The sequence below is a fragment of the Chaetomium strumarium genome, assembly GCF_033439665.1.
Source record: "Chaetomium strumarium strain CBS 333.67 chromosome Unknown B0T15scaffold_1, whole genome shotgun sequence".
NCBI classification, from domain to species: Eukaryota; Fungi; Ascomycota; class Sordariomycetes; order Sordariales; family Chaetomiaceae; genus Chaetomium; species Chaetomium strumarium.
The window spans coordinates 3,175,924-4,056,137 of record NW_026944429.1 but is presented as its reverse complement, the minus strand read 5'-3'; the positions used below and the strand labels follow the sequence as shown (position 1 = coordinate 4,056,137).

The 880,214-nt window shown below is 56.0% G+C and overlaps 274 protein-coding genes and 1 pseudogene across 275 annotated transcripts; 126 read left to right on the top strand and 149 right to left on the bottom strand.

Moving 5' to 3' along the window:
• The first annotated feature begins 2,379 nt into the window (after window positions 1-2,379).
• On the top strand, window positions 2,380-6,065 carry B0T15DRAFT_518837 (P-loop containing nucleoside triphosphate hydrolase protein). The gene is made up of 9 exons (XM_062868392.1): window positions 2,380-3,457; window positions 3,514-3,696; window positions 3,756-4,223; window positions 4,334-4,436; window positions 4,490-4,556; window positions 4,604-4,765; window positions 4,823-5,269; window positions 5,326-5,553; window positions 5,619-6,065. The coding sequence occupies exons 1-9, from the start codon at window positions 2,648-2,650 to the stop codon at window positions 5,725-5,727; spliced, it is 2,577 nt and encodes an 858-aa protein (XP_062726347.1). The 5' UTR covers window positions 2,380-2,647; the 3' UTR covers window positions 5,728-6,065.
• A 340-nt stretch (window positions 6,066-6,405) lies between these two features.
• Window positions 6,406-7,752, top strand: B0T15DRAFT_42215 (uncharacterized protein). The gene has a single exon (XM_062865565.1). It carries the CDS (start codon window positions 6,638-6,640, stop codon window positions 7,433-7,435), a length of 798 nt encoding a protein of 265 aa, XP_062726346.1. The 5' UTR covers window positions 6,406-6,637; the 3' UTR covers window positions 7,436-7,752.
• Window positions 7,449-9,333, top strand: B0T15DRAFT_489240 (uncharacterized protein; the record flags this gene model as incomplete). The annotated part of the gene is made up of 4 exons (XM_062866582.1): window positions 7,449-7,729; window positions 7,890-7,953; window positions 8,030-8,210; window positions 8,285-9,333. 4 exons carry the CDS (start codon window positions 7,449-7,451, stop codon window positions 9,331-9,333), a joined length of 1,575 nt encoding a protein of 524 aa, XP_062726345.1.
• A 383-nt stretch (window positions 9,334-9,716) lies between these two features.
• On the bottom strand, window positions 9,717-11,674 carry B0T15DRAFT_518828 (Alpha/Beta hydrolase protein). The gene is made up of 2 exons (XM_062868391.1): window positions 11,229-11,674; window positions 9,717-11,161 (listed from the first exon to the last, which is right to left on the bottom strand). Exons 1-2 carry the CDS (start codon window positions 11,281-11,283, stop codon window positions 9,789-9,791), a joined length of 1,428 nt encoding a protein of 475 aa, XP_062726344.1. The 5' UTR covers window positions 11,284-11,674; the 3' UTR covers window positions 9,717-9,788.
• A 205-nt stretch (window positions 11,675-11,879) lies between these two features.
• B0T15DRAFT_518826 (uncharacterized protein) lies at window positions 11,880-13,984 on the top strand. Its single transcript, XM_062868390.1, has 2 exons — window positions 11,880-12,062; window positions 12,260-13,984. Exons 1-2 carry the CDS (start codon window positions 11,940-11,942, stop codon window positions 13,820-13,822), a joined length of 1,686 nt encoding a protein of 561 aa, XP_062726343.1. The 5' UTR covers window positions 11,880-11,939; the 3' UTR covers window positions 13,823-13,984.
• A 20-nt stretch (window positions 13,985-14,004) lies between these two features.
• On the bottom strand, window positions 14,005-15,679 carry B0T15DRAFT_42123 (uncharacterized protein). The gene is made up of 2 exons (XM_062865555.1): window positions 14,728-15,679; window positions 14,005-14,659 (listed from the first exon to the last, which is right to left on the bottom strand). The coding sequence occupies exons 1-2, from the start codon at window positions 15,567-15,569 to the stop codon at window positions 14,188-14,190; spliced, it is 1,314 nt and encodes a 437-aa protein (XP_062726342.1). The 5' UTR covers window positions 15,570-15,679; the 3' UTR covers window positions 14,005-14,187.
• A 363-nt stretch (window positions 15,680-16,042) lies between these two features.
• Window positions 16,043-18,864, bottom strand: B0T15DRAFT_42109 (uncharacterized protein). Its single transcript, XM_062865550.1, has 3 exons — window positions 17,692-18,864; window positions 16,949-17,638; window positions 16,043-16,884 (listed from the first exon to the last, which is right to left on the bottom strand). The coding sequence occupies exons 1-3, from the start codon at window positions 18,624-18,626 to the stop codon at window positions 16,296-16,298; spliced, it is 2,214 nt and encodes a 737-aa protein (XP_062726341.1). The 5' UTR covers window positions 18,627-18,864; the 3' UTR covers window positions 16,043-16,295.
• Window positions 18,865-21,057: 2,193 nt separating this feature from the next.
• On the bottom strand, window positions 21,058-22,808 carry B0T15DRAFT_489235 (uncharacterized protein; the record flags this gene model as incomplete). The annotated part of the gene is made up of 2 exons (XM_062866581.1): window positions 21,058-22,237; window positions 22,450-22,808. 2 exons carry the CDS (start codon window positions 22,806-22,808, stop codon window positions 21,058-21,060), a joined length of 1,539 nt encoding a protein of 512 aa, XP_062726340.1.
• A 981-nt stretch (window positions 22,809-23,789) lies between these two features.
• On the top strand, window positions 23,790-25,227 carry B0T15DRAFT_42065 (P-loop containing nucleoside triphosphate hydrolase protein). The gene is made up of 3 exons (XM_062865542.1): window positions 23,790-23,865; window positions 23,929-24,287; window positions 24,341-25,227. The coding sequence occupies exons 1-3, from the start codon at window positions 23,850-23,852 to the stop codon at window positions 24,992-24,994; spliced, it is 1,029 nt and encodes a 342-aa protein (XP_062726339.1). The 5' UTR covers window positions 23,790-23,849; the 3' UTR covers window positions 24,995-25,227.
• A 469-nt stretch (window positions 25,228-25,696) lies between these two features.
• B0T15DRAFT_41928 (uncharacterized protein) lies at window positions 25,697-27,594 on the top strand. The gene is made up of 7 exons (XM_062865527.1): window positions 25,697-25,826; window positions 25,908-25,997; window positions 26,353-26,387; window positions 26,448-26,479; window positions 26,545-26,593; window positions 26,656-26,713; window positions 26,793-27,594. The coding sequence occupies exons 1-7, from the start codon at window positions 25,773-25,775 to the stop codon at window positions 27,486-27,488; spliced, it is 1,014 nt and encodes a 337-aa protein (XP_062726338.1). The 5' UTR covers window positions 25,697-25,772; the 3' UTR covers window positions 27,489-27,594.
• Window positions 27,595-27,859: 265 nt separating this feature from the next.
• B0T15DRAFT_489232 (uncharacterized protein) lies at window positions 27,860-29,632 on the bottom strand (the record flags this gene model as incomplete). The annotated part of the gene is made up of 3 exons (XM_062866580.1): window positions 27,860-28,368; window positions 28,456-29,404; window positions 29,468-29,632. The coding sequence occupies 3 exons, from the start codon at window positions 29,630-29,632 to the stop codon at window positions 27,860-27,862; spliced, it is 1,623 nt and encodes a 540-aa protein (XP_062726337.1).
• Window positions 29,633-30,069: 437 nt separating this feature from the next.
• Window positions 30,070-30,369, top strand: B0T15DRAFT_489231 (uncharacterized protein; the record flags this gene model as incomplete). Its single annotated transcript, XM_062866579.1, has 1 exon — window positions 30,070-30,369. One exon carries the CDS (start codon window positions 30,070-30,072, stop codon window positions 30,367-30,369), a length of 300 nt encoding a protein of 99 aa, XP_062726336.1.
• A 249-nt stretch (window positions 30,370-30,618) lies between these two features.
• Window positions 30,619-35,088, bottom strand: B0T15DRAFT_41967 (uncharacterized protein). Its single transcript, XM_062865530.1, has 2 exons — window positions 34,720-35,088; window positions 30,619-34,621 (listed from the first exon to the last, which is right to left on the bottom strand). The coding sequence occupies exons 1-2, from the start codon at window positions 34,890-34,892 to the stop codon at window positions 30,868-30,870; spliced, it is 3,927 nt and encodes a 1,308-aa protein (XP_062726335.1). The 5' UTR covers window positions 34,893-35,088; the 3' UTR covers window positions 30,619-30,867.
• A 1,573-nt stretch (window positions 35,089-36,661) lies between these two features.
• On the top strand, window positions 36,662-38,451 carry B0T15DRAFT_41863 (xylose isomerase-like protein). The gene has a single exon (XM_062865511.1). The coding sequence runs from the start codon at window positions 36,805-36,807 to the stop codon at window positions 38,257-38,259; it is 1,455 nt and encodes a 484-aa protein (XP_062726334.1). The 5' UTR covers window positions 36,662-36,804; the 3' UTR covers window positions 38,260-38,451.
• Window positions 38,452-42,577, bottom strand: B0T15DRAFT_41875 (protein kinase BUB1-like protein). Its single transcript, XM_062865515.1, has 3 exons — window positions 41,384-42,577; window positions 40,897-41,290; window positions 38,452-40,838 (listed from the first exon to the last, which is right to left on the bottom strand). The coding sequence occupies exons 1-3, from the start codon at window positions 42,371-42,373 to the stop codon at window positions 38,644-38,646; spliced, it is 3,579 nt and encodes a 1,192-aa protein (XP_062726333.1). The 5' UTR covers window positions 42,374-42,577; the 3' UTR covers window positions 38,452-38,643.
• A 523-nt stretch (window positions 42,578-43,100) lies between these two features.
• On the bottom strand, window positions 43,101-44,527 carry B0T15DRAFT_387402 (Enolase, C-terminal TIM barrel domain-containing protein; the record flags this gene model as incomplete). The annotated part of the gene is made up of 3 exons (XM_062864382.1): window positions 43,101-43,947; window positions 43,999-44,344; window positions 44,404-44,527. 3 exons carry the CDS (start codon window positions 44,525-44,527, stop codon window positions 43,101-43,103), a joined length of 1,317 nt encoding a protein of 438 aa, XP_062726332.1.
• A 2,146-nt stretch (window positions 44,528-46,673) lies between these two features.
• On the top strand, window positions 46,674-49,880 carry B0T15DRAFT_518795 (peptidase family M1-domain-containing protein). The gene is made up of 3 exons (XM_062868389.1): window positions 46,674-47,122; window positions 47,195-49,124; window positions 49,188-49,880. Exons 1-3 carry the CDS (start codon window positions 46,875-46,877, stop codon window positions 49,659-49,661), a joined length of 2,652 nt encoding a protein of 883 aa, XP_062726331.1. The 5' UTR covers window positions 46,674-46,874; the 3' UTR covers window positions 49,662-49,880.
• A 31-nt stretch (window positions 49,881-49,911) lies between these two features.
• On the top strand, window positions 49,912-52,918 carry B0T15DRAFT_41666 (uncharacterized protein). Its single transcript, XM_062865475.1, has 2 exons — window positions 49,912-52,105; window positions 52,239-52,918. Exons 1-2 carry the CDS (start codon window positions 50,162-50,164, stop codon window positions 52,521-52,523), a joined length of 2,229 nt encoding a protein of 742 aa, XP_062726330.1. The 5' UTR covers window positions 49,912-50,161; the 3' UTR covers window positions 52,524-52,918.
• On the top strand, window positions 52,917-54,852 carry B0T15DRAFT_41642 (WLM domain-containing protein). The gene is made up of 3 exons (XM_062865470.1): window positions 52,917-53,218; window positions 53,284-53,455; window positions 53,521-54,852. Exons 1-3 carry the CDS (start codon window positions 53,086-53,088, stop codon window positions 54,557-54,559), a joined length of 1,344 nt encoding a protein of 447 aa, XP_062726329.1. The 5' UTR covers window positions 52,917-53,085; the 3' UTR covers window positions 54,560-54,852.
• A 784-nt stretch (window positions 54,853-55,636) lies between these two features.
• Window positions 55,637-56,550, top strand: B0T15DRAFT_41644 (uncharacterized protein). Its single transcript, XM_062865471.1, has 2 exons — window positions 55,637-56,034; window positions 56,170-56,550. Exons 1-2 carry the CDS (start codon window positions 55,826-55,828, stop codon window positions 56,459-56,461), a joined length of 501 nt encoding a protein of 166 aa, XP_062726328.1. The 5' UTR covers window positions 55,637-55,825; the 3' UTR covers window positions 56,462-56,550.
• Window positions 56,551-56,780: 230 nt separating this feature from the next.
• Window positions 56,781-58,311, bottom strand: B0T15DRAFT_498660 (uncharacterized protein). The gene is made up of 2 exons (XM_062867319.1): window positions 58,018-58,311; window positions 56,781-57,963 (listed from the first exon to the last, which is right to left on the bottom strand). Exons 1-2 carry the CDS (start codon window positions 58,286-58,288, stop codon window positions 57,185-57,187), a joined length of 1,050 nt encoding a protein of 349 aa, XP_062726327.1. The 5' UTR covers window positions 58,289-58,311; the 3' UTR covers window positions 56,781-57,184.
• Window positions 58,312-58,382: 71 nt separating this feature from the next.
• Window positions 58,383-59,700, bottom strand: B0T15DRAFT_498659 (uncharacterized protein). The gene is made up of 3 exons (XM_062867318.1): window positions 59,388-59,700; window positions 59,168-59,273; window positions 58,383-58,793 (listed from the first exon to the last, which is right to left on the bottom strand). The coding sequence occupies exons 1-3, from the start codon at window positions 59,534-59,536 to the stop codon at window positions 58,707-58,709; spliced, it is 342 nt and encodes a 113-aa protein (XP_062726326.1). The 5' UTR covers window positions 59,537-59,700; the 3' UTR covers window positions 58,383-58,706.
• A 369-nt stretch (window positions 59,701-60,069) lies between these two features.
• On the bottom strand, window positions 60,070-61,676 carry B0T15DRAFT_386382 (thioredoxin-like domain-containing protein; the record flags this gene model as incomplete). Its single annotated transcript, XM_062864321.1, has 3 exons — window positions 60,070-61,216; window positions 61,270-61,486; window positions 61,544-61,676. The coding sequence occupies 3 exons, from the start codon at window positions 61,674-61,676 to the stop codon at window positions 60,070-60,072; spliced, it is 1,497 nt and encodes a 498-aa protein (XP_062726325.1).
• Window positions 61,677-63,084: 1,408 nt separating this feature from the next.
• On the top strand, window positions 63,085-64,817 carry B0T15DRAFT_547244 (uncharacterized protein; the record flags this gene model as incomplete). Its single annotated transcript, XM_062870173.1, has 2 exons — window positions 63,085-63,364; window positions 63,656-64,817. The coding sequence occupies 2 exons, from the start codon at window positions 63,085-63,087 to the stop codon at window positions 64,645-64,647; spliced, it is 1,272 nt and encodes a 423-aa protein (XP_062726324.1). The 3' UTR covers window positions 64,648-64,817.
• On the bottom strand, window positions 64,818-67,052 carry B0T15DRAFT_41552 (trafficking protein Mon1-domain-containing protein). Its single transcript, XM_062865462.1, has one exon. The coding sequence runs from the start codon at window positions 66,869-66,871 to the stop codon at window positions 64,988-64,990; it is 1,884 nt and encodes a 627-aa protein (XP_062726323.1). The 5' UTR covers window positions 66,872-67,052; the 3' UTR covers window positions 64,818-64,987.
• A 199-nt stretch (window positions 67,053-67,251) lies between these two features.
• B0T15DRAFT_41535 (Dopey, N-terminal-domain-containing protein) lies at window positions 67,252-73,395 on the top strand. The gene is made up of 6 exons (XM_062865457.1): window positions 67,252-67,488; window positions 67,559-67,686; window positions 67,746-70,144; window positions 70,198-70,427; window positions 70,478-71,931; window positions 71,996-73,395. Exons 1-6 carry the CDS (start codon window positions 67,395-67,397, stop codon window positions 73,337-73,339), a joined length of 5,649 nt encoding a protein of 1,882 aa, XP_062726322.1. The 5' UTR covers window positions 67,252-67,394; the 3' UTR covers window positions 73,340-73,395.
• On the bottom strand, window positions 73,045-74,521 carry B0T15DRAFT_41523 (RNA cap guanine-N2 methyltransferase-domain-containing protein). Its single transcript, XM_062865455.1, has 3 exons — window positions 74,263-74,521; window positions 74,091-74,189; window positions 73,045-74,024 (listed from the first exon to the last, which is right to left on the bottom strand). Exons 1-3 carry the CDS (start codon window positions 74,352-74,354, stop codon window positions 73,451-73,453), a joined length of 765 nt encoding a protein of 254 aa, XP_062726321.1. The 5' UTR covers window positions 74,355-74,521; the 3' UTR covers window positions 73,045-73,450.
• A 264-nt stretch (window positions 74,522-74,785) lies between these two features.
• Window positions 74,786-75,977, top strand: B0T15DRAFT_507207 (GRASP55/65 PDZ-like domain-containing protein; the record flags this gene model as incomplete). Its single annotated transcript, XM_062867633.1, has 3 exons — window positions 74,786-74,953; window positions 75,010-75,093; window positions 75,162-75,977. The coding sequence occupies 3 exons, from the start codon at window positions 74,786-74,788 to the stop codon at window positions 75,975-75,977; spliced, it is 1,068 nt and encodes a 355-aa protein (XP_062726320.1).
• Window positions 75,978-76,165: 188 nt separating this feature from the next.
• Window positions 76,166-76,894, bottom strand: B0T15DRAFT_387706 (DAD family protein; the record flags this gene model as incomplete). The annotated part of the gene is made up of 4 exons (XM_062864402.1): window positions 76,166-76,232; window positions 76,293-76,356; window positions 76,451-76,508; window positions 76,592-76,894. The coding sequence occupies 4 exons, from the start codon at window positions 76,892-76,894 to the stop codon at window positions 76,166-76,168; spliced, it is 492 nt and encodes a 163-aa protein (XP_062726319.1).
• Window positions 76,895-77,212: 318 nt separating this feature from the next.
• On the top strand, window positions 77,213-79,071 carry B0T15DRAFT_518766. Its single transcript, XM_062868388.1, has one exon. It carries the CDS (start codon window positions 77,429-77,431, stop codon window positions 78,995-78,997), a length of 1,569 nt encoding a protein of 522 aa, XP_062726318.1. The 5' UTR covers window positions 77,213-77,428; the 3' UTR covers window positions 78,998-79,071.
• A 145-nt stretch (window positions 79,072-79,216) lies between these two features.
• On the bottom strand, window positions 79,217-81,197 carry B0T15DRAFT_41460 (uncharacterized protein). Its single transcript, XM_062865445.1, has 3 exons — window positions 80,336-81,197; window positions 79,906-80,239; window positions 79,217-79,836 (listed from the first exon to the last, which is right to left on the bottom strand). Exons 1-3 carry the CDS (start codon window positions 80,837-80,839, stop codon window positions 79,436-79,438), a joined length of 1,239 nt encoding a protein of 412 aa, XP_062726317.1. The 5' UTR covers window positions 80,840-81,197; the 3' UTR covers window positions 79,217-79,435.
• A 755-nt stretch (window positions 81,198-81,952) lies between these two features.
• Window positions 81,953-83,438, top strand: B0T15DRAFT_547240 (uncharacterized protein; the record flags this gene model as incomplete). The annotated part of the gene is made up of 5 exons (XM_062870172.1): window positions 81,953-81,970; window positions 82,050-82,126; window positions 82,171-82,186; window positions 82,479-82,896; window positions 82,954-83,438. The coding sequence occupies 5 exons, from the start codon at window positions 81,953-81,955 to the stop codon at window positions 82,983-82,985; spliced, it is 561 nt and encodes a 186-aa protein (XP_062726316.1). The 3' UTR covers window positions 82,986-83,438.
• Window positions 83,439-85,388: 1,950 nt separating this feature from the next.
• On the bottom strand, window positions 85,389-87,427 carry B0T15DRAFT_41406 (uncharacterized protein). The gene is made up of 3 exons (XM_062865435.1): window positions 86,661-87,427; window positions 86,274-86,600; window positions 85,389-86,195 (listed from the first exon to the last, which is right to left on the bottom strand). The coding sequence occupies exons 1-3, from the start codon at window positions 87,079-87,081 to the stop codon at window positions 85,579-85,581; spliced, it is 1,365 nt and encodes a 454-aa protein (XP_062726315.1). The 5' UTR covers window positions 87,082-87,427; the 3' UTR covers window positions 85,389-85,578.
• A 7,513-nt stretch (window positions 87,428-94,940) lies between these two features.
• B0T15DRAFT_41322 (pyridoxal phosphate-dependent transferase) lies at window positions 94,941-97,675 on the bottom strand. The gene is made up of 5 exons (XM_062865419.1): window positions 97,221-97,675; window positions 95,729-96,997; window positions 95,549-95,635; window positions 95,435-95,474; window positions 94,941-95,346 (listed from the first exon to the last, which is right to left on the bottom strand). The coding sequence occupies exons 1-5, from the start codon at window positions 97,537-97,539 to the stop codon at window positions 95,127-95,129; spliced, it is 1,935 nt and encodes a 644-aa protein (XP_062726314.1). The 5' UTR covers window positions 97,540-97,675; the 3' UTR covers window positions 94,941-95,126.
• A 2,964-nt stretch (window positions 97,676-100,639) lies between these two features.
• B0T15DRAFT_41298 (superoxide dismutase) lies at window positions 100,640-102,031 on the bottom strand. The gene is made up of 3 exons (XM_062865415.1): window positions 101,668-102,031; window positions 101,398-101,602; window positions 100,640-101,285 (listed from the first exon to the last, which is right to left on the bottom strand). Exons 1-3 carry the CDS (start codon window positions 101,791-101,793, stop codon window positions 100,705-100,707), a joined length of 912 nt encoding a protein of 303 aa, XP_062726313.1. The 5' UTR covers window positions 101,794-102,031; the 3' UTR covers window positions 100,640-100,704.
• Window positions 102,032-104,472: 2,441 nt separating this feature from the next.
• B0T15DRAFT_489209 (uncharacterized protein) lies at window positions 104,473-104,903 on the top strand (the record flags this gene model as incomplete). The annotated part of the gene is made up of 3 exons (XM_062866578.1): window positions 104,473-104,510; window positions 104,585-104,735; window positions 104,829-104,903. 3 exons carry the CDS (start codon window positions 104,473-104,475, stop codon window positions 104,901-104,903), a joined length of 264 nt encoding a protein of 87 aa, XP_062726312.1.
• Window positions 104,904-106,068: 1,165 nt separating this feature from the next.
• B0T15DRAFT_481869 (uncharacterized protein) lies at window positions 106,069-112,295 on the top strand (the record flags this gene model as incomplete). Its single annotated transcript, XM_062866058.1, has 13 exons — window positions 106,069-106,463; window positions 106,519-106,772; window positions 106,843-106,871; window positions 106,927-107,482; window positions 107,546-107,610; window positions 107,670-107,816; window positions 107,885-108,574; window positions 108,635-109,032; window positions 109,109-109,816; window positions 109,868-110,307; window positions 110,388-110,673; window positions 110,748-110,995; window positions 111,055-112,295. 13 exons carry the CDS (start codon window positions 106,069-106,071, stop codon window positions 112,293-112,295), a joined length of 5,457 nt encoding a protein of 1,818 aa, XP_062726311.1.
• A 1,092-nt stretch (window positions 112,296-113,387) lies between these two features.
• On the bottom strand, window positions 113,388-117,322 carry B0T15DRAFT_481877 (cortical protein KAR9-domain-containing protein; the record flags this gene model as incomplete). Its single annotated transcript, XM_062866059.1, has 2 exons — window positions 113,388-116,704; window positions 117,268-117,322. 2 exons carry the CDS (start codon window positions 117,320-117,322, stop codon window positions 113,388-113,390), a joined length of 3,372 nt encoding a protein of 1,123 aa, XP_062726310.1.
• Window positions 117,323-118,555: 1,233 nt separating this feature from the next.
• B0T15DRAFT_41153 (uncharacterized protein) lies at window positions 118,556-120,801 on the top strand. The gene has a single exon (XM_062865396.1). It carries the CDS (start codon window positions 118,849-118,851, stop codon window positions 120,607-120,609), a length of 1,761 nt encoding a protein of 586 aa, XP_062726309.1. The 5' UTR covers window positions 118,556-118,848; the 3' UTR covers window positions 120,610-120,801.
• A 1,410-nt stretch (window positions 120,802-122,211) lies between these two features.
• B0T15DRAFT_41136 (uncharacterized protein) lies at window positions 122,212-128,006 on the bottom strand. Its single transcript, XM_062865393.1, has 2 exons — window positions 123,724-128,006; window positions 122,212-123,623 (listed from the first exon to the last, which is right to left on the bottom strand). The coding sequence occupies exons 1-2, from the start codon at window positions 127,909-127,911 to the stop codon at window positions 122,232-122,234; spliced, it is 5,580 nt and encodes a 1,859-aa protein (XP_062726308.1). The 5' UTR covers window positions 127,912-128,006; the 3' UTR covers window positions 122,212-122,231.
• A 1,724-nt stretch (window positions 128,007-129,730) lies between these two features.
• Window positions 129,731-131,019, bottom strand: B0T15DRAFT_41132 (uncharacterized protein). Its single transcript, XM_062865392.1, has 2 exons — window positions 130,679-131,019; window positions 129,731-130,593 (listed from the first exon to the last, which is right to left on the bottom strand). Exons 1-2 carry the CDS (start codon window positions 130,878-130,880, stop codon window positions 129,926-129,928), a joined length of 870 nt encoding a protein of 289 aa, XP_062726307.1. The 5' UTR covers window positions 130,881-131,019; the 3' UTR covers window positions 129,731-129,925.
• Window positions 131,020-131,635: 616 nt separating this feature from the next.
• On the bottom strand, window positions 131,636-132,773 carry B0T15DRAFT_41042 (uncharacterized protein). Its single transcript, XM_062865375.1, has 2 exons — window positions 132,573-132,773; window positions 131,636-132,519 (listed from the first exon to the last, which is right to left on the bottom strand). The coding sequence occupies exons 1-2, from the start codon at window positions 132,577-132,579 to the stop codon at window positions 131,786-131,788; spliced, it is 741 nt and encodes a 246-aa protein (XP_062726306.1). The 5' UTR covers window positions 132,580-132,773; the 3' UTR covers window positions 131,636-131,785.
• Window positions 132,774-133,362: 589 nt separating this feature from the next.
• B0T15DRAFT_41127 (major facilitator superfamily domain-containing protein) lies at window positions 133,363-135,693 on the top strand. Its single transcript, XM_062865390.1, has 3 exons — window positions 133,363-133,848; window positions 133,914-133,993; window positions 134,047-135,693. Exons 1-3 carry the CDS (start codon window positions 133,678-133,680, stop codon window positions 135,512-135,514), a joined length of 1,719 nt encoding a protein of 572 aa, XP_062726305.1. The 5' UTR covers window positions 133,363-133,677; the 3' UTR covers window positions 135,515-135,693.
• A 33-nt stretch (window positions 135,694-135,726) lies between these two features.
• On the bottom strand, window positions 135,727-138,232 carry B0T15DRAFT_41039 (uncharacterized protein). Its single transcript, XM_062865373.1, has 4 exons — window positions 137,173-138,232; window positions 136,985-137,104; window positions 136,597-136,917; window positions 135,727-136,453 (listed from the first exon to the last, which is right to left on the bottom strand). The coding sequence occupies exons 1-4, from the start codon at window positions 138,132-138,134 to the stop codon at window positions 135,940-135,942; spliced, it is 1,917 nt and encodes a 638-aa protein (XP_062726304.1). The 5' UTR covers window positions 138,135-138,232; the 3' UTR covers window positions 135,727-135,939.
• Window positions 138,233-138,985: 753 nt separating this feature from the next.
• On the top strand, window positions 138,986-140,242 carry B0T15DRAFT_489201 (Brix domain-containing protein; the record flags this gene model as incomplete). The annotated part of the gene is made up of 5 exons (XM_062866577.1): window positions 138,986-138,999; window positions 139,060-139,168; window positions 139,240-139,312; window positions 139,390-139,639; window positions 139,699-140,242. The coding sequence occupies 5 exons, from the start codon at window positions 138,986-138,988 to the stop codon at window positions 140,240-140,242; spliced, it is 990 nt and encodes a 329-aa protein (XP_062726303.1).
• Window positions 140,243-140,499: 257 nt separating this feature from the next.
• Window positions 140,500-142,521, bottom strand: B0T15DRAFT_41010 (uncharacterized protein). The gene is made up of 2 exons (XM_062865368.1): window positions 142,352-142,521; window positions 140,500-142,269 (listed from the first exon to the last, which is right to left on the bottom strand). Exons 1-2 carry the CDS (start codon window positions 142,418-142,420, stop codon window positions 140,758-140,760), a joined length of 1,581 nt encoding a protein of 526 aa, XP_062726302.1. The 5' UTR covers window positions 142,421-142,521; the 3' UTR covers window positions 140,500-140,757.
• Window positions 142,522-144,368: 1,847 nt separating this feature from the next.
• Window positions 144,369-145,804, top strand: B0T15DRAFT_40993 (Cys/Met metabolism PLP-dependent enzyme-domain-containing protein). Its single transcript, XM_062865364.1, has one exon. It carries the CDS (start codon window positions 144,497-144,499, stop codon window positions 145,760-145,762), a length of 1,266 nt encoding a protein of 421 aa, XP_062726301.1. The 5' UTR covers window positions 144,369-144,496; the 3' UTR covers window positions 145,763-145,804.
• A 1,142-nt stretch (window positions 145,805-146,946) lies between these two features.
• B0T15DRAFT_385961 (uncharacterized protein) lies at window positions 146,947-151,205 on the bottom strand (the record flags this gene model as incomplete). Its single annotated transcript, XM_062864303.1, has 2 exons — window positions 146,947-148,261; window positions 148,324-151,205. The coding sequence occupies 2 exons, from the start codon at window positions 151,203-151,205 to the stop codon at window positions 146,947-146,949; spliced, it is 4,197 nt and encodes a 1,398-aa protein (XP_062726300.1).
• A 2,921-nt stretch (window positions 151,206-154,126) lies between these two features.
• On the top strand, window positions 154,127-155,530 carry B0T15DRAFT_388325 (sodium bile acid symporter family-domain-containing protein; the record flags this gene model as incomplete). Its single annotated transcript, XM_062864441.1, has 3 exons — window positions 154,127-154,427; window positions 154,516-154,658; window positions 154,766-155,530. The coding sequence occupies 3 exons, from the start codon at window positions 154,127-154,129 to the stop codon at window positions 155,528-155,530; spliced, it is 1,209 nt and encodes a 402-aa protein (XP_062726299.1).
• Window positions 155,531-155,759: 229 nt separating this feature from the next.
• On the bottom strand, window positions 155,760-157,176 carry B0T15DRAFT_40573 (uncharacterized protein). Its single transcript, XM_062865303.1, has 2 exons — window positions 156,719-157,176; window positions 155,760-156,658 (listed from the first exon to the last, which is right to left on the bottom strand). Exons 1-2 carry the CDS (start codon window positions 157,056-157,058, stop codon window positions 155,991-155,993), a joined length of 1,008 nt encoding a protein of 335 aa, XP_062726298.1. The 5' UTR covers window positions 157,059-157,176; the 3' UTR covers window positions 155,760-155,990.
• A 541-nt stretch (window positions 157,177-157,717) lies between these two features.
• B0T15DRAFT_40571 (uncharacterized protein) lies at window positions 157,718-158,918 on the bottom strand. Its single transcript, XM_062865302.1, has 3 exons — window positions 158,765-158,918; window positions 158,163-158,708; window positions 157,718-158,088 (listed from the first exon to the last, which is right to left on the bottom strand). Exons 2-3 carry the CDS (start codon window positions 158,689-158,691, stop codon window positions 157,910-157,912), a joined length of 708 nt encoding a protein of 235 aa, XP_062726297.1. The 5' UTR covers window positions 158,692-158,708; window positions 158,765-158,918; the 3' UTR covers window positions 157,718-157,909.
• A 1,511-nt stretch (window positions 158,919-160,429) lies between these two features.
• On the top strand, window positions 160,430-160,779 carry B0T15DRAFT_489194 (uncharacterized protein; the record flags this gene model as incomplete). The annotated part of the gene is made up of 2 exons (XM_062866576.1): window positions 160,430-160,537; window positions 160,648-160,779. The coding sequence occupies 2 exons, from the start codon at window positions 160,430-160,432 to the stop codon at window positions 160,777-160,779; spliced, it is 240 nt and encodes a 79-aa protein (XP_062726296.1).
• A 993-nt stretch (window positions 160,780-161,772) lies between these two features.
• Window positions 161,773-163,305, bottom strand: B0T15DRAFT_489193 (uncharacterized protein; the record flags this gene model as incomplete). Its single annotated transcript, XM_062866575.1, has 2 exons — window positions 161,773-162,705; window positions 162,766-163,305. The coding sequence occupies 2 exons, from the start codon at window positions 163,303-163,305 to the stop codon at window positions 161,773-161,775; spliced, it is 1,473 nt and encodes a 490-aa protein (XP_062726295.1).
• A 1,397-nt stretch (window positions 163,306-164,702) lies between these two features.
• B0T15DRAFT_489192 (uncharacterized protein) lies at window positions 164,703-165,745 on the top strand (the record flags this gene model as incomplete). Its single annotated transcript, XM_062866574.1, has 2 exons — window positions 164,703-164,810; window positions 164,867-165,745. The coding sequence occupies 2 exons, from the start codon at window positions 164,703-164,705 to the stop codon at window positions 165,743-165,745; spliced, it is 987 nt and encodes a 328-aa protein (XP_062726294.1).
• A 269-nt stretch (window positions 165,746-166,014) lies between these two features.
• Window positions 166,015-167,046, top strand: B0T15DRAFT_40489 (dUTPase-like protein). The gene is made up of 2 exons (XM_062865271.1): window positions 166,015-166,604; window positions 166,679-167,046. The coding sequence occupies exons 1-2, from the start codon at window positions 166,283-166,285 to the stop codon at window positions 166,954-166,956; spliced, it is 600 nt and encodes a 199-aa protein (XP_062726293.1). The 5' UTR covers window positions 166,015-166,282; the 3' UTR covers window positions 166,957-167,046.
• Window positions 166,924-168,696, bottom strand: B0T15DRAFT_40421 (Ribokinase-like protein). The gene is made up of 5 exons (XM_062865241.1): window positions 168,497-168,696; window positions 168,429-168,439; window positions 168,270-168,349; window positions 167,860-168,190; window positions 166,924-167,788 (listed from the first exon to the last, which is right to left on the bottom strand). Exons 1-5 carry the CDS (start codon window positions 168,548-168,550, stop codon window positions 167,185-167,187), a joined length of 1,080 nt encoding a protein of 359 aa, XP_062726292.1. The 5' UTR covers window positions 168,551-168,696; the 3' UTR covers window positions 166,924-167,184.
• Window positions 168,697-169,342: 646 nt separating this feature from the next.
• On the bottom strand, window positions 169,343-170,317 carry B0T15DRAFT_481855 (proliferating cell nuclear antigen, N-terminal domain-containing protein; the record flags this gene model as incomplete). The annotated part of the gene is made up of 4 exons (XM_062866057.1): window positions 169,343-169,360; window positions 169,420-169,709; window positions 169,769-170,198; window positions 170,276-170,317. 4 exons carry the CDS (start codon window positions 170,315-170,317, stop codon window positions 169,343-169,345), a joined length of 780 nt encoding a protein of 259 aa, XP_062726291.1.
• A 406-nt stretch (window positions 170,318-170,723) lies between these two features.
• B0T15DRAFT_518701 (Mysoin-binding motif of peroxisomes-domain-containing protein) lies at window positions 170,724-173,680 on the bottom strand. The gene is made up of 5 exons (XM_062868387.1): window positions 173,142-173,680; window positions 172,858-173,054; window positions 172,305-172,780; window positions 171,799-172,250; window positions 170,724-171,745 (listed from the first exon to the last, which is right to left on the bottom strand). Exons 1-5 carry the CDS (start codon window positions 173,188-173,190, stop codon window positions 171,081-171,083), a joined length of 1,839 nt encoding a protein of 612 aa, XP_062726290.1. The 5' UTR covers window positions 173,191-173,680; the 3' UTR covers window positions 170,724-171,080.
• A 711-nt stretch (window positions 173,681-174,391) lies between these two features.
• On the top strand, window positions 174,392-174,932 carry B0T15DRAFT_489187 (Rab5-interacting protein-domain-containing protein; the record flags this gene model as incomplete). Its single annotated transcript, XM_062866573.1, has 2 exons — window positions 174,392-174,457; window positions 174,642-174,932. The coding sequence occupies 2 exons, from the start codon at window positions 174,392-174,394 to the stop codon at window positions 174,930-174,932; spliced, it is 357 nt and encodes a 118-aa protein (XP_062726289.1).
• Window positions 174,933-175,086: 154 nt separating this feature from the next.
• On the bottom strand, window positions 175,087-178,256 carry B0T15DRAFT_40379 (uncharacterized protein). The gene has a single exon (XM_062865228.1). It carries the CDS (start codon window positions 178,104-178,106, stop codon window positions 175,440-175,442), a length of 2,667 nt encoding a protein of 888 aa, XP_062726288.1. The 5' UTR covers window positions 178,107-178,256; the 3' UTR covers window positions 175,087-175,439.
• An 858-nt stretch (window positions 178,257-179,114) lies between these two features.
• B0T15DRAFT_518697 (uncharacterized protein) lies at window positions 179,115-181,315 on the top strand. The gene is made up of 4 exons (XM_062868386.1): window positions 179,115-180,170; window positions 180,224-180,350; window positions 180,420-180,829; window positions 180,884-181,315. The coding sequence occupies exons 1-4, from the start codon at window positions 179,529-179,531 to the stop codon at window positions 180,941-180,943; spliced, it is 1,239 nt and encodes a 412-aa protein (XP_062726287.1). The 5' UTR covers window positions 179,115-179,528; the 3' UTR covers window positions 180,944-181,315.
• A 195-nt stretch (window positions 181,316-181,510) lies between these two features.
• On the top strand, window positions 181,511-181,972 carry B0T15DRAFT_518692 (uncharacterized protein). The gene has a single exon (XM_062868385.1). The coding sequence runs from the start codon at window positions 181,569-181,571 to the stop codon at window positions 181,851-181,853; it is 285 nt and encodes a 94-aa protein (XP_062726286.1). The 5' UTR covers window positions 181,511-181,568; the 3' UTR covers window positions 181,854-181,972.
• A 1,029-nt stretch (window positions 181,973-183,001) lies between these two features.
• Window positions 183,002-185,891, top strand: B0T15DRAFT_407637 (P-loop containing nucleoside triphosphate hydrolase protein). The gene has a single exon (XM_062865328.1). The coding sequence runs from the start codon at window positions 183,360-183,362 to the stop codon at window positions 185,709-185,711; it is 2,352 nt and encodes a 783-aa protein (XP_062726285.1). The 5' UTR covers window positions 183,002-183,359; the 3' UTR covers window positions 185,712-185,891.
• Window positions 185,892-186,734, top strand: B0T15DRAFT_518684 (uncharacterized protein). Its single transcript, XM_062868384.1, has 3 exons — window positions 185,892-186,295; window positions 186,357-186,456; window positions 186,518-186,734. Exons 1-3 carry the CDS (start codon window positions 186,080-186,082, stop codon window positions 186,595-186,597), a joined length of 396 nt encoding a protein of 131 aa, XP_062726284.1. The 5' UTR covers window positions 185,892-186,079; the 3' UTR covers window positions 186,598-186,734.
• Window positions 186,735-191,813, bottom strand: B0T15DRAFT_518680 (uncharacterized protein). The gene is made up of 5 exons (XM_062868383.1): window positions 191,331-191,813; window positions 191,135-191,273; window positions 190,221-191,074; window positions 189,923-190,148; window positions 186,735-189,862 (listed from the first exon to the last, which is right to left on the bottom strand). The coding sequence occupies exons 1-5, from the start codon at window positions 191,371-191,373 to the stop codon at window positions 186,862-186,864; spliced, it is 4,263 nt and encodes a 1,420-aa protein (XP_062726283.1). The 5' UTR covers window positions 191,374-191,813; the 3' UTR covers window positions 186,735-186,861.
• An 818-nt stretch (window positions 191,814-192,631) lies between these two features.
• Window positions 192,632-197,152, bottom strand: B0T15DRAFT_388954 (uncharacterized protein; the record flags this gene model as incomplete). Its single annotated transcript, XM_062864467.1, has 6 exons — window positions 192,632-193,269; window positions 193,507-195,622; window positions 195,696-195,925; window positions 195,993-196,849; window positions 196,905-197,043; window positions 197,095-197,152. 6 exons carry the CDS (start codon window positions 197,150-197,152, stop codon window positions 192,632-192,634), a joined length of 4,038 nt encoding a protein of 1,345 aa, XP_062726282.1.
• A 1,889-nt stretch (window positions 197,153-199,041) lies between these two features.
• On the bottom strand, window positions 199,042-201,058 carry B0T15DRAFT_507172 (uncharacterized protein; the record flags this gene model as incomplete). Its single annotated transcript, XM_062867631.1, has 5 exons — window positions 199,042-199,517; window positions 199,567-199,969; window positions 200,029-200,255; window positions 200,306-200,463; window positions 200,520-201,058. The coding sequence occupies 5 exons, from the start codon at window positions 201,056-201,058 to the stop codon at window positions 199,042-199,044; spliced, it is 1,803 nt and encodes a 600-aa protein (XP_062726281.1).
• A 934-nt stretch (window positions 201,059-201,992) lies between these two features.
• On the top strand, window positions 201,993-203,530 carry B0T15DRAFT_39928 (uncharacterized protein). The gene is made up of 2 exons (XM_062864994.1): window positions 201,993-202,675; window positions 202,742-203,530. The coding sequence occupies exons 1-2, from the start codon at window positions 202,226-202,228 to the stop codon at window positions 203,378-203,380; spliced, it is 1,089 nt and encodes a 362-aa protein (XP_062726280.1). The 5' UTR covers window positions 201,993-202,225; the 3' UTR covers window positions 203,381-203,530.
• Window positions 203,531-205,364: 1,834 nt separating this feature from the next.
• Window positions 205,365-206,680, top strand: B0T15DRAFT_40053 (uncharacterized protein). The gene is made up of 4 exons (XM_062865064.1): window positions 205,365-205,575; window positions 205,656-205,857; window positions 205,913-206,230; window positions 206,295-206,680. The coding sequence occupies exons 2-4, from the start codon at window positions 205,662-205,664 to the stop codon at window positions 206,447-206,449; spliced, it is 669 nt and encodes a 222-aa protein (XP_062726279.1). The 5' UTR covers window positions 205,365-205,575; window positions 205,656-205,661; the 3' UTR covers window positions 206,450-206,680.
• Window positions 206,681-207,700: 1,020 nt separating this feature from the next.
• Window positions 207,701-209,467, bottom strand: B0T15DRAFT_39935 (phosphatase 2C-like domain-containing protein). Its single transcript, XM_062865001.1, has one exon. It carries the CDS (start codon window positions 209,148-209,150, stop codon window positions 207,828-207,830), a length of 1,323 nt encoding a protein of 440 aa, XP_062726278.1. The 5' UTR covers window positions 209,151-209,467; the 3' UTR covers window positions 207,701-207,827.
• Window positions 209,468-209,722: 255 nt separating this feature from the next.
• B0T15DRAFT_518665 (uncharacterized protein) lies at window positions 209,723-210,057 on the bottom strand. Its single transcript, XM_062868382.1, has one exon. It carries the CDS (start codon window positions 210,041-210,043, stop codon window positions 209,756-209,758), a length of 288 nt encoding a protein of 95 aa, XP_062726277.1. The 5' UTR covers window positions 210,044-210,057; the 3' UTR covers window positions 209,723-209,755.
• A 253-nt stretch (window positions 210,058-210,310) lies between these two features.
• B0T15DRAFT_518664 (uncharacterized protein) lies at window positions 210,311-211,761 on the top strand. The gene is made up of 3 exons (XM_062868381.1): window positions 210,311-210,899; window positions 210,956-211,084; window positions 211,140-211,761. The coding sequence occupies exons 1-3, from the start codon at window positions 210,783-210,785 to the stop codon at window positions 211,479-211,481; spliced, it is 588 nt and encodes a 195-aa protein (XP_062726276.1). The 5' UTR covers window positions 210,311-210,782; the 3' UTR covers window positions 211,482-211,761.
• A 153-nt stretch (window positions 211,762-211,914) lies between these two features.
• Window positions 211,915-212,853, bottom strand: B0T15DRAFT_39883 (uncharacterized protein). Its single transcript, XM_062864973.1, has 2 exons — window positions 212,566-212,853; window positions 211,915-212,501 (listed from the first exon to the last, which is right to left on the bottom strand). The coding sequence occupies exons 1-2, from the start codon at window positions 212,741-212,743 to the stop codon at window positions 211,939-211,941; spliced, it is 741 nt and encodes a 246-aa protein (XP_062726275.1). The 5' UTR covers window positions 212,744-212,853; the 3' UTR covers window positions 211,915-211,938.
• Window positions 212,854-213,243: 390 nt separating this feature from the next.
• On the top strand, window positions 213,244-216,534 carry B0T15DRAFT_481847 (tRNA synthetases class II (A)-domain-containing protein; the record flags this gene model as incomplete). The annotated part of the gene is made up of 6 exons (XM_062866056.1): window positions 213,244-213,322; window positions 213,494-213,639; window positions 213,692-213,718; window positions 213,781-213,816; window positions 213,872-216,283; window positions 216,349-216,534. The coding sequence occupies 6 exons, from the start codon at window positions 213,244-213,246 to the stop codon at window positions 216,532-216,534; spliced, it is 2,886 nt and encodes a 961-aa protein (XP_062726274.1).
• Window positions 216,535-216,660: 126 nt separating this feature from the next.
• On the bottom strand, window positions 216,661-218,604 carry B0T15DRAFT_39879 (S-adenosyl-L-methionine-dependent methyltransferase). Its single transcript, XM_062864970.1, has 3 exons — window positions 218,155-218,604; window positions 217,096-218,069; window positions 216,661-217,013 (listed from the first exon to the last, which is right to left on the bottom strand). Exons 1-3 carry the CDS (start codon window positions 218,531-218,533, stop codon window positions 216,804-216,806), a joined length of 1,563 nt encoding a protein of 520 aa, XP_062726273.1. The 5' UTR covers window positions 218,534-218,604; the 3' UTR covers window positions 216,661-216,803.
• Window positions 218,605-219,111: 507 nt separating this feature from the next.
• On the bottom strand, window positions 219,112-221,190 carry B0T15DRAFT_564470 (cytochrome P450; the record flags this gene model as incomplete). The annotated part of the gene is made up of 4 exons (XM_062870642.1): window positions 219,112-219,699; window positions 219,776-220,771; window positions 220,837-220,922; window positions 220,965-221,190. The coding sequence occupies 4 exons, from the start codon at window positions 221,188-221,190 to the stop codon at window positions 219,511-219,513; spliced, it is 1,497 nt and encodes a 498-aa protein (XP_062726272.1). The 3' UTR covers window positions 219,112-219,510.
• Window positions 221,191-221,323: 133 nt separating this feature from the next.
• B0T15DRAFT_39751 (tryptophan synthase beta subunit-like PLP-dependent enzyme) lies at window positions 221,324-223,392 on the top strand. The gene has a single exon (XM_062864905.1). It carries the CDS (start codon window positions 221,738-221,740, stop codon window positions 223,055-223,057), a length of 1,320 nt encoding a protein of 439 aa, XP_062726271.1. The 5' UTR covers window positions 221,324-221,737; the 3' UTR covers window positions 223,058-223,392.
• B0T15DRAFT_547162 (transcription elongation factor S-II) lies at window positions 223,246-224,726 on the bottom strand (the record flags this gene model as incomplete). Its single annotated transcript, XM_062870171.1, has 3 exons — window positions 223,246-223,736; window positions 223,793-224,533; window positions 224,595-224,726. The coding sequence occupies 3 exons, from the start codon at window positions 224,724-224,726 to the stop codon at window positions 223,728-223,730; spliced, it is 882 nt and encodes a 293-aa protein (XP_062726270.1). The 3' UTR covers window positions 223,246-223,727.
• A 1,041-nt stretch (window positions 224,727-225,767) lies between these two features.
• B0T15DRAFT_39835 (cytochrome P450) lies at window positions 225,768-228,384 on the top strand. The gene is made up of 3 exons (XM_062864948.1): window positions 225,768-225,900; window positions 226,411-226,479; window positions 226,545-228,384. The coding sequence occupies exons 1-3, from the start codon at window positions 225,868-225,870 to the stop codon at window positions 228,351-228,353; spliced, it is 1,911 nt and encodes a 636-aa protein (XP_062726269.1). The 5' UTR covers window positions 225,768-225,867; the 3' UTR covers window positions 228,354-228,384.
• Window positions 228,385-228,612: 228 nt separating this feature from the next.
• On the bottom strand, window positions 228,613-229,670 carry B0T15DRAFT_518654 (uncharacterized protein). Its single transcript, XM_062868380.1, has one exon. It carries the CDS (start codon window positions 229,501-229,503, stop codon window positions 228,697-228,699), a length of 807 nt encoding a protein of 268 aa, XP_062726268.1. The 5' UTR covers window positions 229,504-229,670; the 3' UTR covers window positions 228,613-228,696.
• A 945-nt stretch (window positions 229,671-230,615) lies between these two features.
• Window positions 230,616-233,511, bottom strand: B0T15DRAFT_518652 (tRNA synthetases class II-domain-containing protein). Its single transcript, XM_062868379.1, has 5 exons — window positions 233,183-233,511; window positions 232,349-233,133; window positions 232,143-232,289; window positions 231,957-232,082; window positions 230,616-231,895 (listed from the first exon to the last, which is right to left on the bottom strand). Exons 1-5 carry the CDS (start codon window positions 233,421-233,423, stop codon window positions 230,909-230,911), a joined length of 2,286 nt encoding a protein of 761 aa, XP_062726267.1. The 5' UTR covers window positions 233,424-233,511; the 3' UTR covers window positions 230,616-230,908.
• A 1,414-nt stretch (window positions 233,512-234,925) lies between these two features.
• On the top strand, window positions 234,926-237,039 carry B0T15DRAFT_385791 (ANTH domain-containing protein; the record flags this gene model as incomplete). The annotated part of the gene is made up of 4 exons (XM_062864296.1): window positions 234,926-234,973; window positions 235,063-235,300; window positions 235,358-235,660; window positions 235,718-237,039. 4 exons carry the CDS (start codon window positions 234,926-234,928, stop codon window positions 237,037-237,039), a joined length of 1,911 nt encoding a protein of 636 aa, XP_062726266.1.
• A 310-nt stretch (window positions 237,040-237,349) lies between these two features.
• Window positions 237,350-238,912, bottom strand: B0T15DRAFT_39675 (CDK-activating kinase assembly factor MAT1-domain-containing protein). The gene has a single exon (XM_062864857.1). The coding sequence runs from the start codon at window positions 238,774-238,776 to the stop codon at window positions 237,661-237,663; it is 1,116 nt and encodes a 371-aa protein (XP_062726265.1). The 5' UTR covers window positions 238,777-238,912; the 3' UTR covers window positions 237,350-237,660.
• A 121-nt stretch (window positions 238,913-239,033) lies between these two features.
• B0T15DRAFT_39643 (HSP20-like chaperone) lies at window positions 239,034-240,100 on the top strand. Its single transcript, XM_062864838.1, has 3 exons — window positions 239,034-239,151; window positions 239,306-239,508; window positions 239,602-240,100. The coding sequence occupies exons 1-3, from the start codon at window positions 239,139-239,141 to the stop codon at window positions 239,950-239,952; spliced, it is 567 nt and encodes a 188-aa protein (XP_062726264.1). The 5' UTR covers window positions 239,034-239,138; the 3' UTR covers window positions 239,953-240,100.
• A 426-nt stretch (window positions 240,101-240,526) lies between these two features.
• B0T15DRAFT_386850 (Prefoldin subunit-domain-containing protein) lies at window positions 240,527-242,455 on the bottom strand (the record flags this gene model as incomplete). The annotated part of the gene is made up of 2 exons (XM_062864345.1): window positions 240,527-240,961; window positions 241,082-242,455. The coding sequence occupies 2 exons, from the start codon at window positions 242,453-242,455 to the stop codon at window positions 240,527-240,529; spliced, it is 1,809 nt and encodes a 602-aa protein (XP_062726263.1).
• An 801-nt stretch (window positions 242,456-243,256) lies between these two features.
• On the bottom strand, window positions 243,257-245,959 carry B0T15DRAFT_385661 (uncharacterized protein; the record flags this gene model as incomplete). The annotated part of the gene is made up of 3 exons (XM_062864290.1): window positions 243,257-244,123; window positions 244,448-244,972; window positions 245,033-245,959. 3 exons carry the CDS (start codon window positions 245,957-245,959, stop codon window positions 243,257-243,259), a joined length of 2,319 nt encoding a protein of 772 aa, XP_062726262.1.
• A 1,985-nt stretch (window positions 245,960-247,944) lies between these two features.
• B0T15DRAFT_39568 (uncharacterized protein) lies at window positions 247,945-249,372 on the top strand. The gene is made up of 2 exons (XM_062864793.1): window positions 247,945-248,256; window positions 248,325-249,372. Exons 1-2 carry the CDS (start codon window positions 248,146-248,148, stop codon window positions 249,045-249,047), a joined length of 834 nt encoding a protein of 277 aa, XP_062726261.1. The 5' UTR covers window positions 247,945-248,145; the 3' UTR covers window positions 249,048-249,372.
• Window positions 249,373-249,573: 201 nt separating this feature from the next.
• Window positions 249,574-253,965, bottom strand: B0T15DRAFT_481836 (putative glycerol transporter protein; the record flags this gene model as incomplete). Its single annotated transcript, XM_062866055.1, has 7 exons — window positions 249,574-249,680; window positions 249,757-250,615; window positions 250,679-251,260; window positions 251,322-251,389; window positions 251,448-251,755; window positions 252,452-253,476; window positions 253,540-253,965. 7 exons carry the CDS (start codon window positions 253,963-253,965, stop codon window positions 249,574-249,576), a joined length of 3,375 nt encoding a protein of 1,124 aa, XP_062726260.1.
• A 350-nt stretch (window positions 253,966-254,315) lies between these two features.
• B0T15DRAFT_518634 (glutathione S-transferase) lies at window positions 254,316-255,481 on the bottom strand. The gene has a single exon (XM_062868378.1). The coding sequence runs from the start codon at window positions 255,297-255,299 to the stop codon at window positions 254,595-254,597; it is 705 nt and encodes a 234-aa protein (XP_062726259.1). The 5' UTR covers window positions 255,300-255,481; the 3' UTR covers window positions 254,316-254,594.
• A 2,976-nt stretch (window positions 255,482-258,457) lies between these two features.
• On the top strand, window positions 258,458-260,476 carry B0T15DRAFT_39506 (cation efflux protein). The gene is made up of 3 exons (XM_062864763.1): window positions 258,458-258,754; window positions 258,808-258,891; window positions 258,956-260,476. Exons 1-3 carry the CDS (start codon window positions 258,629-258,631, stop codon window positions 260,450-260,452), a joined length of 1,707 nt encoding a protein of 568 aa, XP_062726258.1. The 5' UTR covers window positions 258,458-258,628; the 3' UTR covers window positions 260,453-260,476.
• Window positions 260,477-262,352: 1,876 nt separating this feature from the next.
• Window positions 262,353-266,140, top strand: B0T15DRAFT_507150 (uncharacterized protein; the record flags this gene model as incomplete). The annotated part of the gene is made up of 7 exons (XM_062867630.1): window positions 262,353-263,689; window positions 263,759-263,916; window positions 263,968-264,887; window positions 265,067-265,119; window positions 265,165-265,468; window positions 265,991-266,042; window positions 266,079-266,140. The coding sequence occupies 7 exons, from the start codon at window positions 262,353-262,355 to the stop codon at window positions 266,138-266,140; spliced, it is 2,886 nt and encodes a 961-aa protein (XP_062726257.1).
• Window positions 266,141-268,994: 2,854 nt separating this feature from the next.
• On the top strand, window positions 268,995-270,958 carry B0T15DRAFT_547150 (uncharacterized protein; the record flags this gene model as incomplete). Its single annotated transcript, XM_062870170.1, has 3 exons — window positions 268,995-269,586; window positions 269,659-270,296; window positions 270,370-270,958. The coding sequence occupies exons 1-3, from the start codon at window positions 269,152-269,154 to the stop codon at window positions 270,956-270,958; spliced, it is 1,662 nt and encodes a 553-aa protein (XP_062726256.1). The 5' UTR covers window positions 268,995-269,151.
• A 604-nt stretch (window positions 270,959-271,562) lies between these two features.
• On the bottom strand, window positions 271,563-274,009 carry B0T15DRAFT_39278 (lysophospholipase catalytic domain-containing protein). The gene is made up of 2 exons (XM_062864658.1): window positions 273,978-274,009; window positions 271,563-273,807 (listed from the first exon to the last, which is right to left on the bottom strand). Exon 2 carries the CDS (start codon window positions 273,685-273,687, stop codon window positions 271,714-271,716), a length of 1,974 nt encoding a protein of 657 aa, XP_062726255.1. The 5' UTR covers window positions 273,688-273,807; window positions 273,978-274,009; the 3' UTR covers window positions 271,563-271,713.
• A 1,169-nt stretch (window positions 274,010-275,178) lies between these two features.
• B0T15DRAFT_39226 (histidinol dehydrogenase-domain-containing protein) lies at window positions 275,179-278,108 on the bottom strand. Its single transcript, XM_062864624.1, has 2 exons — window positions 275,585-278,108; window positions 275,179-275,527 (listed from the first exon to the last, which is right to left on the bottom strand). The coding sequence occupies exons 1-2, from the start codon at window positions 277,986-277,988 to the stop codon at window positions 275,337-275,339; spliced, it is 2,595 nt and encodes an 864-aa protein (XP_062726254.1). The 5' UTR covers window positions 277,989-278,108; the 3' UTR covers window positions 275,179-275,336.
• A 182-nt stretch (window positions 278,109-278,290) lies between these two features.
• Window positions 278,291-279,747, top strand: B0T15DRAFT_518621 (transcription initiation factor IID, 31kD subunit-domain-containing protein). Its single transcript, XM_062868377.1, has one exon. The coding sequence runs from the start codon at window positions 278,635-278,637 to the stop codon at window positions 279,523-279,525; it is 891 nt and encodes a 296-aa protein (XP_062726253.1). The 5' UTR covers window positions 278,291-278,634; the 3' UTR covers window positions 279,526-279,747.
• A 1-nt stretch (window position 279,748) lies between these two features.
• Window positions 279,749-282,521, bottom strand: B0T15DRAFT_39223 (Lipin/Ned1/Smp2-domain-containing protein). The gene is made up of 2 exons (XM_062864619.1): window positions 281,898-282,521; window positions 279,749-281,842 (listed from the first exon to the last, which is right to left on the bottom strand). The coding sequence occupies exons 1-2, from the start codon at window positions 282,358-282,360 to the stop codon at window positions 279,972-279,974; spliced, it is 2,334 nt and encodes a 777-aa protein (XP_062726252.1). The 5' UTR covers window positions 282,361-282,521; the 3' UTR covers window positions 279,749-279,971.
• Window positions 282,522-284,646: 2,125 nt separating this feature from the next.
• On the top strand, window positions 284,647-288,892 carry B0T15DRAFT_498599 (uncharacterized protein). Its single transcript, XM_062867317.1, has 3 exons — window positions 284,647-285,214; window positions 285,321-285,514; window positions 285,572-288,892. Exons 1-3 carry the CDS (start codon window positions 284,943-284,945, stop codon window positions 288,673-288,675), a joined length of 3,570 nt encoding a protein of 1,189 aa, XP_062726251.1. The 5' UTR covers window positions 284,647-284,942; the 3' UTR covers window positions 288,676-288,892.
• A 22-nt stretch (window positions 288,893-288,914) lies between these two features.
• B0T15DRAFT_39208 (cytochrome c oxidase biogenesis protein Cmc1 like-domain-containing protein) lies at window positions 288,915-290,003 on the top strand. The gene is made up of 2 exons (XM_062864614.1): window positions 288,915-289,291; window positions 289,455-290,003. The coding sequence occupies exons 1-2, from the start codon at window positions 289,138-289,140 to the stop codon at window positions 289,817-289,819; spliced, it is 519 nt and encodes a 172-aa protein (XP_062726250.1). The 5' UTR covers window positions 288,915-289,137; the 3' UTR covers window positions 289,820-290,003.
• B0T15DRAFT_39176 (amino acid oxidase) lies at window positions 290,004-291,810 on the bottom strand. The gene is made up of 5 exons (XM_062864603.1): window positions 291,754-291,810; window positions 291,546-291,665; window positions 291,381-291,461; window positions 291,177-291,322; window positions 290,004-291,113 (listed from the first exon to the last, which is right to left on the bottom strand). Exons 3-5 carry the CDS (start codon window positions 291,404-291,406, stop codon window positions 290,188-290,190), a joined length of 1,098 nt encoding a protein of 365 aa, XP_062726249.1. The 5' UTR covers window positions 291,407-291,461; window positions 291,546-291,665; window positions 291,754-291,810; the 3' UTR covers window positions 290,004-290,187.
• B0T15DRAFT_39202 (uncharacterized protein) lies at window positions 291,573-292,847 on the bottom strand. Its single transcript, XM_062864612.1, has 4 exons — window positions 292,530-292,847; window positions 292,238-292,465; window positions 292,113-292,169; window positions 291,573-292,063 (listed from the first exon to the last, which is right to left on the bottom strand). Exons 2-4 carry the CDS (start codon window positions 292,457-292,459, stop codon window positions 291,740-291,742), a joined length of 603 nt encoding a protein of 200 aa, XP_062726248.1. The 5' UTR covers window positions 292,460-292,465; window positions 292,530-292,847; the 3' UTR covers window positions 291,573-291,739.
• A 681-nt stretch (window positions 292,848-293,528) lies between these two features.
• Window positions 293,529-295,880, top strand: B0T15DRAFT_39140 (uncharacterized protein). The gene has a single exon (XM_062864586.1). It carries the CDS (start codon window positions 293,700-293,702, stop codon window positions 295,752-295,754), a length of 2,055 nt encoding a protein of 684 aa, XP_062726247.1. The 5' UTR covers window positions 293,529-293,699; the 3' UTR covers window positions 295,755-295,880.
• A 127-nt stretch (window positions 295,881-296,007) lies between these two features.
• Window positions 296,008-296,872, bottom strand: B0T15DRAFT_489147 (small-subunit processome; the record flags this gene model as incomplete). Its single annotated transcript, XM_062866572.1, has 2 exons — window positions 296,008-296,785; window positions 296,853-296,872. The coding sequence occupies 2 exons, from the start codon at window positions 296,870-296,872 to the stop codon at window positions 296,008-296,010; spliced, it is 798 nt and encodes a 265-aa protein (XP_062726246.1).
• Window positions 296,873-297,308: 436 nt separating this feature from the next.
• On the bottom strand, window positions 297,309-300,587 carry B0T15DRAFT_564454 (uncharacterized protein). Its single transcript, XM_062870641.1, has 4 exons — window positions 300,481-300,587; window positions 298,986-300,296; window positions 298,381-298,603; window positions 297,309-298,311 (listed from the first exon to the last, which is right to left on the bottom strand). The coding sequence occupies exons 1-4, from the start codon at window positions 300,507-300,509 to the stop codon at window positions 297,658-297,660; spliced, it is 2,217 nt and encodes a 738-aa protein (XP_062726245.1). The 5' UTR covers window positions 300,510-300,587; the 3' UTR covers window positions 297,309-297,657.
• Window positions 300,588-301,197: 610 nt separating this feature from the next.
• B0T15DRAFT_481825 (uncharacterized protein) lies at window positions 301,198-302,976 on the top strand (the record flags this gene model as incomplete). Its single annotated transcript, XM_062866054.1, has 1 exon — window positions 301,198-302,976. The coding sequence occupies one exon, from the start codon at window positions 301,198-301,200 to the stop codon at window positions 302,974-302,976; it is 1,779 nt and encodes a 592-aa protein (XP_062726244.1).
• A 271-nt stretch (window positions 302,977-303,247) lies between these two features.
• B0T15DRAFT_38949 (putative urease) lies at window positions 303,248-306,833 on the top strand. The gene is made up of 4 exons (XM_062864494.1): window positions 303,248-303,645; window positions 303,779-303,865; window positions 303,981-305,191; window positions 305,308-306,833. Exons 1-4 carry the CDS (start codon window positions 303,625-303,627, stop codon window positions 306,518-306,520), a joined length of 2,532 nt encoding a protein of 843 aa, XP_062726243.1. The 5' UTR covers window positions 303,248-303,624; the 3' UTR covers window positions 306,521-306,833.
• A 719-nt stretch (window positions 306,834-307,552) lies between these two features.
• Window positions 307,553-309,308, bottom strand: B0T15DRAFT_38937 (uncharacterized protein). The gene is made up of 2 exons (XM_062864487.1): window positions 308,970-309,308; window positions 307,553-308,502 (listed from the first exon to the last, which is right to left on the bottom strand). Exons 1-2 carry the CDS (start codon window positions 309,144-309,146, stop codon window positions 307,633-307,635), a joined length of 1,047 nt encoding a protein of 348 aa, XP_062726242.1. The 5' UTR covers window positions 309,147-309,308; the 3' UTR covers window positions 307,553-307,632.
• A 2,535-nt stretch (window positions 309,309-311,843) lies between these two features.
• B0T15DRAFT_489141 (heterokaryon incompatibility protein Het-C-domain-containing protein) lies at window positions 311,844-314,692 on the top strand (the record flags this gene model as incomplete). Its single annotated transcript, XM_062866571.1, has 5 exons — window positions 311,844-311,967; window positions 312,039-312,596; window positions 312,663-312,842; window positions 312,897-313,441; window positions 313,505-314,692. 5 exons carry the CDS (start codon window positions 311,844-311,846, stop codon window positions 314,690-314,692), a joined length of 2,595 nt encoding a protein of 864 aa, XP_062726241.1.
• An 829-nt stretch (window positions 314,693-315,521) lies between these two features.
• B0T15DRAFT_387996 (glycoside hydrolase family 45 protein) lies at window positions 315,522-316,530 on the top strand (the record flags this gene model as incomplete). Its single annotated transcript, XM_062864418.1, has 4 exons — window positions 315,522-315,959; window positions 316,094-316,124; window positions 316,198-316,324; window positions 316,410-316,530. 4 exons carry the CDS (start codon window positions 315,522-315,524, stop codon window positions 316,528-316,530), a joined length of 717 nt encoding a protein of 238 aa, XP_062726240.1.
• A 148-nt stretch (window positions 316,531-316,678) lies between these two features.
• On the bottom strand, window positions 316,679-318,723 carry B0T15DRAFT_518576 (autophagy protein Apg6-domain-containing protein). Its single transcript, XM_062868376.1, has 2 exons — window positions 318,442-318,723; window positions 316,679-318,372 (listed from the first exon to the last, which is right to left on the bottom strand). Exons 1-2 carry the CDS (start codon window positions 318,539-318,541, stop codon window positions 316,964-316,966), a joined length of 1,509 nt encoding a protein of 502 aa, XP_062726239.1. The 5' UTR covers window positions 318,542-318,723; the 3' UTR covers window positions 316,679-316,963.
• Window positions 318,724-318,852: 129 nt separating this feature from the next.
• On the top strand, window positions 318,853-320,287 carry B0T15DRAFT_407557 (t-SNARE). Its single transcript, XM_062865327.1, has 3 exons — window positions 318,853-319,548; window positions 319,617-319,815; window positions 319,876-320,287. Exons 1-3 carry the CDS (start codon window positions 319,149-319,151, stop codon window positions 319,961-319,963), a joined length of 687 nt encoding a protein of 228 aa, XP_062726238.1. The 5' UTR covers window positions 318,853-319,148; the 3' UTR covers window positions 319,964-320,287.
• A 129-nt stretch (window positions 320,288-320,416) lies between these two features.
• B0T15DRAFT_518572 (uncharacterized protein) lies at window positions 320,417-323,516 on the top strand. Its single transcript, XM_062868375.1, has one exon. The coding sequence runs from the start codon at window positions 320,530-320,532 to the stop codon at window positions 323,452-323,454; it is 2,925 nt and encodes a 974-aa protein (XP_062726237.1). The 5' UTR covers window positions 320,417-320,529; the 3' UTR covers window positions 323,455-323,516.
• An 811-nt stretch (window positions 323,517-324,327) lies between these two features.
• B0T15DRAFT_481820 (kinase-like domain-containing protein) lies at window positions 324,328-325,753 on the bottom strand (the record flags this gene model as incomplete). The annotated part of the gene is made up of 5 exons (XM_062866053.1): window positions 324,328-324,429; window positions 324,511-324,930; window positions 324,987-325,360; window positions 325,436-325,477; window positions 325,549-325,753. The coding sequence occupies 5 exons, from the start codon at window positions 325,751-325,753 to the stop codon at window positions 324,328-324,330; spliced, it is 1,143 nt and encodes a 380-aa protein (XP_062726236.1).
• Window positions 325,754-326,498: 745 nt separating this feature from the next.
• On the bottom strand, window positions 326,499-329,569 carry B0T15DRAFT_518566 (uncharacterized protein). The gene has a single exon (XM_062868374.1). It carries the CDS (start codon window positions 329,210-329,212, stop codon window positions 326,717-326,719), a length of 2,496 nt encoding a protein of 831 aa, XP_062726235.1. The 5' UTR covers window positions 329,213-329,569; the 3' UTR covers window positions 326,499-326,716.
• Window positions 329,570-330,689: 1,120 nt separating this feature from the next.
• Window positions 330,690-333,167, bottom strand: B0T15DRAFT_389212 (uncharacterized protein; the record flags this gene model as incomplete). The annotated part of the gene is made up of 4 exons (XM_062864478.1): window positions 330,690-331,632; window positions 331,693-332,069; window positions 332,126-332,851; window positions 332,946-333,167. 4 exons carry the CDS (start codon window positions 333,165-333,167, stop codon window positions 330,690-330,692), a joined length of 2,268 nt encoding a protein of 755 aa, XP_062726234.1.
• Window positions 333,168-333,951: 784 nt separating this feature from the next.
• B0T15DRAFT_38732 (uncharacterized protein) lies at window positions 333,952-335,885 on the top strand. Its single transcript, XM_062864378.1, has 9 exons — window positions 333,952-334,457; window positions 334,512-334,550; window positions 334,616-334,722; window positions 334,786-335,092; window positions 335,149-335,214; window positions 335,278-335,339; window positions 335,397-335,562; window positions 335,629-335,782; window positions 335,847-335,885. The coding sequence occupies exons 1-8, from the start codon at window positions 334,208-334,210 to the stop codon at window positions 335,748-335,750; spliced, it is 1,119 nt and encodes a 372-aa protein (XP_062726233.1). The 5' UTR covers window positions 333,952-334,207; the 3' UTR covers window positions 335,751-335,782; window positions 335,847-335,885.
• Window positions 335,886-335,990: 105 nt separating this feature from the next.
• B0T15DRAFT_518559 (IMP dehydrogenase/GMP reductase) lies at window positions 335,991-338,259 on the bottom strand. The gene is made up of 3 exons (XM_062868373.1): window positions 337,625-338,259; window positions 336,487-337,432; window positions 335,991-336,430 (listed from the first exon to the last, which is right to left on the bottom strand). Exons 1-3 carry the CDS (start codon window positions 338,106-338,108, stop codon window positions 336,238-336,240), a joined length of 1,623 nt encoding a protein of 540 aa, XP_062726232.1. The 5' UTR covers window positions 338,109-338,259; the 3' UTR covers window positions 335,991-336,237.
• Window positions 338,260-338,729: 470 nt separating this feature from the next.
• B0T15DRAFT_38676 (uncharacterized protein) lies at window positions 338,730-344,423 on the top strand. Its single transcript, XM_062864340.1, has 3 exons — window positions 338,730-338,790; window positions 338,866-343,586; window positions 343,651-344,423. Exons 2-3 carry the CDS (start codon window positions 338,908-338,910, stop codon window positions 344,039-344,041), a joined length of 5,070 nt encoding a protein of 1,689 aa, XP_062726231.1. The 5' UTR covers window positions 338,730-338,790; window positions 338,866-338,907; the 3' UTR covers window positions 344,042-344,423.
• Window positions 344,424-344,615: 192 nt separating this feature from the next.
• Window positions 344,616-347,274, bottom strand: B0T15DRAFT_425918 (major facilitator superfamily domain-containing protein). The gene is made up of 5 exons (XM_062865641.1): window positions 347,109-347,274; window positions 346,722-347,030; window positions 346,326-346,588; window positions 345,770-346,271; window positions 344,616-345,690 (listed from the first exon to the last, which is right to left on the bottom strand). The coding sequence occupies exons 1-5, from the start codon at window positions 347,164-347,166 to the stop codon at window positions 345,116-345,118; spliced, it is 1,707 nt and encodes a 568-aa protein (XP_062726230.1). The 5' UTR covers window positions 347,167-347,274; the 3' UTR covers window positions 344,616-345,115.
• A 2,761-nt stretch (window positions 347,275-350,035) lies between these two features.
• Window positions 350,036-350,659, top strand: B0T15DRAFT_571021 (uncharacterized protein; the record flags this gene model as incomplete). Its single annotated transcript, XM_062870847.1, has 2 exons — window positions 350,036-350,425; window positions 350,488-350,659. 2 exons carry the CDS (start codon window positions 350,036-350,038, stop codon window positions 350,521-350,523), a joined length of 426 nt encoding a protein of 141 aa, XP_062726229.1. The 3' UTR covers window positions 350,524-350,659.
• Window positions 350,660-350,748: 89 nt separating this feature from the next.
• B0T15DRAFT_518552 (uncharacterized protein) lies at window positions 350,749-353,908 on the top strand. The gene is made up of 5 exons (XM_062868372.1): window positions 350,749-351,859; window positions 351,920-352,242; window positions 352,303-352,538; window positions 352,605-353,472; window positions 353,559-353,908. Exons 1-5 carry the CDS (start codon window positions 350,952-350,954, stop codon window positions 353,666-353,668), a joined length of 2,445 nt encoding a protein of 814 aa, XP_062726228.1. The 5' UTR covers window positions 350,749-350,951; the 3' UTR covers window positions 353,669-353,908.
• A 264-nt stretch (window positions 353,909-354,172) lies between these two features.
• B0T15DRAFT_507123 (uncharacterized protein) lies at window positions 354,173-355,352 on the bottom strand (the record flags this gene model as incomplete). Its single annotated transcript, XM_062867629.1, has 4 exons — window positions 354,173-354,734; window positions 354,797-355,044; window positions 355,105-355,175; window positions 355,220-355,352. The coding sequence occupies 4 exons, from the start codon at window positions 355,350-355,352 to the stop codon at window positions 354,173-354,175; spliced, it is 1,014 nt and encodes a 337-aa protein (XP_062726227.1).
• Window positions 355,353-356,463: 1,111 nt separating this feature from the next.
• On the bottom strand, window positions 356,464-360,077 carry B0T15DRAFT_38418 (uncharacterized protein). The gene is made up of 2 exons (XM_062864268.1): window positions 358,581-360,077; window positions 356,464-358,513 (listed from the first exon to the last, which is right to left on the bottom strand). Exons 1-2 carry the CDS (start codon window positions 359,658-359,660, stop codon window positions 356,717-356,719), a joined length of 2,877 nt encoding a protein of 958 aa, XP_062726226.1. The 5' UTR covers window positions 359,661-360,077; the 3' UTR covers window positions 356,464-356,716.
• Window positions 360,078-360,942: 865 nt separating this feature from the next.
• Window positions 360,943-362,365, bottom strand: B0T15DRAFT_518548 (RNA polymerase II subunit A C-terminal domain phosphatase SSU72). Its single transcript, XM_062868371.1, has 3 exons — window positions 362,230-362,365; window positions 361,840-362,033; window positions 360,943-361,786 (listed from the first exon to the last, which is right to left on the bottom strand). Exons 2-3 carry the CDS (start codon window positions 361,953-361,955, stop codon window positions 361,129-361,131), a joined length of 774 nt encoding a protein of 257 aa, XP_062726225.1. The 5' UTR covers window positions 361,956-362,033; window positions 362,230-362,365; the 3' UTR covers window positions 360,943-361,128.
• Window positions 362,366-364,071: 1,706 nt separating this feature from the next.
• On the top strand, window positions 364,072-366,197 carry B0T15DRAFT_38374 (uncharacterized protein). The gene has a single exon (XM_062864265.1). The coding sequence runs from the start codon at window positions 364,356-364,358 to the stop codon at window positions 366,003-366,005; it is 1,650 nt and encodes a 549-aa protein (XP_062726224.1). The 5' UTR covers window positions 364,072-364,355; the 3' UTR covers window positions 366,006-366,197.
• An 886-nt stretch (window positions 366,198-367,083) lies between these two features.
• Window positions 367,084-368,291, top strand: B0T15DRAFT_489124 (uncharacterized protein; the record flags this gene model as incomplete). The annotated part of the gene is made up of 2 exons (XM_062866570.1): window positions 367,084-367,140; window positions 367,278-368,291. 2 exons carry the CDS (start codon window positions 367,084-367,086, stop codon window positions 368,289-368,291), a joined length of 1,071 nt encoding a protein of 356 aa, XP_062726223.1.
• A 2,498-nt stretch (window positions 368,292-370,789) lies between these two features.
• Window positions 370,790-371,769, bottom strand: B0T15DRAFT_38332 (uncharacterized protein). The gene is made up of 2 exons (XM_062864259.1): window positions 371,428-371,769; window positions 370,790-371,371 (listed from the first exon to the last, which is right to left on the bottom strand). The coding sequence occupies exons 1-2, from the start codon at window positions 371,461-371,463 to the stop codon at window positions 370,820-370,822; spliced, it is 588 nt and encodes a 195-aa protein (XP_062726222.1). The 5' UTR covers window positions 371,464-371,769; the 3' UTR covers window positions 370,790-370,819.
• Window positions 371,770-373,157, bottom strand: B0T15DRAFT_38340 (uncharacterized protein). The gene is made up of 3 exons (XM_062864261.1): window positions 372,385-373,157; window positions 372,199-372,322; window positions 371,770-372,132 (listed from the first exon to the last, which is right to left on the bottom strand). The coding sequence occupies exons 1-3, from the start codon at window positions 372,772-372,774 to the stop codon at window positions 372,077-372,079; spliced, it is 570 nt and encodes a 189-aa protein (XP_062726221.1). The 5' UTR covers window positions 372,775-373,157; the 3' UTR covers window positions 371,770-372,076.
• Window positions 373,158-373,275: 118 nt separating this feature from the next.
• B0T15DRAFT_38345 (UV radiation resistance protein and autophagy-related subunit 14-domain-containing protein) lies at window positions 373,276-375,460 on the top strand. The gene is made up of 2 exons (XM_062864262.1): window positions 373,276-374,215; window positions 374,319-375,460. Exons 1-2 carry the CDS (start codon window positions 373,615-373,617, stop codon window positions 375,224-375,226), a joined length of 1,509 nt encoding a protein of 502 aa, XP_062726220.1. The 5' UTR covers window positions 373,276-373,614; the 3' UTR covers window positions 375,227-375,460.
• A 620-nt stretch (window positions 375,461-376,080) lies between these two features.
• Window positions 376,081-380,479, bottom strand: B0T15DRAFT_547121 (uncharacterized protein; the record flags this gene model as incomplete). The annotated part of the gene is made up of 3 exons (XM_062870169.1): window positions 376,081-378,957; window positions 378,988-380,210; window positions 380,314-380,479. 3 exons carry the CDS (start codon window positions 380,477-380,479, stop codon window positions 376,081-376,083), a joined length of 4,266 nt encoding a protein of 1,421 aa, XP_062726219.1.
• Window positions 380,480-382,428: 1,949 nt separating this feature from the next.
• B0T15DRAFT_564435 (uncharacterized protein) lies at window positions 382,429-387,340 on the bottom strand. Its single transcript, XM_062870640.1, has 4 exons — window positions 387,011-387,340; window positions 384,228-386,954; window positions 383,554-384,175; window positions 382,429-383,488 (listed from the first exon to the last, which is right to left on the bottom strand). The coding sequence occupies exons 1-4, from the start codon at window positions 387,221-387,223 to the stop codon at window positions 382,791-382,793; spliced, it is 4,260 nt and encodes a 1,419-aa protein (XP_062726218.1). The 5' UTR covers window positions 387,224-387,340; the 3' UTR covers window positions 382,429-382,790.
• Window positions 387,341-387,536: 196 nt separating this feature from the next.
• Window positions 387,537-389,008, top strand: B0T15DRAFT_518528 (ribosomal protein S17-domain-containing protein). The gene is made up of 4 exons (XM_062868370.1): window positions 387,537-387,737; window positions 387,833-387,955; window positions 388,111-388,349; window positions 388,442-389,008. Exons 1-4 carry the CDS (start codon window positions 387,683-387,685, stop codon window positions 388,508-388,510), a joined length of 486 nt encoding a protein of 161 aa, XP_062726217.1. The 5' UTR covers window positions 387,537-387,682; the 3' UTR covers window positions 388,511-389,008.
• A 152-nt stretch (window positions 389,009-389,160) lies between these two features.
• On the bottom strand, window positions 389,161-392,094 carry B0T15DRAFT_518526 (uncharacterized protein). Its single transcript, XM_062868369.1, has 3 exons — window positions 391,889-392,094; window positions 391,548-391,814; window positions 389,161-391,472 (listed from the first exon to the last, which is right to left on the bottom strand). Exons 1-3 carry the CDS (start codon window positions 391,925-391,927, stop codon window positions 389,652-389,654), a joined length of 2,127 nt encoding a protein of 708 aa, XP_062726216.1. The 5' UTR covers window positions 391,928-392,094; the 3' UTR covers window positions 389,161-389,651.
• Window positions 392,095-392,187: 93 nt separating this feature from the next.
• B0T15DRAFT_518524 (6-phosphogluconate dehydrogenase) lies at window positions 392,188-394,055 on the bottom strand. Its single transcript, XM_062868368.1, has 3 exons — window positions 393,407-394,055; window positions 392,904-393,338; window positions 392,188-392,843 (listed from the first exon to the last, which is right to left on the bottom strand). The coding sequence occupies exons 1-3, from the start codon at window positions 393,944-393,946 to the stop codon at window positions 392,403-392,405; spliced, it is 1,416 nt and encodes a 471-aa protein (XP_062726215.1). The 5' UTR covers window positions 393,947-394,055; the 3' UTR covers window positions 392,188-392,402.
• A 794-nt stretch (window positions 394,056-394,849) lies between these two features.
• On the top strand, window positions 394,850-396,059 carry B0T15DRAFT_38221 (uncharacterized protein). Its single transcript, XM_062864253.1, has one exon. It carries the CDS (start codon window positions 395,037-395,039, stop codon window positions 395,703-395,705), a length of 669 nt encoding a protein of 222 aa, XP_062726214.1. The 5' UTR covers window positions 394,850-395,036; the 3' UTR covers window positions 395,706-396,059.
• B0T15DRAFT_37805 (uncharacterized protein) lies at window positions 396,060-397,788 on the top strand. Its single transcript, XM_062864239.1, has one exon. It carries the CDS (start codon window positions 396,415-396,417, stop codon window positions 397,519-397,521), a length of 1,107 nt encoding a protein of 368 aa, XP_062726213.1. The 5' UTR covers window positions 396,060-396,414; the 3' UTR covers window positions 397,522-397,788.
• Window positions 397,789-398,074: 286 nt separating this feature from the next.
• Window positions 398,075-399,806, bottom strand: B0T15DRAFT_385477 (triose-phosphate transporter family-domain-containing protein; the record flags this gene model as incomplete). The annotated part of the gene is made up of 3 exons (XM_062864281.1): window positions 398,075-398,946; window positions 399,012-399,312; window positions 399,381-399,806. 3 exons carry the CDS (start codon window positions 399,804-399,806, stop codon window positions 398,075-398,077), a joined length of 1,599 nt encoding a protein of 532 aa, XP_062726212.1.
• Window positions 399,807-401,637: 1,831 nt separating this feature from the next.
• B0T15DRAFT_385680 (Six-hairpin glycosidase-like protein) lies at window positions 401,638-403,883 on the top strand (the record flags this gene model as incomplete). The annotated part of the gene is made up of 4 exons (XM_062864291.1): window positions 401,638-401,783; window positions 401,857-402,690; window positions 402,745-403,544; window positions 403,618-403,883. The coding sequence occupies 4 exons, from the start codon at window positions 401,638-401,640 to the stop codon at window positions 403,881-403,883; spliced, it is 2,046 nt and encodes a 681-aa protein (XP_062726211.1).
• A 211-nt stretch (window positions 403,884-404,094) lies between these two features.
• B0T15DRAFT_37743 (uncharacterized protein) lies at window positions 404,095-405,280 on the bottom strand. The gene is made up of 2 exons (XM_062864238.1): window positions 404,690-405,280; window positions 404,095-404,604 (listed from the first exon to the last, which is right to left on the bottom strand). The coding sequence occupies exons 1-2, from the start codon at window positions 405,138-405,140 to the stop codon at window positions 404,306-404,308; spliced, it is 750 nt and encodes a 249-aa protein (XP_062726210.1). The 5' UTR covers window positions 405,141-405,280; the 3' UTR covers window positions 404,095-404,305.
• Window positions 405,281-405,918: 638 nt separating this feature from the next.
• Window positions 405,919-408,279, top strand: B0T15DRAFT_518510 (TAFII55 protein conserved region-domain-containing protein). Its single transcript, XM_062868367.1, has one exon. The coding sequence runs from the start codon at window positions 406,244-406,246 to the stop codon at window positions 407,855-407,857; it is 1,614 nt and encodes a 537-aa protein (XP_062726209.1). The 5' UTR covers window positions 405,919-406,243; the 3' UTR covers window positions 407,858-408,279.
• On the bottom strand, window positions 408,280-409,471 carry B0T15DRAFT_518509 (mitochondrial ribosomal protein L37-domain-containing protein). The gene is made up of 2 exons (XM_062868366.1): window positions 408,839-409,471; window positions 408,280-408,676 (listed from the first exon to the last, which is right to left on the bottom strand). The coding sequence occupies exons 1-2, from the start codon at window positions 409,251-409,253 to the stop codon at window positions 408,420-408,422; spliced, it is 672 nt and encodes a 223-aa protein (XP_062726208.1). The 5' UTR covers window positions 409,254-409,471; the 3' UTR covers window positions 408,280-408,419.
• Window positions 409,466-410,268, bottom strand: B0T15DRAFT_518507 (uncharacterized protein). The gene is made up of 2 exons (XM_062868365.1): window positions 409,875-410,268; window positions 409,466-409,753 (listed from the first exon to the last, which is right to left on the bottom strand). Exons 1-2 carry the CDS (start codon window positions 410,098-410,100, stop codon window positions 409,662-409,664), a joined length of 318 nt encoding a protein of 105 aa, XP_062726207.1. The 5' UTR covers window positions 410,101-410,268; the 3' UTR covers window positions 409,466-409,661.
• Window positions 410,269-410,343: 75 nt separating this feature from the next.
• On the top strand, window positions 410,344-412,607 carry B0T15DRAFT_571000 (uncharacterized protein). Its single transcript, XM_062870846.1, has 3 exons — window positions 410,344-411,079; window positions 411,138-411,757; window positions 411,814-412,607. Exons 1-3 carry the CDS (start codon window positions 410,552-410,554, stop codon window positions 412,142-412,144), a joined length of 1,479 nt encoding a protein of 492 aa, XP_062726206.1. The 5' UTR covers window positions 410,344-410,551; the 3' UTR covers window positions 412,145-412,607.
• Window positions 412,608-413,356: 749 nt separating this feature from the next.
• On the bottom strand, window positions 413,357-414,772 carry B0T15DRAFT_507103 (uncharacterized protein; the record flags this gene model as incomplete). The annotated part of the gene is made up of 2 exons (XM_062867628.1): window positions 413,357-414,627; window positions 414,724-414,772. 2 exons carry the CDS (start codon window positions 414,770-414,772, stop codon window positions 413,357-413,359), a joined length of 1,320 nt encoding a protein of 439 aa, XP_062726205.1.
• A 5,809-nt stretch (window positions 414,773-420,581) lies between these two features.
• Window positions 420,582-422,379, bottom strand: B0T15DRAFT_37581 (uncharacterized protein). The gene is made up of 3 exons (XM_062864229.1): window positions 422,034-422,379; window positions 421,648-421,972; window positions 420,582-421,586 (listed from the first exon to the last, which is right to left on the bottom strand). The coding sequence occupies exons 1-3, from the start codon at window positions 422,136-422,138 to the stop codon at window positions 420,670-420,672; spliced, it is 1,347 nt and encodes a 448-aa protein (XP_062726204.1). The 5' UTR covers window positions 422,139-422,379; the 3' UTR covers window positions 420,582-420,669.
• A 440-nt stretch (window positions 422,380-422,819) lies between these two features.
• Window positions 422,820-424,240, top strand: B0T15DRAFT_37566 (uncharacterized protein). The gene has a single exon (XM_062864226.1). It carries the CDS (start codon window positions 422,902-422,904, stop codon window positions 424,207-424,209), a length of 1,308 nt encoding a protein of 435 aa, XP_062726203.1. The 5' UTR covers window positions 422,820-422,901; the 3' UTR covers window positions 424,210-424,240.
• Window positions 424,241-424,832: 592 nt separating this feature from the next.
• B0T15DRAFT_37568 (uncharacterized protein) lies at window positions 424,833-426,713 on the top strand. Its single transcript, XM_062864227.1, has 4 exons — window positions 424,833-425,240; window positions 425,316-425,594; window positions 425,655-425,831; window positions 425,920-426,713. Exons 1-4 carry the CDS (start codon window positions 425,086-425,088, stop codon window positions 426,413-426,415), a joined length of 1,107 nt encoding a protein of 368 aa, XP_062726202.1. The 5' UTR covers window positions 424,833-425,085; the 3' UTR covers window positions 426,416-426,713.
• Window positions 426,714-428,515: 1,802 nt separating this feature from the next.
• On the bottom strand, window positions 428,516-430,218 carry B0T15DRAFT_425869 (HSP20-like chaperone; the record flags this gene model as incomplete). The annotated part of the gene is made up of 3 exons (XM_062865640.1): window positions 429,697-430,218; window positions 429,039-429,567; window positions 428,516-428,837 (listed from the first exon to the last, which is right to left on the bottom strand). Exons 1-3 carry the CDS (start codon window positions 429,800-429,802, stop codon window positions 428,516-428,518), a joined length of 957 nt encoding a protein of 318 aa, XP_062726201.1. The 5' UTR covers window positions 429,803-430,218.
• Window positions 429,893-430,677, top strand: B0T15DRAFT_37379 (uncharacterized protein). Its single transcript, XM_062864217.1, has 2 exons — window positions 429,893-430,455; window positions 430,539-430,677. Exons 1-2 carry the CDS (start codon window positions 430,261-430,263, stop codon window positions 430,659-430,661), a joined length of 318 nt encoding a protein of 105 aa, XP_062726200.1. The 5' UTR covers window positions 429,893-430,260; the 3' UTR covers window positions 430,662-430,677.
• Window positions 430,433-431,947, bottom strand: B0T15DRAFT_518489 (Pyruvate/Phosphoenolpyruvate kinase-like domain-containing protein). Its single transcript, XM_062868364.1, has 4 exons — window positions 431,516-431,947; window positions 431,356-431,448; window positions 431,274-431,299; window positions 430,433-431,221 (listed from the first exon to the last, which is right to left on the bottom strand). The coding sequence occupies exons 1-4, from the start codon at window positions 431,844-431,846 to the stop codon at window positions 430,694-430,696; spliced, it is 978 nt and encodes a 325-aa protein (XP_062726199.1). The 5' UTR covers window positions 431,847-431,947; the 3' UTR covers window positions 430,433-430,693.
• A 669-nt stretch (window positions 431,948-432,616) lies between these two features.
• B0T15DRAFT_37223 (uncharacterized protein) lies at window positions 432,617-433,474 on the top strand. The gene is made up of 3 exons (XM_062864211.1): window positions 432,617-432,851; window positions 432,930-433,006; window positions 433,135-433,474. Exons 1-3 carry the CDS (start codon window positions 432,827-432,829, stop codon window positions 433,324-433,326), a joined length of 294 nt encoding a protein of 97 aa, XP_062726198.1. The 5' UTR covers window positions 432,617-432,826; the 3' UTR covers window positions 433,327-433,474.
• On the bottom strand, window positions 433,459-435,470 carry B0T15DRAFT_37183 (Inosine/uridine-preferring nucleoside hydrolase domain-containing protein). Its single transcript, XM_062864207.1, has 5 exons — window positions 435,300-435,470; window positions 435,136-435,238; window positions 434,885-435,051; window positions 434,793-434,827; window positions 433,459-434,723 (listed from the first exon to the last, which is right to left on the bottom strand). The coding sequence occupies exons 1-5, from the start codon at window positions 435,337-435,339 to the stop codon at window positions 433,755-433,757; spliced, it is 1,314 nt and encodes a 437-aa protein (XP_062726197.1). The 5' UTR covers window positions 435,340-435,470; the 3' UTR covers window positions 433,459-433,754.
• Window positions 435,471-435,673: 203 nt separating this feature from the next.
• On the top strand, window positions 435,674-436,078 carry B0T15DRAFT_518479 (uncharacterized protein). The gene has a single exon (XM_062868363.1). It carries the CDS (start codon window positions 435,716-435,718, stop codon window positions 435,932-435,934), a length of 219 nt encoding a protein of 72 aa, XP_062726196.1. The 5' UTR covers window positions 435,674-435,715; the 3' UTR covers window positions 435,935-436,078.
• Window positions 436,079-436,704: 626 nt separating this feature from the next.
• Window positions 436,705-438,036, top strand: B0T15DRAFT_507096 (uncharacterized protein; the record flags this gene model as incomplete). Its single annotated transcript, XM_062867627.1, has 1 exon — window positions 436,705-438,036. The coding sequence occupies one exon, from the start codon at window positions 436,705-436,707 to the stop codon at window positions 438,034-438,036; it is 1,332 nt and encodes a 443-aa protein (XP_062726195.1).
• Window positions 438,037-440,739: 2,703 nt separating this feature from the next.
• B0T15DRAFT_37111 (uncharacterized protein) lies at window positions 440,740-442,473 on the top strand. The gene has a single exon (XM_062864200.1). It carries the CDS (start codon window positions 440,830-440,832, stop codon window positions 442,204-442,206), a length of 1,377 nt encoding a protein of 458 aa, XP_062726194.1. The 5' UTR covers window positions 440,740-440,829; the 3' UTR covers window positions 442,207-442,473.
• Window positions 442,474-442,556: 83 nt separating this feature from the next.
• On the bottom strand, window positions 442,557-443,845 carry B0T15DRAFT_37118 (uncharacterized protein). The gene has a single exon (XM_062864201.1). The coding sequence runs from the start codon at window positions 443,586-443,588 to the stop codon at window positions 442,830-442,832; it is 759 nt and encodes a 252-aa protein (XP_062726193.1). The 5' UTR covers window positions 443,589-443,845; the 3' UTR covers window positions 442,557-442,829.
• A 43-nt stretch (window positions 443,846-443,888) lies between these two features.
• Window positions 443,889-445,994, top strand: B0T15DRAFT_518474 (uncharacterized protein). The gene has a single exon (XM_062868362.1). The coding sequence runs from the start codon at window positions 444,085-444,087 to the stop codon at window positions 445,780-445,782; it is 1,698 nt and encodes a 565-aa protein (XP_062726192.1). The 5' UTR covers window positions 443,889-444,084; the 3' UTR covers window positions 445,783-445,994.
• An 817-nt stretch (window positions 445,995-446,811) lies between these two features.
• B0T15DRAFT_37079 (uncharacterized protein) lies at window positions 446,812-450,411 on the top strand. The gene is made up of 7 exons (XM_062864199.1): window positions 446,812-447,884; window positions 447,949-448,110; window positions 448,173-448,242; window positions 448,311-448,565; window positions 448,622-448,705; window positions 448,768-448,908; window positions 449,012-450,411. Exons 1-7 carry the CDS (start codon window positions 447,004-447,006, stop codon window positions 450,011-450,013), a joined length of 2,595 nt encoding a protein of 864 aa, XP_062726191.1. The 5' UTR covers window positions 446,812-447,003; the 3' UTR covers window positions 450,014-450,411.
• Window positions 450,412-450,428: 17 nt separating this feature from the next.
• B0T15DRAFT_518472 (uncharacterized protein) lies at window positions 450,429-451,022 on the bottom strand. Its single transcript, XM_062868361.1, has one exon. The coding sequence runs from the start codon at window positions 450,906-450,908 to the stop codon at window positions 450,441-450,443; it is 468 nt and encodes a 155-aa protein (XP_062726190.1). The 5' UTR covers window positions 450,909-451,022; the 3' UTR covers window positions 450,429-450,440.
• Window positions 451,023-451,632: 610 nt separating this feature from the next.
• On the bottom strand, window positions 451,633-453,382 carry B0T15DRAFT_37051 (uncharacterized protein). The gene is made up of 2 exons (XM_062864196.1): window positions 452,576-453,382; window positions 451,633-452,523 (listed from the first exon to the last, which is right to left on the bottom strand). The coding sequence occupies exons 1-2, from the start codon at window positions 453,122-453,124 to the stop codon at window positions 451,942-451,944; spliced, it is 1,131 nt and encodes a 376-aa protein (XP_062726189.1). The 5' UTR covers window positions 453,125-453,382; the 3' UTR covers window positions 451,633-451,941.
• A 696-nt stretch (window positions 453,383-454,078) lies between these two features.
• On the bottom strand, window positions 454,079-456,135 carry B0T15DRAFT_37036 (Aldehyde/histidinol dehydrogenase). The gene is made up of 3 exons (XM_062864195.1): window positions 455,885-456,135; window positions 455,712-455,819; window positions 454,079-455,645 (listed from the first exon to the last, which is right to left on the bottom strand). The coding sequence occupies exons 1-3, from the start codon at window positions 456,047-456,049 to the stop codon at window positions 454,146-454,148; spliced, it is 1,773 nt and encodes a 590-aa protein (XP_062726188.1). The 5' UTR covers window positions 456,050-456,135; the 3' UTR covers window positions 454,079-454,145.
• Window positions 456,136-462,072: 5,937 nt separating this feature from the next.
• On the top strand, window positions 462,073-463,116 carry B0T15DRAFT_489090 (uncharacterized protein; the record flags this gene model as incomplete). Its single annotated transcript, XM_062866569.1, has 1 exon — window positions 462,073-463,116. One exon carries the CDS (start codon window positions 462,073-462,075, stop codon window positions 463,114-463,116), a length of 1,044 nt encoding a protein of 347 aa, XP_062726187.1.
• A 1,024-nt stretch (window positions 463,117-464,140) lies between these two features.
• On the top strand, window positions 464,141-466,300 carry B0T15DRAFT_518456 (uncharacterized protein; the record flags this gene model as incomplete). The annotated part of the gene is made up of 5 exons (XM_062868360.1): window positions 464,141-464,370; window positions 464,441-464,805; window positions 464,895-465,028; window positions 465,100-465,218; window positions 465,299-466,300. Coding segments are annotated over exons 2-5 (1,016 nt in total), but the record flags the coding sequence as incomplete, so codon positions are not given.
• A 1,428-nt stretch (window positions 466,301-467,728) lies between these two features.
• B0T15DRAFT_489088 (chromatin remodelling complex Rsc7/Swp82 subunit-domain-containing protein) lies at window positions 467,729-469,859 on the bottom strand (the record flags this gene model as incomplete). The annotated part of the gene is made up of 3 exons (XM_062866568.1): window positions 467,729-468,591; window positions 468,652-469,494; window positions 469,634-469,859. 3 exons carry the CDS (start codon window positions 469,857-469,859, stop codon window positions 467,729-467,731), a joined length of 1,932 nt encoding a protein of 643 aa, XP_062726185.1.
• Window positions 469,860-476,088: 6,229 nt separating this feature from the next.
• On the top strand, window positions 476,089-479,637 carry B0T15DRAFT_36852 (uncharacterized protein). Its single transcript, XM_062864184.1, has 2 exons — window positions 476,089-476,656; window positions 476,723-479,637. The coding sequence occupies exons 1-2, from the start codon at window positions 476,461-476,463 to the stop codon at window positions 479,488-479,490; spliced, it is 2,964 nt and encodes a 987-aa protein (XP_062726184.1). The 5' UTR covers window positions 476,089-476,460; the 3' UTR covers window positions 479,491-479,637.
• A 146-nt stretch (window positions 479,638-479,783) lies between these two features.
• B0T15DRAFT_425845 (P-loop containing nucleoside triphosphate hydrolase protein) lies at window positions 479,784-481,655 on the bottom strand (the record flags this gene model as incomplete). The annotated part of the gene is made up of 2 exons (XM_062865639.1): window positions 481,478-481,655; window positions 479,784-481,420 (listed from the first exon to the last, which is right to left on the bottom strand). Exons 1-2 carry the CDS (start codon window positions 481,503-481,505, stop codon window positions 479,784-479,786), a joined length of 1,665 nt encoding a protein of 554 aa, XP_062726183.1. The 5' UTR covers window positions 481,506-481,655.
• A 494-nt stretch (window positions 481,656-482,149) lies between these two features.
• Window positions 482,150-483,530, top strand: B0T15DRAFT_547091 (HAD-like protein; the record flags this gene model as incomplete). Its single annotated transcript, XM_062870168.1, has 5 exons — window positions 482,150-482,280; window positions 482,337-482,378; window positions 482,445-482,512; window positions 482,596-482,744; window positions 482,871-483,530. 5 exons carry the CDS (start codon window positions 482,150-482,152, stop codon window positions 483,219-483,221), a joined length of 741 nt encoding a protein of 246 aa, XP_062726182.1. The 3' UTR covers window positions 483,222-483,530.
• Window positions 483,531-485,472: 1,942 nt separating this feature from the next.
• On the top strand, window positions 485,473-486,369 carry B0T15DRAFT_36706 (uncharacterized protein). Its single transcript, XM_062864177.1, has one exon. The coding sequence runs from the start codon at window positions 485,543-485,545 to the stop codon at window positions 486,191-486,193; it is 651 nt and encodes a 216-aa protein (XP_062726181.1). The 5' UTR covers window positions 485,473-485,542; the 3' UTR covers window positions 486,194-486,369.
• A 3,639-nt stretch (window positions 486,370-490,008) lies between these two features.
• B0T15DRAFT_489084 (uncharacterized protein) lies at window positions 490,009-492,043 on the top strand (the record flags this gene model as incomplete). Its single annotated transcript, XM_062866567.1, has 2 exons — window positions 490,009-490,329; window positions 490,400-492,043. The coding sequence occupies 2 exons, from the start codon at window positions 490,009-490,011 to the stop codon at window positions 492,041-492,043; spliced, it is 1,965 nt and encodes a 654-aa protein (XP_062726180.1).
• A 2,230-nt stretch (window positions 492,044-494,273) lies between these two features.
• Window positions 494,274-498,430, bottom strand: B0T15DRAFT_481782 (uncharacterized protein; the record flags this gene model as incomplete). The annotated part of the gene is made up of 2 exons (XM_062866052.1): window positions 494,274-494,827; window positions 494,893-498,430. 2 exons carry the CDS (start codon window positions 498,428-498,430, stop codon window positions 494,274-494,276), a joined length of 4,092 nt encoding a protein of 1,363 aa, XP_062726179.1.
• Window positions 498,431-499,692: 1,262 nt separating this feature from the next.
• B0T15DRAFT_518411 (DNA replication regulator SLD3-domain-containing protein) lies at window positions 499,693-503,636 on the top strand. The gene is made up of 5 exons (XM_062868359.1): window positions 499,693-500,199; window positions 500,256-500,993; window positions 501,042-501,778; window positions 501,833-502,365; window positions 502,427-503,636. Exons 1-5 carry the CDS (start codon window positions 499,921-499,923, stop codon window positions 503,257-503,259), a joined length of 3,120 nt encoding a protein of 1,039 aa, XP_062726178.1. The 5' UTR covers window positions 499,693-499,920; the 3' UTR covers window positions 503,260-503,636.
• A 26-nt stretch (window positions 503,637-503,662) lies between these two features.
• Window positions 503,663-505,496, bottom strand: B0T15DRAFT_36632 (O-methyltransferase). Its single transcript, XM_062864176.1, has 2 exons — window positions 504,885-505,496; window positions 503,663-504,780 (listed from the first exon to the last, which is right to left on the bottom strand). Exons 1-2 carry the CDS (start codon window positions 505,119-505,121, stop codon window positions 503,713-503,715), a joined length of 1,305 nt encoding a protein of 434 aa, XP_062726177.1. The 5' UTR covers window positions 505,122-505,496; the 3' UTR covers window positions 503,663-503,712.
• On the bottom strand, window positions 505,454-508,057 carry B0T15DRAFT_36628 (TRAPP trafficking subunit Trs65-domain-containing protein). The gene is made up of 3 exons (XM_062864175.1): window positions 507,600-508,057; window positions 505,590-507,538; window positions 505,454-505,503 (listed from the first exon to the last, which is right to left on the bottom strand). Exons 1-2 carry the CDS (start codon window positions 507,787-507,789, stop codon window positions 505,872-505,874), a joined length of 1,857 nt encoding a protein of 618 aa, XP_062726176.1. The 5' UTR covers window positions 507,790-508,057; the 3' UTR covers window positions 505,454-505,503; window positions 505,590-505,871.
• Window positions 508,058-508,282: 225 nt separating this feature from the next.
• On the top strand, window positions 508,283-511,166 carry B0T15DRAFT_36441 (uncharacterized protein). The gene is made up of 5 exons (XM_062864164.1): window positions 508,283-508,552; window positions 508,615-508,766; window positions 508,819-509,869; window positions 509,926-510,042; window positions 510,112-511,166. Exons 1-5 carry the CDS (start codon window positions 508,418-508,420, stop codon window positions 511,111-511,113), a joined length of 2,457 nt encoding a protein of 818 aa, XP_062726175.1. The 5' UTR covers window positions 508,283-508,417; the 3' UTR covers window positions 511,114-511,166.
• An 804-nt stretch (window positions 511,167-511,970) lies between these two features.
• On the bottom strand, window positions 511,971-514,086 carry B0T15DRAFT_36326 (P-loop containing nucleoside triphosphate hydrolase protein). Its single transcript, XM_062864159.1, has 8 exons — window positions 513,929-514,086; window positions 513,714-513,875; window positions 513,563-513,657; window positions 513,060-513,504; window positions 512,757-513,008; window positions 512,640-512,703; window positions 512,271-512,581; window positions 511,971-512,211 (listed from the first exon to the last, which is right to left on the bottom strand). The coding sequence occupies exons 2-8, from the start codon at window positions 513,732-513,734 to the stop codon at window positions 512,179-512,181; spliced, it is 1,221 nt and encodes a 406-aa protein (XP_062726174.1). The 5' UTR covers window positions 513,735-513,875; window positions 513,929-514,086; the 3' UTR covers window positions 511,971-512,178.
• A 1,461-nt stretch (window positions 514,087-515,547) lies between these two features.
• Window positions 515,548-516,282, top strand: B0T15DRAFT_36608 (uncharacterized protein). The gene is made up of 4 exons (XM_062864173.1): window positions 515,548-515,576; window positions 515,630-515,708; window positions 515,880-516,131; window positions 516,197-516,282. The coding sequence occupies exons 2-3, from the start codon at window positions 515,636-515,638 to the stop codon at window positions 516,071-516,073; spliced, it is 267 nt and encodes an 88-aa protein (XP_062726173.1). The 5' UTR covers window positions 515,548-515,576; window positions 515,630-515,635; the 3' UTR covers window positions 516,074-516,131; window positions 516,197-516,282.
• Window positions 516,283-516,851: 569 nt separating this feature from the next.
• Window positions 516,852-522,100, top strand: B0T15DRAFT_388700 (CHD1-like protein; the record flags this gene model as incomplete). The annotated part of the gene is made up of 5 exons (XM_062864455.1): window positions 516,852-517,262; window positions 517,323-517,349; window positions 517,405-517,504; window positions 517,576-521,629; window positions 521,680-522,100. 5 exons carry the CDS (start codon window positions 516,852-516,854, stop codon window positions 522,098-522,100), a joined length of 5,013 nt encoding a protein of 1,670 aa, XP_062726172.1.
• Window positions 522,101-523,351: 1,251 nt separating this feature from the next.
• B0T15DRAFT_385792 (DHS-like NAD/FAD-binding domain-containing protein) lies at window positions 523,352-525,387 on the bottom strand (the record flags this gene model as incomplete). Its single annotated transcript, XM_062864297.1, has 2 exons — window positions 523,352-524,931; window positions 524,997-525,387. The coding sequence occupies 2 exons, from the start codon at window positions 525,385-525,387 to the stop codon at window positions 523,352-523,354; spliced, it is 1,971 nt and encodes a 656-aa protein (XP_062726171.1).
• Window positions 525,388-526,268: 881 nt separating this feature from the next.
• Window positions 526,269-530,401, top strand: B0T15DRAFT_407440 (mediator complex, subunit Med16). The gene is made up of 5 exons (XM_062865326.1): window positions 526,269-527,399; window positions 527,469-527,721; window positions 527,803-528,230; window positions 528,292-528,511; window positions 528,592-530,401. The coding sequence occupies exons 1-5, from the start codon at window positions 526,710-526,712 to the stop codon at window positions 530,253-530,255; spliced, it is 3,255 nt and encodes a 1,084-aa protein (XP_062726170.1). The 5' UTR covers window positions 526,269-526,709; the 3' UTR covers window positions 530,256-530,401.
• Window positions 530,365-532,119, bottom strand: B0T15DRAFT_407436 (uncharacterized protein). The gene is made up of 2 exons (XM_062865325.1): window positions 531,573-532,119; window positions 530,365-531,499 (listed from the first exon to the last, which is right to left on the bottom strand). Exons 1-2 carry the CDS (start codon window positions 531,781-531,783, stop codon window positions 530,430-530,432), a joined length of 1,281 nt encoding a protein of 426 aa, XP_062726169.1. The 5' UTR covers window positions 531,784-532,119; the 3' UTR covers window positions 530,365-530,429.
• Window positions 532,120-532,758: 639 nt separating this feature from the next.
• Window positions 532,759-534,257, top strand: B0T15DRAFT_518389 (Alpha/Beta hydrolase protein). Its single transcript, XM_062868358.1, has one exon. It carries the CDS (start codon window positions 532,947-532,949, stop codon window positions 533,838-533,840), a length of 894 nt encoding a protein of 297 aa, XP_062726168.1. The 5' UTR covers window positions 532,759-532,946; the 3' UTR covers window positions 533,841-534,257.
• A 1,723-nt stretch (window positions 534,258-535,980) lies between these two features.
• Window positions 535,981-537,475, bottom strand: B0T15DRAFT_518386 (glycoside hydrolase family 16 protein). Its single transcript, XM_062868357.1, has one exon. It carries the CDS (start codon window positions 537,046-537,048, stop codon window positions 535,996-535,998), a length of 1,053 nt encoding a protein of 350 aa, XP_062726167.1. The 5' UTR covers window positions 537,049-537,475; the 3' UTR covers window positions 535,981-535,995.
• A 1,571-nt stretch (window positions 537,476-539,046) lies between these two features.
• B0T15DRAFT_481771 (glycosyltransferase family 34 protein) lies at window positions 539,047-540,541 on the bottom strand (the record flags this gene model as incomplete). Its single annotated transcript, XM_062866051.1, has 3 exons — window positions 539,047-539,710; window positions 539,767-540,055; window positions 540,121-540,541. 3 exons carry the CDS (start codon window positions 540,539-540,541, stop codon window positions 539,047-539,049), a joined length of 1,374 nt encoding a protein of 457 aa, XP_062726166.1.
• A 2,091-nt stretch (window positions 540,542-542,632) lies between these two features.
• Window positions 542,633-543,557, top strand: B0T15DRAFT_36196 (hypersensitive response-inducing protein). Its single transcript, XM_062864157.1, has 2 exons — window positions 542,633-542,829; window positions 542,891-543,557. The coding sequence occupies exons 1-2, from the start codon at window positions 542,723-542,725 to the stop codon at window positions 543,195-543,197; spliced, it is 414 nt and encodes a 137-aa protein (XP_062726165.1). The 5' UTR covers window positions 542,633-542,722; the 3' UTR covers window positions 543,198-543,557.
• A 1,937-nt stretch (window positions 543,558-545,494) lies between these two features.
• Window positions 545,495-550,911, top strand: B0T15DRAFT_385708 (glycoprotease family-domain-containing protein; the record flags this gene model as incomplete). The annotated part of the gene is made up of 3 exons (XM_062864293.1): window positions 545,495-548,595; window positions 549,417-549,672; window positions 549,715-550,911. The coding sequence occupies 3 exons, from the start codon at window positions 545,495-545,497 to the stop codon at window positions 550,909-550,911; spliced, it is 4,554 nt and encodes a 1,517-aa protein (XP_062726164.1).
• A 197-nt stretch (window positions 550,912-551,108) lies between these two features.
• B0T15DRAFT_36166 (nucleophile aminohydrolase) lies at window positions 551,109-552,420 on the bottom strand. Its single transcript, XM_062864156.1, has 2 exons — window positions 552,132-552,420; window positions 551,109-552,026 (listed from the first exon to the last, which is right to left on the bottom strand). The coding sequence occupies exons 1-2, from the start codon at window positions 552,264-552,266 to the stop codon at window positions 551,307-551,309; spliced, it is 855 nt and encodes a 284-aa protein (XP_062726163.1). The 5' UTR covers window positions 552,267-552,420; the 3' UTR covers window positions 551,109-551,306.
• Window positions 552,421-553,405: 985 nt separating this feature from the next.
• B0T15DRAFT_36146 (uncharacterized protein) lies at window positions 553,406-555,449 on the bottom strand. Its single transcript, XM_062864155.1, has 2 exons — window positions 554,558-555,449; window positions 553,406-554,497 (listed from the first exon to the last, which is right to left on the bottom strand). Exons 1-2 carry the CDS (start codon window positions 555,250-555,252, stop codon window positions 553,438-553,440), a joined length of 1,755 nt encoding a protein of 584 aa, XP_062726162.1. The 5' UTR covers window positions 555,253-555,449; the 3' UTR covers window positions 553,406-553,437.
• A 4,854-nt stretch (window positions 555,450-560,303) lies between these two features.
• On the bottom strand, window positions 560,304-563,792 carry B0T15DRAFT_489065 (putative undecaprenyl pyrophosphate protein; the record flags this gene model as incomplete). The annotated part of the gene is made up of 8 exons (XM_062866566.1): window positions 560,304-560,870; window positions 560,922-561,340; window positions 561,396-561,473; window positions 561,537-561,638; window positions 561,710-562,017; window positions 562,660-563,140; window positions 563,211-563,628; window positions 563,697-563,792. 8 exons carry the CDS (start codon window positions 563,790-563,792, stop codon window positions 560,304-560,306), a joined length of 2,469 nt encoding a protein of 822 aa, XP_062726161.1.
• Window positions 563,793-564,373: 581 nt separating this feature from the next.
• B0T15DRAFT_518358 (exocyst complex component Sec10-like protein) lies at window positions 564,374-567,550 on the top strand. The gene is made up of 2 exons (XM_062868356.1): window positions 564,374-564,780; window positions 564,849-567,550. The coding sequence occupies exons 1-2, from the start codon at window positions 564,582-564,584 to the stop codon at window positions 567,245-567,247; spliced, it is 2,598 nt and encodes an 865-aa protein (XP_062726160.1). The 5' UTR covers window positions 564,374-564,581; the 3' UTR covers window positions 567,248-567,550.
• B0T15DRAFT_518357 (uncharacterized protein) lies at window positions 567,551-571,098 on the bottom strand. The gene has a single exon (XM_062868355.1). It carries the CDS (start codon window positions 571,020-571,022, stop codon window positions 567,822-567,824), a length of 3,201 nt encoding a protein of 1,066 aa, XP_062726159.1. The 5' UTR covers window positions 571,023-571,098; the 3' UTR covers window positions 567,551-567,821.
• A 1,582-nt stretch (window positions 571,099-572,680) lies between these two features.
• On the top strand, window positions 572,681-574,783 carry B0T15DRAFT_35715 (exo-beta-1,3-glucanase). Its single transcript, XM_062864152.1, has 2 exons — window positions 572,681-572,963; window positions 573,049-574,783. The coding sequence occupies exons 1-2, from the start codon at window positions 572,795-572,797 to the stop codon at window positions 574,512-574,514; spliced, it is 1,635 nt and encodes a 544-aa protein (XP_062726158.1). The 5' UTR covers window positions 572,681-572,794; the 3' UTR covers window positions 574,515-574,783.
• A 1,633-nt stretch (window positions 574,784-576,416) lies between these two features.
• Window positions 576,417-578,510, bottom strand: B0T15DRAFT_489061 (WD40-repeat-containing domain protein; the record flags this gene model as incomplete). Its single annotated transcript, XM_062866565.1, has 1 exon — window positions 576,417-578,510. One exon carries the CDS (start codon window positions 578,508-578,510, stop codon window positions 576,417-576,419), a length of 2,094 nt encoding a protein of 697 aa, XP_062726157.1.
• A 2,689-nt stretch (window positions 578,511-581,199) lies between these two features.
• B0T15DRAFT_35775 (glycosyltransferase family 2 protein) lies at window positions 581,200-585,666 on the bottom strand. Its single transcript, XM_062864153.1, has 3 exons — window positions 585,492-585,666; window positions 581,947-585,182; window positions 581,200-581,877 (listed from the first exon to the last, which is right to left on the bottom strand). Exons 2-3 carry the CDS (start codon window positions 585,176-585,178, stop codon window positions 581,456-581,458), a joined length of 3,654 nt encoding a protein of 1,217 aa, XP_062726156.1. The 5' UTR covers window positions 585,179-585,182; window positions 585,492-585,666; the 3' UTR covers window positions 581,200-581,455.
• B0T15DRAFT_35832 (uncharacterized protein) lies at window positions 585,295-586,130 on the top strand. The gene has a single exon (XM_062864154.1). It carries the CDS (start codon window positions 585,411-585,413, stop codon window positions 585,900-585,902), a length of 492 nt encoding a protein of 163 aa, XP_062726155.1. The 5' UTR covers window positions 585,295-585,410; the 3' UTR covers window positions 585,903-586,130.
• A 3,519-nt stretch (window positions 586,131-589,649) lies between these two features.
• On the top strand, window positions 589,650-592,230 carry B0T15DRAFT_35627 (uncharacterized protein). Its single transcript, XM_062864149.1, has 2 exons — window positions 589,650-591,822; window positions 591,897-592,230. The coding sequence occupies exons 1-2, from the start codon at window positions 589,809-589,811 to the stop codon at window positions 592,145-592,147; spliced, it is 2,265 nt and encodes a 754-aa protein (XP_062726154.1). The 5' UTR covers window positions 589,650-589,808; the 3' UTR covers window positions 592,148-592,230.
• Window positions 592,231-592,783: 553 nt separating this feature from the next.
• On the bottom strand, window positions 592,784-595,304 carry B0T15DRAFT_35646 (major facilitator superfamily domain-containing protein). Its single transcript, XM_062864150.1, has 5 exons — window positions 595,133-595,304; window positions 595,026-595,051; window positions 594,627-594,938; window positions 594,494-594,565; window positions 592,784-594,427 (listed from the first exon to the last, which is right to left on the bottom strand). Exons 2-5 carry the CDS (start codon window positions 595,030-595,032, stop codon window positions 593,253-593,255), a joined length of 1,566 nt encoding a protein of 521 aa, XP_062726153.1. The 5' UTR covers window positions 595,033-595,051; window positions 595,133-595,304; the 3' UTR covers window positions 592,784-593,252.
• A 1,222-nt stretch (window positions 595,305-596,526) lies between these two features.
• Window positions 596,527-598,288, top strand: B0T15DRAFT_35571 (uncharacterized protein). The gene is made up of 5 exons (XM_062864146.1): window positions 596,527-596,715; window positions 596,803-596,908; window positions 596,981-597,058; window positions 597,132-597,704; window positions 597,792-598,288. Exons 3-5 carry the CDS (start codon window positions 596,995-596,997, stop codon window positions 598,166-598,168), a joined length of 1,014 nt encoding a protein of 337 aa, XP_062726152.1. The 5' UTR covers window positions 596,527-596,715; window positions 596,803-596,908; window positions 596,981-596,994; the 3' UTR covers window positions 598,169-598,288.
• Window positions 598,201-601,322, bottom strand: B0T15DRAFT_35602 (Man1-Src1p-C-terminal domain-containing protein). The gene is made up of 2 exons (XM_062864148.1): window positions 599,398-601,322; window positions 598,201-599,271 (listed from the first exon to the last, which is right to left on the bottom strand). Exons 1-2 carry the CDS (start codon window positions 600,972-600,974, stop codon window positions 598,638-598,640), a joined length of 2,211 nt encoding a protein of 736 aa, XP_062726151.1. The 5' UTR covers window positions 600,975-601,322; the 3' UTR covers window positions 598,201-598,637.
• Window positions 601,323-601,923: 601 nt separating this feature from the next.
• B0T15DRAFT_518320 (uncharacterized protein) lies at window positions 601,924-602,677 on the bottom strand. The gene has a single exon (XM_062868354.1). The coding sequence runs from the start codon at window positions 602,501-602,503 to the stop codon at window positions 602,000-602,002; it is 504 nt and encodes a 167-aa protein (XP_062726150.1). The 5' UTR covers window positions 602,504-602,677; the 3' UTR covers window positions 601,924-601,999.
• A 202-nt stretch (window positions 602,678-602,879) lies between these two features.
• On the bottom strand, window positions 602,880-605,723 carry B0T15DRAFT_518319 (helix-loop-helix DNA-binding domain-containing protein). Its single transcript, XM_062868353.1, has 2 exons — window positions 604,924-605,723; window positions 602,880-604,864 (listed from the first exon to the last, which is right to left on the bottom strand). Exons 1-2 carry the CDS (start codon window positions 605,506-605,508, stop codon window positions 603,350-603,352), a joined length of 2,100 nt encoding a protein of 699 aa, XP_062726149.1. The 5' UTR covers window positions 605,509-605,723; the 3' UTR covers window positions 602,880-603,349.
• A 2,338-nt stretch (window positions 605,724-608,061) lies between these two features.
• B0T15DRAFT_35429 (uncharacterized protein) lies at window positions 608,062-610,669 on the bottom strand. Its single transcript, XM_062864145.1, has one exon. The coding sequence runs from the start codon at window positions 610,566-610,568 to the stop codon at window positions 608,214-608,216; it is 2,355 nt and encodes a 784-aa protein (XP_062726148.1). The 5' UTR covers window positions 610,569-610,669; the 3' UTR covers window positions 608,062-608,213.
• A 3,378-nt stretch (window positions 610,670-614,047) lies between these two features.
• On the bottom strand, window positions 614,048-616,037 carry B0T15DRAFT_386339 (uncharacterized protein; the record flags this gene model as incomplete). The annotated part of the gene is made up of 2 exons (XM_062864318.1): window positions 614,048-615,565; window positions 615,630-616,037. 2 exons carry the CDS (start codon window positions 616,035-616,037, stop codon window positions 614,048-614,050), a joined length of 1,926 nt encoding a protein of 641 aa, XP_062726147.1.
• Window positions 616,038-616,381: 344 nt separating this feature from the next.
• On the top strand, window positions 616,382-621,656 carry B0T15DRAFT_564384 (uncharacterized protein). The gene is made up of 3 exons (XM_062870639.1): window positions 616,382-617,050; window positions 617,120-620,099; window positions 620,804-621,656. The coding sequence occupies exons 1-3, from the start codon at window positions 616,869-616,871 to the stop codon at window positions 621,191-621,193; spliced, it is 3,552 nt and encodes a 1,183-aa protein (XP_062726146.1). The 5' UTR covers window positions 616,382-616,868; the 3' UTR covers window positions 621,194-621,656.
• A 720-nt stretch (window positions 621,657-622,376) lies between these two features.
• B0T15DRAFT_35216 (uncharacterized protein) lies at window positions 622,377-623,215 on the bottom strand. Its single transcript, XM_062864144.1, has one exon. It carries the CDS (start codon window positions 623,029-623,031, stop codon window positions 622,453-622,455), a length of 579 nt encoding a protein of 192 aa, XP_062726145.1. The 5' UTR covers window positions 623,032-623,215; the 3' UTR covers window positions 622,377-622,452.
• Window positions 623,216-623,851: 636 nt separating this feature from the next.
• Window positions 623,852-624,931, top strand: B0T15DRAFT_35181 (uncharacterized protein). Its single transcript, XM_062864141.1, has one exon. The coding sequence runs from the start codon at window positions 624,099-624,101 to the stop codon at window positions 624,714-624,716; it is 618 nt and encodes a 205-aa protein (XP_062726144.1). The 5' UTR covers window positions 623,852-624,098; the 3' UTR covers window positions 624,717-624,931.
• A 1,527-nt stretch (window positions 624,932-626,458) lies between these two features.
• On the top strand, window positions 626,459-628,815 carry B0T15DRAFT_387304 (uncharacterized protein; the record flags this gene model as incomplete). Its single annotated transcript, XM_062864376.1, has 3 exons — window positions 626,459-627,193; window positions 627,257-627,480; window positions 627,534-628,815. The coding sequence occupies 3 exons, from the start codon at window positions 626,459-626,461 to the stop codon at window positions 628,813-628,815; spliced, it is 2,241 nt and encodes a 746-aa protein (XP_062726143.1).
• A 1,915-nt stretch (window positions 628,816-630,730) lies between these two features.
• On the bottom strand, window positions 630,731-633,198 carry B0T15DRAFT_387295 (glycosyltransferase family 39 protein; the record flags this gene model as incomplete). Its single annotated transcript, XM_062864375.1, has 3 exons — window positions 630,731-631,161; window positions 631,223-632,864; window positions 632,932-633,198. The coding sequence occupies 3 exons, from the start codon at window positions 633,196-633,198 to the stop codon at window positions 630,731-630,733; spliced, it is 2,340 nt and encodes a 779-aa protein (XP_062726142.1).
• Window positions 633,199-634,093: 895 nt separating this feature from the next.
• B0T15DRAFT_507044 (YjgF/Yer057p/UK114 family) lies at window positions 634,094-634,651 on the top strand (the record flags this gene model as incomplete). The annotated part of the gene is made up of 4 exons (XM_062867626.1): window positions 634,094-634,133; window positions 634,190-634,203; window positions 634,271-634,474; window positions 634,535-634,651. The coding sequence occupies 4 exons, from the start codon at window positions 634,094-634,096 to the stop codon at window positions 634,649-634,651; spliced, it is 375 nt and encodes a 124-aa protein (XP_062726141.1).
• A 243-nt stretch (window positions 634,652-634,894) lies between these two features.
• On the top strand, window positions 634,895-636,130 carry B0T15DRAFT_35188 (uncharacterized protein). Its single transcript, XM_062864142.1, has 4 exons — window positions 634,895-635,045; window positions 635,105-635,140; window positions 635,247-635,346; window positions 635,527-636,130. Exons 3-4 carry the CDS (start codon window positions 635,269-635,271, stop codon window positions 635,980-635,982), a joined length of 534 nt encoding a protein of 177 aa, XP_062726140.1. The 5' UTR covers window positions 634,895-635,045; window positions 635,105-635,140; window positions 635,247-635,268; the 3' UTR covers window positions 635,983-636,130.
• B0T15DRAFT_35207 (uncharacterized protein) lies at window positions 636,112-637,217 on the bottom strand. The gene is made up of 2 exons (XM_062864143.1): window positions 637,085-637,217; window positions 636,112-637,008 (listed from the first exon to the last, which is right to left on the bottom strand). The coding sequence occupies exon 2, from the start codon at window positions 636,919-636,921 to the stop codon at window positions 636,241-636,243; it is 681 nt and encodes a 226-aa protein (XP_062726139.1). The 5' UTR covers window positions 636,922-637,008; window positions 637,085-637,217; the 3' UTR covers window positions 636,112-636,240.
• Window positions 637,218-638,022: 805 nt separating this feature from the next.
• Window positions 638,023-640,103, top strand: B0T15DRAFT_35156 (cytochrome P450). Its single transcript, XM_062864140.1, has 2 exons — window positions 638,023-638,507; window positions 638,608-640,103. The coding sequence occupies exons 1-2, from the start codon at window positions 638,233-638,235 to the stop codon at window positions 639,998-640,000; spliced, it is 1,668 nt and encodes a 555-aa protein (XP_062726138.1). The 5' UTR covers window positions 638,023-638,232; the 3' UTR covers window positions 640,001-640,103.
• Window positions 640,104-642,409: 2,306 nt separating this feature from the next.
• On the bottom strand, window positions 642,410-643,840 carry B0T15DRAFT_35132 (uncharacterized protein). Its single transcript, XM_062864139.1, has one exon. The coding sequence runs from the start codon at window positions 643,419-643,421 to the stop codon at window positions 642,531-642,533; it is 891 nt and encodes a 296-aa protein (XP_062726137.1). The 5' UTR covers window positions 643,422-643,840; the 3' UTR covers window positions 642,410-642,530.
• A 2,768-nt stretch (window positions 643,841-646,608) lies between these two features.
• Window positions 646,609-649,638, top strand: B0T15DRAFT_35126 (uncharacterized protein). Its single transcript, XM_062864138.1, has 2 exons — window positions 646,609-648,627; window positions 648,769-649,638. Exons 1-2 carry the CDS (start codon window positions 646,861-646,863, stop codon window positions 649,375-649,377), a joined length of 2,376 nt encoding a protein of 791 aa, XP_062726136.1. The 5' UTR covers window positions 646,609-646,860; the 3' UTR covers window positions 649,378-649,638.
• Window positions 649,639-650,164: 526 nt separating this feature from the next.
• Window positions 650,165-656,173, bottom strand: B0T15DRAFT_518279 (uncharacterized protein). The gene is made up of 4 exons (XM_062868352.1): window positions 655,374-656,173; window positions 652,572-655,278; window positions 651,426-652,509; window positions 650,165-651,344 (listed from the first exon to the last, which is right to left on the bottom strand). Exons 1-4 carry the CDS (start codon window positions 655,728-655,730, stop codon window positions 650,417-650,419), a joined length of 5,076 nt encoding a protein of 1,691 aa, XP_062726135.1. The 5' UTR covers window positions 655,731-656,173; the 3' UTR covers window positions 650,165-650,416.
• Window positions 656,174-658,378: 2,205 nt separating this feature from the next.
• Window positions 658,379-660,144, bottom strand: B0T15DRAFT_489039 (uncharacterized protein; the record flags this gene model as incomplete). The annotated part of the gene is made up of 2 exons (XM_062866564.1): window positions 658,379-658,529; window positions 658,610-660,144. 2 exons carry the CDS (start codon window positions 660,142-660,144, stop codon window positions 658,379-658,381), a joined length of 1,686 nt encoding a protein of 561 aa, XP_062726134.1.
• Window positions 660,145-660,334: 190 nt separating this feature from the next.
• On the bottom strand, window positions 660,335-662,131 carry B0T15DRAFT_518267 (cytochrome C1 family-domain-containing protein). Its single transcript, XM_062868351.1, has 4 exons — window positions 661,946-662,131; window positions 661,624-661,781; window positions 661,423-661,485; window positions 660,335-661,358 (listed from the first exon to the last, which is right to left on the bottom strand). The coding sequence occupies exons 1-4, from the start codon at window positions 662,018-662,020 to the stop codon at window positions 660,680-660,682; spliced, it is 975 nt and encodes a 324-aa protein (XP_062726133.1). The 5' UTR covers window positions 662,021-662,131; the 3' UTR covers window positions 660,335-660,679.
• A 485-nt stretch (window positions 662,132-662,616) lies between these two features.
• Window positions 662,617-663,922, bottom strand: B0T15DRAFT_507035 (uncharacterized protein; the record flags this gene model as incomplete). Its single annotated transcript, XM_062867625.1, has 4 exons — window positions 662,617-662,777; window positions 662,830-663,732; window positions 663,788-663,845; window positions 663,917-663,922. 4 exons carry the CDS (start codon window positions 663,920-663,922, stop codon window positions 662,617-662,619), a joined length of 1,128 nt encoding a protein of 375 aa, XP_062726132.1.
• Window positions 663,923-664,699: 777 nt separating this feature from the next.
• Window positions 664,700-667,211, top strand: B0T15DRAFT_518259 (uncharacterized protein). The gene is made up of 3 exons (XM_062868350.1): window positions 664,700-664,878; window positions 664,972-666,635; window positions 666,688-667,211. Exons 1-3 carry the CDS (start codon window positions 664,800-664,802, stop codon window positions 666,823-666,825), a joined length of 1,881 nt encoding a protein of 626 aa, XP_062726131.1. The 5' UTR covers window positions 664,700-664,799; the 3' UTR covers window positions 666,826-667,211.
• B0T15DRAFT_518257 (nuclear pore protein 84/107) lies at window positions 667,212-671,155 on the bottom strand. Its single transcript, XM_062868349.1, has 7 exons — window positions 670,874-671,155; window positions 670,757-670,811; window positions 668,638-670,692; window positions 668,297-668,582; window positions 668,121-668,230; window positions 667,765-668,059; window positions 667,212-667,703 (listed from the first exon to the last, which is right to left on the bottom strand). The coding sequence occupies exons 1-7, from the start codon at window positions 670,886-670,888 to the stop codon at window positions 667,673-667,675; spliced, it is 2,847 nt and encodes a 948-aa protein (XP_062726130.1). The 5' UTR covers window positions 670,889-671,155; the 3' UTR covers window positions 667,212-667,672.
• On the bottom strand, window positions 671,156-672,382 carry B0T15DRAFT_518255 (uncharacterized protein). Its single transcript, XM_062868348.1, has 4 exons — window positions 671,939-672,382; window positions 671,814-671,861; window positions 671,736-671,748; window positions 671,156-671,683 (listed from the first exon to the last, which is right to left on the bottom strand). The coding sequence occupies exons 1-4, from the start codon at window positions 671,939-671,941 to the stop codon at window positions 671,511-671,513; spliced, it is 237 nt and encodes a 78-aa protein (XP_062726129.1). The 5' UTR covers window positions 671,942-672,382; the 3' UTR covers window positions 671,156-671,510.
• A 646-nt stretch (window positions 672,383-673,028) lies between these two features.
• On the top strand, window positions 673,029-673,405 carry B0T15DRAFT_388913 (ubiquitin-related domain-containing protein; the record flags this gene model as incomplete). The annotated part of the gene is made up of 2 exons (XM_062864466.1): window positions 673,029-673,271; window positions 673,346-673,405. The coding sequence occupies 2 exons, from the start codon at window positions 673,029-673,031 to the stop codon at window positions 673,403-673,405; spliced, it is 303 nt and encodes a 100-aa protein (XP_062726128.1).
• A 574-nt stretch (window positions 673,406-673,979) lies between these two features.
• On the bottom strand, window positions 673,980-676,635 carry B0T15DRAFT_386875 (uncharacterized protein; the record flags this gene model as incomplete). The annotated part of the gene is made up of 2 exons (XM_062864347.1): window positions 673,980-676,468; window positions 676,548-676,635. 2 exons carry the CDS (start codon window positions 676,633-676,635, stop codon window positions 673,980-673,982), a joined length of 2,577 nt encoding a protein of 858 aa, XP_062726127.1.
• Window positions 676,636-677,530: 895 nt separating this feature from the next.
• B0T15DRAFT_34624 (major facilitator superfamily domain-containing protein) lies at window positions 677,531-680,065 on the top strand. Its single transcript, XM_062864137.1, has 8 exons — window positions 677,531-678,152; window positions 678,246-678,485; window positions 678,558-678,723; window positions 678,790-679,123; window positions 679,213-679,452; window positions 679,520-679,562; window positions 679,635-679,735; window positions 679,795-680,065. The coding sequence occupies exons 1-8, from the start codon at window positions 677,968-677,970 to the stop codon at window positions 679,965-679,967; spliced, it is 1,482 nt and encodes a 493-aa protein (XP_062726126.1). The 5' UTR covers window positions 677,531-677,967; the 3' UTR covers window positions 679,968-680,065.
• A 1,245-nt stretch (window positions 680,066-681,310) lies between these two features.
• B0T15DRAFT_518233 (Dynamin central region-domain-containing protein) lies at window positions 681,311-684,598 on the top strand. Its single transcript, XM_062868347.1, has 4 exons — window positions 681,311-681,734; window positions 681,806-682,189; window positions 682,252-683,862; window positions 683,939-684,598. The coding sequence occupies exons 1-4, from the start codon at window positions 681,636-681,638 to the stop codon at window positions 684,248-684,250; spliced, it is 2,406 nt and encodes an 801-aa protein (XP_062726125.1). The 5' UTR covers window positions 681,311-681,635; the 3' UTR covers window positions 684,251-684,598.
• Window positions 684,599-685,213: 615 nt separating this feature from the next.
• B0T15DRAFT_34582 (uncharacterized protein) lies at window positions 685,214-689,919 on the top strand. The gene is made up of 2 exons (XM_062864136.1): window positions 685,214-686,143; window positions 686,206-689,919. Exons 1-2 carry the CDS (start codon window positions 685,430-685,432, stop codon window positions 689,779-689,781), a joined length of 4,290 nt encoding a protein of 1,429 aa, XP_062726124.1. The 5' UTR covers window positions 685,214-685,429; the 3' UTR covers window positions 689,782-689,919.
• A 968-nt stretch (window positions 689,920-690,887) lies between these two features.
• Window positions 690,888-691,678, top strand: B0T15DRAFT_507028 (uncharacterized protein; the record flags this gene model as incomplete). The annotated part of the gene is made up of 2 exons (XM_062867624.1): window positions 690,888-691,292; window positions 691,406-691,678. 2 exons carry the CDS (start codon window positions 690,888-690,890, stop codon window positions 691,676-691,678), a joined length of 678 nt encoding a protein of 225 aa, XP_062726123.1.
• Window positions 691,679-691,893: 215 nt separating this feature from the next.
• Window positions 691,894-694,628, bottom strand: B0T15DRAFT_481740 (glycoside hydrolase family 13 protein; the record flags this gene model as incomplete). The annotated part of the gene is made up of 11 exons (XM_062866050.1): window positions 691,894-692,134; window positions 692,208-692,289; window positions 692,375-692,954; window positions 693,033-693,047; window positions 693,145-693,469; window positions 693,563-693,622; window positions 693,696-693,719; window positions 693,800-693,826; window positions 693,881-693,939; window positions 694,028-694,226; window positions 694,333-694,628. 11 exons carry the CDS (start codon window positions 694,626-694,628, stop codon window positions 691,894-691,896), a joined length of 1,908 nt encoding a protein of 635 aa, XP_062726122.1.
• An 859-nt stretch (window positions 694,629-695,487) lies between these two features.
• Window positions 695,488-698,385, bottom strand: B0T15DRAFT_481739 (fungal-specific transcription factor domain-containing protein; the record flags this gene model as incomplete). Its single annotated transcript, XM_062866049.1, has 4 exons — window positions 695,488-695,646; window positions 695,720-696,958; window positions 697,051-698,128; window positions 698,264-698,385. 4 exons carry the CDS (start codon window positions 698,383-698,385, stop codon window positions 695,488-695,490), a joined length of 2,598 nt encoding a protein of 865 aa, XP_062726121.1.
• A 1,676-nt stretch (window positions 698,386-700,061) lies between these two features.
• B0T15DRAFT_489025 (thioredoxin-like protein) lies at window positions 700,062-700,900 on the bottom strand (the record flags this gene model as incomplete). Its single annotated transcript, XM_062866563.1, has 2 exons — window positions 700,062-700,148; window positions 700,205-700,900. 2 exons carry the CDS (start codon window positions 700,898-700,900, stop codon window positions 700,062-700,064), a joined length of 783 nt encoding a protein of 260 aa, XP_062726120.1.
• A 2,286-nt stretch (window positions 700,901-703,186) lies between these two features.
• Window positions 703,187-705,748, top strand: B0T15DRAFT_387196 (uncharacterized protein; the record flags this gene model as incomplete). The annotated part of the gene is made up of 3 exons (XM_062864368.1): window positions 703,187-703,382; window positions 703,490-705,547; window positions 705,624-705,748. The coding sequence occupies 3 exons, from the start codon at window positions 703,187-703,189 to the stop codon at window positions 705,746-705,748; spliced, it is 2,379 nt and encodes a 792-aa protein (XP_062726119.1).
• A 348-nt stretch (window positions 705,749-706,096) lies between these two features.
• On the top strand, window positions 706,097-707,325 carry B0T15DRAFT_33968 (uncharacterized protein). The gene is made up of 2 exons (XM_062864134.1): window positions 706,097-706,559; window positions 706,641-707,325. Exons 1-2 carry the CDS (start codon window positions 706,321-706,323, stop codon window positions 707,140-707,142), a joined length of 741 nt encoding a protein of 246 aa, XP_062726118.1. The 5' UTR covers window positions 706,097-706,320; the 3' UTR covers window positions 707,143-707,325.
• Window positions 707,302-709,120, bottom strand: B0T15DRAFT_33974 (uncharacterized protein). Its single transcript, XM_062864135.1, has 2 exons — window positions 707,835-709,120; window positions 707,302-707,721 (listed from the first exon to the last, which is right to left on the bottom strand). Exons 1-2 carry the CDS (start codon window positions 708,631-708,633, stop codon window positions 707,462-707,464), a joined length of 1,059 nt encoding a protein of 352 aa, XP_062726117.1. The 5' UTR covers window positions 708,634-709,120; the 3' UTR covers window positions 707,302-707,461.
• A 5,158-nt stretch (window positions 709,121-714,278) lies between these two features.
• Window positions 714,279-715,897, top strand: B0T15DRAFT_386697 (uncharacterized protein; the record flags this gene model as incomplete). Its single annotated transcript, XM_062864338.1, has 2 exons — window positions 714,279-714,598; window positions 714,658-715,897. 2 exons carry the CDS (start codon window positions 714,279-714,281, stop codon window positions 715,895-715,897), a joined length of 1,560 nt encoding a protein of 519 aa, XP_062726116.1.
• Window positions 715,898-716,771: 874 nt separating this feature from the next.
• On the bottom strand, window positions 716,772-720,563 carry B0T15DRAFT_33912 (uncharacterized protein). The gene is made up of 2 exons (XM_062864133.1): window positions 720,278-720,563; window positions 716,772-720,208 (listed from the first exon to the last, which is right to left on the bottom strand). The coding sequence occupies exons 1-2, from the start codon at window positions 720,291-720,293 to the stop codon at window positions 717,051-717,053; spliced, it is 3,174 nt and encodes a 1,057-aa protein (XP_062726115.1). The 5' UTR covers window positions 720,294-720,563; the 3' UTR covers window positions 716,772-717,050.
• Window positions 720,564-721,625: 1,062 nt separating this feature from the next.
• Window positions 721,626-723,204, top strand: B0T15DRAFT_546967 (uncharacterized protein; the record flags this gene model as incomplete). The annotated part of the gene is made up of 4 exons (XM_062870167.1): window positions 721,626-721,911; window positions 721,973-722,159; window positions 722,217-722,709; window positions 722,768-723,204. 4 exons carry the CDS (start codon window positions 721,626-721,628, stop codon window positions 722,972-722,974), a joined length of 1,173 nt encoding a protein of 390 aa, XP_062726114.1. The 3' UTR covers window positions 722,975-723,204.
• B0T15DRAFT_481734 (Adenylylsulfate kinase-domain-containing protein) lies at window positions 723,205-725,363 on the bottom strand (the record flags this gene model as incomplete). Its single annotated transcript, XM_062866048.1, has 3 exons — window positions 723,205-723,579; window positions 723,650-723,902; window positions 724,741-725,363. The coding sequence occupies 3 exons, from the start codon at window positions 725,361-725,363 to the stop codon at window positions 723,205-723,207; spliced, it is 1,251 nt and encodes a 416-aa protein (XP_062726113.1).
• A 1,212-nt stretch (window positions 725,364-726,575) lies between these two features.
• B0T15DRAFT_33798 (CBF/Mak21 family-domain-containing protein) lies at window positions 726,576-730,034 on the bottom strand. The gene is made up of 3 exons (XM_062864132.1): window positions 729,274-730,034; window positions 727,542-729,206; window positions 726,576-727,476 (listed from the first exon to the last, which is right to left on the bottom strand). Exons 1-3 carry the CDS (start codon window positions 729,868-729,870, stop codon window positions 726,676-726,678), a joined length of 3,063 nt encoding a protein of 1,020 aa, XP_062726112.1. The 5' UTR covers window positions 729,871-730,034; the 3' UTR covers window positions 726,576-726,675.
• A 128-nt stretch (window positions 730,035-730,162) lies between these two features.
• On the top strand, window positions 730,163-732,641 carry B0T15DRAFT_518184 (uncharacterized protein). Its single transcript, XM_062868346.1, has 3 exons — window positions 730,163-730,591; window positions 730,675-730,757; window positions 730,823-732,641. Exons 1-3 carry the CDS (start codon window positions 730,381-730,383, stop codon window positions 732,254-732,256), a joined length of 1,728 nt encoding a protein of 575 aa, XP_062726111.1. The 5' UTR covers window positions 730,163-730,380; the 3' UTR covers window positions 732,257-732,641.
• Window positions 732,642-771,391: 38,750 nt separating this feature from the next.
• B0T15DRAFT_t7 lies at window positions 771,392-771,468 on the bottom strand (annotated as a pseudogene). The gene has a single exon. The product of its transcript is annotated as a tRNA-OTHER (tRNA).
• A 2,783-nt stretch (window positions 771,469-774,251) lies between these two features.
• B0T15DRAFT_387143 (uncharacterized protein) lies at window positions 774,252-776,117 on the top strand (the record flags this gene model as incomplete). Its single annotated transcript, XM_062864366.1, has 1 exon — window positions 774,252-776,117. One exon carries the CDS (start codon window positions 774,252-774,254, stop codon window positions 776,115-776,117), a length of 1,866 nt encoding a protein of 621 aa, XP_062726110.1.
• Window positions 776,118-776,666: 549 nt separating this feature from the next.
• On the bottom strand, window positions 776,667-778,090 carry B0T15DRAFT_481730 (uncharacterized protein; the record flags this gene model as incomplete). Its single annotated transcript, XM_062866047.1, has 3 exons — window positions 776,667-777,534; window positions 777,595-777,914; window positions 778,025-778,090. 3 exons carry the CDS (start codon window positions 778,088-778,090, stop codon window positions 776,667-776,669), a joined length of 1,254 nt encoding a protein of 417 aa, XP_062726109.1.
• Window positions 778,091-778,665: 575 nt separating this feature from the next.
• On the bottom strand, window positions 778,666-780,719 carry B0T15DRAFT_33638 (uncharacterized protein). Its single transcript, XM_062864131.1, has 2 exons — window positions 779,944-780,719; window positions 778,666-779,796 (listed from the first exon to the last, which is right to left on the bottom strand). Exons 1-2 carry the CDS (start codon window positions 780,615-780,617, stop codon window positions 778,848-778,850), a joined length of 1,623 nt encoding a protein of 540 aa, XP_062726108.1. The 5' UTR covers window positions 780,618-780,719; the 3' UTR covers window positions 778,666-778,847.
• Window positions 780,720-781,015: 296 nt separating this feature from the next.
• Window positions 781,016-782,279, top strand: B0T15DRAFT_33312 (ribonuclease H-like domain-containing protein). Its single transcript, XM_062864130.1, has 4 exons — window positions 781,016-781,220; window positions 781,285-781,441; window positions 781,561-781,804; window positions 781,877-782,279. The coding sequence occupies exons 1-4, from the start codon at window positions 781,149-781,151 to the stop codon at window positions 781,998-782,000; spliced, it is 597 nt and encodes a 198-aa protein (XP_062726107.1). The 5' UTR covers window positions 781,016-781,148; the 3' UTR covers window positions 782,001-782,279.
• B0T15DRAFT_33091 (uncharacterized protein) lies at window positions 782,053-784,383 on the bottom strand. Its single transcript, XM_062864126.1, has 5 exons — window positions 784,194-784,383; window positions 783,941-784,038; window positions 783,655-783,858; window positions 782,578-783,594; window positions 782,053-782,450 (listed from the first exon to the last, which is right to left on the bottom strand). The coding sequence occupies exons 1-5, from the start codon at window positions 784,244-784,246 to the stop codon at window positions 782,158-782,160; spliced, it is 1,665 nt and encodes a 554-aa protein (XP_062726106.1). The 5' UTR covers window positions 784,247-784,383; the 3' UTR covers window positions 782,053-782,157.
• An 816-nt stretch (window positions 784,384-785,199) lies between these two features.
• B0T15DRAFT_425689 (uncharacterized protein) lies at window positions 785,200-787,362 on the bottom strand (the record flags this gene model as incomplete). The annotated part of the gene is made up of 9 exons (XM_062865638.1): window positions 786,824-787,362; window positions 786,658-786,730; window positions 786,529-786,599; window positions 786,394-786,468; window positions 786,036-786,262; window positions 785,869-785,980; window positions 785,658-785,796; window positions 785,411-785,561; window positions 785,200-785,288 (listed from the first exon to the last, which is right to left on the bottom strand). Exons 1-9 carry the CDS (start codon window positions 787,345-787,347, stop codon window positions 785,200-785,202), a joined length of 1,461 nt encoding a protein of 486 aa, XP_062726105.1. The 5' UTR covers window positions 787,348-787,362.
• Window positions 787,363-789,286: 1,924 nt separating this feature from the next.
• B0T15DRAFT_489006 (high mobility group box domain-containing protein) lies at window positions 789,287-789,768 on the bottom strand (the record flags this gene model as incomplete). The annotated part of the gene is made up of 3 exons (XM_062866562.1): window positions 789,287-789,322; window positions 789,383-789,600; window positions 789,708-789,768. 3 exons carry the CDS (start codon window positions 789,766-789,768, stop codon window positions 789,287-789,289), a joined length of 315 nt encoding a protein of 104 aa, XP_062726104.1.
• Window positions 789,769-791,873: 2,105 nt separating this feature from the next.
• Window positions 791,874-792,948, bottom strand: B0T15DRAFT_33306 (centromere protein H (CENP-H)-domain-containing protein). The gene is made up of 3 exons (XM_062864129.1): window positions 792,691-792,948; window positions 792,449-792,617; window positions 791,874-792,373 (listed from the first exon to the last, which is right to left on the bottom strand). Exons 1-3 carry the CDS (start codon window positions 792,824-792,826, stop codon window positions 792,004-792,006), a joined length of 675 nt encoding a protein of 224 aa, XP_062726103.1. The 5' UTR covers window positions 792,827-792,948; the 3' UTR covers window positions 791,874-792,003.
• A 5,596-nt stretch (window positions 792,949-798,544) lies between these two features.
• On the bottom strand, window positions 798,545-799,540 carry B0T15DRAFT_489004 (uncharacterized protein; the record flags this gene model as incomplete). The annotated part of the gene is made up of 3 exons (XM_062866561.1): window positions 798,545-798,997; window positions 799,068-799,279; window positions 799,342-799,540. 3 exons carry the CDS (start codon window positions 799,538-799,540, stop codon window positions 798,545-798,547), a joined length of 864 nt encoding a protein of 287 aa, XP_062726102.1.
• A 317-nt stretch (window positions 799,541-799,857) lies between these two features.
• B0T15DRAFT_32912 (alcohol acetyltransferase) lies at window positions 799,858-801,701 on the bottom strand. Its single transcript, XM_062864125.1, has 2 exons — window positions 801,447-801,701; window positions 799,858-801,352 (listed from the first exon to the last, which is right to left on the bottom strand). Exons 1-2 carry the CDS (start codon window positions 801,485-801,487, stop codon window positions 799,912-799,914), a joined length of 1,482 nt encoding a protein of 493 aa, XP_062726101.1. The 5' UTR covers window positions 801,488-801,701; the 3' UTR covers window positions 799,858-799,911.
• A 520-nt stretch (window positions 801,702-802,221) lies between these two features.
• Window positions 802,222-805,541, top strand: B0T15DRAFT_32910 (uncharacterized protein). Its single transcript, XM_062864124.1, has one exon. The coding sequence runs from the start codon at window positions 802,333-802,335 to the stop codon at window positions 805,522-805,524; it is 3,192 nt and encodes a 1,063-aa protein (XP_062726100.1). The 5' UTR covers window positions 802,222-802,332; the 3' UTR covers window positions 805,525-805,541.
• Window positions 805,542-805,786: 245 nt separating this feature from the next.
• B0T15DRAFT_407300 (uncharacterized protein) lies at window positions 805,787-807,733 on the bottom strand. Its single transcript, XM_062865324.1, has 2 exons — window positions 806,876-807,733; window positions 805,787-806,812 (listed from the first exon to the last, which is right to left on the bottom strand). The coding sequence occupies exons 1-2, from the start codon at window positions 807,308-807,310 to the stop codon at window positions 805,949-805,951; spliced, it is 1,299 nt and encodes a 432-aa protein (XP_062726099.1). The 5' UTR covers window positions 807,311-807,733; the 3' UTR covers window positions 805,787-805,948.
• A 271-nt stretch (window positions 807,734-808,004) lies between these two features.
• Window positions 808,005-808,411, top strand: B0T15DRAFT_489000 (U6 snRNA-associated Sm-like protein LSm6; the record flags this gene model as incomplete). Its single annotated transcript, XM_062866560.1, has 3 exons — window positions 808,005-808,116; window positions 808,213-808,326; window positions 808,389-808,411. The coding sequence occupies 3 exons, from the start codon at window positions 808,005-808,007 to the stop codon at window positions 808,409-808,411; spliced, it is 249 nt and encodes an 82-aa protein (XP_062726098.1).
• Window positions 808,412-808,782: 371 nt separating this feature from the next.
• B0T15DRAFT_488999 (small heat shock protein) lies at window positions 808,783-809,406 on the bottom strand (the record flags this gene model as incomplete). The annotated part of the gene is made up of 1 exon (XM_062866559.1): window positions 808,783-809,406. One exon carries the CDS (start codon window positions 809,404-809,406, stop codon window positions 808,783-808,785), a length of 624 nt encoding a protein of 207 aa, XP_062726097.1.
• A 937-nt stretch (window positions 809,407-810,343) lies between these two features.
• On the bottom strand, window positions 810,344-812,788 carry B0T15DRAFT_518083 (YT521-B-like domain-containing protein). The gene is made up of 4 exons (XM_062868345.1): window positions 812,047-812,788; window positions 811,917-811,979; window positions 811,243-811,829; window positions 810,344-811,130 (listed from the first exon to the last, which is right to left on the bottom strand). The coding sequence occupies exons 1-4, from the start codon at window positions 812,768-812,770 to the stop codon at window positions 810,480-810,482; spliced, it is 2,025 nt and encodes a 674-aa protein (XP_062726096.1). The 5' UTR covers window positions 812,771-812,788; the 3' UTR covers window positions 810,344-810,479.
• A 2,428-nt stretch (window positions 812,789-815,216) lies between these two features.
• On the bottom strand, window positions 815,217-816,569 carry B0T15DRAFT_425673 (nucleophile aminohydrolase). The gene is made up of 2 exons (XM_062865637.1): window positions 816,315-816,569; window positions 815,217-816,234 (listed from the first exon to the last, which is right to left on the bottom strand). The coding sequence occupies exons 1-2, from the start codon at window positions 816,419-816,421 to the stop codon at window positions 815,547-815,549; spliced, it is 795 nt and encodes a 264-aa protein (XP_062726095.1). The 5' UTR covers window positions 816,422-816,569; the 3' UTR covers window positions 815,217-815,546.
• Window positions 816,570-816,765: 196 nt separating this feature from the next.
• Window positions 816,766-823,377, top strand: B0T15DRAFT_32724 (uncharacterized protein). Its single transcript, XM_062864122.1, has 6 exons — window positions 816,766-817,190; window positions 817,274-818,869; window positions 818,936-821,266; window positions 821,355-821,561; window positions 821,643-821,930; window positions 822,002-823,377. Exons 1-6 carry the CDS (start codon window positions 816,993-816,995, stop codon window positions 823,220-823,222), a joined length of 5,841 nt encoding a protein of 1,946 aa, XP_062726094.1. The 5' UTR covers window positions 816,766-816,992; the 3' UTR covers window positions 823,223-823,377.
• Window positions 823,378-823,872: 495 nt separating this feature from the next.
• Window positions 823,873-825,571, bottom strand: B0T15DRAFT_481718 (uncharacterized protein; the record flags this gene model as incomplete). The annotated part of the gene is made up of 2 exons (XM_062866046.1): window positions 823,873-824,126; window positions 824,233-825,571. 2 exons carry the CDS (start codon window positions 825,569-825,571, stop codon window positions 823,873-823,875), a joined length of 1,593 nt encoding a protein of 530 aa, XP_062726093.1.
• Window positions 825,572-828,947: 3,376 nt separating this feature from the next.
• Window positions 828,948-832,069, top strand: B0T15DRAFT_32753 (uncharacterized protein). Its single transcript, XM_062864123.1, has 2 exons — window positions 828,948-829,332; window positions 829,399-832,069. The coding sequence occupies exons 1-2, from the start codon at window positions 829,103-829,105 to the stop codon at window positions 831,866-831,868; spliced, it is 2,700 nt and encodes an 899-aa protein (XP_062726092.1). The 5' UTR covers window positions 828,948-829,102; the 3' UTR covers window positions 831,869-832,069.
• Window positions 832,070-832,270: 201 nt separating this feature from the next.
• Window positions 832,271-833,054, bottom strand: B0T15DRAFT_506998 (6,7-dimethyl-8-ribityllumazine synthase; the record flags this gene model as incomplete). The annotated part of the gene is made up of 2 exons (XM_062867623.1): window positions 832,271-832,667; window positions 832,852-833,054. 2 exons carry the CDS (start codon window positions 833,052-833,054, stop codon window positions 832,271-832,273), a joined length of 600 nt encoding a protein of 199 aa, XP_062726091.1.
• A 388-nt stretch (window positions 833,055-833,442) lies between these two features.
• B0T15DRAFT_425660 (uncharacterized protein) lies at window positions 833,443-836,039 on the top strand (the record flags this gene model as incomplete). The annotated part of the gene is made up of 3 exons (XM_062865636.1): window positions 833,443-833,452; window positions 833,604-834,803; window positions 834,852-836,039. Exons 2-3 carry the CDS (start codon window positions 833,610-833,612, stop codon window positions 836,037-836,039), a joined length of 2,382 nt encoding a protein of 793 aa, XP_062726090.1. The 5' UTR covers window positions 833,443-833,452; window positions 833,604-833,609.
• Window positions 836,040-837,343: 1,304 nt separating this feature from the next.
• On the top strand, window positions 837,344-841,265 carry B0T15DRAFT_32628 (uncharacterized protein). Its single transcript, XM_062864120.1, has 2 exons — window positions 837,344-838,129; window positions 838,240-841,265. The coding sequence occupies exons 1-2, from the start codon at window positions 837,453-837,455 to the stop codon at window positions 841,100-841,102; spliced, it is 3,540 nt and encodes a 1,179-aa protein (XP_062726089.1). The 5' UTR covers window positions 837,344-837,452; the 3' UTR covers window positions 841,103-841,265.
• Window positions 841,266-841,717: 452 nt separating this feature from the next.
• Window positions 841,718-843,091, bottom strand: B0T15DRAFT_32653 (uncharacterized protein). Its single transcript, XM_062864121.1, has 3 exons — window positions 842,533-843,091; window positions 842,142-842,449; window positions 841,718-842,058 (listed from the first exon to the last, which is right to left on the bottom strand). Exons 1-3 carry the CDS (start codon window positions 842,790-842,792, stop codon window positions 841,865-841,867), a joined length of 762 nt encoding a protein of 253 aa, XP_062726088.1. The 5' UTR covers window positions 842,793-843,091; the 3' UTR covers window positions 841,718-841,864.
• Window positions 843,092-843,125: 34 nt separating this feature from the next.
• Window positions 843,126-844,722, bottom strand: B0T15DRAFT_518058 (uncharacterized protein). Its single transcript, XM_062868344.1, has one exon. It carries the CDS (start codon window positions 844,351-844,353, stop codon window positions 843,385-843,387), a length of 969 nt encoding a protein of 322 aa, XP_062726087.1. The 5' UTR covers window positions 844,354-844,722; the 3' UTR covers window positions 843,126-843,384.
• Window positions 844,723-845,572: 850 nt separating this feature from the next.
• On the top strand, window positions 845,573-847,492 carry B0T15DRAFT_386409 (WD40-repeat-containing domain protein; the record flags this gene model as incomplete). Its single annotated transcript, XM_062864323.1, has 6 exons — window positions 845,573-845,616; window positions 845,790-845,830; window positions 845,942-846,039; window positions 846,111-846,762; window positions 846,823-847,406; window positions 847,469-847,492. The coding sequence occupies 6 exons, from the start codon at window positions 845,573-845,575 to the stop codon at window positions 847,490-847,492; spliced, it is 1,443 nt and encodes a 480-aa protein (XP_062726086.1).
• An 872-nt stretch (window positions 847,493-848,364) lies between these two features.
• On the top strand, window positions 848,365-849,246 carry B0T15DRAFT_32537 (HRDC-like protein). Its single transcript, XM_062864100.1, has 2 exons — window positions 848,365-848,812; window positions 848,945-849,246. The coding sequence occupies exons 1-2, from the start codon at window positions 848,494-848,496 to the stop codon at window positions 849,064-849,066; spliced, it is 441 nt and encodes a 146-aa protein (XP_062726085.1). The 5' UTR covers window positions 848,365-848,493; the 3' UTR covers window positions 849,067-849,246.
• On the bottom strand, window positions 849,247-850,923 carry B0T15DRAFT_32538 (uncharacterized protein). The gene has a single exon (XM_062864102.1). The coding sequence runs from the start codon at window positions 850,776-850,778 to the stop codon at window positions 849,426-849,428; it is 1,353 nt and encodes a 450-aa protein (XP_062726084.1). The 5' UTR covers window positions 850,779-850,923; the 3' UTR covers window positions 849,247-849,425.
• On the bottom strand, window positions 850,923-853,212 carry B0T15DRAFT_32546 (armadillo-type protein). Its single transcript, XM_062864107.1, has 2 exons — window positions 852,952-853,212; window positions 850,923-852,890 (listed from the first exon to the last, which is right to left on the bottom strand). The coding sequence occupies exons 1-2, from the start codon at window positions 853,145-853,147 to the stop codon at window positions 851,068-851,070; spliced, it is 2,019 nt and encodes a 672-aa protein (XP_062726083.1). The 5' UTR covers window positions 853,148-853,212; the 3' UTR covers window positions 850,923-851,067.
• Window positions 853,213-853,453: 241 nt separating this feature from the next.
• Window positions 853,454-854,234, top strand: B0T15DRAFT_387895 (RWD domain-containing protein; the record flags this gene model as incomplete). Its single annotated transcript, XM_062864412.1, has 2 exons — window positions 853,454-853,520; window positions 853,609-854,234. 2 exons carry the CDS (start codon window positions 853,454-853,456, stop codon window positions 854,232-854,234), a joined length of 693 nt encoding a protein of 230 aa, XP_062726082.1.
• A 128-nt stretch (window positions 854,235-854,362) lies between these two features.
• B0T15DRAFT_32516 (uncharacterized protein) lies at window positions 854,363-856,082 on the bottom strand. The gene has a single exon (XM_062864099.1). The coding sequence runs from the start codon at window positions 855,682-855,684 to the stop codon at window positions 854,491-854,493; it is 1,194 nt and encodes a 397-aa protein (XP_062726081.1). The 5' UTR covers window positions 855,685-856,082; the 3' UTR covers window positions 854,363-854,490.
• A 664-nt stretch (window positions 856,083-856,746) lies between these two features.
• B0T15DRAFT_488984 (uncharacterized protein) lies at window positions 856,747-857,493 on the top strand (the record flags this gene model as incomplete). The annotated part of the gene is made up of 1 exon (XM_062866558.1): window positions 856,747-857,493. The coding sequence occupies one exon, from the start codon at window positions 856,747-856,749 to the stop codon at window positions 857,491-857,493; it is 747 nt and encodes a 248-aa protein (XP_062726080.1).
• Window positions 857,494-857,804: 311 nt separating this feature from the next.
• Window positions 857,805-860,528, bottom strand: B0T15DRAFT_481710 (muts domain V-domain-containing protein; the record flags this gene model as incomplete). Its single annotated transcript, XM_062866045.1, has 3 exons — window positions 857,805-858,925; window positions 858,986-859,415; window positions 859,473-860,528. 3 exons carry the CDS (start codon window positions 860,526-860,528, stop codon window positions 857,805-857,807), a joined length of 2,607 nt encoding a protein of 868 aa, XP_062726079.1.
• Window positions 860,529-861,404: 876 nt separating this feature from the next.
• B0T15DRAFT_32479 (magnesium transporter) lies at window positions 861,405-862,248 on the bottom strand. The gene is made up of 2 exons (XM_062864094.1): window positions 862,136-862,248; window positions 861,405-862,080 (listed from the first exon to the last, which is right to left on the bottom strand). Exons 1-2 carry the CDS (start codon window positions 862,189-862,191, stop codon window positions 861,681-861,683), a joined length of 456 nt encoding a protein of 151 aa, XP_062726078.1. The 5' UTR covers window positions 862,192-862,248; the 3' UTR covers window positions 861,405-861,680.
• Window positions 862,249-863,008: 760 nt separating this feature from the next.
• Window positions 863,009-865,249, bottom strand: B0T15DRAFT_546847 (uncharacterized protein; the record flags this gene model as incomplete). Its single annotated transcript, XM_062870166.1, has 3 exons — window positions 864,633-865,249; window positions 864,440-864,484; window positions 863,009-864,367 (listed from the first exon to the last, which is right to left on the bottom strand). Coding segments are annotated over exons 1-3 (1,542 nt in total), but the record flags the coding sequence as incomplete, so codon positions are not given.
• B0T15DRAFT_32475 (uncharacterized protein) lies at window positions 865,065-866,191 on the bottom strand. Its single transcript, XM_062864093.1, has one exon. The coding sequence runs from the start codon at window positions 865,989-865,991 to the stop codon at window positions 865,359-865,361; it is 633 nt and encodes a 210-aa protein (XP_062726076.1). The 5' UTR covers window positions 865,992-866,191; the 3' UTR covers window positions 865,065-865,358.
• Window positions 866,192-867,773: 1,582 nt separating this feature from the next.
• B0T15DRAFT_498439 (uncharacterized protein) lies at window positions 867,774-871,101 on the bottom strand. Its single transcript, XM_062867315.1, has 5 exons — window positions 870,634-871,101; window positions 870,451-870,545; window positions 870,264-870,381; window positions 870,103-870,201; window positions 867,774-870,036 (listed from the first exon to the last, which is right to left on the bottom strand). The coding sequence occupies exons 1-5, from the start codon at window positions 870,805-870,807 to the stop codon at window positions 868,033-868,035; spliced, it is 2,490 nt and encodes an 829-aa protein (XP_062726075.1). The 5' UTR covers window positions 870,808-871,101; the 3' UTR covers window positions 867,774-868,032.
• Window positions 871,102-872,082: 981 nt separating this feature from the next.
• Window positions 872,083-879,636, top strand: B0T15DRAFT_546829 (Ion transport protein-domain-containing protein). The gene is made up of 4 exons (XM_062870165.1): window positions 872,083-874,176; window positions 874,253-876,625; window positions 876,712-878,489; window positions 878,561-879,636. The coding sequence occupies exons 1-4, from the start codon at window positions 872,527-872,529 to the stop codon at window positions 879,213-879,215; spliced, it is 6,456 nt and encodes a 2,151-aa protein (XP_062726074.1). The 5' UTR covers window positions 872,083-872,526; the 3' UTR covers window positions 879,216-879,636.
• The last annotated feature ends 578 nt before the right edge of the window (window positions 879,637-880,214 follow it).

Sequence of the window (880,214 nt, the reverse complement as noted above, 5' to 3'; positions counted from 1 at the left end):
GCACGCTGCGTTGCCAGTGGACATGTCCCGGGTGTCTTGGCAGAATCCACCGCACGCAAGCCCGCGACATCCATCGTGGGGAGGAGCTGCAGCGCTGCCAAAACTGGTTGGGGATCAAACCTTCTTGCACTCGACCAAAGAGGGAAGAAGAGATGATAAAGAGCGACTGAAATGTCGCCGCTGTCGCTGCAGCCGCGGAGCTTAGGGCCCATCAGGCGGATTGCCTGGATGGGTGCCTTTCCTGATGACTTGCTGCAAGGCCCCCAGGCAAGGTGGAAACACGGGCTTGCGAGAATCTGAAGGCGACATTTGCTCTCCGGGGCAAGCTCCTGTTCCTCCTGACCGGCCTAAGCCTGGAACTTCGCACTCACGGTCGTATTGAGAACCTCCCGTAGTGTCGGGCTGGCCTACCAAGCAGAAGATAAGGTGGCAGGGTCTGGTCCCCTTAGCTAAACGTAAGGTAGCTTCCTGTCGCAATCACCCCTGGCCACACACAGAACATCTTTGTTTCCAACTGTGCTTCATGGTTTGGTGCAGCGGTGGGTACCAAAATGGAGGGAGAGGCGTGCTGTTGACCCTATACTGTGTACGGAGTACTAGTAGTGCCCAGATGGTTACATGCGTTCCGTGCGTGCCGACACGGTACAATACACAGCAGCGTGCCGAGTTAATCCCGCCGAGATCAACCCAGCTCATGTCACAAGTCTGGGCCCGTGCTCCGGTATTGCCAGAAGAGCGACTACGAATGAATCGATCGGAATCTCCTAGTGAATGGAAATCGTCTTGCAGGCTTGTGATTCCTGAAGTCTGGAGACTCATTGTTATGGGTATTGTTGTGTAAGCAATCCGTCGCATATTCCACAGTACGGACGGGACAAGATTGATGTGGGCTGAATAGGAAAGCTAGACCTGTAATGTGCGAGATGTGCTCTTCCGCACTGGTTTTGAAATGACATTTCGGAGGGTGTCATTGGCGGCGTTTTTCGGGAATAATAGCCTCGGGCACAACCCAACACCAACCTATTTGTCTAGGATAGTACATCAAAGAAGAGCCAAAGAAGGAGCCAAAACAGCGAAATGGAAGACTGAATGCTTTGAGATGTACAGATGAGCGGATAAGCATTGGATCTACTAGTAAGCTCAAATTGTATCCGTACCGTCAGCTTCTTATGGTATATTACTGGAAAACGTAAGAATTACAGTACATCGAGGTTGATGAATCAGAGCCCACCCGGTCTGATACGGACTACTTGTACGTGCATACAACACTCAGGGTCTTGGTGCATTAGAGGTCGTGATGCGATAGCATTGTCCGCTACACGCGCTTGCCAATGACCTGGTTTGATGTTTGCACAAGGAGGAGCATTCGGAGGTCTGTACTGATCGCACGTTCATCAGGGTAGGTAGGCATCGATTGCCACCTCGCATTGTGGTTCGCATGGTTCCCGCGCGTAGGTCTGAATTACACTACTGCTTTCGTCATGAGACAATGCAAAAACAGGACAGCAGCGGAGCCACTGCAGTGGGGAAAACTAAGTCGACGTGACCTAGTGTAGTTACGGCCCAGCGAATTTTCCCTCGAGTCCCATCATCTTGACCTCGTGGTATCTGCTATAAGAGTACCTTAGGTACTAAAAAGGCTACCGTCGTGTACCAGTTCCTGAACTACCGGTTCCCGTCGACGGACGAGACCTACAGTTACTGCGTTTCCAACCCCGTTCACCTGGCTTAGCTACCTTATGCCTCCGATTGTCTCATTTCAGATACAATGTATGCCATAGCTGCAAGCGGCCTTGATGTGGCAAAGCAGTGCATGCACCTACCTACATAATCATGTAGAAGGCTTGGCGGTCAAGAGTCGGGAGCCTCGTCCCCCAATCCCGCGTGGTGTGTTTCAGATCGCCAGATTCTCCTGTCGCCCTGCTGTTGTACACCTTGGGTGTAACGGTATGGGATGTCCTAACGCTGACTGATTTCAAGGATCCATAGAAAATCCTACAATACACAAAGACTGGCTTAATTTGAACCGCTGAGACCTGATAATAGCAAACACGTTGGACTGGCGTCTTAGCAAGCTGCTGGCGCGGTAATGATTTATTTAACGAAAAGCACTCAGATGGAATGGAACTGATAAAGTGTTGGGCGGTGCGATGGAAAAACAGATGTGGGTCTGCGCAGCTAGGCTCTGCTCTGGCCACGCTTGTAATTACCGATAATTGTGCAATGTACTGTACGTAAAAAGTGGGACAACCTGCATCTTGCTCTTTTGGGACGAGAGCCTCCGTGAGCCTGTTTGACGGTCAGCCGAAACCAAGGGCTGGAACGATCCGCTCGGCCCCACGCAAAAATGGATCTCCCCTTGCTTCTCCCAAACCGCCGGGAAGCTAGGCCGCAAAGCCCAGACATGGCGACTTCGCAGAAGATGCACCGACGGGACTGCCTTAGTAGGGAACAACTTACCATTGCTCCCAACCTACCTAAGATATCTAACATTAAGGACGAAATAATTCATCTTTGGCCATCCAGATGACCTTTGGGCGATGTACGCTCAGCTAATTACCTAAGGTAGATACTGGGTGAACAACCCAGTCTTTAGCTAACATTTGGCTGCTCGACTCTCGAGACACACTGAGCAACAAAAGACGACATGGCAGACAAGTCAAACCCCGGCATCCGGCACACAACAACGCTGCAAACGATACAGTCCGTACCGGATCGCCACCAGACCTTCCGCACCACATTCGTTACTGGCCAAAAGCGGCCCTATGATGATGCCCTTTCGCAGTCCTCTGACCGGAATGAAGCGCAGAAACGGACCCCCCCACAACCGCAGCTTTTCCGCCGGGCTGTGAACGACAGCCTCTTTCCAACTGAGTCGCCAAGGCTCAAGGCTAGTCGAATATATCATGCGGACGGTGCTGCAGTCAGCGACTTGCCGTCCGAATACTCACAGAGACAAGCCTTTGCTGCAACCCCGACATCGACATTTGACCCTTTGCTGTCCCTCTCGCACCCAGCCTACGGTCTCCCCAGACAACTTGTAGCGAACTTTGCCGCCCTGGGCATAAGATCCATCTACCCTTGGCAAAAGCAGTGCCTCTTCGGCCCGGGCCTTTTAGACGGGGAGAGGAACCTGGTCTACAGCGCTCCCACGGGTGGCGGCAAGTCCCTCGTTGCTGATGTTCTCATGCTCAAGCGGGTCTTGGGCGATCGTGATGCCAAGGCCATCTTGGTGCTGCCATACGTAGCTCTGGTGCAGGAGAAGGTCCGTTGGTTGCGGAATGTCGTCAGCGGCATCTCGCGTGAGGAACTTGGTCAGAGCGACCAGGACGATAAGCCCAAGTTGTGGACTCGTCGCGCCGATAGAGATACCGTCCGGGTGGTTGGGTTCTTCGGGGGCAGCAAAATCAGGGCAACATGGGCCGACTTTGATATTGCGGTATGCACCATTGAGAAGGTAAGTTTCAAGAGAAAAGAATATGGAGAATCCGCGGTCCGATCTGACCGACGTAGGCCAACTCTCTGGTGAATGCCGCCATTGAGGACTGCTCCATTTCGCAGTTGCAGTCTGTTGTCCTGGATGAGTGCCATATGATCGATGATGGCTTCCGAGGATATTTGCTGGAGCTCCTGGCTACCAAGTTGCTGTGTCTTGGCCAACCGGTCCAGATTGTTGGCATGAGTGCCACTCTAACAGTAGGTGAATCCGAGCTGCCCATCCCGCGAGGTGTGACAGGTTGCTCATCGGGACGCAGAATATTGAGTTTCTGAGAAATTGGCTGCAGGGCCATTCCTATGAAACGCACTACCGCCCAATTCCCATCGAGGAACACCTAGTCTACGACGGGAAGATCTATGCCGCAGGCACAACCGCTAGCCTCCTCAAGACGCTTACTCAACTAGACGCAAGAAGCCAGTTCAGTCAATCCAGATTACAGCCATTGAGAATCATCGACCCATCTGAGCACAAAGAACTCAAGGACCCCGTACGAAATGCCGTCGTCGCGCTTGCAAACGAGACCGCTAGGGCCGGCTATGGAGTACTGGTCTTTTCCAGCAGCCGTGCTGGCTGTGAGTCAGATGCCGTCTTGATAAGCCGGGCAATGCCGGCTTTTGCAGAAGCCGACCCTGCCACCCAAGAACAGAGGCTGGATCTGCTTTCTGATCTACGGAGCCTGAGCACAGGGCTTGATCCAAAGCTTGAGCAAACCATTCCCTTCGGCGTCGCATTCCACCGTGAGTCTTCCATCCGGATGTTCGGTGCAGCACTGACAGCTCCTTAGATGTAGGTCTTGTTTTTCTAGTTCGTTTGCCGTCGATGCTGACATTCCAGGCGGGTCTCACGACCGAAGAGCGTGAGCTAGTCGCCGAAGCTTATGATCAGGGAGTGCTCAAAGTATGCGTAGCAACATGTTCTCTCGCTGCTGGCATCAACTGTGGGTCTTATATCTACCGCTATCCTGGATGGATTGCTCGCTGACATTCGCAGTGCCGGCTCGACGGGTTATCCTTCACGGTGCCCGCATGGGCCATGACCTAGTTGGTCCGGCTATGCTGTAAGCGATATGACACCCGGCGCATGGGATATGACTGACAGCCACAGACGGCAGATGCGCGGGAGGGCGGGCAGGAAAGGCAAAGATGAAGTGGGCGAGACGTACTTGTGCTGCCAGCAGAACGACCTTGAGGCCGTCGTCGATCTCATGCACGCCGATCCTCCTCAAATATCGAGCTGCCTCATATCCGACAAGCGTCGAATCCGGAGGTTAGCACACAAGAACCTCGTCCAATACAGACGGAAAGTCTTCTAAAACTATGGCAGGGCCTTGCTGGAGGTTATCGCGATCCGGCTAGCGACAAGCCGAGAATCTGTGGACGATTATGTCAGTAAAACTATGCTGGCATACTCGGCGGAGCCGGGCTCTGTTCAGGAAAACGTCGAGGCGAGCATCTCCGACCTCCAACAGATGGAGTTCATCACAGTGGATGACTACGGCAGCTTTGAGGCCACCCAACTCGGTAGGGCCATTGTCGCATCGTCCCTGGATCCGGAAGACGGCGTCTTCATCCACAACGAGTTTAAGAAAGCTCTACAAGCGTTTGTGATGGATGGTGAAATGCATGTTCTCTATAACTTCACGCCGGTGCATGATCTAGGGAGCGTCATGGTCAACTGGAAGGTCTTCTGGAATGAGATGCAGCAGCTTGACGAAAGCAGCATGAGGGTCATGCACTTCCTGGGGCTCAAGCCTGTCATGATCAACAATATGTGAGTGGTGCCCTAACCGTCACGGCCTCCTGCCGGTCTTTGACTGACCAAAATAGGCTCCACGGGGGTAAGCTGAGGGAGACGACCAGCGAGGAAAAGGTGGCCGCGCGACGCTACCACCGATTCTACCTTGCTCTGCAGCTACGGGATCTCTGTAACGAGATGCCGATACACCGAGTCGCGCAGAAGTATGACATGCCGCGAGGATCTGTCCAGAACTTAGCGCAGACTTGCCAGGGGTTTGCTGCGGGGATGATCAAGTTCTGTGAGACGATGGGCTGGGTGTAGGTTACCGCCTTGTTTAGAGCGCTCTCGAGTGAACAGCTAATCCAACCTACTCTGTATTAAGCGCGATGGCTGCCATTCTCGACCATTTCTCGGACCGATTGAAAGCCGGCGCCCGATCAGACCTCCTGGCCCTAGCCAAGATCACCTTTATCAAGAGCCGAACTGCGTAATAACACACCACATCACCAAGGAGCTTTGTGAATGCTTACTCACTGACTTCTGGCAGACGGATCTTCTGGGACAATGGCTTCAAGACAGTTGCTGCTGTCGCTAACGCAGACCCGAAGGAGCTACTACCGATCCTGATGCAAGCACAACCAAACAAGGTGAAGTTGGGGGCCAAGGACGAGCAGAAGTATATGGACAAACTGCTGGCAAAAGCGAAGATCATCACCGATTCTGCAAACAAGCTCTGGCGTAAGCTTTTTTTCTCTCCTCCAGTTCTTGAAAGCACGTCAGGTACTGAACCGGGGGGTGTTATACAGAGATCGAGATGCAGCAAGAGCTCGACGAAGAGTGACCAGGTCCCAGGTTATCTCGACTCCAGAATGATGGGCACTCACCCTTTCATACAACAGCCCCGCCTTTGTTACGTCCTGGGGCGCCATGTTACATAACGAGCCTTGGGGATGTGGGCAAATGGGCAGCCGAGCAGTACGTTAGGTACCTAGATGCCGTGCCTTGCCGAACTTACTAGTGTATAAGTACCTTAGTACTGTATCTGGACAGCTCCTGTATCCGGTCATACATGTCATCGAGCCAAGTTGAGAGGTATTGGGTGGATCCCATGAGTCACAGAGGCGAAGTTGCCGGCGTCATTAACTTATAAAGGCCAACATCGAGGACGACGAGGCTGAGGAGTCCTCTGAGTATCAGTAGAAGGATATCTGCAGGCCATTCCGTGATTCGTCGTGGGTTCCGCTAATTCCACTTCAACTTAACATTACACAGCAACAATACCGCCACACCAATTACCATCAACTGTAAGCCAAATTTTCATTACAACATGATTCCTAAAGAGGGCGGTTGATGTTGGCGGAAGGATCCGCATTACACTAGACCAGGGCCTGCATAACAGACATGCAAGGCGCATGCACGAGATGTCCGCAGCTTCCAAGCACAGCGCACTGCATATTGTCGCTCCCGTCTTCTGCAGGCAGGCAAGTGTCCGCAGCGATTGTCTCCCGCTCTGTCCTCTCTTCCCACCCGTTTCTGTCGCTTTCCCAGCTCCCAGACCTAGGATTTCGCCACCCCGAGTCTTACCACTCTTTTGTTACAGACCTACCAAAGCCACTTACTTTAGCTGGGCAAGGTCACGACTCTCGACCGCACCAACCTGGCCTTGTGGTACAAGGCCGGGTTCGTCTTGCGCCCCAACAACAAAGGGAACAAGGCAGCCCGCTGACCACACCATCCATCCATTGTTCTCACCAGGGTCTCACAATTTGCACCGCATATTATTCGGCAGATAATCGGTGTAGCCGCCCTAAGGCAGCCGCCCTAGGCTCCCCAGTGCGCTACCACGCTACCACCTACGCATCTGTGGCGCCAGACATTCTCTCTTCTTTCCCAGACCTGTTGTTACTTGTATCCCTGGGATATTTGTGTTGCCTCTCGGCTGCCTCTTGTACTGCGATTTCATCGAGATCCAACAATCAACTTGACTTGTTTGCCTCTTTGCGACGTTCAAACACCCGGCCTGCCTTTGTAGTTCTGTCCTTCATAAGTGATTCCCGGGCGCCGCCTAGATCCGGTTGCTTTCATTGTTCTTCCATTTTCTATCTGCAGTTCCGTCATCACAACGCAGTACTGCTCACACATTTACCCCAAAGTGATCATTGCATGCATCTGAGTTACACATCGGCTTGCAGCGCATAAACAGAGAAATTCGATGTCTGGGGAGCTTAGCACAGCTAGCTCCGGTGCAGCCGGGGCCGCTGGCCGCAATGCAAGCGGCAGCGCACGCATCTGGAGCGCGATCCCGGACGATCGACGTGGCAACAACGGCGCCGAGCGGCGGAGAGAAAGCACCAGCCGCACAATCGGCGACGTCATGAGGGAGCCGTCCACCAGGGTCCCCGATGTTGTTGTGCTGGACTCTTTGCCCGAGGACCTGGAGCGCAGGGAGACGCTCGATCCGAAAGAGGATCTGTGGTTATCGACCGTTGACGGGTAAGTTGCATCTCCTTCTGCATCGGCCCCACTCCCGGCGCATCTCCCGGTGGTCTGTCCAGAGTTCAGATAGGCATGGGATCGTCGCCTTCGTCATCTGTCGGCGTGCTCCCGTGGTTGCGCATCTGATGATCTCCACGATACTGACGACCAATTCCAGACGATACAGTTCGCCAATCATCCCACTTCACGTGGGCGAGTACCCTCGGCAGGAGACCTTCTATGTATGTACACGACTGATTCCAAACACTACCGACACTCCATAGGTATGCATGTTCCGGATGTGCTGATTGGACCTAGGTGCACAAGCACGTCCTCTTGAAGTCTGAATACTTCGAGAAGGCGCTCTGTGGCCAGTTCAGGGAGTCGGGCGCACAGTCGCTCGACCTCCCCGAGGAAGATCCGGCCCTCTTCCACTTCGTCGTTGCGTACCTCTATGAAGGGAGATATGAGCCCATCAAGCCAGCCGCCTCGGTGTTGGGTAAGTTGTGTCAATACATAGTGGTCTAAGTCGGTGAAAACGAACAAAGCACTTGCTCACCTTCTGCCGCGCAGTCCCCGACCAAGACAAGGGAAAGAACAAGGCGGTCGCCGAGACGGGCGCCGAATCCGACTCCGACTCGGCGTCCTCCTTTGGATCTGACATAAGTGCCATTTCCCGTCGGCGACGCGAACGCCGCCGGCGCCGCGACGACCGCCGCTGGGAGCGCATGCAGCAGAAGCATCCCGGCATGCATCGCCCCAACTGCACCTGCCCGCAATGCACGGGCGCCGCCGGTCCGCCGTGCTGGTCATGCCGCGCCCCGCGCAACCCGCCGCCGATGCACTACGTGGTAAACGTGGACGTCTTTGGCCGCCCGCCGGGACCAGACCGCCAACCCCGCCGGCCGGTTCGCCACCATCGCCATCAACGGCACGGCGGGCCCCCCAACCCTCCCCCGCCCGCGACGGCCGCCAACAACGATCCCTCCGCCTCCGCCACCGCCACCGCCACCGCCACCGCCGCCACCTCCTCCTCTCTACCATGGACCAGGACCGACCCCAACGGCGGCCGCATCGCGGGCGAGGACCTCCGCACCTGGCTGCTGGCCTACGAGCTCAACCTGGACGTATACATCATGGCGAACAAGTTCCTGCTGGAGGACTTCAAGAAGGAAGTGGCGCGCGCCGCCGTCGACATGCTCGAGTCGGCCGGGTCCGACGCCGCAGTGTTCGACGTCCTCCGCCTCTGCCGCAAGCTGTACGACGGCCTGCCCGACTCCGACCCGCTGCTCAAGATGGTCTTTGCGCGCGTCGGCTTCCTGCAGCCGTGGCGCCGCGCGCCCGGCGAGACGGACGCCTTCCTCATGGCCAACCCGGAGATTGCGCCGCTGCTGCTCAGGGAGATGGCGGCCCGCAGGGAGGATGATGTCAATGGCCGCACGCTGCCCAGTATGGTGAGGCCGTGGTATGCTGGTGGGCCCGGCGGTGGCGGTGGCGGCGGTCCGTTTGCTGGTGGCGGCGTGGGTGGTCCTCCCCCTCCCCATTGGGTGGCCCGTGGTGATGTGTACGGCCCGGTTCCCGTGCCCGGGCCGTGGTATGGGAGGGTGAATGGGAGGTATTGAATGTTTGTTTATTTGTTTGTTGAGGTGGGAAAGCAGCCAAAGTCATGAGAGGAGGGGTGTTGGGAAGACTCGGGAACTTGGGAAGGGGCGTCGGGCGTCTCGGGGCTGCACCTGGGGCTGCGGGTGGGATCGGACATTTAATGAATACTGTCTCTGATGTGTCTTGTTTCGGGTGACGTTTTCTACCTACCCTCGGCTGGGGTCTCCTGCTGTGGTCTACCTTACAGTGTGTGTGTCGGGCACGTATTAAACACGATGGAAGTAATACGCACATGTTCCCGGCTTGTCAGGGGAAGTCAGCTGGATCGCAACTCATAGGTAGTTTGACAACGCTTGCCGGCAACGTATTCTACTACTCTGACTCTATCTTTAACGCTAAAACATATCGGTTATTCGCTCGTAGACAAAAGTCTCGCTGTCCTATATGCTTCCCATAAAGTCAGAATCCAACATCCTCAGTCGATCTCATCGTCCCTCAGCTTAAACAACTCCGTAAGCACATCCTCCGCCTTCGACCTCACCGCGTCATGGTACCAGCCGTTCGTCTCGAGCACCTTGATCCCCCTGACCAGCGCGGCCGTCTCCCGCGCAAACTCGAAATCGACGTACATGTCGTCGATATAGCTGACCGCGTACACGGGCACCTCGTTCCGACGCAGCTGCTCCTCGTCGTACAGATCGTCGCCCCACTCCGTCGTCTGCGCCAGGATCTCGACCGCCTCGGCGATGCGCTTCAGCTCAGGGCTGTCGGTGACGTGGAACGGGAACACCATCTCCCCGGAGAAGTACAGCGGTTGGGATTCGGGGGTAGAGGCACAGGCGGTCCGGGGGTCCACCAGCCACGAGAACTGGGGCAAATCCCGGCCGACGCGGTACGCCGCCCAGTTGGACGGCGCCGCGCCCTTGGCATTGCGGCAGTAGATGGCCTCGTGGAGGATGGCGTATATGGGGTGCGTGTCGAAGGCGATCTGGGCCTCGAATGCGGCCAGCGACGCGCGCGTGAAGAACCCGAACTGGTCCAGATCTGTGGCCAGCCGGAGGACCAGGCTGTGCACGTCGTCCAGCCCGCCATGTCCGCCAAACGCGAGGCCGATGGTCAGGAGCAGCTGGACCGTGAGATAGCCGCCTGCAGGGAGCTGGATCCGACCCCCTGGCTGGGAGAGGATGTACGTCGCTAGGCGGCGAAGGTTGGCGATGTCCTCGGGGTATTTCTTGTAGTACGCTTGGTTGCGCTCGATAACCTTCTTATAGGTGGCCGTGTAAACCTCCTCGGCGGTGCGCCGGATGGGGGCAAGGCCGCCTGTGAGGAAGGCTTCGCGGAGACCTTGGGGGTACTTGGAAAGGTAGGTGAGGGCGACGAAACCGCCGAACGATTGGCCGAAGATAGACCAGGCTTTCGCTCCCTCGTCGAAGTCCTTGGTCAGGCAGAGCCGAACGGCTTCCAGATCGCGCACGATGCTGTCTGCACGGAAGAGCTTGAGATACCCGGCCTGCTCAGGGGGCTCGCCCTGCGCGAGGACGGAGTCGGCGTTGACCGGAGTGCTGAGGCCGGTGCCGCGGTAGTCAAGATACAAGACCTGGTAGCCACGTTCGAGGGCAGTACGTGTGAGCGAGACGTTCTGGGCCTCGCGGTTGCCAAACCCCGGGCCGCCCTCGAGGTAGACCAGGTAAGGCAGTTTCTCCTGCACTTCGAGCTCCGATTTGGAAGGGGGTACAATGGGCCGCGAATATTTCCTGACACAGCGTCCGAAGAGCTTGAGGGTGCCGTCCTCCGGTTTAGCGTGGTTCTTCGGCACCTCGAAGAACAGCTCGGTAACATGCAGTCTCCCTGGGCCATGCAGTCAGTCGGGGAACTGGGGGACGGAACCGTGCTGCGAACGCGGGACCCATCTTACCAGGGAGTACATGAGCCCTCCGGCTGAGTAACCGAGCAGCTTGCACAGCAGCCATGGATGAAGCCGTTTATGGCTTTATCTTGAAAAAGGACGGTTTGTGATGGGTGTCTTGGCTAGTGCTAGTGTTACCAATAACACTGAAATCTAGAAGCGATCGATCCTGGGAGCAACTCGGATGATTGAGAACGCCAACACACTCGGATCTCTACGGCATGCCACGATAGAAAGACCCCAGCGGTGCACAGCATAACGGCGGTTGGGCCACCTGCTAGACCAACGCTCGACCAAGCAAGGCAGCGAGCCAAACGTGGCAGGAAGCACTCATGCACAGAACTTCGTATACGTGTATTCAACATATGGATCTTTCTCAATCTGACCACCGTTTTGCAGGGGGAAGGTCCATCTGCTGCGGGGGACGCCGATAAGCCGGAGGGGCTACCGTTGCCCTGGGACCTGGGGATGGTGCCATGGTGGATTGAAGTCATTGGACCCGGGACCGTAGGTGGGGTCGGTGGTCCGCCTCGGCGCCGGCCAAACTTGGTGCCTAGTGCGGGGAGGAGCAGCGAGTTGTGGGTCAGGGCCCGTGCGCTTTCCGTGCTTTCCGACCAAGCAAAACCCTTTCCGCTTCAGCTTCCAGTTTCTGCTTCTCGGGCAACCGCAACCAAAAGCTTACATGCAGAAGCTTTCCAGACCGGGCCTCATCCATGTGATATGCGGAACGCCCAGCTGATTGAGACTCTGTCCGAGTCCTTTCTTGCGCTGTCGGATGAAGTCCAGTCATTGATTGACCGCAAGACCATTTTGGAGCACAAGCTGCGCTATGCCCACGAGCAGGTATGTCTGGTGATGTTCTTCGATCTTTTCCGCCCCGCTCTCGTGATGAATTTCTTTTAGCTCTAGATCTAGAGCTGCCGTCCTATCGACTGTGCAGCAATGGAGACAAATTGGATGTATTCTGATTACCGCACAAACCCCCACTGCATTTACGGCCCGTTCTCGAGCCAACAGTCAGCTAACTCAAGCTTTGTCAGTACCAATATCTTGCGGACAGGTATGCGCCTGCCGTGCCAGAGGTCTCCGAGACGCTAGCACAGCTCCAGCTTCCACCAGAAGTGCAGCATTCCCTCCCGACGGCGACCTCGGCGGTGCCTTTGCCGAGACGCAGCCAGGCTGGGAGCAGTCAGCACCAGGTCGCATTGCTTATCAGAGAGGGTCGCAAGGCCGCTCAGCAGCTTGTCACTAGTTTAGCTACTACGGATAAAGATAAAGACCGCTTGGAGGAGAAGGAAACGTCGGCCATGCCGGGAATGGAAACCATGACATCCGTTTCGACGGTTCTTGAGAAAGATTTCACCGTCGAAGGCAAGAAAGGCCCACTCGCCTGCCCATTCTCGGCCCAGCCGAGTCAAGACGGCGTCGAGCGGGTCGACAGCTCCCAGGACCCGGTTGGCACAGCCGATCCCACCCCGCACAAGTCTACTGACCCCATCTGCGCTGCCATGCTCGAAGAGACCGCCTCCCTCTCTGCTGCTGCTCCCTCCAAATGTCCGATCCGTTTCCTTGACAAGCACTCGCCCGAAGAAATTGCGCATTACGTTGAGACGCACAAGCACGCGATCCCCCGGAGCCATGAGGTCTGCGTCAGGAGGTTTGAGCGGAACGAGGAACAAAAAAGAAAGCTAGATGCCAAATACGGTGACCTTGTGGATATGGTCAAAGACCTGAGCCACCTCCACAAACCCATGCTCCCGCCATCGAAGGAAGAGCAGATTGAAGCGGATAGAGCCTCGAACAAGAGGGTGGAAGATTGGGCCAAGACAATCGTGGCCGGTGCTCCGGTTCCGATTACGCCGCCGCCCGTAGTCCACAACGACATCCTCTTCGTTGGCAATCTCGACTCTGGTGTTAACGTCAGCGTCTTGTACGAGCTATTCCAGAAGAGCGGGGGCGTTGTCGATGTTCGCCTCCCCACTGACAAGGAATCTGGTCGTCCGCAAGGCTTTGGTTACATCACCTTCGAGAGCCCTGACGCCGCTAAGAAGGCCTACAAAGAGAATTTCGGTGGTGACATTCTGGGCCGTCCTATGCTGCTCGATTTCGCTGTGGCCTGCAAAGATACCGCACGCGCTGTTCCTGTCGCTGATCGTGCCGAACGTGAGAGCCGGTTTGATCGCCCGCTACGCGATGTTCGCGTCGGAGAGTCGCCCAGCCGGCCCTGGGGTATATCGGTGCCCCTAGAGGCAGGCGTTGTGCAACAGCGAGAGATGTCCCCGCCCCGACCTGTTCAGCAACAGACAATCCCGGAACCAGCAGCAGCGAGGAAATGCCCGGTTGACCATACCAAAATGTCCCGAGGACCTGCCAAACGAGAGGATGTTGCTGATACTCAAGCCAAGCGCCCGGCCACCCCGGTGAAGGGTGTTCCTTCGCTGAACACGCCTCAGCCTACATTCGTCAATCTGCCAGATGTTTCTCGGCAAACGGCAGACAGAGACAGCATTCCACAGGTGGTGTTTAACATTAGCGGGCCAGTCTTTATTGGGTATCCTATGGACCAGGCCATTGAGTTTATGAAGCAGTTTCATGGGCGTTGATGGATCTTTGATGAAATTAGGGCGGGCATAGTGTGTTTTTCGGGGGCTTTATTGGCACAGCAAGCAAGGTGTTGGGGATTGCGTTTTCAGAGATACCGCTCTAACCAGGACACCGACGGGCATCTATCTGGTACAGAGCTAACAGGGACAAAATCGTGGCAATACTTCGAACTACTACGTGATGGTGATTGCAAGGACTTGTGCGATGTTGATCTATGACCACCGTCTATTCCAAGTTCAAGTTGCCAACTAACTCCGTACCACCTGTCCTAAAACCTAACGCCGCCATATGCAGTGGCCGAGCTACTGGCCGAGATCAAGACGACTGCCCATCATCTATCTCTTACAGCCCTCCCCCTTATTTCTTAGGACCGGTTTATGCTCCCGTGTTCATGGCCATGAGAAAGACCACCCTTGTTGGTCGCTCCCTCGACATCGTCATTGTCGTCCCAGTTGTCATGATATGCATCACCGCCTGTGGCCCACAGCGAGATATCGTCGTCGTCCATCAGCGCGGCGGCATCCAGCTCGTCAGGATCCACCATCCTCCCACTCTCCAAATCGTCACCGAGCACACCCTCCTCCATCCCTTCATCCCTCTCACCGGGGGTGCCGTCCAGCAGGGCATCGCCCGCCTCAAGCTCGGCCTCACGCGCCAGCTCGGCCGCCCGCGCCATTGTGCGCCGGTAGATGAGCACGCCCACGCCAAAGCCGATCAGCCCAAACACCGCCATGCTCACGTAGTTGAGGGCGCGGTCCCAGCCCGACATCTTGTCGCCCGACTCCGCGAGCAGGGCGAGCCGCGAGCCGACGAAGACGTGCACAAGGAGTTTTGGTCTGTTGATCCCACTCTGTTAGCCACTCTTCGCAACGACTCTTCAATGTCAGCGGTGAAAATTACGTACGTCGCCCCCGCGGTCGCCAACGCAAACACCCCGGGCTTGATACTCCCCACGGTGGCAAGGAATCCATTGCTGAGGCTATACGGCAGCGGACACAGCCGGATCATGACCAACACGCCGATGCCATCGCGCCTCAGCACCTGGCCCAGCGCGACAAACCTCGTATCCCTGCCGACCAAGCGCTGCACATAGGCGGCCAAGATGCCCCGACTGCTCAGGAAGGCCGCCGTCGACCCGGCCACCGTCGCGCTCGCCGCCAGCGGCCAGCCCCCGGGGAAGCCGTACACAAACCCGGCCACCGTCACGCACGTCGAGTAGCCGATCACGGGCGGGAAGGCCGTCACGCACGTCGCCAGCCACACGAGCACCCAGCTGATCGGGCGGGCGCGCCACGTCGCCGCCAGCGGGCCCAGCGCGGCGAAGATGCGGTGCGAGTACACCAGGAAGAGGACGCCCAAGGTGGAGGCGGCGGCGCCCGCGAAGAGGAGGGCGATGCGCTGCCATTGCGGCAGGGTCAGGTACAACCGGAGAGATTGCTGCGCCAGGGCTGCGAGGGTGGATTGTAGCCCTGTGAAAAAGGATGGTATACCGCCGGCGGTAGGTTTGGTGGCGGCGGTTGCTGTTGGGTCGTGGTGGTGGTGGTGGTGGTGGAGGATGGAAGAACGGGAGCGGCGGTGTTGGTGCGAGGAGAGGCGGCGGGCGCCGGACGGGGTTGGGCGCGGTGCCCAGGGCGGAGCGGGGAGGTCGGAGGAGAGGGATGGCCGCACTGCTGCTGTTGATGCTCGCGGGGAAGTTGCGGCCCGCCCTGGAGAGGAGGGGAAGTCGTCTTCGAGTTGGGGAGCCATGGCGCTGGAGTTGCGTGTGTGTGTGTGTGCCGTGTCTGCGAACGGATGCGCCGGGACGAGGGAGACTGGGAAACCCCGTGGTTGGGGAAGTGGGTAAAGATGCTGGAAGCAGAGGCTATTGCTATCTGCCCATAATGACCTACTAAAAAGGATGCTCTGGTTCTCAAGAAAGTCGAAAAGGGTTGTCGAGTCGATGAAAAACGGTATGGGCTGAGGTTCGATGTCAGATGCAGGCAGGGGTCTGTCTGGGCGCTGGATCTTGGGGGCCCAGACTCAGCCACGAATCTTACTGTGTAAAAGTAGGTATACTTCGGAGCGTACCCGAACCGACCTGGCGTTGGTGCAAAACGTGCCAACTTGTTTCATGAGAAGATGGTGGGGCCAAAGAGATGAACCCGAGCTGGAAAATGAGCGTTATAATACACATTGCAATGCATGTACCTCTTGGTAACTGTTGTCTTTAAGCACTGTAGTTACTAACTACAATATAGTAGTTGGCACTGTGGAAGATCGGCAGTCTGCAGTTCATTTAACGTTACGAACGTCATTTGCCCAGCAAGTCGGGACAGCCCGCACTCTTGGCATCGCATGGATCCCAGCTGGCAGAAAAACGATGAGTTTCAGAGCTCAGACCATCTCGCGATGGTCTGATACTTCTGCTCGATACGTAGCTAACTAGAATTTATCTGACTCGGCGATCGGTCAAACCTCCACGCGAATCTACCATCACCTGCCTCTCGAACCCGACGGACCCTTGGGCGGCTCCTTCGACACAGATGTGTCCCTAACCAGCAGCTTCACCTTGCCCTCACCGATCTCGACGCCCTGGGACAGGATATCCACCTCCTCCTTGCTCTCCTCTTTCCTGGCCAATGTCTTTCCGTCTTGCGACAGCGTCCGGTCCCAACTGCGCGCGTCGATGCCCAGGATCCCGCCCGTGCTGTTGCGGTCGCCAGGCACGGAGAACTCGCGGTAAGCGTACCGCCACTCATTGAGGAAGCTCCGGACCGCCTTGCCGACTTTGTCCTTACCATTCTTGCTATGGTGGCCCGTACCCGTTATGGCGTAGATGGGCCTAGTCTCCGTCGCGTTCTCCATGAGGACGCCCTCGAGATACTCGACCGCTTCCTCGGGGTGCAGCCCGTGCAGGTCGACGTAGATCTCAGAGCAGCTCGCCCGGTCCTTGTTACGGTCCTCATATAGCTTCTGGGCTGCCTCGCGATGAGCTTTCCGCATAAGATCGTTTTCGCTCTGGCCCCGTAAGCTGAGCGCCTTAGCGGCGCGTGCATCATTGCGGTTCCAAGCTTGAGCGGCACTGTCGACGAGGGTCAGCACTACGAAAAAGTGGATATCCACTGTACGTGCAGGAGGTAACGTACCTCTGTAAGAATTTATTCCTGAGCCCACCATGTTTGATGGCCTCTTGCCGCGCCTTGAGGTATGCCTTGTTGGCCTTCTCGCCAGTCTCAAGCCATGGGATGTGCTTGGGCGCCGGAATGGCCTGGGCCGCTGCGCTATTTTCTCCGTTCCGGACGCTTGTCGCGCTGCCGTTACGCGGAACCCGGCGGTTCTGTTGGATGGACGGAGTTGGGGATGGAGACATCTTGACGATCTCGGCCAGTGTGCTGGGTGCCACGTTCTCCTTGTGGCCGTGGCCATGCCCTCCTCTCTTGCCGTGATGCTTCTTCCCTTGTTTTACCACGGCAGAGCTGAGGGACGGAAACGCGTCCGCATCATCTGGCGACGGAGCAGTCTGCGCATTCTCTTTGTTTTGGTGGCGACTGCCTGGCCGGGACCGGGGGCGGTCGGGGAAAGCATGGTGTGCTTTGAATCCCGGCGGCGGGGTCACTCCCACGGCAGGATGGTTGGGGGTAGCCGGATAGAGATGCATCTGCTCGGGTGTGCCAGGCTGGAGCGCAGGGAAGCTGCCATAGTCCTGCAGGTTGACGCTTGCATGTTGCGTTGGCGGCGTCCCGGAGCCATCGATGTGCAGCCGGTTGACGAGATGCGCCGGGTCGTGAGAGAACACACAGGTGCTACCGGCAAGGCAGTTACCAGCAACCCAATACCTGAACCCGCGTCAGTTATGGAAGGCAGTTCGGAACTGTTCGGTTTTACTCACTTGCAGATGTGACTACTTAGGTCATGACTGAATCTGCAGTCCGCGCGTAGGCACTGCCCGGAAGATAAGAAGAACTTGCAGATTACACCCGTCTTCTGTTGATCCGCCGGAGTGGTCGGGCGGCCATCAGAACTCATGGCCTTGTTCCCGATGACCACCCGGCTCTCCTCCGCCTGGGCGGCCGCCGCAAGGTTGTCCTGCGCCTGTGTCTCCATGAAGGCCGCGACCGTAGCACCGAGGTCGTAGCCATGCATCGCCAGAGCCGCACTAATCTCCTCGTCCGATTTCGTCTGTCCGAGGATCGACCGCAGCATGTCGTAGGGTGTCATGTCGGTCTGCTGCTGCTGCTGCGTGGACACGAACTCAGGGGCACTGACATTCAGCCCACTGGAGACGCCAACAGAAGATGTGACGCTGACTGCGTCGTCGCTCACAAGCCAGTCTACATTGTCAGACTGGTAGTCCCCAAACACCTCCTGCGACGGCGTCTCGTCGTAGGCAAACTGGTAGGCGTTTAGGTTTGGGCTGTGAGGCACAGGAGTGGCGAATGCGAGCCTCGGGGACGGCCGCGGGGAGCTGAAGGGAGAAGCCGTTGAGGACTTCGTGCGACCAAAGGGCGCAGGCATAAAGCCCGGGGGCGCAAGTGGACTGACACCCAGCCGAGGCGAGCTTGAAAGGGGGGTTCCGGAACCACGCCACGACGCCGGAGACGGCCGCCGCAGGATAGGTTGTCTGATGGGCGGCGGCGATGTCGCGGTCTCCCCGCCTTCTCTATATCTCCAAAGCGCGTCTAGGACGGCGTTCTCCAAAGCTTGCCCGGTCAGGCTTGTCTTCTCTTTGAGCAGCTCCTCGAGCTTGTCCGTCTTATCCTCATCTTCGATGTTTGGGTCCCGGAGAACCGGAAGGCAGAGCTCGTATGTCTGGTCGGAGACCATGTTCTCGATCAACCGCGGTTATGGGGTTCGGCAGTATTCTGGAAGCGGCGGGTTTGGTGGTGACTAAGACCCGGAGGACCTAGGGAGGAGAGGGTGTGCGTTGGTGAATGATGATTATTTTTGGAATGGTTGGAATTCCGGCGGAAATAGGATAAGCACAGCGTGTATGTGTGTAACGAGAGTAATAGAAATCATGTCACGAATGCGTAGCGGTGCGCCGAGGTGGTAGCTATATCGGGCAGCGCGCGAACTCCCTATCGGAGCGCTCGAATCGAAACGGAAGGGTGGTCGATACGACACCGCGTGTTCACCAGCGAGCACGATGGATAGTTAGAAAGGGAAGGGCGTAAAGGTCGTGTTCGCCGTTGTCGTCTACACGCATGTTGTCATGGGTGCCGGACATACGACAGTTCGCCGCAGGAAGTGGCGGGCAGGATAGAGAAACGGGTGCGGAGCGGTGCCGATGGTGTGTTTGGTTAAATGGTTTGTTGGGGAAAGGAAGGTTCAAATATTAAGGAAGGGCGAGGGCAGGAAGTATGCCAACAAAGCGTAATCAGCCCCGGGGAGGGAAAGAGAAACATTAGACGAAGCCCGCGTACATGAGTGAACTCGGGCGTCAGGCTGCCTTGCGTGTTCAGCTGGGAGATCGGAGCGGCGGGGGGACGTTCAGAAAGCGGTCACAGCTCGGCAGGAGTGGAGAGCCACTGAGAAACCAAGCCGCCCAACCCAGGGTCTTCGGCTGCACTGTGTGAAGCACATTGTCCCACTATGGCAACGCAGCAACAGTACAAATCCTACACCGTATGTATTGTACATCTCACCCGCATTGAATGGTCGTCTACGTCAGTCAGAACTCGCACTTCAGGAGACAGCAAAACTCACTCGGTTGCTAACCCTACATGTAGTTCCTTTTGCTTGACTGGTTGCTTGAATTGCCGGCGTGCAGGGAACTTGCTTTACATCTTCTTTTTGTGTGTGGCGTGCTTGCGTATGTATACTCCTGATCAGGCGAGCTCTAGAGCTTCGTAGAGAAGTAGCAAAGAAAAGCCGCTACCAGATATATAAGGCTATGGTGATGCGGCTGAGGGCTTGACTGACTTAGTTGGTTTTGATGAAGGTCATCCGCCCGGCAGGTAAGGAGGATTCCATTGACTGAAGCAACGGTGGCCCAGCGAAAGGACTGTCATTGGTATTATGAGCAACCTCAATGAGCATCAGTTTAGTACTGAAAACTGAAACCTCCCGTCACCACCGAAGACATAAATCAGACTGCGTACCGCTTTTAGCCCGCTCCTTTCAGAGCCTTAGTACCCCAGGTACTTGACCTCTGGGCACCTACCAAGGAGCTAAGGTAGTCCAGGCTCTTTGAACCGCTTAAATTCACTTGGGACGGTAAAGATGTCAAGGCTCCTTGGACCTTCCTCCAAGGCCCAGGTGCTTTAGCCCTGGCGGTGTACATCTTCGAGCCCGACGTCTTGCAAGGGAAAGTGCTGCAGGCGATACCAGGAAAGAAGAAGGGGAAGAGGGGGCAAGCGTACTATCTTCAGAGTTAAGGAACTCATGATTGTTTGCGATTGTTTGTTCTAAACGTCAACAACAGAGGCCGAAAGGGCTAAACAACGCAAGAAACGGGAGGGAAACTACTAGCTTGGGTGGCTCCCCTTTTGGGGACGAGGAATTGCTCGATCAGATGCCTATGGTAAAACTAGAGAGCTTTGCCTGGGTGTTTGTCCAGGTCCGGCAGGCTTATGTGTGAGGAGAGAGGCTGAAGCAGGCCAACAAGCGATGCATTAGGAAGCCGATTGTCTTGAAATATAATCCCTTTATAGCAGCACTATGCATTTGAGGCTGGACAAGTTACAATGCTCCTGATATCTGTGTTTACGCGGTCGACTCCCATGAGCCGGTGTGCCTGTATCCTAACAAACATTGGTCTTGATTTTCCTCCGTCATGAAGCTGAGTCTTACAGAACGTTCATTTCTCTACCCGTTGAGCCAGCTATCTCTATGGCTGTTAAGCCTTTGTGGTTGTCTATACCTGACTAGAATTAAACTTTTCTTCAGCCTTGTGATGAGAAGGCTGTTGAGCCACAGTCACTCTGTTCTCTTGCCAGGCAATGTCTTTCTCCATGCTGTGACACACAATCAGGCAGACGGGTGCGATTGTCCATTTCTGGCGTCGTGCTTTCCACCTCTTCAACATGCGCATCCCTCAGTCAAGGTAAATCTATATAGGTACTTAGCTCTTCTGCAAGTCAGGCTACATTGTTGCACCTCTACTCGCTGGGTCTTCCTTGGCGGGGAGCTGGGTTTGGCCGCTTTGGAAGGCCCAGCGAGTATCTCTCGTCTCACACCGCGTTTTTCCATCATTTCCATCTCCCGGTGCTTCCCAACGGGTGCTCAACCCCTGGTACGGATGAAGCTGGAAATATCAGGGTCTCTCTTCTTCATCATCTTCCTCATCGCCAAAGCCGAAACCAAAGCTAAAGCCACTGCTCTTCTTCTGTGGGCGGTCACTGGAGCTTTCGTCATCGCCCACCACGGTGTCCCATCGCCTCTTCTTCTCGGCCAACTGCCGGAGACCTTCCTCCAGCAGGTTAGGACGCTCCTCTCTTAGGCGTTCAACGAAAAGGCTGTAAGGGTCGACAATGTCCCTTTTGAAGCCGGACACCTGGCTTGCCTTATCCCTCAAGAAAGACAAAACACCGCCGAGGTGAGACTCGGGCACAAAGTTTTGTGTCAGCGCAATCCCGTCCTCCAGGTTCACCACGAGATGCCACCAGCCGCTCGGGACATGCAGGATTTCGCCCGCTCTGCAAATGCCTTCCCTGCACTCCGGCAGCTTGCGCGCTTCTGCGTGGAACTCGAGGAGCCATTCAGCGATGCTGAGTGGGCTGGTGACCTCACTGCTGTCTCTGGAAACAAACACTCCAGGCACGGATGCTGAGGGAGGAAACATGATCCAGTACTTTGCGCCCTGGATCACGGCGTTCCAGGCGCTCGTCGCATTAGGGTCCTTGTGGAAGGTAGATCCGCTACGCTCGGGTCCGATGATGAGCCAGCGATGCGCCGGACGCTCGGCCCCGAGGAGCTCGAACAGGTCCGGCCCGAAGCAGTCGGGTTTCCAATAGGCCGACCCTTCCTCCTTGCCGACCCCCAGCGCCATCTTCTCGGCAAACTTCCGATCAAACAGATAAAGGGGGCTCTCATCCTGGTTGTTTCGCATGTACTGGTAGTACGTAGCGAATGACCAGTCCACCGCCTCCGCTCGGAAGACGACATCGGCATTTTGCGAGAGAAGGCTCTCCAAGCTCCATGACTTGGTGACTGGCCAAGGCTGGATGCATTTCGTCAGGACGAAGGGCTTCTTGCTCCACTTCTCTGCGAACTCCTCGTACGAGAGATCTTCGAAACGATCAATCTCGTTGGCTGCGGGGATGTGCTCGGTGTAGTTACGTAGAGCGATATGACTGCACACAAACGGTCTGTGTAGTACATCCGAAAAGACACTGCTGCAGTCTATCCTGATCTTCTGTTCGGGCGACAGACCCAGGACCGTCGCTCTCCAAGATCCTCGCCACTGGAAGGAGGTCTTGTGGCGGAACTCTGACCTGGGATGTCGTCAATACCAGCTTGAATCGCGTGGATGGGATAACGAGTTCAGATGATGAGGTGGTACCGTGTGAATATGACAGATTCTCTCACAGTCTGGTGCATGCGAAGTCATGCCCACGTCACCATAGCGTCGTTGGGGCGCCTTCCCGCTACTGTGTCATACGCCTGGCGTTCACATCTTCTCAACTGCGATGAGGGAGCCACTCACTCTAAGAATATCGTCTTCCAGATGTCGTCAGCTACGCAGCAGGCAAAGAGAAACCTGCATGTATATCCCAGCAGTCTCAAGCTCCGCTCATCCAAGTGTTCAAGCAGTTGCATTAGCATCTCGTCCGGCAGGACCTGCAAGACACCCATGAACCTCCGCGCATCCGGTTCGTTGGAGAAGTACTTGTTGCCTAGGGGTTTGATGCCCAGTGGGTGCGGAGGTACAGATGATTCGAGACTAGATCCCTCATGGCTTCCATTTTCAACCACTGATTGACTCACCAACGGCCAACTCCCACTGCCATCCTCCTCCGCGGCGCGGTTCCGGAGCTGCCGTTGGTGTGAAGGTAGTAGAAACATGCGCACGACTTTCTGAGCCGCCGGCGACCCACTGAAGAATTGCCTGCCGTAAGCGAATAGTGTAGAGTCTCCTGAAAGGGACTTTGAATGCCAGTTGCAAGGCGAAACCTATGGAAGTCGGCCGAGGTCTTGAGCTCATGAGCATCTGATTTGGAGAGGTGTCTGGTAGGTGGCACTGTGCGGCGAACGTCCACATTGCCCCCCATCCGAAGTTGCAGTGCCAAAAGCAGCCAGTTTGCGCCACTGAAAAAGCGCTGGAAAAGTTTCGATACGTCGATGCCCCACCTGAAGGCAAAGCATTCCTGTTGGGTTTTGCCCGCTCATCTTTGCGCGGGGTTGCAGCGATAAAATTTGCTCCACCCTCAGGAATTTTTATCTCTCCTCGCCCTGCTGCTCAGGTTCTTCCCCTCTCTCATTCACAACCAACCCAAAGGACCTTCATCAGATATAACGACTTTCATAGATTCACTCGTTCTCAGTTAGGATACTGGGAACTCTGAATCTATTCTTTTCTAGGAGCCTTCTTACACCGAGAATCACCGCAGCGCTCGCGCGAGTTCGCCTGCGGATTTTTTTCTCACCCCACCACACAATTTACCTTCGACTTCATTTCTAGATCTAAGCCGGGCTTAGATCTAGATAGCCTTGCGACCAAACCGCAATCATGGCTACGGATAAGGGACTCGAGGATGTCCCCGAAGGTACGTTATTCCTCGCTCTCTGAATTTGGATTCTTTTGCGGCCAGCGCCGGGTGTTGCGCAAAGAGCGCGCTGGCTCTGCGACCCCGCCTGACCTCATTCGACCCCCTCCGTGCACAGCATAACGAAGCAAAATCGCTAACACATTTTCCCGTGCAGGACAAATCGAATCCAACTACGATGAGACCGTGGACTCTTTCGATGATATGAAGCTGAAGCCGGAGCTCCTGCGCGGTAAATATAGTCTGGACTGTGATGGCGAGTTAAGCATGCACTAACAGTTCTCAAGGCATATACGCGTATGGCTTTGAGCGTCCATCTGCTATCCAGCAGCGCGCTATCATGCCTGTCATCAAGGGTAAGAGGAACACTATTCCGTGTCTCATTGCTCGGCGATCGGTGACTGACGGCACAAAAATAGGACATGATGTCATTGCCCAGGCCCAGTCCGGCACAGGCAAGACGGCGACGTTCTCGATCTCCGTTCTGCAGAAGATCGATCCCAGCCTCAAGCAGTGCCAGGCTCTGATCCTGGCTCCCACCCGCGAACTAGCGCAGCAAATTCAGAAGGTTGTTGTTGCCATTGGTGATTTCATGAACATTGAGTGCCATGCCTGCATTGGCGGCACTAGTGTTCGTGATGACATGAAGGCCCTGCAGGACGGGCCCCAGGTCGTTGTGGGCACTCCCGGTCGTGTCCAGGACATGATCCAGCGCCGTTTCCTCAAGACAGATGGGATGAAGATGTTCGTCCTGGATGAGGCTGATGAGATGCTCTCGGTGAGTGCGCTTTCCTCAGGTGTGCTTGGGATTAGTCAACTAACAATGAGCAGCGTGGTTTCACGGAGCAAATTTACGATATCTTTCAGTTGCTGCCGCAGTCGACCCAAGTCGTGCTGCTTTCCGCGACCATGCCCCAGGATGTCCTGGAAGTCACAACAAAATTCATGCGTGACCCCGTTCGCATTCTCGTCAAAAAGGACGAGCTGACGCTTGAGGGCATCAAGCAGTTTTACATTGCTGTGGAGAAGGAAGACTGGAAGCTGGATACGCTTTCGGATCTTTATGAAACCGTCACCATCACGCAAGCGGTTATCTTTTGCAACACCAGGCGCAAGGTCGACTGGCTCACGGAGAAGCTCACGGCGCGTGACTTCACCGTCTCTGCCATGCACGGTGACATGGATCAGGCTCAGCGTGACCTGATCATGAAGGAGTTCCGGTCCGGCTCGTCCCGGGTCCTTATTGCTACGGATCTTCTAGCCCGTGGCATCGATGTGCAACAGGTGTCGCTTGTCATCAACTACGACCTCCCCGCTAACCGGGAGAACTACATCCATCGGATTGGTCGTGGCGGTCGGTTCGGCCGCAAGGGCGTTGCGATTAACTTCGTTACGGCCGAGGATGTTCGTATGATGCGTGAGATCGAGCAGTTCTACAGCACGCAGATTGAGGAGATGCCTATGAACGTGGCCGACTTGATCTAAGGGTCTCCTATTTAGAGCGTCATAAACTCTTTCTCTCGATATACCTCGCACATTCCTCGCACATTCCCGCACATCGGCATCACCATCTCGCGGTAAACTGAGGAGGGGCATCGTGTCGCGGTTTTCTGGTAGAAAGAGACAGGGCTATTTGGGTGCGGTGATTTCGCCCGCGGGTTCTTAGCCGTTTTGGCGTCGGGGCGCGGCATTTGGTGACGTGGTCCACCAACAAAGGCTCTGATGGGGGTTTGGACGACTGCACCTTAATCAGTGGATGGTGCAAGCGCTTCCGGGCCTGAAAGGAAGGCTGGTTTTCTCGTTTTCTCAAGTGGCTTTACCGGCTTTTCTATGTCATGTGTATGCAGAGTTCTAGGGAGGTTACCAAAATGCGACGTAGACTGAATCTTTCCGACATACTACTGTGATGGGACGGTGGTGACTCATGACTAAGTACCCTGTAAGTGATAACTTACCCACTGACCTTTTTACTATTATCCGTTGTCTGTGCGCCATGAATGATGGATGTCATTGCCACTCGCTGGCGATGTGATCTCGCTGTGGTGGAGCCGGGTGGGTGGTGAGGGTAGCCTGACATTGCCTGAGTGGGAGCTAGGGAGCTGAGATAGCCGATAAGACGAAAGCTTTGATAGATGAATATATGTGGGGTGGCCTGCCAGTAGTAGTAATACCGTTGTCAACTTCCAACACCAACTCCCAGGCTCCGCATAATCACTTCACGAGCATTCGAGACAACAATCGCTTTGAGACACCATCACGCACAATGGACCGTGGACTCGACCGCAGCCTCGACGAGATCCTTGCAGATCGCCGGCAAGTAAGTGCTATAGGTTACTTTCCGCTGCCGAACAGCGCTCGGCGAAAGGATGCAGCAGTCGGCTGACACTTGTGGCAGCAGAACAACAACAACAACAACAACAACAGAGGCGCGCGTGGCGGCCGTCGTCGCGATGGTAGATCTGATTACCCCAGAGATGGCGTCAGAAAGGTGCGCATGCTTCTTCTAACCCCCCCACACAATTCGCGATGGCCCCTGGTTATCAAAGTCCGACGATGGCTTAGACTTCCCTCCCGTCAGGTTGCATGAACCCTATCTCTCTCCTGCTCTCCTTCCCCCCTTCTCGGCCACTTCCTCTTCAGATGTTCGTTCGACGCAAATCATATGCACGACTTTCCCCTTGTGCGTGTGTTTACGCGGCGGCTCGATGCGCCCTCCCTATCCAACCCGTTTGTTGGATTGGCTCTCGGATCGGATCGCGACTGGGGACCGGGGAAGGTAACATGTCCAACTTGAATCTTGCCGGCTAACGAGCTCCGATCTTGGTTTTCTTCTGGCATAACAGCCTTTCAGAGACGATGCACCGCGGGACCTTGACTCGTGCGTATACCACTCCCGGCCGGTGTCACTAGGGAGTACAGGATTGACTCGGCCGTCCAGCGAGTGGGTTCACGATAAATTCGAGGATCTTGGTATGTCCTGAGCACGCACTTCCCCCTGCTCTACGGTGAGGCGATTCGCTGACAGGATTGCGCAGGTAACCGCCGTTCTGCTCCAAGACGTCGACACTCGCCCGAGCCTTCGAGGTACGACAATACAACGGCCACCTCCAGACTTACCCGTTCCCTTTTTATCTGACAAGTAGCAGGGGTAGCAAGCTTAGGGTGGACAACATCCACTACGAACTGACACAAGAAGATCTCGAGGTGAGTATCCATCAGCATCGTCATCCCCGTCTACCCCTCTCCCCCCAACTGCTTTACTCTTATTAAACTGTCCCAACAGGGCCTCTTCACGCGCATCGGCCCCATCGTCAAACTCGACATGAAGTACGACCGCGCCGGCCGCTCCGAAGGCACCGCGTTCGTGACGTACGAGTCCCACCGCGACGCCGTCCAGGCCATCAAGGAGTTCGATGGCGCCAACGCCGCCGGCCAGCCCATCCGGCTGACCCTCCTCCCCGGCGGGCCGCGCCGCAACCCGTTCGAGACCGCCGTCGTGCCCGGTCGCCCGCTCGCCGAGCGCATCACGGTCCCCGGGGGTCGGTCGCGCTCGCTGTCGCCCGGCAGGCGTGGGGATCAGTTCTCGGATGAGGATGGTGGGAGGAGAGGTGCAAGGAGAGGCGGAGGCGGTGATACCTATCGTCCTCGTGGAGGGATCCGCGGAAGTCGGTCACGGAGTCCGATCGGTGGTGGCGGGAGGCGGAGAGATGGCGGAGGTGGTGGTAGGAGACCGGGGCCTAGGCGGGACGGTGGTGGTGGTGGTGGTCGACGGGGAGACAGGGGCGGTGGTGGTAATGGTGGGGAAAAGACGGCGCGGGATGGGCGTCCTAAGAAGACGCAGGAAGAGTTGGATGCGGAGATGGAGGATTATTTTGCTGGTGGCGGCGGGGACGTGCAGGCTGAGGCTGCTGCGTCTGCGGGTATTGTTAATGGTGTTGTTCAGCAGGACGCTAGCGAGGATGTGGACATGATTGAGTGAAATCGGGGAAAGGGTGCATTGGCTACGGGATAGCATGGTGGGATGAGATGGGTTTCTACAGGGACACATAAGGTTTTTCTTTTGATTTTACATAGGCATGGCCAATCGTACCTCTTGTACGAACGATAGATTGCGCATATTATGTATTCGGCTCTGCGGGCTGCGAGCTGCTGGAATGTCTTCATCTTTGACCTGCAACCTTGACACAGTGAATGCACCACATATTTCTGCTGGGGGCTTGTAAGAGACAGGTAGAACGGAAGCCGCTTTTACATCCTCCTGCTTCTTCCACTCCTGCTCCCGGGTATATTCCGTACATCTATCTATCCACCTCTGAGCTACACAAGTATGTACAAGTACATTTGTTTCTTTTACAATTTAGAACCTTCAGCTTTCGGTTTAGACGCGGTGGAAACCATGTACGAGCGTGGGACGTCGATCTTGGTGGCGATGACCACTTGACCATCCCTCGTCTCCCCCCTATGCGAGATATACATGGCCTCGGAAGAGAGGGCGCCAAACAAGCCTGGCCAAGCCCTCACCGGATCCGATGCTGTCGCCGCGAGGGGAGATCGGATCGGCGGCCGGGCATGCGTCCCAAAAACAGTGGTCAGTGTCCGGAAACGAACGGACGACGACGACGATGACGACGACGACCGAGTTACCGGTGCGTAGTCGTCGTCCTCCTGTGGAGAAGGGAGAGCCGGCTCGACGAAGAACTGCACGTACGAGCCCGGGGTGATGATGCCGCCGGCCGAAGTGTCGCCTCGGAAGGAGCTGATGAAGCTCTCGAGGTCTTGGTGCTCGTCGGTCGTGAGGCGGGTCTGGGGGTCGAGCGACAAGAGGCCTTTCTTCAGGCCCCAGCCACCGCCGCCGCTCACTGTCATTTGGATGGGTCAGAAATGTCTGGAGATAAGAGGACCAGGTTTTTTTATGATCGGTTCGGAATGGGGGAAGGTCAACTCACAGACTTTGCGTAACTGGCAGCCTCCAGCGATGAACATGTCCATTTGATTCGCCACGGCCCGGGCCAAGCCCACTTCATCTGAGAGTTGGTACTTCCCTAGCTCTAATGGGTTTGAGATAGGCAAGCCCTTCTCGATATAACGAGCAGGGGCGATCAGGGCCCAGACATCTACAGGGCCGCTCGCGCTGTCCTTGTCCTTCCGGCGTGCCTCGAGAAGCCGCGGAATGACATCCTCTAGCTCCTGGGACGCCGGCCGTGGCGACCCGTTGATCTCAATGTTGCGCAGAATGTTCCCGAGCCCGGCGGAAATTCGGCGCGGGGAGGTCACCGGAACTAGGTGGGACACCACCGAGCTAGTCGTCGACTGGTCTTTTTCTTCAGAGACGGCCATGTCTGCAGCGGGGAGGATGATCCTTTGGCTTGTCATCTGAGTCTTGTCAACCAGGCGCGCGGACCCCGCGGACGATTCACTTCCCCACCGGCTGACGAAGAGCGTATGTGGCCTGCCATTGCTAAAGACGGTATTGGCAAGAGGGACGGTCACTGCCAGCGGCCCGGCGTGCCAGCACGGGGGCGGATGAAACTCCAGCGAGGGCTCCTGGGCGCCGTCTCCGGGGATCTCGACATCCGATAAGCTGGTCAGATCCTGCAGGACGCGACTCGCATTTCCGCGCAAAACAGACACTCCTTCGGACGAGGAGAGAGAGTCGAGGCCGGGGTCGTAGCACGGAACCTCGTCGACGGCGGCAGTCAGCATGGTTACCTCTCGTGAGGTGCTACCCGTGGCAATCCCGGCGGAGGCAACCATCCGGGTGAGGAAGGCATCATCGTCTAGCCACGAGGCCAGCGACTTGGAGACAAAAAGCAGGGCGGCATCATCATGATTCTGTTGCTTTTTGGCTGGCCCGCCGGGTCCTAGCGACTCCCTGAGGCCATCTACGACTGCTTGCTAAAAACTTAGTTGTGAAGTTCATCAGGGGCCCGTCAACGTTAGGTGGCCAACTTCTCTCACCTTGAGCTTAACAGCCGATGTCCGCGTTATGTCCACCGAGAATGTCACGCAGCTGATGAGCCGCACGCCATGTTCATACTTCCGGCCGCGGTGGAAGGACGAGCCCCGTGAGTGAGGGGCTGCTATTCGTCCAACCGCCGGTCGGAAACACACCCGGGAGAGCATTGGTGCTGGGGCATGTGGGATGCGTGGCTCGCAATTTCCATCACGGGGAAGTCGAGACCGACCAGACGGAGCAATCGGAGCTTCACCTTGCCGGACCCTAGTAGGTGAGAGAGCCACACCGAGATTGGATGGCCCGTGCAACATCACATGTATGTATGCTACTATGGCGACCTCAGTCAATCTAGAGTGACATCATCGCCATTATTTATTACATACTGTGCTGGGCATCACAATTCACAGCCTCAACCAACTTTTCAGCCTCCCGGCACATTTACTGTGCATGTATTGTACACAAACTCTTCTTCAAGTACCGGTCCCCAAACCTCGAACATACCACCTCGGAGAAGGAGATAGCACAGTAACCTGAACCAACCTCAAACCAACCCAAAAGAAAGAAAGAAAGAACGAGCAGGAATAAAAAAGTCTAAAGAAGAAAAATGGCAACAAACTCCAGCCGCGGGAATGACATCGCGGCCGAAGACGGCCCACCAAAGCAGAACACGCCCTCCACGCCACACGTCTCGGCCGAGCTGAAATCCGACATCCGGCAGCGCACAGAGGGGGGAGGAGGAGGCGTAGCTGCATCGGGCGGGTCGGCAGGCCTGCACGCCACGGGCCAGGACGCCGGGTCCGTTGCGCCGGGGGCACATGTCGAGACTGTTGACGAGGTTATAGGGGGAGGAGGAGGAGGAGAAGAAGGAGGGGCGAGCAGAGAGGGGAAGAAGAAAGCGGGTTGATTATTGTTTTGGTGATTGGGGTGCTCTTTCACCTTCTCTGGTTGTGTCTAGAACATGATACCTACGGTATTTGGATTCTGAGGTTTGATTCTGCTCACAGTGCATACTTGGTAGTTCTGAAGCTTGAGGGCCATGAAATCATACTTATTCGAGCTATTCGCTCCTAGTGGTACCTAGTACCTAGTCTGTCAAGGAAAATATGCAAGATACCTCAGGTATTGTAAGGCGTGTGTGCCCCCAAGCTCGCTAAACATCAAAGTTTACCTCCCATATGAAACCGCTATCTCTTTCCCGCTATGTGCACCAGCAACTGCGATCAAAATCGTTCAAGGAAAATCCAACATACCTACCGTGACCAAGCCTTTGCTTTAAATATCCATCCACGCATCGCTTTCTCTTCGCTCCAATAGACAGACGAGATAGATGTATCAATCTCTCCTCCTTCCCACATCTCATCACCATGCCTCGCAGACATCCAAAATCCCACCTCTTCGGGCTTCACATAACAACACATCTTCTATCCTTCCCCTTCTCCGCCTTCAGCCCCCGTACCGCCTCCCCGTTATTATTTCCATAATTCCCACCACCACCACCATGGCCCATGAAGCCAGACCTGACGCTGTACGCCCCGACGGTGACATCGGTCCACGCGGCACTGCTCGCGGCGTCGAAATCCCTCTCCTTCTTCTTCTTCCGCCTGCTCTTGGACCGGCCCGTCCACCCCCTGCGCTTGGCATCCGCCAGGTTCTTTGCCGCGCTCCGCTCGGCACGGCTCTGTTTCCTGCTCAGGCTCGGGATGCGGCGCGAGAAGCCCGTCGACGTCGAACCCGGCGCCGACGGAATGGGCGGGACACTCAGACGGACGGCCCCCTGCTGCCCGGGCGGGGCGCTGCTGCTGCTGTAGATGGTATCCAAACGGTCTTGTGCCGGCGGACGGAGGATGGACGCCTGGGTCTGCGGGCGTGGGCGGTGCGGGACGGGCGCCAAGATGGGTGTTTCGGCGCGCCGTTCGGACGGGTGGCGGTCGGGCGGGTCGAAGGCGCCCGACACGCCTTTGGGAGTGCTGATAATGAGAGGCATATCCTCTGCCGGCGCGGCGGGGCCCATGTTGTGCGGCCGCTGGGGCTGAGGGGCGTGGATGGTGGCGCGCGCGTTGACCTGGAGAGCAGGTGACTGGTCTCGTTGCAGTGGGAAGGAGTAGTGCTGTTGCTGCGAGACGGGGCGCTGGTACGAGGTGCGACGCCAGTCACCACTCATATGGATGTCGGTTGGGATGCGCGGGGGCAGTGGGAAGCTCCCAGAGAGCGGCCGTGACGCTGAGGCCCGGTTGTCGAGATCCGGCATCTGTTCAGGTCTCGGAGGATGAACAAATGACTGAGACAATGCTGGATTGCGGTTGACGGGCGGGGCCGAGTACGGGTATCCCTCCGAAGCATTGCCGGTGTTGATTGGCATCGGCTGTATGGGCCAGGTCCTTGAGACGGAAATTCTCCTCACCAGGGGTTCACCACCGGGCACCGAAGTCTTATTCGCTGACGGCGAGAGGCTTGCGGTTGCCTGGGCCGTGACTTGAGACTCGACAGTCGCTGGAGGCCCACCTTCCGGAGATACAGAAGCCGGCTGGCTCCCGGCCGCGGTTGCACGCTCCCCTCCGGTTACGCCTGGAGGTGACGCCTGTGGCACTGTGCTCGCTCGAGCGGGTTGCTCAGGGAAGCTCAACGCGCGGCTGTCACCCGGTTCGCCGGAAACATGATGTGCCACCGGTGCCATGGCAGGTGAATCGGGCGGAGACACATCGTAGATGTTCTCCTCTCCGAGATACCGCGAGTCCCTTGTGGCTGGCCGCGAGGCGTCCCCATTCGAAGACTGCAGCCCTGAACTTCCGGCACGCCCGTGAGAGCCAGTGTGTGGTAGGACAGGGGCTGGCAGTGCAGGTGAACCGGTTGCACCTTGTAGGACAGCAGGGATGGGCGGGACGGGTGGGATGTCAGAGAGTGACGGAAGCGGGGGAACGGGAGGAATGGGGGAGGAGTGCCGATTGGAAGAAGCCGCCGGTTGAGCGCGACGATGCTGCTGGTGCATAGATGCGGAAGAGTTTCGGTTTGCCTGCCTGTCCCGAGATTGCTCCGCTTGGGCGCCTGGCGGTTGCGTGCCCGCACCGGCGAGGGGTAGGATGGCGGCATGGCGGAGGAAAGAGGGCAAGTCGCAAGGATCATCTTTCTGATATGGCGGCGGCGGAGGAACCCAGTTGTCCGCGTCGCTTTCATGAGGATGCTCCGTGCGGCCGTCGGCTCTGCGATACACAATATGCCCCCCCGCCGCTGCGGCCGGATGGAGCCGTCGAGTGTTGGCAGCAGCCGTGGCCGCCCGACGGAGCGTTGTGCCTGACCGAGGGCTTGTGTGGTCGTAGGGCGCATCCAGCGCTTCCTGCTCTTCAATGGACTGAGTATCCACTTCGTCAGTTGCTGCCACTTGCTGGACACTTCTGACGGGAGGCGCTCCTATTCTGCGAGGGACAAGAGGATCGTCTTCGTCGTCTTCAGGGCGGGCCGGAGGCTGCGTAGGCAGGGGCGGGACGCGAGCTGCGCTTGTCATACTGCGCATGACAGCAGCGCTGCGGCTCCCTCTCTTCTGGGCAACAGTCCGTCGACGAACAATGGCCACCTCCGTGTCCATGTCGCGGTGCTCTTCCTCGAGCACTTCCGGCTCCTTTGTCCCTACTTCGATCGTGTACTCCTTGACCGTCCCGTCCCGGACGCCGTAATCGAAGTCGAGAATGGTGACGCGTCCCCCGTCAACGAAGTCGATCCCTTCATCGTCAGTGACGGAGACGTTTGGCACAACACCTCGAGCCGCCACAATCAATCGCTCCTTCATGCATGAGTCTGCAAAGTCCGCGACGAATTTCACAGTATTAACACCCTCCAGCTCGCCGATTTTGTAGCCCGTAATGAAAGTGTTCCGAAGCTTATCACACAGGATCTGCCACTGCGGCAGCCTTGCCGATTCACTGCTTTCTTGCAGTCTGGCGCTCGAACGCACCGATGGCCCGCTGCTTCGACGGAAGAGTCCGTTTCCGTTGGAGCCATCGTCGGCACCTGCACTCGCCGTTTCAGGCACTGCGTCGAGGTCCTCGGGTATGCCGTAGAGCCAGATTTCCTTGCCCTGGAAGCCGGCGGAGACGAGCTCGCCGTAGTAGGAGGCGGCAGGCAGGGTGCAGGGGAGCAGTCTCGCCTGTGAGTTGGGGCTGGGTACCGGCCCGGTGAAGTACGTGGTGCCATTGCGCAGATCGTCGATCCGCACCGCCCTGAACGTCTCGAAGCTCCGGTCATAGGTGAACGTCCAGGCCGCTTCCTCATGCTTGCCGTTCTGGATCAGAACGGCATGGCTGCAGTCGCGGCTCGTGTTGGGAAACAGAATCGACGTCGTCCACAAACTGCTGATGTTGTCATCGGCCATGTGGCTGCCGGGGTCATAGTATGGGGCTGTTAGTATCACGGTGTTGGGTTGCGACGACTGCACCGTCGTCCCGAGTATCTGGGTCCCGTCAAACGAAAAGGCTAGCGCATCGACGCCGTCGCACTTGACTGCTCTTCTCTCGGTCGCCAGAGCTCCGGGATTCAGCGAAGAAACTTCGATGCCGCCTTCGTAGGCGGCGGCCAGAATGGAACCACAGGGCGAGAGCGCGATGGCCCGAGGGCTGTGGTCCAGGATCATGGACTGCGTCCGTTTCGGCGGGGTCTTGGTCAGATCGTAGATATCGACCTCCATCTCGGTCAACAAGACGGCGAGTGTTGTGCCCTCGTCATTGATGCACGTGGCAGCGGGACGTCGCAATATCTTGAACTCCCGTTTCACCTCGATCTCGGGTGCTCGAACATCAATGACGTGTATCCTCGATGAGTTGTAGGCGAGCAGGTGGTGGCCCTTGGGCGAGGGGCTGAACTGAATGCCTTCGCCGCCGGGGCATGACGAGGAACTAATCGAGTTCGAGACCACCTTGATGATGGTTTGGGAAGGGCGCAAATACGCGTCGAACAGATTGCGCTTGATCTCCTTGGCGAAGAGGCGACGCAGCCTGGGTAAGTCATCTTCGCTTGCGGCCTGCGGAGGCGCATTATGGCTCATGGCATATGACGGACAACTCGCGAGATGGTGGGCGTAGAGGTGGGCTTGTTGTGCGACGCTTCTCCATTTTGTGTTGAGCAGCGCAAGCGACGCAAAGCCGCTGGCGTCTGTTGCCCGTAGTATTCTGTCACATCTGGTAAGTACTTGGGCGGCCGAGACAACATCAACCGCAGAGGCAGAGAGGCATGATGGGAGTGGTATGATATGAAAGACGGCGCATACTGCTCGATGATTTCGTCGGGGAGTCGCTCGAACGCCGAAGGCTCCTTGTCGTCAAGACCGGCGTCAGCATCGGCGTTGGCGTCGGTATCGGCGTCAAGCACGAAGATCGGCCTCTTCTCGATTGAACACCGTCTGGCATTCCCGGCCTCGGGTTCGGTCTCGAGGGTTGCCATGCTAGACGGCAAGCCAAGGGCTGAACACGATCACAGCAGCCGGTTGTCGAGCAAAAGTATCATGGTCCGCCGTTGTGGCTCGCCATCGAGGGGTTTCGGTGTAACAGGGCCGTCGTGCAGGAGTGTTTGGCCTCGTGGAAACGATTGGGAGTTGTTTGGCGCTGGAGTTGGCGCTGCGGTTGGCGCTGGGCGAAGGGTCGGGTGCGACGAGACGGGCACAACGGCACAACGGCAGATGGCATGCAGCGCCGCAGCGCTGAGTGATTCGGCTGGCTGCTGGGTCACTCAGGTGTAGGCGTTTGGCAGGCTGGTATGTCGAGCAGTATTTGCAGTGGAATGTTCGCTCCTGTGTATGTATGTACGACGACTTTTTGGGGGGAGGCACAGGGTGGTTAGCAGCACCAAGCTGGCACAGCTCCTAGGCGGGAATCTCCTGTTTTGAGTAGGTGCGCCAAGGCTCCATCAGACTCCCGAGGTGCCAACGACAATCGTTCCTTTGCTTGTCGCTCTGATGAGTCCAGATGGCCGCAACGGAACCTCCCTAGCGTGCAGACGCATGTATGTACGTATGTATTGTACATGAAAGGTGCCGTAATTGAGGACGCGGCATGCGTGGTAATCTCAGAGGACGGACGGCTTAGGAGATCTACGGATTAAGGTCGGCAGCCTCCGTTGACACGAGGTCATCAATGCCAATAGTAGGTATCAAGCCCGCAGTCTGTGTTGAAGCCTTTAACACAGTAAAAACGAAGCTGCCCTTACCCTGGTTTCCGAATCGTCCCCGGCGAGTTCCTTCTCGAAGTATTAATGGACCCACCGAGGCTCGTCAGCCCCGAAGGTTACGCTGCTCTGAACAGACACTCAGCCAAACCCGCAGCAATGGATGCTCGCGGGTAGCGCTATTTATTGTTGAGATAGTGAAGTGGAAAGGAAGCACTCGGCACGCCTTGTGTTCTTTCCTGCGTACAAGTCTTACCGTACTACTCAGCGAGGATCTCTGTAATCCGTATGTACACTTGGACACTGCATTGAGCTCGTACAAAAATAGCACAGTCCCACTCTTTTAGCGAACAGGCCAATGTCATTGGACATTTACCCCTGAGTGTGTGACAGGGGCGGAAAAGCCGCACTGAGCCACTGAGCACAGCGAGCAGGACTGCACGGCGTTGAAAGCCGTGCCGTAGCATGTTCAGCACCCTCTGAGGGTCCGGCTACAGTGACAAACGTTTGAGAGTCTGTACGGATTACTCGTCTCTCATATTCGTTGTGCCCAGTGTGGCTCGGGGCTACGGATAGGTATTCAAGCTATATGTACCGTAATCAGCGGCGACGAAATGGAGCCGAGTGCGACGTGATAAAGGTCGAAACGCGCAGATGTTCCACTGTTCTCGGAGTGGCAACCGGGCGGTTGCTCGGCCCCAGCTCTTCGTTCGGATTAATCCCCGCGGCTGCCTGGTTGTTGAGACCGAGATGTGTCAGCAACAGTTTGGCGGTTATTGGACTGCAACCACACTGTCAAAACAGATCGTGCCAGCGTGCTTCTTTCCGAGGATAAATCGATTTTTGAACAGACCAATGGAGACGGTCAACCCCGGGCAGTGCCATGGCAGCCCTAGTGATAGGTAGATGTTGCAGCTGGGGACCGCAATTCAAATTTCAACATGGATGCAGAGCTGGCATTGCATTCTGGGATTTTGCCGGTGCAGTTCCAGGTTATTAGTGTACTGTATTATAAGATGTGCTTGCGCATGGGTTTAATGGGCACCCCACCTCCACGTGATGTCGCGGCGCGTCTTGATCGCGCTATGATTCTTGGAGACCACTGACTCCAGGAATTGGTCAGACAGACCCAACAGCTCCATCCACAACAATCACGACCAATTCAATTGATTAGGCCGTTGCCGTCATCACAATGGTGCGGCAGTCATCTCGGAAGGCAGCACAGGCTAAAACAACGGTGGCCGAGTCTCGAACGCGTGCGGAAAAGGAAGAAGTGAAGGAAGCGGCCGAGGTTTCGGCTACGTCGATCAAAGTGAACGGCATAGAGAAGGAGGTGGTCGCCGAATCGAAAGTCGCAGTGATTAAGAAGAGCAACATTTCAAAGCGCAAGGCCGCACCCGCCGAGCTGGACAATAACGACGAGGAACCCGCCGAAGACAACGACGAAGCGGGAGACCAGCTTCAAGGAACCAAGAAGCCGGCGCCCAAGAAACGCAAAACCGCGAAGAAAGAGACCGACGACAGTATGCCGCTGGCGGCTCGGACGGCGGTCGCCTCCCTCAAGCGGGCAATGTACTTAGGCGCCCACGTCTCGGGCGCGGGCGGTATCCAGAACGCAATCCAGAACGCCACCGACATTGGCGCCAACGCCTTCGCCCTCTTCCTCAAGTCGCAGCGCAAGTGGGCTAGCCCACCCCTGGCCGACGAGACCAAGGTCCAGTTCCACGCCATGCTCAAGCAGCACGCCTACGATTCGCGCAAGCACATCCTCCCGCACGGCTCCTATCTCGTCAACCTCGCCCAGATCGACGACGCCAAGGCGACCCAAGCCTTCGACAGCTTCCTCGACGACCTGCAGCGGTGCGAGGCCTTGGGCATCACGCTATACAACTTTCACCCAGGCTCGACCGGCGGCGCCACCATGGACTCGGCCTGTGCGCGGATCGCAGCGCACCTCAACAAGGCGCACAAGGCCACCTCCTCGGTCGTGACCGTGCTCGAGAACATGTGCGGCAGCGGAAACGTGGTCGGGTCCCGCTTCGAAGAGCTCCGCGACATCATTGCCCTGGTTGACGACAAGTCCCGCGTCGGGGTCTGCGTAGACACATGCCACGCCTTCGCGGCGGGCTACGACCTGCGGACGCCCGAAGCGTTCGCCAAGACCATGGCCGAGTTTGATTCGGTCGTGGGGATGAAGTACCTGCGGGCGTTCCACATAAACGACAGCAAGGCACCCTTCGGCTCACATCGGGACCTGCACGCCAACATCGGCACGGGGTTCCTCGGTCTGAGGGCGTTCCACAACATCATGAACCATGCACCGCTGCAGGGCTTGCCGATGGTGCTGGAGACGCCCATCGAGGAGAAGGGACCGGACGGAAAGACGGTGGAGAACAAGCAGATCTGGGCGGATGAGATCAAGCTGCTCGAGAGTCTGATTGGGATGGATGTGGAGAGCGCCGAGTTCAAGGAGAAAGAGCAGGAGCTGCAGGCCAAGGGGGCAGCTGAGAGGCAAAAGATCCAGGAGCAGGTCGACAAGAAGGCTGAGAAAGACGCCAAGAAGGCGGCGAAGGGGAAGGGGAAGGCCAAAGGCAAGAGGAAGAAGAAGGATGAAGAGTCGTGTGACTCGTGCGGTGAGAGCGATTAGACGGGGGAGCATTCCTGGCTCATTAGGCACAAACGAACTGCCATGCATGACCAGTGTGTGTATCAAACCAGGGTAAGGTCCTGGCGTATTGTAGGATACAAATGTACAGCACCAGTAAATCGGATAGGTAGCTCTACTGGATGGGGCAAAAACAAGCTGATAGCCAGCACGACTCCAAGGAAAGAAGGTAAATAATCTGATAACAAAAGAAGAAAACAAAAGAATAGCCGTAAGTTCTACCTTCCAACGCCTCATGTGCATCTGTTCTGGACCGCCACCTCCAAAGGATATCATGACATAACATAACATAACATAACATAACATGACATGACATAACATGACATAACAAAGAAAAGAACAAAATGAAAGCACAGCAAAAATGGATCAGTACTTCCTCCCCTTAGCCCAAGTCTCCACCTTCGCCATCAACCCTCTCAGTCCAACGCCCCTCTCACAGTTTCCCTCCAGCCACTTCTCCATCTTCTCCCTGACCGCCCTCATGCCCTTCAAGACAGGCATCCGCCCGCCCTCCTCGTCCAGCGCATGCGCGGCAGGGTTGAGAAGCAGGTCGAAGCACTCGGCCCAGATCTCGGTCTGCCAGTACCGCTTCAGGCTCTCCCGGATCTTGTATCGCCGCCCGCCCGCACCAGACGTGCCCAGCCCGCCCGCGTCGCACCGCGCCGTCTCGATGTACTTGCCGAACAGCAGCACGTGCAGCGTGCCGGCGAGGCCGTGGTAGTCGATCTGCCACGTCCAGGGGCGGCCCTCGCGCATCTCGGCGCAGTCCTGCGCCGACGTCTTCCAGTCGGCGACGAACTGCACGTCGGGCACGAAGGCGCGCATGTCGATGGCGCGGCCGAAGTCGATGAGCGTGATGCCGCGCGCAGACCAACCGCCGAAGCCGTCGGGACGCCACTGGCTTGTCAACTGATGTTCCGAGTTGTTGCTTAGGTTGGTGAGGTTGTCGAGACGGAGCAGGCAGTTGTCGGCTTTGATGTCGCCGTGCAGGATCTGCTTGGAATGCAGCCCCTCGACGGTGCGCAGGAGCTCGATCGAGAAGAACATGGCGAGCTGCTCGTCCATGACGCCCGAGGCTTCGGCGCGAAAGAGGTTCACAACATCGAGCAGTGTGCCGTGCGGGTAGAAGGGCAGGAAGAGGAAGCCTTCGTCCTGGTAGAGGTGCATCTCGAGAGCGGGCGAGAGCGAGGCGGTTGCGCGGTGCTGCGGGCCGAGGCGGGCATGTGCCAGCCGCATCATGTAGAACTCCCAGGGCGTCGGCGGGTCTTCCATCTTGAGCGCTTCGCGCTCGTGGCGGTGATTGTGCGTGCTGGCGAAAGCGCCGCGGCCCATCCTGGCCACAGTGCCGTTCTCGTCGCCGCCGTCTTCGTCGGCTGATGCGACTTCGGGGCACGAGTTCTCGACCAGGTACACCGGAGCAAAGGCGCCGGCTCCGAGCTCCTTTCTGATTGTGTACTGGGACTTGACGCTTGGAAATTCCAGTATCACCGGACTGCCCAGGTTGCCTGTCTTGTCGGTACTGTTCCTGCTCCCTTTGCCGGCGGCCTTGGCGAACTTGCGGATCTCAGCCGCCCTCCCACATTTCTCGCCCCGGCGATCAAAGAATCCGTCGTACGAGCTGAGTGGAGGATGAATGTTTGCTAAGATCTCGGCTCGCACGCTGTCATCGACAGGGTTGCACAGCACTTCCTTGATTATAGGACCCCTGGTCGTTGGCGCTTTCGGAGCGAATGGTTTGGCTGCTGGTGATGACTTCGCCTTCGGGAGAAGCGGTAGAGCCACCCTCCCCTTTGGGCTTTCCGATTCTACCACCTCTCGCAACGGGCTGCTCAGCGGTTCCAGGTCGACGTCGCCCTCCTTGCCCTCCTCTTCGTCCTCTTCTTCGTCTTCATGTAGCATCTCGGCGTTGGGTCTCCTAGACGGTGTCTTGCCGTATCTGCTCATATCCGCCGTCATATTCAGCGATGTCTCGGTCCTCTCCGTGATTGGGGTCATGAAAGGGAGGCGATTATTAGCTGCCTCGACGGGATCCCTGTACGGCCGCCTGGTTGGCACGTAGTCTTCCGGTGGTATCGGCACGAACATGGTCCTCGTCCTGGGAGCTTCCATCGCTGCGTCGTCTTCATCCGGCTCAGCAGATTCCTCCCGGATGTCAATCAGATCGGACACCTCTGCCTCGTCGCGCTCAATGTCATCGCCATCGGCACCGGGGATGTCCCGGTGCATTGAGAACTCCGACCATTCGCTGTTAACGCTCTTCACATCGAACGTCTCATCAACGCGTTCGTCGGCGTCCTCTTCATCCTCTGCTTCGCTCGTGGCTATGTAGGTGGTAGTGACCGTGCTATCAGCAACGCTCGTGTAGTCGTCTGACTCGTAACCGTGTTCGTCATCGCTAACACCCATCCGTTGATCTGCCGGCTTGAGTGGCGCATTGAAGATGTCGTAAATGTCATCGGTTGCTGCCCTGGTATGTATCGTCATGGTTGGTTCCGCAGTGGACCGCCTCTTCTTCTTTTTCTTCATCTTAGGCCCGGAAGGCGAGTCGAGCTTGGCGGCGACTGCGGACGTGTTAGATAAGAGCAAGCTGTAAAAGATAGGTAAGGAGCGTTGACTGACTGATTTGTGTCTCGTTGACTTCAATCACCTTCTTCTTCTTCGCCTTGGTCTCCTTTGGATAAATAGGCGCGCCATTTTCGTCCAGTCTAACAACATCGTGATGAATAGCAAGTTTCAGAGGGACGCCCCCTGACAAAGCGTTCGTGGCTGACATGGAGCTTTCATCAGCGAAAGGAGGCAGTTCTTCGTCTTCCCATTCGTGGTCTAGCCAGCCACGGTTTGCAGCCCAAATCTCCTCAAAGCTCAGCTCAGTGCCTGGTTCGTCAGGAGTCGGATAGACAGCCCGTAGGTCGACAAACACTCGCTCTCTCTTGCCATTGCTGGGGTTCACGGTTACTTGGACCTTGGCATGGTCTATGGGAATATGCGATTGAGAAAGCTGCTTGGCCAGTGACTGAATACATGATACACCGAACCGCCATACATTAGTCCTATATTCATCAATATCTCGTTGCGACGGGGGAGGAGGATAGAAAAGTAGACTTACCGGATCCCTGAAAACAGCCAGCTTCGGCCCGCTGCTCTTCTTGCCGCCAGCTTTCAGTGTCTCTCCGGCCCAAGGCTTAGGCTCCACAATATTCTCCTTCTTGCGATCCGTCAGTGACCCAATACTATCCCATCCCTTGGATCCCGCGATCCGAGACGACATAGCTGGCGCCGTAGCGGCGGCGTCTGCGTCGGAGAAAATGGCCAGTTTAGACCGCGCAGGCTTGGAAGCCTGCACTCCGAGCCCGGCCGTGGGCCTCGGAGCTTGAGGATCACGCGTCGCTGCCGCGGCAGCAAACGGATCGATCTTGGCCGCGAGGGCTGGCCGAGCCGCCGGCAGGGCCGGTGACGATGGTCCGTCCGCGTTTGCCTGCTGTGCCCGGCGCTGCTCAAACTCGCCGAATTTACGCAACAGCCGCGCTGCGGGCCGTGCCTCGCGCTCGATCCCCAGCTTGTACACTTCCTCGGCCTGCGCCCATCTGCCGGCGCCTTCGAGCCATGCGGCGTACTCTTCGTAGAACAGCGCCAGGGTTTCGCCGATCGAATGTCGTGACAGAAAAACGAAAGCCTCGCGGGGGTCGTCGGAGAAGAAGTTGATGTAGTGGAGCCAGAGCTTGAGGTAGCGCGGATCGTTCTTGTATTGCGCCGAGTGCACAAATGCCTTGGTTGCGCGCTCGAGAAGGGTGTGCAGCTGGGACTGAGGCGTGGCCTGGGCGGAGGGATATGCGTCCAGTGTCCAACGGACGTAGCGATCATAGACATCTAGCGGATCGTCTGACTCGGAAATCGCGGCGACCTCAGCCTCGAAGTCGGCGCGAATGCTGTCATTGACATCCTTGGTGTCCAGAGGCGACGGTGTTGACTTAGGCTGCAGAGGCGATGGGGAGAGAATCTCAGCGAGCTTCCTCGCCGACCGGCCGCTGGGAAGGGCCTGGATATTCTCCTTGTGATCCTCAATGATATCAAAGTTGACGGCGTCGTTGGGCGCCATGATGCAGGATGTGGCCGGCCTCAACGGCGGCGTGTAGGGCGAACAGTCGTGTGGCTCGAGAGAAAGGAAAATGTCGAGATGATGGAAATGCGCGCAATAGATCGTTGAAGTTCGCCCGAGATCGCTGACCTACCTGGTCTAGGATGGAATCAGTGGCATTTCACGTCCTCCGTGTTTGGTAAGGACAGACGCGATGGGAGGGGTTGGCGGGTCGCGACAAGATTGAGCATCTAATTTAGACCTGCCGAGTTTACCCAAACAGTGCATCACTGTAGCAACCAACACACAGCTGCCGGCAGCTGGTGGACTGATCAGGTCGCGACTCGCCAGGGTCGTGTGGAACTTGGAAGAGGAACAATGAACATCCGAGGCTTACATTGCGCACTACGCATAACGTATCTTAGTTACAGTAACGTTAAACTTCACCAACCTTGATTGTCATGTCCGGAGGTGTTCCCTTGCCGCTGGCCGCGCCGCCGTAGTTCTGGACTGCGTTTACCCCTCGGTTATCAGGAGCAAATCGAGGGAGAGGCTCTTGCTTGTCTTTGGCTGCGTTGGCCTGGTATTCCATTGTTTCTATTTGTCATTACGTCCGTTTCCATTTTCATGAGCCATTCCTCCCATTCTCATCCGAGGCCGATAACTTCATCACCAGCCAATCGCCGATACCTGCTTTCCGGCTCCCGGCTCCGCCGGATTTTAAGCTCATGTTCGCCTCACTCACGCCCTAGAGGTTGACCGCCTTGCGGAAGTTCTCGCCGGCGTAGACGGCGTTGTCGCCGAGCTCCTCCTCAATACGGAGGATCTGGTTGAGCTTGGCGAGACGCTCCGACCTGCACGGAGCACCGGTCTTGATCTGGCCGGCGCGGATACCCACGACAACATCCGAGATGGTGACATCCTCGGTCTCGCCGGAGCGGTGAGACACCATGACGCCCCAGCCGTCAGCGTACGAGTCCTTGGCAGCCTGGATCGACTCGGTGAGGGTGCCGATCTGGTTGACCTTAAGCAGCAGGGCGTTGGCAGCCTTGAGCTCGATGGCCCGCTTGATGCGGAGGGGGTTGGTCACTGTCAGGTCATCACCAACGATCTGGATGTCCTGGGTCTTGTAGAAGTAGCTCCAGGCCTCCCAGTCGTCCTCAGCGAAGGGGTCCTCGATGCTGACAATCGGGTACTTCTTGCAGAGATCGCTGTACAGCTTGGCCAGCTCCTCGTACGTGATCCATTTGCTCGGGTCGCTGTCGGGGTTCTTGAAGTCGAGGTCGTACTTCTTGGCGTCCTCCTTGTAGAACTCGCTGGAGGCGACGTCCATGGCGATCTTCATCTTACCGGTGTAGCCAGCCTGCTCAATGGCCTCCGTGATAAGCTCGAGAGCCTCCTCGGCGCTCTGGATATCGGGAGCGACACCACCCTCGTCACCGACATTGCCGGCCGACTGGCCGTACTTCTTCTTGGCGAGGCTCTTCAGCTTCTGGTACACCTCAGCGCCCTGGCGCATGGCCTCGGAGAACGACGGGGCGGCCGAGGGGACGATCATGAACTCCTGGAAGGCCAAGCGACCACCAGCGTGGGAGCTACCAAGTTCGGTTAGCTAGTCCCGCGAACTCGCAGACGTGAAAACCCACCCTCCGTTCAGGACGTTCATGAAGGGAACTGGAAGAACATAGGGCTTCTTGGTGCCAGCAAGGTCCGAGATGTGAGCATAGAGAGGCACGCCCTTCTCAGCAGCGCCGGCCTTGGCGATGGCCAAGCTCACACCGAGGATGGCGTTGGCGCCAAGCTTGGTCTTGTTGGGGGTGCCATCGAGGTCGATCAGGAACTTGTCGACCTTGGTCTGGTCCTTGACGTCGATGTTCTCCTTGATGATCGCCGGAGCAATGATCTCGTTGACGTTCTTGACGGCCTGGAGGACGCCCTTGCCGCCCCACTTGGTCTTGTCGCCGTCGCGGAGCTCGCAAGCCTCGTGCTGACCTATGTCGCCGATGTCAGACGAAGTCTTATGTTTAACATGTGGTAGTGGTACGACAAACCGGTGGAAGCACCCGAGGGAACAATGGCGCGGTGGAGGCCAAGTTCCGTCACGACATCGACCTCGACGGTAGGGTTACCGCGAGAGTCGTAAACGTAGCGGGCGTGGATCTTGGAGATCGTCATTGTGGATGGTTCTGGCGATTGACTGTCAGCAAATTACGGTATACTATAGCTCGATGTGAGCTCTGCCAACGGTAGAAGCAATCAAGAAAGAGTTTGAGTGCGTGAGTTTAAGGCCATAGAATGGGAGGAGCCCAGGACAGGTTCAAACTGAGAAGTGCTGTCCTCGACGGCATAATTCGCTCAACTCAATTTGGACCCCGAGGATACAGGCTGGCCAGATATCCGGCAACGCTATGCGTTGCCCGACGTCGCCAGTCCGAAACATGTTTGTCTTGTGTTGCGAACCATATGGAATTGAACAGAAGAAAGCTCGAAGGTGAGCGGAGCATGGGTGAATACATACCTGGTGTTGAGCTTAGCTGACGGTTCTGTCAAGATAGTGGTAGGAAAGGTTGCTGAGGAAGTTGAGCAAGAGAGAGAATCAGAAATCTGGGTCGGTGTTGGATGAGCTTATGATTAAGATGAGGTCGAGGGAGGGGCGGGATTTGTTTTGGTGGGGTGACAAGACACCGCAAGGGTAGGGGGAGATTTGCCCGTGTCAGATGCTGTTAGCAAGATTCGCTCGTCATCCAGGAGCATCTCAACAAATCGGAGGCAGTATTCCCTCAGATCATACAGCCTACACCCCTGCTCTAGCAATCTACGCAGTTACGGTGACCTGCAGACCGACCTACGCCTCACATTACTACGACCAGCGAAGTGTTGTTCTGGCTCGGCGAGATTTCTGCAAGCGCGGGGGTTCAGAGCTGAGTGAATCCGTTGTCGGAGCTCCGTTGTGTGACAGAGACGCCCAACCTCGCTGAGCAGAGTTCATCCCATCTGAGTCTCAGGCTCCGTTCTCAAAAACGGTTCCCTAGGAGCGTTGCTCTTACATCAGATGTCAAGCTCACGACCTCACGCTACGAGACTCGGACCTCGTATGTATTTTCCAGTGTTATCATCCCAATGGAATGTTGCCCCTCCACTCTCCGTCTGACCCCTCCATGCTTGAGCTGTCGACCTACCCCGCCAAGTGGGGACCGACAGCTGAGAGCGGCCCACTCAGCGAGAGAGCCGCGACAATTTCGGATACAGTCTTCAAACGAGTTCCATTGTTATCAGCGGATGTCACGCATACATTACTACTAGTACTTGAAGGTAAAACCCAAGGTGAAGGGATCTGAATATTGCTGTGGAGACGCATTGACCTTATAAGCAACCCTACTCAGCGGCTGTAATCTTCGAACGCATAGGCCCACATACCTAACACCCATCTGTACAGTAAACAGCTGGTGGGGCAGGCCTGAAAGCCCATGTCCGTATCATGCACTTCTGCGCTCAGCTGTCCCTCTTCTCTGCCTCTTCGGTGCTCCCAAGCCAAATATGCTCTCCTTGACAGTAGAGCCTAAGGCACCTAGAGTCAGCCAAGCAGATTCTAACAACGATTATCTAGGTAAGGTAGTTGCTTGAACCCAACAACTTTCGTTGGGCTGCTTCCAGTTCGCTTTAACCAGTAAGGTAACGTTGCGTAACGTTAGCATCGAAATGTAAGGTACAATCTTGTAATACGCAACAGCTCCCGTCCCTTATACGAATTGACTCTCCTGATGAGACAGGGTTAGAAGGCGACCATGACATCGGGCAAGCCCGGAGAAGGCCTGCTGTCGTGACACCTTTAGGTAGTCGGGCTCTAAACCTTGCCCTTCTCCGACTACCGATCGTTGAGAACAAAGGCCGGAAACATCGCATACACAGTAAGCCGTCAGTGCAGGAAGTGACCGCCTGCCCAAAGCAGTAAGCGGGATAGATGGGGACTTCAGTGTAACAAGACCTGGTCCGGCATTCGTCGGCTCTCTCGCTCTCTCTTGTTGAGGTAGGTCCGTGTCAAGTTTGCAAGAGCAGCCTGCATCATCTTGAAAGCTCTGCAATGGATTGATGTGCGGTAGAGTGAAGTGTACGATAGGCCCGGACCCACTGTACATTATATGAGAGCTGTCTCTCATTATTCCGTCTTTGACTTTCAATGATGTTTCGCTCTTGCGTAACTGCCCGCCACGTCTGTCGCGGAGTACAAAGACCGGTCGTTCAAGCAGGAGCAGTTCTACAAGTGCAATTGCGCTCGCATCTCGCGCCCAGGAATTTTACCTCACGGTATGACCGCCTATGACGGACCGGGACCCGCACCCGGACTGAGATCGAGGCCCAACAGAGCAAGGCCCGTGGCTAACCACCCCGCAGTTACTCGGCCTTGACCCGTCTGCCCTCTTCAACCGTTCCTGCCTTAAACCGCCAACGACCGCTCCCGCTACCACGCACGCTACGTCTCTGCAGCCCGCCAGTCCGCTACTGCTCATACCGCCGTCACAACATGTGCCGAACTCAAGCTGCGGCCGAAATGGCAGGTGGGGTCAATGTGCAGGGCCGAGAGCTCCTCCCCGCCAACGTCATCCCGCGACACTACCATGTGACGTTGGAACCCGACTTCAAGAAGCTGACCTTTGACGGCACTGTCGTGATCGACCTTGATGTGGCCGAGGACTCCAAGTCTATCTCGCTGCACACTCTCGAACTCGAAATCCACAACGCAAAGATCACCTCAGGCGGCCAGACGGTCAGGTCAGTTGGGCTGCTGCCCGTCGCTTTCTTTTTGTTGCTTGCGCAGTTCCGTTTGGCTGACGCAAGACATAGCTCGTCTCCTGCAGTGTCGTACAATGAGGCTGCCCAGATCACGAAGTTCGACTTCGACAATGCTGTTGCCAAGGGTAGCAAGGCGCAGCTCGAAATCAAGTTCACCGGCCAGCTCAACGACAAGATGGCTGGCTTCTACCGGTCGACATACAAGAACCCCGACGGTAGCCAAGGGATCTTGGCCGTCACCCAGATGGAGCCCACAGATGCCCGCCGCGCATTCCCTTGTTTCGACGAGCCCTCCCTGAAGGCCGAGTTCACCGTCACTCTGATTGCCGACAAGCACCTGACCTGCCTCAGCAACATGGATGTCGCTTCTGAGACCGAGGTTCAGTCTGAGCAGACGGGTAGCACCAGGAAGGCCGTCACCTTCAACAAGTCCCCGCTCATGTCGACATATCTGGTGGCCTTCGTGGTTGGCGAGCTCAACTACATTGAAACTAGCGAATTCCGCGTGCCCGTCCGCGTCTACGCACCGCCTGGCCAGGACATTGAGCACGGCCGGTTCTCGCTGAACCTGGCTGCCAAGACGCTCGCCTTCTACGAGAAAGTCTTCGGCATTGAGTTCCCTCTGCCGAAGATGGATCAGATTGCCATTCCCGATTTCGCCCAAGGAGCCATGGAGAACTGGGGCCTTGTCACATACCGGGTGGTTGACTTGCTACTAGATGAGAAGGCCAGCGGCGCAGCCACTAAAGAGCGGGTCGCCGAAGTCGTGCAGCACGAGCTGGCTCATCAGTGGTTCGGCAACCTCGTCACCATGGATTGGTGGGACGGCCTCTGGCTCAACGAAGGATTTGCCACTTGGGCTTCGTGGTACTCCTGCAACGTCTTCTACCCAGAGTGGAAGGTATGGGAGTCGTATGTCGTTGATAACCTCCAGCGTGCGCTTGCCCTGGATTCACTCCGGAGCAGTCACCCAATCGAGGTCCCTGTGAAGCGGGCCGACGAGATCAACCAGATCTTCGACGCCATCTCCTACTCCAAGGGCTCTTGCGTTTTGCGTATGATCTCGACCTACCTTGGTGAGGAGACCTTCCTCGAAGGCGTCAGGCGGTATCTCAAGAAGCACGCCTACGGCAACACCCAAACCGAAGATCTGTGGGCATCTCTTGCTGAGGCTAGCGGCAAGAATATGGAAGAAGTTATGAAAGTGTGGACCAAGCACGTTGGCTTCCCTGTGGTGACGGTGTCAGAGAAGGACGACAACACCATCCATCTGAAGCAAAACCGATTCCTTAGGACTGGCGACACCAAGCCCGAGGAGGATCAGGTTATCTACCCTGTCTTCCTTGGCCTCCGCACCAAAGATGGCGTCGATGAGTCGCAGACGCTGGACAAGCGGGAGGCAAGCTTCAAGGTGCCGAGCACCGATTTCTTCAAACTGAACGCGAACCACACGGGCCTGTATCGTACTGCCTACTCGCCAGAGCGGCTCAAGAAGCTGGGCGATGCTGCGAAGCAGGGGTTGCTCAGCGTCCAAGACAGAGCCGGCATGATTGCCGATGCCGGTGCGCTAGCCACATCTGGCTACCAGAGCACTTCGGGCGTCCTGAGCCTTCTCAAGGGCTTCAACACTGAGTCTGAGTTCGTCGTCTGGAATGAGATTATTGCGCGCGTGTCTTCAGTGCAGAGCGCTTGGATCTTTGAGGATCAGGCGACTCGCGACGCCCTGGATTCGTTCCTGCGTGATCTCGTGAGTGCCAAGGCACACGAACTGGGCTGGGAGTTCTCGGAGAACGACGGGCATATCTTGCAGCAGTTCAAGGCCATGATGTTCAGCAGTGCCGGGCTCTGCGGCGACAAAACCATCATCGACGCGGCCAAGGGTATGTTCAAGAAGTTTATGGCGGGAGACAAAAGCGCGATCCACCCCAACATCAGGGGTAGCGTTTTCAGCATGGCGCTGAAGTACGGGGGGAAGGAAGAGGTATGTTGTATTTCTTATGTTAGATGTTCAAACTCGCTTGGGTGCTAACTAGAGGCTTCTTAGTATGATGCGGTTCTCAACTTTTACCGCACCTCTACCAACAGCGATGAGCGGAACACGGCACTGCGCTGCCTGGGCCGCGCCAAGGACCCCGAGCTTATCAAGCGAACGCTGGATCTACTCTTCAGCGGCGAGGTTAAGGATCAGGATATTTACATGCCGACCAGCGGCCTGCGCAGCCACCCGGAGGGCATCGAGGCCCTCTTCGCCTGGATGACGGAGAACTGGGAGGAGCTCATCAAGAAGCTCCCTCCCGCGCTCTCGATGCTGGGCACTATGGTCACGATTTTCACGTCGAGCTTCACGAAGAAGGAGCAGCTCGCCAAGGTAGAGAGGTTCTTCGATGGCAAGAGCACCAACGGATTTGATCAGTCCTTGGCGCAAAGCCTGGACTCGATTCGGTCGAAGATCTCGTGGGTTGAGCGTGACCGGGCGGATGTGGCGGCTTGGCTGAAGGAGAACGGATATCGTTCGTAAACTGCATCTGGATAAGAGAAGTAAGAGATGTCTGACCAGGCGGCCAGGCATCTTTCCATCTACGGAGTTGAGTGGCCAAAAAGCATACCATCTTTAGATGAATTTTATATGCATGAGATACATGCGTACCGTATCACACGGCATGTCAAAGATTGGGCTGTAGAGTAGCAGTACTGCTAGGTAGTAGTAGGGATGAATGACGAAGGAGTTAAATGCTGACATTTCTCCCGGATTATGACGCCACTCGCCGACGTTGCAAAAATAATACATTTTGCCTGGGTGATGTCTTAGTATTTCATCTGAACTTCAGAGGCAAGCCTGATGTTTTGAGTGATGGAAAGGTGGAGGTGGAGTCACTTGTCAGTCACATCTCGACGTTTTGACCAAGCAGCTTTCTCCGCACGTCCTTCATAAACTTGCCTTCATCGGCAACCTTGCGGCAGCCCAGCTGAGTTCGGCACCAACTATCTGGAAAATCCGAACAGACCATCATATTCAAGATGGGCAAGGATAAAAAGGGTAAGAAGGACGAGTCGAAGAAGGCGAGGCTCGAGAAGAAGAAGGAAAAGCAGGCTACCAAAGGAGAGAAGAAGGCAAAAGTGAAGGCGTCCAAGGTGGACGGCAGCGATGCCGAGGACGTCGATCTGGATGCCGTGCTCGAGGAATACAAGAAACAGCAGGAGCAGTTTTTGAAGGTGACCGAGACGGTGGTTGAGCATCCCCCGCGGGCCCGGTCAGCGGCAACATTCCTGGCCAACCCGTCCAACAGCAACCAGCTGCTGCTCTTTGGCGGCGAGTATTTCAACGGTTCGCTGGCCACCTTCTTTAACGATCTCATGATCTACTACATCGACCGTGACGAATGGCGCTGCGTCACATCCCCCAACGCTCCGCTCCCGCGCAGCGGGCACGCCTGGACCCGCGGCGGCAACCAGAGCAACGCCGTGTATCTCTTCGGCGGCGAGTTCAGCTCGCCCAAGCAGGGCACCTTCTACCACTACAACGACTTCTGGAAGCTCGACCCAAGCACGCGCGAGTGGACCCGTCTGGAGCCCAAGGGCAAGACGCCGCCAGCGCGGTCGGGTCACCGCATGACCTACTTCAAGCAGTACATCATCCTCTTCGGCGGCTTCCAGGACACGGCCAACCAGACCAAATACCTGGCCGACCTCTGGCTGTACGACACGGCCAACTTCGTGTGGCACAACCCGGCCCTGCCGCCCGCTCAGCTCAAGCCCGATGCGCGCTCCTCCTTCACCCTCCTCCCGCACGAGCAAGGCGCGGTGCTCTACGGCGGCTACTCCCGCGTCAAAGCCACCGCGCCCGCAAACAACAACAGCAGCAAAAGCCAACGCGGCGGCGGCGGCGGGGGGCAGCGCAACGTGCTGCGGCCCATGATCCACACCGACTGCTTCTTCCTGCGCATCACGCCGCCCGCGGCGGACGCGCCCGCCGGCGCACCGCCCGTCGTCCGATGGGAGCGGCGCAAGAAGCCGGCCAACGCGCCCAACCCGGCGCGGGCGGGCGCCACGATGGCCTTCCACCGCGGCCGGGGCATCCTGTTCGGCGGGGTGCACGACGTGCAGGAGAGCGAGGAGGCGATCGAGAGCGAGTTCTTCAACCAGATGTTTGCGTGGAACGTGGAGCGGAACCGGTTCTTCCCGCTGGCGCTGAGGAAGAGTCGGGTGAACAACAAGCCCAAGAATTCTGGCGGGGGCGGGGGCGAGCGCGGTGCGGGCGGCAGGAGGGGGCGGGCGAGGGAGAATGAAGAGGAGCTGCTCCGGCAGCTTGCGGCGTTGAGGGCCGGGGTGGCGGTCGAGGATGCGGATGACATGGAGATTGACCGGGGGGATGTTGCGGGGAGGCGGGAACGGGAGGAAGAGGAGGAGAGGAATGAGAAGAGGCAGGTTCGGGAGATGCCGGTTAGCATGGAGTTCCCGCATCCTAGGTTCAATGCCCTGCTGGCGGTGCAGGATGACGTGCTGTACATCTATGGCGGCACCTACGAGAAGGGCGATCGCGAGTTTACGTTTGATGACCTGTACGCCATCGATCTGGTGAAGTTGGATGGGTGTAAGGAGGTCTTCAACCGGCCGGTGGAGGACTGGATTGTGAGTATTGGGATAGTGTACCGCCGGACTAGAAGAGTAGGGGGGGCTGACACGTTGCAGGTCTCCGACGACGAAGACGAGGATGAAGAGGATGACGAATACGAGGAAGATGACGAGGATGAGGATGAGGACGAGGAAGGCGACATCGAAATGGCAGACGAGGATTCGAAGGCGAAGCCGTTTACACCCAGCAAGAGGAAGAAGAAGCAGGCAGGCGACGAGGTCTCGAACGCTGATACCGCCTCCACCGCGCGATCTACGACCCCGTCAGAGGAGGAGGAAGTCGAGTCTTCAGCAGCCACGACGGTCGATGACGGGTTGCCGCACCCGAGGGTAAAATCCCCGCACATGCCCCCCCTTCCAGTCCTTTTCCTTTTCGTCCCCCCCAGCCCCACCCCTCCCCCCCTCCCCCCCCCCTTTTTTTTGCTCCTGTCATCCGCATGCTAACCGTGCGCACCAACAACAGCCCTTCGAATCCCGCCGCGATTTCTTCCAGCGCACGTCCGCCGAATGGCAGGAGATCCTCATGACGAGCCTGCGGTGGAAGGGGATCCAGCCCGAGTCGCTGACCATCAAGGAGATCAAGGCCAAGGCGTTTGAGCTGAGCGAGGAGAAGTGGTGGGATTGCCGCGAGGAGATCACGCTGCTCGAGGAGGAGCAGGAGGCCGCGGGCATTGGGGAGGTTGTCTCGCTTGCGGATCGGGGCGAGGCGGCGGCGCATGGGGCGGGTGCGGGTGCGAGGAGGAGGTAAAATGGTTTTTTGCTTGCTTAGAGGAGTTTATGTATGTACATACCAGCCAGCCGATCGGTGTTCACGGTGCTGTTGGAATGAAGATTTGGAAAGTCTCACTGTTGATGCCCTGCAATACCTATTCCATACGGATTACCCAGCTTACGGACTCAGGAGGTGAACTCCTCAGAGTGACCGTGATAATCAGGAACCTGTATCGTCCCGGTGAAGGAAATCCGTGTACCAACAAGCTGAAGGTGAGATCTCATATCTACACTCCCCCAAAAGACAGTGTCTTACCGCTGCTCACCTTTCCACCCGATATCCGCCTTCCCCATTTATACTTTCTGATTAGTATCACGTGATCTGGCGTCACTTGTCAACGCGGATTCTTGATCAGTTCGCGTGGCGTTGCTTCTGTTCCGTAATAGTGCTTGCTTTGACTTTCGATTTTTGCGGGCCGTCCATTCTCCCTGCTTTTAATACTATACCGATGCTTGGAATTAATTAATTATCCAAAGATTTTACGTCCCCCTTCTCTTTCTTCACACAGTCGACTGACTATCCGCGAGCAAAAGTGGAAATGCCCCTCGGAATCCAGCGGCTCAACGCGAAGCGGTCGCAGCCGAACGACCGCATCGTCTTCATCAAGCCGCTCAAGGGGCCGGACGAGAAGATCGCACAGGACTTTCTGGAGAGGATCGCAGCGCAATGTCGTGAGTTCAGTATGCGAGGAGAAGATTTACCTGGGACATGGGGCTGATCTGGGTGCAACAACAAGTACCTATCATGCGGGAGCATCACCTCTCGGTCATGTCGCTGGAGGAGTACGAGCCGAATCGAGAGTTTGTCGGCCGAAACTTCAACGCGGGCGAGGTCATCCAGCTTGTCCTCAAGACCCACAGTGGCCACTGGCTCCCTTTCAACTATGTGCAGATGGTCATGATGCATGAGTCTGTCCTCCCCCCCCCGGATCCGCCCAGCCCGCTATCTCTTGTCTTATTAACATCCTGTGTAGGTTGGCCCATTGCAAGCAGATGAACCATTCCCGAGCTTTCTGGGCAGTCAGGAACCAGTATGCCGAGCAGATGAGGTCCCTATGGGCCCGTGGCTTCACCGGAGAGGGGCTCTGGGGCCGCGGAGCCCTTCTGTCTACTGGCGAATTTGAAAGGAACACGGTTGCGCCGGGCGAACCACTCCCGGAACACCTCTGCGGCGGGACATACCGGTCTCGAAGCCGGAAACGGAAGGCCAAGAAAGTGCTGTCTTACAAAGAGCAGAAAGAGCGACGGATTCTCAAGAAGTTTGGCGCCGGTGGCGTGAAGCTAGGGGAAGATGAAGAAGTGAAGAAGAAGCTAGAGAAGGGCAAGGCCAAAGCAGCCAAACCCCGGGTAGCTGGGAGCGCGAGGGGGAGAGAACTGCGGGCGGCTGCAGCATTGGCCCGGTTTGAGCAGCAGAAGACGGAAGAGGTAATGGATGAAGCGGATGAAGGATCCGAGACTGAGAGCGGCGATGATTACGAAGACGACGACACCACTCCCGGAACCGATGCGCTTGATATCGACGGAAAGAAGCTCCTGGACTCGAAGGGCCGGAGAATGGTCAAGGTCTGTGAAGACGAGAATCCCGAGGATCAGGATGCTCAGCAGGAGCTGCGAGAGTTGCAAAGTTTCGGGTCCATGAAGCTTGTCCAGAAGCCATCGAACTCGGCTCGTGGAGGAGAGAGTCCGAGCAAATCTGTACCGAAGACCGCAGCAAACAAGGCGCAAGCGCCCGCGGGCCGAGAGTCGGCGAAGTCGGAGCCGCCAATATCCATCGATGGGTCGCCTGCCGAACCAAACCCCTTGGGTCCGAAAAACTGCCCGGTCTGTACGTTCGCCAATGAGCCGCAATCCGCGACTTGCGCCATGTGCGCAAGCGTGCTTGATCCAGACAGGATAACGGACTCCTGGGCATGTAAAAGCAGAACATGTCAAGGCTCCAACTACCGAAATGCTGGCGACTGCGGCGTCTGCGGAGTTTGCGGCGAGCGGAGGCCACCGCCCGAGTTCCCGTGAGTGAGCTGCAACGGGCCGTTCACCAACCTGAGGCCGGTTCAGGGGCCTGTCTCGAACCACACACTGCGATTTTCTGTGCAGGATTTGTGATGGGAACTCTGCACCTGCCACGGAAAGGGACATCAAAGCTCCCGAGGTTGAGCTCGGTACGTCAAAGGCGCTCGGTTTCCAAACAGTCCAAGTCATCGATTGCGGTGTATGGGATACATTGACGATCGACGCCTTGCCTTGGTTTGAACTCTGCAGTCTCCAACGATCAGTCGAAGAACGGTTGGCTCTGCGCTGTCGAACGCCAAATAAACCCCGCAGCGTTCATAGAGGGTGTGAAGTGTGTTCAGTTCGGAGCCTGCTGTCCGCGATCTGCATACTTATCCACGGCGCTCATTTATCTGCAGAACATCGTCACATTATTCGACTTAACTAGGCGTGTCCGATCAAGTTCTCGATTATCTACGTGTAGGCCCCCATGTCGAGCGTTCCTGGAAGGTCATTCTCGGAGCGCCCGTAGTGGACCAATCGTTACCGCCAAGCTTGCCCCCGGTTGTTTCACCAGTTGCCCAGGGGCACAATGGCACTTTCCACACAGGCTTCAAAACCTGGCGTGACAAGGTGCTTACGCAGCTTGTGAACTTTGGCAGGAACGTCATCCCAGCTCATCCAACGGCTAACGCAAGATCAGGCCGGTGGAGAGGCGGAGAAAGGCTTCGATCCGGCAGCTCGGCTTCCTCAAGCAAACGGATACTTGTTTGCTCATTGGCGGGATGTTGCAGGTTCCTGCCGATCCGATCTGTGCCCACAAACCGACGCCGGTCTTGTCCCCTGTAGCAGATCCCGCGCTTTCTTGGCAGGGGCCGGGGAGCGTGACGAGAACCTTCATCTCGTCTCATCCGCGGAGGCTAATGGTTTAGACGGCACAGAAATCGGACGGTTTCTGCTGCCTCTGTTGGCTTTGTTTCTCTTCTCTCTTGGGAGGTTTTAGCTTCGCGCAGACGTGATCTTGTCTTCCTACCTACCTACGTGCCAGGCAGTCGTTTTCTGCCCAGATGCTGGCATCGCTCCTTCCACTTCTTTGACTTACAACGCGGTCTGCGACCGGGCAGCTGTTCTTGAGAAGAGGGAACATATTGTCAACGCTGATTTGTTTTCAAACCAACCAACCGGGCTTGAAGTCCACTTTCATTCATTCACTCACTCCTATCTCCTCCCTCAATCAGCACCCCGCCATATCCGCAGTTCGAGCCGCCAGATTTCAAAGCGCCACTCAACATGCTCACCTGGGCCCTCACCTTCCTCTCACTCACCCTATTCCTCTCCACGCTTTCCGTCGCCGCGCCCACACCGCAGCCATGGTACGAGAAATACCACCAGCCTCGCGTAGCCGTTCCACAAACATACTACGAAGCCGTGTCGCTCCGGAGACAAACCCCGATCACCCGCAACGTCGTCCAAGATGTAGTCTGTCTCGATTCTAGCGTGTAAGTTCTCAACCCCTCAACCCCCCCCTCCCCCCCCCCCCCCTTCCTTTGCCTCCTTTGCCTCCCTTCCCCCCACCCTTCTTCCAGAAACCACAATCCCTATCCGAACCCGGATTGACCTTCATTATGTTTCAGAAACTTCATCGAATACGACGAGCACGCCGCCATGCTAGGCATCTGCGGGGGCATCGCCGGGTCATCGGTCGGTTCCTGCCGCGGGTCGCCCGCCACGACGACGGGCCGGTCCGGCAAGGCGCAGTTCACGGCGCGGGCGACGCAGAAGGGCGCCACCATCAGCATCTCCAAGGACAGCTGGGCCGCGTGCGTCGGCGCCGCCAGGCAGGCGTGTCCGAAGGGCAGCTTTCGCGGGGTCTGTCTCGGCGGTGCGACGAGGGGGGATGTTGCGTTTGAGCTTACTTCTGTCTGATTCAACCTTGTCTCTTCGTTTTGGAGGTTAAAAAACTAGGAGACGGGTAGGTAGATGAGTGTCCTGGTGGTGGTTTTGTGCTTTTTTGGGTTGGCATGATGTATGGGTGGTGTTCGCGGGGTATGATGGAATTGCCCTGGGTTGATCCCTATGTTTTTGGGCCGGCATCTTGTAGGTTCATTTGTTCATGAGTTTGACGACGGGACACGCATTGTCCGGCTGGACGAGTACACATTGTGAGGAGATATGAAAATCATACATAGCAGGGACCGGTGGTACATAAGATGAACATGGCATTTGCAAACCCACAACACATTGGTCCGAGTGCAACGACGTAGATGGAATTGCAGAATAACAAGCCATATCAGTAAAACGCCAGTGTCAAACTTCTGTCTTCTAATCAGCAAACAACAAATTGGGTATCAAACATCCTTCCTTTAGTGAATGGTCATATCTCCCTCCGCCTCACACACCATGCTACTCTCCCTTCCATGGGTAACGTAGCCACAGAATGCCATCATGGCTTCGGCCCTGCTGTCACCGGTGCCCTCGACGCGCCTGCCCCCGTCCGTTCCCACTTGGCATTCACCCGCAGGTGGTGCCGGGGAACATCTTTAAGGTCTTCCGGGGTCTTACGGTCTTACCACGGCAGGCACCGGTAACGTATGCTCTCGAAACACCATCCCTCCCTCGCCCCACCTCTCTCTTACCCCTTGAAAAGCCCTACAGTCCGTACCTGGTCATACACTCCTCGCGATGCGTCTCGAGACAATCCAGCGCGCACACCCTCGTCCCACACTTCATGCACTTCACCCGGCCCCAGTACCCGCACACGGCACAGAAGACGCGCACGGGATACCGGCTCTCTTCCTCGCCCCAGGTCGCGCGCGCCTCGAGGTAGTTTAATGGTGGGGATGTCATCAGAGCCCTGAGCTCGTCGTCTGAAGGGAAAGGTGGGATGACCGAGACCAAGAGCGGGTCGTTGTCACCTGGATGGGGACGTGGAGGGGGCTTTGCGTAGGGTGGGAGGATCTGGCTTTCGCGAGGGTAGGTTTGTGGCTTCGGTTCTTGTTCTTTGTTGCTGGAGGTTGCAGCGGGTTGAACTGCGGCTGCGGCTGCGTCGGTCATTTCGACGTCGTCGTCTTGCTGCGCTGCTGGCGCTGGTTGTTGTGGCGGCTCGGCTTCCGGCTCCGGGTCGGGTTTAGGTGTTTGTTTTGCCTTTTTCCTTTCCTGTTCTTGCTTCTCCTTGGCCGCTGCTCGTTTGGCGGCTGCGGCTGACCGTTTGCTTGTTCCCGCAGCTGACGCCGATGGCGCTGGGGAGGCACTCTTTGGGGTAGCGGTTGTCGGGGTAGATGGTTTCGCCAGCGCGGCGTTCATGGCTGCGGCGGCGACCGGGTTGCTCTCAGCCAGTGCGAGCATCGCTATGTAGTCGTCGAGGTGGTTCGCAAACGTCTTTTGGGATTGGAGGATCTTGCGCACGTTCGGTGTGTGCTTGTTCTGGGCTGGCAGTGTGGTCAGAGCCTGGACTACCCCCCCTTTAAATTTTCTGCGCATACCTCTGGTACCCCCGCCCGGCCTGGGGGGAATTGGGATGTTGACATCTCTATGATTGTCGCGGTCAAGCGCGTCGAGCTCCTTGCGTAACCTCGTCTCCTCACGGGCTGAGAGATCGGACAAGCTGACGACCGTTTGATTTCGGGCGGCGCGTTTCCGATTTGAGGGCTGGGCCACGGCAGGCAGCGTTGGCCCGGTGTCTGGCACGTACGCCCATCCTGGAGTGGTTTTAGTGGTAGTGCTGGCGATTTCTATGACACCGAAATTGTTCATGGTCGATGTTGTTAACGATTTGGTGGGGTGGAAGTGGGAAGTCAGTTCGGGAGTTTTTGTGCCATGGCCGAGCCGGGACCCACACGGGCGGACACACAGGCCCGACTCACCGACCCGCGCTAATGACACCGGGTCTGCGAGCTAGGAAAGAAGTTGAATATACGAGATCGCATACAATTTTGGGGCGCGCGAAGGAAGATGATGTACAACCGAAGAAGTCGGGCACGGCCGGTATACTTGGTATTTATTCAAGGAAACGCCGCAATGCAACCCACGGCACGACTGTTCAATCCTGCCCTCAAGTGTTCATCTCTGTCGCCGGCGAAGAAGTGATGTACAGTTCCCGATTATTCCCACCTCATACAACCCAGTACCCAGATTCATGCCCTCCCAGCCAGCCCACAACCGTAATCGTAACTCATTTCTTCTTCCTCTCCAGTGCCTCCATCTTCTCCTCCAACTTGGTCACATAGTTGCTCAACCGTTCGACAGCGTCTTGCAGAGCCTGTCCGTCCACGTTGCAGTTAGCACACGTTCCCTGGACATCCATTGTGCTGTTGAAGCAAGAGCAGGGGACTCCGCCGCTCAGCCAACGCCGCAATGGCCCCTTTATGAACCATTCCTGGCGTCTGCCGGCAGGACAGACTCCCCAGCGTAAAAGAAACAACCAAGATAATTACGCTTCACCAGCTTGCTTCCAACCCGCGACCCTCTAATCTCTATTTTGTATACCCCCAAACTCCTCTTTGCCTCTTTCTGAGAAAGACTCAAAGACATCTAATCAAATGGTACCGCGCGGGTCGCTCGGGGAAGGGCACGTAGAATAATAATGAATTGAAGAACAAGGGCAGGTGCAGCATATCAGATGCAGACACGCACGTAAATGTCCTCAGTCAGCAGCTCGTTCGAGGCCTTGTACTCCTGGATCGCGTAGTAGTAGACCCCGCCGCCGGCGAGGGTGCTGCCGAGGAAGAAGCCGAAGAGCCTGTAAGTAAAAGTACATTATCTGTCAGCGTCTATATCCCATAAATATGTCTTCTGTAGTGCTCAAGCTTTGGCAGGGGGTACGATGCCAGGGAAGAGATTGGTAAAAACGTACCCTCCCCTCAGCGCACCGACTGGCCTCCGTGCAGGGAGCGGCGCCGCAGCGACAGCGTCCAGACGAGGCGCTGAGTTGGTGAACGTGCGGATCGGAGGGGTATTCCTTGCGAGGGCGCGGGCTCCGTGGGATAGTATTCTCGAGGCCATGGCTACCTATGCTGCAGTCGAGAAGGACTTGGACTTGCGGAGGAAAAAAAAAAAAAAAACTGGAATAGGGAGAGTGACAGAAATAGCCGCAGTAGTAATAAGCAGAGGGTGTGAGCAGTCCGACCGGCTACTTTTGGTGTGAGGCGGCATGCGCTCCCGTCGGGTTCTGGGCTGAACAGGGGTAGGCATGCGACAGCTGGCCGTTGAGAAGTGGAACCTTGAGCCAATGGGAGACCCACTTTGGTTGATTTGGGCGGACAACTACGGCAGAATTTACGCTTAAGGAAGACCATCACGCCGTCTGCCCAAGCAAAGCCAAGTGAAAAAAGAGTCAAAAGGGGGTGGCACAAGGAAAAAAGCGAGAGCTGTGGCAATTTTGAACCCGAGAGACTTCATCCATTCATTACACAGATGCACATTGGTATTTTGGTAACCCAATCCCACAATACCGGGGGCCTTTAGTTCGGTGTGTCCATGGCCCCTAAAGAAATAACCCAGAAAAGCCTTCGTAGAATACATAAACCGCATCTCCTCTAGAGCTCGTCGTGCGTCTCCTTAGCAGCCTCCGAGGAAGTCTCAGTAGCAGCCTCGGTGGACGAAGACTCTTCAGCACCCTCTGAGGGTGCGGCCTTGTACTTGCCGTTCTCGGAGATGAACTTGACGAGGTCCTCAACAGTGCGCGAGCCAGAGTAGGTAACGGCCTTGTCCTTCGCACCAGCCGGGTACAGCTTGATGGTGGGGAAGCCCTGGATCTCATCGGGCACGTCGTTCGCAGTAGCATCAACCTTGGCAATGACAACCTTGTCCTTGAACTCGCTCTTGGCATACAGGGCGCCGAGCTCCTCGTACTTGGGAGCCAGAGCCTTGCAGTGGCCGCACCACGGCGCGTAGAACTCAATCAGGACATCCTTGCTGTCGTCAAGGACGATATCGTTGTAGTTCTTGGCAACGACAACGGTGACAGGGCCCTCCTGGGTCTCAGGGATGGGCTCGGACTTGATGCTGGGCTCAATCTTGCCGGCAACGAAGTCATCAACGAAAGCCTTGATGGCTTCGAGGGTGATCTCCTTGTCCTGGTCAAAGGGGAACTTCTGGTTCTTGGCGACCTCCTGGATGGCGAAGGCGGGGAACTTGTCGGTCTTGAGGTTGAGGTTGCCGGCATGGGCGCCAAAGGCCTTGGCATCAATGGTACCGAAGTTGATGACGCCGCGCTGCGCCTCCGCGACGGGCTTGAGCTTGTCGCTGAGCTCCTTGCGCTCCTCGGCAGTCTCTGCGAAGATGTAGGCAAGAGGGATGCCAGCCGACATGTAGTCGGAGTATGTCTCGGGGCCAACCTCGCCAATAAGGGGGGTGGCAGCCGTCTTGGCGAATTTCTCAATCGCCTCGCCGTCGAACTTCTCTGAGAAGACAGACTTGCCCTCATCGAAGTCCTTGTAGAGGACGACGGCGGGAGCCTTGACGCCCTCGGCCTCCGCTAGGGCGGCGTCGGTGCTAGCACCGAAGGGGTAGTTGTCGCGGAGCTTCTCAGCGACCTGGGTGAAAACCTCGTTGGAGGCCTTGTCGGAGGCATCAAGGTAGGCGACAAGTACGACCTTGTCGGCCTTCTTGAACTCCTCCAGAGTATCCTTGGTTACCTCGGACACAGCGGGGAGGGACTGCTTGACCATGTAGGAAGTAATTCTGTGAAATGTATTAGAGGCGGCTCGTATCGGGGGGCTGACCGGGAAACATACGCAGCAGCCTTGCGCTGGCCCTTGTAGGGAGAGACGTTGTCAAGGCCGCGGAAGACCTTGAGGGTCGGGTAGCCCTCAACGCCATGTTGTTGGCAGAGGTCCGTCTCCTCTGTGCAGTCCACCTTGGCCAACTTGATGTTCTTTTCTTTGAGCGAGGTCGCAGCCTCCTCGTACTCCGGGGCGAGGGCCTTGCAGTGGCCGCACCAAGGGGCGAAGACTATCGGAAGCAAATGTCAGGATGGTGGCACTGGCGGCTATACGGTCCATGACTTACACTCAGCGAGGACAAGGTCATTAGACTTGACAAAGTCGTCAAAGGTGTCCTTCTTCAGCTGGACGACATCGGACGCAGTGGCAACTGCCGCCGCAGCGAGCAGGCCGAGAGCGATCCTCTGAGCCGTATGCATGTTATCCTATCTGTTGGAAAGCGCGTGAGCCGGCTGCCGAGTGGGAATATTGCGATTGCGGTACACAGAACAAGTCCTGTCCCGTGTGCAGCTGAAGGTTAAGGGAGCGGGGAGCGGGACTGGCGGTGACACGGGGGCGGCAGCTTACTCTGGACTACTCAAAGGCAGAAAAGGACAGGTGGAAGAAGGAATTGCGGAGGCCAAACAACTGAATTCCAAACGATACCCAGGAGGTATGTGGATAGGCCCCTTTTGTAGAGAGAAAAGAGGGATAGGTGTATAGGGATGTCCCAAGAAACCGTGGGCACAATGTGTTTGCGGCTACTTGTATCTTGGGGTCGTCAATTACCAAGCTGCATCCAGGGTCGAGAGAACAGGTGTCTTTTCCACAGGCGCAGCGTTTAGCCAGGCTTGGCGGCCAATTACCGTTGCTGAAACGGGCAGAAAAGGTGGGGTGTCTCAGCTGAGGCGAGGGTGGATTACTGTTGAGCATAGTATGGAGGTTGGGGGGCGAATATGTCAGGGACCTGAGTGCAAAACTCCCGCCATGAAGGGAAGATGTATTACCTTTGGGTACTAGTACTTGACAGAACCCCCAAAGAATCCGAGGCTTGCTGTAGTTACAGACACATCGGAAAGACAATGTCCAGAAATGGGTTTTAATAATCCTTCAGCCCCAAGCGGAGTACAAGACAAAGAAAGCACACTGTGTAAAGTCACTGTGTAATCGCCCCTCAGCGGTGCGGCTGTCACTTTGAACCCCACATTGGGGAAGCACCGCCTGGTCGGATCCAGGTACGGATCTCTTGCAAGCCTACAAGTACGGCGAGTCCGAGCCACCATCGTATCCTGTCGAGCCTGTTCACTACGTGACAGATCTGATGGTCAATGCGAGCAAAGCAGAAGGCCACATATACCAGTCGGCGATGGCACACTTCCAAAGGACACCTCCGCTCGGGCAATGTGTCCGTGCCCGAATGAGCTTCAAGGGACATGACGGTCCGTAATCCGTACACAGTAGCGGTTTCCATTTAAGGGTACCGGTACTGTACTGTACCTTCCTATGCGGGACTCACTGCGACCCTGCTTTTCCGATACTGTACTATCAGAAGTTATGTCCCCGGGTTCCTTCTGCGAGAGTTCAACAGCCGAACACCTCAGTCAAGGGAGTCGGGACCATACCATGTGCCATGGGCCCAATGCAGCTTCCCTGCTAGGCGTTCTCAGGTCCTAGCTATCGACATTCTTAGGGATAGAAACGAGAACTTAACTAGGCCACCACATTTACACAATATGCAGTTTGCCTTAACTTAAGCCCGGCCTCTGTTTGTTGATCGGTGGAGGCTAACGCATGTCACGCTGTCGACACTGAGTCTCAGCGGTCTCCCCGTAGTCGTGTTCATGGACAATGAAGGCCTCAGCGGTGGGACGAGCAGTCAGTCACGGGGCTCTCTGTCGGAGCCCCGTAACCGAAGACCACACTCAGAGGACCAGCGGAAACTCATTCGTTGCCACAACGGTACAGTTGAAGAGCATGTTCGGGAAGACCACCGAGACGGAAGATCGTTCTCCAAGTGCCGGACCCTCACCGACGGGGATAGGATATCTCGATTTCACGGATGGCTGGGAAAGACTCTCACCGTCCTATAACAGGACGTCAGGAACCATATCGCCGTCTGATTCCAACAGTACGTCATTGGGCTACAGTCTCTTCGGCCCCCCTACCCAGAGACGGTCTTATTCGATGACCACCTGCAGCTCCAGACCTCCGCCTTCTCACCGACCAGTTGGAACTTCTCGTTCCGACCGAGAGCGGTCTGGATCCGATACTTCGAGAATTCAGCTGACCAGAGAGTCTGATAACGCCGACCGGGCGGACATCCCTGACTAGGAATGGGGGATAGGCCCTCAAGATCCGAACCAGAACAACTTTGTGCCTACGTCAGGCCTCAACAGTGAGAGGCTTTGTTGTCTCACAGACTTGTCTACGGCGACCGTTTTGCCGGCAATCGAAGCAGTATCATGGACGTATCGTCGAGAGGCGACTCCCGTACCTCAGGACAAAGGCGCCAGAGTCCGAGCACACAGGAGGAAGGCCGCAGTCTCCGAGATTCCGCTTTCTGCCTTGTTCGACCCCAACCTAACCCTATCGCAATGCTCGGGTGCCGACCCGGCCAGCACTCAGATAAACGGCCAATATCACATCGACAAGGGCAAGAGTGACAGCCATTTAAGACACCATATCCTCCTGGAGGGCACTGATGAAGAGGAGCTGCGCAGGACCTCTCCGCGAAGCTCGACATTGCTATCCGAGCGCCTCTCCTCTAAGTCGGAAGGACATAGTCTCCCAAACAGTGAGCCGGTCGTCGGGCCTGGAGCCATCGAATCGCCCAACAGGAAACTCCGGCTGAGAGTTTCTAGGAGCGCACTAGCCAAGGCGCGGCAACAGGCGGGCGCAAAGTCACGGACCTCTTTTGGTCATCGCAGCTCAGGCTCGGCGGACGACCCCGATCGCTCGGTCATTGCGACTCCCTCACCGGTCCCTTCAACAACCGAAACCGCACCAAGCAAGCAACGACGGGGGCGTGGAGGAGGGTATCTCGCCAGACCCTCTGCTACACCAGAGTCGCGTCCATCTTCAGACCTCGCCGCCATACCTAGCGAGATCGAAGCTTTATTCTACGCCACCGGTAGCCGCGTCAACGGCAAAGCGCTCCTGCGGCTGAAGAAGCGCTTTCCGGACCTGGGCGCTCGCCTCGCTGAGATGCAGCTACAGTCGGTAGAGCCGCTAGCCGGAGTTGCGGGCGATGATGAACGTGCCAGACAGGCGGCCTTTCCTGGGGAAGCAGCGCGCCACGAGCAAAGCCATCCGCTGCGCAAGAAACGACTCAGGGGCCAGATATCCAGGTGGATGAAAAATGCCAGGCAAGCGGTCACTGGTGGTAGGGCGTCAAAGGGTTGGCGAACATGAGGTTTCAGTCTTCGAGAGAATCAACTTGAAAACAGGGAAGGGACAGGCTTGGATTCGGCTGATAGTGAACAAAGATGATACGAAGTGGAAGCCTAGGGAGAAGGGTGCTTCTCGCGGTCTGGCGCTATCACAGTTCGCTCACTTTGCTTAGGATACAGTTAACTACAGATGGGTATGGCTTAAATCAGCAACCAGTAAAAGTCTTGTAACGCTTTCATCCTTGCGTCTTACGTCCCTCTGTTGTGTCCAACCTCTTTACACCACAGCTCCTCACATGCAAGAACCATCATCACTCCCACACGTCGTCATCCGAACCGTCGCCCTCACGGAACGCGCCTCCCTAAAACACCCCTCCACCAATGATGAACAGCCTCTCCTCCTCCCTCTTGGCCCACTGTATGATCCTATTCGCTCCCTGCGCCATAGCAGCGCGCGAGACATTCGGCCCAGCCACGCAATAAAACTCGAAGATGGGCGTGATCCACGCCAGACTGGCTGCGTCCTGGCTCACGGCATGCAGGACCTTCAGATGGGCGTGCTTCGCATGCATGGAGGCGTGGAGCTCGTGATACAGGGTCATCAATCGGCGGCGGGTAAGCAGCTTCTCTGGGCCGGATGGTTCTGCCGCGGTTGGTTCAGCGGAGGACATGCAGAACTGCACGTTTGCGCGGGATTTGTAGAGGAAATGCGAGACTTGCGCGCCAGGAGCGATGGACTGTATCCTGGGACGGCCCTCGCGGGCAGCAGAGCGGATGAGGGAGAGATGGCCGGATTTGGTGAGCTGCGCGGCGAGCTTGTCGCGCATTTCTTGGAGGTCGTAGAAGGACTCTTTGTCCGGGGAGATCAGGATTATGGCAATTTCCTCTTCGTCCTCTACGTTATTGCTCGCGCGGTCGCTGTTGTTCTCGTTGGTGCTGTTGTTGGATGATCCTTCATGGGTTTGCTGGGCCGTCTCGCCAACGAAAGCTGCGTCGGGCCTGCCATCAAAGAAGCTCACATACATGTAAAGATAGCCGCTGTTGTTGAAGGCCGGGAGACAGAGGGGGATCCAGCTCTCTCCACCGCCCGACTTGATGCTGCCTGATTCGAAGAGCATGTTGAAGATCAGTTGGAGATCGCTCGGATGTAAAGAGTGCTTCCGCGGCCGAATGACGCTGACCAGCTTCCCGCCAGCGACAATGAGCCCGTACAGCAGCTTTTCGCTGCGACTTTTGAGGAAGACGTTGTTTATTGCGAGGCGCTGCGACTTTCTTAACCTGAGGCACTCAAGCGCACCAAGAAGTGTAGATGGGGAGCCCTTGGTAAAGCTGTCGGCTAGTGAGGAGAGCAGCAACTCGGTTCCCTCGAGGGGCTTCCGAAGGTTAGTGGACGGGCGATGCGCGAAGATGTTCTTGAGCGTTGGGAGGGTCAAGGTGGACAATATCTGCATGTACAAAGCCTCCAGCTGACTCCTGAGCTGGGAATCGCTCTCACCCAGCCTGCTGATGGCTACAAAATACAGCGGCCCTTCAATGGCGATCACAAACCGCGCGTTGCCGGCTGTGAACCCTAGGAGCGGGTTGTTGGCGCCTTCGTAGAACGAGATAATGGTTTGTATGACGCCCATGTAGGAATTAACGAGGCTCAAATCACCATGCCGGCTGTAGATGGGCTTCCCGGCAGATGACAGAATCATGTAGTGCTTCATCTTGGACTTCCAGATGGCCAGCCTGACATCGTCGGTGGTGTCATTGGGGATCTCGTCGAACTCCCTTTCAAATCCAGCGAGATCACCCGGAGCGCCAAGCTCGATGCTCTCAAACGGCTGGACCGTCTCGCTCTGTGACCTCAGCATATTCCAGGCGCGGCTCTTCCGATTAAGCCCGCCCGCAACCAGGCTGGCGAGGTCTCCATGGGCCCGCAGAGTGGGAGCAAAACTCATGATGCTCATGGAATCGGCAATGTCGCCCACAGGCGTCACATATCCGCTGACAGTTGGGCCGGAGGTGGCTTGCGCCGCACTGGTAGAAAAGGTGCCGCGAGAGCCGTCGGGGAACGACAGGGTGGAGATGTCGATGGAAGAGACGGCCGTTGTGGGCTTCGCTTGAGCGGGCGCAACCTGCGCAGGGCCCTCGCCCGACGGATTTCGACGGGGCGGAAGCGGCGGGGGCGGCGGGGATGACGATGGAGAGGTCACCTTGGACGCGCCGTCATCGTTGGTCTCAGCTTCCGCTTGCCGGGCCATTGTAGATACACCGCCTCGTGGTTCGACTCGCGCATTGTCTGGGATTGCCGGAGATAAGACGTATCAAGCTTCCTCCTCTGTGCGTCTGAGATGGCGATGTTCCATGTCGATTGGGGGCCGGGTGCGGGCTTCTTGACGACTGCAAGTGGTTTGCTTGCGAAACGCCGCGTGACGGAAAGTGAATGAACGGGCGCGGCCGATGACGACAGCCTGGGGAGCGATAAGATAGCGAGTTCAGCCTTGCCCATCCCCTGGAGACAGGGGTGAGCTAGCGGTGCGGGAACCAATCACCGAGCATCGTTGGCATTGAATAGCGGGACCTTGCAGGCAGTAGTACTGTGCCAATAGCGATGGCCCAGGTGCCTCTTGAACACCCTTCCCGTCATTCAACGTCGCTTGAGCTTCAACTCGGAAAACGGGCCGTCCCCCGGATACACACCGACGTACGGCATCCGAAGCCCGGAATCCGCACCGGCAATGCCCTGGGACGACAAAAGCATACCGGGAAACCTCCTGATTAGCCATGGCGCTTGACCCTGGTCGCCGTTCAGCCTCGCCTGACAGCTCTGGCCGCGACTCGCCCGTGCCCCGACAGTGGAGGAACCAGCTGGGGAGCGGTACGTCCTATCTTATTTTTGGTTACTTTATTTCGCAGATGGTTTGCTGACCACTTGAATGGCACTCCAGAGGATGTGCCACCAAAGGACAAGCATTACCGCAAATACGCTAGCGGCGTTGAGAGAGCCCTGGCGCTGTTCGACACCGCGCTACAAGAATGGGCGGACTACATATCCTTCTTGAACCGCCTCCTCAAGGTGCGCTTTTCGGACCTATGACACTCCACTGCGCAGCGTGGCTCTAATTCAGGAACTAGGCCCTCCAAGCTCGACCGTCGTCCATCTCTGTTATTCCCGCCAAGGCAACCGTCGCAAAGCGATTGTCACAATGTCTGAACCCCTCGCTCCCTTCCGGCGTCCACCAGAAGACCCTCGAGGTCTATAGCTACATCTTCTCCGTCATCGGGAAAGATGGCCTGTCGCGGGACCTGCCTCTCTACTTCCCGGGCCTTGCCTCCGTCTTGTCGTTCGCTTCGCTCACTGTGCGCGCCCCCTTCCTCGATCTCATCGAGCGCTACTTCCTCGACCTCGATCCGCGGTCATTGCGACCGGCCATGAAATCTGTCGTGCTTGCACTGTTGCCGGGGCTTGAGGAGGAAACCAGCGAGGATTTCGATCGCACGCTCAAGCTGATCGAGCGCTTCAAGGCCACCATTCGTCCTCCCGGAAGCGATGAGATCACCGAGGCGCACTCCACCGGCGACGACTTCTTCTGGCAGTGCTTCTTCCTAGCTTCCATTACTGGGCACAGCCGGAGAACAGGCGCACTGGCCTACCTCTTGCGTTCGCTCCCACGCCTGGGTCATGCCCTGCAGCCAGAGTCGGCTAGCGCATCCGATACAGAGACCTCTTCGAAGCTGTCCCAGCTGGTCACAACGCCAGAGCCTGGCTTGCTCATCCGTTGCTTTGCTGCCGGGCTTGCTGATGATCAGCTTCTCATCCAGCGTGGCTATCTGGATCTCCTCGTCACCCACCTTCCGTTGCACTCTGAGGTACTGCAGAGTAAAGCAAAGGCCGGCGACTTGGAGCTTCTTCTGAGGGCAGCCGTTGGGGTGACTGTGCGACGAGACATGAGCCTCAACAGGCGACTGTGGTCCTGGCTGCTCGGGCCTGAGCCGCCAGCGTCCGCTGAACACGATGGCGCGCCGGACTCCCCAACTCCAGCCTCCTCGACTCACGCCCATGGTTACTTCTCCTCAAGGACGATTTATTTTGAGGAGTTCGGCTTGCAACCTCTGACGCGTGCACTCCTCGCCATGATCAAGTCCGATGGAGATGCCAACCCTGCGGAGCGAGCGCGACCCTACCGCATGTGCCTGTCCTTGATGGACAGATGGGAGATTGGTGGCCTTGTCGTGCCCGAGCTCTTCCTCCCCATCGTGGACAGCGTGAGGGAATTCAAGACGAAGGCGGCCAGCAAAGCCGAGTTCACGGAGGTTCTTCGGAGCGCCAGCGTCTTCTTCGATGGCGTCGAGAGTGGCTTGATCTACGGCGAAATACTCGCCCTCATGGCGCAGGCTATCGGTCCTGGCGGCCTTTCCGCTGCCGAGCGCAGAGCAAAGCTCGATTTGGTTAGGTTCATTCTAACAAACTTCAACGTCAGGGAAGAGGAGATGATCACTATCCACGCCCCCCTTACCGTTCTCTCCATCCTGTGCATGATGGAGCAGGCAAGGGGCCAGATCAAGCTCGGAGATGCACCGCCCTGGCTGGATTCCCATTTATCAGAGACGGTCCTGAGCATCGGCGCAAGCTTGCTCGAGCTGGTCCCTGAGCGGGCCTTTCTATCAGACACGGCGAGCAAATCTGCTCCTCCGGTCGAATCAAGAGACCTCGCGGACTCACCAAGCACCGAGCTGCTGGAGAGGATCAAGGCCTTCTACGTTAGCGACCAAGGCAGCTTGGACGCAGCGTCACCTCCTTTATCCCCACAGAACCTGGCTGGGCTTCTGCTACGGAAGGCATGCAGTCTCAACTGCTCGTCTCTGATGCGAAGAGAGCCAGGACCCGAGGCGGCCGTGAAAAGCAAGATCCTCATTCTGCTATTATCCAAGGTTCCCGAGAGGTTACCATTTGACCCGAAGCCACTCCTTGCCGCGCTTCATGACTCCCTCTCTTCCGACACACCGATACCGTTTAGCACCTACTCTTCAATCCTCTCTCTCTCATCACACCTGTACTCGGCGAACAGGATCACATCCCTTGAGCTCTCAGACCTTGTCGACCCGCTTGTGCGGCGTGCCTGGGCATTCCTCTCGGCATCCGAGCCGAAGTACCACGTAGAGACGGTCCGCAGCCTCTGGCTCCTCCAGAGCGCGCTTACCCCGTCAAACAGGGATGTGGAGGCTGCCATTTGCGCCCTGATGCTCCATGACGACACTACCGGCACCTTTGCCCAGCGCCCTGCCGATGCTGGGCGCAGTTTCTGTGTTCTCTGGACGCATACCCTGCAGGACAACCCTTCGGGGGCAGAGCGGAGGGGACCGAAGACCACTAACGGCGAGGTCAAGGCTCCGCTGCGTCTCGCGGGAATGGACCATTACGAAGTCATGCTAACCCGGCCTGTGTTCCTGATGCTGGATGCACTCGCCGACGAAAGGACGCAGCTGTTCATGACGGTCAAGACTTGGCTCAACAGTCTCGTCGGAATCGACAAGTGAGCAGGCCAGGATCCTCTGTCCCTCTACTCAACTAACCGGGGATGCGCAGGCTGTTCGGCATCTTCATCACAAAATTCACCGAGCTACCATTCCTTATGCGGGGACAAGAGGTCACGTCAAGCTCCGGAGACCATGGCGAGAATGATGACCTCGATCTGGCCCTGTACTATGTCCGCTCCCTTTCCAGCGTCCTGCGTTGGGTGCCCGAACCAGCCTGGGGGGTTCTCGCGAAGAGGTCTGTCCGATCGGATGCTTGCTATCCGCCGCTGTCAGAAATCAGTAAGCCCTGCTCGTCCACGTTTCTCTGTCTTTATAGCTAACATGCGAAGCTGGGACGGATGCCGACATCACGCTCCAGGAATTCTTCGTCCATGTCTGCTTGCAATGCATAGCGTATGGGAAGTTCTCGGGGGAAAGATGTTCCAGATTTCACCGCGCAGCCTTGACTCTCCTCCACCAAATCCTCCTGAACCCATTCGCCGAGCAGCTGGCAAAACTGCATCTTGAGAATAACTTGATCGACAAACTCCAGCAGTCCCTCCACGGTCCCGATCCCTACGTCCAGGTCCTCCTCCTGGATGTCGTCTATGCCTCCCTCAAACTCCGCGAGCTGGTCCCCGTGGAACGGCCTACTTCGCCCAGTCGCGAGAAGCGTATAGGGAATCTTGAAGCGGCAAGGAGCTCCCGTGTGTCGCTAACAGGCGAGAGGCACATGGTTATGCAGCCGCCTCCTCCGACATTGCTCAAGTGCATCCTCGCTGGGCTCAGCTCGCCTAGCAGCCGGCCTGTGCTGGACAGCTGGATCAGCTTCCTCTCCGAATGCTTGCCGCTATACGCAGAATCCGTCTTCCAGGTCTTGATCCCGCTCGTCGAGACGTTCTGCGGCCAAATCGACGCAACCTTCACCGCCCTCCGCCGCTTGTTCCGTACTACCGACCAGAATCTGTCTTCGCACGGTGCAGGCGGGCCCGAAACCACGCTGATCTCTCTCCTGAACGGTCTGGAGCAGGTACTGGCCAACGGGCACGACAGGCTACTGGCTGAAGAGGCCAGAGCCCAGGTTGTCAAGAGCCCCGACCAACCGCAAGGCTTCTTCGGCAACATGGTGTCGGGCGTGTTCTCGTCTGACGCCCCCCAGACCCGCAGCGCCACGGCCAACGACAGGCTCACCGTCCTGCTGGCTTTCCAGGATGCCGTGCGCATCTGCTTCACCATCTGGTCGTGGGGTCAAGGAAGCGACGCGGCAGGGCAGGACGCCACGTCGGGCGCATCGCTCAACTACACGTCCCTGCGCATGAGGAACCGGGCGAGGAGATTGCTGGAGCATCTTTTCGCCGCCGAGACGCTCGAGTGCCTGGAGACGGCGATTGGGATATGGCGCGCTGCACTCGATAGTGCGGACCAGTCCAAGGCCGCCGAGGTGTTCCATCTGCTCCCTGCGCTGGACGGGTCGCGGCCGAAGCATACTATTCCGGCGCTGTTCAACGCCATCTATAGCCGGACGAATCCCGGAGCGCTTGACCCGTCGCGGAGGTCGACGCTTACCATCGAGCTGCAGGATACGGACCTGGTGATCTTCCTGGTAGACTACACACGGTCGCTGGAGGATGATACCATGGACGAGATCTGGCAGGACTGCACGGCTTTCCTGAAGGACCTGCTTGGTAACCCATTCCCACATCGCCAGACGCTGCCGAGCTTGCTCGAGTTCGCAGCGATTCTGGGCGAGAAAGTGGACAATACCAACTTCGGGGAGCAGCGGAAGATGCGCCGAGAACTGGCGGTAAGTGGTTTCCCAGAGCCGGCCGGCTGAGTAAGTGAAAGGAAGGCTAACCACTGTTCTGTAGGACTTGTTCTTGCGCCTGCTCACGGCGATCTTCACCACTCGTCCAACCAGCTTCGATATCTCAGCATCGTCCAACATTTCCGAGAAGCGGCCCAGTGAGCAGCCTCGGCAATCCTCCGTCAGACTACCCAGTGAGCGAGCCGACGACATTGTTGGCATCTTATCCACCATCGTGCCCAATCTACCAAAGATCCTGGTTGAAAACGACCGCATTCTCACGGCCGCCACGGCCATCTCGACAAACGTCATTGGTCCAGCCCTCCGGTCCAAGTCATTCCCTGACACCGTCTCCAAGACCATGCTCGTCCTCCTCCAAGATCTGGCCCGACTGCCCAACAACCAAAAGTCCTGGAAGAAGGACATCTCCGACGCCTTCAACGACTCCCGCTTCTTCGGCGCCAGCCTCGCGCTGGTCCACTCCGGCTGGCTGCCCCTCCTCAAGCAATGGACAGTGGCCGACAAGGAGCGCATGCCCGAGCTCGTCTCCCGGCTCACGCCGCCCGCAACGGCAGGCATCGTCTTCGGCGTCGGCGCCACCTCGGCGCGCCTCGAAGCAGACCGCAAAACCCAGCTCAACCTCCGCCGCATGGCCACGCTGATCCTGGCCTGCGGGGCGGACGCCTTTGTGGCCGACCTCCCCGCCATAGTCGAAAAGACCACGGAGCTGCTCACAGCGACAGCCACCTCCTCGCCCTCGTCCACCACCCGCGCCGAGGTCTACATGCTCCTGCGGGCGCTGGTCCTGCGCACCAGTCCCGTGCACCTGGCGCCGCTCTGGCCCGTGGTCAATGCCGAACTACACACGGCCATCGCGTCGATCGTCGCGCCCGACCACTCGCCGCCCGCCGACACGTACGGCAACGCATCCGTCCTGCAGGCGTGCAAGCTGCTCGACCTGCTGGTATGTGTCGCGCCCGACGAGTTCCAGCTGCACGAGTGGCTGTTTGTCACGGATACTATTGATGCCGTGTACCGGGGCCAGTCCCTTGTGGGTGATGGCGGGTACCAGCCCGTCGCATTGGTCGACGAGGTCTGTGAGGAGTTGAATGCCGCGTTGAACCAGCAAGGTTCGACGAATGAAGTCGCTGTGGCGGTAGGAGCAGGAGGGCCGTCTACGTCGACGCATAGACGGCCGCTTCTTGGCATGCCCGGGGGGATAAGTGATGATGTTTCGATGGAAAGGAAGGATGAGTTGGTCGCTAAGGTGCTCAGGCCGTTCTTTGCACAGCTGAGCATCTATGCTTTTGAGTCGACGTATGCGATGGCGCCCGTGGACTGGGAGGCATGTGTGGCGGCGCTGGTGAGGGATGTGTTTGATGAGAGGAGTATCGTCAGGGCGCTGTAGCGTTTTGCGGCGGTGCCTGCACAATACCGTAGATAATAGATGGAAAGGAAATACCGGCTGCCTTTCTGTTTTAAGGGGGTTTGGTTTTGATTGCTGGTGAGATGGGATTGCTCATTCTTCTTCCGCTGGTATGTACGCCACCATGGCCTTGCTGGCGCCTTCGACGCAGTACTGCACCACCTCGATCCGCTCGCCATCCGGCGCCAGCTTCGCAATCTGTCTCAGATCGCTCGTCCGCGGCAGATACAGCGCGTGCTCCATCGGCCGGCAGGCATTGTGCAGCGTCTCGAGGTTGTACGGCTCCATGGTGCCGAGGTCGAACACCTCGTCCCAGCGGTAATCCACGCCGCCCCACGGCGGCGAGGCGAAGAGCACCGTCTTGGACGTGTCGATCTGCAGCGACGGGTCCACGTCCTCCTTCCCCGCCCCGTCGCCTTTCAGACGCGCGAGGTACTCGAGGCTGTCGCCGTGCACCCAGGTGATGGCGTCGGCCACGCCGTAGACGGCCGCGTTGTTCTGCGCGCACGCGAGCGTGGCCGCGTCCTTCTCGATCGCGATCACCCGGTCCCACTTCTCCGAGAGGGCGAAGGCGATCGTGTTGCCGCCCGCCCCGGCGAACAGGTCGATGATGGTGTCCTTGCGCGGGTGGGAGTGCTTGTGTGAGGTGATGTCTTTGGCTACCTTGCTTGAGACGGTGTCAGTGGGTTAAGTGAAGTGGTGAGGAGGAGGAGGGGAGCGAAATTTTACATACGTGGCTACCGGCTCGGGGGTCACGCCGAACCAGGCATCGTTTGTGAGGTAGATGCCGTAGTCGTAGAAGTTGAAGATGGTGTAGCGCTGGTGCCAGTACCTGGGTAGGGGGAAGTCAGCATGTGTTGAAGAGGTGAAATGAAATGCAGTGGAAGAATTAGGTTGTAGTTTACTTTTGAAGCTCCCGTGGGACTTCCTGGATGTCATCATAGTGATGGCACTCCTCAGTGAGAGGCAGTGTGCCCTCAACCGGCTGGAGCATCATGAGGAGGTAGGAACTGAACACTAGAAAGAATTGAAAGAGATACTAGATGGATACAATTTGCTGGAAGCTGGGAAGCCTCCTTTTGTGCCGGTATTTGAGACTACTACCTAATGGTTGAAGAATGAATGGATGTATAGAATAATTCACATGTCTATCGAAGTTGGCGGTGTCGAGGTACAATACGGTACTGTACGGTACGGATTACCGGTCGGCACAGTCCGAGTAATTGTCTCGACCGCCAAGACCAAGGGTTATTAGCGATCCAACGGCCCACCATTCTCGCGGGGTGCTTGGACCTTGAGAGCTTGGCTCGAGCTTGGGTTACGGGAAGCTTTGACACATGCAACAATCTCGACACTTCAATACACGTCCTCCTCGACTTGCAAGTCAACACACAGTACCCGTAGAACCAGACACTAAGAAAGGATAGAATGTTTAACGCACTCAACCGGTTCATATCGCGCCTTGATGGCGACCCAGCGCCGGCCGCCAGGGCGAACCGCGGGGCATTTGGGTTCCAGGTGCTGCGCAACGCCAACCTGCAGCTCGCGATTGAGCCCTGGTTCGACTTCGTGGTTGGCATCAACGGGCGTATGATTGTATGGACGCGAGGTGGTCCCCATACGCGATCGCAAAAGCTGACACGTCGGATCAGGACGACTCGGACCCTGTACTGTTCGCCCAGGAGGTGCGCAATTGCGCTGGCGGATCTGTCATGCTCGGCCTCTGGAGCGCAAAGGTGAGTTGCCGCTGGCCCAACCCCTGAGCACCTAGTCGGCGATCTCACATACCTCGCTACTATAACAGGGTCAGCGAACGCGAGCGCTGCACATCCCCGTACCCGCCGACACCGCGTCACTCGGTCTCACGCTGCAATGGACGCCGCTCTCGGTCGTCTCGAACATCTGGCATGTCCTCGACGTGCCCGCCAACTCCCCCGCCGACGTCGCCGGCCTGCTCCCCTACAGCGACTACATCTTGGGCACCCCGGAGGGCGTGCTGCATGGAGAAGGTGGTCTGAGCGAGCTAGTTGAGGACCACATCGGCCGCCCGCTGCGCCTGTACGTCTACAACAACGAGTACAACGTCACGCGCGAGGTCACCATTCAGCCCAGCCGCGACTGGGGCGGTGAGGGCGCTCTGGGATGCGTACTGGGCTACGGGGCGCTGCACAGACTACCAGCACCGCTGAGCGAGCCGGTGCATGGGCCTGGAGAGACCATGTTTGACGGGGACACTGCTGCTACCGGTGCTCACGCCGGATTTGTTCCAGCGGATAGAGTTGCGTCGCCTAGTGGTTTTGTTCCGACATCTGCAGCGACGCCGCCTCCTCCTCCTCCTCCGTCATCGTCAGCAGACTTCCTGGTGCCAGCACAGATGGCGGACACGCAAGCAGCGCCGGTTAGCGCACCGCCAAGGAGCAAAAAGAAGGAAAGGCCTCACCATGGAGCGCCGAATCTTATGGATGACTACTTCAAAGAGCAGGAGAAGAAGAGCAGGGAACTGGACAATGCGCCGAGTCGGACAAGCTCGCCATTGCCGCCGCCGCCCAAGGGAGGCCCCCCGAGGGCAGCGCCACCCAGAGTTGGAAGCGTACCACCGAAAGAAGAAGGGGGAGACTGAGCAGCTAGACAGTCGAAGTCTGAATTCCATAAACCGTTTTCTCTGGCGAAGTCGCTTTTAGAGGTCACACCACGAACTCCAGTCAAATCTGATACAGTCCCAAAAAGAATATAGCGTAAACCAGCCCCAATTACACAAATCAGATACGTCTCCGCCGATGACGGCCTTTCTCCCGAGGCACCGCCGGCCTAATTGATGAAGTTAACGCAGAAAAAGTGCAAGATCAGACTGCACACGACGTAGTCGGCGAAGGCACTGTCCAAGGTTTCAGTTCTGTCCATCTTCCACGCAAGGAACAGTCGAAAGCCAACTCACCGTTCGGGCGATACGGAAGGGAAATCGCCCTTGTTCGCCTCGGTCGTCTGGATACGCAACGAAGCTACCGAAGGTAAAGCCACCGTCATCAGCAACTGCCTATGTCCCTCCCTTTCTTTGGATATCCCGCCCCAGGGTGAGGTGTAGGCAAAACTCACCAGTCAAAACGAACTGCCCCACCGTCGCCGCGAACCCGGACAAGAAGGCATTAAACGGCTGTCCCAATCCCATCAGCAACTCCATTCATTCTCTTCTCCTTATTTCCCCGGTACTAGTTAAGTCTAAAGAAGAAGACGTACGTAGTTCCCCGCGAGAATGCAGTACAAGAACTGCAGCGCCCCCACCGCCACCAGGAAGGCCATGAAGGCGTCCAGCAGCTTGGTCCGCTGCGGCGTCGTGTCCAGGTAGTGTGTGAGCACGTTGCTCACGATCTTGTCCCATGACTGGGTGCTGCCGGCGTGGGTGGTCTTGGCGATCGCGGATTTCGGCACGGCAACGGGCGCGGAGGATGGTGGTGCTGTTGCTGCCGCGGAGGGGGCTGCTGCTATTGATGAGGTGGTGGTGGAGGAGTGAGCTGCGGCGTTCCTTTGCTTGGGCGCCATTTTTCCTGGCCTTGGCTCTTCGTTCGTACTGATTGATCGCTCCGGGCTATCCGTGGACGGGGAATTGGGTCGTCGTTCGTGAAATTGGTTGCTGTTGCGCTCAGTTGATAGTGGTGGGCGTTTCGATGCTCCGGAGCTGATGCGGCCACGAAGCTGCAATTGACAGTGCTGTTGCATTGATCCCTGTCCTGTGGGGCTCGGAGCACGACCCACCGCAAGGGGTTGCTGTGCGGGCTGTGGAGCTCTTCACGATCTCAAGGAGATAGACCCTAACCCTTGCTTGGCTCTTTCCACTAAACATGCCACTGCAATGGCCAAGCAACACCACAGTTGTACTTCAAACTTGGCAGTTAGCCTCATCAAAGCTGCGAATCATCACGCATGATCGCCAACAATGCCTCCTGTGACATCATATGTAAATAGCTCGATATAACGGTCGGTTGTCGCTATGTTTTGTGGAATCTTGCCGTGTCGTCTACACATCCCGATCATCTGATCACGAAGCCGCCTTACCCATTCGACGACGTGGGAAACATGGCTCAGCCTTCATCCTGGGATCACAACATCCGTCCCTTCCTGAGATGGCGATACATTCCCATCTTGGCGGGTCTGACATATGTACTCTACCGTTCTCTTAATTCGTTGCCCCTTTTTTCGCATCCTCTGCCCCAACACACAGGACCGTATGCAGTCGGCGCCGTCGACATCGAAGCTCCCGTCTCCCAAGCACGCATAACCTACCCGGCGCGCTTCAAGGACACCAAGGAGGATGTCTTTGAGCTGCAGACCGTGCTCTTTACCCTGTACTATCCAGCCGACCACCGAACTACGGACCACGCTCACGCACGAAGACACACCTGGATCCCCGAGCCGCTGTCGCTGAGGGCCCAGGGCTATGCCAAAGCCGCGCATATCAATAACTGGCTCACGGACACGCTCTTCGCGGGCGCCCTCCGCGCCCTGGCAGGGAGCGTTACCATCCCGGCTGCCGTCGATGTCCCCTTGAGCAGCCAGGCTTCTCCCGGGCCGGGGCCCTCGTCCGCAACCGATTCCCCGCGACACGGAGATGACCAAGACAGCGGCCAAAAGGTCCTGGCAAGTCGCGAGGAAGAACAGCGCGGATTCCCCGTCATCGTCTTCTCGCACGGCACTACTTCCAGTCGCAGGGATTATTCGCACTACGCCGGGGAGCTAGCCGCCAGGGGTTACGTCGTCGCTATGCTAGAGCACCGTGACGGCTCCTGTCCCGGCTCGGTCATCAAGGCCAGGGGCCAGCGCGACCGGAAGCGGCTGATCTTTGATGTATCCGAGGTCGAATCGCTCGACGGTGCGGAGCTGTCCGTCGAAGACTTCCACTCGGCGCAGCTCAACTTCCGCGAAGCCGAGATCGAGGAGGCCGTCCGGGTCATCAGAATGATCAATTCCGGCCACGGCACCGACGTGTTCAACCAGAACCCGCGCGGCGAAGGCTCGCACCTTGCCAAGTGGGCCGGCCGTCTGAACACGGACGGCATGATCATCGCAGGTCACAGCTACGGCGCGACGGGCGCGCTGCAGGCCCTCAGGAACTGGCCCAACGACAAGCTGCCCTTCAAGGGGGCCATCATCCTCGATCCAGGGAAGCAGAGCGGACCGCTGAACAGGGACATCAACGTCCCCGTGTTGGTCGTCCACAGCAACTCGTGGAGCAGCAAGACGAGCATCTTCTACGGCCGCGCGCACTTCGACACGGTCGAGGGGATCGTCACGGACAACAACGGTCGCGGCAACCCGTCGTGGTTCATGACTTCCCTGGGGACCTCGCACCCTTCGGTGACGGACGCGCCGCTGATCGAGCCGTTCCTCCTGAGCTTCACCACCGGCGCGACCATCAATGTGTACCAGGGGCTCAGGCAGTACGTGCACGTCGCCGAGGACTTTTTGCTGTTCCTTGCCGACGGCACCAAGCGCGGCTTGCTCGCGGAGAAGGCCGAGTTCCCCAAGTATGATCCGGGCACTGTCTTGGGCATGTGGAAGCCGGGCCAGGGTGGCAACGATACGCAGCAGGATGAGTGGTTCGACTGGCGGAGCTACTGGCAGATTCACGTTTCTCCTGTTTCCTGAGTCGGTGTTCGTGTTACTTCGATTTGCATGCGTACCTTGACAAAATACATCACTTATTATGTTGGCCCCTTTATCGTCAACTGATCCGGGATTATTGAGATTGAATTTTGAGAGCGAGACCAACTCCGTTGTGTATGCGAACTACTACATTACGTGACAACCAACATCACCCCTGCCATTGTTCTTCTAGAGAAGCTTCTGTGCTTTGCCTTCCCTTCTCTTCAGCTCGCATACCAAACACCGAATGGCCTGACTTCATCTTCATCCTGGGCCTCTGCCGTAGCAAGCTCGGTCGTTCATTTGGGCAGATACCAACTATGAAGGCTTGCGTTCGGCTTCCAGAGACCTCCTGTGCCCTGCTCCAAGAGACTACCAAGCGTTAGGCTGATCTGAAGGTTCCCTCCCTCAACTGCAGGTGTTCTCTTAGTTAGAAAAGGATCACAACCCCGCGGGATTACCGGCCAGCTTCGGCCTCCCATTCGGCTGGCCTGTGTTGTTGTCTGACGGTGACTTGTATCTGGCTGTGGCAAGCTGCCGCAGGGTTCTGCCGGTAGCTGCGGGGGCCGCCGCGGTGTTCGGTCCCGCTTGCGGTTTAGTAGAGTTACCCGTCGAGGAAGAAGTGCTGCCGCCACCCGAGACGTTGCTGCTATGATGATGGCCTGCTGAATGGCTCTGGGCCGGAGCGGCTTTCTTGTGCTCGCCGAGCTTGAGGACTACCTTTGGTGACCGAGCTCGCGGATTGGCCTTCTCCCGCACGTGCTCCATTTCGAGGTGCTGCTGGTAGCTCAAATCACCGGCGGCAACGGCCTCCCCGACGAAATCGAGGGGCAATTGGAATACTGTGCAGGCACACATTAGCATATTTTCACAAGCTGCAACGTGCAAAGCAGAAGGCTCCTTGGACTCACCATTCGGGATGATCCCACCGAAGCTTGGAGCCTTGACTTGTCGCGCGCGCCCCGAAGTCTCGAGCCACAGCATTCCAGCCTGGCGGTCGCGAAGGGCATGGCACGGCGCTTCGAGGTTCTTGATGAATCCTCCAAGCACACGATACTCCCAGATGCAGCCTGGGTCAAGGCCTTTGGGGCCTTCAATCGGCACTTCCGGTCTCACCAGGGTGCGCAGGAAGCAGGTTACCATTCCGCGCGCTATGGCAATGCCGAAGAGTAACAGGAAGCGATCGTATGCTTCCCGGTGCGCCGCAGTGTTTCCCGCCTTGGCCATAACCATAGACTCAATCGCCTTTGCGGTAACGCAAGGGTAAGTTATCTGCGCAGAACAGGATTCTCACTCCTATGTATAGGGATGGTCTGGGACTGGAATAATAAGGGCACTTACAAACTTGTTGAGAAACATAACGCCCGCGTCGCTGGGTTGCCAGCGATCCCTCCCCCTAGCCGCCCACTTGCTGGACGGTTCAAACCAGCCTAGACACGGCTTGCTGTTGTTCAACTGCACCTTCACAAACTCCATGTTGAGCCGGCACCACCAAGCCATGGTCCAATCCGACATTTTGCTGGCAGATTGATGAAAAAGGGCAAACCGCGAGTCCAGGTCCTTCACGGCCTCCTTGCCCATCTCGGTCAGGCACTGAGCGTCGTCGACGCGAAGCAGGGCGAAGGCAAGCTTGATGCAGGCGGCAACCGCCCTGTAGCGAGGGTCCCTGGAGGGGACATTTTCCACCAGGTGTGGGTTGGCGAGGGGATCGTCACCCTCATTTAGCAGGCGAAAGGAGATGGTGTCGTCTGCCTCCGAGTTGCTACTTCCCGCAGTGGTACTACTCTTGGACCGTTGCCCAGCGCTGCCTTGTGCAGGCTTCGCTGACTTCGGTGTGCTTGCCATGGCTTGGGCAGGGATAAGACGGGCTGAGTGAGCACGACAAGGAGAAGATTGTGCCAGCACAATCTGGGTCGGGGGTTAGACGGATGTCGGCGCTTGTCCATCCCCAGTGAGAAGCCTGCGTTACACGAAGTGCGAGATTACTTATATCCATTCGACCTCGCGACAAGGCAGCTATGATTCCCCATCAGTCCGGGATGTGGTTGACCAGATGGACGAAGGGTGAGGCCTCGGGTTGACACGGGCTGAGGCCACATCTCAGACGGGAGACATGAGAGAGTCCAGACCGCACCCGAAATCGGCCGTATATAACAATCCATCCATGCCAGCGCAATAGACACTCGCTCCCGGCGTAGTTGGAAGCTCTGGCTGGCACTTATTCTTTGGGGGCGGGGGTGGCCGACCGCGCTGGTTGATACTCAGCCCAGAGCGGCCAAGAAGTCAAGTTGAAAGAATGCAAGGATAGGGACGGCGTCATCAATCCGAACATTCTTCGAGACCCAGGATGATCGACGAGGGGATTTCTTTGGGAGGTAGGACCTACATCCAGATCAGCAACTTGAAGAGACACAGTGGTTTTGCTGGAAATGGTCCAGGCGCGGCTGGCTCGATCCTTGGTGGCCGAGGGCGTGAAACCACTCTCAAGCGAGCTCACCCATTGGCATCGTCGGCGCGGCCTAGGGCGTGAAACCGAGCGGGCCGGTCCGGGTCCTGGCTGAATTAGGGATCGACTGTTATCGCTCTCGCAACATTATCAACGACGCGCCAATCTGTATGCTGCGTATGGCAGGAAGTGCATGTTGGCTGCATGTTTGGCTGCATGTCAGCTGCATGTCAGCTGCACCTCGAGCGGGGTTGTTGGCAGATTGGCATCACTGCCAGCCAGCGGCGTTCGGAAGGTGACTCCGTTCTGGGCGCGTGCGGGTTAGGGTTAACTACGTACGAGTGCTGCACCATCATGAATTCATGATCGACTCTCATCGCTCCTGCTGTGATGAACACAACTCAATCACTTTTGTGGTTATCATCTTCGACTCCCCAGACACCGGAATCTACCGCTTTATTCCGCCCGCCAGTCACATTCAAATTCTACTAGTAGAACCATCTGGGGTCATCATGGCATCCATACTGGAAGTACGCACCGTCCAATCTCAAAGTACACAGCGCTTGCATGCCAGGCCGGTCAGTTCTGAAATTGACATGCTATGTTTAGGCTCTCCAACCACATCCCGAAGACCGCCTCCATCTGCGCTTGCATCGTGCGCGGTCTGTGATTCTGACAAGTCAGGAGTGAGTGCATCTCGATATATGCGGTACTACTACCTATCCTGGAGTGTGTCGTTGTCGTTGGTGTGTGCTCAACCAACCGGTCAAACTGCTGCACCACACCCTATCCTCTCTATTTCTGTCATGATCCTCCATCCATGCATGCATTTGCTTAATCTCATCGTGTGAGCGCACCTATGCGACGTCAAGATGAGGCATCACCATAAGCCAATAATCATTTCATCTCATCTCCTTCATGATATCCCGAGACTTACCACATAATACATTCGATCTCTCATTTCTCCGCTCAACATGCCACTTAACTACATCCCCGGAAACATAAAAAATAAAATAAAACTGAAAATAATAACAAAAGAGAAACAGACTCGTAGAAATCCGCGCCGCCCAACGAACCTTCGAAGGCGCGTACATGCGCACGGCCCTCTCCCAGTTCTCCTTCGCCCTGGTCGTGCTCAAGATCTTCACCTCCGAGTTCTACCCCATCGGCGCCCTGCTGGCCTGCTACGGCGCCGCCGTCCTGCTGGTGGCCATCTACCGGCGCTACGAGGGCAACAGGCAGTTCTTCGACGCCGAGGAGGAGAGCGAGACGGCCTTTTCCTCCTCCTCTTCTGCGTCAGAAAGGGAAAGGGAGAGAGAAGGCAGAAGAAGGAGTCTCTACGAGAGGACGCGTGGCAGGGGTAGTAGCAGGGGTAGGCAGATGGTGGTGAAGAAGAAGTTCAGGACGAGCGGGAATAGTGTGGGACTGCTGGTTGGGCTGAGTCTGGTCAGCTACGGTGCGTTGGTGGTGTTGGTGTGGCAGTTGGACGGGTGATGCTGTGTTGCTGGATTAGCTTCCGGCTTTCTCATTTTATCAGGTTTCTAATTTCTTTACAAGTCCAAGTCTGCTTCTCGTTTCCTGGTTGCTCATCAAGTACGGTAGGCATGGCAACACACAAAGTTCTTTACAGTTCTAGGTAGTTCTGATCCAACCAGGAGCGTGAGGGTCTGCTGTCATCAGACCTGAGGCCCAATCGTTACCCACGTGCTACCCCAATTCCATTCCCTCCATCGTGGAATTATTAAGCAAGTACGCTGCCTCATTGCATGGTGTAAACATCCCTTATTAGCGCCGTGACGACTTCGAGTGACGCCGGAAGCGTTTCCTCGTCGGCATGAAACCCCCCAGCCAGCGACGCTCCCTGCCCGAGATGGTAGGTAGCATACATGCATCACACGTCACCTTGTCGGCGTAAGTGATTCCAACAAACATTGATGACTACCTCCATCCCGCGGAGTTAATCGGGCGTCAACCAAGCCTATAAGTTGAACGCCCACCGCCCTGCATGCATACTACATACAATATGTATGTCAGGTCAAGCTAAGAACTTATTAGGTAGGTACCTTATGTAGTTACTCACCAGCCAACATGCGCGCGTGCAGAATAGGCAGCCAACTAGCGGCACGGATGCACCCCTTTTGAGTGCGGATTGCGCCCCTAGTGGCGGACGCGGAATAGTCAGGAGGCGATGCATGTCTCGGCGCGGCTATATGTGGATGGCTGGGGGGGAGGGGACGGGAAGGGTAGGATGGCTGTGGGGATTGCGGGGAATATCCGAGTCGATCCTACACGGTATAGATAAGGTACGGGCGCCTTATTTTACCTAGTATGTATTGTACAGTAGGTGGCCGGGCTCTTGGTTTCTTGGTTGCGTGGCGGGTTTACTCTGGTCTATTGTTGGTCGTCTGGTATGTACATTGGCGAACCATCCTCATGCCGCCAGTAGACCTGATATAGATGATCCAGTCTGCAGATCTGACACGGGGCCTCATCTTTGGAGCTGATTGCCTTGCCAACAATCCCACTGCCAAGTGTTCGTTGAGTAAGCTGCGGAGTGTAACACACATGAAACATAACTTTCTCTTCAGATCCAAATACTGCTGACGGCGGTGTCAGCTCAACCAACAGAACAGTGCACTCACTGCTGCCCTCCATATCTCGCCAACTAAAACCTCGACGCGAGGCCACTCATCTAGTACGTAGCATTCCCTGGAATGGAAACAGACGGAGTTCAAATAAGCTCGAACAGAATACACGTCGTGGTACCAGTGTATACGCAAATATATGCCTCCTATCCCTCGCTGTCTATCTCTTGGCTTGTCGCCTGTTCCTCGCAAAAGCAGTCAACCGGATCCCATAAGCCGCGCGCTCAAGCCAATTGAAGCCGAAGAAATGCGAGTAAAGTACATATAAATACAGAATAATGGGAACGATCGGTGGCACAAGCGAGTAATCATAGAAGATTGGAGTGCCGCTCTGTGCCTCCCTGAACGCCCGGCTTCCCAGCTGATGATGCCAGGGGAAAGCGGAAGGAGACAGTGTAAGCCGACATAACGAGAAGAAGAAGAACGGAAGAGAACGACATATCGTATAACCGTTATACGTCCATCCCAAACCAGATGAGCACTTGTCTCACTTCATCCTACCCGCATCTCATCACCCATCATGAAGCGCCATCAGTCCCACCAAGCATAGCCGCCTTGGATGCTCTCTGTCCGGCGTAGTGACCGGCCAGGCCCCTCTCCGCTGGCAAAGATTCCACCGATGTGGCTTGCCGATAACGTTGCATGCCGCGCCGGCTTACTCCGCTAGTCCGGGGTCTTGTCCCGAGCCCCACTTGGCGGAGAAGTGGATACGATGCTCCCGTTCGCTTCTCCCGTGCCGTCCCGTGCCGTCCCGTGTTCCGTCCGTCAAGTTTGGCAAGTCTCGTTGAACCTCCCCTCCCTTTACGATAGTATGAAAGATCGCGCTTGCCAACAAGCTCAGCCGCAATACCTGTCCGCTAAAAGAGAAAGATGAGAGCATATGATAAAAGCGGTGGGGAAAGGCGGAAATGAACAACAGAAAATCTTGCACGCCCCTGCGCTCACACAGCATTGGCGTCAGCTGCGTAACAAAATTGTCTTTCTGGTGGTCGTCTGTTCGCGTCCACCCGTTCCTTCGCTGAACCCGAGCGGCGCGTACAACCGAATGTCGGCTAGTTCCCGATTGAGCCCCAGGCCCTCGTTCCGTCGTCATACTTGAAAGTCCAGGCCCCATGCTTGGAGCCTTCCAACCGGTCTGTGCGACATGCAGTTGAGAACCGACGTCTCAAGTGACACACCTCGTGTCGCAAATGCCCCGATATAGTACCCCCAACTTGAACTTAGATTCGCCTTTCGATTTGCAACTCTTGCGTCGGGTATCTCTCGAGGATCGTGAAAGTCCTATGCCACCAAACGATACATGCCATGCCCGCCTGCCAGGAGCAGTTGGTTCCCGGTCTCACCGCACTGCATCCAATAAAGAGGTAGCCCAATTCCCAGGGGAAAGTGCAAAGCTGTGTTTGCGACTCAATAACGAAGCGCAAGTCCAGCTAGCAGATGCCCATTTTGACGGATTCACCGCATCCGCGAAGACCGACCGGAATTGCTCGAACTCATCGCCCATAATAAGCGTTTGGGCCAGAATGTCCATGTCCGGATGACTGCTGGTCCCCTGTTTCTCCGTACCATCCACTATAGCTTTCGCCAGGCTTCGCGTACGAATACGGTTGCTGCCATGAAGCGTAGCTGGACGGCGGAACGGCTCCTGCCGACAAGGAAGCGTTTGGGTCCATGGTAGTACCAGGGATTGTCTCGATCCCAGGAATCGTGGTCGCAATGGTCGGGGGATACACACTGTTGGCTGAGACGGCACTTGACTTGCGCTCGTACGAACGACTCGAATGGCTGCTGACCTGTGACATCGACGGATACTGCTGGTGGCCCGACATGCTTTCTGCGCTGAAGGACAGGGATCGGGAAGGAGGCGCAGGATACGACGACCAAGCAATCTCATCTCTTGTTGGTTCGCTGGATACAGATGCCGACCAGGTGGCCGACGGCGGTGGCGCATGCGTGTAGGGAGAGAATGCGGGCGTGACGGGGGAGTCACTCGGATACGACCTCCAGTCACTCGGCTTCGATGAGTTGGGACTGGTGTCCGCCGACATCCAGTTGGTCATTCCGTGCTGGCCATATTCATACGCCCTACCGCTTGACGCGCTCGACGGCACTTGGCGTTGGTTAGCTAAGTACTCGGACACCGGCGCAAAAGGGGTTTAGCGGCTCGGCAATGGCTGTCAGAACTTACTCTTGGGGTCCGGCGGATAAATTTCGCTCCCAGAAGACTTCACGGGTGGCGCCATGTTCTGAATGGAGGGCATTGCCAGTTGAGAATAGGGCTGGTGCCCGTGAATGTCAGATGGAATCCCTGGTTGCATAGCCGGGGATGACGATGCCGAGGGGATCTTTGGCCCCATAGATGATCGCGACCCCGACTTCTGTCTTGTGTCTAGAGGCGGTTGTTGGTCCACGGGGTAGAAACTGCATTCCTTTTTGAGGCGTATGCAGTTTATGCAACGGCCCTGAACGTCGCTTGGCGACGGGACACACCTGATCTTTCGGCGACGACAATGACCTTTGAGAAGTCTCAGCATCAGGGCTCTCGGCCAAGGACGGATTTCAAGTGACTACTCACCGCATGCAACAGAGGTCCGATGGTAGCCCAACTTATTTCTCCTTCTCTCCCCCGATGGATCCTGACCGGGTGCGATTGATTGTTGCGGCCCAGTGGTCTGAGCCGACTGGCCTTGGCCCTGCGATAGCCCGACGACCGGCGTCGATATCGACCGCTTCAACTTCAATGAGTCCGATCGATCCCTGGGTGAAACAGTTGGGTCTGGATCCATTGCCGAGGACGCGTGCGGAGGCGCGGGATAGCTGGGTAGGTATCCAGTTGGTGGCATGTCCATATCGGCGCCTGGAGGCGGCGGCGGGTATTGGTAGGCCATGATATCTGTCATGAGCTCTGTCGGTGGTACGGCAGGGTAGGCGCCTGGGTCGCTGGATGCCCAGCACTCCGAAATCGATCTCAAGGACGGCGGAGCAACGACTTCCATGTATCAAGTTCGCTATGGCTCGCCCGGCAACATCAGCAAGGTACCAACGGCGGCAGGTGGCGACTGAGTAACAGATATCACCGTCCGTAGGTCTAGGTGCCGCGAGAGTAAGCTAACCCCACAATCGGTGATACTAACGACCGGTCCCGGAGCTCTCTGGTGGCATAAGCAAGCCGGAGTCAGAAGGTCGTCGTCTGACAAGTGATCAAGCTCAAAGGCGTCCGTGAATCAGATATGATGCCGACGGGTTTGTCGGAGAGAGAGCCAGACACGCCCGCGGACAGGTCGTCGCGAGCGGCGGGGGGGTCGGCCAATCGAGGTGATCTTGCGGTTCGCAGCACTTGGGGGGCGATACAGATCCAACGAACCTGACTGGCGACTGAAATCACCACGTCTGGCTCAGCCTAGCCCAATTCAACTGGCAGATAGAACTCGGTGGCAGCTGGAGCTCACTGCAGGGGCACACTGAAGCTGGGGCTATATGCGGAGCCGAGCCAAGTCTACCCGCGTGTGCGCTTTCAAGAGAGGTGCCAAGAGAGAACGCTTGCGTGCCTTCTCTAGAAGAAGCGCCTGGGGTCCGAGGACCACGAGCAAAAGCTTAACGGGTGGATTCTGGGGTATGTCCAGTGCAGAGGACGCCGTGTGGAGGGATTCACGCAACGCACGAACCAGTCGAACCAAGGGTTGGCTGAAATGGACTCGGAGGGCGTGAGGGAGTTTGGCAGCCGTGTTGAAGGCACAGCTCACACCCCGAATCCTGGATACCTGATCTTGGGTGGCAGGCAGAACAGGGGGCTTGCCGCAGCTACTGTTTTTGGAAGCCCCTGTGCAACCTTTGGGAGCTTTGGCGTCGGGGCCTTGTTCGAGATACCGGGGGTGGCTTGGGGAATGGGACCGTCGGCCACAAGAGGGCTTCCGCCGAACACTGTCGGTGGTGTGGTGCGAATGTGTATGCGCGTGGTTGGGATATCTTCAATCGAGCTGCGTGGAGACCCTTCCTCTCGGCGGACAAGCGGGAGAGTCTTGGTGATGGGCTGTCTAAATACCGGGTATGTCTAGGAGCCGCAGGTGAGCCTCACTTTTTAACCGGTTAAGCATCCGCTAAGACGTGGTTGGTTGCTCCAGGTAGCTTCGCCAATGCAGGCAGGTAGAGTGGGATGAGTCGATGATGGCGAGTCCCAGAGGGTTGCAATTCTATTGCCGAGCTGCGAATAAGCAGCAAAGTGTCTTGGCCATTCAGCTGCCAGAGTGGTGGGCTTCCAACCGGGGATGGCAGAGCAAATCCCGTTGACACAATATAAGGGGTGGTAGCGAGCGGCGCGGCGACTCCAACGTCGACTGCAATGAACTTCGGGCCCTCGAATGCGTGGGAAGCGACAGACTTGTCCACACGCTTGGCGGACCAGGAAGCTTGAAGAACGCAGGAATCGGGACTTTGTTGACTTTGTTGACGTGCCGGGCGGGAGGCACCGGGGCTAAGCGGTCTGCTGTTCTTGCTTTTTTCAAGGCTGGTCTTTGTTTTTCCAGACTGTTTCTCCCTCGACCTTCTATACCCCCCTGGCTGCTCTTTCCCAAAGAGCCCGGTAACTGGGCTGCCCAAAGGACCCAAGGTGCGGATTTGGGCGACAATGTGATGAAAGGAGAACGGCGTGGTGTAAGACACGCGTGCCTGATACCGGTTGCAGGCAACCCAGCGTTGTTTTGACAAGTGTTGTGATGTCGGCGACGCGGTGCTGTTGGAGAGAAATCGAGCCTATTAAGAGCGGCAAGCCGTTTATACCGGCGGCGTAACCGGTCTTGGGAAGGAGTGGTGGCGAGATCAGGACTTAGGTGACAATGGTCGTTACGTCAATTAAAGGAAGAGCACACATGAAAGGGTGCGCTTTCCTCGTCGTCTCTTTATTCTGCGGCCAGGAGCAACAGCGGAGACGCGATGAGCGCAACCGGACAAGGTACGAAGCAGCCAAACGCCAGGACGGCGATCTCTGGGCTTGAAGCAAAAAAGTAAAAAAAAAGAGTCTGGAGAATAAGAAGGCCATTCAACGCAGTTTCACTCGGCTTCGCATCGAGGGCTTCCCTGCGATGCCAGGCCCCGGAGGCTAACATGGAAAAATAGCTGTTAGCTACCAGGGGGCATGGGTTAATTCATCCTTTGATCATTGCCAAAGGCTGAAACACCGTTTCCAGCATTTGGCTCTTCGGAAAGAAGTACAGATTTTTTTCCCCATAACTCTCTCACGGCGCTCCCTTGTCGCTTCTCGACCATTAACCGATGTGGTAATCAGGGTCAACACAACTCATCTCGGGGATGTCTCTTCCCCCGTTCACCCTTCCATGCCTGTGAAGATTGGGATTGGCCCGTACCCCCATTCTTCCGTTGACGGCCACCCCAACCAGATACCCCGGCTGCGGCTTGATTTCGGCGGCAATCCGCTAGGTACGCAAATAGCAGAACTTACAAGTGTATATATGTATGTAAGTAATGTACGTGCGGCGCTGGTGTCAGTTGTGTGCGCCTTGGGCAGTTCCTGGATGGCCGAGCCTGTTTGGGGTTCGAACGGTGACTTCATCTTGTTCCTTTCGACGGACCTTCTCTTTGTCGCTTGCACCCAAGAATCGCCGGGGAGGGAGCGTAGTATCCTTGTCCAAGGCCGGGGGTGGTTCATGCGCAAAAGGGTCGTACTCGGGCCGGGAACGATCCCCATGAAGGAGATCTGATCTCGGAATCTGAGGAACGGGTGCGGAAGGCGATCAAGAAGCCTGGAATGTCGTCCAGGGTCCAAGCGCAGAGCGGACCGGTCGCTGATGAGCTTACAGGGCAGCGTTGGATAAGTGCAACATCAATAACGGCTAGGCGACCGTGAGTTCGCAACAATAGCCACAAATTCGGAGAGCACGGATAGGCCCATCAAATTCCGTTGAGTCGCGTTGTGTTGGTAGATGGCTCGAGACATTCTCATCGGGCGCGCGGCGTGTCGTCTTCCAGGTTGTCAAAGAATCCCTGCCCTTGTCTGGGGGAGTTTGTGAATCCCCTGGGCCAGGTGTAACAATCGCCAGGGGTTTTGGTGCCGCCTGGATTTACGCAACCGCAGCGCGCGTCCTCCGAAGCAACCCCTGTCTCTTCAGCAACTGTTCCCCATTTAGGACAAGCGCATCTCCATCTCAGCTAGGTACCTAGCTGAGCATTGCTAAGGTGCTCTCTTTCAATCACATTGCTCATACGACAGCTGGGTGGTGCTGGGGCATCGGATGGCGTTGGTTCGCAGTCCTGGTTGGATCACGGTTGCATTTTGCGGAATAAACTGCGCTTTGCTTGAAAAGGACCTAGCGAAATCATACACGGGTACCCGTACGTATCGTACTGTACTAAGGACACCGAGAGTTTCGAGAACCAGATTGATGAGGTTCATCAAAGGTCGAGCCATGGAATGAAGCAATGGAAGAAGGGAATCCAAGGCCCCCGGCCGGGTGGGCCGTCAGCCATATCATGCAGTGAAGTTGCTCGCAGCAACTTCAGCAAGCCAGAGCAAGGAGCGTCAGCCCGCCAAACCAGGTTTTGTCTGAGACTGCTAGTGCCGGGTACCTTGCATAGCGTCCAACTGTGAGTTGGGTGGTGAGTGGTCGCGCGCCGCCTTCGAAGTTCGGACGACGAGCTGATCGCAGTCGCATTAGGCGGGAATGGGTTCCTGGTATTGGCTCGACTTCCCTCACACACCTGCTGTCAATCCTTTCATTTCCTCCCTCCGTTCCTCCAGCATGTTGCACGACGCACCGCCATACCACTTCGATTTTGGCTATTTTGGATGCAGAGCGACGCCGACAATTTAGCTATCTGGGCAGCATAGCCAGCAAACTGGTAAAATGCCGCTAGATTTGATATCGTGCTCCAAGTCATCCTAACCATCCTAACCCCCCACTCCCGAGTTCCTGTGGGTTCACTCACATCGGTTTGAGACTGATGTTGCAGTAAGCTGTACATACATACTAGTACATACCGTACATACTACTTGCAGATGGGGTAGCATCGGGTTCCCCGTCCGGACAGATACTATACGTATTCACATATCTTGCAGACGATCAGCTCACCGGTCCTGAGTGTAGATGAAGTGCGAATTGGATCGTACTGTAATGTTTGTACGTAGTGCGTACATAAGAAGCCGGAAGCCAACGGGGTGAGGTCATGACGCGGTTTTTTCCGATTTGAGTATCTGTACGAAGTACGGAATATATCCGTACTATGCTCCGATGAGGTACCCTTGGCCGCTATTCCGAAGTCTCAATGTTTCCGCTGACTATAGTAGCTTGTGTCCATTCAAGCCACGGGGCTCTCGGCCGGAAGGTAATGATTTTAGCGTCGTCGGCATATCCCGGCCGAAATTCGAATCTTCCGAGAACCGCTTCTAGAAGGAAAGAAGAAGTAATAAAGCCAATATGCCATGAGCCCGGGATAGGACGAGTGCGCTAATAAGCGCACCAAGCCATTCGCACGGCCTGAGAGATCAGACATTGGTCCGGCCTGAAACTCTGGGGCACCGGACTGGCCGAACTCGTCAAAATCGTCAAAACATGGTCCCTGCCGGCCGCAAATGATCTCGATTGTAGTGACCCAACACCACCATACATCCTTTCTAGCAATAAAGATTGCCAACATTTCTTGTCACAGCTTGTGCCTGAGCTGACACAACCACCAAAGTGCTGCAGTAGGCCCCACGGATTCTTCGGAACTCAGGCCCGGATTTGCGCTGGGGAATCGGAAACGTTCTAGAGCAGCCCTAATACTGAGCTTACTTGCCGTGCCTGCTTGCTCTGTTAGTACTACTAGTAATAGTCTGTACATTACAGAAGTAAGATATTGTATTGTACTTGTATGTACAACGGTCTTCCAGACCCTAGGTAAGGTACCGTTCTAAGTGGTATTGTTCGCCAAATACGACACGGCTAACCGGTAACCGTCACCGTGATCCCGATATAACCAAACTCCCACCAATTGGAATCCATCCTACTATGCGGCAACGTTTACCAAGCCCGGGTCTACACCTACTCCGACATTTTAGTGTAGGCCAAACCACTGTTTTCAGAAAGTTCTGCACAGTATTGTCGCAGTAGCCTTCGGTTGGCGTTAACGAGATATGAATACTCTGTGTAATGTTAGTAAGGTAGGATGTAAGATACCTTACGGTCCGTGGAAGTGACAGGTCGTTCCGATAGGCCGAAATAAAAATGCGGTCTCGAATACACTCCCTCTTGGGAACTGAGATTGTGATACTTGCATTCTACACCGTAGACTCTGCATTGCAAGCCAGAGCAAACATCCCACAAATAGTGTAGCTAGTAGCTAAGGTATGCTGCGCGCAGTATGTGTTGCATCGGACAGTTCAGCACCCGCAGGTTCTAGGTCATGACGGAGGAAGAGAAGTCCAACTCCAGAATTTGAACTTCCACCTTCAAATTTCTCGAGTGTGTCCATTGTCTGACGTCTCGGATGCAGATGACACCACCACCCTGCAAGCATGAGCTGAGCCACAAAACCATCATTCTTGGAACCGGTTTTGCTTTGTTCAGCACATACGGTCATTTCCCTAGCGTGGCAATCACTTCACAAGCATCTTGCAGCTGCATCCGCCTGCACGAATGTTACAGCATCTATGGCGTCTGGCTCGGGTCTCCGGATGAAGCCCCTCGAATATGTGGCTGTTAGGCAACAAAAGACAGGCAAATTAGGTTCGCAGCGATGCCTGTTGCCTCGATACCCAACTTGTCTCGCCATAGACCGTTTGCAAAACAGTGCGATAATACAGTACAAGGCATCTAGGCCTCCTCGAACACGCCGTCGACTTGCGCTGCCTATCAGTTGGCCGACATGAATACCTAATAACCCAAGCTGTCTCTGCGAGTTTGATCTTCCTTTAGCCAGAATGGTCTAAAGGAGTTATCGATTACCCCTATCCAGCTCTCTTTTCGAAGCTTTACACAATTCTGGCAAAATCGGTGGTCGGCCCGTCGTCGCTTGGTCCTGAGAGGGCTCACCCCCTGTTCAAGTTGGCGACGGGCCGATGTTGAAGGTGCGATATCTGCTTGCTTTAGCAAGTGACTACCCAAAGTACTAATGTCCGAATGGGAATGGAGACAGCGAGCGGCGTGTGAAGTTGCAACGGAACCCCTGCCGTGGCCGCCGTTAGCTAGAGTTGGTACTGCAGACCACACCTCAGCCGTGGATCCGCTGGATCTTGATGATACGGTGTCTTCCCGATCCAACGGCACGGACATTCCACACTACCGTTGTGTCCTCCAATTCCGTAGGTAACTAAGGTAGGCCGTCGATGAACTTCACATGGCCGTTGGGTATTACCATACCGCTGTACCGAAGAAGCCCTCGGCTACCTTATGGCGCAAGGTTCGCCCAAGCTCAGAGACAAACCGCTCTTGCGGTATTTGCAGCAACCCAAGAGCCTCTGACGGAAATCCCGCACACGCTGACTGCTAGCGTCGGCGGTTACATCGCATCTCGCCATCGCAGCACTCGGGTTATTGAATGAGACACTACCTACCTTCGCTAACAAGCACTCACTCGGCTTGCAGGTGAGACAGTGTCCCAAACCCGCATCGACTGTATCACTACATTTGGCACCCGGTATGTACATACTACTCCCGGGACTGTGTGTCTCATTCGGCGGCATTGCGGTGCCATGTATGTAGACCGAACCGGCCTCGTTTGTGTTGCCTGGATGCGCGGTAACTCCAGGACTACGGCTAACTGATGGGTCGGTCGATTCGACCGCCTAAGAAGGATGGTGGGAGAATCAGAGTGAACTACCTTATGAACAAAGCTCGTCAAGATTTAGGCTGGCGGCTTTTCCAGCCATTGTGAGCCACCCAACCATCACGGCGGTATACCGCTAGTAACAAGAAGCGGAATGGAGCAGCCACTTCCGTCGGCATAGGCCAACGAGATCTCATCCGGGCCGTTTCCTACGCGGGCTTTCCCGAACCTTAACTAACGTTACTGGCAAGACGTCGCATTCAAGCCGAAAGGCTCGAGAGGTCGGGCAATGAACCGGCATGTGATTCCAGCGTCTCTCATAGCTTTGGATGCCTTTGACGTCGGGAATGCGCTTGAAGACCTGAGCCCCCCTTTCCGCGTCGAGATATAGATGCATTACATGTACAAACTCATGTGCTACAAACATGTCTACATGGAAAAGATTTTCCCTCATCTCCTCCCTGTCAACTGCCATGCAGCTTTCTCTCGGATCATTCCGGAGCCTATTTTCCAGGTATCAATCACTGTGCTGGGTGTGTCCCATCTTCGTCACAGCACTCAGGCACCATGGCGGGCTGTGGCCAACCATTCACAGAGCTCGTCTTAAGCCTCCTTCGGCCCCGTTGGGGACTACTGCAGGGAAGGGCCGGCACTTGTCGGCTCCCTTCCGTCAGTTGTCTCGGACCTATTGTAAGACACCCCCGGCTACGGTGAAAACCACTGGCCCGGAGCAGGCTGACGATGCCATTCTTGTTCTAGCCTATTTGACCTCTGCAGTCCAAGGGCCCCTGTTGATTTGTACCCCGGTGATAGTGGGTGCTTGGGCTATGGGGAACCGAGAGCACACAGCGGTGTATGCAATCCGCAATACTCTCAGTGTCATGTTCTCTCAGCTTTGCCTGCATGGGGCATGAATACGGGTTGAATCAGTCCCGCAGCCTCCAATGCCTCCTCTGATATGTTGCAAATCCTAGACATTTTTCCGCCAGAGGTGATCGCAAGATTAATTCCTCGATCAGCCCGAGAAACAATATTAGTACCGAATCCTGCACAAGCTGGAATATTGTACAATACATGACGATGAAATGTCCTCTGACCCTTGACTCACTCTCTCCTCACATATATCAGGTAAACTGAAGGTATTTTCCAAGCATTTTAACAAAACCGCCCAAAAAAAGCAGACAAAGCCCACCGACACCGACCAAGGGACAAGTTATAAGACAGGGAAAATATACACGACGCCCAACAACAGCCATCTGCGACCCTATCCTCGGCTTAGTGTCACCTACACCGAACAGCAAGCAGCCGCCGCCTGCGGGAGGCAGACATGCTGCTCCGACCCAACGCTCTCTAGATGCTCGGACTTGACCGACGCCACAGAGCCGTTGCCATTGCTGTTGGCATAGCCGCTGTCTTCGCGCGCAATGAAGGTCTCGTGCAGGAAGGCCAGGAACCGGTCGACATCCTGGCGAGTGCTCATGGCGCCGAGGCTGGCTCGTACAACTCTGCGGGACGAAGCTGTTAGCACAGGAAAAGGGAGAAAAGGGGGGAGAAAAGAGATGATGATGCAGTGACAGTAGGTGGACAGCTTACCCCGTAGGCAACTCGTTGATTAGGCTCAATCCGTAGGGCCCTGCGATTGTCAGCCACCAAACGAGCAAGGTGAGAGAGAGAGAGAGATCCCATCGAGGATCTGGAGCAGCGTACCACAATGGTGACCCGCCGACTTTGCCCGGTTCAAGTGCCACGGCTCGTACTGCAGCGCGGTGTACAGTCCTCCGGGACAACAGATGCCTGTAGGTATTGTACATTGCATTGGTTAGCCTTTGTTCATTCCCCCCTCCCCTGCCCGGGTTGTTGCCCGAACAAAATGGGATTCTTACTTACCCCCTGATCGCACGTAAACCCCCCTCTCGTTAGCCATCCTCTCCACCGTGGCGTATGATTCGTATCCCCCATCCGCCCTGAACACGTTGAAGGCCACAGTCGCGCCCTGACGCCTGGCATCCCCGTATCCTGTAACCCTGCTTCCGCCCTGGGCCTCGTACACCATGCACAACGGCTGCCCGTTGCGATACCTCAGCGCCCTCATCCCCTCATATAACCTCCTTGCCAAGGCGGTAGTATGCGCCGAGACGTTCTCCATCGACCCGTACAGCTCGGCATGCACGTCGATGGCCTCCCCCAGCGCCAAGATGCTGTGGAACGGCAAGGTTCCGTCCTCGAGACCCTCGTGCAGCGCACCACCACCATCACCGCCCACCTGATGATGATCCCCACCCTCCCCCCTAGTGTTCTCCAGCCCCTTCGACAGATGCCACGCGCCGCCAATGGCACTCACCATCGACACGGTCCCGCCGCCAAAGTACTTCCTCAGCGCGAGGATGTGGCCGGACTCCTTGCGGACCACCAGCCCGCCCAGGTCGGGGAAGCCAAAGATCTTGTAGAACGACACGCAGGTGAAATCCGGGGCCGCATCCGGGTCCGCAAAAACCTTCGCCATGGGGCAGGTCATGGCCAGCGCCGCCGCATCCAGCAGGGTATACGTATCCCGTCCCCCAGCACCAGCCCGTCGTAGTCGGCGCAGCCTGCCGGCCCACTCGAGCGGCAGCCTCCGGCCCGTGAGGTTCGACTGGCCCGGGTAGGCGAACAGGCCCAGGCTGGAGACCCTTTTCCCGTCCACACGACCACCACCACCATCATAATAAGCATAAGCATAAGAAGAAGAAGAAGCATCATGGCCATGACCATGACCATCCGAAGACAACCAAGCCTCCACGTCGGCGTCGCCCTCAAAGACGGTGTGGTCCCCGCCGGTCAGCTCGCGCACGCCCACGAGGCTGGTGTGGGCGTCGGCGTGGTAGCCGTACCAGAACCGGCCCGCGCGGGTCTGCTCGCCCAGGTCGCGGAAGGCGTCGGCCACCAGCTTGATGGCGGCCGTGGCGTTGGCCGTGAAGACCAGGTCGAAGTGGCGCGGGTCGGCGCCCAGGAAGCGCAGCGCCCGCAGCCGCACGCTATCCACCACGTCGCCCGACAGCTGGGCGGGGCGGTTGGCCGAGTGCGGGTTGCCGTACAGGTTGGCCAGCAGTTTGTCGGTCGTGCGGGCGATGGTGGAGGCGGCGTAGATGGTGGTGCCGCTGTGGTCGAGGTAGGTTCCTGTGAATGAACACAAAGAGAGAAAATAAGAGTTAGTTTAGTTTTCTCGTAAGGGTGGAGAGAAGAAGGGGAGGGGAGTGAGAAAGAAAAGGAGAGGAGAGGAGAGGAGAGGAGAGGAGAGGAGAGGAGAGGAGAGGAGAGGAGAGGAGAGGAGAAGGGGATGAGAGAGTGAGAGAGAAAGAGAGAGAAAGAAAGATTGGAGATGTAAATGTAAAATCCTCACCGTGGCTCATATGGGGGTATTCTTCCTGGCGGATGAGCTCGACCGGCTTGGGGTAGAGCTCCTGCGCCTGCGGCTCAACACGGGCGTCATTGTCCAGGACAATATCATCATGGTGGGAGGCATCTTGTGAGTCAGTGGCGGGCGCCGGGAGTGCATGTCTGACACCCGGGCTAAGCCTGCGGCTCAGGGAAGCCAGAGACTTGCGTCGCCACGAGTTCTCCTTCTCCGATGGGGCCTGTTTCACTTGGTCGTGGGAGACCGAGGAAGGGCCCTCGTGCTTTCGCCTCGACAGCCGGAGAAGGACAGTGGATCGAGCCATTGGGAAGAAGAGGAGGGCGGTGTTTTTGGCGGGACTGGGCTGAGACAGGCGTTTGTCTGTCTGGTGTTCGGATTGAGAACCAACAACCTGATACTTATATATATCATGAGCCGCTCCCTCCCCCCTCCCCCCTCTGCCCTCCTCGCAGGTACAAGTCTACATCTCGGGTGTGTGTTAGGTCTATCACACCAGCAAACCTGAGCTGAGAGGGTTACCTTCGGCTTCAATAGTCCAGCAGCGCATGGGAGGCTCAGCGTGCGTCAATGTGCCACCAACAATCGTCCAGGGGAGCCCGCAGATGGGTTGTGTGCCTTGGAATGTGAAGTGAACATCACATCATCGGCCGCTCTCCGGGACGAGCACGCCCCCTTCCCCGGACGAACAGGCAGGTTGGTGAGGCCGCTGGTTGGCTACTACGTGATCACCCGCTTGTTGGAGCACACTTGACCTGGCATCCCAGCCAGTCCCGCACACTAGTCGAGTTTTGTACGGTGATGAGATGAAGCGGCAAGTGATGATCGCTAGGGAGATAGCAGGGACACCACCCAGCCGGTGGGGTACCGAGTTTAGCTGGCTGACTACGGACACCAACGGCCGGTTCGCCACCACCGCAAGTTTCCTGTATCTCACGCACCTAGGTATGTAGATGTGTGTGTAAGCTCTCCGCCGCCCTGGCAAACGCAAGGCTGTATGAGGCGTGAGGGGGGGACCGCTTGGATTCGGGACTCCATCGTCGCTTTCCCTCGGACTCTTGGTTGGGCCCGGGGGTGGGGGATGCACGTTTTCCCTGCCAGTCAAGCCATCGGTCTGTCCGAGCACCGGTGGACGGGCTGCCAGCGCCTTACTGAGCTCCAGGCAAGGCAGCAATTGCCAATAGCAGGCGCCTGTTCAGCCTGGCGCGCGTGTGTCGAACGCCTTGCGTGAGGTAGGTAGTGAGGAGTCAGGGCTAAGATAGCTGAGCCCGCAGTGGCGAGGTCGATTTCCGGATCTGAAGCCGCGAGGTAACGACTTCGTTCTCGCCTAGGACCGCCAACGATGGCGAGCATGCCGAAGTGAGATTCTACCCTACTGTGTATGGTAGTGTAAGGTATCTGGCATACCAAGGCAGGGGATTGGCCAGCCAGTCCGAGCCAGATCAGCGGGACAGGGCAGCCCTGGCTGTTCAGATCGGCAGGGCCGACAGAGGATGGGTGAATGAACGGGTAGGTTGGCAGGCGGGTGACAGCCCTATCGGAAACTCGCCTGCAGCTATATCGTTAACCGGGTGGCGCACGCGTGCAGCTTGGACTGTTCACGCCGATGGGAGAGAGATTTCGGATTTTGGGATTACCAAGACCGGGTTGCCTCTACACTAGCCTCGAGTGCTGTCCCTTTTGGGGCAGATCACAGACCTGGACATCCCCGAGGACGGCGATGTCGCCGATTTGCATAGCCAAAGGGCGACGATGATTTGTTGCCGCACCCGCCCGTCTCCCCTTTCGGAAGGGGGGTGGGTGACATTCGAGGCTGACGCTACGCAGTTGGGCGCCCAAGACATTTCCTTCATCTCTCTGCAAGATGCGCGGAAGGCCGCAGCAGTTCATCTGACATGGAGGGCATGTCTCAGCCGTAGCAAATCCGGGAAACTGCTCGTGGCTTTTCTTTTGCTAGTTAACGTCACAGTGAGATGATGAACTACAGAACATACCTTGTCTTACATGCATAGCTGGGTCACCTACATCGAATCCAGCTTGGTAAGGGCCGGGACTCCTCGCCTGACCCATGCATGCCCTGGGAACGCTGCGGATCGACGCAGGGGTGCATTGACCTGGATCTGTCAACCCACGCGGCTCTGATGCTCCTGCAGAATTGGGGAGCAATGACAGTGATCGGAAGCCATGTTGGAGCTATCCGGGCTGCAGTCCTCCCGGAATACCCAAGAATGACCGAACTCCGACCCGGGGCCCGGAGTTGCTTGTCCAAAACAAAGACGGAAAGCAAACAACAGTCGCAAACAAGGGTGAACCACAGCGTCGGGTTGATAAGATGCAAAGAGTCTCTCACCTTACCCCGACCTATACCGCTTGCTCGGCTTTAGGCGGCCATCCTTCATGATGAGTTCAGCAAACAACCTGCGCATTGGAAGGTTAGAGGATACCACTGGACCGCTCATCACAGCAACCCCGGCGCGCCAAGTGAACCGTCACATCTCCCGGACCAGCCCATGGCATCATCCATCTGCCATTTCCGCCTCTTCAGAAAAGCCCAAGTCCGAAACATTGATCGCCCGCCGGCGCCTCCCGACTGCTTGATGGTGAGTCTGTACGCAATATTGTCCGCGTCAAACCGATGGATCCATGTCCAAGACGGAAGCGCGTAATGATCACGCCTGACCGTGTGGCAGGGGGGCGGTCCGAATCTCCACTGACGCCGTCGTGGCTCTGATCACAATCTCAAACCACCCTGGTTCTCTTGACTTTTTAGCGGTGCCTTGTGATCGACGGCGGCAAGCGGAAATTGGGCTTGAAGATAACTTTTATTCAGGTAGAATCAGGTAGAAAGAGGTTCGAGGGCAAGCTTTTTGTTGGAGACAAGCAACAGACTCGGATATGTTGTGGATCCCGCCCCACCCTTGATCGGCGCTAGGATCCCTCCCGCGGGCCCCAGGTGTGGGGATGAACCGCGCCAAGCAGTCGCTTTTCAGGCGAGATGGCGTCCATTCATCAGCGCGGATCGTGGGCATTCAGCTTCGAAAGTGGAAAAAGTCCACCTACTGCACTACACCTAACGTTATGTACCTTGACCCGATGGACGGGATGTGATGAACCCAACGAGAGAAACTGATTGCTCAGGTACCTATGATTTGCAGGCCGATGCTGAACGAATCAACTAATATGGATGCGGATCGATCCCGGTCGGATCAAGCAACTGGCACTTCATGTTCAATCATCATACTTTCTCAGAGAGGTACCAGCATCGCTTCCGCCATCAGGCAACTCATTTTATTCCGCTAGTTATCAACGCATCACGCTTCGCCCAAACCCGGTCAGATATTAGCTAATTAGTACCCACTAACCCGCCATCGATCCGTTCCTTCTTCTTAGCCGCCTCGGTGGGTGAACCCCCGCCAAACGCCGAACCTGCAAAACCAAGCATGTCTTCCTTTGTCACTTCTCCTTGCCAAAATCAGAGCATGAAAACAGCCGCCGCACCACCAAACACCAACGCGCCGGCCATCCCCGCCCGCAAGCCCGCCGCAGCACCGATAGCCACGTCCGAGGTGGTAGACGGCCCCGCCCCGGAGGAGGTAGTCGTCGGGGGCAAGAGACCGCCGGTCGGGGACACGGTGACGGTTGCGTTGCTGCCGTACGTGGGGCCGGCGACGGCAGTGGAGCTCGGCGCCCCCACGGGCAGCGAGACGCTGCTGCTGCCACCGTAGCCGCCGCCGCCCTCCTCCACCCTCTCGAAGCTGGCGCAGGTGATGCGCGTCTTGTTGGGGTAGTGGAACACGATGCTGCGGTTGCCGAAGAAGGCGCCGATGCCCTCGACGGTCGAGGCGTACAGGTCGACGTACGACGCCTCGAAAACCCCCCCCTCCGCGGTCGTCGGGATGGCCCCGTACTTGCCGCTCAGGTCGCCGACCTGGCACGTCGCCGGCGCCGACGCGTCACAGACCGGCGTCTCGCCGCGGATGAAGGGGTCCAGGTGCGCGAGCGTCTTCGTGCAGTTGCCGTCCGACGGCACCGGGTCGACGTGGATGTGGTAAGCTAAGAGGCGCACGAGGGTCAGCATTTTTATGTAAGGTAACGTATTGTCGGGCGTGAAGAGTGAGAGTGAGTGCGTCCCGGAGTGGGGGGAGGTTGAATTTGTGCGACTTACGGAGAGGCTCGTCAAACTTGGGCAGGTTGCTGAGCTTCAAGGTGAATTGCACGCCCCTGCCGTCTGCGCTGGCGACGGCCGTGACCTCGCCCTGGATGTTGCCTCCCTCTGGGAACGCAGGCTTGAAGAAGGCTGACTCGGGTAGAGTCGCCTTGTAAACGACGCCCTGGGGGTTATCGATCACTACTGGGGCATCGCCGAGCTCCTATTGCCAAGAGTCAGTACACTTGGCTTCAAAAAACAATTGCGAGGCCGACGGATACCACATACGCCCGTGACAGGCCCTCCGGGTGTGACGGTGCTGCTGGGAGCCGCGCTGGAGGACGAGTCGGTTTGAGCAGCAACCCGGGTGCCGGCCGCGGCCAGCAGCAGTGACAGACTGTTCGAGGCGCGCATGTTGGCCGAGATATGTCTAGAATTGGGAGGAGGCTTTTCTGTGAAGGCGAACTATCTGGTCGCCCAGTTGTGGCTGCCGGGCAAGATGAATTTCCTCTTATAAGCCCAGACTGATGGACCAAGTGGCAGGCAAAAGTTGAGCTTTTGGGGGATAAGGTCGCTCGGACAAAGGAGATGGGCATCCACAGAGTTCTTTACGTATTTTGAGGAGAAGAGATGAGACGGATCATCAGGTGCGAGTTGACAGGTGACAGAAGCCGGGTGGGTAAGGTATATATCGGATTCCGTTGGATGTAGGCCTTCCTCATGCGGAATGGATTTCGGGAGATGGCAGGGGCCAAGGAAGGTGCTGCTCAACGGCGCGGCAAACCGCAGTAAACAAAAGTGAGCTGCAGGGAAGCGCAACCGCCCCGGTTGGTGATGGGTACCTTGCAGTTGGCCGCCACCCCCGTCTACTGCAGGTAAATTGCCGTAGATTACACTGGATGGCCCTCGGCCACCGAAGGAGTCAAGCTGTGTGACTTCCAGGTTTGGCGCCGCACGGCGCAGTCCTTGTGCCACCCGCCGTCACCATCCATCCCATGGCTCGGAACCGTCAAAGAAACCGCCCCGGCTGCGGGTAAGCTACCGCAGAGCTTGGCCTGCATAGGCCAAAGGTACTTGTACCACGTGAAAGGCTTCTCACTCAGCACATCGTCCGGAGCACACGTAGCCGAACTCAAACATCCTCGGACAGTTATAACGTTGACTAAGAGTTGACTGGTTCCTTCTCATAGTTGCTAGCGGTTTCCATCATGATCGACAAATCCGGCGGTGACGGAGGGGCACAGCCGACATGGATTTAGCACGCTGCTTGGTTGGGGGGTTGGTTGGCCGAGCAAACCGCCCGCAGCGGCTATCCGGTTCGAGCCAACAACAGGTTTCACTCACACGCCTTTGTTCATCGTCCCAAACGAGTAACCCAAGCACGTTGCTGTGGGGGGCCGTGTGACATGCTGATCTCTATCAAGCACAGAGCATTTCGGTAACAAACTAATCGAGGAGGTCCTGCAACGCTGCTGCCCTTTGTGACGACACAATGCTACTACTGTGTACATCCGTAGTGAGGTTACGTTGCCCAGAAGGCGGTTAAATGCTAGGCTCCCCAATTTAGTCAGATTTGCTGTCCGCATTTGGGATACTTCCCATACAAATCATGACATCTCTCGGATGTAGATCTCCGCAGGATCTGCTGCGGCACACGTCAAACTGTCAAAGGCCAAAAGCAACAAACTGGGGCAAGTTCAGCTAGTTAGACATCCTGCACGTCGAAACGCAGTTGGCAGGCCACAGAGGTGAGAAGCAGTGATCCGGGACACACACACGCATGCATGCACACAAGGTTACTAGTTAGTGTGACACCGACAGCATGCAGTATAACTAGTACCAATGCTCAGCAGACTGCTTGGGTAGTTCTCGCTCTCCGCTCTAGAGGGCGCTGGGGGGATAGGGTTGGGCATGTCTCGCTCTGGGGTGTCCTCCATCGCTGACTCTCCCTGAGCCTTCCGCCTTGAACCTGAAGCAGCTCGCTCAGAAACTACTTGAAGCCCAGAACCTATGCTGTGGTGGGACGCGGCCGGTGCTCTTAGATGCTGGAGTCAACGTGGCGATTGATGGCCCGGCAGGGCTGGCTTCGATGCGGCTACCTGCCGTTCGTTTCAGATCGATCCCTAGGCCGACCTGAGCTTGGCGTTTCGTTTCCCTCCCGACAGCTCGGGCCCAATGAGCCCATCGAGGGTGATCGAGCAGTGAAACCCTTGCGATTCGTACGGAATGGAAGTCAGGGCATGCAGGTTGAGCTAGCTCAGGCTCCGAGTGAGGCTGGGGCGCGATCTGGGAAGGCGCAGCTCGGTCCGGTCGGCTATTCACGTTGCCGAAGCCTCAAGGAAGCTCCCCGGCTTTCCCGTGGTGAAAATAGACGCTGGCTGGCGCTTCCAAATGCAGCCCATATGCGAGGCCATGTGGATTTGCAGTACATGTATGTACAGCCACAGCCAGCAGTCAAGAGTGCGGAAAGGAGGTAAACTTCTGCTTTCGGATCAGTGCTGTTCAAACACAGCGTCCATGGATATCTCTTTGCATGCGTCGTCCGGTAGGGATCGAACAAAGAGAGGAGCTGCAATATTGTTTGCAAAGACAGGAGGAGCCTTGATAGCCACTTGACTGAATGCTCGGTTCCCTTGCATCTTCCACATTGCTTCTCTAGGCGCGAAAAGAATTTCTCCAGTGAAGCACAGCAATGCATGACTGGTGCATAAGACGATGCCATATCAGAAGGCAGCCGACAATGGCCGCGCAGTTCAAGTCATTGTGTAGACGTTGGGATACCTGCCCTGGACGGCGGGCTACAATACTGTGATGTTTGCGTGTGAGCACACCGGGGTTCGGGAAGTTCAACTGTTCAACGTGAGGCGCCCCACACTTGGAGCGTTATGTCTGCCTCGGTTATCAGGCAACAAAAATAGTGGGTCCATTGCCGGTGCTTGGTGACTGTAGCCGAAAGGAAGGGTTTCCTATAACCAACCACCGGTCCACCATACGATAAGCTCTCCAGCGATTACTCGCAGCCCCCGACGAAGTCGAGGCTCTTATACTGATACTACCGCGCTATTTGGTTAAAGACTGGCCCCCGCCTCCAAGATGAAGCCGATCGTGAGCGCGATGCAAGCATGGTCTTGGTGAGTGACGTCGCCAGCCTCGGCTGTGGATTGTTCGATAGAATGGGGCGCGTGTCGTGCTAATCCTGCGCCAGCGTCGTCATTTCAACATTCGCAATCATCATCCTGTCGGTCCTCGGACTCCTGTTCAAGGGTAACCATCCCGAGCTTGTCGGCGGCGACGAGGACCCGGAGAATGGGCCGGAAGTTGCGGCCACAGTTTTCACCGCCGTCATCATCTACGCTGTACGTTACAATGCCTTACCGGGTTCACAGCGGTTCCGTGTCGGGGACAGGCCAGAAGCGGATGAGGACGTGGCTAATGTTGGTTGTTCCCAGGGATTCCTCGTTTTCTGTGGCTTCCAAGGCCTGCTGCATCTACGCGAGAACCGGAGAGGCGCCATCGCACTATAGAAGGGATAAATTGGTTGGCTTTAGAGATACGGAGCATGGTGTTCGGTGTTTTTTCTTGGAGTATGCGTCTGACCCATTCGCTCGTGGGATAGGAAGGACATTGTACGATGCTGGATCCGGCCAGGGGCGTTTTGGGTGGCTGCTGGTTTACATGATGCAACATGGTTATTGCGCTTCAGGTCTCCTCCTCAAAGTGCCTTGCGATTGTACTTGCGGTGTCTCGGGACTTGACTACCTTGTTACGATTCGGCGCGGGGGATAGAGTTTCTGGCTCGTGACAGACATACATACGGGCTGATGACTTTGGATTATCTCGGGACTCGATACAAAGAAAGACTTCGCCCTTATCATGTACAGTGAGCGGTCCAAATCACTACCTAGTCGTTTCTCAAGCTCGGGCCAAATAGCCTTGGTTTCCAGGTCTCGGTCAGACTACCCCAACACCTACTCACAACATGGATCCTAGTACTTCCAGGTTCTGAGCCTAAAAGGTTGCTTGGGACGAGAAAACCATTGTTGCTTACGTCACTTATTTCGAGGTAGATTCCTAGTAATTCTGTGTCACGGTACTAACAGTTGAAGCTCTCTCAGATTGACTTCGGGTTCTTGGCGGGTAGTTGAGCTGGGCGGTCGCTTGTTTGACTCGCTTCGTTGATTGTTCCTTCCCCTGACCCTGCGTTTTCTGTTAAGACGGACTGGGCTGACTTGGCAGCTCATTTCAATTTCCATCAATGAATCATGGATCTCAGCCGTCAGGTTAGGCAGTTCCAGGCATCAGCGTGAGACAAAGGCATATATCGTTGTTTTCCTTTCGAGTGGACCGGGTTAGATGTGCGATCACTGGACTTCGCGTTCCCTTGTCACGGAGAATCGCGGGTCATTCTAGGCAGAAGAGCGCTACTCCGACGCGATTGTCTTAACTCGCGCCACAAACTGTGACCGCCATCAGCCAAGTCGTCATGATTGACACTAATTCGGCATGCAGCTCGGAATGACTTAGCCCCGGGAGTAGGTAGTCTCCTTTCCTCATAAATGGGCACCTTTCGACTCCTCGACTGCTGTCGTCTCTCAGCAGCTTCGAAGACAGTCCTCGCAAATAGACTTGGGATTTCGTCTGCCTCTCAACTTCCATTTGACTTCCTTTCTGACCTTCTTGTCCCCGAACATGGCATCCAAGGCTATCCCGGCGCCACCTGTGCCCCTGAATGGGCTGGTGAAATACATCACCCAGCACCCCGAGACGCCAATGGTGGAATTGATGGAACCGTACCGCAAGTATGAGGCCCATCTGCGCCAGACCTTTGCCCAAGACTCGGACAATGACTTGCTCAAAGATCCCTATGTCAACGTGCTGCCCCTCTTCACCGAGGACACCCCAAACATCAAGATCAGGGCCCGCAAGCTGGAGACGGAATCGAAGGAGGAAAGGGCCAGGTACATCATGCCCCTTCCGGCCGAAACCCGCCGCGCCGACGGGTCCCCTGCCGTGGTCCAGTCCTTCAAGGAGTTTCAGCACAATTTCAACGTCTTCTCTGAGTCGTCGCTCGTCGAGCTTGACTGGTATGTTACTTTATGCTCATCTAGGCACATAGCGTACGGTTAACAATGCCTTTAGGAACAATGTGGTGGCGGCCGGATCCTCTGTTGTCAACACCCTGCTTCCTGTCCCGGAGGAGTACAGCCGGTCCAAGAGAGGCCTCCGCGAATTCTACCATGAGAAATTCTGCGCTGCTTCCGATGTCGATCTGTTCTTGTATGGACTTTCTGAAGACCAAGCCATAGAGAAGATCAAGGAGATTGAGAACCGGGTTCGCGACGCTCTCCTCACCGAGACCACCGTCGTCAGGACCAAGCACGCCATCACCATCTGTAAGTAGCTTCTCAACTAAACTTCCCGTCTAGAGATCTCTATACAGCCCGGCTAACATCCCTCTCCCAGGCAGCCAATATCCGACTCGCCACATTCAGGTAAACTTGAGAGACCCGCAATCTCCGTTCCAGACGATGGCTCACTGCTGTACAGATTGTGCTCCGGATCTACAAGTCCGTCTCGGAAATATTGACTGGCTTCGACATAGACTGTTCGGGCGCTGCCTACGATGGCAAGCAGGTCTACTGCACGCCCCGTGCGCTGCAGTCGTACATGACCCAGATCAACCACATTGACCTGACTCGCCGAAGCCCATCGTACGAGAGCCGCCTCTCAAAGTACAGCCACAGGGGCTTCGAAGTGTACTGGCCGGACCTTGACCGTACGCGCGTCGATCCGACCATCTTCGAGCGAAGCTTTCAGCGCACGCTCGGTCTGGCAAGGCTCCTGGTTTTGGAGAGGCTGCCTACGTCGTCCGCAAGGGATCAATATCTTGACAGGCGCCGTGAAGAGAGGGGCCGGCCTCGTATCAACCGCCATCACCGACACCTTCGGTCGCTCAGAGGCAACATCAAAGAAGCACATGAGGATGAGGTTGCCGACTGGCTCACCGAGGAGGAGGTCTCGAACTACCACACGTTTACCATCCCGTATGGACCCAGGTTCCATGCCAAGCGGATTGAGAAGCTCTGTTACACGAGGGACCTTTGTGGGTTACTTCTCACCAGACCACAGGACGCGGCGCACAACTAGTACTAACCTCAACTCGCAGTGCTCAATGCTGAATGGAACCAGCCGGAGGACAGAAAAGTCTACCTCCATCGCCATCCGGCCTTTGTGAGACTGGCCTAGCCATGATGCCAGTGTCTTTTTGTTTGCTAATGCCTATCTATCAGTTCGGCCGGTTCGAGGATGTGGTCAATGACTGCTGCGGATGCTGCCCCATTCCACAGACAGGGGAGGAGAAGGAGATCGCGGAGGAGGAAGGGAAAGTCTTCGTCTCGGGCCGCATCTCGTTCATCAAGGACGACCCTGGCAGACAGGTAAGTTGGTCCCTCCTGGTGAAAGGCAGCCAGCCAGCCCATGACAGCGGCAACTGATGCCCCTGCAGTCAATCGGCTCCTTCAACCCCGTGACCGATGACGACTGGACCGAGATGGCCTATGTTGGCAACACTGCCCGACTTTGCCAGGCTATTGTAGACGGAGACCTCGAGCACGTCGTGGACTGGTTGGCTCAGGAGGGCAGTAATCCCAACACTCGGGACTACACCGGCCGAACACCTTTGCATCTGGCCGCCATGAGCTCCACGCCCGATATTGTCCGAGCCCTGGTCGATGCTGGAGCCCGCCTCGTTTCTCGTCTTGCGGACGGCAGAACGGCGCTCCATCTTGCCGCTGCCCGGGGAGACGTAGAGATTGTCAGGATCCTCCTGGACAGGAGCACCGCCAACGAGGCCGAATACGAAGAGAAGCAAGATCGACGTCGGCGAGAAAAGACCGCAGCAAAGACCGCAGATGGCGGACCAGCCGTTGGAGAAACCGCTAGCGACGATGACGAGTCGGACGGCGAGATGGTTGACGATGCCGAGTCCGATGACGGGGCACAGAGCATCGCGACCGGATCGTTTGTCAAGGTTGGGAAGAAGGAGGCCGAACCGCTGGACGACCCTCTGGCTGAAGACGACGATGACGAACCTGATTTCTACGATATAAACGTGCTTGCCTGGGACACGCCTTGCTCGGCTCTACACTATGCTATCATCGAGGGGCATACGGAAGTGGTCATAACCCTGGTCCAGGTAAGCAACCTCTTCGCGTCTCATGAGAATCAAGCCCAAGCACTGACGATTGGACCTCAGGACTATGGTGCGGATGTCCTCCTGCCCGTCAAGTTCCTCGACTACCAGAAGAAACCGAATGCTGCACTCACGCCTCTCATGCTCGCCCTTGCTCTCCCCGTCGAGAAGGCGAAGGAGATGGTCAATACTCTCCTCAAGCTCGGCGCGACTTCTGCCCAAGCGGACATGAATGGTGTCACTGCTTTCCACGTCTTTGTAGAGCGAAATGCGGAATCTCTCCTCAAGTCTCTCTGCGAAAATGACCCGACGGGGACCAAAACGGCCATCAACCACATTGCTTTCGGCAACTACTTCAGTTTCCGGAGCGCTCTACAGATCGCTGTTCAAAAGGGAAATCTGGCCGCGGTCAAGAAGCTGCTCGACAGTGGCGCTCTTCCGCATATTGATTTCGAGACCTGGTGCGCACCATTCATTAGCCGCCCTGAGCCACGTTACTACGTAGGACCAAGACTAACTTGTGCAATACCCAACCAGGCTTAAATGCGCGAAGCAAGCCGCGAACATGGAGAACCAACTCCGTAGTTTCGAGTTCAACCAAGGCCATTTCTCCTCGGGGGTGGAACAGCCCTTGATCCTGGCCTTGAAGTCCCCGCGACCCGAAACAGCCCTCGAGCTCCTGGAGCGTGCCGCAAACCCCAACGTCGTTACCAGCACGTCGTGGTATCACTTCAGTTCGTACTCGCGGTTTACGGGGTCAACCTTGGATCTTGCACAGAGACAGCTCGAGATACTCCGTGACTACCAACGGAACAGCGCACCGACGCCTTCTCCTCCGGAGCTGCCGGAAGGGATCGACTCCTTCCTAGGAAACTTCGAAGAAGGAACATACCAGCACTGGGTCGTGTCAGAGAATATCGAAAGAGTCCGGAGATCATATCAGCTGAATCTCAGGAGTTATGAGAAGGAGAGAGCAGCCTCTAACAGTGCTCCAGGTGAGAGGGAGAAGGCAACGGCCATTGAAGAAGCGATCAAGACAGTGGAAACGGTCTATAAGGCTTTGCTTGCCAACGGAGCCAAGACCATGTCCGAGTTCGATCCCCGGCCCAAAGACCAGTGGCAAGGCTCCGGGATTCCGAACCCGCACCGTGCTCTCGTTCAAAAGACGGAGCCTTACAATTACACCTTCACCTTCCAGAACGTCAATGACGTGACGGAGGCCAGGAGGAATGCTTATATCAAGCTGTGAGACACTGCTCGTTTCTGGGATGTCTTGCTTATGCTGACGCCGCAAAGGTTCAACGCTTCCTGGAAAGGCGACCTGAAGACCATCAAGACTCTCACACTGACAGCTTGGGATGACGCCAAGGAGCAAGCGCCGCTTAAGATTGCTGTTTTCGACTCGATGAACAACAACCCCTTCTCGGTCGCCGTTGCTCATGGCCACTACAATGTGGCGAGGGCGATCCTTGAGATCGCGCATGCGCAGTATGCCCCGGAAGAGAAACCCAAGACCCGCTACAGGATGCAGGCCGAACCGCACTCATCGTGCTCGGACGATGGCTGTTCCGAATGCTCAGATGACGAGTCGGCCCACGGAGACGATTCGACGCCAAGGATATATGGCGAGATCATAGACGATCAGTTCACCATCGACAACGTCGGACAGGTGTCGATGAAGGTGAACAGCCGCACTACGCCCCTACAGATGGCGAGCTGGGGATTCCTCCTGCAATGTATGTATCCCCCTTTTCTTTCCTCACCCTCCACCTTTCCTACTCTTCTCCCCATTTTCAACGCTAACTCGTCTTCGTAGCTGTCATATCCGAAAATAACATGCAGAGACTCAAGTTTCTCCTGGAGGTCTACGAGCGCTGGAGCGCTCAAAAGCTTGACTCCAACGAAGACCGTCCTCGCTTCTACACCTTCCCAGATGCTGAATTCAGGCTAGCTGTCGAACTTGGCCGTGTGGAACTGCTCGGCGAGATCATCAAGCGCACCGGGGCCGGGCTGCCCCTGGAGCACATGGTGAAGCACACGGGGGTGGAAATCAAAGTGAAGCCCCGGTATTATCAGGGGTTGACAGTCTACGGAAAGAAGAGGTATGTCCAAATCCTCTACACATCAGTGTCTAGACAGTCCATCTAATCATGGGTTGACCGACCATGTTGCATAGGAGTGACTGGGCAGCCGCTGGGCGCGAGGTAGCCGACAAACCAAGCGGTACCGAAACCTCACCTCTTCTACTCGCTGCCTCTGCGGGCCGGATCGAGACCGTGGAGTGGTTCCTCAGCGACACTCCGCTAAGACACTATCTTACCTTCGCCAAGTCCGAGGCGGCCCGTGAAGACGCGAGGCTGAAGCACCTCGCCCAAGCTCCGGGCGGGTTTGACGCCGCTATTTCTAAGTGGTTGCATGATCAGAGTAGGTGCACCCTGAACCTAGACGTTGATTTTGAGAGCACAGGCCCTGACGCGAAGCAGGTGATTTGGTCCTACATGCCGCAGTCTATGCTCCGCCAAGTAGGGAGGCTACTGAGCTGGTTTCTTATCTCGTCAGGACCCAACCGACGTTGCTTGAGGTAAAGGCAGCGAATGGTGTGACGCCGCTCATGCTAGCCTGCCGACTAGGACGGCTTGATGCAGTCAAGGTATTGATCGATGCTGGAGCCGACCAGACCACCAAGGATCGAGGACGGAATAACCTATTGCACGCGGCGCTCCATTACATGCCACATCCGAAGAAGTTGAAACCGCTTCTGGATCTTCTCGATCGCGCGACTCTTATACCGATGCTGAAGGAGCGAAACAAACTTGATCACTCCGGCCGCACACCACTGCACCAGTATTGCTACGCCGTGGCCATTTCCGGGTACCATGAAGAGGCTGCGAACTCCGCAATCCGCGTGATCAAGCTGCTCTTCGATATCTCTCCCGAAACGGCCAAGCAGGCACTGAGGATGCTCGACGGCACCGGCGACACGCCTTTGCACTCGCTTCTGGCCAGGGACGCGGACCCCACCATCGTGCACGCCGTCATTGACCTCGACGAGAGCCTTCTGTGCTGCGAAAACGCCGTCGGCCGCACGCCTGCCGATGTTGCGCACGACCGTTACCTCACCGACGTCGTCAAGCCACCTCAAGTTTTTACCCAGCATGACGCCTCCGTCTTATCGCTGATTCCCAGGCAGCCTCGCGACTTCGTCAAGCGAAAACCGTGCGACGAGCCCGAGGAGCACGAGGCCAAGACCACTGTTGCCAAGAACTGGCGCCTCTGTGTCAGGGTCATGGAGCGTGTCGGAGGACGACGGCCCAAGCGGACGCTGGTCAGTCTCAACTCGGCCAACTTTGTTGCCGAGCGGCTGGGCCAGCAGCACATGCGCGACCGCTATCTCTTCCAGCTGCAGAAGAAGAACAAGGACGAGGACGACAACGACGACGACGCCGTCACGTCAACCGACTCCCAGGACGGTGAGAATGGCGGCAGGCTCAAGGTTGATGAGCACATCACCGCGGAGAAGAGAAAGCGGCGGAGGGAGGATGTCGTTACCAGGAGATATGACGGCGGCAATTCCGCGTGGGCGAGCCCGAAGAGAAAGGAAAAGGAGGACAACAATGACAACCAGCACGACAGTACGGGAAGCGAGTCGAGTGATGACGACGAGGATGACCTGCTCCCGCAATGTGCTAAGTGCGGGCGCCGCCATTACCAGGGCCGAGCCTAGCGAGGAGTGTCGGTGTGAGAGGAAAAGAGAGAGGGATTACCCAAAGGCATGTCCAGCATGGGAGATTAGAACATGGGGAGGCTGATATGTAGTACGGATAGTAGTCGAATGACGAGCTTCCGTGGTGGAATCTTGGATACGATTCTTCCCATCAAGATCCTAGACTTAGGCTATAGTTAGACAACTGATGACCCGTTTCATTCCCGCCTGAGAATCTAACATCTCCCTGAGAGGACAAGCCGGCCGCTTTTCACTACGAAGCAAGCATGGGATGACAGGGACTTTGTTAGCAGTGGTATTTACGAGAACTACTAGTAAACCAAAGATGAAAGCCAAGGCTCCCAGGGGTATGACGCACAGGGTATAAGAAGCCGAGCAGCAACAACGAAGAGGATAGCAGAACAAGACAAAGACCGAGAAAGAGATGAAATGAAGAAATCAACCACTAAAATACCCCTAGATAGATAGATACCTTGGAAGTGTCGCCTTGTTGGTCCCCCTTTTCCACCGGTAAAGCTACCTACCTACCTGATGTAGAGGTGGCCAATCTGGTATCTCCACCTATCGAATAAAGAACAACCCCCCGTCCCCCTAAACCGCCTGTCCAGATCAGATCCGTCCGACTCTGAACTTGAACTCTGAGAAGGAAGAGAAGTTGCCTGGGCGCAAGTCCTGCTCCGGCCACATTTTAGAAAAGAGACCTACGTAACTACCTAAACCTCCTCAAACGTTCGGGTAGGCGCCCTTGAAAACAACTGAAGTGCTAGATGCAAGCAAGTCCCCCCCTTTATGTATGATTGATGCCGAGATATGCAGTTGATGTTGCGCAACCCCAAAAACGCCCCGCTTCCCTTTGGAACAAGAGACAAAAAAAACGCACTGGAATATACGCTGCCGTCGTCAAGGATCAGGTTTGGTATTTATTACCACGATGGCCGCGAGAGAGGAAATAGTGAGTAGCACCCGCTAGTAGGACAAAAATTTAGGTGCGATCGAGAAGGTGAAATGAGTTGGCCTTGACGAGGGGAGGAGAGAACTCCAGTCGCTTGACCAATCGCTTGAACGACCCCTGTAAAGCAGAGAGAGGCTTAATTAAGCCCGCCACCTCGGCCTCATATCCTTGGGCTTCTCGGCGGCCGCCGAGCTGCTGCTCCCCTTGCGCATGGCAAAGCGGGCGCCCGCGACCGCCTGCGGACTCTCCCTGCCCGTGACGCTCGTCCCCTTTGCTGCTGTCGTCGCCATCCTTGGCTGAGGCAGCAGGCTGGTCCGCCTTGTTGCCGAAGACGCGAGGGAGCTGGCCGGTCGTCTTGGGGTGGTCGCCGCCTCAGGGGGCGAGATCTCGACAGGTCTTGGCGGCTGTAGGGACGCACGTCTGTTACTGATGCTGCTGCCGTTGTTGTTTTGAACAACGGGCGGCGCGGAGATTTGGGAGGCGAGGCGCGGCCTGGAAGAGGACCGCTGTTGTCGCGCGAGCGGCGGCCCCGGAGAGGCGAGGCGCTCGCGGAAGGAAAGGAGGGGCCCGCTTTTGGAATGTGGGTTTTCGGGGATTGGTGACGCCGAACCTGCGCGGGAGAGGGGGCTTCTGAGTGTGGGCAGCTTGGATGCCGATGAGGGCGCCATGGCGGAGGCGGAGCGGATTGGGGTGGGCGTCGTCTTGGCATAGGGGCTCGGTGTGGTGAGCGTGAGCGGCTTGAAGTTGTGGCCGGTGTCGATATCGGATGTGTTCGTCGAGGAGTTCCACTTGGGCCGTTTTGCCAAGGACGACGTCGGTCTGGGTATCCTGTTGGCGGTTGGCGTGGCTGAGCCTTCTCTCGAGTCTCTGGACGGGACCGAGAGCGTCGACATGCTCGGCGCTACGGGCTTCCGGGTAATCTGGCTTGTCGGGGTCGGCAGGGAGGATTGCCTGCGGTAGCCTATGCTGCTTGCCGACCGCTGCTTGGGGCCGTGGAGGTTGGTGGAACTGCTCAGGCCCATAGACGACATGATCACGGAAGACGGGGGCGAGCTCTGAGGCGTCTCGTGTCCGCTCGCGATCGTCGACATGTCGTTTGACAGCATGCTGGAGACGGAATCTCGCAGCTGCTGCTCCCGTCGCTCAGCCTGAAGCTCCTCGATGGAAGCATCCAGCTCTACCATGGCGTCCTTCAATTCCCTCCACTTCGCCTGCATCTCATTGTGCAAACGAAGAATCTCCCCGTTGACCGTCAGCCGGTCCTTGACGCCCTTGTCGATGATGGACAGCACCCGCTCGATCGCCGGGCCGTAGTGAGTCTTCTTAGCCTCATAACTCTCCAGCTTCTTGCTCATTATGGGTTGATTTGTCAGATGCATCCCGCTGTCGATGGCCTCGCGGAGTCTCGCAGCGCTCCTCTCCACTGACTCGTACATCTTTTGGGCCTGCCGCCCGGCGCCGCGGAAGACAAGCACCCAGCGGTCCTCGCCGAGCTCCTTCCGGAGGGACTCGGCATCCTTCTCCAGCTTCTTATAGCTGGTATCCAGCTCCGACCTTCTTATATGCAGTTCTTCGCATGCCGACGGAAATATGCTCTCGGCCCTGGCTTCGAAGACGGAGAGCCTCATGGGCAAGAAATCCAAGGAGGCTCTGAGGGGCTGCATCCTCGCGAACAGTGCCAGCAGGCTCGAATCGTCTTGGGAGATGCCTGTCGCCGTGGGAGAGGGCGAGGTAGGGCTGACGGGGAAGGGGGGGAGGCTGAAGCGAGGGTTGGGTGTTAGTTGCAACCGCGCGGGAGCCCGGGGGGTGTCCTCCACGATGGTCTCCAGGTCGCCAATGTCCATGCCGTCGCCGGTCGAGACGGCCAGGATCGACTTGTGCCGCCGCTCCTCCATCTCGAAGACCAATCTGGCGAGCTCGTCCATCTCGTTCTGGATGTCCCCGAGAACATTGTTCCACAGCTCCTCCCATTCCATGGCAATCTCGACCTGTGCCTTGACACTGTGCAGCGTGTTGCGCATCTTGGCCCACTCCTCGAGGATGGCCTCCATTTGGGCGACGGCTCGGCGGAGATCGTCGGCTGAAACGCTGGCGATGTCCTCCCGAGCCTGCAGTTCCTCAATAGCGCCAACGTAGACCTTGATGAGCTCTTCAAAGCGGACAATCGCGTTTTCGACTTCCTCGACGCCCTCGCGTCCTCCGGCGGCGGCCCATTCGACATCGTCGTCGCTCTCCAAGCCGCCAATCACTTCCGAGGCCTTGTATATCCAGCCGCGGATCTGTTCCGCCGCGCCTATTACTGCCTTTGTCGCAGCCTGGGCCGTCGGGATGGCAGAGACCCTGCTGGACAACGACTCGGCATCTGGGAGCTGTATTGAGGTGAGCTGTGCGAGCTGGTTCGCAAAGGAAGCTCTTGATAGTGTGTAGATGGACCCCGGCCGCTGGAGGCCGAGGGGATTGAAGGTAATCGAATCTGAGTCGAAGACATCTCGGGCGGTTGGCGGTGTCGGGTTCGTGGGACGCCGGGCCAGCGGCGGCCTGTCCTTGGGAGGAGGGGGCGGCGGACGTATCTCGGGCGTCGTGGGCGGCTGCGGCGGGCGCGTGTCCCTTGCGATGTGCTCCTCCCTCGTGCCGAGCTGCGCCTTCACGCCGTTTCCGTTGGTGTGATCGGGGAGGCGGTACTTGTTCGTGTCCATTTCCAGCGGTTCGGAGGCGACAATTTCCGGGAGGAAGCCGGGGTTCGCCGCAATGGCAATGGCGGCCTCGGGAGGCGGCTCGTCGGGTTCTGTCTCGGTCTTGCCGTGCGACCGGTCCGACTTGAGGCTGGATATGGACGGTATGCGGGCGATGGCACCCTTCCAGGGGCGGCCCCGCCGCTCGACGACCGTATGGGAGGTGCTCGCGAGGTGTCCTTGGTCAAGCCTTCGGAGCTGTTCTTCGGGGAGGCGGCCGGGTTCGAGATGGTGCGACGGAGGTGGAGACGACGGCTTGCGGCTGCCACCGAAGCCGAGAGCTTTTAATCGCGCTGCGAGTCCGGGCGAGGGTTTTCGCACGCGATGGGTCGGTACCGAAGGAGGAGTATTGGTAGGAGGTGGCTCATTGGCCGAGGGTTGCTGCTGCTGCTGCTGCTGCTGCTGTTGCTGTTGTTGTTCAAGTTGTTGTTGAAGCTGTATTTGTTGCGGCGGAAATGTTTTTGGCGGGTCACCAGGGTGGCTGTGAGTGGTGCTGTGGACGCCGATGCCGCCCGCGGCGTCGTGATGTGGTGATTGTTCACCCTCGTCGAGGTGGTGAAAATGAGCTGCTCCGCCGGGGACTGAGGAGAAGGTCAGCACGACAGCTTCGTTCAGGTCGCTCGTATCTCGGTCGGCATTGTAAGCTGCTACGTCGGTTTCGACAACGACGGGAGCTATGAGGCAGTCCTGGTCGTTGCCACTGCCTGGAGCAGCAGCAGCGAGGGCTGTCATTTAGTGGCGCGTTGGCTGCAGCGAGCTCTCCAGAATGCTGCGCTGCGGTGGGTTGGGTGGGATCCTTAACTCTCAAACAGCAGCTTGGCTTGCGTTGGTCACGGCGCTCGCGGCGGTCGATTGGGGCTTGCTCCATATAATCCGGGCAGGGTGTCTCCCGGCTGCGCGTTCAACTGGCTGGGAGCCTGGCTGAATTCTCTGGGGCCTTTCCGCTGCGGTCAACGACTGGCCCAAGGACATGCTGCAGCGCCCAAGTTCGCAGCAGTGGACTGGCGTGCGGGAAAATCGACAGGCCAACAGGGCTCGGAGGATTTGAGAAGTCACTCTGGAGCGGGCGAATCCGGTGTTGTTTGGAGGGTCTTTTTGCGCCGATCGGCCGCTGAGAGACGACCAGGAAATTTCGCTCATGAAGAATTCAAGATTGCGCTGCGCCAACCAAGCCAGATTGGACCTCTGGCCCTGTTGTGCAGGCTTGGGTTAGTTATGTGACGCAGGTCAGCCCGAAATTTTCCTCATGTGACCGACGCCAGTTTCTTTAGAGAAGAAAGGTTGTGACAGTCGGCACTATGTTGTTGGCCTGTCTCAAGTGCCGGCAGCTTGCAGATGGCCATCATAGGAAGCCGAGGTCTTTTCTGCAACATACTACTAGTAGTATCTACTAGTAGTTATAACTTATTGGGCACTATGTTTACGCCACACCAAACAGACGCGCCCAGCTGGCCTTTCTGATCTGTAACCCAATTGACTACTGTACTACGTAGCATCCTTCTGGAACACGACGGGGAGAGCAGAGCTGCGGCGGGTTGGATCGCACCAGACAACGGGCCAACGGCAGTTGGCCGCTTCGGACAGGGATCATGTGTGAAGCCAAATTGGTTATGGAAAGTCAACATGTGAATGCCAGGGTCATCGAGATTTGAACACAGTTCATCAGATTACCTACTGTGTAGGGATTGTACAATACAGTACTCCGTATTGTACACTACACTATCGTCATTTATACCTGTGTAAAAGGCAGAAGATCACCGTAACAGTCAAATGCAAAAGCGGGATGCATGCACCTGTCCACGCGACTGCAGCGGCCGGCGGACGCAGCCCCTGTCTGTTCCATTGCACTGGACAGATAAAGAGATTTTCATCCCTTAATTGAGGGTTTACCGTTACCGTACTTTACGCTGTGCGTGTATCAGAGACAGGGGTAGCTGTCCCTCTGACCAATCACTTGAGTTCGGGCTGGCAATTCTCTTCGGCCCAAACAGGAAGGCACGCTTTGAGTTCATCCCGTTTCCCACTCCTCCGTACCTGAGTTACCTGGGGGTTAGTACGTCCGTATGAAGCGTGGAGGACGGACGAGTGTCAGAGAAGACAGTCCATGTACCTATGCCCCAAGTCGTTACCGAAAAGATGCATCTGCCCTTCCGATTTAGCTGTTGTGAGACTGAGCCGAGTCACACGGGGCTTCTGCGTCGCCGCTCGGCGGGGCTATTCGGTTTCCTTCCAATGTTAATTACGGAGCATCCGTACGGAATACTCAGTATGTACAGACACTAGGGGAACAGACGTTGCCCATCCGGAGATTGGCGCGACGCAAGCTCTCCACGCGACGTGAGTTTCCCCACATCACCAAGGGAGCCATCGTGTCGGCCTCCCGGGGTTCTTCTGGAACCTTTGGCGTAATGACTGAACCCACACGGCCCCTGGCCCAGCCGATTCCTCAGCACAATCACCTGGCCGCGCGGGAGACTTTCCCGACAACCCCCCCATCCGTCTCAGCAATTCTTCCGCCTGAAGTAGCCCAATCCGGTCCTCTCATTTCTCGCAGTTGACACCTTTTCAAAACTACACTTTTGGGCTCGAACCTCCGACTGCTGGCTTTCCATGATCCTCTTTCTTCGACGGATGCCGTGGTAGATCTCCCAGTCCGAAGCAAGCAGGGAGCCGCGACATCTCTCCTTGCTGCCGTGTCCCCAACCAGCAGTCATCTTGCAGCCCAGCCCTCCCGCCTTGTTTACTTCGGGTGCCCGCATCAGAGCTTCGTAACAAAGAAGGAAAAGGAAGTGTTCTTCGAGAACGACAGTTAGCCAATACGACAGGCTTGTTCTGAAGAAGGAGCCGAAACCTCCTCGCCAGAGCCAGAATGGCAGCATCTTCGCCTAAGTCCGCTGTCCCCCGCAGCTCCTCGCCCGCCCCGGACGCCCTACCTAAGCCAGCTCTCGGGCCGTCTCCGGGCATATCTCGTTGCTTCTCGACTGGGTCTACTATATCACACGGGTCTGCGACCACCGAAGGCTCGCAGTTCCGGGAATCTCTCGGCAGCGATGCCTCGAGTTTCTCGCGGCACTCGTCGGCGAGCTACCGCTACTCGGATATCAGCAATCTGAGCACCGGCAGCGGTCCTGGCAGCGCGGAGCTAGTGGGCAGGAGAAACTCAAGCCGGCGGCGGGGCTACATGCGCCCGCAAGGCACTGATTTCGCCGCCAGCGCCCAGCGCCGGGAGAGTGTGCTCAGTCTGGGCAGCATTGCGCATTTGCAGTACTACTTTGCCCGCACTGGCTTGCTGGATGGCAAAGGCGGGCGGCTGGCACGGAGACGGGACCCCAACAAGGCGCACACCCTGGACTTGTCGTCGCTCGACCCAAGTGTGTTCCTGACACCCAAGCCCGAGAGCGATCATGACTCGAGCTATGCATCCATGGTGAGCAGCCCAGACTGGACGGCCCCTACCGGATTCGGCAGTGTGAAGTGGGGTGCTGGCTCTATGGCCGAGTCGCCCGTCGAAGAGCACCCTCCGGACCAGCAGGACGAAGATTACTTCTCGGACGAGTTCGACGAGGAGATGCTGCCGCCGACGACGAGCACCTATCAGCATCGCGAGAAGCCGGTGCCCAAGCCACCGTCTATGGCCGAGTTGAGGTCCGAATTGACCAGCTCCCTCGACGTGGCCGAAAAGACGCTGCACGAGGTAAAGAACGCCAAACCGCCTCCAGGGCTCACGGTCAAGATCGAGACGGTGGATGGCCAGGACAACTCTAGTCAACATCAGGCCTCAGATTCACGAAGGCCCTCTCTTCAGTCGGGCGGATGGCACGAGATCCAGGGGATGAGCATACTCGACGTCATGACATTGGCTATCCGGGCCGCTAAGATCTACTACACGTCCCATGATCGTCCCGACCGTCTCGACGCCATCAAGTCTGAGAAAGAGCTGCGCGGCGAGCTGCTCTCTGTCATGGACATCCTCAAGCGCATGGCAACTAGGGGCTTTGCCGGCGGGATGCGTGACGACGAGTTTCGGACTATGGATGCTTGGATTGTGGGACTGCGCGCCATGCTTAAAGCCGAGGATGCCATAGAAGCGGAAGAAGTCGCGGAGCAGGCAACTTGGACCTGGGTGCGCCCCGAAGGTTGGGAAGGGCGCGAGTTTGAGCGCGAGGAGGCATTTATGCGCTCCATTCTTAAGGGTCCTGACCCCATCGAGAACATGCCTGTCTTGCCCAAATGGACACCCATCGACCGGACCAAGCCGCTGGAATCGCAGTCCCTCCCGACGCCGTTCCTAGCAGCGCTCTCAAACGGCCAGCGTCTGGTGCACCTTCACAATTGTGCGGTGCGCAAGTCGCAGCGGCGCTTCGGCTACATCCCGACATTCTACGCTAACACCCAGAAGCCATATCGCGGAGCTGACAATCTACGCTATTGGCTCAAAGCGGCCGAGCTGCGCTGGGAGGTGCTGCTCAAGATTGACCCTCTGGGACTGCAGTACAACAGCAGCCCCGAGCTTTGGCTTGACTTTGAGGATGCCGTCTTACAGTGGTGTCGCAAGGTGCGTGAGGAGATTATCTCCGAGTTGCAGCAGCAGCAATCACCCACGACTGCTGCATCACCATCAACAGCTTGAGCTCCCCAGATGGGGTAAGCTGTGCCATTCATGACTGGAAAGATGTTATGACTCCCGATCGATAGACTGTTACACCACTCTTCGGCCTTTAGCTCGATCTATTCACTTTTTCTCTTTCCTTGCCGGGATCGAGCCCCGCACAAACCCCCTTTCCACCACCGCTTGTTTACAAATACCCCTTTGTTTACTTCAGGCCCTGGATTCTTCCAATGTATCATAGCGTGGAAACCAACCGCGACCGAGGGGCTGTTCTGTTCTGTTCTTTTCTTCTTCACTTCACAAAGCACGGGTTGCCATCTCCAGAGCCCCCGCCACCTTTTTTTTCTACACTATTACCATACTTCTTCGCATCAGTTGCTTGAATAGTTATTGTTTACTGCATATTCATTTCAACCTACCCCGTATATAGCTCAGCATATACCCCAGCATAACCCAGATGGAAGAAATGGCGTAATGGTTCAATATAGTCAGTCCCCTCAACTTTTGGAAGTGAGGGAGGACGGGTAATCGGAAAATTTCATATCCTCGAAAGGGAGGGACGAGGGTAGAAATATATATATGGTACCTACGTGCATCAACATCGCTCGCTGTCTTGAACACATCTGTCGCATCTGTCCCTCTGATGGGACTTTTATTATGTCTTCAAATCTGCCTCCAAGGTCTACCTGTGCACGCTAGCTCTGAGAATGCTTATGCCGATGCATGTGGAAAAAGGCTCTGTAAAATGCCACGCCGATGCTTGCATGTTTGATACTCATTTCGCCTGCCCGTCTAGTTAAATGAGGTAAGCCGCCGCCCATATATAACCACCATTCATGCATGCGGTAGCCATGATTTGCCATCCTCTCTCCATGACGTTCATGCCCGAGTTAGCTAGAGCCTGTAGCTGAGCATTCCTCCGTCCTCTGAAGCTTATTAGAAAAAGAAAAAAGCAGAACTGTCGAAATGGCGCGGAAGAACAAAAAAACAAGGCCCCAAACACAGCCTTAAAACAGGCTGCATGCCTGACTTTTCATGCACCTCCCCCCTTTCTCCGTGTCCCATGCACCGCAACCAATGCCTCTTGTAACACGCCGCCGGCTAATGCAGATCGTTAAAGCAAATTCGTGGGAAGTTGATGATAGTGGGGGAAATCAACAAGACCGACCGCGCGCAAGGTCCATATTGAGCTCGGAAGGGGGCGCCCCATGGCGAGAAGTCGCCGAATGATGATGGGGCCGCGTGAGTGGCCGGTCGCACCGCAACAAGATCAGACCGCAAGGACTCCGCGTAACGTGAACTCTTAGGTCAGAAAGCGGCCAGGCAATCAGACCGCGCGATGATGGGATGGCGAAATTTCGCGTAACGTGAAATTTGGGATGACATCATACGAGAATGATCAGACCGTAGTAAACAGCCTGACCACCCTCGCGAGAAAGATGGGGATTGCGATGCCAAGTTGGGACCGTGATGCCGAAGGGGGAAACGAAAGAAAAAAGGAGCAGACTGCGCACGCATGGATGCACGCACCCCCAAAGGAACCCTTTCTCCCATCAGCAGGCCCAATCCAGCGAACCAACGGCCAACCTTTGGGCCATTTGTAAAGCCATGAGGTAAGGATTCCTTGTCGCAACCGAGATATTTCAGTAAGGCATGGTGGAGATGCCGCTGCTTGCGCCAGCCTTCATACTTCCAAACGCAGACTTGGTCCGCGAGCTGCCTGCCGATGCATTGCCCCTTCCGGGCTGTCGGCTGGTAGATCCAACGGATCCCCTGCGCTTGGACACGCCGCCTGTCGAGTTGGACCGCGAGAACGACGCACCGCCACCACGGGAGGAGCTTCCCTTCCTATTATTCCGGTTCCTGGCGTAGAACGGCTTCTTTCCGCCCCTCCACTCGGGTCGCGAGATCCGGCCGGCGACCTCGTTGCTGTTGGACGACGCCTTGGCCCTCCTTCTGTCTGCCTTGCTGAGCTCTTCGAACCGCTGGTGCCATTGTTGGACTGTGGGGTCGGCGGTGTGAGTTGACGACGATCGGGAGGCGCCGTCGGCGAAGTAGCGGGAGGCTTCAAGCGCTTCGTCATCCTCGTCCTCGTCATCTTCGCCCTCATCCACGATCTCCTCCTCGAGTTCGTCCTCGCCTTCGTCGTCGTCTTGGTCCTCGTCCTCGCTATACACCTCTTGTCCACGCCGGAAACGGAAGCGGGGAGGCTCGCTGATGACATAGTCTTCGTCGTCGCTGATGAGGTCGACGAATTCCTTCTTGCTGTTCTTTGGGGCGATTTCGGCCGCCGCCGAGGGCGACTGCGTCGCTTTGCCCATCATTTCCTGGTACTGCTTGTAGAACTGCTGCACGAGCCCGGCGAACTTAGCGCCGTATAGGTCCACCTTCGACTTGTCGACTCCGCGTATGGTGTACATTTGGGCGACAGTGGTCGTCCAGCGGATTGCCATCTCACGGTACTGCTGTTCCGTGAAAATGGGGCGGCGGAGACCATTCTTGTTGCGGACGTTCTCTTCCATCTCGTGGGCTCTGTCAACGAATGCGTCGACGATGTCCCTATGAACGTCGTCGATTCCAGCTTCCTCAAGGCATGTGTCGCGCGAGATGGGCGGGCCGAGTTCGTCCAGCGTTTGTTGGCGCCGCTTCGGCGAAGGGCGGCGGCGGGGAGGTACAGGGTCGAAGGCGTCCTCCTCCATTTCCTGGTCCGAAACCACGAACCCGTCTTTGTCGTAGCCGTGGGCGGTCAGGTCCCGCCCGGCGTCGCTTTCCCCGTCGCTGTCCTCTTCGTCCAGCAGCGTCGTGGCGATTGATTTTGATTTCTGTCTCTTCGACATAGCAGGGACAGGCGAAGAAACGTTTGTCGACGGTGGGGGTCGTCGGGTCCGGGTCGCCTTAGAGGAACCCGCCGATGCATTATCGAGGGTAGCAGCCCGACCTTGTTTCCTGCCCCGAGCGGCCGGCGGATTGGATCTCGGCACTTCCAACCGTAGCCGGCGGTCGCCATCGAGATATTCTGGGCCCGCAGGACCGAGCTGAGAAAGTGGTTAGCTGGAGAGTGGAGAAAGGAGAAGGGAGAAGGGAGAAGGGAGAAGGGAGAAGGGAGAAGGGAGAAGGGAGAAGGGGGATCTTTACTTCGTAGTTAGTGACGGGAATGCCGTTGCTCTCACACATCACTTGTACGTCGGTCAGCGCGCCCTCGTGTTGGAGAACCATGACGACCCGCTGGACTTCGTGGTTTTTCATCCCCCTGCAGCGACCGAAGCCAGCAATGCCTTGGTGTCTCCCCACGTTCTTGCTTGCTGTCACGATCTCGACCAGTTTCCCCAACGTGAGCTGGTGCTGTTCGCGGACGGCCATGAGGAGAGCCACGGCGCAATCTGTGAAGTCTTCCAGCGTAGCACCTGCAATCGTCTGCCCACTGAGGCAGTTGTCGCACATGTTGTTGCATTCAGCGGCGTCGAACTTCTCACCGAAGTACTGCAGAATCTGGACCCGACGGCAGGTATGCAAGCTCTCGCAGTACGTGATCATGCGGTTGATCATGATATGCTGCCTGTCCTTCTCCTCCTTGACCTTGTCCTTGTCCTCGTTGATCATTCGTCTCAGCACGGGAATATCGGCGTAGGAGAAATAGAGATAGCAGTCAGAAGGCTGTCCATCGCGGCCCGCACGCCCGGTTTCCTGGTAGTAGCCTTCCAGGCTCTTGGGCATGTTCTGATGGATGACAAAACGCACATCCGGCTTGTCGATCCCCATGCCAAAGGCAATCGTAGCCACCACGACCTGGATCTCCCCTCTCTGCCATTTCTCCTGGACCTCGAGCTTGGCTTCGGGGTCCATCTGAGCATGGTAGTGACGAGCCTCGATCCCATGCTTAGTGTAGAGCGTGTGTGCAGTACCTTCGGCCGACTTGCGCGAGAGCGTGTAGATAATGCCGCTCTGTCCCGCATACTTGGTCTTGATCATTTCGCCCATGCCCGCGATAAAGCGTGTCTGCTTGGGTTGGACTTCGTAGAATAGGTTGGGCCGGTTGAAGCTCTGTGAGAAGACTTCACAGTCTTCCATGCCCAGGTTGTGTTTGATATCGGCGATCACGTTCCTGGTCGCTGTGGCTGTCAGTGCCATAACGGGGACGCCGGGATACGATCGTCGGAACTGTCCCAGGGCTTTGTAATCCGGCCGAAAGTCGTGGCCCCAGTGGCTCACACAGTGGGCCTCGTCGATCACGATGCGCGCGAGCTTCTTTTTCCGATACAACGTGTCGACGCCTCTTCTGAAAGCCGGGCTGCTGGTGAGCATCTCAGGAGTCACATAGAGCAGCTGGACGAAATGCTCCGGATTGGTCTGGTTGAAAACGCCCAAAATGTGGTTGCGAAGCTCATTACTGATGCCTCCATTAAAGGACTTGGCGAGGATATTGAGCCGTTCAAGATGGGCTACCTGATCGTTCATCAGGCTCAGCAGAGGCGAGACCACCAGGGTGACGCCGCGGGTGGTGCCCGAGTTGACCATCGCTGGCAGCTGATAGCAAAGGGACTTGCCACCGCCCGTGGGCATCAACACAAATGCGTCTTTGCCGGCGAGGGTAGCATTGATGGCCTCAAGCTGGTTGCGGCGGAATCCCGTCATCCTGAAACGATCCTTCAGTGCGCGGCGAACATCTTCGGACCAAGGATATTTCATCAATTCTGAGTTGATCGAGGCTTTGGGCTGGCGCGGAGCCTCGATCCTGGCTGCCGCTCTTTTTCTCGGAGGAGGACCAGCAGTCGCTGACGACTCCGATAACACTGACCGTGCTCGGTGTGCGTCCAGGGGCGTGGCGAGCATCGCCTGCTGCTGCTCGAAGCTGTTCGCAACGGCCAGCATTTCCTCTTCATCACTAGCATCGTCAAAGTAATCAGTCACGGGCGTAACTTTGCTCTTGGCTGGTGTCTTCGTGTGCGTCTTCGGAGGGTTCACCTGTGACGGAACAGGGGGGTTGTCCAATGCCATCCAACTGTCGTCACCCATGGCGTCAAACATGTCGTCATCGGCAATCTCTATAGCTGTATCCTCGGTATTATCCGCACCAGCAAGGTTGGATGTCCTTAGGCTACCGCCTCCAGCCTCTGAAAATGAAGGAACCGACGGTGGTCTGGACGTGTTCTGTGATGTGCTCACGGCGGTAGCTTCACGGGTCCGGGTCTGAAGTGGCTGTGTCTGCAAGACAACCTGTGAGTTGTATTCCGGAATGACTGCCTGTTGACTGGACGGGGGTCTTAGACCGAGCTTGTACGATGGCTGTGTAGCGGAGACGACGGGAGTGGCTGGTGAGTCAGGCACCGCGATAGAGTCGTTCGGGTCTTTGAGAAAGTCAGGATCGTCGATGCCAGCAAAGACGAGGTTCTTGATGAGTGCCGCCTCCTTGGCTTTGATTTCCTCCGACATCTCGTCCAGTCGGGCTTCATCTTCCGTTGTGTCAAGACCGTCCGCGAACGCGTTCCCCAGGTCGGTCAGCATCTCCTCGCGTTTAGTACACAAGTCCTTTAAAGACCTATGATCACTTTTAATGGTGTCCAACGCCTTCTGCTTCTGCAGTAGGGCGTTCCGAGCATTGCGCACGCGGTCGCGTTCTTCCTTTGGTGCGTTATCGCGGAGGCACTTGGTAAATTCCTCCTTGTTTCTGTTCAGTTGATCAATGAAGAACTGCATCTTACTCTCCAGCACGGAAGGGCGTGAGAAGAACAGATCCAGGATATGCTTGTTTCGTTTGACTTCGGAATCTGCAGAACCCTGCGGAGCTTGCTTGTTCGGGGTCTCCTGAAACGGCAGCACTTCGTCGGAACGAGCTTCTTCAATTGTATCACTGGTGAAACTCCCAGCAGCAGTGTTCCCTTGCGGAGTCGCTGGACGATCCAGCGAGTTCAGCACCGCCTTTGATGGAATCTGTATGGTAGGGGACGATGTGAGGTCGGCATCTCTGCATTGATCGTTGCCAGCCATCTGGGAGTTCTTGGCCGGATCGATGTCTGGCTTAGTATCCACGGTGGATTGGTGTGTATGCGGTGTCATGAATTCGTCCTCCGAGTCTAGGACGATGTCGGGTTTTGTCCTCTTGGATCTTTTACCGGCTTCAGTCGTGGAGGTGGGTCCTAGCTCACGGTTCTCATCGTCCCGGCCACTGGGCGAGGAGGGCGTCTTCCGCTTACGGCTGGATATGGTGGAATCTGGCGCATGAGGAGGAGGAGACGGTGTCCTCTCCAAACGTCCCGGGGGCAGCTTTTGGTCGCTTTTGTGAGACTCCTTGTGAACATTGGCACGTGCCCCACTGGTCGAGTTCGTCGCAGACGCGCTGCCGCCAAGTACCATCTGAGGGAGAGGAGAGCAGGGACTCTCGCCTCTAGCGGTTGAGGACTTCGCACGCTGCTTCACGACCGACCTTGAAACGGACGAGGAAGGGATCAGGTCGTCAATGTCCAAGAAATCATCCTCGGCACCCTCTTCTCTCTCCTTGGATACTACCGGCCTCTGGGACATATCGTCAATCCGCCGCTTCTTGACGCGGCTGGGAACTGGTTCCGGCCGCTCAGCAAAGTCCTCGCGCCACAACCTCTTTTCTTCCCCAAAGCCCACGACTGAACTAGAGCCATCGTGCTTGTCCACGTCGGTCAAGTCGAGTGGGTCGGAAAACATGTCGTCGTCGCTGTCGGGGATAGGAGCGATGGGCGCGGTCGGACGGGAATTGTGGGCGCCGCCAGTATTGCCAGAAACTGGGGACGGCGGTCTATTCCGGGGCTGATTTGTGCGTGCGAGCGAGGCCGAGTAGGCGCGTTGAAGTGGACCAATTGGGGTGGTAGCGGTCGTTGATGCGGGCGTGGGCAAGGGTTGCTGCAGAGTAGCCAATGTCGGGCGACTGGAATTGAGGTTGCCATTGGGGTTGGCAGTGGAATTGGAATGGGAGTTGGAATTGGAGCTGGTGTTGGAGGAAGAAGCCTGTCCCATTCTCGCTTCCATCCTGACTACCTTGTCAGCATCCCGCGTTTGAACGGCGGATCGGGCTTCATCTGGCAGGCGCGAGAGCTGTGGTGTGAGAGGAGTGAGGGGATGAAGAGAGCTGGAGGAGGTGGAAGTCGAAGAATTGGTATTGTAAGAACGGCCGGTCCGGCGCGTCTGCGATCCCAGTTCGGACCTGGCAGACTCGAGCGAGAAGGACGTCGGAGCAGGAGAGCGGCCGCGCAAATCTGGGGCAGCGGGCGCGGGCAGTTGCGGCGCGGCGGGCGACGAACGCCGGATGGTGTTGACCAGCCAGCCCAGATGCTCGCCGAGATTGTTGCGAGTCATGAAGCCTAGTCGGAACAGCCGTCCGAGACTCGGACCTCGCGCATCCGGGTCGGGAAGTCCTGCGGAAGAAGCTGGGGAGGAGTGCGCGGATCAATGAACGAGTTTGGTTGAGTGGAGAATGACGGAGCTCGGGGGAGCAACCGGACGCGTCTTGCGGGGACGCGTTGTCAGGTGCTTTAGTGGGGTTGCAGCCAGTGTCAGGGCAGGAAGACCCGCAGCAAATTCCCCAACAGTGCCATACAATGTGTAGAGTACCAGTGAATGACTGAGGTGCGGTACAGAGATAAGAAACGGGAAATTTACCTTGATAAATCCAGTTACCCGGTCCTCGGGGTGACAAATCCTGCAATCCGCTCAATTAACCCATTAGAGGCTGGAGGTGTGCTGGTTATCTGGGGAATCGAAGGGTTGAGTGTTGCGTGGGAGAAGGTTTGTTGTAGAGGCAAGAGTTGCAAGAACTTGAAGTTGCAAGATGGAAGTCTTCCGTTGCAAGTTACCTCGATTTATTTGGCATCTTCAACAGCTCGTGAGCCTCGTGCAATAATGAGTTGAACTGTGCATCACAATACGAAGCATAAGGAAAATGGAAGAGAAATCGGGCTGGAAATCATCGGATATATGTTCCAGGAAGCCTCGCAAGTTAAGTACCTGGATTTATTTGGCAGCTTCAACAGCGTGTGACCCTCATGATTCAAAGGGCTGAACTGTGCATGACAATGCAAAGCATGTGGAAAATGGAGAAGAAATCGGGCGGGAAATCAGCGGATAAATATTCCGTCTCTTCTCAACAACTAGCGGCACTGCATGTAAGTGACCCTATGGATGGGGAGACGACTCATACGAGAGGCTTCAGTGACGACCGATCGTGCAGCGAGTATGGCAAGAGATGAGCAAATAGGCCAACAAGCTGACTTGGACCTGTATATACGGCCGAGATGTGTGGGTACAACAGTAAATAGTATATTGTATTCACGGGAAGGCACTCCGAAAGAAGAGGGCCTACAAGCGAGGCACCTCAATCAGTGACTTCTGGTATAGTTCGACGAGGAGAATTCAAATTCAGCACTGAGAAGTTGAACTTAATACGCACTTGGAATCGCACAGTGGAAATCCGTACCGATCTTGGAGCAAGCGATCGATAGTAAAGGATCCGGGGCAGGAGTCCAGAAGAGAGGTAGCAACAAGAGAGAGAACTGAGGACAACATGAATAATTTCAGAAGACAGATTGTCAAGCCGTCAAATCTCCTCCTATTTCCCCTTCTCTTCGTCTGGTCTCCTCGCGATCCTCCATGAATGCTACCAAAACAACAAGCCAGAAAAAAATAAAAAATAAAAATCAAAGGAAAAAAAAAGAAAGGGGGGGGGGGGGGGGGGGGGGCGGAGGGGGACGGGGGTTACGGGAAGGAAAGTAAATGGGAAGAAAACGAAAAGAAAAAAGAAGAACTGAAAGGAAGATTCCATCTGTATAGCAGGAGATGGATAGCTCTTGGGTAGGTACAATCGAGTCCCGGAAACAGTCAGGTCACTTCGTTTAACGGAGTATAAGACGCAGGGTACGATACCCGACCTGTTCGAACCACTGCTGCCTGCGGCTCCACGATTGCCGCCATCCGATCGCTCATTTGAATGTCAGATCCACGTACCTCGCTGCCTCCGAGTCTGCTAGCACTTGAGAAGCTGAATTGCAAATTCACTGTCATGACTACCGCGGTGGGCATTACAACGAGCCCCTGAGCTAAGGTATAGAGCAGATACCTAAATTAACCACCGCGCTTCAATTACCTTAGTATCGCCTTTTTCTCCGTGCAGCCTTTTGATGGTCCAAATCTATAAGTCGCCATCCGCCAATTCTACTGCTGAGGTATCAAATGCTCCAATCCTAAACGCCACGCTGACACTTTGAATGCAACGCAAGCCAAAAAAAAAAAAAAAAAAAAAAAAGGAAAAAAAGGAGGGGCCCATTCCAACCAACCAATCCCCCCCTTCTTCCCTGTCCTCCGCACCGTCTCCCCATCAAGCCGAAGCCTCGATGTTCTCCAGCTTCGGCCTGTCTGCCCCAGCGAACAGATACATAACCGTCACCAGCAATTTCCCCGCACCGGAGACGACCAACGCCGCGGGCGAGCCCACCCTCCTGAAGATGAAGGCGCCCGCCAGGGTGCCCAGCACGAGTGAGAGCAGGAAGCCGACCCTCCGGTTGCGCGGCCTGTTGTTCCTCAGCGCGAACAGGTCCCGGTCGATCATCAGGTCCACCCACGCGGCCGTGGCCATGGCCGTCGAGATCTCGGTCATGCGCAGCGACCGCGACTGCACCACCTGGCTCCCCGCCGCCGTGGCCAGCAGGCCGATGGCCCACAGCGTGCTGGGCGCCTGCGCGCCGTCCAGCGCGAGCTGGCCGCTCGACGAGCGGTGCGCGTACTGCAGCCCCGCGGCGGCGAAGACGAGGCAGGTCTGGACAAGGTTGCAGAAGACGAGCCAGAGCCGCCGGCGCGGGCCGATGATGTGGCCCAGCTGCCCGGTCAGCCAGGCCGACGCGAGGAAGAAGCCCAGCGCGACGCCGATATTGGCCGTCATGAACATGTCGCCGTTGGCCTCGGGCAGCACGATGGCGAGCACCAGGAAGACGGTGTTGCCGGTTTGGTTGGAGGCGAAGCAGTGGAAGTCGGGGAAGGAGACGGCGTCTGTTTTTTGTTTTTGAGTTTGAGGTCTAGGGGTTAGCGGAACGCTGGTAGGAGCGCGAGTCCCCGGGGGGTGGGCTTCACTTGCCTTGGACACCGATGCAGAATGTGAGGATCAGGAGTTGGACCTCAGCGAGGATCGAGCCGCGGACGTTCTCGTTGAGATGGCTCCATGTTTTGGCGAGCGCTGATGGCTGTCCGCATGCCTCTGGCGGTCTGTAACTCTGGTCCTCGAGAGCTCCCTCAGCTGATGGGGATTTGAGGGTTGCCCCTTTTTCTTGAGGCTGCATTGCGGCCACTGCGAAAAGACAGCACTCTGATTCTAAGCTCTGAACAGGTCACGCAGGTTGTTGTCCTGAGAAGGTTAGGATGTCCCGCTCTGTCAGACACACGTCTGTCTGGTTGGAGCCGGTGGGCAAAACGAATAACATATAACAGTATCTATACCGAGAAGCGGTGTGTGGTGAGGGCGGAAGGTAGCGAGGGTTCGTTATGGACAGATCAGCCAGGGGGATAAGTTTATTGGCTACCTGTCTTTAATCAACAGAAAAGAAAGTCGGCATGTGGCTCATCTGGGCATGTTACCTGACCGAATTTTCATCCTCCCAGTTTCGGGGCCCTGGGCATACCGCCAATCATGGTGGGTCCAGGCCGACACCCGAGCCCCGGCCTCCTGATTCTGAAGAACAAGGACGGCGCAGTTGACGCATCCATGATCCCTCGAGCGAGTTCCGACGGCTTAGCGCAGCTTATTAGATACCAACAAGGTTGCTCGTGCGCTTCGAGGCGAATTGTATATTGCGGGCCTTTGACAGAGCAGTCTAGAACTGTGCGAGCGGAGGCGTCTCTTCGGTTTTGCGCCAAGGCAAACGGCAACGGGTCGTCGCCAAGATAGAAACGCTACACAATCAGGAAGAGGATTCCGAATCTTTTTCTTGCGTGTCGGCGTGATTGAGGCATGTGCATCAGCGTTCGGCTATGGGCCGGGTCGAGATCGGAGGAATGCCGATACGGTTCGGCAAGAGTGGATCATGTAAGGCCCACTATTCCGGCACTCGGACTTCCGGGGCCGGACATGTGGGTCGCGAGAGGACCCGCATCCGGCGGTGCGTCCGGGTCTTTGAAACACGAGTTCAGCTCTGAGACAAGTCCGGAGTTCAGTTTAGGCGCGTTTCCTACAGCCACATCCGTCAGTTCACATCAGCCGTTGCAAGGCTGATTTCAGCGGGACCGCGATCGCGAGCCGTTGAGCTGCGGGGAGTCCGAGAGCCGCCGAGGGCCGATACGCACGGGCCAAGACTCTTGGCAACGTTGAAAATCTTCGATTTTGTTGGCATCCATGATCCGATCTTTGCCGCCCAAACAATGCGCGGTATTGACGGTGAATACCAATCTCTTGCCTCGCCGAGCGAATCGGATGGGTGAGCCAAGTTGTAGTTGACGCGCCGCTCCAAACGAGCAATGTCTTTCTCGTCTCGGCGGCATCCCTCCTTCTCAATGCAGCGGTAGTAAGAGTTTGGCGCCGTTCCTCGGAAGATGGAATGCTCGAATACACCGGCGATTTCTGTGAATTGGTTGGAAATGCTATCAAGCCAAAGAGCAATAAAAATATCTCGAGGTGTGACCGAGCGAGATGGCAAGGTCGACTTGCACCTCGAGCAGTCTCCGGTCGGTACTCCGGTCTTGGCCGTTTGTGCCGCGAGGTCTTGGCAATTCCGCGGTATGCACAGTCCGCGGTGCCCAGCTTCGCCAATCTGAGATCGATGGAACAAGTCCATCCGCTGAGAACAACTCCAGCATTTCCGGGCCGAGATGATCGAAGCTTGAAAGACGGGACGGCAGATGGAAAGCTGCTTACGGGAATTGTCCGGGGTAAGTGCGGAAGGGAGAATGACTGGGGACGTGGGGGGCCGGTTTTCTGCCATGCAGCTGCTGACTTATCAGCCTCAACCGTCCGTTACAGACTCGGCAGTATTCCGTACAATACATCGGCTTGCCTCTGCAACAACAAACCACCTATCAATTAATCCTCGATATGATGTTGCACGGAGACCCAGACTCTTTGCCGGACGTACCTCCATCACACTGAAAACAGACAGGCCGGGACCTTGGCGCCGCGGAGATCAAATCATCAAAATGAGTCTCAACCAACTTGGAATGCTTATCGGGGCTATCTCTATCGATCGATTTGAAATTGTGGAGGAGGGAGATAACCACGGCGTGGGCTGAACTGCCCGGACAGGGCAATCAAGATAAGGGAGTTTCATTTCATCGTCTTTCCCTGCATTCGACTCGCTCCTCCACACGCCCAAGTTGGGGACTGTTCTGGTTCTGTGGTTGACTCCCCCATTGGGGTCATCTCGGCTAGGCCGCTTGGTTAAAAGGAACACATGGCTGATGGAATTCGACTCCAAGATGGATCTCGCATCATCGTCAACCTTTCCGCACTCAAGCATTCGATCAGCTTCACTGGCGCAGATGGTCCGTCCCCGCGGCCGTCATGAGCCATGCTAGACGTGCAACTGTGCGAGGGTGAAGCAGGAGGGATATGGGTATGAATATAGGCGGCAGGTCGGCCACTACTGTGTAGGACCTCTTCCTGATGAATACCCTCTTTGTGAACGGCGTCCATCATCCAGGGCAATCGATGCATCTCCGAGGCGACGGAACGCTATCTTCATCGTGCATTTCCGCTCGGCCCTTGTGTCCCTGGCGGGTCCTTATCAGCGATCAGCAAGGGCGGGAACTGGCCTGTCAAACTGCCAAATGCAGGGCCGGACGCTGCTACAGTTATGTGTTTCCGCGGTCGGGAAACCGCAAACGTCCATCCCATCCCCATCCTCATCCCCATTTCCACCCTGTGTGCGGGTGATGTGGATACTGGAGATACGGGACGCGGAACATGGGTGGCCATGACCAAACGGCATTGTGGTTATGCGGCAAGCAATGACAAGGTGCTTTCCTTCGGATAGTGTGCTCGTGTGTGCTCGACTAGGTATAACAATGGAAGAAGCTCCCTGAGAGTCGATGGCCGGCCTGCAGTCCCAGACAAGCACGACTTAGGTGTTGATAACTTGATTCAGCATCATGGGCTTCAGGCTCTCGCATCTTTACGCCCGTCCAGACGTCAACCCGGTCACACTCAAGGCCCGGTCCGTTCCGTTGCTCAATCCTATAGACATCTATGGACGGGTCTTCTTCTTCTCCTGGTTCGGCTTCATGGTCGCTTTCTGGGCGTGGTACACCTTTCCGCCTCTGGTATGGTGCCTTTTAGTGTGACTTGACTTGAGGTTGTGATCATACTGACAAGCCGGCGGGCATAGTTGACGCACACGATCAAGAATGATCTTCAACTGTCACCGGCCGAAGTCGCCAACTCCAACATCGTATCCCTCTGCGCTACGTAAGTGACACACCATCATCAGTACTCGGAAACTGCCACTAACACGCCCCAAGACTGCTGGTCCGACTTGTTGCCGGCCCCCTCTGTGACCAGTTTGGTCCTCGACAAGTCTTTGGCGGCCTGCTCCTCGTGGGCGCCATTCCGCTCGGCCTTGCCCCCCTTGTACACAATGCCACGGGACTCTACGTCAGCCGCTTCTTCATCGGAATCCTCGGTGGCTCGTTCGTCCCCTGTCAGGTCTGGTCGACGGGCTTCTTCGACAAGAATATCGTGGGCACCGCCAACGCCCTCACCGGCGGCTTCGGCAATGCGGGCGGCGGCATCACCTACTTCATCATGCCGGCCGTGTACGACGCCCTGATCGGGGCCCGTCACACCCCTGGCCAGGCCTGGCGGCTCACCTTCCTCGTGCCGCTTGCCATGGTCATTACCACCGGCATTGCCCTCATCGCCCTCTGCCCGGACACGCCGACGGGCAAGTGGAGGGACCGCCATCTGCACATCCGCAGTCATGCCGAGTCAGCGACCAGCGAAACCGACGCCGACACCGAGATCGTCGACGTGCCCGGCCGGATAACGGACCGCCACACCCCCGAAACGCCCTTGACGCTCTCCCCCAGCCCTAGCAGGGAGAAAATCCCCGCAATCCCGATCAAGTTCGACCTCGAAGCCGCCGCGGTTACGACGAAGATTCCCCAGCTCCCGGTCAAACCCAAAACCAACGCCAACAACAACAAAGAGCACGAAAAAGCAGCAAAAGCAGAGCCAGAACCAGGCACAAAGGAAACAAGCCTCCAACAAACCGAAAACGAGATCATCCGCCCGCCGACATGGAACGACTCTCTCCGCGTGGCCCTCTCCCCGCAAACCATCTTCCACATGCTGACCTACATGTGCTCCTTCGGCACCGAGCTGGCCCTCAACTCGGTGCTGGCCTCGTACTACGCCAAGAACTTCCCCGCCACCCTGGGCCAGACCGCCGCCGCCAACTGGGCCGCCATGTTCGGCTTTCTCAACTTTGTCACGCGGCCCCTGGGCGGCGCCGTCAGCGATCTGCTGTACCGGTATGCCTCCTCCTCCTCCCATCATCACTGCCAAGGCCAAGGCCAAGGCAGAGGCCACTCGGACTCGATGGTATTATGGTTCAAGAAGGCGTGGATCGTCGTGTGCGGGCTCGCGTCGGGCGCGTTGTTGGTGGTTATTGGAAGGGTGGACCCGCGCGAGCAAGGGGTCATGTTTGGGCTGGTGGCGGTGCTGGCCTTCTTCGTCGAGGCCGGCAACGGCGCCAATTTCAGTCTCGTGCCGCACGTGCATCCCCATGCCAACGGGATTGTGTCCGGGTTGACTGGCGCCGGCGGGAACTTGGGCGGGGTGCTGTTCGCGGTTGTCTTTCGCTTTATGGATGGCGGCACGGACTATGCGAAGGGGTTCTGGGTGATTGGCGTCGTCAATCTGGTCGTGTGTGCTGCCGTCAGTTGGATCCCGCCTCTGCCTAATAAGGCGCGGGTGGGGAGTCATTGAGTGTGGCGTGACCACCTGGGTAAGGTACATTTACGACGGATGGTTTCTGCATAGCGATGGTGGTTTATTACCTAGTACCTTAATGGATGGGTCTGAGGCGTTATGGGAGACTGGACTGGAAAACGACACGACACGACACGACCTTCGGTAGCATAGAGACAGTTACGAGTTTTCTCCTGGAATAGAAAGGGGGCATTCAGCTTTTCATTTATGGACTGGACTTGCGCTATGGAAGGTACGTTAGGTATGGATGTCTGCAATTCAATGTCCTATAAACGCTGACTTAGTGCATCGCCCTCCGAGCCCCGACATATAGCGAATCCTTTCCTGGTGTAGGTGTTGTCCCCGGAATCTGCGATGCCAGCTCAGAATATCCGTAACCTTCCTCCTACCAACCCCAACCCCCCCCCGGCCCAACACCTTACTTACTCACTAGCCCAGGTCTGCGTGCTAAAGTGGTTCAGCTGCTGCATGATGGCCAGCCAGATAACGGCGGCCTCAACCGAAAGCAACTTCATGATGGCGTCCGGATCGATTCGACCCAGCTTGTCCTTGATGCCCGGCTTTTCCCACTTGTACGGCGACGGCACACCCAACACGGGGCCGCCCAGTGCCTTCTTGTACCTGGCCCAGAACTTCTGGAATCCCTCCTTGGAAGGCGCCTGCTTCTTGACGTACATCTCGTCGTGGTACGCGTTGAAGGCGAGCACGTGGTGCGTGTCGACGGGATTGCCTGAACCGTGTAGAATGAGCACGCTGCCGGCAAAGGGGCCGTACCTGGCCGTGACCTGGTATTGGTAAGACGGCTCTTCGCCGTTGTCCGCTCCGGGAATAACCGCCTCATTAATATCGAGCGCGTAGGCCAGGTAACGGAGGTTGCCGTCCCCCCAAAGCGTGTAGTCGGCTTCCAGGCCGATGAGCAAGCCAGGGCGGATGTACCTGCAAGGAGTTAGTTTTCTTTGAGATGTGCGGGGTCTTGAGGGATAGAACTAGGCCGATGGAATAATAGGGGAGAGGGGGGTTTGTTGCGCAGAATGGACGACAAGAGGCATGAAGAGGAAAGAACAGAAAGGTTCACGTACCACCGGAGGCCCAGACGGAATGCCAGGACCGTGGGATAATCTATGGCGCGGGGAAACGGGCACAAGGGGACGCTGACAGGGTCCATTCTGACTTTAACCCCCATGGCGACATTAAGCTCGTTTTTTAGGTCGTTGATTCTGAGGCCCGAGGCGACCTCGCCGGAGAAGCGACCAACATCGGCGACACAGATGCATTGATAGCCGACGTAGAACCGGAAAAATGTGTTGAGATCCCGCGGACCGAAGTCCAGCATCTTCCAATGACCAGGTGAGTCGGGTCGTCGAGCTTCAGCAAAGACGACCACGGGGCCATACAAGGGACTAGCGTGAGATATATGTGTTAGAGAGACAGCCTTGGGGAATCGTCAGAAGGGCGTAATCGACGTACCGCCAATAACCGGGTGTACCGAGTCCGAGGATGGACTGGTTCACAAACCTGGGGTCCGCAACGGCTTGGTGGTAGGGGGCGGGACTGTATGCGAGCATGACCAAGCCGTGACCAACGAGTCTGTATCCTGGATATTAGTATGCAGCTCATGACGCCTTGCTCGGATGGCAGGGGAGAACACGGCTTACCGTTCGGCCAGAAGGGGCTTGAGCGCCAGGGGAATATATGCCATGTGCATCGGAAAACCCATGTGCGCCACCTCCGTCACGAAGAGGTGCACATCGGGGTGGTCCAGGTGGGGAATGAGAACAAAGTGGTCGTCAGCCATCTCGGTGGGAAGGGCCCATCTGATCTCGGGCTTGCTGCTATGCTGAGGAAAGAATAGAATACGCCGATGCTCGGGGCTCGGCCGCTTGTCGTCCGCCCCATCGCCCGCGAAGTCCTTACAGACCTTCTTGTGCATGGGCCAGTCTGCAACTTGACATTCCCGCGAACAGTACAACGCATGCTTGCATCCGTTACAGACGCTTTTGACTGTTTTTTCGCACGCGACGCACAGCAACTTTCCCGGGTCGCCGACACGCTCACCTCGTTCCAGGTCGTCAATGATCATGGCAGTCACCTCATCGTTGTCCACGGGCGGGAGCGCCGCAGCAAAGTTTGGGTTGTGTCGGAAATCAAGAGCTCCTCTCGCCATCCACAATTCCAAAGTCCGAGTCATATACACCGTGGCGGCAGGATGTAACTGACAAACAGACCATGGAATACCGTAACACGTCTGATTGTCTGCCATCTCCGGTTCCGGAGTACTCGCCTCGGGATCAGCAGCAACCGGAGAGTAGGTCAGGTTCATGTTGCCCATCTGGGCCGTGATGGTATTGTCGGAGTCAGTGGAAACCGGAGTCTCCGATGCGTCCTCGCCGCCGTCCTTGGATTTCCCCGGCTCCTCGGCCTTTGGCGTGACCTGGGACCCGGTAATGATCTCAGTATTGTCCTTGATGGCCTGTTCAAGCTCAGCGGCGACTGCGGCCCGGTTCTCGTCGTCCGCCATGCTCAAGAGTGCGAGTGCTGCTTCCAGCTTCTCCGCTCCCTTCGGCGATGCCGGTGTCCCTGCGGAACCAGCCTCAGTCTTGCTTGTCGATGGGTCCATGCTTGTTAAGCCGAGTGTACGGTTGAATAAGGTTCGCACATGTCGGGTTGTGTGAGAGATTAGTGACTCGGTTCAGAGCGAGAGGTAGGTTCTTTGGAAAAGCGTGCCGTCGCCAACTAAGCATAAGCATGCCCTACGCACAGAGAACCGCTTTCCTGGTATAGCCCTGACCGTGACCACGACGGAAAGTGACGCCATGAAACCCGGGTCGGGACCATGGACGGTGCCTTCCTCGAACATCTCAGAGAAAGCCCACAGCTGCCATGCACATGCGGTTGACTGGATCGTGTTGCTGGCCGTGGAAGTCTTAGGAAGCAGGGAACCCCCATCCCCATGCGAGCATCTTCAGCAACACCCCCTTTCCCTATCCTGTCTCGCACACCAGACGTGCCTCCGCAACAGTTGCCTCCTTTGTCGGACTACAACACACTGCAAAGGGCAATTGGTCATAGAGATTAACCATTCTCGTATCTCTAGGACTCTGAGATAGTTCTGGTAGTAAAAGTAGTAGGGGTGTTGTGCGGGAAGAACAGCAGTAGACAACGACGGATCATTCAGTGACGTTGTTGCTATAATAGACGCCGGTGATTTTTCAGCAGAAAGGGGGTGGCGCATGCAGAGTACCTCCTAAATAAAGCCGTCCTCGACACAGTGCGTGACCCAGGCGGCACTGCCATTGAGGCTGGTAAGTACTTGTCCCACATCCAGAGCATGCCAAGCAAGAGCGTCGGTTATCGATAAGCCCCAGCTCTGATTTTCTTGAGCGGCATGCAGACTGCGAGTGCATCGCATCTGAAAGTTGCTAATACTAGTAGTTGCCATTCCCCTGTTTCCGACTCTCTGACGCAAAGATGCTGCGCCAAATGTGAGTCGGCATCTCTTCGCTTTTGGTCCCTATGTCCCAATTCTGACTGTGATCACACAGAAAACCACGGAATGCCCGGTCCAAGCGGGCCCTCGAGAAGCGCGCACCCAAGCCCGTCGAGAACCCCAAGACGGCGCTCTTCCTACGAGGCACCAGCTGCAGCCAGATCGTATACCTCCCATGTCTCCACGCGCTATCACCTGACAATGGGCGATTGGTTGCTAATTGTCGATCTCATAGACGCAAGATGCCCTCACGGACCTGTACGCTCTGAGGCGGACTCACGCCAAGCGCTTTCAAAAGAAGAATCCCAGTATGCACTGAGATCTCCTGCTACTGAGCGTTCCCGAAAGTGAGAGTGAGCTGCTGACCATTGCGATCGCATCACAGTCCATCCCTTTGAAGATGCCAGCTCGCTCGCTTTCTTCTCGGAAAAGAACGACTGCAGCCTGCTCCTCTTCGGCAGCAGCAACAAGAAGCGGCCACACACCATCACCTTCGTCCGCACCTTTGACTACAAGATCCTCGACATGCTCGAGTTCTACCTCGACGGCGAGACCTTCCGGAGTTTATCCCAGTTCAAGACGGAGAAGGTGCCCGTGGGGACACGGCCGTTGATGGTATTTGCCGGGACAGCATTGTACGGGACAACACTCTCATTTCCCGAGTTTTTATCTCCCTAAACTGACAGCGGAGCAGTGAATCGCCCGTGCCCAACGCCTTCACCATGGCCAAGTCCATGCTGCTCGACTTCTTCCGCGGCGAGATCTCGGACAAGATCGACGTCGAGGGCCTGCGCTACTGCGTCGTCGTGACGGCCGACGAGCCCACTTCTTCCGAGGTAGCTACCGACGACCCGGCCTCGAAGCCCGTGCTCCGCCTGCGCGTCTACAACATCCGCACCAAGCGCTCCGGCCAAAGATTGCCCCGCGTCGAGCTGGAAGAGCACGGCCCGCGCATGGACTTCCGCCTGGGCCGCATGCAGGAGCCGGACGAGGCCATGCTCAAGGAGGCGATGCGCAAGGCCAAGACGACCGAGGAGCGCACCAAGAAGAACATTTCAACGGACATCATGGGCGACAAGATTGGCCGCATCCATATGGGCAAGCTGGACCTGAGCGAGCTGCAGACGCGCAAGATGAAGGGGTTGAAGCGCGAGAGGGATCAGCGGGATGGCGACGACGAGGAGGAGACGGTTGTGGGGGAGGAGCAGCCGAAGCAGAAGAAGAAAGTCAAGGCTTGAATTGGACGTTGCGTTGGGCTGGTTTTCTCAAGTGGCAGGCGTTCAGGGGAACTGACAGCAGGCGGAGCGGAAAACGGCGTAATTCTTTGCACGGCTCTTTCCATGTTCATGTTCGGGTATGCTATACCATATGTACACATCTGGTTCCATTACGCGCTTATTGCTGTCAAGCAGCCAGCTCCTTGAAACCCTGATCCTCCCACGGGGGACTCCATGGCCCTCTCCATATTGGTGTCCACAATGGCCCTCAGGCTCTCGCTCAACCCATGCCCACGGCAGAGCACGGGTGAGGACTGGCCCGGCTCGGCATTTGCGTCTCAGGTACAGCTGTCCTTCTAGATGGCTGTCCTTTCCCTTCAAGTACCACCATGCCAGATGTATGGGGTGCAACCGGCAGCTTGCCGAATTCCTCCACGAGAGAGCCGTAGTCCATCGGCAGGTACATGAGGCGGGGCGAAAGCGATCGATATGGTTACCATAATCCAAACGGCTTCGTCCTCCATCACGTAAAACTATCACCGCTGTGATCCCATAACCGGCACGAACTCCGGCACGGCCGGTATACTTTGCATGGCGCTGCCCATCTGGGCCAGCAGCTCAATATGCCCGACATACCCGCCGTGCGCTACCTCGCCCTCGGCCAGCACCCGCTCTTCAGCGTACCAGTCCGCGCCCCAAATCTCGGGCGGGATGGGCTCCCCGCTGTCCGCGCCACGGTAGTCGTACAGGGCGATGCGCATCGCCCACTCGAGATGGGGCCACCACACGCGGTAGGCGTCGGGCCCGAAGAAATCGCTGTTGAACAGAGACACTACCCCCAGAACCTCGCGCCGCGCCATCCCCTGCAGCCACCAGACCGAGTCCATCGATTTGAGGAGGGCGAAGAAGCAAGCGAGGATGGCCAGCGCACGTGGACGGCGCTCCTCGAGAAGCTCGATGAATCGCCGCGAGACGGTCGCGGGGAAGGCCAGGGGCGCGCCCTTATGAGGGATCTTGTGCGCCCAGTTGAGGACGGCGACGGCGTGTTGGTAGGCTTGCCGGGTGGAAGCTATGAGCTCGAGGGACGCGGGTTGCGGATGGGAGTGGTACCCGGCAGATGGGGACGGTGGGGCCGTCGAGGAGGAGCCATCTCCACCCATGGCGGCCAGTTCTTCGTCCAGGCCCTCGAGCAAGTGGCCGAAGAATGTTTCTGGTCCGGTGGTGAAGTCGAGTTGCAGGGCGGCTTGCGAGTTGATGACTTGTGTTACGACGGGGCTGACGCGCAGGTACTGCCACGAGGCGGCGGTGATGGCCTTGACGCCCTGGAAGGAGTGAAACCACGAGAAGGGGATGGCATAGCACCCTGACGGCTGGCTGCGTTGCCTCGTCGTTCCATCCATACCGCTGTCCTCGTCGACGGCCACCTCGTCCTTCATGAATACCCTCGTGGCCGTGGACTGAAATGCGATCAGGGCTGCCGTCAGAAACAGGGACTCGGCGTTGGTGTGGTCAATTCCCTTGGCGAGGGCTGCGCTGTATTCCGCGAGCGAGGCGGCCATGTAGGCGTGTGAGGCGCGCACCAGCTCCTTGTCACCCGGCATCAAGCTCCGGAGGTGGAGCGCGGCGACGGCGAGGATGGCATCGGCTAGGTGCTGCGATCCGGAGAAGGCGAGGTTGGGCACTGTGATCTTCCAGATGTCTTCGGTCACCGGGGCGGTAAATGTGAATGTCTTGCATGTTAGGGACGTGTAATGGTGCATCAGCCTCAGTTCGAGCAATCGATGGCCCGGAGGGGTGATGTGAGAGACGCTCGCCGTTGCCGGGGAGCGGCACAGCAGCAGCGGCGTATCAACGGGGCCACCGGAGAGAGCAGACGCGGGACCTGCAGCATGAGTGATGGGCGACCCAAAGTTGACCGTCGTGGCGGGTGTAGACGGCGTGTCAGCTGTGGCTGCGGCGCGAAGCTCGGCCAGAACTTCCGGACACTCAAAGTCGCACGGAACGCCGTGCTTTACACAGTTACCGCATCGCGGATGAACCTCGTCGCACTAGATCCATTGTGCCATCTAGTATTAGCGGCAAAAAGCATTGTCCTGCCTATCTGATATGAACCCCTCTAATCCAACGCACCTTGATCTTGCGCGACTTGCATCGCCGGCAACCGGTTCTGGACTTCTTGTGGGAGCGACGCGGAGGCATGCTCTCTTGGGTGTCTGCTTAGGTACGGTAGTTACAGTGGCCAGGTACTTTAGTGGCCGGTGAATCGATGTCGGCGTCGGGTTTTGGGCTAGTGTGCGGCCTCCTCTGCCGGCGGCACTCGCGGCTCGCCTTTTTCCATGCTAGTTGCAGAACGCAACAGGGCCTAGTTGCTATTTTCCCAGCTACCGCTTGGTTGCGACGTGATGATGCTAAGGAGATGGTTTCACAAAAACGGAGTGGTTACCGCGATTAGATTACTGGAAGAGCTGGGTCGGAGCGGTGTCAACGCAGTTCCCGGTCTCCGCCCGGAGAGGCAGCCAATCATAGCTTCTCCGCTCCACCCAACAGGACTGGGCACCGAAGCGCTGCGGGGATGGCGGGCCGCGGTCGAAGCTCCGGGCAGACATTTGTCATCGTCGAATGGGCAACTGAGTTGCCGTGGTTGCCAGTTTATTAGGGTCTTAGGGCAGTGGTCCACTTCTACAACTAATAAGTCAACCGTAGGAGCTTCTAGAACAGTCAAGGACACGAATACGGGAGCTAGGCACGCTAGTGTAGGAGAGGTCTACACTCGAGTTCGGAGAGAGCAAATGGTGGGTTGAGGAGGCAAAGGGATTTGATGTGGGAACAGAGGTTTATTTAACTGCCTAAAGTCCGGCAGGCTAACTCAAGGTATATTAGAGCACCCGATTCAACCCGCAGAGCAACCCGATGCCGGTTGGAAGGCTTAAATCGGTCAGAGGCCATCTGGCATGCTCTTGACCAAGCATACAGGATACCTACTAGTACCTACCTGAGGCACCTAGGTATTGTACTGTACCTACCTACCTTAGGTAGGTACCTTACTTGCAAGCAGCGCAATGAAGAGCGGTCCCGGCGGGCGACCACGCAAGCTACCTCGAAGCCACGGAGGGTCGCGGCACCAACACACGACGTTGAAAGTAAGTCTGCATACAGGTGATATACGCAGATCCATACCGTTCGCTGCAAATAACTGTTTCCCAATATGTCTTATCGAAGCCCGGTCCCGTCCGCCCAAACGCCGAAGAACAAGTGCCCCGCTAATGTTCCTTCGGAGGACGGTCCGGTGGTTATGCTTATTTTAGCTCCGGGTTCGGCTTGTTCAAGCCGCAGTACACTATGTACCAGCCAGCAGGATCCGGCCTCGCGAAATGGATGCCGCTCGGTTGCTATGTAGATCAGATCGTGGAAGCCGCTGAGTGGGCTCATTGGCACTTTTGTACATAGAATCCGAAACACTCCAGGTGGTTGGATGACTCAACCACCTTTGGTACGAGGTCATGTACGGTAGGTCAACCAGAACCAGGGAAAGCATATTCGCGGCTTGCGACGGCTTGCCAGCATGAAGCTACTGCAGCATCATAACCACATGGCCACCGGACTCGAGCATGTTGCAAGGAGCTTAGTGGTATCACCTCAACTGCCCGGACAGGCGTCTTTATGAAAACGACGGTGAGTTGCAATTGTCAGGCGGCGCATCCGCCCAGTCAAAGAGTTTCAGCGTACAATACATACCTAGGCAACGGATATCTTCGGGCATGCGTCTGACACATATGTACATACTCTGCAGCGGCCGGGCTGCCCGGGTGAGAGTCTACTGCGTACCTTACGCCCTTGCGACGCCGATTTCAAATCCTGATGAGCAATCACGAGCGTCCGAATGCCGTCGAACCAGGGGCCAACCGGGCCGGAGCGGGCTCGGCAACTGGAGACCGAACCCACTGTTATTAGCATTACAAAAATCTTATTTAAAGCGAAGGCACGCTGTTGTGGTTTTTGAGTGGCTTTACCTTAGGTGACCGGAGACAAAGAAACAAGAGTTGTGAGTCTTGTGACACGAGTTTTTGAAAGATTGCGCCATCGCACCATCGCGCCATCGAGACACACCCCGCCCAACACCGTTGCAGAAAATCCTACAAACCCCCACGCGCACGGCATCGAAGAACGCCCACCGACACAACAACCGACCAAACAGAGTTGTGGCCGGAGTCGCCCGCGCCTGCATAGCACCATTCGGCATCCGTCGCACAAGTAGTAAACAGCCACTGCTGAGCCATGACGGCTCACACCGACCACCCCATCACAACGCCGCCGCGCGCTCCGTCGCCGGTGCATGGCTTCGGCACTCTGGCGGTGCATGCGGGGTCCCCGCACGACCCCTCCACGGGCGCCGTGATTGAGGCCATCTCGCTATCAACCACGTTCGCCCAGACGGCCGTCGGAAAGCCCGTGGGCGAGTACGAGTACAGCCGGAGCAGCAACCCCAACCGGAACAACTTCGAGACCATGGTGGCTGCTCTCGAGCATGCCAAGTACGCGCTCGCCTTCTCCTCCGGCAGCGCCGCCACTACCGTGATCCTGCAGTCCTTGGCCGCTGGCTCGCACGTCATTTCCGTCTCGGACGTCTATGGCGGCACCCACCGCTACTTCACCCAGGTGGCCAAGGCCCACGGCGTCAAGGTGACCTTCACGCCCGAAATTGAGGTTGACATCCGGGAGCACATCACCGAATCGACCAAGCTCGTGTGGATCGAGACCCCCAGCAACCCGACGCTCCGTCTCGTCGACATCCGCGCCGTCGCGACACAGGCGCACGAGCACGGCATCATGGTGGTGGTGGACAACACCTTCATGAGCCCCTACATTCAAAACCCGCTGGACCACGGCGCCGACATCGTCGTGCACAGCGTCACCAAGTACATCAACGGCCACAGCGACGTGGTCATGGGCGTGGCGGCTTTCAACAGCGACGAGCTGCACAAGCGGCTCTCCTTCCTGCAGAACGCCCTCGGCGCCGTCCCCTCGGCCTTCGACTCGTGGCTCGCCCACCGCGGCGCCAAGACGCTGCACCTGCGCGCGCGCGAGGCCACCACCAACGCCACGGCCGTCGCCCACGCGCTCGAGGCCAGTCCCCACGTCATCGCGGTCAACTACCCCGGGCTGGACTCGCACCCGCACCGGGCCATCGCCAAGAAGCAGCACCGCAACGGCATGGGCGGCGGCATGCTCTCCTTCCGCATCCGCGGGGGCCACGCCGCAGCCGAGCGCTTCTGCCAGCTGACCAAGATCTTCACGCTGGCCGAGTCGCTGGGCGGCGTCGAGAGCCTCTGCGAGGTGCCGAGCAGCATGACGCACGCGGGCATCCCGCGGGACCAGCGCGAGGCGGTCGGCGTGTTTGACGACCTGGTGCGCATGAGCTGCGGCGTTGAGGACGCCGAGGACCTGAAGAAGGACGTGCTCCAAGCGCTGGAGCAGGCGGTTGCGGAGACGGCGACGGCGGGCAACGGCGTTGGCGGGTCTAATGGGACGAACGGGGTATAAAAAAAAGGAAGGGAGGTAAAAAGGGTTGATCCAAGGCATCTCTCTCTTTTTTGTTTCGGGGCGTCTTGGGACAGACAAACCTGTCAACGATAGATGGCATGGCGCTGCTTTTTCCTTTTCCGGTCTTGTCTTACATCAAGGGTTCTGGCTTCAGCGGCTCGAGCGTCTGGCATTCTGCATGCATTAGGTATATAGGGAGACCCTCGGATGGAAGGTCTCCTCGGAACATAGATGGCCCACGACATTGACGTGGGGTGGTCGAGAAGAATAGAACTTGCATCTTGCACTTGGCTCTTTAAAACACAGCCATTGCCTCGTCCTCAAACCTGTGTGATGAAAGGGCATGTCTGAATACCTATTTATCATCGTGGAATGAAACGGAGCACCTTCTTGCGTGACGCTAGAAGGGGGCTAGGCTCGATGCTTACTTATACTATCGTCCGGTTAAACAATGACGACTGGCATGAAGACGGCCAGTTCCTTTAGATCAAGTCACCTCGTTGCCATTGCAACAGAAGCCGGTGAGTGGTAAGGAGACAGAGTACCCCCAGATAGCTGGGTAGGGCAGTCGTATTAAGCCCTTATTCCTTTCTTTTTGTCATCTGTAGCTTGAATCTGATCTCTGTCTAATTCGAGAGACATGCAATGCCCAAAGGTCGGGTATACCCTTCCCCCCCCCCGCCCCCCGCCCCCAAAAAAGAAGCCTAACATGAAGCAAACAGACTAGGATCAGGTTACATACGGTACCCCCGCTCATCCTTATTAGCACCAAGATTAAGACAGCCAGGTTGGACATGTCGCATGCCAATACCAGCAAACCGTACGAGTCAAAAGACCATGACTGATGAATTTTGACGTCGTACCCAGACGTTTTCGAAGGAATTGCAACCCAACGAGTCTCTCCCTGTCTAAATGATAAAAGCCCCCGAAACCAAAACGCCCCAGAGCCCGAGCCATGAACTCCACGAAATATATGTGCAAATAAAAACGCTGAAGTGGCTGACATGGTGTGTATATACGAGCCAATAGAAAATCCGTCAAAGCACAAAGACCGGAAATATACGCTTGTAGCGCATGTTGACACGCTTGGATACCTTAGACAGATCGCGTCGCGGTAATCCTGAGAAGACTCCGCCGTTTCGGCTGTGGATCGTTGTCAGGTTGGTTGTGTGCATGTTCCGCGCCTAGCCTCGTGCCCGGAGGCCAAGGCCCTCGACACTCAGAATCGGCACCTCGACATCGTTCAGTCCCAGGACGCCCTCATCGCGCCGGCGGTCAACAAAACTGTTGCACTCGCTGACCACGATGCTCCACTCCGCCAGAGCTCGCCCCGCGTAGACAGCACCAGCAGCGTAAACGCCAGACGGCCGTTCTGGGCGAATGGTTAGGCCCTGGACAGGGCCCGAGGGAGGTGCCGGGGATTTGCCTTGCTCAAGCGTCCGGCCCCGGTCGGCGTCGTCTCTCGAGGATTCGGACATTGTGACCGGCGACTGCACCATCCCTGGCCCATCATCGCTCTTGCTCTCCGCATCATCAAACAGACTACTCGCCGGGATATCGATGCTCAAGGATGGCCGATATTCGTCCTCCTTGTCAGTCGCCGATCTGCGCGGCTCGTTGTCGTCAACCGTCAAGGGTCTGGCGTTCCGTGCTTCACTGATCAACCCTGTCTGCAAGAGCCCACTGACTCTTCTTGTCTCTGGGGGAAGACCGGGCCTGATAGGGGGCGGGCTGTCGCTGCGGAAAGCCTGGGCTCCATTTGCATTACCGGTGTGGGGGCTTGCGAAGCGGGCGCTCACTCTTGCCTGTGCGGGCGCCGGGAGTCGAGGTCGAGCTAGAATGCGGTCACGGGTAGGCCCACACGGCATCGGTACGCCACCGGGGCCTGTCTGCCATGTAAGAGTGAAGCGGAAGACATAGGTTCCGGCGTCGAAGAGCGGGGCGGAGCCGGTGGAGGAGGCAGAGTCCGAAGATGGCTTCACCCCAGTCGAAGGCCCCTGTTTCGGCGGGGTTGGCGGTCCTAGTGGTAGAACATGGTTGGATCTACCCCGGCGATCTGCTAGTCGCGACAGAGCTGTATCACGGCGAGCCTGCTCAAGCTCTTCTTCCCAAGTACGCTTCGTGTCCGAGGTCGGGCTATCCTGTGATGTAGTGAACGGAAGCACCTTGCCCAATAGGGACCATCTCTTCTTGAACGACAAGTTGCCCTCCGTCTTGCTACTGTTGGGTGCGCTGTCGCCATTTTCCGCAAAGGGAGCACCAAACTCCGACGGCGAGTCCGGGCTGGGGAACGCGCTGGAGAACGAGTCGAACCCCACCTTGAGGGAGTGCTGCGGCTGCTGGACCTCGGTCCGGATGATCAAGAAGCGCTTGCCTGGCGCCGGATGCGAGGGTGCTGTCGACGGAAGAAGACGTCCCTTGCTCTCAGCGTCTTGCTTGAGCCAGAGATAGTGCGACCAGACCGTCTTCAGCCGCTGAGACGCAACAAGGAAGATTTTGCTATTGACCGTTTGTCAGCTTAGGGGTTCAGATGGGTAATTGGGAAGGGGGGTCAGCCTTACATATCCACCTCGTTGGCGCTGCCCGAGTCCCTGCAAATCCGCCAGCAGAGCAAGCGCATGTAGTAGGCGCGGACCATTGGACACCAGTGGTTGAAGAATCTCGCAAATACTTCCTCCGACAACAGCCATCCCAGGCAAAGCGCCTCCTTGCGGGAAGGATCCGCCGTGATGACGTCCCAGATGGAGAAAATGAAGGACAGAATACGGATCTCGGACATGGTATTATTAGACTCCATGATCATCTTGCCGACGTCGAGCCAGAACGACCAGTCGACGTAGTTCGCGGCTCGGGAGGGGCTGTATTCGAAATAGTGAGACGCTGCATTCCCCTCCATCGGCGACGTTGCGATGCTCGTGTTGACGGTGTTCTGAAACGTATTGAGCGCGACGAGTGCTTCCTCCAGGAAGTCGCACAGCATAAAGCATGAAGCGTGTTCGAAACGCGGTGTCCGCTTCGTGGCGGCCTTGGAAACGGCCACAAACGCCTCGGCGAAAGTATGCTGAATCTCAGGCGCGACGCCAAAGGAGCTCTCTCCTAGCATGTCTTTGAGCAAGACGACCAGCCGATTCTCGTCCATCCCTTTCAGGAGGTTACTCGGGAGCTGCGGCGCCGGCAGCGCGGCATCCGCGCCACGGAGGGCGTCAGAAAGCGGCGGTCCAAGCATAGCCTCAAGCGAGGCCTGCCGGTGGATGGTGCTGTCCAAGATGGACAAGAGCTGCGCGTGAACCAGGACAAACGCCGGGGCCCGTGCCTTTTCGACCAGCGGGAGGCCTGGTGGCATGAAATCCTCGGCAAGAATGTAAAAGTACTTGCAGAAGATGAAGACCAGGTCCGTGTTTCCGCCTCGCCACCGCGACACCCAGGGCCCATGCCAGTGGATCTTGGCGAGCAGCAGAGGGAGCTTCGCGGCGACCCGCAGCTTGTCCGCGAGGGATTTGACCGACGACCAGCCCAGCTTGTGCAGATGCGGCGGGAAGAGCGCGACAATGTCGTCGCTCTCACCCTTGCTTCTTCTCGGGAGCCCGAACTCGTCTGCGATCCTGCGCAGAAGGTCTGCGTTGAGGCCCCAGAGGCGAACAAGGACATCCGAAATGCCCGGCACGAAGAAGAAGGCATAGGCGCACGCCTTGCCACACCAATTGACCAGACTCAGCGGGGCGTGCCGCAGCGACAGCTTGTCGACAGCCAGCGCCATCTGGGTGGTGAGATTGTTGACAAACATGGTGCGGACATTGTGCTCGGCCGACTCCGCGAGCAGGAAATCCGGGTCTGCATCGCTGGTCACGGTCGAGTGTGTTCCCGACCGCGGCCGGACCTTTTCCTCGGGACACCGATCGGCCAAGGGCCGGAACGAACTGGTACACACCCTCCACTCCGGCCGCATCATGATCATGGTGGTTGCCTCGAGCAATGTCGGCCTGTCCACGCCGGCGACGGGCTGCAGAACCGGGAAGGGAATGCCTAGCGAGTCGATGCCCTGGCCAAGCCCGGGCGGCAGCCTCGAGTTTGCGCCGGCCAGCATTCCCAGGAGACCGTTCCACCACTTATTCAGGATGGTCGCCCTGCGATCGATGTCCTCTGCGCTCAAGATGGACCGCTTCGAATTGGAGGGGTGGTACGCCGTGCTCTGCAGAAAAGGCACCAGGATGGACCTGATCGCGCTCATCCTCCCCGCTGTCGAGCCTTTTGCGGCGAACTTGGCGAATTCGGCGTCGAGCGTTCGGAACGTGGCCCAGAGCGGGTCACGCGAAGTCGGATGCGGCATCGTCACACTCGTTTCGGCCGTGGACTGGGAAACGTTCTCAGACGTGCTGCTGGCCGTTGTGGCATCGGTGTCCAACTCCGTGTCGACAGACGAGGCTCGTGACGTGGCTGAGCTCACACTATTGTATGAAGCATTCTTCGTCACCGCTGGCGAGACACGGGCGCTGATAGGCGGCGTCGTCGAGGACGAGGAGAGGCCGCAGTCGGGGTCGCTTGTTGCCGCAGAGTTACCACCCATGTACGCCTTAACGGGGACCGAAGAGGAGTTTCTTGAGAACACGTTCTGGGGCTTCTGCTTTATCCTCGTCAGGTATACACTTGCACGATTCAAGGCGCGGCTCGTGCTGCTCGGCGGCTCGGCAGCACCCGTGGCACTGCCTCGGGCCTGGAATCCCGGCGTTGCCTTGGTCTTGTTCGTCACAGGTATCTCGTCGGGAAACGGGCAACTAGCGCTTCGCGGTTTCTCGGAAATTTTGGTCGGTGAGGGAGTCCTGGACTTGGAGATCCAGGATCGCTTCGCGAAATCAGCAAAGGACTCGACCGCCCTCGGCCCGTCCACGGATTTCCCGGGGTCGATGCTTCCTAACACCCCGGCTACATTCTGCTTGACCAACCTCCTGGATTGGTGCTCCTGCTTGGTCCGGACGTTGTTGGGTCTTAATTTTGAACTCGGCAGCCAGGAGAGCGGACGGTCAACCATTGATCTGCTCCTCGTGCGGTTGTGGCCGGCAACGGCTTTGGAACCGGCTGCTTTCCCGCCCTTGTCCCTGTCGCCGTTCTCGAACCCGATCTGTAGCACCGGCCTCTCCGTCGCAGTGGCTGGTCTCTGGGAAAGCGTCTCAATTGCGGTCGTGACGCTGAATGATTTCTCGAACTCGCCGCCGCCGAAATCGAAAGAGGGGATGTCAAAATCCTCCAGGCTCGGCGGAAGCGGTAGGCTCTTCACGCTCGGGTGTTGACCGACCGGGGCCGCATTATTGGAGATGGGAGGCGGGGGGTTGGGCTGAGCACGACTGGCTGCAGCTAACAAATCCGGCGTCGAGTGCGAGCCGGGGAGAGGCAATAGCGTACCGGAATCAGCGACCGGAGAGGCCACCGCAGCAGTGAAGACGGTCATCTCATGGCCGAGGCAGCAATAGTCGCCCAACAAGCCTCTTCACAACGCAGCGGCCGGTCGTCGTGGTTGGCGCTGGTTCGTCACGGTGCCGGCACCGCCTGTTGGGTGGAAGGCGAAGCAGGTTAAAACGTCAGCAGAGGGAGACAGGGGTCCACGGTGTTTAGTAGTTAATGTGCTGCTGTAGGGAGTAACTAGTGGGTGCTGTGCCCTGCCGCCTCTGCCGGAGTGTTGGCAGCAATCAAGGAATTCCCCCCCTCTGTGCTGCGACGCTGGGCCTTGATCCACGCTTCAAAGCATTTTTTTTGGCAGCGGAAACCCTGGCGGAACTAATAACAATCTGATGATATGATGATGTGCTGAGCGGGCGTGTAAGAGCCAAAAAAAAAAAAGGCAAAAAAGGCAGCACTTTCAGATCACGCAAATCTATGTTGTGAACGTGGAGATTCGAATCACTCAAAAGAGTTGGCACGATGCAAGTTTAACTAATAACTATCTGGGGCAGTCAAAGTGAACTCCATATGAGGCCCCATTCATCAAGTGGCCCCAGGCCTCGCCTTCTGGACTCGCCGCGCGCGGCAGGTGGAGATCGTCAACAAGACGCGCTGACACTTCTGTCTTGGCTGTTGATAGTTTTGACAGCACTAGTGTAGGACGGGGCGGGCAAGGCCGAGCGGTGGCAGCGCGGCCCTTGCAGTCAAGGGGCGTCGTCGATCATAGGGCAGCTTACTTTTGTTGGCTGTGTTAGTATATATGTAATATATGTATTGTACAGACAGACCGCGGAGTCAATGCGATCACTCGCATCTGTGAGTTCATTTATTGGACAGTTGGGGTCTGCAATGCCTGAAAGGGGGAAAAAAAGCACAAGGACCTGGGATGGTGCTTGGAACAAAGTCGCGGCCTGCTCGCCTTGCATGCATTGAAGAAAATGCGGGATGAACGGGTGATTCCGATCGGGAAATCAACCATTACACGTATTGGGACGCCGGGAATACGGCCTCTCGGCGGTAAAAGGGGGGTTGTGCCTTGGAAGTCTAAATAGGCGCCAAGGAGACCGTTCCATCATGATCTTAGCAGAAACATTATGAGCCATTGTCGTTCACAGATGGAAGCTTATTAAGGTGAATACCTGATCTACTGTGTACAGTTCATTCGCACCGGCTGACACCTAGGTAGGTAGGCAGTCCCGAAATTTGTCCACACCGGTGCAAAATTACAGAAGTTCCGGTCGAAGCCAAGGAAGGGCTACCAACTGTGTATGTAGAAAATGATAGAACAACACCTGGCTATGCCCTTTTCGGTTAGTGAAAATTCGATGCCATTATCGACCCAGTCGAGCTGAACATCCAGTGCGCAAGCACAACTCCGAGAGCATAGGCGCTAAACGGATACGCCTTTCTCATTCATAGCGACGAAAAGCATTGAGATACGGATACCTATGACGCAAAGCGTCAATTAACAGACGGATTATAATGCCGAGGATGGACCAAGTGATCCAGATCCAACAGCCATTACAATGTAACCTACGGGCAGCACCCTACTATACCACAGTCCGGAGGACCTACGGTTCTAGTATGTTGGAGAACATCATACGATCCTCCCATTGTCCAACCAACTCCAACATCAGCCGCCAGGGCGTGTCAAAATATTCCGAACAACGCGATCAACTACCGATAGCTAGTGGGCGACGGCTCTGAAGCGCCCCAGTACCAGTTTCACCCCCACCCCGCTCCCCCCAAATCACCAACACTTCCGCCCGCTAGGGGATCTCCGACGTTGGTGTCACAATGGCGCAAGATCTTCTGGTTCATTACGCGTTTCTGCAGCTGAAACTGCTGCGCGATGTGCTGGCAGACGCCACAGTCGAGAGCTGACGATAATGTTGCACACCTAGAGGGTCTCTACACTCTCCACGCGTGGCGGGCAGCTCCAGTCCTGGCCGGTATGGGGAAGTCCGCCTCTCGCCACTCAAACGAGTCTAGGCCTACACGGCATTCTTTGTGTCACAATCAATCACTGCATCAAGCCGTCTGTGATGCAGCCTCGTCACGTCCTCGCGATCCTGCCGATCCTCGTGAGCTGAGATGGCTCAAGGTGGGCAGATTCAACCGTTTTGTCACTTCCCACGGATGCGCCTTCAGGTCACGGAATCAGTTATCTCTTGTTTGTCCGCATTCAATCGTACCTAATGGGTTTGCATTGGGATGCCGCGTCATCCGGTCACATAAAGCTTAGCTGCAGATCGGCCCTGTCGATGATCGATATTCAATAGGCACATTCACTGTCGAGGAGCTGACCGCTCATCATGCCCTTCACCCGGCTGTATGGTAAGGCGGGGGAGCCTGGTTGACTAACCTCCAGGTTGACTTGGATGGTGGTTCTCCCTCACAAATACACCGCTCCGTCCACTGCCAGCGATCATTCTTCTATGCTCGATGCTAATGCACAGAACAAAGGGACAAGTCTTGAAATCCGACGCATCTCGTACCTGCCTTATTTCCTAGGCGTTTCTGGCTTCGGACTCCTTTGCGAGCTTCTCGGTCTGTCATCCGACAACGCTGCTTGGGTACAGAAAATTGGAAGTCAACACGGGACATTTCTAGGCGGAATGTCACTGCCTTGCGCTGATTGGCCGGCCTACCTCGGCAGTCCACCCTTAAGGCTGATAGTCTGGCGAATTCTACGCTCAAAACTCAGAACGTGGGAGAGAATACCAGATAGTCGCTTCCTAGGGGCAAGTTAGTTTTAAAACAAATTTTGAAAATATATGAGTATCTCTCAAAACCTGTCCGTTCTTCGTGTTATTGTTTTCGTTCTCTGTCTAGTTTGGCTCACACGGCCAGAAACTCACTTACATAGTACTAGTAGTACTTACACACTTACGCTCCTGAATCCTTCAGGGGTCGTAAACAATGGCAGCCATGGACCGCGGTCACCCCTCAGCAGTTGCCGACACGAAGACTGCGGACAAGACCTCCTCTACAGATGCGCAAGCTACGGCCAGTGACGTGGAGAAGCAGGAACCTCCACCTCAACATGCGCCGTGTTGCGAGCCATCGCAATCCAGGCTCTCGGCCTTCAGCTCCCTCGGCTTCCTCGACCGCTTCCTGGCCGCGTGGATATTCCTGGCTATGCTCATCGGCATCCTCCTGGGCAACTTCGTCGACGATGTTCAGCCGGCACTACAACGGGGGAATTTCGTGGGGGTGTCTTTGCCCATTGGTATATACTCTATATAGCCTCGCCCGTCCCAAGCGTGTTTACACGCCTCCTAATAGTACTAAAACAAATGCTAACGTGGGCTTTCTAGCAATTGGTCTGCTGGTCATGATGTATCCCATTCTCTGCAAGGTGCAGTACGAGAAGCTGCATGAAGTGTTCAGGACGAGAGAAGTCTGGGTTCAGCTGGGGTTCAGCATCATCGTAAACTGGATCATTGCGCCGCTTGTCATGGTAAGCAACGGTCACCCACCCCCCTTTTGCCAGCCCTTTGTCTTTTTCTTTTCTCTCTCTATGCCATCGACCTTTTTCCCAAGGTGCTGACGACCATCACACCATAGCTCGGCCTGGCCTGGGCTTTTCTCCCCGACCAACAGGGCCTCCGCGAGGGCCTCATCCTGGTCGGCATCGCGCGGTGCATCGCCATGGTTCTGATCTGGAACAGTCTGGCCCGAGGCCACGGTGACTACTGCGCCATCCTGGTTGCCGTCAACTCGCTCCTGCAGATCGTCCTGTTCGCCCCCCTCTCGCTGCTCTTCCTCCGCGTCTTCAACCCGCACGCGCGGCAGGCCATGCAAGACATCTCCTACGCGACCGTGGCCACGTCGGTCGGCGTGTTCTTGGGCATCCCGCTGGGCGCGGCCATGCTCACCCGCCTCGTGCTGCTGCCGCTGCTCGGGCCGGACCGGTACCGGACGCACTTCGTCCGCTTCGCGGCGCCGTGGTCGCTGATCGGCCTGCTGTTCACCATCCTGGTGCTGTTCGCCTCGCAGGGGAAGCAGGTGGTGCACCAGATCGTGTCGGTCGTGCGCGTCGCCGCGCCGCTGGTGGTGTACTTTGCGCTGATCTTTTTCGCCACGCTGGTGCTGGCTCGGAAGATGGGCTTCCGCTACGGCTATGCCGTCACGCAGAGCTTTACCGCCGCGAGCAACAACTTTGAGCTGGCCATCGCCGTGGCCGTCGCCGCGTTTGGCCCGCACTCGGACCAGGCGCTGGCCGCGACAGTGGGGCCGCTTATCGAGGTGCCCGTGCTGTTGGGGCTGGTGTATGCGGTGAGATGGTTTGCGAAGAGGACCGGGTGGAAGGACCCAGAAGTAGAAAGCTGAGGACAAGTGGTAATACTTTAATTGTGGTTGGAAAGATGTCGGCAGCTACTACATCTTTGCTGAATGGATATAATTAGAGTACCAATATAGAAGCAAATCCGTATGACTAGAATGCAACTTCAGTATTCGTCGAGTACGTAACTGTGTTCCGTTCTGGAGATACAGCGCATTTGAGAGTCGTTGATATGCGATGATTCAAGCGGTACTCACATCATAGTTTCTAGAATACGATGGATGGCGGTCTGAGTTGGGGCCCTTAACACCTGGGTAATCATTTGCAACTAAATAAAAGCGTCTGGATATTCCCAACAGCATTTTTCAAGTTTTCTACTTCCAATCTCAACTTCCAGCAACAGAATCCCCACCACACCGCCCTCCAGATTACATTTCTAGCTTCATATGCCTCCTTCCCCCCAGACCATTGCCAGTGTCTACCAAACCAATTTCAACCCTGAATCGCCTAGGCAAAGATGTCGGTAGGCACGGGAGGAACTGACGGAACGGGGACTCCGGGAGCTGAGATGTCGGGGACGGGGGCGGGGATTTCGGGAACGGGAACGGGAACGGGAACTGTGGGTTCCGGAACCGGGGGAACTGAGTGCTCGGGGACCGGAACCGAGGGGACTGAAACTTCGGGGAAGGGGACTTCGGGAACCGGAATTGAAGGGACCGGAACTGAAGGGACTGGAACTGAAGGAAGCGGAACTGGGATCAAGGGGACGGGAGTAGGCACGGCACCGCCAGCACCCGGCAGGAGGGACGCAATGGAGCCGAGGATGGAGTCGATGAGGGCCTCGATCTGGGCCGCATAGTCGTCGCCGAGAACGTCACCGACGGCGCCGCCAATGCCGCCAAGCACGTCGCCGAGGAGGTCGGCGATTGGGTTACCGCTGAGCAGGTTCTCGAGCAGGTTGGAGACGGCCCGGAGCAGCTCGACCAGCACAAGCAGAGGAGGCGCCGGCTGGGAGGCGGAGCCGCCAACGCCACCGACGATGCCGCCGAGGTCGGGGATGGGCAGCGCGAGGCGGCTGACACCGACGGCAAGCGTCTGGTTGAGGCGGGACATGGGGTCGACAAGCGCCTGCATGAGGGCATCGCTGTCGGAGCCCTTCTCGTGGATGAGTTGTTCTGGGAAGCATGTGAGACTGGCTGCGGTTTGTCAACGGAGATCGGCCAGAAAAGGCTTACCAATCTGCTGGACCTGCTCCTGAACCTGGTTCACCACGTCCTGGAAAGCATTCGTGTCGACATGAGCAGACAGGATGTTCAAAGCGCGGCGCATCTGGCCATGGCCCGCCACCATCATCACCCTCTCAGGGTCCATTTCCTTCTCAGGGTCCATTTCCTCATCGCCGTCCTCCTCCTCGAAAGGGCAAGTAACGGGCACGTCCGAAACGATGGGGGCCGGAGGTTCCTGCTCAGCCTGCTGAGCGTGGACCTGTTGGGAGTGCTGCGTCTGTCCATTGAGAACGGGGACGGCAAGGGCGCTGCCGATGATGCAGACGAGACCGAGAGTGTGGACCTTCATGTTTGCGTATTGTGGTCGTTGTTGGCGCGGGGGGTTGGTACTGAGAAAGTCGTGCCCTGAGCGTGGGTGAGGATGATGATAGGACCCGAGCTTCAACAGAGGCGATACGCTCCCGATTTATATACCCGAGCCTTCTTGAACTCGGAACATCAGCGGCTGCAGCAGTCGGCCCGGCGACTGTGTAGAACGCGTCGAAACAATCATCATCCACCCGCCTGTCGCTGCTATGCATCGGAGCTACTCTCGGCGCTCTTGACCAAACTTGAAACTGGAGAAAGGGCGGTTCCACTGCGAATACATGCCTATGAACCCGGGAAGCGCGGTGCAATAACCGTTATACAAACTGCGAGGAGGGAGCAGTCGAGCCGAGTACTGTTTCAGGGTTCGCCTCATCCCTCCGGGGACAGCTGGAATGCGCGAGCAGATCACGACCCTGTCAACCAGCAAAAGGCGCGCATCACATGCCATTGACCGGCCGATCGAGCGATCCGATCCAAGTCCCAGGTATTTCCATGGTCAGTGTATCTGAATGACGTGAGTGGTTGGGTGGGTTCGCGAGTATAGAACTCTGTGTTGAATGGATTCCCCCCAGTGAGGACCTTACCCAAGCAACGCACATCTTTGCATCGGTCCGGCGGTCATTTGAAAAAGCACAAGAATACATTCCCAACAACTAAGCGCGGTTTCCGAAGTAGCTGGATCTGGCGTGTCTCGGGCCCTCGATCTCGCTCTTCCGCCGAAGTTGATCAAGATGCTCGCTCCCTATGAGTTGTCCACTCCGCAGCTCGACAGGCCATTGATTTGTTATTCAGTTGGAGCACATCGGCGAGTTCCTACCGGAGCTTCGAGTCTCATTCAACCTTCGGCGCAAGGGCTATGCAACTGAAGCGGACGGCCTGCTTGTCAGGATCCTCCTCCAGCTTGATGATGCGCTTCAGGCCAAGCTCCAGCGCCTTTGGACTCAACACATCCTCATCCTCTGCAAGCTCGCCTCGGTCCAGCGGCCCATGACGGCTCCCCTCCAGCTCCCCTGCCCACAGTGTCAGCCGAATCGCTGCATTTGGATAGAATCAAGGAAAACAAGAAACCTAGACTGGTGCTTACATAGATGCCCGTTGGCTTTGACATAGGCGATGAAGTGGCCGCGGTGCTCGCGGCTGCCGATTGCCGGCTCGGCCGTGTCTCCCAGGCCAGCGACGGACTTATGGGCCTCCTCGAAGGGCTTGCTGTCGTAGAGCATCTGGGCCCTCTCGTCGTTGGCCAGCGGAATCGCATCGTTGCGCAACTGCTCGAGCGTGCTTCCGGGCAGGATGAACTTTGAGGTCGGCCCGTTGATGGCGCAGTGCAGGAACCCGTAGGAGCCGCAAGCGTCCCGAATGATCTGCTTGAACCAGATGATGGGCTCGTCTGCTCCGGCACCGGCCGCTCCGCCATGGTAATAGCTGTTGGGGTCGCCGAGTTTCTCATCCTCCAGGTCGCGGTCCCGCTGCCATGCCGGCGTCATCGGGACGATGGTGAGCAAGGCATAGACTGGGCGCGGGATGTAGTCCAGCAGGTCCGGGTCATCGAGCGAGATGACATCGTAAAATGTCAGCTCATCCGAGAGGCCCAGTTTCTTCGCCAGGGCGTTCATCACCTCCGGGTTGTTCTCTGCCGGAATGTTAGAGCGACGAATAATGGAAACAACTGGATCTGCAGTTCATGACCTCACCAAGCATAGTAAACCATTTGTTGGCTGCCATCTTGAACGTATTCTCAGCGTCTCCTGCCTTCCTACTCATTGCTGGATATGTCGAGACGAAATTTTGGGAGTTGCCATGCGAGGTGCCGCAACTTTCTGTTCCCCGCGATGTCACGAGCATAACGCACTCGCGGTGGCTGCCTGCTGAAATCCACGGCAGACCGGGAGAGGGGCTCGCCCTGCGCACCCTGCATAGCAGAAAGCATCCATTGTGGTCTCACTCTCCTAGATTGGGTAATATTTGACCACCAGCGGATACTAGAGAAAGCCAATGCGCTCGAGGATGACCGGATGCTGCTATATGCGTACCACAAGTGTCTATTATACTTCGGTCGGTTGGATCTATCTGGGGCAGTCTGGTCACGCTCTGCCGGGATGCGAATCTCCACTTCCACTTGCCTAACACGTAAGGTATGCAACAGACCTGAACATGACTGCGCGCAACTGTTGCTGCAATGCATCCATACCTGCATTTGCTTCGGTTATTGCCCCTGTGTATAAAGAAGCAGCGGGGTTGACAGTGATTTGCTCTACTGAACAACTCAGACACCAAAAGGCCAGTGACGCTTATTATTACGACGTATCAATCAACCTCTGGTGTAATTCCCACTCGAATCGGGAGACCTCAGTGATGACGTCACAAATGCTCACCTTGAGTGAGAATCCACACAGCACTTCGTACCTGTAGTGAGGTTTGTATTCAGCCCTGCCAACTGACTCAACACCCCAGGTAAAACTGTCCCGTGAAGTATAGGAGCAACAACACAATCGAAATGCGGGTAGAGAATCACGAGGAGCCAGCCGATGCCCATCCAGGAGCAACTGCTCCCTGCTTCCGATGAGACATCCTTCCAAGACTTGGTTAGAGGCCGTCCATTCCGAGACACGTTGCGTCCATCGAGCTTACCGTAGGGTAGCAGGATGTTGCTTGCATGCTGAGCACGCTTTGTCCTTCTCGATCTGGCTCCCCAACTTCCAGTGGCGTGCGGGGTTGAAATCGGGCTCCGACCTCTGATATGTAACCTGAGGTATGTGATGTAGATCTTGCTGAGCACTACCTGGAGTGTACTTGTACCGTGTCCAATACATCCGCAGCAGCTACATGGAAGCTCTCGCCGGGCAGTGAGGTACCTGTCCAGAGAAGACATGTATCTGCTAGACAGAGCAACTTACAGGATCCCCTCTCCCCGCACAGTCGATGTGCTCTCAGGAAATGCACTATGCAGGTATAGATCATCGTGATACTAGTCCGAGCGGTTCTATTGGCGTGGTGAACCGTCATAGTCTCCTGCTTCCATGCAGTGAACCACCATCCCGGCTTAGCTCTCGTGCGCCCAATCCTCTCGGTGAAGCCGGGACGTATACGGCGTTGTCGCTATACCGTGTAAGTGCAGCAAGTCGGGATCTGGGCTCTCAAGCAGCCGCCCCCCTTTGTCCCAACACATAAACCCCGCTCCTCTCGACATGTCATCAGACCACCCTCGAGTCCGTTCTTGCTGGTCAACCGGAGAGAAACCTATTCGTACCTAAAGTACCAATAACTTTCCCAAGAGACTTACATACGTCGCCTACTATCAGACAGCGACATCAATCTCAAGCCATCGAACTTCACCCGGACAACATACACACCATGGCTGACAACGTGCCTTCGGGAACTGAGTATCGCGCCGGCAGGAAGGAGTCGGTCTCGTCGACCACGTCGACGACAAGCACCACCACAGCGCCGCCGTATCGCCGGGTAACAACGCTCTGTTCCCTCATCCATGCCAATGCGCCTCTCCCGGGCATCAAAATGTCCTTTTATCATCTCAAGCTACAACAAGTGACTAACAGCCCGCTGCCAAACAGTCCTCCCATGCGCTCTTCGAGACTCTGCAGGCCCAAAAGCGCAAAGACGACCCCGTTTCCATCGCCCGCCGTCAGAGCTTGAACGAGCAGCGGCCTGTGGGCGGCGTGGTCGCACAGTTCTGGAACAGGTAATGTCTTCACAACACACATGTTCTTCTCCTCTTCTGGTTTCTCCGTCCCCTTCCCCTTACGAACCTACGTATCACTCCTAGTAGGCAAGGATAGCTGACACATGATCTTGGGAGCTCAGTTGGGTGCGCGGCGGCAAATAGGACATAGCATGACAAAGAAGCAATCCCAAAACCAAAGTCACGACAGCATACCAAGCGAACACGAATCACCGTTGTGATTGGATCTGTGGAATGGAGATTTGAGATTGGCGTTCTGTTAGCATTGGAGTTAGCGGGAGACATGTTGAGACTCGGTTCAGACCATACCATGTCGGAGACTGTGTAACTGGTACAGATTGGGCTTCATCAAGGTTTACGGCGGTTTGTCCTCTTTCCGTTGCTGTTACCCTTCACACACGACAATCTGTTAGCAGACTGAATCATCATCTACGTACCTGATTCGCTGTTAGCTTATACCATCGTCGCACCGGGCAATCATGATTCCCGAGGGTTTCTCGTCCTTGATGACAGTCTGACTGCAACCTGGTTAGCCCCCGTGTAACATCCGATGAGACGTAATGTCTGGAAGCATTGCAACAATTGAGACGGCTTAGTCGAAACAGCAGTGAGTGCCGTGAACAGTCCAGCGAAGGAGCCAGAGGGGGATTGAACAGCATTATGAGGACATGGTAGCGACAAGGCTGGGGTCCAATCAACTCCAGGCAGGGCAAGACATCACGGGAAAGGACAAAGGAAGTTGGCAAAGGTGCAGAAGTAGAACCAGTCATTAAAGGGCCTTTCGGACTGAGCGCCATGGCCCGGAATACCGCTCGTCAACCTGATCTGGGCAGAGAACATAAAGAGATACAATGGGATTTTCTGCCTCCACCTCCAAGACCCACCCCAACGCCATCGAACCGTCGAGGGATACGAAAATAAAGTGATACGAGAATCGAGTCCGCCGCGCATATGTCTAGATCCGGTGTTTCTCGCTTTCTGTTTGTGAATTCTCATATTAGTGCTGTTGGGATTGAGACTGGTGGCTGTGCTGCTCCCGGAGCTTACCGAGCCGAGAGTAGAGCATGTAGAGCGCCATCCTGTTGCATTCCTCCGTGCCAGTGATCGTAACGAGACGCTCGTTGCTGTTGTCCTGTGGTTCATTAATCTTAATCACGCTGCCACTGATCTGCCGGATCTCGTTGATCTTCTGGCCGCCCTTCCCGATGATGGCGCCGACCATGTCGTTGGGAATGTAGATCTGCTGGGTAAGCGGAGCTCCGGGAATGGCTGCGCCGCCCGGAAGGGGCGCTCCGTGGGGGGCAGGATGAGCATGTGGTCCGGCTGGGCCGGCAGGGTGCGGCCCTACGTGCGGGCCCGCTGGGTAGCCGGCAGCAGCATGTGCGCCGTACGGCATCGGAACGGCAGCAGTCGGGTGAGTGGCATGGGGGTGGCCGTACTGCGGCACATACGACTGCGGCGGCATTGGGTGTGCTCGGGGATCTGGACGACCGCGGTGGTAGTGGTCGCGATTGCCGTAGTTACCGGAGGCAGGCTGAGGGTTGTAGGGGATCACCTGCATTCCGCCCGGGACGGCACCAGCTGGGCCGCCGCTCCGGGTCGCATAGGCAGAGGCTGCGGCCCCTCCGAAACGCTCGTTGAGCTGCTGGAGCAGTGTGCTGCCGACGTAGTAAGTTGCAATGTGAACAGCATCAGCCACGCCCATCACTACCAACGAACGCTCGGTAGACAACGGGAGGCAGGAGTCGGACGCATTCAGGCGTGCGCCAGACGCTTCCTGGATCTCCTTGATCCGAGCGCCGCCCTTGCCGATGATGGAGCCAATCAATATGTGAGGGATCAGCAACCGAAGGGGATATGTCTTGGAATGCTGGCTCGACGGCTCGGTCAGGGGCTCGTTGTTGAGCGTCCGGATGATCAGACCAAAAGCCTGATGTAGGTTAGCTTGACAATGGCCTCTAGGGATGAGGAGAGTCAGGGCCGTTCGTACCTTTGCAACAGCATCGACGATGCCGCTCACAGTGAGGATGCGTTCCACGGCGCCCTTTTGGTAGTCACTAACGGTGCACTTGGCACCGGACATCTGCCTGATCTTGGATACGTTTTCGCCCCCTTTGCCGATTATGGTCGCGGCCTCGGGACTCGAGATCACGGCGCGTACGTGGATCCACGCGGTCTCGTCGTGGGCCGCTTGGGGAGGGTTCGATTGCTCTTGGGAGGTACTTCCACTGGCTGTGCTGGTGATAGGTTTGGTTTCAGGCGCATCAGGGACGACCGTATCGCCTTGCGCGTCCTTAACGTCCGACTTCTCCCCGTTGGGCTTTGCAGCGCCGTTCGCTTCCGGGGCTGCGGCCGGAACAGTAGAGTCATTGCCATTGCTCGCAGCGATTGGCTCGGCAATCTCCTGCTGATCCTTGATAACCTTGTCGAGGGCCGGTCGCTTGGCCTCGGGTTGGTCTGCCACAGACGGAGATGAGGTCTCTTCGAGCGGACGCTTAGCGGACTGTGTTGGTTGCGGCGAGGTCGACATCTTGAGTTAGATTGCTGGAAAGTTTCACTTCGGGAGCGGGAGGGGTGTTGGCCCAGTCGTTGGGACACTCGATGCTCTCAATTGAAGTATCGCAGTTATTTACACCTTGGGGGTTTTCGAAGGAAAACGTGCTGGTGTAGGGCTGGGTCGGGCAGGGTGGGTGAACTTGTCTGAGTCGGGCGTGGCTATTGAGCTTCAGGTAGGTCGAAGTGAGGGTTTCGGACCAAGAAAACGGGGCAGTGATGGTCGAAGACACGGAAACGCTGTGCTCTAGGGCGTGTAGTGACTGTAGACCTCTTCAAATCCCGCCCGATGTCGCAGGAGAGGCGCGGTAGGCGAGGGCTGTAGGCTGAGAGAGGTAGAGAAGGAGAGGAGACGTGGTGGTGTGTCGGGCGATGTATTGTGTTAAGCTGCAAAAATTGCAACTGAGAGATGAGTGCGAAGCAGGAGGGCGCTGAAGTGAAGGCTAGATGCACGCAGGTAACTCAAACCTTTGCCTGTCAACCAGCACGAGCTGCTTCTTTTCCTTCCACGCGGCCGGATGCGCGCACCAGCTTCGTAGCTTTCTCGAGAATAGATGACCCGTTAGTTGATGAGTAGCGGGGCGCTGCGTGCTGCGATGCTCGTCGCGCTGCGAGAAACCTCAGGGGCGCCGATGTTGTATGGAGAAGCTGAATGTTGGGCCAGGTGGCGAATCTGAGGAATCAAAAGAGGGCGACAAATCTTCGTGAGGAAGACCTGCCGGCGCAGGATATCGGTCCTTCTTCTTTTCAGTAAGATCTGAGGGGAAGAATCGAAGTCAGGGACTCGATGGGAAAGGGCGTCTCAGGGTGTGTTGGAAGGTGAGAAGAGGAAGTCGACGGATGAAACCGCAGGAAAGAGGAGCGAAGGTGCAGCCTTCTCGGGGTGGACCCTCCTCTATGCAGATGTGCACAGACCAGGCAGCAACGAGGCAAGCCAATAGGCGATCCAATCTCTCTTGCAAGTTGCACCGATCTGGTTCCACCGTTCCACAACCCTCCTGGTGACTTCCAAGTTGTACGTATTCCGTACTGCCCTGATTCAACGCGTTGATGCGGCGCGTTATTACCATTCAACTAGGTACTATTGTGTAACTGATGTGTCACAATAGTAATAACGCGAGTATGCGCCCTATTCTCCCCCATTGAGCCTCTTGATCCACGGCCGTGGTACAATACAAACTCAGATTGGCGTCGTTTTACCGCGTAGGTAGGCGTGCAGTACATTGGGCCAGCGGTAGGTGGTTCTCAAGGCTGTGAGGTTGAGTATCGTCCTTTTGGTGGATTACCGATCACCATCCTTCCGTCAGCTCCAGCTGGGCTTTAGGACATGCGCCATCGACCGAGAAATCCCGGGTAGCCCTCTGCACGCTGGCAATGGAAGCCGTTCGTCATAGTGTCTCTGGCCCTTATGAGGCGGAGCTTGAACGCACCGTCCAGGAGCTTAAGAGAATGAAAAGGCAGCTCGAAGATGCTGTGCACCAGGTGCGTCCCATAAGCTGCCATCAAGAACTGCATGAAACACTAAGATCTCTGAATAGGCGAGGTTGTCTGCCGCCGCCTCTAGGGCGGGACTCTCGGCCAAAGACTCCTTGGCGACCATGGCGAAGGCATATCAGGGCATGACAGACGCACCGCCGCTCCTGCCGCCACCAGGGTCAGTCCTGCCAGCGCTGCTGGCTATGCGACGTACGCAGCAGACCATCGCAGAGACCAATGAATCAACTGAATCATATGCGACCTTGATGGAGCAGCTGGAGCGAAAGATAGAGGCAGAACGGAGCGCTTTGCGTGAGCAGCAGACCTTGGAGGTTGCTCTGCAAAATCGAATCAAGTCGTTGAGTGAAGGCCTCGAGAACAGGCAAGAAAAGACAGAGGAACAGATGGCCAAGGAACGCATAGCCGAGTTAAGGCAGCAAAAAGACCACTGGGACAAGCAGACCGCGAGCCTGATGAAGCACCTAGACTGGTTCATCAGCGAGCATCTCGGCCCTATGTTGGCGGCGGAGGAGTTGGGCGGCCCGGTGGTTGGGGAACTGATGGACATCGACACAGACGACCTGGGCGCCGGGTTCAGTGCACATGGGAAATTGAAGAAGACAAAAGATCAGCCAGACCTGGACAAACGTCAGAGACGGATCGATGATATCTGGGGCCCTCAGGACCAGCAGGCCCAAATAAATAAGAGGAAGCGTGACAGGGACGAAGCATCAGCCGCAAGCGCTGAGATGCGCGACCTCACGGAGCAGCTCATGAACAAGCTGACAGAAGCCGCGGGGGACAACACGGCGGCATACGTGGAGATTGCCAGAGAATCCGCGGCAGCAAGGTTCCTTGTCCGGTCCAAGGTCGCCGTGTTCCATCCCAAAGATGCGCGCAGGTTGCGGCTCGTTGACTTTGGGCGGGAATTGGACGACTAGAGCATCTCAGGAGAAGGGATGGTATCATGGGTGCATGCCTAACATACAGTCATGCAACATCCCACCGCCACTGGCCCGCAGTGCTGGATCAGATGGCATTTTGGCGGCTCGCCTCAAGAAGGAAATGAGGCAGAAACCCGGCATCTTGGCAGTAGGTGCACAGAAAAAGGAGCCTACACTTGGACATGTTGCCCTGCAGGGTTTCAGCCGTCATGGCGGTTCTCTTTTCGCTGGCACTGCCTGAATCCACGGCCAAAGCAAGTACGATATGGGCAAGCCAAATGGCTCGGGATCATTCATCTCAAGGAGTGTTCGATTTAGAGTGACCTAGCTATTGTCCAATCGGAGGCGTGGTGGGCGGATCCACAATCACCAGCAGCATTCACTTTACGCGACGCGTCCTGTCGCGTCACCCCGTGCACGAACCACCAAGCCCCCAAGTTCCTTTCTCTGCGCCAATCGCCAGCTCAACGTGAACCTAGGCTACAGACGCACAAACAGCTCGGATCGGGACAGACCCCTTTTTCAACCAAGGCCATGACTACCGATACCACCAGCACCCCGAACCAGCCCATTGTCCCAACCTCGCCCCCAGCAAAGCGCATCAAGACGGACATCGGCGACAGAGCCAACGAGAGTGAAACCATGAATTCGTCGGACGGCGCGGCCAAACAACAGCAGGAGCCGCAGTCTCCTCCGTTGCTCATCAAGAAGCTTTCAGACAAGGCTCGTCTGCCCACCCGCGGCAGCGCGTTTGCAGCAGGGTATGACCTGTACGCCTCGCAAGACGCGACCATCCCTGCGCGGGGCAAGGCTATGGTTGAGACGGATATTAGCATCGCTGTCCCTGCGGGAACTTGTAAGTCTTGCAATTGGCTTCGACTTCTTTCTGTCCCAACATCCTTCCAACAGGGCTAACGCTGCATCCTGTAGACGGGCGCGTCGCCCCTCGTTCCGGCCTCGCAGCCAAGCACTTCATCGACACAGGCGCGGGCGTCATTGACGCCGACTACAGGGGGCCGGTCAAGATACTGCTGTTCAACCACGGCGAGACAGACTTTGAAGTGAAGGAGGGGGATCGGATCGCACAGCTTGTTATTGAGAGGATCTACACGCCCGAGGTAGTCGAGGTGGAGGAGTTGGAGGCAAGCGTGAGAGGGGCTGGGGGGTTTGGGAGCACGGGCGGCTTTGGGAGCGCTGGCACCAACTGAACCTGATTAGCATTTCTTCCGGGTGGTTTGGACTCGGACAGGACGTTGGGATAAGAGAAAATCCAGTTGACAAATGGAACATCAAGAGCGCCAGGTCAGCCTGGAGCTTAGAAACAATGCAATCGGCAGTATTATTGCCAGAACCCACGGTCTATCGCTCTCTATCATGCGGGCCGCCACATGCACATGCATCCAACTCGAACCCACCGTCCAGCTATGCTGTTCCCTTCAAAGCTTCGTCGCACGAAACTCCACCTTGGGAAACCTCAGACTGTCCAGATGCCTGACCAGTCTCAACTCGGCTGCCTTGCTCTTCAACAGGTGCAGCTTCTTCTCTTCCGCCTCGGGCCCCGCCCCGTCCGCTCCCGCCGCCAGCTCCGCCGCCGCCTTCTTCACTGTCCGCTCCATAGTCTCGGCGGTCTTGGTCAGCACCTCGTGCATGCTAGCAAGCACCTTCTCCGCGGCCCTCGCCAGCGGCAGGTCCAGCGCGTCGACACTGTCATCACTCAACCACGATTCCCTGTTCGTCAGCAGCCCCTCCCCCGAGTCGTTGTGGACAGCCTCGCGCATGCGCACAACCATCAGCGCGGCAAACATGTCGCCGGTCCCGCAGAAGTAGCAGTCAATGGCGGGGAAGACGATCTTGAAGGCGCGCGCGCGGCGGTCCGACGTCATGGACGAGCCCACGACCGAGAGCGACGAAACCGGGTGGTCCGGATGCGGCAGCGAGACCGACGTGATGATGATGTGCGGGATGCCGTAACGCTCATGCATGACCTGTATGGCCCGGGCGATCGAGGGCATGTCGGTTATTTCTACATCGGAGAGGAGTCTAGATGCGGTATTAGGCGCGGGTTTTCCGGGTGATTGCAACAGAGAAGCGATGACGGGAAAGAGACGCACTCGGCTTCGAACTGGTTTGGCAGGACTAGATCTGCGTGGTGAACGAGGCTCTTGTACACTGGCACTACATCGGGCGCCACATAGAGCTTGCCATTGTCACCCATGACCGGATCCAAGACCCAGAAGAAGCTTCCCGGCTTTGGCTTTGCCTTGCGCTTGAGCTCCTGCGCTATCTGCCCGACCGCTTCGAGTGCCGGAGCGCCGGGGACATACCCTGACAGCATCATGTCGAAGTCGTCGAGATATGACTGCTTCAGACCCTGGTACAGCTCTGTGATCTCTTGCGCCGAGACTCTCGAACCTGTCCACTGTCTGTATCCTGTATGATTACCTATGCCGCGCCAGGTTAGCATGCCGGCGCAAAGTGCGCGGAGGGGGCGCAGAAAGCGCTTTCTGGGGACGAAACATACTGAATTGTACGGTGTTCAGCGCTGCTACGTCGCAACCTAGCGACTGCATGCTGAAGACCGCTATTTTGTTCCCGACATATCTGAAAGGTAAGAGGGGACTTCTGTCAGCACCGTGGTGCCATGCGAAACGAGGCAGGCGGACCAAGTGGCCAGACTCACCCAGAGACCACCTTGAACACGCAATTAGCAGAGAGCGACAGCAGGCAATATCAAACAATGTGCCCTACATGACTGGCGACCGCTAATACGCGGGTTTCAGGGACCGGAGAGCTATCACTCATAGTTGACTGACGAAGGCGGCGGGCCGCGGCGGAAAACGTAGGGGTGAAAGTCAAATGTAGTCAGGAGCGATGTCGAGAGCTTAGTCTACCAATTTTAAGGATATTCAAAACTTGGAGAATGAACAAAAATGCTCAGGGATAGAGTAGATAATCATAAAGATGAGTCACTGGGTATCTGCTTGGACAAAACCACCGCAAGCGAGCTCTTACAGGTACGGCTGATATAATCGACGAGGATACCGTCCGATAATTGCAAGGCCAACACTAATAAGAACACGAGCCAGAAGTTTGAATGCCTGCAGACTGGATGGAATGGTCCAGAAACACAAGGGGTTCAACTGCGCTGTGCGAAGGGTCCAAGCAGGTTGGTATCATGAATTTACCCCGCCATCCCGCGGGGCAAGGAACTCCACGCTACCTAACACAAAAAGTAATGGGGCCAACTGAGGATCGGACAACCTGGGCTTCAAATGTCAAGGTAGCGTCTTAGTACACCATATGCCACTCAGACGACGGCCGGAATCGTAGGTAGGTCGGGCTGGACGGAACATAATTTGGAGATGTACCTGATGCGACAGATGGGGTTCATCGCCGTAAGGAATTCACATAGCCGTCATCGAGAGGCTGAGCCCCAGTTGTTCCACTGAGACGCTCCGCCAATGCGTCGTCTTCGCAACACACCCTTCTGCGCCAGCTCACGGGATGGACCCATGTATTGAGCCAACTCGAACCCTGACATGGTCGTTGGCTCGACCCAAAAAAATCTCCTCAGCCGGGCCTTCTGGACCGGGTTCACTCCTCGTCGCCGATCTTTGGGTCTTCGTTAGCTCCTTTACTTCAAGATCAGACGTGGACATGACATTACGTACCTTTGGCGCGAGGTAGAAGCGCAGATAGCTGCTGCCAGCGAGGCTGTACTCAACCAGCAGGGGCACCTCGTTCGAGAGGCAGATCTTAACCGTGTTTGACAAGGCTGAAGCTTTGCAGAAGTTGACGAGGTACTTAAGGGAGAAGGTGAGGGAGACGGGCTCGGTAAGCTCAATTTCGATCGACTCGTTAGGCTTGTCGACATTCGAATGTTGCCGGAGGGTGACAGAGCCGTTACCGATGTCGCCCTGGCACGAGAATTTGACGCCGTCTTTGCTTGCCTCAATGGTCACTGTAAAAGGCTCCGGGGTCAGCAGTTGGGCTGCCGGGTGGGATGTTGAACTCGCATACCAGACTCTGACATGGCCATGAGATCCGTTGTGATGCGTTTGAACTCGGCGGCAGGCATTGCGATGGTTGCCGCGTACTCTGTGTCAGGGATGCCAAGGTGCTCCTGGTCAATGTCCATGAGCTTGAGGTCATACTCGGAGATTCTGTCCGTCTCGGAACTTTCGAAAACGAGGTTGAGGACGTCGGGCGCGTCCTCCGCTTTGAGGGTGAGGATGTCTTCGTTCTGAGCTGCCCGCAGCACCTTGGTGAGTGAAGTGAGGTTGACGCCAAGGGCGATGTTGCGGTCGCAGCGGAACGGCGAGAAACTCTCGGCCTTGAGCATCATGGACACAAGAGCGACATGGCTGTTGTCCATGGCCTGAAGGGCGACGCCGCTGTCATTACAGTCAAAGTTGCAATCTTGCACTAAATCCTTGATTGCGTCGACGACCTGGGTAAACAAAATACGTTAGACGCACTGTTGGACTTCCTCAACAACGGCAAATTCGTCAATCACTGGCGCATTACCTTCTTCAGAATGCTCGCCTGCTCCAACCGTGCTTCCAACATGGCTGCGACTGTCAGCTATGCATTGATGCAGGGCAGCCGAAGGACGTGTCGGTGTAGGGGTTCTCACTGTCTGATTGTTAAGAGTTTTTGTGTCTATTTTGTGTGTCTGCCTGGTACTTTGTGCCAAGTCTGATCGAACGTTTTAGAGCGGGCGCGGTCTAGAGTACGGCGTCTTGTGGTGGAAGTGTCCGGTACGCAGGTTTGGTTGGGTTGGGATTATTAAGGGTGCAGTGAGTGGGAGGGAAAGATGGAGCTGCCACGCGACGCGCTGCCAGCCGTTGACAAGACGCGACTGGCATTAGATTGATTTCTACTTTTGGTTAGCGCTCCGTCCGGACTCCATTTAGCTACACGCGCCCCTGGGCGACGGGCTGGTGCTGCCTGCCAGCGTCACCTGGGCAATCCAGGAGAAACATCGGAACCGGTGTATCATTTGCTTTCCAGCGATTTTCGATATCATCCTGTTATTGGGGACAAATACCTTCCGAGGTCTAATTACAATTCAATGCGGATTAGCATATTTGCAAGTTCTATGCCCACAACCGTTCCCAGCCATTCAAACGCCTCTCATGGTTCATTCCAAGTGAAATAAAACCGCCTAGATGATGATACGAATCGCTCCCGTTGAAAACGAAGATGCTTTCTATGCAAGTGAAACGAGAGTTAAAGGGAATGGACGAAAAAAAGGTAACAGTCGATGCAAGATGCACAACAAAGGGAAGGGTGAAGGACCGTCTTGGGTTTTGCTTGATTGTCGTCACAGTCATAATGAAATGCGTGATGGTGCCGGCATGGTCGCCCGCTTCGGCCGTAAGTTGATGACCATTTCGAGCTCTCGGAGCATTCCGCGGCTCGCCTCCACCTTGTCCCTAGCCAGTTCTCTCCTGTCTCTGTCTTCCTTCATCTTCGCGATCCGCTCCTCTCTCGTCAGGAGGCTGCGGGGACGAGAGGGCAGAGAGACGGCTTCAAAGACCTCTGTCTCATCGGGGTCTCCCCTCGCGCTGCCGAAACTTGAGCTTCGGGGTGATTCGCCTGTCAAGGCTCTGAGTGCCTCGGGTGGCCCTCCTTCGTCGACTGTGGTAAGCCCACTCAAAGACGACGCCGGAGAGAGTAGGGTGCTGAGCGATGACAGCCGCTTTTCGTTCCGGTCGATGCCCGACGCCAGGGCAGCTTTGCCTTCCTCCCATGCTTGCGTCAAACTCTTCAGGTCCTGTCCAATAGACTCATACTGGGCCATCAGGTCGGATCCCAGCTCTGACACATCTTCCGCCTCATTAAGTGTCCTTTCTGACTCCTCTCGTAACAGCGCAAGCTTTGCTTGAAGACCTCGGATGCCCATCGACAGTGAGTTGAGCTTCATGAACTGGGACCGCCGCTTCTCTCGATTGGGAGACAGCGGGTATTTTGACTCCGGAATTGTAGGGAAGGCTTGCTCATGTCAGCAACAGTAGGGACACAAACGGGTGGAAAGGCTCGCCTACTCTCTTCTTCGCTCAGGATGTGGCGGATTCTTTCGAAGCTCTGGGCTGTGACTTCGTTGAGCTTCTTCAGTCCCTCCACAGCTGTCGACCAGCGCAGAAAGTCGCTGTTATCGCCGGTAGCCTCAAAAGCAAGGAGCGAGCACAGCAGGATTTTGCGAATGATGTGGAAGCGAGCGGCCGCGATTTTAAGGGATCGCAGGGATTCGGCGTCGTCGAACTCCTTCTCTGAGAACCCTTGCATCGCATCCGAAATGTCAAAGTCGCTGATGTCGTAGATGTCGTGGTACTTCTCTAGGTCTACTTGCTCAGCGAAACCCTTGATCGCCGTAGAAATCTGCATGTAATTCTCGATCATGTCGGAGAGCCGTCCTTTCAGCGCCTTACGCAGCCTGCTGCAACGGCGTGTCTGGGATCTGTCCTCTATGCGGCTGATAGGGGGTAGGGGTGCGCTTCTAGTGTACGTGTCAGTCTCAGGTGACGGAAGTCGAAGGAAGATCTCAACCCACATCCTGTATCCCCGGGAGACGAGCTCAACCTCCTGGACAAGCGACAACGCGGCACTAGCAGCACTGTCAAAATCCTGTGACCTTGAAACGAACGACGCCATCTCCATCAACGCCTGGTATCTTAGATGCCGAAGCCAATGCTGCCGGATATAAGCCTGTGACACCCCGGCAACTGCAATCAGGACCACTGCCAGGAATACCACGCGCTTCTTGGTCAGGTGCGCATAACCCCCCGAGCATACCCATCTGAGCATCCATGCGACAACAAGCGCGGCGGCTGCTGTCGCTATCAGCCCCGTCGACGTCGGAAGCACCACATTCGGAGGCGTCTCCGGAGTCTCTTTGGGTCGGTTGAGGGAAATCGGCTGTCCCGCTATAGAATGCCCGCTCAGCAGCTGCGATGCGACGATCGTGTAGCGGAACTGCTCGATGAACTTGAGGTTGTCGGCGCGATCTATCCTCGAGACAACGGCTTTCTGTTTGCGCAAGAGCCACCAAACGGTCAGTCTGAGGTTGGTGCATCGGGGGTAGCGCGCCTTGGGGGATATTGTACCGAGTAAGAGATACGCAGCGACGTTAGTCGGTCAATCCGCGGGACGTCTAGCGACAGCGGGTCTGGTAACTTGGTTCGAAACCGCTTCCTGACCAGTGGACGTCCCACCGGGGCGAATGACGGGCTCGACGGCGGTGATTCATCGTGATCATCCGAGACTGGTGGTGTAGCCCAGGCCTGCTGTTCTTCGCCTTCGTCTACGGGAAGGACAGCTGTTAGCGCCCCGGACACGATTTCCGAAGTCTGCTGCGGCCTGCACGTGAGGGAGAAAACGGGAAGCTAACCCTTCAGATAATCTGCAAGTGGCGTATGGTCCTGGACGACGGTCTCCATGAACGATGCTTCTACTGCAAGATAATCAATCACGCGCTGTGGCACCAGTCCCCCATCTGCCCGCCGCCGGTTCGTCACTGAAGACCGGCCGTTTTGCGACCGATTTTGCTTTTGGCGTCTTACGGAGGACAGGCAACACAGGACGCGGACACTAGCTGGCGTGGGCTCCCTTCTTGCCAGCGACGACGAGGAGGCGAGACTGTCGGGACCCTGTGATCTGCGAGCGTTCCGTGTAGTTATTGTGGCGGCCGATGCGCATGTTTCGTTTCGAGGTCGAGATGCGCGAGGCCGAAGAAACGGAACGGAGACTTCGAGTCGGAGACCTCCTTTGCCAAATTAGTGCGGAACGCAAGAAGGCCGCTTATTACTGTCGTAACCGGTCATTAAATGTTTCCAGGTCCAGAAGCCCTTCATAAAAGCACCCGAACCTGGGGTGCGTCGCCCCTGTCTCACGACCTTCTTAATCAAACAACATCTGAACTGGTTACGGTACCAGACTGTATGCACGTACAATACAGACACAACCCTGACTTATAGCCAGTATTTGAGTGTATCCCGCACGATGGCGTCATCATGATTACCACAGCAAACCAATGGACCGTAGACTGGATGCGGCTGCATTGATACGTCACAGGACTCCTCTGATGGCAGCAGCTCTCGCTACAGCAAAATGGCATTTTGTTTGGAGAACGGGTTTTCAGTCCTATGTACAGGGTAGGTTGTATAGTCGGTACTACTCCGTACCACACTACTAATACATGGTATGTCAGATGGATCATTCCCCTGAGGTTAACGTTAATGCGCCGGCTGCCGTATGGTAATGTAATCCGTACTACTAGAGTAGCTTTCAATCTCGGAAGGTCGGCGGTAAGAAATTCCAGGTACTGAGCGCGTAACTTTCAAGTGCAATACCGTATCAGCTGTCTTCTCCACATGAGCTTCAAGCCCCACTGTGGCTCGTCGATCCGCGCATCGCATCGCATGGCGGCTCCGGAGCTCGCCCGAGCTTGCGGGAACGACACAAGCAACAACGGGCATTCGCTTCGACAGATAACTTGCTCACTACACGAGCTCGGCCAATACGGACACCGTGACACGTTGACGCAATCAACAGACTGTTTGCAGTCGTAAGCAACCGAGACGGAGAGAAGACTACCGTGGTCAGCGACACGACCGACGCCTTCCCCCGATACCAATGGCCATGTCTTCCGAACAAGAACTCCAAATATCTCCCATCGTGCAGGAGTCATTGATGCACAACTCACGGGTTAGTCTCACCCACCCGCCCACGCCGCCGTCCGGCCCCTCCACATGCAACCTGCAGAAGCAGGGCATATCTGCAACTTTCGACCGCTGTCATAAACCAACCCAACCTAGTGTCCCCGTTCTGGGCACAAGATGTGTGAACCTTTAAGCAGACCGCACTAACCGCGTCTTCTGCTTCACCACAGACTCTCTACAATCTCCAATCTTTGACTGCCTCCCTCTTTGGAATATCCGCGGGCATCCTCGGCCTCGAGTCCTACAGCGGCTTCCTCTTCTACCTCGTCTTCTCGCTGCTGACGGCCGTGCTCTTCTACCTTGTCCGTGTGGCGCCCTCCTCGCTGGCGGCGGGCAAGTCGCCGCTCGACACGAGCAGGTATTTCAGGGGCCCGTTCGAGTTCTGGGCAGGCGGGTTGATGAATGGCTTGGCGGGGTTTATTTTGACGTGGACTCTGCTCTACGGGCTGGTGAGGGCATGATATCTGGCAACGAACAGCAAAAGGATGAGATGCGGCGTCATGGCGTTGGGCCTTCGGCATGCTATGTGAATTCGTTACCTCCGCCACTAGTCCTTTGGAACTTTGAAGGAGACAGAATCAAGTTAGGGAAATCATGATATTCGGACGGACTCGGACTCATGGAAGAGAAAGAACGACCGATGCTGCGAACTTGGATCGCCTAGTGCCAAACACCAAAGTACAGTCTATTAGTGGCACGAAAACTTCGTTCCCGAAGAATGTCCGCTCGGCTACCACGTAGGTACCCTTTCTAACAGCGGGTGCAAGGAGGCCACTATCTAGTCTGGCTGAGTCGGGCAAGCGAGGAGCTTTGTGCGCATCACCGAACCGGGGTATTAGTAGCAGCAGGACTGTGAACCGTCAAGTCACGCCGCTGAGAACCTGGAAGGAAACAATCTAAAGCTTACGGTAACCAAAACTGCAAAACGCTGAGACAGAGCAATCGATAAGAAAAGACACCGGGAGCCATCACTCGACAATCTCAACAACCTTTCCCACAAAGCCCTCCAACCCAGATTTATCTTTGCTACCGCCCTCAAGGACCAGGATGCGAGACCCCAGCTCAATCCACTCTCGAGTCGACAGCAGTTCCAGCTGTATCTCAATGTTGTCATCCGTCGACGCCGCGCTGCACACTCGGCTCTCCCCACTGATGTCCTCGGCAAGACCGAACATATCATCGATCTCGTCCGCCACAACATCGCAAGCATCTCCATTCTCCCCATTCTGCACTCTCGACACGCGTAACACCCGCGCGGCAGACCGCACACTCGCCACATAGATGTTCACTAGGCTTCCCACCGTCAACGAGCCAACTTCTTGGTTCTCCTTGTCAAATACCGCCGTCAACCCGCTGACTGCCTGCAACGATAGGCCGGACGAGACCATGTGCTGGCTAGGAACAGCGAGGACCATGCCTTTGCGCAGTCTAGGGGTCGTTGTTGACGGACGGGCCCCCGCTTCGTTGGCGACAACATCCTGTTGCTTGCTCGGTGCCGGCGGATCAAACACCATCCCGATGGAACCAACCTGGCCAGCTGTGAGGGTCTGCACCGGCAAGCGCAAGTTGCGGATGCTGACAATGGAGGCGGTGTACCACTCGCCACTGGTGGCCGACGCAGAAACTGCATTTCGGGAAGCTACGCGGCTGAGCTCTGCGGATGAAGGATGAGAGATTGAAAGGCCGTAGCTATTGACAGCCCCATTCCCGATACGTTCGTCTGGTGTGGTCCCGTGGGAGTCGTCATCCCCAGATGGGAAGGGACCTACTACGACCTTGTCGCCAATCGAGAGACTACCGAAGCGGAGGTAGCCCGCTACGACAGTGCCAAGATCAGTTTGTTGGTCTGCATCGCTTGTGGCCAAGGAGTAGGATGCGGGGAGACTGAATTTGTCTTCAATGTGGAAGAGGCACGCCGGCTGCTCGGGATTTAGGGCCGCGCCAATGTAGTCATGAGAGGTGGGTGTTGAAGGCAGCGGAAGGCCCTGGAGAAGGGCATGTAGTGCCCCAATCCCGCGTCCATCAACAGAGCTGGTAAGCAAAATAGGGACGACGGAGAACGGGTCATCCACCGTCTTCATGCAGTTCAATGGCTCCCTGACGGCTTCTTTGTCCGACTCGGATACTCGAAGACGAGCGACGTGCCCTGTTGGGCCCCCTTTCACTATCTTCGGCACCCGACCCGCCCTTTTGACGCCGGACAGGACTTTGGTGAGGGTGCTGGACAGGGTCGACTTGTTTGCCAGGTCTAATTTCGTGATGACAACAGCGAGGGGAAGACGAAGCCGCAGGCATAGTTCTAGATGGGCGGATGCTAGGTCAACGCTCGCGCCAGTAGGTCCCAGCCCATCCAAGGAGGTCGACGTAGCCCCCGGAGCTGAGCTGTCGGCCGCTATGCAGAGCAAAGTCCACTGCGGTGCCCATCCGACAATGCCTCGGAGGATGGTCCGCCGGTAGCGCGGATGGCCCGCAGAATCAAGCAAGTAAACTAGCCGTCCATCCTTTGTGAAGTCGTGAATATCAATCCAAGACTCGACTCCGCTATGGGCATAGTTGACTATCTCGTCGTCGTTGTAGCCGACCAGTTCTTGAGTGACCGACGAGGTAATGCCAGACGCAACCTCATGAAGATGCTTCAGCAGGCCAAGTCGGCCTTTACCACGGCCATTGTCAAGGGTTCCAGTGGAGAGAGTGCCCAAGAGAGTCGACTTGCCCGACGTCGTAGGGCCTGTAAGTGTAACACGCAATTGGTCGGAGGTGAGCGGCCCTTGCTTCGGGTCTGGTAAGGTCTCCGTCAGCCGCGCCGCTTCTGTCATTCGCACGGCCGATGATTGGGCCTCATCCCTCGGCCGCAAATCGGGCGTGACAAGAGCCTCAGCAACCCATAATTTCGCTCGATGCGAAACTCGTCGCGATTTCAGTTCCCCAAATCCTTCGGTGGCATCTGACTCGACCCACTCGCAGTCTCCAACAACCAACATGCGCAGTACTTCCACGTTGCAACCCAAACTGGCAGCCATGATGCGAAGGGTACCGAGACTCTCATCCATCTCATCCTTGGTCAACCCCGCTAGCGTGCCGTCGTCAGCCACGCCTATCTCGTATAGCGCTCCCCTCGATGCCTCCAACCCGGGCAGCAGCTTGCCCAACTTGACCGGCGCATCTAAGGCAACGTTTTCGTCGGGCAGCTGTGGGATGACAAGCCCGGGAGAGGCGGTGCCGGCGTGATAGGGACACGACTGCTGCAACCTCCACAAGAGCTGTGTGGTAAGGTGCTCAAGACGATCCTGGCGCGTCTGGATCGAAGTCGTCGACGACCCAGGGCCGACAGTGGCCGCTCTCGACGTCTTCGGGTCGGGAGGAGGCCGTGCCTGGGTGGACCCACATATTCGAGTCGCCGTGCTGATCCGCTCATACTTCCTCCGCGGTCTGAGAAGCAAGTGAAGCTTGTATTCCGTTGGACCGTCCTGCGGTTCAGGTTCCAACCTGGTGACACCGTAGTCGGAGAGTAGCCCACGCCCGGCGGGTCCCACCCGCGCTCCCGGCGAAGAGGTGGCGGACTTGTCCGAATCCACAGACCGGAGCCACGGAGACGCGACCCGGGGCGGGTCCGGGTCAAATGTAAAGACCGACATCGGGTGTTCCGTAAATAATGGATACAAGCGTGGCCGGTTCTCTGCCCAGTGGCGTGCTGGCGAGTGCACAGCAAAGGAAGCAGGTGCACCGATAGAAGAACTCGAAGTCAATGCGATAGCAGGAGTAGAGATATTGCACAGTCGGCGATCATTTCAAAGGAGCAGACTCGGTGTATTCGTGGTATCATCTTGGAGTTTCTGGAGCGGTCAAGCTCGCACCGGGGGAAAGACAAATAGAGGGCAGAGATTCAAAGTATGAAGATGCCCCAATTGCTGTGGTTACAGTCTCGGTGCGCTGCCTCAGCTAAGAAGAGTCATTCTGGGCAATGTTCTCGTTGAGTTGTGTGGTTTGATGTTTGAGCTGGCTGTTTGTTGCCAGTCCCAGTGGTTTTTAAGATAGGTAATGGCACTTTGGAAACCGTGACCGACTGACCCCGATGACTCGGACACTGCAGTGCTGAGTAGTGATGACACATGTACGTAGTGGGGTCTGCTCATTGGTCAATTTCTGTTAATTACCTGATGAGAAGGTACTGTACAGTACCCCTCAATATGAACCTGCTATGTACGGCGATGCAGATAGACCCAAACCATAACGCAAAACCAGCGACAAGGGAACCTGCGCCAAATCCTGCCGATCTTCGGCAGGAACTGAAGCTGCCAGAATCCAGACCAGCACCTGAGCCCGAGGCACTTCCGCTGAGCAAAGAGGCAACATTGAAACAAATCGGCAAAGACACATGTTGCACACCGCATATCGGCGCGGCAGTGGTTACGGAAACACTACATACAGCCAGCCGGCAAGGATACCTCATGCAGGTGTCCACAGCCTAGGCGAGGCCGACAAATCAAGATGGCGATATCCGCAGCTCCTGAACGATCTCCACCCACGCCGATGGATCAATGCCAGGTCGACTTGGATGCCGAGATGCAGCAGGAAGACCAAGCACAGCCCGCACCACAGCCAGATAAAGGGGGAAGAGCGAAATGGGTTCTGAGAATACGAGACAGAATGAAGGTAAGACGCGCGTTTTCGCCAGTGTTCTGGTGGGAGGCACAGCGTCATCAAGTGGGCGGATTGGCGGGGAGGCAAGTGGCCAAGCAATTGGGGGTTCGTGCACCTTGCCCCTTTCGCTCAAGCGGGTTAATAATGGCAAGGGGCTGAGACCGAAGGGTCGTCGCATTCTGGGACGGATCCAAGACACGCGCATCAAGGATCCAGCTGCCCGCTGGCGGGTGCCCAAGTTCCACCCGGGCCCCGCCGCTCCGTCTCACGCTCAAGTCTGCCTTCTTGTATCACTTCTGGCCACTTCCCTCTCCTGTTGTTTTCTCCTGTGTTCGAGTTCTGTGTCCTCCGCTCAATCTCGTCTTATCATCCCCCGCTTGGCTAACGTTACTGAGAAGCTATCGCAGCGTCGAATCATGGGGCGGTTCGGTGCCTGGTTCAAGAAGTCAGACGACAAGGAGAAGCCGCCGAGTCCCTCATCCAACCCGTACGCCCAGCAGCAGACATCGCCGCCGGCCCAACACGATCAATATAATGGCAACCAATACTCCCCTCAGCCTTCCCGCGGGCCCCCATTCGGCTTGCCGGCCGGTCCTCGCCCCGGCGGTCTTCCAGGCAGAGTAGGAACCGGTTCTTCAGGGTACTCCGCCGCACAGTCCTCCGCAACAGAGTACGCCGCAACAGAGTCCTCCGCAACGCAGTACTCCCCAGATTTGTCCCAGCCTCCCCCATACAGCGCAGGAACGCCGTCGGCTAGTGCCCAGTCAAGTCCCTCGCTGGGCTCGGGGTACCCGAGGGAGAAGTTTGGTGCTGTGGACGGTGTCGGGAGAAACCGGTTCGACGCGCCGTCCGCGCCATCCTATAATCAGTCGACGTCTCTATCTTCTCAGCGCCCAGGAGGCTATGGAAATCTGGATACGGATGGAGGATTGTTCGCCAACTACACCCCTCCCTCGAAGCAAACCGCTAGCTCTGGCGTTCCTGGACCCGATGGAGTGGCCGACGCTGGGCAGGCCTATGATGACAGACCTCCCATGACAGAGGAGGAGGAAGACGAGGTCAATGCCCAAGCTATCAATTCCCAGACGAAAGAGACAAGAGGAGCGACGAGAAATCAGCTGTCGACCGGCTAAATCAGATGATGGACGCGGGTATCATGTCAATCGAGGACTCGCAAAGACGACTTCTGGAACAGGGAGAGACACTTGCACATGCGCATAATCAAGCTGTAAAGCATAGTAATTCCCCCCTCCTTCTTATCGTTGTTTGATGGAATTTTAATACAGGGTGCTAACTGAAAGCCACAGGTGAGCAGACCACATTGAGTAAACATAATATTGCCGAGTTGAAGAGTGAGCAGCATATGATCAAATTTGGGCGCTCGAAAGAGAAGGAAAAGCTGCGGGCGGAGAGAGAGTTTCAGGAGAGACTCGCTGTGCAGGAGAAAGAACACGCACAGAGAACAGAGCGAGAGGCCAAGAGACGAGCAGAAGGGCCAATGCTTCTCAGAAACCCCCGCCAACAGACTCTCGGCGCTTCCCAGAATAAGGTAAAGTCTCAGTATGTGTTCGAGGAAGAAGACGAGGAGGTAGAGAAGGAAATCGAGGATGGTCTCGACAGCCTGCTACAAAAGACCCAACGCGTCAACTACACAGCGAAGGCCATGAACGAAGAACTCGATTACCAGAACAGGCTCATCAACACCATGAGCGAGAGGGTACGTTTTCTGGAAATGAGGTTAGCAGAAAACGGAGACTAACGAAGCTCGCAGACCGACCAAAACCAGGACGATCTCATCAAACTAAGGAACCGTTTGCGTCAGTTTGAGTGATGGACACCAGAGCTCACAGCGTCACTCTGGTCACTGTTTCGGCCTGCCTCCGTGGATGAGTCGGCTCTTCGGCTGTTGGACTCGGTTATATTTTCTTTAGAGTGTGGATGTTGTTCGCGTGAAGTTGTCGGTCTAGCGAAGTTAGAACTCTTCCGAGCGGTCGCATACGAGATACTAGTGGTCGTCTACCTACCAAGTTATCAAGTTCTTGTGGGAGTTATGCCGAGGGACTCGTCTTGAAACCAAATACTGCGTGTTTACGGAGTACTATCAGTCTATAACCGTCCTGAATTGCAAGGCACCGTGCTAGCTACAGTTCGTCCAGTATCTTTGGTAATTCCAGGTATGAAAATACCTTACTATAACAATGCCCTGTTACCTTAACTAGGTAATGCCTCTGTGTCTCAGTTCAGATTTAGAAGTCACACCTCACCTTATGTTACCGCACACTGTTCGGTTACTTATACATAGGCAAAGTATGGATTTCACTACGGAAGTACGCAGCAGCGTCCTTACATGTACAGTCAGGGTTTAAAAGTCTGTCACACCCCACATCAATTAAACGCGCGTCGCGACATGACACGCACCATCTTCCATCTTCTAACCAACCCAACTTTAGCCCACCATGGTCAATTTGGCCGAAATCGGGGCCAAATTGACGGCCGGCCGTCAACCTGGCCAGGAACTATCACCGACTGCACGTGCAGCTATTATAGGTGCTGTTGCAGCCGGGGCTAGCCAGTCAGCCGTTGCCTGCGCGTTTCGCATCGATAGGACGGCTGTCTACCGCATCCTTCAACGGTTCGAATCATCCACCACTGTTAAGTCCAAGCCTCGAACAGGCCGGCCAGAGATTCTTACATGTCGGGAAAAGCGGTATATCCTACAATTGGCTAAACGGCGTCTCTAGCTTACAACCTAGATGCTGATCAATACTATAGACGGCCGCATCTCCCAATCAACAATATACTGGGTTCTTCGCCATTATCGGATACGCAAGTGGCATATATAAAAGAGAATCCCATTGACGAAGGCAGTAACAAAGGATAGATATTAATTTGCTTATCTTTGGTTGAAGGATATTGAGATCTTGATCCAAGTAAGCAACTTAGAAGTTAACTTTAGATTTTACTAACTAACCTCTAGTCTATCTTTATCAATAGATCATCTTACTAAAATAATTCGAGTAACCTAACAACTTAGGTCTTCCAGTTCCCTTCTCAAAAATAGGATAAGAGCTTCGTCAACCTCTAAAGCTATAGCAAAGATACGATTTCGATTATGATTTGGAGTGGTGTTTGGAAAGGGGGGAGGACTGACCTTATTATTATAGAATGTGACTACCAACCACCGTAAAAAGAAGGATATAGCTTTTAGAGTTATCAGCAGGCATTGGAAAAGGGTCTTCTTCTAATTTACAATAGTACTCAGCACTTTTAGCAGGATAATACCCGAGTATATATATCTGCATCCTCGACTGAGTAGCTAATGAAGCATATGATCGAGGTCCTACCTGACTGGGCAGCTTATAGCCTAGATCTTAATCTAATCAAGCATATATAGGCTCTATAAAATGGAGGATGAAGCAGCTATATCCAGATATCTAGTTACTCAAGAAAAACCAGCTAGATATGGCTAAGTTTACTCGATGTCTTCGGGTATGTTGGTGGGCAATTGACTAGGCTTAAATTGACAGTCTCATTAACTCAATGCCTCAGCGATTGGCTGCAGTCTAGAAAGCTAGTAGCTGGTATACAAAATACTAATAGTTAGAACCAGGGCTTCTATCTGTATATATCTATTTTGCTAGAAATGTTGGTGGTGTTGCGTTATGTAGAGATATGTTAATGGTTGTAGTGACCTAGAAAACGGGTGGCGGGGGATTTTGATGTGGGGTGTGACAGACTTTTGAACCCTCACTGTACGTTACCAGGCACTACTTGGGGGTCCGAGCACTTCCATCCCGATGGCCACGTTTGTGCGTCTTCGATTTTCTGGCTTCCCCGAAAATATTTGCCACCCCCTCTTTGGAGGGGCCATCAGATGAAAAAGCGCTCGGACCCCCCAAGTATGTCACACATACGAGGTATGTGCCATCATGATTCATCAGACCTTGGCTGTGGTGTGTCACTGGTGTGGCAAGTGCAACTGGGGTGTGAAACTGATATTTAACTGGGTCTCAAATTCTCTGGGCACTGGGAAACGCATTTCGTTATTACACAAAAGTTAGCCTACCATCACAGTCATCAAGTTAATCAATTCTTGGGCTCCATCTTCTATTAACACCCCGTTCAGTTATCCTGCGTTTCTGACGTTCCTTTTTCACGTGCGCCAGTGGAGGCTCACTTGGTCCTCATAACTCAAGATACTCTACGGCAGATATCATCAACACCAATATTGGCCCCTGCTTGCCGAGATGTCTAAAAAGAGGAAAACGCCGTCGGATGGCAACGTGATAAAGATCGGGGATAAGACCATCTCTTTGGAAGGGTACTTGACGAAAAAACCCCGCGAGCAGGCAGCTGAACCAGCACCGGAGCAAGATCCTGTCGCCAAGGATGCGCAGACCAAGGGGCAGCCATCGACATCACTGCCCTCTGACGCTGGGAAAGTAGAGCATCGCACAAACTCTTCGTTATCCAAACACTTAGCGGGTGATCCGCAGTATTTTGCGACCAGGCAAGCTCTCCCTCTATGGACTCGCCAAGACGACATCCGCAGGATTTTGCGGACCAAGGATGTGCTGGTCCTGGTTGGTGAGACAGGCTCGGGCAAGAGTACGCAGGTGCCCCAGTTCTTATATCAAGAAAAGTGGTGCCAGAGGAGGCGGGTGAAGATCAAAGCGGGCGAAAGCAGCCAGGAAGTTGGCGTGGGAGGCATGATCGCTATTACACAGCCGCGGAGAGTTGCTGCAACGACGCTTGCACATCGCGTCTCTCGAGAAGTAGGTACGCCGCTCACTGGGCAGAAAGATGGCCGGGGCGGCAGCCGTCCGGCCTGGAAGGGCCTTGTGGGCTACTCGGTCCGCTTCGATCACCGAGTTCCGCCTGGCACCCGGATCAAGTTTCTGACCGAAGGCATGCTCCTTCAAGAAATGCTTCGCGACCCTTACCTCAGGCAGTACAGCGCCGTGATCATCGACGAGATCCACGAGCGGAGCGTCGATGTTGACCTTCTCTCCGGCTTTCTCAAGCAGATCATCTCGGGTGACAAGGCTGGCCGTGGCGGGATCCCACTCAAGGTTGTCATCATGAGCGCTACGGCCAACGTGGAAAGCATTACAAAGTTCTTCTCTGATACGAAGTCTGGAGACTCTACCAGCGGTCCTAGCTCAGAAGCCGCGTCGAAGACCGGCGTCGAGTGTCTGAAGATCGAGGGGCGACAGTTTCCCGTCGACATCGTCCACACGCCGGAGCCCGTGCCGGAAATCGATCAAGCACTCGTCAAGCTCGTCTTCAAGATACACAGCAAAGAAGCACTCTCGGACAAGCACGGCAGAAAGGACATCCTAGCTTTCCTAACTGGTCAAGAGGAGATCGAGGCCGTGCAGAGACTTATCGAAGAGCACGCCTCAACGCTTGCCCCCAACCTTCCCAAAATCAAAGTCTTCCCTCTGTTCGGACAGCTCTCGATAGAGGCGCAGCAGGAAGCCTTCCAGCCAGTCAAGGGCGGCTTCACAAGGAAGGTTGTTCTAGCCACTAACATTGCCGAAACATCGGTTACGGTGCCTGGTGTGCGCTATGTTATCGACTGTGGCAAGGCAAAAGTGAAGGAGTTTCGACCGCGGCTCGGCATGGAGTCGCTGCTCGCCAAGCCGATCGCAAAATCGTCTGCTATCCAGAGGGCTGGTCGAGCCGGGCGTGAAGGGCCTGGGAAGTGCTTCAGGCTTTACACCAAGGAGACGTATGAGACGCTGCAGACGACAAGCCTTCCGGAAATCCTACGTACCGACATCCTCAGTGCGATCTTGACAATGAAAGCAAGAGGGATTGATGACGTCTTGTCGTTCCCGTTGATGGATCCGCCGGGGCTCGAGTCTGTCGAGAAAGCTCTTGTACACCTCCACATTCTCGGTGCTCTCGACGATGACGCTTCGATCACGGAGACGGGACGTAAGATGATGTTGTTCCCGGTCACGCCACCCTACGCCCGGGTCCTCTTGGCAGCCGCTGAGCAGCAGTACGATTGCCTGCTAGAGACCATTGACATCATATCATGCATCACCTCCGGCGAGGATATCTTCCTTCACCTACGGTCCGAGGAGGAGAAGGAGGCGGTGGAGGAGCACAGGAAAGAACTCTTCCGCCGTGAGGGCGATATCCTCACCTACCTCACAACGATGCAGCTCTACACGGCCGAGAACGCCGACAGGACACGGTGGTGCCGGGACCGCAAGATCAATTTCAGGAATATGAAGCAGGCTATGAACATCCGGAAGCAGCTCCGGCAGCTCTGTGCGCGGGAGGGCTTGATGGAGCTGCCGCCGCCAGATCCGCAGCCGTTCACGCCAACGTCCCCGGAGAAGGCGGAGCTTATTCTGAAGTGCTTCCTGAGGGGCTTTGCTTTGAAAACAGCGCTCCTGGCGCCGGATAGCAGTTACGTCACCTCTGCCGGCAAGCACACTGTGCAGATCCATCCCTCGAGCGTCTTGCACGGTCGGAAAGTGGAGGCCATCATGTATCTGGAGTACGTGTACACCCAAAAGAACTATGCGAAGAAGGTCAGCGCAATCCAGGCGGTGTGGATAGCAGAGGTTTTGAATGAATAAGGTCCCTTTAATCTTAGATTCCGGGGGGGCGGGGCGGGAGTTCTACGCTCCCTCACTTGGTTGGGTTTCTTGATACTCAATAGTGTATGACTGAAGTACTCACACCGTGTGGGACCATCAGCGCTGCGCATCGAGCAAATCGGCAACACGCCGTAATGGAACTGGGACTCTGAACACTGCTATGTTTTAGATACCACTACATCCATGGATACAATTCGCTTGAATAACACTACGTATCTGTAGCAGTCACACAATCTTATCGCATGTGAAAGCAAGCAAACGTTGGTCACTTACACTTAACGACTTCTTAAGGGACTGGAGAGATCCCCACGGTAGAGTCCAAAACCAGAGAGGCTGCTCTCGTGACAATGAGACCCTCCCCTCGTTTGCTCCTGGCGTCGGCCATGGCCTCCGTGAAGGTCATGTCGCCGGGCCCGATGGCTCTCCTTCCGCCGATTTACCTGTACCGCCGCATCCTCCGGGCCCATAGGAAACACCTCCCGTCGGAAATGCGACTTCTTGGCGACGAATACGTTAAGGCAGAGTTCAGGGCCCATCGAACAGTCGAAAACCCAGTTCACTTGGTGGGTAGAACCCTGTGGCTTCGGTGGCCCCTTCGCGGTTCTAGCTCTGACCTATGTGTAGATCGGGTTCCTCACGGAATGGCAGCTCTATGCCCAAAAGATCGAAGGAGATTCGTGGGCAGGTGAGAAGCTTGACCCGGGAAAGGTTGAGAAGATGAGTGGTACGGCCCCCTTCTTTAGCTGAGTTTGGGCGGTGACTGTTTCTGACCTGCGTGGGAACAGATGAGCAACTTGCACAGCTGTACGAGCTGATGAAGGCAATACAAAAAAGCGGAACGGAAGGCCAGAACTCAGGGTCATGACCAGACGGCTGGATGAGAAGATGCATCATGCTCAGTGAATTGAGACATGGAGGCCACATGTAATGGTGCTTAAGGCACGATCCAGCTGTATTTCGCCACTAGTTGGTTCGGAGACGAACTTAACCAGGTCGTTGGCATTGACCCCGTGACGTGATGACACCATCGTGCTTTCCTTCCCCAACTTCATTTCGATTCAAGCAGCCGCCAGGACTGTTGAGCTACCTGTAGAATCTCCTAGACCGGGTCCTTCCTGTGACACATTTACTACCTAGGTAGTACTGACCCAGGCTCCGTGCGACCTGCCTCGATTTTTGGAACGGCCTCGTCGTTCTCGAAAGCAGGCAACGGTAGTGCCTTCCCTTTACCTTTGACATCTTGCCGCTGCTCGCCCTTCCACGACCCCTCGATCTTGTTGTCGCATTCTGGCGCAGCTTCGAGGATCGGGGACAGCTTGATTATCCTCTCCTTCCATTTCCGTCTTCTGCTACTAGGCTGAGGCAGTTCTGCCGCTCTGGTTCCGGCAGCTTCATGCTCTGCTTCGTAGGCCCTGCGCGCACGAACCCTCATTTCCGCTTCCGCGAAGAGTTGCCGCCGGTGTTTGAACCTCTCCTCGGGGCTCAACTTGGCCTCAGCCTGGCATCTCTGCCTCTCGATCTCACGGTATGCAGCGGTAGCCCTTTCCTTGAACTCCTCTATCGACTTTGGGACGCCGTTTGCGAAGGCCTGGTCGACAATTTGCTCGCCTAGCTTGTTGTATGCAAGTTCGGCCAAGGTTGGATCAAGTTCGGCGAAGGCTGAATCACGAGCAGCAGCCGCTCTACGGCGGCGCCATCGTTCCACCCATCTCTCCAACTCTTTGGCCCTGGGATGTCCTTCGCCAAAGGTAAAACGAAGGGACTTACAAGCCTCTTGCGAGATGTTCCAAATTTCCGACCCGGGCCATCGAAAGGGCGTCAGGCAAAACAGGACAGACAGGAGGGCGTCCAGGGATGCGGCAGTCTCGAAGTGCCATCGTCCATAAACAGTCTTGGCCACATTCACCGCCCTCCTTGCGATGTCCTCGGCCTCCTCGAACCGACCGAGCCTGACAGCACACCGTGCCAGGTGTCGCATCTGACGAAGTGTCTTGCGGTCACTTGGTCCGTAGAGGGCTCGGGTCATATCCAGATTCATTTCGTACCAAAGGTAAGCTTCTTCCACGTCGCCGTATGCAATACACGCTTCAGCTATGCCTTCGTGCAGGACGGCACGGTAATCGTGGCGTTCTTCTGCGTCCGGAGGATCTTGATCTGGAGGTAGGGCTGCTGGCGCTTGTAGCGCTTGTAACCGCTGAAGCCAGTACTGCCTATCTGCATTCCGGGAATGCAAAGCGAGTTCGGCTTCCCAAGCCAGCATGTCGATGTCATCCGCTTCGACGACATCTTTCGCCGCTCTTATGGCATCTTCAAGGTACACCCTGCCCATGTCGTACCTCCCCGAATCGAAGTACAGGCGTGCTAGGTCCCTCAAGACGTCACCATTCTCGAGAATCCAGTATGTCGTGTCCGGCAGGCTGGGCCCTTGTTTGGTGGCAGCATCGACATGTTCGCGCACCTGTTCAACGGTCTCTCCCTCAATCTGGGGCCCGTCCTCCCGCCTCGTCACAGAATTATGCATTCCCACGATGGCTGGAGGCTGGTTTGTGTCCCCTTTAGGGTCAGTCTCCTCAACCGTTGCCATGACCTGCCTGGCCACCTGATCCGTCGAAACCCCCTGAAGCAATACGTGGACGATCTTCTGGCGCCTGGCTTGCCTATTCCTCTGCCCATCTTCACTCACCAAAGTACGCTTTCGAAATTGCTCTTCCATCTCCTTCTGAGATTCCTCTACCATCTCCTTCAAGCGAAAACGCAACCTGTCCAGAATTTCCATATACATAGACTCGGCGTCGCCTACACAGCCCATGTCGTGATAGACATTGCCCAGGATCCTGAGGGCCAAAGTCGCCGGTTTGCTATGGCTGCCATGTTCTATCTTGAACATGGCTGCGGCCCTGCGCAGGTGGTCCACGGCCTGCGGGAAGTATCGTTGCCGGTGATAGAACCACCCCAGCTTAAAGCTTAGTAGACCGTCATATTCATAGTCATGAGATCGCTCAGCGACCTCATGAGCCATGCAGGCATGGAGATGCGGACCCAGGTGCCGCAGCCAGACGTCATCCAGCCATTTAGAACTGAACTTTATTGATTCAATGAGCACGATCCTCGCAGCCAGGGCCTGCCGGCATCGAGTCCGCTCGTCCATCCTATCTTGGGCCCAGGCTTGAATCAGCACGTGCATTGAGACGAGACCCCGCGGCGACCGCCTGACAAGGGAGAATTGCTGGAGAAGCTGCAGGCCGCACTCGACAAACATACGATCCCAAGTCTTCTCAGGATAAATGCAAGTCAGCAGGCGCGAGGCATCCATGGAGGGGTCATCTGCAAGGTCGGAGAGAGGGCATTCTCTTGCGCTGCCGAACCTGAGCCGCTCTTCCGCCGCATGCTCGAACATCTTGATTGGGATATCCTCATTGTGGTAGAAGCAGAGCAAGTTCAACACCCTGAGGGCACATAACGCGGATAGCCCCAACAGACATCTTCCCTCCCGCCGCACCAAGCTCAAGATTGCATCGTACGAAAGGTCGAAAACAGCGTAGAGGGTCGGACGAGCCGGCGAAGAGCCATCCGGGTTTGGTCTACCGAGTAACGCGGACCGGTTGCGCCGGTCGCGGAATCTATGGAGGAACGTGTGCGCGGTGCAATCTCCTTTCCTCAAAATAGCTCCCATGGTTTCGATGGCAAGAGGTAGACAGCCAGCCTCGGTCACGGTTTCTCGAACCGCCTCCATTTCCTTCTCGTCCCCTCTGAGGTGCTCGCGGTTGGCAATCTTCAGCAGCAGGTCCACAGCCGCCGCCTCTGACAGCGGTTGGACTTCGTACACACACTCGGCTGGAAGGTCGGCCAGAAAGCCCTGGGACCGGGAGGTGTAGATGACATTGCCCGCGTTTCGGCGGGGGAGGACCGGCCGCAGACGCTCCTGGTCGGGGAGGTTGTCGTATATCACAAGCCACTCGTCGGACAGCTCTCCCATCCAGCTCAGCGCGGCATCCCTCATTTCCTCGACGGGGGCCCGTCCCGTGGATTCTTTATGCCGATATTCGTCGCAATACTGCTGGCAGATGTTGGCGTAGCTTCGGTTCACGGTCGAGACGGTGCTTCCATCGACGTGGAAGATGTACTTGAACCTGTTCAGTTGTTAGGGTTTAGGTATCCCGCGCCGCTTCAGGCATGGGGTTGCCACTTGCCTGTCCTCCAGATTGTCGGCAGCCTTGAGAGCAATCTGGGTCTTGCCTACTCCGCCAAGACCATACAAGAGGAACTCTCGTCGAGGTTTCCCCTTCGTGTCGCGCGGCGAGAAATGGGCGTCCAGCTTATCGAGGATGTCGTCCCTGGCCATGAAGAAACAGCTAACGTCCCCCAACGGCTGGACGTCCTGCGTTGACGAGATCAACAGGTCCCTGTCAATGCCATCTGAACTCAGCATGCGTTAGCATGGGATCATCTCATCATATGTTCAGTTAAGGGGGGTCGGTGCGTCCTCACGGGAGTGACCCAGCGTCAATCCATGGTCGGCTGCATTGCGGGCCAGCACATCTGCCGCATCCGAGACCCGGTCCATGACGAAGGGCTGGGCCAGATATTCGGCGGTCAAAGCCTTCAAGCGGCCCAGCTTGAGGTACTCGTCCAGTCCAACCTGGTCGGCAGCATCGGGGACGTTGAAGCGGAAATAGGCATTGCGATGTGCACCAAACTTGGCTTGGACGCGGCGGTGCGCCTCCTCGCCGTCGGTGGCGGTGTTCTTGAGAGTCCCAACCAGCTCTTTGACGAATCTCCACGAGCGCATAATGCTCGATGCCCTCGCGATGCTGACGAGGCGCGTGCCCGTGCCGATGCTGATCAGACAGCCCAGCCGCCGGCCGGTTCCGAACTGCTCCGCTGCTTCTTGGAGCAGGTACTCGACAGGATTGTTGCAGCCGATGGCGGCATCGATGTAATCCTCGGTAGAGAAGCTGCCGATCCTTATGGGCATGGGCTTGAAATAGAAGGAAGCAGCGGTGGTGGCGCGGGCGGCCTCCCAGATCTTGACCTCCATGCCGTCGTCGCCGGCAAAGGAGCGGAACCGGCGAGGCTGCCCAACTTTGTTCGCGGGCATGGCACAGACGAAACACTGGCCCTTGGCATCGGCGGCTGGCGGGTAGTGCCTCAGGTATTCCCCCATGTTGCGCCGTCGCACGAGGTCCTCCACGGCTTCCTTGAGCGCAGTGGCCCGGTATTTCTCGGTGGCCGTGGTCCACTTCCTGTTGCCGAAGGCGAAGATTTTGCTCGCACACTGATCGTATTCCAGCAGGGCTTCCTCTGCCGACATGCGGAGCCTTCCGAGCATGATGGCGATAAGGCTGCACAGAAGTCAGGGAACCAGCTGCAGCACAGGGGGCCCGGTTGCTCCCTCGACTCACCCTCCCGTGCTCGTGCCTCCGATCATGTGGAAGTAATCGCAAGGCTTGGGCACCTGGTCAAGACCGCGACTTTCCTTGATCTTGACCATGATCTCGTGCAAGATGAGGAGCGAGGCCACTCCTCGCACGCCCCCGCCATCTGCATCTCGTGAGACCCGTGTTCATCACAACACGACCAGGGCGCTCAGCAACTTACCGAGCGATAGCAGGTTAATTGCCTCATCGTGACTCGCTGACATCGATGTGGCTCGGCAATACCAAGATATGCCAAAAAAATTGTGCTTGATTGGTGAACGCCTAAACAAACAGCCAGCATCTATGTGGTTCGACGCTGAGAGAGAAGGCCGTCTCCAGACTAGCGTCGCTGATCAGGGGTAAGGTCTCTCTTAAGTACAGCACCTAAGCCGATATGTAGTGTACATACGTGCTGCGGTTTACCGACCCAGCTCTGCGACGATGGAACGACAAGGCTTCCCGTTAGCCGCCGGCTGCTGGTGGCCTGCATTGCTCTCGTGGCAGTGCCTGGACGGCGCCAACCGCTTCTTCCGCATCCTGGCGGCTTCGACCGCACCCGCCAACCAGGGTCAAGCGTCTGAGACTGCAGGAGAGGGTCCAAGGACACCTGACAGGTCACAATATCACCGCAATACCGCATCTGGATACTGGAGCGACTGTGGCCCGACAGGCTGAGACCGAGTGAGCCAGTGCTGCAAGTTGCAACCCTACCGCTCCTCAATTCACCCCGGGTGTAAGGCGAGGAAATGGAGACGGTGGGTGGTTCTGTGCATGTATTGTACATTAGTACATGATGTATTGTATGCGGGAGGGCGGCAGCTGCGCTATACACGGAGTGCTGTGAGGCTCCAAGGATCACAGACAGGGGTTTGGGCTGCGATCGAGCGGGAGGCAGTACCTTACGTACCGTGTAGTATTGTACCGTACATAACGTGACACATATTGTATATTGACCTCCTCACACGGAGGGTCTCAGTTCGTGATGACTAATAGGAACCTACGATGAACTTGACGTTGAAATAGACGTGTGTGTGTGTGTTTGGATATAGGTATGTATTTATGCAGGTATACGGTACAGCACATGTATTGTACAAGTCCGAGACGTAACATTCTGAAAAGTGCTGTGGTGTAATGATAGCCTGGTACGTTACGTATGGAAATTCCTACAGTACATACATACCTGGTATGTACGGCACAACACTTACCACCTCTCATATATCACCTCCAGTCGGCCGAAAACCTACCAACAACCAAATCCGGACTCATCGGACAGATCAGTTGGCAGCGCTGGCCCTTCAGCTGCGGTTTAAATCCGGTCACTTGGTTTGGAGGCTTAACAGAGATCGTTGGGTTTCACCCGTACTATGGTGCGGTGCCAACGTGGCTCCCCTTTGCCCCAACAACCGCGGTTGTGACTTCCGTAGCCGTTCTTTCCACCCGTCCTCCACCCCGCTGCCAGGTTCTTCTACATACAGAACCGTATCACGGCTTTGCCTCCCAGATTATGATTTCTGGAACGGGGAGGCACGCGACAGCCTCCACCTCTGGTTCTGGTATAAATGGGTAGTACATGCCACACCGATACACTGGCTTATTCTTGAGCTCGTACCACTTCCTGATGGGCTCGGGCACATCCGCCAACCCAAGCCACGCGGCAGCAGCCGTCATGTCTGGCTCTTCGGGCCCCAGCGGTTCCACCACACTAGCCCCCACTTTCCCAGCATCGAGGTCTTGACTGCTGCCACACGAAAGGCTCTCGCTCACCACCTTCTCAGCCTGCTGCGATCCTTCAGCATGGGCTGCTTCACCGCAGCTACAAAGAACGTGGACAAGAGACCGGCCGTCACGGGCACCTGAAGTGCCGACTTCCCCGCCGCATTTCATGTCCAGATCATGGGGGGCCCGCTCCTCGCATACAAGTGAACTGTGGGGTCCAAAACATGCACGTACTCTCTTGCGGTACTCCTCCGGAGTCTTGGGAGGGGAGTCCCTAATGAAGCGCGCCCAGCGTCTGACACACAAGTGATTAGGTCCGAACTTCGCCTTCGTACGCTCTATCCGGGCCCTGAGCTTGACCCAGGCCATTTCCACTTCGCGATTCCATTCCCCGGCCGCGCTGACTGTCCCTACCAGCGAGGTCCCCATTGGCTTCTTCAAGTCCAGCCTTGCTCGTTTCAGTTCTCGTCGAATTTGTGCGGTTATCGAATGAGTGAACCCGAGGGCCGCCTCTGCGGTGGCGAGAGCCTCCATCAAGATGTCCTCGCTCTCTTCGCTGTGCTCCATCGTCTTCCAAAAGACCGCTTCGTGTAGCTTATGCAACGCTAGGGCTGTCTCCTTGTGCCGCTCTCCATAAAGACGCCGTGCCCGGCGCACGCAATCCCTGGCGGCCGAGATAGCGGAGTCGCAATCGTCTCCCTCGACCATGCAATCGACCATGCGGCGTCGTATCTCCAGGCAATGTCGGTCGCAGTCACCGTAATAGTCTTCGAACCATTCGAGGCACTCGCGATAGAGTAGAAGCGCATTGCGCCACATGCCGTTCTTCAGAAGACAGTTAGCTTGAGCAATACAACAGCGCATTACGATCTCGTTCTGCCAAAACGCCTCCGGAATAGGCTCCCCTGGGGATGCTTGGAGGCCAGGAAGGGGCCCGCTGGGTTTGTGCCAGTATTCGAAGTTTCCAGGTTCGGTCAAGGATTTCACCTCGTGCTCGAGCCGCACGAGTTCCACGTCGTTTGGTGATAGATAGCCGTCTCGTTGGAGGAACTTGAGAGCGTCCTGAAGCATTCGTAGGCCCGCCCCATACCTGTCTTGGTCCATGTATACCCTACCAAGATCGGCGTGGGCGAGGTTGTACTCAGTGTTCCATTTGAGGTATTCATCCCGGTCATATGGAGGCTCTGTTCCCTCGGCCGGCTCGCGACTTTCACAAGGCTTGGCCGCGCCTCCGTTCCCGACCGGATCCTTCCGGTTTCTTCCACGGAAGCGAGCGAAGGAACTCACTGATGGACGCTTGGATGCAATGTCTGTAACGAGTTTAAGCCCGCCCTTCCGGCGCTTCGACTCTTCTTCAGCCTGCTTCTCGGACTTGGCAGCATCCATGTCATCCATCTTCCCGCGGAGCCTCTCAATGACCTCCAACAAGGCAAGCTCCGCCTCGTCAAGGTGTCCCATCTCGTGGTAGAGCAAACCTAGGCGTCGCAGTGTCTCGATGGTGTTACAGGCATAATGGCCGAATTCTGTCCTGTAGAGCTGCAGACTCTTCAGGAACGCCTCCTCGGCCTCGGTGAATTTCTTCTCCTCGTGATAGTGCCAACCAAGCTGAAACATCAGCCGGCCTTCGTAGCGGTCAATCAGGGGGATGGACTGGTGTGCGCAACACGCTTCGATATGCGGTGCCAGAACGCGACTGCGGTAGATATCGACATATGCGTCAGACGGCAATCCGAGGGCTTCGGTGGCCATGACTCTGGCTACGAGGCTATATCGCAAGTATTCCTCTCTCTTCATCCTGTGCCGCGCCCAGCGATGAACCAAGACATGCATCGATACGTGTCTTCCGCTCCGCTTCTGCTTAATGAGGGAGAAGGTCGACAGAAGCTTCAATCCGAAGTCGAAGGGAGCGGAATTCCATTCCCCGTTATCCTCAGTAGCCAGCAGAATATCAAAATCCGGATCTGGGGTACCCATGCGGATAAGCTTCCACAGAGGATACAGAACGTCGGCGCCCGCGCCCTTCCGATTCTCAGCCGCGCGTTTCCAGATCTCCCTAGCCGGGATCGCTTCATGGTGATAGAAAGATAACACGCCCAGCATTTTCAGAGCCAGAGTAGCGGCACGCCCGGCGCCGGTTGTGCCGAATCTCCCCTCGCGGCGCCTGCGAGCCTTGATGGTGTCGGCGGCGAGCTCTAGGGTGGCGTACACTGTCGGGTTTTCAACACGTCTGTCTCCGAAGTGGGGGTCCGAGAGAATGCCAACCTTCCGAGCGCGGAATTCCTCAAGATATGTACGCAGTGTCCATTCCGAATCCCGAATCGAGGCTGCTGCTTTGTCGATGGCCAGGGGCAGAAAACCCAGCTCCCGGACGATGGCTTGGGCTGCGTCCACGTCGCCGGGATCAGGGGATGTGCCTCCGCAGCCGGAAGCTTTCAAAAGGAGGGCCACCGCATCAGCTTCGCCGAGCGGGGTGACTTCAAAAACACAGTCCTGGGGAAGGTCGCGCCTGAGTGCTGTCGATTGAGACGTATAAATGACGTTTCCCTTTCCTCGGGCCGGAAGTTGGCTTCGCCGGTCGTGTACGTTGCAGTCGTCGAAGATCATAAGCCACTCGTCCGTCAAATCCTCCATCCACTGCATCGCAACGCTCTTCATCGCTTCGACAGTCTTGGCTGCTGCCAAGCCATGCCGTTTCGCAATCTCGGCGTAGCTTTGGGAGATTGTGACCGGCTTTGATCCGTCAATGTAGAAGAAGTACTTGAATCTGGGACACCGTTAGCTACCGCTGCCCAGTGCCATGATGATGTTATGGTGTTATGGAGGAGTGCACGAGCCTGTCTTCGAACATCTCTAAGAACTTGAACGCAATCTCGCTCTTGCCAACGCCAGCCATACCGTGCAGTAGAAACTCCCGTCGGGGCCTGCCTCCCGTGCTGCGCGCACAGAAGTAGGCATCGAGTCTCTCAAGCACGTCTTGCCTCCCGGTGAAGAAGCGGCTCGCGGCACCCATAGATCGGGTCCTCCCTTTCGAGAGAACCACCTGTTCCCTGTCGAGGCCAACTAAGGTAGTTAGGGTCAGCACACGTAGCCGGGATAAAGCAGCACGGCGGCCGGGGCAGCTCCATACAAACGTGGCCAAGGGTAAGACCGTGGCCGAAGGCATCGGTTTGCAATGCTTCGGCAATCTGAGATACTTGCGCCGCGATCTCTCGCCCGGCGAGGTACCTTGCCGTCAAAGATTTGAGCACCGGTATCTTTTGGTAGTGGCGCAATTTGACCTGCTCCGCCGCCTCGGGAACGTTGAAGCGATAGTACGAGCCGGGAAAGGGGTGTAGTCTGGACTGTAGCCGTCGGTGTGTTTCCTCGCCGTCCGTAGCCGTGTTCTTTAGGGTTTTGACAAGGCCAATGTAATAGCGCAGGCCGCTCAGTGCTGCCTCCAGCCTTACTCCTCGGGTGCCGGTACCGATGCTCACCACACAGCCGAGCCGTCTGCCGGACCCGAACTCGTCGACAGCTTCCTGTAGGAGATATTCCACCGGGTTGTTCACGCCAATGGCCGCGTCGATGCACATCAGCTCTTCCGTGGGGCTCGCCAGTCTCTGGGGCTTGAAGTAGGAGGACGCCGCAGTAGTGGCCCTCGCAGCTTCCCAGATCTTGAAATTCGTCACGTCCCACATGCCAGCACCACCGGTATCCTTAGGAAAGGAGCGTACCAGCCGAGGTTCTCCAATGCTGTCAGAAGGCATGACACATACGAGCACCTTCCCCTTTTCCTCTGGAACGCTCGGGTACATGTCCTCGCCCAGGCCCCGGTCTTTGACGAGCCGCTCGACGACTTGCCGAAGCGCAGTGGCGCGAAACCTCTCCGTGAGGCTCCACGACTTCCGGTTGTCAAATGAGAAGATCTTGCCCGCACACTCATCGTACGCTTGCAACGCCTCTTTGGTCGACATCCGCAGCCTCCCCAGCATAATCGCGATGAGCCTAGCCCCGTTATTAGCCATTCAGCAGTCTCTCAACGTTGCCTCTGTCCGCTTACCCTCCGGTGCTGGTCCCAGCCATCATGTGGAAGAACTCGCAGGGCTTAGGAACCTCGGCAAGGCCGTACATGTCCCTTATCTTGGTCATGATCTCGTCGAGGATGACGAGGGACGATACCCCCCTGACGCCCCCGCCATCTGCACCGGGTCAGTTTGTTCTCACGTCACACGGGCTGAATAGAGACTCACCAAGGGAGAGAAGATTTATGGCCTCATCAGAGATGGAGGTGTCGTCTTGGTGCACCATCGTTCTCGATCCTCGTTGAGCAGCATATGATATACATCCAACGGTGGTTAGCAGCACTGGCGATCACTATGCCACGGCACCTTCTGCTACCGAAGCTGCGGAACCTGGCTGGAGACAGAAAATGTCGGACGGTCGAGTCGGAATATACTAATGGCCTCGGGCGTGCAGCCTCTCGATGGGCTGGTCTGGCAAGGGTACCCGCCAATGAGAAGTGAACCACAAGCGCCAGCAAAGGCAGCTACCCGATATGCAGCCTCCGTGGCAGGGATCCATACATACATGCACTCCCCGCCTGTATGCATAAGCTGTACTGTACGACGTACATCGCGGAAGGACGCGCAAGGCGAACTTGAAGTCGGCCTAGCGAAGGAAGCATCATGCCCCGGGGCCTCAGACGGGGGAGAGCGCGAGATCCCCTGCCGGCGTTCCCGAACGACATAACACCAGGGCCCTCTGGAGCTGGGGTTGGAGACGCAGCCACTGAAGCCGCATCTAACCCTCGCCCTGACCGTCTGTCTCACGCTGAGACTCCGACTCCATCTCATTGGCGTAAGGTTGCAATACATTTCACTGCGTCGGGGAATACATAACTAACTAAGGTACTGTGAGTGGCTGTGTGTGCGGAAGGGCGGGCGGTTAGAGGCGATCGGCCGTGTCCAAGCGGGCATGTGCATGCCCAGCCCTGGGACTAGCTCATCGTCGAAAGAGCTGTATCTTTTGCCAACGAACTGCGGATCGTGGTATAAGGCGGTGGCGTTCCTTATGGTATTCCACTGCTCGGATGGCCTTTTTGCCCTGTCTGTCTCATACGCCATTGACTTGTTGTGACTGGAAGGACTGAACAAGGAGGGAGTGAGTGTAAGAACGGATGTTACCAGACGGTTCGTATTTTATCAGAAATGTAGACAGTGCCTTCCCGAAAATGGCACCGTACTCAAAAATGTGTACGAGTGGTACTGTACGGTAATGGCAGAGTATATTTCGTACCGCCCTGAAAATATCAGCTGTATCGGAAAGGTGAATTGGACACCACTCACTTCAAAGATGATAAGTTGTTTTACATAGACCAAGACGTCTTCTAGGCCACGGAAGGTTCACAATCTATCAAGCTTCTACAATTACAATAAAGTGAAAGGGGGCACATTCCAACTTGCCTAGCCACCATGGTAACTTACCTCTCTTACCTAGCGGTATAAGGTATTTACCGTATATACCGGACATACATATATAAACTCTAATGGTTAAAGTGTATTGTACCGTATATGTACAATACACCCCCACATCCCATGGTGCCTTACCGTGTATGCTCAGGCGATCTGCAACCCCTGAAACAAGTGGGTAAGAAGTGGTTGAATTTGTGGTGGTTGGGTTGGTTGTTGTAAGTGAACAGGAGTTGGTTTTCCACTGCCCAGAATTTCCTTTTAAACCCCAGGTGTGCGTTGCACCTTCCAACACCCCCCACCCTAGAGTGTCTAACGCTATGTATGAATCCAAGTTGTGGGCGGGGGCAATGTAAGGCAGTAGTAGGTGACCGATCAGAAGCTGTCAAACGGGAGGTTGGACCATGCAACAATCGGATACGAATATATGAGCTGGCAAGATCTAGCTGACGGGGACGTATTATTCCGAGATGGACCGTATGTCCGCTACGGATACGGTAATAACGCCCCGCATCCTGCCATGTCTTTGCCACCAGGCAGGTAAATACAAGAACCCCATTTCCCCCCTGTTCTATCTACGATGCGATATATGAGGAATAGAAAACCGGAAATGAACGACGCGGACCCAAGAGCAGACGGATCACAGGCGGTCTCACAACAGACACCTCCAGAGCCACAGCCACAATCTTCCTTCCCTCTCCGTCTCAACCCAGCTCCTCCAGGTCACGCTCACTGTACAACGGCCGACCCGTCAAGATACCAAGTCGAATCCACCCGGGGATCCAGCTCCTTCGTCGAGAAGCCGTTGCCGAGGTACCAAAATCTGTTTTGGTTCGGGTTCTCGTACACATACTCCCAGTCCTCGCCTCGGAACCGTTCCAGCATGTGGAAGAAATGGATGCGGCTGCCCGGGTGCAGCGCCGTCACCGGCCCGTCCTCCCGCCCGTTCTTGAACCAGGAGCGGCCACCGGGAGCAGCCCACGCGGTCCGCGGCATGAAGGTGGTGATGTGCTCGAAGTAGTCGTCGACTGCGGCGCGGGAGGGGGCGATGGCTTTGATGCACTCGGTCTGGCACTTTTTGATCACCGACGTGATATACTTGGCGATGTGCTCGCTGAGCGTGAAGACGCTGCCGTGGCCGATGGGCGCGTTGGGGCCGAGGAACACTGCGGGGTTCTGCGTGTTAGTCATGTTGCGCTTGAATACTAAGGTATCCAATACTTCTTAAATGTACAGGGGCAGCTGGGGGCGTACTGAAGTAGTTTGGCAGTCCGGCCACAGCCAAGGACATGTATGCCTTGGGCGTCTCCTCCTTCCACCTCTCTTGGAGGTTGCCCTCGCGTCCGACGATGGGGAACCGCGGGCAAAAGGACGTGTCGAAGCCGGTGGCACAGACGATGGCGTCGACTTCGAGTATCTCGCCCGAATCTAGCTCGATACCCTCTGGCACAAACCGCTTGATCTCAGACTTCCTCACTTCGACATTGGGCTTCGTAAGCGCCTGCAGGTACCCGTGGCCGGGCGTCATTCTTTTGTACCCAAGAGGAAAGTCGGGTATTAGGGCCTTGCAGAGTTTTTCGTTCCCTCCAAGCATCAATGTCATGTACTCTGTGACCTTGGCCCGCGCAAAGGCCTGAACCGGACTCTGTGTGAGGACCTGGCGAACCGCGTTAGATATCTCCGTGCCAGAGACACATTCAGAAGTGTCAAACTCACGATTGGAAAAGCATTGTTCACCTCCGCCTCGATCTTTTTGACGAACTCGTGGTAGAACTCCGGCTCTGATTTGAACCTCTCAACAGTTTCTTGGGAAAAGTTCTCATGTTGATCCATCTGAATTTTGCTCAGGATCTCGCCGGCCTGGCCCATGATTTTCCACGCCTGTATCCTTGGCGGGACCACCCAGGTGGGTGTCCGGAAGATATGGTACAGTTTATGCGCACCTGGATGTTGTCAGGGTCACATGGGAAGTTCAGTGAGAAAAAGTCCATACCTTTTTGTAGCTCTGGTAACACCTGAACTCCGCTCGATCCATTTCCAATGACGGCGATTGTCTTCCCCGTGTGGTCGAAATCCTTTGGCCAGCAGGCAGTGTGTATCAAGCGCCCCTTATAGACGTCGATTCCTTCGACGTCGGGCCACTTCCAGTTGCTATGTGGCTCGGGAGTCAGCGAACTAGATCCTGCAACAACCCACCCTCGGCTTACTTCAATATGCCCGTGCCATCGACAAGGAAGGTAGCGTGGTCGCCAAACTCCTCCCCTGTTTCCAGGTTCCGAATGACTAGTTCCCACCGGCCGTCTTCCTCGTTCCACCGAGCCGAGACCACTTGGTGTGAAGTCTTTATCGAGTCCCTCATGCCCTCCTCGTCGCAGACATGGCAGAGATAGTCTCCGATTTCCTCAGCTGCCGCGAAGAAGTTCGCCCAGTCCTTCTTTTGCTGCCACGAGAATTGGTAGTTATGGCTGGGCACGTCGCAGCGGCACCCGGGATAGCGGTTCTCCAGCCAGGTGCCTCCCACATCCGAGTTCTTCTCATAGATGACAGCTTCGTAGTCGCTGAGGTTGAGCCGTAGGGTCCGAATCAGATTCAGGCCGCTCGCTCCGGCCCCGATGCCTACGATACGGATGTGCCTCGAGGATCCCAGTGGTTGTTCGCGAACCGTGTAAGTAGCACCTGGTAGTGGGGGTTCGGCCGAAGTGGCATGGCTCTTGGTTTCGGCCGCGGTCTCAGTGGCAGCCGTCATGGCAGGCTTTGAAGGAAGGGACACTCGGGGAAGCCGGTGACAGTCGACAATGCTCAAGACAGCGCTGGATATCATTGGATCTGGCCGGAGGGTTCAGTGTTGGGGTCTACGACTGTTGACTCTTTATATCCTGGGTTTAAGGGGGTCGTAGGAGCTGAGATGATGCACTGATAAGTGACAATGGGAGCAGCGCGCCGTCATCCCAACAATGGAGCAAGCAACCTGGAATCTCTCCGTGGCCGGACCTTGTCTGGAATCTCAGGAGTGGCAAGAGCGGGGGAGGATTCCAGGTTGCTGCTCGCAGGTCGGTGAACTTACCCAGCCGTGAACTCCCAGGTGCTCTCAGACAAGCAGGAACAGACATGCAGACTGGTCAAAGGAATACGACACAGTTCAAGCCTCCGCCCCATTCCAGCTTGACAGAGTGGATGCATCCAAACTTCAACTCCGAGAGAGCAACTGCACAGTTGGTCCGTTTACGGTGGCCGAGACGTTGCGCTGAGCCAGCCTCCCTAACTGATGGTGCTCGACCAAAGCCTCTCGAAGTCAGGGCACGTCCTGCAACGGCACGACCGAACAACGCAGACCCATCTCTCGGGCAATTCTAGTCCATGTTGATGGCGGCCATCTCGGGTATTGCATCTGCAGTCCAATCGGCGTTGCTCTCCTCTGGGCCCGCATGCTTCCCCGGCCCCTGCGGGAAGGCAGCTCAGACGTGATGCGAGGAAGATAGAGCCGTGTGAAGGACGAGAGTGTTCCTGGATTCGCGTCGTATTTCGTCCAACCACAGCGGTTGCTGGTTGTGTCCGGGAGGCCACTGATGCTTATTAGCAGATGGCGAATGAGAGATGCCTGCCGAAACTCCCCTGGAGCTTGTCAGATGTTCAACCTTAGGTAATGCGGGCGTGATTACCCCACCTTACCGAAACGGATGCTTGACAGTCCCCACAGTCGAAGAAAAGCTTCGGCTGACGGATAAAACTAGGACCGTCGCAGAACACAATTAAGAGAGCGATCGAGAGAACATATAATCGATCGTGAAGCACGCACGTCTGGTGCACCAAGTGCGACTGTCTCTTAAGTTGTGGGACATCGTCTGAAGATCCGACGAAAGTTTTTCTGAACCAGAGGAGCGTCGAGGGTTTCCAGCCTGGCTGGCGTTGAGAGATGGGTTTCTCATTTTCTTTCGCCGGGGACGACATAGAGGACGACCATCAAGCCCTATCTTCTCCACCACAGGCGGTAGGTAAGTCGACAGCAGGTGCTTTCCCCGTCCAAGGGAAGCCATTGCTGCCGGCTACGCATCACGAGTTGGAAGACATCCTGTCGAAGCTGCCATCTAAGATCGCCTTCAACCTGCTCGATGTCGAACTTGGCGACGGCCGCGCCATCTCGCTACCACGCCGCGAGTTATGGGATGTGCGCGTGCAGCTGATGGCTGAGGAGAACATCGACAACTCTGCAGACTCCGAAGCCGGCCTTGGTGAGCACGACGTTAAGACGGGCATCTATGAAGGCGGCTTCAAGAGTTGGGAGAGTAGTGTCGACCTGGTCAAAGTCCTCGCAGCCGAGAAAGTGTCTGATCTGTTGGTTGATGATCCGTGCATTGTGATCGAGGTGCGGGCCCTTACTCCGGCTCTTTCCACATCAAAGCGGCTGTGAATGTGCTGACTCGTCTTGCAGCTTGGCTGCGGCACAGCATTGCCTTCTCTCGTTGTCTTTCATTGGGCCCTGGCCGAGAGAAAGTCCGAGCACAAGAAGGCCTTGGTGCTCACACTCGCAGACTACAACCCTACCGTACTCTATCTTGTGACGCTGCCTAACTTGATCCTCGCCTGGGCACTCCAGCAGCGAGGGCAAGACGCCGTCCTTGATGAGGCATTCGCAGTCGACGGAGAGCTCGAGTTGGCCCCCGAAGTGCTCGAAGCCTTCAGGCGGTCCCTCGACTCGAACTGTATCACCCTCTCTTTTCTGTCTGGAGCTTGGTCGACCGACTTCGTCGATTTACTTTACCGCTCAGGAATTCCGACCAGCCTTCCGAAGACAACAAAGACATTGGTGCTCGGGTCAGAGACCATTTACTCTCCATTCGCTCTCGAAAGCTTCAGCAGCATACTGCTCTCAATTTTGCAACGAGAGCGCCAGGAGCGTCCAAGTGGCAACGCCCGTGCTCTCGTTGCCGCGAAGCGGTTGTACTTTGGCGTTGGGGGTTCACTGGATGATTTTGTGAACAGGATGAGAGGGCTTGGAGCTGCTATCCGGGTTCTGTTTGAAGAGACCCAAGGCGTCCATCGCGGCGTTGTCGAGTGCCTTCTCGCTTGATCGCCGAGGAGAACAAGGAGGCGCGACTGAGTTCCCCGGCGTCCCACTACTGAAACATCCAGCAGAATTGTTAAGACAACGAAGACAGCACAGCAATACCGGTCAGCCTGACGCTTTGGTGTGGCAGATGCACTGCACTTGCAGATGACTCTGCACAGTAAAGGCTAGAAGGGGCGTTACACAACGTACACCACTCGTCTTGGCCCCCTTCATTGAGGACTACGGCTGCAGATCCGGCATCGCCCAAAAGTTTATCCATGATGGAGGTGTTTTCAGATTGCAGCATCTGGGCAAGGTGTTCACCGTGACATCACGATGCCGACATCGACGAAGGCCAGCATTGGGTGCGGATTGCCTTCTGCTCTGGGTAAAAGGGTCACATACGACAGAGGAAACTCCGCCCTTTGTCCCGTTATGCATACCGGGCATCGAGAAATGGCCATTGTGCGACCTAGCTCCGTCTGCGGCTTGATTAGCTTTGTGGCTGACCTACATGTGCTTCCCGAGACATCCCAAGAGAACCGAGGGGCGACGCATGGGGCAGAGTGAGATGACATGCAAGCAAGCAGGCACAGCGTTTGTCGACCGCGTGCCTCAACCGCGTACCACGGAGTGGTACGACCGGTCCCAGCAAGGCGGCTGGTTCGTCCAGCCATAGACTCGGAGCTCTGCCACAGTACAGTACCTAGGTAGATAGTGGTGGGACAAGGAGAACCCGGAGCACGCCGAGCACAAGTGCGGAATCTTGTGTTGCACTGTCTGAACACCGCATGCATCAATGTCCAACTGGCAGCTGCTGTGCCTCAGCCCCCAATGCGACTATAATAATATACCTTAGGTAACTACATAAGTAGTCGTTTGAGGCAGCCTTGTCGGAAATCAGCATCTACATTTGTATCAGGCGCTCCGAGGTAGTGTACAATCAGGTACGCTTCACAAACGGCGATAAGCCTTAGCTGGCAGTTACCCTTATTCTGAATTCTCGTACTCCGTACGAACTAAGCGGTGCCTCCCTACCTGAGTTTGTGTATTGTACATACAGTACCGGCACACACAATAACGTTAACTACCTACGGTACCTAGATATGTACAATATCATCAACTTGAATGCTTCTTGACTTTCGGCTGGTCTTGCTGGACGCAAGTCTAAGTGAGTTCAGCCAATCACGACAGGGTAAAGCTACAGCCATACTCCACCTAGCTTGTCCACTCATCCCCTTGCAGCACTGGATCTCTCGGGCCCACCACATCTTCATTCCCACGTGAATGCGTGTCGGATGCAGAAAATGATCTGAGAATTTTATGTCACCAGGAGAACTCGACTGAGGGTATAAAAGGAACCATATTCGCCAACATTCCGGGTGTCGTCCCAAAAGGCACGATGAGAGATCCAGGCGCGCGCAGCGGAACTTGTTTCTGCGAAGCACTTGTGCTTGGCTAGATCGAGACCATTGGATTGTAATGAGCAATTTCCGCAAACAACGCCGCGCACTAGACTGGGATGGAATGCCGATGGGGGCTGTGGATTGCGACAATGCGGCTGATGAGACTGGAAGGAGCCCGTCGCCGCCACATCATGGTTTTCTGTGCCAGTCGTCGAGCGTTCAAAACGCGCCTTCAGCATCCTGCCTGCCGTCGATGGATGAGGTTGCCTGGCAGTGAGCGACCGAATTCGGTTCTCTTGATGACCTAGACCCTGCGACTTGACCCCCGATCCGTCCCTGACAGCCCCCCTTGTAGGTATCCCGCCGTGCCGCCGCAAGCATTATCTGGGGTGCGCTAGCAGCGAATAGCTCATTCTTTCCTCCGCTTCCTATTGGCGTTTGGAAGGAGTGTTGGAGCCTCCGGAGATCGCGACCGGCGCTGGGGTTGTCGGTTATTTTGCCCCCTGTGTGCCGCCGTTGTCTTCTCGCTCTTTCCCTCTTGCCTTTCTGTTTTCCCAATCGCACACTTTTAGTCTCGCGACTGGTATTCACTGCTGCTATTATAATTCTAATTTCTCCACGATCGTTTTACTCAGCAATCTACGCCTACCGCATCTGGCTTATAACCCAGACGCAACTGCGACTGTTTCCTCCACACCACAACATTCCACCCAGCCAGGTAAGACAGCACCGGGGCAACCAAATTGCACGTTCCAAGCATAGCCCAAACCACCTACTTCAGCCGTCGCCAACTTGTCTCTTCATCTTCAGGTGCATTGACTAATCTTCTGCCTCGTCAGTTACGCTATCTTCTGAGCCATTGCTTACTCTGAATATTCATCTCGAACCAGTCCACAATGAAGCTCTCCGTCGGCGCCGTTCTCGCCTTCGCGGCCTGTGTGTTGGCTAAGCCCGTCTTGCTCAACTCCCAGTACGAGCTCCAGGAGAATGTGCCCTTCACACTGAAGTGGAACAATGCTCAAGGGCCAGTCACCATCACTCTCATGGCGGGCGAAGACCCTGATAACTTAAAGAAGGTCACCGACCTCGTCTGTAAGCAAACGCTGGTTCTTTGGTGTGCAAAGCGAATGTCTCTGACGAAGGACAGCTGGCGCGACCGGTGACTCGTACACCTTCACCCCTGAGGACCTGCCCTCGGGCACGTATGCCTTCCGGATTACCGATGAGACCGGGGAATCCAACTACAGCAAACAGTGGGAATACACCGGCACCGGAACTCTCCCCAGCAGCACCAGCTCGGCCTCGTCTGTGAGCGCCTCTAGCACCAGCGCCTCGGTCTCGAGCACCTCTTCTACTAGTAGCACCACCAGCGAGAGCTCGAGCACTAGCACTACCTCGAGCTCGTCGAGCTCCTCTAGCACCGAGTCCTCGAGCACCTCGAGCGAGTCGACCAGCTCCAGCTCTAGTACGTCGCGACTGTCGCCCTCTATTTTCCCTCGTAACTTGGAACACTGACGTTTTGTCTCCAGCCTTCACCACCACCACAACTGTGGTTCCCACGACGACGCGCGCCCAGACTACTGCTGCCACGACCGCCCCAGTCAACACTAACAACGGCCAACGCTTCGCTTCGCCGCTTGCGCTCATCCTGGTCACCGTGGCTGCCCTCATCTTCTTTAACTAGGAAGCGATGGGTGGTGTTTTTTTCCTTGGGCGTTGGACGGTTTCAAGTTGATACCTTTTATGTTGCATTTGTCTTCTCGTACATATATTGTTCTTGAAGATACTGTAATTGAGCGTTGCGTCTGAACTCGCATAATGCGGCGAGTCAGTTCACGGCAAACTCGGCCAGGATCTTGGTACGGGCGAATGGGATTAGCGGGGATGGGGCCAATTTCATGCAGGCACGTCGGATGACTTACGGGAAACAGGATGACGAGTACTGGACTTTGCATTGTTGCGATTCTCTGCGCATCGTCAATGCCATGTCCGGCTGAGATGTCTGTGTCCGTGCTCATGCATGACGGAGCGAGCACCTGTCGGTTCGTCAAGAATAGCTTCTCATAGCACCGGCCTTTCGTTTAGTGGTTGATCGGGCTAGTGTAGAGGGCATATCCAATGCCTGGTGCCTACCTAGCCTGGGAATTAATAACTAGTTTTTGGTTGCTGTGGTAGCCGTGACGATTGACGGAGACGTGATCGGTTCCTCTTACCTTGCAGCTTGATGTAGGTATCCGACGGATGCAGACACACTGCAGGTCCTGTCAATGGAAGCGGGTTCGGGATCATCAATTGCTTATGTGGCAAGCTGCCGGATCCCGTAGACGTTGCATGACCCGAAGACACATCCATCGCAGTGTGTGGGCCTCGGTGGAAACTTACATGTGCGGAACGCGGGTGTTGCTTTCTCAGTACCGTATTAACGTGTACATGTATGTCTAGATATCTCGTGTAAGGTACGCCGATCTACGCGATGCAGTATGGTAGCAAGGTATTGAAGCGCTTTGTTGATTACGAAGGCGGCGATGGCCTGTGCGATATGGTTGTCTGAGGTCAAGGCACGGATTAGTCAAGATCAGGATGAAACCTTCGCGAAGGCGGCTGAATTATCTCTAAGCCTCCGGATCTAACGAAACAGCTGATTTGCTAGGCCGAAGTGAGTGGAAGAAACTGCTCAGATAATGATGGTGATCTCTATCTCTACGCATGCGACTGTTGACATCTCTCGGGTCTAGTAAACAGATTGGCCGCAAATAGGCAAAACCTGTACGCAACCTGCTTTCTATAACCATATCTACCGTCTCCATGCAAATCCGTTTAAACACAAACAGAAAAACTCAATCGATTGGTTGACACTGAGGACCGTTAACATCAATCGATGAGTCGACCTTATGGACCAACAAAGACGTCTGAAAACACTCGGCAATGATCTGGGATGAAGGGTCGACTTTACTTTCGACTCATGGAACTCTTTCGGTGCCGAATCAACGGACCTAGGGTCTCGTCTGGTGATAAATGCTGGGTATTCTAGATTCAGAATGTGCCGTGTGCCTGAGATGTTCTCAAAGGTTCGCCTTCGGGAGAACCTCCTCTTCCGCCACAAGCACCACCACAACGCAGATGTCGTCCTCCTTTCCACCACGCCACACCTCATGCGGGTAGTACTTCTTCACCTCCTTGGCAAACGGACCATCGAGTTTCGTGTTGACGCTGGCGGCCTTGGCGGCGCCCACTATCTCCGTTGCCAGCGTGCTTTGTAGCGTGGCGTGCTTGTTCTCTCCAGATTTGATATACGGTCGCAAGTCCGGCGCCACCTGCACTCCCCTATCGGTGGTCGCCCACGCGCCCACCTTGACCATGGTCCGGCTGACGATTCGTAGCACGTCCTGATTGAAGAGGTTGTCCCACAGTCCGTCGCTCGCGAAAACCAGGACGTCGCCATGGCGTAAGCGGTGACGGCTCACCTCGGCGTCACGCGGCTGGTCCATAAGCTGCGCGCCGCCAAAAGCTGCAGCACGTAGCAGCATACTCGGCGGCACCACGCTGAGCTGATACGGCGTATTGAACGCATGTGTTTGCGGCTCGCTGAAAGCGTGTACCCCATTCAGTCGCAACAGGATAAAGCCACTATCGCCGAGGTTCGCCACCTCTAGCATTCCCTTTGACGTGAGGAGTCCCACGATTGCCGTGCTTCCGCCGGCCTTGATGGCCGGATCGCGATATACGGCTTCGTAGCCCTTCTGCATCAGCTGACGCGCCGTGAGGGGAACCGCAGCGTCTCCTTTTGTGGCCGTGGCCGTGGCTGAGCCGGCAGCCGCCGCCATATAGTCGCAAAAAGCGTGTGAGAAGTCGGCTGGGTCGACACCGCTATCCATCCACCCGCCCACCCCGTCTGCTACGCCGAGCGCAACTTCGCCCGGGACGGCGCCAAGGCGGCTCACGAAGAAGGCATCTTGTCCCGACTCGGCCCGTGAGGCTTTCTCTCGGCCGGCTTTCGGTGGTTGTACGCGGTTGTATGGATTGAATTGATAGACGTGCGTCGAGGGATCATAGCGCCGGCCCTTGGCGATGTACGAAGCTGCGACATTGTATACGAACTGCGTGCTCGGCGAAGGTGCATCTGTGGAATAGGCGCGCTTCGAAGGCGACAAGGCGGGCAGGCCAAAGGCACGATGGCGTTGTTTTCGAGGGGCTGATACCGCTGCGGTGACTCTGGTCGCTGGAATATTATTCCCTTCTGTTCTCGCGGCTTGTCTTGTGGATCTGAAGGAAGCTACCGGGCCGGTGGTATAGAGAGCTTTCGTCCTCGTGAGGGTCTGGACGTACATAGGCGTCGCACGGCATGGCAGCGAGAACACTCGGGCAGCGCGAACAGTACCCGCCATTTCGTGTTGGCCAGGAGGATAAGAGATCTTGATCTGCGAGACCGGCAAGGCCCGCAAAGGATTGGAGTTTTAGGTGAATAAATCCTTCTTCCAAAGCATCACGCGCGTGCTCGGCGGTCGTCGTTGCGTAACGGGTCCGAGCGGAGACAGGGCGGTCCAAGGCATTGGGTCCGCCGTCGAGTCTTGATTCTTGAAGTCCGGGCTACAGATATACGCTCAATTCGACCCCAGTTGTATATACGCAACTGTGGTTCGATTGGGCACCCTATATGCACATACAGAGCATGCAGGGTGCTGCGCTATTATGTCACTGATGGCACAACGCAATTTTCAATGCAGATGTGGGGACTTCGCTTCTGGATCCCAAGTTCCCAACATCGTGGTCCGGTTTGGATCGGTTGGGGGCTGCGGCTTGGCCTGTGCGAGCCCTGTGAGCCGATCGCCGATGCGCCGGATGCGGGTCTCATCCCTCGCGGGGCTCGCCGGAGCTGCGGGTTTCATGTCTTGGCAGGTTGAGGTAGGTTGTCTCGAGGTTGTTAAATTGCGAGATTAGGTGTTCAGATAATGTCCAGAGTGCGTCATGCTGCAAACTGCCTACCACCGGCTCACAGCTCGGACTTTTCAATACCGTACCGGAAGGACCTTAGGTAGGTAGGTAGTCTAGGGTGGCCGACTGATCTACGTGTGCTGGCAAAGGGCTGCCCTGTCACCGATATCGAACTCGAGGTTGGGGTTACAATGAGAAACCAATCTGGAAGCCCGATCTGGAGACGGAAAAGCGAGAAAGACCTAGGGAGTGGCATATCTGCGCCTGGTTCCTGATAATGTGGACAATGCAGCCCAGCGGAGATGAGAAATACTAGTACACTGCTCATAGAACAGCGACCCTTCATATCCTGGGATCCCGGATCCGAAGCGATATCTATTGAACATAGGTATCTCACATAGAGCCCAGCACGGAGTTAGATGCTTATACAATCATCAACCAAGACGACAGCTATCCCTCAGTGTAGAGCGCCCGATGCCCCCCAGACCTGGTGGGAGGTAGTACACGTAAACCCTCAAGTAATCGCTGGGGCAGTTGCTGCTGATCTCCCGAGGTGAAGTTGGGCTTCACAGTCATGCTCTTGCTCGGCCCGCTTGTAACTGAAACGTTGAAGTGTTGATGAAACTCCGCATTCGGCTGCATCTCTCTGTGTACCACTGCCGTCTCACATTCAAGTGGCTGGGTTGAATGGAGGACTGGGCCCGCTAGGGGCTTCCCGCAACAGTGGAGCCGGCCCGCTGCGTTCAGGCGTTGAAGGCACCGGCCACCTCGCGATCGGCGGCAGTTGCCCTTGAACATTTCATGGAGAGCGTGTCCCTAGACTGTCTTGGCGCCTCTTCTCTTTCATTTCCCGCCGGTTCATTTCCTCTCTTTCATATTCCAGGTGCAGATACTGGACTTTCCACCGGCGCAAGGCCCATTCGTTTCTGGCGCCCGTACATCGAGAACAGTGCCTTGTTATATTTCGCTTCCCTTCTCTCAATCTGTACGGCACCAACGTTCAACAACGACTTACCTCATTCATCGACTCATTCATCGACTCGTCCGAACTAGGCCGGAAGCTCCCGCGCCAACTTGATCTCATCATGGCCCCTATGGCCCAGAAGCTCTTCTCCCGCCAATACGACTACGACGGTTGCACTCTCACTGAAAATGGCGACATTGATGAGAGCAGTTGCTATGTGCCGTTCTGGAATACTAAGGTAGGTGCATTAAATCGCCAGCTTCACAAGAACACAGAAATCTGACTCGCCCGCAGACTGGATACATTGTCAAGTGGTCGGTGTTTCTTGGCATAGTCGCCATAATCAGCCTTTACCTCCTGCTGGGATACATGCACGCGCAAAGGCGGATACGCAAGGGTCTAGCGCCCCTGGGTTATCACCGGGTATGCCCTCTCTCACTCCATTTGGGGCCTTAGCACTAATATAGGTGGGGTCTAGTTCATGGTCTCGCGCGCAACACTCGCCCAAGTCGACCCTCGCTACCGCTATCCGCAACCTACGAATGTCTATCCATATGCCCCGGAAGGCCACTATTACGACATGCACGCCATGCCCCCGCCGATCTATGATCCGAATGCGCCGCGGCCGCCGATGTATGAGCCCCCGGCTGGCTCAACGAAATTCACTACCGCCCAGCAGCAGAGTGGCCCAGAGAGTCCACAGCCGCTCGAGCAGCACGTCGAGTACACACCGCCAGCTGGGCCACCGCCCACGTCGACTCAGTTACAAGACATATACGCGCCACCGCCAGGACCTCCGCCGAGCTCCACCCGATCTTGAGGCACGGGGAGCACCGACCGTCTCCGAAATCACAGGATCGGACGTGGCCTCTCAGGCCGAGCTTTGGTGGCGAAGGAGTCGGAGTTGCGATGTGGATTCCATGGGGAGTCAGAAAACCATACGATTATACAATGGTGCAAAACGATCGCGGCCCTCGGGCTGTTGCGTTGGCGTTTGGGGGTTCCAGAGAAACTGGCGGCGGAGTTGGGATGGGGACATGCCTGTTGGTTGTTGGCCTTCATTAATAACACGAACACGAACAGCCCTAGAAGGAATAACAATGCTCATTGAATCAGATGGCCTATGCGAGTCCCCAATAGCAGCAAGCCTGCTGAGATGCGCCATTGTACTCCGCAACACCTCGCTGAAAGGTAGCCCATCCCAGAGTACGCCGTATCCTATAGCGTGAGCACCCAATATGTGTAGCGCCGAAAATAACAGCCGCCGTCGAACCCGTTTAATCAAGTTCCATCGCATCCGGATCCTCCACGTGCCCTAATCCTGAAACAGCACCTACAAGCATCCTCGCTGATGGTGCCGACAGTGTCGTCATCGGCCCAGGGACCGGCGCCTGGCAAGCAGCCGGCTCCCGCTCACGCTCGGCCCGTTGCTTCTCCCGCGCCCGTGCCCTTGCTTCCAGTATGGCCCTGCGTACACTGTCCTGCTCTATGGGAACCGAGATGGAACTTGGTTCGCTGTACAGCACCAGCTCCTTGCCCGCCAGTTCGGCAGCGGGGTCGGGCCGGGGGTCGAGCACACGGGTCGGGATACGGGTGGCGCGTAGATACTTCTCAATGTCTGGAAGGAATACCATTCCGCTTTCGCCGTCGCTTTCGTTGTCAGAGGCCAGTTCGTCGTCCAGGTTGTTGATGTAGACTTTGTACTTGGTGTCGTCGAGTTGCATTCGGGAATCATCAACATCGCCTGGCCTTTGCTTATTCTCATGAGATTTGTTGATGTGATCCGGAAAATGAGACCTTATATTCTCGACCGGGACGAGCAACTTTTGGCCGGATTGTTCTGCTGAGTGTTAGTGGGGGAAATGCGACGCAACACACGGGGCCGATTGGACGGAGTTGCATACCGAGGTTCAACAAACTCATCCGCTTGGAAAGCCGTTCATTGTTCTCTGGTGGCGCATCAGCCTTGCGCTTGCGCGCAGTGATCGATGGTAATTGCTGCGTTGCGAAGTGTCCATGGGTGTGGTTGTGGTGCTGGTGTTGGTACGCAGCGTAGGAAGGGTCAATGCCGAGTGTGTCCATCTCCAGGGGCGGCGCGGCGGAAAGTTCGCCAGCACTTTCGGGTTTTTCCTCCTTCTCTCTAGCTTCTCCTTGATACCCGCCGCTTCTCGCCGATTGTCCCTCTGCCGCGCTGCCAGCTGCAGAGGGCTGGAATGCTATGGAGGGTGCCCAACCAATGCGAGATCCGAAGGTAGGGTTAAGATAAAGAGACGGCCGATATCGCGACGGGGGAGCAGAACCAAATGATGTTGGAAGCGTTGCGCCTGTCCAGGGCGTTTTGGTCCCGGAGCTCGCGTGCCACCGGCTGCTATCGGCTTGGTTTTGAGACTTTGAGTCATGGGTCGCGAAGCTTCCACCACAAAACCCGGCCCGCCCCGCAATCCCCTAAACTCGAGAACTTTCGAGGGGTAGCCGCGTCTTCAACCACCCGTCACCTCGCGTTGTCCAGCCTGCCACGACGGATCGCGTCGGTTTCCAGAATTGGCCATCGGTTATACTCTCGATCCTCAACGCTACCGACCATGGCCGAAGTCAAGTGGACCGGGCCCCGTGTCCGCAAGACGTTCCTGGACTACTTTGCAGAGAGGGGTCATACAATCGGTAAGGGCGACATCACCAAGCACCCCGCGCTGCGTGCCTTTGTTTGTGTGCGCAGCTGTTCGCGCAGAAAGGCAGCGAACAAACACCATCACGATGTCTTAGGGGCATTGTGCAGCTTCCCTCTTATTGTTTGTTGTTTACTTGTGCTTCGCTGACCTGTCGCCTCCTCAGTGCCGTCGTCGTCGGTCGTCCCTCACAATGACCCCACCTTGCTGTTCACGAATGCGGGCATGAACCAATTCAAACCCATTTTCCTCGGCACAATTGGCAAGGCTGAGCCTATGGCCCAGCTGAAGCGTGCGGTTGATACACAGAAGGTGAATTGCACTCCGGTGTTTCCTGAGATAACCATGCTGACTTCCACCGCAGTGCATCCGTGCCGGTGGCAAACACAATGTATGTGGGCTTGAACCCCCTCCCCTTTCTCCATGCCTCCCGATGCTAACTGTGCCCAACAGGACCTCGATGATGTCGGCAAGGACAGCTACCACCATGTGAGCAGATTTGATAGCGGTAGGCCCGAGAGCCTCATTCGCTGACTCGCGACAGACATTCTTCGAGATGCTGGGGAACTGGTCCTTTGGTGACTACTTCAAAAAGGAGGCTATTCAATGGTCGTGGGAGCTCTTGACCAAGGTCTACGGGCTGGACCCCAACCGACTCTACGTCACATACTTCGAAGGCAACCCTGAGATGCAGCTCGAGCCGGATCTCGAGGCGAAACAGTTGTGGCTCGAAGTTGGTGTCCCCGAGGACCACATTTTGCCGGGAAATATGAAGGACAACTTCTGGGAGATGGGTGACCAAGGGCCGTGCGGTCCCTGCAGTGAGATACACTACGACAAGGTTGGCGGCCGGAATGCTGCGCACCTCGTGAACCAGGATGACCCCCTGGTTGTGGAGGTATGGAACAACGTTTTCATGCAGTTCGACCGCCAGAAGGACAAGTCTCTCAAGCCTCTCCCCGCGAAGCACATCGATACCGGCATGGGCTTCGAACGGTTGGTGTCTGCTCTCCAGGACAAGACATCTAACTACGCTACCGATATCTTCACCCCCTTATTCGCGAGGATACAGGAGGTGACTGGTGCTCGGCCGTACTCTGACAAGTATGGGAAAAACGATGTGGATGGGATCGATACTGCATATCGTGTCGCCGCCGACCATATTCGTCTACTAGCGTTCGCTATTGCTGACGGAGCTGCTCCCAACAACATCGGCCGGGGTTATGTTGTTAGACGAGTCCTTCGGAGAGGCGTGCGGTACGCCCGGAAGTACTTCCAGGCCGAAATCGGCACCTTCTTCTCCAGCATCCTGCCGGCACTGGTAGAGCAGATGGGCGAGCAATTCCCAGAGCTCAAGAAGAAGCAAGACGACATCAAGGAGATACTCGACGAGGAGGAAGTGGCTTTCGCCGTCACGCTGGATCGGGGAGAGAAACAGTTCGAAAAGTATGCCGCGCTTGCCGTCAAAGCCGGTCAGAACAAGCTCTCCGGTGCTGATGTTTGGAGGCTCTACGACACCTTCGGCTTTCCCGAAGATCTTACGAAGCTCATGGCTGAGGAGCGTGGTCTCACCATCGACGAGAATGAGGTGGAGATCGCCCGCGAAAAGGCGAGGGAGGCGAGCAAGGCTGTCAAGGAGGCAGTCCAGACGTTCCCAAAGCTCAACGTGCACCAAATTGCAGAGCTGGAGAACACCATCAAGCTTCCCAGACCGGACTCGGAAGCCAAGTATCAGAAAGGTGACATAAAGGTAAAGGCTAAGGTGCAGCTCATCTTCAACGGGACCGAGTTCCGTACAACCAGCAAGGAACTCCCGCCGAAGACACCCCTCGGTCTGCTGCTCGACAAGACCAATTTCTACGCGGAGTCAGGCGGCCAGGTTGCGGATACTGGTCGGATCCTCATTGACGGCGTTGCCGAGTTCAAAGTTCTCGATGTGCAGGAGTATGGCGGTTACATTGTCCACAACGGCTACCTTGAGTACGGCGAGCTCACCGCAGGCGACGAAGTAATCTGCGAGTATGACGAGCTGCGGCGCCAGCCCATCCGAAACAACCACACCGGCACGCATATTCTTAACCATGCGCTGAGAGAAGTGCTTGGCGACGAGGTCCACCAAAAGGGGTCGCTGGTCGACCAAGATAAGTTACGCTTCGATTTCAGCCACAAGAGCCAAGTTACATTGGAGGAAATTAAGAAGATCGAGGACATGTCGAACGAGGACATCCGGAGGAACCTCAAGACCTACTACAAAGATGTCGACCTTGACCTGGCGCGCGAGATTGAAGGTGTCCGCGCCGTTTTCGGCGAGACGTACCCTAACCCAGTCCGCGTCGTGTCCATCGGTGTTGATGTGGATAAGCTTCTCAAGGAGCCCAAGAATCCCGAGTGGCGCAAGGTCAGCGTCGAGTTTTGCGGCGGCACACATGTCGAATCGACAGGTCAGATCAAAGACTTGATTATAGTGGAGGAGAGTGGCATCGCCAAGGGCATCCGGCGTATCGTTGCGTACACGGGTGACGGTGCCCACCAGGCTCAGCGTGACGCCAAGGTGTTCAGCGAGAAGCTCGACCACATCCAGGCATTGGAGTTTGGGACCCAAAAAGCTGCGGAGATCAAGGCTGCTGCTGTCGAACTCGATGCGCTCGCCATCTCTGCCCTGACCAAGGAGGAGTTGCGGCAGCGCTTCACCAAGATCCAGAAAGAGATCGTTGACGAGCAGAAGAAGCGGCAGAAGGCCGAGAGCAAGACGGCGCTTGACACTGTCCAGGGCCACTTCAAGAAGGAGGAGAACAAGGACGCCAAGTTCTTCGTCGGCCACCTCCCCATCTCAGCTAATGCCAAGGCCATCTCCGATGTCATAACATACTACAAGTCCAAGGACAAGGAGCGGACCGTCTATGTCTTTGCAGGTAGCAAGGACGATGCCGTTATGCATGGTGTCTACGTCGGCACGGTAGGTTTCCGCCGGGGTTTCCAGGGCCATGAGATGAGGGTATTTGCTGACTGCGTGACCCATAGCACCTCGCGTCCAAGGGCATCACGGCCGAACAATGGACGGCGGCCGTCACAGAGGTCATTGGCGGCAAGACGGGCGGTAAGGAGCCCAGCCGGCAGGGCGCTGGTGCTGAACCCGCCAAGCTCGACGAGGCTGTCGAGAAGGCGGAGCGGTGGCTGGCTGAGAAGATGAAGGAGCTCAGTATCTGAGCTTCCATTCTTAGAACAGAAGAAGGGGCAGCGCAGTGATTGCCCCGGATCCGGTGGTTTCCCAGGCTGTTGACGCGCAAAGATTATGAGCTAATCTATGGTTGGGGCCTACGTGTGTAAGGACCTGCAAGTTTTGCTTGCAGTTTTAAGACTGGAGAATTGAGTTACAGAATCTGGAGCAATTCTGGGGTTTTTGGGAGCAGTAACTGGTGACTTCAACCTCGGCTCGCAATCGTGACCGGACAGGTATGCGGTATTCATTCATCTGATTACACAGTATACAGCACACTAGCATTTTTGTACCAGGTCAGCAGAGGGTTTTCACCGCTCTGTGTCTCCGTCTCCTCGACGTATGCCCATCTACGCATGAATTGCTCGTGAGAGAGCACGCGTGTCAGCTTTCCCGTGATGGCTTGGTATGTGGCCTCTGCGGTGAGAAAGTTGGTGGGGAACATGATGTCGAAGTACCCCTGGTGAACCTGTACACAACACAATCACTACAGTCAGTACCTAGTTGCCAGACAAACCGCGAAGGAGCGACACTGGGAGCAAGGAACCCACCAGAGGCGTGGAGACGGGCACTGGCTGTCTCTGGAAGCGTGTCTGCACAATCGGGGCGTTCAGTCCCTTCACCGCGCCGGGCAGCGAGTGGAAGTCGCTTGTCAAGAGCCGGTGTGCGGGGAAGTACCGTCCCAGCACGTCGAAGAACTGCATCAGGCGCGTGGGTATGTACTCCGGGTCGCTAAGATTCGGCGCCAGCGGCTTCTGCGTCGCTAGCCAGCGGCCCAGGCGGGTGGACGGGTACGGGACCTTGTACCGGCCTCCCGTGGCTGCTTCCCGTACCCGGACATAGCGTGCCGCGACCGGGTCTAGCTGCGGGGTGTAGAACTCGTAGAAATCGCCGTTCTCATCGATTAGGACTATTCCCTGCAGCGGCTTCTGCGTCGCAAGGTCGTAGCGGATGATGTCGTGCGCAAAATTGTCGAAGACTTCGAAGGCAAGGAAGAAGCAGGGTGACGGGACGGTGTTGGTCCAGTCGAAGATGGACTGGTTGATGATCTCCACCTTGTCCGCATGCCCCTTCGCGGCACTTGACTGCATCAGCTGGGAGCTCTGCAAGGTAGCCAGCTGGGTGCTGATCTCAATGATTTTGTATTTCGTGCGGTTGTACACGGCCGGGTCCATGTCGCGGATGTAGTCGAGGATGTTGAGCATGAGGGTGCCGCGGCCCGCGCCCATCTCAAAGATGATCAGATCGTGATAAGGGTATGTGGTGAGTTTGTAGTTGGCGACGAGATAGCGCGCAATAGCTTCGCCGTAGTATGGGCGGAAGAGCTCCGTCGGCGTGTACCAGAGCTGACGGGTGTCGCTCGGGGAGACCGCGTCCATGGCATCTTCGAACTCGATGTATCGGCGGGAGAGCAGGGCGTGGAAGTCGAGCTCATCGTACAGGGAAGGGAAGTCGAAGGGCTCGCCCGGCGAGAAGATGACGACTTGTTTGGAGAAGTAACCGTAACTGGGGTTGTAGAGGCTGTCTGCGGGGAACAGAAGGAGGGATGTCAGCAGGAGTCCCATCCCGGCTTCCAATCGGCTTCCTGGATCCGGCATCTGCAAGCCAACCTTCTATGAAGTCCCGCATGAACATCTTGACCCGGCGCGGCCTCTCTTTTCGCCCGCGGAGGTCCATGGCGGTCACCATCGGATATCTCTGGAACTCCTCCGACATGTCCTGCTGGAAGAGATCGGTGCGCTGCTGCCAATTGCTCTCGCTCTGCGGCGTGCCGGCATCAGCCCCACCGCGGCCGCGACCCGCATAGGTGCGGCGGTGTTGGTGGTGTTTCTGAATCTGAACTGAGCGTTGAAGGTGTTGCTCGCAGAGTCGCTGTCGGCGCACATCTCGGAGCGCAGTCGCAAGCGTCGTCAGGTTCCGTCGCGATTGGCAACTCGGATGGTGCCTAAACAGCCGCCGGAACAGCTGGGTCACTATCGGGGAGTCCATCGTCCCCTGGGTGTTTTCCTAGGCGGTGGCCTGAAAGACTGCAGGCACATGTCCAAAGCTGTCTGCAGCCCTGCTCCCGATTCAGATTGAGACGTTTTTCAGGGTGGCCCGAGCTCCTGTAAGTTACATAGTGTACAGTACTAGTAGTATCCGTATTTAGCTGCGGCACGCGAGCATCCCTGCAGGGCTCACGGACCCGCACCCTTAACTCCTTCCGCGCCGGGCCGACAGGCGAGGCGATGATCCGGGCGACCCACACCGGTGCCGCTCGACAACTTCATTTCCGCATTCCGTTGCTTGGCGACCGGTAGCCCCCGGGGCCTTGCATTCAGCGTCCCCGTGGGCGATATCTATCCAGGCATGTGGTACAGGATAGTTATGCTGGTTTCTACGGTGTAAAGCCAGTCGTAGAAGATTGGATCGAAGGGACTCGCCGGTGGAGTCTTTCAGATGCAAAGTGGTAGGGCACTGTCTGACAGCTACGACGGCGTGGGTATTACCAGACTGCAGAGTAGGCTGATTGAATGCACCAGGTAGCTCCAGGATCAAATACGATTGACCCTGAGAGCGTTGATTTGGTTTAGAGTACTACATACGGTTGATTCTGACTGCCTCTACTGCGTCACAGTAGTTCAGATGCGATCAAATTCGGTAAACGGACTAGATGGTTCATCTGCGACTACCCCATGATATACTATGATAGAGCTGTTTGAAGGCTGGAACTGCTTTGGCCGACGACAATGTATGTTCTGATGGTTACGCTGTGGATTCCGTCTGTAGGTACCAGAGAATATTCCGCCCAGAAGAACTTAGTAGCTAAAGAACGCGACCTCCGTGTTTCGAATTCTGATAGTCTCCCCGCATAAGTGAGTGGCTTGTGAAGGGATACCGGATTGCCAACCGTTCACACTTTCCAAACGAAAGGCGAGCGGCAGAAATCGTAATCAAAAATTGCAGCCAAACAAGCAGTTAGGAATCTAGTCTCGTCGCTTCTCAATGTAGCAAGGCCAGGAATGCGGCACGGCGGTGAAGTAGGCTTTGTATTTCCACTCCTGGTCCTTGTAGACCTGCCGGATATCGTAGTCCCGGACAATGGTGGCAAGGATTTTGGAGAGCTCGATCTTAGCAATATTCTGGCCAGGGCACGAGGCGTACCCTACGCCAAACTGAAGGACGGAAAGGGGGTGAGAAAACAAAATTAGCTTCTCCTTTTTGCCTTCTCGTTTGGAAAATGCGTCTTACCGGAATCCAAAACTTCTCCAAAGCGGCAGCAGAGTCACTCAGCCACCGATCGGGATTGAACTCGTGGGCATCGAGGCCCCAGATCTCTTTGGAGTAGTGTATAACCCACGGGTTGATGGACAGTATCGTGCCGGCGGGGAATGTGCGGTCGCCGATGGTGAGGCCGCCCTTTGGGGCCACGCGCGGCAGGCCCATCGGAACAGGCCCAAACACGCGCAGGGCCTCCTTGATACAGGCCTGCAGGTAGGGAAGCTGCTGAGCGTGGTCAAAGGCGACGACGCGGTCGGCACAGAGCCCACGTTCGCGGCATGCGGCGTCGATCTCGGCACGCACGCGGTGCCAGGCGGTCGGATGGCGCAGCATATGGTAGATGAAGGATTGCAGGCCACACGAGACGGTATCAGCGCCGGCGCTGACGCTGTTGATGGTCTGGACGTGGATATCGCGCAGCTGCATACGCTCCGGGTGCTGGGCCAGCATCCTAAACCAGTGGGCGACAACGTCGAAGCGAGCGTCTTGGTTTTTCTCGCGCTCGTTGAGGGCCGTCATGGCGATGTCGAAGAGGTGGCCCATCGGCGTGATCTGTAACCAGGTGACGAAGGGGTTGGCAATGATCCTGTTCCACGGCTGGAAGAAACCAAGCACGGTGGCGAAGGCGTTCAGCGCCAGCGAGTTGGAGATAGCGTTGCGGATGTCGGCGCCCTGCTGCAGAAAGCCGAACTTCTTGGAGAAGAGCACCTCGCCCACTACGTCGAAGGCGGTGTAGGTGAAGAACCGGTCCAGCTGCATGGGCTCGTGCTTCTCGGCGTACGCGTCCATCCAGTCCAGCAGCATCTCGATGGTGCGGCTGATGGCGTCTTCCGACTTGATCACGTTGGACAGCCTGTATCCCGGTGCCAGGTTTCTCGACCGCTCGGCCTTCTTCCTGGGGTCGAGGGCCGACATGGCCGACTTGTACCGGTAGTCCGGCAGCTGCGAGATCTCGTACCATTTGGCCTTTGGCGTGCAGATGTCAGTAGACGGGTTTCTGCGTTTGTGTGTACTACATAACACAACCTTACCTTCCATAGCGGGTGGAGCAGAAGCTGCTTGACCCCGTCCGGGTGACTTACGCTGACCTCATTGTGGGCTATGCGGACGAAGTGGCCTACGAATCACGATAGATGGATCAGTCCAGGCGATTACGGACCCAGACAGAAATGTACGGATACAGTATCGTGCTTCTCGTGGAGCTGGACGAGCTGGCGGTTCTGGTCGCCAATCAAAATGTGGCGGATGTGCCACCAGCGGCTGAAGGAGGCGACGAAGGGACCCGGGATGTCGGCGAGCGGGGATAGGTAGCGACGCCACACGAAGAGGCCAATGGCGGCGAGCAGCAGCTGCACCACGATAGCGGGCCAGGCGAGGAGAGGCATTGGCATTTGCATTTGCATGGAGAATAGCAATAGAGCAATGTAGTGTATGTCCCTTACCGTACCGAAACAATAAATAATAATAAGGCAGCTAGGTCAACAGGTAGATGAACGGGAGGAGGTTCGATTCTAGCGGGGAAACCGCGGGGTACCTAGCCATTTAAGCAGCACGGTTCAAAGAAGTCGAACCTCCTCCCTTTGTTTGTGCTACCAAGCTGCGATGCAACGACATTGCACTGCACTATTATATAACGTGGCTCAGATATCTTGAAAGTTTGAATGCTAGCAACCTCCGGAGGAGCTCTTCCAGTCCGAGTGGACCGGCGAACGCCCCACAAGGCTCCCGGCCGGTCACGGCACGATGCATTAGCGCACCGACAATTTCTCCGCTAGCGCATCATCCGGTATGACATTAAGTTTTGCGGCCGCTTAGGCGGTGGGCTTGTAACATAGCAGCTCAGTTCAGTCTTAACGGGTTTCTCTGCTCTGTATCCCATCAGGTTGTAACGCCGAAAAAAGGATTTATCAACAGTTACCCAATGGAGCCGAAATGTCGCTGAGCGACCACCCTCGAGTGTATGGCACCGCCGCGCTGGCGGTAGCCTTCATTGCCGGCATTTTCGCGACCTTGGGCTTCAAGGACCTCTATCCGGAGCTGGAGGCACGGTACCAAGGGCGGAGGAAACGCCCGCGGCGGGGCAGCATGCTCTTCGGCCCTGTCAAGCTCGAAGACCGGGAGGAGTCGTTTATGAGCAGCTCGGCCCGCGGGAATGGGATTGTCGACGGCATTGAGGGCACCATCGGCAACACGCCCCTCATCAAGATCCGCAGCCTCTCGGAAGCAACAGGCTGCACAATCCTTGCCAAGGCCGAGTTCCTCAACGGCGCGGGCGGCAGCCCCAAGGACCGCGTCGCGCTCAACATGATCCAGGTGGCCGAGGAGCAAGGGCTCCTCTCACCGGGCCGGGGCGACACCATCTACGAGGGCACGGTCGGCAGCACGGGCATCTCCCTCGCCGTGCTGGCCCGCGCGCGCGGCTATAAGGCGCACATCTGCATGCCCGACGACATGGCCATCGAGAAGTCGGACCTGCTGCACCACCTCGGCGCAACGGTAGAGCGTGTGGCCGTGGCGCCCATCACCGACCCCGGCCACTTCGTCAACCTCGCCCGGTCCCGCGCCAAGGAGCACACGGCAGCCTCCGACACGCCCTCGCGGGGGTTCTTCGCCGACCAGTTCGAATCCATGGCCAACTACACGGCCCACATGAAGACCACCGGCCCGGAGATCTACGCCCAGACCGAGGGGCGATTGGACGCCTTCGTCGCCGGGGCGGGCACGGGCGGCACCATCGCCGGCGTGACCAAGTACCTCAAGGAGGAGCGCAAACTGACGGCGCTAAAGGTGGTGCTCGCCGATCCGCAGGGCAGCGGCCTGTACAACAAGATCCGGCACGGCGTCATGTACTCGCCCACCGAGCGGGAGGGCACGCGGCGGCGACAGCAGGTGGACACGATGGTGGAGGGCATCGGAATCAACCGCATCACCGAGAACTTCGAGGTCGGGAGGGGCCTGATTGACGACGCGGTCAAGGTCACGGACGAGCAGGCGTGTCGGATGGCGCGGTGGCTGGTGGAGCACGACGGCATCTTCGTCGGAAGCAGCAGTGCGGTGAACTGTGTCGCTGCCGTGGTGACGGCCCTCAAGATGCCCAGGGGCAGCCAGGTGGTGACCATCCTGTGCGATTCGGGAACGAGGCATCTGAGCAAGTTCTGGAAGCACATTGCCGCGATGGGGCTGGAAGACGAGACGCAGGAACAGGGCGAAGACCTGCTTGCTGCATTGGGCCTCCAGAATCTCAAGAGGTAGCAACGTGGGCAAGGACTCTTGAATGGTTGAATGGCTTGGACCTTGGACTGATACCCAGATCGCTCAATGTACGTATCGACTCCTGTTCCATCATTGCCGCGTCAGCTTGATATGCGAATACGTCCATGATATTGAGGCGTATCCAGGAAGCGTCAGTGGGTATCGGTATCCTCTGGGTGCCAAAGCACCTTGCCCCTCCCATCTATGATACAGGCTGTCTTGCTTGCTTCTCTAGAATTAGGGGTAGAATCCCTACTCTCAACGAGCGCAGCGCAACATCCCGCTGCATTTGGTTATTGCACAGACGAGCACACAAAACGTTCCTTTCCCTAAACTCCCGAATGCTCCGGCCACCCAAGCACAACCCGAGGAAATCATCAAACAGATCTTAGAGGCGAATGCGGCTTGTTCAAACGCCCTGCCTCTACATTCACTGCCCGCGACGGTACTGGCGGTAAGTAATGACCCTGCTCAGAGCCCCGCCAATTAGGGGCACGCCCATGATGCCAGGAATCACCCAATGCTGCCCCTCCCGATTGGCGTAACCCAGCCATGAATTGCGCCTCGTAGTAACAGAATTATGGAAGAAGAAGAAAAAAGAAAAGGAGAACACAAGAGGTAAGCCAGAGAAGTTAAGAGCAAGAAGGAAAAGAGGCTCCAGGTCTCTCTATTACGAGAACTGGTCTGAGTGTTAGCACGGGTGCCGCAAATCGGCCGCAGTAGCGATGTGCTCACCTTCCAGCGGTGCCCGCAAACGGTGCACTCGCAGAATGTTGTCATCGGCTCATCAGCCGAGCGGGTCTGGGCCTGGCTGTACGAAACCTTCTTCTGCTTGCATTTGCTGCACTGCAGGGAATCGCTGATTGACTTTTCGGCCATGGGCACCTGTGCCTTGAGCATGTTCTCACGCTCCAGCTCCCGGTCACGGGCACGTTGGGCTTCCGAGGCCAGCTCGTCGTCTGTCATGACGACAAATTTCTCAGGCGTGATCTCGCCCCCGAGCACCCGCCGGCCAAGCTCGGGATTGTCCTTGCGCTTGAGGCTTGTCATGAGACCCCGGATCTTGTTGCGATAGTCGGGCGTGTCCTTGTACACGGCGTAGGCCGCCGCCTCCACCTGCATGGCGCACTGCAGTACCTCCTCGATCGACTCTGTCGCGCGATATGCCAGGCCGTTGTACAGCACTCCGATACTACCGTCGCGCGTTTTGTTGCCTGTCCGTGCAATGTCGACCTTGTCGACCCTGAAGTGCCGCTTCTCCGGGTCGCCTTCGTACGGGGTGCTGTAGGAGGAAGACGGGCGTGCGGGCGAGTCCTTGGGAGTCGGCGACTTGCTCTGCTCGAGCTTGCGCTTCTTCGCGTCCTTGGCCGCATCCACATTCTTCCTCCACTTCGAGACGATCTCACTGGCCAGCCGACCAATATCCTTGTTCGGATTGTGCCGCAGTTTGCCGACCGCGACACCTGCCTTGGTGGACTGCACGCCGGCCGTGAGCATCGGTCCCGCAAATCCAAGCGACGGGCTTGGACGAACTTACACGAAGCTGCTCCTCGGTCGGCGCCTTCTCCTTCTTCAGCTCCTCGAGCAAGCCGATGACAACGGACGGCGGGTCGGAGGCGACAGCCTTGTTCAACGCCTTGACGCGCTTGGCCAGTGCTTGCTCGTCCATATTGAGGTCGGTCCTGTTGAGCTTCTTGATAGTTTTCTTCCTCGGTCACACTGTTTGCTCAGTGGGGATTAGGTCTTTTGAGATGCGCACAGAACGCGATCTCGTATGAGTGGGTTGGTTCAAAATACGAAACTCCGCGATACACCGACACACTTGAAGTCGGCTACGGTGATGATGCTGTAGAGAGCGAGACAAGTTTCCTGAATCGGCTCAAGAAGCCCACTCGTTATCCGTGCCCCACTACAGGTGGGCCATCTTTCATCGCCACGTGATTATCCGAAGTTTATCCGGATACCCGGTCAAGCTGGCACCGCGCGTGTCACCGCGCTTTCAGGTCTGGAGTCTCAACACCAGGACACCTATCTATGGAGTAGCGGGCGTACACCGGCAGGCAGGACGGAATGCAAAGAACCTCCTCAGTGGTCTAAAGCTCAGCACAATGCCACGACAGGAATTTACGGTTCACCACAGACAACACAAACACAATTCTCGAACAAACTTATGGCGCGCTCTCACATTCTTTCTGATCTAAAGTAATGTGCCGAAAATAAGCTCACACTCCCAAAGTCCCACCAGAACTCACCATGTCCAATGCATAACAAAAGATCATAGACCAAAATCAAAAAGTGCAAGAAATTCCTCTATCCCGGATTCCCGGGCTCTCCTCCAATTCCACTCGGGCGCCCGCCTTGCCCCTTTTCACCGAGTTCCCGAGCTTCAAGAGCTGGGGATCAGCCTGTTCTGGACTGGCCGGGGATTCACTCAGCGGATGCATGTGGGAGAGCTCAGTCATAGCTCTCTCCACGGATTGTCCCGACACAGGCCAATCTCGCTCCTCGTTGACGAGAAGCGTAACTTTTTTGGCCGCTTTTTTGGACGCCGTGGCTGGGCTGTCGTGGCTCCTTCCATCGTGGCGGCTTCCGTCATGGCTGCTTCATGAGCGGCGTTACCTCGGAAGTCTTGTTTACCAACGGTTTCGTTGGCGAGTTGCCTTTCGTCGTCGTCTTTCTGTTTCCCCGTCTTAATCACAGCGAGCAGGGAATTGCTACGTTTTGCCGGGGGAAAGCTCCTTGATAGGTTTTGGGCCCCCATCTCTCCCACTTCAAGCTGGCTCCTGCTCGCTGCAAGCATCTCCGAGCCGATGGAGCCCCGAGTTGTGGGGACGTACATGGCTGTAAGTGGCTCCCGGCTCTCCCTGGTTGGCGGTCCGGACGTCGCTGGAGTTCCGTCGTCTGCGTGGGTGGGCATATCGAAGTTGTTATTTCGAAGGGGGAATGGATTAGAGAAGTTTGGTTTGGTTAATACAGAGAGAGAAGGGGCAAGGGTAACTTGTGACAGGTTTGTATGGGAAGATTTCACGGATGATGGGGTTGAGGTGATGGATTGGCCGGTGCTGTCACATTTGATATGGGCACCATGGCTCTCTTGTCTTCCCCTATCAGGCAGACATATCACTCTCTCTCTCGTCAGAATTGCCGTACACAGGATGCGCAGTGGCGGCCGCAACAAGGGATGGCACGACTGTTCATCAACCTGGAGCATGCAACTACATGGGACGGAGTGGCAAAAGAGTCCCCAAGATGGTCGCAGGGTGGAAGAATGGGCACATACCTGGAGCGTAACTGGTTGGTTCCGGTACCTGGTGACGTCTGCGAACGAGAGGCTAACCAAATGCGTCGTGCAGATTCGTCTTCCCGTCCGTTTGCTGAACTGTGGAGCCATCCCTTCCCCCCCCTCCCCCTTTTTGCGATGTGTAGGTTGTTGTTTACATTGTCCCTGTGTGGCGAATTGGCCTGACGCACCACAATGCACCGTCAGATTGAGGGATGGGAAGCTCAATCAGCTCCGCACCAAGCTCGCCGCACAAAGCCGTATATCAAGGGCACCACACCCGCTGCACTCTGGAAGAATTTCTCTTCCTTTCACCCACCACACTTGTTTTGTTCACAATCCCACAAACAATCGCAAGCAATCTCATCGTTCCAGCACACACAAAACATCAACATGGGTACTGTAGAGGCTTTTCCCCTGGACTTTACGCTGACAACAGCATCATTCGAGCACTTGAGGAAGCTCGACCTCGATACACTGGCAAGCCTCTTGGCCGCCGGCGTTTTTGTGTACTACTTCATTTGGCGGGGCTTTCTCTTCCCGCTCTACTTCTCCGAGCTGCGGCACGTTCCCACCGTTCCTGGCTGCCCGCTCTGGGGCCAGTTTTTCGACATCATCCTGAACGAGTGCGGCGTGCCGCAGCGTGAGTGGCACCGGCAGTACGGCCCCATCATCCGCTATTTCTTCCCCTTCGGCGCCGAGCGGCTGTCGATTGCCGACGACGAGGCCATCAAGCACATGACCGTCAGGAACCCCTACAACTACCCCAAGCCCGTGCGGGCCAAGCTGTGGATGGTGCGCATCCTCGGCGAGGGCGTCCTCCTGGCGGAGCACGATGACCACGTCTACCAGCGGAAGACGCTCACGCCGGGCTTCTCCATTGCCGCCATCCGCACCTTCCAGCCCATCTTCTGGGAGAAGTGTCTCGTGATGACCAGCCTGATGCGGCGGGAGCTGGAGAAGTCCGGGCAGTCGACCCGCTCGTTCGAGATTCTCGAGTGGCTCAACCGCTGCACGCTCGACATCATCGGCAAGGCCGGCTTCGGCTACGAGATCCACTCGCTCGAGAATCCGCGCGAGCGAGTCCGCCAGGCCTACCGGCTGGTGTTCCGGTTCGACCTGGCTTCCCGGGCGCTGCACGGCATCCAGGCCTTCTTCCCGTCGTCCAAGCACATCCCCGCGCGGATGAACCGGGACATGGAGACGGCCCGGCAGATCATCCTGGCCAAGGCGACCGAGATCCTGAAGCTGAAGCTGAAGGGCGCCGAGACGGGCAAGCGCAGCAAGGATGTGCTGTCTCTCATTGCCAAGGAGAACAAGAAGCTGAAGGACCTGGGCGAGACGGGCCTGTCCTTCAACACGATGCGGGACCAGGTCATGACCTTCCTCGGGGCGGGGCACGACACCACGGCCACGGGCGCCGCCTGGGCGATCCACTTGCTGGCGAAGCACCCGCACGTCCAGAAGCGGCTGCGGGCCGAGATCAAGGAGTACTTCCCGTTCCTCTTTGACCCGGTGCAGCGCTTCAACCGGGAGAAGCTGGAGGCGGCGGACCCGGACAAGCTTCCGTACCTCGACAACGTCTGCCGCGAAGCCCTGCGCTTCATCCCGCCCATCCCCATGACGGTGCGCGAGTCGGTGAAGGACGACCAGCTCGGCCGCTACTTTGTGCCCGGCGGCACGGTCGTGTACGTGCTCGCCAACGCCATCAACCGGATGCGCTGGTTCTGGGGCGAGGACGCGGACACGTTCAACCCGGACCGGTGGGACAACCTGCCCGAGACGGCGGTGCCCAACGCGTTCATGACATTCTTGCAGGGCCCTCGCGGGTGCCTGGGCCGCAAGTTCGCCGAGGTGGAGATGAAGGTTCTGTTGGTGACGCTGCTGAGCATGTTTGAGTTTAAGAGGGACCACAACATAGAAAACCCGGAGGAGTGGAAGATGTGGCGGTTGGTCTTGCGACCAAAGGACGGCGTCACGGTGCAGGCAACGCCTACATTCGCGTTTTATCTATAGGAAGCAATAAAAAAAAACGTTTCAACACCACAATGCTTTGAACAAAACGACTACTAGGTAAGGTGGTACTCTTCCATTCCGCCGTTGATATCTAGAAACCGCCCTGGTTAAACACACAAACTTCAACACGAAGGTTTGAATGAACTGAACAAAAAATCTACTCTTCCATTCCGCCGTTGATAGGTATCCAGAAACACGCTGATTAAAACACCCAAATTTCATCACGATGAAGCTTTGAACTGAACAAAGAACTAATCTTCCATTTGGTCTTTGATCAGCTATCTAAAACTCCCTGATTAAATATCCAAAACTCATCCCTGCCCTCCTGGAGAAGTTCTCGTTTTCACCCAATCCTCCTCCTGAAACCCTTCCTGCCCCCCCTTCCATTTCCAATTGAGGTTTCAGTGCGAGTAGTGTTCTGGTCGCTGACAACGGTGACCGGGTTGCAGACGCTGATTCCCTTGCAGTTGACCGTGATATTCTTGTCCGAGAGGGACCCGTGCGCGCTGCCGAAGATGTCTGCGAAGGAAGGCGGGTTCGTGATGGTGGTGGAAGCCGCTTTGTTGTTCGTGGTCTTGGTGCCGGTGCCGATGGCAACCGGCACCGTCGAGGATGCAGTCGTGTTGGTGGTCGTGAATGTGGTGGCGTTGTTGGTTGAATTGCCGACGTATGGGCCACGGATGCGTTCGACGTGGTCTCCGATGATGTTTAAGAGCCGTTCGATGTCGTCCAGGATTCCTGAGTCCTGGATGACGCCCTGCGCACTGGCACGGCTGACTGTGGCGTTGATTGCCGCAATGGCGCTGAGAAGGTCCGGATTGGACGCGGCGTTGATTTCGATGGGTGCCGCGTGGCACTCGGCGATGAGCGTGAGAGCCAGAACGGGGATAACGCAGATAGATATCTTGCGACCCTTTTGCCTGGCGAAGGCAAGGACGCGCTGGATTGTGGAGAGAGCTGACATTCGCCCCTGGTCCAAAGCCTGGATGAACCAACGCCCGGTCTCATAATCGAACACGGCCAGGACAGGTCGGAATGCCGATCGGACGATGGTTGGGAGGAAGACCAAGATGAGCATAACGGCGATCCTGACAAGATACTCGACAAGGAGATAAGGCTCCTGGATAGGGTACCACGGATACCAGAACATCTTGCTTGTTGTGGATGGTGATGAAGTGTGTTGTGTGTTACGTCTGAGGGCGTTGATTGTAGAGTGTGCGATCTGGAGAGAGACTTGGAGAGAGACTTCTTCGGATCTGAATGTGTGGTGTAGGAGTTCAGATGGGTTCAGAGTTCAGGGGGCCAGCGCTTTGCCTTTTTACAGATCTTGGGGGCGGAGGGGGGGTAGTGGCTGCAACCACTCATCACATGCGTGTGTAAACCACACCCAGGGACCCAGAGGTACGTCGGACTTCACATAGGACTTCCGCATTAGGATGTGGCGACGCGTTGGGATGGTGCCAGACTGCAGCGAACCATGACGTAGCGACCTCCCTTTGCGGAGGACTGACCTCTCTTTGCGCAGGACTGGCGACGGTTCGGTCACGCGGCCACACACCACGGGGATCTGGCACTGAGTACACCCCTGAGTCTCCCTCGACTGCCCGTTCCCATGATACCACACTGGAGACGACTGACGAATGACGACTGACGGAGCGGCGAGTGACCACCTACGGAGTACGCAAAGGGGGGTGAGTTAGACGCGTCCTGGCCATTATTGGAAGCGTTGGATCGTGTCTATCTGATTAAGAAGGGAGGGGGGGGGGGGGGTTGAGTTCCGCTGCATGTCAATATTGACACGTGACCCTGTGTGTCCTCCCCCGGACATTCTGCGTCCTTACCACCCTCCCTCCCGTCCCTGTCCGGAAAGAAACGCCCTCCTCACCCAGCACAAACAAAAAATAATGCAACTCTTCGCCCTCTTTACCCTCCTCTCCATGGTCACTCCGACCGTCGCCGTCCCGACCATGAAATGTGCCCAGTTTGCCTCTAGGAACCCCTTCCTTTGCCAGAACAGGTTACTCCAATAAAAGAGAGTGGGATAAGCGGTCGCCTGTTTGAGTATCTGGTCACTTCTTCCTGCTGTCCCCGTCTCCCATTCGACTCCAACCCCCAGCCCCCTTTTCCCACACAACTTCTCTGTTACAGGAGGCAAGACTACGGTTGCCATGGCAACCGTCACACGGGACCCAAACTGCCCTTACCCGATCGGCTCTGCCTCGCCTGGCCTCACCCAAAAGACACAACCATCTGGACTCCGATCCACTCAATCAACCCTGATCACAAACCCTACCTTCAAGCGGACGAGGGATAAGACAGGGATTGGACTAATGAAGTGCATAAGCATAATAGGTATATTCATACACGGTTGTTTCTTGGTGTGGAGAGCCATCCTTCTATCCTGTGAACCGGTCTAGCAGCAGAAACTGAAAGTCTTGACATCACTGCTCCATTTTGTTGTACAGCGATTGATACAGGCTAAGGAACGTCCTTCTACCGGGCGGCTAGTCAGAACCCGAGGTCCTTCTCTGCTTTCTCATCGCATATGCATTCCTTTATATGCATTCCTTCGCTTCATCCTTCTGAACTCCGCGTATCGCTTCGGTAGCCCATGTAAGATGGTAACGATGAAGAAGGCCCTTGTTGAGCTCCCCGGGGCTGTTGACCATCTTGTCTTCGCCCTTCATTGACTTGGGGAATGCAATCACGTCGCGGACCGAGTCGGTATACGTGAGCAGTGCCACGAGACGGTCAAAGCCCAGGGCAAAGCCGGCATGGGGTGGACAGCCGGCGCGGAGAGCTTCGAGTAGGTGCGCAAACTGCCCGACGCCATAGTCGGTCATCTGGAGAATGTCCCTGAACACGTACTCTTGCGTGAGGGCCGTGTGGATACGTCGACTGCCGCCACCCAGCTCGACGCCGTTAACCACCAGATCGTAGTGGTCGGCCCTCGCCTTCAGCGGGTCAGTCGCGAGCAATTCGGCGTCCGCCATCGTCAACGGCGCAGTGAAAGGATGGTGAGTCGCCGAAAAGCGCGATTTTTCACCCTGTCCAGGATCCGGATCCGTCACGCTCTTCGGTTTGAACATGGGGAAGTCGACGACCCACAGAAAATGGAAATTGAGATCCTCGGCCAGCAGTCCCGCGGACACGGCTTTCCGATACAACTCGTTCCTGACAATGCCCAAGTCCGTTGAGCCGGCGCCCTGGAAGGGCTTGTCCTCGCGTGCCTGGAAGACAAGCACGTCTCCGTCTTGCAGATCGGCAAATTCGGCCACGCCGGACTGCAAGGCAGTGACGCCATCGAAACCGAGAGCCGCAAGGCCACGGAGAGGCTTCGAGGAATCGACCGTTAGGTGAATAGGTGGGTTCCCTGCACTGTCGATGTCGACATCATCTAGTGTCTGGAAAGCCCAGTCCGCCACCGTCTCGGGTTTGTCCACTGCGGCCGGGCGGAACTTGAACGCTTCCACGACCGGGTTTTGGAGGATGGTGATCTTGGAAATAAATGACGGCGGCAGGAACTGCTCAACCCGGTGGATCTGCCGCAACTGTTAACGAACTGGCTTTCGTGACATGAACATGAACATACACGGGGCATACCTCGAACGGGATTCGTAAATCTGGCTTGTCGGTGCCGAACCTCGTCATGGCCTCTTCGTACTTCATACGGGGAAACGGAGGCTTCGTGTAAGATGGGCGCCCAGTCCACTCCTGTTCGAGCGCAGTCTTCAACGCTTGCTTGTTAGAACAGGCTCCAATGAAGAGTGAGCGGTTGACCGCACGTACCAAGCTCCTTCTAGGCGTGAGATATCGATCTTCACCTTTCGTCACGGTCAAAAACTCGGAGTCCAGCGAGAAGGTCAAACCTGAAATGAGGGACTCGACCGTCCTCATGACGTCTTCACCCGTGGCAAAGGACATTTCTAGATCCAGCTGCGTACAGTCAGCGCATCCATTGACGGTGAGCGATTGCTAAGATGGTATTGGCATGCCTGCGTGAACTCTGGCTGCCTGTCCGCTCGCAAGTCCTCGTCCCTGAAACAGCGAGCAAACTGGTAGTAGGCCCGGATGCCGCTGGCCATGAGTATCTGCTTGTACTGCTGAGGGCTTTGTGGCAGTGCGTATGCACGGCCAACGGTCCTCGTGGGAACCAGAAACTCTCTAGCCCCTTCAGGGGTGGATTTGAACAGGATCGGCGTCTCAACTTCGGTGAAGCCAAGGTCATTGAGCAACTTCCTCAAGCGGGACGCTATTCGCGGCCGAGCAAGCAGACGGGACCGAAGGCCATCGTGGAAGCGGATCTGCAAGTGCCGAGACTCGGGCGGGAAGACGACGTCCTTGGAGACGATAATGTTCTTTGGAAAGAGGTTCAGCGGTTGAATACTTTCTAGGAGCACGTCGATGCGAGAGACGCCGTCGGGGAAACTGCCCGGCCCTGAAGAGGCACTCTGGGGTTGTATTCCGTCGTCGGCGCCGCTGGCTTTCGGGGGGAGCTCTCCGGATTCTGCGCCATAGAGTTTGCTGACGGTTCCCGTCACGGAGACCGGGCTGTGAAGGGGAATGCTGTTGAGGGCTTTCCTTAACTTTGTCCTGACTTCTTCATCGTCGGGCAGTTGGCCTTTATGGTAAATGATCTCGACGTGAGGTCCGTTGTGGACCTGTAAGTCTCCGAACACAAGATTCTTGCCCTTTTGCCGTCTCTCGGTCAGGAATCCATGAACGGTGACGCGCTGCCCTTCCTTGTAGTCCGCCGCCTCGGAGGCCTTTGGAAAGTTACCTCGCGCGAGTCAGCATTGGGACATGGCATGCAGCGGCGAGGCGCCTACTGTATCTGGTCCATTCTTCACGAAGATCTTGGTGAAAGACCTCTGGGTCAATTTGTAGGGCTTCTGCGGTAGGAGTCTGAGCGGTTTTGCTGGTTAATGCGAGGGAATATGAACGGCGACAACTCGGGACTGAACGCTTGCTGATGTGTACCAACTGCGCGCGGAAAGCGCTTCTACAGCAAGTCAAGTCCCGCTGCCAAAAGCAACCGGGCAGCCTAAGCGCTATTCGAGGCAGTGCCATTCGTCCCGTTCAGCTTCAGTCCCCAGAGCGGTCCAGAACACCAGTACCTAGTCGAAGCAGAACGCGGAAGCCGTGATGAGAATAAGCTCGGCCGTCTTCTCACATTCCAGGAGACCCGCTTTTCCTCGGCCGCGGTTGGCCCGCTGCGTGTGGGTCACTGCTTGGACGGGACGATGGTGTGGGTCCGCAGGTCCCGGCACCGACCTCAAAAACGCTGGCATGTCGAAGAATTTGAACTTTTCCTCTTTTCTTCTCCATCCCTTCCATTCAAAACAAAGTAGGTCCCGGCCCCACGACTGTCGCATCGCGACTCTCTGAGATCATAAACTGACTGCAGCCTAGATGATGAAAGCCAGCGTGTCTTTATGATGAAACTTCCTCCTTTTGGAACTTCCAAACTCTCCCCTCGCGGGGCTCAAGTGGTTTGGCTGTGATAGAAGGATGGAAGCATGAAATAAGCGTTCGGCACACCGACCTTGTTACTCATCGGACGCAATGACGGCATCTCTGATTAACATGAATGCGAAGGGCCTTGCGTGTGCCGCCGAGTGGTCGTGCTTTGCAAGGATGTATGCCGCGCCGGGACGGTGGTAATCTCGAGCTACTGAAAAGGATGGCTTTCTAGTGAAAGTTGTCCTTGTGCTGCCTTGTCTTCCATGCTGCTTTTGCACGGAGTTGGGGACGCGCATGCGTGTATTGCAGTAACTTTGCGGTTGCGCTGAGCAGTCCTATCTGGCCATCAATTTGACTAGATTCAACTTGCTCAGAACAGGCTGTCCGACCAGGCTGCCAGGCATGTGCCAGGATAAAACATAAAAAAGGCAAACACTCAGTTACTAGCGATAGTTGGAATATTACGCTTGCGCCAGCTGTCACCTCGTGCGACAACGTCAATGGAATAATGGAATACCAATATCGGAAAGACGACTTTTGTTGAGTAACATCTGAAAGTGACGAAAGCCCTCCTATGGGAATATGACGGGACTTCTGTGACCCATGCGTTCATTGCCAAGAACACTGTGACGCCCTCCTTCGCCCGCAGCACCCGCCTTGCACCGACGCCGACTCCATAGACAGAGCAGGTCTAACATCAATGTGAGCCCCTCGTGCCCCCTGTCTAAAGTGGATTGCATCCGCAATTTGGCGGCTCCGGCACCCGACTTGCATTTGAGCCGACCCAGCGCAGCACCCGCAGACACGAGGTAACCGTACCTCCCTACCTTAATGAGTGTACTGTACCTCTACTAGGCCGCGTGCGACTGGCTCAGCCCTTCCGCTGCCCGACTGTGACCTCATCCGCGGCGCCTTCTCCATCAGCTGCCGAACACTTCTGGGCCTATTGAACAATTCAACGCTGCAGCATACCGACCGTAGGTCTCCTGCAAAACGTATTGCGTGGCTTCGAACAAAGTCGGGAAGGCTGAGAAACCCGAAAGCTCCGGAAAGGGAAACCACCTGCAACGACGCCCGAGTGACCTCGGCTAGCCGACACCTCAGTAGCCATGGCGAGCTCGTTTGAGAAATCGGTAAAGGGCGCGACCAAGGTCAAGGTATGGCACCGCTCTTCTCGCTACGCTTGCAGACACGCATCTCGGTCGGGCGAGGGCGGGGATTCGCTAACCGACACCGCTGCTTCTAGGCCGCGCCGCCGAAGACAAAGTACATTGAGCATATCCTAGTCGCGACACATTCGGGAGAGGCGGGCATCGGAGAGGTGTTCAGGGCACTACAGTACCGACTACGCGACTCGACATGGACCGTCGTCTTCAAGAGCCTGATCACCGTCCACTTGATGATCCGGGAAGGCTCCGCGGACGTGACGCTGGCTTATCTCGCCAAGCACAAGAACATGCTGGCCGTGAGCATATTTTCTGACGGTCAGTGATGCGTTTGCCTGCCGCTGTTGGCATCCTATCGCTGAGCCGCGTATGTAGCGCAAATCCAGGGCCGAAACATCCGCCACTACTCGAATTACCTCTCCGAACGCGCGCGCGCCTACCGGGAAACCAAGGTCGACTGGGTGCGGTCCAAAGATAATCGGCTCGAGAAGCTTTCTGTGGAAAAAGGGTTGCTGCGGGAGACGGAGATTGTCCAACACCAGCTCACCGCTCTGCTAAAGTGCGACGTGATGGAGAACGAGCCGGAAAACGAGATCACAATCACCGTCTTCAGACTCCTGGTTCTGGACCTGCTTGCTTTGTTTCAGGCCCTGAATCAAGCCTTGATCAATATCCTCGGTAAGACATGGGCCCAGGCAGCCGCAGGCCCTCCTCAACTGACCGCCCGAGCGATAGGCCACTTTTTCGAACTGTCCAAGACAGACGCCGAGAGGGCTATGGACATCTACCGGGCCTTCACGAGACAGACGGACTATGTGGTGCAGTACCTCAGCGTCGCTAGGCAATACGAGCACCACACGAGGGTCGAGGTTCCAAAGCTGAAGCACGCTCCCGTCAACTTAGGGCGCCAACTCGAGGAGTACCTGAAGGACCCGGACTTTGAGATCCACCGGAGACAATACCTGGCCGAGCTGGAAGCGAAGAAGTCAAAGGGCGGATCATCGGGCGCTTCGAAGTCGACCAAGACGGAATCTGCAAAGACCTCCTCCAGTGCAAATGCGACGAGTTCGCAACCGCCAGCAGCCGCCAAATCAGAGCCCGCCAAGGGCCCAGACGCCGACCTCATCGACTTCTTCGAATCCATCGAGCAGAACCAGACGACCATGGCAGTGCAGCCGCAACCCCAGCCCCAGCCCCAGCAGCAGCAGCAGGTCCAAGCGCAGACGCAGATGCAAATGGGGATGTCGCCATGGGGGCCAACACCGTTCCAACCGCAGCCTCTACCGCCGCTTCAAACCGGGTTTGTCTCCCAGCCCACCGGATTCCAGGCCGGCGTGCCGTTCCAGCCGCAGAACCAGCCCACATTCTCCCCAACTGCTGCACAATCGCCCCAACAGATGCAGCCGGCCTTTACGGGTGTCGGCTTCGGGGGATTCTCAGCCCAGCCCCAGCCTGGCTTCCAACCAAGCTCCCTCTCCCCGATTCCGCAGGACTCTGTCGCGAGCTTCCAGAACTCGACAACGCCTTCGTTCCAGGGTCTCCAGCCGCCACAGCAGAGCACCAACCCATTCCGTCAGTCTATGCTCATGAACCAGCAGACCGGCACGCCTTTCGCTCCAGCACCTGCGCCTGCGAACACCCAGCAGCGTCCCGCGACGAGCCAGTCCACTAACCCCTTTGCCCGCTCCTCGCCACAAGCAGCCCAGCCATTTGGGCCTCCGGCGGCAAACTCGCCGTTCCAGTCGCAGCCTACCCAGCAAACCGTGGCAGCGCCGGCGCCCATGCAACCTTTGCAGACGGGAACCAATCCATTTGCCAAGAACTTTGGCCCTGCGCAGCCCGCTCCGCCGATGCAGCAGCAACGACCAGTCACCGCTGGCGGCATTCTGTCTCAACCCACCGGCAGCACGAACCCGTTTCGACAGGGCGCTTTCGTCAACCACGCTACCGGGCTTGGCTGGCAAAATAACCAGCAGCCCATAGGCGGCGGGCTGGACCAGCTGGAGACAATTCCGGTCTTCCCACGGCCCGCTCAGCAGACACCTTGGCAGCAGTGAAGGCGCTGGTTTGATACGTATGCCTGGTCTCATCAACGGAGGAAAAAACGACGGCATAGCTGGGATCTGATGACGCTCGGTCTTCATTCGTTTGGCAAAGCATACAGCGTGGCGTTCGATAGGTTTGCATTTGTTGGTTCGGTCTTTTGCGATTGAAGAAGGTCGAGGCTCGGCTGCCGTGAGTAACATGGCCGGTGAGGTGCCTACGTGAGATCTTGTTTACCGGCTGGGTAGTAGGTAGGGGCGGACCTGCTCATGCCGTCCAAGAAGGCTGAAGTCAAGACCTGCGGGGTTAAGGTCGGGGAGTCAAACGGTATGATTTGGCCAGCTTAAGTCGTTCTAAATTATAATACCTTTTTTGTATCACGCATGTTTTGGAAGTTGGCTCCTTGGCCATGATAGCCAGTTCCTTGGATTAACTCCAACCCAATGTCCCCTGAGGAAAAGGCATATGGGTTGCCACCCTGAATCTATAAAAGGTCAGTAAAAGGCTGCCCGTGGGCCCAGTTTCCGACATCCCCGTGTCCCGTGTCCCGTGTCCCATGTCCCATCCAGAACGCCAACGCTATGCACGTCAATGTCAAACTTGAAGGCCAGCAAGCAAGACCAAATCCCAAAGGCTTAGTCCAACTCCATCTTACAGCCCACGGCAGCAATGCCAGCACTGATAGTGGCAACCTCTCCGGCCGAGAGCCCAATGCCCACCTCCTTCTCGTCCTCTATGAAGACCCCCAGCCCGGCAAAAGCCTCGAACATGGCCCTGGTCGCGTACTCATCAAAGCTGTACCCCCCCGTGACGTGCGCCGGATCGTGCTTGTACTTTTCGACCCCAGGGTGTGTAAGCCCCGCCCGCAGCTTGTACCTGCTCGGGACGAAGTCCATCCCACCAAACGGGTCGTACGGTCCCTCCGGCGCCGGCGCCTTCTTCTTCTCCTTCAGCCCGCGAATCGACAGCCGCCCAACATCCGCGGCGGTCACAGCCGCGTTGACCGCCGCCTCCACCGCCCGGTTCGCGGCCGCTTGTCCTCTCCTCTTGAGCTGCACTCGTTGCGCGCCCGTGCCCACGTCGCCCTGGGCCAGACTATCCAGCTCCGCTTCGCGACTGCGCGCCCGCTCGAGCTTCTCTTCCTCTGCCTCGCGCAGCGCCTCCACCCGCCGCTGCCGCGCAGCCTCCCTCTCCGCCGCCAGCCGCCGCCGCGACTGCTCGTCTGCCTCCTTCCCGGCCTTCCGGTTGCGCTCGATATCCGCCTTGTGCTCTAGCTCCCACTGCTGCAGCGTCGCCTCGGCCGCGCGCCGCTGGGCGTCCGTCCCCGACACGAGGTCAAACGTCAGGTCCTCCACCATCTGCAGGTAGTTGTTGTAATCCTTGAGCGTCTCGAAATCGTCCTCAACCTGGTTGAACACGGCCGCGACGCGCCGGCGGATATCGACCTCGCGCTCGACAGTCAGGTCGCCAAAGAAGGCGGACCTGAATCCCTTGCGGCGCAGCGTCTTGTGGCAGCCGGCGTAGGGGCACTGGTTGGGCCCGTCGTTGAAGAGGCGATTGACGCAGTTGACGCACATGGAGTGGTAGCACTCGGGGTTGATGAGAAACTCCATGTCTTTATTGAGGTAGCGGATGGTTTTGCAGACGGGGCACATGTCTTCGGTGCTGATGGCAGGGAGGGAGGAGGACGTGGTTACGGTGGTGCCGTTGCTGGCCACGGCGCGCCCGCCGGCGGGCGCGTTTCGCGACATGGTGATGCGTCTCGAATGGGGTGTTCTAGATGATTATGATCTTGATGGGTAGGGCGCCGGGTTTGGAGGGGTTGCGAAGAAATAATTATCTACTCTGTAATCCAAGGTGTGCGGCGTTGAAGTAATGAAGGCGGATCTCGGGCAGTCAAGACAAATGGAACCCTGGTCGGGTCTGAAGCTACTAAGTAGGTACGTACTTGTGGGGTCGTGGGGTGATTTTGTGCTGCCCCACCATGACGGGAGCTTCTGCTGAGCTCACAAGTTCCATGCACTTCGAAAGCTTCTGGCAGCATAATTTTGAGGTGTAGCCGCCGTCGGCCCTCAGGACATTCAAAACCGAGCTTCAAAATTAACAGTCGAAGATGTCTGACAAAGGTTTGCTATAGTCCCCCTTTTGCATCCACACATTCGCCCTACAGCCAACAGTCGGCCCTCCGAGCCCTGCCCTGGCAACCCCTCTATGAGACGGCAAAGGGCTGAAGCTTACCTGAACTCACACCCGACACTAACACCTGCGTGTTCACGACAGAGCTTAGCCCCGCTGAAGAGGCTGCGGCCCGCGCCAAAGAGAAAGCCGAGCAGGATGCGCTCCCGTACAAGTGGACCCAGACGATCGGGGACCTTGATATCACCATCTCAGTGCCGGGCAACATCAAGGGGCGCGACGTAGTAGTCGATATCAAAAAGGACTCTATCTCAGCAGGCATCAAGGGGCAGGATCCCGTCCTCAAAGTGCGTCTTTCTTCCCCGCCATCACCCCCCTTTCGCCCTATCCCTTCCCACGGCACTCCAGGAACTAACACGTCCTTTTCCTCACCTACGCAGGGCACACTCCCCCACGCGGTCCGGGTCGACGACAGCACATGGACATTATCAGCCGCGCCGGACGGGAACAAGGTGATCGAGATCCACCTGGACAAGGTGAACAAGATGGAGTGGTGGGCGCACGTGGTGACAGACGCGCCCAAGATCGACGTGACCAAGATTGTGCCCGAGAATAGCAAGCTGTCAGACCTCGACGGGGAGACGCGCAGCATGGTGGAGAAGATGATGTATGACCAGCGGCAGAAAGAGATGGGCCTGCCGACGAGCGACGAGCAGAAGAAGATGGACATTCTCAAGAAGTTCCAGGAGCAGCATCCCGAGATGGACTTTAGCAAGGCCAAGATTAATTGATCAAGCAACTGAGCGGGATCCCAAAACGCTGTGGCTGTCCGAGTTGGTGTGAGAAGAGTTACATGGCTGGTGCTGGGATTGAGGCGTTTGGTTCTGGGGCTGGCACTCGGATGTAAGACGCAGGGTACGGAATCTGAATGGCACAATGGGGTTCTATTGCTCCTAGATCTCTACCCTGAAGAGGCGGGAGAATGTGAGGGGTGAAACGAATCGCCGAGACCATGGAGTAAAGTTTGCCAAGGGTCGAGGCGTCAGAGAGCCCATCCGCTCGCTCTTGGAATCGCTAGTAATGTGAATGCAGATGAGGAGCTGCAATCCATCAATTGTCAGATTATTGAGCGTTCCGTGCTTGGCCACCAGCTTGGCGACACTGGCGAGAATACTCTCACGCTGGCCTGTCAACGGCACAGTTCCTGGGTTAGTCAAGGGACGAGAGAAGAGAGAGAGAGAGAGAAGGGCAACCGGAGAAGAGAGATGTGATGCAACTGATCACAGGAAGCATGTACAGAAACCGAAGGCGCTGGCATAGTTCGATTCGCAGCGGCTATGTTGACAGTCCGTTGAACCTCTGCCATCATTGTAGCTTGGTCAACCGTGCGGCCTTGAACTTGCTCAGGCGCTTGGGTCCGCCCAGCTCTTCGTCGAGCGGGACGAGACCAGTCTCGCTGTCCAGCGCTCCATCCTGCTGCGCGACGCCGCCTTGTTTTTGTATCAACTGGTTCCGCAGACGGTTGTACTCAACCGCTGCCTCTTTGTACAGAAGAACATCGTCCATCTCATCGGGTTCTATTGGGTCAGCGACGACAGGCCGCTCGACAACCTCGCTGGCCACGGTCTGATGTTCAGGTGGGGTTGGCTCCGCTGCAGGAGCCGCACGAGCTGGGAAGAAACTTGCCGGAACTTGGTGCGGCCCGGGAGGAAGTGGAGCGGTAGACGGAGGCAATGAGACGGCCCGGTCTTTCTTGAACCGTGACACGCGCCTCGGTGGTTCCTCTGGCTCATCGAAAGACTCTTGTTCCGCTCCGTTCTCCACAACAGGAAGAGGCGGAGCAGCAGGCGAGGGTGGGGGGATAACCCGATCTTTCTTGAACCGGGACACGCGCTTTGGCCGTTCCTCGGCCCTCGAAACAGACTGTTCTTCTGCCCCCTTCTCCGTAATATCGCCGACTTCTGCGATTTTGCGTTCCTTGGGTTTGACATCTACAGGCTGCTGAGGCGTAGGGTCGGGGGCGATATCCAACTTCGAGGAGAAGGCGACTGTCTTTTTCTCTCGAGGGGCAGTTGATGGCGCAACCGCTGAGGCGCTCGAACCGCCGACTACTGCGATTCGTCCAATGCCCTCTTCCGTCTTTGGTTCGGTTTCCGATCGACCAACTGTGAAGGCAGACTGGACGTTGAGGCGTTTCTCGAGCTCTTGCATGCGCTTGATGTAGTCCGAGGTGATGACGCTGCGTTTAGAGCGACCGAGCTCATCTTCGGTATCGTCGTCCGTCGCTTCTTCGTACTCCTCGTCAGTACCGTCCCAGGTCATGTCATCGCTGTCCCCGTCGCCAGAATCCTCTTCCAGCTGCAGCTCAGCGACCACAGGGCCGATTTCCGACATGCTGTACTCCAGCATCTCGCGGCGCAGCTGACTGTCCTCTGGTGACTCAGTTTCCGGAATGACGGCGGACGACATGTCCATTGCTTCCTGATCTTTGGCCTTCTGCATGAGCCGTTCCAGCTCCTGCGCCGCTCTAGACTGTGGAGGCTCAATAGCGTCGTCGCCCGGCTTTGTGTCCTCCGCAAAAGAAACGGACTTCTTGACATTAGCGGGCTCATCGGCATCTGCACTTTCCGGACGGCCGCTTGGTGCCGCTGGAGCATCCGGACCCGGGCCGTCTTTGGCCTCGTCTGGTTTTAAGCTCGGTGTAGATGCCTCATGGTTCTCCGACACACCCGGCTCAGTCTCCGGGAGGTCCTTCTCATCGATACCTAGCTTCTTCAGCGCCTCGACAATTTTGGGCTGGGTGTCAGCACCCCGTTGTAACCGGAAATTGACCACGTTGCCATCCTCATCTAACTCCTCGACAATGTCGGTGATGGGCAGCCCGCTTTCTTCATCGGTACCAGTATCTGGCGCCGCGACTACGCTCGCGGCAGCAAGTCTGTTCTCCTCTTTCTCGAGGAGCTTTCTCAAGGAGTCTATGTTCTGCTCGACATAGTCCATACGCCGCGAGAGGACGCCAATGATCTGCTCTGGCGCCTTGAGGTCATTCTTGCCCAAGATCTCGTGAAGCTCCTTTTTGGTGAGCAGCTTGGTCTCAAAGTCACGGCGGATGCGACGAAGCTGCTCGTGCGGAGGCGGATCCTTGGGCAATTGTTCGACCTCTTCCTTGAGCGACGAGTACTCAAGGTACCATTGCTGCCAGTGCGCAAGCGACGCCCGTAGCTGGTTCACCTTGCCCTCTAGGAGTTGCACATGCCGGTCAAGGTCGGAAAGATGGTCCTTTGGTTGAGCCATGCGGTCAGTGTTGAGAGTGACAGTGAGAAAGTTGAAGTGAAAATTTTGGGTCAAATGGAAGCTTCCTGACCGTTAACCCGTGGATAAGTTTACATAATCGGTACTGTGCACACATATGTAACGTTGTACCGTACATTATGTACTGTATTTATCACATGTAAATATCTACCCGAGCAACTTCTCTAACAGGAAGTAATGACTAGGCCCGTAAACCAGTAATAGTGACCGACGATTGCCGGTATAATACATTAATGTTTGCAGTGTATGATATTCGCCCTGATTACAACCTGGAGCGAGAGGCTCAGTTGCAGCGTTGCTCGGCACAATTCAGAGGAAGCGGTTTTAAGCCTTCAAATTCACAGCATTAGAGTCCATCTCCGATAATTAGAGTACATATAAATAATCCCGTGCGCGCTCCGCCTCGCTATGCAAAATCCCCTTTCCTCTATGAGGAGCCGAGCTGGTATTCCACAGCTCAAACGATACCATCGCGCCGTCAAAATGCACAGTAGATTAGCAGACCACAACCAGCCCAATTAACGATTAACGGAAAAGCAATAAGTCTACAAGCATACCCAGTGAACTTCCTGGTCCACATGAGATGGGTCTCTCTCGCACGCCGCCGGGTATCAGACGCATAAAACAACAAGCGAGACCGCGTCCAGAGAAGCGGAACGCATAAATGTTTCTCTGGACGCGGGACGGGCCGGTTGATGTGAAACAGGCCCGGCCCGGCCCGTACGAGCCTACCGGCTTCCCATGAGCGCTGGACAGGAAAACCATCCGGCCCTCTGGCTCCTCCTAGTACGCCGGACGAGGTCGAATGCGTTTGCCGTCCAGAAACTGTTGGGTCGGTGGTTCATTATATGGGTTGGCGAGCTGCTCTCTCTTCCTTTGCTCAAACACAGCGCGCTCCTCTTCGTCCAGAGTGAAGGCCTTCTTCAGCCAGCCGAATGCGCTGCGCTTCTTCTTTACCGTTTTCCCACCAACCGTCTGGTTAGCAATGGACGTTCCGCTGCTCATGACACTCATGCCCATAGCCGAGGGCGTATGCCTCGGCGGCGCTGGAAAACGGTGCGCGTTAATGGTGTGGGATGTATGTGGCCTCTGCTGCAGCGGCGAGTACGGGCTGGCCTGCACTGGTCGGAAAAATTGCCTTTCAGAGTGCGGTGACGGAATCATGCCAGGGTGAATGAAAGGCGGGGTAAAGTCCGCCAGCGAGGAGTTGATGGATGTCATGGAGTTGACGGGGGCCCGCTCCAAATCGGACCCGTATGCGGAATCAGGGGCTTGCTGGGCTCGAGCAATCGTGTGAAACGGCCGCTGCGGTTCGAAGGTGCTTGCGGGAAGAATCTGTATAGAGTCCGGAGGATTCGTTTTCAGCGAAATGCGTTGACGCAGCGAAGTCCTCGGTCTCGGCTGCTCTTCATGATCCAGCGGTATGACCAATTCTGGCGCTTGAGCCGGGTCCGGCCCAGGTTTCGGTTGGGAGGAGACGGCCTTCAGATCCGCCTTTGATCCGATGTTCACGACCTTTGGCCTGTATGCTTGTGCCTTCGACGGTAGTTGTTCGACTCGGGGTTTAGCGTGTTCGACCGTTAGTTGCGCCATGGACTCAACTGAAGACGCCGAGGACCCAACTATTGGCCTTTGCCGCTCTGCCTGCGCCTTGGGCCGCTCGTCCCTTATGCGTGGCGAGGGCTGTGGAGATGGGAACTGAGGCGTGTATGTTCTGGGTAGCAATATGGATTCGGCTGAAGAAGCTGGTGACCCAGCTGTTGGCCTTGGAACTTCTATCTGGGCCTTGGGCCGCTCATCAGCCTTGGGCCGCTCACTGACTATGCGGGGCGAGGGCTGTGTGGATGACAGTTGCGGAGTGTACGTTTTTGGTTGTAAGATGGATTCATCCGAAGAATCTGAAGCCCCAACTATTGGCCTCGGGACCGCTATCTGGGTCTCGGGCCGCTCATGAAGCTTGGGCCGCTCATCGACCTTGGGCCGCTCATCAACGATACGGGGCGACGGCTGTGGAGTGGGCGGCTGGGGCGTGTATGTTCTTGGTTGCAAGATAAACAACGGCAACTCGCCACTCTCATCCTCTTCGTTGGCTTCATGGGGAGTTTCAAGTTTAGGAGCATCAAGCAACGCCGACGGCCGCTCAGAAAGCCGCCGTGGACTTCGAGGAGGAAGTGATTGTGACGGCAGATTCTCCAGCGATTCCGGAGACGGTTCGGCAGGCGACTCGGGCGGTGGTGACCTCGAGGTTACCATCAGAAGTGATCGGGGCGTCGCCACATGCCCACCTTGTTGCTCCGTCGTCTCATCCCGCGTCGTCGTTGCTTCAATGTCATCATCGATTGACAGTTGAACTGCGTTTAGAGTGCTGAGACGTAACGAGAGTCGGGGTGGTGATTTCGGGACCTTCCTTGGCGGCGGAGAAGTCGGAGGGGTCGTGACAGACGACGCATCTGACGGCTGAGGGCTATGCCTAGGAGACGTATAAGGCTGAACGCTGAACTGTTGTCCTCCGTTAGCGGTAGCTTCTCGCCAAGTTGTCTTGTTTACAAGCCAACATACCCGAGTCTTGCGGCTGACTTCGCCTGCCCTCCGCTCCATCTCAGAGACGATGTCGCTCAACCGGACGATCAGGGCATTCAGCGTACTCCCCTTTGCTTGCAGGTCCATGAAGGCGTTGAACCACCCGTCTGTATTCCCCTTCATGGCATCGAAAATGTCGATCACATCGGGGCGTTCCCGCCGCCAGCTTCCATGTTGCTGCTCGGCCAGGTATATCGTGAATTCCCTGGTTGCCAGGAGGCCTTCGGAGAGGTCTTGCGTCGTCTGCTTCAGCGCAAGTTGAGTGCGGGCCAGAATGTGCTCGATTTTCTGGTTCCGATCCAGAATTTGCATACGGAAGTTGCGATCCTCCAACATCCGCTCGAAGACGTCAATGTTGTCCATCGGCAGCTTGAGGTGCTTGATGCGCTCCTCCATATCTTTCATCGCTAGGTCCATGTCCTCCAGCGTCGTCTCTAGGAACTCGTCCACCTCGTCGATGTGCCCCTGGAGGATGGAAACGACCAGGATCTGGCTGTTAGCCATGCCGTTCAGCAGCAGGTAGACGCCAAACGAGATCTGCGCCATCAGCCTGCACAGCTCATGTGTCTTCTGACCGGGCCGACAGCGCCACAAGGCGGTTGGGTGCGGATCCGACCTGGCACCGTCGAGTAGCTCGACCCGCCGTGCTTTGGCATCGCCAGTACGCAGCTTCGGCTTGCTCGCGGCTTGTCCCTGTGTAGCCTCCACAAGCGACTCTGCAAACGCTTGCTGCATGGACGGGATGGGGTGTTGCGGAGCGGGCGGTGGCTGTGCTTCCTCTGGGCCCGGCGCAACAGCCTCCGAGGGCGCCTCCGGACCCGTGGTGTGGTCGTCGTCGACATCGGGGACCAGTACGATAGGCAGCTCGGAGAAGCGCGCCGATGGATGGTGTTGCGAAAAGGCCATGGTGGAGGAATTGGGGTGTTCTCCAAGCCGGGACTGAAGGAGCCGCCGGGAGATCGGTTGTCATCGGCCGCAGATCACAGCGGCGATCGGCAGGAACCTGTCGTACAAGGCGGAGGCGGTCCGTCGGTGGGCCCCAGCCTCATGCGGCCTGCGGCTTTCCGCAGTGTGAGTGTCGGTTTGCACGATTATCGACAGGAAACCGGTAGCAGACTGATCAGATATAGGGCGAAAGAAAAGGACCGTGGTGAAGCAGCGAGAGCCTCGTATCGTCAAACGGCGCTACTGTCACGGGAAGGGCCCGGGGTGAAACATGGTGGTGATGGACCCCAAAAGCCAGCGGCTGTAAGAAGGCAAAGGAGACACCAGAAACACCGGGCTACACAGCAGCTCCCAAGCTCTGATCCCGGAGCTTATATGTATGGAGTGTTTCGCCGGGACGGCTGATCGTCGTAGTGGAGCGTGAATTCACCTCGTGCGGCCGAATCGAGTCTTGGGAGTTGTGTCAGGGGCCGCACCTAACCGGTTTGAGGGTGCTGCTGTTTTGAAAATCCCGGGCGGGCAGACGAGGCTCGACAACGGAGACGGGGAAGCGAAAGATCAACTTGAGCGCTCTAGAGGTCGGCGACTTACTTCCGTGTGAGGATCAGGGCACACCACATAAAGCACATACAGTGATGCTTCGGAAGGAAGATAAGGCTTCAGAATGAGAGCGACTCTCCGGACGGAGGAGGAGCGACACGGAAAATCGGTTGTGTGCTCCACCTTACTATTGGACGACCTGGCGCAGTTCAAGAGCGGTCCCTGGGCAACCCGGTCTGGGCCCTGCAGAGACTCCACCGGCAGCAACCCCTGCGAGTTCGTCCGAACCTCCAGTCAACGAAATTATAATTGAACTTTACCTACAATTAAGGTACGGGGTAGGGTACGTAGCATTGTCCCCAACGACACGCTGGCGTCTTCTTTGAATATTGACAAGTTGGATGCTGAGCAGGCCTGATCCTCGTCATCCATCCAGTCGACTCGGCTCTCCAATTCGAATTTAGGCGCTGGCTATCGGCGCGCCTCCCGATTCCAGCTTAGGTCACCGTGCTTGCCCATTCTCCTGTTGGAGGTCGTAAAAATGTCAACGGTATCAATTCTCAAATACCTCGCCAACATTCTGTACGAAACCTCACGTACCGCACCTCTATTCCTCAAGCATTCAGGAAGTCCTATAGTATCGGTTCTGTAGGACAACAAGAGCAGGAAGGACCTGAGGGCCAAGTTGCCAACTGGTGATGAAGAGGTTAGCCGCGCACAAATAGTGCCAACATCAATACAGTATGCACAGCTCCTGCATGTCCAGGGGCATGTGCCCTTGCGTTGCATGCGATAACTACCAGATGCGGGTAGATGGCGCCTGTGTCCGCGACCACCAACAAGGGTCGTTGGGTCCGAGGACACTGCGCATCTCACCAAGGACTTACATGGGAACTCATGTATGTATCGGTATGTAATCGATAGCTAACATCTCGCTTCTCACTTTGCACTAGGGTCGTAGGTCATCGGCAACCTGGTTTCTTACCCTGGCCAGCAGCTACAACCTATTCCACGGCCCCAAAGTTTGCAGCTTACACAGTTCCAACACCAGGTTAGCGACACGGAGCTTGGAAGCCGAACCTGTGAACTTAGGAAGGTTCAGAAGTCCATCTGCGTATAGCCTAGCTAAGATATTTACGCAGCAGACCTGCCTATAGTCTGGATAAGATCTCCCAAGCCACACGGCAGGATTTCTACCAGCCATCACAGCCGTTCCTCTCTTCAGAACGATTGGGCTCCTCGCAGCTGCTCAGTCCGCCACATTGAGGCTTGGGCGTTGTTTGGGCGATGTTACGTGAGATCTCACTCGCCTACACTAGCTCCGGAGTAGATACCTACAGTAGGTAGCTCCTCAGGTCCACACAAGTCCATGCGGCAGTTGAGGGACCTCGGAAACTCGGGCTCGGAATCGCAGTTCCCAAACACGTAAAAACGCGACTGCTCTCCTTATAATCAACTGTTCACTGCTTCATGTAAGCAGTGGAAGCATTCGTCCTCGAGGCATGGATCAAAGGTGAACGGTGCCAAGACCACTGTCAGCACAAGCTTTGTCCCGCCTTACATCTTCCCTTTCGTCGAGTCTGCCAAGCGATCTGCAATCTGCAATCATGGCGAGAAATCCATTCAGATTTGGGACGGATACCTGGGACCCGACCCATCGATTCGAAACCTCGTGGCTGCTGTCACCCTGGTTGCTCTTCCTCTGCCGAGCGCTGATTGTAGGTTCTCTGCCAAAGAAGGGTGTGAAGGCTGACGGCGGAGGACTCACGAATTTTGCTCTCTTCAGTCGCTCTATGTCTTCACAACTCTCGTCTTCGTCCTAGCATGGCAGTGTGCCAATGCTGCGACGGGCTGCTACGCTTCGCAGAGTCAGTTCAGCTACTTCACGAGCCTGACCTACTGGGGTCTCGGTTTCTACTTCCTCGTCGCCGCGATTCACACCTTCACCTACGCGCGTTCGGGCGTCCCGCTCCTCGACCGATTCCCGCGCCTGCTCCAGGCGCTTCATTCGGCCTTTTACACCACCATCGTCGTGTACCCCTTCATCGTCACCATCGTGTACTGGGGCCGTCTGTACTCGGGAGCATGGTTTTCCGAGATATTTGCCGGCTGGAGCAACGTGTCGCAGCACCTGCTCAATAGCGTATTCGCGCTCTTCGAGATTGTCGTGCCGCGAACGGACGTGCCGCCGCCGATCCACATGGCCTGGCTGATCTTGGTGCTGGCCTTGTATTTGGCGCTCGCATATGTCACCAAGGCCTCCAGGAACTTCTACCCGTACGATTTCCTGGACCCCAGCACCCAGGGCGGGCTCGTGGCGGCTTATGTCTTCGGCATCGCTGTCGGTTGCCTGATTATTTTTGGCCTGGCGTGGGGTGCTATCTGGCTTCGCAAGTATGTCACCGAGAGAAAGCTCGGAAAGGAGGGTAAGTTTGCGACGAGGACCGAGAGAGCTGCCACAGCGAAAGATTCGGAGTTGGGAAAGCTGCAGGAGACGACAATGGCCTAGGAGCGTGTTCCTCGAGTTCTGCCGTTTGGGTCAGTTTCATGCTTTGTTCTCGGTCCTGGCAAAGTTGGCGTTAGGGAATTATCTCGTTGTATCGTGGGAGGATATACCCTATGTTAGAGCGCGGTTGGCTTGTCCACATCTCTTGTCTTGTGTGTCACACCAACACAAGGCGACAGTGTGCACCTCGGATCTCGACTCGAGGTTTCATGGGCCTAATATTGGATACTAGTACTTACACCAAATATGAGTGGTTAAGACATTTGAAGGCGGATTGGCTACGGCCGTGGTACCGGACGCCAGGCGCACTGGTGACGGATGTTGTATCCTGTCACATGCACCAGCTCATTCAACGGGTCGGCGGCTTTCCGAGTGTCTCAGTTTGTGACAAACAAGCTACTGTGCAGTACCTAGTGTATATCCCGGTTCCTTCCATTGTACAGACACCGTTTATCCCGTACATGCCAAAGCTGGAAATACTTGCGGAAATCTACATGGCATAATCCAGCCGCGGCTGGAGATGCGGCACTCAACACTTCAAGTTGATCCCCCGCCTATACTCCGACTGTCGTATCTCAAACATGACCTGTATACCAACAAACAGCGCCGAGCATGCCGTAACAAGGAATACAAGGCCTAGAGGAAGTCAGCAATCAGCCTGCAAGAACCAACAGGAAGAGGACGCGGGGCGGGGACCCGGACAAAGACATACCTGAATAATCCCTGAAGATTCCCTTCACAATACTCTCCAGCCCATCCAACCCTACCGCGAAACCCACCAGGTTCGCCGAGATCATCATCAGCACATTCCCGACCCCACCAACACAGCACAGCATCCTGTACGCCGTCGGCCTGCTCTCCCACTTCCTCCTCGGAAACAGATAGCTCGCGGCAATCTCGGGCAAGAAAAACACCACTACAAGCCAACCCCAAATCAGCAGGTTCAGCTTTATATCGTGCCACAGCGCCACGAAAGTAAACACCACCAGGTACGTGACCACCGTGCGCAGGGCCTCAGCGCCCGACCGGAAGCTCGAGCCACCCAGGGGGATGTAGATGTAGCGCAGCAGCCAGCGGTAATAGCTACGATGCCAGCCGCGCCAGAAGGACAGCGTGCTGTAGTTGTTGCTCGGGCAGCGCAGCATGTTCTCGGGGGGGTCGATGCCGTCGGCCAGGCTCCACAGGCGAAAGAAGCGCCAAGGCAGGAGTAGCTTGAGCCAGATGATGTGCAGGTTGAAGAAGGAGAGCAGCGAGATCTGTCCGGGTGTGTATGAAGACCAGTCCGGCGACGATTTGGAGATGGCGCCCACGTAGTCATAGTGCAGCACCAGTTCCATTGCGAGCAGCACCAGGGCGAAGCGCACGGCATACCGGACGGTGCGCGGGCGGGAGAGGGTGGCCGGCTGGTAGCGCTGTTGGGAGATGTAGTCGTTGAAGGTGATGATCGGGCCGGTGAGGTAGAGCGGGGCGTAAATAGCGTAGGCGACGTAGTTGCGAAAGGAATAGTCATTGTGGGCGGCCGGCGTGGAGATACGGTCGCGCTCGGACAGGTTGGCCGGGTCGAGTTGTTTCTTCTTGGGGGTGTGAGCGACAACGAGTCGCACAGGGAGAAGCGTGGTCAGGGGGGGACGTACCTCGACGGGGCTGGCGCTTTGCCTGTCTAGGCTCCAGTAATAGTCCAGGTTGAAGCTGATCAGGCGGAGGACGGTGATATTGAAAAGAATCTCCCAGCGGCTCATGAGCCCGCTGTTGCTGTCGAGCCACTCGCCGAGCTTGACCAGGGAAGAAGTATCCGCTGCCACAGCTTTAGCGGGGGCTCCCGTCACGAGGAGCGCGAGGTCACGGAGCTTATACCCCTCGCACAACTCGTTGGCAAACAGAATGCAGATGTTGAATAACCATGTCACGGCGGGGATGTACTTCCTCGGCAGCCCCGTGGCAAGCTTATAGTTGACAGCCAGAATCAAGAGAATCTTAGCAGCCGAGAAACCGTGCAAAGCGATCAGATACAAGAGCGCAAAGGCGTAATCAAATGATGCGCGCTGGTTCAGCCTTGCGTCTGCCGCCTCAAGAGACTTCGTCCGCCCGGGTTTCGCATCTTGAGCAGCGGGATACACGGCGTTCCAAACCCTCCGAAGCAGCGGGTGGAAGACCAGGAGCAAGGCCATGTACGCTAGGTTGGTCCGGAAAGTGTGGTACTGCGCGTCCGATACGTCCTACAACCACGTTTCAGTGCATGCTCTGCCACTGATAGGACGGCACCAGAAGAGAGCTTACGATCTTGCGACCCGGAATCCAGCCATCCGAAAGGAGGTGCTCAAACTTGGAATATCTCGGGTCCGACGCTGCGCAATGTCAACACACGGCCACTCTCGGCTTCCCACGTCCGGAAATAACACGTACGCCTCGACACGTCGTAGGCGATCCAGAACATGTACGGCACCACCGTCAGAAACACCAAGTAGTAAACATAGAACTCGGGAGTGGCCCATTTCGACGGCTCCGCTCGCTTGTCAGGCTTGGCGTCGTCCTCCCTCTTCCCAGTTGGCGCCCTGTATGGCACCGACGAGGGCGTCGTAAACCGCGTGTCGAGGGCGTCGAGGTCGTAGACGCCGGTGAGGAAGGAAAGCGGGCCGGAGCCGCCTCCTGTGTCGGCGCGAGACACCATTAGGTTGTCGGACTTGGCGTCGGTTGCTGTTTTCACGAACTCGCTTCAAAGCATCTTGTGCTTGACTCGGACGGGACACTGTAGGCCGCCGCACACGGGGAGAAGGAAGGGGGCGTGCAAAGGCGACTTTTGCGCGGCCGGTAGTCTCCCGCTAGGGTTCGACTTGTCTTCGTTTCGTGGTGGTTCTTCGTGCTGCGGTTGAACTGCAGGGCAGCGCTGACAAGGGTCCGCCTAGGTACGGAACCTACTGTACCTGGAAGGAGCGACCGAGGCACAGTTAACCAACTGCTGCCAGCTGTTGTAAGCTGACCTGGGCCGTCGCCAAGCCCCCCCTGAGCCCCCTTTCCACCTGCAGACCAAGGTCCATGACTGCATCGTAGTAAACACTGTACCGCACTTGGAGATGAATGCCGGACGAGTTGCCATCAATCTATAAGAGGTCTACTAGGCTTGTCTATGAAACATATGGAAGTCGCAGAAAAAGCGGAAATTGAAGCTCCTTCATGAACCGTGCAATCATTCCCTGGTACTGTGCAGTGTACTTCCCCCAGACAGGCACAATTCCCCTCATTCCCCCTTGACCCCATAACTCTTGACCCGACTGAAAAAGAAGGGCTTGTTATGCCTCATGGTAAACTCGGCCCAATCGCCTGTAAGCCGGTTATAGCTGTAGAATCCCTTCCAGGCGAGTTTATTATTCCTCGCGCCCTTACCCGCAGTCCCCAGCGCGAGATCCAACCGGTAGATGTATTTGCTGACGCCCTCCGTCTCGATCATGACATCCCCTTCCACCTCGCTGAGCGACGCGCCCGGATTATCGGACTCCCTAGCCAGCCTCCACCGGCCCTTCAGCGCCGTCTGGGCCACCGCACTCGGCATGTGCGGGTTCGCACCGCCGCGATGGAGGGCCACGGCCTCACGGGTCAGGTGGTGCACTACGTCGGCCGGCTCGGCGGTCGTGAGCAGGCTGATGGCGGTGCCGTCGCGGAAGAAGCGCAGGTAGCGGTAGTAGGTGACGATGTGCACGGGCGAGCCCCAGGTTACGTGGTTGGCGCTGGCCTCGCCCGAGCGCGGATAGTTGACGGTGCTGATGTAGCAGCCGTTAAAACGAATGCGCGGGCGCAGACGGAACATGCGCAGCCAGGAGCGCGAGTAGAGGGAATGGTAGAACGCGAGCGTGTTGGCGGCGCTTTCCTGCGCCTGCCTCTGGGCGCGCTCCGACAAAGTGAGAGGGGGTAACGGAGGGGGGTCGGAATCGGCATCGGCTGGGTCGGCTACTGCTGTTTCTGCCTCGGTTGCCTCACGGATAAGGTCTTCTTCCGTGAGGGGTTCCCAGGTAATTTGGCGTTGCCAGTAGTAGTGCATGCCACCAAAGCCGAATTCGTGGCCGAGGCAGATGCGGCGCCAGATGCGGTCTTCGGTGGCGACTAGATAGGCGAGGCGCTTGCACACCTGGGACACACGCACAAAGTCGCCGACGTCGAGGATTGCCAGGTCGAAGAGGATGTGTACCAGAATCTCCTCGGGGATCTCAGCCAAGTGGCACCGGGGCGGCGGTACGCCCTCGACCTCGGGAGGCGCTGGCGCGATGGATAGTTGAGAGAAGCTGGCGATGAGGTCCTTCATGGGCCGCGGCTGTTCGATCTGGGCGTTAACACCGGCAGCTGCTGGCCGAGAACCGGTAGAAGACACTGCTTGGGCAGGCTTTGGCGGCTGCTTGGGGAAGTGCTTGTTCTTGTATTTCTGGTCCACCCGATCGTCCATCTGGCATGAGAATCTTGTCAATGCTACTGCTGCTCCAACGCGTGGGGGTTCCGCATGACGCACCCTGAAGGCCTTCCTGTACAGTCTTAGGCTGTCCCCCAGGTTGCCTGCGGCTTCCCTTTCCACTGCCCTCTCGTAATGCTCGAGGGCCGAAACGGGCTCGCCTTTCTCCTCCGCATCTGGCCCATCTTTTTCGAGGGATAGGGGGGCGGGTGCTACAGCCACAGCCTCGTCAAATGTCCGAGAGTGGACATGGTCGTCGTCCTGCTCTTGTACAGGCGCCTGCTCTGTCGGGTTTGGCGGCTTCCTCCGCGGCTGTGCGGCGGAAGCGGTTCTAGGGCGAGCAGTGGATGGCCCGGCTCCCGTGGTGTGGTGTGGTTGTTGCTGTCGGCGGGTGTGCCCAGCAGCCCCATCATGCTTTGCTCGTACTTCAGCTCTCCATTGCTCCCGGAAAGACTCAAGTTCCGGGTTTGAGGTGTCCGAGTTCATGTCGATAGTATTTGATGTTGGCCTGTAAAACGGGAGCCGTTATGATTCCGTTGGCGAGCAGAGACTCAGCTGCACGTTGGCTGTATGGATGTGACAACAAAAAACGTTGGTCAAGAATGTGTCTTCAGGAAGGTTGACGTCCCCGCCGCTCATCGCCTGGAACTTGCGGTCAAAGGGATGGGGACGAGTCCGGGGACTGAACTTCACTGAAGTATGTCATACCGGCGCCCGGCGACCGGATTGAGATAAGCGCTTATCTGCACCCGACCCCTGGCGGCGGGATGGCGTATGTGGGGCCGCCGGCGGGGCGGCGGGGCGCAGATACAGGACTCCGGTGCGATCAAGCTCCCCACACCAGAATCTCGATCCACTCCTAGTAGAGGTGGAAGTTTCCCTCAGAAACCACTCTGTCAATTGGATGCGCACGCAAGGATACAACACTCGACGGTCGCTATATATCTATCGGATTGGAGAAACTGGATAACTTTGTTTAACACTGAAACACCATGGCTAACAGTACATCCAGACCGCGCACACTCTTCTGTGGGGAATGTGCCTCCAATGCGCCCTGCTGCATCTGAAAATACATAGCAAAGGCTCTGTCCCCAGTACCCTCCCCCGGATAAGTCTCAGCTAGTCGGGAGTGACAACGAGCTCGAGACGGACTTGCGTGCCCTCAGCTTAGCCAGCCACTCCTTCACCAGCGGATAGTCATCCGGGTTGAACTTCAAGCCATCCGGGAGGGCCTCGGCAAAGTACCCCGCCGCGACCGTCTGCCACGGCACGAACGCAAAGTCCACATACGACAGCTTGTTTCCGACGAACCATGGGCCGTCAAAGCCTTCCTGCGCCCCGTACTGCTTCTTCTGCTTGGCGAGGTGGCCCTCTATCACGCCGGTGACGCGCTTCACTTCGTTGAGGTACCGCTCAATGGCACTTTGGACTTTCTCGGGATGGTATTTGTTGAACCAGACGCCCTGGCCGTAGTACGGACCCTGGCCGGTGGTTTGGAAGAAGAGCCATTGCTTGGCATGGTATGCCTCCTTGGACCCTGGCGGGAAGCTCAGCTTCTGGGCCTTGTCGTACTTTTCGATCAGGTACTCGAGAATGGCGCCGGACTCCCACAGCGTGAGGTCGGTGTTGGGGTCGTAGATGGCGGGTATGCGGCCGTTGGGATTGACGGCGAGGTAGTCGGGCTTCTTCAGCTCGCTGAACTGGATGTCTATGATTTCGTGGGGAAGGTCTAGCTCCTGGAGGATCATAGCGACCTTGGGCGGGTTAGGACCGCCTTTGCCGTAGACCTTGATGGGCTTAAGGTTGCTTTGCGCCGACATGGTGATTGCCGTGACTTTTTACTCGTGGCTGTGAAGAGTGGTGTGCTGCCAGTGGCTTTGTTGATTGTTCTGATCGGATGTAGCTGGGGAATTATGACGGCCATGAATCGTCGATATTCGCTCATCTTATATACCTGAACTATCGGCTACCTTAACTATAAGTCGGTGCCGCAAGACACATATCTACCCGGCTGATTACCCTTGGACGGCAAGCTTGCGACCGGCGAACCACCGACCCACAAAGTGGCACCCACTAGTGACGACTGCAGCGCAGCCTGCGCTGCGCAGGAGCACATTTCTAAGCATCGAGGCCCGTCGCCCTGAATGATTAGGAAGCGTCTTTGTCATCCGTTCTTTGCGTATGACTGCGACCATAGCGAACCGATCACGACGGCCCTCTACACTGAACTTTCTTCGGACAGATTCTGTGTCGGAGACAATTGCTAGGTACTAACAGGTTGTGCTGACAAATCTGCTGCGGAGAACAGCAACAGTGGCACCGAGCGACTGAGAGGCGTTCTGTTGTTGTGATACTATGGACAGCGCAAGATTCACAGGAAGGACGTGCAATCACAGTCCATTGAACGTTGCACCGGGAGGCATACTCTGCCTGACATTGCGGTGTCCGGAGACGGGTGGAACATTGTCGTGGTCGCAGTCGCCTACTGATGGGGATCATTGAGGATGATGATGTCGCACCTTTGTTCAATATCACACCTAAGGATATGGAAAGGCAGGTCTTATTTTTTTGTTGAGTCCAAGCTGTGATGCTAGAGACTTGAATTAAAATGACCGTCGCGGGAAGGGAATATCATATTGGGCATATGTGCCATATGCGGCATATGATACATATGACTACTAGTATTGATCTACTCCTAGTGGACTCCAAAAGCTGACAGTCGATTTTATTCTCGAACCCTCGTGATTTGTCGTTGTACGACAGCTTTTCTAACATGAAGCACGTGCCAAACACCATGTGACGAAGTGCTCGAAGTTAAGTCGCTTAGTCCAGCCGCACAGCAACTGGAGAAGCATAGCCGGAGCGCACTTCATAGAAATCTTCAGTAGTCACATACCTACATGACTGAACCTTCCGGCTCCATGAGCCTCGCCCCAACTAGTGAACGAGCAGCCTCGATCCAGCTGGTGGGGATAATTGGAGTGTGGGTGATGAGGCTTGTTGTAGAGATAAATATTGAACCCTCAATGTCGATAGCCTTTGTCTTGCCCTACTCTTAACACCTCTAGGGAACACACCACGACCACCGACCCTCGTCTTTGAAAAGCATGTCAAGCGTAACGTCGGAAGACTACAGCTTCCTCAGAGTACTGGAGCCACAAATCATACTGGTCCACAACAGGTTTTCTACATCCACTCGGGTTTCACCAAGTGCCTAGCAGAAGCTCCGAGGAAGTAGGAGGAGAGGGTAACCCGCCATGGTCAGGTAGGGTGAATGTGTTATTAGTTAAGGAGCGGAGCGAGAGTTTTGTCTCGAGGTACGGTTCTTTTTGGCGTCTGCGTCTCGTTGGACACTGACAGTACTTGCGAGTCACCGTTTCCAGATCTGACCGCTTCAGACACGTATGTGACATTGCGGTATAGGAACAGTGAATCTTCTAGGTCAAGCGTCCGATTAGCTTTGAAATCGCGAGCGAAGATTTGATAGTATCAGGTATCTACCTAGTCCTTCCATATTCACCGCAGCAAGATATGGCCTTCTCTCTGCGGGCTAAGTATATGCTACTCCCAGAAAGTTCCAGTTTCTTGCCGATCTGAGAACGGCCTATAGCTTCCCCAGCGTCTGACGCTTCTAAAATGAAGTGTCGAAATGCGGCCAATCCGTTGAGTCAGTTAAGTCGGCACGAAAGCGAAAAGAAGACAAGAAGAGACTGAGGTCCTGTCGATGATCAGGTAGTTATAGTGGGTACAGTAGTTCAATATGCTGTGATTACTCGCGCCTGTGCATTGCTCATATGCTACGTAGCATAGGCTGTTTTGATGGGCCTAGTCATGCTCACGAGTAGAGAATACACCTGCTAGGTAACCAACTCGACAATGCCCCCCAAATCAAGACGGTCTTCCGCCCGGAGGGGCTGGATTGACTCCAACCTAGAACAGGCTTGCCATGTTTTTCTTTTTGCAAACCACCGCCTTGACCGGTTGATCGGATCAAGCCCCGGTGCGCCGAGGGAGCTCATAACTACCAGGTAGGTACTTAGTTCGCTTGCAACGGACGTGACCGGCCCCCGACGAGGAGCTTTTCATCTAGGCGGCTAAGCCTTGGCTAGGACCTACACTAACATCTCTGCTATGGCACTTGCTATCTCCCTAAAACGCAAGCATTTGGAGCTTACCAGGTACTTACCCATAGATAAGTTGTGTTACCTGTAGGGACCGATGTACTCGGCGTTAGCGTCCTCGCCTTGCTAGCCCAACAGTGAAACCAACCTCTTTCCACACGGGCTCTCGAAATCTTGACACCCTAGAGCGTAAAATGTTCAATGCATTTCACCAAGATTCGTAATAACTGAATAGGGTTCTGACGGCCCTTATCCTGATCGCTGGGACCGGCATCGGAGCCATCTTGCAGAAGGTTAGTATCGTTACGTAGCCGGCTCCGACGGACTTTATGCGGATAGCCGTCGAGGCGTCGATAACCCTCGGCCTCGGCCCGCTACCGAAAACGTGGATAACGTGGATGAAGTGGAAGTGGGGCAGACCACAAGAAAGTGGGGCGGGCACCAACCACTGAAGCAGATTGCTCTCACCTGATGTCACGGAAGCGGCTAATGCCGTTTTGATGTTGCATGGACGATCTCTGGTCACCGCAACAAATCCGTCATCCGAAACTCACTCTCGAGCCGCTGTAAGCTTAGAGGAGGGCGGAATCACGCGGGAATCAATGGTTTATTAGCTCGCGAGTTGATCCGTGATGTTCTTGGAGGTCCGATTTCTCTGCAACTCGCATTGCGACGGTACAGATAAAAACCTCTGCCACAACTAGTTCGTGGATCACTCGAAACGAGGATACCTAACTCGGTACTTCGAACCGCGCTTCTTCTCGGCCAGGGCCAGATCGGTGGCGGTCTTGGGTTTTCTGTTGGCGCACAATCCGCCAAGCCGGGAGGAGGGGCGACTTTGCAAGCCCTGGTTCAGAAGAATCCAACAAGCAGCAAACCGCGCCGCAAATAATTGAGGCAGCACTTTTGTTTCTGCTATCAAAAGGCCGGCTGAGGGGCTCTCAAAGGTTTGCCATTGGACCTACCCATCTTGCAACCCATCCTCTTCTAGAATAAGCGCCGGCAGAGTTTCCTTTCGGCAGCCCAACATGGGGTGGTCCAAATCGACGCGCATCAAGGTGATGCTCGTCATCGACCTCCTGTTTTTCCTGCTCGAGCTGGGCGCTGGTTTCGCCGTCGGGTCGCTAGCGCTCATGGCTGATGCCTTCCACATGGTGAGACCCTTGAGGCTGACCGGAGATGCTTGTGCTGACCTCTTTCCCTCTAGCTCAACGACATTATCTCCTTGATCGTTGGCTTGTGGGCGGTCTCAGTGGCAAGGAAGGCGACGACGGACAAGTTCTCGTACGGGGTAGGTGCTCCCAGGAAACTGCCATGACCTCTTGGGGGGGATGCACTAACAGCGGTCGCATTAGTGGCTCCGCGCCGAGATTCTGGGCGCCTTCTTCAACGCCGTCTTCCTCATTGCTCTCTGCGTGTCTATCCTCCTCGAAGCGCTCACAAGGTTTATCGACCCGCCCGAGATCGGCAACGCGCAACTGATCCTGATTGTGGGCTGCCTGGGACTCGCTTCGAATCTGGTCGGCTTCGCAGTGCTTGGAGGACACGGACATTCCCATGGACCCGGGGAACACGGGCACGGCGAGGACGCACACAGTCATGGTTCTGAACGCGCCGCCGAGGAAGGAGTAGCCGGTCAGTTCGTGGACGAAGGCGATGCGGCAGACGAGCGTGGGCGCGTAGCCGACCTCCTACCCGAAGCGGCTGTTGCAAGATACAGGACCTCGGCTTCGCTGCCCAGGCGTAGCCGAATCGGTTATGGAGATGGTGAGAGCGAGAGGGCGCCCCCAGGTCGGAGGGAGCGGCGCACGCCGGGGGCCGTTCGACACGGTCGTCTCGCGATCACCAGCATTGATGATCTCAGCATCCATCCCGCTAGTTTCCGGCAGGAGATCATTGATGCTTGCCGGCCTCAACACGACGACGAGTCCAGCAGTGACAGCAACGCGGAAGAAGAAACGGTCGTCACCGACGATGCGTCACCACGTGAGGACACTCCTCTACTGGCCAAGAACGGTGATTCACAGACCGGTCACGGAGGATTCGGATCTCAATCTCCGCCCCTGAAGAAACGTGCCAGGCGAGGCTCGGGCATTCACCATTCGCACAATCACAACAAACCGAAGAAGCCGGGCAAGGATCACGGACACAGTCACGGCGATATGGGAATGAACGCCATGGTCCTGCACGTTCTGGGCGACGCGCTGGGCAACGTAGGGGTGATAGTCACAGCACTCATTATCTGGCTGACCGACTGGCCGGGACGCTACTATGCCGATCCCGCTGTTTCGCTCTTCATCACGCTCATCATCCTCCGCTCCGCCATACCTCTGACGGTTGCGGCAAGCAAGATCCTCCTGCAGGCAACACCCGAGCACATCGACCTCAAGGACGTCAGAGAGGATATCCAGGCCCTGCCGGGGGTCATAAGCTGTCACCATGTGCACGTCTGGCAGCTCTCTGATACGAAAGTTGTCGCGTCGATGCATATCCAGGTCGCCTTTCCCATCTCGGAGGCCAACGGCGAGAGATACATGGAGCTGTCCAAAATGGCTCGCAAGTGCCTGCACGCCTACGGCATCCACAGCGCAACCATCCAGCCCGAGTTCTGCCTAGACAGGGCGCACACACATGTTGAGGAAGCCGACGCTGCAGCGAGCGTGGACGGGCCGGCGGCTGCGCAGCCGCCGACATGTGCGCTTGCTGAAGGGGGTGTCTGTCTGCTGGATTGCGTGGACAACTGTGTCGGAAAGGGCTGCTGTTCATCGAACGCGTCGAGACCTGAGAGTACACACTCTGGGCATGGCCACGACCATGACGAGCACGCGGATCGTGCTCATTCGCAGGCTTGATCCTAAGCTATCATCTGTTATTCAGTGTACTTGTACAAATCTGTATTCTCATACTCTTAGCATCGTGCTGTGCAGCACTCTCGCTTCGATTCCTCCACGCAAATGGAAACGCGGCCTCGGCAGTTGGATGGTTTGCGGATGACAATCTGGTACCTCGCTGGGATAGACTGCGGAGTTTGGGAACCGGCATGTCTTGACCTCGGCGATTGCTTTTCCTTTGTTACCCCCGAGGGACACGGTGGGCCGAATATAGTGGCCTGTCGGCATCATATCGACATAGGGTACATATAGTATCACATGCTTTTCTCCAGCATCGAGAGCGCAGCACTACATACTAGTACCTACCATATTCATCCGTGCTGTGGCAGATAACAAAGTAATGTAAAGATGGAAACACTGGAACAGCGTTTTGGGTGTGATATTGATATGATCCTATGGAGATACTAGAGATAGTATTGTACGTACAAGCAGGCATGTGCTCCGGATGTGGGTGGAACCTGCAGGCCGGCAGGAGTGGTTATTTGGCCGCATTTGTCCGAGTCTCGGAGGCCGGCACACACAAGTGGGCCCACGGGATTCGGGTGTCGCATCGGAAGGCGGAGGAATAGTCGACCTCCGCTTATGCGCTAGAATTCACCGATTACCTACCTACGTACATACCCATGTGCATACAAATTTAGCTACGAGGGGCGTTGGTGAGTTTTCTGATTAGGTTCAGCCGATTTAAAGACAAGAGAATATCAACGATAAAGAAAAAGAAGAGAGAAGGGAGGGAAAGACAAAGGGAATTTCGCTGACCCGTCACGGTCGGACGAAGCAGGTGAGACAAAACGCCTGGCTAGAATTAGATTGCGGGGGAGCTTCCATCTCTGAGCTCTCCATTGACATTGGATTCCCATACCCAGCCAGGTTCAGCTGACTCAGTCCGTCTCTCATCACTGGGCAGTGTGCCATCTCATCCATTCAAGATCTAGTTACCCCGCCCGTGCGATAGGTAAGGTAGTGACAACGGCACCCACACATCTGAGGCAGCAGAATTTATTGCTGTGCCGCAATTGGCAGTCTGACATAGCAGAGTATGTACAGTACCATTACAACCTCCTCCGTATGCCCGCCCAACCACCACCTACAGGGGCAGTGCGCACCCAGCTGCATGTCAGATGGAAGATGCTGGTAGTGCGCGCATCATCGTGATGTGATGTCTGTATCTGCAGTTCGCACCCTACCTACATAAATAGGTATGTAGGTAGGTACCGCGCATAGCTGCATGTATTGTACCTAGTACTAGTGTAGTAAGCAGAAATGCGACGTCGTTGTCTTTCCTTTGAGGCGGACATCACCCGGCAGAATTCCCAGAGTGCTGCCCACTCTCCAGAAACGGCAGGTAACTGCTAACTAATGCACGCAGTAGCAATACACGGTAGCATCCGCAACGACGATACCCGCCGGATTTCGGCACGGCTGGGGCAGATTCCCCAGGTTGCCCTGCCTGCCTGCCCGCCGCCCTCATCTCCAGTGTGATTGTTTGCTGTGCTTTGTTCGGGATGGGCTAGGTAGTGTAGACGCCGGGCTATGGCCAGGGTCAAGGTCAAGGTCAAGGGTCTCGCGGAAGCTTACTGAGCCTTCTATGTACGATGCATGCTCCAAAACCTTGGCTTACCTTAGGTTTCAGATCACTCACGCTAACAGTCTCTTCTTGCGTGAGCGGGCTCAATTCTCTTCACCATCTTCTCTCGTTAATGTGCCGAGCGGAGCTAGTTGTGATCATTGGAGGGGCGCCCTTACCTAGCGTCGTAGCGCCTCTCGCCGACCTTGCTCCCGTTGCTTGCCGTGCTCTTCATGCTGCTCGTGCCATGGTGTTGTGTTGTCGACCGCCTCCTCTCAACATCCGCCGCTCGCCATGGCTGGTCAGGATTCCAATGAGCACTATTACCAACAGCGAGATGCCTCCGCCAACGACACTTTCCGCCCCTTGCCAACAATGATCCCCCGGAGGAAACCCGTGGGCGGCAGCGCGGATCCGGCCCCGGAAGTCGGCTACCCTCTACAACCGGCACGCACAGTGTCATCGCGGAGTCAGATGCCGCAGCGCATGGGCACTATCAGTAGCGGAGGGAAGTTCACCGTCTCACCTGCCAGCTCGATCCACGAGGACGAGGATGAGTATGGGGTGCCAACAGCACCATCACTACCCTCGCCCCAGCACTACCGGGACCCGGCACAAGCCCAGTCGCAGGCCAGTTGGGGTGGAGGTGGGATCGTCGATAGCCAGGCGGGACTGTGGAATCCCCAGCATGCAACCGCCATCGACGGCAATGTCCGAGCCGAGGTTCCTCGCCTGTGGCAGACGGAGCCGGATCCGAGCGAGATCCCTTACCCTGAGACTCCGCACTGGCGAGGAAGCCGCGAGCTGCAGGAGCTGTACGAGGCGCGGGCACGGGCGCAAAAGGCAAGTCGGGGGCCCGCCCGGACACCGCACAGGCCGGGGGCGGACCTGCCACCTGCATCCGTGCCGGTCTCCGTTTCCGTCCCGGCCCCGGCTCATGCGGCCGGGAACCAGGTTCCTCCGCTGCCCTCTGCAGCGCCGTCATGGCACAACCCGCAGCAGACGCAGCAGCCCAGAGGTAACGCACAGGGTGCGGGTAATAATGGCACCGCCCCGTTCATGCACTACGAAAACCTGGACTATTTCCTCCCGGCGCCCGACTCCGAGCCCAAGGATGAGTCGCAGATCGATGGCGCGGTTCCTCGAGCCGACACCTTCCCCGAAGTTATGGAGGGGATGAACCGGCCAACGGCGAGGCGGTCCTGGGACCGGCAGCGCAAGCGGCGGAGGAAGAAGATGGGCCCAGAAAATGGGGATGGAGGAGAGCACCGAGGCCGCGGGCGACAAGGAGGTTGCGGTGCGTGCTTCCGGTATTGCACACACTGGCTGCCCGAGATCATGTGGTGTCTCGTCAGCATTGCCTGTTTGGTGGTGATCGTTGCAGTGCTGAAGACGTACGATGGGCGAGGACTGACCGACTGGCCATTAACGGTTTCGCTCAACACGCTGGTGGCGTTTCTGGTTGCCATATGCGAAGTTGCAATGGCTGTACCCCTGGCCGAAGGGCTCTCGCAGCTGAAGTGGAACTCATTCGCCCGGGGCGAAAAGCCGCTCGCAGATTTCCAGACGTTCGAGGATGCAAAGCGCGGGCCCGCGGGGAGCGCCATGCTCCTCTGTAAGAGGAAGGGAAGGTGTGGCCAGACCCAATTCATACCCAAGGCCTCTCTTGTGGTCTGATGTCGCTGACCGGAACGGTGAAGGGCACTGGGCGTGGCTGCGGCCACGACGCTGCTAACGGGCTTCCTCGTCTCCCCACTGACCCAGGGCGCCATTAGCTACCCAACGCGGACCGTCGAAGCAGGAGGCGGCACGGCCACTGTCGCCCGGAGCGAATCCTACTCGCACCCGGCACCGTATGGTAAGTAAGACCCGCATACATCTCCCGCCGGGGCTGTAAACACTTAACCAGCAACCCGCCTATCAGAAACTCTGGACACGCGCGAGAAGCAAGCGATACAGTCAGGTATCTACCACGCAGTCGACGAGCAGCTGCCGGACCTGCAACCCGTCTGCAGCTCCGGCAACTGCGAATGGCGCAACTTCAGCTCGTTGGCCGTCTGCGGTGCCGTGGCCGACATATCCGACAGGCTCACCATCTCCAACCAAACCAGGGCACGGAGCCTGGGTATCTCGCTCGGTGTCGCCAATGACGAGCCAGCCCGCGAAGCCCGCCTCCCCAACGGCTTGTTTCTGGTCGGCAGCACCAGCACCTGCAACCTCAACATTTCTTGGCCGCACCCCTCTGCCAACGCCAGCGGGGATGCTGCGGTGGCAGACGGTCAAGAGAGTTTCCTCCCCGCTCGGACGAGCCTCGCCTTTTCGGACGAAGACGGCAGGGTGTCGAGTGCCATCGCAAACTTCTTCCTTGTCTACACCAACCAGACGGCCGAAGTAGCCCTCGGTTCGCAGCAGGGGGTGTTCCGCGCCGCAGAGGTCCTGCTGCACTTTTGCGTCAACACATACACCGTGTCAACGTCCCGTGGTCTGTCGATCACTAAGCTGGTCCATTCGTCCGCTCTTGCAGCCCAGGACACCCCCGTCGGCCTCCGGGATGCGTCCACGCGCTCCCGGCGCGTGATCTTGCGCGCGGCAAGCGACGTAGGCGTGTACTCGGTGAAGCGAGATGATGTGAAGCTCCTCAACGCCTACCTCCTATCGCTGTTCTCCGGCACGTACTCCTCTCGTTACGGAAGGACGATCGGCGGCGAGACGGCCACCAGCGAGGCCTTGGGGTTGTCCATGTTCCGCGGTGGACTTGACGCCGAGGCTATGCGGACTGTGATTAACAACCTGACAACGAACGTGGCAACCAGCCTGACCAACACGCAAGTGCTAGTTTCCCTTCGGTTTCCCGTAACCCCCTTTTTCTTTTCTTTTTCTTTAATCTCTTGCCACCCATCTCTTCAGCGGTTTCCACTAGATATCCGTTGGTTCTTAGCCCCTTGATATGTCTTTCTCTCATCTTAATTCTCCGTCTGGCGGTAACAGACACGACCTCATTTCCGTAGTTGGGGAGCCGAACTCCTCGGTGGCCAGAAACGACTCAGGGAGGCGTTACACAGTGAGGTGAAAAGGGGCGTAAAGCTGACTTGTAAACGTGCTTCAGAATCCGCGCCATGAGCTCCACTTCCGAGACCGGCACCGTGCTTGCAACCGAGAGTTACGTTCATGTCCAGTGGGCGTGGCTGTCGTTCTTAGCCATCCAAATAGCCCTCTCAGTCAGCTTCCTGCTGGGAATCATGGTCCAGACGGCCGTGTGGAACGTAAAGATCCTCAAGGGATCATCCGCAGCCGCGCTGCTTGCTATTCCCCCTGACGACAGGACATATCTGGAGGACCAAGAAAACATATTCCTGGACGAGTCCCGTGCTGCCAACACAGGAAGTCAAATGACTCGGAAGCTGCAGACCGTAACCTGCAGATTCAAGCCCGGGGAAAGGGGCTGGACATTAGGCTTAGTCAAGGGAGAAGATGGACCACTCCGTGGGGGGTTGAGTTGAATCTGTGTCTTGCCTGCTGTTAGCATACAATGTCATTGGCAATTGCAGTCTCAGTTGTTGTCACTTCGGTGTGGATGACACGTCAGTGTTGGGTGAAGGCCCGGATACTTGTCCCGCCCCCTATTCCGTTTTGTCGATAGTAGTGGCGCACCTACACTGAGTGACTGCTGCATAGCCCCCCCAGACCAGACTTTCTACTTTGTAATGACTCGCAATCATTGGCAATGGATCTTCAGATGAAGGGACTTTGGGACGGCGGCCAATGGCAGCGGGAAGAGCTCGATTGGTGGCCGGGTGTGGTTGCGCGCAATCTGCAACCTGTCGTGACATGCCACCGAGGGTGAAGAGCGACTGGCTCGTCGGTAGTTCTTCCATTGGCGCTGGCCGACAATGTACTGTCCAACTTCCCACTGCCTGAAAGTGCAGTTTTAGGTTCTCGCCGTCGTGTACCATTGGGTATCTGGATCGATTGCAACATGCATAGGTATGGCTTTTCCGGCCGGACAACTGGCATTGGCAGGAGCCAAGGCCTTCACCTGCTACGGGTTGGCTGCCAAATGCCTCACCCGCTCGCCGAAGTAAGGTGCGGGTTGCATGGGGTCAGGCCGCGGGATGGAAAGCTGACTGTAGCTTCTGGTTCTCCTCCACAAGATCCCTCGCTGTACTGCCGTGCCTTAGGTTGCGCTTCTGACAAGACGTGGACGTAGGCCAGACTATTTGTTCTTGCCCTCCCCATTCGATCGCGGTGCGGTTGGATACCTATGCACTGAGCATGCGAGGCTTGGGAATGTTCTGCTTTGAATGTGACGATGGGGTGGGCAGCTCTCCTTCTCCTGCTCCGTCTCCTTCTCACGCTCTTCCTCCATCTCCCTTGGTGCGGGCCGCACCGGTCAGCATGCGCGGCCGAGGTGTGTCAGCAAGGAATTGAATCGCAAGAGAGATCGGTGGTGCGGAGCAACTGAAAAGAAGCAATAATCTAGTAGTGCCGAAACGTCAATACAGGCTGATTGGCTCGCTCCGAGGTGTTTGGTAGCACAGGTATCAATGCATATGACAGCGTGGGGAAAGTGCACTTGAGGTGTTCTTCCCCGGTCGTCCACCATCTCCACATTGGCAACCGTTCCTGCCCGAACTGGCGAGAACGCGGGACACCCCGGGTCACTCCATGGCATGATGCATCCAGGCAACCCGCTGGCCCTGATAGGGCAGCAAAGGAGAACCTGGGAGTTGTGAATTGCAGCTTTCGGGTTTGCGATCCGCACATGGAGTGGGGTGGGTGATGAGGTGCTTCCCGGCTACGTGTCGGTGAACCATCGGGGTGTGGCTGCACAATAGCGCAACGGGAACCCAGCACGCCTAGGTCAAGAAACAGGGGCCGGCACGGATCGCGATCCATCCTGAGGGATAATGGGGTCTCGTTGCGTACGTCTGTATTTCGTACTCTGTATTCTGTGCACCCTGTCGTCTTCGTTGTTGAGTTAGGTCTCGGAACATGGCGAAACAGCGGCCACGAATGCTCCAGTGAGTGGTGTCAGGACCCTTGGCCGCGACACGGGAGAGGAGGAGGTTCCACGAAGGGCATCTTGGAGTCAAGGTTGGTGGAAGACGTTACTATACGTGCAGGAGGCGTCTCGCAGCTTTCAGACCTCGTCGTTCGGCGTGCGAGGGATGCAGCGCCGGAGGTCGATCAGGGACAGGCACAGATCCATTGTCGTAGATGCATCCGGCATCCCTCGGAGGCTGGGGACTCGACACCTCAAATGGTTGCCCAATGCAGACATCCATCGGAGTCTCATTTCCAGTTTCTGTTCGGTACCACCCCAGAGACTAAGGGTGCTCTGTCAAGGATTGTAACTCTTCGTTGTCGTGATGGAGGACACACATCAGGACAGCTACTGTGCACTACTACAAGTGCTACTAGTAGTGACTAGCCTACCGGATGGCCAATCGGAATGCCGGTTGCGTGAGGCTTCCATGCCAGAAGCAGCCGGGAAACCGGTCTGCCGCCAGCTCCGTTTGGTTCATATATATCCGTAAGGTCTGTTCACTCAGGGGTCACTTACGTAAAGGTCGAAAATCAGCTCCGAAACTTCGCTCGTCATAAACAAGCCAGCTGTTTCCGGGGTTAGGGTCCATACCGTGTGCAAAGGCCCAGGTTGGAGCGTGGGGGCATCCAATACGAATGGTGAATGTTACCCAAACGGTATGTTACGGTAGCATACGACGGTCAGCCACCCCCAAACTTACTGTAATTACACAGTTACCCCCACAAGCACCTGACGCTTGGCATCGTGAAGCTCCAGCTTCGAAGGTGTGGAAGGAGATGGGCAGACCAGATAACAAGTTACAACAAAGCCAAAGCTAATTGCCGTCGACCGCGGCAGAGGACGCATTACATCTACCTCAGGTAGGTAGGTACCGTCCCTTCCCTAATGCAAGGAGCAAAGATGAGCGCAGAAAAGGCCGGGGCGGGCAGCTCGGGAAAGAGGGGCGCCGGGATCAGATTCGAACTCCACTGGGTCGGTCTGCGGTGTAGGTATGCGATGGCAGGGTCCACGTGGTCTGCGGTATCTCGGGTTGAGTTGGGCCTTCCTCACCAACCCCAGCGGACTAATTAACTTTGGGCTTGACTGATTTGAGCCTCGAAGCGAGAGCCTACCGCGGGTGGGATCAATTCTAAAAGAGGAAGAAAAGGAGAAAAAAAAAGAAAAAAGAAAACCGCTCGAGGAGCCGGGGCGGGGGGCTGCAAGACAGACTCATGAATGCCTTGTTGCCCGCACTTAAAACGTTTATTTCCTCACCTCCCTCGTTCCCCGCGCTAATAAGGGCAAGACGTTGAAACTTGAAAGGCCATTCCGGGCCTCCACGCGCCTCTCATCACTTCTGCTACTGTTGTTGGTCGAGCAAAGCAAGCCATTGGGGTGCCGTGGCCCGTGTGACATCGATCGAGTCCTCGGTGCTTCCATCTTCCATCTCTCGACGTGCCTAACGGCCTTGATATTACCTTACCTTCTACGGTATTATGTACTTTGCATGATTTCCGTCCTTGATGCCCGCATCGCCTCGCTGGTGTCGTGTCTCAGCTCTGCCCCGTCTTCTCAAATTAGGTACTTACCGGCGTCTTTTTAACCGGCCATCTTGGGGCCTGCCCCAACGACTCGTCTCGCTCCGCTATTCCTCCGGAACTCGGCCACTCGGTCATACCCAGTCCACTCGCGGGACAGCATCCGGCGTGGCACATACATCGCTCCTCGAACCGCCAACATCCACTCCCCGCAGCTCCTGACCGTGCCCTCGGGTCTCGTGCCTGGCTGTTCACCGGCTCTCAACCTTGTGAGGGCACCGCTTGTCGGCAGGTCTGGCACAACTCCAGACCGTCCCCGCTCGGCTTTCAGCGCCGGTCCCAAACCCGCAAGCTCTCCACGCCGTGGACACGGCCGTGTGCAGGCGCAGGACCCGTGTCGAGCTTCCTATCTCAAGCGAGCGGGCAGTGGAAGCGGTTGGGGGGGCTATCTCGCGACTAGGGTTGTCATTTATTGACCATGGGATTTTGCTGCATCTGAGTAGATATCTCAGCCCGTGCTAGCTACAGGATGCATTCAGCCGTCAAGCTGGCTGAGGCGCCGCCTAACAACAGTGACGACCCTCGCTCTGTGCAACGACGCATTTCCCCGAGCCCCGAAAGCCGTGCCACCTCGAAGCCCACGCACAAGGAACATGGCTTGCAGCCCGAAGGCGCCTCTCCGCCGGTACGGAAGGACACCAGCTCGTCAATATCGACGGCGGCAACCGCCATGACTTCGGCCACTCTCGTCACCGACGAAACGCCTGGAACCCCCTACAGCGTGGCGTCGTCGCCCTCTTACCCCACCCAAGCCGTTTTCTCTGCGAAAGACGGGAGTGATGTGGGTCCGCAACGCCGTGCTAGCCGGCGCCGAACCGGGCCCCTGACGGCCGTCCAGCGGGAACGCGCGCACCTGATCCGCAAGATGGGCGCATGCCCGGACTGTCGGCGGAGGAGGGTTGCAGTAAGCCGAGCCCCCCTATCTCAACCCCGGCCCCAAGGCATGCGAACCTGCCAACTCACACAAAGCTTGTAGTGCCACCCGAACCATCACAACATGACGTGGGAGGAAGCCGCGAGACGGTTCAGATCTCACCAATCTTCGCCGCAAGGGCCCATTGGGTCCATGACTGGGCCACAACTCAGTCCGGCGCCACTGCACTCCAGAGCGGCATTCACGCCAGACCCTCGGGAAATGGACATAGACACCTCTCCCTCGCAGCAACACGTCCAGCCGGCCCTGAGTGAGGCACGCATCAGGACACCTCTGCCATCCGGCCCGCGCCTAGAGAAATCCGTCAACTTGCCGCCTCTGCCTGGCTTTGACACCTTCAGGGCGGATCTCCAGGGGAGCGCGGACCGGATTTTGGCAAATTCATTCCGCAGCCGCTACGCCCACGTCTCGGTTCTTCTGGTGCGGTGGCAGGACGACGACAGCCCTGAAGCCCATAGCGCCATCCAGGAACTGGCCAAGACGTTCCACGAGGATTACAACTACACCGTTCAGGTCAAGTCGATCCCAACAGCCTCAGATGAAGGCAGGACGTCCTGGCTGTGGCTGTCACAGGCAGTTGCCGACTTCATCACGGACCATAATCAGCGCGACTGCCTCAAAATATTCTACTATAGCGGGTACACTTACCTGAATGGCGACCGAGATACGGTTCTCGCGAGGTGAGTGCTGTGATTCCGTTTGACCCTCGCTTGCATCTTGCTTGTTGGCCCTAGGCTTACCCCTATCGACCAGCTCCAAACACGCTGACCCCGCGTCGGCCATCCGGTGGAGCGCCATCCAACCCTCGTTTGAGAACGCCCGCTCTGACGCGCTGCTCCTTATGGACTGCGCCTACTTCCCTTCGTACACGGCGACCCGGCGACAAGGCATGCTGGAATTGATTGCTGCCTCCGCCGGCGAGGACCACGCTGAGCTCCTTGGCAGGAGCGCCTTCACGCGTGCCCTGACAGACCAGCTCCGGACGCGGGCCGTCCAGCCGTTCAAGGAGCCCTTCTCGGCGGCCGAACTCCACTCTAAATTGCTTTCTCTGTATCCCAGAATGGTACGGGAACAGAACCCGGAGAGAGAGGTTATCGCTAGGTTTCCCACGCCGCTAATCATGCAGCTCTCTGGCGCGAAAACATTACCATCCATTCTGTTGGCCCCGCTGCGGAAAGGGGACGCCCCTGGTGCTGCTCATGTCGGGACGCAGATCAGTATAACGTTTCGATTGGTAGATGACGCTTTCAACACCGACAGCTGGGCCGAATGGCTCCGCTCGATGCCCGACGGGATTATGGAGGTGAGGGTAGACGGGCCCTACCGCAATACGTTTCAATGACAGCTGTGAGCAGCCGGTCTCTGTAAGGCGGCATTGCTAGGAAATGGTACACTGGCGAGTAGTGTCTCGCCGTCTCGGGCTGATGGTCACAGAATGCCTGCAACGTTTGTTCATCCGACTCGAAGAAGTCGTTTCCCCTCAGAGCTCTGCATCATCTCTTTTTCAGTCTTGTCATAATATTTTGCGTCTTGCATTCTGACGAAACTTACGAACATCTCCGACTGGAAATTTCCCTTCTTCTATCAAAAGGTGGTTCTGTTTCCGGTGGCGCTGGACGTACGATGATCATCAGTATGGAGGAACTTTCGAAGCAGGTTCTGGCGTGAGGAAGATGCTGTTCGGAAAACTATACCCCTTTTCCGTCTCCGGTCTTGCTCTGAAAAGCATTTGGTGTATGATCCAAAGCTGAGGCTCCAAGTCCCGTGAACACTTCATTTTCGCTGTACATTTGCATAGAGCAGTAGTGCTGTTCGCGTGTTCCTCTCTCCTCGTCATGCCATCTGGCGCCGAGACGACCCAAGAAGAAACAGGGCGGGAAATCAAGCAAAAAACAAAAAAGAAATCAAATGATCATGACATTGAGTACCCAGTCTAGTGGTATCCTTAACGCATCCCAATATCCTTTACAGAGCAGTACAGTGCCTGGCGGAAATCGCAAGAGATTCGCTGTCCTTGCCAAACTCGATGAGAAAATCAGAGAGATCCAGAAGCTTCAGCCTCATTACGACTTTCCAACGACCCCGCTCCCCCTTTTATTACAGAACGACCACTGCCGCAATCAACCCCATGAGCAACGCCCACACCGACCTCCCGCTCAGACCAACCACGGCCGCGGCTGACGGACTAGACGAGCTCCCATCGCCGATCTTGAACGTAGGCTGGTACTCGGCGCCGCCGCCCCCGCTGACCACGGCGGCGTTCGCAACCGTTGTCCCGTTCCAGCAGTACCGCTCAAAGCAGCTGGCGCAGGCAGCCGGCACCGAGGTGTTGGTCCTCGTCCAGCTGCGGCTCAGCACCGCACACGCGACGCACGTGGGCCATTGCTTGTCGAGTGTGCCGTTGCCCTGGGTGGCCGAGTCGTAGCCGTTGCGGATGATGGCGTTGCGCTGGGCGAGCGGGTAGCTGGGCGTGAAGGTCGTGACGTTGGACATGGCCGTGTAGGGCGCGTTGGGGACGTAGACGACCAGAGGAGGCGCGGTTTGTCCCGCCGAGAGCGTGAAGTTACTGACGTCGCAGCCGAAGAAGGTCGGGCGGCTGTTCAGGCCGAGCGAGATGAAGGTTGTGTCGTCCGGCACGGGCGGGAAGAGGGTGCCGTTGGCGATGTCGCCTTTGGTGCGGTCATAGCTGGCTCGCATGGCAGTGCCGTTCGGCCAAGAGAAGGTGGTATCGGCAGAGGAGTCGACGGCGAAGATGACGTCGACGGAGCGGAACGGCTGGATCAGGGGGTGCAGGGGAATGTTCTGCAGGTCCATGCCGCCGTCGACAAGGTCGAGCTCGACGGTGTTGGCGGCGGGGTTGGAGCCGTTGTTCCAGCCCAGGAAGGGGTTCGGGACGTACTGAGCGACATCGTCCTTCCCCGCGGAGAGGCCCTTGAGCAGGTCGGTGGCGGCGTCGAGGAGGAAGTCAGGCACGCCGTCCACGGAGCTGATGTTCTGGAGCAAAAAGGCGTTGAAGAGGGAGCTGCTGGTACCGAAGATGTAGCTGACAGAGTCGAAGCCGCGGACGCACTTGCCGTCGGACGGTACGACGCCGCCTGAGAAGTTGGAGGCGAGGTACTTTATCGGGGCAAAGCCGTAGGTGGTAGGGTCCCACGAGCCCATCTCGAAGGGGTTGAATTCGTAGACGGTCGCGTTCAGCGAAACCACGATGGTACCGGGAGCCCTACCATCGGCAACCAGGATTGGGAAGGGTGCCTGGGCGTTGGAGAAGGCGTCATCCTCTGCGATGCTGGAGAAAGTGTATGATGGCCCGCCTTCCGGCGCGTCAATCAGCTGATATGAGAGCGCTCGGCCCCAGTAATCGGTGATGGACGTCTCAAAGCCGGCATCCTTCTTCGCACTGACCTGATCGGCAACTTCATGCCAGTACCTAACTGTGTCAAAGATGCCGGGCAGATCAGGACCGGTGAAGATGGAGCTGTCGAACTTCCAGATGCTGCTGCCCTCACGGCCGTCGCGGAGCGTGGTGACAGTGGTGAAGTTGTTGGCATAAATGCTGCTAACCAACCAGCCACCGCCCGACAGGCCCGACAGGTAAGTGCTGGCCTGGAGAAGGCCGCCGATGCCACCGCTGCCCGTCGAGCCGGGGGTGCGACTGTCAGCAGCAGCCACGAAACCGGCGCCGTTCATCAGGGCTCGGTAGCCACCTCCGGAGACGGCGATGCCGATATTGGGCAGGTCCTTGACATCCGAGGCCACGCGCTTGATGTAGGCCTCGGCGTCGAAACCCTCGATGTTAGCCCGTTTCAGGAAGTCTATCATGGGATCAACAGTGTTCGGGCGACGCTTTGCGAGCCAGTCCGTCTCGCTCTTGGAGAGCGTGTTGGCGCGCCGGATAGTGGGCTTCTCGTTCGGGCACGGCACCTGAGCCGGGGCATAGCCGCCACTCGGCGCGTCGGAGCGCGCCCGCGGGCTGACAATCAAGCCATTGTTCGTGGCGGGTATCCTGATGGGCTCGGCGGACGTGAGAAGCTGGAGGAGGGTGAGCGGAAGAAGGGCGTGTAAATGCATGGCGATGTTTGCCGGCTCAGCGAGTCATGAAGAGTCTTGGACCGGCAGTCGAATAAGCGACTGATACCGTTGTATGAATCCCGGGGATGCGGGTTGCTTAAGAGCAAAATAGGATGGCTCCTCGTTGTTCTTCGATATGCGCTGATGGTTGATGTGCTGGCAAGCGGGATCACCGGAGATCCCGGGGGATGAGAAGCCCCGCAAGGAAACGGGGCTCAGCCAGTGCTTATGAGCGACCTGACAGCGTAATAACAATGTGGCGGCTCGCTGCGAGGAGCCAACAGTGCCACGGAGCTGCGTTTGGAACTGGAGGGTGGTGCTGGCTTGGGGGCGCCTGTTTTCATGAGTTTGGGATTAGGCGGCGGTCGGCTTGGGACGACCTGGCCGTGTTTGGATGAAACGAGACGCCCCGGAGGCCGCCGTTTTTTCGCGCCTTTTCCTTGAATATGATCATTGAATGTATATGTATTGTACATGCATGTATGCACATACATGCGCATCCTTTATTTTATTTTCTCGAGTCAGGGTCTCTCCAAGGGGCCTTATGCGTGCCGAGCACCCGAGGCTTTCAGACCTCCCTTATTAACTAGCGCTGATCGTTTCATGGTTTCTGCGGCCACTGCCCAGCTGGCCCGTGCGGTTTCAAAACGCTGGCTGCTGTTGCGTATCAGTTCATCCGGTCGCCTTGTGCGATGTCTTCATAGATGCGGATCCTGGAATTTCTCGCGACGGTAGTCAGAACTTCGGACTCGTCTGTTCGGACATGTGAGCGCCTTCCACACGGAAACTACGGACGATACCGCGCGATCTAGTTGAGCTAGTGTAGTGTAACGGGATGAAAGGATCGACCCGCAAAGTGCCTGTGGGCTGCGTTGGGGCTTGAGGCTTGGCGGGGCGGAATAACCGTACGGATTACTCCACATACATGCCGTACACGCATACAATACGCGGGTACACGTGTACGGAGGTAAGATTCGTGTGTTAATTCCCGTTGCATGTGGCTGTTGTGGGGTGACAGGTCCTACCCACCGGCATCTTCAATCCCAAAAATTCGGACCCTGGGATGACGTTGGAGTATTAAATCCGAGGCAGTCTTGACCCTTATATTAAGACATGCATCACAGCTGAGTCAAACACAAGGGCTGAAAAAGCATCCTCCACGCTGCTGTCTGATGCTGATTATCTTTGCCCTCGGAATGATAAGCTAGGATTCAAGGATCCGAGCCGTAGGTACGGAGTACCTAATTCTGTTTTGCTACAGGCATTGGGGGTCGCACATCGCTCTCATGCATCTGGAGGGCTTCATCCCACACCGCTTTGCAAAGTTCTTTGAAAGGCATCTTAAACACACGATCCGGCCACACTGGGAGTCTCACCGCCAGCTGGAAATACTAAAGAGTTGGGGGTACCGTAACAACTAACCGCCCCCGTCGGGTCCGTTGATCGTCAGCCATATTCATCACAACTTGATAGCAAGCCTGCCGCAAGGTGGTCCCAACACCCGGTCGCCAGGGTTACTGCTACGGTAACGCCCCCAAGTTTTGAAGTCTAGGTCGGAATTCGATGGGCCAACACGACAACAGAACGCAATTTCCATTTTATCAAGATCTCTCTTTTATACGGATATGGCTGGTGTAGGCAAATCAGTATCACCGATTCATGTGCTCCAGACGGATGCTGACAGCCCTCCTGTGGGCCTCGAGCTCTTCTACCTTGGCCAGCCGCATCACCGCCTCGCCAACATTGCGGAGACCATCGGCCGTCAAATTTGAGCTGGTGATATGCTTGACAAAGGACGCGAGGTTGACGCCTGAGTACTGTTTGGCGTAACCGTAGGTTGCTAGACATCATGTTAATACTAACAGGTTGCCAGTCAGCAACAAAGGAGAGAACTTACGCAGTGAGTGGTTGACACCAGCAGAGTAGTCGCCCACACTCTCTGGCGTCCATTCGCCGATAAACACACTTCCGGCATTCATGACCTTGTCCACGACCTTCTCGGCGTCCTTGAGCTGGAGAATCAAGTGCTCCGGGGCGTATTTGTTGCTGATCTCCATCGCCTCGTCCACCGTCTTGACGCGCACAGTAACCGAGTGGGCAATAGAGCCCCGGACAATGTCCACCCGAGGAAGCTCCATGGCCTGCCGGTGCAGCTCGTCCTCGATGGCTGCCAGCTGTGCATCGCTGAGATCCACGGCAATCAGAACCACCTGGCTGTCGACGCCGTGTTCTGCCTGGGACAGGAGATCCGAGGCGACGAACGCCGGGTTGGCGTCCTTGTCAGCGATGACCAAGACCTCGGACGGACCAGCCGGCATGTCGATGCCGACGCCCGCGTTAGTGTCATTGCTGACATACATCTTGGCCGCAGTGACGAACTGGTTACCAGGGCCCAAGATCTTGTCTACCTTAGTCACGCTCTCCGTGCCATATGCCATGGCAGCAACTGCCTGCGCGCCGCCAGCCAGGACGATTGACTCTGCGCCTACCTTGTGGGCGACGTAGACAATCTCGGGCGTGATAGTGCCGTCTGACCGCGGGGGTGACGCAATGACGATCTTCTTGCAACCGGCAACCATGGCGGGGACACCAAGCATGAGAGCCGTGCTGGGAAGCACCGCTGTGCCTCCGGGGACATACAGACCGACAGCTTCGATGGGCCGTGAAAAGCGGCTGCAAACGACACCAGGCATGGTCTCGACCTTCAGGGGCTTTTCCTCCCTTTGAGCCGCGTGGAACTTGCGGATGTTCTCGAAGGACACGTCGATTGCCTTGACGGTTTCGGCAGGTAGCTGCATGAGTGCCTCAGGGAAGGGTGCTCTAAGAACGGGCGATGTCAGAGAAGTGGCCTTCTCGAACTTGTGGGTGTACGCGAGAACCGCCTTGTCGCCATTCTTCCGAACGTCGTCGATGATGGGAGCGACGATCTTCATGATGGCTTCCGAGGACTTTTGTGACGGCCGCTTCAGAGCGTCGTCGAGCTCCTGCGGCGTCGCCTTAGTCGTGTCGTATACTTTCATCGTGATCTTCTCAGGAGCGGCCTCTTTGGGTGTCTCGTTTACTGCTGGGGCAGATGGTGCAGCACTTGCAGCAGGTTTGATGCCCTCCTTTTCTGCCCACTTCCCCTTAGCGTCCCCTGTCCTCCGCTTGACCTTGAAGCTCTTGGCGTCGAGGTTCTTTTCAATGTCGGCCAGTGTCACACCGGCGCTCACGGCCCGTGTCAAGGCGAAGTAAATGAGGTCAGCCGCCTCAAAGGCAACCTCCTCGGGCGTCTTGGCGTCGCAGAGTTCTTCGGCCTCCTCCATGATCTTGGCCCGCAGAAGTTTCTCATCCGCGAAGAGGCGGGCCGTGTAAGAGCCCGGCGGCGCTGACTGTTTCCTTGACACAAGCGTCTTCTCCAGTTTGGCGATGCCCTTTAGGTCGCCAAAGCATCCTGATTGCTCCAGGTGGCAAAAACGCCCCTTTTGCCTGACGACGAACTTGAGCGCATCGTTGTCACAGTCCAGCGATATCCGTACCAGTTCCTGCGTGTCGCCCGACGTTGCCCCCTTGTACCACAGCCCGCGCTTCCGACTCTGATATACACCCGTGCGGGTCTTGAGGGCCTCCCCAATACTCTCTTCGCTGCTATACACGAGACCCAAGGCTGTGTCGTTCTCGTCGACAACGACGGTGGGAACTAGGCCATCCGGACGGTCAGACTTCCAGGTAGCCGCGAGGATCTTGGATACCGCTAGCTTTCCCGCCTCCTCTTTGCTTGCCAACCCCGTCGAGGGCAGAATCGGGATGGCATTGCACTGTGCGGCAGTGCCAATGAAGCGCTCAAGATCGGTTCCGGGAACAGGCTTAATGAAGAAGGGGGTGATCTTTTTCGTTTTGGCCTCTTCGATGAACTGGGCGACGTCGGCAGATGTCTGATCGAAGCCAGACACGAGCAAGCCGTGCTCGCTGGAAGAAGCCAGTTGGTCCGTGCTGCTGCCGTCTACGACAGCGGCAACACGGGGAGCAAATTCGGCGAAATCGGGCAGCTGTTCGGGGCGGACGAAAACCTTGCGAGCACCGGCGTCGAGGAGGGAAACGATATCATCTCGGTTCTCAAGGCGCCTGACGTCGAAGTAGGCCTGGAATTCCGTGTTGTGGCGCCCCAAGAAGCGCAAGATTTTGTCGAGAGTTTGGGGAGCAACCTCAAAGAAGACGCAGCCAAGACATGATACTTCGTCGCGATTGAGACCCTCCTCGCCTCCGAGGCCAGGAGGGACAGTGACACTGACAAGGAACGGGATCGGCAGCGTTGTCTCCATAATTGCAGCGTAACGAGGACACGATGAGAAAAGAGGGCCGCGCAACTACGGTGCTGAACCGGTTGGTTATGAGTCTTTTCTATTCACATCGCCGAGCATGAACAGCGGGGAGTCATCGCAAGTTTCTCGGGAGACCAGTCCTGTATCGGCACCCACTCTCGCGGTCCCAAGGTGGGGTGGGCATTGCCCCTCCATTCGTTGCGTCCCTGCCTCCCTGACTGCCCGCCCTTGTTCTGCACATCAGATCAGGAAATTCTTTTCTGGCGTGGTCTGAAATAAGCGGTGGTCAATGCGCTCGAACTTCCATCTCCATCGGATCATCAAGAATCCGACGCAGAGACCAGGCTGGTGGGGCCCGCCATGAACCTTGGCATTTCCAGGTCCGCAACTTCGCATGTGTCGGGCGCTGGAATCGCGTCTCTAATCCATCCGCCTTCATCTTTTACCGACCACACGCTATCAACGATTCCTGAGTACAACTAAGCCGCATCGACAACGTGGACGAACACATTTTGACCGAGCTCTGAAGTCTCGCTGGTAATTTGTGAGCTTAGCAGAAGAAGCCATCAGGATAATTCGGCGCATCGTAGTCAACTTCCACCGGGACGAGTCACCCACTATCAATCTTAGTTCGGCAACCGTCACCATGTCCGCCACCGGCGCGGCAGCAGCTCAAACCAACGGCGCGCCGGCGCCATCAACTTCGCAATCAGTTTCATTTAGTCAACAACCTCAACCAGCCCAATCACAAGCAAACGCCCCTCCCTCCCAAATCCAACCCAACTCGCAGCTGGCATCCCAGAACCAGCTCCAACAACAGCAACAACCAACAACGACGACAGCAACGCAGTCAACCACGGCGCCGCGCCCCCGCGATGCTCGTACGATTGAGCTGCTCCTCACTGCGCAAGGGGTAACCTCCTTCGAGCAGCGCGTGCCGCTGCTGCTGCTGGACTTCGCCTACCGGCACACGGCCTCCATCCTCTCGGACGCGCTGCACCTGTCGGCCGACCCGTACACATCACACGCGGGAGCGCGCCCCAGCGCGGCGTCGGGCGCGGCGCCCGTCAACGTCGGCGAGGCGACCATCAGCTCCAACGCCGTGCAGCTGGCGATCGCGAGCCGGCTTGGGTTCCAGTTCCGCGGTGGTGCGGGTGGTGGGACCGGGGGCACTGGTGGCGGGGGGGCGAGTAAGGACTGGATGATGGAGTTGGCGAGGGAGAAGAATAAGGTTGCGTTGCCGAGGGTGTTACCAAGCGAGTGGGGGGTACGGTTGCCGAGCGAGAGGTTTGTGTTGAGTGGGGTCTCCTGGGGCTTGAGGGATGTTTGGGCCGGCCAGGAAGGGTTAGAAGAGAGCAGTGAGGAAGACGAGGACCAGGACGACGAGATGATGGTTGATGGACCTGGTGCAGGGAGGGCAGCCGATGCCATGGACGTCGAGACGGAGGATGTCGGTGGGGATGGGGTGGAAGGGGGTACAATTGGTGACGTGTTTGGGGATGAGGGTATGGAGGACGAGGATATGACCGAGGCGTGAGCTGGCTGTCACATGCTAGAAAAGAGACACGGTACGGCGGAGTTGAGGATCGGGACTTCTCCAAATCGGACTGTACACTGGAGATACGTTTCCTCTGGTAGCATGGAAGGAGTTCGGGAGTTTTCATGGGCCTTACGATATGGATCTGGTACCAGGGCGTGGTAGGATCAGACTTCACTTTCCTGATACCTAGATAATCTTGTCAGTTGCGGAAGGCGTACACCCAGATTTCCTCAATTAGAATGATCCAAAGCAGTGGAGATATACACCTCTAGCTATACCAACAACCATGAAAATCCCTTGCGCCGCGCTATGCGATATGCGGTCAAACATCATCTCCAGTACCGTGTCCTTGCCGATCTATGGCCCCATCGAATATCCTATAGTGTGCGCCAGCCCTCTCAGTGCTGTAGGTCCCTTGTTGAAGCGGTTCTATAGTCGGACTATCATCTGTTGTCCACCTTCAAGTTTTTCACTCCCGTGATCAGCTCAGCGCTTAGATCATGCGTTGCGCTTCCCTGCATCTCAAGCCCAGAGTCGCCGACAGGTACGGGGGTCGATTCCCGGTCTAATCTTTCTTCCTCTTCTTCTTCTTCTTCTTCTTCCTCCTCCTCCTCCACTACGTCGTCTTCTTGGTCTTCTTCGCCCAATTCCTCCTCTTCATCATCAGCATACTCGTCCTCAGCCATGGACCGCATCAGCCGCTCCTCGTCGTAGCTCTCGCCCATCGCGCTCCCCTCGCCGTAGTCATCTGCAGAGTCCCGAGAGATGTAGCTGTCCCCGAGGCCCTCGCCCGCTTCCTCGTCGTCTTCCTCGGCATATTGGCTATCGTTGTCGTCATCATGCCCATCGTCCTCACCCTCGGTATCACTCGCGGAAAACTCGTCGAGCTCAAGCGGGTTGTCGCGCCAGTACTTGAAGTCCGTGAAATCCTCACCGCCCCCCTTCACAAGAGTGTCGACGGGCGGGAAGTAGTGATCGACTACCTCGGTCATGTTGACATAGCTGAGCTTCATCTTGTTGAGACTCAATAGGTCCAGCGACACCTCGGCGTTAGAGTTGATAGTGAAGATGCGAGTTCGGGGAACGTCGACGGTCCGGTACGAGATCTGGTCAGTGAAGCGGTTGCCAAAGCCAGCGTAGAAGGGGGATCGGTCCGGCCCGTAGAGACTGCGAATGTCTCGTAGAGTCGACATCTTGAAGATGTGGGGCTTGCGCAGATAGACCTCGCGACGCAGCGCTGCCAATGTCCGGTCCGGGGACAGGATCGTGGGCCCTCGTGGGAGACGATACCCGTCCTGCACGATTCCGGCGAGGTAGGCCCGCGTGGTGTCCGCCTGTCCGACGGACCGACTCGTCAGGTACATGATGTTGTACCCGTTGGCCACGATATCGCTGTACAGCTTCGCGACACCCGCATGCGTCCAGTCCCGCCCAATCATGTTCAGCACGTGGCCGAGGGCGTCGGATTTGGTGATGGTCCCGTCTATGTCCGAGATAACCACGGGGGTCTCATGCCTCCACAGGTACATGTACGCCTGGCAGGTTGCTCGGTTCACCGTGAAGCTCATGGAGTTCTCCCCTGCTTTCAAGTTCAATGCCTTCAGTTGGTCGCTAGTCAGCCGCAACGTCTTGGCATAATTCCGGTTGGGATCGCCGGCCGCTGGAGACCCCGGTGAGCTGGGAGGCGTCTGCAGGGCCATCTGGCCAAGGTCTGACTCGGTCCTCCTATGGCTTGTCGTGATTGGAGAAGCCGTGGCATCGCTGCTGTCGCTCTGGTAGCCCGGATCAGACACGGCATCCATGTCCTTGCCGTGCGAACCACGCAGTTGCGCTTCAGTCACCCTCTTCATTGCCGCATCCTTCGCCTCCTCGCTGTGGTAGATCCAGAGGTTCCCACGTTCGTCGACACCGAAGAGAGCGCCAATATCGTAGTTGCCGTCTAGCTCTTCCGACAACACCTTCCGAGCAAGGACCTCTGCCCTAAGGGCGTCCTCCTCGCTACCCTTGAACCCAGTCATGTCCAACATCAAATCTCCTGTTTCAGTAACGTGCGTTGGGATGTTGACGGCGGACAGTTCTTTGGATATACTCATCGCCCGCTGCATAGCCTCAGCGGGCGTCAACGGGGGTGGGCTGTGCGAGCGCTCAGAGTACATAAGACTGTCGCCTTGGCTTGAGCCGTGGTCGCTGGGGGGCGGCTTCCGCGCTGCGTAAGGGAGGATGACATCGCTGTGAGGGCGTGGCGGGGAACCATCGGCAGAGGACGGCACTCTCCGGGAAAGCTCCGGAGAGGTTGACCTCGGGGTGAGCAGCCCTGTATGTTTCGTCAGCGGGGAAGTCTCAGTTATGCAGCTCAGACGTCTGCGTACCGTCTTGCCGGATGGAATGAAGAATTGTAGGGGTTGGCCGGTGGAAGCTCGACGACCGGGCCTTCCCTTCGGTGTCGTCAAGAACAAGCGATTCGGGCTCCTGCAGCGCTGGTTGCCCGCTCTGTTGCGGGTCCAGAGGGGGGCTCGAAGCGGGCGACACCAAGGGTGACGTCTGCAGGCTTTTGGGAATCGTGTCGCTCGTCTCGAACACAAAGAAGGCTTCTCCGCCCTCGCCGAGCTTCATGGAGTAGGGCTGCTTAACCCCGTTGACCTTGAACTCGACCTTCTTCTCGTACGGACGCAGGAGCGAGAACTTGCCGAAGCGCACATGGAACGGAGAACAAGCCAGGGTGCCATCTTCGCGTTCAACAACGATCACGTCGATAGCCCCGCTGAGGGTGGCTGGGTTGATTGAATTCCATGCCGTGGACACCGAATCGCTGAGGTTCCTGACGTACTGCATCTTATGCGACGACCCGATTACCGAATGGTTCTTTCCCACCTTCGAGGGCCTGCAACGAGCTTGTGGCCAGGAAGGAGAATCAAATTTGTATTTGCCTGCTGCTTGCTAGGGTGTGGACCGAGGCACGAGATATCAATGGAGCCGCCACGCCGAGACTCGTGTTTCCGGCGACCGGGTCCGGAGTACGGTCTGCTTCAGTGCGATGCGCTGAAACAGGCGGAGGAATGTGAGCGAGCTGAAATGAGCAGTACGTTTTCGCTAAGTTCAATCCGTGGGCAACGACAAGATTGCAGACCGACAGTGTCGAGAGCTTGAGTTTCAGTCACCTTATACGCTTGTGAACGACAGGAAGGTAATCGGGAGCGGCCGAAGGAGGGGCACAACGAAAATTGGGCAGCCGGAATCTGACACATGCGCGGCCGCTGTAACTTTCGCAGTGGGCTTTATGGTCGACGAAACGAGCGAAACCTAAGGTATCTGTCACACACCGTGTCCGGCAGGCTGCGAATAGAACGAGGAAATCATGGTGCTGCGGTGTAAGACGTCGTCGGCATCTTAAAGAAGTTAAAGAGCCCCCCCAGCAGCGTCGGGACAATCACGAGGCGCCTCAACAAACACCGAGAACCCCATCAGTCACCCGCGCTTCGCCGAACCGGGGCCTTTCGAAAATACAAAACTAGTACTTTCTCCCCCACCAATCTCACACCGCATTTTACCCGAACTTGATATTGAACTGGGTATCTCCAAAGTCCCTGCTGAGCAGGCCCTAGGATTCTGGCCCTTGTTGAGAGCCCTGGACCCCTCGCTGATGTCATACCGTTACAGTACCGTACTGTACGACTACTGATGCTGAGTCGTTGGACAGGCAGAACACGGCAGACCACAGGTGGTGAGATGTCTAACAGTATCCGTTCCATGCTGAGATGCTGGACATCAATATGATTTCGCTCATTAGGTACCTCGTACTGAGACTTGATTCCGATGCAGGCCGAACAAAAGGCGCGCCCGCATTGGGGCAACTGATCAGGAAGTTAGTGATTGGAATGTGTTGCTTGTTGGCGATCCAGGGGCAGTTCGGACGGCGAAAACGTAAACCAACGGCTGGTGGACAGCCGCAAGGCACCTGACCACGCTGGACGCAACTCTAGCCGCTTTGGAGTTAGGTATCTGCCTGGATAACCTGGAAGCTATCCCTTCGCACTGGGGACCTCCGTTTGAGCGTGACTCGAATTTCTACACTACCAGGAGATGGGACTGGGGATCCCAACAGAACGAAAAAGTGCTTCGCTTGGCGCCGGTAATATATGTACGTACAGTACTACTGTGTTACACACCAGCATGCTGGCCGCGGGACCCGACAGCGGCTTCGGGATACCATCCTTCAATCGGTTACCGTCGGTGGCCCATGGACTGAGGCTAGAAAGCAGACACCTCTCTGTGCTGCTTCCTGATCGAACATTTGCTTACCTCGTTGAATGGCTTCTAGATGAGACGGCCAAGTGCTAGGGTTCTCGCAGTCGCAACCGGACAAGGTGCAGTAACTACTAGTACCAGATGCCTCTCAGTTCGCCTTCCGTTTCGTAGATTAGGAACGGAACTTCCTATGCCACAGCAATCTCACTCATCTCGGCCATCTGCAGCTGAATGCAGCCTCAACATAGAACCTTGAAGGCACAGGAGGGTCCGGAAGCACTACCGTGGCACTGGACGGACAGAAACTACAAGTGGCATCGCGGCCTTGCGAGACAGTATCCCAGGTGCGTAACAAGGTAAGGTTGATCCGTGAAGCTCACAGATATGGCTTTGTTATTCCATGTTTTTGTGGGCACAACTTGAAGCTCGACAAGTTACAACGTGGACAACTTGAACGTCGATCACCTGCTAGAACTGCAATGATGCTCAGGTGACACGATCGAGGGGACTGGCCCTCTTGAGGATCTCGAATCTCGAGGTTGCTCCTAACCCTCGGGCTACGGATAACTACTAGTACTAGTAGACGGGCAAGCAGCCCTGAAATCTGAATACCCCGCCTCGTGAGAAAGCCGTCTACTCATTCATCAACAGATGCCGAGAAGAATGGCACTCTCTGTACGGAATACTAGTATACTAATGTACACACACCGCCTGTGAATGGCATCTTTGAAGCTCCGGGCCTGGCAGTCAGTGTGCAAACGGAACTTGAACCAACACCCGGCCACGGCTGTCTGGGGAGCCTGAAACAGCAGGCCCCAAGGCCCGAGCCACATTCTCGGCAGTGATCCCGTCTCCGCTAACGCATGCGTTAAACAGCCCCATTGACCACTGACTGGATGGGAAAGCTGGGGCCTTCGATCATCAACCTTGCATGTCTGGCGAACGCTCACAGGCTCCAGTTCTCCAGTTTTCACAACCAATGGAGGTTGCCCATGAGCGGCTGGGCGAGCCAAGCGGGCCAAGCGAATCTCAGCAACGGAGCGGAGGCACTTCGTTTTTTTCCCTTTTCCGATGGTTTTGAGACTCATTTCTCCCGACCCCCACTCCCGCTGCTATCTTCAGCGACTTGCTAGACACCCGGCGCTCGATCTCCTTCTGACCACGGCGTCATGTCATGGATCTCCTGGACGTCGCTGGTGCCCACGCTTCTCATCCTGTCGGCCAGTCTCGCCTGGTGGTTCACTGAGCCCAAGACTGCCCGCATCAACCTGATCGCCGCCGCGGGGGCCGCACTGTTCTGCTGGGCGATCGCTCCGGAGTTGTGCCGCGAGCTTTCGTATTCGGCCTACGTCCTGACCGTTGATACCGTTTCCGCCCTGAATCTCGAACACGCGATAGCGAGGCACGCGAATATGCTATTGACGGGCGCTGCCGTGGTCTGGTAGGTCCATTTGTTGTGGCAGTTACTGATCCCGATGATTGTGCGCCCGCGACGCGGTGCGATGGGCGCTCGCGATCTGGCAGTCAGCTTACCGTGTATTTGACAGGCTGGTGCGAAGAGCATGGCAGACTTTGTGGAAACCGGTTCCCGAGCTGATCAACATCCTGGGCGTCGATGTCCCGGAGCCGCCGGACGTATCGCTAGCGGAGATCCGAGCTGACGCCGCCACCGTAAACTGGACACGCCCTCCAGCGAACCGATCCGTGCAAAAGTTTCTGATACAGGTTAACGGGGTGGATGGTGAGTTGGTGCCGGGCTCTGGGTTGCCGCTGCGCAGACGACTAACCAAAGTACTAGTGGGGGAGGTTGCCGCAAACCAGGAGCCTGCGATTGTCGTCAGCGGTCTGAAGCCGAACCACTTCTACAATGTACGCGTGATTGCGGTCAACTCCAACAACTTCCAGGCTGGCAGCCGGGTCATCCGGCTCAGGACGTTTGGTCGCGATGGGCGACCGCAACTTGGGAATTCCCGCCTTCCGTCTAATTTCATTCCGGAGGACCCGCGGGGTTCTGCGCCGGGCGAGGTTGGTGACGACGGTGGAAGTAACCGCAGTCCGTTCCCGGCTTTGGAAGTACCAACGATCCCAGAGGCGACTGCATCGCCTGCTCGGGATGTGAACTCTACATCTGGATCAGGACCACGGCGGAATACGGTCACGCGACGCCATTCGCCGTCCACTACAAGCCTTGAACAGCCGATACGAGAGGATACCAATGCAGATTGCAAACAGACGCTCCCGGAGCTGACAGAGAAGTTTGAGGGTATCCGGAAAGAATCTGAGGATGTATTGGCGTTGATCGCGAAAGAGGAGGGCGACAATAGAGCGTTATTGGAGGAGTTGGACGCAGAGAAGCGAGAAAAGAGGAAGGAACAGAAGAAGAAAGAGGAGCAGACGGAGAAACTGAAACGGGAGCTGCATTCGACAGACCGGACGATGCGCAATGCTATGCAACGGAAAGCTCAAAAGGAAAGGCTTCTCAAAGAAAAACAGAATGAGCGGGCCAAGCTTCACGATAATATCGCCAAATGTGAGAAAGGCGCGGAGGAGATGCGCAGGGACCGAGAGAGCTTCACCCAACAGATGACAGAGCTCGAAGCAGCCCGCGACCGGAAATTGGAGTGTATCCGAGGGGAGAACGAGAACCTACAGGCCGAGTGCTCGCGTTTAGAGACAGAGCTGAAGGAACGGAGGGAGCAGGTGAAGGAGCTGGAAGAGGCCAGGAAGATGCTCCCTGGCGGGGAGGAGGATGGCGACCTGCGCGAGAAGCTCGCCGAGGAGAGACGGGAGTGGTTCCGAAGGGGAAGAGGGAGAGAATTGGGAGAGGCCCAGGCCTTTGAGGTCAAGCGGGCCAGGGGGCTGGATGAGCAGCTTCGCATTCTCGCCATGCAGGTGCAGCACATCCCTCAGGCGCCCTATGGCCTTTACAACCAGCCGAATCCATCCGGTCTGGAGTTCGATCCCTCTGCAGCCGCTCCGTTACACCGCCGAAATCGCGCGAGCACTACAATGTCGAACGTCCCCGTCTCGATCTCAACGCCGTTGTCGGCATACTCCCACATCGACCCTATCGTTTCCATTCCGACGCCGGTTGGTTTTGCTAGTTCGCGGTCCGCTAATGCACCGCCCGGTTTCGCCCCGGGCCCCTTTATGGACCTCTCTACAGCCATTGCCAACCGTCTCGATGAGTCAAGCGCAAGGACTGCTCCGCTCAGTCCCTCGGCTACCGCTCTCCTGCCCTCCAATATCCTGGCGGATCTCGACGACGACGACGAACCCAGCCCTGTATCCAGGTACGCCCCAGATCCGTTCCTACTACAGCAGAGGGCATCTCCCGACGAGGACCCGCAATCACCCGCCTCTTCGGGCAGATCACGCAGCATATTCTCAAGTCCTCATGGCTCGTCAAGCAACCTTCCTTTTCCTGCTTTCCAGAACGACATCTCAGACCGTCTGTCACTCCACGGGCCTGGTACGATCCCGTCACCCGTCGCGACGGAGCCGCCGCAAAACAAGCTGAGCAGCTTCTTTTCCTTCCAGCGGTCCAGGCCCACCAAAGCTGTGGACCAGGAAGGCGTGCCGCTTGGCAGTCTCAAGCAGGGGCAGAGCCAATCCTTCCCCAAGCAGACAGATGATCCGGATGGCCTAACCAAACGGCGCATTGGGCTATCAGGCACGTGGAACGTCTTCAACCGCAACTCGGTCGGTCCCGAAATCACCGAAGGGCATATGCCTCACTCGCGCATGTTTTCTAAGAGCCTCAACCCCTTCTCAAGCTCACATCGAGCCGCGGGCGTAATGTTCCCTGAGAGAGACCCTAGCAGCCCGCGGCCGGCTAGCATCGCATCGTCAGAGTTTCCTCGGCCATCGACCGATTCCGGGTCGATTTGGGGTTTCTCGGCGGGCGACGTTGCGGCACTGGGGAAACCCAGTCGTCTGTGGCCTTCGGACGCGGCACCCTGGTCCAGGGCCCCGTCTCGACGTCCGTCTCTTCACGGATCGCCGTCAGCCCTGAAGACCACATTGGCGTCCGCGGAAGATGAGATTCTCGATGAGGAGATGCTGCCGAACCCCAGCGAAGTGGGAGTCATTGGCAGCCGCCCGCCGGCGCAGTCCAAGCCGCTCGGCCGCTTGAATCCTAACGCTCCGGCCTTCATTGGAATCTTCAAATCCAAGTCCGATAAGGATAAGGAGAAGGAGAAAGAAAAGGAGGGCAAAGAGAAGAGCAAGGCCGAGAAGAAGGACAAGTCCAAAGCCAAGGATTCTAAGGAAAAGTCCAAGAACAAGGAGGTGGCATTGACGCAAGACGCGCTGCAACCTCCTGTCCTGGAGATGGACTCCCCCTCGGAGTCGCGCAAGTCCCGCGACGGGTTCTCGGTCCACACGCAGACGTCGGTTTCCGAGTCCCGTGATTCTCTGTCGCTGGACATGTCCTTTTCCAACACGCTCTCTGAACCCAATAGTGCGGGCTTGTCCAGCAGTTTCAAGGACGAGAACGTGGTTCGAAAGCTGTTCCGAAAGGGCAGCTCGGGCAAGTTTAGTCTGACTGGACGGCTCGGCGGTAAGGAGTCGGGACTGTTCAAGAAAGCGCCCAGCAGCACGGCCAGCGGAGGGGCTTCGGACAAGGGCACGTCCATGGAGCGGTCGAGCATCGGTGATTTAGAGGAAATTGCCGACGAGGCACTGAACCCAAGCTTCCTAGGTCGCAGCTACGACAGCATCACGAGCATTCCGAGCCTGGCGCCGTCGGTGAGCGCGACCAAGAACAAGGAGAGCAAGGCGCCTGCGCGGTGGCTGAGCAACTTCGGCAAGAAGGGGAAGAAGGAGAAGGAGAGCTTGGACTTGGACAGGGCTCAGCTGTCTGAACTGGACGGGTTGGCTGAGGAAAACCACAAGAGTTGAAGGGAAAGTAGGGCATATCGGCGTGTCGGAGGCGAATATGTCAGTGTAGTACCGTTGCGCAGCATCGGTGCCCGACGGCGGGGTACAATCACTGCTCAAATGTATATAGAAAATGAGCAGTCGGTTGATGTAGCAACGGAAGTTTGAGACTCGTAGTATGTTGTTGGTTGTGATGGTGTGAGGGTGTAGATCGCTTGTCGTTTCGCACTGTGTCTCGGACAATTCAGCTTCGAAGCTCCGACCTTCAGTGGACCTTCAACCGCCCATCAAACAACATCCAATCGCATGACCAGCAAGTTCGTAGCAGCAACACCACGACCGAGCACCTTCCTTTCGTACCCAATTCCAGCAGCTCGACACGTCCAAACTACAATTGAGGAGCTACAGCAGCGCCGACTGCGACATACAGTACTAGTAGCACACACGCACCGGCAGCCGAACCAGAAGATCCCGTCCCAGTGAATGGCCACCATGGTCGCGGAAGGGGCCGGCGACCAGGCCGAGCGCCTGCCCATGCCGTCGCGCAACCCGCTACCGCTGTCGGCGTCGCAGGAGGCTCAGATCAGGGATATTTTCCATGCGCGGGTGCGGAAGAAGTGCGCGGATGAAATCAAAGGTGTGTGTGTATCCCGGGGAGGCCACATCCCACACCAGGCTTCATCTTCTTGTCCTTTCCGAGCCTCAAGCAGTCGCCACAACAAAACCCCCACCAGCCGCATTCTCACATGACCACCTAAGGCGTACCGTCACTAACCAAAGCATATCCTTACATGTCACAGCCTTCGCCGACTGTGCATTAGGCCGCACCTTCACGACCTCCTTCGCCTGCCGCGAGCCGCACCGCATCATGAACAGCTGCATGAAGGCGCACGCGACGCAGGAGGAGCAGGACGCCGCGCGCGAGGAGTGGTTCGCCCAGCGGCTCGAGCGGCAGCGGGAGCGGGAGCGGAAGGCGCGCCGCAAGGCCGAGCAGGAGGCCTTCCTCCGCGAGTGGTGGGGCCTACCGGAGAAGGACCGCGAGGCGGCGCAGAGGGAGATGGAGAAGCTCAAGAGGGGCGAGAGGGTCGGCGGGTTTCCGAGTAGGAGTCGGACATCACAACTACAGGGGACGCAGCAACGACATGCGGAAGAAGAGGGGAGGTGACGCCGGGTGGGGAAGGGCGTACGTGAGAGTGTTGTTTCGGGGAGGAAGGAAAGAGATGGGGCGTCGGTACGGGAACAGAAAAGAAAAGAGCCACTGTTCGACTGTGTAATGTTTCGGATACCTGGGACCGGTTGAGCGGGCAATGCTCGCTACCTTATGTATAGATATGGCGGGGAGAGCGCAGGGGAGGGAGCTGGTGGGATGGCATGGAATGAATGATCAAGGCTTCACGCTCGAGTACGCAACTCTGTAATGGATATCAACCTCATCACAACACAATTGGAAGACGAGCGCAAGGAAATTACGTATACTCATAGAGGGGAAGGGGTGGTTGGGGAGTGCGAGTGCTTTCGTCAAGAACGACCTGGCTACAGCTTTGGCTCTTCACCTTTGACATGCCTTTCCACTCCCTCGACTACGGCCTCGGCGACCCCCCACGACAGCTCATAACCCCTTCCACCAAGCCCGTACGCATGCATCACAAACCCGGCACCGGGCACCAGCTCGCCTTCGACCCTCGGCCCGCCAGTCCTCGTCGGCCTCCGCCCGACAATGTCCCTAATCACCGTCATCTCGGCCTTTCCGCTGAGAATCTTAGGGTACGTCTCCGCAAACCGCTTCAACAACCTCTCCCTCACCTCCATGGACGGCTTGGGATTCCAATCGTTCAGCTCCTTCGTCCCGCCAATAATCGTGCCGCCCTCAAAGCCGCGGGGGACGCAGAAGGTCCAGCTGCCGTCCGCATTCTGCCGCGTCACCGTGGCATCGCACTCCTCGGCCACGAGACAAGTCTGGCCGCGGGTGATGGTCATGGCCGGGTCCGGGACAAGACCCGTGCCGGACGCGTTGACCACTGCCGCGATCTTTCCCAGGCCGGGCTCCTCTGACGCGAGCAGCGAGAAGGCCTCCTCGGGCCGGCGCAGCTCCCGCTGCAGCACCCGGCCCCCGCGGTGCACGAACCGGCGCAGCAGGAAGGCGCAGTACACCATCGGGTTGACACACCACGTGTCGTACTCACAGCCCCACGTGACTTTGCCGTCGGCGGGGAACTCGGAGGCGTCGAGCAAGCGGAAGCCCGGGAGATCGAGGGCGTTGGGGTTGGACGGCGTCGATAGCGCGAGGTATTCGGGCGCGGGAGACTCGATGTACTCAATCCCCTTGAGGAAGGTAATGCCCGCGGTATGGGGGTGCGACGCGTGCAGGCTCTTCATGTGCGCGAAGGTCCGGAGCGACATCTCGTGCTCACGCTTGAGGGAGGCCGGGAGGGAGGGGTGTGGAGGCACCCAGCGGTTGTCTTGTTTCCCAGATGTTAGTGGTTGAGGCTGGGCTGAAAAGGATTTCAAAGGCTAGAGCGTACGAGCACCGCCCCAGGGGGAGGTGTAGTTGATCTTGGTGGAAGGGTCCATGGTCTCGAAGGGCGCAGGGAAGTCCCGAGCGATGATGGTTACGGCGTAGCCGCCCTGCCGAAGAAGCAAGGCACAGCTGAGGCCGATGACGCCGCCACTAGATGCTGTCAGGTTCCATGTTGGCATCGAACTTGGAAGAGAAAGAAATATCTTACCCAACGACAGCCACGTGTTGTGACATAGCTCTATGGGTTTAGTGGTCTGTAGCCGGAAGGTTCCAATATGTTCTGTGTTCAGTGGGATACTCAAGCAGCTGGACGCATGAAGGTCAGAGATAGGGCCGAAGAAAGCAATCATTCAAGAAGGCACCAGGTACATATAAATTTGTATGTCAGGGGTGCCAAGCCGATGAAGAGACGAGGCTCTCTAATAGACGCCTGCCTCTGTCCCTCGTCGCTATCTCGTGGCGCAACGAACATCCAAGAGGGGTAACCTGGACGCTTGGGCAGACCAGGTGAGACTCAACGGACAACAGACTAGTAGAATCCAGCCTCGGCATCCCTTTGCCCATGGCTCAGACCACCTCACCTAGGCATACATCGACAGAAGCGGCGATGTAACGTAAGGCTCCGAGTCCGCTCCGATCAGGGCTCGCGGCCCCGCACGGCCAAGTGGATCCTTTGCCGGCAATCGACGGCGATCCGGTTTCCGCCGGTCTCAAGAGCGGAGCCGATGCCCCAACCCCGGCTCGGCTCGGTTGAAGTATGGAGCTCAGGACAAGAATGCTTGCATTGTATGGTTCAAGATTCGACCAACAAAATTGAACTGTTATGCGGTTCTTTTTTTCCCGTGGGACGCGTACGTGGGCCTTCCGCTGATGTGCATATTCGGCTTGGTCCTTCCGAACGTTAGAACTCGGAGAGCGTAGAGACGACGGACTGACGTGCAAGCGTCCAATTTAGTCGGACAGCACTCTTGCCGGTACTGGTCCTTGGGTTTGCTTCCTACTAAGAAGTGTGTGCCAAACTCGGAATGAGCAGGGTCAGGGTCAGGACACAACCTCAGGACTTACAGAGCCTCCCGCGCCGCCGTCCAGCTCTCTGCGAGTGTAGACACACTCAACACAGGATGTCTTGTTAGCCGTCATTGGCAACGCATCCAATTTTTGGCTTCTCGATCTCAGCAGGGTCTGGTTGTTCCCGATGTAAAGGAGAGGCTCGGTGTAAAACTTGAACGGAAAAGACATATGGAAGATCACCCTCTCATGGAATGGGTGGGACGGGCCGTTGTTCATGTTGATCTGTTTGTTGCATCACTTATTAGAGCAGGAGAATGTGCATTGCGTTCCGTGTGACAACTTGAACCTTCAAGATATTTCCGCTCCGGCCCACCTTCGTTCACCAAGCCCGCACTTGCCGCACTAGAGACTAAGCGGGGACCAGATCATTCTGAATTAAAAATCACGGGGAAAGAAGAAAAGACGAGACAAAAAGAAGGAATGGAAGCAACGACGAAATGGGAGAACATCTCTCCAAAACCACCTTCCTCCGGTGGCTTAGTACTGAGCATCGGTGTCGGGTTAGGGCGCCATTGATCAGCCAGCTTTCGGTGGACTTGAGATTTGGTTATGCAGCTTGGATGTCAACTGACTGCTAAGCTAGTAGAGAAAACGCACCGCTGGCCCAGCCTTGCTGAATACGGTCGCATCGCTGCTTATTATTAAGGTTACTCGAGCGGGAAGCGCGAATCTGTAATGCTGCTTGAAGCCAAAACCGACGAACAGCTGGACAGCGTCTAGCTGCACGGTGATTTCGTCGCTGATTGGTCGGTGCTGACCGGGGTGCTCCGCAGCAGGATCTATTTTGGGCGTCTATCTCGTCCGCTCCCGCACATCTTTCGCGGGGCAACCCCAACCTCCACCCACTCATAGCGGGCGACACGGTCTGGAGGGAACGTCCGGCGCTTAGCACTACCGAATCTCACTCGCAATCGGAAAGGCGAGCTTCCATAGGTAGTGCACGGCTCCATGCAGACATGAGGGAACAAGGGGCCACGATAGGCTGGCCGCTGGCTGGCACCTTCCTTCCCGCTACCTGCACGCCGAGACTTGCCCTGAAATCTACCTCGCGCAAGCGCCCCAAGATGCGCTGTTCCCGCTTCACACCCGCCCCCCGAGGACGGACACAGGGACATGGACAAGGGGGTTGAGCTGTGGGCGATCACTCATATACACCTCAAAGAAGACTCCGAATAAAATCATTGATTCCCCTGCTCGTCCGATTCCCGTGGCTCTGGATCCATTTCGTCACTGATCGTTCGCTCGAGCAGCCGGGAGACGAGCAAAGCCCCGTCAAGCCTCTCCTCCGTTGATCCGGTCCGGACCGTCATGTGTCGGTAATAGGCTTTACCGCTGGGTTGTAGTTCGACCCGTCTTTGCCGTTGGCGCGCAGCTGCAAGCACGACTCGAGAGAGAATAAAGGACACGGCGACTTGGCCTCGCCCGTTGTCAAGGAGAGCAGAGCTCCTAATTCGCCATGTCCGCGGCTCCAGCTGGAGGGTTTTCCCTCTTTCCCAACCCCAACAGTGCCCCGCGGCCGCCATCAAGATCCCAGAGCCGGCCTCGCGCAGCTACGCCCCAGGAAGGGCCGGCTAGCTCGTTCGAGGTGACACCTCCGCGTGCGGGGAGGCACAGGAGAGATTCATCAGCCAGGGATACCAACCCAAGAGCCGTATCCAACAACCCGTGGCAGCATGCACTCGATGCGGGGAAGAGACAACCATCCGCCGGGAGTACGGCAGGCCCGTCCGCAGCCGCTGCTACAGTCGAGGATCCGGTAGTCGAGACGACTTGCTCCCAGCCAGTGACCGAAACTCCCCAGCGATGCGAGACAGCTTTCTCCGAGGCCCAGACCCTGGTGCGCAGCTCGAGCCAGAGATCGAGGAGCTCTATAGCCAAACCCCCGATAGCCCACACCATGGCCGGGCCGTCGACGTCTTCGCAACCAGGGGAATCTGAAGAGCCGGCACCCATCCGGTCGATCTTCCCCCGATATAATCCACACGTGCCTCTGAATCAGCAAGACTACTATCCGACCCAAGCGAGCCCAACCCACATCCCCCAATCCGCCATTAGCAGGCCGATGTACTCCCCACCCGCCGGCGCCTCCTCGAGCGGACAGTCAGGCGCCCAGATGACCAGCCCCGGGCAAACAGCGAACTCGCATGTCCGCTGGCCGCCAGCCCCGGGGCAGCGGCACCACGAACCAACCGTGATGCCGCCGGTCAGCACGACGGAGGAGCTCCGCGGGCTGTGGAAGGTAACCAACGGCTGGAAAGCCTCGTCCCTCGAAGGGCGGAGGTACTGCCTTAAGATGGCCATGTCCCCAGACGCACCGCCTGCATACGCCCTATCCTCTTCCTCCGGCCAGCCCTTCTACTGCCTGCGGGTCGACCCAACCTCAGCGTCGGCCCTCGTCACTCTCTCTCGCTACGACCCCAACAAACCTTTCAAAGCCGGCAGCAACACATCATCCTCCACGATTGCCATTCCCAACCCGGATTCCCGCAACTCCTCCCCTTCGCCGCGCGCCTCCTCCTCAAGCCGCCAGTCGAACTACGTCGTCAACCTCCAAAACGCAGCCCACACCCCGTCAACCACGTCCCCAAAGCATCAGAAATACTGGCAAGAGGTCCTTTCCACCACTCTCGCCTCTACCCCCGCCGGCGCCAACACCAACACTCACACCGACGACGACGACGAAGACAACAGCAACAACGACGGCCTGCTAGCCCACCTCTGGCCAACCGCCGCAGCGCGCCTGGTGGCTGACCGCGCCAACGACGCGGCCACCGTCGCCCTGGCCCAACAAGAATCGGCCCGCCTGGTCTGGGACGCCGACTCGGGCAACCACTTCCTCGTGCACCCGGCGCTCGCCATGCCCTTCTGCGTGACGGTCGAGCGCAGCCCGGCCTACAGCCGGACCGAGTACACGCTGGAGCACCTAGAGTCGCCCGTGCACCTCGCGCGGCTGGTGCGCGACGGCACGGGCGCGGGCTGGCTGGAGGTCGACACGGGCATCGCGAGCAAGATCGACGCCGTGTACCTCGTGGATGTGGTGGTTGCCGCGCTAGTGCTGGTGGCGCACGGGGATGTCAGGGCCCGCTCTATCGGAGGTGGAGGAGGGGGAGGAGGAGGAGGTGTGGCCGAGGTGTTTGAGCCGCCGCCGGTTGTGTTCGGCGGGCCGAACGGGAGCGTGTATTCCGCCCGCGCTGGTGGCGGGGAAGGGAGTGGTGGTCGTGGGAGCAGGAGTTGGAGTCGGCTTAGCAGTCGGAGGGACGACAGGAAGAGGAAGAAGAGTGTGAAGAAGGGAAAGAAGGCGAGGATGGAGCAGTTTGAGATGGATCTGGAGAGCCAGAGCAGCGATCTGAAAAAGGGGGACAACGACAGGTTGCCAGGAGTGCTGAGGGTGCTCGTAGGCCTGATCACAGTCACATTCAAGTGCTTTGTGTGGTGCGCGACGGTGGCTTTCAAGACGCTCATGGCCATCTTGTCGGGGCTGACGAAATGCTGCGGCTTGGGCAAGTTATGAGGGTTAATTGGGCGTTGGACAGAACGAGGGAACGAGAAATGATAATGGCAATGCAATGACCGGAAAGCAGCGTCTGATCTTGGTATAACGGGTTTATTCGGATCATTAATGGTCATCGTATTCTGGCGTTGGGCATTGTGCACAATAAGCCCTCCCGGTACAAGGCCAGACTTCTCGTACAGTAGGGGATATGGAGTCGCAGACGTCAAACAAGGGATATGCAAGGCGGGTAAAGCAACCAACACTCCCGCCACTACCTCTTCCTCTCCCTTACTCTCAACCTTCGACCGCTCTTTGTGATACCCCCTGACGTCGCCGTCTTTGCCATCTTGGCCTGCTGCAACTCCAACTCGTATTCGGCGTCCGCCAGCGCTTTGAGCTTCTTCTTAGCCGCCTTTAGTCTCCGCCCGAGCTTCTCCAGATTCTGTGCTTTCCGACGTGCCGCTACTGCCTGCTCATCCTCCTCCTCCCCTCCGTCGTCGTCTTGCATCTCGTCGTCTTCATCATCCGCTTGTGCTTCCAACGCCCGCTCTCTCTCCTCGGGCGCATCGAAAAAGACGATCTTTTTAGGCTTTTGTGGTTGAGAGGTAGGCGGGCCCACGTCGTCATCGCTGTCCTCGTCCTCATCGTCCCCGACCTGCTCCGTCCCGCCAGCAAGGACGAACCGCTCCTCCAGCTCGCGCACCTCCTTGGCAGCCACATTCCGCATCGTCCGGATGTAGCCTAGATCCTGCGTCTTGAGAAGCCGGACCGTGTCCACGTCCATCGCCTTGTTGCCGCGGTCGCCGTCAACCATGCCGGTGAAGGACTTGCCGCGCGTGATGGAGGAGCCCGGGCCCTTGCGGGACATCATGCCGAAGTAGAACTCATCCTCGTTGCGCTCGGCGGCCTTTTGCCGCAGTGACTTGAGCACGGCTTTCTTCTTGTTGTAGTCCTTCGCCCGCTTTTGGTAGTCCTTGTGCTTCTCGAGCAGGCCGAGCCGCTGCCGTTCCAGGGGCTGCGCCCGCTCGCGATGAGCGCGCCGCTGGACGCTAACACACGTTTCCGGGTCAGCATATTTGGGGCGTTTGATTTCGAGGGCTGTTGTTGCATCTTTACCTATTCCGTAAAGACGACATCGCTAGGGTGAATTATTCTCGCGTTGCAGACGGAATGCTCAATTACTTCGGCTGCTCTCTGCTTTCGGTGTTGAAGATGCGTTGATCGCTCCAATTTTTGAACCAGCGATACGCAAGCGATAAGCGATAACTAAGGCAAAGTCTCCACACTGCAGCGGAGTTCCCGTAGCGACTAGGGCAGGGGTCCTACGACAGCGAGAGATTCCGTACCTGCCACAGCCCTACGGTTATCAGGAAGGCACCTTACCTTACTGTACTATTGTGCATACATGACTAGGTCTATCAGTTTACCCCACAGTGAGACAGTGTCCCAGCTGTCATAGATCGCAGTGGAAGGACGGGGGAATCGTGTCAGATCACTCTTGTACTGTAACATGTTTCTTCCCCCAGCATGTGATACAAGCCTACTTCCCCTTCTTGATGGAAAACCTGAGAGACATCGACGGGCAAGATCCCGCAGCGGACATCCCGAAATGCTAGATGCTGGCGCCTCAGTCCACAATTTTCATACACAGAAGCAACCCAACTTTAGCTGATGACCTCCCACGCCTTCAAATGCAGAAGGTTGTTGGTCGCTGGCAAGATGGTCGGGCGAGCTAGAACGGCTTGTCACAACATCTAAGTTGGGATCAGTGCCATTACCTCAACTAGGTACCTATTTTGTACCTAGTATACTGGTTTCCCAATCCGCCGGCAAGATTCTGTCCGTCTGTCGTCACCCTTGGACATGTTCATCTCCGTTCCCAACCATGGACTCCTTACTCCACAGTATCATCGCGATTCCCTCAGTCACTCTCTTCACCTTCCTCCTCCCCCTGCCTAAACACCACCTTCTCACACAACTGCAAGCATTTCCTCACCGGCAGGCCAATCACGTTATCGACGCTTCCCTCCACCTTCTCGATAAGCACCATGCCGCCCACCCCCTGCAGCGCATACCCGCCGGCCTTGTCCGCGCCCTCCCTCGTGCGCACATAGCTCTCAATCACGTCGTCCGGCAGCCCGTCCTCGGCCCCGGCGAAGTACACGCTAGTGTGTTCGACATGCGACGCCATCTCGTAGCCCGGGTGCGACGCATCCGCCTTGGGCGCCAGCACACACACACACGTCAGGACGCGGTGCTGCACCGTGTCGCGCAGGTGCTTCAGCATGCGTACGTGGTCGGCCTCGGAGCGAGGCTTCTCCAGGATCTGGCCCGAGCGGGTCGCGATGATGGTGTCGGCTGCGATGACCACGGCCGGGTCTTCGTGCTGGCGCGGGTTCGGCTCGTTGGCGGAGGAGTCTTGGGGCTGTTCTTGTTGCTTGTCTAGGACCGCCTGATAGACGGCCAGACACTTCCGCTGCGCAGTGGCGGCGACGTATTCCTCGGGCGTGTGCGACTTCTTGTCCAGGTCTTCTGGGTCGGAGGATGGCCACACCTCAAAGTCAGAGAGGCCGAGCTAAGCTGACGTGAGCTTTTCCCTGCCCTCATTGTACTATCGAACGGCGGAAGGGGAGGTAGTGCTAACTTGTGTGAGAAGGGCTTTTCGGCGGGGAGAGGCGCTAGCTAGAATCACCCGCTTGGAGCGCAGATAGGTGAGGATGGGCAGCTCGAGAGGGTAGGGGCCCTTCCTAATAGGCGCGCTCTGGCGCAGGTGGATGCCATGGGAGCGGGCAGCCGTGATGTAGTCCGGCGGAGGGTCTGAGGGGTTGGTGAGGTCCATGGCGTTGTATGTGTGGTACTTGGTCGATCTGGCGGGCGAAAGTTTGCAGAAGGCGGCTGCGCGTTGCAGATGCTTCATCAGTCACTGATAGGACTCGATGGAATTGGGTGCTTGAGGCGGGTACCTCTGTGGACTTAAGGGGTGCCCGGGGGGGCGGGAGCTTGAAAGCTTAAACAGCCTGTGTGACCCCACCTTCCCAAGTTGGCATGCTGCGTCATCGGTGCTGGGGTGAGCATTACACAGTACAACAGTAATAAAGCGCTGTAAGTCTCTACTAGTAGCTGTCCATCCACCATTTCAGCTCACCGTTTCACTTTTTTGCCCCGTTATAGTACACCATCTATCATAATAGTTACAATGTTGTTCCCTTGCCATCAGACCTGATCGCTGAGCTGTGAGTCTACTGATACGTATTCACCTTGTCAAGCATGAACTGGAGGGCCTCCTCGGGCGCCATACTACTAGTCCGCCGCTCCATACCGCCAGTCCGCTGCTGGCTGTCGCCTGCATCCGTTGACAAGCCGCTCGCGTTGACCGATACCGTCTTCGCGGCGACATCCCGGGGACCGATAGTGATAATCAGCCCGTACCCCTTGGCCTTGGCTTCAGCTACCTTGGCACCGACGGTGCGGGGACTGTCATCGAAGTCTATGGCAAGGCCGGTCGGCGCATAGCCGTGGTTGTACGACGGGGGCTGGTGGTCATCCGGGAGGCCTAAGAACAGGCGGTGCATCTGGCGTGCCCATTCTAATACGTGCTCCTGGTCGTTAACAGTAATGATGACAGCCTGGCGCGGATTGAGCCAGAAAGGCCACTTTCCGTTATAGCGCTCGATTAGTAGCGCCATGAGTCGTTCCGCCGAGCCGAGCACGGCCCGGTGGATGAGTACCGGCCGCACCAGCCCGTATTCGGCCAGCAACTCGGGGTCATTTGTTGTTTCGCCCCGTATCTCCAACTGTGGGGCAGGCGCCATGTATTCTAGATTGAATCGCTTTGGAAGCTGGAAGTCAAGCTGAATAGTGGCCGTCTGGTGTTCCTTTCCGTCCGAGTCCTTCAAAATGATGTCGATCTTGGGGCCGTAGAAGGCGCCGTCGCCCTCATTGACGGTAAAGGGGTTCCCACTGCCGTGGAGCGCCTTCTTCAACGCTTTCTCCGCCTCTTCCCACTCCACTTCCGAGCCAATATACTTTTCTGGCCTCGTTGAGAGCACTAGCCGGTATGGCCCAAGGCCAAGGACACCGTAGCTGAGGCGCACGAAATCGAGCGTCTTGGAGACCTCATCGGCGATCTGGGAGGGCCGACAAAAGATATGCCCATCGTCCTGGTGGAATCTTCGAACGCGCGTCAGGCCGCTGAGCGCACCCGAAATTTCGTTCCGGTGTAGCGGGCTAAAATCGGCGTAGCGGATCGGGAGGTCGCGGTAACTACGCTTCTTCGAGGCGAAGATGAGGCAGTGGCCTGGGCAATTCATGGGTTTAAGGCCGTACTCTTCCCCCTCGCCGCCCTCGGTAGCTTCGTCGTGCGAGTGAGATGCGCCAGTCACCGTGTACATGTCGTCGGCATAGTTCTCGAGGTGTCCCGACGTGGCCCAGAGCGCCTTTTTGTAGATGGTCGGCGTGATGACTTCTTGAAAGCCGTAGCGGACATATTGCTTGCGTAGGAAATCGAGCAGGCGGTTGAAGATGCGCGCGCCATTAGGAAGAAGGATGGGCGAGCCGGGACTGTAGATAGATGTCAAGAAGAGTTCCTGCTGCAGCCCAAGAACCCGGTGGTCGGGTGCATCAGGTTTCGGTTCCCTGGGGGAGGCATCGGAAGCATCTGATTTCGCTTCTTTGGGAGCATCGCAAGACGCACAGAATCGGGGCAGGCTCGCGCGGAATGGATTCCTCTGTGGCAAAACCCTACACTGTCTGGTCAACAACTGCGAAGGCCATATCCGCGCTCGCAGGAAGCGCATCCTGCTGACTGTCGCAAAAGGCTGGGGGTTATGGTGTGCATGTGGCACTGTCAAACCTTATCTCGCTCTGATCAACCGAGCCCCATTTTCCATCGAGTTTGCGATGCCCGGGGATCCCTGCAGCTGCCGGGCACCTTGTTGGACGGTGTGGACAGGGGCAGACAACGGTGCAGCTGATCGGTAAGTTACCGTGTCATTCCTGCACGGGTCTGTTGCACGAGTCAGCGGATTTCTTGTGACTCGTGAAACCATTCAAATACCAGCCACTCCCGTCACCTTCAACAATCGAACACCAACAACGAGAAAGCAAACGCGGGCAGGTTCCAAAGATGTCTTTTTTCGACACGCAAGCAAACAACGCTTTCTCTCAATACTCGGATTCTCGCTCTGCTGCCTGCAGTGACTCATTGTGTTTGTTACTAGGGACTCGACAACTAGGATAGCGAAACCGCCCCCCCACTTTTCAGCGCCAGAGGCCTATAATACGGCGCTGCTGCCTTCCCTCCCTGGGTTTGCCACTTAGACGCGACGCGTGATCTCGCAACGTACACATCTCGCCGCTGCCGGATATATCAGGGACATCTCTCCGCGCGGGTCGCTGAAGTGTTGCGCGTGAGAAAGTTCCCGAGACGTGACCCGCTGTGCGAGTCCCCGGCGGTGTCACCATGGTCACAACGCGCTCCTCGTCGAGGCGAGATTTCCAGCCCGAGAGCTCCTGGCGCATGGTCGAGGGCGTGAGCGAGAACGACAGCTTCGACACGTCCGTCTTGCACGATGACGAGGAGTTCATGATTTCGGAGGGCAGCGACCCGTCCCAGCAGACGGGGTCGCAACCCTACAGCATCGGTGGATCCCAGCCGTGGAGTATTGGGGGTTCGCAGGACGACAGCATCGAGAACTTCCTCAGCAAGGCCGAGGAGGACGAGCAGGTCCTGCTGCGGTCGCCGTTCCGCCCGTCGGTCCCAAAGTCCGTGCGCCAGAGCTCCAGGGACATGGCGAGGCATCGCTCTCCCGAGCCGGAATTCTACATGCCCAAGGTCGATGTCGAGAGCCCGAGGAGGAGGGCGAGCACCCGGTCGACAACGACCGTAAGGGCGATTTCTCCGCCACCACCGGCGCGTGGGCTAAGGCGCCGCCAAGGAGGGACGACGGGGAGCTCCGGTGAGCAACAGCGCACCAATAATGACCAGAGGCCGTACACCGACGCGCGGCCATCCTTTGGCGACCGTGTGTCTGCGTCGTTGGCCGGAGCTACGCTCGATGCACTTTTCTGGGTCATTGGTCTCGTTGGACTTGCACTACGCTATGCACAGAAGCCATTGGCGGTGCTTCTGTCCTTATATGTGGCCTTCGGCGGCATCATCTTGCTGCAGAACTTGGCGACGAAGTCTTTTTACACAGCCCTAACTCCGATATGTCGTATCCCAGGAGCGTCTCTGCTAGAACTACCGTTCTGCCCGGACTTTGGCCCGGCAACGGCGGATGGCGAAGAGCGCAAACCAGGCGTCGAGTTTGACAGCTTGATGGACGTCCAGGAGCAGCTCGGACGGGTGGTAGAGAAGTCAGCGCACGGCGTGCCTTTGTCGATCGAGATGAAGCGCACGGAAGCGTCGATCCGGGACCTGAGGATCTTGGTCCGTTACAGCACCCTCCAGGGCAAGGACGAGCTGCTCCTGGAATTGGATGGTTTCGTCGACACCGTGGGGACGGTCTCCCGAGACATTCAGAAATTCAACGCGCGCATCGGTTCAGCCATCGACTGGGTTATCAGCATGAACCGGTGGACTTCGCGCCACCTCGACACGCTAGACGGTGGCAACGGCGAGCAACACCAGGGCGGTCTCGTCGGCGCGTGGATAAGCCGAGTCTTCGCCCCGTTTCAGCCTGTGGTCTTCACGGAACGGCAGCTCGTCGACACGTACGTCGAGCACGCGACGCTGGTCTCGGACAAGATCGCCAAGCTGATCGACCAGGCGGAGGCGGTGCTGGCCACGCTCTCCAAGGCGGGAGAGCACACCGAGGCCATCTACGATTTCGTCGCGCGCACCCAAACATCGGTCCGGGTCCGCAGAGACGAGATCTTGTCCACGCTGTGGGCACTCGTGGGTGGCAGCAGAAGCCAGATCGCGAACCTGAACCGCCAGCTGTCGCTGCTCCGACACGTCGACGCGCAGCGGTCGGACGCCATACGACAGCTTACCGAGTTGGTCAGCGACCTGGAGAAAATCCAGGCGGCGCTAGGTGACTTGCGGGACCGGGTCGCGGAGCCCGGCTTGGCCGGAGAACGGGCGGGCGTACCACTGAGTGTGCATGTCGATACGATTAATCGAGGTGTACACAGGCTGGAGGACGCAAGGAGCAGGATCAGGGAGATCGAGAAGGACCGAATCCAGGAGGTTTTGGCTAGGGGATCGGGGCAGGAGAAGCTGATTGAACAGTCTTGAGAGCTTGTTTGATGTTATGGAGCATTGGATGGCGTTGTTTGGGCATATTGACTGGTTTATTCCCTGGTTGGGTTGCACATGGATAGCTCACATTCGGAGATCTCTGGTAACTCAGGTACCTTCCTTTCTCGAGGCGCTTTGGGACACAGGACTAAAGACAGCATTCAGAGGCGTGAACTGGAACATGGTATTTTTCAGGTCTTCCTGTTGTAGACGTTCACGCTACATAGGTAATACATCCAAGATACCTCCTAGTCTCAACGTAACTACCACCTATGGTATGTCGGTACGCCCTTGTAAAGTGGTACGGTACCACAGTACATAATAGCACACGGTTATAGAACTTCCTTATCTCTCCCCGATGCTGGATTGATCTAGGCAATGACCAACAGTAAGCTTATCAGTGGAAGCGGGGTCACTCAACCCACTGCGCCGGGAACGGATGGACTACCTGTAGTGTAGAAGACGGAGTCTCTGGAGTCCTTGTTGATATGTATTTATGAGAGAGCTGTAGACAGTATTTCCACAACAGCTGCTGCTTTGTCGACGAGTCCTGCCTTCTCACCCAGGTGCCATCTCTATTAGCAATCTGTACCACCCAGGTGCATCCATAGGGCTGTAAAGGGCCTAATCAAGCAGCGCGCCAAGATGCATCTCATACCGCGAGAGGTCAGTTGAGCATTGGCATTTGTCACGCCTACTACCTTCTGCCTCAGCATTTGATTCGGTTTCCACTATGAGATAGATCATGAGAGGATATACTCACGGACTGTACAACTGACACAATGCTGTTTCTGCGCAGATCGACAAGATCACCATCTCGCAGCTGGGCTTCCTCGCCCAGAGGCGCCTGGCCCGGGGCGTGCGACTGAACCATGTCGAGGCCACTGTAAGTCAGAACACCTACTAGTACTCATCACACGCTTTGATTTATCCGCCTCACGTTAATGATGATAATAATAATGATTACTCATGAAATGAAATAATAAAAATAAAATAAAAAGGCCCTCATCGCTTCGACCCTCCAGGAACTGATCCGCGACGGGCACCACACGGTCGCGGACCTCATGTCGCTGGGCGCCACCATGCTCGGGCGGCGGCACGTGCTGCCCGAGGTGTGCTCTACGCTGCACGAGGTGCAGATCGAGGGCACGTTCCCCTCGGGCACCTTCCTGGTGACGGTGCAGAACCCGATCGCGACCGACGACGGCGACCTCGCGCGCGCCCTGTACGGCAGCTTCCTGCCCGTCCCGCAAAACGCGGCCGAGCTGTTCCCGCTGCCGCCCGCGGAGGAGTACGCGCCCGAGCGCCAGCCCGGGGCGGTTGTTGTTGCTGCTGTGAAGGAGGGAGTGGTCCGGCTGAATGAGGGCCGCAGGCGGACCAGACTCAGGGTGACCAACCGCGGGGACCGGCCCGTCCAGGTGGGCAGCCACTACCATTTCATCGAGGTCAACCCCCAGTTGGAGTTTGACCGGCTGCGCGCGTACGGGTTCCGGCTGGACGTGGCCTCGGGGACGTCGGTGCGGTTCGAGCCCGGCGACACCAAGACGGTGACGCTCGTGGAGATTGCGGGAGGCAAAGTGATCCGCGGTGGGAATGGGATGGCCTCCGGGGTGGTGGACTTGCGCCGGGCGGAGGAGATCCTGGAGAGGTTGCAACAGGCCGGGTTTGCGCATGCCCCCGACCCGGCGGGCGATTCGGCCTTCCTGACCACGACCGAGGGCGCGACGCTGGACCGCAGGACGTATGCGACCATGTTCGGCCCGACGACGGGCGACCGGGTCCGGCTCGGCAAGACGGATCTGTGGATCAGGGTCGAGAAGGACTACACCGTGTACGGCGACGAGTGCAAATTTGGCGGCGGGAAGTCGCTGCGCGACGGCATGGGCCAGGCGACGGGGCGGACGGATGCCGAGACGCTCGATCTCGTGGTGACGAACGCGCTGGTGGTCGACTGGACGGGCATCTACAAGGCCGACATCGGCGTCAAGGAGGGCTTCATCGTCGGCATCGGCAAGGCCGGGAACCCGGATGTCATGGACGGGGTGACGCCGGGCATGGTCGTGGGCAGCTGCACGGATGTGATCGCCGGCGAGGGGAAGATCCTCACGGCCGGCGGCATCGACAGCCACATCCACTACATCTGCCCGCAGCAGGCCGACGAGTCGATCGCGACGGGCATCACGACGATGCTCGGAGGCGGGACGGGGCCAAGGTGAGTAAAAATAAAAAAGAAAGAAAAAGCAACTCCCGCCAGCTTTCAGGGGTAGAGAGATGAGAGAGATGTGAGATCCGCTGACAATGTCCTTCCCCTTTACGCCTCGTGTACAGCGCCGGCACAACGGCCACCACGTGCACGCCCGGGGCGTACTACACGCGCGAGATGCTCCGGGCGCTCGACCAGCTGCCGGTCAACATCGGCGTCACGGGCAAGGGCAACGACAGCGACGTGTGCGGGCTCCGTGACATGGTGGAGGCGGGCGCGTGCGGACTCAAGCTGCACGAGGACTGGGGCAGCACGCCGGCGGCAATCGACGCGTGCCTCGGCGTCTGCGACGAGCTGGACGTGCAGTGCATGATCCACACCGACACGCTCAACGAGTCGGGCTTCGTCGAGCAGACCATCGGCGCCATAAAGGGCCGCACCATCCACGCCTACCACACCGAGGGCGCCGGCGGCGGGCACGCGCCCGACATCATCCGCATCGCCGAGTACGCCAACGTGCTGCCGTCGTCGACGAATCCGACGCGGCCCTTCACGCGCAACACGCTGGACGAGCACCTCGACATGCTCATGGTGTGCCACCACCTGAGCAAGAACATCCCCGAGGACGTGGCCTTCGCCGAGAGCCGCATCCGCTCCGAGACCATCGCGGCCGAGGACGTGCTGCACGACCTGGGCGCCATCAGCATGATGAGCAGCGACAGCCAGGCCATGGGCCGCTGCGGCGAGGTCGTGCTGCGCACCTGGCACACCGCCCACAAGAACAAGCTGCAGCGCGGTCCCTTGCCCGAGGACGAGGGCACCGGCGCCGACAACTTCCGCGTCAAGCGCTACGTCTCCAAGTACACCATCAACCCGGCCATCGCCCAGGGCATGGCCCACCTGGTCGGCAGCGTCGAGGTCGGCAAGCTGGCCGACCTGGTGCTCTGGGACCCGGCCTGGTTCGGCAGCAAGCCGGCCTGCGTGGTCAAGAGCGGCATGATCGCATGGGCACAGATGGGCGACGCCAACGCCTCGATCCCCTCCATCCAGCCCATGATGGCCCGCCCCATGTTCGCCGCCCTCGTGCCCGAGATGAGCGTGGCCTTCGTGTCGCAGGTCAGCATCGACAGCGGCCGCGTCGCCTCGTACGGCCTGCGCAAGCGCGTCGCCCCCGTCAAGAACTGCCGCGCCATCGGCAAGCGCGACATGAAGTTCAACGACGCCATGCCCAACATCAGCGTCGACCCGGAGAGCTACGTCGTCGAGGCCGACGGCGTGGTGTGCGATGCCGAGCCCGTCCTCGAGCTGCCCATGGCCCAGAGTCGGTTTATGTACTGAGCGGAGGGTTGCAACGGGGTAAAGTAAGGGCTTGGATGATGATGGTGAGCGGGTTGGTTATTCATTGAGGGTGAATTGTATGCTTTCGTTGTCCAATTCAGATCGATCTGACTATTGTCGTGAAGCATAAGGTGCCTCTTTCTTGACATATCTCGACTCGCAGAGAAGCAGCCTGAGAGAGATGTCGGCTGTCTGCTCTCCGATCTCAAGTGTGCAAGTAATCAGTAAGAAACCGTAAATGTTACTCCACTACCTATCTACCTAGGTTGAGAGTCAGAGTCAAACGGCTTGCAGATGTAAGGTACAGTACCTATAATCCATGTACGTACCAGGCATCCTACAGTGGTGTCCAGAGGCGCCGAGACTCATCCTGTGCGTGGCCATGTCAGGTACCTTACGGTATGTGTAGGTGCTGAGCAAGCTTGTTACGGGGTCGCCATGACGGGTAGCCTTCGACGGTGCTCTGGCTTCGGGGGCAGAGGAGCACCTGGTAGGTAGCGCTCAATTACAGGGCTGGATCAGATGGGAGCTCAGGTCCCTGCTGGCAGTAACTGGAGTCGGGACCTGGCAACACTTCCATGGGGTCCTCCACGCGCCATGGAGCCTCCGAGACACTCGTCATCTGATGCCGGAACACCTCAGTTTTTGCGAACCAACAAGATGTGCAGCTTTGGGATTAGTGCTGTCGTGTATCACTGATGTCATCCACTGCAGAGCTGAAGCACCACCCACAATACTCATACAGAAAAAAAGTGCAAAGTCCATAAACCCGAAAGCTGACACATCCACGCTTGTGCCCCCGAGCCATTCTGATTCCTTCCTCCACCAGGAACCTCTGCGCAACACCAAGAGGTGTATCGCTCACGTCATTGGGGGATATAAAACTGCTTCTGCAGCAAACATCAGGATTACAAGTCCGGAGTACCAAAGACTTTGTAACCCAAGGCCATGATACACCTCCCGTCTCGCACAAGCGGAGCAATATGAGCCCGCCGTCTCTCGTCAGGGAAGGGTATCATCAAATGGAAAACGAGACTTCATCTCCCAGAAACGCCGAAGAGAGTGTGGAAGACAGAACCGGCAAGAGACCAAGAAAGCAATGGTAAGAAACTCTAGGCCTTAGTCTTCTTACGACCAGACTTCTTAGGTTCCTCCACCACCTGCTCGACTGCCTTGGATACCCGCTTCCGCTTCTTGGCCTCTGGGCTGGCGGGCGTCGCTGCTGCGGACTTGGCGGGTTCGGGTTCCGCCGCAGCGGGAGCTGGCGTCGCCGCTGCCGCCGTGCTCTTCCGCTTGCGGGTCTCCTTTTTCTTGGGCGTCTTGGCCACTGGGGCCGCCGGCTCCTCCTCAGAAGCTTCCGAGGGAGGCGACGGTTCCGCCGCGGCGCTCTGCTGCAGCTGCTCAGCAATGGCTTCCTCGTCAGCGGCCGGCGCCGCCTCGGCGACCTGCGTGAGAGGTGGCAGGCCGATGCCGTGCTGATCCGCGTATGCGCGGGCTTCGTCGTCTGTCATGTTCTTGGCATCCGGGTTGCCGTGCTTGTACGAGTGGACCCGGGCATTATACAGGCGGAGGTTGTACTGGTATGCCTGGTTCCAGCCGAGCTTCTCGGCCGGGCTCATGACGGACCACCGGCGCTGGCCCTCGTCCTGGACGGCGCCCTTGGGCACCTGGTCTCCAAGATCATTGGCAATGATGGGACGTGCAGTCTGCATGTACAGGAAGTACGGGGTCAGAGGACGCTTGGGCGCATTCGGGTCGTGAGTCCGCTTCTTGCGCTCCTTCTTTTCCTCAACCGGCGGCTGCGGAGGCACGAAAGCAGCCGGAATCATATTGGCCATATTGGTGAGATGTCCGGCCATGCGTTCCAACTCCGCTCCATCATCAAGGTTGGTACTCTCCCCAATGAGAAGGTTGGTCTGGCGCAGAAAGTCCTGGGAAAAGGATCTCATCAAGTCCTGGATTGTCAGGAGCCTTTGGTAAACCTGTCGACAAGTCAGCAGTGCATTCACGACCACGTCTTCATTCGAACCAGAGGCCACTGTCGTCAGAGCGAAAAGGGGTAAATGGAGCTTGTTGCCAGGCGACACCCGAAAGAGGAGGATGGTAAACAATTGTCGGGATGTGGATGCCACGCTATTGCGGCTGTAGGAAACGGGGCAGAAGAGGTTGCGCCGCGTCCCAGACATGGCGGCGGTTTGCGACTAGGTGAATGCACTCTGAACATGTAGAATCCTTGTGTGGATGCGCATCGGATAACGCGACCAGGACCCGTATGAGCAGTGTAATGCGTGTTGTTATGTTCCACTTGCGCAGAAACAGCTTTGGCCAAGCCTTGCGATAGCCACGGGGCCGGTTGGAAAAGTGCGAACACGCGCCCGGTAGAGCGTGACGCTTTACAAGCATGGGGATAGTGGCGCTGCGAGGAAGCAAAAATGAAGCTGTAGCTTACCGAATCTCTGACACGGAGGAACTGGTCAGGATCGATAACAGGACCTCCTCCAGGAGCCCTCATGTTCATCATGCTCATGTTGAGAGCAGCAGCTGGCGCTGCGACGGGAACGGTGACCGGCGCTGCGGCGGGAACCACAGGCTCGGGCACGGCCTTGTTCTTTGGCGGGCGCGGCATGGTTGATGAGGTGGTTTGAAGCGATAAGCTGGCTGGGAAAATCCGGAAATTATCGCGCCAGTCCACTCAGTGGGATGATGGCGCTGAGTTTGGGACGATGATGGTGGAGCTGGCCTTTGCTTTCAGTGCTAAAGGCTGGGCGCTGCAGTGGATGAATAGTTAGAAAACAGAAGAAGGTGGCGAGGAAATTTTGGCAGCGACTTTGGGGGGGATGAGGGGGTTGCCCCGAGAATTATACGTGGGTCGCTAAAAAGAGGGGTGCTGTGCTGATTTCATGGGCAGTTGCTGGAAATTGACGGGGCAGGCAGAAAATCCCGCTGCAGGTTAGGTAGGTTGTACGCTGAGAAGGGTTCCGGTCAATTTGCCGCCCAAAAATTTCGGGCAGAATGGATCACAACATGGAGAGAGCTCCTGGCTGCCAGCTCCCGTCATTACCGTCATCCATTCAGCTCCCGTCACTACCCTACCTTAGGTACTAAAGCTCAAGCTTCCGGGCGCCCGCCTGCCTGAGATAGCGGTTCAGTGTAATACCTAGTACCTTACGCGATACCTACCTGGACTAAAGTCTGATTGTGGTCTAGGTGCGCACTGCCCGTATTTAGGGTCCTGGCAGTACCTATCGAACAGTACCGTCCCTTGTCAAAGGGGCGCGAGCACCTGACGCCCGGCATTCCGCTCTATCCGGTTGGATTTCTCAAGCCCGGGCGCCTACTGCTATAGCCTACAGCCACTACTAGTAGTAATAGTCACACTGCTGATAGCTGAGACGCGATCAGCAATGCCCGGAGGCTGCAATGCTATTAGGTAAGGTACCTATAGGTGACTTAGGTAACCCAAACAGCGCGCAGCTGGAATGGAACTCAAATGTCAAGTACTACCTACTAGTACCTACTAGTACTAGATAAAGTACTGGGTGCGCCAGCAAACCTCGGATCTTCCTCCCGCACTATATTACGCTGCCCTGGATCTCACCAACTACCTGTCTCCGCCTACGATGCCGGAAGAGTAGGTATATAAATCTGCGTCGCTTGGATAGTCCGTCTAGGCCGATCTCTCAACTGTAAAGAATCCGAGTTCTAAAGCTCCACGATGCATTGCTTAGAGCATTAGATCTGGCCCGAGGGCTCCTAATGAATGATGCGAGTGCCCTTCTGAGTTGCAGAGTGACTGCTACTTAGACGCGCTACCTAAGGTATCGTGGGGAGACTTGGGGGAGTGGCATGTTAGTGCTGCTTAGGCATTCAACCGCGAGAATTGGTGGTCGCACAGGTTTGCTAGCTGTCCAATGAAGAACAGCTAGGGCCCTGGAGTGGTCACAGGCCCATGAAGTTGAACTGGAGTCCCACCAGAGTTGCAGAGCAGGTCGCGTAGCTGCTGGAGAGGAAGAGCAGGCCTCTGATCTCGGTACAGTACCTATAGATACTAGTAGTAGTAATCAGTGGAGGGCTGGGTGGAGGCCAGCTGATTTACAAGCTCAGGTGCGCGGCGCGGTTTCTTTAGAATCTTTCTTCCCGACGAACCTCTTCGCCCTGGGTCCTGGTAGCAGCGCCTATCACGGATCGCTTCACGATCATGGAAGCTGTACGTTTCCAACCTATGCCTCTGATCTCTCTCCGCCGTTATTCGATCCAGCCTCAACAACCCATCTTGGTAGGCTGCCGTGTCTTACCTGCCATAACGACCTCACATTCCTCGCTTCTGTGTTGGCACATGTCATCTCTGGCGACGGGATCTTTCCTCTAAACAACGCGTAGTATGTGTAGAACATCTGATGTTTCGGGAATCAGCTTGAAAGACACCTTATCTGTGTATGGAGAGCAGCTGCACACCAACGCCTCCATGACCCGACAGAGCTACCGTGATGTGGTTTGTTAACGTGTCCTGTCTAGACTCTAGAGTTTTGGCTTTCCAGGTTGAGCTGAGCAGGTCTCGCGAGAAGCAGCTTCATCCCGACACCATTTCCTCCCCACTCATGCTTCCCCACTCTGGTATGAAGCTTTCCGCAGCCAAAACGTCAGACCGCTATTACATGAACATTATTTTCCACGGTTTGAAGCCCTGAGATGAAAGAAACCGGTGACTGTCTCAAGATATCTTCTGCATTTGGCGTCAGGTAGCCGTGCCCCATCTCATAGGTGAAAACAGCGCGTCGAGCCGTTTGTTGTGCAAACGCGTGGTCCCGCTTGGCATCGGTATCGGCACGGCATTTGCCAGCAGCCGTGTTTTCGGTTGGCAAGGGTCCCATCGCGGACTGCCCCGCTCGTGTCGCAAGACCTCTCCCCCACTAACAGCACCCCTCTCTGTGTGCCCCGCGCGACGACGGCGACCAAGCAAGCTGAATGGTGGCTTGGCACCTCTCTAGTTCGTCTGAAACTCGACATTGGATCGTGGGCGGCATTGCATTGGGCGGGCGCATTAATGCAGCCTGATCGAGGGACCAGGTCCCACTACTATGTTCCAGGTTGTCCACCTTTGCTGTTGGGTGAACATCTCTTCCGAGCCATTACTATACCGTAGAGATTTGAATTGGACTCTCCCACTTTCTGCTCCCGAGTCTATACACCCACCATAAACTACACCGCGAGGCCTTGACTCGGTTCAAAAGTCTCTTTCCCTTTCGACTGCCCGCTCTTGACCACACCCCGTATCACGCACTTCTCACACCAATCGACTGCGGGCAGTGAAGAAACGACAACCATGACGACCTTCAAACCCTACCCGTTCCTGCTCGGCTTCATCGTTCTCTTCTGCTTCGTGCGGCCAACTCTTGCTTTCGGCGCCGGCAACATCCAGGGAATTTCCGCCATTGAAGGCCAGAACTGTGAGCTGCATTGCGTTCGAACTCTTCCCTAGCCCATATATTTTCAGCGCTGACGCTGTTGTGTTTTCCAGGGCGTCACGGTGATATCGAGGATGCGCTCCTCAAGATTGTCATGGCCCGCGCCGTCGGGGGCAAGCGGTTCGACAAGCTGATGGTTTCCCGTGTCTACTTTGGCAACTGGCTCCGCGACTACTCCCAGGCCATTGACGTCGGCACGGTCAAGAGTGTCTCCGCTGAGGCCATCCGCCTCCTTCTCTGCATCCTAGGCTTCCTCACCTTCGGCTATGGGAGCCGTGAGTTCGAGGTCACCGCCGAGCGCCTGGGCTGCTACCGCCCGGAGGACCACATCGACAACCCCAAGAACTACGCCGATAACGTGGACGCGAGACAGTATGACCGCCGTCTGCGCGGCCCTGTTGATGAGTCGGTCGAGCTGGCTGTCGATGAGCAGTCGGGCATGAAGAACTACATTGCCAACGAGAATGCCGGAATCATGACCTCGGCCCTGCATGTGCGCCGTCTGTTTACCAAGTGCATCGAGCTGGGCCGCTCCTATGGCCGGTCCAACAACAAGGATGAACTCTACGAAGCTCTGCGCCTGCTGGGCACTGGCCTGCACTGTCTCGAGGGTACGCAGGTCCACGGCTTCTCTGGTTTCACGTAAAATGTTTTGCCAAGTGTTGACCACGTCGCAGATTTCTTCGCTCACAGCAACTACACCGAACTTGCCCTAATCGAGCTGGGCGAGCAGGACGTTTTCCCTCATGTCGGCCGCAACACCATGCTGCGGATTCCCGGTGCTCGTCGGGAGGTTTATCCCGTAGTCACTGGCACCTTCGGTGGTGTTGACTTCTTGCACTCGGTTACTGGAGAGCGTATGTCATTAGCTGGTCGGGTCTCGCGCAGTCGCACAAGCTGACGAGAAACAGTGTCCGATAAGATGATGCAGAGTGAGATTGAGGACTTGGAGGGAACTTTGCAACAGAGCAGCAACAACGACACTAGCCTCCTCCGCGACCTCCTCGACAAGATCCCCGATGGCTTGCTTGGCAACAGTGACAAGAAATCGAAGATGGATGAGATCCAGAGCAACGCTCAGGCTGCCCAGATGGAGAACATGAGCGTGTCTCCGAGAGAGCCCGAGGAGTTCACTCTCTACGTCAGGAACACCTTCAAGCAGGTCATGCCTGCCATCGAGTTTCACGACCAGCTTCTCATGGACATCGCAAAGGCCATCGAGAAGATCCCGATCCTGCCCAAGATCATTGAGCAGTTGGAGGAGCAGATGTCCATTTTCGTCTTTTCGGTCATTGCCCCCTTCGTCGTGCCTCTCATTGAACAGATCAAGAACGAGCTCGCGACTGGCGCTTCCGAGATCATCAACAGCAGCAAGAACGAGCAGCACATCGTGTTCGAAGACGATAACTGCACCGACCCGACGCACTCGATGCTGTCCAAGGATCATTTTACCAACGTGAGACGACTAACGACGTGTATGTGTCGCTGCAAAAGATTCCAAGCTAACTGGGCGTTCCAGATCCTGAACGAAATCGCCGGCCGTACCGCTTCCAAGGTGGTCTCGTGGGTGGTGCCCCAGCTGATGAACGCGTGGGACGACGACTCGGTCGACGTCGACCGGCTGCTCAACAAGATCATCTACGGCGTGATGCACCACCCGGCACAGCGCGAGATGGGGCCCGACGGCGCCGAGGAGGGCCGCAGCCTCATCTTCGACAGCGTGCGCGAGTGGTGGGAGGAGATGGACGAGGGCCAGCGCGACGAGTACCGGCGCAAGCTGAGCCGCGAGGGCGTGGAGAACGGCGAGAACCACAAGGAGGGCCAGCACGATTCGGGTCACGGGTGCGGCGGCAAGCTCAAGATGCACAAGAACTACAGGAACGAGGCACCCGAGACCATGGAAGACAAGATCGCCGGTGTGGCTGCGGATGCCATCATGGATGGGGTCAAGCAGGGCTTCCAGGGTGCGGTGCAGGATGTCGCGGCCGGTGATGGTCTTCAACAGTCGGGAGGTCTCGGTGGTTTCATCAGCAGTGTCGCCGGTGGCATCCTTGGCGGGTTCCGGAAGGAGGAGAAGGAGACGTACGCTTCCGGCGGCCGGACCGAGGATGGCGGATACACCGAGACCACTACCGAGTATGGCCGCTCGGGCGACCGGTACGGCGAGGCTCAGTACACCGAGACGCAGTACGGCAGCGGCGGTGGACGGAGCGAGTACCGCCGGTACGAGGAGCGGGAGGACGAGAGCGGACGTGGTCAGAGCTACGGCTACACGGAAGAACGCACCGAGACGCGGTACGATGGCTCGGGCGGTTATCGCCGCGAGGAGGAGGAGACGACCAGCTATGGTGGATACGGTCGTCGCGAGGAGGAGACGACCAGCTATGGCGGGTACGGCCGGCGCGAGGAAGAGACGCCCAGCTATGGCGGATACGGTCGTCGTGAGGAGGAGACGCCTAGCTATGGCGGGTACGGGCGGCGGGACGAGGGCGAGAGTGGCCACGGTCGCCGCGAGGAAGGTGAAGGCTATGGCGGGTATGGCCGCCGCGAAGAAGAGAGCAGCTATGGCGGCGGGTACGGCGGCGGGTACGGCGGCCGGCAAGAGGAGGAGAGCTATGGCAGCTCCGAGCGCCGTTATGGTGGCGGCCGTCGGGATGATGATGAGGAGGAGGAAGAGGGCAGGGAGCGCCGTGGCTGGGGCTATTAAGCCATCTCCGAGGCCTTGTGTGCGACATACTCAGAGAAGTGGTAGCGGGTGCGTCGAAAAGGTTACGCGCTGCTTTGGTCTGTGATGTTTTGTTTGCACCTCTACTTTCCAGGGGTAAAACCGACGGCTACCTCTTTGCAGTCATCTCCGTACCGAAATATGCTTGCTTAATGTGAATTGGGCTTTGGTGTTGAGTGGCCAAGGTGATGCCTATTTCGGCCGGCGGCAATAGGGTGCCAGATAGATTAATGTGTGGTCATTGTTGTATGTATATCTGGCCTGATTTATAGTGCCTCCTCTCTCTCCCCACATCTGCCCACCAGTCGGTAGGTAGATCTGCCCGTCGTGCGGGGAGCCGAGAGAGATAATTTGGTACCGCTTTTGTTGCTTCCCATACACTTAGGTACTTCCTTACATCCCCCGGGTTTGGCGTCACAACAGGAAAGGCAATGGGGTGGAGGGGATGCCGAGTGGTGCCGACCGACGGGGGATTCAGGGGCAGCGAAAGAGTATGTTGTGGTATCGGGTGACCTTCCCGGCCGTGGCATACCAATACATCCTTGCCCTGGACTTCTTGTCTTCATATACCGGCGGCCTTTTCGGGATCGCCTTCCATGAAGTGGCGCTGAGCGGGGAGATTTTCATATGGGTATTCCTGGGCTTCACTCTGGGATGGGAGTTGCCGTTACTAGTTTCCCATTAAGCCCTGGCTGACATCAGGAAGGCCAACAAACCGTCATGGTATATATCTGCTGACCACCGCGTCCCTATTCTGTCTCTCAACCCACCCCATATCTTCAATATCTTGATCATCATCAAACCACCAACCATGCATCTCCCCTTAACCGGCCTCCTCGCCCTTCTCCCAGCCTTCGGCCTGGCCCAGGGTCCATCGGGCAGCGGCAAGACCACGCGCTACTGGGACTGCTGCAAGCCGTCGTGCGCGTGGCCGAGGAAGGGCAACTCGCCCACGCCGGTCAAGACGTGTGACAAGAGCGACAACCCGCTCAACGATGGCGGCAACACCAAGTCGGGCTGCGACAACGGCGGCGGCGCATACATGTGCTCCAACCAGAGCCCCTGGGCCGTCAACGACTCGCTGGCCTACGGCTGGGCCGCCGTGAATATTGCCGGCAGCAACGAGGCCGCCTGGTGCTGTGCCTGCTACGAGCTGACCTTCACGAGCGGGCCGGTGCAGGGCAAGAAGATGATTGTGCAGGCGACGAATACGGGAGGGGATCTGGGGAACAATCACTTTGATCTCGCGGTTAGCTTTCTTTTCTTTTGTCTTTTCTTCTTTTTTTTCCCTTTTTTTTTTTTTTTGGTTCCTTTCTTCTCTGCTATAGTTAGGTACTCTCTACTTCTCTCCTACTAACCTTTGGCTGTACATACATCTCGCAGATCCCAGGCGGTGGCGTTGGCATGTTCAACGGTATGAAAAGCTTCCTGCTTCTCTCCAACTCCATGGTGAACTGAATCACTGACCTGGTGTTGTACTTGTACAGCCTGCACCCAGCAGTACGGCGCTCCCCAGAACGGCTGGGGCGACCGGTACGGTGGCATCCACTCCAAGAGCGAGTGCGACGGCTTCCCGGCGGCGCTCAAGGCCGGCTGCAACTGGCGTTTCGACTGGTACGTTGCCTACTCCCAAAAGCCCATTGAACAGTAGGAAAAAAGAAATAAAAAAGAAAGGAACATCCGCCTTACACTCCCGCAGGTTCCAGGGCGCCGATAATCCGTCGGTCACCTTCAGGCAGGTGGCCTGTCCGAGGGCTATCACCGACAAGAGCGGCTGCGTCCGCCAGAACGATGTCATCAATGAGACACCCACAAGCTAGAGGGTGGTCAGGGGGAATCAGCGGGTTTGGAGGTGAGGGATGGGCGACTGACAGCGTGCCCATGTCCAGTCGCCACCATGCCGGACATCCCTTGGATGAGAACATCAACGACGTGTATAGGTAGTAGTCACATTGGGTGCCTGGTGGTAAATCCTGGCTCTGTTTGCCCTGTCAATGGATATGATGCCACGATTGCCTGCTTGGCCCACCAACGCCACCATGGTATCAGTAAGTCCATGAACCCGACGGAAGGAGAAGACAAAAACACCACATATGAGTCCTCCACCGCGGCCCTATGCCGACCCTCCCAGATACTCCCGGAATCACAACCAAGCCAACTCCCACACGCCGCATCCCATACATCCATCCCACCTAACAAGATAAATCCCTTCCCAAACCCAAGCCCATGCGCCATATCTCCACTTGCCCCGTTTTACGCCGCCGCCCGCCCATTGTACGCCGAATTCACATTACTCGCGTGCGCCAGCAGAAACTTACAGCACGTCATGGTGAGCTTGCACGCCTTGGTCCACCCGTCGTCCTGCGCGACGCCCAGCCTGATGCTGACGTCGCCAATCTTGTCGCCGTCGATGCGGTAGGGTAGACTCAGCGGGCTGCCCTCGGCCGCCGTCTGCGCGTGCACATGCGCTCCCAGCTGCCGCACCAGCTCCAGAAACGCCGTCATGGCGTTGTCGAACTTGCGGTGCATGAAGGTCAGCCCGAGCGGCATGTCGCCCGACGAGAACAGATCCAGGACGTGCCGCTTCGGGGCAGGGGGCGGGGCGCTGCGAGAGGGGGTTCCGCTGAGTCGGCTCGACGATGGCGAGGGCTGGTCGTAGCGGATGATGCGCGACGTTGAGCCCATCGGCACGGGCTCGTAGCCCTCAAAACGGTAGCCGAGCTTATCGGCGACTGTGACGAGCAGGAGGAGGGCATGGCCCCATGCGGCGTTGATCTCGGGCCAGTCGACGGGGTGCGCGGATAGGCGGCCCAGGCGCAGGCCGTTGATGGTCGCGAAGGTGCCGTCGTGGCTGATGCAGAAGGTGTCATTGTAGACGTTGCTGCGCTGCAGCTTCTCGAGCTGGCGCGAGTCGTGGTCGAACTTGCTGTTGATGCTGTCACGCTCCGCCTGGAAATCAGCAAGCCGGCTTGCGAAGGCATTGCGCTCCCGCCAGAAGGCTTCCTCTTGGGCGTCTAGCTTCTGGCTTTCTTCTTCGAGTGCGAGCAGCTCGGCGTCAAGAGCTTCCTTCTCCCGCTCGAGCTCGCGGATTTCGTCGCGCGCCACGGCCTCAGCTTCTCGGGCTTTTCGGAGTGCCTCTTCCCGCGCCCGTAATTCTTCGTCTGTGGGCGCGTTGGCCTGCATGTCCTTCAGGAACGCGAGGTAGGCATCCCGCTCGCGCGTCGTCGACTCGAGTTTCTTCTGCAGCTCCTCTAGCAGCAGTTCTGTGCACTCGACGCAGACGGGGTGGTCGATGTCGGAGCGGGCCGACAGGATCTCGAAGAGCTTGGTGATCCGTTCCATCTCGTGGGATTTGTTGGCGTCCTCCTCGTCCACATTGCCATCGTGGCCTCCAACCGGTGCGGACGAAGCGTGGTGAACATGCTGGTTCCTTTGTGACGTAGGGTTTGGTGGCGCGATCTGGGATTCAGTCAAGAAAATGAAAGACATGGCAGAGTCTCGTGGGTGGTCGCCCTCGCCCCTGCCAGGCGCTCCGTGTCTTCTAAATGTCGGATGGCGGGCATTTCGAGCGGCCTGTTCGTATGTCGATTTCCTAGCGTTGTCCTGCGAGTGTAAAGTCCGAGGACCAGAGGGCTTTTTGGGCGCCTGTTGCGAATGCGTGGCTGTGTGGCGAGAGAGTGAGCTTGCTGAACCTTCACCGGTCTCGGCAACGGTGCTTCGACCGTGCTTACCGACAAGCAGATCGTAGGCTGCTGGATTCAAGTCCTCCAGCGAGCTTTCAAGCATGAGCGGGTTACGGCATTTTTGGCAATACCAAGTGGGAAAGTCCATTCCAGAGTTTAGGACAGATTGTTGGTCCGAGGTGAAGCGTTCACTGATGTCCGAAGCTCAGATCTTGATGTTGCAGGTTCTAAGTTGCCGAAGTGGACGTCACTCAAACCCATGGAAACGGCGGCCCTCGCGGCTGGAATCGATGACGGATCCGGATAGGGCATTTGGTAACCACAGTAGCAATACCTCTGCTACACACCGTGCTCTTTGAGCTGCCCCTTGTCGCTCAGGATGACCCCTGCTGCTGTGTCCGCCGTCATGTGCCGCCAGGCTGGACCGAGCGCCTGCATGTCGCAAGCAGGCAACCTGGAACCTTCCAACCTCCATCAACATCCAACATCTTTGCCAGCCACCCTCTAACATCTTGAAGCCGTTCCATACCGCCTAACTCAGAGTTACAAGACAAAGCGAACACCAGAATTGCGATACCCCTTCGCCCCCGCGATTTGACCCCCGAACCCACAAGCACCGACCAACTTGCGAACTGTCGTTATCCATCGTCATTGCCGTTCTCGCCCCTTCCCGCTGAAGGCCGGTAATTGCTTCCGACAGGCGACCAGTTAAAACCTACGAGTTATCGAACCAAATACCCCGTTTGCACCTCAAAATGACCCACCCGCTCGATACAGACGCTGGCACCGAGCTCTTCAAGCACTATGAAACCGAGTACCAGCTGGTCCAGGCGGACCTAGTGCAGAAACTCGACCAGATCGCCGAGTTGTCGGGGGAGCCGAGGAAGGCGGCGCTAAGCGCTGCCGAGCGGGCGCTGGAGGAGACGGACGAGTTGCTCGGCCAGATGCAAGTGGAGAAGCAGAATGTGCCCTCGTCGCAGCGCGCCGCCATCAACCGGCGGCTGCGCGACTACAAGACCGATGTCGACGGGTATCGGCGAAAGCTGCGGACTCTGGCGGACGACAGGAGCGCCCTGTTCGGCGGGCGGTATACGGACAATCCGGCTTCTTCATCGGGGGATGCTCACTTTGAACAGAGGCAGCAATTGCTGTCCGGTGCGTCTGCCTTAGCATTTCTCTCGTCTACCCTTAGATTGTGCCCTTTGCTAATGGCATTGATGAAGGGACCGACCGGTTGGACCGCAGCACGCAGCGCCTCAAGGCCAGCCAGGCGTTGGCAAACGAGACTGAGGCCATTGGAGCCAGCACGCTGGCACAGCTACAGCAGCAGCGCGAGACCATCGATCATACAACCAGGGTCCTGTACGAGAGCGAAGGCTACGTTGATCGCAGCATAAAGAGCCTCAGAGGGATCGCCCGTAGGTACGACGTTCTTTGGGACCCAGGAATGTTGAGCTTGATCTCTTGCTGACATGACCGCAGAATGGCTACGAATCGGGTTATAACCATTGCTATCATTACCGTCTTGGTTCTGCTCATCATCGCGGTCATTTTCAGCAAGTTCAGATAATTGTTTTCTTCTTGGTAGCGGGCTGCTTGGTTTTGGTGTCATCTGACTTGGGCGAACTGGGCTAGAAGGAGTTTCTGGTTTCTTGGGACGGGAGACGAGATTTTAGGGAAACAGGCGGCCGGGCCAGTGGAAGAACGCAGAAGTGCTCAACTTAACCCTCCATACGGCAGGCAGCTGTCTAGAGCAGACCACGTATATTGGGCATTTGCTAGTAATATCAGTAGCGGCTGTACTTCCAATGACTTGCCTAGAACACACGCTGTGTATTCAGAACTCAAACTTCCATATCCCATCAGGCCCGTCAATCTCTATGGTATGCATGAGACATTGGTCCGAGTCCACTCTGATGAAGCTCCCACTGCAGCGGGAACCCACCGTTAAACGCCCCCACCTGTGCACCGCCCCACACTGTGTTCCTCTGGAGTCGCGCACACCGTAGCAACCACGAACATCCATAAATATACCTAGGTATTTCCTTGCTACGGAACTATCAACATTGTCGCCCATACCTCTTCTGACCACAGTCAAAATCGACGCCGCCTCCCCGGGGCGACCATGAATGCGGAATGGAGCGACCGACCAAGCGCCCGCGATTTGGTCCGGGTCCCTTCCAGGAGGACGACCCGGAAGCTGACGAGCTGAACGAGCGACCCGAAGAAGTGAATGCGCGCCGCGACCCGGCCGTGCAGCTCGAGCGGTCGCGCGCCTTCGCCGCTCTCAAGCTGAAGTCGGCCTTTGAGCGCATTTTCGAGAAATACGAAAGGGACTTCACCGGCGTCGGCGACGAGATCGACCTGAGAACGGGCGAGATCGTCGTGAACAACGGGCATATCCAGTCGCTTAAGGATGCGCAACTGGGTGGTGGCAGCGACGAGGAGGGCGGCGGTGCTGGAGATAGCGGAGATGAGGTGTCCGAGGCTGGGTCGTTGAATGGGGAGGAGAGGATAGTGAGGGACGAGCCGGACAACAGGCTGGGCGGCTTGGGCCAGAACGCGCTGCCCTCGATCCCTCCTCAGCTCGGATTGTCTCCCATGTTTCGAGGAGGATGGCCGGGACCGGCTCCGCTGATGGGACCCTCGCCCTTATTGCCCACGATGATGTATCCCAGTCAGGTGCAGTTTGGGCAGGTCCCGATGCAGTACGGCGCGCCAATACCCCCGCCAACGACAGACCCGACTTGGAGCGTCCCTGAGTTGCCCTTGCAATTTTCTGGGAATCGCCTGCTCTCTGGAGAATCTGTGGTTTCGGTGAAGAAGAAGGCGGCACGGCTGTCTCTGAGCGCTGCTCACGCGCAGGGTGGCGACGACGACGACATCCTCTTGGATGGTTCCGCCACCGGCCAGGAGCAGGAGAAGGAGAAAGGGAGGACTGAAATCTTCGTCAAAAAGCAGAAGGTTCTCCAGCCGCGTCCTCCGCCTAAGACGATCACACCGAGGCGGCGGAGGAGGCCACGTAAAGGGAGTCAAAGTGCCGCAAAGTTCGCCAAAATCCGGAAAGCTGGCAACTCCCCCGCTGGAAAGGAGAAGGCCTTGGAAAACAGGTCTACGGATAAACCAGGCCGTGGCCGTCTAGGAGGCGACTCCACCAAACCAAATCCGGGTACAAAGTCTCAGGAGGAGGGCATTGTGACTTCTACGGAGCCAGCGCGGATTGACGTTCCTGGGTCCGCCGGACCCAAATCTGGTCACGAGCCTCGGCAGTCCAGCGTGCGGGACGCTGATTCTGAGTCCCTCCACGAAGAGGATGCAGATGTCTTCATCAATTTCTCCGACCGCGAAGGGACACTCACACGACGACCGCAAAATCAGACCCTACGAGTCGAAATCGTAGCAAAGAAGCTGTCTGAAGCGTGTTTGTTTAGGGTTCTCACCCCTGAACCGAGCGAGGCGGGTTCTCCCAACCCCCTCCAGAAAGTTTCGAAGCGAGGCGGAGCTCGACCCGGCGCCGGTCGCAAGCCAAAACCGAAGTCTGCCGGGGACAAAGCCCGCCTCAACGAAGCCCCTACGGTGTCTGAAGTCCGGGATGCTAGCCTGCCTGTTCCGGTTGGAAAGAGCGGTCCAGATGGAAGGGATAGGGCTCAAGCAGCCGCAGTCGAAGTCTTCTCGAGGAACACTGTCGATCCGGCATACGTCTTTTCAGATGAAGACGAGCCGACAGTACCGAGAGGCAAATCGCTGCGTCGCAAACAGAGCTCAACTCCCAGAATTGCCGACACGAGCGATGGTGTCCTACGCGAGATCTCTCACAATGTGGACCCAAGAGTGGTGAGCCAGGAACAACAGTTGACAGCAGAGAACCTATCAGATAAAACGGACGGCCCCTCTGCGGTCCGGGCTCTGATGTCCCCAACATTAAGCCTCCATCTAGAAGATACGGTCGATCACGGAGCGAGTCGCGGTGCGTCAGAACAGCCGGGCGACGGCGATATACCGCGCGCAGTAACGGAAACCCTGGAAGAAGCGTACAGGGAGAAGACTCCTACACCCCACGAAAGAGTCGAACGGCGGCCGAGAGAGCGGAATTCGATAAGTGAGGCCGAAGATGCCTACAGTATCCGGTCGAGCTCAACCGCAAGTGCGCAGAGAAGGACGTGTACCGAGACAGCCAAGGCACTTCCGTCCAAGGCGAGGCAGCAGAAGCGCTTGGACAAGCCTCAACCGCGGGATACGCCGACTAAAACGCTCGACGAGGTAGAGGTTCAGGGGAGCGAAATCCGGGATGCATCGCCAACCACGCAGGAGAGAGCAAAGACTTCGCCTACCGCTCAGCCAGCAGCCGAGTCAGCTCGGACGACGGGCCCATCAACCTCGGATGCCGATTTCCTCCCGTCAGAAGAACGGCGCCAAGAAGGAGATGAAGCACATGACCCCATCCCTTCCCCTACACTAACCAGCCCAACATCCAAACCTGCGACGAGATCAACCATCCCCGAGCTACCCTTACCGGCCCTTCGCACACCAGTGAAGACGCCCCAGCGCCATCGACCCAAATCCCACAAAGCAACGAAATCGGCAACCGCAACGGCGCCGACAACAGCAACAGCAACCAAGAAGAAAGGCGTTCTTTCTCTCCTCCCGCCCGACGACGACGAGGAAGACGAGCTCTCCATCCTGACTCCGATCAAGCCGAGCTCCGGCGCCGCCAGCATCATCCGTTCCACGCCAGCGAAACACCACGTCCGGTCGGGTTTGTTGCCGGTCTGGCCGTCTGTATCATCGGCGTCGAAGCTCAAGAAGGCTGTTGTTGTAGGCTCAGCAAACAGAAAAGCCGCTGCTACCTTCGGTGCCACTACTACTAGTAGAATCCACACCCCGAGTGGAAGGAGAAGGAAGTCTGTACTGGCTGTCAGTGGCGGTAGGGAAGACGCACCGGGGACGCCGTCCTCAAGGCTCGGGTCCGAGCTGGTTGAAACTCCTGGTGGCACGATGCGCAGATGTGGGGAGGGCGGGTTCAGGTGTGGGAGGGACTTTTGCTTCAGCTGCTGCTTGTAATACAGACTGTGGCAATTTCCTGGATGGGAGGTATTCCGTACAATACCTGAACAGGGCCATAGCCCAATAATGAGTACTGGTATACTAGCTGGTGCTCAAACAATTGATTGACATGGAGCTTCAATTCACTCAGCGCATTGGGACCAAGTCAGAGAGAGCCAGGCTGGCACAATAAATAAGACACCTACCCCGTGAAACCATCCATTAATTCCAGCAGACAGAGGACCTATGCACCGCGCAAGAGAGCAGGAACTGTCACTAGTAGTAGGAACAAAAGGGATAGTAGGGAAACGACAAGACGCCTCTCCTATGCGCAAAGACGTGGATTAAGAAGTCCACACCATGCCCCCGTCCAATACCATAACAGAGCAGACATTCGCGAAGATGCCTGAGCGTGCGGGAAAGGGACCCTTTGGGACTTCGAGCTAGGTAGCCTTAGCCTTTAGAACTTCCTTCCTTTCCACTCACCCATACCATGCATGCCCTAACCAACCTGCCAAAACAACCCCGTCCGATACCTAGTTAAATCACCGTTTGTTTTGATTTCATGAATCCACATAACAATTTCTGGCTCCCTCTAACAAGCGTGAAGATGTGCTAATCATTGCTTCCCCCGGCGCGGGCCATAGGGGGGAAGAAACTACGTCGCTGTCGCATGTCGCACCTGTTTACAACGACGCATCGGGTTTGGTGCAGGGGGTGTCAAGACGCGCGGCGTTCTTCGGAGCACGGAACATGCCGCAGGAACTCCCCCGGCCGCGAGAATGGTTCACATTTCGTTTTCTACGCGGCGAAGTGGAGTGTTCAATTCTGAAGGCGAGGCAAGCAGGACAAGCCCAAAAGAACGAGGTCTGAATCGCCTGCTCGCAGTCCTCAAGAATGTGTGCCGCTGGCTAGGTACTGCTGCAGCGTCGCCTCGTCGCGGATGGGCGCAAAGTAGGGGTGGGCCATGGCCTCCTTCGCAGTGAGACGTTCCTGTACAATTTACTGGTCAGTGTCGAATAACTTCGGGCTAGGTACCTTATGGAGGGGAATGTCCCGCCGCTGATGACATACCGCATGGTCGTACCGCAGCAGCTTGTCGAGGAAGTCGATCGCCTCGTTACTGACGAATCGTTGGTTCTCCGAGTTGACGAAGCTGTGCCATGGCTTCTTCTGGAACCTGCCCAGGATGTCGTCGTACTGGGCATCGAGTTCAATCTCGTACTTGTCGAGGTAGTCGAAGAGGTCGTCGGTGCCCAACACCTTCGCAATCTTAACAAGCTGGTCGGCGTTGCTGTTGCCGTGGAAGAAGGGTTCCTTGCGGAAGATCATAGAAGCGAACATGGCGCCGAGACTCCACATGTCCAGGCTGTAGTCGTACTCCTGGAAATCGACTAGCAGCTCCGGACCCTTGAAGTAGCGGGACGCGACGCGGACGTTATACTCGGTCCCCGGGTGGTAAAACTCAGCCAGACCCCAATCGATGAGACGTAACTAAGCGAGGTCAGCAGAAGGCCCTAAGAAGCCAAGAGCAAGCGGGCATGGCATGCCTTCCGGTTCTCATGGTCGATCATAACGTTATGAGGCTTGACATCGCGGTGCATGATGCCCTTGCTGTGGCAATAGTCGAGGGCCTTGAGCAGCTCGAAGATGTAGTACCGGACGTCGATGTCGTTGAACTTGGGGTAGAGGGTGCGGAAATCGGTGTTGTTCACGTATTCGAAGATGAGGGAGGGCGTCTTGCTCTGCGAATCCCTAACTACGTCGAGCAACGCGACAATGTTGGGACCCCCGGCCAGGTTCTGCAGAATCTTGATCTCGCGCTTGATCTTCTTCTTCTTCACGGGCTTGAGAACCTTGATGACGCATTTCTGGTAGTTCATCACATTGATGCCCTCGAATACCTCCGAGTACTTGCCGCGGCCTGGCGCAACATGGGGAGTGGTCAGCGGGGAGGATGCGCGAAAGGGATGCGATCAGAGACGGAGAGCCGACGGACCGATTTTCCTCACGACCTCGTAGTTTTCCAAGACGCCCCAGCCTGCAACCAGTAACGTCTGTCAGTACGCGCGCGCGCGCAACACAAGAAAAACCCGGATAATGGGGCCTGACCGATGTTAACGCTGTCGTAGTCCCAGTAACTACGGGGCATGTTCTGGTTGACGTCGGCGTAGACTCGAGCCATGGTTGCGACGTTGGCGCGTTGGTGCGCCCGACCTGACGGCGAGGAGTCGACGTTGCAGATTGGTGGTGTTGTCGTGGGCACGAGAGCCAGGCTCGTCAGAAGAGCCAGTGATGAGGGGCACATGGGTAGCATCTTTTTTGAGGCGTAGCCCACTCACCAACCCCGGTCACCTGCACCGGGCCCAGCCGGGGTCTTCCCCTTTTTTAAATCACGACAGGGGCCATTCAGACCTGCTCAGCTCCTGCCTCGACAGCAACTCAAGCATGGCTTAACCTTCCATGAACATCTACAATTCTGCATCCATTAGGTCGAATTGATTCAGTCCCTCTGTCCCACCGGCGCAGAAGGACACCATCCAAATCTGACACCTTTTCCCTACCATGCACTCACTCTGAATAATACATGTCTGGCAAATCGCAACCCAAGGGCGACCTACTGATCCTTGACAAGGCGACTTGTAAGTTGTGGCCCGGTTGTACTCGCACTTCAGATGGATGGCCCTCGGCCGCCGTCCCTTTTGGCCGCAGGGGCCAACAGCAGGGTGTCTCACAATGTCATCCGTAACAGCCAGCCAGCGTGTCTGCCCTGTGGTCCTTCTCGACCCAGTCGATCACGGTCTGCGGCCACGGCGACCCGGGCTGCCCTGAGTGCGCCCGGACAGAGGAGGTTAGAAGTCATGCAGCCTGGCCACGCTCGGGTTGAAGCCCCAGACCGGGGTACAGTGTCATGTGTACCGACTCGTACAAGTACCTACTACTGTAGGTAGAGCCTTCTATGACCGCAGATTCGTTGTACCTAGACGTAATGCCGCACCAGATGGTCCCACGGACCTGGATCACGCGGTCCGTTTCGTGATACCAACTGGCATCACGACCAAGGTTTAGTACCTGCAGGGTACTCGATTGACTCGGCAATCATCAATAGGAGGTCGGACCTGTCTCGCCGTTCACAACGAGATTCAGAGAGCTCCGGATAAAGTATGATATTTCCAAGCGGTATCATATATAAGTATATCAAAAACCATCATCATCCCTCATCATCATGCATCATACCCAAGCAGGAAATCATACCGTCATAACACAATATTCCCTTCCTTCAAGGCAACCGCAACTCCTCCCCGCCACGGACCTCCACATCCCTCTCTTTCCCCTCCCACGAATATCTCACCCTCAAAACCTTGGTCTTCCCAGGCGCCGGATCCCAGAAGCCCAGCAATCTGCTCTTCCTCAATCCCGCCGGGATGACCAACCTTCCCCTTTTCCCCTTCCCCGTGCCATCATCATAATACTCCACAAGCGCGGCAACAGCAATGGTCACGTCGGCCACCTCCTCGGGCGGGGCGTCCGGCACGCCATACTTGGCGCTGAGAATGGCCAGCCCGCCGTGCTGGCGCTGCGCTTTTTGGTAGGGATCGATGCCCGTTGCTAGGATCACGGTCAGGGAATCGGCCTCGGTGCGGGAGCGAGCGATTTGGAATTCCTGGGCCTTCTCTTTGCCCTGGACTTTCTCCCCAGGCACCGTCTTTTTGGATGTATGGGATTTGTCGGAGGACTTCCACTTCCGCTGGCGATAGAGGTCCCAGGCCGCGAGAGCGGCAAAGGGGAAGACAGTCGTCCAGAAGAGGAGCTTAGTGGCGAGTCCGGAACTGGAAGAAGAGCCCCTGTGTTGGGAGGATGCCAGGATGGGCAGGCTGACGCGCTGGCCCAGGCGGGACCAGTAGAGGGAGAGGTGCAGGTTGCTTGGCGAGAGGCTGACTTCGAGCCCGGCTTTGGAGAAGCGACCGATGCGCTTGAGCGCGCGGAAGGCGACGAAGAAGCTGTGCTGCGTGGTCCCGGCCAGTTCGACTTCGGCGCGCAGACCGGTTTTGTTGCGGCGGGTGGAGCGCCGAGAGGTAAGGGACGAGAAGAAATCGCGGCCGTAGCGGAGGTAGGCTGCTGCGTTGCTTGGTGTGAGGCCGGTGGACACCGTCCAGGAACTGGGCTTGTTCTCGTCCACGTCGCAGTCCAGCGCGGCCAACCCCCTCTCGCAAGGCTTGGTGAAGGCCTGCCCGGATTGCATGCCTAGGTCATGCCTGCCAAAGGCATAGCCGACCTCGACTGTTGGTGGGTGGCGGAAGATATCCGCCCCTCGCGCAGATCCGCCCGGGATCGTGGAGAACTTGAGCAGCTGCCGCCATTCTCTGGGAGTCCACGGGCTCGAGTCGCCGGCATCGGCAACGGCAAAGACGGTGCCGGGACCAACTCGTCTGTGAAGGGCAATTCCGAGGCGAGAAGGCAGGTCACTCCTGTGTGCGAGAAACTTCTGCGCCGAAACTTCGACGTTGACAGGCTCGTCGCTACGGGGCAGGTAGATGGAGTAGCCCACCCGGGTAGTCGTGGAGGGTTGCGGAAGGAGTTCCAGTTCCTGCTCGACGGCAAGATCCGGAACGACCCTCGCATGTGGCTTTGCCTGCCGGAAGAGTTCCTGGCGAAGGTTCACGTTCAGCACGGGAAGGAAACGGGACGAGAGCAACTGCTCCATGCGCCTCGGCCCATGGATACAAGGGCCCGGCGGCTGATAGCGGTCGAGCAGTGGTGGCGCCAGCTTGAACGGCCCATCCAACAGTCCATGCATCGAGCCAGTGATAGTCAATGTCGGGTCTCCGAGGTGGAGAGAGCTTTTGGCCCGAGGCCACTCCGGATCGGCGAAGAAGTCCCGGAAAGACGATACAGTCGACTCTATCGACCCTCGTAGGACCGGCACGATGACCGTGGTTGATTTTCGGAGGGCGAGGTCCGTAAGTTCCAAACCCGAGCCCTGCTGTTGGGGGTTTCGTTGAGGAGAGAATATAGACGCAGCGTCCATTCGTAGGGCAAGGTCCGTAGTTGGTCTGGCTTCGCGCTGCGTCAGGAGGAGATACTGCTCTTGCAGTCTGTTAACATAGCTTCCACTGCTCCGTGACTCTAGAAGTTCCTCCTCCTCCACCTCCAACTCCTCGTCGCCGACCGTGATTTCATGATCGCACCCCATGTCTACCTGGCCGTTCCCGGACAGGTCATAGCCTAATCTCCTGGAAGGCTCGGCCAACGTCTCATATGCTGCTTGCGTTAGGCCGAGGTAGAAAGCCGCCGAGCCCTGCAGCCGTGAGGGCTGGCTTTCGACTGCCAGGACCTGAATGAGACGGTGCGCCGCAGCGCGGACCCGATCAGGAGACAGAGACGGGTCCCTTGGCACGCACAGCAGCTCGTAGTAGTCCCGGTAGGCGAGCGTGTTGTCAAAGAAGGCAGGAACCTCGGCTGCGACGACGGCTGTGTCCTCCAGGCCGTCGCCTCCTCCTTCGGCGCGGACGGGCTCCGAGGCCAGCGTCGAGGCGTCATCAAAGCCGAATTCAAACTCCCGTCTGGTCGTGGCGAACTGCGAATGCAGCGAATAGCGCGACTCGGGCGAGGGCAGCCGCTGCGAGCTGGGACCATGGTAGGCCCGCGATGCCCGCGACCGAATCGATGCGCCATCGTCGACCGCTGCAGACGGAGCGCGCCGCGACCGAATCGAGGCGCCATCATCGAGAGTTGAAGGCGGAGCGCGCCGTGATCTTCTTGTTGATGAGGGCATTGTCTCCGATGCGATGGATCATGGTATGAGGCGCCAAGTATCCGTACTGCTGTCGAAAGAGCACGAGGGGACTTCGCGCTCACCTATGATACGATGCTGGTTTTCTTGTTAGTGCGACACCAGCGACAGGGTCCTGGGCTGAATCTCAAAAAGAAAAAGACGCAGCGAAACAGCCATGAACGTGATTTTCAGAGAAATAAAGTAAATCATCCAGCAATACTCGCGAATCTTGCTTTTACGGAGCCATTTTCTCTGAGCAAAAATTACTAGTAGCCGTTTAACATCGATAGGAAGTTGAGGCTGACCCTGGTCTTCAAGTCTGGCGCTAAAGGACCAACTAGTAGTGGATTATACAATCTACGGTATCTACCCTCCTACCTACCGCGTGTAGCAATTGAAGTAATAAAGCCATTGCATACTCCGTACACGTGTAGGTAATAACAGACGGGGACAGGGTCGCATCATGCTACCGTTCATCCGTACATTACAATTGTGCGAAGATCCCGAGGTAGTAGGCAGATGGTAAATGGACAGTGAACTAGCCGGAAGAAGAGTGTGTTGTTGGAACTAGACCAACATCCGATGGCATCGGACGACGCCGGTAAGAACGAGGCCAGTCTAGGAGTAGTAACCGTTGTACATGTTATCACCCTCTTGGGCCGGATAGGTAGTAGAGTTCTGAGTGAAATACTCGACCTCACCGACCACCTAGTATACAATACTTCGCAATCGAAGAGAGATGAACACTATATTCGAGGAGTGAGGCGGACATACGGACCAGAAGTAGGTCGTTAAACAAGTTAGGAACACGGTCATACCTTTTTCAAAGAACATGGATAGTACTAGTACTCATGTGCGTATCATCCAGTTCACATCTTGTCTCGAAGACGAAAACAGATGATGGGTGATGTGCTTGACTTCGAAAGCTAGAACTTCGCTTCAAAATCACCCCAGTTACCAAGTAACTAATCCAACCGATTATGGTCCAGAGTCCTAGCCAAATAGCAGAGTCCAAATAGACCAACTCCAATTACCATTTCTCGTACAGTATATTAGTACTAGATCTTTGCCATCAGTGGGTGGTGCGCCTCTGGGGCACTGCGGGGGCTTTGCAGACGTGCTGTCCGAAGTCAATAGGGTGTCGTCCGACAGGGAAAGAGCGATGGGCAAGGAGCATAGCCCGCATGTGGTGATATACCGGTACGGGGTCCCGTACAGCGTCGCGTATTATTGACCCGTCTCCTCCGCTTCCGGCCTCGGATGAGCTGCATCTCCTTGCTATGCCTGCCCAACCGGAATGCCTCTCCTCTCCCTTATGTCCTCCTCGATGGTACAGTGGCCTCCCGCCGTCATGAGTGTTGCTGATCATGACCGCCCAATTCCTCCTCCAGTTTCGCACCGCTTCCCTGCCGCTAACGGGTATCCTAACGGTGGCACCCAAAATGAAACACAACGCTCTGCATAACACCGAAACCGTTTAATTTGTCAAATGCGATGGAGAACGACTAGGCGTGGGCAAGGGGCTGGACGTCAAGGACAGGGACGCCAGGCCGCTTGCCAGGGTCCTCCCTTGCCGCCGCATCTCGGCTTTCGCCTCGAGCCCGACTTCGTACACGGGCCAGTCGGTATGGACGGCTTGCTCGAGCGGCCCGTTCATCAACTCGTCCGATTCCAGCTCGACAAATTGTCGCAGCAGGTCGACGTCTTCCGGCCGCATCAAGCTTACTTGATAGCGGAAGATGGCCCGTGCAATGTAGTTAACTCTGCACTGGGCGTGGATTCCTTTCGTGAGAAGTAGCAAGGTCGATCTGCGCGACTCGAGGAAGGAAGAGCCCGTGCTCGTCTCGATCGCATTCATCGTTATGTGGTTCAGTAAGCCGAGGAAATGGAGAAGCCATCCGTCGGAGCCCTCGAATCCGTGCCGGAGGTAGTACAGGCGGAGGAGTGTTTCAAAGTTGGTTACGGTGTCGATATAAACATCACGCGGTGTCTGCCCTGACTCCGTCCCGACGAGCCCGTCATAGCCGAGGATGGGCGTCATAAGGTCGATCACGGCGTTCGCGTAGTGCATGTGCAACTTCAACTGATGCGGCAGCGCGATTCGTCCCGGCGTGAGGGCCTCTGGGAGGTTTTGCCACCATGATCTCAGTCTGCCATAGAATTGGAGGATTTGGCTGACCGATAGCCGTGTTGGCGAGCAATAGTGCGAGAAAGTGAGCCGCGAAACCTCGTTCATGATGGTCCAGAATTCGGCCTTCGCCTTGAAGAGAAGGCCATGGTACGTCGGCAGTGGCGTCTGGCTCGCGGGGTACTTCACCCAAAGCTCGCCATACCACTGCGGCTGTTGCGAGGGGTCTGGGAGAGGTGTCCTGGGAGGCTCGGCGATCGCGGGTGGCTTCAAGTAATGATAGGTCACGAGACTGTAGTCAAACAGAGGTAAGCGGCGTGAAACGCCTCCGACTGGAGTTGTCCGAACATACCTCTGCCAGCAGAATAACCCCCACGCCGTGTAGGTCCTTACACACTGTAATTCGGGCCCGTGGCGTTCGAGTAGGGGGCCGAACAGTTGGATTTCGTTCGCCATATCGATCGCCTTCAGTGTATACCGCCAACCAATCTTATCCGAGCCGTTGAGGCTGTAGATAATGGTCAAGAGCACAGAGGCTTGTATAGTGACAAGCCTACGTTGCTCCCACTCCAGGTCTTTGCGCTCCCAGTCTAGGTCCCCTGGAATCCGCGGTGGTCGTTCAAGCTCGGACTCAATCTCAAACAGTCGTTTCGCTTCGGCGAGGAACTGGTACCCGATGTTCTTCGGATTCCAGAACTCAGCACGTCCCTGGAGACCACGATGGCAAAACTGTCAAAATAAATTAGTCAAGGGATCGCACCCACACAGGCACAACGGTCTCTTACGCATCCGTAGCACAGCAGCGCGTTGACCATGAACTCGGAGCAGAAGCGCTGGTTCTCTGTAGCCATGTCTTCGAGGAGGTAGTCCTTGTGGAAGAAGGAGAACCAGTCGTACTCGAGAAGAAAATAGTCCTGGAGGATCTTCCGCATTAGGGCGTCATCGGTGCTCACGTTGGTCCACTTCGAAGGCTTCACCGAGTCCAGCCAAGGGTGCACCACAGCAGCAGACTGGTATGGCTTCAGATACGGATCCCGCGCCCCGACCGCGTATACGTTCTGCGAATCTGGCAGTAGTTGCCGTGGCCGGTGACCTGGTTGCTGGGAGGGATTCGACGGACCGCGGAGTGCACACTCATAGACCTCCGACTCCAGGTACGGGTTGTCGGCACGGCGCAGGTAGGGCGGCATCTCGGGAATGTAAGGGAACTCGAATCGATACCTAGACTCCGGGACCAGGGCAAGCTGGACAAGGACATCGCCGTAGTTGACATGGCGCAAGATGGAGCCAGCATCGGCGCCCCTGCGGATCCGTCGGAACAGCTCCTCGGCCTCCTTGTCGGATCGCGTCTGCAGAAGTTCGTAGACCTGCTCGAATGCCGACTTCTGGCTCTGCAGCTCATTGAACTTTCGCTTGAGCGCTTGAGTGTGCGTCTCGGCCGCATTGGTGTCGAACTCGCAGGCGGTGCCCCGGTCTCGGCAGATTGAACAGACCGGACGCCCGCCATCGCACTGCACATGTGCATCCAGAACACCATAGTCAGAACCTAGCGTGACTTTTTTTTTTGCAACAAGCAAAGAAGCATAAGGCCATCTTCTTTCTCACCTTTGACTTGCGTTTCCGGCACGCGCCGCAAGCTGCTGTGGTCGCTTGTCCCCTCTTCCTGCGAGCGGGAATGACGGACGGCGCAGCGACAGAACCAGGCCGGGACCCAGACTTGCCCCGAAGTCCGTTTGCTTCGCCTGCAGCCGAATTCGCGGGCAGCAGACGCCGGAGCGGCCCATTGGCCTGCTGGCTGTCCGCGGGCGATGCCGACCTCGAATCCATAATTGTCGTCGTCGTGGATGTGCGCAGCGCGGGGCAGGGTTCCAGGTCCTTGGCGTGTGTGCGACAGCGGCACCGAGACAAAGAGCCGAACTGGGAGCGCTACCCGGCCAGGAACAGGAAACGAAGATGCAATGCACCATTCCAGGTTGTCCGGCCGTGTCGCCCCGCGGTGCAAAAGTTGAAAAGGAGCAGGACTGCGCGAGTAGTACCAAAGCCTTGGCTACCACCGAAAGCGCCTTCCCATTCGGCAGCGAATCACAACCGGACTTCCCTCCGCTTCGCCCTCGATTCGCCCTCACCACCGACAACCATCTCAGCCTGGATCCACCACTATCAAGCCCCTGTTCGGCAATCTGGTGGGCCCTCGGCGTGATTCTGAGTCGGCCGGGATGCCTTACGGATCCGTACCACGGCACATCGTCGACAGCACATTCATCAAACCTCGAAAACCCACCCATTTCACTAGCACTAGCTGCCATCACCTTGCATACAGAGTACATGCATCGCACAGTTGCATAGAACTCCATTTACTAGCATACTACGTCTGATGACGAGCAGTTACCTACGGACCCGTGTAAAGATTTCGAGTCGCAACGCTTCGAATCACCCTGATCTCTTCGGCTCCGCAAAGGAGAATCCCGATCCAAAGGATGAGACGAAACGCCGCACCAGCCAATAAGGCACACCGGAGTTTCCGCCGCTTTGGCTCGGTCAGTGAGGTTCCTGCATCTGCCAGGGTGTGCGCCTCCAGGGTTGGGCTGTCGGTTTGCTTGTGCCTTGTTGCTCCAGTTTTCCCCAGAACCGCAGGCGCAGGGTTTTCGCCGTTCTCGGCGCAAAGTTGTCTCCAATCTTACTGGCGGTGACTCAAACCTGCAACGCCTGCGATCGATAACTCCAAGATACCGGGTGACAGGGCCACCATCACCTTGCAACGGCGATCTTGAATCCTGCACCTTTGTATTACCTACCTACACTTCCACACCTTGCCTTCCATTTTTGCATAAGCTGAAGGAATCATCCCGGGTAAAAATTACCTCACGATGGCTCCCACCGTGCTGCACCTCCGCAGCGAGACCAAGCCCCTCGAGCACAGGTCGGCCCTTACGCCGTCAACTGCTGCCGAGCTGATCAAGGCCGGCTACGTCGTCAATGTTGAGCGCTCACCCGAGAGAATATTTGACGATGCCGAGTTCGAGGCCGTTGGTTGCACTCTGGTGCCCGAGGGCAGCTGGGTCGATGTTCCCGCGGAGCATATCATCGTCGGCCTGAAGGAGCTTGAAGAGAAGGAGTGCAAGTAGCCAATCTGATCTGGAGCATGTGAACGTTTTGCTAAAACTCCGATAGTCCCTCTCAAGCATGTGCATGTCCAGTTTGCCCACTGCTGTGTGTACCATGAATTGCCCATCATTGATAAAGAAAGAGCTTGAATTCCTGACACTGGCCGATAGACAAGCAACAAGCTGGCTGGGAGAACGTGCTCGCCAGGTTTCCCAGGGGAGGCGGTACCCTGCTGGACCTTGAATTCCTGGTCGATGAGCGCGGTCGTCGTGTTGCTGTCAGTTCCTTCCCCTTGTCCGGGAAGCCCCTTTTCTCGTAGGGATTACTGACGACATCACAGGCGTTCGGCTTCCATGCGGGCTTTGCCGGTGCTGCCCTTGCCCTCGAGGTCTGGGCCTGGCAGCTGAACCACACCGAACCCTTCCCGGGCGTTGAGAGCTATCCCAACGAGGATGCTCTGATCTCCGATGTGAAGAAGGCGCTGGATGAGGGCTCCAAGAAGGCGGGGCGCCTCCCTCGCGTCATCGTTATCGGCGCTCTCGGCCGCTGCGGGTCAGGGGCTGTTGATGCTCTGCGAAAGTCGGGGCTGCCCGAGGAGAACATCCTCAAGTGGGATATGGCTGAGACCGCGAAGGGCGGGCCCTTCCGTGCGCCACCACCCAGCTCTCGATGAGGATAATCACACGGCTGACACATGCTGCAGAGGAGATCACCGACAGCGACATCTTTGTCAACTGCATCTACCTGACCAGCAAGATCCCTCACTTTGGTAAGCCGCCATCGTCGAACCCCCGCTGCTCCGTTCTCTGCGTGCTGACCGATCCCTCTACAGTCAACATGGAGTCCCTTCAGGTCCCCGACCGCAAGCTCCAAGTCGTGTGCGACGTCTCCGCAGTATGCCTACCTCACTCTTCATCTCACGTCGAGCCTCAATGATTAATAATCCCGCAGGACACCACCAACCCCTTCAACCCGGTGCCGATCTACACCGTCGCCACCACCTTCGACAAGCCTACAGTTCCCGTGGACGGTCTCCAGAGCGGCCCACCGCTCTCCGTCATCTCTATCGACCACCTGCCGTCTCTGCTGCCGCGTGAGGCGTCCGAGGCCTTCAGCCGTACGTCTTCTTCCTTTTCCCCCTTAGGTATCTCGCCAAATACCAAACTAAGCAATTTTCACACAGGTGACCTTCTCCCTTCGCTGCTCACCCTGGACGACTGGCGTAACTCGCCGGTGTGGGCGCGCGCAGAGAAGCTGTTCAAGGAGAAGGTTGCGACTCTACCGGAGAGCGCGCTGCAGAAGTGACTCAGCTGAGTAGCGGAAAGCGTGGCGCAGATGCATTTCATCACCCTTCTGAAAATGGTCGCTGATACACGGGGATTCTCTTCTGATAGACAAAAGTTGTCATATAGAATCGAGTCACTCCAAGGAACTTGCCCTTGCCATGGACAACACCGATGCGCTCTTGTCGCCACTGTACCTTCACACTAGTATATGATGGGACACCCGGTCATGCAATTGATGAGACAATGAAGCCTGACAAGGCTAATGCTTCTTGGTCGAAGGAGTCGCATTCATATACACCTGTTTTCACTATATGTGCCAGGAAATTCAATATCAAAGAGCGAACTGAATCGTTCGTGAGATCGCAGTCCGTGAGATCGCAGTCCAACCACCCTGTCCTGTTTGACGCCAACGTAAAGATCATAGCCACCATCCAATCGCCCCAAAGAATGTCATCGAATTTCTTCTCCTTTTCACATCCCATCTTTGCCTTCCTTTTACTTGTTCATTAAGCATACAGCTTCTTCTCGTACGACTCCATGTTCACGTTACCCTCCAGCTGAGCGCTGGCAGTGCGAATCTCAAACCTCACTGTGCCATTGGCCACACACTCGTGGAGCTCTTTGAGGCTAGTCATACCGCAGTCCTGCATCGAGTGCTTGAGACCAGCAGCAAGATAGGGGATGAACTTGGAGATAGAACTACGGATAGTCAGCATGACAACCCCTTGGCTGAAACGGGAACAGTGGAAACTCACCCTCTGTGTGCCACAGCCCCCGAGACACCCTGGGCAACCAGGACGCTGTCGCCTTCCGAGAAGTAACGAGCCGTGCCGGCATTGCTCTTCTGGCTGTCCTTGCTGCCACCACCAGCCTTCTTGTCTTGCATGGCGTCGATGCTACCCATGCCACGGTAGGCCTTGACGAGCTTGCCCTCCCTAGACACGAACGACGTGCCGGGAGACTCAGTGGTACCAGCCAGGAGACCGCCCATCATGACTGTCGATGCACCAAGGGCAAGGCCCTTGACAATGTGGCCAACGTTTTGAATGCCGCCATCGGCGATGCAGGGAACACCGAATTTGGCGGCAAATTGGCTGACGTTGTATACCGCGGTGGCTTGAGGACGACCAACGGCCATAACCTCTTGGGTGATGCAGGCACTACCGCTACCCATGCCAATCCGCAGACCGTCCACACCAGCGGCAATCAGGTTCGCAGCCTGCTCCCTGGTCACCACATTACCGCCGATGACCTCGAGGTCAGGGAACTCCTGCTTGATCCACTTGACCATCTCGATTTGGTACATGCTATTACCTTGGCTGCTATCAAGGATAACAATGTCCAGGCCAGCTTCTACCAGCTTCGCAAGACGGATCTTGTCCTCGGGCCGAGTGCCGATAGCCGCAGCGCAGATGAGCTGCTTGGAATCTGCACCCTTGGAGGCCAAGGGGAAATGGAGGTTTTTGGTCAAGTCGGAGCGCGAGATCATTGAAACGAGGTTTCCCTCTTGATCAACAATCGGGAGCTTGCCCTTCTTAGACTTGGCGAGGATCTTGTTGGCCTCGATCAGGTTGACACCGGCTGGGGCGGTGATGAGGTCGGTGACCATGACATTGGACACGGGCTGATCAAGGTCTTCCTCGAACTGGATGTCACGGTTCGTGACGATACCAAGGAGCTTGGAACCAAGCTTGCCGGTTTCTATTGAGCAGATACCAGTCAGCAACATGTCAGGACCAACTCGCAAACAGTTGAGACCTCAGAGCGATCGAGTAGCACTCATAATTTTCAGTGATACAGTCCCCATGACACATAGGTCGATACGGTGGAACGAAAGTAAAGGTTTGTAATCATAGCGGCTCGGGTAGATGCGAGGACGGGGTGTGAACTAACCTGTGACCGGGAAACCACCAAAGCCCCACTTCTCCTTCAACGCCTTGGCCTCGCCAACAGTCGTCTCCCGTGTGATCACAACAGGATCGAGGATGAAGCCGTTCTCATACCGCTTCACTTTCCGCACCATGTCGGCTTGCGCGTCAGGGGTACAGTTGTGGTGAATCACGCCAAGACCACCCTGGAGCGCCATGTGGATCGCCATTTCATGCTCGGTGACGGTGTCCATAGGCGAGGAGACAAAGGGCGTCTTGAGCGATATCTTCTTGGTAATGGGTGAGTCGAGTGTGACCGCAGAGGCGGGGAAGCCAATGTAGCCTGGGAGCAACAGGAAGTCATTGTATGTCAGGCCACCACGGATCTTGGTGTCCATGAGCTCGCTGATACTCAGGCCATCTCGGCTGTCGTACTCGTTGAGCACCTCGACAGCCTTTCGGTAGTCGAGGACGCCCTCGCTGGCGTTGGGACCGTTTGTCGCCGGCATTTCTGCGCAGACAACAGAAGAACGATGGCAACTTGGCCTATTAATGAACTGATCTGAAAAAGAATGATGTTGGCGAGGGGAGACAGCGACGAATCCTTTGACGAAATCAATCGACTGTTCCCCCCCAAAAGAAGAGAGAAGGAAGTTTTTTGGAGTTCGCCGCCGAATTTTTTTTAAAACCCCAAACTCCAGGTCCAAATGCGGGGCAGCAGCGGGCGGTGAGGGTACCCTGCGAATTCTGCAGAAAAGACGGGATTACATAAGGCGAGATGGCAAGGCGGGGCACGGAAAGGTGTGGAGTCACCTGGGAAGTGGCGTTCAGCGGTTGCTGGGGAGTCGGTCCTGCATGTAAACAATGGTCGAGGAGCTGCTCTCCTACGCCAACCACTAAACTGCCGGCCCACCCTGGTCACTCCAACCTCTCATTGCGACCCAATACACTGCCGATGGCTTGGGCGAGAATGAGGGCATCGTCGTGCGGCTTTGACTATTTGCATTATTGCAACAGCATTTTGTGATTTTGCCTTTCCTTTGCGCTGTGCGCTGGCGTTGAAGGGAGCATCATTGTCGGCATTCCATGCATCACGCCAACACAACCCGTGCCCGGGCTCGATCAGATTCCTGTTTTTGAGGGCTTTCCTGCCGTGACAATTGCACGGATAGGAACCACAGCCCTGTATCCGTACGTTCGCTCCAACCATAACAAGGAACCTCGACATCCCTCGGAGTCTAATATTGTTTATCTTCCCCGGCGCAGTTGTGTGACTGGATATCCCTCCCTTGTGCGCACCAAAAGAAAATGTCTTCTTCGCCCTATAGGCCGCACCCATTGCGGCAATCGCAAACCGCCGACTACGCCGTCTTTCGACAGCCTTCAAATGCATCTTCATCAGCATCCTCGGGTTATTCTAACGCCTCCTCCGGGGCCTACGAATTCGGTCGGAGCTCCATGGCGTCCTCGCCGTCCAGCATCTATTCCAGCTATGGCCACAAGCGCGGCATGAGCGAGGTCGCCCGCCGGCCACTCCCGCTCACTACGTCGCATACTCAACCCCCTGCGCCGACGCCCGAGAACATATACCATGCTGCTCGCCAATCGCTCAGGCCGTTACCCCAGCTCCCTCGCCCGACAACACCACCTCGCGCCCCCGCTTCCGTTCCCGCACTCCCTCGCCACGACCGCGGCCACAGTCTTGACATTGGGAAGCTATCGATCGCCGACAATGGACGAACATCACCTACTCCCCTGACCCCGCCTACTCCTTCTCATCGCTCATCTGTCCGTCCCACTTCGATGCTTTTAACACGCTCGGACACAGTGCGCCGCGGCAGCGATCCCCCACCTCTCGTCCATGCGCACACGGCACCTCTCTCTAGGCCAGATCTCGAAATGCTTGGCCGTTCCTCGACAAATCAACTGCGCACTCTATCCAAGCTAGCACAGTCCGATTCTGCCGAGGAATTTGCCATTACTGCTCCAGCTCAGGAAGTCGTCGGTCTGCGAGGTCGTCGGAGATTGCAACGGACCGACAAAGCCGGGTCCAATCGTCCAGCGCAACGAACTGGAGGTTATGGCTGGGAGGGCCGGAACTGGATGGACAAACAGCGCCAGTTCCTCCAGGCCTATGAGTATCTTTGCCACATCGGTGAAGCCAAAGAGTGGATCGAGGACGTGATTCAGCGCACGATTCCGCCTATCGTGGAGCTGGAGGAGGCACTGAGAGATGGTGTCACGCTTGCGGAGGTCGTCGAATCTCTCAACCCCCATCGTCGATTCAAAATCTTCCGCCATCCACGGCTCCAATATCGACATTCAGACAATATCGCCATATTCTTTCGTTACCTGGATGAAGTAGAACTTCCGGACTTATTTCGATTCGAGCTCATTGACCTATACGAGAAGAAGAATATCCCAAAAGTCATCCACTGTATCCATGCATTGAGTTGGCTACTCTACCGGAAAGGCATAGTAGCCTTCCGTATCGGAAATCTCGTTGGACAGCTGGAGTTCGAGCACCATGAGCTGGAGGCTACGCAGAAGGGCCTCGATAAGCTGGGTGCTAATATGCCTAGCTTCGGCAACATGGGAGCCGACTTTGGGGTTGAGGAGGCTCCGGAAACCCCGGAGCCTGAAGAGACCGAGGAGGAGAGGATTGATAGGGAGCTCGCTGAGAATGAGGCAACAGTGGTTGACTTACAGGCACAAATCCGCGGCGCCGCACTTCGGATGCAGCTGGGCGAGATCATGCAGCACCTCTGGGATTCCGAGGATTGGTTGGTCGATCTTCAGGCGCGTATCAGGGGCGACTTCACGCGCCAAATCATGGGCTATCGGCTCGAGAGGAGACGCTTCGCCATCGGACTGCAAAGCGCCGCGCGTGGGTTCCTTGTCCGCCAACAGCTCGAGATGAGACGTTTCGCCATTCGACTGCAAAGCGCCGCACGCGGGTTCCTCGTCCGCCAGCGTCAAGCAGGGACACAGCGGGTCTGGAAGAGCGTAGAAGGCGATATCCTCAAGTTCCAGAGTTTGGTGCGGGCAAGGAAGGCCCGCAACGAGGTACAAGATCAGCGTTCTCAGTTAGCGGTGGCCGCAGGTCCCATTCGAAGCATCCAGGCAACTCTACGGGGCTTTCTGCTCCGAAAGCAAATGGATGCCCAGGAGCAGGAAGTGAAGCACACAACTGCCCCGGTGGCTGGACTCCAGGCCGCAGTTCGCGGACTGCTGCTGAGAAAGAAATTGGGGGAGGACCAGAGGGAGCTGCAGATGCAAACCGGCGTCATCACTAGCTTGCAGGCCGCCGCCAGAGCTGCCCTAGCAAGGAATGAGGTTGCATTGCAGAAGGACGCTCTTGAAAGCCTAGGTCCTCTCTGGCAGTCTCTTCAAGCCGCCTGCCGTGGAAACCTTGCTAGACAGGAGGTTGATACGCTCAAGGCGGAACTGGGACAGCATTCGCCTAGCCTGGGAGTTCTCCAAGCGCACATCAGGGCCGCTGCTGTGCGCAGAGAAATATCAGAGAAGCTCGAGGGTCTAGAAGATGCCGAGGATGAAATCGTGGAGCTGCAATCCGCAATCAGGGGCATGCTGGAACGGAACCGTGTCTCTGACCTCCTAGAAGCGCTGGATGCGGAGGAGGCCTTTGTTACTCAACTCCAATCCCACATTCGTGGCTTCCTCTCCCGGCAACAGCAACAAGAATTTCTCGAGGAGCTCGAGACAACCGAGGAGGAAGTATCCACATTCCAGTCCCTCGCAAGGGCAATGCTCCTTCGCGAGAGTGTTGCCAGAGTGCTCGACGAGCTTGAGGAGAACGAGGAATCGATCGGCGAGGTTCAGGCTGCAGCAAAGGCCTTTATTGTCAGGGCGAGATTCGAGGAGAAGAAACGGCATTACAATGAGAACATGCAGAAGGTGGTCAAGATCCAGAGCTTCGTCCGCGCCAAACTCCAGGGGGAGGCCTACAAGAGCCTCACGTCCGGCAAGAATCCGCCAGTCAACGCTGTCAAGAACTTTGTGCACCTGCTCAACGATAGCGATTTTGACTTCAACGAAGAGGTTGAGTTTGAGCGGCTCCGCAAGACGGTGGTCCAACAGGTCCGCCAGAACGAGATGCTGGAGCAGTACATCGACCAGCTGGACATCAAGATTGCCCTTCTCGTGAAGAATAAAATCACCCTGGACGAGGTTGTCAGGCATCAGAGCAACTTCGGGGGGCACGCCGTGAGCCTCCTCGCCAACAGCTCCATCGCCAGTGTCAACCAGTTCGATCTCAAGGCGCTGAACAAGAGTTCCAGGAAAAAGCTCGAATCCTACCAGCAGCTGTTCTTTATGCTTCAAACACAGCCCCAGTATCTGGCCAGGCTGTTCAAGCGGCTGCGTGAGCAAGGAACCGCCGAGAAGGAGTGCAAGCGGATTGAGCACCTTATGATGGGTCTCTTCGGTTACGCGCAGAAGCGGAGAGAGGAGTACTACCTTCTGAAGCTCATCGGGAGGTCCATCCGGGAAGAGGTTGATGCCTGCAAAACCATCCAGGACTATCTCCGCGGCAACTTCTTCTGGTCGAGGCTTGTGCACAACTACACCAGGTCCCCGCGCGACAGGAAGTATCTTAGGGATCTGCTCGGTCCCCTGATCCGAGACAACATCATTGACGATGACGAGCTAGACCTGGAGAGCGACCCCATGCAGATCTACCGGTCCGCCATCAATAACGAGGAACTGAGAACCGGTCGGCCCAGCACCCGGCCGCTGGATATTCCACGAGAGCTCGCCATCAAGGATCCAGAGACGAAGGCAGTCTTCATTGATCATCTGCGCGACCTCCGAGAGATATGCGATCAATTCCTCGTGGCCCTGGAAGACCTGCTCCCTCGCATGCCGTATGGTCTCCGATTCGTGTGCCGGCAGGCTTTCGAAGCTCTTTCACAGCGGTTCAAGCAGGAACACCGGGAGCGTCTGTTGCAGGTAATCACGAACTGGATCTGGAAGTTCTATCTCCAGCCGGCTGTGACGACGCCCGAGCATGTGGGTGTGATGGACAAGCAGTTAAGTCCACTGCAGAAGCGCAACCTGGGAGAAGTCGCAAAGGTCCTCGGTCAGATTGCATCGGGCAGACAGTTCGGCGGAGACAATATCTACCTTCAGCCTCTCAATGCGTTCGTCGCCGACTCCATTGAGCGATTGGCCCAGCTAACCGAAAGCCTCATTGCCGTTCCGGACGCGGAACGCACCTTCGACATTGACGAGTTCAACGATCTGTACGCCAAGAACAAGCCGACCCTGTACATCAAGATGGCCGACATCTTCGCCATCCACAGCCTCATCGCCGCGGAACTGCCACACCTGAGCCCGAATCGGGACGACATGCTGCGTGAGATCATGCAGGACCTTGGCAGCGCAAAGCACAACGAGAGTGAGATGACGGCAGCAGGCTCGTCGGATATCCAGCTATTCCTGACACCGAAACTGCACGACCTCGAGGATCCCGACGCGGATATCAAGGCGCTCTTCATGGAGACGAAGCGATGCATTCTGTACATTATCCGTGTGCAGACTGGCGCGAACCTCATGGAGATCCTCGTCAAGCCCATCACGCCCGAGGACGAGCACAAGTGGGCCATGCTGCTGCGGGAGGACTTTGCTAGCGGCTCCAACACCCGCGGGGCCTACTCGGACGCAAACATGGTCGACGTGACCCGGATGTCCTACTACGACCTGAAGCGGATGGCCCTGGAGAACGTGATGAGACTGGAGCAGATGGGCCGCATCTCTCGACACAACCACTACCAGGATGTTTTGAATGCCATCGCGCTCGACATCCGCACAAAGAGCCGGCGGAGGGTGCAGAGACAGCGCGAGCTTGAAGGGGTCCGTCTGACACTAGCCAACCTGCACGAGAAGGCCAAGTACCTCGAGCAGCAGCGGAAGAGCTACGATGACTACATTGAACAAGCGATGGCAACGCTGCAGAACAAGAAAGGGTAAAGCCGGCGTTCATAAACTGGAAACCGCTCGAAGACTCATATGCTAACCACTTCTCAACAGCAAAAAACGATTCCTCCTCCCCTTCACCAAACAATACAACCACCAGCGCGAGCTCGAACGCTCCGGGCGCGTCCCCAAGTTCGGGTCCTACAAGTACAGCGCCCGCGCCCTCTCGGACAAGGGCGTGCTCGTGTCATGGAAGGGCATCCCCGAGCGCGACTGGGGCCAGATCAACCTGACCATCTCGTGCGACGAGGTGGGCGTCTTCAGCATCGAGGGCAGCCGCGGACACATCCAGATGCCCGGCGCGAGCGCGCTCGTATCGATCGAGGACCTGCTGCAGGCGCAGTTCGAGGCGCACCAGTTCATGAATCTCTTTGAGGGCAACTTGAGGTTGAATGTTAATTTATTGTTGCATTTGTTGTATAAGAAGTTTTATCGGACGCAGTAAGGCGAGGCCCTCTTCATGAGGACCGAAAGGGTGGGGTTGGGTTCGGGATGGAAGAGGTCGAGGTTGAAGACGGAGACCCTCGTGGTCGATGGGAGGTTTGAGCGTGAAAGACGAGAGAGATGTTCAAGTTCTGTTGGGATACCTAGATAGACTTTTCTCTTGTTTCCGTTTTTCATTTCATATGTTTTTGCGTCTGAGTGACGGTCACTCCGTCCCACGGACACGGTATTTGGGCTGAGGGAACGCAACGCAACGATGGTGGTGGAGTTTTCCTTGTTGGCTTGACTGTCTGATGTGGCGCGGAGGACTGGGGATCGGGCTTGGTCGAGGAGTGTTCGGAGGGAATAAAGGATGAGGAATGAGGGATGACTTGAGATACGGGGTGGTGGGCTTGCTGGGTCTTGGAAGGGAGCCGGTGGCTAGCTGGGTTGGAATGTGACGGGCCAAATCATAGCGGGAGTCGATTGAGTTGTCGCGACGACTTTCTCCCCGGTGTGTGAACGGATGAGGGAGCAGATGGGGCAGTGGGCCGGATGTTTTGCAGTGTTACTTAGCCTGGGAATGAAGTGAAATGATACCGCTTTAGTTATCTATTTGGTTGCTTCCATAGGATGTTGGAGAAACGTCATCCACCGCCCTTCGGCATGGTGTTGATTGTGGGGTTGTGTGTTGCTTGACCTCTTCTTGCGGCGCCGGCGCGATGGCGTCAAGTTCCATGATGCCAGTCCCTTTCTTTCAATGGCACGCTCACAAACTATCTCTGAATGCTTCTCGCCTCTTGGAACGGGGGAAACAGAAAAGACGAACCCAGAATGACAAACATTTTTCCCATGACCCAACGCCTAGGTATTTACCCCCAGCACCGATTCCGCTATGCATCTCCGCCTAGGTACGCATCCATGCAGGAACAAACTTTCCGGCGACATCCGGTACTATCTCCCCCAAAACGAGACGTCGTAATGCTCATGCCTCATGGCTTCTCCTTCGCGTCGTTAGTGCATTTCCCTTCCCATTCGTCGCATCCCGCGCCATTCAAACCAAACGGCCAATTCTCGACGCCCCATTTGGAGCTACTTATCCAACCGTCCCATAAACCCTCCGTCCCTTCTTGCCCATCCCGCTGTCCGAACCGGAATCAGACTCCTCGCCACGAACGGCCTCCAACATCGCGACATCCTCACATTCTTCCCCTTCTTCCCCTTCTTCTTCGCCGTTAGCGAGGAGACTCTCTTGCTCCTCCTCCTCCTCCCCGGCGACCTCACCATCACCCCCCCCCAAACTCCGCGTGGGGCCCTCCCCTTCAACAATAAACCAGGGCGGGATGGCGCCCAGCATGCCAATCAGGCCCAGCAGCCACCAGGGGGCGATGGCATAGCCGTTGCGCACGCCCCAGGTGAAGACGGCGCCGACGAGGGCCGGGCCGACGGCGCGCCCCATGCCGCTGAAGGTGGTGGCGAAGCCGTTGAGGGTGCCGAGGATTCGGAGGGAGGAGGCCGAGTTGGTCAGCAGGATGGTGGTGCAGGGGAAGCCGATGATGACGACGAAGCCCTTGACGAGTAGGATGGAGAGGAAGATGACGTAGCGGGCGGTGGTGTCCTGGATGAGGGCCGTGTAGGGGGTGATGAAGTAGATTACGGGGAAGACTAGCACTGTTGAGGATCCGTTAGCTACTTACTAGTAGTAACAAGTGGGTGAGGGGAAAGAGGAGGAGCAGTGGAAACGACGTACTTGCGGCGCGGTAGCAGTTCAGCACGCCGAAGCGAGCGCAGAGCCGGGGGAAGAGGAGGAATTGGACGACGCCGCATGCTATTCCGTAGACGGTGTAGATGGTGCCGATCTTGTCGGAGCTGAGGCCGAATCCTCCCGTGAACTTGAAGGGAAGGCGAGTGTTGTGCTCGTCGGGGGGCACTCGAGGGTAGTTGAGGAAGACGGGGAGGACCTGGTCGTACGCGACGGAATGCAGGGCCAAGAATGTGTACGAGACAAGGTTGATGATTGTCTGGGGAGTAAAGATCTCGGCTGAGGTGACAGGCTGGGCTTTGAGGGAGGTCTGATCGGGCGGATCCGTAGACATGGATGATTCCGCCAGCAAGGGTGCTGATGCCCCGTCATCAACGAAGGAGAGCCTCCTCCGCTTTGCATGTGGCTTGGGCCGCTTGAACGGACGCGTGAGCTTCTCGCCGAGCACCAGGCCCCAGTCTCGCTGATGGCGTTTGGTTTGCAGGGTTTCCTGTGCTACGTCAGCGTTTGTTTACGTTGCCCCTGAAACACAGCCCATCCTGACCTTGAGAAACAGCAGTCCTGTCGTAAACGAGATGAAGAAGACGAAGCAGGCCACGAGATTTGGCAGAGCAAAAGGATAGCGCTTGAAGTACTCGATGTGCCCGAAAACGTCGGGATACTGTTCCGCTGGTCGAGCAAAGAAGCCGCCGAATGCAGGACCGAACACTGAACCAATACTCCATACGAGAGGCATAAGCGAGAAGGCCCTCGGCTGCAGTTCCTTTTCCGGTACCATTTCTGCTACCATGGTTCTGATGATGCCCACTGGTTATGTGTGTCAGCTATGTATTGTGGGGTGATTTGGAGGTGCAGAAAGAAAAAAAAAAGAAAAGAAAAGAAAAAAAAAGAAAAAAGAAAGTAAAACAAAAAAGACAAGAAGAGAGAAAAAAGGACACACCATTGCCGTTGCCACCTCCCATGACGGCGCGGACGGTGATAGCCATAGGGAGACTCGTGGACATGCCCCAGAGCAAAAAGCACACCATGGTGTTTGCGAGGCCCGAGAGAATGACGGGTTTACGGCCATACTTGTCAGATGCCCGGCCCCAGAAGACAGCCGTGAGAGACTGGGTTACTGAGAAGATGGCGCCCGTAAAGCCGGCCCATCGGGCCACCTCGTCCTTCTCGACGCCAAAGCTGGCTATCATCTCGGGCAGATAGGGGAAGACCGAGGTCAGAGCCAGGGGCTCGGCAAACCTGGCAACAGCTGCGAATCAACCGTCAGCATCGTTGCAACTTGCAAACAGCGGGACGAGTACCCGAGGTGGCGATAGTAAGAAGTTACCTAAGATTGCTAGCTGTTGCGCGGGCAACTTAGGCCCGGTTTTCGCTTGTTTGGTCATGACTGCTGGTGCATGGGCTACGACAGGTCGTGGTATGTACAGGGCGTTCCTTTAGGTGAGAATACCGCCTCACCGACACGGGTGTTCATAAGCAGCAGTTTGCCACTCAAAAAAAAAAAAAAAAAAAAGATTTCAGATTAAGGTATACAAGACAGGAAAGGATAATGATATCCGTAGTAAGTACAGCAAGTCCTGACAGGAATTCGAGGAGGATACGAAGGCGTTCGCGGGAGGAGATACAGTCATAATAAAGACACTGGCAGGCGGCAAAGTCTGACGGATGGTTGGAAGGCTGTCAAACTGGAAAAGGATGAAGGTGCATGGGTGTCGACCAGGTGCCATCGGATTTTGGAAGGATCGGATTGGCTGGATGCGCCGTCAGCGGAGCCGACCGTCGGATACGGCCCGGCGCGTGACGAGAAATTCGGCAGCCAAGTCGGAGCGGCTTCGGAACGCCGAGAGCCCTCCTCGGCAGTGGCCGTTGGCACACGCAAAAGATACAAGTAGTGGATTAGCATTGTCAACGACATGTGCTTGAATGCTACAATACAACAGTATTTGCGGACTAGCAACATACGGAACAAAAGACAACAACCAGGAGGCGGCGCGGAAGGTTTGACGATCCGACTGCGGAGCTGCTCACCAGCCATCCGCGAGACTGCCACTGTGACAGAAGGCCCCACTTTCCCTTTTGGGCCCAGGTGACAGCCGGCGAGTGGAAGATGTGATTATCACACTGCAGCACGAGCTGGAGTTACACACGGTAACGTTGATCTGTAGAGATGTGCGAAAGATGCAATGCGGAGGGCGTAATACATGCAAGCAGACGGCTGCATAGTACCGGGGAACGCGGGTGCTCTCCCGCGACTAACCACACATTGGTAAGGCAGCGTTCAAACACCGTGTTTGCTCATGCTGCCCCTCCTGCTCCATGTCACTCTCATGTTCGTGGCCATTGTCCACCACCAGGTCCACTACAGCACAATGGAAATGACTGTCGCTGGTTCGACTTCACCATCACCTTTGAGAAGTACCTACTTTTTTCCATCGCACCCGCCATCGTGCTCATCGTCGCTGCACTCTCTCGCCTTCACCGTTTGCGCAAGTCACCGTCACTGGTCGCTGGCGACCTTTTCCGTCTATCCAAGATTCCAAGGTTGCTGCCATTGCTGTTTTTGCCGCAATCCAACTTGTTCTCATGGCTGTATGGGCAGCCCAGTCCCCATTTCTGGGCCGCGTCCGTACTATCTCGCTTGCTACGTTATGCGTCTCCTTTGCCGCTAGCCTTCTCATCTGTGGCCTCTCCTACGTAGAGAATACCAAGTCGCTGCGGCCTTCTTCCATCCTGAATGCCTATCTCCTCGTATCCCTACTCCTGGATGCCTCCACTGTCCGCAGCTTCTGGCAATCCGGCATGTCAAGCACTCTCTGTGCCCTCTTCACCACCCTCGTTTGCCCTCAGGGCGGTGCTGTTGGTGTTGGAGGCGGTCGAGAATGACAGCTTTATCCGACGCCAAAGACCCAGCCGGACCAACCCGGAGGCTACCAGCAGCCTGTACAATAAGGGCCTGTTTTCGATAGATGAACCCGCTTCTCTGACTCGGCTTCCGTGGTGTTTTGCAGCCTGGTGACCTCTATTTGCTCGACAAATCCTTGTCTGTCTGCTGCCGTCCTGCACAAGGCGTTTTGGCATGCATGGGATACGGGTAATGTGCCCGTGGGGTGCAGTGGGAGATTGGCATCGGCTCAGCAAAAGACGAGCTGTGTAGGTAGTGAGGCCCTTAGCCAAAGCACAGGTTGATCGTGTCATGTCTGAAGACCCTTAAATGGCCTCTTTTAGGCATTGTGGTCCCAAGACTGTTACTCCTGGCCTAGTATACATCGAGACACATAAACTCTAAAATAAAAGTTTTCAAGGGTATCATCGATCGAGTGGACGAAATGAAAAAAGAGAATGGTAACCGACTTGGCCGCCGTCCGTAGAGGGAAGGAGGCTCGGCTACTTTAATCCCAGTCGTCCTGGCCATTGCGGGAAAGAATCCGGTACCGGGTCCAGTTCGAACTGATGACCTCTCGGTCACCAAAGTTCACCCCGGCCAGTGGTCGGCACCGAACCCCCGTAACCGCTAGGCCATGTCGCCTGGGAAGTTGCTTAAACATGCCTGTGGCAAACTTGCTTATTAGCGCCAGAGCATGGACGTCGTTTAGCCCGGCGTGGAATCAATCGCTAGTCCGAAAAAGCAACCCGTGATATCATCTCCTTTGCTAGGCGTCAAGGAGCATACTTCAATCCCGACTTCTGAACTTCCCTTTCAATCAAATCATTAGGTGGTCGCCCCTCCCCCATCTCCCCCGTCCCCTTCTGCCTGCCGTATTGGTTATCCGTGTTCGTCCATGTCGAGAGCGAAGAGCCTTCACCATCTGTCAGCCTCCAGTTCTCGGCCGATTGCTCGCGTGTTTGCAAGACACCGGCGAGAGTATGACGGTTGGATACAGTCTCGTCGGTGCGTACGGCCTGGTGTATATCGGATCGGAATAGCACTCTATATATGTGCATGCGTGTGTGCGCGCGTGTCAGTATACGCAAATGACGGATCGCTCTAGAGCACGCGTTAGGCATCACATATCGACAATGCTTTGTCACATGAAGAGCATCAAGTTGTCAGGTCTGGGCCAAAGGCTCGGCACCGGGCAGCATCGCCTAGCTGCGGAAGGACGAAATCGATGCAGCCGCCCCTTTTCCGAATGATGGGTGCCGTCGTGTCTGCCACGGCTCAGGTGCTAGCACTTCTGTCCGCTGTCGCCGCTTTTGCCTTCTTGGCCATCGATTCGAGGGACCCAGGACTGTCTGGCTCTGAACGCCACGAGGATGTTCACCTCGTTGTCCCTAATCGTCTTGCTGGGCCAGCCACTGTTCTGGATGCTCGAAGCTGTTGTAGATGCCAGTGCCGCCTTGGGATGTTTCAGCAAAATCCAGGCTTTCCTGTCAAAGGCTCCGAGGGCTGAGCACAGGGTCATCATTCCTTGTCACAGCTCAGGCTCTCTCAGAGGCGTCGATGCCAAAACAGATGGGTCCGATATACAGCCGGCCGTCCCTACGGGGAACGTAGAGCTTCAAGAGCTCGCCCCGGCGGGCGACAGTCAGGACAAGGTCGACGTGACTGTGCGCAATGCCTCATTCTCTTGGCCAACAGACGGCCCTGGCCTTCTCGACCGTATCAACATGGACGTTCGCGAAAGCGGCCAAAAGCAGCGTGTGGTAGGTCTAGCTCGGGTCTGGCTGATGAGACGATTTTTTGCTAGATGCTGCTCAGGCGCTAGCTCGGGCCATCTCTTGCCATCCAGCTGGCGTTCTAGTTGTTATATGGTTCGTGGTGTTGAACTGGTGATGTCGTCGGTGGTGGTGAAGTTGCGGTGTAATATTAGGGGAGATATGCCAGGCGGTAGAAAATAAGGGGCTATAGATAACCCTAACCTGGAGCGTCGGCGCCTGCCTCATGCGGGGAAAATGAGAGATCCCACTGGCAGGCTAAGTACGAGCCCGCCTTATCAATTAGGTACCTTTATTAGCGCTATTCCCGAAACGGCAGTTGCCTTAGCACAACACCAGCTCTCCATGTTGCGTCACACCCTTCCCGCCATCTCCAGGAAGCGAGTAATGGAACTTATCATGTAAATTCTAACTTGGTCGGCATTCAAATGCAGACCTCCTTCACTGACTCTTCACACCGAAGCAGCAGCTTGACTTCACACTGAAAGGAGTGAAAAGGAAGGCAACAGCCATCATGTCTGCAGAGCGGACCCCGCTCCTCAGCAGGGTCCCGGTGGCTGAGCGCCGGCCACGGTACCCTCATGGTGTCTTGCGTCGCTTTTGCACCATCGCTCTGGCCTCTACCCTGATCTGGTTCCTGGTTGCCGTGGCCGTGTCGTCAACCTTCTTCCCGGACGGCCACTCGCATCACGATCCCCATGACAGGTGGACATGGCCCGGCTGCGGCAAGAGGAAAGTGGACTACGAGCAGCTGAAGCGCATCCTCCTCGACACGCCGTCCAGCAAGCACGCTGAGGAGTGGAGCAGGTACTACACGGCCGGGCCCCATCTTGCCGGCAAGAATTATTCCCAAGCCTTGTGGACCAAGACCAAGTGGGAGGCGTTTGGCATCAAGGCCGATATTGTCTCGTACGACGTCTACATCAACTATCCGGTCGACCATCGGCTGGCCCTCTTGGAGAGGGAGAGAGAGAAGAGCGGGAAGCACGATGATGGCGCCCCCGCCTGGAAGGTGTCCTTCGAAGCATCCCTGACCGAAGACATCATCGAGGAGGACCCCACGAGCAGCCTGCCCGACCGAATCCCGACTTTCCACGGCTACTCTGCCTCCGGAAACGTCACCGGCCCCGTCGTCTACGTCAACTACGGCACCTACCAGGACTTCGAGGACCTGGTCAGGGCCAATGTCACGCTCAAGGACAAAGTGGCCATCGCCCGCTACGGCGGCATCTTCCGCGGGCTGAAGGTGAAGCGTGCACAGGAGCTCGGCATGCTCGGCGTCATCCTGTACAGCGACCCGGGCGATGACGGCGATGTCACCGAGGAGAAGGGAGTCAAGGTGTATCCGGACGGACCAGCCCGCCAGCCGAGCAGCGTGCAACGCGGAAGCACCCAGTTCCTCAGTTTTGCCCCAGGCGATCCGTAATGCAACTCCCCCCTGTTGCCTTTTCCAGGGACCGGGACCTGCTAACACCTTGACAGGACGACCCCCGGCTATCCTTCTAAGCCAGGTGCTCCCCGCCAGCCGGTGCATACGGCCATCCCAAGCATTCCATCCATTCCCATCTCATACGCCGATGCCGTGCCCATCCTGAAGGCTCTCAACGGCCATGGCCCCAAGGCTGAGGATTTCAACAAGTACTGGACCCGCAACACGGGCCTGCAGTACAAGGGCGTGCACTACCATGTTGGGCCCACACCTGACGATGTCGTTGTGAATCTATACAACCAGCAGGAATATATAACAACGCCTCTGTGGAACGTTATCGGCGTCATTAACGGCACCATCCCGGACGAAGTTATCGGTGAGTGATCTCCGGTATCTAATCAAGCTGGGAGTCATCTCGCTAATCCGCAATGTCCAGTCGTTGGTAATCATCGCGATGCGTGGATCGCCGGAGGGGCCGGCGACCCCAACAGCGGATCTGCCACGCTGAACGAGGTCGTCCGATCGTTTGGAGAGGCTGTCCGTCAGGGGTGGAAACCGCTCCGCACCATCGTGTTTGCCAGTTGGGACGGCGAAGAGTATGGCCTCGTTGGTTCGACGGAGTGGGTGGAGGAATTCCTCCCGTGGTTAAGAGACGCCAACGTGGCTTACATCGTAAGAGACTTCCTCCTTGACTCCAACCTTTTTCCAAGTGTTGCTAACAAGAATGTCAACGAACAGAACACCGATGTCTCAGTCCGAGGCACACACTTGAAGGCATCCGCGGCCCCCCTGCTTGACAACATCATCCACGCAGCAACAGCAGCCGTTCCGTCGCCGAACCAGACCGTCCCAGGCCAGACCGTGCACGACGTTTGGGACAAGCGCATCAGCACCATGGGCAGCGGCAGTGATTTCACCGCCTTCCAGGACTTCGCTGGCATCCCGTCCCTCGACATCGGCTTCGATTCCGGCCCCGGCGAGCCCGTGTACCACTACCACAGCAACTACGACAGCTTCTACTGGATGGAGAAGTTCGGCGACCCAGGCTTCGTGTATCACCGGACCATGGCCCAAGTCCTGGGGCTGATCACGGCCCAGTTAGCCGACCTGCCGCTGATCTCCTTCCGAGCAGCCGACTATGCACACGCTCTAGATCGCTACGTGCAAAGGGTCGAAGACAAACTCAACGCCGCTCTTTCCCCAACCACGGAGATCGACGTAGCCACTGTAACCGATGACAAACTATACTTCGAACTCCGCGGCGGCACCCGCAACAACAACAACAGCTCTCTTACCCCTTTTAGCCTGGCATCCGGAGAGTCATTCAAGCACTCCCTCAAACGGCTGCACCGTGCTCTAGAAAAGCTAACCAAGCGCGCCGTGAGCCTGGACGAGCACGCCGACCGCCTGCGCGACCGCGTTCGCCGCGGCCACCTCCCCTGGTGGAAATGGCCCGCCAAACTGAAGCTGGGGCTGGAGATACGCAAGGTGAACACCAAGTACAAGTACCTCGAGCGCAGCTTCCTGTTTGAGCAGGGCTTGGATGGCCGGCCGTGGTTTAAGCATGTTGTGTTTGCGCCGGGGTTGTGGACTGGTTATGCTGGTGGTAAGTCTTGTTTTTATTTATTTTTTTATCTATTTAATCGCCCCACCCCCTAAAAGTGTGATATGAATGCTTACGGGTAGGAGTAGCTGTTTTCCCCGGCTTGGTGGAGAGTATCGACAACCAGGACTGGTCGAATGCCGAGAGGTGGGTGGATATCATCGAGAGCCGGATTCGAAATGCTGCGCATGGGTTGTGAGGTGGCAACTAGTAGTAGGTAGGTTCGGGTTGGTAGATGTCCATGTGTTACATAAGGTACAGACTGGAGTGTGTCTGAGGTGCATACATACCGAAGTATCTAGTTTGGCGCTTGTATTCGCGGCACCGGGTCCATATGGATTGACGGTGGTCTTGGAAACCACGACGGGAATGACATATAGGTACTAGTATAGTTCAACACCAAAAGCGGACAGCGCTATATAGAGTTCGAGCCTAGACTTTGTCCTTCTCAAGGCATTTCCGCCGGTGAGATCGTGAAGACCACCATTCCAGGGTGCGGCTACAGGCTTTCCAGATAATATCGTTGTTGATTAAACAGATAGCACAAAGCACAATACGGGTATCCGCAACACATTCCAAACCAACTTGCACTACACTACTACTCCCTTGCCCGTTTCATAAACAACCATTCACCCTTGCGGCTTCACTACCAGCCAAAACACCCCCCTTCTTCCTCCTAGGGTATAGTTAGTCCATCCACTTGTTAATTGTTGGACAACTGTGGAGGCACAGGCGAATTGGTAGGCAGCTGGGCAGGCAAATGCTGTGGCGAATTATCGCTGGGCAGCTGAGCAGGTAGGTTCTGGGGTTGCGGTGCGTACATCGGCGCCGGGCTGGGCGATGGGGACGGATAGAAAGCCTGTTGCTGCTGTTGCTGCTGCTCGTGTGCAGGGTAGCCAGCCTGCTGTGGTGGGTAGGCCTGTTGCTGTCCCTGAGCAGGATATTGCTGCTGCCCCTGAGGAGGATATTGCGGCTGCTGCTGGGGGGAGAACTGCTGCTGATACTCGGGATTGCCGACGGGCTGCTGCTGCTGCTGCGGCTGGGGCGCGTAGTATTGAGGTGGGTAGGTGGACGGGACACCGGTCTTTTCGCCGCCGTAGGGGGCTGTGGCTGCAGCGGCCACGGGTGCAGGTGCAGGCGCAGGCGCGGGTGCAGGTGCTGGCCCTGGGGGAGTGGGTGCTTGGCCGGGCATGCAGTGCCCACCGGCCGCGCGGTGCCGGTGCAGGCGGATGGAATGGATCACTAGGGCGACGATGAACACAACCCTGGAGCCCGAGTTAGCCAGGATGGGTGCGAAAGATGGAGAACTAAGGGGGCAAGAACTGACCATTCCACAGCGCCCAAGGCCGCTGCGGCCGCCTGCGCTCCCAGCCACGCCTGGTCGCCAGTACCCAGTCTGTAGCCACTGTAATAGTCGTAGAAATAGGCGACACGTGCCGCCTGCAGAGCGAAGGAGCAGAGCCACATCACGACGAAGAAGATGTCGACGCCGAGGATGGCCCAATAGTTGTACATCACGGGCGTGGCAAAGTGGGCGACCATGTGGTAGATAGAATATACAATGTTCATAACCGCCTGGGCATCCCTCGTTAGCATTGCTGGCTGCCTGGCACACAAGAAGCAAGCGAGACTTACCACAGCGAGGATGAACGCGTTGCCGTCGTACGACAGGAGGGAATTGGCTGGGTTGCCCGTTAGCCGTCTTGCTGGCTCTCAGTTGTAGTGTGCCAAAATAAATAGGGTAACATACTATAGGCGGAGAGGATCATAATCAGGAAGGCCAGCGCGAGTTGGACTATTCTGACGGCGATGAAGCCCCGCGGGTAGTCGAGGAGATGTTCCCGTCCCTCTGGCCGGACGGCCGAATACTGAGGATTGCTCATGGTGAAGCTGCTGGTGTGTGTGCCGTGAGGGATCTCAGTCCACAAGTCCACACACAAGTGGTCAACAAGCACTTGGGAACAGAAGGGTGTCGAGGACAACAGCGGGCGTCCAGAACCAAGGGAGAAACATAAGAGAAAGCAGAACGACGAGATCCTTGCGGCTCCAGGGGATGCCAGGCCCTTATCCTCACGCAGCCGTCGCGGGAATCCATTGCCAGTCTGCCTCGTGCTAACGTTAGTGTCGTCTCATGCATCTTCAAGCTCATTATAGCTCGCACTAGCGGTTCTTGTCAAGGCTTGATCTCATGCGGAATGGGTCGTGGCGTTCAGCTCGGTTAATGATTCGCCGCGGCAGGGGAGCTTGCTGTGCGGCTGAGCGAAACCGAAACATGATTGGAACGAAGGAGAGGAGGAGTCGAGGACGTTGTGATGCTAGCTGCAGCTCATTTTGGGCGCCAACGCCTCCCCTCCCGTCTCTCCTCTTTTGGGCACGGTCGTGCCTTCCTGTACGCTCGCTCCCACATCCCACATCCCGACACTTTTACATAGGTCTGCGAACCGCTGCCCACCGTTGCATACACTGTACTTGTATCAAGTTGCGCTCTCTCCGTTGTGTAACGCTGGATCCCGCTGTTGGTCCATTGTAGAGTGGCAATATTTTGAATGCTCGCGATCGTTACTAGTAACTATGTTTGCCGGTTGGCTTGGCGACGAGGCTGCCTTGCGCCCGGAGGCAAAGGCCCCGGTCACCGGAGATTGCGCTGCGGCACCGCCGCCGAACCCGCTCCGGCTTCGCCGTCTCTTTCCGCAGTCCACACGTACTAGGAGTTGTGCGGTTGTCTTTTCGAGATACGGGCATGGTAAAAGAACACACATGGTAAAAGTGATGGTACTCAGCAGACGAGAAGGAATCAATATATCACTGCAACAACTAGTAGCCTTTGCCTCGCGTTTCTCTCCATGCCTCAATTAAGAGAAGACATTAAGAAAGACATTGTGCCATTGCACTCATGTGTAGTACATAATATCTAGGTGGAATTTCCTCCGTCGTCAAACATCGGAGTTCCCCTTCCAGTCATCTTCCCATCATCTGTTCAACAAGACAATCACTAAGGGAGGCGTTAAATGATGCGCTGCTTCCCCCGCTCCATTCTATATACAATACATCAACATATTCCCAACTTTTGGGGGCCTAGTAGAAGAGAAAGAACAAATCAAGGCAAGATCATAGTTCGTTGGATGATACCACCGAGGCATGGCAGAATTGAACCACGCAGCTGGCAGGTGAGAACGAACAATATAAAACGGATATCCCGAAGAAATCTCAGGCGGTGAGGTAAACCAGAAAAAAAAAGGTACCCTCATCACGCAAAGTCATCAGCGCCATCATCCAGCACAAGCCGGTCGACCCGCTGGACGAGCTCCTTGGTCTCGCGCGCGATCTCGAACGCGATAGGTGGCAGCGTCTGCGTCCACATGCGCCACTCGCGGCTCTGGCTGTCGTTGCCCTGCGATGCCAGGTCGAGCCCGCGCTTGCCCGCCTCGGCCAGCCGCTCGCGGCACGACGCCAGCCGCTTGACCAGCTCCACGCCGTCGGCGCCGATGGCCTCCGTCTCGGCCGTTACCTGCCCGACCACGTCCGTGATGACGTTGATCTCCTCCGTGACCTGCTTAATGTCCGCGTCGTCGCGGATCAGCTGGACCAGGTTCTGGATCGTCTGCACGAGCACGGCTGTTTGGTCCTCGAGGTAGATCTTGAGGTCCTCGGTCCGTCTGTCAGGCTGCTGTTGGCGGGAGTTGTAGAGGCCGTTGCCGTTTCCGCTCCCGTTCGGGATGATTGGTAGCGCTTTGTTCAGACTCCCATATCCGCCTTCGCTGCCATTCGTGGTGGAACCGTTACCCGCCGCACCCTTGGCGTATGATTCCCGCGGGGAGCTGACCGGGCTGTAGCTAGATGAATCCGCGCTGGCCCGGCTCCTGGGACCGAGGCCCTGGAACGGGGGAGGCGGCGGTAGCGAGTCTTGAACTGACGTTATGCTCGATATTTGGCTCTGCCCGTTGCTCCGCGGCGAGAAGAAGGCAGTCGAGTCTACCGGCGTGACGGTCCCGTCGTCGTCGTCTTCTAGCTCGTCCGCAGGCGTGGCCCGGATTTTGGCGGCTCGGAGCAGCTCCACAACCGCTGCGACCAGGTGGGATGCCGCTGCATCAAGCAGCGATACTGGCGAGATGCCCGCCGAACTGGCGAAGTTCTTGGACACCGTGATCAGGTTGTTGGCAGTAGACGACACGCGAGACTTGAGCTTCTGGTGCTGCATCGCCGCCTCGCCATTCTGCGCCGACCCATCGATGTCCTTGGTGATCCGCCGGACGCTGACCACCACCGCCTTCATAGCGTCAATCAGCCGCTCCGGATTGTCGGCGCGTGCCCGCTGCAAGAAATCGTCGATGGCGAGCTGGAATTTGGTGACATGGATGTCCTTAACCAGCCCATTGTCCTCCACAAAGCCCTTGTCCCGAACGTACTTGGCCGCGTCCTGGTCGGCCGTGAGACCCGCCGAGGAGCCGCGCAGATCCCGCAGCTGCGTCTTGGTGCGCGCGTAGCGATTCTGCCACACCCGCACCTCGTGTTCGAGCGACTCGATCGTCTTCTCCAGCTCCGACTGCCGCTCCCAGGCCGCGCCGCTCTGTTGCGAGATCATCCTCATCTCCCGCAGAAACTCCTGAGCCTCCCGCCGCACTTCCTCCGTCACTTGCTCCTGCTCTTCCAGCGCCATGCGCAGCGCCTTGTTCTCCCTCTCCAACTCCGCGTCGCCAGCCCCGCTCGACGTCATATTGCTATTAATGCTGCTAGCCTGCCGGGCCTGCTCGATCTCTTCCCTGAGTTGCCGCGTCTCACTCTCGTGTTCGCCCCGGATCCTGTCGAGCTCCCTCTGCAGGGAATCATTCAGCTCCTGAGCCTCTGCGAGCTTGTCCTCCAGCTGCGCACGCGCATCATCCCACTCTTTCTTCTCCGAGTCTGCCGTAGCCGCTCTCGAGCGCTCGCCGTCCAGCACGCGATTAAGTTCGTCATCCTTCTTCTTCAGCGTGTCCTCCAGATTATCGAGCTTTTCTCGAAGATCCTTGACCTGCTGCTCGTACTCTTCAATAAGCTTCCTGTCGGCCTGCAATGAGCTCGGGTCAGCGCGGACTCATTAGCACCCTGAGCGGGGAAAAGAGCGGAATACCAACCTCGGATTGCCCTGCACTCCGGTTGCTGCCCCGGTTGTCTGGGACCCCGCCCATCCCGTACGCATCGGGTGCGTTGGGATCCGGACTTAACGGGCTGAGAGCATCGTCATCCTCCTCCACCATCGTGCTCTTGTTCGGAACAATCGTGTTGCTCTGGAATTGCTTGGGCATCGGCCGCCCGTAGTCGCCGTTTGCTGCGCTCATCACGCTCGGCGATGGAGGCATAGGGAAGTTGCCATTCATAGGGGTCGGCATCCCGCGCCCACTCCGCACCGAGCTCGCTTCAGAGGGGCGCCGTCGGCTCTGACCCCTCGGAGGATACCCGTTCATTCCATTAACCGGTGTCCCTGACCGACTCGGCGGCCCCCCGCGGACGGATACGGGGCTGCCCACACGGGGAACATCTCCCGCGGTGAAACGCGGGAATCTCCTTTCCAGTTCGCAGAAGACATCGGTGGCGAGGTCGCGGAAACGCGGGGGACCGAGGGAGGAGAGCTTCTGGCGCGCCTGGTTCCGCTTGGGGTGGAAATTCTCTTCGGGCAAGAGATAGTCGGGAGGGCCGGTGCCGGGTGGAGCATTCGGCGGTCTCCGGGCCGCGAGCTCGCGTCGCTTTAGCTCGTCGTACACGTCGGTACTGAGTTCGAGGAATTGGACGCCGGTGAGGCGCTGCAACTTGTCACGGGCCTTGTTCGGCGGAGGTTTCGGGTTTCCATCGCGGGATGTCGCGGAGAGGAAGCGCTTGAGGGAGAAGTAGTGTTCCGACAGGACCAGTTCCTGATTTTCTGATTGACTTTGGCTCCTGCCACTCTCGCTTCTCGCATACAGATTGGTGCCGGCGCTGGACCTGCCGCCGACGGACGGAGGCGGGGAGGGACCGCCCACGCTGCCGCTACCGCCCACGCTCCGGGGGCCGGGCGGGAAGTTGGCGTTCATCGGTTTGACCGGTCCTGCGGAGTCGGGCGGAGTGTTGAGTTGGCCCTGGTTGCTTTGATATGGAGGGCTGTCCTTTTCGACGATTGGATATGACCACTCGCTACCGCCTACAGAGACTGGTGACAACGGAGCATTGCGGCCATTCATGGTATGCGGTGTGGCTTAGTGGGAGCGTTGGCCGTCTCAAGCGGGCGCCGGGTCGCGCACGTGTGGAGGACGAGCAGCGCACAGCCGCGTGACGCCGAAGGGTACGGAATTAAATGTCGCCAAGTTGTGTCCAAGATGCATGCAGCAAAAAGGAACTGCACTGGCGAGGAGCAACGCGAACACTGGTGCCTCGGAGAACGTCTTGTCGAAAGATGTCACAGCATGAAACGCCTTCCGCCCTCCGCCAACGAGTGGCCCTCAGGGGTGTCCTAGGCAGTGTGCAGCTCCGCAAAATATAAGAAAGTTCAAGCGGCACGGCCGATCACTCGGAGAAGCGTAGGAGTATAGTATCGTAGGTAGAATGCCGCGTTCGGAGATCAGAGAGCTGCAAGATCGTGGGCTCGTGACTGGTTCCTTGGCCACTGTCTCGGGGTCTGGTTCGATCTTCTCGTCAGGTATTGTCCGTGGTCGCTACGTGCCACGCACTCAGCTGCAAGCACTCCAGGCACAACAAAGAAAAGAAGTGATCGGCGAGCACGAGTCAGAGTGAGACGGGAGAGAGAAGCAAATGAGGACAAGGGAGAGGCAAAGAAGGGCTGGGCGTAAGCACAGCGAAAGGCACGCCTTCCGGTCCTTTTTTGTTAGGTACAGTAATAAGGTAAGTGTACCTTAATTGCAGATGGGAGGGAGAACCTGGGGCACCACGGCTCTTTGTTGCAAAACGCCGAGATGCAGATCTGGGGCTAGCAGGTGGAAATCTCAAATTCAATTAATTGCACCCGCCCCTGATGGCAGGATCCAACTCAGCGCGCAACTGAGGTGGCGATTGGGTTGGCTAGCGCGCTCCGGGAGACCGAGACAGGGATGAGCGGCGGCGGATCGACCCTGCGTCAACCTCGAAGCCGCCCTCTTTCAGGCAGGGCGGTCTGCCATTTGACTCGACGCCCTGATGCAGGATCACAAATTCACAATAGACAAAGCACTTCAGCCGGTTCCCTAAGAGAGAAGATAGTATTAAAGGGACTACATCCATCTGGCCTTGGCCGATCCCTTTGAAGAAAATCCGTGGGCTCGAAGGAGTCCTGCACAGCCATGAATTCTCAGCTTTCCTCCACTGCCATTTCATTTGCATGGGTTGCTCATGGCCACGTCACAACGGACCGGTGGGTGCTCGCGCACATGAGTACGAGTACCTAGGTACTGTGGCTCGTGTGGTAGGTAAACGGCAGTGTTGGTCTTACCATCCAGTAAAGAGTAAACATGATACTAACAACAATGCCACCTCTGTTAGCGCATTGACACTATATTCTATCCGGTATAAGCTGGATCATCATGACATTGGTAATAACTCATCGCTGAATATCTGGTATCTGTTCTCTACCCCAACGCCCGCTAGCAAATATGGACACCCAACACCGATGGAAATGGAAAACGGAAGAGATAAGTCCCATGACACTGGCATGACCCCTTAGAACCAAGATAAAGTCCATGTCGAAGGGAGATCCGGCCACCTCTGCTGCCACTCGGCCAAGACTTCAGGGACCCGCTCGTCGAAGCTTGCTCTGCTGGCAGCGCCCCCAGCATCAAACGCGGCGGCTCCGACTTTCTCGCGCTCTTCCATAGCAGCCTTGTTCAGAGAATCTGCGAGGTCTACAATGGCCCCGCCTCCAATCGAAGCGTCCTGGTGATTGTCTTTGATATCAATGTTGATGACATGGACGGCCCGGTTCAGCGGCGAGCCCCGGTTCAGCAGATCATCGACGACGGCATCCCAGCAACGCTCCTCACAGGTGATAACAACATCCGGCACGCCTCCTTCCATGCCCACGCTTCCTTTATCCTTTTCGTGCTTCACTCTTGGCATACCAACGTTCCAGTCCTGCCACCGCTCAGGGCCCCACTTGATGAGGCGATTCCGCCCCAGCATGTTAAGCAGGCCATTCGCCCGGTACAGTCTGGGGTCCTTGGCTTCGAGCTCCCGGTAGATGCTGTCGTACGAGGTTTCGTTGAACTTGTAGACATTGGGCTGAGTGACGGTCGGCCCGGGTAGGCGCACAAGAGATCCAGTACCGAACGAGATAACGGGGAAGTTGGCCTGAGCTAGGCGGAGGTGCCCTTCCATTGACCTGGGCTATTGTCAGTCCCTGCTTAGCAACCCCGCAAGTGACAGTTGGCTTACCGATTCTGGTTACTCGCGCAGACGGTGCAGAACTTCAACTTGAACCCAGATCCATCTTCCGGCTGGCCATTCTGGGCCGGGGCTGAGGAGCCCTCACTCCCGCTTGCGGGGTCCATCACGGAGCTCCTATCCGATAACGAGTCGCTTCAATATCGAGTGCTAACCTTCTTCCACAAGGTTGCGACCACAGGTCGCTAAGCATGCCAGAGGTCAGCTTGGTGCGCTCATACTGATGGCAGAATCAAGTATCACGTGGATAACAACGTCAATCAGAAAGAAATAGCGTAATATAGGTATCATCAACGCCTGCCGAGGCAGGTCTCAGACAGCTCCAATAATAAGATCATCACAGGACTAGGAGACGGGATTGGCGGCGCACGGCGTACTTACCTATGGGAAGGACACCAGAGCGGTAACGTTTATGTTTTCATTCTGGAGAAAGATCGAGTGCACAGTGTGTAGTGTAGGAAGAATTGGACCTCCGATTCGATCAATGGTGATGTCAGAACTGAAGCTTGATTTGGGGGACGGTTCCAGCATCTCCAAGAACCGTGTTTTGGCATGATCAAAGATTTGTCCAATCACAATAATGCCTGGACTGACCGCCTTCCTAGGCTGGAGATACCCCACCCGTCTCCCGCCCGGTGTTTCAGGTTGCAGCCCCTGCATCAGCTGGCCCGTGAGCCCGTGCAGCCGCGCCTCTTCCTCCGCCGCAAGCACCGGGAACTTTCATGCTTTCAGGACCTTCCCAAAGTCCAACACCAAAGAACGAATGTATGAAGAATTACTTTGTAGTGCGATCTGGAGCGCCAGATCTTGATATGTACATGGCAGGTCGCAACAGCAGGGTTATGAGTGTCTGGCCTTTTAAAGACGCCACTTAGTACTGCTGAAGTGAGTTGCCTCCATACTAAAAATAGTTACCTTAGTCTGGGAACCGCCGCTTATTGGCGGTGAGAGCCTGCATAGGGTCGGACGGTTGGTGACTGACAGGCTGTCAGTGACAGCGAGCACCACCTAAAGAAGTCGTGGGGTCCGTCGGATACGGTTGCTGGGAGAGGGAGAATGGATACGAACTACGGAGTAGCCAACATTACACGTACGTACGTAGTTGACTTCCGAAGCTCTTGCCACAAACTGTGGTCGATCGGCTCATGGCGACCACAATCATCTCATCTTTCCCCTGCTCTTTATTATTAGTGTATACACTGGGTGTGGTTCTTCCTAATCCTGGAGAAAGGAAGGATGAAAAGAGTGGGTCCGGGGAGGTTTGTGCCAGCCTGCTGGGAGCCGCACAAGACATGCCTGGCCCTTCAAAAGGGCTCGACCATCCCTTGGTTTCGGCTATGGCACAACGCTCCCGGTCCTGTCCTGACGGCCCAGGAAGTACTCACAAATATGGGAAGTACTGCGTGTCAGATATGGGATGTTCAGGACCTAGACCAAACAAGAAGGGAAGTTAGTGTCTGCTTTCTGCTGTACATACCGTACCTAGGTACGGGCCCTTCATGGTAGGATCCTGAATGTGTTCTGCAGGAGCCAGAGCCTACACCACTAGAGCCGGAGGCGCTGGGAGATGCAGTGCGATTCGCGGTTCTACAGTACATGTATGTACAGTACCATGGCAGTCAGTACACTACACTATAGTAAGCCGGGCGGGGTCAAATCTTGCCTCGAGAGTCGAGGTTTGGCTGGAGCGCGCTTAGTTGGCCGCCTGACGCTGGCGAGCCGCCCGCTTTGTTGCTCGTCGTGCGCTTCCCCACCCTGTACTGCCCCTTCAATCCCTGGCCCCGAGCGAAGGTGGGCATTTTTTTCTCTACCTAGATCTGTTCTGCCCGTCCTCAACTCCAGGTTCGGTGCTGCCTCTCCTTCCATTCCCTGCCCAATCGTTCTGTCCCCGGCCGGCAACCGGATTGCACGACTCCTTGGATACTTTTGCTGCCGCTAGTTCGGCGATTCGCGATACCACCAAGCCCGTTCGAGACGCAGTCGTGCTTCCCGAGGTCGCCCAGTCGTAATAGACAGGGGGTCAGATGCGGATGGGCTGCTGTCCAAGCCTCCCTGGACTCCCTTCCCTAGCTTCTCTCACTGCCCTGGCTTGCGGTTGTTTGAGCGCAAAAAGACCCAGGTCGGACGAAAGTTCAAAACACGTATCCCCGGTCTTCCGGTAACACAAGGCGCGCACCGGTGTTCTTCGGCTTTTGTTAAACAGCGCACTCTCTATCTACAAAAGCTCTGTGCCGATTTGGACCAGAGCAGCGGCGCACCGAACGCACTGCGCTCGACACGCGCGGGGAGACGAGTGCTCGTGAGCCCCGGTGGTTCATTCCCTCGGTGCTGAGTTAGCGCGCCAGCGTGTCCGGGGTTCCGCGCCACTGCAGCTCGCTAGCTACTACTAGTAGTAGTAGTAGTAGTACTCGAAAGCGACCGAGCCAGGGCGAAGGCGCACACCCCACTCTACCCGGGCAGTTCGCAATCCGATTGATTGTTCCTCCCCGTTTCGCCCTTTCCGAACCATGACGGCGGTCATGTCGCCCGGCTCGTCTCCCGCAACCTCACCACCCGACATCGCGTCTCCGGCTGCCAGTTCGGCGCATCCCGTGCTCCCCCCACTGATCACCTCGCCGCCCGCTCGCAGGAGCAACCTGCCGCGCCCAATGTCCCACGCTTCCAAGAACCGCTTGTCGCAATACTCGACGACAAGCTCGATTCCCACGAGGTCACGGCCGCCTTCCTTCGTCTTCCCCATCTTCCCCTCGAGTCTGCCCTATACCATCGTTCGAGACTTCGCGTATCCGGCATCGCACCCTATGCACTATGGCCCCCCGCCCGAGCCCTCAAGGCCACCGTCCGGCATGACCACGCCGGCTAGTGAGCACCGGCGCCTTTCCGACCCGCCAGCGGCATGGGAGAGCAGGACAAGCTGGGACGACCACTCGTGGAGCAGCGGGTTCTACAACCGGCCGCCCGACCTGCCCTCGATCCAGTTCGCCGACGGCCCGCCATGGAGCGAGGATGAGGATCTTCAGAGCCCTGTGGTCAGCTCGAGACATAGGAAGCACAAGAGCTCCTCGGGCGGTTCCCTTATGAAGAGCCGGGGCAGTCGCGATGCCCAAGCGAACTTTGACCGCGAGCGGGGATATTATGTCGGCACCGGCGCGGACGGCAGCGAGCGGTACTATGCCAGCAACGAGGGCGGCGAGGCCAACGGACCGGGCGGCGAGTATGTCACGTATCCGCCGGATCAGGCGCGGCACGGCAGCGACACATACCAGGTGGCAAACCAGCAGCCGCGCCAGTTCGGCGAAGCGGGCGGCGGTTATGGATCGGACGACTCGAGCACGTGTTCCTCGCCGGGCCACTTCAGCACAGACGAGTCGCGGTACTCGCGCGACTACCAGTTTACCATCACATCGCCCGACGAGGAAATGCACGGTAAGGCCGTCGCGCTCTTTGACTTTGAGCGGGAGAACGAGAGCGAGCTGCCGCTCGTGGAAGGCCAGATCATCTGGGTATCGTACCGGTACGGCGAGGGCTGGCTTGTGGCCGAGGATCCCAAGACGCAGGAAAGCGGTCTCGTGCCGGAAGAATATGTCCGCCTGCTGCGCGACATCGAAGGCGGCATGACGAGCCTGACCGGCCACCTCCACGCGGGCGACGGCAGTCCCGCCAGCCCCGGCACCAACGACGTCGGCACGCCCACCCAGGCGGAGCACTCGTCGGCCGCGCAGCAGCATCAGCAGCAGCAGCAGCAGCAGCAGCAGCCACATTCTCCCGCCGTCACCACAGCAAGCGGCTCGTCCGCCGCGACAAACAACACGGCGTCGACATCCACAACCACCAACGGCTACCACCAACCAATCGTCTCCACCTTTTCCACATCCAGCAAGGACCTCGATCCGTACCCGCAGCATCTCCTAGGCACGCAGGCGGGGCAGCCCCCGCCGCAGGTCGTCCACTATCACGGCCAGCGTGGCGGCAGCCAGGCCAACACCCCGACGCTGGCCATTCACCAAGGCTTCGGGTCCAGGAGGGCGAGCCAGGATACATTGACGACTACGAAAAGGGGCGAGGCAGCAGGCGGGGCGCTGGAGACGCTGCCCGATGCGAGGCTGGAGACGTCTGGGGCGGGCTCAGGGTTGCCGAAGAAGCGGGAGTCTAGGTGATATATACAAATATCCCCAGGAGAGGGGACAACTGAAGCTTTTTGTGGAGGTCCGGCGGAAGGCGTGCGGCGTCGGAGGGTGGGGAGGGCATATGCGTCTCGAGGCATTCCATTTTGCAATACAAACAAGGGGATCGGCGGGTTCTACAATACGACCCGCGCGGGGTGACTTTTGGGTGGTTCAGCGGTTCAAGGGAGTCATGTACAAGTACCGATACCTATCCACGCCGGTGCGGTGGTGGTAAAAGAAAGCGTATCTGTCTGTCTGTGTTTCTTGTATGTATGGATTTGATACTCATGGATCATGATAATGGAAATGCCAGCTCCGTTTCTGCGTTTGCATAATACGAAGCATCCTGTTCTGCCTCGTGAGGGCATAACTGCACATGTTAAGAAGCTCTGTGGGTGCAGAGACAACGGGCCTGGGACGGATCGCTTGTTACTTCAAGTTGTCGAAGATCTCATGCTTTGATTCTCTCCGGCGGGTTCAGACGGCAAGCAGTAGGAACTCCCAAAAAGAGCTTACTATGCAGTCGACATGTTATCCGTGAGTGCAGCCCAGTCTGTCCTCTTATGTCTGAGTAAAGAAATCCATGTCAAACATATACGGATGATTCATCTCATGATCTCGGCCACGGAGTGGCGACATGAATGTCCTATCCACATACTCAGGTCTGCTTCTCAACCGTCGAGGACCTTAGTTTTCTCAGCATAACTTAATCTCTCTTGCCTGCAAAGGCTCTGAGAGCTGAAGTTAAAATACCTAGATGAAGGGAAAGGATGTTGATACTTGACAGCCCATAAGGCTTGCTCTTGCCCGTGAACAGGGTGCTGCTAGTGGACCCAAATGACGTAAACCGCCCGAACCCGAACCGGTCGCAAACCTGAAGCGCACGCGAAAGGCAATCGTACCCGCCGCGGCAATCCGATTTCGATTGTCTCGGAGTTCCGGGGTGTTTACAAATCGTACCATCTCCCGGATCGCAATCCCCTCATTCGCTCGCTCCAATTCACCTTCATTGACCGGCAACTGCTAGTAACTCTTCACCATACCTCGGGATACCGATCAAATCAGCACAATGAGCTTGTTTGTCGCCAGCCGGACAGCTTTCCGGGCCGCCGCGCCCCTCAAGCGGGTAGGTTTTACTTCTTCTTCTTTTTCTTATCAATTATTCATTACCCCCTCCACGTCCCGGGGATCTGGAAGACGGGAACCCAATTGGTATGTAGGTACTAGTAGTTGCAGTCGCGGCTGACACTCTGCCGCAACAAGCAATTCCAGGTCCGCTGCTATGCCACTGAGGGACCGTCGGCCGACCCCAAGAAGGGCAACAACAACAACAACAACACGCTGCTCTACGGGGCCGCTGCCGCTGCGCTGGCCGGCGCCGGCTACTACTTCTTCGGGGGCACGCCGGCGGCCAAGAAGGCCGAGGAGAAGGTGAAGGAGGCGTCGAGCGCGGCGAGCGCGGCGACGGACAAGCTGCCCCTCGGCGAGGTCAACAAGAAGGCGCTCACGGGCGGCGACCAGGGCTGGGTCAGCCTGAAGCTCGAGGAGGTCGAGATCGTCAATCACAACTCGAAGCGGTTCCGCTTCCGGCTGCCCGACGACGACATGGTCTCGGGCCTGCAGGTGGCCAGCGCGATCCTGACCAAGTTCACCCCCAACGAGGGCGACAAGCCCGTCATCCGCCCCTATACGCCCATCAGCGACGAGGACACCAAGGGCTACCTGGACCTGCTGGTCAAGAAGTACCCCAACGGCCCGATGAGCACGCACCTGCACGACATGGTGCCCGGCCAGCGGCTGGACGTCAAGGGCCCGATCCCCAAGTACGCCTGGTCGGCCAACAAGCACCGGCACATTGCGCTGATCGCGGGCGGCACGGGTATCACGCCCATGTTCCAGCTGTGCCGCGCCATCTTCAACAACCCGGACGACCAGACGAAGGTGACGCTCGTCTTCGGCAACGTGAGCGAGGACGACATCCTGCTCAAGAACGAGCTGGCCACGCTCGAGAACCACTACCCGCGCCGGTTCCGCGCCTTCTACGTGCTCGACAACCCGCCCCAGCAGTGGACCGGCGCCAAGGGCTACATCAACAAGGACCTGCTCAAGACCGTCCTCCCGGAGCCCAAGGACGAGAACATCAAGGTGTTTGTGTGCGGGCCCCCCGGCATGATGGAGTCCATCTCGGGCAACAAGAAGAGCCCCAAGGACCAGGGCGAGCTGAAGGGCATTCTGAAGGAGCTCGGGTACACCCCAGAGCAGGTGTACAAGTTCTAGATCGGGGAGGGGGGTTCTTTTAGGCGAGGAAGGGTGGCATGTCTTTTCAACTGACCTAGGATGGGGCTTTCTTTTCCCGAGTCCTTGTCAAGCGGCCATTGTAGACTAGCGTGGCGTGGCTGTCTGTTAGTTATAGAGAAATACCTCTTGGGAGCTTTGCTCGTTGAGCCCTGCGCCCTCCTGCCTTGAATGAAGATTCAAATCATACACTAATGCTGCCCACCTTCACTCGTGGTTCGTTGTATCTCCTCCTCCCAGTCTCCCCGGTTTAAGTGGCAATCCGCTGCGATGTTCTCTGCGGCGCGTCGGATGCTTCCAATCCAGAGGAACCCACCTCCCGTTGTAGAAGCAGGAGTAGTCAAGGCCAAGTAGCAATCATCTTTATTGTTGCTGGCTGCTCAGCATCATAGCATGTCACAATCCCAGGCAGGGCAAGGCACTTATTAGCATCAACAGTCACATCACGAGCAAGGCATCAATCATAGCACGCGTGCTGTCCCCAGCCCCATTCCCATTGTATTTCCCCGCTCTGTGGTGATCTCTCAGATCCAGGCCCCCTTTCCCTCTCTCCCCCCATGGTACGCTACATCTCTCGAAACTTTTGGAATGTCTCGAAGGTCTGCGGTTACGGCAATGGCAGAGCTCACTTCGGTCCCTGAATGACCAGCGATGCCGGGCACACTGAGGCTACTAACCCCGGCGGGCAGGCAAACGATGCGCACCGGCCGAGCTTCGATGGAGCCTGTGTCGGAAGCCATATACAGATGCCTGCCGGTACTTCATGGTTAGCATGATGTTCGCACCTGGATGGGTCATGTCGGGGTTACTTACAGTCGCGTAGCGACCTTGCTGGTGGGGTGCCGAATGGTGTCGATGGTGTCGATGTGCGGGCATCTGTTGAATGGCCCCAACACCGCAGCAGGCTGCATCGAGGGCCGGCCGACGTTGGTGCGCATGTTGCCTGCCGTTAGTAGGCCCAGTGTGCCGGGCATGCTGTTGCCATCAGGGCCGGTGGCCTGCCATGCCTTCCGCAAGACCTCAAGACATCCCGTTTCGAGAGAATGCAGCGTACCAACCCGTCTCTCCCCCACCCCAGATTGCCACGTTTCCCGTTGCCCACGCTTCCCCCCCATAGAGACAATTGCCATGCTTCCATCTCCTACCCAGCCCGTCATCTTCCACGCCACCATCCGTCCGTCACTTTATGACGACCCTCCATCCTCGACCGGCACCCCCACCCGCTTACCCGGCCGGTCACCAGCCACACCATACCTCCATCCATCCGTCACCTGGCGACACACCCCCATCCTCCGGCGGCACTCCCACCCGCTTACCCGGCCGCCACGCCCATACATGATCTCCTTGTTGCCCAGTCGTCAATTTATGACGGCGTTCATTCCATTTCCTGGTCAGTTTATGACCTTCTCTTCCACCGCCGTCGATTTATGACGACCTTCTCCTTCCATCCATGCGTCACTTTATGACGACCTTCTCCTTCCATCCTAGACGTCAGTTTATGACGTCTACCCCTTCCTTTCATTCCTCCTTTCACTCTAACCAGTCCTCTCCCCAAGTCATCCTTCAACCAAAAACCTCTCTTCAACACCATCTTCATTCTGTCTACCATTTTGTGTGTTTGTGTGTACAAAGCCTGGGAGACAAGTTAGTGCGCCGTCCGTAGTACCATGCCATGCCGCGAAGAAGAAGTGCGAGTGATGTTTGTCAGAGAGAAGATTAACTCGACATGTTCCGGCTCGAAGGAGGGCGGCAACAAAACTTCCTGTTAAGGTTGCCCAGTGCCAACCCTCCAGCCAGAGTTCCGGCTAAGGATGACGATACGAAAAGATCTCATCATGGTATTGCAAGGGCTGTCCGTGACGGATGGGAAGTGAGGGACTCACATTTTATGCTTTTGTGTTGCGTGTTTCATGTTCTGCGTTGAAGACCAAGGGCGACGATACAGCGAGGGAAGGCGCCTCGGGACTCCCAAAGTGATCTTGGTGGTGGCCGGTCAGACTGAGTGGCTGGGAGTCCCGGTGAGGAGCGAGGAGGGCTTGCTGTTTGAGTAGTGCTTTTATGTGTTGTGTCATGTGACGTGTGCCTCCGTTGTCCTCGGCGGGACTCCCAAAGTGACTTTGGTTGTGGCCGGTCAGGTGGGTTACCTGGGAGTCCCGCTGAGAGGTGAGGACTCTGAGAAGGAGGGCTTCAGGTTTGAGTTGTGTTGTATGTGTTGTCTGTCACGTGATGTATGCCTCCGTTGTTCCCTTTGTCGTAAGAGATGCGACGTTGCTGGATCGTGCTGGTCTTCATGTTTTGGATGTTTTGGGGCTGGAGAATCAAGGGCGGCGGTCCAGCGCGTGAAGGTCCTCGGCGGGACTCCCAAAGTGGCCTTGGTGGTGTGGCCAGTGAGATTGGGGTGTTCTGGAAGTCCCGGTGAGAGGTGGGGACCGGTGAGGAGGAGGGCTTGATGTTTTTTTGAGCAGTGCTGTAATGAGTTGTGTCATTGTGATGGATGCCCTCCGTTGTCCTCAGTCGTCGTAAGAGATGCGACGTCGCTGGATCGCGCTGGTCTCGACGGACTCGTTGTTTTCGTCGTCGTAGTCGAGAGTGGCCAGGCCCTTGTCTACCACGTCCCAGGTGCGCTTGCGCAGATCAATCGGCTCACCCATGGGGGCGTTCTTCTTTTTGTTCTTGGTCTTGCCGCGCTTCCGCTTTTTGGATTTCTTTGCGGTGGCGGACGGCGTCGAAGATGAGACTTCGCCTTCAGACAAGTTATGCGCCGCATCTTCCTCGGAAATTGTAGTTGTGGTTTCCTTGATGTTAGAAGATTCTCTTGCGCGACGGAGAGCTTCGAGCTCTGAGTGTCTGAAAATGGCGATTTGTTCGTCGGTGAGGGTTCGCTTGACGCCGTCGGGATAGTAGCCGAGTTCATCCTCCTCCTCTTCGTAGTATTCTTCGTCATCGGCCGCATTATGGGTAGTGCTTTCTGCTGGCGGATGCTCAGGTCGGAGGAAGTGGGTTTGGAAGTGATCTGTCGCAAGCTGCGAGAAGTGCGCTTCATGAAATGCAGCCATATCAGCCTGGATTCATGAGTTAGCTTGCTCCGATCCCAGAGAGATTCTTGGTGAAGACGAACCTGGCTGATTTGAGGCACTCTGATTATGCCCGCCATCTCGGCGCGAGAGTAGTTGACCGTTATTGGGTTTAGTTGATTGGCGGCCAAAATTTCGGAGTTCGGATTGAGAGTGACCGAAGTTGGGCCTCCCTGGTCGAGTCACGTGTTTCGTGTAAGTGAAGACCTAAGTGAAGATGGGGATGTCGCTGCTGAGATGAGACGGGTCGTTTCGAGATGGGACTGGTTTTATTTCTTTTTTCTTTTTGTCGATTCTTGTTTGTGATGTTTGTTTTTGTTTTGTTTGTGGTGTGGTAGAGTTTGTGGGAGAAGTGCGTTTTTCAGAGGCCCGGTGTTGGGCGCAGGTTGGGTTGCGGAAGAGATGGCTGGCAACCTGTTCTTCCTGGTGGGCGAGGCTGGCAAGCTGGGCTCAGAATGGTCTGGAAGAGAGCGTTGATTTTCGCTGTAGAGTTCAGAGACGGGAGCCCAGCGCCTCAGCCCATGGAGTCTGCTAGAGAGAGAGTTTGCCGCCAGCAATGATATGTGGCGCCAACCGTGCGAAATATGTGCCCTTGGCTATGATGAAAGCTCTTGATGACAGGTTCCGCCGGAGAGAAGGTTCATGTGAGATGCTTCTGTCATCAAGGCCAGCCGTCCTTTTGTGTGGATGAGGCTAGGACTGGCTTAGGAGTGCCAGGGCGCTCTGAAAAGCGCGAACAACCTCAGTGACTAGTAGTTGTGAGTTAGCTAGGAGAGCTTGGAGCCATAGGTAGGTGAGAGAGGGCATAGACTCACGGTGTTTCTTCTTTTGTGACAAGCTCTGTTCAGCGATCTTGACGTATCGCTCTCTGGTCTGGAGACGTTTCACTCCGCGCTCGGTGTCACGGACCGAGGCAGCAGATGCCCAGACGTTGAAGAACTACGACGGGGTCAGCTCAGGGTTGCAGGCGGGAGGCCAACCTCAAGAGATATCAAACTCACCTTGACAAGCTCTTCAAACTCTTTGAGAAGCTCCTGCTCGTTGCGATCAGCGTCGGCAAGAGCCTCTTCATAGCGAGCCTCAAATTCGTCCCAGTCAAACGGCGCCAAATGTCCAGGGGTGCTGGGAGATCTCTCAGCGGCATCCTTTTGGTTGTTCATGCGCTCTGTGGAGTGGCGCGGTTCTGGCGTCTTGACCTGGGCACGACCGCCCTGAGGCTTGGTGTTTGTGTTTTGAGCATCCATCACGTCGGACAGCACAGGTTTCAAAGGACTATTTTGGGTCGCCTCTGCCTGTAGAGCTGGAAGAATGGGAGATTCGGGTGTCTTCGCTGGCGAGGCGTTGCCGGATGTCTTTGAGGAGGAAGATGAGTTAGGCGACGTACTGGCCATTAGACTGCAACGCGGTGCTTTTTTCTTTCAAGTTGTTTAGCAAATCGAGCCGGCGATGACACTAACCGAGATGGAAGCTGTGTTCCAGTAATTTGTCCCAAGTCCGAGAGGAGGAGGAGTGCTCTTGGTTTTGAGCCTGACAAGACAGAATTGCACTTTCTGACCCCGCTTTCGTGACTGGCGAATGCTCAAGAGGCTCTCGAGGTTCTAGATCAATCCCACGCCCGTTCTTATGGCTGATTGGTGTTTAGCTGCCTTTTGTGCAGACGGTGATGAGTTGGCAACGGCTTTTTAAGTGAGCGCGTCGCGAATGAGAAGAGCCGGAGGGTTCGCGGGGGATGATCGACCGAGTGCCGATGACAAAGGATTCTTGATTGGTGAGCTTGTTCGCCAAGAAAGCAAGGGTTTGGGATCCGGGGTTGTCAGGCTGCAGCGCGATAAGTTAGCAAGGTGCCAAGGTCATGACGCGGGAGCGATAAGATCCCTGGGTGGACCACCTACCTCTTGTCCATGTGAGACTTCGATTCAGGTGACATCGACAATCTGTCTGAAGTCACCCTACTGCGGTAGTTCTTCAAGCTTCCACGCCCCGACTGGTCTCTTCGTTTATCAGACCAGTTCTGTCTCGTTTTTGGAAGCCGAAGATAGTTTTCGCCCGATGATTGTGGATTGCGCCACAACGGTACTGCGAGCCTGCGCCACCAGTTGAAGGTATTTAAGGAACGCTTCTGGTCTGCGCGCTGCCATCTTTTGTCCCCTTGCCCGAACATCGCAGAGTGCAACGGCACAAGAGTTAGAGCCGAGCGAGAGTTCAGTGATAAACAAAGCGACGAAGCCGGGATGGACTGGATGGACTGCAGCATTTGCCGTCGTCCGCACCACGAGGAGAGACTGCCGTTCCTTTGTCCAATGGATGCGAGGAACGTCCTGTATGGGAGCCGAGTCGAGTATGCCCGAGCGCTGCTCGAGAATGAGGATGCAGAGCGCCGGGTGGAAGCCGCCTTGGCAAGTCAGGAGAAAGTAGCTCAGGATCAGAAGGCCGAGTCGAGGGTCCATTTCGACTGGCTGAGAGCTGAAGAGGCGGCTGCCGTAGACCGAACGAGCCAGATCATTGCGCAGGCCGACCGGTTAAGGCAGGAGATTCAGGCGGCGCAGCAGGAGATTGCGGCGAAGAAGGATGCCATGGCTCGGAAGAGATCGGATCTGGCGTCGGTCTCGGCTGGTACTCGGGTTCGATGGAACAGGCAGTTGGACGAGGCTCAGCGATCCACGCAGAGACTGAAGTACAAGTGGAATCGCAGCGCCGACAGCATGGCTGACACCAGGGCTTTCTTGTGCGAGGGATCCGCCAGGTTGTATGGTCTTCGTCAACTCAGGAAGGGCAGCGTCAAGCGGTATGAGATCGGCGGGGTTGAGATTTTTGACCTTCACGCCATGAACAGTAAGTGTTCTCTTTTTTCTGCGGTGACTTGCTGCTGCTGCTGCTGCTGGAGGCGAAGACGAGATTGTTTGTTTGGTTCTTGAGAACTGACGGATCCTGGCAGGTTTGTCGCCGGAGGTGATTTCGACGTCCTTTGCGCACATTGCTCATATTCTGGTGCTGGCCTCGCATTATCTGGGCATTCGGTTGCCCGCAGAGATCACAAATCCCCATGCCGACTACCCGCGACCGACGATCTTCTCGCTTGCGTCATCGTACAAGCATGGAGCAGTGCCTTTCCCGGGGTCGCTGGCGTCGCAACTCGCGCCTGTGGCGGATGATGGGGAGCAGAGACATGTGCCGCGGCCTCGTCCGTTGTTTATCGACAAGGCGCTTCCGGCGCTGGCCAAGGAAGATCCGTCCGGCTATGCGCTGTTCTTGGAAGGGGCGTCTCTGCTGGCGTATGATATCGCTTGGGCGTGCTGCTCGCAAGGCGTGTGGTTTGGCGACAAGGACCCGTATGAGGACATGTGCAATATCGGCCAGAATCTGTGGCGGCTTCTCATCGGGGATCAGCTCCACCGTCGATCTGTCGAGCCGACATTTTCCTCTTCGCTCACGCCGCCGATTGCGGGAAGTCCGAAAGATGAGGATCACGGCGAGATCACCAAGCCGAAGTCGACAATGGGTCGCTGGTCGCACGCAACGCTGCACAGCTTTCTTGGGGGTGCCGAGGGAACGGAGTTCGTGCGCAACTTCAGGATTCTGTCTCCTCTGAAGCTGGCGGATCGGCTGAAGACGCGGCTGTCGAGCGAGGCCCCGATGCTGGAATGGGAGAAGATCGAGGGCGACGAGATAGAAGAAGGCTTCGACGATGGCGTGCTGGTGCGGGGTCCTGGTTCCGGCTCTGCTGGGCGCGGGGACCTCGGTGTTGCTGCGAGCGTGATGTCGGTGCGGACTGCCGGGGCGAGCGACAGTGCCAACACTCCAACAAGGGGAACGAGTGGCTGGATGAGGTTGAAACCTCGGTAGATACTGACTCAGATAAGCAGTTGTGCTGCTGAGAACGCAAAACAAAAAGACGGTCGCTTCTTCCTGGCCCACCCTCCGCTACCCTAACCCAGGAAGAATGATGATGCTCGCGTCAGTTTGTGCGTTGGATCTGATCCTAGCCCCTGGATTCCCTGATAAGTTAAACAGCACGGGGACGAACAGAGTCGGAGTCGCTTGCAAGAGACGGTTGCCATCCCGCCTCCCGTCATGCGTCCAGTTGTTCCAGTGTCGTTGCCCGGCGTTTTATCCTCCTAAGACACGGGACACGAACAGAGTCGGAATCGCTGCAAGAGACGGGTTACCATCCCGCCTCCAGTCATGCGTCCAGTTGTTCCAATGTTGCGTGCCCGGCGTTTTCCTTTCTTCGAGGAGTGGTCTTGAGTTGAAGTCAACCGGAGAGAATAGCGAGAGTCGGACAGAGATTGCTTGGATGTGACGCAAGCAAGAATGGGCGAGGCCACTTCCTTCCGGAGAAAGAAGTGGTGGGAAGTCTCCCCATCCCAGATCATTACGTCGGGATCACTGGCAAGAACGGCGAAGCCTCTTTCGGAAGAAAGAGTAAGAATTGCTCCTCGTCCCAGGCATAGCGTCCCACTGTTGGTAAGGCTGGCAAGAACCGACGAGCCTCCTTCCGGAGAAGGAGTGGCGAGTGCTCGGGTCCCAGAACATAGCGCATACCAAATGACTTCCAGCAAGATGTCGCTCTGCTTCTTTTCCGGTTGTTTTGTGAGATTTGTGCCATGCGCGCTTGATGATATGATGATGCTTCAGGACACACTGAGCCTTTCCCCCTCAGTGGCCTTTGCCGTCAACATGCTAAATAAAATAAAGGTTTAAAACCCCCGAGAGTGACTGCGTCGGGAACAATGACCTTGGTCAGAGTCCTCCCACAACACCTCGTCCTCCATCTCGAAAGCCGGAGCTTGAGCAGCCTTCCGCCGAGCCTCCTCGGCGGCGGCGCTCATCGCTAGGGCGATCTCAGCTTCGCGCCGCGCTTGATTTGCGCGGGGGTCAAACCAACCCGGTTCGGCCGGTTCGGCCTCTCGGTAGAGGGTTTCCTGAGTCTCGCGAGACTCAACGGTCCGCTGAAATTCTTCAGCAAACCTCCGCCGCTCTTCCTCGATCAGGGCCAACTCGGCGCGGGCGTTGGCGCGGGCTTCCTCCTTTAACTGAGCCTTGGTCTTGGTGCAAGGAGCCTTCCCCTTCCCCTTGGCCTCCTCCTCGGCGAGCCACTCCTCTTCCTGCGCCTGGATCCATGCCAGGTCCTCCTCCGTCAACTCTGGCTCCAGGTCTTCTCCTCCATCTTCCTCTCCTTCGCGCTGGGCGCTCCCGGCAGGGGTCTCGTCGACCTGCTGCTGCTGCGCGGCTTGGGCGGTGGCGACCCTCCCCCTCAGGCGAGAGCGAGGGACCAGCACCTTCCGCTCGGCAGGGTTGGCTGGCACGGACGACTGGAGACGGATGTCGGACGGGGCGGACGAGCTCGGCCTGAAGCCGAACTGAGACGTCGGCGAACCCCTCCCCGTGGTCGCTGGTGAGTCCATCCCGAAGACGAACTGAGTCACCGGACGGACGGCATCCGGGATTGTCGGAAGTTGGCCCAGCTGGCCAAAAGTGAAGATGGGTGGCGGCGCCTGGCTGGCGCTGGTGCCCGCGGCGGCAGCAGGCCCGGTTGGCTCCGCCTCCTCCGCCCCAGCAGACACTGGAGCGGGCTCTGGCTCGGCCGGTTGGATACCCGCGCTCTGATGCGCGGCATCAGCGCTGGCCTCCCCCTCGACCGCGCCTTCGTCGCCGCCGGCGTCCTCGGGTTCTCGGGCGACAAATTCGCCCAGGACGGGGTCGAAGTCGAATCCTTCGAAGCAGTCGAACTGTACTTCGGCCTCCTCCACGCGAGTGGGGTTGGCGCGAGCTTCCTCCGCGAATGCGGACTCGGCAACAGATCGGTCGGGCATCCCGGCATCTTCCTGCTGCGCAAGCGCGGCAAGAAGGTGCGCTTCGAGGGCACGGAGCTCCTCCGCTTCGTCCTCTTGTTGGTAGTGGTGCCCCGCGCCGGAGTTCTCCCACTCCATATTGAGGTCTGCCGCCTGCGCGGCCGCCTGCTCCCCAACAGGCTCCGGCAGGTCGACGGCAGTCTCCATGTCGACCTCGACGTCGACCGCTGCGGAGGGCCTCTCCTCCTCGTACTCGTGGTACGAGAGCTTGAGTTCCTCCATTGACAAGTCAGCGGGACCGTCGTGGTCCGCCGCGGGTGCGTCCTCGGTGAGCATGGGCTCATCCTCGGCTCCGTTGGCGCCGGTATACTCGAACGGCTGGTTGAGATCAGCGTCGAAGATCTCCGGAAGGCTATCTTCGAGCTCAGCAAGCAGCTCATTGGTAATGATGAACTCGCCGATGACGAGTTCGCTTGGCGCGGGCATCGATGGCTCCGCGGCCAGAGGTTCCGCGTCAGCGAGAACCAGATCCAGATCGGCCACTTCCTCCTCCTCCTCCCCCTCCCCTTCCGGAGAAGTCTCAGGATCCTCGGCGGTGGCGGTGGCGGCGGCGATCGGATAGTCGGGCGCGGCCTGGCCCTGCTCCACCTCAGGGGTCGGCTCAGCGATCGACTCTTGGGACAGCTTGTCCAGCTCGAAAGCCGGACCTCCGTTGTCCGGGCACGGCTTGTCTGACACAGTGGCCAGACCTACGTCGTGCGGGTTGGACGGCTTGCCCTGCTCAATAATAGCAGGGTCTACGTCGTCCTGTTGGTGGGAGGGCTTGCCCGACTCGGAAGCCGGACCTCCGTCCTCCTCTAGCGACAGCTTCTCAAGCGCACTGGCGAGATCGGCGATGTCGCCACCAATAATGACGGGCTCGTCGTTGCTCGTGAGAGCGACGACCTCCTCGTCTTCATCGCCCCGGTCCTCGCGCTGCTGCGATGCAACAGCCTCGGATTTCTTGGGGATGACGAACCGTACTTGCTTCGCCTTCCGGATCTTCGCCCGCAAGGGCTTGATCTGGCTGGCCCATTTCCTCGCGGAGCCGGGTCGCGGCGTCGACGTCGTCGACGGTTCTTCCTGATGAGCCTCCGCCTTCCCCATCACAGATGGCTGGGCATCATTGGCTCCGTGGGCGTGCGCGGCCGGTTCGTCGACGGGCACCACCACTGGCACCGTCTTCACCTGGTCCGCGACGACTTCCGTGACAATGACGTCGGCCGACGTTGCCCTCCCCATCGAAGATGGCTCGGGCAGGGCGGCCGTGTCATTGTCGGCTTCCTCCGACTCGTTCAGCAGACCCCTGAGACGGGTCTCCTCCGCAAGTGCGGACTCGACGCGCGCCTCCTGGGCCATGCGAGCTTCGCGGGCCGCTTCCCAGGCAGCCCTCAGCCGGCTCTCCTCGGCAATTGCCGCGGCGAGCGTGGCCTCCTCGGATGTGCGGGTCGCGGTGGCGACGCGAAGCTCCTCCTTAGTACGCCGCTCGAACTCGGCGCGAGCACGCAGCTGCGACTCGGCCCGCATCCGGTCGGCGCACCAGTCGTGGAACGACGGGAAGTTCTGATTGCCGGCGGCTTTGGCGGCAACGAGTTGGCGGTAGTACCGCTTCTTGAGCCAGCGTTCGTGCTGCTCTTCCTCGTGCTGGACCCGTCGCGCCTCCCGTTCGGCGGCGACTTCGGCGGTCCATTCGGCTTGCTCGCTGCGGATGAGGGCGAGAATGTGCTCGTGCTCGGCGAGGATCTGCGCATTCTATGCGCGACCCTGGGCGACCGACTCGAACGCCTTCTCGATGGCGTCCTCCTCCGCGGTGCGGGGAAGCGGCGTAGCCGCGGCGATGGTAAGAATCTCCTCGGGGGTCGGCGAGGAGGGAGGGGGAAGGTAAGGAACCACTGCCGAGGGGGTAGGCTCGGCGGGCGTGGTTGCGGTGGGGATGAGGATGGAGGTGGCGGAAACGTCGGCGGGTGGAGTGACAACCGACGGTGTGGAGGATCCGGTGATCCTGGTTGTGGTGGTGGTGGTGGTGGTGGTGGTGCGAACACGGGGATTCCTTTGGCGCTCGGCCAGCTCGCGACGCGTCGCGGCTTGGATCCTCTCGTGCGCAGAAACGGGTCTCTCGTCTCCCGATGGGCGAGTCGACTCTTCTCCGATGCGGGCGAAGCGGGTGACGACGCGGTCCTGGGCACGGGGTGCCCTCTTCCGCATCGCCAACATCGCCTCGAGGCGGCAGTCGGAGATTTGGTCTTCGATCGCCGTGAGCTCCTTTGACCGAGACGCTAGCTGAACCTCAAGGGCAGCGATGCTGTCCTTGTTCTTGGCCATCGCGGCCTCGTGGCGCGCGATGGCGAAGTCGATCCAGTAGACGTGGAGGTCGGTCCGGTTGCGCAGGCGATTCCAGACAGCGAGTCTTGGGACGGGCCCATCCTCGGGGACCACGGCAGCAACTGGGCCAGCAAACGGGGCCGGCCGAAGGTTCTCGTACTTCCCGCTTGACCAACCAACAGAGCGGGTGCCCTGCTGCAAGGCGTCGGCAGCTTTCCGGAATGCCTTGGCGACCTCCTTGTTGAGCTGGTCCAGCCTGCCCAATTGCCCGGCCAACGCAAGCTCCTGCGCCTTGAGGACGCGGCGCCGTTCGGCCTGCAACTCCCTGTCGACGCAGACCAGGTCCGCGAAGTCTTCGGCGCGGTCCACAGCCCAGTTTCTCCACAGGAAATACTTCCTGAGAATAGCCGGAACGAACAGACGGGCAGCCGGAAGCAGGAGAGGGAGCACGAGACGGCTGAACATCATCGAGATGATGTCAGCGAGCGTTGTAGCCTTGAGGGCGTTGATGTACCCCCAGGCACCGGTGACGGCCGCCGCGCGAGCCAGACTGGCCCGGCGGACGGTTCCTGCAATTGAGGACTCCAGAACCTTGCGGACCCTGGAGGCGACCGTGGGGAGGCTTCCCCAGAAAGAGACGAGGGCGGGTGCCAGCAAGCTGGCGACGGACAGGGCTGGCGGGCTAAAGTTAGTGATTTGGTCACTTTTTCTGGCATTTTCCTTTTTTTGTCGTTCTCTTTGTCTCACTTGGGGATGAGGGAAGGGGGTGTCACTCACTGATGAAAATAAGTTGGACGCCGCTGACAACGGTCCGTCCATCCTCGATGAGCTCTCTCATCATCTCAAAGCCGTTGGCGAGCGCGGCCGAAACCGCGTCGCCGGCGACGGCGAGAACGATGAAGAAGAGCGCCACGAGGGCGAGAGAGTGCGTCGACGAATTCATTTCTGTAAGCCAAACGGCGGCGATGTCAGCAATCTGCGGTGAAGTCGGTTGACAGACCAAGATGGCCGATCAAAACGGGGGATAAAGCACAGAAAATGCCACGATGGACGGAAACTGACAGAGAAAAAAAAAGAGAAAAAAGAGAACAAGCCCAGAATAACCGCGGCGATGACAGGAATGTGCGATGAGGCTGACCAACTGACCAAGATGGATGACTTGACTGATCGCCACGAAGGATGAAGGCCAGAAAATGCCACGATGGATGGAATCAGGCAAAACAGGAAAAGGAAGCGCAGGATATATTACTTACTCGTCGAGAAAAGTCTCGTTTCTTCGTAGAAAAAACAATCGTTCTTGAGCATGCGTGCCACGAAAGCTTGCTATGTCGGAAGATTGTTGTGAGACTCGAAGACTTGAAGACTTGAATTCTGACGCGATGAAAGAAGGAAGAAGTTTTGGGAGGGAGAGGAAGTGTGGGATGGAATTTATACCTGCTCCCAAAAAAGCTTCGAAAGCGAATGTGATGGGCAGAATGAACAACGCGCCTATTCACGCTCTATTCATGCGTGCCACAATAGGAGCGTGTTTATTTTTTTTTTTTTTTCGCACAGCAGGAAGGCACCTTATCCCACTTATCAGCGTGTTCTGACTCACATGGCAACCTTCAGATGGAATACCGACCCTGTTCAGAGACCGCGGGCGGTGTGCTACCCATCCGAACCTTGGTGTTCATCCGAGCCTTTGGTGTTTTCACCTTCCGTCACTACAAACAGGTAGGCTGGGAGTACAGGGAGGATATTGATATATTTCTGTCTTGCTAGCTAGTGTCCACGGCCTACGTTTTCTATTCATCCTCTCTTCTTACCCTGCTGCTGGCGACGCCGCGGCCTGGCAACGGTCCGAAGGACCAGAGACGTTTCTTGGTCTGACTTTCTTAGATACCTTACCGCCCGTAGTCTTTGCAATCAACATGCTGTCAGTGCGGTAAAGATAGAGATAGACACAGCAAAATCCCACTACGCTGCAAAGAAATTGTGCTGTGATTGTTCTCAGGTCTCCCGTCGAAAATGTCAAGACCATGGCACGCGACGAGGTCAAGTCTTGCCCGACGCATCGTCCTCGTCCGCCGAAAGCACTTGGAAATCAGATATAGAGCTTAAACACATTAGAATTACAGTCTCATGTATCTTCAAAGACAACAGTATTCAAGCCCTGGTTCTGGCCATGGTTTCGACGTAAATACAGTCAACCAGCTCTGCCCCCAAACGTGTCGCCCGTGACCGGAGACTTAGAATGCGCCGTGACAAGCAAGAACATCCATCTGGCAATTCCTTAATGAATGTCCTTGAACCATCGCACCGACCGAGAATCATGTCAAATGGCCTGCTTATGTATTTGAGGAACCAAACAGGTTGGGCTTCCTTTCTCGATGCCAGGGGTAACACGCTTCTCCGACAGATTTACAGACATGGCTTCAGTCAGACGTCTACAGCAGTGCAAACGGCACAGAAAGCTTGTATTTCTTCGTCTCTTTCCGTGGGAACATTCTGTGGGACGAGCACTCCATCCGGCAGAGTATTGTTGACCGACTTGGACGATTCAGGGGGCAGAGTCTTGGCATTGGCGGGAGAATCGCCATAAACATGAGCTGGCTCCTCAATATTCAAGGAATTTTGGGTCTCGCGACTGTCCTACATGAAATAGACTCTCTGGTCAGCTGTATACTTGGATACGGAGTCCTTGGACGCTCAAATCATGGAGGGAAGTTCACAGAATTGAGCTGGTGGCAGCATCAGCTTCAAGCGGGCGAACAATTGCGACAGGCGACCACTGGATGGAAAACTCGCCAAGTAGTGCCGTAAAATTGAAGTATCTGTGATCTAAATGCCTCATTCAATTGCTTCAAGACCAATTATGGCGACTTTGCTCTCTGCAACCGACCTTCGGCCCACGACGTCAAGAGGTGAGGTCAAGAGGTGAGGTTGAGGTGGTTGCCAGGGCAACGCAGAGCCGCCAAGAAACATCATGACCCACCAGGAAAACCGCAACCGCATCAGGACGGTAGAATGGAACAGGATAGAGAGAAAACAGAGTAAAACCTCCAATCATGATGATACAAGTCAACTCCTGACGGGGTATATATACTGCGGTTCCAACCTAGTCGCCGTCAAAGTCGAGATCCAAGCCCTCGCTACCCGACCCGAGATCCGCCCATGCAAAACCCAACCAACCTAAGCACAATAACAGGTAACTAAACCGGCAGTCGGTACATCGACGATGCCATGCCTGACAAGCTACACTTATTTAATCATCACTGCCGTTGCTTCCCCTTCGCGAGCAACCGCCCATACAACTCGAGAACAGCCTCATCCCAGGCCATCTTCTTCTCCCCGTCCTTGCCCACAACACCTCCAATCCTCCCCGCCAACAGCTCCCTGGTCTTGACCGTGTTGAACTGCTCACCATACACAACCTTCGCCTCGGGCGTGACAACAACCTCTAGCCCATCATCATCATCATCATCATCCCCGCCACCGTTCTTGGCACTCAAGTTCAGAATGACCTCAAGTCTGGTCTGCAACGGCACCAGCAGCACCGATGCCGTGACGAGGACGGAGTTACCATCATCCGATGCGAATGCAACAGAGCTGGGGAAGGACAGGTTCAGCCGCCGGATGTGCTCGGTCACGGCCTCGGCTTTGTCCCACGCCGAGCTGACCATCCTCAGCAAGCGGCTGGGCCGGGTAGCCGACTTGGCGTGGGAGCGAATATGTTCGCGGATGTGACGCAGGAAGAATTCCTTCTCTGGGGAGCAGTGACACGGTGTTTCGGCAACGTATCGCACGTCGATGGATGTGTTTCGCTGTTGGTGTTGTTGCCGCTGTGCTTGCTGGAGAGATCTGACGTCGAAGACGAGTTCAATCTCGCGCTTGTAGCGCATTGTAATGGTCGTGTCTGAGATGGACGAGATAGCCCAGCCGTATTGCTTCTCAATCGCATCGGTTTGAGCTGCGCAGTGTTAGCACAATAATGTCTACCTCTAGTAGTCGATTGTAGTGTGGTTCCCTGCTCACCCTTCAACTTGTTGATTTCCGCCGATGACCAACCCCGGCATTCCTCGCGGATCTTGTCGGCTTGTTTGATCTCCTCCCAATAACGCTGCTTTTGCTGCGCGAGGCTGTCAACTTCTTCGGCGGACTCCTCGAGCTCTCTGCGGAGTTCTTCCAGCTTCCTGGCCTTCTCGGCAATGCTCTTATCCACGGCCACGAGCTCATCTCTCGCATCTTCAAGATCCTTCGGGTCGCAATCGGCAAGCTCTTCCGCGACAGTTTCCAGATCCTCGCGCTCCCGTTCAAGTGCCTCGAGGCGCTTGACCATACCGGGGAGGACTGACACTAGAAGTTCCTGCTGCTTCGCCAGCAACCTGTCGTCATTCTCCATGCCTTCCGCTGTCTTCAGAAGACCCTCTTTGAGCCCGTCCTGCAGCTTCATCCGCCACTCGTACCACATGGCCTTGCTGAGCAGTCTCGCGTGAGTCTTGACATTCTTGAACTGATTGTCCATGAGAACCTTGAACTCGGGCGAAGCCGTCATGTACTCCTTGAAGAGCGGCGGGTTCTCTTCGAAGGTCTCGGTCTCGATCTCACGGACAATGCGACGCCCTTCAGAGATATACTTTTTAAGCTCGCGACAAGACTGGTGGAGGTTAGCATTTGGCTGCTGCGGAATCTGGAGGAGATTTACTTACATGTTGATACAACTCCAACATGGGCACCGTGCATGCACCAGCGACCACGCATCTCTCAAGAGACAGGTCATCCTTGTTATCAGCGGCTGTGCTGCCTCTGGGCACGCTTGGAACGACCGTATGTCTCCTCTTGGTCGTTGTCAACTCCATGAAGCGGATACTAGTCATGTTCAGGAAATCTTGTAGATGTATGCGGTCTCCGTGATCTTCGGGTTGCCCGTCCGCATCATCCATGGGGATGGCATGCTCATAATCCAGCGTGTTCCTTGACCGGCCTTGACTCGCGGGCGTCGTCGCTCTCTGTGGCGAGCTTGCAACAGTGGGCGTGGCATCGCGCGTATCCGGTGCTTGCATGGATCTGATGCTGGGCCTTGTCTTCCTCCCGGTAGTCGTGTCGGCTTTGGAGGGCGGCGACTGCAGTCGGATGTTTTTGACGGGACTCCCCTGGTGCCCCTTGAGTCGCTTGACACCGTCCATTTCCTCCGACTCCTCATCGTCGTCAAGCTCTGCAGGCCTCTTCCCGAGGAGGCCCACTGCGCTGCCAACGTGGAGGCTCTTCCGCCCTCGGAACGGGGTTTTCTTGGGGCTAAGTCCTTGGATCATCTCCTTTAGATTGAGAGTCCCCTCACGACCTTCATTCTCCTGTTCCTCCCGGCGCTCTCTCTCAATTTCAGCCTCCAGATCCCGTGGGTCTGCAAAAGCAACATTCCGGCGAGAGGCGACTGGCAAGCTCGGCACAAAGTCTGTAGCCGCTTCTCCGATAGATTCTCTGCGGTCGAAGATCTCTGCAACCCGCGGGGAGCCCAGGCCGGGCCGGTCAGCACCAACTCCGGATAGCCGTCGGCCCTGTGGCGTCAAGACGACCCGAGGGGTGCTGACCCCAGTGCTGGGATCTTGAAGGAAGAGCCTTGATTTGGCAGCTGAGCGGGGTGTGCCCTTAGTCGGGGAAGAGAGATTGCGTATGGGTGAACTGGAGCGGCTAGCCAACGATGGCGGCGTTCTCGTAGGGCTTCGCTGCGCTTGTGCCGTGGTTCTCACGGGAGACGGAGTCTGCCTCATCGGGGAACTACTGGGTTGTGCTGGCGACCGCGCAACCGGTGACAGTTCGCGAGGCGGCGTGCGACGGAGCCCCTTGCCTCGGAACGGTGAGAACGCAGGGTCAGCATTCTCGTCCGGAACAGTGGGCCCTTGTCGGTTCGGGGAGTGTGTAATTCTGGCAGTGGTCGTGGAGTCAGGCTCGTCGGCTTCTTGCTCCATGACCTTCCTCGCAGCGGAACGCGCCTCTGGCCCGGTCGCTGATTTAATGATGCCTCCCACGGCCACCGTCATGTCCATCCCCATCGTTTGGTCTTCATCTTGGTCCACCTCCGATTCCGCTGGCAGGATCCGACCAACAGCCGTTGTCATGTCCATCATCCCGGTTTCCTCGTTCCCATCTTCTGGCGCCATTGTTTGCCGCCAGGCATTTCGAGTATCGTTCTTAGAGAAGCCACCCAATAGGACCCCTCCAACCGCGGTAGTAAATTCCATGGACATGTCTTCGTTGTCGTCCATGTCGACGCGACTGCCATCTGGGCCTTCGCCGTGTTCGGTGCCTCCCATTATCGTCGTGAAGTCCATGGTCTGCTCTCCAAACTCTCCTGCCTCCGACCGGGGGCTGGGCACGACTGACTTGCGGCGCAGAAATGCCTTCGCCTTGGAAAGTATTCCCCCCAATGCCGAAGCTATGTCCATGGACAGATCTTCGTTTATCTCGTCTTCCTTGTCGGGCGACGCACTTTGACCGCGCAGAATCCCCCCAATTGCGTTGGTCATCTCCATGTCCATGTCCATGTCCATTTCCGTCTCCATTTCCATGTCTGACCCTTGCTCCCCAGCATTGACACTGCGGTCTGGCGTGCGGGCTTCCGTGTTGGCTGTTTGAGCGATGTTTTCCTGCGAAGGATTCTTTCTCCCCCATCCAGCGAAGCCGGCAATTACTTCCTCATCCTCGTCGAGGCTCTGAGTGACAGCCATTCGAGCTGCCAGCCGCAAGTTCTCGTCTAGACTTCCAGTGGAACCGGGGCTATACGCAGACCGAGGTGATGCTGCCGATGCAAATGATGACGACGTCATCTCTTCGGCTTCGACTGTCATCTCGGTCCCGTCCACGTCAGAGTCGTCCGAGCCTGTCAGCTCCTCTGTTTGGACCTCTGCAACGCTGTCGGCATCGTCGCTCCCATACATTGATGACGCGGCAGAGCTCCGTCGGCGGTTCCTCTGATAGACGTCTCTCTGGTGTGATGGGGACTCGGCCGCGTGATCCTGGTCATTACGGGGTGGCGTCGAAGGCGGGTCCGAGTTAGGATGTTGCTGGGACTGTTCGGCAATCGAAGACGCTCGGCGCGTCGAATCGCTAGAGGTGGTCGAGTCCTGCATGAACTCGATCTCGTGGAAAGTATGGAGCGTCGCCTCGGCCGCAAAGGAAACGCGGCGGTTCGCGAGTGACTTCCTCCTCGCCTCTCTCCGGTCGCTAATCTCCTTCTCTAACTGGGCCCGTTCTCGTTCCTCCCGTTCCCGCGCAGCCGCTTGCTGTTCTTCCTCGGTCCGTAAGGCAACCTTAGTCCCTCCGGCCTCCCCTCCGGCACCATTGTTTCCTGAGGCGTGCTTCGGCTTGTAAGACGGAATTTCTGGTATAAGCGGAATTGTAGGCTTGAGAATCGATCGAGGGGTCGGAACAGCAAGGGACTAGCGCAAAGTCAGCAACTGAGCCCCTAGTTCTTCGCAGGAGGATAGAAACACACAGCTCTCCGGTTGGCGTTGCCCGTCTTAAGGATATCGAGACCGCCAGGTCCCATGCTTTTGCTCCGGGATTTCTTTCGAGTCGCGGCACCAGCGCCGCTCACATCGGCCGCCGCATTCTCCTTATCGATACTTCTGCGCGTCGTGGGCCCGCCTCCAATGGACTTGCGTGTCCGGCGCGTCGCCGGAAGCGTAGCTTCGTCCTGTCCGGCCATCTTTACACCATTGAGTTGGGAGTAAATCTAAATATGCGGTGTCGCAAGGGGCGATTGTTGAATCAGGTACCTTAACATTGACGCGGCAGGGACATTCCGAGCGCGACAGACGCCGTCTCCTCGGAGGGGCACCTGTTTACAAAGACTGATTGGCCAAACAACGCTGATGTAAATATAACACTAAAATGATGCAGGTGAGCCGACGAGCGGCCCCACTCCGGCTACCACCGTTTTATGTGGCTCGTGCGTCTAAAAAGTGCCAAACGCTACGTACCGTTCTCCAGCGCCAAGCATTCCAGGTGTGGCAGGCCGTGGCGCATGCACACTTTTCTCATTGGAGCCACCAAAAATCAACCTCTTACTGGCAAAATTCCGGGGCTGCGAACTTGTTAACTTTCGACACCAACCCGTGTTCCCCTCGACAAAGCAGCACATCTTGGCCCACGCCAGACCGACAAGATGGCTACCGAACTGACCGTCCAGAGCGAGCGTGCTTTCCAGAAGCAGCCGCACAGTGAGTTATTCCTCGGGGCAGCTGCGTTGTCCGGCAGCAGGGGGGCTTGGTTTGGATTGTCGATTGGGCGGGCGCTGACGACGGTCACCACATAGTCTTCCTCAACAGCAAGACCAAGGTCAAGTCCGCCCGGCCTGGCAAGGGTGGTCGGAGATGGTACAAGGACGTTGGCCTGGGCTTCCGAACCCCCAAGACGGCCATTGAGGGCCAGTACATCGGTATGTTGCTACAGCACAAAACGCGCCCCCAGCCGAACGACCCGTTACGTCGCCCGCGAAGAAATCGATTTCATGCCGACGACTGGATTCCCTGCGAGAGGATTTGGCTGCATTGGGCCAGGGAACAGTGGTTAACTGGTGTTCTTTTCCTGCAGACAAGAAGTGCCCCTTCACGGGCATGGTTTCGATCCGCGGCCGTATCCTGACTGGCACCGTCGTGTCAACGAAGATGCACCGTACCATTATCATCCGCCGCGAGTACCTCCACTATATCCCCAAGTACAACCGTTACGAGAAGCGCCACAAAAACCTCGCTGCGCACATTTCCCCCGCTTTCCGTGTTGAGGAGGGTGACCATGTCACCGTTGGCCAGTGCAGGCCTCTGAGCAAGACTGTATGTGTTGGATCTTTCGGGCAACCCCTGGCTGCTTTGGGCGATTACCAGGCCCCCGTTGGCTATCGTCTACTAACCTGCCGAAAAAACAGGTGCGGTTCAACGTTCTCCGCGTGCTTCCCCGGACCGGCAAGGCGGTCAAGAAGTTCAGCAAGTTCTAAAGGGTCGGCGGGGTCTTTCCATTGGGCATTTCTGGCGTGGTTTGCTTTGAGGGACTTGAGCTTATCAGAAACGGGACGGCCAGGCAGGGAAAATGACTGCTCCGGGGGACATGATATTTGTCATAGAGGCAGTTCTTTCTGAATGAATTCCGCCAAGTGAACTTGACAAGGATAAGGCTGGCTATTGATACCAAGGCCGGGCGATGTATCCTAGCACAGCTATATGGGAACTTCGCCAGTGACGGGCCGAGCGGAAACAGAAGGTCCGGAATCAGCAACACCCAGTCAGCTCACTCCTGTTTCTTTTATGACTGTTTTGTCAGTGATCAGCCTCACCTTGTTCAGCTGGGAGACCGCGGCCAAACAATCTGAATCAAGCCAAGTTACCTACGTTACCGTTCGATCACAACAGGCGGCTCAACCCTGCTTTCATGTCTAACATAATGATGTTTACCTTATGTCTATCATGATGATGTTTACCTTGATTGTCTTCAATGCAGAAATCTCAGGTTCCTCAATGAACGGGATGGTGACATTGACCTTGTTAGACAGTGGCCTCGTAATCCTTCCCTCAAACTATATAGAGCATTAGAATATCACGAGCTCGTGGGACTTAGTCCCAGGCACCACATAATGAAGTGCTTGTCAACCTCGGAACTGGGCAGGGCCGAGTAAGGGACAGACAAGCTTCCAGTGTGTTATTTGTCTTTTCTCTCTATGACTCCATAAGAGAGTTTCTACCTGGGAATTACCCACCCTTCTGCAGAGTTCGACGATAACAAGAATGTTTTGTAAGAAGAATAGCCCGCTCCGTAGAGCAAGACAATCAGTCAGCAACATAGGTGTTTCCCTCTCGATAGGGATTCGATTCGCTCCACGAGGCGGTTCTCAATCCCATTTCCGAAGTTTTAGGTAGAATAACTACGATTCCCATGTCCATCCAAGGAGCAAGATAAGAACGCAATATAATAACCAGCCCTTACATGGGGACTATCTTACGACTCACGCCTATGACCAGTCCCCAAGGACCAGGGACCCCGTTACCCGAAATACAGACGGCCAACCAGCCAAACCAGCTAAACAAGCACACACCGTAACACAAACTTACACCAATTTCCGCAATCCCGGCCGGCTATGGGAATCACATCCCCTCCCCGGCAGGTGTATCGCCCCGCATCCCGCCCGCCTGCTCGACCCCGTGGAAGGCGTCTCCGAACGCCGAGTCCTCCATGTCCATATTCAGCTCGTCGCCACTGGGCGGGTCATAGCTCGCCAGCGCGTCGCCGGCCGTGTCCAGATCCCCGAGCGAACTGAAATCGTTGTCGAGACCGGCGCCGGGCGTGGCCGCTGCTGAGGCGGGCTTGCTAGTCGATGGCACGGCGGCGCCTGTGGTCGTTAGGGGCTGCGTTGTCGCAATGGCAGACGGCGGGATAGTGTCATCCTTGGGAACGACGACCCAGTCCCCGCTCCCGGTGCCCTGGTCGGGTGCGGTGGTGCCGTCTTTGGACGATTCTGTCTCGCCCGTTGGGACGTCTTGTTGACCTGGCGCAGAGGTTTGTGAAGGCAGTGCTTGGGCTGGCGAGGGGACATTGAGGTTTGTGGGAGTTGCCACGGTGGAGGGGATAGCGGACAGGTGAGGCTGCGGGGTTGGGAAGTTGTTAATGGGTGTTGAGGTGGACGAGAAGCCGGTGTGCATGTCATTGAGGAGACCAGCTGCCGTGCCGCCCATGTCAATGTCCGAGTCACCCATCATCAGCATGCCGGACCCGGCGTGCGATGGCTGTCGAGACATGACGCCTGAGAGATTAGCGCCTCCAGGCACTTGCGGCTGCGGTTGCATGAGTTCTGGCTCAGGGGCCGGCGGCTGATAGCCGCCGTCCTGAACACGGTGGACGTCGCTGACGACCACGGCGCGCTTGCCAACCAGTTCCTCAACACTGGCTACGATCTCCTCAAGCGTTCTCGAGGGTTTCTGATTCCAGTGGACGCCATCTTCCTCATCATCCTTCAGCCTTCCCTCGAGCCGCCACAACTCGGTGCCTGTGCCCTGCGTAGCCGCACGCAGCTCTTGCTCCGCATGCTTGATAGCGGCGTTACCTTTGAACCTTGCGAGCAATTTAGCATGCTGCGCCTTCATCTCATCAATCTCGGCCCTCATAGCGTCGTTTCGCTGCGTCACTCGCTTGCGGAACTCGTCCGCCAGGCCGGGGTCGAGCTGGCCAGTGTACGGTTTCTTCGGCCCGGAGACCAATGCATCGGCACCTTGGGCCTCGAAAATGCCCTCCGTAAGTGAGGAGAGCTCCCCTTTCCGTCCTAACCCTAGATCCGAAGCCTCAATCTGGTTAATACGGTAGGGCGATGACAGAATCTCCTCCATCCATTCGTGATTTTGCTGATACCGAGCCATGCTTATTTCGCGCGGGCTGAGATGATCGAACATGTCGCCACGAGAAACATCCTCCTCGTCATCAAACGCTGCCTCAGCGCTGTAAGGCGCTCCCATTATCTGGCCCTGCTGGCCCCCAGGAGTATGCCCTCCCCTTCTCTTGGGCGTGGGCCCAATTGTCGGGGCGGCGTGTGGGGGATAAGCCATGGTTTGAGGGACGTGACGTTGCGGCATTGGCGGCGCATACATCGACTGGCCGCGCTGGGGGAAGGGAATCTGCGGCCAGTTGACCCGATCCGACAGCATGAACTCCTTTCGAACGATTTGTCCCATCTGGAACAAGTGTTGACGGAAGCCGAGAATGGGCTGCATCATCGGCGGGATACCGATATGGTTAACGGGTACCCTGTCGTTCTTTTCGGCCGGTCCATAGTGGATTATCCAGAGGTTGGGGTCGACTTGGGGAATGTTTGGGGCATGCGCTTGGGATGGGCAAAGGCGGAAGCGCCGTCTCGAATGTATTGCAATCTGCTCACCCATCCTGTACCCTGTTCTCTGGAAATGGATGTCGAGGATCTATTGTCCATGATTAGCCAGGCGCCGCGCCCTATTCAAAACGGCCCTCGCCCCAGCCCCCCGGGGGTGTCATACCAAGCCGTTGCCCGCGTTATGCTGGAATGACAACTCAGGTCCCGCCCATATATATCCATCGCTGGCAAATTCGGTACCACGGCGCGACGTCGGTTGCCACGTCAAGAAGATGGAGCCGTCGGCAGGGCAGTCGAGGTATGTCCAGTAGAAGGGTGCCGTGTCCCGCGCGATCTTGGGTGCCTGCAACAGCCATTTTGTTACTTCAGGCAGGTCGACCCTGGGCATCGTCGCATATCGAAACGTTGATAGCAGGTGCACATGGGGAAGCTGACGCGCAAAAGGTTAGCTCTTTTGCGACGACGACGACCAAGCAGTTTGTGAGTGCCACGGCGGGATCATACTAAGTCCTGGTGGACATTGTGGCTGGGGTCTCCAGCCATCTTTTTGGCTCGGGTATCCGACGGATCGGCTAATGGATGTTGTCAAGGAATGAGGGGTCGGTGCGGACGTCAGTCTTGTGAGCAGATCGGCTGGTGTGCTTGTCTGGATGTGGGCGTCCTAGCTCCCGCGATCACGAATCCAAACTGGCGTCTCTGCAACACAGTACCGTCGCGCTTTTCGCGAATCGGATGGAGGTTGCGCTGGGCTGTCTTGGCAGTGTGGCACAGACCACGAGCCCAACCACTATGCTTGGATCACGTGACGAGATATCCCCCATAACATTTAACACAGCAGTCGACGCCACTACAACTTCCTTCAGCGTGGCGGTCTACATCAGAAAAAGAAAAGCCAATTCGGTGCAGCTGAAGCGAACAGAAGCAATATTTTTGGATGGTGTCTCTACCGCCATCTTAATCTACGTAAATTTCGGCAAATATCCATCCATGCGCATCCCGATCATTAGTCACGCCCGTTTTAAGCCTGGTATGTCGAAGCCGAAACATTGCCTCCCCGCCCGGTCCAGTTGACGTGGATATCCTTGTCCACAGGGTACTTCTCAGTTGCCGCCTCGGGCTTGATCCTGAAAGTGTGGGCACCGAAGTAGTCACGCTGCGCCTGCAGCAGGTTGGCCGGCAGATCCTTCGTGCGGTAGCCATCGAACCACGACAGCGCTGTCGAGAAGGCCGGAGTCGGGATGCCGAGAACGGCGGCCTTGGCAACAACATCTCTCCAGCCAGGCTGCGCCTTGTGAATGGCCTTGTTGAAGAAGTCGTCGAAGAGCAGGTTCTCCAGGTCGGGGTTGTTGCGGTAAGCCGCGGTGATGTCCTTCAGGAAGACGGAGCGGATGATGCACCCGCCACGCCACATGAGGGCAATCGAGGGCTTGTTGAGCTTCCAGCCGTATTCCTTGGCAGCCTGTGGAATCATGTTAGCGCACCGGTCGAGCCAGAAGCGACGTTTCTGCCTTCAGCCTACCTCTTGCATGAGCATGAAGCCCTGCGCGTATGAGATGATCTTGGACGCGTACAGGGCCTGCTCCAGGTCGTCCAGGAACTGGTTCTTGTCACCCTCGAAGGTCGTGGCGCGAGCCTCGTACCTAAGCTTGGTCGATGCCTTGGTACGCTCGTCCTTGATGCCAGACAGGCAGCGAGCGAGCACAGCCTCGGCGATCAGGGTGACGGGCATGCCCAGGTCCAAGGCGTTCACGGCGGTCCACTTGCCGGTACCTTTCTGGCCAGCCTTGTCCAGGATCTTCTCGACAAGCGGGGTACCGTCGTCGTCGTTGAAGTACATGATATCCCGCGTGATCTCAATCAGGAAAGAATCTAGAACACCCTTGTTCCACTTGGCGAAAACGTCGCCGATTGCCTTGTTGTCCATCCCCAGGCCACGCTTCATGATGTCGTACGCCTAAACCGTCTGTTAGTCAACGCACTACGGCGACATCCACTAGCATGGCGCAACACTGCTCCACTTACCTCGCAGATGAGCTGCATGTCACCGTACTCAATACCATTGTGCACCATCTTCACATAGTGGCCGGCGCCCTCGTCACCAACCCACTCGCAGCAGGCCTCGCCGTCGCTCTTGGCAGCAATGGCCTGGAAGATGTCCTTGATGTGGGACCAGGCCTCCTCGTGGCCACCGGGCATCAGAGATGGGCCGTAGCGAGCGCCTTCCTCGCCACCGGAAACACCGGAGCCGACAAACCGGAGGCCCTTGCTCGCAAGGTACTTTGTCCTCCGATTGGAATCGGGGAAGTGTGAGTTGCCGCCGTCGATAATGATGTCGCCAGGCTCAAGGAGTGGCAGCAGAGTCTCGATCCAGTCATCGACGGGCTTGCCGGCCTGGACGAGGAGCATGACGCGGCGAGGCCTCTTGAGCTTGGAAACAAACTCCTCTACGGAGTGCGCCCCGACGATGGACTTGCCCTTGGCCTCGTTGGCCAGGAAAGCGTCGACCTTGGACACGGTGCGGTTGAAAGCGCAGACGGTGAAGCCATGGTCGGCCATGTTCATGATCAGGTTCTGGCCCCTGCCATTCTTCGTCAGCTTGTTATGGAGGCGGGCCGGAACCCCGGGTGACTCGAGGGAAAGTGGACTTACATGACAGCCAGGCCGATGAGGCCGATATCAGCGCTTGCAGCATTGTTAGCATTTTCCTGGTGTTGCGAAGAGGAGGAGCCAGCTCCTAAAGCTCCGCCAACGATGTTCGCTAGGCGGGCGCTGGAGGGAACTCAGTAGGTGGTATAATGGTAGGAAAGCTCCCCGTTACCGCGGGAGACTCGGTCTTTTCATCAAGGTCAAGGCGCATTGTTTTCGCAATGTGGTCTTGAGGCCTGGACGACGACGACGCCAGATAACTGTACGATGCGAGAGTCCCTCGAAAACGAAGGGCGTTGCGGGAGGTGTGGGAGAGAAGCGGGGAGGTGGGGTAATAGGACTTACACTGCGCCGGACATCGTGAACTGCTGAAATGGTTTGATGAAACTGAAAATGGGTAGTTAGGAGCTCGACCAGACCTGCAATGGTGGTGTCGAGATGGAGAGTCCTCAGTCAAGGATGTCAATGTGTGGAAAGGGGGAGAGATGGGGTGCGAGAGGGATGACGAAAGTTTTAAGAAGGAACCGGCGAGCTTCGATGTCGGAGGGGTCAATCGCAAGGAAAGCTCCAGCTACAACTGCAGCAGCCACTGAGGGAAAGCGGCTTTACCAAGAACTGACCCGCCACGGATAATTACCGCAAGGCTTACTCAGGGCCTCAGGCGCTCGGCACTCTACCTAGGTACTTAAACCTATCTGTAACACACGGTTTTGTTTCCAACTCTCCAGACAACAGTCAGGACAGAACTCTGCCACCGTCAGCTTGCTGTTGGCACGGTCTTTGACCCTGTTCCCTATAGCTGAGATCCGCACCCCTCGTTGCCATGGCACCTGCAGTGAAATCTAGGGAAACACTCTTGGTATAGTAGAACGTGAAAGCCATAGTTTGGGCGGCTCGCACCTTCTATACCTCTTTGGCACTTGGTGTCGGCGAGAGCTGCGCTCCCTCTCAGGCATCCCTGAACCGGCAGTCTTGACAGAAAATACTAGTAAGTTGCGATTAAGGAATGCACCGGCACCTCACGACGCAGTATGACCTCGTTTTGGCAGCCCTCCGACACAAACTGCATCAGTTTATAGGGATCTCTTGGTTTGAAACAGCAGTGCCGCGTAGAAAGCACGGCGCAGTCCAAGCAGTTCCCCGACAAAAAGGTACCTTATGGAGCTTTGACCTTTCGGAATCCGGTTGCCGCCTTTCCGCTTGGTCATGCACCGCGATATTGAGGAGCAAGGTCAGCTTGCAGCAGAACTCAATTACAAACTTGCCTGTTATCGAAATTGAGCTGGAAGCCCAGTCGTGTTTATCTTGCTTCTGCTTTTCCGATCAATGTTTTTCGCATGCACATTCGGGCCTTCCGGTTAGCGGTCTCCGCGGATACATCGGAAGTACACGACTGCCCTTGGTTGGCAGTTGCCAACCCCGAATGTTGGTGTCCGATGTCTCCCAGGATGGTGCAACCTTACCTCCCGGGTCCCTACCCATATGGCCCCCCACTGCTTCGTTCGAAACTCCCACGGAGCGTTCATTACCCCGCCAACCAGGAGACGGGCAACTGCTTTCCCAAATTCCCGCATTGTATGTACTAATAGTCTTTGGACCCAAGGCTAATGAGTTCAGGCTCTTCTATCTAGGCCAATGGGAGAGTCTACGTGCCTTCCAAATTGTTGGGGAATGATTCTCTCTCTCTGATTGCTGTCCGCTACCGGCTGCGCTGCTATGGAAATGTTGAGCCAAGCACATTGGAATGTCCGGAGTCACAGGAGGGGCCCTCATCAGTCGCGCAGATGTTGCGCCCCCACACTGGATGGCCTACCCACTGGAGAACTTGAAGCACCCGCGCGGCGGACTAAAATGACAGTGCTGGCCTCTACGTACAGTTCAGAGCCATGCAAAGCAGCAGCGATTGAACCATCAATCCTACATAGTGTCTGAAGGCCTGAACGTCAGGCAGAATAAATCCCCTATGGCTTTCGCAGAGCTCGGGATACAGTCGATGCGCGTCGGCGTTAACTTTCAGGCACCTACTCCGTACTGTGGCTCGAGCAAGGTGTTGGACTTAGTTGGATGACGTAATCCGCTGGTGCCGGGTCCTTGTCATTATAAAGCCACATATATACGGATTGCGCCACAGCGCTAGCCACAACTTTGGCACTTCCAGTTCACCAACTTATCTCTGGCATACGGGAGTTTCCGACCAGCACCATCTGACGCGCGATCATCATCTTTATCACAACGCAGCGCTCGTCTCAGCTTTGACGTGAGCCAGACACCTCGGTTGAAAGCTTGCAGGAGCATAGCCGTAGACGGACTGGGCTCACCAGGTACGTGACTACTGCAGTGTCATTCTGCGTTTTGCATCTCCTGTCAGGCGCAAGAAATTCATCATGTCGTACCCGGGTCCTCCAGGTGTCTCGAAGCCGTCACATCCATCGCTGCCTCCGCGCCCAGCCGTCACCAAAGTTGGCGGCTTTAAGCCCGCCTTTTCGCCCGCGCCTACAGCTGCCGCGGTCGGCTACACAGGGCCCGCGACGTCGTATCCCGGCTACGGACCCGCGACGACACCTGCCAGCTATGGCGCACCTCCTACCGCGCTGCCCTACGTGGGTAACCCTTCAGCTCCTGCCATAGGTGCCGGCCGCGGTGGCTATGGCCAGGGAAGCACTTACAACTACACATCCCAAGGCTATGCGCAGCAGCCATCCTACTATGGCGCCGCACCGGCCACGGGTTACTCGGCACCGCCTCAAATCCGCAACCCGTTCCCAGCCCCGGACACCGCAACCCCAGACTTCGACTCCGAGATGGCGGCTCAAATAGCCCAGTGGCAGAGTGCTTACATGCCGAAAGACGCCAGCGATCCGACCAACAAAGCAACTGCTACAGGCGGTCGCAGCGGCACCGGCACTCCAGCACTGGCTACACACGCCAGCACACCGGAAGCGACCACCCCCAATGCTAGCGGCGAGTCGAACGAGAAGAAGAAGACAGTCTACCGTGAGGGCGGCGGTAAGAAATGGCAGGATGACTCGCTACTCGAATGGGACCCTTCGCACCTGCGTCTCTTCGTGGGCAACCTCGCGGGCGAGACGACAGACGACTCCCTGCTCAAAGCATTCTCGCGTTGGAAGAGTGTGCAGAAAGCCAAGGTCATCCGTGACAAGCGCACGAACAAGAGCAAAGGGTTCGGCTTCGTTAGTTTCAGCGACCCGGAGGACTTCTTCCAGGCCGCCAAAGAGATGAACGGGAAGTACATCCAGAGCCATCCGGTAGTGGTGCGCAAAGCGAAGACGGAAATCAAGCCGGCAGTGGTCAAGGAGGATCGCAAGGGCAAGAACAACAAGAGTGGTGGAAACAAGAGCGGCAGTGGCATGGGCGCAGGGGCGGGCACAAATGGGACCGGGGCGTATGAGCCGCATCTAGGTCCAATGGGAGGTGGTGGTATCACCAAGCCAGGGCAGAAGACGAAGGGCGGGTTGAAGTTGCTCGGTTGAGGTCGTCCGTTTGTGAGATAGCTTTCTCGACAGTCTAGCGCTGACCGAAGTATAATGTGGAGTGAGGAGACCATTCATTTTGCACACCGAGGCGGAGCGCCTCATCGCAGTGGTTGTTGTTGGGCTCCGGCCTACCTTTTACGTGGATGTAGGTAGAGATAAGGGGGTTGGTTAGAGGTATCGATATAGACCACCGTATTGGAATAATGCGAATCTGTCCCTAAACGCGTCAGGATTCAGAGAGAACACATCTCGTATGTCAATATGGGCTGGAGGGGACTGAGAGGCTAGCGCGAAGGAACCAGTAATGTCTGTAAGACAAGAAAAGAGATGTTTCTATAATGTGTGGCCTATTGCCCAATCCCAGACGCCGACGATGCTACAACAAACAAATGAAATTCACAGCCCACTAAATTCAAGCTGTTCTCTTCTTCTCCTCACCCCTTCGAATATCGTACTGAAGAGCTAGGGAAAATACGGTACGGTGGGTATCATATATGAGCAGGTATATGGCACTGGAAACACACGGCACGGTACGTATAGTGCAGGTCTCTCAGTCCGTTCTTGGCTCCCTTCCAGTTTGAACCGGCCCAACATCAGGCCCCGGTCCGGCAACCACGTCCCCTCCATCTGCAGTGAAGAGGACTTGATCGTTGTCCACGCTCGGCCTCAGCAAACCAGCCTCCTCCGCGTGGTCGTCATCACTCCCACTCCCACTCCCACTCCCACTCCCATTGCCACGAGGCGGCAGGCGCTCCTCCTCTTCCGCCAAATGCCCCCTGTGGACATCCGTCTGCGCCTGCTGCCGCATCTTACTGATCTTGATCCAGTTGTAGGTAGCAATCGCCGCCAGCGTGACCACCAACCCAATCATGTTGACCGGCGTCATGGTATCGCCAAACACCAGCGAGGCCGCCGAGATGGTGACGGCCTCCTTGAAGATGCCCGCGATGGAGAGCGTCACCACCGACGTGCGCTGCAGCAGCGCAAACTCGGAGGCCGTCATCAGGAAGGCGAGCACGCCGGGGAAGAAGACGAAGAGCGGCGCGGCGAGCACGCCCCGTTCCTTGGCAATGCCCTCCAGGCCGGCGAGCAGGGCGCCGGCGCCCTCGACGGGGATGGCGATGCTGACGAGGGTGAGGAACATGACGGGGGCGAGGAAAAAGATGCTGGAGAAGGGATTCGAGGTGGCCGGGTTGCGCAGCAGCAGGATCTGCGTGAGACCCCAGCGGAAGCCGGAGAAGAAGGCGGCCGAGATGACGAGGATGAAGCCGCCGAGCTTGAACTCGACTTCGCCGGCCACCATCATGACGACGCCGAGGGTCATGGTGGCGATGACGCCTACGAGCTTCCAGGTGGGCGTCTCGAGGCGGAAGAGGAAGGCGAAGAGGAGGACGAAGGCGAGAGAGGAGGATTTACACATTGCTAAGCAAGGAGGATGAATATTAGCCGGGCTCACATGGACGATAAACAGCTTTCCAGGGACTTACTGTAAAAGGTAAGGGTGATGAACTGGAGCGAGGTGTTGCCCAGGCCAATGTCGAGACCTGTCGCAATGCCGCATGGCCCGATCCTGGTGAGGTAGAACATCTTGGTCATAATAGGACGTTCTGGCTCCGGCTCGTGCCTTGACTGGCCCATGTCGGATCGATGGCCGTTCCGAGGCCGCAGGGAGGGAAAGAGCCATAATACAACAGACGCTAGTGTGAACTGCACAAGAAAGTGCACGGCAGTGGTGAACATAGGGAACGGGAAGTTCAGGTTGTCTGGTGAAAACATCCATTTGTTGTACTGGAAGCAGCGGTGAGCAGCTGGTCATGACAGGTCGGGGGTTTGGGGGTGGGGGGATGTGTTCATACCAGAGAGATTGATAATGAAAAGAAATACCAGAGCCCGATCAGAGCGCCATTGACTAGAAGGCTCCTTGCGACGTTGCGATCCGCCTCTTTCTTCTCCTCCGGGGAGATGTCGCCTCCGGCTATGCGCTGGTCGAGCAGCTGGTTTCTCCTCCTCTTCCGCCTCTTCCTGCGTCTGTCTTTCCCGGTCAGGCCCGTCTCCTCGTCGTCGTGGAGGTCTTCGTCGGTCAAACCCGCCTCATCCAATTCGCCAGGGCGTGGAGAGCCCTCGTCGGCGCTCTCCTCGACGATCTTGTCCTCATCGTCCCCGCTGGGCACACCCCTTAATGACAGGGACCGAGTCCGTGCGTGGCGATTGTTGGAGGCATTGGCGGGATTGATGAGACTACTTCGTCGGCGACGGTGGCCGGCGGGCGTCACAGACGCCATCTCGATGTCTCGGGAGACCTGGCTAGCTTTGGGGGACTGCGTTCTGGCAGACGTCTGGGGTTTGTCGCCGGCTCGCAGCACAGCAAATCCTGGGGCTTCCGCTCTGTTGCTGACTGCTGTCGCGTGTCCAGACGCTGACGGCGCTGGCGGGTGGAAACGGGAGTCGGATAGGGCGAAAGAAACGGGAACTCTTTCTGAAGGAGCGTAGGAAGGAACGTTCGGTGAGGAGGACACTGGCATTGCTAGTGTGGAGGAGCAGCCCTCACAGGACTCATCATCGTGGTCCAATTGCACGGACTTCGGCAAGAAACAAGCCGGCCACTGCAGGAAGGGCAAGATGAGCGGTGGAGATTTCGAGGCACGAGACGCGACCGGATTGGCTTCCGGTGAGCGGGTGACTGGGGACCTTGCTGGGTTGACCAACGACAGCTGAGGGCAGCTGATCTGCCGGATGGGGATGAGGTGCGCCAAGCTGTCGGGCCGGAACAGGGCAGCTCAGCGAACAGCAGCGCTGCTAGGCGTGGCTGGGGCCGACGTTTCTATTACGTGAAGATCTGGAGTCTAGACCAGTTGAAGCCACGACTCACGAGCCTCATAGTTACTAAGGTTCTGAGTTTTATTTTGTTTCCTTCGGCTGCTGTGATTCTCCGAAGCACAAAACCAGGGGTGCGGACTCGAACCTGTCCTGCTCATTGAACAATCATACCCAGCGATTGAGGCCCTGAAACTTGAATGAGACACCAGGCTGAGTTATACTATGTCGGTGACTCTCAGACGTTCCTCAGGTTGCAGGTGCATCACCACTGCTATGGAGTCGGCGGAAGCTGCCCATCACTCGGTGTTGGTCGACCCAAGGGTTATTAGTTTAGGTTTCAGTAATGCACCTCACTCCGCCTAGCTAGGGACGGTCGTATACAATGATTCAAGACGGGACAAAACCAGTACTAGTAGTCACTATCTCAGGCTTCTGGATCCTCTCTGATGTCCCTCTTGAGTCTCTTTATACCTAGTCAGTGGTTTGTTGCTTGTCTTTTGTTATTACGTAGTACTTGAGGTTGGACAGAGGAATTGAGGCACACGCCTCTTCCTGGTATCAGCAGAAGGAATTTCTCTTGCACTTCCTTGACTGCCTACTCTGTGATGTAGCGGAAACGACGCGACGGGAGCACGTGGGTTGGGATTAAGATCTGCTGTCAGCTGCTTTCCCCGCATTAACTAGGTGGAACCCGATTCAACGTCACCGATTCAGCAGACGAGACCGCCGTAAGGTCCACCTGGATTACTGAGATTGTTCGCCGCCGCCGGAACTGTCCGACTTACGAATAGCTTTGTGTACGTCTCGTAAGCCGTGCCCAGCATCATTCTCCTGTATGCATACAAAGAAACGTACATGTATGTACAATCATACCATGTATGCACACGCTACGTTGCTGGGTGCTGACTCAGGCAGCCTCAGCCAGCCGTACCCTGCAAGACAGCCATTCGGAGACCGTGGAGTTGGGCTTGAGATCCAGGCCGACGAGGTCTACTGCACTGCTTGTTAATAAAACACGAGTAGATAGTAAAATGATGCTTGCTGTCCCGACCTCTATATAAGATAGCCTCTAGTTCTCCACTTCGTACTCGACCTAGAAACCAGATTTGACGGCAATATCAAGTCGCAACGGTGCCTGATCGACCCTCTGGCGTCATCATCTCATTGGTTTCTTATCTCACATCAACCCGTGTTCGTCCCAACCACACGCAGTGACACCACAACCGGAATCATAGTAGTTCGAACGCTGATCGACGGCTTGGTCTGAGTCTGGCTACACCATCTTAGATCGTAACCATGACATCCTGTTCAACGCAAAGCACCGATAGCCAGATGCGGAAGCATGGCGTGGGCTACCTCCCCATCGAAAACTATGGCTTGATCGGCAACATGCGGACTTGTGCTTTGGTGGGCATGGACGGAAGTGTTGATTTCATGTGTTGGTGAGTGGAACGGTATCGTGCCGTCGTGGCGCAAGACACTTTACTTAAGGTTTTGTTCTGACTCCCTTTGCAGGCCCGAGTTCGACTCGCCGTCTGTCTTCTGCCGTCTCCTGGACAAGGACAAGGGAGGCTACTTTAGCATCCACCCGGCTGCGCACCTCAGTTGCACCACCAAGCAGCAGTACCTCCCGTCCTCAAACATCCTCCAAACGCGGTATATCCACGAGGATGGCGTGGTTGACGTCGTCGACTTCTTCCCGCGGCCCAAGAATGCCAAAGTCGTCTTCAAGGGGCCGAAGCAGAGCGCATTCCGCGAAATGACCAGCGTGCAGGAGGAGCTCAAGCAGTGGCTGGTCCGCCGCGTCGAGTGCATCCGCGGCTGCATGCAGATGGACGTCGAGATCTTCCCCGCCTTTGAGTACGCGACGGAACCGCACACCACAACCATCCTGCAGGAGCAGGGGATTCCGCACAGCACCCAGAGCAAGACGGTCACCTTCCACAGCAAAACCACCAAGCTGCAGCTCGACGTCAGCATTGACAAGGGCGAGGACGACCACGACAGCTGTCCCACCGTCCGTTTCAAGACGGTGAAGAAGCCCGGCATGCTGGGCGACGGCGTCGTGGCCAACGTGAGCATCTGCGAGGGCCAGGCCGTGTCCTTTGTCATCCGCAACGACGTTCCCAACCACGTCACGGCGAACATCACCAGCACTGTCCTCGACACCCAGCAGCACGACACACAGACATACTGGTACAACTGGATCTCCAGGAGCAGGTACAAGGGCCGCTGGCGCGAGGTCGTGTCGCGCAGCCTCATGATCCTGAAGCTGATGACGTATGAGCCGACGGGCGCCATCATTGCCGCTCCGACCTTTTCCATCCCCGAGGACATCGGCGGCGTTCGGTGAGCAGCCCTGCCCGCGGCCCATACGGTTCTAACAAGGACACTAACCCCCAGGCCATGGGCAAGCAACTGGGACTACCGCTTCTCGTGGGTCCGCGACGCGAGCTTCACCATCTACATCCTGCTGCGGCTCGGCTTCACCGAGGAGGCCGACGCCTACATGAACTTCATCAGCGAGCGCTTCCAGAGGTCGCGCGTCGCCGACGGCGGACTGCCCATCATGTTCACCATCCGCGGCGAGACCGACATCCCCGAGCGCGAGCTCACCCACCTGGACGGCTACCGGGGCAGCAAGCCCGTGCGCATCGGCAACGGCGCCGCCTTCCACCAGCAGTTCGACATCTACGGCGAGCTCATGGACGCCATCTACCTGTACAACAAGTACGGCAAGCCGATCCACTGGGATCTGTGGTGCGCCGTGCGCGAGATGCTCGACTACGTGCTCACCATCATGCACCAGCCGGACATGTCCATCTGGGAGGTGCGCAACAACAAGCAGAACTTCACCTATTCCAAGATCATGCTGTGGGTGGCTTTCGACCGGGGCCTGCGGCTGGCCGAGAAGCGCAACTTCCCCTGTCCGAACCGCGCCCGGTGGCTCGAGGCGCGGGACGGCCTGTACGAGGAGATCATGGAAAAGGGGTACAACAAGGAGATGAAATGCTTCATCCAGAGCTACGAGAACAACACCATGCTGGACTCGTCGATACTGATCGCCCCGCTGGTGTTCTTCATCGCGCCGAACGACCCCCGGTTTGTCAACACCATGGACCGCATTATGTTGCCGCCGGAGAAGGGCGGGCTGACAAGCACGGGGTTGGTGTATCGGTACAACACGGAGCTCTCGGAAGATGGTGAGTCTATACATAACCTGCTCCCCATGGAGTTAGAACATCAGGTATCTAACATCCGTGGCCCCATCTTCAGGTGTAGGCGGCCGCGAGGGCGCCTTCAGCATGTGCACCTTCTGGCTGGTAGAAGCCATGACGCGGGCGTCGGTCTACGAGCCCAAATATCTGGTACGGGCAATCAACCTGTTTGAGAACATGCTCAGCTTCTCGAACCACCTGATGATGTTCTCCGAGGAGATATCACGCAGCGGCGAGCAGCTGGGGAACACCCCGCAGGCATTTAGCCATCTGGCCCTGATCAGCGCCGCTTTCAACTTGGATCGCGTGTCGGAGCATAGATAGTTTGAAAGGAGGTGGTGGCGAGGAAAAGACCTAATTCCTCATCAGTCTATTAGCCGAGCAGTCTAAAATTTTCAAGGGTCGCCATATGTGGCCCATGATGGTATAAACCATTACACATATGCTGCGATGTCTGCAGCTTCCATACTCCCCGGCCTTAAGCAAGGGAAACCCGCATGCCCCTGTCCCTGTCACGTTTGTTCACTTTCCTGTGTCCTATGTCATCCTCGTCTTAGATCCCAAGATGATTTGTCGTTCGGTAGCCGTCTCCATCTGCTCAGCCTTTAACGCCACCGCTATGCGTGCTCAGTTCTTCATTCTACTCGCTCCGGACCTGCCTTCCGCGCCGATTTCAAGTTTCCCGGCCCCGTGCCGGACTATCGTCGGGGCATGTTCAAGTTGCGTCGCGACCTCAGCCTGTCACCCTATGACAGATCCATCTCGTCCGCGATGCTGCGATCCCCGAGCGAACTAAGCCCGGAGCTAGGCGGCCGCGAACCCTCTCTGTCGCCGTCGCCGTCCCCATTGACGCCGTCCCCGTTGACCTGCTTCTCGGGCGCCTCTGGCGGCTTCTGGCTCGCAAGCCGCATCCGCTCCTCCCAGTCAAAAATGCTCTGGTACTCGCCGCCCTCGACCTGCACGTCGCCATGCTCGATGCCCCGGCCGAGCAGCGTGCCAAGGTACTTCGAGTCATCGTCGTTCTTGCTGTGTTTCCTTTTCAGGGCTGCCACCGCTATCATCAGCTCCACACCTTCGAGCAGCAAACACACATACACACATTCACGGGGCCAACACGGGGCTGAGCTTACCATCCAAGTAATTCCCGGCCTCGTCGTCCCCATCTAGCGCGATCCTCTTGATCTCCTGGTTCAGCTGGCCCATCGCCCATGCAACGAACACCTCGACGCCGCGCGTGTCGTCCGCGTCGAGATGCTCTTGTTCTACGGGGATCTTCTCGGGCTTGAACACCCCGGCCCGCTGCAGCGCCATGCGCACATCGACGACGGTGGGCGCCGGCACCGTCGGGGTCAACGTAGCCCCGCTGCCGCCCCAGCCGTCGGCAAGCACCGGCGGAAGCTCCTCGTTGTTGTGTGCCGAGTAGAGCGCCGTGAGTCGGCAGAGGTGGAGCAAGTAGCGCGCTGCCAGGTCGGTGACGGAATCGATTACCGACGTCTTGGCTGCGTGGTAGCCTGTTGCGCGGAGTATCTGGAGGACTGCTGGGCGGAGGAGGGCGTGGAAGAGCGGTGGCGGAGGTGCCATCTCCTAGATTGGGCCAAAGGGCATCCGCCCTTCATGAAACAATGTCGCGTAACGCAGCTCCCTCGCCCAGGATGAGATGGAAAACAGAGTGGTTGAGCTTCTGAATCTCTCTTCCCAAGTTGTTTCATGGGCCTAACAACATGGCATCGCAATCACCAGCCCAATCTCACTCCCTGCACCTTTCCTCCGTCTTCAGACAAGCGGGTTTCCTTTGGTGCTGTGCACACTGCCTGGGTCAAATGCAGTTTATTTCTGAGAATACGTGGATGAGGATGCGAACTCATCGAACTTTTTCATTGCTCGTGTTGGACTGGATGAATGAGATGGGAAGTCGCCCAAGCGCGTCAAGAGGATAAAGGTGGGCCCTCATGACATTCGTGGTTTTGCCTGCGGCGTTGGATAGCTTGGATTTTCATTTGCTCGATACCGCATGTACAATTGTAAGGTACTAGATGTATCTGTATTGTACAAACATACACCACTCAATACATAAATCTACGCGTCACGGTATTGTACATACATCCACAATTCGTAGCACTGCTATTCAATATTATTGTGCTCCACTTCTCACCCATAAGCAGTAATCCAAAATGCAATCAAAAATACAAGGAAGATAAATTCATTCGTGAGAAGTTGTTAGCTGGTTTTCGACGTCAGAATAGTATTGAGCCCGAGGTCGGGTATGAATTACAATACGGAGTACCATCCCCGCAAATCCCACCCAAGAGCGGCCCCACCTGACCTTTGGTCGGCGCGGACCCGCTGCGATCTGGCCGGGCTCCACTGCCAAGCTATTCGATCGACCTCAAATGGCATCGACCTGCATTCACCGAAATGTCACTGACTGGCTGACAAGTCCACCTCAAAACGGAGCTTCCTCGAGTGCGGCTGCGTGAAATGACGCGTTAACTATCTTACTCACCTGGAACTACCATTTAACAGAACCAAGTCGCCACATTTGGTTCCTTCACGACAGAAGCGTCTGCTTGGATTGCACCTTGACGGCTACAGCTGCGCGCTGATTCCAGCCTCTCCCCTCGCGCCACGCGCACATATTCTCTCCTCGGCAACAAACGGTTACGACCGATCATCACAGGACGAAGATGGATTCACCAACGAGGCCGCCTCTCCCCCCGCCTCCAAAGCGCTTGCCTAGCCTGAAAATCCTAAAGGGCCCATCGGGCCTTTCCATTACAACCACAGCCGCCCCCTCGACCACTCACAATACATCCTTCCAACAGTCAATGTCTCCATCGACGCCGTCTCAAGGACCACCGAAAATCAAGCTGGTCTCCAAATCACAGCCCCCTACTCCGGCCGATCCGAGACCCCCGATACTCACCGCGCACCCAGCGCTAGTCGTGACAACTGATGAAGGGAGCACAGGGTCCGGTCTCCCGAGGATATCACAAACGAAGTCTGGGAGAGTATCGAAGCCGTCGACAAAGAAGCGGGCGCGAGATGAAAGCGACGACGGTGACGACGACGTTCCCCTCCGAAACGGGCAAGAGCCGCAAGCTAAGAAAACCAAGATCACGCTTAAGACGCCCCTGAATGGCCCTGCAAGGCAGCCAACGCTCAAGGTGAAGCCTGTCGGCAGGATACCCCAAAAGCCGCTCGGAGAAGGATATGACTCGGAAGCCGAAGATCGTGAGATTGACCCCGTCATCGAGGAGCAGTTCCTGTTCCGCATGATGCCCGGCGAGCACTGCGAATACCTGCGGAAGTGCGTGCAAGAGAAAAAGATTGGCATCCCCAGAGCGCAGGGCGGGGCGGATTTCTCGCTCAAGTGGTTGGATGAAGAGGGTCGCAGGGCCGTTGTGACTATCTTGGGTCAGCTCTACGCCGCCATCCTCCTCGATCTGCCCACCATCACCGAGGGCATGAAGACATGGGACAAGAAGGCGATGGTCAAGTCAGCCGACATCTGTCAGATGTTGTTGGTTTTCGCGCAAGTCCGGAGCGAGGAGGAGGCGAAAACGGCACCCCTGCCTAAGGCGGTAGAACACGGCCATCGGTGGCCGCATGGCATCACACCACCCATGCACGACGCCAGGAATCGCCGATTCCGAAAGCGCCTCAGCAAGCTCGAAATAAAGAACAAGGAGGCTGAGGTGGAGCGGCTTCTTGCGGCCGATCGTGACGCTATGAGCGTACGGACCGAGTGGCTCGATAATAAACAAAATCGTGCCGCGGACGAGGATGATGGAGAAGAAGAGTTCGAGGAAGATGCCGAGGGAGAAGCGGATGATTACTTTGGGGATGCCGACATGGAGCGGCAACTCGAAGAAGAATTCGAGGTCGACGAATCTGCCCTCGAGGCCGAGTTTCTGGAGGCGGCCGAGACGCCAGCCTTCGAGGTCGCCACGCCTGGGGCTGCGTTTGACGCGGTCACACCCGGGACTGGCACGGCCGGCACCCCCCAGCCGCAGACCGAGGAGGAAGAGGCGGACGGGGCCGAAGAAGAGGAGTCGGACGAGGATGATGAGGAGGATGTTGACGAGGGTGGCGATGGCGACGATGGCGAGGACGAAGACAGGCACGCCGGCGTACGAAATGAGATTGCTAACCTCAAGAAGCAACTCAGAATGTACGAAGAACAACTGGCTGCCTCGGTCCAGCCCATCATGCGGAAGCGCCTCGAGGGCAACATCAGGAACGTCAAGTCGGAGATCCTGCTCAAGATGTCTTCCATCGGTGAGGTGGAAGAGGATTAGGCGGCCTCAGAGTAGTTCCAGCCGTTGGGGAACAGTCATAAGGAGCACAGGCAGGGGTTTCACGAAACCAGTGGCGAGTGCATCGCCATGATATCCGTGAAAACTTGAGGACACTGTGAGGGTAATTCCAAAGATCTAGCTGGAGATTAGGAACAGGTACTGAGTACCAGTTGATATGATGATCGTGTGGGGGCATCATCAACGGTCCCTAAACATCTGAGCAACGGGGGATGCCTGGAGCTATCCGGACTTCAGATCTCCATAGCCCATTACCTGATGTTCTGTCTGCATGTCGGCCCAGTCGAGGTCACCACGCACGCATGAATATGGATAGCGCCAATAGAAGGGATGGGGTGATAGGTACCAAAGTTTATGCCGTTGGTGTATCGCGCCTATTCAGCATACACACAATACACTGGTGTTTATTCACACCCGGACGCTCATCGCCCCTCTATCAGCCACGGAGATCATGCATCCATATCCATGTGTAGCATATCGGTCCCAGCCAGAGCCAACACTCCAAACCCCATCGTACAACCCCCCTTGCACGGCACCATAGTCCTTACATGGCCTTAAGGTAATTGCTCTCCTTGATCTTGGCCCTCCGCTCCTTACGCATCGCCCGCCGCAGCTCCTCCCGCTTCTCCACCGCCTCGATGGCCTGCTCCAGATTGTTGGGCTCGGCCGCCGGTAGGTTGATGCTTTGCTTTTGCAGCGGCACCTTGGGCACCAGCGCCTCGAGGTCGCCCGACGCGAGCAGCCTGGCCTCTTGCTGCCGCTGCCGCTTGAGGGCTAGGCGACGCTGCTTTTTGGATTTGGCTTTTCACAGACACGCGCGCACACCATGTTAGTTGAGTTCAGCATCAGGTAGCCCGTTGCAAAAGGGGGATGGGGCGGGAGGACAGAGGCCGGATCCCCTCCAAAGAGCGCAGGGGCAGGGGCAGGGGCAGGGGGTTAGAATAAGGTAAGGGTAAAACGCACAGAACTCATCGCCTGCGTCCGCGTCGGCAGCAGCGTCGGCCTTCTTTTGCACCTCCAAGCAGTTCCATAGCCAGGACGGGTAGGCTTCGTCCGGCAGCGCGACGGGGTCGGTCTGGCCCTTGAAGTAGTTCAGGCCGTTCAGCGTGGTCCCCGCAGGGCAGGACGACAGCGGCGCGGGCTTTGCGTCTGCAGGAGGAGGGGTCAGGGGCGTAAGGTCGGGTGTCGGCTCGGCGGAGGCTGCTGCTGCTGCTGCTGCTGCTGTTGCGGCCGCGGGGGCTGCGGCTACTGGGGAGGGAGCGGCATTGCGTGCGCCCAGGGTTGTGGTGAAGGTTCGCGCTGCTATTGTTATCCTCGCGGAAGGTATTTGCCGGGTCGGGAAGCCTGCGGCTCGTCGTAGACACGTGCGGCAGATCATGGTGTTTCTGTGGGTGTTGCGGTGTTGCTTGCCGCTTTGCAGGTCCGCATGCAGCCAGATGCAACTTGGAATTCGAAGCTAAAAATTTCTAGGGGAGCCAGGATAGACCAGGTGTGCAGTTTTGATATCAAGGAAGGCGAGGCCCCCGCCAAATGGGAAAATCGGCCACCGCAGCGGAATTGAACCTACAAGCGCAAGGCTGACTAGGTGAGTTCACAGTGTTTTACAGATGTCAATTTCTTGTATGTACAACCTGGTTTCTCATAATGGGATTCGGGACTCGGCGTTTGTAGGATATCCGCCATTTCCTCTTCTCATGGCCTATCTCACCCTAGAAGACTCGCTCCCTACGTACCATTGCCGTATCCCTATTCGCTCATTCCATACGTCCCCAGAACCTCCAGCAGTTCATGACTTTCCAGACTCCTTGGAGAAGTAGTTCTGCTGTTCGAAGAGATAGCCCTTGACCTTGGCGTTCTGCAGCAGTTCGAGGTATCGTTCTGCACTCCCGTCAGCAACCTGCCGCACCTAAGGAACCAACCGACGTTTTATAAGAGCGGCCAGACTGCCGCCCTCTGCATATCCCTGTGTCTCCTTCCCTCCCAAACGAGCAGAACTGACCTCTCAAGCGGCCGCACTTCTCAAGGTGGTTGACACCTTCCCGGTAGTAGCACTTGCTCAATTCCTCCCGAACTAGCCGTCCCATCATGACCTGCACCCATTGTTCGCGGATGATGGCATCCTGTGCCTGCTTCAGGCGCTTGGTGTCGTCGTAGTCGACACCGTCAAAGGTAGGCGGGACCTTGGGCTTCTTCGCCAGGAAAGCCTCGGACTCGGGGGTCGGCATGGTGCTGCGATGGCTACCAGAGAACTGCTATCGCCGGGGGATGTCGTTTTTCGGGTTGCTGGACGGCGGATTTCGATCAGTCCAGCAATCGGTTTGCCCACTCGAGGAATCGAGATGCTCAATTGCGCGGATCCAGGGCGACTGCTACAGGTCCAAGCGCCCGAGGTGATGCCTGCATTCACAGGCAGTGAAAGCGATCTGAAAGCGGCTAGCGGGAAGCGGCAGTCTTGGCACGCATCTCACCGCCTTAGACCCCGCTTAAATTCTGTGCGATAAGACGTGAATTTTCTGACTTTTCCTTATCAGCCGACTGCCACTCTACCGCAGCCTTTTTCTTCTCCTCTTCTCCCGCAGAAACTTCCCACCCTCTCTCTCTCTCTTTTCATCCTCTCCCAAGAATCACTTTGCACGAACAACTTCCCGATTCCAACCTCCATCTACATCTTCCATCATGGGCAAGACAAAAGACACCAAGGCCGTCAAGGCTAAGTCTGCACCCGCAAAGGCTGCCGCGCCCGTCAAGGCCGCTGTGACCAAGGTTGAGAAGTCGGTCGCTAAGTCGGCCAAGGATGTGGCCAAGAAGGCCACTACCTCCAAGGAGAAGGCTGTCGGCAAGAAGGCCAAGAAGGTCGAGACTGAGTCGGAGAGCGAGTCCGATTCCGACTCGGAGTCTGAGGCCAGCGCTAGCAGCTCCGATGAGGCCGACGGTGGCGCCTCCCTGTCTTCCTCTGACTCGGAGTCTGATTCCGATTCCGAGTCTGAGTCGGACGTTGAGATGACCGACGCGAAACCCGAGAAGAAGGCCGTGGTGACTAATGGCAAGGCTAAGGTCAACGGTGCCGCGAAGGAGAGCTCCGATTCCTCCGATTCCTCCGACTCTGAGTCTGATTCCGATGATGAATCCGACGAGGAGGAGAAGCCTACCAAGGCTGCCAAGGAGGTGAAGGGCAAGGCCGTGAAGGTCGAGTCCGACGATGAGGTAGGCCGCCTATGTGGTTGTCGAGTCCCACGACCTTTTTGCTGACCTTAGTGTCCAGTCTGAGGACGACGATGAGGATGAGGACGACTCGAGCGAGTCCGAATCTGACGATTCCGATTCGGAGGAGGAGTCCGAGTCCGCTGAGGAAAAGCCTGCGGTCGCTGAGAAGCCCTCGAAGAAGAGGAAAGCCGAGGAGGAGCCTGAGGCGGCCTCCAACAAGAAGAGCAAGTCGGATGGCGAGGCTTCCGAGAAGAGCGCTACCCTCTGGGTTGGCAACCTCGGCTGGGCCATTGACGACAATGCCCTGTACGAAGAGTTCCAGAACAACGCGGGCATTGTCAGTGCTCGCGTCGTCACGGACAAGGAATCTGGTCGTTCGCGCGGCTTTGGCTACGTCGACTTCGAAAGCCCCGAGGCCGCTGAGAAGGCCTACAACGAGAAGAACGGCGCCTTCCTTCAGGGCCGTGACATGCGGCTCGACTTCGCGGGCAAGCCCAGCACCGATGGCGCGCCCAATGCTAAGGCCGCCGATCGTGCCCGCAAGCACGGTGATGTCATCAGCCCACCGAGCGATACTCTCTTCGTCGGCAACCTTCCCTTCAGTGCCAGCGAGGACTCCGTCTCGGCCTTCTTCAACGAGGTCGCTCAGGTCCAAAGCCTCCGGCTTCCGACCGATCAGTGAGTGTCCAATGCTCTCTTTTTGTCCTTCTGCAACCGGCTAACCAGTGAATTAGGGAATCTGGTCGGCCCAAGGGCTTCGGCTATGTGACATTCTCATCGGTTGAGGATGCTAAGCAGGCCTTCGAGTCTCTCAATGGCGCCGACATTGATGGCAGGCCTGTCCGTCTGGACTTCGCCAAACCCCGTGACAACAACGGTGGCGGCGGTGGCTTCGGCGGCGGTCGCGGTGGTGGCCGTGGCGGCTTTGGTGGCCGTGGCGGCGGCCGCGGTGGCGGACGTGGTGGCTTTGGTGATCGTGGTGGCCGTGGCGGACGTGGTGGTCGTGGCGGGTTCGGTGGGAACCGGGGTGGCGGTGGTTTCCAAGGCAAGAAGATCACTTTCTAAGAAAGTGACGAGACACAGCCGCACATGAGGGATCGCAACGAGGGCTCTGCACAGTTCCATCCGAGGGCTTGTGGGTTGTCGGCTTTTAAACTCTAACTCCCCTTAGCCGGGAGTCGTGGGCTTTGAGAGACAGCTTCTTTGCAAAGAAGCAGCGATATACCTGAGGGCTTGATCTTGACTCGGGGGCTGGTTGGCTCTTTGACAGCTCCAAGACGCATCGGCTCAGTGCGATGCTGGACCTTTCGCCTCATTGGGCGGTCGGACATTTGGTCCTGACACGTTGATAACGATGGGTTTCCCTGCACTCTGTGGGCTCGTTGGCTCGTGGGTTCCGTGGCATCTCTGGCACCGGAGCATGGAAGCTGGCCGGCTGATCACCGACCGCGCTTACACTCCATCGCCTGTGGGCTTTCTGAACGTTCTGAGGGCTTCGAGGGCTTCGAGGGCTTTTGTCTCGGCGGGCAATCAAAAAGTTTGGGTTGATTTCGGTACTAGTTGTAACGGTTGGGGGGTCGCCTTGCATCTTTTATTCTATTTTCTTCGGTTGGGGTCGCAACCGCGGCGGAGTTCGGTCTCGACAGGTACACGGGAGGTTTTACGTATGGCTGGCTCGGTCTTGCCTGGTAAGTAGCCCATACCCAAGATATCCTCTTCCTTGCAGTAGTGTCGATAGTTGTACGAGTGATAATAGTCCATCGATTTGCCATGAGGTACTTGCAGGTCCTCCAAGTTGCGTGGTTGTGACTTGTAATTTCAGCCCTTGATCACCCACAAGCTGATTCCCGACCGGCGCAGAATGGGAGTAAAGAGTGTGAACGAATGACACCGACGGCATGTATTATTATCACGGTTTGATGCCACCAATATACGATCTCAAACTGCCGCTATATCCCTAGACCAAAGAAGTAACCCATCGCCACCGCCCCCATTTCTCGCCCTGAAATCAGACCCAAATGAATGAAAACCATTGCGCAGTACGGATAGTTTGTGTGCCAGATAGATGCAGGCCACCACCAAACCCAAACCAAGAAATAGGAAATGTCGTCATCCCCAGATAGTCATGGACGACAGGCTTCGTTGCCCATCCTCTTTCCGGTCATGCACTTGTGCCCACCGTGATGGTAAGGCCAACGTCATTCATGTCCCACCGCTTCTCATGTATTATAAGAAGACTGAGGGAAAGCTTGCCGGCGCTCTCTCGCTCTCCATCTTTCAAGCAGTAACGCTCTTGCCAACACCGCCCCACTGAAACCTCCTCAGCGTCCCTGTCCCGCCCGATCGGGCCAGCTCGCTCCCGCAGCCTGCCGCAGCCGAAGAGGCATTCGCCCCACCGCCGGATCCAAACCCAGTCAACGCGGCCGTTGCGCTCTCTTGCCGGCCCACTTCCCGCCCAATGACATACCCCGCTCCAAATCCGACGACAGACACGAGCACTACCACGCCAGCGCTGACCACCCAGGTGAAGATGGTCGGGCTCATAGAGAATAGCGAGGCATCCGCGTCCGTGGCGGCTATCCCGCCTTCGGCGAGGACGGTGGCGCTGGTGCGTTTCTTTTTCGTCGCGCGTGCGGGCCTGCTCTGCGTCGTGGCCTCCCGCTTGGGCCTCCCTGCTTCACGCTCACGGCCGGGCGGTGAGGAAGGCGCGCTGGGGGAGGAGGAGTTGGATGCTGTCCTTGGTGTTGCTGCTTGCTGGGGCGGAGCCTTGGACGACCGGCCGGCTGCTGAAGGACTGGCGGTGGGCGGTGAATTGTTAGCCATGAGCTCCGATTCTGGAACTAGGCGTAGCTCCATGGGCTGAGAACTGGGCACGAGGCCGGCGCCGGCGCCGGCGCCGGCGCGGGGGGCATTGCGCCTTTCTTCATGTTTGGGCAAGCTGCGGGCGGCGGCGGCACAGGAGAGCAGGGTGGTGAGCGAGGCACGGAGTGCGGCGTCATGGTCAGCTTGGTAGGACGGGGACATAAAGTCTTGTGTCCCGCGCTGGGAGCGGCCGACGGGGCGGGAATGGGGAGCGTGGTGGTAGTGGTGAGGAGCGGAGCCGGTTGAGTGTCGGTGGGTTAGGTGGGAGGAAGGGTGTGAGAAGAAGTTCGGTTCCGGGTTGAACACAGGGGTGTTGGAAGGGCGGCCGAGGGCCGTCGCGTCCTCGTCATCGTCGCTATCTGAGGCTACGTCCATTACGGCCGCCCTCAGAGTGGTCTGTTGGTGATGGAGATTCGCCGATGGGTGTATCGCTTCGGTTGAGCTTGTCATAACCCGATCCTCTTCACTCTCCGTCTCGTCATACTCCTCCTGACTGCTAGTTGCGCCCCCTTGCGTCGCTGGGTGGCCGATGATGAAGGAGGCGGGCATGGGTTGCTGCGGTTGCAAGCGTCTCCGCCTTGAGCCATGAGGGTTGCTCCGCACCCTGAGTCCTGTCGTGACGATATCATCTCCGATGGACGATAAAGACGATGAAGACGGCTGTGACGATAACTCGACCCAGGATTCTGAAGTTGCAGATGTCAATCCTTGGTCAGGGCGGCACGCAGCGGTATCAGACGGACCGTCATGCCTCCGCTGTTGTGATGGCGGCTCTGACCGACCTGGGGAGTGTCCTGCCTGCCGCGCACGCCGAGAATCCGAGCGCACCATCGTGGTGAACAACGATACAGGAAATCCTTCAAAGAAGAGTACTCCGTATCCTTTCGTCGATATCGGCCTTCCCCTGCGGAAGACGCGAGTTCACCGGCTCTTTGCTAGTCCCGAGAGCCCCGCCTACAGAAGTGGAGATGTCAGACAAACGAGCTCGATGATGCAGACATGCAGTGGCCCAGAAGAACAGTCGTCGAGGCGGGTGAGCCGATTCAGGCGCTGCAAAGCGAGAATGGAAGGTGCAGGAGCTTGTGCTTAGGCTGCTCAGACGACGAAGTCGGCAGCCGTGGAGGCTTTTCTTGTTAGCTGTCTTTGTTCCAGCCGCAAAGGCACCTGCTGCGGTTGTCGGTGGCAGATAACCTTAACGTCAGCGATAAGCTTGCCAAGGCGCAAGAGCGGGGCCGTGGTCTGAGCGTGACCCAACCGTTGGGAAAAGTGGGACGGTCACCCTGTCGCATTTCGGATCATCATTGGCTGCCAATGAACTACGGTGAACATCCGCCTCGCTCACGAGAACGAAGAATGACACTGCCGTGACTGCGTAAAACCATCATCTACGGAGTGCTGTAGGTACCTTACCTGTACTATGGCCGGTCGCATGGTAATAGACTTGACAAGCCAGTTACCATTACTAAAGTACCCTACAAGGCTTACATACGGCACGGGTGGTATAGTATCCTGTTCCCGGCTAGGAACACCACCTAACTTAGAAACTCGGATCGTTGATTGGGAATCATAGTAAATGCGTCGTTGGGTGTTGCAGTGTGTATAACTATAGCTTCACCCTGACGTTCGCCTGTCAACCCTGCTTCTTTGTATGGTAGCGGATAAGGTGCCTGTGCAGTGGCGATGAAGGATACGTACGTCACATACACCTTGATCAGGGTCATGAGCCGTAGCGAGTTGTGATTGATTGGTACCTTACACTACCTATACCTTAGCTACCAGGGAGCCAAGCAACGATTCTACAATCAAGATCTTCTGAATAATACAAGAAGGGAATGATTAAAGAGAAACGAGAAGAAAAAAGAACAGTGTAGTTGGAAGCATAGGAAAAGGGGGATGAAGAAGAGAAGAGAGAAGACGACGAAGAAGGAGATACATATAAGGAGGAAGAAATGAGGAAGAGAACCAAGAAACAGTAGAATCAACAACAGTATTAACTGGATGCATGGATTTGTTGACCAAGGGGCTAGTCAACCTCCGAAGTCATGTACCACGGATCCCAGATGTAGTGCGAGTTTCTCATCTTAAATATTCACTCTCCTAGTATAGAAAAAATAAGGTCCTCTACCCTATTATATATTACTCTATAAAGCTAATATTCACCAAGTAGAACTATACTATTTATAATAAGGAATTACTTGGCATGGCGACTCTGAACTCCGTCCGCCCTTGGACTGCATGCACCCATTTCTTCAACGAAGCATAGATGCCATCTTCTTTTCCTATACAGCTCCCGTTCTGTTGAAGGCCGGAGTTCCTGTGCTGGCCCTCATCTAGGTAAAGGCAGATCTTGTGCCCCTGGATGAGCAACTACTTCCCCCGCGGGTAATTTCAAACAAAAAAAAAAAAAGATTCAAATTCCATGTGCGGAAGTGAGACGAGACCGAGGCCATACCTAAATGAGTTAGGAGCTTGACTGTCTTCTAATTTCAGCCCAAGTGAAGTGATACGAGATGAACGCCGTGATGGAGAAACAGTGAAGACCGGACGGGACCTTCGGCCTTATACACATCAGGACCTCAAACAGCCCGACATCTCAGCTATTGATACGCCCAACATATCCATGCCTTGAGACTAATACCCGGCTGTCATGTAACATATTGAAGGAATCCTGTCTGTCCGGTTTGTCATGTGTTCTCTCCGGCGTCTTGGGGGAGGCACAATGTAGTCGTTGTGGCTTGTTGTTAAGAATGCGTAGGTAGGTTAGATAGGTAAGCTACCTACATATATGTACCGAGTATCAACCTGGCTGACGCATTTCTCCGAGTCCGCCGTCTCGCCCACAGCGATAAGCGTCCTTTGATTTCAGCTCAAGCCAGGCAGCTGCATTGAAGATCGAAGCTGTGTTAGTGCTGAGAACTTTAGCCTTCCATCGTCCATAGAACCCGCACTTCCGAAGTCCCAGTTGCACTACGAAGCTGCTGGCGGTCCGAGGCACGACTCCTAACAATCAGGTGGCTCCACAACAAGCACGGCCTCAGATTTGGGTTATACAACGTCAAAGTTCTCTTTTGCAGCACGAGAGAAGGGGTCGGGGGCGGCTGCAGTCATCCCACACGCATGCTGGTATCAACTCCCCCAATCATCATATCGTATTAGTCACGCGCGCCAGGACGGACCAATATGCCGCTCATTCGTTGTAAACTGGCCACTGCGCGCCCTCCGTGAATCAGGATGCGAGTGATGCCCGCAGCGCGGGGGTGACGTGGCAGCGATTGCCGGGTCCGTTTAGCTTGCCGTCACGGACCGTGAGACGGGGCATTCATCAGGGGATTGGCGCGGGGGTGGCTCTCATGATCTCATCCTTATTGGCAACGGGACCGGCAACTTGCCAACCAGCCATTCCGTGTTACCATCCGATTCACGGCAGATAGTAGTCATCAGCATGAGAAAGAATCAACTCAATCCAGCGCGAGCTCAGCTCCAGCGGTCGCTATATGCTGCCCTCTATTGTCTATGTTTTCCCAAAATCACTACCCAGCCAGTGGGTGTGCAGTCCGCCCGCCACCGGGACCACCAGGCAAACCCCCGCTGTGGCACCTTGTGTCCAACTTCGACGGCAGTTGGTGCACTGGATGGTGTTGCTCTTCGTTTCAGCGGCGCGATAGGTATGTAAACTGAAGGCCTCGCCAGCATGTAGCCACCAGCGATGTCGCGGTCCACTTGGTACGACTCGTGGTGTTGACCGTCGTCGTGTTGCCGTTGGCCGTGTAAGGTATACCCCTGCTCATAAGCTTCCCTTCACATCCGTCAAGCCAGGGAGGCGGACTGTCAGTTCAGCCTGTCACTTATCGAGGGGGCATATGCTTACCAGACGTGACAGGCCTTGACGGTGATAGACACTTTGGTTGGAGGTTGTTGAGATTTATTGGGAATGGGTTGTTAGGACTGTGTTTTCCTTGGTTGCCGGTAGGTGATTACTAGTAGTAGGTGCAATGTCGATTTGAGGCTGTTGTGACAATGGAGATGAATGGGGAAATCGAGGGCCGGAGCACATGCTTTAGACCCGACGAGTTGCTCTGGGCCGTCGTGTAGAAGCAAACCCAAAACCTTGCTCCATGCTTGGGACCTGCTTCAGAGTGATGATGGAGGTCTGCTGGAAACCCAAAGTCCGATGCCAAACCCCGATGCCATTCCGAGTTCACGATGTTGATTCACTAAGTCAGTGGGTTCCGAATATGAATGCCACTTGTATTGCGAATGGCCGCAGTCGTGGTGCCCTCAAGCGCTATACCTCTCGAGTGACGTTGATGTAAGCTCGGTGAGGCTCTGGGTTCGCTTCCAGCCCACTCAGATGCCGGGCAAAAATACAATTACGGGATTGGGAATGTGTACATGTGAGTTGCGTGTTAGTGGACAGGGGCTGAGCATGACATCGGATATAATCCTTCGCCGCTGGCGACATGAGTTTCTTGGGGCTTCCTCCAAACCAACTCGACGTTCAAGTTCTTACCTTATTCTGCAAAGTTAAACAAGCAAGGTAATGTCGTCGCCTGTCAACACTTTGGGAGACAGTATGGCAAGGTTGGAAGGAGTGACCGAGTAAAGTAAGGATCCCTCCACAAGCAGGCTGCCGTCACCACAGGCATTTCACAGGCACTTAACAGGCGGGCACTGAAACCGACTAACAACACATTACACATTAAAGGTTTTCCGATGATCTTCAATTCCCGCAGATGCTTCGGATCCTGTTTCTGGAGCCTGGATGTGTCAGGCAAGGGCCACCATACCCGGGCGGTTTGTTTGTCTGGAAAGCGCAAGCCGAGAGGAGGCGGGAATGTGGGAAGGGACGGGAGCAGAGAGGACTACCCCGCGCGCGCTCTCAGTCCCGGGGCCCCTTCGAAACCCCGACAAATGCGGCTCTTCCACTCCCAAGTGCTCGGCCCGTCGTGTCCGTCTCTCTTCCAATGCTTTTCAACGGGGCTCCCGTCTGCCCACACTTTGCAACCCTCGAGTGCCGTCGTGATGCAAAGACGACGTGGGCCTACCAATGAGACAGCTTGGAAGTTATGCATATCACGACTTTGGGTTACCGGCAACTGGCGGCTGAGAACGAGAAGAGGCCATGTGGACTAGGTTGCCACCCGTGCTCGTTTGACATCAATCCAACGATCCCAACCCCGCTTGGGTTGTAAAGTGGTCCGACCCCCGGATGGCGATCTGGCGGGCGAGGTCTATATAAGGGACTGGGTTTCCGGGGCAGAGCTGTCTGAACGATCACGGCACTTCTCTGCTCCCAGTCCGTGAGCTGACTGCCCATCAAAGCCTTTCCGTGCAAGCATCAACCTCAGCAACCTACATCCATCCCTCCAACACAATGGAGAGCCCTCAGGATCCCTTCTACACGCGGAAACCGACGCCGCCCCCTCCGCCTCCGCCCAAGCCCGCATCGGAGTCGACTTCAACTTCGGGTTAGGCCGCATGACCGTCCTCGGGTGCCGCTCCCAGGGGAGTGGCAGACCCGCTATAGCCGGACATCCATACTACGGGCATGTAAGCGATGACCTAACCCACAGAACAGCAAAAGCCCGGAGAAGTCAACCGTGACAATGATAGCTGACGTTGTTCTCTGAGGAAGCTGACTCTAGTAGGGAGGAGATAGGCGGCTCAGACAAGGCGGGTGACACGGGAGAGTGGAAGCCCAAAGAGCACAACATACGTACAAGTACAGAACATTTTCGCAGCCAGAAGGCAAGGATGGAGAAGGCAGACTGTCCCTCTGTGACGCAGGATACTATCCCCCTTTAAGCCTCGCTGGGTTTGGAGGCTCGTTCCACTCGCTCATGTTCCAGTATCTCCTTTTTTTCCTTCCACGATTCAGAAACAGTGTGAGAATATACGGATTAGGTACTATCTCTGAACATTCGTCATGGCGGCTGTTATTTTACGTTTTAACGCTGGCTAGGTACCTTTTATTAGTAGGTTAAGGTAGTTAGTGGCACATGACCAGTACTGGACGGTCGTATCCGGGCGAAGGAGGAACGATTATGGGAGAATCAGGGATCATCAACAAGCTCATTCTATCTGCTTTCCCACACGATGACGGAGAACGAAACATGATACGACCTAAGGTAGTCCGCAACAGCGTACCTAGGTAGTTACCACTCTATTACAACCTTCGAATGACACTGCAACAATACTTCTTTGACCCACTTGGTGCAATATGACCGTGCCTTAGAAACCACATCGCTGACCCACCAGTCTCAAGCGCTCATGCCAAGTCTAATAATGTTCCCCCCAGTAAACTAGACTCTCACTCTTATGGATACAGAGGAAAGAGAACAGACGGTCACTGTGTCCGCAAGGGTTCATATTCTACCTACTCGTGTAGATGAAACTCCTCGAATTGTTGACGACCGATCGAACTTCCTTCGTAGTTCTGCTCCCCAACCCAAGTCTCTATTCGCTCCTCCCCAACCGCAAATCGTAAGGCACCTCATCCTCGACCTGTCACCTCATCTCGTTCCCACGCTAGGCGGCATCTCGTTCCCGTGAAGCCTGGTACTATAGTCCCAGCCCAGCTGCGCACTAAATCTACCCGCATCGCCCACTTGATGCTCCCCTTCTCACCTCTCAGTGTCCCAGTCTCTCACTTAACATCCCTCTTCCCTTTGCCCCTGGATCCACATCCTCCCTCTCTTCCTGCGAGACGCCACCCCTTTATCAAAGTTTTAAAAAGCACCCAAATCCAGCGGCACGCTGCTTCCCCGCCCAGCGCGATACTTTCTCGGCCCGCCCACGAACTCCCGCGGCTTGGGGAGGTGCTCCTCGCCGTGGAACTTCCACCGCGGGTCCTGCACCACATACCGACCGCTGGAGACAGCAGGGGAGCCGGGCGTCGGCGTCGAGCCGCGCCCTGGACTGGGTGTCTTGGAACCGCCCCCGGCGCCATTGGGCGTGAGCGTGAAATTGCTTGGATCCAGCAGTGAGCGCATGGATGCTCGGCCCGACGCGCTCGAGGCCGAGTGGAATAACGCCGATGGAGCGGGCGCTGCGGGCGCTGCGGACGGAGGAGGAGGTGGTGGTGTTGGTGGCGCTGGCGCCGCAGAAGGCGGAGGGCTCGGAGCTGCTGATCGGGGTGGCCCGCTGGGGGGAGGAGGCGGTGGAGGAGGAGGTGCTGCTGCTGGAGGTGCAGCAACACTGGACGCGGCGCGGATGGCTGCCTGGGCTGCGATACTTTGAGAAATGCTGCTCGTCGATGCGGATGGCGGCGGCGGCGGTTGCGAGCGCACCGGTGCTGGGGGCGGACGGGGGGCGGCGGAGGGTGGCGGCGGTGGCGGAGCTGGAGGAGCGGATGATGAGGGAGCGGGTGGTGCGACGGAAGGGGGTGGTGGAGCTGGAGCGCCCGGGAGAGGAGGCGGCGGTGGAGACACAGTTGAAGACGGTTTCCTAGACCCGGGAGGAGGCGGTGGCGGTTTCTTGCCGACCGGCGGGGGTGGGCCCTTTTTCGGGGGGTGTAAGCTTGGGGTGCTGGCCGTACCAGGCAAGGATGGTCTGCCGGGAACCGGCGGCGCCGCTGCCGCAGGAGGTCTCGGAGCAGATCGAGGCAATGCTTCTGAGTCTGACAGGTACGAGGCGTCTCGGTTTGCTGAGCAAGCGTCAGATAATGCACGTAAGGATAAGGATACAGGTAGGCAGTTGCTTCTTACCCCCAGTATCGACGCCACCGCCTGTCTTCCGCAGCTTCGGCATGCCTCCCGCAAACAGGCCAGCTAGTTGTGGAGGGCCATCCGCAATCGATGATGCCGGCTGCGTTCTGTTGCCCTGATCGCTGTTGCTTCTCGCTCGGTTTCCGGGTACGGGAGGGGCAAGACCTCCGGGAGTCTTCGGCAGGCTAGGGATCGGTGGTGCGCCGAGGCCCGAGGGAGCCGTGCCGCCCACGGACGACACCTTGCCTATCATCGGAGCGGACCGATCATTGGTAACGGCCTTCTTCAGCGCCTTGCCCTTGGTGATATCTGCGAGCAGTGCCCCCTGGGAGTACAAGCATGTTAGTGCGATTCTTAGTCCGGACGGGGCAGCAAACTCAACGAACTCTACCCGGCACGGCAGCTGCCGATGGCGGAGGGGGAGGGGGAGGCGGTGGTGGTCCTCCAAGCCCCGGGGGCGGCGGCGGCGGAGGCGGCGGCGGAGGAGGCATCGCGGGGAGAGCTCGGCGTTGCAATCGAGGGGTTACGAGACGGAACTTAGGTTCAGTCACCGAGCCCGGGAGATGGGCGGGCAAGATATTAGCAGCGCAGGCTGCGTGGGATATTGAAAGCTGAAGATAAGGTATATCCCTGGCGAGCGGCTGCGATGGACTTAGGTCGGTGTTCGTCTTTCGAACAAAGCAATGGCTGCCCGATTGATGATCGTTGTGATGCTCGTGCAAAGTTGCCTTGCGCCTGCGTCACCCCTTGGCAGCGCTGTGGCTTAGGCGCTGTACGTACTGCAATTGTCAAGACTCCAGTTGAGCTTACTAGAAAAGCTGGCACTGTGCTCAAAGGCCGAGAGCTGCGTAAGCTGCACAGTGTTCTTTTGTCTCAACACAGTGCCGCCGTGCATTCATGCAGCTAACTTGAATTGGAAGATGCAAGAGCGGGGCTTTTCTCAATTGAAGTGACTGCGGGTCCCATGCAGGGATCTGCACTGGCTTGCTTAGCTCACATGCTCTCTTTCAACATCGACCCGACCATCATCGATGAGAAATATTTCACACCTTCCCGTTTAGTCCGCAGTTCTCTGGCCAATTGTGCATAGCTCAAGTCTCTGGCCACATCTTGGCTTTCCTCTGCGCCTCTGCGCCTTTACGCTGGCAGCTGCACTTGGCAGGCTGGACTGGGGCTGCAAGACTGCAATTTGCGCCTTCGAAGGGAAAGGAAGCATCCACGCTTCCGAGAGAGCGACGGGATACTTTTCTAGTTATGCTACGCCGACCATACATGCCTGGCTCCGGTCTGCGGCTTTGCCGGGCCTGCGAGTTGGCTTCCGGACAGCAATGGGCTCAGCCTGCCAAGCGCCCGTTCGTGGCTCTGCATGTTAGCAGACACTCCGTCTCGCCGATCACCGCTCGCTCTATCACAACCTCGGCACCATGTCGAAAAGCGAAAAGATCACAGAGCTCGCAAAACACGGAAAACTCACCCAGTAGGTTTGGCAGGACGGGCGGATCGGCGACCTACCAACCCCCGAGTCTGGACCCGGCAGCGGTTCTTGCTGCTGTCGACCGCGTCCTGAAAGCCTTCCTGGCCCCATCTGGCATCCAATCCGAGGAGTTGACCCTGTGGGCTCTGCAGGCCCTGGCAAAGACCGATGTGAGGTCGACGCCAGACGCAGGGGAGCATCGGTCTGAAGACGCGGCTGCAGAGACTCGGAGACCGGCCTCGCAACTGTTGGGACTGGGCGGCGTGGCTCCTACAGCCGGTGATGTGGCCGGGCCCCAGAGGAGTCAATCTCCGCGTTCGCAGGACCTGATCGACAAGGTCTCAGATGCGGCATATACGATTGTTAGCCAACCGACAGTTGTCATCACTCGGCGAGTACTCGAGGAGTACGTCCGGCTCCAGGCCCGTCTCGGAAGGCCGCAGACGTTGCCGCAGATTCTCGCTCTTTACGCAAGCAAACCAACGCCTAAACTGGAATCTGGGGGCTCCATTCGATACGTCGAGCGCAATCCCAGCAAGGCAGACAGCGCGGTTCACCCTGCTGTCGCCGACATGGCCCTGGATGCGGCAATCGAGGCTAAAGACCTGGAGGCTGCCATCGGGATACTGGAAAACACCTATTCGTCCAGTGCGTTTCTGAGGTCGAAGCTCATCCAAAAAGCACTACTTCCGGGGGTCGCTGTTGCTGGTACCCCCGTGGCCCTTTACTACGCCGCTACCGAGCTAGCGCAGCTGCAGCATGCACTGGAACCCAGAATCGCGACCGGTATGGCATTCGCAGGCGCTCTCTGCTACGTGGGCTTCACAGCCTCCATCGGGCTAGTCGCCCACTTCACAGCAAACGACCAGATGAAGCGGGTTACCTGGGCATCCGGCACACCGCTGCGGCACCGGTGGCTCTACGAAGAGGAGCGGGCCGCTCTTGACAAAATCGCTTGCGCCTTCGGCTTCTCCGAGGAACACCGCTACGGCGAAGAGGAAGGGGAGGATTTCATGTGGCTCCGAGAATATATACTGAGCAGGTCCATGATTCTCGACGCGGTCGATCTCATGCCCGGCATGAACTAAATGAATCACGGCAGGGTTACTTGCTCGGCATGGCAGCGCAGGAAGCATGGCAGCTTACGAGTCACGAGAAAACGGGCTGAGGGCTTGTGTGTCTTGAGCCCAGCGGCTTGGCATAACTTTCTGCCCCGGAGGCTTTGCTGGGGAAATCTCTGGTGATCACCATTTGGCCCAGCTGCCTTACCGCCATCGCGAGTGATCGGCCGTGGGTCCTTTGGGCTTTGCTCTGCCGCACTCCAGTCTCCGCCGTGGCTGCCAAGCCCTGTGGAGCAAATATCAATCTACCTACTCCGTGCATGCCAAACCGCCGAGAAAGGGATCCCAGACCGTCTACCTCGATTGCTGTGTAAGCCTGATTTCTGCGGCCTTCCATGATTTCATCAATACACGCCGTGATGTCGTGCGGTGGAGTTCCAATCGAAACGCCTGTTACACAATCAGCCTTTGCCAACACACCCCCCCATCCAGAGCAAGGGTATCGGCATATTGAACCCCTGTCAAGCCAGGCCGTTGTCTACTTCCCGTGAGATTCATCAGCTTTCTGGGCACGGGGTTCTGCACAGCGTTGGAATTGGTGAACCAGTGAGATGCGAATGCGGGTAGAAGCAGATATCATCCGCACTTCACCTTCTCACCCGGAGCAGTTGCCCATGTCTCTTGTATATAAAGCCCCAGCCATCTCCATCGCCCCGGACCCCTGGGACCAAGAGTACTAGTACAATACGGTCTGGACACTGCCGGGGACACATATCCTGGTCTAGCTTTTTGCTCTACTTCAAGAAGACCCTTTACCGCTATTCTGAGCCAACGCCTATCTCTGTCAACTTTCCCATTCACTTGTCTTTCTTCTTCTTTTTCTCTCCTCCGCTACAGCCTGGCATGGCTGGGGGCTTCAACCCTATCGACCCGGCGCGATGTGACCACTACGCTGGTTTCGCTTCGCATCTGGACCGGAGGTCCTTCGACTTCATCTACTGGTTCCTTTTCGTGGCGGTGATATGCATGTTGTTCCTGTCCTCATGGAAATACAGCGGGTGAGTTGCTTGTTCTACTTGTGTCTCCCTTCACGATCCCGTCTATCAGCGGCATCGACCTGACTCTCTTGACAGTGACCTCGACAAGATCCAGGCCCGGGGCTGGGGGCCCGACTCTCACGGGTACAGGAAGAAAATGAAGACATGCTTGGCCGTCTGCGGTGTCTATGCCGCCATATCCGTCGTGGCCGTCGTCATGGAAGTCTATGCCCTCATGGCGTTGCAGTTCTGCGACGGCGAGGATCTCATGCCGCTCTACTGGTCCACTTGGACCATGATGCAGGTCGGCTCGGTCATTGCCATCTTCGGCATCCTGCTCGCCATCCTCAACAGCCTGCGGGGGAGGAAGAACCCGTAAGTCCTGCTCCCACAAGCGGACCTTTGCTGAACGGATTCTGACTTTGACTGCTTTAGACCCTGGGCACTGGCTCTCGGCACGCCGGTGCTAGTCGTTGCAGGCATAGGTCACGCAGTGCACGGCGCGATGCGCAAGCGCGTCCAGCGTGTGCGATCCAGAAGCCGCGGCAGGAGGAGGGCAATGTCCGCCAGCAGCTCCAGCCGTGGACTCGACACCCTGTCCATGAGCAGAGAGTATGTCCTACCCAATCTTGGCGTGGCTACACTGCCTCCCGAAAAAAGAAAAGTAGAGCTGAGAGCTAACCGAGATGACCCGCTTCAGACAAACCCTCCGCGCAGAAGACAGCGAAAAGGAAGAAGGCGAGATTTCGGCCAAGTTCCTCGGCTTCACCCGTGAAGGCGCGCCCATCATCAAGTTTGAGGACGACCCGGGCATGCTAGAGCCTGACCACGCGGTAGTCATTGGCCGGGGCGATGGACACGTCATCGTGGCCTTCAAGAAGGCCATGACCATTGTCAACAACAACGGGAGCAGCGGCAACATCGGCAGCAACAACAACAAGAACACCAACAACGGCAGTCCCACCAACCCCAGCAGGCTCGGCGGTGCTCTCTCAGCGGATGCGGCTGCTGCTGAGCCCCCGAGCCCGAACCCGAACTCGAGATCGGGTGCTGCTGCTGCTGCTGCTGCTGGTGGTGGTGGTTCTAGAACGACGCCCTCCAGACCGAGGTCACCGGTCGTGAGGATAGCGACGCCGCTCCCTACCGGGACCGAGTCGGGAGGACAGTCCCCGCGTGACAACGGATGGCTGACTTGACCTTGACCCTTGGCGTGTGCTATATGATACGAATCTCTCTCCATGATTGGCTCTACGGTACTACAGCATCTATTCCACTGGCGCTGGACACGGGGCACTGGACACGGGGCACTGGGCACTGGGCGGAAGTTTTGCCAAGTATGAAGCGGCATCATGATCTACATACCAGGGGTTGTTGGATTTGTTTTTTTTACGGTTTATTATCTTATCTCTTGGCATTGTTAGGTAGCAAGATACTACATTACATTACGAATAGGTAAGCAAGCCCGTTGTCGCAATACAATCCCCGATCACAGGCATTCTCTCTCCCTTTTCTTACCCGTAGTATGGTAGGGTAGTTACCGGCTATTTTTCGTCCATGCCTTGGCTCTGGCCTTGGGGGATATGCTGTGTTACTGTTGATAGACCGTCTGACAGGCTGCATTGGCGAGCAGCTCATACACTACTGTGCGGTATGGCGGGACGGTGAGACCTTGTTGCGTCACCTTGGTGTCGGACTCTACGTAGTACTAATCCGCCTCGCCCCTTTTCCTCAGTTTGGTTCGGGTTGGATTCGAACAAGCACAATGACACACAGACACGGATACACAGCAGCACATGGTTCCATGGCCTTGGCCTATTTGGGTGATCGGCGAAGAGCCTCCTCGCTCCTCCTCCATCCTTTGCTTTTATTACATGTTCCGTGGTACTGTACACTACATACTGTGGTATCGTACGGATACATGCACAGACTTTGACTGCCACAGAGCTAACGTAGTTACACCGTGTCCGCCTGTCTACCATATCCACTGTGGTAGGGTAGGCGGATTTATTACGTTCGGTGCAACGGACGGATCACAGCGTTGCAAGCCGCGGCGGAATGTTGGGTGCCGGACTTTGTTCTTTGTTCGGTCGGGGACTTTTGTGACAGTCAGTCAGCGGAAGGAGAAAGAAACAAGCGTTTTGCTTATTTTTTATTTTTTATTTTTATTTTTTATTTTTACAGTTCTGTCAATTTGTCGTGTTTCATGCGCGGTCTGTACAGGATATTCCGGGACCTTGATAGACTGACTGCGGCGTCGGGAGTTACATTGTAGATCTGAGAGATCTTAGGTTAGTCGGCCAAGGCTGGCCAGCGAGATCCGATTCGCCTGTGATAACTACAAGTCTTGGCTTCGCTTGGCTTCCATCTCCGGAGCGTCCGCCAGATCATACATAACGACACATAAGATGGGGACTGTGCGGCGGAGAGCAGACGGTGATCATATTTCGGATGCACTACCTAGGTAGGTAGTTTTGACCTGCTTTGGCCCACAAACGACGGCGGTGATGGGTGATGGCTTCAGATGGGAAACACGGGAACTGCATGTGATAACTATAGTAGCGGCAATTTGCGGAAATTGGCCAGTTACACATGTAGGCAGGCAACACCTGAAGGAATCCCTGGGTGTGGACTGGTGCTCACTCAAATGTCTCGAAATGCAGGATGCTTTTTCGACCGAAGGCTGATCGGGAGGCTACGGAACAGGGGGCCTGGGAAAGTGACGATGTGGTGACACAGCAGACACTGACCCAGGCAGACGGTGGCAGTCGTCCCAGAGGAAGGGACGAAGGGCTGGCGGGAAGCCGAGGGTGTCAACGAGCCAAGAACGAGCCAAGAGTGATCTCTGCCGTTTGGTCCAGACCTGAGCCAACGAGCGAGGAGGGTACCGTACGCGCCAGTAAAAAGCCGGAACGCGTCTTTTAAAGTTGCGGTGCGTTTGGATATCCCGGGCGCATTTGGCTTTTACCCAATGCCTGGAGCAATTCTGCCGGCCCGCCCCTAGTGGTCTCCTCCCATGACGACCCGACCAGCCCCTCCTTATTCAGACCCCCGGGTCTGTTCAGGTGACCCCCAAGAAGCCCCAACCGGGTTCCTTCGCTCCGTAAAGTGGCATTTTTAAGCTTCAGGTGTTGTCGTCGGGCTGCGACTTCACCTCTTCATGAGCTGCACTTCATTTGATCCTTCCGTCTCAACAACGGAATCCCCACTCTGCACCAGAGAGAGAATCAGGGAGGGAGGGAGAAGATGAGAACAGCAAGCATCGCATTTCCATCTATTCCACCTTCCTTCTTCCGCAACTACACTCTTCCGGCTCGGCCAACTTGGAGAATCTCTCCCGTTGGCCGATCATCGCTGCGAAGTACCGGCCAAGAGCTGCCGTCAGCCTTGGCTAGTGACACCTCGATCTTGGTACCCAAGATCTTGAAGGTGGACTTGGCGGGATCAATGGAGCCGTATAGGGGCACCTGCGCCTTGTACCGTTTTGGAACCGGCGTGTCTGACGTGGGAAGGTCCAGGTCCAATTCCCGTTCTCGGAACTCCACCTTGGCCTTGTCCTTGTCGATTTTCTTGAGGAAGAAGGACGCAATTACCGCCGTTGAGGTCTGGTAGAAGTCGGATCTGCGAGATGAAGGGGCACCATAAGCAAATGAACCAACCGGTTGGGCCGCAGTTGCGACGGCGGTCAGGACGACCATGTTCCGCCCCGGCCGTCTGGGTCTTTTGCAGACACACAGCCAGCCTTGGCTGGACCTTGGCCACGGAGATCCATTCGTCGGGCAGCTGCCAAGCGCACATCCGGGAGAACAAGGGCGGACTCACCTGACCGTGTCCAGTACTTCCTCACCTCCTGAGGCCGCCGAGCCCTTGCCCTGGTCCTTGCCGCTGCCCACAAACAGGTGCCGGTCCTTGGTCTTGCAGCCCTCGATCTTCATAAACTGGTCGAACTCTAGCACGCGGCGCTTGCAGCAGCTGTACCCCTTGCTCCCTTCGTGGAATATCGGGACACCAGGGTGGTGCACGCACTTCTCCCCTTCCCTGCTGGATCCTTTCTCGTAGGTCGCACCGCAACCCCTCCGCCTGCATACGCGTCCATCGGGAATCTCTATCGTATCGTCGTCATCCTCGGACTCCGGGGGCGGCGGAGGCGGGGTGGGTATGTGCTGCGGTGCCGCGACGGGCGCACGGGCCGGGGGCGGCGGGAAGTTGGCAGCGTCGAGGAGGGCTGGGTCCGCTTCCTTCTTCTCGATCTTGGGTGGCAGATCCGTGGTGCTGTGCTTCCCCTCGGTGCAAGGCTCGATGGCCATGAACTCCTCAAAGGTGAGGACGCGTGGCTTGCAACACTTCCATCCTGTGCACAGCAAGTTGTGGTTAGCTTGGCAGCTGTGGTGAAAGAGGCCGCCGGCAGCGAAAGTGGCATCGGCCAGCTGCAGCGCGACACCCTTTCAACGGCCGAGGCGGAAGAAGTCGGAGCGCGCACCTTTCTGGCCCTCGTGGAAGATTGGCGGACCAGGGTGGTAGCGGCAGACCTCTTCGGGATCTGTGTAGAGCTTGCCGCAGCCTTGGTGGACACACTTCTGTGCCATGGTGTGTGATCGAGAAGGTTGATGTCGCTGACCAGCCCCCAGTGCAGGTTTTGGAGGTGCAGCAGCCGAGTGCGGCCTTGCTGTCGGTGTAATAACTGGAGATCTTGTGAGAACCGTCTTGGTCAAATGCAGATGTCTAATAGGAGCAGAAGAAGCGGAACGGCAGATTGACCCCAAAACAAATAAACACGACCTCTGGGCTCTGTGGAAGCTCTCTCGAAGTCGATGGAAGTTTCCCAACCAGAAATTCTCCCAGCTGCCGGGCTCAGAAGGTGGGGGAGGGGCAGCTAGCAATGCTCCCGGGGGGTTGCATGCTCATCCCGAACCCAGGCTAACCCTGAGTGGACTAGCGTCTGGTCCCTTTGGCGATCTAGTCTTGCCTTTAGCCTTCGTGCTCAACTTCAGTTTGGTCTGGCTCTTGCAGACATCGTAATTGTCCTTTCTGCTCCTCTGAAATCATGCGTGTCACGGGCCGACTACTCCACTCCTGCAGGATAACGCTGTTTACCCGAGAGAATTGCGGGCTATGCAGCCAGGCAAGATCAGTGCTATCCGACGTCTGGGATAAACGGCCTTTTGCATTCAAGGAGGTCGACATCATCAAGCCGGAATCCAGGGCGTGGCGAGACCTTTATGACTTTGATGTCCCTGTTGTAAGTATCCTGCAAAATCAGAACCCGAGTACCACACTAGTACTAGGTATTTTCTGCACGTGCCGTAACTCAACTTTGACTAGATCCATATCAGCAAGACCCAGTCACCCGATGAAGACCCAAAGCTGTCTTCCAAGGCCACGAGATTGATGCACCGCTTCACCGTCGATGAAGTCATGGCGAAGATGGACTCAGTTGAGAAGTGACCAGGCTAATACTGCTACGGATTTCGTTTGCCCTAATACGAACCGCCCTTCTCCCTCTTGGATTCTCCCCGGGCAGTGGCCAGCGCGTCTGCCATCGCGTCGCCCAGGGCTGTGAAATCGGTTGCGACGCTGAGCATGTGGAATCCCTTGTCCGCATAGAACTTCGCCTGCTCGCCGGATGTGCAGTATATACCGCACTTCTTGCCAGCCCCCACGGCAGCTGCCAGGATTCGCTCGATGGCATGATGGAGCTCGGGGTCCATCTTGCCATCGAGTATAGGGTGGCCAATGTTGTTGCCGAGGTCGAAGGGCCCGATAAACACGACGTCGACAAGCGGTGCGATGTCTTCCACGGATTCCAACGCCTCCCGGGTCTCAATCTGCACCATTGTTAGGAGGCTTTCATTCGCCTGTTGCAGGTACTCCGTGGAGGTCAATCCGGGTTCGAAGTTGTGCATTGCGAACGGCGAGCCGAACCCCCTTCGTCCCTCGGGTGGAAACTTGGCCGCGGCCACTACACTCTTGACTTCCTCGACGGTCCGGATGAGTGGGATCAGGATCTGGATAGCGGTTAATAAGCTTCCCTAAGGCATGGAAACTTGTGATGATTACCCCGTGTGCCCCGGTATCCAGAGCTCCTTCTCGAGTCTCAGCATCTTCCTTGAGCCACCACAAGTTCACTTTGGCTACTTACGTTTCACCATCCACGGCTGAAGATCCGGTAGGCGAACAATCGGGGACACGCCAAGCGCAGCAATGGCAGGCACTGCCTCGTGCATTGCAGCATCTGCGGAGGGGTTCGGTTGGTTATTGACTGAGTTCCCTTTGAAGTTCTGCAGAGCTTGTCCTCTTACCATCCATATTGCCATGCTCACAGTCGACCATGACCCAATCCGCTCCCGCCCTAGCCAGGATTCTCGAGATATTCGCTCCAGGCAGCATCTGCCAGAACCCCATCGCGGGGCGTTTGGCTTCAGCAAAGACCTGCCTCAAGCGGTTCGATCTCAGCATCTTGGAGTCCATGTTGTTCATGGTGGATGATGGACGGGTGGGCTGACAGTTGTGACTATGTGGATAAGTTATCTCCAACAGCCCACCAGGATGGCACCAGACAGGCCGGTGTATTCCTCGGGCCCCGCTCCAAAGGCGGGACACTGTCCGGATCATCACGGACCGCAAACTCATCAGCAATAGAAAGCACCAGCAGCCTAGAATTGTCTTCAATTGCTTCCAGGCTGCTCAGCTCTGGAAGGAGGATTTCCGCCGACTTCAGCGTTCCAGGTGCCCCCGAGAGCCAGATGAAGTTACGAACGCCTGCTTTGCGGGGTACTCACCGTAGGTAACGGTTGATCCTGCCCTCCCCCGCAGTCTCCTCCCAAAACATCCACTTTACCTTCCGAGTCAACTGCCATGATGTCTACAGCATGTTTCCCGGTAACTCAACATAACTCAATGCAACCTGATATGGTCTCGCTCTCCCTCTCTCCTTCTCGGCGACAAGGACTACCTAGTTGTGGGTTAGATGTCAGCCCAGTCATAAATGAGAAGGGCTCAGGCTAAGTGGTGTGATGGGCCATCATGTGCTCGCCTTGCGCTCCGGCCCTCGGTGTCGACCTTAGTGGGCAATCATTGAGAAGGTATCCTGTTCAGTTGCTTGAGAGACGGCTACCTGCTCCCTCCACTGTTATGTTTCTGACAGCCATGTGACGTCGGATTTCGGCACATCTATATGATATGAGGAAACACATAGCTCATATCTTTACACATAGCAGTCACCTTGATTAGGAACCCCTAATGCCTCTTGTTAGGTACAGGTATCCTATGATCTAGTATCTCACTCCCATGTTTATTGTGTGCCACAAACGGCTTAGGGGTAATAAGCGGGTAATGTTCTGGCATAAACACAGATTACTGCATACCCCGATACCTGCAACTCACCGCCTACACGATAGACTCCTAATAAGATGCCTGCAGCATCACAAGCTTGGGAGCTTGACTGCATGGATCTCACGTATGGAGAGAACAACACACTGAACTTCCGGTCACCGGTGAGCGCGCCGCCGACAAGTAAACAACAACTGCACCCGCCTCAACCCGGGCGGCTTCTTCCATCTGTCAGCGTTCGTTAAGTAGCTCGCCAATCGCGACCGACTCAGTCCCTCACAATGTCGCTGAACAGCTATGTCGAAAGTAAGAATGCTGTCCATTGTCCCAGGCCCCATTTTCGCCCGCAATATTCCCCCATATTTCTAACGGCCCATTGTCTAGAGAAGGTGTGCATCATCACGACTGATGGCCGCAACTTAGTTGGCGTGCTCGCGGCGCACGACAACACCACCAACCTGGTACGCTACGCTTGCTGCTTTCTTGACAACTTCCTGCACCCTCGAATAAACCCTAATTCGGGTATTATTATTGGATCACTGTCCCTAACTTTTGTGGAAATCTGCCTCTTCCACCCCCCGCTCTCCAGGTCCTCAAGAACACGGTCGAGCGCGTGATCCGGAGCCCCGACGAGGGCGAACCGTCAGTCGAGGTCCCGCTGGGCCTGTACATCATCCGCGGCGAAAATGTCTGCTTGGTGGGGCTGGTCGACGAGCCGCTGGACGCGAGCATTAACTGGACCGAAGTGAGAGGCGCGCCGATTGGGACGACGAAGCACTAGACTGCTACCTCTCCCTTTACGAGGCGGGTGAATGTGAAGACGGCGGAATGAGGATTGAAAATCCCGGACCACGGTATGGGACATCAGAAGCTACCTAGTTAGGTACCTAGGCATGGACCGCATGGCCAGGTTTGCCGGAGCATTGGAGGGAGCAGGATTGGACCGCACAACTACATTTTGGGGTTGAAGGGAAACCTCGCTTTCTCATAGAGCCAGGCGTTTTGGGTTTTGCGCGGGTGTAATCCAAGGGTATGCCCTCTTCACAACCCAGCTCTCACCTCACTTCCGCATGAGATATGCTGACATTGCGAGAGACGGGCTGAGATTTGATCCCCCGACTAGCTGGTCACATCTTGTATGAGATACCCAGAATGAAACACAAAAACTCAAGTCTATGCAACCAATGGCCTGTCAATCTCTTCTACTCTCTATGCGAAAACCTGCTTCAGCAGTACATCGGCGAAGATGTCTTGACCAGGCGACTCGAGCATCCTGTTGATCCTGTTACCCTTCCGTACGCTGAGCCAACCCATTGTGTCCCCGGGAACCTCGTCAAGCGTGACGGCATCCATGGGATCCGCCGGGTGCGTCTGCACCGTGCTGTCCTTTTCACCAGGCTTCGCCCGGCGGCGTCGATCCACGACGTGCATGCCCCTGGTCCACTGCCCGCACGTCTCGATCCGGATGTCCTCAGGCTTGGCCACCGTCTTCCACGCCGGGTGGTCACGCGTCATCATGTACCAGATGCAGAGGGGATCATGCAAGGACAGGCCCGGCTCACTGCCATCGCCGAGGATCCGCTCGATGTTGTCGAAGGTGCCGTTCATGAAGGTGTCGGTCCACTGCGCCAGCGGGCTGCCGGCCTCCTTGAGGGGCTTAATCCTCCCGTTAAACAATTGCTTTGTGAGTTCGTGCGGGGTGGTGATATCCAGAGGGAACAGCGTCAGCTTCAGCTGGCGGGACAGCTTGGCCGGGTAGGGCGGCAGGAAGGATTTGCCATGGACCGTGGGCGGCATGGTCGATTCCGGGATGAGGGAGGTCAGAGCGTACACGCGGGCAGCCGCGACTGCGTCGGCCATGCAGTTGAACTCGGCGCAGGGGCTGACGTTGCCTTGCACTCCCACCGCACCTCCCATGACCACGAGTTCCTTGACGCGCAGGAAGGTTTCGGGGTCTTCCGCCGCCGCCAGGGCGACGTTGGTCAGCGGGCCGATGGCAACGATGGTAATGGTGTCCTCGGGTTCCTCCCTCAGGATCCGAAGAATCTCCTTGTGGGCCACCCTCTTGCTCGGAGTGAAGAATCTTGAATACGAAGGCGGCTCATCAGAGCTGTCCGATCCACTAGGGGCATCCTCAAACAGGCTGCGCCAGGTGTCGGCTGGGGACAGGTGAGGATGCTAAGGAATCCGATCAGGCGGTGATTTCGGGACAGGAAGGAACGGATTGGTGGGCTTTATGCAACTCACCGCATCATGGACACCATGCAGCCCATCAGCACCGTCTACCTCTGTCAGCGTCCTAACTAACCTCCGGGCGAAGGGCCTGGGAATAGACTTACGGAAGTGGTCGGCCACGAGTTGCTCGTCCTCAAGGGCATGCTCAGCGCCGACGGCCACGATGGGCTTGTAAGCGTTCAGTGCGCCATAGGTGGGCTTGCCTGCGGATGCCCGCCATGCCATCTCCTTCTCGAGCACATGGAACAACGCCACCACATTGCGGAGACACCTGCAACAAATCGCCGTCAGTCAAGCGCTAATGCATGGTGTGCCATTACAACTGAGGCCACCGCAAGCCTGTGCTGTATTGTACCTCTGCAGCGGGACATTGCCGTATGTGACCGAGATCATGGCAACCTCGAGCTCCTCGGGCGGGGCGCTGAGGGCCAGCAGCAAGGCGAGGACATCGTCAACACCTGGGACCGGGTATTAGTGGAACAAGTTGAAGTAAATAAACCCATAGAATTCGTGCCAAACCTGGGTCAGTATCAATAATGATGCGGTTCTTGGGCGACATGGTGGCTGCAAAGTGCGGGGCTCAGGAGGGGGCACAGTGTTGCGTAAACAGCAGACAGTCAGATTTAAGCCCAGTTCTCAAACCTGGGATTCATTTAGTATTTCAGTGTTGGCTTCAAGGTAAGTTTTGTGCGAAACTGGCTTTGACACTAGCACAACGGTACTGGATGAGCCTGTAAGCCGTGATAGGCTTTGGGACCCGCTGGCATAAAACTTCTAGCATCTCTATGATTGGACGGAAGGGTTCTTACCTTCCTTTTTGGGTCGTTCATCTCATCACTGGGCACTCACGGCACGACATCGAGAGTCTTTCCTCTCCTTGCACAAACCTGGAGCAGGCACGCGGCAGGTCAGGAGGGACTGGAAGCCAGAAAGGTATGCGAGCTCCATCATATGTAAGGTGGTCACGGTTTCTACAGAAGATAAGGTGGGCTTTATTGCTTGAATTCAGTCTACTATTCATCCGGCGGGGACCCGAGTGTCGAGAGCATCGATATCTTGAGGCATACTATTGTGTAAGTGAGTCTACCTATACTAGGCGGAAATCCGGCTCGTCAACGATGGGATATCAGGCATCTGTCACAGAAGGATGGTGACAATACTGTCGGTAATCCGATTATCCGAGACTCTGTCGACAAGCATCTGTGAGCATAAATAAGGGGGAAGAACGAGGCTCTTGGCTGAAGTGGAATGCCGCTGATATATTTCTTCCATCAAGAGTTCTACTAATCGAATTGGACCCTTCAGGTCGCGCCTCAAATGTCTGATTTGTTTCAGAGAACTACAGTCGCACCACATCACGTGAGTGAACAAGCGCGAGCAAGGGGTCGTAGTTGCCAACCCCTGCCACGGCAACTTTTCCGCGAGTTAAGGAGATTAACTGGGGCTAGCGAATTGGCGTAGGCCAGAAGAGGAACCGAACTTCTGAACACCTTTCACCTGCAAGTGCTGGCTCGGTTCGCGATCATCGAGCATCGCCACCAAACAACCCCCTTTTTCTCCTCTCTCTCCCCATCGAGCTACATTGTCTTGCTCCATCGCGTACGGAGTAACCCACTACCTCTTCAGCCGATCCCTCCGACAACGCAAAGAGATCGCAATTCCAGTCGGCCGGTTCGCGGATCTGAGCTCCGAGCTTTAGACACCCTGGTTGGGGACCTGTGCCACCTACTAGTCAATTAAGGAGGACGCTGATCTGCCACCCACTTCTGCCCCGCGGATTGAGCTTCCGCTCAAGGCGCGATCATCCTTCTTGACCGAACGCGTTACGTTCTCTCTCGATTGGCGCGTCTGCCGCGTTCATACCTCCCCGAGACCGAGCGCGATTCCCCGGTTCCCCTGAGCTTGCGCGTCTTGCCAATCCACCATGGGCGCTTCAGTATCTACCCTGGTCGGCTGGACCGTGGTCATAGGATGTATCTACATTGTTGCTTTTGGACTCCCTGGGAAGAAGAAAGCGCGTGACGCTGGAAGAGGTGCCGCACAACGGCAGCGCGTGGAAGATAAGCCGCACAGCCAGACTCGCAAAGAGCCTAAAGAGAAGGCTAAGCGACAGCGGTCTGAGGCATACAGCAAAGACGCTGACGAGGCAAGCAAGCCGTCGCAGCTCAAGCAACGGGCAGCCAAGCCATCGGGCCCGAGCCAGCCCGCCGATTACAGTTCGGACGATGACGTCGACAACCGAGAGTTCGCCCGCCAGTTGGCCAGTGTTAAGCAGGGCACCAGCCTCAATGCGCCCAAGAAGAGTGATGAAAAGCGGCACAAGTCTGTGAAGCAGTCGCGAGCCCAGATCATTGATGATGAAAAGGCCGAGCCGAGCAAGATGTCGGCCCCGTCCTCGACTGCGGGCGTCGATGCCGATGACGACGAGTCCTCGACCCCATCTCCCGAGATCAAGGCTGTCGACGCCGGGGATGTCAGCGACATGCTGGAGCCCAAGGCTGCCGGCCCTTCGGTTCTCCGTCTCACCGAAACCGACAAGGCCAAGCCGAAGAAGGAAAAGAAGGCAAAGGCGCCCGAGAAGGCCGAGACCAAGAAACAGCGCCAGAACCGCCAAAAGGCTGAGGCTGCCAAGGCCCTCCGCGAGGAAAACGAGAAGCAGAGGAGGGCGGATCTGGAAGCCCAGAGGAGACAGGCACGCATCGCCGAGGGGCGGCCGGCCAAGGACGGCTCCGCCTTCGTGGCTGCCCAAAACCAGCAGTCTGCTTGGAACCGCAATGGCACCGATGGCAGCGTTAGCAGCAGTGCTACGAACGGCGGCTTCCTTCCCGTGCAACCTCTGGATACATTTGACACCAGTAGCTACACTGATGCGTCTGTCTCCAAAAGCGAGAGCGCCACCACGCCTGCCCAGACCAACCCTGCCGATAGCTGGATCGCCAGTCTGCCTTCCGAGGAAGAACAGATGGAGATGCTTCGGGGTGAAGAGGCTTGGAACACGGTGACGTCGAAGAAGCCGAACAAGAAGAAGCATAGGGAGGCCATGGCCGACAGCCCCGTCGATTCGGAGCCCACTGTTATTCAAGCGGCTCCCAGCCAACCCAAGCCACGGGCGATGAGCAACGGCACTGGCGCCGTCGCTGCACCTGCCACCAGCAAGACGGCCGGCAAAACGACCAAGCCCTTCTCGCAGCAGTCGTCCTTCGCAGCTCTGAGTCCGAGTGAGGACGAGACCGGTGAGAACGAGTGGGAGGTTTAACACTTTCCGTTCCATGGTTCTCCCGTGCACTTTGTCGTTCCGCAGGCGCACCTCGGCTTGAGCTTGGGTCCCTTTGTTGGGCGCGCCAACCCTATCCATTCCAGCATGTCCCACAAGCGGACTGTCTCTTCGGTTGGGCCACGGCACGGAGTTCGTGTGTTGTGTTATGTATATTACCGGCCGAAAAATGCTTCCGGAGTCCAGCCCTTTGAGTTTCTTTCCGCCTGTCTTTACTTTCTTACATTTCCTTTCTATCTACTTTACTCTAGCATCCCTTTTATTAGCATGGGGTGGCGACGACAATCTCGGGACTCATTCAAGCCTGCAGAAAAACTATCTTAAGATATGCTTGGATGGGGGAAATACAGGGTGACGGCTACGCAATGGATCGGTGCGATCAGAGACGCGTTATTAAGAAAATGGCTGGCAGCATGAGAGGATCGGTGACCGCTGATCACGGCAAGAGTCGTTGGCTCTCGAAGAGGGCCGGGACATGCAGCATGCGACTATGCCTTCATTTAGCTAGCTACGACACGTATTCAGCGCTTGACCATGCATGGACTTCTTCACTGTCCTCCCCGTGACTTCTAGTGCAGTCATTTCATGCCAGGTGAAAGTGTCCTCAAAACGGTAACAGAGCAGGATATGTCTCACCAAGAGATGAAGCGTGGCAAACCAGACGGCACGAGTGAAGCTTAATCATAAGGCTGCCGCTGAGGGGATTTGGAGGTGTAACGACCTGCTTAGTACCGTGAGATGCTTGTTATATCACCCTCGACCCGAATCGCCAGGAGAGACGGTTACCATCCCTTGGGCACCCACATTCAGAGGAACGTTGGTGTGTAGAGGCATGACAGTAGAATGTTTGCTGATCTGAGAGCTCAGATACTACATATGTACAATACCTACGTCAACTGGAAATATGCAAGTCATTCATGCCTCGATTTATACTGGGCGAGGTGCAACGCTAGTAGTTACACAGCAGAAGATAGATGGCTGTCAGTCGGTCTCTATAATTACTGCAGGGGCCGATCGTCCATTCCGTCCTGTTTCATGCGACGACGGTGCCCTGATGTGACAGTGCTTGGCACCGATCGAAACCAACACTTTGGTTTCCAGACGAGCCAGGTCAAGGGATTTCTATCCGTTCCGTCCGACGACAACCCGTCCATGTGGAACCGTTCATCTCTACCTTACTACCTTATCATGCACTGGGCTGCGCGGGGCATCCTCTTATCGATGAAGTTCAGTTCAGGAACGACAAACCTACCTACCACGTGGCAGCGGACATGGAGCCGGAGGACTGACTGTTGGCATGCCAGCCCCGAAGCCACTGCCATGAGACACGTCGGTGTCCATTTCAAGGCGAGTGTCTGCATGCGGGGAATTCTGTTCCATTAGTGCCATTAGCGGCACGTTATACTCTACTGTAGAAGAACCTATCTTACAAACCACATAGGTGGTTATCAAACGTCCAGACAGTTTTACTCCCAATTGTGATAACACCGTGACTGCCATTTAAGGGGTTCCCCGCAATTGTGTAAGAGGAACAACTGCAGGACCCGTCGATGCAACGGGGACATCGGGGCCCGCAGTCGCATTCCCTCAAGACCGTTTTACCAACTCCTTCCCGGATTGGTAGGTTAGAGCCCCGAGGCATAAGTTTCCTTCATTACCTATAGTTACCGATGAGCGTCAACTGGCCTTGTTCAAGCATTTCCAGGCCGCAGCCTCACATGATAGTTACTGCTCGAAACGCCTCATGAATTGTCACGCTGAGCCCTTGAGCTGATGACGGGAGTGAGTGAACAGAAGGGACACCTGATTAGTTCAAGTTAGAGAAGCCCTGAGCCGGCGCCTCTTCCCACCTGCTCGCGAAAGTCCGTGCCGTTTTAGTTAGCGCTGCCGACAGGGTCCATCTTCACCCCTAGCGCATACGAAAGTGGCGTGGCCTTCGTGTATCGAAATTACACTGCCTTCCATTGCGTGGGTGGCCTCGATGCCAACGACATGGTTTAGGACTCAAGGTTTGATTGACTTGCTCGAGAGTCCGAGGCCCATTTTCGCGCCGGTGCATTCTGTCGCTCAACCCCTCTGCTATCTTTCGTTTTCGACTCTTGACTCTAGTTATTTCCCAGGCATGCACAGCCTGCTACACTATTCCAGCCTCTTCCCTTTGTGTGGACTTTACATTCCTTGAACACTCTGATTCCGTTCCTTAACGATTCGTGAGACGGTTACTAGGAAGCCCACGCCGGGGTCACTCACTGTCCTGTTGCAGCCACAGTCGCGCCAGCCTCTCGGTTTCGAATCCCGTACAACCCCGAACCAGATGCTCCCGGCATTGTACCGCGCGACGTGTTTGTCGCTTCACTGAGGGGCAGAGGGATTTAAGATCACAATTCCCTTCGTAGCTTCCTCAAAAGCCGACACGGTGCCGAGCACCTTTACACTACTTGCCTTCCCAGCTTCCCCGCAGGTCCGTGATTCCTCTGGAGGATCCAGTTGGCCATTGCCTCTAGACGAACGGCAGCGAGATATCCGACCGTTCCGATTGTTCCATTCAGCCCGTTCCATCATAGGCCCAGTGCATTCATTGCCTGCGATGGTCATCACGTCAGTCGTGTGCAGTTCGTCTTCCTAGGCCACCACTTAAAGTTAAAAGGAGAATCACCGACCGACTGTCTCCCCGACGGGGCACTCAATTACTCAGTTCATGCCCCTTACCCATACAAACAGGCCCAGTGGAATCCAAAATCGTCAGCCGGGGAATGCCGGCGACGAGAACCGGCCATGTCGTACCTTGTCGCCGCCCAGTCCGCTCTCTTCTACTTCCTCGCCTGCACACCATGCAACCAGCTCCAAGCCCAACGTAAAACGCGGCAGCAGGCCAAGAAGGACAGGGTGATCAAGGAGCGCATTGTGATGGAACAGCCCCATCTGTACCGGCATCCAGACCCTTTCCACACGAACCCGTACTGGGGCGAGGAGATCCGGATGGGGCCGAGCCTGCCCAAGAAGAGAAAGGGGAGTGACGGGATCAGCAAGAGCCTCAGTCAGCGCCGTTTAACTGTGGCGAGCCGGGATGGCCGCCCGAGTATCGGCACGGGAAGCAGCGTCGTGGTCAGTATGTCGGATATGGCGTCCATATCGAGCCCAAGACCATCTACCAACCCCATCGACATCCACCTTGGCAGCGCCCCGACTGTCGTACCCGAGGAAGAGGCCATGAGTCCAACCCTTAGCAAAACGGCATCCATATCAACAAGCGCCGACTGGAATGTGAAGCGGTACCAGCGCGAGGACGAGGAGTTGTGGGGCCATGAGTCCACGTGGTCGGGTCACAAGCTGATGGACGCCATCAAGCACGCCGGCACGACAGCCGGCCGCTACATGGAGTCTAAGCTCGGATTGGAGAAGCAGGTGACGGATGAGGACCGGTATAACTTTTATTTCACGCCCAGGAACCCGCCTGTGAACGAGTACCACCCGCCGGTCGTTAGCAGCAAACCTGCGCACAAAGACGCCCTACGGTGGATGCTCCAGCCGCCGCCACCGGCCAAGGTCATGGAGGGGAAGGTCCCCGTCACGAGGAGCACGAGTACCATGAGCGCCGCGTCTAGGAGGACCGTATCGACCCGGGACGGCGGCTCGCTCGGGAGGTTAGTGGGTGAGAGAGCCGTTGAGGCTAGGATCCGGAGAGGCGAGACGCCATTTGAGGACGAGTGGCGCCCGACGTCGCCCTTACGAAAGTCGTTATCCAGAGTGTCGTCGGCCACAAGGATGAGGAGTCGGCGCACGGCGAGAACCAACTACTCATCTACCGACTCCGACGAGGAACCAGATGCGGCGAGCAACCGAAGGAGACGGAGAAGTCACAGGCCGCCCGAGGTGGAATCTGAGGATGATGAAGATGATGAAGGTTCATATGCGTCGAGAGGTGCCGAGACGCTCAGCAATACTTCGTTGTCCACTCACGCCGCTCAAAAACCAAGGCTGCCCACCAACCCCAGTTCCGGGTACGATGGCAGAGGTGCCTCGAAAGTGGAACATATCGAGTCTGCGCATCCTTCACGAGAGACTATCAGCCCAACTCCCAGAACGGAGTTCAGCAAACCAGAGACTCAGTCAGCCATGTCCATTAATACCGACGTGGCGGTGCATTCTTAGGTAGTTGGCGAAGCCGATATCTTCTGTCTTCCGGGATACTGTCGCCGACTGGGATTACCAATCAGTTGTCATCACCAGCTTCGTTGCCCCTGGTGAAGGGGCCTTTGGCGACCAGCTGCTACAGGCATCGATATCCTGGCCCGGTCTCCCTTCCCTACTTTCCATATCTCCCCTACAGTTTCATTGTACCCCCCCTTTTCGTTGCAGCATGGACCTGGGGTAGCATACGTTTGTCATATGGGACTCGCATCATAGGAGGGTTGGCTTGCTCTTTGAATGGGGAAAGGCGTTTATTAGCGCGGCTGCATACACAAAAGGCGAGCTTCATCATACAGCATGATATTTCCTCTGTCTCTCACCTGCTTCATGTTTCTCATCCTCGTTTGCACTCTGACATGTACCTCTCCTTACACAACCTGGGAGGCTTACCCTGCGGTTTCTCCGCAGAGACCATCACAGCATCAACAAATGAACCAATGAACCAAATTGCGCCTTTAACCTTGACGATCGCCGGGTATTGACGTGAAGCAATGCCATCCCATGCGCCTTTCCCGGACGACCTGAAGCAACCCTCCTTCAGAGGGACAAAATTTCACACTCATCAAAGCTGAAACCCCCCACACTTACAAATGCAGCCCGCCTTCCTCGTCATCCTCGTTGCCTCCCAACCCCCTCAACTGCTCCTCCATCCTTCGCCGCAACTCCTCATCAGTGAGCGATCCCCCTTGTCCCCGTCGCGACCCGGCAACAGCATCCATATGCAACTCCCCATTCCGAATCACCCCAGTCTGGAAGGTCCCATCCGTCCAGGCAGAGTGCCGCCGCTCGCCTTCCTCGTCCCGCCCTACCGCTGATGCACCGTTCACCATCCCCTCCGCACCACCACCACCATTTCCATTCACCATTGGACCTGACCGCTCCCCACCGCCCTCCTCCTCCTCCTCCTCCGCCGCCGCCTTATTATTATTATCATTATCATTGCTGTCCTCGGCCTGAAACTCGGCCCAGCTCAGCCCACGGCTCTCCACCTCCGCCCGCACCAGCCGGATGCGCTCCTGCATCCGCTCAATGACCTCTTCGTTCTCCCTGATCGCGTCGATGCAATCCTGGTCTGGCTCGCCTCTCTGTTGTGGTTGTGATTGTTGTTGCTGGTCGTCGTCTGACTGTGATTGTGGTGGTTGTTGTTGTTGTTGTTGGGAGGAGGAGGGGGGGACCGCGACGGCGGTCCCTTCGGCGTACGGCCGCAGCTGCTCGTTGGAGTAGTCCAGGTGGGCGATGCTGTTGCGGAGCTCGGCGAGTTTGAGATGAAGCGACGAGACCGGCAGGTCTTTGAGCGCGGCCGCAAAGCGCGCTGGGGTTATCGGCAGGGATTCGGCGGACATTTTTCTTTCTTTTTTTCTGTTTCTTGATTTTCTTTTTTGTATTTCTTCTTTAGTGGTGATGGTGACTGCGGGGTGGTGCGGATGTGGATTGAATGTGAAGCTCAGTACTCGCTTGCCGACTAAACCCTTGACTGTGTAGGTAGTGGTATGACTGCTTTGGGTTTCTGTTGTTCGCGGTTTATGTATTGTGGAGGGAAGGCTTTTTGGTGGAGGCCCATTTGAGATGACAGTTTCAATGTCAAACGCAAGCTGCAAAGCTGCCTGCTGTCGCCGGGAGCGGATGCTTGGAGGCGCCGCGGTTTACCCCGCTGTGGAGCACCGAGCTTCTACCCCAGTCCATAGCTCGCCGGCCTGTCTGCCGGAGGAAAAGCGGAATTTTCTCCGACATCCAAAATAAGCCGCGGCACAACGCCTGTCTATCGCTTTTTGACTGCCAGCTGGAGTTGATGGACGGTTAGCGCGCCGCGGCGCAACTGCAGGCGCCAGATACGCGACAATGCACAGCTGCAGCCTGGGCGTCAATGCCTTCCGGTCGAGCGTCCAGGTCGCCGCCCGCCAGCTTTCGAAGCCGTGCGCCCAGTCTCTGCGCGCTGCCCCTCTCTCGAGTCGCTGTTTTGCATCTTGGCCGCCCGTTCAATCCCAGCGGCAACCGCAGCGAGGAGGACATGGTCGAAACGTCCTTTCAGCCCCCCCGGCGTTGAGACACATCGGACCGGCCTACGTGCGGCGATCGCCCGGTGTCCGGACACTCATCCTTGGCCAGACCGTCATTACTCACTATGTCGACTTACCTCCAAACTACAAAGACGAAGATGGCCTTCCGTTTGCAAAACGGGACCTGGAAACACATGAGGTTATTGCCGTCTTCGGAACGAACATCAGCACGGCGGCCGCCAATAAGCTCCTGAGGATTCTACATGGCCGCCGTGTCGCTGGCACGCTCGAGGACCCGACCCTGCGGCTCAATACGATGAAGTATTCGAAGGAGCACCAGAATACCGCCCTCCATTATCTCCGCAACCACGTCCCGGTCGACGAAATCGTGAACGCTGGCCTCCGGGCCGAAGACGAACTAGCCGTTCTGGAGAACGGCGACGCCAAAGAGGCGGAAGATACGGAAACGAGTAGCGGGCCGGGCCAGGCGTCCAAGCTGAAGCTCTACAAGGAGGGCGGTGCGGAGCCCAAGGCGAAAAAGGATAGCTTCTACGGACAGAGCGCCCTCGATGCGATCCGCGCTCACAACGAGGCAAAATGGCAGGCGGAGCTCAAACGGCGCGAGGAGGAGAAGAAGAAGCGGGAGGAAGAGGAAAGGCACGGCAAGGCGGGGCCACTGCAGGTCAGGGGCCAACAACAGCGACAGCTGAGCCCCAAGATGCAGGAGTACATAGCCAAGGCGCAATCGTCGCTCAAAGAGCCGCCCAAAATGAGCAAGTGGCAGCGTCTCTGGCCCTCGACCGCCGCCGCCCTCGTCGTGAGCGGGCTCTGTCTGGCGTACGCCGCAACCTACCGGCCGCCGAAGCGCACGGATAGGCTGTGGCCCGACGTCCCACCAGCAGCCGCCACAGTTGGCTTGCTTATCCTGGCCAACTCGCTGGGCTGGATGCTGTGGAAGGTCCCGCCGATCTGGGGCTTCTTGAACCGGAACTTTATGGTCGTTGCCGCCACACCGCGGGCTGCGGCCATGCTGGGCTCCATATTCTCACACCAGTCGCTCGCCCATCTGCTGCAGAACATGCTTATCCTCTGGTTCCTGGGCGTACGTTTCCACGACGAAGTCGGGCGAGGCACGTTCTTGGCGACCTACTTTGCATCCGGTACGGTTGGCGCTCTCGGGACGTTGACCATGGCGGTGCTGAAGAACCGGCTGGACCTCGCCACCTTGGGGGCCTCGGGGGCCATCTACGGGATAGGGGCGGCGTATCTCTGGCTGCACCGGTTCGAGTCCTTCCGGATCTTCGGCCTACCCCCGCCACCGAGAGAGGGGGTTCAGGGTCTCAGCATACTGGCTCTGGGCGCCGCGGTTAACATTGGCGGCATCTTCACCCCCCAGCGCTTCAAAGTGGACTTCACGGCGCACTTGGTGGGCATCGGCGTCGGCATGATTGCTGCACACCTAGTTGAGAGGAGAAGGCTGGCCAGACATCGAGAGGGGGGCCTTATGGAGACCGTCTCAACACTAACAACGAAGGAGTAGGTATTGAAACGCTTGGGTACAAGATCAAGGCGCCACCATAGAACGATAACTAGGTGTAGACGGATATGCATGTGGTTCGTCTGTATATAAAGTTTTGTACATGTACTGATGTATACCATCATCGAGTTGCATCAATCGTAACTCTTGCATTTCATTTCGATGCGCGCCGTCGACCTCTTTTAACGCTTCACTCGCGTCGTCGGAAGGGCGATTGTTTCACCAATATTCCGTACACGTATTGCGATTTGGCCTGCTGTGTTGCGGAGCAACCACATTCGCGAATTTAAAGTTGGAGATGGCAGCTCCACGTTTTCAGCTGCAGGGTGCTCAGTGGGCCATTCCGTTCCGTGCCGACTAACCGGCATTGGTCTTAGCCGCTTCTGCCGCTCACGGCCCATAGGATGATTGGTTTCGTCATGGACCCATTGCCAATCAATGCCAAGAGACCCAAGGCACCGTGCACGGCAAGATGGCACTGACGCAAGAAGAACTACCCTGCTGATCTCAGGCCTCCAACGAGGGCGATTCAACAAACCTTGAAAGGCAATCAGAGGATTGATGAAAAATCTGTGGCTCCGTAGTAACTAGTCCTGCAAATGGATAGAAGGGCCCGACGTTAACGGAGCTCGGGAATTCAAGACGAGTTCCACCTCAGAGACATCGCAAACGTAGGTACCTGTGTATTGGTTCTGCGGTCTTGGCTGTGCTACCCAAATCGGACATTACCTACATGTACTTGTACGTTCGTGCCGGAGGCCGCAAGCTGACGGGAGCTCTCAGATAACATTAACCGCCGCCCTCGTACGATTGAACCTGTTTCGGTATCGATCAACTAACCTAACCTAAAAGACAACTACGGCGCGGGACCTCCCTGTCCCAACCAACAGTCACATTGGTTTTGTGTGCCTCTTTTAATCTCGGTCTCTCAGCTTGCCAGGACTCGCTAAGACGGCCGCGCTAGTCTCGACCGAGGGACGGTCTTATTACTCTCTGTCTCTTGTCAGCGACATCCAAAAGATCATCGCCCGATTCCCGATGTTCCCTCAGTGAACTTATTTTCGGTTTCTTACCTTTCTCCTTGGCTTTCCAGGATCAATTGGCTTAGGATACCAACCGGGAAGACCAACGAGCCTTGACACGCGCTCGTCCTATACACCTTGAACTATACGCCCCGCCAACAGCCAAGCTACCTACGCAGCATCGGCGCAAGCACAGAACGCCATGGCTTCGCAGCCCGACGCGCCAGCCGACAGCGGCGCGCATACCATCCCCTACGCTGACGACGACGAAGGCTTGCCCAACCCGTACGCCTCGTCCAACCGCTGGCGCCATGCCGAGTCGAAAGCCTTCGCGAAGTACGAAAAGGCTCGCGGGGCCGGCAGCGCGCCTGTCGCGCGCGACGCCGATGCCCGCGACGCCGGCGTCAGCGACCTGGCCGACTTCCTCAACAAGTCGCGCATCGACCCGTCCGAAATCCCCGCCGACCGTCGGCCCACGACTCCGCGCTTCAAGCCTGTCGTTGCCGGCGCGTCTGAGGCGAGGGCTGCCACGGCGGCCGTGACGACGGAAGACGGTGGTGTGCACGGGGACGGTGTTGATGCTGAAAACGCCGGGCCTCCCCCCGCGCCCGACGGCAAGGAGGTCGTCTGCGGGCCGCTGCTGAACTACCGGCGGATGGAGGGTGCGCAGTGGTTCGGGAGCGTGCTGGTCGTCACCAAGGGCGGCGGGAGGACACAGCCCGCTGTGCCGATGCTGAAGTTGCGCCGGGCCGGCGAAGCGGACAGTGCCGGTGGTAAAACAGACGACATCCAGGGCCTCTGCCTCTCCTCGGATACGCGCAACACCTTCTGGCGGTTTGACCTGGTCGTTCAGATGGAGGCCACCGAGACGAAGTGGGAGTACGAAGTCCCTGATCTACGGCTGGCCAGCAGGACGAAGCCGCGGGTGAACAGCTTCTTCGTGCCGGCCGTCGACGAGTCCATGAGGATCATGTTCCACTCGTGCAACGGCTTCAGCGTCGGCACGGACGAGGCGGCCTGGAGCGGCCCCGCGCTGTGGAACGATGTCATACGGCTGCACCAGGAGAGGCCTTTTCACGTCATGTAAGGTTTTCCGCATAAGTTTCGCGCGGAGCGACAGTTGGAGCTGACGGGTTTGGATCCGCAGGATTGGTGGCGGCGATCAGATCTACAACGACGGTATCCGTGTTTCGGGTCCGCTCCGGCCGTGGTCGGACACCAAAAACCCAAAGAAGCGGAGGGAGCATCCGTTCCCGGAAAGTCTTCGCCAGAAGTGCGATGACTACTATTTGAAGAACTACATTCGTTGGTCGGTCAACCCATCCTTGACCTGCAAAGTGGTTCGTGCTGACACCATGTGCACGAAAACAGGTACTCCACGGAGCCGTTTGCGGCAGCCAACGGCCAGATTCCCCAGTTGAACATATGGGACGACCACGATGTAAGCTTTAAGCTTTAAGCTATCCCCTGCTGCGGTGCTTGCGCATGTGCAAGATGCTGACCGACCAGATAATCGACGGGTTTGGGTCTTACGTGGACAAGTTCATGAAATGCGACGTCTTCCGGGGCATCGGCGGCGTCGCTCACAAGTATTACATGCTGTTCCAGCACCACCTCCCGCCCCCCGGGTCCACCTACACGTCCGATTCTGTTCCCGCCACGTCGGGTGAGGAAGGGCAGGGCGTTGACCCCAACCAGCTGATGAACGCCTATGTGCACCCGCCAATCGAGGAACCCGGCTACATCTATGGCCCACAGGCCGGAGTAGGTTTCTGTCCGCGAAGGCTCGTTGAGACTCTTCCAGCTGACACAAACCGTAGCCGTACGTTGCCGAGCATTCTCACCACCTTTTTGCGCGGCTGGGCGCCAGGATCGCCTTCTTGGGTATTGACGCACGCACCGAGGTATGCTTTTTTTCTTCTTCGTTGGTGAGCGGCGGTACTCGAATTGTGCTGACGAGGAGCAGCGTACGAGACACCAGGTCAACTACCCCGAGACGTACAGAGCCATCTTCGCCCGCCTGAAGCAAGAACTCACAAACGCCGCGAACTCGGGGCGGCCGTACAGGCATCTAATTCTCCTTTTGGGTATTCCCATTGCGTATCCTGTGAGGTCCCAATTCAATTTTTCCGTTTTTTCTTTCTTCTATTTTTTTCTCTCTTTCTCTTTCTCTTTCTCTTCACCCTGGCAAACATAACTAACAGGCACAGCGCTTGACCTGGCTCGAAAACATCTTCGCCAGCCCTGTGATGGGCCCCATGAAGTTCCTGAACCGCCGCATGGGATTCGGCGGCAGCTTCTTCAACTCGTTCGACGGCAGCGTCGACCTCCTGGACGATCTGGACGACCACTATACCGCGCACACGCACAAGAAGGAGCGGAACTGGCTTATCGAGAAGCTGCAGGGCATCTGCGCCGAGTTCTCGGTCCGGACCACCATCCTGAGCGGCGACGTGCACCTGGCCGCGCTCGGCAGGTTCTACTCGAACCCGCGTCTCAACATCCCCGTCGAGCAAGACTACCGCTACATAGTCAATGTCGTCTCGTCCGCTATTGTCAACAAGCCGCCCCCGGCCGCCGTCGCGAACCTGCTGGCGCGCCGCAACATCATCCACCATCTCAACCACGAGACGTCGGAAACCCTCCTCAAGCTGTTCGACAAAGATCCCGGCAACAGCACCAAGACGGCCAAACACAATTTCGTCACCATGCCTAGTCGCAACTTTGCCATGATCACCGAGAACTCCCCCAATCATCACGCTGCAAACGGGACAAACGGGGTACCCCATCAACATCATCATCATCAACCAACAGACCCCTCCTCAACACATCCACCGGGTTCCTCGTCGTCGTCTTCGTCGTCCTCGTCAAACTCCCCACGAAACCAACGCAGAAACCCGGTCCACAAGAAAGACGGCCGGCTGCCGTTGCACGCGGGCGAAGAGCACTGCGGCACCAAGCACAAGGCCGCCTCGCCCGCGAGTCACGGCACCGGCACTGACGGCTCCCTCGACGTGTGCATCTGCGTCGAGGTCGACCAGCACGACCCGGCCGGCCGCACAGAGGGCTACGGCCTGACCATCCCCGCGCTCAACTACCAGGGGCCTCGGCCGCCTAGTCTGGAGATGCTCCCGCACCGGCCGGCAAGCCACGGGTCTTCTGCCGGAGGGCGGACCCAGAGCCGGGGCAGTTCAACAGCTGGCAGGGGGTAACGGGAGTCTCGGCGAGGGTTGATGATCATGAGGATGATGAGGATAATAAAGGTGTGAGATGAGCCTACGTATGTTAATGTCGGGTTCGTGGATATACCTAGCAAGATGTGTAAGGTTCAGGAACGACGTGGGAAGGGAGGAAACGAGGTTTGAGAGGGCTGACAACGGCGGAGGACATGTGTATACCACGTATGGTTGACGGGCCTAGGTTCTGTTGAGTGAGTGTGATGTAGAATGGGATGGATGTGAGGGATAATCGGACGCGGCTGGGCAACGGTTGATGTAATCTAGATACCCAGGTCGTTTTCCGGGTGGGAAGTTTTGACTGTCTAATCAATTGTAATAGGTGTGTTGGTCAACGAATTGGCCTCTTTCGGCGTCAGCATACCCCCCCCCCCCTCCTGCTGTCTCCTTCCCTGTCTTCGTTCTAGACCGAAGCCGCAGCATACACCACGTGCCCAAGTCTGTGTCTGTTGAGCGCGGTGCTTCCATCGCACATGTACATAGAAATTGTAGAAGCCGGAGAAGACGTAGACATAGGGTTCGCAAAGCGTATATACAGTGGGAGATACCAAAGGATAAGAAGACGGAGCGAACCGGAAAGCCACCCGAAGTCCCAGTCATATTTACACAATATACAGTTCGTTGCCAGAGCCGTGAGTGGTGGCGGTAAAAGGCTGCGCGGAGAAGCTGCTGCTGCTTGGTAGTAGGGAGAGCCAAGTCCGTCTGTCATAGCGGGACAGCTCGACATATATAGTTCTACTTTGATGAAGCCTAGGAGTTGGAAAATCCTCAGAACCCCTAGAAAGTAGCAACCCAAGATAGCCGCTTTTGTTTTCCGGGGCTCGCCTGGGATGAAGAGCCTCAAAACCCCCCTTCTCGTTTCATTTGACATCCGATTTCAGTCACGACCTGCCCTGTCACTCTTCACTGTCACAATATTAGCTGCCCTTGCTGTCATGCCCTGCATTGTGTAAGCTCAGGGCCCAGGGGTGTCACGTGGCAGTCGGCAAGGAGTACGGTTACAAATAAAGACAGGAACAGCGATGCTTCAACGAAGCTGTGACACCGAACCCAAACCCCCTCGTACGATACCTACCGTAGTAGAGCATCCAATGTGAGACACAGAGCTCCCCAACTGCCGTAACTTACAGGTGCAGAGCTCGCAAAGCTTTTTGTTGGCAGCGAATCACAATTCCGTCCGGCCAGCAGGGTTAGGTTAATGAAGCCATCTTTGGTCCAAATCGAGTGTTTTGTCTGCTCTCTAGTAATGTTTATAACATCTGCCGCCACTTGACACTCTTTAAACATTCCTGCGGCGAACTCCAAGGTAGGGATGTCTACAACCTTTTCTCTGCGGTCCCCGTACAGCAGCCAAAACGCCTCCTCCTAACCTCCCAAAGTTCCAGATGCCATAAGTCGAACCACTTGTTTGGTACATACCCATACCGGCGTCAGCCGACCTTATCGGGATATAGCGCCGAAGCATGTGTAGCCTGGACATGAATCTATGGATAACGACATGGGGATGGCGTCTCAACTCTGACCGACCCGTCCAGGAATGCAGGCGTGGGAGATAGGTGTCAGATCAGATCGGTCAAGCCTTCGTCGACAGTCAGGAGTGATCGGACCATCTCGAAATACCCACTGCCTCAGGTTCCGAGCTGAATACCGACCCATAGACCATACACTGGGATACAACGGTCCATAAGCTCGACGTCTGCCCCGACTCTTGGATCTACTTCGGTACCTCGATCTCGGCCGCGAGTCCCGCGCACCATCGGTTCGGTGCTTTTCATTTTACCCATCTCCTCCAGAGAACCTGGCCACATCACCGAGGACTCGCTTCCAGAAAGCACCAACCGTTCACTCCGAAGCCGAAGTCCAGAGAAGTTCAGAGCCATCGACCGGCGTACACCCCAGTTCCATTAGCTGCTGAGCAGGTCTCTCACGCTCATCCCGCGTGGTGCTGTCGCACTACTACTGGTACGTCTGTCCATCTGGTTCAGCATCAGCAGGGCGGCGGTGGCCTCCTGGTCAAGGTCTCTCTGAGGTGGCAGAGCCGGGCTTGTCAATGCCGAGCCGTAGGCTGAATGTGTGCGATGCGCTTCAGCGTACCCCTGCGGACCAAAGCAGGGCGACGTGGTCGCCGAAGTGCTGTAGCCATGAAGACGGTATTCGGACGAGACTGATGAGTATGAGTTGTGCCGATTCCTCGAGTCCTCAGGCACTAGCGCCGGGGAGACTGATGGCTGTTGGGATCGGCGGGCGATGGGAGTCAAGCCTGGAGAAGGCGCGCTGGATGACGGGCTCGTCATCTCCATGTCGGGTGAATGCGAGTTGGCCGTCGAGGTGAAATTGCGGCTGTAATTGTACGGCTCTCCAAGAGCTGGTGATGGCAAGCCAGACTGAGCCGTCCGGGGTTCTGGATCCGTTCTCACTTCCGATGCGCACTGGGCCTTGAGTTGGGTGATGCAGTCCTCCAGATATCTCACGTATTCAATCGAGGCCTAGCTCGAACGTCAGCGGAAGCGAAGCACGGGCTCAGCCACACAAACGCACCTGCAGGATAGCCAACTTGTGCATCTCTCCGGTACACGCCGGGATCAGGCTCTTGAGAACAGCAAACTCCTCGTTCATCTTGGATCTCCGCCGCCGCTCAATCAGGCTGTGGGCTGTTTTCCTTGCGATCTTCCTCCCAGCCGCGCTTGTCGCCGACGGCTGTTTCCTCTTTGTGCCTGCTGCTGCTGCTGCTGTCGCCGAGCCTGCCCCTGAGCCGCTCTTGGAGGCCGTCTTTGAACTCGACGATGGAGTCTCGGGGCTAGGATCCTCGCGAGGCTTCATCTGGATGATCTTCCGGGACCGCGTGGGAGGGGGTGGAAGGGCGAATTGGTCCTTTGGCGGGTTGGCAGCGGATGAACGCCGGCGAGACTTCACTGTTTCGCTGGCTTGTGGAGGGTATACGCTTGCCGGTAAACTCGGGCTACCCTCGTTCGTCACCGCCGGCGGTGGCAGCTCGAACGCCAACTGTAGCGACGCCATTTTGGAGCCATCCTGGCCCTTGATATCGGTCGACGACGCCGGCGTCGGGAGCAACGTGGCTCGAGGCATTGTAATTCCCTGGGAGTGGCGTATGTCTCGTGGAATAGGAGCAGATGGATGCTGAATTGCTGAACGGGGAACCGAGGGAAGTCCTGCCCCCAGAAGATGGGCGTATGCCGAGCTTTTTGACAGGTTGAACAAGCTGCGCTTGGCACCCTGATAAGAAACAGCAGCCGGTATCTGAGCGTCTGAGTCGTGTGTGACGATCCTTGATGTCACGGCCTACGCGGTCGAAGAGATGGCCCTGGATGTTGAGTGAAGAGGGAGACAGGAACACGACATTCGTTCCGGCGCTTGCCCAGGAAGCAGACCTCCCGCGGGAGATGAGACATTGCGACAGACATCGTGCGCACACCTCAGCCTGAGATCACAACCGGTGCGAGACGACGGGGGAGGGGCGGTGCCTGGGGGAGGAAGGAGCGGTCGCGTGCTCAGCTCCCTTGTAAGAGGCACGGGGTGGGATCCCGGACGCTGATTGGTTCCAGAGCTGGATGCTGTTGTTGAGCTGGATATGAGCTACAGAAAATGTCCACCCAGCCCAGCACGATTCGGCTGTCGAAGCTTCCTTTTCTTTGTACCTTGCCCCGGATGTCAATTCGAGCTTTCTTGGGGTCCCACGAGGGTTCCGGGGGGCAACTTCAAAAGCCGCTTGGAGCACGGCAGCACCTCATTGTCCAACAGCTTTCGAGTACGCCGGCCACGCCCCCATCGGGAACCCTGTGGGCTCCCCCGATCGTCATAGCACCCTGTCCAATGCTTTCAACACGCAGCCCGCTTTGCGGCGGCTTGCCTGTGCGCCTTTCCCGTCAGAGGCTCCAGCCGTTGCTCGCGTGTCAACGTGAAATCTGGTATCCAATTCATGAAACTGAGGAGATCTTTGACCTAATAACTCCGTGATGCATCGCTCATACACTAGTCCGTTTCTTGCATTTCGTCCATACACACATGACTGGCCCGGTGTAATCCTTGTTGTCCCTTGTACTTGTCCGGTTCCTTCCGCCGTATCCTATCCTCCGGAACTTCGGATGTTCTAGACCTCGTTGCTGGGATATTCCACCCGCGTGGTGGCGTTGAACTCCTCCTTGATGCTCCTCATGCTGACGAACCGGGACAGAATTGCGATGCTGCCGGCCTTGTCGTTGGTTCCGCTCGCCCTGCTTCCGCCGAACGGCTGCTGGCCCACCACGGCGCCCGTGCTCTTGCAGTTGATGTAGAAGTTGCCTGCCGAGTTGCGGAGCTTGTCCTCGGCGAAGCGAATCGCGGCCCGGTCGGCGGCAAACACCGACCCGGTCAGGCCGTACTCGTTGGCCGTGTCCACCATTTCACAGGCTTGCGCAAATGCGCCCACCGGGTCCGTGGTATCGTCATACACGTACACGGTCAAAACGGGGCCGAACAGCTCCGTCGAGAAGAGCTTGTGGTCCGGCGTCCGGGCCTGGTAGATGGTCGGCTGTACAAAGTAGCCCTTCGACTTGTCATAAGTGCCACCGGTGAGCAGCTCGAGGTCCTTGTCATTCTTAGCCTCGTCAATCACCCCGGAGAGCTTCTTGAACGAGGCTTCGTGGATGACCGGGCCCATGAAGTTCTGGTGGTCGCAGGGGTTGCCGACCGCCAGCTTCTGGGTCTCCTCAACCAACCGAGTCTTGAACTGCGGCCACACGGATGCAGGCACGTAGAGACGGGAGGTGGCGCTGCACTTCTGCCCCTGGTACTCAAAGGCACCGCGAACGGTCTGTATGACGGCATTCTCCAGGTCGGCCGACGAGTGGATGAGGTGGAAGTTCTTGCCACCAGTCTCGCCGACGATACGGGGGTACGACTGGTACCGGCCCTCGGCAACTCCGGCGCCGATCTGTCCGTACAGTTTGCGGAAGACGGCCGTGCTGCCTGTGTAGTGCAGCGCAGCGAATTTCTTGTGAGCCAAGACCTCCTTCGTCACCTCCTCCGGGTTTCCCGGCACAAATTGGATGACGTTCCGTGGCAGACCAGCCTCGAGGAGGATGTTGTACAGCAGCCAGTTGCTAGCAATGGCGAAGTCGCTCGGCTTCCACACAACAACGTTGCCCAACAAGGCCGGGAGGCCAGGCAGGTTGCCGGCAATGGCGGTGAAGTTGAAGGGGCTGATGGCGTAGACGAAGCCCTCGAGCGGCCTGTACTCGACCCGGTTCCACATTCCTGGCGAGTTGTGCACGGGCTGCTGGGCGTAAAGCTCTTCGGCGTACTGTACGTTGAAGCGGAGGAAATCGCAAAGCTCGGCGGCAGCATCGATCTCGGCCTGCCACGCGTTCTTGCCCTGGCCCAGCATCGTCGCAGCCATGATGTCGTAGCGATATTTGGTGCTGATCAGGTCTGCCGCCTTCAGGAAGATGGCGGCGCGGTCGGCGAACGGCAGGGACTCCCAGTCGGCCTTGGCATCCAGGGCCGACTCAATGGCGGTTTTGACATCTTGGGGTGACGCCTGGGAGTAGGTGGCGATGGTTGTCTGGTGGTCCGCCGGGTTGACCTGCCTCCCGGTGGAGGAAGTCTTGATCTGGTTCCCGCGAGTAAGGTCAACGGCGCCTCCTGACAAATGAGCAGCGGGGGTCCAAACACTCACCTCCTTCCCGCCGATAACGAGAGGCACCTCCAGGGCGCCTCTCTTCTGCAGGCTCTCGAGGGCGGCGGTCAAGCCTGCTCGTTGGGCGGAGCCCTTGGCATAGTGTTGCTGCCAGCAATGTCAGTTTCCCGTTCCAACATACTAGTAGTTAGCGCTCGGGACGCAGCACTTACGTTGGGCTCGTTTGACACCTTGGGGATCTTAAACGCCGCGATCGTCGACATTCTGGTGGTGCTCGGAAGCTTGGGTGTAAGTTGTAACCTGGGCTGTCTGGCAGAGAAGGCTGCTCTTGTGACGCCAGAGGATAGCGCCAATGCTCGAAGTTGGCGCGACGCCATACTTGAGTGTGCTCAGAGCCTCGGACAGATAGTGAGGGGATGCAGTTGGTTAGGGCGGTTTGGATCGGCAAGTGATGTCACACGACGCCTCAGATAAAGTAAGGTAGGTAATGGAATGCGTGTTTGGAGGAACTGCGCGCGTGACTTCCCGCTACCGTCGTCTAATCGCAAAGCTACGCCCTTAGCCTCACCTCCTGTGCTCGTCGAGTTGTCTGCAGTGTGCTGCTCTTGAAGGAAGAGAGAGGCCCGTTTGGATCGCTTTGTCGCGGCTTTACGCAGCAAGCACTCATGCCAAGGCTGGCACAAGAGGGGCCGCGGATCAGCCATTGGCCAATAGCACCAGATGGAAAGAAGCTAGAAAGTGCTGATAAGGGGCCGGCGATCTTATCGGAGCCGAACTCTGGGGCAACCAGGAGCCGAGACCGGGGGCTGGGATCGCAGAACGAGGTTTGAACACGGGGATGATGCGATTCTCAACTACTTTTGGCGCGAAGAGATTTGGCTGTTATGGGACCTGTTGGGTCACGTTAACACCGTTCTCTTGCGATATCGCTCGCGACTTGAAAGGAGGACTCTAAACAGGCATCGGCAATGGGTCCATCTTCGGGTATTCGTAACGGTGGGTCCCGGCTCTGACAGAATCTGACTCTTGTTAAACCGGAGGAGGAAAACGAGAGAAAAGAACTCAAGAATGGAAAGGAACTCCAGACTACCTCGAGGTCTAGAACTGAGGAGTCGCTCTCACTATAGCGGTCTGCTCCCACAAGTGACCTCTCACCGCCCAGTACTAAGTTGAAAACTCAATATCGCGGTTATAATAGAACAGTGACCGGAGCTGGTGCCGTCTTGAAGTCTAATCAATCGGCCTAAGAGTGAGCGCAGGAGCGCTCATGTGGGATGACTGTCGATAGTAAAGTAGCGTGGAACCTCCATAGCTAGTAGGAAGTAACTGGTAATAAGGAGCGGCCCGGAACTTGATTTTACATCCAAAGACATATGGAGCAATAAGGTCAAGATGGCGAGTAAGGTCACACAGACTTCAGCAAGATACTATGTAGCCCAGGAACGCCTGCAAACAGAGTCATAGGATATAGCTTCACTATGTAAGGGATTCTAATGTAGTCTAGGGCCAGTTGTAACCCTGGCCATATAGAAGCTTAGTAGTATATGCTTGTAGTATTTGATTTCCGGTAAAGAACTTGCCGCGAGATCAGGACTCCAGACGTCTTACTTGATTACCTACGATGGAAACAGATAAGAGAAGGCGGAAAGAGATGGAGCACGAGAAAGGTACCCGGTGAAAAGGCCGGCGATGTCAAGATCGGGCAGAGGAACCTCGTCTCAACACCCTGCATAAGGTAGTAGATTTGATCACCGGGTCGAATGAGTTGATATCGCTCATGGGAGTCCTCCTTCAACGGAGGTCTGACCACTATCTACTCGTGTCCATCGCAATGCACTCGCTCAGGGTTCATCGGGAGACACGTAACCAAGCGTAATAGAAGATAGTCGTCGCGAGACCAAGCACATCAGCGGGAACCAGCAAACAGGCGGCTAATGCCGCCCGCGCCGCAGTATTGCTGATAAAACTAAGACATGATTGCTTCCATGACAATCCCCCAGACAGACCGTCAGTCCTAATGCAGCAGCATCATACCCAGGCGCCAGTGGAAACAGACCGCACTGCCCCGAACTTAGCGCCGCTCCCATCGGCCAGCTCAGGAGGCACTGCAATAAATAGTGTATGAAACCCAGGCCTCCTTCATGCAGGGCAGTGAGCTTTGGGGAAGCTACTACTGCTTTGACACACCTGCAAACAACTGCTCCGCCCTAGCCTATCGTGGTGTAGTACAGTAGTACTAGTGCGCAGCACACCGCATGCGGGCTCAGGTCTGCAGCTCAGAGGCCCGGATGGCAGGGACATACTGAGACCACGGAGAGACTGGAGATTCACTCGCTCACCCTAAGGTGTGAAGCTCGGTAGGAGGGACACCCCAGACTCGCCTAGCTGCCGGTAATACCTACTTGACATGCATAGGTATAGTCAGCGTCTGTTAGGATGAAGCAACCACCCACCGACATCATATGTTCAGATCCATCATACCGTCATCCCATTCACTTAGAGGTGTGTGCTGTGCCACACGGCTACTCATTGTTTCACTTCCCGTCATCCGACATACTACAGTTAGTACAGTATGATTGATGTGTTGGGTTGACGAGTCCTGCGCCGCATGCCGTCAACTCTTCATGACAGCCGGTGCGGTTGCACGCTCCCTGCAGAGTCCCCGCATGTCGGCTACGCGCTGTACCCCTTGCACCGTCGCTGCCCAACACATGAAGTTGACAAGCTGAGCCGTGGTTGTGCAACGCTTGGGTGCGGTCATGTGATATCATCTTACAGTGTTATCAAAAAGGTACCTAAGGTACTACCCTAGCTTGGTATCATCGACCAACGGAGTAAGCTTATTAGTTTATTACGATTATGACCGGGTACGGACCCGAGGCAATGGAGACGCTCGCCAGTATCTCCCGGGTCGTAGGAAAGCATAACTCTAAGAGTATATGCGAAACGGTGTCAGCATGTCAGCATTGTCTTGCTATCAAACGTCGCGCCCAAGTCACGTTTCCAGAAGAGTAGAGCATGGAAACTCTTGAGGGTGTTGCTCTTGACAGACCCCGAATATCTCATCGCAGGGGCGGCAGTGGGACAGGGACAACACAGGGTCAATAGTGACTCGGGACACTTCCCGTGAGTCAACCAGCTGCTGATTGTCGTGGCCGGATAGGCATGAGCCCGAGGTAGGACGCCGCAGGGCTGAGTGGGCATGTCGGTTCCAAGCCGTCTGGGATAAACAAGTCGTGAAGATGATCGGCCAATGGGCACCGACGCCACAAGTGAAGAAGAGGGCCACCGTCCAGATATCCGTAACGAGACCTGTCACGGTGGTGATGTGCCCGGAAGTGACCACGGATGGTGCATTCACACCCAACACACGCAAGAGGACACAGTCATCTGCCCCGTACTAGCTTGTGTAAGACATACACTTTTAAGGTTGAGCCATTTTGTCTGTGGTTTCAGCTCTGCCGGTGCACCCGGCGAATCAAACTTCGAAGACACCAAAAGCTCCGAACAACACCTCGAGCTCGTGCATGACAACCAACCCCGCCTGGCGAGCCAATGATATGACGGATGCCGTCCAGATCTCGCAAAGTCCATGCGCATGGTAAGCCCTATCCGGGGCTGAGGAACCCGATGTCTTGCATTGGGGATATTGATTGGCCCGAAGACCAGATTCATCGGCCCCTACATTCCTGGCCACGTCACGAAGCACTGCTGGGCGACCCTGCGGGGAGGCCCCTCTTTTGGGGGGTTGGGTTGGGTTGGGTGTGGTGACCAGCATCCGGGTCGTGAGTGGCTCACGGCACACCAGGAAAAGGGCGGGCCGTTCGCCGGCAGCTTGGGATTGAGGAATGAATGAGAGAGAGTCCAGTGGTAAGTTTGCCAGGTCCGTGGCCGTGATGAATGGGAACGGCAATTCCTGTCGTGGCGACAACCGGGACTTGCATCGATATTGCCGCCAATGTCGTCAATCAACTTCCTAGACGAATAAGCGATCTAAGACATTGCAGGAGCTAGACTGCAGACCATTAGATGAAGGGTTAAGCCAGAATTAGTACAGTACATACTTACTTACATGAGTCTTGCGATGTTTAGTAAACTATACCACAGTACGTCCGCGGTGTCATTCCATGCAAGCCACAGCAGCTGTCGTCAAGAAGCTCATACCTTATCACTTCGTACCAGAGGCCTCATTGAGGCAAATACCCAATGGAGGACGCCTGCCCTCGATGGGACGGAATTGGATCATCCGGTTGCTTTGGGGAGCATTGCGTCTGCAAACTGCAGCACGGCAGGAGGCGCTTTTGCGGGCACGGACGGTGGCAACGAGAGGCTTGCGATTTGACTGGCGACGCCTGCCGCCCGGCGGCTATCTGTTAAGCGCAAGGCAAGCTTTGTGGGACGGATTTGCCGCAAATGAATCGGGGAGCGGGATAGGAATCATTGGAGGCTGCATTCATAGCTGTGAGGTGATAAGGGATTCCATTATCAACGGATAACTAAGGCAGTGAGTGAGGTGAGCCCGTTGGACCACAGTCCACACTCCACAGCAGCAGCAGCATAGGTACCTAGCTCCGCTCAGTGAGAAAATCACTAACCGGAGCCATCTCTTCGGGGCTTCTTTGTTTGACCTGGAATGTTCCCTCGGAAAGGCGAAATACGAGGGGCATTATTGGCTATTGCACTTAGCAGCATGCAGGAACCACCATGAAGAGGATGGTCAAACTGATGAGGGCGATATTGGTTCTTGACTCGGGAGTGTCTCATCGTCCCAACCTGCTTTCGTGGAGATCCCCTATCAGGAAAAGGCGATCTCCTTCCCCGCTTCCGGAAATCTTGGTGCACAGTGCACGAGCCACAACTCCACTTGTAATTACGGGTAATTCCAGGCACAAGCTCCAAGTTTCAGGAACAGGAAACGGAGCCCACACCACCTCGTTTCTACTGGCGGGGCAAGTCGAGGTCCTTCACCGCTTTCGCTGCTGAAGCCGCAGACAACTGGTTCAATTTATGACATCCCACACACCACGGGACAGCCTGTTTTTGTCGTGGGGAGTCCTGACCGTGCCAGGCGGGATCGACGCATCCTCTCTCCTCCCTCTACCCTCGAGCGGTCGAGTATGCTTGTTGCACAGTGCCTTCCCAGGGGCATTCATGACTGCAATTGACTTCCAGGTGACAGATTCTCCCCGACCTTTCCGGACGTTCTGCGGACTTGCATTATTTCTGCCACTTCACCACCTTTGCGGGGCCTAACCATTCCCTTTGGAGATACCCCTGCCCCTGTCAGGAACGGGCCCGATCGCCGAAGACTGTTCAGTTCATTGCCCCGTTTCGCCGGCCCACCACACCCACCAAACATCTGCACGCACTTCTGCAATCGCTCGCCAATCCCTGGCGATAAACGCGAGCTCGACAGGACAGGTGCGTTTCAGAAAGTCTGCTCGACGGGCTGTGGATCGTTTCTCAAATCTGGCATGGCAAAGGTGGCGGGCAGTCTTGGAAGCCCCGTTGGCGATGGCCATGGCCAACACACTGCTGAGCCTGCTCAGCCCAATGCCCGCTACACGACGTGAGCCTACAGTAATCATGCAGGTCCTGTCACTAGCGCGCATGTAGTTCGCACATGGCACACCACCATGGCGCCGAACTGCATGCCTAGTGACATACCAGTCTAGATTTGACGGTGGACGGTGTGTGGCAGCCATGGCGGGCATGGGGGCGATGACGGCGGCCCAATGTGGGTGTCGGGGATGGTCGGCTCGAGCACACGAGGTATATTTGCCGAGTCTCCCTTCACTTCGCAGCTTCGAGGATATTTTTATAGATGGCTCGGCAGGCTGCACACCTCAGCATCCCGTGGTGACCCCATCCTGTAGAGGGTCTAGTTGCCGCTTCTGGATTGAGACGTGGTAGCTCCCCTCTCCGCCTAGCTACCTTACTTCTTGTCTCTCGTTCTCGTTTGTTGATCATACCGCTCGACGGAACTCGCGGCCACTGTGCCCTGGAACTGATGCTCGCTCGGTGTCGCGGGCTCTTCGGCCTTTTAGTTTGACCCGGCTCTTCCATGTTTGTCCCCCGTTTCGCTACCTTGCTATCGTGCCGGGTGTACACCCCTCTCTTCTGGGTTCGAGAAAGAGAGACATCTCTGAGCTCGAGTCTGCACAATGGCCTGCTAGCACCAGATATGGTCCTTTGCCTTGGCCCCACTGTCCCGGGTCTCTCGGAAACACTATCCACAGGGATGTATCATGAACTGACAGTTCTCTACCAGGATCAGCCAATTCAACCTCGCTCAGTTCTGCGGGACCTCCAAGCTCTCCCAGCTTGCCGCTGACCACGCCTTTTCCCCGGCGCCGGCAACCCTCAGGCTTCGTCCAGCGAGGTCCTAGTGACCGATACTATGCCCACGGGTATTGCCACATCACCAGGGCCCCAAACCACAACCGATATCTCCAACGCCATAGGGCCCTCGAACGATGGTGACGGTGACTCGGACATTGCCAGCAACAGGACACTGGTCATCGCCCTGAGCACCGTCCTCTCGGCGGTGGGATTGTTCCTAGTCATAGGTGCAGTGTTACTCTGCCGGAGATGTCGACGACGAAGACGCCGTCTACCCTTCCTTCCGCGGGGAGTTTCGCCTATCGACGACGAGGAGATCGAGAGATGGAAAGGGAATAGGTCCGAAAAGGGTGGCTTCCATGTTGGAGACACCGACATCGAGGCCGACGGAGCACTCAGCAAAGAGACCAGTGCCCCGTCACCGTCACACGCCAAGCACCCATCCACAAGCTCCGTAAAGAAGCCACCGAGTGTGATAGTCTACAGCAGCCCTTGCAACAGCCAGGGACTCCGCCACTCGACCGACGCCGAGTCCCGTCGCTCGTTCGCACGTGACCACCCCGGGTACGGCGGCAAGTCGAGCTTCGATAAGTCCCTCCCGCAGACCCCGATCCAAGCTCGGGCTCCCAACGCCCGTGCAGGCTTGACAGACGAGTCGGTTCCCGGCGACGCACCCTTCCTCCCGAAGCCGAAACGCACGCCTTCCCGGCTTTCCAAGGCCTCTCATGGCTCGGCCAAGGAACGCCGAGCCCGTCACGCAAGAGCGCGGAGCTCGCGGAGCAGCACTCGCAGCTTCGGTGACTACTACTACTATCACGGCTCCGGAGGAGGGGGTGTAGGTGGGGGAGGGTCCGGCGCTGGCTCGGAGCTGGAACTGTCGCTGCGGCTCTCGCATGACCGGGACCATGCCCACATAGTACGACACAGCAGCCACTCGAGATACTACCAACCCGCCACGCCACGCGGCAGTCACTCGAGAGTGTACTCGTCTTCTTCGATCCCTCCGCGGCTGTCGTTCGGGGATGAGGTGTTGTATGGAGGGCTGTCGCCCGCTAGGCCGAGGTTTACCGGAGAGGCCGAGATTGGCCGAGCTATTGGCTAGCCCTCGACTTTGCTTTGCTTCTTATTTCTTTGAACCGCCTTGACACACGCAGCACATACCGCCGCTTCTACTTTCAATGAGCCCTCCACCGGCTTGGGGTGTTGGCCCCCCTGGCGCCCGGTTATTTCTTACTTTCCCTTCTTCCAACCCCCAGTCCAAGGGACAGGCTCGGACGACACAAAGCGGGTTGCTCGCCAGGTAGCTCGGGTCTTTTTTTCTCTTTTCCTTCTTTCAGGACTGATTCATTGAGCGCTATGATTGACGAAGACGATGGATATACCCCGAGTGTGTTGGAGCAAAGAACGAGAGATTATCTTTCTGTCAGATTGGGGAGGAACCGGATGGCGCGCAGTTCCAGTCCGGTCTTGAGCGGCCTGAACGGCCCGGCCCATTCACAGGGTGATTTGCTCATGTTTTTATAGTTCCGAGGAGGAGGGCAGACCAAGCCGACATCCCATACCAGGGGTCGACTGCTAGATCGCAGGCAGAAGATGGGATGACACTCAACTCAGTACAGTTACAAGCATTTATCGACGATTGACACATGTCATCTATTACTGCACAACCCTTGTGCACATGCATATACATAAGGTACTGACGTTATGCACATGCTGCTTCTGATCGCGCACCTGCGCTCCAGAACCACATGCCCCATGATCGAAAATACAAGCTTTCTAGCTGTCACACCTGAAACCGCCTAACGCGGGGGGTTCAGGAACATGATCAGGATTGGGAATAGTGGTTTTGCTCTATGGGAACTTCTGTCTGGAAGTGTAGGTACCGTACCTTACATGCTGACACAAGACAATTCGGTAAATAAATGATGCTGGAGGGAAGACTAGACCTGCCAGGTGAACTGAACATCGGTTTACAATGTAAGTATGTACTACGGATAGTACTACTAGTAGTACTGTAGGTTAATCGACCCTAACCCTAATTCATAAGAGATCGGATTCTCGAGTGCCCGATGACTACGGATTTACTAATAGTAGTAGTACTCGTAGTAATATTTGGGAGTATGCAGGCACGAGAGACCATGATGGGTCAATTATTTGAGAGCACAGCTGTGACGATATCTTGAGTGCGATAATGACGACGGGTTGTTGAAGTTGCTTGGTCCATTCATAGGGTACGCACTCAGCTCTGACCGCAACCAATTTACGCGCGTACTGTATGGCAACGCGACGACGCGCAGCGCGACAATTTCAAGTTGGACATCCTCTTTCCCCACAACTACTACTAACCAACTTGACAGTGAGTATTGCACCTAACGAACCAGCATTGTGCCGAAAACATTCCGACTGTGTATTCACGCCCGTACCAGGTGATCTTGTGGCTTTATATGAGATTGCATCCAAGTGCATTATCTTGGCAGCTTGCATCCGTCCACAAGCACACTGCATCTTGCCGAACCCATCCTTTAGGGCGATACACCCGGGCACCGTTACGATGCCCTCGCGAAAAAGCGACGCGCGCCGCAGCGACGTATCCGTGGCGAGGTTTGTGCTCGCCGAAGAAGACAGCACCATGACGACCGAATCGCCTACTCCAGCAGCACCACCCGCGGCAAAGGAGCGCTCTGATTCGGTCTCAACCGCCGCCCCTGCTCAACAAGGGCAACCGGTCGATAAGAAAGACAAGGAAAAAGGGAAGGAGAAGGAGAAGGAAAGCGACGGCTTGCCAATCGAGGTGTGTATGGCCCTACACATTGGTTCTCCGTCGTTCGCCCCAACACGCAGGCTAACAACTCCCGCGATCCCATGATGGCGGCTTATTAGGACCTAAATCTGCCCAAATCCATCATCACCCGTCTCGCCAAAGGGGTGCTGCCGCCCAACACACAAATACAAGCCAACGCGATCCTGGCCCTGACGAAGAGCGCTACAGTCTTCATCAACCACCTGGCGAATGCGTATGTCTGCTGGGGCCACCCCCTTGTCTCTCTACTAGCGTCTCCTCCCACGTTTCTGACCCAAACCGCAGCGCAAACGAGAACACCGTGAACTCTGGCAAGAAGACCATCATGCACACCGATGTCTTCAAAGCGCTTGACGAGACAGAGTTCGGCTTCATGCGTGAGAAGCTCGAGGCCGAGTTTGCCAGTAAAGCCTCCCTACTCCCCTTAACCCCCCTTACCCCCCCAAACCTATCTTAAACACAAATTGCTTACCGTCCTTACTAGAATTCAACGAGGTCCAGACCTCAAAGCGCTCCACATACCGCAAAAAGGTAGCCGCCGCCAAGAAAGCTGCCGCCGCCTCTGCCTCCGCCTCCGGAGGCAGAGGCGGCAGCCCAAGCCAGAGCACCGACGCCGGCGCCGCGGCCGACATTTCCATGATGAGCATAGGCTCTACCACCGCCACTGCCAGCGTCGCCGGCGGGCACCAGCCTCCGTCGGCCTCAGGAGGGCCGGGCCCAGCTAGGGCGGCCAAGAAGGCCAGGCTCGACCCTTCTGCCGACTCGTCCAGGATGGAGGTGGATGAGGGTGGCGAAGGGGAGATTTCGGACGCGGAGACGGTGCCCGATGAGCAAGTGGAAGAGGACGGGGAAGATGATGAAGAAGAAGAAGAAGATGATGATGATCAGGAGGAGGATGCCGACGAGGAAGAGGATGATGACGAGGCAGGGGGCGAGGGGAGAGACGAGTTAGAAGAACGGACAGCCAGAGGGGAGGACGAGGACGAGGCGTTAGATGACGACAGTGACTAGGAGTGTCGCCTACGTCCAAATCGAGCTAGCCGGGGAAGATGGTCGGGCAGGTGGGTCGAGTCAAGAGAGTGACTACTACTAGTAGTACTGGGCGCAACGGCCGGGCTGTGTGACGATCGATACAAAGCCGTGAAGTCACCTACTATCATCCCCTCGATATGGGGGCCACTGTTGGAGTTCCATCGATCATTATTTGGGCTTAATGGGCAGTCAAGCGTGGCAACGCTCGGCTCTTTTTGACCTCATTTGTCATAAGTGTAATTCTTGCCGAAGAGCCCAACTGCCCAGGGGTTGGTGAGATAGGGACAGCCGCATCCAGGACAAAGAGCTGCCGGTAGTATCTCGGCACCGTTCTGTCACCTCCTACATAGTATATGTTGAGCATCGCTTTTTCATAGGGTTACATTCTCGGAAGCCAGTTGGTCAGCCACTTGGGTCAAGTGAGCAAGCAAACTACTAGCTCAATCCGGCCATGGGTTCTACTCATTCGGTATGCTTTTGGACTGTCATGTTGCACGAAGATCGAGAAAACTGAGAGCTGGTCCGTTAGCAAGATTGGCTGGGCCGGATGCTTCAGACGCTCCGATGATCCCCGGGGCGCGCACGCGCATGACCAGGCCACATGTGAGCACCCCGTCACATGCTGTACGCGTACCTAGTTGTTGTGTGCCCGGAATATGAAGGTCGAGGCAAACATGCCAGACTATCCCTCGAGCGAGGTTCCAATCATGAACTGCATTATCCACGATGTGGTATTTGCTAGACCACAGGCCCAAAGCTACAGGAAAAGATGCAGCCGTGACCGCGAAACAAGAGCATAAGCCATGCATATACTGTCCCAAAGTAGTCTGAGTCGCGCTAGGGGTTATCATCCGGAATTGCTATTGCCTGCCAAGTGAAGCGAGCCCCCCAAAACCACCCATCCCATACCATGCACAGAACAAGACCGCATCAAGCCCCAAAGTCAGAGGGATCCGACCAAAACCGTATTGCAAAGTCTGTAATAGGGTCCAAGCCTGACGCTGCTGAATCCAAGATGTTATATTGAACCAGGTGAAGCAAACTCGGAACGGGGAGACGCGGAAGGGAAAAGGAAAGGAAAGGAAAGGGGCCGGTGGCCTGCAAGCTCATGATATCCATGAGAGGTCCGACCCCAACCAAGCTAGAAATATGAATGAAACGTAAACCGCTGTCAAAACCAGAACGTTCAATAACCATGCACCCCCCGTGTCTCACCAGTAGCCACCCAGCACAAGGTCCTCCATCGACCAGAAGAAATGAAAGTGTGGGTAAGTGAATAAATACGGAAAAGAAGATGAACTTGGTAAAACAATCTTGAAGTTCAGTCGATCCTGCGCTGCCGTATAGACCAATCACCATCCCATATGTGCCAGCCGAGGTGCATACACAGTAAGCACCGCTGCTTGGACATCCAAGTGGTCGATCAAGTCGTCAATCCTGTCGTATGGAACTGATAGCAGCATGGCATCGTGAAACAGTTGGAGAAACCGGAGGACTCAACCTGGATGAAAGAAGAATGAAAAAACGATGAAAAAGCAAAAGAAGGGCGGAAAAAAAGAAAAAAAGAAAAGCCAAGGTATCATAGAGAGACGATAAATGGAACGATGCCCTCCCAGACTCCTCTATCCCCCCCCTTTCCCTGATACCCTGCGTTTGCCTGCCGGGTGACGAGATGAATAAAGAGGCGGAAGCTTGTGTGTCCGTATCACCCCCAGTGCCCACTCCCTGTCCTGCTCCATGCGCCATAGTGAACGCATGGTCCGAGTCCATCACCGAAATGGTGCCAGTCGAGCCAAGCAAAATCGTCCATCGGAAGCAAGTTGCCTTCCCCATCCCAAACCCAATCATCCCACCAGCGATCGATCGAGTCTTCCGCACTCTCCTAAGGTTGGTTAGCCCACCACTGAGCTGGTGCCTGCGGTTGCGACCAGCCCTGCGTGACGGCCGGCGCCTGCGGGCTCTGCTGCATGTACTGTCGTGGCGTCTGGTCGGCCGAGTACATCCCCTGGGTCGGTGCCGCGCCGTAACTCTGTCCCATCCCCGGTATGCCCGAGTATGACATGCCGCCTTGCTGCACCGGGCCCGAGGCGCTTGAGTGTCGCAATGGGGCAGGGGACTGCTGCGGGTGGGGAGACGGTTGTGACTGGGTCGTGTACGCAGAGTAGTTGTGCTGCGGAGTTTGCGGGGTCGGCGGCCACATCTGGCCCTGGTGCGAGTAGCTGTAGTTTTGCGTCGTCTGCGGCAGAGTTCCGGTTGAGCCTGAAGACGGGTAAGCCGGCCTCGAAGTGCTCTGAGCTGCCTCGTGCGCCATACCCCTTAATGTGTTCTGACCCAGCGGGTGCTGCGCTTGTATGGGCTGGGAGTACGGTGCGGCCGAGATCATCATGGGGCTCTGGTGCGGAACAACTCCGGGCTGCTGCAGACCTGTAGTGCTGGTGCTGACGTGCGACGCCGCGGCAGGGCGGGTTATCGGCACGGTAGCATCGGCAGAGCTTACGGGCTGGCTCAGTGTCGTCGTGGCAGGTTGTTCGTGCGGCCTCCGCCAGATGCTCTGCATGTATTCGTTCCGCATATCTCGCTGCTGGTTAACAGATCGGTTGAACTCGGCAGCGTGGTGTGCTTGGGCATGCAGTTCTGCTATCGGAGTGGGTTGGATCCGGTCCTGATATGGTGGTCCCGTAATCTCCTGCCTTGGGCCCGCCTTCAGAATGCTCGAATAGTCTCGGCTCCGCGTATCGTTGTACTCTGGTCCTAATGTTATCACAGGCATTCTGGTTGAACTCCCTGGCGGTCCCCCAATCATACCTGGTGGTTGCATAAGCTGCGGCTGGGGCGCACCTCCAAATTGACCGGGATTTGTGCTGTAAACGATTTCACCGTGGGGGGCTCCAAGCATGGCGTTGCTGTGGTTCGCCTCGGCCTCGCGGGCCTTTGAAGCACCCGGCCGCTTCTCGCCAGCCAGGTCGGCCTCCGTGAACCCCTGCTTGCGTGCTTTCGTCTCCCAGTAGTCGTCGCGGACCCTCCTTCCGTTGACAATGACCCGGCTCCCAAACTGTCGGAACATGCTCCGGGCGGTTACAATGGCAATTTGCCGCGAACGATACGAGAAGGGAAGGATCTCCTGGGTCACTAAGTCGTCCTTCTCGATCTGGCTGGCGATGATTTTGTAGAGTGACCTGTTCTTGTTGAAGAGCAAGTACGAGTCCCGGTACCCGAGGACCCGCGCGCACTCGGTCGCCAGCATGAACAGTTTATCCCCCCTGTTCGGGACATGGAAGGTCCTGCAGCGGTACTCGCGCCCGCCAGTAAGTTGACCGTTGGGTAGAACCTTTTTCTCGCCAGCCTCGTCGATCTCGCGCGGTATATATTCGTCTCCGCCGGGGCCGAGCTGGTCTGTCGTGTGGTCACGCACCGTCGGGAGTGCCTTGAGGGTGGACTTTGTCGGCGTCGACTTAGGTGGCGACGTCTGAGGAGGCGCGTACGTTGGAGTCTGCGATGGTAACGTCGCATTTTGACTCTGGGGTGTTTGCGGAGGGAGCGTTTGGGGAGTCGGCGGTGCGGGCGGCATGGGCGCCGGGACGCTTTCGGGCGCGCCCCCGGAGGCTCTGTTCTTCATCTGTCGTCCTTTTTTCCTAGGCTTGTCGCCACCTGAGTTATGCGCGACAGCACCGTCAGCTTGTGATCGCAGGTCGTACGCTCGGTGTCGCACGACTATGCTGGTGTAACACGGGAATGGTTGACCCTAGTCGTAGAAGGCCACAGCTACACAGAGACAAACACAACATACCGTCATCGCCAGCAGGGCCTGGTGCCCCTGCGACCCCGAATCCGTCGGGGGAACGTTCCCGCTTGACACCTCGAGAGGCGGCCTCTATCAGATCTGCCGGGGCGTAGCTGTCAGCACTGTGCGCGAGGTGGCAAGGGGCAGTAGTATCTCTGGAAAGACGGGCGCGCGGGGGTGACGCGGACTCGCATAGTCCGCGAGCGAGGATAAAGAAATCGCCTTTTGACATTAGAAATTCCATCAAGGGATGGATGGGAGCCCTAGCCACGGCGACTCCAACGATGTGGAGGATGCGCCCCGCGAATTGCGAGTCGCAAAGATTCCGCGCCGGGCAGTTGCTCTCGCATGTACATGATGCAACGAACAATTTCCGAACGCGATACAACAGTGAAAGCGGCCCAGTGACATACCTGTGTTGAGCGCAGCTGGGTTGATTGTTGCACTATCACTGCCGTTCGGCTGTGCAGCGTACATCAGAGCCGTCGACGTCGACCACGTCGCGATGGGTCTGCGAAACGCCGTGTCTTGATAGACTGATGAGGGGCGACACGGCCAGAAGCAATGGCACTCGCCAGAGCCTCAGATTGCGGGATGCAAGGTCGCGCCGGTGGTGCAGAACAACGAATGCTTGATGGATACTCTGTAGGGTTCGTGCATAAGGTATGGTTGGCGCAAAACCACACAAGCTGCTCCAGAAACGCAGTTAAGGGTGTCGAATGAAAAGGCAACGGTTATTAGAGTTATTAATGGACGGAGAGCAGGCACTTGCGCGCTTTTCCCCTTGATTTGTTAGTCGTCTTTTACTCATCGATTTTCTTGCTGGAACCTCTAGGCTGGTGAGCACTTTGTTCGCGTCGCGGCCTCGGTGCGTGCCACGGGCGGCGTGTCCAGAGAAAGGCTCCAGAGCTCCTTCAGAGTTGCAGTGCAGCGCAAACGCAATGAGCGGGGAACATCTTCAAGGTAGCCTTTGGCGCTTGTCCAATTGCGGTAAAGTCAGCGCCGAGCAGCTAAAATGATCTCATAAATATACGGCCACCGCGTCATTAGCATTACCTGGTACACTGTACCGTATCCATACCTAGTACCTTGGCTGTTAGCGCGGATTTCGCGCCATGTGTCCAGTCTGTGAGAATACCTGCAGTCCAACAGCCATAAATTTGTTTTAACGTGAAAAGAATAAGCAACTAGCAACTACTCGGAAAGGCCGTCTCTTCAGATAGTTTTCTCATTTTCATCAAGGTCGGACTTGAAGAGTAGTCTGTTGTGGAGCCGAGTCTAGTTTTTGTAACAATCCAGGGTGTATTGTAAGATACTACCTGGTACCTATCTTCGACTAACACGAACTGCGCCAACACTAATTAGGACAGGTTAACGCCGCCTTGGTCATACTGTGTGCACAGTAGATGCCACAGCCTTGTTGACCGTATCAGAGACGCTTAGAACGGAGAAGGACTGAAGTTATTGATGGCGAGTTCCCGAAGAGCTGGGTGCCGCCGTGCCGGTGGTATCGAGATGGCTGTCCTGACACGCACGGCATCGCTTCCATGACTACGGGTATTTTAGGGAATTCGAGGCAGCTTTACTAGCCACTCTTGGACGAAGAAGCTGAGAATGAGATACCTCCGCCACAGTGACGCTAGGTAGCAGGGTGGTGTACGCCGAGCAGGCAGGAAATCAGGGGGCACAGGACGCCAGTGCCGAGGTACTCCCGTGTCAGGACAAGGCTTCCGTCGTTACGGTGCCATCGGATCGCGAGGATGACTGGTATGATGGCGCAAGCCAGCGATTGTGACCAATACGGAAGATCTGTTTCTGCGAGCAAGAGAGCACGGCGCTCGTGAAAAGAAGCCAAGAAGTTGTGAAGGGCTTGGAGGCTGGAATGCTGGATGCTGGACGAAGATTATTCCTGCTCAACGAACTGCGGCGCAGTCGATAGTTGTAAAGGCCGCGAAATGGACAGAAAGTCCCTGTAAATGCGGGCGGCATGCTCCGTCCAGGAAGACCCGTCTCCTTGGCGATGCTGAGCATAGCACCGCTTCATCTGAACGGGGCAGCAATGCCACCCTGGTTCGTAGGTGCACGAGGGTACGGATATCTGATCCCACTCGAGGGTGTCTCGAGTTTCGATGGTGAACCCATCAGCTCAACCGAAGAACTTTTGGTCAACCCCCGCAGCGACTGTGCGTGCGAAGGTGGCTATTAGATTGCCTAACGCCTGGTGTGAACGAGATAAAAGGAAAACATTGCCGGCACCTTGTCGGACTCTCTTGGACGTAGTCAGTACTGTACTGTATTGTGCCTGCAGCAGTGATACGATGTTTTATCGGGCAAGAACGGGACTCGCCATCTTTCAGATTTCTGCCCCTCTCAGCTCTCACGGGCCGGAGAAGCCGCACGACGTGCTCTCTTGAGTTTGACAGCAGTAGCTTCCGAGACAACACAGTAGTACCTACCTACTAGGTATTGTACCTTAGTGGAGCGAAGTCGTCGTCCCTCTACGATCTACACAGTATGGATAGCAGTGTCACTTAAATCCAGAATTCCAGATCGGGCAGAAACCAATTCGGATTCGTCCGGGCGTTGAAGTGGACGAGCGCTTGTGCATCTGCCCAATCACAGGGCAGCAGGCTGCCTTGATGGCCCGCTGCTAAGATATTCCCGATAAGGCTACTCCCCTGCTTCGCCCGTGCGGCCACGCTCTCGTACCCGGAACTCTGTTGGTGTCGTGGTACTCGGTATGCCGCGGCAGCATTGACAAGGTATGCAGTTCGGGGGTACGTGATTCTTGAAATACCGCCAAATCCCCTCGCGTGCTTGTTCATACTGACACAATACTGTAGGAGAGTCTTGTTCTTTAGCTCCTGAAAAGCACGGAGGTGACCTCGCCGAGAGTGCGGTCGCCAAAGGAATCTCAGCCGGCTTACTCCGGATGCAGACTCGAGATGGGTCATTCGCAGACTCGTTACACTGCATAGTCTGAGATGAGGTCAGCCTGCAGTCGAACGCGAGAACAGTCATCTTGGCTCAGACAGGGTGCGAAGTGGAATGCGACGACAGCCCGATTCCCTGATTTCCGACTTCCAACGTCCCAGTCACATGAAGAATCACGTCCTAACGGGTTCTGCATGTCTCACCGCAGATACGGCAACCGTTATGGCCTGCGTACGCATGTTTCGGCGGCCGTCCGGGTTATCGCACGTCGATTAGTTACTATCCAAAGACGGGGACGATACTGATGAGGTTGTGGTACCACGGATCTTGAAGACTCGCAGACAGAGCGTTCAAGTTCGGTCCCCGCTCACGGTCTAAGTCCCACGTCTCCGCCGAATGAACCCGTGTGATGCGGGCGACCCATGGCGGTCGTCAGCTGTCAATATTGTCTCGTCGATGCCTATTTGATTGGCCGGTTGTGCGGCGATCTGAGAGCGAGGATGACGCCACAGCTGAAACCGTCCCAGGCCAGGTGCCATTGAATCTTCGGCTCCCGGAGGAAGACACTGTCGGCGTAAAATTCCGGACCCTCCGGGGAAACTGGTCAAGTGAACGATAGCGTCGTACAGTATGTATTGCACATCTCCCATTGCCAACGCTCGTGTTTACCGTACACACAGCTCCGTCTCAAACACCGAGAAGGCTTAGATGCCCACGAGAAGGAGACTCGCGATCGACGCTGATATGAGGCATCGAAAGCTAGCCACGACTGTGTAATTAACCAGAACGGCTTACTGTGCAAGTCTTGCGAATGGAGACTGAGCGAATCAGACCTCACCCGAGACATATCTCCGCATCTCACAGGGCCGTTCGCTCCTCCAGTAAGCCCAGTCTGGGCAATCTCCGGCATTCCACAATTCTCCCGTCTCTGGCCGTGTTCCTCTTCACTTCCAGTAGTTCATTACTGATAACCGGGAACCGTCACCAGTCGTTGCAAGAAACCAAACACTGCGCCATGTGACGGACGGGTTCCACGAGCTATCAAAAAGCATCGCGCATAGCGCGTGCCACTATCTGCAGAGGTCCAGCTTGTGGGGAGAGCAAGACAGGCGAGGAGGGCGGTGCCATGCTCAAAAGCCGGGGGTATGGAGAGGGGTAGCAGGTGGGGCGCAAGACAAGGGACGACCGTGGTGCAACCGAGCGCCTTGGCGCACAGCTTCCGGAGATGTGATTGGATTTTGTCGCGGTTCCGCTGACAGACGGGCCAGCTTCATGCAAGGCATGGCAACTGGAAAGCTTCCCACACACCCCTGGCTTTCGTTCTTGTCCACTCCCTCCCATCTCCCATATCGGCTTCCACCTCACGGAAGGACTCCAGCAACGCTGTGTTCCGCTACTCTCCATCCTGACCTGCTTGATACCTTTTATACTACCTATGCAAGTACTAGTATGTATGTAACGACTTTCTTCCCCGGCCAGCTACATCATGCAGATTACCATTACCTAGCCCAGGAAAGATCAGAGGCCTCGAGTCTAATGTGGCTCCCTTTGACCTACAACAAGCACACCCACACCGTAACACGGCTTGCAGGAGGCCGCTTCCCACCTGGGGCTCCCGGTGGTCCGCTGCATCATGCATGCTCGTTCCTCCATGAGCGGGCCATCGGCAGCGAGGGGTAGGCATAGGCCACCATCTTCTCCACGATCTGCCTCAGGCCCTGGGCGCCAGAGTCCAAACTGCCCTTCCGTGTTTCCCTCCCTTTCCTTTCCACCTTGCAGCTGTCAGTGGCACCTTCCGGCAGCCCCTTCCCGCTTCTGCAGGTGGAGGTTTGTCCGCTTCGAGTGTACCCTGCGACTGCTTGTGGTCAAGAAACCGATAGCCCCACCACTCACACCTTCAACTGCGGGATGTAAATCATCCGCTCGTTGACACCACTTCCGAGAACAGCTTTCTTGTCATCTGCCGAGCTGTCTTCTCCCTTGCACCGCAGCCACGGAAGCTGTACACGAACTGTACTGCGCTGTATTGCCCATGGCCAGACCCCTGGATCTGCGCACCTCCCACACTTCCGCCTTCTTCCCGCACCATACCACCTAAGGTTACGCAACGTCGCTACTATGTATGCATGTACAGTACATTGTATACCGGACTTCCAACCCTGCTCGAACCCAGTACCAAGGCTTCATCTTTCCAGGGAACGACAGTGGGTCAGGCGGGCGCTAAAGCGTAGTGCCTATCACGCATGAAGATCGGCTTCCACACTCTCGTCTTCTGATACCAAAGTCGTCCTGGGAATATGGGTGTTAGGATGAACGGCAGACGGTGTGCTCTGGGTCCCTGCACACAACAGGAGAACAGCCTGGGGAAGCCAAATGCAAAAGCGAAGAGTGCATTGTTATGGTTTGTGATGTCGCTAGTGCTCATCTCATCTTCACGGCCGATGTAGTAGGTTCCACCCCGGATGTGCAGTCCGATACGCATGCCAACCTGAGGTGATTGCAGATGTAGCTGCAAGCCTTCGTCTCAAGGTCTCAAGCCACGGAACACGATGGGAGAGCGTGCGTTAGCTACTGTGGTAGGAGCCTAGGCCGCATGGGTCTTTGACGTCGCACGAGGCACCTCGCATGCTGTGCCCTGGCTGTGCATGCCTCGCTTGCGCACCTATCTCTTTCTGGCTTCTCTAGCAGTGTCTTACAGCAATACCGTCAAGTAGAGAAGGCGGCTCAGTTCGTACGAGGATGTTCGATACGTGAATTTCTGCTCCTCTCCAGTAGTAGAAGTTCTTAGCGAAGCTACAAAGCTACTAGTATTTCAGATCTAATTTGTGAAATTATCATATTGCACGGGTACTACTAGTATCGATGTATGGTAAATGCCATGGGAGAAGTCTGCTTCGTTGCACGCCCCTATCGCATCGACCACGAGACAAGTCTGTCTATTTTTGGTATTCAAAAGCTTGCTGATAGACTAGTAATACTAGTAGTAGATCATATTGCAGATATGACACCCAAGATCTACCGCAGAAGCGAGCACATATGTGACGGGAATCTGGCAAAATGCACCGGGTGAATGATGCTTACAGAGCGTATGGTGCAGCACCTGTACTGCAGTAATTGGATCTCAAACAACGGTTCAGCATCGAAACCGTCACTGTCCATGCCCACAAAGCAGATGGAATAAACCAATGCTTTCCGGGGTGGCGGGGAGGCTCCTATGTACAGGTAAGCTTACCTACCTGCTAGCCAAAGTTATGATAACCTCTTAGGCAGTATTCCAGACAAATAGGAGAAGCTGTTGAAGACGCCGCGGGATATAAACAGATACAATTTGACAGATCATTTATGCAAAGGTAGAGTAGAGATCTCCGCTGGCTTGTGACTGAAGCCCCTATATCAAGGCCGAGCACCTCGTATCAACTTTTCTTGAAGGGAACTTTTGTAAGAGAGCACTGCGTTGTCAAGGCTTGCATCAGTTGAGCCACTCACTACGTACCTCAAAAGAACTGACCTAACTTGTGCCAGCTTCCACCAACTCAAAGTAAACAGATTTTCACTATACTACCCAGTACTAGTAGGTACTACCTAGGTAGTAGACACCAAACTTGCACATGTATCAACCTCTAATGTGAAGCCCTCGAAGAGAGGCACTGCGATACCCGAGTTCTGCGGGGTGATAACATATCGATAAGATAAGGCTCGCTTACCTTAGTGCTTCGCAACCGGTGATTCGCCAGAGAAGCGATGCCCGTGTTTTCCAGCAATGGCAATCAGAACCTCGATCTGAAAAACAGCGACAAAGGTCACCACTACAATAGGACAAATCGGTTTATAGAAACTTTTTGACTTACTGCTGCCGTGCTTAATTTTGACGCGAGCTGCAGCACTGCGTCTTTGTCAAAATGGCAAGCCTCAAGAGATCACTAGACACTGACCCCTTCGCGTCCAACATCTCAAGCAAGGTCTATGTGAGATCGACAAAGAGCGGCAAAGTCCAGAAAATCGTTCGTGAGGTTTACCTCCGCCAAGACATCCCCTGCTCGTCCAGGCTCTGTCAAAGATGTCTCAATACTGCCCCCAGGGATGCTGCAGGCCGAGGTGAGCATTCAGCGTCATACACATTGAACCATGGATGGGATGAGTGACGCTGACCCTCATCGACAGCCACTCCGTTTGTCCTCTCAGAGGCGCCCGCCGGCACCAGCGTATTCCCGCATGGCCATTACTTGGTGCCGGACACCAACGCGTTCCTGACCGCTATGGATCTCTTTGAGCAGAGCTCGGCCTTCTACGATGTCATTGTGCTGCAGGTGGTCCTCGAGGAGTTGCGCAACCGCTCGCTGCCGCTGTACAACCGCCTCATTGGCCTGACCAAAAGTGAAGACAAGCGGTTCTATGTGTTTTTCAACGAGTTCCGTCTCGAGACCCATGTTGCCCGCCAGGGGGGCGAGTCGGTCAACGATCGCAATGACCGCGCCGTCCGCAAAGCCGTCGCTTGGTACAACCAGCACCTGGCCCGGACCGGGGCAAAGAAGGTGCCGGCCGTGGTCATGCTAAGCAATGATCGCGATAACCTGCGCAAGGCCAAGCAGGAAGGCATCCACGCATGCTCTCTGTCCGAGTACGTCCGGCAGCTCAAGGATGGCGACGCACTCCTGGACATGATCCCGGAGAGCGAGGACCAGGAGAGCACTATCAAGGAGAAGCGGGCCGGTGAACCCTTATATCCCGAGTACTTCAGCATGTCCAAGATGATGACGGGTGTGAAGAGCGGTTTGCTCCATCAGGGCATCTTCAACGTTTCGCCCTACAACTACCTCGAGGGATCAATCAGGGTGCCGGCATTCCCCAAGCCGCTGCTCGTTCTTGGGAGGGAGAATATAAACCGTGCCATCGACGGCGACCTCGTTGTCGTGGAGGTGCTGCCTAAGGATCAGTGGAAGGAGCCGTCGACCCAGGTGATTGAGGAAGATGCCATCACCAAGAACGAGAATCCGGACGCTGAGGAGACGGGGGACTTCGTGTCCGAGAAGGAACGCAAGGCGCTCCAGGAGGAGGTCAAGCGAACCCACAGCAAGACGACAGAGGGGCATGCTCAACCGACTGCGAAGGTCGTTGGAGTGGTGAAACGGAACTGGCGCCAATACGTCGGTCACATCGATCAATCTTCGGTCAGCCAATCATCGCAACAAGGTCGCAAGCAGGATACTGTCTTTGTCATTCCCATGGATAGGAAGATCCCCAAGATCCGTCTACGCACACGACAAGTGGCGGAACTGGTCGGAAAGCGAATCCTCGTCACCATCGATGCATGGGATCGCAATTCCCGCCACCCGACCGGTCACTTCGTTCGGTCCCTGGGCGAGCTGGAAACCAAGGCTGCGGAGACGGAAGCGCTGCTGCTAGAGTACGACGTACAGTACCGGCCGTTCCCCAAGACCGTCCTCGACTGTCTGCCCAAGGAAGGCCACGACTGGCGGGTGCCGGCGAGCACGGACGACCCGGGATGGAGAGACCGGGAGGATCTGCGAGATCTTCTCATCTGCAGCATCGACCCTATCGGCTGCCAGGATATCGACGATGCGCTTCATTCCAGGCCGCTCCCCAACGGGAACATCGAGGTCGGCGTGCACATCGCCGACGTGTCCCATTTCGTCAAGCCCAACACCGCCATGGACGCCGAGGCAAGCATCCGCGGCACGACGGTATATCTGGTCGACAAGCGTATCGACATGCTTCCGATGCTTCTCGGCACAGATCTGTGCTCTCTGAAGCCCTACGTTGAGCGCTATGCCTTCTCCGTTCTCTGGGAGCTGACGCCCGACGCAGACGTTGTGAATGTAAGGTTTACAAAGTCCGTCATCAAGTCTCGTGAGGCATTCAGCTACGAGCAAGCACAACTCAGAGTCGACGACCACTCGCAGCAGGATGACCTCACAAAGAGCATCCGGACCCTGCTCGCGCTGTCCCGAAAGCTAAAGCAGAAACGGTTAGACGCGGGTGCGCTGAGTCTGTCGTCTCCCGAGGTCAAGGTGCAAATGGAGTCGGAGACATCCGATCCCATCGACGTGAAGACCAAAGAGCTGCTCGACACCATGTCTCTCGTCGAGGAGTTCATGCTTCTCGCCAACGTCAGCGTGGCCCGCAAGATCTACGAGGCTTTCCCACAGACCGCCATCCTGCGGCGACACGGCGCCCCGCCCAAGACCAACTTTGACGAGCTCGCCAACCAACTGCGCGTCAAGCGCGGTCTCGAGATAAGCGTGGAATCCTCGCGTGCCCTCGCCGACAGCCTCGACGCGTGCGTCGACGCCAACGAGCCCTTCTTCAATACCCTCGTCCGCATCATGGCCACCCGCTGCATGATGGCGGCCGAGTACTTCTGCTCCGGCACGCAGGCTTACCCGGAATTCCGCCACTACGGCCTCGCCAGCGAGATCTACACGCACTTCACGTCGCCGATCCGGCGGTACGCCGACCTGGTGGCCCACCGCCAGCTGGCCGCCGCGATCGGGTACGAGGCCGTCAACCCGAGCATACGCAGCCGCGGCCGCCTCGAGGCCGTCTGCAGGAACATCAACGTGCGGCACCGCAACGCCCAGCTGGCCGGGCGCGCGAGCATCGCCTACTATGTCGGCCAGGCGCTCCGCGGTAAGGCCACGGAGGAGGACGGCTTCGTGCTCAAGGTGTTCAGCAACGGCTTCGTGGTGCTCGTACCGAGGTTCGGCATCGAGAGCCTCATCAGGTTGCGCGACCTGGCCGAGCCGGAGCCGGCGGCATCGTACGATGCCGAGACGTACACGCTCACGACCAGCGGGAGCAGGGAGGTTACGGTGGAGCTGTTCCAGAAGGTGCGGGTGCGGGTGACCGATCAGAAGGACGAGACCACAGGGAAGAGGGGCGTCAAGATGGAGCTTGTGAGCGTATACTGAGGAATCAGAGATGTTTTTGTCCCGGCAGGGCGGGCTTTATGCAGAATATGACAAGAAGGTACCTAGGTCTCTTAGGGGCAGTTACCACAAGAGCCAAAAATAAAAGAGAAAAAAATAAAAAAGCACCTCAGTCGAGTTGGCAAGGTTGGTTGATCAGAAAACTCCCATGCAAATCATGATGACAAAAGCAACCATGGTCCTGTTTTGTTTTCCGATATCTCCTTTTCGACGCCGCAACGCCTCAGACGCAAAAGGATACCTACCCGTAGCCGCCCAGAAACAAAAGACTTGATCTATTGCATCTCAATCTCATTAGTCTCCGCCGCCGGCTCTTCATCCCCCCACAGCCCCTCAAGCTTGAACTCCTTCGCCCACTCCGTAACGATCTCCTTCTGGTCAGCCATGACTTCCTCATCCGCAACCTTGGTCCCCTTGCCACCATTCCCGGCACCAGCCACAGGCAGCACGGGCGGCTCGATCCAGCCCTGTATCCGCCCGTCCCGCCAGTCCGTCACGACAGTCATGGCGGCCGCGTTGATGTTGGGCACGCCGCCCCGCCCCAGCCGGCCGCGCTTGCGAGCGACTTGGATGAGGAAGTCCGTCGTCGCGTCGCCGTTCTCCGGGTTGGAGAGCAAGGGCGGCAGGTCGTACACCTTGGCCATGCGCTCCACCAGGTCGGGTGTGGCGGACAGGCGCTTGAGGAGGAGCGAGACGGCCGGGACGGGGTCGTCGATCTGCTTGGGCGGGATGGCGTTGAGCAGGACCAGGTGGGCGTGGGCCTCGGTCGGGTTCTTGGGGATGAATGTCGTTGCGGCGCTGCTGTCGGTGGTGGAGGGGAAGACGATGCCCGGCGAGTCGAGCAGGGTGAGTCGGTTGTCGATCTTCACGGCACGGATGGAGGTGGTCACGCCGGCTTCGGCGCCGGCGGGACAGGCGGCGCGCTGGCCGCGGCCGCCGCCCAGGCGGGAGAGCAGCGCGTTGATCACGCTGGATTTACCGACGTTGGGGTAGCCGATCACGCCGACCGAGATGGCGCGCTTGAGGTTGCGGGATGCGGCGTACGACTTGAGCGCGCGGAAGAGCGCGGCGCTGGTGCTCTGCACCGTCATGTCGCGGTGGTTGAAGGTGTGGGCGTTGGGCGCCGGGTTGGAGGCACGCAGCGGGAGGGTTGGGAAGAAGCGGCGCAGGTGGGCGAGCCAGCCGCGCAGCACAGGGGGCGGGATCAGATCGACCTTGTTGAGGATCAGGATGAGACGCTTGCCGCCACCGGCAGCCGCCATGACGGCCCGCTCAACGTCGCGCGAGCGTGTGCCTTGCGGGTCACGGGCGTCCAGGACGTAGAGGATGACATCGGCCTGCTCGACGACCTGCTTGAAGACTTTGTCGTAGGCCTTGCGGGACGAGGCACCGCCGGGAACCTCGACGACGCCCGCTTCGGCCTCGTCCTCACTGTCGCCGTCGTCGTCATCCTCATCGTCGTCCATCTCATTACCGCTCTGCAGTTCTCTCTCATATTGCTCGGCGGTCTTCCTCGCGCTGGCGACGAGAGCGGCGAGTGGGTTAGACTCGTCGATGTCGCTGGCGTCCTCATCCATGGCATCATCCACATCATCCCCCGAGAAGTCCTCGCCTGCAAGATACTCGTCCATCTGTTCATCATCCTCATTCTTCTCGGCCTGCGCCGAGTTGGCAGCCTTGGCGAGCTCGCGGCGACGCTGCAGCTCCTCGTTCCTCCGTGCGCGGTCCTCCTCGATCTGGTGCAGAAGCTTCTCCTTGTAGGGGAACAAATTGGGAATCCCGGGGTCCTTCTTCAGCTTGATTTTCCACTGCGGGTTCTTCTTGGCCAGCTTTCTCGCCTTGCGCTGCTTCGCGGCTGACGCCTTCTCGATTTTGTGGCGTAGCCGGACCGGCGTCCGCTTCGACTTGGGCTCTGATGAAATTGTTAGCAGGGTCTGGAGGAAGCCTGAGAAGTTCGTATCATCCATACTCTTCGGTTTGTTTATTGACCCGGCCATTGTTGGAGAACTGAAGTTACGATCCCGCCCTCTGCGATACCTGAGCTGGGGGTACTCGGATGCTCGCTGCACCAGCTGTAACACCTCAGAAAAATTACTGCAGTTACAGCAACTGAAAAGTTTGTGCCATGGTTCACCGCCCCGATAAGCCCGTTTATCAGAGAGCACCCCACACTATCCGTAGGTGCCCCCTCATAAAGACCCGGAGAGGTCCTATTCTCGATCTTGCAACTGTCTACGGACCGATTGATCTATGTTGCGCGATTGGTACTTCGTATACGCTATTTTAAGCTGTTTATTATGCCGGTAATAGATACACGGTTTTCAAAAGTTCATGCTCCCTTTCCCAGGAGGAGGGTTAGGGTCCGTCTTACTTTCGACTCGAGGCGGAGTTGCCCAATTTGTCATTGTCAAGGCGCGCGCTGCGTTCTGTTTAAGGAGAATCCGACAACGTAAGCCCGATTGCGATCCTCAGTTTAAAAGAACCCAAGCCCATAGATTTGTCTTCCAAGTGAATTGATTAAGATCCGGTCCTTCGCTCCTCAACGCATCGGGACGAGATACCTTAATACGCGCCCTTTTTCGCTGCCGATACTACCAGTACTGCGTGCCCTCTGTAAGGCATCATCGACGGCGAGTCAAAAATGGGCAGCACAGAGCCACCACAGGCCGCCTTTTCGGCGCCGCCCGAGACCGCCACTTTCGACGGCCTCCTGTTTGACATGGACGGCACTATTATCGACTCGACGGATGCGGTGGTCAAGCATTGGACGAGGTGAGGGTACAGCTAATTCATAGGTGATTAAACTAACTCGCTGCTTTACTTGTCAGTATCGGCAAGGAAATAGGGGTCGACCCCGAAGTCATCCTTGAGTGAGTGTTTCGGCAGAATATCACATCTGACAGATCGTAAGCTTGCTAATACCTCACGTTCTCCAGGACGTCCCACGGACGGAGATCCATAGACACGCTCAAGATCATAGCCCCTGAAAAGGCAACACCGGAATGTGAGTGAGCTTGCTGTGTCGATTCTGCCCAACCGCGTCGCTGTGGGGCTCGTCCGTAGTATTTCTTACACACAAGATCACAGACGTCCAGCACATGGAGAGCCAGCTCCCCAAGCTGTACGGCGCCGACGCCGTCGAGATCCCCGGGGCGCGCGCCCTTCTTCAAGACGTGATTGCGCACTCCACGCCCTGGACCATCGTCACCTCGGGCACGGTGCCGCTTGTAACCGGGGTATGTGCTCTCGTTTCCCCCTTTTTCGGCTTTCGACACCTCGAATATCCAATACCTTACTTAACCAAAGAAAGAAAACAACATGCTAACTCACCGGACCCCAACTTCCCCCCCATATGTTCACAGTGGCTCAATGTCCTACAACTCCCCACGCCAGACCACCTCGTCACAGCCGAGTCGGTAGCCAACGGCAAGCCGGATCCCGCATGCTACCTCCTCGGGCGCGAGCGCCTGGGCCTCGGCGGCGGCGAGAAGCAGGTGCTCGTGCTCGAGGACAGCCCCGCGGGGATCCGCGCGGGCAAGGCGGCCGGGTGCAGGGTGCTGGCCGTGGTGACGAGCCACACGGTCGAGCAGGTGCTGAGCGCCGGGCCCGACTGGGTCGTCCGGGATCTGGCGTCGGTGAGACTGCTGCAGGCTGGTGGCGAGGACGGGAGGGTGACGCTGGAGATTAGGGATGCGTTGGCGAAGAGTAGGTGAAAGGACGGGGGGAAAAGGGTAATAAGTAAGAGGGAGGGGGTTTGAGACTGATGTGGGAAACTTGGATGGTAGAAAAATCCTGCTCTGTCGCCCTAAATCGCACGACCTTCGTAGATAATGGGAAGCGTAAAGCTTGCCATTCTTATTCTTGGTTTTGTCGATGACCGAAACGACCATGCCCTCCCGTTCACATGACCCTTTTTTATTTTCTTTTCCAGTCTGGTCGTCAATATTCCCTGCGCAACGGTGTGTGACGCTTACAATGACTCTGCTCGCCCCAGAACAATCCAAACTCGCCGTCCATAATCCGTCCCCGGCCCAGCTGTCTCCGAGATGTCTCAGTCTCGGTAACGGTTCACGCCCAGCCACTGCGCCTCTTTCCAACTTTACGAACCCTTCTATGTCTTTGTTTGTCCTATCCAACGTCTGCACCGTTATGTGTCAGCCATGTCTTCGGCTTGCAGAGTTGCAACACACGCAAGCAAGAAAATCTTGTCTTAGCGAGAGAAACAGCAGACAACGGCGAGTTGGCCCATCCGGTATCTTGCAGAGGACGATCAGTTGGAGGCAGCCGAGATTGACTTGGAGAAGCCGGGACATGTCAAAGAGGTTGGCCAGAGTCCCCTCGTGACCTTTTGTTCTGGGCTGTCCGTGACGGAAGCGATGCACACATACCTTAGGTTCTGGGTTTTAGGCCGGCGTCGAAGTGTCTTTGTCCTGATGGTTCACCGGGGGCCGGATTCTTGAGACAGCAACGCGCCCTAGGTGTAATGGACTCGGAGGTACAAGTACAGCGGAGGTAAGACAGCGTTTCCCACCGCCGGCGCAACCTTGTCGAAAAAAACAGGCAAAGAGATTGGGAAGCGGCCGGATCTGGGTGGTCCGCTTCAGGCACCCGAGACGCACATTGCGAGATCTCAAGCTCACTGAAGACGGTCACCGTGGAACATTATCGAGTTATTAGCGGCAAAGGCCCGTCCTGAGTACATGAATTGTAGGTAGCTATGTATTACAGTGTGCACAATACACCGTGTCTGGACTTGATGGGGGTTGCGGGTGCCTGCATACCTTCTACCTACTGAAATCGCGAAAGTGGTCGGCGTCTTTTGCGGCCACGCTCGTCGATACCGTTCCTGCAGATCTGGCTTCTCGTGGTGTTTACTTTCGTGGGTTGCCGAGGCATGACAGCCAATCATAGCTGGACAGTGACAGTCTGCCCGAATCACCCCATCCTGTGTAACAAGTGGAAGCCAACAAGCCCGAGCCAGAAAGCAATGCCGCACTAGTAGTTAGTACAGTCGGCTGCGAGCAGCCATAGCATCCGGCGTTGAGTTTGGTTGGAGGCTTCTTAGGTTGTTCTCCGCTTTCACCCCTGGGCGGAAGACAAAAAAAAATGAACGCCAGACAGTTTCTTATTAGCCAGCACCTGAACGAGCTGATCCTTGCCTGGACTCTGAACCCGCTGCAGGAACCCAGAGACGCCGGAGCTTTTCGTCGAGTGCTTCCATCAGAATTTCTCAGACAGATTGCCCCATACCTCTGACACAGTGAGCTAGTTGCCCATGCAGCTGCGCCCACTTTTCCGTTATGGCTCGGTCGACGGTTGGCGAGGCTTATAATGAACCAAGGTACAGTACCTAGGTACTAGTAGTCGGGCTCTCATCGGCTTGCCAGCCGGGTCCGAAGACAGGCCAGGCCCGAGATCTGTCTGGGGACTATGGCTCTATGGGGTGTTGGGACCCCAGAATACTATGTGAATAACCCTGCTCTTGTGGTGAAGGTGTTGGGTCTAGGCTGTCGGCATCTTGCTTGCTGATACAATTTGTCTTGTTGCTTAATAACAAGATCCTGCAAAGCCTTTTTGCTCAGGGCAAGGCAAAGAGATCCAGCAACATGTCGCACACGACGAATAAAGTTCTCCATGTACGGGTCCCTGTGTAGTGTGTACGTTATGTACGTCCTTCCGGCGAGTGACCGGCTGGCAAGGGAAAAGACACGGTGCGCCTGAGGTATGTACCCCTAGGTACTCCCACGCTGCGGATATACGGCACAGAATCTGCACGCCGGCCAGCTAGGTCGGCAGGGTCTGTACTGTATGTACTGTGGTAGCCGTAGGGACCAAGGCGTCCCTATCGGCACGTGGCCGCCCCAGGGCCAGACCGCAACCACAGTACGGATAGTGTAGCAATCTCCCGGTCCCTTGGATGTTAAAACATGGCGCGGTACAATTCAAACCATCACTGGGATTGTTCGAGCACGCCGCAGTCCACAGAACAATTCTACGACATACCAGTTCGTGAAGCAATGCGTATATTTCTGTGATGGGAATTTGGTGGCGAGGGAAGGAGAGGACAAGCAAAGCGAGAGCGAGAGGTGAACGTGAACCGCCCGGGCCAGCCGCCTGGCTACATGTTGAGGTTGCACCCGGGACTCGCTGCTCAGTCCCGGGCTTCTTGGTGCATTTCCGGCTTCGACCGGGCGCTGCTGCAGACAGCAAACCAAAGAGCGTGGAGGGCCAGCCGCTCCTGCGTCCCGCCCGCTCACATACGGGCGGCAGGGCCGGTGTCAGGCGGTGCGGGGTGACGCCCCATCAAAAAAGGCTTTTCTGGTCTCGAACTTCTGTGCCCGTCGGCATGCCCCATTCTCACGATGCCTGCCTTGTCCAGATGCCGCTCGCTGATCCACCCTTTGCACAGTTCGAGGTTCCAGCCTCCAGGTTCTTCTTGCGCACCGCACTCGAGGTTCGAGGCCTGAGGTGGCTGCGCCGTACGCTGTCCAATGAGCGCACCCAACAACCACGCCCAGTAAGTCGAGCTGGAAGTGGGAAAAGCTTCTTCGGCGGATGCCGAGCGGCTCGACCGAGCTGTTCACTGACCCTTATACTGTACTTTGTAGCCTGCAGCGGACCGGGTAAGAGGCACCACACCTCTACGGCATGCTCACTTAGTACGAACGCCACCCCCATTCGTTGACTTAAGCTCGCAGGAATGGGGGAAACGATACATACTATATACCTAGTTTGTATCAGCGGGAGAGAAACGACATCAATTGGCTTCTGTCACATCCAGTGGGGTGTCCTGGCTCTCTGGCGGGATATCAGCCACAACTCGCCCGTTGCAGCTCTTGTCATTTCATCCAGCTGTCATAAGCGTCCAGCAATGATATCATTTCTCCGTGGCTTTCACCGTGGATGAAAGGCGCCAAAATAACGTTAAGGTTTACCAGATCGGCACTGATCGACCAGCGTCGAGCCGGTTGCTGATCTGATCGGCGGCGGGAATAACGTTAACTGGCTCGACTGGTAAGGCTTTCCTGCTTGGACCATTCACGGAGCTCTCTGTATCGAATTTTGGGACGACAGCCTGACTGGATTTGACTGATGACATGTCTGCAAGTGACCAGAGGTTTGCCAGGTCCGTCTAAAGTATTCCGCCACCGACCGACGGCCCAAAGACAAGTGCCTGATTGACGACGCTTCGCTGTGTCGGGGACTGCCATCTTGCCCGCAATTGCTTGTCTCAGCTCGGGGCCTGTCGTCGTAGCTGCTGTGTGTGTATTGTATGTCCATGCCTACAGTGAGTATTGGTATTGTACTGTACCTACATAAGGTTGGGATTACGGTAAGCTCCCGTCAGCAAAGTGCATGCATGCACAGTCCACCGAACAGTTGCGCTGCGCTGCGCTGGCACTCACTGCACTGCGATCGCCCCCAGCTTCCAATCATGATCCTGCGTTGAGGCAGCGGGCGCCGCTGTCGCATTGTGTGCGTTGCACTGGAGACCGTTCCATAAATAGCAGCGCAGCGCATGTTTGGGTCACACTCTCGCCCTGTACCGCGTTTTCGACGTCACGACGTGTAACCCTGGCGCTGTTCTTTGGCTTGAGCAGTTTGTTGTCGTCTTGAACGGAGATAACGTTGTCAAGCGCGGCCGGTCAAAATGCCCCTGGGTGTCTCGGTGCACTGAGGCTCTGGCCCAACCAGCGGAAATGAGAACAAGACCGGGAGGGAAAAGAAAGCAGGGACAAGGACATGAGGGGGGAGGAGAGAAAGTGTACGCGATAAACAAGAATGGATAACGGAGATCATATCATCATCATAGGGGTGACAGTGTCTCCGGGTAACTAGGTATTCACTTATCTGGCTTCCCTCAGCTACTGTAAAGGCAAGAGAAGAGATGTCCGCGTGCCTCAGATGACCGACAAGTCGCGGCTTGTGATGCTGCTGCTGGTTAGTTAAGCCATCGGTGGACTTGCCGGTGACCGCCAAGTCGGCAAGGTGCTGAGCCGGTGCACGAATCAGGGGTGGTCGTAAGCGAAACGACCCATAGCAGCAGTGGCTTCCCAGGTTGGGTAGGGGAGAAGTGTCGGTCGGTGCCCGCCAGTCGGGAGACAAGCCACGGCGGAGGAGCCCAGAGTGGGCTGGTTGGCTGCGCTGGGGCCAGCAGAAACTCATACCAGGGACGTGTGCTTTGAACTGGACAGGGATCAGTTGCGGCTGTCGCCATATGAGGTGTCGGAGTCCTGCAGCTCTGGCTGTGTGAAGCCCGCTGGAATCTGAGCCCGTGCTAGTGTAAAAGATGAAGTGGAAGCATGAGTTTGGTCGCTCTTTACGGAGTAGATCTCGTCTCGCTTTCCAACGCCCAAAGGGTTCCTGCCTCACCAGATCTGAATCAGTTTCAGCTTCGACCACGGAGAAGTTGGGCTGGAGGCGCCCTGCAGAAGTCAGAAAGAGAGAGTGCTCCCCAAGAGTTGATGATGATCCAGGCGCCACGCTGGGCCTTCCACAGGTCTCGCCGCCGCGTGAAGACGCCTGCTTCTCTTCTCATCTCCCGAGGCGTGGTCGAGGCGTCCGCCGAGGCTGGGCCCCGCTACACGTGTGGTCAAGGTACGGTAGTGATGGGCAGCTGCGGCACCGACGCAGTTCATTCAGGATATGGAGAGCGGGGGATGTTGAGGACAGAGCGGGTGCCGGTGAAGCTTTGTCGACGATGTTAGTGTAGGTCAGTTCCAGGGTTGATCTCCGGTCCTTGGCCCTCGTGTCAAAATGACCATCCATTGAGTGTGCGTCCTGAGTCAGGCCTGTGCTTCCCCGTTCGGTGCGAGGAAAGCGCATTCCGCCGCGCTGCCTCAGCGAATTTCTCCAATGTGGGGAGACGCTTGGGGCATATCAGGCACGGCCCCAACTACAACCCTCCGAGGGTTGTAGGTAGGCTTGGGACCGAGCGGACCGGACGTCTTGGACCCCACGTTAAAATTACGCTAACTGTGCGGACACAGTGACCAACCGACAACGGATGGCAGGGCAGCCTTTTTGAATTCCTGGAGCGGTGCCAATTGTCGTCTGACTCTGACAGCCGGCACTGCAATTTTACCTTAGGTAGTCAAGCTTGGACTAAAAGTCACTAACAGTTTCGGATAGGGGCGAAGAAGTCTCCGGGGTAAAGCCATATGTAGAAGCAGTTGTCCCCTGGCAAAATTGCCCTGACACTGTCCGACCATTCCATGTCATGCAGTCGGCGTTTTCTCATTGGTTGGGTCCGGGCCCATGCGCGGTTGTTCCGCCGCTTTCCGTCCCATCTTCCAATTGGCCCAGCTCCTCCACACCTCCCACCAGAGCAGCTCTCAGCTCGATAGCAGCTCTAGAACGCTTTCTGAGGGAATCGGAAACCCAAGAGCAAGGCTACACTTGGTCGCCGCCTGAATGTGGATGTGCCAGCTGAATCTCCATTTCATGCCGGGTCTGACAGGTTTCCTTGAACTGGAGAACCTGATACAACTGACTGTGCAAGTAGCACGATAGCCATTTTCTCTAACCCAAAATTACAGTTCAAGTTGGCTCTGCTCATTTCCCTGCACCCACATGGTGGGAGGTGACAGAACTGCGAATGTGGCTTACCCGCTGAGCTAGTACGATTAGCGATATCTTTCTTGACACAACCCGGACATACTTTCCGTACTCCGTACACTGCACTACATACTGTGGTGGCTCCGGCACGATGCCAAGGGCCGACGCCGAGGAGCTGGTCCCCAACCGCGCCGTCCACTCACACTGCAGCGCACCCATGCAGCTCAGCTCGCATGTGGGGCACCTACCCGGCTAGGACGTGATCTGTACACTATGTACCTAAAAGTACTCCGTACCTTGCACTCATTTTGGCCCCCGTTGTCCTCGGGTCCCTTGGCAGGAACCCCTGTCGGGGATCTTTTACGCCCACTTGTGTGTCCCGAAGACATCCACACTCCCCTGCCCAGCGACCCGGCGACTCGCCAGCGTCCACGGCCTGGCCCTTGCGCAGTGAGTTGTGCAGAAAAGGTGCAGAGGAGGAGACCCTGCACAACGGCGAGGAGAAGCAGAAACAGGTGGGAAGGCCCTGTTCGATCTTCGTCGTCGCACCACCCCCTCCGCCTCTGCCCTCCGCTGGGTCCCTCGCGGTGTCTTTAAACAAGCTAAACTTCCCCCGGCACGTTCCCACTTCGCTTTCTTGGCTTGGGTGTTGTGATCGGGCCCACACGTTCTTTTGACTTCGCATTCGGCCCCCCTAATACCTCGCGTTCCTCACGCAGACGGGTTGCTGTCAAGCTCACAACGTTACTGCCTCACTTTCAGTCACTCCTTTTTGTGCCCCTCCCACTGTAGTAGTACACTACGTTCCCCTTTCCCAAGAAAACTCGTCGCGAGACAAGGGGTCTTGAGCTCAGGCGCGTTTACTTCAGCGGCTACGCGGCAGGGCGACGACGGAGTGTTCGTCCGCGAGGCCGCTCCGAACACGAAGGAGACGCAAGAGATATGGACTACATGGACCCTTACAGCCGTCGTTACCCGGGCCTGACCGTACAGCCCTTCGCCGGCCAGCAACATGCGCCTCCTCAAGGTCCCCAGTACGCGTACTGGAACCCGCTTGTGGCGTACTACCAACAACAGCACCGGGCGGGCGCCATGATGGGCCAGGGGGGCATGCAGCTCTCGAAGCCGGCAGAACCCAAGCCAAGGCTGGCGAAGGACGAGGTGGAATTGTTGGAGCGGGAATTTGCGAAGAATCAGAAGCCGAGTAGCAGCACCAAGCGCGAACTGGCCGAGCAAATGGGCGTTGAGGTGCCGAGGATAAATGTTGGTCCTCGCCGGTAAACTCCCTGATATGTATATATGTTTTGGTGTGCTGACAAGGCGTCCTCGGCAGAATTGGTTCCAGAATCGCCGGGCGAAGGAGAAGCAAATGAAAAAGACGGCTGAGTTTGAGGCGCAACAAGCGAGGGAGAGGGCGGCTTCCGAAGCCAAGTCTACTGGCGACCAGGATCACGGCGTGAGCCCAAGCACCGAGTTCTCCGACTCGAACAATCAGCAACACCCGCTTCAAGGCTTGTCCACTGCCGCCTTTGGAGAAAACGATAGCAGAACAGAGGGCGATTATGCCGCGACCAAGAGCGAACCCACTAACCATCAGGCCGCAACGCCAGCGTCGGCTACCGCGGCATGCGAGAGTAGTCCGTCAGGTTCCGAAAGCGGTGGCTTCGCCCATGTCAAGTATGAGCCGTCGGCGGCTTCCGCGCCCCAGACGCAGGGAATGCCAGAGCTGGCGCAGCCGTCGGCCCCAACCGGCTCCTTCGAGGACACACAGGAGCGAATCGAGTTCCACCAGCAGCAGACAGTTTTTCCTTTCAGGTTATCAGGCGCAACGGCGGGGGATGGCCTGCCACGCCCGGACTTTGATGCACTGAACGCCCACCACGGCATCGGCATAAACGATGCGGATGCATTCAGTCCGTTTGCCGAACAGGACTACTTTGCAACTCCTTCAATCTCCCAGTTACCCTCCGAGATGGTGGTTGCCTCGAGCGCACCGACCACTTTCAACGATCAGCTGCTCCGGCATCAGGTGTCAGTGGAGAGTCTCGCGACATCTGACGCTGTCTCGCCAATGTCAATGCCCGACTCGCCCTCGACGATCGCGGACCTGCGCTTCAAATCCCCGCCTCCGCCCGCCGATATCGCGGCCCGCCGCAAAAGCAGGCGACCGGCCCCGTTAGGACTGTCGTCATTGAGGGGCGGGCCCGGGCCGAAGACCGGCATTGAGGTGCCAAGACGGTCGGACACGGTGAGCCCGATGAGGCGGATATCATCGGCCACGGGTCTCTACGGGCGCGTGCAGAAGGCACAATTAATCGGCCCGGGCGGCCCGCGGTCACCCTTCACGATGGACCGGACCAGGGAGGCGCTGCTCCAAAGTCTACAGGAAACGACACAGGCCCCGGCAATGGCATCCCTGAACAGCGCCATGTCTCCGATGAGCACGGAGGGGATGCTCGGCTCCAGTACAGGGGAGTGCGTTCTGGGCGTGAACGGTCAACAAGAGGATGAGCAAGGTTACCCATTCGGTTCATTGGGTGCTGTGAGCGGGATCCCCTTGTACAACGCGGAGCCCGCCATCAAGTCTCCGCCGGGAACGCCGGGCGTGGCGATGGGCTTCCATGAATCCTACTTCCCAGGCCCGTTCGACCAGACGTGGAATTACGTGCCGCAGGACGAGCCATTGCCGACGCCGAGTCTCTGCAGCCACGGCGGGTCTGAAGTCGAATTCTCAATGGCGCCTCAGCTTCCAGGCTATGTGGCCAGCCAGCCGGTGACACCGTCGTTTCCGCCCACTATGGGGCCGACATATACCGGCTTCTTTGGCACCAGTCTTGGGCAAACCGAGTATCACTTTCCCGACTCATACCCGCCCGAGTCGTCGGCTCGCTCCTCACCCGTGGCCCCTCCGAGATCAAAGCAGTTCCAGTTCGCCCAGAACGTTACTCCCCAGGACTTCACCACGGACAAGTCATGACAAGGGCCTCGGCAGGGCTCCCATCGAATGCCCAGTACCACCAACGAACGCATTTGCCCCGCTTTAGGGGGGCGGCGGTGTACTATCATCGATTTATTTAACCCGCTCTCCTGATCCGCATAACCCATCCACCTATTGGGTTCAATCTTCGGACAATGATACTCTCAACGTGTTCTTTTCTTTATGGTCAGCCGATTCCTCGCTCATTATATCATTTCCCCTTTGTCCCGGGGAGGCATCTTGTTCCGGGCTCATACACGTGGCTACGGTTTCATGAAACAATAAAAGCGATCAGCAACAGTGCCGCAAACTACAGCAGATGAAGAGCATTTTCTCGCTTTCTTTTCTTCCGTTAATGTAGTGAAACAGACGGACGCAAAGTTGGCGCTTTTTGGAAAGATTTGTTGCGTGTCTAGCCAGACAGAGGGCGGCTTTTGGATATATACCCTCTGCAGCGACACGAGACGACCAGCAGAGAGACACAAGGGAGTGGTTGCCCTCGGCTCACACCATGAGCCTAGCTCGCTCTCTGCTATTTCCAACTCCGTTGCATCTTCAGCGAACTCCTGGCGTCGGGAGAGGATTAGTTGGCGTCAACAGGGTTAGCTCAAGGAAAATAAGGTACTAAAGTATATCTGTCGGTTGGGCGAGCGGGGTGGGAAACGGGGATGGTTTCGCTCGTACGGTTTTGTGTCCTGTCCAGCCGTATACACCTCGGGGACCCCGCGGTACATGGCTGAAGGGATTACGGGCACATATATGGGTTGGATAAGGAACCGGAACAGAAGAGGGGCGCTGGACAATGTGCACCTCGGAGCGAACTGTCTTGTATACTATGTATAGTGTGCTTTCGGCAAAGGCCCAAGAAGCGGCAACCAGTTAAGTGGACGCGGCGGATCAGGCCCTCCCTTAAAGAGACCGTCTGTTGCTTCATAGTAAATATGGCAACTTAACCTGAGGTGGCGTTCCACAACACACATTTGGTGTTCCGTCTCAATACGCGTTTCCCCCTGTGATGCATCGCCAGCTCGCACCATATCCGATTCTGCACCTTGGCATCCATACAGTATGTGCCACAACCACGGAACCCAGAGAGATCTGTTGTGTGTATTCTACCACGCAGTGTACTAACGTATGCATTGCATATATATTACTTGTACCTACTGCGCTTCCAAACCGGGTCCCACCAGTTAATGCAGTGTACCTATGTATGTTAAAAAGCCCGGCCCAGATAATAAGATCGGTGTGATATAACCCGGGAAGGGAAGGGGACGCGCCCGTAGCTGTGTGTGTCTGATCGACGACAGGGGGTCGCTTCCAGTACATTATAGTATACATGTACCAATTGTACAAACAAACACCACATCGCTGCGGTTCGTCCCGTTCCGCTGCCTTGTGTCCACGTTTCCACGCCGCTCCCGGGGGGAGATTTAAGTATGTACATACATACTGTACACCTTTCCTCCATTGCGTTCCGTTCTCTCGGGTCTCGCATTCTAACCGATCTTGTCCGCCCGGGTAAAATAGGCCATCTACACTCTGCACGACGTAGTAAATAAATAAACCGAAATATTGCGTATTCAACTGGAGGAAGTAAGATGTAGGTACCCTATGGAGGCAGCAGCTTACCTACTCTGGTGTGGTCCAGACAAAACTCTGTTCGATTGTTGCTCCAAGGCAGTTGGGAAATTGATCGGCAGTGGATTGTTGTTAATGACCAGTCTACTAGTGTGGCGATATTTTGAGTGTGAACGTATTCGACAACCAACTTGGAGAGGGAACGTTCAAATAAGGACGCTGGCCCTCTCACTGGTTTGAAACTAAATAACACTAGGTTTTAAACTGTATGTATCGCATACAACCCCTTTGAAACAATCTGCAGCCCCAGCCTCGACAGCAAAACTCCAATTCGAGAAGGGAAAGAGATGAATTGGTATTCTGCCCGCTATGCCATCAAGTATGTAGACAGGAAAGATCAGGATAGATAGGTTGGTGACTGTAGCTGGTAGGTACTGTAGTTGACCGGGAGAGACGAGGAGTATTGTTCCTGTACAGACAGATGCAGGAGGTACTGTAGTAGCTCTGGGTGTGCACCACAGGAAAATTACGTTTGGATGAGGCAGGTAATGAAGAACAACGAGCCCAATGGAGACACACGAACCGTAACGAGGAACTATAAGGCAAAGAAACCACACACGCCCGGCCCGGCATCATCTCGTTACATTGGACGCTATTGGAAATTCATATCTCCCGTGAATGCAGCTCTCATCGACGAAGTCGCCGTGCTCGGCGTGTTCTGCACGGACCCGCTGGCGTCGCTGCTCGGGGTAGCGGGGTCGACAACGCGATTCCTGATGGTCATGATCCACTCGTGCTGCAACAGCTCGACGGCCGTGTCTCGCTTCTTCGAGTCCTTCACGAAGCAACGATTGAGGAAGTCAATGCCTTGCGGACTGAGCTGGTCAGGCGAGGGCAGCTGCGGCGGGTTGCCCTGCGCGATGTTGTACATGATGGCCCACTCGTTGTCGAGGTTGGCCCAGGGGCGGCGGCCCGTGGCCATCTCGAGGATGACGCAGCCAAGCGACCAGATGTCAACGGCGCCGAAGTGGCCGGGGTTCTCGCCCTTGATGACCTCGGGCGACATGTACATAGGCGTGCCCGTCATGGATTTGTTGGGCTTGGTGCTGGCGATGTCCTGCACCAGCGTGCGGCCCTGCCGGGCGATGAGCTTGGCCGCACCGAAATCGACGTATTTGATTATGCCATTATGGTCGAGGAGGATGTCTAAAAGGATAACCGTCAGCTTAAGAAACTCCAGCACGGATGGCAGGATGATCAAGAGAACTTACTTTCTGGCTTGATGTCGCGGTGAGCAATCCTGAGCTCGTGCAGATAGGCTAGGCCCTCGAGAAGCTGCAGCGCATAAACCATGATGACTTGCTCATCTTCGATACGGCCGTGCTCCAGCAGGTTTGCGAGCGAGCCGCCGGAACAGAACTCCATAAACATATACACTCTGTCTCGGTGGACCTCGATGCCGTAGTACGACACCACATTGGGGTGGTCTACGGTCTCCAGGACGCGCATCTCATCGCGGATCTGACCGGCGATGTTCGGAATCAGCTTCGGATCCTGCAGGCGGATCTCTTTCACGGCCATCAGCTGGCCCGTGTCAAGGTTCATGGCCGCGTACACATTGCCAAACGTGCCGCCGCCGACAAAGTGGCCTTGCTGCCACCTCATAGTGAAGTTGGTGGCTGTCGACGACAGCCATGCCAGCGAGCGGTCCACTTCGTTCGAGGCTTCCAGCACTCGGCCCATGGCCGAACGCTCTAAGAGGATTTGTTTTCGGTAATCGTCCACCTTGGCCAGCTCCTCGAGACGGTGCTCTTCGACATACTTGGCAGCAGTCCGGTCATCCATGCCCTGGCCCTTGTTGAGGCGCTTGAGCTGCGTCATGAGCGCCTCCATCCGTTGCTTCTCGGCCTGCGCGGCAACATTGGACCTGGCACCCATGATATCGAAGTGCGAGATCAAAAGAGCCATACACCCGGCCACCTTGGACCGAAGCCTGGCGTAGTCGTCATCGCCAAGCGCTAGGATATGCTTGCCCCTGGTCATGACCATGGCGAATTCGAGGGCTTGCACGGTCCAGCGGAATGTCTTGCGGTCAGACGATATGCAGTCGTCGCAGATGAAGCTCACCCAGTCAAGCGCGAGCTTGGTGAGCTTCATGTTGTTCATGGTCCGTCTGTTGTTATCCATGAACAACAGCGAACGCTGCCCGAATTCGGTGGCGAAGATGAAGCAGGTTTGGATCAGTTCCTGGCAGTTGAGGCCCCGTGTCTGCCGCCGGATCGTCTCCACACTGTCCATGAAGGCGTTGGACAGCTTGAAGGCAACTTTCCGCATCTCCATGAGCCGGATGTTCACCTTCTGCAGGCTCGATCTCTGCTCCACTACCAGGTCGATGTGCATGTCGATGCTTTCGAGGAACGCCTTCCTCGCGTTGATCAGCCGTTGCTGGGAGCCGCCGGCGATTAGCCTCATGTGTCCGAGCTTGATGTCCAGCGGCTCCTCCCGCACCGGAAGGCTAAGTTTTGCGCCGAACCAGTTTGGCGGGTCTTCGGCTCTGATGATGAGGAGGTATGGGTCTGATGGATCTTCGGTCACCGTATCGTAGGAGAAGGTGCTCATCAGTAGTTGGATATCAGCCCCGCGGCCGTGCAGGCTTGGCGAGGCAATGATGATAACGCCCTCATGCTCGGGGCTTCCGGTGTAGACCTGGAAGTGGCCCGACTCAACCAAGCGGTCGAAGAGCTCCTGGAGTTTATCGGGACCGAAGGCCACGGTGAAGTCGCACGTGTTTTCGTAGTTGTCGCTCAGCATCCTTGAGAATCTTTGTAGCATGCGCTGCCGCACGCGGACGGAATCGAGAATTTGCTTGTAGCGCTTGGTCATCTCCGAGACACTCTCTTTCGGTCTCCGTTGGAGCTCTTTCTCGAAGGTCTGGTTGAGCCGACTGAGGGCTTTGTAGGTGAGTGAGCTGAACTGCTCGGCAACCTCGACGTCGCCATGTGTCAGGTGGCTCCCGATCTCGTTACCAAAACCCCACTCCTGGAACAATAACTCGGCTTCTTTGAATGTGTTCTTGTTGCCGCTGAGCTTCCAGTTCAGCATCTTGAAGTAGTACTTCAGGCAGTCGAGCACGACGCGATCAAAGTCCTCGTCGATGCATGGCGGCAGCTCCCAGCCGGGTTCGGGTTGGGCGATGGCCATGTACTCGGCCTTGATCTTGATTGCTAGTTTTAGCAGGATCTGGAACTGAGAGATCATCTGGTCCTGCATCAGGGGGTTCTGCTGTGCCGACTCCTTCATCTTCTTGGCATAGGCCAGCCGCACCTTGATGATCTCTTCGACCAGCCGGGAGGGGAAACTGATGAGGGTGAGCAGCTCCTCGATGTAGGGCGGTAGATGGCGCTTCCGGAATGCCTCGTGATTCGAGATCAGAGTGGCCTTGGCCTTGTTTATAACCATCGAGATGCCGTCCAGCATGCTCTTCTTTCTGAGGTTTTTGCCATCACCGCCATCGTCTTCGTGGAGTGATTTCAGACCTTCCTCCTTCATCAGCCGATCCAGGAACGATGATTCTTCTCCAATACGGCCCGACGACTCCTGAGACCGCTGGAAGTCTAGATCGTCGTTTCCCACCCACTTCTTTAAGATGGACAGCTCCGTATTGATCATCTCGTTGACGTTATGCCAGGATATCACCGCCGAGCAGGTTTCCTCGTAGGCTTGGTAGGTGGTGGGTTTCAGCGATCCGATAAGTGCGGTGCTCGAAGGGAAGAGGTTTTCGATCGTTTCGATCTTCTCGATAGCATCGCGGACCTGCTCGATAGGCGGCTTCCCGGCCTCGGTCTCGCCGGCAATGGAGAAGTTGATCACGTCGTTCACAGAGCGGTCCAGCGAGGCTCGTGCCTCCTCGATCATCCTCCGCTGGACGGGCAGATGCCTCCCGTGAACCCGGGCGCGGATTCCCAGCCAAAGCTCGGCCTTGTGGGCGCTCTTGCCAATCTCCTCGTCAGCCGATCCGATGAGGCGCTTTTTCTCCTGCCGCACGACGTCGCCAGTGAGCACTGCTTCAAGCATCCCGTGCCACTCCAACCTCTCGCGGTTATGTGAATCCTTCAGATCCTCTTCCGTGATCTGGCTCCCTTCGGTATTGGTGAACATGATGTGAGCGTCATCGTAGTTGTCGAAGGGCCCCTCAGAAGAGGGTGTCTCGCCTTCCGAATCCGACTCGTACTGACCCTCCGCCGAGCCATAGGTGTCAAAGTAGTCGTTGCTGTAGTCTTGTTGACGCAGCTTCCGTACATACTCTCGCTCTTGAGCTCGGAATGTCGACGTTCCAACCTGCCGCGGTCTCGAACCATCTTTAATGTGGAGCCCGCCGCTGGAGGTGAAGGAGGGCGGGTTCTGGTTCGGCCTCCGTTGCGTGTAGGGTTGGTATGTGTTGGAAGGGGTTCTGGCGGGGCCAGTGGGACGTTGAGGACGCGTGCCGGTCCCATTAGAGTACGAAACAGACTCGGCTGTGCTACGTTGGCGGCTGCCCCCGCCGTTTGCGACCGCGGCGGACGGATGTGACTGCACGGAAGCGGGATGCGTCGCCTCGACATACCGGCCGAGCGACGCGAGATCATCATGTTGCTCCAACACACTCCGTGGGCTCAGCTGCAGCTCCCCTGAGCCCGACGACGCAGAATTTTCCGAATCCGACATTATGGGCGATGGGCGCGATCCGTTTTTGAGCTTGTCTGGCCGGACATGCTGATCATCGTCGGGTTGGGAGAATCGCACGGTGCGGGGGGATGGTTCTGTCGCCATTCCCTCGAGGAGACAGATAGACGACTAACGTGGAGCCGATGAATCGGGCACGGCTATGGAGTACCTGGCGCCGATGGGATGGCGAAGTGGCGAATGGCTCCCGGTAGGCTACGGGCAGAGAGATCGATCGAGAACCGTAGCCGAAATCACTGCGAGCAAATCACCACCCGCTACGACGGGAAAAGCGAAGTGCATGTATCGCGGCGCCGATCAAACACGGCCATCTGGCATCGTGAAGAGGTGTTAGAAAGCCGACAGTGACAATTGGGCAGTTGATTCTGGTTGAATCTCGTCCGATTCAAATGCGTGTCGACTGGAAGCCTTCAAGGTGCAGAACTAGCAGTGTGATAGTGCGAGAAGCATGGACTGCCGTGCCGCTTAACTTAACGCAATGCTGCAGCGCCTGCATGCAGCAAGTCGCTTTTCATTGGTCGAGCCGGCAATCGTCAACCACTTCGACCGAGCTCGGGCCACTGTATGGGCAGAAAAACGGAAGTACGAAAGCAATAAAGTTAGTATCTAAGGTATCCGTCTTTCTTTTCTTTTTTCTTCTTACTCTTCCACCTTCTCTTTCGTTCCATTCATTCATTCTTTCCATTCACTCCATTTCGTTTCCTCCGTTTCTTCCTTCTTTCTTTCCCCTTCAAATTCAGTTTTGTGTGATGCCTCATTGTTGACCTGTTGTTGGATACCAGGTAGTTGTTGGATAACATTGTACAAGTACGGCTTTTTCTGCCCCATGGCGGGCCGGATTTCCACCAAAGCTCAAGCGGGGCTTCGTTAAGTTCCATTTGGACTGCGTGTGGGACAGTTTGGTTGCGGCTCATTACACTAATAAATAGTAGTCGATAAATAATGGACACGACGTGATCATTGTGATGAAAATCGACTCAGACTGCCCAAGCTCGAGCCAAGGCCAAGAGCTCTCAGAATGCTCGAAGAGTTATCGAGCAAAATAGTTATGGTGACACGATGTTCGGATCGTTGTCCGAAGGTGCGAGAAAGTTCGCAGCCACGATCGGGGCACACATAGCTGATAGGCATGGTCATGTGCTTGGATTCCCAATCCTATGTTGACAGGAACTTGAAGTTTATATTTATTAAGCGACATTGTGAATCATGGTGGAAGATTTTACGCGTACTGTAAGGGGCTGGAACGTGCTACCAAATGAAATTCACCAATGGCGCCAGACTTTTCATCGAGTGATTACGGAGTACAACTCTCTACAATACCAATTATTACCAGTTCTTACATTACGCCAATTTAATCCCTGGGCGTCGCGTCAGCATTGGTTTTAATGCACGCGACGCGTGACGCCAGAGACGAGGTGCCCATCTTGCGCACCTCACAGTGGAATGCCCTCTCTGGCAGGTATCCATATGCATCCGCCTTATGCGCCTAGGGCAATCGTCATCCGTCACCAGGCCGAAGATTATTTTTATGTGATCCGCAGTTCATCATTGATGGCTAGACGGGTTTTCCTTTCGATATGTCCTCGATAGCGGGGCAGAGTGCCAGCACGTCGCGTCCCGCAAGCAGGCTCGAGAACAAGTTCGACAGCAGACCGCCGAGCAGCGCATCGTGGAGACCATCGTCGGCTACTGGTCTCGGTACTCCAGCTTGCGATGCGCAATCCAACCGCGCCCGGCCAGAGAGCCGCCAAGGTCTTCACGGTCCGGACGCCAGCAGTCCCAGCTCTGGCAAACGCAAGCGAGATGCTCCTGTAGTCGCAGCGGACAGCCTCTTGAAGGCGCCGGTTGTCCTCAAGGTTTGTTAGCTTCTCGGGTCCCGACAGACAAAGAGAACTAACCCAGTGATCGCCAGCCACATCCCTCAGGCGTGACAGTGAAGCCGCGCATGTTGCATCCCTTAATGCTTCTTCCTCGCGAGCACCTGTCGTTGTCAGCGCTCGACCTTTCCCAACCTCAAGGCGGCTTTCCCGCCAGCCGTCTTTTTGAATCCAGCATCAAGATCCTCGACCTCGAAGGCCGCCTAGGGTCCAACGTCCTTCTCGCCCGCTCCGAGACAAGCCGCATGATTTATGCAATTGAACGCGAAAGCAATGGCCTATATGCGCTGTGCAAGTTGGGGTCTTGGGTGGACATGGATATTTTCAGCCAGAATGCCACTGTTGTATGTCGGGAGAGGATGAGAAGTACCAAGCCGGCAAACCCGGAGAGCACCGCGGCCGCCCCATTGACAACGCCGTCGATGTACAAGGAGAGCAAGAGGAGGAGACTGGCCATCGACGAGATACAGTCCCTGGTCCGGAAACGCTCCATGTCAGTCATCGACAAGGAAATTCCCGAGCGGCCCTCAACATCAGCTGGTACCGAAGATCGGTCAGCATCAGGGAATAATGAGAGCCAAAATAACCCCCCTGCAGAGGGAGGTGGTGAAGCGCTTGCTCAGCCTGGTTCTACCGTGTCAAGTGAAGGCGATGCTGCGGCAACCGCCCAAGCACCCACCGCAGTCCGCGGTGACGATCCCAACTCCCAGCCGAACCAAGACATCCTCCAGAGCATTAGAGCCCAGTACATGGAGGCTTTATACCATTCAAAGGTGCGAGCTTACTTCGCATATCTTCCCCGCTCATGCTAACCAAAGCAGGGTTCGTTGGCATATTTCGCAAAAGGTCCTCTCTCTCGGGCCAGGGCGGCATTCCATCCGGATGTGGATCCCAGCCGTGACATGAAGGACCTGATAGACTTCCTCAAAGGTCTTATCATGAACACGGTCTTAATCGACAAAAAGTACCGGGAAACCATCCCGGAGCTGATAGCGAAGATGAAGACGCTTGTCCACGAGTCGGAGAATGGCTCCTCTAAGCCGAAGAAGAGAAAGACCAAGAAGCCCAAGTTAGGCAAGGACGGCCTATACCCAGGAGAAGTCGACCATATTCGACGATGGTGGCTCTCGCACCAACCCGTACCCAGCGGGGATGACGAGGGAAAGCTCACGACAACCGAACACCGATATCACATATCCAGTCTGCGAAGGAGGGAAACGCAGCTCCAGATGATTTTGATCCTGGAGATCCTTGCCCTGGAACCCCTGACGCTCGCAAAGGGCAGCGAATGCCAAGTGCCGGGAATGGGAATGGAAAGTCACGTCGACTCGCGAGAGACGAGCCAGGAGCCCTCGAGCAAGAAACGGAACAAGCACAATCTCCCGGTACTCCTTGATGTCCACGCCGACCGCCTCTGCATCTGGCAGTCGACCACCTTAGACGAGTTCAAAGCCGTAGCCGAGTCTCAGGTGCCCGCCGAGGGCCGCGAGGGAGAAGAGCTGGAAAGGGCCAACTCAGACCCTCTGAGAGACTTTTGCGTCGATATTGTTATGCCATTGTAAGTGAACGACAACTCTCCAGCGCTCGATCCTTGGCTAACGTGCCCCGGCAGCTTCTCCGCGCGGCTTCCTGGGCCATGCGATTCTCTTAACCGCAAACTAGGGGGGCCGGTTGCCCAGTCACCGCCCAAGGAGAAGGTTAAAAAGCCTACCTCAGTAGTCAAGCCGAAACCCGGTGCGCCGACAAAGCGAGTGGCGACCTCGAGACGGGACAGTAACCGGACTCTAGAGCGTGCGCTCTCAGTAGAGCGGAGTCGACGTAGCGTCTCCCGGGGACCGGCGGCGACAATCGCTCTACTGCGGTCGGCGAGTCAAACAGTGATACCAGGGTTGAAGCGGGAGGCGAGCGAATCGTCAACAGGCTTGATTCCAAAGGCAGAGCCCAGCTGTCTCCAGGAGAGACGAACGAGCATCTTTTCGCGGAGCGTGAGTGTGAGCGGGGCGGATCTGAAGGCGCAGAAGAAGGCCCAGGTAGAAGCCGAGCTCAAAGATGCCATCTCGGCGCTTAAGAAGCCGAACCGGACGCTCGCAGTGAAGGACTACATCGAGGCCGCCGAGATGCGGGCAACGGTAGGGCAACTAAAGAGTACGTTCTCTTGGCCCTTTTTTTATCCCACTTCAGACACGCAACTAACTGGCTTCTGCAGAAATGAAAAAGCCCGCCAGCCGTGCCTCGGCTGTCCAGGTCAAGGCCACGCCGGCCAACAATCGATACAAGGACGCTTTGGCCGCAGACGCCTCCAAATCCCAACCGGCGCCGTTCCTAGGCCTTCCGCCCTCGAGCGCCTCGGTGGTGCCGGCGTCCACGCTCCCTCGCAAGTTCGCCGACAGGCTCGGCGAGCCCAGACGGCCCGCAGACAGAATCCAAGCCACACCGGCGCGGCCCAACTCAAACTCAAGCATCCCCGCTACGCGCGGCCTTGGCCCAGTTCAAGAAGAAACGCCCGGGCCGGGCATCCCCGCTTCCTCACCCCTCATGGCCCGAAAAGCAGCGCCCCAACCACCAGCGCCACCCGCGCCGGCATTCGCCCAAGGCCAGCCACGCTCTCGTCAACACCTATCCGTTCCCGACCCCGTGGACCGCTTCTTCGGCGATGCCGATGTACCGTCCTCTCCGCCTGATCTGCGCGGGCTGTTCGAAACCCCGGTCCCAGCGGCACGGTCGGGGCAGAACAGAGCGGCTATGCTGGTGGATGACACGCCGATCAAGTCGAGGCTTCCCCTTGCGTTGGCACACGACGGAGGCAACAGGTCGTCGGCCCATTCCTATTCCAACTCGATTAATGCTATCCAAAATAACAAGGTGAAGGAAACGGTCGACAGGGGTGTTGAGGGTGGTGGGAGTGGGAGTGGGAGTGGGACGGGGAGTGACGATGGAGACGGGCGAGGAGAGAACAGGAATGAGCAGGATGGAATGAGCATTTACCAGCGGCTGGGGTGGGAAACGACGGATCTGGATGATATTGATGACTTGCTATGACTGAACTGAACTTGGCTACTTAAGCTAGGTAGCAATTAGACCTGGGGTCCTTGGAAATGGGGAGGGGCGGGGTTCGGTATTACGTACTGTTACTAGGTAGCTGTTGGATCACGGAGGTGTAAGGCTGGTGGTGCTGGTGCTCGGGGGGCGTCGCTGGGATAGATGGGACTTTGCTTACATGGACAGTAGAGATCCGTGCTACAATGAAGCTGTAGAAGGGCTGGCAACTTGGTCGGGTACTGTCCGTCGTGAATGCTGATTACTAAGTACTATAGTTCCAGCTTCGGGTGTGACGAAACTCTATTAGGTACCGCCCGAGAATTCCATTAGAGTCACGGCAAGATAAAGCATACTATCAGTGACATAGAAGCTGCGTTTCTCCCCCATTCCCCCTCCCCCAACCCCACACGTCTCTATGATACGACCAGGGCCTCAAACCCCCCATTCAACGGTTTAGCCCTCCCAAACGAGCTCAATGAGTCCCGGCGAGGGTCCCATGTCTCCCTCGGTCGGAGGGTGCTGAATGCTCTTCACCTTGAAACGCTCATCGGCCTCGTTGAAGATGCGGCGCCAGTCGTGCTCTTCCCGTTCGCGTCCGGGAGTGCTGGCGAGCATCAACATGTCGTAGGCCCTGACATTGCGCTCCATCACAATCGGCATCTCGCCCGGCGGGGGCACCAGGCCGTCGACGATGAGGACGCGGGCGCCGGGGCGCAGGGCGGGGACCAGAGCCTGCAGGATGCGCACGCACTGGTAGTCGGGCCAGTTGTGCAGGCACTGCTTGATCATGTACAGGTCGGCGGGCAGCGGCTGCGGCGTGACGAAGCTGTGCGGCATGAAGCGCACGCGGCCGCGCACGTCGGGCGGCACGGCCTCGTCGGCGCCGTCGATCATGGCCGGCAGGTCCTGCACCACGAAGGACAGCTGCGGGTAGCGCTGCGCTAGGTAGATGGCGTCGTGCCCGCGCGAGCCGCCGAGGTCGACCACCGTGGCGCGGCCCAGCGCGGCCCAGGGGTAGGCGTCAATGGGCCGGCCGACGCGCTGCGCCGCCGCGGGGCGGTTCGAGAAGAGCCCGAACGAGGTCATGGCGCGGGCGAAGCGCGGCGCCATGGCGCGGCCCTCCGGGTCGGTCTGCATCCACTCGAAGAGATTCTTGCCGTCGGCGCGCACGAGCGAGTACGGCACGTGGCTCAGCTCCTGCTGCTCGTCGGCGCCCCATTTCTCCAGCGCCGCGACGGCGTGCGGGCCCGTGGCGAAGTGCTCCTCGGCCAGCAGCCACAGGCCGTCGCGCAGCAGCGGCTCGTCGACCAGCAGCCGCGACGCGAGCGAGTGCACCACCACGCCCGGCCGCGGCTCGCGGAACAGCCGGTGGTGCACCATGGCGTAGCGCAGGATGCGCCGCATGTCCACCTCGCGCACCCGGCACTGCTGCGCCAGCGCCGCGAACGTGGTCTCGCCCTGCAGCGGCACCTTGCCGGCGATATCCCAGCGCGAGATGGCGTTCAGGCTGATGCCGGAGGTCTACGCCGTTGTTAGCCAAAAAAAGAAAAAGAAGAAAAAAGTCTGAGACACGGAGTTTCTCCGCATACAAAAAACATAAACAAACAAATATAAAAACAACATACCAGAGGTCTCAGGATGACCCACGGGCCCTGCAGCAGGTCCACGAGCTCGGCCGCCGCGTCGATGGCTTCGGTGCGTGCCTTCTCGACCTCGGGCGCGTCATCCGAGATGCCAAAGTCGGCCGGGCCATCCGCCTCGAACGAAGGGAAGGGCAGGTTGTGGTCCCGCAGGTACGAGTCGAGCACCTTGGTGTTTCTGGCGACGGACTCAGCCAGCTGGGCGATCCTCGAGGCCGACATAATTATTGATGGCAAGGGGGCGCGGGGGATGGGGTGGGATGGGATGGGATGGTCGACGACGACGACGAATGGAGAAGGAAACCAGATTCTCTGCGTAATTCCAATACCAGTGGTGTTGGGAATCCCATGGCCCGTTGGCCGTGGAAGTAGGTACCTTACTTATGTATCGGAGACGAGAAAAAGCGAGACCCGACGGAGCATTCTGGTCCCGTCGCCCGCACCGAGTCCCGACAGACGTGTGTTACACAAGCCTGAGATGTCTTTCCCCTCTCCCATTCAAAAACGAATAATTCATGCGCGTAGCCAGAACACACGGAAGGTCGGCGACACGTATGGCGCGCGGCTCGGAGTCCGACCTTCGAACCGAGCATTTCGTCACATGCTGCATTGCTGTTAGCCTGGAGTGTCTGTGTGTGATTGTTGGGAATTAGTGAACTTGTTGACACGGAACGCGAGAGCTCTCCGTACCGAATGTCTCAGACCAACATCGGACGTTTGACAACCCTAAAGGTCCGGCCGGTGCGGGTGGGAAGTCTCGGACGAATGTTGGGATTCTCAGGGCTGGGAACTTGGAAACGACTGCAAAAGCACTTGCTCGAGAGTTGTGTCACCTAGGTACCTCGATTCGAGCCCGCGTAGGTATAATTTCTCCGCCCGAATACCAAAAGGGTAGACGGCGGTGTCGATCAAGCGGTGGCGTTGTATTGTTTTCTCTCTCTTCATCCTAAAGTCCTGGCAACAGAACAACAATTATGCGGCGGTATCCTCTGTCCCCTTTGAGACAACGACCAGCGGCAACTCCCTCACCTCTACGTGCTCCTGGCTCCCCAGATCCACGACCCGAACTGCCTCCAAGCCCACCACCCCTTCCCGGAGCGCGAGGAAGCGTAGCTCCACCACCGCACAGGCGCTCGGCGCCAGAGGTCCCACCCGCACGTCGGCCGACAGACAGACCAGCTCGGCCGCGTCGACCACGCTGTTCCGCTGCATCGCATGCACCACGCTCTCATCCAGCACCGCGTCCGCGACCAGCGGGTCCCGCTTGGACGGTCCCGACCCCGCCAAGCCCGCGGTCGACGGCGGCCGGACAACCCGCAGTTCGTTGCGTCTGCGGCGGGGGATGGGCACGAGCATCAGTTTGCGTGCCGTCGCCGTGGGCGGGTGAACCTGGATTGCTGAGGTAGGTGTGGCATCCGGTCTGGTGCGGTTGACGACAAAGACGGTCCACGTGAATTCGTCGCCGAGGCGGACGGGCTTGGACAGGCCGGTGAACGTCATGGTGATGCCAAAGTCCGGCAGCGCTGTCTCGAACGGCCGCGCCGTGGCCGCTTCCAGCGTCGGGAGCGCGTCCGGGCGGATGACGGAGGGAGACACGAGCGGCTGCGAGTCGACGCCGCCGCTGATGGAGAGCTGGCTGGGCCGGTGGGAGCGCTGGATCGGTGCCGTCTTTGGCTGCCCGAAGCCGGGGTTGACTGGCGGCGTGAAGTCCAGCGCGGTGGTCCATGTCATGACCAGCCGGGGCGTGCAGGGATCCGGCTCGCCTTCGGGCCGGATGAGGACGGCCGCTTCGATCGTGATGGTGAGATCCCGCGCCATGTTTTTGTTGAAGACGTCGAGCCGCCGGGGCGCAAGCTTGTAGAGGAAGGTTAAGTGGTCATGCGCCACGCAGCTGAGCGGCAGACCCATGCCATCTTGGATGTTGAGATCTTCGACTGTGCCACCTGTGACGCCGAGAGTGAGTTTGTCTAGTAATACCTCGCAGTCGAAGTAGGGCGTGAAGTCGATCTCCAGCAGCGCGATCATGGATGCGCTCGGCGGCGTGGTGTTGGGCCGCGAGAAGCGGACTCGAGTGTGAACAACCGGGTAGATCTTCACCTTCAGCTGCTGCAGTCCGTGTATGCGGTGGAGCGCGTCCCTTGGCTTGGTCAGGGGCGCCACTTTTGACACCCTCTGAGCCGAGAGTCGGGGCGCGATGCCGCCCATCAACGGGTCGTTGGCGAACGATTCGAGCAGATTCATCCCGGACGGCATGCAGCTCTGCATGTATCCCTCATCTGTGCCGCCGAGCTGGCCAGCTGCTGCAGTGCTCAGCCTGAGACTTGCGGCCCCTGAGAAGACGACCGACGGGAGCTGCACCCTGATCCTGGGCCGCGCAAGGAAAACCGGAAGCTTCCAGACGGCATAAACGTGTCTCTGCGCGTCTTCGTGCGCCCCGTCTGCTACCACAAAGGCCTGCTCCACACCCTCGACCCCGCCATTGTAGATGATTTCGGACGGTGGGGGTCCATCCCGGTCCGGGGCGATGCCATTGACGATGTGCGCGTCGAGGGTGATGACGAGGCGGCGCAGGTATGCACGGAGCGTCTGCTCGTCGGCGCTCGGTGTCCTGAGGATGAAGTAGATGTTGACCGTCTCATCTGCAAGCTGCGAATGAGCAATGTGAGGCAGAGGAGCGGGCGCAGTGTGCGAACCTCGTACCGAAGAACAGCTGCTGGCGTTGCTCGATGTTGGAGATCTTGCCCTCTACCGAGCCGCCGCCTTGACGGAGGACCTCCTCGGGACTGAAATGGGTTGCAGATGGGATGATGTATGTGAGGTACGACTGTTCAAGAAAGGTGTCCGCGGCATCGCTCGCACCGCCGACGCCATTGGGGTCGGGAGCCTCCATTGTGTTGGCTGACCACTTCGACGTTGCGATATCAGATGCCGTGCTCCCCCGTCTACCACACTGCCATGTGGAACCTGGAACCTGGGAGTCGAGCTGCTAAAGATCAAGCAAGAACGGACAATTCCCATTCGCAGCAAGCAATATCATCCGCCAGCCCGCCTATCCTGTCTGTTTCTCTCAAGTCGGTAGTAGGGAGTAAGGTTGTCGAGCTAGGTACGCAGCAGTTAATAGACTCCCGTGATGTCGCAGAGAAGGAACAGAAGCTAGGACCGCAATAGTTACAGGGTAACTGCAGCATGCCAGCATCGGGTGTGTGCATCTGACCCACTGGGACGCGCTGCGGGCCTTGTGGCTCGGGGCTTGGCGACCGAGCACCGACGTCCGTAGTCCGTACATACGGTGTAAATGGCAAATGGAGCCTGGGTAATGTGGTCCGTGCATCATAGAACCATGGGTCGCCGGCTCTGGTGCAATTTCTTGCGAAAAGCATCATCTTGGGAAAACGCGTGCAGCACAACGTACCTACCTGTTCAAAACCGGCGATACGACCCCGACACTTATCCATCCTCGACTCGCTCACCTGTGCTTGGTTTATAAAGTAGCACCGATCTTAGAACCACGCAACGGAATGAACACGCCCTTTGCGCCGCAGGGCTCGGCCTGGTCCGATCATCGCACTCCCGATGGCCGTGTCTATTACTACAACGCGCTGACCAAGGTCACGCAATGGACAAAGCCCGAGGAGTTGATGAGCCCTGCCGAGGTATGGACACCCTGGAGAGCATTGAGAGGTCTTCTGGCACATGCTGACTTTGCTGAACCCAGCGTGCGCTCGCAAATCAGCCATGGAAGGAGTACACGGCCGAGGGCGGTCGCAAGTACTGGTACAATACCGAGACGAAACAGAGCTCGTGGGAGATGCCCGATGTCTACAAGCGAGCTCTAGCCGGCGGCGACGGAACCCCAACCACACCAGCGTGAGCGCCCTTCAGATCTCCTCATCAAGCCGGCCGTTGCTAACTTGTGCAGAGCACCTGCCACTCCCACCATTGCTCACGGCGGCGGCCACCATGGTGGATTTGGAGGTTCCAATCATTATCGCGATCATCGTGAGCCCATTGGTGAGTCGCGCCAGCTGACCTTCGGCAACAACATCCAGGCCCAGGCCTTTGTGCCCGCGACCAACGATCCCGAATACGCCACCGCCGAGGAAGCCGAAGCAGCCTTCGTTAAGCTGCTCCGCCGTAGCGGCGTCCAGCCGGACTGGACCTGGGAACAGACCGTGCGTGCCATCGTCAAAGACCCGCAGTTTCGCGCCATCAAGGATCCGAGAGACAGGAAGGCTACTTTTGAGAAGTACTGCCACGACGTCATCGCCCAAGATAAAGAGCGTGCAAAGGAGAGGCTGACCAAGCTGCGTGCCGATTTCGCGACTATGCTCCGGAGCCATCCCGAGATCAAGCACTACACGCGCTGGAAGACTGCGCGCCCTATGATCGAAGGCGAGACCATTTTTCGCTCCACCAACGACGAGAACGAGCGTCGCCAGCTGTTCGAGGATTACATCGTCGACCTCAAGAAGGCGCACAAGGAGCAGCAGATCACAATGAGGAAGAGTGCCATGGACGGCTTGATTGAGCTGCTCCCCACGCTGAACCTGGAGCCCTACACGCGTTGGGCTGAGGCACAAGGTACCATCCAGAGCACTGCTCCCTTCCAGAATGACGAGAAGTACAAGTCCCTCAGCAAATACGACGTCTTGACTGTATTCCAGAACCACGTCAAGGCACTAGAGCGCAAATACAACGAGTCCATACAGGAAGAGAAAAACAAGAAGCTTCGCCGTGAGCGCAAGGCCCGTGATAACTTCATTGCCCTCCTCTCGGAACTTAGGAAGGATGGCAAGATCAAAGCCGGCACCAAGTGGAGTCAAATCCACCCCCTCATCGAGGCCGACGAGCGCTACGTGGCTATGGTTGGTCAGCCCGGTTCTACAGCCATGGAGCTGTTCTGGGATGTGGTCGAGGAAGAAGAGAGGGCCCTGAGGAGCACTAGGAATGATGTCCTTGATGTCATTGATGTACGTGTTTCCGGTCTGACTAACGAGATTTCAAACTGTGCTGACAGGATTCCTAGGACAAACGCTTCGAGGTTACCCCGAAGACTACATTCCAAGAGTTTGAGTCAGTCCTCAAAGCTGATCGTCGAACGGCTAACATTGAACGCGATATCATGGAGCTCATCTTTGAGCGGGTACGTTCTTACCATGCTCCCTTAGAACTCGCTCCGAGCAAATCTGCTGACACTGTTGTCATGATACAGATTCAGAAAAGATCATTGAAGCGCTCAGAAGACGATAGGCAGTCAGACCGGCAGCAGCGTCGCGCTCTTGAAGACCTCCGTTCGCATATGAAACGGATGGAACCCCCTATCGGCGTGAACGATACTTATGAGCAGGTTAGAACCCGGCTTGCTCATGTGCCCGCTTTCCAGGCCGTAAGCTCCGATGACGCTCGACGTGGTGCCTTCGAGAAACACATCCGTCGCCTCCGGGAAAAGGAGGACGAGGCTGAAAAGGAGCGCCAGCGCCGACGCGAGCGCTTAGATGGCTATCGTGATAGAGGTGAGCGATCTCATCGCGGCAGTGTACGTTCTGCTAGGAGTCGCAGCCCAGAACACGACACCTACGAGGCTGAGCGTCGCCGGGCCGTGGCCGAACGTGAGCGTAACTACCGCAAGACCAGCGCGGCCGACATCCTTCTCTCGGATCGCCGGTCCCCGTCGATTCGCGATCGCGACCGCGACCGGGATCATGACCGCGATCGGGAGCGGGAGCGTGATCGTCGCGACTACCGCGACCGTGACCATCGGGACCGAGAACGGGACCGTGAGCGAGAGCGAGACAGGGACCGTGACCGCGACCGCGAGAGGGACCGTGACCGTGACCGGGAGCGCGACCGTGACCACCGCGACCATCGCGATTACGACCGCCGGCCTCGTGCTGACGACATTAATCACTATGACCGCGAGCGCCGCAGCCGCGAAGAAGACCGTGAGCGCATCTATCGCCGCCGGGTTCTAGAGCGCGATGTCGACGAGCTGCCCTACGGCGATGAGCGGCCTAGCTCGTCGTACTCGCGTACTCGCCCACGGCCGTCCGAGGAGGATGACCACGACCGGCGGGACAGGCACGCCGCCAAGCGTGTCAAGCTTGAGGGCGACCGTTCTCCGAGCCGCAATGCTCGCAGCCCGCCTCCCAAGGAGAAGGAGAGGACGCCTAGCGTCCGCGCAGGGAGCGAGGAGGGTGAGATTGAGGAGGATTAACATCCGACTCGATCCGCGTACGGCCCTGGCTGCTGCAGCGATGGCGATGATGGGCGAGGAACGGTTTTTACCTCCATATGAACGATTTTAACTCCCAGGACTGGGATCAAGATATTCCTGCCGGCCAGAGCAAGGTCTTTTGAGAGATCATGAGGAGAGGACGAGAGGGACGTCTGGTGGAAAGGAGACGCCCAGCTGGCCAAGTTGACCAAAAGTACGTTCGCTTTACTTGCTCGCACTCTAACGGTATATCAGGTTGAGCAGCACAATTGTAATCAGTTAAGTAGTTCCAAACAGTCCCCTTGTTATTATCGACTGTTGTAGCGTTGTAGGAATAAAACGTACGGGCATTCTTGGAATTGAATACTAGTACCTCGTTGGATCTGTGCAGACGGCAATGTTGCGCTGTCATGTGAGTGGACCTGGTCCTCTCCGCATCCTGCAATGTAAATCTGGCTTTGTTTCGAATAGACAGGTGTTCGCCCACCGGGGTGGTAAGGTAGCAGGTTACTTGGGCCAGAAATGAATAGCACGGACTCATTCTGGAATTGGAAGGTCCAGGCAGGCGAGTCCAACACACTTCATATACCTCCTGAGACGGGATTGACGGCATTGTAATTATATCGAGTCCGTATCTCATTCTGTCCATGGCTCAGCTATCTAATGAGTAGATCTCACCTGTGTGGCCGGCGAGGACTCGTATGTCTCGCTCAGGCCTGGCGGCAGTCATCCAGCTTGATCTATCGCCCCTCAATCTACCAAGATCACCGTCCCATCCTCGTTCTATCCGACAGGGACGGCGCCACCCCCTCTCTGAGAAGCAGCCGGACTCTAGGTAGGACCAGGCAACAGGGGAAAGACTGACGCCGCCGATGCTAAATGTCCGGATCGTCGTCCTCGGACGCGCCGCCCTCCTCCGATGCATCATCTAGAACAGCCCGGGCGCCGCCGGGCCGGCTTTTGCAACCACCGCCTTTTTTAACGCCTAGAACGCCGGAATCCCATGCATCGTCGTGAAGAGGGCGGCGGTTGTGCTTATCATGGTTGCCCTTGTGGACGCCCTTCTTAAGAGCTCTTCTCGACGTCCTCCAGGAAGAACTGAGGGATGTATTAGCGCCACACAGGTATCACTGTGTCAATATCGTCACAACACTTACGTAGTTGCCGCTCAGCTTCTGTTCCTGGTCAAGCTGTGAGTTCAGCTTGTTGATACGAGGGCGGAAGTTTGTGGGGTCACGACGGAAGGTGACGTCCAGGTTCTTCAAGAAGGTGTTGCAGCCGGTGAGAAGCGACTCGGGCTTGTTGGCATGAGCATCGATACCCGGCTGGCCGTCGAAAACAATGACGCGGTCGGCGAGATAGGTGGCCATGATGAAGTCGTGCTCGACGATGAAGGCCGTCTTCTTGGCGTGCATGATGAAACGCTTGATGACGCGGCTGGCCACGATACGCTGTTCGGAGTCGAGGTCTGCGCTTGAGTGAGCAAAATGTATCAAGGCTGCGTAACAGGGACCCTTTCGACTTACAGGCAGACGGCTCATCAATGAGATAGATGTCGGCCGGCATACCGAGCGCCAAAACAATGGCCACCTATCATACGTCAACAGTGCTTCATGGCGAGGAAGCGAACGGGATGCACATACTCTCTGAAGTTCACCACCGGAAAGGTTCTTCACTTCTTGGTCAATAAAATCGTCAAGCTTGAGAGGCTTGACGACATCGGTCTGGAACTGAGGGGACAGGAACGCTGCCTTGATCTTCTTGAAGAACAACTGCCGTACGGTGCCCTCGAACTTGGGCGTGATGGTTTGTGGTTTCATGCTGATCCTCATCTCGGGGACCTTCTGAGTTCCATCGGGCTTGAGAGCACCAGCCAAGAGACGGCAGAAAGTAGTCTTCGCACGTCAGCATATCGAATTCGGTAAGGGTCAGGCTTGAGGACTCACCTTGCCAGTACCGTTCTCGCCCATCATGACAATGATCTCAGAGTCGGAGAAGCTGCCGGCTTCAATGCTCAGATGGAAGTTACCGAGCGTCTTCTCCATAGCTGGGTACTTGAACGCCCGCGACTTCTCCGCGACGAAGTCCTCTGTACCTTCGGCAATGCGGAAGGTCAAGCTTTCGTCACGGAAACGCAAGTTCTCGGTCGGAATATGGCCATCCAGGAAGATGTTGATACCTTCTCGGACAGAGTGAGGAAGGGTAACAACGCCGTAAACAGCCGGCTGCCCGTACAGGACGCAGATGTAATCCGAGAGATAGTCCAGCACAGACAAATCGTGCTCGACAACAATGACGTAGTCGTCCGGCCGTAGCAGTGATCGGATGATGCGGGCGGCGCTCAATCTCTGCTTGACATCGAGATACGACGACGGCTCGTCAAACATGTACCTGTCGATGGTAAGCCGTGCCCTGAGTGATGGGAGCGGGAAAGTGTGGGATATCGTACACATCGGCCTTTTGGACACAGACGGTACCAATGGCGAAACGCTGAAGCTCACCGCCGGAAAGGTGAGAGACATCACGGTCGAGGATATGGCGAAGCTCTACCCAATGTCAGTCGATGACCGTCGCCGGACTGGGCGGGGACGCTGGCCTACCCAGGGTGTCAAGGACCTCATCTAAGTTCTCCAGCGAGACGCGGCCCTCGATCAGAGCCTTGACGCTCTTGTCGGCAGCGCGGATGGCCTTGGGAATCTGGTCGACGTACTGCGGCTTGACGACGGCCTTAAGGTCATCTTCAAGCAGCTTGGTAAAATAGTCTGCCCTGCGTGTTAACAAAGTGCCTGCTTGTAGCTGCGGGGTTAACCCGTACTCTGCAACTCGGAACCACGGAAGTATTTGATCACGTCCTCCCAGTCTGGCGGGTTGTCGTATCGACCGAGGTTGGGCTTGAGCTTGCCGCTGAGGATCTTCAACGCCGTACTTTTGCCGATACCGTTGGTCCCCACCAGACCCAGCACGTTGCCGGGTCTCGGCATCGGGAGACGGTGAAGTTTAAAGCTGTTGGCGGCATAGCGGTGGGTTATCTGACTCTCGAGGTTTGTGGGCAGGTTGATGATGGTGATGGCGCCGAAGGGGCAACGCTTAGGGCAGATGCCGCAGCCGATACACAACTGCTCCGAGATGAAGGCGATGCGGGATTCCGGGGTCACCTTTCATGGTTGGCAGTTAGGCCATGGGGCTCCGCGACAGATAGAGGATTTGGCGATTCGGACATACCTCAATCTGCAAGACGGTTAGCTCCTAGGCAGCCAGATGCAATGCAAGGCAGGGGCAGCAACATACACAAAGCTTGCCAGACCGTACGACAGGGCACGACTTCTTGCACTCTTGACGGCATTTCTACTCCTGTCAGCAACACAGCTCTTGTATCTCCCCCTGAGGCATGCGCACCTTCGGCTTGCACTATTCGCGCCCACCACAGTCAGCCCTCTGTTCTTTGTTCGTTGGCAATAACGAGCCGAGTGAGTTGGATTTCGAGAGCGTACCTTGTCGCTATTGACGATCGCGACACTATTTCAAGAGTAAGCGCATGTCCATTGAGCAAAGCTCTGCCTACATCATGATATTGTTTTGCTCTAGGCGCTCCAGGATTCAACACACCGAGTAAGTTTGTCCGCCATGACGCCGAGTATCTGCGGGGCAGTAGTTCCTGGTCTTGAACAGACGCAAGTTGTCCGTGTTGTTATTGAGGGGCTGTATATGGGCAAGGGATAGCACCTTGTGCCCTCAAGTACTGCACGGTCACCCGGTTGGAGATGCTGCTCGCAAGAATTGGTAAAGAAATCTCGAATCACTGGCGACAGAGCGAGGGGCAACAACCTCTGCCTAACGTTTCTTACCAGTTGTGGAGAAGAGGGGCAGGGCAAAGGGATCAAGGACCCACCGCTGACCGCAAGCAAGCTGGCCTGTCGGGAAGCTGAATCACTGTGTCGCCGTAAGCTCGAATGTGCCGCAGCCGATAGGCCAACAGACTCACGACCTTGTTAATACAATAGCACCTCGACTACAAAAGATGCTTTCCATTTGTCGTTATTTGCTTTGTTTGCCTAGCTTCGCTCCCCAATGAAAGAAGCGAAAGACAAACGGAAAAGGCAGATTTGAGAGCAGACTACGCATGCTTTGGGCCATCGCTCTGCCAAAGGCCTCTACAGTACTAGTTCATTGCATGTTCAGGTGTAGCACATACCTGCAACAGTGGAAACACGGTCTGACCGCATCTTCTCATTCTCATGCAAGTTATCTAGCTCAAGTTATATATACTCCTGATGTACCCAGTCACAGGATTTGTCATGACGTGTGTACCAAGGTTCGTTTTGCCCTGCAGGCGTTGTAGTGCACACTAGGTGATACTGGCCCAAGTGGTACTGAATCAAGGAGTCACGAGATCCATGTTTCTCCGCAGTAACCGAAGTCATCTAGGTGATCATGCATCAATATCAGGAGCGAGTGGCATCGGTGTAAGTATGCCGAACGTAATGTACAGAACCAGCTAACGCAGTGGTGCGTGAAGCAATGCATGTGCGCTTTGCTGATGCTGGTGATTGCGGTAGTCACCTACTTCAGAATAACACTACCTAGGTATTATCCAGGTATGTTTTCAATGGGGGGATGCCCAAGGTATTCACGGGCCGGGGGTGCTATTGTTAGGCCTACCTTAGCTATTGTGGTCTACCTGACTCTGATCAACTCCTATGCCCAGAAGAATACCAACTTGAGCCCAGATCATCAGAGCTAACTCCAGTCCTCATTCCTCCTCACAGTTTCCAGCGGTGTGGTGGCATCGACTTTTGCTATTACACACTTGGCCTCAAGAAAGAGAATCCCTAAAGCAACGAGACTTAGAGAGGCTTCACGGCTTCACCGGATCAATCCGCATCACTTGGCCGAAATTCAGTCCCGCTCCCAGAGAGATACCGCTATTCGAAATCAAATCCAGTCAGCGAGTCGCAGCTGAGCCAGCTGATCAGCCTCACCAGAGGGCTCGAGCTGTTGGGAGTTTGTGACCAATTGAGGTGAGCGTTACGCGGGTCAGAAGTGGGGCTTTGCGAGCAGGCAACTGAGCACCTAGTGAGCACAGACCCAGTCCCTGGCTCCGATTCACCATTTTCCGCTCTTTCTCCTCCAACCGACCACCACTGCGAATTTCCGCTACACCACCATCACTAAACCGCACTGGGATTCTGAGCTCTTCACAACACCCCACCACAACGTTAATCATACCATTTCCTTGCCAACCTGAAGCGCGGTCTGCTGCCTAGAGGTTATTGATGTTAATGACCTGTAAGTATGGCACTCCCTTATCTACGGGCACCCTCGTGCCTGGCGAGACCCGCCGCGTCTTGTCCATCAAATCCGCCATCAATCCGGGAACGCGCCCATCAAGATACCCCCTCCTGTGACATTCCTGACGCCGTGGGGCACTGATTTTTGATGGAAATCGATGCCCGCGATGGAGCTGATGCCGTCCGAGCTGTCCATTCGGTGCCCACGGTCGCTGGGAGCGCCAATCGCTGCCTGTCATCATCCATAGCCTCGTCTTCATCACTGACGCGCCCCGGATGCGACAAGCATCATTGGAACATGGCTATTGCGTACTTTCTGCCCTTGATTGCTGATTCCGGGTCGCGGGGGGAGCCTCTTTTCAGCCACCTCGTTCGCAATGCTCCAGCTGCCAGAGATCTCTTGCTGACATCGTCGTCTTGCAGCAGGCAGCTCACTTCGTGAAGATCACCATGTCAACATCACCGGATCCTAGTCCGGTGAACGGACATACCTCATACCCAGACAATCAACCTCATACACGCCTATCCGACGACAATCAAAGTGAAGATGATCTGTCTAACGCCCAAGCCACCGGGGCTGGCGTCACATCTCCCGATTCGGCCGATGCTGTAGGTTCGTCAGACGAGAGCCGCGAGTTTGCCGAGGAAGAACAGCAGGAGGGTTCAGTACCAAGCGACGATGACGCCTCTGGTGACGGAGACTTTGATGCTGCTCACAGTCCTGCCTCGGTGCAAAGCAACGAAGTGTCTGACCGTGCCGGGTCAGCATCGGCCCGCACTGCTGCGAAGCGCAAGGCTACGCATATCTTGGAGGACGAGTACATTAGGGAGAACCCTGAGCTCTATGGTTTAAGGCGTAGTGTGAGACCATATCTAGCGCTCCTTCGCAACCTTAATGGTGCTGACAGCTTTTTCCTACAGTCACGTCCCACGCAACGTCGGAAGATCGTGAGTGTTGACCACTTTCGGCATCAGTAGAACCCACGCTAATATCCTCGGCCAGGTTGAGTCAGAAGACGAAGAGGAAGAGCTCGAGTCTGACGGCACTCCACCTCCTCGGAAGACAAGCAACAAGCGGCGCCGCCTCGAACGCTCTCTGCCCGGTATGTGGAACAACCTGTGCCCGGCAAACGCCTTGCTGTCTACTGTGACTAATATCTTCGCGAATTGACAGCCTCCAAGCGTGCAACCCCAGCCCGCCAAACATCTGCTGACGACTCAGATTCCGACACTTACGGTGGCGCCAAAGCCCGCAGTCTCTTGAAGAAGGCACGCCGACAACAAGAGTTACAACCTGCCTTGGCATTAGGCGAGAAGCGATGGTCCAGCCGCCGTGCTGCGCAAGTTTCCGTCGGCGCCTATCAAGAAAGCGACGGTGAGGATGAAGGTGAAGAGGATGTCACGCCTGGCTACTGGGCTGCGGACGCGGAGGATAATTCGCCTTACATCGAGAAGATTCTTCGTCACCGTCCCAAAGAAGGGCTTGAGCTCTCACCAAACGCCACTCGACACGACTTCGAGTACTTCATCAAGTGGCAGGGCAAGTCCCATCTACATAACACCTGGGAGACAACCGAGACGGTTGCCGGCTTTCGCGGATTCCGCCGGCTCGAGAACTACTACAAAAAGATGGTAGAATACGAGCTCGACTTGAAGTTTGGTGGTGACGAGATCAGCCCTGAGCAGCGCGAGCAATGGTTGTTGGACCGTGAGCGCGAAGAAGAGGCCTTGGAAGACTACACCAAGGTCGAGCGAGTTGTTGCTGTCCGCGATGGTGGCGACAGCATGCAGTACTTCGTCAAGTGGAAAGGGCTGCAATATGACGACTGCACCTGGGAAGATGCTTCCCTGATCAGCAGCCATGCTCAGGACAAGATCGACCAGTTCATTGACCGGTCATCGCGCTCCTGGCAGTCGGACCGGAAGCAAACTAATCTCGAAACCCGGTCCAGGATGACGAAGTTGGAAAAGCAGCCGTCGTACATCAAAGGAGGAGAGCTCCGTGAATTCCAATTGAAGGGTCTCAACTTCCTTGCCCTCAACTGGACACGCGGTAATAATGTCATCCTGGCTGATGAGATGGGCTTGGGCAAGACAGTTCAGACTGTCTCTTTCCTCAGCTGGCTCCGCAATGAGCGTGGTCAAGAAGGGCCCTTCCTGGTTGTCGCGCCTCTTAGCGTCATCCCAGCGTGGTGTGACACCTTCAACCATTGGGCCCCGGACATGAACTATGTTGTTTATCTAGGTCCTGAGGCAGCTCGCTCCAATATCCGCGAGTACGAGCTCTTCGTCGACGGGAACCCAAAGAAGACAAAGTTCAATGTTCTCGTCACATCATACGACTACATCCTTGCTGATGCGGAACATCTCAAGGGCATCAAGTGGCAGGTGCTCGCTGTTGACGAAGCACACCGCCTGAAAAACCGCGAGTCCCAACTCTACTACAAGTTGAACAGTTTCGGCGTTCCTTGCAAGATCCTGATCACCGGCACGCCGATTCAAAACAACCTTGCCGAGCTGTCTGCTCTCCTGGACTTCCTCAATCCGGGCAAAGTCTTGATCGATGAAGAGCTCGAGTTGCTCTCCACTGCAGATAACAAGGAGGTCACCGATGAGCAGCAGGATGAGGCCAAGCGGCTGAAGACACAAGAAAAGCTGCGAGACCTCCACGCCGCTATCGCACCCTTCATCCTACGCCGCACTAAGGAGACAGTCGAGTCAGACCTACCGCCGAAGACGGAAAAGATCATCCGTGTTGAGCTTTCGGATGTTCAGCTCGAGTACTACAAAAATATCCTAACCCGAAACTACGCTGCTCTCAGTGATGCAAGCAACGGTCATAAGCAATCGTTGCTTAACATCATGATGGAGCTCAAGAAAGTCAGCAACCACCCCTACATGTTTCAGGGCGCCGAAGAGCGGGTTCTTGGCGGCAGCACCCGTCGGGAAGACCAAATCAAGGGCCTCATCACAAGCAGTGGGAAGATGATGTTGCTTGATCAGCTTCTTGCCAAGCTCAAGAAGGATGGCCATCGGGTGTTGATCTTCAGCCAGATGGTCAAAATGCTTGATATCCTGGGTGATTACCTCCGAGTCCGCGGGTATCAGTTCCAGCGGCTCGACGGCACGATACCTGCCGGCCCTCGGCGTATGGCCATTAACCATTTCAATGCCGAGGACAGTGATGACTTCTGCTTCCTCTTGTCGACGAGAGCAGGTGGTCTGGGCATCAACTTGATGACTGCTGACACGGTCATCATCTACGACTCGGACTGGAACCCCCAGGCCGATCTGCAGGCGATGGCGCGGGCTCACCGAATCGGCCAAAAGAAGCCCGTGAATGTGTATCGCCTGGTTGCCAAGCAGACCATTGAGGAGGAAGTGGTCAAACGTGCTCGCAACAAGCTGTTCCTAGAGTATCTTACCATCCAGGCCGGTGTCACGGATGAGGGCAAAGCCCTCCGTGAGCAATTCAAGGAGCGAGGTTTGAGGATTGACGAAGCCAAAACCGCGGAGGATATCTCCATGATCCTCAAGATGCGCTCTCAGAATCTGTTCGAGCAGTCCAGTAATCAGGAGAAGCTTGAGCAGCTCGACATTGACGCTATTCTGGAGAACGCCGAAGTCACGAAGACCGACATTGATGACAAGATCAACCTCAGCAGTGGCGGTATCGACTGGGACAATTGGATGCAAGTCACCGATGTCAAAGTGGACGAACTGGCGCTCGACTGGGACCAAATCATCCCCGCGGAGCAGCTTGCCGTCATCAAGGAGGAGGAAGAAAGGAAGCAGCACGAGGAATACCTGGCTAAGGCATTGGAAGAGAATGCTCCTCGCAAGGCGGCAATGAAGGGCTCTAAGAAGAATGCCGAAACCGACCGGGCTGAGCGATTTGCCAAGAAAAGGCAACGGGAGAAGCAGGAACAGGAGGAGCTGGAAGAACAACGAGCCCTGCTCTCGGATCCACGCCGTCCCCTCAACGAGAAGGAGACGAGAAACCTCATCCGGGCATTTTTCCGCTACGGCTATTTTGAGGACCGCGAAGAAGAGATCGTGCACGACGCCCGCCTCAGTGACCGAGACCGGGACTTCCTGAAGTCAATCGTAGAGGATCTTGTTGCTGTGAGCCGGCAGGCAGTCGACGCCAACAACGAGAAAGTACGAGAAGAGGAAGAGAGGGCAGGCAAGCCACTTGCAAAGAAAGACAAGAAGGCTGTCCTGGTCGACTTCGGAGAGGTTCGCAAAGTCAACGCGGAGACAGTTGTTGAACGACCACCTCAGCTGAGACTCTTACGTCGTGTCCTCCGAGAGCACGGCGATCCCCTGTCTTTCAGGTTACCGGACGCCACCAAATCGGCTCAGTATTCCTGTGAATGGGGCGCCCGGGAAGATGGCATGTTGCTAGTAGGCATCGATAAGTACGGGTTTGGCGCTTGGGCGCAGATCAGGGATGACCCCGAGCTGCAAATGCAGGACAAGTTCTTCTTGGAGGAACACCGCGTGGACAAGAAAGAGGAGCGCCGTAGGACCGACGACAGGGGAATCCAGTCCCCAGGAGCTGTGCACCTTGTCCGGCGGTCTGAGTATCTCCTGTCTGTTCTGCTGGCGAAATACTCCAATGACGAGAACGCCAAAAAGGCTGTGGAGAACCATCACCGCAGCAAGAAGCTGTTGACAAACGGTATCCGCCGCGGAGACGGCAGTTCCGTCTCAGCCTCCCCAGCCCCACCGCTGCAGAAGAAGTCTAGCCAACACCGCGACCGTGATCATCATCGATCTTACAGCAACGCAAACGATCGCGGTACGCCCAGGCCAGACAAGCGGAAGTACAACGATGAATACGACGACCGCACATTGAAGCATCGGCGGGTGGAAGCTGATGCTAAGAACGAAAAGAAGTCCAAGGAGAAGGAGAGGCCGAAGATGGATCCAGAAACCATGGAGAGATACAAGCGCGAGAGGCAGAAGGCAGTCGAGCGCTTCCATGAACTTGCCAAGCTTCGTGATGACGAGATCGACAACTCTGACAATGCGCAACTTGTCTGGTCTGTCCTCCGGCCCCTCAAAGCAAACATGGAACGCATCATGTACTCGAAGGAGCGTGTGCCGGCAGCTAAGGAACGGGCCAAAATCCTGGGTGAGGAGATTCGCGCCTTTGGGAACTTTTTGAAGGGGCTTCGGGCCCAGAATGCGACGGATCTGGACAGCCTGGAACCACATTTCTGGTAAGCACGCACTCTCCACTGCACCCTCGCCACTCATTAACATTCTCTAGGGAGTTCCTGTCGTCCATCTGGCCCATCGGCGAAGTGAAAGTGTCCGGCAAGCGGCTACAGCGGATGTTCGGCGACCTCGTGGAAAAGGACAAGGCCAAGCGCGAGGAAGAAAAGGCCAACGAACTGAGGCGCGCGAGGAATCCGGACCTGGAAGATGGCGAGATCGCCAGCGACCGCGAGGAACGTCGTCCGCGGGACCCGTACCGCGACGACCGCCGCGAAGAGCGCCGCGAGGAGCGCCGCGAGGAGAGGCGTGATGACCGCCGGGATGACCGCCGTGAGGAAACGAAACGGCACAATTTTTACGATAACGATCGTCTAAATTTCTACCGGCATCGCAGGCCCGATAACAGGGGCGCCCCTCTGCGGCACTCTTCGTGGCAGAGCCGCAGCCCCCCCGCCCGCCATAGCCCTTACTGAGTAAGGGGCAGGGCAACGGGGCTTGAGTTATTATATTTCTGCCCTTCCCGACAGCAGGGCAATGTCCCCGCCGTGCTTTTCTGTTGTCCATTGAAAATTACTTATCGCATCTTACACATATTACGCATGGGTTCGGCGCATTGGAGTGGGAAGATTCCGAGATCTGGAGGGTTTTCTGTTCTTTCTTAGGCCCCTCTCCACCATTGATCGGCGACATTTCTGGGGGTTGCATTGGGTGGCATGGACGAGAGGGCTATGGTTAAGATGAGGTTTTATCTGGGGCAGCTGGGAGGGGCCTGACAGAGGCGGGAGAAAAGCCCTTGCATTTTAGCGTCTTGTGGCATGTCTTGATACTCCCTTTTTAGCGCGGCATTGTGACATCCATTTTTAGAGCGAATCGATGGTGTGGGCAAGGCGGGACCCTGTGAATCATGCTACGATGGTCTGGTATGGATGGCATTTGCGTGTTGTCTGTGTTCAAGTGACTTCCTGTGCCCTTGGTGGTTGGGTTGAGCATTGTGGGCAGAGTACAAGAGACGATGAGGACAGGATTGCATGCAGAACTCAGGTATGCATCTTCTTGTGATAGGATAGCAACTGAGTTTACCTCTCTGCCTCCCTACCTACCGACCAGGGACTTGGATGGATGGGCGTTTTAGACTACCTAGGTTCTGGCGAGTAGTACTAGCTACCCTAGGTAAGGTACGGTTGTGGCGCGGAGGAACACAGTAGGTTATGCATCTGGAAGTGGTCCTCCCTGTTTGTCATTGTGGAAAATGCTGCTCTCAGTGATTTTGTCTATCTCCAGGTGCTCCCCTTTCTCAAGCGTCCTCAGGTCCTCACACGCCCCCTAACTACGATTAATACAACCGAGCAGCATATCCCTCTTCAGCACAAATACTACCATCCCTCGGGCATCAGGCTAACCCAGCCTAGCCACAAATCATCCCAGGGTATTCATTAACTCCGAGTCTCAACTCTAACAAGGAGTAACCTTCCCGACGGCCATATCAAGACTACCATCACCTGCCCTCTTTGGCCGGTACATTAGTGGGACAGCGAGATTCCCTCAAACGCTCTATATCCGCATCACAAGCGCATACGAATGTACATTCCCTGGAGTCAAGCCCAGGCCGAGAGCAAGAGGATGCCGAAATAGCCAGTTCCCGTGCAATCAGGTCAGCGCACTGCACTGCCTTAAATATATAGAGCTTTCTCGCTCAATGAAAATGCCCAGGTCTACCCCATCAATCAATCAATAAGATGGCCCATACTCCTCGGCTTTGAGGTAGGCGAGATTGTCCCCATCGAGGCACAACCGGTGTCCACCGTTTCAGTCGGCGTCCGAGGTCGGTCAGACGACTCCTTTCCGTCTGCAACTCCCATTTCCCAAGTCCCGACGTTGGGCGGACCGGGAAGGACTGTGAGCGCGGCGGGCTTGCTGGCTCTGTTTTGGGGACGCAAGGACGGAAGACTGAGGAAGTCGTTGGGCAGGTTGATTGGCGAGGACAAGTCTGATGAGTCGCCTTCGGAGGGGGTTTGCTTTCGAGTGGCTTTGATGTCCTTGAGTGGCCACGCTGCTGACTTGGTTGTTTTGAAAGTTTGGTCGAGCCTGTTTTTAGGCTTGGCCGGTTCTTTCTTTGGTTGTCGCGGTTTCCGCTTGGGCGCGGCTTTTTGTGTCGGGCCGGAGCCAGCAGCCGGGGTCTTCGAGGCAGCTGCAGAGCCAAAGGACAGGGTAGTCTGCTTGCTCTTGGTCTTGGTCACGGAGGGCTCGACCATAGGAAGCGGGCTGCGGACACGGGGGCTTGCGCTGGGCGTAGGCATGCCGCCCTGCTCAAGTAGCTTGCGTTTCCGGCCTGCTGGTGTCTGCGCGTCCTGGGAAGACACGAAATCATCCTCCGCCGCGCTTTCCAAGCGCTTGCGCTCGAGAAGAACGTCGATCCTATCGCGATTCAGACTGATCTCGCAGCGCTTCTCCTTCAGCTCGTCGCCAGTGACCATGTAGCTTTCACGATCGCCGATATCTTGCTGATCCCAGCGCGGCAAGTTAACGAGGTCGGCGACATCATCGCTCTTCCCACGCACAACCAGATCCCAACAATCCTTGAACTCGGCGCCTTGGGGTTCAGGGTCGACGTTGATCCAGGCAGTAATCCCGTCACGCCTGCTCCTCGTTAGTTGGCACATTTCCTTGACGAGCCTCCTGACGCCAGGAATCTTCAAGCTTGTGCCGACCACGATGACGGCGTCGGGCACCCTCCGCAGATCCGCCTGGGACACGTTTCCAATGGCTTCTTCGTCGGGGTTGTACTCGTTGTACAGCACTATCCTCGGCCGCAACCTGCCGATACCGTGGCTTCGCTTCCCGGCGAAGGCCGTCCGCACTTGATCCTGCTCCTTGCATCTCTCGCACAAGGGAGGTTCCGGGCCTTCAAATAGGGATGCGTTGAATGGCTCCAGGTGGCCGCACTTGGTACACACCATTTTCTCGAGTCCACCGTGGAGCTGAATGGTGGTTGGCCAAGGCCCCTTGCTATTCAAGGGAACCGTGGTGGAAAGGGGCGGCATCTGTGTCTCAAGTGTATCGATATTTTGGCTATACATGCGCAGAAGCCTACCCTCAGCAGCGATGGAGGCTAACATGTGGTGGAACGGGGTCGGCTTGGCCTGCGACGTCATCTGCGCAAGCTCGCGGACCATGGTGTGAAAAGACTCGGTGGAAGATTGGTGCATGTACACCGATGCGTCGAATAAATGCTTGCCGGAGGCCTTGAGTTTATGCTGTCCGCGGAGATTCGCAAATAGGCCGGTTGGAGAACGGAAGTCAGGAACTCGAAGAGAGGTTAGCTATGCCGGTAGGATAGTATGGAGGTGCTTCTTAATAGAATGAACATACTCCCAGCAGACACGGAAATACCAGCACCCGCGATGACCACGATCTTCTTCTTCCTTCTCAAGGCTGACAGGAGTCTGCCAAGGTTCTCGTCCTCTCCTTCGGTAGGGTTCTCCAGGTCGATGTACGCAGTCGTGCGTGGTTTCCGAGGCACGGCGACGCGGCGACGCTTGGGCGGCGGTGGCCCGTCTGTCCGAACGCGGATCTCCCCGGCCGAATCTGACGTATCAGAGGGCTTCAACGGCGATGCGCTGCCAGGTACGCCAGCGCTGGAGCTGGGCGAGGGGTATCGCTTCGAAAGGTCCAGGTCAGGACTTGGTGGGGATGGCGACTGCGAAAGGACGGACAACGGTGAGGAAGGCGGGGACGTCGGCTCTGGTCGCAACGACGCCATGGCTGCGAACTTCGGCGTTTCTTTGGTGCAGAAAGGATGCCAGGGAGTAAGCCCGCAGGTGTAAAAGGTTAAAAGGAGGTCGTTGCAGGAAAAGAGTCAAGGTTGCGGCTTTATGTCATGACGGTGTATCTGACAACTTTGTTGGTCTTTTTAGTTTCTGCGCGCTTCGGTATCGTGTTTTGGTGCTGAGGGGATAATCCGGCGCATGTAGAAGGGCAATGCTCCGATACACGTAAGGTAATGATTTATTGGCACGCGTCACGCGTCGATTGTGTGAAGATGGTTAGAATAGACCTGGTTATGGCTGGGCAGAAGGAAGTTGACGTTCCTTTGGCAGCAACAGGGCGTGGCAGGATTGCGAGTTGGCAATTGGTGCGCAGGGCTTTCACCTTCGGTTCAGATCCCCACCAGCCTTCCAACCGTGCCGCGAGCCTGGGGCTTTAAGCGTGTACGGATATGTAGTTATTAGTCCACAGACGCGTTAAGGAGATCGCACAGCTTGTATGGAAGTGGTTAGTCCACGCATGGCTGAACGTCACCCAGCTATGTAGAATTTGCAATGGCGTCTTTCGACCTCGAACTCTGGTCGGCTGGACCCTGCAGAGAACTATAGAAAGTTTTGTGTGACAAGGGAGTGACGTATCGCTAATTGTTGCGCACGCGTTGCTCGGAAACGGTCCCAGCAGATAAGGTTGCTCCCCAGGGCCCGGACAGACAATGAGACCGCTTTGTCTGCATGCAGTCCCACTTATGGGCCACTCCACCTCCTTTCAATTGGCCAATCTCTACAGTACTTTGCACAGTACGCTAGGTTCCAGAGCAGACACAGTGTATTTAGCTGGCAGGCCTAGCTAGGAGCTTCCGACTCAATAACCTGGAATCTTCAAACCACTTACGGAGATTACCAGGGGATCTTGTCGATTGATCTTCATCTTCACATCTGCGTACCTACCTTATTATAACTTACATACTCACCTGCAGAATATCAGCATCAAATTAACAACGTCACCCTAGCATCAACCACGTAGGATCCAAGTTTCCCGGGGCGGATTATGCATCGTTAAACAAACGCCGACGCCTACACGACAGATCACAGCCTGGCCGCTTCAGCCTTATTGTCCTGAGGAACCTTCTCTTCTACACCTTTGGTCTGTTCCTGCACGCAACGACCCGCCACACTCCACTGGTTAGCGAGACGAACACGAACTTTTCTTTCACTTTCTGCGAATTTCCCGCACTTCCGTACGCTCTCGGCTGGCATCAAGTTTGGGAACATCCAGCAGGGGGCAGATGCCGCCATTCGGAGTTGGCTCAATCTCCGGATGAGCGCCCACGAGATGGCCCTCCTCCTGGAGGGCGACCCCATGAACGTCGACGGGGCCATTGAGGGCATGCAAGGGATCCAGGGGATCCAGGGCATTCAGGGCATGGACGGGATAGGGGCCATTGAGGGCATGGAGGGTGCCATGGCTCTCGACGATGTCGACTTATTCGGCGATCCTGTGATGGACAACGCGCTCGCAGCACTCCCCGCTCGCTCGCCGCCGTCGAAGCAACTTCTTCAGCGCCTCGACGAGCTGCGCACTCGCGGCTGCTGCCAGAGTATTGCTTGGTCGCGTCAAGGCACCATCGCCGTCATCGCCAAGGACGGCATGTCGGTCGATTTCCGCTTCCTTCGCTGCAGGCCTGACGACGGCGAATGGGAGCTGAGCGAGCCGAGCTCCTTGTGCCCTGTCTCGCAATCCGCCTCTGCCACGACCCAGAGCCACCCCTCTGAACCGCTCTCGCTGGCATCGGCCGGTGCTCCTTTCGTCCACCTGGCCTGGGGACCACAGGCGTTCCCGGACCTCGCCGCCATCGATGCCCTCGGCCGCATCACCATCATGGGGTTCTCCATCACCCTCAACCGCCCCTATCCCATTGTCCGTCGGTGGGATGCCGACGTGGTCGATGATCTCCATGCCGTCGTCGGCTGCTACTGGCTTCCCCTGGGCCTGCAGCCTAATAAGCCGGTGAGTTGTCTATTCTCCCCCTCGTGGCCCCAACCCTGTCGTTCTCGGCTTGTTAATCCTTCGTGGTAGTTCAACGTCTTCCATGGCCCGGCTACTAGGGCGCAGAACGGCGATTACAAGTATGACCATCAGTTTTACCCTGCTTCTGGCCCTTGGCACCCTAGCTCTTCCAAAAGCTCCTTCCTATGTGTCACAACGAACGGCACACTCAAGCTCTTCTTTCTTCAGAGCAACGGCCGTCTAGAAGAGACAGCAATCGAACTCGAGAGCGTGACGTCTTCTGATGATCTCATCACTCATGCGTCAATATGCTCCGATAAGAGTATGCATCATGCTACATTGGCCCCTTCCTTCCGTTCGCGCCCCGTTATCCGTTGTTCGGCTTGCTGATACAAATTGCCAGACACGCTTCTGCTCGCTCTTGCGACCTCCTCTAAGCAGTTGAGGGTTGTGCGTGTCAACCTTCAGTGGGGCCTGCCTCAGGTTGACAAACAAGTGCCTCCCGGGAGCGTTCCCTTGAGGCCATCGCTGAAGGAAAGCCATGTCGCCGTAACCAACTGGATCCAACACGGCTCCAGCGAGTCGGCTCTGGATGCGTCCATGGCTCTGATCTCGCACATTGAGATCCTCCCTGCTACCGTAGAGGCCAAGCTTATGGCGCCCCCGGTTGTTCTAACGGTGCGGTCATACGTTCCACAAGACGCGGCTTCTTACCACCAGGAAAGCCAAAGTATCATTGATCGTTGGGAGGTCGTCAGCGATCAGCCCCAGTCCCTTCATCCGGCCTTCGAGCAGCTGGCTTCTAAGGAAGGCGCCGGGACTACTCCTCCGGTACGTATAACTTCCTTCCCGAGAGGAAGGTCGGTGGGTCATGGCGGCTAACCTGTCCCAGACCATGACGCGCCTGCGCAAACTTGACCCGATAATATTCCCCAAAATCGTGGTAACGGTGCACACAATACAGTTTGGCCGAGTCCTTTGCTTTGCCTTCAGCGATGGCACGGTGCAGTACAGGGACCGCTTCACCATGAATGAGGTCTATAATGAACAGAATGTCGACAGCATCACGAGTCCACTTCAAGTCGGATTCCGGTTTACCAACGACACACCATGTGAGCAGACCTCCTCGTCAAGCACTCCAGTGGCTTTCCCACACGCTCTAGAGTCCGACTAACCTAATTTTCCACGTTAGGTCTTCAGGTGGCCTTCTCACCCACGAACTGCTCCTTTGCCCAGCTGTGCGAGGACTGGACGGTCAAATGGAACAGACTACACTACCCCACGGAGGGCCCTGGCACTGTGCTCGAAGGGCGTAAGTTGTCAACAGGGAGCTCGATATCTCGGACCTGGTTCCCACATGCGCTGACTTTAGCTTTAGCCCAGCAAAAGGCTATCCTGGCAGCGCTGAGCATCGCAGCATCCACGACGGGCGCCTATCAGATCACATGCGACGATATCCTGGCCGTCGCCCGGCCATTCACCCACATACCGGACTTCGCTTATTCTTGGATACGAGAGATGGTTAACGTGCTCAAGATTGTCGTCGACTACTCCGAAGAGGCCCATCATGACCTACTAGTCCGAAACACGTATCTGCAGTCATGCCTCAGCATGCTAAGCCACCTCGGCTTCCAGGGAGACTTTAAGCCCCGGCCGTTTAGCGCCAAGTTCGCCATGCTCGCCCTAAACGCGAGGAACATCGTCGTGCTCATCACCGTTGCCAGCAACACCCCAGTCAACATCAAGGAGAAGCTAAACCCCCTGGACGACCCTGAGGTGGTAGACTCGCTAGCGGGATGTGGAAAATGGGGCGTGGACCTGCTCGCGTGGCTCGCAGATCGGCTCTTTGGGCTTCTCAAGGACCCGGAGATCATGGCCATGCTGGAGGACAAGAACCGCTTTCCCGAGCTTACGAGGTATCTCCAGTCCAAGAAGGAGGTCTCGTTGCACCTGTTGCTCTGCTCCTCCACGAGAGGCTTCCTGTCGGCTGTTTGCCGCCGCCTTATGCACCTCGAGACCATCAGCGACCGCGCAGTACAGTTCTACGAGGTCAACCCGCAGCTTCAGCAACAGCAGCAGGACCCCGTCGCGGCGTCCGCCGCTGCCAGCCGCCCGCACCCGGCGCTGTACCAGGCCTACCTGAAGGTGCGCCGCGCCGTCTCCTCCAGCGTCGTCAAGGTGCAGGAGTTCGACAACCTCCTAAGCGCGTTGAGTAAGGACATCCAATCCGCTTACCAGGCGACCTTCTCGGGCCTCGTGGCGGCGGCCGTGAAGCCCCAGCAGGGCAACCTCACCGAGCAGCAGCAGCAGCAGCTCAACCAGCAGTTCATCAAGAAGGCCCAGACGCACTGCGAGCTCGACATGCTCCTGGGCGTGAGCCTGCCGCCAAGCTTCCGCAAGGTACTGCACAACTTCTTCAAGGTAACTCTGCCGGAGTTCCGCAAGCAGACGGACCCTGCGCAGCTGCACTTTGCCCCGCATGACCTGCTCGAGGTGCAGGAAAATCCGAGGAGCTTGGCGATGAGGAAGGCGGCCAGGAAGTATGTGGATGTCTTCAAGCGGGTCGAGCTGGTCATGGGGCGGCCGCCGCCCAAGCACGCGAGGGACGGACAGGAGAGTAGTAGTACTAGTACCTTTCTGCCGGTGAAGAGAACGGACAGCGGGGAGGAGGTGAACAACGGCCGAGGCAGTGACGGCGCCAATGGAAGTAATGGTCTGGAATGGCGCCGCTGCGTGCGGTGTGCGTCGGTCATGGAGGACATCTGGGCTAACAGGCCCGGCTACAATTTCGTGTTGGCACAGCAAAGGAAGTGCGCGTGCGGGGGGAGCTGGGGTGTAGTTCCTCGGGGGACTTAGGATATTATCGCCCAGTTTTCCGCATCTAGATGACGACATGCTCGAGAAATCTAATCTCAGCCGCAATCTCATTCTTCATCTCTGATGGCCTCCCCCGGCCGCACCCCCCCCCCCCCCTTTTTTTTTATTTTTTTTATTTTTTTTTTAGAAGACATTCTAGTGGCATCATTTCCTCTAGCCTTCCCAGATAAACCCTTGCTCCATGCCCGGAATCAACGGCCGCAAGGCCATGCCATAGTCCCCGCCATTCGGCGTCCGTAGCAGCGTGTGGATATGGAACTTGGCCGGCTCGCTGTTGGTCAGGAACACGCCCGAATGGTGATCGAACTCGACAATGACCACGGGGCTCTGGATGCGGTAGTAAAAGGCATCGTCGTCCCCGAAACCGCCGATCCAGCAGAAGTACGTCTCGTGAAACCAGCGCTCGATCTCCCTCAGCCGGATCTCCCTCGCCGTCTTGGGCAGATACAGCAGGTACTCCTCCAGGATCCGCCGCACCAGGGCCTTCTGGCTCGCACCCATCTCCGACACCAAGACGCCCTCGTACGGCACCACCCGGTTATCGCGGTACGCGCCGCACAGGTGCCGCTGGTCGTCGTGGTTCCACCGGCGGCGGGGCATGGCTGGGTCGCGCAGCATCCTGTACACCTGCGCCGCGCTCTGCTGCTCGGCGGGCAGGCTCTGCATCAGCCGCAGGCCGAGCTCCTCCTCGGTCTGCAGGATGCGCGTGCCCTTGTGCGGGCCCGCGTCGATCAGGTTCGGCTCGGCGCCCGTGAACCAAGGGGAGATGACGGCCTGGGTGCGGTACAGGAAGACGTTGAGGCACAGGTGGTGGCCGTAGAAGGAGAAGCCCCAGGGCGCGGTCTCCGAGGGTTTGCCGAAGAGCGCGAGGTTGTACGAGAACTCGTTGCATACCCGCGGCGCGCCGACCAGCTCCCCCAGGAAGCCGTTGATGCGCATCGCCGAGACCGCTTTGGCGTACCCTTCCGGCGAGAGCGTGGTCTCCAGCAGGCGGAGCACGGCTGCGCGGGTTTCTGCGCTGACTTCGTCGAGGCGGATGCCCTTGTCGGACAGGAGGAATTCCGGGTTGGACCAGGATCGCCACTCGGGCGAGTCGATGTGGTAGCTGATGACGGAGAGCTGGGAGGGCGTGAGCAGGGAGAGCAGAGAGGTGGCTGATGCGACGATGGCCGAGATGGGCATCCCTTCGTCCTGGAGGTGGAAGAGGTCTGGGCGGACGCGGCCTGGTGGCGGGGTTGTAAGCAGTTTGTAAGTGGGCAGCATGTTGCGGGTTCTTTGATTGAACGGAAAACTCACCATCGTTTGTGACGCCCCTGAAGGGCTCCTGGAACAGCTTGCGCCAGTGCAGGTACAGGCCGTGCAGCCACGGGGGGACGCCGCTCTCCTTGAATGCCTTTGCGTACTCATGGGCATCCTGCTTCTGCATCTCGGTGAAGCGGGGGATGCTGAGGTCGGGGAGGTGCTTGCGGTAGGCACCGCCGCTGTGTTGATCTTCCGACGAAGCCATGTCGTATCTGTATCATGTATGTGATGAGGCAGCCAGTGGAATGATGAGAACAGAACCCAGATTGTAAAAAAAAACACGACGACGTCAAGAGAAGGAGGATATCATTGTGAGAGACCGGACGCGCAACCCTCCACTCGGGAGCTGAGCGGCCCCGTCTCCGGGACACTACATGCACAATGCTCCAGCCGGAGGTTGAATTGCAGCTCTGCGCTGTTTGCTTCCGGGTCATGGAGGCAAAACTATGACCCGGAGATGGGCGGGAGTTGGTCTTGGTGGGGTGACCCTGCCCCTCCCCCGCTCTTCTTCTTAAGAGTTCCGTCCAGGAGTCGAAAGGTATGTTGCTGAACTGAGGCCACCGAGCCAAGGGCTATGATTGGTTAGCTGCTGGTAAGACTAGGCCTATTGTCTTAACAAGGCAAGTATAATATATATAGTTCCTGCCCAAAAAAAAAACGCCCACCGGTTCAAAAACACGTCAAATCGCACCAAAAACTAGAAATAGTCAACCTTTTCACTTACAAAGGAAGCAGCCACAACACACTTCAAAAGTTTTGAAAGTCAGTAGACAGGTAGATAATTACCTAGAGCTTCTTATTTCGTAGTCGTATTCGAGCCTGTTTATAAAGGTAATGTGTAATCCTAAGGCCCGTAAAAGGTGAAGATTTTCGAGTTGGGATTTTTTAGCTTATAGGGGCTTATAGTAGGCTTATCCGTATAGTAGGTTGAGCTTTCGACCTTTAAGTTAGCTACTACTTTGCACTGCTCTATCTCTGGCGAATTGAAACATGCGCATATATTGCAATAGTTTAGAATTGTAAAGTTCTCCTACGGTACGAATTCCCGTTCAAAACTTTACTGTGTTGTGGGGGTGAAAAATCAAGGTGAAGTAGGTGACTTTTGCCGTAAAATGGACCGGTGGGCGTTTTTTTGGGGCACCCACTGTAATGTGTAAGTCAAGGCCGGCCGCTCCTTTACCTTATACTTGCGGATAAGAAGTACTTGCCTTAATTATTGATCTTATCCTTGTATGCCTTGCATTAGTTATTGGGACCGCGGAATTTAAGAACAGACGCTGACCTATCGAACAGATCCAACACTAGGTAATAATTCATTCCCTACCTAATCTGCCGAGCAGGACCCGCGTTCGTGGTCAGAGAGACATCATGATGACTTCGGAGACTGGCTCCTCCACCGTGCGGGCATTTGGCCCAGTGCATGTCATAGAGCCCATCTCCGAGCACACGCATACTGCCATCATGCTACATGGCCGAGGCAGCAACGGCCCTGAGTTCGCAGAGGAACTCGCTGAGACTGCGTCGCCTGACCAGAAACCGCTCATGCAAAGGTTCCCTAGCTGGCGCTGGGTGTTTCCATCGTCTCAAGAACTGTGGAGCACGGCGTTCGAGGAGATGCTGCCCGCCTGGTTCGAGACTCATTCGCTCACCGACCCGACGGAGAGACAAGATCTGCAGATGGAGGGGATCAGGCAGTCCGTCGCATACATTCAGTCCATCATAGATCAGGAAGCCGCGAGCCTCGGTGGGAGGAAGGAGAGAATCGTCATTGCAGGCATCAGCCAGGGGGGCGCAATCGGCATGTGGGCGCTACTTTGCCAGGAGAACCTCGACAGGCGGTTTGGGGCGTTCGTGGGCGCCAGCACCTGGCTGCCCTTCTCGGTGAATATAGAGATGTTCGTGGGCAAAGGCGAGTCCGCTCACCCGGCCCAGTCCAAGCCGGAAGCAAACCCATCAGATGCCTTTGTCGGTGGCATGATGTCTTCTTGGACTCGACCCACCACATTCCCGCCGACGAGCACGCCGCTCCTTTCCACTCCAATCCTGCTCGGCCACGGCGTTGATGATGCCTTTGTTGATGTCGGCCTTGGTCGAGAAGCCAGGCGTGTCCTTGCCACTGTAGGGTTCCGAGTCGACTGGCAAGAATATTCGGGCGCAGAGCTCGAAGGACATTGGCTCAAGGCCCCGGAGCAGATCGATGATATCGCCACCTTCTTTCTGAAGGCCACGTCGGTTGAGCCGAGAGCGCGAAATAAACCGTAGGGTGCCATTCTATCGTTCGAATGGCGGTAGATTGTGCTGGGTCCGAGTTTACTATCCACGTGGCTGAGACCGTGGACATCCACCAGTCCAGCTCTGAGTTCCGATGATGTGCATCGTGCCTTCCCTGTAGGTGTTCCTCAACCCACCGTGACACCGCACCACGGCGGATGATCACCACACCTGGCATAGCTTAGGCAGCAGGGCGCTTTGAGGGGGGATCTGGATAAGGCATCGTATCTGAGCTAGAAACTGGAATGGGCGAGGCTGAAGATTCTCCGGAGTTGAAGGCAAGCCAGATATTGAATGTCATTGTCTTTCTGCAGCACATCACTCCTTTCCTCTTGTTGGATGCAGTGAACATCTCATGGGTAGAGCAGACGAGCAGCAAAGTCCAAATTAGGTACCAACGGCGCGAGGTCCAATGGAGGCGTTCGAGACAAGCAAGCCCGACCGATTCCACCAGTCCCTGAGCAGTGCCTGGGCCAGTTTTCTGAATGCTCAGCATTGCAGCCAGGAAGTCAACGCCCTCAGAAAGAGCTTCGATGAGCACACCCAAAAGGCGACTCTTGCAATCAGATCGATACAGCAGGAAGCTGCTCAACAACATGACATTCTCTCCACCAAGATTGACACCCAGATCGAGGAACACGGCGCCCAGTGGAAGGAAGCTCTCTCAGCCCTGGAGGAGAAGGTCACTGGACATAGTGACATTGCATCGACGAAATTCACTGAGCTGTCAGAGAAGGTTGTCGCGCAACAGGAGGGCCTAGATGCGCTTCGGGTCGCCATATCGCAGGACATAAGGACTATACAGGACCAATACCGCTCAGCACTCGAGCGAATTGATCTTCTGGAAGGTGAACTGAGGGAAATCAGGGCAGGGAGGGTGGCTTCAGACCAGAAGCTGGCTGTGCTCGAACGCCAGTTCGACACCGTGGATCAGACTCGCCAGGAGCTCTCCGAGGACATGCTCAACCTTCTGGACCGAATTCTGTCTCGACGTGATGAGCTGATGAGGTTGCTGGACGCACAGGCTCCTGACAGGCACCTTCAAAGCTCTCGTGGAACTGGGCTAACGGGCGGCTCCTTCTCCCAAGAGTCCCTGTTGCCAGGCCGCCCCATATCTCAGCAGCAACTCCAAGGTCCCACATTCAGCACCAGTCAGGACGAGAATAAACACGCAGTCGCCCAGACCAGAAGAGAGCTCGAGGAACCCCTCCAGCCACCAACCAAACGTCCAGCCCCATCTTACGGCATACCAGCCCACGATGGCCCATCTGATAACCCGGGCCAGGATATCCGCTCGCTCTACCTCGTCTTCCGCGACAGACACAAGACCAACCCGCCGAAGTCCGACACCGCCTTCATCTGGGAGTTCCTCAGCAGCATCGAAGACCCTACCATATCGAAACACATCCAACAGTCGCTTGCCGTCATTCTCCCCGAGTATGTCACGGCCAGCCGAGACACAAGGCGCAGGAACCCGCGCAGACACATCGACATATCCCGGGGCTTGACGTGGAGGAAGTTCAGAGAGGCACTCGTCAAGATCCCGGGGCCGTCGTCGTCTTGACTCAAGAGTGGCTTAGGAAGGAAACGGGTAAAGGTTGCTCTAGTGTAACCTGGCCTTCATTTGTAAAGGAGGGTGGGATGTTGGTGCGTGGGGCGTGGGGGGAATTGGCTGCAACTTAGCCGAAATCTTTTTGCTTGTTTTAATACGGGATACAACAACCATGTGGTCTCACAGTCGAGCTGTATGTGAGGAGCTTGCTACTGCGATGGAATGGTGGAAGACTTCGCTTTACAATGCTAGTGACCTTTTTCTGAGGGCTGCGGGAAACACTTACAGCCCACCCTCTCCGCAGAATTGTTCAGTTTTAAGGGGCAAAAGCCCTCCGTTTGCTCGGCTGTCATGCTCAAATTGACGCTAGCATCGAGAAGGTACCTTGGGGTATCGTTATCATGTGTACATCAATGGGAGTTACCAAATCCCTTGTCCATCTCATATCATATACTGGACCCCAGAAGGCCCTGTCCTGCCCGGTTGTCTCGGAAACCGTTGGGACAAGAAAGTGAAATCGTGACCTCCCAAAAGAACCAACCCCCCTCGCCTCATCCCTTCATCCCCTTCATCCCCCACCACCCGCCTCCGTCCTTAAGCCCTCCATCTCCTCCCTCGAACCCCAGCCTTCCCAAATCTCGCCCGGGTGTCTTCCTGCCCCTCAGCACCGGCCTGATACACCCGCACCTGATTCACCAACCAATACGCCTGGCTGAACGCCTCCGGGTGGGCGCCGACAAAGTCCTCGCACGTGGCCGCCAGCGCAGAGCAGGTCTCGTCGCTGCTCCACACGCGGCCGGCCCAGTCGCCGCAGAAGTCGGTGTTGAAGACGATGTTGTGGTTGGCAAAGTGCGAGTTCATGGCGCAGTTGGCTCCGCCGTCGAACACCGCCAGCGGGGTGCCGAAGGCCGACGGGTCCGGCGCGGCGGCGGTCGAGTTGCTGCTAGCGAGCTGCGTGGCGGCGGAGCTACCGCGCGGGAAGAACCAGACCTTGATGGCCCCCTCGGTCCACTCCAGGGCGTACACACCGCCGCCTGCGGCGTTGAAGCCCGCGCCGTAGGTGTTGGATGCGGCGGTCGTCTGGGTGCAGCCCTGGTTGCCCTGGCAGTTGGCCGAGAGGAGCTTGGTGCTGGCGAGCGAGCCTGCGTTGGAGACGGAGCAGCCTGGCCCCGTGTGGAGGGTGACCGAGTTGGACGTCTGGCTGTTGACTCCCTCGATGATGTCGATCTCGCCCGAGTTCGGCCAGTTGGGGCCGAACATCCAAAAGGCCGGCCACAGGCCGCACGAGCCGGTGCCGTCCGCACCGGCGGGCATGTGGGCTATGTCGGCGATGAAGAGACCCTTGGTGTAGGACTTCTTTGAGGTGACGCGGACCGACTGGCGCCCTGTGGTGGTTGTGTTGGTGTAGTCGACACCCAGGTAGACGCCTCCTTGACTGAAGCCTGCTAACCCATCGCGGTCTGCTGTGGCGGCATCGACGTACTGGACGAACCCGTTGGTAGGATCGGCCTGGGTGAAGAAGTCGAACTCGTTGAAGAAGTTGCTTGCGTCAAAAGTGTCAACGATGCTGTAGCTGGAAGCTGCTCGTGCAGAGCCAAAGACCATAGCCACGATGGCCAAGCGAGATGCTGCCCGTAACCTGCCCATTTTTGGATGGCAAAATTGTGCTCTTTCGTGCCCAAAAAGCTCTCGCTAAAAGAGAGTCCTGCTCTCTTGAATTCAGAGTCCCAGTAGAAGCGAATGAAACTGCAGTGACTTGTTACTCCCGGCAAGTATGTGATCGGGAACGAAGCGTTTTGGCGCTTCGAGAAATAGTTTGGTGGAGGCAGGATTGCTGAACGAGTGTATCCAAGCACTGCTAGCTAGGTATTCATGGATACCTAAACAATAGTAAGGTACGCAACTGGCGGCCGGGCCTCAATAGTCAAAGCAGGGTATCAATAGTCGGTCGACCAGCAACTCCAACGGACAATAGAGGCCTATAATGAATGATGCCGCCGCAAAAGGAGAGATTGCGGTCACGAAGGTGAACAGAAAGGCTGGGTAAGGGGAATGTACAATAGACTGTCAAGTGAATACCAAAGCGAAGAAGGGAGTCATGACGTTTATTGTAAATGGAGGATTCGCATGCAGCATCCAGTCATTTCCCCTGTCTAGAACGGCCTGTCGATATCCTGAAAACCTGCATTACGCCCGAGCAGAGAGCCCTTGCTTTCGTTATACACAGTAGGTGAATCTCGAATACATACTACCTAAGGTACCCAGTCAGATGCTGAGGCTGGGGTAAGTCTAGGTTGTAGCGAGTGGTGTGAAGTCCCATGTTGATGAACAAAACGAAACACTGGCGGCTGCGCAGCGAATGACGGGACAGAACCATCGATTTGAGTTTGAATGCCAGACAGAAGCGGATGGGATTTTCAGGAACACGCGGGGATAGCAGGGCATGTCAGAAACAAAACGCTATCCAATGCTCTCGGGGCACTCGGAGGTGCCTCCGCGAGAGGGAACTTCTGTTTCAAACTCACAACCCAGAACGCAGGAGAAACAACGCCACCCAGTTGGTCTAGCCTTTTGTTGTTCTTTGAGCGCGCCACTCAGCCAGAGCCTCAGTAATGAAACCGCGAAGTAGACTAGCTGGTCGCTGAAACCTTGGTTGGCGATCGATTTTTCGATGTCGTTGCAGGTTGAAGAGGCGAAAGCCAGTCGAGTGGTTTGAGTGGCTACTCGTCGTGCATCGATGGCGGGTCCGGCCCACTTACCGCTTCTGGAATCTGGACAAGGGGGCGGCCAGGTGTGGGGCCGCCAGAACGGCCGGTTTCGGGCTTTAGTTATGTCGTGGACTCGTGATGACGGAAACCCGACAGTGAACCACTTGTCCAATATGAGACAGTCGCTGCAGGTTACATGACCGATCAAGAGGCACCCTAACTTATCAACGTTCTGATAACCTTTGTCCGGCTTCATCCTTGTGTGATGAGTTTGATGCGACCAGAAGCATGAGATGCACCCAGAGGAGCCGGATCTTGTTTGCACCTCATTAATCCGAGGACAGTGTGGGTGGCATTTATTGTCAACTAGGAGCAGCATGTGCTATGTCTCTTGTCTTAGGATATTGGGTAGCACATGCCAGATTTCTTTATGTGAACGTCAGTCGCCCATGCTTTTTGCTAGGTCTTTTTCAGCGTTTAGGTCCATGGAAGACAAAACTTGTTTTCAACGTGTTATGCACACATAATACCGTAGCTTCATACACTGTCGTGACAACCAGTGTACTGATAGGCATTGGCAAACCACAAAAGCAGCCGATCTTGCCTCTCGATACATGAATTATGGCTCCAAACTTGATCGCAGCGGCATCCCATAGCTTTGGTTGTTCGTCGTCAATGATGCTGTTCCCGACAGAGTACAAAAGCAAAACTACAAGCAAAAAGCCTGTGGCTTCAATTACATACTGCACTGTCTCGGTACCACAATGTGCGAGCAAAGCAACTTATCATGCACTTGCGGGAAAATCTGTTAACACATGAACAGATCCCTACCGCCCCTCTGGGACTACTGCGCAGCAGAGTAATGGCTGGTAATGTTGCCATTAGCGACGTCGTTTGTGTGCTTCTGGCCCAACCTTGCTCGGCCATGGCCGATGTCCTAGAACTTGACCCTCTGGCCCGTGAGCTTGAACCAGATCAGCGCCAAAAAGTCCTCCTTGAAGCGCTCCCACCACGTCCGGTTGAGGTAGTAGCTGAGTTCGCGGAAGTTGTACATCTCCCCCCAGCAGTCGCGGCCCCATTCGCAGCCGGCCATGTTAACGAGGAAGTCCCGGTCCTGCTCGTTGTAGTGTATCCGCGTGTCGTTCCCGTTTTCGGAGCACGCTCCGGCCGGGAAGCTGTTTATCATGCGCTGCGGCAGGAAAGCGGTGTGCTTCCGGATCCAAGCCTGCGAGATGTACAGCTGCTCCAGCGCATCCTGCTCCTTGTGCGCCCACTCCATATGCTTCTGCTCATAGGCCACCGGGTCCCACCACACGTCCAACAGCCGGTCGGTCCAGACGCTTCGGCGGACAAAAAAGGAGCCTAGGTTGAATCCGGAACAGTCCTGCGACAGGATGAGGTTGACCGAGCTGGCCTTCCCGTCACCGATGGGACTCTGCGACTCGGCATCGAGGTATGGCTCGGCCAGCGGGTGCGTGATGTTTAGGGGGTTGTATTCGTTGATGTCTCGATAGACATGTTTCTCGATATGATCGAAGATGTGGCTTTGGAGTGAGTAGCTCGGCTCCATGATAAAGGTGTTGAGGTCGAGCCACCAGACCCTAGACCAAAGGTTAGACGAGCGCAAGCGGGAGGAGACGACGGCTCAGCAGCATACCACTCCGCCTTGGGGTATTTCCGTAGCGTCGTGCGGACAAAATCGACCTTCTCCCAGCTCTCACGCCACTCGTGTGCATACCGCTTCTTTGTGCTCATGTCCACGATCTCCAAATCGTACCCCCAACGAGCAACGTATTTCTTCTTGTTCCGCACTGAGTCTCGCTCGATCGCCCATTCTCTCGCCCCTTTCCAGTCCATGACGCCACCGCCGACATTGGCGCCCAGTATTATAACGAACTTCTGCCCTCCCCCGAGCCATGTGGACCTCCGCCAGTGGTATACCAGAGCTTCGCTTGTGGTCAGCCGGGGAATGTGCCATATGGAGCAAAACAAGGCGGGCGTTGTCACTCACGGCTGTTGTAGAATATAAAGATGGATAGCAACATCAAGAACAAAATTAGCAGCCGTATCTTCGTCTTTTTGTTCATGCGCGACATGATTCCCCATATCCTCGCGAGAAGCGGCACGTTGTGTACCGACCACCTGCCGCGACCTAGCTTCTCCTTATCGGCGTAGTATGGGCTTCCGCTGAAGCGTGGGAGGCTGCTTGAGAAGCGGCGCATGTGTCGGACGAAGAAGCCCTGGTTCTTGGTAGAGAATGAGGGGTATCCAGTGCCACCGGCCTTCTTTAACCTGGATGATTCCCACATGACGGGCGTCCCGCTTGATCCGGTGAACCCTCGTGTCGGACTCGACCGGCCACTCGCGATGTTGAGACCTGGACTGGCCCAGCCGCCTCCGGGGATGGGGGACGGACTGCGCGACAGAGACATTGGGGTAGTTGGGGTGCCTGGAGAGACATGGCAAAAAGAAAAGTGCCAATGTTAGCCTGAGACATGTGTAACAATCATGAGGACACAATCTACGCATAGCCTGCAGACACCCGATGGCAGCACGAGACTTGGAAGCAGGGAGAAAGGCACGTACCCGGAATGGGCGATAGACGACCGAGAGGCTGATGGGGTTGAACCCCCAAATACTTGGGATCGCCCAATCGGAGGTTAGAAGGCGGCGCGGTGACCGAGGACCGCCTTCGGTGTTGCGACCGTGCTGGCCGGTCGCTGAACGACGACGACGCCCCGCCGAGGTTGAAGGGCGCCACTTTTGCGGGTTCTAACTCCCTTCTGGCCTCAACGCCGTCCGGGGAGTTTCAACGGTCGGGAGGGAGTACCGGTCCGTGATCTGGAGCCGGGGACTGGTCGGACGCTGCCGTGCCGGAGGGGAGAATGGAAAAGGAGACACGTTAAACCGGGTTTGTGGTCCCTGCCAGTTGTGCCGCGTCCGGATACGCGGAAACGCCAGTAGAGAACGGCCGTGGGGTCCCGGATCGCCTCTGACTTGGGTCTCGTATAATTTCCCGCTCAATGGTCATGCCATTTACGTGTAGAATGCATGGAAACGACAGGTTGGTCCCGCGAGGTGCACAGTAGAGAGTGACAACACACCAGCACGGAGGTAACGTTATTGGACACTTGGATGTGGTTAATGTTATCAATCTGGTCCCACATCTCAAAGAAAGTGGACGTTCAAAACTCTCCCCCCTTGCTCAGAATGCCGGCGCCCCACTTGCCGACCATGCCTCCACTCAGCATGCATTCCTGTGCCTCATTGGCACACACTCAAACACTGCAGTCCGCTGCAGGTACAGTACGGATTAGTGTAAGGTTAGTCGTTAAGCTGTTAAGCTGAGGCATTGTGGTACTGCATCCAACGCGCTTTAATCTTCTGAACACATTGTGCTACTTTATCTCGATTGGAGCAAGTTTCATATCAAGGCCCTGTTCATGTTATAGTGACACAGGCAGGTGTGTGGTACGTATGAGAGGGCAGTCTATCATTGTACCGAAGTTAACATCGGGTATTCCATCAATTTTACTTAAGCTAGTTTTACCTCGGTTATACGACCAAGTAGTATAGTCGCCTTCAGTTTCAAATCCTTCTGGTTTACACAAGGTTAAGCGACTCTCAAGCGAATGCAACTATGCTGTTACTGGAGGTACCTCTTCTCGAAACCACCTCAGACTTGGTCTTTGATCCCATTGCACGTCGTATGGTGATGTGGATGACTTTTCGGTTTCGAGGTGTTTACACTGGGGATCTGAGGAGAGTCCGGCAAACTCGGCAAACAATATGCCGAACAGCTTGAGATCATCGAACCCATTAGGCGATCAGCATACCGGCCACGCCGACCGCCATCAAGGTGAATTCGTGTTGCTATCCGTTTTGACCGCTTGCAGCCGCATGACTTCCGCGCTTTCTCTTTCAGCTGTCAACTGTCAACTGCTAGCCATCTAGCTCATCAAGTAAGGTTATGATGCAGTCGTTACTAAGAACTCTGATCGTGGACAGCCCGGCAACCAGCACTGGCATCTCGAAGTTGCAGAGTCCTGTTCTCCAGGCATTGGGGTTTCTTAAGGAAGTTGGTGAGATTGGGTGCGACGACCCAGCGCAGTCTCCAGTCCAGGATTAACTACCTAGGTAACAATGCGACGTCGTGTAGAGTCAACAAAACCTTGTCTACGGTCGACATGACGTTCCCTATGGACGGCACAAGCCGCACCGCAGTCGGCAGATCCGGGCGACACCGCCCTCTCGCCCTGGCGACTGATTCGATCACTGCTGGATTGAGGCGAGGCACCGAATACGAGGAACAGCACAATGCGTTGCCGTTGCATTGCCGTCCCCACCGATCGTCATGGAGCGGTGCCAGGTTTATGTGTGCCGGGTGGATAGAACACCTCGTAATAAGAAACAGGCGGACTACATGTCTATGACTGTGTTATAGATTGGATTAATATATATATATGTATATATAGGTACTGTAGTCTAGTTCTGCCTTCTGTCGGACTCCCAACATCCTACACCAACCACACAAAGACTCAGCTCACTCAAGAGAACTTACTCCTGAACTATCATCCAACCTCTGCGCCCAACACCTACCTTAAACCACCAAAATGCAGCTCTTCGCTATCCTCTCCGCCGCGGCTGTCGCCTCTGCCACCGCTGTCTTCCACGTCTCGGACTTCAGCGCCGGCTGCATTCCGCACTCCACTCAGTGCCTGTAAGTTCACTGGCAGTCCACGACTCCCCCCCAAAGCAGCCACTGACCTCTGCAAAAAAAGGTACACCTTCGGCGTCCTCCAGCCCGGGACCATGGAGAAGACTCCCGTCACCTGCAAGGCCCTCGTGCCCGCCAACAACGACGGCACGCTGCCCGACGTCAAGGAGGGCACCTGCGAGGAGTCGTCGCGCACCTGGTCCATCGTCCGCAGCGCCGAGGGGCTCACCCTCACCGTCTCGCAGCAGGTCACTCCTAATTCCTTCCAGAGCGGCGCTCACCTTCTCCCCAACGACGAGTTCGTCATGAACAACCAGCCCAACGCCGTTGTCCAAACCTACACCGGCCCCGTCGCCTTCGACTTGGAGTAGATGGATCCCTTTTTGGCTTGGGTAATTTGGGTAGACGGACCTGTTGGATACTACTAGAACAGTGGGCCAAGTTGAATCGCAGCAACGGGAGGACCTGTAGCTAGGCAGTACTAGTAGTTACTGGACAAACACAAAACCAGCTCATGATCTGCTCAAAACGTTGAGGTCCAGGCGCAGTGCGACTGTTTGATTTTCGAATTCAACTTCGAATCCTTTATTAGCAGTTTAGCTCGGGTGAAATCTGGCCACTCTAGCTTTGAATCTAGTAGTTGCACTCACCGAAGCAGAGTGCAGTGCGGAGCAGGTAGAAGGATAGTTCTTTGCCACGTCCCTACATACCTACCTAGGTAGGTTCAGGGATGGTTACAGGAAGCTTGCACCGTATCGGCGGCCTCTTAATTCTGCTTCTGCATCCGGCTGGACTGGTAGGATTGTTGATATAGGAAAGCGTCTTAGCAACCTCTCCGTGATGACAGTGACAAAAACTTAAAGCGTGCTCGCACTCTCACTTGGAACCTTCATTCCTACGCTTGGTGCGCAAGATAGGAGAGGTTCCGCTCTGAAACTCTGTTCATGATGGACTTTTCTCGGGTCTGCTCTCTTAAGGTGAACTTGAAGCTGGCTGTTCAAGGAGGGCTTGGCTTTGTTTCTTGGCGTGATCGGGAAGGTTTGGCCATCTTTGTCCTCCTACGTGAGTCGTAAACTCACATAGTCGACTACCTAATATGCAGGCAATCCGTACTTAGACAGAGCCACTTTGGAGCGTGGCGAACGTGAGGAGCAGCTTTTGACTATTGTTGCTGTAAGCACCCAGCCAATTGAGCGTTTCAGATGGGGGTCATCTCCTTCTGGGTGACAGGAGGTTCTCCGCTGCATAGGTATGTACCTAAGGTACCTTAGGCTTCCAGTTCTGTCTCTCTTTAATGAACTTGAAGCTAAGCAGAGGAACAACATCCTGCCCTGCTATCAGCGCCATGCTCATTGGGGTCGGTCCATGTGAGCTGATGAATTCCGAGCCCGAGTTGGAAGCAAGACGGCATTATATATGTACTTTAGGGGAAGAATATCGCGAGAATCAGAGAATCAAAGAATCTCCGCGAAGCGCCGAACGAAGCGCTTGCTTCAGGCAACCGGCGGTTCGGGAGCCGCCACGGTGGGTCTGCTGCATGCCGGGCCGAGCGAAGCGGGGAATGGAAAAGCTTGGCATCCGGGGAACGTGCGTGGTGCAGCCTTGACACCTTGACCAGATTCTGGACATGCCTGCTGTGTTGACTTTGCCCAGGAAACCACCGACAAGACAACATCCAGCGTACCGTATGATATATCTGTCGTGTTACGTTCCGAGACGGCCGACATGGACCTCTCTCATGATTGTTTCACTCCAGCGAAAGCACAAATGAGAAGTGACTAGTGTAGCGTTCTGAAGCAACACGTCTGAATCCATTGGCCGGCCGCTGATATTGGCCATGCGCGACAAGAAGCCAATCAACATGCGGCCCGAGAGCGTGGGCGGCTCGCCGCAACCAATCTCCTCAACGCCCGACATCGACACAGCGCTTATTCCATACAAAGACCCACTTCGTTTAAGCCGGGCCCTTCTTTGACTGTTCACAGAGAGCGCGCTGCTTGACGACGAGCACGCTGACAGAAGCCAGGGGGGGCACGCAGAGTTGGAACTGGCACGCCATTTCCCGTGCAGCGATTGGCGATATGGCGCGGTTGTCGCTCTTAAAGCTGGCCCAGAGGAGCCCCAAGCGAGAGGAAAAGAAGGAAAGGCAAGGGAAGAAGGGGAGCCGGTAGGGGACACGCGACACGCAGGCAGAATGGGCCGCGGGAGGCTTGTTGGTATACACACTATTATTGAATTTTGATCTTTTCGCGTTCTCGCGCTCTTTCTTGACCTTGCCATTGTGCCCCTCGTTACGCCGCCATTGAGCGCACTCCATTGTTATTGTCGGTCTATTGTGTGACTTCCGAACACACTCTTTGACTCTGCCACGTGCCAAAGAGACCATCTAATCCGGGGACCGTTTCTTTCTTCTTGTTCTTCGATCCGAACTAAGAAGTCTGTCTTAATCATCACTTGCGACTCAACCACATGACATACCAGGGGGTCTTTGTCAGGAGAGTCATAACCTTCTTGCATTCACTTCGTCTTGCCACAACGAGCCCGGATTCGAAACATCAAAAGAAGCAACTTCAGTTAGCAAAGCGCAGCATTCTTTATCTGCCAATCACGAACTCGAAACACTCGAACAACACAATAGCGAGCAACAGCACTTGACATACGATAGAAGATGAGCGGGCTACAGACACCTGCGAGCGGTTCTGGCAACCGCTTGTCTGCTAGAAGCAAAGACGACTGGGAGGATTGGGAAGATGACGAGGTCTTGACACCGATCACGGCGAGAGATGGCCCTCTACTTGACTTGGGATCCGAGACGGCAGGACAACCGGCGCGGCAGGCATCGCAGCGGACTTCTAGTTCCGTCGGTCGCCAGTCAGTGCGGGGGATACGGAGGTTAACATCCCGTCAGAGACAGAAGGCCCAGAACGCGAAATTCGGCATCAAGCTCGTCACCGACATGTCCAAGCTCCGGCAACAGCAGCACATCGCCCAGCAGATGAGGCGGGATCCCGGCAACCGGGAGACCCGGACAGGCAAGTTTGTCGATGCCGCCGCGCTGAAGGCGTTAGAGGGTGCGGCGCCGGACGATTATGGCGGTACCTTGAACTGGCTGAGGTGTAAGCCCACGAAGGGCAAGAGGGTCGAAAGACTAGCTGCCGAGGCCGCGTCCTCACAGGCAGATCTATCTCCCAGTGCAGGGCCGATAGTCATTGGCTTTGCCATGCCCTCAGACTCGGATGTTGTCATTAGCCCACAGACTGCCGTCGTTGAGACGCCGGTGGATTTCCCAGCCTACTTCAACAAGCCGGCTGGTGCTGCTGCTGCTGCTTCGCCCAGTCAGCCGGTCTCGGCGTGGTCTCCCGATACCGACGACGGCACATCACCGCGGATCCCTCAAAGAAATTACGTACCCGCTGTTCCTTCAATCCCAAGACAATACAGAGCCGGGGATGTGTCACCCCTCACAGCGAGTGACAACGAAGGCGACTTTCCTGGGCCAAGGGACAGGATGAATGTCAGAGATACGCTCGCAACGGCCATCTACGTCAGCGACGAGGATGATATGGCGACCCCCGTTACACTGTTTGAAGAAGATGGGAGTCCTGCAACGACGAGACGAAAGTCCCTCCGTGTCACAGGCCGGCAACGGTCAGCCACGGGTGGAAGCTCTCGATCTCAAGGATGGTGGGACCAGGTGACATCCCCATTTGGGCCACCTACGCCAGCCGCACAAAGCCCTGGTCGTCCCAATCAAGCGAGGACCGACCAGAGCCAAACATGGTGGAGTGACGTGGATAAGAAGAAGCCGCTCTCTCCGGCTCCGGCGCACTCACAACCAGAAGCTGAATCCTCCCACGCCGCCCGGAGTCCTCCAAGGCTGCAACAACAACATCACCACCTCCCGGAGATCATCATCGAGGACGTCTCGTCCACGTCGTTCTCGTCTTCCATGGCAACTCGAACACCACGACGAACACCATCCACACGCGAAAAGCCACGCGCAATGGCCGAAGAGGCGCGGACGCCTGGCGAACTGCCGCCTCCATACTCGCCGCCGTCGAACAAGCACAACGCGAACATCCGCTACCGCGCGGTTTTCCCTCCGGGACACCCCTTGAACGAAATGTACCCGCCTTCTCCCGGCCCAGTCCCGCCCGGTCTGGAGCACACCATGACATCTCAGGGCGGAATCAGCTTAGCGGACGTCCCTCTGACGCCGCCTGCAGCCCACCAACCACCGCTACCAGACCGGCCGCTGGGGTCGTTTGTGCCTGGTGATCATTTTCTTGACGTCTCGGGACGTGGGCCCAGGCAGAAAGCAGAGCGCCAACGGCGGCGGCATGAGAAAGAGGATGCCGTTGCCTGGAAGGCCGGCCGGCTGTGGCATGGCCGCGGCTGCTGCTTTCCTTGCTGTGGCTGCTTTGGCCGGCCCGGCCGCGAGGGACGGAAGCGGAGGCGGGTGTGCTTGGGGATCTGCCTGGCACTGCTATTGCTGACAGCAGTGGGCGTTACGCTTGGCGTGTTACTGACGCGCCATGCCCGTCAGGCCACCGATATAACCGTGCCGTCGCAGTGGCTCAACCTCACCAACTTCCCGCCCATACCCACCGGCATCTCGACCGTCATCGGCTCCGACTCGGATATGACGAGGGCATGTGTCCGGCCCCCGACGCTCTGGACCTGCTCGCTGCCCAAGGAGCAAGCGGACTCGGTCTCACCGTTCGACCCAAGCCAGCCGAGCTTTGTCATCCAGATCCAGTTCGACAACAGTACCCGTCAGTCGTGGAATGTGACGTGGGACCCTCCCCGCCGCCCGCCTCCAACTCCAACAACAAGCCCAAGCCCGCGCGCCATTCCTGCCACAGGGGTCTCGTCTCTTTTCCGACGCCTTGTGCGGGGACCTCGAGATGACTCGGCTTCGAGCTTGTCGCTCAGACCGGACCCTGCTCCCCCAAGCTTCCAAGAAATGTTCTTCCTGGGCAACACAACCGACGGTGTGGTCTCCGACGACAAAGCCGGCGAACCCACCCCCTTCTACATCAGCATGTTGCGCTCCGTCAACGACACGGTCGGGCCCAACCTGCTGAGCAGGCGTGCCGTCAGTAGGCAGAGCAACGTTACCACAAACCAGGGGCTGCCCAACGCATCGGACATCGCCCCTCTCCCGGCCGTCAACAAGGACGGCACGGGAGCGCCTGCCGTGGCCCTTGGCTTCCCGACCCAGCAACCGCTCCGGCTGTACGACCGTGGCCTGCCGACCGAGCGATACGCGTTCTACTCGTACTTCAACAAGACCCTCTACGTCCAGTCCGTCGACGCAAGCCTGGGCGACGGCGACCGCGTGAGCGCGGCCGACGACAACGGCGGCAGCGTCCAGCGCGAAGCCAAGTTCCTCATCACCTGGCTGTCGGTGCGGTACAAGGTCGAGCTCTGGACGCGCATGTCCAACACGACCCGGCTGTCGGGCAGGTTCGGGGGCTCGGCTTCCCGCGACAACAGCACGCAGCCCGGCACGTTCCCGTACCCGATGACGGTCACGCTGGACACGCACGGCGGACAGCGGGGCAGCAAGTTTGTCTTTGCCCGCGGGGTGGATGCGCAAGGCAGGATCGTCTTGGACGACGCCCGGTTCGTGCTCAACAACATGAACACCACGGGGGACCTCGTCAACCCTGCCGGGGAGTTCGACCCGAGCTTGGGAGGGATGGATGGCGGGACGGGCGGGTGCAGGTGCGAGTACAGGAATTGGGTCCAGGTGAACGGTGGGAGGTGAATAAAAAAAAGGGGGGAAAAGAAAACTACTAGGTGTCTTGGTAGGAAGAAGGGCGGAAGGGGGCGTTAAGGCAAGGGATGATTGATGGGTTGATATAAAGCTTGCTTTTCCTGCATCGGAGAGCCGTTTTGCCAGCGGCAGGAGTCAGGCGTAGCATGCATGCATGCATTATTAGGGGATCTCCTGGAAAGAGAATCCCCGAGGTACTCTGTAAAAATTGCATTGGCATCAGAAAAGCATTTGTGATTTGAATACCATTGCCAGTGATCTCTAGGGCGCCCTCTGCCGCATGTGTGAGATCTGAGCTGGGCAGCATGAGCCGGTAGAGGATGTTCTGTAACAACCTGGAAGTTCTGTTTGTCAGATTGTCGTGAAAATACAAGATACCGTCGGGTTTCCGTACGTGTAACGGGTTTGAAGATTCGGCCGGCAACAGCCGTCCGCCAACCGGCATAAATTTGTCGCATGCAGTGAGTTGGTTGACAACGAGCACCCTGATGGCCTCATTTGCGCGACACCTGACCTGTAGGCTGAATTCACGTCGAAGAAGTTCAACGCCCTTGGCCAAGACCAGCCGGGAATGGCTTCGTGGTGAGGTACACAGCGAGACAACCGGGCGGGATCTTGCAGGAACATACGGGGTTGGAGGGGGCTGACCAGGAACCCATCGCCTCTGGGCAAGATGAGAAAATCATGAGATGCGCTCGAACACAAGCACAAACACAATGAGAGGCGCCATTGCCGCTACTAGGCTGCTCGGGTGCGCCGCCAGAGTAAACTTCCTGAAACCTGCCAGACACCGACACCGTCACCTGAGTACGAAGAAATGGCCACCAAAGTCACTGCTGACCCTTGCCATTGAGACATCATGCGACGACACTTGTGTTGCCATCCTGGAGAAGTCGGGCTCGGCCGCGCGCCTGCATGTCAACTCCAAGATCAGCTCAGACAACAGGGAATTCGGCGGCATCCACCCTATCACAGCCGTCGAGTCGCATATGTCCCAGGTAGCCCCTCTTGTCGAGTCAGCCCTGCAGTTTCTGCCCCCGGCCGAGGGCGGACGGGGCGTGCCCGTCCGCAGTCGAGCCACCGGGGAGATTACCTCCCGCCGCAAGCCCGACTTCATCAGCGTCACCCGCGGCCCGGGCATGACGTCTAGCCTGGCTATTGGACTGACCATGGCGAAGGGGCTGGCCGTGGCCTGGGGGGTGCCGCTGCTAGCTGTGCACCATATGCAGGCCCATGCGTTGACGCCGCGGCTGGTGACAGCCCTCAAACAGTCGCAAGCATTATCATTATCATCATCAACTTCATCAGGAGGGCCAAATAATCTGAAAGGACAAAAAAAGCCGGGTTTCCCCTTCCTGAGCCTTCTCGTCTCGGGCGGGCACACCCAGCTGCTCCTCTCCCGCTCCGTCGACTCGCACACGATCCTGGCCGAGTCCTCCAACGTTGCCATAGGCGACATGCTCGACAAGTGCGCACGCCTCATCCTCCCGCGGACAGTCCTGGAGAGCGCAGGCAACGTCATGTACGGCGCCCAGCTCGAGACCTTTGCCTTTCCTCCCCCATCCTCTCCTTCCAAGGCGGCGGTCCAAGGCCCGAACTCTGCGACGCTCGACTACGACTACTCCCCGCCGCTCAAACGCGCCAACGAGATCGAGCGCTACACCTCCCGGGAGCACGGCTGGACCCTCACGCCGCCCCTGGTGGAAAGCCGGCAGATGGCCTACGACTTCTCCGGGCTGGGAGGCCAGGTCCAGGCGATCATGCACAAGGACCCGGACATGGACGAAGCGCAACGCCGCGAGCTCGCCCGCGCGACCATGCGCCTCGCCTTCGAGCACCTGGCCAGCCGGGTCATCTTCGCACTCAACGACCCGGTGGTCCAGACCATGGTGGGCTTGGCAGCAAGGCTGACGACGACGACGACGGCGGCCTCCTCCTTCCCTATTGGGGGCCAGCAACGCGGCCGGGAACCAGGAGCGGCTCCTCCAACAACCCCGCGCATCAAGACGTTGGTCGTCTCAGGGGGCGTGGCCAGCAACCGGTTCCTGATGCACGTGCTGCGGGCGATGCTGCGCGTGCGCGGCTTCGGCAACGTGGAGATCGTACGGCCGCCGGCCGAGATGTGCACCGACAACGCGGCCATGATTGCGTGGGCGGGCATGGAAATGTGGGAGGCCGGCTGGCGGAGCGAGCTCGACGTCCTGCCCTTGCGGAAGTGGTCGATGGATCCGGAGAAAGAGGGCGGCATCCTGGGCGCGCCTGGGTGGACGTCCAGGATCGAGGGTGCCAGGATAGAGTACTAAAGTAGTACTTAAGTATTATTGTACACTACGCTATCGTCTTGTGTGTATTGAGCACATCAATACTGTAGTCTTGAGGCTTCGGTAGAGGTGGGGGGTAGCGTCTCTAGGTACTTGTATATATATACACCTTATAGAGATGTATGTGTATCTTGGATACCTGGCTAGCGTAGCATGTACAAGTACAATACATCACTCATAGACCGCATGCATTATGGAGTAGCACTTCTGCCAAGGACGGCCAAAAAGCTCTGGTGTACATGTACAAAGCCGGTGGGACATCGCCGTCCCGTCCTGGATGATCCCATTAACTGAGACGCCGCCGTGTCTTCTTCCAGTTCGTGAGATCCCATAAGTTTCATGCACTACCACCACCCACCCACCCGCAAAAACCCAAGCTACTCGAAATTGCTCGTGACGTTGCTAAACTCGCCCTTTTCCAGCTTGGTCTTCCAGAACACCGGATTGGTGTCCGTGAACCCGTGCTTGACCCAGCCGGTCTGCTTGACGTGGTACAGGTTGATGAAGCCGCCCGAGTAGGCGTCGCGGTGCGTGGCCGCCAGGATGGCCCGGCTGCCCAGCTCCAGCGCCTCCTCCACCGTCAGGTCCTCCCGGTACTCGGCGTCGAGCACGCCGTACGCAAACGTCTGGCCCGAGCCGACGCAGAACAGCTTCCCCTCCAGCCGCGTGCCGTCCGAGTCGATGTAGTAGAGCGCCGGCCCTTCCTCCTCGGTGACGCCCGCGCACATGGTCCCCATGGACAGGCCCATGCCCTTGTACTGATACACCAGGTTCGCCAGGATCTTGGACGCCGCGGCCACGCTGATGCGTCGCTTGTGGCGCAGCTCGTGCAGCCGGCACTGCATGCCGAGCCAGGCCAGCCAGTACTGGCAGTCGGCCGCACCGCCCGCCATGGTGCCGAGCAGGTCCGAGTTGATCTCGATCACCTTCTTCACCGTCTGGCTGGCGATCCAGTTGCCGGCCGTGGCGCGCGAGTCGGTGGCGACGATGATGCCGCCCTGGAAGCGGAACGCGAGCGTGGTTGTGCCGTGCGCGATCTTGATCGGGCACGACGGGTTGGAGCGGTCGTCTGTTGCTGCGCGGAGCCACGCCGACGGCTGTTAAATGCGACGAGCATCGCACCATCAGTCAGCAAAACCCGCTGTAGACTTTTGAAAGAGAGTAGGACAGAAGCAAAAAGAAAAAACTGAAGGAAGGCTTACATGTGCTACCGGTGGCATGGCAAATTTGAGAGAGAAACTGGGCACGGCGTCGGCGAGGTCCTGCTGCTCTTGCTCCGAGAAGGCCTCATTCTGTTGGTATGACGGGCGGCTGTACCGCGCCACGAGGGTATCCATTGTCGGCTCTTGTTTACGGTCGGTTCTGCAGGTATTTGCGCTGCCTCTGTTATCTTCGACGGGGCTTCCGAGATGGAGGGCGTTGATGTGGGAGGCGGGGTGAGTTCTTGAATCGTGATGGACGGGCTCTGGCTTGAGGTTGACGGAGCTCAAGGCAGCTCCCAGTGCAACGCGTTGCTGGCAGCCTTGTTGGACCCACGCAGGCCTTCTTGGCAACTTGAACCTCGAGGGAAAGGTACGTACCCCACCAAGGTACCTCTTACACAGCACAGCACCTCTGATAGTAATACACACGTGCCTCGCGCTTATTACGATGCCAGTAAATTGCTAGGATAGAAACTGCTAGTGAGTGGTATAGGGAGGATGGCAAGCTGCCTGTCGATTCGTCTGCCGACTGGTGAGGTTATATCAAGAGCATGCTTCACCAATGACCTTTCCTGGACGAACCCAGTACAGTCCCGTGGTTTCCTCCAAATCAAGATTCAGCACTCTCCACGAGGGAGGACACCTCTCGAAGAACACAACTTGCAATATATTTTGTATGTAATACTTTTAATCTTCCGTGACTCCGTTGACTGAACTCCAGCCATACGCCCGATTGAACTACAGATACAGCGCCTAAGCAGCTAGCCTGTCGTCCGTAGCCGAAACCGCGACTTAATGATCGAACCAAAAACAAAGAACCGGCGGGTATTGGTTTAGCCATAACCCCAAATGAACACCAGAGATTCAACCGTCCAGACAAGCCCCGGTAGCCACGCTCACGGCGGCGTGGTCGGGGGATGACAACCGGGAATGCGAAGGAACAAAACCTGGTACCCGTAAAAAGCAGCCCTGTTCAAACACCCCAACCAATGCATGTGCCCTGTCGTCCGTAACAACCGACTGCGCAACCGAGCTGGGAACAACGCCAGCAACAAGGTAACGAAGCACAGCGGCTTCGTCGGCCCCAAAGGTCAAGCAGTCCCTCCCTCCGGTGTTGCACCTAGACGCCTTGTCGCTACCCGGGGATCAAAAAGATTAACGCCATGGGCCCAATGCTTTTCCCGCCTTACTCGTACAGCCCCTGAAAACTCCTCGAACCGTGCCGAAGTCGAATGGTACTGAAAGCAGCCTCCTACTGAAAAAAGCAACGTTGGTTAACAAAAAAGGACTCGCGCCGCAAAAACAGTCAACTCCTCCAGCCCACATTCCAGATGACATGGGCAATGTCCCGGGCCGTATTTACCGTATCAATGATGCGACCGATTAGGCCGTCGCCGTTAGCAGGAGGCTCCCCTTCCTCGAGCGGCATGAACATCCCGGACGATGTCCTACGCATCCCAGCGGGCTCGCCTGATAGGCTGACTGTAGATACCGACCGACGCAGTCCGGAACCGCCATCGCGGTAGTGGGGTGACGAGTACATGCCGCTTCTGATGTTGCCGTCGTCCATATCGTCGTGGTCGTCATCGTCCTCATCTCCGGCGAAGAAGAGCTTGCCGGACTTCTTGGAAGGGCGTAGCGTTTCCTGAGACGACGAAGGAGAGAGCGCTGGGCTCCTCAGACTGGGGCTGCTGTGCTTCATGGCCGATTCCGTAGGCTCGGGGGTGTCTTCCCTATATTTCAAGGTAGTGGACGGCAGCATCGCTATCGTCTTGCTCTCTCCACCATTATTGTGACTTGGCGTCTTCTTAAGGATCGGCCGCCTCTTCTTGGGCTGCGTCCGCTTCATCATGATGGCACCGTCGTCCGAGTCGCTGTCGTCCTGATAACGGCTCATCTCGGTGTCATCTTCCTCGTCGTCCTCTTTGATGTCCACTGCGATGCATTGCGAGACCTGCTCGTTGAAGTGGATGTGCTTCCGTCCGCCACTCGGCGAAATGATCCCAGAGGATCTAGTCGAGGGGAACAAGCTCGTCCCATCGTGGCTCACACCCCGTGACGAGAAGGGAAATGTGATGTAATCGGTATTCGCTCGTTCGAGCCCTGGTCGTCTGCCTATCCTCTTCAGATTCCCCTGCTGCTGGGCCTGCACCGCCGCAGCTGCTTGCTTCACAAGCGAGGATGTGGAGAGAGATCTTTGGAGCATGATTTCTGACATGCTTCTCTTCTTTAAAATCGGCTTTTTGTTAATGAATGAACTTGACTTGGATAGCTTGGTGCTATTTGAGCTTCTCGAAGTGTCATTCACACTTGATGTGCCAGTCTGTAACGGCCCATAGAGCCATGTCACATCGTGGTCTTTCAGCCTGTGCCGTGTTAGAAAATATGCATTTTAGATAATGGAGGCGAAAAAAAAATGAACATACCAATTTAGGGTCTCAGCCGAAACTGTGCTCAGGTTGTTTCTGGCCTTCATCCATGTCCGCCACGACGCATTTTCCAACCGAGCTGAGTTTGTGTAGTCTCCCCTCCTGGACACGATGAATTTCCAAGATGACCAGATATCCTCCTCCCTCCAGTCATGTGAGAAATAATCCACGTGTCTTGATGGCTGCGCCCGTACTGAGATGTCGTCCTCCGCTCTCTCCAAGATGTCCGGGCTCCCGGGCCTCGACGCGGCGACCCATTCATGTTGTTCATGCGGCGATGCAACGTCCGAGTTACCCGGCTGCGGGCTCGGGGGAGGCTCTAGGCTATCCAGCCCAAGCCGGCCAAAGTAGCCCCCGTCATCATAGTTGGGAAAAATAACATCCTCCGTTGTCATCAATGCCGTGTGATTAGCTTCAGCGCAATCCGATGCCAAAGAAGAGTTCGACACTGGAGTCGACAAGTACAACTCATCGGCAGATTCGACATGAGTCACAGATGGAGATGTTAGTGTTGACGAACCGGGCGACCCTGCGTATGTCCTCGAGGCCTGGGAAAAAAGGTCGCTGAGGCGCGAGGCTGACGAAGATGTTCGGAAGTCCGAACGTTCAGGTGCTATTTTGACTTGCGACTGGGACCGGCGCAATCCTGACGAGAAATGGCCGTCCTCTTCCGCCGTAAGGACAACGGCCATTCTTGGAAAGCGGAAAGCCGAGGACGATCAATGGCCCACAGTCCTGATCCTTCTCCAACAATCAATTGAACGAGGTTGTCATAAGTGAAGCGTAGAAGCGTGCTCCCGGTTAGGTGGTGGGTGAATGGTTTGCTTGGAGGCGAGAACAATGCTAGCCTAGTTCTTTCTACCTTTGCCGAACAGGGGAGCCGTGTGGCGGCTGACAAGACCGTCCAGGGGCAACAAAGGTGGTGGCCGGACGGGAGGGCTTGCGGGACCCTTGAGCCGAGAACAATCGGTCGGAGTCTGGGTCAAAGATGACCAGAGCGATTTGTGGCGAGTTATGGAGAAACTACGATTAACCAGACCGGAGGTCAGCGGGGGCATGAACGAAGATGTGTTAAAATGTGGTAGTGAAGAAAGAGCGAGCAGGATATATGTCTTCGCGTCATGGGATTCGACAGAAAAGGCCTTTTCTTAAAAATGCAAGGGATGCAAGGAAGTATGTACCGCAGTACTACCTTATGTACAGTACATGCCCTAGGTCTCTTTGGAGTCTAGGCAGCTCTGCGCATGTTGCGCGAGGAAGCGTGGGTTACCGATGCCCAGGGCCGACCACTCCCACAATGCGCTTGGCTGGGTATGTGTAAAACGTGGGATGCGACAATGCGAGGGGCATTGATGCTCAGACGGGGGCGTAAAGTTTGGGGGTCTCCGGATGGGGGTTGTGCAGCCGCCGACAACTTATCGACCACTGAGAGGTGGGTGAAGTGTCTGTGTGATCTTTCGTGCAGTGGATGGGGCAACCTGCTGGCCAACGCTTGTGGAGTGCAGCGAAGCAACGGGCGATGCGGATGCCTTCATTCGCTCAGAGCAGTCAACAAGTCACTGGGGCCCCAGTGGTGATATTCGATTGGGCGATGCTGATGATGGAGCAAAGGTAAGGCTGATAGAGCCAGGAAGGTGACCGTCGGGAACTGGGAGTCGTGTCGAGACTCTCAATTGCAACGGGAAATAGAAAATGGACATACCGACGGAAAATACGGTAGGTATAGGTAAGGTAACCAAGGGTTACCTATTATTTCGAATCTAGGCCAGTTTGTCTGGCCCCCGCGCTCGTCGGCGAATCGTGGAAAGCAGTTCACTGGATGAAGTGAGAGACAGTGATGCGTGGGTTGGTTGGAGCGGCAAGCGAAAGGACCGTATCAGGAGGATTCTGCCATGCTCCGACTGTGGCGGTGTGAAAGCCAGATAGAGAGAACCGCTGCGTCTGGAGATTCGACAACACGCAGGTGCGAGCAGAAACCAGGAAAAGGAACTGATTTGATGGATGCTGGCGAAAAAAAACTGCAAGTGGAATGGGGATTCGGTTTGCCGGTCTGTGAAACCCAACCCCGGTGCCGAGAATTTGGAAGGTTGCTGGTCAGGGCGGTCTGGGAAGCATAGGTTGCAGGTCACCCGGGCTTATAATTACCGGGGTATGCACGTGGGGAGGCATGATGGCCGCTAGTAATACTATACGGCTGGGGGCCCACTAACAATAGCCTGGGCTGTACGGAGGACCGTGTGACCGGATTTGGCACAGTTACCTTAACTGCTCGGTCGAACCTGCTTCTCTCTGTTAGTCATTGGCAGGCTCAGAATCACTGTCCGTCCTTTTCATGAAGACTGGCAGACTGCGCCCTCAGCAGGTCAAGATACGACAGTTGTCCAATTGGATCATGCACAGGTACTGTTACTGTATGTACATACCACAATCTGTCACTGCCTACCTTGGCTCCTTGGCCGGGCCTCCTGTCCGTCTGGAATTTGACGTTCCCGGCAGTGTCAGAGCTACAAGACTTACAATACTGGTACACAGTAAACCACTGGATCATTTGGATGTCCAGGCCCTTTGATCTCCCCGGAATGGAATCGGTAGCGTCTCACTGCGCAGACCCCGCAACTAGGGCCATAACAAGTAAGGAGGTGGCTGTTTAGTACGGTGCTCCTACGGGCCTAGAATTCACCAGGTTCTCCTTCCACACTAACTGATTCGCCACAAGTCTGTTGCCCAGCACGACATATCGCTCCCATCTGCAGTTACCAAGCTAGGTGCATGCTCTCGGCAAACTTTGCCCCGGCGAAGAAAAAAAGACCATGCGCGTATGTACCTAGTTATCCCAGCCGGAAATGACATGTTTTAGCGTCGTCGACCGGGTTGGCAAAGTTGACTGGGATTGCATGTCGACTTGATAGCGCTCGAGGCTCTCCTGTTCCGATGCCTCCGACTTCTCCCGTTGTCGTAATGATGATAGTGTGATGCATGACATCGGACAGTACACTATGAGTTTAGACCGGACGCTGCACTTTTACTAATCAGCTCGCTGTAGTCTTGACTTTAGCTGTGGTGTCTAGACCGCAAACTGGCAACGACTACGCCACGTCGGGCCACTTGCTAGTTTTTGAGGGCCGTGGCGCTGCTGCCCCTCACCACACCCAACAACTTATAATCCTGCAGCCCGCGTAAAGAAGGCGTCCTCCGCTTGCTGCTAAGACATTTGGCAAGGCCAAAGGATGAAGCTGGGTTATAGGTAAAGTACGTAAATAAAAGAGCTTGCCATCTGCCTATCCATGGTACCGGGACTGCAGGGTTGAAGCTCTGAGATCAGTTAGAAGACATAGGACCGAGGTTAGAGAGGTTAACTGAGCAGAATGCCGGTCTGGGTCATCCCGTACGCTCGCTCCATGACACCACGGGCAGCGAGACAGATGTTTGCTGCCTTCACCGGACAGATGACGATGCACATACGGGTTCTTGCCTCCATTTAATTGGTATTGTACATACATACCTAGGAACTCCGTACAACAGACAGTTTGGGGAACAGATACTGGAATCGTGGAGTTGCGATCCGTATGTGCTCGTCTATGTGAGGTGCAATCTCGCCAATCTCGACCATCATCGTCAAACTGCTTCATGAAGGCATACACACAGCGATACACACAAGGGCAGAGCGAATGATATGAGGTTACCTAAGTCGACTAAACTGTAGTATGTAGTGTACACTGCCAGTTGGCAAGGGGCTTCCGGGTCCGGAAACTCGGCCGCAAAAGTGGGCCGGACATGATCTCCAAGCATCCACCTCAAACCCGCCAGAAAAGGTTCCAGAACTTCTGCCGGTTGTGCCTCGGGCCTTCGGCACTGTACATACCATGATCCTCGGGTTACACCCGAATACTGTCCTGTTCAATTCAACGGCTTTCAGCCTTTATTACTGTTACTTGATACCTGGAATTGCCTTTTCACAGAGCTTCTTCTCAGAAAGCAAGACTACAAGTATAGGGTACGTAACCGTAGTCTTTGATTCAGGTACTGTATGTACGTACATAGAGGTTACCTGTGGCTATTACCGAGCCAACAATGGAGGACAATCTTCACATATCCCTGCATATTGTGTACAGGAATACGGATACACTCCGGAGATGATGCGACACCACACTTCGGCCCTTTCCCCTCCTCACCTAGCTGCGACTAGTTGTACGTAGAAGGTCGAGAAAACGTGAAGCGACTCATCGTTCCAGAACCCAGCACATGCAACGCTATGTCGTGCCCGGTTTCAGGTGCATCCTCGTCGCACCCACACCGTTGGCCCCCCGCGGCTGCAGGTGAAAACTTCCGCCACTCTTATCGTGTGGGTACCGGATGTCTTCGCCTGGCTATGGTAGGTGGTATGTATCCGAACATATTTCTTGGAACAGTTACAGTGCCGGTATGTATGTCAGCTTCCAGGTTGCCGATATGGCGGCCCGGTGTTGCTGCCGTGTACCTCCTACTTACCTAGTAGTATTGTATGGATGGGATGTTGCAAGCAGTGCTCCTCCGATGGAGAAGGCTGGGCGGGTTGGCTGGCTGCGTGTGCTGTGCGCACAGAAGGTCGTTCGCTTGTTGTGAAGCCGACCATGCAGTGATAGGCACCTTGATAGTCCACGCAATACGCATGTGTTGAAGTTGTCTCTGATCGCATACCCTACCTACATCGTAGTAGTCATTACTGTAGCTAGAAGACAATGTGGAACGACCAACGAAACAAGAGGCTCACAAGCGAGCACTCTGCCGGTGTGTTTACCGAGTGCGCTGACCGACCGTCCATTCACCCGCGGACCGAAATGCAACTAGCTTTACCGGCGCGGGGCATACTACATGTACATACTAATAAGATACCTACTTAATGCATGTCCATAGTCTATGAGTTGTATATCACATCATCTTCCCTTTCGTCCATGTCATGGTTCCTGCTTCACCCCATGCGCCGTGAGATACCATAGAACCGCCGTGTTGTCTCAATCCTAGTGGACGGCACATCCAGGGGCTAGATCCGCGCTCTCCCTGCCCGGGCGGTACGATAGCAGACTCTCGCTCTCGCCCATTGATCGGTGATTATCTTTCACACAATATGTATGTAGATGGTCCAGGGCTCGATGTCGCGTTCATGGGAAGCATGGATCGGATCAAGGGATTGCCATGCCATGCCCACATCCGATGCCCCTCTCTTTACCACCATGGCGGCTAGATACAGGCTGGCCCACCTCTGCATATCACCGAGATCGCAGCGATAAATGGAATGGGTCTACGGAGTACCGGGTGGTATTGGAAGATGTGCGCCATACTTATGCGATCGCATGCATTGCTATGCCAACGCCGGGTGTGTCGTGGGTCGTGGCACACAGGGCCTGTCCGCTCTTGGGTGTTTGTCCAACAGCAAGATAAAACCGTTGACACATACGGAGCTAGCAGCAACTGCATATGCGGCCTCTGCATAGGCTTGCATATTTGGCTGGCAACGTGTTCCTTTGCGCATGCTCACTGGCTGCAGGTGCTTTCATCTTTGTCTATAAGCTCGTCATTGATTATGCGATGCCTTCCATGGCAGAAACCAGGAGGCGAGGTGCCAGATTGGAAACCGACGGACCGCTGCCACAGCCCGTCGCCCTCCGAGTTCTCCATGACCGGCCCTCTCCGCAACCCAGGGCCCCACCCACCACAGACGGGGGGACTAGACCGGTGAGATCGGTGTCTAGTGTAGACGATCGATCTACCCCCTCACGGCAAAGGCCACCTCCCTCGGCAGCCGGAAGCTCGCACAATACATGCTCTTCGCCGGCGCCACATCCCTCACGTTATGGATCACCACCTGGCCCTCCACGTCGGGGTCGTCTCCGGCCGTGACGCGTGACCCCAGCTCCCGCGTGATGCGCTCGCAGATGTCGATCCTTGGCGTCTCGTCGTCGGCCTTGTACGAGAAGCAGTGCACATGCACCAGCGGCAGCTTGACCTGCGTGTGCGGCGCGAAGAGCGCCTCCTGGCCAGCGTAGACGCCGCGGTAGCTGCTCAGGAACTCGATTGCGGAGGCCGGGAGGTTCATGACGAAGTGGGAGATTGTGGGCGGGACGGGGACGCGCTCTTCTCGAAGGGTAGGGCGGGAGCGGGATCCGGCGGTACCTGCAGCGGCGGCGGCTTCGCCCTTGGCCTTCGCTTGGGGCTTCTCCCGGTGCATGATCACGGCGTGCTCGCCCTTCCTTGAGGCTTCCAGGACTGAATCGGCGGCTTGGTGGATGAAAGCGCGGCCATCTTCGCAGAAGGGGCGGACGAAAGAGCCTACCTGTTGGGATTGTAAGCAGGTAAAGTTGGAAACGAGAACGACAGGGCTGACCTTGTTCTTCTTGATGGCGGCCTCGAGGCATTTGAAGCTCTCGGGGTTCTTATCGTTGGCCCAGACAAAGACGCGCTTCTTGCCCGCGGGCACGGCGAAAGGCCCGATGCCGGCCATGACATCGCACACGACCTCGCCCGGCTGGAAGAGGTTGATGAGTCTGCGATGCTCCGTTTCGAGCTTGCTGTTCCAGTACACTTTGGAGTAGTCAAACTCGAAGATGCAGTTGTTCTCGGTCACCTGGACGTTCAAGTCGTCTGGACCGGCCAGGAGTTCGTACTGGAACGTCCTGAACTCGGATTCGGCGCCGACGTTGTCGACTTTGTTGATGACAGTTTTGATCTGGGGGTTCTTGTCTAGTAAGATCTCCGCTACGAGGCGCTTGTAGGGAAGAAAGGCGCTCCGTAGGTTGAGATGCGCTATACTTCGTCAGGGGGTGGACGAACCATCATGAGGGAAGGGGGCGCAACTTACCTACGTGGCCGGCCACGTTGAACCCGGTAGGGATATCATCATGGAGCTCCTCCGGCAGGATTGACTGCATGATATCGCCTGGACATTGTTAGACGAATAGAACATGGCGCCACCGGTGCAGATTTGAGACGCTATTCATACGGTAGTTCCAGTAGTCATAGTCGAGCTGAAACTCATAGGGGATGACGGTTAGCTCTTGCCTCTGAACGCCATCTCTGAGCACCGGACCCCATGTATCGGGTGCTGTGAGAGAATAAAGTCAGCATGCGTGACCATGGCGTATTGATATCCTGAGCGGAAAAGAGTCGTCTGACCGCCTGGTTTAACACTGGGATCTAGGAGTAGGCACTTGCGCCCCTGGTCGGCGAGTGTCTTGTCCGGATGCGGTCGGATCGACGCAATCCGTTCTACCTGCAATATCTCCCTGCTGGCGTGTAGTGTCTTGCGGTATTGTGAGAGGAGTTTGGTGTCTTGCACTGCGGCGGCAGCCAGGTCCACCTTCTTGCTGAACAGGGCACGGTTGAGCGCCGTGGTGGCGGAGCGGACGATGGGTGGCCTGAAAATTCCCATGTCCGTCGATTGCTGCCCTTCCACCTTGCCGTCTTTCACCGGGGCGCTCATACTATTTGTTTGATGTCAGCTCGCTTGTGACTGAACCCACGTATGGACTTGTACAGTACACACACCAACTACCAGGTATATTACTCACCTGTCAAAACGGACGACTGGAGCCTGCAAGCTCCAAACTACTAACTATGAGAGAGAGCAAAGTTGAAGAAGACCCGCTGAGAAAGTGAAACCGTCCAATAGGGTTGCAGGCCGGACTTCTCATCCAGCACTCAAGTGCCGCCCACACAAGTGCATTGTGTAGAAGCACCGGATAGCAAAAGCTAAGGTGCATAAGAGGATGGACAAGGTAAGACCTTCGGTTAAGAGGGGCAGCCAAGTCAACGAGGATTTTATATGTGCACTGGCCCAGGGTACAGGAAGGCTACTACTACTCGCATGACCAGTTATCAGTTACAAGCAGACTCCGACACCTCATGAATACATACCTCATTATTACTAGTAGTTCGAACGAGCCACCGTCCGCATAAACCACAGAGTTTCTATAGAGATATCTACGTAGGTATAGTACTATGCAAATGCCGCTTGCTGCCATTGAGAATCTTACATCCACCCCCCTCACTTATCATCAACCGCTCCACAACACCACTCCTTGGGCCTAGATCATCGCCCCTTCCGCATCTGCGCCTGCGCGAACTTGCGCAACCCCCGGATGAATACCTGGTACCCAACTCCCTGGTTGTCCTGCACATGGAAAATTTCGGTCAGCCGGATCTGCCATGGCGGGTAGCCGGCCAGCTCGACGTGCGGGCCGAAGAGGATGAGCAGGTCGGGCTCGGTCATGACGCTCTCGCTCAGCTCGGCATCGACCAGCTCCATCGTGATGTCTGCCGTGTTCAGCTTCTTGCGTTGCGACATCTCGGCTAGCGTCTTGGTCAGGTCGACCATCGAGTCGCGCCCGTCCTCGGCCGAGATGAGGAGGACCGAGAGGTGCTTGCCTTGCCATTCGCCGTCGTCGCTGCTGCCATTGTGCATCGTCCCGTTGGCGCGTACGGGAGACTCGATGGTTGGAAGGTGTGGGGCGCCGAGGGTCACGGAAGGGTGGTTTGAGCCGAAGTAGAAATCCAGTTTTTGTGACACTGCCTGGTGCGTCTCCTTGAGGTAGCCCTTGAGAATGCCTATGAGGGCGGTTAGCTAACCGTCCAAGTGGTCTGTGCGGAACACCGCCGCCTGGTTGTCGCCACCTACCCGTCTTTTCGTATATGGATAATTCCGTGATACCAGCGCTGGCGCACCAGGCGGCAACGTCGGTCACCTCATTGATCAGCCTCTCGAGGCCCGCTCCGCTCCGTCTCTGGTCCTCTAGCGTCAGAATGACACTGAGGTGCTTGGGCAGTCGCCTCAGCCCCTTCACGTCGCGGCGTATCAACTCTGGGGTGCGGTGGTGGTGGTAGTAGACCGAGTATATCCGGTTCCCGACGGCATGGTAGGCTTGCCGGATGCGTATGTACAGCGAGAAAAAGATGTGGATAATGGCGAAGACGAGCACGTGATATTGACGCCGGAGAAAGCGGCGCACGCCAAGTCTGGTCTTCTTATCTTCCTGTGTTTTGGCCGTGGCAAATTCGGTTCGCGGCTTGGAGCGATGTGGTGAGGGAAGATAGGGCTGTTACACGAGAGTTAGGGTCTCGGACGCCGGTGATGGGGGCAGTTCAAACTTCTATGCCGGCGCACCTCAAGGAGCTTTATCCTCTCTTCTGCCGTGAGAAGCTTGTGTCCTAACCGTTCATCGCGCCGGTAGGTGTCGAGATCCCGCGCGCGGATAGGCATGATGTCGAGCTGCGAAATTGCGCCGGAGCTTCTGCAGCTATTGTTTCGGTGTCTCGAGGTTACAGTAGTAACGAGCGAACGAGGCCGTATGAGCGAGCGAATGCCGTCTCCAATCTGGCTCTAAGTCAACTTCGTTGCCCTTGATAAAGCTGGCCTCTGCTATGGCTGCCGCGTCATGCTAGGTGGGCAGTTCTCCCGAGGTTCCTTGGCTGTCGTATTTGTTAACTTATTGGGTCTGATCAGCGGATCTGATCGCGATAGCCACGTTATCGTTTTGTAAAGCTACCCTGTAACTTACCGTATTCGACACCACTCAGACTGACCCAAATGGGCATGCAGCTATCACCAAGTGCTCGAACAAAGCCGAACTGTTGTCTACATGTGGTAGAGAGTCAAAAGAGATAGTGTCTTTTCGACGGCCTATACTGCCAGTTTCACACCAACTAAGGCACTATTTAAGTTACACAGTACGGTTTGATGCTCGGCTGGTTCTGTAATTCCAACTGTATGTATGTATAATACGGAGACACAGTATGCGATACAGCCAGCCGTGCCCCATGTCGCATGCAGACATGGATCCCCGCCAATTGCTGTCCCGTGCTACTTAACAAGGAATGAATGTTAGAGGAGCAATCCGCTATGCACCGCGGATTCGAGTCCAACAGACAACGGCATTGTCGCGTTTTGCAGGAGCTGTTGAGGCCCATCAGAAGAAGTCGGCGATCAAAAAGATTGCCCATGCGCGCACGCCGCCCGGCCGACGAGAGGTGAGAGGTGACAGGCGTGGCCATGGAGCGCGGCGGGTCCAGCGCCTCGCGCCCGCTCTTCCCCAGCGGCCCCAGCTTCACGCTCGACGACTTCTCCAACAAGGACTTCATTGTCGGCGACTTCGTCGACTCCCTCGCCGAGAACGCCCTTCCCACAAGCCGCCGCTCTGGCCCGGCGCACCAGGCCTTTGACCCAAAACCCTTGATCAGGACCTTTGAGAGTGAGCTGCTGCCCTGGGCTGCCGCATTTCTCGTACTCGGCTCGAACCCGCTAACACCGCATCTGAAGGCTCCCTATCGGGACTGAGCGCGCTTTCAGAGGAGCTGCAACAGCGAGAATCCGAGCTTCTATCCCAAGTTCGTCGCGCCGAGATCCAGCATGACCAGACCCTCGAGACCCTTGGTCGCAAGCTCGACCAGTCCATGGCACAGTTCGAGGCCCTCGACCTGACGCTCAATAACTCCAGTTCAACGCCAAATGGTAACAACCGCGCAGACGGCGGAGGAGGGGGGGCAGGAGGAGGAGGAGGAGGAAACATTGCCGTGCAGATCGGCGAGAAACTCGAGGAACTGGATCGGAAACGGAGGAAGGCGCAGGACGCCAACTTCCTGATCCAGTGCTGGATGGAGGTCACCGAGACGGGCCAGCTAGCGTCACTGGAGGAGATACAGCGTCAGGGAGGCGCGGAGAACAAGGTCCGGTGCGCCGTCATTGCTCGCCAGCTGATGCGCATCAGCCAGCGGCTCGATCCAGTATCCTGGGGGCAGGCGGCCAACGGCTTCCGAGGCAATGGCATCACAAACGGGGTCACAGGTACCAACCGGCGGCACAACACGCGGGAGGCGCTCGAGAAGTTCTCGGAGCTGCTGGAGCAGGACCTGCTCAAGCAGTTCAACAACAGCTACCGCCGCCAGAACTTCGACGACATGATGGAGTGTGCTCGGGTGCTATATGACTTCAACGGCGGAGCCAGTGTCATTGCTGCCTTTGTCAACCAGCACCAGTTCTTCATTGACCGGGATCAGCTCGTAACGGACGAGGTCACCACCGACGGCGAGACATGGGATCAGCTTGCCGACCCGGACTCGGACCCGCCAGGCGTCGAGCCGAGCCTGCAGTCGCTCGTGGACGAAGTCAAGATCGTGATGCAGGAAGAGTCGTTCATCATCAAGAGGGCCTTTCCGTATTACGAGATAGTGCTCGGCAAGTTCATACAGCGTGTCTTCCAGCAGTCGATCCAGCAGAGGCTGGAAATGGTCCTAGACAAAGCCACCACCATCTCGACGCTGGCGTTCCTGCGCTCGTTACATGCGTCTCGCGCCTACATCGGGGCCCTCGTCGAAGATCTCAAGACGCACGGTTTAACCGAGCACCCGGAGCCGTGCTCAGCTCAGATCTCGCAAACCCTGGATCAGCAGCTGGAGGAACTGTTCATCCCGTACCTGGTTGGCAATTCGTACATCGACCGCGAGAGGCGGAGCCTGGAAGAGATGTACAACTCGCTGCTGTTTAAATTCACGCTCTACCACTCGCGGCGGAAGAAGGCGCCGACCGGGTTCATGGCTGCCATTGCCCAGCAAGGCACGCAGCTTATCGCGTCGGCAAAGGATGCGTACATGGAGCGTCTCGAGTCGTCCGATCTAACTCCCACGCAGAAGCGGATGATGCTCCGCGTAGCACGCATCCAGGACAGCAGCAGCAACAAGAACGACATTGAGGTATCAGAGCAGGACGGCGCCCTGAGCGTTGCCTACGCGAAGCGCATGATCGGCTGGCTCGCCGAGAGCGTGCGCCGCACGCTCGAGATGGGCTCGGCGAGCGAGACGCCCAAGGACGTCAACGTGCTCCTTAACCTGCTCCTCACTACCGTAGGCCAGGTCTACGTCGAGACGGCACTCGACGCGGCGCTCGATCAGGCGACATCGCAGGAAAACTCCAAGACCGAGCCCGACCTCCAGTACCTCCCCAGCCTGCGGCCCGCCGTCACCATCACAAACCTCATGTCCCGCTTCATCACCACCGTCCTGATCCGCCTGGCCGAGTCCAACACCACGGTGCGCCGCAGCATGGAGGCCCAGTCCAAGATGGCCATCGACGCCACCGAGCGCAAAGCCAACGCCGTGATGAAGAGCACAATGGACGTCGTCCTCAACTGGGTGGCCAAGCTCCTCTCGCAGCAGAAGAAACTCGATTTCCGTCCCAAGGACAACGACCTCGAGGGGCTCGTGGACTCACTGCAGACGCCAACCTGCCAGGCCATCTGCACGTTCCTCTCCTCCAAGGTGGCGGTCGCGGCCCGCCAGGCAGTGGACGGCCACAACCTGGAGATGTTCGCGTCCGAGCTGGCCCTGGCCGTCCACCGCCTGCTGTTCGAGCACTTCAAGAAGTTCCAGGTGAACGCCACCGGCGGGCTGATGGTGACTAAGGACATTGCCAAGTACGTGTCGACCGTCAAGGACTGGCCGCTCACCAAGGAGGTCGAGCAGAGCCTCGAGGTGCTGACCGAGGTCGGCTATCTGTTCATCATCGGGCCCGAGGCGCTCAGGGAGCGGTCGAGGAACCTCGCGTCTGGGTCGGCGGGGTCCGGAGGCGGCAAGAAGCTTGGGAAGGCCGATTTCAAGGCGTTTGTGCAGAAGCGTGAGGACGCCGGAAGTGCCGGTGTACAGAGCGTGTTGGCGGGGCTGTGATCTGGGGACCGGAGGTCGTAACGTCAATATTGACTGGCGTTGAGAGAGAGGGTTGCCGTGGTGGATACTGCTGGGAACTGCCACGGTCTGGGAAGGGAGAAGAGAGGGAGTGGTGGCGGGGGGAGAATACTGTATGCCTTGTGCAGCACGCGTATATTCTGTCTGACGTGCGGGGTGATTGTTTGAGTGCGAATGATACCAGTATGAGCGTGCTTTAGGAGTAGTACTAGTATATGCTCATCGGAAGGAGAGAGAGGCTTTGTCGAAGCATCACGCCCAGATATAAGAGATCTCGACATGACATGTGATATCGAACTACCCCTGTCTAGGTACCTAAACTGCTGGTATACTAGCAGTCTATGCCACATGCACTTCGATTCATCTGTTCAACGTAGGCATCCAAAAGACTGACCGCTCAACATCGTCCCAACCGTTTGTTTTCCCCTTATCGTACAAGCGTTCAACATCAATGGCGCATCTACCCCGACATGTGATATGCAGCCCGCCAGACGCCCCTTAGTATTCCCATGAAGTTTCCAGCCCTCTTCCAGTCTATCATCTCCTCTCCCCAGCCTCAAACCTTTTCTAGAAGCCTCACGCGGATCTTGTTCATGTACACATTCACATCGGCCAGCTCAACTTTGAAAGCGTCGCCGGGCTTTACGTCGGCTATCCGGGCAACATTGTTCATGTCTTCGAGCTCGACAAAGGCAGGGCGGTCGAACCAGTCGATCTGCCCCTTGAGGGCGCGCCTGGGCACCACGTCCGAGACGCGGAACTGGAAGGTCTCGGGCAGCGGCGACGAGCCCTCGCCAAAGCGCCACGCCCGCACCAGTGCCTGGAGGATCCATTGGCTGTTGCCGTCGACGTTGTCGAGCAGCCTGCCGTGCTTCTCGCGGACGCGCATGCGCGGGAAGATGTCCTCTTCGAGGTCATTCTTGGAGAACGGCAACCAACTCGGCGACTCCTTTGTCGCTGTGCCCGTGGCCGGCGGACCAGTCTCCTCGCTGCCGGAGCCGGAACCAGGAGATTTCCTGACAACTAGAGACTGGCCTCGGCTCTCCTCCTCCAGCAGCGCCGCCTCAATCTGCCAGTGCACGAGCAGGTCCGGGTACCGTCGAAGCGGGGATGTCACTTTGGTGTACAGCTCCAGACCCATGGCCAGATTGGGAGCTGGCGTGGTGGAAATGTCGAAGCCGCCGACGAGGCTGAGCAAGGTATGCCAGTCTTGCGGCGAAGGCTTCTTCCCGGCGGCAAGCTGAGGATAGAAGACTTCGCGGTTGAACTTGCGCAGAGCCTCGACATTCTCGGCGGCAATGACCTGCACGCGGTATGGCACGGGAATGTTCCGCTCGTAACACCACCGTGCGCCGACTTCGCCGGCCAGTTGCATCAAACTGCTAACGAGAACAATGCCCTGCCAGTCATACGTCACGCGGATGTACGGGTCGCCACGGTAAAACGCCGAGTCCTTGCTCTTTAATTCGACAGGCGTAACTCCATCCAGCGACACTGTGGCCTTTGCGCGAGGCAGATATCCAGGAATAGCTCCCCTTTCGATACGGACTCGCTGGAGGGCATCGGCAAGCTTCCACAGCGTCTGGAGGTCTTTTCGCTGCGTTCGTGACAGATCCCGGGCTGTCGTCAATTTCTTGGCGGGGGGCTTGTCGTCGGCCGGGCGTGTCCCTACTTCGAAGACGTCAGACGGCACGCTTGCCAAAGCCTTGTCATCGCAGACGGAGGCCACTTCCTCCGGGGTGATGTAAACGACATCCCGTAGCACTCCGGGCGTCACCTTGCTCTCGAGCAGACGACCCGTCTCGGTGATCCGGGCGCTGAAAGTGAGCGCGGGTTTGTTAGGGCCCAAGGAAAAGGCCTCCCGGACGTCATCGCCGTCGAGCATGCGCCGATAGAAACCGGCGAGATAGTTGGTTTGCACCCGTAAGGCTGCCTGCTTCGCCAGCCGACTATCAGGGGCGATCCGGGACGCCGGGTCGGCGATGTGCACATGGATCCAGTACTCTCCTTTGCCCGCTGCCTCGAGTGAGATTCCATCGTCGACGTCGAGAGTGTCGGCCGAGTCTATGCAGTAGACGGTGGAGCGAGCAAAATCCTGTCGCAGACGAGCAAGCCGATCCGGCTCAACAAGAGCGGAAGCGGTAGGAGCGGGTGAATCGGGCTTGGGAGACGGCAGCAAGCCAACGTGCCTGGAGAGCGGAATCCCGGGCAGACGCAGAGCATGACGGGCGCTTACATCCCACGGCGGGATCCAGCCTATCTCTTGCAGAAAGGTCCATCCTGTAGTGCTGTCGAGCAAAGCGTCTTGGTACCGATCGATGGCCCGCAAAATAGAAGGCCCAATCCAATGCCAACGGGACCCAGGAGGAAATCCACCCGACGCCCAGTGCTGCATGAATTGGAGAACGGCGCGGCCAGTGTCAGACCAGCCGGGGATGCTTAATATGGAGGATTCCGAGTGATCAACCCCCTTGTACGGCCCTATCATGCCGTACGGCGACCACCCACGCTCCTTCCGAGACAGGTCAATGAGCTCACGGGCTACTCCCAGGAAATCATTGAACTTCGACAGATTCTCAGGCGGGCTACCGACAAGCCTGTTGTAATAGCCGCGGACCAGCTTCTCGACCTGGAGGACGTTGCTGTTGATACGGGGTGAGCGGAACATGAAGACGTACGACTCGCGGTGACGGGAGCCTCGGTCAAGAGCACGGAAGGCGAGATCCTGTTCCTCCACGACACAATACACAGCGTACAAAGCCTCGGGGGGAAAGACGCCCTTGTCCCGCTTGAGACTAGCAGGCAGCAGGGCATCAGCAATCTCGCGCAGGCTGAGCAGCTTCTCCTCGCTCCCCAGAGCCGTGTGGGCACGGCTGAGCCTCTCGACGTAGGTCTGGTGGATGTGGCGCGCATTGTTCTGGAAAGTGAACATCTTGCGGATCAGCGAGGCGGCTAGGTCGCGTGACGGCCCGACGTTGAGGTCTTGGAGCTGGTCGAGCACCGCGCTGTCGGGAGAGAGGGAGGGGATGGCATCGACGACGGCCTGTAGCTCGGCCGGGTCCTGTATGAATTTCTTGACGACGAAGCCGGAGCGGACGAATCGGCTCGTGAACCACTTCCCCGTGATGGTGTAGAAGTGGAGGTGGCCGTTGAAGTTGCCCAGGCAGATGGACAGTAGACGGAGCTTCCACGAGCTCCCGCCGACCTCAACCAGGTCTCCGGCCTGCAGTATGGCGGCCCCCGTGCCGAGGTCGGCCATGTCGACGCCGTCAAAGTGTAGGCGCGCAGTGTCGTCATCCTGGGCGGAATTGTCCAGCGTAAAGGTAAGCTCGCTCCGGTTCTTAGTCAAGATGTTGGCGACAGACGGGTCGGCGGGTTGATCCCGGGGCACGGCGAGGGCCGGGCTGGGGTTCTCGGCCTCCCATTTCCTGAGTCGCTCGCGGATGGGAAGATGGGAGAAGGGGTCTTGCTCTTGGCTTTGGGCTTCAGACGATTGGGATGCGCCGGGGTTATTGAGGTCCAACTGCGAGGCGCCGCGGAATGCAGGAGACTGCTCCGTGGACGCGGAACGGAGCTGCCGACGGTCAAGCCCGGTGGCTACTCGCGTGTCCTGCAGCGGCGTTCGGGATGTTGCAAGCGCCGAATACGCTGCGGCCGCTGAGCGAGGCGTGCGCCGTCGTAGAAGCGCACGCTCGGCCGGTGGCCGAAGGCAGAGACACCGCCAGCAGACATAGTTTTGACTACTACGTCGCAGCATTTTTGTGAAGAGTGACGGGGACTGTAATCGTCCCACTCACAAAGCCTTCAGCCCTCCCTGAAAATTTCTGGATGCGCGCTGCGAGCCTGAATTCGCGGCTACGCTAAAACGCGGCGTCAGGTGACAAACTTAACGTTAAGTGGACCCCTACTACATACACTACATACGGGCAGTATCAGCTTTGAACCCGAACCCTTCCGCACCTTCCCACCTCCTGAACCTCTCTCTGCCGTGCCAGTGTTCCGTGCGCACCCGGTTCGGCCTAGATTACCTCGGGGCCGTGGGAAAGGGGCTTCCATGACTCTTGTAGATCTGCGCAGTCCCCAAAGCACGACTTGATCTGCGCATGGCCGACGCAAGCACTCGAGGCACTGCAGCAGCGGCAGCAGAGGCCAGAGGCAGCTGCGATCTCTCGATGACGATCAGCAGGTTAGCGGCGGGGTTCAGCATCAAGGATATCAAGAAGCGGACATTTCCCGCCAAATTTGCGTCCACGAGCTCTGTCGCCCGCCAGGGTAACGTGGTCTGGGCCGCCCCGGCGTTGCACCGTCCCTGAATTCAGGCCCGCTGCCAGATGCAGGTACGAGGAGGACCCACCCTATTGTGTAGGTTCCCTTCCATCCTCCTGACATTACTGCGACACAGGTGGACTGATGAAGGGCAAACAGGTCAGGAAACAAATGAATGAATATAATCTTACCGCACAGCAGCCACATGTGTCTCTTCTTTGATCTGGGGAGAATCGGCCTCCTTCCTGAGTCCTGACAAACCGCGCGGAGAGCTGTCGCTAACCTGTATTGTAACAATACAAAACCAATTAGACGCGTTGGTCCCGGCTTCCCAAGACTGCCAATTTAGCTAATGTCGCTTGTTTCATTTCCCTCACCGATGCAGCAGCCACTCACCGTGCTGCTCTCCAGGGCATTTTGCCGCCGCCGACCACTCACATTAACCCGACAGTCATGAAAAACACCGGATCCGTCGAGGACACACAGACCGCAACCTCCTTTTCACACTCCTCGGCAACTGTCATCTCACTGCCAGTGTCGTGTCAATTAAACATCTGGATGGGCCCTCAATCTTCAGATCGGGTGCGCTAGCGGGCGTTCGTCAGATCTTCATCGGCACATAGCTATCAGTGTACTGAAGTAATAAAGGATCCGATTCCGGGCATGCTGGTGTAGAATCTAGCGTAAATATGCGCATTTTAGGGGGAAGTGTAAGGTCAATGGTCGCGCTCAGCACGCCCGGCGAGTGTCGTCCAGGGATTCTCTCCCTCCTCTCCAGGAGGCAATCTGCCCTGCCCAGGCTGCCCTGCCGAAGAGGGAGTGGTGTTCCGCGGCGAAAGTGATGCTAAAGTTAATGAGCAACTCCACATCTGAGGGAGGGGTCCACCACATCAAGGATTCCCGGCTCACCGCCAGCGCCCGTGGAAAATCCGTTGAAGATGGAAGCGCCGTCTGATTCGGCAGACCCTTGCACCCTGAGGTCGCATCCTCCAAGCTGCCAAGCGGCTTCCCCCCAGCAGCTGCGCTCGTACTAATTCGCGCCTTCTCCCCCGTTGTGATGACTTTTCCCCCTTCCCCCGGACCGTCCACGGTGATATAGTCGGCGCCGCGAGAGCATCAATTCCAGCTCTCGTCGTTCCTTCCTTTTCACTTCCACACCACCGCTTCACTCTTTTAGCGGGCACTCGTTCTCACGACACGAAAACATAAAACATAATACATTCAACTTTCGGGTTTGTTTTCTGGGTATCGGTAGGATTCAAGATGAAGGCAACAGTATTGGCAACCGCCGCGGCGATGGTCGGCGTGAGCGCGGCCGCTTCTCACGGCCACCGTCACCTGCACCGGGGTCTGTTCGAGAAGAAGGACACTGAGGCCGTCTGCACTCCCGGCTGCACCACCATCTACAGCACCATTACCGGCGAGCCAACTCGTATGTGAACCCAGGCGCGGAAGGGAAGAGGGGGGGGGGATGAAGCAAAGCAGCAAAGCAAAGCAAATGCTAACGAACGTGCCAGTCCTCCCGCCTGCTCCCCAGACCACTTCGAGCAGCGTCATCTCCAGCGCCGCGCCCGTGCCCACATCATCTGGTCCCATCTTGGTGCCCACCCCGATTCCGCAGACCTGCCCGACGCCCGGCACCTACACCTTCCCGGCGACCACGGTCGTGGTGACGGAGACCACCACCGTCTGCGGCGCCACCGTCACGTCGGTGCCCAGCGGCACGCACACCCTCGGCGGTGTCACGACGGTTGTCGAGACGGCCACTACGGTCGTCTGCCCCGTTGCGACCACCGAGACCGACAGCAACGGCGTTGTCACCAGCGTCATCAAGACGACCACCTATGTCTGCCCCTCGGCTGGCACCTACACCATCGCCCCGATCACCACCACCGTGCCGAAGGCCACCACCGTCGTCGTCCCCGTCGTTGAGACTTACTGCCCTGGCACTTACACCGCTCCCGCCGTGGTCACCACCGTCACCGAGACCAGCGTGGTTGTGTACTGCCCCTTCACCTCGTCCGAGGCCCCCGCGCCTACCTCTGCACCGGCTGTCACCTCGGCGCCGGCTCCGAGCCCTTCGTCCCCTGCTAAGGAGTCGTCCGCGCCTGCGCCTGCGCCGGCTTCTTCGTCTTCGTCTTCGTCCGCGCCCTCATCGGCCCCCACCGGCTCTCTCGGTGGCAGCGGCGACCTGTGGGCCATGACCTACACTCCCTTCACCCCCAGCGGTGAGTGCAAGGGCGCCAGCGAGGTCATGTCCGACGTTGCCGACATCGCCAAGGCCGGCTTCACCACGCTTCGCGTCTACTCGACCGACTGCGACACGCTCCCTAACGTTGGCGCCGCCGCCCGTGCCCATGGCCTCCGCCTGATCGTTGGCATCTTCATTGGCCAGGTCGGCTGCGACAACGGCAACCCCAACGTTGCCGAGCAGATCGCCGCGCTCAAGGAGTGGAAGGCGTGGGACCTTGTCGACCTCTGCGTTGTCGGCAACGAGGCCCTGTTCAACGGCTTCTGCACCGTCGACCAGCTCACCAAGCTCATCTCTCACACCAAGTCGGAGCTCGCCTCGGTTGGCTTCAACGGCATGTTCACCACCACCGATGTCGTCTCGGCCTGGCTTGAGAAGGACGTGGCGCCCATCTGCAGCGTTATTGACGTGGTTGCCACCAATGCGCACGCCTACTTCAACGCCGACACCAAGCCCGAGGACGCCGGCAAGTTCGTCGCCAGCCAGCTCAAGCTTGTCGAGAAGGTCTGCGGCAAGCCCGGCTACGTCATGGAGACCGGCTGGCCCAACGCCGGCAACTGCAACGGCGTCGCCTGCCCCGGCGAGGCCGAGCAGCGTACCGCCATCGAGTCCATCAAGAATGAGATTGGCCCCAAGGTCGTCTTCTTCTCGTTCAAGGACGACCCCTGGAAGCAACCCGGTTCCTGCAACTGCGAGCAGCACTGGGGCTGCGCGAAGGTCTTCGGTGCCTAAAGTTGACCATCTCTTTGAACGCAAAGTCGAATCATCTGTCAGCTATTCTCTGTTGATCTAAGCGTGTATATATCCATCCATTTCCCCTCTGTTGGATTGTCAACGGAACACCCTTACGACGACCGAGAGCAATGAGAAAATAAGTCGCTGCAGTTGGCACGCAACTATGCTTGGGCCTTATTTACTTGCTTTCCGGTGCGGCCCCTGATGCCCTCCAGGGAACTCTGAAGGTGTCTATGGAGCGGAGATTTATGACGTTGGCTATGATTGACATTTGACCGGTTTCGCTGCGCTTCCCATTCATAATGTTGTAATTTATTGACACTTAGTATTTACGTTTCGGTTGTCTGGGGATAGAGTTCTCTTCGCAAGCCTCTCATCCCGTGACCTAACAGCAGTATAACCCGGGTTATGATTGCACGAGACTATCTCATCACATAGGTATATTTCTCATCCTGGCTTCGTCTAACTATTTCCTCGGCACCTCCAGCCGAGTCCCTGTGGTTGTGGTAACTGTACGGATACCTTAGCCCGAACCTCATTGTGACAAGGCGTGGCGCCGACGGTCAGCTCTCGAGACTGGCGCAGTACATTGGCAAACCACATTCCCCCTCGGTTTCCAAATCATCCATTCTATTCTATACTTAGTGCTTGCCTCTTTCCGAGAGGCCGTACATGTACAATACAGTACAACCTCGGAACAAATTTCCCTGTAACACAACATTATTAGCATGGATTCCGAGGGGAACAAAGTCCTCTGTCGTCGAGAAGCCCGGGAGAACCTTTTTATCTTCCGCGCAACCGAAGTCGTAAAATATAATGGAAGTGTGTAGCACCGCCTAGAGGTAGATTAGCACTGTATCTGTGTAAGGTAGTTATGTGCAATAACTACAGTATGTATTGTATTGTACGGCATACAACGAAAACTGCGACGCCAGTGTCACGCTTACCTACTGCATGCATGCCCTTGGCTTGAGAGTTTGGGATGCTGCAGGGAGGGTTAGTTATAACTAACGTGTGTACTGCAGGTAGAGCGAAGCAAACCCACAGCGAATTGCAATCCTTGAACCGGACATCCGAACGGCTTAACTATCCATATGCACAGCAACTTAGTAGCCGTAAACAGTATGGTGCGTATAGGGGGATTTTGTACTTGTACCTCACCATTGGCGTAATAATATATTGTCTAGTGCGGCCACCGAGCGGCAGCAGATAGCCATAGAACCGAACTCACACAACTACCTAAGGAAGGTAATCACTTGTTAGTCTACCGCCCGGTGTGTATATGTAGCCCTGTACAAGCCATGAGCAATGCAAACATGAGAAAATGAGAACGGGACGTGGTTGGGTATCTCCCGAGGTTATACCTCTAGTATAGAACTAGAAACCGTAGAATGCCGCGGATTCTTCCCATGGATAATATATATGCCCTGTTCCATCTCATCACAAAGATCTAGCGCGTGTTTTTGTCATGACAAGTATAAACTTCAACCCAACACCCAGTTGCATTGGCCCGTCATGTCCAGACTCCTCATTCACAGACTCTCAGAGACCCACCCCCTTTCTCGCGCAAGACATCGGGTAGATATTGCGAGCACTCGGTTTGTGATGATAATAAACGCAGTGATCGACCAGCGAGTTTATATGTCTCCGATCCACCAGAAATGCGTCATGACCGGAGTTCTGGCCCCTCAATGCCCAGGAGACATCGAATGGCCAAGGGGTGAAAACAGGGCTGGGCGACGAAGAAGGCCAGCAGCGCGCCAGTGCATCACTGGAGGGGTCGACGGTGGAGTGATCGTTCCGTCCGTGCCAGGCCACAGGCCGGCATTTTGCTATGCCGATACAAATTATATTTTGTTGAGCCTCTTGTTTTCTTGTTTGGGAGCTGCTTCTGCACCTTCAGAACGGCTCAATCTCAAGTTGAGCACCGACTTTCCTGCGCCGCCGCGAAGAACTCTCCTTGATGCGCTTCTCCTCGGTAAACATCGACCGTGGCCAGTCGTGGGTAGCCCCGTTGGGCTCAAGACGGGGGGCGCCGTGCCTGAATCCCTCTTGCAGGCCTTCCCACAGGAGCTGGTCTCCTTGACCACACCTCTCGAGCTGCATGATGCCTCCGCGCGCGCGGTCACAGCACAGGACCATTAGATCCTGACCGCCGTTGGCAAATGAGACGCCGCCGAGCTCGCCAAATACATCCAGCGTCTGCTTTCGCCGGAAGGTCTGAGCATCGATGATGTTGACGAAGTCGGCCTCTTCCGCAGCCACGAGCACCCGCTTCCCGCTGCCGACGGGTGAGAAGCGCAGGCTACGCACGCACGCCATCTCGCTGCGTATGGTGCACACAGACACGGCATTGCCCGAGCTGTCGGTGAACCGACGGGCGTCCCAGATCTTGACAGACTTGTCCTGGAATGCTGTGGCGACGGTCCACCCGTCGTCGGCCCAGTCGCAGGCGAAGCCGTAGTCGCGATGGCCAGGTAGCCTGTGCAGGATCTCGGGCTGCCCGCCTGACGCCCGCGACTCGGCGGCCGTGATCACCACGTCGAACGTGTCACCTACCATGACCCGCAACCGCCCGTCCGGAGACAGCGCGGTGCAGTTCGGAGCGAAGTCGAGCGTCTCTTGGGACAGCCAAGTCTCGGTGGCGATGTCGAGGACGCGGAAGCAGCTGTCGTTCGACGCAAAAGCTGCGAGCGGCGCCGAAGATGTCCGCGCCTGATGAACCGCGACATGGTTGGTGATCCCGCTGATACTGTTACTGCTCGAAATGACGCCCTCGTGGCAGGCCGTCTTCTCGGGTTCGCCCGAGTCCAGGCGGCGGAGGATGTAGTCGCCGCTACAAGTGCCCGCGACCAGGACGCCGTGGCCGGCAGCCAGGGTCGAGACTTGCGCGGCGGCCGCGGAGTCGAACTGGACGATGGCGCGGCCATGGCCGGACATGGGGTTGTACTGCTGGACGCTGCCGATGGCGGGGTAGAAGACGCGCGCATGCGAGGTGCTTGCGAACAAGTTGCGCAGCTGGAAGTGCGACAGGTGGACGTCTCGCTTGATGTCCATGCGCCGGAAGCGGAAGAAGCTCTCGGTACAGGGAAGCGCAACATCGGGGAGGTGCGGCGCCCACCGGTCTGATCCAGGTGCGTTCACGTAGTTGGCGTACGTCAGTAGCCGGCGCTCTCTGGCGTCTCTCCTCGTGACACCCAAGTCCTCCCAGTCGATCCCTTGGAAATCGCACTGGTCCCCTTCGAGGTCGTCATAGCCGACCCACGAAAGCTGCGTGTCGTCGTCGAGCGAGTTCACCCTGGCTGGCCACGGACAGCTACTTCGAGCTAGCGGCATGGCTCGGCTCTGGCGTGCCCAGTGGCGGAGGAAGTCAGTCAGGCCGTAGTTAGACGGCCCGATGATGCCTGGGTTCGGGTTGGAATAAGAAAAGGGCTGTGCGGCCCAGGCGTCTGCCGGGGCAAAGCCGCCGAAGAGCATGTTGGCGACAGAAGGAAGGGGTACGTTGGCGACGGGCATGACGGGCATGTTCACGTACGCTCCCCCCAGATCCAGACCGGCTATAACATTATGAGGGACGCCGGGCTGTGGGCCACCGCTGTCATGCGCGGCGGAGGCTGTGTCGAAGCCATTGTCCAACCCGGCGGGACCGTCGATGTCCATGTCGTGGGTGAGTGCGTTGACCAAGTATTCCAACTCCAAGGGCACACCGCCATTCTCGGACACGTCCATGCCGTCTAAGAGGTGGCTGCCCAAAGCTCCGTAAAGACCGGACTGATCGGGTTCGTCGTAGTAGTGGCCTGCTTCTTCTTCTTCTTCTTCTTCATCCCCTTCCTCTGCGTCGTCGTCCGCCACCTCTTCTTCGTTCTCCTGGTTGGGGTCCTCTGGAGACCACTGACTTTCGGCGTCTGCGTCGCCGAAGGCATACACCGTCACTCCGTCCCCGTCTGTGACATCATCATCATCGGCAGGCGGGGCATGTTGTGTGGATGACATCGGGCCAGCATTGCTGAGAGACCCCGATCTTGGAGGACGGCTTTGGGCAGGCGAGCTGATATGTGCTCCAGGCGGCATGGCGGCCAGCGGCCAGCGGCCAGCGGCCAGCGGCACGAATGCGTGGACGGTCAAAATGGTTGCTGTACTGGCTCGGCGCAAGCTGTCCGGCGCTGGTGGCCGATGCTCACTGCATCCCCAAGTCTTGTCTTGGTGGCCGCTTCTTCTCTCGCGCCGCCTGGCCCGACCGCTTTCCTCAGTTTCCCGGGCGGCAGGCTGCCCTGAACGGGTCCAGCTGGATTGTAGTGGGCAGAAGCTAATGAGTTGGGCAGTAAAGCCTCGCTCCAAGATTGGCCAAACGACGAGCTACTACTCGTACCACACACAGCAGTAGTAGTTGGGTCGAAGCTGGCAGCCACTCTCGCAACCTGTGGTGAGCCTGGAGGTAACTCCGAGCGAGGAGTTGCCACCTGAACAGAAGCTACCTCGAGCGGCGTGCTTTTAGCGCAAAACAGCCCTTGTCGACAATGATGCGCGATGATCTTGGCAGTTGGGGTTCGGAATACCTAGGTAGAGAGTCTGGAGAACGACAAATCAAGGGTGGCACCCTGGCGCCGTCCCAATACCGGGTGGATAATATCCTCTGGAAGATGCTTTGGCTTCGAGCAGAGGAAGACAGCGCGGCACCCGATCGATGCCTTGACTGGACGAGTTAGTGAAGTGGAATGGACTTCAACTGCTTTTCTGCCAATTGACGCAGCACGACCCAGATGTTGCTTATGTAGGTACTGTACTACCCTATCCCGTAACTATTCACGGTAGTACATGTTTGTATGTACGGAGTACTTGGCCACCTTCGACTCCGACAACTTGAACAACGAATCGCGGCGATGCGGGGGCGTTTTGCGCGGGAAGCGATGGGGCGCACAGCAGGACAAAGTGCCCACTCGTTGGATGCAGGGCAGGGCGGGGCGCTCTTGCCGCACTGTGCCGAAAGGTAACTCAAGTCGGGAGCTGGACTCGCGGGAGCGACATGATGGCCAATTGATTGAAGTCACGGAACTCCCGCCCATGCAGTGTTCCCATGGCACCTGGATATGTGGTTCTCAACAGCAGTGACTGAGCTCGCTGGTCCCTTCATGTCTTAGACATCTCCGTGTTGTGCCTTTGAAGTATACAATGGGCCAGCCACCCGTGCCACCCCTTTATTTAACGTCGAGTTGGCTTCGAACTAAGTCGTCGACGAGTCCCGAGCCTTGTGCATGCAGCCGGCGGGTCTGGGGTCTCGGTCTCAACAAGGGGGTAGACCAACTAACTCACTGCGCCAGAACCATGCTGCCGTGAGCTGCATCCAAGCTCACCTAGCCAACCTCTCCCGAACTCGTTTGGCTGGATGCCTGGGGATGCATCCCCCTTGCAACCGCACATTGCGACACGCGAGGCCGTGCGAGATTGGACACCTGATTCCTCACGCGCAAGCAAGGAGTCCCGCGGGTCTCCGGAACAAGGAGGTCGTACGGAGTCGGATACCGTTCTCACCATGCCGCTTTCCACTTTTCCCTCGGCATGCCTTCGTCGAGGAGGCTTTCCATCCACTAGAAATGAGTAACTAGCTAGGTAATTCTCAGTCAAATGTGAGCAATCACATCAGGGACGCGGGAGACCTCTAGCTAACGCTAGCAGTCGGCTCCGTGGCTGAACAAGCCCCGAGGAGTTGACTGGGCGGTTAGAGAGGCTTGCATTTCACCTTCACCGGCTGCCGCAAGGGTCACATCAGGAAATCGTTGTCTGCCTCTAATGATCTTTAACGTCCGCACTCCGGTATTTACCGTCATGTTTGCTCTCCGCTGTGCAAGAACCGTCGTCGTGACTATGACAGTCTCAGACGGAAAACCTACACCGACACACCTGACCCCCACGGAAGTTCTCCGTGCATACCACCTAAAAGGTAAGGTATGTAGTACCCAGCTGTGAAGGACGAACGAGCCCTCAAATACTTACGCCGTTCCTTCGCTGGTTCCACCGGTGACTGGTAATTGCTGCGAGTGTGGTAGGGAAAACAGACTTGTTCACGGTACTAGTCAGCCTGAGAAACAATCATGATATGCGTCCGAGTGCTTTGCGGTCTCCGTCTCACGGAAGGCCGCTGCAAGTCTCGCGGCTTCCGTGAGACGGATGGAAGTCTCCAATGGACTCTACCATGTAATACCTAGGCCGGGTACTATACCATACCTAAGGTACATAGGTACTACCTAATGCTGGGAGGCGACGGACACATTACCTAGGTACCAGGTAGTTACACCTCATGCCGCGGTTATGGGAACCTATACAGATTACACTCACCACAGAACGCCTCCTCAGCTGCATCTCACTCCTGGCACTCCAGGTCACGCTGTTCTGATAGTCTCCGGCTCGCCGCGTGCGATTTCCTAACATTGCTGGTCCATGCCCCTTCCGCCAGATGCTTTGCAAGGTATCAACGGCCTACTACGGATCGTCATGTAATTACCCAAGTTATATACCTGCTAACGGTGACGTGTTCATCATCCTAATAGTACTAGACCAAACCTGAAACAGGCGTGTACGGTACGGTACATACAAGAGCCAAACGTGCACCAGCCGAACGCCCGTGCATCCCTTCTAGACTGTGATATCATGGCCAAGAGACAGAAAACAAGGGGGAGAGCAAGACGAAGGAAATGAAGCGGGCCCGGGAACTCGATTAGGCAAGAGAGCAGAAGAAGACACTTCCGGTTGCCACCCAACAAACCCCCCCCCCAAACAAACAAGCCGCATCTCCATCGAAACTCAAAGCAACGGCGTAATTCTCGTCCAGCCGAAGTAAAAGGTGCTGCTTAAAGAAGAGCTGCGACGCTAGCCACGACGGTCTATGCAACGAATATATACCTCTTCAAGAAAAAAGAATCTTTCCAAGGAAAAGTCTGGGCTCACGCATCCGAGTAGTAGCCGTCGTAAGGGCCGTGGCCATGCGGCTGACTTCCGCCAACGACATTCTCCGTTGAGCCCCAATAATTGTTCCTGGCCCTGCGGTCGCGCTCGAACTCGGCCCAGCGCTTCATGGTGATCTTGCTGCTGTCAAATTCACCCTCGTACTCGATACCGGCCTTCTTGGTCTTCTCGCCGGCCGTCTTTCTCGTGTCGCCCCAGGAAAAGTCGTCGAACTTCCAGAAGGAATACGTGGGGAGTATGAAGTTCCAGACTGGCAGCGAGAGCAGATAGATAAACATCCAGATGACGTACGACCAGCTGTGAGCCGTCACAACGATCAACACAGCCGGAAGGCCGAGAATCAGACCTAGCAGGACGAGCGGGATGATCTGTGGCGGCGAATTGATGATGGAGATGATGACTAGAATGGTTAGTTGGGACTATGACTTCCAGACAGGTGACGAAGCGGAAAAGCGACTGCCAGACTTACCAACATAGAATGTGAACGCAATGGCAGCAGGCAAAACAAGTGTACCAATGAGCTCGATGAAGACGATAAACTGCATGCTGAAGCAGAACGTGCCACACAGATCCCTGACAAGGACAAGTTCCATCAGGTTGTGGATGGTCGAGTTGATCCAGCGACGGCGTTGGGAGAGCAGGACCATAAAGGTGTCCGGGACGGTCGTCTTGCACACAGCCTGTGGCACGAAAACCTGCTTGCGCTTTGGGAAGGTACGCAGCATTAGCGTCGATAGGTATCGGTCCTCACCAAGAAGCAGCAAATTCTTCTTGTGCAGCGTGTCAACCACGTTCTCCGAGTAATGCTCCACCACGTCCGGGTTGGCGAGGATGGGGACCCAGTAGTTCTGAGCGCCCTTGGGCGCCTTGATGCGGTACATGCAGAAGCATCCGGGAAGGCAGGTGACACCACCGAAAACCGATTCGAACGACTTGGAAAGATGGTGAGAGATGAAGTACTCAAAGACCTGGATGGCCGAGACCCAACTGGCTCGCTTGTTCGCGATCTTTGTCTCACCGCAGAGACCCATGATCTCGGGGTCTTTGACCATGGCCGAAATCATGTGCGTCAGGCTGTCGGGGAAAACCTTGGTATCGGCGTCGACCATGAGGACGACCTCGTAGAAGTCGGGCGAGATGCCCGTGACCTTCCAGAGTCCGTTGAACATCTCGTACTCCAGCTCCGTCATCCGCTCATCGAACATGACCTTCTGGAGGAAGGACATCAGGATGATCTGACTGTCGCGTTTGCCACGGTTTCCGGGCTTCGCCTTGACCGCCTCATCCGGTGTCCCACACTTCACAACCACCATCATGGGGACCCGCTGCTGCTTCTCAACAGGGATGGCGGACTTGGCGCCGTAGTCATAGAAGCCCGAGTAGATCTTGGCCATGTTGTGCCGCTTGGAACCGCTCGCAACGGCTACGTACGAGAACGCCTCGACCTCTTCCGGCGGGGTGCTGTGGTCCTTCAGCATGCCGAGGACAATGTCGGGGGTTGACATGGCCTCTCCTTTGCCCTTGATGATGCCATCGCAAATGACGAGAATCACCTTGTGGCTATTGGGGTAGTCCGTCATTGCAATCGAGTCCAGAGTCGTCCGGATGCCCATCTCGCCTTCCGAATAGGCAGTGACCAAGCAAATGGCATGGGCCAGCGGAAAGCCGAACGGCATCCAGTCCGACGGAGGCTGAGGAACCACGGCCTCGTGGATGAAGCCCGCAGGCCCTGGGCCTTCGGTCGGGCTGTTGTTCGATGCATACGGATCCGATTTGAGAAAGCTTGTCCGGCTGTCGTTACCCTGCCGATACATCCCCCCAGGGGTGAGGAGCTGGCCGGCAGCATTCTGGCTTGCCATGGTGGTGGGTAGCCCGGATTTCCGACTCGCTCGGTCGACGCCGTAGACGGCCGAGAAGCGAGACGTGGTAGGGAAGAAAGTGCTACTGCGCTTGCTGTGCCGATCAGAAGAGCCGTTGACGCTGCTCCCAATGTCGCCCGCCATTCGTGGAGGAGCCCGGTAGATGTCCTCTGACCAGTCCTCGATCTGCCGGTTGCGCTTCCGAGGGTCGGAGGTCTGAGAAGTCTTGGCCGCGGCATACGTCTTGCTTATGAACCATTGGAACACCAGAGCAAGCACGAACCTCGCGAGCACAACGGAAAGAATCAACACGAGCGAGACATAGAGTACGACCTGAGAGGCAATACACCCGACAGTGTCGGTGTCAACCGTGCCGACCTTGATGATCTCCGTGAAGCACTCGGCATTCTGCTTGTCGCTAGAAGACTGGAAAGCCCGTGTGATGTCGCGACCGCGAATCGCCTTGTTCGCGGCCGAGTTTCGATCCCTCAGCTCCTTGAAGCGGTCCGGATAGGTCACCTGTGTGTCGTTGAACCAATTCAGAAGGTTGAGGTCGAGGACGTTACCGGAGTAGACTACGAGGTTGCGAGAGCTGTTCTTGATGTCATCCCACGTGAAGTAGACGTCAGCAGCGCCCTTGAGGCCCAGATAAAACGTGTCTCTGGCGGAAGCGGTAGTATGGCAAGCGTAACCGAGATAGTACGGAATCGTCAGGTTCGGTTGCGAGGATCCATCCTGGTTGAAGGTTGTGCAGGGAAAGTACCAGGCTAGGTTGCCGCTTGAATCCGTTGGGACGTCGGAGCCAGGGGCGGCCCTGATAAGGCCCTTGCATTTGCCGTTGACATTCTGGAAGAGAAAGCTTCCATCCTGCCCACCGTGCTTCTCGGGAAGGTCATAGAGGACATTAGCGCCGCTGCCGTCCAAGCGCCGGGGAATGCCCTGCGCAGGAGGATGGTGAGATGATGAAAGGTCGTAGGCCGATCCGTGAAAAATCATGTAACCGCCCGAAACCTCGTTCACACGTAGTCGTAGCGGAGGGTTGCCGCAGACGGTTTGCGTAAAACCGAATGTGAGGAAACCGACGAACGCCATGATGAACAGAATGATGCTGATCAGACCCATCTTTTCCCTCCATGCCCTTTGCTGAGCCTTCGCTGGCATCCCGAAGCACTTGAGGATGAATCCCGGACACCAAAAGGTCACTATCGCGCAGTAGATGTTCCAGAGACTCGGCGGTCGTATCTGCTCGACCTGCTTCTGGCGCTTCGAGTCTTTGGTGATCTTGCTGTGCTTCGCGGCGCTCGATGCCCTGCGTCTCGTCCGACCTGCCTTCTCCGGCTCAACGCTCCGGTGCTTCGCCGAACGATGTCTCCTTGGCGGCGAAGTGTCTGAGAGAACTTCATCGTTCCTCGAACCCGATCCAGACAAGTCGGTAGTTCCTTCCAGATCCTCCGCAATAGGATCATTGCCCGTCGAGGACGGTAATGTATCCATATTTGCCGCATGCTTCCGGTAGTAATAATTCGGGTGGTCTTTGTCTATCCTATTCCGCTCTGGCCGGATGAGACTCCTCTTCCGCTGAAACGGCGACTCGGGCGGGTGCCCATGGGGTGAGGTGGGAGACAGGGGAGCTCTCTCTATTTCCGGATTAGGCGACGCAATAGTTTCGGCGAAGGAGGATGCTGATGGCCCACGTTGATGGAGTGACTGTCCGGCGCTGACAGGGGCATACCCGCCGGCCTCAATGTCTGCGGGACGCTGCTGGCGTCGCGACTGGGTGTGCCGGTAGCTATGCCGCTCTTCGAACGAGGGCGTCGCGCCCGGTCTTTGGGGGAGCGACATGATCCTAAGAGTCGCAAACTGTTAGCGGTCACGCTCGTCGCTGCGGCGTCCGCACCGTGACGCGACCGGGTAGAGACTTCACCCAGTCGAGGGGTTTGTTGTTGGCCGCCGACTTGGGAACACGACCACTGGCGCCGTTGGCCTCAACTCCAGAACGGACAGAACGCGATGCAAGAGAAGCGAGAGCCAGCCCAATAACCTCCCGAGAAATCAAATAATAGAAGAGGCGGGCATGGCTGTCATAGAGGGGAGTGGAAAACAACCTACTGCGACGGGGCTTGGTGCGCGGAATATGATAGGTGTTGCTGGGTACCTGTATGTTGGCAGCACTGGCAGGCTGTTTGCTGCGCTGGTGTTGCTGCGGGGAGTTTTGTCTCTCGGGAGACGGGAAGGCGCCACTAGAAGTGGACAATGCTGCGAGATGATTTGCAGCGCCCCTGGCTTAGCGAAGCGAAGGGAAGGAAGGAGCGCGGCTGGGCAACCGAACGCTCGACTTCGTGCCGTTCACTCAGGCGACCTAGCTATTCCCCTGCGAATCGCCCGATACTTCAGTGCCGCGCAAGTTGTGACTAGCCGGGACGATGCAAGAATCAAGAACCTGAAGACAGTGCTGCAGAATTGGGCTGGCCCAGGTGCGGAATTTGCCAGAGGTTTCAAGGGCAACGGCAATGGAGAAATGCCTCGCGCTTCCCGCCGCACCAAACGAAGTCACCGGCCCCCTTAAGGGCGGAATGCCAACGAGCGGCGGAGCAGCTACAGAAATCAAAAGAGTGAATACTGGCAGAACCAAACGAGAGACAACAGTAGGAGACTTCAGCGCTGCACGAAGCACAGCTGGCGAGATAGCGGCATGCTGCCCTGGCTCGAGGAGAAAGATCGAAAATCGAAAACCGCAATCGACGATTCTGGACGCCCTCGTCTGAACTTAGTTCAGTTCAGGGGCATCCCGCACCGTATGCCCGCTGAATGGCGCCAAGTTCCTACTGTGCCTGGCCCTTTATCTGAACTCCTCGATTTGCGGAGTATCCGCTTTTTCTTCGGCAGCTCAGTACGGGTTAGGGTTACCTTACACATGTGGAACACCCTAGAAGAATGCACTACCTGAGTTAGTAGGTACGGATCCGTACGAAGTACCTTCTTTATTAACGGACTGCCCTGGCACAAAATTCGACAAATGATTCTTATTATTAACGTTAGTTCTGCGTGAGTAGTATTGAAACTCTAAACATGGCGCCGCATACGAGAACTGCTCAGCAGCGGCACCACACTGCTTCTAGTTCGCTGCGTCAGCAAAAGCTCGTAACCAACTTTGCTGAGCACGGGACCTTCCCAACTACATCATATTCCCGGTTGTGTCCGACATGCCTCCCCTTTCCTGCTTTTTTTGTGGCTCGTATCGAAGCCCATCAGTTTGATTGCGACAGATGCATCGCCAAGACGCTTCCAATTCCGATGCGCATTGTTGCCCCACCCCCATTAAAGCCATGCACAAGCCATGTACGCAGAAGGGACTTTTGAGTTTGATCCGGCCGGTGACATCGGTCGGCGGCTGCTGAAGTGTCGCTCTGATGGTTTGGTTTTCAATGTCAATGTGAGACGACCGTTCTTGATCGGCAGGCCCCCCCTCGGCCCGATCAATTTCAGAGCCTCAGCTGAGGTACGTACCCACGTGGTACCTCCTTTCAGTTGAGGCTCAGAAGCTGTCAGAGGAGGGCGTCCTCGAGGGCCGGGCAAGATGGAGGCTCCTGCATTTCAGCCGAAACAGGTGGGTTTGCATTTTCCAACCAGACGCAGTAATAAAGTTATTCAATCCTCCCGGCACCGTCTGTTCAACTTCTGTTTGGTCAACTACACATTACACTATACCTATATATAGTCCGTCTACGCGAGGTGATGGCGTATAATATGCATCTAGCTCATGCCCAATACGTAGACGGGAGGTTCTCACGCGTTGAGGTAAGGCGGATGATGTTAAACCAGACATTGTCGGAGAATCCACCATCGCGGCAGCCCGAGGTGTACATCAGAGTGTTCTGCAATGACCCGGAAACCCTTTGCCAAATCGGCACAGCGCATATTAGCAGCTTGTCGCAGGCGACCAACAGAGTGGGAATGCGCCGCCTTCAGACACCATCCCACGGAGTCAACGGGCGTCAGTGCCAGGCTCGGGAGCCGGCACGCTGCTGATGTGCTGTTGGCTGGCCCACAATTGCTAATTTTTGTGGGGTTGAGACATTGTTCGACGTTGCGAGGGGTACATACGTACGGTATATACATACTCCGTACTGTGTCATATACACTACGGAACGACCTACGGTATGTATGCACAACGTTGGCCTTTCAGCCCTGTGGTTCAACGGCCTTCGTCAATCAAGACCGTTGCTCATGCAACGGCTTGATGAAGCCGGAGCAACAGGGCATTCATATGCGGCAGGCGTGGCTCCTGTATCGTTGTGACCACCTACATGTACGAGTTCGCGCTGCCGGAAACAGCGGAAACTGTGGGCCCAGCGTTAGTTACAGTTCCTTGCCGGTTGTGCACGCCGGACGGTGGCGGGAGTCGCATGCGGTGTTCACTGCAGATTGAGAAACTCAAGCGTTAGGAAACGTTGTTTGACTTGCCGGGACGTTCTCGGATCAGCCTTATTCGCCTTGGCGATGGGCACAACATTTCTGTCCGAAACCCGCAGACGTGGTTCGGTGATGATTCCGGGCTACCTGCCGGTGTCCGGCGAGGCACAGATCAGCCGTTCCCACATCCGGGGATGAAGTCATCGGACTGTGCAGTTGGCAGCGCCCGATCCGGACTGGACGCTTCACCTACTAGTGTAGCTCGAGCTCTTCCTCTTCCATCAGCTCTACTCGCCAAAAATGGAAACGATAGTGGCTAGTGGAACTACTGTTGTATAGTCGCTCTGGGCGCTGCCACTGGCCAACCACTTGCGCCCCAACGTGGTCGGCCTTACTGTAGCTCAATCGTTAGTGTGATGTACATACCGTGACCGAGGAAGTACACCGTACGAAAGAGGCTCGGCGGCTGGATCGTGCCGTTTCGTGAATGGCAGGACGAGATCTCAACCATAAGGGTACAACAAATGACACGCCGAGGGAGATGTATAATAAAAGATCAAGCGCAACCAGCGGTGGTCAAGGTATGTTTCCTCGGAAAATGAGTAGAGAAGACAAGTTGAAGTCACCTGGGGCCTTGCATACGTGACGTTTCCCGCTGTAACTCGCTTCTTGGCCGGAACGAACGGTCTGAAAACGGCGCCGACCGCAGTGGACGCGTCCCAACTTCAGAATGTTCGTGAGCTGAGGTATGCCGCTATGCATGACGCGTATCCGTATGCCTTACTACACGTATATATGTTTGTTTACTCGGTACGCCGCTGCCTCTCCGCTGTCGAGTCACAAGCTGTGAGGACGAGGTCGAGCCGAATCAGATTGGACGGGCGAGGCAGGGCCAACATCGAGACGGGGCACTGTTCGGCTTAGGTGTAGTGCTGTGCTATGTCCGCGCTGTGTAGCTCGGCCGCTTGCGTTGCTGAGCACAGCCTGCCTTCGAATTGCGCGATGGGATGAGAGTAAGGCTGGACGCATGCCTCAGTTGGGCACGCATGCGCAGAGCTTTCCCATCCTGGGAACGGACCGCTACTCTTTGCAACGCCAGACAGTAGAGTGCCTGTAGGTTTTGAAATTTGATGAGCACTCTGTCGCCCCCCTCGCCTTCGCCCTGGATGAAAGTGTGAGTTTCTCACGAAAAACCCAACCAAACAATAGTAGTAGGTAAGGTACCTAACTTCCAAAGGCTGAAGTTTGCACACGAAATACGGAAGAATGGAAGGGCAGGTTTCAGCAGGCAGACGAGAACCACCTGCATTAATGAGTGGTGGGCAGACACCCAGACACCCCTGGCTCTTCCAAACATCTTGTTAGTTACGTTACAAACGGGACCCGTTTTAGTGCTGCACCATCAAGGTTTTCCGCTATCTTATTAGTGTACTAGGGAGCAAAAGTAAGACTGGGTACGAGACTGCACCGTTTGTCCGTCTTTCCGTTTGTTCCATGCAGCAGAGCCACCACAGGGCCCACGGTGCCGTCTTCCTTCGCCGATCCAGGTCCAGCGAGTCCGTCGAAGCGGTAACGTTAGCTGCCCACTCTTCGCTTCGTGCTGTGCAGTCCATCAGACTTAATTCCCTCTCCATCATCCAAAACCCGACGCTCGTTGGCCTTTTTCGGTTTATTTTATCAACGTCCGCTCGCTGCCGCCTTCGTCGCTGCCGCTCGCTATTGTACAGTAGTACCTGCTGACCGTCCTGCGGCCCGTCTGCGGCTTCCCTTCGATTGATCGTCTGGCACGCCATTTGGAATTCAATTCTGCGACTGCGAAAGTGCGACTTGGAGCAACCACGCAGCCGGCGGCGGGCCAGGTTTCCACAAATGTATACGTGAGAGGGGTACAGACGGCTACAGTAACCTAAGCCTGGATTGATTCCAACATCGTCAACAAAATCCAAAGCAAGCATAAGCCACTCGCTTTCCCCCCTCGCAGACCGTCGCGTCGCAGACAAAAGGAAACCGGGCAGAACCTCAGAATTCGCCGGCGCCGCCGTCTTCCTGACCGCCCGGAATGGCGGCCGTCGGCTCTCCTCCATCGTCCTCAGCCGCTTCCCCCAGCAGTCCCGCCCGTAGGAAACCCGTGGCTCTTCACGGCCTCTCTCCCGTCGAGCGGTATGATTGGGGGGAGAATGTGAAGCCGCTGCCGGTGGCGCCAATGTCTGAGTCGCCGAGGCTGCGACAATCTCCTGTCTCGCCTGTCAAGGTCAACTTCCAGCCAGAAGACTGGGCCCGCCCGTCAACCGGGAACATCGAGACGCACCTCCCGCACGGCGGCCCCATCCCTGTCCCTGCCTTCGACCGTGCGCTACCCAAGACGCCCGACGCCCCAACACCACCGCCGCACACGCCCGGATACCAGCCAGAGCAGAGCCATCGACAGAGCTCGGTTCCAGATGCATTGGGTCTGCATTCTGCCGCCAATGGCACCGGAACGCCGCTTTCGCCTCAGGCCGCTAGTGCCCTGAGCACAGAGTTCGACCAGCTGAGCATGGGCGACGAGCATGGGCTAAAGGGGGAGAACCGGAACAGCCGGGAGTCAGATACAACGACCAGCACGTCACGGCAGCAGACGTCAGCCGAGTCATCGGCCACCACGAGCGCGAGCTCTGTGTCTGGGATCCTCGATGCTTCGGACAACCAAGACAACTCGGCAGACGCATCCACCAAGAGCTCAATCATCGACGATGGGGGGCCGCGACCCGAACCCGTGCCCCAGCTGCACTACCACCACTCGGCCTTGCTCCCACGCCCTGCCAGCATAGCGGTTGACCAGGATCCGAGAGCTCAGTCAAACCCCAACCTCGCCGAGACTGGTGCTAGCATCAATCGCCATCTGACTCCGAATGCCAACTACATGAGGAGGAGTTCGCTGCCGCGGCCCCAATCAGCATATTCGGTGTATTCTGACCTTGGGCCGCGGGGGCGTTCGCCCGGCATGTTGGGCAGCTCCCAGGGCCGCGCACCCTCGGCGCATTCGAGGAAATCCCCCGACGCGCGGCCGTCTTCGTTTGCTGAGCTGCTTAGTGTCCCATATCCGCAGCCGGCGCCGGCGCCCATTACGTTCGACAACTCGCAGCTCCGATCCGCTGTGGGGAACAATGCGTCTCTACTCAGCGCCGAAAAGACACTGGAAATGTACAGGCAGAACGTGAAGAAAACCAACGATTTCTCGATATTGTACTCGTTCGCCGTCTTCCTCATCGCCACAGCGCAAGAGCAGGGGCTGGATTCCCAAGATCCCAAGAAGAGCAAGAGTCCGAAGCCCGCGTCGGGGGAAACGCCTGTCTCGTCCCCGCACGACCTGATCCGCGAAGCGCGTGCCATCCTCCAGAAGCTGTCCAACAATGGGTATCCCTTTGCGCAGTACTATCTTGCTGACGGCTACGCGTCGGGCCTCTTCAGCAAGGGCAAGGAGGACTACAACTCTGCATTCCCGCTTTTCGTCCTTGCTGCCAAGCACGGGCACGCAGAGTCGGCGTATCGCACCGCGTTGTGTTACGAGTTCGGCTGGGGCTGCCGTAAAGACCCTGCCAAGGCCGTGCAGTTTCTGCGGACGGCGGCGTCCAAGCGGCACCCGGGTGCCATGACGAGGCTCGGGAAGGCTTGCTTGTCGGGCGATCTCGGGGAGAAGCGGTATAGGGAAGGCGTCAAGTGGCTCAAGCTAGCCGCCGAGGCGGCTGACGCGGTGTACAATGCGGCGCCTTACCACTTAGGATGCCTGTACGAGACGGGCTACGGCGACGACGTCTTCCTGGACGAGAGCTACGCCGCAGAGCTCTTCACGCAGGCCGCCGATCTGGGGCATCCCGAGGCTAACTATCGGATGGGCGATGCGTACGAGCACGGCAAATTGAACTGCCCAAGAGATCCAGCCCTGAGTGTGCATTTCTACACTGGTGCGGCGGAGCGCGGCCACCCGGCGGCCATGATGGGACTCTGCGCTTGGTATATGGTCGGCGCAGAACCTGTTCTTGAAAAGGATGAAGAGGAAGCATACGAGTGGGCACGGAGGGCAGCGGAACTTGGTAAGTCGTTTCCCCGAACTCCCTGATATCCGAGGCAGGAGTGTCGACCGCTGACCACGGGGGCGTTCCACCAGGCTATGTTAAAGCGCAATACGCTGTCGGATACTTCACGGAGATAGGCATCGGGTGCCGGCGAGACATCCTCGAGGCTAATGTGTGGTACGTCAAAGCGGCCGACGCGGGTGACGAGCGTGCGAAACAACGCCTTGCCGCCATCCGCGCCGCCATCAGTGGTGGGACACCGATGGAGGTGGCGCCGCCTCGGAATGCCAAGGTCAGAAAGAGTGGCGGAGAGGGCGACTCCAAGGAGTGCATAGTAATGTAATGGGCCCTTGATGAGGGAGCACTCCCGAGTGGCCAAACCCGCATATTGTTTGGGAATGGGTAATGGTATAATACGACATCCACACATGCGACCACGGTCCAGAGAGGTAATATCGGGGCTTTGGCTTGTTCTGGACGATTGGATGGAGACAAGTTTTGATGTTTCATGGTGGCATTCTGTGCCTTCTCCCTCTTCTTTCCCTCCCGAGGCGACCTTTTGGACACCCCGACGGCAGCGACTTGGTCAATCGGTACCCGATCAGTTCTCAGGACGAAACTAGGATCCAGGCCGACTACCTCCCCGATCCTGTCTCCACAGCCGCCGTGATGGCCGAGGGTATTCGCCAAGGGGCTTCTTTTGTTATCAGTTCCAAAAAATCATTTCCTCGGCACTTTCGATACACATTTTGCATGGGCACAGTGCGGGTGGAAAAGGGTGCATTTGGACGAACAGAAGCAGGCGTTGCCTTCTGTTGCCTCTTATTGCATCCCGAAATCACCCCATCTCCGTGCTTCCCCGGCGTCAGGCGCGTTTGACTACGACGATCATATCTTGAGGCACCTAGCTAGGCCCCAGTATGGGTGGTTGAAGAGAGGAGGTGAGCTGGCGAGGGTTGTACATACATATATACGATTACGGTTACCCTTGTTTCTTGCGTAATTGCAGGTTAGAGAGCGCTGTTAGAGCCTGTTGAGGTCCTTTTTTTCCGTTGCTGTGAAATTCTCATCGCCAGCGCACTTTGACAGACACAGAAGCCAATGGTTGACAGCACCTTTGGCGGCAGACCGTTCGGGTTACTAAACGAAGCGAGGAATTCTATGAGTTACAGTATATATACAGCCTTCTTGAGGGGAATGAAGCCGATGATGATGTTCAGAAGAAGAATCCATTGATGTGATGCCAATGTTGACCAAACAAACGCTTCCGTACAGTACCAAGCCCCTAGAACGCCACGCTATAGCCATCTATACAGTACTACACTGGACAGAGCTTTTCCTAAGGTACCTAGCCAATCCCTTTTTTTTTTTTCTTTTTTTTTTTCAGGACAGTCCCCATCGCCGCTCTACCTCCCGAGATAAAGCCGTATGTCTTCCTAACTTGGTCACTACAAGTCCTTCAACTTGCGAGTCGACCAAGCAGCCACCAACGAGCTCAGCGCCCCGATAAACATACACACAGCAATGGCGTTCGGTCCATTGGTGTCGCTGTGCTCGCTGGGGTGCGCCTCGGTCGCCAGTTCAGGGCTCTTGCCCGGCTCCAGCACCGCAAACACCACGCCGCTCATCATGGTGCTGATGAACTGGGGAATGGTGACGAAGATGTTGAGGATGCCGAAGTAGATGCCGCTCAGCTCACCTGTTGAGCCGGTTGGGGCGTTGCTCGGGGTGCCGCCGCCGGCGGCGCCGGCTTCGAGGACACCGCCGTGCTCGAGACGGAGCATCTCGATGCTCGTGTCGTTGGACAGGCGGCGGTAGGGCACGGCGGTGCTGTTGGCGGCGGCGGCACCAGCCGGGTCGGAGGAACCGCCCAACTTGTTGACTTCGATGCCGAGGAAGGTGACGGGCGCCCACTGTGCGACACACCATGGGACGCCGCACAGGGCGACGATTACCGTGGCGAAGCGGAACGAGGTGGCGAAGGGGGTGAAGAACATGGCGACGGCGAACACGACGTTGCCGGCAACCCAGGCGGTGAGCAGGTCGGGCTTGACCTTGTTGAAAGCCTCGACCAAAGGCGCGATGCTGGCCGGGGGCCGGTGGGTAAACGTCTCTTCCTCGGGCGCTCGGATCAGAGCCGGGAGGATCCAGGCGCTGAAAAAGGACACGGTCGAGTACGCGGTCAGGGCCATGCTCCCGATGCGGCCCATGTCGCCCAGGGCATCATTCGAGGTTCTGGCATCGGCGGATACGTCGTAGCGGAAGTACGTCTCGCCAACCCAGGTGCTGCTGTAGATGATGAAGGGGAACCAGCTGATCCACGACCAGAATACGGCGTTGCAGATGCCCCGAATGCGCGGAGGCAGCGTCAACAGCGTAGACCAGATTTGACGGGCGACCTTGAAGCGGCCCTGGGCCCGCCGAGGGTCGTGCCGCACCGAGATAAGAATGCGCTCCGTGACGGCCCAGCAGGTAATGGCCGAGGTGAGCAGCATGCCCAGGGCAGCGATGATTGTGAGCTGCTTGAACTGGGTTTCTCCAAGCCCCGGGCCGAAAATCTCGACGAGGTCCACGGCGCCCATGGCGTAGCCGATTATGTGTCCGAGGGAGTTCATGCGGCTTGCTGAGGAGGGCTGTCAGACACGGGGAAATAAAGCACGACGAGGGGAAGGGAAGCAATATCACTTACACCACGCGGCCCCTGTCTGCTGCTTCTGTATGGGCAAGGTGTCTACAACCAGGCTCCTCGCGCAAGACATCACTGGAAAGGCTTGGTGTGAGTGACGGAACAGGCAGCAATCACGGTCTGTGCACGGCCTTACCTGCATTGATGGCGAAGTCAACGCTGTAGAGGGACAGGACGGCAAGCATGATGGTCAGTGTCTTGGCCGCGTGAGGGTCGGATACAAAGGAGGCCACAATCTCCTTGGTGAAGCCCAGCGTTATCAAACTGCAGGCGACGATGAGAGACCCGATGGCTATGATGGGCCGGCGTCTGCCCCATTTCGACGTCGACTCATCGGCAATGACGCCTATTATCGGCTGCACGATCAAGCCCGATATTGGTCCTGCCACCCAAACCATGGACGTCTGCCCTTTCGTCAGTCCGAGCGATAGCAGGTATGGCGTGCAGTCTGTTGCACCATTGTACATGTACCGTTAGCACTGTGTCCACATGGGGCCGAAGTCAAGGGGCTTGGGTCATGGGAGGGTCGGCTCACAGGTCATCTCAACACCCCACGTGAAGCTATAAAGCACACACCGGTTAGCACAATACTGGTCACCGGCACTCCCTGCCAAGCGAAAAGCGCAGGTACGGACGTAATACCGATAGAGACGCAGGTCAACAACACCATGCGCACCGTCTCAGAACTCCCCTCCACCTTTGGCTGACCCGCCCATGTCGACATCTTCGGGGTATCGTCGTCGTCGTCGTGATCGTGGCCGTCTTCGTCGCCGCTGCCACCGCAATGAGCACCCGACAGTCGCCTTCCCGCGTCCCGGATCCGGCTTCCAGACGGACGGTACCTGGTCCTGGATGTCGGTCGACCGGCTGCCGCCCCTGTCCTGTGGTACCGTTGCTCCAGGTAGTTACTGGGCCTCGAAGCTCTAGTGGTGGGATGCGACTTGACACTCAAATCCTCTGCCATGGCGAAACAGTGTCAGCAGCCGCTACCCGTGCCAGCTACTACTAATTATATAGGTACGCTGCTTCCCGGCGCTGTACAGCAGACATGTATAGGGCATATTAACTCACCATGTCAAGACATCAGCCGTGACACCTGCGCAGAACAGGCGCATCGCACGGCATCAAAGCACAGAGTGCACCGCAGACCTCCCCGTCTTCTGGCGCAGCTGTTTGTTTGATTGCGAGTTGCGGTTCCCCTGTTGACGTTGCACAATCCGAGTATCCGGCTCTGCGGTGAGTGGCTTGATCGATAGGTATGCAGAACGAATGAACGAACGATCAATGCACGGCGAAGAGAAGGACGAAAAAGAGAGAAAGCGAGCATGCGAGCTTGGTACAGCATGCAAGACGGGATCTTTGGAAAGCTGACCGGCATTCGAGATGCGCCCAGCTGTTATCTTCGAGCGTATCAGCGCTGCGCCGCCAGGCTGGGCATGCACACCTTACACGGCAGGCCCACTGTGAATAGGGGTGCAAACAAATGACGTTACGGGGGAGCCGAAACGCCTGTGTCAGGGGTTGTACCTTAGGTAAACACATAGGCCCCGCTGTTTCCAGGTTGCCGTTTCTTGACACATCAACAATTCAATATCTACTCCCCGTTCAGTTGGAACCGGCTAGTCAAGCACTTACAGGGTACACTGAACAGCGGAGAAACTATCAACTCGTGACCATTGCCTTGCTCAGAAGTCATAGAAGCCTACAACTTCAAAGCAAGGACTAACCTTCGAGACCTGAGCTCAGTTCCGCAGCAGCGGCAAATATGTATCGATGCATAGGGACTTACGTATAGGAAACTCTTGGTCAGAGATGTTTGTCCATGGTATATAAACTGCTAGTAACTGCCTAGGTCAAAAGGAGCTTATATTTTGAACAACTTATACCGAACACCTTACACAGCAAGTCAACTTGATCTCGATACCGCGCGGATAAATCAATTAAGCTGGCGGGGACGGGCAAGCTGCCCCACCTTGTGCGACGGAGGGGCACCATTGACGACGCTCCGATCCAGGAACGTGGGCTAAGCTGCCCAAAAATTCGGCCTCTGACTCGACACTCGACCAAACAATACCCCTTGGTCTGCAATAGTTGCGCATAGCTACCTGCCAGCACGTGCATACATCGGCAATATATATTCTTGAGTTCTACAGGAATTCGCAGACCCAATTGGACAAGGACGAGCCGCTGCTGTGCGACAGAGTACGTGGGGGGCCCTTAGTCAGGTACCCCGCCATCACCCTCTTGGTTCCTTCCGTTCTCTGGCATTAACACAGTGCCTCCGCGATAAACGGACTGCTGACAATAGTCAGGTCAGGAGTGTCTCTTTCTGCAGTCTGCTTGCGCGCCATCTGCGCGATCCTAGACTAGAAAAGCCCGCTTCCGTGTCACATCAGCCACCATGGATCTGGTCAACCAGTTAGTTTATTCCCCAATAAACCTTCGCTTCTTTCCGTGGTCTTCCTCCTCAACCCCTTCTCCGAGAACCAGACTCCCTAGCCGCCATGAGTCAAGAGCTGATCCGTCTGGAAAGCCTAGAAGGCCGACTGCTCTTCGCAGTGCCCAAGAGTGTGTTACGCCCACAACAATCTCCTTGAACTCGAGCGCCCGAGACCCTGGCTGACCCCCCTATTTTCGCCAGAGGGTCGCCTCCTCCAAGCGAGCCTAAACCTGCTCGAAGGTGCCGACATCCAATTCAGGCGTGAGAACCGCCTCGACATCGCGCTCGTCAAAAACCTGCCCATCGCGCTCGTCTTCCTCCCCGCCGCAGATATCCCCACCTTTGTCGGCGAGGGCCGCGTCGACCTGGGCATCACGGGCTACGACCAGGTGCAGGAGCACGATGCCGGCGTCAGGGCGCTCGCGCGCGCCCGCCGCATGAGCAATGAGTGGGATCCCAACTCGGCCGCGAACGGCAAGCCGCAGGGCTGCGAAACGGTCATGGACCTCAGCTTCGGCGCCTGCCGCCTGCAAGTCCAGGTGCCCGCCAAGGGCGAGTACTCCCAGGGCAAGGACCTGATCGGGAAGAACATCGGCACTAGCTTTGTGCACCTCGCGACCGAGTACTTTGCCCGGCTGGAGATGGAGTCCGAGGGCGTCACGGATGCAGCCAAGTTCGAGGGCAGAAAGCTCCGGACCAAGATCATTGAGCTCAGCGGGAGCGTCGAGGCCGCCTGCGCGCTGGGTGTGGCGGATGGCATCGTCGACTTAGTTGGTAGGCCAAGCCGCGTTCTTCAACCCTCCTCGCCGAATAATCCCACCAACTCCTACTAACGTTTTTGCCTTCCGCTCTCACCCCCAGAATCCGGCGAGACAATGAGAGCCGCCGGGCTCAAAGCAATCGACACGGTCGTCGACAGCTCAGCCATCCTCATCAAGTCCAAAGCGCCCAGCAACCCCGCGCTGGTCGACCTGATCGCCTCGCGCATCGGCGGCGTCATCACGGCCCAGAAGTACGTGCTCTGCCAGTACAACGTACCTCGCGTGAAACTGCCCGAGGCGACCAAGATCACCCCTGGCAAGCGCGCCGCGACCGTCACGTCACTCGATGAGGAAGGGTGGGTAGCCGTCAGCGCCATGGTGGAGAAGAAGCGCATCGCGCCCGTCATGGACGACTTGGTAACGGTGGGCGCCACGGATATCTTGGTGTTGGATATCCACAATACGAGGAGTAGCTGAGTTTAAACCGTAGAGATATAGGATAAATAAAATGGGGGGTTAGATGGCCAGGAGGGAAAGTTCTACAATTCACGGTCTAGGCATGGTCTGAGGTAAAGGGTAGGTAATATTGAGTGTAAGTAAGTGTGAAAGTTCGATCTTGTGTGTTTAGGTCCCCTCGCTGGGAATAGGGGTATCAGGTGGAATACCAAGCCGTTGCTTGCCTGCGCGTCCAATCTTCCCAAACGCCGTCCAAATTCTCAGAAAGCCGACTGAAAATTGGAAGTAGGATCAAAAAGAGGAAAGATAAAAAAGAAATAGCAGTATGACAAGAGCCCAAACAGCCAGCCAATTCCCCCTGTTCTGCTAGGGGGTGACCAGTCCGAGTGGTTGCAGGCCAAGGAATGTAATGCAAAAGACATACATAGAACGGTACAAAAAGAGTTTTAACATGTCCTAGAGCTTATCACCGATGGCGTCTCGGTCATGATTAGTAAATAGGGCGACCTTCCTCCCATTTCCGGTGGACGGCCTTCCGTTCCAGCGTTTCCGACGCCGGCTTGCTGGAAGCCTCCTCGATCTCCATCTTCACATCCGGGCCCCACGAGACGCGTCCACTCTTGCGCCGCCGGTGGGACGAACCGTCGCCGGCACCGAGCCTGCTGGGTCCTATCCACTCCCAGGCCCTCCCAACCTCGCCATTACGACCCTCACGCTGCCCTGTGCGGACATTGCTGTTCTGCTCGACAACGGCGCGCACGCGTTGCCAGAGCCGCTCCCTGTCCGAAAGACTGTGCATCGAGCGGAGAACATCGTCGCGTAGATTTGGGAGGAAGAGGAACGCGTCCTCGTCGCCGGCTTCGAAGGCAACCTCCTTCTGGTTGGCCAGACGATCCAAGACCTCGTCCACTAGCGCTGGAATCTGCGCCGCCAGGGCGCGGTTGTGGATGTAGCGGCGGCGGCCGTAGAGGAGGGACAGCAGTGAGAGAATCAGTCCACCAATGCTGACTCGATGTCGAGCCACTCCGAGTTTGACGGATCGGCGGAGCGCACAGGAGTACGAAAGGCGAGCGAGAGAGGTGGACGATATTTTGGTGGCTGGAAAGGCAACGGCACCTCCGGTTCTATGGGTTCGGCGACGGGTCTGGTTAGTCCCGTGGTCAGAAGCTGATGTGAAGATGAAGGATGTGCACATGAAACGATCCGGTACAGCCCATGCGGGGAAAAGGATAGAAGATGAAATAACTTACTCGGGAGCCTCAGTTTGCTCCTGGTGAACTTCAACTTCATCCCGTGCCTTGACTTCACCGATGGCCGCAGCCCAGAGCTCGTCGAACTCTTCAGCGGCCATTCTCTTGCTGCGCTTCTTATTAAGGATCTCCTTCAGCTCTTGCTCTTCCAGGGCGGGGCTGTCCAAAGGCTCCCCCTCGGGCTCAAGCGGCTCACCGCACTCATACTTGGCCCTTCGATCACGCAGCTCCTCGACCGCCTTGTCGGCGACGGCCTGGACACGTCGGACCTTTTCGCCGTCAGGCTCGCAGGTGGGAGGCAGAGGGACAAGGCCGCCGAGGGAAAGTGGGTGAGGCTTCAGGATGAAGTCGGGCTCGCAGCGAGCTGTGAAGTCCTCGTAACAGTAGGCATGTGGAGGGCAAGGCTCGCACTGCGGCTCGAGGACACCGGTAAGCCAGTCTGGGACGGGGACGTTCTGGATGTCGTGAATATCCAATTTCGAGCCTAGCTCAACGGCCCACTCCGGAAGCTGGATATTGGCAGGGACTAATTGAGTCGGCTGCCGCCCAAGCCCACAATATCCCACTGCAATCTTCTCTTGCCTGTACCACGCTGCGTAGGCGACGAACAGTGTTGTAATGAGAACCCAGATGGGAGTCGCCAAGCTTGAGCCGCCGCGCTTCGGCGAAGGTTCGCCGGCCCTCCGCGCAACAGCCAACTCAGGGTGGGCTGCCTCTTCCTGGTTGAGCGCCAGCTGCTCTTCAGGGGTGAACTCTTCGTCAGCCTCAACCTCGGGTGTTTTGGGCCTAGTGACCCGACTGAGGGGCATCTCAATGCTCCGAGAAACGGTCGGAAAGGCTTCCGCATCCCCGAAAACGTGGGCGTCCGTCCGCCGGCGAGCAGTAGAAGGCGTATGCTTTAGAAAAGAGTCCAAGCCAGAGGTCTTCCGGCGGTTAGTGGGCGTTTTCAAAGCAGAAGCCGGCGAATTGGCTCCACTCTGGAAAGGGTTTTCGCTGCTGAACACGCTCGCGGTTTCGGGCGTTCGCTTGAAGAAGTCGTCTTCCTCTGGAGGCTCTAGCTTGGGCACCGGGCTCACATGCCGATCACGCCTGACAGATCGAGGTGGCTCAGCCTCGGGAGCTGTATCGGTGTCGGAAGCGGGCGCTAGCTGGGCGGTCGCCGACCGCGATTGCCTCTTCCGAGGACTTTCCCGGCGCCGTGCGGAGACCGGTGTTGGGGCAACACGATCAGGCTCCTCAGATTCGCGCTTGATCCTGGTAGTTTTTCTCGGCGACCGAGACCGCCTCGCCGAAGGCGGGGGCGGCATGACCTCGTCATTGAAGTCGGTGCTCGTCGTGCTCTGGGAATCAGCGTCCACGATCCCTCTACTCGACCGCTTCGCACGCGCGCGTGTCGCCAGGAGTTGCCTCGACTGCGGTTGGACATGTTCGTTGAACAAGTCAATCAGCTGTGGCTTTTTCGCCGTTGATGGATATGGGACGTTGTGTGTGACGAGGATGGAGCGCAGGCGCGGGACGGTCAGCGACCACGGGTCGAAGTCCGCTTGCAGGTAGTCGACGCTCTCCGTGTCCGACATGATGCCGAGACGTGGTCAGAGTCGCGCGATGGAGGGATGATGAAAAGCTATGTGGCCCCGCGACACGTTCTTGTTTGCGCACAGGATGGATGGAGTCAGGTGCAGCGAGAGCTTATTCGGTAGCAACTTTCTTAGTTCGCTTGTTGATCAATTGCGTGTGCAGACTGCCACTGAATGTGGCAGAACAGCAAAACTTCCGTTCGGCCTCAATCGATAAGGGGCGCGGTGGGGAAGGGCAAAAAAAAGGTTTGGTGGTTTGATAACCTTCTGGTTGGGAAGCGCAGCGCTACACTACTAGTACAAAACAAAAGAGAAGACGTGTCTCACGAAGAAAGCGGAGATGCGGTTGCCACGGTGGCGACGGATGGAGCCTAGAGCCCTGGAGCGAGTCGCTTAAACCAACCCGACTGCACCAAACGCAATGTGCTCCATCTGGTCACAAAATGCCGTACTATGTAGCTCACGGAAGAGTTGACGGATCTGTCTCTAGCTATTCCCCTATCTTCATCTCCTTCTTCTTTGCTTTCTTCTTTCCCTTAATCTTCTTCTCCCGTCTCATTCCTCCATTTTGATTTAATGCTATTTAATCCTATTTTGCTTTACTAGTACTCGTAAATCTACCTGTATCTGGTCGATAAGCTTGCGGTACGACCTTTTCTGACCTTGGAGTGGTGTGTCCTCCCTGGGCTCCGACCTCAAAACAGGATTTGCCAATTTTGAGCAGGTCTCATGCTGCTGTCGTCAAACAGGAGCTGCCGAGTACTGTTCGTGAAAGGCTGTGAGAGTGCACAGAGTTGAATGATCTAATAAACTAGCGCATCTTAGTGGCTTCTTTCCCTCTTGCCGTAGAGGTACAGTATGTACTATGTCGTCTACGCTGGAGTAACAAACCTGCAGGCTCGCCCGTAACATAGACCATCGCAACCATGACATGGCTCCTCGCATATAGGTGAGGTAGGCAGACGAAACTGCTAGTAGATTTCCGTAGGTATCTGGTAACTAATACACGCAGAAGAACACTGCATTCATTCCCCAGGCTTCGTCTTCGGCATCGTCACAATCATGACTCCGTCCTCCAGCTTGCTCGTCATTCTCTCCCCATCAACCAACATTCCTCCTCCTTCTTCTTCCTCCCCCGGTGGTAGCCGAATCGCCCTCTCGAAAGCACCCACCTTCCGCTCCCCCAAGACCATCCTTCCCATCTCCTCTTCCTCGTACCCACCAGGCGTAGCCACGTTTCCTCTGATCGCTAGCGTCGAACTCCGGTCGTCCCAGCAGAGACTAACATCCTCCTGCTTTACCCCAGGCACAGCAACGAGCAGGGTCCAGTGCGATGGCGCGGCAAAAATATCCACTGATGGATAGGGGCTGTTGTCGGTGTCCCTGCCTGCCGATCTCACCTTCGCCGGTGTTTTCGCTGTGGTGTCAGTTCCCGCGGCCTCGAGGATCTCGGCTTCGGCGGCTGCCGCGGCCGTGGTGGTGTCGTAGAGGTTTACTAGTTCTTTGATAGGGCCGGCATGGCGAGACATGGTATGCGTGTTGCTCGGTACCTTACGCTCGCGTCTGATGTTCGATATTGGAAGGAAGGGGAAGGTTGGAGTGCTGCCAGGCGGCTATCCACGCAAGTTATATATGTCCGTCAGAATTCGCCACTCTTGAAGCCCCATACATAAGGTACCTACCGGGGCAAACACGTCTTATACGGTACCTACTAACTAGGTACAGAGGGGCTGCACCTTGCCAATAGTCGTACACGACTATGTCCAGCTTAACCAAAAATCTGCAGGTGCCATCGACTGCAGTCGATCATCATGCCACTGTCAGGTCGCGTGAAACAGCTGAGGTACACGTCGCCGACGTTCCACTCCCATATCCCCCGATCGGGCCAGTCCAACATACCTGTCCGCCCGGGAGTGGAGGCACCCAACCCCCCTGATAGTATTGTGCAAGTTATCACTACAACCTACTGTTATCTAGGTATGTCCAGTGATTACAGCAATAGTGCGGTTGGGAGTGAAGATGATTCTGAACGTCATCTTCCCATTATTGGCCCTCGGGTATTTCCTACTCTTGCACTCCTACATAGTAGGTACCTCACATCGATCTCATGCGAGATTCCCGCGCTTGGCCCTCTTTAAGATCCCGCCGCAGCCTATAGAGTCGATTGCCTTCCGTGTGGTTACAGGTTGGTAGGTACTAGTAGGTACTGTAGAAAGATATTACGGAACTCACTCGGTCATCGCAGCAGGGCTGCCTCCGCCCTCGCGGGCTCTCAAAAGCCTCGTATATCCGACAACGCCATAATGTAAGAATGTACTTTTCCGTTCCCACGATGCAACCCTTCTTGGAGGTTCTCCTCGCACTCCATCCCAAAATCACTCCCCATCCTTACCCCCAGACTCCTCACCGTCCGCCATCTTGCTGTCGACCTTTAGCTCTAGCCTTTTCTCGGCCTCCTCGGCCCGCCGATTCGCCTCGGCCACCTCCTTTTGCAGCTGCTTGATGTACTCGATCGCCATCTCAACCGTACTCGCCTTGCTGTTGGGCACACCCCCGCTCTTGTCCTTCTTGCCGTCTTTACTGTCGCTAACCTCGCCCTCGCTGTCTTTTGGCGGCCGGGGCAGCAGCGTGGCGATCTCCTGGAGAGCCGAGTTGATCCGGTTCCGGCGACCCTGCTCGGCAATTTTGTGTGATGTGCGTTTGGAGGTAAGGTTGGTCGACAGCTCGCTCGGATACGAGACGCCAGGCACCGTATTGCCCTCGAGAATGCGCTGGTAGTTTGACTTCGTGGCGAGAAGATGCGAGGCTGCCTCTTCAACGTCCGGCCCGCCGGGCAGCAGGGGCTTGATGTTTGGTGATATCTTGGGTCTCAGGGCTGGCGAGACGGGAATCGAGCTAACACTCCCTCGCTTTTTGCTCCCTCTTGGCAGGAGCTGGGGCGTTTTCCTTGCGCTGAGCCCAGACCCGGCAAGCAGCTGCGGGCTCTGGGTCGCTGAGGATGTGCCGGCCGGCCTCACAACGGACGGCGAAGGGGGAGGTACGAGTGAAGGAGTCCTGGCGGAACCGGTGTCGTGCGAGGGCTGTGTTGGCGTAGGCTCGCTGGTAGGTGCTGCGCTCCTGTTTGGAAAGTTTGCCGATTCCGGAAGCTCGAATGTCTCGATGTGATCTGTATCGACAGCGTCGTGGCTCCCAGCCCGGGCGCCAGCACCGCGAGCGTTTGGTGAACTTAGTTTCATCAGCGAAGCTGGAGTTGCAGGAGACGCAAGGCATGGTCGCTGGGATTGAAGAGAGCTTGGAACCGCACTCGCCTGCGGGGCGATGAAAGGGGACGGCTTTGCAGACCGCGGCTTAGGAATCGGGGGTGGAGGCATCTCAACAGGTGTCGTATCGTTTAGAGACTCAGGAGAGACCGAGTCCTCCGGATCCGTCACTGCTGTGGTGGATGAGGATGATGTCTGCATCATGGGGGTGGGAAGTAAGTGAGGATCTTGGTTCTGCTCGACGCTTTCAGCAAGCTCGCTGAGGACCTGCGCGTTCAAGCTCGGGGTGGTTACGGTCCTTCTGCGTAGGGGTTTCGAGATTGGTGACTGTTTAATGCCCGGCTTTGCTCTTGCCTTTGCCGCATTCTTTCGCGTCTTCTTGGCTAGATCCCCGGGCGTTGAATTCGGCATTGCAGGAGCGGCCGTCGAGTCCAGTTCCATCTCCACAGGTGAGCTCGTTGACACAGCGCTGTGGATCTGGTCGAACATGGCAAGGGGATCATTTTGAGCATGCAAAGCAGGCGACGTTAACGGGCTGAAGTAGGCACCGGATACGGCAAACTGCGAATCAACCGAAAAGTGAGTATCGAGCGGCGTAACCGCGGGCGAGACCAGTGGAGTAAAGGACATCTGGAAACAGTCAGCACGCCTGCCGATGGAATGAAACCGGGCGGGGGTTCGCAACAGACATCCGACTGGTCCTTTAGCCTCTGGTACCGATACTCCATGCTCTGCTGCTGCTGCTGCTGCTGCTCGGGTGCGTTGGACTGGGCATAGTACTGGTTGGCTCGGGGCTGGATCTCCAGGCTTTGGGGGGTTGGAGGGACCATGCGGGTTTGCTGACGGGCGAAGAAGGCAACTTGCTGTTCCTCCATCCGTCTTTGCTGATGCCGCAGCTTCTGCTGCTGGAGGAATTGGATCTGGGCATCGATACTGTCGACGATTGCCTCGCTTGGAGTGGGAGGCGGCATCATGGTTGCGGGAACGGTCTGGTAGGACCCAGCATTGCTGATGGCAGGCATTTGGTGCTGCATCGAGGGCACTGCTGGCGACAGGAGAATTGGTGCGTCGGTGCCGCTCATAGGAATGTCCAGCTGCTCCCGCGGATGTGACTGTAGCAATTGGGGACCGCTTGAGGATTGGAAGTGCTGGAAGTTGTAGTTGATCCCGTCGGCCAGATTTCCCATGCCATTCATGTCTAGGAACTGCTGGAAGTCATCCTCGGCCGCGGGATGTGCCGAATGGTCGGCGACGGCCCAAGTTGACGAGTCCATATCGGCGCGAGTCTGTAGGTGCAATGCAGCGGGACTCCAAAGGGCCGTAACACGTCAATCCCGTCTGTTGCGCACGGTGATCGGGGCAAACCCGACTGTTGAACGTAAATTCAGTAGACGGAGCACCTGCAGCAAGCCGAGATCGTTCGGTCGGGACACGGGCCGGCTTGTCTCATCTGAAATTCGTCGCTCGCACTTCCACAAGTAGACGCACCGAGAACAAAACCGTTCCGTGGAGCACCGAACTGCGGGGAAATAGCCGATGGAGCGCCCGGGAACGAGGGGGAGCGAGGGAGAGCCTTCGGGGTCCCTCAAGGCATCGACAGCCGCGACTGTTGGCGATGCTGAGCGGACTCTCAGAGTCGGGACCCTGAAGGTGGGCGGTGGTGGGGGGACGCAGATTCAAATGGGACGAAGCCGAGCGCTCTGTGGCCAGTGCGCCAGGTGTGCTGCCCCACGGCCATGTGTGCTAATTTACGCTCCGGTTACTGCCCCGCTCCGCCGCCCCGCAGCCGTCGAGTTCCGTCCAACAGAGTCTTCAGGTGGTTGGCCCGCCCAGACCTCGGGTGATGTTACTAACTCCGCTAAGTAATGGTTACATTATTTGCCAAAAGACCAATAGAGGCTGCGAGTAGGGCTGGGAAGGCCTGGAAAGTATGCGAGATCTCTGGAAAAACTCATGGTGTCCTCCCAACAGAGGAGCCATCCTGTAAGACATGTTCGTCGGTTGTGCAACTGGCCCTCTTACATATTCGTCCGGTAAAGAACATGTTGTACACGATCTTACTGTGTAGATGGAAGTTGCTTCTCGGGTCCAGCCGGATCAGCAGATGCAGGCCGCACTCGTCAGAGCGCAAGGCCAACATGCGGCGTTCCGAGGCATCGGGATCGGACCGAGCTGGAAAGTTTTTTATTAGGCACGCAAGAGAGATACGGAGTACGGGATTAGTACTCGACCTTGATAGCGAACTTTACAGCTCCATGCCAAAAGGATCCCCTCACCCGATAGTTTTGGGCCTAAAGCGAAAGGCGCCTATCGACTGCTCGCGGCTGCTCGCGGCTGCTCGCAGTCTCGCACTGCCAGCGCCGGGGCTTCCCGGTTGCTTCGAAAATGGAGAAGCGATGCCGTGGAAATGCAACAAGATGCGAGGCGGATGAGCCTGCAGCCGGCGCTGGCGTCCCGACGGCGCATGAGCCCCACCTACATACAATCGCTTGATTCTTGGTTGACAGATCGAAACCCACGTCGAGTGGGGGCAACCTCCGAGGACGTCGGCTGTACATAGAGGTATGTATGTACATACCTACAATACACGTATGCACATACACTACCTACATGGTGTACTAGATGCCGATAGAAAGCTGAGAAGGTGTCCCTGCTCCCCGCGCTCCAAGTTGGCAGCTGAACATAAATCCCCGAATGCACCGTCACGAGACAGCCCTTCTCGGCAGCGGCCGTCATGCATGATGACGCTTCTGAGGAACCCGGTTAAAGTGCATGTCTCGCTTTGCTCACCGAGACCCGTGAAAAGGTTCGATTTTAGGTCGGTAGGGTTGGGGCCCAATGACTCCATTGACCCCGGTGGCGCAACCCCAGATTTGGGGGTGGCTTGTTGGCCTCGAACAATCGCGTCGCGTGGTTGCTGCATGCCGCCGGGAAACCTGGGAGGTTGATTCATCTTGCGATACTGCCCTGTGCTCGGTGCGTCCCTGGCGGAGCAGGCAGCCAGCTTGTTCTCCAGACACTTGAATGACTCCAGTCAGGTCGGTCCGAAACAGGTAGGATGTTTATTTACTGCCTCTTCCTGAAGGTAGACAGCTGAGTGCCCGGGATACATAGGTAAGATACAAGATCGAGGCTCACAAGGTCCAATTACCCTCCCAGCCATCGGAACAGCCCCTGGCCCTCTCTTGCTCATGACGCTTTTCCTCACCGGCTTCCGTTGGGATCCTCCTCCCTCTTCCACCGCCCGCCCAGCGTCCATTCATCCCAAACATGGTGAGGGGTTAATTAGGTTGGGTACCGCAATGCCAAAAAACGAAGACAGAAGAAAGATGCAGCAGTCACGCACCGTACGTACTGCGTTTGTACAAGGTACAGTACAAGTAACTTAAGCCACGCCGACAAGGGAAACGCGTTGGTATCGAGAGAGTTGTTGATCAACACAACACAAAGAGACTGGACGGGAGAACGGAATGCCGCGGACGAGCCGGGCGTCGCCAGCGCAAATGCCGGTAGTGGTAGATGAGAAAGTGCGGTACAGAATTGTAGAATGTACAGGATATATGAACAAACAAACAACAAGATGGTATATGGACATGTCCAACAAGAAACGCAAATGCTGATGGATTTTTGTGGCCCAAGACGCCGAGGTAAGGATCGGCGAGCGTTGGGGGGGCATTGGTACTGAGGAGCGCCGTGTCTAATGCTGAACGCCGGGTTCGAAAAATCGAGGAAGCATAGACAGAATGCAGGAAAGTCTCCCGAGGACTCGAAAGATGCCAAGCTTGCACTTATGGGGGTATCAAGCGGTCGACGCAGGACCCCAATCTACAGCCGCCGCCAGGAGAGAGTTCTCGTCAAGCAGCAGGGCGTGTACTGGCAAGGTCGAGTGTGAATTCAGGGCGTTGCCCAAGACAAGACGCCTCGCGAAGGCGCCGTGAAGAAGGGATTGTTGGATTTCGAATTTTGGACGGCTGCCGCCTCAGCTGGCACCGAGATTGAGCCAGCTCATGTCGTCGCGCACGGGAGCCTGGGGCTGCTTTGGCGCTTGGGCTGACGGCCTCGAGCCTTGCGAAGCCGGGGTGAGGGCTGTCGAGTAGAGGCCGGTGAGCGAGTCATTGTGCGACCGGTCCGCGCCCCAGGGCTTGCCGTTGGCGGTGGGATCCCATGCCTCTTGGACCGACTCGGGGATGCCGCTCGAATAGGCCGACGCAGACATGTCGCTCACGGCACTGATCGGGCGCTGCGTCTCAATCATGCCACTCATGCCTTCGCCGAGCCTATCATTGTATATCGCGATAGTCGGGCTGTGCGCGTTGACACGGCTGAAGGACATCCGGGGCTCGCTGGCAGCAGGCGGAAACAGCGGCGGCACTGTCGCGCTGTCCTGGGTCATGCGGTTCGGAGAGCTGTAGTGAGAGCTGCTGCTCCGGTCTGTGGCCAGCGTGGTCCGTTGCGAGTTGATGGCCGCGTTGTTGCCGCCGCCGCCGAAGCCCAGGAGATTCAACGCCGACCCGCCTGACCAATACCTGTTCCACCCGGAGCTGCGCCGCGTGCTTCCTCGCGGATCAGCTCCCGCCGTCATGTTCCGCGGCTTGGGATCCACCGTGTCTGCCGCGAACGAGACGCCCTTCTCATCCCAAGCCTGCTGCCGAGGCTCCGGTGGTTGTACCACCACGGTGGACTGGGCGTCCCGCACAATGGGCTTGCTGATGGTGCTCTTGAATGCGCGGAAGGTACTTCCGGACGAGTCGCGTTTGCTTTCGTTGCTTGATTTGCCTGGTGCCGAGTTTTGCTGGCCTGCGCGGCCCATCAGGATCGCCATCGAGGAGAAGGAGCTCTGTGAGCCCTGAGGCTGGTGGCCGCGGAACACGCCCGGCGGGCCCTGTCCAAGACCAAGGCTGTCTTTGGTAAAACCGAGCCCATCTTTCTCACTCGACGACACCCCGCTGGCCCTCCGCAAGTGGCCTGCCTCCAAGTGACCCTGCCGCCTCTGCCGCCTCTTGATACACAGATATAGAAGGGCCAGCAACAGCGCCAGCCCAAAGAAGCCGCCTAGCACGGCGCCGAGGATGGTATTGACCGGTGGCCCGGAGCTGTCCGAGACCGTTGCCGCGGGTGTTTCGGTAGGCGTCTGAGTCGCCGCTGCCGGGCTGGTCACGGTTGCGGCTACGGATGCGGAGGATGTTATGGATGCCGATGTCATTGTTGATGTCGAGGCTGTGGAGGTCGCTGTAGTCGATGCCGAGGTTGACGAGCTCTCCGAGAGCAGCCTGAATTGGCCCAGCTTCTCGCCCGCGTCCTCCCAGCTGTTCTGCCTGGCATTGAACATGCACAGTACGTCTTTATCGTTGGTTCCACCCGCAATCACCACCATGCCATCCGGCCCCTGAGCGAGAGCAAAGTTGCTCCGAGTAGTTTTCGGCGCCAGTGTCGAATTGTATGCTGGCCAGCTGTTCAAGGTCAGGGGCTCGGCACGCCTTCTCTCCTGGGTGCCTGTGTCCGAGACTTTCCTCCTCGACCTCCGCTTGCGAGCTGGTGCGGCATTCGGGACCGGCACGCCGGGAGCGCTAAAGAGCACCGTCCGCTTGACTGCGTTGGGGGACTCTGTCATGTCGAAAGTGATGAGATTCTTCGATCCATCGTCGCCTGTCACCAACACCGCCTGAATCGACGATGCGTCCTTTGGCAGGGGCGTAGCGAGCCACGCCCCCGAGTCTTCCCAACGCGAGTCCTCCCAACGCTGCTCGTGCCTAAACAGCATAACCTGCGTATTCGACGTGCTGCCGCCGATCATGACGGCCTGATTGGCGGACCAAGGCAGGAGGATCGGCCTGAGGGCTGGTGGCGCGAGGGAAGGGTAGGAGAGAACCTCGCGTGTCGACGCGCCAATGGTAAATGTTTGCGTCGATGCACTATTGGTGCCCTCCTGAGTGCCGCCGTAGACGAGAATCGAGTCGGTGCTGTTGATGTAAGTGGCACTGTGTCCAAGCCGACGGTCCGTTACCGGCGAAGACAACGTGATGCTTTCCCACTTCCCCGTCGCGTACGTGTATTTCTGCAGACCCTTGTACTCGGCCGACGCTCCAACGCCCCCGACGACAAAGAAAGCGGATGTCTCCGGGGTGCCCGTCGTTGAGCCAACACAGACGCCGCCCGTCACCTTCTCGCCCTGCGCCAGCGTCTCCCACTCCGCGCCCGGCTCCAACCGCAGCGACTGAAATGCATCGGCGGTATATGTGTATAGTGTGTTGTTGAAAATGACAGCGCACGCGTTGTTCAACGCGGTCTCTGGTTGAGGGAGTGACATGATCCCCGAATCTCCACGGAGGCCCATGACGGGACCGAGGGAGAGGCGCGCCGCAATTGGTCCCTCCAACGCAGAGGGGGTGAGCCTCAAGGATAGTACCGCAATCACAAGCACATATCGACTTTAGATATCTTTGTTCTTGCAGTCTCGGGGGCCTCGTCGAGGTTCGTGAGATGGTGGTGTAAGAAGGGACGACAGGCCGACGGTCTACTTGCACCAGGAAGAACCTATGGGAGAGCACACAGTCTGCGTCGATCTGGAAACTCGAGGACCGGCCCGTGTTTGGTGCGAGGGAAATAAGGCGATCGACGGAACAGAGCTCTGGGTCGTTTCCAGAAAGCAAACAAAGACGCAGCTGCCCGCAGTCGATTGTGATGGCCGTCAGCCTCGAAACAACGCTCTGGTGTCCTGGAAGGGTTCGTGTCGCAGGATGGAGAGGGGTTGCGTGGACTGTTCGTTTTTTGCCGCGAAATGTTTGATGGGACGCACACGATCCTCCTGAGAGCCCCTGGCAGTGAAGCGGCCCACGGCTAGCGTTGTCGAGTCTGGGGTCGTGCGTGGCTACGGAGACAGCGCGAGAAAAGCGAACGAAACAATGATATCAGCCCGATGTGTTGCTAGTGTAAGTTGCAGAATCAGCACAAGCCGGACAAAGACTCCAAGCCAAGATTACCGACCAAGGCGGATGCTCGACTTGCTGAGCTCGAACTGGGTGACCTGACACCACAGCACCCACCAAGGGAGAGAGGGCAGGGCAGGAAGGCACACGGCAGCGAGCGACCGAGACATCGGGCGACTGGCCGACAGCGTCCAAAGCGATGACCATCCACCAGGAGAACGGGAAATGAGCCAAACGGGTCCGTGGCGGAGGGGTCTGACAAGGGGCAGGGACCCCGGGAGCCTGGTCGAATCAGGGGCATCGGTGGGGTCGAGCAAGGGGCTGCCTCGGCGCTCGTTCGTATGTACCTACATACACTACATAGCCCGTCGAGCCCGTCAATGCGTGCTCCCTCTGAGCCCTGCTTGTCCAGCAAGGGGCCCTTCGTGCGCCGGTTGACCGAAGCCGCCCTGGCTGGGAGAAGGGGGCACGTCGCTGGCGCATAACATTGATGAAGATTGCACGAATCCGAATTGAACACCAGCCTCGGCAAGCTCGCTAGTAGGGCTCTTTTTTCTCCTAGGTATTGGTATGCGCTCGGCAGGCCTCTGAAGGAAAATCCCCGATGGTCACAACAGAAAACACAAGTAAAAGGGGCACAGCGACGCCCGTCTGAACTCTGAACTGCACGCCGGCGGCGTCGCGAGTTTTTTTAACCTAACTTCAAGGCCTTATTAGTACTAGTAGTTGCTTTCCCGGTCGCCTCATCAGATAACTACGCCTCGAAGAGTCAATTGCCCGCACAGAGCACAGCGGTCAAGAGTCAGGACAGCCCGGGAGTTTCTCGCAAGCTTGAACGGGCGCGTGTTCGTGATAGACATGGAGGCAGGCGTGTCGCTGACTCGCTCTCATAGCGAATGTCACGATGTGACCGGCATGCGCCGAAGAGTGGCCTGCTGTCGAATGGAAGCTTGTCGTGCACTTTTTTCTGAAACACGAGCGCCCTGGTCTTGGCACGGACGCTAACCTGAAAAGGCGAAAGCACCTGCGACTCCACCCTGCGGAGTGACCGGCAGAGACGATCCACCCAAGGCAGCGAACGCTCGGGATGAGAACCTCTCAGATCGCGGAATGGACGAAACGATGTTTGTTCCACGACAAGACAGCGATGATGTCAGCGGCATTTCAAGATCTACCAAATATTCCGTAGATGCCTTACATGCGGAAACATTTGCCTTTTCATAGGAGTTAGAGTCCATTGTATATGTAGGACCGGCACTAACGTACTGGTACAAGTACATACTCCTATCGATGCAGCTCAGCTTAGGTAACTATTAGTTTAGTAAGCCTGCTTCAGTTTTACGATGTTGCATTGTATCTAGACCGCAGTGTTACATACAAAAGGCCGGTATAGCTTGCCGGCTGCGACCCAGTGTGCATACAGTAACTAACCGCCCGGGGTCGGCGAGCAGATCCTTAACAAGGCTCGGCGGCACCGTCTCGGCTACCCTTGAACAAAGCTTTCATGCTATGAGTGTCATGAGCGGATAAAATCCCCATCACGCATCACCAGAGTAGGGGAGGGGAAAACTCCCAGACTGTGCCATGCGGTATCCTTGCGGTGTGCCATTTTACTGTGCACTGTTTCTTTGGCCCCTAAAGACAACCTAGCTACGCTGCTCTCGGGCCCAAAGCAGGAGTGGAGATCTGAGTTCTCCATCCCGCCTTCCATATCGTATGTACTGTTGAGACCCCGAAAGTGAAAGTGTCCTCATGACGAATCCCGTGAGGGGACATCACAGGATAGCCGACACGTCCGGTTAGGGAAGGAGAGCTGGTACGTAGGTCTGCGGATGGTATTCTAACCAGTCCCACACCCAGGGCACCGCCTCAAGGGATATGGTAACCTGTGCCACTACGGATACAAGGGCGTGAAGGGGTCGGGTGTCTTGTCTATGTAGGAGCTGCGCAGTAGAAGTCCATGGACAACGATATAGTGATCAGGTATCTGCGTACATAGCGCACTGCATATATACCTTAACTTGGCTTGGCCATGGCTTCGTTTTTTTGGAGGTTGTGAGGACAGATCATAAACAGAGAGATTGCGCTAGACGCCTTAGGAAGCATATAACCTGGAAGAAAAATGCAGACCTGGTGAAGGCGGCAAACGTGTTAAGAAGGTAAGCTACTAGTCCCTTGGACTCTGGAGCCATGACCTGAACACAGCATCAATAGATTCAATACTGCCTGAGACCAGTACATACATACCGCCACTCTATACCGACCGTGGACGGCGACATTGACACCGAGTCCCTCTGCTTCGGGGCTCAATCAGTCCGCCACGTCACCGCGGGGAGGGGTTCATCATTCAGTGGTTTGATGCGAGTAGAGAGTGGCCGCCTTGGCGGTGTTGTATTGTATTGTTCAAGTACAAACTTGAATTGGGTATCACGCTTGGTTAACAATCTAAAAACAACCCATTCTATGCCCAACTGAACTCCGTCCCAAAAGCAAAAGCCATATGATATAGTCGCTCCACAAAATTCATGACGAAAAACAAACGCTCTCCTACCCAGTCCTCCCAAAACAAAGGAGGAAAAAAAAGAAAAGGAAAAGAAAAGAAAAGACAAAGCCCAAAACCGCTCTATGCCCGGCTGTTCCCGGGGAAAATAAGAACATACAAAAAGACAAAAAACCGAAAACAAACGCTTTTGACCCGACCGCAAAAACAAACGCTTTGAAACACGCAAGTTCGCTTTTCAATCCCAAATCAATCCTTGATTTTCACTCCCCGGAACCGTTGTCAGTACTGGTCAGAATACAAATGGACAAACAATAATCCATACCCGTCGACGTCCATCTCATCGACGACCTTCTCGTCGATGTCCATCTCGTCGTAGTCTGCAGACTATGCAGACATGACGAAAGCCTCCGGGGGCAGCTCGGCCCGCTTCTCGTGGAACGACTTGAGAGCCAAGTCGAAATTCCAGTCCGCGGGACCGGACAAGCACAGCCGAGAGTACTCGGCGTTCATCCCGGTCTGCTTGGACAGCTCCTGGACCATCAACGTCTGCGTCGCCTCGTCCAGGAGACGAGGCGCCGCCGTGACGGGAGGAGCCGCCGCGATGGGAGCGGCGGGGACTTGCGCGACGGGGACGGGCATCGCGACGTTGGCTTGATGCGGCGTCCAGTCTTTTAACGTCAGCTCGTCGCTGACGACTCGGTAGGGGTGCGTAGCACCCAGCTTGCTGGGACCGAGAACAAAAGACCGCGCGAACTTGCGAATGCCCGCCGGCTGCTGACCCGGGTCGAGCTCTTCGAATTGGCTGACGACATTAATCGTCAGGCCGATTGCGGAGGACTGGCCGGAAGGATCGAGGAGGTTGGGGAAGGTGTGGGAGTCCACCAGCCACTGTTCGGGCTGGTCCAGACCGGGATGCCGTGTGGGAGGCAGCAGAACCCAGAGCTCGGAGATGAGGTTGACTCCGGTGATCAACCTCTGCTGGGTCCTGGGGTTCCGGACACCGAGCTTAGCGATGTCGCGGGAGTATTTGTTGTATGACTCTGAGTCAACGGAGCCGGCGCCGGTGTTGATGGAGAACACTGACTCGTTGTCGTAAAACTGGGCGGCAAGGGAACGTCGATCGTGGTCGTAAAGAGAGAAGAACCCGTGGAGAAAGGTGGCGGCGACGTTGTTCGACCCGTCCCGGATGTTCGAAGGGAGCTTCGGTAGTGGCGTCGGAATGAAAGCTTTCAGATTCTCGGTCGCCTCTCCGAGGGTCCTAACCCGCTCGCCGTTCAGAATCTGTAATGAGGGAAACCAGTCGATAATTTGAGCGCGATGGTTCGGCAGCTCGACAACTGGATTTCCAACAAGATGGAGCTCCTCCAAGTACGGGAATTCATGTCGCCACTTCGAGATTTTGGAGAGGTCCTCGAGCTTGTTGCCACTCAGGTCCAGACGGCGAAGACGTGGCAGGGTACGGGCCAACGTGAAGACGGCGCCAACGTCTACGATGTCGTTACTTGCAAGCGACACGGCCTGGATAGCGGCCTCTTTCTCGGCGGCATTCTTGTATTGGGTGTTTGTTAGGTGGAGAAGTGCTTTAAATGACTTCTCCGCCAGGGACGTCGTGGCAAAGCTGCCCATGCTGATAAGGGTAGGATCCGACCCTAGGGCTGCCAGGTTGAGTAGTCTCTGCTGGGCATCGTATCGTGAAGCCAAGACTGCAATGAGCTTCTGCTTCGTTTCGGCGGCTTTGCCGTCCGAGTCGTTCGTAGAGGGAGCGCCTGGTCCCGGCATGGGGTCGTTGGCTACCTCGATCGTCAATGGAGCTCCGGCGTATGTGAAGCCATTCAACCGTAATACGTGTGGCGCATCATCTCTCGAAACCTTGACGAAGACATGTTGCCCTTGAATAACTCCCTGATTTGGGTTAGGACACTGTACCAGGATGCAACAGAAGGACTGGGAGTGGAGAGGGCCATACTCTGCCGAGGGTGATCGGTCGTTCCTTGGACGACTTGCGCTCCAGGAAGTCTAGAAGAGATCGAAGCCCGCCGTCTGGGTTGTTGGCCGCTTTGCTGTCCTTGAGCCCGCTGATCTTGAGCGTGGTTTTCTCCAGATGTACTTTTGAGTTGCGGCTGGTGCCATCGCTCTCTGATACGTAGTGTATGACGTTCTGTGTGAGGCGCGATGACGGTCGGGCCGATCTGCCACCTCGGACACCGCGGTTCCCCCGGGCGGAACGAGTAGCGGCAGTGGCCCTATCCATCGCGATGTCACCATCCTGATCCGTCCTGTGCGCGGCGCGGTGCTTTCCGACTCCGGCACCTCGAGAAGCGCGCGGGGCAGACCTGCCTCTGTGGCCGGCGCGAGAACCTGTGGGAGGAGCCATGGTTGTGAAGAGCGAAATTCTGATTCAGATGCACCTGCTCCGATCTCGAGTAGCCGATTTGAACTCTGGTAAACAGCATGTACTGGAAGTTCTGGACGTCGAATGTGGAATGCGCGATGCACAATAGTGAACTGAATCAGAAACAACGACGTTGGAACTGGAGACAACGAACAAACTGCAACGCGTATGGAAAGTTAGTAAGGACCAAGTAGGAAAGAGCAACCTGCCCGTTTAACCACGCCCCACCTTGCATGTGAAGCTAAGGTGGGGCACTGTGGGCTTGGGCAGTCTTGCCGTGCTTGGCCGCCTTGCATCTCAGGTTTCCCAGCTCTTCGATTTCAGCACGACATGATCCCACCGTACGATGGGTTGGGGAACCCACGGCAGAACTACAGGTACCTTATATAATAAGGTACCTACCTAGCACCTAATTTCACACAGTGGCAGCCCGGGGAGGGCATCTACAGAGTACAATCTGTTGCTAATAGGTCCATTTGGAACAACCACGATCGGAGAAGCCGCAAGTCACGTGGACTGGCGCCTTGACGCGCGTTACATCCTCATTTCGTCGCGTCTTCTTCAGCTCTAACGTTATCTGAAGTTATCTGACCCTGGGAAGGGACCATACGAACTGGCGGTATCGCCAACCCCCGTCGCATCTCACAGCGGCTGCCCTCGGCCACCATCTCACTCCGCACACCCAACAAACCAGGCCCGGGATCAACAGAGCTCGACTGGGCCACCGTCTGATGTGGCGCGCAGTTTGAACGTCGATTTTGGGCTGTCGCAGCCAACCTAGAAGGCTGGAACAACCCACACTCAGCTAGCATAATGGATGACGATGAGTTTGACGACATCTCCGACGAGGACCTGCTCCTAGCGCTCACTCAAGCTACCGATGCCGCAGCGACGTCTTTGGACGAGGGGAGGAGCCTGCGCGAGACGCGCCGAGCCGACCTTCAATCCGGGCATTCGAGGCCATCTGCTCCGACGGTCAACCCGACGACCGCCCCGTCTCTGTCCCGGGCCGCCCCACCGCCACGTCCAACGCGCATCGTCGGTGCTCCTACCTCGTGCAACAGAGCCTGGACCTCAGGGAGCGCGGCAGACGCGCTTGACAGTCCGCCCGAGAGGCCCAGTCGTGCTCTCAGCGGCAGACCGCACGCACAGGGATCGTCGGCCGCGCGTCAGAACTTCCGTCAAACTACCCTGAGGGGAAACGCGCTACAGGAAGACAGCGGCGGAGCATCGCAAGCCCAGACCGGTCGCCCGTTCCGCGCCGACCTTCCCCAGGAGGCGCCGACGCACCATGATCTCAACCATCATGAGCTCTCAGTCTGGGTCTATCCCCTGAATCTCGGGCCAATTCGAGACTACCAATTCAACATCGTCAAGAATGGCCTCTTCAACAACACGCTGGTGGCCCTGCCGACCGGCTTGGGCAAGACCTTCATCGCCGCGACCGTCATGCTCAACTACTTTCGCTGGACCAAGCGTGCCAAGATCGTCTTCGTGGCGCCCACCAAGCCGCTGGCCTCTCAGCAGGTCCAAGCCTGTCTCAACGTGGCCGGCATCCCCCGGTCCCAGGCGACTCTCCTGACGGGCGAGACGCCTCCGGTCTTGCGGGAGGCGGAGTGGAAGATCAAGCGGTTGTTCTTCATGACCCCGCAGACTCTGATGAACGACCTCTCCAAAGGGTACGCGGATCCCAAATCCATTGTGCTGCTTGTTATCGACGAGGCTCACCGTGCAACCGGGGACTACGCGTATGTCAAGGTTGTCGAGTTCATCCGGCGCTTCTCCAACAGCTTCCGGGTCCTCGCCCTAACAGCCACCCCCGGGTCGACGGTCGAGGGTGTGCAGGACATTATCGATAACCTGGGCATCGCCCACGTGGAAATCAGGACCGAAGAGTCAATCGATATCCGCCAATACGTCCATTCACGGAACATCGACACGGTGACCTTTGACCCCTCCGACGAGATGAGCGAGGTGAAGAGCCTGTTCTCCAAGGCCCTAAAGCCCCTGGTGGACAAGCTGAGTTCGCAAAACATTTACTTCGGCAGAGATCCCATGAGCCTGACGACGTACGGTCTGCTCAAGTCGAGAAACGAGTGGATGGCAGGGCCCGGCAGGCACGTGAACCAGGGGACAAAGTTCATGATGATGGCCGTGTTTGGAATCCTGCAGAGCCTGGCCCATTCCATCAAGTTGCTCACCTTCCACGGGATCAAGCCCTTCTACCACAGCCTCGCCGAATTCAGGGCCACTGAGGAAGGGAAGCCGGGACAAGGCTCGAAACTCAAACGGCAACTGCTTAGTGACGAACACTTCCAGAAGATGATGTCCATGATTGAGCGCTGGATGAAGCTCGAAGGGTTCAACGGGCACCCGAAGCTGACCTATCTGTGCGAGACGCTCGTCAACCACTTCATGGACGCCGGTGAAGGCTCCAACACGAGAGCTATTGTCTTCAGCGAGTACCGCGACAGCGCCGAGGAGATTGTCCGCTTCCTGAACACTCAGCCGCTCATCAAAGCCACCGTCTTTGTCGGTCAGGCCGATTCGAAGAGGAGTGAGGGCATGAAGCAAAAGCAGCAGATCGAGACCATAGAGAGGTTCAAGAGCGGCAGCTTCAATGTCCTCGTCGCCACCTCCATCGGCGAGGAGGGTCTAGACATTGGTCAGGTCGACCTGATCGTCTGCTACGACGCCTCGGCCTCGCCGATCCGCATGCTGCAGCGGATGGGCCGTACTGGGAGAAAGCGGGCAGGGAACATCGTGTTACTGCTGATGAAGGGCAAGGAAGAGGAGAAGTTCCTGGAAGCAAAAGACAACTACGAGAAGATGCAGCAGCTCATCTGCAACGGTGACAGATTCTCCTTCCGCCACGACCTCTCCGTGAGGATTATGCCGCGCGACATCAGGCCTGAGGTTGAGAAGCGGCATGTCGATATCCCCATCGAGAACTCCCAAGACACGTCTCTGCCGGAGCCCAAGAAGACACTGGCGGGCTTGAGAAAGAAGCCAGCCAAGAAGAAGTTCAATATGCCCGACGGCGTGGAAACTGGCTTCATGAAGGCTTCGCTCTTCGGCCGACCCGTGGGACAGACTGCCAAAGCCCCCAGGCAGCCGGCCGAAACCGACTTCCTGGCCGAGGTGCCTGAACTGGACAAAGTTTTGTTGAGCAAGTCGCAAGCGGACCGCTTTGAGAGGCTGTACAAAAGCCTCCCGGGAAGCCGCCTGGACAAAGTGCATGAGCTCGGGTTCGATGATCTCAACCTTGGCGCCCATCCGGCTGCCCAGCGGGTGCTCCGTCGTACTGTGAACCTAAAGCATGGTGAGTACACGAAGAGGTGCGTGAAGCTATTTAGAGCTTTAGGCCAGTACCAAGATGCGTCGAAACCGTTCACCTGTGTGTATAGCGAGAGAAACGCAACATCATGGGAGCAACTGCCGGTCATGGCGTTCGCAGATGAACCAGACGGTGAGGCTGCCCAAACTGTGGAAAGCCACAAGTCGCTGGTATCCAGACAGGCAGGTAAAAGCAGGGCTAGTAAAAAACGTAGAGCGGAAGAGAACCTCTCCAGCGGTTGCGAAGAGGTCGACGAAGAAGAAGATGATGAGAAAGAAGATGAGGACGGAACGGACACGGAAGCCGAAGAGGTCTTGGCACAAGGAAACCGTGGGCGTGGCCGTGGGCGTGGCCGAGGGCGGCCAGGGGCGACGAAAGGCCGAGGGACGCTCAAGCGACTGGGCGATCATCTCGAAGACTGGGGGGACGACTGCACCCGAACCAGCGACCTTGAAGATACAGATGGCTCTGACAGTGGTGCCGATCTAGACGATTTCATCGTCGCAGACGATGTGCTCCTCTCGTCTAGCAACCGGCAACGATCAACCGACCCTACCACGCCGGGCTCGTCCGGTCTCAGCCTGAGACACAAGGACGAAAGGCAGGCCAGCACCGCTAGCGAGAAGCCTTTCTACGAGCCGATGGAGTTTGATCCGACGCAGAACACAACAACAGACGACGACGAGATGCCCGATCTGGCCGAACTGGTCGCTCGGAAGAGCACATCGGCAAAGAAAGCAACGGATTCAGCCAAGTCGAGGACAATGTATCTGGAGGAGGACGAGGATAGCGCTGATGAGCCGTCTCAACCGTCCCCGCGCAAGCCGCCAACGAAAAGGAGGCGGCAGGTACTTGCCGATAGCGATGATGATGAATGATGCTCCCCTTTTTTTCCCCCTTAGAGCCCTTTGGCGGATTTGCTGGTTAGCTCGAATTCAAAAGCACTGTCGGTCGGGCTCTGTAATAAGTAAGCACTTATGGAGTAGCCCAATGATACCCGGGGTATGTATATTTGCTTTATAACATTTGGCAGTCAGCATATGATACGGATCATGCTTTTGTCCAGTTTTGCTACCTTACTATTGCTAGGGTGGTTGTGCGCGCCACTTGGCCGTGATACCAGTTCGAGAGCGCACATTTGAGGCCCGTCTTTTCATTCCCTTTCCTTTCTCTCCAAGGCCGTTCCCCGTTAACTCTCCGTCCTTAGAATGATTACCTGCCGCTGCATCCTGCATCCCGCACCCCCTTCCGTCACCAATGCCCCGGCGCCCCTCCTCGCTTTCCGCATCAGTAGAGAGATATATTATTATACCTATCTTCCTCCCCTTCCTCATCCTGTACCACCTCCCATCCCCCCTCCCCTTCCTCCCTTTCCTCCACCCTTTCCCGCCCTCCTCCTCCTCCTGCTGAGCCACCGCCAGGCGGGAACGGGAATAGCACCCTGCCCGAACGCACCAACCCCTCCACCCACCGCCTCGCGAAGGATCCCGCGGCTAAGTCTCGCTCGACCCCGCGCCAGTTGAGCGCGTTGACTTGTGCTGCGAGCAGAGGGTTCCGCTGGGGGAGCGCGCGGCGCACGGACGGCCAGCGCAGGAGCAGGCTTGCGGTCATATGTCCTGCGGAAAGGGAATCATCATTATCGGAGGAGGAGAAGGAGGAGAAGGAGGAGAAGGAGGAGAAGGAGGAGAAGGAGGAGAAGGAGGAGAAGGAGGAGAAGGAGGAGGAGTCTGGTGGGTGGGGGAGGAGGAGGAGGTGGGTGCGGAGAGTGTGGAGGATGAGGGCCGCTTCGCGGGTTGTGTAGTGCTGCTGCTGCTGCTGTTGCTGCCTTGATCCTCCTCCTCCTCCTGCTGCTGCTCCTCCTGGAGGCAGACGGCCGCTGGTACTAGTGAGATGCTTAGCCTTGCGGGGTGATTTGTGGGGTGTTGGCTTGCTGTCTTGGTGAGAACAACGGCGGCGGGTCATGGTTATTAGCTTCGGGGTGTAGCGGATTGCGACGGTGGCGTACTCTAGACTTGGGGGTTGTGTCGGCGATGGAGAAGGGGGGTCTGAGCAGCTGGTGGTGGTGCTGAGAGCGTGGTAAGTACCGAGATCGTCTTTGGGTAAGTTCTCAGCAGCGGCGTTGTTATGGTCGACGCACTGCTGGTCCTCGATTATTGATTTCGAGTCGAAAACAGCAGGGCCGGCGTACGGCTTCCACACATGAGCCTCATGACCTGCCGAGCTCCACGGCGGAGAGCTTCTCAGCCCGTCGTATATAGGTCGCAGGCACCGGGTCTTTGTTGTCTCGGTGGTGCTGTTGGTGTCGGCTGGCATCTTGTTCTTCTGCTTCTTCGGGCGAACAAGTCGCGTCTTCGACTTCAGGGCCTCGTGAAGAGCCCGGCCTTGCACGGCAGGCAACTGGTCAAGAATCTTAGTGTCGCCCTCAAGGTATTGCAGAGTTTCCTCGCGAAAGTACTCTTCTTTGGGCTGACCTGGCACTATTTCACTCCGGGTAGCACCTTTGCTTCTACTGCTACTGGTGTTCGTGTTCTTCACAAATGCCCAGCATTGAAACAGAGAGCAGGCGAGGCTCATACTTGAGACGATTCCCACCCAGGTTATCCCACTCAACGAAAGCCTGCCGAGTTGAGTTACTCGTCAAGAGAGTTCCATTGTGCTCTCGAGTAAGTCCTATAACGAACGGGAGCGACAATTCCTTTAATACCGCTCCTCGTGACTGCTTCTCCCCTTTTTGATATCGAACCGAACAATGCGAGTTGGCTCCGTTGACAAAGAGGGACCTCATTGACGAACAGATTCATTGTCCTATTGTTGGTGAGTGACGCCGCTGTTTATCGCAACAAATAATGCATTCTCGTCGCCTCGTATTCTTTGATATGGGCAGGTACATCAGTCTCCCGTTTATTTTCACTGGTTTAAGAGACGTGGGCATTACACAGTCGTACATCGAAGGGCAACAACAGGAACTTGACCTTAGAAAAAAAAGCCAACTTAATCTCCCTAATTCCAGTCCACGGAGACACTTTGCACTACCTATACTTATATAAGATACTCTCAAAGTCACGACGACAAGAGCACAACATCCATCAAATGGACGAGAGGCACAGGCCCGCCCGACAGAAGAGCAGCGCTTCCTGCACTTTTCTCAGTCTCTGCTGCGGTGGTGGCAAACCCAAGGACACCAGTACTACTAGTCACTCGACGCCTCTCCTGGCCAGGCCCGCGCGCCAACACACCCCTGGCCTCTCTGGACGCAACGGGGTCAACAAGGACGGCAGGCAGACTACACAGCAGCGAACAGCTCATCCTAAGAGAGGGGCTGCTGGTCCAGACAGGACGAACGCGGTTGCCCAGCACCGGCAGCAGCAATATCGTGCTCCACGAACGGCACAGATGATGGACACCAGGCCGAGCGGTGGGAACACGTATGCCTTTTCCGCCGCGGCGATGCCGCCGCCGTCCTACAACCCAAAGCGTGCCCAGCGTCGTGGTGGTGGTGGTCCCGGTAAGCTGAGGGTAAACACCACGGTCAGCACGCCGCCGCACAGAGGCTCGAGGCGGGCGGTGCGGGCGGTGTCCGACGACTACATGCCTGTCTCGCCCCTGGCGCCGGACGAATCCTGCGGTCCTACGCTTCATGTCTCGCCCCTCTAGCAGACCGCCCCCTGGCGCTGTTGGAGTCGATCTGGGTGTGAAGGAGGGTTTTACCTACGCCCCAGATGGGAGGGAGACTTTGAGTTCACCAGGTGTAGGTAAGAACAGCAGCCTAAGATTGACTTAACTCGGCAGGCTTTTTTCTCCTTTTCTTTTTTTCAATTTTTTTTTAAAAAAAAGAGACAGTTGGGTAGAGCTGACGAATTGTGGGAGCACGGAAAGGGTGGGCGAGCGGGGCAAAGAGTTCAGGGAAATACCGTTTCCGGCCGGGAATGCACTGGATACTGCGGGCAGGTCCAAACTGGTCGTTCGAGACATCCCGTCTCGGCCATGTTGTTTCGAGAAAGCGTAGCTAGTACACAAAACAACGACGGCAAGTGCTCGTTGGGGGCACCCAGCTGCGTCCTGCACCGTTCCCTGCTGCCTTGAAGATACGTGCTGATAAGACCACAGAGGGGGGGAGGGGGGAAAGATGTTGTTGCCTCCAGTAACGTAACTGCTCCGTCACCTCTTCTGTTGAGACTATCTCAGATGAATGATTGCATGTATACGCGTTCATTCACCGATGTTTGGTTACGGATACGTATTACCTGCGATGCCGGACCCCGCTCATCAGAATGATCACAGGTATCAGAGGAGAGAACGGGTAGAACAGAATTCAGTTGCCTGATTGGCAAGTGGGTAAAGTATGCATGTAGAGAGAACGACCTACATACCTACGTCGACAAAAGCTGGCCGTGCACGTTGCGTTCTTCTTCCCTAGGCATTCACCATTGGGCACAAGGCCCCCCAAGTTCCCTGCCATTTCATTCGTCGGAAGATGTGCCCCCCATAGGGCTGACGTGCGTGTTCCTGTCCCTTCGGCTTGACGCAAGAGCCGGCTTCCGTACATTGTGTACCGTGAAGTGGATGCGCGAGATCGACTCGCGGGTGAGCTGCCCAGAGTCCCAACCGGAAAAACGGCGGCTTGGCTAGTTTGCGTGGTGCGAGCGAACAACAGCGTATGAGTGGCTCATAGGAGGAGTCATGAACACCACTTTCTTGCTTTCTGCATGCGTGCCTTGCGCGGTTCTCGCGGGACAGAGCTAGAGATAAGAGGCAGACTCTCGCAGTCCCGGTCTCCCATCCGTTCCCACCCCCAAGATGGATCGGCCCAGATCGGCCAGCCCTACGAGACCGAGAGGGGTAACACTGGAACACCCGGACACTGCAGGACAGCATGGCCACCTCCCACCCAATCGCCGCACCCTGTGGGGTTGCCGGTCCGCTCTCCGCCGACCATTGCCGTCTCGGGGCCCGCCCGTCCTCAAACTCTCAGGAGTCAAGACGGGTTTTTGTTGATGTGCAAGTCGACGTGGTCAGCTGCATTCAGATGCTGTTGTCCTGCAGCTGATTGGGAGTCCGGTTTCGTTTGCTACCGGAAGAGAGCATGGAGAAGAGTCGGCCAGTCAGCTTTCGATTTCCTTCTCTCGCCAACTGGTCCTTTCGATAGGAGGCCGGGGGCCGTATGTACCAGAGTCGCTTCAGGTGGCACGGTGGCTACGGCAATCAACCCATCGCACCCTGCCCTACTGGTCTGGTTCTTGTCCCCAAGCCGCAGTGCTGCATGTCCCCGTCGACGTTTTCCGCCAACACTGATGTGTAGCGTATACCAATGCATATACAGGTAAGTACTAGTACACAACATGTACCACGCTGTGCGTATATACCTTCATTGTACCGCAATCCACTGCGCGCTACAGAAGTGTCTGGTGTCCATCCCGGTACCCCGGTAGGGAGACGGATGAAAGTCTGGGTCTATTGCCGTTTGCACTTCCAAACGTTCCAGTTCCCATACTGTTGGCTGAGCCCGTGGGCGCCACTCTCTCCGACATGGGCCACAGACCCCAGCGTAGGTTAACGTTAATGGGTTTTAGGTTGCTTTGCCGAAGGGGACATCGGACGTCAGGGAAAGTTAGACCAGCCAGCCTGACTTGCTCCTTTGACTGCGAGACTCCCAGAGGGATCCAACCTTCTTAACAATCAAGATTATGAGAAGGAAGCGGCTGTAAATAAACGGGTTGGGAGGAGCCGTGCAGCCACCGCTTCCTGCAGCAGTTGGTTATGCACTGAGGAGGGCTGCAGGGTGACGGCTGAGCCACTTGAGCCGGGCAGTCATGAAGCTGTTGTGGCCCATACCACCCACTGTAGATATAACCAAACACAAAGGACTTGCCGTAAATAACTCGGATAGCGCCAACGAGTTGAATTGCGGCGTTGGTGGTAGGTGCGTCGGCACGCCGGACAGTTGACGTGTCTCTTCCACAGCTAGTTGCCAACCTCCAGCACCGCAACGTTCGTCATTCGCCCCGCGGCTCTTTCTTGAATCGTTTTTGACATTTGCCGCATTCTTGGCTCGATCTCTGTCCGCTCTTCCTTCTCTAGTGTAGGCCATCAGGCTGTCCTCAAATGCCAGGGAGCGAGGACGGGTTGTGACGGGAGTCCTTGGACGACCTAACTGTGGGAACAACAGTTGCAGTACCTACATGTCGGCTGCTACCAGTGTACCTACACAGACCTGCAGCTCAAGCCGGAATGATGCAGTTCCCTTTTAGCAGCCGCTGCCCGAGACATCGGTCCTGGGACTTTTGAGACAACCAGGCGCTATGAACAGGGCCTCATTGAGAACCGTGCAGCATCGCAATCGAAGGATCCATTTTCGACCAATGGATAACCATGGCCGTCCTTGCTGCGCCTGCCTTCGCCCCACTTTTGCCGGGGACCCTTGTCGTCAGAGCAGGCAGCAGCGTTGAACAGACCACCGCATTTCTCATCATCTCTCCAGAGCCCGGCTCGCGATGAGCCTCCCGTTCCCGAGTCTTTTGTCGCCCGCGTTCCGTGTCTTTCCCCCCTTTTTGACAACTTTCGCCTCAGGCCATCCGACTGACCACCGGCAGTGTCTTTCCTTTGGAACTGCAAGGAATACACGATTGAGCTCAGACGGCGAAACCATCCGACAAGCCTCTGTCGCCGCCCCTTTGTTATAGGACTTCTCTCCCCTTCGACGCGACTCTGTCTGACATTGACATTGTCTACTTCTATCCGTTATCCATCGCTCCTTCGCCAGGTCCTGATTCCAGCTGCGTTTCGGGTCCCTGGCGCTTGTCGCTGCGTCCCTTCACAAGCTTGGTAGGTTCATGACCTTCTCATCCTTGGCACTGCTCTTTTCAATCCTTCACTGTTATACAACCTATCCGATTGTCCGAGGGACGGACTGAAAGACTACTGCATGGGGTGCTGCAAGTCGACTGTGACTCATGAACCCAGTGTCGTTCAAGCCCTACGATGAACACATTGATCGCTGACCCGAGAACTTGACGCAGTCTCCCATCGATTGCCACAAAGCTCGGGGGTTCCCCCACTACCAGCAATCATGTCTTCCAACCCTCGTAGAACTCCGGTGACTCGCTCGGGTTCGAGGGGCCTCACGGTTAAGACCAACATGGTCCTCAAGAAGGGTGCAACTTTCCATTCTCCCACAACCCCTCCTGAGTCGCCTGAGAGAGTCTTCCGGCCGCCGCCGCTGCCCCGTCGATCCCAAACGAACCTCGACGATGTCATCGATGCTCACCGCCGCCGTGTTGCCTTAACACTCGGTGACATTGACAAGACCTTGGCTGGTTCTTCCAAGCCCGACTCGGTTGCCGTCCCCGCGCGCAAGAAGACCCTGCGAGACGAGACTCTTCCTCTTCCACGAGGAGTGCTTGATCACACCCTCGATTCGCTTATGGCTAAGGAGCAGCCGGCCGAGCGCCGGATGCTCCGGCCCCGAACGCGCCGTCCTTCCCGCTTCCATGACTCGGACAGCGGCCTGGGCACTTCTATCGCCTCGACCAAAGAGAAAGACGCCGCCGTCAAGAAGGAGAGGACGGTGAAGGTATCCGCAGTTACTAAGTCCGCTGCCGCTCGCACGACCGATGCCGGCAGTCTTGTCGGCCTTGGCCCTCGGGCTACTAGCCGTATCTGCGAGCACACCCTCAAGCCGCTCCTTGGAAATGCCGGCTTCAAAGATTTCCACCCCCTCTTGCTCGAGTGCCCTAGGAAGATCCAGCAGAAGGAGATTGTCTGCCTCAGAGACCTCGAGAAGACTCTACTGTTAACCGCTCCAGTAAGTGAGCTCATGGCTGACACAAGTGTGAGGGGTGATACTTACCGCTCCTTGGTTTTAAAGGAGAGGGCCAAGGCCGCTGGACTCTATCTCGACTTCTGCCTCACGACGATCCGATGCATCCAAGCGACTGTTGAATACCTCAGCGACCGCGAACAAACTCGCCCCTGCGACGTTCCCTACAGCAACGGTTACTTCATTGACCTCGTCGATCAAATCCGGCAATACGCCCAGCAACTTGCCGACGCGAAGGAGAAGGGCGACCAGAACGAGATGGATGTGGATCCGTATGACTCCCCCCTTTGGTCTCACATCCCGCCCTCACTAACGCGTTGACTAGCACTGATGAGATCAAGCTCCATGGCGGGATTCAGATCAATGGACGCCCTGCCGAGCTCGTCCGCGTCAAAAAGAACGGGAAGATGATCTCGATGGCCACGGGCGAGGTCATCGAGAAGATCGATGAGGAGCCTGATGCCGTGACAAGATTCAAGCGCTCGGCCAGCCAGGAGCTAGTAGATGAAGAGGAGATCATGCGATCCATGGCTAGGCGGAAGAAGAATGCTAGCCCTGAGGAGCTCGCTCCAAAGAAGTGCCGGGAGCCGGGCTGCAACAAGGAGTTCAAGCGTCCATGCGACCTGACCAAGCACGAGAAGACGCATTCACGCCCATGGAAGTGTCCCGTCCCGACTTGCAAGTACCACGAGTACGGGTGGCCCACCGAGAAGGAGATGGACCGCCACCACAATGACAAGCACTCATCCAGTCCGCCGATGTTTGAGTGCCTATACAAGCCGTGCCCGTACAAGTCCAAGCGGGAGTCGAACTGCAAGCAGCACATGGAGAAGGCTCACGGGTGGACCTATGTCCGCACCAAGACAAACGGCAAGAAGTCTGGCTCCAGCATCGCTGGCAACTCCGCCCAGCCGACCCCCCAGCTCCAGAACATCCCAACTCCTCCTAGCGATCATAGTGTGGGAGTGGCCACACCTCCTGACGACTGGAACCGGGTTTACGGAAACAGTCTCGACTTCCCTACCTATATTCCCAACGATGCGAACTTCAGCATGATGCCCCAGGAGATTTCGCTGGATTACTCCCCCATCGACAACCCCACTCCGTCCACCGATTCTGGCCTCGACCACAACTCGGCCTACCAGGATGTCGCGACAGACTTCACGATGTATGAGGACATTTACAGTGCTCCCGTTCAGCTTCCGACTCCGCCTCCACTACACTCCCACATCTATCACAAGGATGTTGCGCCGCAGTACATGTCATACACTGCGGCCGAGCTGTGCCAACCTCACCCGGCTCAGCTTTCCCCCGCTGGGCAAGGGAATGCCATGCTCTATACACCCAACTCTCTGGCTGAGCTGGACGAGGGCTTCGATGAACATAACAACGAGTTTGCTGCAATCGCCAATGCTGTCAACGGTGGTGACTTCATCCTGTTCCCCAACAATGGTGTCTCCAAGCCGATGTACAACGAATCTCTGTTCGCCACAACCGACGTCCCAACCATGGGTACCGGGCTTTCTCAACCGTCGTCTCAAGACCTGCTGAATGCCCTCAACATCGATTGGTCGACGCAGGATCTCAGCGCTTATATCCCCTACTAAGTGTGATGCGCTGCCATGAGGTCAAACTCTGATCCGACGCCGAGCGGGCGTATCCGTTCCGTATGATGGGAATGAGGTTTTCCCTTGCTCCACGACGCAAACGCTGATGCGACTTCTTGTTGGGGAGACAAAATAGGGAGAGATGAAGTTTTGTTATGAAGTAATGAAGCGGGAGTTGGCAATTCGGAGAGAATGGTGCGGCGGATCCGTCTGGGGATGCACTTCAGGACGCGCTGTCTCCACTTGTATCTCAATAGTTGATTTTTGTGTGTTCTACGTTGGCTTCTTGTTGATGCCTCGCTTCTTTGACACTTCTCCATTAGCAGAGATGGCAGAGCACAGGTGAAGGGAATGGTGAATATTGTTTCGCATGGAGAATTCTCGGGGGAGATGTGATCTTCCCAGTGGTTGGGTATTTTTGAACTACTCGGTAGATTCCTCTCAAATACTGGAAGCTTTCAAACTGGACGTACTGAGTCACGCTGAAGCAAGATACAACTTGTTGTTTCCTATTCTATTTAGGTAGTACCAATAACAGGTAATTTACCATAACCACCTGGAACTTATGATAGCGTTCCCGGTGAACGATTCATCGTTTGCTCCACAGTCCACACCGGCTCAAAGTCTCAGACCGGGTGACGTTGTGGTCCGTGCGCAACTGAGGTGGAGCTCATCTTTCGCGCATATTTTTGCTCTCTCTCTCTTGCACCTCATTGGGACCTTTCATCACTTCTCGCAGAAAACGTCCACGACATGGCTCGGCGGCTATGGACCTGGCAAGCTATCACGGCGGCCTTTTCTATCCCAATCATAGGTGCTTGTTGACCCCGCTAGTACCTAACTCTGTAATCAGTTGCTCTCAGCGGATTCACCGGCGAGACTGGACACCAAGGGCCTTCTTTCCCTTGGTAAGGTATGTTCCTATTCACCCTTATTTTCTTGTTCACGCCACCCCCCCGTCCTCATTCCCGCACTCGCGAAGGAAAAGGGGGAGGGGAAAGAGCAAAAAAGCGCCGTTTACATGATGATCTTCGCAACGCCGGTTGCAACCCTCAAGTTTTATTCATAATAGGAAGAGCCGTCTGAACCGCCCCGGGGCTATCTCTCCACCCCACCTTTTTTCTCCTCCTTCTAGCCCTTTGGCTTGTTTGAGGGGGGAATCGGGGGTGGGTGCCTCCTTGGCTGACCTGCTGTCTATCCTCTTTTTTCGCCTCCTTCCCTTGCCCGCTCCTCTCCGGGGGAACGCTTGCATCGTCATATGCTGGCGGGGCAGAGGGTTGGAGGCGGGAGAGAGGGAGGTAGTTGGACGGTGGGGTTGGTGGTGCTTATAATCTGGGTTTCTGAAGGGCCTTTTTGCTTTCTTTTTAACTTTCGTGGTTGATGGGGGCGTTTGCCTGATGCATGGTGCGAGTTATGCTAACTTGTCCCGAGTCTTGTGTAGTGCTGGGTTCAATGTCAACGACCAAACCGACTGCCGAAATCAACGACAGAGGTGGCACCATATATCCTGCCATTCTGGCTTCCCTGTCTGAAGAGTGTAGTCGGATCTTGATGAGGTAGTACAGCATTCGAGCTCCGTTAGGCCCAACGGTTGTTTACAAATGTTATACCTCCAAACCAAGATAGTCCAAAGAACAGCGGGAGAATGATATATGTGATTGTTCTGGACATATCGGGTTGGAGTGATTTGTTTCTAATATTCGATCCTGCGTCCTAGTCTCCAGTGCAAGTGAGGCTTTGATTCCTTTATGGTTTGGGACCGATTGCTGGTCCGATTTCAAAATCCCATAGCCACCGAAACAGCGCCAAACCCAGGCGACCTCTTTACTCTCTTGTCATGTACGCTTAATCCTGCGCTAGAGCTACACCAAGCCTTATTGATACATCCAATAAAGCATCTCCCCTCGGAAGCTGTTCATTTCGCAAAGTGCAGATCATAGCCCAGCCACTTCCTCCTCAAGACCTGGTCAACCGACAGGCCGGGATAGCCGTACGTCAGCGGGAGGAAGAAGTACCAGCTGGCAGCGACAAGCACGAGGATGACAAGGGCCGCAATCCAGGAAGCCAGCAAGCTCTGGCCCGCGAACCGCTCACGGGCGGTCAGGTGGCGCTTGAGCGCTGCGACCTTCTTGCCGGCCTTGGCGGCCTGGTAGGCCAGCTCGTGCTCGATGGCGTCCTGGCTGAAGATGAACTCAACCAGCGAGCCCGTGACAAGGCACGAGGCTAAGTGGGCTGGGAGGTAGTGGTGCAGGAACAGCTGACGGCCCATCACATAGAATGGGAAGTAATGTGTTGCCCAGGCAAGGAAGAAGAAGCCGGTGGAGTTGTAGAGGCGCGAGCGGGAGCCTGGGTTGTTGGTTAGCTCGAGTGCCGGGGTCTGGTTCAAACATCCCATAACAATACTTACGATGATCAAGGGCATCGATGCCGCGGCGCAGAGAGAACTGGTCGGCCAATACGACACCGACATAGATGGCCAGGACGCTGCTGGCAATCCACCAACCGATGGGATTGCCAAGGAAGTAGATCTGTTGGCGAGTCTCGTTTTGGGTCCAGAAGCTGACGCCGCGGAGCAGGAACGGCCACTGGTAAGGCAGCGAGGCATAGGGATGGCTAGCGGTCAACTGGTTGTTGTGCCAGAACATAGACCGCTGCAGCTCAAACCACTTCCGCAGGAACGGGAGCGTCTTGACCTTCCTCTCCGGCCTCTCGCGGCGCTTGTGGTCGGCCGGAAGTGAGGGGATGTCCTCGACAAGCCACACATTGGAGCTCGGGGCAATCTGCTTGTTTCCGTTGATCTCTTGCTGTTTGTGGCCCCATTCTGGCAGAGGCGTGGTGTGGGTCCACATGGCCACTTTGCTGGGGTTATGGATGAGCTTGAAGTGGCTAGAGACGCTCTTGAATTCCTGGCCATTCTTGCCGTGCTCGATCCGCACCTCGAACAGAGTGTCAGCAGCCCGGTCGCCGTAGGCGTCCGCAATGGAGACGGTGGTAAACTCCTGGTTGGTGGGGTAGTAGGGCGAGGCGACATCATGGGACAGCAGGATGGTATCGGTGACAAGGTGACGCAGCCGCACGAGGTCGTGGTTCTTAACATGGCGGCCAAGTTGTGGCTCCTCGGCAGGACCAGCAGGAAGAATCTGCCAATAGTTGTTGGTGTCGTTGAAAGGATAGCCCGTGACTTGCTGGCCCTGGCTGGAGACACGGCCGTCGTCGTACCTCAGGGGGTACCGGTCCGGGTGGCTGTGAAGATAGGCCTTCGTCTCCTTGTGCTTGATGGTGATGGTGTCGTAGTAGTCGATGGTCACGGCGTTTGCGAGCATGATGTTGTCGCTGAGCGTCTCCTGGAATTCAGGGGTCATGAAATCATCTCCAGGCCCAGAGCGGGTGAGGATGGAGAAGTGGACCTGGAACCAGAAGAGATAAAACAGGAAGGGCATGAGAATCAGGCCAAAGGCGCGAGCAGCAAAATGCTTGCCAAAATCTGGCAGGCTCAGGGCGCCTCCGGGTCTCTTGATATCGAGGAGGTCCCAGAGATCGATGGCGACGGCAGAGCCAATGGTGATGAAGGCGAACAGGCCGACATACTTGGTTGAGATGTCGCATGACAGAGCAAAGCCGGTCAGTATCAGCCACTTCCACCATTTCCTTGAGAAGGGCTCATGACGGAGCTTGTAGAACTTGATGTAGCAGAGCAAACTGCAGGCCATGGCAAAGACGAGTGTGGCGTCGAGTAGGATAAGACGTGTCTGGCCAATGTGGGCGTTGTCAAGGAGGACCAGGCCGGCCGCCACAATACAGGCGGGGAGGCTGTAGCCGGACTCCCACATGATCAGGTAGGTAACCGAGACAGTGAGGGCACCGAGAATGGCGGGCAGTGAGCGGAAAGCGACATAGGGGACCTTATTCACGATGTACGAGTCGCCAATGTTCTCGAAGTGGAAGTGGCCATCGTATCCCACCAGCCAGCCCATGAAGGCGAAGAGGAGCTTGCCGAACGGAGGGTGCACGTCGAAGAAATATGTTCTCTCGAGATAATACGAGGCGAACTGCGGAGGAAGACGGGCGTCAGTAGAGCGGCCAATGGGGCAGTCAAGGCGAGGGTAGGAGGCGCACCTTGCCGAAGTGGACCTCATCAAAGACAACTTCGTTGGGATGGCTGATCCCCCAGAATCTGGTGAGGAAGGCCAAGGCAGTGATAACGACGAAGACGGCCTTGTAGTCGCGTTCGGAGCTGGCGCCGGAGGCTTTCGCGGAGGCCGCTTTCACGAGCTTGTCAAGCTCGACATCCGAAGAGGACCCATCCTTGGCCTTCTTGGTCGCGGACCCGACGTTCCTTTGGCGCAATGTGCCCGGGGGCGTCGACGTCGACGTGGCGGCCATGGCAGGTATGCTGGGTGAGCACTGAGGTGTCAACTGAACGGTTCAAGCAGCACAAGCAATCATGAGCGCCGTGGGAAGTGCTGATTGTCTCCCCTGGATTCCATGGTCCGAGCGCAACGAGACAAAGACTTACCTCGCCAAACAACAGCGATTGGGAGCTGATGCCCAAACAAAACCCGTCAACGAACCAATGTCTACAAAAGGAAGATTAAAGACAGTAGAGAAGCTGAAAAGGCGCGTGGACGAGGTAAGGAGAAGGAAGAATTGGTAGTATTGTATTAAATTGCGTCGCACTGATGGTTCAGCTCAACATTAGCTGCTCCACCGGGCCTGAAGGCTTTCTGGACACCTGGCGTAAGCTGGAACCGGGTCCGTAGTCGACCCACGGAGAGGAGTGGTCCAAGCGCCTACCCTTCCGGGAAGCTTCAGCATCGCGAGAGCCACTTTCAGGACTCGCCGGTCTCGCGCTGTGACTTGATACGCAGGCTTAAAAGAAACGATGCGACAGTGTAAGCGTCTTTGGTGCATACATTGGCTATATTCCCAAGTAAGACCAAAAGCTATGCATATCCACTTCACCGTATCCATAGTGTATGCTTTTTTCAACGGCTGGCTCGGTGAACGCCAATCTCGAATGGCCCGGGGCCGGGCCGCGTCGGCGGGGTTACCGGTAACCCGCCTCTAACCCCTCCTTGCCGTGGTCCGAAGAACGGAGCTAAACGGGCCAACATTAATGCCCAGAATCGCGCCGTGGAGAGATTTGTAGTAGTAGCTGACTCAGTTCTCTGTTATGTTCACGGTAGTTGGCCGACGAGCCTTCCCTCTTGTATTTCGGTCATATTTGAGTAGAACACCACAACCAATTCTCAACCGCACCTCTCGCCGCATGCACAACATGTCTGCCACACCCGTCCTCACCAAGAACGCCGCCCCGCGTAAGTTACCGGCTTCCCTCTTGCGTTGACGAGCGAATTGCTGATATGAGTTGCAGCTGCTGGCCCTTACGTATGTTCCCGACGATTTGGGACATAAGCTGTTGTTTACATCCTTCTGACTGACCCCTTTTCTCAAGTCCCAAGCCATCAAGACACCCAATGCCATCTACTGCTCGGGCCAGATCCCCTGCGATGCCGAGGGCACCTTGATTGAGGGCACCATCCAGCAGAAGACGGCCGCTTGCATCGGCAACCTCAAGGCAGTTCTCGAGGAGGCCGGCTCCTCCATCGAGAAGGTCGTCAAGGTCAATGTCTTTCTGACTGACATGGCCAACTTCGCTGTGAGCAACCCCGAGTTACGGGACAACGCTTGGACTGTACACTGAGTGACTATGATACAGAGCATGAACGAGGAGTACGCCAAGTGGTTTGTCCACAAGCCCGCCCGGAGCTGCGTCGCCGTGAAGCAATTGCCAAAGGGGGTTGACGTTGAGATTGAGTGCATCGCTCTTCCTTGAATTGGTCCGAATGGGAAGTTCGAAGCGCCACATATGCTTAGGAAAATCGAAGATAAATTCCAAAAGTATGTTGACACTTTCAAACCGTGATCACGGAGTTTATCCCCCGATAAGATGATCCCTTCGCCTCTCTAGGTGTTTTCCAGGGGCCCGACGGGATCGACGGATGGCGGGGCATCCAAACGGCCAAGCATGACAAATTGGCAATCCAATCTTGAACCTCAACTTCCGATCTGCAGAATCCAGGCAACCAATATAGTCAATCTGGCATGCTTCTTAATATTGTATTGACTCGAATACCTGGCATTTTCCTATTAGTCTCGTAGATGCCACTTCGGCCATAACCGACAGGTCTCGATAATCCACCTGGGGGCCTCTTTTAACGCCTTCATTGGTCCGTCGAGACGAAGCCTCGTGCATTTGCGCCGGCCGCGTCACTGACAGTTGGCAAAGGCACCCAACTCGGCCAGCAAAGCCCAATTACCTCTGGTTCGATACTATACATTGTTTACTTTATAACACATTCAGCTGGTCGGCCGCATTTCGGCGAGCTTGCGGTCGCTCGCACGGAATCAAACTTACTAGTATTCCGAAGTTCACCCCGAGCATCGGTCACCATGGCGCCGCCGCCGGTTCCCGTTAGCGCCAATCAAGGAGATGCCCGGCGTCCCAAGGAGCCATCCACGATCTACAAAGTAAGTACCTTGCATACGTACAATACCTTTGGGGTACACGTTTGGAGTGACAATCCCCCTCTATTCTCACTAACCGACGACCACTTACACATCTCTTCACCCCTTTCTACGGATCTCCCCCGTTACAAACCAGCCCACACGTCGAGTAAAGCAACAACAGACTAACAAGCTACCTACCAGCTGATAATGACCCCTCTCCTATTCATTTCCTTCCTCCTCTCCCTCGCCCTGGTCGACCTCCGCTACTCGGCAATCCGCGGTCATTATCACGCCGACGCCAACCAGCGCAGCCGCCTCCCCCGATGGCTGCATCGTATCATCTACCGGTATATCCCTTACCAGTATGTCGTGGTCGATGAGCGGGGACGGCCCGTCTCTGAGCAAGCTGCGACCCCGGGTAGTCCGGGAAGCCCGGGAAGTGTGGGTAGTGCGGGAAGCCCGGCTTTGGCAGGTCGGGAGGCGGAGGATTATTACCATAGTAAGCAACGGAAGTTGATGAAGATGGAGGCTACCGAGGCGTTTGAGATCCGGGACGGTGTGTTACTGGTCCTGGGCTTTGTGGGCTTGGGCGTTCTATGGGTCGCCTGGAGGGCGGTAAGCTGGGGGTTAGGAGCTATGGGGACGTGGGTTTCTTGAGAGGACAATGGTGATCATGGCGGATGATTTACGGTCGATATGAGCTTTGGGTGGTGCGAGTGTGGCAATTGCATCCCCCCCTGAAACATGGAGCGGAAATGTTGGGTACATAAAAAATATCTGGAAGGATGCCGGCACTCTCGGGCTTATATAAGACCTGCTTGCTTGGAGAGCATGCCGATAGATATCTACCTGGCTATCAGAGCCGTTGTTGACCGTTTTAAAACGCGAAGTTGGAAAACCGATAGACCGGTGTCCTCACTCAAGCTTCTCATCAGGCCGATGCCAAACATACTTCAGCTCCATGAAGCCCTTCCCGAATTGTTCGGACCACACCTGGCCAACCTCCCTGAACCCCTCTCTCTCGTACATTCTCCTGGCAACAGTGAGGCTGTGCAACGTTGACAAGTGGCAGTCACGGAAGCCCGAGTGCTTCACGAACTCCATCGCCGCTCTGATGAGCTTCCCCCCGACGCCCAGGCCCCTAGCCGAATCATCCACAATGAAGAAGCGCAGCCGCGCGGCTCCCTCCTTGCCAGAACATTCGCCGTCAATGTACACCGTTCCAACTATGCGCTCGACCGGAGCTGACTGCGCATCCGCTGCTGGCACGGTCACGATGGCCGACCAGACCTGGTTCACCGGCCTGTCCAGCCGTTTCAGAAAGTCCCCCAGGCCGGTGGACAAGCCCGCTTCGAATTCCCGGCCCCATCCTTCCGTCGGGTAGTAGAAGTCCATGTGCATCTGCAGAGTGCTGGCGATAAGACCCGGGCGGTATCCAGACACGATGGAGATGTTGGTGGTTGGGGGTAATGGCGGCCCCGCGCTCGCTGCCGGTGACTCAATTGGCTTTGCATCTTCCATTGTTGCTGCGTGCTCTTTAGTTGGTTGTGCCTCAACGGTGGATGGGGCAGACAGAGGCGGTATGGGAGCGGCCATGTCTGCCGTCTTTGATCGTCGTCGACGTCCTCCGCAGGCGTGAAACCCGGGATTCAACGGGTAGTATTGATTTTCTGTTCAAGTTCTCTAAGTCGTATGGTTTATGGTGTAGGTCAAGATATATAGAGCAGGCGTTTTGACTTGGCAGACCACGATGACTCACCGTCCACATACCCGGCTGCTAAAGCAAGGGCGCACAGATTTTGCGGTAACGTTACCTAGGTACTGTTTCCTCAGGCCATGCGTCGAGCCCTCACCTAAGTCAACCTGCATTGGGTAGGTGTTGAACTTGTGAGCAAACATCAGATAATCTGACTCTGGCTGTAATAAGAGGAAGGAGCAGCCCCTGATGAGACTCATGAGAGATGGCGCATTGACATTGAACTTCAACACCCAATCACTGGCGGCCCGCGTGATTTTCTCACTTGAGCTTCAAATCCTTGAGGACATGCCAGTGGTGTGGGTTTGTCCCATCTCAATCTTCCATGTGGCGCTTCACGTGTATTGACAGCAGGAATGGGGTGTGGCTCGTTGCGGTGGAGTTTGAGTCCTTTGATGTCGGCCGCCGGCGAGAGAGGCCCCACTCGGTCGGCAGCACAAACGGATTCTTATGGCTCCTTCTTAATGGAATCAACCCGACGACGGAGATCATGGATCGGATCGGATCCGGCGGAATACATTAACTTGCCACAGTACGGATACATACATATATGCCGGCGCGCTCGGTTCTATGCCATTCAGATTTCAAGAACCTGTCACAGGAGCAATGATTCAGCCGAGGTCCGCCCCCCAGGGTTCGACGATCGAATTCCAGCTTCAGTCATTGGACCGGGGGTCCCCATTGGACCGAATCACACGGAGCCGGGGCGAGAACTTTGCTCCGTGCGCTAAGGCTCTAGCCCATATCTCCGCGCGGATGCGACATCAACCATGTCTGGTTTAACGGCGTAGATCCGTACTAGTTACCGTAGATTGGGACTTCATTCGGTTACATCAGGTATAGTTATTAATAAGGGACCTCAGCCTCGAAGCACCGCGAGTCCTCTTGAACTAGAGGTTGGCCCTGTTAACTGTTGTAACAATCAGGCTCGTCTTCTGTCCTACTAGTTCCATAAGTCTCTGACAGGGCTTCGCGCAACTGAAAGTCGCCGGCAGGCGACGACAGCGGCATCGCTAGCATTGCCGATTAAGTTGGGGACCAACTTTGCAATTCAGAGATATACAGCTAGCTGGACGTTACGTGTCTCGGCAAGTCAGTGTTTGACTACCTTATACCGCAGCCCTGCTCACGGCGTGTCTGTCTCGCCCACCATGATCCCCTACCGCCTCATAACAGCCGCCTCTCTAGGCGGTGCCTACCTCCTGTCGTCAGGGCGAATCCCGCAATGGCCGGCGCCGGGGTTCCTGGCCGCATTCTCGGGCCTCCTGGGAATCCAGTTGCTGGCGTGGGTTGTCTGGGCAGTGATCCTCTACCCGAAGCTCTTCTCGCCTCTGCGAGGCCTTCCAGAGCCCGACGGCAATTCATTGTTCATGGGCCAGTGGAAAGCAATCACATCGCTCCCGACTGGGAACCCCATGATGGAATGGTATGTTATTTCCTCCCATGTCTCCTGATTCCTCCGTTCAATATCTATTGGAGGCATCCTACCTACCTTAGTCACCCGGGTTTTTGCTGACTGTCGGCAGGGTCAATTCGATCCCGCACAACGGGCTGATCCGGTACCTTGGCCCATTCAACCAAGAAAGACTCTTGATCGCGTCGCCCAAGACCCTTGCCGAGGTGCTCGTGACGAAGAACTACGACTTTGTCAAGCCTCAGCAGATCCGCTGGTCCATCGGCCGTATCCTGGGCATTGGCGTGCTCCTCGCCGAGGGTGACGAGCACAAGGTGCAGAGGAGGAACCTGCTCCCGGCCTTTGCTTTCCGCCACATCAAGGATCTGTACCCGACCTTTTGGGAGAAGGCGCGCGAAGGCGTGCAGGCCATCACGGACCAGATCCTAGAGGGCGCTGCGGAGCGGCCCGAATCCGACAAGAATACCGCCGTCGTCGAGGTGGGCAGCTGGGCATCGCGCATAACCCTCGACATCATCGGACTGGCAGGTTTGGGCCGCGACTTTGAGGCCATCAAGAACCCGGACAACCGGCTCAGCCGGGCGTACGCCGAGGTGTTCAGGCCAAGTCGCCAGGCCCGTATTCTGCAGTTGCTTTCCATTATCATCCACCCCAGGATTATCAACCTGCTGCCGGTAAAGCGGAACGACGACATCGAGGGCGCAGCTCGTCTGATCCGAGCTGAGTGCGCCGAGCTGATCAGGGAGAAGAAGGAGAAGCTGGCACGCAAGGAGCTGACCGACCTCGACATCCTCTCGGTGGCCATCGAGTCGGGAGGCTTCAGCGACTCGAATCTCGTCGACCAGCTGATGACGTTCCTCGCGGCCGGGCACGAGACCACGGCGGCGTCCATGACTTGGGCGGCCTATCTGCTCGCCAAGTACACCGACGTGCAAGAGCGGTTGCGGGCCGAGGTGCGCGAACGGCTGCCGCCCATCTCCGGCGCAGGGGGCGGCAGCACCGTGTCGAGCTTCGACATCGACCGGATGCCGTATCTCAACGCCGTCTGCAACGAAGTGCTGCGCTACTTCGGCCCGGTCCCTCTCACGCTGCGCGAGTCGGCGTGCGACACCAGCATCAACGGGCACTTCGTTCCCAAGGGCACGCGCATCGCCATCGCCCCCTGGGCCATCAACAAGTCCGAGGCGCTGTGGGGCCCGCATGCGCGCGAGTTCAATCCGGACCGCTGGATGCCCAAGTCGGACCAGGACAGGCATGCCGCGAGCGGAGGCGCGAGCAGCAACTACGCCTTCATGACCTTCCTGCACGGCCCGCGCAGCTGCATCGGCCAGGCGTTCGCCAAGGCCGAGTTCGCCTGTCTACTGGCCTCCTGGGTAGGGCGGTTCAGCCTGGAACTGCACAACGAGGAAGAGGCGGATGAAAGCAAGATCGAGATCAAGGGCGGCGTGACGGCAAGGCCCGCGAGGGGCATGTACCTCAGGATGACGCTTCTGGACGGATGGTGAAATGGCTTTGGTGGCTCCTTGGATCCTTGGATGCCTCCCGCTTTTGGCCCTGGAAGGTCTCCTAGGGGCTTATCGGAGAAGCCAAGGGATAACGGATATTCTCGGGACACACTCTTTGCCGGTTGAAAGTGATCTCGGGGTGCTATCGTGTGGTGGCGTCGATTTGCTGTACTACCTAGCGGATAGGGATATATACTAGGGACATAATGATTCAATTGGTTTTAACATGTTTCTCATCCGAAACACTTCCTTACCCTGGCTTCACGTGTCCCGCTTCCACCCTGCTACCTACATTGGCAAAGAGAAGTTCCAACGCGGCGGTTCACTTGGTAATAAGGCAAGGGAGCGAAGTTGGGGGTGGGTCACGGGGCAGTATGGTAGAGAAGGGAGAGAGGGAGCGGCGCAGCCCGGTATCTATTTCGTACACGCACACCGTCAAACCGATGCAACAACACGATACTTAGCGAGAACAGGACATACGGGAGGTATTGTACATAGCACATATACTACGGGGTACAGTACTACCGACCTAGATAGTAGCTACTACCTTAGGTGTATCCAGTGAATGGTACCTCTATGCCTTCCCTCTCTCACTCGACCCCCCCTCCTTCACCTCCCCTTGGGAACCTGCGTGGCCTGACTCGCCCCAGCAGCAGTCAGGCTACCTATGCCACCACCCATGAAACTCAAAAGGCCAGGCCCACGGCAAACCAGGCCAGACACAGCATGGAGAGCTCACCTACGAACTCGAGCGTCTGGCGGAGCGTGGCATGAAAGGTGGAAGGACCCGATTCCCGAGGGGGGTGAGCAAGGACAGTGACACATGAAGCTGGTCGTAATCTGGGGCGGAGGATGTCCTTCAGGGTGCAGGGCTCCGCGGGGATACATGCCCCCCCAGGAGCGCGAGGTAGACTGCGGTGGTGAGTTGACCGAACTTTGATGTTCATCCATGGCAAGGTAAGGAGGTAGTATGGATGGTGCCCAGGAGGTACTACTAGTACTTTGGGTTAGTGGTTGGTGAACGTACCGTAGGCGACATTGCTCAATGCGTTAATGAACCCGGCGAGGTAGAAGGAGATGACGTTAGGTAATCTTCTTCGCAGAAACCAAAAGTACGGTAGACAGATTTCAGCACCAAGCTCTTGATTTTCTCATCGGGCTAGTGTGGTATTATTATCGTGCTCGCTTTGCTCTGTTCGTTCCATGGCGGACTCCAGGCGCCATTGTTCGAGGACGGGTCATCTGAATACTGGATATCATGATGTCCGTTAACTGCAGTAAGGCTCCCTGCCAGTGCTCCGTTAGTAGGCGTCACTCACGTATTGACGCACGCGCAAACGCGTTGTGATGTTGGGACCGTCAGTGTATGTACTGCTACTACTATTAGTAGTATAGTAGGTACTAGTACTAGTAGTAGTAGTAGTATTTTGGACGGTCTCGACCTCAACCCTTCAGCTGGTCACCACAACCCAACTCTACTCCTACCTACTACTGGTGTAGTACACACATGTATGTACGGAGTATGTACATGAAGCATCATGCAAGGCATCACGGGCCATGTTTCAGTCTTATCAGGCCTGCCAAGCCAAGGCATGACTTGCAGTGCTCCTCGACGCAAAGTTTGATCCCGCTGCGAAAGCAAGGGGGCTGCATATGCATATACATACATGAAAGTTCGCGCCCAGTCCAGGGCGATTCTCCGATTTATCTTACGACAGATGCGGGGGAAGAGAGGCAGGTTTGATGAAGAGCAGAAGCTCATCGACCGACGTGCATGAACGCCATCCCGAGCCGTGAACTGGGTGACTGTAGAGGCACAGGCTGGCTTGCATCCATGATGCATATATACTACATCAGACGTACTACCTAGCCAACCCCCATCACCTTGAATTCCGTGTTTCTAAAGTAGGGTGTGTTTGCCTTCCCATGCCTTGCTTCGCCGTTTTGTCCGTCTCATTTCAACGTAGGTTACCTACTGGTAGGTAGGGAAAGGAAAAGCCGCCGGCGGCGTCAAATCTACCCGAGTTTCATCGTTCCCTGGAGCTGCGGCCTTGTGGGGTCGGGGGATCGCACCGCAAGGGCGGATGCAATTGGCTCGATCTTATCGTAGGGCAAGGGAGCGAGAGGCACAGTTTGCCACATTTGGCAAGACGGTGAGAACGGGATGCAAGGTGAAGCTGAAGCCGGCAAGGTCGGTGAATTAGCATGGGGTTGACCCAAGCCTCCAGGTTTGGAGTTGAATGTGGAAAGCCAAGCTTGTCGTGAATCTCGGTAGATTTTGAAATTCATTGCGCTGGGATCCAGAACTCCATCATCAGCTCCTATCCCAGCCCTGCCCTGCCTGCCTGCCTGCCCACCGTTGATCTAGGTTCCAGTTCCTCATCCCAGAAAACACAACGCCGACCGCATTCCCGCATCGTAGACAGATAGGCCAGCCAGAGAGACCGCATTAATACACGTACACTAGGTAATACAGCATAGGTAGTCCAAGAAGAGAACGCGCGTATGGGGAAACGCGAAACCAAAAGCATCACCTCCAAGTCCCGTGTATCCTTCCCCTCCTGTGACTGCCCCTCTTGAGCCCGACTTCTCCATTGATCATGAGGCTCTTCCATCTTCTCCCGACGCTCCCGCGGTCCTTGCCCAGACTGCGCGCACAGTCCTGCCAGTCCGACTTGGTGAGCTTGAGCTTTTCCAATACAAGCTCGACCAGGATGCGGTCCTCCTCGGTGCTCCATGCCTCGCCGTCCGCTTCGACTACCACATCGGTGCCATCTTGTCGGTACTCGCTGGAACCGTCCGTCGGTACGTTCTGGGGGAAGGAGTGGTGGAGGTTGTGGTAATCTGATCGCTCGAGACCGAGTGGGATGACCTCGGGCGCGAGCCTCGAGCGCTTGGGTGTCTGTGGCCCGGAGCGAGCCTCGTTTTCTTTGTCCTGCCCCTCTACGGGATTGCCGAGAGGTCCGTGTTGTTCGGTATCGCTGTCATCCTCGCTGCACCGGCCCATGTCGTCGTCGGCGGCGCGACGGCGCTTGTTGGGTCCCCTTGGCGCCTGCGCGACTGCTGCGCTGCGCTTCACGATGCGCTTTCTCGCCGGGCCATGGTCGCCCGTTGTGCTGTCTGTCTTGCGCGATCGCAGGCGAAGTTTGAGCGGAGGCGGCGCGCACGCCAGCGGCGGAGTAAGCAACTGAGAGCGCGACGAGGTCGGCGGAGTGATGGGTTCAGGGCCGGTGTTGGCAGGCGGCGCGGGCCCGGCGAGGAGGGACTGCAGAGAACGACATGTCGAGAAGATGTTTCCGATAGCTTGCTGCGTCGAGAGGTGCGGAGGGCTTGCGGGCGGCGATGCGAAGAGCGCCGACTGAAGGCGCGTCAAGCGCGGCGTTTGCGACGAGTCGCATGGAAGTGCGGACGGCAGCAACATTGTTCTTCCTCGAGTTTAAAATGTGCGTGACGATTGTTGAGAGTATATGAGTTCCGATGCTTTTCGATATTGTCTCTAGAGCGAGCCCGTCGCGGTGTAAGTGGCTCGGGGAACTTTCGACGTCGGTTAGATGGTGTCTTTCCAGCAGCGAACGGCTCGCGACAGGACCGGGGATTGCGGTTGGATGCGCTTGGGTGGGGGTGTTGGTGAGGCCAAAAGATGAATTGGGATGTCCCAGCGATAGGTTTGGCTAACGTAAAAGTTCCCTGGAAGACTCGACCTGTACACGATCGCAAGGTGGTCGTGTGTCGGTCGGCGCAGATTGTGCAAAAGGTGAAGAGGCACTGAGGGAATCAGTCGCGAGGGACCCCGAGGGGCGACCAGCGGAATAATGCGCCTAATAAGAACGGGCCTGACCTTGCGGTCTTGGGAACAGGGACAACGGTGCGCAGAAAGTGGGTATTAGCAAGCAGGCCAGGGCTCGGAGGGCGTCCATGGCGCTCCACGGTGAGGGCCAATGGAGATCGGCTTGGTGTGCTCCACCTACTGACCCTCCCTCCACAGTTTCCCTCATGCAAGCACTTAACGGAAATTGACGAAAATGGATCCCTCTTCGAGGCCCCCTCGGCGGGGTTTTCAAGAGCGCTGCACAAGGAGACCGGGGAAGTCAAACCAATGCTCAAGACGGATTGATCCGACCCTGCCGGCGTCCGGTCGAGAGCAAGCTAGTTGGTGATAAGGGACTGCTTAAGCAAAGGCACGATAGGTATTGTACGAAGCATTGCACTAAGTACTCTTTCATTGATCGAAAGTACCAAAGCAGTGAAGGGCGACGGAGATGGCTCGAGCCTGCTTCGAGTCTTTTTCTCCCTTTCGCTATCACGCCAGGTGTATATGTACGTATCATGAATTGCAACTGTGCACTTCGGTGAAAGTCTCTCCTCATCACATCCCTTTCCACCCAGTCCAACTTGGAGAGAGGGGGATACTATGTATACGAAGTACAGTTTGGTATGGTAGATCAGGTAGTAGTACCTTGTCTACCCGAGCTAATCCAGTCAGTTGCTGGGACATCCGGTGCACCCGGGCCCGGCTCCTTACCGCAGGTTCGAAGAGGTGGTCAGCCCGGTTTTCTGCCCTCCCAACTTGCGTCATCCTCCATGATCGACGCAGGGCCTTCTTCCACCGTTCAAACCGGCCGGGATGAGGTGGCTTGGAACACTGCCTGGAAGCGTAGTCGGTTCCATTGGCATCTACTCTTTCTTTTTCCCCTATACAGAAGTCCTACAAACACACTGACATGAGGTCACGACGTCGGACTCAATTGCCGATCATGACGATGGTCGGGCCATGATCCTGACAAGGGCAAGTCGGATCGTCGGGACCGTGGCGTGCAAATGCAGGAACCGGACGGTTTCTCCATGTCCGCAGGGCCGTCGTCAGTCAGTCATCAGTCAGTAGGTCGGTCGGTCGTCTTTTCCCCCAGAGGCGGGGGTGATTCTTTCATGCCAGCATCCCCGGTCTGCACAAATGAGGTATGGCCAGTTGTGGAAAATAGGGGTCTTGAGAGAAAATTCTGTCATTCGCTTTCCTTTTAGCTTCCCCGGAGCTAGCGTCTCGAAATTAGGCCCAGGCCCAAGACACATGTCGGTACCTCGAGGGCAGCCTATGTAGAGTTTTGATGCTGGAATGTGCTACATTTGCTGTGGTGGAAATGGCAGGTGAGTGTTACAGTCTCTGTCACACATAACGGAAATCTTGCCGAGCATTATCTTTATTTCCTGGACCTCGAAAATTCGAGACACACCGGATGGCGGGGACGGGTGCGAACTGGGAGACGTGCTGCGACGCGACGCGACCGGCACGCGCATGCGTTCAAAGTGGAACCTCATTAAGCCATTGTCCAATGGCTGCGCTGCGGGAAATGGCGTGCACCGATGATTGGAAGAGCTCGTCACATGTCCCCGCTTCTGGGGTCGATGCACGCTCTTTTCATTTTGTGGAGTCGAGTGGGTCATTGATCCGGCCCCTTAGCCTCTTGGCATCATCCGGCCCTCCGTCTCTCTGAACATCCGCCGACCACCAGCCGGATCCGAAGGCCCACAAAAGGCCGGCTGCCGCCCGCCTCGGCATCAGGTATCCCACGAGTCGCCCGCCGTCTTCATTTCCACATCACGGTATAAGCATTCAACGGATGCTGCGGCGGTGGTCATCCTCGCTTTGGGTTATTCTTGCGCCAATGTTGTTCGTCTGGGGGTGCGATCTGGATTCTGGAACCTCTCCGTTGTGTCCTACCAGGGCCTCTTCATCTTCCCGCTGCCGTCCTCGAGGCCGGAGCAGCCGTGGTTTCTCACTTGGAATTCGTCCCTATTTACTGCTCTCTTTGAACAGCGTCAGGCTTTGTTACACAATGTTTGAAGCTGGCTGTAGTCATAGCCGCAACCTTGTTGAGTTGGCGTTTGATTCCGCCCGCATGATTTCCCGTCTGTTGTCCACTATTGCTATGCATATGTAACTCACTATGCTGTCTCTCCTTGCTTGGCCGTCGAAGTGTTGAGACGAAGGACCGGTCACGAGTATGGCTCGCATCCGACGAGGCGTACATGTGCTGGTAGCTGGCTTGCTGGCAGGTCACGATCCTATATACCGGGACAAAGATCGATCTGAAGTTGGAGTTGGCGGAAGGCTCTCATTGGCGCTGACCATTGGTGGTCCACAGGGACGGTCACGATACCGGAGGTCAAGAGCCATCGGGGCAGCCACAAACGGGCACCGACGGCGGGAGAAGGGGCAGGGCACCAGAGCCTCCGTGTGGTTGGCAAGGATACACGATGATGCTTCTCTTCCTGACGCCAGGTTCCGTCCAGGTGGTCTCGTCTGGAAGGGCTCCCACCTAAGTGCCGGAGCCGGCGAAGTTAGAAAAAGCGGCATTTGATAATGTTCAGTGTCGGTGAGCTGATATGTTCTCTAGGGCCGCCGACGCTGGGCTAGTTGTACGGTGAACAAGACGACTATTCGGCACCACTGGCATCACGATACACATGGCATGAGATGGCACGCATGGCACGGAGAGGTCACCGTTGGAACCGAACCCGGGACTGCAATCTGATCTCAGAGAAAGACTCTGGGCCGGCGCCACCGTGGTCTCAATGCCCCCCGATTCGCTCTATTGTACCACGAACACTCTGGTCACCTGGGCGCGCCGTTAAGACATCGGATGGAGAGAAGGAAACAATTCTCCCACCGCTATAAAACCGACCTTTCCCTCGCCTTTCTCGCTTCTTCCTTTCCACTTTGGCATTCTCACCACCCACACCAAGATCTTCATTCCTCTATCCCACCCTTCCACAAAAATATCAAGAACTTCTTCTGACTTTCGACTCTTCCCACCACCCTCAGAATTTATTCTGCCTCTGCTGCCTTACCGTCTATCGCCAAGATGGAGCAGGACAACCGCAACGAGGATGGCTCTTCGAACCAGCCCGCGGCCTCCAACCCTGGCCATCAGACCTCTGATGCGCCGCCCAGCGGCCAGCCAGCTGTGCCGACGTTGGAATCGCTCCGCAGCCAGTCCTACCGCACGCACCAAACTTGGACTCCCAAGTACACTAGGGTAGCCAAGTGCGACTTCTGCAACGAGCGTGGCCCGGGGGTTTTGATGTCCTGCGCACACCCCCGTTGCGTCAAATATATCTGCGAGACCTGCGCCCGAAGCTCGAGGTGGCACTCGGACTACTACCATTGGATCGATGCCGACGCCCTCGACTGGACCGTGCAGAAGGCTCCCAGGCGATCCAATCCCAGCCGGGGACGCAAACGGCGGCGATCAGAAGACCGTTCGCAGCAGGGCTCCCCGGGCGGGCCTACCAGCGAGCGCCCCGCTTCCACTCCGCGCCGTCGCCTCGGGATGGCACCTCCTCGCGTCGACGTAGACGAAGAAGCCGATGGCCTCCCCCACCCCATCCACCACGCTGCTCTCTTCCCCACGCCGTCACCAATCGCGCCGCATAACACCGGCCATCACTGGGCGGCGCCTGCTCCCCCCGCTCCCCCTGCAGCCCCGCCAGGGTTCTATGGCTATCATGGCTACAATCCGGCAGCTCCCTTCTTTCACCTGCCTCCTCCGCCTGCCCAAAGCCGCTACCCCCAACAAGGCGGGATGCAGATTTCCCCGCCGCCGCATCATCCCTCCCCTCAGGCGTTCGCGGCACCAGCAGGCCATCCGATGGCTCAGCAGGCAGCTCCCTACGGCCATTATGGCCATTACGCTCAACAAGGGGTAATGGGGCCTGCCTACTACCCCCAACCGAACCCTTATGCTCCAGCGTTCGCGGCACCTCCTCCTCGCCCCGTCGCTCAACAGGATGCTGGCGTTGGCCCTTTCGCCCAACAAGGGGGAATGGTACATGACCCGAGGCCCCATATCAACCCTCCCCCCCGGGCGTACCTGGCGCCTAGTCCTCGCCCGATGCCTCAGCAGTCAGTTCCACTTAACGACTACGCTCAACAGAGCCAGATGGAGCCTGCTCAGGACCCTCAACCCAACCCCCCGTCTTCAGCACTCCCGGCCCCTGCAACTCGGCCGGCTGTTCGACCGAGATCTGCGTCTGGTGATCACCCAGACCAAGGCGAGGATCACCCAGGTCCCTCATCTCCAGTCGCCCCGGCACCTACTCGCCCGGCGGTGCGGCAGGCAGCTGCTAGAGCAATTGCAGGCATGACTGAACAAGCTCGTCAGTCTGACGATGATGGTTCTGAGTATCGTGACGATGGTGAAGACGAGTATGACGAGGACGACGTTTACAACGCAAGGGGGAGTGGTAAGAAAGTAAACAAAGGGGGCCGCTGCGGCAACCGTGCGTCCCGCAACACTGGTGTGCTCACCCCGGCCCAGGCCCGCACTGTACAGAGCGGCACCCCTTCTCCCCCGGAGGCTGGTCCATTTGCGCCTCGAAGCTCGGTTGAGCACTACCCTCGCCCTTCTGTGCACCCCGTGGTTGAGCGGGCACCTCCAGCCACCCCCGGGCCCGAGCACGACAACCGTGACCATCTTGTGCTCGACATTTACGAGTTCCTCTACCAACAGCGGCCCAATCCGGACCCCCGCCGTGTCCGTTCGCAGATTCCGGACCGCTCGGCAGACCGGGAGTCCCCGCCTCAGCATCCTTCCGCCCCGGCACCGGGTTCTTCACAGCAGGCCTACGAGGTACGTGTTCACGTTCTTTTTTTTTCATCTAATCACCGCATACACACACTCCTTCCATCCACACTTCGTCTCTTTCCTGCAACTAAAGCAAAACAAAAACAAAGCAAACGCGCATTGACTAACACCACCTTCTCTTCGCAGTCTCCCCACGGTCTACCAACTTCCGAGAGCCCAGGCACGACCGCTCCTCCTCCTGCGGCCCCCGGCCCCTACGCGCCCAGCGCGCGCACAACCCCGGCCTACCACCCCCTCAACGACCGCACCCCGGAGCAGGTGGCGCAATACCATCAGGACAACGCGCTGCAGCAGCAGATGCGGTACGCGTGGGGCGCCCACCCAATCCTCCGGAACCTGCGCCAGGACGGCCGCCGGCTCGACGCCATCAACCTCCTGTGGGAGGTCTTCGAGGTGCGCCGCGCCCGCGGCGGCGTGTGGGTGCCCGACGACTCGCAGACCGTCGCCTGGTTCGTCGCCGAGCGGGACAGCCAGTTCCGCATGGAGCACATGGCCCGCACCCTCACGGCCCCCGACCCCCACCCCCGGCCCCGGGCTCACCCGGGCCCGGCGCCGCTGTCGATGCCGATCCGGGGGGGCTGGTCGTCGGCGGCGGCGTACTCGGCTGCTGCTCCCACCCCGGCGGCTGGGACCCTGGGGCTTCACCGCCCCAGGCTGGTTCTCGGCCCGGCCCGCCGTGGCGTCGACGAGGGTGAGGACGACGACGACGAGGAGGAGGAGGAGGAGGAGGAGTAGGTTTTTACCGCTGAGTCAGCTTGGGTGGCAGCGAGGTTCGGTTGGGTGAGCCGTGAGGAAGTTGTTGGTTTAGTGTTGGGATATAATCATTCATGGCAGGGTGGAGAGGGGTCGCGATGGTTTTTTTTCTTTCCCCTTTCCTTTTTTCCATTTGCTCAGCAGGCAGTGTTTTACTAGTTTCCTTTCCTTCGTTTCTGTTCTCTGTATTTTATTTTCATCACTGCTCTTACTTCACTTTCGGGGCCTTTTTCCTCCTTTTCTTTTCATCTCATCCGGTACCGCTCGGTTCTTTCCTTTTGGCATCCAGGCTAGGGAGGTTGTTAAGGTAATAACACTTGCCTTCCGTCAACCCGCCGCTCTGCGTTTTGTGCTCGCCCGCGGTGGCTACTGAAAAAAAGAGGAGGCACCAAGGAGGAGGGAAGAGGAAGGGGCCCAAGGCGTTCAACTTGAGGGGCCGAGGGGGACAATGTGCTTGCCCCTTTGGCAGGCTGGTGGCCAGCCACTTTCTCATTTTTATTTGCATGTACAGAGTATTCCATTTCACTGCATGTAGAGTACGCAGCTTTGCGAGTGCTGCAAAGAAAAAAAAAAGATTTGTGATGGCCATCAAATACTACTACATCTTGTTGCTGTGTGATGGCCATTGAAATGTTTGACAGCCAACCTAGGCATTCTGAGGAACGCAACCACAACATGGCCCTGGTGCTGTACTGCGTTTGAGGAAGGTTGACTGAGTAAAATACCAGAGCACGTACAGGACCAGGACCTACACAGGTAGAAGGCGGCATTTCCGGACCGATAATCCCTGGGTAGCATACAAACTACCCGTATGCTGTGTTTGTTCTTAACGGATACACAGTATAATACAATACAATACTACATGTACATGTGCGTGCCCAGCACTGGTGTCTTATATGTACATGTTCCCCACTCCATCCATACTATCAGAACGCAAGACTCTATTACTTGTCTATGCGAGAGAAAACGCCAGGCCGGAAACAAAACCCAGCTGTCCCGACTCTAAGGCTTATCCAGCTTCTTAACCCCGCTGCTGCGCTCCCAAAATGCTCTCCTCCAGCGTGACTTGCTCCTCTTCTAGAATCATATCCACCAGCTTATCCTTCTCCGCGCTCTGCTGAACCAGCTCCCAAAAAGCCCCCGTGCCATCTTCACTTTCCCCACGTGCCTCGCTGCGCAGCGTGCTGCTTTCCTCTCCTTCCTCGTCTCTGCCGACAGCAGCAGCAGCACCACCACCACCACCACCATTATTATTATTATCGTTATCCACATCCCGCACCTCTTGTTCATTATCATTAGCAGTAGCAGCCGCCGCCGCCCGTTCCCGTCTCATACCGGCCAACAACAGCTCGCGCGGACTGCCCATCTCGGCCACGCGCCCCTTCTCCAGCACCAGCAGCCGGTCAAAGTCGGCTACAGTCGACAGGCGGTGCGCAATGACCAGCACGGTGCAACCGGCCGCGGCAAACTCCTTGCGCAGCGACGCCTGGATGCTGCTGTCGGTACCCTGGTCGACGGCGCTGGTGGCCTCGTCCAGGACGACGATCTTGGGCCGCTTGAGCAGGGCGCGGGCTAGGCAGACGAGCTGGCGCTGGCCCTGGGACAGGTTGGCGCCGCCGGCGCTGATGGGCGTCGAGAGGTTGGTGAAGATGTTGCTCGAGTGGCTGGCGTTGGTCTGGCTGCGTTGCGGCTCGATGATGGTCGGTTCGGGATCGGCGGCCGTGGACGCCTCTGTCGCCGTCTCGGAGTCGATAGCTGGGAGAGCGCCGGATGCCGAGGTCGTTGCCACGACGGTGTCGATTGTTTGAGCGGGCTGACAGACAGTCGGACGCCCCGGATGGTCGTCGTCGTCGTCGTCTGTCTCAATCAGGTGGACACGCTTCAGCGATTCGAGCAGCTCGTGGTCGTCCAGGACGCCCTCCATGTCAAGGTTCGAGCGCAAGGTGCCCCTGAGCAATCATCAAGTGTCAGTTAAAGTTGTAGGTTACCCAAGGCAAAAGAAACGAGGAGATGACTTAATGGTTTCTTACGAGAAGAGGAAGGGGTCCTGTGGGATGATGGCAAGACGGCTCCGCAGCTGAGCCAACTTGAGGGTCGAAATATCCACATTGTCAATGCTCACGCAGCCCTCCACGGGCTCGAGCAGACGGAAGAAGACGGCAGCCAAAGTCGACTTCCCGGCACCCGTCCGGCCGACAATACCGATCCGCTCACCGGCACCAACCGTGAAGTTCAGGCTCTTCAAGACCGGCGGCAAGTCGTCGGCGTAGCGGACCGTCAAGTTGTCGACCTCGATCTTCCCTTCGGTCGGCCACGCAGCCGGGGCATTCTTACCGCCTTCGGGCTCGGTCGCGATCTCGGCATATTCCAGCACTCGCTCGCAGGCGTTGAAGCCCAGTTCGACCGAGGTCATGGCCTGGAGCAGCGACGTCAGGGCGTTGGTATAGCGCAGCGCAAAAGCCAAGCAGAAGCCGGCCAGAGCGGCGTCGACGCGGCTGAAGGCCACCGCGTTGGCGACCACGCTGACGAACAGAGCCCCGAGCACGCCCATCCGGAAGGCCATCCAGCGGCTGGACAGCTGCAGCATCCACGATGCCTTGGAGCTGTTGTCGATCAGACCGTACATGCGGTCCATGTAGAACTTGGTGCGGCCGAAGGCGCGGATGGTGGAGAGGCCCGAGAGGACCGAGCTGAACTGGTCGTAGATCGGCGAGTGCGACACCGAGTTGATCCGCTTGACCTCGCGCGCAGCCGTGATGTACTCGCGCGCAACCCGCACGTAGAGCAGGAACAGCAACACGCCGAAGAAGATGACGTAGACCGAGACAGACAAGCTGGTTGCGATGATGACCGCGAGGAACAGGATGGTCCGGAGAAAGGTGAAGGTTTGGGAGGACAGCCGCCTGTCGACGATGAAGGTATCCGAAGTGAACCGGTTGAGGATGCGACCGGCCGGCACAGTGTCGATCCAGCGTAAGGGGGCCCTGAGAATGGCGTGGGTCATGCGTTGGAAGAGCACCCGGGATGCCGTCAAGCCAACGAAGAAGAAGGTCATGACCCGGATGATCTGCACCAGGAGCATGGCGAACTCGATTACGATGTATGCCGTCAGCCCTGTCGAGTTTCAGATGTTAGTACGTAACAGTCAGTTCCACATGCTGTCAGGCCAGACTCACAAAAGAAAATGCCGTGCTCCGTCCCTAGGGTCTTTTGAGAGACAAATTCATCCGTGTACACAAGGGCGGTGACGGCTCCCACCGCTCGCGATGTGAGATGCGCGACCTCGGACGAGGCTTGCTCGGATAGTTCCTTCAAGCTCCAAGTTCGCGCAACAGTCAGGGAATGGCCGAGGAGGAGGATGAGGACTCCCACGAGCCACGGGATCGCACCGCCACTGGCATCGTAATACGCCTTGTAAACCTTCCACTTGACACGGCCGGTCTCTCTCTGCTCTTCCTCCTTCTTGGCCTTCTTCGGCCCAGCCGGAGGGGAATCGCCATCCTGGTTGTTTCCGGAGGCGTCTCCCAATGACACGGTTCCTGTCTGCTGCTCAGGTTCGACTGCCACAGCAGTTCCCGCATCGGACGGCGAGAGAAGCTCGGCCGACTCGACTTCTCCGTTGTGGAGGCGGACCAGGTAGCTCGCGTGAGGCAGAACCAGCTCAGAATGGTGCGTGGCCAAAACGCGGGTCCGGCCGAGAGCGAGCTTTCCGGTGAGCGCCTTGTCCACGATCAGCCTGCCGACATGGGCGTCCACCGCGCTGAGGACGTCGTCAAGCACGAGGATTCCGGCGCGCGAGTAGAGAGCCCGGGCCAGTGCTACGCGCCAGCGCTGCCCGCCCGACAGGGTGACGCCCTTGGGCCCAACCTCGGTCTCGTCGCCGTCCACCAGGAGCTCAATGTCCTTCTCGAGAGCACAGGCGGCCAGAACCTTGCGGTAGCGGTCCTCGACGAAGGGGAGGCCGAACACAATGTTCTCCCGGACGTTTCCGCCTTCGATCCACGGAGTTTGCGAGACGAACGCGGTCAGCTGAGGGATGATCCATTCTGACTCGGGAATATTATGCTCGGCGTTCTCGTCGAATTCGGGCACGGACGGCATGCGGATGGTACCAGCCAGCAACTTGACCTCTCCCAGGAGCGCTGCGAGCAGGAGGCTCTTGCCCGCCCCGGTCTTGCCCGTGATCACGCTGAGCTTGCCCATAGGAAAGTTGAGGGTCGCGTCGCGGAGCATCGAGTGGCTTTCTCTGCGCTCCTCGGCTGCTCCTGCGCCCTCCGGCGGCACCTCGCTGTCTTCAATTCTCGGCCATGCCACCGTGGCATGGTCAAAGGCGATGGCATCTCCCGGTTCCGACACGGGCTCTTTGTCCGACTGGTTGAAGTACTTCTCCAGCCTCACGGCGCTGGTCCAGGCCTCGAGCAAGTACATCTGCAGGAGCGGCAGCAGGGCCACGGCCTCGTCAAGCTGGTCAAACAGGCCGAGCGACGTGAAGATGACGGAGGCGCGAATGTGCGATCCATTCTGCGAGACGTAGATAAAGAAGGTCACACTGGCGAGTAGCAGCGGGCCGAGATTGACAATGAAGACAACCAGACACTGCCACAGCGCCACCCTCCAGTACTGCCTGAGTTCCTCGTTGCGCGACGCCAGTATCTTCTTCTCCCAGTGCTGCTCAAGCGCCGAGTACCGGATCTGCCGCATGCCCTGCAAGGCCTCGGTCAAGAGATGGGCCTTTCCGTCGCGATATTTCATCAGGCCGAAGTGCAGCGACGTATACCTCTTCGACAGGAGCGAGCTCAGCGGAACCATAAGCGATCCGGCACCGAGGCCGCACAAGACCGGCATCCAGCCCATCAAGCTGACGGCAAACCCGCCGGCGAGGATGAGCTTGAAGATGGCCATGGGGAAGTTGTTGTTGTACGTGCAGAAGATTGTGACGCGCCCGCTATCGAGCTTCATGTGGTTGATCACCGACTGCCGCGTTTCGGATTCTTTGCCCTTCTTCTTCCCCTTGCCAGCCTGTCCCTCCGTCTTGGCCTGCGAATCGTCGGAGTCATCCCGGCTGCCAGAGTTGTTGTTCTTATCGACATTCAGCCCGGGAGGCGCCGTCTCGTACTGCTTGAGAGCCTTGGAGAAGACCAGGGACTGCAACAACGAACCCACGGGGATCTCCAGCCGGCTGGCCGTGATCCACTTGAGCCAGTTGTTGACTCCGACTTGGAGCAGCTGGCTGAGCAGGAGACCAAACACCCAGATGAAGACGGTAGGGTCCGCGGACGCGTGCTGCTGGCTGCGCTCGATCCTGGACAGGAAATTGTAGAGGACGACTTGAGGGAACAGAGACAAGAAGGCAATGAACAGGGTCAAGGTCCACTGCAGAGCGAGCTCGCCGGCATGGGCCTTGATGAGCTGTTTCCACAGGGGATCCCCCTTGGCGCATCTCTCACGGAACCTGGCTTCCAGGTTTCGAGATCGAGTGGCATAGTCGAGATTGGGAATGTCTTGAACTTCCATCTGCCGCTCCTTGGCGACGTTGAAGATGGCACGATTCCAGGTGAAGGAGAAGCGGGCTAGCAGCGATAGGGTGTGCTGCTGGTCGACAAGGCTGGTCCTGTCGTAGACATTGGGGCGGCGGGGGAATGCAGCGAAGGCGAGCGCTGTGACCGAGGCGGCAGCAAGTTGGAGTAGATAGAGCAGACCTAACACAAGCGCCGTCGTTCCCTTCTCGGCGGCGTAAAGCGATGCCAGTGCGTTGTAGCCATGGCGCACGGCGACAGTGATAGCAATCAACAACGACGACACGAGGCCAAAGACGGTGAGCCGGAACTTCGCTTGATATCGGTGTCTAGCAGGAAGACAGGCACAGTGCAAGCCCAGCAACACCTAGAGGCGGGTTAGCCAGTCAATCCCTACGGCGTAGGTACCTAGGTTCAGAGCCCCAGATGCTGCGAGACAATCCAATGGCCCCCTGAACTTACCCAGCATGCCAGCTCTGCCCAGGCGGACAGCTCTGAAAACACATCGCCGTGCTCGGCACTGCTCTTCAGTGCCAGCACTCTCGTGGCTATGCATGCACCAAGGCCGGTAGCCGTGCCGAGCCAGGCGGCAATCCTGGGTCGTGTGTCGGTGTAGGCGTGGATCGAATCCTCGGTGGCGAAGCCGTCGCGGTCCTCATAGCCGTCTCCCTCTCCGCCGAGCTGCACATAGCCTCTCCTTCCAAAACCAGAACGAAAATTGGCCCGCCCGGCGTAGACCAGCGCAGGCACTGTCAGCAGCGAGACCAGACCCGCCGAGGCCAAGCCGATCGCCTCACGCCCGAGCTTTGCTTGCAGCATGTTATTGTTGGCGGCGTGGTCTGTCAATAGCGTGAAGTTGCTGCTCGTCTGCCTGCCTTGGCGGGTTTGCTGGAGTGGAAGCAGCACAACCCCGTTGGGTCTTCAAACGTAGTGACGGCCTTCGTAACCGACTGCTGTGCATCGCAGAGGATTCAGGTCCTTGCCACTGGAGGAGTGGTTGAATGGTTCAGTAATAAAAAAGGGGTTCTGAGTTTGCGGGCAAGGTTGAATACTAGGGAGGTTCAATACTAATAAGGCACCTAACCCGGTTATTAAATAGTACTTCAAAGTTTCTTGTGACTTTTCAAGTTGGCCAAGGCGCAGAGGACAGTGTGAGAGCCAGGTGGCCAGTCCGAGTCGGCATTTATTCGATCTGAGCTCGAAGAATGTATGCAGTAAAGCTACACATAAAGCGCTGCGTGAGTGAAGAAGTCATCTTGAAGTTGCATGCTTGCCAGTCGCGCCCGTCATGTTGGCATTGGCTGGAATACAATCCTTACATGTCTTTGTGCATCGAGCACAGCGCGCCTGCCTCGTCCACACTGTGTACCGCCAACATGCCATGCCAAGCAATGCACAGCATTTGATCCGGCTGGTTCCCAATAACTGCCGAGCACCTGCTTCACGTTTTACGTCTTCCAACTGCTTCACCGGTTCAACCGCCCACCAACCAGTTGCTACTGGGCCGCTGATTTCCACTGACCGAGTGCCTCGTCAATCCGACCCTTTCCGGTTCTCCGCCTTAGGTGCTTGATTCCTACGTGTACTCCCGAGGCCACATGTCCATGAGTCCATGACGAGAACGGTGTAAGTAAATGAGGACCCGGCAGCTGACATACTTCTCGATTCAGCCGTGTTACACCAAGCGACAATCGGCATGATAACAAACAGCAAAGAAGCAAGCTGAGCCCTCACTCAAGATCACACATCGAGAAGATCTTCGAGAACCTATGTCTCTTCCTAGATTCTGCACCCATAGCAGACGTCCGTTGCGGGGTTCCCAAGGGCAGTGATGATGAAGACTCAGCTGAAGAGTTTCGACCGGCTATGCTTGTCAACTAAGGCATTGGTTGAGCGGCAGAAAGATCCGAAGACATCCTTAACCCAGACCCTACCTCCTCTGCTCAGGGTCCTCTCCATGTCTCGTTCCCCACGTGGTCGAAACAGGCCATACTTCCGTCGACCTCATAGAGGGTGGTGTCTGCTCATTCGGTCAGTACACCTTCAAACATATCGGGGATACCGAGGGGAAGATTACTCAGGTCAAGAGAGGACATAAAGTAATCGTTGACATCGTTTGGACAGGCGCAGCTGAGGAACAGGGTTTTCTTCTGAAAGTCGTGGGTGGTGTTGCAATTGTTGCAAACGGCCGAGTAATTCCCGCTAAATTAAAAGATCAAGTCAGTCGGAGACGATCAAGCTCAGAGACATGCGCAGCCTCACTTGTCCATGGTGGCAAGCTGCCCGCCATCGTTACCCACGCAAAGGTCCAGGTCGATCCTGCCACAACTATCAGTTACACGCACGCGGGCCACGGCAATGGAGGCCAGGAAGTACCAGGTCCAGTTGTAGCCGAAGATCTCAACCATATGATTGCGACAGTAGAGCCCCAGCCAGTGCTGGTCGGTCAAGTTGGCACCTCCAACCGCACAGTACTCAGCGAATGTGTGGGTTTCAGGCGGATCGTCAGCATTCGCCCAACCCATGGCGAAGACCGCCAGGCTGGCGGAAATGGTCTGGCCGAGGAAACGCATCTTGGTGACGACAGGGGCTTTCTAGGATTGGACTTCGTAGTGTGCTTGTTGGGCCAGGTGTGGGGTCGGTTACTGTCAACGGAGTCGGCAATTGGGAAGGAGAGAGCAGGAACCTGAACAATCTTGAGAAGGCAGAAGATTGCCTTGAAGCCAGGGACTCGGGGGTAGCCTGGCGGTCAGGTATGATGAACTGAATGGAAGGTACGCCTTCCCAGTTCTTTCCCTTCGCAACCGCCTGTCAACTCCCGGTTCGCCTGCTCCTTCCGTCTCAAGCACACATCAAGTGACCGCATGACCCTGAATCTATCTCAGTACTACCAGGTGCCTTCCAGGTCATCTCACAACTGGATGTGAGATTCCTCAGGACCTTTAACCTACACGAGACCTTCTCGTGTCTTTCGCACTCTGAAACTGTACGCGGTAGATCAAGAACGCAGCACCACACAAGGTAGACCGTCCCCAGAGGAAGAGGTCTAGGCCGACAAGGAAGGCGAGTATAGCACGCCCGCACACCGTTATACAGTTGTGGGAGAGCTTAAGTATCAACATCTGAAGTTATGAGCCGGAGCTGAATCAATGCTTCCAAATTTGGTATCTGGTTCCCAGACATGGGTTGCACGCCCCATTGTTCCACACTTACGATGCACAGGTGCGGCTATAGAACTCGGTGGTTGTGTGCAACGGAGGTGCAGAGACCCCGGTCTGGAACCGAGCATATATTGATCACACAGGACTTGATACAAGTGAGCTGCTTTGACTGTGAGTACCCCATTTTACATGCGAATCTCCCAACTCGCAAAGGAATATTGTAGTGTGGGCTGTGTGACTCAACTGACAATTGCACGCGCTGGTATGGGGGGAGTATCTTGAGGATTCCGTGGGACGGAGTCATATCTATCCAACACTTCCCTCATTTTGACACAGAATAACCAAGTTCCCGCTGTTGTCGTATCCAACGCGGCCCTCGTCCACAGCTCTGCGCATTTCTTCACGGAGAGGTTCTCGCTCGCCCGTCAACGGGTCCCATTCCCACCCCTCTCTCATCCTGCCGACACGTTAGCTTGGCCTGTATTATCACAACAGCGCGCCTGCCGCAAGGGCCATGAGCATGTGTGTAATACGTACCACATCCACCGCAGGCACGCCCTCAGCTCCTTGTCTCGAGGCAAAACACGCATCCACTCGGGCTGAAACCCAGGCTTACCGCCCTTTCCTGTCCAGTGATCCGATCGCCCAAGCAGCACGTCTCTGCAGAAGATGCGCCACGAGTCCAGCGCGTACGGGCCCTGAGTGAGATGGCCAATCTCCCACGCGCCACCAATCGCCCTTTCTCTTGTGTCCGTGACGGCGTCCACGTTGCTGTGCGCAGCTTCGCCCGCGTCCCTGCCTTCTGGACCGAATTCCTCCCCGACTCTCACATGATGCCCATCGCCCTGCCGCGGATAGTTCTTCACTCCGTACCGTACCTCCCTGGTCGGGGGCTTCTCAAGCCACACACGGGCATATTTCTGGATCGCTGCGCATCGTACCGCTGATAAGCCCAGGGGGCGGATCAGAGAGATGATCTCCGTTGGCTCCGCGCCCGCAAGGGCCTCGGGCGTGGGGAAACGGTCCATCAGCTGGCAGAACACTGGAATGGCCGCCTTTCCGGTGGTTCGGATGAGAAAGGTCACTGCGATGAGGAGGCGAAACGGGTCGTCCGCGAGCTCCTCCTGGATTAGCCCGAAACGGTCCGCCGAGAGCGGTGGGATGGGAAGGCTTGAGACCGTCCCTCGTGGCGGACGGGGTGTCTTCTTCTTCGTTGGCAGTGTGTCAGAGGCGGGCTGCTTCACCCATGTGGGTGTTGGCGTGCCGAAAAAGGGGGACCTTGATCCTCCTGTCGCTTTGAGTACTCGTTCGGCATCCTTCCGCGGCTTGGAGCTTGAACAAACAGTTGCGTTGGGCAAATCCAGCGAGGCAAAGCCTGCATCCTCCCCGGAAACTGCATCTGATGATGCTCTGCTCGAGACACTTGGGATTTCTTGGTCGGGCGGCGGGAGAATTGGCGAGGGACCTTGTGCCTCGGGTAGAACAGCGTTGTCTATGGCTCCGTTGCTGAGTTCATTCTGCTTGCCAGCCGTGCCCTGAGTATTACCACTGCTTCCTTCCCTTGAACAACCGAAGGCGAGGGCTCCAGCCTGACACTGGCTAGACGGGGGCTCGGCACTCGCGTCTCCGGCCTCAGCCCAGAAGTGGGAGATGCTCTTACCCCTCCTGTTATTCCTTGACGCAGTCAACTTGCGCTTGCTGGTTCCCCTTAGGGGCTTTTTATGTCCGACCTCCAGTTGACTCAGCGCTTCAAGATCGCTAGTCCGACCCTCGAGAACAGCACCGAGAAAGGGCACTAGGCTATCCTCGCGCTCGGTGCCGCCAAATCGCCTCGAAGCGTTGCTTTTCATCTGAAGCGTCAGAGCGCAGGTGAACAGCATGTCCCACTCATCAACACCGCGCATAAGGCTGAGCTGTCGGAGTTCCTCCACATCATCATGCGGCGCCCGGCCCGAGGAGACGAGGGAACTGAGAAACTGCTTGGTTTCTTCATCGCAGATATCAAAGCCGTACAGAAGATCGTCGGGAGGCCCCCGCTCGCCTGGCCTCGATGATGGCGTCGACCCGGACATGGTGCGTAAACGAGGGACTAACGCAAGCGTTGGCTGGGGTCAACAATCAAGGGAGCGCATATGGTGGTGGGACAGGGATCTTCGTTTGAATCATATTCGATGAGTTGGGCCGACAAAAAAAAAAGGCAAGGTCGTGGCTGCCTGAAAATATCGACCGCCAGAAGCCTAGGTAAGTAGGGTACGCCGCAGGGCGATGGATGTGATGCGCAAATGTGCTTGGCCACTTATTAAGCGGTGCTGCCAAAAGATGTATGTACAGTACAAGTCAAACAAGGCGCTCGATTATCTCGAACAAGTGGCAAGGATTAACCTTCTGAATAACAAGGAAAATGTCTAGATTGAGACCAGCGAATTTGATTTACAATCCTCACACTCCGCTCTACCCACCCTGCCCCCTTCTCATCGCTCGAGAACCTTTCACTCCCCCCCACCCTTTTGGTTCAGGCCTTATAGAGGAACGAGGAGAAGCCTAGCAGTATATGGTACATACAAACAAAGGCCAAGCCCTGGGATATCCTGGCCTCGACTTTGACACTTAGCGACGCGGGGTGATCTCATTCGTCTTGGGCGGGTCGTAGACAATCTTCCTCGACTTGAGCCATGCCCACTTGTACCGCTTAACCCAGACGGAAATCGCGAAGAGAACTGAGGTGACAACCAGTACCTTCATCCCCATGCGCTTCCGGTCGTCCATCTCGGGCTCGGCGGCCCAGTTCAGGAACTCAACAACATCCTTGGCCATCTGGGAAGTCGAGGCCGGCGTGCCGTCCTCGTACTCGACTAGGCCATCGTACAAAACGCGAGCCATGGCAATGCCGGTACCGGGGAAATAAGGGTTGAAGTTCAGACCAGCACCGACCTGGGCACCAGCAGGCGGCTCGTCGGGGTAGCCGGTCAGGAGGGAGAAGATGTAGTCGCAGCCGCCATGCCGGGCCTTGACCATCAAGCTCAGGTCGGGAGGAAGGGCACCGTTGTTGGCGAAGCGGGCAGCCTCGTCGTTCTTGTAAGGCGCCGGAAGGTAGTCGGACAGCTTGCCGGGGCGCTTCTCGATCTCGCCCTGCTCGTTGGGCTCGGTATCGTACTCGTTCTCCTCAGCCAGCGCCTTGGCCTCGTCGACGGTCAGGATAGTGCCGACAAGAGCGCGGTACGGCACCCTGCTGAGCGAGTGGCACGACGCGCAGACTTCCCTGTAAACTTGGAAGCCTCTTCGAAGACTAGCGGGAGATGCATGTGAGATATCAGGCAATACCACAACTGATGGGACGGATCGGAACGTACGCCTGGTGGTCGAAGGTCTTGAACCACTGCTCATGGACCCACGGATACTTGGTCGGGTGCAACCTGTGTGAAGAGTAAGCGTCCCGGGCTTCCATCGTTCCCAATGCTCCCGCGACGGCGTGGATGGCCGAATATGCCGCAAGGCGGGCGGGCGGGCTCATCTGACTGCAGGAGATAGTCCGGTATCGACGAGGCACTCACCCTTCTTCTGCCGGAGTCATGGCGTCCGCGGTAGGTCCATAGAGATGGTAGTACCACGCAATTGAGCCGGCGGCGACAGTGGTAGCGGCGGCGGCAGCGATATTCAACCGGAACGGGGACTCGGCAGCAGACCCGGAGCTCGAAGAAGACGCGGCACGCTGACGGACACGGGCGTTAGCTTCCAGAAAGAACACTTGAAATTGTACCGAGGCCGGATCGGTGGAAGGTTGCGGGGCGCCGGGCGCAATTGAGGCGAGCGGGCGTCGTCGTCGAAGCGGTCATGCGATGGGATGGAGCAGGAGCCGGCACAACCCAAACGTACCTTGGTAATTTGCACGGCGCCATTTCTCGCGCCGGCGAATGCGCGCGTCGAGCGCAGGCAGGACCTCGCCAGCATGGTCGGCACACCTTGCGGAGCTCAGGGGGTGTCTCGGATCGGATTGACAAGGCAATTCGCTGCCACCGTCGGTGTTGTGAGGTAGCAGGCTCAAGCTAGTGAAGGTCGACGCTGGTCAGGTTTCTCAAAATCGGGATTCTTAGGAACTCGGGCTTTCTCATTGGTCGTCCAATCAGAGCTCTGCAAGGAATCCCCACGGCCGATCATTTTTCCGGCCAGCCTTTCCGCCGGGCACTGGACCTCACCTCCGTCCACTCCACCGGCTCGGTCCAGCCTTGGCCTGTTTCCATTGCTTATAAGTTACGCAGCGCTGTGCAAATTCGAGCCTGGGTTTCCTACGCAGTTTCGGAACAGAAGGTCGGTACAAAGTCCAACAAGCTAGAGACAACCTAATCGACTGTAGTACGACCAGGAGAAAGCTACGCCGAGTTGATAGGTCCAAGCATTTTACTTTTACCCCCTAGCACCTCAGTTTCCCTCTACGCCTGATACAAGACCTTTTCAATTCCGCATACCAATTAGCGCCAAATTCCCTGAGATCTTACTATATATACATAACATAACGACTTCTGCGACGGCCCGCCAGTCTCGGGCAGTTAGACGCTGCCATTTACGCTGAGCGCTTCCCGCCGCTTCTTCACAGCATTCGCAAGGAGGTCCAGGACCTGGACAGTGTCTTCCCATCCAATGCAAGCATCGGTAATGCTGACACCGTACTTCAGACCCTCCTTGCCCTCCTTCGGGACCTTCTGGTTGCCTGTCGAGATGTAAGCACGACGGTAGACACGGTAACTCCTGGAACAGCTTACCCTCGTTGATGTGGCTTTCGATCATGACGCCCATAATCCCCTCCTCGCCCTTCTCGATCTGCTCTGCTAGCGTGGCAGCGACCTTGGGCTGGTTCTTGTGGTTCTTCAGCGAGTTGCCGTGGCTGCAGTCCACCATGAGCCGCTGCCGCAGGCCTGCTTTTTGCAAGGCAGCCTTGGCCTCTGCAATGCTCTGCGCATCGTAGTTGGTTCCCCTGGTGCCGCCACGCAGAATCACGAAGCAGTCCTCGTTACCAACGGTACCCACAATGGCGACCACTCCGGGTTTCGTCACCGACAGGAAGTGATGGGGGTGCTTGACCGCCCCAATTGCGTCCACGGCAACCGTAAGACTCCCGTCGGTGCCGTTCTTGAAGCCCACGGGGAAGCTCAGGCCGCTGGCCAGCTCGCGGTGGAGCTGGCTCTCAGTTGTCCTGGCGCCGACGGCACCAACGCTGAGCAGATCGGCCAAGAACTGCGGGCTGATGGTATCCAACATCTCGCTGGCGATGGGCATGCCCTTGGCGGTGAGGTCGACGAATAGCTGCCTGCTAAGGCGGAGACCTTTGTTGATGTTGAAGCTGTTGTCGATATCCGGGTCGTTGATGAGCCCCTTCCATCCGATCGTCGTGCGCGGCTTCTCCAGGTAGGAGCGCATGACAATGAGGAGTTCGTCTTTGTGCTTCTCCTTCTCTTTCAGTAGCAGGTCGCAGTACTCAAGCGCAGCCTTTGGGTCGTGGATGGAACACGGCCCGATGACCACCAGAAGCCTCCGCTTCTCGTCGGTTCCGTTCACGATCGCGACGGCCTCATCACGGCCCTGGAGGACCGTCTGCTTCGACTGCGGAGTCTGGGGGATTTCATGCTGAAGTAGATCCGGGGGCGTCAGAGGATTGTAGCCGCGAACTGGTTAGTATTAGCAACCACTCAGCCCGCACAGGGTTGCGAAGTGTCCGCCTACTTCTCCAGTCTTCGCTCTCGGCCTTGTTTCCGACATTCTTGTTCTCGATGTAGAACGTCTGTGCGCCACAGTGAGTCAACTGCAACAGGGCGCGCTAAGCAATGAACCGAGCAATTTCACTGCACTTACAGACATGATGGCGGATTTTAATTCCGTCCCCAGAAAATCTAGCCTGACCGTTCCGAGATCTAACCTTTGAAACGCTCTGAGCGATAGGGACTCGCTCGAGCACACAGACCTTTGAACGGAAACGGTGCAACTGGTTAACTGTCGCCGATTACGGTCAGGGCTAGCGCAAGCTTTCTGGATTTTGAGTTTGGAGGGGCAACAAGTGGGATGACTCAACGTGGGGCAACGGACTAAATAAAGGAGTTCTAGTACCCAGCGTTCAAAAAGCAACCCGACAAATACTATAAGCAAGAGAGGACCGCTGCTTTTGAAAAGACATGCTCATTGTTGGTGCGACCTGAGACGGCTCACTGAGTACCGATATGTACCTACCTACCTAGGTACATATGTGGACGATGTCGTACTCGGCCAGCTCCGAGTTCGGATGGCCGGCCTGAAACCTGGAAGCCAACCTGTACTGTAGTTAATGGGTTTTAGGTCAATAGGCTGTCCCTTGGACTTCCACCAATTTCTGAGTAGTAGTGGTCGTAATCTCTGCTGCATGCGCACTCAAGGGAACAAACAGTCTTTACATGCTAAGTACCGCATGGTACTAGCTCATCGGTGTCCGAGGTTGTCTGACAGAGTGAAACATACATACAATCTCGGAGTAGGGTACTGTACATGTACAGTGCGCTTGCCTTGGTTGTCTGGTAGTCGGGAGATTCCGTTGTGGGGACCCGAATTACAGTAACACTAACTTGAGCTCCACTTGCCGTGGGAGGATCTATCCCGATTTGGTAACACGGCGAGAACCTAAATGGCCGTTCAGATGCGACTTGCTGATCGAACGCAGTTCCCAGTTTCGGCCTCGGCGAACAACTGAGATAGAGGACCTGTCAGTATGGCTGAGAACAGCAACGATGACGGCGTCAAGTCGAACAAGCGAAGTCATATGGACTTCGCGGGCGATGATGGTTCCGGTAGGTCACGGCCACCTTCCAAGTTCTGGCCGTGTGCCTACTTACTAGTACTCTGCCATGTGCCCAATTCATGATGCTAACATTCACACGCAGATAGCTCCTCGGACGACGATATGGGCCCGCAGCTGCCCTCGGCGGCTCCCAAGAAGAAGCGACGCATTCTGCCATACGAGAAGCTGTACATCTCCGCCCTTCCCAAGTCGACGCGCTATTCCAAATCCCTGATGCACAAGGAGCAGCTGGCTTTCGTCACGATGACCCCCTTGACTGAGTTCCTCATCACGACATCGGTAGACGGCATCGTAAAATTCTGGAAAAAAATTGCCGACGGAATCGAGTTCGTCAAGGAATTCAAGGCGCACCAAGGCGAGATACGGTCTGTGTCTTGCAGCCAGGACGGGCGAAGCTTTGCGACGGCTGGCGCGGACAAGACAGTCAAGCTGTTCGACGTGGTCACCTTCGACCTGCTGACTGTCCTCCAGCTTGACTATGTGCCACGCTGTATTTGCTGGGTTCATAAAAAGGGTTCCTCCCTGCCTCTCCTGGCCGTTTCCGATACCGATGCTAAGCCAGCTATCCGCATCTACGACGGCAGAGGCGAGAACCAGCAACCCATCCACACCATCACCGGGCTGCACCGGAGCCCCGTGTCGCTGATGGTATTCAATGACCACTACGAATGCGTAATATCGGTTGACGAGGGCGGCATGATCGAGTACTGGCAGCCGGGCGGATCTTACGAGAAGCCCGACAATGTCTTCAAATACAAAAGTTCGACCAACTTGTTTGAGTTCAAGAAGGCAAAGTCTGTGCCGGCGACGCTCACTTTATCTCCGGATGGGAAGCGATTTGCAACCATGTCCTTCCCGGACCGCAAGATCCGCATCTTCGACTTTGCCTCGGCCCAGCTCCAGCGGACATACGACGAGTCACTCCAGGTTATTGAGGACATGCAACAGGCGGGGACTGCGTTACAGAAGCTGGATGCTGTCGAGTTCGGGCGCCGGCTCGCTCAGGAGCGTGAGATAGAGTCGCCATCGCTTCGCGACAAGTTCAACGTCGTCTTTGACGAGTCAGGACATTTCATTCTGTATGGGTCCTACCTCGGGGTCAAGGTGCTCAATACGTACACGAACCAGGTAGTCAGAGTCTACGGGCGGGAGGAAGGATTTCGCCCACTGGCGTTAGCGCTGTACCAGGGTCAGCCCCAGAAAAAGGGTGTGACGACGGTCGCCATGGCGGCGTCAAGCAACCCCTTACTGCAGGAGTCCGAAACAAGGGATCCGATACTGGTGGCTACGGGCTTGGGAAAGGTTCGCTTTTACATGTTCACCAACGAAGAGGAGATCTCCAAGTCATCGAGAGATGTCCAAAACGAAAAGCCGACGGTTCTGGGGCAGAAGAAGGTGGAGGAGAAGAGGAAAGCCGAGACAGGGACAGCGGCCATCATTCACACCACTTACGGCGACATCCACATCCGCCTTTTCCCAGACGCGGCACCGAAGGCCGTGGAAAACTTTGTCACGCATTCTAGGCGTGGGTATTACAACAATACCATATTCCACCGGGTGATCCGGAAGTTCATGATCCAGGGCGGAGATCCTCTGGGCGACGGTACAGGCGGCGAGAGTATATGGGGCAAGGACTTTGAAGACGAGTTCAGCAGTTTGAAGCACGATAAACCGTACACCGTCAGCATGGCCAATGCTGGCCCCAACACCAACGGCAGCCAGTTCTTCATCACGACGGAGAAAACGGTACGCCGAACCCTCCTAAGATCGCATGAACCGAAGCTAACGAAAGGGATAGCCGTGGCTGGACAACAAGCACACCATCTTTGGGCGCGCCGTACAGGGCCTGGACGTCATCCACAGGATTGAGAACGTCAAGACGTACAAAGAAAAGCCGGTGGAGGATATCAAGATCCTTAACATTGATGTTGCATAGCGGGCGAGGCGTACACCCGACGGATACAGGCAGCGATATCCGTTTTCTAAACGATTGCTGGCGCTAAAAGGAAACCTAACATACTCAGTCTAACTCCCATGTAGTACTGGCACGACAACCAGAGATGTCCCACTTGCCACGTTGGAACGTATGTATGTATTCCGTACATATGTTAGGAATGATCTTCATCAGGGAAGTGGAACGTCGAGCTATATTGATAATTAATGGAGGGCTGGCTGACGGACTTCACGGTTGGATAATACAAAGACAGGCGTGGGCAAAGCTCCTTTTGTCCATGCCCTGGTGTGAAAGGCAAGATGGGGATGGATCGTTTTGGAAAACATTGGACGCAATGTGCATGTCAATGGCAGTAAGAAGTCAGGAGTTGACGATATCTAGTCTAGTGTAGCACACACGTAAGGCCATTATCAGATCCAGTCCTCTCCTGATCTTCCAATGAAAAGCATCGCCATCTACCCCCAACAACATTCAGATTTCAGGCAATGCTCCTAAACCCAGCCCAGACTCGCAGGCACCCTATGATAACAAACATGACGATCATGCATCCCAGGGCGCATGGACAACCCAATATCCACCGCACGCAGCGAGCCGCTGGCACGTAAATGCGCAACGGGGCATAGTACCCAAGTATCGCTACAGAATTGTTGATCGCGCCTTAGGCGTACCCAAGGGGGGCTTCCGGGGTGCATATATCCACGGTGTGCTCACGCCTGGCAATGCTGTAGCCAGACCACACAACCCAATAATCTCTTTCCCAGTCCGCCAGTCCGAAGCAGTCATAGCTTTCACTCTGTCCATATTGTATGCCTCTAGCGCTTGTGGTTGTTCATGGTCTGACAGACCACAACTCTCGTGACCTAAGCCGTGCTCGTTAGCTGAATGGATCCACCACACTCATCAGAGTATGCGGGCGCGTACCATCCCATCTCTCTGATCTTCTTGGAGTTTGCCTGCGACGCTTTCTTGTCGCTGGTCCAGATTGCCAGCGCCTTGCTGCACGACGCAAAGGCCTCGACAAGCTCCTTCATCCTGCCGCACCGCATGAATTCTTGGGCCACATCCGACCCCTTCTCAGCAATCACTGCTGCAAGCTCCATGCACTCCAGGAGGTTGTCGCGCGAAAGGGATGTGCCTGCAAAGTGTAGGCAGCTAATGTAAGCCAGCACCGTCTCCGGGATATAGGCCTCGCGAAGTTGTTGGAAATCCTTGTCCACTAGTACCACGTTGTGAGCATACGCACTAGTACTCCTAATCGGGGGTGGACACTGTATTACCTTCGTTGGACACCAACAGCCAATTCTTCAGGACCGGCTGCATACACGCCTTGGCTGAGCGAACCTCCTGGCTTGTGTGCTGCCACATCTCGCGCGAGGTGCTGCTTTCCCTGTTACCCACCACGTTAGCCAATGACCTGGAGCAACTATACACCGCGAGCTTGTTGAGGCCGTACTCCCTGCTGAGCCCGGCCAACGAGGACAGGGTTTCCATGGAATCCAGAGCGCGGACAAGGCACTCGAGCTCCCACACGTTCCGCACGAGAGTGACGAGCTGATCCTTGCCTAGCTGGCATGCCTCGAGAAACTCGGCCGTAAACTCGCCGTTGGAGAACTCCTCAAACCAGTCGGGACCGGAATCCTCGCTCGCCTCCCTGACTGGGGTGGGCGATTTGGTCCTAACAATCTCCCTCCCAGGCACCCGATCGCTGAAGGCGCGGGCAGCGCGCAACCGCATCCGTTCTGTAACCAGTTAGCATCAGCTACGGCGGGCAAATGCGGTAACATCCAAACATACTCAGGAGATACTTGTACACCCGGATTGCATATGTGCATGTCTCCACCAACAAGCCCGGAACGTGCATGAGCCATTCCATGGCGCGGATTATCAACTCGTCTTCTTGATCAACAAACTCAGCATCCTCGCCAAAGAAATCGGGTTTCACGATCCGGCCGTATTTGAGGGTTGGCGGACCGCTTTCGAGGATCTTGAACTGCCCCGTGGCCTCGCACCGCAGCGACTTGTCACGGACGTCTTCCAGATACATCAACGGCTGTGACTTGGCAAACTCAGCCAGATCGAGCCCCAGCTGCCTCATTATGGCCAATTGGTGTGCCCGCGCGTCGACGTCGACAATATGGATCAAGTTTCTGCTCAGCGTCTCGTACAACCGGGTACCGTGCAATTTGGAGCAGTACAGCGGGATCAGTTCCTCGAGGTTGGCGAGGCGGAGGTAGCTTATGTAGGCGGCGATGATGTTCTCTTGCGCCTGATGCCGTACCTGAAGGGGCCCTCTATCCTTCGTGAACCCGGTGAGGCGGTCAAGGGTGGAGATGATGATGAGAACGTGGGCCAGTATACGGAGGCCGTCATGTTCCGACAGATCGAAGTACTTTTCCTGCTTGAAGTGTTCAAGCGAAGGTAGTGGTACTTCAGGGATCAACTTGGACTTTTGCTTCTGGTTCGCATGCCTGGATAGCGTCACACCTTGATAGAAAAGGTGCCGGTCTACTTCGTTCGCGACAATAGCGCCTTGTAGCGCCTTTGCGGTCCGTATCGCCTCCCTGCTTGTCCTCGGATCTGTCTCTAGGGACGCAATGAGGCGCTTACTGACCGTCATGGGATCGCTGTGGTGCAGGACGGCATTGAAAGAAGGAAAATGCTCGGCGGCATTTGCTGCGCTGTCGCCGCCATGTTTGGCCAGGTAGAGGTCGAACTGCGTCCTGAGCAGGGCATTGTAATGCGCGAACAGGAAATCGTCCCACGACTTGCACACTTTCTCCACACTCGCGATATCACCCGCAAGTAGCCCGTAGACAGCCCTATCATGGTCTCCTGTCCCGCCTTCTCGGGCAGCCGCGAAACACATCCGCCTCCATAAAACAAGGGAACCCGGATCGAAATCGTGCTGCTCTTCGTCCTCGGGGTTGGAGAGCGGTAAGGGGGCGATCGAAGCGGCCCTCCAGAGCTCCATTCTCTCGGAGCACCATTCCCTGATCTCGGACATGGAGCAGCCGCGGCGAAGCATCTCAAAGCAACCCAGCCAGATGGCGTGCTCAAAGAATTCGTCCTGGCGCTCCAATTTCCGCGCCTGACGTGTGACAGCATCCGGGTCCAGTTGAGTGATGAGCGTTTTGGAGCCCAGGTGCGACTGGGCAGCCGTGGCGTCGTTCGGATCTAGCACGCCTTGGTAGCCGTTAACGCTCTTTTGTAGTTTGATCTTGTGGCGCGTATGAAGCCAGCCGTGCGCAACTATGTCGCCTCTCTCGGCGCTCTGCTGTAGTTCGCTCACGACCTCATCAATGGGCGGCCCGTAACTCGCACTGCTCTGGAGCCATTCGAGTACAATCTTCCTCTCGCGCGCGACCGAATCCGAGACCATAAATTCGTTCCACCATTGCCGGCGCGTCCTAGTCGAGGCGCCGTCGGTCATTTTCTGCTGCGAGACGCTTGCATCACGGTACCGCAAAGGTAGAATCCGTCGTAGAAGGTCCCATGTCTGCGCTTCCTCTTCTAGACGGCGCAGCTGTTCCGGAGAAGCGACTGGATCGTTCCCTTCGTCAACTTCATCGATATCCATGTCACCTGAACCCTCCCTTTGCCAGTTCACTCGTCCTCGCGCAGATCGCTCCCGGGATTGGCGCTCACGTAACCGATCGACCCTCTTGCGTGTGTAGGTGTAGTAAGAGTCGACGAGCTTAAAGACCTGGGCGCGCTTCTCGGCTGGCGACCCGTCTAGGTCGGTGTTGTAGCGGTCGAGTTGGGCGGCGAAGTAGTCGACCTCTTCACCCGCACGGATGGTGCCATCCTGATATGTGGCGTCGAGGTCTGCCATTTCATCTTGCACCGGGCCTGGTGAGGCATGTCAGTGATCCCTTTCGGAGTGCCTGGCGGCGGCCCGTAGTGTTTGGCAAACCTGGAGCTGGACTTTGTGAGCTTGCCCGAGAGCTCTCGTCTGTGGCCGGGTAATCCTACAGCAAGTCTATCAGCAGGCGGCGATGGCTGGGGGCTTCAGAGGTCAGAAAGTACTGACAAATGCCGGCGCCATTCTAAGAGCGGGTTGTGGAAGGTAGGAATGCAATGTGTGTTCCAACTTCCGGTTCTGTATGGATGTAGAACCGTGGAACTTGCAGAGTTGATTTAGTTTGTTCTCTATCGCATCCTGAGGAGATGATGCGCGGGTTGGCTTGTTCTTGAAGAAAGGGAGCCAATGCAATCGCTTGTCGGCTGTTCGAGGTCAACATGCGCAGACCCAACGGTTGCTGTTCTTACCATAAGAGCGTGAACCGCGTAAATGCGGCTTGAAAGAACGGACTGGGACTGTTGGCGGCTGGCTTCCCTGTCACCGCACGAGCCGCTGCCTTATGGATACTGGATACCTCAGCTTAGTCGCACACGGTGTGGGGCACATGTGACCCACTCGCAGCTTAGGTCAAAACGCCGAGAAAACCAAAATTTTGTTTCCTTTTTTCCCTTCTTTCAACAATGTCAATGGCATTCATATTAGAGTCTCGGAACAAGTCCCTCAGTGCTTGTTCAGGCCACGCGGCCTCACGCGCGCTCAATGATAGCCTAGAAAAATTCTGCACTCTCCTTTCCAGTTACCTGACGCCTCTAGGGGTCCTTCAGGTGGACATATTTGGACGTGTGATACATTTCTTGACGCCTGCTCACTGAGTGCCCTTCCTCTGCTCCATCTTCAGCCGTAACAAGTTCGGCTTGGGACAGCTGACAGTTACTGCACTGTCGCCGTTCTTCTCGTAGAAGGTCTGGCAACACTCATAGAGAGCATCGACGTACTTGGCGCACTTGGCCTCGTTATACCCGGTTTTCGTCAAGCAGTCTAGACGAGGGTCAGCCTCCCCTACACGATGGGCTTAGCCCAGGCAGCTTGCCTTGAATTGCGCACTGGCACGTCCCCAAAAGATGTGTTAGCATGCTTGTCATCACCATTCTGGGCGACATGGACGAACCGCCCGCGGATGGCACGGAGGATCGCTCCTTAGATCTTGTTCAAGGCCCTAGATATTAGATCAATAATCAGTCTCTAACTGAACGTGGGGATGAAGGCCGGGATGAACACAACCTTTGCACTAACCATTGCGGCCACTTGACAAACTTTAACACAGCTCCGGCGTGCTCGTGCAGTCCGCCGGCGTCCGTCTTGTGGTTTGTATGTATGGTTGTTTAGCTCCTGGCCCCCTACTTACGCGACCTCAGCCTGAATATAAGTGATCGGAATGTTGCATCTCCCGAAAGCCGGAAGCAATGATGTCAGCAAACAAACCCTGGTTGCATGGAATTTCGGGACAGTTCTACGAACTCATTGCGTGTCGGGGCCCTTGTTTTGGCGGTATCATGGGATCCTTTGAATCGGAGTCACTAACCAAGATCTCTGACAAAGCCTTCCCGTCACAGTTGATACACCTACCACAGTAACCTGAAGGTAAGATAGGTGGCCCAAGACCGGAGTGGGCTTGATCCAGTCCCAGCTTGATCTATGAGATCACAATCGCCGAACTCCGTACTGTATTATACAATACATACATACACGTATTATATATATATACTATATCATAAGCAAGGCAACACTGCCGTGAGCACAATCGATCATTCAAGGCATCAAATTATAATCCTCTTAACATGGTAATTCTGTTTTTCTAGCGTCTTTCTTTCCGACCCTCAGTGTTCGCCCGGTCTTCTTCCGTTGTTGTTCCAAAAGAAGGCTTTCGGCTTCTGCGGTCAGGACTTTGTGCTTCAGGTACTACTGTATGGGCAGTACAACTAAGTTCAACCCCACCAAAGCGAAAGCCGCCAACTTCGCCGCGCCACGCGCAACCATCAACCTACCTTACTTCAACGGTAACACCTTAGGTAGATTCTTGCAGAGGCTCAGCACACAGCACAATCGCCTTTGCAGCAGCTCGCTTTTTGACTTCTACAGCCCGACAAAGGCAAATACATCACTGGCCGCTTCGCACACAGCGCTTACGGAGGGTAAGTTCTTGCACACTTCTACCCCTCCATCTTCCGTCTTGCGTGTAACCAGCCTCATTCGCGTCTGCCTTCGTTTTTTTTCTCGCTCTTTTTTTCAGGCTTCATAACTAACAGAAGCTCCCAACTTCTACAGCAACCTCACAATCCGAAGCCGCCAAATCTCCAAGAGGACGTCCACCAACCCACCCACAATGGCGGATAACGCTGAGAACGGCAGTCCTACGCAGCCCGGCCCTGATGTGCCGCCGCAAGCGACCGAGCACCTGAACATCAAAGTGACCGACAACAATAACGAGGTCTTCTTCAAGATCAAGCGGAGCACGAAGCTTGAGAAGCTCATGACCGCCTTCTGCGAGAGGCAAGGGAAGACCCCAAATTCTGTTCGGTTCCTCTTCGAGGGACAGCGTGTCCAGCCAACGGACACGCCGGACACTGTGAGTCATCTCGCGTAGCAGTTCTAGATATGGGAAAGAAACACCGTTGCTGATCTATGCGTTTTCTCGGGCAGCTGGAGATGCAAGATGGGGACACGCTTGAAGTCCACCAGGAGCAGGTTGGCGGTTGCTGAGCGTCCTGGAGAGATGGAGGCACAGACGGAGGGCAGCACCATGTAACGGTGGATTTCGGCACGGCGAATGGGGATAACGGAGTTTGCACATTTGAGTCTAGGTGTGGGAAGAGGGATACTTAAGGGAAAGCTGCGCATGGCAATCATGCCGCTGTGTTGCTGGCAGAAAAGGTCCGGCGTATCTATTCCCTTACCGGTGGTGTGTGGTATCTTGCACTCGGTTGATTTGGAATTTACGGTTTGGTTTTCAGAGGCCATGGCTTTCCTCTCTATGGATCCATCTTCTCTGTCTGCCAGTGCCAGGGCAAGCAGAATCACCACCAACCTATCTGTCCAATCACCAACCAAGCCAAAGTTCCCATGACAAGATCGAAGTCATCCAGCCGTGTAAAGGCAAGGCACGTATGGGAAGCGCGAGGCAAATTGTCTCATATTACAAATCTGCCAGCCCATATTATCATTTACAAACTCTGGACTCCGTCACAGATCGCTTCGCAAAACAAACAAGGAAGTTCGATCGCAAATGCAATATCCAACACGCAAACCTTCACATGCCATCTAGACCAGTGACCGCTTATGCCTTCAACTTCCTCTCCATGCACTTCGTGCACAGCACCACCATCTCACCCGGCGCTCCTGAGCCCTCCTGGGGAAAGATTTGCCCATCGTCGAACCCGCCATTGCAGGTAGCGCAGCGGAAGCACTCGTCATGCCACTCGCCACCCAGGGCGCGAATATACTGTCCGATCACAGCCGTCCTGCACTTGCGGCACTTGGGCGCCCTCCGCTCCGTGCGTTTCGTCTGGCAGGACACGCACCACGCATAGCCGTCCTTTTCGATATGCGTCATGCCCTTCTCGAACGGGTCGCCGCACTCTGCGCAGAAGAAGTGGCCAAAGTGCCAGTGCGCGCCCAGCGCCACCACGTGCTCGCCCATGATGGGCGTCTTGCAGTGCTTGCAGCGCGGGGCGAACAGCTCGTGCCAGTCGAGGTGACAGAAGAAGCGCAGCCGCTCGTCGCCGTCTTCGGCCATCGTCTGTCCGGGCGCCTCGGGCAGCACCTCGCCAGCAGCGCGGCGGGCAATGCGGTCGAGGCGCGCCGCGCGGTGGTCGTCGGGCTCGGGGGAGATCTCGAGCGCCTCGAGGGAGGTGCCGCAGGCGTAGCACGTGAAGCATTGTGGGTGGAACCGCTCCGAGCTACCGGCCAAAGATACGAAGCGGCCTTCGATGAAGTCTCCGCATTCGTGGCAGCGAGCTGTAGCCCGAGCGCCGATGGGGTTCGGGGCCGGCGACCAGTGCCCACGAGGGCGTGCTGCCTGCCGGACGCGAGGTGCGCCCGCTTGGGGAGTGGGAAGCGGACGGCGGGAGCCACTGCTTGTATTGCCATTGCCGTTATCATCGTCGGGGGTCACAATAACAGGAATGCTGGGACCCTTATCGGCGCCGTCAGGCTCAATCACGATTGCGGGAGGGCATGATGAGGAAGAGTCAGAGACCGCAATCACGGGGACAGAGGGCGAATCTACTTGAATAGCGGGCGGAGGGGGTTGCGGGCGGAGGGAGGGTGACGACGACGGCGAGGTCGACGGTGCAGAATCCGCCGTAACAGAGATAGCAGGGACCGCTGGCGCTTGCTGCTGACGCGGCTGCTGGTGGGGGACCTTGCCAGGGGTGAGGCACACCGGCTGCCCGTTGCCCCCTCGCCCGATCTTCGACTCTTCTGACTTGTCGTCAGTAGCCTCCCCTGGGGGCTTCCAATCTTTGCTAAAGCTTACGATAGGTCGACCGGGACTATCGCTGACTGCAGACGGCGTGGGAAGCTTGGGGCTGCGGTCTTTCAGCCTCATGCTCGTGGCCTGCTTTATATCGTCGCTGCGGATTTCCATGCCGTGCTTGCGAGGCACGTTCTCGCGCTGCACGGGCAAAGCAGGGAGCCTAGAATTGGTAGTGTACTGCGGATTCCGAGACTGCGTCGGCATGTTACGGTGTATCTCATATTTGGAGACCAACCTTTCGGCCGAGGGGGTTAAGGGGTTCGTTTTCGTCCCTGCCGCCGTCTTCGGAGCGGACTGCAGTCTGTTAAAGGGATCCCTCCTCTTCGGCCGCAGCGGGCTGATGGTGTCATCCCGCGTCAAGGATTGAGGTTGGCCAGACGTTTCATTGTCCGGTTCTTCCCATATCTGGTCACCCGAGAATGGCCTCTGCATGTCGCTGCTAGTGTTCCTCCTTCGTCCGCTACCGGAACGCGGCCCCTGAATGGACCGATGCCCCGTTGCAATGTTGCCATAGGATTTGCCGTTACCGGGTGGGGCCGCGACGCCCATAGTAGGCTCCGTACTGGACGTATGGCGGGAGGAGGCGAACGATGGGCGGCCGGCCGGGTCATCACCTTCAGAAGAGCTGCCAGACACTGAGGGCGAACCGGGATTTCGGGCAAGGCCCGTTGGTGCGACACCGTTTCCGTACTTTCCAACGCTAGCTGTGCGGGCATGTGCGTAACTGTCCTTGCGCAGATGCGGCCGATATCGGTAAGGGGCTCCGGGCTGGGGCAGCTTCCCAGGGTTTTGATGCTGCCAGACCAGCTCGGCCGCCTCGTCGAGAGCCGCATTGTAGAGTCGCTTGTCTTCGTCCAACTCCTCGTTCCCGTCGTTGGCCGGCTTGGACTGGTCTTTCAGATCCATATCCTCCATGGCCCGACGTAGCGAGAACGCCTCCTCCTTCTCCATCCACCGTTGACCACGCTCAATGTAGGTTGCGCTGGGGACAACCTCGGACGGCTTTAACGGTTGCACTGGCTGACCGGGATAGTAATCTTTCCCACGAGCCACGGTGGAGTATCTTGAGGCGACGCTGGGGACAGGAGATTGGCGGCTGGCAGATGGGGGCAGACTGGCTGTATCTGACTGCGTCCGTTGGTGATAACGATGCTGGGGCAATGTGGTTACTGAAGCTGAAGCGGGTCCGGCGGACGACCGGCCGATTACGGACAAGCCAAGAGCATCATGTTTTGGAGGCGGCGGAGGGCGGGTTACGCGGTTGTTGCGCAGGTCTGCGAGATAGGCGGCTGCCGAATGGGTCAGTAAGCAGGCGAGCCATCAATTGCATTTCCGTTGGAACGGGAGAGGGAGAGAGGGCAGGCGTACCGAACTGCTCATTTGTCATATAGGAAGGAGACGGCGGCGTCACCTTCCTGGTGGAGCTTCGCTCTTTGGACCTGCCGCGAGTAAACATGCTCTCTTCGTCCTAAGGAAAGCCTTGCGGGATGGTAACGTGTCGGTGATCACGGATGTTGGGATTCAGGGGAGATGATCCGACAGTGTGAGAATGGCTGGCTGGCAAAACAGCCAGGCCCGACCGGGAGTGCGAATTTATGCCCGCTGCCCGCAATGTTTATGTCCAACACTTTTCAGCATTCACAATGACGTTGCTGGGCACGGGCGAGGGAGTATACAAACAATGGGACAGGAGGGAAAGGTGAGTCAAAAGCGCTCCAGTTCATTCGATGAGGTGGGCAACAGACAGCCAAGCTGGCTGGTTCGCCAGCTTTGATTGGGCCACGCAGCATGACAAACATGGGTTCCCACAGCGACCAGCCTTGACCGGCACCTTAGCTTTCGGGTACGTAGGTACCTACCGTAGTACTTTAACCACAGTTGCCGGAATCAGTCACATGCGGGTTACGGATTGAGAAAGTTATGGAAGTTGCCGCGGAGCTGGCCACGAGGGAGCAGGGGACAATAGGTGTCTTATTAGCTCCGTACTTCCGTCTTCAACGGCAGCTGAACGACATGAGTTTCTTGGACTCATCATTCACACGCTAGTATTGTACATACATACACACACATGGAAGGTTTATAACTCTGGTGTGTTCTCTCGCCTGAGCAGATGCAGCCTCGATCGGAGCCCCACAACAAGAACCTCTTCCAGAAAGCTTGATGCACATCTGCTGGTTGAACCCCGCACCCGGAACCGGTCCCGGTCCCACTGTGAAAATCCGTCAAAGGGGGCGACTTCTTCACGCCCGTCTGCTATTTCCGAAGCTCTCGGCTGCCGAGCTGTGATCCAATCGAGCAATGGAGGAAGGACGGATACACGGTATGGGTGCTCTGGAAAGGCGGTGAATGACCAAAGGCGCTACTGGTATGTCTCGAGGATGGTGTCTTTTCTCTTCTCTTTGACTCCTCGTTCGGATAGGAAGATAAACTCTGGGTTTGGATGTTCGGTGCTGGTATTCTTTATGAGAATGTCGGCCGAGGATGCAGCGAACAGCACCAGTCAGACTTAGTTCGATCTGTGGGGTAGAAGGAGCAGGGTATCACTCGTAGATAGTTTTTTCCGCTTCTTGGAATCGCCCCCTCGGGGATAGGGTAGGTAGCATTATCTGCGAGCTGTGGTAGCGGTTGGCTTCGGTTATTAATACAAGTGCTCTATGTACTTGGCCTTCTGCTTCATCATTTTTTTGCGTTTTCTCTTCTCGGCTGGCGAGGAAGTCGCGGCTTCTGCTTATGGTGCTATCTGTTTTGCTACCCCTTGTCTTCCCTCGTTTCCACCGGGGCCCATCCAATGACACCCCCCGAAGCGCCTCCCGATGGCCGGGGGCTTCCGACCCGTGAATCAACGGTACTGGAAACCAAAGACAGCGTTCTCGTTCCTCCTTCAGGCGAGAAGGGGATTAGTTCAGAAGAGAGCCCTTCAGGCGAAACTGATTCGCCTAGAGAGGCCGAGTTCAAGGAAGGAGGCTATGGCTGGTTAGTACCCTAGGCCTCCGCAAGCACACGAGTTGCTCAGGCTTCCGTCTCCCACACATCCTCAGCCCGGACTTTGCTAACATGGGCGAGCAGGGTTGTGGTGGTGTCGGTAGCGCTGGTCAATGCCCATACTTGGGGCCTGAACTCGTCATATGCCGTCTTCCTCGCCTATTACTTGCGGTCTGGCGGCATCGTTGGCTCCTCGCCGCTGGCCTTTGCCTTTGTCGGCGGGCTGTCCATATCAATAGCCCTGCTGGTGTCCCCTGTTGCCACCTGGTGTATCGGACGGCTTGGGACAGCCTTCACCTTGCGGGTTGGCGTTGTCCTCGAAGCGTACGTTGCAAGCGGCGCGACCGCAAACCTGTTAGCTCATGCGTGCCGACCCTCAGACTGACTCCCCTTCAGCGCGTCATTCATTGGGGCCTCGTTTTCGACGCATATCTGGCATCTCCTCCTCAGCCAGGGCGTGTGCTTCGGCCTCGGACTGGGCTTCTGTTTCACCGCCACAGTCGGCGTTGTTCCCCAATGGTTCACCAAACGACGCTCTTTCGCCAATGCGGTGGCCACTTGCGTGAGTCTTTTTGTTCTTTTACTCGTGACAACACATCAAAGATTATGAAGCTGACATTCTTGGTAGGGCTCCGGCTTCGGCGGGCTAACCTATGCACTGGCTGCCAACGCCATGATCTCCAATCTCGGCCTCGCCTGGGCGTTTCGCATCCTGGCCATCCTGGCCTTCGTGGTGAACGGGGCATGCAGCCTGACTCTCCGTGATAGGAACAAGGCAGTCGGCGCAGTCCACATGCCCTTCCACGCCGCCCTATTCAGAAAGATCGAATTCTGCCTGTTTATCAGCTGGGGATTCTTCAGCCTCATAGGCTATGTTATCGTTGTCTTCTCCATTACCGACTACGCCCAGTCCGTGGGCTTCACGGCGAGTCAAGGGTCGCTGGCTGCCGCGCTCTTCAACCGTGAGTCCCGCTCAGCACCAATCGCCGATATTATTATTACTATTCCTTCTACTGACTTCCTTGCCTGTGCTAACCCACCCACCTGGTAGTATCCCAAGGCATCGTGAGACCACTCATTGGATTGGCGAGCGACAAGTTTGGGAGGATCAATGTCGCCGCCCTCGGGACTCTGGCGGCCGGCCTGGCTGCATTCTTTCTTTGGATCTTCGCCGCGTCTCACTATCCCGGGCTTATCGTTTACGTTCTCTTCGGCGGCTTTGCCGGCATCGTCTGGCCATGTGTTGCCCCTGTCGGAGCCGAAGTCGTAGGGCTTCAGTTGTTACCTGCCGGTATATGATCCCTCATCTTCCCTCGCCCCTCTTCAACCCGATGACTAACTCTATACGTATGTACCAGCATTATCGCTTTACTGGCTGCTTTTGGTTCTGCCGGCGACCTTGTACGTACTTGTACCAGCTGCGGCACCCTGCTGCGGGTCTTGCTTCTAGGCACTTGCTGACCCGTTTGCCAGTTCTGAAGTGATTGGATTGAGTCTCAAAATGCCGGGGATCCACCCGTATCTCAATGTCCAGGCCTTCACGGGGACAATGTACATTGTCGCATTCCTGTCCTGTATGAGCACCCATCCGCCACGTCTCAGGCACCCAGTATCTAACCACTTTTATCACCAGTATGGCTCTTGAGGAGCTGGAAATTGCACCAGCTGGAGCTGCTGGGGTTGGATCACACGGAAGAAACTCCTCAGGTTTCTTCTCCCAGTGCTGAGGAGGGTGCAGCTCCAACGAGGCACTCTAGCGTACTGAGCTTTTACCTCAGCAGCATGGTCATGGCCAAACGGGTTTGAAACTCGTACATGTGATATTTAGATAGAAGGATACCCAGGTACAAACACCAGAAACACTAATAGAGCCCTCGGGGGAGGAGTCAGACTGGGGAAAACAACGTCGCGATAAGGAGCGCCACGCCGCGAACCTGCTCAAGATTGTCTAATGATTGGAACAATGACTGGAAGAGGAGAGCACAGCGACCCTGCGCCCCAATCAATCACAGGAATCACGCTGGTGTGGTTTCCACGCCGGAGCTGCAGGAGTGGTAATGGATAGATCTGAAGCATGGGTGTTGTCGTCGTCCACGTGAACTGCAGACGGCCGCTCACCACCGCAGCTCCCCTTTGACACCTGTCTCACCGCGCTCGTCACCTTTAGCCGGATTTTCCTTGAATCCCAAGTTCTTGAAGTCATCCCTTGCCATAAGGTTGCTGAGTGTTCTAGGGTTAGTTTGCCATAACTGCAATAAAAAGGGAAAAGGGAAAGGAGCAACAAGAAACGGCGTGGAAGATGCGGAGGACCTACCGGTCCATGCGGCAAGCCAGGTAGGACTTAGCCAGCATTCTACACTCGTCTTTATTAACGCCCTTGACCTTCTTCATGCAGCTTAAGTACGACATCATGACACTCTTGCACTCCCCTAAAATCCAAGCATGAGTAAATATTCGTCGATTGCAAAGAAGTACTGTACACTTGCCATCGTGATCCAGGGGGAAGCTACCCCTCTGCGGGCTTCACACGGAGGGGAATGGTTAGCTGGGTCCCACGGTTAAGATGCACACCGCATGAACTTACGGGATAGGCTTTGTTGTTGGCAGCGGCCCTGGGCTTCCAAAGGTACTCATCTTCGATCTGTAGAGTTGCAGCGTGGATTGACAATAGCTGCGGCCAGAATACCTACGGTGGTTGTGGTGGTGTTGTTGTTGTCGATCCCAGTCAAGTTCAGAATATCGGGCCACTTGGCTAAGTTGGCTCGAGCTCGGCTTAGCTAGGAGCGGTTGAAAAGAGCGAGGGATGGCCGGAAAGGGAAGAGGGAAAGGAAAAGAAAGACAGATATACGTCGAATGACGCCAGGTTGAAGTCACAGAGACTGGAGCTTAAATCAACTCAGGAGTCCATCTCCTACCTCTAGTATCTGTCTTTCAAACTCAAAGTTGCTCCTCCAACACAGACACCGCGGTGTGCTTCCATACCTTGAAGCCCACCTTGCCGTCTGCTTGCCTCAGGCCACAAGACAACCTTCCGGACGCGGTGGAGCCGGTGCCCTCTGACACGCTACCTTATCGATGCTAGGGATCGAGTCCCGGAATTTACCAGGGTCTGCTATCAGGCTATGTACCTAACAAGACGCCCGTCCGTGCATCCTACCGCATAACAGCCAAGGCCTTAATCGCCCCAGTTTAATTCTGTGGATTCAAGTTTTGAGCTCAGGCTCGAGACAGACGCAACCGCCCTCCCGTCAGTCTTTTTCGTCAAGCTACGACCAGGCGTCGGCTGCCCCTTTAACGACGGCCGGTCCTCTACTTTGCGTCGCATCGCCGTTCGAAGCTGTTCTGACTCTAGAGCCCGGCGGTGCTGCTGTTGCTCTCTCTGCGTCGCCCCGCCCACCGTTGGCGCATCTTTGGACCTCCACTGCCCAACCTCGACGCCGCTGAGGGCCTGTCTGTTTCCCAAAAGCCGCTACAATGGCTGCACTCGGTGACGACTTGCTGTCGACCGTCAACAAGCTGCAAGATCTCGTCTTCAACACCATTGGCAATGACTCCCTAGACCTCCCGCAGATTGTATGCATGGCGCCCGCAGCAGCCCACCCCCAGCCCAACTCACTCATACTGATGATCTCCGCGCATTGCAGGTCGTTGTAGGGTCCCAGTCCGCCGGCAAGTCTTCAGTGCTCGAGAACATCGTCGGTCGAGATTTTCTCCCTCGTGGCAGCGGTATCGTTACCCGGCGGCCCCTCATTCTGCAGCTCATCAACGTCCCCGACGACGAGGACGGGGACGACGTGAACCTGGGCTACAGAAACCCTACCCAGGCTGCCCGGAATGAGTGGGCCGAGTTCCATCACATCCCCAACCGACGGTTCAACGACTTCGGCGATGTGAAGCGGGAGATCGAGAACGAGACAGCAAGAGTCGCGGGGAACAACAAGGGCATCAATCGCCAGCCCATCAACCTGAAGATCTTCTCTCCCCACGTTTTGAATCTTACCCTGGTCGACCTGCCCGGATTGACAAAGGTTGGCCCCCCCGAGCTCCACCCCGGCCCTTGCTACTTCCGGGTCTAACCAGTGCGCTGCAGGTGCCCATTGGGGACCAGCCGACGGACATTGAAAAGCAGACACGGAACCTAATATCCGAGTATATCGCCAAGCCCAACAGTATCATTCTGGCCGTGTCCCCAGCAAATGTCGACATCGTCAACTCGGAGGCGCTGAAGCTTGCCCGGCATGTCGATCCCCTGGGACGTCGGACAATCGGTGTGCTCACGAAGGTCGATCTAATGGATCATGGCACCAATGCGCTCGACATTTTGTCAGGCCGCGTTTACCCGTTGAAGCTGGGTTGGATCGGAGTGGTGAACCGGTCACAGCAGGACATCACGGGGAACAAGCCCATGGAGGAGGCTCTGAAGTCTGAGGCCGAGTTTTTCAGGCACCATCCTGCCTACCGCAACATCGCAACCCGCTGCGGCACGCACTACTTAGCCAAGACCCTCAACACCACTTTGATGGCCCACATCCGGGATCGTCTTCCCGATATCAAGGCGCGGTTAAACACCCTCATGGGACAGACCCAACAGGAGCTTGCCAGCTACGGAGATATGCATTTCAGCGGGAAAGAGCACCGCGGCTCCCTCATTCTGCAGCTTATGACGCGGTTCGCGACATCTTTCATCTCCTCGATTGACGGCACCTCCACCGAGATCTCAACCAAGGAGCTGTGCGGTGGCGCTCGAATTTACTACATCTTCAACTCGGTCTTCGGGAGCTCCTTAGAATCTATTGACCCTACTTCGAATCTATCCGCTCTCGACATTCGGACGGCGATCCGCAACTCTACTGGCCCGCGTCCGAGTCTGTTCGTGCCTGAGATGGCTTTCGACCTGCTCGTCAAGCCCCAGATCAAGCTTCTCGAGATCCCAAGCCAACGCTGCGTCGAGCTTGTCTACGAGGAGCTCATCAAAATTTGCCATACGTGCGGCTCCACGGAGCTTTCCCGGTTCCCTAGGTTGCAAGCGAAGCTCATCGAGGTTGTCTCGGACCTTCTCCGAGAACGGCTTGGCCCCGCGTCGGCATACGTCGAGTCGCTGATATCCATTCAGCGAGCCTATATCAATACCAACCATCCCAATTTCCTTGGTGCTGCCGCTGCCATGAGCCACGTTGTCAGCAATAAGCAGGAGAGGGAAAGGAAGCGGCTCATTCAGGAGGAGCGGGAGCGGCGTGAGCGGAGACGGATGAAGGAACTCGGAGCGAACGGCACCGACACACCGGTGGAGGAAGAGGAAGAAAATGCCGCGACAGAGAAGACAGAGACCGTCGTAGTGCGGAAAGCACCCGCTGGGAAGGGCTCGCGAAGCCTCTCGCCGGCTGTGCGTGACTCGACATCAGGCGGTCTCGCCGCCGCCCTCAACGGAGCTCGGTCGGCGTCCCCCGCACGGTTCAATAACCCGTCCTTGGGCCACGCCAAGGACTCGTTCCTGAACTACTTCTTCGGCAAGGATGGCGCCATGGTACCAGGGACGGCCCCGGCGAACGCCAACATCGGTCGTCATGTCAGCCAATCCATCGAGCCGACATTCAGCCAGAGCATAAGGCGGCCGGAAGAGAAGCCTCTGCGGTCGCCGGCCCAGCCTCTGCGGGCTGACGAGACTCTTGATTTCTCTCAGGGCTCCAAGGGAGGGGATTTGGTGAGTTGGGCTATCGTATATATTACATCTTCTTGGCCCGTCGGAGTTGGATGAAGACTGACACGTGCGTCTGTAGCTCAGCAGTGGCGAACCTGCAATGACCGACCGCGAGGCTATGGAGACGGAACTGATCCGGGCTTTGATCAGCTCGTACTTCAACATCGTGCGGGAGACCATCGCAGATCAAGTTCCAAAGGCCATCATGCATCTCCTGGTCAACCATTGCAAGGACGTCGTCCAGAATCGGCTCGTTAGCGAGCTGTACAAGGAATCGCTCTTCGAGGAACTTCTGTACGAGGACGACGCCGTTAAGAAGGAGCGCGAGAAGTGCGAGAAGCTTCTTCAGACGTATCGCGAGGCGGCTAAGATCATCGGCGAGGTCGTATAGGCACCTCAGGCACGGTCGATGCAACTTTCCGCTGATGTGCTGGGCATCGCTGCTCCATGACGCTAATGTACTGTAGATGGCTAGCCTGCAATATTGGGCGAGATGGACGGCAGTGGTAGCAATGTACATACATTGACGATGTTTTGACGTGATGACATCCATGGCCCCGGAGATCATACCTTGTATAGCAAAGGAAGCAAAGGTACCTCTCCTTTTGGCTTTTCCGTTTCTTTTGGTATGTCCTGTATGTAGAGAGCATCTGGACTTGATGCACACTTATTGGTCAAAGCAGACCGCCCCTCACAGCTACGATGTTCATAAGCATTCTATATAAACATTTCTCGGTCATCCTACTAGTATGACTACCATAGTAGATGTATGTACGGTACCTAGTAAGTACCCGGAAGAAAGGTAGTGGAACCATCGGATGCTAGGTGTTCACAAACTTGGTGAGTCAGGCCAGCCGGGTACGCCCCGGGTCCCGGCAGCTCAGGACCTGGTGGGACATCCCGTGAGGTCCCACGAACGCTAATTGGCTGATCTTCTTGGCGCGTCCACCGCGTCCCGTCCCTACGGTCAGCAATGAATTTAATGTTCTTCCCTCAGTGGCTTTTCTGCATCGCTAACACTAACACATTCCACCACTTTCACTCGCACCATCATCATCCCGACAATCTGCGCAGTGCACACCGTTTGCTGCCCGGTTCATTGAGTTATTCAGCTGTAACCGGACTGGTGTGCCCCTGACTCGTCCCCGCGACTTGTTTCGTTAACGTTGTCCTTTGTCCAGCTTAGAGTTGGCGAAAATCAACTCAAGATACGGCGTCCCCAACAGCACGCTTGTTGCTGGTAGACATTTCTTCTCTCTCTCTTTCGTCTTCTCTGCATTGGGCTTTGGAAAGCAGGCTCTTGTCGGCTCCTATTCACGATCACAAGGATAGGGGCTCCTTGGTCGACAACGATCGCCACCAGAGTCGTTGTCGACCCTCATGTTCTCTTCAACAACTGACAAGTGTTAATTCGCCGTTCTCTCCTGTACCACCAACTGCTGGTCTCTGAAGTTGGCGCGTGCAGCAGGCTTTATGCCTTGTTTTCCTCTTGTTTCGTTTTCTTCATAGTTCTTGCGCCTCTATGTAACAGTCCGAGATACCAAGCTCGAGCGGCACAAAGGACGGAGAGATGCAAGCTACCAAGCTTACAGGACATAGCGACATGCCGGCAGGGACAGAAAACAGCAGCACCCTCGAGTCACGGCAGAGGTCTCCCGATGATAGGAGCGCGACAGCTAATTTACCAACCAGTGACGCGACCATTATCGGAAGGAAGCGGAAGTTGTCCGATCAGGATGAGGGGCCCACTTCAACCCTCTCCGAGACGGCTGCTACAGCCAGTGTCAAGAAGACCAAGCTGGCCGGGGGAAGCAACGCTCAATCGTCACCAAGCGGCTGCCTCTGGAAGTTGGACAAATCCCTCTTGCCCTCTGAGGTCTGGCACCATATCTTCACGTTCTGTCCGCCCAAGTCCTTGGGCAGTCTGTCCGCTGTTAACAGATTGTTCAACCTCTATCTTGATCCCGCATCGTCAGTCCGCCGAGACGTTCCAAGCTCTCCGACTCGGGGCGTTCTGGAGCCCCTGGAGCCCAATGCGATCTGGCAAGCATCCAGGCGGCTCTTCTGGCCTAAGATGCCAGCGCCTCTCCGGTCAATGACTGAGCTTGACATGTGGCGTCTTGCGTGTTCCCCCAAGTGTCAGGGCTGCGGCAAGCTCGACGCTCGGGGGCAGACCTCTCTTCCTAACCTTCATCATCCCGGCCCGGACTCAGGGGTTGTGCCGATCATCTGGGCCTTTGGTGTCCGGATGTGCGGGCCTTGTATCATACGCAAGTCCACCAAGGTACGTGAATGGCTAGAAGAACAAGAATGAGGATATAGAGGCATGTCTAATTCGGTTTCTAGGAGGTCGATCTGCTTCTATCGCCATTCATCCCTTCTGCTCTTCTTCCCGCTCTTCCCTTCGTCTTTCTCTCACAGAATCTCGATTTCTTCTCGCCTACCATGCTTAAGCAGGGTCAGCTGCCGGCCGATGTGCAGGTAACGAAGTGGTTCCTATCTTCAGATGTTGAAGCCCTTGAGAAGGAGTTCATTCGAGTCAAAGAAATGGGTCAAGGAACAGTTAACGAGTGGCTCAAGGGCCTTGAGAGCCGCGGGAACGACCTGCAGAACGAGGCGACAAAATGGGAGAAATGGGAATCCACGGGCGGTATTGCACAGATGTGCTCGCGGCTGTATCAGGAATATGCGAGGAAGTCTCCGGTCTCACTACCCCCAAAGCCCTTCACAGATTCAACCCTTCCCACTCCTGTTCTGCGCCCATCTTTCTCCCAGGCCCGTCAAGAACGGACAGCTGCGGAGGTTGCGGAGCTGAAAGCCGCGAGAAAGGCCGAGATTGAGAGACGGGCTTTGCTTCTGGATCCGCCCTTAACAGCCGACGTTCTCCGCCACATTCCTGCGTTCCAAGCTTCAACGCACATCGTTTCCCAGTTGGATGACGACGCCTGGGAGCGTCTCAAACCGCGGCTACTGGCGCAGCGAGCAGACGCGGAGCGGGCTCGGCAAGAGGAGCGCAAAGCCGAGCCCTGGATTCACGAGAAGCCACAGGAGCAACAGCATCTCGAGACGACTCTCGCTACTACAAAGGAGGCTCGGGATCGCGTTGACAAGGAATGGGAGGAGGTACAGGCCCCGTTACGTGCCAGAATTGCGGGCTACGCGGATGAGATTATCCAGAATAGCTGGGACAATGGAAAGAAGGTCACGAGAGCGACCTGCTCGCGGTTCGCAGTCGACTCTCTTATCTACGTGCGCAAACGGTTCTATGGCGAAGTCGCAAACGATGCAGTGGCTGCGAGGGCGAGCGGCAAGACACTCCCGGTCGATCCCCCGGAAGGACCTTTCACCCAGAAACTAACGCTGGAGAACATGAAGTGGATCTTCGACACCAAGATCAGACCTCACACCGAGCCTTTCCGCAAGGAGCTCTTCTACTGCAATGGGTGCGAAGGAAATCCCAAACCCTTCACCTTCGAGGGGGTCATCCAACATTACGCAGCAAAACATACGGATGAGCTCAGTCTGAGGAGCATTGTGGTTCATTGGAGGGCGGAATGGCCCGAGCATCCACCCTTCAGCGCAACAGCACGGCCCGCTCCCTATCCGCATGTCCCGGGCAGATTCCCCGTCAACGGAGGTGCACCTCTCCCAGCAAGTTACCACTACCCGCCGACGGGAATTCCACCCGTGCCACCAGCCGTCTATGGACCTGCTACGGGGTACGGATATACTCCGCCGACCTACAATGACTATTACCAGCCGCCGCCGCCGCCGCCAGTGCCTTACCATCCACCTTTGGCAGCTCCTACTCCTCATTTCGCACCACAGCCGGCCGCATATCCCCCCTACCAACCGCCGGCCATGCAGTACCCTGGCCCAGCCGCTGAGCCGCCACAGGGTTATATGCCACTTCCAAACGGACAACCTGAGTATTATAACGGGCCGTATCAACCACTCGACAACGGCGGAGGCCCCTATGCTCCGCCACCGCCCCCGGTGTATCCCGATCTCTATCATAACAAGGTAGAGGACATTGCCCGCAACTCCCGCGAAGTTTGGCGGCAGCTGGGTGACATCCGAGAGCTCCCGGGAAGCGTAAGGGTTTTTGTAACGATCCACCACCTGGTCAAGAGATTCCGGTCTCGATTCTACGAGACACCCCCGCTGTCCATGTTCATCGACGGCTTATCCAACAACAAGGAAATGCGACCGGTCCGCAACGTCAATGGACTGGCCTGCAAGGCTTGCCGCCTGCGGCTTGGCAACGCAGACTGGGTGGAACAAGACAGGAAAAGCTTCTCCCTACCGCAGCTGGCAAACCACTTCCAGTCAAAACATGTCGAACCGATGCAGAGAATGCAGGCCCAAACCGGGTCTGTGGCCCTGGACTGGGTGCTCGACATGGTATTGCTGCCGGATCCTGCGTCACTCTCGAGTCTCGCTTCCTCGGTCAACGAGACCCAGAGGGCCCTGCTCACGGCCGCCCTTCCCTCGGCATTCGCGCCCCAGCCCGTTTCCGCTACTACCCAGAGTTCCCCGAGACATTGGAACACGCAGCATGAGCAGAGCTCCGACGAGGGGTATCCTCCCATGCCGGCAAGAGCTCCTGCCGGCGCGACGACGACCAATGGGTATGCGGGTCCTCCTGATGCCGGGAGCAAGCACTCAACTACCGGAGCGTCTGTGGGAGCCGGTGTATTTGGTGATTCCAGTAGCTCAGGCCCAACTCCCCACGGCGCGACGCCGTGCACTATGTCTGAGAATGAACGTTCAGCAAAAGTCGAAGGGGATAGACCGTCATCGCTGGGTTTCCGACCGGTTCACGACCAAAACGGGTTCAACCACCGGAAGGCAACGGGCAAGAATACGCGTGGGAAACCGCAACGCACCGGTGGCTCTGGTGACCGGACATTCGGCAAGCAAGTCGAGACGGCTGCTATAAACGATCAGCCGGAAGGTACGGATCTGCATGCGCCGCGTCCGACACCCCATGGAGGGACTTCGCCCATTCACGCGTCGTCGGCTAGGTCGGAGCGAGCAAGGACAAAGGGCGTCCCGCAGGCGCAGCAAGCACTGAAGCACAACGCTCGACCAGGGCAGCGGCCTGACCCAGAGCACCAGGTATCCCCAACGATTGGAGATCATGGGCCCAGCATTGTAGCTGCCTTAGAATCGCGTCTCGAACAGCATCGGTCGCCGCCGTTCCAAGCACGGCAAGGGCCTATGCACGACTCGTGGTACAAGGATCGGCGTAATGCTATAGCATCACCAGACTTCCAGGGCGTTTCCGGGAGACCCGCTGGACATTCTCGCATGGAAGGCCGGGCCGGGCCTGGAGCAGAGTCACAGTACCAGGCTTCTGAGCCGCTTGTCAGGGAGAGAAGCCCGGCCGGGCGGCAGGTAGGTGGCGGGTACTATTCCCGACCACTGCCAGCCGAGATGCGGGAGGATGAGTATGCTCCGCAGCGGAACCGTGCCGGCCTGATGGAGCTATCATCACGATATTCTGAAGGCGGGCGTTTCAGCACGCCAGTTGCCCCCTCAGACGACCGCGGCCATGGCCACGGACCCGTGCGACCTGAAGCGGAGTACCGTCGATATCACGAGGAAATGCGCATGCCATCGCGGGGACCGATCGAAGCATACGAGATCGTCCAGGTCATCGACGAGCACGGGGAGTATTACATCCGGCGGCCGGTGCGTCGTGAGCCGGGCACGAGGTACATATATGAGGAGCGGGGACCGCACCGCGATGCGGACGCCTACCACAGTCTCGAACCCGTCTATGCGGCTGCCATCGCCCGACCGAGTCGCGTGCGAGAGCAAGGCCGAGCCAGTGTGGCGCCTGAGCTCTGGCTGGGCGACTGCCGCGCTGACCCTGCTTATTACGAGGAGTATGACCCCCGGTTCCCGGCCGCTTGAGAAGCTTCTCTCTGCCGATAATGGCAACGCTCTTCTCACGGGCGCATCCGGTTTCTGACCGCTGGTATCTTCTCGAGAAGAAGGTGCATATATGTATTGTATTGTCGGGATATCCTAAGTATGCCCTGTTGTTGTACGGGAGGATCGCCGCAATGTAGGTATTTGGTTGACGGCTAGCTGTTGGTGCTGGCGATGGTTACTGCTCTTCATGTTGATGCTACACTGTATTTAATGGCCGCAAGGCTGAGTTGTCAGGGGTAAATACAGTCCCGATGCTCAACGAAAAGCACGACGAATCAGCAACGCGCTCCCTCGCTTTCGGTGCCACCCGCTAAAGGTTGGGGCTGCGCCTGATGGTGTGGAGGCTGAGAGGGATCCAACGGGCCGCAGTGGCCACCGATGAGGCTTCTCACATGCATGTGACGGCTGGTGATCCGATCCCGAGCTGATGCATTGGGCGTTCGTCCTGTGTTTTTGCCTCGCCCCTGCCGCGGATTGTGCCCACGGGCCGCTGTCGAGGACTGCTGAGTGGCAGCCTACGAAGTTCAAACGCCTAACGCGAGTCAAGCTTTGGGCCCGACCAGTTAGGTGTGGCGTTTCAAGCGGCACAAACAATGGCTGCAAGGGGGCCCATACCCCACAAAGCTTGTCAACCAATCCACACCCTGTCCTCGCTTTGCTTCAAAACAGGCCGAGTGGGTTTGACATCGAGAGGATGGAAACCCTTGTGACTTTTTCAGGGGCATGCATATTGGTCACTGGTATGCAGCACAGTGAACGCGGCTGCCTGTGTCGCCTGCCACCGGCCCTGCGTATATAAGTTTGTGAAAGGGAAAGAATGTGGGAGTCTTCTTCGGATGGATTGTGCTACATCCTCCATTGTTCCTTCTAGGTCACGCCCTCTTATTCCTTCATTCATCGTTTCTTGTTTGTGTTCTTATAAATCGGTGTTCTCTTCCCGGTTGATTCAGGTCGCTCATTCATTAAAACAAACACCGACCACCACCTTGATACCATACCGCATAGACTGCCGGGCTTGAGGTCTAAGATTCCAGGTACCCCATCGGCCATACTTAGGTCAAATCACGAAACATCCAAGATACAACATGCGCGCCCAGTATTTCTCGGCTCTCCTCCTCAGCGGCCTGGCCGCGGCATGCCCCACGCCCCCGCGGCAGGCATCGACGACTGCAGCGGCTCCGGCAGCTACCGCCACAGCCGGAGCTGGATCGGGGTCCGGGTCAGGTTCCGGGTCTGGCGTTGACATGGCGGCAGCCATCAAAACCATCATGCCCACGTCCAACTCGTGCAGTGGCGCCAAGTTCCCCGACGAGTGCCGGACGGCCGAGCAGGCGGCGCCCTTCATCTCCAAGGCGTGTGCCGACCTGAGCCCCGCTGAGTGTGCGGGCACCATCTCCATCATGGGCCTCGAGAGCGCCGAGTTGAAGTTCAAGCACAACGTCTTCCCCGGCCGGCCGGGCCAGGGCACAGCCAACATGATGATGGCCAATGTAAGTTGACTCACTTCACCCCTTCTCGGCCTCTCCGAGCCACAACCCTTTTTTTTAAAAAAAAAAAATAAAATAAAATAAAAAAAACATCCCTTACTCACACAACATTTTAGTTTGTCTCCGAGTACGCGACAGACCTGTTCGGCGCGGACAAGGTGGCAGGCAAGAGCCCCGACGAGGTCCTCGCGCTGGTCACGCCCGACGAGACCAACTTCGGCTCGGCCGCGTGGTTCCTGACCAAGAAGTGCAGCGCCGACGTGCGCAGCTCGCTCAAAACGGGCACGGACGCCGGCTGGGTCGCGTACAACCAGTGCATTGGCGTCGACGGGACACTCCCGGACCGGATGGCGTACTGGACCCGGGCCAAGGAAGCCTTCAAGCTCTGAATATCTCTCTGGACCGGTTCCGGATGCGTTATTTGCCTGGGCTTTTCCCTTCTGTGATTTTTCACTTTTCTCTCTCGTCATCTCATTCAGCTTTTACTCTACGTACATAGATACCCAAGAGAAAAAAAAAATGCAATGGCGAAATGGATGGCCCATATTGCTTGCATGTATGTAGTACCAGAACAGTACACTAACTACCTGTGCGACGACTCTTGTCATCTCCAGGTACTGCTGACAGTGGCCGCCGCGCAAGGGACCGTGTATGTGCGGTTGGGGTCAGATTCCCAGGTGACCGTCCCCGAGCTGCTGACCCGGATGAACTTGTACTCAACCACCGTTCCGGGCGCGAGTTTGACAGTGCCGGACCAGAGGGGGTTGCCGGACGAGTACTGCGACGCGCTCAAAGCCACTGCCTTGTCTGGGTTCCAGCTGCCGAGGGAGGAGGCGCTGCCGGTCCTGCTTCATAATTTAGCGTCCCACACGCGGAAACAAAACACACACACTCTCTCTCATTCTCCCCGAGACTCACACTTTGACTGTGTCACCCCATGCGGTAGTCACGAGCTCGGTGAAGGTGATGTCCACCGTCGCCAATGAACAGGTAGGCGTGCCTATTTTCCATTTTGATTTTTGCAATCGATCATGAGCAAGTCCCCTCCTATGGAACGGTTTTTACTTTTTTATTCTTTTACTTACTAGTCGAGGTCGGCTTGCTAGAAGTACTAGCTGAAGCGGCGGATGTCGGGCTGGCACCGTCGCCGGTCGGATCCGGGCAGATATCGCTACCCGTGAGCCGGGATGCGGGATACAGCACCACGGGGAGGCCGTTGGCGAGGGTGACGGTGAGGCTACCGTTCGAATCCGCGATGTGCGTGATGCAGCGGATGGCGTCGACGAGGGCCTGGTTCGGCCCGAAGCCCGTAGCGGACGACGACAAGGTGACGGTGGCCGACGAAGAGGAAGAAGATCCGACGTTGGTGAAGACGGCCACGACTTGCGACCCCGACGACGAGGAAGACTCTTTGCGCATGGCAATGCTGTGGCTGTCCGAGTAGATGACCTGGCTGTCGGACGTCAGGTAAGTCTCGTCCTGGCTGATCGCGCGGCTCCGGATCTGGTTGAGCTTGGCGATCCACTGGTACAGCTCCGAGGTGGTCGAGTAACCCGATGTCCAGAGCGCCTCGCGGTTGTAGGGCGTCTCGCCGCCGGCATAGTGCTGCTCCTGCCCCTGGTAGATGACGGGGATGCCGTCTTTGAGCATGGTGAAGGCGATTGCCTGTGGCCGGTTTCAGCATCTAAAATGCAGCAATTTTACATACGAAGTTCTTGTTCTGGTGTGGCGCTTTGTCCTTACGTTCTTTGCGAGTGCCTGCTCATGGATGAAGCAGGTGACTGGTTAGCTGCCTTATTGCATACATAGCATAGCATTGGGAACAGAAAGTGGCTTTCCGACCATATATGCTTACCATGTCTTGGGTGAAGGACGGGAACCGGGCCACATCGTGGTTCTCGAGAAAGGATGCGTACAAGCTGAGGTCGGCGGCAGCAGCTCGGAGCGTGTTGAGGCCCGAGACGAGCTCGCTGATGCTGCCGCTCGGGGACTGGAATGCTCGCAGGATCCAGTAGTAGCTGGGATAGTTTAGCAGGCCGTCGAGGTGCTGCTGGTATGGCGCCACGTAGTAGGGGTCGCCGTTGAACACCTCGCCCACCAGATAGACGCCCGCTGCCGCCGAGAAGTCTTTCCAGAACGAGGTCTCGACATGCTTGGCGCTGTCTACTCGCAAGCCGTCGCTAAATGGAGGGGGAGAAAAAAGAAAAAAAGGAAATAAATCAGCTATCAAACATCGACCGGGTTTTGTATCGGTGTATCCGGGGCCATCTTACACCGAATAGTTGGAAACGAGGCTGCTGACCCAGTCGTTCCAGACGCTGCGTACGGATTCGCTGTGCTCACCCTGTCAGTAGGTTGGAGAAATACCATGACAATGAGACTAAGGATGACGATGGCGATGCTTACTCCTCGGTGCGCAGATCGGGCAGACTGGACATAGGTTAGCTCTGGAAAGAAAGAAGAAGGTGGGGAGGGCGAGGTATGTCATATCATATCCCATCATATCCTACCTGACTATGTCGTCTCCCTGCCAGCAGCTGCGCTATGTTAGCCGAGCCAGCTTCGGCGGACCAAAATGGCTGAATACTTGCGTCTCGACGGATGTCTGGTTGTTATAATCGATGGCGCAGGGCGTGTGGAAGTAGGATTGCTGCCGACGTTGCTGCTTCAGTCTACTGTACTGTCTCTGGTACTGGTACATTTTGTTTTGGGGGGGGGGGGGCAGATCCAGGGCATACCGATGAGAAGGGGCTGAACTTTGTGTAGTCGACGCAAGTGCGACAGCCCATGTAGGCCATGTGATTCGTCACGATATCCACCATGAGATACATGTTGCGGTCGTGCAACGCTCTTGCGAGCTCGGCCAGGTCGGACTCGGTGCCAAAGGCCGGGTTGAGGGCCCAGATGTCCTGTGCCCAGTAGCCATGGTAGGAAGATCTGCAATTCCTGGTCAGTTACTGTGACTACTAGTAGTATTAAGAACACTGTTTCTTTTTTTCTTTTCTTTTTCTTTTCTTTTTTTCTTTTTTCCTTTGTCTCTCACCCATCCTGCGAGTTGCCATCGACCTGCTTGACCACGGGTGAGATCCACACCGCCGTAAAGCCCATGCCCTGGATGTAATCCAACTTGGAGATCAGACCCTGCCATGTCCCGCCGCAGTAGATTCCGTCTCCCGCACTGCAGGGCGCTGTGGTCGAGAGGTCGGTCCGCGCGAATCTGTCGGTCACGACCTGGTAGATGGATTGCCTCCTCCACTCAGCAGCAGAGAGCGCACCAACCCGTTGCGCCTCCAGGAGGGCTCCCGCCAGGAGAAAGAGGGCTTGGCCAGCAACGCGCATCGTAAATAGGCTCGCTTCGCACTAGTAAGGCGTCGTCTTGGAACTAATGAGTAATCCGTAGCTGCATCCAGCATCGACCCCCCCGGGGTTCTAACCTCTATCTATTTATATATTATGAGACGCCGATGCCATTGCGGGGTCGGTGACTGGACGAACCGCAAGGGGCCGTCATGTGGTCGAGATGGATCGTCGTCTACCTGTAACTATCGTAGCAGAAGAAAAGCAGGGCAGTGCTGGAGAATCCTCGACACTGCCGTCGGGTACCTTCAAATCGGGCCGTCCCCGATACACAATACCACTACAAGCTCGGCCCTACTCCGTCGCATGCTGGGGCCTTTACACAGTAGTCGCCAGAGCCTGATGCGTGCGTGTTTACGCACGACACCTTGGCCAAGTTGTTTCCGAATCAGGCAGTGTGTCTCCGCCTGCCCTCCTGTCCGTCTCTCCGCCCCCGCATTGTTGGGTGACCCCAGGATGCTAGGTAATAGGTAAGAGCCGTGTCAGATCCCCAGAGAGCCACACTTCCTGGTTGTATCTATGCAGAAGGGCCGAATGCACCAGTGAGTTTCCCTGCTGGTATACCTACCTACAACTTTGCACAACTCTCTCCGATGCACTTTCCACTGTGAGTGAGCGGAGGAGGGTATTGGGTGCTCGATATCCGTAACCTAGTATTATACATCCAAGTCAAAGCGGCCATGGCACAACCTGTCCCTTCTTGGACCCTTAGTTATTTTCCCCACATTTCCCCAGAGATTCCCTTACCCCCTATCCAATATCCAATAACTCCATGACATGGTCACATCCGTGCACTTTGCGCCGCAGTCACCTCCCGCCCGCCGATACTAAGCATGCACCCTCAGATTGCTCCGAGTCCCGTGAGATCTAAGCCGTAGGGATATGCTGCCTGAGCACCATCTGCCGGCGCCTGTTGCTGTGACGGTTCCGCGTTGCCGGAAAAGAACGGCACCGACTCGGTGCCCCAGTGCGCAGTTTGCGCGTAACTCTCAAACGAGTCCTGTATGTAGCACAGCGCGTCAGTGGTCCATTAACGAATGCCGCGAGAGCCTGATGACAAAAAGATCCCTTACCCAATCGAAGTTGCTGGAATAGTCCATGTTGCTGCTCGCCATGCTATCAAACATGCTCAATGGAGACTGCACGCCATCGAACCCTAGCATCGGGTTGGGAAACTCGGATGCTGCGGTGACGCCGCCTCCCATCGCCGTACCCGTGCTCGATCCCGGACTAGGGCCCATGCCAGCAAGGGCCGCGCCGTAGTTCAGGTTGACCGCCGCCGCATACGTGGGGCTCACCGACGTCTGCACTCCGTTGAATGCCGTTGACGCTTCAGGCACCATCCCGCCGCTGGAGAGCATGCCCGGCGTCATGGCGGCTGACTGCGCCGCCTGCATCCCTATGGAGTCTCTGCCTCCTCCAAACATTGCTGAAGTTGCCGGCCCGTCCGGATCCCCGGAGCTCTTGATCTTGGTGAGCATCACGTTGATGATATTGTACGCCTTGAGGGCCTCCATCGAGCTGTCCGTGAGTCCCTTCCAGACGTCCCTCGTAAGCTCGAGGCTGCAGATCATCTCTTGGCGCTGCTCTCGGGTCCAGAAACGCGTGTAGTGCGAGTCCCGCCGTCCCCCCTCCGGACCCTGGCTAGCATTGTCAAAATGCAAGTCCAGTGCGATCAGCATGGCCGGAAGGAGGAAGTCCTTGGCCGCCGCCGACTTCACAAACCACTTGATGGACGCCAGCCGCCCGTTTGGCTGCGACTCTCGGTGCAGCGTCGCCAGGTGTCGCAACGTCTCCAGTGACGCCTCGATGGCGCTGCGCCGAGAGTGCGCATATCGGGGGTTATGTCTCGCCCGAGGTATGTATTTCCTGTGGAGGAGACACATAATCTTCAAATAGAGAATGTCCAAGTTGAACCGCCCCATGACCAACGACATGGGCACCTCGGGTCCCCCAAGCGGCTGCATCTTCAGATGGGGCGGCAGCTCGGCCCTGATGTCGCGCAACTTGGCGTCAAAGCGAAGGATCTCGTCGTAGTGCACCTGGTTCTTCACCCTGGTTGTCGCCTGCAGGATGGCTCCAAGCTGGAGAGTGTACCTGAGCTTGAATATCAGGCCGCTGATAGGCGTCGGCTCAGCATTGGGCCGAGATTGGGGCAGCACCTTTGTGTCCGGCCCGAAATCCTCGTCAAAGATGTTGTGGGGCAACTCGGCGTCGCAGTCATTTTCATTGATCATGCTAGGCAGAGATATCTGGTGCGAAAAGAAAACGTCGAGCATCCTAACGACTGCCCAGATCCTGCGTCGCATCTCCTAGAAACCCGTGAGAATGGGGGTCACATACAAGACGCTCGGGGAGGGTGCGATTCAAAGGGGTCAGAGAAGAAAATGCGACAAATACATACCGCTTCAAAGGGCGTGAGCTCGGGAAAGTACTTCCCGTCTCGGTGGTAGCCCATCCGGAACGCGATTCTCACAACCATGGATAGGATGATCCACAAGCTCAAGTCCGCGTCCCAGCGAGACGAATACTCGCAAAAGGAGTACAGCGTCATGGCTTCCACCGTGTACTGTCCCGGTTTGGTGTAGTCGCCGGCAATCAAGCACTGCACCGTCCTTAGGCGGTACTCATCCGCCAGCTCGAGCGTACGGCCCTTCCATTCGGCTGGCTCATCTCCAACCTTGTGGTAGCTCAGCATTGCCATACACAGGATTGCATACAGCAGAGCCAGCCACATGATGGGCGTCTTGGATGGGTCTTGCCAGTGCTTGCGGAGCTGCTCCTCGAATGTCGGCACGTGGATAACGTTGGCGGCGTTCTCTATCGAATGGAAATACCTCTTGCACAATGCCATGACCATCGACTTTGGCGGCAGCTCCGCTCGGAGCTCAACCTCACTGGCGGGAGTGGCGCCCATCAGCAAGATGGGTGGTTGTTGCGCGTTCGGGGGCTTGGTCTGCTTGATCCTCTCGTAGCCGCTCTCCAGGTCCTTCTTGTGGTTTGCAAAGTAGTTTTTAACCTCGGAGATCTCGGAGAGGACTGTGTACCAATGTTGCTCCCCGAGATAGACATGCTTTGCCCGAGTTGAATCCAGCACCTTCAGAATGCCCATAGATTGCGCCAGATCGCCGTCAACATCGCTCTCATCCTCATCCTGCATGGCGCCGTCATCGTGTCCTTCAGCTTTGGCCGGCAACGAGCTGGTGTCTGCAGTTGACGGCGAGGGGTTGGAAGCAGCGCCGCCCGATGACGAGACCGAGGACCCACCAGGTAACGAGGGCACGTCGACAGTGCCTCCGCCGTGCATCAACGACAAGACGAGGCCCTCTAACCTGTCGATGCGGTTCTGCATATCATCTGGACTGGGCTCCCCTTGACTCTGGTTCTTCCTGCGGGATACGGGGGCGGCGTAAGAGCAGGAAAGAGTGTCTGCCCCTTCACGCTTGGTGCAGTTGCTACATGGGTGAGACCTGTCACACTTCCTGATATTTGCGTCAGCAAGTCAAAGTATGGCCCGGATACCGGTCCCTTGAAGTTGGCGGCTTACAATCTGCACGAAACCATTAGCTGGCTATGCGGCGAACAGTAGGCTGGGAACGTGCATGGAGACGGCTCACTTTCTTGTCCGGCAAGGGTAACAACTTAGAGGAACTCTGTTTCTCTTACGGACAACCCGGAACTGTGGTTCGGGAGACCGACTGGTGGATGAGATGGTAGCCGAAGGAGGCGTTGGCGTCATCTTGGGCAGCCACAAGCAAGGGAAATCGAATCGCCCGGTACCCCTCTCCCCCAGTTGCAAGGCCGAGACGTCCTATGCCGAAGGTTCCCGTCGTCCCCGGAACAGGGCACGCCAGTGCCGCACGTAGCTGGTGTAGTAGGGGTGAGCAGAGCGAAATCAGGCCCTGACGATCAAGCGAGTTGAATCTAATATTGATGATAGTGGGTGAAGGTAGCGCTTGGTTCTTGTTGTCGGCCGGTAGGATCTCCCAAACACGACACAACGAGCCTGCTTAGGAGAGGGAGGCGAGCGCAGAGCTGAGCTGGACAGTAGCTAAGGTAAGGTGAGACGAAGCGCGGGGTTCTTTTTTTACACTCAAGCGGCTTCCCATGCAGTGGTCGTCAATCTATGCGTACAAAGTGTGCGCGATCTCTAGGAATTGATGAAATTGTATTGCGGAACACAGGTTGTGATGAATTAGATAGCGGGTGGTCCTTGGAGATGAAAGTAAGATAGCAAGTATCTGTGCATGAATGAGGATGATGTCCACGGTTGTCGATGGAAGCCTGCCAGGTGCGCTTGGGAGCTCGGTGGGGGCGCGGCTGCAAACGGAAATGCTTGACCGTCCCGTTTTGGGCAATCCGTTAACGATGGAATCTAAACGCTACCGTGTGCTCTCCGAATGATTCGATACTAGCTAACGTCTTTGTATGTGAGGTAGCTATGCATGGTCTCCGGTCAGTGGGATCGTGTATAACTCAGGAATATTCAATCACCACTTAAGCACCCACTTGACCAACTTGGGCAACTCGCGGGCAAGTTTCTCGCACCACATCCCACCAACGTTAGCCTACGCTCGCAATGGACATTGCGGCCTTAATAAGGCCAATAGCCTGGCACAACCGCCTTGTGTAAGACTGTGCTGGGAGATTGGGAAATCGCTTCACCACCTGCAGACACGTGCTAGGTTGGGTTGTTTCGCTGCAAGGCAATTGTGGAAGATCCAACAGCCACTGAGCCTACCTACCCTTAGCTATGTGGCTTGTGTCGCCAGATCGTACGTGGGATACGTAATGCCCAACCCAGAGGAATCACATACATGGACGAGTTCTAAACCTTCGGCATCGCTGGTCTATTTGATCTATTGGTGAGGTGTCCAGATCATGATATTGGCACGGTTCTCTAGCACGTCCCGAGATCAGGCCCCCTTCGTTGACTTCGGGGACAGTCGATGGGAGAGTAAGAAGAGGTGTTATTGATATGACATCCTCTATATCCGGGCATGGTTGGCTAGTATAGCTCGCACATGCGGTCCGAGACTGTGAGGTCGAGACATTCCAAGGTCGAGCAACACGGCCCCGGGGCAACACATGCTGCATGCTGCCGTGTGCTCGGTACGGGGTGAAGACTACACATCTGCTTACTAAGCCTCCAGCTAAACACATTGGGCATATGTGAGTCATACGGTGTACCTCTGCACAAAATTGCTGCATGTGAGGGTGTGAGTGAGACAGATTATGTTGCGGGAATTGCAACTCCCCTGCTTCTCCTCCAACCACGGACAGGACCGGGACCCCATCGAACGGAACCGATCTTCACTGTCCCGCAACATCCGCTGCAATTCCATTGCGACGATTACTGTTTGCCGAGATAGCACTTTTCCGGACATCCAAGGGGCAAATTCGAGTGCCTCAGACTCATGATGTCGCAGCCGAGGCATCGCCGTTCGCCTTGACGCTATACGGCTTCAGAAAGTCTGCATTGCTCTCCAATTCCTCCTTGAGCTGCCGAGCTGTTAGCACTTGCCCCGCCACATGGCCTGGAAGACGTATAAACTCACGATATCGAGACCACCAACTAGTTCACCATCAACCCAGAGCTGTGGGTAGGTTGGCCAGTCGGCATACTCCTTCAGTCCCTGTCGCACTTCGTCATCGGCCAGGATATTGAAGAAGCCATATTTGACTGCATTGTCGCGCAAAATGCCGACCATCTGTCGCGAGAAACCGCACTTCGGCTCGCTCGGTGTCCCCTTCATGAACAACATAACAGGCGCAGCCTTGACCAAATCGCCCAGACGCCTGAAGAGTTCCTGCTTCTTCTTATCCGGGTCTTCGTCCGTCGCAACCTCGCCCTCATTGTTGGTGACGCCGGCCGCGGGACCGTTGTTGGTAGTGGCCGCCGTCCCAGCTTTATTTGCGTGACGTTCGATCGCGTTCCGCACTTTGACAGCGCTGCTCCCGCTGACTGTCTCCAACACTTCTCCATTCCGGATGAGAACCAGGAACGGAACAGCTGTTACATTGTAGGCCTCGCTGATATCTGTCAAATCCTCCGCATTGATCTTTACCCACGAAGTCGTCGGCGGCTCGGTTACGGGATATTCGCTGGCCAAGGTCTTGAGGACGGTTTCCATTTGCGCGCATGGCGCCGCCCATGGCGTATGGAATGAAACGATCAGAAGAGTGGATGGCGGAAGTGACGAGATATGTTGCTCCCAGCTCTCAATGCTGATGATTTCCTTGAGGTCGGACATGGCGAGTGGCTCGTTGCGGACAAGATTGGATCGGGTCGATAGGATGCAGGAACTTGCGGGAAGCACGATGGTTCTAAAGACAAGCGGTACGGAGATCTAGAGCACGGCTAAGCTTGATAATGACGGCCGACGTAGCTGAGTACGCTGTTGTGGTGAGTCGATCTTTGCAATCCTCCAAGCTTGACTTTTGTGCTGTTTCGATAGACAGCGCCACCATGAGAAGCGCCCCGCCATCAAATTGTCAGCCGCCCGATTACGGATGACCCCGCATGTTTGCTGGCAGACGCCTGATTGGCCAAGAGGTGTTGCGTCACTGCCAGGAGAAATCATTGATCAACTCCGGGCAATACCTACTATGTACAGGTACGCATACGCGTACGGATCCGTACGGATAGCGGTAGGTAAGGTGGTAAGGAGTCAAGACAGTTACCTGCGTAAATAACCGGCCGCCGACACGGACAGCTTCATTGATTCTTGGCCAATGCCACTTCCTGCTGGCACACGAGAGGGCGTTGGCTTGCCTCCGGCCTTTAGAGTTTAGATGGACCAGGTACCTCCCGTCCGTTGAGTATCTCAGGTCCCCTCCATAGGTGCATATCGAGATGCGGTGTTGTGGCTCGTGTGTGGTTAGCCGTGCTACAGCCGCGCTCTAGCCGCCTATGGAATAGTTCAGCTCACAGACATCCTGCGCCACACAGCTAAAACGGTTGCAGCGGGTTGCGTATGTGTACAGACTATGTAGTGTAGAAGCACCGGATTCACCGAGCCAATTGTAACCGACAGCAAACCGCCTTCTCAGTCGCTCGTACCCGCCCGCTCACTCATCCGTAATAAAGGAGTAAGTAGGTAGGTAGTTGAAGCCCCTGGCACTCTCACCTGTACACTAAAAAGCGCAGCAGTCCGCCCAGACTTGACCCGACCGACTGCGACCCCAATTCTTGGCCAAATTCTTGGCATTTCGACATCGTCCCTCTCGTCGAGACCGGCCCATCGATCTTGACCGATATCCGCCTATCGTCAAGTAGCAGCTTGGCAATGTCTGCCCAACAATATTATCAGCAAGGGCCACCGCAAGGCTATGGTGGCCCGCCGCCCCAAGGCTATCCGCAGCCGCAGTATCCCCAGCCCGTGAGTGTCTCCGGCCTCAAAGAACTGTCCTTCCCGACACCTGCCGATGACAGACGTGCTAATGGCGGCTCCTTCCCCCTAGGCGTATGGCGGACCAGCCCCTCAACAAGGTGGCTACTATGCTCCTCAGGGCCAAATGCAGTATCAGGAGCAGCCGCGTCGGAGCGGCGGCGGCGGCGACGGCTGCCTGAAGGGCTGTTTGGCGGCGATGTGCTGCTGCTTCCTCTGCGAGCAAGGCTGCGAAGGTTGCTGCGACTGCTGCGAGTTCTGTCTGGAATGCTGCTGATCTTGGGCGTGGGAAAGATGGTGGGAGGCGAAAGAAATGCTTATTCATCAGCGGTTAAAAGTTGTCTACGGTTATAGAAATGCAACTCGGCTTATTGTCATGTTCACTTACTACCTTACTGCTGTGTTCGGTGCTGAGGGACATGCAATTGCATCGTGATGGAAGCTTGCATCAGTCAATGTCATGTTTGTCCGACTTGTCGGCTGTCCCATCGGTAGACCTCGCCGTAACATGCTAGTGATCGAATAATGCCAAGCAGCTCACGCCGTCAATCTCATGGCAACAACTACTAGTAGCTACCTGAGCCACCTGAGGTTTCTACAGGTTGCTGTGCAGGCATCTATAGGACGAGGTCGTCCTGCATGGGTAGTGAACGTGACAGTGCATAGTATGTGACGTCGGGTGGAAACGTGCAACTCATGACCCAATACCGTACTATATGGTACACCAAGACTCCAACAACCTCGGATTCATTCAGTGCTCAAGTTACGTGCCTCTGCAGGTACCTTGTATCCCGTCGGCGTAATGCTTTAGACCCCTCCCGTCACAGACATGAATGTGTCTTGTGGAAGCGAAGCAGCAGCGGACAGAGCATGACTCTTCTGCACTGCAGTCTCTGGCAGTTCCGGCATTGTGGATACCTTCCAGGTTACGTACTGTGCTGCCAAGACTGCCAAGACCCAGGGAGCTCCTCCTGCACAGCCTCCCGCCTTTGGCATCCCAACGGGGAAGCTTGCTCCCCGTTCCCGGTTCTCGTCACCGACAAGGCTCAGAGAAAGTTGAGAGTCAACAAGCAGGTTCCCGATCCTCGCTTTGTTTCTGGGCTTACCATCATCAACCCTCCCGAGCGCTACCCAAGGCCCGCCGAAACAATGGCGTCGCTGAATCTGTCAACAAACGGCCCGTCAATCAAGAGCAGCTACCAAGGTGTCATCAATGGCCCCGCCGTCTCGTCGACCTCCGCGACCGCGGCGCGCTGGGCCCTCTTCACCGTGCAGGCGCCATTGCTAAATGCGTTTCAACACACCGGTGCAAAAGAGAGCATTCTGAAGGTCGAGAGCACTGGTGGTAAGTACGACGATCCGAACACCCCTATTCCCGGGGTCGGCGCATACCCCGACGACGGCCCAATGCCTGCCTGAGCAAACGTTGCTAATCTGGCTCTTTCCCGGCAGACGGCGAACTCTCCGAGCTTGTCGAAGAATTCAACGAAGGCCGCATTCAGTTCGCATTTGTGAGAGTCAAGGACCCGAACACCGGGCTTCCGAAGAATGTTCTCATCGCCTGGTGCGGCGGCGGGGTGCCCGAGCGCACTAAGGGGTACTTCACGAGCCATGTCGCCGCTGTCTCCAAGGTCCTTCACGGCTACCATGTTCAAATCACAGCGCGTTCCGACGCCGATCTTGTGCCCGAAGACATTATGCAGAAGGTGGCGGATGCGTCGGGAGCAAAGTACTCGGCGGGCGGGTCCGCCCCAGCCCCCGCCCCCGCGACGGCGCCACCTGCGGTCGCCAAGAAGCCCGTCTTCACCCCGACAACATCCGGTTCCGGGAGCTCCTTCAACCCTCTTGTAGCTACACGCACCCGGAGACAGGAGCATGGCGACGACGATGGCTGGGGCGCCGATGCACCGCCGGTCACACGCACTGAGCTCGAAAGGGTCGAGCCGGCTTATAAGCCGACCAAGGTGGACATTGCTAGCTTACGGAAGAACAACGACGACTCTCGTTTCAATGGTCCATCGAAGCAGGACGACCGGCCGAGCGATATCGTGAAAGGGGGGTACCAGCCGGTGGGCAAGATTGATATCGCTGCGCTCCGGGCGCAGGCGAAGGAGGACGACCGCCCCGCCGTGGTGAAGGGCGCTTACGAGCCTGTGGGTAAGGTTGATATCGCCGCCATCCGCTCAAGGGCGCAGCAGCGTCCGGCGGAGTCGGAGGAGGAGCCGGCGCAGCCCAAGAGCCTCGCGGAGCGCACCGCGGCCTTTACCCAGTCGGAACGCCTTACCGAGCTGCCCAAGCCTAAGGTTGCGAAGAAGTTTGGCGGAACGCCTTTCACCGGAACTAAAGCTCCAACCCCCGTAGGCCTGGGCTTCGGCGCTCCGTCGGCGCCGGCGCCACCGCCTGTTGGCGCCGCTAGCCGGACATTCGCTGATCAGGGCGGCAAGACGCCAGCCCAACTTTGGGCAGAAAAGAAGGCCAAGCAAGGTGGTGCGGCTGCAAGCACCCCATCTCCGCCGGCGACATCACCGCTCACGACGCAGAAGAGCGGTAGCGAGTGGAAGAGCGGCTACTCGGGCAAGAGCTGGGCACCAGTACCCACCACCAACTATGGCCGAGGCGGCGTGGAGAAGCACGGGACGGGCGGGACTGAACGATCTGAGCCCGAGCCGGAGGCGGAGTCACACGCCGCTGCGTGTGGGGGCGTTTCGGCGCTGCGCGACAGATTCAAAGGTGCATCGCCTATGGGCACCATCACCCGGTCCCCCCCTGCGGGTGGCTCGACGCACGGCGAGAACGAGCCAGCTCCGCCGCCGCCGCCGATGGACAGCCGACCTGCTGGTGGTTTTGCTCTTCCGGGCCTCCCATCTCGACCTGCTGCTGATAACCAGGAAGAAGAGGAGGAGTCAGAGGTGACACCGTCTATGCCGTCCCGCAACTACGAGGAGCGCGAACCGTCGCCTGTTCGGGTCGCGATGCCCGTGCCCCGCAGTGCGGTACCCGAGATCGAGCCGGCGGCCGAAACGCTTCCTCCACGGCCGGTGCCGGTTCCGCAGGAGCTGCCCAAGGAAGAGGAGCTCCCCACTGAACAAGACAGCCACGACCCGCGCGCTGCCGCTGCGGCTGTCGCCGCTGTGAGTCAAGCTGAAGACAGCCAGCCAGGAGCCACTGGGGCGGCTGGCGGTAAGAAGGCCCTGGTCCAATACGATTACGAAAAGGCCGAGGACAACGAGATCGAACTCCGGGAAGGCGAGTATGTGACCAACATTGAGATGGTAGACGATGACTGGTGGATGGGCACCAATGCTCAGGGCGAGAGCGGCTTGTTTCCGAGCAACTACGTTGAGTTGGTTGCCGACGATGAAGGGCCTGCTGCCCAAGAACCGCCAGCCCCGGCCCCTGCTCCTGCTGCTGCTCCCGCCCCTGCGCCGGCAGCACAGGGAGCGGCCCAGGCTGCGGCAGCTGGGCCCACGGCCACCGCGCAGTTCGACTACGAGGCGGCAGAGGATAATGGTATGTACCGTCCGAGCTACCCTACCTATCATGGTATCCCTTTGCCGTATGTGTCACTGACCAATGCCGAATGCAGAACTGAGCTTTCCGGAAGGGGCCACGATCACGAACCTCGAATTCCCAGACGAGGACTGGTGGTTCGGTCACTACAAGGGAGCGTCAGGCCTTTTCCCGGCCAACTACGTCCAACTGGACTCGTAAGCTAACTGAGGACCATGCTCGGGGAGTGAGAGGGGGTGAGCGCATGAGGAGGAATGGCTAGCGAGTATTTATCGTGGCGGGTATTTTATTCGCGAGATAGGAAGAGAAAATGGTTTCGTGCTTTCCGATCCGAGCCCCGATATCATCATCCTCTTGATTGAGCCAGTGTCATCGTGTCGGCGTGTTTCCGTCGCACAGTGATGTTTTCCTCCTACACAATTGATGTATGAAACGCAGGGCCTAGCACGCACATGACTACAAAAAGTAGGAAGCAGATGCAGAATTGATGCGGCCCAGTTACGCCATCGAGCTCTCTCACCTCTTATGACTGTGTTCGGGAGTGCGGGTGTGGTCTGGCACTCAGGTGGTGCACGCCTGTCCACTCAATTGAGTGAGCTTATGCTTATCCTCTGCCCCACATCAAGCATCGTAGCTTCAAGCAATCCGACAACCTTATTTGAACAACTTTCCGACAGAACCGTCTCATCGATACATGCCGTAACTAGTTGCATCAGCTGTTGTATCTCTCTGTGTATTAGACACATAAGAAGTCAAGGGAAAAGTGGCAGGCCATGTACGCGCACGGCCCGCCTGCGCCGCCGCCGAAACCGCCGGGAAACCATGATGTAAGCCGGATGAGCACGCCGGCCACGGGGCAGGCGCCGCGTCCTCCACCACCGTTGCCGGAAGCGGTGGCGAGCGACTCGGGTCATACGGCGTCTCTCGCAACGGCACAGGAGAATGCGGCACAATCCCAGGCCATCGCGGATCCCGGCGATCAATGGCTCCCCAAATTTCTCGAGGATAAATCGTAAGTGTAACAATGATTCCTATCTGCAGTTACGTATTTATCTCTTTTGGCTAGCTGACACACCCGGTGTCCGTCCTTCAGCAAGCAAGACTTGGCAGACATACTCTCGGATCCGACACTGCTCTCGGCGCTGACGCACTCGCCGCAGACGATCCACGCGTCGCTGCGGGCGTCGCACGAGGCGCTGCAGGCGGCGCTGGCCGAGAACATGGAGCGGGCCGCGCAGCTGCTCGACCTCGAGGCGCGTCTCGCGCACCAGCGGTCGGCGGCGCAGGCGCAGCTGCTGTCGACGCACGCGCTGGAGCGCCAGTGGCGGGCCAAGCAAGCCGAGATGGACCACGCGCTGGCCCCCTTTGCGCCGGCCAGCCTCTACCAGCGCCTGGCCCGGGGCGTGGCCGAGCAGGAAGGGGTGTGCTACGCGCTCGAGGAGAGCTTCTTGGAGGGCGAGGGGGATGGCGCACTGGCCACCGAGCGGGAGGCGGGCGACTGGGTCAGGCGGTACCGGGAGGCGAAGAAGCTGTACTACTTGCGGCAGGAAAGGAAGGAGCGATGGGACGAGGGCCGTGTTGGCGGATGGCGTTAGCAAATCGGTGGGAAATGCGGCAGGGAAGGCATCCACGGATGTCCATTGGCGTCATGATAAGGATCGTAAATCACGCAATCCCATCACACACAAGACACCGCGCGAGAGAGCCCGGGCCAGCCTGCAGACGAACAAGTCCGGACACATGCCCCTTATGCCAGGAAAACACACAAAGGTGGGTGGCCACCAAGGTAATAATACTAATTCAGCGCGGCTTTTGATAACAAGCCCCGCAACGCCCCTCTCTCTACTATCTCTCTACTTGCCGATGGCCGTTGCTTGGGTTGCTAAAACCACGGCGTATACATTATAGACAGGGTCATAGGAGGCTAAAGGGACTTTTCTTCATTTCCGGGCTGCGAGGACTCAGGGGGAGAGCGAACAGATCCTCCTCGGTTGGATCGGCGCCGCGTGTCCCGGGGCCGGCGGCCGGGGCTGCTCCGCTTCCCACGATGGCATCGAGCGAAGCGACCCCGCCGCCGCCCGAAGACGAGATGGCCACACCTGTTGTGGCTGGAGGGAGGACGGGCCCGATGGTGGGCTGCGCCTGCGTCCTTGGCGGCTGTGCACTCTTTGCGACTGTTTGGAAGGCGTTTCTCGGTCAGTGACGGACCCGGTCACCTTCTCCTCTGAACTACTAGTATTTGATTCCTGGGGCAGAGATGGCGGAGAGAGAAAAACAAAAAACATACCTTGACTAGCAGCGGCGAGTTCGGCAGGGCTAGTCGCGAGCTTAAGGCCCCTGAGCTTCTCTCCGAGCTTGCCGCCCACGGGACTCCGCGGGCTGGCCGGGCTGGCCGAGCTCTGCGGAATGTGCAGCTTCGTCGGCTGCGGCATCCCCGGATCCGGCGCAAGCCCGAAGTGGTCGACGATCCACTGACGTTCCTGCATGGCCATCTCCAGGCCTACACTCTCGCCGTTGGCCCTCATCTCGGCGGCAATCTCGGCCTGCAGCTCGTCTAGACGCCTCTTGGCCCATATCGTGTGGAGCACGCCGCGGCGGCCGGCCTCCTGCTTGCTTGTCAAGGCCGCGGGGAAGATGGCAGGCATCGGTTTGGTGCGCAGAACCACGCCGGCCTCGTCATTGCCCTGGCCCCCGTGGGCGATGGTGACGAGTGCCGGGATCGCGGCGCCGGGAGGCAGGAGGAAGTAGACGCGGCGTGTGTGGCTGCCCGGTTCAGGATCCACATCCCGGACCGGCAGAACGGCGCCCTTGCCCTCCCACGACACTTCCCAGCCACTGCCGTCGTCCTGCCTCCTTTCCCTTTTCTCGCCCTTCTCCCCGTTTTCTGCCTTCTCCGAACCGCCATCCGGATTCCCCGCCGCGGCATCCCATTCCACCATGAGGATCTTGGTTCCATCGTTGGCCCTCCCCGTCTCAAACTCAAAGCGTGAGCAGGCCAAGCCCGAAGACGGCGAGGTCGGCGTTTCCACCACGTCTAGGGATTCGGCCGGCTCCGATTCCCGCACTTTCTTGCCGGACGAGGCCATGGCGTGCGGGGACGGAAACGCACGCGCGCGCGCACACACACACGCACGCACGGAGAGTTCACCAACAGGGGGTGCGGAGTCAAGCCGGGCTGTCCAGTCGGCAGGTCCGTGGCCGGGGGGGAGGAGCGGTGTGCGGCACGGCGGCAGCCGATATGGTTGCAGGGAGATGCGCGGGTGAGGACCGCGCCGTGCAAAATGTCTCTCACGGATGAATGAGACCTTGGGTAACCCACGGATGGACGATCGGGCGCGCCGGAACGCAGGAACGGGTATGTAACTCTAGGTACGGCTAGTAACTACCTCCGTAGGCAGTGTAAGCCGTGCGAGCCGGGCAGGCCTTCGCCAGACAAGACGCGCGTAGTGGAGGTAGTGTTGTATATGTATATGTTGTATATGAAATGAGACGTGGCAGAGTCACCCGCGAGCGGCAGGAGCCCTGTGGTGCAGGCCGAGGCAACTAAGGTAGCTTGACATGAGCGGCGCAGCAGCCGCGACGGACCTCGCAGCCCTGTGTATCGATCGGCCCGGGGCCAACAAAGCGCACACCCAGTGTCTTGAAGCGGCAGGAGAGGTGAGCGATGAGAGCGAACTGTCACTGTCTTTGCAAGCGACAGCCGGGCTGTAATAGGTATCCGTGAGCCGATAGCAAAGCGATCAGGAAGTTAGGGCAAGTTAGATAAGTAGGGTAGGCAGGTCGCAGGTAGGTACCTAGGCAGGTGTGAGAGTTAGGGACGAGAGCTAGGTGACCGCCGACGATGGTATTCATGCAGAAAGCGGAAGCGAAGCAGCAGATGGCCAGAATACATCCTACATAAGGTAAGGAACCCCGCGAAGATCACCCTCCCATCACCCTCCCCACCTGCGGCCGTGCCCCGGGACCTAAAGTTCCAACTGCTGCTAATAGGGCGTCGCCATCCCCAATGGACTGGTGACCGGGAAGGGGTCAAACTAGGTACTCAACGCGTTGGACACTGCTTAGAACCGGGCGCGGGAGTAAGGGACAAAGCTTGCCAAGTTCTGTTTGTCGAATGCGATATGTGTGCACAATGACTAGGTCGGCTGCACCTTACGCATTAGCTACCCGACCTTATTGTCTGTAACAGAGGCTTTCCCGTAGGTAGTCCTCCCCTGGCTGCCCGGACCCAACTTCATCGGCGAATCCAAGGTCCTAAAATCCCGGTTATAACTTATAAGAGTCGTTGTATAACGTAATGTAAGGTCTACTCCGTATGTTTGTACGGACGTGCCAGTAAGGAGCATCTGGACGAACCACCAAGGTATCACTCCAAGCGCCTGTGCCTGGCAAGGAGCCATATCTGCGAACGCTGGCAAGAGATACATGTACATACACACATACGGATGGATACAGTTAATCCGTACATACCTTGGAACGCTCGGCGACCAAGCGACCTCGAGAAAGAACCTTACGCCTGTGCGAGGTGTTCGGTGGCGTAATGAGGGGGGCTTTGTCTGCAGCTGGCAACTCGCCTCACACCACCCGCTCTGCCAAAAATAGTCTTTCTAGCTGCTTGGCGGCTGCTTGGCATAGATAACTCAAGCCATGGAGTCCTCCGACTCGACCGCGCGGACGCCGACATGCTTGGGCCGCCAGTGAACTCTGTGCCTGCATATTTTTCGACGTGGTCGAGCGCGCATGTGTCTCGGATATAAAAGGAAAACAAAAGGAAGGGAATGTAGAAAGCAGCCTCCGTCGCAGCCTTCTAGAAGGCCCGCTTTCTTCTTTGTCACTCGAGTGTTCTCCTTGCTGGACTGTTGCTCCAGTGATCCAGGTCCGAGGTGTCAACCATCACCGCGCCGGGCATGGTCATGAGCGGACAATCCTAACTCCCGATTCTGCCATTACTGAGGTAGGCGCCGTGGTCTCTGATAGACCTTAGTCATGCTGGGAACGGGTCACACGAAGATCCAGACCGGCAACACCAACACCACGTATGTACAAACTGCCGGCTGATCGCTGGCGTACTCACTCTCTTGGGTCATGAGTTCCTTCAAGCTCTTGCATAACCTTACTAACGTTAGTAACTGATCGTTCTGCAGCAGTGACGCCGCGAATACGCGCGCGCAACGCAACTGCTAAACAGCAGGACCCTCGCCCGCCTTCCCTGCATTCCACTAAGCACCGTACAACACTTTGTTACCCACCACATCATGGACTGTTGTTCCCTTGCAAGCCTTGGGCTGGGCGGCGGCTCAGATCAGGTCCCATTTATAGGAGCGAGGCGTATAATCACTTCATCGTTATCTCAATCCTGGTTTATCGTAGCTTGCCCACTTGAGCGACCGATTGTCTGGGGCGGGGTTGGCTTAAAGCGAAGGGCATGGCGAGAAATTCGGCGTCGTAGCCGCAGAGGAAATTACGCCGAGTGGATGTGTCCTGGATGGTGATGCTTGTCCGGGTTGACAATTGAGAACGGCCGCGACCGGTGCCCGCGGATTCCTCGACCGAACCTTGAGCCATCGTCATCGCCAGGCGTAACCCGGGTGGGGTTTCTGTCAACCGCCGCTTCCTCGTTCGACCTCTCTCGACGTCTTTTGGGTTCTCCTCTACCCTCGCTTTGACTATCGAGACGAGCCGTGCTGGGTACCCATCGAGGATACGTAGACGGAGTGGCCGCCGCAATCGTCGTCGGGACGGTGGCCGGCTTTTGAACGGCTCCACGACCGAGACTCAGGCCAAGCCACGTGAATCCGGAACCGCGGCTGTATTTCGGCTGGACCGGAATGGCGCCGAGGAGCGAGGCCAAGGCCGTGCTGCGTGGGCGTGGGCATGAACGGCGATATGTCCTAGGTCCCATTATAGTTAAGGTACGGGGATCGATGTGGGGGAGCACCATCATGCCCAATCACCGCCAGGTCAGGTGTCGGTAGAAGCACGGAGGGAGCAGAAAACGGCCGGAGTAGGGCCGTAACAACTCAGCTCAGCACTGATTCCGAGTCCTAAAGACGTCGTAGACTCCGTACTTAATAAATACACGTGTACAATACGACTGCCAAACCGTGAAGGCCATGCGGCATTGCGGAGCGAACCGTACCAGCAACTCTCCGTTGCAGGAACGGAAACGTCGAACGGTGAGATTGTCGTCATTCGTTGTGTGGAGGACTAGGTGGTATGTCACGCAGGGGTCGATGACTCGGATTACGTCGCTTTGTATATAGGAGTGACGACCGTTCTATAGTAGTAACTGACACCCGAATGCCGAAGAGATAAAGTAGACCATCCTACACAGTATACAGGACAAGTGACCGCCTCTTGATAGCAGGTGCTGTCTTGGATGCTTTCATGCCGACTGTCCGTTAAGAAGAAATGGCACTGGCTTTACGGTGCATGTGCTCCGGATGGTGCGTTGAAGAAGAAGAAGAGCCCAAATCGTTCGCTGCCAACCAAGTCGAACACGGGTGCTGAAGCGGGACTCCAAAAAGAAAGAGAGAAAAGAGATTTTGAGACAACAGGCCGAAGCGAAGAAAGTGGTGGGTGAAGATCTGGCATAAGCACAATTGAGATAGGTACCAGGTAAGGTCGCGCCGGATAGTGGGGTCCGTGCATAGTACGGATACAAAACTGGGCATTGCTTTCACCATTGGAGAGGCTCTACACAGTATAGAGTTCTAGGTGGTCTGTACATAATAGGTACCTACCTCAGGTTCCTACCGGTAGTTCGACGGCTATAAGATAATCCACGGGGCATCTTCATCGCCTACCTGGTGGTACCTTCTGATTCAGGGTGTTGTGAAGAAGCCGTTATTATAGAAACAGGTGGAATGTCCTAAATATTTTTCCTGCAGTACCTACTGTGTACTGTGTATAGTAGAAGATTGCTCTAATTCTGTTAGGTGATGGTGCCTGAGGTTGTACGGCGGAAAATGCAACCGAGGTGATCTCACTAGGTGTACAGAGTACTACAATACATATCGTATAGTTAGCTGGATCCCTCATTGGCTGCGGCTAAATTACCGTACCTATGAAATGCCTCTGAGGCCCTGCAACCAAGGGCAGGTTAAGTACGGCGGGCCATTGCAGATGCTGCCAAGTACCTTACCGAGCCTAACTCGGGTACATTAGGTACATCAAGGTGAGCCTCTACTGCAAATGAGATGTATTGTTTGTTCATTCACCGAGGTTTTTAAATTGTCGTATTGCTGAGCTACGCTTGGAATGCTCCCGTCATCCGAGGAAAGCCCTGACCTATCCTGCCTAATTATTTAGGGAATGGACATTACAGTGGAAGTGAAGGTACTACGGATTACATGCCTATATCCGCCATCTTAGTCACTGATGCTTGGGTATACAGTAGGTAGACTTTGCATGTTTCATATCCCCACCCTTTCTTGAGCAAGAAACAAGCAATGAACAGGCCCGATTGGGACGCATCCGCGATGAAACGCGAGAATCGTCCAGGCCTGAGCACAGTCCCTCGATGTACCTGGTGTAGATACATCATAGCTACGTACCTACAGGCGGGGAGATAGTAGGGTACGCTGCACCCAAGGCGCCCGCCTCCCAGATATCAAGTATGCCAGTACCTTAGTGTAGTTAGTTGCTCATTTCGCAGGCTTGCGGGCAAGCTTCCCGTCCGCGACTGGGGTCCTCCAGCTCCACTCCACTTTTTCGCCGGCCAAACCGCCGTGTGGCCCATCCATGGGATGTCGCCGTTCAGTTCATCAGTCACGCCTGCCCTCACTAGCCCACAGCACCCACGTTTTCCACCCGGCCCAACTCCAATCTTCCCACAGTGCGTAGTTACACTAGTGTAGTGTATAGGACAATTCTGGCGAATTCTGGGGTCGGTCGATGGGTGATCGTGGAGTGGAATTGGTTCTCTGAATTTTCTCTCGAATTCGGCCCTCGTTGGGCGTGCGTACCCCTGGTCCCTGTCTTCTCCCCGCACACCCCTTCTGCTCTCCCCACCCTCCCAAAACAGGGCCCAGATCCCAGTTCTCCTCCGTCCCGACCCGTCTTGCCCGGCCCTTCTTGCTTCCTGTCCCTGCCGACCTCTCCGCAGCCTTCCTCCGGCATCGTCCTCGATTGATTAGAGGCAGCCGCATTCAAGCGCGCCCCGAGTCCGATTGAGTTTCGCACCCGACCTCTCCTTCCGCCCAAGCACCCGAGGATCGACTGACAGAACCATCCCACTGTGCCGCGCCTCGTCGTCATTTTCATCGTCGCCTGCCCGCCTCGAGACACGAGTCGTCCCCTGTGGAGTGATTCTGTGGTATAGGTAGTCCACGGCCGTGAGAGGAAGCGCGGGGCCGCGCAGAACAGCCGGGACGGAACAAGTTTGCGCTCCGTTGACGTTGCGTGCATTACTTCGTCCGTTCTCCTTCCCGACCATTCGACCGGCGGCGGCACGAATCACCCTCGCTTTGCTTCTTCCGTTCGTCACGGATTGACCAAGCTACCCCTAGTTTCGCCGCGGTCGACTCTTGTATCCTAGATGTCCCAACCATGATCAAACTGCGACCGTTCTCTGCCACGATCATTCCAACCTCTTCTTTCTCGACGTCCCTTTTTCGGTAGAGCAGCGACAGACACTACTTCCGCGCTTCCGCATGTGCGTTCGGCTCCGTCAGGTTGTCCATCTCGCCCTGGGCTCTGCGGCTGGATTGCCGACTCTCGGCCAGAGAACATGGACCATCTCCACGTAACAGAATTCGGGTCAGACCGATATCTTGAGAAGTTCAATCAGTCGCAGGCAACTTCCACGTCAGCAACCGCCAACTCGGGCCCGTCTCAATCCCCATTCATACTGCCCTTTCGCGGGACATGTCCGCCAGAGTCAGAAGGCCCGTCCGCCAAACCGGGTGATCAGAAGCGCTCCGAGAAGAAGGGGTTTGGTTTTCTTAGGAACAAGTTTTCCGTCAAGAGCTCCTCAGCCGCGGCCGCGAGCAGTTGCGAACACTCCGAACGAAGGCCTTTATCACCGCGGTCGACGACAGCTAAGCAGAGGTGAGCAACCGCGCCTGACTGCCAATGACCAGCCTCCAGGACTAACTCTATTGCCTTAGTATCCCATTCGATCAACTTTTTGTTGCCCTGCCGAGTGAATTACAGGTGGAGATCCTTGCCTCCCTTCCACTCTCAGACGTGTTGAACTTGCGGCTGGTGTCAAGATCCCTACACGCCGTTGTCTCGTTAAACGAGACCCCAATTACTCGCTATCATGTCGCTCATCAAGTACCGGCATACGCAAAACGTCTCTATCCTGCCCCGGAAGGCGCCGCTTTAAATTTCCACTATCTATGTGGGATATGGCACCGGCTGCACGTCGCCGCCAAGTTGTCGCACCTGATGTGCGAATGGATATCCAAGGAGTTGTTTTTGAGGAATACTGAGGAGAAGAAGAGGGAATTTGCGCCGCAGAGGGAACGGATGCGACGGCGCCTCATACCAGTGCTCTTCACCGTCTTCCACTTCTTCGAAACATATCGCAAACTGCATCTCAAGTACATCGCCGAACACGATGGCAATGGCTTGCTCAAAACACCCTACACGATCAATCCGATTGAGGCCGAGATTCTCAGCATGTACGACGACAGGACCCTCCTCCGAGTTCACGAAGCCTTCCCGCTGGTGATATCGTCCTTTTGCAGGCGTCTTCGGCCACCGTCCTATGTCGGTAGGGTGGAGCGATCATTGAGAGGATACCTCAGGGACAAGCCCCCGGATGAAGTACACGTCGCAATCCTTTGTCTTGGGGGTCTGCGGGAGGTGGAAAGGATATGGGAAGTCAAAGGGTACAACGCTCGGCGAACCGCCGTGGACAACTGGTATGCATCTATCACACGGGATGTTGCCGAGCCGGAGACGAAAAGGCGACGGGGCATGTTGGGGCTGAAACGCAGAAAGTCTTCGTTCACCCTGGGCAAGGCGAATGCCGGGGACAGCCGCTCGGCTTCTGGCGGTCTGAACGGCTCGAGCGTCGCCCAAGGGAAGCAGCCCGAGAGCCTTGTGTTCCGCACGAGCCTGGCAGCTGGCATGCCGATGGGGTTTTTGGGTAGGGAAGAATCCAGACTGCTCATTCCCGACCTGCCAGTACTGCAGAAGATCTGGGTCCACACAGCCGAAGCAATGATCCTGAACCGGAAAATTGTCGAGCGGCCATCAGACATTCGACGCAACACCCAAGTGCTTACCGACTTGATCCGTGATTACGGTGATGAGGATGAGGACCAATGGCTATACGGCACCCTAGCGTCAGATTCTATACGGCCAAACCTTGAGGCGATCGAAGAAGACTGCCTATAATGGCACGAACGTCTCCCCTCTCACCACTTCTTTTATCATGAAGAGGCCCTGTGCGAGCGCTGTCATGCCCTTCTCGCCGTAGGTCGGCAACCTTGGCCGGTCATGAGGCATTGATAGCCAACTAATCAACCTACCGGAGCGATGTTTATGTCACCCTACGGGGTGTAGTTGCTGTGAGCGATCGCGACTCCGCCTTCGCGGCACTTTCCCTATGTTCGCGGGTTTATATGCTCTTTGCGTTGCTACCACCTCACATTTCCTGGGCAGAGGCATTTACGGGCGTTCAGGCTGCTGTTTTATCTCTGACATGTGCGGGTATCTCGGGTCGGAGATCAGCATGGCGAGCATGGTGTATTGGACAATTGTTTCGTTTCTATTGTATTTTTGGGCCACCTACCGAGGCATCGGGCCTTTTTGTTGACTTGGTCCTTTTGGGGAAGGGAAATGGGGACGATGTATTCGTAGGCTTCCGACAGCCGTCTCCTATGTGTCACCAGACAGGGTTTTCTGTATGCATTTCAGGAGTTCATCCGATATCTCAAATGGGTAGAGGTGGACGGAGGCAGGACATGGTCCTCGATCGAGGGACCTCCTAGGGAGAATGTCCGGGATGGAATTATCATCTGGCCATCTAGTTCTTCGAAATAATTCAGCAAATCGGCCCAGGTTGGGAGCGAAGCAGCAGCCATCCTGCTTTACTTCCACCAAATGGTATGCCATCAGCCACCGGCGGGACGCAGGCGAGTGACGATGAGATATGGCACCGTATTAGAAGACCAGTTTGAACTCTTCGCCCAGTGACACGATTCGGTACTTTGCTACAGAGGACACATAACTACCAGGTAACAACCTTGCTTTGAAATCAGGGTACTTTACCTCTGCGTCAGGCACCACATTGCAACCGCAACCAGAAGGACCGCGTAGGGAGCCGGCAGGAAAAGCATGTCAAAAGTGAAGGGAGAAAGTAGCAAGAAGCTATAACTGACATGTGAGAAGGCCTAATAAAAGTACGCACAATCCTCATGCCTCTTTTGGAACCTCGTAAGTACCTCATCCCACGTTGTATTATCACGAAGAGCGCGCAGAATATCCCGTCCCACCACAAACGTCCCTTGGTCCGAGATAGAGGAAGAAAATAAGCTCGCTACAACTTTTACCGCCGTCCAATTCCGTAGAAGCGGTCACCTCCTCCCAAATTAGAGGTATCAAAACTTGTTAGACCTGTAGCAGCGAAACCGGAGCCACTGTTCGACGACGCTCGCACGGTTGACGCGCTCATGCCATAGTTTGCATTGCTTGATCCCATCCCTGCCTGTTGCCCCGATGCATCCAGATGGCTAGTGTCAAAGAGGCTCCACTCGGCGGCGGCACTGTTCCCTGTGAATGCTTGCACACCGGCTAAGCCTTGCATGCTCTGAGAGGTGAGCTGGCTTGTGCTTGCAGGGCGTTGCTGCAAGCCAGTGTTGCCCGCCCCAAATTGCGGCGAGTGTTCGGACAGTCCATGTGTACTGCTGGCCCTGAAGGGGCCGGTGGCAGACGGCGTGACGGACTGGCTTCGTTGAGCGTAGGAAGGGTTGCTTAGAGTGGTCACCGAGTTGCGGTAACCGTTGTCCGCGGCACTGAAATCGCTGCTCGTCGGTGCGCCAAAATGTGAGGGCTGATGGGCCGTATACGAAGCAGCGCCTGCTGAACTCGTCGCTAGTTGCGGCTGGTAACGCTGTTGCGAGCCGAGCTGCTGCTGCCCACCGCCTGAATATGTCTGGTTGGAGGAATATGACTGCTGGTTGGAAGCATATTGCTGTGACTGGGGAGCGCTGGTCGAGTACTGCTGAGCTGAAGGGACGTGCCCCCTTTGATTGTGCTGTTGTCCAGCTGAAAGCTGTTGCTGTTGCTGTTGCTGCTGCTGTGGCTGCTGCTGTGGCTGCTGCTGTGGCTGCTCGGTCTGCGAAGACGCGTAGCTCTGCTGCTGGTGCTGTCGGTATTGGGAACTTGGAGCGTGGTATTGATTGTAACTGCTCTGGGACGCTTTTGTGTGCTGTTGGTGGTGCTGTTGCTGTTGTGGTGCTGTAACTGACGAGCTGTTTACGGCCTGGGACCTGGCCGACTGTGATTGCAGGTTGTGAGATCGGCCGAGGGCAGCAGAAGCGTACTGTTGATTCTGGTGTTGTTGACGAAACTGCTGCGGCTGAGCAGTCAGGAGTTGTGCTGGATCTGAGGTGCTCTGTGATCCCACATCGGATTGCTGTTCGAGCTGCGCCTGGAGTTGGGCCTCATAGTTTTCCACTGTAGAAGATTGCTCTTCAAAGTGACCATGTTGAGGCGAATCCATCGATCCGGCGATTTGCGGCTCTGTCACGGTTGAGGTTGCGGGCGCTGGTTCGGACCTTTGAGCCAATAATGGGGAAGCAGTTGGGCCTAACATGCTGCTAGAATTTGGCATTGAATTCGAAGAAGACATTTCCGCTGAAGCAGTGACAGTAGTGCCCGTGGTGGCGTGTGCGGCGGCCTCGTTCCCGCCTCTTGCTGGGACTCTTGACTCTTTTACCTTCCGTTGACGTTTAGACGGAGGCTCCTGCGCTGCCGCAGCTGCCGCTTGCCTCGGATTGCTTGGCATGGTAGTACCTGGACGGCCGCTCGCCTCCTGTGCGCGAGTCATCGACCCGTTGCCTTCCTCGTTCGGCCGCGCTTGAGGAGCCTCGGCCCCACCGTGCCCTTTTCTCTTCCTCCTCTGCGCTGGGTTGTTGGAGGCATTTGCCTGCACCGGGCTGGCTGTAGGAGGAATTGGAAGTGTCAAGCTTTGGGCATGCGAGCTCTGAACGGTCTGTGACAGTCGATAAGCGGGCACTTGAGCTTGTGGCGCGGGGGTGGAGTTGGTGGATACGGGATGGCCGGTCCCTCTTTGCTGCTCTGATCCCTGCGCCCCTGGAGCATGTTGCTCTTGTGCTTGCTGGTTGGGTTCTGTACCTCTTGCTCTCCCGCCCCTACTTTTGGTAGTCGCTGGAGACGCCGTGTTTACGGCTGTAAACGACTGCGGACCTCCCGGCCCTGTTCCAGCCTGGGGTATCTGACTCATCTGGGGCTGCGCTGCCGTCTGTGCCGTCCCTCCGGATGCTTGGACCGTGTTTGCGATTGGGTCCTTGGGCCGGTTCTTTGAACCCTTGGGGCGCCCCCTCTTCCTCGCATTTGACATACCGTCAGTTGACGTGCCGCTCGCGCTAGGCCTTCCTGGCAGCGCCGTCCTCGCTGTCGCGGTGGGCGTTTGAGTAGGGGTCCCAGGCTGCGGGTGCTCGTTCGTCGCCTGCGCAAGGAGCATCACATTCGCATCCACATCGTCCGTCGTCGCAACGCCGCTGTCGTCCACGTCGACCCAGCTCTCGTCCGCATCGTCTGGCGCCTGATGTTGGCCGGCATTGAGCTGGGTCCTACTCGGACCCTTCTTCATTCCCTTGTCTTTCCGGACTTTGGTGGCCTTGCTGCCTTTCGGCCGTCCTCGCTTGCGTTTAGCAGGCTGGGGATTGTCCAGCTGCTGGGTGGGATCCAGCCTTGGCTGTGCTGAGTTGCCCCCTAGCCTCGGAAATATCTCAGCAATCCAGCCAACAAAAAGACTGCCCGGGCCGTTAGCCTCTGCACTCTCCGGGAACCCGCCATTCGCTGGCGGCGGTCCTCCGGGGATGCCGCCAAAGAAAGCCAGTGCCTTGCAGATTTGATCCACAACAAGTACCGGATGCAGACTCCGTAACAGAGTCAGCAGACGTGCCTGCTCAGCTTTGGTTTCTTCGGGACTCAGAGGCGTGCGGCGTTGGAACTGGTTAGGCGCCGGGGCCGGAGGCTGGGGCGGAACAAATGGCTTCGCAATCGGCTGCGGAACCGGTTCGTCTGGAATATGCACAAATCGACTTCTTCGGAGGGATACATAACCACTTTCAAACGCGCGCCTAGCGGCCAGCTCTGTACTCTCGCTCGTTCGCTTTGCTTCGGCATCGCGATCCACGGCCTGGTCCCTGCCAGCCACCTCGATGTGCATCACGCCAAACTTCCCCTTGGAACCGTCGGTTACGCCCTTCAGTTTGCTGGGTACCGGATTGCGGACCCGGCCATCACGGTACACGTTGTTCAACGCGTCCTCACCCGAGGTGAGGACGCCAAAACCGGCAGCGGGTGCGGGGCCGGAACCCGGGCCGCCCCCGGAAGCTGGTGCTGAACCGTCGCTTGCGGTTTGTGCAGCCGCCGCGGCCTGGCCGGGTGGTGCAGGAAGAGACGGCATCGCTGGCGTCTTCGGGGCAGCCACGGATTGGCCTGTTGCAGTAGGGGCTGTATAGGGACGAACGAAGACTAATTAGCGGATATACTCTTGGAGAAGAGCGCCGGGCCACAGCATACCTGAAGATGTCGCCATTTGGTCGCCCAGGGCGCGCAAACGTGACTCCCCTCGGCGCGCGGTTAACCAAATTCGTTGTGGGCGATTATGTCTTCACTTGGACAAGCCCACAGGTGGGCTGAGGTGCTGCGACGCGGCAGGCTTGCGATCAACGCGCAAGCCGCATGTTCAGCAGGCGTCCAGAAAAGGAGTTGAGAGTTGAGCGAGGCACGAGGCGCTGATCAACAGCGAAGAGTTCGAATCACCAACGGTAGGTTTCACGCTCGTCTCCACTCGTCCAAGGGCGCGACGCGGATTGCCGCCGGAAAACTTCCGTGTAATAGGTCGCCAATACCTCGATGGGCAGCCAGCGGTCAAGCAGCCAGCCCACGCTTCGTAAGATGTCGGATATTGTTGGTGAACAGGGTGTGTCTGAGCAATATTTGGATGGCGCAAGGTTAGGAGGTTCGTCTTGTGCAAATTTCTGGCACGTCCTACATCCACAGCGAGTCGGGAGCGGTGTCACTGTTGAGCGAGCAATTGAAACTGGCTCGATAAGTGTGGGCTATGTCGCCGACTACTAACGAGAATGGCGCGCCGGGCTGGCGGCAAGACTGCGATGATAATTGTCGTTAAGCAAGTGGTGGTGTCGGACGTTGAGGATATCCCCATTCGACGCGTTGGCAGCCAAGATAGTGGCTAGGGCCGGGTGCATTGTTGGCGTAAAGCTGTTAAGGGATGCGAGGCCAGCTGAGTACCTTCCCGCAGAACTTGCGCAACATTACTCGGGCGCGTAACGCTTTCGCTTTCTTACCGAACGGAAGGAACGTATGGTATTGTTAGGACGGAAATACGTATCGGAAAGCGGTAAATATCTGGGCAATATACTAGTACACAATCGCCTGCTATAACCCTGGTATTTCCATACGGCATTGCCCCTGCTTACCTAAGGACCAAGGTAGAGCTCCCCACTTCACCTTGTCGCATCGACGCCAACAACCAAAGCTGCTCCATCCCTTCCCTTATCCGCACACCTACTTCGTACCTATTACCTCATAATCTGTATGACCTCTCCTATTCTGCCGTTGCTTTTCCCACGGCAGGGCTTCACACATCATACCTCTTACCGTTAGCGTTGTCTTCCGCTTGTATTCGAGCTGTCGCCGACGCCCCCGCGATTGCGATTCCTTCCAACAGCCAGCGCACCGGCCGACCCAGCAAACACGGCAACAGAAACGACGACGAATACCTAGGTTCTTTGCCCGGTGCCCCGCTCGCCGTACCTCTCAGCACCGAGGCCGATCAAATTGTAGGCTTTCACGCAATCGTGCACCCTCCGCAAGCCCTCGAGGCATGCGATTATAACCGACCATGCAACCAACCCAATACATCCTTGTTTCGCTACCCCTCAGGATCTTCGACGATGACCCCATGACAGCTCTGGCCGCTACAGTCGGGCGAGATAACGGAGAGACGCTACCATTCCCCATCCCTTCGTTCAAGATTGGCACCCTCGATGCTCTGGTACAGCATGCAGATGACCTCGCAAAGCTCAATGCCGCATGTGAAGCCGCTATCGCGAAGGTGGCCGAGTCTCTCAAGGGGATACTAGATGGAGACGAAGACAAGGTGGCCCAGCAGAAGGTGGTTAATGACAGTAGGCCTCGCCCTCAATCCCCTCGTTCGCCTCGTTCAGTCGGTAACTAGATTGTGTACAGAACCCACGGATCATTACCTACGCAACTTCCAATGGAATAGAGTGCGATACCGAGCCGATCGACCGTTGGGGGAGCTGGTGGACAATCTGCAAAAGGAGCTGCAGAACATTGACAACGATGTCAAGGCCAAGTTCCATCAATACAACAGCGTCAAGACTACGCTCGCCGCGTTACAGCGGAAGCAGACGTGAGTTTTCCGGGACCTCTTCACAGTGTTGCATGCAGGAGGGCTAATATGCAGTAGCGGAAATCTGTCAACCAAGTCGCTGACCCCCATTGTCGACCCGAGCCTCCTTGTGCAGGAGTCAGAGTACTTGGAAACCCATCTCATCGCGGTGCCGACAAACGCGCGCAAGGACTTCATCCGAGGCTACGAGACCCTAGCTCCTATGGTCGTGCCGCGGTCGTCAGTACAAGTTGCGCAGGACGAAGAGTTCACACTATTCGCCGTCACAACGTTCAAGAAAACCAGTGCCGAGTTCCTGCAGAAGTGCCGCGAGCAGAAATGGACGCCTCGGCAGTACAAGTACGTGGAGGGCGGCAAAGAAGAGGAGCAGCGCGAACTCGACCGTGTCGTCAGAGAGGAGAAGAAGGTCTGGGGTGAGGCTCTGAGGCTTGGTCGAACAGGGTGGAGCGAGTCCATTATGATTTGGGCACATGTTGTGACACTGAGAGTGTTTGTTGAGACGGTCCTCCGGTATGGCTTGCCGTTAGAGTTTGTTTGTGCCCTGGTCAAGGTAGGATTCAGATAATATTACGTGCTAGAAGGGCATGTCATGGCTAACCCGGTGGCAGACAACACCAAAACAGGCGAGGAAGGTGAAAGCTGCCCTGGACTCGGCGTACTCGTACCTCGGTGGAAACGCATTTGGGAGGGATAAACGAGGACGGGTCACCAAGGACGACGCATCGCTAACGTCTGAGATGGCCGCCGCTGGCTTGAGCAACGCCGAAGGTGGCGAGTACACGGCGTACGTGTACTATGAACTCGACCTTCCATGATGATGTTGGGGCTCGGGACAGTGTAGCAGGGGATGACAGCTGTGATGTACTGGTTGGGGAGTGCTTGGCTTAACGCGAGCATGTCTTGAGATTTTCTCTACCTACACCGCTAACGCAGCCATGTCTATGGGCATAGTTGTTCACGCTTTCCAGCGCTAATGAGACGACATATAGACCATGTAGCCAGAAGGGGTTAGCCGGACAACTTGGGGCCCGATCTAACCTACCGCTCATCTTGTCTCCTGTGTCTGGGTTATGAGGCCCTTTTCTGCAAGATGATCCACGATCTTGCGTACACACTCTTCGACGCTTAGTTGATCGGTCCTGATGGTGATCTCGGGGGACTCGGGCGCCTCGTACGGCGCTGAGATGCCCGTGAAATCCTTGATCTCACCCGCTCGTGCCTTTTTGTACAGCCCCTTTGGATCACGCTTCTCGGCTTCTTCCAGAGGGACATCGACAAAGACTTCAATGAAGGGCAGTGGCTCGTCGCCTGCCTGGGAGGCAGTCGCATGTAGATCTCGAGCAATCTGCCGGTCTGCTCGGTATGGGGAGATGAAAGAGGTTATGGCAATGGTCGACGAGTCGGCAAAGAGCTTCGCAACCTGTTGGGGTATCAGCCACTGGCTAACAGACAAGACAATGAAAAAAAAACAGGAGAGCGGGGCGCCATGCCTCGGCAATGCGGCGGATGTTCTCGTTGCGGTCCTTCTCAGAGAAGCCCAGATCCTTGTTCAGCCCGAAGCGCACATTGTCGCCGTCGAGCCGATAGGCGGAAAGGCCGATATGAAGCAAGTGCTGCTCGAGGGCAGTCGCGACCGTCGACTTGCCCGAGGCCGACAAGCCCGTGAACCAGATAGTAAATCCACGCTGACGGCGCAGCTGGTTCCGCTCCTGCCGTGTGAGCGACGGGTGCCAAGTGATATTGCTGCTCCGCGTGGTTCAGCCGTGTCCTCCCGTCCGCAGACACCTCAGGAACAGAAACTGGAGGAAGGAACTCACGTTGCCATTTGCGCCAGTTAGCTACTGACTCTGCTGATATCTACACGCCTGCTAGAAGGGATGATTTAACGGTTTCCCACCCAAGTGATGTGAAAGTCGCAGGGGCATATAAGGGCAGTGGGGCACAGCGGCGGGGGATGTATGCAGAAGAATTATCAATTGTTGCTAGCAGCAAGACGCGTGGTGGGCCAAGGCCGATCACGGTCCTCGGTGGCTCCGGGACTCCGAGGGGTTGGATTGTCTCCGATCCGGCGCGGGGTTTCCTTTCCTAGCCAACGCCCCACCCTCGCCCTGATGGCGTACCTGAATACTGGAGCACAAATAAGGTTCACCCCTTGCACGTGCCGAAGGTACCTAGGTGCTTGTACCTGCCGCAAAATCTGTCGATTGGACATCGCTGGGCGTGACGCCCAATGGAGGGGACTGGACAGTATCATCAAATATCTCAAGCGAGTTAAATAACTACCAATTTACTGCTTCGGTCCCAAGGACGCGGGAACATTAACATCTTCAGAACATTCGTCTATACACTAAGTACTCTATCGACTATTCATCTATGCTCTACTTGGTATCACATCCTCCTGTTGCCGGTGCCACGCCTGTCCTACCGTTCTACCGTCGTGACTACATGGTTTACGTGTTTGAAGCCACGCTGCCCGGTCTAGCTCACCGGGTAGACCTTCGCCATCATCTGTAGATTTCTCTCGGTCAGCAAGCGGTAGGTCATTGGCGATTCCGACGGAGAATGAAGACCACGCACCGACGCCTGCCTCGGCGAGATGTAGAGGGCGCTGGCTGTCGCCAATATGGTTGGCTGCTGCCCTTCTTCTGTCGGGAGGGTCTCAATATGCCCCTCGACCCACGCTTTCCTGCCCTCTACCTTGACGGTCGTGGCCCGAAGCACCAAGTACTGGTTGGCCGTGGCGGGCGCCTTGTAGTTGACCTCCAGCTTCGCCGTCATGCCCACGTTGTAGGGAAGCACAGGGAAGCAGCATCTGGCGAGACCTTCGTCCAGCAGGGTAGCCAAGAACCCGCCGTGGATTATGCCCACGTGGCCGCACAGATCCGTACCGACGTGCGTGATCTGCACATAGCTCTTGCCCTCCCGTTCGGTCCAGCAAAACGGGGGAATAGCCATCTTGCCGGGCCCCACGAGAGTGCCGCCCGTCAGGTTATGCCTTCGCCACGACGCCGGGATTTTCATATGCGGGCGTGACTCTGTGAAATCCGGGTTCGCTCGCAGGGATGCCGTAAGCGGGTGTGAGTTGATGTAGTCCTCCTTAGCCTTGGCGTCGTCATCCTGGGGTATGAAGGAGTCAAGGGTGTCGGCATCACTCGGGGGCGACAAGATGGCCGCCGCCGACTCGTAGGCGGGTGCCGCAGCCATGATGAACCCTAGCGTAGTGAAAAGTAAGATACGGCCGGTAAGGGAGGCCGCTCGGCGAAGAAAGGGGACCTTCTCGGCTGTAGGCGAAGAGACACCTGGGCCTAGAGGATGAGTGCAGATCAAAAGTTAGTCGGCCGAACGCAGAGCAGGGTGCGTGGGCCCGAAATACCGGTCGCAGTGGTGATGGACCGGGCAGACGGTGATGCGAAGGGCCGGGCCGGAGTCGCCACAAGCAGCGATGAGGTATGACGGCGCGCGGCCGTAAATAACCGTGAATGCATCCTCCGGATTGGACATAGACAAGGGGAAAGCTCTGGTTCTTATACGGCGGGTTTACCGGCTCCAGACCGGCTATCGTGACTCCGTCGAGATCCTCGGCAGCGCCGCCAAAAGTGGACCCGCTTCGTTAGGTTCGAGTTAGCACACGCTCAGCGCGACCGGGAACAACTATCAAGTACACCTTGTATTGCAGTCCAGTGCCGACGCCTAATGGGATGAAACACCAGTGGCATCCAGCTGCTTTTTTTTTTTTTTTTCCTCTTTGGCCGACAACCTGTCGGTATGCTCTCGTTCGGTAATGGCACACCTCAGGCACATTGCATAATGTCCCCGAGATGCCGAGTGTGCCTGCCCGGACTGAGACCATGAAATTTACCGGATACCTGCCAGTTAAAATTACATACAAGTATTGTACAGGTACCTAAGGTAGGGATCGGCTAACAGTTCCGCCCCGAAGTACGCTAACATCGATGAACCCATTTCTACGCCTCACACTTGTCTGTCCGGGCCTGTTCAACCATAACCCTCATCAAACTGCGTGATCATCTTGGAGACGTTTGTATACGCAGGTAGGAGCTCCCGGTCAACCTCAAAGTTCGGATGTAAGTCCACATCGACCCTGTAGCGATACGCATTGCGCGGAAATATTATGCAGGCCTAGGAGAAAACATTGGAACATGCACAGCACTGGGACCGTGGCTCAGGCATGGCCAGGTTCCTCCTCGTTGAGGCAGAACACAGGGATCGAGGTATTTTAGGACCGCGGCAAACGAGTCGCAGCCACCGGCCCCCAGCCGAACAATTGCGTCTATAACTTGTAAGGTTCTGCGCATGGCGGGCGTATGGTCGGTATCTCGCGGTTCGTCGACGAAGTCTGTCTAGCAAGAGACAGTACGGGCGAGGAGCCTTGCGCAAGGGGGTGGCCCGGTGCATGCCATAGCGACCGCTTGCGACCCCTTGGCATAGTGCCAGCTCTAGAAAACCACGCAGTGCAGGCGCTTTTGAAAGCAGTTTAGGTATTCTTCCTATGTGTCTAATCGTCCTCCGTAGCCAACATGGCGGCATAGTCATCAGCCGATGCGAACGTAGGGAGGCTCTTCAGCTCCTTCCTACTAAGCCTGCCCTTGCGGCCATGTTTGGAAGGCTTCTCTCCGTCTTCGGCGACAGCATCATTCTCGCTCGTACTGGCCTCATCATCGTCGTCGGAGTCATCAAAGATACCCTCGAAACCATCAGTGCTGCCTTCTGAACCCTCTGAATCTGATTCGAAATCCGGCATCTCTTCGCCAGTGCCCGAGCCGTCGATCCGCATCTCGTTATCCGAGTAATCGTAGTCTTCCAGGTCCACGTCCGAGTCTTCCTCGGCATCAGCGCCCTCGATTTCTGGCTGCGAGTTGACCAGAGCCTCCCAGATTTCTTCTTCCGCCCCTTCCTCATCCGACCCCGCTTGAGCCTCGGCGGTCTGTTTGGCAGCGCGTGCAGCTCGGCCAGGCTTACCCACGCGAGCAAAGTACTCGTGGAAGAACACGTCCTCGGCAGAAACCTGGTCGGGCTTGAGGTTCCAAAACGAGGAGGAGTTGACAACCGGCTGCTGTCTAACGGCGGCTTTACTAGACGCCACAACGTGCGATGCACTGCCAGAAGCAAGGACTGGCTGCATGATCGAGCCACCGCGCTTGGACTCCTCAGCCTTGGGATTGCGGTAGACGAATTTGTCGAGGAAGTGCATCAAGGTGTGGTTCGCTAGATCCGGTTTGGGCAATGTCTTTTGCGGCGCAAGGAGGTTCCTGGCGAACAGGCACGCGGAGGGATGGTAGTGTGAGAAAAAAGGCCCCTGGAATCAGGTGGTTAGCTTACAGATTGCACAACACGGGCCATCCGCTGGAGGGAGCCGCTTACAAGTTCCCAGAGGCAGCTTCGATGCGCGTTGCTGTGCTCGGGGTCTCGCTTTCGGCCGTCGTAGGCGGCAAGGCGGGTAACACTAGTCTCAGGTGTCCTCCGGGAGGCACCGTCTGCTTGAGGATCATCGTCCCGGGCGTCCCGGTATACTTCTTCGCCATCATCGTCGTTTTCTTCGGGTTCATCCAGCAAGGTGTGCAGGTCGGGAAACGTGGCGTGCAGCTCGGCGATCATGAACAGGACGCCACATACAAATGAAGGTTGATGCAGGCTCAGCACTTGAATCAACCTCTTGACAAACGCTTTGACACGACGAACATCGGGATCATTCTTCATAGCCCGGAACAGGAGGTTAAGATAGAGCGCGTGCTTGGACGACGAGATGAGCCGGGGATCCAGCAGCGACTCATACAGAGTTCTGTAAAATCGGTCGACAGCAAGTTGTTTGGAAGCAGCGAGCTGTTGGATGAGCATCAACGCCTGGACGCTGGTGTTGAAGTTGGAGGAATGAGTGATCCTAAACAGGGTGTCAAGGTGTCTCTCCAGTGTCGAGTCCTCAGCATTGGCAAACGGTATCGCCCTGTTGACGCCCGTAAGCAGGGAAGAGACAAGCTTCTGGGCCGTCTCCTGTTCGTTTCCAGCAGTCGGCGTGCCAGGCTTCTTCTTCTTCCCGGAGCGAGCCGGGCTCTTGTCTCTGTCGGGAGCCTCGAAAGTGCCCAGTGAACCGGTCTTCAGGAGGTACAAAAAGACGTCGAAGTAAATGCGTAGAAGGGTTTCCGCGATGGCCGGCTCCTTGCTGCTCAGGATTGTTTGATTCAAAGTATTGATGGCGCAGTACTTGGTACGCAGACTCTGCCCGGGTTTCAGCAGCACCTCTTGCTCCACTGCGCCGATGACGATCGCCTTCATTCCTGGGTGGATTGTGAGTAGTTGCAGAAGAAGATACGAGGCCCGCGATGCAATCTTCCGCTCTCGATCGCCGAGTTTGTTAACCAACAGCCGCAGCAGATTAGCTTCCTGTTCCGGTTTGCTCTTGAGCAGTCCAAACACGAAGTCGAGAGCTCGAGATCTCGAGTACTCGATCTCGTCAGCGCACCAGTTTTCGAGCAGCTGTATGATGCGGAAGTAGGCGCCTTTGAGCCAGTCTTCATACGCCCACATCATCAGGTGGGGCTCCGTCACCTTCCCGGGGAGCGGATACCCTGGCACCCAGGGCGAACGACCCTGGGTATCTAAGGCCCCGAGCAACGCAGGCTGGGCGTTGAAAGGACGGAGACGGCGGTCACCTGGGAGGACAGTCCCATTGCCCAAGAGATCGACAAGAGCCGCCAGTGCCGTGATTGCCTGTCCGCGACTCCTTTTGCCGGCTAGGGTGATCAATGTCTCGAACGCCTTGCGATTGTGGAGCGGCGATTCTTGAATCGAGAGTGTCAGCGCCGAGACTTTGTCTGAGAGGGTTCCGGACGACATGATGGTCGACATGAACTTCTGTGATGAGCTGGACGCTCGGAGGGTGAGGTATTTGGTGGAATCATCTTCCAAAAGGGTTTCCGCATATGCCTTTAGGTTTGCTATGGATGCGGAATGATGCTTGACGTTGCTCGAGGCCTGTGTAGGCAGGCCCTCCACGGAGAGCCCGTGCCAGTCAGGACGAGGCTCGAATCTCTGGGAGGGGTTAGATGCGGCGCTTCGTCCGAGCAGCGAGGAACGTCTTGCAGGATCGCTTACTGACCAACTTCCTAGATTGTTTCCCCTGTCGGGCCTCCTGTGGCGGTAGAGTTACCTGGGTATGCTCCTCCGGCGCCTCGCTAATCTCCTGTGTGGTGTCGCTCGACCCATCCGCCACAGACTCGGCGGCATCAGTGTCCTCGTCAGTCTCGGGGTCTTCGTCCTGGCGGAAATTGCTGAAGCCGAGGCTGGATGCGAACTGCATAAGCTCGTCTCTCAAGGACTTGTCGACAACCGTCTCGGGCTCAGGCTTGGGGCGGGGCGCATTGCCGCCTTCGTCGCCAGAGTCCACATTAGCCACTAGCTCCAGATCATCTTCGTCGCCCCCAAGAGCCAATATCTCGTCAAGCAGTCTAGGGGCATGTTTGTTCTTCGGCCTGTCCTTGAAATCCGTTGGTGAGCTGCGGTCCGAAGGTCGGGTTTGCCGCCTCTTCGGTTCGTGCTCATCGTCATTGTCGCGTTGCCTCTTCCGTTTGGGGGCTCGTTGCTTCTCCGAATCCGCGAGAGACTTGTCGATCTTGCTTGTCAACTGAGCGAGCGTGGTCTCGTTGAGGCTTGGCTTGTCGGCCCTCTTCCTCTCCTTCGTGCGTTTCGAGCCCATTTCGGTCGTGATCTGCGTCCCCCTAACTCACCACGCGTATCTGAGAATGGCCGATGATTTTTCAGTCAGCTCTTAGCTGGTACATGAAGTCTGTACAAGGGACCACCGACTGTCCCTTTCTGAAAAGATGGCATGGGAATCTGGAGGATAAAAAAAAGTTGCCGGGCCCCCTGCAGAAGTGGGGCTCCGCCAGAGATAGCATCAGGGTCGCCATCGCTACGGACTACACTAGGTATATTTCCGTACTGTGTGAGGACTCCATAATCCGTACTATATCGCAGTACATGCATACTATCAGTATGCTAGTACAGGTCGCTTTCTGCTACCGTACTTACGCTAAATTCCAGTTTGGAACACGGCATCCGAATGTTACCAATCCGAGTTCCGTATATTACACCCAGAAATATCAACGACAACGCGACGGCTTTAGATGAACAATGCCTCAGCTCTGCATACCGAGCTGCTAGTGACAACACTTGAGAGAGGAGTGGCGGATTGCCTCGCAGAACCATGGTCCCACCAGCCGTCGCCCGTCTCTCACGGGTGTGGTTTCCAAGCGGTGGTATCGCCGGGTCTGGTGTTGAAGATGCTCATGCGAAGTTGATCCGGGCCGGCTTCCTGCGCCAATCGCACGCCGGAATGTTCCACATGCTGCCCCTGGGCCGGCGGGTTCAGGACAAGGTCGAGAGGCTTGTCGCAGGCCACATGGAGGATCTGTTGGGTGAGTTTATCAGCAATGTTTTCCGTGCTGAGGCATGCGCTGCGACGCTTACATTTACACGTTTACTACGCCACGGCCGACAGCGGCGTCTAGAGTTACACTGTCCTCCATATCTGCCGAGACCCTCTGGGAGAAGAGCGGTCGGTTGCAGAACGTTGCGTCTGAAGTTGGTTTCTATCAGTCCCCGTGCTGCAGCTTGAGACGCCAATCCTAACATATGCTTCCCAAAAGCTGTTCAGGTTTCCTGACCGCCGTGGGGTGCCTTACTTGCTGGCTCCCACGCACGAGGAGGAGATCACCACGCTCGTAGCCCGGACAGTCAAGTCGTATAAGGAGCTTCCACTCCGGCTGTACCAGATCACACGCAAGTACCGCGACGAATTGCGTCCGCGGCACGGCCTCCTCCGTGGACGAGAGTTCGTCATGAAGGACTTGTACACCTTTGATAACAGCATCGAGTCGGCCCTTGAAACGTATGACAAAGTGCGTGCTGTATACGCCAGGATATTCGCCGACATGAAACTCCCCGTCTTGGCGGCCCGAGCCAGCTCCGGTGATATGGGGGGGGACCTGAGCCACGAGTATCACCTACCCACGCGGCTCGGTGAAGATTACATCGTCAGCTGCGGCAGCTGTGACTACGTGGTCAACGAGGAGATAGCCGAGTCGGCCGTCTCTGACGAGGCCCCCTCTGGTACCCCTTACCAAGTCTGGCGCGGCATCACCAAGGACAGGGCCAAGCTTGTCAATGTATGGTACCCGAGGTGGACCAGACCAGTGGACGGTGGTGAGTTACGCGAGTTTACGGATCAGGACATCAACCTGTCCGCAGTCAAGTCCGTGGTTCCTGATTTGGACGCCGGGGTGGAAGATGCTCTACCCTTCTGGGCAACCGCCACAGCAGCTGAGACGGGAACAGCAACGGAAGTGGTTAATGTCGTGGACGGCCGTCTCCTGGCGTCCTTGGGCAGTGCCTCGGTGAGCTCAGCCACGGCTATCTCTAGCTGGCCAGCAGCCCTGCATCCGCCAACAAGCCCGTTAGCTACCTCCTACCATCATAGCACAGGAGGCAGCAATAAGCCACTCAACCTCCTAAGGATCCGCACCGGCGATAAGTGTCCTCAGTGTTACACGGGCCATTTGAAGGTGGAAAGGGCAATGGAACTTGGACATACCTTCTTCCTGGGGACGAGGTACACAGAGCCCTTGGGAGCCATGACCTCGCTGCCCACGGCTAGGCAACCGTCGCCCATGCAGATGGGGTGCTACGGAATTGGCATCTCCCGCGTCGTCGGCGCCGTGGCTGAACATCTGGCCGACAGCACGGGCCTGAACTGGCCTGTCGCCATAGCCCCGTACTCGTGTGTCATTATACCTGGGAAGGACGCTGACGAGGGTGATGCCATGGAAGTTCACAGCCAGATCAACAACGGCGCCGGTCTCACCAACGCTTTCCTGGATGTTGCCCTTGACGACAGGCAAAAGCCTTTGCCATGGAAGCTGACCGATGCAGATCTCATTGGCTTCCCAGTGATCGTCCTGCTCGGCAAGGAGTGGCGTGTGGCCAGGCGGGTTGAGGTGCAGAGCCGCAGGCTGGGGCTGAAGCAGGCAGTTGAAATGGCGGACTTGCCCGGCATGATACAACAATTGCATGCGTCACTGTAGCGGTCAGGAGAGGTGATCAAGGGAGACGCCAAGTGTAGGATTACGGCTAGACGGATAGAGTTTGTGTGTATTTTCATGGTGCATCGACTGACTTAGCCTAGCATGCACATTAGCTTCTTGGTTCAATAGTACATAGGTTGCTATGTTGTAACTAGTCTCTGAGGCACAGCCTTACTCTCGTGAGCATTTGTGGTTGTGGTGGGCCCGAGTGGCTGTGCAGGGTCGGGTGGCTGGTGGAGATGTACTACCGGACTCATACCTAAACGCGCACTAAGTAAGTGTCATGAACCAACCATATATGGCAACCGGGTGGGGCGCAGTCCCAGGGCCAGGAGCCAATGGTTGCCGCAAGATGGCGGGATCACTAAGTGTGACGAAACCACAGGCAGTCCTGGCTCTGAAAGGGTTCGCCGGTCGAAGGTATCTGCTGGTCGGACTGTAGGTCTCGGTGAAGCCAAAGGGTACACAACACTGCAAGTCGCAATGTCTGCACAGTAAGGTAGTGACTACTCTACTGCTTGTGATTGCTTACCGAGGAAGCTAGCTACTTGAACGAGTGACAGAATGATAGAACTATATATAACTTCCTCTCCTAGTTATACCTAACGTACATTATCAGCGAGCGGGACATATCAGCGAGCGGGACATATCAGCGAGCGGGACATATCAGCGAGCGGGACACTAAGTTCTTGGCATAACGCGTCCTTCCTCATCTACCTCTAACAACGCGTTTTTCCTACAACTAAAGATGTCTTCCACTTCAAAGGAAGCTAGGGTAACCTTGGCCCTCAAAGCTCTTGAAAATGATATAGAACTAAGCCTTCGAGCCGCGGCCAAGCTCTATAACGTGCCAGTTTCAACCCTCGGCTACCGACGTACCGGCCGGCCTATACGATGCGATCTTCCAGCCAATTCGAAGAAGCTTACCCAATCTGAAGAGGAGGCTATTGTTCAATATATTATTGAGCTATCTATGCGAGCTTTTCCGCCGAGACTACGTGGTGTAGAAGATATGGCCAACCAACTGCTACGCGTACGCGATGTGCCCCCTGTCGGCAAGCTCTAGGCGCATCGGTTTGTCAAACGCCAGCCAGAGCTCTGTACCCGTTATTCGCAAAGATACAATTACCAGAGGGCAAAGTGCGAGGATCCGAAGGTTATTGGCGAGTGGTTTGCCCTTGTACGGAATGTTAAGGCCAAGTATAGTATCGTAGATGACGATATCTATAACTTCAACGAGACTGGGTTTATAATGGGCATTATCTTCCTGGGCATGGTAGTTACAACCTCGGATGGCCGTAGCAAGGCGAAGCTAGCCTAGCCTGGCGACCGTGAATGGGCGACAGTGATCCAAGGCGTTAATGCCCTTGGCTGGGCTATCCCTCCGTTCATCATCTTAGCAGCGTAGTTCTATCTCGCCAACTGGTATACTAAGTGTAACCTCCTAGCCGACTGGCGCATTATAACTACCGAGAATGGCTGGACTACCAATATAGTAGGCCTTGATTGGATCAAGCACTTCGACTACTATATAGCGCCTCGGACAAAGGGCAAATACCGGTTATTGATCCTTGATGGCCACGAAAGCCACTACTTAACCGAGTTCGAGCTCTACTACTAGTAGAACAACATTATTACGCTCTGCATGCCTCTATATTCCTCCTACCTCCTCTAGCCACTTAATGTTGGCTGCTTTAGGCCGTTGAAGCAGGCGTACGGTCGCCAGATCAAGGACTTGATATGCGTATATATCAACTATATAAGCAAGCTCAAGTTCCTTTATACCTTTTGCACGGCCTTCTTTGCCTCTATCACCAAGAGGAATATCCAGGGTGGTTTTACAGGGGCTGGCCTTATGCCATACGATCTAGAGAGGGTACTTTCGAAGCTAGATATCAAGCTTCGTACACTAACACCCCCAACCTCATAGCCAGGCACTATATAATCTTGGGTCTTCCAGACACTATATAACCCCCGAGAAGCCAACTTATAGTCAACGCTCATCAAGACTTGCATTGCCAACCATTAAAATGGCTCCCCGACTTCGATGTTGGCTGCTATAGACCAGCTTACCAAGGGTACAATGGCTATAATGCACCAGGTGGCCCTCCTTCAGGCAGAGGTGTCTTCGCTCCGCAAGGCCAACGAGGCGCTAAGCAAGCGCCGGAGAGCCAAAAAAACACATATACGGCTTGGAGGATCACTTACTATGCAGGAGGCACAGAAGGTGGTAGGCCAGGGGGCTATAGGTGGGGAGGCAATGCAAGAAACACAGCTGGATGGTAGTGGTGCTAGGGGGGGTCGTACGAAGGTTCGGTGCTATAGTGTATGCGGCAAGCCTGGTCATAATGCCCGCACTTGCCAGGAGGGTGTAGAAGGGTCTGATCCATCTGTTTCTGATGTAATTGTAGTTGGTTCTTAGTGTTGTTGCATTGCAATTGAGAGTAGTTGTTATAGAGTAGTGGAGAGTGTCCCGCTCGCTGATATGTCCCGCTCGCTGATATGTCCCGCTCGCTGATATGTCCCGCTCGCTGATATGTCCCGCTCGCTGATAATGTACGTTATACCTAGATTATCTGGCTTAGTGATAATCTAGATGAGCCGCTTACCGCGTTTACTACTGATCGTACTAAGCCTACTTATAATGCTAAATAATAAGCTTTCTACTTATAATGCCAAGTGTGACGGTGGAGCATAAATCTAACCCACTCGGCTATGCACACCTTCCGAAAAGGATGTCGGAATCGCAAGTCCCTCGTACTTGCGACTCGGTGGATTATATCTTCTCTGACGGCAAGCACCCCGCAGGCCACACTTGCCGTCACACCAAGCAATAAGCCACTTAGGGTCTATACTATACCTTATCCCCGATTAGTACCTTGTACCTAGCTATAGCCCCACCGGCCTATATATATAGTTACTTTATAATATAATGCCCTCTCTCTGTCTTTTGTCCCAGAAGACCATTACCCTTCCTCATTAGTTTCAAATAGCAGTCAGCTCTCTTCTTACTTCTCTATAGGTTTTTTTTTCTGCTTTCCTCTCCTTTTACCGGCGCAGTATTAAGCTGTATCGAGAAGCGTCGTTATAATACGATATATAAATATAAACTTCTAGTTAACTTATTCGACTAGGACGATTTCGAAATTATATCTTGCTCCTGTTATTAGCATATAGAGCCTAAGCTACGCTATATTGCAAAGGATAGATCGAACTGCTATATAAACTATATCCTTATAGAGATACTCTATAATAGCCCTAATATAGCTGATTCTCATATATATAGTATAGTGCTTATTAGCGGTGGTATTAATATTATCGTAGTTCTCTGAAATCTAGCTATTTATAAGAAGCTTAATATATAGATTGCTATAAAAGAGGAGTTATTAACCGAGATATTAAATGCCTCAGCTTAGTTATAAAAACGACGTACTTTCGTTTATAACCAGGGCAATAAGCTTTTTCATTATAATATAACAAATCTAGACAAAGTAGATAGAGTGATTTCTAAAGTCCTAGGTCCTAAGTTATTTGGTATATCGGATAAGCAGGTATTAGTCAGATAGGCGTAAGCCTTAGGGGCTATTGGTATAATAATAGATTAGGAGGCTATAGGTTCTATACCTTATAGTTCTACCGGTACCGCCTTAGACCCTTTTAGCGGGAGTTTTAACTAGCTATTCTATCCTTCTAACGAATATCGTAATAAAAGTCCTACTTTGTCGGATATAATAGAGAAATCGCAATAATAGTCAGGTCTTAGTTACGCCTACTATATATATTATGTTCGTAGTATTACTGCCTATAGTTGCTCTCTCTCTCTAAGGTTCTTAGTCTAATTCTTACTGCCTATTCTTAATAAATAAATTAGCTTAGTAATATAGCTTAGTTATGATACCCGAATAAGTGCTCTAGGAGGTTATAGGTTCGAATCCTATTTATACCCCTTTTCTATATAAATAGCCTAACTGTAGAGTCGGGCTATTTGTAGAGAGAAGACTTTTACGTTTTTCTTTTCCCTAGTCGGTCTGGATTCCGTCGATAGAACTCCGTTAATTTTTCTATATAGTTAAAGTATATTGCTAGCTCCTATAAGTCGTCCTCTAGCCTAAAGTCGAGCTATTTAATTAAATACTCTAGCCTTCCCTTAACTATTCGTAAGTGTAAGATCTCCTTAACATTCTGTTCTTTTTCTTTGTCCTTAGCTTTAATATCCTTTATAAGCCGTATATTCTTAGGTGCTAGTTTAAGGAGTAAGATATAGAAGACGTTAGTATATAACTTTATCGTTAGTAGTAATAAAAGTCGATAGTTGGATATCGAAATTTTTGTATCGACCTTAAATAATCTAATCTTTTTAAAGTCGTTTCAAACTTAGCCGTTTCGTTTTGAAATTTCGAGAAATAAAGTAGACTGTATCTCCTTTCTTGAGGCAAGGTTCTTAAGCCGATATTTATTATAGTACTCCTTTATCCTAAGCCTAATGAACTCGAGTTCTTACTTTAGTATCGTATATAGTATATATATTTTCTCTACCTTAACTTTTACTCTAGGCACTATAATATCTAGTCTCTAGTATAAATCTGCTTTATAACCGAAGTTCGTAAAGAATAGGGTAACTTTCGTTATCTCTATTGGTATTATATTATATATAAGCTATACTACTAGTAATAGATCGACCTAGTTATTCCATTAGAAGCTAACGAATATTCTAAAATATTACTCGACAATCTAGTTAAACCTTTGTATCTAGCTATTTATTTATAGGTAATATACTATTGAAAGCTTGTTTTTATATCTAAATACTTTATAAGTACTTGCTAAAATTTTAATGCGAACTTAATATCTCGACCCGTAATCTATTCTTTCAGCTATCTATAAACTGATATAATATACTGATAGATTATATTTGCAAATTGCTCTACTAACTGTAATTCCTTACATAGGAAGAAGTAGCTCTATTTAATAAGTCGATCGACTATAGTAAGAATACTATTATACTGTACTCTAATAATTAAGTCCTTTAGAAGTAGTAGTTTAGTAATAAAGTCTATTATTACCAAACTCTATAGTTGTTCTATAACTGGCAATAGTCCTAAGAGCCTATATAGTTTATGCTATACTAACTTAGTTTGATTATAAAGGTTATATTGTTATATAACAGTTTTAACTCTAGTCCTGGGTCCTAGGAAGTTATAGTACTGCCGAACCTTGGCGACTATTTTAGCAATTCCTATATATCCTTTGAGTTCCGACTTATAAATCGTCTTAATTAATTCTATCTGATCCTAGTACAATATAGGCCTTGTTATTATATTATAACACTCTATTCTCTAAGAGATACCTGCCTTTTCGTATATATCGTTCTACTTCCCGTCCTAGAAGTCTTTCTCTAGCTGTTCTTCCCTAAAGACTATATAATATTTTTGAAGCAGTTATAAAGGTTATAGATCGGGATCTTCGCCCTATTATAGAAGTATATTATCGGTAAGATCTTCAATTATTTAGGGAATATACCATAGGGAACCGTCTAGCTAATTATTCCTAAAGTAATCTAGCCGTCTATTTAATATATCTGCCTATATATTTTCCGAGCCTTTCTTATACTTGATTTTAAAGTTAAATTCTAAAAGGAACTCTACCTATCGAGTTTATCGTCTATTTAGTACGTTTATAGTAGTAAAATACTATAAGTTCTTATAGTTTATATAGATCTAAACTTGATATATTATACTAGTAAGATAGGGTTTCTATTCTTAAAAGCCTTAACAATAGCTAGCAACTCCTATCTTATAGATAAGATAGTTAAACTATAGCCCTTCGAGCTTTTTCGAAAAGAATATAATTAGGTTTAATTTTCCTTATTATATTAACTAAGTTATCCTCTGATTATATGATCGGATATATTCGTTTTAATCTTATATAGATTCTAAAGGTCTAGCAACTAGAGTATTAGATTGGTAATAATCGTATTATAGATCTTCAAAAATATTTACTTATATTTAGTTTCCTACTAGAACTTGAATCTTTATGGGTTTAAATAAAGGTTATATAAGATCATTAAAGTTCCGGATAAACATTCAATAGAAGTTAGCAAATCTAATCAATTCTTATACCTCTATTATTGTTATTAGTCGTAGCTATATTCTTAATCGCTTTAATCTTTACTAGCTCTATCCTAATTCTATAAGGCGAAATTTTATATCTAAGAAATATTATGTTTATAATAAAATTCGCTTTTATCCTTGTTAACTAATAGTTCATATTTATAAAGTATTTTGTATTGCCTTTATATATTTCTTATATTCTTTAAGTATCTTAGAGAAAATAAGCATATTATCTAGGTAATAGATTATAAGTCGGCCGAGGAATAGGCAAATTATATAATTAATAACTGCCTAGAAGGTTGCTAATATATTTATCAATCTAAAAGGTATTATAAAATACTTATAGTAGCTATAGAGCATATAAAATGCTACCTTCTATTTATCCCCTTCTTTGATATAAATATAGGTATATACTATTGGAAGATTAAGCCAAATAAAATAATAGGCTCCTACTAACTAATCTTAAAGCGATAAGATAAATAGCAAAAGGTACTAGTTGTTTACTATCTCTTTATTTAGCTATCGGTAACGTATCTTATAAGCGAGATCAACATATAAGCGAATTGAACACTTTGACCGCGACGGGTCTTCTCTCCATACCACAACGAAAATCCTCTACACCCAACGATGTCTTCGGCTTCAAGAGAGTCTAGGGTAATCTTAGCCCTTGAAGCTATTCAAAAGAACCCAAAACTTAGTCTTCGCGCCGCAGCAAAGATCTATAACGTCACAGTCAATACCATCCGAAACCGACGCGACGGCAAGCCTGCACGACGCGACACTATGCCTAACTCGCGCAGGCTCACCGATTCCGAAGAGAAGGCTCTTATTCAGTATATAATTGAGCTATCTGAGCGAGCCTTTCCCCCGAGACTACGTGGTATGGAAGATATGGCCAACTAACTACTATATGTACGCGACGCGCCCCCTGTCGGCAAGCTCTGGGCGTATAACTTCGTCAAACGCCAGCCAGAGCTCCGGACGCGTTATATGCATAGATACGACTACCAAAGGGCCAAATACAAGGATCCAAAGGTCATTAGCGAATGGTTTACCCTTATACGGAACGTTAAGGCCAAGTATAGTATTGTAGATGATCATATCTATAACTTCGACGAGACTAGGTTTATAATGGGCATTATTTTCCTAGGCATGGTGGTTATAACCTCGGATGGCCGTGGCAAGGCAAAGCTAGCCTAGCCTGGCAACTGCAAATGGGCGACCGTAATCCAAGGCGTTAATACCCTTGGCTAGGCTATCCCTCCGTTCATTATCTTAGCGGCGTAATACCACCTCGCCAACTGGTATACCGAGTGCAACCTCCTGGCCGACTAGCGCATTATAACCACCGACAATGGCTGGACTACCAATATAATAGGCCTTGATTAGATCAAGCACTTCGACTACTATATAGCGCCTCGGATAAAGGGCAAATACCGGTTGTTGATCCTCGATGGCCACGAAAGCCACTACTCGACCGAGTTCGAGCTCTACTACCAGTAGAATAACATTATTACGCTCTATATACCTCCATATTCCTCCTACCTCCTCTAGCCACTTGATATTGGCTGCTTTGGGCCGTTGAAGCAGGTATATGGTCGCCAGATCGAGGACTTAATACGCGCGTATATCAACCATATAAGCAAGCTCGAGTTCCTTTGTACCTTTCGCGCGGCCTTCTTTGCCTCTATCACCAAGAGGAATATATAGGGTGGTTTTGCAGGGGCTGGCCTTGTACCGTACGATCTAGAGAGGGTACTTTCGAAGCTAGATATCAAGCTTCGTATACCAACACCCCTAACCTTATAGCCAGGCACTGTATAATCTTGGGTCTTCCAGACACCATACAACCCCCGAGAAGCCAACTTACAGTCAACGCTCATCAAGACTCGCATTGCCAACCATCAAAACAGCTCCCCGACTTCGATATTGACTGCTGTAGACCAGCTTGCCAAGGGTACGATGGTTATAATGCACCAGGTGGCCCTCCTTCAGGCAGAGGTGTCTTCGCTCCGCAAGGCCAACGAGGCGCTGAGCAAGCGCCGAAGAGCCAAAAGAACGCGTGCACAGCTTGGAGGATCACTTGCAGTAGAAGATGCAAAGGATCTACTAGACCAAAAGGCTGTGGTTGGGGAGGTGGCATAAGAAATGCAGCCGGATGGTGGTGGTGCAGGGGGGGCTTGTACGAAGGTTCGGTGCTGTGGTGTGTGCGGCAAGCCTGGTCATAATGCCCGCACTTGTTAGGAGGTTGCAGAAGCATCTGATTCAGCCGTTTCTGATGTAATTATAGTAGGTTTATAATGTTGTTGTGTTGTAATTGTAGTTGACTGTTATAGTATGGTGGCAAGTGTTCAATTCGCTTATATGTTCATCTCGCTTATAAGATACGTTAGTCTATATATATCTAAAGCTTTCTATTCTTCTTTAGAATAAATAGGACTAGATAGCCTGCTAGTAATATCGATAGTCTAATATACTCTATTTTAAGATTCTCCTTAAGATATCTCTTTAACTTAATATCTTACTCTTTATTAGTATAATGTACTTTAAAGAATTTTAACTGGGCTTCTTAAGCTTGAGTTTACAGTCCTAAGGTCTATGGTCTAATAGCCCCTTAAGATATTTTGCTTCGAACGCCAGATATTCTTAGTATTCTACCGGGATCATATCTATTTCTATATTCTTTTCTATAGTTCGGTAGTATAAGAACCTATCTCTAGCTATAATGGATCCTAAGTCACTTAACGAATACTAGTAAAATAAGGTCGATCTAGGATCCTCTATCTACTAATACTAATACCTAGAATCTATTTTAGTATACTAGAACCTTGATTCTATTGTTAGGCTTGTTATTTTAAATTATAACAGTTTTCTTTATACTTGCTAGGAGATTATAGATCCTTCTTCTGATATAGTTCTTCCTATATCTATAGATCTATTATTGTTATAATAGATTTAGTAGTTTCTAGGCTCCTTAGAAGGCCTTAAACTATTTCCTAACTCCGTCTAGGCATCTAGATAGGTATCTCTATCCTCCTATACCTTTTAGTTACCGTTCTACGGTCTAAGCTTCAGGAGTTTATCGAATAACTATCGAACTTTATTAGCTCTTCTAGCTTTCTACCGTCGTTTATATAGCATTATCTATCTTTGTATTTATTTCTTATTCTCATAGTACTTCTAGAGTTTTATCTTTATATAGATTAGGCAATCCTAGCTCTTACTATTATATATTATTTAGCTAGTGTTAGCAATCCTCTATGTAAATTCTCCTTAGTATTACCCTAATCCTATCGTATATACTAATCTTCTTAATCTTCTATAGGAACTAGTTGGCGGCGGTTCTTATATCCTAAACCTAGGGGACTACTTAAAGTTCCCTATTTCAAGCGGTAGGCCGATCTAGCCAAAAGCCGTTATCAAACTTTAATCGAAAATAGTATTAGCATTTATATATAATATACTAGAACTATAGAACGTAAATATAATTGTATTGCTAAGGCTAAAGTCGAAGTATATCTTATATATAGGGTTTATTGCATAGGCCGAACCTAATCTAAATATATATTGTATGACTATCCTTAATACCGTTATATAGCTTTTTACTTCAAAGTTGTCCTATCATATAGTTCTTATTCCTTAAGTGTATACTAGCTCTAGGCTCTCTAGAATTCCGTTTTAGGGTTCTTAATACCGTTAAGTTATCCCTTTTAACCTACGCCCTATATCGGTCTATTCTATATATTCGAGTTATATTCCTCTTAGATCCTAACCAACTTAGCTTTAGCGAATTCCAATTAGCTTATAGCCCAAGCCCTTTCTTCTATAAGCCTTCGAGTAATTATTTAGAACTTAGCTTATTCCTTCTTAAGCTCCTAGGGCCGTTAAGTAAAGATAAGGTTTGGACTGATAGGTTCGTTGTCTAACTACTATATCCTCTATTAGCCTTCTTTATTCTAGGTCAGTTGAAATCCCTAATTTTCTATAAGTTGCAATACTATAGCGGTAGCAATATCATAGCCTATAATAGACTTTTTAAACATAATCTAGGGGCTATTATTTTCTAATCGAGAAGAGCCGTCGATACTTTCTTTAACTATACCCCGGTCAATAGCATCGTCGATGTTATCCTTGGTATAGCTTGCTATAGCTACTTTAATAATATAGGTTAACTTATCGATTGTAGCGTTTCCCTTACTAGGTACCTGCCTCTAATTCTTCTTGCTATAGTACTCCTATTTAAAGTGCCCCTTCTTATTATAAATAAAATAGGCGACCTAGGACTTATCCTTTTATCCCTTATCCTTATACTAGGTAGCATCTATATCTATAGGACTAGTTAGGTATTATGTAATATACCAGGGTATTATTACTTCTTCTTATTATTGGCCTTGATAAATATAGGCTATATTCTATATCCTGTATATTATTACCATCTAGTATAAATCTAGTCGTTAATATAGATAGCTATAGTAATATATTCGTAAGTATATTGGATCGGTCTTTCTCATATAGCTTATCCTTAACTTCTTCCTTTAAGCTATTATAAAACAGCTATATAAAATCTTTATTATTAATCGTATACCGAAGTAAGTCTTCGCAGAACTATATAATATAGGTAGCTACCGACTCTATCTACCTTAGGTATATAAGTCGCTCCTATATATAGAGCTTTTTATTATAGTCTCTAAACACCTTTTAGATTTTCTATTTAAACTTGTACGACTTAAAAACTTCTATAATAAAGTCGTCCTAAGCGTCCGTACTATTAGTTAACTAATCTTTAAGGGTAGGTTCAAACTATTAAGATACCTTGCCTTCGAGCCGCAAGGAGATAAATATAACCTTGGCGGATTCGTCTATAAAGTTATCTAGGTAGTATTTAAGGTAGGCCATTATAGATATAAGCAATCTAATAAGTCCTTCCTTATAGCCTCTGTACTTTAGAGGTACTTTAAATTTAGCCTTATCCTTAGGCTTACCACCGTAGCCCTCGTTGACAAGCTACTATATATAGCTATTTTCGGCCTCGAGCTAGGCGATTCTAGCATTAAGAGCTTCGAAAGCCCACTATATCTACTATATAGTTATAGTCTAGCCCTAGGAACCTAGGGCGCTAGGTGTCTAGGCGCTATAATGATAGGTAGTACCTTCAATCTAAACCGTGACAGAGTTAAAGGTAGTAAACAACGTATAACGAAACCATAGATAGTCCTGCCTCTAAAGGGTTCGCCGGTTAAAGGTATCTGCTAATCAGACTATAGGTCTCGGTAAAGCCAAAAGGTTCAGAATACTATAAGTCGTAATATCTATATAGTAGGTAAAGGTTACTGTTTAAGTTGCTCCCTAAGGAAGCTAGCTATATAAATAAATAATAGAATAGTAGAACTATATATAGCTTCCTTCCCTAGGTATCCTTGTATCTAGATCTCTGGAACATTTAGAACAATTGTTGTTCTCGTTGTTCCATCTAGAATAATGATGCTTGGCATTGTTCCTAATCTTCCCAATACTTATTGGTCCTTCTTGGCTCGTAATAATTAGATGCGGGCTCACCCGCTGACTATATAGGTCGGCCCCTACCGGCCTCTGCAGGTTAATTTATAACACTTAGGGTAAGAGATTCGTCATAATATATAGGATAAACTTACATAAGTTTAGTAGATTAAAATAATATCAATATTCATAATTATCTTTTAATAAGATTCTATTAGGGCTAGGTTTAATAAGGCTAGCTTAATATATTTATTCTATTATACTTTTGAAGGGAATATGAAAGATAAGTTATATAAAGAAGACTAACCTATTGCCTTTAATAGATATATTACTAAGGTAACGTGGTTGATAAGCGAATGCTCCAGACAAGCGGATGCTCCACAAAGTTGCACCTATATAACAAAATGTATATCAATCCCACCAAAACCGCTTCAAACAAATGAAACTACTCGGAATCGTCTTCCTCAGACGTTTCTAATAACTATCTGACAGGTACGCGCATTGTGACCAGGTTCGCCGCAGGTGCCATAGCGCTGCGCGCGCGTCTCGACCCTCGGCTTCCGACTACTACCCGCCTATATTTCCTCCTTTATCTGCACCTTAACCTCTCTCTAACCCTGTAAGTCCTTTGCATCTTATATAGTAAGCAATCCTCCTTGTCGGAGCTGTTATTTCTTAGCCCTCCGATGCTTGCTTAGTGCCTTATTTGCTACTTGGAGGCTTTAGTTCTCTACTCTTAATAATGCCAATTGATATATAACCTTGGATATCCCTTTTATAAGGATATTAACTGCTCTTAAAATCTTGGTTGGAGAGCTATTTTAATACCGGGTAATTCGATTCTTGATAAGGGTAGACTATAAGGAGGCTTCGGCTAGGTTGTTCGGGGTCTTAGAAACCCAGATATAGGTATTGCCAGGGCGGGAGTTCGAGGGTATTAGTGTCTTTAGACAGATGTCGAGCTAGGAGATCACCTTCTCGGGATCAAAAGGAACGAGTCTAGCACCTCGAAAACCTCCTCGAATATTTTCAGGTGTTATAGCAGCCTAGAAAGCCGTATAGAACGTAGGAATAAGGTCGTCCTTAGTAATATAGGTTATACTTGCCTGTATTATCCCCTCGATCTGCTTACTATATACCGTCTTAAACGGGCTAAAATATCTAATATCGAGTGGCTAGAGTATATAGGATAAGTACGGAGGTATATAGAGCGTAATAATATTATTCTCTTTATAATAGACCTCGAAGTCAGTCTAGTAGTGGCTATTATAGCCGTTGAGGATATAAAGGCGATAAACCCTAGTTATATAAGCTCTAAGTATATTTATCGAAGTATTAAATCTATTTAAGGCCTCTTTTATTGGTTGTCTAACTATTCTTAGATATTATAATAACCTAGTCCTTTGGCAATAGGCTATTCTTATACTAAGAGGAGAGGTAATATTTGCCCTTGATAATAATAAATAATAGAACCGCCTAGCCAGTTATATTAATGCCCTAGATTACTATTACCTACTCCCGACTACTAGGCTGCTTTAACTTTGCCCTGCTATACTGTTCAGAGCTTATAATAACTATTAAGGTTATAATAACGCCTATTAGAAACCTAGTCTTATCGAAGTATAGATATCTGCCTCCTAGATACTATACTTTGGGATTATATTCTATATAAATATAAACTAGCCCCGAATAATTTCTAGGTCTTTATATTAGGCCCTCTAGTAGTCATATTTCTAATTAAAACGTATAGTAAGCTCGGGGTGCCGTTTGATAAAGTTATATACCTAATATATTCTAATATATTCTATATTATATTTGGCAAGTAGTTAATTAGCTATATCTTCTATATTGGATAAGCAGGGAGGAAATCCTTTAGAATCTAGGTCGAAGATATATTAAACAATAGCCGATTCTTCTAAATTGGTTAACTTCTACGAATTAGCCGGAATTTTATATTATATTTATATATTATATCTATAACGGCTTAGCTTAGTATAATAAACTATATAGATCTTAGCTATAGCTCTTAGGCTTAAAGTAGAGTCTTTCTCAAGAGCTTAGAGGCCTAAGATTATCTAGCGTTCGTTATCTTTTAGATATATATTGGGTTATAAAGAAAATATATATAAGGAGGAGGTATTATATAGGCATAGTAAAATAGAGCATTTGCTTTTCTAAAGCATTCGTTTATTAACTATACTAGTTTAAATTAATAATTATTTATTTATTTAAAAATATTAAAAAAAGGATTAAATATAATATATTATTAAGACTTATAATAAAGGTAATAGCTAGGCTAACTATAATAAGAAATAGTATTTTAAAAGTATATTTTTTAATCTATATATAAGACCTATAAATATAGATACTATTTAGTATAAAATAGAGGGAAGTTTAAAAGATAAGCTTTAGGTTATATTTAAAAAATAGATTATAGGCTATAATATTGCCACCCTTATAGTTACTTAACTTATAGAAGATTAAAGATTCTAGTTAACCTAAGATGAAAACGATTAATAAAGGATATAAGAATTAGATAATAAACCTATTAGTTTAAACTATATCTTCTTTAGTTAATAGCTCTAAAAGTTTAAAAAGGAGTAGGCTAAGCTTTGATTAACTATTCGAAAGCTTATAGGAGAAAACACTTAAATTATAGACTAGCTAGAATTTATTAAGGCCAAGTTAGTTAGAATCCAGGAAAAATATTTTTTAAACTTATAGAATAGGCTAATATAGAATAAAGACTAGAATAAATAACTTAATAGGATTAGCAACCTAGAAACTAAGTTCTAGAGAGCCTAAAGCTAATATAGGCTTAGAGGATAGAAACTATAAGATTAGGATAATTTTTAAAATATAAAGTTATATAATAATATTAGGGTTAATAATATAATAATATATATATATATTCTCCTACTCCGCTGTGCCTAGCTATTTACAAGGCGCGCTGGACCCTCTACTGCTATGTATAAAGGAAAAACCGTACCATTCAGGCCGGGTAAAAACCTTCGTCGGAAGTAATAGGAAAGACATGGTTTCAGTGATATACGCTGCTGCAAGTAAGGAAAAAGGCCTTGGGAAGGCCTTGGGCCAACGGCTAGTAGGGTGCTAGCCCGGCTAAGCCGTGGCCACGGGTGTGGCTAGCCGGGCTCTCTAGCTTCCAGTTCCTCATCGAGGTTCCGAGCGAGCCTATATTCCCCTAGCCGGCCCGAGTCCATTAGCCAACCCAGTACCTTCTTCAGAAGTCTTCGGTTCCGGTAGCCTAGGCCCTATAAAACAAGGCTAAGGTCCCGGTGGGTGCGTATTAGTTGCCTAGGCCAAGTTCTTGGTATAGGTGGTATAGAGCACCAAATCACAAGATGCTCTACTGTCTCTCTGGCTTCCCCGCATTCGCAATAGGGGGTAGGCTAGTTACGGGCCTTTTGTTTAAAAAGGAAGTCCCGTAGGCCTATAGCCCCTGTACGAGCCTGTACTAGTAGGGAGCTCTTAGCCTTTGTAAGGCCTTGGTGTTTCTATAGGCTCTGGTTCGTGAAGAAGACTGTTGGTAGGCCTTCGTCGGCTAGCCTGGTTGGCTGTCCCTGGACTTGGGTATTCCACCTAGCCTCCCAGGCTCTTAATAGTGCCCAGTCTTCCTGGGTCTTAGCCAATGGTGGGCCCAAGGCCTTAGCTTGGGTATTCCATTCGGCCACTGTAGCCGAGGCCTTTTCGGCATCTGTTGGCTTTTCTAGGCTCCAGGGCCGGCGCCGTAGCGACCGGAACCTTCGTTGGAGCCTGTTGCAGGCCCATTGGATGATTTCCTTTGGTCGGCGCCTCGGGGCCTCTGGGCCTAGCCCGGCCTGTAGGGTAGGCTTGTTGAGCTGGTCTTCGAAGTCGGCCAGCCTCTTGTTAAGATAAAGGTCTAGGGGAGGGATCTAAGTTTCCGTCTCGAGGTTCCGTATAGGGGTGGCCTTGTAGGCTCCGGTTACGATGTGTAGGCTTCGGTTCTGGGCCTTTGCTAGGTCCCTGGCTAGGCCTTGTGGTGGGCCGTTGAGTGTTGTAGGCTTGTGGAAGCTGGATGCCCCATAGGCTATTGCGCTACGAATGCACTTGGTATAGACCTCTCTAGCCCTGATTAGCCCCGGGCCCCAGGTCTTGGCTGCTATCCTTGATAGGGCAAAGTCTTGGGTTCTTAGCTTGGTAGCTATGCTGGCTCCGTGGGCCTTCCAAGAAAGCCTCCAGTCGAGCCAGACCCCTAGGAACCGGGCTGAAGCCGTTGGTTTAACCGTAGTGTGGTCATAAGAGTGGCCCGGTTTGGCTAGTCGTAGTGGTTCAGACCACTGTTTACGGCCTTTGTTGAAGTGGATCAGCTCTGACTTGGCCCCATTGAATTCCATTCCGTAGGATTTAGCCCACTGTAGACATGTAGCCCAGGCTTGTTCCAGTTGCCGGCAGTTGATATAGGGGTCCCTTCCAAAAGCTAGGAGGTTGGTGTCGTCTGCGAATCCCACTAAGCTGACCAGAGGGTGCTTTTCCTTTAGTACTTTATATAGCGAGGCTATATATAGTATAAAGAGGATTGGTGATAGTGGTGATCCTTGTGGCACTCCAGCTCGGATGTCGATTTCCGGGGCAAGTTGGCCGTCGAATAGGAGTGTGGCCTTCCGGCCCGTTAGCCACGACCGTAGCCAACCTACAAGCCACTGCGGGAGCCCGAGGTCCCGGACTGTAGCCAGTAACCGGGTATGATTTACCCGGTCGAAGGCCCCTGTGAGATCTAACTGCAATAGGGAAGCCGTAGCGCGTTGTCTCCAGGCCTCTTGGATCTGGGCTACCACAAGCCGAATGGCTAGGTCTGTTGACCTATATTCTCGGTTACCCATCTGCTCGTCGGGTAATAGGCCGTAGGCTTTGGCTGCCTCTGTGATTCTTTTGGTAACCACTATTTCCACTACCTTGCCAATGGTAGGAAGGAGCGAAATAGGCCTATAGCCTCCGGGGGTAAGGTAGTCAGCTGGGGTTTTACCAGGCTTTGGGAGCACTATAGCTATAGCCTCCTTTAGCCTGGCTGGCACCCATTGTAGTTCGAGGCATCTCTGGGTGAGTAGTGCGAGGATCCTGTACAATGGCCTACCACAGGCCTTCAATAGGCCTATAGGGAGGTAATCGTTACCTGGGGCCTTCCAGGGAGCGGCCCGGGCAATGGCATCTTGTATGTCCCTAGCACTAACCACCTGGCTTATTGGGATCTTCGGTTCCCACGGCTGGGAAAAGGTGGGATCTTGGATGTTGGAGAGGTCAGCTGGCGGGCTTGGAAAGAAACGGTTGGCCAGGGCCTGGGCCTTCTGGGTATGGGTGGTATAGCCGTTGATGGCCGGGAGCCTAGGGGGGCTAGTAGGCTGGAAGCTCTTGCAACGAGCCCACCGTTCTAGGCTCCAAAGGAGTGATTCGTTATGACTGGCTTCCTGTAGGGTAGACCTCCAGGTCCTTGTTCTAGCCTGTCGTATAGCCCTTGAAAGGTCCCGGAGTCTCTGATTTAGCTGGGCCTTGTTATAGGCTGTAGGTGCGGCTTTAGCCATACGTTCGGCCTCCCGGGCCCCCTGGACCTTTTGTTGCACCTCGTTCGTCCACCAGGGGGCTTGAAATCCATTGTTAGGCTTCCTTCGGGGGGTGCTAGCGTTGGCAATCCTTGTAAGTTCTTCGACAAGCCAGTCGAATGCCTTATCTAGGCCTTCTACTGACTGGGTACGGCTCTGTAGGCCCTGCGGGCCAGGGTTATCTAGGCCGCAGAGGCCTGGTAAGAGGGCTGCTTCGGCCTTTACCCTCTTTTTATCCATCTTTTTCCAGGACCAACCAGGGGGGGGGTGGGGCTATAGGGGGGTGTTCGAGGTAGACCTCTACTACTTGGGGGTAGTGGTCGGAATCTCCCCTTTCTTTAATACCGTAGTAGGAGCAGGCAAGGTCCGTAGAGGCCCAGATTAGGTCGATAGTCGATGGGCGCCCCCGTTGCCTACCCTGTGGTTCCCTAGTTATAGTGCCCTTGGGGGTTACTAGCCTAAGGTCCCAAGAGGTGGCTAACTGGAGCAGGTTGTTGGCTTCGTTATCGTAGCGTTCGTAGTAGTCCCAGGCTGGGTGTTGAAGGTTGAAGTCCCCTGTAAGTATTACTTGGCTAGAGGGTCGGGGGTATTGTTGCAAAAGAGTAGCCGGTATTGTCTTGATTGCCGGGGGGTTATAGACCGACCAGACCTCGACCCCCTGGCTACCTTCATAGCCTGCGAACCGAACCCAGCACCAATGTTCAGCTACCCCATAGTCCCATTGGCTAAGGTCAATTGTCTTCTTAACCAGTATAGCCGCCCGACCACTAGGTTGATAGACTAGGTGGTACTGGCTACGTCGAGGGCAGTAGGTAGACTTAGTTTGGTGGTTGATCCACGGGTCCTGTATAGCTAGGACGTCGAACTTGGCCTCCTCTACTAAGATTTCTAGTGGTTGCTTGATGCCTCCGGTATTCCATTGTAGTATGGTAACTACCATGTAGTACTAGAGGGTTGGCTAGCTAGGTGGTCGGCTGGCTGGCTGGCTAGGTGGTTGGTTGGCTGGCTAGTTGGGTCGTTCTGGTTTGTAGCTTGGTTTGTAGCCTGGCTTATAGCCTGGCTAGTAGGCTGGGAGATGGATAGTCGGAGCTGCTTGGGATCTTGTTGGGCCTTTGTTGGCCTGCCCCGTGGTCGTTTTCTAGAAGGGCCTATATCTTGGTCGTCGTGGCTTAGAGAGAGGGAGCCAAAGATAGGGGTTGTGGTTGCGGTTGTAGGGTAGGTTGTTCGGGTAAAGTCGAGGTCGAAGGTTGGTTGTTGTAGCTTGGAAGTAGTTGATTCGAAGGTTCTAGGCCTGTGTTGATAGGCCTCCTTAGCTATAGCCCGTACTCGGAGCCGTTCTGGGCACTGCTTGTCCCTGGCCGAGTGGCGACCCCCGCAGGCTGGGCATCTAAACTGGCCTGTAGTATAGGTAGGGCATTGCTCTTCGCCTTCCTTACCACCATGCCCATGGGTTCCAGCGCCGCAACGGGGGCAAAGGGGGTCCTTTCTGCAGTAGCGGGCTATATGGCCCCACTTCCAGCACTTAAAGCACTGCGTTGGCCGTAGCGGAGCCCAGTATGGCTCGCAGCTAAAGAGCTGAGCCCGGTATAGGACCCCTAGGTCACAGGCCTTTTTAGCCTCCTCCTGGCTAGTAAAGGCTATAACTACAGGGACCCTAGTGAAGTCTGGGTTATGGGGGTACTAGAAGATGATCTTTTCCACTGCCTGTAGCCTGGCCTCTTCTTGAAAACTAGCCTCTGTAGCCCCCTGGAGGTCAGCCTTCCGTAGACCCTTGACTACCACTCCATAGGTCCGCCGGGCTTCCTTTGCCTGGCTTCCGAAGGCCCGTTGAATCCAGTCGTGGTTGGTAGAGTGCCATTGCTTGGTATCCGGGTTGTTGAAGGTAACTACTATATCTCCGCTAGGTAGTTTCCGGGCTGCAATAGCCCCTTGTCGGCTAGAGGCCCCGTTAACGGCTTGAATGATTTCTAGGGGGGTCCTCTTGGCTAGGTCGGGTGATAGATGGCCCCCGCGAACAAGGACCTCGCAGTTCTGCTTGGCTGGGATAACCTTGGCTGGCTGGGCTATAGTGGCTTGTGGGGGTTCCCGAACTATGTCAGCCCAGGTCCGAGTAGCCTGGGCCTGCCCTGATTTAGTTTCCCTTAGTGCCGCTCGCACCTCTTCGGCTACTACCTTTCGTAGGGTAGGTAGGTTCAACGCCGTAGCCGTAGCCTTAGCCTGGGGGGGCGGTGTGATGGCTTGCTGGTAGGCTTGTTGGTAAGCTCGTTGAATCTCCATTGCAAGTGCCCGGGCCTTGCCCCTATCCTTGGGGACCAGGGCAAGTAGGTCGTTGACAAGCCTAGTAATGTGCTCATATGTATGTAGATGGCTAGTAGACTTGGTTGTTCTGGCCGGCTTGGTTATAGTAGGTAGGGTCTTCTGGCTTGCATGTTGGCTTGCATGTAGCCCCGGGGGGGCAGGGGGGGTTTCCCCCATCTCAATGTCAGGTGCCGGATCCGGAACGTCGTTCATTTTCAGCTCTTCCTGGTAGGGTGGGGCCTGTGGGGGCCTATAGGGTGGGTAGCGTAGAGGAGTGTGGGGGATCGTTGATAGGGTGGGCCGTTCGGGAGTAACCGGGTCCGGTAGGGTAGGTGGTCCGGGAATAACCGGTTGGTCTGTGCGTAGGGAAAAATCTTGCCTGACGGTCGGGTGCCCGCAACACAACGGCTACTTCAACGGCCTGTTGCGGCCGCGCAAGGACGGCCGCGCAAGTGCAACCAGTACCGTTAGATAGAGCTCGTCGAGGCGGTTAGAATAATATATGTTTCGAAGAGTTTGCCGCCCTTGCGGGCAAGCAGCGATCAAGTGGAAAAGAAAGAAGTTATATAGGTAAATATAATCTATATTATTAAAAAGAATCTCTTTTGTATATTGCTTTTTCAGCTACCTTAACCTCTATAAATATTTATAGAGGTTTTCAAAGTACTAGACTAGCTCCTTTTAATCCCAAGAAAGTAATTTTATAGCTCGGTATTTATTTAAAGACGCTAAAACCTTTAAACTCGCGACCTACTAATACCTGTACCTAGGTTTCTAAGACTCTAAACAACCTAATAAAAGCCTCCTTATAGTCTACCTTTATTAAGAATAGAATTACCTAATCTTAAAATAGCTCTCTAACCGAAATTTTCAAAGCAATTAATATATTATAAAAAGGATATCTAAGGTTATATATCAGTTAGTATTATTATAGATAGAGAACTAGAACCTCTAAGCTATAAATAATATGCTAAGTAAATGCCAGAAAGCCAAAAAATCAACGGCTATAGTAAGGAGGATTGCTTTTTATAACGGCAAGTGCGGCCTGCGGGGTGCTTGCCGTCAGGGAAGATATAATCCACCGAGTCGCAAGTCTGAGGGACTTGCAATTCCGACATCCTTTTCGGAAGGTGTGCATAGCCAAGTAGGTTAGGTTTATGCTCCACCGTCACACTTTCTATATAGGATATATAACATCTAGAGGGTTAGAAAGAGGTTAAAGTATAGATAAAGGAGGAAACATAGGCGGGTAGTAGTCGGAAGCTAAAGACTAAGCTATATATATAGCATTATAGTAACTGCGGCGAACTAGGCTATAATATACGTACCTGTCAGATAGTTATAGAAACTTTAGAGGAAGGCGATTCCGAGTAGTTTCATTTATTTTAAGCTGGTTAGGTGAATTAATATAGCTTTAGTTAAAACGTATAGTTCAGTGTAACTTTTATATATATAACCTTCGCTATATACCTGCATTATTCTAATAATTAATAATATCTTTAATCTTATCCATAATAAAGATTAAAGAAAGTAAGGAATATATAATCGATCTCTTACCTTAATCTTCTAAAAGAGATAATATAATAATATCATGATATAATAATGAGATAACGTTCGGTAAAGCTAAAAGGTTTATAAGAATATACGTTATAATATTTACTAAGAAAGTTAACTATCTAAATAAGTAATAGAACGGTAGATCCATATATAGCTTTCTCTCTAGATACCCTTGTACCTAGAATGCCTACCTGCAGACCATGTAGGTTAACCCTACCGTCCTCTATAAGTCAATTCATAATACCCTTATTGTAACGGTGGAACGCACCGACCATGATGATGACATCATTTGCATGCATGATGATTCATCATACCAAGTGATGATTCATTATACATGTTCCATTACATCATGCATGCAAGCTTAGACCTACTCGCATCCTATATCTAAAACCTACCTTGCAGTCTCGAGGATTTCTTTCCTCCTGCAAGTTCAATATTCTTGCAATGCAGTCAGTTTACCACTAGAGGCTTGACCCTAGCCTTGAACGACGGCCCTCGCGACACTTCTCCTTTACTCTTTTTTCTTCTATTGTTAAGAGTAGAGGTAGGAAGATAGGAAGCGATGAAAAACATTAATACATTTACCGATCGAATACAAAAGCATAGCACTTTACGTTTACAGGCATACTATTATACTATAAGAGAAATTATATCTAAGTATAAGATCTTACCTATAAGCCGGTCTATATACTTAGCTTAGCCTAGTCGAGAAAGTCGCGCCGTGGCACTATATATTAACTATCTTCCTTAAGGACCTCTGAGATCCTGTTATTATAATTTCTATGATATTAAGATGGTTCAGATCTATAGTAGAAGTATAGTAGCCTAGCCTACAAGTTTAATCTTAGAGAGTAGCTTACTATAACTAGTACTAAGGTATAGCAAGCCGGCCTATAGTTTTAATTCTAGAGACTAACTTAAAGTTCAATTCTAGAGACTAGCTTATTATAACTAGCACCGTAGTATAGTAAGCCAGCTTGCTAGTTTAGTTCTCTAGACTAGGATCTTTAAGCTCTAGAATGTTAATTATATAAGAACGTATTAGATAGTCTTATATTAAGATTATATAGGTTATATTATACTACGTAAGATCCTAGTTAAATAGACTATAGTAATAGCTCTGAGGACTGGCTAATTTATTATGTTAACCATGTAAGTATGATACCTACTATGGCTATGCAGGGTGCTAGTAGGCTAAAGTTTAACAGTGGAATATGTTTATAACCTGCTGGCAAAGACTCCTCTTTTCCCTGCTACATAGTAGGATAAGCGATTCAATAGGCGGTTCAATAGGCTGTTCAATAGACGATTCGATAAGCGGTTTTATAGATGGTTCTATAGGTGGGTTAGCCGGCTCGCTATTATCGTCAGCGTTAGTGTAGAGGCACTTAGAGCGCCGAGTTAGCTATGCTATACCGAAGCTAATAAAGTATTAGAGCGGCTCTTTTATTATAGTTAACTAAGCTATTATAGGATAAACTTTAATTATTACCGCTATTCTAATAGCTATTCTAGCTTAGACCTAAATATTAAAGACTATATAATAATAGCAAATATTATAATTATAATTAAAGGTTTATAAACTAGACGATATCTATAGTATAGCTTAATATACTGATATAGCTAGCATTAACGGAGGCTAAGAGCCTAGGTGCCTAGGAGCCTAGAAAAGAGGTAGCTAGCATGCACGGCTTACTAAGCAACGCAGTACGTATAATGACATGTCATGAGCTAACTATATATGGCGGCCAGGTAGGGCGCGACCCCGGGACCCCAAGCCAATAGCTGTCAGAAACGGCAGGATCACCAAGATCAATCGGGAGTTAGTGATCCCAATGAGCGGCTCACCTACGATCACTGGGCCGAGGTGATCCCTAGTGATCCAGGTATGAAGGTACTTAGGAGAGAAAGTTATATATAGTTCTACTATTCTATTACTCGTTTAGATAGCCAGCTTCCTTAGTGAGCAATATAAGGAGTAGAGTAGCCTCTACCTTACTATATACATATTACGACTTATAGTATTATATACCCTTTAGCTTTATTAAGATCTATAGTCCGACTAGTAGATTCCTTCGACCGGGGAACCCTTTTAGAGGCAGGACTACCTATAGTTTCATTATACAGTATAGTGTCCAAAAGTCTGGAGCACCCCGCACCAACCACCCCGCGCCACACGATTTTTGACATCATAACCAAGACATCTATCCTATAATAACGTTCCACCAGATGAATTTCTAGCAATGCAGATATATACAGTTTAAAGCCCTGGTTCTAGCGATCAATATATTGTATACCAACCCCTGGCTTTCTTGACTGCAGCCAATCGCCGGGGTATTGAGTCGACCAGCCTGTCAATCTGAGCCTGGTCAATTGACCACCAATAACGCCGAAGACATCTAGTAAACTCAGCAACATCTACGTGGTTCTTCTTGAGTAACCAGATATCTGGATATTCCTGCTTCATCCTCCGTTTCAATAGAGCCCATATATGCTCAATAGGGTTAAGATCTGGGCTATGAGCAGGCCAGTCTTTAAGGACCTCAATCATATGATTTAGGAGCCACTCGGTCGAGGATAACGATGTATGGACCTGGGCGTTATCCTGCTGGAAATACCTTGTACCATCATAAACTGGAAGAAGGCCCTTTTCCAATGCCTACTGATAGCTCCAAGAGCTATATCCCCCTTTCTACGGTGGTTGATAGTCACGTTCCATGACTATAAGGTCAGTCCTCTCCCCTTTCCAGATTCCTGCCCAGATTATAATCGAGATAGTGCCTTTACTATGACTTTGTATATTAACAAAGTTCTTATCCTATTTTTAAGAAGGGAACCGGAATGCCCAAGCTGCTGGGCTACTTGAATTGTTCTGGCAAGACGATTCGTCGGTAAAGATAGACTAGAGGTTGGTCAGTAGATTCAAGGGTAAACTTAGAGTTACTTACTCGCATTAGCACCTCGAGATTCTCTAACCAAAGACAAGCAAACTTATATCTGGCCATTGCTACAGCCTTTGTCAATGGAATTCTCTTTTGTGCACGCCACTTGCGCATTCGATGATAGCGGAGAACTCGGCGCACTGTTGATCGAGAGATCCGAGCATCAACTATATTAGTGAGCAGTTGCGTTATAAGGCAGGGCTTCCGCTTTGCAAGTTGGATAATGTACCGCTTCTCCCAACGCGTAAGAATCTCTGGCCGGCCAGTTCTAGGCTTGGATTCAAAGGTGGTAGAAGATTCGAAGCGTTGAAGTGATAGTTGGACTGCACGACGGCTGATGGAAAACGCGTTGGCAACAGCCGTCTGGCTAGCCCCCGCTGCAACGGCACCAGCAATGGCTGCACGTGCAGCTGGTGATAACTCCTGGCCAGGCTGACGGCCGACCGTCAATTTGGCACCAAGCTCGGCCAAATTGAACATGGTGGGCTGTATTTCTGTTGGTTGGAAGGTTGATGATGGGGGGTGTCGTGTCGCGATGCGCATTTAATTAATGTAGGGTGCTCCAGACTTTTAGACACGTACTGTACCTTGCTCACTCCCTTTAACTCTATTATAGTTTGGATCGAAGGTACTACCTCTTATTATAATACCCCTAGCTCCTAGTACCTCGACTCTCTAGGGCTAGGTCGTAACAATATAGTAGATATAGCAGGCTCTCGAGGTACTTAACGCTAAAATTGCCTAGCTCGAGGCCGAGAATAGTAATATATAGTAACTTATTAACGAAGCTTATAGCAGTAAGCCTAAGGATAAGGCCAAACTTAAAGTACCCCCGAAGTATAGAGGCGATAAGGAGGGGCTTACTAGATTTCTTATATCTATAAGGGCCTACTTTAAATATTAGCTAGATAAGTTTATAGATAAATCCTTTAAGGTTATATTTAGTTCCTGCTATTGCAGCTCGGAAACTGCCCAGCGGAGACATAGTAGTCACCTTCAACAACCCGGATACTAAGCAATGGCACTCTACCAACCACGACTGGATTCAACAGGCCTTTGGAAGCCAGGCAAAGGAAGCCCGACGGACCTACGGAGTGGTAGTTAAGGGCCTAAGGAAAGCTGACCTCCAAGGGGCTACAGAGGCTAGTTTTCAAGAAGAGGCTGGGCTACGGGCCGTGGAAAAGATCATCTTCCAGTACCCCCACAACCTAGACTTCACCAGGGTCCCTGTGGTTATAGCCTTCACTAGCCAGGAGGAGGCTAAAAAGGCTTGCGACCTAGGGGTCCTATACCGGGCCCAGCTCTTTAACTGCGAGCCATACTGGGCTCCGCTACGGCCAGCGCAGTGCTTTAAGTGCTGAAAGTGGGGCCATATAGCCCGCTACTGTAGGAAGGACCCCCTCTGCCCCCGTTGTGGTACTGGAACCCATGAGCCTGGTGGTAAGGAAAGCGAAGAGAAATGCCCTACCCATACTACAGGCCAGTTTAGATGCCCAGCCTGCGGGGGTCGCCACTCGGCTAGGGACAAGCAGTGCCCAGAACGGCTCCGGATACGGGCTATAGCTAAGGAGGCCTACCAACATAGGCCTAGAACCTTCGAATCAACTACTTCCAAGCCACAACAACTAACCTTCGACCTCGACTTTACCCGAACAACCTACCCTACAACTGCAACCACAACCTCTATTCCTGGCTCCCTCTCTCTAAGCCACGATGATCAAGATGCAGGCCCTTCTAGAAAGCGACCACGGGGTAGGCCAACAAAAGCTCAACAAGACCCTAAGCAGCTGCGACTATCCATCTCCCAACCTACCAGCCAAGCTACAAGCCAGGCTAAAGACCAGGCTATAAACCAAAACAACCTAACTAGCCAGCCAACCGACCACCTAGCCAGCCAACCAACCGATCACCTAGCTAGCCAACCCTCTAGTACTACATGGTAGTTACCATACTACAATGGAATACCGGAGGCATCAAACAACCACTAGAAATCTTAGTGGAGGAGGCTAAGTTCGACGTCCTAGCCATACAGGACCCATGGATCAACCACCAAACCAAGTCCACCTACTGCCCCCGACGCAGCCAGTACCACCTAGTCCATCAACCTAGTGGCCGGGCAGCTATACTGGTTAAAAAGACGATTGACCTTAGCCAATGGGACTATGGGGTAGCTGAACATTGGTGCTGGGTTCGATTTGCAGGCTACGAAGATAGCCAGAGGGTTGAGGTCTGGTCAGTCTATAACCCCCCAGCAATCAAGACAATACCAGCCACTCTTTTACAAGAATACCCCCGACCTTCCAGCCAAGTAATACTTACGGGGGACTTTAACCTTCAACACCCAGCTTGGGACTACTACGAACGCTACGACAATGAAGCTAATAACCTGCTCCAGTTAGCCACCTCTTGGGACCTTAGGCTAGTAACCTCAAAGGGTACTATAACTAGGGAACCACAAGGTAGGCAACGGGGGCGCCCATCGACTATCGACCTAATCTGGGCCTCTACAGACCTTGCCTGCTCCTACTACGGCATTAAGGAAAGGGGAGATTCTGACTACTACCCCCAAGTAGTAGAGGTCTACCTCGAATACCTCCCTATAACCCCACCTCCCCCTGGTTGGTCCTAGAAAAAGATGGATAAAAAGAGGGTAAAGGCTGAAGCAGCCCTCTTACCAGGCCTCTGCGAGCTTGATAACCCTGGCCCGCAAGGCCTACAGAGCCGTACCCAGTCAATAGAAGGCCTAGACAAGGCATTCGACTGGCTTGTCAAAGAACTTACAAGGATTGCCAATGCTAGCACTCCCCGAAGGAAGCCCAACAACGGATTTCAAGCCCCCTGGTGGACGAACGAGGTACAACAAAAGGCCCAAGGGGCCCGGAAGGCCGAACGCACAGCTAAAGCCGTACCTACGGCTTACAATAAGGCCCAGCTAAACTAGAGACTCCGGGACCTTTCAAAGGCTATACGACAGGCTAGAATAAGGACCTGGAGATCTACCCTACAGGAAGCTAGTCATAACGAATCACTCCTTTGGAGCCTAGAACGGTGGGCCCGTTGCAAGAGCTTCCAGCCTACTAGCCCCCCTAGGCTCCCGGCCATCGACGGCTATACCACCCATACCCAGAAGGCCCAGACCCTAGCCAATCGTTTCTTTCCAAGCCCGCTAGCCGACCTCTCCAACATCCGAGATCCCACCTTTTCCCAGCCATGGGAACCAAAGATCACAATAAGCCAGGTGGTTAATGCCAGGGACATAGAAAATGCCATTGCCCAGGCTGCTCCCTGGAAGGCGCCGGGCAATGACTACCTCCCTATAGGTCTATTGAAGGCCTGTGGTAGGCCGTTGTACAAGATCCTCGCATTGCTCACCCAGAGATGCCTCGAACTACAATGGGTGCCAGCTAGGCTAAAGGAGGCTATAGTTATAGTGCTCCCAAAGCCCGGTAAAACCCCAGCCGACTATCTTACCCCCGGAGGCTATAGGCCTATTTCGCTCCTTCCTACCATTGGCAAGGTAGTGGAAATAGTGGTTACCAAAAGAATCACAGAGGCAGCCGAAGCCTACGGCCTATTACCCGACGAGCAGATAGGTAACCGAGAATATAGGTCAACAGACCTAGCCATTCGGCTTGTGGTAGCCCAGATCCAAGAGGCCTGGAGACAACGCGCTACGGCTTCCCTATTGCAGTTAGATCTCACAGGGGCCTTCGACCGGGTAAATCATACCCGGTTACTGGCTACAGTCCGGGACCTCGGGCTCCCGCAGTGGCTTGTAGGTTGGCTACGGTCGTGGCTAACGGGCCGGAAGGCCACACTCCTATTCGACGGCCAACTTGCCCCGGAAATCGACATCCGAGCTGGAGTGCCACAAGGATCACCACTATCACCAATCCTCTTTATACTATATATAGCCTCGCTATATAAAGTACTAAAGGAAAAGCACCCTCTGGTCAGCTTAGTGGGATTCGCAGACGACACCAACCTCCTAGCTTTTGGAAGGGACCCCTATATCAACTGCCGGCAACTGGAACAAGCCTGGGCTACATGTCTACAGTGGGCTAAATCCTACGGAATGGAATTCAATGGGGCCAAGTCAGAGCTGATCCACTTCAACAAAGGCCGTAAACAGTGGTCTGAACCACTACGACTAGCCAAACCGGGCCACTCTTATGACCACACTACGGTTAAACCAACGGCTTCAGCCCGGTTCCTAGGGGTCTGGCTCGACTGGAGGCTTTCTTGGAAGGCCCACGGAGCCAGCATAGCTACCAAGCTAAGAACCCAAGACTTTGCCCTATCAAGGATAGCAGCCAAGACCTGGGGCCCGGGGCTAATCAGGGCTAGAGAGGTCTATACCAAGTGCATTCGTAGCGCAATAGCCTATGGGGCATCCAGCTTCCACAAGCCTACAACACTCAACGGCCCACCACAAGGCCTAGCCAGGGACCTAGCAAAGGCCCAGAACCGAAGCCTACACATCGTAACCGGAGCCTACAAGGCCACCCCTATACGGAACCTCGAGACGGAAACTTAGATCCCTCCCCTAGACCTTTATCTTAACAAGAGGCTGGCCGACTTCGAAGACCAGCTCAACAAGCCTACCCTACAGGCCGGGCTAGGCCCAGAGGCCCCGAGGCGCCGACCAAAGGAAATCATCCAATGGGCCTGCAACAGGCTCCAACGAAGGTTCCGGTCGCTACGGCGCCGGCCCTGGAGCCTAGAAAAGCCAACAGATGCCGAAAAGGCCTCGGCTACAGTGGCCGAATGGAATACCCAAGCTAAGGCCTTGGGCCCACCATTGGCTAAGACCCAGGAAGACTGGGCACTATTAAGAGCCTGGGAGGCTAGGTGGAATACCCAAGTCCAGGGACAGCCAACCAGGCTAGCCGACGAAGGCCTACCAACAGTCTTCTTCACGAACCAGAGCCTATAGAAACACCAAGGCCTTACAAAGGCTAAGAGCTCCCTACTAGTACAGGCTCGTACAGGGGCTATAGGCCTACGGGACTTCCTTTTTAAACAAAAGGCCCGTAACTAGCCTACCCCCTATTGCGAATGCGGGGAAGCCAGAGAGACAGTAGAGCATCTTGTGATTTGGTGCTCTATACCACCTATACCAAGAACTTGGCCTAGGCAACTAATACGCACCCACCGGGACCTTAGCCTTGTTTTATAGGGCCTAGGCTACCGGAACCGAAGACTTCTGAAGAAGGTACTGGGTTGGCTAATGGACTCGGGCCGGCTAGGGGAATATAGGCTCGCTCGGAACCTCGATGAGGAACTGGAAGCTAGAGAGCCCGGCTAGCCACACCCGTGGCCACGGCTTAGCCGGGCTAGCACCCTACTAGCCGTTGGCCCAAGGCCTTCCCAAGGCCTTTTTCCTTACTTGCAGCAGCGTATATCACTGAAACCATGTCTTTCCTATTACTTCCGACGAAGGTTTTTACCCGGCCTGAATGGTACGGTTTTTCCTTTATACATAGCAGTAGAGGGTCCAGCGCGCCTTGTAAATAGCTAGGCACAGCGGAGTAGGAGAATATATATATATATTATTATATTATTAACCCTAATATTATTATATAACTTTATATTTTAAAAATTATCCTAATCTTATAGTTTCTATCCTCTAAGCCTATATTAGCTTTAGGCTCTCTAGAACTTAGTTTCTAGGTTGCTAATCCTATTAAGTTATTTATTCTAGTCTTTATTCTATATTAGCCTATTCTATAAGTTTAAAAAATATTTTTCCTGGATTCTAACTAACTTGGCCTTAATAAATTCTAGCTAGTCTATAATTTAAGTGTTTTCTCCTATAAGCTTTCGAATAGTTAATCAAAGCTTAGCCTACTCCTTTTTAAACTTTTAGAGCTATTAACTAAAGAAGATATAGTTTAAACTAATAGGTTTATTATCTAATTCTTATATCCTTTATTAATCGTTTTCATCTTAGGTTAACTAGAATCTTTAATCTTCTATAAGTTAAGTAACTATAAGGGTGGCAATATTATAGCCTATAATCTATTTTTTAAATATAACCTAAAGCTTATCTTTTAAACTTCCCTCTATTTTATACTAAATAGTATCTATATTTATAGGTCTTATATATAGATTAAAAAATATACTTTTAAAATACTATTTCTTATTATAGTTAGCCTAGCTATTACCTTTATTATAAGTCTTAATAATATATTATATTTAATCCTTTTTTAATATTTTTAAATAAATAAATAATTATTAATTTAAACTAGTATAGTTAATAAACGAATGCTTTAGAAAAGCAAATGCTCTATTTTACTATGCCTATATAATACCTCCTCCTTATATATATTTTCTTTATAACCCAATATATATCTAAAAGATAACGAACGCTAGATAATCTTAGGCCTCTAAGCTCTTGAGAAAGACTCTACTTTAAGCCTAAGAGCTATAGCTAAGATCTATATAGTTTATTATACTAAGCTAAGCCGTTATAGATATAATATATAAATATAATATAAAATTCCGGCTAATTCGTAGAAGTTAACCAATTTAGAAGAATCGGCTATTGTTTAATATATCTTCGACCTAGATTCTAAAGGATTTCCTCCCTGCTTATCCAATATAGAAGATATAGCTAATTAACTACTTGCCAAATATAATATAGAATATATTAGAATATATTAGGTATATAACTTTATCAAACGGCACCCCGAGCTTACTATACGTTTTAATTAGAAATATGACTACTAGAGGGCCTAATATAAAGACCTAGAAATTATTCGGGGCTAGTTTATATTTATATAGAATATAATCCCAAAGTATAGTATCTAGGAGGCAGATATCTATACTTCGATAAGACTAGGTTTCTAATAGGCGTTATTATAACCTTAATAGTTATTATAAGCTCTGAACAGTATAGCAGGGCAAAGTTAAAGCAGCCTAGTAGTCGGGAGTAGGTAATAGTAATCTAGGGCATTAATATAACTGGCTAGGCGGTTCTATTATTTATTATTATCAAGGGCAAATATTACCTCTCCTCTTAGTATAAGAATAGCCTATTGCCAAAGGACTAGGTTATTATAATATCTAAGAATAGTTAGACAACCAATAAAAGAGGCCTTAAATAGATTTAATACTTCGATAAATATACTTAGAGCTTATATAACTAGGGTTTATCGCCTTTATATCCTCAACGGCTATAATAGCCACTACTAGACTGACTTCGAGGTCTATTATAAAGAGAATAATATTATTACGCTCTATATACCTCCGTACTTATCCTATATACTCTAGCCACTCGATATTAGATATTTTAGCCCGTTTAAGACGGTATATAGTAAGCAGATCGAGGGGATAATACAGGCAAGTATAACCTATATTACTAAGGACGACCTTATTCCTACGTTCTATACGGCTTTCTAGGCTGCTATAACACCTGAAAATATTCGAGGAGGTTTTCGAGGTGCTAGACTCGTTCCTTTTGATCCCGAGAAGGTGATCTCCTAGCTCGACATCTGTCTAAAGACACTAATACCCTCGAACTCCCGCCCTGGCAATACCTATATCTGGGTTTCTAAGACCCCGAACAACCTAGCCGAAGCCTCCTTATAGTCTACCCTTATCAAGAATCGAATTACCCGGTATTAAAATAGCTCTCCAACCAAGATTTTAAGAGCAGTTAATATCCTTATAAAAGGGATATCCAAGGTTATATATCAATTGGCATTATTAAGAGTAGAGAACTAAAGCCTCCAAGTAGCAAATAAGGCACTAAGCAAGCATCGGAGGGCTAAGAAATAACAGCTCCGACAAGGAGGATTGCTTACTATATAAGATGCAAAGGACTTACAGGGTTAGAGAGAGGTTAAGGTGCAGATAAAGGAGGAAATATAGGCGGGTAGTAGTCGGAAGCCGAGGGTCGAGACGCGCGCGCAGCGCTATGGCACCTGCGGCGAACCTGGTCACAATGCGCGTACCTGTCAGATAGTTATTAGAAACGTCTGAGGAAGACGATTCCGAGTAGTTTCATTTGTTTGAAGCGGTTTTGGTGGGATTGATATACATTTTGTTATATAGGTGCAACTTTGTGGAGCATCCGCTTGTCTGGAGCATTCGCTTATCAACCACGTTAACAGTAAATTCTATATTATAAAGATAGTATTTCTGAGATATAAGATTTTACCCAGTAGAACTAGGATAGAGCTAGCGATGATTAAAGCGATTAAAAAATGGCTATAACTAATAATCATAATAAAGTATAAAGATTTATCAGGTTCGCTAACTTCTATCGAATATCTATTAGGAACTTTAATAACTTTATATAGCTTTTATATAAACTTATAAAGATATTAAGTTCCGGGAGGAAACCGAGTATAAATAAGTATTCTATAAGATCTACGATATAATTATCGCCGATCTAATGCTTTAGTTACTAGACCTATAGAGACTATTCAAGGTTGAAACCGATATATCTGACCATATAATTAAAGGGTAACATAGTATAATAGGTATAGGAAAATATATCTAATTATATTCTTTTAAAGAAGCTCAAGGGACTATACTTTAATTACCTAATCTATAATAGGAAGTTATTAGGTATTATTAAACCTTTTTCAGAATGGAAACTGTACCTTAATACTTTATTATTATAAAAGTACTAAATAGATAACAAGCTTAATACGTAGAATTTCTTTTAGAGTTTAATTTTCAAATTAATTATAAAAAAGGCTTAGAGAATATATAAGTACATATATTAAATAGACAGCAAGATTACTTTAGAAATAGCAAGCTAAAAGCCTTGCTATTATTACTTTGATAAGAGCTAAACAGTTCTCTATAGTATACTCCCTAACTAATGGAAGATCTCAATGACAATATATTTCTATAATAAGGCGAAGATCCTGACCTATAACCTCTATAACTGCTTAAAGAATATTATATAGTCTTTAGGGAAGTACGGCTAGGAAAAGACTTCTAGGACTAGAAATTGAAAGATATAGACGAAAAGGTAGATATCTCTTAGAGAGATAGAGGATTATAGTATAATAACAAGGCCTATATTATACTATAAGATTAGATAGAATTTATTAAGACGGTTTATAAGTCGAAACTCGGAGAATATATAGGAATTCTTAAAATAGTCGCTAAGGTTTGGCAGTACTATAACAGCCAAGGACTTAGAACCAGACTGAAAACTATTATATAGGAATATAACCTCTATAATCGAAGCAAACTAGTATAGTATAAACTATATAGGCTTTTAGAGCTATTGCCAGTTATAGAACAACTATAGAGTTTAAAAATAAGAGACTGTATTATTAGACTACTACTTTTAAAGAACTGGACTATTCGAATAAAGTATAATAATATACTTACTATAATAGACCAACTTACTAAGTAGAGTTGCTGCTTTCGATATAAAGAATTATAGTTAGTAGGACAACTTATAGATATAATCTATATGTATATTATATAAGTTTATAGATAGCAAATGGAATAGGTTATAGATCGAGATACGAAGTTCGCATTAAAATTTCAATAAATACTTATAAAGTATTTAGATATAAAGAGCAAGTTTTCGATAGCTTTCTATTTATAAATAAATAGCTAGATAAAATAGCTTACCTAGATCGTCAAATAGTATCTTAGGATATTTATTAACATTTAATAAAACGACTAGGTCGATCGATTACTAGTAATATAGCGTATATATAATATATTACTAATAGAGATAATAAAGGTTACTCCGTTCTTCGCGAATTTTAGTTATAAAGCAGATTTATACCAGGGATTAGATATTATAGTACCTAGGGCGAAGGTCAAGGTAGTAAAGATATGTATACTATATATAATACCAAAGGAAGAACTTAAGTTTATTAGGCTTGAGATAAGGAAGTATTATAATAAATATCGGCTTAAGGGACCTTATCTTAAGAAAGGAGATATAGTCTATCTTATTTCTCGAAATTTGAAAATGAAATGGCCAAGTTAGAAACTCGACTTTAAGAAGATTAGACCGTTTAAAATTAACGTGAGAATTTCGATATTTAACTACCGATTTTTATTACTATTAATAACGTACATTATCAGCGAGTGACTCATATCAGCGAATGACCCACTTTCTAAACAACGCGACACCTTTGCACTTAACAACAATATTCCTCCCATATCTAAGATGCCTACTACTTCAAAAGAAGGCCAAATCATCTTGGCCCTCCAAGCTCTTCAAAACGATAAGAATCTAACTGAACGAGCCGCAGCGAAGATCTACGGAGTCGACCGTAGAACCCTAGTCGGCGACGCGCCGGCAAGCCTGCACGACGCGATATAACGGCCAATTCGAAGAAGCTTACCCAATCTGAAGAGGAGGCTATTGTTCAATATATTATTGAGCTATCTGTACGAGCTTTTCCGCCGAGACTGCGTGGTATAGAAGATATGGCCAACCAACTGCTATATGTACGCGACGCGCCCCCTGTCGGCAAGCTCTGGGCGCATCGGTTTGTCAAACGCCAGCCAGAGCTCCGTACCCGTTATTCGCAAAGATACAATTACCAGAGGGCAAAGTGCGAGGATCCGAAGGTCATTGGCGAGTGGTTTGCCCTTGTACGGAATGTTAAGGCCAAGTACGGTATCGTAGATGACGATATCTATAACTTCGACGAGACTAGGTTTATGATGGGCATTATCTTCCCGGGCATGGTGGTTACAACCTCCGATGGCCGTGGCAAGGCGAAGCTAGCCCAGCCTGGCAACCGCGAATGGGCGACGGTGATCCAAGGCGTCAATGCCCTTGGCTGGGCTATCCCTCCGTTCATTATCTTAGCGGCGTAATACCACCTTGCCAACTGGTATACCGAGTGCAACCTCCTGGCCGACTAGCGCATTGTAACCACCGGCAATGGCTGGACTACCAATATAATAGGCCTTGATTGGATCAAGCACTTCGACTACTATATAGCGCCTCGGATAAAGGGCAAATACCGGTTGTTGATCCTCGATGGCCACGAAAGCCACTACTCGACCGAGTTCGAGCTCTACTACCAGCAGAACAACATTATCACGCTCTATATGCCTCTATATTCCTCCTACATCCTCCAGCCACTTGATGTTGGCTGCTTTGGGCCGTTGAAGCAGGTATACGGTCGCCAGATCGAGGACTTAATACGCGCGTATATCAACTACATAAGCAAGCTCGAGTTCCTTTGTACCTTTCGCGCGGCCTTCTTTGCCTCTATCACTAAGAGGAATATATAGGGCGGTTTTGCAGGGGCTGGCCTTGTACCATACAATCCAGAGAGGGTACTTTCGAAGCTAGATATCAAGCTTCGTATACTTAATACCCCTAACCTTACGGCCGGGCACTGTATAGTCTTGGGTCTTCCAGACACTATACAACCCCCGAAAAGCCAACTTACAGTCAACGCTCATCAAGACTCGCATTGCCACCCACTAAAATAGCTCCCCGACTTCGATGTTGGCTGCTGTAGACCAGCTTACCAAGGGTACGATGGCTGTAATGCACCAGGTGGCCCTCCTTCAGGCAGAGGTATCTTCGCTCCGTAAGGCTAACGAGGCGCTAAGCAAGCGCCGGAGAGCCAAAAAAACACGTGTGCGGCTGGGAGGATCACTTGCAGTAGAAGATGCAAAGGATCTACTAGACCAAAAGGCTGTGGTTGGGGAGGTGGCACAAGAAATATAGCCGGATAGTGGTGGTGCAGGGGGGGCTTGTACGAAGGTTCGGTGCTGTGGTGTATGCGGCAAGCCTGGTCATAATGCCCGCACTTGCCAGGAGGTTGCAGAAGCATCTGATTCAGCCGTTTCTGATGTAATTGTAGTTGGTTGATAGTTTTGTTGTTTTGTAATTGAGGATAATGTTTGTAGGGTAGTGGAGAGTGGGTCATTCGCTGATATGGGTCACTCGCTGATAATGTACGTTAATAAAGTTATATACTAATATCTTCTATATCTCGTTCCTTAAACTAGCACCTAAGAATATATATCTTATAAAGGATATTAAAGCTAAAAGTAAAGAAGAATAAGATGTTAAACAACTCTTAGACTTACAAATAGCTAATAGAAGGCTAGAGTGCTTAATTTAATAGCTTAACTTTAGGTTAGAGGATAATTTATAGGAGTTAGTAGTATATTTTAACTATATAGAAAAATTAGAATAGTTCTATTAATAGAATCTAGACCGACTAAGGAAAAGAAGAATATAAAAATCTTCTCCTTATAAATAGCCGAATCCTATAGTCAGGCTACTTATATCAAAAAAAAAAGGTATAGATAGGATTTAAATCTATGATCTTCTAGAGTCTTTACTTAGATATAATAACTAAGCTATACTACTAAGCTAGTTTATTTGTTAGAAAATAGGCAGCAAGAATTAAGTTAAGAACCCTAGGGAGAAAAAAATAACTATAGATAATATCGCTATAAATATAGTGTATATAATAGATATAACTAAGATCTAACTATTATTATAAACCTACTATACTATTAGGAGAGGCTAAATCTCTAACCCTAGAAGAGGAGGGTGTTAACTAGTCGAACCCTTTCGGAATACTGTCATGAATTAACCCACATAGGCTAGTAGGGCCGACCTATATAGTCCGCAGGCGGTGCCCGCATCTAATTATTCCGGTCTAAGAACGGACCAATCAGAAGAGGATCACGCTTGGCATAAGGAAGGCTTGGTGATCCAGGTTTAAGGCTTACAAGAGATTACTAGTGATCCAAGGTGATCCAGTATAAGGGATCACTAGAGACAAGCAGTGGTCTATAGGAAACCTGTAGTATATAGGTTAGCTAGTCATTTATTCTAGAGGACTCGGGAAGTTCTCCAGTGAGCAATTCAAGCAGTAGCCTTTACCTACTATATAGACATTGCAGCTTGCATTGTTATGAACCTTTTGGCTTCACCGAGACCTATAGTCTGACTAGCATTACCTCCGACCAGCGAACCCTTTTAGAGGCAGGACTGCCTACGGTTTCGTCACACTTTGGCGACCTTATATAACTATTATATAAACTTATAAAGAAAGACATCGAGTTCCAATAGCAAGCTAAATGTAAGCAAGCATTCTAGAGGATCTACGCCGTAATTATCGCCGATCTAGTGCTCTAGTTGCTAGACCTATAGAAGCTATTTGAGGTCGAAACCGATATATCTAACTATATGATCGGATGATAACTTAGTTAGCACAATGAACAAAAGAAGCTATACCTAGTCGTATTCATTTCAAAGAAACCCGAAGGACTATAGTTTAACTACCCTTTCTACGACAAAGAGTTATTAGCTATTATCGAAGCATTTTAAGAATAGAGACTATACCTTAGCGATATAATATATAAAGTTCAGGTCTATATAGACTATACGAACCTATAGTACTGTATTACTATAAAGGTGCTAAACGGACGATAAACTCGATAGGTAGAATTCCTCCGAGTTCAACTTTAAAAATCAACTATAAGAAAGGCTTAGAAAACATATAAGTAGATATATTGAGCAAACGGCCAGATCACTTTAGAAATAGCTAACTAGAAGCCTTGTTACCATTACTTTAACAATAGCCAGATAGTTCCTCATAGTATACTCCCCAACCAGTAGAAGAACTCGATGATGATATACTTCTACAATAGGGTAGAGATCCTAACCTATAACCTCTACAACTGCTTGAAGAATATTGCATAGTCTTCAGTGAAGAACGGCTAGGAAAAGACTTCTAGGACCAGAAGCAGGATAATATAGATAAAAAGGCAGGTACCTCTTAGAGAGATAGAGCGTTATAGTATAATAATAAGGCCTATATTGCACCCTAAGATCAGACGGAACTGGTCAAGACAATCCACAAGTCGAAACTCAGAGGATATATAGGAATTGCTAAAATAGTCGCCAAGGTTCGGCAATACTACGACTTCCTAGGACTTAGGACCAGAGTCAAAACTATTATATTGGAATACAACCTCTATAATTGTAGCAAATCGGCACGATATAAACTATACGAGCTCTTAGAGCTATTGCCAATTGTAGAACGGCCATGGAGTTCGGTAACAATAGACTTTATTACTAAACTACTACTTTTAAAGGACTTAACTACCGGAACAAAGTATGATAGCATTCTTACTATAGTCGACCGACTTACTCTAAGTAGAGCTACTTCTTTCTGTACAAGGAATTATAGTTAGCGGAGCAACTTATAGATATAATCTATAGGCATATCGTATCAATCTATAGATAACTAAAAGATTAGATCATAGATCGGGATACTAAGTTTACATCGAAATTTTAGCAAGCACTTATAAAGCGTTTGGACGCGAAGAGCAAGCTTTCAATAGTATACTACCTGTAAATAGATAGCCAAATAGAAAGGCTTAACTAGATTGTCGAATAATACCTTAGAACGTTCATTAACTTCTAGCAGGATAACTAGGTTAATTTATTACTAGCAGTATAGCTTATATATAATATAATACCAATAGAAATAATAAAGGTTACTCCGTTCTTCACGAACTTCGGGTATAAAGCAGATTTACACCAGGGGCTAGATATTATAGTACCTCAAGCAAAAGTCAACGTAGAGAAGATATATATATTATATACGATACTAAAAGAAGAACTCGAGTTTATTTGACTTAGGATAAAGGAATACTACGACAAATATCGGCTCGAGGGACCTCGCCTTAAGAGAGGAGATATAATCTGTCTGATTTTTTGAAATTTAAAAATAACACGGCCAAGTTAGAAACTCGACTTTAAAAAAGATTAGACCGTTTAAGATTGACGTAAAAATTTCGATATCCAACTACTAACTTTCGTTACTATTAACGATAAAGCTATATATTAATATCTTCTATATCTCGCTCCTTGAACTAGCATCTAAAAACGTATAGCTTATAAAGGATATTAAAGCCAAGGACGAAGAAGAGGAATAGGACGTTAAGGAAATTTTGGACTTACGAATAGCTAATAGAAGGCTAGAATACTTAATCAAATAGCTCGACTTTAGGCTAGAAGATAACTTATAGGAACTAGCAGAATATCTTAGTTATATAGAAAAACTAAAAGAATTCTATTGGTAGAATCCAGACCGACTAGGGAGAAGAGGAAGGGCAAAAACCTAGCTATATTCTAGCTCTACGACTTATAATATAAAGCCATTATACTATTAGCAGGAGCCTAGATAGGATTCGAACCTATAATCTCCTAGAGCATTTACTTGGATATAATAACCAAGCTATACCACTAGGCTATTTCATTCGTTAAGGAGAAGGCAGCAAGAATTGGATTAGGAACCCCAGGTAGGAAAGAACGGCTATAGGTAGCAACGCTACGAATATAATATATATAGCAGGCGCAACTAAGACCTAACTACCAGCTATAAACTCCTATTGCCTTAAGAAACTAGAAGAATCCCATCAGAAGAACTCGGATCGACCTTAGGCGGCGGCTCTGCTAAAGCGGCCAAATTAACATCGGACAAGTCAAGCCCTAAGGAACTCTAATCGAAAGGAACGTCAGCCCTAAGCGCTTAGACGTTGTTAATCATATAGGACTCGGACTTCTGGATCTGACGGTCCTCTGCCTCTATCTCCTCTAACGACTATATACCACGACGGAATAACTTGGAACCCTGCTCCTTTAGAAAACGCTTCTGGCGATATAACCGGGCTAGGCGCCTAATAGCGGTCTATAACTAAGTCCTAAAGAACGAAGAGTGTCTTTTTAGCATCGGCCTCTTCCTATTTTATATATTTCTACTTAGATATAATCTTCGTTACTAAAAGAAGTTAGTCGATATACTATAAAAAGAGGAGAGAGTGTGACCTATAGGATAATGCCATACTAGAATCGATATATAAGCGACTACGACGGATATATTCGCTATAACGAGAAGACCTCTATATAACGCGGCAAGCAAGGTTGCGCTTAAAACACTAAGAACAAGGTATAGTATCTATATTATAGGATTCGATAAAAGACGCAAAAGCTATATATTCTTAGGCTTTCTTAGACTAGTACTTATAGACGTAGTCTGTTTTTATATTAGCACCTCTTAAGAAGAGGAAAGAGAGAAGTAGTATAGCATATTTATAACGTAGAATATTAGCGCTATTTGAAACGGACTTAGGCTTTCGGGACGAATAGCCCTAAAGAGGGAGTATTGTATTATGAATTAACCTATAGAGGCCGGTAGGGCCGACCTATATAGTCTATAGGCGGTGCCCGCATCTAATTATTCCGGTCTAGAAACGGACCAATCAGAAAAGGATCACGCTTGGTATAGGGAAGGCTTGGTGATCTAACTATAAGGCTTACAGGGGATCACCAGTGATCTAAAGTGATCTAGTATGAGGGATTACTAGAGATAAGCAGTGATCTATGGGAAGCCTATAGTATATAGGTTAGCTAGTCATTTGTTCTGGAGGACTCGAGAAGTTCTCTAGTGAGCAATTCAAGCAGTAGCCTTTACCTACTGTGCAGACATTGCGGCAAGCATTGTTGTGAACCTTTTAGCTTTACCGAGACCTATAGTCCGACCAGCAGATACCTTCGACTGGCGAACCCTTTTAGAGGCAGGACTGCCTGTGGTTTCATCACAAATACTCTATAATCTTAAAGCCTTCTAATTAATAATACCTATTATATTAAATAATTAAGCCTAACTAATAAGTTATTATTTATCTAATATTCGGATAATATTGTCCTTTTTATCTAAACTCTATATATTATAATAAATAAATTTATTACCATATTCCTTTAGCTTCTTCCGCTAAGTATATAGATAAGATAGTTGACTTAATATCTTCTATAAAAGGGCTTTAGTAGCTTTAATTCTAGCTATAATATTATCCTATTCCTATTGGTTCTTTAGGACTAGAAAAGGCTATATTAGCAATAAAGACAAGTAAAAAAATTACCTATAAAAGCTTATAATACTAAGACTATTACATAATTTATCTTTATAAATATAGTTCGAATAACGCCTTAAGTTCCCTAATATTATATACCGGCGCTTAGATATAGAGTTCTAATAATAGATATAAGATATAATTTCAGAGCCATCTCTCTTAATCGAAGTAAATAAGATATAGCGATCTAAGATAGTATTATAGCGGCGTTTTTCTATATATCCTGCTATAGTAAAGGTTAGCTAAGAAAACGCAAAAATATATTGGGAAAATAAGAGGAGGGACCTATAAAGGTATTAGCGTTAAAGATATAGGATAACCTATAGGTCTTTCAGGACGAAAGACTTAGAGTATTATATTATATACTAACCATATATAGCGGCCAGGTAGGGCGCGATCCTGGGAGCCCGGGCTAGTAGCCGTCAAGAACGGCAGGATTACCAAGATCAATCGAGAGTTGGTAATCCCAATAAGCAGCTTACCTACGATCACCGGGCCGAGGTGATCACTGGTGATCCAGGTACGAATGTACCTAGGAGAGGAAGTTATATATAGTTCTACCATTCTGTCACTCGTCCAGATAGCTAGCTTCCTCAGTGAGCAATACAAGCAGTAGAGTACCCCCTATCTTACTGTACAGACATTGCGACTTGTAGTGTTGTGAACCTTTTGGCTTCACCGAGACCTACAGTCCGACCAGCAGATACCTTCGACCGGCGAACCCTTTTAGAGGCAGGACTGCCTGTGGTTTCGTCACATGACATTGCGAGAGATGCATTGGACGGCCTTTTTAGGAATATCTACAGTTTCATCATATATAATATATATGACTCTATTAAGCTGTTTGGCTGCCCGGCTATTGTTCTACCTGCCTGGCCTTTGTTGTTCTTACCTGTGCCGTCAAATGCAATGCCAAGAGGACTTGGTGGTTTCCGGCCACAGTGATGGTATTGGATATATCATATACTGTGGGGCTCGTCTTGCCAGAACCTTGCCCGCTGCAATTGTTGGTCCGTCCTTTCTGTCCCTTGTCGATAGAGAGCGAAGCACTCGCTCCCACTATGTTGTTGGAAAGACTGACTGTCAGTCAAACCGGATACGCCTCAAGCGCCCGCCCCCGAGTATGCCCGACAAAACGCTCAAGGTCGTCACATACGCCGCCGGTGCCTCCCTAGCGGCGATTACGCTGATTTACGTGTTCGGCCCCACGTACTTTTTAGACAGTGAACCTTCGACATCCCAGGGCGGCGCGTTCTCTGCTCGAAAGAAAGGCGTTGTGGGACTCGTGAACCCTGCAAACGACTGCTTTATCAATTCGGTGCTTCAAGCGCTTGCAGGCTTAGGGGACCTTCGGCTCTACCTGATACGCGAGATACACCGGCGCAGCCTCGATGACGAATCCGTGTATTCGCAACCCGTCCCGCCAGGCTTGCTCGCCGAGGACGGAAGCAAGGCGGCTGTACCACGCTTTGCCAAGGATATACCGGACTGGAGATTGGAGGGGCTGCAGAAGGGCAGCGTGACCAAGAGCTTGAAGGATATCCTCGACGCCCTCAACGAGCGGCCAATCTACAAGAAGACCATATCCGCCGCACCGTTCCTAAGAGCGTTGGAGGAGGCTTTCCGGCAGCGGATCAGCCGGCAGCAACAGGATGCGCAAGAATTCCTGCAGGTGGTGGCCGAGAGGCTCTGCGACGAGTATCACGCGGGCCGGAGGGCGCGAGACTTTGCCAGGCGGCGTATGGCCGCTGTAAGCAATGGCCCGGCTGATGCAGAGAAAGCCGGTGCTGCCAACGGTGACGCGGATGGCAGCGCCCCGGAAGAGGAAGAGGGCTTCCCCATGGAGGGCAGTTTTGAGTCGCAAATTGAGTGCCTGACTTGCGGATTCAAACCCCGGCCCACGATATCGACCTTTTGCACCTTGACACTCAATGTGCCCCAGCTTCCGGCGACAACGCTTGCCGCCTGCTTCGACGGCATGTTCAAGACAGAATACATTGATGACTTCAAGTGTGAAAAGTGCCGTCTCCTGCACGCCGTGGCCCAGTTCGAGCAGGAGCGGCAGTGGTCCGCAACGGAGGCAGCGAGGGCGAGAGCTCAGGCCGCCGTGGAAAGACTTCGGCTGGCCATCGCAACGGATCCCGAGGCCCCGCCAGATGATGTCGTGCTCCCTGACCTGCGTTACGCACCGAAGCGCATGATCGCGCGGCACATTCGGATGACGCGGTTCCCCAAGGTCTTGGCCATCCATCTCTCGAGGTCCATCTTCGATGCCAGCCACTCGTCGCTGAAGAATCTAGCCAAGGTGGTGTTTCCAGAGGAGCTGCCCTTGGGTGGCTTGCTCCAGCAGAGGAAGTACCGGCTACTTGCCGTGGTGACACACAAGGGGAGTCACCACAGTGGCCATTATGAGTCCTTCCGTCGCCAGGTTGCCTACCGGCCGTTTTCCAACCCGAGTACATTCCAGGCATCGGAGGTGTATAGCAGGACGGCCAGTCCCGCGCCTACGCCCCGAGCCAAGGCTCGAGATCAGCCCTTGAAAGAGCCTACCGGTGGCGATCTGACCCCTCCTTCTCCCTACGCCGCCTCCACGCCTGCAATGAGTTCGCTGAATCTTTCGTGTACCAGCACGGACGAAGCAGAAAACTCGGTTGGCCCGGAGCCGCCTGCAGCGGCGCTCGACTCTCCGGCCCAGGACAAGAACTCAGCAAGTGGGGAGGTGGTCGGGGCATCCCCGATTCCTGGTTCCCCCTCAGCTGCCTCCTCCCCCGCGCCCTCCCCAGCTGGAAGACCCAAGTCTGTGGCCGCCTCTGACAGGCCTTCACTAAGCAAGCCATCAGCGGCCGCAAAGTCAAAGCAGCGGAAGCAGCAATCACGTTGGTGGAGGATCAGCGACGACAAAGTTAAAGAGGTAAGCACTCGGGATGTGCTGAGCATGCAGCGAGAGGTATACCTGTTGTTTTATGAGCTCGAACGGCCCCTTTCGTAGAGGTACTATGGTGGGCTTGCGTGTGCGAGACGTTCGGCTTGAAATGGACGCAGGCAAGGTATATACACTGTACAGTTTGAAGGCGATGATCATAGGCAGCTAGACATCAAGCCAGCTAAGGCGCCTAGCACCACTAGTAACTCTAACACGGCGTGCCTGCATGGGCTTCTGGCAATGTGACATGTACCGAGTCTTAAACAGCCAGCTTTGCAACAGGGGAGGATAATAACATCAAGGGCGGCATGCGCAACTCTGTGCGACCATATTAGTATCCTAAGAAACAGAAACACGGCCAAACGATGTTGCTCCTGGCTCCGGGTAGAGGGCGAATCGAAACGAAGAGAAAGAGGCGCTTTCCCAAAGCCAGAGAAACACTCAAGCCGCCACTTCTATGTATCCCTTGGCCACCACGCACGTCTAACTCCCCGCAGCCGCATTGGCAAGACGGCATATTCATTCCGCCACTGGTTCCGTTTTCTTTCGGCCTGTAGCGTTGCCCCTTTGCTCACGGAGTACTGCCGGCCCCATGTAGAGCGAGCCATGGCTGAATCATTGTCCCAGCAGCTCCCTTGCCAGCTTGCCAGCATCCTCATCGCTCAGTGCAGGTTCGTTATGTGCAGCCTCTGCCTTAGCTGCGTCAAATCGCCATAGACCGCCTGTCTTGTCGGCATCGCCGTCCTGCGCAAGGCTTACAGCTGGACCAAGGCTGGTCAAAACAGGATCAGCAGAATCGTTCCGAGCGGTGAAGTAGCGCCGTTGCCACGTGCGTCCTTCAGCTCTCTCCTTGACCCGCATCTCGCGCTGAGCATTCTCTATTTTGCCCTTTTCCTGACTGACTCTGTCGAGATCGCCCTGGGCGATCGCGTCAGCCACCTTGGCCCACGCCCGCCTGGATTCTAGCGGGTGTTGCTTCTCCAGCGGCGCAACAATGAGTTGGCTGGCGGGCGACTCGGCGGGGTCCCAGGTCTCGAGGAGGTTGTCTTTGCTGTTGTGCTTTGTAGGGCCGGAATGAATCTCGAAAGTCTTGGTCCACTGGCCCGAAACGTTAAAGAGCACATCCTTCTCCTTCCCGGTAGCGTAGAGAACGGCAGTAAACGAGTTTTTCTTTCCAGAAAGCCATCCCTTGCCGCTGTAGTCAATCTTTGCCGTGAAGCCGGTGGACGACGTGATGTACGAACTGCCCTCCAACTCGATGAAAGGCGACCCAAAGATGAGACCTTCAATGTGAAGAGCCGGCAAGGTAATCAAGAAAGTATCGTGCTCCTCGGAGGACGGCACGGGAACCGTGAGCACCGCGTGCCCTATCTGCTTGATGTTGATTGTCTTAGAGAAGGACGCCTTCTGCGCATTGTAACCCTCCAGTCTGACCCCGCTGGGGATGTTGGTGATGTTATACGCAGTAGCCGGCGGATGATGACTGCAAATTGGTCAGCAAAAAGCTCAGGAGCCGACGGCTGTGATTGGAACTGGTACGGACCTAACTTGTTCACTGATCAACTCCGTGGTTCCGGCGTTGTCCTCCCACTTGCCGAGGAAGAGCTCGCCTAAGAAAGGATTGAGCGGCTTCTTCTCATTGCCATATTGCTCACTCCTGCTAGCGTACTGCTGCTTGAGAGTGGTCAAGAACCACTTGAGCACAAGGAGCGCTCTCTTGGCAGCGTCGGTTTCCTTGGCGGGGGCGGCGAAGACGGAAGGGTGCTCGCACCAGTACGAACTGAATTCGGTCAGGCTCGTCGATGAGAGTATGAAAGGCGGCGCCGTGAGACTGGAAAGATCCCCGTTGAAGGACGCAATCGACTAGACCGCGATTGAGTGTTAGCGCGTGCCTCGTCACTTCAAGCTGAGGTGGGCAGCCACGGAGGCGACAGCCATCTAGCCTAAGAGTTTCAAGGTGTAGAGTCGCGGACCTTGAGGAAAGCACCCCAGCTGGCTCCCATCCCGCCGGCCGGCTGCGGGGCTGTTGTAGAGTCCATCTTGTCGGCGGCGGCTCCCAATGGGTTCGAACGGGTATGCAAGCGGGTGGATGGGTTAATGCAGACAGGTCGATTGTGTAAATGATAATTAGGGGCAATAGAGAACGCGAGAATGCTACCAGGGGGTGCTTCAGACGGCGTAATACTATATCATAAGGCCTGCCTGTGCGAGGGGAGGCTAAATGGAACTGGATTTCTGACAAGATGCCAGTGGTGATGGGTGTTGACGCCGGGCGGAAGTTGGAGTGTGGAGCCAACGTGCCAGCTGCCCTGCAAGGTTGGCGGCAATAGCACGTTGCGGGGCAATGATGTAGCGATGGGGCTCTCTCGAGTCTCGAGTCTCGAAGGCTCTCACGTGCGCAATGCAGAGCACGAGCCACATTTCCCCTGACATGTCCCCTGAACATGTCCCCCGAACATTTCCCCTGGAACGGGTACATTCTGTACTCCGTCCTTTTTACCTTTCACTTCAGTCAGCCACAGAGTGCAGCACCACGCTTGGGCATGGTTGGGGATGATTTGGTGGGCAGTCGAGCTGCCGATTGAGTCACTTCGAGACCTTAGACCAAGGGTGGCTAGAAATATCAACTCCGTACCAGGAAGGGAGCTCGCATAGTACCATGAGGTTTGTCCTCTTGGTGGGATTCGCCCACGCTCCCAATTTCGCCACAACACCTAAGGTAACGTAGCTACCGCCCTTATTCCCATCGGCAATAAAGGGGGAGGAGAGAGAAGAGCGGAATTGTTAGGCTGGGCTTTAAGCCAACCTGGCTTGGACTTCGGCGGCCCACCACTCGGGCCAGTCAACCACCTTCTTGTCACGTCGCGCTGACTCGGCGCAAAATACCATGGCATGGCTACGGATGGCCTCCTCCAGAGTGCAGCCGATCAGCTCGCGTTGCGCGCGGTCTGTGGACCAGCCGTAGTTCTTAACCTTGTCGACGGCAGTGACAAACTGGCGGGTCAAGCCGATATCGCCGCCCCCATGGTCGTGGCTTTCGACCGGAGGACGGTGGACGGTCGTTCGTCCGGTGCGGAAGTCCTCGACGGTGATTGTGGTCGAGTCGGCAAAGATCTCGCCGTCCACCCCGTATAGGTGAGTGTACCGCTCGCAGATTCTTCTCGTCTGTGCCACCATGTGGAAAACCGCTGTCTTCGAGTTTCGGCTGTTGCCTCCATGGCGTGCTGGCAAGGGGTCATCCTCCCAGGTCATGGTGACCACCTGTTCGTCGCAGACGTCGTTGTCGCTCTCGTATACACATCTGCCGAACCAGTTCCGGCGAGAAATTTCCGAGTCCGGCGTGCCGGAGTCATAGTCCCTGGCAAGCTCGTCGAGCATGGCCGCCTTCGCCTGCGCCTGGCTCTTGTACGACTCAATGTCGGGGAGGACGATGCTCACAGGCCACCCCTTGTTGCCCGACTCGACTCCGGCCAGCTCGTCACCCACATAGATGCGCTTCGCGGAATATTTGCAGATACTCTCGGCAGGGCATGACAGACAGTTGGTGGCAGTGCCAGCTTCCACCGGCTTGCGGCTTCTTTTGAAGTACTGCAGCGAGCCAGTGCTAGCGACGGTGGACGGCAAATGAGGAGGAGGGCAGTCTTGGGCTGCGCAATCCGGTGGCGAGCACAACAGCCACAAGAGTATGTCAATGTCGTGGCAACTCTTGGTGAGTAGACTCGGGGCCGACGTGCTCTCACGACGCCTGGGCCGCGTTCGTCAGCTTGTTTCTCTTGCCTTCCCAGGCGGTCGGATGTCGTTGAAATTTGTGGGAGAATGGCTGGACACCGCCTGCCTGCCACGACAAGGAGAACGGGCAGCGTTTGAGAATAAGAGCTTCGAGGACACCTACCAGTTCCCGCGGACATAGCTGTGGGTGAAGTGCCACCATCCCACCGGTTCTGTATGTAGCACCGACAGGATGTCGCCAATGACGCGGTCTTGAAGGAGCAGCTTGCGAAGCAGCGTGTTGTGAGGGCTGTAGCGCAGAACGTGTCCAATGGAGAAAACGGCTGGCTGGCCACCGGCAACCTTGTTGGACTGTAGGGCTTTGTACATCGCAACGCAGTCCTGGAGCGTCGTTGCTAGCGGCTTCTCGCACATGATATGGAGCCCGCCGAGCTTGGCGAGGGCGACAACGACTTCGCGGTGCATCTCGTCCAATACGCAGACGAAGACCGCGTCGACACCGGCCGGGACGTCTTTCTCGCCCGCCTCCACACGGGCCCGACGGCTGGTTTCGTAGGCGATGAAGTCGTTCCAGTCCGCGAAGGCAGCGCCCTCGGGGGGAGGCTTGGAACCCCAGATCATGGTGTCGCCGAAGCGGTTTCTCTTGTATTCATCCGGTTCAGCCACTGCGGCCACCACGCCATTGCCTAACGATTTCACAGAGCGGGCATAGGTCCGCCCCCGGGAACCTGCACCGATGATCAGGACGCGCGGCAGGTTGGCCGAGGGCAGCAGCCGCTGTTCACCATCCACTACTTCACCAACTCCTACTTGCGCGGGCTGCCCGGTGGTCGACATGGTCGACTATTACCAGCAGGTATTCTTGTGGTCAGGTGCTATGTGTGGATGTGAGGAGTGAACGAGACAGCAACCCGTTTGTGGACAGAGCCGGCTAGGGTGGCTGCTTTTGGAGGGGATGCCAGCTCTTTGACCAAACCTGAGCCGCCTCAAGCTGAAGGCGCACTTCCCATGCACCTCCTCACCTTTGCTTGGGTTACCTATGCTACATATGTAGAATATGACAGGGGTAGGAATGGAATCGTGTGAGCCCCGACTGCAATTGCAGGCCTAATAAGGTAGCACTGGGTAGGTACTCAGGTAAGGTAGTACGGTTGAAACTGTCCAGTGAGGTGGAAGGCCATGGTCAGCGGCCGTTCATGCGTTGCTAGTAAGTCTAGTGCCACGGTATGATTAATAACCGATAATGCACTGTGCTAGTGACTTAATCGCTTTCCAGGGGCCTTCCCCAGGGCCGTGCACCATCAAGTATAACGCAATTAACTCTATTAGGTGGTCGACATAATTGACCGTATCTACCTGACCTTAGACATGTCTCAGTCTGTTGTCACAGTTGCTGAAGAGATTCAGCGGCGAGAGGCCCTGGTCTGGATCGACTGCGAGGTGTGCCACTACTCAGGTGTTCCATTTGTCCTGTTGGCAGATATGCTAAACTCATGTTTTCCAGATGACCGGCCTTGACCCTGACACAGACTCCATCATTGAGATCTACTGCCTCATCACCAATGGCCAGCTTGATCTGCTCGACGACTCCGGTTGGGGCACTGTCATCCACCAGACGCCAGAGCGGATGGCAATGATGGACGAATGGTGCACCCGCGTTCGTAGGTGCCCTCCCCCGGAGTCTCGAAACACCACTCCTCCCCCCTTTTCTGGCCCATCTATACTGGCGGCACCTGGTGGGGAAGTCGGAGGGCTGACGAAGTCATCCTACGAAGAGCAGACGGCGACAGCGGCCTCACCGCCGCTGTCATCGAGTCCACCGTGACTCCAGAGCAGGCGGCCGACGGCCTGTTGGCGTACGTTCAGAAGCATATTCCCGAGAAAGGTGTAGCACTTCTGGCCGGGAACAGCGTGCACGCCGACCGGGCTTTTCTCCGGAAGGAGCCATACCGGAAAGTTCTCGATTACCTGCACTATCGTATTTTGGACGTGAGCAGCATCAAAGAAGCGGCACGAAGATGGTGGTACGTAGCGTAATGACCTTCAGTACACTCCGTCCTCCCTGGGCATCCTACACTGACTTTGTTGAGCAACAGCCCAGAAGTCGCCTCGGCAGCCCCCCGCAAGAGAGGCTTACACCAGGCAAGGGAAGACATACTCGAGAGCATTGAGGAGGCCAAGTATTACAAGGACGCTATTTTCCGGGTCTCCAGGTCTTGAGCCGACCATGGGACACCCGCCTCGACGTTTCATCCTGTGGCCACTGTCCGCCGGGACAGAAAAGCAAGCAATCACTTTATTCACATGAGATTCCGAGTGTAACTGCGCCTCTAGCAGTTTATTATCTTGAACTGCACACGAACCTTGCGCGATACAACTAAGTTCTCACATCCGGCTCGTCCCGGCCGACGAATTCCTTGAACTTCAGGAGTTCCGTCGCCATCTTGATCTCGGGACCAAGGAAGTCCTGGGCGTCCATATCATAAGTGGCAGGGTCGCTGCTGTGTTGTTCGATGTACAGGCGGATAGTCGCGCCCGAAGAGCCGGTTCCGGAGAGTCTGACGACGATACGGCTTCCAGAGGAGAAGCAAGCGTAAAGACCCTGGTTTGACGATACAGAGCCATCCAGATCGGTATAAGAGAAATTGCCAGCCTTGGTCACCGTGCGATCTAACGGAAAGAGAGAAGAAAAAGAAGGAATGAGGTTAGTAACGGCTGACAAAAGACAATCTCCCAACCTAGACGGAGAGGAAAGGCGGGGAGGCAGAGATGGCGGCCTACTTGGGCCTATACATACCTCCGACTTTGCTGCCAACGAACTTCGGATCGGCCACTAGATCCTTCAGAACGCCGACGACCTTGTTGGCACCCTCCGCGTCGACATTCTCGTAGTCATAGCGGGTGAAGAAGGTTCGACCATACTCGTTCCAGAAGTCCTTTTGGATCTGCTTGATGCTCGGCGTAACACCCGGGTTGGCCATGCCCAAGCCAGCGATGATGTTGAGCCAGGCTACGATGGCCCAGAGGCCATCCTTCTCCCGGATGTGGTTGCTGCCGGTACCGAACGACTCCTCGCCGCAGATGGACAGCTTGTCGGCATCAAACAGAGCACAGAAGAACTTCCATCCGGTCGGCACTTCGTAGCAGTCAAGGCCCTGCTTCTTCGCCACAAGGTCCACGGCACCTGACGTCGGCATGCTGCGAGCCAAGCCGTAAACTCCGTTCCTCTTGAAGTAGGGAATAAGCTGGGCATGGTGAGCGATGATGGCCAGACTGTCACCGGGTGAGACGAATGCCCCGGCACCGTAGATCATGTTACGGTCACCGTCCCCGTCGGAGGCGGCGCCGAAGGGGATCTTCTTCTTCTCAACCACCTTAACCAGATCATGCGCGTAGGTGAGGTTTGGGTCGGGGTGGCCGCCGTTGAAATCGGGCGATGGCTCGCAATTCTGGGTCGACTCGGGACCTAGGCCGAGCTCCTTCTCGAAGATGGCCTTGCCATATGGCCCGGTAACGCCAGAGAGGCCATCGAAGAGAACCTTGAAATCGGTGTGAGTGGCGAAGAACTTCTTAATCAGGTCGAAGTCGAAGATGTCCTTGAGCATGTCAACGTAATCGGCCGTGCTATCCACCACCTCGACCTCAAGATCCCCATATGTCTTGGTGCCGATGTTGGAGATGTCGATGTCGGGGAGATCTGCGATCTTGTACGACTTCAGCGTCTTGGAGGTCTCGAAGATCTTGTTGGTGACCGATTCGGGCGCAGGGCCGCCGTTCGCAAGGTTGTACTTGATGCCGAAGTCGTTTTGCGGTCCTGCACCGGCAGGTTAGACGCTACAGCCTAACATAGTTGTCACGACAGAAGGTCACTTGCCTCCGGGATTGTGGCTGGCAGTCAGCAGAATACCACCAGTGGCCTTGCGCTTGCGGATTACATGGCTGGCGGCGGGCGTCGACAGGATGCCATTCTGGCCGACCAGCAGCTTCTTCACGCCGTACGCCGCACCAATCTTGGCGATCAGCTGGATGACTTCGGGGTTCCAGAACCGGCCATCACCGCCAATGACGAGGAAAGCACCTTGGATAGATTACTTGTGAGCTCCTCTGCGTCCTACAACATACCGGGCGGCCGGAGTATGGTTGTGGACAAGCTTTCTTACCTTCAGCGCCCTCAGGGATGGACAGGAGGATGCTTGTAACGAAGGCCTCGCTATAATGAGGCTGCTGGAAGACCGTGACCTTCTTGCGCAGGCCGGAACTAGGAGGTGGGTGGGCCGCGTCAGCATTGCGGCATTCCAAGCGTGTAGATGGATGATGGTAGGTTCAGTTGGTTGCGGTTGCGGGCAGCCCGAGGAGCTCAGCTCAGGGAGCCCAGGGGCGGGGCGGGGCGGGGCGGGGTCATCAGTGACATACGTGCCGGGCTTTTGGTCCGTGAAAGGCGTGAATTCGACTGTCTTGACGTCCATCTTGTACTAATGTCTGCCGTGGGATCGGGGTTCTTGGATCAGCTCTCGAAGACGAAGCTCTGGCAAACAATGGTTTACTGCCGATATTGCGTTGGACGGGAGTGAGGGAGGAGTCAGAATCAAGAGCGGCGCTGTCTTGAAAGTTGCTTTTCCAGGGTGCAGCTAAGTGGCCCCACCAACGCCAACCTGGCGCTTCTCAATGCTTCTTTTGTCTGCGGCGTGTTGCGGCGCTCGCTGGGTCTCGCCAGTATCAGTGCCCGAGTGGGTGGTGGTGCATGGAGTTGAGGCTCTTATTGGAGGGTCAACATAGTATGTACTCCGTACTATGTATTGTACGCCGCAATGTCAACGAGTCCAGTCTTGATGCGGCGGATTTGAATCTTCCGTTGCCCTGTCCATCCCACAGACTTAGACTTTCTTGCCATAGTAATAGCTACCAGGTACTTAGTAAGTACGTGGCATTTCCAGAACATCATATCGGACCTAGATTTGCAGCACTTATTACAAAAGCTGTCTCGGAGCATGTAGAGGGAGGTTCAACTCGAGTGGGTGTGTGCCAAACTTTGGCCAGACAGAATGGCTGTGGAACAACCAACTCTCCCTCAAACCGTGATGTCATCGACGGAACTACTAGTACCCCTGACGTAACCAACTCTACATATGACAATTCATCAGTACGACCCGATGACAACGTGGTAATATAAGTAAAATGACGGTAATTTGGCACTGTCGGTATCTTGACAGCCTTGAGCTACGCCCCTACCATCTGGAGGAGAGCGAGCTGCATTTGATCCTGGCGAAAGATAGGATGGAAAACGAGAAACGGCCGTGATAGGTGGCTTAGTTTGGAAGATCTTTGGAAGATCTAAGCTGTGGGGTACCTAGTAGGTACTACTAGTACTAGTAGTTGCCAGTGAGCGGGCCGTAGCTAAGGAGGAGGCAGCAAACCCCCCCTATGCAGAGGCGGCAACCGTAGGCTCGATATCTGATGCTTCCGAAGAAGCCGACCTTACAGAGAACAGCTCCTTGAACCTCTTTGCGCCTGAGTTCGATACTGAGTTAGTAACCCACTGCAATGGGGGAAGAAGGGAGCGAGAAGTGGCCGATTGCTGAACAGCAGGCAGGCATCCACCCAATACTGGGCCTGGACTGCCGTCCACATACCTTCCTCTCGGTCGAAATAGATCTCGAAGGCGCCTGATTTATTCTGGCGCATGTTCTCCTGTCGATACTTGCCGCAGAACACATAGAGCTGGACATCCTTGAGCCAAACACGATGTCGCGAGCGCCGACTGAGCCATGTTGGAGACTGGGACTGGTGGGTCACTGGTGAACGGTGTTACTAGTATTAGTACGTCGATTAAGGAGCGACAAAGAGGAGGAAAGGACAGAAAGGACAGGGCGGAGAGACGTTAGACTTGCCAAAGGCGGTCCAAACCGGACACTGTCTGAGCTCGCCTTCCCATACCGCAGCATGCAGGCGCAGGCCTCTGGTCTGTATATCCTCGTACACGATGAGGGAATGTTTGAAGCTGTCGTCGATGATTTGGCTGGCCAGTCCGACCAGTTAGTCTACTGGTGTGCCCATGTGAACCGCAAGGCGGAAGCGGATGGTAACCTACGCCTGGAACAGCCGTTTTTCTCTGTGCAGCTTGAACTCGTTCGGGTGGATCTGGACGGTCAACAGGTTGCGTGCTTTCAGGGCAACGAATGTGCAGTGGAAGAGCACCATCTCTGGCCACCGTCAGCTGACCGCAGGAGGGCATCTCGGGACTAGATCTGCGTCTACCTTCCCATGTCAGAAAGTATAATGCTGCCCAGAGCTTGCTGCACTGCTCCGAGCGGCTCCATCGCTTCAGCTGCAGAGCACTGCCTTCGCGTTCGATACATAGCTCATGCGCGCCGAACATGGAGTACCATGGAGTGTCATCTTGTATCGTTCTCATCAGAAAGTAGGGACACTGGTCGACGGAGCTCAGGAAGACCACGATGGAGATCCTGTCATTGTCGAACGGTCTGTTGTATCGAATCATTAGAACACTGTGGCGCACTCCTCGTGATGCGGAGAAACAACAAGCGGACGGAGCGGCCGCGGACCAACACAGCCTGCAATGCTTCAAGTCTGCAAGTTCTCGGCGGGCACTTACCGCCTGAAGAGGACCTTTGAATCTTGGGGTACGGTTAGATGACCCCATGGGTAGAATGGACCGAATGACTTGGACCTAGCAGGGCACCAGTGAGAACTCGGATCCGATACGTGGGACAGAACAGGTAATATTCACGGTCTTAGGTGTTTCAACGCCGTCCGCGACGGAAGAGGGAGAGAGAATATCAGCTCCGCCCAATGCGAATTCTGCTAAGAAGTTAGAGAACAACAGCCCCGAGGCATGCGGCACCCGGAAAACACGAACGCGGTCTTGCACGACTGCTAGAGACATCAGATCCTGGCGGACCACAGAAGTGCCAACTTGTCCTGGGGGGCGGCTGCGAAGCATGTCAGTGGGCACTGTACATGCAGTTATTTCTCCATACCTCTCTGGTCTTGTATGTTCGTTGGGCTCATCGAGAAAGCTGCACTTACATAGTCCAATCTGTTCACAGAGTGTGACAATCCGCGCGCGAAGTGTCTCGAGCGTGTTCAGGTCGAAGCTCGGTGACCTGGTCAGCAGCTGCTTGAGTAGCGATAGGAAGTGGTTGAAGAGCACGAAACGCTGCGGTAGCGGAAGGCCCCCGGCTTGCTCGGTCATCTTATTGTACATTTTACGCCATCTTATCTCTCGGTGCATCGTCTTGTCCTCATAATACGCGGTGATGTCCGTCAACGTCCGGGACAGGCAGGGCAAGACGACGTTCAAATAGCTGGCTATGATGGGGACACGCGCGATGTGCATCTGTGAGCGATCGGCGAGGCCCCGGAGGAGTCTGCTCGAGCCTCGTATCTCGCCGGCCAGGGCTATGAGATGGCTATGGAAGGACTCGGCGAGCGCCGCGCGCAGTTGGTCCAACCCCTGGGCAACGACATCGGCTCGGTCTGCCTCGCGGCAACAGCCGAGGAGGAGGTGCGTCTCGACAGGGACGTTGATGGCGACAGACTGCTCCATTCTCTGCGACTTCTCCCTCAAGGGGGGTTGGAAGATATAGGTCAAGAGTCAAGACCGTGGTGTCAGATCCGGGACAACTGGTCACATTGACGGTGCCGGCCCATTGCGCATCTCTGGCACCATGGCTGTGCCCCGTTTCCGGTCGGGGCCGTCTGAAGTTAGCTTATTATCGACTGGCGATAAACCGAAGGGTTCTCCTGAGCCCTGGCAGAGGGAGCGCGGGAAGTGTTCGAATAGACAAATGCGCTAGCCCTGGGGGAATTGTCGTCGGGATGCGGCTATTGAAGCGGAGAGAAAAGAAGCTTCCAACTGGACTCCCCTGTGTTTCGATTCTCTCGAATGAGAAAACAGGGTGCACAGCGCATGCCGGAGGGTATATCGGACCAGCGTCGACGCCAGGCTCAACCAGCCGAAACCTGACGTGACGTGAGCTGCAGGCCGCTTCCCACGATCCGACAGACAGACAGACAGACAGCCACCTCACCCCGTGGAAGAATAGAAGGAGATAGTGCCGAGATAGTTAACTAACGGTCCCCGTCAAATGTCCGTCGGTAGGAGAGTGCTACGGCCGTAGATTGGGCAGGCCTAGTGCACTTGAAGACAGGAATCCCTTGGTGCCGACGAGGTTGCACCCAGGCGATGAACCGAACATCCTGCGAATGAGCAGCAGGGTGCGAGGACGGCCGTCAAAGCGTCGAATGGAAGGTGCAGCAACACAGCAAGCGCGGGGTGACAGCAGGGAGTCAGAGACTGCCACGAAGCCCAGTCCGATTGTCTCCGCTGCAGATAGCCCCAGACCCGTGCGTTTCGTGCATTGGGACGGGCCTCACTTTGGCTCTGGGGACGATGGTACTAATTGAGTGGATCGCGTGCATGAATCCTGCAGCCTTTTAGCGGCAGTGAATGTCTCTCGAACCCGGGTCCTGCCCGCCGACAGGAGATTGAGAAACTGTGTACTACGGTAGTAGTTCAATAGACGCATAGGTAAAGGCCAGACCTAACTCTCCACTACTATCATGTCACATCGCAAATCTCACAGGCGCGTGGTGCTGATTTTCCACTGCGTTCAGGTCGTCAGCAAGAGAGCGATGCATGGAAGGAGGTGGGATGATGTTGAGGTGATGCCGTTCAGACAAAAGGCCCGGGAACCAATCGGGCAGCAATGCCTGTGGCGACCAGCCGGTCTTCTGTTACTTACTACTACTTACTCTACTTGCATCCAACTGGATACAATACCTAGGCAGTAGAAAGGTAGGGTTGCTCGGTAACAAACAATCCCCTAAGTTGCCCTGCCTTGCTTCAACTTGTGCCGCCGTATCTGCATTCGAGCTCAACTGCCCAAAGCATCGGGACCCCTAGGCTATGCAGTCGGGTAGCGAACTTGAATATGCTGTTATGGAGCGGCCGGTAGAGTCGAATACAGCGGCCAGGAGACTGGAGGGCGAAAAACCTCACAACGTACCTAAGGTATGGATGGCCCGGAACGGATTTGGGACAAATGAAGCCAGTGACACATACAAGTGTGGCTAGGTAGATCATGTAGCTTGTCATGGGGGACACTTTCAGACTAGGCACAAAGGCCCTGAGTGACCGGATGCGGGGAAAAGGTTTCTGTTATACATGCCGTGAAGTTCGCGCTGCAGCCGCTGCAAACCACCTGCTAGAATGGAGTATCATCATCCATGCCAAAGGAGCTCTGCCTTCCGGTTGCCTCAGATCATAGCAACCCACCCTCGCTCGAACCCTGCCCGAAGGGAAAAATAGAAAAGATAAAAAGAGAAAGCACTGAAAGCCCATTTGCCGTGCCCCTAAGCAACACCGTCCGTCCCAAAAGATACAAGGATAAGGAAGCCTCCTGCCGATGACATTGCCCTAGCCGATTGCCTGTCATCTCATCAAGATTGGCTGCCCAAAGCAATGATTTGGAAAGATAGTGAGACTACGAGGACTCTTCTTCGTCCGCCTCGGCCTGGGCCTGCTCCAGATTGTTAGATGGCAAGAACTATGGCAGAAGTGCAAGATCGGCAAGACTTACGTTGTATGCTTGCTTTTCGTCCTCATATCGCTTCTTGTCAGCGGCAGCTTTGGCCTCATACGGAGCCCTCTGCTTCTCGCTGAGGGCCTTCCACCGCTCTCCCAATATCTTGCCGACTTGGCCAAACGAGACTCCAGGATTTTCTTCGCGGACGTTCTCCCTTTGCTCATTGGCAAAGAACATGTACGCTGAGAGGCCTCTCTTGGGAGCGTTGGGATCTGGGATGACTGTAAGCTTCTGACCACGATCGGTTGATAGGAGACGCATCATGCACGCTTCAAGAGGACCTGGAAGAGGATATGGCTTGCGACGACATATCACTTACCCTTCTTAGCGCGCCGCTGCTTCTCCACCTTGCCCGACTTGCCCTTAGCTTGCTTAGGCATGGTGATGGACTGGAGAACGGTGAGTTAGTAACCATGTTTCTAAAACCAATGCAGAGTCAAGCGCCGGGTTAGAAGTGCATTGGCGGGGCATGACGTCGCGATGATGCGCGCGTGTTGCGCGTTGCGCACGCGCGGCCCCTGAAATCGGTAAAAACAACAAAAGGGGCTGATAAAACGACGCGCGACAGCTCTGTGGGCACGCCGTGCATTGCTTGGCGTCGTCAAGTCGCAAATGCGAATTGCGACCGACAACAAGGGTAAAAGGGCCGCCCGAAGCTTAGAAGACGCCAATTGGGAACTTGAGAAACATACTGATGTTGGCGAACGGAATGTGGGTTGTGGTGTTTTGATAGTCTGTGCGGCCGGTTAGCAATTGACGCGATCAATTGCGTTGATTCCGCGGTCTGGGAGCTCAAGGTGAGGAATGAGCTTGGGAGGCGAGCTCTAAGTGGAGAGCGCACGATGGCGAGGACCAGACTTCTGGACAAGTGACGGCAGAGGCTTGAAAGCAGCCTGGAACTGGGCGCTGACCAAAATGCGCACCAATGGAAAACGGTAACGCCAATTGGGACCGGAAGACGTGTACTCGAAAATGCGCTGAAAATTGCAGAGGTGTAAAGTACTCACTGGGTTGGCTATGTGGAGGCCGGATATGATGCTGTCCGACTGCGGTGTGGTTTTGTATGGGAGAGAAGGAGGGAGATTTGCAGAGGGCGATGGGGGGACGCTCTCGCTCGTATTTTACTATGGGCGGCTGATTGAATGAGGGGGCGGGTCCCTCTTTCCAGGCTTGGGCTCATAACAAAAAAAGCTGCGGCAGCAAGGGCTGATTTTTTGCCCGCGAAATTTGAGGGGGCGCGCGGCACCATCGCACTTCTGTCCGATTGCCTGGTCTTTACTGCAGCGCACGGATCACCGCAAAGTACTCTATACAAACACCATTGCATAGCTGGATGGTGCGCCGGTGTACCCAGTACGGATCCTGAGCACGCCAACACTCCCACAGGTTCAAGCTGAGACCTGCCGGGCAGTCAGGGGAGCAACAGATCCTGTCAAAAAACGCTATTAGGTGTTGTCTCAGAAGCTCAATGTTTTACCTGTCAGAACTCCAAGTATCGCTGACTCTCCTCGCTGAGTTTCTAGTAGATTCGTGGGTTCTTTATTAGGCTTGCGAGCAGCGAGACCCGGCTGCGCTGTCCAGATCTGTTAACGGAGTCGCATAATAACTACTAGCACTAGTACTAATATCCGATCTACGCGTGAACGGACGCGTAGTAGGACGAGGCTTTCTCTACGTGATAGAGTCTCGGGTGAAGGCCATTAGTACTAGCATGCATGTCTCTGTCTGCTGTTTACTAATAAGGTAGTGCTAGCAGACTACCGCGTCACGCAGAAAGAGGTCCTGTACTTTGTCTCTTGAAATTCTCGCAGGACCTCAAATACCACTAATACCAAGGTGTTTCTAACAGGAGGACCTACAGTGCTTTACGATACTACTAGTACTAGTAGTTACTAAGTACCCAGTGACCGCTACCTAGTGGGACGTGTAGGAGTTGAAGGAAAGGGGTGGAGTTAGGAGCCGGCACTTCCGCTCTGGCATTAGACAGAGGGTTTTGGCGCATTCGTTCTCTTTGCCAGTACCAAAGCGCCTTCTTCTCACCAAATATGTATACCTGGTCTGTACTGCATACAAATCAAGGCTGCTCACATAGTTTCTCTAGGTGGTATGGCACGTCCGTGCCGCTCTCCCTTATTTGGGTTGGCTCGTCAATCACACCCTTTCCGCGTGCGGTGTCACACAACGCGACACCCCAGACAAGTAGCACCTCTCCGGCTTTCTCCCTCTTGCCGGCAACCTAATAATGTACCTTACCTTTCCCTTCAGAGTAAGGTCCGAGCGAGCCAACACGCCGAACCGCGACGCGTTCGCTGTTTACACATTATACGCTGTCTCAGCCCGAACCCTTGCACGTGATATGTTGTCATCTCCAAGGCAGCCCCTCCGTCAAGTCGTACTGACGAAATTGGCTTTCTTCTGTGATGGAGCTTGACGCGATGATATGCGGGGTAACCTACCTACTAGGCCTAGAGGTAACGAAGATCTCATCCTGCCAGCTGACTACGTATGTAGCTGTCCAACAACGCGCCCGAAGTCTTTTGGATGATGGTAGGTCTTCCTTCGCATAGCGAAGGATGTGGAAAGTCTACAGGTAGGTAGATGTTCTTGACTTGCTGTCACTGTGGCGGGTCGAGCACCAGGTCTCTTAGGCGCTCGTCCCGGACCCAGTCGATTCCACTTCCGGCTACAATCGTGCTCGCCGCACCCTTCATTATTTTCCATCTGTGGCGGCTGGACTTTACCTGGCCTTCCAGAACGGCTATTTCCCCTCTAAACCGTCCATGGGTAGGGCCGTTCGAGTCCTGACGGTCGGTTTTCCCAGCCAGTCGCAGGACTTCTGAGGCCAGCTTCCTGTTGCGCTGAGCGGTACGGAGATTCTCAACTTCAAGCTGCGCCAGACGATCCCTAGCTGTCTCCAACTCTGAACACAATCTGGCTGCTCTGGCTGCAGCTGCATCTCGCTGTTCAGTGTGGGGCAACAGGTCGCTTGACGTTCCAGACTGTCAGCACTCCAACTTATGGATCGTCGATCGTCAGGATGATTGATGGATCTGTATTTACCGTTCAACAGGTGAGGCATGGGTGGCATGATGGACCGCATTCAGAGTCGGCTGGACTGCCATCACAGTTTCCACAACACTGTTGCGCAGAGCTAGGGTTGCTCTTGCCTCTAAAAGCCGTGCCTGCTCGTCAGCCAACGCGTGCTCAGTGCCTTGCGAGGCATCAGTCTCTAGGAAACTGTTAGTACCAGGTATGGTATGTGTCTGATGGCAGGCCAAAGCGAATGACTTGGGGGATGTTACCTTCTGCATGATGATCCTGCCGTGACTGAAGAAGGGCGAGCTCGAGTTGAAGCCGTAGAAGTTCGTCGTAGAGAGCTAAAATATCGCTCTCGGTTTCCGTGAAGAGGAGAGAAGTGGGAGTTGTGGGTGAAGCCATGCTGCACTGAACACCTTGCTGTAGTACTATAGTCGAAAGACGGGCAGATTCAGTAGAGGTTGAAGGAAAGGTCCTTGGTATCAGCTCTTCAAGTTGGCGTCGAAACACAGGCCAAAGTTATCAAGATTCCGCACCTATGCAATAATGCAGAGCATGCGGCAGCAGATGCGCGGACCTGGTGTGAGCTTGGTTGGAGCTTTGCCGCCGGAATCTCGCACAGTACAGTGCGTGTACAATAATCAAGATCAGTGACACAGTGAGAGTACGTGGCCGTGAACCCGGGAACCCACGAATCGCTGGTCCCAAAACGAGGAGCAGTCGAAGGGAGGATTACCTAGGTATGTACAAAAACTCCGAAGTGAAGTAGTAGTGGTTACTTTACCTACCTACCCACTGGTGTTGTCGATTGATTTACAGTATATGGAATTAACATGTATCCATCTGTTGTGCATACTAGGCGATCCTCTGCGCTTCGTGGCACACTGATGGGGGCCTCTGCTCATAGCCACTGGCACCTGGGCAGGTGGCAGATGCCTGTACCACCGAGTCACTGCACAGTGTGGATACATGCTGCGGCGGACTAGGCGGACTAGGCGGCCTACGTGTGGTCATTTCGTGTGTCCATGTGCCTCCACGGACTCAACACTGCAGAGACCCGACAGTAGACCGGAGCGTCACGACTCGCCTGTCCTTTAGGGTCGTGTTCTCGCCGACCACCTCCTAATATCCATCTAGAACCCCCACCCTTCAGCTCTTCTGTCCCCATCCTTACCTACTTATTTACTTATTCCTGTATGACTGGGCCGGGCGCTGAAGCAGGGCGAACTGTCCATGGTGCCGCTTCGACGACGGAAGACGCGGACGAAGACGCAGATCGACGTACTCTGAGCCCTCTCAGCCTTTGTTTTTCCTCGGATGCTGGCTCAATCCTTGCCCATCCGAACACTACTTGATTCTCCGAGGCATGCTCGGACATGGCAACACAGGTGTTGGTGGCCCATACGGGCAAACGCCTGCAAATAGACGCTACGCAACTCTCCTCGTTAGCATCTCCCTGGCTTCTTAGCAAAGCCAATTCCGTTGTTGACAGTTTTCGTAGAGTTGATGACCTCAAAGCCTCGGTCGCCCGGCAGACTTCTATACCGGCTCAGTGTATCATTACCCTGACCCCGCAGGGGAAACCGCTGAGGTTACAGACCCTGCAGACTGAGGTAGGTGCCCTAAGATCCCCCGCCGGCCCGTGCAATGAAGTTGGGGGTCTGACAGCAAGCGACAGAAGGAAATATGCATCTACGACAACCGGCTGGTACAGGCACTCTCGTCAGGAGCTTCCCCACCCCCCAAGTCTGAGCTTCCGGTCCCGAAACGATACAACGTACCGAACCCACCGAATTCGATCGAGGACACGAGGTCCGTACAGTCATGGCAGGAGTTGTTTAAGACTCGGTGGGCATGGGCTCTCAAGCTGGTTGAGGACTGTCGGCAGATGGCTGCCGCAGCGTCGGAACGGTATAGCGAGCTGGACGTCATGTTGCGGTGCCTTGATGCCGCAGTGACCAACTTGGAGTCCGTCATCAAGGGGCTGGAGCCCAAGTACGCGGAGCTCCAAAAGTGGCTCCCGGCGGCACAGGCCGATTATGGCGCGCTGACGGCCGGATGGGAGCAGTATCTGTCTCTTGCGCGGAGCATCCCCGCGTCGCCCGCTATGGTCCGGTTCATGACCGGTCGCGATGTCGTCGATGCCGCCAGGCGCACACAGCGTCAGGTAACGCTCGAAGACTTGGTAGACCTGGAGACAGCGTCGAGAGCAGGCCGCCTTGCGCCTGCAGCACTGCGCAAGTTTAACAACCGGGTCGCAGACCTAGAAAAGGCTGCCACCCGCCTCTTCCAGGATGCCGAGGGCCTGTTTCGCGAATTTGAAAGGACGGTGGAACGCTCTGCCATGTCCCACAGCGGCGAATCTGAGCAGCTCCTTCACGACATTGAGGCGTTGGCCAAAAAGATCAACACGGACTACCAGACAACGCTCGAATACGGAAGCTCATCCCGGGATGTTCTGCTGCAGGCTTCCAAGATCGCTGCCAACCACACGGAGCGTCTGTTGCCGAGCATGAGCAAGCGGGCCATGGAAATGGACGACCTTCTTCGCTACGCAACGCAGGCACGGAACTCGATGGCCGCAGAGTCGATCGCGTTCATGCGCAATATTACGGATATCACGGCTTTGAGCCATAACGTCAAGTCGCAGATCAATTCCATGACCCAGGAAGAGGAACTTGCCACGTTCGACTATTTGCGGTTGATCCAGCAGGTCCCTTACATGTATGCGTCTTTCATGGCAGAGGCCATCAGGCGCCGCGAATGGTACGACAAGATGAAGGAAGACTCGTCGACCCTTGCGAATGAGGTGGCCCTGTTCCAGGAGGAGGAAGCCAAGCGGCGGAGGAGATGGTACAAGTCGGTTGGGAGCGCTTACGGGCCCGAGAATCCCAGCTTGGAAAACAACGTTCCTGGCTTGGAAGTGAACCTCCTCGGCGACGAGGAGCGGTGGCCGGCCATGACGAGGAGGGACCTCGAGGAGTTCCACGGGTTCTTGCAGACTAAGAAGGCTGATCCGGAGATCATCGAGGACATCGGAAAGATGATCGCAGAGATGAACAACCCCACCAGGCAGCAATCGAAGCGCATAAAGGCTTTCAAGAACGGCAGCATCCACGAGGCCGCTCTGGGACGGAGTGGGTTGTTAATCAGGGGTGATGATGACCTCCTCCGGTCTCTCCAAGACGACAAATCCAAACTGGAGAGCAAGCTGAAGACGGCCGAGAGCCGTGTGCGGCGACTCGAGGACCTGCTCCATCGGCAGACCCAGGCATCCCGGCCGAACTTGAACAACGTCTTCCAGATGCCCAACCAGCAGCTCTCCGACCGCGGTGACTCGACTATCTCAGTCAAGTCTCCACAGGCGTCGGAAGACCGGAGAAGATCAGTGGAAGGGCCCGATGCACTCATACTCCGAATCCAGCAACTGGAGGCTGAGCTGGGCGCGGAGAAGGAGCGCTCGGCGGATCTCGAGAAGGACCTTGATGGGCAGATGGCCTTGAACAATAATATCAAGGGCCAGATGGACGAAGCCAACTCCACCAAGAAAGACCTTCTGGAGAATCTGGAGGCGCTCAAGAGGGAGTTCACGGAAGAGCGGAAGTCGCTCGAGGACGAGATCAAGCGTCTACAAGCGCGGTTGGAGGATACAGAGGACGAGATGGAACATTTTGGCGAGTCCAGGGAGAACGAAAAGGCTACATATGACGAGACCGTTGACGCCCTGCGGCTTGAAATTGAAAGGCTGAAGAAGGAGAAGGACCAGGAGGCCCTCAGAATTAGAGGCCAAGTCGACACCCTGAGCGCAGAAACACGCTTGCAGCGTGAGACTATGGAAGCGCAAGAACGGCAGCTCCGGGTGATGCAAGACGAGGTCCAAGGGTACAGCAAGAAGGTCGATGCGCTCAGCGAGGTAGCGGACACGCAGCTACAGGCGCTACGGGATCTTTGGCACAAGTTCTCGCCGGGCCAAACTGTCCCCGATGGACTCTCCGAGCTCATTGAGAGAGTCTCCACGGAAGCCAGCAATGCACTGGCGAGGGTGCGAAGCCTCGATGGCGACATGTCCTCACTCCGCTTAGCACTCGATTCGGCGCAACGTGACGTCGAGTCGCTGAGCGCAGATAAAGCCGCAGCGGCGGAACGGCTGTCGGACGAGGAGGCGAAATCAGTTCGTCTTGGCGAAGCTCTTGCTAAGGAGCAGGCCAGAGCCCTCGTTCTGGAGGCCGAGCTAGCGGATACACGCGAGCAGCTCAGCCAACTGCGTGCTAAGGTTGCCGACGGGGAGAACGGCTCCGAATCTTTGCGGAAGGAGTTGGAGGAAGAGGAGAAGAAGGCCCGGCAGCTGAAGGAGAGACTGCAGGAATCGCAGGCAAAGCTGACAGGCCTTACGGTTCGGTTCGATACTCGCTCAGAGCACGCCAGAGACCTCACGCAGCGCCTGTACTCGCACAACGAGCGTCTCATGCACTTGCTCGAACGACTCGGCTTTTCGGTGACTCGGCAAGGCGGCAGCATGGTGATTCAAAAGGTCCCTAGGTCGGAGCGGTCGTCCCAAAACGCAAACGACTCGGATCCCAGTTCGTCGCTCCGCCGGTCAGGCACCATTGGCAGCCGCGCTGCGGTTGTCAGCAGTCTGGATCTTGATCTCCTCAACTGGGTGAACTGTCCCGATGCGGAGGCCGAGTTGGAGAAGTATGATGCCTATATCTCCTCCCTGGGGTCGTTCGACATGGATACCTTTTGCGAAGTTGTGTATCGGCGCGTGAGGGATGTCGAGCACATGGCCCGCAAGTTGCAGCGAGACGCGCGCGCATACCGCGAGAAGGCGCATGCCCTGCAAAAGGAAGCGCACGAGAAGATCGCGTACAAACACTTCAAGGAGGGCGATCTTGCCCTCTTCCTCCCGACGAGAAACCAGACGACCGGGGCGTGGGCGGCATTCAACGTAGGCTTCCCGCACTATTTCTTGCGCGAGCAGGAGGCACATCGACTGAGTAGCCGGGAGTGGCTCGTAGCGCGGATCTCGCGGATTCAAGAACGTGTTGTGGATCTGTCCAAGTCGCTCCAGAACCCGCCGGGACTGGGCAGGAAGGGGGCCGATGGCGGCACTGAGTCCGGCTCGGTCAACGACGATGATAACGACAACCCTTTTGACCTTTCCGACGGCCTCCGCTGGTACCTGATTGACGCCGCTGAGGATAAGTCGGGGGCGCCCTCCACGCCGGGCCTTGCTAAGAGCACAGTCGCGGCAAACAACGTCGAAGCCATGGCCGAGCGGCACACGCATGGGCGAGCAGGGCCGAAGGGGGGAGGGGCGGGAGGCCGCAGCGGCGTGGCCTCTGGCATTGAAGGGGTCAGCAAAACGCTGTCCAAGAGCCTCGAGAGCCGCCGATCCAGCACAGGCTCTAAGAAAGCCCTGCCATTTGCGATTGGTATTTCCAGAGGCCGGGACAGCGCCGCCAACAGCGAGACTAACTCACTGCGTGCCGTGCCCGCAGACACACCGACGCCAACAAGCCCCACGTCTCAGCATGCACGCCACGACTCGCAGCGGACTTCTACGAACGCCGCAGACGGAGCGCGGGCAACTAGCGGTAAAGTTGGCAACGATATCGACTCCCTCATGGGGCCCTAGAAGAGTAACCGCACCCCAACCGTAACAGCGGCGACGATAGGCGTGGGAAGGCCGTCTCCTAAACACCGTGACGAGAGACACCTATCAAGCCTGGTCACATGGGTTCTCAATCTCATGGGCTCAGCTAGGAATGCCCGAACGATGGCTGGGAGCAAGGTCGAACAGCAGTCTCTCAGCACGGCGCAGATGCATGGACATTCGAGCGCTTGTGTGCCCGTAGCTGGGAGAAGGCTTAGGTACATGAAAGGCCGGTTCCGCCGTGAGAAGTACCTACGTACGCACCTCAATTTAGCAAGGCTTGCGCTGGAGACCAGGTCATGTGCCCGTCGTGGGCAAATACCCGTCTCATCTGACATCCCAGAAAACAATTCTGTATACAGATAATGAAACATGTGTAACCTTTGTACATACGACTGAACTCAGTCGTTCAACGCCAGCACTGCTCGTTGCAAGTGATCCCAAGCCAGGGACCTGCTTCGCTCTCACGAAGCGGACTGTGAATCATCCTCGCCCGACCCTTCGCTCAGGGGTAGAATTTCAACCATCTTGCGTACGGGTTCCAGGTCAGTACCGCCAATCGATATCTCAACCTCCCAGCGGCCTAGCGCCTTGACTCTGTCGGCCTCCTCTGCCAGGCCCAAGAAGCGGATGTTTTCAGGTTCCAGCACAATGCGGCTGCCATCAGCATCCCCAGCCAGCAGGGTCTTGATGTGGCCCACGATATCGGTGGCGGACACGGAACCATAGATGGCGAGAGGAGCATTCGGCGCATTCGGCTCCGGCGCAGAATCAGCGTTTGCGGACGCAACGAGGGGGGAGATGGATGGGGCCGGGGCGGCGCCGGCCGGTGTCGGGGTCGGTACCGGGATCGGTTTGCGGCGGAAAGTGAGTGTCTCGGGAATCACAGTGGTTAGAAGGGTGTGGGCCTTTTCGGGCTGTTGTCGGTGTGTTGTCAGCGCCAGCCTGGGGAAACAGAGACAGATATACGAGCGAGTGCACACGTACCGGAGTGGTGAGAACAGTCATCGTTGGCACCACGGGCTCTGCAATTGGGTCTGGCTCGGCTGCCATGACGGTGCCGAAGGTGGTGTCCCGCTCGCCAATGTCATCGCGGGTCAGACCTAGCTCATAAAAGCGCGAGATCGTCATGTACTCTGCTTTCTTGTGCGGATACCACTCATTGCGCATGCGCCCTCGTTCGACCCGGAAGATGGAGTCTGGAAAGCTTAGGTCAGCTTCCTCAGATGCAACCGCCACACAAGGGAAAGCGCCCTCGCACGTTTGCGACCGAACTTCGGTATGTCTTCGAGCAAGCGGACGACAACGCCCTGGTCTTTCGGTCGAAGGTGGTTCGACTTTGTGCGGGACTGCACAAGCGAAACGGCGTTGCTGCTTCCATTGCCGCTCCCGAACGGCTGTGCTAGTCTTCGTATGCACCCCAGACACGTCGGTGCCCTCCTCACGAATGGTACCGACATTGTGTTGCGCCGTCGGGCAGGGAGAAACTGACTGCTGCTGCTTGGACGAGAGCTCCGTCCCGAAAATCTCAAGACTCCCGTGGACGTGACGGGAACGGGTCCTGCAGCCGACGGATAATCTTCGGTGTGGGTCAACCCGCCGTGGGGCCCCACCTTTCCGCTTCTGTAAGTTCTGTTTCGGGTTCCGACTTCTGATGCTTCATCAGCCATTGGTAAATCTGGGACACGCACGACCAAACATGCTGCTACCCCAGAACGGCTGAGCTTGTTCGCATCAAGGAAAGAGTACCATACAGTCAGGGGTTAAGGCTGACCAGTAATTATACATTATCTGTCATAGGTTGTTGAAGTCACTTTATAAAACAGCTTCACTACTGCCAATCTCCCAGGTTTTGGCCGCGGCCTAACCGATCAAGCCAGCGTTGGAGGTCCTCCGCCAGGTCATCTACAATTTCCGTCTCGACAATTCCCTCCTGCCACCCTAGAGAGATGTTGAGTTCCCCGCCCGTTACGCCGGCAACGCTGATGCCGATGACCGCCCCAGCGACGGTGGCACCCTGGGACATGATGGAACGCTGTATCTTCCAGCCCACCGTCGCCTCTTCGCTTCGCTCGTGGCCGCCCGGCATCGAGCCGATGTTGGAGACCTCCCATGTGTCTTGGCGCTGCTTGCCCACTTTGCTCATCCAGAACTGCTGCCAGTCGCTCACGTAACCAAGCAACCCCATAATGTCGTCGTGCGGGACTCGGTCCAGGTGCTCTTTCATGCTGCGCCGCAAGTCTGCCGCTACCCTCCAGATCTCCGCCTCCAGAGGTCCCTCACGCATGGCCGTAAGGGCCGGCGCGTCAAAGTAATGGGACTGAACTGTAACGAAATCGCCAAATGAACCTGTGCCGCCGCTGGTCTGAGGACCGGCTTCAATGAAGCGCCGCAGGTCAATGGGAGTCGAACTTCGGAACGCCTGCGCCTTTTCTCCGGGGATATGCTTGGCTAGAGAAGCCAGAACCAGAGCGTGCAGCAACGGGGTAAGTGTGGTCTGCTTCGCTCTGCAGGCGGCGAGAACATGCCCCACGCCGACCGTCGGAACGGTGACGAGTCGTAGTCGCGTTCGGCATGGCTCACGGGTGATGGTCTTCCCAGTCCACGGCGCCCCATGCTGATCCTTTCGAAACCACGCGGGCCCAAGCTCGCGCCACAGAGTCTGGAGCATAAACTTCCAGGACAATGTGAACTTGACGAGTTCTTCCTGGGGTGGAAGGAGCCCGCGAACACCGGCTGTGTCCAAAATGCGGCCAGAAAGTTGCGACGGTCGGGGCGACGGGTGGCTGAGCTCGTTGAGGAGATGGACATGAAACAACCTAGTGCTCCGTCCGTCTGCTATCGAATGGTGCACCGCCAACATGGCATCGAGCACAAGGGAACTTGGCTCCGATATAGCTCCCCAGACGACGACGGTCAGCTTCCATGGCGGTCGACGCTCTGTATCGGGAAAGCATCGATCGTGCTGGTCTTCAAGCATCCTAAGGAGACTCATGTCGCGAGCAGCGGGGTCCGTATTCGGCTTCTCGAGGAATTCGATATGGTGCTCAAGGTCGATGGACGGCCGTTGGACGAAGTGTGGCTTGTTGGTATGCTCGCCAACTATGCCGACACTCAAGGATGGGATGACGAGAACGACATTGGCAACGGCGGTCTCGAGCACATCACGGACGGATTGACCCCCGAGGCTTGCCAGTGGGATCGAGTACCGGCATGTGTTTACAACGCATTTGTAGAATCCAAGCGCGTGTCTTATCGACGAGTATATTTCGCTGGCGCGGTTGTCAGCCACCGCGTAGAGCAGCAACCTCGTTGACTTCTGGCTCGGATGGCCCGGGTTCGGGATGCGTATGTACATGTACGTACCACGGCCCAAGAGGGCGGACGAGGTTCAATGGAACATCCATGGAAAGTATCGAGGTATCGTATGACTGCAGTCAAATTGAATCTCGCCCTAATAACCGCTGGTTAGGTATGGCACCTTGTTTGGTTCCAGCTAAGAGTTGGCCGATTTATTTTATCTCAACTCCCGTCGTCCGGCATACCGGCCTTTATGTAGGGCCCCTGTGCGCGGCCCCGGAGGCCTCAAAATTCCCGGCATACCGGTAGTACTATAAGAAAATCCTGCGAGCTTCACTCACCCCTCCAGGCCCTCTTTTCTTGTATTTTTGGACTTATTTACCTCGAAGACAAGAGTCTAAAGTTGCCCAGGGTCCCTTCCAGGTTTACAGTCCGAGACAGTTTACATGAGCACTTGATGAGATAGTTAGATTGCTGAGAAAGTTGGAGACCACGAAATCGCCCTGGACATGCAAGGTACGTACAGTACGGATATCTTAGCACTTGCACTTATTACAGTATGACATACTGTGACCGCTGGGCTGCTTAGCCGCTAGCGGCCCCACTCGGGCTGGAACCGGCCGCCTCCGCCAAGTCCACCGCTCCACACCGACTTGGCGCGCTGCGTTGGAGCGTATCGTGGACCCTGCTGTCGTGGTATCGGGCTCCAACACACCTGCAACACATTGCATTTCGCACCATCAACCGCGGGGCACGCACGTCACTTTCTCTGATGTGTTCAGTTCCCGTACATTACGACTCAAAAAATGAAAGCGGATTCCACTAGCTTAAAAGCAGCGACCACCTAGTCCAGCACGTCTGTCTCCGCAATGCGACGTGGCTTGCATTCATTGTTAGCTCTCCTTGCAACCTCTGACAACTTCCCTCGAGACAGCGCGGACAGCAACATCTGATGGATCGCGATAAGACCCAAAGGACCGGGCCCAGGCCTGACAGCAGAGGCGCAGAGACGAATATCCGCTTCACCTCTCCGCTTACCATAACCAGCGCGTCTCGCAGAAGAAGCTTGTTTTCGCGACCCCGGCCCGAGGAAGATACGGCTCGCCCGACGAGCTCTGGCTCGGTCTCTGACACCAACGCTGCGTCGTCGAACACACGGATTCCTCGCCCCGCCGCTCAACGCCGTCCATTCACTCTTTCTGATGCCTATCGAATGGCCGAGGAAGAGGAGGCAGCTCAAGGATCACCCAGTCCAGCTCCGCGGTTGTGGCGATCTTCCACCGGTCGGAAGCTTACCAAGAAGCGGAATACTGGCTCGTTCAACTCCCAGCAAAGTGCAGGCCTTAACGAGAAGCATACCGGGGCCGTTCATGACGATGGCCCTGCCGACAACGGTGTCCAATCACAACAGAGCGATCTTTCCGATAGCACCTTCGACGAGAAGCTGCGTCAATATGCGCTCGATCAGCCAGTTTCAGAGGAGCCAGTTCGCCGGAGCAACGGCTTATTCTCCAGATCGAAACTCGGCAATAGGATTGTCGAGACGGGAAGGGGTCTAGTACGGAAATCCAGTGGGGGCAGCTTTGACGGAGGTGCCTCACCTCGACTCGCTAAAGCAACAAGTAGCCCATCGCTTTTGCGACGACTATCTGGGAGATGGGAATTAGGCGATACAGCTCCAGCTCGGGACTCGGCCGACGGAACACAACCCGACCAGGGTTCTCGCGAGGAGCTGCTACGGCGAAGCACCTCTTCACTCGCGAGAGCTGAAACAGCTGTTCCTGGCCCCCAGACTCCGAACAAGAGTTTTGCTTGGGAAGCCGATGCGGACTTTACAGCTGGCGACTTACAGGTGTCGGACAGCCCCCCTGTAGCTATCAAGCGCAGCAACACCAAGATTGATGAAATACGAGCTTTGGAGGCCGAGGTCAACGATCGCTTTACTGGAAGCCCTCCGCACCGGCCGCGGAATCTCATAGACAGCCTCCGCGCCCTGGAGAGCGAAGCCGCCCTGAAAGTGCCCAACGTGCCTCTAGAGTCAGACGAGGATTTTGACAAGGACACTCGACAAGCGGCAACAGAAACTGAGAATACAGTTTCACGGGCCCGGTCGGTCAGCCGAGCAAGCGCGTTGATGGACGAGCTTAGGTCGCGTGAGATCGAGACCTTATCTAGGAGAGCGCTCGCCACGGCTAGGCTGGATGAGTTTCGGGAAAGGAACATCGGGACGTCACGTTCACCATCGCCAGATATTGCGCGGAGGTCTAGCAAGGAGCCAATGCGGACATCCTCTTCCCTCGGCGACAGGTTGCGGAGACAGCACAGCGACGAGTTAGCGAATGCGGTGCGAGCTCAAGATGGCCCGACCCGCCCGGGTCACTCCTCGGGCGATGCAGCAGATACACGTAACGGCCAAGAGACAGGCGAAGACCAGGAGACTCACCGCAGTAGTTCACAATCGAAGGATGAGCCACGCGATGTCTTGCGCCGCTTGGCGGCTCACACAAGCGCGAGCGACGCGCCGGAAGTACAAACGGTTGTAGATAGCGAAGCCAATCCTGTGACTCGCAACCAGGACGTAACGGAAGGGGGGACTCAGAAAGAGTGGGACGGCGGCGCTAAGCGCGACGCTAGAACCGTCGCGTTCGTCGGGCTTCAGAGGCGTTCATCGGTCGAGTCGCGGCTTTCGAAGCGGAGAAGCTTCGTGAATTCAGAAGCGGACCCCACAGAGCGCATAGAGGGCGAAATGAAGCTCTTCGCACCGGTTAAGAACCAGTCGGAGAAGGGCTCGCTTCGGGCACCGTCGCCAGAGCCGGAGGAGACGCCTGAGGAGACACCCAAACCCACCAAACCCGATCCTTTGACGCTGCCTACTCCCAAGGTTATAGGGGCCTTCGTCGAGACGCCAGCCACCGTCAAGGTTGAGAACCCGGACGAGCCCGCCACGAGGACAGCTTCTGAGGACAAAGCCACCGAACACCAAGCGACCTCTTTAGGTGGCGTGCCGGCGGATGAGAGCGAGAATTCTAAGCCTCCGGCCCCCCCGCTTTTTAGACAGGGGAAGGATGGGGCGGAGCGGCGGAATCATAAGCGTGCACAGTCAGCTGCAAGTGACAGAGCTCCTGGCCGTTCATCGTCGCTCTCTGCCCGCCGGCGTGCCAGATCGTTCTCCCGAGGTCGCCGCCCGCTGGTCAACTCAGCCAGGCCGCCAACCGTCAAAGACGACCTTCTGGAAATCCAGCGGGCAAACCATATTGATGATTCAACGCTGGACGACATCGCTGAGCTGTTCGGCCATCAAGATCCCCTTGTCGCGGCCTTCGGCTCGGGTGTAGTGAAGACTGAGAACAGCGACAACGAAGCGGGCCCCAGGGAGAAGGAGCTCGAAGCGTACGACCGCCTGAATCGTTCTCTCCAGACTGGCCTTCTCGGCATCCGGACGGCAAAGCAAGGGATTGAGCAGCTTGAAACCAAAGTTTCGCAGGCCGATATCAAGGGGCATTTGCCCCATGAGGCTCACGGCGACAGGCCCGATGGATCATCCCCGTCGTGTCCGAGTTGCCATGGGTCAAAGGCCATGAAGGATACGGCCGTTACCTACGTCCATCTGCCCCTTCCCCGCCTCTGGCAACGGCGGCCAAGGTTTCGGTTTACGTTTCTCGGTCTTGGCCTGTTCTTGCTTTCGCTTTGGTACATTGCAGAATCCTTGATGTGCTTCCAGTACTGCAAACCGGAATACTGTTACCCCGGCATGGCATGCGACTGGTCCTCGGATGATCCGCTCTGGGGCTACGCCATTCCCGTGAAGCTAGACCAGTGGATGACTGGCGGACGAGGCAGAGAGTTGGCGCACCACCTTCGCCCCGAAGTGGAGGACTGGTTGGCCGATATGTGGGACGCTGCAACGGGAACTGATATCGGTACGGTAGACACGTCTCGCTACAGCTGGGAGCAGAAGCGGCAACATAGGAGACGACTGGCCAAGAAGGGCCTTCGCAAACCCTTTGTCGAGCGGCCAGAGGACAAGGCCGTGTTCAACTTGTGGAGATCCGTCAGACAGGCTAAGGAGAAGGCACGGGCTGCACATGAGATGGGGTATGAGCTAGATGAAGATGAGAGCATAACTCGTGATGAGAAGCTCTAGAGAGTAGGTTGGAGGATGCTTTGTTGTTGGATTGCTTAGAGATGGGAGCTGTGGGGCATGGGAGTTTCGGCGTTGACATATCCGAACCATGGCGGAAGCAAGGCGTTTCCGGCTGCATTGCTGGGCCAACCTCTTGCCATGAGAATTGCACCTTTTACTGGACGGGATGGTGTGTGGGATAACGGGACGAAGTACCGAGCCTCGGAACTAGACAGGATGGCTATCATGTCTGCATTCGCATTGTAGGAGACACTGGGCCCAGATCTTATTGCGTTGAGCGTATGCGCTTTTCGATCAATTCATTGCCGCCGAGTGAAATCCGCATCCCCCATCCGTAATCATGCTATCATGGTCGAGTGAAATCCGCCAGCCACATATCCCAATGCAATGCGGTTAGGTAGTCAATCCCTCCCTCTACGCGCATCTACACTTCTGTGTTCCGGGTACAAGCTTTCAGGCGCATCGCTTCTTGCGCCTTCTGTAGTTGTATCTCCCATGCAGCCTCGCCCACCGGTTCCCAGTTCTTCTCCACGAAGCTACGGATGATTTGCATGTCGTAGAATCCATCAGCGTCCTTCACATCTGGAGGCGCAGCCATGCCAAAGGAAGTGTCGCCTTGCATGAGGATCTTCCTCATCGCCGACACCAAGATCGATCTGAATTGGGAATCAAGTTCGCTGGGGACCACTTGCTTGATCAGGGACTTCGCCTGCGCGCCTTCCCTCTTCAGCCGCCACTCTCTCAGTCGGCGTTTGTACTCCGGCTCGACGAAGAAGCGCGCAAAAGCCTCGCTCCGAACCGTGGCGCGCATCTCCTCAACCGATGTGCCGGGGCCCCTGCGAATGAATTTCCTCTGTGCACGGAGGCCAGGGATGAACTCGTCGAGCCAGCGCCGGTAGACCGGGCGGCCCCTTAACCGCCGACGGTCGTTCGCCGTGAGCCTTCTCCGTCCCTGTTCTCCGCCAGCAACGCCAACCTCGTTTGCCTCATCCTCCGCCTCACCATCCGGGGTATCTCGGACCCAGAAGAGCCGGCAGGTTGTAGCGTAGTCGAAGAGGGCGTCGACTGACTCAAAGGGCTCGGACCAGAATCCCTCGACCTTCATGCCCAGGAAATGCAGAATCTCGACGGGATCACGGGTAAGGTACACCCTGGCCTTCCTGCGGTCGAGCTTTTCGATCTCGGGTATCCGCAGCCAGAGCGCTTCCTCGTCGACCGTAAGGCCGAATGGTCGGATGGTGCTGCCGATGAGATTCCAGATATCGCCATGGGCATGCTTGTAAAGGGTCTGGATCATAGACGTTGCGTGTCAGAGGTCCCCGTTCCCACATACTCTCGGCGCAGAACTTACCCAGCAGAGCTGGTCGATGCCCGGGCAGATACGGACGTCGACCTGTATGTATTTATCTTTTGACGCTTGAGTGTTGGGAAGGAGGTGCTCCATGTCCGAAGGCCACCGTATCGCCAGATTAGCTGATTCCCCCGTCGGCTGGACGATGGCATACTCGGCACGGAGGAGGCCCCTAATGGCTTCCATCAACTCGTGCGGTGTCTTAGGTACTGAGTCCTCCGGTGTCTTTGGGAATACCACCCGCCTCTCGAGAGCGACGAGGACGTCGATATCGCCGTGGTCGTTCTTTCCCGGCCCCTCAATTGGCGTGGCCACGCAAATGAAGAGTTCACGCAACACGGCATGGCAAGCAGAGACTACGCGCCGATATACTTCACTGGGCATCCGAGGGGTGTATAGCCCATCTGGCCGCGAAGAGAAAGCGGAACCGCCCATGATGGAGACGGACGCTAGCGGTTGGGTTGAGGAGAAGCTCGACGCCAAGGAGAGCAGCGCAGAACTGACAGTGTTGGAGGAGAAGAAAGAATAGCAAACGTGGCGTGGTTTGGTTTTGAAACGCTGCAGTGGGAGCCGTAGCCGTTCGCAGAGTGTGTTTGTCCCGGGTGTGTGCTACTGTCGAAGCCGAAGACCATTGGCGTGATTGAGGGAGACTGCTAAGGTGATGTATACAACATAGAGCGCATACCACCACGCAAGTATTCATCTATACGTAGGTATTTATCCAACTATTTCTGGTAAGATTGACTCACACGGAGTCTCATGGCGCTCCTTCCCGCTATGGGATGAATGACATCGCGCCCATGTGAGTCGTTGGAAGCCATTTGACCTAACAATCGCATGCCCACAAGCAAAGTTGCGTTGCCTTGCCTGCTGCTAAGGGTACGGTAGTTAGTAGTGATGCTCCACCTGAGTCAATGCTGGCCCGTGCGTTCCACAATGCTACACCCCCAGAAGTGGGCCCCTCAACCTTAAACGCCAAGGACTTCGGTTCTCCATCAACCGTCACTTCACTCATAATGTTTGTGGGCCTCTTTCCAATTTCCGTAGGTTCTCTCCTGCCAGCCACAAGGCGCAGCCAAACGAGAAACGGCCAGATACAGTCCATACCTTTCTTAGCTATCTACCAGCTATGGAGAACGGAGCAAACACCCAGAGCGAGGGCAAGGACCCATCCGGTTTCCTGAGCGAAATCATCGGCAACCCGGTCACCGTTAAGCTCAACTCGGGCGTTATCTACAAGGGTTAGTGCCTCACCCATACCTCTCCTACCTCCGAAGTGCATCGTGAAAGCCGACAAGAAATGATGCCTAACTGACTTCCATTTTACTTTGACTCAGGAGAGCTTCAATCGGTGGATGGATACATGAACATCGCGCTCGAAAAGACAGAGGAATATGTCAATGGCACGAAGCGGCGAAGCTATGGTGACGCGTTCGTCAGAGGCAACAACGGTTTGTGGCTTACACCTCGTTCAGTAATTCTTTCTAAGTTGCGGGTCTGACTTTCCATGTAGTCATGTATATCTCTGCCGATTAATTAAGAAAACTCTTCAGCCTAAATCTGAGCCTGGGTTTCCAATTCTTGATCATGACCGGAACCTACACCTTAGTACAACACCTCACGCTTCACCAACATACGGGAGGAAGGTGGAAGAGACTCTTGATTATCAGCTCTTCTTATTGGTGAAAAGCTAACTAGTGGAAAGTCAACGCTCATGCCATCAAGTGCCAGCAAAAGTCCACCTTGATCAAGTACACACAGATGCGGCCCAATGCAGTTCCTCAAACTCGATGCTCCTCCCAAACTCAACCGCCAAGTCAACGAAGAAAACAGGCAAATGCCACGAAATTCTCCTCCTCCATTACCAGTGATTCCCCAAAACAACAATATCATTGGACCCCGAGCTTTTAGTTGATGGCGATGCGACGGGTCTCCTGCTTCCTGGCCTTGGGCACCACCAGGCTCAGGACACCGTTGTTGAGGCTAGCCGAGACAGCGTCCTGGTCGATGCGGCTGGGGAAGCTGAAGGTGCGGGCAAACTCGCCGACGGAGCGCTCCTGTACCCACCACTTCTCGAAGGCCTTGTTGTTGTTGTTGGCCTTCTCATGGCCCTGTTCCTCGCCACCGTTACCGTTGGCGTTGGCCTCCTTGGCGGCCGCAGCGTGCTCCTCTCCTTTCTCGGTGATGGTGGACTGCTTGCCGCCCTCGACCAGGCCGGCGGACGGATTGCCGGCGGTGTAGGTGCGCTCGCTGCGGCCGCGGATCACGAGCGTCTGGTCGTCGGTGAACTCGATGTTGATCTTGTCGCGGTCGATGCCGGGGAGCTCGCCGTGCAGCTCATAGGCGTTGTCGGTCTCACGCACGTCGAATTTGGGGTTGAAGGTGCTGACGTGGCTGTGGCGACCGCGGTTACGGGGGCGCTCGCCGTTGCCGCGAGCTTCACGCGTGTAGTTGTCGAACTCGTCCAGGAGGCGGAAGAGCGGCGTGAAGCTGGGGTCCGAGTCGTAGAAGCCGCGAGGGAAGAGCGACATTTTGGGTGTGGTTGAGAGTGACCGGTGTGGCTTGAAGGGTTTCGTGTGAAGTGATCTTGTCTGAGGAAGCCGTGAGAGCCGTGCGAGTGTTCGCGCGAGTGGTCTGCAAGATGTCATGTGTTGATTCTGTTCTGATTGTCTACGGATGGGGAGAGCGGTGCGAAGCTCGGGATCGGTCCCGAGCCTTATATACACATGGGCAGACACTATAGTCCCTTCCACAAGCTTCCGGAGCCATCAGCATTGGAGGCGGTGTCGCTGTCTCTCTGACAGTTCTGGAGTTCTGGTGAACATGCCAGAAGGAGGCTGTAGGTGCGATTGGCAGCTGCATTTGATGGAATGGTAGCCTCAAGCGTTGTGATGAAGCGTCATGAAGCCCCCCGAAACTTCCAGAGTCATCGGCATGCGCCGCACTTTCCCATCACGAAGTGTTGTGTCTCACTTTTGACTGGTGAAGCAAAGTAAACAAACTTGAAAACAATAGGAGATGGGCTCCTTACCACCATCCCATGTGCTGCCGGAAGTTGCCGGTCCTTTCTAGAAACTTGGAGGGGCGGCTCGGGATGGAAGGTGGGGCGGAATGGCGATGAACGGTGGAACTGGACCCTCCGGAAGTCTGAAGATCTCTCGCCTATCAATGACGTCATGGCTACACCAGAACTGCAGTTGCCCGTACCACGTAGCTAATACACCAAGCTAGGCGTCTCTACTGTGTAGACTTATAGAGTCAGTTCAGGTTGGTGGGCAGCCCATTTGTTTCACTAGTGTGGGATTTGGCTGAACAATAAACTTTGGCTTGTGGGTTTGGGGTGTCCTACAGGTGTCTACATACGGTAATAGGAATTCCTTATGAATTCACAGATGCTAGTAGTTTGTTTAGTCAGTGCAAAGATCAGGACAAAGACGGGAATTCTGAAGAGAATTCAAGTCACCAAGGTATGACGGCTAAACTCGCTGCGCGGTCCATTGTATGGCGTGAAAGTAGAGTTACAGTAGGCGGCTAATACACTACGGGCCGAGAGATAAGCAAGGCAATGCAGATGAGCTGTTGATCCTCAAAGGGACCGACATCGCTAGAGCATCGGCGGATAGCCGACGGTGACAGCGGCCGGCATCCTAGCACCCATTGGGGCCATGGGCGGGACCAGGTTCGGAATCATAGCCAATGCTGGGCTCTGAGTCTGGGCCCGATTGAAGAGCCCTATCAGCCTCCTCCCGACCGAGGGCTCGAGCTCGGTGCCGTCCCTCGCGATTTTAACTTCCCTGTTCGAATTCCACGGGTTCCGCAACCCCCTCGTCCGGTAGAAGGGGAGTCTCGCCGTGGACAGCCACTCGAGCCGGAACGGCTTGCCCCAAGCCCTGGGCTCGGCCCCGCCGCTGCCCTCCAGCTCCTGGCTGCTCCGGACGCTGGCCGTGTCGCCCGCCACCGACGAAGCGCCGTCATCTTGTGCGTCACTGCCCGGGCCGCCGCCTTTATCGGCGCGCTCGGCCTCCCAGAAGATTGTGCCACGGGCCGAGTCGTCGATGATGCGGCCCCTGGGCGCAAACTCGGTCGGCTCGGTCGGGATGGCCTTGGGTAGGTCGACTTCGCTGGCCGACTGCGCGCTGGGCGCGAATTCGATGGCGGCGGCGGGATCCTCGTTGATGGGCGACATCATGCGGGCGTAGCCGAAATACTCGCCCGACTTGTTTGCCGAAAATACAAGGTAGACGTTGTCCGAGGTCTGCTTCAAGAGTGAAGTTGTTAGCTCGGTTTCTTTCTCTTGTTCTGTTTTTGAGTGACAAATGACATGGTGTTATGTAAGGCGAGTATGTAAGTTAGTACTAGTAACCCACCTTGAAAGCCGAATTCAGCGTCTCCTCGTTGTGCGACTGCGTAGCCCAGACATTGGTCTGCACGCTCAACTCGAGGTCTTCCACAGTTAAGCTCTTGAGGATGAAGAACCTATCCCTTTGCGGTGACCCGCCCGCTGCCGGGGTGCTCGTGGCTCTCGTCTCGGGATTCGTCTCGGGATTGGTCGCCGCCGGTGCCGGAGGTGCCTCGACCGCCTTCTCCTCGTGCTCGGGCTCATCGCCTCCGCCATCACCACCACCACCACCACCGTAGGCATCCACACTCACCTCCTGTGTGGCGCCCGGCTGCGACGCCGATGCTGCTGGTCCCGTGGGGGCCGTGACGCCGGCCGGGCCCTCGACCGTGCTCTTCCGCAGCCGGCACACCAGCCGAACCGTCGAGAACTTGGAGTCGTGGAGCTTCCGTTGGGCGGCAGCGCAGGATTGCTCGTCCTTGAAGTTGGCGAAGGCGCAGTTGCTCTTGGAGATCAAGAACAGAGACTCCAGCCCCGCCGTCTCCTTGCACACGTGGTGCACCAGGCTCATCAGGTCTGTCTGCGGAGGCAGGTTCCCAATCCAGACAGCGTGTCCTAGCGCAAAGAAGAAAAAATGAGTCAGCCCTCCTTGCTTTCCGTGGGCCCCAAGTCAGGACTCAGATCGAAGTTGCACAGACTTACCACTCTGCCTTGGTTTCCTCGGCGGTCCGCGAACAAGGTTAGGACGGCCTGAGGTTGGCGACGCTACGGAACGGTCAGTCAGTCCTATGCAGGCGTGAGGGGGCAGCACGATAACGGTGCTTAAACATACCATTGCCTGGCTGGTCGGATGGTGCCGCGGGGGCCACTCCTTGGCTTCCTTGCTGCGGTTGCCGGGTCCTAGGATCTGGCTGTTGCTGGAGATTGGGAACTCCGTACTGTCCGAGGGGAATGTGGCCCTGCGCAGGAACGGCGGGAGTGTAATAGTACTGCAAAGCGGCGTGCGGCGGCTGGTTCAGGACAAGGGGGCTTGGATAGTAGCCCAAGTCGGTCCTCGGCGGCAGAGCAGACGGCGGCTGAGGCGACATGGCAGTCGGGTAGAACTGGGCCATGCGCGCGGCATGCTGCGGGACGTAGTACTGCTGGGCCGTGACCGTGCTCATCATGCCGGCCGCTCCGAACTGCGCCGCATAATTCTGGGCCGGCGTCCCTGGGGAGAACATGCCCATGGTCGTAGCTGGACTGTATCTTGGCGCGTCGTGGCTGAGACCGTGGTACTGTGCTCGGTATGGCTGCTGCTGCTGCGGCAGAGCGTTCGCCATAGCGTTCATATCGAAGGGCGCCGTCCTCTGTTGTTGCGTCATGTCGAGCTGGGACATGAAGGCATGCTGCGAACCCGCCGGCTGCTCCTGGTGTCGCTGGTAGGTGGGCCCCACGGACGCAGACGGGTACGGGTACGGGTATTGTGCCGATGCTGGCGTCGCACCAGCGGGGGCGTCTTGCGGATGCGGAAGGACCTCTGCCGGGGCACCGGAATGTGTCGTGTGATCTCCCATGGAACACCAAAAAAAAAAAAAAAAAAAGAGAGAATATGGCTTCCCGCGTTCGTCTGGGCGGGCCGGACCTTGGGGCAACCAGGAGTCGAGGCCGGTGGAAGGTGTTCGGGAAGGGGCCAACAGGAGAAGGTCCCGGCCTGGGCGTGGATAAGCGGGATGCACGCCGAGGGGGAAGGGTTCAGAGGGTTCACAAAGCTGATGGTAAAAGGGATCAGATCAGACGAGGGTCGGGTCAGAGAGGTAGAAGAGGAGCAGAGCGTAGTGCATCCCCTCGCAAAGCCACACGGGGAACTCTTTCGCCACGGGCTGACCTAAGCTAGTAAGGTATGTATGGGTATGTATGGATGATGGGAGGAACTACCGGAGCAACTTCGTAAGATTCGGAACGGTTGAACCTGCGGGACCTCCGAGCTTAAGCGGGTCGGATACTGGGGCCATGGACTGACTGACTGGTGTTGAACAAACCAGAAGCCCGGATTTAGTGTGGCAAGACCCGGCAGTGCGTTGATCCAGAGCTTAGTCAAGGTTGAGCCTCCTTCCACATACAGTCGGCTGGTCGGTAGCAGCCGTCCAGGCCCGGCCGGGCGCGTGATGGCGTCGGGTGGTATTTGTGGCGGACCGGTCGATATGCCTTACTGCCGCTGGCCTAGAAGCTATTGGCCGGATGCTTGTATTGTTCCTTTTCACTACCGGCGAGTCATCTCTCGAGTCAGATCAAGATGGCCGCAGAAAAGTGCTTTCAAGTTGTGTATCGCCCGGATCTTTTCAACGGGGTCGGCGGATGGCCAGACTCGAACCAGGACGAGGGGGGCAAAGGAAGAACCAAGGAGTTACCAGGGCAGGGGGGGCCGATGTACAGTACACATGTAAGTTGGGGTGAATGGTGGGTCGGTCCTTGAAGAGTTGACCAGTGAGGTGCGGAAGCAACGAGCAACCGTACCTTGTTGCATTAGAGAGTAGGCTCGTAGGTCAGTATTCTGCGTGTCTGGAACTGGATGGAAAAAGAACCCCCCCGGAAACACCACCCGTTGCTCCCGTGTTTACCGCACGGGATTGGTTGGCCCAGAGCTTTAGATCTTGCCTCGACTGTGGTGGGCCATTTTAGTTGATCTTCCCGACGTTGAGGGAAGGCAGACTCCGTACGAAGGCCCGAGAGAATACTCGAGAGGGATACGGGAGAGACGTTACAGGAACAGGCACTGACTGAGGCAATGCCATGGCCCTTCTTCTTCCCCCTGCTCGCCGTGAGAGAATGCTGAATACGATAGTGCGATGTGTTCTCTGCCACATCTGCGTCTGTATAGCGTCGGTGGACTGCAGGATCCAGGCGGCTGGCGGACGTCAATGGGGAAGGGGGCGACAAACCCACCGTCATGGAAGCTGGAACAGGCAAGGATAAACGGTAGGGTCTTCCGGTTTGCCACCTACCTACATAATACATACGTGTACGGATCCGTACTTACAGTATTAATTGCTAGATATGGGTTACATAGAGCAAAGCCCAATTTTTTGGCGATCATCCTCCCGGTCGTTCTCATCATCTTATGAGCAACCGCTGCCATAACGAGGCGACGGCTAATGGCACTCGGGCCGAGGACAAACTACTTGTAGCAAAGGAGGAAGGCTTGTTGTGGAATCGGAGATGTCCAGGTTCCGAACAATGGGGGTATGATTGTCGTCATTGGACTTTTCCTCCCATCAGGGATGTCAAGGGTGCGAATGCAAGCTCCTCATCAGGAACGAACAAAGTCCGGGCGTTGACGGGCGAGGCGTGATGATGTGCGCTGCCTTGGTAGCCATTGGTGTTGGCCACGCATTCCGGAGGCGCATGCTGCTGCCATGATGATAGCTGTAAGGAGTATGGATTTAATGAATCTTTGTTGTTCCAGGGCTGTGGACGTGGGAACTGCTCGAGTGGGCCGTAGGACGAGCTTACTTTACGTACTGACGTCATACTGAATTAGGTCTGGCAGCCTGCATGCCATAGTGTACAGGGTGCTTTTCACACACCGAGTCATACACTACTGTCTCAGAATTCAAAAGGTAATAAATCTCTATGCCCGCTTGGTATGAGTTTGGTCCTATTGTAAGCAGCGCGGTGGGTGATGTGCACTCCACCTGGTTCCTGCGGTGATGCCCATCACTGTATCATCCGTACAATACCTAGGTACCTAGGTGTAGAGTGGTTCTGGATCCAGGGATCCCGGGTCAATGCTGTCCGAGACGCTCTCCAATGCCTTGGCGCTGGAATACACAGTACCGTACTAGTATTGAACGACGCAAAGAACGGAAATCAGTGAAGACTCTGCTACCTAGTATTTAGTAGTACCACAGACGGAGCATGGAGAATATGGCACATTATGACTGTCGCACACTTATGATTGTATGCACTATACCTCTACATACAACCCGCCGCAGCGCATGTCGGATATGCCAAGCGTTGAGGCTGAAACTCCCATTTCGATAGTACATACCAGTACTTACGTTCGTTCGTCTTGCTGGGGTAGTTATTACTCCATGCGATTTTTCTGTCCCTGGGAATCTGGATCGAGACACGAATGGCTGCCGGATAGGCCTGAACTGTGTGAATTGACGACAGCGCGGCCCCGGTACTTTGCGGGTTGTCCCTCACGGAACATAAACACTGATGGACCCATGAGCTGTTTTGCCCAAGGTAACTTGCGAACATGAAATGGGTTCCGTATCCGCAGCTGTCCTATTTGATCACATGAGGCCTGGTGTATGATGTACAGTACATGGCCCGGCGGAGGCTCGTTTAGTCCTTCTTTAGCGGCAGCAAGACCTCCTCAATTCCATTCTTCGTGATTACCATCATCTGCAGGCCATCGCCCACCTCGATATGCCGCTCCACCGCCCCGTCAAACGCATCCTTGACCAGCATCTCGACCTCGTCTCTCGTCAGCGGCCGCCGCTCACGCTCCTGGAGCGCGTGGCCCTCGCCGCTGTTTGGGATATACTGATTCTTGAAATTGACCTGGTTGTCCAAGAACGGCATGATGAGGCTCGCGGCCGCGCCACCGGCCCGGCATTGCTCCCGCTCGTAACTGCCGACTGGATCGTACGAGTACACGGCACCCTTACCCTCCTCATCCAGCCCGCCCAAGATGGCGTATGCGTAGTATGGGAAGAAGCGCTTCTGATATAGGATCGTCGACAACCGCTGGGCGCAGGCCTTGACGCTCATCGGCTTGCCGTGGCGATAGCGGTACATCTTGCAGATGGCGTCGAGCCGCTCCTTGAGAGCCTCTCCGTCGGCCGCAAAACCCACGACCGAGAGGACGATGTTGGCATCCTTCTGGTCTGACGTGGTCCCGCCGATCTTGAACAGCTTAGGGTGGTGTCGCGAGTTGATGCTGTAGCCCGAGGTAAGCCGTGTGTCGCCGGCCATGACGGTGAAGTCGGCGCCTGCGATGGCGAGGGTTGACCCGCCGTTGTCGGTGTAGCTAGGTTGAATCGTCAGTTGGGTTCACCTCGGCAAAGAGACAACTCGCGACATGTGCATCAACGGGGATCGGGGACGCACGGATCGAAGCGATGCTGCCGGGCGCCCTCCGGCGCACTGGAGACGGGGCCGTTGTTGAACGAGTAGTTGGGTCCGTTCAAGACCGGGTTCTGGCTAAACATGGCCATGATTCCTTCTGTCGAGCTCGGGTGTGTGTCTGATGATGTGACTAACGTGCGATTCTCGAGCTGGTGAGGTGGTGGCTCGTCGACGAACTTGACGTGCTGAAGAGTGGGGGTGCAAGTCGTTGGGGGATGTTCAAGTGGAAGCTCACACGGTCAACCAGGCGCGCGTCAGCCCTGCAGCCTGCTGAGCTGCGGCTGGGGCCAGAGAGAGCTAGGGCCACATGGGATACTGATGACTCAGCAACGCCCCTGTGCCCGCTGCAGCCGAATCGGGCAATTTGGCAGTGCGGTACTTACCGCTCAAGCCAGTTTGGTTGGATGCAGGGATCATCGCAGCAGAGTCTCGGCATCATTTCTGGGCACAAGTTCACGACTGCCACTTCTGTGCTACGCTGCGCCGTGCATGTTGCGACCCGACGTTGGCTCACTCTCCAAGACGAGGACGACGCTGACACAAACCGGGGGACGCTCATGCAGATGCTTACGAAGTACTTAGTCTAGATGAGATTTCTGATCGTCGACGGTTTGAATTCTCCCGGCCCACCCCAAAACCATCTTCACCGTTGGCGACGCCATGGCTCGCGACATAAGACGAGAGGCGCTCCAGCGGCTTGCAGCGCTCGCAACGACGAGTCCGACGACCTCGTTTGATAAGTCCGACCTTGACAAACTATGCAAAGCTGTCTCGAGCCGTCAAGGCCCGGTATCTGCCGTAAATGGCAACAACAACGCATCATCGCTGCGCCGGTCCGAGGCCTGTCACATTCCCATGGTAGCCAACCCCTGGCGATCGCGCTGTAGTTGCTGTGTTGGTGCTTGCCTCTCCGATGGCTGACTCTGTCCATGCGCACGTAGACGATCCGCGAGTACGAGATCCTCCTCTCGCTCTGCAGAGCAGCGCCGTCCCTAAGGAGCCACCAGAGCGCCCAGAAGCTGGCCCGACATCTAGTCCCCTATATCACGGACGTCCATATCCAAGCCTTTGATCCTTCGCCCTTCTTTCGCAGAATCGAGCCGTCTCCGACCGAGTCCTTGAGCTTCCATGTCACCGCTGCCCTACTCTCTTTGGGAAAACACCACACAGATGTGCAGCAGACCGTGTCCGACAGCATTGCCGCTTTCCTTAGTGCGTGTGTACACGCCACCGAGAGCGTCTCGCAGGTCAATGATGAGGACCCAGAGGCTGTGGAGGATGCCATCCACACTGCCACCATTGCTGTTGCCCTCTTGGGCTTCTTGGATGCCGCTTGTGCCCAGGCAGATTTCTGGAAATCAGGGGGTCGTCTCGGTCTGGTGATGCGTGTGCGGGACCTGCTCTCGCAACCCTTTCTCGTCGCCGTCGAGGCAGCCTTCTCGACCATTCGGAACGCCCACTCGCACGACCGCCAGGTCAAAGAGTGGAAACGATGGGTGCGCCATTATGAGGACATCGACCGCCCGCTGGGGGCCATGCTGCTCCAGCGGAGCTTCATGAGGCTGCTGGTGGCTGCCTCGTCGCTGCTGGTTGCCGAAGAGGACGGCCTTCGCGAGTCCCATGTTCTCGACATCATCATGTCGGGAAATGGCTTGCGTCGACCGCTGACTGCCCGTAGTGCTGAGGCAGACTTCCGCTCGGTCGAGCTGTATGCTTCCGTCGCCATCGACCAGATGAACGACCTGGAATCGAGCGCCGACTTTGACAGTCTCTCGCCGGCCAAACAGCGGCTGGCTTTCTCCGTCAAGGCCTGTGCCCTGATCAGCTATCTCAACGCGTGCACTCTGAACGACGATGCCGCCGACGGCGAAGTCCTGATGGCCTGGCTCGAGGACGCACTGGCCGATGCCGCTGGCATGGCCGACGAGGAACTTGGCCCTGCCGTCCTCAAGTCCCTGGCCTTGCTCTGCAGGGTCTCTCCCTCGTACGCCATCAACGTGAGCCGGCTACTCCCGCGCTTCATAGTCCAGAGCGGTGCCAAGAGTCAGATGGTTGCGGTGGCCTCTAAGTCCCTCGCCTTTGTGTTGCAGATGCTTTCCAAGGATGACGTGATCACCACTCTCTACACTCTCGGCAATGTACTCGGCTCGGCGAGTGACCGGCAACTTGGTGACGGCGCCGGCGCGCCCGATGGACAAGATCCCTCGCACGTCTACGGGAACCGGCACTCAACCGGCAGCTCCATCTCCCTGCAGGTATCCGGCGAAGAGGAGTCGTCCGTGGCCCAGGGTAACGTGGTGCAAGCCATCTGCGAGATCGCGAGCGCCGCAAAAGACGAGAAGATCACGGGCCTCGCACAGTCAATGCTCGCGCAGAAGATCGTCAAGCTTAGCAGCCCTCTTGATGGGCGGATCATCACTGGCGCTGCCTCCCTGTCCCTCAGCGGTGGGCAGTCCGAGTTCCGCTATCTCCTCAAGAGGTACACCGCCGTTGTGCATGATGCCGTGGCGGACAACAAAGATGGGATCTTGCAAGCCGTAAGTTGGATTTCATGAGGTATCTGCTTGCATGTCGCGTTCACTATGCTAACCCCGGGGACCCAGGTTATGAAGGCACGAAATCATATCTCTGCTCATATCCAGCGAGAGTCCCTGCTATTGAACATCTACCTGGAACACTTGCTGGATGGCATCATATCGCAAGGGGATGTCCACGCCAGCCAGAGCCGGCATGCCAAGGAATCGGACGTAGAACTGGCTGCGCGAGAGATCGCCCAATTGCTTCCCCCGCTTGCCCTCTTCATGTCTTGCAACCCTCAGACGTTCGACGAGGCCTCCGACGACGACACCCGCGCGATGATCCGCGATGCATGGTTCAACATCGTCGTCCACGGGTTCACTCCGTCCACGGACCGGGGGAAGCAGAACCTCAAGTACCTCCGCATCATGGCCATCCACTCTCCGCCGCTGGTCTCGGAGAACCGGGGGGAGGAAAACGAGAGTGACATCGATCTGAACCCGATCCTCCGCAGAGGCGAGAGCTCCGAACGGGAGTCCCTGCAGAAGAAGCTGCTCGCGGAACTGATACCGACGCGAAGCGGCGAAATCAGGGGACTCAGCTACCGCAAGACTATTTTCCTCCAAGCTGCCTGTCTAGTCGAGAGCCTGCGGGCGGACGCCGGTGACTGCACCAAGGCATTGTCATATTTCCTTGAGCCCAGCATGCGGCGAGGCGATCTGAGCCGCACCATGGACGCTGTCACGAACGCGGTGATGGACCGGTACTTGTACAAAGCCGTGAACGCTGCCAACCCTGCCTTCTCCGCTCCGTATGCGGCAGCACAGCTTGCGAGGATATTCTGTGCTTGCTGCCACCGCATTGAGCGGGTGCAGCAGGCCGCGTTCGTCTGCGCGGACCGCCTGGTCGAGTTGGTCCCTTCTGCCCTGTGCCAGCGATCGTCTCTCTTCACGCTGCTCGAGCTTCTCTCGCTGATGTGGACGAGCTGCCTGGAAGCAGAGACGGACCGGTACGAGCCGAGAACCACCTTCCGGTCGCAAAGGGGAGAGGTTGTGGTCGAGCTCTCGGACGACTACCAGTTCCGGCAGCTGACGCTGGAGAACCTGCACAAGAAGGCGAAGCTCTGGCTGACGCGGGCCATCAATATTGCACCGGCGGACGTGAAAGGCCTCTTGCAGACATACCTGTCCGAGTTCGACGACGAGAGCAGCTTCGGCCACATGTCTCTAGGCCGGTCGTTCGCTGTCGAGATCGGGTCGACGATCCCGGCGACGGATCAGAGACTGTCGTCGTTGGACATGCTCGGGGACTGCCCCATCAACACGGCGTCCAACTTCATGGCCCAGTACACGACGCGGCAGGAGTATCGCTACTCGGAGGCTCTCCCTGACCAGAGCCGAGAATGGCTCAGCTTCATGCGCCTAGACTCCCGGGCGTCGTTTCTCGCGGCGCCCGGCGGTGAGAGCGGCGATGCATTGACGGCGCTCTCCCACATCGAGCAGCGCATCCTCGGCGGGAAGACGGCGTCGCTCGCGGACGTGAGAGAGATTCTCCGGCGCGCTGCCGCCCTCCTGTGCCGGAGCGACCATGACGAGTGCCCCATCGTCCGCTATCTCGTCAGTATACCGTTTGCCATGTTCACAAAGCAGTCGATCAAGCTCGGCATCTCCCTCTGGCTCGGCGTCATGAACGAAAACCCGCGGATGGAGCCGCGCATCCTGGCCGAGATTGTGCAGCGCTGGGAATCCAGCATACACAAACGGCAGGGTCTATTCAGCCCCTCCATCACCAGTCCCGACCCCTTCCTTCTCCGGCAAGAGTTTGCCCCCAGCGACAGCGCGGCTCTTGCGAAGCGTAAGCAGCTCGTCCACAACCTGCTGGCGCCTCACTCCAATCTCCTCCAGTTCCTGAGCAGCCACTACAATGCGACGCGCCTCGGAAGCCCCGACACGCATCACCTTTTCCTCCGACTGCTTGACGTCACGCTGGAGGCGATCAAGAACGCGACGCCCCATCCCATGGCCAGAGAAATCCGGTTCCAAGCGATACTCTTTGGCCTCAAGGTCCTCAAGACGAGCTCGACAATGGGTGCCGTGGCGCAACACCGTCTCAAGGATCAGATACTGTCTGCGGGTCTTGGCTGGTTCAACGCTCCGCCGCGCTGGTCCTTCGGAAGTAATATTCTGCAGCTCAAGACCGAGATCCGTTTGGTCGAGGATGTCATGACAGCCTTGCGCGAAACAGCCAGCATCGGTGCGCAACCTGTGGGCTCAGCCAAGCCGCTTGCTCCCAGGGAGAAGCTGCTTGTTTTGCTCTTGGAAAGCGAACAGCTGAGGCTGCAGGTGTGGGTTCGTCCGGTCGATGGGGCAAGATCTCAATCGAACTTCCACTATGGAGGGAAGGAGAGCCCGTTTGAGGTACGGCATACGCCCCTTTTCCTTCCCCATTGCCGTCATTTTGTATGTACCTGACCGATTGCTTACCCTCGGGGGGGTGATTCTACAGGCCGCGATCCAGCCCCTGGTCCGGACGGCTTGGGCCGAGAGCCCGTCCTTGGCTGTGCACCTGGCAAGCAGATTCCCGTATCCGCGGGTTCAGAAGGAGGTCCGCTGGCTCTTGTTGAACTTCCCTGCTAAAGCCGCCCGGGAAGCCGAGGCTCTCCCTATCCTCATCGACGGCGCGCTACCCGACGATGTCAGCTTCCAGCTCAAGGTAAGGCCCCGCGAATCCCGAACCCGTGACGCTGACCATACTTCTCGCCTCCTTCTCGCGCTGACTGGGCTGACTACCTAGTACTTGCTCTTCTGGGCGCCGGTCAACCCAATCACGGCCGTGACGCTGTTCTTGCCGGCATACCGCAACCATCCTTATCTGATCCAATATGCCATGAGAGCATTGGAGAGCCACTCAATCGACGTGACGTTCTTTTACGTCCCTCAGATCGTCCAGACGCTTCGATACGACGCGCTGGGCTATGTCGAGCGATACATCCTCGAGACGGCCCAGTTCTCGCAGCTTTTCGCTCACCAGATCATCTGGAACATGAAGGCAAACGCCTACAAGGACGACGATTCCCAGATTGTAAGCCGATCGTCTCCTTGGCGATACCCGCGAGCTGGTGATAGATGCTGACACTGCCTGCCCATTATCAGCCTGATGCCATCAAGCCAACGCTCGACAAGGTCATGGGCCACATGATTGACAGCTTCTCCGCCGTCGACCGCGACTTCTATGAGCGCGAGTTTGCCTTCTTCGATGAGGTAACGAGCATCTCGGGGAAGCTCAAGCCCCTGATTAAGCGCCCCAAGCCCGAGAAGAAGCAAAAGATCGAGGAGGAGCTCCGGAAGATCAAGGTCGACGTCGGCGTGTATCTGCCAAGCAACCCCGACGGGGTGGTCATCGGCATCGATCGCCAGTCGGGCAAACCGCTGCAGAGCCACGCCAAGGCACCGTTCATGGCCACGTTCCGCATCAAGAAGAACAAGAGCGGGCTCGAGGAAGCCGAGGAGGAGCTGCTCGAGGACGGCAGCAAGGGCCGCAAGGGCCACAAGAACGGGCCCGACGCGGCGCAGACAACCGACACGGTCGAGGTCTGGCAGTCAGCCATCTTCAAGGTGGGCGATGACTGTCGCCAAGACGTGCTCGCGCTGCAGATGATTGCGGCCTTCCGCGGCATCTTCCACAGTGTCGGTCTCGACGTCTATGTGTTCCCGTACCGCGTCACGGCGACGGCGCCCGGTTGCGGCGTCATCGACGTCCTCCCCAACTCCATCTCGCGTGACATGCTCGGCCGCGAGGCCGTCAATGGGCTGTACGACTACTTCGTCTCCAAGTACGGCAACGAGGACTCGCTGCGCTTCCAGCAGGCGCGGAACAACTTCGTCAAGAGCATGGCCGCCTACTCGGTCATCTCGTTCCTACTCCAGTTCAAGGATCGGCACAACGGCAACATCATGATCGACGATGCCGGGCACATCCTCCACATCGACTTCGGCTTCTGCTTCGACATCGCGCCCGGCGGCATCAAGTTCGAGCGGGCCCCGTTCAAGCTCACGTCGGAGATGGTGGCCGTGATGGGCGGCAGCCCGGACCACCAAGCCTTCAAGTGGTTCGAGGAGCTCTGCGTCAAGGCGTTCCTCGCCTCGCGGCAGTACACCGAGAAGCTGTCGCAGATCGTCTTGCTCATGATGGACAGCGGCCTGCCCTGCTTCAAGCCGGAAAGCGTCAAGTACTTCAAGGAGCGCTTCGTCCTGGAGAAGACGGAGCGCGAGGCCGCCGAGTTCATGAAGGGGCTCATCAAGCGGAGCTACGGGAGCTACTCGACCGGCATTTACGACCAGTTCCAGCTCCTGACGAACGGCATTCCGTATTGATGTGCGCTTGCGAGTTTCATATTCCTTTTCCCGAAACCCAGCAGGTCCTTTTTTTTAGATTAGCAGTGTAATGCGCCAGGTAGCTTTCCAACATTCTATATAGATATAAGTAGACATTAGGAAACATTCGGTAATACATTTATTTGGTCGATTTCTTTCCCCGCTATGATTGTGGTCTAGGACTCTAGCCCTTGGCGGGTCGAAGATTGCCGCCTGTTGGACAGAGAACACGAAGCCCATCTCTCTCAGGATCTTTTCTTGCCAGGCTATCTGGAACCAGACGGGGATATGCGTTGACCGTCCTCGCCTATGTCGACGGTGCATGGGGCCATCACGGCTGCCTATCGTGTCTGCCTACCGTGCCTGCCTCCTTCTTTTGGTTTTCCTCGGCTGATTTTGGCAGCCCCTGATGCCTCATTGGTTTTTCTCTGTGCAAAACAGCGTGCCCCCATCTCCTCAGCAAATGCGGTGGCGCGCAATGCCATAAACTCACAGCGTAGGGGAATTCGTTCCAGCGCTCAGTGCGCGACCTCATGAGCCCTGAAGAAATCCGTTGCCGCTCACCATCAGGCTGGCCACGACATTCCAGCCCAACGCATGTCCAAAACTGGTTTAGTTACAGCATGTACAGTCATAGCAGTCCCAAGGTGCTATGTGTTCTGCTGATCCATGTGAGTCGGCAGATTGTAGGTGGCATAGTCGACGTGCACGAAGGCTCTGTCGACGATGGGCACCGATTCGAGCACGTATTGCAGACTCTCACTCAGGTCGTGGCTGTCTTTGAGCGGGGTGCTGGCGTCCAGGACTATGTCCACCTCGACGATCAGCTTGTCGCCGGCGTGGTAGGCCTGCAGCCCCTGGATCTGCTTGATGGTCTTGGCAAATCGCATCGTCAGGTAGAGCACTGCATGCGGCCAGTCAGTCATATACACTGTGCAGTCAGATAGGTACAAGGTACAAGGTAGGGAGGAGGGGGTGCAAGAACGGCAAGGTTTGAGGATGTGACGCACGGATGTTTCTTTGGTCGGCGGTGGCCGAGAAGCCAGAGAGGTGCCGGATGTGCTCGAACGAGGTTTGCGACCAGTTGAAGATGACGATCAGGGACAGGATCAGGCCACCGAGCGCATCAAGCCACCATATCCCGGCATAGAAACCAACTATGGGGAAGGCTATGGACCCGGCGTTGAATATGACATCGGTGCTCGCATCGGCAGCCAAGGCTTGGACGCTCGAGTTGTTGACGAGACGGCACCACAGCCAGCACAGGCCCTTGACCACGATGGTGCCAAGCATGATGGATATGGCCGGGATTCCGAGTTTGATGATTCCGTGGTCGGGCGAGGCAAGCCGCTGGATGGCCTCGAGCGCGACTTGGACGAACGAGGTGATCATGATGACGGAGAAGACGAGCACGCCCAGCGGCTCCAACCTCCTCCTGCCGACGGGGTAGCGGTACTGGTCCTGTTTGCGGATCAGCAGCGTGGTGACCCACACGATGACGGTCGACAGGAAGTCGAGCAGTGCATCGACCAAGCTGGCCAGCACCGAGACAGACGGCACCGAGATGATGACGGCGATCTTGCCGGCCAGCAGAATCGCGTTGGCAGCAAAGTTGATGTAGATGGCAAGCGTGACGATGGGCGCGTCGCTGTCGACCACGTCGTCCTCAAGCCAGGGGATCTCGGGTTCAACAGGGCCCGCCTCGAGGTCCCCGTCCCCGTCCCCGTCCGCGTCGTCGTAGTCGTTGTCCCCGCCGCCGTCGGTGATGGCGCCACAGTTAGCCGCCCCGCCGCCGGCTGAGATCAGAGGCGTGGTTTCGGTCGGGCGATAGATGGCCTTGGGCGTCCGTCTGACCTTGCGCGCGGGTTCTCCGGCGGCCGCACACGACGTCTCCATGATGGTGGCGGGAATCTCGACGCCCCGGAAGGCCGATGCCGGCATGTTGTTGTACTCGTTGAGCAGGTCGTGGGGCAGAGAGGAGTCCAGCAGCTTGTCGATGTACAAGTACTGCTGGACCAGGTAGTTGACACGCTCATAGTATTTGCGGATGTGCTTGGGCATGGCAGCTAGCTCGGCCTCGGTCTTCCAGTAACGCTCCCAGCGGTAGCGCGGGTTACTGTTCCCGATCAGGCGCATGCTGCGCATGTGCGAGCTGTTGAGGATGGCGCTCATGCGGCGCTCACCCCGGCGCAACGACAGCTCGTCCTCGCCCCCGTCGCCGGCCGCTTCCTCCTCCTCGCGCCCGCGGTGCCGAATCAAAGACGCCAGCGCGCCATGGCCCTTGGGCGCGAGAGGCGGCTCGTCCTGGAGAAGGAGGAACGCGCCCCGCGGCACGGTGGGCGAACTCATGGCTGCGAGCTCTGGATCCGCGCGCGTTGCCTGCCGAAAGGAAACGGGCGAGGGGGGGTTGCGTCGGGATTCGTAAATCATCTGTGGCTGATAGAAGGCGTCTTTGAGCTTGCAGAGTAGGTAATTAATTGAGCTGCTTCCTAGGTACTAGTAGTCTGTAGTATAAACTCAAAAATTGCCGGAAGCGTCAGAACCATGCGTCAAACAGAAGATCCGCTTGGCTTTGGATAAACCTGCTGTCGTCATTTATCAGTCGTTGGCGCCGTCGGTCCGAACTCTACGGATCCGTACTGTGTAGCAAATCTTGCAGAACTTCTACTACCTTAGCACTAAGCTGTACCATTTTTGCCCGTCCCCGAGTCAGCCATGTTGATAACTTGACGCAGCGTTGCGACTCGCCCGGGCACCTTTTCGCCCTTGAAACCTCGAGGCGGACTTGGCGCTGGCGGGTCCCGATGCATACCCGGAGACGATGCAGGCAGCTTCACATCTATCGTCCCCCGTTCCCCGTTCCCGTCTTCGTGCATCCTTCCTTCCTCCCAACGTGACGGGTCCCGGCAGAGCTCCGCTTTCGACGGCGCACGGCGCACGGCGATCATCGGGGCCCCTCCCCGCCACCCGCATCAGCCGGCTCTGACACATTTAGCGTTTTGAAACAGCGGGCGGTTGAAACAGGGCACTGCCCATCCATGAAGACTTCCCTTCAGCCAACAACTCTACTGTCCCAAGGATGTACAACACAGTGCTGTATGTATTGAGCGGGATCCCTTTGTATACCACGCAGAGTCGTTCCGTAGGTACTTCATAGCCTCTCGCATTATATATGTAACGGTATGAGGTCAGTAATCCGTACGCATTATGGATATATCCATACTCGCATCCAGGCCACCACCAAATCATGACAAACATGACCCTGCAAACGGCACGCTGGGTGGGAGCCGATCCACTCGTATTTTCACTTTTGCTTCACTTTTGCTTGTCGTTAATCCTATACGAGTTCAGCTCTGGTGACCTTCAAACAAACTTAAACTCCACAGTTCCATAATTGAATTTGGCCAAAACTCCACGAGCATGACAACCCAACAGCGGGGCGGAGAATACGTGAACCCGACTGAGAAAACAATCAGTGTACAATCATATTCCAAGCCATTTCTCATAGGGATGTACCGGATCCAACAAGTGGTGTAACCTGGATCTCGCAAGGCCCAGCTGGTGCTTGACCAGTTGGGAACATGAAGAATCCCCTGTGGTTCCTCCATAGGTATTCCGCCTCACATGCATGCGGCCCTGTGAAGCACGAAGCCAAGGATGACCTGCGCCAGAGCAAGGTACCTAGCCTGAGGTGCCTCTTCGCCCAACGGTACAGTACAGAGCAATCAACGAACTACGAGTAGGTACCTATCCGTACTTCACGTAGTAGGTATATACGCAGTCCATGCATCGTGAAATGGCTCCATGTAGACTAGAAACTGATCGGAAGCTCGATGGGAAGCGAATTGCCTCAGAAGATGCATGAATGACCCAACAGCAACATTTGAGCTGGTTCTGGCTTCGGTTTCGGGGGCTGAGGTGGGCCTGCGACGGGATCTTTTCCGATCTGGACTCCCGTCGCATCCAGCTTTCCCCTGGGCCGAGCCGGTTCAACCGCCCACTGGGCAGTGTTTCGATAGAATGTTTATCGCATTTCGACCAACGTCTTTCCACAACCAAAACAATGATTCCCCCAAGGGCAGGCTACGTCAAGGTTATGACACACTTCTCTGGTTCCCAGAACCACCATCAGAGCCACCCATACAGTACCGACCCTACATACCAAAGGGCCCCCGAAACTGCCGTTCGTGACGTCGCTTAGAGTAACACTATCGTTTAATACAAGATTACCGTCTCCGGCAAAGGTAAGAAGGGGTGGACCTCGCCGATCCTTGGTGCAGGCCTTGTCCGAGTCGCGGCGCTGCCGCCCTATAGTACAATACAATATTATATGTATGATTGTATGTTATACGTATAACGTTACGTACCTATACTCTAGGCGACCTGCCCCTGACGGCACGGTTGACAACTTCCTCGGCCTCTGACATCTAACAGACTGAGGTATCCAGGTAGGTAGGTTAGTAGGTAAACGGGCATCGCGAGGCCTCTTTCTGCTCTGCTGAGCATATCGCGTGCAAACCATGCGTGTCTCGCTGTGGTATATAGGAGTTAGCGACGCCGAGGCCTCTGCTGAGGTTGTCGTGGTTTTTGCTATGTCCATTCGGTGCTGAGGTTGCGGACTGGCGCCGATGATGGAAGCTGGGCAACAGGGGTACGGAAGCCCGGGGGACCCGCTACCTACCAACAAGAAGGCGCGATTCTCGCCAATTGCTTTGTCTCTTCCGTCTTTGGATAGCGCCTTTTCCAGGCTCTCCCCCCACTCCCCACCGGGTCGTGTTGTGCTCAGGTGCGACGCTAGGCCAAGGAAAATAAAAATAATTCGCAGCCAACCGCCGAGCTGTCTCTTCTCGTTCCTGGGTGATCCCACCTGCGTCGTCCTCGTCGTCGGCGTCTTCCTTCCCTCCCCATCGCCATTGCCATCGCAGTCACCGTCCCCAAATCTCGTCGCCTTCAACTTGTCACATTTGTCTCTTCCATATCCTGTAAAGACAAACCCTTCTCTCTCCCGTGCTCTCGGCGTCTTGCGAGACTCTAGGCGTTACTCCGGTCCTGCCGCCCCGGTTTCATTGCACGTACACCACCACGTTGCACCTTTTGATACGGGTGCTCTGCTTCCGGCGATTTCCCGCACGTTGGGGTGTCACACTCTCCCACGGCGCTGTCACGACTAGTTTCCGGATCAGAAACACATCAACTGGGCTTCTACAGAGTCCCGTCAATCGGTAGCAGACGTTGTGTCTGGCTCCTCCCACCTAGCTTGGTAAGTGCAAATCTTTCGCCCCTTGCGGGCTTTCACCTCATCAGCAACAAAATTTCTCCTTGTCTCGGTGTCCCGAGCCATTGGTTGTGTGGAACTGGACACTGTTTTCGGCGCTTCCGAGGAATGCCGTGTATGTACAGGAATTCCTGGTTGGCGACAGTCGCTCGGCAACCTGCAATCGTGTTGCAGACGACGACTGCGCACTTCAGGAAATCCCCAGATCGGGCTCTGCAAATCGGCCACACATCCTGCCTCCTACTTGGCCCTTTGCAATCGGCTGAGCCGCTGGGCAATCCCAGGTTGGGAAGTGCCAATCTCATCATCCCCTACCGGATGACGGGCTGCCCCACTCTTGCTAATGCTTCTGTTGGAATAAACATTCATCTGACCACCTTCCAGCTGACCCAATCTCTTTCTTCCGCATAGTTAGAGTTTCATCCCGAGAGAGAGACCCAGGCAACAGCTGTAGGGTTTGACAATCCACCCTCTTGAAGCGTATTCTGGCCGCTGTCTCGCATTACAACAGACAGCCCGTTTCCGCCTCTGCGAAACCTGTCCTTGTGGCCGGTTTCTCGACACATAGTCTTTCCAGGGAGTAGCCTGGCCGGGCCGTGTTCTACATGCCTAGATTTTCGGTTGCGTTCGGCAGGCGGAAATCGACCGCTGACAACCTGGAAAATGCTGCGGTGACTGGTCCCTCCTTTCGCGTCCTCGAGCGCACCGACGTTGTTGGGAGTAAGGCATTTGATGGCGGCGTGAGGCTTGCCGCGGCGACCCATGCCTACCACAAGTCGACCGGCTCTGACGTGACACTCGACGATAACCTATTTGCGGATATCAAGTCGAACCGGTGAGTGCCATGCTGCTTTCGGTAGGGCCGTGCCGGTCTTGGATACTGCTTACTGACAGCCTGCAGCGGGAGCGGGTCTTCGAATACAACCAAGACTACTCTGACCGACAACTCGTCCCGTCATAGCAATGCCTCGACCGCTCCGTCCTCTGCCGATACTGGGGGTTCCGATGAATGGCGCGGTGCTCAGAGGAAGTCGTCAACTGACATCCCAGTGCCTCCGATTCCGAAGTCGTCGCGCGGATTTCTGAACGCTGCCGGACGTACCTTCTCGTTTGGTGGACAAAAGAAGTCTCTTCCTACTGCGCCCAGGATAGACGAGTCGCCACCACCGAGCCCTCCTGTGGCCCGAATGCAAACGCCTACGAACGGGCGGCCAAGAGCACCTACCTCCTCGACCTCGGCCACGGTGACTCCTCCTAGGCTGGATGATGATTTAAACTTGGATTTAGGCGGGGATTTTGGCAAGTTGGTGCTGGGAAACGACAAGCGAGCGAGTGCGGCAACTCTGAGGAACGACCAGTATACGGCCCACGCGGCCGCCCCTAGATCTCTTACGGGAGCCCGTACGATCCAGCCAACTCCGATTCAAATTGACAACGCAGCGAAAGTTGAGCCTTCTCCGCACTCGTGGGGCAGTCAGCACTCCCACGACCAGCTTATCGGACACTCCAGCCCCACGCTTTCGCCCAAGAAACAGGAACACTCCCCTCCTCCACCTCCTCGCCACACTTCACCTCTGCTCGAAAGGCAGAGGCCGGGTACGTCGCCAGAAGTAGGACCCAGAAGACCATTGCTCGCACCGGAAAAGCACAGCAGTGAGCAAGAGGACGGGGAGGACGAGGAAGCGAGACTGCTGAAAGATTCGTTGTCCACTGTGACCATGTTCATAACTGAAGGGGGCGAGTCCGCGTCGGCAGACAACCAATCGGGTTCCGGGTATCGGAGGAATGAAGACGACGACACCCTGTTTGACTCAGGCAACATGCAGTCGTTCAAGTACGGCAACCGCCAAACCGCCCGGCAACACAGCAACCCCGCAGGAAGTAGCAAAGTCATGACCCCGGCTGAGTTTGAGAGATATCGGAAGGACAAGGAGCGCCAAGACAGGGAACGGGAATTGCTCGCAGGCGGCGGTACAAAGAATGCGGACGAGGACGAGGTGAACTACGAGGACGACGAGGATGAAGCCGAGAAAGCCAAGCAGCAGGCGAAGCAGAGGCGGAAGCAGGAAGCTCACATGGCAGTGTATCGGCAGCAGATGATGAAGGTCACTGGAGAATCTGCTAGCGGTCCGTCCTCGAGGCCGAGTTTGCAGATGTCATTCAGCACTCCGGATCTGCCTACTGCCAACCCTCCGGCCGGCACAGCCAATACATCCGAGAATTCTGACGAAGACGAGGAAATCCCGCTAGCCATCCTCGCCGCACACGGTTTCCCAAATAGGGCGCGTCCACCAAACCGTCTGAGTCCCATGGCATCGAACCCCAACCTGCGGGCCTCCCAGCAGCCGAGTTTTCAGCGGCCAATGTCGGCCATTGGAGATACGCCTGGCGCGGGTAACCCGCAGCTTCCCGCCTTCGCTAGGAACCTGCCAAGAGACCCCTTCGTCGGCGCAGGCCTCGTCCGCAATTCTGTGCGGGAGAGCTTTTCTCTCGGGGGCGGCGCCGCTGCCCCGGGGCATGCAGCAGCCCCTCCAGGCGGTCTCATTGGAGTGATTGCCAATGAGGAGCGTAACCGCGCGATGAGGAGAGGCAGCCCGCACCTGGATGGATCAGGCTCGTTACCTGGAACGGCTGGTTTTGACCCGATCGCCGGTATCCCTTCACACTTGATGTATTCCGCGCATCCAAATCCGCCAGCGCTGTCACCGGGCGACCAGGCCCAGCTCCAGATGACCCAGCAGATGCAGCAGTTCATGCAGATGCAGATGCAGTTCATGAACATGATGGCTGGCCAGAATTCCAATCCTTCGGCTACGGCTCGTGGGCACTTGACGTCGCCATCCGTTGGGAGTCTTAGTACCGTGGGCGGTCTGACTCCGAGCGCGAGTATGCAGGGCTTGGGAGGGCCTGAAATGCGGCGCTCATTCGTTGGTAATGAGTCAATGCTTGATGTGCCCTATGGTCGTGGCGAGGCACAGATGCGCACCATGAGCATGGTTCAACCCAGTTCCGCGTCTTGGATACAACCGCCACAGCCTGGCGGGTTCGCACCTTCGATTCGTATTATAGGCGGGGGTTATGCGCCGTCTATTGCACCGTCGGAGCGCAGCAACATCGGCCTTCCGGGTCGGTACCGTCCTGTGTCGCACGTACCGCCCCCTCAAACGACCGGACCGTCGCATTTACGGACCTCTTCGACTATGTCCGGAGCCATCCCACAATCCAGCCACTCAGCGCCCAAGTCGGGTAGCACCTCGGATGACGATGACGAAGAAGGCTGGGAAGCCATGAAAGCGAAGCGCGAGAAGAAGAAGTCGCTATGGAAATCCAAAAAGTCGATCAGTGACGATATTGGAGCACTCATCAACTGATAATGTCAAGTCGATAACACTAATGTCGGACGAGAGGGTTTCGAGGGCAATGAAGGGATGTACGGACTTTCTTTTTTTGGAGGGGGGGAGTGGGATTTTTTGGGTATAGCCGAAGCAAGGGTCTCTTCGCGTTTGTATATTCTGTACGTGGTCAGGGGCGCCAGTCGCACAGGACGATATCCGATGGCTGTGGCGGAGACGAGCCTGGTATCCTGTTCTGCTGGTCGGCCCGCCAGAGGATGCATGATAGACATAACACGCGCTAATCTAGGTGGTAATACCAATATACAAGAGCCGGTCCTTTTCTTGGGTAACCCTGGAGGGTGAAGCCCCCCTCACAGTAATTCTTGAATTCCCAGGGAAGAAACTGCTTTAACATTCGACGCCAGGTGGAATCCCACTCTATTCGATGATGCCGGCTGCCCAGGCCTTCCGTTTCGCGCCCATCTCAACAGCCGCCAGGCCCCAGTCCTCGCCATGGTTGTGACTTCCCGGGGTGATGCCCGCCCTAGCCTTGGCCTGCTCATCATTCAAAACAGTAAGAACGCCAAAGATGACAGGTATGCCGGTGTCCAGAGACACACGCATTAACCCGTCCGAGACGCTTCCAGCAATATATTCAAAATGCATTGTCTCGCCCTTAATCAGCACGCCAATGGCAATGATTGCGTCGAATGGCCCCGTCGAAGCTGCCGTGGCCGACAGAGTTGTCAGGTCGGTGGTCGAGCTGCCCAGCAAGTCCCCTGCCGAGCCGCCACTGCCAGCCGACGAAGACTGTACTTGGGAGGCCGCATAGAGGCTGTTGTTTTGGTCCATCGTACAAAGGTTGTTAGTGTGGAAACGATCACGTTTGGAGGTCTGGTGTGGTTCCAGAGTGTGCGTCGGAGGGATAATAAGCGAGCCAACAAGCCAAAGGGACAACGGGCCGGAGTGATGTATGATGATGTTCATGGGGAGGAGGAAATGGCGGAGTGAAGACGCACCGCTGAACGGCAATCGGTAGCTCCCATGAGCCAGGGACCGACTGCACCACAATATTCGCCTCCTTCACTCCGCACTCGAGAAGCTTGGCCTTTGTGCCGGCGAGCAGAGGCTCAATGATAGTGTCATTCCAACGGGCATGGACGATGCCAATGCGCAGGTTGCTGCCATCGTGGTGCTGCGGGGCGGGGCCTTTGGTGTGCATGTTGTCTAGGTACTACTTAGTAGCTTAAAAAAGAGTGCAGCGTGTGTCCGGCTGAGGTTGGGGTTCAACTTCCCAGGGTGATGATGGGTGTTGATAGCTTCTAAATGAGGTCCGGGTACGGAGTACAAACAGTGAGGGGCATTCCAATGGATGAAAACACTGCCCCACTTTCCATGTTGATGTTGAGCGAAGCTTCCAACTGAACTTGATGCTTCCAGATCGCTGAGTCAGCGGCTTTTGCAACCCCTGAACGTCAATCACCTGGGGAGCTCCTTCCCTACCTGGTTTCCTCCCCTTCGTGGGACAAGTCATGGTCCTCCATATCAGGAGACTCGGATGTCACATGGTGACTGGGGGTGCGAACTTCACCTCGGACAGCCGGTGCTTTGACGGAGTTGGTAAGGTATTCTCCAACTCAGAGCATTTGTTTACATCTCTCTGATCGTACCTCAATCCTCGCCATGGTGAATGCGTGATTTCATCGTCTCCAGCATCCTCCAGTGTGTTGTTTTCTCTCAGGTGTTCTTACTGCGACATTGTGTTTCGAAGTTCAGCATGCCAATCTCTCCTCTTCCTGAGGATAGCGTCCGCCGGCTTGGGTCATCCCTTGTCATCACCAGCCCGGTGCTCCTGCTTAAGGAACTCATCGAGAACGCCATTGATTCCGGAGCCACCTGCATCGAAATCCTAGTCTCCCAAAACACGGTCGACAAACTTGAGGTGAGGGATAATGGCCGTGGTATTCACCCGGATGACCTGGACTTTCTTGGCCGCCCAGGCCACACGAGCAAGCTTAGGTCCCTTGATGAACTGAATGACCTTGGTGGGAACACGCTTGGATTCCGCGGAGTTGCGCTGGCAAGTGCCAACCGCCTGGGGGATGTTTCAGTGATCAGCAGAGTCTCATCCGAGCCCGTCGCTGCCGTGGTCTCCCTCGCAAAAGGGGGTGGCATCGGCACACAACGCCATGCTGCTGCTCCAGTAGGCACCATTGTCTGCGTTACGGGGCTGTTCAAGGGCCTTCCCGTTAGACTACGGGTTGCCGTCAAGGAAGCGGCAAGGAACCTCGCCAAGATGCAGGAACTACTACAGTCTTATGCCCTTACAAGACCATGGCTGAGGCTGAGATTCACAGTGCTGAAGAGTCCAAATCTGTCGTGGTCTTACGCCCCTGTGCCGGGCGGAAGTGTCACAGAGGCGGCCATGCAACTATTCGGCACCGCACTCGCGTCTCAGTGCACCTTCAGGACGTTTCCTGGCGTAGAGTCACAATCAGACGCGGACCCTACCAACACGCTGGTGTGCGAAGCGCTCCTGCCAAGGCCCGGCGCTGACCCTGACAAGATTAACAAAGGTGCCTTCCTCTCTGTGGACTCCAGACCGGTTTCTGCAAAGCGTGGTACGGCTAAGAAGCTCGTCTCCATTTTCAAGAAGAGAATGGGAGTCTCTCTCAACCCGTCTCGCTCAGACGACGTGCCCAGGGAACCCTTCATCAGGTTGAATATCCGCTGTCCACCAGGCACTTACGATGTCAACGTCGAGCCGTCGAAGGACGATGTTCTGTTCAAGGACGAACAACGCATTCTTGATCAGTTTGAATCCTTTCTCTCGCTTGTCTACCCTGTCCCTGAGCCTTGCGACTCGCCTCGTCCATCTGTACCCGCGGTCGTAGCCGGCTGTGAACGGTCACCGTGTGAGACACCCTCTGCCGTGTCCGCTAATCCTCCTAGCCGTCCTTTAGCGCCACTGGTGAGCTCACCCTAGGTACCTATCACCTAGCTCAACTGACACTCTAAGAATACGGTTTCATCGTGGAAAGTTGACATGTACTCGAGCCTTGAAGATATGGACGGTGGCGACAACAGTGGTGACCTTGATGCGGAACAAAGCCCACAACGGGGAGCCGACGAGGTCCCGGCTTCTGGGCCCGAAGATGACATGAGCGAAGCTATCAAGGGCCAATCTTCAAAAGAAGGCCTAAACCCATGGTCCATCGCCAGGCTAACCAGCTCCAACCGGAGAGGCGACCCGCTGGCCAACGAGCGGAAACAGGAGGTTCGCCAACAAGCTCCATTACAACTTCCCGTGCACGGCTCGGCCATTGACACCGATGGAACCTCGGCGCTGGCCACGAGGGCTTCGGGCGCGGGTGACAGACTGGAATTTCAGCCCAGCCACCAAGTCCTTGACCATCCGGCTTCTGAAGGCAAGTCTCTGCGAGATGTTCTTGGCCACGTACAACACCGAGCATCCGCCAGCTCCGCTTGGTCCTCGAACCGCCGAACCCGGTCGCGCCGGAATCACGTCCTGCAGAGCCCGCCGACGTCCTCCCCCCGTGAATACGACTACGACGCAGTTAGCTCAGGGGAACGCCGAGCCCAACGACCCGCGAGGCGCTCAGACGGCCTGGTGCAAGCTCAGATATCGTTCGATAGGAACAACAGGCGGCAAGGGCACCATGATCGAGTTAGACTTGACGGCAACCAGCTGCTGTCAGAGCCCGTCAGTCGGAACCCGCGCATAAGAACTTCGGCTTCGGCTGCAGCACATCGTTTGTGGTCCGAAGAAGGGAATTTCATGTTTGGGGGCCCTGCTGGCATCAACGCCGGCCGTGAAAGAGATACTAGGCCTGATGAAGAGACGCAGTGGCCAGGTTCGGCAATAGATGATGCAAGGGCGCAGCTCATCAAGCAACAACGTCTCGGGACACAGAACCCACAGAGGAAGTCGAGGAGAACGAAGACAGAGCAGCTACCCCTCGAGACGATTCCACACGAACTACAGACATGTACACTCTTGATAACAGTAAGGGCAAACGTAGACCGAGTGGCACAGCTGCTTACCAAAGTCTCTCGGTTCGACACTTGGTTCGTTGATGGGAAGCTGAGAGGCGCGTTTGAGGATTTGACCAGTCCCGAGGAGAAGGCCAAGCTAGTTGAACCTCTCCTAGCCCACATTAGCCACGGGCGTGCAGTGGCAACGTGAGCGAAGCCGGCGCCGCGTTTGTGGCAGATGGGGATGGAAACCCAGGGAAGCTTGCTGTATTTGGCCAGGGGCGAGGGATGGCTTTCCCTCGCTTTATTCGCACTTGCTTACTTGGCTACACGTATAGCGTATTGAGGACATATGCACCCACTGGGGCGTGATTTGTGGAGGTCGACACCCACCTATTGCACATGTAGCTCGTTGCTGACAGCTCACAAGCATAGCCCCAACTATATACAGTGCACATGCAATACGACTCATACGAGTTAGCTGCATCTCGAGATGTGGGCTAGGGAGAACTCAACGCAAGTACTGGGCTAGCTGATGTGGGAACGTCCCTAGCAAGGTTTCGTATAAGCCCTAAACTTCAGATAATAGAGACATCCGGTCATAGCAAAACAGCATCGCCGCAGTTGAAGAGTTGGTTTTGAGCTGAAGTAGTTGGTCCAATGCCTCCAGCAAGGTTGGTAAATACTACCTACAGTAGCTACCAGGTACTAGTAGTATCAGCTTGCCGTTGCTGGTTGTTAGTCGAGCAGCGAGCTTGGGGTCAAGCTTGGAACAGACCTAGCTCTGTTCCTCCCACGCCGCATACACGCCTTGTTGAAGCTATGTACCAAAGATTCCAAAGTGCCGCTGAAGATTGCTAGTGTACTGTGCATGTCTGCATGCGTCAGAGGCACTGGATGTTGGGTCGACCCGAATCACACAGATACCGTAACAGATGACGGCATCTGATTGGGCCGATGGCTTTCGCGACACAGAGACGACTTGGCACGATGAGATCGTGTTCCTTGTTTAGTAGCTATAACAGTCTCCGGATATGATGGTTATGACGGCGGAGATGTCCAACGGCATGTCGCACTGGCCTCCGTTCCGTCAATTGCTCGTGTTGGATCAACCGGTGGAATTGGCAGCGAGGCTCGGTAACCGTTCACAGAACCTGGAAGCTTCTGCAGCATGAATGCCACAAACCCTGTGCGTCAACCGCCTAGGTAGTAATAAGTCAGCCCATATGCTGCAGCCAACCAGCGCAGTGGGGGCACTGCCGATCAGCCTGTCCACAAGTGGGCCAGCGCAACGGGGCTGCATCCATGCTGTCACCGCCCATCCCCAATCCATCATCCTCTTGCTGCTTTTCTGATATACGAGATCGAGGCCTCCTCCAAAACAAATCCCACTCGTTCTCCGCCATCGTCTCGTGGTCTCGCCAGCAAGCGTTTCTGGAAAGGCGCTGCGGTTCACGGGGCTTCGTCCAAGATGCACAGCAAGTAGGCCGCTGCTGCCTTTGTGCTGTTGCCCCAACGCTTTGGCGCCCCGTCGCACCTACAACCGTCGCTCGTTCCGCCTACCCGGCAGTTTCGAGTCCGCCGGCCGCCGACGCCTTTGCCATCTCCGGCCCAAAACTCCATCATGCCGACAGTCCATGTTTCTGGTCCGCAGTTCTCCGACTCCGAACCCGAGCCATGCGGTGCCCACCGGCGCAACCGCCGAGGGCGCCACCGGTCTTCTGGCTATGCCCACTGCGTTAGAGCTTCCGCGCCCGCTGCTACCGCGAAGAGAGAATGCGCTGCTGAGTTGACCAATGCTACTGGACGACAACACACCCGATCTTGCCGTCCCCGGTCTCCGGCGGTGGCTGCATTCGTCTGGCCGATGCTGGTGCTGACCGCGTTGCTGCGGCCCGTTGCAGCTGCTGCCGTGTCCTTCGAAAACTGCCTGTCTGAGTCCTACATCAACAACGACCCGACGCCGCTGCAATGGGTGCCCCAGTGGGTTGATGCCGTGTTTGACGCGACAGATCCCAAGCACACGCTCCGTGTGACCATGTGGGGGAATGTGACGGGCTCTTTCACCAACGTTACGCTGCCGCCGGCGGGGAGTCCGGACTGGAAGGACCCAAGCAAGACCGACGGGAAGATCATGGATGAACCAGAGCCAAACGTGCCCAACCCGAAGCTTACGACGCTCTATAGCAAGATTGAGGTGCTCAACTACCAGCCTTGGAGCCAGAATACAAACTTTTGCAACACATCGCTCGTGAATGGCTCGTGCCCCCTTGCGCCAGTCTTCGTGGAGGCCAACTCAAGGTAAGCTTGCCAGCTACTTACTACTAGTAGTAGTAGTGCTCCCGGAACTACTCGTTCCATTCCACATAACCCAGATTGGACTAGCGATGCTGACCTGCACCATGTCCCAGCCTGCTTCCGTACATACTGCCGTCCGTGTCCATGAGCCATGACTTCTATTCCTCCTACGCCTTTACGTCATTCACGGCCACCTTCATCATCATTTACGGGGACACCAGAGGCACCAACATAGGCTGCGTCTCAACCTCGGTGACGCCAGATTTGGGTGACCTAGCTTGGACGCTGAGATATCTGCCGCTGCTCGTGCTGATTTTCGTGGGCGCCGCCACTGTCTTCGCCGCCATTTACAGCCCGTGGGGCGCCGCTGACATCTTCCATTGGAGCTCCAACTATGGCCGGGATCCTGACCTTCTTCGCCTCGTCACCCCCGGCTTTGGAGACTGTCTGCAGTACATACAATTTGTCGTTCTCACCGGCGGTCTAACGCTCAGCTACCCGGGATTCTATCAGCCCATCGTCAGCCAGGGGTCATGGGCAACCCTCATGTTCAACCAGAGCTTCGTGAGCGACGAACCGGGATGGATCAGCGTGCGCGATGGCATCTACGTGACCGACGGTCCTTACGGTCTACAAACACTCGCCCAGCTGGCCGGGATGGGCAACGTCGACGACATCTGGGCCGGCATGATGGTCTGGCTTCTGGCCATCATCGCTGGCATGATTGTGCTCGTTCAGGCCGGGTTCCTGGCCCAATGGCTGTACCGCTTTGTGAAGAAGATACCAGAGGAAGACCTCCGGTCCAAGAACTTCCCCTTCACGATTGGAAATGTCATCAGGATAGTTTTCAACTATTTCCTGCTCCCGATCGTAGCCCTGTCGACCTTCCAGCTGGTTGTGGCCAGCGGCTCACCGGCCTACACGGTCGTATTGGCGGTTCTCACGTTGGTCATCATCATCGTTTTCGCCGGTTGGCTGCTTTACCTCATCGCGACTACGAAGCCGAGGGCGTTTCTGTTCGACGATCTGCCAACACTCCTCTACTATGGCCCGCTTTACAATACCTACTCTGACGAGGCTGCCGCGTTCACGCTAATTCCGGTGCTCCTCACTTTTGTTCGCGGGATCGCCATTGGCGCCGTCCAGCCTGCTGGGATAGCCCAGGTTGTCCTGCTCGCTATCTGTGAGGTGATACAGATCCTGACGCTTCATGCCTTTCGGCCATTCCACTCTCCCACCTCCATGAACGCCTACCACACGCTCTTTTCAGGCATCCGCCTCGTCACGGTCCTCCTAATGGTGGCCTTCATCCCATCCCTGGGAGTGACGGACGGCCCTAAAGGCTGGATCGGCTATGCCATCCTTGTCACACACGCCGCTGTGCTCGTCCTTGGCTTCCTCCTCAATGCCGTGCAGACGTTTGTTGAGGTCGTTGCCCGTATGCTCGGCGCTGGCGGGGACGATGTCCGAGGGCAGTCCAGGGGTGGTCTGTCCAAGATCTTTGGGATGCGGCAGTTGTCGCGACGCATGTCGCGGCGGGAGAACGGGCCGTCCAGGCACAGCCAGCTGTCTACCTCGGCAATGCTGGATGCTGATGAGGTCTCTAGAACTGGGTACATCATGCCGGGCGGCCGTCTTCGGAGCGAATCAGGTGGGAGCATTGGGATGCTCATGCACCGCCGCCAGAGGAGCTCGTCTGTTCTAGACAGCTTGAGCCTTGACATGCCACCGCGCAACCTCGACAGCGGTGCGAGCTCCTTCACACCAACCACCCCCGGCGACGCCAGCACGCTCTCCTACCTGCCCTCTCCCAAACAAGCCATGCGCCACCCGGGCGGCTTTGGTTTGCAGACGCCAGATCCTTACTATCGCCCGCCGAGACAGCGCCGGTCAACCATGGATACCTCATCATCACCCACCTCTAGGACGGCTGGGCCATGGCGGACCGGAGAGGGCACGCAAAAGCGCCACAGCATGGCCGGAACCGGTACCGTCGGCGACCCTGCGGATCTTGGCACCCAGATATCGAGGGACGGCACGCCCGCTCCCTATGTCGTTGTTCCTTTCGCCCCACAAGCCGACTACTCAACCCGCGAGGTTGATTTCTACTACAGAGTTCGAGGCGAGAGGCTAAAGTCGGGTGCACCCAACCGTAAGCTTGGAACTGGACCTGCCGACCCAACGTCGCCTATGGCCTCCGCCGCTGGCTGGTTCCGGAGCATGTTCGGTAAGAAAGGGAAGGACAAGGGGAAAGGGTTCGAGGTTGTCAGAAGTTCGCGGATGCCGCCTGCAATGCGCACTAGGGGCGTTGATTTCGAGGACGAAGCTCCTCCTCAAGGAATACCGGTGGCGATGGGTGTGCTGCGTAACGGGCCTATTGAGTCGGACGACGAGGATGAGGAACGGCAGAAGAAGCAGAAGAAGAAGGGCACCCGTCCAGCCAACGTGACATCGCCAGAGCGGGAGCCCCTCAACAGTAAGAGGAGCTCCATCGACGATGATATGGACGAAGTCGGCGCCACAAACACGCCGCAAGTCGGGACGCTATTGGCGGACGTAAGCTCCGAAAAAGAAGCTAAAGATACGATACAAGAAGCCTCACAGTCTGGCTTGGACAGCGACCTGCCAGTTCCGGAGGTCCCACGGAAGAGTTCCAAACGAATTTCCTGGAATGGCTCCCAAAATCGCGATTCACCACCACAGCAACCGCAGCAATCGCAGCAACCGCAGTCGGGCCGCCCATCGACCCTTGCACCCTCTTTGGCCAGATTGCCATTTGAGCGCACTCCGTCACAGGAACGGCTATCGAACTCGTCAGCAGGGCTCACAGACGACTTCATCCAGGTCGATCTACAAGACGGCCATGGTGACAGCGAGCCCGGCTATGGGTTTGTCAACCAAGGTAACATCAACAGAGTTGATCGTGACGTGGACCTACTCGGCAGTTCTGCTGAGGTGGTTAACGAGAGACGTTAAGACGGCTCGATACCTCATTCGACTATCACCGTCGATCACCCCCCGATCGCATGATCCCCTATACCGATTCCAACGCCCACTTTCAGGCGGTACGGTATGGGTGGATGATCCGCTCTATTTTCTTTTCCGTTCACTCTTGTCTAGCTCCTACGCTTAATGGGAATTTGGTACCGATAAGCGGGCAAAACTACGTTGCTCCGCCGGAAATCGGCTTAGCCACGGTGGTTCAGTTCATGACGAGACTGGGTACGGCAGGTAATCTCCATGTTCCTGCGATTGTACAGTTCAGGGCGTCTTGGTGTGTTTTGCATATCATCTGGTTTGGATGTTTAGCGTCGGCGCGCAAAATGGGTGTATCGGTGGGCAGGTACTCGACTCACTTTGTACATGCTCCTTTTTGGGTAGATATTCTGATCTGTTTGGACGAAGGGATACTCGAATAGATTGGGAGGCAAAGGGTGACGGCATCCGATGGCGGTAATCATGCAAAGTTATTTCGAACAGTAACCTAACCTACGCTATAGCACTAGCTATCCGCTACTACATTAATGTATCCGAATGTCGTATAGCTAGCGATAGCAATAGCGTGCCATATGACAAATACGGTTTGAGATCGGGGATGCATTTTCGACTAGCATTGGGAGCAGCAAAACAGATGGGCATTAGAACGCTGGGTTGGTTACTCTGACCGTCCGGAGCACCCATAAACTCCGTGCAGCAAAGCGGGTTATCAACAGGGCAAGCGACTCTGCCCAGCTCCCTTCACATGATGATACCCAGGCCGGCGACTCCGGCCGCAACGGCACCGACTAACCCGGCACATCCAGCTGCTGCCGTTGGCCTGGCCGCGAAATTCCCCGATTCCGTGCCGAAGTAAAATCCGCTGGCCGAGGTCCCAGATAAAGTGCACATGCTAGCCTGAAGGCCACTGCAGGCCGCGCTGGACAGACTGCTGCCTGAAAGCGGTGGAAGGTTCAGCATAATGCCAGCTACCAGCCAGATGTCTTAGCAAGAAGGGGGAAACGGAAAGTCTGCTCACAGATACTCGTAGCACTTGCGACACCAACGGTAGCGCTCGCCCCAGCGGTGACGGTCGTCCCTCCTCCGCCCGGAACAACAATGGTGACAGCATAACCGCCGCCGGCGCTCGGCCCTCCCAGCTGGGAGGTGCAAGCCGCATAGTTGGCGCTGCACTGGCTGACGGCAGCAGAGCAATAGCCCGGGTTGGCGAAGTAGGTGGCGATGTAGGGGAAGGAAAAATAGGGGTTCGAGACGTAGGAGACGGCCGTGGCGGTGGCCGGGCTGGGCGTCACGAAGCTTGCGGGTGCGGTGCCGGTGCACACAGCGCTGGATCCCTTGTCAGCATGGCAGCACACACCTCGGGGAAGAGAAAAGGGCGGGTGAGTGGGGCGAATGTGTTCTGTACTCACCCTCCAGGGCAGCAAGCTGGGTTGTTATTGGCGTCCAGCTGGCATCTCTGGCCATTTTGGCAGCAGACATTGCTGAAGGCGGCACCTTGGTCTGCGCAGCTAAAGAAATCTGGTAGACATCCCTGGCGCTTTGCGATGGCAGCCGCTGTCTCGACCGGTCGGAAGGGCTGCAGGTTGCCGGAGACTGCAGCCGTCCACGCGAGTATTAAGAGGAGCAGACTGGGCGGCGACGCAAAGGGGAGCGGTCGTCTGATCCTCATTATCGCTCGGCAATGTCGCCCAACCACTCAGTCGATTCTCACGCAATCGCGATGTGGAGGACAAAAAGCATATGAATGACAAAAGCAACGCACGTCAATTAAGCTGCATTGGCCGGAACGACGGCGTATATACACAAGACGCAGGATGAGGAAGGACGCGGCGTTTAACTGTCGTCCTGTGGCACCGAAACATTGCGTCCGGCAAAAGGCGGGCATGTAGGTGCATACATACCTAACTACTAGGTACATATATATATATCCCGCAAAAGCTCCAGTTATGGATTCGGACAACACAGCACTGCAACGGACTCAGCTTGGTTAAACCACCGAGAGCTTAGGTCGTGCAGCTGTCCGTTGACCAACCATGGGGCGGAAGTCAGCCCGATGATGTCATCCACTCGCTGGCCCAGCAACCGGCGGAGACATCCTGCTCTTGGGTCTGGTGGGCATGGGCGGGGTGAAAAATGTAACGCAAGCGGGGCATCCCGATGTCTTGTCTGTATCAAATACAAACAGTACGTGACTTGATGTGGGGTGCGCTGGCAGGTCACCCATGAAGCAATTAGAAGGCAAATAGAGTCTCGTCTAGATTCTAATGAGCGCCTCGTAGGTGGCCGAGGATGGCTCGTAGCCGTAGCAGTGCCTTCGGCTCAGGGAGGGGTTCGCCTGGTTCCACCTCCTCTATCTGACGAACCTCGGCACGAGCCTCGTCAACGAGCGCGCTCAGATCGCCCCAAACCTCGTCTTGATAGCTCGTCAGGACACGAGACCACTGAGTCACCCATAACTGCCACGCCTCGTTCGCATCCGTAGTACCAAGGTGCATGGCGAGACTGTCTGCTGGCGTGATCCGCGGTGCCGTCTGGGACTGGAGATACTCCGGGATGAAGTTGAGCACATTGTCCCATGGGATCGAGGTCTCCCCTTGGTCTGTCTCTTGACCGAACAACGCCTTGCGCAACGCCGCTAGATCGCCTTGGGATGCAGGTTCGTTGGCATTGTCAAACACCTGCTCGAGGCCGCCGTCACTCGACAGCAAGGCGACAACATCCGCGCCGTCCTTCGCCTGCTGTTCTGCGACCGAACGCGTGAACGGTTCCGCTGCCCCTGCGGTCCCAGATGTTGGAGCACTAGGGACGGCCGACCGCCAAGCGCCTTCTAGGTCGTCATTTGGTTCTGACAACATTGGTGCGTTTCCACTGTCCAGGAAAGCGGCGAACGACGCTTCTTCTCGGGCAATGTGCTCCTGAGTCTGGCCCATTTTCAGGGACTCGCCGGCGGCGATGTTGGACCGCATCTGAATTGAACTCTCCCCCGCTCTTGCTAGAGCCTCGCCAGCGCGCGACGATTCGGCCTTTCCGTCCCCGCCTCCAAGTACGGCACCGGGCGGTCCTGATAGCAGAAAGGAGGCTGCTGACTGTGCCATCCAAGGCAGCGATGTCCCTGGATCTTTCTTTTCTGCAGCGCCATGGTCTAGGCCATGGTCCGTATTCGATCTGGCATCATCCTTTCCTTTGCCCTTTGAGTCAGGACCTTGTTGTCTTGAAGCCTCGTCTTCCATTCTCGTCAACTCTGCATGCAAAACTGTAAGTACGACTCAGGACCGATTGCAGCTGATCGGGCATGTAGGGCCCAGGAGTAGCACCCTCGACTCGGCCGTCAACGAGCGGAGGTGACGTCGGATGTGACTAGACAATGGGTGTGTGATGAGCTTTCGCTGAGATCTAGACCGGAGCGTTGCTGCCCACTAATCTGATCGCCTCATGTAGAGTTGGGTCACAACCGATGCAATGACGCGATCTCACTCCCTAGCGGCGTGGAATAGGCTATGAGATTACGCATCTGTTGGGGAAGGCCAGCAAGGTGGTGATTTATCACGATGTGAATCGAGGGGGGGCTCACAATAGCGACAAGAAGTAACAGACAGATCGGTCGAGTCCTTGCATGTATTGGGGTTACTAGGTTGTGAGGCAAGTATTTATCGCTCATACGGTATGGTACACACTAGCTGTCCCAAATAGAAGTAATTCAGGGCTGATAGTGTAATGAATTGTATGGAGTATGCCGTATATTACAGCCCATACATACATACATGTATATACTTGTACCCGCACCTGGCTGTCACCTGTGCCCGTGCGGGCTCTAGATTGATTTTGCCCATTATTACGAAAGGAAGCTAGCCTGAGGTTGGCCCGCCCCAAAAGCAGTTTCGCCCGATTTGGGCACAACGCACCATCACCCTCCATTACACCAACGCCAACTTCTGTCATTCAAAGCTCGCTCAACCTGTTTCCATCGCTACTTATTCCAGCTACCGGCCATATCTCCGAGTTGGTTGTACGCCCTACACACGCAGTGCTTTAGAGGTCATCTCCGCGAGTTTGCAACGCAGTCTACTGCAAGGATCGGGATACTAGTAGTCTCGTTCTGCCTTCTCTTTTGGTCGGTATTGCGGAAACGTCTGTCTAGGTGGCACAGTCGCTTGCGCCCTGTTTCCCAACGACTCTCGCATCAGCCTCCAAACCCTCCCCCAATTCGGCCGCAGCCTCTCCCGACACCCACATTCCCCTACCCCACGGGCAGCATCGTGCTAGCTTTGCCCAGCTCCCAGGACCCCGGTACAGTCCTTGAACCCCGCCTTGACACGGATCTGAACCGCGGGGGCCTTTTCGTCACTCCCGGACATACAACTTTCACTGCTCGCTCCGGCAACATCGTTGCCCGCCTTATCCACCGACAGCAGTCGGGCCGCTCATCGGCCGCTCCTTCAGATTATCAAAATGGTGGACACAGAAGCGAACGTACCGACATGGAAGTTCACCCAGTACGCACCCTTTCCCCTGACCCATTCTTCCCGCGGCAACCTGTCGTTTTGTATGACCCTCGCATCGGGAGAACGGGTGCCACTGCTCGCGTGCTCGGCACGCGAGCCGTTGCACGTCCCCCCGGTCATGCATGGCACCTCGTCTCTTCGACAGACTAACCAGCGGATTCTAGATGCTTTGGTGACAAGGGTGATGTGGAGGACATAACAGAGGGTATGGCACTACGTCAGAAACGATCAGATATCCTCCTAGCATCCAACGTCACTGTGCCTTGGAGTGTTGCTGCATACGAATCGGATTTTGCTAACTGCGGTTTGCCCACAGCTGATATCATCTCCACTGTCGAGTTCGATCACACCGGCAACTATCTAGCAACAGGCGACAAAGGCGGACGTGTTGTCCTGTTTGAGCGCAACGAGACAGTTAGTCCCGGGCCCGAGCCTGAGCCCCCAGTTCCCTTTTCCGCGGCGGCCCTGGCTTACTCCCTGGACAGAAAAAGACCTGCGAATACAAGTTTCATACCGAGTTCCAATCGCACGAGCCAGAGTTTGACTACCTCAAGTCCCTTGAGATCGAAGAGAAGATCAACAAGATCAAATGGTGTCGTCGACAGAACGCTTCCCACTATCTCCTGTCGACAAACGATAAGACGATCAAACTATGGAAGGTGTTTGAGAAATCGCTCAAGGTTGTGGCGGAGAACAATCTCTCCCATGATCTTACACCGGCAAACATAGCCGGCGGAGGCGGAGCCCCGCGACCGATGCCGAACGTTCGATTCCGCAGCGCCAGTGAACTGAAGCTCCCGAGGCTGACACACCATGATACCGTCGTTGCCGCTGTGCCCCGGCGGACCTATGCCAACGCCCACGCCTATCACATCAACAGCATCTCAGTGAACAGTGACGGAGAGACTTTTATTAGCAGTGATGACCTGCGGATCAATCTGTGGAACCTGAACATCCAGGACCAAAGCTTCAACATTGTGGACATCAAGCCGGCGAACATGGAAGAGTTGACGGAGGTCATTACGGCGGCCGAGTTCCACCCCTTGAGCTGCAACTGGTTCATGTACGCCAGCTCCAAGGGGACTATCAAGCTGGCGGACATGCGGGAGAGCGCTCTGTGCGACCAGCATGCCAAGAGTGGGTATTTCCGTTCAATCCGCCCACCCAACCTCCAACTAACAAGCTCTCTGCCTACAGTGTTCGAACAGGAGGAAGATCCGTCGTCGAGGTCATTCTTCTCCGAAATCATCTCGTCCATCTCAGATGTCCGCTTCTCCCACGACGGCCGCTACATCCTTTCGCGCGACTACCTGACGGTCAAGATCTGGGACGTGAATATGGAGAGGCAACCCATCAAGACAATTCCCATCCACGAGCACCTGAGGCCAAGGCTGTGCGATACGTACGAGAACGATAGCATCTTTGACAAATTCGAGGTGGTGTTCTCTGGTGATGGCAAGAACGTCATGACGGGAAGCTACAACAACAACTTCATGATCTACCCGTCAGATCCAGAGAAGGAAGTGGAAGTCGTGTTGCAGGCGGACAAGTCGGCTTTCAAGGCGAAGAAAGTCGGCGTGCCGACGCCGATCAATTCATCAACGAGCCCGACCGCTAACGGAAAGAAGAACGGCTCACGAGGGGGCAGCCCAGCCGCACCAGGTCAGGGTCAGAGGATGCGCAAAGAGACGGACGCGGACCAGATCGACTTCAACAAGAAAATCCTGCACATGAGTTGGCATCCGTTCGAGGACAGCATTGCGATCGCGGCGACTAATAATGTAAAATCCCCGCTACCCAAACAGACCCTGATATTTTCCGTGTCGCTAACGCATATATCTAGCTATTCGTTTTTTCTGCCTTGTAGAGACGGGCAGCTAACATGTCAGGAGGATGCCTGTAGAGCAGTGAAGGTTGAGGAGGATCCTTGTCTATCTGCGGCAACCTTGAACCCAGGGGCGTATGGCTATGGCACAAGGTTCCTGGTCGGCCTTTTGTCGGGGCTTGTTGCGAAGCCTTTGGAGGCAGCGTCGATAATGGCAAGAATTGGGGATCGGAAGCAGACCAAAGCTGGGTTCAGGAACAGGCAGGCTCATGAGCAGGGGCGAAACGACGAATTGAAATGTCGGCAACCAAGCAAAGACTTGGGAGCAGTGGCTAAGGCGGAGGTCCCTTGTTAAGACCTCAGTCGGGCATGAGATCCATGCGGTAGATGCTGTCTCCAGGAAAAGCATGCACAGGACAAGATAGCAAAGACAGGCTAGAGGTAGCATGCATTCTTCCAGCGTGGAGTGGTGGCATATCGCCGTATTTATCAAAGCCAAGGGTGTTATCCCCATCGCAGAAGTCATGCACTTAGGTAATGTATACCTCGCCGTCTATGCTATGCGTCACAGGGAAAACAACGTTGTTCATAGATCTAAGGCTGCGCCCGCTAGGCAGGTGATACGGGGATCAATACAGGCGGAACTGATTGCCAGGACAGTTTTGTTGAAGTCAACCTTCCAGACTCAGGCGTGTTAATAAGGCTGTTAGGCTGGGCCCCCCACGATGATCTTTTGAGCCGCAGAGCCCCGCAGTCAACGGGCTTGGCTATCAACCCCACATGAACTTGGCTCGTAGAGTTGTCCCCCTGGCGGCAGCACAGTCTCTTAACTGTCACATCCTCTTGGCGCCGCACTGTGAGGTTACTCCTACCTACCTTGATTAAGCATCGCTGAGAAGCAACATCGCACGTGGAAGCCAAATCTTCCCTCAACCACACTCGCCAGTTACCGCAACAACACTCTACCTACACAACACAGGTAGCTTGTTCATAGAAGCATAAGCACGCCAAAAACCGCGCGTTCATTTGCCACGAACAACGCGATGTCGGACCAAAATCATGCACCCACAGCACGATCCAAGCCGCCACCGGCGGGCGAGGAGGAAGCCGGCACGATGCTTAAGCTCGGCGAGTTCGAGGACGTGGACACTTTGACGCTGTCCGAGGCATCGCTGGTCATCAACGCGCTGATGACGAAGCGGCGAAAAGACCGAAAAGACCGGAACGAGACCGACGTCCTGAACAAGACACTCGACTACCTCGACGCGTTTGCGCGTTTCAAACAAAAGGAAAATGTCGAGGCCGTGGAACGGCTACTCAGTGCGCACAAAGAGCTCACGAAATACGAGAGGGCGCAGATCGGTGGGCCTTTTTTTTGACCTCTACCTCTCTCTCTCTCTCTCTCTTTCTCTCCCTTTCTCTCTCGTCACCCCGGTGTTTGTTTGTTCTCCTGTCAAACGTGCGTAGGCTGACCTGATTGCTTTTTTTTGTCAGGTTCCCTCTGTTGTGACAGCGCAGACGAGTGCAAGACTTTAATACCCTCGCTAGCCGACAAGATCAGTGACGAGGATCTTCAAGAGCTTCTGGACGAGATGGCTAAGCTCATGAGCACTTGAGGAAGTTGGCCCTGGCCCGGTTTAGAATGGGCAATAGGCGCACAATATACCCCAGGGGAGATGATTCGGTCGGGGGCAAGATTGGTGGCTAGGTGGAATTCGTGCATAACAACGCATATATCTCTCGGGAATCTGAGACGGGTGGCAGAAAGCGGGCATCTCCGCATGGCACGGCGTACAATGGCTTAGACGGACTTGGGTCAGTGCTTGTTCTCATTTGCTGTTTTCATCTTCTTGATCTCCATCGGAATAAGAAAATATACCCTTTCTTTCTAATGTAATGGCTCACGCCTGACTAATCCAAACCAGCTTGCTCGGAGCATCGTCTTGACACAAGAGACCAGTTCAGACTTTTGATCTCACAACTGCAGATTCTGAAATCTCGTCCAGCTGTTTGCGTACGTGCCGGTGTCACGCTCCCGCTGTGTCGAACTGAGCGTCGCCCTGGGCGACTCCACTGCCTCATTCACAATGGGCCGGGAGTCAATCTCAACCGCCTCACTCTGCGTTGCCTGCCCCCCTTCCATCTCTCGACGGACCACCGCCGAGCCAAGCTCGGATGGACTTGACGCTAAACTCACTCCCACTCCCCATGAATTGCCAGGCGCGAGGGAGCTGGCGTGGCTGCTGTGAGCATCGCTGCTCGGGTTGCTCAGGTGCAGGCCGCGTGCTGGAGGGGAGCTCATCATACTGTCCTCTTTTACCACCACCACCATTGGCCCCCAGTGCGATGGGTTGGAAGTGCCTTGGGTATTGCCGTGATGCTGGCTTGAACAGGGCGCCATACCGCTCGCTGGGTCAGACACCCCTCTCGGCATGCTGTGAGCCACAGACGAGTCGAAAACGGGTTCCAGCGCTGAAGGGTTGGGCTCCTTGACCGGCCCGCTTACTACTAGTAGCGACGGAGCGATGCTATCTCTCCGTTGTCGGCACCGGCCCCACCACCACATGCAGGTGCTGAGAGCCGCAATGACGGCCACAGCGGCACAAGCGACCACGATTCCGACAAGGGCGCCGACAGACAGCGTTATTCCGCTACTGCTATTGTTTGCGTTGACCGCGGTTGATGTGGAGGAGATGGTGGCTGTTGTCCCTGCGCCTGCGCCTGGAGTTGGCGTTGACGAAGGGGATGGGGAGGAGGATGCTGCGGCAGTTTCTGTGCGCGTCAGACCCGGTGTTGTTCTGATCGGAGATGTCCTGCTCGTCGTGCGTGGCCTTGAAGTTGAGGCCGAATCGGTGGTTGCTACCGGATGGCCGCGCGCCGAAGCAGGCCAACCGATGGGGCAACCGATGGGATCTTGCTTGCACGGATCAACACGGCAGCAACCGCTATAGTAGGGGTGTTTCCAGGTACAAATGTACCAGATGTATCCGCTCTGGGTCTCACATACTCTACTTGTCGTGTCGATTGCTGTCTCAGTCGAATCCATAGCGGCACAGCCCTCGAGCCTGGCCCAGCCCCGCGTGCGATGGGTGACAACCCACTGCTCGAAGCTTCGAAATCTCCGGAAGTCCTGGAGTCTAATTATTTTTGTAGATCCCGTGGTCCTGGTGTTATCAGGGGGGAGAAGCCGTTGGACAGAAACAGGAGGAAGAACGTTCAATGACCGACAGCCCTTCCCGATACAAGGCTGCAGTGTGGTTAAAGAGCGACCTGGTACGAGGGACGGGCGACGAGCGAAGAGACGGGAGCGTTTGAAGTTGGACAACATCCAGCATGGCCTCCTCCGGCTTGTTGCTTCAATATTGTACAAGTACAACCGACCACTGGGTTGCTGCAGTGGTGTCTGCCGCCTCGCGCGAATAGAGACCACCTACTACTAGTACCTAGGAATCATAGTACACGGCACCTGGCAGCGAAGGCAAATACAATTCTGCCGTCGTATCCCCAACCAAGCTACCTACTGGCAGGCGGCTGGTTTCTACAGTACCATCCGATTCACTTGAATTCTTCGATAGCTGTACTACTCGCGCGTCATTTGAAATACACCGACCAATGTCCTACGTCTTCAACTTTTCGAGCAGCAGCTTTGCTCCTTGGTTCCCGCCAGACGTTCCGTTCCCCCTATGCGCGCCCTTGTTCTTCGACTTTGACTTCTTGGTATCCGTCTTCGCGCTCTCTTCAGCTGCCTCCCCAGCTGCCGCCGCCTCGAGCGTCTTCTTCCCAGAACGTAGCTTCTTGAGTAGCTCCTTCTTGGAGGAGAAATCAGGAGCTTCCAGAAGTCCCAGCACTGTGAAGGAACTCGGCCCAGTGGCCCACTGAAGGATATGTTCCTTGATGACCGGATAGAGGATGTCGGCGAAATTGAGCGGCGGATCAACCCGCTTGACGGCACCGGCCGCCTTGTCAAACCGACCTCCAGCAATGAGCGTCTTGAACATTCTGCCTCCGTGCGGCGTCAGGGAGATATGTGGGGGAGGGGGGTAAAGCGGATCGGCGTTCTCGGACTGCGTCGGCGTGGGATCCCCAGCAGCAGTCGAGGCCACGGCCTCCAGCGCAGCGGTCTTGTCTCCCGTCGCCGACAGCAAGACGTCGGTAACGAACTGACATCCGAATGAAGTGGCGATGAGTTCCGCTGGCGACGTCGCCACCGCCGCAAGCAACAGCGGGGACATTGCTGCCACCAATTCTTTGCGGCGGATGTCGGCATCCTTTTTGCTCGTCTTCTTCCGGATCTCGTGGATTTCGGCCAGGAGCTCCAGATCATACGCATGGCTGGCTGGAAACAAGGATTTCGACTGTCCTTCGAACAGGTAGCAGATCGTGATGCGCGCGTTGAGGTCGTTGGCAAGGAAGACGATGTTCTCGATGCCTTTCTCCTCATTCTTCCCAAGAATCTCCGGGAAGATCGTCTTGGACGTCAACACAGTGTCATCGATGACATCGTATGCCGCCAGGAGGATCATGTGGCCGTGCGGGTCGCCGCACATGAGCTGGAATGTGTCCTTGTACATCTTGAGAATCTGTTTGCGGTCCTTTGCGCTTCCATAAGCCAGAAGCAAGCACGCCAGACGAGCTCCCGACTTGGTGAAGGCCATGTTCTTGAGCAGGTCGCCATTTTCATCGTCCTTCACAGTCTCGACGAACTCCTTGAGCTCCTCGCTCTCGGGCTTGAGGCTGAGGAAGTATTGCAGCATGGCATCGTGGAGCATCGTGAATCCAGTCATCTTCTTCTGAATGAGACCGTTGGTCATGCTGAAGAGGTACTTCATCACGGGGCCTCGTTTGCTGGGTTCATCGTCAAGGATCTTGCGGAGGTCTGCCGTAACTTCCTCGCCGGCACCGGGGGCGAACAGGGCAAACTCGGGCCCGTACCACTCTCGCAGCATACGCGCCTTTTGCTCTTTTGTTGCCACTCCGCGGTAGATGTCGTCTAGGATCCAAGAGGCTTCCGGGTGATTGATGAGCTTCCGCACCTTCCCGTAGAACTCGGGAATGATCAAGTCTCTGATCTCCTCGTCGTTTTGAACGAGAAGCTTGCCGATAAGAAACTTGGCGTATCTGCTTTCAGCGAGCTGCGCATACGCGCCTTGCAGCTCCTTCGCAATTTGCTTCCGCTGCTCCGGGGTTGAGTATTTGATGGCGGTCTGGACGGCACGGACAGCGTCATGCTTCAGGACGAAGTCCTTGATCCGGCCGGTTATGATGCTGTACAGTTCCTCGACGAGCTGTTGACGCTCCTCCTTGGGAACGTGGGACTTGCGTCGCAGCTTTTCCCACAGCTTCTTCGTCCGGTGAACCTCGTCCGCCAATGGCTTCGCGGCCTTGCGCTCCTGTGCTAGCTGCTTTTGCTTTGCGTGCGCCTCGCGGGAACTCTGGGCCGCTGAAAGAAGATCAGCAGGAAGTTTCATGTGTACCAAGTATAAAGAGACGGCCTCGCTCACCCGGCTTCCCCGATAAGTCAGTACCATCGCTGCGTGAAGGCACGCCTTCTTCGGATTTCCGATGCTTCGGCCCGCTGACGGTTCTCGCCTTCTTGGTAGCTCGGTATTCGCTGCGTCTGTTACTTTTGTCACTTTGGTCACTCGACGACGCCTTTCGCTTCGCCCCCGCGGCAGGTGCTGATGGTTTAGGTGCCATTGTGTGAGTGATCCTGGCTGATGCTCGACTGTGCTAGGTAGATCCGATTTCCAGCTGCAGGACCATCGACCTGTCAATCCAATTTTTTTGTCGACGGTCGGATCAGACCCCTGCTTCTGCCGGGCGGTGAGACATGCAGAGGCAGGGATGCGGTCACCCCACCATGTAACAAACCGCACCTGTCCCACACTGTTCGGTCTTCGGTGCCCCTCCATCTGAGGTTTCGCACTGGCAGTTCAATCTAGCCTCGGATCCGTCAAGTCAGAGTCAAGTCTTCTATCGGTTAATCTCAAAAACAAGCTGGACATGGGACGTGAAGAGCAAATCGAAGAGCGGGAGGTGCTCAACTCCATATTCCCAGATGAAATTACAGGTACTGTACTCTACAGTCAATTAATTACACTTCTTCTTTTTCTCTAGATTTCGCACGGGTGAGGGGCTAACCCGTCGCTGTAACACAGACATATCAGAGACCGAGTACAGGATATCGATCACCCTCGACATCGGCGACGATGAAGATGAAGCGGAACCACCGGTCATGCTGCTGACCGTGCGGTATCCCGAGGACTACCCGGACAAGGCGCCGCTCTTGGAATTATCCGCACCGCAGAACTCGACGCCCCACCAATACCTGAACATTGCTGAAGATAAGGATCAGCTTCTCCAAGACCTGGAGGCGACAGTCGAGGAAAACTTGGGCATGGCCATGGTATTCACCCTGGTGTCTGCAGTGAAGGAAGCTGCCGAGCAATTAGTGGCCGAGCGCAAAGAAGCCGCCGCCAAGGTGCACGAGGAGGCCATCCTGGCTGCCGAGCGCGAGGAGAACAAGAAGTTCCATGGCACACCGGTCACCCGGGAGACGTTCCTGAAGTGGCGAGAAGGCTTTCTGAAGGAGATGGAGGAGGCTCGGATCAGGGAAGAGGAGGAAAGGGCGGCAGAATTGAAGAAGGCCAGAATAAAAGAGCCGCCCAAGCTTACTGGCAAGCAGCTTTGGGAACGGGGTCTTGCAACCGCGTCCCAGGAGGAAGGCGATGAGGACGGAGTGCCGACGGAGGATGTACAAAAGCTCAAGGTTGGAGATAGCTGAGTGTGACTGGCTCAGACACGACGAGGTCTGTGAAGGCTCGGATGTGACGCGCGCAGCTCCCTGCATCCATATGCTGCAAAACGGAAAGCTCAGAAGAGTGGTATGCCGTGTCTTGACATATGCTATACCTTTAAAGCCTGACATGCATAGTCCCCGCCAAACCGTGAGATAAACCGCAGAGCTGGCTGTCGTAAAGCAGTCCGTAATCGTTTGATGACTTCCCACACACCCGTGCGAAAGTATGAGGCCGTCGTGACTATTGCATCTCTGTATCATCCTCGTCGTCGTCGACACCCCCCCACTCTTCTTCATCCGTATCTTCCCACGCGTCTTCATCTTCGGCATCTTCGGCTGCCTCGCCCAGCTCGCTTTTGATTGAGTTGAGCAAATCCTGGGCGTGCTCCCCTAACCTTTCATCTTCGTATTCTTCTCGCCGGAAGACTTTCAAGCACTGCGCAAGCCATTTCCTGGCGGACTTCCAGAAGGCTTTCCAGGCCTCGGTACCGGAAGCTTGCCCCTGGCTCTTCAACTTGTTGCCTAATATGTACCTGGCATATCCACCGAGATACAAGACCTCCACGCTTCGGTCGTCCTCCGCTATTAGGCGCTCGGTGACTTCCATTGCCTGCTTCTCCATCTCGACCTCGATTAACAGTCTGACCAGGCTGACCCTGGAGGGGAAGGCCGGCACTGCAGGATCTTCTGGCGCGAGGTCGGTCCACAGTCCTAAACTCCGCTTCAAAGCTTCCTGGGCCTCTTCTGTCCTGGCCTGAGAGATGCGAACATTGGCCACTGTCTGCCATGTCTCGGCGGATTCGGGCGCGAGCATGGTCGCCTCGGTGATAAGAGCCTCGCACCGCTGTTCTGCGTCCTCCTCCCAGCTAAGATCCGTCATGTAGACCTCCACCACGGCACACAACGTTTCAGCCAGTCTCTTCCGCTTCTCAGCTATGACTGCCTCCTGTGCGTCGCGCGTCAAGGGCCGTGAGCCAAGCGACTCGGAGAGTGTCTGTATTTGGGATCGCAAGGTAGTGGCACCGCGCTCAAACCATGAGACACTGTCGTGGCCGCCCTCCTCGCTGAGCTGCGCTAACCATAAAAACTTCTCAGGCCCGCCGCCGAGGTCTTCCGGGAGCGAACCGTCCTCATCCACTTTCACTGCCGCGGCGAAGAAGGCGCGAGCAGCGTCGACTTCCCCTAACTCGACATGTATTTGGCCGAGGAGTGACAGCGCGGCACCAGCCTGCCTCCCATCCTCCCCAATATGCTTGTAGGCATTACGCGCTATCCTTGCCGCAGTCTCGGCGTCTCCTTCCTCGAGGCACGCGGTGGCTTGGTTGAGGAGCTCTCGTGCGTTTACGCTTGAGTTCTGCGAAGCGGCCGCCTTCGCTCGGGCTCGTTCTCTCGCCTTGTCCTTCTGCGACTTATTTTTGGGCTTCGTTGGTGCCATTGCTTTGCTGTACAGTCAACTGGGCTTTGGAATTCGCGTGGTGTATTGGATTGAAGGCCTCTCTGTCCCGCACCCGGGCCAAAGGCACCATCCACAAATTTGGATTTTTGGGCTTATCGCAATCGGCTAACGTTATCAGGAGACCCGGCCCCACCTGCTGGCGGAGGGGTCAAGCTGTTGCGTTGCACCTTTGCACGTGGCCGGAGGTCGAATACACAATAACTATCAGCTGGGGGGAGTCGTCGGACTATTAAATTCTTAGTAGGGTTCTCAAGCTTGGATGCATACCGGTAAGTGTTGGAAAGTAATTTTAAAGGCCAGCCTTGTACGGAGGGGGGAGGAATCGGAGGAGGGGTAGAACTACCTGTACCTACGGTGTACAAGTACATGTATGTACTTACCTAGGTACGTAAAAGCCCAGCTTCCCCGATACAATCCACTTGGTGTAAAAAAAATAAATAAAAAAAATAAAAAAAAATAAAAAGAAACGGAAAAAAAGAAAGAAAAGGAAAAAAAGAAAGAAAAAAAAACATACCGTAACTTGAAGCTGGGATACACACGGTACTATACTTTATAAATAGTAGTACTGGAGCACATGCGGAGTCAAGGGTGGGCGGGGTGATGCAGAAAGTTCCGCCCGCTTTTGATCCGAAGCAAGGGCCCGAGTTGACGTTAATAAAGCCCGAGCTCGGGCGTCAACATGTCCCGGTTGTTCGGTAACTGGAGTGATTGGTTGAGTGGCTGTCAGGGCCTCGAGATAACGTGGGGAAGTCAGCCCATTGATGCTCCCCATTGATTGGTCTCATCGGGCTGGGTTCAATTAAGGACCTGGGGATCGTTGTTTGCCCAGTCCTGCACACTCAGTCACGTTTCAGATGTGAGCTTCCCCAAGTGATGGATGAGGCTTTGCTCGACATGAACAGGTGTGTGTGTTAGTGTGATGCTTTTATTATGTATAAGATAGCAGCCCCCGAGAGTGTGTCACAACCACTTCCTCGACTCTCGCCATCTGGCCGTCCATCTCACCCCACGAGAGTTCGTGCTTTTACTAGCGCAGAGGCAATGATCTTCACGACACATATCAGGCTTGCCGTCGTGGGCATATACCTCCTCATGTACGTTGTGAGTCCGGCCGGGGCCACAACCTTCGAGTTCCCGTCGTGTGTTGAAGGCTGCATAGCGTCATCCGGCTGCAAAACCAACAGCGCTAAATGCATGTGCCGGGAGGCAAGAGAACTCCTGCTGGACTCCGTCATTTCCTGCATGTACTTCAACTGCAAAGCGGACCTTCGAAATTTCGAGGACAGCTTCCTGAAGCCCATAGAGGATGGTTGTGAGCGCAACGACCGCGATATTCCCAGCTCCAAGGTCAAGGCGGCCGAGAGCTTGGCGAGTAGCTACATCTCGAAGCTGACTCCTCTCACGACTACGAAGAGCTCGACAACTGAGCGGGCGCCAACGCCTACGCTACCGACGTCCACGCCAAGCTCTTCGACAACCTCCGAACTTTCGTTGTCTTCTAAGACCACGGAACAAAACACGCCGGCGAGCACCTCGGTCACGGACAACGGTAGCGAGACTAGGTCGACATCCGCAGCCGAAGATACCACTGCCGCGCCGACATTGGTTCTAGCGCCGTCAGCGGCCGCCCAGCCCTCTACTTCTCGGTCTCCGGCCTCTGACTCTGGGTCTGGCTTCGATACCGACCCGTTTGGGAGCTCATCCTCTGCTGGGCACGTGGTTCAGCCGTTATTCTCTCTCTTGGGGCTACCCCTGGTTGTCGGTATGCTGGCGCTGGCTTTGAGGTGATACATTTGAGATCAAGCGGCGTGGAGGCTAGGGTTGGGAAACGAAGAGAACGATGGATCTATATTGTGTAATGATATATGTCGTGGGTCAACGAAGGGCCATATGTGTGTTTGGGGTGGCGTTGGTATTGTCTTAGTCGTAATCTGATATCCCGGATAATGGTGAAAGGCAGGGCGGATTCTAAACGGGAATATGGAATATATATAGAACCTGTGTGTCATTCTGTCATTATTGAAGCAAATCTATCTCTCAGCGACCGAGTTATCATGGCCTCCTGTCCCGCAAATCCCGAGCGATATCGACATCCATTATCATAGAGCCGGCGTCCCAAGCTCTTCCACTGGCAGCACAGATTGCAACAAATCTCGAATTGAGCCATCTTGACCCTGCTCACGAGCCTTGCCGGGCACTTGTAATGCCAAAAATTTCCTGGCCACGAGTTCCGCTTGGCCCAACCTCTCCCTATCCTCCTCAGACAGATCGGAACAGACCTCCACAAGGCTTTCGTTGTTGTCCTGCAAGGCCACAATGGCCTCCGCGCGTTTTATGACATCGCTTGGAACATCATTAATTGCCGCGCACAGTACCCCTAGACTGGATGGGCCTCGCCCTGGCAGGAGGTGGAAAAGAAATGTGATCTGGTCCTCTGGGTCCTCAGCTTGCGCCTCGAGTCTGACATCCAGATGCCCAAGGGCTACGTTCCCTTCGCTCCTGAGCAGACCATTCTCAAATATGTCGTGGAAATGTGTCCCAGCTAGCACCTTTGGACGGTCGACACCAAGATCCAGTAAGTAGGTGAGGTACGCTGCAAAGAGGGCTGAGCCACTCTCCGCCGTGGTGCCTTTGCCGAATTCGTCAATCAGGAGCAGGCTGCGTCGTGTTGCGAAGTTCATCGAGAACGCGGCTTGCTTCAAGTCCACCATGAATGCACTCTCGTCGCTGACTACCGTCTCCCGGGTGGCGATGCGGGTGAGGATGCGGTCGGTCACTCCGATTGTGGCACGGGTGGCTGGGACATAACTGCCGGTGTGCGACAAGTACACGATCAGAGCGACCTGCTTCATGTAGACGCTCTTGCCCGAATTGTTTGGACCCGTCAGGATGAGCATGGAGGGAGCTGCCCCTTTTCCGTTGCAATTTGTTGCCGTGGGATCCTCCTCGTCTACGCCGTCAGTACCACACCCGCCGGCCAGGTAGCAGGAGTTTGGGATATACGAAGGTGCGAGGAGTTCTTGGAGCGGGTGACGCCCATCGACAATGTCAATCGCATTGGAGGCCGTCATAGTAGGAGCTGTCCAGTTGTACTTTTCCGCTGCCAAGGCAAGTGCAAGCAGGCTGTCGAGCTCACCAAACAGTTCAGAGGCCTGTAAGATTGCCTCTTCATGTTCTAAAACGGCAGCTGCGAGTGCCATGATGACTTCAATCTCTTCATCTAGCTTGGTCGTCAGCTGGTGGCTCTCATCCGCTAAAGGGGCATCGTGCTGAGACAAACCGGCGATGCGTGAAGGTAAATCACCATACTGGGAGTCAAGATCCAACATAAGATGGTTCTTGTAGTACGCGACATCTTCGCTGACAAAACACATCTTCCACTCGCCCTTGATGTGATGTTGGCCGTGGTAGACTCCTTCTCCCGTCTCCGGATGGAGCGCAACGGCGATTAGGAATCCCAGCTGTGGCATGACCGTGCAATGCCGGATATGTTTGCCCGCGTCCCTGGGGACGTCTTGCACCACAGACTCCTTTAGATCGGGAAGCACATGAAGGACATCTGCAAACTCTTGCCTCAGCCCATCAAGATACTCGCTTGCTTCAGGTAGTATCTCTGTACGGCCACTCTCCTTGGATGTTTGGAAGTCAATAGTTCTCAGGATGATATCGCCAAGGTGCAAGAATCCTTTCACGTCGATATCGTTACATATCTGTTTCTGTCAGTGCCTCTGCGAGCTCGTTTATGAACATCAAGACTTGATTCTTACCCTAGAGAAGATTGCGATCTCCGAAGCGCCCTTCAATGCATCGGTTGCCTGCCGCAACTGGGCGGAGACCATCGAGAACCTCAGCAATGCTTTCCAGTCCCCGACTCGGATGGATAGCTGGCCGCGTATTCGGTCCACTCCCTTCTTCACATGAAGTAGGAGTGTTTTTGTGTTTTTTAGTTTCCTGAGCTGCTTCCGCATGTTCTTCACAGTCTCGCTGTTCTCCGCGCGCAGCAAAACCGCAATACTCCTGTGTCGCTCCCGAATCATGTCGATATCGGTGCTCGGCCGGAGGAGCATTTGACGGAGCCTCCTTTTCCCTTGTGCGCTGGAGGCCAACGCTTGAAGAAGACCCGTGATTGAGAGGGCCTCCTTTGCTTTTGGCTCGGAGCTGTTTGAAGAGCGAGTGTGCGGGTTGGGGTGCAGTTCCGACTGAAGAATTTGCAGGGATATCAGGGAATCTGCGCTCATGAGCATTGCATCTGCCGATGTGTTCATCCTGACAGACCTCACAACAAATGGTATAGTGCCCTCTTCACCATCTGGTAGGTCCTCGGCGGTCCTGCGACGTTCGAGATCTTGTAAAACAGCGCCAGCGCAGCCGACCGAAAGACAGCTTTCGAGATTGATCTTTTCGGCGATGCGCATGAGCCTGCCATGAATGGAAGGGCCAACGGCTCGCGAATGCTCCTCTTCCAGCGACAGGATCTCGACAGCGCCGGGGGTGGACGGCTCGAGATCAAGTCTTGCCAGTGCTTCCTTGCCTGCTTCATAATCGAACTGCACAGAGACAACGTGTCGGAGAATATACGATCCTTGTTCACCGCCTGATCCCTCGCTATCATCGAATCTCTGCGCATCTCGCTCGAGGAAATCGATCAGATCTCCGGGTGACCGGTTGGGTATGATGATTGACGTCGGCTGAACTTGGAGCATAATTGTGTCCACAGCCTCAATGCCGCCCATGGAAACCTCTTCCTCAAGCACCAGCTCTTCATCCATTGCAACGTAGTAAGCACAGCCGATTTTTCCGTCTTTGTCAACGTCGATGGCCATGATGATCTCGTTCAGCCTATCGTGGCCGTGGTTGCTACTGCTCTGTTCGCCTCCATGATTGTCATGACTTTCCCGCGGCACCGACCTCAGATATCCCTCGTTCGCCTCGGTGAACAAGGAAGGCGCATGGAGCGGGAACCCATGTCGACTTGACGGCGCCGCTCTTAGGAACGATGGCCTGGGTGGCCTTGCAACCCCTTGTGCAAAGGGAAGTACTGGATGGGACCGGCGGGAAGAGGGCGAGAGGCTGGGAGGTGTGGAAGCGATGCTTGAATCTCCGTAGGCATGTCTCCTCCGCACTAAGGCCCCCACCGGAGAGCTTGAACATCGAGCGATGTTACGGGGACGAATAGCACCCTTGGCGGCCCTAGATCTCTTACGGCGAGTGGCTGAGCTGCGAGAATCGGTACCATTGGAGGGCCGAGAAGACGGGTAGAGTGATGACGATGGCAGGCGTGGTGAGAGCTGAGAGGTGTTCGTGCGTGATGAGGATGCGGACCGGGACCGCACTGGGGTTGGAGACGATGAATCTGTACTCCGCGGGGACAACAGATGGGATGCGGTAGAATACACGCTGCGGGCGCTGCCGTTGGCCGGCATGGCCGATGCCTAAGCCCCGTCCTGGGGTCGTAATCAATCACTCGTTGACTGCGCCTGATCACTGGTCTGGCGTTGATGATGAGGGGGTTCTTTCAAGCTCGAGGAAGTCTGAGATGACACACGTGTTCCATGTAAGACTGCGTAGAATGTAACAGAGAGTCCATTGTCCTGCCTTATTCCTCCCTGGGCAAAAAGAACGGGGTAGAGCCTCGAGATAACTGACGGAGCCGGGGAACATCAGAACCACGTGGCTACCGGAAGAACCTCCGAGAGCTGGTCCGGCGACAGCTCAACCTAGAATTCAGGCAGCCGCTCAATTGAAGCATGAGCCATCGACCTATCAGGGTAGGGGCGGCTGGGTAGCGATTGCCACGGGAACCTGATCCACACGCTTCGGGATCCATGTCGGGAAGGAGCGACGTGTGATGCCAATGTCAGTGCGGACGGGGATCTCCTGGGAGGACTCATGCTCAGAATGATGATCTCCTACTAGTCTGTACCAAGCTGAAGTAACGTCGTTTTCTCTTGGATAGCAAGCGATATCGAGTCCTATTACTGCGTACCGCCAGCGTAGTACCGTGTTGCCTCCGCACCGCCCTTTTGCACCCACTCGGCGAATTCCTTCCGCTGCTTCCGGATGTCCACAAAGTTTGGCCGCGACTCAAACACGCTGAAAGGGTTTCCCATGTAGTCCCTGTCTACCACTCCAGAGCCGTCTGTAAACCCCGCCTCGCCCTCCCGCTCAATCTTGCCTGCCCAGACGCGCCACTCGATTGGGCGCAGAGGGCGGGTTCCCAAGACCAGTCCGACGAGGATGATGAGAGTGGATATGAGTGTTTCCAGTATAATGTCCAAAGGCAGGGAGCTGGACACCGTCGGTGACGACGTAAGCGAGGAGGCGGTGGCAGCTCGAAGGGACTGTAGCGCGGTGTGTTCTCGCGCAGAGTAGCACCTGGGAAAGTCCGTTAGCGCAAGTGACATGACGATGACAGGACTGTTTCCCTTACGCATGGGTAAGCAGAAGACCGCCAAATGCGGTGATGACTCTCGAGAGGAATGTCATTCTGGCGGGTTGAGATGTCCGTCTCACAGTCTCAAAGAGCTCTTTGTAACGAAGGCCGATTCCTGGACCGGGAAAGCTTGGAAGCTGCAGGGGCCGAGACCGTCTTATTATGCTACTACGCGAGTTATGCAGTTACCCCAGCATTATTAACATTAGTCGCCTCGCTGACCTTCCTGTTCGCAAAGCTGTTCATGGACTTTGGAACCTCCACCTCATTCAAACTGTTGTCAGGTTGATCTGCTTCTCGCAGCAGTTGTTTTCTTTCGCGGAAGACATTCAACCCATCGTGATTGCACACCAAGGAGATGCATCAGCCGTAGGCCGAATCAAATCGACGAACCATCTTGCACGCAACAACTCGGTTTGCACAAAGCCATTGTTTGCGCCCTCCGGGTCCAGCAGGATGCTAGCGAAAGAGCAACCAGGCATCGGCACGCAACGAAGACAAAGAGATATTCTAGAAGCAGGATCTTACACTGGACGATATTCTCTATTATGGACGCTAAGTTAAGTATTTCCCTGTGTTGTGTATCTCAGATCCCCAATGCTCTTCCGTTCTCTCTCCCGATGAAGCAACCTAGATGTATTGTCCAGAAACCCTGCCGGCTCTCACCCAAACACCAACCCTATGATCCAACCCGCACCCTCCCCCCACCACCCTCAACGCCAGTGCCAAAGAAGCCTCAAAGTTGAGGCCTCTACGGTGCAATGTATGGATACACTATGTTCTTTTCCGGCCTATCTCTGTTCCGGAGACTCTCGTTCCCAGTCTGCCCCCTATCCATTCTTCTCGACTTCGTCTCGACCAGGCTCAATGCTCGGCCTTCGGTTCAACCCAGCTCGTGTCGAAGTGGGCCGCTTCGGGAAGCGGCTCGATCTGCCACTCATCAGCGCCTCTCGGAAACTGGGCATGCTGTTCGAGAGATAGTGTCTCATCGAGGCCCAGGAAGGCGTGAGAGAACTGGCTGTCCGCCTCGTTGCCCGCCCCCAGCTGTGCAGTCTGCCATGACTGCTGCGCTCCTCCGAGGCCGCCGTCAAACATGCTGGGTATGCTGTTGAAGTTGGCCGCATCGAACAAGATTTCGTCCTGCGGCACCAGCGACGGGTCTATCCGGTGCTCGAACTGGCGGAGGTGCTGCTGCTGCTGCTGCTGCTGATGGACCTGCAGTTGGGGTTGGGCCGGCTGCTCAACTTTGTTGTGGTGGTACTGGCTGAGGTCGTAATGCGAATGCTGCGCGTCGTGCGGCTGCTGGAATGCCAGGCTAGGAGACGGCGTCCGGTGCACAAGCACGTCCTCAACCACGCCGTGGTGCAAGTGCCTCTGCTGCGGGTTGCGGAACTGCGTCTCATAATACTGGCCTGCCAAGTCCCGGTGGTCATATGCGGCTGGCATTGGCTTGCCCGGGTTGAAGTCAAAGGCTGCCGATCGGGTATGGTGCATCATGCCCATCGCCTGCATTCCCGCGAGCTGGTGTTGGTGCTGGTTCTGGTGCGCTGCCGCATACACCGAGCGGCTGGGGACATAATCGCTGTCGGCGCCGGGCGTGTGGGTTGCCGACCGCATCCGGGTACCTCCTCTGCTGGCCCAATCATAGTCCTCCAAGTCGGACCCGTCATCGTTTTCGTCGAACCCTGCCTGGAACTTAGGGGCTGGCTTCTGCGGCTTGGACGGCGTGAATTTGTAGTCGGGGTGGGCCTTCTGGTGGTTGTCACGCTCGATATCAGCCCACGATTTGAACTGTTGCCGGATGTGCTCGGGCTCCAGCGGCCAGCTCATGCCGCAGACTCGGGACACGATCTGATGGTTGTGTTGGGACGCCCATTCCTTGGCGCGCTGCTGGTACGCCTTGCGGTACAGCATGAAGGCATTCATCGGTCTCTTGATCCGGCCGGGTTCCTTGCCCGACTCTGTTTCCTGTCGCCGTTCCTCGGACGACCGGTGGACATACGTCTCGATGTCGGCAACGGGTATCGACGAGTTCTTGGTCAGCTCGCTCATCGGCCTATCCAGCACCGGCATGTTCTTTGGCGGTTTGGACCGTTCTTTCTTCCTCTTGGGCGTCGACTTCTGGATGCGGATGCTTTGCGGACCCATGACCTTGGCGCGGCGCCGGGTGGTCACGACACCGGCACCCCGCGACGGCGTTGGCGGTGAAGTTGCGGGAGTGCTGTAGGGCTGTGAAGCTCGGGCATCCTTGTTAGTATCTCCGATTCCTATTCCTATCCGGAGGGCAACGTGGCAACTCACCTCTGGAATAGGGCCATAGGGGCTGTTGTCTTGCAGGTGCGCTGCCTGTGGGTGATATCCCGGCTGTGAGCACACGTCAGCCACACTCAATCCGTACGATATGCGATTAGTTCCCTACGAGGTCGCCACCTCCTCCGCGATGATGGTACACCATCGACGCGTCGATGCCTTGGGAGTGATGCGGCTGCGGTACCGGTGTTCCGTATCTCGATGCTGGTTGCGAGTGCGCATGGATGGACTCGGCCGCGTTGTGTTGCAGCAACTCATGGAATCCCATCGGTAGCGGTTCTGCTCTGGTCCGGGGCGGCGACGGTGGCGTATTGCGGTCCATGCTGGAGTCCACTCTTCTGCTCCCGTGATGGCCTGAGCCAAGTCACCCGCGGGCAATTGTACGGCTCTAAGCCCCTCCTTGGGTGATGCTGTATGGATGAGGCTCTCCAAGAATCTTGCCCGACAAGCGTCACTTTGGGTCGAAAAGTCGGGCAGCGAAAGCAATGGGGTGCTTCTGTCGGGCTTGGACTTTCAGATTGGGCAATGGCTCTGGTTACAACAGAAGCGACATGCTCTGCATACGGAAGTCGTCCTGGACGGTGAGCGAAGCTGCCAAGTGGGCGCGGAAGAATCGGCCTTGCTGTCAGAAAAGGCTCGGGGAGACCAGCTCTCTAGGAGGACTTCGTGTGTGGATCGGCAACGGCAATAGCAGCGGCAACGGGCTGCTGGTCTGTCTGTGCACCTAGCGGTGTCAGGAGGCGGCTGGGCTTTCAGCTGGCCCCGATAGTGTGCAGATATGCGATGGTCGGTTTGGGTGCTTTTCAACAAATCGGTCGTTAGACTCCCGCGGGGATGCTGGACCTTTTTGCAGCGCAGACCCAAGTCTTCTGAACCAGGTTCCCTCGCTCTGACTCCGACTAGCGGCGGGCTATCTTCCCCTTGATACTCTTCGTGGACGCTGCTGTACGGTCCTGTTCTTCGGTGAATCGACGTTGCCTTCCAGAAGCGATGTTGTGCCGGTGAATCTTCTTTTTCTTTGTTCTGTGCCTGTGGGTGACAGGGTATGGGACACTAGAGTGGCAGCCGGGGGAAAGCCGGTATTGATGGTGTATGCTTCTGGTGCCTCAATGAACGTGGCAGACGGGCTTTGTCTCAAGCAAAGTTTCTTGAAGGGCCTGGGGAAGAGGGAAGGAGGGGCCGGCCTTGTATTTGTATTTTCTTTATTACCGATCTGGGGCGGTTGCGATTTGGGGTGGAAGGCCATGCCGGGTTGACGCATTCGGAAGCTGGCCGGGTCAGCAGTGCAAAGGCCTCTCTGAGAGAGTCTGGATGGCGGTCCCGGATGACAACCCACACTTTGCACCGCCTGTTGGCAATCCGTCCGTGTTCGGTCGGGCTCAGGAGACCCCGAAGCTGTTGCGTGGGGCCCTTGCGCTTGCCGGAGGCAGCAAGCCGCCGTTCCTGGGACGATAGACATGCTTGCTCCCGGGCAGTCGCCCAGTTGAGCACCCCGCCGCAGCAAACTAAGGTACCTAGGGCCACGGGTAGTTTGATATGGCATCTACACACATCCTCACCCCCCCTCAGCCGCCTTCTATTGGGTCGTTGCTCCACCTGTTCGCGCAGAGAACCGAACCATTCCTTCTCGAAAAGTGACGAGGACTCGTTAAGCTTTCCCCTACGTTACACGGCCCCGTGAGCGAGGTGGGCTGATTGTGTGAAGTACCCGAGGCTCACTGGAATGTTGGAGAGGTTTTTTGGGGGGGGGGGGGGGGGGGGGGGGGTCCTCCCGGAAACGGTCCTGGGCTGCGCTTACGCCATCGCTACACCCCGGCACATGCCGAAGTGGCTCTAACTGAGGTACCTACGTTCCTTTGACAAGCCAAGCCCAACCGGAACCTTCCTGTCGTCTGAAGCGTTAGTACTGCACGCTCACGCTATGACGCTGAGGCGACGCACACCAACATGTGTGCCTTGGGGCCACGAGCCGTCCGTAAACCCAGGAGGAAGCGCAGGAAAGGCCGGCGGATGCTGGATAGGCCAGCGCGCTTCTTGCCCGGCTCTGTCTGTCAATGCCCAAGCCGCATCGTGCATGCAGGGTCTGGGTGCAGCCGGCATCTGGTTGGCCAGCCGTCCTGCAACCCGCTACGGGTGGCTGCATTAGCCCATGACTGTTTGAACAGCAAGATACACGGATACAGAAAGGCGGTCGCTCTAATTAGGGAACAAGGGGAGCACCAAGGGGCCCATATTGCTCATAGCTCTTTGCAGCTGCGCATCTGAACATCAGAAGCCAAGGGTACAATACACGGGGATCTGGGATTGTGGACGGCGGTACCGCCAATTGCTTCTAATTTCTCTTGCGGCTGGGTTTGGCTGGCTGGCCTTGAACGCGTGATTGCTACTTTGGGGTTGTTTGCCAGAGAAAGTGGCATTCCAAGGAACCAAGGGATGGCGTTCACTGATTTCCTCCGCAGGATAAAAAAAGGGACGGCTGTGCCAGCAAGCAGCATCTTCTTTAGGACACTAGACCTTAGCAAAGGGTTGCATTCGCTGGACAACTCGTTGCGCTCTCTCTAAGTGCGCTACCTGGGTGTTGACTTGCTCGTCACTCTCGACTGCCCCATTCCAACAGAACGGCATCGCATACCGGTACCTGGCGGTCTGGTTCAGCCCTTGCAGAAATACCTACCCTCTACCTTAAATCTGCAACCTTCCGAGCAGCCGGTCCAATCGCAGACCTTTCCGCTCCTTCCGCCGGTCAAGGTGTGTCTCTGTTTCGCATCTGTCTTCAAGAAGGTTTAGATGGACCGCCGAGAAACCCATGTCGTTTACCATGTAAGCCTAAACAGTTTGTCTCAAGCTTAGACCACCGGTTCGTGCAGCCTGTCGGGTCTAAGCTGCCGAAGAGACTCTAGCTAAAGCTAAATGACACCTCACTTGTCATTACATAGGTACTTCCAGATGTCAAGCAAGCGCCGAGGACCTCAGGTACTAGTATCAACAATTCCGAGCTGCTCGCTTGTAGACAAGACCGCCACGCATGGAGGCGGCTTTGGCAAAGGCGCGAGCTACTGATGCTCCTGGGTATGGAATGTACATGTACTGGACATGTACACTCTGTGCTGGCGAGCGGTCGTCCATCATGAGGCTAGCTCATCGATGAGGACGGCAGCCAACCTTGAACATCTCTACACAGTGCAGTGGGCAGGTGGCCGTTGGCCCTCAAAGGTGAACATCCAACGAAAGGGGTGGGTTACACTTTCGTTACACCTACCGCCGGTGGGGATGGACTGCACGCAGTGAGATGATGATGGCTGGTGGCTGATGGCAGATGCCGGTTCGGGGACTCAACTCGCTTCATTATATCATCGCTGAATGCCTCCTGTGACAAATTCGCTGCGGTCGTCTAGCCATTTATATCCGTAGTCTACATGCCACGCTGCTGATGCTCAAGTGTGCCAGTCCAATTCCCTCCCGAGCCGCTCATGATGTACCGAACCCAACTACGTGTGCCAACGTGTGGTCTCTGAGCGTCTAACCTAGACGCAATTATCAACCATCATCACCAACGCGGATCTCATAATTTTGAGAACCTCTCGTCAAGTCGACTGAGCATTAAGCCGGGGCGAAGTCGCCGGAGCGAGTTTGGCCGCCTGCATACCCTGGGCCTGCTGCTGAGACAGCGCGACTCTTGCTGGTTCCGCGGATTTGACCGGAGGCGTCAATATCTGCTGCCGCGGCGAGGGCGATAGAGCCGCTACTGGACGGAACGGGTGTACTCCTGACGCCGGTAGTGCCCCATTGACCTCCCGTTGCGGTTTAGCTACGGGCGGCGAGTGCTTCGTGGGAGACAGACCGCCGCTAGGAGGCGGCAGTGGCGAAGACCCTGTCGCAGTATCGGATCTGGCCTCCCGCGGCTGGGCCGCTATGAGATGTGGCAAAGCAATCGGGGTAGACGATGTCATGCCCCTAATATTCTCCGCAGGAGGCGGGGATGCTTGGCTGTTCGAGGTGGCGGGAACTGATGCAGATGTCTTTGTTGGAGGGGGCCGGGAAGGCGGTTGCTTTGATGGGGACGATCCGCCACTCCCGCTTCCGGCCAACGTTGAAAGAGCACCCATCGACTGAGCCGATTTAGCGACCAATCCCGGCTGCGCGTCGTCATCACCAGTCACGATGGCGGTTGTGTCGAGCGCGGCCGACTTCTGAACGCCGGAGTTGATCGACTGTCCATCTTGGGGTGTCAGAATTGGTTGCTCTGACGAAGAGGGTTTATTCCCCTCATCGACTGACGATTGTTGAACCAGCGTGATCGCACGCACACCATCTTTCGCCAAGTTATTCTTGGTTGTCTCCTGTAGTGGGTTGGACGTGGTACGCTCGACTGATGGAGCTGCGTCGGCTTCCTGGACGCTGGGGCTGGGGCGAGCTTGCAATGGCTCGACACCGTCAGGTCCGCATAGAGATTGCCCGGACTGAAGTTCAACCACCAACTGAGCTTGGGCCTCTTTGGGCGGTGTTGCGATCTCTGCGGCTGCTTGCTCTCTGGGAGGCGATTCCGACTGCTGATGGCGATTAACCTTGATCTTGATGACTCGGGAGTGCGGATCGTTTGCCTCCTCTTCGCGCCGACGACAAGAGCTGCAGACAAAGTGGAAGTCATCTTGATCCGCCTCCTGTTCGTTGATGCCCAGGCATTTGCTGTGCTGCCATGTATTGCACCTTTCGCACGCCACGCTGTGCGTTCCATCGTCAACCTGGCCGTAAACCCCGCAAACGCAGTCGAATATCCAATCATCTTCTTCCTCTTCCAGCTCTTGCAAAGCCTTCTTATTCCTCTCAATCTCCGCGAGGCGCCGCCGCTCCGACATGCGGGCAGCGGCACTGTCGGTGTCCCTTCTGCTATCCTCCGACAGCTGGGCCAGTTCCTCTTGGTGAAGCCGACGACGAGCCTCCCGTTCCTTGAGCCGCTGTTCCCTGGACATCAGCCGGTGATCCCTCTCGCGCTCCATCTTTAGTCGTCTCTGCTCCTCTTTTCTCCTCGCCGCTTCTTCCTCGCGCCGCTTTCGCTCCTCTTCACGAGCGCGCTCCTCCATCTTTTGCTGTTCCAGTTTGCTAGCGATGCGGCTCGATCTTTTCGCATGCGCCATCTTCTCCAGGTTGAGCAATTCCTTTTCCCGTTGAAGCTGCTTGCGCTTCCTAGATTCTTCCTGCTTCTCAAGGATTGGCAACAAGTGATCTTGAATCTGGTCGCGCAGGATCTTTTCGTTCGCGTCCTTTGTCTTCTGGATCGTCGACAAGAACCCGCGGACGTCATCGAGCGTGACAGCCACACATTCCCATTTCATACCCCCCAGCCCGTCATCTTCTGGCTCGGCTACTGCCCCGGCTTCTGACGCCTCATCTCCAGCATCGTCACTGCCGCTTGCTGCTTCGGACGACACGCGCCGTCTCTTGCTAGCGCGTTGTGCTGCTCTGGCCTTCTTCGTATTCTTCTTTGGCTTCGGGGCAGGCGGTGGGGCATCAGTGAGGCGGTAGAGGCGGTTGTCATCCAAAACGAAGTAGGTGCGATCTTGCCGGTCCCATCCATAGGGCTCGATCCGCTGTGGACATGTCAGCATCGAACTGTTCATCTGCATGGCCAACCGTGTGTGGGCTTGTTAACGTACCCAGTTTGTCTGGTCTATATCCTTCTGCTCTTCGGTTTTTTCTCGCAGCCGTTCTGGATTCATCATGATCAACTGCGTCATCTGATGTAACACGCGAATCTGGGTACGGCGATCCGTCAGCATGAAGCGGCAGTGTATCTCCAATAGTGACGGCAACATACCTTGGTGAATACGTCAAAATCCGCAAATTTTGCTGGCATCTCTGCGGTCCCGAATGGATTCTTCTCCGGCGCTTTAGCGAGAAACTGCCTTCTTGTATATTCGTCAAACAACTCGTGGCTAAGACGGAGTCAGTAAAGCGCCGTGAGAAGAGGTTAACCGCAAGTCAGCCGGGTGATCGGTACATACGTCAGCCCCCGGTGCGAAGACAAGAACTTGAGAAGCCCAAGGCCGATATCCTGCAGAACCATGGACCCTGGCTTAAGGCATTCTGCTTCCAGATCCTAGCGCAGATCGAATGTGAGCAAACGATGTCCCGTTGCGTTGCGATGGCGCCACATTGGCGGCAAGCAAAATAGGTGCGACACGCACCTCAATATCCAAGCTATCGTCGAGTTTGAGAGCTTGTCCGAAGAGGACGATAAACTGGACCAAATTGGCGAACTGCCACATATTCCTAATGCGATGTAGCATGGATGGCTGATTAGGCTGCTGGTCGTTGCCGGAGTCAAGCTCCCCTAGGGGGCGCTTTCTAGTTGCGGGCATCTTCGGTTGACTCTTTCTCGTTCGTTTTCGGCCTTGTATTGCGATGCGCGAGTGCAACGGGTGCTGCGCGTAGGAGTGAGACGTGTGATGGAGGGTTAGAGTTCGTGGTTGGCAGGCATGCGTAGGAAAATTAAGTCTTCATGGCAGAATTCTGGCGCCTGCGGGGAATGCGATGGAACAAATAAAACCTGGTAATGCTCGGGTGAGAACCGTTGCTGGGAAAAAAGGTCTTGCGATGATAGATTTCAGACGAAAGATGCGCAAGGTCGCGCGTCTTGGTTGAATTAATTACCATGACCACATACCGCGGCACGGCTAGGAACGCGACTGGGGCGGTCCCTTCCATTGGCACCCTGGCATGTTGCACCGATTACCACAAGCCCTCGATAATTACATAGATACATGAGACCTTACACTGGAGGTGCTGTTCGTATCTCTTCATGAGCACTCGGGACAATAAAGTGCAATAAGACCGTCGTTGGCTCATTCCTAGGCCATTTCAACGATTTGGGGATTAGATATTAGGCTATGGGGGTTTGTGTTGGCCGGAGAGCCTTCTATATTGTTACACTGGCATACTTTGGTATTACCTACACCTTTAGCTTACATAACCTACCTTAGGTAAGGTAATGTACAAGTACCTACCCGCGTAGGTACTGAGATGCAACATTCACAAACCTTGACGATGTGCGTGTTCCTTCAGCTATCGGATCCCTCGGTTTCCCTCGATATCTAGGTACTGTGCAGTCGACTCCAGTTTATGGCTGATCTTGGCGCGCATGACAGCTTCGCCGATCAGGACCCGGGGCTCGGTTGCCGGACACAGTGGTTAGGCAGAGCGTTTCAGAAGTCCAGAGTGGGGGCTGAGCGACCCGTGTAAACTTCCAAAGCGACACTGTCTGCACGTCAACCGGGATTTGTTCCGTTCCGCGTGTTTGGGACCCGGCCGAATGACGGGAGTAAGCCGCGCCGTCGATATCAAGCCTCTGCTCATCATTGAATACGTGTGCCCCATCGCCAACGGACTATCGATACATAAACAACTGAAAAATGATTAGAGCCCCTTGCTACAGTTGTTCTGAGCAGGGGTTCATGCCTGCTTCAGTTCCATCTTGTTGGATGCCACATGGAATTGAAGCCATGCCACTGCAGGATCACCGTGCTACATCGCACTGTAAGGATCGCTGCAACTCCAAGTCCCAGCTTTCCATTCTGGGATGGGTTGAAAGTCAAGGAACGGCCTTGGCTGCCTCCCCTTACATACCATACTAGTTACCGTATTCTCGGACAGTAGTGTAACTAGGTGTTGGACAGATTCGTATTTTGCGGCGCAGTTGTTGACCAGCTTGGCAGAGCTTCCCTAGTAGAGCAACGTGCTTCTTGTCCCTTTTTGCTGCCGCTGTGCCCACGCCGCCCAGTGCCTAACCTCGAGTTCGAACTGTTGCCAATTGCCATTGGGTATCCTCCGCAAACTATCGCGACTAGAACCGAATTCCGAGAAGACTCGCACAAGCTTCACCAACGACTTCCACCCTCACGCCGTCGACCCCGGCGCTCCAATTCAAGGCTCGTCATTGCACAATTAGGCTTTTGCCTGGGCCCGCAGAATGCCTGGTTCGGGACTGGGCTAGAACACGCTGCGACCGTGTTGGCGCACTGCGCGCCGGGAACCAACCTACAATATCGAGCAGTCCGGCTTTCGTCTGATCCCCGGCAAACATGGGCGAGAACCCGGAGCAGTCTCCCCGTCGAACCTCCGGTCCCTTGGCGCCTCCCCCACAGTCGATACCACTACAAGAGCTCCAGCGGCCCGGGGAGGCGGAGGCGGGGCGGGCGGGCGGCGGGACGGCCCAGACGGGATTGCACCACCTCTCAGGGGCGCACAATGGAGGGGGAGAGGCGGCGTCGCCCGTCACCATGTCGGCGAACCTGCCGGGCTTTTCGTCATATTGGGAGCATCCCTATCCGCCTGGCGACGACCCAGGCGGCGTCAGTGGCGGCACTTCGCCCATCGACCGCATGGCCTTGCAGTTCGCCCTTCCCCCGGACATACACCCGCAACGACCCGCCTCTGGGAGTGGGCAATATATGCCCTCAGCCAGCGACCCGTATCAAACACCCCACGCCTACTATGAGGACCGCGCCGACACCGATTCTCTAGAGTCGGACCGAGTGCCCCTCAAGCCCGCAGCACAGGCCATCGGCCGCCTGGAGCCCCCAGATGGCGATCCGTCCCCGCGGAATAGTTTCCAGACTGTGTCCGACCTCGGCAATACGCCTTCACGCGCGCGCAGCGCCCAGATGCTTGGTTTTGACCTGGAACCGGGCCTGGCCTCGGATCGGCATCGCAGCTACGGGGACCATCTGTCACCTGTAGACCGGCGCCGGTCCCGGTCGCCCTCGACGAGCTCGGCCTTGTATAGGGCGAGCTCGATCATGAGGGCCATGTCCCAACGTGTCGTTGCCATCAGCGGAGAAGGAGACCTCGTTGATCAGGCCAACCGGCAAAATCGGTCACGCTCGCCGAGTCCTCACAGACGTCTGCCGACTGACGGGGCTGGGCCCATGCTCGTTGACACGTCGTACCCTTCGCAGTTGTTCGAAACACCGGCCGAGAAAAAGCCCGCTTCTGACTACTTCCCGTCCCAGTCGCCGGCTCCCAAGCTCCGGCGGCGTGGCCCGCTTCCGAACCCCCTGAGGGGAAATTCCTTAGGCGTATTTTCCCCCGACAACCCAATACGAAAGCGGCTCTGCGATATCTTGGTCAACCCATGCACCGAGCCGATAATCTTGATTCTCATTATTGCCCAGACGGTTCTCCTGGCTGTGGAGGCCGCGCCGGACGTCTTCGTCGAGGGAAACGGAAGACCCGAACGCTGGGGTAGTACCCGGATAGACTGGGCTATATTCGGCCTCTTCGTTGTATTCACTCTCGAAATCATAGCCAGGATCATCGTGTCGGGCTTCATTGTCAATGCTGATGACTATATACCGGTCGGGAGCAAGCGGAGACTCAGGGAAAGGGTAGCCGAGCAATATCGGAACATCTTCAAACCCCAGCGGCAGAAGTCAGTCCGGCACCCGCCTCAGGAAGAGCAGTTCGTGCCTACGTTTGCAAGATCGTTTACCATGCATGGCCATGGGCTCGTTGGCCAAGCCACGCTGGAGGAGCAGCAGCGGCTCCATCTTGCGCGCAGGGCATTCCTGCGCCACAGCTTCAATAGGCTCGACTTCATCGCCGTCGTTTCGTTTTGGATATCGTTCTTCCTCGGCATAGCCGGCATGGAGCACAGGCATTCGATGTACGTATTCCGGATGCTCAGCTGCCTGAGGATCATCAGGCTGCTAGCTCTCACAAAGGGCAACGCTGTGAGTCTGCCTCTCTTCCCTTCTTTTGCGCCCCTTGAAGTACTTTGCGGCTGTGTATGCTTACCTCGAGTGGCAGATCATTCTCAGGAGTTTGAAGAAGTCTGCTCCGCTCCTCGTTCGAGTCTCCTTTCTGATGGGCTTCTTCTGGCTGCTCTTTGCCATCATTGGAGTTCAGAGCTTTAAGTCGAGCCTGAGTCGCCAATGCACCTGGATCGATCCGGAGGATCCCACAAACTTCAGTGCCGCTTACACCCCGAGCGAGTCGTTCTGCGGGGGGCATTTAAATGCGACGACAGGCGAGGCCGAACCCTGGGTGGCCGCACCGACGGGGAACCTCTCCAGGGAGTTTCTCGTACCGGGCGCGCAGAGTGCCAAGGGCTTCGTATGTCCTAGGGGATCGATCTGCCTCATGCAGGACAACCCGTACAACGGAACGGTCAATTTTGATGACATTGGCCACTCACTTGAGCTGGTCTTCGTCATCATGAGCGCCAACACGTTCTCGGATCTGATGTACTACACCATTCGCTCCGACTTCCTACCGGCTGCCTTGTTCTTCGGGGCCGGGATCATGATCATGATGCTCTGGATGACCAACTTGCTGATTGCTGTCATCACATCGTCCTTCCAAGTCATCAGAGAAGAGTCCAAGGCCAGTGCTTTCACGGCTGAAGAGGAGCCGCCTCTCTTCCACGCCAATATGGAGCGTGCTCCTCGGAAACAGTCGACGTTGCAGCGGGTTTCCAGCAAGGTGTCTTGGGTCTGGGTTCTGATCATCATTTACGGGCTCTTCTGCCAGAGTCTACGAAGCGCCACCATGTCAGACAGCCGGGAGCGGTTTATCAACGCCTCCGAGGTCCTGGTTACCAGCTTCCTCGACATCGAGATTGCGCTGCGGCTTGTGGCAAACTTCCGGCGGTTCCACCGCAGTCCCCGGAACCTGGTTGACCTTGGACTCGCCGTGACTACAACCGTCATCCTTTTCCCGCCGATCCGCAACTCGGGCGAGGTCTATAACTGGCTCACCATCTTCCAGATTCTCCGTGTCTACCGCGTGGTTCTTGCCATTCCCATGACGAGGAAGCTCATCCAGCTTGTGCTGGGAAACGTTACCGGCATTGGCAATCTGATGCTGTTCGTCTTCCTCATGACGTTTTTGATGGCTATCTTTGCTGCGCAGCTGTTCCGAGGCCAGCTGCCTGCGGCCGATTCAGACGACGAGTCGATCAGGATCCCCTTCAATACCATCTATAACTCCTTCCTCGGCATGTACCAGGTTCTGTCCAGCGAGAACTGGACCGATATTCTCTACAACGTCACCGCTTACACCACCCATCTCAACACGGCATGGGTAGGCGCGATATTCATCATCGGCTGGTTCATTCTCTCCTACTTTATTCTCATCAATATGTTCATTGCCGTCATCCAGGAGAACTTCGACGTGGGCGAGGACATGAAGCGCCTGGAGCAGGTCAAGGCATTCCTGCAGCGCAGAGAGCTGGGTACGTCGTCCAACCTTGCCCTCTCCAAGGTCTTTGGCTTCGGCAGGTCGCGAGATCGCGCGGATCCGCTCGACCAGACAACGGGCGCGGTGGACATGCTCTTCAAAGAGGGATTCGTGCGCGAATTCATTGACGAGGCTTTGGGTCCTCTCCAGGAGCAGTCCACGGACGGCACATCTCCGCAGCAGCCGGGGGCAAAAGGCAGAAGCGGCTTCTTGGCCACAGCGTGGGAGAAGCTGATTTTTCCCTTTCGCAATCGGGAACCCAACCCGTTCTACTCCAACGTTCGCTTCGGAGGGCCTATCGTTACGCTAGATCCTGGCGAGCTGGCTCGCCAAGCAGTGAGCACTACCGCTGCTCGCCGCAAGGCGCAGAGAGAGTACCTGATGCGCCATCCAAACTACAACACGTCGCTTTTCATCTTTAAGCCGCGGAACCCCCTGAGGCGTCTGTGCCAGAAGCTCGTGGGTCCTGGTCGAGGCACCGAACGCTTCGACGGCGTCCAGCCCAACAAGTATGCGTGGTACACATTCTCGGCCGTCATCTATGCCGCCATCGTCGCCATGGTCATCCTGGCTTGCATCACAACGCCCTTGTACCAGAAGGAGCATTTCAACGGTCGAGACCCCGGCATGCGGGACTGGGTGGTCTGGACCGACATGGCCTTCGCGTTTGTGTTCACGCTCGAGGCGCTCATCAAGATCATTGCCGACGGCTTCTTCTGGACGCCCAACGCTTACTTCCGCAGCACCTGGGGGATAATCGACGCCATCGTGCTGGTGAGCCTGTGGATCAACGTCATCACGCTCTTGTCCAATGCGCGGGAGGTTTCTCGGGCCGTTGGCGCTTTCAAAGCGTTGAGGGCGCTGCGCTTGCTTAACGTCAGCGACAGTGCGAGAGAGACGTTCCACTCCCTTATGATTGTCGGCGGCCCAAAGATCCTAAGCGTAAGTCGTTGTCCACGTTTGCGAAGCCCACTTTGCGGCAGTTCCCAGAGGCCTCTCTAGAGGGTGCTAACACTTGCATTAACCAGGCGGCCTTCGTCTCGATTTCCCTGCTGATTCCCTTTGCCATCTACGGCCTGAATCTCTTCAATGGGAAGCTAGTATCATGCAACGACGGATCGAGCATTGTGAACCTGACAGACTGTATCGGCGAGTACAACAGCACGCCTTTCAACAACGACTGGCCCGTGCTGGCTCCGCGGGTTGCCGCAAACCCGTTCTTCAACTTTGACGATTTCGGATCGAGCCTGTTCATCCTCTTCCAGATCGTGAGCCAGGAAGGCTGGGTCGACGTGTCCTTCGCAGCCCAGGCCATCACGGGTAAAGGCCTCCAGCCGGAGGATAGCCCGCCTTACCGTGCCCAAGGGAACGCCTTGTTCTTCGTCGTGTTCAACCTCCTGGCTACCGTCTTCGTCCTCACTCTCTTTATCTCGGTCTTCATGAGGAACTACACGGAGCAGACGGGGGTGGCGTTCCTGACCGCCGAGCAGCGGTCTTGGCTCGAGCTACGCAAGCTCCTCCGGCAGATCTCGCCGTCCAAGAGCGCATACGACGACAAGAAAAACAAGTGGAAGCTGTGGTGCCACAAGCGAGCCATCGAGAAGCGTGGCAAGTGGTACACGGCCATCACGACCGTGCTTGTTCTCCACCTGATCCTCCTCCTGACCGAATACAGCAATGAGCCTGCCTGGTGGACGCACGCCAAGGACATCCTCTTCCTCCTCTTCACGCTGATCTATATCACGAACATTGTCGTGCGCATCGTCGGCCTTGGCTGGACGCGGTTCCGCAAGAGCTCCTGGGATATGTTCTCGCTCGTGGCCGTCACCGGCGCGTTTGCGACGTCGATCCTCTTCCTCTCGGACCAGAATTCGGCTACATACATTCAACTGCACAAGTTCTTCTTGGTGGCGCTCGTCCTCTTGCTCATTCCGCGGAACGATGCGCTCGACACGCTCTTCAAGACGGCCGCTGCCAGTCTCACGACGATCGGCAGCCTGCTGGCCACCTGGCTCGTGTTCTTCCTGGTCTTCGCCATCGCGCTCACGCAGACGTTCAGCCTGACGCGGTTCGGCAGCGGCGAGGACGCCAACATCAATCTCCGCACCGTGCCGCACGCCCTCATCCTCCTGTTCCGCTTCAGCTGCGGAGAGGGCTGGAACGAGGTGATGGAGGACTTCGCCCAGATCAAGCCGCCGCTCTGCGTGGAGGGCCCCACCTTCTACGACAGCGACTGCGGCAGCACCGCCTGGGCGCGGGTGCTGTTCATCGCGTGGAACATCATCAGCATGTACATCTTTGTCAGTCTGTTTGTGTCGCTCATCTACGAGAGTTTCTCGTACGTGTACCAGCGGACCAACGGGCTGGCCGTCGTGGACCGGGACGAGATCCGGCGATTCAAGGAGGCCTGGCGCAGCGTTGATCCGTCGGGGACCGGCTTCATCAGCAAGGAGGCCTTCCCGCGGCTCCTCGGAGAGCTTTCCGGCGTGTTCGAGATGCGCATCTACGACAATGACGATTCGGTGCGCGCGATCCTCGAGGACGTGCGCAATGAAAACGATGCGGCCAGCATCAGGCATGCGTCGATCGTCAGCAAGAGCCAGTACCAGACGGGCATCGACCTCAAGAAGCTGAATGAGCGTTTGTCGAGGATCGACGTTGCCAAAGTCCGCGAGCGTCGGCGCCGCTTCAACATCTTCTTTGAAGAGGTCATGGTCTCGGCGGATCCCGAGAGGGGCATCTCGTTCACGACGGTGCTGATGCTCCTGGCGCACTACAACATCATCAACGACAGCAAGAGTTTACGGTATGTGTCGTGCCTCCTGATCCGATGTGTGGCTGCAGCAAGCTGAGCTAACAAATGTATTCTTGCTTCAGGCTCGAGGAGTTCTTGCGTCGCAAACTGCGCCTTCAGCGTGTCGAGGAAGAGGTCCGCAGACGGATCGTACTGGGCTTTTTCGACACGGTCTACTATTCACGGCAATTCAAGCGGCACATGGAGACCAAGCGCGCCGGACGCATGACGGCGATTCCCCAACTCGACGTTCCGGAGATTCTGGTGGACAACGACGGCCACGAGGAAGAAGAACGGCGGCAGCGGGAGCAGACGACGGCAGGTCGCAGCAGAGCCCAGTCGACCGCAGCCGCTCCCGTGCTCGGCTCCGCGTCCAGCAGTTTGCTCTCGCCGTCGACCAGCCGGGCTCGCTCGCCGCAACACCGCAGCTGGGCGGGGCTTGGTGCGGATCTGTCGTCGTACGACACTTCGTACGGGCATCCGCTTGCGGGACCACGGGCATCCAAGCCCGCTGCCTCTGCTGCCGGTCACCTGTCGCAGTCCAGTGCCTTCAGCTTCGAGCTATCGGGCCCGGGGGAGGTGGCCGGTGACGATGCTGACGAGGCTACGAACCTCGGGAGACGGGGCAGTTCGGTGGATCCTGCCGTCGTCAGGGATGTGTTGGATAACTCGGTGTGGGTCGAAAGTATCAGGAGGAGCGCAACCACCATGAAGAAGGGCGGTGGGTGGGGCAGGTGAACCTGAGAGGAGGGTCGATCTTGGAGGTAATCTTGAGAGTGGGCTGGGAATTGGAATGGCGTTTGGTGTCAGGCACTCACTGGGGTTTTCAGGCGCATGAGCGATGATAATGGAGAATGCATCACTTACTGCTTCATGGTGTGGGCTTCTGGTTGGTGGTGGGCCAGGTTCTTTGCAAAAAGATTGGCGCTCTTTGGGGGCAGCGGCTTCACTCTGGACAATCTTTGCTTCTGCTCTTCCTGTCCTGTTCTTCTTGTTTTTCCTTCTATGTTGTGTTGGAAGAGGAGTTGGGGCCAGTTACTACCTTAGTATGTACAGCACCACGTACGTCCCAAAGATGGTAGACAAGATGTGGGCTTTGTTGGAAGGGGATTTGGAAGCGCTAGATACTTAGACTATTATTACTAAGGTAGTACTCTCTTTCCTTCCTCCTGAAGTCTAGATCTGTTCCAGGGAGCCAACAGAGTTCAGTTCAACAATCAAAACTTTTCGAATGTATTACTTGTAAGTACATCGTACCAATACAGGATAATAAGCGTCCCTGGGCAGGGCTGCCGTGGCTGGCTTCGGGGAATGGTGCCACGACTCGTGAACACCGAACACTGCCATCATCACAAGCAATCCAATGCGGGAATCCCTGCACAATGTGGGAATCCCAAGCGGCCGCCAGCACAATCCAGGCCGAACGAATCTGATGCAAACCACCAACAGCAGCGGAAATATGATGCAGTGTTTCATATTGTCTGTGACAAACAGTCCGTTCTCAAAAACTACGTGCATAAGTCGCCACGACCGGCAACGATTTAGACTTCGAGAAGAGAACCATCGGTATCAACTGGGTTTTCCCTCGAGGAGAGTTCTGCAACCTCAGGATACCTTGGTACTGTAGTACTCATCTGGTGTTGGCGAAGGTGACCGACCTGAAACAGTCAACGGACGGGACGTCCCTGATGAGAGCAACCCTTGGTCACGCTCGGTGCCCCACTCCTGCCGCAGAGC

What these genes read in the sequence shown, in the direction of transcription:
- B0T15DRAFT_518837 (XM_062868392.1), top strand. Translation starts at nt 2,648, where the DNA reads ATGGCAGACAAGTCAAACCCCGGCATCCGGCACACAACAACGCTGCAA. An exon ending in AGCAAACCATTCCCTTCGGC is followed by an intron (nt 4,224 to 4,333) that starts GTCGCATTCCAC and finishes CTGACATTCCAG; the next exon opens with GCGGGTCTCACGACCGAAGA. An exon ending in CCTGTCATGATCAACAATAT is followed by an intron (nt 5,270 to 5,325) that starts GTGAGTGGTGCC and finishes TGACCAAAATAG; the next exon opens with GCTCCACGGGGGTAAGCTGA.
- B0T15DRAFT_42215 (XM_062865565.1), top strand. Translation starts at nt 6,638, where the DNA reads ATGCAAGGCGCATGCACGAGATGTCCGCAGCTTCCAAGCACAGCGCAC.
- B0T15DRAFT_518828 (XM_062868391.1), bottom strand. Translation starts at nt 11,283, where the DNA reads ATGGCTGCTGTGCAAGCTGCTCGGTTACTCAGCCGGAGGGCTCATGTA. An exon ending in GAGGGCTCATGTACTCCCTG is followed by an intron (nt 11,162 to 11,228) that starts GTAAGATGGGTC and finishes TGCATGGCCCAG; the next exon opens with GGAGACTGCATGTTACCGAG.
- B0T15DRAFT_518826 (XM_062868390.1), top strand. Translation starts at nt 11,940, where the DNA reads ATGCGGAACGCCCAGCTGATTGAGACTCTGTCCGAGTCCTTTCTTGCG. An exon ending in TGCGCTATGCCCACGAGCAG is followed by an intron (nt 12,063 to 12,259) that starts GTATGTCTGGTG and finishes AAGCTTTGTCAG; the next exon opens with TACCAATATCTTGCGGACAG.
- B0T15DRAFT_42123 (XM_062865555.1), bottom strand. Translation starts at nt 15,569, where the DNA reads ATGGCTCCCCAACTCGAAGACGACTTCCCCTCCTCTCCAGGGCGGGCC. An exon ending in TTGGCGACCGCGGGGGCGAC is followed by an intron (nt 14,660 to 14,727) that starts GTACGTAATTTT and finishes TGGGATCAACAG; the next exon opens with ACCAAAACTCCTTGTGCACG.
- B0T15DRAFT_42109 (XM_062865550.1), bottom strand. Translation starts at nt 18,626, where the DNA reads ATGGTCTCCGACCAGACATACGAGCTCTGCCTTCCGGTTCTCCGGGAC. An exon ending in CTAAGTAGTCACATCTGCAA is followed by an intron (nt 17,639 to 17,691) that starts GTGAGTAAAACC and finishes ACGCGGGTTCAG; the next exon opens with GTATTGGGTTGCTGGTAACT. An exon ending in AGGAATAAATTCTTACAGAG is followed by an intron (nt 16,885 to 16,948) that starts GTACGTTACCTC and finishes CCTCGTCGACAG; the next exon opens with TGCCGCTCAAGCTTGGAACC.
- B0T15DRAFT_42065 (XM_062865542.1), top strand. An exon ending in AGGCTGATGAGATGCTCTCG is followed by an intron (nt 24,288 to 24,340) that starts GTGAGTGCGCTT and finishes AACAATGAGCAG; the next exon opens with CGTGGTTTCACGGAGCAAAT.
- B0T15DRAFT_41928 (XM_062865527.1), top strand. Translation starts at nt 25,773, where the DNA reads ATGGACCGTGGACTCGACCGCAGCCTCGACGAGATCCTTGCAGATCGC. An exon ending in CCAGAGATGGCGTCAGAAAG is followed by an intron (nt 25,998 to 26,352) that starts GTGCGCATGCTT and finishes CTGGCATAACAG; the next exon opens with CCTTTCAGAGACGATGCACC. An exon ending in GCACCGCGGGACCTTGACTC is followed by an intron (nt 26,388 to 26,447) that starts GTGCGTATACCA and finishes TCGGCCGTCCAG; the next exon opens with CGAGTGGGTTCACGATAAAT.
- B0T15DRAFT_41967 (XM_062865530.1), bottom strand. Translation starts at nt 34,892, where the DNA reads ATGGCAACCCTCGAGACCGAACCCGAGGCCGGGAATGCCAGACGGTGT. An exon ending in CCCGACGAAATCATCGAGCA is followed by an intron (nt 34,622 to 34,719) that starts GTATGCGCCGTC and finishes CAGATGTGACAG; the next exon opens with AATACTACGGGCAACAGACG.
- B0T15DRAFT_41863 (XM_062865511.1), top strand. Translation starts at nt 36,805, where the DNA reads ATGGTGCGGCAGTCATCTCGGAAGGCAGCACAGGCTAAAACAACGGTG.
- B0T15DRAFT_41875 (XM_062865515.1), bottom strand. Translation starts at nt 42,373, where the DNA reads ATGGCGCCCAACGACGCCGTCAACTTTGATATCATTGAGGATCACAAG. An exon ending in TGGCTGTTTTCAGGGATCCG is followed by an intron (nt 41,291 to 41,383) that starts GTAAGTCTACTT and finishes TCATGTATTCAG; the next exon opens with TCACTGGCCAAGCAGCTTTC. An exon ending in AGTCAACGAGACACAAATCA is followed by an intron (nt 40,839 to 40,896) that starts GTCAGTCAACGC and finishes ACACGTCCGCAG; the next exon opens with TCGCCGCCAAGCTCGACTCG.
- B0T15DRAFT_518795 (XM_062868389.1), top strand. Translation starts at nt 46,875, where the DNA reads ATGTGCCGAACTCAAGCTGCGGCCGAAATGGCAGGTGGGGTCAATGTG. An exon ending in TCAGGCGGCCAGACGGTCAG is followed by an intron (nt 47,123 to 47,194) that starts GTCAGTTGGGCT and finishes CGCAAGACATAG; the next exon opens with CTCGTCTCCTGCAGTGTCGT. An exon ending in AGTACGGGGGGAAGGAAGAG is followed by an intron (nt 49,125 to 49,187) that starts GTATGTTGTATT and finishes GAGGCTTCTTAG; the next exon opens with TATGATGCGGTTCTCAACTT.
- B0T15DRAFT_41666 (XM_062865475.1), top strand. Translation starts at nt 50,162, where the DNA reads ATGGGCAAGGATAAAAAGGGTAAGAAGGACGAGTCGAAGAAGGCGAGG. An exon ending in ACGGGTTGCCGCACCCGAGG is followed by an intron (nt 52,106 to 52,238) that starts GTAAAATCCCCG and finishes CACCAACAACAG; the next exon opens with CCCTTCGAATCCCGCCGCGA.
- B0T15DRAFT_41642 (XM_062865470.1), top strand. Translation starts at nt 53,086, where the DNA reads ATGCCCCTCGGAATCCAGCGGCTCAACGCGAAGCGGTCGCAGCCGAAC. An exon ending in GAGGATCGCAGCGCAATGTC is followed by an intron (nt 53,219 to 53,283) that starts GTGAGTTCAGTA and finishes TGCAACAACAAG; the next exon opens with TACCTATCATGCGGGAGCAT. An exon ending in CAGATGGTCATGATGCATGA is followed by an intron (nt 53,456 to 53,520) that starts GTCTGTCCTCCC and finishes CATCCTGTGTAG; the next exon opens with GTTGGCCCATTGCAAGCAGA.
- B0T15DRAFT_41644 (XM_062865471.1), top strand. Translation starts at nt 55,826, where the DNA reads ATGCTCACCTGGGCCCTCACCTTCCTCTCACTCACCCTATTCCTCTCC. An exon ending in GTCTGTCTCGATTCTAGCGT is followed by an intron (nt 56,035 to 56,169) that starts GTAAGTTCTCAA and finishes ATTATGTTTCAG; the next exon opens with AAACTTCATCGAATACGACG.
- B0T15DRAFT_498660 (XM_062867319.1), bottom strand. Translation starts at nt 58,288, where the DNA reads ATGAACAATTTCGGTGTCATAGAAATCGCCAGCACTACCACTAAAACC. An exon ending in GCCGGGCGGGGGTACCAGAG is followed by an intron (nt 57,964 to 58,017) that starts GTATGCGCAGAA and finishes CCACACTGCCAG; the next exon opens with CCCAGAACAAGCACACACCG.
- B0T15DRAFT_498659 (XM_062867318.1), bottom strand. Translation starts at nt 59,536, where the DNA reads ATGGCCTCGAGAATACTATCCCACGGAGCCCGCGCCCTCGCAAGGAAT. An exon ending in GTCGGTGCGCTGAGGGGAGG is followed by an intron (nt 59,274 to 59,387) that starts GTACGTTTTTAC and finishes TTTTACTTACAG; the next exon opens with GCTCTTCGGCTTCTTCCTCG. An exon ending in TGCTGACTGAGGACATTTAC is followed by an intron (nt 58,794 to 59,167) that starts GTGCGTGTCTGC and finishes GTGGACGGACAG; the next exon opens with GCTCTGCAAGACGCTGTCGA.
- B0T15DRAFT_41552 (XM_062865462.1), bottom strand. Translation starts at nt 66,871, where the DNA reads ATGGCCCGGCAAGCGGAAGCTGAGACCAACGATGACGGCGCGTCCAAG.
- B0T15DRAFT_41535 (XM_062865457.1), top strand. Translation starts at nt 67,395, where the DNA reads ATGGCGCTTGACCCTGGTCGCCGTTCAGCCTCGCCTGACAGCTCTGGC. An exon ending in GAGGAACCAGCTGGGGAGCG is followed by an intron (nt 67,489 to 67,558) that starts GTACGTCCTATC and finishes ATGGCACTCCAG; the next exon opens with AGGATGTGCCACCAAAGGAC. An exon ending in AGATGCGCCGAGAACTGGCG is followed by an intron (nt 71,932 to 71,995) that starts GTAAGTGGTTTC and finishes ACTGTTCTGTAG; the next exon opens with GACTTGTTCTTGCGCCTGCT.
- B0T15DRAFT_41523 (XM_062865455.1), bottom strand. Translation starts at nt 74,354, where the DNA reads ATGATGCTCCAGCCGGTTGAGGGCACACTGCCTCTCACTGAGGAGTGC. An exon ending in GTCCCACGGGAGCTTCAAAA is followed by an intron (nt 74,190 to 74,262) that starts GTAAACTACAAC and finishes CCCCCTACCCAG; the next exon opens with GTACTGGCACCAGCGCTACA. An exon ending in ACCCCCGAGCCGGTAGCCAC is followed by an intron (nt 74,025 to 74,090) that starts GTATGTAAAATT and finishes CACCGTCTCAAG; the next exon opens with CAAGGTAGCCAAAGACATCA.
- B0T15DRAFT_518766 (XM_062868388.1), top strand. Translation starts at nt 77,429, where the DNA reads ATGGCTCAGCCTTCATCCTGGGATCACAACATCCGTCCCTTCCTGAGA.
- B0T15DRAFT_41460 (XM_062865445.1), bottom strand. Translation starts at nt 80,839, where the DNA reads ATGGCAAGCACACCGAAGTCAGCGAAGCCTGCACAAGGCAGCGCTGGG. An exon ending in TTATGTTTCTCAACAAGTTT is followed by an intron (nt 80,240 to 80,335) that starts GTAAGTGCCCTT and finishes GTTACCGCAAAG; the next exon opens with GCGATTGAGTCTATGGTTAT. An exon ending in CGGTGGGATCATCCCGAATG is followed by an intron (nt 79,837 to 79,905) that starts GTGAGTCCAAGG and finishes GTGCCTGCACAG; the next exon opens with TATTCCAATTGCCCCTCGAT.
- B0T15DRAFT_41406 (XM_062865435.1), bottom strand. Translation starts at nt 87,081, where the DNA reads ATGGAAGTCGTTGCTCCGCCGTCCTTGAGATCGATTTCGGAGTGCTGG. An exon ending in TCGGACCTCTGTTGCATGCG is followed by an intron (nt 86,601 to 86,660) that starts GTGAGTAGTCAC and finishes GACTTCTCAAAG; the next exon opens with GTCATTGTCGTCGCCGAAAG. An exon ending in TTATCCGCCGGACCCCAAGA is followed by an intron (nt 86,196 to 86,273) that starts GTAAGTTCTGAC and finishes ACCAACGCCAAG; the next exon opens with TGCCGTCGAGCGCGTCAAGC.
- B0T15DRAFT_41322 (XM_062865419.1), bottom strand. Translation starts at nt 97,539, where the DNA reads ATGGCTCGATCCACTGTCCTTCTCCGGCTGTCGAGGCGAAAGCACGAG. An exon ending in ATACCCCCATATGAGCCACG is followed by an intron (nt 96,998 to 97,220) that starts GTGAGGATTTTA and finishes GTTCATTCACAG; the next exon opens with GAACCTACCTCGACCACAGC. An exon ending in GTCGGCGGGTCACCATTGTG is followed by an intron (nt 95,475 to 95,548) that starts GTACGCTGCTCC and finishes TGACAATCGCAG; the next exon opens with GGCCCTACGGATTGAGCCTA.
- B0T15DRAFT_41298 (XM_062865415.1), bottom strand. Translation starts at nt 101,793, where the DNA reads ATGCGCGCCTCGAACAGTCTGTCACTGCTGCTGGCCGCGGCCGGCACC. An exon ending in CCGGAGGGCCTGTCACGGGC is followed by an intron (nt 101,603 to 101,667) that starts GTATGTGGTATC and finishes TCTTGGCAATAG; the next exon opens with GAGCTCGGCGATGCCCCAGT. An exon ending in CAAGTTTGACGAGCCTCTCC is followed by an intron (nt 101,286 to 101,397) that starts GTAAGTCGCACA and finishes TGCGCCTCTTAG; the next exon opens with CTTACCACATCCACGTCGAC.
- B0T15DRAFT_41153 (XM_062865396.1), top strand. Translation starts at nt 118,849, where the DNA reads ATGGCAGCATCTTCGCCTAAGTCCGCTGTCCCCCGCAGCTCCTCGCCC.
- B0T15DRAFT_41136 (XM_062865393.1), bottom strand. Translation starts at nt 127,911, where the DNA reads ATGACTCGCAACAATCTCGGCGAGCATCTGGGCTGGCTGGTCAACACC. An exon ending in TTCCCGTCACTAACTACGAA is followed by an intron (nt 123,624 to 123,723) that starts GTAAAGATCCCC and finishes CCACTTTCTCAG; the next exon opens with CTCGGTCCTGCGGGCCCAGA.
- B0T15DRAFT_41132 (XM_062865392.1), bottom strand. Translation starts at nt 130,880, where the DNA reads ATGCAGCCTCAAGAAAAAGGGGCAACCCTCAAATCCCCATCAGCTGAG. An exon ending in ATTCTGCATCGGTGTCCAAG is followed by an intron (nt 130,594 to 130,678) that starts GCAAGTGAAGCC and finishes AACAAAAAACAG; the next exon opens with ACGCCGTCTCCTTCCCCGAC.
- B0T15DRAFT_41127 (XM_062865390.1), top strand. Translation starts at nt 133,678, where the DNA reads ATGGGCTTCAGGCTCTCGCATCTTTACGCCCGTCCAGACGTCAACCCG. An exon ending in GGTACACCTTTCCGCCTCTG is followed by an intron (nt 133,849 to 133,913) that starts GTATGGTGCCTT and finishes CGGCGGGCATAG; the next exon opens with TTGACGCACACGATCAAGAA. An exon ending in ATCGTATCCCTCTGCGCTAC is followed by an intron (nt 133,994 to 134,046) that starts GTAAGTGACACA and finishes ACACGCCCCAAG; the next exon opens with ACTGCTGGTCCGACTTGTTG.
- B0T15DRAFT_41039 (XM_062865373.1), bottom strand. Translation starts at nt 138,134, where the DNA reads ATGGACCCATCGACAAGCAAGACTGAGGCTGGTTCCGCAGGGACACCG. An exon ending in AAGCCCCTTCTGGCCGAACG is followed by an intron (nt 137,105 to 137,172) that starts GTAAGCCGTGTT and finishes TCCAGGATACAG; the next exon opens with ACTCGTTGGTCACGGCTTGG. An exon ending in GGTACACCCGGTTATTGGCG is followed by an intron (nt 136,918 to 136,984) that starts GTACGTCGATTA and finishes ATCTCACGCTAG; the next exon opens with TCCCTTGTATGGCCCCGTGG.
- B0T15DRAFT_41010 (XM_062865368.1), bottom strand. Translation starts at nt 142,420, where the DNA reads ATGCCTCCGCGTCGCTCCCACAAGAAGTCCAGAACCGGTTGCCGGCGA. An exon ending in GCAAGTCGCGCAAGATCAAG is followed by an intron (nt 142,270 to 142,351) that starts GTGCGTTGGATT and finishes CAATGGATCTAG; the next exon opens with TGCGACGAGGTTCATCCGCG.
- B0T15DRAFT_40993 (XM_062865364.1), top strand. Translation starts at nt 144,497, where the DNA reads ATGACGGCTCACACCGACCACCCCATCACAACGCCGCCGCGCGCTCCG.
- B0T15DRAFT_40573 (XM_062865303.1), bottom strand. Translation starts at nt 157,058, where the DNA reads ATGAAGGTCCACACTCTCGGTCTCGTCTGCATCATCGGCAGCGCCCTT. An exon ending in GGAGCAGGTCCAGCAGATTG is followed by an intron (nt 156,659 to 156,718) that starts GTAAGCCTTTTC and finishes CATGCTTCCCAG; the next exon opens with AACAACTCATCCACGAGAAG.
- B0T15DRAFT_40571 (XM_062865302.1), bottom strand. Translation starts at nt 158,691, where the DNA reads ATGAACGCCCTGGCGAAGAAACTGGGCCTCTCGGATGAGCTGACATTT. An exon ending in CAAAGCCAACGGGCATCTAT is followed by an intron (nt 158,089 to 158,162) that starts GTAAGCACCAGT and finishes CACTGTGGGCAG; the next exon opens with GGGAGCTGGAGGGGAGCCGT.
- B0T15DRAFT_40489 (XM_062865271.1), top strand. Translation starts at nt 166,283, where the DNA reads ATGACTACCGATACCACCAGCACCCCGAACCAGCCCATTGTCCCAACC. An exon ending in CGCTGTCCCTGCGGGAACTT is followed by an intron (nt 166,605 to 166,678) that starts GTAAGTCTTGCA and finishes TGCATCCTGTAG; the next exon opens with ACGGGCGCGTCGCCCCTCGT.
- B0T15DRAFT_40421 (XM_062865241.1), bottom strand. Translation starts at nt 168,550, where the DNA reads ATGAGTGATAGCTCTCCGGTCCCTGAAACCCGCGTATTAGCGGTCGCC. An exon ending in GCTGAACACCGTACAATTCA is followed by an intron (nt 168,191 to 168,269) that starts GTATGTTTCGTC and finishes GGCGCGGCATAG; the next exon opens with GTAATCATACAGGATACAGA. An exon ending in CCAAACCAGTTCGAAGCCGA is followed by an intron (nt 167,789 to 167,859) that starts GTGCGTCTCTTT and finishes TACCGCATCTAG; the next exon opens with ACTCCTCTCCGATGTAGAAA.
- B0T15DRAFT_518701 (XM_062868387.1), bottom strand. Translation starts at nt 173,190, where the DNA reads ATGGAGACCGTCGTCCAGGACCATACGCCACTTGCAGATTATCTGAAG. An exon ending in CGCTGCGTATCTCTTACTCG is followed by an intron (nt 172,781 to 172,857) that starts GTACAATATCCC and finishes TTGCGCAAACAG; the next exon opens with AAAGCCGTTGTCTCGAGGAT. An exon ending in GTCTCCCGGGGATACAGGAT is followed by an intron (nt 172,251 to 172,304) that starts GTGGGTTGAGAT and finishes CACGTACACTAG; the next exon opens with AAGCGCACCCCTACCCCCTA.
- B0T15DRAFT_40379 (XM_062865228.1), bottom strand. Translation starts at nt 178,106, where the DNA reads ATGTCGGTCTTTACATTTGACCCGGACCCGCCCCGGGTCGCGTCTCCG.
- B0T15DRAFT_518697 (XM_062868386.1), top strand. Translation starts at nt 179,529, where the DNA reads ATGGGGCGGTTCGGTGCCTGGTTCAAGAAGTCAGACGACAAGGAGAAG. An exon ending in CAGAGGAGGAGGAAGACGAG is followed by an intron (nt 180,171 to 180,223) that starts GTCAATGCCCAA and finishes AGGAGCGACGAG; the next exon opens with AAATCAGCTGTCGACCGGCT. An exon ending in TAATCAAGCTGTAAAGCATA is followed by an intron (nt 180,351 to 180,419) that starts GTAATTCCCCCC and finishes TGAAAGCCACAG; the next exon opens with GTGAGCAGACCACATTGAGT.
- B0T15DRAFT_518692 (XM_062868385.1), top strand. Translation starts at nt 181,569, where the DNA reads ATGGTCAATTTGGCCGAAATCGGGGCCAAATTGACGGCCGGCCGTCAA.
- B0T15DRAFT_407637 (XM_062865328.1), top strand. Translation starts at nt 183,360, where the DNA reads ATGTCTAAAAAGAGGAAAACGCCGTCGGATGGCAACGTGATAAAGATC.
- B0T15DRAFT_518684 (XM_062868384.1), top strand. Translation starts at nt 186,080, where the DNA reads ATGAGACCCTCCCCTCGTTTGCTCCTGGCGTCGGCCATGGCCTCCGTG. An exon ending in TCGAAAACCCAGTTCACTTG is followed by an intron (nt 186,296 to 186,356) that starts GTGGGTAGAACC and finishes ACCTATGTGTAG; the next exon opens with ATCGGGTTCCTCACGGAATG. An exon ending in AAAGGTTGAGAAGATGAGTG is followed by an intron (nt 186,457 to 186,517) that starts GTACGGCCCCCT and finishes GCGTGGGAACAG; the next exon opens with ATGAGCAACTTGCACAGCTG.
- B0T15DRAFT_518680 (XM_062868383.1), bottom strand. Translation starts at nt 191,373, where the DNA reads ATGTCAGCGAGTCACGATGAGGCAATTAACCTGCTATCGCTCG. An exon ending in AATTAACCTGCTATCGCTCG is followed by an intron (nt 191,274 to 191,330) that starts GTAAGTTGCTGA and finishes CACGAGATGCAG; the next exon opens with ATGGCGGGGGCGTGCGAGGA. An exon ending in GGAGGCACGAGCACGGGAGG is followed by an intron (nt 191,075 to 191,134) that starts GTGAGTCGAGGG and finishes ACTTCTGTGCAG; the next exon opens with CCTTATCGCCATCATGCTCG.
- B0T15DRAFT_39928 (XM_062864994.1), top strand. Translation starts at nt 202,226, where the DNA reads ATGGGTTTCTCATTTTCTTTCGCCGGGGACGACATAGAGGACGACCAT. An exon ending in ATCCGTGCATTGTGATCGAG is followed by an intron (nt 202,676 to 202,741) that starts GTGCGGGCCCTT and finishes CTCGTCTTGCAG; the next exon opens with CTTGGCTGCGGCACAGCATT.
- B0T15DRAFT_40053 (XM_062865064.1), top strand. Translation starts at nt 205,662, where the DNA reads ATGAAGCTCTCCGTCGGCGCCGTTCTCGCCTTCGCGGCCTGTGTGTTG. An exon ending in GAAGGTCACCGACCTCGTCT is followed by an intron (nt 205,858 to 205,912) that starts GTAAGCAAACGC and finishes GACGAAGGACAG; the next exon opens with CTGGCGCGACCGGTGACTCG. An exon ending in GTCGACCAGCTCCAGCTCTA is followed by an intron (nt 206,231 to 206,294) that starts GTACGTCGCGAC and finishes TTTTGTCTCCAG; the next exon opens with CCTTCACCACCACCACAACT.
- B0T15DRAFT_39935 (XM_062865001.1), bottom strand. Translation starts at nt 209,150, where the DNA reads ATGGCGGGTACTGTTCGCGCTGCCCGAGTGTTCTCGCTGCCATGCCGT.
- B0T15DRAFT_518665 (XM_062868382.1), bottom strand. Translation starts at nt 210,043, where the DNA reads ATGAAGGGTCGCTGTTCTATGAGCAGTGTACTAGTATTTCTCATCTCC.
- B0T15DRAFT_518664 (XM_062868381.1), top strand. Translation starts at nt 210,783, where the DNA reads ATGGCCCCTATGGCCCAGAAGCTCTTCTCCCGCCAATACGACTACGAC. An exon ending in TGCCGTTCTGGAATACTAAG is followed by an intron (nt 210,900 to 210,955) that starts GTAGGTGCATTA and finishes ACTCGCCCGCAG; the next exon opens with ACTGGATACATTGTCAAGTG. An exon ending in CGCCCCTGGGTTATCACCGG is followed by an intron (nt 211,085 to 211,139) that starts GTATGCCCTCTC and finishes GGTGGGGTCTAG; the next exon opens with TTCATGGTCTCGCGCGCAAC.
- B0T15DRAFT_39883 (XM_062864973.1), bottom strand. Translation starts at nt 212,743, where the DNA reads ATGGACACACTCGGCATTGACCCTTCCTACGCTGCGTACCAACACCAG. An exon ending in GATGAGTTTGTTGAACCTCG is followed by an intron (nt 212,502 to 212,565) that starts GTATGCAACTCC and finishes AACACTCAGCAG; the next exon opens with AACAATCCGGCCAAAAGTTG.
- B0T15DRAFT_39879 (XM_062864970.1), bottom strand. Translation starts at nt 218,533, where the DNA reads ATGGACTCCCCGATAGTGACCCAGCTGTTCCGGCGGCTGTTTAGGCAC. An exon ending in CATGCGGGACTTCATAGAAG is followed by an intron (nt 218,070 to 218,154) that starts GTTGGCTTGCAG and finishes TGTTCCCCGCAG; the next exon opens with ACAGCCTCTACAACCCCAGT. An exon ending in TGCCCGTCTCCACGCCTCTG is followed by an intron (nt 217,014 to 217,095) that starts GTGGGTTCCTTG and finishes TGTTGTGTACAG; the next exon opens with GTTCACCAGGGGTACTTCGA.
- B0T15DRAFT_39751 (XM_062864905.1), top strand. Translation starts at nt 221,738, where the DNA reads ATGTCGCTGAGCGACCACCCTCGAGTGTATGGCACCGCCGCGCTGGCG.
- B0T15DRAFT_39835 (XM_062864948.1), top strand. Translation starts at nt 225,868, where the DNA reads ATGGAGCCCCGAGTTGTGGGGACGTACATGGCT. An exon ending in TTGTGGGGACGTACATGGCT is followed by an intron (nt 225,901 to 226,410) that starts GTAAGTGGCTCC and finishes TGCGTCGTGCAG; the next exon opens with ATTCGTCTTCCCGTCCGTTT. An exon ending in CCTCCCCCTTTTTGCGATGT is followed by an intron (nt 226,480 to 226,544) that starts GTAGGTTGTTGT and finishes ATGCACCGTCAG; the next exon opens with ATTGAGGGATGGGAAGCTCA.
- B0T15DRAFT_518654 (XM_062868380.1), bottom strand. Translation starts at nt 229,503, where the DNA reads ATGTTCTGGTATCCGTGGTACCCTATCCAGGAGCCTTATCTCCTTGTC.
- B0T15DRAFT_518652 (XM_062868379.1), bottom strand. Translation starts at nt 233,423, where the DNA reads ATGGCACTGCCTCGAATAGCGCTTAGGCTGCCCGGTTGCTTTTGGCAG. An exon ending in TGAAGAATGGACCAGATACA is followed by an intron (nt 233,134 to 233,182) that starts GTAGGCGCCTCG and finishes GACTCGCGCGAG; the next exon opens with GTAACTTTCCAAAGGCCTCC. An exon ending in ATTTACGAATCCCGTTCGAG is followed by an intron (nt 231,896 to 231,956) that starts GTATGCCCCGTG and finishes CAGTTGCGGCAG; the next exon opens with ATCCACCGGGTTGAGCAGTT.
- B0T15DRAFT_39675 (XM_062864857.1), bottom strand. Translation starts at nt 238,776, where the DNA reads ATGTCGCGAAACGCGCCCGCCGGCGGGCGCGCCGTGGCCAGCAACGGC.
- B0T15DRAFT_39643 (XM_062864838.1), top strand. An exon ending in GGCAGGATCCCGTCCTCAAA is followed by an intron (nt 239,509 to 239,601) that starts GTGCGTCTTTCT and finishes TCACCTACGCAG; the next exon opens with GGCACACTCCCCCACGCGGT.
- B0T15DRAFT_39568 (XM_062864793.1), top strand. Translation starts at nt 248,146, where the DNA reads ATGGCGAGAAATCCATTCAGATTTGGGACGGATACCTGGGACCCGACC. An exon ending in TCCTCTGCCGAGCGCTGATT is followed by an intron (nt 248,257 to 248,324) that starts GTAGGTTCTCTG and finishes TGCTCTCTTCAG; the next exon opens with TCGCTCTATGTCTTCACAAC.
- B0T15DRAFT_518634 (XM_062868378.1), bottom strand. Translation starts at nt 255,299, where the DNA reads ATGTCGGCGCAAAGCAACCTTAAGCCCATCAAGGTCTACGGCAAAGGC.
- B0T15DRAFT_39506 (XM_062864763.1), top strand. Translation starts at nt 258,629, where the DNA reads ATGGGGTGGTCCAAATCGACGCGCATCAAGGTGATGCTCGTCATCGAC. An exon ending in TGGCTGATGCCTTCCACATG is followed by an intron (nt 258,755 to 258,807) that starts GTGAGACCCTTG and finishes CTTTCCCTCTAG; the next exon opens with CTCAACGACATTATCTCCTT. An exon ending in CGGACAAGTTCTCGTACGGG is followed by an intron (nt 258,892 to 258,955) that starts GTAGGTGCTCCC and finishes CGGTCGCATTAG; the next exon opens with TGGCTCCGCGCCGAGATTCT.
- B0T15DRAFT_39278 (XM_062864658.1), bottom strand. Translation starts at nt 273,687, where the DNA reads ATGCATTTACACGCCCTTCTTCCGCTCACCCTCCTCCAGCTTCTCACG.
- B0T15DRAFT_39226 (XM_062864624.1), bottom strand. Translation starts at nt 277,988, where the DNA reads ATGGAGACAACGCTGCCGATCCCGTTCCTTGTCAGTGTCACTGTCCCT. An exon ending in TGGTGTCAACCACTCACTGC is followed by an intron (nt 275,528 to 275,584) that starts GTAAGTTCTCTC and finishes CATGATGTCTAG; the next exon opens with CAACCTACGGTTACGCCAAA.
- B0T15DRAFT_518621 (XM_062868377.1), top strand. Translation starts at nt 278,635, where the DNA reads ATGTCCGCCACCGGCGCGGCAGCAGCTCAAACCAACGGCGCGCCGGCG.
- B0T15DRAFT_39223 (XM_062864619.1), bottom strand. Translation starts at nt 282,360, where the DNA reads ATGCAGTACGTCAGGAACCTCAGCGATTCGGTGTCCACGGCATGGAAT. An exon ending in TCATTCCATCCGGCAAGACG is followed by an intron (nt 281,843 to 281,897) that starts GTACGCAGACGT and finishes CGAAACATACAG; the next exon opens with GGCTGCTCACCCCGAGGTCA.
- B0T15DRAFT_498599 (XM_062867317.1), top strand. Translation starts at nt 284,943, where the DNA reads ATGTCATGGATCTCCTGGACGTCGCTGGTGCCCACGCTTCTCATCCTG. An exon ending in ACGGGCGCTGCCGTGGTCTG is followed by an intron (nt 285,215 to 285,320) that starts GTAGGTCCATTT and finishes TGTATTTGACAG; the next exon opens with GCTGGTGCGAAGAGCATGGC. An exon ending in ACAGGTTAACGGGGTGGATG is followed by an intron (nt 285,515 to 285,571) that starts GTGAGTTGGTGC and finishes CCAAAGTACTAG; the next exon opens with TGGGGGAGGTTGCCGCAAAC.
- B0T15DRAFT_39208 (XM_062864614.1), top strand. Translation starts at nt 289,138, where the DNA reads ATGGCCACCATGGTCGCGGAAGGGGCCGGCGACCAGGCCGAGCGCCTG. An exon ending in GTGCGCGGATGAAATCAAAG is followed by an intron (nt 289,292 to 289,454) that starts GTGTGTGTGTAT and finishes TACATGTCACAG; the next exon opens with CCTTCGCCGACTGTGCATTA.
- B0T15DRAFT_39176 (XM_062864603.1), bottom strand. Translation starts at nt 291,406, where the DNA reads ATGTCACAACACGTGGCTGTCGTTGG. An exon ending in CAACACGTGGCTGTCGTTGG is followed by an intron (nt 291,323 to 291,380) that starts GTAAGATATTTC and finishes GACAGCATCTAG; the next exon opens with TGGCGGCGTCATCGGCCTCA. An exon ending in CTCCCCCTGGGGCGGTGCTC is followed by an intron (nt 291,114 to 291,176) that starts GTACGCTCTAGC and finishes CTGGGAAACAAG; the next exon opens with ACAACCGCTGGGTGCCTCCA.
- B0T15DRAFT_39202 (XM_062864612.1), bottom strand. Translation starts at nt 292,459, where the DNA reads ATGAACAACGGCCCGTCCCACCCATTCCATGAGAGGGTGATCTTCCAT. An exon ending in ACGGCGGCGCGGGAGGCTCT is followed by an intron (nt 292,170 to 292,237) that starts GTAAGTCCTGAG and finishes ACTTCTTAGTAG; the next exon opens with GAAGCAAACCCAAGGACCAG. An exon ending in TCCGACTAAATTGGACGCTT is followed by an intron (nt 292,064 to 292,112) that starts GCACGTCAGTCC and finishes AACGTTCGGAAG; the next exon opens with GACCAAGCCGAATATGCACA.
- B0T15DRAFT_39140 (XM_062864586.1), top strand. Translation starts at nt 293,700, where the DNA reads ATGTCCGCGGCTCCAGCTGGAGGGTTTTCCCTCTTTCCCAACCCCAAC.
- B0T15DRAFT_564454 (XM_062870641.1), bottom strand. Translation starts at nt 300,509, where the DNA reads ATGGCCTTCGCAGTTGTTGACCAGACAGT. An exon ending in GCAGTTGTTGACCAGACAGT is followed by an intron (nt 300,297 to 300,480) that starts GTAGGGTTTTGC and finishes ATCTATCTACAG; the next exon opens with TCCCGGCTCGCCCATCCTTC. An exon ending in ATGCTTGACAAGGTGAATAC is followed by an intron (nt 298,604 to 298,985) that starts GTATCAGTAGAC and finishes TTCGCCCGCCAG; the next exon opens with ATCGACCAAGTACCACACAT.
- B0T15DRAFT_38949 (XM_062864494.1), top strand. Translation starts at nt 303,625, where the DNA reads ATGCATCTCATACCGCGAGAG. An exon ending in TGCATCTCATACCGCGAGAG is followed by an intron (nt 303,646 to 303,778) that starts GTCAGTTGAGCA and finishes GTTTCTGCGCAG; the next exon opens with ATCGACAAGATCACCATCTC. An exon ending in GGAGGCGGGACGGGGCCAAG is followed by an intron (nt 305,192 to 305,307) that starts GTGAGTAAAAAT and finishes CCTCGTGTACAG; the next exon opens with CGCCGGCACAACGGCCACCA.
- B0T15DRAFT_38937 (XM_062864487.1), bottom strand. Translation starts at nt 309,146, where the DNA reads ATGCCGCGCCCGCCAAAGAACAAGGCCGTGCCCGAGCCTGTGGTTCCC. An exon ending in TCCTCCGTGTCAGAGATTCG is followed by an intron (nt 308,503 to 308,969) that starts GTAAGCTACAGC and finishes ACTTGTCGACAG; the next exon opens with GTTTACCAAAGGCTCCTGAC.
- B0T15DRAFT_518576 (XM_062868376.1), bottom strand. Translation starts at nt 318,541, where the DNA reads ATGGACTTTCCCACTTGGTATTGCCAAAAATGCCGTAACCCGCTCATG. An exon ending in AGCCTACGATCTGCTTGTCG is followed by an intron (nt 318,373 to 318,441) that starts GTAAGCACGGTC and finishes CTCGCCACACAG; the next exon opens with CCACGCATTCGCAACAGGCG.
- B0T15DRAFT_407557 (XM_062865327.1), top strand. Translation starts at nt 319,149, where the DNA reads ATGACCCACCCGCTCGATACAGACGCTGGCACCGAGCTCTTCAAGCAC. An exon ending in GAGGCAGCAATTGCTGTCCG is followed by an intron (nt 319,549 to 319,616) that starts GTGCGTCTGCCT and finishes GCATTGATGAAG; the next exon opens with GGACCGACCGGTTGGACCGC. An exon ending in CTCAGAGGGATCGCCCGTAG is followed by an intron (nt 319,816 to 319,875) that starts GTACGACGTTCT and finishes ACATGACCGCAG; the next exon opens with AATGGCTACGAATCGGGTTA.
- B0T15DRAFT_518572 (XM_062868375.1), top strand. Translation starts at nt 320,530, where the DNA reads ATGGAGCGACCGACCAAGCGCCCGCGATTTGGTCCGGGTCCCTTCCAG.
- B0T15DRAFT_518566 (XM_062868374.1), bottom strand. Translation starts at nt 329,212, where the DNA reads ATGCCCTCATCAACAAGAAGATCACGGCGCGCTCCGCCTTCAACTCTC.
- B0T15DRAFT_38732 (XM_062864378.1), top strand. Translation starts at nt 334,208, where the DNA reads ATGGCTCCCACCGTGCTGCACCTCCGCAGCGAGACCAAGCCCCTCGAG. An exon ending in CAGCAAGATCCCTCACTTTG is followed by an intron (nt 335,215 to 335,277) that starts GTAAGCCGCCAT and finishes ATCCCTCTACAG; the next exon opens with TCAACATGGAGTCCCTTCAG. An exon ending in TCGTGTGCGACGTCTCCGCA is followed by an intron (nt 335,340 to 335,396) that starts GTATGCCTACCT and finishes ATAATCCCGCAG; the next exon opens with GACACCACCAACCCCTTCAA.
- B0T15DRAFT_518559 (XM_062868373.1), bottom strand. Translation starts at nt 338,108, where the DNA reads ATGCCGGCGACAAACGGTCCCAACGCCAGCGAGGGCGTCCTCGACTAC. An exon ending in TGGTGGTTTCCCGGTCACAG is followed by an intron (nt 337,433 to 337,624) that starts GTTAGTTCACAC and finishes TCTGCTCAATAG; the next exon opens with AAACCGGCAAGCTTGGTTCC. An exon ending in GGGGCTGTGGCACACAGAGG is followed by an intron (nt 336,431 to 336,486) that starts GTGAGTTTCCAC and finishes GACTATCCGTAG; the next exon opens with TTCTATCTCCAAGTTCATCC.
- B0T15DRAFT_38676 (XM_062864340.1), top strand. Translation starts at nt 338,908, where the DNA reads ATGTCTTCTTCGCCCTATAGGCCGCACCCATTGCGGCAATCGCAAACC. An exon ending in ACGCTGCAGAACAAGAAAGG is followed by an intron (nt 343,587 to 343,650) that starts GTAAAGCCGGCG and finishes ACTTCTCAACAG; the next exon opens with CAAAAAACGATTCCTCCTCC.
- B0T15DRAFT_425918 (XM_062865641.1), bottom strand. Translation starts at nt 347,166, where the DNA reads ATGACCAAACAAGCGAAAACCGGGCCTAAGTTGCCCGCGCAACAGCTA. An exon ending in GCAACAGCTAGCAATCTTAG is followed by an intron (nt 347,031 to 347,108) that starts GTAACTTCTTAC and finishes GTTGATTCGCAG; the next exon opens with CTGTTGCCAGGTTTGCCGAG. An exon ending in GAACTGCTACCGCGCCGCAA is followed by an intron (nt 345,691 to 345,769) that starts GTACGTCGTTTC and finishes GATCCTCAACAG; the next exon opens with TGCTAGTCTTCCCCGTAATC.
- B0T15DRAFT_518552 (XM_062868372.1), top strand. Translation starts at nt 350,952, where the DNA reads ATGTCTGCAGAGCGGACCCCGCTCCTCAGCAGGGTCCCGGTGGCTGAG. An exon ending in AGTTTTGCCCCAGGCGATCC is followed by an intron (nt 351,860 to 351,919) that starts GTAATGCAACTC and finishes ACACCTTGACAG; the next exon opens with GACGACCCCCGGCTATCCTT. An exon ending in CATCCCGGACGAAGTTATCG is followed by an intron (nt 352,243 to 352,302) that starts GTGAGTGATCTC and finishes CGCAATGTCCAG; the next exon opens with TCGTTGGTAATCATCGCGAT.
- B0T15DRAFT_38418 (XM_062864268.1), bottom strand. Translation starts at nt 359,660, where the DNA reads ATGAATGGCCGCAATGCTCCGTTGTCACCAGTCTCTGTAGGCGGTAGC. An exon ending in GGAGTGCAGGGCAATCCGAG is followed by an intron (nt 358,514 to 358,580) that starts GTTGGTATTCCG and finishes AGCTCATTGCAG; the next exon opens with GCCGACAGGAAGCTTATTGA.
- B0T15DRAFT_518548 (XM_062868371.1), bottom strand. Translation starts at nt 361,955, where the DNA reads ATGGACCCCGCAAGCGGGAGTGAGGGCTCCTCAGCCCCGGCCCAGAAT. An exon ending in TGCGCGAGTAACCAGAATCG is followed by an intron (nt 361,787 to 361,839) that starts GTAAGCCAACTG and finishes ACAATAGCCCAG; the next exon opens with GTCAATGGAAGGGCACCTCC.
- B0T15DRAFT_38374 (XM_062864265.1), top strand. Translation starts at nt 364,356, where the DNA reads ATGACGGCGGTCATGTCGCCCGGCTCGTCTCCCGCAACCTCACCACCC.
- B0T15DRAFT_38332 (XM_062864259.1), bottom strand. Translation starts at nt 371,463, where the DNA reads ATGGCGGGCATAATCAGAGTGCCTCAAATCAGCCAG. An exon ending in GAGTGCCTCAAATCAGCCAG is followed by an intron (nt 371,372 to 371,427) that starts GTTCGTCTTCAC and finishes TCATGAATCCAG; the next exon opens with GCTGATATGGCTGCATTTCA.
- B0T15DRAFT_38340 (XM_062864261.1), bottom strand. Translation starts at nt 372,774, where the DNA reads ATGGCCAGTACGTCGCCTAACTCATCTTCCTCCTCAAAGACATCCGGC. An exon ending in AGTTTGAAGAGCTTGTCAAG is followed by an intron (nt 372,323 to 372,384) that starts GTGAGTTTGATA and finishes ACCCCGTCGTAG; the next exon opens with TTCTTCAACGTCTGGGCATC. An exon ending in GTCACAAAAGAAGAAACACC is followed by an intron (nt 372,133 to 372,198) that starts GTGAGTCTATGC and finishes CACAACTACTAG; the next exon opens with TCACTGAGGTTGTTCGCGCT.
- B0T15DRAFT_38345 (XM_062864262.1), top strand. Translation starts at nt 373,615, where the DNA reads ATGGACTGGATGGACTGCAGCATTTGCCGTCGTCCGCACCACGAGGAG. An exon ending in TGACCTTCACGCCATGAACA is followed by an intron (nt 374,216 to 374,318) that starts GTAAGTGTTCTC and finishes GGATCCTGGCAG; the next exon opens with GTTTGTCGCCGGAGGTGATT.
- B0T15DRAFT_564435 (XM_062870640.1), bottom strand. Translation starts at nt 387,223, where the DNA reads ATGGCCGGACAGGACGAAGCTACGCTTCCGGCGACGCGCCGGACACGC. An exon ending in TGTTGGAGTTGTATCAACAT is followed by an intron (nt 384,176 to 384,227) that starts GTAAGTAAATCT and finishes AACCTCCACCAG; the next exon opens with TCTTGTCGCGAGCTTAAAAA. An exon ending in GGAAATCAACAAGTTGAAGG is followed by an intron (nt 383,489 to 383,553) that starts GTGAGCAGGGAA and finishes AACACTGCGCAG; the next exon opens with CTCAAACCGATGCGATTGAG.
- B0T15DRAFT_518528 (XM_062868370.1), top strand. Translation starts at nt 387,683, where the DNA reads ATGGCTACCGAACTGACCGTCCAGAGCGAGCGTGCTTTCCAGAAGCAG. An exon ending in TTTCCAGAAGCAGCCGCACA is followed by an intron (nt 387,738 to 387,832) that starts GTGAGTTATTCC and finishes GTCACCACATAG; the next exon opens with TCTTCCTCAACAGCAAGACC. An exon ending in GCAGGCCTCTGAGCAAGACT is followed by an intron (nt 388,350 to 388,441) that starts GTATGTGTTGGA and finishes CCGAAAAAACAG; the next exon opens with GTGCGGTTCAACGTTCTCCG.
- B0T15DRAFT_518526 (XM_062868369.1), bottom strand. Translation starts at nt 391,927, where the DNA reads ATGGCTGGAGACCCCAGCCACAATGTCCACCAGGACTTA. An exon ending in ACAATGTCCACCAGGACTTA is followed by an intron (nt 391,815 to 391,888) that starts GTATGATCCCGC and finishes TTTGCGCGTCAG; the next exon opens with CTTCCCCATGTGCACCTGCT. An exon ending in ATAACGCGGGCAACGGCTTG is followed by an intron (nt 391,473 to 391,547) that starts GTATGACACCCC and finishes CATGGACAATAG; the next exon opens with ATCCTCGACATCCATTTCCA.
- B0T15DRAFT_518524 (XM_062868368.1), bottom strand. Translation starts at nt 393,946, where the DNA reads ATGAACATGGCCGACCATGGCTTCACCGTCTGCGCTTTCAACCGCACC. An exon ending in ACATGCAGCTCATCTGCGAG is followed by an intron (nt 393,339 to 393,406) that starts GTAAGTGGAGCA and finishes CAGACGGTTTAG; the next exon opens with GCGTACGACATCATGAAGCG. An exon ending in GCTTCATGCTCATGCAAGAG is followed by an intron (nt 392,844 to 392,903) that starts GTAGGCTGAAGG and finishes ATGATTCCACAG; the next exon opens with GCTGCCAAGGAATACGGCTG.
- B0T15DRAFT_38221 (XM_062864253.1), top strand. Translation starts at nt 395,037, where the DNA reads ATGCACCGGCACCTCACGACGCAGTATGACCTCGTTTTGGCAGCCCTC.
- B0T15DRAFT_37805 (XM_062864239.1), top strand. Translation starts at nt 396,415, where the DNA reads ATGTCGTACCCGGGTCCTCCAGGTGTCTCGAAGCCGTCACATCCATCG.
- B0T15DRAFT_37743 (XM_062864238.1), bottom strand. Translation starts at nt 405,140, where the DNA reads ATGGCACCTCCGCCACCGCTCTTCCACGCCCTCCTCCGCCCAGCAGTC. An exon ending in GGCCGGGAATTACTTGGATG is followed by an intron (nt 404,605 to 404,689) that starts GTAAGCTCAGCC and finishes TAGCGGTGGCAG; the next exon opens with CCCTGAAAAGGAAACACAGC.
- B0T15DRAFT_518510 (XM_062868367.1), top strand. Translation starts at nt 406,244, where the DNA reads ATGGATTCACCAACGAGGCCGCCTCTCCCCCCGCCTCCAAAGCGCTTG.
- B0T15DRAFT_518509 (XM_062868366.1), bottom strand. Translation starts at nt 409,253, where the DNA reads ATGATCTGCCGCACGTGTCTACGACGAGCCGCAGGCTTCCCGACCCGG. An exon ending in GGACGCAGGCGATGAGTTCT is followed by an intron (nt 408,677 to 408,838) that starts GTGCGTTTTACC and finishes GTCTGTGAAAAG; the next exon opens with CCAAATCCAAAAAGCAGCGT.
- B0T15DRAFT_518507 (XM_062868365.1), bottom strand. Translation starts at nt 410,100, where the DNA reads ATGCCGACCCCCGAGTCCGAGGCTTTCCTGGCGAAGAAGCCCAAGGTC. An exon ending in GAAGTGCGGCCGCTTGAGAG is followed by an intron (nt 409,754 to 409,874) that starts GTCAGTTCTGCT and finishes ACGGGAGTGCAG; the next exon opens with AACGATACCTCGAACTGCTG.
- B0T15DRAFT_571000 (XM_062870846.1), top strand. Translation starts at nt 410,552, where the DNA reads ATGGGCAAGACAAAAGACACCAAGGCCGTCAAGGCTAAGTCTGCACCC. An exon ending in AGGTCGAGTCCGACGATGAG is followed by an intron (nt 411,080 to 411,137) that starts GTAGGCCGCCTA and finishes CTTAGTGTCCAG; the next exon opens with TCTGAGGACGACGATGAGGA. An exon ending in CTCCGGCTTCCGACCGATCA is followed by an intron (nt 411,758 to 411,813) that starts GTGAGTGTCCAA and finishes CCAGTGAATTAG; the next exon opens with GGAATCTGGTCGGCCCAAGG.
- B0T15DRAFT_37581 (XM_062864229.1), bottom strand. Translation starts at nt 422,138, where the DNA reads ATGCCTCCTCCGCCGCCGCCTCCGCCGCCGCCGCCCCCGGGGCTTGGA. An exon ending in CAGCTGCCGTGCCGGGTAGA is followed by an intron (nt 421,973 to 422,033) that starts GTTCGTTGAGTT and finishes TTGTACTCCCAG; the next exon opens with GGGGCACTGCTCGCAGATAT. An exon ending in CGGTGGCGTCGATACTGGGG is followed by an intron (nt 421,587 to 421,647) that starts GTAAGAAGCAAC and finishes ACGCTTGCTCAG; the next exon opens with CAAACCGAGACGCCTCGTAC.
- B0T15DRAFT_37566 (XM_062864226.1), top strand. Translation starts at nt 422,902, where the DNA reads ATGCTACGCCGACCATACATGCCTGGCTCCGGTCTGCGGCTTTGCCGG.
- B0T15DRAFT_37568 (XM_062864227.1), top strand. Translation starts at nt 425,086, where the DNA reads ATGGCTGGGGGCTTCAACCCTATCGACCCGGCGCGATGTGACCACTAC. An exon ending in TCCTCATGGAAATACAGCGG is followed by an intron (nt 425,241 to 425,315) that starts GTGAGTTGCTTG and finishes CTCTCTTGACAG; the next exon opens with TGACCTCGACAAGATCCAGG. An exon ending in CTGCGGGGGAGGAAGAACCC is followed by an intron (nt 425,595 to 425,654) that starts GTAAGTCCTGCT and finishes TGACTGCTTTAG; the next exon opens with ACCCTGGGCACTGGCTCTCG.
- B0T15DRAFT_37379 (XM_062864217.1), top strand. Translation starts at nt 430,261, where the DNA reads ATGCGTGTCACGGGCCGACTACTCCACTCCTGCAGGATAACGCTGTTT. An exon ending in ATGACTTTGATGTCCCTGTT is followed by an intron (nt 430,456 to 430,538) that starts GTAAGTATCCTG and finishes AACTTTGACTAG; the next exon opens with ATCCATATCAGCAAGACCCA.
- B0T15DRAFT_518489 (XM_062868364.1), bottom strand. Translation starts at nt 431,846, where the DNA reads ATGAGTTTGCGGTCCGTGATGATCCGGACAGTGTCCCGCCTTTGGAGC. An exon ending in TGAGCATGGCAATATGGATG is followed by an intron (nt 431,449 to 431,515) that starts GTAAGAGGACAA and finishes ACCCCTCCGCAG; the next exon opens with ATGCTGCAATGCACGAGGCA. An exon ending in TCAGCCGTGGATGGTGAAAC is followed by an intron (nt 431,300 to 431,355) that starts GTAAGTAGCCAA and finishes AGACTCGAGAAG; the next exon opens with GAGCTCTGGATACCGGGGCA.
- B0T15DRAFT_37223 (XM_062864211.1), top strand. Translation starts at nt 432,827, where the DNA reads ATGTCGCTGAACAGCTATGTCGAAA. An exon ending in GCTGAACAGCTATGTCGAAA is followed by an intron (nt 432,852 to 432,929) that starts GTAAGAATGCTG and finishes CCCATTGTCTAG; the next exon opens with AGAAGGTGTGCATCATCACG. An exon ending in ACGACAACACCACCAACCTG is followed by an intron (nt 433,007 to 433,134) that starts GTACGCTACGCT and finishes CCCGCTCTCCAG; the next exon opens with GTCCTCAAGAACACGGTCGA.
- B0T15DRAFT_37183 (XM_062864207.1), bottom strand. Translation starts at nt 435,339, where the DNA reads ATGTCGCCCAAGAACCGCATCATTATTGATACTGACCCAG. An exon ending in GGCAATGTCCCGCTGCAGAG is followed by an intron (nt 435,052 to 435,135) that starts GTACAATACAGC and finishes GATTTGTTGCAG; the next exon opens with GTGTCTCCGCAATGTGGTGG. An exon ending in TGCATGGTGTCCATGATGCG is followed by an intron (nt 434,724 to 434,792) that starts GTGAGTTGCATA and finishes CGGATTCCTTAG; the next exon opens with CATCCTCACCTGTCCCCAGC.
- B0T15DRAFT_518479 (XM_062868363.1), top strand. Translation starts at nt 435,716, where the DNA reads ATGCGAGCTCCATCATATGTAAGGTGGTCACGGTTTCTACAGAAGATA.
- B0T15DRAFT_37111 (XM_062864200.1), top strand. Translation starts at nt 440,830, where the DNA reads ATGTCGTACCTTGTCGCCGCCCAGTCCGCTCTCTTCTACTTCCTCGCC.
- B0T15DRAFT_37118 (XM_062864201.1), bottom strand. Translation starts at nt 443,588, where the DNA reads ATGTCCGCCGAATCCCTGCCGATAACCCCAGCGCGCTTTGCGGCCGCG.
- B0T15DRAFT_518474 (XM_062868362.1), top strand. Translation starts at nt 444,085, where the DNA reads ATGCACAGCTGCAGCCTGGGCGTCAATGCCTTCCGGTCGAGCGTCCAG.
- B0T15DRAFT_37079 (XM_062864199.1), top strand. Translation starts at nt 447,004, where the DNA reads ATGGCTTCGCAGCCCGACGCGCCAGCCGACAGCGGCGCGCATACCATC. An exon ending in GAGAGGCCTTTTCACGTCAT is followed by an intron (nt 447,885 to 447,948) that starts GTAAGGTTTTCC and finishes TTGGATCCGCAG; the next exon opens with GATTGGTGGCGGCGATCAGA. An exon ending in TTGAAGAACTACATTCGTTG is followed by an intron (nt 448,111 to 448,172) that starts GTCGGTCAACCC and finishes GCACGAAAACAG; the next exon opens with GTACTCCACGGAGCCGTTTG.
- B0T15DRAFT_518472 (XM_062868361.1), bottom strand. Translation starts at nt 450,908, where the DNA reads ATGTCAAATGAAACGAGAAGGGGGGTTTTGAGGCTCTTCATCCCAGGC.
- B0T15DRAFT_37051 (XM_062864196.1), bottom strand. Translation starts at nt 453,124, where the DNA reads ATGCCTCGAGCCACGTTGCTCCCGACGCCGGCGTCGTCGACCGATATC. An exon ending in ACAAGTTGGCTATCCTGCAG is followed by an intron (nt 452,524 to 452,575) that starts GTGCGTTTGTGT and finishes CGTTCGAGCTAG; the next exon opens with GCCTCGATTGAATACGTGAG.
- B0T15DRAFT_37036 (XM_062864195.1), bottom strand. Translation starts at nt 456,049, where the DNA reads ATGGCGTCGCGCCAACTTCGAGCATTGGCGCTATCCTCTGGCGTCACA. An exon ending in AGGTGTCAAACGAGCCCAAC is followed by an intron (nt 455,820 to 455,884) that starts GTAAGTGCTGCG and finishes CATTGCTGGCAG; the next exon opens with CAACACTATGCCAAGGGCTC. An exon ending in TCGTTATCGGCGGGAAGGAG is followed by an intron (nt 455,646 to 455,711) that starts GTGAGTGTTTGG and finishes CGCGGGAACCAG; the next exon opens with ATCAAGACTTCCTCCACCGG.
- B0T15DRAFT_36852 (XM_062864184.1), top strand. Translation starts at nt 476,461, where the DNA reads ATGGCAAGCCTCAAGAGATCACTAGACACTGACCCCTTCGCGTCCAAC. An exon ending in CAGGGATGCTGCAGGCCGAG is followed by an intron (nt 476,657 to 476,722) that starts GTGAGCATTCAG and finishes CCTCATCGACAG; the next exon opens with CCACTCCGTTTGTCCTCTCA.
- B0T15DRAFT_36706 (XM_062864177.1), top strand. Translation starts at nt 485,543, where the DNA reads ATGGGAATTTGGTGGCGAGGGAAGGAGAGGACAAGCAAAGCGAGAGCG.
- B0T15DRAFT_518411 (XM_062868359.1), top strand. Translation starts at nt 499,921, where the DNA reads ATGTCCTCGATAGCGGGGCAGAGTGCCAGCACGTCGCGTCCCGCAAGC. An exon ending in AGGCGCCGGTTGTCCTCAAG is followed by an intron (nt 500,200 to 500,255) that starts GTTTGTTAGCTT and finishes AGTGATCGCCAG; the next exon opens with CCACATCCCTCAGGCGTGAC. An exon ending in AACGGTAGGGCAACTAAAGA is followed by an intron (nt 502,366 to 502,426) that starts GTACGTTCTCTT and finishes TGGCTTCTGCAG; the next exon opens with AAATGAAAAAGCCCGCCAGC.
- B0T15DRAFT_36632 (XM_062864176.1), bottom strand. Translation starts at nt 505,121, where the DNA reads ATGTCGGCCTCGAGGATCGCCCAGCTGGCTGAGTCCGTCGCCAGAAAC. An exon ending in GGGTCATCCTGAGACCTCTG is followed by an intron (nt 504,781 to 504,884) that starts GTATGTTGTTTT and finishes ACAACGGCGTAG; the next exon opens with ACCTCCGGCATCAGCCTGAA.
- B0T15DRAFT_36628 (XM_062864175.1), bottom strand. Translation starts at nt 507,789, where the DNA reads ATGGAGGCTCCCGACCCCAATGGCGTCGGCGGTGCGAGCGATGCCGCG. An exon ending in ACGCCAGCAGCTGTTCTTCG is followed by an intron (nt 507,539 to 507,599) that starts GTACGAGGTTCG and finishes CGCAGCTTGCAG; the next exon opens with ATGAGACGGTCAACATCTAC.
- B0T15DRAFT_36441 (XM_062864164.1), top strand. Translation starts at nt 508,418, where the DNA reads ATGAACACGCCCTTTGCGCCGCAGGGCTCGGCCTGGTCCGATCATCGC. An exon ending in AGTTGATGAGCCCTGCCGAG is followed by an intron (nt 508,553 to 508,614) that starts GTATGGACACCC and finishes TGCTGAACCCAG; the next exon opens with CGTGCGCTCGCAAATCAGCC. An exon ending in TGGAGCTCATCTTTGAGCGG is followed by an intron (nt 510,043 to 510,111) that starts GTACGTTCTTAC and finishes GTCATGATACAG; the next exon opens with ATTCAGAAAAGATCATTGAA.
- B0T15DRAFT_36326 (XM_062864159.1), bottom strand. Translation starts at nt 513,734, where the DNA reads ATGAGGTCCTTGACACCCTGG. An exon ending in CCGGTGGTGAACTTCAGAGA is followed by an intron (nt 512,704 to 512,756) that starts GTATGTGCATCC and finishes GACGTATGATAG; the next exon opens with GTGGCCATTGTTTTGGCGCT. An exon ending in AGAAGCTGAGCGGCAACTAC is followed by an intron (nt 512,212 to 512,270) that starts GTAAGTGTTGTG and finishes TACATCCCTCAG; the next exon opens with TTCTTCCTGGAGGACGTCGA.
- B0T15DRAFT_36608 (XM_062864173.1), top strand. Translation starts at nt 515,636, where the DNA reads ATGTGCGCTTTGCTGATGCTGGTGATTGCGGTAGTCACCTACTTCAGA. An exon ending in ACTACCTAGGTATTATCCAG is followed by an intron (nt 515,709 to 515,879) that starts GTATGTTTTCAA and finishes TCCTCCTCACAG; the next exon opens with TTTCCAGCGGTGTGGTGGCA.
- B0T15DRAFT_407440 (XM_062865326.1), top strand. Translation starts at nt 526,710, where the DNA reads ATGAGCGCCCACGAGATGGCCCTCCTCCTGGAGGGCGACCCCATGAAC. An exon ending in GCGCCGGGACTACTCCTCCG is followed by an intron (nt 528,231 to 528,291) that starts GTACGTATAACT and finishes AACCTGTCCCAG; the next exon opens with ACCATGACGCGCCTGCGCAA. An exon ending in GTTTACCAACGACACACCAT is followed by an intron (nt 528,512 to 528,591) that starts GTGAGCAGACCT and finishes TTTCCACGTTAG; the next exon opens with GTCTTCAGGTGGCCTTCTCA.
- B0T15DRAFT_407436 (XM_062865325.1), bottom strand. Translation starts at nt 531,783, where the DNA reads ATGGCTTCGTCGGAAGATCAACACAGCGGCGGTGCCTACCGCAAGCAC. An exon ending in CAGGGGCGTCACAAACGATG is followed by an intron (nt 531,500 to 531,572) that starts GTGAGTTTTCCG and finishes CCCCGCCACCAG; the next exon opens with GCCGCGTCCGCCCAGACCTC.
- B0T15DRAFT_518389 (XM_062868358.1), top strand. Translation starts at nt 532,947, where the DNA reads ATGATGACTTCGGAGACTGGCTCCTCCACCGTGCGGGCATTTGGCCCA.
- B0T15DRAFT_518386 (XM_062868357.1), bottom strand. Translation starts at nt 537,048, where the DNA reads ATGGGCAGGTTACGGGCAGCATCTCGCTTGGCCATCGTGGCTATGGTC.
- B0T15DRAFT_36196 (XM_062864157.1), top strand. Translation starts at nt 542,723, where the DNA reads ATGCAGCTCTTCGCTATCCTCTCCGCCGCGGCTGTCGCCTCTGCCACC. An exon ending in CCGCACTCCACTCAGTGCCT is followed by an intron (nt 542,830 to 542,890) that starts GTAAGTTCACTG and finishes CTGCAAAAAAAG; the next exon opens with GTACACCTTCGGCGTCCTCC.
- B0T15DRAFT_36166 (XM_062864156.1), bottom strand. Translation starts at nt 552,266, where the DNA reads ATGGATACCCTCGTGGCGCGGTACAGCCGCCCGTCATACCAACAGAAT. An exon ending in CCATGCCACCGGTAGCACAT is followed by an intron (nt 552,027 to 552,131) that starts GTAAGCCTTCCT and finishes CGCATTTAACAG; the next exon opens with CCGTCGGCGTGGCTCCGCGC.
- B0T15DRAFT_36146 (XM_062864155.1), bottom strand. Translation starts at nt 555,252, where the DNA reads ATGGCCGTTGTCCTTACGGCGGAAGAGGACGGCCATTTCTCGTCAGGA. An exon ending in TCGGCTGAGACCCTAAATTG is followed by an intron (nt 554,498 to 554,557) that starts GTATGTTCATTT and finishes AACACGGCACAG; the next exon opens with GCTGAAAGACCACGATGTGA.
- B0T15DRAFT_518358 (XM_062868356.1), top strand. Translation starts at nt 564,582, where the DNA reads ATGGAGCGCGGCGGGTCCAGCGCCTCGCGCCCGCTCTTCCCCAGCGGC. An exon ending in CTTGATCAGGACCTTTGAGA is followed by an intron (nt 564,781 to 564,848) that starts GTGAGCTGCTGC and finishes CCGCATCTGAAG; the next exon opens with GCTCCCTATCGGGACTGAGC.
- B0T15DRAFT_518357 (XM_062868355.1), bottom strand. Translation starts at nt 571,022, where the DNA reads ATGCTGCGACGTAGTAGTCAAAACTATGTCTGCTGGCGGTGTCTCTGC.
- B0T15DRAFT_35715 (XM_062864152.1), top strand. Translation starts at nt 572,795, where the DNA reads ATGAAGGCAACAGTATTGGCAACCGCCGCGGCGATGGTCGGCGTGAGC. An exon ending in CATTACCGGCGAGCCAACTC is followed by an intron (nt 572,964 to 573,048) that starts GTATGTGAACCC and finishes CGAACGTGCCAG; the next exon opens with TCCTCCCGCCTGCTCCCCAG.
- B0T15DRAFT_35775 (XM_062864153.1), bottom strand. Translation starts at nt 585,178, where the DNA reads ATGTCGCTCCCCCAAAGACCGGGCGCGACGCCCTCGTTCGAAGAGCGG. An exon ending in TGCGTTCACATTCTATGTTG is followed by an intron (nt 581,878 to 581,946) that starts GTAAGTCTGGCA and finishes TAACCATTCTAG; the next exon opens with TCATCATCTCCATCATCAAT.
- B0T15DRAFT_35832 (XM_062864154.1), top strand. Translation starts at nt 585,411, where the DNA reads ATGGCTGTCATAGAGGGGAGTGGAAAACAACCTACTGCGACGGGGCTT.
- B0T15DRAFT_35627 (XM_062864149.1), top strand. Translation starts at nt 589,809, where the DNA reads ATGGCGGCCGTCGGCTCTCCTCCATCGTCCTCAGCCGCTTCCCCCAGC. An exon ending in ACGGAGGGCAGCGGAACTTG is followed by an intron (nt 591,823 to 591,896) that starts GTAAGTCGTTTC and finishes GCGTTCCACCAG; the next exon opens with GCTATGTTAAAGCGCAATAC.
- B0T15DRAFT_35646 (XM_062864150.1), bottom strand. An exon ending in TGACTTCGCCATCAATGCAG is followed by an intron (nt 594,566 to 594,626) that starts GTAAGGCCGTGC and finishes AAGCCTTTCCAG; the next exon opens with TGATGTCTTGCGCGAGGAGC. An exon ending in GCAGACAGGGGCCGCGTGGT is followed by an intron (nt 594,428 to 594,493) that starts GTAAGTGATATT and finishes AGCCCTCCTCAG; the next exon opens with CAAGCCGCATGAACTCCCTC.
- B0T15DRAFT_35571 (XM_062864146.1), top strand. Translation starts at nt 596,995, where the DNA reads ATGAGTCAAGAGCTGATCCGTCTGGAAAGCCTAGAAGGCCGACTGCTC. An exon ending in GCTCTTCGCAGTGCCCAAGA is followed by an intron (nt 597,059 to 597,131) that starts GTGTGTTACGCC and finishes TATTTTCGCCAG; the next exon opens with AGGGTCGCCTCCTCCAAGCG. An exon ending in TGGCATCGTCGACTTAGTTG is followed by an intron (nt 597,705 to 597,791) that starts GTAGGCCAAGCC and finishes TCTCACCCCCAG; the next exon opens with AATCCGGCGAGACAATGAGA.
- B0T15DRAFT_35602 (XM_062864148.1), bottom strand. Translation starts at nt 600,974, where the DNA reads ATGTCGGACACGGAGAGCGTCGACTACCTGCAAGCGGACTTCGACCCG. An exon ending in GAGCAAACTGAGGCTCCCGA is followed by an intron (nt 599,272 to 599,397) that starts GTAAGTTATTTC and finishes CCGAACCCATAG; the next exon opens with AACCGGAGGTGCCGTTGCCT.
- B0T15DRAFT_518320 (XM_062868354.1), bottom strand. Translation starts at nt 602,503, where the DNA reads ATGTCTCGCCATGCCGGCCCTATCAAAGAACTAGTAAACCTCTACGAC.
- B0T15DRAFT_518319 (XM_062868353.1), bottom strand. Translation starts at nt 605,508, where the DNA reads ATGGACTCGTCAACTTGGGCCGTCGCCGACCATTCGGCACATCCCGCG. An exon ending in GGCTAAAGGACCAGTCGGAT is followed by an intron (nt 604,865 to 604,923) that starts GTCTGTTGCGAA and finishes GACTGTTTCCAG; the next exon opens with ATGTCCTTTACTCCACTGGT.
- B0T15DRAFT_35429 (XM_062864145.1), bottom strand. Translation starts at nt 610,568, where the DNA reads ATGGGCCTCCGTGGAGATTCGGGGATCATGTCACTCCCTCAACCAGAG.
- B0T15DRAFT_564384 (XM_062870639.1), top strand. Translation starts at nt 616,869, where the DNA reads ATGGATGACGATGAGTTTGACGACATCTCCGACGAGGACCTGCTCCTA. An exon ending in GTCAACCCGACGACCGCCCC is followed by an intron (nt 617,051 to 617,119) that starts GTCTCTGTCCCG and finishes CTCGTGCAACAG; the next exon opens with AGCCTGGACCTCAGGGAGCG. An exon ending in TGCCCGATCTGGCCGAACTG is followed by an intron (nt 620,100 to 620,803) that starts GTCGCTCGGAAG and finishes CCTCCTGCTGAG; the next exon opens with CCACCGCCAGGCGGGAACGG.
- B0T15DRAFT_35216 (XM_062864144.1), bottom strand. Translation starts at nt 623,031, where the DNA reads ATGAAGCGTAGGACCGCAGGATTCGTCCGGCGCCAGGGGCGAGACAGG.
- B0T15DRAFT_35181 (XM_062864141.1), top strand. Translation starts at nt 624,099, where the DNA reads ATGCGTGCCTTGCGCGGTTCTCGCGGGACAGAGCTAGAGATAAGAGGC.
- B0T15DRAFT_35188 (XM_062864142.1), top strand. Translation starts at nt 635,269, where the DNA reads ATGGCGCCGCCGCCGGTTCCCGTTAGCGCCAATCAAGGAGATGCCCGG. An exon ending in AGCCATCCACGATCTACAAA is followed by an intron (nt 635,347 to 635,526) that starts GTAAGTACCTTG and finishes GCTACCTACCAG; the next exon opens with CTGATAATGACCCCTCTCCT.
- B0T15DRAFT_35207 (XM_062864143.1), bottom strand. Translation starts at nt 636,921, where the DNA reads ATGGCCGCTCCCATACCGCCTCTGTCTGCCCCATCCACCGTTGAGGCA.
- B0T15DRAFT_35156 (XM_062864140.1), top strand. Translation starts at nt 638,233, where the DNA reads ATGATCCCCTACCGCCTCATAACAGCCGCCTCTCTAGGCGGTGCCTAC. An exon ending in GGGAACCCCATGATGGAATG is followed by an intron (nt 638,508 to 638,607) that starts GTATGTTATTTC and finishes GACTGTCGGCAG; the next exon opens with GGTCAATTCGATCCCGCACA.
- B0T15DRAFT_35132 (XM_062864139.1), bottom strand. Translation starts at nt 643,421, where the DNA reads ATGTTGCTGCCGTCCGCACTTCCATGCGACTCGTCGCAAACGCCGCGC.
- B0T15DRAFT_35126 (XM_062864138.1), top strand. Translation starts at nt 646,861, where the DNA reads ATGGAGCAGGACAACCGCAACGAGGATGGCTCTTCGAACCAGCCCGCG. An exon ending in CTTCACAGCAGGCCTACGAG is followed by an intron (nt 648,628 to 648,768) that starts GTACGTGTTCAC and finishes TTCTCTTCGCAG; the next exon opens with TCTCCCCACGGTCTACCAAC.
- B0T15DRAFT_518279 (XM_062868352.1), bottom strand. Translation starts at nt 655,730, where the DNA reads ATGCTGCAAGCAAAGCTCGGGCGTGAGGCGATCGGCTTGGCCTCGGCG. An exon ending in GGGCAGAGCTGGCATGCTGG is followed by an intron (nt 655,279 to 655,373) that starts GTAAGTTCAGGG and finishes ACCCGCCTCTAG; the next exon opens with GTGTTGCTGGGCTTGCACTG. An exon ending in CAGGACCCCTTCCTCTTCTC is followed by an intron (nt 651,345 to 651,425) that starts GTAAGAAACCAT and finishes ATGATTGCTCAG; the next exon opens with GGGCACCTTGCGCTCGAACC.
- B0T15DRAFT_518267 (XM_062868351.1), bottom strand. Translation starts at nt 662,020, where the DNA reads ATGCTGGCGAGGTCCTGCCTGCGCTCGACGCGCGCATTCGCCGGCGCG. An exon ending in GCGCCGTGCAAATTACCAAG is followed by an intron (nt 661,782 to 661,945) that starts GTACGTTTGGGT and finishes CGTGTCCGTCAG; the next exon opens with CGTGCCGCGTCTTCTTCGAG. An exon ending in ATGACTCCGGCAGAAGAAGG is followed by an intron (nt 661,486 to 661,623) that starts GTGAGTGCCTCG and finishes CTCTTCACACAG; the next exon opens with GTTGCACCCGACCAAGTATC.
- B0T15DRAFT_518259 (XM_062868350.1), top strand. Translation starts at nt 664,800, where the DNA reads ATGGCTGAGAACAGCAACGATGACGGCGTCAAGTCGAACAAGCGAAGT. An exon ending in CGCGGGCGATGATGGTTCCG is followed by an intron (nt 664,879 to 664,971) that starts GTAGGTCACGGC and finishes ATTCACACGCAG; the next exon opens with ATAGCTCCTCGGACGACGAT. An exon ending in TCATCACGACGGAGAAAACG is followed by an intron (nt 666,636 to 666,687) that starts GTACGCCGAACC and finishes CGAAAGGGATAG; the next exon opens with CCGTGGCTGGACAACAAGCA.
- B0T15DRAFT_518257 (XM_062868349.1), bottom strand. An exon ending in GGTGTACAAGTATCTCCTGA is followed by an intron (nt 668,583 to 668,637) that starts GTATGTTTGGAT and finishes AACTGGTTACAG; the next exon opens with AACGGATGCGGTTGCGCGCT. An exon ending in TTGGCCGGGCTCAGCAGGGA is followed by an intron (nt 668,231 to 668,296) that starts GTACGGCCTCAA and finishes GGTGGGTAACAG; the next exon opens with GGAAAGCAGCACCTCGCGCG.
- B0T15DRAFT_34624 (XM_062864137.1), top strand. Translation starts at nt 677,968, where the DNA reads ATGACACCCCCCGAAGCGCCTCCCGATGGCCGGGGGCTTCCGACCCGT. An exon ending in AAGGAAGGAGGCTATGGCTG is followed by an intron (nt 678,153 to 678,245) that starts GTTAGTACCCTA and finishes ATGGGCGAGCAG; the next exon opens with GGTTGTGGTGGTGTCGGTAG. An exon ending in CATTGTCGCATTCCTGTCCT is followed by an intron (nt 679,736 to 679,794) that starts GTATGAGCACCC and finishes TTTTATCACCAG; the next exon opens with TATGGCTCTTGAGGAGCTGG.
- B0T15DRAFT_518233 (XM_062868347.1), top strand. Translation starts at nt 681,636, where the DNA reads ATGGCTGCACTCGGTGACGACTTGCTGTCGACCGTCAACAAGCTGCAA. An exon ending in CCCTAGACCTCCCGCAGATT is followed by an intron (nt 681,735 to 681,805) that starts GTATGCATGGCG and finishes CGCGCATTGCAG; the next exon opens with GTCGTTGTAGGGTCCCAGTC. An exon ending in ACCTGCCCGGATTGACAAAG is followed by an intron (nt 682,190 to 682,251) that starts GTTGGCCCCCCC and finishes AGTGCGCTGCAG; the next exon opens with GTGCCCATTGGGGACCAGCC.
- B0T15DRAFT_34582 (XM_062864136.1), top strand. Translation starts at nt 685,430, where the DNA reads ATGCAAGCTACCAAGCTTACAGGACATAGCGACATGCCGGCAGGGACA. An exon ending in TCATACGCAAGTCCACCAAG is followed by an intron (nt 686,144 to 686,205) that starts GTACGTGAATGG and finishes TTCGGTTTCTAG; the next exon opens with GAGGTCGATCTGCTTCTATC.
- B0T15DRAFT_33968 (XM_062864134.1), top strand. Translation starts at nt 706,321, where the DNA reads ATGTACGCGCACGGCCCGCCTGCGCCGCCGCCGAAACCGCCGGGAAAC. An exon ending in AAATTTCTCGAGGATAAATC is followed by an intron (nt 706,560 to 706,640) that starts GTAAGTGTAACA and finishes TCCGTCCTTCAG; the next exon opens with CAAGCAAGACTTGGCAGACA.
- B0T15DRAFT_33974 (XM_062864135.1), bottom strand. Translation starts at nt 708,633, where the DNA reads ATGGCCTCGTCCGGCAAGAAAGTGCGGGAATCGGAGCCGGCCGAATCC. An exon ending in ACTCGCCGCTGCTAGTCAAG is followed by an intron (nt 707,722 to 707,834) that starts GTATGTTTTTTG and finishes CCTTCCAAACAG; the next exon opens with TCGCAAAGAGTGCACAGCCG.
- B0T15DRAFT_33798 (XM_062864132.1), bottom strand. Translation starts at nt 729,870, where the DNA reads ATGGGCTCGAAACGCACGAAGGAGAGGAAGAGGGCCGACAAGCCAAGC. An exon ending in GGAAACAATCTAGGAAGTTG is followed by an intron (nt 729,207 to 729,273) that starts GTCAGTAAGCGA and finishes AACCCCTCCCAG; the next exon opens with AGATTCGAGCCTCGTCCTGA. An exon ending in GAAGCTGCCTCTGGGAACTT is followed by an intron (nt 727,477 to 727,541) that starts GTAAGCGGCTCC and finishes ACCTGATTCCAG; the next exon opens with GGGCCTTTTTTCTCACACTA.
- B0T15DRAFT_518184 (XM_062868346.1), top strand. Translation starts at nt 730,381, where the DNA reads ATGGTCCCACCAGCCGTCGCCCGTCTCTCACGGGTGTGGTTTCCAAGC. An exon ending in CCACATGGAGGATCTGTTGG is followed by an intron (nt 730,592 to 730,674) that starts GTGAGTTTATCA and finishes CACGGCCGACAG; the next exon opens with CGGCGTCTAGAGTTACACTG. An exon ending in TGCAGAACGTTGCGTCTGAA is followed by an intron (nt 730,758 to 730,822) that starts GTTGGTTTCTAT and finishes GCTTCCCAAAAG; the next exon opens with CTGTTCAGGTTTCCTGACCG.
- B0T15DRAFT_33638 (XM_062864131.1), bottom strand. Translation starts at nt 780,617, where the DNA reads ATGTCGACCACCGGGCAGCCCGCGCAAGTAGGAGTTGGTGAAGTAGTG. An exon ending in AGCTATGTCCGCGGGAACTG is followed by an intron (nt 779,797 to 779,943) that starts GTAGGTGTCCTC and finishes AACGCGGCCCAG; the next exon opens with GCGTCGTGAGAGCACGTCGG.
- B0T15DRAFT_33312 (XM_062864130.1), top strand. Translation starts at nt 781,149, where the DNA reads ATGTCTCAGTCTGTTGTCACAGTTGCTGAAGAGATTCAGCGGCGAGAG. An exon ending in CGAATGGTGCACCCGCGTTC is followed by an intron (nt 781,442 to 781,560) that starts GTAGGTGCCCTC and finishes TACGAAGAGCAG; the next exon opens with ACGGCGACAGCGGCCTCACC. An exon ending in GAAGCGGCACGAAGATGGTG is followed by an intron (nt 781,805 to 781,876) that starts GTACGTAGCGTA and finishes GTTGAGCAACAG; the next exon opens with CCCAGAAGTCGCCTCGGCAG.
- B0T15DRAFT_33091 (XM_062864126.1), bottom strand. Translation starts at nt 784,246, where the DNA reads ATGGACGTCAAGACAGTCGAATTCACGCCTTTCACGGACCAAAAGCCC. An exon ending in CATCCCTGAGGGCGCTGAAG is followed by an intron (nt 783,859 to 783,940) that starts GTAAGAAAGCTT and finishes AATCTATCCAAG; the next exon opens with GTGCTTTCCTCGTCATTGGC. An exon ending in CGTTGGCAGCAAAGTCGGAG is followed by an intron (nt 782,451 to 782,577) that starts GTATGTATAGGC and finishes TCTTTCCGTTAG; the next exon opens with ATCGCACGGTGACCAAGGCT.
- B0T15DRAFT_33306 (XM_062864129.1), bottom strand. Translation starts at nt 792,826, where the DNA reads ATGGCTTCACCCACAACTCCCACTTCTCTCCTCTTCACGGAAACCGAG. An exon ending in GCAGGATCATCATGCAGAAG is followed by an intron (nt 792,618 to 792,690) that starts GTAACATCCCCC and finishes ACAGTTTCCTAG; the next exon opens with AGACTGATGCCTCGCAAGGC. An exon ending in CATGCCTCACCTGTTGAACG is followed by an intron (nt 792,374 to 792,448) that starts GTAAATACAGAT and finishes TGGAACGTCAAG; the next exon opens with CGACCTGTTGCCCCACACTG.
- B0T15DRAFT_32912 (XM_062864125.1), bottom strand. Translation starts at nt 801,487, where the DNA reads ATGGATGTTCCATTGAACCTCGTCCGCCCTCTTGGGCCGTG. An exon ending in GTCCGCCCTCTTGGGCCGTG is followed by an intron (nt 801,353 to 801,446) that starts GTACGTACATGT and finishes CAACCGCGCCAG; the next exon opens with CGAAATATACTCGTCGATAA.
- B0T15DRAFT_32910 (XM_062864124.1), top strand. Translation starts at nt 802,333, where the DNA reads ATGGATCGCGATAAGACCCAAAGGACCGGGCCCAGGCCTGACAGCAGA.
- B0T15DRAFT_407300 (XM_062865324.1), bottom strand. Translation starts at nt 807,310, where the DNA reads ATGGGCGGTTCCGCTTTCTCTTCGCGGCCAGATGGGCTATACACCCCT. An exon ending in GCATCGACCAGCTCTGCTGG is followed by an intron (nt 806,813 to 806,875) that starts GTAAGTTCTGCG and finishes TCTATGATCCAG; the next exon opens with ACCCTTTACAAGCATGCCCA.
- B0T15DRAFT_518083 (XM_062868345.1), bottom strand. Translation starts at nt 812,770, where the DNA reads ATGGGAGATCACACGACACATTCCGGTGCCCCGGCAGAGGTCCTTCCG. An exon ending in ATCCGACCAGCCAGGCAATG is followed by an intron (nt 811,980 to 812,046) that starts GTATGTTTAAGC and finishes ACCGTTCCGTAG; the next exon opens with CGTCGCCAACCTCAGGCCGT. An exon ending in GAGGAAACCAAGGCAGAGTG is followed by an intron (nt 811,830 to 811,916) that starts GTAAGTCTGTGC and finishes TCTTTGCGCTAG; the next exon opens with GACACGCTGTCTGGATTGGG.
- B0T15DRAFT_425673 (XM_062865637.1), bottom strand. Translation starts at nt 816,421, where the DNA reads ATGGCCATGTTTAGCCAGAACCCGGTCTTGAACGGACCCAACTACTCG. An exon ending in CGGCAGCATCGCTTCGATCC is followed by an intron (nt 816,235 to 816,314) that starts GTGCGTCCCCGA and finishes GATTCAACCTAG; the next exon opens with CTACACCGACAACGGCGGGT.
- B0T15DRAFT_32724 (XM_062864122.1), top strand. Translation starts at nt 816,993, where the DNA reads ATGGCTCGCGACATAAGACGAGAGGCGCTCCAGCGGCTTGCAGCGCTC. An exon ending in AGGCCTGTCACATTCCCATG is followed by an intron (nt 817,191 to 817,273) that starts GTAGCCAACCCC and finishes ATGCGCACGTAG; the next exon opens with ACGATCCGCGAGTACGAGAT. An exon ending in GGAAGGAGAGCCCGTTTGAG is followed by an intron (nt 821,267 to 821,354) that starts GTACGGCATACG and finishes GTGATTCTACAG; the next exon opens with GCCGCGATCCAGCCCCTGGT.
- B0T15DRAFT_32753 (XM_062864123.1), top strand. Translation starts at nt 829,103, where the DNA reads ATGCCTAGATTTTCGGTTGCGTTCGGCAGGCGGAAATCGACCGCTGAC. An exon ending in GCGGATATCAAGTCGAACCG is followed by an intron (nt 829,333 to 829,398) that starts GTGAGTGCCATG and finishes GACAGCCTGCAG; the next exon opens with CGGGAGCGGGTCTTCGAATA.
- B0T15DRAFT_32628 (XM_062864120.1), top strand. Translation starts at nt 837,453, where the DNA reads ATGCCGACAGTCCATGTTTCTGGTCCGCAGTTCTCCGACTCCGAACCC. An exon ending in TTCGTGGAGGCCAACTCAAG is followed by an intron (nt 838,130 to 838,239) that starts GTAAGCTTGCCA and finishes ACCATGTCCCAG; the next exon opens with CCTGCTTCCGTACATACTGC.
- B0T15DRAFT_32653 (XM_062864121.1), bottom strand. Translation starts at nt 842,792, where the DNA reads ATGAGGATCAGACGACCGCTCCCCTTTGCGTCGCCGCCCAGTCTGCTC. An exon ending in CCAGCTTGCTGCCCTGGAGG is followed by an intron (nt 842,450 to 842,532) that starts GTGAGTACAGAA and finishes CAAGGGATCCAG; the next exon opens with CGCTGTGTGCACCGGCACCG. An exon ending in CGCAAGTGCTACGAGTATCT is followed by an intron (nt 842,059 to 842,141) that starts GTGAGCAGACTT and finishes CACCGCTTTCAG; the next exon opens with GCAGCAGTCTGTCCAGCGCG.
- B0T15DRAFT_518058 (XM_062868344.1), bottom strand. Translation starts at nt 844,353, where the DNA reads ATGGAAGACGAGGCTTCAAGACAACAAGGTCCTGACTCAAAGGGCAAA.
- B0T15DRAFT_32537 (XM_062864100.1), top strand. Translation starts at nt 848,494, where the DNA reads ATGTCGGACCAAAATCATGCACCCACAGCACGATCCAAGCCGCCACCG. An exon ending in ATACGAGAGGGCGCAGATCG is followed by an intron (nt 848,813 to 848,944) that starts GTGGGCCTTTTT and finishes TTTTTTTGTCAG; the next exon opens with GTTCCCTCTGTTGTGACAGC.
- B0T15DRAFT_32538 (XM_062864102.1), bottom strand. Translation starts at nt 850,778, where the DNA reads ATGTTGTCCAACTTCAAACGCTCCCGTCTCTTCGCTCGTCGCCCGTCC.
- B0T15DRAFT_32546 (XM_062864107.1), bottom strand. Translation starts at nt 853,147, where the DNA reads ATGGCACCTAAACCATCAGCACCTGCCGCGGGGGCGAAGCGAAAGGCG. An exon ending in TGACTTATCGGGGAAGCCGG is followed by an intron (nt 852,891 to 852,951) that starts GTGAGCGAGGCC and finishes ATCTTCTTTCAG; the next exon opens with CGGCCCAGAGTTCCCGCGAG.
- B0T15DRAFT_32516 (XM_062864099.1), bottom strand. Translation starts at nt 855,684, where the DNA reads ATGGCACCAACGAAGCCCAAAAATAAGTCGCAGAAGGACAAGGCGAGA.
- B0T15DRAFT_32479 (XM_062864094.1), bottom strand. Translation starts at nt 862,191, where the DNA reads ATGACATTCCTCTCGAGAGTCATCACCGCATTTGGCGGTCTTCTGCTT. An exon ending in GGTCTTCTGCTTACCCATGC is followed by an intron (nt 862,081 to 862,135) that starts GTAAGGGAAACA and finishes GGACTTTCCCAG; the next exon opens with GTGCTACTCTGCGCGAGAAC.
- B0T15DRAFT_32475 (XM_062864093.1), bottom strand. Translation starts at nt 865,991, where the DNA reads ATGCCATATCAAACTACCCGTGGCCCTAGGTACCTTAGTTTGCTGCGG.
- B0T15DRAFT_498439 (XM_062867315.1), bottom strand. Translation starts at nt 870,807, where the DNA reads ATGCCCGCAACTAGAAAGCGCCCCCTAGGGGAGCTTGACTCCGGCAAC. An exon ending in TCTTCGCACCGGGGGCTGAC is followed by an intron (nt 870,382 to 870,450) that starts GTATGTACCGAT and finishes ACTCCGTCTTAG; the next exon opens with CCACGAGTTGTTTGACGAAT. An exon ending in ATATAGACCAGACAAACTGG is followed by an intron (nt 870,037 to 870,102) that starts GTACGTTAACAA and finishes ACATGTCCACAG; the next exon opens with CGGATCGAGCCCTATGGATG.
- B0T15DRAFT_546829 (XM_062870165.1), top strand. Translation starts at nt 872,527, where the DNA reads ATGGGCGAGAACCCGGAGCAGTCTCCCCGTCGAACCTCCGGTCCCTTG. An exon ending in CTCTCACAAAGGGCAACGCT is followed by an intron (nt 874,177 to 874,252) that starts GTGAGTCTGCCT and finishes CTCGAGTGGCAG; the next exon opens with ATCATTCTCAGGAGTTTGAA. An exon ending in GCGGCCCAAAGATCCTAAGC is followed by an intron (nt 876,626 to 876,711) that starts GTAAGTCGTTGT and finishes TGCATTAACCAG; the next exon opens with GCGGCCTTCGTCTCGATTTC.